Source organism: Pseudophryne corroboree, chromosome 6 (genome assembly GCF_028390025.1).
Source record: "Pseudophryne corroboree isolate aPseCor3 chromosome 6, aPseCor3.hap2, whole genome shotgun sequence".
Lineage (NCBI taxonomy): Eukaryota > Metazoa > Chordata > Amphibia > Anura > Myobatrachidae > Pseudophryne > Pseudophryne corroboree.
In genome coordinates, this window is record NC_086449.1 from 734,304,584 (window position 1) to 735,458,016 (window position 1,153,433).

The 1,153,433-nt window shown below is 46.0% G+C and overlaps 2 protein-coding genes, 2 long non-coding RNA genes and 1 pseudogene across 8 annotated transcripts; 3 read left to right on the plus strand and 2 right to left on the minus strand.

Moving 5' to 3' along the window:
• Positions 1–3,408: 3,408 nt before the first annotated feature.
• LOC134933340 (uncharacterized) lies at positions 3,409–35,795 on the minus strand. The gene is made up of 4 exons (XR_010179677.1): positions 35,025–35,795; positions 30,914–31,043; positions 15,580–15,709; positions 3,409–4,493 (listed from the first exon to the last, which is right to left on the minus strand). It is a non-coding gene; the product is annotated as an uncharacterized LOC134933340 (long non-coding RNA).
• An 18,634-nt stretch (positions 35,796–54,429) lies between these two features.
• LOC134938152 (U2 spliceosomal RNA) lies at positions 54,430–54,609 on the plus strand (annotated as a pseudogene).
• Positions 54,610–253,332: 198,723 nt separating this feature from the next.
• Positions 253,333–957,334, minus strand: TSPAN9 (tetraspanin 9). Of its 5 annotated transcripts, XM_063928462.1 has the most exons (12): positions 912,405–912,752; positions 827,545–827,597; positions 718,635–718,674; positions 628,789–628,867; positions 625,819–625,864; positions 472,941–473,020; positions 276,938–277,129; positions 275,919–275,993; positions 264,984–265,085; positions 263,751–263,882; positions 262,048–262,131; positions 253,333–257,415 (listed from the first exon to the last, which is right to left on the minus strand). In XM_063928462.1, the coding sequence occupies exons 6-12, from the start codon at positions 473,001–473,003 to the stop codon at positions 257,344–257,346; spliced, it is 720 nt and encodes a 239-aa protein (XP_063784532.1). In that variant the 5' UTR covers positions 473,004–473,020; positions 625,819–625,864; positions 628,789–628,867; positions 718,635–718,674; positions 827,545–827,597; positions 912,405–912,752; the 3' UTR covers positions 253,333–257,343. The 5 variants fall into 5 exon arrangements, with proteins under 5 accessions (XP_063784532.1, XP_063784533.1, XP_063784531.1 ...); XM_063928463.1 differs by lacking the exons at positions 625,819–625,864; positions 912,405–912,752 and adding an exon at positions 957,254–957,334; XM_063928461.1 differs by lacking the exon at positions 625,819–625,864.
• LOC134935641 (uncharacterized) lies at positions 475,818–535,440 on the plus strand. The gene is made up of 3 exons (XR_010180304.1): positions 475,818–476,061; positions 535,094–535,214; positions 535,327–535,440. It is a non-coding gene; the product is annotated as an uncharacterized LOC134935641 (long non-coding RNA).
• Positions 957,335–1,035,699: 78,365 nt separating the features above from the next.
• On the plus strand, positions 1,035,700–1,039,689 carry LOC134935642 (putative nuclease HARBI1). The gene is made up of 6 exons (XM_063930567.1): positions 1,035,700–1,035,782; positions 1,036,082–1,036,101; positions 1,036,201–1,036,951; positions 1,037,036–1,037,408; positions 1,037,718–1,037,739; positions 1,039,043–1,039,689. Exons 2-5 carry the CDS (start codon positions 1,036,087–1,036,089, stop codon positions 1,037,719–1,037,721), a joined length of 1,143 nt encoding a protein of 380 aa, XP_063786637.1. The 5' UTR covers positions 1,035,700–1,035,782; positions 1,036,082–1,036,086; the 3' UTR covers positions 1,037,722–1,037,739; positions 1,039,043–1,039,689.
• Positions 1,039,690–1,153,433: the final 113,744 nt, after the last annotated feature.

The window sequence follows — 1,153,433 nt, forward strand, 5'->3', positions numbered from 1 at the left end:
GCCTGCTCGGACCCGTGTAAAAAACCTGAAGTTCGGGCGGGTTCGGATTCAGAGGAACCGAACCCGCTCATCTCTAGTATATTTATGTGGAGAGAAGTCTCCAGACTTGATCACACTCCCTGGAAATTTTTTCCCTGTGTGACTGCTCCCCAGCCTCTCAGGCTGGCATCCGTGGTTACCAGGACCCAGTCCTGAATGCCGAATCTGCGGCCCTTTAGTAGATGAGCACTCTGCAGCCACCGCAGAAGAAACACCCTTGTCCTTGGAGACAGGGTTATCCGCTGATGCATCTGAAGATGCGATCCGGACCATTTTTCCAGCAGATCCCACTGAAAAGTTCTTGCGTGAAATCTGCCGAATGGAATCGCTTCGTAAGAAGCCACCATTTTTCCCAGGACCCTTGTGCAATGATGCACTGACACTTTTCCTGGTTTTAGGAGGTTCCTGACTAGCTCGGATAACTCCCTGGCTTTCTTCTCCGGGAGAAACACCCTTTTCTGGACTGTGTCCAGAATCATCCCTAGGAACAGTAGACGTGTCGTCGGAAACAGCTGCGATTTTGGAATATTTAGAATCCACCCGTGCTGTCGTAGAACTACTTGAGATAGTGCTACTCCGACCTCCAACTGTTCTCTGGACCTTGCCCTTATCAGGCGATCGTCCATTTTCTTTGAAGAAGAATCATCATTTCGGCCATTACCTTGGTAAAGACCCGGGGTGCCGTGGACAATCCAAACGGCAGCGTCTGAAACTGATAGTGACAGTTCTGTACCACGAACCTGAGGTACCCTTGGTGAGAAGGGCAAATTGGGACATGGAGGTAAGCATCCCTGATGTCCAGGGACACCATATAGTCCCCTTCTTCCTGGTTCGCTATCACTGCTCTGAGTGACTCCATCTTGATTTGAACCTTTGTATGTAAGTGTTCAAATATTTCAGATTTAGAATAGGTCTCACCGAGCCATCTGGCTTCAGTACCACAATATAGTGTGGAATAATACCCCTTTCTTTGTTGTAGGAGGGGTACTTTGATTATCACCTGCTGGGAATACAGCTTGTGAATTGTTTCCAATACTGCCTCCCTGTCGGAGGGAGACGTTGGTAAAGCAAACTTCAGGAACCTGCGAGGGGGAGACGTCTCGAATTTCCAATCTGTACCCCTGGGATACTACTTGTAGGATCCAGGGGTCCACTTGCGAGTGAGCCCACTGCGTGCTGAAACTCTTGAGACGACCCCCCACCGCACCTGTTTGTACGGCCCCAGCGTCATGCTGAGGACTTGGCAGAAGCGGTGGAGGGCTTCTGTTCCTGGGAATGGGCTGCCTGCTGCAGTCTTCTTCCCTTTCCTCTATCCCTGGGCAGATATGACTGGCCTTTTGCCCGCTTGCCCTTATGGGGACGAAAGGACTGAGGCTGAAAAGACGATGTCTTTTTCTGCTGAGATGTGACTTGGGGTGAAAAAGGTGGATTTTCCAGCTGTTGCCGTGGCCACCAGGTCCGATGGACCGACCCCAAATAACTCCTCCCCTTTATACGGCAATACTTCCATGTGCCGTTTGGAATCTGCATCACCTGACCACTGTCGTGTCCATAAACATCTTCTGGCAGATATGGACATCGCACTTACTCTTGATGCCAGAGTGCAAATATCCCTCTGTGCATCTCGCATATAAAGAAATGCATCCTTTAAATGCTCTATAGTCAATAAAATACAGTCCCTGTCAAGGGTATCAATATTTTCAGTCAGGGAATCCGACCAAGCCACCCCAGCGCTGCCCATCCAGGCTGAGGTGATCGCTGGTCGCAGTATAACACCAGTATGTGTGTATATACTGTTTAGGATATTTTCCAGCCTCCTATCAGTTGGCTCTTTGAGGGCGGCCGTATCTGATAAGCGTGTGAGCGCCTTATCCACCCTAAGGGATGTTTCCCAACGCGCCATAACTTCTGGCGGGAAAGGGTATACCGCCAATAATTTTCTATCGGGGGAAACCCACGCATCATCACACACTTCATTTAATTTATCTGATTCAGGAAAAACTACAGGTAGTTTTTTCACACCCCACATAATACCCTTTTTTGTGGTACTTGTAGTATCAGAAATATGTAACACCTCCTTCATTGCCCTTAACATGTAACGTGTGGCCCTAAAGGAAAATACGTTTGTTTCTTCACCGTCGACACTGGAGTCAGTGTCCCTGTCTGTGTCTGTGTCGACCGACTGAGGTAAATGGGCGTTTTAAAGCCCCTGACGGTGTTTGAGACGCCTGGACAGGTACTAATTTGTTTGCCGGCCGTCTCATGTCGTCAACCGACCTTGCAGCGTGTTGACATTATCACGTAATTCCCTAAATACGCCATCCATTCCGGTGTCGACTCCCTAGAGAGTGACATCACCATTACAGGCAATTGCTCCGCCTCCTCACCAACATCGTCCTCATACATGTCGACACACACGTACCGACACCCAGCACACACACAGGGAATGCTCTGATAGAGGACAGGACCCCACTAGCCCTTTGGGGAGACAGAGGGAGAGTTTGCCAGCACACACCAAAACGCTATAATTTTACAGGGACAACCTTATATAAGTGTTTTCCCTTATAGCATCTTAATATGTAATAATATCGCCACAAAAATGCCCCCCCTCTCTGTTTTAACCCTGTTTCTGTAGTGCAGTGCAGGGGAGAGCCTGGGAGCCTTCCCACCAGCAGTTCTGTGAGGGAAAATGGCGCTGTGTGCTGAGGAGAATAGGCCCCGCCCCCTTTTCGGCGGGCTTCTTCTCCCGTTTTTCTGACAACCTGGCAGGGGTTAAATACATCCATATAGCCCCAGAGGCTATATGTGATGTATTTTTAGCCAGTATAGGTATTTTCATTGCTGCCCAGGGCGCCCCCCCCAGCGCCCTGCACCCTCAGTGACCGTTGGTGTGAAGTGTGCTGAGAGCAATGGCGCACAGCTGCAGTGCTGTGCGCTACCTCATGAAGACTGAGAAGTCTTCAGCCGCCGATTTCTGGATCTCTTCTCTCTTCAGCATCTGCAAGGGGGTCGGCGGCGCGGCTCCGGTGACCCATCCAGGCTGTACCTGTGATCGTCCCTCTGGAGCTAGTGTCCAGTAGCCTAAGAAGCCAATCCATCCTGCACGCAGGTGAGTTCACTTCTTCTCCCCTAAGTCCCTCGTTGCAGTGAGCCTGTTGCCAGCAGGACTCACTGAAAATAAAAAACCTAATAAAACTTTTACTCTAAGCAGCTCTTTAGGAGAGCCACCTAGATTGCACCCTTCTCGGCCGGCCACAAAAACCTAACTGAGGCTTGGAGGAGGGTCATGGGGGGAGGAGCCAGTGCACACCACCTGATCCTAAAGCGTTTACTTTTGTGCCCTGTCTCCTGCGGAGCCGCTATTCCCCATGGTCCTGACGGAGTCCCCAGCATCCACTTAGGACGTCAGAGAAAATCTGATATCCAAAATACTTCTGGTCCCAAGCATTTTGGATAAGGGATACTCAACCTGTACATGTATATATACACACACACACACACACACACACACACACACACACACACACACACACACACACACACATAAGGCCAGACAGCCCAGTGCAAGTGGGGTGATTGGCAGTACAGAGACTGATTCCACCATCCACAGCCATCAGCCGGCTCAGTCAACGGCCCTGCTGCTCTGTGCAGCCTGCTATAATAAACCACTCCAGAGACCTCAACTAGGCATCGCCCTCCAGCGGCAGAGGACGTGGCTATGAATTTCATGGGCCCACCAGGGATTACCCTAAATACCCATACACAGCCCAGTCCAAGCCTGAGCAGAAGAGCCCGGAAAGATGGCGACCAGCAGTCTGGAGCTGGAGGAGACCCTTTGGTCAGTACAGAGTGGCAGGTAGACACACGCTTGTACAAAAAAAAAAATATGGATGAGTCTTTTGGTGGCCACAGGATAGGTAAACAGAGTTATCGGGCTGGAAAGCAGTAAGACTTACGTCTTACTCCATGCCCATCCAGGCCACACCCCAATAAGACACAGTTTATCAAGGTCACCATCAAGGCCAGTTTTGATAAATCGTACCTTAGAAAAGCTACCCCCACAGTGTTGTATAAATATGTCCTTGCAGGTGTCCTAACACACAAGTGCTCAAACACAAACTGTGTTGCATTTTGGCCGGGTGATTTCGCACTAAGGGGCCTCCTTAAATTTCTACAAAGGTGGGTGAAAATGAAAATTTTCACCTACTAGAAAACATACATATTAAATATCCATGTACACCAGAAACATATTACCACGCCTCTACAGGTCTAGAAGTGAAGTCTAGCCTGAGCGCTATCGGTAATTAATAATAATATTAATTACCTGTCTTGGGTCGACTATTCCTGCGGTTCTATCTTCAGAGTATGCTTTGTAGTAAAGATGACCGCGCAGAAGCCCAGAGATGAAGGATGGCGGCTGATGACCTCACAATTCAATCGTGGAGATGGTCCACCTGAAAAAAAAAATTAGAGGCGCGATAATATGTTCCTGATATACATGCATATTTATTATTGTTTCTTTATATAGTACCACAAATAAGTGCAGTGCTGTATATAGAACACATGTCATCCATATCAGTCCCTGCCCCGCAGGAGCTTACAGTCTATATAAATCTAAAATAATATATAAAATATATAATAAAATAGAAAAATAAAATATACACTATATACAAAAAAATATAAATCTATACAAATATATATAGTAAAGGGCGCCTGTTAGTGTCTAATAAAATTATAGAGCTGATGTGATTGAGAACAGGATACTACTTATCTGTCATAAATAGACTTTTGCTTCAGTCATAGGACCAGTACAGGTACATGAAAAAAGAAGAACAAAATAACATAGCGCGTACTGTTTTTACGCAATCACAATCTACAGATCATATAAACCAATTGTGTGTTAAAAAACTTTCTGGGTAAAGGTAAATCCCACAAATTTAAAATCCACAGCCAGGGATTTTGTTTTAAAAGTTTTTCACCATAAAACACACATAAAACATAAAGGTAGACGTATAAAATATACAGTGTTCAATCTATAGATAAAATGGACCAATTATGTGTTTAAAACTTTCTGGGTATATGCAAGTCCCAAAAATTTAAAATCCACAGCCAGGGATTTTTTAAAAGTTTTTTCACAAAATTTAATAAAACACATAAAACATGAAAGGTAGAAGTAATGCGAGCGTACAAGATAAAATTGAATGACAAGCTTATCTGTCCATATTAGGACTGGGATACATCAGATCTTTCGTAAGCATCCAAGATAAATAGTAAAATTTCAAACGTACAAAAATTAAATATTAAAACAGCTTATCTGCCCATAAGGGAAGTTCAGGTGCATCAGGGACTGATGCACCTGAACTTCCCTTATGGGCAGATAAGCTGTTTTAATATTTAATTTTTGTACGTTTGAAATTTTACTATTTATCTTGGATGCTTACGAAAGATCTGATGTATCCCAGTCCTAATATGGACAGATAAGCTTGTCATTCAATTTTATCTTGTACGCTCGCATTACTTCTACCTTTCATGTTTTATGTGTTTTATTAAATTTTGTGAAAAAACTTTTAAAAAATCCCTGGCTGTGGATTTTAAATTTTTGGGACTTGCATATACCCAGAAAGTTTTAAACACATAATTGGTCCATTTTATCTATAGATTGAACACTGTATATTTTATACTTCTACCTTTATGTTTTATGTGTGTTTTATGGTGAAAAACTTTTAAAACAAAATCCCTGGCTGTGGATTTTAAATTTGTGGGATTTACCTTTACCCAGAAAGTTTTTTAACACACAATTGGTTTATATGATCTGTAGATTGTGATTGCGTAAAAACAGTACGCGCTATGTTATTTTGTTCTTCTTTTTTCATGTACCTGTACTGGTCCTATGACTGAAGCAAAAGTCTATTTATGACAGATAAGTAGTATCCTGTTCTCAATCACATCAGCTCTATAATTTTATTAGACACTAACAGGCGCCCTTTACTTCACTTTCTAAAAATTTTGTTTATGTGTTTTCCAAGCACATATCTATTGCTTAAGGTTGCAGCCACTCTTACTTTAGAGGAAGTGTCACTTATTCTATACACTTGATTTCATAATTTTACTATTTATTAGTGGTAGTGCACCGTGACATCTGAGCGCCCCCGTTTCTCTTTTCGACTATACAAATATATATCTCTAAAAATATAATCAAAAATATTGGGAGAAAACTATACATACTGGGAAAATTCACACATACGTAAACAGGAATGGACCGTATATAAACATTCAAGTAAAATATAAGAGCATAACGTACAGATAATAGCCATACCAGAGTAAGGAAAAACCAATAGCAACGCATGCGCACTCAAATCAAAACAGAATACAAAACCATAAAAATAAAACAGAACATAAAACGTTCAACCAGGTGAAAGCTATTGCAGCGAAAGGGACCCAAAACACCCCAGAAGATTGGGCCGGTATGTTAAGTGAGAGTCCAAGGAGATCAACTGGTCAGGGACAGTGATACCAAAGTCCTCCGGGACAGAAAAACAGTACTATGGCTCACCAGACCCATCCCCCATCTTCTGCATATTTTAACATGAAACGGACAGCCACAGATAATTCAGCTATCCGAGCCATCGGTCTGTTATAAGAGTGGAAAATGGCTTGGAGACCAAGCGTTCCATAGCATGGTCAGAAGGAACAGCCAATGTAGGAGAACAGAAAAGTTGCACAGGGTAGCCCTGAACAGTAGACTGGGGTGACCAAATCAACAAAGCAGGTGATAGCAAAAATCCATAGGATAACTGGAACAGGAGACTGAAGGTATAGTCAGGAGCTACACAGGGTCACACTGAACTGAAGACGGAAATATAGAGACAGCGAGACAGACGAACGAGTGAACAGTTCAAGCAAAAGACAACCAGGCTGCAGCAGGTAAGTATCAGGAGCAGGACTCTACAGAATAGCACTGAAACGGAGACTGGGATGACTAGATCAACAGAGAATGAAATAATGACAGCTTAACGCCAGCAGACCTCAGAGAGATCAGGGTGTCCAGTATCACAGAAGTGAGAAAGCGGAACAGCAGTCACCAGGGCCCCACAGACACATTGGGTCTAATTCAGACCTGATCGCTACGCTGCGTTTTCGTACACCTTGCGATCAGGTCTGAACTGCACATGCGTATGCACCGCAATACGCAGGCCGTCGGTCCGCAGCGACGGGGATCAGCGGGCAGTGACGGGATGTGCAAGAAAAGAGGCCGTTTGTGGGTGGCAACTGACCGTTTTCAGGGAGTGGCCGGAAAAACCCAGGAGGGACCAGGCGTTTGTAGGGAGTGTTTCTGACGTCAGCAACGGCCCCGATCATCGCACTGGAAGAGTAAGTCCTGGGCTGTGCAGAGACTGCACAAACTTCTGTTTGTGCAGCTCTCCTGCACAGCAATTTTCCCCTCCCCCTGTAGGCGGCTACTACCTGATCGCAGGGATGCAAAAAACGCACCCTAGCGATCAGGTCTGAAATACCCACATTATACGGCATTCAAAATGGAAACAGACAGAAGACCCCAGCAGCAGAGAAGCGACCAGCAGGCAGGAGCAGGTCAGCAGAACAGAACCCCAATTCAAGCGCAGCCATGGGACAGCAGCAGTCACCATAGAGGAACCCGCAATCAGGAGCCGCCAGGCGGTAGAGGATATCCCTCAAGCCAGCAGCTCAGCGGAGCAAAGATACCCGGCACAGCACACGGAATCGCTCTGGAGCAGAGCTCAGGATCCAAGAAGGCTGCGGCTTGCAGGAGAATCGTGCAGCGACACGGCACCACGGGGGATCAAGAGCAACACTGGCACAGGCAACTGCAGGACCCAGGGGGAGACTGTCCACCTTCAGGGGGGACCAAACACCCAGAGAGACCTTCGCGGTCACAGGAGGCAGTGACGGACTGAGTCCTAAAGGGCTCACAGGGGAATGCAATGACAAGGGCCTTCTGAAAGGGTGTGACCAGCACATAAACATAGTAAACATACCTATACATAGTGTACATATACATACTTACAGTACACATGGAGCCACGCTAATCGTGGCTCTGTCTGTGCCTAGGCGTGCCTATCGCTAGAGCGTCTCCGTCCGCGCATCCATGACGGAGACTCACCCCATTCACCAGAATGGAAGAGCGTCTCCATCCAGGGTGAGCGCGCTTCCGTGATGGAGACGCGCCCCATTCACTAGAATGGGAGAGTGTCTCTGTGCACTCCGGTGGGGCTAGGCGGACAGATCACCTAGTCATGCCGGGAGTGCAGGCCTGCGATGGAGCCGCCTCAGATGAGCGCGGCTCCATCTGTATATGTGCACAGACTCAGTATATATACATACATACATATACAGCAGGCGTAGGCAATGTCCAAGACTCCAGATGCTATGGAACTGAACATCCCAGTATGCCGTGCTACAATTACAGCTTGCTCTAATAGCAAAACTGTGGCAAGGCATGTTGAGATGTGACATGACATCGCAACTGAAATGCTGAACGTAACTTACATATACATAGTATACATAACAATACATAGTATACATAAACATATACACTGTATACATAGTATACATATACATAAATAGTACACACACATATATATATACAGGTTGAGTATCCCATATCCAAATATTCCGAAATACGGAATATTCCGAAATACAGACTTTTTTGAGTGAGAGTGAGATAGTGAAACCTTTGTTTTCTGATGGCTTAATGTACACAAACTTTGTTTAATACACAAAGTTATTAAAAATATTGTATTAAATGACCTTCAGGCTGTGTGTATAAGGTGTATATGAAACATAAATGAATTGTGTGAATGTACACACACTTTGTTTAATGCACAAAGTTATTAAAAATATTGGCTAAAATGACCTTCAGGCTGTGTGTATAAGGTGTATATGAAACATAAATGCATTCTGTGCTTAGACTTAGGTCCCATCGCCATGATAATAAGAATTTACTTACCGATAATTCTATTTCTCGTAGTCCGTAGTGGATGCTGGGGACTCCGTCAGGACCATGGGGATTAGCGGCTCCGCAGGAGACAGGGCACAAAAGTAAAAGCTTTAGGATCAGGTGGTGTGCACTGGCTCCTCCCCCTATGACCCTCCTCCAAGCCTCAGTTAGGATACTGTGCCCGGACGAGCGTACACAATAAGGAAGGATTTTGAATCCCGGGTAAGACTCATACCAGCCACACCAATCACACTGTACAACCTGTGATCTGAACCCAGTTAACAGCATGATAACAGCGGAGCCTCTGAAAAGATGGCTCACAACAATAATAACCCGATTTTTGTAACAATAACTATGTACAAGTATTGCAGACAATCCGCACTTGGGATGGGCGCCCAGCATCCACTACGGACTACGAGAAATAGAATTATCGGTAAGTAAATTCTTATTTTCTCTGACGTCCTAAGTGGATGCTGGGGACTCCGTCAGGACCATGGGGATTATACCAAAGCTCCCAAACGGGCGGGAGAGTGCGGATGACTCTGCAGCACTGAGTGAGAGAACTCCAGGTCCTCCTCAGCCAGGGTGTGCCCCTGACCAAGTAGCAGCTCGGCAAAGTTGTAAAGCCGAGACCCCTCGGGCAGCCGCCCAAGATGAGCCCACCTCTCTTGTGGAATGGGCATTTACATATTTTGGCTGTGGCAGGCCTGCCACAGAATGTGCAAGCTGAATTGTACTACACATCCAACTAGCAATCGTCTGCTTAGAAGCAAGAGCACCCAGTTTGTTGGGTGCATACAGGATAACAGCAAGTCAGTTTTCCTGACTCCAGCCGTCCTGGAACCTATATTTTCAGGGCCCTGACAACATCTAGCAACTTGGAGTCCTCCAAGTCCCTAGTAGCCGCAGGTACCACAATAAGCTGGTTCAGGTGAAACGCTGACACCACCTTAGGGAGAAACTGGGGACGAGTCCGCAGCTCTGCCCTGTCCGAATGGACAATCAGATATGGGCTTTTGTGAGACAAAGCCGCCAATTCTGACACTCGCCTGGCCGAGGCCAGGGCCAACATCATGGTCACTTTCCATGTGAAATATTTCAAATCCACAGATTTGAGCGGTTTAAACCAATGTGATTTGAGGAATCCCAGAACTACGTTGAGATCCCACAGTGCCACTGGAGGCACAAAAGGGGGTTGTATATGCAGTACTCCCTTGACAAACTTCTGGACTTCAGGAACTGAAGCCAATTCTTTCTGGAAGAAAATCGACAGGGCCGAAATTTGAACCTTAATGGACCCCAATTTGAGGCCCATAGACACTCCTGTTTGCAGGAAATGCAGGAATCGACCGAGTTGAAATCTCTTCGTGGGGCCTTCCTGGCCTCACACCACGCAACATATTTTCGCCACATGTGGTGATAATGTTGTGCGGTCACCTCCTTCCTGGCTTTGACCAGGGTAGGAATGACCTCTTCCGGAATGCCTTTTTCCCTTAGGATCCGGCGTTCAACCGCCATGCCGTCAAACGCAGCCGCGGTAAGTCTTGGAACAGACATGGTACTTGCTGAAGCAAGTCCCTTCTTAGCGGCAGAGGCCATGAGTCCTCTGTGAGCATCTCTTGAAGTTCCGGGTACCAAGTCCTTCTTGGCCAATCCGGAGCCACGAGTATAGTTCTTACTCCTCTACGTCTTATAATTCTCAGTACCTTAGGTATGAGAAGCAGAGGAGGGAACACATACACCGACTGGTACACCCACGGTGTTACCAGAACGTCCACAGCTATTGCCTGAGGGTCTCTTGACCTGGCGCAATACCTGTCCAGTTTTTTGTTCAGGCGGGACGCCATCATGTCCACCTTTGGTCTTTTCCAACGGTTCACAATCATGTGGAAGACTTCCCGATGAAGTCCCCACTCTCCCGGGTGGAGGTCGTGCTGAGGAAGTCTGCTTCCCAGTTGTCCACTCCCGGAATGAACACTGCTGACAGTGCTAACACATGATTTTCCGCCCAGCGAAGAATCCTTGCAGTTTCTGCCATTGCCCTCCTGCTTCTTGTGCCGCCCAGTCTGTTTACGTGGGCGACTGCCGTGATGTTGTCCCACTGGATCAATACCGGCTGACCTTGAATCAGAGGTCTTGCTAAGCTTAGAGCATTGTAAATTGCTCTTAGCTCCAGTATATTTATGTGGAGAGAAGTCTCCAGACTTGATCACACTCCCTGGAAATTTTTTCCTTGTGTGACTGCTCCCCAGCCTTTCAGGCTGGCATCCGTGGTCACCAGGACCCAGTCCTGAATGCCGAATCTGTGGCCCTTTAATAGATGAGCACTCTGCAGCCACCACAGAAGAGACACCCTTGTCCTTGGAGATAGGGTTATCCGCTGATGCATCTGAAGATGCGATCCGGACCATTTTTCCAGCAGATCCCACTGAAAAGTTCTTGCGTGAAATCTGCCGAATGGAATCGCTTCGTAAGAAGCCACCATTTTTCCCAGGACCCTTGTGCAATGATGCACTGACACTTTTCCTGGTCTTAGGAGGTTCCTGACTAGCTCGGATAACTCCCTGGCTTTCTCCTCCGGGAGAAACACCTTTTTCTGGACTGTGTCCAGAATCATCCCTAGGAACAGCAGACGTGTCGTCGGAGACAGCTGCGATTTTGGAATATTTAGAATCCACCCGTGCTGTCGTAGAACTACTTGAGATAGTGCTACTCCGACCTCCAACTGTTCTCTGGACCTTGCCCTTATCAGGAGATCGTCCAAGTAAGGGATAATTAAGACGCCTTTTCTTTGAAGAAGAATCATCATTTCGGCCATTACCTTGGTAAAGACCCGGGGTGCCGTGGACAATCCAAACGGCAGCGTCTGAAACTGATAGTGACAGTTTTGTACCACGAACCTGAGGTACCCTTGGTGAGAAGGGCAAATTGGGACATGGAGGTAAGCATCCTTGATGTCCAGGGACACCATATAGTCCCCTTCTTCCTGGTTCGCTATCACTGCTCTGAGTGACTCCATCTTGATTTGAACCTTTGTATGTAAGTGTTCAAATATTTCAGATTTAGAATAGGTCTCACCGAGCCGTCTGGCTTCAGTACCACAATATAGTGTGGAATAATACCCCTTTCCTTGTTGTAGGAGGGGTACTTTGATTATCACCTGCTGGGAATACAGCTTGTGAATTGTTTCCAATACTGCCTCCCTGTCGGAGGGAGACGTTGGTAAAGCAGACTTCAGGAACCTGCGAGGGGGAGACGTCTCGAATCTCCAATCTGTACCCCTGGGATACTACTTGTAGGATCCAGGGGTCCACTTGCGAGTGAGCCCACTGCGCGCTGAAACTCTTGAGACGACCCCCCACCGCAGCTGAGTCCGCTTGTACGGCCCCAGCGTCATGCTGAGGACTTGGCAAAAGCGGTGGAGGGCTTCTGTTCCTGGGAATGGGCTGCCTGCTGCAGTCTTCTTCCCTTTCCTCTATCCCTGGGCAGATATGACTGGCCTTTTGCCTGCTTGCCCTTATGGGGACGAAAGGACTGAGGCTGAAAAGACGGTGTCTTTTTCTGCTGAGATGTGACTTGGGGTAAAAAAAAAAGGTGGATTTTCCAGCTGTTGCCGTGGCCACCAGGTTCCGATGGACCGACCCCAAATAACTCCTCCCCTTTATACGGCAATACTTCCATGTGCCGTTTGGAATCTGCATCACCTGACCACTGTCGTGTCCATAAACATCTTCTGGCAGATATGGACATCGCACTTACTCTTGATGCCAGAGTGCAAATATCCCTCTGTGCATCTCGCATATATAGAAATGCATCCTTTAAATGCTCTATAGTCAATAAAATACTGTCCCTGTCAAGGGTATCAATATTTTCAGTCAGGGAATCCGACCAAGCCACCCCAGCGCTGCACATCCAGGCTGAGGCGATCGCTGGTCGCAGTATAACACCAGTATGTGTGTATATACTTTTTAGGATATTTTCCAGCCTCCTATCAGCTGGCTCCTTGAGGGCGGCCGTATCTGGAGACGGTAACGCCACTTGTTTTAATAAGCGTGTGAGCGCCTTATCCACCCTAAGGGGTGTTTCCCAACGCGCCCTAACTTCTGGCGGGAAAGGGTATAACGCCAATAATTTTCTATCGGGGAAAACCCACGCATCATCACACACTTCATTTAATTTATCTGATTCAGGAAAAACTACAGGTAGTTTTTTCACACCCCACATAATACCCTCTTTTGTGGTACTTGTAGTATCAGAAATATGTAACACCTCCTTCATTGCCCTTAACATGTAACGTGTGGCCCAAATGGAAAATACGTTTGTTTCTTCACCGTCGACACTGGAGTCAGTGTCCGTGTCTGTGTCGACGGACTGAGGTAAATGGGCGTTTTAAAGCCCCTGACGGTGTTTGAGACGCCTGGACAGGTACTAATTGGTTTGCCGGCCGTCTCATGTCGTCAACCGACCTTGCAGCGTGTTGACATTATCACGTAATTCCCTAAATAAGCCATCCATTCCGGTGTCGACTCCCTAGAGAGTGACATCACCATTACAGGCAATTGCTCCGCCTCCTCACCAACATCGTCCTCATACATGTCGACACACACGTACCGACACACAGCACACACACAGGGAATGCTCTGATAGAGGACAGGACCCCACTAGCCCTTTGGGGAGACAGAGGGAGAGATTGCCAGCACACACCAAAACGCTATAATTATACAGGGACAACCTTTATATAAGTGTTTTTCCCTTATAGCATCTTAATATATATAATCATATCGCCAAATAAATGCCCCCCCTCTCTGTTTTAACCCTGTTTCTGTAGTGCAGTGCAGGGGAGAGCCTGGGAGCCTTCCCACCAGCATTTCTGTGAGGGAAAATGGCGCTGTGTGCTGAGGAGAATAGGCTCCGCCCCCTTTTCGGCGGGCTTCTTCTCCCGTTTTTCTGAGACCTGGCAGGGGTTAAATACATCCATATAGCCCCAGGGGCTATATGTGATGTATCTTTTAGCCAGTATAGGTATTTCATTGCTGCCCAGGGCGCCCCCCCCCAGCGCCCTGCACCCTCAGTGACCGCTGGTGTGAAGTGTGCTGACAACAATGGCGCACAGCTGCAGTGCTGTGCGCTACCTCATGAAGACTGAAAAGTCTTCTGCCGCCGGTTTCTGGACCTCTTCACTCTTCGGCATCTGCAAGGAGGTCGGCGGCGCGGCTCTGGGACCGGACTCCATGGCTGGGCCTGTGTTCGATCCCTATGGAGCTAATGGTGTCCAGTAGCCTAAGAAGCCAATCCATCCTGCACGCAGGTGAGTTCACTTCTTCTCCCCTAAGTCCCTCGTAGCAGTGAGCCTGTTGCCAGCAGGACTCACTGAAAATAAAAAACCTAACAAAACTTTTACTCTAGGCAGCTCTTTAGGAGAGCCACCTAGATTGCACCCTTCTCGGCCGGGCACAAAAATCTAACTGAGGCTTGGAGGAGGGTCATAGGGGGAGGAGCCAGTGCACACCACCTGATCCTAAAGCTTTTACTTTTGTGCCCTGTCTCCTGCGGAGCCGCTAATCCCCATGGTCCTGACGGAGTCCCCAGCATCCACTTAGGACGTCAGAGAAATCTCATTATGGTATGCAATTATTCCAAAATATGGAAAAATCCCATATCCAAAATACCTCTGGTCCCAAGCATTTTGGATAAGGGATACTTAACCTGTACATGTATATACAGACACACACACACACACACACACACACACACACACACACATATAAGGCCGGACAGCCCAGTGCAAGTGGGGTGATTGGCAGTACAGAGACTGATTCCACCATCCACAGCCATCAGCCGGCTCAGTCAACGGCCCGATGACTGCCCGGCAAGCAGCTGCACTGTGCAGCCTGCTATAATAAACCACTCCGGAGACCTCAACTAGGCATCGCCCTCCAGCGGCAGAGGACGTGGCTATGAATTTCATGGGCCCACCAGGGATTACCCTAAATACCCATACACAGCCCAGTCCAAGCCTGAGCAGAAGAGCCCGGAAAGATGGCGACCAGCAGTCTGGAGCTGGAGGAGACCCTTTGGTCAGTACAGAGTGGCAGGTAGACACACGCTTGTACAAAAAAAAAAATATGGATGAGTCTTTTGGTGGCCACAGGATAGGTAAAGAGAGTTATCGGGCTGGAAAGCAGTAAGACTTACGTCTTACTCCATGTCCATCCAGGCCACACCCCAATAAGACACAGTTTATCAAGGTCACCATCAAGGCCAGTTTTGATAAATCGTGCCTTAGAAAAGCTACCCCCACAGTGTTGTATAAATATGTCCTTGCAGGTGTCCTAACACACAAGTGCTCAAACACAAACTGTGTTGCATTTTGGCAGGGTGATTTCGCACTAAGGGGGCTCCTTAAATTTCTACAAAGGTGGGTGAAAATGAAAATTTTCACCTACTAGAAAACATACATATTAAATATCCATGTACACCAGAAACATATTACCACGCCTCTACAGGTCTAGAAGTGAAGTCTAGCCTGAGCGCTATCGGTAATTAATAATAATATTAATTACCTGTCTTGGGTCGACTATTCCTGCGGTTCTATTTTCAGAGTTTGCTTTGTAGTAAAGATGACCGCGCAGAAGCCCAGAGATGAAGGATGGCGGCTGATGGCCTCACAATTCAATCGTGGAGATGGTCCACCTGAAAAAAAAAATTAGAGGCGCGATAATATGTTCCTGATATACATGCATATTTATTATTGTTTCTTTATATAGTACCACAAATAAGTGCAGTGCTGTATATAGAACACATGTCATCCATATCAGTCCCTGCCCCGCAGGAGCTTACAGTCTATATAAATCTAAAATAATATATAAAATAAGATTTTACTTACCGATAAATCTATTTCTCGTAGTCCGTAGTGGATGCTGGGGACTCCGTCAGGACCATGGGGATTAGCGGCTCCGCAGGAGACAGGGCACAAAAAATAAGATTTTACTTACCGATAAATCTATTTCTCGTAGTCCGTAGTGGATGCTGGGGACTCCGTCAGGACCATGGGGATTAGCGGCTCCGCAGGAGACAGGGCACAAAAATAAAGCTTTAGGATCAGGTGGTGTGCACTGGCTCCTCCCCCTATGACCCTCCTCCAAGCCTCAGTTAGGATACTGTGCCCGGACGAGCGTACACAATAAGGAAGGATTTTGAATCCCGGGTAAGACTCATACCAGCCACACCAATCACACCGTACAACTTGTGATCTGAACCCAGTTAACAGTATGACAACGTAGGAGCCTCTGAACAGACGGCTCACAACAAGAACAACCCGATTTTTTTGTAACAATAACTATGTACAAGTATTGCAGACAATCCGCACTTGGGATGGGCGCCCAGCATCCACTACGGACTACGAGAAATAGATTTATCGGTAAGTAAAATCTTATTTTCTCTAACGTCCTAGTGGATGCTGGGGACTCCGTCAGGACCATGGGGATTATACCAAAGCTCCCAAACGGGCGGGAGAGTGCGGATGACTCTGCAGCACCGAATGAGAGAACTCCAGGTCCTCTTTAGCCAGGGTATCAAATTTGTAGAATTTTACAAACGTGTTCTCCCCCGACCACGTAGCTGCTCGGCAGAGTTGTAATGCCGAGACCCCTCGGGCAGCCGCCCAGGATGAGCCCACCTTCCTTGTGGAATGGGCCTTGACAGATTTAGGCTGTGGCAGGCCTGCCACAGAATGTGCAAGTTGAATTGTGCTACAAATCCAACGAGCAATCGTCTGCTTAGAAGCAGGAGCACCCAGCTTGTTGGGTGCATACAGTATAAACAGCGAGTCAGATTTTCTGACTCCAGCCGTCCTTGAAATATATATTTTCAATGCCCTGACAACGTCCAGCAACTTGGAATCCTCCAAATCGCTAGTAGCCGCAGGCACCACAATAGGCTGGTTCAGGTGAAACGCTGACACCACCTTAGGCAGAAAATGAGGACGCGTCCGCAGTTCTGCCCTGTCCGAATGGAAAATCAGATATGGGCTTTTATACGATAAAGCCGCCAATTCTGACACTCTCCTGGCTGAAGCCAGGGCCAGTAGCATGGTTACTTTCCATGTAAGATATTTCAAATCCGCCGATTTGAGTGGCTCAAACCAATGGGATTTGAGAAAATCCAAAACTACATTAAGGTCCCACGGAGCCACTGGGGGCACAACCGGGGGCTGTATATGTAGTACTCCTTTTACAAAAGTCTGGACTTCAGGAACTGAAGCCAATTCTTTCTGGAAGAAAATCGACAGGGCCGAAATTTGAACCTTAATGGACCCCAACTTGAGGCCCATAGACAATCCTGTTTGCAGGAAATGTAGGAATCGACCCAATTGAAATTCCTCCGTGAGGGCCTTCCTGGCCTCACACCACGCAACATATTTTCTCCAAATGCGGTGATAATGTTGTGCAGTCACCTCCTTCCTGGCTTTAACCAGTGTAGGAATGACCTCTTCTGGAATGCCTTTTTCCCTTAGAATTCGGCGTTCAACCGCCACGCCGTCAAACGCAGCCGCGGTAAGTCTTGGAATAGACACGGTCCCTGCTGAATCAGGTCCCGTCTTAGAGGTAGAGGCCACGGATTTTCCGTGAGCATCTCCTGAAGTTCCGGGTACCAAGTTCTTCTTGGCCAATCCGGAGCCACGAGTATCGTTCTTACTCCCCTTTGCCGTATAATTCTCAGTACTTTGGGTATGAGAGGCAGAGGAGGAAACACATACACAGACTGGAACACCCACGGTGTTACCAGAGCGTCCACAGCTATTGCCTGAGGGTCTCTTGACCTGGCGCAATACCTGTCCAGTTTTTTGTTGAGGCGAGACGCCATCATATCCACCTTTGGTTTTTCCCAACGGTTCACAATCATGTGGAAGACTTCTGGATGAAGTCCCCACTCTCCCTGGTGTAGATCGTGTCTGCTGAGGAAGTCTGCTTCCCAGTTGTCCACTCCCGGAATGAACACTGCTGACAGTGCTATCACATGATCTTCCGCCCAGCGAAGAATCCTTGCAGCTTCTGCCATTGCTCTCCTGCTTCTTGTGCCGCCCTGTCTGTTTACGTGGGCGACTGCCGTGATGTTGTCCGACTGGATCAACACCGGCTGACCCTGAAGCAGGGGTTTTGCCAGGCTTAGAGCATTGTAAATCGCTCTTAGCTCCAGTATATTTATGTGAAGAGACATCTCCAGGCTTGACCATACTCCCTGGAAGTTTCTTCCCTGTGTGACCGCTCCCCAGCCTCTCAGACTGGCATCCGTGGTCACCAGGACCCAGTCCTGTATGCCGAATCTGCGGCCTTCTAACAGATGAGCACTCTGCAACCACCACAGAAGAGACACCCTCGTCCGTGGCGATAAGGTTATCCGCTGATGCATCTGCAGATGCGATCCGGACCATTTGTCCAGCAGATCCCACTGAAAAGTTCGTGCGTGGAATCTGCCGAATGGGATTGCTTCGTAAGAAGCCACCATCTTTCCCAGGACTCTTGTGCATTGATGCACAGACACTTTTCCTGGTTTTAGGAGGTTCCTGACAAGTTCGGATAACTCCTTGGCTTTCTCCTCCGGAAGAAACACCTTTTTCTGAACCGTGTCCAGAATCATTCCCAGGAACAGCAGACGTGTTGTCGGGGTCAACTGAGATTTTGGAAAATTCAGAATCCACCCGTGTTGTTGCAGCACTACTTGGGTTAGTGCTACTCCGTCCTCCAGCTGTTCTCTGGACCTTGCCCTTATCAGGAGATCGTCCAAGTAAGGGATAATTAATACGCCTCTTCTTCGCAGAAGAATCATCATTTCGGCCATTACCTTGGTAAAGACCCGAGGTGCCGTGGACAATCCAAACGGCAGCGTCTGAAACTGATAATGACAGTTTTGCACCACGAACCTGAGGTACCCTTGATGTGAAGGGCAAATTGGGACATGCAGGTAAGCATCTTTTATGTCCAGGGACACCATAAAGTCCCCTTCTTCCAGATTCGCTATCACTGCTCTGAGTGATTCCATCTTGAACTTGAATTTTTGTATGTACAGGTTTAAAGATTTCAGATTTAGAATAGGTCTTACCGAGCCGTCCGGCTTCGGTACCACAAATAGCGTGGAGTAATACCCCTTTTCCTGTTGTAGGAGGGGTACCTTGACTATCACCTGCTGAGAAAACAGCTTGTGAATGGCTTCCAATACCGTCGCCCTGTCTGAGGGAGACGTTGGCAAAGCAGACTTTAGGAACCGGCGAGGGGGAGACTTCTCGAATTCCAACCTGTAACCCTGAGATACTACCTGCAGGATCCAGGGGTCCACCTGTGAGCAAGCCCACTGCGCGCTGAAATTCTTGAGTCGACCCCCCACCGTTCCTGAGTCCGCTTGTAAAGCCCCAGCGTCATGCTGAGGGCTTTGCAGAACCCGCGGAGGGCTTCTGTTCCTGGGAAGGAGCTGCTTGCTGCCCTCTCTTACCCTTTCCTCTGCCTCGGGGCAGATATGACTGTCCTTTTGCCCGCTTCTTATAGGACCGAAAGGACTGCGGCTGAAAAGACGGTGTCTTTTTCTGTTGGGAGGGGGTCTGAGGTAAAAAGGTGGATTTCCCGGCAGTTGCCGTGGCCACCAAATCCGATAGACCGACGCCAAATAATTCCTCCCCTTTATACGGCAATACTTCCATATGCCGTTTGGAATCCGCATCACCTGACCACTGTCGTGTCCATAAACTTCTTCTGGCAGATATGGACATCGCACTTACTCTCGATGCCAGAGTGCAAATATCCCTCTGAGCATCTCGCATATAAAGAAAAGCATCCTTTAATTGCTCTAAAGTCTGTAAAATACTGTCCCTATCCAGGGTATCAATATTTTCAGTCAGGGAATCCGACCAGACCACCCCAGCACTGCACATCCAGGCTGAGGCGATGGCTGAACGCAGTATAACACCAGTATGTGTGTATATACTTTTTAGGGTAGTTTCCAGCCTCCTATCAGCTGGATCCTTGAGGGCGGCCGTATCAGGAGACGGTAACGCCACTTGTTTTGATAAGCGTGTGAGCGCCTTAGCCACCTTAGGGGGTGTTTCCCAGCGCGCCCTAACCTCTGGCGGGAAAGGGTATAATGCCAATAACTTTTTTGAAATTAGCACTTTTCTATCTGGGTTAACCCACGCTTCATCACATACATCATTCAATTCCTCTGATTCAGGAAAAACTACAGGTAGTTTTTTCACCCCCCACATAATACCCCTTTTTGTGGTACTTGTAGTATCAGAGATATGCAAAGCCTCCTTCATTGCCGTGATCATATAACGTGTGGCCCTACTGGAAAATACGTTTGTTTCTTCACCGTCGACACTAGATTCAGTGTCCGTGTCTGGGTCTGTGTCGACCGACTGAGGTAAAGGGCGTTTTACAGCCCCTGACGGTGTCTGAGACGCCTGGGCAGGTACTAACTGGTTTTCCGGCCGTCTCATGTCGTCAACTGATTTTTGTAATGTGCTGACATTATCACGTAATTCCATAAACAAAGCCATCCATTCCGGTGTCGACTCCCTGGGGGGTGACATCACCATTACCGGCAATTGCTCTGCCTCCACACCAACATCGTCCTCAAACATGTCGACACACACGTACCGACACACAGCAGACACACAGGGAATGCTCTATTGAAGACAGGACCCCACTAGCCCTTTGGGGAGACAGAGGGAGAGTTTGCCAGCACACACCCAAGCGCTATAATATATATGGGAACAACCCTATATAAGTGTTGTATCCTTATAGCAGCTTAAATATAGTAATATCGCCAAAAAAAGTGCCCCCCCTCTCTGTTTTACCCTGTTTCTGTAGTGCAGTGCAGGGGAGAGTCCTGGGAGCCTTCCTCACAGCGGAGCTGAGCAGGAAAATGGCGCTGTGTGCTGAGGAGAATAAGCCCCGCCCCCTATTTCGGCGGGCTCTTCTCCGGAGTTTGTGAGATCTGGCAGGGGTTAAATACATCCATATAGCCTCAAGGGCTATATGTGATGTATTTTTTTAGCCATAAAAAGGTATTATACATTGCTGCCCAGGGCGCCCCCCCAGCGCCCTGCACCCTCCGTGACCGCTGTGTGAAGTGTGCTGACAACAATGGCGCACAGCTGCAGTGCTGTGCGCTACCTCAGGAAGACTAAAAAGTCTTCTGCCGCCTGCTTCTGGACCTCTTCCATCTTCGGCATCTGCAAGGGGGGTCGGCGGCGCGGCTCCGGGACCGGACTCCATGGCTGGGCCTGTGTTCGATCCCTCTGGAGCTAATGGTGTCCAGTAGCCTAAGAAGCCAATCCATCCTGCACGCAGGTGAGTTGACTTCTCTCCCCTAAGTCCCTCGATGCAGTGAGCCTGTTGCCAGCAGGACTCACTGAAAATAAAAAACCTAAAAACTTTTTCTAAGCAGCTCTTTAGGAGAGCCACCTAGATTGCACCCTGCTCGGACGGGCACAAAAACCTAACTGAGGCTTGGAGGAGGGTCATAGGGGGAGGAGCCAGTGCACACCACCTGATCCTAAAGCTTTATTTTTGTGCCCTGTCTCCTGCGGAGCCGCTAATCCCCATGGTCCTGACGGAGTCCCCAGCATCCACTAGGACGTTAGAGAAATAAAGCTTTAGGATCAGGTGGTGTGCACTGGCTCCTCCCCCTATGACCCTCCTCCAAGCCTCAGTTAGGATACTGTGCCCGGACGAGCGTACACAATAAGGAAGGATTTTGAATCCCGGGTAAGACTCATACCAGCCACACCAATCACACCGTACAACTTGTGATCTGAACCCAGTTAACAGTATGACAAACGTAGGAGCCTCTGAACAGACGGCTCACAACAATAACAACCCGATTTTTTTGTAACAATAACTATGTACAAGTATTGCAGACAATCCGCACTTGGGATGGGCGCCCAGCATCCACTACGGACTACGAGAAATAGATTTATCGGTAAGTAAAATCTTATTTTCTCTGACGTCCTAGTGGATGCTGGGGACTCCGTCAGGACCATGGGGATTATACCAAAGCTCCCAAACTGGCGGGAGAGTGCGGATGACTCTGCAGCACCGAATGAGAGAACTCCAGGTCCTCTTTAGCCAGGGTATCAAATTTGTAGAATTTTACAAACGTGTTCTCCCCCGACCACGTAGCTGCTCGGCAGAGTTGTAATGCCGAGACCCCTCGGGCAGCCGCCCAGGATGAGCCCACCTTCCTTGTGGAATGGGCCTTGACAGATTTAGGCTGTGGCAGGCCTGCCACAGAATGTGCAAGTTGAATTGTGCTACAAATCCAACGAGCAATCGTCTGTTTAGAAGCAGGAGCACCCAGCTTGTTGGGTGCATACAGTATAAACAGCGAGTCAGATTTTCTGACTCCAGCCGTCCTTGAAATATATATTTTCAATGCCCTGACAACGTCCAGCAACTTGGAATCCTCCAAATCGCTAGTAGCCGCAGGCACCACAATAGGCTGGTTCAGGTGAAACGCTGACACCACCTTAGGCAGAAACTGAGGACGCTTCCGCAGTTCTGCCCTGTCCGAATGGAAAATCAGATATGGGCTTTTATACGATAAAGCCGCCAATTCTGACACTCTCCTGGCTGAAGCCAGGGCCAGTAGCATGGTTACTTTCCATGTAAGATATTTCAAATCCGCCGATTTGAGTGGCTCAAACCAATGGGATTTGAGAAAATCCAAAACTACATTAAGGTCCCACGGAGCCACTGGGGGCACAACCAGGGCTGTATATGTAGTACTCCTTTTACAAAAGTCTGGACTTCAGGAACTGAAGCCAATTCTTTCTGGAAGAAAATCGACAGGGCCGAAATTTGAACCTTAATGGACCCCAATTTGAGGCCCATAGACAATCCTGTTTTCAGGAAATGTAGGAATCGACCCAATTGAAATTCCTCCGTGGGGGCCTTCCTGGCCTCACACCACGCAACATATTTTCTCCAAATGCGGTGATAATGTTGTGCAGTCACCTCCTTCCTGGCTTTTACCAGTGTAGGAATGACCTCTTCCGGAATGCCTTTTTCCCTTAGAATTCGGCGTTCAACCGCCATGCCGTCAAACGCAGCCGCGGTAAGTCTTGGAATAGACACGGTCCCTGCTGAAGCAGGTCCCGTCTTAGAGGTAGAGGCCACGGATCTTCCGTGAGCATCTCCTGAAGTTCCGGGTACCAAGTTCTTCTTGGCCAATCCGGAGCCACGAGTATCGTTCTTACTCCCCTTTGCCGTATAATTCTCAGTACTTTTGGTATGAGAGGCAGAGGAGGAAACACATACACTGACTGGAACACCCACGGTGTTACCAGAGCGTCCACAGCTATTGCCTGAGGGTCTCTTGACCTGGCGCAATACCTGTCCAGTTTTTTGTTGAGGCGAGACGCCATCATATCCACCTTTGGTTTTTCCCAACGGTTCACAATCATGTGGAAGACTTCTGGATGAAGTCCCCACTCTCCCGGGTGTAGATCGTGTCTGCTGAGGAAGTCTGCTTCCCAGTTGTCCACTCCCGGAATGAACACTGCTGACAGTGCTATCACATGATCTTCCGCCCAGCGAAGAATCCTTGCAGCTTCTGCCATTGCTCTCCTGCTTCTTGTGCCGCCCTGTCTGTTTACGTGGGCGACTGCCGTGATGTTGTCCGACTGGATCAACACCGGCTGACCCTGAAGCAGGGGTTTTGCCAGGCTTAGAGCATTGTAAATCGCTCTTAGCTCCAGTATATTTATGTGAAGAGACATCTCCAGGCTTGACCATACTCCCTGGAAGTTTCTTCCCTGTGTGACCGCTCCCCAGCCTCTCAGACTGGCATCCGTGGTCACCAGGATCCAGTCCTGTATGCCGAATCTGCGGCCCTCTAACAGATGAGCACTCTGCAACCACCACAGAAGAGACACCCTTGTCCGTGGCGATAAGGTTATCCGCTGATGCATCTGCAGATGCGATCCGGACCATTTGTCCAGCAGATCCCACTGAAAAGTTCTTGCGTGAAATCTGCCGAATGGAATCGCTTCGTAAGAAGCCACCATTTTTCCCAGGACCCTTGTGCAATGATGCACTGGCACTTTTCCTGGTTTTAGGAGGTTCCTGACTAGCTCGGATAACTCCCTGGCTTTCTTCTCCGGGAGAAACACCTTTTTCTGGACTGTGTCCAGAATCATCCCTAGGAACAGCAGACGTGTCGTCGGAAACAGCTGCGGTTTTGGAATATTTAGAATCCACCCGTGCTGTCGTAGAACTACTTGAGATAGTGCTACTCCGACCTCCAACTGTTCTCTGGACCTTGCCCTTATCAGGCGATCGTTTATTTTCTTTGAAGAAGAATCATCATTTCGGCCATTACCTTGGTAAGGACCCGGGGTGCCGTGGACAATCCAACCGGCAGCGTCTGAAACTGATAGTGACAGTTCTGTACCACGAACCTGAGGTACCCTTGGTGAGAAGGGCAAATTGGGACATGGAGGTAAGCATCTGTCCCGGGACACCATATAGTCCCCTTTTTCCTGGTTCGCTATCACTGCTCTGAGTGACTCCATCTTGATTTGAACCTTTTTATGTAAGTGTTCAAATATTTCAGATTTAGAATAGGTCTCACCGAGCCGTCTGGCTTCAGTACCACAATATAGTGTGGAATAATACCCCTTTCCTTGTTGTAGGAGGGGTACTTTGATTATCACCTGCTGGGAATACAGCTTGTGAATTGTTTCCACTACTGCCTCCCTGTCGGAGGGAGACGTTGGTAAAGCAGACTTCAGGAACCTGCGAGGGGGAGACGTCTCGAACTTCCAATCTGTACCCCTGGGATACTACTTGTAGGATCCAGGGGTCCACTTGCGAGTGAGCCCACTGCGTGCTGAAACTCTTGAGACGACCCCCCACCGCACCTGAGTCCGCTTGTACGGCCCCAGCGTCATGCTGAGGACTTGGCAGAAGCGGTGGAGGGCTTCTGTTCCTGGGAATGGGCTGCCTGCTGCAGTCTTCTTCCCTTTCCTCTATCCCATGGCAGATATGACTGGCCTTTTGACCGCTTGCCCTTATGGGGACGAAAGGACTGAGGCTGAAAAGACGTTGTCTTTTTCTCCTTTATACGGCAATACTTCCATGTGCCGTTTGGAATCTGCATCACCTGACCACTGTCGTGTCCATAAACAACTTCTGGCAGATATGGACATCGCACTTACTCTTGATGCCAGAGTGCAAATATCCCTCTGTGCATCTCGCATATATAGAAATGCATCCTTTAAATGCTCTATAGTCAGTAAAATACTGTCCCTGTCAAGGGTATCAATATTTTCAGTCAGGGAATCCGACCAAGCCACCCCAGCGCTGCACATCCAGGCTGAGGCGATCGCTGGTCGCAGTATAACACCAGTATGTGTGTATATACTTTTTAGGATATTTTCCAGCCTCCTATCAGCTGGCTCCTTGAGGGCGGCCCTATCTGGAGACGGTACCGCCACTTGTTTTGATAAGCGTGTGAGCGCCTTATCCACCCTAAGGGGTGTTTCCCAACGCGCCCTAACTTCTGGCGGGAAAGGGTATACCGCCAATAATTTTCTATCGGGGGAAACCCACGCATCATCACACACTTCATTTAATTTATCTGATTCAGGAAAAACTACAGGTAGTTTTTTCACACTCCACAAAATACCCTTTTTTGTGGTACTTGTAGTATCAGAAATATGTAACACCTCCTTCATTGCCCTTAACAAGTAACGTGTGGCCCTAAAAGAAAAATACGTTTGTTTCTTCACCGTCGACACTGGAGTCAGTGTCCGTGTCTGTGTCTGTGTCGACCGACTGAGGTAAAAAGACGTTTTAACGCCCCTGACGGTGTTTGAGACGCCTGGACAGGTACTAATTGGTTTGCCGGCCGTCTCATGTCGTCAACCGACCTTGCAGCGTGTTGACATTATCACGTAATTCCTTAAATAAGCCATCCATTCCGGTGTCGACTCCCTAGAGAGTGACATCACCATTACAGGCAATTGCTCCGCCTCCTCACCAACATCGTCCTCATACATGTCGACACACACGTACCGACACCCAGCACACACACAGGGAATGCTCTGATAGAGGACAGGACCCCACTAGCCCTTTGGAGAGACAGAGGGAGAGTTTGCCAGCACACACCAAAACGCTATAATTATACAGGGACAACCTTTATATAAGTGTTTTTCCCTTATAGCATCTTAATATATATAATCATATCGCCAAATAAGTGCCCCCCCTCTCTGTTTTAACCCTGTTTCTGTAGTGCAGTGCAGGGGAGAGCCTGGGAGCCTTCCCACCAGCATTTCTGTGAGGGAAAATGGCGCTGTGTGCTGAGGAGAATAGGCCCCGCCCCCTTTTCGGCGGGCTTCTTCTCCCGTTTTTCTGAGACCTGGCAGGGGTTAAATACATCCATATAGCCCCAGGGGCTATATGTGATGTATCTTTTAGCCAGTATAGGTATTTCATTGCTGCCCAGGGCGCCCCCCACAGCGCCCTGCACCCTCAGTGACCGCTGGTGTGAATTGTGTGACAACAATGGCGCACAGCTGCAGTGCTGTGCGCTACCTCATGAAGACTGAAAAGTCTTCTGCCGCCGGTTTCTGGACCTCTTCACTTTTCGGCATCTGCAAGGGGGTCGGCGGCGCGGCTCCGGGACCGGACTCCATGGCTGGGCCTGTGTTCGATCCCTCTGGAGCTAATGGTGTCCAGTAGCCTAAGAAGCCAATCCATCCTGCACGCAGGTGAGTTCACTTCTTCTCCCCTAAGTCCCTCGTTGCAGTGAGCCTGTTGCCAGCAGGACTCACTGTAAAATAAAAAACCTAAAAACTTTTTCTAAGCAGCTCTTTAGGAGAGCCACCTAGATTGCACCCTGCTCGGACGGGCACAAAAACCTAACTGAGGCTTGGAGGAGGGTCATAGGGGGAGGAGCCAGTGCACACCACCTGATCCTAAAGCTTTATTTTTGTGCCCTGTCTCCTGCGGAGCCGCTAATCCCCATGGTCCTGACGGAGTCCCCAGCATCCACTAGGACGTCAGAGAAAATATATAATAAAATAGAAAAATAAAATATACACTATATACAAAAAAATATAAATCTATACAAATATATATCTCTAAAAATATAATCAAAAATATTGGGAGAAAACTATACATACTGGGAAAATTCACACATACGTGAACAGGAATGGACCGTATATAAACATTCAAGTAAAATATAAGAGCATAACGTACAGATAATAGCCATACCAGAGTAAGGAAAAACCAATAGCAACGCATGCGCACTCAAATCAAAACAGAATACAAAACCATAAAAATAAAACAGAACATAAAACGTTCAACCAGGTGAAAGCTATTGCAGCGAAGGTGACCCAAAACATCCCAGAAGATTGGGCCGGTATGTTAAGTGAGAGTCCAAGGAGATCAACTGGTCAGGAACAGTGATACCAAAGTCCTCCGGGACAGAAAAACAGTACTATGGCTCACCAGACCCATCCCCCATCTTCTGCATATTTTAACATGAAACGGACAGCCACAGATAATTCAGCTATCCGAGCCATCGGTCTGTTATAAGAGTGGAAAATGGCTTGGAGACCAAGCGTTCCATAGCATGGTCAGAAGGAACAGCCAATGTAGGAGAACAGAAAAGTTGCACAGGGTAGCCCTGAACAGGAGACTGAGGTGACCAAATCAACAAAGCAGGTGATAGCAAAAATCCATAGGATAACTGGAACAGGAGACTGAAGGTATAGTCAGGAGCTACACAGGGTCACACTGAACTGAAGACGGAAATATAGAGACAGCGAGACAGACGAACGAGTGAACAGTTCAAGCAAAAGACAACCAGGCTGCAGCAGGTAAGTATCAGGAGCAGGACTCTACAGAATAGCACTGAAACGGAGACTGGGATGACTAGATCAACAGAGAATGAAATAATGACAGCTTAACGCCAGCAGACCTCAGAGAGATCAGGGTGTCCAGTATCACAGAAGTGAGAAAGCGGAACAGCAGTCACCAGGGCCCAACAGACACATTGGGTCTAATTCAGACCTGATCGCTAGGCTGCGTTTTCGTACACCTTGCGATCAGGTCTGAACTGCACATGCGTATGCACCGCAATACGCAGGCCGTCGGTCCGCAGCGACGGGGATCAGCGGGCAGTGACGGGATGTGCAAGAAAAGAGGCCGTTTGTGGGTGGCAACTGACCGTTTTCAGGGAGTGGCCGGAAAAACCCAGGAGGGACCAGGCGTTTGTAGGGAGTGTTTCTGACGTCAGCAACGGCCCCGATCATCGCACTGGAAGAGTAAGTCCTGGGCTGTGCAGAGACTGCACAAACTTCTGTTTGTGCAGCTCTCCTGCACAGCAATTTCCCACTCCCCCTGTAGGCAGCTACTACCTGATCGCAGGGATGCAAAAAACGCACCCTAGCGATCAGGTCTGAAATACCCACATTATACGGCATTCAAAATGGAAACAGACAGAAGACCCCAGCAGCAGAGAAGCGACCAGCAGGCAGTAGCAGTTCAGCAGAACAGAACCCCAATTCAAGCGCAGCCATGGGACAGCAGCAGTCACCATAGAGGAACCCGCAATCAGGAGCCGCCAGGCGGTAGAGGAAATCCCTCAAGCCAGCAGCTCAGCGGAGCAAAGATACCCGGCACAGCACACGGAATCGCTCTGGAGCCAGGCTCAGGATCCAAGAAGGCTGCGGCTTGCAGGAGAATCGTGCAGCGACACGGCACCACGGGGGATCAAGAGCAACACTGGCACAGGCAACTGCAGGACCCAGGGGGAGACTGTCCACCTTCAGGGGGGACCAAACACCCAGAGAGACCTTCGCGGTCAGAGGAGGCAGTGTCGGACTGAGTACTAAAGGGCTCAAAGGGGAATGCAATGACAAGGGCCTTCTGAAAGGGTGTGACCAGCACATAAACATAGTAAACATACCTATACATAGTGTACATATACATACTTACAGTACACATGGAGCCACGCTAATCGTGGCTCTGTCTGTGCCTAGGCGTGCCTATCGCTAGAGCGTCTCCGTCCGCGCATCCATGACAGAGACTCACCCCATTCACCAGAATGGAAGAGCGTCTCCATCCAGGGTGAGCGCGGTTCCGTGATGGAGACGCGCCCCATTCACTAGAATGGGAGAGTGTCTCTGTGCACTCCGGCGGGGCTAGGCGGACAGATCACCTAGTCATGCCGGGAGTGCAGGCCTGCGATGGAGCCGCCTCAGATGAGCGCGGCTCCATCTGTATATGTGCACAGACTCAGTATATATACATACATACATATACAGCAGGCGTAGGCAATGTCCAAGACTCCAGATGCTATGGAACTGAACATCCCAGTATGCCGTGCTACAATTACAGCTTGCTCTAATAGCAAAACTGTGGCAAGGCATGCTGAGATGTGACATGACATCGCAACTGAAATGCTGAACGTAACTTACATATACATAGTATACATAACAATACATAGTATACACATACATAGTATACATAAACATATACACTGTATACATAGTATACATATACATAAATAGTACACACACATATATATATACAGGTTGAGTATCCCATATCCAAATATTCCGAAATACGGAATATTCTGAAATACGGACTTTTTTGAGTGAGAGTGAGATAGTGAAACCTTTGTTTTCTGATGGCTTAATGTACACAAACTTTGTTTAATACACAAAGTTATTAAAAATATTGTATTAAATGACCTTCAGGCTGTGTGTATAAGGTGTATATGAAACATAAATGAATTGTGTGAATGTACACACACTTTGTTTAATGCACAAAGTTATTAAAAATATTGGCTAAAATGACCTTCAGGCTGTGTGTATAAGTTGTATATGAAACATAAATGCATTCTGTGCTTAGACTTAGGTCCCATCGCCATGATATCTCATTATGGTATGCAATTATTCCAAAATACGGAAAAATCTGATATCCAAAATACTTCTGGTCCCAAGCATTTTGGATAAGGGATACTCAACCTGTACATGTATACACACACACACACACACACACACACACACACACACACACACACACACACATATAAGGCCGGACAGCCCAGTGCAAGTGGGGTGATTGGCAGTACAGAGACTGATTCCACCATCCACAGCCATCAGCCGGCTCAGTCAACGGCCCGATGACTGCCCGGCAAGCAGCTGCACTGTGCAGCCTGCTATAATAAACCACTCCGGAGACCTCAACTAGGCATCGCCCTCCAGCGGCAGAGGACGTGGCTATGAATTTCATGGGCCCACCAGGGATTACCCTAAATACCCATACACAGCCCAGTCCAAGCCTGAGCAGAAGAGCCCGGAAAGATGGCGACCAGCAGTCTGGAGCTGGAGGAGACCCTTTGGTCAGTACAGAGTGGCAGGTAGACACACGCTTGTACATAAAAAAAAATATGGATGAGTCTTTTGGTGGCCACAGGATAGGTAAACAGAGTTATCGGGCTGGAAAGCAGTAAGACTTACGTCTTACTCCATGCCCATCCAGGCCACACCCCAATAAGACACAGTTTATCAAGGTCACCATCAAGGCCAGTTTTGATAAATCGTGCCTTAGAAAAGCTACCCCCACAGTGTTGTATAAATATGTCCTTGCAGGTGTCCTAACACACAAGTGCTCAAACACAAACTGTGTTGCATTTTGGCAGGGTGATTTCGCACTAAGGGGGCTCCTTAAATTTCTACAAAGGTGGGTGAAAATGAAAATTTTCACCTACTAGAAAACATACATATTAAATATCCATGTACACCAGAAACATATTACCACGCCTCTACAGGTCTAGAAGTGAAGTCTAGCCTGAGCGCTATCGGTAATTAATAATAATATTAATTACCTGTCTTGGGTCGACTATTCCTGCGGTTCTATCTTCAGAGTATGCTTTGTAGTAAAGATGACCGCGCAGAAGCCCAGAGATGAAGGATGGCGGCTGATGACCTCACAATTCAATCGTGGAGATGGTCCACCTGAAAAAAAAAATTAGAGGCGCGATAATATGTTCCTGATATACATGCATATTTATTATTGTTTCTTTACATAGTACCACAAATAAGTGCAGTGCTGTATATAGAACACATGTCATCCATATCAGTCCCTGCCCCGCAGGAGCTTACAGTCTATATAAATCTAAAATAATATATAAAATATATAATAAAATAGAAAAATAAAATATACACTATATACAAAAAAATATAAATCTATACAAATATATATCTCTAAAAATATAATCAAAAATATTGGGAGAAAACTATACATACTGGGAAAATTCACACATACGTAAACAGGAATGGACCGTATATAAACATTCAAGTAAAATATAAGAGCATAACGTACAGATAATAGCCATACCAGAGTAAGGAAAAACCAATAGCAACGCATGCGCACTCAAATCAAAACAGAATACAAAACCATAAAAATAAAACAGAACATAAAACGTTCAACCAGGTGAAAGCTATTGCAGCGAAGGTGACCCAAAACATCCCAGAAGATTGGGCTGGTATGTTAAGTGAGAGTCCAAGGAGATCAACTGGTCAGGGACAGTGATACCAAAGTCCTCCGGGACAGAAAAACAGTACTATGGCTCACCAGACCCATCCCCCATCTTCTGCATATTTTAACATGAAACGGACAGCCACAGATAATTCAGCTATCCGAGCCATCGGTCTGTTATAAGAGTGGAAAATGGCTTGGAGACCAAGCGTTCCATAGCATGGTCAGAAGGAACAGCCAATGTAGGAGAACAGAAAAGTTGCACAGGGTAGCCCTGAACAGGAGACTGGGGTGACCAAATCAACAAAGCAGGTGATAGCAAAAATCCATAGGATAACTGGAACAGGAGACTGAAGGTATAGTCAGGAGCTACACAGGGTCACACTGAACTGAAGACGGAAATATAGAGACAGCGAGACAGACGAACGAGTGAACAGTTCAAGCAAAAGACAACCAGGCTGCAGCAGGTAAGTATCAGGAGCAGGACTCTACAGAATAGCACTGAAACGGAGACTGGGATGACTAGATCAACAGAGAATGAAATAATGACAGCTTAACGCCAGCAGACCTCAGAGAGATCAGGGTGTCCAGTATCACAGAAGTGAGAAAGCGGAACAGCAGTCACCAGGGCCCCACAGACACATTGGGTCTAATTCAGACCTGATCGCTAGGCTGCGTTTTCGTACACCTTGCGATCAGGTCTGAACTGCACATGCGTATGCACCGCAATACGCAGGCCGTCGGTCCGCAGCGACGGGGATCAGCGGGCAGTGACGGGATGTGCAAGAAAAGAGGCCGTTTGTGGGTGGCAACTGACCGTTTTCAGGGAGTGGCCGGAAAAACCCAGGAGGGACCAGGCGTTTGTAGGGAGTGTTTCTGACGTCAGCAACGGCCCCGATCATCGCACTGGAAGAGTAAGTCCTGGGCTGTGCAGAGACTGCACAAACTTCTGTTTGTGCAGCTCTCCTGCACAGCAATTTCCCCCTCCCCCTGTAGGCGGCTACTACCTGATCGCAGGGATGCAAAAAACGCACCCTAGCGATCAGGTCTGAAATACCCACATTATACGGCATTCAAAATGGAAACAGACAGAAGACCCCAGCAGCAGAGAAGCGACCAGCAGGCAGGAGCAGGTCAGCAGAACAGAACCCCAATTCAAGCGCAGCCATGGGACAGCAGCAGTCACCATAGAGGAACCCGCAATCAGGAGCCGCCAGGCGGTAGAGGATATCCCTCAAGCCAGCAGCTCAGCGGAGCAAAGATACCCGGCACAGCACACGGAATCGCTCTGGAGCAGAGCTCAGGATCCAAGAAGGCTGCGGCTTGCAGGAGAATCGTGCAGCGACACGGCACCACGGGGGATCAAGAGCAACACTGGCACAGGCAACTGCAGGACCCAGGGGGAGACTGTCCACCTTCAGGGGGGACCAAACACCCAGAGAGACCTTCGCGGTCAGAGGAGGCAGTGTCGGACTGAGTCCTAAAGGGCTCACAGGGGAATGCAATGAAAAGGGCCTTCTGAAAGGGTGTGACCAGCACATAAACATAGTAAACATACCTATACATAGTGTACATATACATACTTACAGTACACATGGAGCCACGCTAATCGTGGCTCTGTCTGTGCCTAGGCGTGCCTATCGCTAGAGCGTCTCCGTCCGCGCATCCATGACGGAGACTCACCCCATTCACCAGAATGGAAGAGCGTCTCCATCCAGGGTGAGCGCGCTTCCGTGATGGAGACGCGCCCCATTCACTAGAATGGGAGAGTGTCTCTGTGCACTCCGGCGGGGCTAGGCGGACAGATCACCTAGTCATGCCGGGAGTGCAGGCCTGCGATGGAGCCGCCTCAGATGAGCGCGGCTCCATCTGTATATGTGCACAGACTCAGTATACATACATACATATACAGCAGGCGTAGGCAATGTCCAAGACTCCAGATGCTATGGAACTGAACATCCCAGTATGCCGTGCTACAATTACAGCTTGCTCTAATAGCAAAACTGTGGCAAGGCATGTTGAGATGTGACATGACATCGCAACTGAAATGCTGAATGTAACTTACATATACATAGTATACATAACAATACATAGTATACACATACATAGTATACATAAACATATACACTGTATACATAGTATACATATACATAAATAGTACACACACATATATATATACAGGTTGAGTATCCCATATCCAAATATTCCGAAATACGGAATATTCTGAAATACGGACTTTTTTGAGTGAGAGTGAGATAGTGAAACCTTTGTTTTCTGATGGCTTAATGTACACAAACTTTGTTTAATACACAAAGTTATTAAAAATATTGTATTAAATGACCTTCAGGCTGTGTGTATAAGGTGTATATGAAACATAAATGAATTGTGTGAATGTACACACACTTTGTTTAATGCACAAAGTTATTAAAAATATTGGCTAAAATGACCTTCAGGCTGTGTGTATAAGTTGTATATGAAACATAAATGCATTCTGTGCTTAGACTTAGGTCCCATCGCCATGATATCTCATTATGGTATGCAATTATTCCAAAATACGGAAAAATCTGATATCCAAAATACTTCTGGTCCCAAGCATTTTGGATAAGGGATACTCAACCTGTACATGTATATACACACACACACACACACACACACACACATAAGGCCGGACAGCCCAGTGCAAGTGGGGTGATTGGCCGTACAGAGTCTGATTCCACCATCCACAGCCATCAGCCGGCTCAGTCAACGGCCCGATGACTGCCCGGCAAGCAGCTGCACTGTGCAGCCTGCTATAATAAACCACTCCGGAGACCTCAACTAGGCATCGCCCTCCAGCGGCAGAGGACGTGGCTATGAATTTCATGGGCCCACCAGGGATTACCCTAAATACCCATACACAGCCCAGTCCAAGCCTGAGCAGAAGAGCCCGGAAAGATGGCGACCAGCAGTCTGGAGCTGGAGGAGACCCTTTGGTCAGTACAGAGTGGCAGGTAGAGACACGCTTGTACAAAAAAAAAAATATGGATGAGTCTTTTGGTGGCCACAGGATAGGTAAAGAGAGTTATCGGGCTGGAAAGCAGTAAGACTTACGTCTTACTCCATGTCCATCCAGGCCACACCCCAATAAGACACAGTTTATCAAGGTCACCATCAAGGCCAGTTTTGATAAATCGTGCCTTAGAAAAGCTACCCCGACAGTGTTGTATAAATATGTCCTTGCAGGTGTCCTAACACACAAGTGCTCAAACACAAACTGTGTTGCATTTTGGCAGGGTGATTTCGCACTAAGGGGCCTCCTTAAATTTCTACAAAGGTGGGTGAAAATGAAAATTTTCACCTACTAGAAAACATACATATTAAATATCCATGTACACCAGAAACATATTACCACGCCTCTACAGGTCTAGAAGTGAAGTCTAGCCTGAGCGCTATCGGTAATTAATAATAATATTAATTACCTGTCTTGGGTCGACTATTCCTGCGGTTCTATCTTCAGAGTATGCTTTGTAGTAAAGATGACCGCGCAGAAGCCCAGAGATGAAGGATGGCGGCTGATGACCTCACAATTCAATCGTGGAGATGGTCCACCTGAAAAAAAAAATTAGAGGCGCGATAATATGTTCCTGATATACATGCATATTTATTATTGTTTCTTTATATAGTACCACAAATAAGTGCAGTGCTGTATATAGAACACATGTCATCCATATCAGTCCCTGCCCCGCAGGAGCTTACAGTCTATATAAATCTAAAATAATATATAAAATATATAATAAAATAGAAAAATAAAATATACACTATATACAAAAAAATATAAATCTATACAAATATATATCTCTAAAAATATAATCAAAAATATTGGGAGAAAACTATACATACTGGGAAAATTCACACATACGTAAACAGGAATGGACCGTATATAAACATTCAAGTAAAATATAAGAGCATAACGTACAGATAATAGCCATACCAGAGTAATTATGGCGTGGAATTATGCTATTGGGTCCCAAAAGGCATAGCTACACCCCAGCATATAACACTGATGTGAATTGCAAGCAGGACAGATAAGATATTAGTGTACACGCTAAGCTGTTTTAGCAGTGCCCGATCTTTTAAGGATAAAATCTGCCCTGCCCTTTCTGCGGCGCCCTGCTAAACAGCCTGCCCGCTTCCTGCTCTCCCAGCGTGTATGCGTAACGCCGCCCACTCCCCCTTTAGTGATGCAGCCGCCTGCCCACGCCCCCTTTAGTGATGACGCCCCCCCTCCCCCCCGCAATTTGCATAATCACGCCCCATTTTCAGCAGCGTGCACAAGTGCTCCCACAGACTGGCACCCTGTCCTCAAAAATTCCTAGGGGGAAACACTAGATCAAGCAACAGATATACGCTACGCACAAGCTATTCTGTTTTATCTGCTTTATACTGGAGAGAGAGGGGAGACAGCAAGAGAGAAATTCAGAGGGAGAGGGAGGAGAGAGAGGGAGTGCTGGGGAGAGAGGGGAGGCGTGAGAGAGACAAAGGGTGTCAGAGAGAGAGCGAGAAGGTGTCATGGAAGCAGAGTGTGGGGGGGGGAGAGAAGGGGGGGGAGAGTGCTAAGGGGAGTGAGAGAAGTGATTCGGAGACTGGGGGGGGGGGGGGGGGATACTGCTGGTTCTAGACATTTAACGGCATTAGGCCCCGTCCCGTCTACATACACCCGGAAATTCGCGGCCTTTAGCAAGCGCAGGGGCGGGGCTACGATTGTCAGCCACTCCCACTCCACCCTGTACAGGAGCCTAATCAATAAAAAAAAACTTCCCAATTGCGCTGACCTCGGGAGGGGGAGGGCGGGGCCTGGCTGTCCGTCCTGCATATAATCCGCCCCCTGCCCCGCACACAAACAGCTTCCACAGGCAATATGTACCCAGAGCAGCCCCAACACCTTCCCTGTACCCGGGCTGCCTGCAGTGCCCGAGCCCGGCTCTCTGCGGCTGTGCGGCACCTGAAGCATTTCCCTACATACACCCGTGCCGCAACTATAACACGCAGGGAGGGAGATGTGTACAGCGCGCACACGCGGGACTCTCCCAGCAGCACCGCAGCTACACCCGTGCCCCAACCGCGGAGTCTCTGCCGGCAGAACTACCGTACGGAGATGTGATTCGGCTCAGGAACCCCGGGAGTGGACCATAGATACGTAGCTGTAAATCCGCTCCGTGATGCGGGGCCCTCACAGTGGCAGAATATGTCGGGGTGTCATCACCGTGGCGGGAGCGGGAGATGCCGATGCTGCAGATACAGCCGTTGCCATTCGAAAACCGTTGGCAGGAGAAGGCGGCTCGCGGCACAGTGGTGGGCGTGGCTTACAGCGAGGGCTCGAGACGTTCCCTGTAGGCGTGGCCAGAAGACGCCCCGCCCTTCTTCCTGTTCGGGATGCCGCTGGGGGAATTGCGCCTCAGGTTTATAGGTTGGTTGTAAATAGGAGTGGGGTAAGGGACCTTTGACGTCACCATGGGGTGGTGCCACGTCACCAGGGGGGAGGGGCCACGCCAGAACAGGGTACCTGAAAAGTTCCGTCGCGGGCTCTCATTGCTCGCCACGCTTTGGGCTCGGTGGCAGGTTACTAAAGGTAATAGTTGGTGGCGTGGATAGTAGAAGAACTATCCCGCTAGCCTAGCTCCTCTCCCTGGTAACGTGGCTCCACCCCCTGATGTCATAGGACCCTTAGGCAACTTGGATCTAGCATCTACCCAGGCGGTTGAGTTATAGGCTCTACACACTGGGCGATATTACTGAAAGATATGAACGATCTCGTTCACTAATGAACGAGGTACCGTTCATATCTTTCAGTGTGGAGGCACCAGCGATGAACGATGCGCGGCCCCGCTCTCGTTCATCGTTGGTGCCCCGTCGCGTGTGCATGCAGGCCAATATGGACGATCTCGTCCATATTTGCCTGCACTGCTATGGAGCCGGGTGACTGGGGGAGTGAACAAACTTCACTGCCCCCCCCCCCCCCCACCGCCGAGTCGCCCATCGGCCGTATCCGCCGTCGGGCAGCTCAGCGGCGGATCGCGCAATGTGTAGGGCCCTTTAGTCGCTAGCAGCGGTAAAAGATGTGGCAATGCGGTAGATGCTAAATCCTAGTGGGCTATGGGACCTGTGACATCAGGGGGCGGAGCATGGACAGCAGGATACTACTTTCAGCATCCTCGCCACTAACTATTACCTTTAGTAATTAGGTGGAGTCGCTCCACTTCGCTCGCCACCGTGCCCGAAGCGTGGCGAGCCTGCGAGGGTCCATTTCTGGACCCTTTGCCGAGCTTGCTCCTCCCCTTCTCTTGTGTGTAACGTGGGTCAAATGTCCCTTAGCCCACTAGGAAATAGACACAACCGTGGTGATGCTGCGGGGCAGTGTCGGATATGGTGCTTGTACAGGCGTCGGACCTTCTATGTAATTACTGATGGTTTGTCCTGTGTGGTGTTATGATACAGTGGAGGACGACCAGGCTGAGGCTATGTAATGATCGGAGAGGGGGGCAAACTGGTGTCATGATGTGGTGGGGGCCCAGACTGTGGCTGGTGTCATGCTGTGGTGGGGGCCCAGGCTAAGGGGTATCCGTTTGGATGGTCGACCATGTTAAGGTCGACAGTCATTAGGTCGACCACTATTGATAGACATGGACATGGTGGACATGAACAAATGGTGGGCACATGAAACTGGTCAACACATGAAAAGGTCGACATGGCTTTTATAAAGAAAATAGATTTTTTACTTTTTCATACTTTACCATCCATGTGGACTACGATTGGGAACGGGTAACCTGTGCCGAGCTCAACGAGGCACCTTGCCCGCAGCATGGCGAGTGAAGCGAGCCATGCAAGGGGACGCTGTCTACTAATTGGGGTTCCTGGTCATGTTACGGAAAAAATGACACCAAAAACAGTTACAAAATCCGTGTCGACCTTTTCATGTGTAGACCTGTCCCGTGTCGACCATTTCCAGGTGTTGACTATTAGTGCATGTCGGCCATGTCTATGTCGACCAATAGTGGTCGACCTAATGAATGTCGACCGTAACATGGTCGACCATTCATACCAGAACCAGGCTTGTGTAATGATGTGGTGGGGGCCCAGGCTGAGGCTGTTGTCATGATGTGGTGGGGGCCCGGGCTGAGGCCGGTGTCATGATGTGGTGGAGGCCCAGGATGCGGCTGATGTCATGAAGTGGTGGGGGCCTAGTCTGAGGCTGGTGTAATGATGTGGTGGAGGCCCAGGCTGAGGCTGGTGTCATAATGTGGTGGGGGTTCGGGCTGAGGCTGGTGTCATGATGTGGGGGCACAGGCTGCGGCTGGTGTCATGATGTGGTGGGGGCCCGGTCTGAGGCTGGTGTCATGATGTGGTGGGGTCCCAGGCTGCTGCTGGTGTCATGATGTGGTGGGGGCCCGGGTTGAGGCTGGTGTCATGATGTAGCGGAGGCCCAGGCTGCGGTTGGTGTAATGATGTGGTGAGGGCCCATACTAAGGCTGGTGTCATGCTGTGACGGTGGAGAATCAGGCTGTATCATGATATAGTGAGGGGGACTGGGCAGTCTAATGTAATGATGGGGACACACTGTTGTCATTTTTGTGGTGGGGTGGGAAACGGGCCTAATTGAAAATAAAGTGGATTTTTTGTTTAAAATTATTATTATTTATTTATTTATTTTTGCCAAATGGCCTTATTGGAAGGTAAATGGTTTTTGTGGAACATGATATAAAATTACTTACTGTAATACCCCTTCACACTGCACAAGTATTCAATACAGAAGGAAGACAGTTTTTTCTCAGTATAAGCGCCCAGTATGGATATCAAATGAAAATAAAATATACGTCCCTTAAGGGTAGTCAAAATGGAGATCCTCAGTAGTTCAGCGAAAGTTCTCAGTTGATGTAATTTAGTGTCCAGTCATTGTTACATGGAAAAAAACAGAACATACAATGTGTACTATTGTTTCTTAAATGGTATTCAAAGAAAGTCCTTTTATCCCATCAGCATAATAGGAAAGCAGTGACATGAATAAGGGGTCTGTGTAGAGTGCGTACCCCAACTCACACTGGGAAGAACGAATGTGTGCACATAAAGGTTTCTTTTTAAAACTCTTCACCCTTTCTGTGTGTCTTCCACCAAAAAGTATGCATAGATGAGCATACCTAAACTCACTTAAAAGTGAAGATGCGACAAGTGTATAAAGGTGTCTTTCACATATACTTCTATGTCAAAATAAAGATGCGTACCACACTCACAGAATGAAGTGTGGAGATATTCCTATCAAGGTATCTTTTGGATCCCCAGATGTTTCGGACCTCAAGATGCCAGTGCGTATTTGGACAGTTATAAATCCAAAAAGACAAAAATGGTGCCAATCAATCCATTTTTAAAAAAAGGTTTTAATTGATACAAAATCCCATAGCCGGGAGAAGGGTACATACAAATAAAAACACTCCACAAAAGGAGAATAAAAATATGGAAGCTAGAATTTGCAGACACAAAAACGTTTTTTTCTAAAAAATCTTGTATTCCGTATAAGATGCATCAAGTGATAAAAATACCTTGAAGGCTGGTTTTTAGGAGTTTCACAGTGCCCAAAGTTGTCGACACGTTTCGGCTCAGCGGGAGCCTTCCTCAAGAATACAAGATTTTTTAGAAAAAATCGTTTTTGTGTCTGCAAATTCTAGCTTCCATATTTTTATTCTCCTTTTGTGGAGTGTTTTTATTTGTATGTACCCTTCTCCCGGCTATGGGATTTTGTATCAATTAAAACCTTTTTTTTAAAATGGATTGATTGGCACCATTTTTGTCTTTTTGGATTTATAACTGTCCAAATACGCACTGGCATCTTGAGGTCCGAAACATCTGGGGATCCAAAAGATACCTTGATAGGAATATCTCCACACTTCATTCTGTGAGTGTGGTACGCATCTTTATTTTGACATAGAAGTATATGTGAAAGACACCTTTATACACTTGTCGCATCTTCACTTTTAAGTGAGTTTAGGTATGCTCATCTATGCATACTTTTTGGTGGAAGACACACAGAAAGGGTGAAGAGTTTTAAAAAGAAACCTTTATGTGCACACATTCGTTCTTCCCAGTGTGAGTTGGGGTACGCACTCTACACAGACCCCTTATTCATGTCACTGCTTTCCTATTATGCTGATGGGATAAAAGGACTTTCTTTGAATACCATTTAAGAAACAATAGTACACATTGTATGTTCTATTTTTTCCATGTAACAATGACTGGACACTAAATTACATCAACTGAGAACTTTCGCTGAACTACTGAGGATCTCCATTTTGACTACCCTTAAGGGACGTATATTTTATTTTCATTTGATATCCATACTGGGCGCTTATACTGAGAAAAAACTGTCTTCCTTCTGTATTGAATTTCTGTTTTTGTGGGGTGTGGTGGCATCCCATTAGACAATTTACACTTGTTAAAGCTGCCCTGCGCACATTTCAAACATCCCAAAAATCCCCCTGGTTTCTACACTGCACAAGTAACCCGGTACCGACCCGGCAGGGTCAGCGTGCGGTGTGAAAGGGGCATAGCCGAAATCTCGGGATGCTTGACCCGGCAATTCAACCCGGGAATAAAGTAGTGTTATACCCGGGTTGAATACCGGGTCAGTGGCTGCGTAAACGGGCTCCCGGGTCGATGCGTCCTGGGACCCGTTTGCAACAGCAGGGAGAGGCGGCGCAGAGATGATCTAATCTCCCGGCTCCGCCCCCCGCTGCTATGGCAACCTGCCCGGCATATTGCCGGGTCGGGGAAGCCTGCAGCAGCGGCCAATGCCGGATCCCACCCAGGAAGGACCCGTTTCCAATTCCCGGGTGGGATCTGGCATTGGCAGTGTGAAAGGGGAATAAATAGACAGTGTCTAGAATGTTTGTATATGTCATGTTTTTATGATACTCAGGGGCAGATTTATTAAGCCTGGTGAAGTGATAAAATGGAAGGTGATAAAGGACCAGCCAATCAGCTCCTAACTGTCATTTTTCAAACCCAGCTTGTGACATGGAAGTAAAGAGTTGATTGGCTGGTGCGCTATCACCTTCCACTTTATCACTTCACCAGGCTTCATAAATCTGCCCCAATGATCTTTATTTCCTGTCTCTTGTAAGACTCCCATGATGGTGGAAGACATTGATCACCTTCTTCCTGGAACACATGAACTTACAGTTTTACCAACTTCTGGATGTGGAACTCCCTTTTTAAACCAGACACGCTGTACTCCGTGGTATCCACTTGAAAAAAGTATTGCCATACTGAATACCTCACATGGTTACAAAGTTGTCATCTGGCCAGCTGCAGAAATCAGAAATAGAAGCACCAGCAGGGGAGTTTGGAACTATTGGCGTTTGTGATATGACTTCTGGCTTCTGGTACAGTATCTAGGAGGAAACGGAGTTGGCCTGGATCAGTGGTTCCTACACTTTTTTTAATCGCGGTGGCCTAGAGTATCAGAATTTTGTTATCAGTGGCACCCCGAGCCCCAACATTTCTTATTGTGAAATTCAGAAAAACATTTTAAATGAAGTAAATTGTGTTTTATATGTCATTCTTTGGTTCACTTATGTGGTGAGGGACAGAATTCACTTTTGTTTGTCCACATATTTTACGATGGAAACCTAAAGCAGTGGTTTTGCTTATTACATTGACCATAAGCAATTTTAATTGGTCCTGGACCACCAACCCAGGGCACCTCTGCAATTTCCCCGGCAACCACTGGGTTAGATGAACATTCCAGGGAATTTTGTTTTATGCTGGTTCTTTTTCTGTGTCTTGAAAATGTATTTACAAGTTAAACACCATTGTTTTAAAAGAATAATAGGCTAGTATTGTCTTATTTTTTCCGCTCCTTTATGTTGGGTACTCTGAGTTTCTGATACACCTTATTGAGGGCAGAAGAAATATGTATATTTGATACGCCGTTTTACCAACAGGGCCGAGTAAGAGCAACTATATTTAAAGATTTTGTTTTCTGGATCCTATCTGTAAGGATATATAGGTTGTATAGACTGTTGGTTTCTTCAATCTATCTGTAATGGGCCCTACACACTGGTCGATACCAGTGAAAGATATGAACGATGTATCTATATATGTATCTTTCAGTGTGTAGGCACCAGCGATGAACGATGCGCGGCCCCGCACTCGTTCATTGCTGGTGCCCGGCTCGTTTAAACATGCAGGACGATATGGACAATCTCGTCCATATTAGCATGCAGTGCTATGGAGCCGGGTGACGGGGGGAGTGAAGAAACTTCACTCCCCCCTGCCGCCGGGTCACCCGTCTGCCGTATCGACTGTCGGGTACCTCGGCGGCGGGTCGCTAGGTGTGTAGGGCCCTTAAGGGTATAGAGGTGGTATAGAATGTTGGTTTCTGGATCCTATCTGTAAGGGTATAAAATGTTGGTTTCTGGATCATACCTGTAAGGGTATAGAGGTGGTATATAATGTTGGTTTCTGGATCCTATCTGTAAGGTTATAGAGGTGGTATAGAATGTTGGTTTCTGCATCCTATCTGTAAGGGTATATAATGTTGGTTTCTGGATTATACCTGTAAGGATATAGAATGTTGGTTCCTGGATCCTATTTGTAAGGGTACAGGGATAGTATAGGATGTTGGTTCCTGGATCCTATATGTAGCAGTATAGAAGTAGTATACAATGTTGGTTTCTGGATCCTGTCTGGAAAGGTATAGAGCAGTGGTAGCCAACCCTGGTCCTCGAGAGCTACCAACAGTTCACGTTTTCCAGCTCACCTAGCAGGTGCACATTTTAAAAGATCCACAGTTGGAGCTAATTACTTCACTTGTGATTCTGTGAGGAGACCTGGAAAATGTGAACTGTTGGTAGCTCTCGAGGACCAGGGTTGGCTACCGCTGGTATAGATGTAGTATAGAATGTTGGTTTCTGGATCCTGTCTATAAGGGTATACAGGTGATAGAGAATGATATACAAAGGGGTTTCTTATATTCTGAAATGTAATTCAAAACAAGGCATTTTATTTATTTTATTTATTTCTCCTTCATTTACTAGGGGACACTGAAGCTAAGACAGGAGTATATATGGGAGATTTAGAGGAGCCGGCACTTTAAATTTTGAAGTGTGACTGTCTCCTTCCCCGCTCTGCCCCTCCCAACCCTTCTATTTTAGAAATGTGCCCGAGGGAGCCGGACATCCCTGGGCTTAGCTCCAATAGTTTATTTTATAATTTATTTATTTTTTCTCTATCGTCCTAAGTGGATGCTGGGGTTCCTGAAAGGACCATGGGGAATAGCGGCTCCGCAGGAGACAGGGCACAAAAGTAAAGCTTTTACAGGTCAGGTGGTGTGTACTGGCTCCTCCCCCTATGACCCTCCTCCAGACTCCAGTTAGATTTTTGTGCCCGGCCGAGAAGGGTGCAATTCTAGGTGGCTCTCATAAAGAGCTGCTTAGAGAGTTTAGCTTAGGTTTTTTTTATTTTACAGTGATTCCTGCTGGCAACAGGATCACTGCAACGAGGGACAGAGGGGAGAAGAAGTGAACTCACCTGCGTGCAGGATGGATTGGCTTCTTGGCTACTGGACATGAAGCTCCAGAGGGACGATCACAGGTACAGCCTGGATGGTCACCGGAGCCACGCCGCCGGCCCCCTCACAGATGCTGAAGCAAGAAGAGGTCCAGAATCGGCGGCTGAAGACTCCTGCAGTCTTCTTAAGGTAGCGCACAGCACTGCAGCTGTGCGCCATTTTCCTCTCAGCACACTTCACACGGCAGTCACTGAGGGTGCAGGGCGCTGGGAGGGGGGCGCCCTGGGAGGCAAATGAAAACCTTTAAAAAGGCTAAAAATACCTCACATATAGCCCCAGAGGCTATATGGAGATATTTACCCCTGCCTAAATGTACTAAATAGCGGGAGACGAGCCCGCCGGAAAAGGGGCGGGGCCTATCTCCTCAGCACACGGCGCCATTTTCTGTCACAGCTCCGCTGGTCAGGAAGGCTCCCAGGTCTCTCCCCTGCACTGCACTACAGAAACAGGGTATAACAGAGAGGGGGGGCAAAATAAATGGCAAGATATCAATATAAAAGCAGCTATAAGGGAGCACTTAATCATAAGGCTATCCCTGTCATATATAGCGCTTTTTGGTGTGTGCTGGCAGACTCTCCCTCTGTCTCCCCAAAGGGCTAGTGGGTCCTGTCTTCGTATAGAGCATTCCCTGTGTGTCTGCTGTGTGTCGGTACGTGTGTGTCGACATGTATGAGGACGTTATTGGTGTGGAGGCGGAGCAATTGCCAAATATGAGGATGTCACCTCCTAGGGGGTCGACACCAGAATGGATGCCTTTATTTGTGGAATTACGGGATAGCGTCAACTCGCTTAAGCAGTCGTTTGCCGACATGAGGCGGCCGGACACTCAATTAGTGCCTGTCCAGGCGCCTCAAACACCGTCAGGGGGCTGTAAAACGCCCCTTGCCTCAGTCGGTCGACACAGACCCAGACACAGGCACTGATTCCGGTGGTAATGGTGACGAATCAACCGTATTTTCCAGTAGGGCCACACGTTATATGATTTTGGCAATAAAGGAGATGTTACATTTAGCTGATACTACAGGTACCACTAAACAGGGTATTATGTGGGGTGTGAAAAAACTACCAGTAGTTTTTACCGAATCAGAAGAATTAAATGACGTGTGTGATGAAGCGTGGGGTGCCCCGATAAAAAACTGCTAATTTCAAAGAAGTTATTGGCTTTATACCCTTTCCCGCCAGAGGTTAGGGAGCGCTGGGAAACACCTCCTAGGGTGGACAAAGCGCTAACACGCTTATCAAAACAAGTGGCGTTACCCTCTCCTGAGACGGCCGCACTTAAAGATCCATCAGATAGGAGGATGGAAAATATCCAAAAAGGTATATACACACATGCAGGTGTTATACTACGACCAGCTATTGCGACTGCCTGGATGTGCAGTGCTGGGGTAGTTTGGTCAGAGTCCCTGATCGAAAATATTGATACCCTGGACGGGGACAATATTTTACTGTCGTTAGAACAAATAAAGGATGCATTTCTTTATATGCGTGATGCACAGAGAGATATCTGCACACTGGCATCACGGGTAAGTGCTATGTCCATTTTGGCCAGAAGAGCTTTATGGACACGACAGTGGACAGGCGATGCGTAGAGGAGTTATTTGGGGTCGGTCTATCGGCTTTGGTGGCCACGGCTACGGCCGGGAAATCCACCTTTCTACCTCAAGTCACTCCCCAACAGAAAAAGGCACCGACTTTTCAACAGCAGCCTTTTCGTTCCTTTAAAAATAAGAGAGCAAAGGGCTATTCATATCTGCCACGAGGCAGAGGACGAGGGAAGAGACAGCAACAGGCAGCTCCTTCCCAGGAACAGAAGCCCTCCCCGGCTTCTACAAAAGCCTCAGCATGACGCTGGGGCTTCGCAAGCGGACTTGGGGGCGGTAGGCGGTCGTCTCAAAAATTACAGCGCGCAGTGGGCTCACTCGCAGGTAAATCCCTGGATCCTGCAGATAATATCTCAGGGGTACAGGTTGAAATTAGAGACAGAGCCACCTCGCCGTTTCCTGAAGTCGGCTTTACCAACGTCCCCCTCAGAAAGGGAGACGGTTTTGGAAGCCATTCACAAGCTGTATTCTCAGCAGGTGATAGTCAAGGTACCTCTTCTACAACAAGGGAAGGGGTATTATTCCACTCTTTTTGTGGTACCGAAGCCGGATGGCTCGGTAAGGCCTATTCTAAATCTGAAGTCCTTGAACCTGTACATAAAGAAGTTCAAGTTCAAGATGGAGTCACTCAGAGCAGTGATAGCGAACCTGGAAGAAGGGGACTTTATGGTATCCTTGGACATCAAGGATGCGTATCTCCACGTTCCAATTACCCCTCACACCAGGGGTACCTCAGGTTCGTTGTACAAAACTGTCACTATCAGTTTCAGACGCTGCCGTTTGGTTTGTCCACGGCACCTCGGGTCTTTACAAAGGTAATGGCCGAGATAATATTTCTTCTTCGAAGAAAAGGCGTATTAATTATCCCATACTTGGACGATCTCCTAATAAGGACAAGGTCCAGAGAACAGCTAGAGATGGGTTTAGCACTATCTCAAGAGGTGCTAAAGCAGCACGGATGGATTCTGAATATTCCAAAATCCCAATTAATGCCGACAACTCGTCTGCTGTTCCTGGGGATGATTCTGGACACAGTTCAGAAAAAGGTTTTTCTTCCCGAAGAAAAAGCCAAGGAGTTATCTGACCTGGTCAGGAACCTCCTAAAACCAGGAAAGGTGTCTGTACATCAATGCACAAGAGTCCTGGGAAAAAATGGTAGCTTCTTACGAAGCAATCCCTTTCGGCAGATTCCATGCAAAGGGATCTGTTGGACAAATGGTCAGGGTCGCATCTTCAGATGCACCTGCGGATAACCCTGTCGCTGAGGACAAGGGTATCCCTTCTGTGGTGGTTGCAGGAGGCTCATCTATTGGAGGGCCGCAGATTCGGCATGCAGGATTGGATCCTGGTGACCACGGATGCCAGCCTGAGAGGCTGGGGAGCAGTCACACAGGGAAGAAATTTCCAGGGAGTGTGGTCGAGCCTGAAAAAGTCTCTTCACATAAGCATTCTGGAACTAAGAGCAATCTACAATGCTCTAAGCCAGGCGGAACCTCTGCTTCAAGGAAGACCGGTGTTGATCCAGTCGGACAACATCACGGCAGTCGCCCATGTAAACAGACAGGGCGGCACAAGAAACAGAATGGCAGAAGCTGCCAGGATCCTTCGCTGGGCGGAGAATCACGTGATAGCACTGTCAGCAGTATTCATCCCGGGCGTGGACAACTGGGAAGCAGACTTCCTCAGCAGACACGACCTTCACCCGGGAGAGTGGGTACTTCATCCAGAAGTTTTCCACATGCTATTAAACCGTTGGGTAAAACCAATGGTGGACATGATGGCGTCTCGCCTCAACAAGACACTGGACAGTTATTGCGCCAGGTCAAGAGATCCGCAGGCAATAGCTGTGGACGCGTTGGTAACACCTTGGGTGTACCAGTCCGTATATGTGTTTCCTCCTCTGCCTCTCATACCAAAGGTATTGAGGATTATACGGCAAAGAGGAGTAAGACTAGTGGCTCCGGATTGGCCAAGAAGGACTTGGTACCCGGAACTTCAAGAGATGGTCACGGACGATCCGTGGCCTCTACTTCTGAGAAGGGACCTGCTTCAGCAGGGTCCTTGTCTTTTTCAAGACTTACCGCGGCTGCGTTTGACGGCATGGCGTTTGAATGCCAGATCCTAAAAGGAAAAGGCATTCCAGAAGAAGTCATTCCTACCTTGATAAAGGCAAGGAAGGAAGTCACCGCGAAGCATTATCGCCGTATTTGGCGAAAATATGTTGCGTGGTGCGAGCAGCGGAGTGCTCCGATGGAGGAATTTCAACTGGGTCGTTTTCCTACATTTCCTGCAATCAGGATTGTCTATGGGTCTCAAATTGGGATCTATTAAGGTTCAAATTTCGGCCCTATCAATATTCTTCCAAAAAGAATTGGCCTCAGTCCCTGAGGTCCAGATTTTTATCAAAGGAGTACTGCATATACAGCCTCCTGTGGTGCCTAAGGTGGCACCGTGGGATCTAAATGTAGTTTTAGATTTCCTCAAATCCAATTGGTTTGAACCACTAAAGAATGTGGATTTGAAATATCTCACATGGAAAGTGACTATGTTACTGGCCCTGGCTTCGGCCGGGAGAGTATCTGAACTGGCGGCTTTGTTTTATAAAAGCCCTTATTTAATTTTCCATTCGACATAGGGCAGAGCTGCGGACGCGTCCGCATTTTCTCCCTAAGGTGGTATCAGGGTTTCACCTGAACCAGCCTATTGTAGTGCCTGCGGCTACAGACGACTTGAAGGACTCCAAGTTGTTGGACGTTGTCAGAGCCTTAAAAATATACATTTAAAGGACGGCTGGAGTCAGAAAATCTGACTCGCTGTTTATACTGTATGCACCCAACAAGTTGGGTGCACCTGCTTCTAAGCAGTCGATTGCTCGTTGGATTTGTAACAAAATTCAACTTGTACATTCTGTGGCAGGCCTGCCACAGCCTAAATCTGTTAAGGCCCATTCCGCAAGGAAGGTGGGCTCATCTTGGGCGGCTGCCCGAGGGGTCTCGGCATTACAACTCTGCCGAGCAGCTACGTGGTCAGGGGAGAACACGTTTGTAAATTTTTACAAATTTGATACCCTGGCAAAGGAGGACCTGGAGTTCTCTCATTCGGTGCTGCAGAGTCATCCGCACTCTCCCGCCCGTTTGGGAGCTTTGGTATAATCCCCATGGTCCTTTCAGGAACCCCAGCATCCACTTAGGACGATAGAGAAAATAAGAATTTACTTACCGATAATTCTATTTCTCGGAGTCCGTAGTGGATGCTGGGCGCCCATCCCAAGTGCGGATTATCTGCAATACTTGTACATAGTTATTGTTAACTAATTCGGGTTATTGTTTAGGAAGCCATCTTTCAGAGGCTCCTCTGTTATCATACTGTTAACTGGGTTTAGATCACAAGTTGTACGGTGTGATTGGTGTGGCTGGTATGAGTCTTACCCGGGATTCAAAATCCTCCCTTATTGTGTACGCTCGTCCGGGCACAGTACCTAACTGGAGTCTGGAGGAGGGTCATAGGGGGAGGAGCCAGTACACACCACCTGACCTGTAAAAGCTTTACTTTTGTGCCCTGTCTCCTGCGGAGCCGCTATTCCCCATGGTCCTTTCAGGAACCCCAGCATCCACTACGGACTCCGAGAAATAGAATTATCGGTAAGTAAATTCTTATTTTAACATTGAGGACAGGCAGACAGCCCTTTCCCCTGTCTGCCTGCACTGAGGGAGCTGCCGGAGGGACCCACCATTGCTTCTTGAGGTATGTGTCCAGGTCCCTGGCCATTAGTACATTGCTACTCAGGGGACCCACCACAGCTGCAAGCGGCTGTGTCCGGATCCTCCTCACCAACCACACACCTGTCAAGAATGGCAGCGGTGAGTACACCTGTCTCCCCGGCTATCAGGACAGACAAAGGAGGTGCAGTAAAGGGTGAGCGCTTGGCGCAGTGTAGGTTTTTAATTTAGTGCCAAAACGGGCGCCGGCAGCAGAGCTTTCTAGGGATAGCGAGGGATAGCATCTCAGCCCATCACTAGAACTCCCGCTCCCCGAGCTTCTGCCTTACACCTCATTTCAGCAGTGTCTTCCCTCATTGGGGGTTTCAAGTTGCTGCAGGAACTATAAGCTAAGGACTGGTCACAGTGTCTGGTTCCTCCATCCCCAATAGGGTAGCTGATTCTCATGCAGCAGCAACAGCGTTTCCTCCTCCTGTAAGATTGCAAAACGCTGCTGCCACTCTTCTCCTTGCAGTACATAGTGGGCTGGATGTATGCTACACAGAGCTACTGCTCCTCTCGCTGCACATTGTCACACAGCCATGATTGGCTGTCTGTGGAGTCGCAGGCTCGCTAACTGTACGCGTGTGTTGCCTCTGCATCCATTGGCTGTGCTATTAGGGAGCGCTTCCCGATAAAAAGAAAAACAATGGTGGTTTGAGCCATGGAGCGGAATTTTGTAAAGGTGAGATACTGCTCACACTCCTGCTCAGATGACCGCTTAGAGAGGCTACCACTGTACAGGAAGGCTATGGAGTCAACTGAGCTGGGATGGGGTTCTGCCTTCCCTACTCTTGCAATGAGGCTAGATGCTGTCTGCTTCTACACTACACACTCTCAGGTATCACGCATCTGCAGGCGCATTACTATGTTTTCCTCTCTCATGTACTGGGAGCTAAGGAAGGTCGCTGTCTGATTACATTGCAGTAGTAGCGTGAAGCAGGTGCTTCTGACACAGAGGCGTAGCTAGGGTTTTTGGAGCCCAGGGCAAGATCAAAAATGGCGCCCCCCCCCCTTCCCTCCCCAAAAACAAAACTAAAAAGGAAAGTATGTGCCCACACCACCGGTGTCACTGTATATAAAGATATGAGGGTGTGTATGTACAGATGTAGGTGCAGTGGTTGAAGAGGGAATGAAATAGTGAAGGTCGCAATTATGTGCGCGCCGAAGGCGCGCGCGCTCCGGAAAAGGGGGCGTGGTCACTCAAAAGGGGGCGGTCCTTCAATGTAGTAGGTCTCCTTATACTATCTAGTACTGGTGCCTCTTTCACATTACAGCACACGGTATGAGCCAAAATTCACATTATGGGGTATATTCAAATGAAATCAGATCCATTCCGACATGCATTTGTCGGAATGGATCTGACAACCCCTATTCAAATCTCATCTCAATTCGACTTTTTCAAGTCGAATTGAGATGAGTGACCCAGGAGGAGGAGAGGAGGGGGGGGAGCCACGGGGGACAGCCGCCAGCAGCCAGAGGATGTAAGCGCTACAGTAGCGCTGCAGAAGGATGTCACACAGCCGCCCGACCTCACGGCAGTGTCCACCCGGCTCCAGCAAGCTTGCTGGAGCTGGGTGGACGCTGCTGTGAGCGGCACGGCTGTGTGACATCCTGCTGCAGCGCTGTGCTGTAGCGCTGATCTCCTCTGGCTGCCCGCGGCAGTCCCCCGTCTCCCTGCTGCTCTCCCCCCTCTCCTCCTCTGGGTCCGCATCTCAGTCCAACATCTTTTGATGTCGGACTGAGATGGTCGAAAAGGGGGCCGTAAGCACGTGGATTGGCAGCTATTCTGCCGATCCACGTGCTTTTTGACAAGTCAAATTCACCGAATTGTCGAAAATATTGAATAGGTCGAATCACGATTCGACCTTAAAAAGTAAAAAACTGACGTCTTTTCGACAGACGGCAGTTTTCGACTTCAATTGAATATACCCCTAAAGCACACGGTATGAGCCGAAATTCACATTATAGCACACGGTATGAGCCGAAATTCACATTATAGCACACGGTATGAGCCAAAATTCACATTATAGAGTGAGGGGATCCTACCCCCTCAATTAACTAATCCTGTGGGGCCCTTAATTAACTAATCCTGTGGGGCACTGTGGTGAGGGGAGCCTACCCCCTTAATTGACTATTTGCAGAGTTTAGCAGCGGAAGGGTTGCAGCGGTTTCTCACCCCAAGCTGCGGCGCTTCTGCCACCTCCGACACTCCACGTCTTCGGCGCCACCCGGGATGCAGAGCACCGCACCGGGGATGCACCCTTTTCAGTGTGGTCTGCTGCGCTCTGTAGGGGGATCTTCTCTCCTGCTGCAGGATCCTGAAGTGCGCCGTCCTCCCCGCTGTTCTGCACCATCTTCTTTAAGCCAGCCAATGTCTTCTGCGGGTCCTTGCTCCGGCAAGCGGGTGTCCTCCGCGATGTCGGTGCTCCCGTTGCTGGTCAGTCTCCTCCGTTGCTGCAGGGTCCCGCTCCACTGAAGGTTGGATGTCCTTCCCCGGTCCTGCTGGCTGGACTCCTCTTCTGTGGCGTCTTCTCCACTCAGCGCGACGGCTCTCGTGACAGGCACAGGCAGCTCCTCCCTGGCGTTGGTCCTCTCCTGGTCCTGCGGCTTGCTCCCTCGCGTCTCTTCAGCTGGTGCGCATGTCTCAGCTCCTCCTCCTCCGGTCTTCGTGAGTCCTCCAGGGCTCCTTCCTACGTGGTGCTGCTGTCTGCTAATTAAAAAATATATATACTTCCGGGTCTGTGGAGAAGTGCCGCTACTTCGACCTACATACAATAAATATATTATATATATATATATATATATATATCTACACATAAAACACATACACACAAATATCCACACACATAGAAGAAATACACAGAAACACACGCATACTCCTGCTTACCCCTCCAAGCCGGACACACACACACAGAAACACACGCATACTCCTGCTTAGCCCTCCAAGTGTACACACACTTCTGCTTACCCCTCCAAGCCAGACACACACACACACACCATGGATATGCGGTGACACGCACACTCCTGCTTACCCCTCCAGGCAGTACACACACACAAACAGGCACACGCACACCCCTGCTTACCCCTCCAGCAACATACATACATGCCTGCTTACCCCTCCATTGCTGGACACATGCACACACACACACCCCTGCTTACCCCTCAAACAACACACACAAACCCCTCCATTGCTGGACACATGCTCACACACCCCTGCTTACCCCTCCAACAACACACACACACCCCTCCATTGCTGGACACATGCATCCCCCCCACCCCTCTTACCCCTCCAATAACACCCACCCACCCATTCATTGCTGGACACATGCAAACACACACACACACACACCCTGCTTACCCCTCCAACAACACACACACACACAAACCCCTCCATTGCTAGACAGTAGACACATGCACCCCCCCCCCCTGCTTACCCCTCCAACAAAACACACAAACCCCTCCATTGCTGGACACATGCATGCATGCATGCACACACAAACACCCCCCCCCCCTTACCCCTCCAATAACACACACACACCCCTCCATTGCTGGACACATGCATGCATGCACACACACCCGCCCTCTTACCCCTCCAATAACACTCACACACACACCCCTCCATTGCTACACGCTTGCAGCTTACCCGGGGCCCTCCATCATTGTCAGCGGGCGGGTGGCAGGTCCGGACCGGGGCCCTCCGTGTCTGCGCATACTGGCTGGTGCTCACTCACAGCGGTGGCCGGGAGGCAGACGGCAGGTCCGTGGCGGGGGCCTTACTTCGCGCTAGGCCCCTGGGTCCTCCCTCTGGGTCCTCCCTATATTTATTGCACTCTCCTGGCCGCGTCTGCGAGTGCAGTGAATAGAGGGAGGGCCCAGGACGACACCACGTCTGGAGGTCTCACAGCGGCGCTGGCGGACTAGCAGCGGCAGGCAACATGGGGCAGCGGGTCGTGCAGGTGCCAGTGGCGCCCCCTTCTGCTGGGGCTGTCACGGCGCCCAGGGCACGTGCCCTGCTCGCCCCATGCTAGTTACGCCTCTGTTCTGACAATACTTGCGCATCAGACATGGGCTACTAGCTCTAGCAGTCTGCCTGCAACGGTTGGACCAGTCAGAAGGGATCCGCCACAGCTGCCTGTGGTTCCTGTCCAGTTTCCCTGGCCACTGAGTCATAGGACTCTGGGGACACGCCAAAGTTGCCTGTGGTTAGTATCTGGGACCCCGCGGCTTCAAATGCACACAACTACCTGGGAACCACCCCTGAAAGGTGGTGGATAGATGACTAGACCAGACTGACAACTGTTGGTGTATTCCTCATCTCCGGTTTACACCACATTGTGAAGCCGTGCTGTGTTTCTGTGTGCATGGAGGGGTTACTGCACCCACCTCTACCTTATCAGTTTCTACTTCCTGAGTCTCGTTGTAGTCACACTTCCCTGTACTCAGACTGAGGTCCTAGGATAGGTGCCCCCATGGCCCTAACTGTGTAGAATTATACTGTATATTCTCTCTGGCTGTCAGGGGTTTCCTCTGGGTACTCCATTGTTCCTCTCCATCCAAAAATCACACATATTGTGGCGGTTGGTATTACTGCCTCACAGCACTGAGGTCTTGAGTTCAGTTCCCAGTTATTGTTCATTTGTTTACAATACTGGTAAAATCACATCTCGTCTAATAGGAGATATCTATAGTCTCCTAGTCACAGTTACCATAAGGAAGTGATAAACCAGTGATAAATGCAAGGTGATAAACACACCAGCCTATCAGCTCTAATATATAATTAACAGTTAGGAGTTGATTGGCTGGTGTGTTTATCACCTTGTATTTATCACTGGTTTATCACTTCCTTATGCCTTCTCCAGGTTAATACATCTGCCCCTTAGGAGGGTGTTATAGACAGGCCTGCCATTCTCAGCCTTTTGGCTAAGATCAAGGATAGTATCTGTTCTTATCAGTTTAATATCTGATATGCCCCCTATCTGGGGGCCATATATTAAATAGATTTTTTGAACATGGAGATGGTAGAAGAGCTTGCTCTATCCACTCCACGAACCTACTACAGGTTAGGCATTGTACACTTTACATTATGGCCCTCATTCCGAGTTGTTCGCTCGCAAGCTGCTTTTAGCAGCTTTGCACACGCTAAGCCGCCGCCTACTGGGAGTGAATCTTAGCTTATCAAAATTGCGAACGAAAGATTTGCAATATTGCGAAAAGACTTCTCTGTGCAGTTTCTGAGTAGCTCGAGACTTACTCTTCCAGTGCGATCAGTTCAGTGCTTGTCGTTCCTGGTTTGACGTCACAAACACACCCAGCGTTCGCCCAGACACTCCTCCGTTTCTCCAGCCACTCCCGCGTTTTTCCCAGAAACGGTAGCGTTTTTTCAAACACTCCCATAAAACGGCCAGTTTCCGCCCAGAAACACCCACTTCCTGTCAATCACATTACGATCACCAGAACTAAGAAAAAACCTCGTAATGCCTTGAGTAAAATACCTAACTACATAGCAAATTTACTTGGCGCAGTCGCAGTGCGAACATTGCGCATGCGCAGTTAGCGGAAAATCGCTCCGATGCGAAGAAAATTACCGAGCGAACAACTCGGAATGACCACCTATGGGCGATATTCAAATCTTATCCCGTCTTCAGCCACTAGATGGCACCCAAACAGAGCTATTAATTTTTAGCTCCGTTTGGGCTCGATGGTTGCCGGTGCCTGCATTTCAGCTCGTACCCCCGGGGGCGGGTGGCAAGCTGAAATGCGTGAAAAGTTACCCGTTTGGGCGCCCAAATGGTACTTTTCATGATCACACCCAGCACTAAACCCGACCTCCATGGGCGAGATCAGTGCACTAATGGGACTCAATTAAATATCGCCCCTGCGATCTCCCGTCACTTTAGACAGGAGATCGGGCGAGATAATCAATTGAATTCCGTCCTATGCATTCATTTGAAGTTGCCTCAGCACCCTTTTCTGCGGAGGTGCTGTCTCCTCCTGTGTTCCCGGTATGCAGTATACCTTACGTTCTGTCACTACTTAATACGGATAGAGCTCAGGGTACAGAATCCAAGACGGTACCAGGTGTATCTTACAGTCATTATGCAAATGTTTCTTGGGGTAACTACAATATTCACCCAAGACTCACCGCAGGGAGGGGTTATGATCACATGTCAGGAGACTGGCACGGTGGTGCATGCCTGTAGTCCTGCGTCTGGGATGCAAGGTCCCTGGTAACAGCTGGAGGTTTAATTCTCAGACGGTTAGCTGCCATGGGTTCTGAACCCACCTTCTGGGATTGCTGTAAAAAAGCCCTGCTAAAAATAGGTAAAAATAAAAGAATGGTACCTTCTGCAACACAAGGACACCTTAACTAGAGTATTGTTGCTCTCTGCCCTTCCTTGTAGGGGTCTCTATCATTTTGCAGAGATTGCCTGTTTCCTACTATACAGGGACGGGTAGTATGTATGTTCTTCTGTCATTCCAAAATGAGGTGTTATGTATGTATATGGGCATATAAATGGTATGTAGTCAGTTGGCTGGTGGTCAGTATACCAACGCCGGGACCCCGGCCGCCAGAATGCCGGCAGGGGGCCCAGGGCTATTCCCACTCATGAGTGTCCATGACATCTATATAGGAGCGCAGCGAGCCACCGAGTCCGCAACTTGGCGAGCGCAGCAAGCCCGCAAGGGGCTTTGTTGCGCTCGCCCCCTCCTCCCCCCCCCCCTTGCAGCCGGGATCCCGGAGTTGGTATGCTGACTGATGGGATCCTGACCCCAACCCTATACATATATGTATACGTACATTTTTTTATTTTATTGTATGGATGTATAGCTGGGTCCTTATCCCGTTATTGTACACAAGAGGAAAATCTTTTGTTACTGAACGTAATAGCTGGGTCGGATTCTGATCTGGTTATATTTTTTGGTACAAGAGTTTATGCAGTCAGATGGGTCCATCCAGTCGATTCAACATTTTATTTCATACGGGTGGAAAATCTTCACTAGGGTATCGCAGGTCTGGTACCGACGTACTTCTCGTATACTTGGAGTCCATAACTACTTACACTTTCCCATGTGGAAACTACATCAGGTGTTCCTCAGTTTGCAATCCGGGAATTCTCTTTCAGGTGTGGAGAAGGCATTCAGCCTCTTCTGTTTGGTCTTTCCTCATCACCAGAGTCTGACGACTGTCTTGGTAATAGCTGCCACAACAGGTATTGGGAACCTTGGCATCTGTTTCCTGGGGAGTCGGAGTAGGGAAGGGTAGGACCTCACACACCACTGTGAAACGACTAGTCACCTGCTAAGTGTGACGGCCTGGTGACATCCTACTGCAATGCTCAATTCTACAGTAAAATGCGCTGTTCATGAACATGGGCACAGCCCGCTCCTTTTATTGTCTCTCTCCTCCTTTTAATCAGCCAGTGCAAGTCTCTCCCGAAATTCACTTTTCGTTCATGGTGGTGCAGTCTTAAGGGGGGTACACACGGAGAGATCCGTGCTTAAATTCTAAGCAATCTATCTAGACTGATTAGAAGTTAAGCACCGATCTCTCCATGTATATGCCTCACAGCGATAGTGATGCGCGGCCACGCGTGCTGCTATCGCTGACTCTAGATTGGCCTGCATGCAGGCCAAATATAGTAAAATCGCTAAGCACAAAAATACACATTGCTCCGTGTGTACAGGAATTGCGATTCAACCACCACAACCCCTGCCCACCACTCCCCTGCCTCTGTCTTATCCCTCCTCCTCAACTGTGCCAGGAGCTACAGAGGCAAGGAGCCGGACCACAGGTGTTTTGGTGAGTATAAACACCTGGGAAGCGGTAGGTGGAGAGGGCAGTGCTGTGTGGGCATGGAGTTGCCGCGGGTATATAACGCCCAAACCCCCCGTTCCCCCTAACATAGAAAGCAGCCGCGGATGTATTCAGCCGATCCCTCCTAACTCCTGCCCAGATGCAGCGCAGCCCGGGTGTATTCACCCAATTCCCCACTCCTTCCTGCCCACAGTATATGCAGCGCAAGTATATTCACCCGATCCTCCCTGCCCACAGTATATGCAGCACGGGTGTATTCACCCGATCCCCCTCTCCCTCCAGCCCACAGTATATGCAGCGCGGGTGTATTCACCAGATTCCCCCCTCCACCCTGCCTACAGTATATGCAGCGCGGGTATATTCACCCGATACCCCCTCCCCCAGCCCACAGTATATGTAGTGCAGGTGTATTCACCCTTTCTCCCCTCCCCCCCTGCCTACAGTATATGAAGCGTGGGTGTATTCACCCGATCCCCCCTCTCTCCTGCCCACAGTATATGCAGCACGGGTGTATTCACCCGATCCCCCTCTCCCTCCAGCCCACAGTATATGCAGCGCGGGTGTATTCACCAGATTCCCCCCTCCACCCTGCCCACAGTATATGTAGCGCAGGTATATACACCCGATCCCCCTCCCTCCTGCCCACAGTATATGCAGCGCGGGTATATTCACCCGAACCCCCAGCCCACAGTATATGTAGTGCGGGTGTATTCATCCTTTCTCCCCTCCCCCCCTGCCCACAGTATATGCAGCGTGGGTGTATTCACCCGATCCCCCTGCCTCCTGCCCACAGTATATGCAGCGCAGGTGTATTCACCCGATCCCCCCTCCCTCCAGCCCACAGTATATGCAGCGCGGGTGTATACACCCGATCCCCCCTGCCCACAGTATATGCAGCGCAGGTGTATTCACCAGATTCCCCCCTCCACCCTGCCCACAGTATATGCATCGCAGGTATATACACCCGATCCCCCCTCCCTCCTGTCCACAGTATATGCAGCGCGGGTATATTCACCCAATCCCCCCTCCCCCGGCCCACAGTATATGTAGTGCGGGTGTATTCACCCTTTCTCTCATCCCCCCCTGCCCACAGTATATGCAGCGTGGGTGTATTCACCCGATCCTCCCTCCCTCCAGCCCACAGTATATGCAGCACGGGTGTATTCTCCCGATCCCCCCTACCCACAGTATATGCAGCGCAGGTGTATTCACCCGATCCCCCCTCCACCCTGCCCACTGTATATGCAGCGCGGATGTATTCACCCGATCCCCCCTGCCCACAGTATATGCAGCGCAAGTGTATTCACGTGATCCCCCCTGCCCACAGTATATGCAGCGAAGGTGTATTCACCCGAGTCCCCCCCCTCCCTCCTGCCCATAGTATATGCAGTGAGGGTGTATTCACCCGATGTTCCCTCCCCCCTTACCCAAAGTGGAATATTCAATTCACGCCGATGAAGCTTCAGGAGATATATCCCAATGCTTCAAAAACATGCAGGTTCAGCGAAACCTTTCTGTTTTCGGTAGAAACAGCACCGTTTTCGGATGAAAATGGGGCTGTTTTCGGGGATTCTGCTTCCCCTGCCAGAGGCAGGTGAAAAAAATCCCCGTAAAGTCGCAGCACATGCCGGCTTATCGAGGCTAAGCCCCCCCCAGCAATACTTTTACTCCCTCAGTTGGTGCAGGTAATTGAATATCCTCCACAGTATGCATCATGGGTGTTTACACCCGATCCACCCCTACCGCAGCCAGCTGCCAGCCAGGATCAGCGAGGACACTCTGTGCAGCAGGAGCAGAGAAACATCGTTTGTGTAAAAGGGAGCTGTACCTGGCGTAATGTGTAAAACTGAGCTCTACCTGCAGTACTGTGTAAAAGGGAGCTGTACCTGGCGTAATGTGTAAAAGGAAGCTGTACTTGGCGAAATGTGTAAAAGGAAGCTCTACCTGCCGTACCGTGTAAAAGGAAGCTGTACCTGGCGTAATGTTTAACATGAAGCTGTACCTGATGTCATGTGTAAAAGGAAGTTCTACCTTCCGTACTGTGTAACAGGTGGCTGTACCTTCCGTACTGTGTAAAAGGGGGCTCTACCTGGCGTAATGTGTGAAAGGAAGCTCTACCTGGTGTAATGTGTAAAAGGAAGCTGTACCTGCCATACCGTGTAAAAGGGGGCTGTACCTGGCGTAGTGTGTAAAAGGAAGCTTTACCTGGCGTAATGTGTAAAAGAAAGCTGCACCTGGCGTAATGTGTAAAAGGAAGCTCTACCTGCCGTACCATGTAAAAGGAAGCTGTACCTTGCGTAATGTTTAACATGAAGCTGTACCTGGTATCGTGTAAAAGGAAACTCTACCTTCCGTACTGTGTAAAAGGGGGCTGTACCTGGCATAGTGTGTAAAAGGAAGCTCTACCTAGCATTATGTTTAACATGAAGCTGTAGCGGGCGTAATATGTAAATTGAAGCTGTACCTGGCGTAATGTGTGAAGGAAGCTCTACCTGCCGAACTGTGTAAAAGGAAGCTCTACCTGGCATAATGTGTGACGGGCTCTACCTGGCGTAATGTGTTAAAGGGGACTCTACCTGGCGTAATGTGTAAAAGGAAGCTCTACCTTCCGTACTGTGTAAAAGGTGGCTGTACCTTCCGTACTGTGTAAAAGGTGGCTGTACCTTCCATACTGTGTAAAAGGGGGCTGTATCTTCCATACTGTGTAAAAGGGGGCTGTATCTTCCATACTGTGTAAAAGGGGGCTCTACCTGGCGTAATGTGTGAAAGGAAGCTCTACCTGGTGTAATGTGTAAAAGGAAGCTCTACCTGCCATACCGTGTAAAAGGGGGCTGTACTGTGTAAAAGGGGGCTCTACCTGCCGTAATGTGTAAAAGGGGACTGTACCTGGCGTACTGTGTAAAAGGAAGATGTACCTGGCGTAATGTTTTACATGAAGCTGTACCTGGGGTAATGTCTAAAAGGAAGCTGTATCTAGCGTAATGTGTAAAAGGAAGCTGTGCCTGGCGTAATGTGTGAAGGAAGCTCTACCTGCCGAACTATGTAAAAGGAAGCTCTACCTGGCATAATGTGTGACGGGCTCTACCTGGCGTAATGTGTTAAAGGGGGCTCTACCTGGCGTAATGTGTAAAAGGAAGCTCTACCTTCCGTACTGTGTAAAAGGTGGCTGTACCTTCCGTACTGTGTAAAAGGTGGCTGTACCTTCCATACTGTGTAAAAGGGGGCTGTATCTTCCATACTGTGTAAAAGGGGGCTGTATCTTCCGTACTGTATAAAAGTGGGCTCTACCTGGCGTAATGTGTGAAAGTAAGCTCTACCTGGTGTAATGTGTAAAAGGAAGCTCTACCTGCCATACCGTGTAAAAGGGGGCTGTACTGTGTAAAAGGGGGCTCTATCTGCCGTAATGTGTAAAAGGGGACTGTACCTGGCGTACTGTGTAAAAGGAAGCTGTACCTGGCGTAATGTTTTACATGAAGCTGTACCTGGGGTAATGTCTAAAAGGAAGCTGTATCTAGCGTAATGTGTAAAAGGAAGCTGTGCCTGGCGTAATGTGTAAAAGGAAACTCTACCTGTCGTACCATGTAAAAGGGGGCTGTACCTGCCGTACTGTGTAAAAGCGGGCTCTACCTGCTGTACCTGGCGTAATGTGTAAAAGAAAGCTCAACCTGCCATGCAGTGTAGAAAGAAGTATAACTTGAAACTGTAGCTGGCGTAATGTGTGAAGGAAGCTCTACCTGCCGAACTATGTAAAAGGAAGCTCTACCTGGCATAATGTGTGACGGGCTCTACCTGGCGTAATGTGTTAAAGGGGGCTCTACCTGGCGTAATGTGTAAAAGGAAGCTCTACCTTCCGTACTGTGTAAAAGGTGGCTGTACCTTCCGTACTGTGTAAAAGGTGGCTGTACCTTCCATACTGTGTAAAAGGGGGCTGTATCTTCCATACTGTGTAAAAGGGGGCTGTATCTTCCGTACTGTATAAAAGTGGGCTCTACCTGGCGTAATGTGTGAAAGTAAGCTCTACCTGGTGTAATGTGTAAAAGGAAGCTCTACCTGCCATACCGTGTAAAAGGGGGCTGTACTGTGTAAAAGGGGGCTCTATCTGCCGTAATGTGTAAAAGTGGACTGTACCTGGCGTACTGTGTAAAAGGAAGCTGTACCTGGCGTAATGTTTTACATGAAGCTGTACCTGGGGTAATGTCTAAAAGGAAGCTGTATCTAGCGTAATGTGTAAAAGGAAGCTGTGCCTGGCGTAATGTGTAAAAGGAAACTCTACCTGTCGTACCATGTAAAAGGGGGCTGTACCTGCCGTACTGTGTAAAAGCGGGCTCTACCTGCTGTACCTGGCGTAATGTGTAAAAGAAAGCTCAACCTGCCATGCAGTGTAGAAAGAAGTATAACTTGAAACTGTAGCTGGCGTAATGTGTAAATGGAAGCTGTACCTGGCGTAATGTGTAAAAAGAAGCTGTACCGGGCGTAATGTGTAAAAGAAAGCTCTACCTGCCGTACCGTGTAAAAGGGGGCTGTACCTGGTGTAGTGTGTAAAAGGAAGCTGTACCAGGCGTAATGTGTAAAAGAAAGCTGCACCTGGCGTAATGTGTAAAAGGAAGCTCTACTTTCCGTACTGTGTAAAAGGGGGCTGTACTTGGAATAGTGTGTAAAAGGAAGCTGTACCTGACATTATGTTTAACATGAAGCTGTAGTGGTCGTAATATGTAAATTGAATCTGTACCTGGCATAATGTGTGAAGGAAGCTTTACCTGCCGAACTGTGTAAAAGGAAGCTCTACCTGGCGTAAAGTGTGAAAGGAATTTCTACTTGCTGAACTGTGTAAAAGGAAGCTGTACCTGGCGTAATGTGCTGATTCCTCTTTGGCATGTTTGAAGATTTTTTGCTCAACACGCAATCGTTGTCCTAATACATATCGATGAATCCAGTTGCATAACTATTTAAATGTTTACATTTCTATAAATAGTAAAATTTGTTTGATAAAAAATTGTGTATTTTTTACGGTTTATCAAATTGTTGGGTTTTGGTTTTTTTTTTGGGGGGGGGGGGTTACGATAGTATTTTCTAGTATGATATGCCTGACTTGGTCCACACTGTTGTACCCCATATGTCCTCACTTATCCCCCCTTAAAAAAGTCTATTTTTATGGGGGATAAGTGAGGACAGTCCTAGCTACTATACACAGATCAAAGCCTACAGAGCAAAGACACTCCCCCCACCTTCTATAACCAACCCACTAAGTAAAAATTGCTCAGCACGGATCACTCAGCACGCATTGCTACGTGTGTATAGCGTCCAGAGATGTGTGCTGAGCGATCTGTGCTAGATTGCTCAGCACAGATCTCTATGTGTGTACCCCCCTTTACCACTGCAGGATACGTAGCCTTAGGTGTCGGTATTGGGTCCTTCTGATACAAGACGTTGGTCTTAAGGGGCTGGGTAGTAGTGGTCTGGCCTAGTAGGCAAGAACTCCCAGTTTTGGAACTCCCAGCTGCCTAGCATGGGGGAGGGGGGTTCCCATTCACGTCCAAGCAGACAATGCAACCGCATTGATGTATATCAACAGTCATATTAGGAACTAGTCGTCGCGAGGCCATGCAAGAGGTCACTCGCCTCTGGACAGGATATGCTAGTCCAAATTGTATTGCTTGGGGTGCTATATTATTATTATCTTTTACTTATATGGCGCCACAAGGTGTCCGCAGCACCTTACTAAATACATAAATAGAAACAGTATGAAATAAAAGGTGACTTACAGAACAGAACATTGCAGGACATGGACATGGTTTATAAACATTGCTGTTTCAGCAATCATAGTACCCAAATGAGCACCATTGTGGGCAGTGGGGACAAAATGATGGTATAAGTAAGGGAAGGAAAAGCACATGAGGGAAGAGGGCCGTGCTTGTGAGAGCTTACAGTCTAAGGGGAAGAAGCAGGTAGACAGGGGTGACACACATGGGGTACACGGAGAGCATGGAGCAGTGGGTAAGGATGAGAGCTAAATAAGTGGGTCTCGTTTGGAGTTTTGTCGAGAAATTGAGAATCTGATAGGGAGAGAGTTCCAGAGGTAGGAAGCAGCATGGAGTTGGAAGTGGGAGGAAGTAATCAGTTGGGATAAGAGACTGCACTAATTTTTTGGAGTAAAATGGGCAGCAGTGTGAAACCACAGATTTAACCAATTTGTCTGAACGACAGTTTTCGTCCGCTTTCCAGTGTTTGGGAGCAAATGGTAAATTGTCATCTGGTCTCATCCACTACAAGATTTTTATTTCAACCTCGCCACAGGTTCTATTTCCACTCTATGGGTGTCGTGGACACCCACAAGTGGGCATAGTCCCTTCTAGTCGGCATGCCGACTGTCGGGATTTACATGGGTTTAGGATGTAGCCGGCGGTATTATGACCGCCGGTCACATAACTACATCCCTTAGCGACTAATGAGAATGGCTCACTTTAGCGGTCCCCATACACTACTGCGATTTCTCAGAGGGGAGAAGTCGCATACCTCTCCCTTGAACTGCCCCCGGCAGCTTCCCAGGTGGCAGGATCACATACGATACATCGTGTGCAGTCCTTTTGCATATGATATATCATATGCGATCCAGCCAAGGCTGCCAGTTCCGAGAAATCTATAGTGCAGCCCTTGCGATCTACAGGCTCCGACCCGATGAGCACGGGACCGAGCATCAGATCGTATTCACATGCGATTTGCCACTTTTCATCCGATTTCTCTGCTTGATGCGTCGGAATAGGATGAAAAGGGCCCAAATCGCACTAGTGTATGGGCACCTTTACAGTATTTTTCAGAATCTAATACAGTGGTGGTATCTGTGCAAGGAAAGTTGTCACAACTGACGGCTGGTGAGGGTATCTGGAAGCCTCAGTTGTAGAGGCTGACGGATACCAGAATTTGGGTGGTGTGAGTAGACTCCTAGACATTTACTAAGACAGTAGCAAAGAATGCCCGAAGGCATGACCAAGACAACTGAAGGTATCTTTCAGAGATTTTATTAAATAAAAAGTCATATAAGGTGCAAAAGAACATCAAACGTCACAAGTGGTTATTTGGAGCACAACTGGTTAGGACCAGTAATCCGGAATGTGAAGGAGAGTTCTGTATAAAGCCTGGGGACCCACGTGAGGTAATAATGTGATGCTGGGAAAAGTAGGGAAACTGTAGATGGAGCTGGGGTTCGCTGGAAATCTGTAAATGAAGCTGGGGTTCGCTCAAAAACTGTAAATGAAGCTGGGGTTCGCTAGAAAACTGTAAAAGAAGATGGGGTTCGCTGGAAAAGTGTAAATGAAGCTGGAGAGTGGCTGCTGGAAAACCAGAGTAGAGACACAGGTGAATCAGGGTATACTGCAGAGGGTTAATCACAGGAGAGTCGGATTACACTGCAAAGTGTAATCACAGAGGAGTCAGGCTGTTCTGCAGGAAAGTCTTTGGTGAAACTGAAGACTGGAGTCACTTGTAGACAATTGAAGCACTGACAATCTTCTGGGAGCTGGGACAGGATATTTATACCTGCTGCATAGCAGGGATTGGTCTGGCATTTATGACATGGCTCCAGCAGCACTGAGGATAGGTGAACCGGTATCGTGGTTAAAGTCCAAAATGGCTGCGCCCATTGGGGTCGATTCAATTCGCCAACAGTTGAATAGCGCCGGGAGTTTGCTCCCGACGCTATTCAATTCAGCTCCAGTTAAGTCGGCGATGGCCCGTTCTTGCCGACTTAACAGGTAGTTTTGTCGGGAGAACGGGCATTCTCCGACTTAACTACCCGCGGTGATGCTGATTCCCGACAGAATCAGCCTCGCACCGGCCGCGCGGCAGCACTTTTGTCGGGTTTCTTCTCTCATCCCCCGGGGATGAGAGAAGAATTCCCGACAATTGAGGGTCAGTCGTCGCTGTATTGAATAGCGCCGGGAGCAAACTCCCGGCGCTATTCTGCTGTTGACGAATTGAATCGACCCCATTGACAGGAACTGACGGGGAATTAAGCACAGTGAAGCATGCGGAAAACAACAATGGTTGCGGAGGCCGCAGCAGCCGGACTCCACGCGCCCAGATGCGCACAGCGGCCACAAGGATGGAAGTGGCAGCCGGGACACACAGAGGATGCGCATCCCGCAGAAGACCACAGGCGCGACAGTGACAGCCGCGACGGGGCTGAGAGCGCTGCACCACCGTAAGTACAAATACTGAGGAGGCCAGTGATACAAGCGCTGCAGGCAATGACCATAGCTAAAGCCCGGCCCTGGCTCGCTGAGCCAACCTCAGGAGGCACCCAACAGATAGAAAAACGGTGTCTAAGTACCCGGATCGTGACAAAAGTACTGTGATGTGGAAATAAACTGTAACCATTCAACCTCTACTAGATGTTACCACAATTTGTTGACATCAGCAAACCTAAAATCTATAGAAGAGAAGCACTGGCATTTTCAGATATGCTGGGGTCCATGAAATAGGTGGATAATATAGGAAAACTAAAACAAGAGATGGCCACATCAAGCTGTACATCTTCCTGCTGTGATTTAATAACACACATCTGTAGCAGGCTCATGTAGTCTCTTCAGCCAGTAATACTGCTACATTAAACCCAATACACAGCCAGGGATGTCGGATCCTCTGTGCCAGCCACAAGGCCATAGTCACTGGGGCCTAGGCAACAGATTCTCTAGATCTGTTTAAAAAGAACATAGGATAATACAAAGTGATTTCCTTCTAAATGTGATTTACACCCAACAAAGAATTCTATTTTTTAGGTTCAATGAAGAACATTTGTCACTTGCACAATGTGAGTTTTCATATGGTTTTGTAATAAAATATACTTTACCATTTTGGAAAAAGAAGTACAGATGGAGCCGCACTCATCTAATGCGGCTCCATCGTAATTGTGCACTACTGGCGCGGCTAGGCGATCCGGCGCCTAGCCATGCTAGGGGAGTGCGCAGAGACACTCCCATTGCAGTGAATGGGGCACGTCTGAAATGCACGCGCGTCCCAGACCCTGCGATAGGCGCACCTCTGCGCTGCGGCACACACGGAGCCACAATTAGCGTGGCTTCATCTGTATAATATAGTGATCATTCTAACACCCTGCACCTAATCAGTGAGAAGGGCCTATTTTAATTTTGAACGGCAAAATTTTAGGTGTAATGTATCGCTACAGCTACTGTAGTGATACATCACTTATAAAATTTTGCCCTTAAAAATCAAAATAGGCCCTCCTCACTGGCTAGGGTCAGGGTGCTAGAATGAACACTATAATATATAATTTGCTTGCATGCTGCTCTATATTTTTAACAATGTGCAGTAAATGAATTTAGCCTGCAGAGCTCACTGCTGCAATTAGTACACACAGGAAGCATATAGCTGCTGGCTAAACGTCTCTTTGTACAGTAGCGCGGACACCGATGCTAGCAGAAAGTCATTTTACTTTGTTTAGAAACAGGGCGATAAATATAAAGATGCAAAGTTACCCTTCTCCACCTCTTCTTCATCGTCATATTCTTCCAATGAGAACACTTCCTTCAGGGATTCTAAATCTAGCTTGAGCTTTGCCAGTTCCTCCCCTGAAAGAGTACTGAGAATGGACTTCACCTGCGGGTGCATACAAAAAAGATGGAATTTAATAGGGTGTTAACCTGGAACATCCCTTTGACCAAACCAATATGATTTACTGATTAAGTAGCAACAGTACTGTCATTGTCCAGGCGTGTTATCTATGCAGTGTCGGGCATTTGAGGGGGGAAAGGCAACAATGATTTCATTTGTTCCTGGCCCCAACCCATGAAACATAACATTCAAAAATTATGATATATTCATTCAAGGGCTTCATCCATCAAAAAAGTCTCTGTGCAGTGCAGGAAGACCGGTATTAGCAATCATGGATTAATGTACCCAGCTGAATTACTTCCACCTTACACTGAACCATTAGTGACAGCAAAAGCGGGAGACCTATCAACCAAACCAAGATCTTACAAAGTTAATAGTTTTATTATTTCCCTTTTATGATTTAGAAGAACAAAACATTAATTAAAATAAGAAGCCATGTCAATGGAAAAAGCAAGATAAAATTAACTTTGGTAAACTAAAAAAAAAAAAAAGAGTTATAGTAGACTTGCTGTTGTTAACTCTCTTTCTGCATGGTACATTGGGTTCTACATGGAAACATTGGGGGTGTAGAGTGGCTCTTGATACAGAGGCACCAACAGGCTAAAGCTTTAGGCTTTCCCAGGATGCTTTGGGGCCTCCTCTATAACTCCGCCTCCAGGCACTGTGAGCTCAGTTTCTTTAACCAGTCCAATGCAGTTTCAGGTAAGAGAGAAGGTAGATGTTAGTCACATACAGTAGAACCACATTCTCACGACAGGAGAAGGGACCAATGGCTAATGCCATACAAACCCATAGAAGCTAGGTGCGTCAGGGTGGGTGCCCTGTGGAACCCAAAGTACCTCACAGAAAGAGAGTTAACAATGGTAAGTCTTCCATAACTCTCCTTTTCTGCAGCAGGTTACATTGGTTTCCACAGTGAAACACCGGGGATGTCCTAAAGCAGTTCCTCAAGGGAGGGGACGCACCTTAGCTAGTATGAGAACCCGGCGTCCAGAGAAAGCATCCTGGGTGGCAGAAGTATCAAAGGCATAGAACCTAATAAACGTGTTCACAGAGAACCACGTATCCACCTTGCACAATTGTTCTATGGACGCGCCATGGCAGGCCGCCCAAGAAGGTCCAACAGACTGAGTAGACTGGGCATTAATAGCAGCAGGAGCTGGGAGACCAGCTTGTGCAATCACCATTCTAATCCATCTGGCCAAGATTCGCAGGCCAGCCACGTTTGTGAAAACCAAACAAAACAAAAAGGGAATCTGACCTCCTGATAGAGACAGTCCTCTCTCTCTATATATATATATATATATATATATATACGGAGAGCCCGTACCATGGCCCTCATTCCGAGTTGATCGCTCGCTAGCTGCTATTAGCAGCAATGCAAACGCTAGGCCGCTGCCCTCTGGGAGTGTATCTTAGCTTAGCAGAAGTGCGATCGAAAGGTTAGCAGTTCTGCTACTAAAAAATGTCATGCAGTTTCAGAGTGGCTCAAGACTTACTCCTAGCTTGCGATGACTGCAGTCTGTTTAGTTCCTGATTTGACGTCATAAACACGCCCTGCGTTCGGCCAGCCACTCCCCCGTTTCTCCAGCCACTCCTGCGTTTTACCTGGCACGCCTGCGTTTTTTAGCACACACCCTGAAAACGCTGAGTTGCCGCCCAGAAACACCCACTTCCTATCAATCAAGCAACGGACACTCGAGCGACTGAAAAGCGTTGCTCGAGCTTGTGTAAAAATACAAAGTATTGTGTGAAAGTACTTAGCGCATGCGCGCTGCGAACCATGCGCATGCGCAGAACTGCCGTTTTTCAACCTGATCGCTGCGCTGCGAAAATCAGCAGCGAACGATCAACTCGGAATGAGGGCCCATATTCAAAGACCGCTCTTTGGAGGACAAAGCAGAAGAGATAAAGGCCGGAACCACAATCTCTTGGTTAAGGTGAAAAGATGACACTACCTTAGGTAAATAACCTAGGCGAGTTTTAAGAACTGCCCGGTCACGATGAAATAGTAGAAAGGGTGGACGACAGGATACTGCGTCTAAGTCCAACACCCTTCTTACAGAGGCAATAGCCAGTAAAAAAAAGACCTTGGCCGTGAGCCATTTAAGGTCCACTGTCTCAAGAGGTTCAAATGCAGACTCTTGCAGGGCATACAGGACAACAGACAGATCCCATTGAGCTACAGGAGGGACATAGGGAGGCTGAATCCATAAGACACCCTGAGTGAATGTATGAACATCAGGTATAGACACAATTTTTCTCTGAAACCATACCAACAAGGCAGATATGTGAACCTTGAGGGAGACCTAGACGAAGGCCTAATCTAGGCCTCTTTGCAGAAAAGCCAGAATTCTAGAAGTTCTGAATCTGTATGCATCATAATTCTTATCAGCACACCAGGTGAAGTAAGCATTCCAGACCCTATAATATACAGTATTCGAGCTGAAGCCGGTTTTACGGGCTTTTAGCATAGTTTGGATGACCGCCACAGAGAATCCTTTGGCTCTCAGGAGTGATGCTTCAAGAGCCACGCTGTCAAAGCCAGCCTGGCCAGGTCCGGATAAAGACAAGGGATCTGTACGAGGAGGTCTGGGCGCTGAGGAAGTAGAAGAGGACGTTCTGTCGATAGACCCTGCAGGTCTGAGAACCAATAACGTCTGGGCCACGCTGGAGCGACTAGAAGTAGAAATTCTCCTTCTTGTTTGAACTTCCGCGGAACCCTGGGCAGGAGTGACACTGGCGGGAACACATAGGGCAACCGAAAGTTCCATGGAATTTCCAGTGCATCTACGAACGCTGCTTGAGGATCCCTGGTCCTTGATCCGAAGACCGGAACCTTGTGATTGTGTCGAGACGCCATCAGGTCTACGTCTTGTTGGCCCGACTTGTCCACTAGGTGTTGAAAGACTTCTGGATGAAGACTCCACTCTCCGGCGTGCACGTCCTGGTGACTGAGGAAGTCCGCTTCCCAGTTTAGGACACCCGGAATGAACACTGCCGATATTGCTGGCAATTGGCGTTCCACCCAACAAAGGATTTTTGACACTTCCATCATAGCAATGTGGCTTCGAGTGCTGCCTTGATGTATGTGAATGCCACCGTAGTGGCGTTGTCTGACTGTACTTGAACCAGTCTGTTCTGTACCAGAGGCAAGGCGAGAGTCAATGCATTGAACACCGCCCGCAACTCCAGAATGTTTATTGGGAGGAGTGACTCCTCCTTGGTCCAGCGACCATGAAAAGAGTGTTGCTCCAACACCGCACCCCATCCCCTCGTACTGGCATCTATTGTCAGCAGGACCCAGTTGGAGATCCAGAACGGACAGCCCCTGCTCAATTGCTGGTCCTGTAGCCACCAGGTCAGCGACAGATGAACCTCCGGAATCAAAGTGATCATGTGAAATCTGATCCGATGAGGTAGGCTATCCCACTTGGAAAGGATTAACCTCTGCAGAGGACAAGAATGAAATTGAGCATACTCTACCATGTCGAATGCCAACACCATCAGGCCTTGCAATGCCAAGTGTATCGACACTCTGGGCGACAAAGGAAGCATCTTATCCTGTCTTGAAGTCTCAGGACTTTTTCTGGAGACAGAAACAGTCGTTGACTGTGTGTGTCCATGAGTGACCCGTGGGCTTGTAGGAAGCTTACCGTCAGTTGTAGATGACTGAGGAGGACATCGTGGGAGTTTGCCAGAATCAGCAAGTCGTCCAGATACAGCAGGATCCTGAATCCCTGGCGATGGAGATGGGCCGTCATTATGGCCATGACCTTAGTGAAGATCCAAGGAGACGTAGCCAGTCCAAATGGCAGAGCCTGGTACTGATAGTGGAGGTTGCCAATAGCAAACCGCAGATACTGCTGATGCGACATGACAAAAGGTATATGCAGGTACGCATCCTGTATATCCAAGGATACCATATAGTGTTCGGGTTCCATAGCCAGTACAATTGAGCGCAGTGTTTCCATACAGAACTTGGACACTCTCACAAACTTGTTCAGTGATTTGAGATGGAGTATAGGCCGGAAAGACCCATTGGGTTTCGGAACTAGAAACAGGGTCAAGTAGTAACCTCTGCCTCTATGGGCCAGAGGAACCGGCACTACCACTCCTATCTATTCTCCCTCCAGGGGGGTCGTGGACCCCCAAGAGGGAGAAAAGATGTCGGTATGCCAGTGGTCGGGATTCCGGCGCCGGTATGCTGGTCGCCGGGAGCCCGGCCGCCGGCAAACAGAAGACCACCCTTTTGGGAGCACGAGATTGTCTCGGGTATGCCTGACCTTTTGCTTTCCCTTGAGGCCGAAAGGAACGAAAAGTGGTACCTTTAGCCTTCTGTGCAGAAGGATTAGTATTTGTGAGAAAGGCAGTCTTAGCAGCCGCCAATTCAGACACAATTTTATTTAGGTCTTCCCCAAATAAAATGTCCTCCTTAAAGGAGAATACCTCCAAGGTCTTTTGGAGTCTAGGTCCATCTTCCATGACCTCAACCACAGAATACGGCGAGCCAGGACAAACGTAGTCGATGCCCTGGATGCCAACAGCCCCACCTCAGAGGATGCCTCCTGAATGTAATAGGCAGCGGTGGTAATGTGAGACAGGTATTGTCTGGCATTGTCAGATATATCCTCAGGCAGCTCTTCCTCTAATGCTTGAACCCATGCTTCAATTCCTTTTGCAGCCCAAGAGGCCGCAATAGTGGGTCTCTGTACAGCACCAGTAAGGGAGTAATAGATTTCAGGCATCCCTCCACACGCTTTATCTGTCTGTCCTTCAGTGAAGTGACAGTGGTGACAGACAGAGTGGACGACACCACTAGGCGGTGACATGAGAATCCACCGGCGGTGAATTTTCCCACTTGTTACATAACTCTGCAGAGAGAGAATAGCTGTAATGGCACAGGTGGTCCTATAGAGGGCGTAAGGCGTTCCACCCGAGTACCCAGTAGGTTTCTGAACGCAGCCCAGGGTGGCTACTGATTGGTTACAGGAGCTGCGGACTGACTGGGAGATGTATGATACATAGTACACAGACCATCATACACAGCGTCCCCCTCTGGTAAATCTTTGGCGCCTGTTGCAGGAGTGTCCACAGACTTACTGCCCTTCTTGTTAGACATTGTACACAAATGAAACAACAGAGCAAATTAGTATGATAAAGCCAGAAAGAGTACAATACCTGCAAATAAATCCATTACCTCCTCCCTGTAGCAGCCACGCGAACCAGGAGCGTCTGCGACCGTGTGCCTAAAGCCGGAGTGTCTCCGCTGCAAGTACCCGGAAACAAGCCGCGGGAAAATGCGACGCCATTTGGGAGGTGATGGAGACGCAGCACTGAAGTGTCACCATGACATACAGCGCTGACAGCCCAGTTTTGAAGAAATTTTCTGTCAGAAAAAGCTTTTTCAGGGCTGCCCAGTGCAGCCCACCTGTTAAGTGACCTGCTGCTGCAGACATCAACTGAAACTGAGCTCACAGTGCCTGGAGGCGGGGTTGTAGAGGAGGCCCCAATGCATCCTGGGACAGCATAAAGCTTTAGCCTGTTGGTGCCTCTGGATCAAGATCCACTCTACACCCCCGATGTTTCCCTGTGGAAACCAATGTAACCTGCAGCAGAAATTATAATTGTAATTCCGTAAGAAATAGACACAAATCAATTGTTAAAATTGGATTGTCCATGCAGGGTCTTTGTAAATATTTAGAGCTTTAAGGGTTGGGGACTCCACATGTAGGGGGCGCACCCAGTTTAGTTGATGGCCACAAAGCCTCTTTCTCCAGTAAAATAACCTAATTTATACACATCCCTGGAGGTCCTAGAGTAGGGGTGGCCAACCAGTCAGAGACAAAGAGCCCAAAAATTTGTTAGGTACGTCAAAGAGCCGACATCGAGCCCAAGGCGAGCATGCAAAAATGGGGTGTGGCCTTGTGCCTGCTCGGCCACGCCCCTGGTATAAAATACGCTGAAAAAGCCAGATCCCACATAAAATACATTGAAAAAGCTACTTCCACATAAAATAATTGTAAAAGCCAGATTCACATAAAATATATTGAAAAAGCCGGATTCACATAATGCACTTCAGCTCCCCCATGTGTCACTTCAGCCAGCACCCTCTTGTCACTCCAACCAGCACCCTCCTGTCACTTCAGCCAGCACCCTGCTGTATCACTCCAGCCTGCTCCCTCATATTTCATTCCAACCAGCACCCTGCTGTGTCACTCCAGCCACCACCCTCCTGTCACTTCAGCCAGCACCCTGCTGTGTTACTCCAGCCAGATCCCTCATATGTCACTTTAGCTTCTCCCAACTTGCTGGTGGGTGTCTCATCTTTAGTATATGGCTCCCTCAGTTCTAAGCCCCGTAGTGCTGCTGCGTGTCTTTCTGGAGTGCAGTGGTTACCAAATCTGTTGTGGTCATGTGACTTTGTGTTTTAGGAGCCACATTTGTACAAAGAAAGAGCCGCATGTGGCTCAAGAGCCACTGGTTGGCCACCGCTGTCCTAGAGGAAGGGTGTCAGCCAGTTTCAAAAACAATGGGGGTGATTCCGAGCTGATCGTAGATGTGCTAATATAGCACATCTACAATCAGATTCTCTGACATGCGGGGGACACCCAGCACAGTGCTAGTCCCCCCCACAAGGGTGAAAAAGCATCACACATACTGTATATATTTAGCAGTTTCTGACATGTCATTTATCTTACAGACACCATGTAAGTCAGCAATGACTACAGATATTCAGATCACTGAAAAATCCTGTGCTGAATGCAAAACAAGTACAGAATAATAAAAATACAATTAACATAAATTGTACTATATGTGGAATCAGGACAGGGCTGTCCGAGTTGCTGCATTATTTTCCATGGTTAACAACAATTAACATCCCCGTTCCAGCTGGGTTGTTGTATGAGGTTAAGCCAACCTGAAGTGACAAGGATCCAGCCTAGAAATGACCCATGACCTGGGTCCTCTACGGATAGCCTTTATTTTCCTGGTTATTAGGCTGCCCCCACTCTGTTTAGACAACAGGTACACTTTAAAAGTATCCAACCTGTTCTACAGTTCTGTCATGTATTCTCTCCAACAGTCAGGAAGGTTTAGTAGTTAATATCTTACTATGAGGAGTACTTACCTTTCCTTCACTCTCCTTGGAGAGCAGCTCTAATGCCTCCAGGTGAGCCAGGCCTTGGTATTAATCAAATAACAGCCCGTATTGAGCAAGTCGCTCAATCTCTGGGTTACTCTGCTCACCCGCTGCTCCTTCCTCTCCTTTTGCTTCTCGCAGCACCTGCAGGGAAGGTAATAAAACAAAAAGATTTAGGGGCCTATTTATCACCATCCGCATCCGGGATGCGGATGACAGGTGATAAAGTCGCCCAAACTCGCACTGCGATAATTGATTACAATGTAATTACAATGTATCAATTATCGCATGCAGGGACAGAGTTTGCAGTCAAGCTCTGTCCCTGTGATGCCTCTTCGCAGCATCATCGGGGTATTTTTCGTAAAAAATACCCCGGTGTCCTGCTGCACGTGCGCCGCCCCGCTGACATAGCCGCTGCCGCCCGGTCAACCCCCCTTTCCTGTTGCGACTAATAAACGTCGCAGACTCCCCCCCAGAAGATCAATATATTCACCTGTCCAGAGAGACGGTCCGCGCTGCTTCAGGAGGCTGCCGGGCGCCGGGTCCTTCTCCTGCGCTGTGACCCCCGGTGCTGTAAAATGCCCTGCCGTTTTGCAGCGTCACTTTACTGCACCGAGGTCACACTGCAGCGTATGGGGGAACCGGCGCCCAGCAGCGCTCACCGGAGGAGCGGACACCAGCTTCCTGGACAGGTGAATGTGTTTTTTTTTACTTTTTGTTTTTTATTTTTACACTGTGATCCATCGGACACACATAGCTGTTCACTCTGCCGGGTCCCCGCTCAGCTTTCACTGCCGAGCTGGTTAGATTATCACAGGGCACACTGCAGTGTTTTTTCACTTTTTGTTTTAGTACATTTGGCCACATCACATTTCCCATTATAAGTATGGGGAATGCGATGTGGGTTACTAAAAAAAAAAAGTGAATTGAAGGGTTTGGAGCAGTTTTTCACGAAAACTGCTCCAAATGCCCTTTAATACATTCAGGTGATACTAAAATAATGTGAAAACACCCTTTTTCACATTATTTTAGTAAAAATAATGTTAATAAATAGACCCCTTAAGCTGAAGCGCCATCACAATGACACCAAAAAGATTACTGAAAATATAATGAAGAGCTATAATGCAATACAATACATATTAATGTCTATGTGTAAGGTAGCTCAAATTTCTACACGGATAGATAAAAAGATATATCGGGTGGACAGATGGAAAAATATATTGTAAAGAATGAGAAATAAAACATTATTTCTCTGACGTCCTAAGTGGATGCTGGGGACTCCGTCAGGACCATGGGGATTAGCGGCTCCGCAGGAGACAGGGCACAAAAGTAAAAGCTTTAGGATCAGGTGGTGTGCACTGGCTCCTCCCCCTATGACCCTCCTCCAAGCCTCAGTTAGATTTTTGTGCCCGGCCGAGAAGGGTGCAATCTAGGTGGCTCTCCTAAAGAGCTGCTTAGAGTAAAAGTTTGTTAGGTTTTTTATTTTCAGTGAGTCCTGCTGGCAACAGGCTCACTGCTACGAGGGACTTAGGGGAGAGAAGTGAACTCACCTGCGTGCAGGATGGATTGGCTTCTTAGGCTACTGGACACCATTAGCTCCAGAGGGAGTCGGAACACAGGTCTCACCCTGGGGTTCGTCCCGGAGCCGCGCCGCCGACCCCCCTTGCAGATGCCGAAAAGTGAAGGTCCAGAAACGGCGGCAGAAGACTCTTCAGTCTTCATAAGGTAGCGCACAGCACTGCAGCTGTGCGCCATTGTTGTCAGCACACTTCATAGCAGCGGTCACTGAGGGTGCAGGGCGCTGGGGGGGGGCGCCCTGGGCAGCAATGATAGTACCTTATTCTGGCTAAAAATACATCACATATAGCCCCTGGGGGCTATATGGATGTATTTAACCCCTGCCAGGTCTCAGAAAAACGGGAGAAGAAGCCCGCCGAAAAGGGGGCGGGGCCTATTCTCCTCAGCACACTGCGCCATTTTCCCTCACAGAAAAGCTGGTGGGAAGGCTCCCATGCTCTCCCCTGCACTGCACTACAGAAACAGGGTTAAAACAGAGAGGGGGGGCACTTATTTGGCGATATGTATATATATATTAAAATGCTATAAGGGAAAAACACTTATATAAAGGTTGTCCCTGTATAATTATAGCGTTTTTGGTGTGTGCTGGCAAACTCTCCCTCTGTCTCCCCAAAGGGCTAGTGGGGTCCTGTCCTCTATCAGAGCATTCCCTGTGTGTGTGCTGTGTGTCGGTACGTGTGTGTCGACATGTATGAGGACGATGTTGGTGAGGAGGCGGAGCAATTGCCTGAAATGGTGATGTCACTCTCTAGGGAGTCGACACCGGAATGGATGGCTTATTTAAGGAATTACGTGATAATGTCAACACGCTGCAAGGTCGGTTGACGACATGAGACGGCCGGCAAACAAATTAGTACCTGTCCAGGCGTCTCAAACACCGTCAGGGGCTGTAAAACGCTCATTTACCTCAGTCGGTCGACACAGACACGGACACTGACTCCAGTGTCGACGGTGAAGAAACAAACGTATTTTCCTTTAGGGCCACACGTTACATGTTAAGGGCAATGAAGGAGGTGTTACATATTTCTGATACTACAAGTACCACAAGAAGGGTATTATGTGGGGTGTGAAAAAACTACCTGTAGTTTTTCCTGAATCAGATAAATTAAATGAAGTGTGTGATGATGCGTGGGTTTCCCCCGATAGAAAATTATTGGCGGTATACCCTTTCCCGCCAGAAGTTAGGGCGCGTTGGGAAACACCCTTTAGGGTGGATAAGGCGCTCACACGCTTATCAAAACAAGTGGCGGTACCGTCTCCAGATAGGGCCGCCCTCAAGGAGCCAGCTGAGAGGCTGGAAAATATCCTAAAAAGGTATATACACACATACTGGTGTTATACTGCGACCAGCGATCGCCTCAGCCTGGATGTGCAGCGCTGGGGTGGCTTGGTCGGATTCCCTGACTGAAAATATTGATACCCTTGACAGGGACAGTATTTTATTGACTATAGAGCATTTAAAGGATGCATTTCTATATATGCGAGATGCACAGAGGGATATTTGCACTCTGGCATCTAGAGTAAGTGCGATGTCCATATCTGCCAGAAGATGTTTATGGACACGACAGTGGTCAGGTGATGCAGATTCCAAACGGCACATGGAAGTATTGCCGTATAAAGGGGAGGAGTTATTTGGGGTCGGTCCATCGGACCTGGTGGCCTCGGCAACAGCTGGAAAATCCACCTTTTTTACCCCAAATCACATCTCAGCAGAAAAAGACACCGTCTTTTCAGCCTCAGTCCTTTCGTCCCCATAAGGGCAAGCGGGCAAAAGGCCAGTCATATCTGCCCAGGGATAGAGGAAAGGGAAGAAGACTGCAGCAGGCAGCCCATTCCCAGGAACAGAAGCCCTCCACAGCTTCTGCCAAGTCCTCAGCATGACGCTGGGGCCGTACAAGCGGACTCAAGTGCGGTGGGGGGTCGTCTCAAGAGTTTCAGCGCGTAGTGGGCTCACTCGCAAGTGGACCCCTGGATCCTACAAGTAGTATCCCAGGGGTACAGACTGGAAATTCGAGACGTCTCCCCCTCGCAGGCTCCTGATGTCTGCTTTACCAACGTCTTCCTCCGACAGGGAGGCAGTATTGGAAACAATTCACAAGCTGTATTCCCAGCAGGTGATAATCAAAGTACCCCTCCTACAACAAGGAAAGGGGTATTATTCCACACTATATTGTGGTACTGAAGCCAGACGGCTCGGTGAGACCTATTCTAAATGGGAAATCTTTGAACACTTACATACAAAGGTTCAAATCAAAATGGAGTCACTCAGAGCAGTGATAGCGAACCAGGAAGAAGGGGACTATATGGTGTCCCTGGACATCAAGGATGCTTACCTCCATGTCCCAAATTGCCCTTCTCACCAAGGGTACCTCAGGTTCGTGGTACGGAACCGTCACTATCAGTTTCAGACGCTGCCGTTTGGATTGTCCACGGCACCCCGGGTCTTTACCAAAGTAATGGCCGAAATGATGATTCTTCTTCAAAGAAAAGGCGTCTTAATTATTCCTTACTTGGACGATCTCCTGATAAGGGCAAGGTCCAGAGAACAGTTGGAAGTCGGAGTAGCACTATCTCAAGTAGTTCTACGACAGCACGGGTGGATTCTAAATATCCAAAATCGCAGCCGTTTCCGACGACACGTCTGCTGTTCCTAGGGATGGTTCTGGACACAGTCCAGAAAAAGGTGTTTCTCCCGGAGGAGAAAGCCAGGGAGTTATCCGAGCTAGTCAGGAACCTCCTAAAACCAGGAAAAGTGTCAGTGCATCATTGCACAAGAGTCCTGGGAAAAATGGTGGCTTATTACGAAGCGATTCCATTCGGCAGATTCCACGCACTTTTCAGTGGGATCTGCTGGACAAATGGTCCGGATCGCATTTTCAGATGCATCAGCGGATAACCCTGTCTCCAGGGACAGGGGTGTCTCTCCTGTGGTGGTTACAGAGTGCTCATCTTCTAGAGGGCCGCAGATTCGGCATTCAGGATTGGATGCTGGTGACCACGGAGGCCAGCCTGAGAGGCTGGGGAGCAGTCACACAGGGAAAAAATTTCCAGGGAGTGTGATCAAGTCTGGAGATTTTTCTCCACATAAATATACTGGAGCTAAGGGCAATTTACAATGCTCTAAGCTTAGCAAGACCACTGCTTCAAGGTCAGCCGGTATTGATCCAGTGGGACAACATCACGGCAGTCGCCCACGTAAACAGACAGGGCGGCACAAGAAGCAGGAGGGCAATGGCAGAAACTGCAAGGATTTTTCGCTGGGCGGAAAATCATGTGATAGCACTGTCAGCAGTGTTCATTCCGGGAGTGGACAACTGGGAAGCAGACTTCCTCAGCAGGCACAACCTCCACCCGGGAGAGTGGGGACTTCATCGGGAAGTTTTCCACATGATTGTGAACCGTTGGAAAAGACCAAAGGTGGACATGATGGCGTCCCGCCTGAACAAAAAACTGGACAAGTATTGCGCCAGGTCAAAAGACCCTCAGGCAATAGCTGTGGACGTTCTGGTAACACCGTGGGTGTACCAGTCGGTGTATGTCTTCCCTCCTCTGCTTCTCATACCCAAGGTATTGAGAATTATAAGACGTAGAGGAGTAAGAACTATACTCGTGGCTCCGGATTGGCCAAGAAGGACTTGGTACCCGGAACTTCAAGAGATGCTCACAGAGGACTCATGGCCTCTGCCGCTAAGAAGGGACTTGCTTCAGCAAGTACCATGTCTGTTCCAAGACTTACCGCGGCTGCGTTTGACGGCATGGCGGTTGAACGCCGGATCCTGAGGGAAAAAGGCATTCCGGAAGAGGTCATTCCTACCCTGGTCAAAGCCAGGAAGGAGGTGACCGCACAACATTATCACCACATGTGGCGAAAATATGTTGCGTGGTGTGAGGCCAGGAAGGCCCCATGAAGAAATTTCAACTCGGTCGTTTCCTGCATTTCCTGCAAACAGGAGTGTCTATGGGCCTCAAATTGGGGTCCATTAAGGTTCAAATTTCGGCCCTGTCGATTTTCTTCCAGAAAGAATTGGCTTCAGTTCCTGAAGTCCAGAAGTTTGTCAAGGGAGTACTGCATATACAACCCCCTTTTTGTGCCTCCAGTGGCACTGTGGGATCTCAACGTAGTTCTGGGATTCCTAAAATCACATTGGTTTAAACCGCTCAAATCTGTGGATTTGAAATATCTCACAGGGAAAGTGACCATGCTGTTGGCCCTGGCCTCGGCCAGGCGAGTGTCAGAATTGGCGGCGTTTGTCTCAAAAAGCCCATATCTGATTGTCCATTCGGACAGGGCAGAGCTGCGGACTCATCCCCAGTTCTCCCTAAGGTGGTGTCAGTGTTTCACCCGAACCAGCTTATTGTGGTACCTGCGGCTACTAGGGACTTGGAGGACTCCAAGTTGCTAGATGTTGTCAGGGCCCTGAAAATATAGTTTCCAGGACGGCTGGAGTCAGGAAGACTGACTTGCTGTTATCCTGTATGCACCCAACAAACTGGGTGCTCTTGCTTCTAAGCAGACGATTGCTAGTTGGATGTGTAGTACAATTCAGCTTGCACATTCTGTGGCAGGCCTGCCACAGCCAAAATATGTAAATGCCCATTCCACAAGGAAGGTGGGCTCATCTTGGGCGGCTGCCCGAGGGGTCTCGGCTTTACAACTTTGCCGAGCTGATACTTGGTCAGGGGCACACCCTGACTGAGGAGGACCTGGAGTTCTCTCATTCGCACTCTCCCGCCCGTTTGGGAGCTTTGGTATAATCCCCATGGTCCTGACGGAGTCCCCAGCATCCACTTAGGACGTCAGAGAAAATAAGAATTTACTTACCGATAATTCTATTTCTCGTAGTCCGTAGTGGATGCTGGGCGCCCATCCCAAGTGCGGATTGTCTGCAATACTTGTACATAGTTATTGTTACAAAAATCGGGTTATTATTGTTGTGAGCCATCTTTTCAGAGGCTCCGCTGTTATCATGCTGTTAACTGGGTTCAGATCACAGGTTGTACAGTGTGATTGGTGTGGCTGGTATGAGTCTTACCCGGGATTCAAAATCCTTCCTTATTGTGTACGCTCGTCCGGGCACAGTATCCTAACTGAGGCTTGGAGGAGGGTCATAGGGGGAGGAGCCAGTGCACACCACCTGATCCTAAAGCTTTTACTTTTGTGCCCTGTCTCCTGCGGAGCCGCTAATCCCCATGGTCCTGACGGAGTCCCCAGCATCCACTACGGACTACGAGAAATAGAATTATCGGTAAGTAAATTCTTATTTTTTTTTTTCAACCATATCTGGTGTATATTAATGGCCACAGGTAAAGAGGTTACAATCCATAAAAAAACTGAGGTGTTGTTCTGGTCTTCCTTATAGCAATCATCCCCACTTTCATGGTCCCCTGGAAACCAAGCCCGACTCCATGAGTAGGGGGCTGGCTGGTCGCGGATACCCATTTTTTATTTAATGTTTTTACATACAGTTCAACATTTGTGGTCTGAGCAGACCAAAAACCTTACTCAGTCCACAAGTGCTGCAGATCCATTTATTTAGGCCAGGAGGCGAACATACAAAGGTGTGCAATGAGTTTCCGGATGTGCAGTGCATAGGTAGAGTAGACACAATCTGACTGTCTAGTTGTGAACTGTAATCTCTGACTAAAGTTCTTGTGAAATGTCAAGGCACAAAACCGTATATAAGCAGCACTGCACACCGAAGAAGTCAGTATGTTCTCTTCCTCCACTATCTCGTTATGGGACAGAGGGGGTCATTCCGAGTTGATTGCTCGCTAGCTACTTTTTGCAGCGCTGTGATCAGATAGTCGCCGCCTATGGTGGAGTGTATTTTCACTTTGCAAATGTGTGAACGTTTGTGCAGCCGAGCTCTGCAAAAAAAACATTTTGTGCAGTTTCTGAGTTGCCCAGAACGTACTCAGCTGCTTCACCAAGTTGTTTGAGTGCATGCAACTTTTTGTGCATCCAGAAACTTATTGCACACACCTCGTGCTGCAGTGGGATGTGGTATAGAAGAGCTACAGCAATTAGATAGACCATCATTAGGTCAACCCTATATGGGCGACATGCATTAGTTCGACATGGTCAAAAGGTTGACATGCAAGACACAAGGCACATACACACTTAGCAATATAGTAAACTAGGGGGGTCATTCCGAGTTGATCGTTAGCTGCATTTGTTCGTATGCGGCGCAATGCCCACGCGCAACGTACGGGCACAACGAATGATGCAGTTTTGCACAGGGTCTAGCGATGCATTTCAGTCGCATTGGTGGCCGCAGACTGATTGACATGAAGTGGGCGTTTCTGCGTGGCAACTGACCGTTTTCAGGGAGTGTTCGAAAAAACGCAGGCGTGCCAGGAAAATGGCACACGTGGCTGGGCGAACGCAGGGCGTGTTTGTGATGTCAAAACAGGAACTGAACAGTCTGAAGTGATCGCAAGCGCTGAGTAGGTTTTGAGCTACTCTGAAACTGCACAAAAAAACTTTGTAGCCGCTCTGTGATACATTCGTTTGCACGGCTGCTAAAAACTGCTAGCGAGCGAACAACTCGGAATGACCCCAATATTGCTTATTTTCCCCCCTCCTGAGCGATATAGTTAACTATATCGCCCAGTTTGTATGCAGTGGACGACGAGCGATGCGCGGCCCCACGGGCCGTTAATGACCCTCTGTCTCACCTGCGCATGCAGCTTAATATTGACTCATCATACAAAGCTGCATGCTTCGAGCGTCCACGGCATGCCGTTACTGTGTGTATGTCCGCCGTTGGGCGACCTGGCCCGGAAGGGGAAACACATGGCAATGTGAAAATAGAATAAGACAATAGAAAAAGTATAACAGGGTCAAAAGGTCGACATTGAAATGCTCAACACAACATTTTTACTTGTTGTGTTATTTTCTATATTTCATGATATGTGACCCCCAATTATAGCAAACATAGATGCTTGCCATGCTTCGAGCAAGGTGCCTTGCTACGCTCAGCACAGCTTACTATTCCCAATCATAGTTCACGTGGATGGTAAATCAAGCAAAATATGTGGGGGGAAACAAAAAACTTGTGTCGACCTTGTATATGTCGACCATTGTCATGTTGACCTTTTGAACTTGTCGACCTTTTGTACCTGTCAACCATATAATAATAATGATTATTATTTATCTGGCATCCATAAGGGATACTGGGGGTTACTTAATACGATGGGGTATAGAAGGGGACCAAAGGAGCCGGTACACTTTAAATTTCTACTACTGGGTGTGCTGGCTCCTCTCCTCTTCCCACAGACAGTTTAGAAAAAAGTGCCCTCAGGAGAGGATGCACACTCTGGGAGCTCCAGAGGAATTTTCTTCAGTTTAATTTTAAACTTTGTTATTTTAGGTATACTGTCTGGGCATCAGTATGCCTACACTGTGGGAGTTAGGGGGGGGGGGGGGTTACAGGCCTCTGTAAGGTGTCAGAGCCGCTTTCCTGCTACAGGACCACCGTCCTGAGAGGTTGTTGTTCCCAGTCACAACCGCAGCTCGCCACTCAACCCTAACACTGCCTGAAGGTGAGAAGAGTGGTGAATACAATGTTGCTGGATATGGCGGCCCAGAAAGTGTTCCTCCCAGAGGACAAAGCGAGAATGCTTCAGGAGATGGTCCGACTGATCCTCCCCGCCTACGTGAATATCCATCCATCTTTGCATAAAATTGTTGGCGAAGATGGTAGCCTCGTACGAGGCAATTCAGTATGGTCAGTTCCACACAAGAACGTTTCAATTGGATCTCCTGAGCAGGTGCTCCGGATCTCATTTTCAGATGCACCGGATGATTCAGCTGTCACCTCAGGCCAGGATTTCCCTCCTGTGGTGTCTACAGTCCTCCAACCTACTGGAGGGTCGAAGTTTCGGGATCCAGGATTGGATACTCCTCACGATGAATGCGAGTCTGAGGGGATGGGGAGCTGTCACCCAGGGGGCTCAGTTCCAGGGCAGATGGTAAACCCACAAAGCCCTACTTCCAATCAACATTCTGGAACTTCGGGCGATCTACAATGCTCTGCTTCAGGCCTCTCCTCTGCTCATGGATCGGCGATCCAAGTTCAGTCAGACAATGCCATGACGGTGGCTTACATAAATCAACAAGGAGGGACAAAAAGCAGAACCTGCATGCGAGAGGTGTCAGATACTCCTTTGGGAAGATAGAAACGCAAGAGCAATGTCCGCCATCTTCATTTCGGGGGTGGACAACTGGGAAGCGGACTTCCTGAGTAGTCACGATCTCCACCCGGGAGACTGGAGTCTCCACTAACAGGTGTTTCAGCAGATCATCGACTTGTGGGGTTGCCCACAGATAGACTTGATGGCTTATCGACTCAACAAGAAGCTTCCCTGGTATTGCTCATGAACCAGGTACCCTCAGGTGAAGGCAGTAGATGCACTGACGCCGCCTTGGCCTTACCGGCTGATCTAACTGTTTCCTCCGATTCCATTGCTCCCAAGGGTGCTCAAGCAAATCAGGAATCAAGGAGTCCAGGCAACTCTGATTGCCCCGGATTGGCCCAAGAGGGTGTGGCACGCAGATCTTCTGGACATGTCCATCGAAGACCCTTGGCCTCTGCCACTGAGAAGAGATCTTCTTCAACAAGGACCGTTTGTCTACCCGGACTTACAGCGGCTTCGTTTGATGGCATGGAGGTTGAGCAGAACATCCTAGCTCACAAGGGCCTTTCCAAAAAGGTTATTGCTACCATGGTTCGGGCCCGTGAACCTGTGACATCAAAACACTATCATATCTAGAGGAAATACGTCTCTTGGTGCAAGGAACGCACGTATCTGCCTGCGGAGTTCCACTTGGGACGTTTCCTCCATTTCCTGCAGGCTGGTGTGGATAAGGGCTTATGTCTGGGTTCCATTAAGGTCCAGATTTCAGCCCTCACAATTTTCTTCCAGAAGAAATTGGCAGAAGTTCAGACCTTCTTGCAAGGGGTACTTCACATTCAACCTCCTTTTGTGCCGCCAACGGCACCCTGGGATTTGATTATAGTGTTGGAATTTCTATAGTCCTCCTGGTTTGAACCTCTGATGATGGTAGAAGACAAGTACCTCACGTGGAAGACAGTGATGTTACTGGCCCTAGCTTCTGCTAGACGTATCTCGGAATTGGGGGCCTTATCGTGTAAAAGCCCTCACTTGATCTTTTATGAGGACAGAGCAGAGCTCAGGACTAGGCAACAGTTCCTGCCAAACGTTGTCTCTGCGTTCCATTTGAATCTGTTATGAACCACAGGTAGTGGTTCATTCCTGTTTTCCGTTTATGTATTTTATAGTTCTCTTGCAGGCCAGGATTTCCCATTGCTCTGGTTTAGAAGACTCTTTTTTGCTGCCGGTGGTGAGTCTGTGTAATTGCAGCTTGTTCCCATGTGTTCAGCCTCACCTGTCTGTTAATTGCACCTGTCAGTTGTGCAGCAGGGCAGCTGCACAACATAATTAATTAGGGCTCTCTGTTATATTCTGGCTCAGTGCAATACACAGACGCCGGTGATAGTTCTGAGCTAGTTCCTGCCAGTTCCTGAGTTCTGAGCTAGTTCCTGCCAGTTCCTGAGTTCTGAGCTAGTTCCTGCCAGTTCCTGAGTTTCTGAGCTTCTGTCTAGCAGCTTCCAGCTCTGTTCCAGTGTCTGTTCCAGTGTCTGATCCAGTGTCTGTTCCAGTGTCTGATCCAGTGTCTGATTCAGTGTCCTGCCGTGAAGCGTTCCTGTCCAGAAGTCCTGTGGCTTTGTCTGTGCCTGATCGAGTATCTGGCTTCTTGGTGTCCACCGGTCTGTCGTTTGGGATTCTGCCTGTCCTCCGGTTCTGTGAGCCTGTGTCTTCTACATTGGGGGTTCCTGTCCGTTTGCCAGTATTTGTACCAGTTCCGTGAGTAGCAGCTTTGCCGCGTCCGTCGGCCTAGGCCGCTGTATTCTTTGGTTATATCTGTTACTGGTGTTTTGCAGCGGGTTCTGCATATGCTGTCACCGCCGGTACACAACAGTATAGTGTCGGCGTGTGGACAGCATTTCCTTTGTTGTTCTTTTCCTTTGGCGGCGTGCCGCACATGTATTTAGTTTTAGGGTTGTTAGTAGCTCCGAACCTTCTGTTTGCTTTAGTTAGAGGTCCCCTTGTAATTATCCTGTCTCGGTTCACGCCTTGTCTCACATTAAGACCTGGGGGCATCGGAGTTGGGCAGACCTAATCCGCCCTTCAAACGCGGCTGCCGTGGGCCCAAGAAACCATAGTCACGCAGGCGTGGGCTGACAACGAGGGTGAGACAATGGAGGTAGGCCAGTGGCGTAAGTTCGTCCTAGACGCCCGGAGGCAATATAAATACAGGTGCCCCCCTATATAGAGGCAAAAAAATAAAATATATATATATATATATATATATATATATATATACATACACACCACACCAATATTGATCCTGCAGGCTATATATATATATTTATATATATATATCCTGCCATTCTTTGCAAGCATAATGGCGTATGCATGAAGACATTTCCAAAGGACAGCTCTTGCGGTGAGAGCTATTCTTTGCCATGATACAGTAGAACTTCCCGGTGTATGATCCGGAGTCCTATCTGTGCATGCGTGGGCTGATGCGCCCCACTAGGGGGTGCTGGGAGGGGTACAATGGGAAATGTGATAGAAGCCCATCTAAAGATGGTGTTCCCACCGCATCCAAGCCCTGGGGTCTAGGCTTGGTGGATAAGTAGTAAGCCGCCAAACCTCTGAAAACTGCATTTTTGGAGGTTTGGCTGCATTTTTAACCTTGTGCTAATGATACATCCCTGCAGACCAGTGCCAGTTTGGGGTCCACATGGGCCTGGAGCTGAAAGTGAGTCTATTATGTGACCGATACTGCGGGAGGGGAGGCAATCATTTTGCTGGCTGTCGGGATTCCTAGCGGTCAGGATACCGACACCAGAATACCGTCTCACAGGTCTTATTCCCATTCGTGGGTGTCCACAACACCAATAGAGTGGGATGGGAACCACCGAGACCACTGCGTTGCGAGCGCAACAAGCAAGGGCCTTCATTGCGCACGCCCCCTGCCAGAATTCTGACGGACGGGATGCTGCTGTCAGGATGCTGACAGACGGCATCCCGTCTGTCGGTAAAACATATGTATTCCCTGCGGGAGGACAATTAATTATGGGAGGAAGATGGGGAGGGATGGTCGCGGGCGGGCAGAAGGACTTGGCAAATGGGGGGGGGGGGGGCGATGGAGTAACAGAGGTCTGGAGGACGGGATGAGGCAGAATGGGGGTCATTGTATATATGACAAAAATGCAGATTCATTAAACGGGCATTGAAACGTTGCACTACTTCAATTGGTGTCAGTGTGCAAATCGTTGGAGTGCCGCACCACCTCTATTTTGCTAAACTACTTTGCTGTGAGGGCACCCAATGTATTAGTCTATTATATGGCTGTGCCAGACCCCTACCTCTATCTATATATACAAACATACATACAGTATACTGGCAGTGCACTTATACAGGGAGAAAGGGAGCATAGATGGATACCTTGTGTAGTGAAAGAAGGCTCTTCTCTCCTCCCCAATTACCAGAGGCAGAGCGCAATAAGAAGTGTAATCCAAGGCAAGCGTGGTACCAGCTCTTAAACACCGCCTCGCACGTGTGTCCATCCATCCCGTCCCCCCCTTCCCCACAGCAGCGGGGCAACGGTAGCAGCAGCTCCTCTCCTACCTCCCACAGCAGGCGCGCACCAGCGTACTCTCCTGGGGTTTGCGCTGTAGTGGCGGCTTACAGGAATGAGTCAGTTCAGTGACGTAACTAGAAATTTTTCTCCCCCAAGCCAAAAAATTATTCGCCCCCCCCCCCCTCCATAATTGGCAGTATAGAGTGTGTGGCTTCGTTGGGATGGGCATGGCTTACCATAAAGGGGTGTAACATTGCAGGAAAAGACTGCGTTATACCCCAGTTTTCCAACCTGCATGCCCAGGCGGGAAAGAAAATTAATCCTGATTCATGCCCCTTACATTATTTGTAATTTTTCCTCCTTATAGTAATGCCCAGTATACATTATGCCACATACTGCAGTGGCCCTTAGACATTATGCCACACACAATAATGCACATGACACAATATGCACACACCATAATGCCCCCGACACATTATGCCACACACCGTAATGCCCCCGACACATTATGACAGGAATCGCAATGCCCGTTATACATTATGCTACACACTGCAATGCCCCTGATACATTATACCACACACCGTAATGCCTGTGACACATTATGACAGGAATCACAATGCCCGTTATACATTATGCTACACACTGCAATGCCCTTGATACATTATAGCACATACAATGTCTTTGACACAGTATAACACACACCACAATGAGCCTGAGACATTATACCACATATCACAATGCCCGCGATATAGTATACCATACACCGTAATGCCCGACACATTATGACACACACCGCAATGTCCGTGATACATTATGCCACACACCGTAATGCCCATTATACATTAAGTTCTACAGTAAGGCTTCTAATTACTTTTAAATTACCTGCTCGTTGCCAGCTCGTTGTCATGCTCTTGGTTCCATGCACGGTGCCAGGGGTTTTCATGCTCAGGTTGTCATGCTTGTTGCCAGGGGTTTCATGCACTGGGTGTCATGTTCGTTGCCAGCGGTTTCATGCTCTTGGTTCCATGCACGGTGCCAGGGGTTTTCATGCTCAGGGCGTCATGCTCGTTGCCAGGGGTTTCATGCACTGGGTGTCATGCTCGTTGCCAGCGGTTCCATGCACGGTGCCAGGGGTTTTCATGCTCAGGGTGTCATGCTCGTTGCCAGGGGGTTCATGCACTGGGTGTCATGCTCATTGCTAGGGGGTAGTGCGTGTTGCTAGGGCCGTGCTCCCAGTGCCACATATGCCCCCAGTGCCAGATATTCCCCCAGTGTCAGGTATATGCCTCCAGTGCCAGGTACATGCCCCCAGTGCCAAATATACCCCCCCAGTGCCACATATGCCCCCTCAGTGCCTGCTCCCCCCCGTGCCAAATATTCCACCACAGTGCCACATATGCCCCCTCAGTACCTACTCCCCCACAGTGCCAAATATTCCACCACAGTGCCACCTATGCCCCCTCAGTGCCAGCTATATGCCCCCAGTGCCAGATATTCCTCCACAGTGCCAGGCATATGCCCCCAATGCCAGATATTCCCCCACAGGGCCAGGTATATGCCCCCAGTGCCAGATATTCCCCCACAGGGCCAGGTATATGCGCCCAGTGCCAGGTATATGCCCCCAGTGCCAGATATTCCCCCATATGCCCCCAGTGCCAGATCTTCCCCCACAGTGCCAGGTATATGCCCCCAGTGCCAAATATACCCCCCTCCCCAGTGCCACATATGCCCCCCGCCCCAGTGCCAGGTCTTCCCCCACAGTGCCAGGTATATGCCCCCCAGTGCCAGATATATGCCCCCCAGTGCCAGGTCTTCCCCCACAGTGCCAGGTATATGCCCCCAGTACCAAATATACCCCCCTCCCCAGTGCCACATATGCCCCCCGCCCCAGTGCTAGGTCTTCCCCCACAGTGCCAGGTATATGCCCCCCAGTGCCAGGTATATGCCCCACAGTGCCAGGTATATGCCCCCCAGTGCCAGGTATATGCCCCCCAGTGCCAGGTCTTCCCCCCCCCCCCCAGTGCCAGGTATATGCTCCCCAGTGCCAGGTCCCCCCCCCCCAGTGCCATGTATATGCCCCCCAGTGCCAGGTCTCCCCCCCCCCCCCAGTGCCAGGTATATGCCCCACAGTGCCAGGTCTCCCCCCCCAGTGCCAGGTATATGCCCCACAGTGCCAGGTATATACCCCCCAGTGCCAGGTCCCCCCCCCCCCAGCGCCAAGTCTTCCCCCCCAGTGCCAGGTATATGCCCCCCAGTGCCATGTATATGCCCCCCAGTGCCAGGTCTCCTCCCCCCCAGTGCCAGGTATATGCCCCCAGTACCTGCTCCCCCCTTGTGTTGGAGGGACATGGAGCGCATCGCGCGTCTCCTGTGTCCCTCCCTGGCTCTCTCCCCCGGCCGGTCTAATACAGGAAGTGCCGGTTCGTGAGCCAATCAGAGCTCACGAACGGCACTTCCTTAGACCGGCCGGGAGAGAGCCAGGGAGGGACACAGGAGACGCGCGATGCGCTCCATGTCCCTCCAACACAGCAGGGAGGGAGACCGCAGATTGACATGCGGGCGCTCGTCCGCATGTCAATCTGTGTAATGTCAGAGGCGCCACTGCGAGGCGCCCTCTGCGGGTCAGGAGCCCGGCGGCAGCCGACTCCGCTGCCTCCCGGACTTCCGCCCCTGAGGTAGGCTGCTAGGGGCTATTTCCATACCACACCTTATTTCAGCATCACGTTCTGGTTCTCTGGACTCACTACGCAACATCTCTCTTGTTCTGAGCACCAGGAATGTAACAGAATCAACCTATTGTGGTTCCGTATAGTTCTGTCACTTCTGCTCCTCTGGAGGCATTGGATGCTGTGCGGGCCTTGAAGATCTACGCCAAGAGGACGGCTCGAATCAGAAAGACGGATTCCTTGTTCGTGCTCTATGATGCGCAGAAAAAAGGTTGTCCTGCTACAAAGCAGTCCATTGCTCATTGGCTTAGACTTACTATCCAACAGGCCTATGTGTCTGCAGCCTTACCGGTTCCTAGGTCTCTCAAGGCCCACTCTACAAGATCAGTGGGCTCTTCTTGGGCGGCTGCCCGTGGAGTCTCGGCCTTGCAATTGTGCCGTGCCGCTACCTGGTCGGGGAAGAACACTTTTGTAAAGTTCTACAAATTTGATACCCTGGCTGAAAAGGCAATTTCCACTTTGATAAGTTCCACAGCTTTAAAACTACACACACACAAATACTATTCATTTTAAATTGGGTTTTGGAAAACACATCTTAATAAATCCCCCCCCATCTGTGTGTCAGAGCTAGATTAAGACGTGTCAGTGATTGTTCTTATGTTGTTGTTTTTTGGTTTATTTTCATTTTGCACTAATTGTTAAGACTCTGGTAGGCATGGAAAATCAATAGAAGGTTGTTACCAATGTGCAGCTTAATCAAATTGATTATTCCAACCCAGGGTAATCTGAAGCCTGTAATATTCATTAAGCAATATTTCATGGGCAAAGGTTACTGAAGAAGCAGTTAGCTATAGGATAAGGAGTATCATCATCATTACTCGCAGCAAAACTGCGTCCCAAGAGGGCATTTCAGAATTAAAAAATGTGGTAATGTGACAACGTAAAATTAAATAGATCAAAGTAATAACTGAAAGGTCAGCAATATTTATTTTTCTTAAAAATGTATTAGTTATAAGTAATCATAAATAGTATAGCAATTATTTATCTTACTAAAAATAAATGAATAGAAGTGCGCTGCATAAATACAAATTCTAATATAGCATGCATATTATTACACAGTTCTAAGAAAATGTATTTATCTAGTATGGATAGTAATGTGACTATTCATTTTAAAGATCATGTTTATTTACATGGCCAGAGCTTGTGGAAGCTCTGCAGGACAGTCCCATGTTTTGGGGGGCCCCAGTACAGGGAGGATGTGTGGCCAATGCAGAGTGGTGTTGCCAAGACTCTTGCTAAAAGAATATGAAACATTATATTTAAAGTGCGGATGATGGGTGGGACTCAGGCACGGATTGGCCATTGCTTTACCGGGGATGCCCCCGGTGGGCCAAGTGGCGTGTGATGCCGCCTCTCATATGTGGCTCCGCCCCCCCTAAGTGTCACCCTGCGTCGCGGCCGCCAGCAGCTATAGGGAGCACAGGCCCTACCTGTGGAGACGGAGGTCTGCGCTGGCGTTTGGCGTGTGAGGCAGGAAAGACTGTGCAGCCGCGGGTCCTGCAGTAGAGCCAGCCCCAGCCATAATGCAAACTAGGGCCGACTTTGACTTCTGCTGGTGCTGGGCACAGTGGGGCAGATCCTTACTCCAGCGCCACCACCTCCTCTCCCGGGCTCCAGCCTGCAGCTTGCTATGGGGTACAAATAAGGGCGTGGCCACGGGGGTCTGTGATTAGGCCACGCCCCCAACTTTGCCTGGGGTCAAGTGATCATCTGTGTGACCCATACCCTGCCTCCCTCTGTGCTGTGGGGACCTGGAGGTAACATTTGACTTATATGTATGTATGCGTGCATGCATATATGGGCTTGTGTGGAGGGTGGTGACTCCAGGGAACAGGGGGTGGGTGTGTGTGGTGAATGGGATGTAACAGGATGTGTGTGTGGTGATTTGGGGGCTAACAGGCTGTGTGTGTGGTGACTGGGATGTAGCATGCTGTGTGTGTGGTGACTGGGATGTAATAGGCTGTGTGTGCGTGGTGACGGAGGGGGATGAAAGGCTATGCGTGGGGGGGGCTGGTGGGGGCAGGCTGTGTGTGAGGTGAAAGAAGGCACTGTCAGAACCAGGGGGCGGGTGCACACATGGGCCCGTTCCACCCCGCATGTTATTTATCGTGTTCTGTGATGTGTCATCCCCCCCAGTGTTCTGTGAAGATTTTCACACACACACCCCCGTGTTCTGTCAAGTGTCACCCCCCATTATGTTAATGTTACCCCCAAAGTGTTCTGTCATTGTGTCACACCCACCTCTGTGTGTACTGACTCAGTCACCGTGTCAAACACCCCCCCCCCCCCCCCGTCTGTGTTCTGCATCTGTACAGGACAGGTCCATAACAAGGAGTGTGCCGATGGTGCCTTGCACACAGCGCAAGTGCAGTGAAGGCACACCATCTGGCAGCACACCCCTACCTACAGCTGTTATAGTCAGTGATGGAGTAGTGAAATTTCCGCTGTCTGTCGGTTCCTGCCTCTATAAGCAACGGGGAACGCGCCATTTGGTGTTACCCGTCGTGCGGTAATTCTGGCTGTGAGCTCCGCCGCCACCTCTGAAGTGGAGAGGGAGCGCTCCTTCAGCCACCTGGTCCCATATAGGAGCCGCCACTGCCTCTATTGATGCCACCAGGGAGACCCGCCGCCGCCACCTCTGAAGTGGAGAGAGAGTGCGCTCTTTCAGCTGCATGGTCCCGTATAGGAGCCGCCGCTGCCTCTTCTGTCACACCCGCCGCAGCCTGAGCATTGGAGAGGGGACTGTGAGTGCCAGTAAATGAGTGTCTGCGCCTGGTAGTCCTGGATCCCGCATCGCCCTAACAGGTAACTTGAGACACACACTCTCTCACTCACTCTCACTCTCTGTTGCTGTAATATGTAACAAAGGGTGACTCTGCTGCTGTAATGTGTAAAATGGGACTCTGCTGCTGTAATGTGTAAAACGGGACTCTGCTGTTGTAATGTGTAAAACGGGACTCTGCTGCTGTAATGTGTAAAACGGGACTCTGCTGCTGTAATGTGTAAAAGGGGACTCTACCTGCCGTACTGTGTAAAAGGAAGCTCTGCCTGCCTTACTGTGTAAAAGGGAGTTATGTGGACACGCCCCTTCCCCATAAAGCGACACCCCTATATTTTGGCGCGCACCTACGGCGCACATTGGCCCGGTTTTATATTTGGGGGGAGGGGCGCCGATGCTGTTTTTTTGCACACAACGCTAAAACGTCTAGTTGCGGCACTGGTACAGGAGCATCACCCTTCCACGCCACGCGGCTCAACCTGCCTCACAGGCACCATGCAGAAGCCCTGCCCCTATAAGTAAAGTCTAGATCCGCTACTGGTATAAGTCTACTCTGACCTCTGTCTGCACTGCGCTCCCGGCCACCACCAGACTGTAATGCCAGCCTGTCTGCAGGGAGGGGGGAAGAAGCTGGGAGAAATGGTGACATGGAGCTACCGTGGGCATTATGTATACAAGCGGTACTGATACCGTGCCAATTATGTGTATAAGCGCAACTGATACTGTGCCCATTATGTGTATAAGCGGCACTGTTACTGTGGGCATTATTATGTGTTTAAGCTTAAGCGGCACTGCTACCGTGGGCTTTATGTGTTTATAAGCAGCACTGATACTGTGCTCATTATTATGTATATAAGCGGCACTGATACTGTGCCCATTATGTGTAAAAGTGGCACTGAGACCATGGCCATTATGTGTCTAAGCGGCACTGCTACCATTGGCATTATTATGTGTACAAACGGCACTGATACCGTGGGTATTATTATGTATAGTATGTAAGCAGCACTGATACCGTGCCCATTATTATGTGTATAAGCGGCACTGTTACCTTAGGTATTATTATGTATATAAGCGGCACTGCTACCATTGGCATTATTATGTGTACAAACGGCACTGATACCATGGGTATTATTATGTACAGTATGTAAGCAGCACTGATACCGTGCCCATTATTATGTGTATAAGCGGCACTGTTACCTTGGGTATTATTATGTATATAAGCGGCACTGATACTGTGGGCATGTGTATAAGGGGCGCTACTGTGTAGCATAGCGTGAATATGGAGCACTACTCTGGTTTAATATGAAATAGAGGCACTATGTACAGTGTAATGACAATAAGGGGGAAATTCAAATGTTTGAAAAGTCGGTTGAGTGTCTGTTTTTTCCTGTCTATTAGATAGGAAAAAACAGACACCCAACTGACTTTTCAAACAATTGAATATCCCTCTAAGAGTGTGCTACTGTGTTGCATAATTTGTATTGGGGGTACTATTGTGTGGCCACGCCCTTTCCATGTGATGCCACACACCTTTTTTGTGACACGCGCCTTGTGCGTGCACTGTTCCTTTAGACAGTATGGGGGTTAGGGCACAAATTTGTAGTTTACGTGGGTGGTGCCTAACACCCTACCATCGCCCTTGCCTCTGCTTAATGAGAGGGGAGTCAGTGGCGGAGTAAATTAGTTCCACCACCTCTTCAGAACCACTTAAAGCCCTGGTAGGGACAGACAACACACAAAGAGAAGGGGAATGGGGAAGAAACTAGAGACAAGAAGGCTAACAGAAGGTGAAAGACAGACAGGTGATTGATAGACGAAGGCACACACACAGATAGGGAACAGACAGCAGAAAATGGAACAATTGGCAAAGCATGGGGAAGCGAATTGCTCAGAATTATTCACCCAGTGGAAATGCAGTAAAGGTAGGGTCAGGTGGTACAGCAGTAAGCTGTGCCCCCTATTTAAACGGGTGCTGCATGCTTCCAATTGTGGCTGCCCCATTGGTGCAGAAGCCCTGCATCAAGTGACTGGCCGAAGCTTGGCAGATAAAAGGGGAGAGAGGCAGAAACTGTGCAGAAGGAGAAAGGCAGAAGGTGGTCAGTGAATAGACAGAAGGAAACATGCAGAAGGGAGAATGATATAGGTGTGAAAATGAGAAAAGAGAGGCTGGGAGAAACATGCAGGAGATGGACTGAGAGGGAGGAGGAGACGCATGCAGAAGATGGACTAAGAGAGCAAACATATGCAGAAGATGGACTTAGTGGGGGAGATAGACTAAGGGGTTAATTCAATTAAACGTGGATTGGATAGCACCGGGAGGGAGCTTCTGGAGCTATTCAATGCAGCGTGATGCTAAGTCTGAGAATACCCGTATTCCCGGACTATATAAGGTGTTTAGTCGCGAGAACGGGCAATCTCCGACTAGACTGCCTCGCTGTGGTGCTGTTTGCACAGCGTTAGGTCACAAAGCAGCATTGCGGACCTAGTTTTGTTGAATTTCGGCTAGCACCCTTAGAAGGGTGAAGAAGAAATCCTCTAGTCAGGGACAGCATCGCTCTGAATTGAATAGCACCATGAGCTCCCTCCCAGTGCTATTCAATCCGTGTTGAACTGAACTGACCCCTTAGAAGCATGGACAAATGAAGAAGATGGACTGAGATATGAGTGTGCAGAGGATTAAATGTCACCCCAGTTTTAATTTCTTAACTACTCCTGCTACAGCATAAAACTTTCTAAACTTTTAATGTGTTGGGTCCAGCTAATTTGACATGCTCTGCCTTTTGTTGGTGTAACTCCGCCTACATTCAGTTTTGATGTAATCCCGCCTACTTTGGTATTGGCTCCGCCTACAGTTGGTTTGGTGCCGCCCACATAAGGCCACTTCTAGAAACTTTTCCAGGGCCACTTTTGTTTCCCAATCCGTCCCTGGTGGGACTGCTCCCCCACACAGGGAGAGAGAGGACAGACTGCTGCTGCAGCTGCCTCTCTTCCCAGCCCAGCACACTGCAGCCTCAGTTCTGTCTCTTCCTTCCCAAAGTTCGGCTCTCTGCAACAGGGGAGGGGGTGGCAGTGGGACCCTGTCCCCCGCCAGGCCTGGGTAAAGATTCTGGCAGCCGGGATCCCAGCGTCGGTATGCTAAGCGCTGGGGATCCCGGGTGCCCAGATCATAACTACATCCCAACTGCACACACAGTCAACTGGTAAAATCTGCTCTTGGGACAATGATTACACCTATGTCCACCTCCATATGCTACAGCGACTTAAATGCTGCATAGGAAGTCTTACCTCCACTCTCTTAGTTTATTTCCACAGCTCAGCAATGTCACAAGAAATATCCTATATAATAAAAGGCTAACTAGACTGACTTGACCTTCTTCAGTGTCACAGTTGGTCACTGTACTTAAGGCGCAACGGCAAAACATACCGCCTGCTGTTGTCTAGGAACTTGTGGACAGTTTGCCAAGAAGGGTATCTGCAGTAATCACTGCACGTGGTGGACCTACAAAGTACTGACGTCAATAAAATCTAGTTGATCTATTTGCTGTCAGTGTTCAATCACTTTTTTCTACATAGTGTAGTTTCCATAGTATGAAACCGAGCCCCCAAGTTCATCGGTGATCATGCTCCACCAAGTTCCTGATCCCCTAGAGAAGGGGCAGGCCCCTCAGGCACGGGGCCCACCAGGGATATGCTATGTACACCTGTGGGCCAGTCCAACTCTGATTTGGTAGCATGGTGACATGTATATTGTAGATATTATATGGAGCTATATGAAAAAATAAGAACCTATTTTGTTCTCTACTTGCAGATGTTGTGTTCTGCATTGGCATAGGGCATAGTTAAAATTAGCTTTCTTTTTTTTAAATGAAATCTTTTTAAAACCACCGTCTCTTCTGGCTGGAAATATAACTCAGCTATTGTTTCTGCTAAGTGATTCTCTAAGTTCAGTCACTTCATCATTCCGCCAAGGTAATGGCAATATATTTTAAGAAAAGTGTTACACTCTGAATACATATTACAAAGAATACAGTATATTGGGAGGAAATGCAAATGCCACTAAGAGGCACACACATCATTTATTAAACGTGCTGTAGCTTATTTATCAAATTGTCTGGGATTTTTATGATTTAGGGCAAGTTGTTTGTATATTTATCTGTACCTGGCTGAAAATCAATGAGAAATTCATAGTTGTGATATAACATTTGTATCAAATAGGTGAAAATTGTATCTTTTAATGGGAAGAAAATTCTAGGCACAACGTAGTATTTATCCCAATTTGTCAGCAGCTGAGTGTACCTGGGTGAAGAAGGTGTGCCAGGGTAAGATATAAACTAATCCCTCCCCATTGCTGCCAAGTTAGCTGGCAGATATGGACAAATATTACAATGTGAGACAGGGGTGTATTTCTAATGGGTACAAGGTCAGACTGGCACACAGGGTTAATGAAGGAAATCTCCAGTGGACCCCACTGCCTGAGGGCTGCACCCCTTCCTCTTATGTAGGTTACAGACACTCAAATTATACATTGTTATTCTTATAGAGGGTCAGTTACACTGAGAGACATGTATTAAGCTTTGAAAAGTGATAAAGTGGAGAGTGATAAAGTACCAGCCAATCAACTCCTAACTGCCATGTCACAGGCTGTGTTAAAAAAATGACAACTATGAGCTGATTGGCTGGTAGTTTATCACTCTCCACTCTACCACTTTTTAAGGCTTAGTACATCTGGTCCCATGGGTCTCTGATGGCTGTCCAAGTTTCTTTGGGGGCTGGTCTCACCCGGTGGTAATTGGCCACTCCCCTTGGACCCCCACCACTATATTCTACCCTGCATGCCCCAGTCCGACACTGGCAGGGAGTACAGTGCACAGCGGCCCATGGGTCAAGACAGGCGGCATGGTCGAAACTATAATGGGTGCATAGTGAGCGGTGCATATAGTCCAAGGGGGAAGCCGCAGAAATCACTGTTGTCACTGCGCAGGCTCAGTAGATGGGCCGAATGCCATAGTTTACATGCACTGTGCCCCCCGCCACCCCCTCACACACACTTTTCCCATTGCTGCTCTCTCAGAAATATGGCACAAGCACAGAAGATAACAAAGGCTCTAGCACAGTATTTGCTACATGTGTAGACTTCATCTTTCCGAAGACATTGCTGGAAAGATAATGCCCCAGGCAGCAGGTACAGGGTCGGACTGGCCCACAGGGGTACCAGAGAAACCACCGGTAGGCCCCACTGCCTGAGAGCCCACTCCTTTCTCTAGTGATCAGGTTCCAGACTGTGCACTTGTATTATACATGGTGGATATGTTGCATTACACTGCACTAAACTATTGTGTATTTCAAGCCTCTGTGGAGGCTGACCACACCCCCTTTTTTGGATGGCCACACCCCTAAGTATGGGCCCCTATAACTGCATCCCCCCCGGTGGGCCCTTCATGCCCCAGTCTGACACTGAGCAGATATTGGGGTGTTGGGGACAAGGCACACTGGTAATCCCTTTGTTAAAGCACCTCTGATGTAAGGTTTCTATATCCACTTTGTATGTTTGTTTTTGTAAAAAACAAAAATCAGATTTAGCATTTACTAAGAAAATTAAAATTGGTAAATTGTACAGACCACGGAGTTCTACTTCATTATCATAATCAGTGTTTATATGAACATTCAAAAATGAACTTACTGTCTTCTAGGTAGCTCAGATAATGACAAACTCTAAGACAAACAGCTGTTACTTTTTTAACTCACTATTAGCATAGTAAAGGGCGAACATAAATTCATTCACGGAAACTATACATTTTTAATAAGTTCATTTGCAAATCATAGCCTTGTATATTCATTTTACCTCCTCGGAATTGAAAAGACAGATGGATCTTCCTATTGGCTTAGAACCATAATTTTTTTCCCTTTAAAGGTTAAGTGCAGTTATCATAAATTACCTTGATGATTTAGATACAAGTCTGTTGAAGTGTTGCTTGTAGCAAGGTAAGAAACTAAAACCTGAAATGTAACATTGCAGGCTATAGGAAGCAGCTGGTAAATGTAGATTTACATAAAATACTTTGTGTCTGTTTATTATGTTGTGATAATGACACAATATTAAACTCTGTTAAGTCATTTCAGTCTATAGCTCCGTGTGTCAAATATACTTGATTTTATCCTTCAGCAAAAGACAAATCCTACAGATTGCAGAGAATGACTTATCGTCTACCACAATAGGAAATAACAGCCCAAATCGTAAAACACCTGTTTGAAGCTACATAGATTGTACTGAGTTCTATGACTAAAGGGGACCATACATCAGACAGTTATCGGGACATTTTCATGTTCTGCTGGGGGATTGGGGAAATCCAACATGATGGAAATTCTTAATTCGCCAATTACGACCAAAAAACAATCGGGAACAGCAGGTCGGGGATATTTAACATGCTGTTTTTGGCAAATTCTTGATGGTTTACTGATTCTCTAAATCTGCCAATCGACATATTGGATCAGTAGAACTGGGAATCGGGTTGTAGATGTGAGTCCGTCAATGTGTAAAAGTATATTTTATTATGAAGAAAAAAAGGTAGCTTGGCAGCTGAAGGCACTTACTGACACTATGGTCACTTACCCACACTAAGAGATCCTGGTTCAAATGTCAGTATTATAATCTTGTAGCCCTGGGTGGGTCACTTTGTTGCCGCATGTTTGAGGACAGAGTTAAGTATCACTACAATGTACCAAGAGAGAAAGCTGGAGATACTGTATTGGAGATGGGTAATATGTGAACAGCTACACTGATCAGTTACAGCAGTAATTGGGTCACTAGTACATAAGGAGAACACAGAATGACCTACTGACAGGAAGTACAGGAACGTGCCCTGTGCAGATGAATGCTCTGCTGCGTCCCAGGGGTAGGAAGCAGGACTTAAAGTGGTCCAGGTGAGGTGGTGGAACTCATGGAGGAGGATCATGGAGGCACCAGGACCTGAGGAAGTAGTAGGTGGCTGCAGCTCATCAGTAACACTAGTGCCGCCTGTATCATCGATTGACGCAGATGATGGGGTGGGCTTTTCTGTTGGAATTACTGTGCAAGGCAATAGATATGGTGGAACTAGTTCCCCCTACCATTACAGGTTCCCCCCCACTTTAACCTCTGGTAGGAAGGCAGGGTGGACGGCAGTAGAGAACCCTGATTATGACTTTGGCACTTTGCTATCTAGGTGGAGTATTGTGTAAACAGTAGGTTCAACTGTGGTGGTTATGTGTGGGCTGAATTTCTTCCGCTGGCAATTTTGGTATATTCCACATTTTACATAAGGAAATTAAAATCTTTTCGGATAATAGTACAATACAAGTTCGTTATAAAATCCTAATTTAACAACAAACGCATATAAAGAGCTACCTCTTGCAGCATAAACTGTTTAATAATGCATACGGGACAAAGCAACACTCTTTGTTGCCTGAATAACAATACAGTTATAACGGAACTTCCAGTTTATCCGTGATAACCAGTGAGCCATGATTGGTTATTCTACACAGCAAATATGTTCCGGTTCATACTTCCTCCATGCCTTCATAAAGGTTAATTTCAGACCCAAAATGCGTTGACCAGCGATATTGTGATATTTTTGGCAGCTAGTGGTGCTGTTCCAGGAGGAGGTATGTCTTTTTTACCCGCCTTTAAATTTCTTTAAGTTGGATTAAGGACTGTTTGAGTACGGTTAAACCGCCATTCCTTTTTTTAAGGTTCCCTCCTATCATAACAAAACACGGCACCTGTTGAATTTATTTAAAATTTGTTTTTACTTGTATTTTATTAATTTTTGTTTGCCTACCTGACTTTTTTTTTACTGTCTTTATGTGTGGTATCACTATTAAATATATTTTTCTACCATACTGGAGCATTGCCCTTACATACAGTATTACACTTGATTCATTTGGAGTACTAAAAAGAGGAGTACATCCCCTGCAGTGTGGAAAAGATACCTTTATAGGAATGCTTGAGTCTGACATTGGGGGGGTCATTCCAAGTTGATCGCTCACTGCCAATTTTCGCAGCGCAGCGATCAGGTAAAAAAACGGCAAAACTGCATGCACCGCAATGCGCACGCACGTCGTACGGGCACAAAGAGCATCGCTGCTGTGCACTGGATCTACCGAAGATTCCATTCGCACAGCCGATTGCAAGGAGATTGACAGGAAAAGGGCGTTTATGGGTGTCAACTGACCATTTTCTGGGAGTGTTTGGGAAAATGCAGGCATTTGCGGGGTGTGTATCTGACGTAAATTCCGGGACCTTCGTTGCTGCAATCATCGCACAGAATAAGTAACTACAGGGCTGGTCTTGTTTTACACAAAATGTTTTTGTACCGCTCAGCTGCACAGGCGTTCACACTCCTGCAAAGCGAAAATACACTCCCCCGTGGGCGGCGACTATGTGTTTGCACGGCTGCTAAAAGTAGCTAGCGAGCGATCAACTCGGAATGACCCCCATTGTGAGTACAGGTATGCCCATAATTGTCAGCACACTGATCTGATTAAAAGCTTTATATACTCCAAATAGCCACTTTCTCTAACGTCCTAGAGGATGCTGGGGACTCCGTAAGGACCATGGGGAATAGACGGGCTCCGCAGGAGACATGGGCACTTTAAGAAAGAACTTGACTCTGGGTGTGCACTGGCTCCTCCCTCTATGCCCCTCCTCCAGACCTCAGTTTGAGACTGTGCCCAGAGGCAGATGGGTGCACTGCAGGGAGCTCTCCTGAGTTTCCTGCTAAGAAAGTATATTTGTTAGGTTTTTTATTTTCAGGGAGCACTGCTGGCAACAGACTCCCTGCATCGAGGGACTGAGGAGAGGGGAGCAGACCTACTTAAATAATAGGCTCTGCTTCTTAGGCTACTGGACACCATTAGCTCCAGAGGGAGTCGGAACACAGGTTCGCCCTGGATGTTCGTCCCAGAGCCGCGCCGCCGTCCTCCTCACAGAGCCAGAAGAAAGAAGTCGGGCGAGTATGAGAAGACAGAAGGCTTCAAAAGGCGGCAGAAGACTTCGTGAGCTTCACTGAGGTAACGCACAGCACGGCAGCTGTGCGCCATTGCTCCCGTACACCTCACATACTCCGGTCACTGTAAGGGTGCAGGGCGCTGGGGGGGCGCCCTGGGTAGCAATATAAACCTCTTATTTGGCAAAAGAGAGCATATATACAGCTGGACACTGTATATATGCATGAGCCCCCGCCAATTTTACACTTTTAGCGGGACTGAAGCCCGCCGCCGAGGGGGCGGGGCTTCTCCCTCAGCACTCACCAGCGCCATGTTTTTCTCCACAGCACCGCTGAGAGGAAGCTCCCCGGACTCTCCCCTGCTTATACCACGGTAGAAGAGAAGGTTTTAAAGAAGAGGGGGGCACATCAGTCGGCGCAGATATTAATAACAGCGCTACGGGGAAAACATTAAATTGCTGTGTTTTTCTTGGGTCATATTGCGCTGGGGTGTGTGCTGGCATACTCTCTCTCTCTGTCTCTCCAAAGGGCCTTGTGGGGGAACTGTCTTCAGAAGAGCATTCCCTGAGTGTGTGGTGTGTCGGTACGTGTGTGTCGACATGTCTGAGGTAAAAGGCTCTCCTATGGTGGAGATGGAGCAAATGTGTGTGTGTGTGGTGTCTCCGTCGACAACGCCGACGCCTGATGGGATATGTGTAATTAAGGGCTAAGATGAATTTATTACACAAAAGATTAGAGAACAGACAGGGAATCTCACAACGCTCACTATCCAAAATAATAGACACTGATATCGACACGGAGTCTGACTCCAGTGTCGACTACGATAATGCAAAGTACAGCCAAAACTGGCAGAAAAGTATTCAATATATGATTATTGTAATAAAAGATGTTTTGCTTATCACTGATGACTCATCTGTCCCTGACACAAGGGTACACATGTTTAAGGGGAAGAAAGCTGAGGTAAATTTCCCTCCTCTCATGAAGAAAAAGAGCGGGAATCTCCAGACAAGAAGCTGCAGCTTCCCAAAAAGAATTCTCAGGGAGTATCCTTTCCCTAATGGGGCCAGGATAAGATGGGAATCTTCCCCTAGGATGTACAAGGCATTGACACGTTTACCCAAAAAAGTAGCGCTGACTTTACAGCTATCCTCAGGGATCCTGCAGATAGCATGCAGTAAAAGTACTTTGAAGGCCATTTACACACATTCTGGTACACTACTCAGACCGGCGATTGTGCTGGCATGGGGTTATAGCGCTGTAGCAGCGTAGACAGATATCTTATCTGCGGAGATTGAAACCCTAGATAAGGATACCATGTTATTGTCCCTAATATATATATATATGTAAAATATGTTGTCTTATATATATATATATATATATATATATATATATATATAAAAGACATGCCCAAAGAGACGTTAGTCTACTGGGTTCTAGAGTCAACGCTATGTCGATTTCTGCTAGACGTGTCCTGTGGCACATGCAGTGGACAGGTGATGCCGACTAAAAGAGGCATATGGAGTTGTTGCCTTACAAGGGTGAGGAATTGTTTGGAGAGGGCCTCTCGGATCTCGTCTCCACGGCTACGGCAGGTAAATCAAATTTTTTGCCATATATTCCCTCACAATCTAAGAAAGTGCCTCAGTATCAAATGCAGTCCTTTCGTTCCAATAAAAGCAAGAGATCGCGTGGTTCGTCCTTTCTTGCCAGAGGTAAGGACGGAGGGAAAAAGCTGCACAACACAGCTAGTTCCCAGGAACAGAAGTCCTCCCCGGCCTCTGCTAAATCCACCACATGACGCTGGTGCTCCCCTGAGGGAGTCAGCTCCTGTGGGGGCACGTCTTCGACTGTTCAGCCACGTCTGGTTCCACTCACAGGTGGATCCATAGCAATAGAAATTGTTTCCCAGGGTTACAAGCTGGATTTCGAAGAAGTGCCTCCTCGCCGTTTTTTTTCAAATCGGCCCTACCGAAACAACCCCTGGAAAGGGAGATAGTGTTACATGCGATCACAGATTGTGTCTGCAACAAGTGGTGGTAGAGGTTCCTCTGCTTCAAAGAGGGCAGGGGTACTACTCATCTCTGTTTGTGGTTCCGAAACCGGACGGTTCGGTCAGACCCATTTTAAATTTAAAACCTCTGAACCTTTACTTAAAACTGTTCAAGTTCAAGATGGAATCACTCAGGGCGGTCATCACCAGCCTAGAAGGGGGAGATTTTTTGGTATCTCAGGACATAAAGGATGCATACCTACATGTCCCCATATATCCTCCTCATCAGGCGTACATGAGATTTGAGGTACAGGATTGTCATTACCAATTTCAGACGTTGCCGTTTGGGTTTTCCACGGCCCCGAGAATTTTCACCAAGGTAAGGGCGGAAACGATGGTGCTCCGGCGCAAGCAGGGTGTCACAATTATCCCGTACTTGGACAATCTCTTCATAAAAGTGAGATCACGGAGAAGTTGCTGAGCAGCGTATCACTTTCACTGAATGTGTTACAGCGACACGGCTGGATTCTCAATATTCCAAAGTCGCAGTTGAATCCTACAACTCGTCTGCCCTTCTTGGGCATGATTCTGGACACAGACCAGAAAAGGTTTTTTCTTCCGAAGGGAAAAGCACAGGAACTCATGACTCTAGTCATGAACTTGTTGAAACCACAACAAGTGTCAGTACATCATTGCACTCAAGTTCTGGGTAGGATGGTGGCAACATACGAAGCCATTCCATACGGCAAATTCCATGCAAGGGCCTTCCAATGGGACCTATTGGACAAATGGTCCGGGTCGTATCTGCAATTGCGTCAGCGGATCGCCCTGTCCCCCAGGGCCAGAGCAGACTTCCTCAGCAGACACGCTCTGCATCCGGGAGAGTGGGGACTTCATCAGGAAGTCTTCGCGCAGATTGCAAGTCGGTGGGGACTACCCCAAATAGACATGATGGCATCCCGTCTCAACAAAAAGCTGCAAAGGTATTGCGCCAGGTCAAGAGACCCTCAGGCGGTAGCTGTAGACGCCCTGGTGACACCGTGGGTGTTCCAGACGGTGTATGTGTTTCCTTTTCTTCCTCTCATACCCAAGGTGTTGAGGATAATAAGAAAAAGAGGAGTGAGAGCAATTCTCATTGTTCCAGATTGGCCACGGAAGACCTGGTATCCGGATCTGCAAGAAATGCTCACAGAAGATCCGTGGCCTCTTCCTCTAAGGCTAGACTTGTTACAACAAGGTCCCTGTCTGTTCCAAGACTTACCGCGGCTGCGTTTGACGGCATGGCGGTTGAACGCCGGATCCTAGCGGAAAAAGGTATTCCGGATGAGGTCATTCCTACGCAAATAAAGGCTAGGAAGGACGTGACATCTAAACATTATCACCGAGTATGGAGAAAATATGCTTCTTGGTGTGAGGCCAGGAATGCTCCTACGGAAGAATTCCACCTGGGCCGTTTTCTTCGTTCCCTACAAACTGGAGTGAATTTGGGCCTGAAATTAGGCTCCATTAAAAGTTCAGATTTCGGCCTTATCCATTTTCTTGTACCTCCGGTGGCGCCTTGGGACCTTAACGTGGTGTTAAGTTTCCTTAAGTCACATTGGTTTGAACCACTTAAGACAGTGGAGTTGAAATATCTCACCTGGATGGTGGTCATGTTGTTAGCCTTGGTTTCGGCTAGGCGAGTATCGGAATTGGCGGCTTTATCACATAAAAGCCCCTATCTGGTTTTCCATATGGATAGAGCGGAATTGCGGACCCGTCCTCAATTCCTACCTAAGGTGGTCTCATGCTTTCATATGAACCAACCTATTGTTGTGCCTGTGGCTACACGTGACTTGGAGGATTCCGAGTCCCTTGATGTGGTCAGGGCTTTGAAAATTTACGTGGCCAGAACGGCTAGAATCAGAAAAACAGAAGCACTGTTTGTCCTGTATGCAGCCATCAAAGTTGGCGGCCCTGTTTCAAAGCAGACTATTGCTCGCTGGATCTGTAACACGATTCAGCAGGCACATTCTACGGCAGGATTGCCGTTGCCAAAATCGGTTAAGGCCCATTCCACTAGGAAGGTGGGCTCTTCTTGGGCGGCTGCCCGAGGGGTCTCGGCACTACAGTTGTGCCGGACTGCTACTTGGTCGGGGTCAAACACCTTTGCAAAGTTCTATAAGTTTGATACCCTGGCTGAGGGGGACCTCCTGTTTGCTCAATTGGTGCTGCAGAGTCATCCGCACTCTCCCGCCCGTTTGGGAGCTTTGGTATAATCCCCATGGTCCTTACGGAGTCCCCAGCATCCTCTAGGACGTTAGAGAAAATAAGATTTTAAACCTACCGGTAAATCTATTTCTCGTAGTCCGTAGAGGATGCTGGGCGCCCGTCCCAAGTGCGGACTACTTCTGCAAGACTTGTATATAGTTATTGCTTACATAAGGGTTATGTTATAGTTTCATCGGTCTTGGACTTATGCTATGTTGTTGTTTTCATACTGTTAACTGGGTAGTTTATCACGAGTTATACGGTGTGATTGGTGTGGCTGGTATGGATCTTGCCCTTGGATTAACAAAAATCCTTTCCTCGTACTGTCCATCTCCTCTGGGCACAGTTTCTCTAACTGAGGTCTGGAGGAGGGGCATAGAGGGAGGAGCCAGTGCACACCCAGAGTCAAGTTCTTTCTTAAAGTGCCCATGTCTCCTGCGGAGCCCGTCTATTCCCCATGGTCCTTACGGAGTCCCCAGCATCCTCTACGGACTACGATAAATAGATGTACCGGTAGGTTTAAAATCTTATTTTTATTGTGAGTGGGATCCACAATCCTAATGCTGCCCAGGTGAAGGGCAGATCTACAGTGAGCTGCTTCTATCAACTGGACAAAATTCCATTTGGTGGTAGTTCCGACTCCACTCCCGTAGCAGTCTTCATACAAATCACAGAGTGATATCTGAAACTATATAAGTGTGAACGTATACACATTGGGCCTAATTCAGACCTGATCGCTAGGCTGCGTTTTCATACAGCCTGCCATCAGGTCTGAACTGCACATGCGTATGCACCGCAATGCGCAGGCGTGATGGTCCACAGCGATGGGGAGTGTCGGGCAGCAATGGGATGGTGCGAAAAAAGCGATCGCAAGGTGATTGACAGGAAGAGGCCATTTGTGGGTGGCAACTGACCGTTTTTAAGGAGTGTCTGGAGAAATGCAGGAGGGACCAGGCGTTTGTAGGGAGTGTTTCTGACTTCAGCTCCGGCCCCGATCATCGCACTGGAAGAGTTAGTCCTGGGCTGTGCAGAGACTGCACAAACTTCTGTTTGTGCAGCTCTCCTGCACATGCGATCGCATCCCTGCACAGCGATTTCCCCCTCCCCTTTAGGTGGCGACAACCTGATCGCAGGGATGCAAAAAACGCACCCTAGCGATCAGGTCTGTATTAGCTTTCTTGCTGGTTCCTCTGTTGATTTTATATATTTGATTTTATATATTTCTATATGCACTGATGACACAGGTTACCGTTCCCAACTGTAGTCCACGTGGATCGTAAAGTGTGGAAAAGGTCAACAAATGAAAATTTTTTGAAAAACATGTCAACCTTTTTCAATGTCGACCTAGTACATGTCGAGCTAATGACCACGTGGACGTAGTGACCATGTCAACCTAATGCATGTCGACCAATAGTGGTCGACCTAATGACTGTAAGCCTTCTAGGGGTGATACACTTAAGTGCAGCTATTGCGCCAACTTTGAGTTTCCCCCAAATTCTTATATCATTGTGAATGTCAACAGTCGGCATGTTGACAATACGGTTTTGCATTGGTAAGGTGAATATCCTTATCCCTAACTCTAAGCCATACCCTAACTTTAGGAGAAAATCAGCTGGCGCCATTCTATTGTTCACATTCACAATTTCAACATTATGTTCGTGTTGACATTCTGTCATTGTCAGCATGTTGAACTATCACTGTAGACATTTTGAATGTCATCATTAAGACCGTATGCTAGAGGATTGATCTACAGTACTAACTAAACCCTTGTAGCGCCTCCCACTGTATATTAAAGACCATAATAATAATAATAATACCATGCATCAAATGGGGTAATTCAGACCTGGTCGCACGCAGGCTATTTTTTGCACTGCTGCGACCAGGTAATCGCCGCCCACAGGGGAGGGGGGATATGCTGTGCAGGGCTGCAAACGCTTGTGCAGAGAGCTGCACAAACAAAAAGTTTGTGCAGTCTCTGCACAGCTCAAGACTTACTCAGCCGCTGCGATGATCCGGCCAGGAACTAACATCAGGATCCCTTCCTGGAAATGGGCGGGCACGCCTGCGTTTTCCTCGACACTCCCAGAAAATGGTGAGTTGACACCCCCGGACGGCTTCTTCCTGTCAATCTTCTTGCGTTCGCCGCTGCGAACGCTTTCTTCAGTGTTTCCATCGCTGCCCAGCGACGGTCGCCGACGGCCAGCGACGCGCCTGCACATTGCACAGTTCAGACCCGATCGCACGGCTGCAAAAAACTGCAACGTGCGATCGGGTCTGAATTACCCCCAAAAAGTAGATTGCGAGCTCAACTTGGCAGGGAAATTGTGCTGTTTAATGCTGTTGGTAAAGCACCATGTAAATTGTATGGGGTGCTTAACAGATAAAAAGTAATATTAATTACAAATCAGGCTGCAAGCCAATCATTTAGATATATACTGTTTCTGCACTCTTTGCTGAATGTGCTATCCAGAATAACAAAACAGAGCAATTCTATCCTACAAAGTGTTAATTCAGGTATATTATATTATTCAGTCCCTGTCTCTCATGAAGCAGTGAAAAGAGTGGAGAAGTGAGTCAGTGGAGAAGTTGCCCATGGCAACCAATCAGTGTTGAGGTAACATTTATAAAGTACATTCTATAAAATTATAGGTAGCAGCTGATTGGTTGCCATGGGCAACTTCTCCACAGGCTCACTTCTCCACTCTTTTCACTGCTTCATGAATAGGCCCCATTGACTGGTGTGAACGGTTTGTCTATAATAGCTCTATGCCCATGGAGCCCTTCCTTCCTGCTTTTCAGACTTCTTGCTCTAACAATCTAACAGCTTTTCTCTCCGTTATGTTTTTTGAAAAGCTTTTCACTCCTCACCACCACTGTATAATGTCCTTCTTATTTCTACCACCCCGTCCCCTGTCTCTTCTCTTGTTACAGCTCAATTTATGAGTAGTTTTGTTTACTGTTACCTTTTATAGGTCATACACAAGGAATGCCTGTCCATGTCATCTTGTCCAATATTGTTTATTTTTATATTATAATTGTTCTTTCATATTTTGGTGTAGCTATGTTTTTATTTCATTTCATCTTTCTGCCATACCTCCCAGCAGAGGCGGATTGGCCATAGGGTCTACAGGGAAGATTCCCGGTGGGCCGACGCCCCCGTGGGGCCTGTTTTGTTTGAGGACATGTGGTCCTTTTTATAGACATAATGAATAAGATGCAAAATAATTTGCATATATGAAAATTACTTTGCCACTTAGCCTGTGATTGCAGATGATCTAGTGTATGCTCTGTCTGCCTGCTTGGCTGACATATAAGATTGAGTGAATAGTGATTGGGATACGGTTGGTGTAATAAGCAAGAAAATATATCTTTCTAAAAAATGATATACCGTATATACTCGAGTATAAGTCGACCCGAATATAAGCCGAGGCACCTACTTTTCCCCAAAAAAACTGGGAAAACTTATTGACTCGAGTATAAGCCTAGGGTGGGAAATGCAGCTCTAGCCGTACACAGCCCTCATACGGCCAGATATGCCCCCCAGTGCCAGATATACCCCCACAGTGCTAAATATGCCCCCATGGTGCTAGATATTTGCCCTCATAGTGCCAGATATGCCCCCACATTGCCAGATACACATATTCCCCCACAGTGCCACATATGCCCTCATACTGCCAGATAATCCCCCACAGTGTCAGATATGCCCCCACAGTGCCAGATATGCCCTCATACTGCCAGATAATCCCCCACAGTGCCAGATATGCCCTCATACTGTCAGATAATCCCCCACAGTGCCGCATATGCCCTCATACTGTCAGATAATCCCCCACAGTGCCACATATGCCCTCATACTGTCAGATAATCCCCCACAGTGCCGCATATGCCCTCATACTGTCAGATAATCCCCCACAGTGCCACATATGCCCTCATACTGCCAGATATGCCCCCACAGTGCTACATATGCCCCCACAGTGCCAGATACCGTATGCCCTCATAGTGCCAGATATGCCCAGCCCCCAACTACCCCACGACAACCCCCCCCCCCCCACTGACACACCCGCGCTCCAGCCCGTAGCCCGTCTCTACTCACCATCAATGATGACGGGGCACGGGAGTACAGGCAGCGGCAGGCGGTGCGGGCAGCGGTGGCCGGCCTTGGGACGGAACGCAGCGGCTGAGGAGGCGGGCGGCTGAGGAGGCGGTCAGCGCGGCGGTGCTTTAGCGAGCATGGAGAGGGAGAAGGATGGCTGCAGCAGCGTCACTGGTGGATGCACCAATTACAGTGCGCTGCTGCGGCTCCCGAGTCCCCCTCCCTCCCTCCTCCTCCTCCTCCTCAAATGGCTTCTCCCTGCGCTCTGCTCCTGCACATGACTCCCGGGAGCATCACTCGAGTATAAGCCGAGGGGGAGCTTTTTCAGCACAAAAAATGTGCTGAAAAACTCGGCTTATACTCGAGTATATACGGTAGTTTCCTAAATTCTGAAGGTGTATCATATAATGTGCTCATAATATTTAATTGTATTTCTTTTTTACTTCCCCCTTGATGCTGGACATGCCCACTATCTGGAAAGTCTTTGGTGGGAGGGTGCTGCTGCCATGGCCCATGGCTAGACCTTACACCTCTGGTGCTGCCCATGTGGGGCCACTAGCACAAATTTTTCCAGGGCCGCTTTTTGTTCCCAATCCGCCCCTGCCTCCCAGAATTACCCTCTCCATGAGGGACAGAATGCTAGGCTCCTGGACTTCCATCTTAATTTATGATTGCTATCACCTGTGCTGAAACACCTTTCTTACCCAATTCACTTGTTCAGCACAGGTGATGGCAATCATACATTAAGAGGAAAGTCCAGAAGCAGAGCATTCTGTCCCTCCTGGAGAGGGTCATGTTGGGAGGTATGCATACTTGCCTACCTGACCCTCTCCATGAGGGAGAAAATGCTCTGTTCCTGGACTTTCCAGGTAATGTATGATTGCCATCACTTGTGGTGAAACACCTTTCTTATCAATTAACTAGCTCACCACAGGTGATGGCAATCCTACATTACCAGGAAAGCCCAGGAACAGAGCATTTTCTCCCTCATGGAGAGGGTCAGGTAGGCAAGTATGGAGGTATGCCTAAAACAGTGGACTGGCTTTATTGACGATAAAGCAGATACAGCTGTACTCACTGTTATACACACTGGTAGATGTACCGGAACTTGAGCTGGGTGGGGAATCACTGGAAATGCATTGGAAAGCAGGTATCCAGTGGCCATCTTGGTACAGGGAATGGAGACTCCTTGAAGGAGCAACATGGAGTAGATGCAGTTGTGCTCTCCACCATTAACATAAATAAATGTGTTTAAAAAAATAATCTCATTCATATACGTTATATCAGTGGTTCCTAAACTCGGTCCTCAAGGCACAAAAACAGTCCAGGTTTTAAGGATATCCATGCTTAGGCACAGGTGACTTAATTAGTACCTCAGTCTTTTCACAAGCTGGGATATCCCTAAAATCTGGACTGTTAGAGTGCCTTGAGGACCGCGGTTTTGGAAACCACTGCTACAGTGCATCTGGAAAGTATTGACAGCGCTTCACTTTATCCACATTTTGTTATGTTACAGCCTTATTCTAAAATGGAATAAATTCATTTTTTCTCTCCAAATTCTACACACAATACCCCATAATGACAACGTGAAAAGTTTATTTTTAGATTTTTGCAAATTTATTAAAAATAAAAACTTGTACATAAGTATTCACAGCCTTTGCTCAATACTTTGTTGATGCACCTTTGGCAGCAATTACAGCCTCAAGTCTTTTGAATATGGTGCCACAAGCTTGGCACACCTATCTTTGGGCAGTTTCGCCCATTCCTCTTTGCAGCACCTCTCAAGCTCCATCAGGTTAGATGGGAAGCGTCGGTGCACAGCCATTTTCAGATCTCCCCAGAGATGTTCAATCGGATTTAAGCCTGGTATCTGGGTGGGCCACTCAAGGACATTCACAGAGTTGTTCTGAAGCCGCGGTCCCTTAAGCATCGGATCGGAGCCCCTAGATTGGAAGTACTACACTATAGATATATCATACCGGCAGCCTTGGCTGGGGTCGCATACGATACATTGTATGCAAAAGGACTGCATAAGATTTATCACATGCAATCCTGCCGCCGGGAAACTGCCGTGTGGTTCAAGGGTGATCGTATGTGACTTCTCCCCTCCGAGAAGTCGCATAAGTGTATGGGCACCTATACAGCCACAAAGGGCTGCAATATAACAAACACATCCCATTAATGTGAGTGTCCTTATTTTATTATGCAGATAGTCTTTTAAATATATACATCAGATTGAAAGTTAAAAGATAAGATTTCCATACATAACTCACATCCAGTATTGCACTCTCACCCGCCTCCAGAGTACATAAAACACAGTAACCAATGAGCTCTAACTGTCTGCAAATCTCCCGGGGGTTAAACAAGAGCTACCTGCCTCTCATTATTCTGGAAGTCTACAGACATTTGTGAATATATCATTTTTAATATTGTAACTTCTTTCCCTCTGTAATTGCTAAACCAAGACTATGCAAAATGTTATCTATCATATAAAATGAAATGAATTGTGCCTCTGTGGATAAATTGCAGGCAGAATAAGACTGAGGTGGATTTAATCACCGTAAATCTTTCCAGCTGGCACAAAATTTAGGTGCTGAGGTGAAGAAAAGTCAGAGTTACAAGCAGCTGATGTATAAAGAACAGGCATCTGTTTTCTCCTCGTTCAACTCATTTTTTATTGATGGACTAAATAGGATGTGAGTGTCAGGTGGGCAGCGAGTCCTCTGCACTGAAGTAGATGGGATCAATCCATCTTTTGTGGACTTTAAATCCTACTCCATGTAAATTTATGTAGATTTTTGTATGATGGCTTACTCTGGACAGGTGAAATGATTTTCAGCAACTGGGTCTGCATCGGCAGAGACGCAGAGAGGGGCGGAGCAGGTACTAATTACCCGGGCTTGGGCTTGTTGGAAGCATCCAATGGGGGAAGGGGGGGAGGGCTGAGTCAGCTCCTAAGGGGTTTATTGTCCCCTTGAAGTGTTCTTACTATTCTATCTCTTTTTTTTTTTTTCAGGGGCCATTGCTACGCCTCCTCCAATTTGGTCACGCACCCCAGTACCAGCTCTTGGCGGTCCTGTGCATCGGAGTTGATAAAAGCAATTCTGAGTTGTATGCTTCTTCCTTGCATCAAAATAGGTGTGACTAGGTGGCAAAGGGTTGTTCAAACGTAGGCTGGGTGAGGGCATGCTGTGGGTTATGTCTTATGTGTACGCAAAGATGTATCTGATGTCCGACTGATCTATTGCAGCTGATTTATGATGCGCAGTGCGTGCTGATAATGATTAAGGCAACTTCCACAAGTGGATGGGTAGAGCCAGAACGGCTGCATGGATGCTTGCATCGGAATGCAGGCAAATATAGCCATTTATTCCCGTGATGACAATGTGGCTGCCTCAGTGGGTGACTTGCATGCAACGCAGAATACGGCCCTACAGCACTTTTATGCTGCGCTCCTAAACTCCCACCCATCCACTTACCAGAATGCAGTGTATGACCCCAAAAAATCCATAGAGCTCCAGCACCACAGTTAGGCTATGGGCCAGTGTCAGATTAAGGTCCACATGGGCCTGGAGCTGAAATTTCTGAAGGGCCTATTGTGTGCCGCCGCAGGGGGTGTGACTAGTGATGTGGTCTAAAAAGGGGGTGTGGTCTGAGTTATGGACTGTGGCTAGTACCTTTCTACAATCACCTCAATTGCCTTCTCCGCTATGCTTAAATTAACAGTGTAATGTGAAAGTCTACAAATGAACAAAAGGAAATGCATGTTAACGTGACAAAAAAAGAAAAATGTCTGATACAGTAATATGAGTAGAACTCAAGCACTGGCGTTTCTATAATGGGTGCTGTGTGTGCGGTGCACAGGGGCCCCTGAGTCCAGAGGGGGCCCCCAACGCACACACTGCACCCATTTGTAAAATACTTACCCCTCCGAAGTCCAGCGCCGGCATCCGCAGCGCCGCTAGAACACAGTGAAAATGGCCCAGCGGCCATTTTCACGGCGTTTTGTGCATGCGCAGTAGAGAGATCTCAGGGAAAATGGCCGCCGCGCCATTTTCACGGAGATCTGCGCATGCACAGTAGAGTCTGAGCCCTCTAGTGCTCAGACTCTATGGCGCTCCGGGCAGAGAGGAGGGGGCCCGACGGAGGAGGCAGAACACGGGCCTCCTCCCTCTTAAAACGCCCCTGAACTCAAGATATGTATGTTTATAAAATTTTACAATTATGTAAACAGTAATAAATATATGACATCATAGTGCATTGAACAAATAAAATAAAATGTGGTAATAAAAGTGGGAATGAATTTATCTTTGAACCTAAAGAAATTTCAGCCAACTTAAGCAATGAATATAGGGTCCTGGTATGTTTAATGGCATACACAAGCACCTACAGTACAGTAATCTGCACTTATAAATTGTATCCCAAGGACTATTCTAGGGTTGAGCCATTCACCCGAAATAGATCGCAGCAGTTTCCTGAAGAAAACTGCAGTAGTCAGGACAGCAGCTTTAACTCATCAGCAGCTGTAAGTGCTGCTCATACAGGGTAACAAAATAGAAAGCAACGCGAACAAACTAGTCAAGTGTTCTATCTACTCTATGGAGTCCCATTCTTCTCAGGTAGGAGAAACTCTCTAATTACCATTGTTCCTGAACTACTGTATTGGCGTTGCGGTGGCCATGTGTAGCTGGACTGCAGAGCATGTGGGCTGGGCATTTCAGCAGTCCAGGGACATGCAGTCAGGGGAGGCAGTGCCTCATTAATGAGTAAAAGAATACAAGGAAGATACTTATGACACATATTCTGTGTCATAAGTATCTTCGTTATATTAATATAATGGTTGTAACACATGGAAGTAGGTTAGGAGGCACTGATAACAGTGCCTCCCGTTGTGAATGGGGCTCAGGAGAACGCGGGGGGCGTGGCCAAGCATTGGGCTGTAAAAGTATTATAAGTGCCTCGTCGATAGGGCAGATGTGATTGGACAGCAGATCCAGGGCTGGATCTTCTGGTCCAATCACCCATAGGCAGAAAGCTTGAGTGCTCACCTCCGTCTCCGTGGACGCTTCCTGGTCAGCCACAGTCCCCCTCCTGCAGAATGTTCCCCCTCCCTCTCTGTCCGCGCCAGGCGCTGCTGACAAGCCCGCTGTCAGAGCTGCTCCCTCCTCCCCACACCTGGCGCATGTTCCCCCTGCAGTGTGTTTCTGTGTCCGGGGCCGCAGCTGAGAGGAGCCGCTGTCAGAGCTGCTCCCTCCGCCCCACACTTGCCGCATGTTCCACCTGCAGTGTGTTTCTGTGTCCGGGGCCGGCAGCTGAGAGGAGCCGCTGTCAGAGCTGCTCCCTCCGCCCCACACCTGCCGCTTGTTCCCCCTGCAGTGTATTTCTGTGTTTGGGGACGGCCTCCGAGAGGAGCCGCTGTCACTGCTGTGTCCGCCCCACACCTGCCGCTTCACCCGAGAGGTTCGTCTCTCTCACCTTCCCCCCCCTCGCTCCCCCCCCCCCCCTCTCTCTCTCTCTCCCCTTCCAAACTCCTGAATGCATACAGTTCTGTCCCGAGTGTATATGTAGGCAACTCTACCACAGACCAAATTGTGTGCCCTCTCTCCTCTACAGGTACCACTATTGGATTCTACTGGACAAGTGGACGTGGCCAGCGTGGGATATAGGTAAATATGTGTGAGTGTGTACGTGTGTTATAATACATTTTTACTATCCCCAGTATTTAAACAACCAGGACCGGCTCAAAGAGCCCGAGGCTGGTTATACTTAGAAGGGGGGACCTCACACATTTTTTTTTTTTTTTTGTTACTTTTTTACCCATTCACACCCTTTTCCACAGATAAGCATGCACGGATCTCACTGATCCGTGCATGACTATCACAACACGCCAGCAAAAAGCAGGTCTATTTGAAAGCTCCATTTTTTTATGAATTCCATGCTTTCCCGGCAGTGTTTTGGCTATTGTCAGCAGTGATTGAGAATACAAATTCTTAGTAAATTACTGAGTTCTATTAAATAACAGCCGTGTTTGACAGATGGTCTATTGATTTGTATTTGTGTGGTCGGCAGTGTATCTCAATACGAATAGCCCCAACGTTGCCGAGATTTGTGTTTAGTAAATTCCCGAGATCACACTTAGAAAAAAAAAGCCAACTCGAATGAAATCGGGACCTTAGTAAATATAAGCCAGTTAGTCCAGTCTGGCCAGAGGGCCAAGATCCCCCGCTTCTCCCCTCTTCTCTCACTCTCTCTCTCCCGACCCTGGATTCCTGTTCAGGCTGCTCTTGTCACCGGCGATCCCCGCAGTTCTAGACTCAGGTCCATGTAAGTAAATACCAATATACTTGTCATTCACTGTCTGTTCCCATCACCCTTTACTGCTCTCTTTTACATTCTCACCCGCTGCTACTGCTGTTACCCTTTCCCTGGCATCACCCTCTCCCTGTCACCCACTACAGCCACCCTTTCCCCGGTGTCACCTACTGCTGTCAACCTCTCCCTGGCATCACCCTCTCCCTGGCATCACCCATTGCTGCTACCCTCTCCCTGGCGTCACCCACTGCTGTCACCCCCTCACTGGCGTCACACTCTCCCTGGCGTCACCCTCGCTGTCACCTCCTCCCTGGCGTCACCCTCCCCGTCACCCTCTCCATGGCATCACCCACTGCTGTCACCCTCTCCCTGGCATCACCCACTGCTGTCACCCTCTCCCTGGCATTACCCACTACTGTCACCCTCTCCCTGGCGTCACGCTTTTCCTGTCACTCACTCCCTGTCACCCACTGCTGTCATCCTCTACCTGTCACCCACTGCTGGCTATTTTGTTGTCCAGGACTTCTATTAACTAAATAGCGCCGCATCCACGGTGCTATTAAGTTAATGGAAGCCCTGGACAACAAAATTGCATTCATGTCCTCCTCCCACTCCCTCCCCAGTCCCAAACACAATTTTTTTTTCTATAAATATTTACAATATATCACAAGTATAATAAGCAGGCAGGCAGCGGGCATTGGCGGCAGTGGAGGTAGGGGTCATCGGCAGGATTCGGCGGACATTATGGCTGCAGTGCCTCACCAGCCACTGACCTCACCGCACGCCACTGCAGCAGTCCCATGTAGTTGCCGCTCTATGTGCTCACTTACTTGTTACAAACAAATAACGTAAGTGTCTGGCGGCAGCAGTAGCTTGAGATGAGGTGGTTGCAGGAAGGAGGAAAGCCCAGTCCACAGTGCTTAGTCCACTGGTGGAGTCTGGGCTGCGCCTCCGTTTCCCCGTATCTAGTGGTCACCTTGGGCTTTCTTGAATAAAGACAATTACATTACAATGTTTCTAAGTGAAGACAAACCCATTAAATTAAGGTGCCAGCATCTGATGCACTTATTCTGTGGTTCTGGGGTGACCACTACATAATACAGAGAGACTCAGTGACGCCATATAATATAGTGAGCATCAGTGACTACCATATAATACAGAGAGCCTCAGTGACTACCATATAATACAAAGAGCCTCAGTGACGCCATATATAATACAGAGAGCTTCAGTGATGCCATATAATAGAGTGAGCTTCAGTGGCGACACATAATACAGAGAGCATCAGTGACGCCATATAATACAGAGAACGTCTGTGACACCATATAATACAGAGAGCCTCAGTGACGCCATATAATACAGAGAGCCTCAGTGACGCCATATAATACAGAGAGCCTCAGTGACGCCATATAATACAGAGAGCATTAGTGACGCCATATAATATAGAGAGCTTCAGTGACGCCATATAATACAGAGAACTTCAGTGACGCCATATAATACAGAGAGCATCAGTGACGCCATATAATATAGATAGCTTCAGTAATGCCATATAATACAGAGAACGTCTGTGACGCCTTATAATACAGAGAGCCTCAGTGACGCCATATAATATAGAGAGCCTCAGTGACGCCATATAATATAGAGAGCATCAGTGACGCCATATAATATAGAGAGCCTCAGTGACGCCATATAATACAGAACGCATCTGTGACGCCATATAATATAGAGAGCTTTAGTGACGCCATATAATACAGAGAGCATCAGTGACGCCATATAATATAGATAGCTTCAGTAACGCCATATAATACAGAGAAGGTCTGTGACGCCTTATAATATAGAGAGCCTCAGTGACGCCATATAATACAGAGAGCCTCAGTGATGCCACATAATACAGAGAGCCTCAGTGATGCCATATAATACAGAGAGCCTCAGTGATGCCATATAATACAAAGAGCCTCAGTGACGCCATATAATATAGAGAGCTTCAGTGACGCCATATTATACAGAGAACGTCTGTGACGACATATAATACAGAATAGTTTAGTGACGCCATATAATACAGAAAGCGTCTGTGACCCACCCACCCCATATCAGTTTCACCCCTCCTCATGTTACACAGCAGCCCGTATGTTATACAATCACCACTCTCCCCATGCTACATAGTTACTCCCCTCTACATGGTACAGTAACCCCCCCCCCCCCCCAAGGTACACAGTAACACATGAACACACACCTACCCCCCCCCCCACCCCCACCCCCATTCCCCATCTTGGTACATGCCACAGTTACCTTTCTCTCTTCCCATGGAGACTCACAGGTGTGGCGTAATGTTGAATATGTCCTTTGACTGTTCGAGGCTCTGGGGGAAGCTCTGGGGGTCTGTGTCTCCTGTTACCCGCTCCTCTCAGCTCTCACACCCACTTCTAGCTCACTACCGAACGGGCGTTAGAACCGAGAGGGGTTTCAGCAACTTCGCTCCTCTCAGCAGCGGCGTAGAGGGAGGTGGACACCAGGGACAGACCTCCAGGTTCTGGGCTCGTGCTACGTGTCAACCCTCAGTGTCCATCACTGACACGCATTGGCTGCGCCAGTGCACCTTACTATAACAGTGCGTGCGGGGGTACACACTCCATACAGTGGTATCCGCGGGATTGGCACTGAAGCGATCATAGCTTGCTGCTGCCTGTCATATTAGTTTGACAGGCACAGCAAGCGTTGGAGCAGGGAGAGCAGCTGTCAAGACCAGCGCCTCCCTGCATTGCTGACCCAGCTGAGAGCGGGTAGCCTTGGCTCTGCAGCCGCCCTACGTACCCGGCCGACCGATGCACTAGAACTGGATCATATTTCCACTCACCATGGCTTTGCCCCATAGCTCCGCCCCTGGGGGTGGAACTTTTGTGACGTCATGCGGTACAGGAAGGGCTGTGGAGCTTCTCACTGCACCGCTGTTTTTAATGTTGGGGACCCGGCTTCAAGATAATGGAGGCATTCTCCCGGGCAGGTAGGGGAGGTGACGGCTCACGAGGGTTTGCATAGGGGCCTGTGAGGACGGCGGCTGGCAGCTTGTGATAAGAAAACACTTTTCCTGTCAATGCTGCCAGTCTCCTGTGGGCCTATTTTCATGGGGAGGCCTGGAGCTGCAGCTCCATCCGCCCCATTGTTAATCCTGCCCTGGCTATGGCTTGATCTAACAGTGGGCCTAATTCAGAGTTGATCGCAGCAGCAAATTTGTTAGCAGTTAGGCAAAACTATGTGCACTGCATGAGGGGGGGGGGCAGATATAACATGTGCAGATAGAGTTAGATTTTGGTGGGGTGTGTTCAAACTGAAATCTAAATTGCAGTGTAATAATAAAGCAGCCAGTATTTACCCTGCACAGAAACAATATAACCCACCCAAATCTAACTCTCTCTGCACATGTTATATCTGCCACACCTGCAGTGCAGATGGGGGGTCATTCCGACCCGATCGCTCGCTGCAGTTTGTCACAGTGCAGCGATCAGGTCGGAACTGCACATGCGCCGGCGCATGGCAGCTTTCGTTACCTAGCAATCGCCTCTGAGACAGAGGCGGTCGCTAGGCGGATGGGGGCTGAACGGCAGCGTTAAGCCGCCGTTTAGGGGGAGCGGTCCGGTCAACGCAGGCGTGGCCTGACCGTTGGGGGGGGCAAGCCTCGGCGGCTCCGTGACGTCTCACGCAGCCGCTGCGGCCAGCAGGAGCGACGAGCAACTCCCGGCCAGCTGCAGGAGCTGCGCTGGCCAGGAGTTACTCCTCAAATACAAAGGCATCGCCTCTGTGCAATGCTTTTGTATTTGTGCGGGGGGGGGGGGGGGGGGGGCGGCACTGACATGCGTGGCGGACTAGCCCTGTGCTGGGTGTCCCCCCGCATGTCTGAGTTTACGATCGTAGCTGTGCTAAATTTAGCACAGCTACGATCAACTCGGAATGACCCCCTTGGTTTTGCCCAACTGCTAACAAATTTGCAACTGCGATCAGCTCTGAATTACCCCCAATGTCTTCAATGTTAATCAGAAAATGCAGCTATTTTACAATCTCCCTCTGAGGGAATGTAATAATGACTTGCAGGCATTAGCGAGATCCCGGTAAGTCTGTTTATATTTTAAAGTGGCAAGCAATCATTAAATAGCAAAACAATGATTGCCACTTTAAAGACATTGGGCAAACTCGCCGGAGTCTCACTGATGCCTGCAAGTCATTATTACTGTACTGTACATTTCTCCCTCTGGAGCCAAATACTATCACATACTGTTTGCAGGATATTCCCCAAGAACAGCAGTTTTCAGAGGATACCCACAAATATTAAGCACTGTATCCCCCGAATGTACAATGCAGGGACCGCAGCACATATCTACCATATCCATTTGGGCAGTACGGATGGTGTAATGGTTAGCATTACTGCCTCACAGCACTGAGGTCATGGGTTCAATTCCCACCATGGCCCTAACTGTGTGGAGTTTGTATTTTCTCCCCGTACTTGCGTGGGGGTACTCCGGTTTCCTCCCACAATCCAAAAATATACTGGCAGGTTAATTGGCTCCCAATAAAAAAAATTAACCCTAGGGTGAATGTGTGTGCGTGTACATGTGATAGGGAATATAGATTGTAAGCTCCACTGGGGCAGGGACTGATGTGAATGGCCAATTCTCTGTAAAGCGCTGCGGAATATGTGTGCGCTATATAAATAACTGGTAGTAATAATAATAATATCCAGGGGTCAGGCACCAGTATTGTAACGGGGCATGGCCTAAATAGGTGTCTACACCCCTCAAAAAAATGTTTTTAATAAACTAGTAATTGTGGGACTATGAAGATCCAGGGAACACACATTTATTCAAGGGGGGCTGGTAGGAAATGGGGGAGGGCACCTCCTCTTCAGATGGCACCATCTTCCCAGTGATATTTGGGAAGATGGTACATGTGCACTAGAGAGAAAACACTCTAACACAGTGCCAGAGTCTTTGCTTTTAAAGTGCGGTAGCCATCTTCCCGAAGTTGTCACTGAGAAGATGGTACCGGCCAGCTCGTTAGTATATTCGGCGGGAGGGGGGCCACGAACTGGTCCCCTGCTGGTCACCTCCAGCACGGACCCGGGTAATTAGTACCCCCCCTTTCAGCTCCACTGACCATATGTGCATACTTGCCTACTCTCCCGGAATGGTCGGGAGGCTCCCGAAAATCGGGTGACCCTCCCGGCCCCCCGGAAGAGCAGGCAAGTCTCCCAATTTGCGGGGTCCCCCCTGCCCGTCCGCCCACTTAGTGTGTAAAGTGGGCGGTCCGGGCAGTCGATGACGCAATTCTTGCTGAATCGCGTCATCATAGCCACGCCCCCTGCTGTGTAATGCCGGTGATCGCGGCATTACAGAGCAGGGGCGTGGCTTAAAGGAGGTGTCACTGTGACCCCGCCCTTGCTCCGCCCCTGTCCCGCCTCCGGCCACCCCCTCCTTTACAGCACAGCCTCCCCTGCCCGCCCGCTGAGCCGACCTGGCTGCTCTCTCCCGCAGAGAGCAGCCAGAATATCGGTAAGTATGCATATCTGTTGTGGCCCCTCCATTTACAACAGAAACCTCAGCTCAACATGGTACTGCAAAGCTGCCAGATTTACCAATCTGTACATTCCGGATCTTGACCTCAATAGGGTAACACCATCTGCAGGTGGCATTCCCCTATACTAGCCTATGGGTGACTAATTCACGTTTTTACAGAGAGGGAAACTCTGGCTCCCTCTCCATTGTGCCCCAGTGACACATGCTCAGTGCGCACCTGGAACCTGAACCAAGAAGCACTTTACCATACCTCCCAACTTTGCAGGATCTGTAAGCGGGGCCCCATGCGCGGCGAAGCCGCGCCCACCGCCGAAAAGGGGCTGGGCTAAAAAAAACTGACACGGCTTCATGGAAAGGCCACGGCCCCCGTTCTCCTCACTATGGGGGCATGGCCAGCGCTCAGTGAGCTGCTGGCATGCCCCCAGTACCTCTGTCTCCATGAATAGACGCTGCGGCACAGTCCCAAAAAAACGGGACTGTCCTGTGAAAATCGGGACAGTTGGGAAGTATTCTTTACTCTATCACACCCCTACAAGCATTTTGCCAAGACAGGCTTCTCCTGGCAAGAGAATGTTAGTAGATTCACGTGAAAATATAAATTTTCACTTTGTGAATTTATACAAAACATATTTATCACATTAAAAATGCAGATTGTGATAAATATGCCCCTATGGCTGGCTGTAAATACGTTCACTGACTAGACGAGAGTGAGTTATGGAAATATTTATTAGTTCAGTACCTGTTTTACCAGAGGTGCTGCTCTTTTGCACTTTTGGACATTTTAACTTTTCCAGGATGTAGGAGTTAATCTCTTTCCTTGCATGATCACCTGCACCAGCTGCACTGACTTTATACTCCCTCCCTCCTCACAATGCATCTTGCTGGTCGTTAAATGTTTTCATAGAACTGAGCTCTGCTGTATTCCAGACAATTTTATCCCATATTTTGTGTATGTATCCTGCAAACTAGTATTTTCTGCTGCTGGGTACACTGGGCTCCACAAGGAAAGACATAGGGGGTGCAGAGTAGGATCTTGATCCGAGGCACCAACAGGCTGAAAATCTTTGACTGTTCCCAGAATGCATAGCACCGCCTCCTCTATAACCCCGCCTCCCTGCACAGGAGCTCAGTTTTGTAGTTTGTGCCACAGATAGCAGGCACATAACAGAGGGGCTGCGCTGGGCAGCCCTGAGAAGAGCTTTTTAGAAGAAAAGTGAAGACTTCAAGGGCAGCAGCAGTGTGTATATGTCTTGTGACATTCACTGCTGCAGCTCCATCTCTCCCCAGCGGCGCTGTACACTCCCGAGCCCTGGTTGCCGGGTAACTACAGCAGGAGGCTACGGTTTTCTTCCATGGTCAGGCACACACGACGGGGGCTCTCCGGGATCGCGTGGCCGCGCTTTGGGAGGTGGTGAGTGGGTCCCGCTTGCGGGACCCGTACTTTATCGCGATCCGGCGCGGTCATTGGGAGACAGGCCGCGCGCGCTGGCGGTGGACACTGTGGCAGTACAGGCGATCCCACTAGATCACCAGGGCATGGGTGCAGGTCAGGTTTTCTCTTAAAACCGTTTTAATAGTAGCCCACAGTACCTGGTGGTTTTGCCAGCAGGGGGATAAGGCTTAGACCTGGAGCCCCTCCCCCAGCCCCTGGGCGCCATTTCCCGCAAATGTTCCCGCCCTGGAGCTGCATATCTGTCTCTTCCTCACTCCCTGTCAGTGTCTGGGCGCCATTTCTCTCAGCTACACTGTTCCTGGGACTGCTTGGGCAAATCCTCCTGTGTAAAGCCGCCTGGTTGTCAGCGCTGTGACTTTACATGACACTTAAGTATTCTACCTGCCTATTAGACAGTGTTAGTTAAGAAAGAGTGCATTTAGACTGGGTTTTCTAGTACAATTACCCTGTGATATACATCCAGTTCTTACTGTGCAGTGTTATATCTATTGACTACATAGCTATATAAGCTGGTCCAGTGCAGTATTATTGTTAGTAATAACCTCTGCATTGTACAGCTGTGACTATATGTGTGTGCATTAGCTTGCTGAGTGGTTTCCATTCGTGTCTCTCACTCAACTTGCTATCCCTATATTCTATAACCTGAGGGGGCTTGGTGCGTCAGGTTTTATAATTATATAGGATATTCACAAGATATACTCTGATACGTATTTTTCTCTGTGATTTTAGTCACCATATCTCTCCTGTATCTCTGCTTGTGCTGACTACACTGCGCAGGGGTTTGGGTAAGAGGTATTGTGCTGCTGCCAATTGTACTGTGTTACCTCATACTGCCAGTTATATCATGTCTGCTTCTGAAGGTAACGGTTCTGGGGCTGAACACACTGTCGGTGTTGCTGAAGCCACAGATCCCTATGAGGAGAATATAGCAGCTGTGGGCTCTGGTTCTGGGGGCTCCTTGCCCCCCAGTGGGACTGTGGCAACGGAGGTCCATAATGACCCACCGTGGGCTGCTTTTCCACGCTTCTATATACGCTAGTTAATAAACTAACACCCCCTATGGGACCTCCTATGCCGGTGCAACCGTATGTGGTCCCTGCAGCTAATCCGCCGTGGGCGGACGATTTATCTGCTAATTGAAGAAGTTGAACCATTCACTGACTACTAAAAAAGTCTGACCCTCGCTCGCCTAAGTCCAAGGGGTCTTCTAAGCGAGCTCTTATCTCACAATCCACTGCTGTCACTGACACCTCGTCTGATGAAGATGGCGCTTACACTGACCCCACAGATTCTGACTCAGATACTGCTGGTGAGGAGGGTAGTTCACATGTGGATGTTCCTGATCTTTTGGAGGCTATTAAAATAAGAATTTACTTACCGGTAATTCTATTTCTCATAGTCCGTAGTGGATGCTGGGGACTCCGTAAGGACCATGGGGAATAGCGGGCTCCGCAGGAGACTGGGCACTCTAAAGAAAGATTTAGTACTATCTGGTGTGCACTGGCTCCTCCCTCTATGCCCCTCCTCCAGACCTCAGTTAAGGAAACTGTGCTCGGAAGAGCTGACATTACAAGGAAAGGATTTTGGAATCCAGGGTAAGACTCATACCAGCCACACCAATCACACCGTACAACTTGTGATTAACATACCCAGTTAACAGTATGAACAAACAATAGAGCATCAACCAATGGATGCCAACATAACATAACCCTTTATTAAGCAATAACTATATACACGTATTGCAGAAAGTCTGCACTTGGGACGGGCGCCCAGCATCCACTACGGACTAGAGATGAGCGCCTGAAATTTTTCGGGTTTTGTGTTTTGGTTTTGGGTTCGGTTCCGCGGCCGTGTTTTGGGTTCGAACGCGTTTTGGCAAAACCTCACCGAATTATTTTTGTCGGATTCGGGTGTGTTTTGGATTCGGGTGTTTTTTTCCAAAAACACTAAAAAAACAGCTTAAATCATAGAATTTGGGGGTCATTTTGATCCCAAAGTATTATTAACCTCAAAAACCATAATTTACACTCATTTTCAGTCTATTCTGAATACCTCACACCTCACAATATTATTTTTAGTCCTAAAATTTGCACCGAGGTCGCTGTGTGAGTAAGATAAGCGACCCTAGTGGCCGACACAAACACCGGGCCCATCTAGGAGTGGCACTGCAGTGTCACGCAGGATGTCCCTTCCAAAAAACCCTCCCCAAACAGCACATGACGCAAAGAAAAAAAGAGGCGCAATGAGGTAGCTGTGTGAGTAAGATTAGCGACCCTAGTGGCCGACACAAACACCGGGCCCATCTAGGAGTGGCACTGCAGTGTCACGCAGGATGGCCCTTCCAAAAAACCCTCCCCAAACAGCACATGACGCAAAGAAAAAAAGAGGCGCAATGAGGTAGCTGACTGTGTGAGTAAGATTAGCGACCCTAGTGGCCGACACAAACACCGGGCCCATCTAGGAGTGGCACTGCAGTGTCACGCAGGATGGCCCTTCCAAAAAACCCTCCCCAAACAGCACATGACGCAAAGAAAAAAAGAGGCGCAATGAGGTAGCTGACTGTGTGAGTAAGATTAGCGACCCTAGTGGCCGACACAAACACCGGGCCCATCTAGGAGTGGCACTGCAGTGTCACGCAGGATGTCCCTTCCAAAAAACCCTCCCCAAACAGCACATGACGCAAAGAAAAAAAGAGGCGCAATGAGGTAGCTGTGTGAGTAAGATTAGCGACCCTAGTGGCCGACACAAACACCGGGCCCATCTAGGAGTGGCACTGCAGTGTCACGCAGGATGTCCCTTCCAAAAAACCCTCCCCAAACAGCACATGACGCAAAGAAAAAAAGAGGCGCAATGAGGTAGCTGACTGTGTGAGTAAGATTAGCGACCCTAGTGGCCGACACAAACACCGGGCCCATTTAGGAGTGGCACTGCAGTGTCACGCAGGATGTCCCTTCCAAAAAACCCTCCCCAATCAGCACATGATGCAAAGAAAAAGAAAAGAAAAAAGAGGTGCAAGATGGAATTATCCTTGGGCCCTCCCACCCACCCTTATGTTGTATAAACAAAACAGGACATGCACACTTTAACCAACCCATCATTTCAGTGACAGGGTCTGCCACACGACTGTGACTGATATGACGGGTTGGTTTGGACCCCCCCCAAAAAAGAAGCAATTAATCTCTCCTTGCACAAACTGGCTCTACAGAGGCAAGATGTCCACCTCATCTTCACCCTCCGATATATCACCGTGTACATCCCCCTCCTCACAGATTATCAATTCGTCCCCACTGGAATCCACCATCTCAGCTCCCTGTGTACTTTGTGGAGGCAATTGCTGCTGGTCAATGTCTCCGCGGAGGAATTGATTATAATTCATTTTAATGAACATCATCTTCTCCACATTTTCTGGATGTAACCTCGTACGCCGATTGCTGACAAGGTGAGCGGCGGCACTAAACACTCTTTCGGAGTACACACTTGTGGGAGGGCAACTTAGGTAGAATAAAGCCAGTTTGTGCAAGGGCCTCCAAATTGCCTCTTTTTCCTGCCAGTATAAGTACGGACTGTGTGACGTGCCTACTTGGATGCGGTCACTCATATAATCCTCCACCATTCTATCAATGTTGAGAGAATCATATGCAGTGACAGTAGACGACATGTCCGTAATCGTTGTCAGGTCCTTCAGTCCGGACCAGATGTCAGCATCAGCAGTCGCTCCAGACTGCCCTGCATCACCGCCAGCGGGTGGGCTCGGAATTCTGAGCCTTTTCCTCGCACCCCCAGTTGCGGGAGAATGTGAAGGAGGAGATGTTGACAGGTCGCGTTCCGCTTGACTTGACAATTTTGTCACCAGCAGGTCTTTCAACCCCAGCAGACCTGTGTCTGCCGGAAAGAGAGATCCAAGGTAGGCTTTAAATCTAGGATCGAGCACGGTGGCCAAAATGTAGTGCTCTGATTTCAACAGATTGACCACCCGTGAATCCTTGTTAAGCGAATTAAGGGCTGCATCCACAAGTCCCACATGCCTAGCGGAATCGCTCCCTTTTAGCTCCTTCTTCAATGCCTCCAGCTTCTTCTGCAAAAGCCTGATGAGGGGAATGACCTGACTCAGGCTGGCAGTGTCTGAACTGACTTCACGTGTGGCAAGTTCAAAGGGCATCAGAACCTTGCACAACGTTGAAATCATTCTCCACTGCACTTGAGACAGGTGCATTCCATCTCCTATATCGTGCTCAATTGTATAGGCTTGAATGGCCTTTTGCTGCTCCTCCAACCTCTGAAGCATATAGAGGGTTGAATTCCACCTCGTTACCACTTCTTGCTTCAGATGATGGCAGGGCAGGTTCAGTAGTTTTTGGTGGTGCTCCAGTCTTCTGTACGTGGTGCCTGTACGCCGAAAGTGTCCCGCAATTTTTCTGGCCACCGACAGCATCTCTTGCACGCCCCTGTCGTTTTTTAAAAAATTCTGCACCACCAAATTCAAGGTATGTGCAAAACATGGGACGTGCTGGAATTTGCCCATATTTAATGCACACACAATATTGCTGGCGTTGTCCGATGCCACAAATCCACAGGAGAGTCCAATTGGGGTAAGCCATTCCGCGATGATCTTCCTCAGTTGCCGTAAGAGGTTTTCAGCTGTGTGCGTATTCTGGAAAGCGGTGATACAAAGCGTAGCCTGCCTAGGAAAGAGTTGGCGTTTGCGAGATGCTGCTACTGGTGCCGCCGCTGCTGTTCTTGCGGCGGGAGTCCATACATCTACCCAGTGGGCTGTCACAGTCATATAGTCCTAACCCTGCCCTGCTCCACTTGTCCACATGTCCGTGGTTAAGTGGACATTGGGTACAACTGCATTTTTTAGGAGACTGGTGAGTCTTTTTCTGACGTCCGTGTACATTCTCGGTATCGCCTGCCTAGAGAAGTGGAACCTAGATGGTATTTGGTAACGGGGGCACACTGCCTCAATAAATTGTCTAGTTCCCTGTGAACTAACGGCGGATACCGGACGCACGTCTAACACCAACATAGTTGTCAAGGACTCAGTTATCCGCTTTGCAGTAGGATGACTGCTGTGATATTTCATCTTCCTCGCAAAGGACTGTTGAACAGTCAATTGCTTACTGGAAGTAGTACAAGTGGGCTTACGACTTCCCCTCTGGGATGACCATCGACTCCCAGCGGCAACAACAGCAGCGCCAGCAGCAGTAGGCGTTACACGCAAGGATGCATCGGAGGAATCCCAGGCAGGAGAGGACTCGTCAGACTTGCCAGTGACATGGCCTGCAGGACTATTGGCATTCCTGGGGAAGGAGGAAATTGACACTGAGGGAGTTGGTGGGGTGGTTTGCGTGAGCTTGGTTACAAGAGGAAGGGATTTACTGGTCAGTGGACTGCTTCCGCTGTCACCCAAAGTTTTTGAACTTGTCACTGACTTATTATGAATGCGCTGCAGGTGACGTATAAGGGAGGATGTTCCGAGGTGGTTAACGTCCTTACCCCTACTTATTACAGCTTGACAAAGGGAACACACGGCTTGACACCTGTTGTCCGCATTTCTGGTGAAATACCTCCACACCGAAGAGCTGATTTTTTTGGTATTTTCACCTGGCATGTCAACGGCCATATTCCTCCCACGGACAACAGGTGTCTCCCCGGGTGCCTGACTTAAACAAACCACCTCACCATCAGAATCCTCCTGGTCAATTTCCTCCCCAGCGCCAGCAACACCCATATCCTCCTCATCCTGGTGTACTTCAACACTGACATCTTCAATCTGACTATCAGGAACTGGACTGCGGGTGCTCCTTCCAGCACTTGCAGGGGGCGTGCAAATGGTGGAAGGCGCATGCTCTTCACGTCCAGTGTTGGGAAGGTCAGGCATCGCAACCGACACAATTGGACTCTCCTTGTGGATTTGGGATTTCAAAGAACGCACAGTTCTTTGCGGTGCTTTTGCCAGCTTGAGTCTTTTCAGTTTTCTAGCGAGAGGCTGAGTGCTTCCATCCTCATGTGAAGCTGAACCACTAGCCATGAACATAGGCCAGGGCCTCAGCCGTTCCTTGCCACTCCGTGTGGTAAATGGCATATTGGCAAGTTTACGCTTCTCCTCCGACAATTTTATTTTAGGTTTTGGAGTCCTTTTTTTACTGATATTTGGTGTTTTGGTTTTGACATGCTCTGTACTATGCCATTGGGCATCGGCCTTGGCAGACGACGTTGCTGGCATTTCATCGTCTCGGCCATGACTAGTGGCAGCAGCTTCAGCACGAGGTGGAAGTGGATCTTGATCTTTCCCTAATTTTGGAACCTCAACATTTTTGTTCTCCATATTTTAATAGGCACAACTAAAAGGCACCTCAGGTAAACAATGCAGATGGATGGATTGGATACTAGTATACAATTATGGACGGGCTGCCGAGTGCCGACACAGAGGTAGCCACAGCCGTGAACTACCGCACTGTACTGTGTCTGCTGCTAATATATAGACTGGTTGATAAAGAGATAGTATACTCGTAACTAGTATGTATGTATAAAGAAAGAAAAAAAAAAACACGGTTAGGTCACTGGTATATACAATTATGGACGGGCTGCCGAGTGCCGACACAGAGGTAGCCACAGCCGTGAACTACCGCACTGTACTGTGTCTGCTGCTAATATATAGACTGGTTGATAAAGAGATAGTATACTCGTAACTAGTATGTATGTATAAAGAAAGAAAAAAAAACCACGGTTAGGTCACTGGTATATACAATTATGGACGGGCTGCCGAGTGCCGACACAGAGGTAGCCACAGCCGTGAACTACCGCACTGTACTGTGTCTGCTGCTAATATATAGACTGGTTGATAAAGAGATAGTATACTCGTAACTAGTATGTATGTATAAAGAAAGAAAAAAAAACCACGGTTAGGTCACTGGTATATACAATTATGGACGGGCTGCCGAGTGCCGACACAGAGGTAGCCACAGCCGTGAACTACCGCACTGTACTGTGTCTGCTGCTAATATATAGACTGGTTGATAAAGAGATAGTATACTCGTAACTAGTATGTATGTATAAAGAAAGAAAAAAAAACCATGGTTAGGTCACTGGTATATACAATTATGGACGGGCTGCCGAGTGCCGACACAGAGGTAGCCACAGCCGTGAACTACCGCACTGTACTGTGTCTGCTGCTAATATATAGACTGGTTGATAAAGAGATAGTATACTCGTAACTAGTATGTATGTATAAAGAAAGAAAAAAAAACCACGGTTAGGTCACTGGTATATACAATTATGGACGGGCTGCCGAGTGCCGACACAGAGGTAGCCACAGCCGTGAACTACCGCACTGTACTGTGTCTGCTGCTAATATATAGACTGGTTGATAAAGAGATAGTATACTCGTAACTAGTATGTATGTATAAAGAAAGAAAAAAAAACCACGGTTAGGTGGTATATACAATTATGGACGGGCTGCCGAGTGCCGACACAGAGGTAGCCACAGCCGTGAACTACCGCACTGTACTGTGTCTGCTGCTAATATATAGACTGGTTGATAAAGAGATAGTATACTCGTAACTAGTATGTATGTATAAAGAAAGAAAAAAAAACCACGGTTAGGTCACTGGTATATACAATTATGGACGGGCTGCCGAGTGCCGACACAGAGGTAGCCACAGCCGTGAACTACCGCACTGTACACTGGTTGATAAAGAGATAGTAGTATACTCGTAACAACTAGTATGACGACGGTATAAAGAATGAAAAAAAAACCACGGTTAGGTGGTATATAATACAATTATGGTTGGACGGACTGCCTGCCGAGTGCCGACACAGAGGTAGCCACAGCCGTGAACTACCGCACTGTACACTGGTTGATAAAGAGATAGTAGTATACTCGTAACAACTAGTATGACGACGGTATAAAGAATGAAAAAAAAACCACGGTTAGGTGGTATATAATACAATTATGGTTGGACGGACTGCCTGCCGAGTGCCGACACAGAGGTAGCCACAGCCGTGAACTACCGCACTGTACACTGGTTGATAAAGAGATAGTAGTATACTCGTAACAACTAGTATGACGACGGTATAAAGAACGAAAAAAAAACCACGGTTAGGTGGTATATATTATAATACAATTATGGATGGACGGACTGCCTGCCGAGTTCCGACACAGAGGTAGCCACAGCCGTGAACTACCGCACTGTACACTGGTTGATAAAGAGATAGTAGTATACTCGTAACAACTAGTATGACGACGGTATAAAGAACGAAAAAAAAAACACGGTTAGGTGGTATATATTATAATACAATTATGGATGGACGGACTGCCTGCCGAGTTCCGACACAGAGGTAGCCACAGCCGTGAACTACCGCACTGTACACTGGTTGATAAAGAGATAGTAGTATACTCGTAACAACTAGTATGACTATGACGACGGTATAAAGAAAGAAAAAAAAAACCACGGTTAGGTGGTATATAATACAATTATGGATGGACGGACTGCCTGCCGAGTGCCGACACAGAGGTAGCCACAGCCGTGAACTACCGCACTGTACTGTGTCTGCTGCTAATATAGACTGGTTGATAAAGAGATAGTATACAATACTACTAATATACTGGTGGTCAGGCACTGGTCACCACTAGTCACACTGGCAGTGGCACTCCTGCAGCAAAAGTGTGCACTGTTTAATTTTAATATAATATTATTTATCATGTACTCCTGGCTCCTGCTATAACAACCTGCAGTGCTCCCCAGTCTCCCCCACAATTATAAGCTTTATATACAATACATTGATGTGCAGCACACTGGGCTGAGCAGTGCACACAGACTGAGTCACTGTGTGACTGTGTATCGTTTTTTTCAGGCAGAGAACGGATATATTAAATAAAACAAACAACTGCACTGTCTCTGGTGGTCACTGGTCACTGTGGTCGTCAGTCACTAAACTCTGTCTGCACTCTGCACTCTCTTCTAATCTACAGTATCACAGCAATCTCTCTCTCTCTCTCTCTTCTAAATCTAATCTAAATGGAGAGGACGCCAGCCACGTCCTCTCCCTATCAATCTCAATGCACGTGTGAAAATGGCGGCGACGCGCGGCTCCTTATATAGAATCCGAGTCTCGCGAGAATCCGACAGCGTCATGATGACGTTCGGGCGCGCTCGGGTTAACCGAGCAAGGCGGGAAGATCCGAGTCGCTCGGACCCGTGAAAAAAAAAGTGAAGTTCGTGCGGGTTCGGATTCAAAGAAACCGAACCCGCTCATCTCTACTACGGACTACGAGAAATAGAATTACCGGTAAGTAAATTCTTATTTTCTCTAACGTCCTAGTGGATGCTGGGGACTCCGTAAGGACCATGGGGATTATACCAAAGCTCCCAAACGGGCGGGAGAGTGCGGATGACTCTGCAGCACCGAATGGGCAAACACCAGGTCCTCCTCAGCCAGGGTATCAAACTTGTAGAACTTTGCAAATGTGTTTGAACCCGACCAAGTAGCAGCTCGCAAAGCTGTAATGCCGAGACCCCTCGGGCAGCTGCCCAAGAAGAGCCCACCTTCCTTGTGGAATGGGCTTTTACTGATTTTGGTAGCGGCAATCCAGCCGCAGAATGAGCCTGCTGAATCGTGTTACAGATCCAGCGATCAATGGTTTGCTTTGAAGCAGGAGCACCCAGCTTGTTGGATGCATACAGGATAAACAGCGAGTCAGTCTTCCTGACTCCAGCCGTCCTGGCAACATAGATCTTCAAAGCCCTGACTACATCAAGCAACTTGGAATCCTCCAAGTCACGAGTAGCCGCAGGCACCACAATGGGTTGGTTCAGATGAAAAGATGACACCACCTTTGGCAGAAACTGCGGACGAGTTCGCAATTCTGCCCTGTCCATATGGAAAACCAGATAGGGGCTTTTACATGACAAAGCCGCCAATTCTGACACATGCCTAGCTGAAGCTAGGGCCAACAGCATGACCACTTTCCACGTGAGATACTTTAGCTCCACCGTCTTAAGTGGCTCAAACCAATGGGATTTCAGGAAAGCCAAAACCACGTTAAGATCCCAAGGTGCCACTGGTGGCACAAAAGGAGGCTGAATATGCAGCACTCCCTTAACAAACGTCTGAACCTCAGGCAGTGAAGCCAGTTCTTTTTGAAAGAAAATGGATAGGGCCGAAATCTGGACTTTTATGGACCCTAATTTCAGGCCCATAGTCACACCCGACTGTAGGAAGTGCAGGAATCGACCCAGTTGGAATTCCTCTGTAGGGGCCTTCCTGGCCTCACACCAAGCAACATATTTTCGCCATATACGGTGATAATGTTTCGCTGTCACGTCCTTCCTAGCCTTTATCAGCGTAGGAATAACTGCTTCCGGAATGCCCTTTTCTGCTAGGATCCGGTGTTCAACCGCCATGCCGTCAAACGCAGCCGCGGTAAGTCTTGGAACAGACAGGGCCCCTGTTGTAACAGGTCCTGTCTGAGAGGCAGAGGCCATGGGTCCTCTGTGAGCATTTCTTGCAATTCCGGGTACCAAGTCCGTCTTGGCCAATCCGGAACAATGAGTATTGTTCTCACTCCTCTTTTTCTTACAATTCTCAGCACCTTTGGTATGAGAGGAAGAGGAGGAAACACATAGACCGACTGGAACACCCACGGTGTTACCAGTGCGTCCACAGCTATCGCCTGAGGGTCCCTGGACCTGGCGCAATATCTTTTTAGCTTTTTGTTGAGACGGGATGCCATCATGTCCACCTGTGGCAGTTCCCATCGATTTGCAATCTGCGTGAAGACTTCTTGATGAAGTCCCCACTCTCCCGGGTGGAGGTCATGTCTGCTGAGGAAGTCTGCTTCCCAGTTGTCCACTCCCGGAATGAACACTGCTGACAGTGCTAGTACGTGATTCTCCGCCCATCGAAGAATCCTGGTGGCTTCTGCCATTGCCACCCTGCTTCTTGTGCCGCCCTGGCGGTTTACATGGGCCACTCCCGTGATGTTGTCTGACTGAATCAGCACCGGTTGGTTTCGAAGCAGAGGCTCCGCTTGACTCAGGGCGTTGTATATGGCCCTTAGTTCCAGGATATTGATGTGCAGACAAGTCTCCTGACTTGACCACAACCCTTGGAAGTTTCTTCCTTGAGTGACTGCTTGCATCCGTGGTCACCAGGACCCAGTCCTGTATGCCGAATCTGCGGCCCTCGAGGAGGTGAGCTCCTTGTAGCCACCACAGAAGAGACAGGGGGACAGGGTGATCATCCGATGCATCTGAAGATGCGATCCGGACCACTTGTCCAGCAGATCCCACTGAAAGATCCTCACATGGAACCTGCCGAAGGGAATGGCTTCGTAAGACGCCACCATCTTTCCCAGGACTCGTGTGCAGTGATGCACCGACACCTGTTTTGGCTTTAGGAGGTCTCTGACCAGAGTCACGAGCTCCTGAGCCTTCTCCTCCGGGAGAAACACCTTCTTCTGGTCTGTGTCCAGAATCATGCCCAGGAAGGGCAGAAGCGTCGCAGGAATCAGCTGCGACTTTGGAATGTTCAGAATCCAGCCGTGCTGACGCAACACTTCCTGAGAGTGTGCTAAACTGATCAGCAACTGCTCCCTGGACCTCGCCTTTATGAGGAGATCGTCCACGTATGGGATAATTGTAACCCCTTGCTTCCGAAGGAGCACCATCATCTCCGCTATCACTTTGGTAAAAACTCTCGGTGCCGTGGACAGGCCAAACGGCAACGTCTGGAATTGGTAATGACAGTCTCGTACCACAAACCTGAGGTACTCCCGATGAGGCGGATAAATGGGGACATGCAAGTAAGCATCCTTGATGTCCAGAGACACCTTAAAATCCCCATCCTCCAGGCTTGCAATGACCGCTCTGAGCGATTCCATTTTGAACTTGAATGTCTTCAGATAAAAGTTCAGGGATTTTAAATTTAAAATGTTTCTGACCGAACCATCCGGTTTCGGTACCACAAACATAGTGGAATAGTAGCCCCTTCCCCGTTGAAGGGGGGGACCTCTACCACCACTTTCTGGAGAAAAAGTTTGTGAATTTCATCCACCACTATCTCCCTTTCCATGGGGGAAGCTGGTAAGGCCGATTTTAGGTAACGGTGAGGGGGCATCACCTCGAATTCCAGCTTGTATCCCTGAGACACAATTTGTATAGCCCAAGGATCCACCTGTGAGCGAACCCACTGGTGGCTGAAATGTCGGAGACGCGCCCCCACAGCTCCTGGCTCCGCCTGTGGAGCCCCAGCGTCATGCGGTGGATTTAGTGGAAGCCGGGGAAGACTTTTGTTCCTGGGAACTAGCTGCGTGGTGCAGCTTTTTTCCTCTACCCCTGCCTCTGGCAAGAAAGGACGCACCTCTGACCTTCTTGCTCCTCTGAGAACGAAAGGACTGCATTTGATAATACGGTGCTTTCTTAGGTTGTGGAGGGACATAAGGCAAGAAATTTGACTTCCCAGCCGTAGCTGTGGAAACTAGGTCCGAGAGACCGTCCCCAAACAATTCCTCACCCTTATAAGGTAAAACCTCCATGTGTTTTTTAGAATCGGTATCCCCTGTCCATTGCCGAGTCCATAAAACCCTTCTGGCAGAAATGGACATAGCGTTAACTCTAGAGCCCAGCAGGCAAATGTCCCTCTGGGCATCCCGCATATATAGGACCGCGTCCTTGATATGAGCCAGGGTCAGTAGAACAGTGTCCCTGTCCAGGGTATCCAACTCCTCAGACAGAGAATCCGTCCATGCAGCTACTGCACTACACATCCAGGCCGAAGCAATTTCTGGCCTCAGCAGTGTGCCAGAATGTGTATAAACTGACTTCAGGATAGCTTCCTGCTTTCTATCCGCAGGATCCTTTAGGGCGGCCGTATCCGGAGATGGCAGGGCCACCTTTTTAGACACGCGTGTCAACGCCTTGTCTACCCTAGGGGAGGATTCCCAGCGTAACCTGTCCGTTGGCGGGAAAGGATACGCCATAAGTAATCTCTTGGAAACTATCACCTTCCTGTCAGGGGAATCCCACGCTTTTTCACATAATTCATTTAATTCATGTGAAGGGGGAAAAGTCACTTCATGCTTTTTCTCCCCATACATATAAATCCTCTTGTCAGGGACAGGATTTTCCTCAGAAATGTGTAATACATCCTTCATAGCTACAATCATGTAGCGTATGGCTTTAGTCATTTTAGGCTGCAACTTTGCCTCATCGTCATCGACACTGGAGTCAGATTCCGTGTCGACATCTGTGTCAACTATCTGGGATAGTGTGCGCTTTTGGGACCCTGACGGCCACTGCGCTGTAGGATCAGGCACGGGTTGAGACCCTGTCTGTCCCCCGGATACAGTTTTATCCAATCTGTTATGCAAGGAGTTTACATTATCATTTAACACCTTCCACATATCCATCCAATCAGGTGTCGGCACCGTCGGCGGCGACACCACACTCAGCTGCACTTGTTCTGCCTCCACGTATCCTTCCTCGTCAAACATGTCGACACAGGCGTACCGACACACAGCACACACACAGGGAATGCTCTGACTGAGGACAGGACCCCACAAAGGCTTTTGGGGAGACAGAGAGAGAGTATGCCAGCACACACCCCAGCGCTATATAACCCAGGGATTACACTGTAACTTCGTGTTTACCCTGTAGCTGCTGTTAATATATATAATGCGCCTAAATTTATGTGCCCACTCCTCTCTTTTTTACCCTCTATTGCACCTGTATACTGCAGGGGAGAGCCTGGGGAGCGTCCTTCCAGCGGAGCTGTGAAGAGAAAATGGCACTGGTGTGCTGAGGAAGAAGGCCCCGCCCCCTCAGCAACGGGCTTCTGTCCCGCTTTAATGTGTAAAAAATGGCGGGGGCTCTGGCATATATACAGTCCCAGACTGTATATATGTCTATTTTTGCCAAGAAAGGTATTTAATTGCTGCCCAGGGCGTGTCCCCCCCCCCTGCGCCCTGCACCCTACAGTGACCGGAGTGTGCGGTGTGCTGTGGGAGCAATGGCGCACAGCTGCAGTGCTGTGCGCTACCTTAAGTGAAGACAGGAGTCTTCAGCCGCCGATTTCGATGTCTTCATGCTTCTGTTCTTCTGGCTCTGCAAGGGGGACGGCGGCGCGGCTCCGGGAACGGACGATCAAGGTTAGGTACCTGTGTTCGATCCCTCTGGAGCTAATGGTGTCCAGTAGCCTAAGAAGCGCTACCTAGCTGCCGTGAGTAGGTTTGCTTCTCTCCCCTCAGTCCCTCGTAGCAAAGAGTCTGTTGCCAGCAGAAGCTCTCTGAAAACAAAAAACCTAACAAAATACTTTCTAATCTAGCAAACTCAGGAGAGCCCACTAGGAGCACCCAGCTCGGCCGGGCACAGATTCTAACTGAGGTCTGGAGGAGGGGCATAGAGGGAGGAGCCAGTGCACACCAGATAGTACTAAATCTTTCTTTAGAGTGCCCAGTATCCTGCGGAGCCCGCTATTCCCCATGGTCCTTACGGAGTCCCCAGCATCCACTAGGACGTTAGAGAAATTAATTTTACAGATTACGGATGATTCCGAGTCATCCGTCCCTCCTAAGAAACCAGATAGGTTCAAGCGTCAGAAGGTGGTTAAACAAGTTTTACCTCACTCTGACCACCTAGTGGATATACGTCAGGAACCCTGGGGAAACCCGGGTAAGAAGTTTGCGCCTCAAAAGAAGATGCTGGCTCGCTATCCCCTCGCGCCAGAGCTGTCTAAAAATTGGGAAATGCCTCCTCCAGTAGACTCACATGTGGCTAGGATGGTGGTTTCCTCAGCTCTACCTGTCACTACCGTCACGTCTCTAAAAGAGCCTACGGATAAACGTGTGGAGGGTTGTCTGCAAGCGATTTACACTCTCACGGGTGCTGCACAAAGGCCCACTATTGCAGCAACATGGGCTGCAGAGGCTATTGAAGCATGGGCCTTGGAGTTAGAAGCTGAAATCTCTTCTGACCATGCTAGACAATGCTTGTCATATATTGTCACAGCTTCTCGCTATATTAAAGAGGTGGCTTCTGATGCCGGTATCCTAGCAGCCAAGGCCTCTACTACATCAGTTCTGGCTTGCCGGATTTTGTGGCTGAGATCCTGGTCTGTGGATCTGGACTCTAGAAAAACCCTGGAGGTACTCCCTTTCAAGGGAGATATTCTGTTTGGGGAGGACTTAAATAAGATTGTGGCTGACTTGGCTACTGCCAGAACTGCCTGTCTGCCAAGTACCGCTCCTTCTGTGTCGAAGGCTAAAGGTACATCCTTTTGCCCCTTTTGTAAAGCAAAAGGTCAGGCATACAACAAGCAGACCCGCACTTCCAAACCTGGTAAGCCAAAACCCAAAAGAGCCTGGGCGGCCCGTCAGCCAGCTTCCAAGACTGATAAGCCTACCGCATGACGGGGCGGGCCTTCCCCTGGGGGATGCCAGGGTGGGGGGCCGGCTTCTAGGGTATACCCAGGAATGGTTGAAGACCACTTCAGATGCCTGGGTACGGGAAGTCGTCACTCGAGGTTACGCCATAGCTTTCAAAAACCGACCCCCTCATCGATTTTGCCAGACAGACGTCCCGTTGGACCAAAGGCAAACACTCTACATTCGGTGGTACAGACCCTCCTGGATACAGGAGTCGTAGTACAGGTGCCTCTTGCGCAGAGGGGCCGGGGGTACTATTCTCCGCTGTTTCTAGTCCCGAAACCGAATGGGTCCTCCCGGCCCATTCTCAACCTCAAGGCATTGAACAGGTTTGTGAAGGTTTCCACGTTCCGTATGGAAACCCTTCGCTCTATAGTTCTGGCCTTGGAACCTGGGGACTACATGGTCTCCCTGGACATACAGGATGCTTACCTGCATATTCCTATAGCAGCGTCACATCAGCAATACCTGAGGTTTGCGATTGGCAACCTCCATTACCAGTTTCGGGCGTTACCTTTTGGTTTAACCACAGCTCCGCGAGTCTTCACCAAAGTTATGGCGGTGATGACGGTAGTACTCCGCCCTCAAGGGGTCAGGATACTGCCGTATCTGGACGACTTGTTAATCCTGGCAAATTCCCCAGAACTTCTCCTTCGTCATCTGGATATGACTGTTCAGTTTCGACAAGCCCACGGGTGGCTGATCAATTGGAAGAAATCCTCCCTGGTCCCTGCTCAGAGCATGGTGCACCTGGGAGCGCTATTGGACACTCACAACCAGAGGTTGTTCTTGTCTCAGGAGAAAGTCCTGAAGCTTCAGGACAGGATTCGTTGCTTCCTTTCTCGCCCGCAAGTGTCGATACATTTGGCGATGCAGGTGCTGGGCCTCATGGTATCAGCATTATACATGGTGGAGTATGCTCAATTCCATTCTCGCCCCCTCCAGAAGCTGATTCTTGCCAAGTGGGACGGCCTACCTCACCGGATCAGGTCTCGCATGATCTCATTGACTCCGGAGGTCCGTCTGTCGCTGCTCTGGTGGCTTCAGGACCGACAATTGTGCAGGGGCCGTCCATTCTGGATCTCCAACTGGGTCCTGTTGATGACAAATGCCAGTCTAAGAGGTTGGGGTGTGGTGCTGGAACAACACTCCCTTCAGTGTCGGTGGACCAAGGAGGAATCTCTCCTCTTGATCAACATTCTGGAATTGCGGGCGGTCTTCAATGCGTTGAACCTCGCTCAGAATTTAATTCAGAACCGTCCTGTTCAAGTACAGTTGGACAACGCCACCACAGTGGCTTACATAAATCATCAAGGCGGTACTCGAAGCCGCTTGGCAATGAAGAAAGTCTCACGGATTCTTCAATGGGCGGAACGCCATCTACCGGCCATATCGGCAATATTCATTCCGGGAGTCCTGAATTGGGAAGCAGACTTTCTCAGTCGTCAGGACGTACATGCCGGCGAGTGGGGCCTCCATCCAGAAGTGTTTCAACTCCTAGTGGAAAAGTGAGGCCTTCCAGACGTAGATCTGATGGCGTCCCGACACAATCACAAGGTTCCGGTCTTCGGAGCAAGGACAAGGGATCCTCAAGCAGCATTCGTGGATGCGCTGGCGGTGCCATGGAGGTTTCGGCTGCCGTACGTGTTCCCTCCGGTGTCACTCCTGCCCAGGGTAATTCGGAAGTTCAAGCAAGAAAAAGGAAATCTGCTTCTCATAGCTCCAGCGTGGCCCAGATGGCACTGGTTCTCAGACCTGCAAGGCCTATCGTCAGAGCGTCCAATTCTACTTACACAACGCCCAGACCTCATTCAGGGCCCCTGTGTCTACCAGGACCTAGCCCGGCTGTCTTTGACGGCGTGGCTCCTGAAGCTTCCGTCTTAAGGGCTAAAGGGTTTTCTGAGGCGGTCATTCAAACTATGTTACGGGCCCGGAAACCGGCTTCGGCTCGGATTTACTATAGGGTCTGGCATTCTTACTTTGTTTGGTGCGCATCTAACGATTATGACGCTTCCAAGTTTAGTATAGCCAAGTTGTTGGCTTTTCTTCAGCAGGGCCTGGATTTAGGCCTGCGTCTGGCCTTCCTCAAGGTTTCAAATATCTGCCTTGTCGGTGTGGTTTCAGAGAAAACTTGCGACCTTACCTGATGTGCATACCTTTACTCAGGGTGTGTTGCCTATCCAACCTCCCTATGTCCCGCCTGTGGCTCCTTGGGACTTGTCAGTGGTTTTGGAGGAGCTACAAGAGTCTCCGTCTGAACCTCTTGGTTCAGCTGATCTTAAGTGGCTTTCCCTTAAGGTGGTGTTTCTGCTGGCTATTGCTTCAGCTAGAAGAGTGTCGGATTTGGGTGCCTTGTCCTGTAGTTCCCCATATCTGTTATTTCATCGTGACCGGGCGGTTCTTAGGACTCGTCTCGGATATTTACCTAAGGTGGTTTCTTCGTTCCACCTTAACCAGGAGATTGTAGTTCCGGCACTTGTTTCTCCTGATCTGTCTCCCAAAGAGCAGTCTTTGGTTGTGGTACGGGCTCTCCGTATCTATGCGAAGAGAACTGCTTCTATTAGGAAATCTGATTCTCTCTTTGTGCTGTTTGCATTTCATAAACGGGGCTGGCATGCTCACAAGCAAACTTTGGCCAGATGGATTAGAATGGTGATTGCACATGCTTATGTGAGGGCTTGTCTCTAGGCTCCTGCTCACATTACGGCCCATTCTACTCGGTCTGTGGGACCTTCTTGGGCGGCCAGCCGTGGTGCGACCCTTGAACAGTTGTGCAAGTCGGCTACGTGGTCCTCCGTGAACACGTTCATAAGGTTCTATGCCTTCGATACTGCCGCTTCCCAGGATGCTTCCTTTGGACGCCGGGTTCTTGTGCCCGCTACAGTGCGTCCCCTCCCATAAGGAACTGCTTTAGGACATCCCCTATGTCTTTCCTTGTGGAGCCCAGTGTACCCCGCAGCAGAAAACGAGTTTTATGGTAAGAACTTATCTTTGTTAAAACTCTTTCTGCGAGGTACACTGGGCTCCACAAGGCGCCCACCCTGATGCACTTAGCTTCTTTGGGTTGGTATGGCATTAGCCGCTGACACTTCTCCTGTCGTGAGAGTGTGGTGTATGTGGCTACTAACCGTTGTCGTCTCTTTTCCTGCTACTGCATTGGGCTGGTTAACTAAAAACTGAGCTCCTGTGCAGGGAGGCGGCGCTATGCATTCTGGGAAGTCAAAGATTTTCATCCTGTTGGTGCCTCCGATCAAGATCCTACTCTACACCCCCTATGTCTTTCCTTGTGGAGCCCAGAGTACCTCGCAGAAAGAGTTTTAACAAAGGTAAGTTCTTACCATAAAACTATTTTTTTCAAATCAATGATCTGTTTCTGGTAATCCTGGTCCTTGCTGTTGTGTCAAGCTCACAAATTGTTAGCTCTGCATTTAGTTCTGTCCTCAACCTGTGTCTACATATCCCTCTGCTTTGTAATGCTCTGCTCCACCAGTATTTGCTGTTCAGTCTACTGGGCCTTATTCAGGTTTGTTAGTAAACCAAAAAAGCAAGCAACTAGGGAAAACCATGTTGCACTCCAGGTGGTGCAGATGTAACATGTGCAGAGAGAGAGTTAGATTTGGATGGGTTATTTTGTTTCTGTGCATGGTAAATAATGGCTGCATAATGTCTACACTGCAATTTAGATTTAAATAGTAACACACCCCACCCAAATCTAAATTTCTCTGCACATGTTACATCTGCCCATACTTACCTACTTTCTGGCAGCCCTCTCCGGGAAAGAGCTGCCAGGTCGGCTCAGTGGAGGGGCTGTCCGGGACAATGACGAGAGGAGGGGGCGGGGAGGAGGCGGAATGGGGCATGGTGGAGGCGGGTCGGACTCGGAGACGGTACGAGGGCGGGGTTACATTGACACCACGTTTAAGCCATGCCCCCCGCTCTGTAATGCCGCTATAACCGGCATTTTACAGCAGGGGGCGTGACTACGATGACGCGATTCTTGTTGAATCGCGTCATCGAGTGTCCGGACCGCCCACTTTACTCTCAAAGTGGGCGGCCGGGCAGGTGGGAAGTGAAAAGTCGGGAGACTTGTCTGCTCTTCCGGGGGGCCGGGAGGGTCACCCGATTTTTTGGTGCCTCCCGGCCATTCCGGGAGAGTAGGCAAGTATGCATCTGCCCCACCTGCAGTTCAACATGGTTTCTCCAAATTGCTTACTTTTTTGATTTGATAACAAACCTGAATAACACCCACTGTTCAGCAGGGCCATAACTAGGTGTGTGCGGGGCGGCACCGCACATAGCGCTGCAAGGTAGGGGGCGCTGTTGGCGGCACTTGTCAATTACCTGTTTTAATTACTTTCACTTGCAGCTTCCCCCCTTTTTGAAACCCAGCATCTCTTGACCATCCCTGTCTCCTACCCCCACTCCTTCTGTCGCTAATAACTATACAGCGGGGGCGTTAAACTTGCGGCCCCTGGCCAGGAGACCTTATGTGGTCCGTTGGCAGGAAATTGAGCCAGAATTGAGCCAGAATGCCCATCCGGCTCCAACCCCTGCTCCGGGATGTAGCCCACCTCGTCCGAGCTCCATAGGATGACCAGGAGTCGGCTCAGCAGCCGCCACCCCCCAGCGGCAGCAGCAGTAGCAGCACGTGCAGGAACGGGCTCCAGACAGCAGAGAGCGAGGATGGGATTAGGCTGGAGCAGGGGCAGCATGCTGAGGAGGAGGCTCCCGGCACAGGCCAGCAGCACGGCCCCCAGCACACATAGCACGGCCAGCGAGAGCAGCAAACAGGGGAGCGACTCCATCACCTCCCGCCCAGCATTTCACCTGCGGCACGATGCTGCTTTGCTCACCTGCCCGTCCTCTTATATCACTGGGCCCTGCTCCTGGCAACCCAGTAGTGTCCCTGTCACACAGCAGCACACTGTACACACACACGCAGCAGCACACTGTACACGCACTCTCACACACCACACAGATGTAGGAGAAAAAACAGTAGTGCCATTACCACAGTAGGGTGCCGGCCTTCTGTTGGGGCAGCAAGTAAGCGAGGGCAGGGTGTCTCTGCACTCTGAGCTCCTCTGTCTTGCTGACCTGACCATACTGTCTGTGCTGGCTGGAGCTGGGGGCAGATTGCGCTGCTGGAAGGACAGAGCCTGTAGCCGCTCTCCTCACCTAGATGCAAGTACTCTCATGTCCATGTGGGGGGCCGCAGTGCTGTTCGCGTCTGCCTGCTTTCAAACTACTGAAAACGACCCTCCAAAAATGGCTGCTGCCTCAGAGTAGACAGTTATGAGGCCTCCTCTAGTATCTTTAATAACTGTCTCCTCTGAGGCGGTGACCATCTTGGGAGGGACATTTTCAATAGCGCACTGTGGGTAGGGTTGCCACCTCATCCCTTTAATTCTGGACACATATTAATTACACAGGTTCTATGGCTGACTGACTTCAAGACTCCATTTCACCTGGTTTTAATCAGCCACAGAATCTGTGTAATTAATATGTGTCCAGAATTAAAGGGATGAGGTGGGAACCTTAACTGCAGGTGGACGGTGCATGGCGGAGGACGGATGGAGCACTGCGGTGGATGGACAGGTGACGGCGGTGGGCAGACAGCGGCATGAGCTGCCCGCACCCTCCCCTCTCTGTCAGATAGGCTAGGCCCAGGACTGCTGTGCGCCCAATACCCCCCTGGGGGCAGGTGACTGGGTGAGGGGGAAGGTGAATGGGTGAGGGTGGCAGGGGGTAGGGAATTGGGTGAGGATGGCAGGGGCACTATACTGGGGGAATTACTTGTATCTGGCATTATAGTGGGGGCAAAAAAAAATAATATTTCGAAATACAGAATAATCTATTATCCAAAATGCTTCTGATCCCAAGCATTTTGGATAAGGGATACTTGACCTGATATATATTGGTCCCAACTGGTCCCAATACTCCTCAGTAGTTTCCAATTTAGTGCTGTTAATTCTTTATTTAGCATTTGTGCTAATGAGACTCAAGTGCATGATTTGGTATTAAACTGTAGTTGCCACATTCTTGACCAGTCTACCTAGATCCTCCTACAAACCCCTCCCGGTGTGTCTACCCTGTTGCATACTTTTGCGTCATCTGGAAAAAGGCATTCTTTCTCTTGAGAAATGTAAAAGGTGAGTGATTCCTTAGATGGTGCTAGGATCAAATATAGTCACTTTTGTCGAAGTCAAAAATATTACATACACACCACATACAAACTCCAAACAGATGGGTCTCTGTGCGTGCGTATACACGCAGCGTGCACAGCGATATATGGTAGCATACGCATTCACACAGACAAGCCACAAAGATATATTCAACACATATTTCATACAACACATAAATTAAAACATGTCAAGCACCAGACATTATAATGTATTTATATAAGAGAGTTATAACATCAGATATATATGTATTATTGGAACGGAACAAGATAAATATATCATGCTTAGTGTCAAAATGATCAGGAGAATGTGTGTTAATTTGATAGCTATGGGTAGATTGTAGCACATTGCAACGATTAGTTATGACCAAATGTATGAATACAAAGGATTTCCTGAAGACACATGTGCCAGCAACCTAGGACAAAACCCCTCACACTGACCTATGAACCGTTGAGTTCTTGAGAGGTCTGGTCCCTGGACCAATGGAAGAAGATGAAACCCACTGTTGTATACACCCATTATTTTACTGTACAAAGGGACTCAGATTCCAGGCAGCTCTCGCTTTGATACATTCTCATACATTCACACACACTCACACACACACCATTATCAGAAGTCTCCTACCTGAGGACTGGCTGCCTGGGACCAGAGAAACTAAGAGTATGTATATTGCCTGTAACTGATTCTTTTGTAACTACAACTGCTTCTTATGTAATTGTAATTCTGTAACTATATATATATATATATATATATATATATATTATAACTGAATGATATACTGTACATATGTTGTATTGTATGCATACCCATTTAATATCAAATATATATATATATATCTCTGAGCGTTGGACCTCAGCCTACAATGTGTGCGACTGCTTGCTTTCTCTTAAGGGATGTAGTGTTTGCGACGTACAGCGCACTTTTATCATATATGGTAATAAGATGCGCATTGCGTTTGCAGCATATATTAACGCTGAAATATTTATTAGAAATAATTTGAACTTTACACTTTCCTTTATGACGTGTACTGTCCCTTTAAAACATAGAATCCAAAATCCTAATTTTTTTCCAATAGAAATCTCATCAGTACTGTGCCAAATGCCTCTTTCAATGATGTCTCATATTTTTTCAGTACATGCAAGAAAGAGTGAAAAAACACATAGCATAATACATTTTGTGATAAAAAAGGACACATCATACACTAAAATAAGTCCAAAGGTACATGTATACAACATTTAAGAATGGGATCAGACAGGCAGTGATTGCAAATGGGTAATTACCAGAAATCTTGGAACTGGGTTTTAATCAGTTCCAAAAAGGCATAGGGAGGATGATATATCACCCTCCCGGATAGACTTGCAGGCACTCCGCTCCTTAAGGTAATGTCCTCCTTACACTCTCAAGTTGCCTGATCCCCACTAACGCGTTTCAACCCCCTCTGGGGTCTTTTTCAAGTTAATGAGTGTTGCTAGTCCATCCAAACAATCCTTATACGCCCATAATATCCAATCCCTTCACTTCCCCCTGCTAAAAAATACATAACTGCTGAGGCTTGTCTCTCTCCAATCATAGATCTCCTCTAATTAATTTGACCATAAACAGTTCCCATCTCCAGGGCAACAGTGTGCTTTTCTATTAACACTGATGTCACTTGATATTGGTCACGTGTTCTGGCCCGGCGTCTATCTGCTGCCATCTTTTATGCTTCCGTAATCTCCATCACTGCGTTTCCATTCCCATGATGACACTGTGACTGCTTCATTTCCTCCCCGCCTGCTGTCTTGTTGACAGGTCGGGCACTCTGTATTTCCGGATTCGGGATAGATGCGTGCATGTTGTTATGGCAACAGAAGCGGCCTGTCATCACTTCCTTTAAATTTGGGATTTTATATGTATTTTATCTGGGCATATATTATATATGCAGTATTGCGGACATAGGGGGTAATTCGAAGTTGATCGCAGCAGGAAATTTTTTAGCAGTTGGGCAAAACCATGTGCACTGCAGGGGGGGGCAGATATAACATGTGCAGAGAGAGTTAGATTTGGGTGGGTTATTTTGTTTCTGTGCAGGGTAAATACTGGCTTCTTTTTTTTTACACTGCAATTTAGATTGCAGATTGAACTCGCCACACCCAAATCTCTCTCTGCACATGTTTTATCTGCCTCCCCTGCAGTGCACATGGTTTTGCCCAACTGCTAAAAAAATTCCCTGCTGCGATCAACTTGAAATTACCCCCATAGTTAATTTATTCATTTTTTTTCTATTTTTGTTCTTTTATTGCATGTTGCAATTACCTCTCTATCTGTTCCTACATCCATGCTGCCTCTCTCTCTCTGTTTCTTCACCCCTGTTGCCTCTCTTTCTATCACTACGCCCCTATTGCCTCTCTCTGTCCCTACGTCCCTGCTGCCTCTCTATCTGTCTCTATGTCCTTGCTGCCTCTCTCTTTCTATGCCCCTGTTGCCTCTTTCTGTCCCTAAGTCCCTGCTGCCTTACTCTGTCTTTGCCCGCACTGCCACTCTCTCTGTCTCTATGTTCCAGCTGCCTCTATCTGTTCCTACATCCCTGCTGCCTCTCTCTTCATCCCAGCTGCATCTCCCTAAGTTCCTGCTGACCCTCTATCTATCTCTATGTCCCTGCTGCCTCTCTATCTGTTTCTATACCCTTGCTGCCTTTTTCTGTCCCTAAATCCCTGCTGTCTACCTGTGTCCCTATGTCTTTGCCAGAACCCTCTCTCTGTGTCCTTGCCGTCACTCTCTCTGTCTCTATGTCCCTGCTGCCATTCTCTCTCTGGAGACCTGAGTTGGGGGGGCCCTTAAAAATGTTGCTTTGGGGCCTACAAAGTTCTAGTTCTGCCCCTGCCTCTGTATAATTATGGGACTGATTCAGAGGTGGATGCTAATGGCACCTCTGCAGTTGTGCAGAATTATGCAAAAGCTACATGAGGTGTATTAAGTAAAAAAGTAGCCCAGGATTCTGTAATGTGCTGCTGCATCTGAAGGGGCAGCATGGGATCATCTGCATGCACATAGGACATCTAGTAACCTGAGGTTACTCAGTATGTTGCGGGACCAGATCCACACGTGTGCAGTGCGGTACCCACTCATGTGCTGATCATTAAACATCAGAGATTTATGTAAATCTCAGAATCAGGCCCTATATGTGTAACCAATATCTCCCCATATTAGCTAATAACACTGTTCTGTAACATGACTTTCTTTTATCTTTGGCCTAATCTGAGCCAGACAGGGCCATGCCATTTCAGGAGCTCCAACTGCACATCCTGTCCTACCGACATTACAACATGGAGGGGAAAAAACCTGAGATTTGGGACTACCAGTAGTGCCCGATATGTGCTCAGCTGGGCATTGCAGCAATACCCAAGGGAGAGATGTAGAAAACCTTCTGAAGAGTTTCTTGTCCATAGCAACCAATGAGCTTCTAGCTATCATTTATCAAATATATTCTATAAAATGATAGCTAGAACCTGGTTGGTTGCTATGGGCATTGTATGGGGGTCACTGTAATGCTCCTTGGGCATTGTATGGGGGTCACTGGGATGGTCCTTGTATTGAATATCTGTCACTGGAATGGTAGACAGAGTCATTGTGATTTATTTTTTCTTTTACACTGCAAGGAAGAATGTGAGACCAGTGGGTGTTTAGCAATGGATGAGACCCCAGTAAGAATGATCTATTTTATAATGACCTTTTACCAAGTTGGTGCTAATCTTTGGAATTCCCTGCTGTTGGATGAAGTAGTAGTAATCATTTAATGTGTGTACTTGTCACCCTGGTGTGCTGCCTACCAGTGCAATACCTCACCCACTGGTGTGATCTCCACCTACTGTGACAGGATCCTTCTGCTGGTGCTGTGACTGCCTACCAGTGTAATACCTCATCCACCGGTGTGATCTCCACCTACTGTGACAGATCCTTCTGCTGGTGCTGTGACTGCCTACCAGTGTAATACCTCACCCACTGGTGTGATCTCCACCTACTGTGACAGATCCTTCTGCTGGTGCTGTGACTGCCTACCAGTGCAATACCTCACCCACTGGTGTGATCTCCACCTACTGTGACAGGATCCTTCTGCTGGTGCTGTGACTGCCTACCAGTGTAATACCTCATCCACCGGTGTGATCTCCACCTACTGTGACAGATCCTTCTGCTGGTGCTGTGACTGCCTACCAGTGCAATACCTCACCCACTGGTGTGATCTCCACCTACTGTGATAGATCCTTCTGCAGGTGCTGTGACTGCCTACCATGCTGCACTGGCCTTGCTTACTACCATTGTGGCTAATGCTAACAATTTGCTAACCCCTAGTTTGTGTTGGGCCCCACTTATAGCTGACTTACTCCAACCTACATGAGGCCACTTTTCATATATTTCCAGGGCCACGTTAAGTTCTTAATCCACACCTGACTGGCATGGAAGAAACGTGAATGATAAATCAAAGTAAATGTACCAGGAGGGTATTGGCAAGCCATTAGAAAGTTATCCGAAGGTGGAAACCCTTTTTAACATTATCTTATACTAGGAATTTCTTACCCTGTTTCCCAGAAAAAGACATTGTCAATTATTAATTTAACTTGCTAATTAATTGAAAAGGAGACATGGGGGTATATTTACTAATATTCGTGTTTTTGCCGTTTTTCAGGGTGTTTGAACTCGAATAGTATCGGGTGCATTTTACTGCAACTTTTTGAATCCTGATACGGTCATTTACTAATCTGCCGAGTTTGCAACATTCGTCTTTTCCGATGTCGATGTGATTCGTAATGTCAGGCAGTGTTTTACGGGAGTGATGAGTAAAACACTGCCTGACAAAGCACAAGGAATCCCGGCCGGATCTGTGAGATCCGTGCAGGGCTTCATTGTGCACCTTAAAAAAAAAAAAAATTAAAGTGTTAAGAAAAAAAAAAAATTGCGTGGGGTCCCCCCTCCTAAGCAAAACCAGCCTCGGGCTCTTTGAACCGGTCCTGGTTGCAAAAATATGGGGGGGGAAATTGACAGGGGTTCCCCCATATTTGAACAACCAGCACAGGGCTCTGCGCCTGGTCCTGGTGCCAAAAATACGGGGGACAAAAAGCGTAGGGGTCCCCCGTATTTTTAACACCAGCACCAGGCTCCACTAGTCAGAGATAATGCCACAGCCGGGGGACACTTTTATATAGGTCCCTGCGGCCCTGGCATTAAATCACTAACTACTCATCCCTGGCCGGGGTACCCTGGAGGAGTGGGGACCCCTTAAATCAAGGGGTCCCCCCCTCCAGCCACCCAAGGGCCAGGGGTGAAGCCCGAGACTGTCCCCCCCCATCCAAGGGCTGCGGATGGGGGGTTGATAGCCATGTGTAAAAAAAAGAATATTGTTTTTTGTAGCAGTACTACAAGTCCCAGCAAGCCTCCCCCGCAAGCTGGTACTTGGAGAACCACAAGTACCAGCATGCGGGGGGAAACGGGCCCGCTGGTACCTGTAGTACTACTACAAAAAAAATACCCAAATAAAAACAACTCACACACCTTGAAAGTAAAACTTTATTACATACATGCACATCTACATTCACACATACTTACCTATGTTCACACGAGGGTCGGTCCACTTCTCCAAGTAGAATCCATGGGGTACCTGTGAATAAAATTATACTCGCAAAAATCCAGTGTAGATCGGTCCTCTTCTGAGCTTGTAATCCACGTACTTGGCAAAAAAACAAACAGAAAACCCGAACCACGCACTGAAAGGGGTCCCATGTTTACACATGGGACCCCTTTCCCCGACTGCTGAGACCCCCCGTGACTCCTGTCACAGAGGGACCCTTCAGCCAATCAAAGAGCGCCACGTCGTGGCACTTTCCTGATTGCCTGTGCACTCCTGAGCTATCAGTCAGGCTGCGCACGGCAGAGATACAATGTAGCGCACAGGCGCTACATTGTATCCAATGGTGGGAACTTTGCGGTCAGCGGTTGACCGTGAGTAACCTCACCGCTGACCGCAAAGTTCCCACCATTGGATACAATGTAGCGCCTATGCGCTACATTGTATCTCTGCCGTGCGCAGCCTGACTGACAGCTCAGGAGCGCACAGGTAATCAGGAGAGTGCCACGACGTGGCGCTCCCTGATTGGCTGAAGGGACCCTCTGTGACAGGAGTCACGGGGGGTCTCGGCAGTCGGGGAAAGGGGTCCCATGTGTAAACATGGGACCCCTTTCAGAGTGTGGTCGGGTTTTTCGGTTTGTTTTTTTGCCAAGTACGTGGATTACAAGCTCAGAAGAGGACCGATCTACACTGGATTTTTGTGAGTATAATTTTATTCACAGGTACCCCGTGGATTCTACTTGGAGAAGTGGACCGACCCTCGTGTGAACATAGGTAAGTATGTGTGAATGTAGGTGTGCATGTATGTAATAAAGTTTTACTTTCAAGGTGTGTGAGTTCTGTTATTATTTGGGTATTTTTTGTAGTAGTACTACAGGTACCAGCGCCCCCCCCCCCCCCCCCCCACATGCTGGTACTTGTGGTTCTCCAAGTACCAGCTTGCGGGGCAGGCTTGCTGGGACTTGTAGTACTGCTACAAAAAACAATATTCTTTTTTTCACATGGCTATCAGCCCGCCATCCGCAGCCCTTGGATGGGGGGGGCAGCCTCGGGCTTCACCCCTGGCCCTTGGGTGGCTAGAGGGGGGGACCCCTTGATTTAAGGGGTCCCCACTCCTCCAGGGTACCCCGGCCAGGGGTGACTAGTTAGTGATTTAATGCCAGGGCCGCAGGGACCGATATAAAAGTGTCCCCCGGCTGTGGCATTATCTCTCTGACTAGTGGAGCCCGGTGCTGGTGTTAAAAATACGGGGGACCCCTACGCTTTTTGTCCCCTGTATTTTTGGGACCAGGCGCAGAGCCTGGTGCTGGTTGTTCAAATATGGGGGAACCCCTGACAATTTTTTCCCCATATTTTTGCAACCAGGACCGGCTCAAAGAGCCCGAGGCTGGTTTTGCTTAGGAGGGGGACCCCACGCAATTTTTTTTTCTCAAGTTTTTACAGTAAACAGACCCTTTCCCATAGCTAACCATGCACAGATCTCACTGATCCGTGCATGATTATCCAAACTCGCCTGGAAAAAGCAGGTCTATTTTTTTGCTGCTTTTTTTAACAAATCGCAAAAAAATACACCCGCACTTGAGCACTCAGAGACTAATACCCAAATACGAATGAATAGTGAATACCCGTGTTGTAGGAAATAACAGCTGCATTTGACCGATGGTCTATTCATTCATATTTCTGAACTTTGTCATTCAAACCATTACGAATAGTCCAAACACTGCCGAGATTTGTGCTTAGTGAATTCCCGTGTTGGGACTTAGAAAAAAAAACACAAATCGGACAAACTCGATTTTTTAGTAAATTTTGGCCATGGTATTTTGCAGGAGATGTATCAAGCCGCGGAGAGAGATAAAGTTGGGTATTTGCCCAAAGCAAATGATGCTTCTAACTACAGTTATCATTTCATGTACTGTGCTAGATAAGTGACAGAAGATGATTGGGTGCTTTGGACATCTCCACTTTAACTCTCTCCAAGGCTTGATACATCTCCCCAAGAGTGCTGTATATAAAATATATGTCTTGCTGCTATACAGCAGGTCAGGAGCACCAGCAGGACAGTGGAGTAATAATTTGCGGACCCTGTGAAATTAGCATGCAATAAAGAACGGAGACTCAGTCAATGAATACATAAAACATTTTATAGTTTATGCTAAAATATAAAAAGTTTATTATGAAGAATATTTAGCAAATAATATTTGCGAGACATCTCCGAAAACTGAAGACTTCCCACAAATATTAAACAGGCCCTGAATGTATGTATTGGGGACTGCAATGGATATTGGAAATATCTATTGCATTCCTCCTATTGTGAACACAAAGGCAGCCACCAAAAGTTTCTATGGCAGTTGGTAAACTGTGAAACTCACCAAGCTCCAGAATGCAAAGCATTTCTGAGCTTGGCTCTGCAGCTAATGCCATTTCTAAATGGCTTTTGTAGCCCGTGGGCTACATTATGCAATTCGTCACTGGAGAGGGATCCTTGGGATCCCTCTGCATTACTGTCTGCTCTCACATATGCAGTCTGACAAATGCACATGTGAAGTAGCGCAGCCGGGGTCTAAACCCAGAAGTAAAGTGATCACATTAGCGATAATTTTACTTCTTATACATTGCAGGGACAGGTATGAGATTGATTATGGCGTAAAAGCTACACCTCTGTACTCACGAAGAGTCATCCTTCAGCACTCGGGAGAGGAAAAAAACCCCTTGGGGGGAAACCTCTGGGGAACCATGGCCTCAGGATCGCCCTTCCCTCTGGGCATTAAGAGGTGTACTAATAGGGGGATCAGGATGATATCCCGTCGCATGGGATCCCGGTGATCGTAATACTGACGATCCCGGTCAAAAAAGACCGACAGGGGTGAGCAGGGGCGTCAGAACATTTATGGGCTGGGGGGGCAAGATAGATCCTCATTTGGCGCCCCTGGGGGCGGAGCCACCAGGGGGGAGGAGGCCATACTACGGGAACAAATTGGAGGCAGCACCATGGTGGAGAGGAGGTGGGAAGAGAGAGGGAGTCTGTCAGGGAAAGAAAGAGGGAGAGAGAGAGACTGTGTCAGGGAGAGTGAGGGATAGAAAGGGAAAGTGTCAGGTAGAGAGAAACAGTGTCACGGATAGAGAGAGGAGCAAGAGGAGAGAGAGTGCTAGGGAGAGAGAGAGAGGAGCGAGAGTGTTAGGGAGAGAGGGAAGAGAGAGTGTTAGGGAGAGAGAGAGGAGAAAGGGTGTTAGGGAGAGAGAGAGGGGGGAGAGTGTTAGGGAGAGAGAGAGGGAACAGAGAGTGTTAGGGAGGGAGAGTGAGGAGTGAGAGAGTGTTAGGGAGAGATAGGAAAGAGAGTGTTAGGGAGAGAGAGAGGAGAGTTTTAGGGGGAGAGGCGGAGAGAGTGTTAGGGAGAGAGAGGGGAGCAAGAGTGTTAGGGAGAGAGAGGAGCAAGAGTGTTAGGGAGAGAGGAGCGAAAGTGTTCGAGAGAGAGTGTTAGGGAAAGAGAGGGAAGAGAGAGAGGAGAGAGAGTGTTAGGGAGAGAGAGGGAACAGAGAGTGTTAGGGAGAGAGAGAGAAAAGAGAGTGTTAGGGAGGGAGAGAGAGGGGAGCGAGAGTGTTAGGGAGAGAGGGAGGAGCAAGAGTGTTAGGGGAGAGGAACAAAAGTGTTAGAGAGGAGAGAGTGTAAGGGAGAGAGGAGCGAAAGTGTTAGAGAGAGAGAGAGGAGAGAGTGTTAGGGAGAGAGTGTTATGGAGAGAGAGGGAACAGAGAGTGTTGGGGGAGAAAGAGAGAGGAGAGAGTGTTAGGGAGAGAGAGGAAAGAGTGTTAGGGAGAGAGAGAAAGAGAGAGAGGGGAGAGGCGAAGAGAGGGGAGCGAGAGTGTTAGGGATAGAGGAAGGAGCAAGAGTGTTAGGGGAGGAGAACAAAAGTGTTAGAGAGGAGAGAGTGTAAGGGAGAGAGAGGGAAGAGGAGAGAGTGTTATGGAGAGAGAGGGAACAGAGTGTTAGGGGGGGAGAGAGAGAGGAGAGAGTGTTAGGGAGAGAGAGGAAAGAGTGTTAGGGAGGGAGAGAGAGGTGAAGAGAGAGGGGAGCGAGAGTGTTAGGGAGAGAGGGAGGAGCAAGAGTGTTAGGGGAGAGGAACAAGAGTGTTAGAGAGGAGAGAATGTTAGTGAGAGAGGAGTGAAAGTGTTAGAGAGGAGAGAGTGTTAGGGAGAGAGGGAAGAGAGAGAGGAGAGAGAGTGTTAGGGAGAGAGGGAACAGAGAGTGTTAGGGGGAGAGAGAGAGAGGAGAGAGTGTTAGGGAGAGAGAGAGGAAAGAGTGTTAGGGAGGGAGAGAGAGAGGAGAGAGGGGGATAGGCGAAGAGAGAGGGGAGCGAGAGTGTTAGGGAGAGAGGGAGGAGCAAGAGTGTTAGGGGAGAGGAACAAAAGTGTTAGAGAGGAGAGAGTGTTAGGGAGAGAGAGAGGAGAGAGAGTGTTAGGGAGAGAGATGGAGTGAGAGAGACATTATTGTACCTATTCTGATTACACAGCACAGGAGGCTGGCACTCCTAGACATTAGGCCATGCCCCCAAAACACCCGCGTTTCGCGACAGTTTGGCACTGCTCTGCTGGGTGTTAGGGGTGGGGAAGTGCCGTTGCCTAGTCCCTGCACTGCACGGAGGTTGTGATGTGCAGTTTTTAAACTGACCGCACATCGCTCCTCCTGTGTACATTGGCTGGCGCCTCTCATGTTTGGGGGGGGGGGGGTGAGCTGCCCCCTTGCCCCACCCATTCCGACACCTCAGGGGATGAGTAGAGGGGTGTTTCTGCAGCTGAGGTTCCACAGGGATAACATTGGGGTGTACAGTTGGATCTTGATCCGAGGCACCAACAGGCTAAAAGCTTTGACTGTTCCCAAGATGCACAGCCCCGCCTCCTCTATAACCCCGCCTCCATCCACAGGAGCTCAGTTTGTAAGCTGGTGCCTACAGTGCAGGCTAACAACAGGGAGGGCTGCGCTGGCCATCCCTGAAAAGAGCTTTCAAGTGAAGAAAGAAGACTTCAGAGCCGCAGCATAGGCACTTAAAAGTGCTATGTGTCATTCTGACACATCATGCTGCGGCTCCCACACCTCCCAGCGGCGTTGTACACTCCCACGCTCTTGTTGCCGGGTAACTACAGCCGAGGCCTCGGTTCGCTCATAAGGGCACACACTCATCACTGCTGCTCTCTGGGATCGAGGGGCCGCTGAAAGGAGGAGGTAAGAGGGTCCCCCAGGCGGGACTTGCTGCAAACCGCAATTCGGCGCGGTCCTTGGGAGGCGGACCGCGCGCACTGGCGTGGACACTGTGGCCGTACATGGACCCCACTAGACCTCCAGGGCATGGGCACAGGTCGGATTTTTGCACTAAGTCCGTTTCTTTAAGGCCCGCAGTACCGGTGGTGAAGTCCAGCAAGGGGATCTGGCTATGACCTGTAGCCCCTCCCCCAGCCACAGGGCATCATTTACTGCTAATGTTCCCACCCTGGAGCTGCATCTCTCTCTCTCCATCACTCCCTGCCAGCGTTTGGGCGCCATTACACACACAGCTGCGCTGATCTGGGACTGATGGGCAATGCCTCCTCTGTAAAGCCGCCTGCATCATCAGCGCTGTGCATTTACAGGACACTACATGTCTTTAGACAGTGTTAGTTAAGAACCAGTGCACTTTGTCAGAGATATATAGTACAAGTACCCTGTGATATACATCCAGTGTTTACTGTGCATTGCTATATCTATATACCTAATTAGCTTTACTTGTGTAGTGCAGCTAGAACTACCGTCTAATTTTCCTGATAATGCAAAACAGTGTCTTTCATACATTGTTACAGCCTCTCATTATATTCAGGAGGTGGCATCAGATGCAGGTATCCTAGCGGCCAAAGCGTCTACCACGTCTATTCTGGCTCACCGGATCCTCTGGTTTTGATCCTGGTCGGTAGATCTGGACTCGAAAAAGACCTTGGAGGTTGTCCCTTTTAAAGGGAAACGTTCTTTTTGGGGAAGATCTCAACAAGATTGTCACTGACTTAGCGTCTGCTAAGACTGCATGTCTGCCTAGTACTACTCCTTCGGCCCCGAAGGCTAAGAGTACTTCATTTCGTTCCTTTCTACCTCCAGGTAAAGCAAAGGGTCAGGCGTACCTGAAGCAGGCTCGCACTTCCAAATCCACTAAGCCCAAACCTAAACGTGCATGGGCTGCCCGTCAGCCTGCTGCCAAAACAGACAAGCCTGCTGCATGACGGGGCGGGGATCCCAGGGTGGGAGGCCGACTTCTACGGTTTGCTCAGGTATGGCTACAAACCACTTCGGACGCCTGGGTAAGGGAAGTCATCACTCACGGATACGACATCTCTTTCAAGAAACGTTCCCTCACCAGTTTTGCTCGGATCCAGTGAAAGCAAGGACTCTCCATCTGGTGGTGCAATCCCTCCTGGACACAGGAGTGGTAGTGCTGGTACATCTAGCTCAGAGAGGCAGGGGTACTATTCAACGCTGTTCCTAGTCCCGAAACCGAATGGATCTGCTCAGCCCATTCTCAACCTCAAGTCTTTGAACAAGTTTGTGAAAGTCTCCAAATTCCGTATGGAAACTCTTCGCTCTATTGTTCTGGCCTTGGAGCCCAAGGACTACATGGTATCCCTGGACATACAGGATGCTTACCTGATGAATATACCTATTGCAGTGTCACATCAGCAATGCCTGCGGTTTGCTATTGGCAACCTACATTTTCAATTCCAAGCCTTGCCGTTTGTTCTGACCTCAGCTCCTCGAGTTTTCACCAAGATTATGGCGGTCATGACGGCCCTACTCCACCGTCAGGATATCAGGATCCTGCCGTATCTTGACGACTTGTTGATCCTGGTGAATTCTACAGAGGTTCTCCTTCATCATCTGGAACTGACGGTCCAATTCCTGCAAGCCCACGGGTGGCTCATCAACTGGAAGAAATCTTCCCTGGTCCCTGATCAGAGCATGGTGCACCTGGGATAGGAAGCCGCCGAGGCAATAGGCGGAGAAACGCGTAACAGGAGATCACCGGAGTGCCGCTGTGCACACCATCGCACACAGTACTGACGTCAGTGAAGAGAACGGGACCACGGAGTACGCATGGACATAAATCCTCCTCCCTTGTTGTAAAACGCTGGCAGGTCCAGTAGTAGACAAATAGAGGAACAGCACCAGTGCCGTGGGACCCAGGTAACCTTCAATATAGAGCCTGTGTGATTAAGGGATCCTTATTTCTACAAAGGACATTGCATTTAGCTGGATCCGTACTGCTACATTGTGATATATGTGGATGAATCCAATATAAAAGTATCACTATTTATAAGTGTTACATCGTCACATATCTTTCATGTAAAAATGAAACAATGTTTTCTTCTGGCCAGCAACAAGTAATTATCTGGACTACCTTATGAGACTACGCTACAAAGCAAGGGCATTGTGCAATACTATTATAGCTTGCACAGGACTTTTATATTTTCAGGTGAATCAGATAAAATATCTCTGGTCTGATATTCCATCTCAGTAATACATTTTATTATTAGTTTTATTATTATTGTTTTTTCTTTTTGCTTGTTTTATGGTATGAATTAAAAGTCATTTTATCATATACACCGCTAATGAGTATCAATTATATTAGTGAGTAAGGTTGGTTTTTTAGTATTACTAGCAGCGCTCCCATTTTTGTTTGTTTTCTTGTTTCTGTGCACCTGGGATCACTGTTGGACACCCACAACCAGCAGTTGTTTTTGTCTATGGAAAAGATCCTGAAACTTCAGGACAAGATGCTTCCTCTCTCGCACGTGTGTTGATACACTCGGCGATACAAGTACTAGACCTCATGGTGTTGGCTTTTGACATGGTGGTGTACGCTCAATTTCATTCCCGCACTCTACAGAGGTTAATTTTCTCCGAGTGGGACGGCCTGCCTCAACGGATCAGGTCTCACATGATATCCTTGACTCCGGAGGTCCGTCTGTCACTGACTTGGTGGCTGCAGGACCAACAACTGAGCAGGGATCGTCCATTCTGGATCTCCAACTGTGTCCTTCTGACGTCGGACGCCAGTCTGCAGGGTTGGGGCGCGGTGTTAGAGCAACACTCTCTTCAGGGTCGGTGGACCAGGGAGGAATCTCTCCTCCTGATAAACATTCTGGAATTGCGGGCAGTGTTCAATGCCTTGACACTGGCCCTGCCTCTGGTACAAAACAGGCCTGTTCATGTACGGTCGGACAACGCCACCACGGTGGCATACATAAATCATCAAGGCAGCACCCGAAGCCGCAAAGCAATGACGGAAGTGTCAAAGATTCTTCGTTGGGCGGAACGCCATCTGCCAGCCCTATCAGCAGTGTTTATTCCGGGGGTCCTGAACTGGGAAGCGGACTTCCTCAGTCGTCAGGACGTATACGCCGGAGAGTCGAGCCTTCATCCGGAGGTCTTTCAACTCCTCATGGAACAGTGGGGTCTACCAGATGTAGACTTGATGGCGTCTCGACACAATCACAAGGTTCCGGTCTTCGGAGCAAGGACAAGGGATCCTCAAGCAGCGTTCATAGATGCATTGGCAATTCCATGGACGGCCAAAGGGTTTTCTGAGGCGGTCATTCAAAGTATGTTGAAGGCCCGTAAACCGACTTCTGCTCGGATTTATCATAGGGTCTGGAATTCTTACTTCGCCTGGTGTGCGACTAACAATTATGATGCATGCAAGTTCAGTACTGCCAAACTTTTGGCTTTCCTGCAACAGGGTCTGGACTTAGGCCTTCTTCTGGCCTCCCTCAAGGTTCATATTTCTGCCTTGTCGATATGGTTTCAGAGAAAAATTGCGACTCTGCTTGATGTTCATACATTCACTCAGGGTGTTTTGCGGATTCAACTTCCCTATGTCCCACCTGTGGCTCCTTGGAATTTGTTGGTTGTTCTGGATGCCTTACAAGAGTCTCCGTTTGATCCTCTTGAGTCTGTGGACCTTAAGTGGAATACTCTTAAGGTCTTGTTCTTGCTGGCTATTGCATCTGCTAGACGGGCTTCAGACTTGGGTGCCTTGTATTGTCGGTCACCCTTTCTGATTTTTCACCGTGACCGTGCGGTTCTTAGTACTCGCGCTGGTTATTTGCCTAAGGTGGTATCATCTTTCCACCTTAATCAAGAGATTGTGGTTCCGGCCTTTACCTCTCCAGGTTTATCCTCCAAAGAGCGGTCTTTGGATGTGGTATGGGCTTTCAGTATTTATGTGAAGAGGACAGCTTCTCTTAGGAGATCTAATTCCCTCTTTGTCCTTTTTGGTTTTCACAAACGTGGCTGGCCTGCTAACAAGCAGACTTTGGCCAGATGGATTAGAATGGTGGTTGCACATGCTTATGTACAGGCTGGCCTTCCAGCTCCTGCTACCATCAAAGCCCATTCTACTCGGTCTGTTGGACCTTCTTGGGCGGCCCGCCGTGGTGCGACCCTTGAACAATTGTGCAAGGCGGCTACATGGTCCCAGTGATCACGTTCATTAGGTTCTATGCCTTCGATACTTTCGCCTCCCGGGATGCCTCCTTTGGACGCTGGGTTCTTGTGCCCGCTACAGTGCATCCCCTCCCATGAGGAACTGCTTTAGGACATCCCCAATGTTATCTCTGTGGAACCCCAGTGTACCCCGCTGCAGAAAAGGAGATTTATGGTAAGAACTTACCTTTGTTAAATCTCTTTCTGTGAGGTGCACTGGGTTCCACAGGGCGCCCACCCTGACGCACTTAGCTTCTTTGGGTTTGTATGGCATTAGCCGCTGGTACTTTCTCCTGTCGTAAGAATGTAGTGTATGTGGCTACTAACGGTTGTCGTCTCTTTTACCCGCTACTGCATTGGACTGGTTAACAAAACTGAGCTCCTGTGCACGGAGGCGGGGTTATAAAGGAGGCGGCGCTGTGCATCTTGGGAACAGTCAAAGAAGCTTTTAGCCTGTTAGTGCCTCGGATCAAAATCCAACTCTACGCCCCGATTTAACAAAGGTAAGTTCTTACCATAAATCTCCTTTTTCCCCTCTCTCCACCCCCTTATCCCTCCCTGTTCACAGCCTAACACTAACCTTCCACAGAGGTGCCTAATCCTAACCTCCGTCCCCACTGCCAAAACCTAACCCTCCCTCACCTGCAGCCTAACCACCCCCAGGGGTGCCTAACCCCAACCCACTCTACCCATGGCCTAACCTTAACCTCTCCCCACCCGCAGTCTAAAACTAACCCCCCCCCCCCCCCCCCCCCAGGAGCTATAGGTATTGGGAGGGGTACTATACCTACCTATACAGTACCTGCCTATACTTGCCAAAGGTCAACTGCTGTGTAGACTAAGAGGAAAACATAAAAAAAAAACATTGTTAGTGGATGAACAAGCAGAGAGACAAACTGCAAATAGTGGTGTGGTTGAGTAGAGAGAAAAATCTCTCTATGTAAATATGTTACTGTAACTATTAAGGACATGGAAAATGCCTAAAACAAGGACAAAAGGGCCCATTGTTTTTATACAATACACACATTGGGGGGATAAGTTCTCTCTTATAGTAATAAGTGGGTACCTTCAGAAAATAAATTTGACCGGTAAATAATAAAATCTATAAATTGCTAACATTTAGGGGTCAATCCAATTAGGCACGAGTTGCCATTGCTGCGACGTTTCAACACTGGCAACGGCACCCAAACTCGCACCCTTTGTGGCCAGATAGGGCTGCGGGCACTTTTGAGCGAGTTTGGGCTATTGAAAAGTGCAGCTGTTGTAAGACAAACTCGCACCTACTTAGATTGACCCCTTAGTTGTTAAATGTGATAAAATAGTAAAATATAATGGTGTAATTGTGGGCCTAACTCAGTTGTGGTTGTTAAAGTGATTGTTGCTGCAATCTTTTGCCATTCGCAACTGCATCGCAGTCCACCCTGATTGAGTCTGAGCAGTTGTAGGCTGAGCAAGTCTCCTAGACACAGGGCTCTCCAGCATATACACAGGTCGCAATGGGTAATTTATACACGGGCACGGAAAGGTGAATGAACAGAACTGACACGCCTGTGTACAGTTAGCCACCCCCTTTACCACCCCAAATGCTGACTTCCTGTCAGTCACTTTGCGATGGGATCCTCTGTGTGAGCTTGATCGCATCTTGGGGGTAATTCAGAGTTGATCGAAGCAGCAAATTTGTTAGCAGTTGGGCAAAACCATGTGCGCTGCAGGTGTTGCAGATATAACATTTGCGGAGAGAGTTAGATTTGGGTGCAGGGCTGCCATCAGAAATGATGGGGCCAGGGACTGACAAACTTGGAAGGGCCCCCTCCTACCCGTAGCTCCCCCAAAGCTTACCAGAGGGGTCCCGGGTGGCAGCAATGAGGATCACGGGTACAGGTCAGCTGCCTGCATGGTACGCACCGGCAGGGCAAGCAGCCATGGAGGCACACAGAGCAGCAGTGTGTATTTTTTCTATTGAGCTGGCCGTGAGCCAATCGGAGCTCACGGACCGGGAGCCAAACAGGAGCTGATTGATGGCGGGCCTGTTTGGGTGGGTTATTTTGTTTCTGTGCAGGGTAAATACTGCCTGCTTTATTTTTACACTGCAGTTTGAACACACATTGAGCCACTTGCATGCAACAGCAGCTTTGCATCCACATCTGGATCAGGCCCCATGTGCGGTAAGGCAAAGGACACCTTTATTATATGCAAAGATAGGGAAATAGTCACGTGTTACAGCTCTACTTTACATCATTTAGACCATATTGTTCCATTTCATCATTTGGTTATTCTATGGGGGAGATGTATTAAGTCCTGCAGAGTGATAAAGTGGAGAGAGATAAAGTACCAGCCAATCAGCTCCTAACTGCCATGTCACAGGCTGTGTTTGAAAAATGACAAATAGTAACTGATTGGTTGTTAGTTATTCCTTCTCCACTTTATCACTTTTCCAGGATTAGTATATCTGCCCCCAGTTCATTGATAAAAAGGTCAGCCATTCCACTATCTCCAGAGGAGCGGCTTATCCAGTTTTGACATTATGAGAAACGAACCGGAAAAATAGGCTCCCCACTATTACTGTGGGCATTATGTGTATATGTGGCACTGCTACTGTGCGCATCATGTGTATAAGGGGCATTACTAATGTTGACATTATGCATATAAGGGGCACTACTGTGGGCATAATATGTATAAGCAGCACTACTGCCGCGGGCATTATTTGTAAGGGGCATTGCTACCGTGGGCATTATGTATATAATGGGCACTACTGTGTAGCATAACATGACTAGGGAGCGCTACTGTGTGACGTAATGTGAAAAAGGGACACTACTATGTGGCGTACTGTGAATCAGGGGCACTGCATGTGGTGTAATGAGAATAAGATTGTGCTATTGTGTGGTGTAATTTGAATTGGGAGTACTATTGTGTGGCCACGCCCCTTCTTGGTGAGAACACACCCTTTTTTTCAGGCAGCTCGCTGTCACTTTAGAAAATATGGGAGGGCTCAAAATTGTTTGCAGGGGGGCACTGAACACCCTAGCACCGCCCCTGCCCCCACACCATCTATATGTCCTATACTGAGCTGCCCCCTTCTGCATGCTTTGTATTGTTCACTCTCCTCCACCATAGCCTCTGTTTTGTACTGTGCTTTCAATTCCCCCCACCACACACACAAGTATGGTAACTTACCTCCTGCATGTTATCCTCCAGTACTTACTGCCTCTGCGACCCCTCCCGTCATCTTCAACTGACACTTTGCAGATCTCTTTGCCGGTCACCCGACACTCTGCAAAACTCTTTGCCAGAACTTTGCCAGATGATCTAAACAACCAGAATTTCTTGGTCAGACATACTATATGTATAATTGTACTACTACATTTTGTTATGTACTTTCAATTTTATTCATTTGCAATTTATCTATTTTATTTACTTTTTTCATCTAAAACCTAGATGCTGTCTCATAGAGACCCAAGTCATCTGCTTCAGATTTTATCTTCACTAGTGTTAGGATGGTGTTAGTATCATACAATACCCACAGTGTGCAGGTTACAGTTATAATGATAGAGCTACTGTAAATATCCTTTATATTACAAATGAAACTGTTTAAAAGGGCCACTACTACTGTGGGCATTATGTGTATAATGGGTACTACTACTGTGGGCATTATGTGTAAGGTACACTACTACTGTGGGCATTATGTGTATAAGGGGCACTACTGCCAACATTATTTATAAGGGGCACTACTATGGGCATTGTGTATATAGCATTATGTATATAGGGCACTACTGTGTGACATTAGGTGTACAAAGGCCACTACCACTGTGGACATTATGTGTATATGGGGCAGCTCTACTGTGTGCATTATATATATATATATATATGGGGCACCACTACTATGGGCATTATGTACATAAGGGGCACTACTAATGTGGGCATTATGTGTATAGGGGCACTACTAATGTGGGAATTATGTGTATAAGCGGCACTACTGTGGGAATTATTTGTATGGGACACTACTGTGGGCATTATGTGTGTAATGGGCACTACTATATAGCATGATGTGACTAGGGGGCGCTACTGTGTAACGTAATATGAATAAGGGACACTATGTGGCGTACTATGAATCGGGCACTACGTGCGGTGTAATGTGACTAAGATTGTGCTTTTGTGTGTCGAAAATTTAAATTGGGAGTACTATTGTGTGGCCACGCCCCCTCTTTGTGAGATCACACCCCTTCTTCGTGAAGCTTGCTGTTACTTTACAAAGTATGGGAGGGCTCAAATTTATAGTTTGCAAGGGGGCGTCTGTGAACCTAGCACTGCCCTTGCCCGTCAAACACCATCTGTATGTCCTATACTGAGCTTCCCCCTTCTGCATGTTTTGTATTGTCCGCTCTCCCCCACCATACTGTAGTCTCTGTTTTGTACTGTGCTCTCAATACCCCCTACCACACACACACACTTACACAAGTATGGTAACTTACCTCCTGCATGTTATACTCCAGTCGTTGCTACCTCTGCGACCCCTCCCATCGTCTTCAACTGACACTTTGCAGATCTCTTTGCCGGTCACCCGACACTCTGCAAATCTCTTTGCCAGAACTTTGCCAGATTATGAAAAAACACAAAAGACTATCCTTAAGCATAGTACTAGTTTAAGTACAATAGAAATTGAAGTACAATAAAATGTCCATGAGTCAACAACTTTTCCAATATTCATTAAACCAAACATACTTTAAAATTTATCAATTTGCCATTTATCTATTTTATTTACTTTTTCATCCCAAAGCAAGATCTTGCCTGACTTATCTGCATCCCCTGTATGTGTGCTTGTCCTACATACTGCTCTCTTTATTTCTGTAACGCTACATTTTATTCCTAAATATGTCATTCCTTCCTGAGCTTCTCCTATTTATGTGCCCTTGTACCAGTATTCCCTATTCTGTCTATCTTGACTTGCCTTTCAGCAGACTATACTGCACTCTGTCTTCCTTACCCCCCTCCATCATACCCTGCTATGTAGGACTCACCTCCTCCTACCTGTCTTCCTGCATGGTGACTGGAAACTTCAGCAGCTGTAGATAGAATGTTATAGGATGAAGCATTGTGATGTCACAGGCTAGGTGTGACGTCACAGTAACCAGCAGCAAAGCTACCAAGTTACAGCTATATTACATAAACATTTTATACATCAATTATAACTGAATTTACATGAATTTCTAGTTTTAAAAAAATGAGACTAGTGTAGAAAATGAAGTATAAGGCAATATTGTACAGAGTGCCTCAATATATAGGTAAAGGGAAAATATAAGTGAAACGGATTTCTAGACTAAATCACCACTTATATTTTCTAGTGAAATACAGCTGAATTAATCATTTTCCATTATGTTAGTGTGTGTGTGTGTGTGTGTGTGTGTGTGTGTGTGTGTGTGTGTGTGTGTGTGTGTGTGTGTGTGTGTGTGTGTGTGTGTGTGTATAACCAACTGTCCCATTTTTTGTGGGCCAGCTCCGTCTTTTGGGAATGTCTCGGTGTCCCACCCACGGGCCGCAGTGTCCCGCGCGCGTGTGTGTGAGGAATGGGGGGGGGGGGGGGGGGGTATTGGAAGGCCCCTGTCAATTGCTCCTCTGCTGTAGAGCTGTGTGCTTGGCCCACAGTGCATAGGCACTGGCCCTGTTTTAGGTATGGATGGAGGAGGGGGGGAGACGCACCAATCATCTTTCTGGCACAGGGCAGCAAAATGTCTAGTTACAGCTCTGCTGTTCAGAGACTGTGTTTCACGTTTATCCTTCCATACGCTAAAGGTGTTTGGAATCCTGCACTCTGGGACTCTATTCTGAACCTGACAAATGATTTTTATTTTCTTGTGCATCACCTCCCGCATGAGGCCTCCACTATCCCTTGCTCCTGGTTGTTGACATGAGATGATTCGCTTATTCCTGACACCTCAGTGAATCTCTGCAAACACCCAGTTTATTGTAACAGTCAGTGAGGCAGTGGTATTGTAACAGTCAGTGAGGCAGTGGTATATTTGAAAAGGCATCAATTACACTCTGGAACTAAGGGCCTAATTCAGACCTGATTTCTCCTCTGCGAAGGTCTGCGATCAGATACTCGCCGCCCAGACAGAGTGAAAACCCGCCCCGTGCAAGTGTGCATATGCCGTGCAAAAAGTTTTGCGTACGCCAGTCAGCTGCAAATACGTTCGCGACTCACTCACCATCGAATGATTTTTCCAGTCTGTGCAGTCTGTGCGTAGCCCAGGACCTACTCCTACAGTGCAATAGAAATGGGCTGATGGAGGCCGGAGCTGACGTCACACACCCGCCCTAAAAACACTTGAGAACGCCTGCGTTTTTACTGACACTCCCAGAAAACAGCCAGTTACCACACCCAAATGCCCGCTTCCTGACAATCAATCTGCATTCATCTAGCGATCAAAATAGACGCAGGATTTTTTCGCAGTTTGGCCTCACGCCTGCGCATTACGATTTGGCCTCGCGCCTACGCCATACCCACGTGCAGTCATTCGAACATCGCTCGCTGTGCGATTTTGCACAACGGCAATCAGGTCTGAATTAGGCCTTAAACAGACGCGTGATCATATGCTGACTTGTACCAGCCCCACACTAGTTGTATCGACAACTCTACATAGCCTGCAATTGCGTCTACTCACCTTTGACAGGTTCTTACTAAACTTAACCTACCACACATTGCCACCCATTTATACTCCTGGAATTGCAGCGGAGTACGACTCCCAATTGCCCCCTAGATGTGTGCGCTCGGCTATAAAGCATGTTGTTGTAAAAGTCACATGATCCATCCGATAATCCGAATTAGCCCCTACATATTGGACTTTCATTATTACAGACCCTGGCTGAATTATTTAGATTGTCAGATACACTCTCTGTCAGAGCATAGCAAACACCTTATTTAGAAATTCTTCTGTTCTCTGATGACAACCCACATCGATTCTGCATGAACATATGCAGAGCCGATGTTCAGATCACCAGAGGGGAAAGTTACAGCTAACGGAGACTGAAATACTCATGTCCGTAGGCAGTTTATGCTATGATGGTGGCCAGCTATAGACGGAGAGCATTCAGGGTCTTCGTGTGATAACAGAAGGATTTCTTAAGTAGGGTAACTATTAAATACACTCTGCTAGAGAGCATATAGTATAGAATTATATAGAAGTGTTCATAATGAAATATTACCCATTATCTTGGCCTTAAGTGGCCATAAAGGAAAGCAGCCAAATTGGAAGGATTCTTGAGCTGTGCAGCTGGATCACCTCCAGCCAGGATATTCCAGGGACACTCATTAATAAGCCACCAGTGATAGTGATGCCCAAGAATGTGTCAGCAGTAGATGTATTGGCCAATAATGTTGCAGAAGTAATCATATTTCCCATTAGCATGTCACCAGTAGTGGTAATGCTAGCAATAATAGTAATGCTAATTTAATATACTAATAACACGTACATACAGATATCTGTGAAATGAATGGGATATTAAAATGCATGTGAGAATAAATGATATCTGCTGCAGTAACATTATCCCCTCCCGAATTCCTCAGCCAACCCCAGGACCAGACATTCTGTGGTGGCTTCCACTGGAACAAGCAGACAACGGGCTGAAAGGATCCTGGACTAAAATTACAAACAGTCCCAAATTAGACAGCCTACCCTCTTATAACAGGGACTCTTACAATGTGGTTCCTCCTTGTAATACAGCAGCAGCCCAGCCTGGAGCTTCAAAGGAGGAGGCCACAGGAAAACAGCTTAACGCCTCCTAAGAAATTTCCATCCCATGCACAAAGATTTCTGGCTCCCCAGGGCTGTGGGTAGCAGGGTGATGAGTAGTGGGAACCTGGAATGGCAAATATTGCCATGTCAGTGGTCCTAGTATAATGGTATGGGTCCATAAAATTCTATTCCCTTAAAACAGTAACCAAATGCAATGAAATCACTTTGTATGGAACATATAAAAGTAGAACCGTATTAAGCTAAGTGTTGTCTGTTTAATGCAATGATGCCCTACAGCAGTGGTTCCCAAACCTTTTTAAATCATGGCGCCCTAGAGCATCAGAATTTTTTCCATGGCACCCCTAGGCCAAAGTTTCTTGTTGAGAATTTTTCAAGGAAATATTAAATTAAGTAAATTGTGTTTATACAGTATGTCATCCTTAGGGTCAGTTGTGTGGCGAGGGACAGGATTTGCTTCTGTTTGTCCACATATTTTATGATTGGCAGCCACCAGCACTGGTTTTGCCTATTACATTGACCATAACTAATTTGAATTGGTCCTGAACCACCAATCCAGGGCACCCCTGCAAGTGTCCTGAGGCACCCCACGGCACATAGTTTGAGAACCACTGCCCTACAGATTTGTTAAAGCCCAAAATAATATTACAGATCCTAGACACTGAAGTCTCTGAAAGCTGTTTGCTGAATGGGAAGACCACTAATCCTCTGCATTGTATCACAAGCTACTCACTGTGAGGTGACCATGTTACCCTTAGAGGACTGGTTTCCTTTTCCAAACTATATGATTTGCATGCACAGATAGGGTCACCCATATCAGAGACATGTTGCCACATTTATACTGAATACTGTGGTGATTATATAAGCATCAGTGTATTTGTATTTATATTTATATCATACATTATGTTACCACTTCCAGTTATGTGCCATTTTCTAGGTTATATATATATATATATATATATATATATTAGAAGTACATATCAGGAGCACTCACCAGTCTTCATAAGCCTTATTTTATTAGTAGCATCAGGAAATCAGCATAGGGGTATCGACGTTTCGGGACACGCAGGTCCCTTTCTCAAGATCACAAGCCAGTGTGAGTAACCCACTTTTATACCCATATAGCCCATCCCTTCATTAGATAACCAGAAACACCTGTGTTATAATCAAAGAATTATATACAAAAGTGCTGAATATACCAGCACAAACAACACTTATCATGACAAGACAACATATATAGACATACATCAGTTATATTAAAATCAATGTGTAAACACTCACAGTTATATACTCAGACAGCACAGTAACACGGTTTGCGTTCCACTGCGCCATACTTCCTGTATTTGGAACGCATCTTCCGGTCACATGACCGGAAGTACATGGTACAGTACTACAAAGCAAAGCATCAGCAAAGCGTCCCCATGGCAACCCGGTCTTTCTAATACCTATCGGGCACTTCAATGTCAAAATATTAACATTCCAATACCAGAAATACATACTTAGATGCCTATAATAGTCAGTAATATAACATTAAATCATATTACAATATTCAACTAGCAAAGTAATATACTGTGAGTACACAATGAATGGAGTACATCATATACCAGATATCCGCATGTGTCAATGTACAGATAATCCCCCCTGGGAAAAAATACATAAAAGCGCACAGTGTTTGAGCGCATATATGTGTGCGTGCACACAAGTGCGCACACACACATACACACACCCCCACCAGCACGCACAGTGCTACATATATACATATATAAATTAATATTTAATTCAGACTAGAAAGCATATATCCCAATTAATTCAATTCAATCCCAACTGATGGGGCAGGACACAGACCATATTCCAGACCACAGACCAAAAAACAAAAAAATAGATAAATGGTGAAAAATAAATAATGAAAAACAAATAAAAAAATCCATTGTATTAATCCAGAAAGATGCCATAATGTATGCCCTCATTCAGACCACGGGCCGTATCGTGTCTAGTTGGTAGATCCACATTGCTTCACGCCGGAGTAGTAACTTAGCTCTGTCCCCACCCCTAATAAGGGGTGCAACACGGTCAATTATCATGCATTTTAGTGATGCCAGATTATGGTGAGCCTCATAGAAATGTCTCGCAACTGGTTTATCCGAATGTCCATCAGTCAATGCAGTCCTGATAGACAAACGGTGATTCGCCATCCTTTCACGGAATGGCCTGATGGTCTTCCCCACGTACATCAGGGAGCATGGACATACCAGTATATAGATCACGAAGTCTGAAGTACAGCTCACCCTGTGACGGATTTTAATTCTGCGTCCAGTGTGTGGATGATGAAAATATTCACCTGATGTCATACTTCTGCATGTCGTGCAGTTTATACAGCGGAAGCATCCAGTTCTCTGTGATCTAAGCCATGATTCATGCCCAGATGTTGGTGACCTAATAGGTTGCATCAGTATATCTTTTAAGTTACGTCCCCTTTTGAAGCTGATTAAAGGCTTATCTGGTAAGTGTTTGGAGAGTGTCGGGTCACTCTTAACCATCGGCCAAAGGTCCTTCACGGCATGCCTTATGGTAGGCCCTGCAGCATCAAATGTCGTAGTAACCACAAATGGAGTTTGTGCTTTTTGTCTCCTCCTCACATTGCCATTGGCAAAGATGTCTAGGGCTCTGTGTAGGCATCTGTTGATAACTTGTTGGCTGTATCCCCGCATGGAGAACCTTTGTTTCATTTCTTCCAATTGTGCCTGTGAACTCTCAGGTTCAGAATTATTCCGCAGCACCCGAAGAAATTGTGAAACTGGTAAACTCTGTTTGAGAGTACCAGGGTGGTAACTCCCAAAGTGTAAAAGCGTATTACGGTCTGTAGTCTTCCTATATAGCCTGTACCCATACCCCATCTCAGTGGCATAGACAGTCACATCTAGAAAATTGACCTCCTCCCTGCTATATGTCATAGTAAATCTCACAGGTGATTCCAGGTGGTTCAAATAATCAACTATCTCCAGAAGGGCAGTCTCACTGCCTGACCAAATAAAGAAAGCATCGTCGATAAAACGACGATAGAAGCCAATACTATCCCCAAACAGCGGGAGGATGTGCGTGTTTTCATAGGCGTCCATATACAAATTTGCGTATGCCGGTGCTATGTTGCTACCCATCGCTGTCCCCGCCGTCTGGAGATAGTATCGGCCTCCAAACTGAAAATAATTGCATGTCAATGTAAGTTCCAAAAGTTCAATCAGAAACTCAGTAGGTGGTGGAGTGGTATGTAGACGAGCTAACGCCCGCCTAACCACCGCTACACCCTTATTATGAGGTATAATCATATATAACGAGGTAACATCCATCGTTACCAAGATCTTATGCTGTGATGTAGGTAAGGTGTTGACCATTCTCAAGAAGTCACCCGTGTCCTGTAAATAACTCAAAGTATCTTTAACACAAACCTGTAGAAAACTATCAAGATATTGTGCAATGGAGGAAAACAACGAATTGCGAGCCGATATTATCGGACGGCCCGGTGGTTTAACCAAAGTCTTGTGAATCTTGGGTAACAGATATAGAACAGGGCAAATGGGGAACTCTGTCTTGAGAAAGGCCAATACCTCCTCACTAATCCAACGATTCATCAGTCCAGTCTCTAGGACAGTATCTAATCGTTTTTTGAAGGCCTCGGCCGGATCTCCACTTAGCAATCTGTAAGTGTTTGTATGCGCTAATTGTCTAAGAGCCTCTTCATCATAGTCCCTAGTGTTCAACACCACTATTGCGCCCCCCTTATCCGCACGGCGTATGGTGAGCAAACTATTCTCTCTGAGATCCTTAAGGGCCCCCCTCTCAAGGGGATTCAAGTTATATCTCATATGCTTTTGTCTCTTGAGTGAACCCTGAACATTAACATCTAGAAGCCTGGTAAATGTTTTTATACTGGAATTCTGTGAGAGGATCGTAAACACTTCTTTTCTTAAACGGTGTAGTTGCACGATCCATTCTCCCTGCACCCTGGAACTTTTCAGTGAGCCTAAGTTTCCTACCTAATTTAAATCTGTCGACTGACCACTGAAATTGATCAAATTTGGGAGTCGGTATAAAACTGAGCCCCTTCGAGAGTAAACTCGTCTCTGATTCAGTTAAGGTGTATGATGACAAGTTTATTACCGATTCTTTTGATTCTTTTTTTCTTTTGAATTTGCCCCGCCGGAGGTGGGGCCTTCTGAGTTTAAAGGTAAATCACTAATCTTAGATCTAGTATTTGCTCTAGGCAACGGGGGTCTAGAGCTTGTTTGTGAATCTGAAGATTCCCTTTCTGAAGAGGAGTAGCTGTCAAACTGGTTCTCCATGCGGGGATACAGCCAACAAGTTATCAACAGATGCCTACACAGAGCCCTAGACATCTTTGCCAATGGCAATGTGAGGAGGAGACAAAAAGCACAAACTCCATTTGTGGTTACTACGACATTTGATGCTGCAGGGCCTACCATAAGGCATGCCGTGAAGGACTTTTGGCTGATGGTTAAGAGTGACCCGACACTCTCCAAACACTTACCAGATAAGCCTTTAATCAGCTTCAAAAGGGGACGTAACTTAAAAGATATACTGATGCAACCTATTAGGTCACCAACATCTGGGCATGAATCATGGATTAGATCACAGAGAACTGGATGCTTCCGCTGTATAAACTGCACGACATGCAGAAGTATGACATCAGGTGAATATTTTCATCATCCACATACTGGACGCAGAATTAAAATACGTCACAGGGTGAGCTGTACTTCAGACTTCGTGATCTATATACTGGTATGTCCATGCTCCCTGATGTACGTGGGGAAGACCATCAGGCCGTTCCGTGAAAGGATGGCGAATCACCGTTTGTCTATCAGGCCTGCATTGACTGATGGACATTCGGATAAACCAGTTGCGAGACATTTCTATGAGGCTCACCATACTCTGGCATCACTAAAATGCATGATAATTGACCGTGTTGCACCCCTTATTAGGGGTGGGGACAGAGCTAAGTTACTACTCCGGCGTGAAGCAATGTGAATCCACCAACTAGACACGATACGGCCCCGTGGTCTGAATGAGGGCATACATTATGGCATCTTTCTGGATTAATACAATGGATTTTTTTATTTGTTTTTCATTATTTATTTTTCACCATTTATCTATTTTTATTTTATTTTTTTTGGTCTGTGGTCTGGAATATGGTCTGTGTCCTGCCCCATCAGTTGGGATTGAATTGAATTAATTGGGATATATGCATTCTAGTCTGAATTAAATATTAATTTATATATGTATATATGTAGCACTGTGAGTGCTGGTGGGGGTGTGTGTATGTGTGTGTGCGCACTTGTGTGCACGCACACATATATGCGCTCAAACACTGTGCGCTTTTCTGTATTTTTTTCCCAGGGGGGATTATCTGTACATTGACACATGCGGATATCTGGTATATGATGTACTCCATTCATTGCGTACTCACAGTATATTACTTTGCTAGTTGAATATTGTAATATGATTTAATGTTATATTACTGACTATTATAGGCATCTAAGTATGTATTTCTGGTATTGGAATGTTAATATTTTGACATTGAAGTGCCCGATAGGTATTAGAAAGACCGGGTTGCCATGGGGACGCTTTCCTGATGCTTTGCTTTGTAGTACCATGTACTTCCGGTCATGAGACCGGAAGATGCGTTCCAAATACAGGAAGTATGGCGCAGTGGAACGCAAACCGCGTTACTGTGCTGTCTGTGTATATAACTGTGAGTGTTTACACATTGATTTTAATATAACTGTGATGTATGTCTATATATGTTGTCTTGTCATGATAAGTGTTGTTTGTGCTGGTATATTCAGCGCTTTTGTATATAATTCTTTGATTATAACACAGGTGTTTCTGGTTATCTAATGAAGGCGGGGAGGGCTATATGGGTATAAAAGTGGGTTACTCACACTGGCTTGTGATCTTGACAAAGGGACCTGCGTGTCCCGAAACGTCGATACCCCTATGCTGATTTCCTGATGCTACTAATAAAATAAGGCTTATGAAGACTGGTGAGTGCTCCTGATATGTACTTCTATATTTGAATGGACTGGTCCTGGTGACACATGCCCATATGGATGCTACCCCCAGGGCTGTTTCTAGCCAATTTGGTTCCCAGTGCGAGATTTAAAAATGCGCCCCCCCCCCCCCCCATGACATAAAAAAATGTGCCCCCCCCCCCACACACATAGATAAAAAAAAAACTTGTGCGCGCACCCGGCAAGGGGGCGTGGCCTCATCTAAATGGGTGTGGCCTCATTTAAATGGGCATGGCCTCGTCTGAAAAGACTACCTCACAATCCAGTTTTTGACCCTGCTCCAACAGATCACGACCACCACAGGAAAAAAAAATTCTACCATATTAAGCCCCACACAGTAATGCCCCCTGCACCATATTATGCCACACACCGCACTGCCCTTGATACATTAAATCCCCACACTACGGCAGGCAAGAGTCCCCATTTCACACATTACGGCAGGTGTGCCCATTTTACACATTGAGAGAGAGAGAGAGAATACCTACAGAGGCGATTACCGCTCTTCGGCCCGCCTCACCAGTCGCTCCTCGCGCCGGCCTTTCCCTCTTCCTAACTTGGATCCCCCTCTGTACTCCGCTCGGGGGGGGGGGGGGGGGGGGGGTTCGCAGAGTGACAGGGTTGCGGCGTGACGTAACGACGCAACCTCGTCATTCCGTGAAACTCCGCCCCCCGGGCGGGTTACTCGGGAGAAATAGGAGGGGGAAGCAGGGAGCCACAGTTAGTGCTGCGGCTACCCCAGCAATTGATATAAAAGGCTAGAGTGTGGACTGTACGAGAATATATATATATAGTACATATGTCACTGATGCCTCTTACAATGCATATACCTAAACATATGGGAGTGAATGCACTAATTTAACCTGACTCTTTTAGAGTCTCAGTTGTGAACACATACTGTATGCCATTAAGCCAACATCACCCCAATGTTCTCCCATAGGGAGCAATGATATAGTTTGGACACACTGAAATGGATCAAGCAAGACCCCACAGAAATAAATGCACCCTGTACAAATGCACTAAAGTCTATGGGTAAATGTATACATAGGGGTATATTCAATAACTGTCGGAAGCTGCCGTCTTGTCGCAAAGACGGCAGCTTCCGACAGTTTTAGGTCGGAAGGGGTTCTGACCTATTCATTAGGGCCCCATTTTATTCCGACAAGTCCGGAATGCTGTCGGAATGCACGCTGATTGGCGGCTTCAGCCGCCGATCAGCGCGCATTGTCGGAAGCGGGGCCAAACCCGACAGGTTTTAGCACCGTTTCCGACAATCTCAATCCGACTTTAAAAAAAAGTCGGATTGAGATGAAGTAAACTGAGAGCAGGAGATGGAAGTGGGGGTCAGAGAGTAGAGAAGGAACCCAGCAGCAGCATCCACCCACTCAAGCAAGTGAGGTCCTGCTTGCTGGAGCCGGGTGGATGCCGCCATGAGCCTCCGCTGCTGCAGCCGCTGCTCACCCCGTCTCCTCTCCGTCTCATCCTTCTCCGCTGCTCTCCTGCTGCTGCCCCCACCGCCACAGACATCCCTCCCACGGCAGCCGTTGACAGCTCCCCTTCCTCCCCCCCGCGCCACTGACAGCTCCCCCCGCTGCTGCTGTCAGCGAACCCGGCAGCCGCTGACAGCAACGGCAGGTCAAGACACCGGGAGCGGCCATATCCGATAGTCGGATTTGGCCGCTCTTTTGAATAGGGGTTGTCGGGTCCATTCCGACAACTGCATGTCGGAATGGACCCGACTCTTATTGAATATACCCCATGGAGCCGACGATCAACGTGCATTCAGACAAGTCAGGTTTCCCGACTTGTCGGAAATAAACAGGGCCCTAATGAATAGGTCGGAACCCCTTCCGACCTAAAACTGTCGGAAACTGCCGTCTTTCTGACAAGACGGCAGCTTCCGTCAGTTATTGAATATACCCCATAGCATACAATGGGTGTTATGTGTGTTCATTCCTGCGTTACAAATGTAACAGTGTTGAAATGTGAGTGGGTGATGCTTATCAAATGACTCAATATCAGTGGTGCCATTGGTACTTTACAATGATGGCTGGAAACCATCGATGATTTGCACCATTGATTGTAATCACATACACATAGGGTCTGATTCAGAGAAGGGCCCAATGAGGATTTATGCGCCCTACACACTGGGCGACGGCAGAAATTTGGACAATAAGCGATCTCGACGGAAAACCAATAATGAACGACCGCAGGGTCGTGCATCGTTCATCGTTGGTGCATACACACTGAGCAATATGAACGATTTCTCATTCATTAATGAACGAGAACATTCATAACGCCCTGCAACATCGCCCAGTGTGTAGGGCGCATTATTGATAAAGTGACTGACAGGTACAGTAGATTTACATGCTGACTTGATAAAGTGACAATCAGGTAGTGTATGAGCATGGTAATGAGGAAGGGGTGACTAAAATGCAAGAGTGTTGCCAGCTTTTTGGGAGTGTCATAGCATGCGACTGTGATCCCGCATGCAATTAAAATCGCTCTGGCGCCGTACTTACGACTGCCATGCTGCGTGACCAAAAGCTTACTCTGAAGGCCAATTATCAACTTATGTGCACCCATATGTGCATCTTCACACTACAGATGTGTAGTTCAGTTCTCCAGAAATTGGAATCCATCCGAATTTTGTGGATCTGAACCAAACCAAGACCCGGTCCGAAGGAGATCCAATCTTAACCAAGCCCAAGTTTGGATCTTCCCGTGGTTCGGAATTCGGATTTTAAATCCGATTTTAGTATATTGGATTGCAAAAATGACATGATGATTTTAGCTGGTTTTCTCAATTCTTATCTATTTTTATCAACGATTATCTTTTTTTTCTTCTCGATTTTTAACCAAACCAAAATCCAAATGTGAATCAATAAACTTGAGAATGGTTTTGCCAAAACCAAAATGCAATGATGATTTAGAACCAAAACACGGTGGGGGGGGGTGAATTCGGGGGGGGGGGGGGCATGGTAGGGGTGGGGTATTTGCATATTTTCGCACAGCTGCTGGCACTGAACGGCAGGCCAGTCATGAAGGAGGGCTAAACTATTAGAGCTGCTTTAGAGGAAGCTGTTAGGCACAGTGCCCCCTGCATCAGTGGAAAAGAAAAAATTAATTCTGCCAGACTCTCGACCGTCAATGGTTGCTCGCCATTGATGGGTAATGATCACCTCTAGTGGGTAATAATAGGATTTTAATACCTACCGGTAAATCCTTTTCTCTTAGTCCGTAGAGGATGCTGGGGACACTTCAAGAACGATGGGGTATAGATGGGGTCTGCAGGAGACATGGGCACTTTAAGACTTTTAAGGGGTGTGAACTGGCTCCTCCCTCTATGCCCCTCCTCCAGACTCCAGTTATAGGAACTGTGCCCAGGGAGACGGACATTTCGAGGAAAGGATTTATAAGTAACTAAGGTGGGACACATACCAGCTCACACCTCAAACACGCCGTACAACATGGCATTTAACAAAACTCCAGTCAACAGCATGAACAAAGTCAGCAACAGGCTGACTACAACATAACACAACCCGTGTAACTAATAACTGCAGATAGAGTCCGCACAGGGACGGGCACCCAGCATCCTCTACGGACTAAGAGAAAAGGATTTACCGGTAGGTATTACAGGTCGAGTATCCCATATCCAAATATTCCGAAATACGGAATATTCAGAAATACGGACTTTTTTGAGTGAGAGTGAGATACTGAAATCTTTGTTTTCTGTGGCTCAATGTACTCAAACTTTGTTTAATACACAAAGTTATTAATAGTATTGTATTAAATGACCTCCAGGCTGTGTGTATAAGGTGTATATGAAACATAAATGAATTGTGTGAATGTACACACACTTTGTTTAATACACAAAATTATTAATAATATTGTATTAAATGACCTTCAGGTTGTGTGTATAAGGTGTATATGTAACATAAATGCATTCTGTGCTTAGATTTAGGTCCCATCGCCATGATATCTCATTATGGTATACAATTATTCCAAAATACGGAAAAATCCGATATCCAAAATACCTCTGGTCCCAAGCATTTTGGATAAGGGATACTCAACCTGTATAATCCTATTTTCTCATACGTCCTAGAGGATGCTGGGGACACTTCAAGAACCATGGGGTTTATACCAAAGCTCTAGAACGGGCGGGAGAGTGCGGATGACTCTGCAGCACCGATTGACCAAACATGAGGTCCTCATCGGCCAGGGTATCAAACTTGGAAAATTTTGCAAAAGTGTTTGAACCCGACCAAGTAGCTGCTCGGCAGAGTTGTAATGCCGAGACTCCGCGGGCAGCCGCCCAGAAGAAGCCCACTTTCCTGGTAGAGTGGGCCTTAACTGATTTCGGTAACGGCAATCCAGCCGTAGAATGAGCATGCTAAATTGTATTACAGATCCAGTGCGCAATAGTCTGCTTGGAAGCAGGCGTTCCAATCTTGTTGGCAGCATACAGGATGAACAGAGCCTCCGTTTTCCTAAGTTGAGCCGTTCTGGTGACATAAATCTTCAAGGCCCTGACATCGAGGGATTTTGACTCCGCGAAGGCGTCAGTAGCCACTGGTACCACAATAGGCTGGTTCATGTGGAACGATGAAACCACCTTCGGCAGAAATTGTTGACGAGTCCTCAACTCCGCTCTATGGCCCTCATTCCGAGTTGTTCGCTCGCTAGCTGCTTTTAGCAGCTTTGCACACGCTAAGCCGCCGCCTACTGGGAGTGAATCTTAGCTTTGCAGAATTGCGAACGAAAGATTCGCATAATTGCGAATAGAAATTTCTTTGCAGTTTCTGAGTAGCTCGGGACTTACTCTGCCACTGCGATCAGTTCAGTCAGTTTCGTTCCTGGTTTGACGTCTCAAACACACCCAGCGTTCGCCCAGACACTCCCCCATTTCTCCAGCCACTCCCGCGATATTCCTAGAAACGGCAGCGTTTTTCCGCACACCCAGTTTCCGCCCAGAAACACCCACTTCCTGTCAATCACACTCCGATCACCAGAACGAAGAAAAATCCTTGTTATGCCGTAAGTAAAATAACTAACCGCATGCACATGCGTAGTAAGCGACTAATCGCAATATAGCGAAACTTGGCAATGAGCAAACAACTCGGAATGAGGGCCTATCTTCATGGAAGATTAAATAAGGACTCTTGTGAGACAAAGCCGCTAACTCAGACACCCGCCTTGCGGATGCCAAGGCCAATAGCATGACCACTTTCCATGTGAGAAATTTCAACTCAACCTTCTGCAAAGGTTCAAACGAATGTGATTGAAGAAAATGCAACACCACGTTAAGATCCCATGGTGCCACTGGGGGCACAAAGGGAGGTTGGATGTGCAACACCCCTTTCACGAAAGTCTGAACTTCCAGAAAGGAGGCCAATTGTTTTTGAAAGAAAACCGATAAGGCTGAAATTTGTACTTTAATCGAGCCTAACTTTAGGCCCACATCCACACCTGCTTGTAGGAAATGGAGAAAACGCCCTAGGTGAAATTCTTCCGTAGGAGCCTTCTTGGATTCACACCAAGACACATATTTCCTCCAAATACGGTGATAATGTTTAGACGTCACTCCTTTCCTAGCCTGAAGAAGTGTGGGAATAACATCGTTGGGAATACCCTTTCGGGCTAGGGTCCGGCGTCTAACCGCCAAGCCGTCAAACGTAGCCGCGGTAAGTCGTGGTACACGCACGGCCCCTGTTGTAACAGATCCTCTCGAAGAGGAAGAGGCCAGGGATCTCTTATGAGTAATTCCTGAAGATCTGGATACCAAGCCCTCCTTGGCCAGTCCGGAGCAATGAGGATCACCTGAACCTTTGTTCTTCTTATGATCTTTAGCACCTTTGGAATAAGTGGAAGCGGAGGAAACACGTACTCCGACTGAAACACCCATGGTGTTACCAGCGCGTCCACCGCTATTGCTTGAGGGTCCCTCGACCTGGAACAATATCTCTGAAGTTTCTTGTTGATGCGAGACGCCATCATGTCTATTTGAGGAATTCCCCAAAGACTTGTCACTTCTGTGAAGACCTCTTGATGAAGACTCCACTCTCCTGTATGGAGATCGTGTCTGCTGAGGAAGTCTGCTTCCCAGTTGTCCACTCCTGGAATGAAGACTGCTGACAGCGCGCTTGTATGCCTTTCCGCCCAGCGAAGAACTTTTGTGGCCTCTGCTATTGCCGCCCTGCTCTTTGTTCCGCCCTGGTGGTTTATGTGCGCTACTGCTGTTATATTGTCCGATTGTTTTAGGACGGGCAGTTTGCGAAGAAGATGTTCCGCTTGAAGAAGGCCGTTGTAAATGGCCCTTAACTCCAGAACATTTATGTGTAGACACACTTCCTGGCTTGACAATTTTTCCTGGAAGGTTTCCCCTGTGTGACTGCTCTCCAGCCTCAGAGACTCGCATCCGTGGTCACCAGGATCCAGTCCTGGATCCCGAACCTGCGTCCCTCTAGGAGGTGAGAACTGTGCAGCCACCACAGGAGTGAGATTCTGGTCTTGGAGGATAGGACTATTTTCGGGTGCATGTGCAGATGGGAACCGGACCACTTGTCCAATAGGTCCCACTGAAACACTCTGGCATGGAATCTGCCAAATTGAATGGCCTTGTAGGCCCCCACCATCTTCCCCAGCAACCGAGTGCATTGATGAATTGATACTCTCGCTGGTTTCAGAATTTGTTTTACCAAACTCTGAATTTCCAGAGCCTTCTCTTCTGGAAGAAAAACTCTCTGTAATTCCGTGTCCAGAATCATTCCCAAAAACAACAGCCGCTTCGTCGAAATCAACTGTGACTTCGGCAGGTTTAGGAGCCAACCATGTTGTTGCAGCACTGTCAGGGAGAGCGCAATGTCCTGCTCCAGCTTGTCTTTGGATCTCGCCTTTATCAGGAGATCGTCCAGGTACGGGATAATCGTGACTCCTTGCCTGCGAAGGAGGACCATCATTTCTGCCATTACCTTGGTGAAAATTCTCGGAGCCGTGGTCAGACCAAACGGCAACGTCTGAAATTGGTAATGACAATCCTGAGTAGCAAACCTCAGGTAAGCTTGATGCGGAGGATATATGGGGATGTGTAAGTAGGCATCCTTTATGTCGACCGACACCATGAAATCCCCTTCCTCCAGACTGGAGATCACTGCTCGGAGAGATTCCATCTTGAATTTTTTCAGTAAAGATTGAGGGACTTTAGGTTCAGAATTGGTCTGACCGAGCCGTCCGGCTTCATGACCACAAACAGGCTTGAATAAAAGCCTTCTCCTTGTTGTGTCGGGGGAACCCTGTCAATGACTTGATTCAGACACAACTTTTGTATTGCATCGCATACTACCTCCCCGTTTGGAAGAGAAGCTGGTAAGGCTGATTTGAAAAAACGTCGAGGGGGAACGTCTTGAAGCTCCAGTTTGTACCCCTGGGACACTATTTCTAAAATCCACAGGTCTAGGGCCGAACGAGCCCAGAATTGACTGAAGAGCTTGAGACGTGCCCCCACCGGTGTGAACTCCCGCAGAGGAGCCCCAGCGTCATGCGGTGGATTTGGCAGAAGCAGGGGAGGACTTCTGCTCATGAGAACCTACCACGGCCGGAGATCTTTTACCTTTTCCTCTTCCTCTATTAGCAAGGAAGGAATAACCTCGGCCTATTTTGTATTTATTCGGCCGAAAGGACTGCATCTGCAAGTGGTGCGCTTTCTTTTGTTGTGGAGGAACATAAGGCAAAAATGACGACTTACCCGCGGTAGCTGTAGATACCAGCTCAGCGAGACCTTCACCAAACAATACACCACCTTTATACGGTAGAGACTCCATAGCCTTCTTAGAGTCAGCATCAGCATTCCATTGATGAATCCACAATGCTCTCCTAGCTGAGACTGCCATGGCATTTGCCCTGGACCCCAAGAGGCAGATATCTCTCGCCGCTTCCTTTAGGTAGGATGCAGCGCCCCTGATATAACCCAGCGTTAAAAGGATGGTATCCTTATCCAGGGTATCTATATCAGATAACAAGTTATCTGCCCATTTTTCAATAGCACTACTCATCCATGCAGATGCAATAGCTGGTCTGAGTAGTGTACCTGTGGTGACGTAAATGGATTTCAGCGTATTTTCCTGTCTACGATCCGCAGGATCCATAAGGGCTGCCGTGTCCGGAGACGGTAAAGCCACCTTTTTAGACAACTGTGATAGCGCCTTGTCCACAATGGGAGGTGACTCCCACTTTTCTCTATCCCCAGAGGGGAACAGATACGCCATTTGAATCCTTTTGGGAATCAGAAACTTTCTGTCAGGATTTTCCCACATTTTTTCAAAAAGGGTATTCAGTTCATGAGAGGGAGTAAACGTTACCTCAGGTTTCTTTCCCTTAAACATACAGACCCTAGTATCAGGAATCGCAGGGTCCTCGGAGATATGCAGCACATCTTTTATTGCCACAATCATGTACTGAATGCTCTTTGCCAATTTTGGGTCTAATCTGGTATCACCATAGTCGACACTGGAGTCAGTGTCCGTGTCGGTATCTGTGTCTGCTAACTGAGCAAACGAACGTTTATGTGACCCGAGGGGGTCTGGACCTGTGATAACACATCCTCCACAGATTTTTTCCATACCTGGTTCTTTCTGAGACTCAGATTTATCTAATCTCTTATTAATAAGAGCCACATTAGCATTCAAAGCATTCAACACATTTACCCAGCCAGGAGTCGGCGGTGCCGACAGGGTCACTCCCACAGCCGTTTCTGCCTCTAACACAGTCTGCTCCTGGGAAGAGCACTCCGCCTCAGACATGCCGGCACACCTGTACCGACACCCACAGACACACTGGGCCAAAAGGGGGGACAGACCTACAGTAAAGCCTGTCAGAGAAACACAGAGGGAGTTTGCCAGCTCACAACCCAGCGCCTGACCCTGAAACCTTAATATATAATGCCTCAGACCCTGCAGTGCTTTATAAATTTTTGCTGTGCCCCCCCCCGCCCCCCCCCCCCCCCCGTTTTGCACCCTGTTAATTGACAATAGCAGTGGTGAGGAAGGACCAGTCTCTGCAGCCCTGGAGAGGAAATGGCGCTGAGGAGAGCTGTGAGTGCTAAGCCCCGCCCCCTACATGGCGCGCTTCAGCCCGCTCTTTTTCCAAAATAAAATTGCTGGCGGGGGAGAAATTTAGTGCCAAGGCATCCTAATTTCACATTGCCAGCCAGAAAAGAGGATTTTATTCTACCCAGGGTGCCCCCTCCCCTCCCCCCGCGCCCTGCACCCTGCAGTGCCGCTGTGTGTGGGAGCATGGCGCGCAGCGCGATCGCTGTGCGGTACCTCAGAAGCCGTCACTGAAGTATTCTGATCTTCTTCTACTCACCTGACTTCTGCCTCTGCAAGGGGGGTGACGGCGGGCCCTGGGAGTGAACCCCTAGGCGTACCTAGTGTTCCAAACCCTCAGGAGCTAATGGTGTCCTGTAGCCAAGAAGCAGAGCCTTTAAACTCCCTAGAAGTAGGTCTGACTTCTCTCCCCTAAGTCCCACGATGCAGGGAGACTGTCGCCAGCAATCTCCCTGAAAATAAAAAACCTAACAAAGTTTTTTCTGAGAAACTCAGTAGAACTCCTCAGTTGTGCATCCAGTCTGCCTGGGCACAGATTCTAAACTGGAGTCTGGAGGAGGGGCATAGAGGGAGGAGCCAGTTCACACCCCTTAAAAGTCTTAAAGTGCCCATGTCTCCTGCGGATCCCGTCTATACCCCTTGGTTCTTGAAGTGTCCCCAGCATCCTATAGGACGTATGAGAAATACAGTACTCTGCAAAAGTTTTAGGCAGGTGTAGAAAAACTGCAAAATGAATGGACAGAAAAGAAATCTAAATCAAATCAATATCTGATGTGACCACCCTTTGCCTTCAGCCAGGGGTGTATCTACCGATTGGCCAGGATGGCACTTGCCAGGGGCGTCAGCCGAGGAGGGGGCGCCGCCGGGCAGTGCCACCCTCGACAAATGGGTGGAATCACTTAGTAGTGGAATCGCATGGGCTGGAGGATCTCACAGTAGGCAGGAACAGGCACTAGTGAAGAACGTGAAAGTAAACTACAGTTCCCAGCAGCCCTTGATGTCGGGAGCTCCTGGCAGCAAGGGTTGCTGGGAGCTGTAGTTTGCTTTTACTTTCTTCACGAAGTGTGGTGCGGTGCCGAAGTGTGGTGTTCCTGCCTACTGTGCAATCCTCCAGCCCAGGTGATGCCCAGCTCATCACACTAGGTAGTGCAACATATTAATTGATATGTGTTTTAAGCAGTGGTGCCGAGAGAGGGGGGGAGGGTACAAATTACCCGGGCTCAGGTGTGATGGAGGGGCCCAGTGAGGGTCCAGTAGGGGCCCAGGCCACCTCCCCCTTACCTAGCAGCAGCAGATACAGCTCTTTTCCTCAGCCCATCACACATCGCTGTGTACTGGGCTGCAGTGTGGCCATGGAGGTGCTTAAAATACAATTTTTTCAGTATTTTTTTCTAAGGGTACATGACCATACCTCCTATGATTAGTCCACGACCCTTGAAAAGTACCTGGGCCCATCCTGGCTCTTGACTGTCCTGATTTTGTGTGGGGAGGACTATATGCAGGGAGGGGAAAGGACTATATGCAGGGAGGGGGGAGACTATGTGCTGGGAGGGGACAGGATGATATGCAGGGAGGGGGGAGACTATGTACTGGGAGGGGACAGGATGATATGCAGGGAGGGGGGAGACTATGAGCTGGGAGGGAACAGGACGATATGCAGGGAGGGGGGAGACTATGTACTGGGAGGGGAGAGGACTATATGTAGGGGGGGAAACTGTGCTGGGAGGGGAGATGACTATATGCAGGAGGGACGACTCTGTGCTGGGAGGGGAGAGGACTATGGGGGGGAGACTCTGTGCTGGGAGGGGAGAGGACTATATGCAGGGGGGGACTCTGTGCTGGGAGGAGAGAGGAGTATATGCAGGTGGGAGACTCTGTACTGGGAGGGGAGAGAACTATATGCAGGGAGGGGGGAAACTATGTGCTGGGAGGGGAGAGGACTATATGCGGGTGGGGGGGGGGGGGCAGGGACGTGCGGTGAGCTAAATAGCTCAGGAGGCACTGGCTAGCACCTGAGCCAGATTTACATGCAATATATGAGCCAAAGGGTACATCTGGGCATTATACACAGGTGCAGCCGTATAAACTCCTGGAAATTTGGTGAGTTTTGATCAGAGATGTGCGGTAGCCAGGTGAGGCATTGCCTCACCTGCCATAGACTTTTCTCTGACGTCCTAGTGGATGCTGGGGACTCCGTAAGGACCATGGGGAATAGCGGCTCCGCAGGAGTCTGGGCACAAAATTAAAGCTTTAGGACTACCTGGTGTGCACTGGCTCCTCCCCCCATGACCCTCCTCCAAGCCTCAGTTAGATTTTTGTGCCCGAACGAGAAGGGTGCACACTAGGTGGCTCTCCTGAGCTGCTTAGTGAAAAGTTTAGTTTTAGGTTTTTTATTTTCAGTGAGACCTGCTGGCAACAGGCTCACTGCATCGAGGGACTAAGGGGAGAAGACGCGAACTCACCTGCGTGCAGAGTGGATTGGGCTTCTTAGGCTACTGGACACCATTAGCTCCAGAGGGATCGAACACAGGCCCAGCCATGGAGTCCGGTCCCAGAGCCGCGCCGCCGGCCCCCTTACAGAGCCAGAAGCAAGAAGAGGTCCGGAAAATCGGCGGCAGAAGACATCCTGTCTTCACCAAGGTAGCGCACAGCACTGCAGCTGTGCGCCATTGCTCCTCAGCACACTTCACACTTCGGTCACTGAGGGTGCAGGGCGCTAGGGGGGGGCGCCCTGAGCAGCAATAAAAACACCTTGGCTGGCGAAAATACATCACATATAGCCCCCAGGGCTATATGGATGAATTTTAACCCCTGCCAGAATACACAGAAAAACGGGAGATAAGGCCGCCGAGAAGGGGGCGGAGCCTATCTCCTCAGCACACTGGCGCCATTTTCCCTCACAGCTCCGTTGGAGGGAAGCTCCCTGGCTCTCCCCTGCAGTCACTACACTACAGAAAGGGTTAAAAAAAGAGAGGGGGGCACTAATTAGGCGCAGTATTAAAAATACAGCAGCTATAAGGGGAAAAACACTTATATAAGGTTATCCCTGTATACATATATAGCGCTCTGGTGTGTGCTGGCAAACTCTCCCTCTGTCTCCCCAAAGGGCTAGTGGGGTCCTGTCCTCTATCAGAGCATTCCCTGTGTGTGTGCTGTGTGTCGGTACGTTTGTGTCGACATGTATGAGGAGGAAAATGATGTGGAGACGGAGCAAATTGCCTGTAATAGTGATGTCACCCCCTAGGGGGTCGACACCTGAGTGGATGAACTGTTGGAAGGAATTATGTGACAGTGTCAGCTCTGTATAAAAGACAGTGGTTGACATGAGACAGACAGCTACTCAGCTTGTGCCTGTCCAGACGTCTCATAGGCCGTCAGGGGCTCTAAAGCGCCCGTTACCTCAGATGGCAGATACAGACGCCGACACGGATACTGACTCCAGTGTCGACGGTGAAGAGACAAATGTGACTTCCAGTAGGGCCACACGTTACATGATTGAGGCAATGAAAAATGTTTTACACATTTCGGATAATACGAGTACCACCAAAAAGGGGTATTATGTTCGGTGAGGAAAAACTACCTGTAGTTTTCCTGAATCTGAGAAATTAAATGAGGTGTGTGATGATGCGTGGGTTTCCCCCGATAACAACTGATAATTTCTAAAATGTTATTGGCATTATATCCTTTCCCGCCAGAGGTTAGGGTGCGTTGGGAAACACCCTCTAGGGTGGGTAAAGCGCTCACACGCTTGTAAGAACAAGGGCTCTACCCTCTCCTGAGATGGCCGCCCTTAAGGATCCTGCTGATAGAAAGCAGGAGGGTATCCTAAAATGTATTTACACACATACTGGTGTTATACTGCGACCAGCAATCGCCTCAGCCTGGATGTGCAGTGCTGGGTTGGCGTGGTCGGATTCCCTGACTGAAAATATTGATACCCTAGATAGGGACAGTGTATTATTGCCTATAGAGCATTTAAAAGATGCATTTCTATATATGCGTGATGCACAGCGGAATATTTGCCGACTGGCATCAAGTGTAAGTGCGTTGTCCATTTCTGCCAGAAGAGGGTTATGGACACGACAGTGGTCAGGTGATGCGGATTCCAAACGGCATTTGGAAGTATTGCCTTATAAAGGGGAGGAGTTATTTGGGGTCGGTCTTTCAGACCTGGTGGCCACAGCAACAGCTGGGAAATCCACGTTTGTACCCCAGGTCGCCTCTCAACATAAGAAGACGCCGTATTATCAGGCGCAGTCCTTTCGTTCCCAGAAGGGCAAGCGGGCAAAAGGTTCCTCATTTCTGCCCCGTGACAGAGGGAGAGGAAAAAGGCTGCAGAAATCAGCCAGTTCCCAGGAACAGAAGCCCTCTCCCGCCTCTGCCAAGCCCTCAGCATGACGCTGGGGCTTTACAAGCAGACTCAGGCACGGTGGGGGCCCGTCTCAATGAATTTCAGCGCGCAGTGGGCTCACTCGCAAGTAGACCCCTGGATCCTTCAGGTGATATCTCAGGGGTACAAATTGGAATTCGAGACGTCTCCCCCTCGCCGTTTTCCTAAAGTCGGCTTTACCGACGTCTCCCTCTGACAGGGAGGCAGTTTTGGAAGCCATTCACAAGCTGTATTCCCAGCAGGTGATAATCAAGGTACCCCTCCTGCAACAGGGAACGGGGTATTATTCCACACTGTTGTGGTACCGAAGCCCGACGGCTCGGTGAGACCGATTCTAAATCTAGAATCTTTGAACACTTACATACGGAGGTTCAAATTCAAGATGGAGTCACTCAGAGCAGTGATTGCGAACCTGGAAGAAGGGGACTACATGATGTCTCGGGACATCAAGGATGCTTACCTTCATGTCCCAATTTACCCTTCTCACCAAGGGTACCTCAGGTTTGTGGTAGAGATGAGCGCCTGAAATTTTTCGGGTTTTGTGTTTTGGTTTTGGGTTCGGTTCCGCGGCCGTGTTTTGGGTTCGAACGCGTTTTGGCAAAACCTCACCGAATTTTTTTTGTCGGATTCGGGTGTGTTTTGGATTCGGGTGTTTTTTTCAAAAAACACTAAAAAACAGCTTAAATCATAGAATTTGGGGGTCATTTTGATCCCAAAGTATTATTAACCTCAAAAACCATAATTTACACTCATTTTCAGTCTATTCTGAATACCTCACACCTCACAATATTATTTTTAGTCCTAAAATTTGCACCGAGGTCGCTGGATGACTAAGCTAAGCGACCCTAGTGGCCGACACAAACACCTGGCCCATCTAGGAGTGGCACTGCAGTGTCAGGCAGGATGGCCCTTCCAAAAAACACTCCCCAAACAGCACATGACGCAAAGAAAAAAAGAGGCGCAATGAGGTAGCTGTGTGAGTAAGCTAAGCGACCCTAGTGGCCGACACAAACACCTGGCCCATCTATGAGTGGCACTGCAGTGTCACGCAGGATGGCCCTTCCAAAAAACACTCCCCAAACAGCACATGACGCAAAGAAAAAAAGAGGCGCAATGAGGTAGCTGTGTGAGTAAGATTAGCGACCCTAGTGGCCGACACAAACACCGGGCCCATCTAGGAGTGGCACTGCAGTGTCACGCAGGATGGCCCTTCCAAAAAACCCTCCCCAAACAGCACATGACGCAAAGAAAAAAAGAGGCGCAATGAGGTAGCTGTGTGAGTAAGATTAGCGACCCTAGTGGCCGACACAAACACCGGGCCCATCTAGGAGTGGCACTGCAGTGTCATGCAGGATGTCCCTTCCAAAAAACCCTCCCCAAACAGCACATGACGCAAAGAAAAAAAGAGGCGCAATGAGGTAGCTGTGTGAGTAAGATAAGCGACCCTAGTGGCCGACACAAACACCGGGCCCATCTAGGAGTGGCACTGCAGTGTCACGCAGGATGTCCCTTCCAAAAAACCCTCCCCAAACAGCACATGACGCAAAGAAAAAAAGAGGCGCAATGAGGTAGCTGTGTGAGTAAGATTAGCGACCCTAGTGGCCGACACAAACACCGGGCCCATCTAGGAGTGGCACTGCAGTGTCACGCAGGATGTCCCTTCCAAAAAACCCTCCCCAAACAGCACATGACGCAAAGAAAAAAAGAGGCGCAATGAGGTAGCTGTGTGAGTAAGATTAGCGACCCTAGTGGCCGACACAAACACCGGGCCCATCTAGGAGTGGCACTGCAGTGTCACGCAGGATGTCCCTTCCAAAAAAAACCTCCCCAATCAGCACATGATGCAAAGAAAAAAGAGGTGCAAGATGGAATTGTCCTTGGGCCCTCCCACCCACCCTTATGTTGTATAAACAAAACAGGACATGCACACTTTAACCAACCCATCATTTCAGTGACAGGGTCTGCCACACGACTGTGACTGATATGACGGGTTGGTTTGGACCCCCCCCAAAAAAGAAGCAATTAATCTCTCCTTGCACAAACTGGCTCTACAGAGGCAAGATGTCCACCTCATCTTCACCCTCCGATATATCACCGTGTACATCCCCCTCCTCACAGATTATCAATTCGTCCCCACTGGAATCCACCATCTCAGCTCCCTGTGTACTTTGTGGAGGCAATTGCTGCTGGTCAATGTCTCCGCGGAGGAATTGATTATAATTCATTTTAATGAACATCATCTTCTCCACATTTTCTGGATGTAACCTCGTACGCCGATTGCTGACAAGGTGAGCGGCGGCACTAAACACTCTTTCGGAGTACACACTTGTGGGAGGGCAACTTAGGTAGAATAAAGCCAGTTTGTGCAAGGGCCTCCAAATTGCCTCTTTTTCCTGCCAGTATAAGTACGGACTGTGTGACGTGCCTACTTGGATGCGGTCACTCATATAATCCTCCACCATTCTATCAATGTTGAGAGAATCATATGCAGTGACAGTAGACGACATGTCCGTAATCGTTGTCAGGTCCTTCAGTCCGGACCAGATGTCAGCATCAGCAGTCGCTCCAGACTGCCCTGCATCACCGCCAGCGGGTGGGCTCGGAATTCTGAGCCTTTTCCTCGCACCCCCAGTTGCGGGAGAATGTGAAGGAGGAGATGTTGACAGGTCGCGTTCCGCTTGACTTGACAATTTTGTCACCAGCAGGTCTTTCAACCCCAGCAGACCTGTGTCTGCCGGAAAGAGAGATCCAAGGTAGGCTTTAAATCTAGGATCGAGCACGGTGGCCAAAATGTAGTGCTCTGATTTCAACAGATTGACCACCCGTGAATCCTTGTTAAGCGAATTAAGGGCTGCATCCACAAGTCCCACATGCCTAGCGGAATCGCTCCCTTTTAGCTCCTTCTTCAATGCCTCCAGCTTCTTCTGCAAAAGCCTGATGAGGGGAATGACCTGACTCAGGCTGGCAGTGTCTGAACTGACTTCACGTGTGGCAAGTTCAAAGGGCATCAGAACCTTGCACAACGTTGAAATCATTCTCCACTGCACTTGAGACAGGTGCATTCCATCTCCTATATCGTGCTCAATTGTATAGGCTTGAATGGCCTTTTGCTGCTCCTCCAACCTCTGAAGCATATAGAGGGTTGAATTCCACCTCGTTACCACTTCTTGCTTTAGATGATGGCAGGGCAGGTTCAGTAGTTTTTGGTGGTGCTCCAGTCTTCTGTACGTGGTGCCTGTACGCCGAAAGTGTCCCGCAATTTTTCTGGCCACCGACAGCATCTCTTGCACGCCCCTGTCGTTTTTTAAAAAATTCTGCACCACCAAATTCAAGGTATGTGCAAAACATGGGACGTGCTGGAATTTGCCCATATTTAATGCACACACAATATTGCTGGCGTTGTCCGATGCCACAAATCCACAGGAGAGTCCAATTGGGGTAAGCCATTCCGCGATGATCTTCCTCAGTTGCCGTAAGAGGTTTTCAGCTGTGTGCGTATTCTGGAAAGCGGTGATACAAAGCGTAGCCTGCCTAGGAAAGAGTTGGCGTTTGCGAGATGCTGCTACTGGTGCCGCCGCTGCTGTCCTTGCGGCGGGAGTCCATACATCTACCCAGTGGGCTGTCACAGTCATATAGTCCTGACCCTGCCCTGCTCCACTTGTCCACATGTCCGTGGTTAAGTGGACATTGGGTACAACTGCATTTTTTAGGAGACTGGTGAGTCTTTTTCTGACGTCCGTGTACATTCTCGGTATCGCCTGCCTAGAGAAGTGGAACCTAGATGGTATTTGGTAACGGGGGCACACTGCCTCAATAAATTGTCTAGTTCCCTGTGAACTAACGGTGGATACCGGACGCACGTCTAACACCAACATAGTTGTCAAGGACTCAGTTATCCGCTTTGCAGTAGGATGACTGCTGTGATATTTCATCTTCCTCGCAAAGGACTGTTGAACAGTCAATTGCTTACTGGAAGTAGTACAAGTGGGCTTACGACTTCCCCTCTGGGATGACCATCGACTCCCAGCGGCAACAACAGCAGCGCCAGCAGCAGTAGGCGTTACACGCAAGGATGCATCGGAGGAATCCCAGGCAGGAGAGGACTCGTCAGACTTGCCAGTGACATGGCCTGCAGGACTATTGGCATTCCTGGGGAAGGAGGAAATTGACACTGAGGGAGTTGGTGGGGTGGTTTGCGTGAGCTTGGTTACAAGAGGAAGGGATTTACTGGTCAGTGGACTGCTTCCGCTGTCACCCAAAGTTTTTGAACTTGTCACTGACTTATTATGAATGCGCTGCAGGTGACGTATAAGGGAGGATGTTCCGAGGTGGTTAACGTCCTTACCCCTACTTATTACAGCTTGACAAAGGGAACACACGGCTTGACACCTGTTGTCCGCGTTTCTGGTGAAATACCTCCACACCGAAGAGCTGATTTTTTTGGTATTTTCACCTGGCATGTCAACGGCCATATTCCTCCCACGGACAACAGGTGTCTCCCCGGGTGCCTGACTTAAACAAACCACCTCACCATCAGAATCCTCCTGGTCAATTTCCTCCCCAGCGCCAGCAACACCCATATCCTCCTCATCCTGGTGTACTTCAACACTGACATCTTCAATCTGACTATCAGGAACTGGACTGCGGGTGCTCCTTCCAGCACTTGCAGGGGGCGTGCAAATGGTGGAAGGCGCATGCTCTTCACGTCCAGTGTTGGGAAGGTCAGGCATCGCAACCGACACAATTGGACTCTCCTTGTGGATTTGGGATTTCAAAGAACGCACAGTTCTTTGCGGTGCTTTTGCCAGCTTGAGTCTTTTCAGTTTTCTAGCGAGAGGCTGAGTGCTTCCATCCTCATGTGAAGCTGAACCACTAGCCATGAACATAGGCCAGGGCCTCAGCCGTTCCTTGCCACTCCGTGTGGTAAATGGCATATTGGCAAGTTTACGCTTCTCCTCCGACAATTTTATTTTAGGTTTTGGAGTCCTTTTTTTACTGATATTTGGTGTTTTGGTTTTGACATGCTCTGTACTATGCCATTGGGCATCGGCCTTGGCAGACGACGTTGCTGGCATTTCATCGTCTCGGCCATGACTAGTGGCAGCAGCTTCAGCACGAGGTGGAAGTGGATCTTGATCTTTCCCTAATTTTGGAACCTCAACATTTTTGTTCTCCATATTTTAATAGGCACAACTAAAAGGCACCTCAGGTAAACAATGGAGATGGATGGATTGGATACTAGTATACAATTATGGACGGGCTGCCGAGTGCCGACACAGAGGTAGCCACAGCCGTGAACTACCGCACTGTACTGTGTCTGCTGCTAATATATAGACTGGTTGATAAAGAGATAGTATACTCGTAACTAGTATGTATGTATAAAGAAAGAAAAAAAAACCACGGTTAGGTGGTATATACAATTATGGACGGGCTGCCGAGTGCCGACACAGAGGTAGCCACAGCCGTGAACTACCGCACTGTACTGTGTCTGCTGCTAATATATAGACTGGTTGATAAAGAGATAGTATACTCGTAACTAGTATGTATGTATAAAGAAAGAAAAAAAAACCACGGTTAGGTGGTATATACAATTATGGACGGGCTGCCGAGTGCCGACACAGAGGTAGCCACAGCCGTGAACTACCGCACTGTACTGTGTCTGCTGCTAATATATAGACTGGTTGATAAAGAGATAGTATACTCGTAACTAGTATGTATGTATAAAGAAAGAAAAAAAAACCACGGTTAGGTGGTATATACAATTATGGACGGGCTGCCGAGTGCCGACACAGAGGTAGCCACAGCCGTGAACTACCGCACTGTACTGTGTCTGCTGCTAATATATAGACTGGTTGATAAAGAGATAGTATACTCGTAACTAGTATGTATGTATAAAGAAAGAAAAAAAAACCACGGTTAGGTGGTATATACAATTATGGACGGGCTGCCGAGTGCCGACACAGAGGTAGCCACAGCCGTGAACTACCGCACTGTACTGTGTCTGCTGCTAATATATAGACTGGTTGATAAAGAGATAGTATACTCGTAACTAGTATGTATGTATAAAGAAAGAAAAAAAAACCACGGTTAGGTGGTATATACAATTATGGACGGGCTGCCGAGTGCCGACACAGAGGTAGCCACAGCCGTGAACTACCGCACTGTACTGTGTCTGCTGCTAATATATAGACTGGTTGATAAAGAGATAGTATACTCGTAACTAGTATGTATGTATAAAGAAAGAAAAAAAAACCACGGTTAGGTGGTATATACAATTATGGACGGGCTGCCGAGTGCCGACACAGAGGTAGCCACAGCCGTGAACTACCGCACTGTACTGTGTCTGCTGCTAATATATAGACTGGTTGATAAAGAGATAGTATACTCGTAACTAGTATGTATGTATAAAGAAAGAAAAAAAAACCACGGTTAGGTGGTATATACAATTATGGACGGGCTGCCGAGTGCCGACACAGAGGTAGCCACAGCCGTGAACTACCGCACTGTACTGTGTCTGCTGCTAATATATAGACTGGTTGATAAAGAGATAGTATACTCGTAACTAGTATGTATGTATAAAGAAAGAAAAAAAAACCACGGTTAGGTGGTATATACAATTATGGACGGGCTGCCGAGTGCCGACACAGAGGTAGCCACAGCCGTGAACTACCGCACTGTACTGTGTCTGCTGCTAATATAGACTGGTTGATAAAGAGATAGTATACTACTAATATTATATACTGGTGGTCAGGTCACTGGTCACTAGTCACACTGGCAGTGGCACTCCTGCAGCAAAAGTGTGCACTGTTTAATTTTAATATAATATTATGTACTCCTGGCTCCTGCTATAACCTATAACTGGCACTGCAGTAGTGCTCCCCAGTCTCCCCCACAATTATAAGCTGTGTGAGCTGAGCAGTCAGACAGATATATAATATATATAGATGATGCAGCACACTGGCCTGAGCCTGAGCAGTGCACACAGATATGGTATGTGACTGACTGAGTCACTGTGTGTATCGCTTTTTTCAGGCAGAGAACGGATATATTAAATAAACTGCACTGTGTGTCTGGTGGTCACTCACTATATAATATATTATGTACTCCTGGCTCCTGCTATAACCTATAACTGGCACTGCAGTAGTGCTCCCCAGTCTCCCCCACAATTATAAGCTGTGTGAGCTGAGCAGTCAGACAGATATATAATATTATATATAGATAATAGATGATGCAGCACACTGGCCTGAGCCTGAGCAGTGCACACAGATATGGTATGTGACTGAGTCACTGTGTGCTGTGTATCGCTTTTTTCAGGCAGAGAACGGATTATAAATAAAAGTGGTGGTCACTGGTCACTATCAGCAAAACTCTGCACTGTACACTACTGAGTACTCCTAATGCTCCCCAAAATTAGTAAATCAAGTGTCTAAACGGAGAGGACGCCAGCCACGTCCTCTCCCTATCAATCTCAATGCACGTGTGAAAATGGCGGCGACGCGCGGCTCCTTATATAGAATCCGAGTCTCGCGATAGAATCCGAGCCTCGCGAGAATCCGACAGCGTCATGATGACGTTCGGGCGCGCTCGGGTTAACCGAGCAAGGCGGGAAGATCCGAGTCGCTCGGACCCGTGAAAAAAAACATGAAGTTCTGGCGGGTTCGGATTCAGAGAAACCGAACCCGCTCATCTCTAGTTTGTGGTACAGAACTGTCACTATCAGTTTCAGACGCTGCCGTTTGGATGGTCCACGGCACCCCGGGTCTTTACCAAGGTAACGGCCGAAATGATGATACTCCTTCGAAGGAAGGGAGTTTTAGTTATCCCTTACTTGGACGATCTCCTGATAAGGGTAAGATCCAGAGAACAGTTGGAGGTCGGTGTAGCACTATCTCAGGTAGTGTTGTGGCAGCACGGTTGGATTCTCAATATTCCAAAATCGCAGCTGGTTCCGACGACTCGTCTTCTGTTCCTAGGGATGATCCTGGACACAGTCCAGAAAAAGGTGTTTCTCCCGGAGGAAAAAGCCAGGGAGTTATCCGAGCTAGTCAGGAACCTCCTAAAACCGAGCCAAGTCTCAGTGCATCAATGCACAAGGGTTCTGGGAAAAATGGTGGCTTCCTACGAAGCAATCCCATTCGGCAGATTCCACGCAAGAACTTTCCAGTGGGACCTGCTGGACAAATGGTCCGGGTCGCATCTTCAGATGCATCAGCGGATAACCCTGTCACCAAGGACAAGGGTGTCCCTCCTGTGGTGGTTGCAGAGTGCTCATCTTCTAGAGGGCCGCAGATTCGGCATTCAGGACTGGGTCCTGGTGACCACGGATGCCAGCCTGCGAGGCTGGGGAGCAGTCACACAGGGAAGGAATTTCCAGGGCTTATGGTCAAGCCTGGAGACATCACTTCACATAAATATCCTGAAGCTAAGGGCCATTTACAATGCTCTAAGCTTAGCAAGACCTCTGCTTCAAGGTCAGCCGGTGTTGATCCAGTCGGACAACATCACGGCAGTCACCCACGTAAACAGACAGGGTGGCACAAGAAGCAGGAGGGCAATGGCAGAAGCTGCAAGGATTCTTCGCTGGGCGGAAAATCATGTGATAGCACTGTCAGCAGTGTTCATTCCGGGAATGGACAACTGGGAAGCAGACTTCCTCAGCAGACGCTCTGGTAACACTGTGGGTGTACCGGTCAGTGTATGTGTTCCATCCTCTGCCTCTCATACACAAGGTACTGAGAATTATAAGATGGAGAGGAGTAAGCACTATATTCGTGGCTCCGGATTGGCCAAGAAGGACTTGGTAACCGGAACTTCAAGAGATGCTCACGGAGGATCCGTGGCCTCTACCTCTAAGAAAGGACCTGCTCCAGCAAGGACCCTGTCTGTTCCAAGACTTACCGCGGCTGCGTTTGACGGCATGGCGGTTGAACGCCGGATCCTGAAGGAAAAAGGCATTCCGGATGAAGTCATCCCTATCCTGATCAAAGCCAGGAAGGATGTAACCGCAAAACATTATCACCGCATTTGGCGAAAATATGTTGCGTGGTGCGAGGCCAGTAAGGCCCGACGGAGGAATTTCAACTGGGTCGATTCCTACATTTCCTGCAAACAGGAGTGTCTATGGGCCTGAAATTGGGGTCCATTAAGGTTCAAATTTCGGCCCTGTCAATTTTCTTCCAAAAAGAACTAGCTTCAGTCCCTGAAGTTCAGACGTTTGTAAAAGGGGTACTGTATATACAGCCTCCTTTTGTGCCTCCAGTGGCACCTTGGGATCTCAATGTAGTTTTTGGGTTCCAAAAGTCACATTGGGTTGAACCACTTAAATCTGTGGAGTTAAAATATCTCACATGGAAGGTGGTCATGCTGTTGGCCCTGGCCTGGGCCAGGCGCATGTCAGAATTGGCGGCTTTATCCTGTAAAAGCCCTTATCTGATTTTCCATTCGGACAGGGCGGAATTGAGGACTCGTTCTCAGTTTCTCCCTAAGGTGGTTTCAGCGTTTCACCTGAACCAACCTATGGTGGTGCCTGCGGCTACTAGGGACTTGGAGGACTCCAAGTTGCTAGACGTTGTCAGGGCCCTGAAAATATATGTTTCCAGGACGGCTGGAGTCAGAAAATCTGACTCGCTGTTTATCCTGTATGCACCCAACAAGCTGGGTGCTCCTGCTTCTAAGCAGACTATTGCTCGTTGGATTTGTAGTACAATTCAGCTTGCACATTCTGTGGCAGGCCTGCCACAGCCAAAAATCTGTAAATGCCCACTCCACAAAGGAGGTGGGCTCATCTTGGGCGGCTGCCCGAGGGGTCTCGGCTTTACAACTTTGCCGAGCAGCTACTTGGTCAGGAGCAAATACGTTTGTAAAATTCTACAAATTTGATACCCTGGCTGAGGAGGACCTGGAGTTCTCTCATTTGGTGCTGCAGAGTCATCCGCACTCTCCCGCCCGTTTGGGAGCTTTGGTATAATCCCCATGGTCCTTACGGAGTCCCCAGCATCCACTAGGACGTCAGAGAAAATAAGAATTTACTTACCGATAATTCTATTTCTCGTAGTCCGTAGTGGATGCTGGGCGCCCATCCCAAGTGCGGATTGTCTGCAATACTGGTACATAGTTATTGTTACCAAAAATCGGGTTATTGCTGTAGTGAGCCATCTTTTCTAGAGGCTCCTCTGTTATCATGCTGTTAACTGGGTTTAGATCACAAGTTGTACGGTGTGATTGGTGTGGCTGGTATGAGTCTTACCCGGGATTCAAAATCCTTCCTTATTGTGTACGCTCGTCCGGGCACAGTATCCTAACTGTGGCTTGGAGGAGGGTCATGGGGGGAGGAGCCAGTGCACACCAGGTAGTCCTAAAGCTTTACTTTTGTGCCCAGACTCCTGCGGAGCCGCTATTCCCCATGGTCCTTACGGAGTCCCCAGCATCCACTACGGACTACGAGAAATAGAATTATCGGTAAGTAAATTCTTATTTTTACTCCAGAGTTTTGGATATAAAAATGATTAGAATAATGCAAGGAAGATATTTCAAACACATTCTTTGTATTTTTCATATACTTTATACAGTCAAAACTCTTACACAAACATTAGTATGACAGGAAAGGTTCTGCCTCACCACCTGCCTCACCCCACCGCACGTCACTGGGGGGACGACTCTGTGCTGGGAGGGGAGAGAACTATATGCAGAGGGGAGACTCTGTGCTGGGAGGGGAGACGACTATATGCAGGGAGGGGGGAGACCTTGGCTATGTACAGGGAGGGTAGGACCATTGGCTATGTGCAGCGAGGGGGATGGGAGCTACGGCTATGTGCTGGGAGGGTAATGGAGACTACGGCTATGTGCTGGGAGGAGGAGGGGGACTACGGCTATGTGCTGGGAGTGGCATGGAGACTATGGCTATGTACTGGGAGCAGGATGGAGACTATGGCTACGTGCTGGGAGGGGGTGGGGACTACGGCTATGTGCTGGAGACAGGAGGTTATCTACCCATTGGCCAGGATGGCACTCACCAGGCCCGAGAAAGGGGGCGCTGCCTGGTGGTGCCACCCTTGGCCAGGGAGTGGAATCACTTAGTAGTGGCAGTGCCTGGGCTGGTGGTTCACACAGCAGCCAAGAGCTGGCGCCGGTGTTCGGCACCACAATGCACCATAGTGAAGAAACTAAAAATAAACTGCTAGAATGCTATTCTTAATATATCACTACATCACCACTACTAGGTAGTGTGCAGAGAAACCTTTTCACTGCTATTAATATTTTATTATACCCCCTGGCCATGGGTGGCATCGCCAGGTGGTGCCCCTCCTTGGCCGCGCCAGGCACTGCTGATTTCTCCACAGTGTGAAAAGGATTACTGTGTGGGCATGATGTGTAAGGGGCACCAGTGTGTGACATAATGTGTATAAGGGGTACTACTGTGTAACGGAATTTGAATTGGGAGTACTATTGTTTGGTCATGCCCCTTTCCCACAAGATCATGCCCCTTTTTCGCACATGCACCTTCCCTATTTCAAATATGGGGGGGCGCCAATCCCTTACTTTGCCAGGGACACCTGGTCCCCTAGATACGCCTCTGCCTTCAGCATCAATTCTTCTAGGTACACTTGCACAGTTTTTGAAGGAACTCGGCAGGGAGGTTGTTTCAAACATCTTGAAGAACTAACCAGAGATCTTCTGTGGATATAGTCTTTCTCAAATCCTTCTGTCTCTTCATGGGGGGGGGGGCATCACTTCCAGGACTCCTTGTTCTAATTTATGCTGAAGATAGTTCTTAATGACATTTGCTGTATGGAGAAAGAAGGTGTGTTATCCTAAGGCGCAGACTGAGGACCTATGCTACCCTCTGTAAATTAGGAACACCAAATCCTACTTAAATAGACACATAAAAATACAAAATACAGAGTGGGCACTCAGTCCCATTTCAAATAGATACTTAGCAAGTTAAATAATGAGTTCATAAAAGTCCTTTGTTCACACAGGGGATGGATTTCTTCTGATACGTTTCCACCACTTATACGCGTTGAATCACTTTTCCAATGTCCTCAGAAAGGGTGAATTAAAGTAAGTAATGATGGTCATATAAGGGGATCTTTAAAATCACCACTCAAGTTGTGATATGGGATCCCCACCTACCATACACAGCAAACAGAAGAGTCTCTCCCATAAAGGAATCTTTAGGATCAAATCACGTGTATAGAAATATTCTAAAATGCAGGTCAGCCAGTGGCGTCACAAGCTGGTTGTGGGGGTGCGGCCTGCAACCGAGTGTCACCCTCGGAAGGGTTGACACCAAAGTGACGGCTGTTCTGCAGTGACAGGAGCCGGGTGCTGCTGTGTGATATTCTCCTGCAGCACCCGGCTCCTGTTATAGATGAAGAGCTGGCTCAGCAGCACTGCATACAGCTGACATCTAAGTCTCCGGGGGCAGCCAGCATCGCCGGAGATGCTGGACACCCCCATGTTGTGACGTAACACGGATTCCCGCAAGGCCATGGTCCTTTTTATTAGGCCATGGCCCCTTTTCGAGTGGCCGGATCTGTGGCGTGGGAGGGAATAACGATGAGTGTGCACCGGGTGTCACAACACCCGGTGACGCCTCTGAGGTCACCTTCTATTTATATCATGATGTATAGGTAAATAACGTACCATACTCACACCAACAAATGCAATGTAACTCCTGTAACAGTTTCTTTAAGGTACTCCCACTCAGTATACCATTGCTCTCCGATTTGAGATGTATACCGTGCAAAAAATTATTATTTTAAAAAGGTTTATTTTAAAAACCTAAAATACACCATTACATGTAGGCAGATGTGACATACATGACACAAATGGCGTCTGCGTCCGCAAGGGAAATGCCACATATAGACAAATGTATACCTTATACATGCACGTGAAAAGGGAGTGGTCAAGATGCTCTTCGGACAAACGCGTTTCGACTGGTATACAGTCTTTCTCAAGGCCATGTATGTTTGGGTTCATTGTCCTGCTGCAGAATAAATTTGGACCCAATTAGATGCCTCCCTTATGGTTCTGAATGAAGGATAAGTACCTGCCTGTATTTCTCAGCACTGAAGAACAAATAAATTTGCAAAGTTGAGGACCATAGATACAGTGGTCGGCCAAGGATACTTGGTGCATCAGATGAAAAACACATCATGCTTACTTCCCTTCGAAATTGGAAGATGTCCAGCAGTGCCATCAGCTCAGAACTGGCAGAAACCAGTGGGACCCAGGTACACCCATCTACTATTCAGAGAAGTCTGTCCAGAAGTGGTCTTCATGGAAGAATTGAGGAAGGATTTGAGCAAGCCTGCATCCACAGAAGATCTGTGGTTAGCTCTCCAAGATGTTTGGAACAACCTCCCTGCCAAGTTCCTTCAAAAACTGTGTGCAAGTGTACCTAGAAGAATTGATGCTGTTTTGAAAGCAAAGGGTGGTCACACCAAATATTGATTTGATTTAGATTTATCTTCTGTTTTTTCACTTTACATTTTGTTAAGTGATAAAAAATAAATTATTAACACTTTTATTTTGAAAGCATTCTTACGTAGCAGCATTTTTTCCACGCCTGCCTAAAACTTTCACACAGTTCTGTATAAATAAACAGCTTATTTATTCCAGAAAAACTACATGATAAAGGGAACATTCCCTCCAAATCATAGTGCCTTTCATTATCTGGATGAAACATACTCTTTAGGGAGTGTTCGTTACATGCAGCTTATCTTGTTATATGCCTCGTGAGTGAATTTTTATCTGAGGTGATTTTTTTTTCCGTACTGGAAAAATAAAAATGAAGTGTTTTTTTATTTTTTATTTATTTATCTATCAGTAAATGAATATACAGTGTTCCTTTTCAAATCCCTACTCTGTTGGTGTCAACCTTTATTCCCAGTACACACTGGCCCTCATTCCGAGTTGTTCGCTAGCTGCTCTCGTTCGCAGCACAGCAATCAGGCAAAAAAGGCAGTTCTGCGCATGCATATGCAGCGCAATGCGCATGCGTGTCATACTCTTACAACGAATGATGTCGTTTTACACAAGGTCTAGCGAAGCTTTTCAGTCGCACTGCTGACCGCAGAGTGATTGACAGGAAGTGGGTGTTTCTGGGTGTCAGCTGACCGTTTTCAGGGAGTGAGCGGAAAAACGCAGGCGTGCCAGATAAAAATGCAGGCGTGACTGGTAAAACGTAGGCGTGGCTGGCCGAACGCAGGGCGTGTTGGTGACGTCAAAACAGGAACTAAATAGTCTGCAGTGATCGCAAGCTAGGAGTAGGTCTGGAGCTACTCTGAAGCTGCACAAAATTATTTTGTAGCCGCTCTGCGATCCTTTCGTTCGCACTGCTAAGCTAAGATACACTCCCAGAGGGCGGCGGCTTAGCGTTTGCACGGCTGCTAAAAGCAGCTAGCGAGCGAACAACTCGGAATGAGGGCCACTATTTTCCATTCTACAAATCAGGGTGTAAGCACCAAATGCCATATCAGATGCATAGCCTGGACAAGGGGCGTCTTGAGAGAGTAGGAGGCGCGTGTGCACACTCTGGGTAAGACCCCTCCTCTCCACGGCGCCGTAGGCTCCGGCAATATGCCGGAGTCTCCTACGCATGCGCAGGTCTCCCAAAACATGGCGCTTGCCATGTTTCGGAGACAAAAGTCGTACTGCGCATGCGCAGCGGCCATTTTTTAGGTGTTTCCTTGCCGCGACGGCAGCCACTGCATCGCCCGGCGGTGGACTTCGTAGAGGTGAGTATAAAAATATAGGCGCAATGTGTGTGGTGTGGGCCCCCCTGGACGCAGGGGCACCCATGATAGAAACGTCAATGGCCTGGTCGTCCATCTTGGGCCAACAACCCTCACATCCTTTACTGAACAATAGCGTCTGTCTGTGCTTGTACTGTATATGGAACAGTCTTTCCATTTATTGTATTTCCCTGCACAGATACCAAATAAAAGGTAATGTTCTGTTCCATTCTATTGCAGGGATAAACCGAGCACATAACAAACAGCACACACAAGCAACCCAAGAGGCTACAAATGATTGACAAGGTTTCCGGTCAAAAGCTTACTAAATCAGCCGTTAACCCGAGTGGAGGAACACCTGGGATTTCTATTCTATCGGCTGCGATCCAGCTATATATGATTAGGCAGCTGCAACGGATAGAACGGAAATCCTGCTTAGGAATGACCATGCCTCAGAAGGATAAAACTGACCTGGAAGTATTGTTCAATGAAAAACTTTTTTTCATTCTTCTCTGTATTTCTCATGCACCAATTTAGAAACATTAAAGCATGTAATCACATTGTCATCCCCATGCACTGCGGTTAATTTACTACGCTGGCTCTTGGAAGTATTGTGTTTACATGAATGCCTGGAGGTTGGAAATATGCCAGCTATCATCAAACTGACTGCACGTGGCTGGAAGCCTTCTATTACATGAATTAGGATGGGGCAGATCAGATCATTTATTTTATTCCCTCGGAAACAGTAGATCAGTCCATGATTGTATCTTGCTGTTTGTTATATATGAGGTTGTGTTTTGCAATCTTCATTATTTAATATACTGTCGTACATCCTAATTTGGTTGGCTGTGCCGTCTCCGCCTTTGATACATATCAGCAGAGCCGTTGTGAAAATTAATTAGATAAATTGTTTGAAGGTGTAAACCAGAAATAATTGTGGATGCATGGTGAGGGGCCTATTACATAGAGCTACTGAGCTGTGATAATAGAAGTGCTTGGCTCCAATAACAGAGGAAAATTGATGGCGGATTAATTCAAGAAGCATCTTGTGTGAAAAAAGATATAGTTCTAATTTATCTGCTCCGCTAAGGTGTCTAATTCTGACCCTTTGCAAATTAGTCCTGAAAGCTGTCATTGCTTATACTTGTTACAGCCTAAGCACAGTCTTTTTGGAACTATTTATCACAGTTCTAACTCATAACCTATGCAATTCTCAACCACGACTCTATTTGTGAGGAGTTTGTATGTTCTCCCTGTGTTGGGGCTGGTTTTCTCTGGGCAAGTCAATTCCTTCCACACGCCACAAAAATACTAAAATGGATTCTGTTCTTTTGTTGAAACCAGGAGAACATTAACAGAGCTCTCCCAATTATTATTTGCTCACGACCTCCTCACTGTCCTCAACCCCATCAAACCCACCTATTGTTCAGTGAGTTATTCTGGCATGTTTACAGCTCACTACTTTTATATTTGGCAAGCTGTTCGTCTACCAGAGTAAAAATGTAAAAGTTGAGTTTGGTAGTGCCAAGATTGATAGTGGCCCGTCTCTGTTAAGTTTGCCTGTATTCTCATTACAGAAAGGAGGCACACAAAGTTTGTAGAGTCTGACCCTGTTACATTTACTTATATATCAGGGAGATTTATTCTTCAATTTCTCTTTGGTTGTTACAATTTAATCACATTTCTCTAACGTCCTAGTGGATGCTGGGGACTCTGTCAGGACCATGGGGAATAGCGGCTCCGCAGGAGACAGGGCACAAAAAGTAAGCTTTTAGGATCACATGGTGTGTACTGGCTCCTCCCCCTATGACCCTCCTCCAAGCCTCAGTTAGGTTTTTGTGCCCGTCCGAGCAGGGTGCAATCTAGGTGGCTCTCATAAAGAGCTGCTTAGAAAAAGTTTTTTAGGTTTCTTATTTTCAGTGAGTCCTGCTGGCAACAGGCTCACTGCTACGAGGGACTTAGGGGAGAGAAGTGAACTCACCTGCGTGCAGGATGGATTGGCTTCTTAGGCTACTGGACACCATTAGCTCCAGAGGGATCGAACACAGGCCCAGCCATGGAGTCCGGTCCCGGAGCCGTGCCGCCGACCCCCCTTGCAGATGCCGAAGTTGAAGAGGTCCAGAGGTCCGGAAACAGGCGGCAGAAGACTTTCAGTCTTCATAAGGTAGCGCACAGCACTGCAGCTGTGCGCCATTGTTGTCGGCACACTTCACACCAGCGGTCACTGAGGGTGCAGGGCGCTGGGGGGGGCGCCCTGGGCAGCAATGTATAATACCTTTTTCTATGGCTAAAATACATCACATATAGCCCTTGAGGCTATATGGATGTATTTAACCCCTGCCATATATCGCAAACTCCGGGAGAAGAGCCCGCCGTTTTAGGGGGCGGGGCCTATTCTCCTCAGCACACAGCGCCATTTTCCTGCTCAGCTCCGCTGTGAGGAAGGCTCCCAGGACTCTCCCCTGCACTGCACTACAGAAACAGGGTAAAACAGAGAAGGGGGGCATATTTTGGCGATATTTTTATACATTAAGCGCATATAACAGAAACAACACCTTTTAGGGTTGTTTATATACATTTTTATAGCGCTTTGGTGTGTGCTGGCAAACTCTCCCTCTGTCTCCCCAAAGGGCTAGTGGGGTCCTGTCTTCGATAAGAGCATTCCCTGTGTGTCTGCTGTGTGTCGGTACGTGTGTGTCGACATGTATGAGGACGATGTTGGTGTGGAGGCGGAGCAATTGCCGGTAATGGTGATGTCACCCCCTAGGGAGTCGACACCGGAATGGATGGCTTTAATTATGGAATTACGTGATAATGTTAGCACGCTGCAAAAGTCAGTTGACGACATGAGACGGCCGGAAAACCAGTTAGTACCTGTCCAGACGTCTCAGGCACCGTCAGGGGCTGTAAAACGTCCCTTACCTCAGTCAGTCGACACAGGTACCGACACAGATGAATCTAGTGTCGACGGTGAAGAAAGAAACGTATTTTCCAATAGGGCCACACGTTATATGATCACGGCAATGAAGGAGGCTTTGCATATCTCTGATACTGCAGGTACCTCAAAGGGGGGTATTATGTGGGGTGTGAAAAAACTACCTGTAGCTTTTCCAGAATCAGAGGAATTGAATGACGTGTGTGATGAAGCATGGGTTAACCCCAATAGAAAACTGCTAATTTCAAAGAAGTTATTGGCATTATACCCTTTCCCACCAGAGGTTAGGGCGCGCTGGGAAACACCCCCTAGGGTGGATAAGGCGCTCACACGCTTATCAAAACAAGTGGCGTTACCGTCTCCTGATACGGCCGCCCTCAAGGATCCAGCTGATAGGAGGCTGGAAACTACCCTGAAGAGTATATACACACATACTGGTGTTATACTGCGACCAGCAATAGCCTCAGCCTGGATGTGCAGTGCTGGGGTGGTGTGGTCGGATTCCCTGACTGAAAATATTGATACCCTGGATAGGGACAGTATTTTATTGACTATAGAGCAATTAAAGGATGCTTTTCTTTATATGCGAGATGCTCAGAGGGATATTTGCACTCTGGCATCGAGAGTAAGTGCGATGTCCATATCTGCCAGAAGAAGTTTATGGACGCGACAGTGGTCAGGTGATGCGGATTCCAAACGGCATATGGAAGTATTGCCATATAAAGGAGAGGAATTATTTGGGGTCGGTCTATCGGATCTGGTGGCCACGGCAACAGCCGGAAAATCCACTTTTTTACCTCAGGTCACCTCCCAACAGAAAAAGACACCGTCTTTTCAGCCGCAGTCCTTTCGTTCCTATAAGAACAAGCGGGCAAAAGGACAGTCATATTTGCCCAGAGGCAAAGGAAGGGGTAAGAGGGTGCAGCAAGCAACTACTTCCCACGAACAGAAGCCCTCCCCGGCTTCTACAAAGCCCTCAGCATGACGCTGGGGCTGTGCAAGCGGACTCAGGGGCGGTGGGGGGTCGACTAAAGATTTTCAGCACACAGTGGGCGCGCTCACAGGTGGACCCTTGGATCCTGCAGGTAGTATCTCAGGGTTACAAGTTGGAATTCGAAAAGTCTCCCCCTCGCCGGTTCCTAAAGTCTGCTTTACCAACGTCTCCCTCAGAAAGGGCGACGGTATTGGAAGCCATTCACAAGCTGTATTCTCAGCAGGTGATAGTCAAGGTACCCCTCCTACAACAGGGAAAGGGGTATTATTCTACACTATTTGTGGTACCGAAGCCGGACGGTTCGGTAAGACCTATTCTAAATCTGAAATCCTTGAACCTGTACATACAGAAATTCAAGTTCAAGATGGAGTCACTCAGAGCAGTGATAGCGAATCTGGAAGAAGGGGACTTCATGGTGTCCCTGGACATAAAAGATGCTTATCTGCATGTCCCAATTTACCCTTCACACCAAGGGTATCTCAGGTTCGTGATACAAAACTGTCATTATCAGTTTCAAACGCTGCCGTTTGGTTTGTCCACGGCACCTCGGGTCTTTACCAAGGTAATGGCCGAAATGATGGTTCTTCTACGAAGAAAAGGCGTATTAATTATCCCTTACTTGGACGATCTCCTGATAAGGGCAAGGTCCAGAGAACAGCTGGAAGTCGGAGTAGCACTAACCCAAGTAGTGCTTCAACAACACGGGTGGATTCTGAATCTTCCAAAATCTCAATTGACCCCGACGACACGTCTGCTGTTCCTGGGAATGATTCTGGACACTGTTCAGAAAAAGGTGTTTCTCCCGGAGGAGAAAGCAAGGGAGTTATCCGAACGTGTCAGGAACCTCCTAAAACCAGGAAATGTGTCAGTACATCAATGCACAAGAGTCCTGGGAAAGATGGTGGCTTCTTACGAAGCAATTCCATTCGGCAGATTCCACGCACGAATATTTCAGTGGGATCTGCTGGACAAATGGTCCGGATCGCATCTGCACATGCATCAGCGGATAACACTGTCACCAAGAACAAGGGTGTCTCTTCTGTGGTGGTTGCAGAGTGCCCATCTGTTAGAGGGCCGCAGATTCGGCATACAGGACTGGGTCCTGGTGACTACGGATGCCAGCCTACGAGGCTGGGGAGCAGTCACACAGGGAAGAAACTTCCAGGGCGTGTGGTCAAACCTGGAGACGTCTCTTCACATAAATATACTGGAGCTAAGAGCGATTTACAATGCTCTAAGCCTGGCAAAACCGCTGCTTCAGGGTCAGCCGGTGTTGATCCAGTCGGACAACATCACGGCAGTCGCCCACGTAAACAGACAGGGCGGCACGAGAAGCAGAAGAGCAATGACAGAAGCTGCAAGGATTCTTCGCTGGGCGGAAAATCATGTCATAGCACTGTCAGCAGTGTTCATTCCGGGAGTGGACAACTGGGAAGCAGACTTCCTCAGCAGACACGACCTCCACCCGGGAGAGTGGGGACTTCATCCAGAAGTCTTCCACATGATTGTGAACCGTTGGGAAAAACCAAAGGTGGACATGATGGCGTCCCGCCTCAACAAGAAACTGGACAGATATTGCGCCAGGTCAAGAGACCCTCAGGCAATAGCTGTGGACGCTCTGGTAACACCGTGGGTGTACCAGTCCGTGTATGTGTTTCCTCCTCTGCCTCTCATACCAAAGGTACTGAGAATTATACGGCTACGGGGAGTAAGAACAATACTCGTGGCTCCGGATTGGCCGAGAAGGACTTGGTACCCGGAACTTCAAGAGATGCTCACGGAAGAGCCGTGGCCTCTACCGTTAAGAAGGGATCTGCTTCAGCAGGGACCTTGTATGTTCCAAGACTTACCGCGACTGCGTTTGACGGCATGGCGGTTGAACGCCGGATTCTAAAAGAAAAGGGCATTCCAGAGGAAGTTATTCCTACCTTGATTAAAGCCAGGAAGGAAGTGACCGCACAACATTATCACCGCATTTGGAGAAAATATGTTGCGTGGTGTGAGGCCAAGAAGGCCCCAACGGAGGAATTTCAATTGGGTCGATTCCTACATTTCCTGCAGGCAGGATTGTCTATGGGCCTCAAATTGGGGTCTATTAAGGTTCAAATTTCGGCCTTATCGATTTTCTTCCAGAAAGAATTGGCTTCAGTGCCTGAAGTACAAACCTTTGTCAAAGGTGTACTACATATACAGCCCCCGATTGTGCCTCCAGTGGCACCGTGGGATCTCAACGTAGTTTTGGATTTTCTCAAATCCCATTGGTTTGAGCCGCTCAAATCGGTAGATTTGAAGTATCTTACATGGAAAGTAACCATGCTACTGGCCCTGGCTTCAGCCAGGAGAGTATCAGAGTTGGCGGCTTTATCGTACAAAAGCCCATATCTGATTTTCCATTCGGACAGGGCAGAACTGCGGACGCGTCCTCAGTTTCTGCCTAAGGTGGTTTCGGCTTTTCACTTGAACCAGCCTATTGTGGTGCCTGCGGCTACTAGCGACTTGGAGGACTCCAAGTTGCTGGACGTTGTCAGAGCATTGAAAATATATATTTCAAGGACGGCTGGAGTCAGAAAATCTGACTCGCTGTTTATCCTGTATGCACCCAACAAGATGGGTGCTCCTGCGTCTAAGCAGACGATTGCTCGTTGGATCTGTAGCACAATCCAACTTGCACATTCTGTGGCAGGCCTGCCACAGCCTAAATCTGTAAATGCCCACTCCACAAGGAAGGTGGGCTCATCTTGGGCGGCTGCCCGAGGGGTCTCGGCATTACAACTTTGCCGAGCAGCTACGTGGTCAGGGGAGAACACGTTTGTAAAATTTTACAAATTTGATACTCTGGCTAAGGAGGACCTGGAGTTCTCTCATTCGGTGCTGCAGAGTCATCCGCACTCTCCCGCCCGTTTGGGAGCTTTGGTATAATCCCCATGGTCCTGACGGAGTCCCCAGCATCCACTAGGACGTTAGAGAAAATAAGAATTTACTTACCGATAATTCTATTTCTCATAGTCCGTAGTGGATGCTGGGCGCCCATCCCAAGTGCGGATTGTCTGCAATACTTGTACATAGTTATTGTTACAAAAATCGGGTTATTATTGTTGTGAGCCATCTTTTCAGAGGCTTCTTCGTTGTTATCATACTGTTAACTGGGTTCAAATCACAAGTTGTACGGTGTGATTGGTGTGGCTGGTATGAGTCTTACCCGGGATTCAAGATCCTTCCTTATTGTGTACGCTCGTCCGGGCACAGTACCTAACTGAGGCTTGGAGGAGGGTCATAGGGGGAGGAGCCAGTACACACCATGTGATCCTAAAAGCTTACTTTTTGTGCCCTGTCTCCTGCGGAGCCGCTATTCCCCATGGTCCTGACGGAGTCCCCAGCATCCACTACGGACTATGAGAAATAGAATTATCGGTAAGTAAATTCTTATTTTTATGTGAGGTCTTTTCTTTTTCCATATCAAATTGACAAAAAAAGTGTTGATGGTTGGGATGTCCTTTCAGAGGATGAGGTGTGTCATGTGTGCAAATCTCTTAATAACAAATATAATAATAAGAACACAGAGACATACATTTGGCAGAATAAAACTTATCTATGTATTTAATTAATTATATATTTGAGGGAAACTATGGTGCCAAAGTAAGGATGGCTAGAAACAACACAATCCACCATAACAACTAGGAATATATATTGTAAATACCACCCGAGGTGCAAAGCACAATTAGAACACAACTACAACACAGAAAACTGAACAAAGGTATCCACTCGACCTTCTACCTGGTTTGGTGATAACGCTGCCCCCCTCATGGTGGTACATCCAAATAACCAGTTAAGAAAGGATGTGCACCCAAAATTAAATAGATGCACCGGGAATGATGAGCTGACGTTTTTCCCGATGCAAAATAGCCAACAATAAACCACCAACCAGCAAAAACAAGGGAAGGAGGGTGAATAAACTGGAATAAAGAGACTTTGACCAACAGCCCAAGCCTTTAAATAAAGTTAGACAAAGATGCACCCCCGCCATACCATATGTAGGCTAAGTCAAGTGATCAGCCCTCATGCCAGCCCCATCATAGAGGTTTAAACCACTTCATTCTTATAACAATAATTTGGGTAGCTCTTTCAGATTTGCCCTTCTTACAGTGCATCTGGAAAGTATTCACAGCGCTTCACTTTTTCCACATTTTGTTATGTTGCAGCCTTATTCCAAGCTGGAATAAATTCATTTTTCCCTCAAAATTCTACACACAACACCCCATAATGACAACGTGAAAAAATGTTTTTCGAGATTTTAGCAAATTTATTAAAAATAAAAAACTATGAAATCACATGTACATAAGTATTCACAGCCTTTGGCATGAAGCTCAAATTTGAGCTCAGGTGCATCCTGTTTCCACTAATCATTCTTGAGATGTTCCTACAGCTTAATTGTAGCCCACCTGTGGTAAAATCAGTTGATTGGACATGATTTGGAAAAGCACACACCTGTCTATATAAGGTCCCACACTTGACAGTGCATGTCTGAGCACAAACCAAGCATGAAGTCAAAGAAATTGTCTGTAGACCTCCAAGACAGGATTCTCTTGAGGCACAAATCTGGGGAAAGATACAGAAAAATATCTGCTGCTTTGAAGGTCCCAATGAGCACAATGGCCTCCATCATCCGTAAATGTAAGAAGTTCTGAAACACCAGGACTCTTCTTAGAGCTGGCTGTCTAAACTGAGCGATCAGGGACAAGGGGCCCTAGTCAGGGAGGTGACCATGAACCCAATGGTTACTTTGTCAGAGCTACAGCATTCCTCTGTGGAGAGAGGAGAACCTTCCAGAAGGACAACCATCTCTTCACCAATCTACCAATCAGGCCTGTGTGGTAGAGTGGTCAGACGGAAGCCACTCCTTAGTAAAAAGCCCATGGCAGCCCTCCTGGAGTTTGCCAAAATGCACCCAAAGGACTCTCAGACCATGAGAAACAAAATTATCTGGTCTGAAGAGACAAAGATTGAACTCTTTGGCATGAATGACAGGCATCATGTTTGGGGGAAACTAGGCACCACTCATCACCAGGCCAATACCATCCCTACAGTGAAGCATGGTAATGGCAGTATCATGCTGTGGGGATGTTTTTCAGCGGCAGGAACTGGGAGACTAGTCAGGATAGAGGGAAAAATGAATGCAGCAATGTACACAGACATCCTGGATGAAAACCTGCTCCAGAGCGCTCTTGACCTCAGATTGGGGCGCTGGTTCATCTTTCAGCAGAACAACGACCCTAAGCATGCAGCCAAGATATCAAAGGAGTGGCTTCAGGACAACTCTGTGAATGTCCTTGAGTGGCCCAGCCACAGCCCAGATTTGAATCCGATTGAACATCTCTGGAGAGATCTGAAAATGGCTGTGCACCGATGCTTCCCATCCAACCTGATGGAGCTTGAGAGGTGCTGCAAAGAGGAATTGGCAAAACTGCCCAAAGATAGGTGTGCCAAGCTTGTGGCATCATATTCAAAAAGAGTTGAGGCTGTAATTGCTGCCAAAGGTGCATCAACAAAGTATTGAGCGAAGGCTGTGAATACTTATGTACATGTGATTTCTTAGTTTTTTATTTTTCATAAATTTGCAAAAATCACAAAAACACTTTTTTTCACATTGTCATTATGGGGTATTGTGTGTAGAATTTTGAGGGAAAAATGATTTTATTCCAGTTTGGAATAAGGCTGTAACATAACAAAATGTGGAAAAAGTGAAGCGCTGTGAATACTTTCCATCTGTGAGATTGATGGCCCAATGTGGGCATGTATGATTCAAGAATAAAATGACGCCTAAACCCTGAGACGGTGAAACTCTCCAATTATTGACATTAATTGAGTTTCTGAAGTAGAAAAATCTAGTAGCATATCATCAGCAAATATATTGATATTCGCTGATGATATTTTAACCAATTTAACTCCTATCTAGATGTCCTGTAACACTCTACAATTCCGAAAAACATGCTACAAATGGTATATGGACTAATTAAATAGGCTTCCAGTATCTCCTTTTGCAATCCTGCTATGTTTGGAAGTTAGGTCTCTCTTAAGAGATTTGTCAGAAGCACTGTATGTAATTTGCAGTGTTAGCTGTATAAGGTTCTGGTAGTATTCATGGAAAGTCTTAGCAATATGCTGTTTTGATTAGGAGAAAGGGATTACCATCCTTTTTGATTGCAACTATGTGGTTTTTAAGCTTAAAAGTTCTTCCCATGAAGACTAAGAGTGTTCCTGTTTTATTTCACCATCAGTAATACCTACAGTATGTTTTATACTGTTACATTCTTGTTTGGCTTGAGTTAAGAGAGTTTCCTAAAAGTCCTTTTGCCTTTGTGTATTTATTTTGAGCTGACCTCAGGGAAGACAGATAGGGCAATCTGCTACCGGGACCTTGATTGCCATACAGTCTGTTGTCTCCCGGGTGCTCAGGTACGGCACATCGCGGACCAGGTAGAAAGATTGTTGGGAGGGGCTGGGAAAGACCCTGCGGTCTTGGTGCACATTGGCACCAACGACAAAGTTAGTGGTATGTAGGATGTCCTTAAGAAAGATTATCTGGACTTAGGTCAGAAACTAAAGGCAAGGACATCTAAGGTAATATTCTCTAAAATATTACCCATGCCACGCGCTAGCCCAGGGAGGCAGAGGGAGATTAGGGAGGGAAAGGTGTGGCTTAGAGACTGGTGTAGGAAAGAGGGGTTTGTGTTCCTGGAACACTGGGCAGACTTCTCAGTCAGGCGCCATCTTTTTTGTCTCAATGTATCGCACCTGAATGAGGAGGGGGCAGCAGTGCTGGGGGGAAGGATGGTTAGAAGGTTGGTGGAGCTTTTAAACTAGGTGCCTGGGGAAGAGGGTTTAGCTAGAAAGTACGGGTCATGCAGAGTGAATAGTGAGGATGGAGGAAGTAAACAAAATGGGGGTGGAGAAGGGGGGAGGGAAAGATCAGCAGGCAAAGGTATTAACATGGGTACTAACAAGGGTATTACTAAAGGTATTGCCAAAACATTAACTAACGACAATTGTGGGTCATCATTACTGCATATAGAAAATGACGTCCCTATCACAAGGGGAAATACTTATCTTAATTGTATGTATGTAAACGCTAGAAGCCTTACAGGTAAAACGGGGGAACTAAAAGTCCTTGCAGCAAGCAAACAGTATGATATTATAGGCATTACTGAAACTTGGTGGGACGAATCTTATGATTGGACGGTCACTCTAGAGGGTTATACGCTGTTCAGGAGAGATACTGTAGATTAAATAATCGTGGCGGAGGGGTATGTTTTTACATAAGGACGTATTTAAAACCTGATATATGCGAAGCTATTCAGGAGGGGGCTGTAAATACTGTTGAGACAGTATGGGTAGAAATTGCATGTAGGGGGATGGGAACAAAAAATATAGTATTGAGGCTATGCTACAAGCCACCTGGTATTAATGTGGCTGATGAGGAAATGTTATTGAAGCAAATTGAAAAAACATCAGAAGTAGGAGACGTAATAGTGATGGGAGATTTTAACTATCCGGAGATAAATTGAAGTAGGATACTATTGCATTGCACTGTTTTGCATAGGTAATCAAAACAATTACTACAACTCTCACCAGCTGCACAGTGAAGTAGGATACTATTGCATTGCACTGTTTTGCAAAGGTAATCTGGAGTTATTGTTATAAGCAGAATTTAGGCTGTTTAATTGTTAGATATTTGGGGAATTTGGAATGGCCTCCTCCCCTATCATTATTTGTTTGTTTTAGCTTTTATTGCCCACCAGTTGGTGTTGGGCAATGGGTGGGGTTTTAATCAGTGAACCTATACCACACATGTTAATGTTAGTTCATATTAGAGTATAGTTGGCTGATTAAGCCTGGCTGATTGATCCAGGGTGTAGGACTCTAAGGGAGTTGGCTCAAAGGGAGAAGATATATAATTTTAATATCAAAGCCTGGACTTAGCCTGGACTTAAACTGGACGGAAAACTGAAAGAAAACATCAAACAACAGATGAACTACTTATCAATATCAACTGTATATGCTAATTTATTACCCTCCAACTTTCACTCTGTGAACACTATTTAACCCATTTACAGAAAGGAACATATGTAAAATCAAGTTTCCATTCATAATCAGGATCACAATGATCTTCATTGGGACAACTGTGAGTACACCTTCTTATCACACCTAACAAATCCTGTCTGTGCAACCTGGACAATGGGGGTCATTCCGAGTTGATCGCTTGCTGCCGATTTTCGCAGCGCAGCGATCAGGTGAAACAAACGCATGCATATGGCCCACATTGTGCACGCGTGACGTTCGGGTACAAAGCTCTTTGTGGTTGCGCTCAGGTTCTAGCAAAGTTTTCCTTCGCACTGGGGGCCGCAAGAAGATTGACAGGAAGGGGGCGTTTCTGGGTGTCAACTGACCATTTTCAGGGAGTGTTTGCAAAAATGCAGTCGTTTCTGAAAAAACGCAGGCTTGGCTGGGCGTTTGCTGGGCGGGTGTATGACGTCAAATCCGGACACGAATAGGCTGAAGTGATCGCAAGCGCTGAGTAGGTTCAGAGCTACTCAGAAACTGCACAAACTCTTTTTGCAGAGCTCGGCTGCACACACGTTCACACTTCTGCTAAGCTAAAATACACTCCCCAGTGGGCGGTGACATAGCGTTTAATTTCTCCTTCAGTTAATTGTATGTTTACTTGCAGTATTCACAAACATCTTCGTGCACATGCTGAACCTATATAATTTTGTCCTTAAACACCTGCAAATCCAGTCTGAATTACCTTTTGCTTTTTGCTAACCCTCTCATGTCTTCTCGTTTCTAACACCTCCTTCTACTTCAATTTCTGCAACTACATAAACTTTCTGCTGTAACCAAATTACTGCCACTGAACACTTCCAACACTGGACTTTCACCTGCATTTCTGCTATCCTACTGCTCTGTTCATCTTACAACCTCCACTCCTATTTCCAAATGTATCATTCTATTTACCTCCTCCACACTACAGCATGTCTAGCCTGTCACTATCACCCTCCAACACTCCGTGCCTGCCCTATCCTTTTCTCTGTCCCCTGCTCCCACCTCTATCCTTCTACCCTAGTCTCCTACATTTCCTCCTCTCTCCCCTCCTTTGTCTCCCATCCACTCCTCCCCTGACACCCCACTGTCAGCCACCTCTACCCTACCTTGGGCCCAATTGTCCACCACTCTGCCCTGCACCCTCCCCTACCTACCTCACCTCACCTCATACCCCTCTGTAGCACACTTTACTCCCTCCATGCTCAACTGCTGCTGCAGTGTCCCTTCCTAGCCCAGGAGCCAGCACCCTCACTACACCCTCTGTATCCCTGTCTTCTAAATCCATCTCACCTCATTGCTCCAGCAACCCTGATAATCTCATTGACATCACTCCCTCAGACTCTCTCCCTCTCTCCTGTGCCCTCTGAAATGCCAGATCTGTCTGTAATAAACTGGTCCCCACCCATGACCTTTTCATCTCAAATTCCTTGCCTCTCCTAGCCATCACTGAAACTTGGATTACCCCCTCCGACACAGTTTCTCCCGCTGCTCTCTCTGCAGGGTGTCTCACATTCTCACACCCCCCCAACCTGGGTGTCACCACGGTGGTGGTGTTGGACTCCTACTACCCTCTAGCAACTCATACCAACTCATACCACCAGAACCATCCCTTATATCCTCTACATTTGAGGTCCATGCTATACGCCACTTCCAACATGTTCATCTTTGAGTAGCTGTCATTTACCGCCCCCCTGGCATGCCCTCCAAATTCCTTGACAACTTGGCTTCCTCACTTCCTCTCTTCTGACATTCCCTCCATTATCTTAGGTGATTTCAACATCCCTATCGATAACCCCACAAAATCACGTGCCTCTAAACTCTTTAACCTCATCTCTTCTCTTGGTCTCTCCCAGTGGACCTTTTCCACCTCCCATGTGAGTGGAAGCTCACTGGATCTGGTTTTTAATCACTGCTGTGATCTTTCTGATTTCTCTAACTCCCTGTTCCCCCTCTCTGATCATCACCTGCTCACTTTTAACCTATCTCTGTCTGCTTCTCCATCTTTACCACCTAAGACTACCATCACTAAGCGTAACATTGAGGCTATTGACACCACTTCCCTATCTTCCCTGTTTGACTCACTGATCTCTCCTATTCTCTCTTTCCTGTCCTGAACAAGCTACTTCCCTTTACAATGCATCCCTTACCTCTGCTCTTGACTCTGTCGCCCCACCAACCACTATTCACCATCGCAGATCGACACCTCAACCCTGGCACACCAAATGCACCAGATATCTGCAAAAATGCTCACGTACCGCTGAGCGACAGTGGAGGAAGTCACGCAATAAGGCCGACTTCCTCCACTACTTTGCTGCCATTACCCTCTCTAAACAATCTTACTTCAAATACCTCATCTCCTCCCAATCCTCAAACCCCAGGCGCCTCTTTGCCACTGTCAACTCGCTCCTCTGCCCACCCCGCCTCAACTCCCCTCTTCACTTTCTGCTCTTGACTTTGCCACCTACTTCACATCCAATATTGACTCCATTCATCAGGACATAACATCCCATCAGAACATGAGCAACCCCCCTCCTCCATTTCTCAACCCCCCCTCTCCTTCCCTCCTACCAACTCTGATATCTTTCTTCCCTGTATCTGGGGAGGAAGTCATGGTTCTCATCCGGCCCTCACCACCTCTACCTCCCCACTTGACCCTATTCCCTTCCGCCTTATCCGCTTCCTCTCTTCTGCCTATTCCCATCTTGCCCATGTACCCAATCTCTCACTCTCATCAGGCACTGTCCCTTCTGCCTTCAAGCATGCACTTGTCTCCCCTATTCTTAAAAAATCTACCCTTGATCCAACCAATCTCTCCAACAACCGACCTATCTCTCTTCTCCCTTTTGCCTTCAAACTCCTTGAGTGCATTGTCTACAACCGCCTCACTGTCTTTCTTTCTTCCCACCCATTGCTTGACCCTTTCCAGTCTGGTTTCCGTCCTCAGCACTCCACTGAAACTGCCCTCACGAAAGTATACAATGACCTCCTTGCTGCTAAATCCAGGGGCCACTACTCTCTGCATATTCTCCTTGACCTCTCTGCTGCTTTTGACACTGTAGACCACCCTCTCCTCCTGCAAATCCTTGGTTTGCATGATACTGCTCTCTCCTGGCTGTCCTCCTACCATTCCTTCTCTGTCTCCTCTCATGACTCCACCTCCCCCCACTTCCTCTACCAGTATGTGTCCCCCAAGATTCTGTTCTTGGGCCACTCCTTTTCTCTCTCTACATATCCTCATTCGATGAGCTCATTAGCTCTTTTGACTTAAAATATCATCTCTACGCTGACGATACTCAAATCTACCTTTCCTCCCCTGCCCTCTCCTCTGCTCTCCTCACTCGTTTCTCCAACTGTCTCTCTGCTATCTCCTCCTGGATGTCCCAGCACTTTCTTAAACTTAACATGTCTAAGACTGAGCTGATCATCTTCCCTCCCACCCGCAAAACCTCACCTCCCACAATTTAATTATCCATTGATGGCACAACTATCTCCTCTAGCCCCCAAGTGCGATGTCTTGGAGTAATCCTTGACTCCTGCCTCTCCTTCAAACCACACATTCAGTACCTCTCAAAAACCTGCCATTTCCATCTCAAAAACATCTACAAGATCAGACCCTTTCTCACACAGGATGCTACTAAGACCCTCATCCACTCACTGGTCATCTCCAGATTGGACTACTGCAATCTCCTCCTACCTGGCCTCCCTCAAAAATGCCTCTCTCCAATTGATCCTCAATACTGCTGCCCGTCTCATCTTCCTCACCAAATGTACTACATCACATCCCCTCTCTTGCAGGACCTTTACTGGCTACCCTTCCCATTCAGAATCCAATTCAAGCTTCTCACACTCACCTACAAAGCCCTCACCCACTCTTCTCCCTCTTACATCTCTGACCTTATCTCTCTTTACACTCCCACCCATCCTCTTCATTTAGCTAATGCACGCCGTCTCTCCTGCCAACTGAACAAGATTTTGAACATGCTGCTCCCTACCTCTGGAATGCTCTACCTCTCCCCATCCAACTCTCCACCTCTCTACAAAACTTCAAACGGGCTCTCAAGACCCACTTCTTCACCAAACCCAGCCAACTCTCCTCCTGACCCTCTTGTCTATGTTCAATGTCTACCCCTTCTGTGTCTCTCTGGTCTGTTAGCCCCTCACCTTTTAGATTGTAAGCTTGCAAGAGCAGGGACTTCTTTCCTCATGTGCCTTTCCTTTTCTTACTTACACTATCTTATACTCCATACTCCCTTTGATGGCATCTAACCCCTGGTTTTCTATACCTGTCCTATATTGTCTTGTACTGTAAGTGCTGTTTTCTTGTTTACTCATTTGATTATGGGCTGCGTAATGGGCGCTGCAGATCCCTTGTGGCGCCATATAAATAAAGGATAATAATAATAATTATAATAATAAATAATAATAAATTGGACAAATGATTCATGTGATACTGCTAGGGGTAATATGTTTTTAAACACACTAAATGATAACTACTTACAACTAGGTACAATGCAATCTTAGACCTGGTATTAACTAACAATGGGGAACTGATATCAAATAATATAGTAGGGGAGCCCATGGGAAATAGCGACAACAATATGGTCACATTCAATATCGGTTTTCATAAGCAGTCCTATATTGGCTCAAATAGGACTCTAAACTTTAGCAAAGCCAACTTTGACATGATGAGGGAAGCTTTAAGAGACATTGAATGGGACTTTTTATTTCAAGGAAAAAATACTACAGAGAAATGGGATGTATTAAAATCACTGCTTGTTAGTGATACTCGGAAATTTATCCCCATGGGCAGCAAACAGAGGACTAATAATTCCAAACCAATGTGGCTTAACAAAAAGATTACGGAACTAATGGGCAAAAAAAGGTGAGCATTCAGAAAATACAAATCAGACGGGAATGCGATGTCATTCCAACACTATAAGGATTGTAACAAAATATGCAAAAAAGAAATAAGAGCAGCTAAAGTAGAAACTGAAAAGATAGTAGCAAAGCAAATCAAACCCCTTTTTTTAAATATAGCAATAGCAAAAGATTAAAGAAGGAGAGTATAGACCCTTTAAAGGACAAGCTGGGAGTCTTTATCAAAAAACAATAATGACATTGCGGAAAATTAAATGAGTTTTTCTCATCGGTATTCACAAGAGAGGACCAGATGCAGGGATTAACACACAATCGCAACAAAGATAATGTCTCACTACTAAGTGCTTATTTAAGTGAGGAGGTATTATGTGACCGATTAAAAGAAATTAAGATTAATAAGTCACCTGGTCCCGGCGGAATTCACCCAAGGGTTCTCATGTAGCTTCACTCCATACTAGCAAACTATCTTCAATGACTAACTTACAACAGGCATGGTTCCCATAGACTGGCGTATAGCGGAATTAGTGCCATTATTCAAAAAGGAAAGTAAATCTGAACTGGGTAATTAAAGACCAGTTAGTCTTACATCTATAGTGGGGAAAGTACTGGAAGGTATACTAAGGGACAGTGGCCCTCATTCCAAGTTGTTCGCTCGCTAGCTGCTTTTATCAGCCGTGCAAACGCTAAGCCGCCGCCCTCTGGGAGTGTATTTTAGCTTAGCAGAAGTGCGAACGAAAGGATTGCAGCGCGGCTACAAAAAAAAGATTGTGCAGTTTCTGAGCAGCTCCAGACCTACTAAGCACTTTTTAGTTCCTGTTTTGATGTCACGAACACGCCCTGCATTCGGCCAGCCATGCCTGCGTTTGTATCTGATACGCCTGCGTTTTTACACACACTCCCCGAAAACGGTCAGTTACCTCCCAGAAAGTCTCACTTCATGTCAATCACTCTGCGGCCAGCAGTGCGACAGAATAGCTTCACTAGACCTTGTGTGAAACTACTTCGGCTGTTGTGAAAGTACGTCATGCATGCGCATTGCGCCACATACGCATGTGCAGAAGTGCCGCTTTTTTGCCTAAACGCTGCGCTGCGAACGAAAACAGTTAGCAAACAACTCGGAATGACCACCCGTATACGGAAGTTCATTGAAGCCAATAAGGGCCCTCATTCCGAGTTGTTCGCTCGGTATTTTTCATCGCATCGCAATGAAAATCCGCTTAGTACGCATGCGCAATGTTCGCACTGCGACTGCGCCAAGTAACTTTGCTATGTAGAAAGTAATTTTACTCACGGCTTTTTCATCGCTCCGGCGATCGTAATGTGATTGACAGGAAATGGGTGTTACTGGGCGGAAACACGGCGTTTTAGGGGCGTGTGGCTGAAAACGCTACCGTTTCCGGAAAAAACGCAGGAGTGGCCGGAGAAACGGTGGGAGTGCCTGGGCGAACGCTGGGTGTGTTTGTGACGTCAACCAGGAACGACAAGCACTGAACTGATCGCACAGGCAGAGTAAGTCTGAAGCTACTCCAAAACTGCTACGAGGTTTGTGATCGCAATATTGCGATTACTTCGGTCGCACTTTTAAGAAGCTAAGATACACTCCCAGTAGGCGGCGGCTTAGCGTGTGTAACTCTGCTACATTCGCATTGCGACCGATCAACTCGGAATGAGGGCCAAGGTTATTAATAGAAACCAACATGGATTTGTGAAGGATAGATCATGTCAAACAAACTTATTAGGCCTTTATGAAACGATTAGTGTGAACCTTGAGGAGGTGGATGTACTCTTATTAGACTTTGCTAAAGCTTTTGGCACAGTACCGCACATGAGACTTATCTGTAAGTTACAAGAACTAAGGAGCACAATATGCACTTCGGTCAGAAATTGGTTAGATAATAGGGAGCAGCGCGCTGTGGTAAATGGAACTTTTTTAAATTGGACTGAAGTACTAAGTGGTGTGCCACAAGGGTCTCTACATAGACCACTATTTTTCAACATTTTCATTAACGATCTAGCAGTAGATCTGGAGAGCATGGTGTAAATTTTTGCAGACGATACCAAATTATGTAAGGTTATAAATATGGAGGGAGATGCTGAGTCTCTTCAGAACGACTTAGTCAAACTGGAAGCATGGGTAGCAAAATGGAGAATGAGCTTCAATACAGACAAGTGTAAGGTAATGCACTTTGGTAGTAATAACAAAAATAACACCTACATTACATACTAAATGGGGTAAAATTAGGCGATTCTGTACTAGAAAAAGACATAGGTGTTCACATAGATAGCAAACTAAGCAGCAGTACCCAAAGTAGGATTGCAGCAAAGAAGGCTAACAAGGTATTAGCTTGTATAAAGCGGGAAATTGACACAAGGGATGAGAGTGTTATACTCCCATTATATAAATGCCTAGTGAGGTCACATCTTGAATACTGTACACAATTTTGGGCACCATACTACAAAAAAGGATATCTCCGCTGCTCCGAGCCGTAAGGAATGATTACTGTAGGTGGCATTTACGACATCTATCTTGGGCTCGGTAGAGTATGCGTAGTTAAAATGAATGTAATATCCCTATAAGGTGGGTTCGTACCTGAAGCTCTGTCGTCTTCGTGGTCGGCCGTATCCTTTCTTCAACGATGTCGAGGCCAGCGACTATTCTTCCCGTCACCTGTAAGGCTGGGGTAGAAGGACCAGGAGAACCCCGGAAGGACAACCCCAAACACTATATACTCAATGACCACAACACATGGGGGCGGTGACAACCATTTATTGCACTGAAAATATCAGTCACCGCTATAACTCGATTCTCATCTGTGTCAATTGCATAGCCTGAACATCATTACAATATCCTGCTTCTTTCCCTGTCTATAACAGTGTTCACAGTTTAAACATCTCCAAGGTATAACTATGACTGGTACAAACAATCAAATATGTCACATGCACGAACAATCATTTGGAAGGTAACGTTATCTTAGGGTAAGGAATGTCCTGGCAGTAGCGTGGAAGCACTTCCTAAACTGTCCACAAGGTGGCGTTATGCGCCGGGTACTAATGTTCAGTTCCTGCGCCCCAGTGGGTGTTTGCGGTCAGTGTCTCTTTAACAGAATACTTTTCACTCTAACAGTGAACTCCGGAGGAAATGTCGGTGGACGTATGGTAAGTACCGGTAAGAGGGTGTGAGAATCTATCTGTTGGTAATACAACACAGCAACGATGACTAACGGTTGGTGACCGTGTTTGTATCCACGGAAAAGTAAGTCAACTTTAGTACAAAACTTCACAGGGTCAACTAGTGGGTCGCCACAGCTTTGGCTGGCAGGGTGAGGTACTTTACTCTGGGAGGCTTGATTTCAAGTATTCATGGGCAGGGGCGTCCCCCATTATATGTAGTAGGCCAATTTGAAGCAATTTTCCACTTGACATAGCCCTATCCATATCCCCAGAGGCTTGGGGTTAGTGTCTGCAGGTACAAACAACTCCTCTAGTCTATGAGGCAGCTGAACTGGGGATAAAGGCGTACCTGTGGTCTGGTGGATGCTGCTGATGGTTGTAGGGCAGGTTCTTCCTGGGCACTGACTGGTGGCAGCGGACACGTTTCTGGGAGATCTCCTCTGGTAAGCCCCTCCTTTCTTCTGTGTGTCTCCGCAGCTCAGCGGCGTCTCTCTCTGCCTCTCTCCTTCTCTGTGCCTCCAGCGGTAACTCAGCACCAGCGGTCCCTCCTGCTCTCCCGCACTCGCAGGCGGCGACTCCCGTCCTCCTCAAAGGCGCCTCCCGCTGTCGTCGTTCCCTGGCAACCACAGCCCTGACAGGGGCACCGGACGGCTCTTTCCTTCTCTGCGCTGCCGCTGATCCCAGCCACGTCTCGTCCTCTTACGGCTGCCACTGAACTCATCTGCTCCTCTTCTTTTCAGGCGGCAACTCTCTTCTCACCCGTACTCCTCGGCAGCCGCTGGCAGTCCTTCTCTCAGCGCAGCCATGCGACCGGACCCTCCCTGCACAGACGCAGCTCTCCTTTTATCCGTCCCTTCCTCTCTTCTTTGGTGCGCAGCTCCTTCCAATCCGGGTGGCTCCAGCGTTTCCCACTCCCTGCAGGTCAACCCGATTGCTCTGGGTCCTGGTGTCCCCACAGTTCAGTCCCCTCCGTGGTCGTTGCCAGACAACGGGGTAGGGAATTAACCCTGCAATGGCAGCACACAACAGCAGGTTTGTTCAGCAGCGCTGGCTGCAGTAAAAGCTATAAGGGGCTGCTAGGGGTATCCCCAAACATGGGTACCACATGTGCCCCTGGTGGAAGGATACGTGTCCTCACGCATATGCCAGTAAGCCAAAGTCTACAGCATGAATCTCAATTCAAACATCACATTAAACAAGTGTAAACGAATCAGGTATAAGTATACATTGGAAACAGTTAACAGTTTACTCTCTATACCTTAAAGGTGGGACGCCTTGTGTGCTACGTCCCGACCGTCTGGTCTCAACTATAGGAATGTTGCTCTCGCTAGGAGCGGTAACTAGGTTAGGTCGATCCAGGCTTTCAACAGGCCTGTCAAACACGGGGTCTGGAGCTGCGGGTTGTGCGGAATACAGTGGTGGTAGGCCACCCATGAACACTAAGAGCTCCATGGGATTGTGTAAAGGTATGCCCCCCAGGGGCTCCTGTCCCTCTGCCACAGGTAGGTCTGCACTCCTCGTCAGTAGGTCTACAGTACAGAGCTTGAGTTGGTCTCTCGGCACAATGCTGACTGGCCCTTCCAGGCCCTTACGGATCTCGTAGGTATAACGTTCACCCTCTGGAACACTGACCACGACGTATGGGCAACTCTCCCACATAGCATCAAGCTTGCTGGTGCGGTGATTCCGTTTTCCTCCAGACACGATCTCCAGTCTTCAATGCCTCCGGTCGCATTGTAGGTCGTCTCCTGGCGATGCTGAGCATGCTCCACTCTTTTGTTACAATTTCAAGGGCAGCTTCAAGGGTGCTCACAGACCCAGTCGGTCCTTGGGTCGACGGGAGGGACCACTGCAGGGGCCAATTTGAGATCCTGGGGTAATTTACCTCGTCGGCCAAACATGAGGTAGTACGGCGTGAAGCTGGTAGAGCAATGTTCAGTGTTATTGTAGAGATAGGTTAATTCGGGGAGTACGGTCGGCCACTTGGTGCGATCTTCCGCCGCCAGGCTCCGGAGCATCCCGATGAGGGTCTGGTTAGTTTGTTCACACAACCCATTCCCCTGTGGGTGATAGGCTGTTGTCCGAGCTTTTCTACAGCCGTAGTAGGAGCACAGTTCGTGAAACAACTGCGATTCAAAGGCAGGGCCTTGGTTGGTCAAGATGCAGTCTGGGTACCCATAGGGCTGGGCAAAGTGCTTCAAAAACAGTTCAGCAGTGGTTTTAGCAGTGAGATCTTTGGCCGGGACGGCTACTAGGAATTTACTGTAATGGTCCGTTATGGTAAGGGCATACAGATATCCATTGGTGCTCGGCTCCAATTTCACATGGTCCAGGGCATCGATTTGTAGTGGATGTTGGCTCTTAATGGGATGCAGAGTGTCCTTTTGGGTAGCGTCGGTCTGCCTTTTCCTTGTGCATGGAACACAGTCACGGCACCATCTTTCCACACCTTCTCGCATGCCCACCCAGAAATACCGTGTGCGTAGGATGGCTTCAGTCTTTTGAGTGCCGAATTGTCCGGATTTGTCATGGTAGGACATGAGCAGAAGAGTGGCTTGATCTTTAGAGACAACCACCTGAGTGACTGGTTGGTGAGTACTCGGATCTATGCTGGTACGCACTAGGATCCCCTCCTCCAGGTGAATGCGGTCCCTATGCCATAGTAACTTGATCAATTCTGGGTCAGCTTTGGCCCGTTGGATCCGGGTCAACTGGCGTCGCTGGTGTAACAAGGCCACAAGTTCCCTCAGCACTGGACTCTTCCGCTGCTTCTCGCGCCAATCGACTGTGGGAGCATCCAGTAGGGCGCTTTCCACCCGTGGAGGTCCGGTGACGGATAGGGGGTCTGACGTGACCGTTCGTCCCTTGCGAGAGACTTTAAACACCGGGGTTTTGACATCCTCATCCCCATCCCTATCTTCCTCTGCAACATCTACAGTGGGTAATCGTGAGAGGGCATCAGCATTCCCGTTGGACTTCCCACTTCGGTAGGATACGGTGTACCGGAAATTTGCTAGTCGGGATACCCATCTCTGTTCAAGAGCTCCGAGCTTAGCAGTAGCCAGATGTGCCAGCGGGTTATTATCCGTCATGATGAGGAACGGCGTGGCGGCCAGATAGTGTTTAAATTTCTCGGTGACGGGCCAGATGAGGGCGAGCAACTCCAGCTTAAATGTGCTGTAATTCTCACGGTTCCGCTCAGTCTTGTGGAGGCCCCGGCTGGCATATGCGATCACTCTTTCACGCCCATCCTGCACCTGGGACAGTACGGCTCCTAGCCCCCGGTGACTGGCGTCTGTGTACACTTGAAATGGTTGTTCATAATCGGGGTAGGCCAATAACGGGGCTTCGATTAAGGACGTCTTCAACTGATGAAAGGCTCGCTGCTGTTCCTCTCCCCAACATACCAAGGACGACCCTCGTTGCTCATAACTCGATTGGCCTCTGAGCAGTTCATGCAACGGGGCCGCCACTGTGGCAAATTGTTCGATGAAGCGTCTATAGTAGCCCACGAATCCCAAATAACTTCGGACATCTCTGACGGTTTTGGGGACTGGTCAGTCCTAGACGACTCTGATCTTCTCCGGATCAGGCATCACACCCTCGGCGCTGACGACATGTCCAAGATACTGGACTTTGGGCTTGAGCAGGTGACATTTGCTCGGTTTAAGCTTCAGGCCACAGTTGGTCAATTGTTGGAACACTTCTTCCAAATGTCGCAGATGGTCCTCGTAGTTTCATGAGAACATTATCACATCGTCGAGGTACAACAGGACCATCTCGAAGTTGCGGTGTCCAAGACAGTGTTCCATGACGCGCTGGAAAGTGGCCGGAGCGTTGCAGAGCCCGAATGGCATCCTCATAAATTCAAATAAGCCCATTGGCGTAGTGAAGGCCGTCTTCTCGATGTCTTCAGGGGCCATTTGGACCTGCCAGTAGCCGCTGGTGAGGTCCAGTGTGGAGAAATACGCTGCCGTCTTTAAGGCCGTCAGAGATTCTTCGATTCGGGGAAGCGGATAGGCGTCCTTGTGAGTTGCAGCATTGAGCCTGCGATAATCTACGCAGAAGCGCAGACTACCGTCTTTCTTCTTCACTATCACCAGTGGAGCTGCCCATGGGCTGTGGCTTTCATGGATGACTCCAGCCTCTTTCATCTCCGCGATCATGTTCCTCACTGGCTGGTACATGGCTGGAGGGCGGGGTCAGTGTCGTTCCTTAATAGGAGGGGTTGTCCCCGTGGGGATGTGATGATACACTTCATCCGCTTGCCCAAAATCAGAAGGGTGTTGGCTGAATGCAGCAGGGTTGCGTCGCACAATCTGTAATACTCCATTTCTTTTATCAGTGGGGGTGTCAACATCACCGATCTGGATCTTGGCCCACCATGGGGGTTCTTCCTCAGTTGCCAACGTTTCTTCGTCTGCAGCTCCTGATTGAGCCGCGGTTACACCCTGTCCCACGATGTCTTGGAAGTCGATCCAACTGACCTTCACCACCGGACAGTACTTGTAGAGTCTGATGGCATACGAGTGTGGGTTCAGAAGACGGACTGGTACCCTCCCGTGTACCACTTTGGTCAGTGTTCTCGCCACAGCGAACAGCTGTTGTCCATCCCAGTCACAGGGTTCCACCCGAGCCTCGTAGTCTCTCCCCAATGTACCAATTCTTGTTTTGCACCACACCACTTGCTCAGAGTTCGGTCTCAGCAGAACAGGTTAGCGGTTGGTGATTCGGGCCTTTCCAATCTCACCCTGACCATTAACGAATTTCCCTTGGCCCTCTAGCACTTTGACGGTCTGTTGCAGGGCCTTTCGTTCATTAGGGGCCGCGGTCTTCATCTCGTGTCGTAGGGCTTCTGCTAGCTCCTCTGGACAGTTTCTCAGAATGTTCATGCCCAGGATCACAGGTGGCAAGTGCGCGCTGGGCGCGGTGGTGATGAGGTATCCTTGGCGAGTCAAGGCAACGTTTCCTACTTCCACGTCGGCTTCCCAGTAGCCTTGGAAGGCGATGGGTTGTCCATTGCTGACTAGCAGGTGGAGCCACGTAGCGGGTGGGGACACAATGGTGGCTTCGTCCCAGTGTTGAAGGAACTCCGTGAGCTGGATTGTAGAGACTTGTGAGCCCGTATCCAAGAGAGCCGGTATCTTGATCCCATTGATGCGGATGTTAAGGTGAGGGCACTCTCCTACATACTGGGCCCACCAATCTCGCGACGGCGGACCTGTCAGTGGTTCTCCTCCCGAGGGTCGGTGCCTCGCCTCGGGGTCCCCCCGTTTAAAGGGTCAAGCGGGCAGTTCCGTTCGATGTGTCCGCTCTGGTGACATCCATGAACACTTTGCCTAAATTACTTTCCACTCTTCAGACGCTGCAATACAGATTCCGGACTCATGGTTCAGATCCATTCCGCTCCTTATTCAGCAATTTGTATGGTCCCGTAAAAGACCGAGAATTAGTAAATCCATTATGATAAGGCCAGCTGCACGAGGGGGGTTTCAACTTCCCGATATCAGGAGCTACTGTAATGCAATTCTGCTTAACAGAATTCTGGACTGGACTAGGAGTCGGGACAATAAACAATGGGTGGGTTTAGAGGGCCTCTATACACGGCAATACCCTGAAATCTTTCCATGGCTCCCTACTATACCCAAATTGAATCTCATCCTACTATCTCCTCCACACTATCTCTCTGAGTTTGGTCCCTTAACCTTCTTTTTGGGTAACTCAGATTTTATGCCGGGTATCTCTCTCTCTCTCATTTTCGCACATGGGCGCTGGAGGGGCTACTAAGAGTTGGACAATTAGTACAAAAATCTGGAGTTAAACAGTTTGCGGATATTTGTGCTAAATTTAACATCCCACAAACTGATTTTTGGAAATACCTTCAGGTCAGACACTATTTCAGTTTGGATAATAGACTTCCACAAGCCACCAGGGAATTAACGCAATTTGAGAGATTATGCGTTGCCCCAATTAACCCCACTCACACGATTTCCACACTATACAAACTATTGCATGTACCCAATACTCTCACCCTCCCATCTTTCACTTTAAAGTGGGAGAGTGATCTGAACCTGAAGTTTTCTGACAATGAATGGGAAGCCCTCTTTCTTAAAACTCAGAATAGCTCTGCCTGTATACAGATCAGAGAAACACAATATAAAATTCTTATGAGATGGTACAGACACCCCACTCTTTTACATGCCATCTCTCCTTCAGTTTTTGCTAACTGTTGGAGATGCTGTAATGCTTTGGGTACATTGTTGCACATTTGGTGGAGTTGCCCCCTGTTAACCTCCTACTGGACCGATGTCATAGCAACTTCCCAAGATATTCTCCATATTGCTGTTCCCACTACTCCAGACTTCTGGCTGTTGAATCACTCCTCTATGGCCCTAGCAGACTATAAATCATCATTGCAGCGACATCTGGGTAATGCAGCCAGAGCGATGATACCTACTTTATGGAGAGCTACCAATCCCCCTATACATAAAATTTGGTTCTCTAAGATAGATTATTATATGGCTATGGAGGAAACACTTTTAGCTTATAGAGATAAGATTGTTGACTTTAATTCTACATGGTTTCCAAGGTTAACCTATAAAGCTTCGGCCATATACAAAGACTATGTTTTCAACACAGTAGGAGGGGTTGGTTATTCTCGTCTCTCGCTTCTTTTCACAACTATTAAGGTGATGTGTTCTAATTAAGATTCTCTAACGTGGATGTGACTTCGCTACCCTGATCTTTTCTCTCCTTTTCTTCACTCTTTTTAACGCCTTTCACCCTACCTACATCATTTAGTCCCCCTTCGTTAATTTTTAATTAAATGGTGATTTATATTGGAATATGCACCGTCATGACCGGACTCGATATCAAGCTTCAACTTTCCTTACATAATGGACTTAGGTTATTATGATATGCAGTGTTTTACCAGACTTCTTGAACCTGCTTCTAGAACTGTGTATACACTGTTTTCTCTTCTCTTTTTTATATGATGGTTGTTGAGACGGTGTGTAATTTTTCATTGAAATTTTTAATTGTAATTTTTCATTGTTTTCAATAAAAACAGACTATAAAAAAAAAGGATATCTTGGAACTAGAAAAGGTTCAGAGGTGGGTGACCAAACTAAGGGGATGGAGACGCTGGAATACGAGGGAAGGCTTGCAAGGCTTGGCATGTTTATACTGGAAAAGAGGAAACTAAGAGGGGACATGATCAACATTTACAAATATATAATACACACAGACAATACACAGAGCTTGCGGGGGATCTGTTTTTGGTAAGATCAACACAGAGGACACGTGGACACCTGCTTAGATTAGAGGAGAGGAGATTTTGCACACAGAGAAGTAAAGGTTTCTTCACAGTAAGGACAATATGTGTTTGTAATTCCCTGCCTGAGAAAGTATTAATGGCGGTCTCGGTCAACACTTTTAAGAATGGGCTAGATAAGTACCTAATGGATAAGGATATATAGGGTTATGGTGCATAGTCACGCACTATAGTTATTAGAGATGTGCGGCGGGCACCTTTTCGTGTTTTGGTTTTGGATCTGGATGATTTTTTTAAAATAAATAAAAACAGCTAAAATCACAGAGTTTGCTGGTAATTTTGCTCCTACAGTATTATTAACCTCAATAACAATCATTTCCACTCATTTCCAGTCTATTCTGAACACCTCACACCTCACAATATTGTTTTTAGGCTAAAAGGTTGTACCGAGGTTGCTGGATGATTACGCTAAGCGACACAAGTGGACAACACAAACACCAGGCCCATCTAGGAGTGGCACTGCGGTGTCAGACAGGAAGGCAGATATTAAAAAAAAGGTCCCAAACAGCACATCATGCAAAGAAGAAAAAGAATTGCAATGAGGTACTTGTATGACTAAGCCAAACGACACACAATTGGCCCATCTAGGCGTGGCACTGCAGTGGCATACAGGAGGGCAGATATCAAAAAAAGGCCCCTAACAGCACTGGATGCAAAGAAGAAAAAAGGTGCACCGAGGTTGCTATATGACTAAGCTAAGCGACACAACCACCTGGCCCATCTAGTAGTGTCACGCAGTGGCTGAATCGCGAGAGGGCCGCAATTGTTCAGTCCACTGACCGTATCTCCAGCACGCTCGAGTCACTTTTAAAAAAATCTGCAATTGGTGGACTTATACGGCAGTACCCCTGGACTCATACGGCAGTGTCACACAGGATGGCACTTTTCAAAAACTAGGCCCCAGACCGCACCTCATGCAAAGATGTCGAAGAGGTGCAACAGAGGCGTCACCGGGTGTGGTGACAACCGGTGCGTGCCCCTGATCTCCTGCCGCGGCAAAAAGGGGCGTGACCTTGTACTTAGGGGGCGTGGCTTCGCGGGGATCCCGGAATCGTCACTCTGGGGGCGTGCCCAGCATCTCCGGGGATGCTTGGCTTCCCCCAGAGCCAGTCTCCGTCCGCTGTCGGCTCCTCTTCTGTGACAGGAGCTGGGTGCTGTAGGAGACTTTCTCACTGCAGCACCTGGTTCCTGTCAGTGCGGAGGAGCTGACATTTGGTGTCACCCTCCTCCAGGCGTCACACCCGGGTGCGGGCCGCACCCCCTGCACCCGCCTTGTGACGCCACTGAGGTGCCATGAGGTAGCTGTATGACTAAGCCAAGCGACACAAACAATTCAAACTGGAATTATACGTCCAAATCACTGGAATTAAATGGCAAGATCACTGCAATTAATAATTATAAATCACTGGCATTAATTGGCAAAATCACTGTAATTATACGTCCAAATCACTGGAATTAAATGGCAAAACCTCGCTATCGCCTGCCTAGTGAAGTGGAATCTAGATGGGATTTGGTACCAGGGACACAATACCTCCATCAATTGTCTAAATACCACTGCACTAATGGCAGATACCGGGCGCACGTCTAACACCAGCACAAGTGTCAAGGCCTCAGTTATGAGGGCTTCCATCGTCATGTGAAGCTGAACCACTAGTCATGACATAGGCCAGGGCCTCAGCCGTTCCTTGCCACTCCGTGTCGTAAATGGCATATTGGCAAGTTTACGTTTCTCAGACCATTTCAATTTCTTTTTTTGGTTCTTTTTACTGAACTTTGGCTTTTTGGATTTTACACGCCCACTACTATCACATTGGGCATCGGCCTTGGCAGACGACGTTGATGGCATTTCATTGTCTATGTCATGGCTAGTGGCAGCAGCTTCAGCACTAGGAGGAAGTGGTTCTTCTTGATCTTTCCCTATTTTCTCCTCAAAATTTTTGTTCTCCATTATTTTTTGGGAGTTATATGAGACAATGGGGGTCATTCCGAGTTGTTTGCTCGCAAGCTGCTTTTAGCAGCTTTGCACACGCTAAGCCACCGCCTACTGGGAGTGAATCTTAGCTTATCAAAATTGCGAACAAAAGATTAGCAGAATTGCGAATAGACACTTCTTAGCAGTTTCTGAGTAGCTCCAGACTTACTCGGCATCTGCGATCAGTTCAGTCAGTTTCGTTCCTGGTTTGACGTCACAAACACACCCAGCGTTCGCCCAGACACTCCTCCGTTTCTCCAGCCACTCCCGCGTTTTTCCCAGAAACGGTAGCGTTTTTTCGCACACACCCATAAAACGGCCAGTTTCCGCCCAGAAACACCCACTTCCTGTCAATCACATTACGATCACCAGAACGAAGAAAAAACCTCGTAATGCCGTGAGTAAAATTCCTAACTGCATAGCAAATTTACTTGGCGCAGTCGCACTGCGGACATTGCGCATGCGCATTAGCGACTAATCGCTCCGTTGCGAGAAAAAAATAACGAGCGAACAACTCGGAATGACCCCCAATATGCGTCACAGGAATGACTGGAATTACTTATGACACAGGACACTACCACTGGTCTGATGCAGCCCAACAGGTTGTTATAATTGTTATACTGCAGCAGTGGATATATAGCAGCAGCGTATATCGTTACCGGAATTACTGATGACACAGAACACTACCACTGGTCTGATGCAGCCCAACAGGTTGTTATAATTGTTATACTGCAGCAGTGGATATATAGCAGCAGCGTATATCGTCGTCGGAATTACTGATGACACAGGACACTACCACTGGTCTGATGCAGCCCAACAGGTTGTTATAATTGTTATACTGCAGCAGTGGATATATAGCAGCAGCGTATATAGTCACTGGAATTACTGATGACACAGGACACTACCACTGGTCTGCACAACACAGCACCACTTTATACAGCTACACTGGATATATGGCAGCAGAGAACACCAACACTGTGACTGGCTGGACTGATGCAGCACAATACACTGACTACACTGGACCGGTCTGCACAACACAGCACCACTTTACAGCTACACTGGATTATATGGCAGCAGAGAACACCAGCACTGTGACTGCCTGGACTGATGCAGCACAATACACTGAGTGACTACACTGGACTGGACTGAGCAGCACAACACTTGCCACCCCACTTTCCCGCCCCAACACACAGACACTGAACACTGAGGACACATCCTCTCTATATACTCTCCGAGACTGGAGTGAAAATGGCGGGGACGCGCGGCTCCTTATATGGAATCCAAATCCGTGAGAATCCGACAGCGGGATGATGACATTTTGCCGCGTTCGGGTTTCCGAGTCAAGAGGGAAAATCCGAGCCGGGCTCAGATCCGGACTCGGAAAGGCAAAGTTCGGTAGGGTTCAGTTCTCTGTTATTACAAAAAAAAGTGAAATGAACACAATGGCCGACATTAGCAACAGACAAAATTAGTCCTAAAAATAATACAGAGTAGGAGACCAAATATAGATTGAACTCGATGGACAAATGGTCCTTTTTCAACCTCATAAACTATATTACTATGTAAGTAGAGGGGTGTGGATAATTAGATCGACAGTGTCTAGGTCGACAATGTTTAGGTCGACCACTATAGGTCGACAGTCACTAGGTTGACAGGGTCAGAAGGTCAACATGTTCTAGGTCGACAGGTCAAAAGGTCGACATGACTTATGTTTTTTTGTGTCGTTTTCTTCGTAGAGTGACCGGGAACCCCAATTAGTGCACCGTGTCCCCTCGCATGGCTCGCTTCGCTCGCCATGCTTCCGGCAAGGTGCCAACCTCTTTGCTCGGCACAGATTACCGTTCCAATCATAGTCCACGTGGATTGTTAAGTATGAAAAAGGGGGGAAAAATGTGTGTTTTTTTTAAACCTCATGTCGACCTTTTGACCTGTCGACCTAGAACATGTCGACCTAGTGACTGTCGACCTATAGTGGTCGACCTAGACACTGTCGATCTTCAGACCGAATCCCAAGTAGAGATTGGTGTTTTTACTTATATTCTTTATTCTTGTTTGCAATGTAAGTTATAATAATGTGCCCCTCGTAACAGTTTGAGAAGTCTCACAAAAATTGGATCATCTCAATGTTCTATGTTGTTGTACAGAAATTCCATACCATTATGCTTACTGCAGATGTGCCCACACTAACCTGTCCTTAAATTTCAGCCATATAGTCCCGATTGGCGCTCCACAAATGATGCGATAAAGCCGCGCCATGCATCCTCCACACAGTTCTGTACCAATATGCGTCTTAGCCACGTCACTAATGTGAAAGAAGTACCAGGCACCAGTATCCAGAAATTGATGCTGGTATTGCATGCAGCATCCATGTGAAGACTGCGGACCATACATCCTGGCAATATCACTGTGCTTCATCTGTGATTTTACACTAACTCTAGAACAAACTGAGTGATCTGCACTATGTATATGTTAAGCTGATCATGTTCATTTTAAAGTATTGTAAAATTTAATAACAAGCGCTACTGTAAGAAAAAAGAAATAAAATAATAAAGGCACGAACAGACAGTTTTAAAAACATTTCAGCCACATTTGTTATGTCTTTTCAGACTAGGTATAACAGTCCCAGAGCAATCTGACCATCAGCTCACCCAGTCTTATTTCTGGAGGTTCGGGAGGTTCTCCCGTTGTTACTAGTTAGACATGCGGTAAGGGTCCACCTGGGTCTATTATGACAACAATAAATCCTGACAGCCCATGATATTATAAGCAAGTTTGGATTTAGCTATGGTGTGACGCAGATGCTAAATTTACATATAGGTACCATAGTCTGAGAATCACTACCCATGGCAGAGGGTCGCTCCATATGGTGCAAACAGGATGGGTGAGGGACAACACATCTGTAAGCTGTAGGAAATGTTTTGAGTTATACAGTTAGCACCAGGAAGGTTAAAGAAACTGCACAAGACTTGATATATCAATGCTCCAAATTTACCCTTCAGTTATCAGCCTCTAGAATATAATCTAGTCCAGAGAACAATTTATGGAGACCTGAATGAATGTAAAGGATTTATCCGTGGGGTTTAGAAGCCTCCACAGATCCATCAGGCCAGATAATCTTTTCAGTTTAGAAATGTGACTCCATATTGTTGAGCATTCATTGGATCTGGGGCTTTATCCAGTAAAGGACTATGGGGAGATGTACTAACAAGTGAAAAGAGGGGAGAAGTGAGCCAGTGGAGAAGTTACCCATGGCAACCAAGCAGCATTGACGTCACATTTATAATTTGCATACTATAAAATTATACAGAGCAGCTGATTGGTTGCCATAGACAACTTCTCCACTCTTTTCACTGCTTAATACATCTCCCCCTATGAACTGTGCTGACGTCTATTTGTATGATCAGATCTGATACAGTATGTCTCAATGTGCAGTACAGTAATTTGACAGATCTGTTGTAAATGATTACTGTGGATGGATATTGGAGGCAGAAAAGTTAATAAGAGGGAATTTGGAACCTGAGAGTTCTATCTATAAGTATATAAGGATTGCATTTTGCTTTGTGTGAGATATACTGTATCTTCTTCCCTGTATGATTGCTGCCCCTGTGTTTCATGGGACAGATACACTGGATTCACTATTACAAATACTGTATTCCTGAATATGGAATCTTCCACGGAATGCCAATAGGGTTTCTGCATTAAATATAGGGATCAATTCAATTAGGTGTGACTATGTCATGCCCGCGCGTAAGTGCGGCTGTATTCTGTACTTACAGTGCAGTACCACCAGGCTCACAGATTTTTGTTTGCAGTCTGATAGGGCTGTACACAAAAATCCACATGGTCGGGGAGAGATTAGTCTGCGATGGGGTGCAAGCTCCATTGCCGGCATTTCTGTGCCATCACAAAGGCAACTCGCCCCCTTGCTCCTAATTGACTTGACCCCAGTTCATCACAGTTTTTGTTAGGTGTGAAGTGGCCCTCTTCCATGTGATTAAACCCCATACATTCCTTGGTGCTAATTTACGATTTTGTGTTGTGTGCAGGAGAATAGCGTACTTGATGTTCTGGCTGGACTGCTCCTTCAGTTTACGGTACACAGAATAAATGCTTCATCTTGGAGTTTCCCCCTGTCTGGAGAGCCATTCTAAAAATAAAGCTCTTGGTCTCTCTGCTATGGGCCTCATCTGTTGTTCCTTATATAAGGATGTCTTACATAATACATACTGTAAGGATATAACAAATAAATATACATGCCTCTGTATCCATTAATGATTTTTCCCTTTCAAACAAAAGTTTTGGCAAGTTCCGGCAATTAAGCCAGAACTCACCAGAAAGGACTTACTGTATACGGTAGCCGTTGTATAACATTGATACTAGAGCAGAAACATTTGTTCAGTGTATACAGTATTTTTGACCAAACCTGTCTTTCAGCAAATGTCAAAACCATATGATACAACCAACATATAAGGGAAACATAAAAAATTATTTAGTCAATCAAGAAATTTGGCAATTAGGGGTCTGGATCTAGAAGTGGCACCTTCCCTGTTCTGCCCATTCCAAAGTCTGGCGTTTTTATCTAATCTATTTTAAGGCTAGCACTAGTGTTACACTTCAGGAGGATACAAGAGCAGCAATCTGGATGGACGGGTTGATGGAGCCTGGGACAAACAGGTGGCTTTTTATGCAATCACAGTAACCAACAGGATGTGTCTTGAAATCTGACCAGCATCAAATGCTGTTGTGTTTTAGAGTTGTGTAACAATTCAGTGGCCGCTGATATCTCAGTGATGGATACAGGTAGGCCCTGAGTACCGTGAGAAGCTTTAACTGTTCAGCAGTATCAGCTGCTGAGTAACTACTAACGCGTTTCATTGGTGCTAGGCAATTTCCTCAGAGAACAAGTATCCTTAGAGTGCAACTGGCTGATCTTAAGTACAGTAGCTGAAAAGGGTGGTGGTTATCCTCCTGTTATTTTTGGTGATTTATTGGAAACATGTTTTAATGTTGATCTTATAGCATATGTAACAAAAAAGACAATGTGAATAAATTCATATAAAATAATTTATTAAAAAAAGTATTACTATATTACTTTGTCACTATTTGTTGACTATTGATAACGGTTAATTTTTATATGTAGTTTTTTTTTCTTGATATTAAAGTGAAAAAAAAAGTTGTCTATACTGCTTAAGAGTACAGTTTTTACTGTCCCACACGCTGTGTATGAAAATACGTTATACCTTATATGTATTGTACTTGTATGGACGTTTTGCTCCCACTTTGTTTTTTTTTATTTTACATTTTTATCAGTTGTACTCTGTCAATTTGTGATTTGTCTAATAAAAACGTATTTAAAAAAAAGAATTCAAAACCTAGTAGTTTCGAATAATAATGAAGGTACGTGAATTAAAACAACACAATGTGTTCTCTTAATTATTAGTGGTCTGGATCCAGTAATCAGAATGATATATACCTCATTCACCAGAGGTATTTTGTTAATTAGTCACATAATTGTGTAGTAAATTTCTGAGACCTCACATTGCTTTACCTAAAAGTAAGCAGAAGTGTAATGATCCCACGGTGGTAAAAGGAGAAACCATGCAAGGTCTTGTTTTACATCTTTGGGGGATATCCTATTAGCCCCGGTAATTTACCGGGGCTAATTGTCCGGCCGGGGACTATCTAATTATCCCCGATAAGCCGGCACGAGACGCGGCTTATCTGGGATTTTGTTTGATGCGAAACAGACTCATTTTGCTTCGGAGTATGCCCCCCACATTCTCATACCCACCCGTACTATGATCTTATCAAAATAATGTTATCCCTATTCTACTTCTGCCACTAGTTACCTGCTATTGTTTTTGTTTTTTTGCTTCCTTCCTCTCTTCCACCCCACCATGTGTTTTTCCTGTAATGTTTACCTCCACTGATTGCACACCATGCCATTGCGCCCTACATGCAGGGTACATCATACTACTACATAAGCGTCAGTTTTCCTATATATGAACTTGGCCCTTGTATGGCTCACCTCCCACAGTGTAACCTTCAAAGTGCGCTCAACATGGCTGCCCCATATGGTACACTTGTGGGTGGGATGAAAAATACATAGGCCTGATGGTTTTGATGGAACCCTACTCTGAACTGTAGGACTCTGAAATCTCCCCCATTTTGTGTCATCTCTTCTAGGGGTGGACTATTCCACCCTGGGCAATCCTAGGCTGAGCGCCCAAGATGGCTGCCGCACTTGGTACCTGTGAGGGTGGAATACACAACCCTTGGAAGTTATTACCCAAAATGCCTACAGCAACCCTGCATTATGCTTTCTGTGTGCTTAAGGTTTTCTTTTATGTCTGTGTTGCTTGTCTATTGTTGTATTACTCAAATCCTCTGTATCATGTGCATTGTTTTTGATGTCTGTAAAGCGCCTTGAGTCCTGTTGGAGAAAGAGCGCTATATAAATAAAATTATTATTATTATTATTTTCATGCGAAAACGGGGCTGTGTCTACCGAAAACAGACAGGTTTCACTGAACCTGTGTGTTTTCGGGAGAAAGAGCATTTTTTTTTACAGGCGATAGCCTGTAAAAAAAAGAAATTGGTGAAACATATTTTTCACACCCATTGTTTTACCGAGGCTAATAGGATATCCCCCTTTGTCTGTTATTACCCAGTCTTTGATTATTATTGCTTTTTTAACATTTCTAAAGGGCAACTGAATATGCAGGCGCCATATAAGTAACTTAAATAACTATTTTTTTTTTTTATTCTTTTATATTTTTTAATTCATGTATAACTTAAAACAGAATAGCAAGACGAATATAAGGAATTCTGTGATAGAAGAAAGACGTAGAAGAAAACATACATGAACATTACTGACATAATGAATATATAGAATTATTACGTTGTTACATGATTGTTATGCCCAGTGGCATCACAAGGGGGTGCGGACCACACCTCGGGTGTCACCCTTGGAGGGGTTGACACCAAAATGACGGCTTCTCTGCAGTGCGATGAGTCGGGTACTTCAGTGTGACATTCTCCTGCAGCAGCTGGCTCCTGTCATAGAGAAGGAGCCGGCAGCACAGGCAGACTGTCTCCGGGGAGGCTGGGCATGCCCCCAGAGTGATGCCATCAGGATCCCCTTTGAGGCCACGCCCCCTTTATGTAAGGCCACGCCTCAGTCGTGCAGGGGGATCCAGAGTGTGCACCGGGTATAACCAGACCCAGTGACACCTCCCGATATGCCTACATATGCCTGGTGCAAATGCTACTGTATTAAAGCTGAGCACATCATAAATAAATCTGGCACAATAAATGCTCGTCAGTACAGTACTTCCCAACCATGTTCTAGATGTGTGTTTTTGTGTGGAGGGGGGGGGAGCAAGACTCTGTTGTTGTTCGAGGCATGAGGAAGACCACTCTCTCAGGAGTCTGGATGGGGCCCACAAACTTTGTGACTCTTAAACAAATTCCGTGAGATTTGGTAAGTACTGTATGTTTTCCATGAGTTTATTACAAAAGAGATGTGAGGCTCCTACCAAACTACTTGCACCTCTAGGTGGGACAGACATCGTTCACGTGCTTTATTATGACTATTTATGAACTGATTTAATGCAATATAAAATACTTCAGCAGTTGTGTGACACCAATACAGGTTGAGTATCCCTTATCCAAAATGCTTGGGACCAGAGGAATTTTGGATATGGGATTTTTCCGTATTTTGGAATAATTGCATGTCATAATGAGATATCATGGTGATGGGACCTAAGTCTAAGCACATAATGCATTTATGTTTCATATACACCTTGTACACACAGCCTGAAGTCAATTTAAGCCAATAATTTTTATAACTTTGTGCATTGAACAAAGTGTGTGTACATCCACACAATTCATTTATGTTTCATATACACCTTGGCCCTCATTCCGAGTTGTTCGCTCGGTATTTTTCATCGCATCGCAGTGAAAATCCGCTTAGTACGCATGCGCAATGTTCGCACTGCGACTGCGCCAAGTAACTTTACTATGAAGATAGTATTTTTACTCACGGCTTTTTCTTCGCTCCGGCGATCGTAATGTGATTGACAGGAAATGGGTGTTACTGGGCGGAAACACGGCGTTTCAGGGGCGTGTGGCTGAAAACGCTACCGTTTCCGGAAAAAACGCAGGAGTGGCCGGGGAAACGGTGGGAGTGCCTGGGCGAACGCTGGGTGTGTTTGTGACGTCAACCAGGAACGACAAGCACTGAAATGATCGCACAGGCAGAGTAAGTCTGGAGCTACTCTGAAACTGCTAAGTAGTTAGTAATCGCAATATTGCGAATACATCGGTCGCAATTTTAAGAAGCTAAGATTCACTCCCAGTAGGCGGCGGCTTAGCGTGTGTAACTCTGCTAAATTCGCCTTGCGACCGATCAACTCGGAATGAGGGCCCTTATACACACAGCCTGAAGGTCATTTAATACAATATTTTTAATAACTTGTGTATTAAACAAAGTTTGTTTACTTTTAGCCATCAAAAAACAAAGGTTTCAGTATTTCAGTCTCACTCAAAAAAGTCCGTATTTCGGAATATTCCGTATTTCGGAATATTTGGATATGGGATACTCAACCTGTACTAATATACACACAATAAACAGGTATTACCATTTTATCAGTGTTGTCATATTGCTATTCATTAGCAAAGCAGATGCCATTGCAAGTATGGTCAATCAGGTTGTGAAGTCCGGACACGGTCATTTGAGAACCTAGCATCACGCACTTCAGATACAGTAAATTACATATACCAAATAACCCTGGAAGGTCAACAATCAACTTTTCTCTTACGTCCTAGAGGTTCCTGGGTTCCACATTAGTACCATGGGGTATAGACGGGTCCCTTGGGAGCCATGGGCAATTTAAGAGTTTAACAGTGTGGGCTGACTCCTCCCTCTATGCCCCTCCTACCAGACTCAGTTTAGAAAATGTGCCCGGTGGAGCCGGTCACAGCTAGGGGAGCTCCTAGGAGTTCTTTTAGTTTTTTTATTTTTATTAAGACTTAGGCACAGGGAGGCTGCTGACAACAGCCTCCCTGCTTCGTGGGACTTAGGGGGGGAGTAGGATCCAACCCCCTGAGGTTAATGGCCCCTATCTCCATTGACAGGACACTTAGCTCCTGAGGGTGTCGATCGCAAGCCCCTGAGGCGACCGCTCGCTCCTGCAGCACTGCCGCCACCCCCTAACAGAGCCAGAAGACGTCGGTGGTGAGTTGGACGCCGGCGCCCCGGCAAGCGGGAAGCCGTTGAGAATGGCGGCATCAGGGCAGGAGCACAGCGCTGATGCTGCGCTCCGGAGGGCTCAGCGGTACTGTGGTGCGGCGCTGTGAGGGGCGCCCTGGGCCAGCGCAATACCCTACAGACTGGTCATCTAAGCTATCAGGGACTCTGTACTGCTGCTAGCATGCGATACCTCAGGCCAGTATAATCCTTACAAGTGCAGGAAGACGTGCCATTTTAGGGGGCGGAGCTTCTCCTCAGAGTGGATCCAGCACTCACCAGCGCCATTTTCTCCCTGCAGATCACAGATCAGAGATGCTGACAGGGAGCGCTGACCCAGTGCCGTAACTAGACATTTTAGCGCTGTGTGCAAGAAACAGCATTGCGCCCCCACCTACCCACAACAGAGCCGGTGCGCGCCGTAGGCGTGCTTCAAAAATATAGGTGTGTGGCTTCATGGTGAAGGGGTGTGGCCACAAAATAATACCAGTTCATATTACTCTGCACAGTAGTCTCCATTATTCAAATTACACCGAACAGTAGCGCCACTACACCAGGTAGAGCCCCTATTTTACACAGTACGGCAGACAGCGTCCCTCTTTTTTACACAGTACGTCAGACAGTGTCCCTCTTCTTTACACAGTATGGCAGACAGTGTCCCTCTTTTTTATACAGTACGGCAGACAGTGTCCCTCTTTTTACACAGTACGGCAGACAGTGTCCCTCTTTTTACACATTACGACAGACAGAGTCCCCATTTTACACATTACAGCAGACAGTGTCCCTCTTTTTTTACACAGTACGGCAGACAGTGTCCCTCTTTTTACACAGTACGGCAGACAGTGTCCCTCTTTTTACACATTACGACAGACAGAGTCCCCATTTTACACATTACAGCAGACAGTGTCCCTCTTTTTTTACACAGTACGGCAGACAGTGTCCCTCTTTTTATACAGTACGACAGACAGAGTCCCCATTTTACACAGTATGGCAGACAGTGTCCCTCTTTTTATACCGTACGGCAGACAGTGTCCCCCTTTTTACACATTACAACAGAGTCCCCATTTTACACATTACAGCAGAGTCCCCATTTTACACAGTACAGCAGACAGTGTCCCTCTTTTTATACAGTACGGCAGACAGTGTCCCTCTTTTTATACAGTACGGCAGACAGTGTCCCTTTTTTTACACATTACAACAGACAGAGTCCCCATTTTACACATTACAGCAGAGTCCCCATTTTACACAGTACGGCAGACAGAGTCCCCATTTTACACAGTACGGCAGACAGTGTCCCTCTTTTTATACAGTATGGCAGACAGTGTCCCTCTTTTTACACATTACAACAGAGTCCCCATTTTACACATTACAGCAGAGTCCCCATTTTACACAGCACGGCAGACAGAGTCCCTCTTTTGACACATTACGACAGAGTCCCCATTTTACACATTACAGCACAGCCACACACACACACACACACACACACACACACACACACACACACACACACACACACACACACCCACTTATAAACACACACACAGCCACATGTACTCATATATAGGCAAATCACCCTGGCACTCACCCCTGTCAGTCACCTCTTTTCTCTCACCGGATCCTCATGGCTGCTGCCGCTGCTGGACCGCCTCTGCGTTCAGGAGCTGCTGCTGGACCTGCCTCTGCCGGCATGTCAGGAAGCAGGAGCCGGAGAGTGGATGCGGGATCCGTGCACTCGGGGAGCAATTAAGCGGGAGCCAGGCAGCTGGAGACAGGTAGCGGGAGCCAGGCAGCGGGGAATCGGGAGGCGGGAGCCAAGCAACAGGGGACAGGAGGCGGGAGCCGGGCAGCGGAACTTGAAGATCAGGATGCGGGAGCCAGGCAGCTGGGGACAGGTAGCGGGAGCCGGGCAGCGGGGAATCAGGAGGCGGGAGCCAGGCAACAGGGGACGGGAGCCGGGCAGCGGAACTTGAAGATATGGAGGCCAGAGCCGGGCAGCGGGGGATCAGGAGGCGGGGGTCAGAGACGGGCACGCTTACACTGACTGCAAACATCACCTCCCCCTTTAGATGTTGGCTGCGGCTGCTGCACACAGTACAGGCGGCTTGTAATGAGTCAGTCTGACTCATTACAATGCCGCAGACTTTGGGGTTGCGGGCAGTTGCGCCCTCAGGGCTACTGCAACTGCGCTGTGTGCCAGGCACACACGTAGTTACGGCCCTGCGCTGACCCTCCACATAACTCCAGCTATCCTGTGCGGTACCTGGGGGTTTAACGGGGGGTGGGGGGGTGGGGGAGAGTGTTTATTCACATTAAGGACTGGGTAGTCTATTAAGGTTACTCAGTCAGCGCCAGGATTTTATTACATAACTGCCTACAGGAGCGCTGTGTGTGCTGGCTCCTTAACTCTGTCTCTCTTTGAAGGTACTTGGAGGAAACTGTGTCTGATATTTTCCTGTGTGTGTGTATGAAATATCTCACATTGCCATGTCTAGGGACTCTGGGGGTAATTCCAAGTTGATCGCAGCAGGAAATTTTTTAGCAGTTAGGCAAAACCATGTGCACTGCCGGGGGGCAGATATAACATGTGCAGAGAGAGATAGATTTGGGTGTGGTGAGTTCAATCTGCAATCTAAATTGCAGTGTAAAAATAAAGCAGCCAGTATTTACCCTGCACAGAAACAAAATAACCCACCCAAATCTAACTCTCTCTGCAAATGTTATATCTGCCCCCCCCCCCCCCCCTGCAGTGCACATGGTTTTGCCCAACTGCTAAAAAAATTCCTGCTGCGATCAACTTGGAATTACCCCCTCTGTGTCTTGTGCTGAAGAGTGTGTATCTTCTCCAGAAGAGTCTATTCCTTGTACTGAAACACAGGTTTTGAAAAAATCTGTAGAGGTTTTGTCGTATTCTGCTCCCAACTCTTCCTCAAAATCCCCTGGTATATACCCAAAAAAGCGTGCTCTTGCCCAGATAATGCAAGTGGACACGGATACCGACTCTGATACGGGAGACGGTGATGTGGATATATTGGGGGGGGGGGGGGGGGGGGGGCATCCCTTGCTAAGGGGGTGCAACTCATGATTGAGGCCATTCGGGATGTTTTACACATTGCTGACAAGGTACCTGAACAGGTAGAGGAGGCTTACTTTACAGACAATAAGAAAGCTTCCCTTACTTTCCCTGCGTCTAAGGAATTAAACGCATTATTTGAAAAATCCTGGGAAAACCCAGAGAAAAAAATTCCAGATCCCAAAGACAGTTCTTGTTGCTTTTCCTTTCCCTGAAGAGGATAGGAAAAAGTGGGAAAACCCCCCTATTGTAGATGCTTCTGTATCTAGATTGTCTAAAAAGGTGGTTTGACCTGTCCCTGGGTCTACCGCTTTGAAAGAGCCGGCAGACCACAAGACGCTCAAATCCATATACATATGCTTCAGGCATGGCACTAAGGCCCACTATTGCTTGTGCATGGATTTCTAAAGCCATAGTAAAGTGGTCAGGCACGTTACTAGAGGATTTGGATACTATGGATAGAAGTGACATTGAAATGTTTTTACGTCACATACAGGATTCTACAGATGTCATGGTGGAGGCCATGAAGGACCTTGGTCATCTGATGCACAGACATCTTCCATGGCTATCTCGGTCTCGGCGCGCAGTGGACTCTGGCTGCGCCAATGGTCTGCGTATATAGAATCCAAGAAGAGTGTGGAGAACCTACCCTTCACAGGTCAGGCTCTGTTTGGGGAAGCGTTGGATGCGTGGATTTCCACGGCAACCGCAGGTAAGACAACTTTTCTTCCCTCAGACACACCATCAACGAGGAACTCTTATCCTACGTCTACTATGCAGTCCTTTCGGACCGCAAAGGTTAAAAAGTCCTAGCCCCCTTCCACTTTCTTCAGAGGTGGTCGGGGAAAATCCAGAAAACTTGTACCATGAAGTTCGCAGGAACAGAAGCCTGGTTCTGTTTCCTCAAAGTCCTCAGCATGATGGTAGACCTCCCAGCCTGGAGATCGGGCAGGTGGGAGCACGTCTAAGAAATTTCCGTTAGGTCTGGGCGTCGTCAGGCCTGGACCCCTGGGTACAAGATATTGTGTCCCAGGGATACAGACTGGAGTTTCAAGAACTCCCCACCTCACAGATTTTTCAAATCAGGCTAACAGCTTTGCTGACAGAAAGGGCTATCCTACAGGAAGCCATTCAAAAATTGGAAAAGGCAAATGTCATTGTCCCAGTTCCACCTCCTCTGGAAAACAAGGGTTACTACTCAAACCTCTTTGTGGTACCGAAACCGTATGGTTTGTCAGACCGATATTGAACCTGAAATCTTTAAACCCCTACTTGAGGGAATTCAAGTTCAAAATGGAGTCTCTGGGAGCGGTGATCTCAGGTCTGGAGGAGGGGGAATTTCTGGTATACCTGAATATCAAGGATGCATACCTCCACATTCCGATTTGGCCACCTCACCAGGCCTATCTCAGATTTGCGCTGTTGGACTGTCAATATCAGTTCCAGGCACTGCCATTTGGCCTATCCACGGCACCGAGGGTGTTCACCAAGGTAATGGCAGAGATGATGCTACTCCTACGCAAGCAGGGAGTGAACATAATTCCATATCTGGACAATCTGCTGATAAAAGCATCTTTCAGGTAAAAGTTGTTGCAGAACATTGCTCTCACAACTCGACTACTCCGGGATCACGGGTGGATCATGAATCTTCCAAAGCCACATTTTGAACCGACAAGGAGATTGTCTTTACTAGGGATGATCCTCGACACGGAAGTGCTGAGGGTGTTTCTACCAGTGGAAAAAGCGTTGGTGATACAATCAATGGTCCGGGATGTCTTGAAGCCTGCCCGGGTATCGGTTCATCAGTGCATTCGCCTTCTTGGGAAAATGGTTGCTTCCTACGAGGCTCTACAGTATGGAAGATTTCATGCACGGTAGTTCCAACTGGATCTCTGAGACAAGTGGTCGGGATCTCACCTGAACCAGAGGCATTTGTAGCCACCAAGGGAGTGAAATCCTGGCTTTTGGCGACAGACGTATCGTCTGTTGCCGAAAGCCATGATTTCACTCCTTTGGTGGCTACAAATGCCTCATCTTCTCGAGGGCTGCAGGTTCGGGATTCAGAACTGGATCCTTCTAACGACGGATGCAGGTCTCAGAGGTTGAGGCGCGGTCACCCAAGGGAAAACTTCCAAGGAAAGTGGTCAAGTCTGGAATCCATCCTTCCGATAAACATTCTGGAACTAAGAGCCGTGTACAACGGACTTCGACAGGCGGCACATCTTCTACAAGATCAGGCCATTCAGGTGCAGTCAGACAATGTAACGATGGTGGCCTACCTAAACCGACAAGGCGGGACGAAGAGCAGAGCTGCAATGTCAGAGGTGACAAAGATCCTCCTTTGGGCAGAAAGGCACGCGCTGGCGCTGTTGGCAATATTCATTACGGGTGTAGACAACTGGGAAGCGTACTCCTCATTAGACACGATCTCAATCCAGGAGAGTGGAGCCTCCACCCCGAGGTGTTCGCAAAGGTGACAAGTCTTTGGGGCGTACCTCAAATCTACATGATGGCCTCCCGTCTCAACAAGAAGCTTTGCAGGTACTGTTCCAGGTCGAGAGACCCACGGGCAGTGGCGGTGGACGCACTGATGACTCTGGTTCTTCCAGTCGGTGTATGTGTTCCCTCCCCTTCCACTCATCCCAAGGATTCTCAAACTTATAAAAAGAATAAGAGTTCAGGTGATCCTCATTGCTCCGGACTGGCCAAGAAGAGCTTAGTACACGGATCTTCTGGAATTACAGCTGGATGATGCTCTGCACGGAAGTGCAGAGGGTGTTTCAACCGGTCCTCTTTGAGAGGACCTTCTGCAACAAGGGCCGTTTGCTTATCAAAACTCACCACGGCTACGTTTGACGGTATGGAGGTTGAACGCCAGATCTTAGCTCGAAAAAGGCATTCTGAACAAGGTTATTCCTACCCTGATCCAGGCTAGGAAAGGAATAACATCTCAACATTACCATCGCATTTGGAAAAAGTATGTGTCTTGGTGTGATTCCAAGAAGTTTCCTACGGTGGAGTTTCAACTTGGGCGGTTTCTCTTCTTCCTGTGGATGTGGGCTTACGTTTGGGCTCCATAAAGGTCCAGATTTCGGCCTTGTCCATTTTCTTCCAGAAACAATTGGCTTCCCTCCCTGAGGTTCAGATTTTTTTGAAAGGGGTCCTGTACATCCAGCCTCCCTTTGTGCCTCCTACAGCACCTTGGGCTCTTAACGTGGTGTTGCAGTTCCTGCAGTCGGATTGGTTTGAGCCTTTACAGGAGATTGAGGTCAAGTTTCTCACTTGGAAGGCGGTCACACTGTTGGCATTAGCATCAGCTAGACATGTGTTTGAATTGGGGGCTTTGTCCTGCAAAAGCCCCTACTTAATCTTTCATGAAGATAGAGCTGAGCTCAGGACGCGTCAGCAGTTTCTTCCAAAGGTTGTGTCAGCTTTTCATATCAACCAACCTATCGTGGTACCAGTGGCTACTGACTCAAGTACCTCAAAGTCCTTAGATGTTGTGAGGGCCTTGAAGATTTATGTGGAGAACTTCTCGTCACAGAAAGTCGGACTCTGTCCTGTATGATCCCAACAAGATTGGGTGCCCTGCTTCTAAGCAGACGATTTCTCGCTGGATCAGGTCCACTATCCAGCATGCTAATTCTACGGCAAGATTGCCGTGTCCAAAATCTGTTAAGACCCACTCTACTCGTAAGGTGGGTTCTTCCTGGGCGGCTGCCCGGGGTGTCTCGGCTTTACAGCTTTGCCGAGCGGCTATTTGGTCAGGGTCCAACACGTTTGCTAAGTTTTACAAGTTCGATACTTTGGCCTCTGAGGACCTAAAGTTTGGTCTATCGGTTCTGCAGGAACCTCCGCGCTCTCCCTCCCGTACTGGGAGCTTTGGTACATCCCCATGGTACTAATGTAGACCCCAGCATCCTCTAAGACGTAAGAGAAAATAGGATTAGAATTACCTACCGGTAAATCCTTTTCTCGTAGTCCGTAGAGGATGCTGGGCAGCCGCCCAGCGCTTCGTTCTCCTGCAGTTGTTACTTGGTTCGGTATTACCGTGTTACTTGGTTAAGTACTGCATTGTAACTTGATTAAGTACTGTTGTTCAGCTGTTGCTGAATTGTTCAAGCTAGTCAGCTTGGTTTGCCTTGTTATGTGTGAGCTGGTGTGAATCTCACCATCTGTGTATTTCCTTCTCTCAAAGTACGTCCGTCTCCTCACCACAGTTTCTAGACTGAGTCTGGTAGGAGGGGTGTAGAGGGAGGAGCCATCCCACACTATTAAACTCTTAAAGTGCCCATGGCTCCCAAGGGACCCGTCTATACCCCATGGTACTAATGTAGACCCCAGCATCCTCTACAGACTACGAGAAAAGGATTTACCGGTTGGCGTAATGTGAAAGCCGGCAGCACAATGCAACAGGCCGCCAATTGTCCAAATTTTGAAACATACAGTATAGCCAGTACCATTGAGCGGCTGTAACCAAAATACAGTAGATTTACATATTTGTAGCCTGCTCAGATTTTGTATACAGCCAATCACAGAGCTCTATTTTTTCCTTTCGAAGCAACAAAGTAAATTAACTTGATATTAAGGTGAAACACATATAAGAACACAAACAGTCAGTACACCGGATATTGTTTATAGCACATAGTTTATTTTTTCCTATCATTATTACTAATACAAAATAATTTGTACAAAGGCTAAAGTATGTATTGCATAGAAGGGGAACACAGAAGTGAAACGAAAAACCTGGATGGAATGGCACATTGGGATTCTAATATCTATCACATCAAACTGTTTTCATTTTGCAGGGCATACAAAAATATCTCCACCTTTTATACAATGGTTAAAACGTATTACCAAGTTAAAGAACGAAGAGATCAGTGTGGAACCAAGCTGTATTGCATTGTCATTTTAAGATCCTTTATAACCGAAAAGAGAATATTTGAAGAAAATGGACCAGTCTCTATTAACCTGTATGATACATCGTATGAGATATGCAGAACATATCTAAATGCATTTAAACGTTCACAGTGAAAAACATTGCATATGTGGTGTTCATTCACTTGGGTTCAAGTCAATTTGTTAGTTTTTGTATAGGTTTTTGTTGTACGCTAACAGAATGTGGCCTCCACTGTGGGTAGGTGAGGGGCTTTAAAGGATTGCAGCATCCGACACTCATCAAAGCTTGGAGAGAAGTGGAAAGTGGTAAGAGATAAGGGGGGTCATTCCGAGTTGATCGCTCGCTAGCTAGTTTTAGCAGCCGTGCAAACGCTATGCCGCCGCCCACTGGGGAGTGTATTTTGACTTAGCAGAAGTGTGAACGCATGTGCAGCTGAGCTCTGCAAAAAAGTTTGTGCAGTTTCAGAGTAGCTCTGAACCTACTCAGCGCTTGCGATAACTTCAGCCTATTCGTGTCCGGATTTGACATCATACACCCGCCCAGCGAACGCCCAGCCACGCCTGCGTTTTTGCAAACACTCCTTGAAAATGGTCAGTAGATACCCAGAAACGCCCCCTTCCTGTCAATCTTCTTGCAGCCGTCAGTGCGACTGAAAACTTTGCTAGAACTTGAGCACAACCACAAAGGGCTTTGTACCAGTACGACGCGCGTGCGCATTGCAGCCCATACGCATGCGCAGAAATGCCGATTTTTCACCTGATCGCTGCGCTGCGAAAATCGGCAGCAAGCGATCAACTCGGAATGACCCCCAAAGTTGCAACCAATCAGCTTCCAACTGTCATTTTTCAAACTCAAACTGTGCCATGGCAGTTAGGAGCTGATTGGTTGGTACTTTAGTTCTCTCCACTTTAGCTCTCTCTGCGCTTTGCTAAATTTCTCCATGAAAATGTAGTTTCAAATGGAGTTCAAATTGTTTTTTTTTTTTTAATTTAGAAAATTATCATTTGTACTTTACACCAATTACTGGTGTTTCCACACAAAGGACTGTGGCAGCCTTCGCAGACCCTGGCATCCAAAGAGAAAAGACTGTGATTATAATCTTATTTTTCATATTCACTCACTGAACTCTGCCCAGAACTACTACTTCAATTTTGGGCAAAGCTCCAACTTATTTATTTACTTTTTTTCTTTATTTTTCTTACCTAAAATGCGACGGATATAATAACGATTTGCATTGTAGTGTAAAACTAAAACATTTATAATAAATACTTGTAAAATATTAACTTAGCAAAACAATGCTTTCTTATATAGGAAAATATCACCTCCAGCAGAGGATGAGCTAGCAAAATGGCTTAATATTAGACAGAATACATGCATAGCATGATGAGAAGAACAAACAATGCATAAGGTGTTAAAAAGAGAAAAACAAAAAGCTCATTAAAAATTATAACAATACAAAAAATCAATTCAGTTGATCACATGCCCAAATAAAAATAAATGAATTGCACGTCTACCTGCTGTATTATATGCAAAAACGCTATAATTTTTAGATTATTTAAAATCTTTGCATATCACCCTTTTCCCCTAATAAACACAAATTTACATGGTAAGTAATATCAATAAAATATACATCATTGTGACTGTATTGTTAATTTCACCATTCACAAACACCTCCCAACATCATATAATGTAAATGTATAAAGGGGGGAGGGGCCTATGGCACGAGAGGGAGTATCTGCAGTAAATTGAGCATGGCCACGCCCCATCACCTTTTTTTTTCACATTAAAGCACCACCTTTATGGTGATTTTAATGGATACCTCCCATCTTCCAGCAAAAATGGGTGTGAATATCATGATCGATGGATGGTCGGCATATACTGGATTTGTTGTAAATTTATGTCCAGCTTGTACTCATGTAATGGGCAAAAAAAAACTCTGTACAGTTAAAAAATAAAGTAGAAACTTATGTGAAAAAAATAATTAAAAACAGTAGAATGATTTTCAAACTGTATAATCAGCACGCAGAGTTGTCAGATGTTCCCCTAAGCAAGGTTTGGGTGGATTCTTGTGTTCCGTTAACTGCCATGTGTACAGTACTGACTCTGCTAATCGTAAGTAGTGGAGCAATGTAGCCACCAAATTGTAACCATAGGGAATTTTAAGATGGAGAACTGGTGGTGTATTTGTTCTCTCTTAAAACTCATCTCTGTATTAAACTTGCCTAAAACAATTGCAGTGTAAATACAAATGTTCTATGGCACGCTAGAACAAAGTTCCCATAACGATTGCAAAAATGAGCTTGGGGGGGGGGGTGGTTACACGGACGTTTTTCAAGTTAGTGCTTTCCCAGCTACAAAGGCGTTCATTCCTAATCGCTGTTTATCGGACACGGAAATTTGCAGCACTTATATTGAGCGCTAGAAAGTCTCTGTGTGACAGCGTCTGATCAGACAGAACTAGTTTCAATCTGAGAGCATTTTTATTGAGCACTTTGGGTATTTGTCCACCACGCTGTCGTCAGGGTGTAGCGTCCTCTCTATTTTACTCATAGAAATTATTTCAATTTGGAACAAAGATTGCGAGCTTTAAATGTGGAGTGAAAATCTCCTTTCAGACTAATCATCTACTAATAACTATCAAACCTTAAGCTGGCCATACACTTGTCCGATATGGCCACTTTTCAACCGATTCAGACCGATCAGGCCGAGAAATCGGGTGAAATCGGGGCGGCACAAGGGGCATTTGCGGCGATTTCTCCCGTAGGGGAAATCACCATAATGTATGGGGGCCTAGAACAACTCATCAGCTTGTAGCTATCATTTTGGACGACATACTAAATCAGTGATAGCTAGAAACTGATTGCTTGCTATGGGCAACACCTACACATTTCCTTTTAGCAGATTTTAGTATATCTACCCCCTTGACCAATGGACACTAATAATGATTAACTTTATCAAACCTTCGAAAGACAACAAACCTATGCGTTTCCCAAAGAAACCAATAAGATTCTAGCTATCATTTACTGTATCTAGTGCATTCTATAAAACATTAGCTACAATCTGATTGGATGCTTTGGGAAACACCTCCATTTGTCCTCATTAGAAGGTAAGTCCCAGCCTAATAATTACTTTCCAAAGACAGAACACTGTAGTTGGCAACCGATGTAATAACCCTGTTGTAAAATGCAATCAACATGTCATTGTTCTGATTTGAAGCTTCTTAATGTATTCTTAATATTATTCCTTTGGCCGTTGGTGCTTTACTTGCATGAATTAATATTTTCCTATGGATAACATCACAGAAATGAATGAAATGTGCAAGCAGCTCAATTAATTGTGGCAAACATGTAAATAAATCTTTGCGATGTACATAATGGATGTCATTTATGTTTAAAAACACGATCAGTATATGCTAAAAAAAAAATACCTTGACTTAATAATTTTATTCAAAAACATGCTAAAAAAATGTCTGCAATTAAATGGTAGAAGCATTAAGACACAGCCAATCCACCGTAACAAGCAAAAGGTGCAGTTTTAAAATAAAGTAGTGAATTTATGTTCTAAAAAATAAACTAAGAAAAACAAGGTATATATCACAAGATAAATAATATGGTTGGTTTTTGTGATTTTGATGATAGTATTCATTTATTACCGTACACTGTACAGGCAACAATGTACCTTTTCATATCCTCATAGGCTTACAACAGAAAACGTAGACCTAACAAGGAGAATTTTGTGTTCCACTATAACAAGTTATGAATAATTCAGTCATTGCACACAAAAAAAAACAAGTAAATAAATATTTGGTGCTATCACAGCACAAATGTTGCAAAACAATCTATAAAAATAACCTGATGGAAAACCAATGGCAAATTTACAATACTTTTTAAAAATAGCTAATAAAAATACATCATTGTACAAAAACCAACCGCAAGGTACATTTAAAATGCAATCAAGTATCCTGCATGAACTTATTAAAGGATGAATATTTTTGGTTGACAAAATAATGATTTATATATATATATATATATATATATATATATATATAGTATATGGGTAAAGTTACCAAATCTAGAACTTCAGCTGTAAATATGGCACATGCCTCGGTATTTGAAAGGGGCTGTCCAATTTGATACACAAACAAAATGGACATTTATTTTATAGATGTGTTCTGTTTTATTATCAAAGTTGTTTAGGTTTTTATACATTAAATTGAAAATAAACCTTAGCCTATGGATTAGGGGAGATTCACCTCTCTGCAATGTGTCGTAGGGATATTTGGATAGCATATGGTACCCCAATATAAACAGTAAACAGGGGGGCAGATATATTAAGATTGGGGAAGTGATAAAGCAGTGATAAGTGCAAGGTGATGACACACCAGCCAGTCAGCTTCTAACTGTCAATTTACAAATTGGAGCTGATTGGCTGGTGCGTTATCACCTTGCACTTATCACTGCTTTATCACTTCTCCAGGCTTAATACATCTGCCCCAATGTTACTGGGGACAAAACACCTCCGCCAAGCTGTTCCTGCAGTCATCGCTTAGCACTGAATCTCCCCGTTAGAACACAGAAGTTCAACTTGAAACAGAATATCTTGCTTGATTTTGCTGGATAATTTAGTTAGCAAAAGTTATTGTATCATACTGAAAAAAAGAAATATAATTTGCCACCATTTCAATGACTTCACCGGATTAATCGGACATATTTACTTGCTAAACTAAAGTTACCGCATAAGATACCGCTTGAGCACAGCGGAAGAAACCAATTAGTGGACTGAACCCATTCTCCAGAACACACAGATAATAAATTTGATGAATCATGGTGTCGGTAGTTTCTATTGGATGGAATACGGTTGTGTGCTCATCAATAGCTCAGCTCAGAGTGGCTGCCTCCAGCTTGCCTGCTCTAGCGGCAGATTTTCTGCAAAAGGGAGAGGTACACCCTGGTGACATAACATTTGCCATATCTGAATATAGAAGACTCTTAGTGGGCAACGGTTAAGGAATCTACTCATTGACCTCTTCCTAGCAGCAGATATGCTTCCATCAGCGTTTCCATTTAGCAAATGAAAATCTGAATTTACACATGGTCCCAATTTTATTTCTTAAAGTAAACTGGTGTTTCTTTCTTATAGGCATTTCTTACTACCTTGGCCATCAAAGAAAGTAAATAGTCAAAATAAAAAAAAAATACATTTCGGTTCTCGGCAAGCAGAACTTATCTGATTGCTGTTTTCTCTTAGTTTTAAGCAAGTTATTTTACTGTGTAGATCAGCTTTAGAACCTCAGCATATATCACTCAAAAGGCATAAACTTGTCATCACCATAAGCACGGCTGCTATCGAGGTGGGATATCAGTTTTTGGCACCTTTGCAAGCCTGGCTGTCAAACTGACGGCAGCTAACCCTTAAGTAGGTGGAACTGTTGAAACAGCCAATGGTATTAGTGTTAAAGGGAAGTGCTTGTGTCAACTCCAGTATTTTGCCCGCTGTAAAGTAAAGTCATGCATGAAAGTGATGAATCATGTTTGCCTTTTTTCAGTCAATATTCTGGGTTACAAAAGGAATGCTAGAATAATTCATACCGTGAGAGAAGATGCCCCTTTACCTCCCACTTAAATGAAAGGAAACCATGAGCTGGCAAATAAATAAGCCAAGTATTTCCTAATGCAGTTAGTTATACAGTACTTCATGGTCAATTGCAGGACATCCAAGTAGGTTTTCAAAATTCACTGTCCTGTCACTTTAATAAGTCACAATTAACCATATAGAATCACCATACAATTTTCATTGCTGTTCTATAATTCATATCAAGATTAGTTGTTCAGTCATTAATTTAGTTATCGTATTTAATTGGCTAGTAAGGGTTTAACCCAGTGGTTCTTAAACACGGTCCTCAAGGCACCCCAACAGTCCAGGTTTTAAGTATATCCATGCTTGCCCAAAAGTGACTTAATTAGAAACTCATTCAATTTGATTTAACCATCTGTGCTGAGCCATGGATATACCTAAAACTGCATTTGAGAACCTCTGGTTTTAACCAATGGTAATTGCTTGGGTAGGAATTTACAGATGACATTCATTGGCAGCTATTATACCTTGTACCATATTAACCACATTTTATAATTTATATATTTCATACTTGCCTACTCTGCCTTAATGCCCGGGGCAATCTCTAATGTAAGGGTGGTCCCCCAAAATCCTGAGAGAGCAGGGCACCCCCACTACATGATTCCACCCACTTCATTACAGCTCCAACCCCTTATTATGTGAGGCTGCAAATTATGGCATAGCGGACTGTGGGTGGAGAAAGTGATGTCACTACGTGTCCTTCACTTGCCACTCAGACTTCCTCTCTGGGATCTCATGGCAGTGAGGTCTCAAAAGTAAGCATATATATATATATATATATATATATATATATATATAAAAACACACACACATATACATACATACATATATAAACATATATATATATATATAACCATGAATTGATAGTACAACTTACGCGATACATGTGGCTGCTCATATTAATTTGCCAAGCATTTACCAATGAAATCCAGTCATATCTTGATTCACTTGTTTGGATCTGTTTACAGAAGCCATGTGACAGCAAATTCCTTGTTATACAGCAGTTATCTCACAGCTGAGATCACACGATTTTGAGCACATTACATTATATTCCATATAAAAACATATGTTATCATCATTCTATTCCAGGCTCTCACATCAGGATATGGCTCATTCCATTTCGATGGGCTCTTTCTCATGCAAACAATGTTATCACTACTGCACAAGTAGGATGTCACTACAAATGGCCTATTTCTGCTCATTCATTGTGATTTTGTAAAGCAGCAAAATGTAAGTAATGCCCACACCAGAGACCAAACCTTGGGCATTGTGAAAAGCAGCATTCAAAACTAGAGGTATGTGCTGGAGTGTTTAGCAGGAATGTCCTTTGAAAAATTGTACATGGTTTAGTAAATGTGATATAACAATGGAAAATAGTATGTGCAAAGATACTGTTTGTCTATTTATCTGGTAACAGGAAAAAGCAACAATCCATAAAAGCTGTTTTACACTGGGTGCCTCAGAGTGCCTGCAGAGTGATTAGTGGTTTAGCCCACAAAATGGCCGCCTCAGTTACATCACTGGATAGGCAGTATTATTACAGTATAAGCACTGATTCAGTCTACAAAATGGCTGTCTACCATGCATACTTGACAGGTGCCCTTTATGTTCCTTACACATAGCTCTTCAATATAAACTTCCTCAGACGAGTGTCAAAACATATCATGTCTTCATATGGTACAATAGCTCCGTACATCAGGGATTGCTACTAACAGAAATGTATTTTCAACATTGCAATCATCAGAGATAGTTATCTGTCCAGGTATGTATTAACTGGTTTCATAAAAGCAAGACCTGCTTCGTAAGTCCTTCTGGAATTTTAACTTACATTGTTATCTCAAGCACATAATACTTATTATGACAAACGGTGTCCACTGTAACACTAATGCCTCTAATGGGAATATAAATATGTAAAAAAAATTATACTCTAAAATGAAAAGAGCAATAATAAAAATGGATTGTTGCTTTAAAATGAGGGGAAAAAATGGTAAAACCTGAATCCAATGTATTTCTGAGAATAAATCAATATTGTCATTATACCATTATATTGTGAAAAAATAATCTTGACATATATGTAAACCGAATAGTTGGCTAGCTGAAGATGACTTGGCTACCATATACAATAAAACAGTTTATCAACCATTATGTGTCATCTCTGAATATCACCAATGATGCCCATTAAAACCTACTTACTGCAGGCGCATTCCTTTTAAAGATCACACAGAATTTAGACGCAATGATTAAAAGAAAATCTGTGTAGAATAAACCAAAAAAGAAGAAACAAAAAAGGTAAAAGTTTTTAAACACATAAATGAAAACGCTAGTCTTAACCATAGTCAGTAACAAAAACATTTCCGATAAGGTACAAAAAAGTTGCAGTCAATTCCATGCAAACTGGCCCATTATCACTGGTTTTGCAGCTGTGGGCTGGTTCTCAATGGCTTTAGTAAGTCTTTCATTTTGTATTCTTGACCTTTTTTTTTTTAATCTTTTTTTTTTTTTTTTCAAAATGTTCCAGAAGCATAAGCATATCCGTCATGTATTGGTAAGAGTCTTAAGTATATTAGTATGCAAAGCTCTTTCTTTAGAGATGCTTAAGAAGAGTGTTAGAGCAGGCCGAGGAAGGAACTTAGGTCTGTGGATTTCCTTTCTTCTTTGGCAAATTAATAGTAGATGCAGTTTTGCAAAAAGATAAGTCAGGTAACAAGATTCAGATGCGACGTATAGAATTGGAGTGAAAGTCGGACGGAGTTCTTGTAACGATTGTTTGGAGTCCTTGGTTCTTGACGCTCTTTGTGGCCAAACATGATGATGCAAATGCCCCGTTGAAAAGCTCTAGGCATCATATTTTTTACCAGTCCTGTGTATCTGCTGAAAGAGAGTCATGGAGAAGGCCATTCCCAGTATCTATAAATAAAGACGACAAGTGACATTATTAATCATTTATCCATCATGCTCATGGGTAAACACGTTTAGTTTATATGAAGGGATTATTTTACATATAATTGCCATTTGCAGTGCTACTCCTTCTTGTATCCAAGTCACAGAATAATCTGTTTATCTGGTTACATGCATGGTTTAAAAAAAGATGTGCCTATCAGTGGTGCATTCTCCGAACACTTGTAATTATAGTAACCCAGAGGTGGTTGGAAGAAAGACCATTATTTTCAGTTCTCATCTTTAAAAAAGACAATTACTTTGAAATAGAGTCTTTAAGTACACAAGAATAAATGAACTCTTCAACTTAAAAAGGGGAACGCAGGTTAGGGATGCATCTAGCACATATTTGCATTTCGACGGCTCCGGGGAAGAGAGGGGCCTGATTCCGATTTGCTCGGTATTGCACAGCCACAGGGAAACCGCTAAACTGCTAATGCTGCAGGAGGCGCCTGCATGTGTGATCCAAGTGTTGTGTCCGAGGATACAGCATCGGAACACCATCGTGACCATCCCTCGCAGCCCTCGGCCAGTCTGCATACGCCGAAGTTTACTCAGACTGGCCATCGGAACTGGTCAGCCGGGTCCAGGAAGTCTTTATTCGATGGCGTAGATCTTACAGTTCTCCCCCCCTGGTGACGCCTCTGTACTGGATCTAACATCTGCTGAAAAGCTAGTGAACATTATTAGGGCTGCCTGCTGTGACTTCTCCCTGGGATTACCTACTCCTACAGTTGTCGTGGTGACATCACAATAATGCGGGAGTGCAAACTACGCATTTGGTGTCTTGGCACCTAGTGACAGGAGTATAAGCTGCAACCACAAATCATTATTAATAGTCAATGAATACATTGCACTGGTGGGCACTTACACATACATTGCATGTTATGTGTGTGTGTGGTGGGGGGGGGGGTTTCATACATTGGGTCGACCACGTTTGGTCGACATGATCACTAGGTTGACATTGTCATTAGGTCGACATGAGGTTTTTTTTTTACTTTTTTTGGTGTCATTTTCATCGAAAAGTGACAGTGAACCCCAATTAGTGCACCATAACCCCTCGCATGGCTCGCTTTGATCACCATGCTTCGGGCATGGTGCCTCGCTCCGCTACCGCTGCACCCAGCACAGGTTACCGTTCCCAAATGTAGTCCATGTGGATCGTTAAGTATGGAAAAGGTCAAAAAATGAAATAAATTGTGAAAAACTCATATCGACCTTTCTCCATGTCGACCTAATGACCACGTCGACCTAGTGATCATGTCAACCTAATGCATGTCGACCAAAATGTGGTCGACCCAATGTATGTTGACCTAATGACTGCCATCCGTGTGTGTGGGGGGGGGGGGGGGGTAATGATAGGAATGGTTGCACATTCTTCACAGTGCTGAGTAATCCTCTGTGCTATATAAATAAGCAGTAATAGATAAACATGTCAATCACAACAACTAAAAGTTACACTTTTCTGCAATTAAAATGATTTTATTACATTGACTTATTACATAAGACTCCGTGAGCGGAGCTGCCTGCACAAATTGTTGAAGACTGTAAAAATGGGCAAAAGAAAAAAAAAAACTATTCTGATTGTGTGTTGAAATATTAGATTGCCAGGGGGATTAGGATAATTTCCTGCCCATAAATGTTGATTGCTACGAATGCTGACAGCACACTTGAACAAGTGTGTAGTTATACAGCAAGCCCTGCCAGGATGAAATACTGTGGAGTCTGTAGATAATTAGGAAGTATCTGAAAACTTATCCTATAAAATGCAGAAAATATCCGCACTGTAAACTGAAATAAAAAATACTGCAAATACTATTATCCTTGTACTGTACTTCTAAGACATTGTTTTAACTTGAAAATGCAGCTTTATCTTCCACCTTAAGATTTATTAAATGATTTGACTTTCTCTTTTGCAACTTCTTTTTTTCAGCATGGTACAGGATTTATATAATAAGACAACAGTTTATTTGTGTTGCCCGTGGATACGATTATTGTATAGTGATAAGGGCAGTAACACAGTCAATGGGGAACATTTCTCTCTCCTTATTACCGCATTTATACCCTCGGGTTACGCAGACACTAACAGGAATTAGGGAGAGCCCTCAGAAACCAATGGTTAGTCACCATCGATTTTCCTGATCTGATGGAAATTATTTTTCCATCTGTTGCCGGGATTGCTATAGTTGCCAACCAGCGCATGCTTCTTTCTGATGATCAAGGCATGCATACTAGTCAACCATCGATGTTTAAACCCTTGAATGGCTTCCACGCGATAGCTACATGACATGGTAAAGCAAGTTGCAATAGCCGCAACACTTACACTATTCGATAGTCCCCTTAGGATGGCCATCACTAACAGGAATAAGTGGGCAATAATAGAATCTTCCAGTCATACCTCCGGGGGATTCGGTATGTAATACCGCCACCAAGGATGCCGAATGTCAGTATCCCAACATCGGCATCACGACGGGTAGAATGCCGGCAAGGGGGCGAGCGCAAAGAAGATTCTCGCCACAGGTTCTCTTCTCCCTCTATGGGTGTCGTGGACACCCATAGAGGAGGAATCACCTACCTCGCCGATATACAGATGGCGGTATGGTGCTCTCGTCAGGATACCGATGTCGGTATTGTGACAGCCGGAATCCCGACGAGCAGTATGCTAACTGCATGCCCCTCCCAGGGGTACCTCTACATCACAAGGTAGACATGACAAGTGCCAAAAAGTTGCTCAGTATTCACTACCAAACACCAGTTCATTGCGTTCAGCACCCATTAACCACAGTGGTGAATGCCAGGCACCTCTGTACTTTACCACCAACGGGCATTGTTGTCCCTATCGGGAAGGCAGGACATAGCCCTTAAGTCTGTCATGTCCCGACTAAATCGGCAGGGTTGAGAGGTATGTCCAGTGTTCAATCACGATACGCCTCTGCTTGAATCAGCGTAATGCAACAGCGTGAAGAAGAGCCTCGCTAATTGCGGGCTGGCATAAAAACACCAGCAGTTATGGCAGAAAAGCCATGCATTCCAATCCTAATTATCTTCTGTAAAAATGTAGGAAGTTTGTGAATTAAATTGCCCTTTAAAACACGGTGTGTCCTTTTTGTCTGACAGCCCCAATGGGCCTTTCAGGTTCTCAAACGTGAGCTTCCTTCATTATCTGCACAGGAAAAGCCTTTACCATAACGTAGTCTGCATGTCACAGCAGAAAGGCGATATAATGTCTACCATGGCTCTCTTCAGAGAATGCACAGTTCTATCTTTAGAAAATGTATCTGTGGAAATGTTCATCATTGCAAAGGTTAAACGAGACATATATTACCTCTCGTCCCACTGCAGACACACTGCAGATCATCTCATGCCTCACAGACACTTCATACCAAAGGTATTTGGGTTTAAATAAAACTTAACTGAGCTTATAAAACAATAAACAAAAAGCCATCTCCTTTAGGCAAATTCAAACTCATTCTTGCTCCACTGAGGTCGATTTAAACAAAGTTAAGCCGCAATATCACGCATAGAGGTGTTGTAAATGCAATCAACCGAACATTAATGGCATATACTCCCATATAAATATCTCTGCAATATATTGAAATGAAAGTGGGTGAACATCAAAACGTTTGGTTGCAAAATCCAGCCAGTTGCTTTTTCTTTATCACGTTTAGGTTCACTATTGTGAATTATTTGAACCAGTTGGATAGAAAGTTTAAACGCCTTTGATTTTTTGAACACACTATATTTCTGTATTTCGCACATGAGTTTTAAGGGTCTGGGGTTTATTCTCAATCTATAAAAAGGGTGTCGGTAATCGTTACTGGGTTTTCTTTGGAATTGACGTAAAAGACCTTAAGAGCAGTTATACTTCAGAGAACAATACATTTCTGAGAAGAGACAGATAACCTATTTCAGAAAGTGACAGGATAATATGTCTTTGGAAGGTAGAAACTTTCTACAACTGGCTGTACAGAGAAACTTTACTTTAAGTTTTCTACTGAATAATTAACGGGGACACCAGAGGCCTTGTTCAAAGGACCAATAAACCAAAAATACTGTATGCCTTATAGAAAAGAGTATCTGAGAACCTGGCAAGGTTTCAAAAGCACATCAGAGCAGGAAAAAATGGGAGATACCATTGTTACAGTAAGGGGAGATTTCATGTTGCTTAGGCAACAGACATCTGGGGGTATATTTACTAAATCATCTGAAAAGGAAAAGTGGATAGCTAAAATGTAATTGGTTGCTATGGGCAACATCGCCACATTTCCTTTTTTTTGAGGTTTTAGTAACTCTACCCCCTTAACCAATGGACACTAACGATAGTCTCTCCATCTCTTCCCACTTCTAAAGACAGCTTTTTCCAGATGTCCTGCATGGTCAACAGTAGCCATGTTTAGCTGTTCAATGAAATCCACATTTTTGAGACTTTTTAAATATGTAAATCAAGGGATCATAGGTCAATCTTAATGTACGTGTGATTTCGACCATACTCCAATCACAGTACTTCCACAGCTAAATTCATAACACCCCCCACCCCCCCCCCCCAAAAAAAATGTTAGCAATAATAAGTGGAAGATATAAACCCCATCAACTCTTACATACCTGCATTATGAGTATACACATCCCAATCGTACCAAGAACATGCTTATTGTCATCAAACCACATTTTCACTTTCTCATAACATCCCTAAAGAGAAAAGCAAAGGGTCAGTTACTAACAGACATCCGGCGCATCAATTCTCTTTCTCTGCCACACGCCTCCTCCGGAATGGCCGAGCGAAGGCACTTCATGACCAATAACATCCCTAACTTTCCCTCGCTTCCCTTACAGGTGCGCCGGAAGATAAGCAATGTTTGGCTACTGTAATATAATACGGTGATGTGCGCAGCTGAGCACCACCAAGGATCATCGCAGAGAACTGTGGGGCAGATGTATTAACCTGGAGAAGGCATAAGGAAGTGATAAACCAGTGATATGTGCAAGGTGATAACACACCAGCCAATCATATCCTAACTGTTAATTTACATATTGGAGCTGATTGGCTGGTGCCTTTATCACCTTACACATATCACTGGTCTATCACTTCCTTATGCCTTCTCCAGGTTAATACATCTGCCCCTGTATCTACCCCACAGTTTGTTTTTGGGGGGATAGATCATTTCCGTTGACCTAGTCCACGAACAAACATTTGTAAACAAACAGATATTCAAAAATTGCTCAAACAATCGTCTCATCTGCAGGGAAATAGTATTTTATCAGGTGAGTTGAAAAAAACACAAACTATTTTTCTATATGTGGTTTGAGGTTGTTACTACTGTATATTTTAGGAAATAACCCGTTTTCTTTGAACCCTCAAACTTTCAGTGGATTTTGATTACATAAAATACTGTGGGGCTTCTAATGGCTCGAATGGTCACATTGCTTTGGATTTTTCCAACTATTATAGAAAAGCATTTGCACTGTACTAACTTCAGTGCTTCACATGTATCTTCTATGGTGAAGGTGGCATGAAGCTGCTCTGGCAATGGGACTTCTATGTTGGCACTGCAACTGTAGATTGTGGTGTGACTGAAACTGTTAAGCTGGGCATGAAATTGTATATGCTAGACAGTGTTACTGGGGCTATGTAATATCCTGGACAATGGGATTAATCAGCACAGTATTTACTTTATTACCATACCATACAAGCTAAGTATTTAAATCATGAAATTCTTGGCACATACACCAGTGAATGCTTATTAAACGTCAAGGCCGGATTAAGGCAGGGGCGGTCATCTCAGGGCCCCCACACATTAGGGCCCCCCACACATTGCTGTGTCAAGCAGAGTAGTCCCTGGCGGCTCAGCTGTTCATTAACAGCGGCCGCCAAGGAGCTTCTCCGTCTATGGCCAGTATTGCAGGATAGCGAAATATTATCCTGTGAGACACTGACCCTGAGCCGGCCTCATCCCTGTCCCCCCTGTGCATGCCGCAGCGTCCAGCGTTCTGCTTGGAAGGGGCGGGGATGTATAACGATACACGGGGGTGCTGATGGTCTGCCATCACTTTTTCTGGTGGGGTCCCCCACAACTTCATTGCCCCTGGGCCCCCACCAGCCTATCTGGCCCTGTTAAACGTACTGCACCAACTGAGTCTTCAACTTGGCGCCCTACACGCAGCATTTTAGAATCTAATTTTTTACTACAGTTTGCAGTGTTTATCATGAACGGCTCTATGCTAATGGGTCATGAGCTAGCTAAGACACACTGCACAGGTCAGGTACAGTACACTGCTATGACATCTCCACAAGTGCATGTCATACTCACTGTTCTCCATACTAAGCCAGTGGAATTGTGGCCACAGTCCTGGGAATTTTCCATACAGCATCGATCGGGAACCGTGTTTTCTCCTAGCACTGGATACCAATCAGTGTAATCTGTCACCCCACAGCAGTGCATCTATAGAAAGCAGATTATAACTTCCATAAAATATATGCGCGGAGCCACATTATATTCACTATTATTATATGCTACAATATACATGGTTCCCTTGGTACAATAATCAGATAATAAGCTCTGTAATGCAAAAACTCTATTACATTCAAATCATACTTGCCTACTCTATTGGAACTGCTGGGGGGCTCCTGAAAATCAGGTGGCACTCCCGGCCCCCCAAAGGAGTGGGCAAGTCTCCCAGTGCTGGCACTACTGTGGTCGGACTGGGATCCCGATGAAGTGATTCACGCTGAATCGTGCCATCGTAGCCATGACCCCCGCTGTACAATGTCGGTAAAGTGGGGGGCGTGGCCACCATGATGCAATCATGTAGCCACCCCCCCGCACAGCCTCTTTGGCAGCATCATGCCCTTGCACCGCCCCTTATATTAAGCTACGCCCCTGGCACCACCGTCCATTGTGTCGACCTGGCTGCCCCCTCCAGGAGGGAAGTTGGCAATTATGATTCCAATAGTTAAAGCAGCTGCCCCCCCCACCCCCAACTTGTGTGCCATTACACTAGATATTAGGGACATGATGAAACAAAAAGGGTGTCTATCTATCTATACATACAGATACATATATATTTAGAGAAATAGTAATTGCATGTAGTTTTCAACAATTTTACATCATTGATTTTGTTTATAAATATCATCTGAATGTTTTACACCAGCAGATATTGCCAAGGTACATGGCACTGCTACCAGTATGAGATGATATATCAGTGACAAAATGACCATAAACAGGTTTTATGTTATTGCCCAGCTATGCTTTATACAAAACATATAATATTCTAAAATAATAATAATTATTCAGTATAATGTCTCTTTATGATTTCTCTTGAGACTGACTATTTCTTGCATAATTTAACATAGACCGTACAATATAGATCTATCTAGACAATTGGTATAACTCGCTTTGCTATTCTTTTAAACGGGCACTAGGCATTCCTTAGTGTTTCAGGTAGAACCGCAAACAAATCTTATTTTTAATCAACATATTGTGCTTTTAGATTACACTACGCGGTGCAATATACAATACACATATGAAAATAAAGAAACCTACTTCTGCCTGAATAATGTTCCAAGCGTTCTTCAGTCCAACATTATTTTCTGTATTGTAAAGCAATAAACCGTCTTTCAAATCCTGCTTTGCATTCTCGTTGACCTAGGAGAGCGAAAAAACAAATAAACTGGGAAATGAAAACATGGAAAATTCATTGTTTATTCATTTTAATCCCAGAGAACAAAAATAGAATAATCAAAAAAATAAAAAATCATTCCTTAAAGGCTAAAAACATATTCTGGACTAGCTGCGGATGACAGCCTGTAAGTGGGACCTCAAAACGCTCATCTGTAGACTTTCTAATCAAGAGAAAACTCTATGAATGCATTTTTTTTATTCTAAGGGGTCAATCCAATTAGCGGAGAAGGGTGTAATGTGCCGTTGTTGCGGAGTTTAATGCAGGCAAAGGCACCCAATCTTCCACTTTTCAGGGGCCTCAATTCACACAAAATTGTTCAGACCTCTACGGGGTGGCAAGCACTGTTGTGCAAATTCAGGCCGCTGTAAAGTGCATCCCCTGCCACGATGACTCACACCAGCGAGATCATCACAGCTAATTGGATTGACCCTTAAGCCTGTGGATGTGTGCAACCTCTCTGAAGCTTAGACTTTACCAAGTCTTTCCTTATATACCTCCCATACGGAATGACCAAATTTTTTTTTAAATTATGCGTAAGATAAGGAAATGTAAAAAAAATGTAAACACTCAAATTCTTTATTTATCCCAGTGTATAGCTAGTTCATTTACAAGATGGACTTGCAAGGTGGATATTTAGCATTGTATTGTCATGTCATCAGGGGCAGATTTAGGGATTAGAGCGCTCCCAAACACAACAGTAATGGTCACTCCCGACATCCAATTTTATTATTTTCATTGTGTCATTATAAGCGCTCATTTTGGGTATTATATTATATTAAACTATCAAACTAATAATAAAAGAAGCCATGAGCTATGACATTTAATTTATTTTTAATTATGTATGCATATTTACAAAGTAGGACAGCTCACAGGACAATCTGCCCGAATCCTACTTATCCACTTTGCATCAAGATAGTGTACACTATGGTAAAGTGGAAATATTTTGTAGTTACTGGTAATTTTGGACTGGCAGTAATGAAATATACATCCAATGCCTCCCCTAGGCATGTGTCTTATGGGAAATTCAGTACTGCTAATGATGCTGTAGCTGATCACTGCCAGCTCTTCCTCTGTAGGCCCTGATATTTACCACCCTAAAGGATGAGTCGGAGTGAAAGAGTAGTGAAGGAGTAGGGCCCAGAAAATCATGTGGCACTCCCTGGCACAGGGACGGATCTAGACTTTTCTTTTAGGGGGGTCGGTTTACTGTTTAATCTTGACTCCTCCCCTCTTCAGTCCCAACTCCTCCCATCTTCCTCTCTCAATTCTGACTGAACTTTTTGAGTGAGACTGAGATAGAGCTTTGTGATTATTCTATGTACATGTGACTGTGCTGAGGGGTAATTGTATTTATTAGCCCTAGTACCCACACACCAGCAAGTGTGGGGCAAATGCTCTGTAACCCTTGCTCTCCTGGCTCCCCTGTGGTATGGGCTGCAGCACATCGTTCTGCCTCAGGCCCGGAGAGCTCTCTTCTGCTCAAAAGTGGGCGTGGCTATGAATGTGTTGGGGGGGGGGGGGGGCGGCGGTCCCCCCCTTCGCCCCCCCCCATCCTAAATCCGGCCCTGCCCTGGCACCCGGAAAAGTGGGCAAGTCTCCAGCATCCCGCCCGCAAAAACCCCCCCTCACACACACCTTCACCCCTCACCCTCTGCTCAAGGAGGAAAAGTGGGCCGGCGATGATGTGATTGGTGCTTAATTGCATCATCATAGCCCTGCCTCCTCCTTATAATGCTGTTTATGTGGACATTGTACAGTGGGGTCAGGGCCTCCGGACCACCCCCTATTCCAGAACCCCACTACCCTGTTGTTAGACCTGGCTGAGAAGCCATAAAGTCATCATGTATGCTGTAGGCAGAATTAAATTAGCAGCGAGATTACATAGCAGCCTTGTGTGCGATGTTTCTGCACCAATTGTGGTAGTTGAGGGAACAATAAAATGGCTTCTTTCTCCTCTTAGCAAAGACTGACCAACATAAAACTCTGTCCTTACCGCAATACTCATGGCAAAGTAACATGTGATGTAACTCAAAGCTAATAAAATCACTTCAAAGCGTTAACAAAGGGCGAAAAAGCAAAACATGTAAATATCTCTAAAATGGGAGACCACAGACCAGTGTTTAGTTGTGGGTCTGTCTGTTAATGGTTAAATCAAATGAAAGTGTAGATTTTCCACTTTTCAGCCCTCCACTGACAAAAGTCATAACCTATTACTAACTGCAACATTGTTAATCAAAATATATATATCCCGCAACTGGACCTGGCGGAGGAAGAGGACGGTAAGTTTACCAGGGTCTCGGAATCGCTGGAATGAAATGTCTCAGTGAATTATTACAATGCCAAGAACAGGTCTAGTTTCTCTGACCTTTCATTTTTCAAGAAGTGTGAGGAAGAGAACTCAATGTGAACTAAGTGCTCATATATTACTGCCAGTAGGACACCATACATAGTGCAGATCTCCGGCCATTATGAATCCCTAAATTTATGGTTTGCTTTTAACTTTTCTGCAAGATTACAGGGGCCTGAAATTGGGGATCTTTAATGGTACAACCAAACTCCCCCACCCCCACCCCACCCCGAAACCAACCGTAAGTAATTTCCCCACCCACACATTTACTCCCTACAACACACTGGGTTAGGCCACAGGAATACATTAAAAGTGCCAAGTGGTGACTTATTGAGGGAGTGGGGGAGGGGGGGGGGGGGGTGACCAGATTTCTTGGGCTGAGCGTGATTTGCAGAAGCATGTAATTGTGGCTCAGTGTTCTGCCCAGCTGATGGTGGGAACCAATGAAAAAGGGCCTTCTATCCCCATTACTGTATCGTGTCCACTATCCACATAAATATGACCAGGTTCATAAGACGTGGGAAAAAGGAGACGTGTGGACTGACCTTTGTAGAACTAATATATGAGCTGTGACTGGGAGCATACTTTCCAGGATGGGTTTTTAAAATAGCTAGTTGTTTAAAAGAGGGCAGCAGTTCATCCAAAATTGTGTGTAAGCTACATTTGTCTCTCATTAATGCTCTCAGCTGCGGCGCAGTCAAAGTGTTTCTCAATTAATGTGCAGTGGAGCGTGCTTAATGCAAGGTCTGTGAACCAAACGCTCCTGAGGAAAATCCAATTATGCATTGCTCTCAACTTATGGATAACAAATATCAGAGTTTTATTAACACCTGTTTTCATATTTATATTTTAATTTTGTAATCCTTTCTGGAGTAAAGTTGTAAATACGGAACTTAACTGAGGAGTAATAACACCTTACCTATTGAATATAATTTAATACAATTTCCTAGGATATCTTGTGTTTGCTGGGCTGCAATGGTGCCAGGAAAGCTACTGTCTTCTCTGCCTGGGATCCGGGACAGGAAGTGATCTCTCTGATCATCCTCTTTCCCTCAACTTGGCCCTGGCTGTGGGACTTACAGCACTCCACCCCTTTTTCAGCGCACAGTGCCCCGCAAATAATTTTTTCAATTGTTTGACAAACCTCCCGCATTTAGGCCCCCCCCCCCCCAGAAAAAAGTACCAGGGCCCTGCACAGCTCTCTACGGACCTCACAGCTCTCTTCGGCCCTTGTTGGCAAGTAGTCTTGCAGCATTTTTCCCCCCTGCCTGATAGTTTTAGCAGCTCCACGAAACTCAAATTAGTTGTATGTTACTGTCACCAGTCCGATGAAATAATACCAATCAGCACCTTGTGCTTTGAGATAGTGAACTGTATTTGCAGCATTAAACTTTGATATTCCTGTAGGTTTAATGGAGTTTTAATTGGTCTAAATGGGACCCATTACTTCTTCCGTCATTACAAACTCTACTTTTACTTGCAATTGCTGCAATAACTTTGAAGTCTTTCTATGGCATCATTAAGTCCCTCAAATCCTGTTAGACACTGTGGCAATTGCTTCTCCAAATAAGACATCGCAATAAACAGCCTTCTACTTTGATATGCAAATGTATCTGTGCAGACATGTAGGAAAGGCGGTAATGATAAGGAAAGCGTGGTAGTGAGTAGTACTCGTTTCTTCCCCAGAAAGCTCTTAAAAATAATGACAGATGATGAAAATGAGTCATTGTGGCGGCTTTGTTTCTTACACAAACCCTCACTTACATTATTTGTCATTCACAAATGTAAGCTCTCACGAGCAGGGCCCTCTTCCCTCATGTGCTTATCCTTTTCTTACTTTAATAATCGTCACCTGCCCAAATCCCTTAGTTTTCGGCCACCTTGATACTTATTTCAGTGTCATCTGCTGATGTAGTTATATTTAGTTACCCTGTACTTGTCCTATAATGTCTTCAACTGTAAGTCACTGTTTTCCTGTTTTGATTATGTGCATATGTACTCTGTAATTGGGCGCTGCGGATCCCTTGTGGCGCCATATAAATAAAGGATAATAATAATAATAATAATTCACCTATCACCCAGATTACATGTATGTAGCATCACCAGGAGAGAAAAACATACATCTAATTTGATCACTTAATCAGCATAATGACAAATAGGGATTTGTTCTTAAAAAAGTTTTGATTCTTCCTAATTTTACACAATGTAATAGAAATGACATTTGGATGCTTACATCTCTTTAAATACCAGGTAAATATATACTTACGGTACCTACTCTCCTGGAATGTCTGGGAGACTCCTGAATTTGGAGTGCCTCTCCCGAACTTCAGGGAGAGTAGGCTAGGCTACAAAACGCTGCTCACTTCCCTAAAGAATTGGACACTACACGCGGCTTGATAAATCTCATCATCCTTTCCGCTACCTACAGAGGCAGCTTAAATGTCTGACAGTATGGGTAAATAGGATATCCCTTCGAGGGATATTCAATTGTCCTCAATGCCGGCAGGCATCAGGGATTTTTTTCCACATGTCTGAGGGAGGAAGAAAACACAAAGGTTCGGGAACTTAGCAGGGGCGTCTCTAGAGAGGAGGGGACCCATGTGCAGACTCCATGTGTGGGCCCCCTCCTCTCCCGTAGCTGTTGCGCCGCTGCTAGCGCTCTGAGTGCTGTAGACTCTGGCACAGTGCCAGAGTCTACAGCACATGCGCAGGACTCCGAAAAATGTCCGCCGCACCATTTTTTCGGAGTCCTGTGCATGCGCTGTAGACTCTGGTACTGTGCCAGAGTCTCTAGTAGTCAGTGCGCTAGCAGCGGTGCGACGGCTATGGGAGAGGAGGGGGCCCACACACAGTCAGCGATGGACTCCGGAAAGGTAAGTATAGGAGAAATGGGTGCAGTGTGTGTGGTGAGGGCCCCCTCTGGACTCAGGGACCATGTGCACCGCACACACTGCACCCATTATAGAAACGCCAATGGAACTTAGCCCATATCCCATCTGTTTCCACAAGAAAACAGTACAATTTTCCCCTGAAAAAACAAGTGTATAATTGAATAGCCCAATGCGAAACATCAGGCGAAAATTGCAATAATATCTCATTGTTGTTTTTTATTCCGAGAAAAATTTAGCGGGGACAATTGGATTTCCCCTTAAGGGGATTTCAGTACAATGTCCTTTTAAAAAGATGATCTGATTTAGGAAGCTTCAGCTTTGTAATTTCTTTATGGGATTATTATTATTATTATTATTATTTTTACTGTTGCGTATTTTAGCTGGCCTACGATATGCACAGTTGGCAACTATTCTTTTCTTTTACCTGAAATGTCATAATTTCAGTCCAACTGCATTTCTCACCATCAATCCTTATTTCCTGGGGCCCAACGTTTTTAATGTGGCCTTGAAGACCATATGATGTTTTCAAATGCAGTGCCAACAAAAGCTAAGCTCTGGGGGAAGGAAGGGGGGGGGGGGGGGGGGTTGGTTTATTCCTCTCCCACCTGACCCCCGTGGCAGAGACTTTGTTCTATATCCTTCTTTCCTATTTGACTGGACGAAGTAAAACAGTGATCAATCGGGTTTGCACATGTGATAGCCTGGCGCATAGGGTGCCCAACTGTCTTTGGCCGCCCTTACTTTGGTGCTTTGGAGAATAGCATCCTTAAAAACTAATTTATAATGTTGGCAACTACAGGATATAACAAAGATTAGCTATGTTCTGTGAATACTGTACAGAGCAGTTCTGTGTCATACTGTAAGCAAACCACATATACACTTAAAGATCTTAGCATATATAATAATAATAATAATAATGATTATTATTATTATTATTATTACTATTATCTTTTATTTATATGGCAGCACAAGGTATCTCAGTGTCATATACTGTAGGGGTAAACGACACAATTGGACATCAATACATTTGGATAACGGTTACAAAATGATACAACCAAAAGCTGGGTGGAGTTAGTGGAGGAAGTGTTAGGATGGGTATAGTGACTCATTATAGCTGGGGAAAGCAGTAATGAAAATTCGCTTAGGGGAGAAAATAAAACACCAACCTGTACCCAAAATGTGGACAGACACCCTGGAACAGAGACGAACTGGTGACAGGGATACTGGTAGGAGTACAGAACAGGGGAGGAAGGCCCTAATAGGGGCAGATGTATTAACCTGGAGAAGGCATAAGGAAGTGATAAACCAGTGATATGTGCAAGGTGACAATGCACCAGCCAATCAGCTCCAATATGTAAATGAACAGTTAGGATCTGATTGGCTGGTGCGTTTATCACCTTGCACTTATCACTGGTTTATCACTTCTTTATGTCCTCTCCAGGCTTCATACATCTGCCCCATAATAATTTGAACCAATTTACTATGACCAACCTTCCCAAAATAGCAAAAGCAAGATTCTATGTGTACTGTACATTTTCATAAAAATAAATCAATCTGTATTTGAAAAATATAATGCATTTTTATTAGTCATTTTCCCTATCTCGATTTAAGCCCTACTGCATGTAAAAATAATATGGTAACCCAACAAAGCCTGCCATTTGGTAAACTAGAAAACCTACCACATTTAATTAGGGGTTCCATTTTTATATTTGACACAAGATGTGGGGGATCTCGACTTCCACCAACTGGAAAATATCTCTCTCCAATGACGGTGTATTTAATTATTGGGGGACCTTTTCCCCCATGCCTGAACTGCTTGCTTTTCTGTAGTGCAGGGGGCCAGGGTGTCTCCACATTTCTAGCTACTATAATTGTGGAGATGGATGGAAATAACATCCATCTTCCATCACTTCCAACCATTTCTTTATTTTGCTTATTATTATTTACAATAATGATGCGATTGTGCACAAATCCTCACCGGTTGTCTAAATAAGTGGGAAAGGGTTTTTATTTATTTATTGTAACAGCTAAACCTGCTGCTGTGATGGACAAGTGGGACTTATCCTTAGTAGTCTTAAGCTATATGCAGAAGACGAGCCCTACTTGCCCACAGCAGTGAAGAGGTTACAGAAAAATAAAACTATTTTTATAGAAACTAATTTTCTCTCAATTTTTGAGTAAATACGGAAAAGATATCTGGGCAACATGGCGGTTACTGTTCAAAGGGTTTAATGTTCGATGAAGACACATTTCCACCGTCATGCATTATCTACAATGGCTTCACAGGATTGATAAATTGTCTAATGTTAGACATGAGCAGCCAGCCATTAATCAGCTTTATGAAATGTTTCGTCAGTGATGTCCAGGCTGGTTGCAAACTATCTAACAGCAACATAAGTAAAATCACTTAGATTTTATAGGCTGGTTTAATCCTTTCAATAGCTATTAAAAATGCTAATATGCAAACATCGCACTGGAAAAATACTGAGTATTACCATAGGAAATAGTGTCCTCGTTTCATAAAATACAATTAAGTAAAACATATTCCAGTGACAGCTGTTTATTATTTTCAACTTGTTTGAAATGAGTAGGAAAAAAACTATGTATGTTTTAATGACTTCGTTATTTGAGTCCAATCTGAGGGTATTAAACATCTGTGACTGTACAGGATAAAAATGAACACGTTCCTGCACTCTTTTATCAAGGGGAGGAGGGTGCTCATTTAAAGCTACATTATATAGAAACAACACATTTGTCAATTGCTGCATGTTTTGGACAGTTCTTTTTGTTGAGCAAACCAATACTGTTCCCATGCCTGGAAGAGGTATTATTGAAATGATATTTGCTGGTGAAACAGATGATTTACTATTTTTGAAAAATTGGCTACAGGGTGTTCAGGAAAATGGTTGCAGTGCCATTTTCCGGGTGATTTGTGCAGTGCAGTCACCTTTGGACTCCAGAGAAGGGAAATATAACATACTAGGTGATTCATCACCTTCACACCGTTGTAAGGGACTACGCCCCCTTAACCCTTGCACGCCCTTGTGGCGTGCAATATTTGTATTATATGGAGTATTACCTCCAATCATAATTGTGTGAGTGGTTAAATATTGCACAGACAAAGGGCGTGCGATGGTTAAGGGGTCGTAGCCCCTTGCAACGGCGTGAACAGCGCATGCAGGGCCTGATGAATCACCTAGTAGGTGCTGTGGTTGGGGGAGTGGCGGGTGTGGGGGAAACGTGGATGGGGGAGGGGGTCCAGGGGTGCCGCAGGCGGGTGAGGGGTGGTTGCCGCGGGTGGGGGTGGTGCGGTAGTGCTATGGGTGGGGGAGGGGTGGGTGCCGCGGGGGGGGGAAGGTCTGGAGTAACTGTGGGTGTGGGGGTGCCGCGGGTGGGGGAGGGGTCCGGAGCCTCCGTAAGGTGGTGGAGGGGGTGTGTGTGGGTGCCGTGGATGGGGCCCGGAGGTACTGCGAGTGGGGGAGGGGCCGGTAATGCTTCTCCTCCTGAAAGCAGCTAAGCTGCTGTCCTCTCTTTGGCAGTGGCTCTCCCGGAGACTCGCACAGCAGCCAAGCAGCCAGTCACTATTGTTAGCGACGGTGTCCCAACACGCCACATTACAGGGAAGAAGATGCAGTCAATAAACTACAGCTCCTAGCAGGCTTCTTGCTGAAATGCTTCGGCGCTAAGGTCTGCTGGGAGCTGTAGTTTATTTAGCGCGTCTACTTCCCTGTAATATGGCGCGTTGGGACACCGGCGCTAACAATAGTGACTGGCTGGCAGAACTGACTGACTCGCTGAATCAATGTAAAAGGTGACAGTGCTGTGCAGTGTCAGTGACACTGCACACCCATTGCACTGCACAGCACTGTCACCTTTTACATTGATTCAGCGTCCAGACATTACCCTCCGCGATATCACCCACTCTATCCGTTACATTAGCCATCTCGGGGCTTCCAGGCCGGCAGCCCAGGTGTTGTGTAGCGGAGTCAGGGCCTCTGGGGATCTGGGCGCGGCTGTGGCGGGGAGGTACTTCTGTGACATCACGCGCAGAGGAGGCTTCCGGGGCTCAGAGAGTATGCAGCACAGGGAGGGTTATGAAAGCCTTCCGCTGCACCACTTTCATATACATCTATGTCCGTGGCCACAGCAGCTTTTGTTCCACCTGCGCCGCGGCTAGGGAGTGGAGATTGTTGATGCCGGAGGGGACAGGCGGACTGGCAGCAGGACATAGGACGCTGCAGTAAAAGGATTTTTTTCCCCTATCTACAGCGCAGACACTTGCTGCAGATGCAGTGGCATACCCTCCAACAGTACCTTTTATAATGGTCTGTACCGATTTTTGGCTCTCCAAACTTCCATTGAAAGAATAGGGAAAGGGGCGTGAACACGGCACTTTACCCGTGACCACGCCCCCTTTTCGAATTTGCAGCAATTTTTATGTGTAAATTGTTGGAGGGTATGTTGCTGCAGATGCAGTGGGTCTATTTTGGGGTGTGGACCTGGAGCTGCAGTTCCATCAGCCCCATTGTTAATCCTGCCCTGGGAACACACAGCAGCCAAAAGGCAGAGCCTCCCATTGGATGTAACCTGTGTGGGAGGGCGTTTCTCGCCCAATTAGCTGTGGACTGAGTGTGATCGACCTGCTGCTAACCCAATGAGAGCTCCTAGCCACACCCAAAATTATTCACACAGTCACAGAGTGACAGATCTGGGCTATTATATAGGAGTTGAGTGCACCCATTATAGAAATGCCAAGGGTTACCATGATAGACCACATCAGAGAAGCTATTTACCAGATTCCTCCATTATCTTTTCATTGTAGTAGCAGGGTCAGTCCACAGGGGAAAAAAATGCTTTATTTAAAGTTTTTTTAAATTACATATAAATACAGTTCTTTTTCTAAGTTTAAAATATTGTTTATTATCTTTTTTTTTTTTTAAGTGGAACTAAGATAACCCAGTCCGAGCTATTGCACCACTGGATATCTGTGCACGGGATAGGTATGTAATCTCGCCAGCCGGGATGCCGAATGTCAGTATACCGACATCGGCATCCCGGGCGCTAGAATGCCGGCAGGGGGCGAATGGTATTCCGGCGGCGGTATAGTACCCCCGTCGTGATCCTGGCGTCTGTATTGAGACAGCCGGGATCCCGATGGGCAGTATGTTAACCGCATACCCTGCGCACCGATGCAGGCACTCTAGTAAGACTCCTCTTACTGCTGCCAGCCAGTATCACCCAGTGTCATTCAGCTGCCACAGAGATGTTTTATTAGTGTACTGCAGCAGCAGTAAATAGACTTGATATTTTACTCTTTTATCAAGGTCTCTCCTTAGACTAGGATCTTCTTTATTTCATCAAATTAATATACACAAATTAATAGGTATGATTTCCAAAAAATTTTCTTATCAGCTGTATTAAGTAAAAAAATAAAAAAAGTGGGCTACAATTGATGTTGTACAGTGTGGTCTAGTTTACGGATGGATTTATGGGTGCTACAAAAATGCTCAAACTTTTATTTCTCTTAAATGGGCATAAAGAAATATCAGTCAGCTTACCCTGTCCATATAGACAAAAAACAGGATAAGGAGTATCAGTTCAGCCAAAAGAATGATCAGTAAAATGATGAAAAACTGTAAAAGAAAAGAAATAATATTAAGTGTTAATAATAAAACTATTTGTGTTGACTGTAAACACGTTTGGAAGAGCGACAGTAAAAATTGCAAAGAGGTAAGTAAAGTATATATTCATATTCCACTTTCAGGAATGGGGAAGGTCTGCAATCTGAGATCTGCAATGTCTCTTTTTCCAGGATATTACTACAGGAACCTCAGAGATTTCTGCAGTTCCGGCAAAGCAGTGGTGCCTAAACGTGTTTAAGTACTGTAGCAGCTTGGGGACAGAAGGTGGGGACGGGGAGCAGTGCGCTTGTCAACACAGAAGCCCAACATTTTGGTAGTAATAAAAGGCGATCAGTAGACCGCCTGTCGGGATCCCAGCAGTCACAATGCAAATCTGCTTCATAGGCAGAATCACACTGTTCTCTATATTTGTCCCCAAATGGTTGGGTACCTGATACTCTTCTGATTACACCTTTGTGACCGCAGCCAGTGGCGTGACTACTGGGGTGTGCGGGCCACACCTGGGTGTCACCTGCCAAGCAGTGACACCAAAATTGCCGGCTCCTCCTCAGTGATAGGAGGCGGGTGCTGCACTGTAACATTACATGCAGCACTCGGCTCCTGTCACTGTGTGGGAGCCGGCACTGCAGACAGTTAGTCTCCGAGGGCAGCCCAGCATCTCTAGACCCCCAGAGTGATGAAAGCGGAGGTCTGACCACTAAGCCACGCCCTATTTCTGCAAGGCCACTCCCCCTTTTTGACAGTGCACAACATACCTTCCAAGACCAACTATAAACATATATTTAAAGATTCCTTTTTTATTTTTAGGAAAATTTGTTAATCCAACCTACAATTCTGTCTTTAACTAGAAATGTGGGTAAGATGTGTTCACATTAAAAAATATACAAATTAACAGAAAGATGTTTAATGACATTATACAATATAACATAACTTACACTTAAAAGCAGGCACTTGTTTTCCTTTATAGCACCTAGACAACCGAGGAAGCCAGTCACCATGACAATCGTACCAATGGCAATGACCAGATTTGCTGCAGAAAGGGATGGGAAACTGGGAGAAAATGTTGCAAAATTTCCTTGTGATACGGATAGCCAGATACCAACTCCTAACAATCCGCAGCCGCAGAGCTGGAAAACAAAAACAAATTCACTCAGTCATTAACATTATAATCAATCAGATTTTTGTTCATAATTTATCCACTGAAAATGTAATTCCAATACAAAGTTCTCAAACACTAACATTAGCCATGGGGATCTACACTTCATTGACATCAAAGAGGAAAGTGGAAAAGGTTTGGACAAGTAAGACCTAGTAGTCACTCCAACTGGCACTTATAATGGCTATGTCTTCTCCAAGCTCTTGAGTACATCATTGTAATTATTACCTTGGCCGACTACACTGGCAAACATTTTTCAGCTAATCCCAATTTTGTAACTGTCCCGGATTATGCGCTCATCCCAACAGCTAGGAATGTGCCATATTGCTCTGCCAAAAAGTGCCTGCGACAATTCCGGAATAATGAAAAGAAGAAACGGCTGCGCAAAAAGTGGAAGAACAATTAACAATACTTAATGGGGAATAATTAATAATAAGAGCTGACGTATACGTCAGCTCTTATAATTAATTATTCCCCATTAAGTATTGTTAATTGTTCTTCCACTTTTTGCGAAGCCGTTTCTTCTTTTCATTATTTATTTACAACAAACACACACAGAGTGTTTTACGGCAGCGCAGGTGACAGAACTATTATATATTTATATTATATTTATTATTTGAGGCGCTATCCAGCAGTTTTGTCTATTTCTTTCTTTTTTGACAATTCCGGAATGTCTTTAGGTGAGTGATGAGCGTAGGGGGCAGGCTGCATTTCAGGTATACTAGGCATATACTCTGTAGGGCATGATCACCCCCCTTACATAGCACGGCCACAAACCCATAACAATTTCAAAATTGGAATGTTGGGATGTATAACATTTTCCCCTTGTAGTTCCGTAACATGCAGTAAAATAGCCGCAATTCCATATAGGTCAACCAAAACCAAGGTGATTTCTCAAATCTGTTTTAGTTTACAGGGGATGGTATATTATTCATTCATTTTATTTCTTATAATACACAAGTTTCAAGTTGAAACAAAACACTACATGTACTGTATGAGGATATAATTACAGTTTAGAAATCAAAGGCGAAAAGTAATCAATCTATGGACAGCCGCAAGTACAAAAAAGAAAAGAAAACAAAAACACCAACAAATGGGATGTAGTTTTCCGGTCACTATACCGACGCCGGATTCCCTCCCAGTGAAAAGCTCGACAGTCGGCATGCTGACTGACAGGAACTATTCCCACTCGTGGGTATCCACGGCACCCATAGAGTAGGAATAGAACCTGTGGCAAGCGCAGAGGGCCACTGAGCCCGCTACGTGGCAAGCGCAGCAAGCCCGCAAAAGGCTTAGTTGCGCTCGTCCCTCTGCCGGCAATCTCGACACCGGGATCCTGGCATCAGAATGGTGATATCCCAACCTCCGGCCATCCATACCCAACCTCAACAAATAACAAACAGGATTTCTCACAACATAGGCCTAGTTAATAGTTAATATTTTTGTATTGGCTGAAGTTTTGTTTTTATTAATTTAACCTGCATTCGCCTCTAAATGTTCTCTTGCAGTTTATACCTAAGAAACCATCATCTGCGGTATATCAAGAGAGAACTGGAGTTGAAGTAATGGTGCCCAAAGGAATTTACTTACAATTCATTATAATTTAGCACTCAATCATTCAAGTTTTTGGTGAATATTAAACCTTGGGAAAATAGATGTAAGAACTTGAGCCCCTCTGTCAAATAGTTATTTTGAAAGATTACTTTTTACATGAAACCCTCTAAACGCCAATAAATGCTGATTAAATTATGACACAAAGTGTGTAAGTAAAGATTTTAGTGGAGTACAGATTCTACTTTATTGCCCCTTAATAATATACCTCTCGCTAAGTGGTCCTACTGCTTCACTGAACACTTTATCTTAAATAAAAGACGGATGTAATAGACCACAAAGTCTATAGAGAACGCGGCACATGAAAACACAGACCGCAGGACGTAACAGCAATTATTTCAGATGTATTTCTCCATACAGCAACAAAATGAGCTTCACCAACTTTATAACAATAGCTTATTCTACATTTAAAGCATGAACTGTATGAAAGCATTAAAATGCATGTAATATCTGACGAATTCAAGTGTTTTGCATGCTGGCGGCCACTAGATAGCACCTGACAAAGCAAGTCAAGTGTTGCTCCATTCGGGTGTGCAGAGCCACTGCGCTGACATTACTGTTTTGTTGCTCCGTCATTTTGACAGGCTGGTAACTAACGTTTATATAGTACCCCAGTTTTAGTACTATTGACTAATAGTAGTAACTTAGGACTAGATTTATCACAGCTTGGAGAGAGATAAAGTGTAGAGAGATAAAGTACCAGTCAGCTCCTAACTAATTTTTTAAACACAGCCTGTAAAGTGACAGTTAGTAGCTGATTGGTTAGCACTTTGGGGTCTCTTCATGAAGCAGTGAAAAGAATGGAGAAGTGAGCCAGTGGAGAAATTGTCCATGACAACCAATCAGCATTGAAGTAATATTTATCAAGTGCATTCTATAAAATTATATGTAGCAGCTGATTGGTTGCCTTGGGCAACTTCTCTACTAGCTCACTTCTCCACACTTTTTACTGCTTCATGAATAGAACCCTTTATCTCTCTCTACTTTATTTCTCTCCAAACTTTGGTTAACCTAGCCCTCAGAATATATGTGAATTGGCAACTCTGCCAGTTGCATGCATGATGTGAGGCAGCCATTTTGTGAGCAGAAACAATATTAAGCCTATTAAATCAGTAGAAACCAGTGACATTACTGAGGCACAAGGCACTTTGATTAGCTATAGTCTCATAAATATTGGTCTTCAAAATGGCTGCCTATGTGGTGTAGCGGCCACAGGAGCTCTTTGAAGGCAATTCTGTCTTACTATAAGTGTTTATATAAAAGTGTGATTTATAATGTAGTTCCTATAAAAGAGGTTTATAAAATAAAGAGGCACAACAGCAAGAAACGCTGAACGACAATATTTCAACTTCCTACGCAATATACTTTCTATTCATCAGCTATGGGAAGAAATGTAAAACATGCATGTTAGCTGGGAAGATGAATGCTTCTAAACCACAAAATGAAGTCTATTCAATATCTACTTCATACGAAAATTGGTCAGTTTATCAATGCAAAATCAATCTTGCTACTGCAGTGTATAATTTATACTAAATTGGCGGTAGAAGAGAGAAATACAGAGAGAGACAGAGGGGCAGCGTTGATATTTACAGCTTTCCAGTCTCTCATCGCCCCCCTGTCACCATCCCCATACCCATCCTGCTTGATAGAGACAGTGATTGGTTAGGATAATAAAAGCTAAGGTGGAAATGACACTGACTGCAATTGTGATGTTCCCTACAGCAAAGTGCTATTTCACACCACTGTTTTACAACACGTAAGAGTAAGAATTGTACATGAGTTATTCCTGTAATCTATTAGAACCCTGTGTCTCTTTTCAGTCAGATTAAGTGATAGTTTTTTTGTTTATTTTTGACTAACCTTTTTTTACATTTACTTTTAATTTAATTAGAACTAAATTAAGAGTGTCTGAAGAAGATCCGGGTCCCTTTTCTAGGAACTAGCCTACAACAAAGAAGACGCTTTGTAAGTCAGTTAAAAAAACAAAAACAACAACAAAAAAACATATTTTATCTGAAAAAAATTAGATATTCAAGATCCCCTTCCTAATTCAATAGAAGTTCCATAACAATGATTTGTGTTCAGCTGTGATTGGGAACCCCTTACTGCATACAGATTTTTCATGTAGTCCCCCGCACCCCTGGAAGAGTGAGCACCCCTCACACATCCGCCTGCTTTCTAGTGAAGTGGGCAGAATGGGGAGATTTCTATAGGGAATATAATATAGGGACATCAGGGGAGGGGCATAATGATGTACTTGAATGGAAAATATGGCTTTTTTGGCCACACCCTATGTAAAAATGTGGCATTTTCCTCATGAAGGGGTGGGGCCTAATTGCACGACTAGCTGACCCCACCACAGTCCACCTGCATCTCCTCTCCGGGCCTCTCCGGACAGGAATCATCTAAAGTAAGGAAGTAAGCCTTACTTACAATCCCTGGACCCTAGTTTTACTCTAGATACTACTTCTACATTTAGGTCACCTCCCAATATTCCCAAAACAGGGTTATTGAAAGGGATTTCAACCAAAAATGGGCATTTTGGATGAGTATCTAGATGAAGTTTCAGCGAATCATGGTAGGTTCTGATTCTGCATGTCTCACGTATACTTTTATAATTGGCACTAGTTTGATAAATGCCAACTTTTTATGCTGGAGGAAAGGTACAGATTGGCAGCATAAGGAGTTGTAGTGCTGTGAATTGCATCATCGCTGACCGAACCCATGCTATATAATGCTGGGATCCAAGGCATTATGCAGCTTAACCACGATGATGCAATTTACCATGAAACGCAGTCTCCATTCCAAAATTCTGTAGTCTCCCAGACAATGCTGCAGAGTAGACAAGTACGGCTGGATATAGAATAACATATATAACAACCTTTCTGACTGCTAGAAGCAAAAGGATATTAATTCTCAACATGAAATACTGTAAGTCATGACCAGGGCCGGATTTAAGGAGGGGCGACAGGGGCGGTTTTCCAGGGACCACCACACACTGTACCCCTGAATCAGATCCATGGCGGTACTATTAAAATCGAAGCACAGAATTTAGCTGTGTCTCCGTTGTGTCTCTGTTACCCCTTAGTCGGTCACCGAGGAGATACAGTGCACTGGCCAAGCCAAATCCAACAAGACACTGCCACAGAGCCACACATGTCCTGCTGGGATATTGCTGATGTCGAGGAAGCTCACTGGTACCGTCAGCGGTGGTGGCTTGTCCGGGATCCCTGGACCCCTTTTCTCTGGAGCCTGCAATTTTGCCAGTGACCTACCTCAGCAGCGCTCAGCCATGTCCTCCACTTGAAGAAAGAGAGCCCTCCGAAACTCACTGATGAGTAGCAGTAGTGGGGGAACGGTGTAGCATATGGGGGACACTGTGTCATTTAGGAGACACTGTGGCGTAACGGTAACACTGGCATATGGGGGACACTGTGTCATTTAGGAGACACTGTGGCGTAACGGTAACACTGGCATATGGGGGACACTATGACTTAATAGGGGCACTAGGAGACACAATGTAATTATTTGGTAGGGGTCCCCACATATGAGTTGCCCTAGACTCCCATAATTCTTAATCTGGCGCTGGTCAGGACATTTTTTATACAAAAAGACCAGTAAAACATTTTAATGAGCAGAAACAATATAATCTTTAGTGAGAAGATACAAAATATAATTAACCGTCATGTTGAACTCTGGTTAGTGATGCAATAATTTAGCAACATTTAGCTTATTCATCAATTAATTTCTTGAGAAAATATTTATGAAATAGTCCTGAAAAAAACAAATTAAAATCTTCAGTCTACAGTAATTATTTTTCTTTATTGCTTTTCATACATATCCGTCTGAATTTCTATCCTTTTCTTGCAGTTTTCATTGTTCAAGGTTGAATAGATTGTGAGAGTAAAACTTTAATAGCATTAATCCTGGGAGGCTTCCACTACTGACTTTATTGTGCATAAACTGAATGTTGCTATAGCTTTACCAGATGCATGAAAAACTATTTTTCTGTGGAGAATAATAGCTGGTAAAATTGCATCCCATAGCTTTAAAATATTTTGCCAAAGGAATAGAACAGTGAACCACTGAAACTACTGAACGCAGACAGAGAGGCTATTTCAGACCTGATCGTAGCCGGCTACAACCAGCCACCCTGACATGCGGGGACGGGGCTCCCAGCACAGGGCTAGTCCGCCCCGCATGTCTGGCACTCCCCCAGCCGCATTGCTGCGCTGGTAGGCAACTTTTTGCTGCATCCCGGACAGCAGCGGCTGCGTGTGATGTCACGCAGCCGCCGTGGCTCGCCACCCCGCATGGTCCGGGCATGCCTGCGTTGCCCGGACCGTGCCCCCAAAATGGGCGGCTAAACGCTGCCGTCCCGCCCCCTCCTGCCCAGCGAACGCCTCTGCCTGTCAATCAGGCAGAGGCGAACACTGGGCTGAGATGCCGATCGCATCTCTGGCATACACATACGCACTGCGGCGCATGCGCAGTTCAGACCTGAACACCCGCTGTGCGAAAACGCACAGCAGCAATCAGGTCTGAATTAGCCCCCGAGTTCTACAACATTGTGACTTTACTGATCTCCAAGAAACTCTATTTCTAATCATCAAATAGCATTTAATAGGCTCAATCTTTGCAACACAAACCATAAAATGATAAATCAATGTTGTAACTCGAAGAGTAATTTCAGCAGATGCTCATTCATTGCAGGGTAAAATGTATCACTGCAAACCAGACAAAGCTAGAAATAAAGACTGCTTCCCCCCCATGTACATTTTAACTCTATTTATTCGCTATTAATATCCCACAGGAAAAACACATCTCCCAATTATATTAATTACTGCGACTAGTGATTTAATTTCTGCCTCATAAGAACAGATGGGTAAATAAAGCTGGAATAAAATCGTGATGCAGAAGCCACTAGGCGGATAATTACAGGTCTTAAATATAGTAAACATTTAGGTTTTACAAGGGTCGCCCACATTCTGATCGTGTACATTTATTGGTTAGCCCTTCTTGTTAGATTGGCAAGGAATGGGCGGGATGCACCGCAAGACAGTGGGCGGGACGCACCGCAAGACAGTGGGCGGAAGACAATGGGCGGGACGCACCGCAAGACAGTATCTTCGCAAGCATAGTGACATTTATTAATGCTGTATGCTTTAAAAAAAAAAAAATCACAAAGGTCAGCTCTCCCGTTAAGAGCTGTCCTTTACAACAGAAGGACTTCTGGGTTTAGGATTCGGGAGTTCTTCTGCGCATGTGCAGTGTGACGCGGTGTCCACAGGGGCTGCTGGGAGGGATATGATTGGATCCCTCTCTGTGAGAATCATAGAAAGAATCCCAAAGGCTTCTAAAGGGCAATGCCATCTAAAGATGGCACTGCCCACCACATCCAAGCCCTGGAATGTATCACATACCGGAGATTGGAGTATATGCGGTAATAAGCTAAATAATGTGTCGAAATCTCCAAAAACTGCATTTTCGGAGGCTTGGCCGCATTTTTAGCATTGGTGCATCCCGCCCAATAAGTTAAAGTCACCAGAGGGTATGAGAACCCATGTGTATAGACTGGTATAAACTGCTCATCAGATGAACATCTTTCCCTGAAAAGAAAAAATAAATATTTCAAGTATTACTTTCCATTCAGCTCCTATTTGTGATTTATCCCCTTATTGTGCAGCTGCACGGATTTGGTAAGAAGTGATTTATTAATTTCTTTCCACCTGAACACATTCCAGCCGGTTGCAAATTGGAAAAAGAAAAAGAAGAAAAAATGAAAGAAAGGAGGCTGAGAATATGTAGCGTGTGTCTGGCAAAATGCGTTTTATGTCTGTACGCTGCATACTGCTAAATCCTAGCACTGTTGAAATGAATATGTTCCAGGGTATTAATTACTCAGTAACTTATCTCAGCCGGATGATTTGGCAGCGGTAGGGTGCTTCCAGAACAAGGTCACTCCATTTATACAAAAAGAATATTCACTGTGTGACAGTCATTAGCAGTTATCTATCTACATCAGTGTAATGCCTCCGAAGTGTGTATCATTACTGTTTCATCCAGTGTCTGTGTCTATGGGTCACAACCCCAAGAGTACAGTACAGTATGTTGTTCAACCGATACTCTTACTTGTTGCCTAAAAGTTACTGAAATGATACAAATGAACAATAGAAACTAATAGATTCCAGTGGTGATTTGCTCACGTAGGCAATGATGGGTTCAGTATGATTTACCGGCGGCTAAAATGCCGGCCTACAATATACTGACAGCGGCATCATGGCCGCCAGTATGCTGGCAGCAGTGCGAGCGCAGAGTCCCCTTGCAGGCTCACTGTGCTCACCCTACTGCGGACTCAGTGGCTCGTTGTGCTGTTTCCACTCTCTGGGCGTCGTGGACACCCACTAGTGGGAATAGTCCTGTTGCGCCGGTATTCCGGCTGCCTGCATTGCCATAATGGATTTTAAGACTCAAACGTACAGGTGGAAGCAGATGGTTTTGCAGATATTGGCTCGTTAAAGCTAAAACCCTTTCATTTCAATGCGAACAGTGTTACAATTATACCTTTCTAAGGGGGAGATGCATCAACAGCGCCGTAACAGGATGACAGTGCACCCTGTGCTGGCCCCGCCCCCTAAACCAGTGACATCATGATGTCATGCCTAGGGGGCAGGGATGCCATCTTGGGGTAGAGCTCTACTTAAAGTATCCTAAGAACGCTCTGGGCAGCTCCAGAGGCTGCGGGGTGCCTGACTTACAGTGACCCTTGGATGCTCCGGATGGCTCTGCAATAGCTCTACTGGCTGCAGGGTGCTGTTCCAGGCACCATGCAAGTCACATGCAGGTGCTGTGGGACAGAGACAGTGCAGCTCCGCTCACCCCTAGTTAGTGCCCTGTGCACGTATTATAGCTACAAGCTGATTGATTGGTTGCTGTGCTATGGTCAATGTCACTGCTTCCCTTCCGAAGGTTTGATATACCCCCCCACCCCTCCCTTAAGTGCTCACAACTGGTGAGCCAGGAAACTATTCCAAATATTTGTCTTTCTGCTGTTTTTCAAATGTACTTTTGAATTGGGGCTGGTCTTGCTGTTATAGAAAGTACCTGAGTGGTGCCCCTGCAATACATACAGTAGAAGACCTGGGCACTGAATATATTACACAGGGGATTTCATCTCAGTCCTCAGAGATGAGTTAGATTGCAGCGCACAGAAATGCTGATTAACAAGAACGCACAGACTAGTTTATATAGTGAAATAGTGATGAAGCGCTGCATGTCAGATTCATTAAAGGACACCTGAATAGCAACTTTGAAAAATAATTGAGATTATTCTTAATTAACTTTGCACAGGTTGCAATTTTTTCCTCTTTTCATACAAGTAGCCAGATGATTTGTCAGCTCAACAGAAAACAGGCTAATAAATGCTGGAATTCATTACAAGTGCCTGGAAACCGAAGTGCAAATTTTAAACTTCAAATGCTCAAGTTATTGATGTGTCACTGCAGAGTTCAAACTAATTACTGCACCAATCAAAATATGCTCTATCTGGGCATCGTTAAGTAATCAACATTACTAAAACAATCGTCTACCATCTTCCGAAGGCAAGCTTTCAAGATGTTATATTACATACCAAGAGTACAAACGTGACATGCCTGCACTGCAATGCAATCTAGGGGACGGGGCCAGCACAGGGTGCACTACCATCCTGTCACGGCGTTTGCCTGCATTGCAAATGCAATGTATGTTTTCCTAGAAAACAGTGGATCACGTAAAGCAGCCAGGAGGCCAGCTGCATTAGCATATCACCTGTACAGTATTGCACAGCTGCTTCCCTGCGCCTGTACAATACGTACAGCGCTGAATCGGGCCCTATGTCTGCTGACAAGTCGTACCTGTCATCGCTCTCATGTTTATATAATGACTGTTTACAAACCAAACCCCTATTAGTTGCTAGATACACACATATTTGCAGTGGACGTGACAGATATACTGATATATACATATATATATATATATATAGTGGGCATTGTATTGTGCATACACATATTGCGGATATTGTGTGTGTGTCTGTGTATATATATATATATATATATATATATATATATATATATATGCTGCAGTGCCATGACGAATGTATTTGCCTTGGCAGTGTTCATGCCTACTAGTCTGTGTTATCTTGAGAAAAGGCACGCAGCACGCTGATTTATGTTTAAGGAGTGCCATATCTATCTATCTATCTATCTATCTATCTATCTATATATATATATATATATATATACACACACACACACACACACAGATGGAGCCACGCTAGTTCGTGACGGAGACGATTCCCATTCACTAGAATAGGAGAGCGTCAGTGTGCACTCCCGGCAGGGCTAAGCGGACGGATCGCCTAGTCACACCGTGAGTGCACGCCTGCAATGGAGCTGCACTGGATGAGTGCGGCTCCATCTGTAGTATATATATATATATATATATATGTATATTTATTACAAGAATTGGTGAAAACAAGCGCCCAAGAGTGTGGTGAATATATCCAGGGGAGAGAAGGTATATAGAAGGGATGATAATGATTGGTTTAAAAACACTTATCTGATAGAAAGGAGCTCAGTTCAAGCAGCACTCCTTTGTGGCTTAAAACATGCGAATAAAACAGAGAGAAATGAACATAGTGTGTACCGTTTACATTTCGTATTGTATTACTGCATAATTTCACAGGCCTAACTAGGAAACTAGCTTATTCCCAAACGAGATCAATATGAAGCCTGAGCAGTACATATATTAAAAGTACAAAGGTTTAATACACATAATCACACATAAAAATACATAAAAGTACATAAAGAATGGCTGAATGACATGCGTACAGAATAATAAATTAATCAAAGCTTATCTGTCCATAAAAATGGCTGGAGAGCATGCGTACAAAATATAAATTTGTATGAAGCTTATCTGTCCATAAATGGAGATGTCAACAGGTATTTCCAACGTGTTTCGTCCGTCAGCAACTAGACTTCATCAAGGGGATCCAAGCGCATGTTTATGCATTATAAGCTGCCGCTCACACAAATTTATTGAGAAGTGTTTTCTATATAAAAAATTTTTTTATAATTTTTATCTATTTCCAAAAAAAGGGGTTTATATATTTATGGTATTGATCTCACAAAACCACACTCAAGCGCCATAGTCTTCAATTATATATATATATATATATATATATATATATATATATATATATACATATATATACACTGCTCAAAAAAATAGAGGGAACACAAACAACACAATGTAACTCCAAGTCAATCACACTTCTGTGAAATCAAACTGTCCACTTAGGGAGCAACACTGATTGACAATCAATTTAACATGCTGTTGTGCAAATGGAATAGACAACAGGTGGAAATTATAGGTAATTAGCAAGACACCCCCAATAAAGGAGTTGTTCTGCAGGTGGTGACCACAGACCACTTCTCAGCTCCTATGCTTTCTGGCTGATGTTTTGGTCACTTTTGAAAGCTGGCGGTGCTTTCACTCTAGTGGTAACATGAGACGGAGTCTACAACCCACACAAGTGGCTCAGGTAGTGCAGCTCATCCAGGATGGCACATCAATGCGAGCTGTGGCAAGAAGGTTTGCTGTGTCTGTCAGCGTAGTGTCCAGAGCATGGAGGCGCTACCAGGAGACAGGCCAGTACATCAGGAGACAGGAGGAGGCCGTAGGAGGGCAACAAGTCAGCAGCAGGACCGCTACCGCCTTTGTGCAAGGAGGAACAGGAGGAGCACTGCCAGAGCCCTGCAAAATGACCTCCAGCAAGCCACAAATGTGCATGTGTCTACTCAAACGATCAGAAGCAGACTCCATGAGGGTGGTATGAGGGCCCGACGTCCACAGGTGGGGGTTGTGCTTACAGCCCAACACCGTGCAGGACGTTTGGCATTTGCCAGAGAACACCAAGATTGGCAAATTCGCCACTGGCGCCCTGTGCTCTTCACTGATGAAAGCAGGTTCTCACTGAGCACATGTGACAGACGTGACAGAGTCTGGAGACGCAAAGGAGAACGTTCTGCTGCCTGCAACATCCTCCAGCATGACCGGTTTGGCAGTGGGTCAGTAATGGTTTGGGGTGGCATTTCTTTGGGGGGCCGCACAGCCCTCCATGTGCTCGCCAGAGGTAGCCTGACTGCCATTAGGTACCGAGATGAGATCCTCAGACCCCTTGTGAGACCATATGCTGGTGCGGTTGGCCCTGGGTTCCTCCTAATGCAAGACAATGCTAGACCTCATGTGGCTGGAGTGTGTCAGCTGTTCCTGCAAGACGAAGGCATTGATGCTATGGACTGGCCCGCCCGTTCCCCAGACCTGAATCCAATTGAGCACATCTGGGACATCATGTCTCGCTCCATCCACCAACGCCACTTTGCACAACAGACTGTCCAGGAGTTGGCGGATGCATTAGTCCAGGTCTGGGAGGAGATCCCTCAGGAGACCATCCGCCACCTCATCAGGAGCTTGCCCAGGCATTGTAGGGAGGTCATACAGGCACGTGGAGGCCACACACACACTACTGAGCCTCATTTTGACTTGTTTTAAGGACATTACATCAAAGTTGGATCAGCCTGTAGTGTGTTTTTCCACTTTAATTTTGAGTGTGACTCCAAATCCAGACCTCCATGGGTTAATAAATTTGATTTCCATTGATAATTTTCGTGTGATTTTGTTGTCAGCACATTGTAAAGAACAAAGTATTTAATAAGAATATTTAATCCATTCAGATCTACGATGTGTTATTTTAGTGTTCCCTTTATTTTTTTGAGCAGTGTATAAATATATATATATATATATATTCATATTCCAGAGTATGGTTGGCACACACACTTTGGTCAGTCCCAACTGTGCCTGGGGTGCAAACCCAGCCCTCCTCCTTAAGTAGTGCAAACAACATCCATTGCAATAAGAAAGGTGCACTCACCAGGGACTTTTTTTTATCATTAACTCCAATGAGCTTTATTTACTCACATCACCAGTGTAGACATACAGGTCGACGTTTCGGTTGCTAAACGCAACCTTCCTCAAGATGTGCAACCGAAACGTCGACCTGTATGTCTACACTCGTGATGTGCACCTTTCTTATTGGAATAGATATATACGCAGACAGGATTCTGCAACTAGTTATCTAGATTATTCTCTAAGAGCTGCACACTGCTGCAGCATATCTCTCATCCAGTAGCTGATTTCTCATTGCTGATCATTTATTTGGTCCTAACTATATTGTTTGACTAGTCGGTATGTACATTATGTATACTGATTTTTTGACTAATATGCTCATGAGTACAGAGTTACATTTCCATTTGAATCAGGGCTAATTAGCATTATGTTGCTTGGTGACGGTATTATTTGTTGTCAGTGGTCTCCTGGTAATGGCAGCAAGGGGAAGTGGTGCGAACCACGCGCTCTTCGCACATGTGGTGACGTCATTCCCTACTGGCCGGCCCGGCCCCTTGTGGCTTTTGTCTTGGTGATGGTGTATTCTATAAAGATATGTGACGAAAGGTTTTAATAATAAAATTGAAACGTTGATTGATTAAAAGGTACCTAGTTGCTGTTACATTACATTGGAGTACAAAGTCCTAGGCGCGCCGCCTCTACACCTTCTCTCTCTCTCTCTCTCTCTCTCTCTCTATATATGTATATATATAAATATATAATTTGCAACGTGCCTTATGTCTCAAGTTTCCACCAGCTTCTTACCAGTATATACACCGGTGACTGGTATACTGAGATTACAGTCATTTTATTTATGATTTTATTTGTACTCGGAAAAACACTGCTCCTTCTCTCTAGATGAGAATAATGTTTGCGGTTGGAAATAACTGTTTCATCAGCACTACAAGCAGTGTATAAAGCAAGCACCAGGCGAAAAATTATCCCTCTTAACCGATGTAACATTTACACTGCCCTTTCAACCACTAAATCCCATCAATTTCTGTACAAGCTTAATGTATCATAGATATTGCTTTGATATCCAATATATAGTAATTGGTACAAAAGGCTACATTTCCTGATCTTTTTATATTCTGCTGCGTAAGCACTTACAGTATTAAGGCAATCCGAATATTATATCATATTTCACTTTCTGCTGTCAGCTGATATATAGAATAACATTATTTATTGCAGCTATAGGTGTTTAAAAGGGTCTCTTACGATGTTATATGCCATGTCTGATTTCTCGGCCATATTAAGGATTGAAAGCTAGTCAGGGAACACTGACAGATGATACAGTTTTACACCTGTTCTTAAAAAATACACACACAAAAATAAATTTCTGTACTAGAAGAGTTATCTTCTTCTTCCCCAAGAGGAGCCTACTACAGGAGGTCACTTTTGGGTTTCTGTTATATCGTAAATTGTAACTTGACTCCCATTTGAGACTATAACAATTGACAGTAAAAGTGGAAATTATTTTTAAGAGAGTAATGCGGGTTGGTAGAGTTTCACCATTATTTTCCAGTTGGCATGACAGTCCATTTTTTAGTATAGTCATTATTATTTATTGAAACTCATGTATCCTTATATAGTGTTGTACTTTCTGTTGCGGTTTAAGGAGTTTTTAAAGTGTACCAGTATTCATTAATGCCCTCGTGTTTTGTAGACTTGAAGATTCATGTTAATCAGTTATCTTGGGACTTTAATAGAACTTTTTCCCAATATAATGTAAAGCATATCTGTCAATAATGGGCATGTCAAAAACAGATTCTGGGAACTGTCTTTGGATCATAGGTTGTGCCTATCATGTCTAGATTAGGCTCACTTTATCTCATTCTAGTAGAAAGGGCCTTGCTGTGCTGCGTTGCTAATCCAGATGCCTCCAAGTCTCGGCTACTTTTTTCTTTTCTTTTTTACCAAGGTGCTACAGTATCTGTACGGAGATTTTAGGTGTGGAACTAATCCACAGAGTTCCTCCTTCCACAGTCCAACAACATACTGTCATTTTATTGGATTTTGATTACATTTGCCTAATATCAAAGTTATTTTTAAATATTATCAAATAACAAATCGTCAATTCATGGTGACTGATATCCATTAAAGCAGTAACACAACCGGTTTTGTTGAAATGCCTTGTTGATTGCTTAGGGTACTCAAACCAGAAAGAGTACCATCCTTAGCAATTAATAACTCCAGGAACACATTTGCCATCAATGCTCTCACTGGAGATGAGGTCTGCAGTTTGTCGAGCCACCAAGTAATTTTGTATTGGCTCTTGCAATATTATACTTCAGCTGTGTTTATGTTGCCAAGCGTAGACCGTTTTTATATACTGTATATGCCTCTACATTTTACTATGCTTGGCCAGATATTTTCCAGAATGCGACAGCCAGAGATGCTTCCTCCCCGCCATGGGTTTGCTGCTGCAAGTTTAATCAGACAAAGATACTCCTTGTTAAATGGTGTGTTATAAAGAAATTAGTGTCGTATGCCATAAAATAATTGCACTGAGAATTGTGGCGAGCACAACTTTCCTTATATTAATCTTTATGGAGTTCCAAACAGGCTCTGTGTGAGTTCACCTAGATTAGTGACTGATAACTCCAAATATTACCAAGGCCAAATTAAGGATTTATTATAAAATGTATACCTCTTTACGCTTCCTTGCATTCAGCAAAGAAGAATTTCAGAAACTGTAGTTTTTATTATTATTAAATTATTTTTTATGGTGCATATTTAAACATAGGAAAGCCATTCTGTTTTATACCAATTACAAACCCCAACCTTTCAACACACATGCTCTAAATGCACTCTGAACCATAAATCCAGCATCCGGAAACATGGTGCCTGCACCATGTTCCCGATGATGGGCTGGTGGTAATGAAGTCCGAGTTGGCTGGAGGTGCGGGTTCCTGACAGAACTTGGACTTTTTTTTAAAGCGCCAATCATTTACAAGGCATGGATTTGCCTTGTACATTATTGCCGCTTTAAAAAAAAAAAAAAAAATTCGGCCGGGAACCCGCACCTTTGACCATCTTGGACTTCATTACCTCCAGTCCAATATTTGTGAAGCCAACAGAGGGGTAAGTACTGTGAACAAGTGCAGGGTGTGGGTCCTGCTTGATACGCCCATGGCAAGAGTGTCTTTATGAATAAGTGCCTACCAAGTAACGCTAATTTATTATGAGATATTTTATTGTCTGTAAGTGATTCACTGTCTATGTGCGGGATGCACAAAGGTTGCGGAGTATACTCTGCCACAATTCGCATTGATCCCAATTGCATATGTACTAACATATGCGATTAGTAATGCAAAGGACAGCTCTTCCAATCAATTGGCGCCAGCTTTGCTACCGGCTTTCAACCCTGGCATGCGCAGAGGGACGCAGCAGCCGCAGGGGCTGCTGGGAGGGATCCGATTTCAAAGTTTAACATATGGGAGCTGAATCACATATGCTCTGCTTGTTCAGGTACTGTAAGTAAGTGGGTCAATTTTATGCCATTTCCAATTCATTTCTTTTCTGATCTCTTGCAAAAAAAGAAAAAAGAAGTAAGCCATAGAGAGAGCAGATATCTTTTTGTGTCACAGTTCTAGCACGTGCTGTGATCACCTCAGTAATTCTGCAGTACTTACATATATCAATAACCGTACAATGCCATCTACGGACATTAAGCCGCCGTTGCTTCACTAAATAGCCGCCGGCACGCCTACGTGACAAAATATTTCTACAGGTCTAGATACAGGTCTGCAGAAAAGAATACTTCTTTCTAAGTAATATTTTAAAATGCAAGAAAAAAAGTTGATTGCAATTTGTAAGCTGATCTGACTCCTGCGGATCTGGCCCTGTTACGGTGCTGGGCTGACCATATATACTGTACGTGAGAAATCCCTTATTGTATTGTAAAACTCTAGTTGTAAAAAAAGAAATACAATAAAGAAAAACAAACACAAAATGAACAAACACTAAAAAAAACGATGTATTTGAATTACAAAATCACTAATGCTTTGCCTATATAAACTAGGTGACAATGATCCTTGCAAATTTTAAAGGGGTTGATATGGGAAAATCAATCCACCTAATTCAAGCATAATATCTTGCAATATACAAAAGAAAGAATAGAGAAAATCACATTGGCAGGCATCGCGGCTAGTCGTATAAAACAGGTTGTAATTTAGCAGCTCGTGTCTGTATTGTCATTTATTATTAAGGCATTTCTAGGGGAATTTTATAACGTTGTAAAGTTTTAACGACACGAGGTGATTACTCTAAACAGGAACTTTACCATTTAATTTATTCATTTGCCAATTAATCTAAACTGCATGTGGAATATGCAATAATAATGTAAACAGGTTGCATCATTACCCATCCTAAAACATTTGCAGTTTTATGAGCAAAGCAGGCATTTCTGAAAGAGCAGCACTTTAAACAAGGTCAATGGACGAGGTTGTGTTTAGTAATGTTGGGACTGGGAGCTGCAGATCATAGTATAATCTGAGCAGGGCTAAGGTGGAACTCAGTCTCACACCTGGACTAGCAGGTATCTATAGCTCACAAAGACACCATAATGCGGAGTAATCACCATTTTACAAGCTGTGTTCTATTAAAAGTAATACGGTTCAGTTTTAATTGTTGTAAGACTTATTTTTTATGGCTGGCCTGTTGTCTTCAGTCAGCGGGGGCAGACATGTTGTTGGGGCTAAATCATTATAAGTGAGAGTACAGCATATCAATCTACTAGCAGAGTGACATCGCTGAGGCATGAGAGAAATAGGGGGAGATTTATCAAGCTTTCTAAAGAGTAAAGAAGTGGACAAGTTATATAATGTACTTGAAAAATCCTAGCTACAGTAGAATCTTCTTGATTGCTAAAGGCAGCGTCTCCAGTACACCACTCTATAGACGGCAAGATACATCCCCTGCATATTGCTTCGTGCCTCAGTGACATCTCTGCTGAAGTGATAGGCTGCTTTCTGATGAGTATTGGTGAAGACCATATAATGACTGCTTCTGCATGGATACACATTAACAGGATTAGACTACCTTTGGCCAACTGCATCATTAAATACTATTGGCTGCACAGACTATGATCGTTGATCATGTGACTCCCAACATCCAATGTGAACACCACACACAACATACACTAGAGTCCTGATTTTGGTGGGATCGTACGACTTTGTCTCAACTGAAGTTAAGGTAAGTCAAGTTAAGGTAAGTCATACGTAGATGTCTCTTCTACGCAGGGTGCTTTATGGGAGGGGTTTGTTATGAGAGGGGTTCTGGCGGGCAGTCTAGCAGTTCAGAATTGCTAGGTATAGCATTTCCGCAGGGACATGACCACAGCCACTGAGCCATGGAGAAGAGAATAGTGCGACGCTGACCCTTTCGGAGGTGGTGTGACCATGCCTGCTTTAAAAAATGTAAATGTTGGGTGGTATATCATAATATAGATATGTTGTCACTGGGGCTTCTAGATGGAGCGGTTTGGTCCACTTAGATATACTGTATATAGAAAAAATTAAATAAATCTTAGGTCACCTGGAGGTCGGTGCTAAATGAGGTATTGGATAGTACTACTCCTTCAAGAGCACAAGTTAAAATAAAAGACCCTTTTAATTCTATGTTTTTACATCTGTTTTACATTTTATGACATAATTAAGAATCATCTATTACTTAACAAGTCCTAAATTAACTCATTCCACTAATAAATGTTATCTCACAGGACGAATGGCCCGTAACAAATTCTACTTTGTCATTATTTAGTTATTCATTTATTTTAAAAGATATACCAACATGAAGAAGCAGTATTATCACATCCAAGTATTTCTTTGTATTAACTTTTCTGTTTTTTTTTTCCAAGGTTCCACTTCACTGAGAATCGTGTAACTCTCACCGGCTTACATACCATATGTATGGGCACAGGTCATGCGGCAGGTTAATATACAACTCTCCTTTAATAACTAGCAGCAACATTTTCTTTATACTCAGTCCTTTGCACACCCCTGACCGCTCCACACTCTTTGAAGTGATAGCCAAAAAGATCATTAAAATGCTTTTGAGCTCGGAGAAGCACAATCCCAATAATGGATGTGTAGCAAGATGAACAGTTCGGATGATCTAGATCAATAAGGCAAAATCTGAGCTGATAGAAACCGAAGGGAGATGTCAGTGTGCGGCAAGTCTCGTTACACTGCATGGAAGTCCGTGAATCGATAGAACAGGCTGCTGACGGGTGGAATTCATTGATGCACGGAGATAACTTGTGTATTTGGGGGAAAGGAAGTCATCAGAAAGATGTTCAGAGTCACGTTATAGTTTACAAGTAATTACCAGTAGTCCAACTTAACAAAAACTACATTGCAGGGAAGCAATTGCAATCTCTAAGAAAAATAATTCTTTAAATGCAGGCAGGTAGGTGGTGCATTCTAAATTCTATTTATCTGCTCTCTTTCAATCACCCTATATTTATTATTTTCCCTTGATAATGGAGCTGTCCACAGATTTATTTCCGGTCCCCTACCATCCTTCACACGCCACCGCTGAGTCCACTATGTGAAAACAGTCATTCTGGCTCACAGTGCAGGAAAACGCAATCTAAACAGTCCTACTCAATGGTACACCGATTTACTGGCCTCAGCTGCGGATCAGAGATGGAAATTTGAGTAACCTGAAGGTTACTCAGACGGTCGATGGTAACGCAGAGTGATCTGATTGTGCGTCTTCAGACGCAACAACGGATCAAGGAAGCAGTCAGAAGGTTTCCTGCTGCATTAGCATATTAGCTGTACAATATTGCAGAGCTGCTTCCCTGCGGCACTACAGTACCGTACAACTCTGAATCAGGCCCAATATCAAGTAATAAATACTAAAGGTGGGTACACACTACGCGATGTGCTCCGTGGGCGACATCACCTAATGCGTCCCCTCCCGAACCGGGAGCCCGACGCCGGGTATACACACTGTGTGATATCGCTAGTGATATCGCACAGCAACGTCATGCCACGGCTGGGCTATACATGCAGCTTTGGACAATGAGTCCAAATTGATCTGCATGTACGGCCGACACCGAGGGCCGTTAACGACCCACGGGGCCACGCATCAACTGCATGCACACTGGACGATATAGTAAACGATATCACTCAGGAGGGGGAAAATGAGTTATATCGTTTACTATATGGCCAAGTGTGTATGCACCTTAACATTTTTCTTTTACATTTCTCATAATTAACATTGCATTTTCAGAAGTTGTTTGGAAGTCTTTACGAATTCCACTATAAAGCAGGAATATTTAGAGGTATATTCTAGAGATGAGCGGGTTCGGTTCCTCGGAATCCGAACCCGCCCGAACTTCAGGTTTTTTTACACGGGGCCGAGCGACTCGGATCTTCCCGCCTTGCTCGGTTAACCCGAGCGCGCCCGAACGTCATCATCCCGCTGTCGGATTCTCGCGAGGCTCGTATTCTATCGCGAGACTCGGATTCTATATAAGGAGCCGCGCGTCGCCGCCATTTTCACACGTGCATTGAGATTGATAGGGAGAGGACGTGGCTGGCGTCCTCTCCGTTTAGACTAGAGTACTAGAGAGAGACACAAATTTTGGGGAGCATATTATTAGGAGGAGTACTACTTGCTGCTGATAGTGTGACCAGTGACCACCAGTTTAATTAATCCGTTCTCTGCCTGAAAAAAAACGATACACAGTGTGACACAGTCACATACCATATCTGTGCTCAGCCCAGTGTGCTGCATCATATGTAATACTGTATATCATTATCTGACTGTGCTGAGTGCTCACTGCTCACACAGCTTAATTGTGGGGGAGACTGGGGAACAGTTATAGCAGGAGTACATATTTTAAGTACAGTGCACACTTTTGCTGCCAGAGTGCCACTGCCAGTGTGACTGACCAGTGACCACTGACCACCAGTATTGTGATTGTCTGCTGACCACCAGTATATTGTGATTGTCTGCCTGAAAAAGTTAAACACTCGTCGTGTGGTGTTTTTATAAACGCATTCTGCAGACAGTGTCCAGCAGGTCCGTCATTACATAATATATACCTGTCCGGCTGCAGTACTAGTGTGATATATATATATTTTAATTTTATCTCATTATCATCCAGTCTATATTAGCAGCAGACACAGTACGGTAGTCCACGGCTGTAGCTACCTTTGTGTCGGCAGTCGCTCGTCCATCCATAATTGTATACCACCTACCCGTGGTTTTTTTTTTTTTTCTATCTTCTTGATACTAGTAGCTTACTTTAGGAGTCTGCAGTGCTGAGTCTGACAGACAGTGTCCAGCAGGTCCGTCATTTCATAATATATACCTGTCCGGCTGCAGTAAAAGTGTGATATATATATATATTTTAATTTTATCTCATTATCATCCAGTCTATATTAGCAGCAGACACAGTACGGTAGTCCACGGCTGTAGCTACCTCTGTGTCGGCAGTCGCTCGTCCATCCATAATTGTATACCACCTACCCGTGTTTTTTTTTTTTTTTCTATCTTCTTGATACTAGTAGCTTACTTTAGGAGTCTGCAGTGCTGAGTCTGACAGACAGTGTCCAGCAGGTCCGTCATTACATAATATATACCTGTCCGGCTGCAGTACTAGTGTGATATATATATATTTTAATTGTATCTCATTATCATCCAGTCTATATTAGCAGCAGACACAGTACGGTAGTCCACGGCTGTAGCTACCTCTGTGTTGGCAGTCGCTCGTCCATCCATAATTGTATACCACCTACCCGTGTTTTTTTTTTTTTCTATCTTCTTGATACTAGTAGCTTACTTTAGGAGTCTGCAGTGCTGACAGACAGTGTCCAGCAGGTCCGTCATTACATAATATATACCTGTCCGGCTGCAGTACTAGTGTGATATATATATTTATATTTTAATTTTATCTCATTATCATCCAGTCTATATTAGCAGCAGACACAGTACGGTAGTCCACGGCTGTAGCTACCTCTGTGTCGGCAGTCGCTCGTCCATCCATAATTGTATACCACCTACCCGTGGTTTTTTTTTTTCTATCTTCTTGATACTAGTAGCTTACTTTAGGAGTCTGCAGTGCTGAGTCTGACAGACAGTGTCCAGCAGGTCCGTCATTACATAATATATACCTGTCCGGCTGCAGTACTAGTGTGATATATATATATATATTTTAATTTTATCTCATTATCATCCAGTCTATATTAGCAGCAGACACAGTACGGTAGTCCACGGCTGTAGCTACCTCTGTGTCGGCAGTCGCTCGTCATCCATAAGTATACTAGTATCCATCCATCTCCATTGTTTACCTGAGGTGCCTTTTAGTTGTGCCTATTAAAATATGGAGAACAAAAATGTTGAGGTTCCAAAAATAGGGAAAGATCAAGATCGACTTCCACCTCGTGCTGAAGCTGCTGCCACTAGTCATGGCCGAGACGATGAAATGCCAGCAACGTCGTCTGCCAAGGCCGATGCCCAATGTCATAGTACAGAGCATGTAAAATCCAAAACACCAAATATCAGTAAAAAAAGGACTCAAAAATCTAAAATAAAATTGTCGGAGGAGAAGCGTAAACTTGCCAATATGCCATTTACCACACGGAGTGGCAAGGAACGGCTGAGGCCCTGGCCTATGTTCATGGCTAGTGGTTCAGCTTCACATGAGGATGGAAGCACTCAGCCTCTCGCTAGAAAAATGAAAAGACTCAAGCTGGCAAAAGCACCGCAAAGAACTGTGCGTTCTTCGAAATCCCAAATCCACAAGGAGAGTCCAATTGTGTCGGTTGCGATGCCTGACCTTCCCAACACTGGACGTGAAGAGCATGCGCCTTCCACCATTTGCACGCCCCCTGCAAGTGCTGGAAGGAGCACCCGCAGTCCAGTTCCTGATAGTCAGATTGAAGATGTCAGTGTTGAAGTACACCAGGATGAGGAGGATATGGGTGTTGCTGGCGCTGGGGAGGAAATTGACAAGGAGGATTCTGATGGTGAGGTGGTTTGTTTAAGTCAGGCACCCGGGGAGACACCTGTTGTCCGTGGGAGGAATATGGCCATTGACATGCCTGGTGAAAATACCAAAAAAATCAGCTCTTCGGTGTGGAAGTATTTCAACAGAAATGCGGACAACATTTGTCAAGCCGTGTGTTGCCTTTGTCAAGCTGTAATAAGTAGGGGTAAGGACGTTAACCACCTCGGAACATCCTCCCTTATACGTCACCTGCAGCGCATTCATAATAAGTCAGTGACAAGTTCAAAAACTTTGGGCGACAGCGGAAGCAGTCCACTGACCAGTAAATCCCTTCCTCTTGTAACCAAGCTCACGCAAACCACCCCACCAACTCCCTCAGTGTCAATTTCCTCCTTCCCCAGGAATGCCAATAGTCCTGCAGGCCATGTCACTGGCAATTCTGACGAGTCCTCTCCTGCCTGGGATTCCTCCGATGCATCCTGCTGCTGGCGCTGCTGTTGTTGCTGCTGGGAGTCGATGGTCATCCCAGAGGGGAAGTCGTAAACCCACTTTTACTACTTCCACCAAGCAATTGACTGTCCAACAGTCCTTTGCGAGGAAGATGAAATATCACAGCAGTCATCCTGTTGCAAAGCGGAAAACTGAGGCCTTGACAACTATGTTGGTGTTAGACGTGCGTCCGGTATCCGCCGTTAGTTCACAGGGAACTAGACAATTTCTTGACGTAGTGTGCCCCCGTTACCAAATACCATCTAGGTTCCACTTCTCTAGGCAGGCGATACCGAGAATGTACACGGACGTCAGAAAAAGACTCACCAGTGTCCTAAAAAATGCAGTTGTACCCAATGTCCACTTAACCACGGACATGTGGACAAGTGGAGCAGGGCAGGGTCAGGACTATATGACTGTGACAGCCCACTGGGTAGATGTATGGACTCCCGCCGCAAGAACAGCAGCGGCGGCACCAGTAGCAGCATCTCGCAAACGCCAACTCTTTCCTAGGCAGGCTACGCTTTGTATCACCGGTTTCCAGAATACGCACACAGCTGATAACCTCTTACGGCAACTGAGGAAGATCATCGCGGAATGGCTTACCCCAATTGGACTCTCCTGTGGATTTGTGGCATCGGACAACGCCAGCAATATTGTGTGTGCATTAAATATGGGCAAATTCCAGCACGTCCCATGTTTTGCACATACCTTGAATTTGGTGGTGCAGAATTATTTAAAAAACGAGAGGGGCGTGCAAGAGATGCTGTCGGTGGCCAGAAGAATTGCGGGACACTTTCGGCGTACAGGCACCACGTACAGAAGACTGGAGCACCACCAAAAACGCCTGAACCTGCCCTGCCATCATCTGAAGGAAGAAGTGGTAACGAGGTGGAATTCAACCCTATATATGCTTCAGAGGTTGGAGGAGCAGCAAAAGGCCATTCAAGCCTATACAATTGAGCACGATATAGGAGGTGGAATGCACCTGTCTCAAGCGCAGTGGAGAATGATTTCAACGTTGTGCAAGGTTCTGCTGCCCTTTGAACTTGCCACACGTGAAGTCAGTTCAGACACTGCCAGCCTGAGTCAGGTCATTCCCCTCATCAGGCTTTTGCAGAAGAAGCTGGAGACATTGAAGGAGGAGCTAACACAGAGCGATTCCGCTAGGCATGTGGGACTTGTGGATGGAGCCCTTAATTCGCTTAACAAGGATTCACGGGTGGTCAATCTGTTGAAATCAGAGCACTACATTTTGGCCACCGTGCTCGATCCTAGATTTAAAACCTACCTTGGATCTCTCTTTCCGGCACACACAAGTCTGCTGGGGTTCAAAGACCTGCTGATGAGAAAATTGTCAAGTCAAGCGGAACGCGACCTGTCAACATCTCCTCCTTCACATTCTCCCGCAACTGGGGGTGCGAGGAAAAGGCTCAGAATTCCGAGCCCACCCGCTGGCGGTGATGCAGGGCAGTCTGGAGCGACTGCTGATGCTGACATCTGGTCCGGACTGAAGGACCTGCCAACGATTACGGACATGTCGTCTACTGGCACTGCATATGATTCTCTCCCCATTGAAAGAATGGTGGAGGATTATATGAGTGACCGCATCCAAGTAGGCACGTCAGACAGTCTGTACTTATACTGGCAGGAAAAAGAGGCAATTTGGAGGCCCTTGCACAAACTGGCTTTATTCTACCTAAGTTGCCCTCCCACAAGTGTGTACTCCGAAAGAGTGTTTAGTGCCGCCGCTCACCTTGTCAGCAATCGGCGTACGAGGTTACTTCCAGAAAATGTGGAGAAGATGATGTTCATTAAAATTAATTATAATCAATTCCTCCGTGGAGACATTGACCAGCAGCAATTGCCTCCACAAAGTACACAGGGAGCTGAGATGGTGGATTCCAGTGGGGACGAATTGATAATCTGTGAGGAGGGGGATGTACACGGTGATATATCGGAGGATGATGATGAGGTGGACATCTTGCCTCTGTAGAGCCAGTTTGTGCAAGGAGAGATTAATTGCTTCTTTTTTGGTGGGGGTCCAAACCAACCCGTCATTTCAGTCACAGTCGTGTGGCAGACCCTGTCACTGAAATGATGGGTTGGTTAAAGTGTGCATGTCCTGTTTATACAACATAAGGGTGGGTGGGAGGGCCCAAGGACAATTCCATCTTGCACCTCTTTTTTCTTGAATTTTTCGTTGCGTCATGTGCTGTTTGGGGAGTATTTTTTTGAAGGGCCATCCTGCGTGACACTGCAGTGCCACTCCTAGATGGGCCAGGTGTTTGTGTCGGCCACTAGGGTCGCTTATCTTACTCACACAGCTACCTCATTGCGCCTCTTTTTTTCTTTGCGTCATGTGCTGTTTGGGGAGTGTTTTTTGGAAGGGCCATCCTGCGTGACACTGCAGTGCCACTCCTAGATGGGCCAGGTGTTTGTGTCGGCCACTAGGGTCGCTTATCTTACTCACACAGCTACCTCATTGCGCCTCTTTTTTTCTTTGCGTCATGTGCTGTTTGGGGAGTGTTTTTTGGAAGGGCCATTCTGCGTGACACTGCAGTGCCACTCCTAGATGGGCCAGGTGTTTGTGTCGGCCACTAGGGTCGCTTAGCTTACTCACACAGCTACCTCATTGCGCCTCTTTTTTTCTTTGCGTCATGTGCTGTTTGGGGACTGTTTTTTGGAAGGGCCATACTGCGTGACACTGCAGTGCCACTCCTAGATGGGCCAGGTGTTTGTGTCGGCCACTAGGGTCGCTTAGCTTAGTCATCCAGCAACCTCGGTGCAAATTTTAGGACTAAAAATAATATTGTGAGGTGTGAGGTGTTCAGAATAGACTGAAAATGAGTGGAAATTATGGTTTTTGAGGTTAATAATACTTTGGGATCATAATGACCCCCAAATTCTATGATTTAAGCTGTTTTTTAGTGTTTTTTGAAAAAAACACCCGAATCCAAAACACACCCGAATCCGACAAAAAAAATTCGGTGAGGTTTTGCCAAAACGCGGTCGAACCCAAAACACGGCCGCGGAACCGAACCCAAAACCAAAACACAAAACCCGAAAAATTTCAAGTGCACATCTCTAGTATATTCATTATCCCTTCATCTCTACACAAGTAGGTGAAATTTTCACCGGCGGACCGTCCATACAAACAGCCAGATGCACCCATATAGCTGAAGTTATATCAGCCATCCGCTGTGCTGCACTGCCAATGCAATGCCTGTGAATAGCATCCTTCACAGACATATCAGGAGGTATACAACCGCCAACAGACTCGCAATATATCGCCCATTCGATCAAATCTGCAATATTTCGGCCAGTGCATACCCAGCTTAAGGGTACGTAGAAATTAACAACTGAATTTTCCAATCCTCTTTATCCTAAAGTCCAATGGACAATTCTCCCATAGTCTGGTGTAAGGATGATGCAGTCGATGTCAGAATGTGAGGTTGGTTACATCATTCCAGTTTTACTATCAGTAATCTGAACAGGCCACTTAAGCTTTACCACAACATGTGTCAGTCCTGGGAACCTCTAGCACATGCTGCTTCCGAACAACTGCGGCATAACAATTGTCTCCTGCTGAGCAATGCACACTAACACATGCAAGGCATCCCGTAGCAGATACCCTATCCCATTACACAGCAGCTGCAATTACCCTGCTTCTCATTATTCCTTTTAATATTAAAACGTGCTGATGAAATTAATTCTACGTATTGTTGCCAAAAAACTTTACCGTTGCTTTGCCAGTATTTCCGACCACTAGAGTACAAGAATGTTGGAAAGAAACCCAAGCCCTTAAAACATATAAATATGTCAGACCCCTGTACTCTTGGAATAGAACCTTATGAAAGGTCGTTTACAATATCCCACCATAATCTTCTAGTTTTCATGTGAATGTAGATTTTAGTAAGCAGGGAGCATTTCAGCTCCATACATTGCAGGGTCGGATCACCTATTAACCGACCCAGATGACTGTCTGTGGCCAGTAGTCCACCAACACTGGCAGGGGATGTAGTTTAACTAACAGGTGATCTGAACTACATTATTCTTCTGCTTCACGATGGAATGCCTCAATGACACCACTGCATTGCATCTGAGTCAAAGATCCGCCGCTTCCTTTCATCACAGCGACTGCAATGTACAGTAACGTTTCAGGTAACACATCTTAAACTGGCCATACACTGCAGACAGTAGCGGATCTTGCTACGGGCAAGCAGCATTTTTGGGTGTCCGCTACTGGTGTCTGTGCTGTGCGGTGCTGTGTCGGTGCGGTCATGACGTCTCTCCCATAGATCCGAGGAGCTGCGCCGGCGGCTGGAGACGGAGGGCAGCAGCGGTCGGGAAGCAGGAGCGGGGATTGTAAGTATTAACTTATTTTTATTTATTTTCTACTCTACAGGGGGCACAGTACTGGAGCCAGTTCTACAGGGGGCACAGTACTGGGGGCATTCTACAGGGGGCACCGTACTGGGGGCAATACTACTGGGGGCATAACTGACCACACCCCTTCTCCATGAAGCCACGCCCGGGGCGCCGCAAGGTCTAGATTTGGCCCTGACTGCAGACATACACTGCAGACCATCAGGGACAGAGGAGAAGCTGACGGCCAATAGCAGGAGTGACTCCATACATTACATAATGCATTGAGGCGATCTCCATTCAACAACGGTCATTCAAAATGATTGTTGTTAATGGAGATTGCCTCCATGCATAATGTCTGTAGTGTGGATAGGTTTGCAAACCAAACCGAACTATCCATTTTCTGGCTGTGAACAATTACTGCTCACTACCATACACTGGACGATAATTATACAAACCAGTGATTTCATGCAGTGTACAGATGTGGCCTCATACTTCTAGCCTCAATATGCCACGCAGCAGGAGATGCCTGGTGTAAGTGAGCTGACAGGTCCCGTGCTACTCCATTAGCGTCGGGCGTCTTTTTTTGCAGAAATGCATTTTATTTGCATTACTATGGGAATAAGATGCATGCGCAGACTCTGCTAATTAAAATGATATTCAGCATGCCTATAAAGAGGTAAAAATGCATTAACTGCATTAGGATGCCACCCTTCTCATCTACATTGCTCTGCACATTCTAAGTGTGCACCAATTGGTTTATAACAATAATATACAAATCAAACATAAGAAACTATGGCCCTCATTCCGAGTCGTTCGCTCGGTATTTTTCATCGCATCGCAGTGAAATTCCGCTTAGTGCGCATGCGCAATATTCGCACTGCGACTGCGCCAAGTATCTTTGCTATGTAGAAAGTATTTTTACTCACGGCTTTTTCATCGCTCCGGCGATCGTAATGTGATTGACAGGAAATGGGTGTTACTGGGCGGAAAAGCGGCGTTTTATGGGCGTGTGGCTGAAAACGCTACCGTTTCCGGAAAAAACGCAGGAGTGGCCGGAGAAACGGGGGAGTGGTTGGGCGAACGCTGGGTGTGTTTGTGACGTCAAACCAGGAACGACAAGCACTGAACTGATCGCACAGGCAGAGTAAGTCTGAAGCTACTCTAAAACTGCTAAGTAGTTTGTGATCGCAATATTGCGAATACATCGGTCGCAATTTTAAGATGCTAAGATACACTCCCAGTAGGCGGCGGCTTAGCGTGTGTAACTCTGCTAAATTCGCCTTGCGACCGATCAACTCGGAATGAGGGCCCATGTTTCAATACTCCTGAATCAGGAAACCTTTTTGTTTCTTATGGTCAGGCTTACCATACTATCCGTGTAAACTGGGACACTAATGAATTATCCAGGTTCTCTGGCTGGTTGATTTCAAGCAGGCATTTCCCCTAGTTTCAGCCACAGAACCTGTGTAAGCCATGAGCGTCCCGGTTTAAAGGGATGGTATGGTAAGCCTACTTATGGTGGTTTATAATCAGCATTTTTGTCATAATAGCTACCTGAAACTGCACATGAGCTCGGGAAAGGGCTAAGCATCATTTGGTGAGAAAGTAGATCTAACACGAGGCCCCTGCTTTCACCTTGCCGAGTTCTGGCAGAAGCAGAATATCCTCTGTTTATCGCCTTCACTTATCCTTGGGAATCATACAGACACAGAGAGGCTTCAATGTATAAAGCCATTCTATATACTGTATGAAGCGGTGACAACAAAGGTGTCAACTGCAGAAAACTGATGTCTCATTTTCTAGGAAATACTGACATTTCTTTCATCAACTGGAAACTCCTAAAAGCAGATTTTATCAAAATAGTGTATTCAGCTGCTAATTATCTCTATAGCATACTGCATGATGGAAGTACAATCCTTGTACAGTACAAGGATTGTACTTCCATCATGCAGTATGCTATGGAGATAATTAAACACTGTTCTACTACAGTGTTAAAAAATTCAGGGGTCTATTTACTAAGGCTTGATGGAGATAAAGTGGACGGAGATAAAGTACCAGCCAACCAGCTCCTGACTGTCATTTTATAAACCCAAACTGTAGGAGCTGATTGGCTGGTACTTTATCTCCGTCTACTTTATCTCCATTCAAAGCTTACTATATAGACCCCTCAGGGAGAGGCGTCCCCTGTTTTGCCATACCTGCTACCGATTGCAATAGCGCAGCCCATCATCTTTTTATTTGAGTGTAAATAGCACAGTGTGTATAATATAAGCCCAGTGGGCACGGAAGGATGCATTGGGGATGCTAAATTGCACATGTACTGTGGTTATGGTGCTGAACATGGTAAGGGGAATAAAGGTCTCTAGGAGACTGTTGTCCTGAATATGGCAACACTGCCCCTGGAGCCCAGACTGAGCCAGAGAAGGCGTTTAGGTCCCCCTTGGAGAACCCTGAAGGAAGTTTATGTGGAGTGTGACGGTGTGATCGTGTCATTGTGGCCCCACACCTGCTATACAATATCAATATTACCGGCATTATAAAGCAGGGACGTGGCTATTATGATGCAATTCAGCACAAATCATGTAATTGGTTTTCCACATGGACTGCCCACTTTACTCAGGAACTGTGTGGCACCAGGTCTATGCAGTGCAGCTTAAGGAGACTTGAATGCTCTTCTGGGCTCCCAAATCTCAGAGAACTGTGACAAAGTATTCATCTATAAATGCTTTTCCATTTTATCCCTAGGTTTTAGTCCCTTTCCTCAATTCCCCCTTGATGGAGCAATCCTCATGTGCCTCAAAATCTACTGCATCAGTTGAAGGCAGAGCGAGCAGTACTAGTATCTGACAAACTGAATACTAGAATCATCTATCTCCTCAATGAAGGAGAGCCATGGCCATCCAATCAGTGCATCATGCCTCTGTGATGTCACTGGTTCATAGAGAGTTGATAGGCTGCATTCTCATGAATATTAGTTCAGCCCACAAAATGGCTACCCCCAGTGCATGAAGGTGACAGAACAACATTAAGGAGTGCCAATAGTGATAATACAAGTGGCGCCCCCCTGGGTTTCTGAGTACACAGAAACCTTCTGACAAATGATTTTTTTCTTTTACAATGGGCGTGCCATTATTAGGGGGTGGGGCCAATATGATGCGATTCCATTAGAATTATGTAATTTTGTCCCCATCCTCTCACGATAGACCAGCAAATCGCAGCATTTTGCCATGAAGGGGAAGGGCCTAATGACATGGTACTTGGACCCGTTCCCAGCAACAACCTTCTGCAGCTGCCGCATGGTGTGTGTGTATGCATGTGATAGATAGATAGATATATATATATATATATATAAAATCAAATATCTAGAGTTGCACTCACCAGATTTAGCCTTATTCATGACAGCTGGTGTGCATCATCCAGAGACTTCACCAATATAGGCAGGGTTCCATTAATATCTACCAAAATTAAGACCAATTAATTGGTCTTGAAAAAGGTCCTGTGAGGGACCGAAACGTTGACCTAGACCCCGTGTACCTGCTGATGTGAGGTTGGATTAAAAAACACTTTTTTCACTTTGTACAAAGACTAGTGAGTGCATTATTTTTGGTAGATATATATACACACACACCCCTAATAAAAATACTGGGTGGCTTTGGGGTGTCCTATCCCCCGGACCTGAACCCCTGTAGTTAGTGTTAGGGACTTTCCCAATGAGAGGTTACCATGATGCAGTGGGTAAGCTCATAGCCCTGGCCAGGAATATGCTAAATGCCTCTGGTTATTACAGGTTGAGCTAGTGTGAGATAATACAGTGTACAGAGGGAAAAGTAGCAGGTGCACTAAGTCTCAAGCAGAGTAGCATCTCATTACCTAATTATGGTGTGCAAATTAGGGCCCCCTTCCTTTTGTAACTGTCTCTATGTATTTATACGTATTTCTGAAGGTAGGAGACACTTTCAGCCTAATTTAGCACCCTGCCCCACCCACCCCTCACTGATTTTAAATTGAAAGTCCAGCACGCTGGCCTGCAAATGTGGAAGGAGCACACTGAAGTAAGACTCCTACATTTTGTTTACTATGGCAGTCAATATTGAGGGGATTCTCTGGGGCACGGGGTTCCCTGGACCTGCCGTGCATGGGTACCCCCGGGGCACCGCAATCTAACATTTATTTCAATATACTATGGCACTTATAATTTGTTTTATATATATGTAACACTTTCACACCAATTTTTTTCACTCTTCACATTACTCACACATGCAGCAGTAGCTGCTCCTAGCCACTTAACTCTTTGTTTGTATCACTCTTGCGGTGCCCTGGAGTTGTCTGGCTGGGTGGCTTTGGGGTGTCCTGCCCCCCGGACCTGAACCCCTGTAGTTAGTGTTAGGGACTTACCCAATGAGAGGCTACCTTGATGCGGTGGGTAACTCATAGCCCTGGCCAGGAATATGCTAAATGCCTCTGGTTATTACAGGTTGAGCTAGTGTGAGATAGTGCACCTGCTACTTTTTCCCTCTGTACACTGTATTAAGTCTCAAGCAGAGTAGCACCTCATTACCTAATTATGGTATGCAAATTAGGGCCCCCTTTCCTCTTCATCAATATAGGCAGGGTCCCATTAATATCTACCAAAATTAAGACCAATTAATTGGTCTTGAAAAAGGTCATGTGAGGGACCGAAACGTTGACCCAGACCCCGTGTACCTGCTGATGTGAGGTTGGATTAAAAACTGCTTTGTTCACTTTGTACAAAGACTGGTGAGTGCATTCTTTTTGGTAGATATATATATATATATATATATATATATATATATATATATATATATAGATACTTAGAAATCCCACCCCCTAATAAAAATACTGAGTTGGCCACTGATGTTGTATATGACACAATTGAAAAAATAAGATTTTACTTACCGGTAAATCTATTTCTCGTAGTCCGTAGTGGATGCTGGGGACTCCGTAAGGACCATGGGGAATAGACGGGCTCCGCAGGAGACAGGGCACTTTAAGAAAGAATTAGGAATACTGGTGTGCACTGGCTCCTCCCTCTATGTCCCTCCTCCAGACCTCAGTTAAGGAAACTGTGCCCGGAAGAGCTGACAGTACAAGGAAAGGATTTTGGAATCCAGGGTAAGACTCAAACCAGCCACACCAATCACACCGTATAACTCGTGATAACCTTAACCAGTTAACAGTATGAACAACAACAGAGCATCAGATAAACCTGATGCAACCATAAAATAACCCTTATTCAAGCAATAACTATATACAAGTATTGCAGAAGAAGTCCGCACTTGGGACGGGCGCCCAGCATCCACTACGGACTACGAGAAATAGATTTACCGGTAAGTAAAATCTTATTTTCTCTAACGTCCTAGTGGATGCTGGGGACACCGTAAGGACCATGGGGATTATACCAAAGCACCCAAACGGGCGGGAGAGTGCGGATGACTCTGCAGCACCGAATGAGCAAACTCAAGGTCCTCCTGATAGTCAATTTTCTACCTTTTAACATAAGCTATTTACTAATACCTTCAAGCCGTAATGGCCGCTAAACCACGTGCACGTGCTACGCACTCCGTACGCTATTTGCGTACAAAGACCTCGCACGTGGTACGCAATTACGTACACACGCTGCACTGGGTGTACGGAATACACACAGCGAGCGTACACACAGATAATAACCTTGTAAACCTTAAACACAGAGTATGCTTTTAATGTAAATCTTAGTATTGAGATACTGTAATGATATACCACTGGTTAACCTGGATATTTAAGCAAGCTGTTTGAGTGATTGAGATACTCAGAAACCCTTTGTACTAGCTAGAGAAACACAGACACCTTGCTGAGGTTCCAACACCTTTACTAACGAGATTTAGCTATGTAAAAAGGGAAAAGTACAGTTAACAGCTTATACACTACAAAGCTAACATTAATACCTAAACACAATAACTAAGCAGAAATACAAACATTAGCAAACGATTGCAAATACAAATAAACAGAAAGAGGATAAATGGCAAACACTTATAGGTTAGCTACAAAGGAACAATTGCATACATACAGAGTAACGAAATGGCCACAGAGAAAAACTTACACACTTGGGAATGAATCGCATGCGCTATCTGGAAACCAGCTCTCAGTTAATCAATGATGAAAACCTTTGTGGAGAGAAGTGAGTGAGCTGGCCCAGGCTGGCTGCCTTATATACACAACATACAGTACACTACAAAGGGCCCTACAATCTTATTGTTCATTGGACACAGGAATGTCTCTCTGCATTATAACAAAAGGTCATAGGTGGATTTGAACAGGTGGGCTGTGACTATTTCAAACTGCTAAGGTGGGAGGTATCCTCAGGATTCCCGCCGCATGGATAATGAACTGTAAATACAGTAAATGTCCATAAACTACTTTTAATCATAACTATACGCAGGAGCGATTAATCTCTTCCTAACCAACACCGGAATATTCCTGATAAAATACTCTTCAGTTAGGTACCAGACACCACTGTTCAACCTGTGTCAGACCCTTCGTATCATGAAAAGAGGAATTCCCAAGTCCCTGAACCATTTACATTAACCATACTTACAGATATTACTAAAGGGAATATTACATACAAAACACACTATGTGGGTTAAATATACTATAAACGAGTCGCCCGCTACAAGCTCATAAACTCTACCGTAAATACGCATATACCGCGCGTACTCGCCGGAGCGAGCGTACGCAATTTGCGGACATGTGCACGTACAGCAGACTATATGCACGAGCAGCGGGCATGTGCATTGGGGTTAGTACAAGGCAATGTGAAGCATGATATGTTTCGACTTTGACACTCCTCAGCCAGGGTATCAAACTTGTAGAACTTTGCAAAGGTGTTTGAACCCGACCAAGTAGCCGCTCGGCAAAGCTGTAATGCCGAGACCCCTCGGGCAGCCGCCCAAGAAGAGCCCACCTTCCTTGTGGAATGGGCTTACTGATTTTGGAGGCGGCAAGCCAGCCGCAGAATGAGCTTGCTGAATCGTGTTACAGATCCAGCGAGCAATAGTTTGCTTTGAAGCAGGAGCACCCAGCTTGTTGGATGCATACAGGATAAACAGCGACTCAGTTTTCCTGACTCTAGCCGTTCTGGCTACATAAACCTTCAAAGCCCTGACTACGTCCAGTAACTCGGAATCCTCCAAGTCACAAGTAGCCACAGGCACCACAATAGGTTGGTTTATATAAAAAGATGACACCACTTTTGGCAGAAATTGCGGACGAGTCCGCAATTCTGCCCTATCCATATGGAAAACCAGATAGGGGCTTTTATGTGACAAAGCCGCCAATTCTGACACACGCCTCGCCGAAGCCAAGGCTAATAGCATGACCACCTTCCACATGAGATATTTTAACTCCACGGTTTTAAGTGGCTCAAACCAGTGTGAGTTCAGGAAACTCAACACCACGTTAAGATCCCAAGGTGCCACTGGAGGCACAAACGGGGGCTGAATATGCAGCACTCCCTTTACAAACGTCTGAACTTCAGGCAGAGAAGCCAGTTCTTTTTGAAAGAAAATTGATAGGGCCGAAATCTGGACCTTAATTGACCCCAATTTTAGGCCCAAAGTCACCCCCGACTGTAGGAAGTGAAGGAAACAGCCCAGCTGGAATTCCTCTGTAGGGACATTCCTGGCCTCACACCAAGCAACATATTTTCGCCATATACGGTGATAATGTTTAGCCGTCACGTCTTTCCTAGCCTTTATTAGCGTAGGAATAACCTCATACGAAATCCCTTTTTCTGCTAGGATCCGGCGTTCAACCGCCATGCCGTCAAACGCAGCCGCGGTAAGTCTTGGAACAGACAGGGCCCCTGCTGCAACAGATCCTGCCTTAGAGGCAGAGGCCATGGGTCCTCTGTGAGCATTTCTTGCAGCTCTGGATACCAAGTCCTTCTTGGCCAATCCGGAACAATTAGTATTGTTCTCACTCCTCTTTTTCTTATGATTCTCAGTACCTTGGGTATGAGAGGAAGAGGAGGAAAAACATAAACCGACTGGAACACCCACGGTGTCACTAGTGCGTCTACAGCTATCGCCTGAGGGTCTCTTGACCTGGCGCAATACCCCTGTAGTTTTTTGTTGAGGCGGGATGCCATCATGTCCACCTGTGGCAGCTCCCACCGACTGGCAATCTGCGCGAAGACTTCTTGATGAAGTCCCCACTCTCCCGGGTGGAGGTCGTGCCTGCTGAGGAAGTCTGCCTCCCAGTTGTCCACTCCCGGAATGAACACTGCTGACAGTGCTCTCAAGTGATTCTCTGCCCAGCGAAGAATTCTGGTGGCTTCCGCCATCGCCACCCTGCTCCTTGTGCCGCCTTGGCGGTTTACATGAGCCACTGCGGTGATGTTGTCTGATTGAATCAGCACCGATTGGTCGCGAAGCAGGGTCTCCGCCTGACTTAGGTGGTCATTCAGATTTGTTCGCTCGCAAGCTGCTTTTAGCAGCTTTGCACACGCTAAGCCGCCGCCTACTGGGAGTGAATCTTAGCATAGTAAAATTGCGAACGAAAGATTAGCACAATTGCGAATTGACACTTCTTAGCAGTTTCTGAGTAGCTCCAGACTTACTCGGCAACTGCGATCAGTTCAGTCAGCTTCGTTCCTGGTTTGACGTCACAAACACTCCCAGCGTTCGCCCAGACACTCCCCCGTTTCTTCAGACACTCCCGCGTTTTTCCCAGAAACGGCAGCGTTTTTTCACACACACCCATAAAACGGCCTGTTTCCGCCCAGAAACACCCACTTCCTGTCAATCACATTACGATCACCAGAACGAAGAAAAAACCTCGTAATGCCGTGAGTAAAATACCTAACTGCATAGCAAATTTACTTGGCGCAGTCGCACTGCGGACATTGCGCATTAGCGACTAATCGCTCCGTTGCGAAAAAAAAATAACGAGCGATCAACTCGGAATGACCACCTTAGAGCGTTGTATATGGCCCTTAGTTCCAGGATATTGATGTGAAGGCAAGTCTCCTGACTTGACCACAGACCCTGGAAATTTCTTCCCAGTGTGACTGCCCCCAACCCTCGGAGGCTTGCATCCGTGGTCACCAGGACCCAGTCCTGAATGCCGAATCTGCGACCCTCGAGAAGGTGAGCACTCTGCAGCCACCACAGAAGAGACACCCTGGCCCTGGGGGATAGGGTAATCAGCCGATGCGTCTGTAGATGTGATCCGGACCACTTGTCCAACAGATCCCATTGAAAGGTCCTCGCATGGAACCTGCCAAAGGGAATGGCCTCGTATGATGCCACCATCTTCCCCAGGACTCGCGTGCAGTGATGCACCGACACCCGTTTTGGCTTTAAGAGGTCTCTGACCAGTGTCATGAGTTCCTGAGCCTTCTCCGTCGGAAGAAAAACCTTCTTCTGTTCTGTGTCCAGAATCATGCCCAGGAAGGGCAGACGCGTCGTAGGAATCAGCTGCGACTTTGGAATATTCAGAATCCAGCCGTGCTGTTGTAACACTTCCCGAGAGCGTGCTACGCTGATCAGTAACTGCTCTCTGGACCTCGCCTTTATGAGGAGATCGTCCAAGTATGGGATAATTGTGACTCCTTGCTTTCGCAGGAGCACCATCATTTCCGCCATTACCTTGGTAAATATTCTCGGTGCCGTGGAGAGACCAAACGGCAACGTCTGGAATTGGTAATGACAATCCTGTACCACGAATCTGAGGTACTCCTGATGAGGTGGATAAATGGGGACATGCAGGTAAGCATCCTTTATGTCCAGAGACACCATAAAATCCCCCTCTTCCAGGCTTGCAATGACTGCTCTGAGCGATTCCATCTTGAACTTGAACCTTTTCAGGTAAATGTTCAGGGATTTTAAATTCAAAATGGGTCTGACCGAACCGTTCGGTTTCGGTACCACAAACATTGTGGAATAGTAACCCCTTCCCTGTTGAAGGAGGGGAACCTTCACCACCACCTGCTGGAGATATATTTTGTGAATTGCCGCTAACACTATTTCCCTCTCCAAGGGGGAAGCTGGCAGGGCCGATTTGAGGTAACGGTGAGGGGGCATCACTTCGAATTCCAGCTTGTATCCCTGAGATACAATCTGTATAGCCCAGGGATCCACCTGTGAGCGAACCCACTGGTGGCTGAAATGTCGGAGACGCGCCCCCACCGATCCTGGCTCCACCTGTGGAGCCCCAGCGTCATGCGGTGGATTTAGTGGAAGCCGGGGAGGACTTCTGTTCCTGGGAACTAGCTGTATTGTGCAGCTTCTTTCCTCTACCCCTGCCTCTGGCAAGAAAGTACGCACCTCGGACTTTCTTGCCTCTTTGTGATCGAAAGGACTGAATTTGGTAATACGGTGCTTTCTTAGGTTGTGAGGGAATATATGGCAAAAAAATTTACTTCCCAGCCGTAGCTGTGGAAACTAGGTCCGAGAGACCGTCTCCAAACAATTCCTCACCCTTATAAGGTAAAACCTCCATGTGCCGTTTTGAGTCGGCATCACCTGTCCATTGCCGAGTCCACAGGACCCTTCTGGCCGAAATCGACATTGCATTTATTCTAGAGCCCAGTAGGGTAATATCTCTCTGGGCATCTCTCATATACAGGACAGCGTCTTTTATATGCCCCAGGGTCAGTAATATAGTATCCTTGTCCAAGGTATCAAGTTCCTCAGATAAAGTATCTGTCATGCTGCGACAGCACTACACATCCAGGCCGACGCAATTGCCGGCCTTAGCAGAGTACCTGAATGTGTATAAATGGACTTCAGGATCCCTTCCTGCTTTCTATCCGCAGGATCCTTTAGGGTGGCCGTATCCTGTGACGGCAGTGCTACCTTCTTAGATAAGCGTGTCAAAGCTTTGTCTACCCTAGGGGAGGATTCCCAGCGTAACCTGTCCGTTGGCGGGAAAGGATACGCCATAAGCAACCGTTTGGAAATCTGCACTTTCCTATCTGGAGATTCCCAAGCTTTTTCACATAACTCATTTAACTCATGTGAAGGGGGAAAGGTCACCTCATGCCTTTTTTCCCCAAACATATAAACCCTCTTGTCAGGGACTGGGTTTTCCTCTGAGATGTGTAATACATCCTTCATTGCTATAATCATGTAGCGGATGGCTTTAGCCATTTTAGGCTGCAACTTTGCATCATCGCCATCGACACTGGAGTCAGAATCCGTGTCGATATCTGTGTCAACTATTTGGGATAGTGGACGCTTCTGAGACCCTGACGCCCTCTGCGTTGTAGGGTCAGGCATGGGTTGAGACCCTGACTGTCCCAAGGCTTCAGCTTTATCCAACCTTTTATGCAAGGAATTAACATTATCATTTAAAACCTTCCACATATCCATCCAATCGGGTGTCGGCGGCGATACCACAATCATCTGCACCTGCTCTGCTTCCACATAGCCTTCCTCGTCAAACATGTCGACACAAGCGTACTGACACACCACACACACAGGGGATGCTCTATTTGAGGACAGAACCCCCACAAGGCCCTTTGGAGAGACAGAGAGAGAGTATGCCAGCACACACCCCAGCACTATATGACCCAGGAATTACACATTAACTTAGTGTTTACCCAGTAGCTGCTGTATACACTGATTTTGCGCTAAATTTATGTGCCCCCCCTCTCTTTTTACCCTCTTTCTACCGTGATTCTGCAGGGGAGAGCCTGGGGAGCTTCCTCTCAGCGGAGCTGTGGAGAGAAAATTGCGCTGGTGAGTGCTGAGGAAGAAGCCCCGCCCCCTCAGCGGTGGGCTTCTGTCCCGCGATTTGTGTAAAATAATGGCGGGGGCTCATGCATATATACAGTGCCCAACTGTATATATGCTCTTTTATGCCAAGAGGTACTTAATTGCTGCCCAGGGCACCCCCCCCCCCCTGCGCCCTACAGTGACCGGAGTGTGCGGGTGTAATGTGGGAGCAATGGCGCACAGCTGCAGTGCTGTGCGCTACCTCATATGAAGACTGGAGTCTTCTGCCGCCGCTTTCGAAGTCTTCTTGCTTCTCACGCCGGCTTCTGGCTCTGCGAGGGGGACGGCGGCGCGGCTCTGGGATCGGACGACCAAGGGTGCGTTCCTGTGTTCGATCCCTCTGGAGCTAATGGTGTCCAGTAGCCTAAGAAGCATGACCTATCCACAGTGAGTAGGTCTGCTTCTCTCCCCTCAGTCCCACGTAGCAGAGAGTCTGTTGCCAGCAGATCTCTCTGGAAAAAAAAAAAAAAATACTTTCTATTCAGCAAGCTCAGGAGAGCTCACTAAAGTGCACCCAGCTCGTCCGGGCACAGATTCAAACTGAGGTCTGGAGGAGGGACATAGAGGGAGGAGCCAGTGCACACCAGTATTCCTAATTCTTTCTTAAAGTGCCCTGTCTCCTGCGGAGCCCGTCTATTCCCCATGGGCCTTACGGAGTCCCCAGCATCCACTAGGACGTTAGAGAAATACATTTTAGGTGTGCCGCGTTTCAGCAATCATTAAGAACCAGCAGAGAAGGTAATACTGCAAATGGTACAACTACTGTGGTTTCTATGCAGAATGCCTGATACTTGCTGTGTCGGTAGCTACAATCTCAAGCCATTAACAATGTATCTTGAGTGCGGTTTGATGAAGATTGATTTCTCTTCTTTACTCATCGCGCTCTTTCATTTACTGAGACTTTTAAGAACTGAAAATGAACGAGGCGCCCAACCAGGAATGAGCAGTACAGATGCTGTTGTCTGGTGAAATATTGCTTTTGTAATGAATAAAACATTGGTTTTATTGCTTGGAACTGTTAATTGCAATCATTCTCTGTCACAGTAATCAAGACATGTCCCAACATTCATTGTTTAACATGTACATAATAAAGAGTAGATGGAATTGTTCCAAATGGACGATAAGCTGTACTAATTATACAGTTTACTGTATACTTATGATTGGAACAAGGGTAATAAGAATACTTACACAGTATGATTACATGTCAAATAGAAATTAAGATGATCGCCCCTTGTAGCCTTTTTTAAGGAGTAATTGAGTAAGGTCAGACCACCCATGTCTATCACACTTCATATTATACAGGTCCATCTGTCCCCTGTTTTGAAAGAACAACCTATATCCCATATACCTAGATCATATAAATGCTCACAACAGTACAGAGTATTTCAGCAGCTGCGTGTTTGTATTGCGTTAGTAAGGACGTGCTGCACGTGACAGTCACATGATGTGAGGAGGGGGCTGACGCAGCAAGAAGCTATAGACTAAGACTTGCTCCAAAGAGCAGGGTCCCCAGCAGCGCAGAGTATATCTGGAGATGAGCGACGCATTAATTAGGACAGTGGTGCATGTGACTGGGGCAGTGACATGATGTGAGGAGGGTAATGGAGGCAGCAGGAAGCAAAAGAACGAGAATTAAATACTGGAAGGAGCAGGGTCTCCCAACAGCACAGAGTATATCAGGAGATGAGTGATGTGTCAGTGAGATCAATGCAGCATGTGGCAGAGGCAGTGACATGATGTGAGGAGGGTAATGGAGGCAGCAGGAAGCAAAAGAACGAGAATTAAATACTGGAAGGAGCAGGGTCCCCAGCAGCACAGAGTATATCAGGAGATGAGTGATGTGTCAGTGAGATCAATGCAGCATGTGGCAGAGGCAGTGACATGATGTGAGGAGGGTAATGGAGGCAGCAGGAAGCAAAAGAACGAGAATTAAATACTGGAAGGAGCAGGGTCCCCAGCAGCGCAGAGTATATCTGGAGATGAGCGACGCATTAATTAGGACAGTGGTGCATGTGACTGGGGCAGTGACATGATGTGAGGAGGGTAATGGAGGCAGCAGGAAGCAAAAGAACGAGAATTAAATACTGGAAGGAGCAGGGTCTCCCAACAGCACAGAGTATATCAGGAGATGAGTGATGTGTCAGTGAGATCAATGCAGCATGTGACTGGGGCAGTGACATGATGTGAGGAGGGTAATGGAGGCAGCAGGAAGCAAAAGAACAAGAATTAAATACTGGAAGGAGCAGGGTCTCCCAACAGCACAGAGTATATCAGGAGATGAGTGATGTGTCAGTGAGATCAATGCAGCATGTGACAGGGGCAGTGACATGATGTGAGGAGCGGTATGGAAGCTGCAAGAAGCCACAGACTGAAAGTCAGACAATGGAAGGAGTGGTGTCCCTGATAAAGAAGATCCACTCATTTCAAAGTGATGCAGGAAGATTGTGGCGTCAAAGGCACCTCAACATAAAAGTAAGTTCACACATCTGACAAGTATCTTTAACTCCAAAGGATAACAATCAAAAGAAAGTTTTATTATCCCAGTTTCTAATTATAATCTTTAGTATTTGGTGGAATTTGATATTTACATTAATGAGTGGAAGTAACAGTAAACTGGAGCTAATTGCCCAGTTATTCAAATATAACCAAACAATTTTGAGTCCCAAGGCTGCTGACGAGCGAGGAACAGCAGGTGTAATTCAGTAGCAAATTAAACTGTAATGAAAGTAATACAGGGATCCGGCATGCTTGTACAAGAGGGGTGTTCATATTCCACAAGGGAGGGCAAATTGGTGGTATGGTGCAGTGTCCAACATACACCGAGAGCGCACTGTGTATAATATTCCTGTCTGCACCTGCACAGCAGCAAGAGTCATTGGAAATTGTAGTCAATCATTGCAACCAAGCAAGTCCAGCATTGAGACATATTCCCTTCCCCGAGGAACCAAGTCAGTGCTTCAGTATGATCTTTTATTCTTTGTAGCTATCTAGGACTTTTCAGAACTGTGGAGTAGATGTATTAAACGTTGATATGGGGGAGAAGGGGCATCAGCGCACGTTATGTGCACTGATAATGATTTCTTCATGCATAACAGTGGCGGTGCGTGCAAGGTGACAAGTACTCACATGTCTGATGTTCACGCAACAGCAAATCAGAGAAGCTATCAGGAGGAGCCTTCTTAGCATACTATCACATAGCCGTACAAAGGCGCTGTGAACTGCCTCTGTTTTTGAATCTGATTCTCAATGACAATTCCCAATGTGGAGGGTCCAGATAACTGCCCCATATAACGGATATAAGATCACAACAAAGCAAAGCTATTTACTGTCTACCAACCCGTCCAAGACAATGGATTCAAATATTTAGAAGACTTAGAAGAGAGATCAACTTTCTAAGAGAAGATGGTTATTGGATAGAGGAATCCAGAGTTGACCTTCCATTCTCTTCTCCAGTAATTGGGCAGATAATTCAAGCTCATATTATGTTCATTACTCATTTACGAGCAGAACTTCAATATTGTGGTGTTTTTGCCATACCTTATATTATAGTCTCATTTTATAGCCAATCTGAATTTTTAGCTGACAGCTATATAAAGCTAGGCTTATCAGATATTTTCCCCATTAATCACATCAATGTCATGTCTATTCTGCAATTTTTAAAAGTCAAACCCTTGTCCTGATATTTGGTTTGGGATGTTTGCCAGAGTTCTTCAGAAAGTAGGTCGCCCTCTAAATGATTTATAGGTTCACAACAAGAATCCAGACCCTGTGCTATCAGCAGCGACATGCTGGAAACATGCTATGGTTAGATATTGGTGGGGATAAAATAAAACATTGTGGATTTAATTATGATATACCAAAAACAAATAACACAATTTACATGTAAGCGTAATCATTTTAAGGTGAGGTATCATGTAGAATGTACAAAAATAAAATAATGTACTATTTCTTTTATCTGCCAGTCATTCCAGGTACAGTTGGGCTACAGAAGCCTGACATTAAAATTGAGACACTGTATGTGACCTGAAGTAAGATTAGGCCATAAAACCCACCAGAAATGGTATACGTTCAGCATGTTAGCCTATAGTTAGGCTGTAGGTAGTGTTAGGGTGCTGTTAGGGTTAGGCTGCAGTTAGAGTTAAGGGCCCCATACACTACCACGACATGTCCATCTGACATGTCGCAGGCGATCACTTCGGCAGCCTCCCGGGGGGCAGAATCGCCCAAGATACATTGTATGCTGTCCTTTTGCATACAATGTATCTTGGGCGATCTCAGCCATGCCTGCGGGGTCGGACAAGATTGAATGTGCAGCACATTCAATCTGGAGGATCTGATCCAATGCTCATGGGAACGTGCATCGGATCGGATCGGAAACACCTCCAAAATGCCCGATTTCATCCAATATAACGGGACGAATGCCCGAAATCGGATGAAATTGGGCATCATCGTCCTAGTGTATGGGGCCCTTTAGGCTGCAGTTAGAGTTAAGCTGCAATTAGAGATATGCTGCAGTTAGAGTTAGGGTGTGGTTTGGGTCAGCCTGCAGTTTGGGTTAGGGTGCGGTTAGGGTTATGTCAGTGTCAACATATGACATCTGACATTATGTCCACATCGACATTCAGACCATATCATATTCATCAGTTACATTTTGGGAAAATAAGTCCTGAGAGTTAAAGAATTTGGGTGGAAAAATGAGGAGCCCTATTTTGGCCAGGTAAATTTACCATTTCCACTCAGCATAAGACTCTACAATATGTCATAGGGGGTAATTCTGAGTTGATCGCAGCAGGAATTTTGTTAGCAGTTGGGCAAAACCATGTGCACTGCAGGGGGGGCAGATATAACATGTGCAGAGAGAGTTCGATTTGGGTGTGGTGTGTTCAATCTGCAATCTAAATTGCATTGTAAAAATAAAGCAGCCAGTATTTACCCTGCACAGAAACAAAATAACCCACCCAAATCTAACTCTCTCTGCACGTTATGTCTGCCTTCCCTGCAGTGCACATGGTTTTGCCCAACTGCTAACAAAGGGGGTCATTCCGAGTTGTTCGTTCGCTGACGTTTTTAGCAGAATTGCGATCAGGCTAAAAACCGGCAGTTCTGCGCATGCGTATGGGCCGCAGGGCGCACGCGCTAAGTAATTTCACACAAAACTAAGCAATTTTACACCGGGCCGAGCGACGCTTTTCAGTCGCTCTGCTGATCGGTGAGTGATTGACAGGAAGTGGGTGTTTCTGGGTGGAAACTGAGCGTTTTCCGGGAGTGTGCTAAAAAACGCAGGCGTGTCAGCCAAAAACGCAGGAGTGGCTGGGGAAACGGGGGAGTGGCTGGCCGAATGCAGGGCGTGTTTGTGACGTCAAACCAGGAACCAAACAGTCTGCAATCTAGGAGTAGGTCTGGAGCTACTCAGAAACTGCAGGGAAATATTTAATAGCAGAACTGCTAACCTTTCGTTAGCAATTCTGCTAAGCTAAGATACACTCCCAGAAGGTGGCGGCCTAGCGTGTGCACTGCTGCTAAAAGCAGCTAGCGAGCGAATAACTCGGAATGAGGGCCAAAGTTCCTGCTGCGATCAACTCAGAATTACCCCCATAGTTCCAAACTAGGCACCAGGGCATGAGTAGCCCATGGCACCAGCGTCACAATGCATGGTCACTGTAATTCTCATTCTTGATTTTTGGTTTGTTTGATGTGTAATGCGAGTCCAAAACAAATATAGTAAACTGATTTTTTTTTTTTTTTCATTAAAGGGAGTTTCATTATACCAATATCCACTTTATGCCAATGGTATTTCCCTTAGAACTGATTTCCATAACTGGACAGCAACCTGAACAATCTTAACAAAATGTGCTTCCTGTATTTGATAATAGGAGGTTCCCTCCAATCTGCTACATGGAAAGAGGGCTGTTGGTGACTGGGCCAGGGCTAGATGGAGACTGACTGCATGACTGTTATTATGGAGAATCTGGAAATACAACTAGTTTTGCACCATGACAATGGGAAGGTCAGATAAGTCGGTAATTAAGGCTGCCAAAGAACTAATGTAGAGATGTATTAAACCTAGGTGAAGTTGCCCGTAGCAACTAATCAGCTTCTAGCTATAATTTATCATGTACAGTCTATAAAATGATAGGTAGGAAATGATTGGTTGCTACAGACAACTTCTGCACTTGTCCTCTTGAGAAGGTTTGATACAGTTCCCCTGAGTGCAGGACTACAATGGGTGCTGAGCCAAGCTGTTTAGAACAATTTCCAATGAACAATCTGTCTCCTAGGAATGTGAACATAAAACTCCAGAAAACGGCTTTGCTCCCAAGGCAGCTGCCTCTTCTGCCTTACCGTAGCCTCAGCTCTAGCTGGCATGCAAGCATGAAAGTACAATGGGAGTCATTCCAAGTTGATCGCTCGCTAGCTACTTTTTGCAGCCATGCAAACACATAGTCGCTGCCCACAGGGGAGTGTATTTTCGCTTTGCAAGTGTGCGAACGCGTGTGCAGCCGAGCAGGACGAAAAAGTTTTTTGCCGTTTCTGAGTAGCTCTGGACTTACTCAGCCCTTGCGATCATTTTAGTCTTTTTGGTCCCAGAATTGACGTCAGACACCCGCCCTGCAAATGCCTGGACAAACACTCCCAGAAAACGGTCAGTTGCCACCCACAAACGCCCTCTTCCTGTCCATTTACTTGCGATCAGCTGTGCGAATGGATTCTTCGTTAAATCCATCGCCCAGCTACAATCCGCTTTTTACCCGTACGAGGCACCTGCGCATTGCGGTGCATGCACAGTAGTAACCTGATCGCTGCGCTGCGAAAAACGTCAGCGAGCAATCAACTTGGAATGACCCCCAATAACCTGACTTCAACTAAATAAGATCTGCTTACTGTCCACGAGTCTAGTGTCAGGGAACATACTGAACACATCACTATGCACATGACACCCTGTCACATGTCTCAGTGATGTTAGTGGATGACAATAACGCTGAATCACAATGTTAGTTATTCCATGACGGTAAACCAGCAGCTGGGGGACGAAGGTCAGTAATAGCTGCATTGCTGAAGGTTTACCCACGCCTGGGTTAGCATAATTGTCACTCGGATACATGGTATTTTCAATAGTTTATTTAAAGGTTAATAAAAAAATTTCTAATTTATACCATTGGGTGCTAACGTATATATTGAACAGTTATCATGATCATGTACAAAGGCAGAAAGGTACAAAGAAGGGATGGATGCTTCCTATAATATTCTATTCAAAGCATGCCTCATCATACTCTCTACATGGATCAATCAAAAGGGTATCCGTTCACATGGTCGTCCATGTTATGGTCAACAGTCATTAGGTCGACCACTATTGGTCGACATTGACATGGTTGATATGGACACATGGGCGACACATGAAAATGGTCGACACATGAAAAGGTCGACATGAGTTTTTTAACTTGTTTTTCTTTTGGGGAACTTTTTCATACTTTACGATCCACGTGGACTACGATTGGAATGGTAATCTGTGCCGAGCGAAGCGAAGGCACCATGCCCGAAGCATGGCGAGCTATGCGAGGGGACGCGGTGCACTTATTGGGGTTCCCAGTCACTTTACGTAAAAAACGACACAAAAAAGTTTAAAAACTCATGTCGACCTTTTCATGTGTCGACCTTTCATGTGTCGACCATGTGTCCATGTCAATGTCGACCAATAGTGGTCGACCTAATGACTGTCGACCATAACATGGTCGACCATTCATACCGGAACCAATCCAAAGGAGGGAGTATGAGACCCCAGACTCGTACCTTTAAAAACTCACTTGGTGTCACCCAGCTGACAAGTTTATTAAAGTCATTTTTAAGTACTTTATTTCCATCATAATGAATCAGAAAAAAAATAAAACAATGATGATTTAAAATCAAAGTTGGAGATTACATACATACGGAAGTACTGTACAGTAGGTCCATTTATACTTCATATAGGCATATACTACAATACTGTAGCTCATTATGCTGTATATCTCTCTACTGAACATGGAACTAGGCCAATGATCTAATGAAGTAAAGGGTTTTAAAGCAAACAGGAAACTGTACACGCTAGATGGGTCAATTGGTTCTTGTCTGCCGTCAAGTCCTTTGCATCAAAGTGATGAACTAAGTGCCTTAATAAACATTAAAATTGCATTACTATGTATCTGTGATAGATGCGAGAAATAGGCATCATACTGTACAACCAGCAGAACAAATGGAAGTACACAGAGGTAAATGTGATATATCAGCGAGTCCGTAGAAATGAGATGTTCTATTCACTGTGCCGCCTTGTCTGTTTACAGTGAAATTAACAGTTAAATCAAGTTATTAAAAGTTAAATCACAATGACAATACGGATACATCACAATAAGGATAAAATGAACCACAAAATGTTACATTGCTCACTTCTTAGCAAATGTGTCACCTGAAATGTGTCCAGTGCAGGTTTTAGTTATACCCCTAACCCCAAATTACACCCCCATTACTATACCCGACATATTACATTGAGACCCCTGGGTCTCTAATATTAATAGTAATAAAAATGTAACTGAAGTATGACCTGACCTATAGACTGGTATTTATTATAGTGTCCGCAAAGTGTGACAAAGGTGTTTATTTATGAAGCATCGGGTTGTAAAATCCGGCTCTTCTGATTGTGTTTATACACAATATTTATAAGGGCAATGCTTTTACTAGGAAGACAAGGCTAATAAAAGTATTGCCCTTTTAAATATTGGGCATAAACACAATCAGAAAAACACCCAAAGACTTCTCTGCAACATGCTAATGTTACAACAAATAGCAATGCCGCTGTCATTACAATGAAACCAGAGGAATTCTGGAACTAGGTGCGTCTACATGTTCAAATGGGGGGGGGGGCTCTTTCTTATATGTCCTTGGGAATGTTAATAACTTGAATAGAAGGCCTACGCACAGTGCAAGCTAAGGCAGCCATTCTAGTAGCTGTTTTCTGTTAAGTTTCCGTAAGATAAATGTCTGCATCAGGACGGGTGCTGGGTTCTCTATCTTTCCCTCGGGTCGGCCGATGCTGTATCAATCCCCACCTATTGCTTCACTGCGCCATGCATGGCAGAGGCCCCACATGGGCCATTTTCCACACATCTGCAACTGTGGGGTGCCCAGAATTGTGACTTTTCTGCGGAACCTACCCAACTTACTACGTGCCACAAGTCCTGGTATCTATGTTTCCTTTACTGTTAAATAAACGCAGGTCAAACATCTAGATATACAAAGCACTTAAGGCTCACCGTAAACACAATCAGAAATTTCCTGCTGCCGTTTTTTAACATTCTCCAGGCATATAACAGCACTACGCTGAAAGTACAGATACAAGATAAATTGTTCGCACCACTCGGAACAGCAGCACTGGGTGCACCATAGACAAGTAAGCAAGCATACCTAGAATCTGACAATTCTCTGAAGCATTTCTCTTTGGTGTATTCTCTATTCTACTGTTCTTGCTTAGCTAGATTATTAGACTTCTTGTTTCCAGATGAGATTCTATCTCAAGCCGCTTACTGGCAGTTGTCCAGGTTGTGCCCTTCTGGAAGCGCCACGTGCCTGGATGAGATTTGTGATTAGTTGTCTTTTCCTCCTACACCGTATACAGTGAGCCCGGCTAAGCTCCTTTCATAAGTCAGTGCATGTTTATATCCTTGTGTTCTTCCTGGGACACACAAATGACTCCCACCTTTGTCTACAGACTAATATTATACTGTTATGAAAATGATTTTGGTTTATATTGCAAGAAACAGAGACAGGCACACAATCTCAATAGCATTTTAAAGGCACACTAACCCTATATATTTATTACTCCTTTGTATTTGTCTAGATCAGTCGGAACGGAGTCAACTTCCCTACACGGTGGGGGAGACGGTCAGCGGTTCATTGAGCCGCGACTGTTCTTCATCCCCCGTGCAGACGTTTCTTGCCTCCACGGCTGACTGACACCTGGTGAGCGTCCGTACACTGACGCGTCACTGGAGTTCAGGGCCTGGGTGGCTTGATCAGTCCCCCGTCCAAACAGTTCGTGCTTCAGCGGCTGACTGAGATCCGGCGAGCGTCCGTACACCGACGCGCCGCCGGAGTTCAGAGCCGAGGCAGCCTGACTAGTCCCTGGGGGGTTAGTTTGACAGACCCTATCCGTGCGGCGGGGAACACGGCGAGCGTCGCACACAGCCGCTGCTGTGATACACTCCCTGCCGAGACAGGTCCCTGCTTACACAGCACACGATCACCCAGGGAGCGCTGGTGAACCGGCGCCCTGCAGGGGAACGGGACTGCAATAGGGCGGACCAGTCCGGAGGGTATTGCTCCCAACACACACCCGGTCAATGCCCACCGAATACCGTGAAGAACTACTCCCATAAGGTATACCTAAGTGCAAGTAGCTACTCGGACGAGCGGGCCGCCGCCGTCCAAAGGACATTCAAAACTGTGTTTCCCTTAGTCTCTTTGGTCACTCACCAAGGGTCAGGTACCGCTCACATTACCGTGTTGACCAGAAGGTTATTATCACTTGTTGCGGGACATTATACTCTAATTTACTTTTAATTTATTTGCAGGATTAACTGCATTTAATCCTTATGTTACTTATATTTCTCATTTGTTTGGAAGATCTATGTTATTAATTACTTTTTGAATTGATCAGTAAAGATATATTACCTATATTGTGCAAGGTCCATATTTCTACACATTGGCCATTTTCCTATTGTATATATAGGAGACACCCACACAACGAATAGGGCCGAGCGCAGCATTTAATCACCTATCCCTTGCCAATGAAAGTAGACAACTCTACCGGATGATGTAAATACACAACTGAACAGCACATGACGAGCCAGGTAGTTAATGCAATGTAGTTACTTTATGGTTGCAAAAGGGCATAAACAACCTAATAAATTGCCCCTACCTGGAGGTAGAGAATCACTTTAAACACATATAGGTGTAATGTGGCCTGGAATTATTGCACTGGATTTAAACGGATTTTGTAGCTTTAGACACAACACAATTCATTTTATCTCCATGTTAGAAGTATTACAATATTTTAGCAATAAACCTGTCACGGCGAAACAAAATAAAAACCAATATACCAGCAGTAAAACCAGAATCCTGTTTGTGATATCCTGCAATCACATATCCTTTCATAACACATAAGCCAAGTAAGCCCCAAGAAGAACATCAGATTTCAGATAAAACTTGATATATTTTCGCAAACATCCCATTGTCTGCTGTCAGTTTTCTTATTTAGCTGTACTCCTGGGTGCTAAGAGCTTACCAAACATACCTATGATAAGAATATCAGCCTCTAATGAGTTATAGCTCCGGTTGAAGAGGAAACAAAATAGGTTTCCTACCTAGACTTAAAGGGCCGGTAGGCACTTGAAAAAGAAAAGAAAAAAACAGCAATTGGAGTATTTTTTATTGCTGAATAAAAATGTGCAGCCTTGAGTCTTCAAAGATGCAGTTTTGGGCAGCATGCTGGAAGACTTAAGTCATGTTAAGAGATCTCTTGCCAGCCAAGATGCCTGAAGTTGTGACTGCAAAAAGGTGCACACAGCAAACGTGCTGCTATAAACTCACAGATGCTCTAATTTTCTATGGAAATAAGGCAAACTGCACAGGTATAGGGACTCAATCTGAGTTAGATGGCAAAATACATAATTTGTACTGCACATGTGTCTCAAAAATGAGTGCGCATATAATGTATAATTATTTTTTTATGCTTTGTCGGGGGAAGGAAGGGGCGGGTTGTGTTGGTGTAAAAGGGGAGGGAAAAGTTGGGGAAGCCTAGACCGAGCACAGTACAAGTACCAAAATACAGAAGCACCTTCTACTTGAGTGCTAAGGACAAGTGGGGCTCATCCTCAAGATCATGCTGAGGATGAGCACTGTAAATATACTTACTACAGCATTACTACTGGTAGGGAGCAGCGCTACAATGTCAATCCTTGTGCGCAATGGCATCTCTAAGGAACAACAGCACTCTGCTACACTACATCTTGGCACCTACAGACTTAGGAGTACCCTAACTTGAGAGAAGAGGCCTATAATGTAATGGTCACAAACTATGTGGCCATTACAAGTTATTGTCTGCCAATTAAACACTGCACCGTGGAAAACCAAATGTTTTCCAGAGGAGGGGAGGCCAATTTTCCTATATTACTTAACACTTAAAAAAAAAAGAGAATTTCCCACACGGTGATGGGGGTGCCCAGATCTCTTCTTTCCTGTTTCAAATAAGAACAAATAATGGGGACAACAAACACATTGTACAGTATATATAGAGTTGCAGCTGGAAATGGCATAGTGACTCATCAATTAGAAATATTTATCTGAGCCAGCACGGGTGTACATTGATAAAGAATAAGAGATACCACAAGACTAGAATACAGCTATTGTGACATTACTTTATAATAGAGAATGTAGGTACACAGTTACATTATCATCAGAAAATAACCCATGCTTGAACAAAAGGGCATGGTCTAAACATAATACAGGTTGAGTATCCCTTATCCAAAACGCTTGGGACCAGAAGTATTTTGGATATCAGATTTTTCCGTATTTTGGAATAATTGCATACCATAATGAGATATCATGGCGATGGGACCTAAGTCTAAGCACAGAATGCATTTATGTTACATATACACCATATACACACAGCCTGAAGGTCATTTTAGCCAATATTTTTGATAACTTTGTGTATTAAACAAAGTGTGTGTACATTCACACAATTCATTTATGTTTCATATACACCTTATACACACAGCCTGAAGGTCATTTAATACAATATTTTTAATTACTTTGTGTATTAAACAAAATTTGAGTACATTGAGCCACAGAAAACAAAGATTTCACTATCTCAGTCTCACTCAAAAAAGTCCGTATTTCGGAATATTCCGTATTTCGGAATATGTGGATATGGGATACTCAACCTGTATAACATTAAATTCACATTTATTATTTATATTTTATTAAACCCATTACTTTACTGTTGCACATTTATTTTAGAATGCTAGTTTCACTGTCCTATAGTCATATATCTGTTGTTTTTAACATTGCTTACAGTATTCAGAGTTGGTTAGCGAAATCAGATCGGTTCCAGTATTTTTTTTACTAAACTATTCTGTGGCAACCAAACTGTCACTCTGATCAAAGAAACTTGTTCTTGATAAAGGTCCACAGGACAGAAATGTTGAACATCCTCCAGTGTGTGTGAATTATTTTTACAAGTCCTTTGAGTGACGCCGACTTTGATACTATATATATATATATATATATATATATATATAGTGTAGTGGACATTAGGATTCAGTAGGTGGTACAGTATAGAAGCAAATATTATGTAGTTAAATCTGAGGGAGCATTTGTAGGGTCATGGGTTGGAAGAGCAAAGCAAGGCGTCCTATAAGTGGAGAGTTCTTAGCTACGGGAGGGGGAGGTGATCATAAGAGAGGAAGAGGAGAGAGAATGGGCAGAGTGGTAGCGATAGAGTGTATCATGTGGCATGTTAAATGTTTTATTGAGGGTAATGGTCAGTAAGGGCATTGTAGCTGAGGGTGGGTATCTTGAACTGAATTCTATAAGAGTGAAAAGATGGACTGCCAGTAATAGTATTTACAAATTAGTACAGTCGATGAAGATCAGTAAGAGAGGAAGATTAGTCTAAGATGGTTGTTTAGGTACCCAAATGTATGTTTGCTATCTATATACAGTAGCATTCAATGTCTAATTTTTTAGTTCAAATGTAAAAAAATAAAAAATGGCACAAGTAAAAGAAGAATTTTATATTTATATTTAAGTTTGAGATTTTCAAGAAAAGATTCCCAACAATTGTGAAAGACAGAAAGGTCGCCAGAGCTTACGCTATAACAAAAACTCTAAAAAAAACAACAGAAATAATATCTCAGCTTCATAAAAAAAGTTGTTATTCAAACCTCAATTATTTCTACTCAATTTCAGTGCTTGCTTCCAAAATGTCATTTTAGAGCAGATGCTTCAATGCCTTTTTTTGCCCCCTCCCTCCCCAAATCTAATTAAAATGACAGGATTTAACAAACAGAAATCTGGTAATTTATGCTAAAGCTCAAAAATTTGGACGTAAAACGAACAATTGCCTAATCTTTGTTTGACTTGTTAATTGAAAATCACCGGAACCGTCAGTCTGTAGATGGAATTTGAAACGTTGCAGGTGTAAGCTATTGGAAAACCCTTGCTTTGGTTGTAAAACATACATTTGTATATAATTTGTATATAGTTTAGATCTAGGACTATATAACCTGACTCGCTGAAAGCTGGGTCTATCGGTTTCTTGTAACGCAACCTGAAGCGACTCGGGAGATTCCAAAATAGACGTTAAAAAAGTTGTCAGGTTGATTTGAGCTTCTTGGCCGAGAGAAACTCAGGTCACCGATGCCAACAGTTATACAACAGCTGACTTTTACTGCGGTAACGTTATGATTTGAGTGGAATTGCCAATCTTCAGCAGTGACTGTGCTCTCCTAAAGCCCCTCTTGCTTTGTAGGAACGTGGAAGCTGTGCTGAGGTAGTGTTCCATTACAGATGCTTCAGACTTATTGTCTCTATGAAGTTCACCCAGAGTCCAGCCAATTAGATGATGTGACACCAAGTCCTTGACATACAAACTGATGGATGCATATCCTATACATTCAATTAGCCAACTGCCTAGGAGGATATTGTAGATTCTTTTTGATTTGAGGATTACAAGATCAAATTCCCCAACTGAGTTACATTAGTTTCCATCCATTCAAAGGATTAGTGTAGGAACTACAAGCTTAGTATATCATATATAGCAGACAGCCAGACACCGTTTGGCATTTAAATCCATATGGGGATATATAATCCGCATATCTGTTCCCAGTATAGCTTTCCTACAGTCACTCGCACCTGTATTTCACGTGTGGGTGCCAGGTCCTCTCTGGAAGACCCTAAACACATTTGGGGATGATTATTTTTAGAAAAACCTAAAGCGGGAAAACATGTTCTGTGACCTGAAAATGACAAATATGTCTACTTTCAAGATATATTCTAAAATCTTGAAGAAAGAAACAATGACTCATGAAGATGCAGACAACGCAACCAATTTCCTTTGGATTGGCGTTCATAAATATTCCCCCAATTGTGTTTTCTAGATTAGTCAACAACTAATGATTTCAACAATTCTGTAGCTGGTTTATTTTCAACTTTGACATTTCCACCTCTTCCTGTCCCGGGCCCCTTTCTTCGCCACCCCTTCCTGTCTCCACCCACTTCCGTCATGTTATACTTGTCCTCTTCCCTCTGGTGGATGCCCGAAGGGAGCTGGAGCATGCGCTGTGCACATTAGGTAGGACGTACATGTGCCGCGGCCACATTTAGGCCATCATGCCAACATGCGTGATGACATGCAAACAATTTTGATCACGGTCATGTTTTCTAATAATAGATGTTACACCACTCTTTCCCTGCATGACTATTTTATATGTGTGTGTGTGTGTGTGTGTGTGTGTGTGTGTGTGTGTGTGTGTGTGTGTATGTGTGTTTACTATTGAATATTGTTGTTCTACAAACATTAAAATTGAAATGAGGATGATTAAATCTGACATTATTTTAAACCGTACCTGAGTATTAATTGTAAACATTTAAACATAAAGCTCCGCAGGCAACACAATTCCGTTATGATGTGTTGGAAGATACAGTGAAATCATGTAATTGTTACTAGTACACCAGCTGATATTAGGTTTCCAAGCGCATAAATAGCACACTGACCTTTATGTGGAAGTGCTTTTAGATGCTTAAACTACCCACATAAGATACTTCAAAAATACTGCAAGCAATTTCGCACCTTCTGATGTAGCTGAAGGCAGGATTACAGTATGGTAGCGAGCGGGCAGCGACTCTAATAAAAGATTTTATCAAACAAAGTTATGTAGTTGTCTAGAACAGAGAACTTATTTTGTAACAACTGAAAACCAAACTTAAAGAAGAGTCTTTGAGCCCACAGCAACCAACAGAATACTACCAGACATTTTCTAGTACAGTTTAGAAAGTGAAAGCAATATTTTTTTGGGGTACCATGCCCCACTTTTTAAAAATGTCTCCCAGGTTAGCACAGGTAATTAAATGGAAACATTATCCATAATAACGCAGCAGAAATTTATTGATTATGGCTTGATAAAAAAACAATTGTCGCCACCTCTTCCATTGACGTTTATGGTTCACAGTTCTTTTTAGCTAAGGGAAGTAATAAATAAAATGGACTCAAAGAAATGATCATAAAAAGTGCTCTGTCACCAGACATATAGCTTGTTATTTACTGATAAGCATTTACCCTATACTTTATTTACTTTTTAAGTCTTCAATCCCTCACTGGAGAGTACTCTAAACTGGACTGGACTCTGGTTACAGACCCGCCTCTCCTACCCAACACTACTGTCGGACTGGGGCATGAAAAGACCACCGGGGGAATGCAGTGGCAGCGGCCCATGTTTAGGGGTGTGGTCAGTCTCCAGATGGTGTGTGGCCAGCTGCCACATTGGTTTGCCTAACCATTAGAGGTTGCATGGGCTGGGCCCATTGATAACTATGTATAGTAAATACTGCTAGTGCATGCATGATAATGTACCAGATTAATAACAGCAATACACTGTAGAAAATATGGGTGTGGATCATTGGATCGACAGTGTCTAGGTTGACAATGTTTGGGTCGACCACTACAGGTCGACAGGGTTTGAAGGTCAACATGTTCTAGGTCGACAAGTCAAAAGGTCGACATGATTTTTTTTTTCTTTTTTTTTGGTGTCATTTTCTCCGTACAGTGACCGGGAAGCCCAATTAGTGCACCGTGTCCCCTCTCATGGCTTGCTTCGCTCGCTATGCTTCGGGCAAGGTGTCTCGCTCCGCTGCGCTCGCCCCAGGTTACTATTCCTAATCGTAGTCCGCGTGGATCGTTAAGTATGAAAAAGTAAAAAAAAAGAAAAGAAATGTGAAAAACTCATATCGACCTTTTGACCTGTCGACCTAGAACATGTCGACCTAGAAACCCCGTCGACCTTGAAAACATGTCGACCTAGTGACTGTCGATCAATAGTGGTCGACCTAAACACTGTCGATCTTCAGACCGGATCCCAGAAAATATACCATAGTCCTGTGCAGCATAAGGTAACATGTATAATTCTAGTGCACAGTCTGGAACCTGATCCCTAGGGGAGGAGGAGGAGGGGACCACAGGCTGTGGGGCCCACCGGGGGTCACACCTGTGCCTCAGTGGACCAGTCCAACATTGCCCAGCACCATGGCTTTCTAGACCAGAGGCAGAGCTCCAACCAGCAGTGACTCTCATACAAGGCATACTGTACTAATCATTTTTAGTTGTTGAGCTGAGTTGTGTCTCTACTGTACACCCTTCTCCTTACACTGTACCATTGTTCTTAGTGGTGTAAGTATCCAGGAGATGTAACATTCAGTAGGAGACACATGGTGAAGATTGGCAGGTGATCTGTGGAAGAAGAGGCTAACATATAATGGAAAAAAGTATACCACTATAAACAGTAAGCTTGGAATTAATTTTTAAAGCCAACCAATCAAGTTATAAAATACATTCAGAGATTTTGCCAGCACTATCTCCCCTTGAATTCCACAGTCTAATTACACTCAAAGGGAAAAAGTTTATATAATAAAATCGACTGCTGGTAAAAAAATGGTGTCAAGTTGGAAGGTTGGGGCAGTACGGATGGTGTAATGGTTAGCATTACTGCCTCATAGCACTGAGGTCATGGGTTAAATTCCCACCATGGCCCTAACTGTGTGGAGACTTTGTATATTCTCCCCGTATGGGGTTTCCTCCGGGTACTCTGGTTTCCTCCCACCCTCCAAAAATATACAGGTAGGTTAACTGGACCACAACAAAATTAACCCTATCGTGAATGTGTGTGTGTGTACATGTGGTAAAGAATATACAGTAGATTGCAGGGTCGGACTGGCCCACAGGGGTATTGCTGTTATAAGTCTGGTACATTATCATGCATGCACTAGCAGTATTTACTATTTATATTTATTAAGGAGCCGACACCATGTACTTGCTAATGGTTAGCCAAGCCTCTAAGCATCGGCCCCTAACACTGCATTCCCCAAGTGGGCTCTTTATGTCCCAGTCCGATACTGATAGATTGTAAGCTCCACTGGGGCAGGGACTAATGTGAATGGCCAAATATTCTCTGTAAAGCACTGTGGAATATGGGTGCTCTATATAAATAACTGGTAATAAATAAAATAAAATAAATAAGGTAATGGTAGTTTCTCTAAACTCTGGCCAATAGAGAGCGAAGGGGTGGTGATAGAGAGCGATAGCAGGAGAAAGAGAGGTAGGGAAATACAGAAAGAGAGAGGTGGGGAGAAAGTGTTGGGGGGGGGGGGGGGAGAGAGGGAAAAGTAGAATACGGAGAAAAAGAGAGGGGGTGGAGAAAGAGATAAATAAATAGATAAAAGCTGGGAATGCCGGCATTTACAGCTAGTATGTTGATGAAAACCCATAATAAATGTGACATAAATTAATTTAAATCGGTCTTGTTAAGGTCTGGTTACATGCTGTTTAGAAAGAAAGACAATGTGTTTTCAGGAAGCATTAAAATTAGAAGGCGCTGGTATATGGTATTTAAGGTCATCTGTTTCTCTTCAGGCTGCTGTGATGAGCATATTACAACAAAAGACATGCCAAGTGGGTGATTAGCATGTACATGCCAAGAGACGTGCATACCGCTGTGGGTCACATGGCAATGACATCATGAATACTTGAACAAAGAAAAACAGTTAACTACTGCGCCCTGTGTGGCAGCAGTTGAGGTTGGCTCTGGGTGTCACTCAACACCCCAAATTCATGATAAATATCAAAATTGAGTGTTTCCTCAACTGCGCACTGCTTACTATGTACAGTGAATCGTAATACGTGATAATAAAAATCAATATGCGTATAGGTAAAGAATATACAAAAAACGCCACTTTGTGGAAAGTCTTTTTCTCAGTCTTTCATAGTCCTTGTCCAACGATATTCCCTCTGAATTCCTCCAATGTCAATCAATTCCTGAATTCCGGAATTCCTCCAATGTTATCTTTTGTTTCAATCTTTTGTTTTTTGAGGGACATTGGAGGAATTCAGAGGGAATATCGTTGGACAATGACTATGAAAGACTGAGAAAAAGACTTTCCACACAGTGGCATTTTTTGTATATTCTTTACCTATACGAATATTTATTTTTATTATCACGTATTACGATTCTTTGTACATAGTAAGCAGTGCGCAGTTGAGGAAACACTCAATTTTGATATACATCATGAATACTTGACTGACGGCACAGACATGAGTACTATAGAGTAATATAATGGCAGGGACGATTCTTATACCCTGACACAAGAGATACTCTATAGATGTCAGTGAGATGAAGTGCGGGAATTTAGTAAAATACCATAGTCAGAAAGTTGATAGAACTCAGAAAAGGAGAAAATGACAGTGGGGGATATTTATCAAAGCTTGGAGAGAAATAAAGTACTCACCAATCAGCTCCTGTATTTTTTCAAACACAGCCTATTAAATTAAATTGGATGCTGACTGACAGATACTTTATCTCTCTCCAAGCTTTGATAACTCTCCCCCACGATCTGCTAAGGGCTAGTAGACAATACAAATTTTAACCTTGCACCAGTTTTCATAGATGACCATCTCTATGTCATATCGATCTGTCATCACTTGCCACTGTCATATTTATAGCTTTAAAAAAAATAAAAAAAATAATTCAGAAGCTTTGGAGTCAAAGATCTGAGGAGACATAATATAGATAACAGCAAAATGACTTAATGAGGAAACCTAGATTAGCCAGAAAATGGTGGACTGAATTACAATGTGTAAGAGTGATTGATGCTCTACGTGGAATTAAATTGCTACAATTTCTGATACTGAAAACAGAAGACCTGAATCTTTAATCATGCGAAATAAAGAATGACGCATGTCATATTGCAGCTTCCCTGATTTCCTACCTGAACGATGAAAAGATAAAATGATAACAGGTTTAACTATGCGGCAAATTACCTATATTATGGCTTGTCATGTAAATGGATGCATAATAGTCACTCTAACGTTTATTCAGCAACGTATCTCCCATAAGCATAAACCAAAGACACACACTGGTGCTGTTTATAGTTAACTACATGTTGTGTTGGTCTTCAGGAGAGAGGCAAAGACCAGCAGCAGAGAAAGGAAGATCCTTGGGCTGGGTTTCTCTGATAGCAACAAACCACCAAATGACCAGGGTGCAATGTTCAAGGGGAAGAATAAAAGAAAACTAGAAACTCTGTTTCTGAGTCGCAGTCATCCCTATCGCATTGTGTGCGTGGAATACACAAATCCTCGCACTGGTACAGTGCTTTGAGCTGCACGTAGCGTGCGGTTGGACCGCTCCCTAAACAACCGAACTTACACCAGGCGACACTGCAGATCCATCAGGAAGACATGTATGCGCACAATTCACAATCACACCAGAACTATGCTTACACACCTATAGCACACCCATTTTCACATTATACCAGTTACACTTACAACCCACTGACACCCATATATCCAAAAGTGGAGATCAGTGGGAGGTTACCATGGTAACCAACAAAGATCACCCACCAAACTAAATGTGCAACCAAGCATGCTGTACCACGGCTAAGTGGTCATTAGATCGACAACAGTTAGGTTGACAGTCATTAGATCGACCACTATTGGTCGACATGGTCATTAGGTCGACATGGAAAATAGTCGACATGGGTTTTTCACATTTTTCTTCATCTTTTTTACTTTTACATACTTTACGATTCAAGTGGACTACAATTGGGAGCGGAAACCTGTGCCGAGCGCAGCGGTAGCCAATCGGTGCACGCAGGTGGTAACGGCTTACGGTCAATAGGTCGACAAGACTTAGGTTGACAGTCATTAGGTCGACCACTATTGGTCGACATGCACTAGGTCGACATGATCATTATGTCAACATGAACAAGGTCGACATGGAAAATGGTCGACATGAGGTTTTGTTTTGTTTTTAAATTTCATTTTTTTAACTTTTACATACTTTATGATCCACGTGGACTACAATTGGGAACGGTAACCTGTGCCGAGCGGAGCGGTAGCGTAGCGAGGTACCTTGCCCGAAGCATGGCGTGCGAAGCCAGCCATGCAAGGGGACACAGTGCACTAATTGGGGTTCCCCATCACTTTACAAAGAAAACGACACAAAAAAAAGTTTAAAAACTCATGTCAACCTTTTTTCATGTCGACCCTGTTCATGTCGACCTAGTCATCCTGTCGACCTAGTCATCCTGTCGACCAATAGTGGTCAACCTAATGACCCATACCCGGTGGTAACCATGACAACACATAAAATGCGGACTATCGTGTGCTGGTGCCGGGAAGGTTAAAAAAAGCCGTAACTCATCCATACGCACCAAGAGAATAACCTGATGTATAACATTAATAGGCCATTGCAGCAGACCACATAACTGCTATACTGTATTTAGACCACTATAGGATGGCGTGGCTTTTGTGGACTAACTAGCCAATGGTCTCAATTTTATGATATTCCTCGCGATTATCAACTATGTGCCCCATATTCACAAACCCTGGATCTCCAATCTTGCATTTATACCATGCACTCTGGGACCCGCTGGCAGATAGACAAGAACCGTTGCGCATTTACAATCTTCCAACAAAAGCTAAACATTTTTTTTTTTGTGCAACAGAATTCAGTTTAATTTAAAAGCTTTGCATGTTTACAGATACACTTTAGAAAGCCATAAAATTATATTAGTCCTTGCTAAGAAATTAGGCACTAGTTCAAATGCTTAAAAATCACATTACCAAGAGCTTCAAAAACAAATATATGGGAAATTGAATGTGTTTTTGGCAACTGTAACAAGTATATTAATTTCTCCTCAATATGTTTGTTTGTGTTCTGGTGCAATCATTAATATCAGTCAGGAAATACCCTGCGTACATTCAGAGGAAAACAATCTTCAGCAGAAGAAAATAAAAATGTATGAGAATCTATAGATCTACTACTAGGTCAGGAATTTGGAATGCAAACAGATGTCTCGAAGCTGCTGGGCATGTCTCTGAAATATATGGCAATCAGAGGAGAGTAACTGTGGTCCGTGCAAAAAGTATAACCTCATTTCTTTATCACGTTTGACCCAATCTCATGCCCAAAGCAAAACTTTAGCCAAAAACTTTAGTGCATTCCCTATTTCATGAATTCACATTACTATCATATTCCACAGCAGTACTCAAGGACATTTGACTGCAGTCCTATAAACCCCCTAACGGCCGATGACTGTCTTGTGTGTGTCACCTTAACAATAAACTGACTTAAATAAAAACACAGAGACTTAAAATTGTCGATAAAGGTCAGCTTTCTATTTATTTATATTCAAGAGGAAGAACTGTACGTTGGCAGAGGAAGGATGGCCAATAACAGTGTCTAATGACACAGAAACAATGCAATCTATGCTACAGCGAAATGTATTGATGGTGGAAAACCGGCCTAGTTGTCTTTTATCAAGAACAAAGGGTAATCCGACCCCACACCCACTTTCATTAGGAAGAAATCCACCTAACAGGGTGATAGTGCTGCCCCAGGTAGGGTGGTATCAGATGGTATTAGCCATTCAAATCAAAACAAAGGAGAGTGCACCCAAACAAAACAACTGCGTAAAAGTCGCCGACTTGTTGTTCTTTCCTGCAGATAGCTACAATGTGGCCAGATCAAACGAGGAGTGGTCATATATAATGGAGTGGTAGCAGCGCTGGAGAAGATCCCTGCCGTGCCCGCCCATTATCCTGCAACATAAGGGGAGGGGTGGGGCCGTTGGCAGGAGAAATGTGGAGAGCTGTTCCGACGCTCTGGCATTCCACACACCGCTGGGTGCAATGAAGCAATTCTAATGGCTAGAGGCTGATGTTCCATTCACTTTGCTAGCCAGATGCAGGGGCCGTATGGCAGCGACTGTTCCGCTCCCAGGGTTCTGTGCTCTGAGTGAGGGCACTGCTTGCACACCCCTCCGTATGGCCCTGGATGGGAGTGCGGGCATTTTTTCAAAGAAGTCTGAGCCCTAACAGTAACGGCTTTAATAGACTAAAGCAGGGACGGCCTGGGGTCCGAATTCGGCCCTGGCGTATACGTGCACGTGGGCCGCGCGGGCACTAAAGTCGGGGTGTACTGCGAGTCAGGGGGGCGTGGACTCACGGCACCCCCCATTTCAATGAAGATGGGGCGGGAGTGCCCGGACCAACACGTGGCGGCGTGCCGCCAGCCATGGGGGCATGGACTCGCTGCACGCCTCCATTTCTATGGAGACGTGGGGGGAGGCGAGGGAGGAGGCCAGAGCAGAGAGCAGGAGGCTGCACTGCGCATAGCCTTCCCTGCTCTCTGCATGACAGGACCGGCCCACAAGCCTATCGGCCATTTGCCAGAAGTGCCAGATCGGCAGTCCAGCCCTGGACTAAAAGCCCCCTTACTTCACAGATATGTTGGGGCAATTACCCGATCCCCCTACAGCCGGGTCGGAGAATCAAGAATATTAAACATGTTTAAAAATCCTGATTCCCCAATCCCGACTGAAGTTGGTGATTTTAATGATTAATTTCCCGGATTCCGAGACCGATCTTCGATCATTGCTGGCTGATACATACGGTCAGCGGATCGGTGGTGCCGGCAGATCAGGTAATCAGGGAAACAGGGCTGCAGATGTATGGGTGCCTTTACCCCAAAAGGAATCCCCGGAACCAGACGGACCAACAGAAGTTAGCTGACATGTCCGCACAAGCCAGTCCCAGTTATACAGCCTTTCTGTTACTCCAGTGAACACTGCCCCCTAGCATGTGAAATAGTAAACTGCATGCCTAAAAATGCATTCAAATTGCAAAGCTGCACTACTCCAACTGGGTACATATTAATAAAGATTACCGTACCCTATCCTGAATCCGTGCACCAGTGTATTCACAGCTATAATTTACCTAGTACATTCTGTAAAATTATAGCTACAATCTGATAGGCAACACCTTCTTTTGCAGTAGTATATAGTAAAAACCATTGGTTATAGGTTGTTCTATCTCCTTCTACTTCACAGTGGGGCAAGAGAAAATAAATATGACATACAAAGGGGTCGCACTAGTCAATCCACACTTAAAAGTAAGAGGACAGAAAGAATACTTTCTAACACTCCTAAAGTATCAACTGGTGAATCATGTCAGTCAGCCCCCAATGGCTGCCTCTCTGGCAACGCACCCACAGCCGATCAAGAGGCTTTCTGCGGGGTGGGTCTGGAATCCCTTTGTTCTTTAACACAGTGAACATATTTTCAAGCTTCCAATTCATTATTTTTGGCCCCACAGCGGATCACAAGCATATCAGAATATATTCCCTAAACTGAATTATTTTATCATTGTTACAAACACACTTTCAATTTAAAATAGCTTTCTTTTTGAATTTTAAGTTACAAAAAGCTGCATTTGCATCTGACATGTCCTATTTCATACAATGCGGATGCTCAGTCTAATCACTAGGCAGAAGGGGGACGCATTGCCCGAGATTTTATAATGAGAACCAAATCCGATTGTTCCAAGACCAACTTCATGTGTCCTTAGGCAAGACAATCAATTTCCCTGCATTTCAGATAACAAAAATTATATTACAGGTTCTGCTGGGCCAGGGCCGTGTAATGCAGCGTACAGCATGGAATAGAAAGTTTTAACAAAAGTGATCTAGAAAACATAGCCTTCAAGTTTTGGATTTGGAAAACGTCACGTCAAGAAATACTGTAACGCCTAAAACTTGAATTATACGCTAAAATCCAAAATCGGACATACTGTATAATCATCCACTAAGTGGAAGCGATAATTCTTGGTGGGCACTGGAGTCATCATATAATTACACAGGTGGTATGCCCCAAGGCTGGGCAGTGAGAAGAGATATTTTAGCTTTGCTCCAAATAATTCTAGATACAGCCGCTCGCCAATACGCTTCGCTTTCAGCAAACACAAGAAAGCCTAGGAGTAGTAAAAGCACAAAATTACGCCCATGGAGCCCTGAATAAAATTTGGAGAAACTACATACTGTACTGTAGGTACACATACTAGAACTAGATCTATTTAGAACAAAGCTTTTCTTGTTGTGGAATTGTTCTATTTTATAAGTATTGGACTTCCTGTTTATAAAATGTCACTTAGGAGCTGGTTGGCTGGTAGTTTATCACTTTCCATTTTATCACTCTCCAAGTGATGATGCATCTAGCCCTGAATGTATTCGGCTCAGGTGCAGGCAAGTACAGTCATGATTCGCCCAGATATAGAAACACAGAATTTGACTGCAGATCAGAACCATCTAGTGTGCAGATATACATACACACACTTACACACTAGGGTTAGTTTTTTTTAGGAGCCAATTAACCTACCAGTATATTTTTGCATTGTGGGAGGAAACCGGAATACTGTACCTGGAGGAAACCCACGCTAGTACAAAGAGAACTTCACACCTTTAGGGCCGTGGTGGGAATCGAACCCATAACCTCAGTGCTGGGAGGCAGTAATACTAATCACCACACCATCCATATTGCCCAGATGATCCAGCATGTTGAACCTCACATATACCGCCATGCTAAACCTATGCCTGTTGCTTACATGTTTCTGCAAGCAGCTTTACAATACTGCTGGTTCATGATTTCATAAATGAGCCCTGGAGCATCCACGAGGACAAAAGAGCCAATCCTGTTGTATGGATCATACTTGCCGACATCCTGGCTGCTCTCCCAGGGAGAGAGCAGCCAGGCCGACTCAGGACGGGGGCGGGGTGGGATTATGAAGCGTGCGTGGTGGGGGGAGAGAGCAGCCAGGCCGACTCAGGAGGTGGGAGGGGTGGGATTATGATGTGTGGTAGGGCAGAGATGGAACAGGGGCGTGGTTACCGCAATTGCATAATTGTAGCCACGCCCCCTCAGCAATGCAAATATTATGGCATTATACTGCAGGGGGCGTGGGTATGCTGACGCGACTCAGTGAGAATTGCATCATCGACTGCCCGGTCCGCCTATTTTACTCACTAAGTAGGTGGCCGGGCAGGGGGGTGGGGGGGGGGTCTTCAAAATCGGCATACTTGCCTGTTCTTTTGGGGGGCCAGGAGGGCCACCTGATTTTTGGAAGCCTCACAGCCATTCCGTGAGCGTAGTCAAGTACAATATGGATGCAAATAGTGGGTTTTAGTATACAGTGCATGTGCAGATGTGATTACTTGGTTTTGCAGAACCTGGCCAGATCTGTCTTTCCGTGATATGGGCATTTCAGAGTGGCGACAATGTGATCGCAAGGAACTGCCTATGGCAGCTCTAGAAACCGAGGGGCAGCGCCAATATTGTATCCTGCTGTTACTGCTAGCAGGTTGCAAACAGAGAAAATCCCATTAGTATGTACATACTGAGAAGCGTTATGTACTGGGATTTTCTCTGCCGTTAGCGTTTTTCCCCCTTTTCTCCCCTTAGTACACGGACCTATAAATCTGCCCTCTGAGGCATTACCCACACACAGCCACTCTGCACCTGACTCAGAATTAGCCCCAAGAACTTGTTAATATAACTAACAATATAGCTAAAAATCCTATTTGTTATATTCATAAGCGGAATGTTTTGTTAAGGGTGTAACTTTTTACAACTTGGTATTAACAAATAAATCAAGAGATAAGTGGTCCCATTGTATTGGGAAGCAAATGATCAAATCCATTAATATTTACTATGATGTTACATGAGAACCCAGCCCAGCAGTCCCCATCGTTATATTCCTATTACAATGTACAGCTCAATTCTCAGTTAAGCACATTATTACTTCTCAGGTTAACAAACCGGCATCCAAAGAGAAAGTCTTTATTTCATGTTAGTGGGCAGGCATGGCAGCTCAGCCATGCACCAGTTACACACTGGCACTGTGGATCGTGTACACTAATATTTATCGTGCCAGCTGCAACTGACAGATGTCGAGTAAAGAAAATTGGCAAATCCCAATATACAACCTTCCTGCTCAGACACCATGGGGGGCTGTAATGCTGAGCCAAATCCAGGCTGTTTGTTTCCTCTTATGAGGAACCTTTCCTTTGTATAAGCAAATATATTAACTCTTTCATGTGCTCACAGTATACAAATGATAGAATGTTCTGATGAGACCTGTGTTGTATGAATCATTACCAATGAAAATAAGTTAGATGTGTGACCTAAATCTGATATAGAGGTGTTTTTATTCCACAGCCTTGGATTACATTAGCTGATGGATGCCTCACATCAATACTGTGTGTGGCTGGTGGAATTTGGAACACCTGACTCAATGGGGGGAATGTAATAGGTGAGAATCAGTAAGTGACAGATTTTGTGATAGCTCTCCTGTTTAAGTGGAAATCATATACAGTACATAGCAAAACTAGGTAGATTTTGTCATGTAAATGAGTTCCACTTGGACAAAAAAAACAAAAACTGGAGAACTCTCACAAAATCTCTCACTTCCTGATTCTCACACCTATTACATCCCCCCCCCCCACCCAAAGATCGCTCCTTCCACCATCTAACCCTAGTTTGATGCCTCCTCAAATCAATGCCATACCCCTGTCACATGCAGCCTTTTTCCCCACTAGTGGACACATCACTGTCTTCCATAAGATCCATATGGCTTCCATAAGCTCACCCATCTGAAATACTCTGTACTGCTGTTAGAATGTAGTTGAGCTAATTGTCTACAGGTTATTCTATACCCTGCCCCACTTAAAAGAAAATATGCGGGAGATGAGAAGCAATTAACTTATTACTATTAGGTGCCCAGTTGGCAAAAAAACAACCTTGCCGGAATCCTGACAGCCGTTAAAATGCAGGCGGTCAGAATACCGCCCATCCCCCCTCAGTACTCCTACTCAGGTGGTGGGTCCACACCACCACTGGAGGGAGAATGGTAAAACACGTTGAGCGAAGCTCGCAACCAGGTCCGAATAGTGGCGAGCGCAGCAAGCCCGCAAGGGGACTCACTGCCGGTATTATGGCTGGCGGGATGACGCTGTCGGGATCCTGACAGCTGGCATCCCGTCAGTCAGGATATCGTATCCAATCTCTCCTATGTTAAGGTGTGTACACATGGTGAGATTCGGGCTAACCCCCGATTTTCACTGGGACAGGGACTAAGTTGGCATCATAAGCAAATAATGACTGTGCGTGTGATACCGACTATGTGCGATTTTGGATAAGTGTAAATTTTGACTATCTTTTCTAGGAGATAGTCAAAATTGACTTGCCTGCATAGTCTATCTATGCTTGTGATGCCGACCGCGCGGGACCGCGCATCGGCATCGAATAGGGATCGCAAGGTGACTTTCACCTTGCGATCTGCACTAACTTTTCTTACGATTTTGAGTATAAAAGTCAAAATCGTAAGAAAATATCTCACCGTGTGCACACACTGATACGAGTGTATAACCGGGATTGCAGCTTTAAAAGCTTTATACTGAATAAAATATTGTAAAATGCTGAACATGGCTCATGCAAGAAGCTTGGAAGTTATTTCTTAATAACGGTAACTGGCGGTCATTTCTACAAGATAAAGCTGACAGCAAGTTACAGCTCCTAAATCATAGGAGTAATAATTCAACATAATATTCCCCGATACAGGACATTTAGCTTGATGTAAGCCCGGCACTGATTGGTAGCTTTATTTATGCATCTGTCCCAGCTCTCCTGCACTATAAATTGCATTTAAATACTAAAATAATGTAACTCTGCTTCATAACACGAGGTATAGCTTTAGGACACAAAAGATAACAACGTAAACTTGCTGAGTGGTCTGAATAAGTCATTAGCTCTGCTAATAGCATGAGGCAATTATCTGCGACATTGGAGTCCATTTAGAACAGGATTTATCAAAATTATATTTTTCCCTTGCCTGTGAGCATTGCATTTTTTTTTGGTTAACTGACTCATGGCATGACACGTCACCAGCCTGGAAACATAGCCATCTGACTACCGCTACTATTTTAGTCATTGATGTGGAATCCTTAACACTTGTTGTACTGACTCATCCCAGCATTATCGTCTTACAACAAATGTTTGCTTAGTCAGGTAGGTCAGCAAATGCAACAATCTGCTCTTTGTTAGAAATATTGCAGAGGGTACTCATTGTACTGTTCACATGGGTAGCTGAAAGGGTCTGATGCCAAATGATGATATAGAAGAATGGCTAACCATTCGTGGTAGGACAAGGATGGCTATAGCAAAACCTCATACGTTTTCTGACAAGCGTCACCCCTCCCTATAATTTGCTCCATTCCTATTGACCAGGTTAGGAATTGGGGGGGGGGCATCAATGAGCAATAAGGAGTCAGTCACTTAGTGGGCTGAACAATATTCACAAGAATGCAGTGTATGAAATCACTAGGGCATGTGTCTTGCTTCTCACAAGATCAACACATCCAAAATACTGCCAAAATACTGTATAACTACAGTATATATACGGGTGGTAGTCATGTGACCGCCGGTCGGCTGACCGACAGTCACATGACCTCCTCCGTGAGCCCGACGGCTCACTATCCCGATGGTCGGCATGCCGACCAACAGGGACTATTTCCACTCGTGGGTGTCCACGACACCCAGAGTGGGAATAGAACCCGTGGCGACCGCAGGTCGCCACTGAGCCCGCAGCGTGGCGAGCGCAGCGAGCCCGCAAGGGGCTTGCTGCACTCGCCCCTCCCCGCCGGGATCCCGGCGTCGGTATGCTGCCGGGATCCCGGCGTCGATAAGGTGACCGGCGGTCAGGAGACCGCCGGTCACCCGTACTACACACTATATATACATATATGCGCACCCATTTTAACACTTACCTTTCCGGAGTCCAGCGCCGGGACCTGTGCGGTAGCCAAATTGGTCTCCAGATCATGGCGGGTGCCATGTTTCCGGAGACCTGCGCATGCGCAGTAGACTCCGGCACAATGCCGGAGTCTACAGCGCTGTACAGAGGAGGGGGCCCATCCGGAGGTGCACACGGGCCCCCTCCTCTGTAGAAAGCCCCTGGATAGATAGATAGATCCAACCACCCACCAGGGCGGCACTCCAGGCGGCTTGTAATAAAAGACTCTCAGTCCCATTGATGTCAACGTTTCTGGACTTTTTACTTATGCATGGAAAGAAAATGAAAAAATGAACTGGGTGACTATTTTAGGAGCAGCCCTCTTGCTGTAATTTCACCACCTGGTCTATTTGTGCATCGAGCTTCTCAGCTTCCCCCGATGACATAGTCCCGGCTGAAAGAGATGAACCTATTGGACAACAAGGTATAAGGTTATTATAAGAAACCAGGAATTTCCTGTGTTCAAGACAGTCAGTTGGCTGTCTATCCGGGGTCGTATATCAATACAGCCGACTGAATGGCTGCGCACCATCTTTCTTTGATACACACAGCGAGTGTTGTGCCCGCTGGCAGAATTTATCTTCTATTTTCAGTTTATGACATAAAGCAGAGTTGAAGTCCCTGTAGAATCTCGCTGCCCAGTGAACTCCCACAAAGATCAACAGCTACAGGGTGCATTACATGAAACATTCTCACTACTGCAAAATAAAACATCATTTATTGTTGAGTATAGAGACAGGACTAGTCAACATGGTGTTTTGGCACAATAGGACTTGTAGTTCTATACCAGAAGAATGCCTTCATATGACATCAAGTAATAAAATCTGGTGAATAGATAAAAGGGTGGTGGTGGGGGGAGCAGGAGCATATTTAATGAGGAAGGGACTCGGCCAGGTCCCCTCCTCTCTAGAGTCTAAGCACTGGTGTCACTAGTAGACCCTAGCGCTCTGCCAGAGTCTAGTGCACATGTGCAAGTCTTCAGGGATAGGATGCAGCATCCATTTTCCCGGTGATTTTCCAACGGCACATGCGGGTAATGCAGGGTAATGCTGGAAAAAATGTCCACAGTGCCAATTTCCCCCGTGATTTCTGCAGTGTAGATGCCGCCGACGTGGGACTCTGGAGGAGAGGTATGTACTGAAGAAATGGGTGCAGGGTATACATACCTCCCAAACGTCCAGATTCTACCAGGACAGCTCATTTTCAGGGACTATCCTGACATTTCACCCCATCAAAGAGTAAGGCAAATACTATGTTATGAAGGCCAAACAAGGAACAAGATGTGGTCACACTTGCGGTGACTTGCCTATCCTGGGATCCTCCCGCATCCCAACCAAATCCCCTACTGAAGTGAACAGGGCATCATTATACCCCTGCAGTATTATACCCCTGCACCTGCACTGTATGTGCCTCTTGGATGTGTGCTTGATACCATACATATGCAGGTATGGATAAGGTTGCACTTTAACCTAGCATTCAGGATATTTCTGCCCCCCCCCCCCAAAAAAAAAAAAGAAATAAACAATAATAATACCCTGTAACATCAGAACAAAAACATACAAGATGCAAAACCTCCTCACAAACCATTAAGCCTTTGCTACAAACTGTGGCCTTATTCAGCTTCAATTGCAAAATTGCAAATTGGACAATTATTGGACGTCTGCGTACGTGCTGCGACCATATCGCACATGCATGAAGGCCAAAATGCATTCACAATGCGATCACAGGCACAGCAAAGTGCGATCGCACAGTGATTGGCAGGAAGTGATCGTTTGCGGGAGGCAACATGGCATTTGTGGGGAGTGGTTGAGAAAATGCAGGGGGGTCTTGGTCGTTTTCGGGACGTACATCTGCCTCCAGCTGCGATTGCAGCCCTAAATACATGGCGCCGCTGCGACTTCAGCCATGTATATCCTGCGAATGCATGGGTCAACCGGAATTGTCGTTGGTACTCGATTTCTACGTATGCATCACAATTATGCATGTGTGTGGGGCAGCCGTGTTTGAGGCAGCTGGGCGACCCCCATAGCCACCTTGTTGTTAATTTGGAACTGATCGTACCACGTATGTTTTCCTTAAGCGGACACACACAGGCTCAAATTAGTCTTGTTGACCCTTCATCCCCGGATGTTTTTGATGTGCCTTCAGCCTGTCTGACAGAGTGTCCCGGCTTCAGCCACCACTTTATCTTATCTGTATAAAAAATACCCAATGTATTCTGCAAGTAATTAAAGCAATCTAATAAAACAGATGAGAAAGGAAAAGTAAAAGAGACAATTATAACTTAGTGCCAAGAACTTCAGAGAGGAGAAATGAACAACATGAAAGAAGAGGCTGTCTGTCGCGTCTGGAATTCTCCAACCACCCCACTCCCGGTACTAGGCCTGATCGCCATATTCTGCAACAACTGCTTTGATTTGGGACCTTTGACTGAAGCTGCAAGTTTATATGTCCAATTCATTTTACATCTTTAAATATTGTTTTAAGTAAACCAAAAATAATCAGCTGCCCGGTTGCAGCCCTACCTTCCTGTATAATTCTACACTCCAATTATAAAAAAAGAATGTAGCTGTCAATGTGGAACACTCTCTGCAGACAAGCAGAGCAGGATGCAAACAATGCATACACGTGTTATTAGTCTAATTAACATAAAGTACATGGAAAGTGTAAAAATCAGAAAACACTTCCAATGCAGATGATTTCCTACGAGTCACTGAACAGGAAAATTACAGAAAACAATATATTTAAGGAACAGCATTTTATACACACATCTCTCTCTCTCTCTCTCTCTATATAAATAAATAATAAGAATTTACTTACCGATAATTCTATTTCTCATAGCCCGTAGTGGATGCTGGGGACTCCGTAAGGACCATGGGGAACAGCGGCTCCGCAGGAGACTGGGCACATCTAAAGAAAGCTTTAGGACTAACTGGTGTGCACTGGCTCCTCCCCCTATGACCCTCCTCCAAGCCTCAGTTAGGATACTGTGCCCGACGAGCGTACACAATAAGGAAGGATTTTGAATCCCGGGTAAGACTCATACCAGCCACACCAATCACACCGTATAACTTGTGATCCGAACCCAGTTAACAGTATGATAACAGAGGAGCCTCTGAAAAGATGGCTCCCAACAATAATAACCCGATTTTTGTAACAATAACTATGTACAAGTATTGCAGACAATCCGCACTTGGGATGGGCGCCCAGCATCCACTACGGACTATGAGAAATAGAATTATCGGTAAGTAAATTCTTATTTTCTCTAACGTCCTAAGTGGATGCTGGGGACTCCGTAAGGACCATGGGGATTATACCAAAGCTCCCAAACGGGCGGGAGAGTGCGGATGACTCTGCAGCACCGAATGAGAGAACTCCAGGTCCTCCTCAGCCAGGGTATCAAATTTGTAGAATTTAGCAAACGTGTTTGCCCCTGACCAAGTAGCTGCTCGGCAAAGTTGTAAAGCCGAGACCCCTCGGGCAGCCGCCCAAGATGAGCCCACTTTCCTTGTGGAACGGGCTTTTACAGATTTTAGCTGTGGCAGGCCTGCCACAGAATGTGCAAGCTGAATTGTACTACAAATCCAACGAGCAATAGTCTGCTTAGAAGCAGGAGCACCCAGCTTGTTGGGTGCATACAGGATAAACAGCGAGTCAGATTTCCTGACTCCAGCCGTCCTGGAAATATTTTCAGGGCCCTGACAACATCCAGCAACTTGGATTCCTCCAAGTCCCTAGTAGCCGCAGGCACCACAATAGGTTGGTTCAGGTGAAAACGCTGGAACCACCTTAGGGAGAAACTGAGGACGAGTCCTCAATTCCGCCCTGTCCGAATGGAAAATCAGATAAGGGCTTTTACAGGATACAGCCGCCAATTCTGACACGCGCCTGGCCCAGGCCAGGGCCAACAGCATGACCACTTTCCATGTGAGATATTTTAACTCCACAGATTTAAGTGGTTCAAACCAATGTGACTTTTGGAACCCAAACTACATTGAGATCCCAAATTGCCACTGGAGGCACAAAAGGAGGCTGTATATGCAGTACCCCTTTTACAAACGTCTAAACTTCAGGGACTGAAGCTAGTTCTTTTTTGGAAGAAAATTGACAGGGCCGAAATCGGAACCTTAATGGACCCCAATTTCAGGCCCATAGACACTCCTGTTTGCAAGAAATGTAGGAATCGACCCAGTTGAATTTCCTCCGTCGGGCCTTACTGGCCTCGCACTACGCAACATATTTTCGCCAATTGCGGTGATGTTTTTGCGGTTACATCCTTCCTGGCTTTAGATCAGGATATGGATGACTTCATCCGGAATGCCTTTTTTCCTTCAGGATCCGGTGTTCAACCGGCATGCCGTCAAACGCAGCCGCGGTAAGTCTTGGAACAGACAGGGTCCTTGCTGGAGCAGGTCCCTTCTTAGAGGTAGAGGCCACGGACCCTCCGTGAGCATCTCTTGAAGTTCCGGTTACCAAGTCCTTCTTGGCCAATCCGGAGCCACGAATATAGTGCTTTCTCCTCTCCATCTTATCAATCTCAGTACCTTGGGTATGAGAGGCAGAGGAGGGAACACATACACTGACTGGTACACCCACGGTGTTACCAGAGCGTCTACAACTATTGCCTGAGGGTCTCTTGACCTGGCGCAATACCTGTCGAGTTTTTTAATCATGTGGACGACTTCTGGGTGAAGTCCCCACTCTCCCGGGTGGAGGTCGTGCTGAGGAAGTCTGCTTCCCAGTTGTCCACTCCCGGAATGAATACTGTTGACAGTGCTATCACATGATTTTCCGCCCAGCGAAGAATCCCTGCAGCTTCTGCCATTGCCCTCCTGCTTCTTGTGCCACCCTGTCTGTTTACGTGGGTGACTGCCATGATGTTGTCCGACTGGATCAACACCGGCTGACCTTGAAGCAGAGGTCTTGCTAAGCTTAGAGCATTGTAAATGGCCCTTAGCTTCAGGATATTTATGTGAAGTGATGTATCCAGGCTTGACCCTAAGCCCTGGATATTTCTTCCCTGTGTGACTGCTCCCCAGCCTCGCAGGCTGGCATCCGTGGTCACCAGGACCCAGTCCTGAATGCCGAATCTGCGGCCCTCTAGAAGATGAGCACTCTGCAACCACCACAGGATGGATACCCTTGTCCTTGGTGACAGGGTTATCCGCTGATGCATCTGAAAATGCGACCCGGACCATTTGTCCAGTAGGTTCCACTGGAAAGTTCTTGCGTGGAATCTAACGAATGGGATTGCTTCGGAGGAAGCCACCATTTTTACCCAGAACCCTTGTGCATTGATGCACTGAGACTTGGTTCGGTTTTAGGAGGTTCCTGATTAGCTCGGATAACTCCCTGGCTTTCTCTTCCGGGAGAAACACCTTTTTTCTGGACTGTGTCCAGGATCATCCCTAGGAAACAGAAGACAAGTCGTCGGAACCAGCTGCGATTTTGGAATATTGAGAATCCAATCGTGCTGCCGCAACACTACCTGAGATAGTGCTACACCGACCTCCAACTGTTCCCTGGATCTCACCCTTATCAGGGAATCGTCCAAGTAAGGGATAACTAAAATTCCCTTCCTTCGAAGGGATATCATTTCGGCCATTACCTTGGTAAAGACCCGGGGTGCCGTGGACCATCCCTACGGCAGCGTCTGAACTGATAGTGACAGTTCTGTACCATAACCTGAGGTACCCTTGGTGAGAAGGGTAAATTTTGACATGAAGGTAAGCATCCTTGATGTCCCGAGACATCATGTAGTCCCCTTCTTCCAGGTTCGCAATCACTGCTCTGAGTGACTCAATCTTGAATTTGAACCTCTGTATGTAAGTGTTCAAAGATTTTAGATTTTAGATTTAGAATCGGTCTCACCGAGCCGTCTGGCTTCGGTACCACAATAGTGTGGAATAATACCCCGTTCCCTGTTGCAGGAGGGGTACCTTGATTATCACCTGCTGGGAATACAGCTTGTGAATGGCTTCCAAAACTGCCTCCCTGTCAGAGGGAGACGTCGGTAAAGTCGACTTTTGGAAACGGCGAGGGGGAGACGTCTCGAATTCCAATATGTACCCCTGAGATATTACCTGAAGGATCCAGGGGTCTACTTGCGAGTGAGCCCACTGCGCACTGAAATTAATTGAGAACGGGCCCCCACCGTGCCTGAGCTTGTAAAGCCCTAGCGTCATACTGAGGGCTTGGCAGAGGCGGGAAAGGGTTTCTGTTCCTGGGAACTGGCTGATCTCTGCAGCCTTTTTCCTCTCCCTCTGTCACGAGCAGAAGAGCGGACCCTCTGTCCGCTTGCCAACAAAGGACTGCGCCTGATAATACGGCGTCTTATTTTGAGAGGCGACCTGGGGTACAAACGTGGATTTCCCAGCTGTTGCCGTGGCCACCAGGTCTAAAAGACCGACCCCAAATGTCCCCTTTCAAAGGCAATACTTCCAAATGCCGTTTGGAATCCGCATCACCTGACCATTTTACTGGTAGAATTGGACAACGCACTTATACTTGATGCCAGTCGGCAATTATTCCGCTGTGCATCATGCATATATAGAAATGCATCTTTTAAATGCTCTATAGGCAATAATATACTATCCTAATATTTCCAGTCAGGGAATCCGACCATGCCCACCCAGCACTGCACCTCCAGGCTGAGGCGATAGCTGGTCGCAGTATAACACCAGTATGTGTGTAAATACCTTTTTGGATACCCTCCTGCTTTCTATCAGCAGGATCCTTAAGGGCGGCCATCTCATGAGAGGGTAGAGCCCTTGTTCTTACAAGCGTGTGAGCGCCTTATCCCCCCTAGGGGGTGTTTCCCAACGCACCCTAACCTCTGGCGGGAAAGGGTATGCAGCCAATACTTTTTAAGAAATTATCAATTGTTATCGGGGGGAAACCCGCGCATCATCACACACCTCATTTTATTTCTCAGATTCAGGAAAACTACAGGTAGTTTTTCCCTCACCGAACATAATACCCCTTTTTGGTGGTACTCGTATAATCAAAAATGTATAAAAACATTTGCCATTGTCTCAATCATGTAACGTGTGGCCCTACTGGAAATCACGGTTGTCTCTTCACCGTCGACACAGGAGTCAGTATCCGTGTCGGCGTCTGTATCTGCCATCTGAGGTAACGGCCGCTTTAGAGCCCCTGACGGCCTATGAGACGTCTGGACAGGCACAAGCTGAGTAGCCGGCTGTCTCATGTCAACCACTGTTTTTTTATATAGAGCTGACACTGTCACGTAATTTTCAACAGTACATCCACTCAGGTGTCGACCCCCTAGGGGGTGACATCACTGTTACAGACACTCTGCTCCGTCTCCACATCATTTTTCTCCTCATACATGTCGACACAAACGTACCGACACACAGCACACACACAGGGAATGCTCTGATAGAGGACAGGACCCCACTAGCCCTTTGGGGAGACAGAGGGAGAGTATGCCAGCACACACCAGAGCGCTATATATATACAGGGATAACCTTATATAAGTGTTTTTCCCCTTATAGCTGCTGTATGTTTTAATACTGCGCCTAAATAGTGCCCCCCTCTCTTTTTTTAACCCTTTCTGTAGTGCAGGGAAGAGCCAGGGAGCTTCCCTCCAACTGAGCTGTGAGGGAAAATGGCGCCAGTGTGCTGAGGAGATAGGCTCCGCCCCCTTTTCGGCGGCCTTATCTCCCGGTTTTTTGTATATTCTGGCAGGGGTTAAATGCATCCATATAGCCCAGGAGCTATATGTGATGCATTTTTTGCCATGTAAGGTATTTCTGTCATGTTTTATTGCGCCTCAGGGCGCCCCCCCCCCAGCGCCCTGCACCCTCAGTGACCGGAGTGTGAAGTGTGCTGAGAGCAATGGCGCACAGCTGCAGTGCTGTGCGCTACCTTATTTGAAGACAGGAACGTCTTCTGCCGCCGCTTTCTCCGGACCTCTTCGCTCTTCTGGCTCTGTAAGGGGGCCGGCGGCGCGGCTCCGGGACCCATCCAGGCTGAACCTGTGATCGTCCCTCTGGAGCTAATGTCCAGTAGCCAAGAAGCCCAATCCACTCTGCACGCAGGTGAGTTCGCTTCTTCTCCCCTTAGTCCCTCGATGCAGTGAGCCTGTTGCCAGCAGGTCTCACTGAAAATAACAAACCTAAACTAAAACTTTCACTAAGAAGCTCAGGAGAGCCCCTAGTGTGCACCCTTCTCGTCGGGCACAGAAATCTAACTGAGGCTTGGAGGAGGGTCATAGGGGGAGGAGCCAGTGCACACCAGTTAGTCCTAAAGCTTTCTTTAGATGTGCCCAGTCTCCTGCGGAGCCGCTGTTCCCCATGGTCCTTACGGAGTCCCCAGCATCCACTTAGGACGTTAGAGAAAAACAGTTCCAAAGGACTGGCCCGATGCTCTCTCAAGAGCCCAGGAGAACTAGAATCTCTCTGCAAGTATGATACAAGCCAATAGTCCGATGCATCTGTACACCACTGTGAACTTAGCTCCCAATAATGGGGGTCATTCCGAGTTGTTCGCTCGCTAGCAGTTTTTAGCAGTCGTGCAAACACTAAGCCGCCTCCCACTGGGAGTGTATTTTAGCTTAGCAGAAGTGCGAATGAAAGGATCGCAGAGCGGCTACAAAAAAAAATTGTGCAGTTTTAGAGTAGCTCCAGACCTACTCAGCGCTTGCGATCACTTCAGACCATTCAGTTCCGGATTTGACGTCACAAACACGCCCTGCGTTCGCCCAGCCACGCTTGCGTTTTCCTGGCACGCCTGAGTTTTTTCGAGCACTCCCTGAAAACGGTCAGTTGACACCCAGAAACGCCCCTTTCCTGTCAATCATTCTGCGGCTGCCATTGCGACTGAAAAGCGTTGCAAGACCTTGTGTAAAAATGCATCGCCCGTTGTGAAAGTACGTCGCGCATGTGCACTACGCCGCATATGCATGTGCAGAAGTGCCGCTTTTTCACTTAATCGCTGCGCTGCGAACATTTTTCACTAGCGATCAACTCGGAATGACCCCCAGTGTGCCTACATCTCACGTAATAATGTAAATGATGGTTAGAAAGTAACTGGTTGCTATGGGTGAAAGCGCCTTTATTATGTGCACCAGTGAGAGCTCCCCATCTGTAAACGGAGTAAAAAAACTGAAGCAAAATGGTTCTTGTTAATGCCAGCAGGATGTACGCTTAATGATGCTCATATCATTTCAAAATTACCAGGTAGCTTTCTCCATTTTTGCGGTGACACAAACGTTGTTAATTACAGAGACAGTGAGTGCAACAAAAGACAATCATCTTTATTTAAATGTAGAATCGTGATGTGAAGACTCTGCCATAAAATCCATTTAAAATAGATTAGAATAGAGGGAAAAAATGACTCTCTAAATATACCCCGCATACCACCTACTGTGGGAGCTTCTAGTACCTGTAATCATATAATCATTTTCAGTGTGTCCTCTGTGTCATTCCTTAAAATAAACATTTTCTTATGCACAAAGAAGCGATGACATATATACAGTATATATGTATTAAAAGTGTCAGCAGAAGAGCATGGATAATAGTGTTCAATTATAATAAATGAAAAAGAAAAATAAGAAAAAGGATGATTATATATGATATCCCTTGAGAAAACAATGGAAGCTCATAGGGATAAAGTTGTCAGGGTATATTTAGTAAGTGGCGGACGGCAATTGAAAAGGGCAATAACATTAAATGCAAAACATGGAGAGCTTTGTACTTCATATTTTTGCCCTTTGAATTCCTTGGGTAGAACTTGCAACCAATTGCAGCTTTTAAAAGCCACCAGTGTATATTGTGAGTTGGGAGCAAGGCAGGAAGAGCATGTAATTTTGTATCTGGAAGAAGCCATGCTACAATGCCAGGGGTGCACATATTATTTGCATGCAGGGTAAATACTGGCTGCTTTTGTATGTAACCTACAAATGCTGGCCAGTTTTATTTTTACATTGCAAATTAGATTACAGTTTGGACACGTCACTCTGCAATGTATAACTCTCTGTAACTTTTACATTTACCCACCCAAATCAACAACATTGTAGGTCCCTGGCAAAGCAATGCAGTGGAGCCCCTAATGACCCATTCACGGGAAGCAATTTTAAAAAATCATAACATGCCCCTTCTGCGCCATCTCTCTCTATACAGTGAATAGCTGTCAGCACTCTGATTGGTGAATAGCTAAAGCCATGCTGACTGCCTGGGAGGCAGGAAACGAATGCTGCCTGGCCACTCTGATTGTGTGACCACCACCCACTCGGAGGCCCCTAGAATTGTAGCGCCCTGGGCAGCTGCACAGTGTGCCTATAGGTTAAGATAGTCCTGTTCCTACCTGCAGTGCAACATGGTTTTGCCAAGGTGCAAAGTTATTTACTCTTTTCTGCTTTACTCCTAACTCTTTGGTGTTATCTATGATTCTCTTGCCTTAGACCAGGTACCCAAAAGTTCAAGCTCAGTAGTAACACAACATGTGAAATGAAAATGGTTGTTAATGAGTGTTTTTACTGAAGTTGTTGCTCCACTGACCTTAATGCTGCATTACACTTGCAACGAAGAAGCATGTGGTCAATTGACACACAAAGCTAATGCAAAAATTATACAATGGGTTCCACTGCTAGAAACGTATACGTGCATCGTGCTAGCATTAAAAATATTAGTAAACACATATAATATGACGTCAGTGGCTATGAGGTATTAATGCTGCACTAGTAGTGCATCTAGTAAAAATGTGCATACGCTCCCCTCCGTCTAGCCCCAGAAGGCTGCTACATAAATTTGTTTTTCCTGGGGCTCTGTCGATTCTGAATTACATTACATTAATATGTTGACCAAATGGTGGTGGAGTGGGAACGTGAGTGGGATATCCAATAAAAAGCCACAATCTCATGATTGAGGCTTGTGATTGATCCTCCTGCCCCATCCCACTTCTCAACTTCCCTCATTCATGACACTGCTGTAAGAATAACACAGGAGCTCTGGACAAAACAGCTGCATAGAGCAGCCTCTGTTGCTCAGGAAAGAGAACTTTCGTGGGAGTAGTGATGGTCAAATACATTTCACCAAGCTACAACAATGTAGTTGTGGCTACCTGCCTTCTTCTACCGTAGAAAGGAAAATACTAGTTTGCTGAAATTCCAGCTCAAAAGTAGATAGGTTAGGTTGCCGCATTTCTTGCTAACAGAAACATTAATTGGCAAATGATCGATTATAAATCAAGGGACATGGAGTTTGGTGAAATGTGCAGAGCTCCAAACCAGGAGCCACCCCTTTCAGACGGCCACACGAAAACAGGTTACTGCCAGGAGAACCTGGTCCGCAGCTAGGTGTGAAAGGGTTAACCCAGGTCCAATGACCCAGGAATCCAACCCGGGTAGCTACCTAAGTTGGTTCGGAAAGGACCTGGGTTACAGGGCAGTGTGAACCGATATCCCGTTTTTTTTTACCCTGGTCACGTTCACAGCATAGAGACGCATCCCATGTGCTTGGAGATGATGTCATCTAGGCCCCGGCAATATCCTAGGTCTAGCCATCAATATGAATGGGTTTCAAGCCACTGGAATGCGGTGTTAAAGGGGTATTATATATACATTAAATAAATTAACCTGCTTACCCCTAGCCTGGGTTATTACTGGTTGCTGAGAATACAATCTGTATGAAGTGATCAGCACCATTGATGACCATGATCTGTTTGCAAAGGACAAACCTCACCGTAGTGTGAAAATCACACATACCCCAGCAAATTCCATATTGGCAATGCTCGCACCATTTAGTTGTGATTTTCTTTCTAATAAAAAACTATTAAGGAAAGAGCTTAAACAAATCATTCAGCTGAGTGTTTTTCCACTTTATAACTGTTCCTCTGTGCCCATTCAGAGTAAGAAACACAGCGTTTAATTACAAAATGAACATTTAAGTATGATATGGCACTATTTGGGTGAAGCAGAGCAGTAAAGCCTAAATACTGCCAAAGACCTGTCTCTGATTAAACGGAAGCCTGCTCCGCTATGTGACACAACATCTCAGGCTAGGGGAGAGAATGATGTGGTAGATGAATACAGCTCGTTACAATATAGTAATGGACAGCTGCAACGTATTGCTCTGTGTATGATATCCGTTTGTAGGAATACACATGAAATCTCGGCCGACTCCAGCATTCCTATGCACAGAGTGCCGAGAGGGATTGGGTAAGTATGCCTAACCTCCCTCCTTCTCCTCCCTTCCTGCAGCCTAACTCTAACCTCCCTTCCCCCACCCCGCAACCTAACCCTAACTCTTCTCAGGGGTGCCTGACCCTAACCATCCCTCCCCACAGCCAGTGGCGCCGAGAGAGGGGGGGAGAGGGTACAAATTACCTGGGCCCAGGTCTGATGCAGGGACCCAGTGGTGGCCCAGGTCCACGCCACCTGTGATTACACCTTGCCCCCTGAAAAGTACATTGGCCCAGCCAGGCTCTCTACTGCCCTGGCTGGGAGGCAAGCCATGCTCTTGTGAGTGGGTGCTTCTCATGTACTAGACACACCCCCATAGAGGTGTGGCCATGTCCCCAGCATGCAGTGGTTTACACCCCCTCCAGGGAGGGTGGGGGGGTGGGGCCCAGGAAGTTGTTGTACCGGGGCCCAGGATTTCTCTTGGCAGCCCTGCCCGCAGCCTAACCCCCCCCCGCAGCCTAACCCAAACCCCCCCTCCCTGCAACCGAACCCTAAATCCCCCTTCAAATGCCAGCGTCCCGACTAAATCCCTGTCTGTAACAGGCATCCCCTTGCCATACACATTACTTAGAACAGCATGAACTTCTAGCTACACTCCCTTGACCCTCCTACAAGACAGAACAGTTCTGTGCTGCTGTGTCATTACTGCCCAGCTCCTACCACAAAACGCCATTTCATGCAAAGCTAGATCCTCCTTAGATCCATCTGACTCAGAATCGGACAGAAATGCATAGGCTGGCTACTGTGCACACACTGTATGCTAAAGCTCGCTATTTGTGTGCAAGAAAAGAGACACATCTGGAATTCTGCAAAATGCCAAAATCTGCATTGATTTACTGTACACGCCTGCACATAGACTACTCAAAAGCAAAACTTCATTAGTACAACACTTTCAGGCAACTTTGCTTTTCTCTTGTGCCTTAGTAAAACTGCTGCATTCTTGGAGATATCAAGTGAATGTAATTGTGCGCGCAAATTGTTTGTGGTGTTCTTATTTTCACCCATGTACTCGACTGGTTGGAGGCAGGGGTGGATTGAAGGGAACACGTGCGCGTGGATAAAAAGGGGGCACAGCTTTGTGGTTTACTATCCATGTGTACTATGACTGGGAATAGCAACCTTGCCTGAAGCGCGGTGAGTAAAGCGAGTCTGTTAGGATCTACGTTTCCACTGATTGGGGTCATAGGTGAAGAAACATACAAAATGACACAAAACATATAAAAAAAACTAGTGTCAACCTTTTTTGTGTCGACCATTTCCATGTCTACCTTTTGTATCTATCAAATGTTTGACCCTGTTGACCTAATGCCTGTCAACCATATGGTGTCGTCCTTTTGACTGTCTATCTAATAATGTAGACTTCTATACCCCACCCAGTAGTATCAGGGTTAATACAAGAGGTTCGATACACCTGGAAGCCAAATAGTTGTCAGTAAGCACAGGTCAGTCCTAACTGCCAGAAGTCTGATACATTTAGAGACTAGGGAGTTGTGACATGGTTAAGTACAGAGGTTCAGTACACTTGGAAGGCTACAGGCAGGTTGACCGGTTAATGACTCCTGAGTCCATATAGTTTCCTATAGTTTAACAACATGACTTTCTTCGGGCAATTCATCTAACCCCCGTCAGCACCTGAGATCTGTGCAGTCCTCCTACTCCTGATCCGCAACGCTGAGGACATGAAATACTGTGAACAAGTATTTGCAGGCAATATGTTTATAACACTGACTCATATACTACAGTGTCAGATTTTCTGCAGTTTAAGTTGCATCATTAAGTCTCAGAGTTTCGTTCCTTGGTGATACAATGCTGATTAATTGCATAAGAGAGGAACTGTAAAGCAGGATCCATTTTAGTGACACAGTGTTACACATCACATAGCAGAGCAGCATAAGAGTGTTATAGCAGGATCACCTCTCTGCATTCAGGCTTTCTAGTAATCACCGTGGAAGGTCATTTTTAAAGGAATTAAAAGCTTTAGGCCAGCACTTACTGTTTCATTTACATACTGAAGTGCTCTCTCAAAGCTCGGGAAGTACCAAACATATAGGATCCATTTTAATACAGTGCATTGACATTGCCCTAATGTATCCTGCATTGTATTCCAACAAGTATAAACTTACAGTGGAACTGAGGCAGCCATTTTGTGGGTTGAACGAATACAAGGTTCATCAAATCTCTTTGGTGTCACTAGTGTCTAATGAACGGTTAAGTTGCAGTCTCATAAGCATTAGAAGAGCTTACAAAATGGCTGCCCTGATTGTATGTTGGTGATAGGCACACTTTAAGTTTGAATATTATACACTTTTAACAGAGATAAAAGATTATACTTATTTGCTGTATGGTTACACTATCCTGTCACATTGTACAATGCATTCCAACTTGACAAATAGATTTATCATATAAATACAGCAAAGGCAGCCATTTTATGGGCTCAACCATCCAATTATCTGTTCACTAAGATCTATTGACATCATTGAAGCTAAATACACTGTATGACAATAATCGCTCCATTTCCGGGAATGCAATGCCTCAAGTCTCAGTGATGTCACTTGCTTTTGATAAGCTGCATCCAAATAAATATATTTTCAGCCCACAAAATGGCTGCCCCCACATTGCATCACACATAAGCCCTCCTTAATTATTACTAATGAGGAAACAAGAGCATTTTACTGGAATAATTTTTTCTTGTATTTTTATGCACCATAAGTATTATGCTTTATTTTACAGTCAGCGCAAAATAGAAACATATGATAATCTAAAAGTCACATCAAATATTTAGAATTGAGCAGTTTAAAAGACTGTGAAAAGCATTATAAAAACACTTAGGCTTGGACCTTGCTAACACTTTAATTGAGTTAGTAGAAATACAATAATCTGAGAAATAAAGCTCAGAATGTATCTTAGTGCATTTATACCCATCTTACTTGTAATACTTTTTCAGACTTCCATTTAATGTATTTTTTTTTTTTTATTATTATTAGCCCAATAAGATTTCTGAGTTCCCGGATATTATTTGTAATATTATCAGGCTTTTCAACATTGGAAGTTACTGTAACAAGTCTTTGTAAATACTTGTGTGATTATCGCCTGTTCAAGTGTACAAGCATGTATCTGCATGTGCAAGGTCTGAGATGCCCACTTTCACCCGGTCCTGGTATCCTCTATGACCTGTCTCCCTTTATGACATAGTTGCCAACTTTCTGGTTGGCACAGTGGGGGTGTGGCATGGCATAGGTAGGCGGTGCTAGGGCATTGATGTGATTCAGTACAAATCTTATCCTGGGCTACCCACTTTACTTGGTAAGTGGGCGGTGTCAGGGGGGAGGTGGACGGAATCCTCAAGACTTGTATACTCTTCAAGGCAACCAGGAGCACCACCTTAGATTCGGGATTCCTCCCAGCCGTTCCGGAGAGTAGGCAAGTATGCCTTAAGAACACTCTATGAATCGTCTTAATGTTCCCTGACCAATTCCCTGATCTTGGCCCATCTAACGACTCTTCTACTGGATACCTTGTTTCAATATACCCATAAAAGAACAACTAATTAGATTTAAAAATGAGGACCCAAACGGATTGGATTGAAGTATGTTCATTAGGACACCATGATCATTTCCCAGCTAAAAACAGCTATAAAAAAAAAGAAAAGGAAAACGAAGAGAAGAAAGATGGTGCCAGGTGTATATCACTAATCCTTTTTTATTTGATTTTTCTGTTCACAGTCCGTAGTTTATGACAGTAACCAAACTTCAACCACTGTCTCATAAACATGATGAGAAAATGTGGCTTTCTTAAAATTCCGGAAAAGAAAAAAAAGTAGGAATTAGCTGCATATGGAGGCAATAAGAACCTCGAACTCTCCCACAACAGCTGCCTGTTTGATCTAGACACCGCTGGAATAAATCTACTTACTTGGTAAGTTTAGTACGAAGAAGCAATTACTTCACCCCAATCAGCTGTGACTGCACATTTCCATTTTCCATTTTGATTTCAGTGATCAAACAATTGTCACTTATTAATTGTTTTTATATCTGTGCCGCATTGTGTGTTTTCAGCTGCATGTAATTGCTTGCTTTAATTAAAAAAAATATATATATATATAAATAAAGGTTGCCTTCTCTAAGATAAGGTATTTTATTATTATAATGATAAAAGATTTCAAAATGGGTACAGTATCCAAATCTGCATATTAGTGTTACAGGAAGGGAAAACTAGAATATAGGCGTCTATGCAATTAGGGGCTATGTCCGCGATATGTGCGCTCTCATGCAGAGCCGTAATTTGAAATTTTGGCACCTGAGACAAAAAAAGAAATTTGAGGCCCTGCAAGACCTCAAGTATAAACAAATCAACTGCCCCTCTTGCACTGACCTAGTTGCGGCCCTGCTCCCAGGGAGCTGAGTCCAGGTAATCGGAGGGGCGTATGGCCAATGCAGGGAGGTGTGGCCAGCCCCCCTCCATTTGAAAGCTGGGGGTGGGGCGCCGCTTGAGCAGCTATGGGGCAACGGGGAGGGGGGGAGTGCTCACCCCCCCTGTACATCATGAAGGGAGAGAGGACACTGCTGCAGCTGCCTCTCTCCCTAGCACAACACACAGAAGAGAAAAGAGGCTGCCTCTGCAGCAGTGTCCTCTCTCTCCCGGCTGTCCACATCGGTGAAGGGGGGCAGCGGAACCCGGGCCCGCTTCACCCCCTCTCGGCGCCACTGCCTGCTCCCATGCTGCACATACAGTAATCCTTAAAATGCGTGTATGAATATACACCCCTAAGGGGCTGTGAACCAAAATGTGCGATTATAGGGTGAATTAGGGGCAAAATCAGTGTGATTTAAGGTGACATTGCGGGTGTCCCAATTCTATTGCTATGGCCATCTGGGCATCGCCTGCAATTTACCGCTGATTGAACTGACCTCGTAGATTAAAAACTTTATAAATAAATTTAGAATTCAACCTTTGGTATGTACTCATTGGCGATTTAGCATATATCTGTGGTGCTTTTCTCTACGTCGCTGAACGTCAGGTTGGCCATTTGTTATTATTCTGGTAAATTTACCATACTGACAGCAGTTTTAACAAAAGCTGAAAGATCGTAAATATTGCTTATTGCATTTGTGGTTTATTGCAGCACCTGTCAATCCAGCCAGGAGTATTACGACTGTATTGTAATGATCGTGATTGACATGTTCAGTAGAGATGAGCGGGTTCGGTTTCTCTGAATCCGAACCCGCCAGAACTTCATGTTTTTTTTCACGGGTCCGAGCGACTCGGATCTTCCCGCCTTGCTCGGTTAACCCGAGCGCGCCCGAACGTCATCATGACGCTGTCGGATTCTCGCGAGGCTCGGATTCTATCGCGAGACTCGGATTCTATATAAGGAGCCGCGCGTCGCCGCCATTTTCACACGTGCATTGAGATTGATAGGGAGAGGACGTGGCTGGCGTCCTCTCCATTTAGATTATAAGAGACTGAGAGAGATTTACTGGAGCTGACTAGGAGGAGTACTGTTACTGTAGAAGTGTAGAGACTGAGTGGAGAGAGTTTACTAGTGAGGACAGTGCAGTTTACTTTATAATCCGTTCTCTGCCTGAAAAAAGCGATACACAGCACACAGTGACTCAGTCACATACCATATCTGTGTGCACTGCTCAGGCTCAGGCCAGTGTGCTGCATCATCTATTATCTATATATAATATTATATATATCTGTCTGACTGCTCAGCTCACACAGCTTATAATTGTGGGGGAGACTGGGGAGCACTACTGCAGTGCCAGTTATAGGTTATAGCAGGAGCCAGGAGTACATAATATATTATATAGTGAGTGACCACCAGACACACAGTGCAGTTTATTTAATATATCCGTTCTCTGCCTGAAAAAAGCGATACACACAGTGACTCAGTCAGTCACATACCATATCTGTGTGCACTGCTCAGGCTCAGGCCAGTGTGCTGCATCATCTATTATCTATATATAATATTATATATATCTGTCTGACTGCTCAGCTCACACAGCTTATAATTGTGGGGGAGACTGGGGAGCACTACTGCAGTGCCAGTTATAGGTTATAGCAGGAGCCAGGAGTACATAATATATTATATAGTGAGTGACCACCAGACACACAGTGCAGTTTATTTAATATATCCGTTCTCTGCCTGAAAAAAGCGATACACACAGTGACTCAGTCAGTCACATACCATATCTGTGTGCACTGCTCAGGCTCAGGCCAGTGTGCTGCATCATCTATATATATTATATATCTGTCTGACTGCTCAGCTCACACAGCTTATAATTGTGGGGGAGACTGGGGAGCACTACTGCAGTGCCAGTTATAGGTTATAGCAGGAGCCAGGAGTACATATTATATTAAAATTAAACAGTGCACACTTTTGCTGCAGGAGTGCCACTGCCAGTGTGACTGACCAGTGACCTGACCACACTGACCACCAGTATAGTTAGTAGTATACTTATATTGTGATTGCCTGAAAAAGTTAAACACTCGTCGTGTGACTTCACTTGTGTGTTTTTTTTTTTTTATTCTATAAAAATAAAACTCATTCTGCTGACAGACAGTGTCCAGCAGGTCCGTCATTATATAATATATAATATATACCTGTCCGGCTGCAGTAGTGATATATATATATTTTTTATATCATTTATCATCCAGTCGCAGCAGACACAGTACGGTAGTTCACGGCTGTGGCTACCTCTGTGTCTCTGCACTCGGCAGGCAGTCCGTCCATAATTGTAATACCACCTAACCGTGGATTTTTTTCATTCTTCTTTATACATACATAGTTACATAGACATCTTCTCTTTATCAACCAGTCTATATTAGCTGCAGACACAGTACAGTACGGTAGTTCACGGCTGTGGCTACCTCTGTGTCTGCACTCGGCAGGCAGTCCGTCCATAATTGTATACCACCTAACCGTGGTTTTTTTTCATTCTTCTTTATACATACATAGTTACATAGACATCTTCTCTTTATCAACCAGTCTATATTAGCTGCAGACACAGTACAGTACGGTAGTTCACGGCTGTGGCTACCTCTGTGTCTGCACTCGGCAGGCAGTCCGTCCATAATTGTATACCACCTAACCGTGGATTTTTTTCAGTCTTCTTTATACATACATAGTTACATAGACATCTTCTCTTTATCAACCAGTCTATATTAGCTGCAGACACAGTACAGTACGGTAGTTCACGGCTGTGGCTACCTCTGTGTCTGCAGTCGGCAGGCAGTCCATAATTGTATACTAGTATCCATCTCCATTGTTTACCTGAGGTGCCTTTTAGTTGTGCCTATTAAAATATGGAGAACAAAAATGTTGAGGTTCCAAAATTAGGGAAAGATCAAGATCCACTTCCACCTCGTGCTGAAGCTGCTGCCACTAGTCATGGCCGAGACGATGAAATGCCAGCAACGTCGTCTGCCAAGGCCGATGCCCAATGTCATAGTACAGAGCATGTCAAATCCAAAACACCAAATATCAGAAAAAAAAGGACTCCAAAACCTAAAATAAAATTGTCGGAGGAGAAGCGTAAACTTGCCAATATGCCATTTACCACACGGAGTGGCAAGGAACGGCTGAGGCCCTGGCCTATGTTCATGGCTAGTGGTTCAGCTTCACATGAGGATGGAAGCACTCAGCATCTCGCTAGAAAAATGAAAAGACTCAAGCTGGCAAAAGCAGCACAGCAAAGAACTGTGCATTCTTCGAAATCCCAAATCCACAAGGAGAGTCCAATTGTGTCGGTTGCGATGCCTGACCTTCCCAACACTGGACGTGAAGAGCATACGCCTTCCACCATTTGCACGCCCCCTGCAAGTGCTGGAAGGAGCACCCGCAGTCCAGTTCCTGATAGTCAGATTGAAGATGTCAGTGTTGAAGTACACCAGGATGAGGAGGATATGGGTGTTGCTGGCGCTGGGGAGGAAATTGACCAGGTGGATTCTGATGGTGAGGTGGTTTGTTTAAGTCAGGCACCCGGGGAGACACCTGTTGTCCGTGGGAGGAATATGGCCGTTGACATGCCAGGTGAAAATACCAAAAAAATCAGCTCTTCGGTGTGGAGGTATTTCACCAGAAATGCGGACAACAGGTGTCAAGCCGTGTGTTCCCTTTGTCAAGCTGTAATAAGTAGGGGTAAGGACGTTAACCACCTCGGAACATCCTCCCTTATACGTCACCTGCAGCGCATTCATAATAAGTCAGTGACAAGTTCAAAAACTTTGGGTGACAGCGGAAGCAGTCCACTGACCAGTAAATCCCTTCCTCTTGTAACCAAGCTCACGCAAACCACCCCACCAACTCCCTCAGTGTCAATTTCCTCCTTCCCCAGGAATGCCAATAGTCCTGCAGGCCATGTCACTGGCAATTCTGACGAGTCCTCTCCTGCCTGGGATTCCTCCGATGCATCCTTGCGTGTAACGCCTACTGCTGCTGGCGCTGCTGTTGTTGCCGCTGGGAGTCGATGGTCATCCCAGAGGGGAAGTCGTAAGCCCACTTGTACTACTTCCAGTAAGCAATTGACTGTTCAACAGTCCTTTGCGAGGAAGATGAAATATCACAGCAGTCATCCTACTGCAAAGCGGATAACTGAGGCCTTGACAACTATGTTGGTGTTAGACGTGCGTCCGGTATCCGCCGTTAGTTCACAGGGAACTAGACAATTTATTGAGGCAGTGTGCCCCCGTTACCAAATACCATCTAGGTTCCACTTCTCTAGGCAGGCGATACCGAGAATGTACACGGACGTCAGAAAAAGACTCACCAGTGTCCTAAAAAATGCAGTTGTACCCAATGTCCACTTAACCACGGACATGTGGACAAGTGGAGCAGGGCAGGGTCAGGACTATATGACTGTGACAGCCCACTGGGTAGATGTATGGACTCCCGCCGCAAGAACAGCAGCGGCGGCACCAGTAGCAGCATCTCGCAAACGCCAACTCTTTCCTAGGCAGGCTACGCTTTGTATCACCGCTTTCCAGAATACGCACACAGCTGAAAACCTCTTACGGCAACTGAGGAAGATCATCGCGGAATGGCTTACCCCAATTGGACTCTCCTGTGGATTTGTGGCATCGGACAACGCCAGCAATATTGTGTGTGCATTAAATATGGGCAAATTCCAGCACGTCCCATGTTTTGCACATACCTTGAATTTGGTGGTGCAGAATTTTTAAAAAAACGACAGGGGCGTGCAAGAGATGCTGTCGGTGGCCAGAAGAATTGCGGGACACTTTCGGCGTACAGGCACCACGTACAGAAGACTGGAGCACCACCAAAAACTACTGAACCTGCCCTGCCATCATCTGAAGCAAGAAGTGGTAACGAGGTGGAATTCAACCCTCTATATGCTTCAGAGGTTGGAGGAGCAGCAAAAGGCCATTCAAGCCTATACAATTGAGCACGATATAGGAGGTGGAATGCACCTGTCTCAAGTGCAGTGGAGAATGATTTCAACGTTGTGCAAGGTTCTGATGCCCTTTGAACTTGCCACACGTGAAGTCAGTTCAGACACTGCCAGCCTGAGTCAGGTCATTCCCCTCATCAGGCTTTTGCAGAAGAAGCTGGAGGCATTGAAGAAGGAGCTAAAAGGGAGCGATTCCGCTAGGCATGTGGGACTTGTGGATGCAGCCCTTAATTCGCTTAACAAGGATTCACGGGTGGTCAATCTGTTGAAATCAGAGCACTACATTTTGGCCACCGTGCTCGATCCTAGATTTAAAGCCTACCTTGGATCTCTCTTTCCGGCAGACACAAGTCTGCTGGGGTTGAAAGACCTGCTGGTGACAAAATTGTCAAGTCAAGCGGAACGCGACCTGTCAACATCTCCTCCTTCACATTCTCCCGCAACTGGGGGTGCGAGGAAAAGGCTCAGAATTCCGAGCCCACCCGCTGGCGGTGATGCAGGGCAGTCTGGAGCGACTGCTGATGCTGACATCTGGTCCGGACTGAAGGACCTGACAACGATTACGGACATGTCGTCTACTGTCACTGCATATGATTCTCTCAACATTGATAGAATGGTGGAGGATTATATGAGTGACCGCATCCAAGTAGGCACGTCACACAGTCCGTACTTATACTGGCAGGAAAAAGAGGCAATTTGGAGGCCCTTGCACAAACTGGCTTTATTCTACCTAAGTTGCCCTCCCACAAGTGTGTACTCCGAAAGAGTGTTTAGTGCCGCCGCTCACCTTGTCAGCAATCGGCGTACGAGGTTACATCCAGAAAATGTGGAGAAGATGATGTTCATTAAAATGAATTATAATCAATTCCTCCGCGGAGACATTGACCAGCAGCAATTGCCTCCACAAAGTACACAGGGAGCTGAGATGGTGGATTCCAGTGGGGACGAATTGATAATCTGTGAGGAGGGGGATGTACACGGTGATATATCGGAGGGTGAAGATGAGGTGGACATCTTGCCTCTGTAGAGCCAGTTTGTGCAAGGAGAGATTAATTGCTTCTTTTTTGGGGGGGGTCCAAACCAACCCGTCATATCAGTCACAGTCGTGTGGCAGACCCTGTCACTGAAATGATGGGTTGGTTAAAGTGTGCATGTCCTGTTTTGTTTATACAACATAAGGGTGGGTGGGAGGGCCCAAGGACAATTCCATCTTGCACCTCTTTTTTCTTTTCTTTTTCTTTGCATCATGTGCTGATTGGGGAGGGTTTTTTGGAAGGGACATCCTGCGTGACACTGCAGTGCCACTCCTAGATGGGCCCGGTGTTTGTGTCGGCCACTAGGGTCGCTAATCTTACTCACACAGTCAGCTACCTCATTGCGCCTCTTTTTTTCTTTGCGTCATGTGCTGTTTGGGGAGGGTTTTTTGGAAGGGACATCCTGCGTGACACTGCAGTGCCACTCCTAGATGGGCCCGGTGTTTGTGTCGGCCACTAGGGTCGCTAATCTTACTCACACAGCTACCTCATTGCGCCTCTTTTTTTCTTTGCGTCATGTGCTGTTTGGGGAGGGTTTTTTGGAAGGGACATCCTGCGTGACACTGCAGTGCCACTCCTAGATGGGCCCGGTGTTTGTGTCGGCCACTAGGGTCGCTAATCTTACTCACACAGCTACCTCATTGCGCCTCTTTTTTTCTTTGCGTCATGTGCTGTTTGGGGAGGGTTTTTTGGAAGGGCCATCCTGCGTGACACTGCAGTGCCACTCCTAGATGGGCCCGGTGTTTGTGTCGGCCACTAGGGTCGCTAATCTTACTCACACAGCTACCTCATTGCGCCTCTTTTTTTCTTTGCGTCATGTGCTGTTTGGGGAGGGTTTTTTGGAAGGGACATCCTGCGTGACACTGCAGTGCCACTCCTAGATGGGCCCGGTGTTTGTGTCGGCCACTAGGGTCGCTAATCTTACTCACACAGCTACCTCATTGCGCCTCTTTTTTTCTTTGCGTCATGTGCTGTTTGGGGAGGGTTTTTTGGAAGGGCCATCCTGCGTGACACTGCAGTGCCACTCCTAGATGGGCCCGGTGTTTGTGTCGGCCACTAGGGTCGCTAATCTTACTCACACAGCTACCTCATTGCGCCTCTTTTTTTCTTTGCGTCATGTGCTGTTTGGGGAGGGTTTTTTGGAAGGGACATCCTGCGTGACACTGCAGTGCCACTCCTAGATGGGCCCGGTGTTTGTGTCGGCCACTAGGGTCGCTTATCTTACTCACACAGCGACCTCGGTGCAAATTTTAGGACTAAAAATAATATTGTGAGGTGTGAGGTATTCAGAATAGACTGAAAATGAGTGGAAATTATGGTTTTTGAGGTTAATAATACTTTGGGATCAAAATGACCCCCAAATTCTATGATTTAAGCTGTTTTTTAGTGTTTTTTGAAAAAAACACCCGAATCCAAAACACACCCGAATCCGACAAAAAAAATTCGGTGAGGTTTTGCCAAAACGCGTTCGAACCCAAAACACGGCCGCGGAACCGAACCCAAAACCAAAACACAAAACCCGAAAAATTTCAGGCGCTCATCTCTATTGTTCAGGTGCTCCACATCCACAGGCGCAAGTTACCCTTTTAATTGTGAATACTAAAAGTTTCCCCCAGAAAGCAGCACAGTGAAAATAAAATAACAAATGTAACAATTACAGTATGTGCTAAACATTAATCCATAAAATAGCCAACACAATACGAAAAAAATCTATTGAATTTCTTTAACCTGCTGCACCTACAAATATGTATCAGTCCATCATTTGACACAACCTAGAAAAGCCGTATTTACATAACCTACTCTGATGTTTGCAGGGACCAACAGACACATTTCCACTGATCAGATCACCGGGCAGTATCGGACTGAGACATGAAGGGCCCACCGGGAAAATGCGTCGGGAGGGGCCCATGTGTAGGTTTACTTACCTTCCCCCGTCGGAATTCCTATAGTCGGGATGCTGCGGACGGTATTCTGGCCGCCGGAATCCCGCCCTCCGGCATTCTCTACCAATCCCATCCATAGAGGAGCGGGACAAGCCTTCAGGGAACATGGCCCACCTGGGGGACTCTCCTAAAGCCCTGTAGGCCTGTCTAACCCTATCACCGGGCATCATGTTTTAGCCATACTAGAAAATACTTATATTTATTGCTATTTGGTCGTATCTCTCTCCCATTGCTTTTCTATTTAAATTACCATAAATCTTATCTATTTAATAAGCAAAGTAAATTTGAGATTTGCTATTTCAAAATAAAATAAAGAAAAAAGAAAAATGTATCAATCAGTGGTAGAAAGTGAATGTGAAATGTTGATGATTTCATCAATTAGCAAGAAATACTAACCTGAAGTTCTAAAAATAGCAATACATTAAAACGTTTGGGAGTAAGTGCATAGAACCATCCCAATAATTACTAATCCAGCAAATAAACAAGTAATAATGGCTGGGAATAACCCATGAATAAAAGAAAATTCATGGCAGCCTGAGAACTAAATGTGACTCCTACATGCGGCTGCAAAATAACCATTGTTATTAACTCTTACAATATTTATTTGTTAGAACGGCACATTTCTAATTACACCTTGATTTGTACATATTAAAATCCTGCTAGCTCCATTATTTTGAATAACAAAAAAAAATAATATAATAATGATTTGGCACACAATTATTTTTAAATTGTGAGTGAAAAATAATGACTATTTAATGGACCAAAAATTAGATCTTTCACCTTTTTGCCAATGAAAAATTAAAATCATTAGGCATATAATTTGAATTATGCCTAAGCACTGAACTGTGCAACGCTCTGTGTGTCTGTGTGTAAGAATTGGCTCAAAGGACTTTCAAGTAAATTATTTTTTTTCCCAGAAGTCTGTTCTCCTAATTAGACATAGTTTATCAGCTTATTGTCCATAGGGAGCATATTCCAAATCTCCTCTTATTGTGTCAATGAGGCTGTCACATGACAGTGGCAGCTGCTTCACAGAATATTCTAACCTGTGCTCTTATGAGTGGGAGACAAAGGGGACTGATGCAAAGTTGAATCCTTGTTGGCTGTAACTGCTCACGTGTTGCACATGTATAACTAAGGGCACGATTCAGACCTGATCGCACCTCTGCGAATTTGCAGAGGTTTGCGTTCAGATAGTCACCGCCCAAACTGAGTGAATACCCGCCCTGTGCAAGTCTGCATATGCTGTGCAAAAAGCTTTGCGTACGCCGGTCTGCTGCAAATCCGTTCGCAACTCACTCACCATCGAATGATTTTTACAGTCTGTGCGTAGCCCAGGATTTACCAGGGCCGGATTAATGCTTCGGGGGGCCTGGTGCACTTAAGACAGGGGGGCTCTACCGCTCTTATCAGTACTGGCCCCCTGACCTTGGTGGAGTGGGTGAAAGATTAAAGAAAATATTTTGTGCAAAAGACAAAAGAAGAGGAACAAAAAATAAGAATTTACTTACCGATAATTCTATTTCTCGGAGTCCGTAGTGGATGCTGGGGTTCCTGAAAGGACCATGGGGAATAGCGGCTCCGCAGGAGACAGGGCACAAAAAGTAAAGCTTTAGGATCAGGTGGTGTGCACTGGCTCCTCCCCCTATGACCCTCCTCCAAGCCAGTTAGGTACTGTGCCCGGACGAGCGTACACAATAAGGGAGGAATTTTGAATCCCGGGTAAGACTCATACCAGCCACACCAATCACACCGTACAACTTGTGATCTAAACCCAGTTAACAGTATGATAACAGCGGAGCCTCTGAAAAGATGGCACACAACAATAATAACCCGATTTTTGTAACTATGTACAAGTATTGCAGATAATCCGCACTTGGGATGGGCGCCCAGCATCCACTACGGACTCCGAGAAATAGAATTATCGGTAAGTAAATTCTTATTTTCTCTATCGTCCTAGTGGATGCTGGGGTTCCTGAAAGGACCATGGGGATTATACCAAAGCTCCCAAACGGGCGGGAGAGTGCGGATGACTCTGCAGCACCGAATGAGAGAACTCCAGGTCCTCTTTTGCCAGGATATCAAATTTGTAGAATTTTACAAACGTGTTCTCCCCTGACCACGTAGCTGCTCGGCAGAGTTGTAATGCCGAGACCTCTCGGGCAGCCGCCCAAGATGAGCCCACCTTCCTTGTGGAATGGGCCTTAACCGATTTAGACTGTGGCAGGCCTGCCTCAGAATGTGCAAGTTGAATTGTGTTACAAATCCAACGAGCAATCGACTGCTTAGAAGCAGGCGCACCCAACTTGTTGGGTGCATACAGTATAAACAGCGAGTCAGATTTTCTGACTCCAGCTGTCCTGGAATATATTTTCAGGGCCCTGACAACTTCTAGCAACTTGGAGTCCTCCAAGTCCCTAGTAGGTGCAAGGCACCACAATAAGCTGGTTCAGGTGAAACACTGACACCACCTTAGGGAGAGAACTGGGGACGAGTCCGCAGCTCTGCCCTGTCCGAATGGACAAACAGATATGGGCTTTTTTGAGAAAAAACCACCAATTTGACACTCGCCTGGTCCAGGCCAGGGCCAAGAGCATGGTCACTTTTTATGTGAGATGCTGCAAATCCACATATTTGACTGGTTTTAAACCAATGTGATTTGAGAAATCCCAGAACTACGTTGAGATCCCACAGTGCCACTGGAGGCACAAAAAAGGGGTTTGTATATGCAATACTCCCTTGACAAACTTCTGGACTTCAGGAACTGAAGCCAATTCTTTCTGGAAGAAAATTTACAGGGCCGAATTTGAACCTTAATGGACCCCAATTTGAGGCCCATAGACACTCCTGTTTGCAGGAAATGCAGGAAACGACCGAGTTGAAATTTCTTTGTGGGGCCTTCCTGGCCTCACACCACGCAACAAATTTTCGCCACACGTGGTGATAATGTTGTGCGGTCACCTCCTTTCTGGCTTTGACCAGGGTAGGAATGACCTCTTCCGGAATGCCTTTTTTCCCTTAGGATCCGGCTTTCCATCGCCATGCCGACAAACGCAGCTGCGGTAAGTCTTGGAACAGACATGGTACTTGCTGAAGCAAGTCCCTTCTTAGCGGCAGAGGCCATAAGACCTCTGTAAGCATCTCTTGAAGTTCCGGGTACCAAGTCCTTCTTGGCCAATCCGGAGCCATGAGTATAGTTCTTACTCCTCTACGTCTTATAATTCTCAGCACCTTAGGTATGAGAAGCAGAGGAGGGAACACATACACCGACTGGTACACCCACGGTGTTACCAGAACGTCCACATCTATTGCCTGAGGGTCCCTTGACCTGGCGCAATACCTGTCCGGTTTACAATCATGTGGAAAAAACTTCTCAATGAAGTTTCCACTCTCCCGGGTGGAGGTCGTGCTGAGGAAGTCTGCTTCCCAGTTTCCATTCCCGGGATGAAAAACTGCTGACAGTGTTATCACATGATTTTCCGCCCAGCGAAAAGTCCTTGCAGTTTCTGCCATTGCCCTCCTGCTTCTTGTGTCGCCCTGTCTGTTTACGTGGGCGACTGCCGTGATGTTTTTCCCACTGGATCAATACCGGCTGACCTTGAAGCAGAGGTCTTGCTAAGCTTAGAGCATTATAAATTTACCCTTAGCTCCAGTATATTTATGTGGAGAAAAGTCTCCATACTTGATCACACTCCCTGGAAATTTTTCCCTTGTGTGACTGCTCCCCAGCCTCTCAGGCTGGGCTCCGTGGTTACCAGCATCCAATCCTGAATGCCGAATCTGCGGCCCTCTAGAAGATGAGCACTCTATAACCACCACAGGAGAGACACCCTTGTCCTTGGATATTGGGTTATCCGCTGATGCATCTGAAGATGCGATCCGGACCATTTGTCCAGCAGATCACACTGAAAAGTTCTTACGTGAAATCTGCCGAATGGAATTGCTTCGTAGGAAGCCACCATTTTTACCAGGACCCTTGTGCAATGATGCACTGTTTTTAGGAGGTTCCTGACTTGCTCGGATAACTCCCTGGCTTTCTCTTCCGGGAGAAACACCTTTTTCTGGACTGTGTCCAGAATCATCCCTAGGCACAGCAGACGTGTCGTCGGGATCAGCTGCGATTTTGGAATATTTAGAATCCACCCGTGCTGATTGTAGCAGTATCCGAGATAGAGCTACTCCGACCTCCAACTGTTCCCTGGACTATGCCCCTATCAGGAGATCGTCCAAGTAAGGGATAATTAAGACGCCTTTTCTTCGAAGAAGAATCATCAATTCGGCCATTACCTTGGTAAAGACCCCGGGGTGCCGTGGACAATCCAAACGGCAGCGTCTGAAACTGATAGTGACAGTTCTGCACCACGAACCTGAGGTACCCTTAGTGAGAAGGGCAAATTTGGGACATAGAGGTAAGCATCCCTGATGTCCCGGGACACTATATAGTCCCCTTCTTCCTGGTTCGTTATCACTGCTCTGAGTGACTTCATCTTAATTTGAACCTTTGTAAGTGTTCAAAAAAAAATTTTTTTTTTAGAATAAGTCTCACCTAGCCTTCTGGCTTCAGTACCACAATATAGTGTGGAATAATACCCCTTTTCTGTAGTAGGAGGGGTAATTTAATTGTCACCTGCTGGGAACACAGCTTGTGAATTTTTTCCCATACTACCTCCTTGTCGGAGGGAGACTTGGTAAAGCAGACTTCAGGAGCCTGCGAAGGGGAAACGTCTCGACATTCCCATCTGTACCCCCGGGATACTACATGTAGGATCCAGGGGTCCTGTACGGTCTCAGCGCCATGCTGAGAACTTGTCAGACGCGGTGGAACGCTTCTGTTCCTGGGAATAGGCTGCCTGTTGCAGTCTTCTTCCCTTTCCTCTATCCCTGGGCAGATATGATCTTATAGGGACGAGAGGACTGAGGCTGAAAAGACGGTGTCTTTTTCTGCAGAGATGTGACTTAGGGTAAAAAACGGTGGATTTTCCAGCAGTTGCCGTGACCACCAGGTCCGATGGACCGACCCCAAACAAGTCCTCTTCCTTTATACGGCCATACTGTGCCGTTTGGAATCTGCATCACCTGACCACTGTCGTGTCCATAACATCTTCTGGCAGTTATGGACATCGCGTTTATTCATGATGCCAGAGTGCAAATATCCCTCTGTGCATCTCGCATATATAGAAATGCTCTATAGTCAATAAAATACTGTCCCTGTCAAGGGTATCAATATTTTTAGTCAGGGAATCCGACCAAGCCACCCTAGCTCTGCACATCCAGGCTGAGGCGATCGCTGGCCGCAGTATAACACCAGTATGTGTGTATATACTTTTTATTATATTTTCCAGCCTTGTCAGCTGGTCCTTGAGGACGGCCCTATCTATAGACGGTACCGCCACTTGTTTTGATAAGCGTGTGAGCGCCTTATCCACCTTAAGGGGTGTTTCCCAACGCGCCCTAACTTCTGGCGGGAAAGGGTATACCGCCCATAATTTTCTATCGGGGGGAACCCACGCATCATCACACACTTTATTTAATTTATCTGATTCAGGAAAAACTATGGTAGTTTTTTCACATCCCACATAATACCCTCTTTTGTGGTACTTGTAGTATCAGAAATACGTAACACCTCCTTCATTGCCTTTAACGTGTGGCCCTAATAAGGAATACGTTTGTTTATTCACCGTCGACACTGGATTCAGTGTCCCTGTCTGTGTCTGTGTCGACCGACTAAAGTAAACGGGCGTTTTAAAAACCCTTGACGGTGTTTTTGAGACGTCTGGACCGGTACTAATTGTTTGTCGGCCGTCTCATGTCGTCAACCGACCTTGCAGCGTGTTGACATTATCACGTAATTTCCTAAATAAGCCATCCATTCCGGTGTCGACTCCCTAGAGAGTGACATCACCATTACAGGCAATTGCTCCGCCTCCTCACCAACATCGTCCTCCTACCTGTCGACACACACGTACCGACACACAGCACACACACAGGGAATGCTCTGATAGAGGACAGGACCCACTAGCCCTTTGGAGAGACAGAGGGAGAGTTTGCCAGCACACACCAAAAACGCTATAATTATATAGGGACAACCTTATATAAGTGTTTTCCCTTATAGCATCTTAATATATATATAAGCATATCGCCAAATTAGTGCCCCCCCTCTCTGTTTTAACCCTGTTTCTGTAGTGCAGTGCAGGGGAGAGCCTGGGAGCCTTCCCTCCAGCCTTTCTGTGAGGGAAAATGGCGCTGTGTGCTGAGGAGATAGGCCCCGCCCCTTTTTCGGGCGGCCTCGTCTCCCGCTCTTAACGGATTCTGGCAGGGGTTAAATATCTCCATATAGCCTCCGGAGGCTATATGTGAGGTATTTTTAGCCAAAATAGGTATTCATTTGCCTCCCAGGGCGCCCCCCTCCCAGCGCCCTGCACCCTCAGTGACTGCCGTGTGAAGTGTGCTGAGAGGAAAATGGCGCACAGCTGCAGTGCTGTGCGCTACCTTTAGAAGACTGAGGAGTCTTCTGCCGCCGATTCTGGACCTCTTCTTACTTCAGCATCTGCAAGGGGGCCGGCGGCAAGGCTCCGGTGACCATCCAGGCTGTACCTGTGATCGTCCCTCTGGAGCTGATGTCCAGTAGCCAAGAAGCCAATCCATCCTGCACGCAGGTGAGTTCACTTCTTCTCCCCTAAGTCCCTCGTTGCAGTGATCCTGTTGCCAGCAGGACTCACTGTAAAATAAAAAACCTAAGCTAAACTTTCCTAAGCAGCTCTTTAGGAGAGCCACCTAGATTGCACCCTTCTCGGCCGGGCACAAAATCTAACTGGCTTGGAGGAGGGTCATAGGGGGAGGAGCCGGTGCACACCACCTGATCCTAAAGCTTTACTTTTTGTGCCCTGTCTCCTGCGGAGCCGCTATTCCCCATGGTCCTTTCAGGAACCCCAGCATCCACTAGGACGATAGAGAAAAAACCCTGAGGTAAAAATATAAACCTCTCTATTATCCGTTCATGGTCTTTGGGGGCCCAGGGGGAGGTTAGGTTTAGACTGCGGGGAGGGGGGGTTAGGGTTAGGCACCATCAGGGAGGGGTAGGCTGTAGGGGAGGGTTAGGTTTATACTGCTGAGCGGAAGGACTAGGCACCACCAGGGAGGGTTAGTTTGCAGGGGGGGGTTTATGGGGGTTTAGGATTATCTATAAATGTAGAATATATATATATATTTATATGTGTATGTATAAATACTATATATACCCTGCAGAGTGGTACGGTTGGGCACCACCGGGAGGGTTAGGCTGTTGGTGGGGGGTTATGGAGGCTTTGTGGTAGCTATATATATATACATATATATATATATATATATATATATATATATATACATGCACACACACATATAAATATATGTATGTAGATACGTATGTATATACAGTATATATATACATACGTGTATGACCCAGTGCTAGCCAGACTTACTGTACTTTGTTATCTGCTGGCTCCACGCACTCAGAGGGCTCCCTCCACTCCTTCCCTGCGCGCTGAGCAGCAACCTGCACACAGCCAATGACGCTGCTTCCATATTATTGGACATCTGAGCCGTCGCTCAGCTGCCCTGCTGGCCTGTGCTGCTGCCGGAGTTTCCCTGCGCATGCACAGTGGGGCCGGAAGCCGGGTGCGCAGCGCCCCCGCAGATCGGTAAGAGAGATCCGGTCTGCGTCAGGTGACCCATTCGGAATGGGGGGCCCAGAGAAATTATCCCCAAGGCCCCCCCCCCCCCTTAATCCGTCTTTGGGACTTACTCCTTCAGTGCGATAGCAACAGGCTGTTCGGGACCGGAGCTGACGTCACACAACCTCCCTGAAAACGCTTAGGAACGCCTGTGTTTTTCCTGACACTCCCAGAAAACGCCCAGTTACCACCCCCAAACGTCCGCTTCCTGTCAGTCTACTTGCATACGCCCGTCGCCCAGCGATCAATAAAGAAGCTGAAGACTTTTGCAGTTTGGCCTCGCACATGCGCATTACGATCCGCACACATAAACGTCCGCCCTGCGAAAACGCTCAACAGCGTTCAAGTCTGAATTGGGCCCTTAACACATGTATTTTTCAATATGTAGAGTTGTACGCATCTCTGCGGCCATGCCATACCTACTCATAATTTCACAGCTATAATTATCATTATCGATGCAAATAACAGCCTAAAATCCGGCGCTATTATGCTTTTGCCCAATAGGAATCCTCCTCAGCTCCATCAACTTAATGCACTTGGAACAACCAGGACTTCCATGACATACGGCAGGTCAGGGAGGTACAGTACAGATGAGGCATGGTCAAATCTGGGAGGTGTGTGTCCCAAAGGTAATTAGTAACCCCCCTCATGGCGCACCTGGGTAAAACAGGTAGCTACTATTCTGAACATTTGCTTTTCAACACCAACAAATGTTCTCAGGTGGGGCCATAGATGGGCACCAGTGCAGGGCCCAGGCATTTTGTATCTCACTCACATTCCCGGAACTCCTGTTCACAACATAGGGGACTATGAGGTCTATGTAATAAGCCTTGGAAAGAGAAAAAGTACCAGCCAACCAGCTCCTGTTATTTTTCAAACCCAGCCTGTAACATGGCAGTTAGGGGCTAATTGGCTGGGACTTATCTCTTTCCACTTTATCTGTCTCCAAGGCTTAGTACATAGACCTCATTATCTAAGTTAGAGGATTCATCATAGATTAACTAAAATAGGCTTTGGGCCTAATTCAGAGTTTATCGCAGCAGCAAATTTGTTAGCAGTTGGGCAAAACCATGTGCACTGCAGGGGAGGCAGATATAACATGTGCAGAGAGAGTTAGATGTGGATGGGGTGTGTTCAAACTGAAATCTAAATTGCAGTGTAAAAATAAAGCAGCCAGTATTTACCCTGCACAGAAACAATATAACCCACCCAAATCTAACTCTCTCTGCACATGTTGTATCTGCCCCACCTGCAGTGCACATGGTTTTTTCCAACTGCTTACAAATTTGCTGCTGCGATCAACTCTGAATTACTCCCTTTATTATAATAGTTTTGATATGTTTAAATAAAATAGTATGAACGACATGTAATCTTGTATGCTTACACTATCTCACCCAGGCAGCATATTTAATTTATACAAGTAAGCAATATTTTACCACATGTTTATCCACTAAGGCCTATTAAATATTAATCGTGATCGCTCTTGTCCTAGCTTCTCTATGCATTACTCCTGTAATATAAGGTTACTCCTCCCGGCATATTGGGGGTAATTCTGAGTTGATCGCAGCAGGACATTTTTTTGCAGTTGGGCAAAACCATGTGCACTGCAGGGGAGGCAGATGTAACATGTGCAGAGAGAGTTAGATTTGGGTGGGTTATTGTATTTCTGTGCAGGGTAAATACTGGCTGCTTTATTTTTACACTGCAAATTAGATTGCAGATTGAACACACCCCACCCAAATCTAACTCTCTCTGCACATGTTATATCTGCCTCCCTTGCAGTGCAGATGGTTTTGCCCAACTGCTAAAAAAATTCCTGCTGCGATCAACTCAGAATTACCTCCATTGATCGTTCACACTACACAACTAGTAGGCAGTACTAGCATCAGCAGATATTTGCAGGGGAAGAGAGATAAATTAATGGTTCACTTTTTTATTTAACAAAACTTTATTTATTGCTGATTACAAACATAAGAAATGATGTGACCTGTGCACATAGGCAGTGTGCCTGTCATTTGACAGATGTATCTAGAGACTCATGCAATATTCAACGGCTAAATGAACAAACCATGGTGTTACTGCATATCACTGCATTGTGTACATTGTGCCTGAAATTGCCTGTTGAAAACTAAAATTTCACTGTTGATGCTGTTTGTCAGCAGTGAATAACTAACCTTCGCAACATCTGTAACCATGAAAAGAAACTGTGTTCCGAACAGATTGTTGCATGGTTACAGGTAACCTGGAGGAGGCAACAGATAGCCATAATGTAGCTTGTGCTGCACACGCTTTCTCGTTAACAGAATTTTAGGATCATTCCGAAAGTGCAATGTGTACCGACATCGGGGGTCATTCCGAGTTGATCGCTCGCTAGCAGTTTTTAGCAGCCGTGCAAACGCCATGCCGCCGCCCACTGGGGAGTGTATTTTAGCTTAGTAGAAGTGCGAAGCATGTGCAGCCGAGCTCTGCAAAAACAGTTTGTGCAGTTTCAGAGTAGCTCTGAACCTACTCAGCGCTTGCGATCACTTCAGCCTATTCGTGTCCGAATTTGATGTCATACACCCGCCCAGCGAACGCCCAGCCACACCTGCGTTTTTTCAGACACGCCAGCGTTTCTGCAAACACTCCCTGAAAACGGTCAGTTGACACCCAGAAACGCCCCCTTCCTGTCAATCTTTTTGCGGCCGTCAGTGCGACTGAAAACTTCGCTACAACCTGTGCACAAACACAACGGGCTTTGTACCCGTACAATGCGCGTACGCATTGCGACCCAAACACGTGCGCAGAAATGCCGATTTTTAGCCATAGACCAACCCTTAGGTTTGATGTTCTCCATAATTGTGTGTAGTCTGCTAATGTGTACGCAATCGCGATTAAGTTAGCAATGGCTCCGGTGGGCCTCTTTTGACCCCCGGGCAGCAGTTTCAATTGCCAACATTTGGAGCTCTGTAGCCTAGTGTATCTCAATTGCATTTGCGTAAAAACATGAATTAGGCCCAGTGTACAGAGACATTAATGGTGAGAGAATTTGGAATTGAAGGGATGGTTTAGAAGTAAATGATTATTGGTGTGGTGGGTACGCTCTACATAGTGACAATTGTGATCAGTGTGAATCGACCTATAGGCCTAATTCAGACCTAATCGCTGTTGTACGAAATCGCAAGGTGGCCGATTACTGAACGACAGCGTATGCATGCGGATCGTAATAAGCATGCACGAGGCCAAACTGTGAAAGAAATTAGCGTAGTTTTTGAGCGCTAGGCAAATACATGTTGATTGACAGGAAGCGGACATTTGGGGGTGGTAACTGGGCATTTTCTGGGAGTGTCAGAAAAAAAACGCAGGTGTTCCCAAGCGTTTTAAGGGTGGGTGTGTGATGTCAGTTTAGGCCCTGATCAGCCTGTTTCTTTTGCACTGTAGGGGGAAGTCCTGGGCTGCGCACAGACTGGAAAAATCATTAGATGGTGAGTGAGTTGCGAACGGTTTTGCAGTTGACCGGCGTGTGCAAAGCTTTTCGCATGGCGTACGCAGATTTGCATGTGGCAGATTCTCCCTCTGTCTGGGCGGCGACTATCCGATCGCAAACCTCTGCAAATCTGCAGAGGAGCGGTCAGGTCTGAATTAGGCCCTATGTTGGGCACAATTTGTGTACTGTACCTACATATCTCTTTAACGGATTCACTTCGCAATATTTTTCTCACTTTTTGACAAATGTATTTTTTAAAGCTTTTTCCAGGGTTCTGTTCCCTTAAAAGATCATGCAAGGAGCTTATAAACTATAATTTTCTTTTCTGTAAAGCTCACAGTGAGGTTATGTCAAGAAAATAACCATTATATTTTCCTTTACACAGAAATGTGTTAAAAAATACCAGCCTGAATCTCAGCTGAAAGGAAATGCAGTTGGGTCATGTAAGCTACTTGTAACATGCTTAATTAATCAATCAATATGCACAACGATAATGAGACAAGAAAAGGGCTGGAGATTTATACTCAAAGTGATTGATGTGTATCATTTACCTCTGCAAGAGTTCTGCATTTACAGTGATTTGGGAATTAAGATGAAAAGACAAAGGAGCACGAACTGATGTATTGTAATTTATTTTTATTTTTTTTAGGAAGCTTTGAATATAATTTTTAAAATATAAATTAGAAGAAATCTCAGCTAGAGGAAGGCTGTATAATTTCCGTTTCAGAAAACAATGAAAACCAAAAGCTACCTCATATAAGCCCCAGACACATTTTGGGGTTGATTCAATTAGCTCCACGATGGAATAGTTTTCCTTGCAATGGCGTGGAAACAGAAGTAACAGTAGCTCCTACCGCCCCCCTCATGGGCAGATTTTTAGATGCTGCCCTATGCCCGTAGCTACCTTAGACGCACTTACTCGCACGGACTCGATGGTGAATCTAATTGTATCAACCCCTTTAAGTAGAGATCTGTGAAGTTATCCCTGACACTGTATTCTGAACTATGTGGCATATTGGTTCATTATTCCAACTTTCATTAAAAGAAAACACTTTGATCAAAAAGGGAATACATAAATAAAAAAACATCGCTAAGAAGAAGAATCCTGCTCATTATACCTCCCCTATGGAAGATCCCAAGTGATAAGGCAGGGGGCGTGCTGAGACAATTTGTGTATTCAGGGGCATCTTAACAGCATTGTTGCCCCTCCTGCAATCCTGCGCAGTGTCTCCACATCCTTCCATACAGTGAATGGCTGTCAGCACTCTGATAAATTCCAGCCATCCACAAATCAGCATGCTGATAACCATTCACTATCTGGCTGCAGGCTGGTAGGCATAGAGAATGCTTCCCAGCCGCTCTGACTGTGTGACCACCACTCTCTCCTGCTCGAAGGCCCCTAGAAGTGTGGGGCCTTGGGCAGCTGCCCAGTGTGCCTATACGTTGATGACCCTGTGTGTAATCATTACCCTACCCCCCTGCAGCGGGGAAGTGGGGCTATAATCATAAAGCCCCTGACAAGCAGGATCTAGGAGGTTGCACGCCCTAAAATTCAGGGGAATTCTGCACATTCTGTGATGACAAGTATGAAAATAGTTTCTATGCTGTCAAAATGGAAATTGTTTCCTAAATTAGGCCCACATACCTGATCTTTGAGCAGTGCCCATTTTTTATTGTACTTTTACATGTCTGTCTAATGTCTATCTGATCTTCAGCTGTCTCCATGGGCGTTTTAAAAGAGGAGAGGGCACGCGTGCAGCCTCCGTTGTGGGCCCCATCCTCTCTGGCAGTGGGTAGACTACTGCGCAGGTCTCCGGGAACATGGTGCCGTGCCTTGGGGACATCTCCTGTGCTCAAACACAAATCACTCGGAAATGTCCACAGCATTAATTTTCCAAGTGATTTGTGTCTGCAGTGGAGGGTCGCCACAGCGAGACTCCGGAGGAGTAAGTATAATATCTGGGTGCAGGGTGTGATGTGTGGGTGCTCTATTTGTTACATACAGTCCAAACACATACTGGTGAATGAATTGGCTGCTAGCGCTGCACATTTGGTATATAAATAATGATAATAATATATAAGATTTGTTCATAGTGACTTTATGAATTCATAGGGGTACATATAGTAAGCTGGGGGTTTGTAGGCATTGGCAAGCTCCTGGCAAGTCTACCCAATGTTTTAAAGGGGCAATCATTTAAAATGCAAAACCAGCTCTTTTAAAACATTTGGCAGACTCGCCAGGAACTCACCGGTGACTGCAAATCGCCAGCTATAATATTTACCCCATAAGGGGGAATTAAATTGGCTAATTGACCCCCCAGGGATATTCAAATGTCGCTTTTTTTTGCCTGCCAAAAAATCCCCAATAACCAGCCCTATCAGCTCATTTTTCCACGTAAAAGCATATAAGTCTGGGGACTTATTCCGGATCCTATGTGTTTTCACCTAAAAATAGAAAATTTTCTGGGTGAAAAAAATGGGGAGTAATTGAATTGGCCCCCAAAAAATGTAAATTGTCAAAAAGAGTTCTAAAAATCGTGGAAAAAAATGTTTTTGCTCCCGAAAAATCTTCGGTGCTAATTGAATTCCCACCATAACAGAGCTGTACTTTCTATCTTACCCCAAAATTTTAATTTTGCATTTAAATCCTCTTATTGATGTTGTTCTAAGAACACTTTTCTGTTCTGCCTGGTAACTATTAACGAGCCAATGGGAGTGTAACGACATGTCAGTTACACCCATATGCATTGCCTTATATACTTTTGTTAACCTCATAATAAAACAGTGTGAATTTTTACTGCTTGTGTTGTGCATGTACCTTGTGGCTAAAGATTTACACTCCAGACGTCTAAGAGGCCATCACATCGAGGGTTAATGAATATAAGGGCAAATCCTTTCAGCTGGGAGCTCGTCCGGGATTCAGTGATCGTCCCTGAATGGTAAAGATAGAGAATTTATTGTCTGTCTTTGCCATACAGGATTGCGGTCATACACTGAAGCTGAATCCGTGTCAGTGTTCCGGGAACACGTGACAAGGTAATATTTAAGTCCGGGACTTAATATTACGAAGTTTTATGTAAAAGCATAAAACAGGTATCAGGGATACCATAGAATCTTTAATGTCTGGGACTTAAAGATACGTCTGAGAAAGGACCCGGGGTCCAAGCGCAATTCTCCAAAGACGTCAGTATCTGGGATACTTAAAAAAAATAGACCTGGGGTCTATACGTAACGTAGATCATACCTCGATTTGATCGTCTATATATATTCTTGTATGTTTGTAGTGAGATAAGTTCTTATATTTGGTCCAGACGGCTGGTAAGTTTTCGTCTGCCAGATATCTTTACTCAAACACTTTTCTTGCTTCCTGTTTAAAACGCTGTATTTTTCTGACATCTTGTACGAATGTAAGTATCGTACGCGTCAAAAGATTTCATGTTCTCACTATACAGATAATATTGTGATATTGTCAATGACTAATTAACTGGTTAAGCTGATGCATGTATAGTAAGTAGAGTGTTGTATATTTTAGATATTTTCCTTTAAAGTTGTACTGTTGATTTATATTACTGTCTGACAATGGGCTCTAGTCAGAGTAAAAAAACCTGCATATTCCCCGCCCCTCCCTGGTGAGACATGCAAGATGTATGTCGCCCGCAACTCTACCTCAGAGTATTACTTAGTTAACCCATGGGTGGATAATTTAGCGGGATGGATAGAGAAAGCAGGACAGGACCCATTCCTACGGGAAGGCAGTAATTACCCTTTCTATATGGAGATTTAAGAAAAAATGTCAGTTTAGCACAGAAGCGAAGCTGCAGAGAACTGTAAATCTTTGAAAATCCCTCTCGCCTCCCCCCCTTGCATTCCAATGTATCCTGCGCTCAGAGACACAAATCTCTTGGCAGCAGTAACCCTTTCACACTAGATGGGATCGCCTCCAACTTCACTGCTGGAGGGTGCGTCCACTAGCTCTATCCCTAGCACCAATAACCCAGAGTTTAGATAATAGTAAAACACTGTCCCAAGCCCACTATTACCCTCGATGGCTGTATATCTTATTTGCGCAAAGCTTGCAAAGGACGCAGCTATACACATATGAAGGAACTCTTTAAAACCCGTGCTCCTTTGCCTGTGCTTTTTTTGCCTGTCGCTGTAGCTTGTAAACAGAAACCTTCATAGTCTGTTACTGCGTTTTGGAAAAGGTTTAAGGACTGCTGGACAGATGACGCTGGCTTACCTTTGCTTAACTCAGAAAGCTTACTCATTTCCCCACCAGACAGAGCCAACCCCGCAGTCAGGGAAGATTCCAAAGACCCCGCGCACTGACGGGGCCCGGAGGAGGGTATCCCAGCCTTTATTCAACTCTCCCGTCATAGTAAAGATTCACCTCTGCTGCCACTTATTATAAATGGAAGTAAAATTCCCTTTTTAGTGGACAGCGGTGCAACAACCAGTGTTTTGTGTTCTGACCTATGCAGTATCCCCTCTCACCAGAAAAGATAGAAGGTCTCCGCCCCATGATACAGCAATTCTTACAACAGGGTATTCTCAGACATATTGTATCACCATACTGTACTCCTGTGAACCCTGTTGCCAAAGCTGATGGCAGTATAAGATTCGTACAGAATCTCAGAGCGATCAATCAGCTAATTGTCCCAATTGCACCAATTGTTCCAGATGTAAACTCACTCATTTCTGCAATCCCTGCAGATGCTGCGTTCTTCTCTGTAATTGATTTGAAGAATGCCTTTTTTCAGCATACCTGTAGATTCACAGACACAATTACTTTTTGCCTTTTCTTTTGAGGGTAAACAACTTACCTGGTGCAGATTATTGACGCACCTGTTGTCTCCAGGCCACATTGAGGCCCTGGCAACCTCACCATGGTTCAGTCCTGCTACAGTATGCAGATGATCTGCTGCTCTGTAGTAAAACTGAGGAGGCCTGCCGAGTGGATGGTGTTTCATTACTAAACTGGCTTTGTGAATGTGGACACAAGGTGTCCAAAATAAAAATGCAATGGTGTAAAAAGCATGTTGATTACTTAGGTTTTGTGCTCACTCAGGGAGAGAGGAAAGTCAGTCCACAACGCATACAGTCTGTATTGGGCCTGGTCACCCCAACTACCCAGAAGGAACTACTGTCCTTCCTGGGTATGGTAAATTACTGCAGACAGTGGATATCTGATTGCTCCTATTATGATAACATTTTGAGACAAGCCACACTGAAGGACAAACCTAAAACTGTACAATGGTCACAAGAAATGTTAACTGCATATGAAAGTTTAAAATGTATGTTGATAAAAAGTCCGGCACTTGGCCTCCCCAGTTATGTACTACCTTTCCATCTATATGCAAGGGACAATTGTAAAACCATGGCGGGGGTGCTCACACAGTTTCATGGAGGGAAGTTGCGCCCCGTGGCATTTTTTTCCCAAAGTCATGCCAGTGTCTGTGCAAGGTATGCCTGCCTGCCTCAGGGCTTTGGCAGCCTGTGCAATGGTTGCAGAAATGGCCACTACCCTCACTTTAGGCCACATCACAGTACTCCACACCACACATGATGTCCTGGCAATACTTAAAGGCTTACACACACAGCACATGTCAGCACAACGCCTTAGTGGATATGAAGTACTCCTTTTGAGTAACCCTACCCTTACCATCAAGTACACTGCTAGTTCTTCTGGCCCTGCACCCATTCTCAATGCCCTTTTAGGCTTGAAAGGTCCCGAGGATGAACCACCCGACCTACATGACTGTGCTGCTTCCATTGAAGCTGAAACTTCTCCCAGACTTGACATGTCTCCCGTTCCCATACCAGGCGCAGACATAGTTTTTGTTGACAGCTCCTGTAGTAGGCCCAATGACAATACATACCGGGCTGGCTATGCCATTGTCACCCTCCCTGACACTGTGTTGGAAACCCTGCCAATACCTTATCAGTCCGCGCAAGCTGCAGAACTCATTGCACTCACTAGAGCATGTCCCTCCCTTGACAACGTCCATCTGCTCACTCAACTTCAAGCTGCTGCGACTAATACTGATCTCTCCGACTGGACTTACCCAATTCTGCAGAAAAAATCCTAAATCAGGATTAATCTGCAAAGAGGGGAAACCCTGTATACCCCAGTCCAGTGCCCCTTTGCTCGTTGCCCAGTGCCGTGGTGTTGGTCACCGTGGTGAAGCCACAACACTCCTCCTACTAACCAATGATTTTTATGTTACTAATGCCAAATCACTTGTGGACCAGTATGTTAGCAGATGCATCACTTGCCTCAGGAACAACCCTAATAAAGCTAAACACCAGCATCTTGAATACCCCACAGAAAACTCTAGGATACTCACCCTTTGAAATACTAATGGGTAGACCCTTTTCCTACACCCTGGGCTAAGAAACCACTAGTAATACAGGAAGGAGATCTAGAACTCATCAGAGAAGAGTATGTCAGGTCCCTGATAACAAAACTGAATGAAATTGAACATGAGGTTGTTTGTAAAAACCCTTTTGAATCCACAGGAACCTACACACCCCTTTAAAGTCAGAGACAGAGTCGTGGTGAAGGTGCTCCCCAGGAACAAGAGCCCAGGAGACTTCACCTATGGTCCAGAGACAGAGGTCGTAGCAGTTACCCGAACAGCAGTCCTGACAGAGGAAAGTCCTGCCTGGATCCATGCATCCCGAGTAAAAAAAGGTTCCTAGACCAGACCTAGAGAGGGAAGCAAGTGATTCCAGTGAGGTACGAACCGGGGCAGACAGCCCTGACCTCCCACCTAGCGAAGAAAGAAGAACAGAAGAAGATGAGGAACCTGTCCCCTATCTTTATCCTGGGGACTATCTCGATAGCCCTACTGGCCCTCATTCACCTCACACTATGTGAAGTCGACATCACACAAACAGATGGGGTCCCCACCTTGTGGTACAATTCCTCCAATACACACGTAGCCACATACATCCTTGATTATTTCATGTTCCCTAAACTTGCTGACAACAAACATTTCATACAGCAGAAAAGGAAATCAGGAATGTCTGAGACAGTATATATTTGTGTTACTGACGAATGGTACTATGACATTAGATATTATGGATCTAATTGTAATTCCTGGGAAGCTGTGGGGTGGAATACAGGAGCAGATTGGAAATATGGCCCATCATTTGCAAAAAAATAGATATAGCAAATATCCCCAAAACAAACCTTTAAAGCCCCATATTGCCACTTCTAAAGATATGGTGGCTATTACTAACCCTACCTTTGAAGACACCCTAGCTATTGAAACTGGTTTCCCTGACATTAATTTTTGGTTGGAATGGATGAAGTATAGTGCTAACAAACACAATAAAAGCAACTGTTATGTCTGTGGCAAATCTAGGCCCCACCTAGGTACAGTGCCCCTTAATATACCCCTAGAACAGGAAAATTGTTTTTTCAGCCTTTCCAATGACACCAAAACAAATGACAGTCAGTGCGAAATGTGGAAAAGGGAATATCCCATATTGTCAAAAAATCCCAACCCAGGAAGCACCATAACCATATATCCTGGAAACTATACCTGTTATACATCTAACACCACCACAGGGAGAAATTTAAAAGGAGCCTCACTCAAGAATCATGTCATATAATAATCATGATTCTAAGAGGGGATTGAAGGGTTAACTCTTCTGTGCTTTGTAAATATTACTTTTTATATGATCAATTTCCTTATAATAGTTACAGTGTAAAAGTGAATATTTCTATTTCCCTAGTGAAGGGTTAAAACATGCTATATGAACTCTTATGTGTTTGCATGGATGCGTGCTGCCCTGTGCTAGGTGCCTTTGTCTCTCATACAGATACCAGGCCTGTGTGGGTCTGGCATCCAAGGTCAGTTCCATACCAGATGAAACTTGTTCTTTCTACCCAAATATACTGTGTTACAAAAACCTTGTTAAATGTTTGAGAAACTTGTAGAAAACCCATATATGGACATCCGCCTTTTCTGTTCTGCCTGGTAACTATTAACGAGCCAATGGGAGTGTAACGACATGTCAGTTACACCCATATGCATTGCCTTATATACTTTTGTTAACCTCATAATAAAACAGTGTGAATTTTTACTGCTTGTGTTGTGCATGTACCTTGTGGCTAAAGATTTACACTCCAGACGTCTAAGAGGCCATCACATCGAGGGTTAATGAATATAAGGGCAAATCCTTTCAGGATGCGGTCAAGATTCCGCCGGACAGAATTCCGGTGGTCGAAATACCGACACCGGGATCCCGACCGGCACAATCCCGACATATTCTCCCTCTGTGGGTGTCCACGACACCCATAGAGGGAGAAAAAATTAGTGTGCCGAGCGTAGCAAGTCATCGTGCCCGAAGCGTGGCGAGCGCAGTGAGCTTGCAAGGGGCTGCGTTGCGCTCGCCCCCCTGTCGGGATTGTGCCGGTCGGGATTCCGATGTCGGTATTCCGCTCCCCGGGATCCCGTCCGGCAGGATTTCGTACTGATCCCCTCCAAGTAAGCCGAATCCTAAAACCATTTATTTTTATAGACCAGCGTGCGGAACGCCTTGTAAGTGATTGCCCCTTTAAAGAAACATCTGAGTTAGGTCGGAATCCTGCACGGTCGCCAAACTCGGGGCAGCATTACATCTCGCCACATATCAGCTTGCAAACAAACTATTTAAAGATGGCTGCCATCCTGTATTCTCTAAAACATAAAAAAAGAGACAATTAAATATTAAAAGGAAATAACTAAATCAAACATATCTACAGTGTTACATAATTAAAGAACATTTATGTCCTAATAAATGAAATTAACCGTACCGCACTGCATTATCCATACAAGCAGCCATCTTTATTAATGGATCCTTATATAACATGTTCTGAATCTACAAAGGGAAAACAGATTTCCATAAATCACATACAGTCCGCAGCCAGGAAGAATAAACTGTGTTTATGACACCAACTAATCCTCCAATGCTGAATATTCAACACTTTCTCAAAACACAGAAAGCAAAACCCCTAATCATACACGCGGTTCATTAAACAGGCGCAGAATAACTGTAAAACCTTATAAAATATATTTCCTCCCAGCTGCCCTTCAACTAGATCAATAAAACTTTTAGCAAACCGTGGAAATCTATTATGTAAATTACAGCATACAAATAATGGATAACGATGTTCTAATCTGGCTGCAGAATTGTAAAGTACCCTCAGTATTGGGTCCGTGAACATTCTAACGGGAATAAAATGTTTAAGGCATCCAGCATGTTCAGCACACTATATACATAATAAACTGCTAATCGATGTGGCGTAATTGCCATACAATGACTGAATCCATCCAGCCATCTAGATTTGCATTTAACTTTTCTTGTTTATTAAGATAGAAAGGAAGAAACCTGCAGTCAGACACGTCGTACAATATTTCTACTAACCAAAGGGCGCAGTTCAGATTAATGATAACAAACATCACCAGTAAACACAGTTTGCTAAATTATTAGCTCAGTATAATGAGCACATACCTATTGCCACTTACAGTCCGCAGCGGCGGTGGCATGTCAGCATACTTTGGAGACTGCATGCTCCCTTGACTTGAGTTCCCTGAAATAAGCACTAGGGAGAGAACAAACTGTTCTCTATGGACTGAAGCAACAATAGGTGAAAGCGCAGGTTACACGTTGCCGTCCTGAATTACCATTTGTATTATGTACATTTATACCATGTAAGAAAATAGGAAACCTAGATGTAGAAATGTTGTATTCCACAGGCACACAACGGTTTCTAATATTTTCAGTCGTGAGAATCAGTACAGTAGGTTCAAAGATGGATGTCAAACAATTTTGGTCTACAAGGATCTTTAAGATACACGTTTTTAGGAGGCACGATTGATGCACTTACTGTAGGCCTGGTGCAAACTTCCAAACTGAGGATGAGGGTGCCTGAATCTTTGCACCGGATGTCTCTATATGAGTATCTTAAGAACGAAGTGCAATTGGAAATACAGATGAAGAAAACATCAGCGTGCAGATGTATTATTATGTATTCCATTTTAATCATTGTAGATAACATACACTTTGCTTCAGTTTTATGGGTCTTACTGACCCCAACCAGCAGTCAACGCTCCAAATCCCCTGTGGCGCCATATAAATAAAAGATAACAATGATAATAATAATAATAATAATCAATATATTTCCCACAAAGCTTCATGGCAGGAAATTGGTGACGCCTTGATTATACTGCAAGGTAGGGATGGACATCGAAGGTCAATCTTTTAGAAAGACTGATTTCCACGTCCGATACTTTGCATTTTTTTTATTTTTTTTTTAATGATCCATCCTGGAGACATGCTGTATCAACACAGTAGGGCTGATCCAGAAATGATGATCTTGGCGGCGATGTTCTTACCTTCCTCTCCGATGTCTTGATTGTCACTGTGCATTGGGCCTCTTCTTCCTATGCAATGTGCATGCGTTGAAATAATATCGATCCAGGAAAAATATTGATATTCCTTCCATAATTTTTCATTTTTTTCTTAATACAAAGATGCTGATGTTGTATCGATACAAAAGATTGACACGGGACCACCGAAAAGTCATCCCTGCTGCAAGCAAACATGGTAGCCTGCATGTCGTGAGGTGACAAGTGCCACAGGGATGATAAAGAGAGCTGGGGAGTGTAAATTACTTGAAAAAAAAAGTGCACTGAAATATAGCATCACATGTCCAGAGCCTTATACCATACGAGATGCACCTGCCCCTGCTTTGGCAGCATATGTGACCTGTTCACCACAGTCATCATCATCATCATCATCATCATCAGTATGTACTTGCACTTCGCCTTAGCAAGTACAGCACTTATTGCAGGTGCAGCATTTGAGTGGACATACCGCATGCCTATGTGAGAACCCCCATTCTGCTCCTCCGGTTACATACTTATGTTTGCTACCTATACAAACTACTCACTCAGCCGCAAAGTGTGCATTTTTTCTTATGATAACCTGGAATCATGGGCGGATGGTGTTAGTATTATTGCCTCACAGCACTGAGGTCATGGGTTCTATTCCCACCATGGCCCTAACTGTGTGGAGTTTGTATATTCTCCCTGTGCTTGCGTGTGTTTCCTCCGGGTACTCCGGTTTCCTAACACAATCCAAAAATATACTGGTAGGTCAATTGGCTCTCAACAAAATAAACCCTAGTGTGAATGTGTGTGCGTGTACATGTGATAAGGAATATAGATTGTAAGCTCCACGGGGCAGGGACCGATGTGAATGACCAAATATTCTCTGTAAAGCGCTGCAGAATATGTGTGCGCTATATAAATAACTGGTAATAAATAATATATAAATATAACCAATTGTGCATACCTCCCCATAACACCTTCCCGCACTACTCCCAATATCTTCTGCTTGATTGCTTGTGCATGGCTAATGAACTGTAATTATAATACAAGATCTGCAATATCAGTCAAATTAATTACCTACAGTATCACTGGTCACTGAATGAGAAACAATTGTATTTAAGAGGCAGCCTGTATATTTCTCAATGTTATTATTCATCAGGAAACAAGAAAAATCATAACGACTGTGAGATAAAAACAAAGTTTCCTAATAAATCATTCACTGCATCTCATAAAATGTTATGGAATACTTTGCAAACATTTGAAGCCCATTTCTGAATGTACAGTATTGGTAATAATGGCTGTTTACCACTGATCTTTATGACCTAACTATAAAGGTACTTGTGATAATGGGAATATATAGTTTGCACTCTCAGTAGATAATGATCTTGTGTATGCAATACTACAATAATGACTTATGTATTTAGAAACCCATTGCATATACATGAAATCAAAGTGCAGAAAGCTCATTTGCATTTTTACCCAGAATCCCCTGCTGGCAAAACAAGAACAGTATTTTTCAAAATGGACTGCCATTTATATTCTGTAGGAAATAATAAAAAATGATGCAGTACTGGAACACCTGCTGTCACACAATCTCTTCATAACATAAAACATATTTCAGTCATAAATAATACAAAAAGCAGTGAATTCCCAAATGAGCACACAAATCCTAGAATATAGTGTCCAATAACATAAAATCTGGCTGTATGAGTGGGGGCAAAGGTGAATAAAATCTGAGATGACAGCTGTCATTTGCCGTCAACCTTACATATACACATTCTAAAGGACGTTCACCAAGCACAGCTCGCCTGAACCTACATAAAGTCAATTTCCACATAATATATGAATTATACATCCATTATTTTCTGAATTACTGTGTAAAGCTTTCAACAAGCTCCAGCATATAATAGCTAAGAAAGACTAATGTGCAAAACAGGCACAGGTAAAAATAATAATAATTAAAGAGTTGAAAGCAGGTAAAATAATAATCAATTGCTGTAATGACTCCTCATTATAAACCAAAGTATACTTAAACTTATGTAATGCATTTTGGTTCATTGTTCTCTATATATTTTGCCCTCTGTTATAACAGATTTGACTGCATCAGTTTTGTATATCAATCAGGAACGCAGAAAAGGGCAGTCGCTTAGCGGGAGGACAACAGAAAGTCAATAACAGTGTAGACTGATTAGGTTCTTAAAGTGTGAAAAATGGTTTTCTACTAGTCAGGCTACACCGCTGAGACATTATACAGAAATCACCATTTATTATCATCATCCTTTATTTATTGGCATCAATATATTTTGAAACTCCATAAATTATAGCAAATGGTTAAGTCAGTGAACCTTGAATATTGAACACTAAACAGCGAACAGGGAGAAAATAATTAAGACAACTGTGTTAAAGTATGTGACATTCCTGCTAAAGGCGGGACAGCTTCCACCTCCCTCAGACCTAATTCACCACTGTTTGTTTGCAATTCTTCCTCTTTGAGGGTCTTTGTAGGTATTAGCTAGCCACTGGAAATTCTTAGACCCTTAGAGGGGATATACTAGATTGTAAGCTTGCAAGCAGGGCCTTCCTACCACTATGTCTGTCTGTTTTTACCCAGTTTTGTTCTATTACTGTTGTTCTAATTGTAAAGTGCAACGGAATATGCTGCGCTATATAAGAAACTGATAATAAATAATAAATAATGTACTAAGGCTTTGAGAGTGATAAAGTGGACAGAGATAATGTACCAGCTACTCGGCTTATAACTGCCATGTTACAGGCTGTGGGATAGATGTATAAACCTGTAAAAGGCATAAGGAAGTGATAAACCAGTGATAAGTGCAAGATGATAAATGCACCAGCCAATCTGCTCCTAACTATTAATTTACATATTGGAGCTGATTGGCTGGTGCGTTTATCACTTATCATTTTTTTTATAGCACTTATCACTGGTTTATCACTTCCTTATGCCTTCTCCAGGTTAATACATCTGCCCCACAATGTGTTTGAAAAATTATAGTTAATAGCTAATTGGTTGGTACTTTATCACTCTCCAAGGCTTAGTCAACCTCTTGGTTTCCTGTCAGCTGATCTAGGGCATCATTAATATTTTATTTTAGTCTTATAAGTTTGTAGACTGTTCTAGGGCAGCATTAATATTATATACTTCGATTGTGTTTATATTATATGTATGAAGGGCATGTGGGTTTTGTGTCTTTGCCCCAATAATTCCAATAGGTTTTACATTTGAAAACCCCTACTAAAATCGTGAATAGGTACCTGAGTAGAAAGTGATGGCAATTCAAGACTAGAAAACTTCCTCGCAAGTAATCATTGTATAGGGTAAACTACTGTATATAAAAACTCATAGGCCACGCTTAATTCTATGGATCATGGAGCATCCTCTAAATGAATATGTAGATGGCTGGCCTGGTACTATTCACCAGACACAGCTAATGTCATATTGATGTAATTACTTCTTGCTCTCTTTATATTCTCTTTATATTGCTCTCTTTATATGGGATGATAGAGACAGTTTTCAGTTTAGTCCCACCTCTGTGAGCAATTTCATTGGCTAATAAGACAAGCACAGCTCTAAGACCATTGGACGCTGGCTGTGGGCGTATAGAAGCTAGCTCACAAATGCCAAATGTGTTCTTGTGGATTAGCATTTGATGGAACCAGTCTAAGATAATTGTACCTGGTTCTGTCAGTAAAGGGAAAATTATCTGTCAGCTCTAGTTTTCCACTGATCCCAATTAATTAGTCTGTTGTGCGTCAACAAGGGGTGAACGCTGAGAGTCTCCTATTGTGCTTTGTTTGCAGAGAGCCAGGCAATTTATTCATATTTAAAAGCATTGTGTTCCAGAGATGCAGCCTGCTGCACTCTCTCACACAGACCTGCAATCCCAGCAGTGTGCTACAACTTCTGCAGACTATTAGAGCTGAGACAAAAGCAATCTGCCCTGAAACTGTAATTTAAAATATAATCACTGAATTTACCCTCAGTCTAAGCTTTTTTTTCCCCATGGTTCTAATTGGATGTAAGAATGTATCAACAGTGGAATCAGCAGTGTCCAGGATTAGAAACAGAATCATAACCCATTACTGCTGAATGTGTAGTAAGGTCAGGTTCTATTTAGTTCCAAGTGCCTCATGGAATGTTTACGAGCTGGGGGGATACTTGTGCAGTGGGACTTAATCTACCTGCGGTGCCCCCCCCCCTCCCCCTCCATAACTGTTCCCGGTGGCACCGTCCTTCCAGTGATATAAGTGCAAAGATGGTGCTGTTGTAAAAGAAAACAAATATTCTGACACAAATTACTGGAAAGATGGCGATGCCAGGGAATAAGTGGGTTGATTTACAGTACAATATTAAACAGTGACAAGCGTAGAGAAGTGGACAGTGGAATAGTTGCCATAGCAAGCAATCAGCACCCATGTAGCATTGATACTTTTTTATAAGATAATAGGTACATGCTGATCCCTTTTCACTGCTTGATACCTCAACCCCATAAGGAGGGAATATGCTGTATGGGAATCCACAGTCGTCAGCACGAAATGCACCACTGCCCCAACCACTTTTCCTCTGGCTGCAAGTGGGTGCGGGCAGCTGCAGGGGTAAGAGGGGTGTGCGACCAAGTTGCGGGAGACTTGCCCACTTTTCTGGGAGGGCAGGAGTGCCATCCAATTTTAGGGAGCCTCCCGACCATTCCGGGAGTGTAGGCAAGTATGATTTTTGATCAAATTGGACTGATAATGAATTGTGCGAGCCCCCAAACAAATGTTTTAAACAAACAAAACGTGGCTAGATTTTTATCAGGCAAAACTAAAAATCTTGGCTGCCAATGATATCCGACAAACCCTAGTAGGACCCAGCCTGAATGACCAGTTCCCACATATGTAAGCAGCATTAGATATATTGAACTGGACAAGTCCCAGTTACCTAGCGGTAAAACAGTGCTGTTAATCTAGATGCCCAAGCTCTTTGGTCATATTGACCTTAATAAGTCACATTCCATCACTTGCATGTTCGTACCTTCTCCTGCCATGGGCTCTGTCCTACTCCCCATTTCTCCAGTCTGGGACTTGTCCTTTGAAAACCACACACTTCATTCATAACACAAAGTGAACGAGTTCCCAGTAGGAGTAATCCCATTTTCCAGTCATTATTAATCAGCACTGACTCAATTCTCTCAATGACAAAGTCTGTATCATACAAAATACTTTGACCCATACCGGAAGCAATATCTGTGTTACTTTCACATAAATCATTGTGATCTGAGTGTAGATATAGAGGCAAGATGTTGCTAAAGCGGACTCTAACATATTGCTTTAATATTAAGCAATAAAAGCCATATTCGCTAAGCTGAGCTATCAGGCATGTTCATCCTAACGGGCTGGAGGCACTTTCAGCTGGAGTCACGGAATTAGTCCAGATAGTTTATGCATACATTCATATACGGCATATTTAAATACATTACTCCAATTTAATGTTGTCCTTGCAAACATTTAGCAAATAAATCCTGTTGCACAAACATTAGCATCTCTATTGCAGGCAGACATACACATTTGTATATATATTATGTATATAAATGAGCAATAGACAATCATAACTCAGATCAGCCATTTGGCTAATGGGATAATTTCTGCTCTAAATGTCAACTGTAATGTCGGGGAATATATCCGCAGCATCACAAAAGCCCTTTCTGAGTTGACACGACTATATTCAAGGGTTCCAATTTGAATGCACATGCTGCTTGGCTAGACCCTATTAAATGATTATATACTACAGTTAAAGTTGTAGACTATAGTCAGGCAGGTCAAGGGACACATGAAGGGTCCCCGTGTGCCACATCTGGCTCCCAGGCTTAAGTTGTAAAACTCGGCCCATGGTATAATGATGAAAAAGGACCAGGGAAGGAAAACAGATGGGCTTGTGGCTTTAGTAGCGAAGGAGTCCCAATAAAGCATTCACTAGACAATCTCTGGTTATAGTACAATGCTATAAGTAGGTGGCAAGGGACAAAAACATTAGTTCTATTCCCTTAAACAAAAAAAAAACAATAATTGTTCTTAAAGAGAACTTGTTGTATGCAGATATGGAAGGCAGCAATATTGTCACCTGAAATATTATTCAAAGTATTGCAGCCTAACAGTTCACTGAGAACTAAAGACCCCATTGGGTCACTTTAAGAAATACTTGCAGACTTTTTACCTGGGCCCCCTGGAAATGCTAGAACAGGAGGCATATGTGGGAAGTGGAAGGAACTTGGAACCATGAATCACGCGTTTCATGGCATTGTACAGTAGGAGTGGGGCTATAATGACTTTATTCACCAAAATTAATGTCAGCAAGGGCCGCCTACCTCCTTGAGGATAGTGGGCCGGATCCTTGAGGCTAGCCTACTCTCTCGGTATTCTAGGAGAGCTTCCCAAATTTTGGAAGTTTCTGGGACATTCTGGATATATAATAAGATTTTACTCACCGGTAAATCTATTTCTCGTAGTCCGTAGTGGATGCTGGGACTCCGTAAGGACCATGGGGAATAGCGGCTCCGCAGGAGACTGGGCACAACTAAAGAAAGCTTTAGGACTACCTGGTGTGCACTGGCTCCTCCCCCTATGACCCTCCTCCAGACCTCAGTTAGGATACTGTGCCCGGAAGAGCTGACACAATAAGGAAGGATTTTGAATCCCGGGTAAGACTCATACCAGCCACACCAATCACACCGTATAACTCGTGATACTATACCCAGTTAACAGTATGAACAATAACTGAGCCTCTCAACAGATGGCTCAACAATAACCCTTTAGTTAAACAATAACTATATACAAGTATTGCAGACAATCCGCACTTGGGATGGGCGCCCAGCATCCACTACGGACTACGAGAAATAGATTTACCGGTGAGTAAAATCTTATTTTCTCTGACGTCCTAAGTGGATGCTGGGACTCTGTAAGGACCATGGGGATTATACCAAAGCTCCCAAACGGGCGGGAGAGTGCGGATGACTCTGCAGCACCGAATGGGCAAACTCTAGGTCCTCCTCAGCCAGGGCGTCAAACTTGTAGAATTTAGCAAATGTGTTTGACCCCGACCAAGTAGCTGCTCGGCAAAGTTGTAGAGCCGAGACCCCTCGGGCAGCCGCCCAAGAAGAGCCCACCTTCCTCGTGGAATGGGCTTTCACTGATTTAGGATGCGGCAGTCCAGCCGCAGAATGTGCAAGCTGAATCGTACTACAGATCCAGCGAGCAATAGTCTGCTTTGAAGCAGGAGCACCCAGCTTGTTGGGTGCATACAGGATAAACAACGAGTCAGTTTTCCTGACACTAGCTGTCCTGGAAACATAAATTCTCAGGGCCCTGACTACGTCCAACAACTTGGAAGCCTCCAAGTCTTTAGTAGCCGCAGGCACCACGATAGGTTGGTTCAAATGAAAGGCTGATACCACCTTAGGGAGAAACTGGGGACGAGTCCTCAATTCTGCCCTATCCATATGGAAAATCAGATAAGGGCTTTTACATGACAAAGCCGCCAATTCTGACACACGCCTGGCCGAAGCCAAGGACAACAGCATGACCACTTTCCACGTGAGATATTTTAATTCCACGGTTTTAGGTGGCTCAAACCAATGTGACTTTAGGAAATCCAACACCACGTTGAGATCCCAAGGTGCCACTGGAGGCACAAAAGGGGGCTGAATATGCAGCACTCCCTTAACAAAAGTCTGAACTTCAGGTAGTGAAGCCAGTTCTCTCTGGAAGAAAATCGATAGAGCCGAAATCTGGACCTTAATGGAACCCAATTTTAGGCCCATAGTCACCCCTGACAGTAGGAAGTGCAGAAAACGGCCCAGCTGAAATTCCTCAGTTGGGGCCTTCCTGGCCTCACACCACGCAACATATTTTCGCCAAATGCGGTGATAATGGTTTGCGGTCACTTCTTTCCTAGCTTTAATCAGCGTAGGAATGACTTCCTCCAGAATGCCCTTTTCCTTCAGGATCCTGTGTTCAACCGCCATGCCGTCAAACGCAGCCGCGGTAAGTCTTGGAACAGACAGGGCCCCTGCTGCAGCAGGTCCTGTCTGAGCGGCAGAGGCCATGGGTCCTCTGAGATCATTTCTTGAAGTTCTGGGTACCAAGCTCTTCTTGGCCAATCCGGAACAATGAGTATAGTTCTTACTCCTCTTCTCCTTATTATCCTCAGTACCTTGGGTATGAGAGGAAGAGGAGGGAACACATAAACCGACCGGTACACCCACGGTGTCACTAGAGCGTCCACAGCTATCGCCTGAGGGTCTCTTGACCTGGCGCAATATCTTTCTAGCTTTTTGTTTAGGCGGGACGCCATCATGTCCACCTGTGGCCTTTCCCAACGGTTTACAATCAGTTGGAAGACTTCTGGATGAAGTCCCCACTCTCCCGGGTGGAGGTCGTGCCTGCTGAGGAAGTCTGCTTCCCAGTTGTCCACTCCCGGAATGAACACTGCTGACAGTGCTAACACGTGATTTTCCGCCCATCGGAGAATCCTTGTGGCTTCTGCCATCGCCGTCCTGCTTCTTGTGCCGCCCATCCGTGGTCACCAGGACCCAGTCCTGTATGCCGAATCTGCGGCCCTCTTGAAGATGAGCACTTTGCAGCCACCACAGCAGAGACACCCTGGTCCTTGGAGACAGGGTTATCAGCCGATGCATCTGAAGATGCGATCCGGACCACTTGTCCAACAGGTCCCACTGAAAAGTCCTTGCATGGAACCTGCCGAATGGAATTGCTTCGTAGGAAGCTACCATTTTTCCCAGGACTCGCGTGCAGTGATGCACCGACACCTGTTTTGGTTTCAGGAGGCCTCTGACTAGAGATGACAGCTCCTTGGCTTTCTCCTCCGGGAGAAACACTTTTTTCTGTTCTGTGTCCAGAACCATCCCCAGGAACAGTAGACGTGTCGTAGGGACCAGCTGTGACTTTGGAATATTTAGAATCCAACCGTGCTGTTGTAGCACCTCCCGAGATAGTGCTACCCCGACCAACAACTGCTCCCTGGACCAAGCCTTTATCAGGAGATCGTCCAAGTACGGGATAATTAAAACTCCCTTTTTTCGAAGGAGTATCATCATTTCGGCCATTACCTTGGTAAATACCCTCGGTGCCGTGGACAGACCAAACGGCAACGTCTGGAATTGGTAATGACAATCCTGTAACACAAATCTGAGGTACTCCTGGTGATGATGGTAAATGGGGACATGCAGGTAAGCATCCTTGATGTCCAGTGATACCATGTAATCCCCCTCGTCCAGGCTTGAAATAACCGCCCTGAGCGATTCCATCTTGAACTTGAATTTTTTTATATATGTGTTCAAGGATTTCAAATTTAAAATGGGTCTCACCGAACCGTCCGGTTTCGGTACCACAAACATTGTGGAATAGTAACCCCGTCCTTGTTGAAGGAGGGGCACCTTGACTATCACCTGCTGGGAATACAGCTTGTGAATTGCCTCTAGCACTGCCTCCCTGCCTGAGGGGGTTGTTGGCAAGGCAGATTTGAGGAAACGGCGGGGGGGAGACGTCTCGAATTCCAGCTTGTACCCCTGAGATACTACTTGAAGGATCCAGGGATCCACCCGTGAGCGAGCCCACTGATTGCTGAAGTTTTTGAGACGGGCCCCCACCGCCCCAGCGTCATGCGGTGGACTTGGAGGAAGCGGGGGAGGACTTTTGCTCCTAGGAACTGGCTGTATGCTGCAGCTTTTTCCCTCTACCTCTGCCTCTGGGCAGAAAGGACGCGCCTTTAACCCGCTTGCCTTTATGGGGCCGAAAGGACTGTACCTGATAATACGGTGCTTTCTTTGGCTGTGAGGGAACATGGGGTAAAAATGCTGACTTCCCAGCTGTTGCTGTGGAAACGAGGTCCGAGAGACCATCCCCGAACAACTCCTCACCCTTATAAGGCAAAACTTCCATGTGCCTTTTAGAATCTGCATCACCCGTCCACTACCGAGTCCATAATCCTCTCCTGGCAGAAATGGACATTGCACTTATTTTAGATGCCAGCCGGCAAATATCCCTCTGTGCATCTCTCATGTATAAGACTGCGTCTTTTATATGCTCTATGGATAGCAATATAGTGTCCCTGTCTAGGGTATCAATATTTTCCGACAGGGAATCTGACCACGCAGCTGCAGCACTGCACATCCATGCTGAAGCAATAGCTGGTCTCAGTATAACACCTGAGTGTGTATATACAGACTTCAGGATAGCCTCCTGCTTCCTATCAGCAGGCTCCTTTAGGGCGGCCGTGTCCGGAGACGGTAGTGCCACCTTTTTTGACAGACGTGTGAGCGCTTTATCCACCCTAGGGGATGTTTCCCAACGTGACCTATCCTCTGGCGGGAAAGGGTACGCCATTAGTAACCTTTTAGAAATTACCAGTTTCTTATCGGGGGAATCCCACGCTTCTTCACACACCTCATTTAATTCCTCAGATGGGGGAAAAACCACTGGTAGTTTTTTCTCCCCAAACATAATACCCTTTTTTGTGGTTCCTGGGGTAATATCAGAAATGTGCAACACATTTTTCATTGCCTCAATCATGTAACGTGTGGCCCTATTGGAATGTACATTTGTCTCATCGTCGTCGACACTGGATTCAGTATCCGTGTCGACATCTGTGTCTGCCATCTGAGGTAGCGGGCGTTTTAGAGCCCCTGATGGCTTTTGAGACAGCTGGGCAGGCACAAGCTGAGAAGCCGGCTGTCCCACATCTGATATGTCGTCAAACCTTTTATGTAAGGAGTTGACACTTTCACGTAATTCCTTCCACAAGTCCATACACTCAGGTGTCGGCCCCGCAGGGGGTGACATCACATTTATCGGCACTTGCTCCGCCTCCACATAAGCCTCCTCATCAAACATGTCGACACAGCCGTACCGACACACCGCACACACACAGGAAATGCTCTGACTGAGGACAGGACCCCACAAAGCCCTTTGGGGAGACAGAGAGAGAGTATGCCAGCACACACCAACAGCGCTATATAACACAGGGATTAACACTATAACTGAGTGATTTTTCCCAATAGCTGCTTGTATACACAATATTGCGCCTAAATTTAGTGCCCCCCCTCTCTTTTTTACCCTATGTAGTCTGGAAACTGCAGGGGAGAGCCTGGGAGCGATCCTTCCAGCGGAGCTGTGAGGGAAAATGGCGCCAGTGTGCTGAGGGAGATAGCCCCGCCCCTTTTTCGGCGGACTTCTCCCGCTTTTTTCTATGCATATCTGGCAGGGGTATTTTACACATATATAGTCTCTATGACTATATTATGTGTTTTTTTGCCAGCCAAGGTACTTAATATTGCAGCCCAGGGCGCCCCCCCCCCCCCCCCCAGCGCCCTGCACCCATCAGTGACCGGAGTGTGAGGTGTGCATGGGAAGCAATGGCGCACAGCTGCAGTGCTGTGCGCTACCTTGTGTGAAGACCGAAGTCTTCTGCCGCCGATTTCCAGGACTCTTCTTGCTTCTGGCTCTGTAAGGGGGACGGCGGCACGGCTCCGGGAACGGACGATCGAGGTCGGGCCCTGTGTTCGATCCCTCTGGAGCTAATGGTGTCCAGTAGCCTTAGAAGCCCAAGCTAGCTGCAAGCAGGTAGGTTCGCTTCTCTCCCCTTAGTCCCTCGTAGCAGTGAGTCTGTTGCTAGCAGATCTCACTGAAAATAAAAAAACTAAAATAAACTTTCTTTTTCTAGGAGCTCAGGAGAGCCCCTAGTGTGCATCCAGCTCAGCCGGGCACAAAATTCTAACTGAGGTCTGGAGGAGGGTCATAGGGGGAGGAGCCAGTGCACACCAGGTAGTCCTAAAGCTTTCTTTAGTTGTGCCCAGTCTCCTGCGGAGCCGCTATTCCCCATGTTCCTTACGGAGTCCCAGTATCCACTTAGGACGTCAGAGAAAAGATGTGGTCATTCTGTGATATCGCTTTTATTTTCTGGAATGAAAGGCTATATTCTCATGTAAATAACTGTGACAGGGATGGAACATAGCAATATTTAAATGAAGGCTTGCCCATTTCGGTACATCCCTCCAGAACCCACCAGCTCTGCTCCAGCCCCAGCACTTGTCTCAGCAGATCAGTGTTGGTGTTGGGCACTCCCGGACCATGAAGTGGCCCCGTCTCCTGATATGGGATTAGTTCCGCATCCGACGAGGATAGTAAAACTGGCCATACACTAGACCAACTTTCATCTAACCATCCGACTAGTTGATTGGTTGGAACAAAAATCTGGTTATGTATGGGAGCAAGTAATAATCAGCAATTTGCGCCCAAAACATGGAAAACAGACAAAAACTATTGTTCAGTCAAGCTGGTTAAATCTATTTGATTTGCACAATTTGTATTAATGACAGTTTTTGCCCATTTTCTTGGGTTTTGGCAGCAAATTGCTGATTGTCATTTGCTCTCATAAATTACCAGATTTTCATTCCTAACGAGTTAGTTAGATGGTTGGATGAAAGCTGGTCTAGTGTATGGACAGCTTAACAACGGATTGCTGACCGTCCACTTCTATCTTTTGTCCAGAAAATGTTTACATTGAAACTGTGGGGATATATCTACTGTACAAATGGATTACAATGAATTTTAAATTTGTTTTAGCATGAACTTGACAAAACTGTAACCAGCGCAATAAAAAGCGATATAGATATGCGTAAATACAAAAAAATAATAAAAAATATTAGTATCATGGTGGAATGGAAGGCAAACTACAGAACACCTACTACGTATAACAAAGAAGACAGGTACTGTATTTTCAAAGCTGATCCACCAACAGAATGTATCTTATAATTTCCAAAGCAACATTAACATCAGAGGGCAAAGTGATGTCACTGTTGTGAATGGATATGACGCATTCTTATTAATATTACTTTAGTCCACAAAATATTAGAGATGAGCGGGTTCGGTTTCTCTGAATCCGAACCCGCCAGAACTTCATGTTTTTTTTCACGGGTCCGAGCGACTCGGATCTTCCCGCCTTGCTCGGTTAACCCGAGCGCGCCCGAACGTCATCATGACGCTGTCGGATTCTCGCGAGGCTCGGATTCTATCGCGAGACTCGGATTCTATATAAGGAGCCGCGCGTCGCCGCCATTTTCACACGTGCATTGAGATTGATAGGGAGAGGACGTGGCTGGCGTCCTCTCCGTTTAGAATAGATTAGAGAGACACTTGATTTACTAATTTTGGGGAGCATTAGGAGTACTCAGTACAGTGCAGAGTTTTGCTGATAGTGACCAGTGACCACCAGTTTTATTTATAATCCGTTCTCTGCCTGAAAAAAGCGATACACAGCACACAGTGACTCAGTCACATACCATATCTGTGTGCACTGCTCAGGCTCAGGCCAGTGTGCTGCATCATCTATTATCTATATATAATATTATATATATCTGTCTGACTGCTCAGCTCACACAGCTTATAATTGTGGGGGAGACTGGGGAGCACTACTGCAGTGCCAGTTATAGGTTATAGCAGGAGCCAGGAGTACATAATATATTATATAGTGAGTGACCACCAGACACACAGTGCAGTTTATTTAATATATCCGTTCTCTGCCTGAAAAAAGCGATACACACAGTGACTCAGTCAGTCACATACCATATCTGTGTGCACTGCTCAGGCTCAGGCCAGTGTGCTGCATCATCTATATATATTATATATCTGTCTGACTGCTCAGCTCACACAGCTTATAATTGTGGGGGAGACTGGGGAGCACTACTGCAGTGCCAGTTATAGGTTATAGCAGGAGCCAGGAGTACATAATATTATATTAAAATTAAACAGTGCACACTTTTGCTGCAGGAGTGCCACTGCCAGTGTGACTAGTGACCAGTGACCTGACCACCAGTATATATAATATTAGTAGTATACTATCTCTTTATCAACCAGTCTATATTAGCAGCAGACACAGTACAGTGCGGTAGTTCACGGCTGTGGCTACCTCTGTGTCGGCACTCGGCAGCCCGTCCATAATTGTATATACCACCTAACCGTGGTTTTTTTTTCTTTCTTTATACATACATACTAGTTACGAGTATACTATCTCTTTATCAACCAGTCTATATATTAGCAGCAGACACAGTACAGTGCGGTAGTTCACGGCTGTGGCTACCTCTGTGTCGGCACTCGGCAGCCCGTCCATAATTGTATATACCACCTAACCGTGGTTTTTTTTTCTTTCTTTATACATACATACTAGTTACGAGTATACTATCTCTTTATCAACCAGTCTATATATTAGCAGCAGACACAGTACAGTGCGGTAGTTCACGGCTGTGGCTACCTCTGTGTCGGCACTCGGCAGCCCGTCCATAATTGTATATACCACCTAACCGTGGTTTTTTTTTCTTTCTTTATACATACATACTAGTTACGAGTATACTATCTCTTTATCAACCAGTCTATATATTAGCAGCAGACACAGTACAGTGCGGTAGTTCACGGCTGTGGCTACCTCTGTGTCGGCACTCGGCAGCCCGTCCATAATTGTATATACCACCTAACCGTGGTTTTTTTTTCTTTCTTTATACATACATACTAGTTACGAGTATACTATCTCTTTATCAACCAGTCTATATATTAGCAGCAGACACAGTACAGTGCGGTAGTTCACGGCTGTGGCTACCTCTGTGTCGGCACTCGGCAGCCCGTCCATAATTGTATATACCACCTAACCGTGGTTTTTTTTTCTTTCTTTATACATACATACTAGTTACGAGTATACTATCTCTTTATCAACCAGTCTATATTAGCAGCAGACACAGTACAGTGCGGTAGTTCACGGCTGTGGCTACCTCTGTGTCGGCACTCGGCAGCCCGTCCATAATTGTATATACCACCTAACCGTGGTTTTTTTTTCTTTCTTTATACATACATACTAGTTACGAGTATACTATCTCTTTATCAACCAGTCTATATATTAGCAGCAGACACAGTACAGTGCGGTAGTTCACGGCTGTGGCTACCTCTGTGTCGGCACTCGGCAGCCCGTCCATAATTGTATATACCACCTAACCGTGGTTTTTTTTTCTTTCTTTATACATACATACTAGTTACGAGTATACTATCTCTTTATCAACCAGTCTATATATTAGCAGCAGACACAGTACAGTGCGGTAGTTCACGGCTGTGGCTACCTCTGTGTCGGCACTCGGCAGCCCGTCCATAATTGTATATACCACCTAACCGTGGTTTTTTTTTCTTTCTTTATACATACATACTAGTTACGAGTATACTATCTATTTATCAACCAGTCTATATATTAGCAGCAGACACAGTACAGTGCGGTAGTTCACGGCTGTGGCTACCTCTGTGTCGGCACTCGGCAGCCCGTCCATAATTGTATACTAGTATCCAATCCATCCATCTCCATTGTTTACCTGAGGTGCCTTTTAGTTGTGCCTATTAAAATATGGAGAACAAAAATGTTGAGGTTCCAAAATTAGGGAAAGATCAAGATCCACTTCCACCTCGTGCTGAAGCTGCTGCCACTAGTCATGGCCGAGACGATGAAATGCCAGCAACGTCGTCTGCCAAGGCCGATGCCCAATGTCATAGTACAGAGCATGTCAAATCCAAAACACCAAATATCAGTAAAAAAAGGACTCCAAAACCTAAAATAAAATTGTCGGAGGAGAAGCGTAAACTTGCCAATATGCCATTTACCACACGGAGTGGCAAGGAACGGCTGAGGCCCTGGCCTATGTTCATGGCTAGTGGTTCAGCTTCACATGAGGATGGAAGCACTCAGCCTCTCGCTAGAAAAATGAAAAGACTCAAGCTGGCAAAAGCAGCACAGCAAAGAACTGTGCATTCTTCGAAATCCCAAATCCACAAGGAGAGTCCAATTGTGTCGGTTGCGATGCCTGACCTTCCCAACACTGGACGTGAAGAGCATGCGCCTTCCACCATTTGCACGCCCCCTGCAAGTGCTGGAAGGAGCACCCGCAGTCCAGTTCCTGATAGTCAGATTGAAGATGTCAGTGTTGAAGTACACCAGGATGAGGAGGATATGGGTGTTGCTGGCGCTGGGGAGGAAATTGACCAGGAGGATTCTGATGGTGAGGTGGTTTGTTTAAGTCAGGCACCCGGGGAGACACCTGTTGTCCGTGGGAGGAATATGGCCGTTGACATGCCAGGTGAAAATACCAAAAAAATCAGCTCTTCGGTGTGGAGGTATTTCACCAGAAATGCGGACAACAGGTGTCAAGCCGTGTGTTCCCTTTGTCAAGCTGTAATAAGTAGGGGTAAGGACGTTAACCACCTCGGAACATCCTCCCTTATACGTCACCTGCAGCGCATTCATAATAAGTCAGTGACAAGTTCAAAAACTTTGGGTGACAGCGGAAGCAGTCCACTGACCAGTAAATCCCTTCCTCTTGTAACCAAGCTCACGCAAACCACCCCACCAACTCCCTCAGTGTCAATTTCCTCCTTCCCCAGGAATGCCAATAGTCCTGCAGGCCATGTCACTGGCAATTCTGACGAGTCCTCTCCTGCCTGGGATTCCTCCGATGCATCCTTGCGTGTAACGCCTACTGCTGCTGGCGCTGCTGTTGTTGCCGCTGGGAGTCGATGGTCATCCCAGAGGGGAAGTCGTAAGCCCACTTGTACTACTTCCAGTAAGCAATTGACTGTTCAACAGTCCTTTGCGAGGAAGATGAAATATCACAGCAGTCATCCTACTGCAAAGCGGATAACTGAGTCCTTGACAACTATGTTGGTGTTAGACGTGCGTCCGGTATCCGCCGTTAGTTCACAGGGAACTAGACAATTTATTGAGGCAGTGTGCCCCCGTTACCAAATACCATCTAGGTTCCACTTCTCTAGGCAGGCGATACCGAGAATGTACACGGACGTCAGAAAAAGACTCACCAGTGTCCTAAAAAATGCAGTTGTACCCAATGTCCACTTAACCACGGACATGTGGACAAGTGGAGCAGGGCAGGGTCAGGACTATATGACTGTGACAGCCCACTGGGTAGATGTATGGACTCCCGCCGCAAGAACAGCAGCGGCGGCACCAGTAGCAGCATCTCGCAAACGCCAACTCTTTCCTAGGCAGGCTACGCTTTGTATCACCGCTTTCCAGAATACGCACACAGCTGAAAACCTCTTACGGCAACTGAGGAAGATCATCGCGGAATGGCTTACCCCAATTGGACTCTCCTGTGGATTTGTGGCATCGGACAACGCCAGCAATATTGTGTGTGCATTAAATATGGGCAAATTCCAGCACGTCCCATGTTTTGCACATACCTTGAATTTGGTGGTGCAGAATTTTTTAAAAAACGACAGGGGCGTGCAAGAGATGCTGTCGGTGGCCAGAAGAATTGCGGGACACTTTCGGCGTACAGGCACCACGTACAGAAGACTGGAGCACCACCAAAAACTACTGAACCTGCCCTGCCATCATCTGAAGCAAGAAGTGGTAACGAGGTGGAATTCAACCCTCTATATGCTTCAGAGGTTGGAGGAGCAGCAAAAGGCCATTCAAGCCTATACAATTGAGCACGATATAGTAGGTGGAATGCACCTGTCTCAAGTGCAGTGGAGAATGATTTCAACGTTGTGCAAGGTTCTGATGCCCTTTGAACTTGCCACACGTGAAGTCAGTTCAGACACTGCCAGCCTGAGTCAGGTCATTCCCCTCATCAGGCTTTTGCAGAAGAAGCTGGAGGCATTGAAGAAGGAGCTAAAAGGGAGCAATTCCGCTAGGCATGTGGGACTTGTGGATGCAGCCCTTAATTCGCTTAACAAGGATTCACGGGTGGTCAATCTGTTGAAATCAGAGCACTACATTTTGGCCACCGTGCTCGATCCTAGATTTAAAGCCTACCTTGGATCTCTCTTTCCGGCAGACACAGGTCTGCTGGGGTTGAAAGACCTGCTGGTGACAAAATTGTCAAGTCAAGCGGAACGCGACCTGTCAACATCTCCTCCTTCACATTCTCCCGCAACTGGGAGTGCGAGGAAAAGGCTCAGAATTCCGAGCCCACCCGCTGGCGGTGATGCAGGGCAGTCTGGAGCGACTGCTGATGCTGACATCTGGTCCGGACTGAAGGACCTGACAACGATTACGGACATGTCGTCTACTGTCACTGCATATGATTCTCTCAACATTGATAGAATGGTGGAGGATTATATGAGTGACCGCATCCAAGTAGGCACGTCACACAGTCCGTACTTATACTGGCAGGAAAAAGAGGCAATTTGGAGGCCCTTGCACAAACTGGCTTTATTCTACCTAAGTTGCCCTCCCACAAGTGTGTACTCCGAAAGAGTGTTTAGTGCCGCCGCTCACCTTGTCAGCAATCGGCGTACGAGGTTACATCCAGAAAATGTGGAGAAGATGATGTTCATTAAAATGAATTATAATCAATTCCTCCGCGGAGACATTGACCAGCAGCAATTGCCTCCACAAAGTACACAGGGAGCTGAGATGGTGGATTCCAGTGGGGACGAATTGATAATCTGTGAGGAGGGGGATGTACACGGTGATATATCGGAGGGTGAAGATGAGGTGGACATCTTGCCTCTGTAGAGCCAGTTTGTGCAAGGAGAGATTAATTGCTTCTTTTTTGGGGGGGGGTCCAAACCAACCCGTCATATCAGTCACAGTCGTGTGGCAGACCCTGTCACTGAAATGATGGGTTGGTTAAAGTGTGCATGTCCTGTTTTGTTTATACAACATAAGGGTGGGTGGGAGGGCCCAAGGACAATTCCATCTTGCACCTCTTTTTTCTTTTCTTTTTCTTTGCATCATGTGCTGATTGGGGAGGGTTTTTTGGAAGGGACATCCTGCGTGACACTGCAGTGCCACTCCTAGATGGGCCCGGTGTTTGTGTCGGCCACTAGAGTCGCTAATCTTACTCACACAGTCAGCTACCTCATTGCGCCTCTTTTTTTCTTTGCGTCATGTGCTGTTTGGGGAGGGTTTTTTGGAAGGGACATCCTGCGTGACACTGCAGTGCCACTCCTAGATGGGCCCGGTGTTTGTGTCGGCCACTAGGGTCGCTAATCTTACTCACACAGCTACCTCATTGCGCCTCTTTTTTTCTTTGCGTCATGTGCTGTTTGGGGAGGGTTTTTTGGAAGGGACATCCTGCGTGACACTGCAGTGCCACTCCTAGATGGGCCCGGTGTTTGTGTCGGCCACTAGGGTCGCTAATCTTACTCACACAGCTACCTCATTGCGCCTCTTTTTTTCTTTGCGTCATGTGCTGTTTGGGGAGGGTTTTTTGGAAGGGCCATCCTGCGTGACACTGCAGTGCCACTCCTAGATGGGCCCGGTGTTTGTGTCGGCCACTAGGGTCGCTAATCTTACTCACACAGCTACCTCATTGCGCCTCTTTTTTTCTTTGCGTCATGTGCTGTTTGGGGAGGGTTTTTTGGAAGGGACATCCTGCGTGACACTGCAGTGCCACTCCTAGATGGGCCCGGTGTTTGTGTCGGCCACTAGGGTCGCTTATCTTACTCACACAGCGACCTCGGTGCAAATTTTAGGACTAAAAATAATATTGTGAGGTGTGAGGTATTCAGAATAGACTGAAAATGAGTGTAAATTATGGTTTTTGAGGTTAATAATACTTTGGGATCAAAATGACCCCCAAATTCTATGATTTAAGCTGTTTTTTAGTGTTTTTTGAAAAAAACACCCGAATCCAAAACACACCCGAATCCGACAAAAAAAATTCGGTGAGGTTTTGCCAAAACGCGTTCGAACCCAAAACACGGCCGCGGAACCGAACCCAAAACCAAAACACAAAACCCGAAAAATTTCAGGCGCTCATCTCTACAAAATATCCACCATCACTGTGCGTAAGCCATAGATGAGCTACAAATGTAAAGCACAGCATAAATTTGTCAGTCGATTTAGCAAAAATATAAAGTGCATAACAATGACTGGTACAAAAAAAAAAAGTCCCTGGAATGGCAGCCGATGGGTTAAGCTGCTATTCATATATACCTTTTATGTTGATAAACCAGCTGCAGTGAGACAACCGTACATTTCATATTTCCAGCAATTATAATCAGGTCATTGCCCAATTGTTCATAATTATGAATGCAAGAATGATTTTTTTTTTCTTACATCTGCCATGTTTTGTCTATCGCATTCTCCGAAGTAATTAAAAGTATGCTTAGTCAAAGAGCAGTGAAAATGCCTAAAAGTGGATACTTGTTAGAACACAACAAGCACAAATACAGCGTTATTCTTGGTCAGGCTCCAGGCAATATACCAACACTCTCCAAAATCTTTGTTTCAAATGTGACGGCAACACAGGGTGTAATGAATATTATTTGCATACCCATGCCACTCTATAATATGCAGATAAAATGGAATCTAGGTGAGACACACCCTTAGTACATTTATTTGTTGCCATTTAATTCAAACGGGGTATTATGTGGTTGCATTGGTGGACATACAATACAGGCCAAGTGCTGGTTTAAAAAAATAAAATAAAAAAGCAGAATATCGCTAGAGGCCATTGGCTACACAGATAGCATGGCACTGGGCGGGTTACAGCCTGCAAATGTCATTCAGCAATGTGCTGTGCCCATGGCTACTTTGTGATCAAGCAGCATGATGTAATTGTTGCCAACTTTTGGGATGTAACGCAGTGAAATAAATGAATGGCAACAAAGCACGGAACCCGGAGGTCGTGTTGTTGAGATGTGCCAAGTAAAAACGCAAAAATAACGTAATATTTATAACTGTACCATCAAAGACTAAAGATGAACGTATGGCCCCAATATAATAGTCTGAGACTTGCGAGTACCACTCTGATGTTAATGATATAGACAGCAGCGGTTGCCGCACCGACTATATAGCACAGAGGGGGAACCGGTTAGCACATATCAACATACATGCAGAGTTGTATGTAACATATGCCACATCAGAAGCGCTGTGTCTATCACAGCTGCTGTGTAACACCCTGGACTCAGCATTGGGCATAAACCCACCCCCAGACTCCCATTTGCTAGGTTTCACTGGAGTCTGGGGGTGGGCTTTGAAGGAGAGTGACGTCGAATGCTGCATCCTGGGGAAGCGGCGGCTGTGATAGACTCAGCGCCACCGATCCCTGGGGAACTGCAGCCAGCACATATGTTACATACATCTTTGCATATACTGTATGTTGATATCTGTCAACCGACTCCCCATCTGTACTATGTAGTCGGTGCTGGTTATAGATGTACTTTTTCTTAAATTTTGCATCTTATTCTCATCGTAGCTACATACAAAGTAACGTATAGTGCACTTGGCACTAAGGATTAGTATTTTTGTTGCAAAAGGAATTGTTATAACGTCACAGAGTATGCACAGTTATATGTGGCGTTAACCATGGCGTGGCTCAATGGTATCGGAACGCCATCTTCTGGCTTTTTACACACACATCAGCTGCATGCAATGCCAGCACCAGGGTACCCGTGCATGTTAATTTTGCTGCATTAGTGTTTCATCAAAGGCGCATATTTTATTAGAAAAACTGTGGTGATATGCATGGCTCGACCTAATCGCAAAGTCTGTGGCGCACCAAATGGGGCTATATAGTGCAAATTGATGGAAGGTTTCTGTGCCGCTTCCAGCACGTCACAGTTGGCCATGGATGTACACAGGGACAGTTTCCCTTTACACGCTCTCAGTACAATGGCTTGTTGGAGTGTCTTTTGGAATTGGACGTAAAATAATTTGGTGCCGGATTGATGAGGAATTCATTAAGCAGTCACCTTTCCTGATTGCATTTGGCGTCAGAACTTCAATCTAATTCAAATGCACTAGTTGTCAATAAGAGACCTCATTGATTCTTGAAGTATTGATGTGTTACAAAATGGCTGCCTACCATGTGTTAAGGTGACAAGAGAAATTTAAAGATTGTCAGTGTTTACAATCAGCCTGATTTCGATATGTGTTTACCTTGTAGTAATGTAATTGGTTTTATTGGAATAACATCAGATGAGGCTGGTTCGGGTCTCCTTGTTAACTTGTATATGTTTTATTAGGTAACATGCTCATGTCTGTCGATACTTGAGAGGATAGTGCTTTTTACAGCAATAATCCAGTTAAAGTACAGCCCTACACTAGGAATCAATAACAGTCACCACGTGCAACCCAGGTCAAAGGTCAAATAAATGATGGTCATGGACACCCATTACATTTCACATGACCCCATGACAAGTGCAATCAAACAATTGGTCAAATTAAACCTAAGTGTTTCATTTTTTTGTGCCCTCATCAACATGGCAGAGGAGGTAATATGTAGAAATAAGAAGTGTTTTTTTGATAAAATGTTAAATTAACATTTATACGTCAAGAAGATACTGAACTCAACAACTCTTTGTAAAAGAGAACAATAAAATAATATGCTTAAAAATTGTGTAAATAATTCTGAATTAATACATGTAGAAAAAACTCTTTCTTTCTTTCATTCTTTTAGTCTGTCTTTCTTTCTCTCTCTATAGTGTCATTTTTTTATTTTTTTTTGCAATACCCAACTTCTTTCTAGTATACTACTTCATATACAGGTTCAGTCTGCCATATCCGTAATGCTTGAGACCATAAGTATTTTGAATATCGGATTTATCCTGATTTTGGAATATTTGCATACCATAATGAGATATCTTGGGGATGAGTTTAAAGTAAACACGAAATGCATTTCTGTGCCATACAAACCTTAAACACACAGCCTGAAGTTAATTTTATCACATATTTGTAATCATTATGTGCATGAAATAAAGTTTGTGTATATTGAACCATCAGAAAGCAGAGGTGTCACTAACCCAGTTGCACTACAAATGTTTGGATTTTGTAATATTTTGGATATGTGATTTTCAGATATGGGAGACTCGACCTGTAATGTCAATTAAGACATTAAGAGGTCTATTCAATTAGTGACTTTTAGACAGGAATAGGTTGAATCTGCATTCGACCTATTCAATGCAAGTGCCGTTTTTCTGACTGTCGGAAAACCCGGCACTTGTCGAAAACCACGTGGCTCAGCGGATTAGCCACGGGTTTGTTGAATTCGCGGCCAATTCCGACAGGATTTTGGCCCGTTTGACAATGCTGATCCGACTTCAAAAAAACTCGGATTAGCATTGTCGAGAAACAGGCAAAACCTGTTGGAATTGTCAGAGAACTGAATACTGCACTGTCGGATCCTCTCTGTCGGGAGGATCCGACATGCATTGAATACCCCCCTAAAGGTTCCTTTAATTAGAAAGGTTCCTATTTAGAGATATAAAATGTTTGTAGATTTATGTATACATTTTGAATGTATTCTGCAAATCACAGTGACTTTCTTTACTACAATAAGCATGGATATTGCTAGTACTGTATATGTGATTTTCAGAATAAGAAAGATTTTTTCCCTTAAATCTATTTTATGCATTATGACTTGGAAAACGGTTCTTAAGACACATAAAATATCCACCTTATGCAAGCTTCTCTTTATCTGTACAACTTCAATTTGGAACAGCTTCACATAAAATGTGCCCATTTCTATCTACATGTATTGTAATATTTATGTGTCATTATATATTGAACCACCTAGGAAATACTTGAAATGACTTACACGCAGATGTTAACTAAAAAACACAGTTTAGCCATTTTAAAACATTATATTGCTGTGGTCATCAACGTGAAGTTCTCAATAAAACCTTTTTGGTTTATATACTGTAGCTAGTACATTTAATTATACCTGACTAATTAAATGGTCACATTAATTTAATTAAGTACCAGAAAAGATATTTCAGATTTGCACTAAAAAAAAGTAACCTAGATTTCAATAGTTGGCCACTCATTAACATGAAATATCATCTTCTCTGCATCCTGTAATGACATTCTGGCCATATGGGAATTGTTCATTGCAGATAGCTGCAGAGAATAATGTATCCTTAGGTTTTTGGGCTTATAGCTTATGGCCAGTCCCCCGGGTTTCTTGGCTTGTAAGGATGATTAAATTGGGCTGAACATTCTAAGGCTACGTTATGGTAACTGGAGATGTTGGAGAGCCATCTGGTCTTCCCACCAGCTAACTCCTAGGAAGTGTAAATCTGATTCATTTCCTGAGAAGAGGAGGGGGTATTACAATTCACTTGGGAAACAGAAGGTACCAGAGTCCGTGGCTGTAACAGTTGTTGCAGAGCAATCCTAACTACACAGGAAACCTAGAAGTTGACAACAGAAACGAGCCACCTGGTCCACCCAATTTAATCAATGTGAAGCTCTATTCTAATACACCGATCTAAAAAATAACTATGAAAAACAAGTTATTTCCCATTTTAACTGGACTTACCCTATAGCACAGTGGCTCCCAAACTTTCTTGATTCAAGACGCTCTAGAATACCAGTATTTTTTGTACAGCGCCCCCTAGTAAGTTTCCCATGGAGAAATTCAGCAAAAATTATTAAATGAAGTAAATTGTGCGCTTATACAGTATGTCATTCTTAGTTTAAGTTATACGTTGGTGTACAGGGTAATGCTACTTTGTCCACATATTCTATGATGCCTGGCTCTGGTTGACTATCATATTAACCATAAATAAATTGACTTGGTCCTGAACCACTAATTCATGGCACCTCTGCTAGTTTGGGAACCACTGCTATAACACCATACAAATACCTAGAAAGCAATGGTTTGCCATTCCTATTTTTTAAAAACCGCAATACAGAAATGCAAAAAGAGGCAGCTATTTTATGAGAAGGACCAATATTTGTATGTCCTCAACTGGGAACCATTGCAACAAAAATGATAAGCAGATAATAAAGAATAATGAGAATACCAGCCAAATTTCGACTCAGAAACAGTTCATGGAATATGGCTAGCATGCTACATGGGTACAAATTATGTTCTATTGCATATCGAGCATATATTCTTGAAGACAAAAGTTTATCAGTGCCGAAAGTAATTACATGGAACAACAAGGCAAAACCATAACACAGCCATGGTACTTCACACCTCTGCTAAATGACCTGATCTGAAACACATCTGGTGTGGAATTTTCGGCCAGCTTTGCTCATCTCTACTGCCTTAGTATAATCACTGCTTCATAGTAAATTTATATCTTCGCATTCGCCATTGAATTCCCAATTAAGAATCTTGGTGTTGGGGTGTTATTGTCTGCAACAGGACATTTTACATTGTGTATAGGTGATGCTATTATTATTATTATTATTAATATTATCCTCTAATGTATATGGCGCCACAAGGGATCCGCAGTGCCCATTACAGAGTACATAAACAAATAAGCAAAACAGCACATACAGTTCAAGACAATATAGGACAAGTATGAAAAATCAAGGGTTAGGTGCCATCAAAGGGAGTTTGGCGTACAAGATAGTGTAAGTAAGAGAAGGAAAGGCACATGAGGGGTGAAGGCCCTGCTCTTGCGAGCTTACAATCTAAAAGGTGAATGGCTAGCAAACCTGGCTGACACAGAAGGGGTAGACCATGAGCATGGACAAGAGGGTTAGAAAGAGAGTTGGCTGGGTTTAGTGAAGAAGTGGGTCTTGAGAGCCAGTTTGAAGTTTTTTAGAGAGGTGGAGAGTCGGATGGGGAGAGGTAGAGAATTCCAGAGATAGGGAGCAGCACGTGCAAACTCTTGTAGGTAGGAGTGGGAGGAGGTAATCCGTTGGCAGGAGAGGCGGCGTGCATTAGTGGTGTGAAGAGGACGGGTGGGAGTGTAGAGAGAGATGAGATCAGAGATTTAAGAGAGAGCGGAACGGATGAGGCCTTGTAGGTGAGTGTGAGAAGCTTGAATTGGATTCTGAATGGCAAGAGTAGTCATTATTTTCACTTATTTACAAGTACATCAAACAATGTTCACATGTGCCAATTGTTAGGTATTGCGACGGGCTCTATCTCACTTAAGTACACACCATTGCACTTAAAAAGGTGATTAAAATAGCAAAAATTAAGCTTCATGATAAGAGCTGGGGGGGGGGGGGGGTGATGAATGGATCACTCTCAGGGTAAAATGTAAAAAGAAATCCATAGGCTTCTATAAGGAAACGCCACATGAAGATAGTGCTACCCACCAGATCCAAGCTCCGGAATGTGCCGCATTACAGAGCTTGGTACATATGGAAATGTGGCCAAACCTCATAAAGCAGGATTTTCTGAGTTTTGGACGCATTTTTTACTTTAGTACATCTCGCCCATAGACAAAGAGAGGTAAATGTAATAGCCTGCAGAAGCAAGTCAGTTTTGCCTTTTAAATGATTTCTACTTTAGAACACTGGTAAGACTCACCAGGAAGTCGCTGATGCCTGCAAGTTGCAGGCTATTACATTTACCCCAAAGAGCCTGATTCTGAGTTGGGAGTAAATAAAAAATGAGCAAGTAACTTTACACCCGGACAAGCCATGTTGCACTACAAGGGGTGCAAATACGTTTATATTTTTGCATGAGGGGAAATACTGGCTGCTTCTGCCCGTAGCCCACACATGCTGGACAGCATTAATTTTACACTGCAATACAGATGTGTTTAGACAAACCCATCAAGTCTAAGGGGTATATGCAATTGTGGTCGAATTCCCGAAATTGTCGAATTTCGGGTCATTTTCGACCAAAAAAAAAAATTCCCCTATGCAATCCAGTGCTTTCCGACCAAAAAACGGACTTTCAAAATTCGACTTTTTGAAATTCGAATTTTTGCAAATTCGACTTTTCTGCAATAATACAAGTGCTGCAATTCGACCAAAGCATATTCAATTCAAGTTTGGAAATTCGACAGCAGTGCTTTTAGACAGCAAATTCGTCATTTTCAATCCGCCACACTTTGGAGGGTGAAAACAAATAAAAAAATTTTAAACATGTTTTTTTTGGTGTTTTTTTTTTTGGGAATAGCAGATCTATTTATATTAGAAGGGATTAGGTACTTTTTTTTTTTTTTTGGGGAGGCACAAATATTATTTATATATTTTTTTAAATATTAATTTTTTTTTTTTTTAATGCTGGAAGGGTAAAATCATAAAAAAAAATGGCGTGGGGTCCCCCCTCCAAAGCATAACCAGCCTCGGGCTCATTGAGCTGGTCCTGGTTCTAAAAATGCGGGGAAAAAATTGACAGGGGATCCCCCGTATTTTTAAAACCAGCACCGGGCTCTGCGCCTGATGCTGGTGCCAAAAATACGGGGGACAAAAAGACTAGGGGTCCCCCGTATTTTTAACACCAGCATCGGGCTCCACTAGCTGGACAGATAATGCCACAGCCGGGGGTCACTTTTATGCCGTGCCCTGCGGCCGTGGCATTAAATATCCAACTAGTCACCCCTGGCCGGGGTACCCTAGGGGAGTGGGGACCCCTTCAATCAAGGGGTCCCCCCCCCCCAGCCACCCAAGGGCCAGGGGTGAAGCCCGAGGCTGTCCCCCCCCATCCAATGGGCTGCGGATGGGAGGGCTGATAGCCTTTTGTGATAGAAAGATATTGTTTTTTCCATTAGTACTACAAGTCCCAGCAAGCCTCCCCCGCAAGCTGGTACTTGGAGAACCACAAGTACCAGCATGCGGGAGAAAAACGGGCCCGCTGGTACCTGTAGTACTACTGGGAAAAAAATACCCAAATAAAAACAGGACACACACACCGTCGACAGTAAAACTTTATTACACACTACCGACACACACATACTTACCTATGTTCACACGCCGACATCGGTCCTCTTCTCCATGTAGAATCCACGGATACCTGAAAAGAAAAGTTCAATATACTCACCTCAACCAGGGTCCAGAGATAAATCCACGTACTTGGCAAAAAAATAAATCGCAAATACCCGCTCCATAACGGACTGAAAGGGGTCCCATGCTGACACATGGGACACCTTTCCACGAATGAGACCTGTCAGTGACAGCTGTCACTGACAGGTCTCTAAGCCAACCAGGAAGCGCAACTTCGTTGCGCTCACCTGATTGGCTGATCGCTGTCTGAACTCAGACAGCGCATCGCATAGCTCCCTCCATTATATTCAATGGTGGGAACTTAGCGGCTAGCGGTGAGGTCACCCGCCGGTCAGCGGCTGACCGGCGGGTGACCCCACCGCTACCCGCAAAGTTCCCACCATTGAAAGTAATGGAGCGGCTTTGCGAGGCGCTGTCAGAGTCCAGACGGCGCACAGCCAATCAGGTGAGCGCCACGGAAGTAGCGCTTCCTGATTGGCTGAAGGGACATCAGTGACAGGAGTCACGTGATGTCCCGGCATTCGGGGAAAGGAGTCTAATGTGAAAACATTGGACCCCTTTCATTAGTCCGGTGGATCGTGTTCGTTTTTTTTTTTTACCAAGTACGTGGATTATACCCTGGACCTGGATGTACCTCTGGACGCTGGAAGGTGAGTACCATTTTTTCACAGGTACCCTCGGATCGTCGGAGACCGTGGCAGTCGGCGTGTCAACATAGGTAAGTATGTGTGTGTCGGTGTATGAAATAAAGTTTTACTATCAAGGTGTGTGTGTCCTGTTTTTATTTGGGTATTTTTTCCCCAGTAGTACTACAGGTACCAGCGGGCCCGTTTTTCTCCCGCATGCTGGTACTTGTGGTTCTCCAAGTACCAGCTTGCGGGGGAGGCTTGCTGGGACTTGTAGTACTAATGGAAAAAACAATATCTTTTAATTTTCACAAAGGCTATCAGCCCTCCCATCCGCAGCCCATTGTTGGATGGGGGGGGGACAGCCTCGGGCTTCACCCCTGGCCCTTGGGTGGCTGGGGGGGGGGACCCCTTGATTGAAGGGGTCCCCACTCCCCCAGGGTACCCCGGCCAGGGGTGACTAGTTGGATTTTTGATGCCACGGCCGCAGGGCACGGCATAAAAGTGACCCCCGGCTGTGGCATTATCTGTCCAGCTAGTGGAGCCCGATGCTGGTGTTAAAAATACGGGGGACCCCTACTCTTTTTGTCCCCCGTATTTTTGGCACCAGCATCAGGCGCAGAGCCCGGTGCTGGTTTTAAAAATACGGGGGATCCCTGGCCAATTTTTCCCCTGCATTTTTAGAACCAGGACCAGCTCAAAGAGCCCGAGGCTGGTTATGCTTTGGAGGGGGGACCCCACGCCATTTTTTTTTTCCGGGTTTTTCACGTTTTTTCCCGTTTTTTAAAATCGCGGCAAAATCCGCCAAATCGGCCGATTTTCGCCCGCGATTCTGGCGAATCCGTTTTTCATTGAATATGGTGAATCCCGGCAGGCACCTGCCGGGATTCACCTGGCGAATTTGGTCGAATTAAAAAACGGCGATAATTGCCGCGAATTCGACCGCAATTGCATATACCCCTAAATCTCTGAACATTTTACATCTGCCCTGCATGTAGTGCAACATGGTATTGCCACTGTTCCCAAGCACAAAATATAATAACAAAAAAGTTGAAAAGTAAATAAAAAATGCAGGTAGCCCATTTATTACTGTAATAACAAATATTAAAAATGTCCTTGGAAAGGTCTCGTCGAAGACAGAAATGTCAGAAGGAAAAAGACCTTTCATTTTCTGTCCTGGAGTGTTTTCTCCATTCTGTTTTTTAATATTGAAGTACATACATATTTATTGCCACAACTCCAAATGTTTTGCATTCAGATCTAAAAACTGGTACAAAGCACTTAGATAAGGTTCTGTCGACGAATTTGAAGGCTGTCAAAGAAGATGGCTCAATATGACCTTGAGAAAATAAAGTCATATCACCCTCATCAGCATTTTAGCTGAGGTAACAACAACTAACTGTAGAGCTTTCTATACCAAGTTCTAAGAAAAAGGGGTTTTATTTTATATTTTTTGTCGTGGCAGAGATCATTACAATTAAATATTAAAGCCAGAAGCAAGATTTTACTATCCAATACAAATGTTCACTATCTGCTGGTTGACTTGTCTAAATTTATGGTCAGCTGTTCAGTAGTTATTCTGGGAATATAGGGCCATAAAATATAATCAATTCTCAATTAGCAGACTCTTAGGTAATTATCAAACCATATCATAAGGAATGTGCGTCTTCATTGCCGAGCTCAATGTCAAGGAAAAATTTCCATAAAACGCAGCAGTTCAGAACCTCAGAAAACCTTTTATCTTTTAACAAAGGTTTATTATCATTTTGTGGATTTAAAGGTACAGTATGAATTATTTTTGAAAATGTATATTTTGCAGGGGGCAGTCTACAAAGAAACATAGGGGAAATGTATGAAAGCTTGGAGAGAGATAAGTAAGTACCAACCAATCAGCTCCTAACTGTAGTTTTTCAAACACAGGGGCAGATGTATTAAGCCTGGAGACGGCATAAGGAAGTGATAAACCAGTGATAAGTGCAAGGTGATAAATGCACCAGCCAATCAGCTCCTGTTAATTTACATATTGGAGCTGATTGGCTGGTGCGTTTATCACCTTGCACTTATCACTGGTTTATCACTTCCTTATGCCTTCGGCAGGTTAATACATCTGCCCCACAGCCTGTAACATGGCAGCTCAAAGTTGAATAGTTGGTAATTTATCTCTCCCTCTCTTTACTTTATCTTTCTCCAAGGTTTGACAACTGTCCCCTAATGGTGAATATTACTGTATATGCTACTTATCCAATTTAAATGTACCTGTTCATTATACAAAGTTCAGGGACGCATTTTATGGCCTGGAACAATGCTGACGATAAATACAGTTTATAAATTAAGTTTGTGTGTATTCCACAAGGGTATGATTACTTGATTGTATTTTATTTCTTAGCAATGACCATTTCACAAAGACTAAACAGAACCAAAGTAAAAAGGGACTGGGATGGGGCAATAAACTAAGTAATTAACTTTTTATTTTATTTTTTATTATTCAAACACATGTTTATATGAAACATAGTTAATATATTTGAATCTGTTTAACAATTTACAGCTTTCACTCGGTAAAGGGGGTTTCAACTTCAGTGGTGGTGAGATGGATTTTTTACAGTGAGAACAGTACAGCAAGAAAACTTACCATCGATTCCCCCCTCCCACAGGTGTTTTAAAAAGCATCTTGCAGTCATCAATGCTAATTTAATACACTACCACCCCATGTATAGGTAGTGTCCCATTACCAATCACTGTAATCACTTAACTGGCTATTTGTTTTACCCTTTTTCAAAAAAAATTGTATTACGTTTGGAATATAGTTGAAAAAAATGTATTTAAATATTTTACTGAAAAAATATTCTTGGCAGTTCTATGATTCCCCCCCCCCCCCATCACCACCACCACCACCACACACAGTGTTCATAGGCCACCATTGTAGGTCACCAGTGGCATTCCACACCCCATTACTGCTAATGGCCCCACCTACCAGTGTCCATAGGTCCCCACTGTGACACTCCCCTGCCCCTCCAGTGCCATGTGACTCATATAAATACTGCACACACCCCTATCCCTACAGGGCTTACTGTACAAACATACTTGCCTACTTTTGAAAAATCATTTCAGGGAGATGTGCATCAGCTCGGGCGTGTACTGCTACATCTGAGAGGCGGGTCATAAATGACTTACATCTAAATGTAAATGAGCCCCAAAGTTAGTAAGATTTACTTGTTGAAGAAAAGACTGATATTTTACAGGATTTGTTGGTGTATTGTGTTTTGGTTCCATATACTGTAAGTGGCTAATGGAAACCTTATTTAAAATGCATGTAGCCATAAGAATCATTGGGGCAGATGTATTAAGCCTGGAGAAGTGATAAAAAAAAGTGATAAAGAAGTGATAAGTGGAAGGTGATAACGCACCAGCCAGTCAGCTCCTGTCATTTTTCAAATCCTTAACGATTGGCTGGTGCGTTATGACCTTGTGCTTATCACTTCTTTATCACTGCCTTATCCCTTCTCCAGGTTAATACATCTGCCCCACTGTGCCTTATAACCAATGCAGGGAAATGGCACTGATGAGCCCATTTGAATGTATGTAGCTCTGATTTCTTTGTTTCCCCAAGAATGTAACAGCTACATAACGGGTATAAGGTGCAATCAGGGAGATTGATGGGATTCAGCATGATTTACTGGCGGGCGGGATGCCGACTGTCAATATCCCAACAGCGGCATCCCACCCGCTAGAATGCCAGCAGCAGGGTGAGCGCAAAGAGTCCCCTTGCGGACTCGCTAAGCTCGCCACGCTGCGGTCTTGGTGGCTCGCTAAGCTTGCCACAGGTTCTATTCCCACTCTATGGGTGTTGTGGACACCCACGAGCGGGAACAGTCCCGTTGCACTGGGATTCTGGCTGGCGGGATTCCAGCATCGGCATCCTGACCGCCGGTATCCCGACAGCCAAAAATTAAACGCATCCCTATTGAAGGACTATTCAGGGAGTCAGGGAGATTGCTGCTATTTCAGGGAGTCTCCTGCAGAATGTGGGAGGGTAGGCAACTATGTGTATGAACCTTTTGTGGGGCGTAAAATATGCTAAAAGATTACATACCCCCAGGTGGCATTAAACCCTTGCTTCCTTTCCCATTTGCATTGCACTCTGGGGCACAGATTCTGCAGATCCGGAGTAGCAGAGGAAATCCATTCTGCCCCCTTTAAAAAAAACTTGCCTTACTGACAAATCAGACCATAACTATAAAAAGTAGCTTTGTCTTGTGCCTTTTCTTGCTTCATGAAATATAGAGGAATAAAGTGTGAAATGTAAAACTATCACTATCACTGTTCAGGATCTTGTATCCACCTCACCTAAAAACCTTAACGTTACAGATAAAAAATAAAATATTATAGAGAGTTGTTTCGAAATGAAACAGCAACTTATTTAAGGTAATGGATTTTTCATGCTCGGCCTCAAAAGTCCCTTAGCAAGCCTGCAGGAAACAGGTCACCTCTGAGATTTCACTGAGCTGACCTTCAAAGCACATTATACAGCAACATCTCCTTTCCACTTCCTCGCTGGCTGTGTGCATATTGGCTAACTTATATTCAAATCTTGACTCTGGCTCCACAAATTGCATGTGATTTGACTGCATTAAATCTTCTGAGATACCATAAGAAGCGTTGAAGAGTAATTTCCATACTAAATCTGATTATTACCTGATATAACTTTTGCGGTAACTTTTGTCACTAGAGCATTTATGATTGACACACAATACAGTTAAATTATCTATTCTACTATCTTGCAATCTTTTACTTTTTGCTGCATTGAATAAATCACAATTTATCGCTGAAAAGTCAGCCATAAATGGTAAAATTGACTTATTTTTTAAGCAAAACCCCCCATTTTACATATTTCAAAGGGCCAGGAAAAACTGGTGTATCAGGGAAGGTGTACATACTACAATAAAAGAAGAACACAAGTTATTGGTAACAGTGATTTAAAGGCTTATTTATCATTGTTGACAGTAGATGTTTCCGATTCATCATCGTGTTTTGTTGTTGGCAAAACCACCCTCAAGTGTTTTGGTTTGGATTCTGTTTTTTGTTTTGGTGTTGGACTTCTTTTGAAATTGACAAGAAAATAGATAAACATTGTTAAAATAAATAAATAAATAAATAAATCCAGTTAAAATCAATGAATTTGGACCTGTTTACATGCAATTCAAAAGCCAAGTTTGGTTTTTAAATCCAAGTTCCGAAATGGCAACAGACCTGAGCCGGGACTCGGTTCCACTCAGAACCCCAAAGTGATTCTGAAGTGGGACTTGATTTGACTCAGAAACTCCTAAGTAGGGAAGCCAATCCCGCGCCATTTTTTTTTAATCCCGGGTATTGGGATTGGCTTTTAGCTATGTGGCCGCCCCCACGCCCCGCACACATAACTCACCATATACCGGGGACGGGCGGGTGGGGAACATCCTCTGATCGCTGCTGGCGGCTCCCAGCAGCGGCTGACGATGCAACGTGACCTCTCACACTGCGCTGGGGAGCCGGAACAAGGAAGCTGGGCAGCGTCTGAGCGTCCTGTGGACGCTCAACGCTGATCCCTCAATCCCCGGGATTGGAGCTTCCAATCCCGGGATTGAATCCCGGTCATTTTTGGCCCTAAATCCCGGGATTGGCCACCATACTCCTAAATTCGAGTGTGTTGGTATTTCAGGAAAACCGAACCGCACATCTCTAGTTAACAGTGGGGCCCCATAAACTATAATTTTCTTATTGTAATATATTATACAGTGTGATGGTGACAAAATATTATTTCAAGTAATACATTTTCCTTTTGCTGGAACAGTGTCTCCGGTATGGGCTTGTCCTGATGTAGAGTGAATAATAAACTGATGACCTTTGCTATCACTTACCTACTGCACGTGTGTGGCTATTGGGCGCACACATGGTAAAGTGCAGGCTGCTGGGTATGGACCCAAATATAGTAGACTACAATGCCCTTAGCTATCATGTCAACTCTTGTATGGGGATATCGGTGAGCACCACTTTAACACACAAGATATCATAGTTCATAAATAGAGACAATACATTAAATTGACATAATATGAATCTCTCAACTTAATAAACTGTTTACATTAGGGAGACTAAAAAAAAAGCACAACTGCACAATAAAACCAAAAGTTTAAATGTAAGGGTAAAAAAAATATTCCTAATCTGTGCAAGGCTATCCATATCCAGTATGCAGGATTTTACGGTGGTGTAGCAAAAAGCCCCAGAGCCCTGATGCATCATCTCACACACTTCTGTTAGTTCTTGCGGGAATTCACAGTCCAGGGCCGTAAATAGGGGTCTGTGAGCCACTGGTGGCAAGACTCCGTAGGTGGCACCATCACTGCCTCTCGTTCAATGCATTGCTCTAGCAGCGTGCCTGGAATGACACCCTGCCACCGGATGGTCCATTTGATGCTCCATATATGCAGACTGCAGTAAGAAACAGCCCCCACAAAGCATCCTGAGGATACTCCGGGTAGTTCTGTGCTAACTGATAGAAACATAGAAACATAGAATTTGACGGCAGATAAGAACCACTTGGCCCAGCTAGTCTGCCCCTTTTTATCCTTTAGGCAATCTCAACCCTTTTTGAACCTTAATTCTTTGTAAGGATATTCATATGCCTATCCCAAGCATGTTTAAATTGCTCTACAGTCTTAGCCTCTACCACCTCTGATGGGAGGCTATTCCACTTATCCACTACCCTTTCTGTGAAGTAATTTTTCCTTAAATTTCCCCTGAACCTCCCCCCTCCAGTCTCAGTGTATGTCCTCGAGTTCTAATACTTCTCTTCCTTTGAAGAATGTTTCCCTCCTGAACTTTGTTAAGACCCTTGATATATTTGAAAGTTTCTATCATGTCCCCCCTTTCCCTTCTAACTAACTGATGCTGGCTGCCACGCCCCTTCTACATTGCATCAGGTGTTCAGGGGTGTGGCCAGCCAGATCCGGATTAAGTCGCTGCGGGGCCCGGGGTACTTAAAACAGTGGGGCCCCTATGCAAGAGAGGAAGAGGAGGGAGGTGGGGGCGCGCGCGGTCACTCACATACCATCCAGTGAACGAACTGCGCTCCCGTCCCCGCCAACCGCACAGACAGCAGAGCGACGGCTCAGCTCTCCAATCATGTATGAATGAAGCAGCCTGCCGCTCAGCCATTGGGGCAGCCTGCTTCACTCATACGTTATTGGACAGCTGAGCCGTCGCTCAGCTGTCCTGTTTGTACGGCCGCAGCTGCAGTGCGGACGGTAGCACAACACCACAGATCGGATCGGAAGAGAGATCCGATCTGCGGTGTGGCAGGGAGCCCTTTTGGGAAGGGGGACCCTTGGGTACGTATCCCCGGGACCCCCCCCCCCCCCCCCCTTAATCCGGCTCTGTGGCCAGCACAGGGTGCTAGTAAGCCCTGTTTCGGCACTGTCAGAGTCATGTCCCTTCACTGACCTCTCGATTTAGGAACCTACAGTACCATAACTGTAAAACACAGTGAAAATTAAAAAAATAAATGCCTGAGATGTTGCAGAAATCAAGTTTAGCATTTGCACAGGCCAAGGCCGATATGTAGAGGTGAGACGTTACAGAGGTAACAGGCATGTATTCCACTCAGGCCCATAATCCTTGTCAAGACACACCCCTGTCCCAACCTAACTACTATCTGCAGATGCTGTGCGTAGTTGACCAGCGGCAGATGCCAAAACCAAACCTCCCTACAGTTCCAATATAAGGGAGACACTCCCAATTTCAGGGCTCTGCCCCACTGTGGGAAAGTTGTGAGGTATTTTCTGTTCAAAACAGTAGATGTTTGAAGGGGAGAGGAGATGGCATCCTAGTGCCATACTTGCTTACTTTAATTTAGGTAAGCTAGGCAAGCCTCCTGGAGAACCATTTCCCCAGTGAAGTGGGTAGTCCAGACAGCTTAATGACGTAATACGTGCTGAATGCCGTCATTGTGGCCCAGCCCCCTCTTTACAGTGCTGGAAATTGTGTGATGATGCAATCACAATGCCCTGGTCCCGCACCTCCCACTTGGCTGCTCCAAGCCTGCTGCACCTCCTAAATATGCTTAGTGCTTCACGCTAGAAACACCCCCTGGGATATCACAAATTTTGTGAGGTATGGTCATGTGCTTCCGCTGTACATTCCTGATGTTATAAAAGAACATTTCTGTTTTGTTGCAAATGTTTTCATTTACTTGCAGTATGAATGTGTTGCCTCTCTGATGCTACAAAATGATGACATTTATACTGACGTGAGTAGTTTACTAGTAAGTTTTCTGAATATAATCCGTGTTTGGAAGGAAACCAGCGCATTGACTGCTGATAAGTCTGTTCCAGCCAATAAGGAGGATATTGCTGATCCTAAAGAATATTAAGCTTTAACTTTTGTATATTTTCCTTTTTTTTCATCTCAGATCAGCGGCTCAAACTAATGGATTTTGGGCACTCATTAAATCATTTGTTTATCGTCTGTACTATGGGAAATGTAGGAAAGGATTGCGTTGGCACAGGGAATCAATCAGACAGCAGATAGCTATTCTCCGGAGTCTGCATTAATCAGCTCGACAAGCTGTCACTAAGGATTGGGTCAAACACATAACGCAATATACCAATAAGAAAGAGAGAAAATCCTTAGGACTGCTGAAGCAGGGAAGTGCTCACCCACCCATTGTAACCTGTCCCCGGAGGCTCGTGTCAGCCGTTTCCAGCTCACACGGATAAACCTTATGGATGACAAACATGCGCAGCGCCGAATTAAACCGTCTTTGGAGAATGCAATTGGGTTTAATGTAGAAGCATTAGGTAAATTAATTGCCAAGGAAGCAGCTGACGGATTCAGTCTAGAAGAACCAGTATGGTTATGTACACAGAGCTCTGACAGTTATGCATGTATAATTATAAATGATGGTAATATATGTACGAACATCTGTAAATAATATCTGTATAGCCGATGAGCTCTGCGCTGATCATTTCAGTGTTCATTAGTAAAACATTATAAAGAGTCTTTCGAATTACACCTCCTGCTATAAGTTAGAATAAACATTACAAGTAAACTTATTTATTCTTCACAGCAAGAAAAGCACTGACTCTCTCTATAGGGCTACTGAACTAGGGGATGACTTCTAATATCCTTAGAACTTTGGGGTCTATTATCCCATATGTTACAGGTTCTAACTGTAAAGTACAAAGCTTATTCCTCTCCACCACACCTGTAATATACTGGACTCAGTCACCACGCCAGCTCATTGCATAGAATTGGATAGCGGTCTATGGGGGCGAATCAGCATGATACGCAATTTTGCTGAAATCGCTGTGGAGCGATTTCAGCACCTGTGCACATGCGTACATGACAGTCTGCGCATGTGCAAGGTCTGAAACCGCTTTCTCTTTAGAACGTAGTCTAAGACATGGCAGGGGGGAGGTTGTGGCGGGGCGTCCACATACTATTTGTGGTTGCGGTCCAGACAACGCAGTCGCGTCCGGACAATTTGCGGGTGGGCCGCGGCGGCTGCGTGATGTCACATGCAGCTGCTGCAACCCAAAAGATGGGACGCCCTCCAACTGCTTTCACAGCTAGGCTGTGTAGGCAGGGGGCAACCTTAATCATACGAGTACGTCGCTGTAAAGCAATGTTAGCGGGGCGGACTTGCCCTGTGCTGAGCATCCCCCCGCATGTTAGAGAAAAAGGTTGTAGTTGTGCATTTTTTTCACACAACTACAACCCATGCTGAATGTTTGCTCCTGTTTTAAGCCAGTGGAACCAGTGGGAGGTGAAAGGCTGAAAACGGCCAATGTCTATATAACACTACACAACGGCCATTTTTGCATCTGACATGTTATATAGCAATTTGCATGAAATTTTGTGCACAGGACACAGGGGCATGTTTAAGGGGGTGTAGTATGGTATGCCGGCGGTCGGGCTCCCGGCGACCAGCATACCGGCGCCGGGAGCCCGACCGCCGGCATACCGACAGTGTGGCGAGCGCAAATGAGCCCCTTGCGGCTGTTTGAGGCATGCTGGAGTGTGGCTGCATCGTAGTGGAGCGTGACCAGAAACCAGGCAACCACCTGTCCGCATTATGTGTTTCAGGGGAAATACCTAACACTCTAGAAATCTAGGTGAATGTGGCAGTAACACCAAGAAGTTATAACTTGGATAAAAGGAGCAGGTCAGACATGAAAGGAAAGTAGACGCTATGCTTTTTTTACAATGTCTTATAAATATTTAATTCCTTGATGAAGCAGTCCCTTCAAGACAAAATACTGAAATTGAATGAAAAGATAGAAAGTATAAATGAGGATGTAACACTGACTCCAAATAACACTGACTCCCAGTAACACTGACTCCCAGTAACACTGACTACGCCTTAGATCAGACATTTTATGGAAATAATGCATAACTAAATCAGTAAATTTGATGTGTATATAAATGAGTTAGTATTTGCTTGGAATGTGCCATTATATTTGTAAGGTGCATACTTTTGTGATTGCTACATAAATGTTCATCCACAGTCACCATGTGCAGAATTATATTCTATATAGCATTTCTTTAACATGGAACTATCATATACTATTGCACATTATTTCCCATGGGATAGTTATAGCTGAGTTTTCTTGCCTCCTATTGCAGTTATATTACGTTACATTACATTATACATAAAATATATTATAAATACATACATACTGTACATGTGTATAGTATATACATACAGTACATATATTACAGACATTCAACAGGAGTACAGTGTTTTACAATTATGTGATGTACTGTACAGACCTTCTCCAGTCTGTGTTTACATATGAGAACATCATTAACAATCATCTAACCCTCTCCAAGTCCTAACATTTTGACAAGCACAGTCACATGTGAGAAATAAACCCTAGGATGTGACTTTGTCATTATTTATTCAACTAAAAATTAGGCAACATGTGTGAAACTAAGTACACTAACTCACAGTGTCCCAAACTCTGCCAGTACAGTCCAGGTTTTAAGTATATCCATGTTTGAGTCCAAAAGGATAAATCAAATTGAACAGGTACTAATTAAGTCACCTGCGCTCAAGATGTATATCCTTAAAGCCTGGGCTGTAATGGCAGAGTCTGGGAAACTCTGCTTAACTGCTTCTATATCAATAAAGGTCATGTGATCATCATTCTTCCAGGTAGAAGCTGAACCTCAGGCTGATTGGTCTGGAGCACTCAGGTTTATGTGCAATAAACAAGGAGGAAAGGTGAGCCCAACAATGCAGCATCTGAGACTTGTCTGATGCAACAGGACAATGATTCTTGAGCACACCTAATTAATTGTGAGTATGGTGGCCAATCCCAGGATCGGGATCGGCGGGATCCCGGGATTTAGGGCCAAAAAGTCTGTGATTCAATCCCGGGATTGGAAGGTTCAATCCCGGAGATTGAGGGATCAGCGTTGAGCGTACACAGGACTCACATACACTGCCAGGCTTCCTCCTTCCGGCTCCCCCGGCGCAGCGTGAGGTGATGCTGCGCCGTCAGCTGTGCACTGAGTGAGTGCAGGAAGAGATCCCCACCCACCCGCCCTCGGTATACGGTTAGTAATGTGTGCGGGGTGGGGTGGGGCGAGGGGGCGGCCACACAGTTAAAAGCTGGGATTGGCCATTTTTCAATCCCGATACCCAGGATTGAAAAAATGGCCTGGGATTGGCTTCCCTAATTGTGAGTGACCAAATTAATTAAGTAAGGCAATGGATATACAAAGTCAAAACCCAGATCTTAATCCCAGAGAGGGGTTCAGTATGATTTCCAGGCAACCAGGATGCCTACCGTCAGTATACCGATAGAGGCATCCCGGCTGCCAGTATGCCGGCAGCGGGGAAAGTGCAAAAAGAGTCCCCTTGCGGGCTCGTGGCTCGCTGCGCTCGGTATTCTGGCTGGCGGCAATGCCAACTGTCGGGAACCAGGCGTCGGTATCCTGACCGCAGATTAAACGTATACCCCAAATTAGACGTATACCCCACAGAGATACTATGCTGGGTCCCTAGAAAGATCTGTGCATAATCAATATACTGCAGCAGTAATACAAAGAAGAGTGAGCCAAAATTCCACATATATGATGTACAGTAAGTGACTGATAACGTCACATAGAAAATATAACTTCCAGTTTTTGTCACTAAGATTCTATAAGCTATAAACTATTCTGTAAATCACTTTTTACCAAACATGGCTTCTTCATGTTGACTTCTTTTTTATTTCATAACTAACAAAGTAAATTCTGTTGTCGTTATTTGTTAGGTGAGATTAGACTGATCAAACGTTAAGACTTGGTGAGGAGTAGATGATTGTAGATTATATCCTTATATGTAAAAACACAGATTTCAAAGTAGAATGTCATGACTGTGCGTCACTTCAAACCTGCTGCTTGAGAGATCCAATTATCCAGAATCAAAGCTATCTTCTAAACTTAATGAAATCACAAGTCTTAGGGCCCTTTAACATGTGCATGAGAAAAACAGATTTATCTTACACACGTGTGACGTACAGTATGTGTAATTAGGTTGACACACAGACATTTAAAGCTATTGGGTCATTTTTTTCAAACTCTGGAACGGTAAGCGTCCAAATCCTACGTTTGCAAAGACATACCTTTAAAACCCAAACATAATACAGTATATTACTGTACCTGGCATTGACAGGTGCACATGTGAAATGACTCAAAGTTACAGGGAACAAATTAAACATAATTAACCTGGGGAACGAGATAAAATACCAACAAATCAGCTTCTGTCATTTTACAGGTGGCATTTGAAAAATTAGAAGTTGGTGGGTACTTTATCTCTCTCTACCCTTTGATAAATCTCCCCCTTAATATGGAAATTTATAGAGCATATTTTACAATAAAAAAACGGTCTGTGCTTGTAATCATTTATGTATCATCATGAAACAAGCCCGAGAGGTAAGAACAATTTACATGTCAACTGATTAAAGTGAAGGCAGCCATATGGTGGCCATATTTTTGGCTGAAGCAATGTTCATTAGAATGCAGCCTATTAATTCAATAGGAACTAGTGACAACAGAAAGTACCTCATGCCTAAGTAATGTCACTAACTTCCGGCCAATCATTTGGCTGCATATTGCTACAGCCCATAAAATGGTAGCCTCAGTTGTGTCTAGGCAAAATGTAAACCTTAAACAGATGTCACATAAAGGTATATTTATACGTTGCCTAATTATGATATACTGCTCTCAAATATGAAAGAAAATGGCTGAGTCTCGTAGCCACTAAGGTAGATATTCAATTAGTCGTGGTAATTTATTGCGGCTGATTGACCTTGCAGGGCTATCCAATTAGCCCCGATGCTGGCACTCATTGGGGGGGAGGGTTCACCTACATGAAGCAGGGAACTTATGGATCCTATGTGGTTTTGGCTGAAAATGGGTAAATTTGTGGTGCAAAAAAAGGGGAATAATTTAATTCCCGGGGAAATGTATTTTTAAAAAAAAAGGTGAACAACCTCCATTTTCACACCCGAAAAATGACTGTGGCTAATTGAATATCCCCCTAAATGTCCTTAATTCCCACTGTCTCCCAGGTTATATAGATTGGTCTCTGGAAAATTGGGTCCTTAGAAATATCCCAACTTTTCAATATGGAAGAGCTGTACAGTAAAATGACTATTTCTTTTGTACGTTATATTCTACTCAACCCATCTCTTATTCTCTAGAAGCTATAATTTTTTTATTTTTTTAAATGTATATTTCAAATGCACAAAAAGCACATTATTATTACATAAGGTGATGGGTATTGTAAGGCACCAAGGTCCCCTGAGACAGTATCATATGTCTCCCAAGATGGCAGCTCAGTGAGCCAGGACAGGCATGGCTGTATAAAGGGTACCTACCTCTCAAACTTCTGGCCCATGAGATAATGCAGTCCTATCAGAACCCTGAAATGAAAACTGGCCTGCCAAATCTGTATTTTGATGGTATACAGTAGTATTGCATGTAACGTGAGTTCATGCACCAGCTCAATATCAGCTGCAATATGGCAGCGTGCATGGATAGTCAGCATTATCTGTATTCCAACGCGTTAAGTAGACCTTAAAAATCCTCAAGATTAGATATCATTATAGGAAAAAAGGCTTCTGTATCTGCATACTGGATTATGAAGCATGTAAATCAGTGTGCAGTATGCTGGTGATTGCATGGAATGGTGAGCAAAACTTGAACTGACCTAAAAATAATGTTCACAGTCACCTAGAAAAGAAAGTATAGTCAGTACGCATGGTAGAGTTATCAACCGCCTGACAGCACAAAAATAGAACACAATGTTCAAGGTCCCTCCGATCGTACAGACAGTGCGCTCCTCTGAACAGTCTTTTATGTGGTTTAAAGCTGGGTTATACTGCGCTGGCCGTTGCACTATGATAGGTTGTAACGAACAGGGGGAGATGTACTAAGCCTTGGAGATTGTTAAAATGGAGATAAAGTAACAGACAATCAGCTTCTAACTGCCATGTTACAGGCTGTGTTTGAAAAATGACCGGAGCAGATTGGTTGATACTTTTCCATTTTTTCCACTTTATCTCTTTCCAAGGCTTAGTACATCTTCCCCAGAAATTCCCACCATAATCCTAAAACATACTGTACTGGTAGGTTGATTGGTTTCTGGCAAAAATGAACCCGTGTGTGTGTGTGTGTGTGTGTGGTAGGTACTATAGATTGCTGGAGCAAGAAAAATGCAGATGCACACTCCTAGCACTAAGAACGGGAGGCATTTGATATGCTGGTTGTCGGGATCCCGGCGCTCACCATACCGATGCCGGAATCCCGCCAGCTGGCATACGACAACTTTTCTCCCTCTTGGGGTATCCACGACACCCCTGGAGGGAGTATAGTGTGGTGCGCTTAGCGCGCCACTGTGCCCGCAGCGTGGCGAGCCCGCAAGGGGCTCTTTTGCACTCACCCCACTGCCTGCTTGCCGGTGGTCGGGATCCCAGCGCCGGCATAACATACTACACCCATAAGAACACTGATAGTAAAAATAATTTAAATAAACCCTCACAATTAACATGGAGTATAATTGAAGTTCTTAGCACACATTTGTGCAAACATGAGGGCCCATGTACCGCGACCACGTGACTTCATCACATGGGTCCCTAACATTCCTAATACTATCACATTATATAAATTTATCTAGGTCTTACCTTTTAATAGTGCCATTATCAATGTGTGATCTGAAATGCAGGATCCTAGCTAATTAAAACACCTGAGGGTAAATGGGAGGAGTGCCAATACCAGAGGATGGAAGCCTCTCCTTCCAGTGTATAATATATACACAAATATAGATGAAGTCACTTGGTCGCAGTACATGGGCCCGCATATTTGCGCAAATGTGTGCTAAAAACCTCAATTATACTCCATGTTAATTGTGAGGGTTTATTTAAATTATTCTTACTATCAGTGTTCTTAGGGAGATATCCAATTAGCCACGGTAATTTACCGGGGCTAATTGTCCCGACGGGAGTTATCCTATTACCCCGATAAGCCAGCATGAGCGGTGGCTTATTGGGGGTTACCTGATGCTGCACCAGCTGCCGGCGGCTGACAGCTCCCGGTGCAGCGCTGCTCCTCTGGCTCCCCCTGGTCACATGGGCGCTCCCCTGTCATGTGACAGATGCCCAGGGGCGGGACAGATGCGGTCACGACACTGCCACGGCCTCTCCGCTGGGGGTCACGCGTCCAAGTGGCAGCTTCCGGGCGGCAGCGACATGCCTGGAGTCCCAGCCTGCGGCTGCTGCAGCGGGAATGGGACATTCCAGGTTGTCCTGTTCATCTGGGATTTTGTTTCGCCTGACCAAATCCCCAGAAACAGACCCATTTTCTTTGGAAAACGGGGCTGTTTCTACCGAAAAACACACAGGTTCCACTGAACCTGTGTGTTTTCAGGAGAAAGGGCATTTTTTTTTACAGGCGATCAATCTGGATAGCCTGTAAAATAAAAAATTGGTGAAACACCAGGAAAAATGCTAAAAAAGTTTTTCGCACCTGATGTTTTACCGGGGCTAATAGGATATCCTCCACAATGCTAGTAGTGTGCATTTGCATCTCTCTTCCTCCAGCATAGTATTAGAAGCCTCAGTATGATAGCACCTCTTAATATCTTTAGTGATAGGGTGTGCAGTCCAGGCCCCCCTATTACTAAATTTCCCTCCTTAATCCTTTTAGGGACTATAGATTGTAAGCTTCACTGTGGCAGGGACTGATGTGAATAAATAAATATTCTCTGCATCGCGCTGCTGAAGGCAAAAATGCTAAATAAACTGTCATAAATAAATCATATTAACTTTTATTAGTAACATAGCGTTAGCTTTTATTTAACAAAACATTATAGGTCGGGCAATAGAAATATCCTAAACAAAATATCAGTGAATATTGTGCTAATAGTTTTATATTACTACAAAGCAATAACCCTGAAAACAAACATTTGCATTATATACTGTAAGCGTGTTCTAAACATCAAAAGCGCTGCTCCGTCTGAATGAAGACATAATTGGCTGGAAGTGGTCCAAGATTGCCGCTAGTAGGAAGACTGTGCAGGGAAGCCAGATTGCTGAACCGTAACACCTGAGCACTGCAGCAGTATTTAAGGTGCATTAATACATTTACTAAATTAATTCATAAGGAGACATTTACACAAATAAGAATAGTTGCATTTACCTTTATTATATACATGGTTCTTTTATGTTTTATATAAAGAAGTGTTTTTTTGTTAAAATTTCTCTGTCACCTCAAAACAGAGGCAGGTGACTGCTTTCATACACAGGAGTGAACTATTGGCTTCCTATTGGTCCAAAAGGTCACACCTTCCCCGAACCCTCAAAATCCGCCACTGGGAGCCTTTTACAGAATCCAAACTTACTGGTAAAATTATACAGGTTATACAGATAAAGGTAGATATGAGTATATACAGGGTCGGACTGGCCCACAGGGGTGCAGGGGGGGGGGGGGGGAGGGTTCACCTCCTCTTCTCGGGAACGGATTCCAGACTTTGCACTTGAATTATACATTATATTGCACAGACCTATGGTATTTTTTCTACAGTGCACTAGTAGTATTTACTATATATATTTATCAAGAGGCCCAGACCATGCTCTCTTTAATGGTTAGCCAAAACTGCCTTTGTATGTCCATCTCCTTGATCCTGAGCAGACAGTATAAAGAGGGGGAAGTTTCAGGATCCTACAGTAAGGAAGAACATCAAAGAAACCTTTGTATGATTACTTCACACCATAAGATTGTGAGTTGGGGTACACTTATTGTATACATCCTTTGACATTTCTCTACAAAGAAACCTTTATGTGTGTATTTCTCAGTTCTCACTAGTAAGTGAGGTATGCCTTTATATTTCGACTCACACTGACATTCCTTAATCTGGTGAAGCATGGTGCATTTTAAAGTAACCTTGATATATTTTTTTTTTCAGTGTCCTTGAAGTGAGTGGAGTACTCTGCTATTTTATGGTTCTAGAACAGCTCTACTACACATTTTTTTTAGAAGGTACTACACATATCTTGTTCTTTTGCTTTTCATATATACCTACCACATGTGTAAGAAATAATCTTATGTTTTAATTACTTATTTTAAAAACGTATGTTTTAGTGGTGATAGCGCCTTTAATCTACAACATTGATTTTCCCCCCGACTCTTACTGGTGCCTGCTGCTCCTAAAACAGATGTATCAAACCTTCAGAAGAGGTCAAGTGGAGGTGGTGACCCTATCAACCAATCAGCATCTAGTTGTCATTTTATAGAATGTATTAGCTAAATGATAGCTAGTAGATGATGGGTTACTATTGGCAACACCTACACTTGTCATCTTTACAAGATATGATACAGCTCCTCCTTGCTAATTGGCCGATAACTGAAGAACTGAATACTGTAATTAGCTGCTGTATGTTACTCTGTCAACTACAAACACGTTTACACACAGATGTCCTAGGAAAACAAGTATTGTTTTTTACTAATGTAACACTTTTTAATACCTTAATTACTACTTCTCAGCCATGTAACACTTCTAGCACTCAGCTGCTACTTCTTATTAATGTAACACGCTATGTCTCGCGCTATGAACTTGAACTTTAGGAATGTTGGGGACCCACCTGATGAGGTTACATGGATGTGGTAGGTGGGCCCATATTTTTGGACAAAAGTATGCTAAGAACCTTAATTTTACTCCACATTAAATTGGGAGAGTTTATTATAATTGTTCTGATTGCAAGTGTTCTTAGTGCTTACAGTGTGCACCTGCATTTACCTTTTTCTTACTTTGTAAAACAAGTATTCACACATTAGTAACAAATACTTCTTAAGGTAACTTAAATGATGAAAGCGTTAATATGAGTGGATTGAGATGTATTCATATCTCCTGTGGTCTATGCAATAAATACAGGTGACATTATAAGTGGGACTGTATAAGAGATAGGTTGAATGGTTATGGGAAGCAGAGGAAGGCCTTTGGAAGATAGATTACAGTTTGTAGATTACAAGATTAAAGAACACGATATGATTCGCTGAACAGCACAACCTTTAGGCTAATGGTACATTTACTCATTCTTTTCACATTTTTAAAAGGAGATGTTTGGTTGAAATACACATTGCATGTGTCCAAGGGAGCTTTGAAAGCTTCCCAAACGTACATGTTAAATCAGGAAATACATTTTCTCTTGCACTGTCCACTTGCCAAACCGTTTTTAAAGGGTTTCAACCCTTGGATAATTTTCATTAGCATGCACAGTACATTCCCTCCTGTGACTTTCACTAAACAAATTGCTTTTTTTCTAACTTCCTCTGATGCTTTAAACTCAAATATTTACTTGATCAGACAGAGATGTACCCCACAGCAAGAGAAACATACTATCAGATGACAGAAATACATACAGATGTGTGAGGCTTTTTGCGGTATTCCTGTGCTGTGTACTTTTTCTCTGTTTTGCTACTTTTTAACCAATTTTGCTTATAGTGTAGCGGCTGCATATATAACGATGCATGATGCGGGTCACTGATATCGGACCTGTCTTTTCCCTTTTTATCCTGGATTGCCTACTTTTCCTCCGTTGTGCCACTTTTTACTCAATTTTGAGTCTTAGGTGAGGGTTCAATTGATAGGGGTTTTTTTGTGTTACAATTTACCCGCTATCATGCGAAAACACAAAGAATCTGGGATAAGTTACCGGATCCATATGTTTTTGCGATCGTGTCTGAGGAAACACGGCACTTATTGTGGATATTGTTTCTCCTGCTGTAAGTGAAATAAAATTCCCATTAGTGCTGGCTATCGGGGATAAATGAATTAACACCCTGGGATCAATAAGCTGCGGTAATTTACTGCAGCTAATTGAATTCCCCCTTAATTTGCTAATCGTGTGCTAGGGACTTAGAATTAGTGTTTTGGTTGCAAGTCCATGGCGAGTTAAAGGGGCTATTTGGTGCTATTTGAAAAGAAAAAATTTAAGGCAATACATATAACAAATGTTGAAGGAAGGCATATGTAAGTCAATCAATTAATGTAATTTTAAGGTGAAACTGTCATTAAGTAAACATGATAAAGTTACTGTATATACTGTATAATGAGTTAAAATAATTGATGTGCAGGTTCGGATTTACTCGGTTCTTAACGCCAGAATTAACTCAAGTTCGGATTTATCCAGATTTTTCTTATTGGCTAACCGAAACACGTGACATCCGAGAGCCAATAAGATGCCGTTTTGAGATCCAGGTAAATCCAAGTAAATCCGGGTAAATCCGAACCTGCTCATCTCTAGTCAAAAGCAACAGAGATACAAACATTCAGGGACATTTACAGAGCCATGCTGTTTCAAAGCAGCCAAAATTCAGCAGATTCGGCCTCTGATCTTAAAGGAACAATAATAATAAATACCAAACATGCCTGGTTTTGCTTTTAACATTATTGACCCTTTAAATCCAGCGGGAAACTCTCATGTGTTGGTAAACATTTAAAGGGGAAAGTACAAGAAATTGAAAAACAAAATAATATTGTTATTTATTTTTACTGCAAAATATGATATCTTTGATTTCTATAATTATTTAAAAAACAACATAAAAAACAAACAAAAAAAAGATATATCACTTAAAATCGAATTTATATTCACTGGCAGGTCAAAATACATACATTATCCAACAAGATCAATGGGAACAATATTCCAAAAAGACTGACATTCAGCAAAAGATGCACTTGTGCTGTTAGACGACAGCTTTTACCTGAAGCAGAGCAAAGTATTGCCTTTAATAAACCCAGAGAACAACAGATCTATCAAATAAGATGGAAAACGTCATTGTGACCAATGGGAATTTCTCGGTGATAAATCTGTAGCTATTGTTCTGTGCGCAATAATGCAGCAGTTTTGATAAACTATCTGTATTTGTATCAAATCTGCCTTTTATGTTACAAAGGAGAACACCTTGACATATGATCGGTCTAATAATAAGAGATGCCCAACGTCCAATAGCACATTGTATAGAACACATGGGTGCTGTATTTCTACCCAGAGCATTTAAAGCAAAACTAAACATATCTCTCGCTCCCTACATAGAATACATAAAATGAAAACACCATAATATCCGGCAGCTGTTTGATGCTTCTGGATGTGATGAACGGGTAACACACACTGGTAGGCAACTGTCTTTTCTGACAAACTGATTATCGCTGTCAATGGAATAGGGGGGAGGGGGAGAGATTCATATGTTCTGTGCGCCCCCTGCTGGGCGTCTGTTGGAGCTATTTCATTGCATTGCTCCAATTAGACGCCCATTAGCCGCAGCAGACACATTTTTTTACGCAACCTCCGGATGTGCGGGGGAAAAATGTGTGAAAAGTCTGTCGTTTGGGCGCCCAAAGCAGGACTTTAAACACATTTCGCTGTCCTACAAATAGCAGATGGCCAAATGTGGATGCCTGAAACTTGCGTTCTACAAAAGCAATGTTCTAGATAGACTGGATAGGAGACTGGATAGGGGAGCTGCTGTCACATGGCAGAGCGTTGGATAGCATGAAGTAAATGGTATATCCCGAATTTATTTCATGATCTTTAACCTCAGATGGATATACAGACAGTCTCGGGGATGGCAGTTTGATGCAGGGCTGGGATGAGGGTTAGGCAGCAGGGAGGGGTGCACACACTGGCTGTGTGGAACCACGCTGCTGTCACTGATGTATTTTACCACTTCAGTCTAGAACTTGTAAAACCAGATTCTTCCATTCCAGCTACTTTATACACCACAGCACCTTCAGCCAGTTACATGGGTAGCCTTACATTTTATATTACTGGTACGATTTACATAAGAGAAAAGCCCTGTGCATTTCTATGCCTTGCTGCCCTCACTTCAGGAATGTGTACGCTGGCTAGCACATGGGTGCCTCTCTGCAATGTCTTATGCTGCAAGGGTGCTGTCATTTTACCTTGGGTGCTAAACAATCTCCCTGCCCTATTCCGAATGGCAAGTTTTCCCCTATATGACTACACTTGTTACTGTCAACAAGGTGGGAGCAAGTTTCTTACCCTACGGCGCTGGCAAAAATATGGCGGTCAGTGCACACAAACAGCACATAAATATGCAATTGTCTCATCACGCGTATATCAATTTTAGATAAAATCCGGATTTTGCTTACACTGTATATGTGTGTGTGTGTGTGTGTGTGTATATATATAACACACATGCAATTGTCTCATCACGCGTATATCAATTTTAGATAAAACCCGGATTTTACTTACAGTGTGTGTGTGTGGGTGTGTGTGTGTGTGTGTGTATATATATATTAGTGCTGGGCAAGATGACGCGTTATTAACGCGTTAACGTCATAAGGCAATAACGGCGATAATATTAACGCCATTAACGCTGCTGCGCTGGAACCAGTAGCGGAAGAAGCCGCCGGAAGCAGTAATTCATCTGACCCCCTTGATGGAGAAGCCGCTGGATGCCGCCGGAGAAGAGGAAGCCACCGGATGCCGCCGGAGAAGAGGAAGCCGCCAGCCGCCATAACCTCTTGAGACTGAGACATCTTCACAATATCTCTGCGAGTACTGGTTTTCATACAGGGCCCTAGCAAAGGCATAGGATTCCCTTATAGCTGCTCTTTAGCATTTAGTTTTTAGTTAGATAGGTAGCGATTAACTTAGAACACAAGCTGGAGCTGCGCCGCGGTGGGACTGGGTGAGTGGGATCCCGTAGCGCGCTGGCCGGAGCTGGGTAACTTAGTTACACGCGGCTGAGGAGAAAGGGCAGCCCTTCTCTTCTCCGGCGGGCGCCGCTGTGGGACTGGATGAGAATGGTCCCGCAGCGTGCGCGCTGGCCGGAGCGCAAGTATCAGAGACAGCGCAGAGGAGTAAATAGGTTACACACCTAAAATATATCTGTCCAATCTGGTGGGAACAAAAATCTGGGAAAGAAAACAGATTTAGATTCTCAGAAAACATACTTTATTTTTAATTTTTAATTTTTAACATTTTTTAAATGCTACTGTGTTAAGGGAAAACTGCAAACCAAATGTTATTGCAGTGTTGTTTAATGTTATTACACTGTTGTTCATATAGAAGTACTAAAAGTGCGCAATACACCACTTTTGAATTGAATATTGACTTTAGTCGGCTAACAATACGATTAATCGCTATTAATCGCATGAAATCCTGCGATTAATTGCGATTAAAAATTTTAATCGTTGCCCAGCACTAATAAATATATATATATATACATACACATGCAATTGTCTCATCACGCGTATATCAAGTTTAGATAAAATCCGGATTTTGCTTACACCATATGTGTTTGTGTGTGTGTGTGTGTGTGTGTGTGTGTGTGTGTGTGTATATCTATCTATCTATCTATCTATCTATATATATATATATATATATATATATATATATATATATATATACACACACACATATGCAGTTGTCTCATCACGCATATATCAATTTTAGACAAAATCCAGATTTTGCTTACACTGTATATGTGTGTGTGTATATATATATATATATATATATATATATATATATATATATATACACACACACACATTTATTTACATACATATACAGTACATAGATTGTATATACACAAGGGTAAATTGTAATAGCTGGAGTGTTTCTTAATGGTTAAGGGAGCTCACAGTACTTCGGTGCAGCCACCCAGGGGGCAATGAGCCTGGCTTCACTCAACAATAGGATTCTTCTCCTTCAGTGTGAGGGAAAATGAGGCTTTAACTGGATGAAGGGCAGGAAACTTATACGGTGGGAAGAGACGAAGGCTGATTAATGGGCAATTTCACTCTGTCCGCTACACAAGCAGCTGTCCAATCTGTACTTGTTAGGCTAAGTGCCAACTGTCACAGGACATTTTGTAGAGAGTGCCCCCTGTCCATCTGAAACTCTGGGAAACGTCTTGAGTTTGTCCTTCAGCATGCTACAGAATGATGTCTCGTAACAGGAGGGATTACCTCACTGGTCCCTTCTGTCCTACTTTCACAGAGGGGAATTCTACAAAACTGGAGAAAGTGGAGATAAACTCCTCAAAATGATGATAAATTACCTCTCTGGAAATAACTGTATACAGGTTGAGTATCCCTTATCCAAAATCACACATTTTTGGTTCCCCTACTGAGATAATGACACACACACACACACACACACACACACACACACACACACACACACACACACACACACACACACACACACACACACACACACACACACACACATTGTATATACAGGTTTAGTATCCCATATCCAAATATTCAAAAATACAGACTTTTTTGAGTGAGAGTGAGATAGTGAAACCTTTGTTTTCTGATGGCTCAATGTACACAAACTTTGTTTAATTCACAAAGTCATAAAAAATATTGTATTAAATGACCTTCAGGCTGTGTGTATAAGGTGTATATGAAACATAAATGCATTCTGTGCTTAGACTTAGGTCCCATCACTATGATATCTCATTATGGTATGCAATTATTCCAAAATACGGAAACATATGATATCCAAAATACTTCTGGTCCCAAGCGTTTTGGATATGGGATACTCAACCTGTATTATATATCTATATAATATATGTATATATACACACATAATACAGTATATAGAACATATGTCATTGTCTCAGTAGGGGACCCAAAAATGTGTAGTTTTTAATTTTGGATAAGGGATACTCAACCTGTATGCATATGTGTATGTATACATATATATACAAACAAACAAAGAACCCAGCACTCACCAAAGTGAACTCACTTATCCTCAACAATTCAATAAATAAATGATGGGGGTTTAGTTAGTGGATTGGCCAATGCACGGAAGCCTGCATACCGATTTTCAAGGTACCCCACCTTCATGCAGGTCCTACACTATCAAGTACCTTTAAAAGCCATAAAGGGTGTGGCGGGTACACATTAAATCTAGCAGGCAGATGCAGGGCCGCATTAACAATGGGGCGGGTGGAGCTGCAGCTCCAGGCCCGCCCATAAAATTAGGCCCAGCTCCCCTCCCAGTTGCCCCACTCACCCCACGATCAGCAGGAGATGTCAGTTCTACACACTTAGCAGTCCGAAGCTCCGCCCCCTGGCCATCTGAAGCCCCACCCCCAGCCATATGTAGCTCTGCCCCCTGGCTGTCTTAAACTCTGTCTCCTTTGCCTGAGGCTGTGATATGCCTCAGTTGGCTGAAGCCCATTCACGACCCCTCCAGACCTCAGTCTCTTAGTTTAGTTAGTAGCAAGGCACTAATTGGGTGATAGTAAATGCTGCTGTGGGTGGAGGATGGAGCACAGGAGGAAATACAGTTGTCACTGGCTTTGCAGAAACCAGCAGGCAATGCCCGAACTACCTTCCCACAGGTCAGTGTAAGGTCTCGCCACTGTCTATTTATTTGCATGTATCCGCCCCATAACAAGGCATCAGTGCGCCCTGTGCAGCACACACCCCCTGAGCGGCACCCTTAAATCTGTTCCCCATGGGGTGGGTGGGTGAAAGTGCCTTCTAGGGCGCAGAGGTTGTGGCAGCGAGTGAGCAGTGGCGTATCTCCCACCCCCGCAGCCACTGCGGAGGCGCAGGGCTGCGGGGGTGTCGCCATTGATTCAGAGCAGATCGACATGCAGACTAGCCGTCCGCATGTCAATCTGCTAAATGTCCCTTCCAAAATGGCCGCAGCCATGGAGGAGAAATGCTAGAGGTCATACTTGACCTCTAGCGTCTAGGAAGTGCCAGGACCTGCGGGAGCGCATAGCGCTGGCCGCGGCACCCTGCAGCCCTGCCATCTTGCTACCATGGTGGGACGGCGGCAGCAGCAATGGGGGGGGGGATTGGGCAGCGGTGCCCACGGCTCGCTACAACCTTCAGCGGCAAGGGGGTGGATCGGGCAGCATTGCCCACGGCTCACTAAACAGCGGGGAGCAGTTTGGGCAGCATTACTCCCTAGCAACAACTAACAAGCATGACACCCAGTGCATGAAATCCCTGGCAACAAGCATTGCCCCTTGGCAACGAGCTTGACACCCGGCGCATGAAACCTTTGGCAACGAGCATGACACCCAGTGCATGAAATCCCTGGCAGCAAGCATTACCCCTAGCAACGAGCTTGACACCCAGAGCATGAAACCTCTGGCAACGAGCATGACACCCAGTGCATGAAACCTCTGGCAACGAGCATTATACCCAGTGCATGAAATCCCTGGCAGCAAGCATTACCCCCTGGCAACGAGCTTGACACCCAGCGCATGAAACCTCTGGCAACAAGCATAACACCCAGCGCATGAAACCCCTGGCAACGAGCATGACACCCTGAGCATGAAAACCCCTGGCACTGTGCATGGAACCAAGAGCATGAAACCCCTGGCAACGATCAGGTAATTTAAAAGTAATTAGAAGCCTTACTGTAGGACTTAATGTGTAATGGGCATTGCGGTGTGTGGCATAATATATAACGGGCATTGCGATGTGTGGCATAATGTATCACGGACATTGTATGTGGTATAATATCTCGGGCATTGTAGTGTGTGGTATAATGTATAACGGGCTTTGCGGTGTGTGTCATAATGTGTCACAGGCATGACAGTGTATGGTATACTGTATCACGGGCATTGTATGTGGTATAATATCTCAGGGGCATTGTAGTGTGTGGTATAATGTATAACGGGCATTGTGATGCATGGCATAATGTGTCACAGGCCTTATGGTGTGTGTCATAATGTGTCACAGGCATTATGGTGTGTGGTATAATGTCTCAGGGACACTGCAGTGTGTGGCATAATTTATAACGGGCATTGCGGTGTGGCATAATGTGTCACCGGCATTACGGTGTGTGACATAATGTGTAAGGGGCATTACTATAAGGAGTAATAATGACAAATAATGTAAGGGGCATGAATCAGGATTATTTTTTTTCCTGTGGTCGCCAATGTCTCGTCGTGCAGGTTGCAAAACTGGGGTTTAAGGTAGTCTTTTCCGCCAATGCCACGCATCTTTCAGTGAAGCCACACCCATTTTAATGAAGCACCAACCCCTTTTTTGGCTACGGCGCGCGTACATTCCTCAGTTTGCTAGTGCCAATTATGGGGGGGGCAGAAATTTTTTTGCCACTGCAAGTGAGTATGGCTGTCTCTGCAACACGGTATGTGACCACATTGTTTAAATGCACACATACATACATAGACACACAATTGGAAGGGTACAGGAGTTTGAGGCACACAAGTGAAAAGGAGGTTGGACAGTATGGAAGGCGTTAGAAGCCCTCCCAACACCATATAGAGTACCTGGGCACCTCCTCTGTGCTGTGTGATGTTACACACCACTGCACCCAGCACAGATGCAGAGTACCTTCTGACTGACTGAGACCTGTCACCTGATAGAGTTGAAACTGAGGTGAATAATCTGAATTCTAGTCAGGTTTTTTTTGTCATTATAATATGTGGCGTCTGGAGGGTAGATTAATGTATTTATATTTATGCTGTATTTCTCATATGTTTATATATATATATATATATATATATATATATATGTACACTCGGGTGTAAGGGACGGGTGGGGCATGTCACCCATGTGACGGAGAACAGGGTGGCTGGGAGTGAGCTGCAGCGCATAGGTGATGTGGACCGTGGCTGGCTCCTGCCTTGGCTCTGCTTCACTACAGTGCAGGTTTGGTGTGTTTGTGCTGACACTGGAGTAGATGTAAGATTAGTCGTTATGAGGGAGAACTGGTATCAGGGCATGTTATGCACCCTGACTCCGTTTCTCCTCATGTATTACTGTGGAGATGTGTGCTGTGCTCTCCACAGGATCTGTTCCCGCTCTGTGGGTGTCGTGGACACACAACAGTGGGAATAGCCCTGGTGCGCCGGGATTCCAGCTGTCGGCATTGTTGGCATTTCAACGTCGGTATCCTGGACGCCGGGATCTGAACAACCGGCATTTTAACTGTATCCCATTCCTGCACGATCCATGTCAGACTAATACATCTCCCCCACTATCTCTGGAGCACACAGTATAAAGGGAGTCAGGAGGATAGAGGCAGGAGTAAAGACCAGAGAAGGGAGGCGGGACTGTGCCTGGTGTGCCTTGTTTATCCAAGCATTCTTCCAGTGAGGTGTCTGACCAAAGCCACTGCCAGTGCCCAATGCTAAAAAGTGTGAATTCCAATAATTTCCTATTATAGATAGACACGGTAGATAAACTTGCAGTCTGATTTATTTAATTCCAGATCACAGGCAATAGTGTGTGGCTGTGATGTCTTCTGTATTTTGTGGTGGTAGTTGGAGTTCTCTATTTTATATGGGTCTCATTACAATGTTCTTTGTATTGTATGGATGGTCACTTGGATTCTCTCTGAATAATTTGAATGTCACTGTAATGTTCTCTGTATTATCTAGCAGTTACTGTAATGAGCCCTGTATTATATGGCATTGACTGCTATGCTCTCTAATTTATATGGCGGTCACGGCAATGATCTCTGCATTATTAATTTAATTAATTTACTGCTGTGGCTAGGTATGAGGGATGAACACTAATAGAAGGATCGAGATACCCATGGCACAGGCCACACCCCCTACATAGACGACACCTCCACATCACTAGTCATACTGCCACAGCGCTAGTCACATTGCGGCATGCAATAGGCCTTTCCTGATTTTCAGCTCCAGACCCATATGGACCTTAATCTGGCACTGGGCAGATGATGTGTGTAACAGCAGTGAAGTAGTCAGGTTTTAAGACTCTGTGATAGTGTAGGACCTGCATGAAGGTGGGGTACCTTGAAAATCGGTATGCAGGCTTCCGTGCATTGGCCAATCCACTAACTAAACCCCCATCATTTATTTATTGAATTGTTGAGGATAAGTGAGTTCACTTTGGTGAGTGCTGGGTTCTTTGTTTGTATTTATTAGAGCGATGTGGTCATGGGCTACATGCACCCCGCCCTGTGAGTGGTAAGTACAGCTGTGTACCCCGCCTTTGTGGTGGAGAGTGCTGTGTTACATGCACCCCACCCTGTGAGTGGTAAGTGCATAGCTGTGCCCCGCTTCTGGTGTGGTGAGTGCTGTGGTTTTTTCTCTGTGCGTATATATATATATATATATATATATATATATATATATATAAAAACACAAATGTAAAATATGAGGCGGCACTCAGCAGACTTGTGAAAACATTCAATAAAGTGTATTCAGTACGGCCAACGTTTCGGGGACCACCTCCCTGTCTTCAGGTGGTCCCCGAAACGTTGGCCGTACTGAATACACTTTATTGAATGTTTTCACAAGTCTGCTGAGTGCCGCCTCGTATTTTTCATTTGTGTTCATACAAGGGTTCTTCCCTGAGGAGGGCACCGGAAGCAAGGTACACCCAATTGGGGAGGCCAGGAGTGCCGGAGTGCCCTGTATATATATATATATATATATATATATAAAATAAGTTTGCAAACCTGGACCACTGAGGCATGAGACATACATTATATATATATAATTTTACAGCTCTACAGTGGTGAAAGAAGGCATTCTCCAGCAGATATTTGCATCATTTGCATAGATGTATATATATATATATATATATATATGTATTTGTTCACTGTGGGCCTAACTCAGGTCTCATCGCAAATGCAATGCAAATGCAATGTTTGAGAAGGTCTCACTGTGCGCACACACAGGTCCCCGCCCTGCGCATGCACGAGCAGTTAATGCCATTGGGCCACATTAACAGTGAACGACTCTGCCTGCTGTTGCTGGGTGGCAACGGAGCATTTTCGGTACAGCTCAGGAGAAATGGCGTGTCGGCTGCATTTACGGGAGGCTGCGTGTCATCACACACAGCCGTTCCAATTGGAAAAATGGCAACGGGACTCCTGTGCCGGCAGGAGGCTTCCATAGTTTCTGTTACCGCGTTCCAATTGCGGCGTAATCGCAGTTACAGTGTGATGGCAGTTGGTGGGCAGCAGGTAGCATGCTGGGCGGCCCCCATCATGCAATTGCAAGAGTAGTAGATTCTGCTAAAAAGCAGAATCTGCTTCTCTTACAGGATAAGGTCCCTGTGTGTAGGTTCCCTGCAGTTAATTTTATGCCATGAAAATGCACTTTATTTCCGTAGTTTCTTTCCTGCATATTATTCTTCCTCCCCACTGTGATTCTATTTTTTCTCTCTTGCTTCATTTCATCATGTCCAATTTAATAACACAATTTCCTATAATCTTCCTGCTCATTACAGATTAGCTCATGACGCTTCTGCAAAATGCACGACTGGCTTGTACCAATGGATGTCATTACTGAGGTGAGGAGATACAGTAGACCCCAGCTTGCTGAAGGCCCATCCACACACATCGGTACTGGAAGCTCCTCCCTGAGACGCTGGTTGAAGCAATAAAACCACTCAGTAATTAATTGATAAGTTAATTTACTTAGTGGGTATGCCAGCTTTCGTCATTAACCCATCAAGTGCCAAGGATTAATTCGTCCACAGCCACAAAAATGCTATAAACCAACAAGAAGAAATGTTTCACCTACGTACATCTGATGAAATACAACATGAAGATGCAAAGTGATACAGTGGGATGGGAACCACCGTGTTATTTTTGTTTGTTTTGGAGATTTTTTATTTATTTTTTTGGAAGGGAAGGGGGGAATATACAGTATATTTAACGAAAAGTTCGCAATTGGGCTATCTGGCGTCTCTAAATTATTGGAGAGGCCATATCTCTTTCCAGTACATATATGGCTGCATTTAAACTTTACATTGAGGTACTGGGACAATTCCCACAATCTTACAACAGGAAAAAGCGCGTTTCGCACTTTTTTAGTCATAATGAAAAAACAGGTGGTGAACCCAGTATGGATGGGTGGAAACATGGGTGCAGGTTCATGTAGGATGCTAGATTCAAAACATGGAGTATAGAGTTGATAAATTAGACCAAGAGAGGCCCATGGTTTATTAATCTGCAAAGCAACTGTTTTGCCCTTTTTGGCCCAACTATGAGCGTCAGAATTGCGGTGATGTAAAGGAAAGTTGTTGAAGCATGATTTTGAATATTAAAAATCAAGGAAAAAAAACCTGCTCCTGATGTTTCTAACTACTGTGCATCGTTGCTTTTCAAAAACCACAAGCATGACCAACTAAACCATGCCCCCTATAAACCAACAGCCAGGACTATTGTGTCAGATAATGTAAATCTTGTGTGGAAGGGTTAAAGAAGATCTGCCAACATTGTACCTTACAGGCAGATGTGGGGACTGGACAGAGCCTATTCCCACTTCCAGGCAGCTGTTCTCACATGTCTCTCGCAGTAAGCGCACTGCAATATGCTGGCCGACCCTCGCATTGAGTCACATGGTTTCCTTACAGCATGCAATTTATATTTATGGCGACTTTCAAGTAGAGGGACCACAGAAATATTCTCTTTTTCTCTTGGCTCTACATAAATAATTAACTCAAGAGTGGCAGATAATCTTAAAGGGATATCTTTTGATATCAAAGTAATCCATTCAACTTGACATGTTTATTTTGCTTACGCAGTTTTTACTGTTCATAAATGTAAACTTGAGGGCAAATTGAAAATATGACGGAAGATTTAAACCATTTGGGGTTTTTGTTATGTAAATAAAAGTATAATTTTAATACTTCCCACAATATATTTAATAATGATTTCAAATATACAATGGAGAGGTTCGGTCATTGTCTAGAGGCAATGGCTCACAGCGCCACCAAAGGCTAGGAGATGGAACTACACCCATTTTGGTAATTGCTTATGCATCTGCAATGGAAGAACGTTGCACAAAATACAGTAATAAAATACAGACATACATTGCTATCCTATAAGTGGTTTATTAGAAGAAGTTCATAAGTAGGGCAGAAAATGTGCAGTGTTTGTTGCTGAATGAAGCAGGAGACAGTGGTATATGATAGACTGTGCTTGATACACGCTACTGACTTTTAACCTTCCTGTTCACATACAGTATCTTCAAGATAATGTACTGTTTGTGCTTACATGGGAGAGGGTATAAATCTAGACAAGGGCATAATGCGTAGTACAAGTGTACTGCTGTGAATGACTGTCATCTCAGGTCTGATATATATACACAGTCTGCAGATACTTTGTCAGCTATTGGGAAATTTAACAACGAAGATTGAACCGTGCGTGTTGTGCTCTTGCGTTCACACTGTGTTGTGTTTTCTCCAAGTAAATAGGTTACCAGAACTAAATGGAGACAAATATGTGAGTACATTTAATTATACACACAAACGTTGCTTTAGAGCTCCCCTCAACTGTCATTAAAGGTTGAACAATAGTCACTGTACAGGAAAATTTAATAACGCTTTGTATAGAGAAGAGCATAGCATTTATGAGGTTAGAAATGTTGCAAAATAGTTATGAGGTGATGCACTAGACATTACCAACAACTTAAAAATAATTTACAGTAGGATCTGTTTTCCAACAAGCTACAGTACAAAGCAGAGCCGTAACTAGACATTTTGGGGCCAGTGCCTATGCGCTGTGGCTCTACAGCAAAGGAGCAATTGACAGTAGCATCCCAACTGCCCCCCCCCCCCCCCCCCCCCCTCACGCGGGACACTGCAGCCCGTGGGTGAGACACCGGGGGACAGTCCCAAAAAATGGAGCTGCCCCACAAAAATCAGGACAGGTGTGTGTATATATAGATATATACACACACACACACACACACACACACACACACACACACACACACACACACACACACACACATATAATGGAAAATGATTAATTCAGCCTGTTAGATAAAGAGCTTTATTTCCCAATAAAATATAAGTGGTGATTTAGTCTAGAAATCACTTTCACTTATATTTTCCCTTTACCTATATATTGAGGCACTCTGTACAATATTGCCTTATACTTAATTTTCTACACTAGTCTCATTTTTTTTTTAAACTAGAAATTCATGTAAATCCAGTTATAATTGATGTATAAAATGTATATGTAAGATAGCTGTAAATTGGTAGCTTTGCTGCTGGTTACTGTGACATCACACCTAGCCTGTGACATCACAATGCTTCATCCTGCAACATTCTATCTACAGCTGCTGAAGTTTCCAGTCACCATGCAGGAAGACAGGTAGGAGGAGGCGAGTCCTACATAGCAGGGTATGATGGAGGTGGGTAAGGAAGACAGAGTGCAGTATAGTCCGCTGAAAGGCAAGACAAGATAGACAGAACAGGGAATATAGGTACAAAGACACATAATTAGGAGAAGCTCAGGAAGGAATGACATATTTAAGAATAAAAATGTAGCGTTACAGAAATAAAGAGGGCAGTATGTAGGACAAGGACACATACAGGAGATGCAGATAAGTCTCTATGAGGCAGCATCTTGCTTTGGGATGAAAACCTAAATTAAATAGATAAATGGCAAATTGATCAAATTTAAAGTTAAAGAATATTGGATAAGTGGTTGACTCATGGACATTTTATTGTACTTTAATTTCTATTGTACTTAAACTAGTACTATGCTTAAGGTTAGTCTTTTGTGTTTTTTCATCATCTGGCAAAGTTCTGGCAAAGAGATTTGCAGAGTGTCGGGTGACTGGCAAAGAGATCTGCAAAGTGTCAGTTGAAGACGATGGGAGGGGTCGCAGAGGCAGCAAGGACTGGAGGACAACATGCAGGAGGTAAGTTACCATACTTGTGTAAGTGTGTGTGTGTGTGTGTGTGTGTGGTAGGGGGTATTGAGAGCACAGTACAAAACAGAGACTACAGTATGGTGGGGGAGAGCGGACAATACAAAACATGCAGAAGGGGGAAGCTCAGTATAGGACATACAGATGGTGTTTGACGGGCAGGGGCAGTGCTAGGGTGATCGGCGCCACCTTGCAAACTATAAATTTGAGCCCTCCCATACTTTGTAAAGTGACAGCGAGCTTCATGAAGAAGGGGTGTGGTCTCACAAAGAGGGGTGTGACCACTCAATAGTACTCCCAATTTAAATTATGACACACAAAAGCACAGGTGAAACACGTAATTTAATTAGTAATCTAAAGGATGGTTACAGTAGCTCTATCATTATGACTGTAACCTGCACACTGTGGGTCCTTTAGAATGTAAGCTCTCACGAGCAGGGCCCTCTTCCCTCATGTGCTTATCCTTTCTTACTTTAGTAATCTTCAACTGCACCAAATCCAGCAGTCTTCTGCTACCTGATACTTATTTCAGTGTCATCTGCGGATGTAACTATGTTTATTTACCCTGTACTTGTCCTATACTATTATCAACTGTAAGTTGCTGTTTTCCTGTTTGATTATTTGTTTATGTACTCTGTAATTGGGCGCTGCGGAACCCTTGTGGCGCCATATAAATAAAGGATAATAATAATAATAATAATTGTATGATACTAACATGGTCCCAACACTAGGGAAGATAAAATCCTGAGCAGATGACTTGGGTCTCTGTGAGACAGGATCTTGGTTTTAGATGAAAAAAGTCAATAAAATAGATAAATTGCAAATGAATAAAATTGAAAGTACAGTAGCAGTACAATTATATACATAGTATATCTGACCAAGAAATTCTGGTTGTTTAGATCATCTGGCAAAGTTCTGGCAAAGAGATTTGCAGAGTGTCAGGTGACCGGCAAAGAGATCTGCAAAGTGTCAGTTGAAGCCGATGGGAGGGGTCGCAGAGGCAGTAAGACTGGAGGATATCATGCAGGAGGTAAGTTACCATACTTGTGTGTGCGGTGGGGGGAATTGAAAGCACAGTACAAAACAGAGACTGTGGTGGGGCAGAGTGGACAATACAAAACATGCAGAAAGGGGCAGCTCAGTATAGGACATACAGATGGTGTGGGGGCAGATGGCGGTGCTAGGGTGTTCGGCGCCCCCCTGCAAACAATAAATTTGAGCCCTCCCAAACTTTCTAAAGTAACAGCGAGCTGCCTGAAAAAAGGGGTGTGGTCACACATAGAAGGGGCGTGGCCAAACAATAGTACTCCCAATTCAAATTACGCCACACAATAGCACAATCTTACAATACACCACACGTAGCGCCCCTGATTCATAGCACGCCAAATAATTGTGTCCCTTTTTCACATTACGTCACACAGAAGCGCCTCCTAGCCATGTTAGGCTACACAGTAGTGCCCATTATACACATAATGCCCACAGTAGCAATGCCCCTTACAAATAATGCCCGCAGCAGTAGTGCTGCTTATACATATTATGCCCACAGTAGTGCCCCTTATATGCATAATGTCAACAATAGTAATGCCTGTTATACACATGATGCGCACAGTAGCAGTGCCACATATACACATAATGCCCACAGTAGTAGTGGGGAGCCTATTTTTCTCTGTTTCCTGTAATGTCAAAACTGGGTAAGCCGCTCCTCTGGAGATAGTGGAATGGCTGACCTTTTTATCAATGAACTGGGGGCAGATATACTAATCCTGGAAGAGTGATAAAGTGGAGAAAGAATAATTAACAACCAATCAGTTACTATTTGTCATTTTTCAAACATGCCTGTAACATGGCATCTAGGAGCTGATTGGCTGGTACTTTGTCCCTCTCCACTTTATCACTCAGCAGGACTTAATACATCTCCCCCATAGAATAACCAAATGATGAAATGGAACAATATGGTATAAATGATGTAAAGTAGAGCTGTAACAAGTGACTATTTCCCTATCTTTGCATATAATAAAGGTGACATAGCCCTTTTTCCTAGAGTCCTTTTCCTTACCGCACATGTGGCCTGATCCAGATGCGGATGCAAAGCTGCCGTTGCATGCAAGTGGCTCAATGCTTTTTCACTGCGCATGCATGTAAGCACAAGGGGCCTAATTCAGAGTTGATCGCAGCAGCAAATTTGTTAGTAGTTGGGCAAAATCCATGTGCACTGCAGGGGGGGTAGATATAACGGGAGACATTCCAAGTTGATCGCTCGCTAGCAACTTTTTGCAGCGCTGCGATCAGATAGTCGCCGCCTATGGGGGAGTGTATTTTAGCTTTGCAAGTGTGTGAACGCTTTTACAGCCGACGGCACAATTTTTTTTTGCGTTTTCTGAGTAGCTTTGGACTTACTCAGCCTCTGCGATCACTTCAGTCTTTTTGGTCCCGGAATTGACGTCAGACACCCGCCCTGCACACACTTGGACACGCCTGAATTTTTGCAAACACTCCCAGAAAACGGTCAGTTGACACCCAAAAACGCCCTCTTTCTGTCAATTACCTTGCGATCGGCTGTGCGAATGGATTCTTCGTTAAATCCATCGCCCAGCACCGATCCTCTTTGTATCCGTACGACGCGCCTGTGCAATGCGGTGCATATGCATGCGCAGTTTTGCAGAGAATTAACCTGATCGCAGCGCTGCTAAAAGTTGCTAGCGAGTGATCAACTCAGAATGACCATCTTCATGTGCAGAGAGAGTTAGATTTGGGTGTGGTGTGTTCAAACTGAAATCTAAATTGCAGTGTAAAAATAAAGCAGCCAGTATTTACCCTGCACAGAAACAAAATAACCAACCCAAATCTAACTCTCTCTGCACATGTTATATCTGCCCCACCTGCAGTGCACATGGTTTTGCCCAATTGCTAACAAATTTGCTGCTACGGTCAACTCTGAATTACCCCCAAGATGCAATCAAGCTGACATAGAGGATCCCATCGCAAAGTGACTGACAGGAAGTCAGCATTTGGGGTGGTAAAGGGGGTGGCTAACTGTACACAGGCGTGTCAGTTCTGTTCAATCACCTTTCCGTGCCCGTGTATAAATTACCCATTGCGACCTGTGTATCTGCTGGAGAGCCCTGTGTCTAGGAGACTTGCTCAGCCTACAACCGCTAAGACTCACTCAGGGTGGACTGCGATACAAATGCGAATGGCAAAAGATTGCAGCAACAATCACTTTAACAACCACAACTGAATTAGTCCCACAATTACACCATTATATTTTACTATTTTATCACAATTAACAACTAAGGGGTCAATCTAATTAGGTGCAAGTTTGTCTTACAACAGCCGCACTTTCCAATAGCCCAAACTCGCTGAAAAGTGCCCGCAGCCCTATGTGGCCACAAAGGGTGCGAGTTTGGGTGCCGTTGCCAGTGTTGAAACGTCGCAGCAATGGCAACTCGTACCTAATTGGATTGACCCCTAAATGTTAGCAATTTATAGATTATATTATGTACTGGTCAAATTTATTTTCTGAAGGTACCCACTTATTACTATAAGAGAGAACTTATCCCCCCAATGTGTGTATTGTATAAACACAATAAGCCCTTTGGGGTAACTGTCCCTGTTTCAGGCATTTTCCATGTCCTTAATAGTTACGGTAACATATTTACATAGAGAGATTTTTCTCTCTACACAACCACACCACTATTTGCAGTTTGTCTCTCTGCTTGTTCAACCACTAACAATGTTTTTTTTTTAATCTTCTCTCCTTAGTCTACACAGCAGTTGACCTTTGGCAAGTATAGGCAGATATAGGTAAGTATAATACCCCTCCCAATACCATACCTCCCAACATGACCCTTTCCAGGAGGGACACAATGCTCTGCTTCTGGACTTTTCTCTTAATCTATGATTGTTGGCACCTGTTTTGAACAGGTTACAGGATAAGAAAGGTGTTTCACCACAGGTGATGGCAATCATAAATTAAGAGGGAAGTCCAGAGGCAGAGCATTGTGTCCCTCCCGGAGAGGGTCATGTTGGGAGGTATGCAATACCTATAGCTCCCGATGTTGGGGGGTTAGATTTAGACTGCGGGTGGGGAGAGGTTAGGGTTAGGCCATGGGTAGAGTGGGTTGGGGTTAGGCACCCCTGGGGGTGGTTAGGCTGCAGGGGTGGGAGGGTTAGGCAGCAGGGACGGAGGTTAGGATTAGGCACCTCTGCGGTTAAAGTCAGGCACAAAGGGGGGAGGTTAGTGTTAGGCTCTGGACAGGGAGGGTTAAGCGGGTGGGGAGAGGAGAAAACACCTCTTTACTCACCCCCAGGGGTGTCGGAATGGGTGGGGCAAGGGGGCAGTTCGCCCCTACCCCCAAACATGAGAGGCGCCGGCTAATGTACACAGGGGGAGCGATGTGCAGTCAGTTTAAAAACCGCACATCACAACCTCCGTGCAGTGCAAGGACTAGGCAACGGCACTCCCCCACCCCTAACTCCCACCAGAGCAGTGCCAAACTGCCGCGAATTGCGGTTGATTTGGGGGCATGGCCTAATGTCGAGGAGTGCCAGCCTCCTGTGTAATCAGGGCAGATACAATAGTGTCTCTCTAACTCAATCTCTCCCTAACACTCTCTCCCCCTAACACTCTCTCCTCTCTCTCCCCAACACTCTTTCCTCTCTCTCTTGCCCTAACACTCTCTCCTTTTTCTCGCTGCTTAATACTCTTTCTCCACTTGCTCCTCTCTCTCCTTGACATGGTTTCTCTATCTACCTGACACTGTCCCTTTCTATTCCTCACTCTCCCTGACACTTAGTCTCTCTCTCCCTTTCTTTCCCTGACAGTCTCCCTCTCTCTTCCCACCTCCTCCTCACCATTTTGTCCCCATAGTATGGCCTCCTCCTCCCCAGTGGCTCCGCCCCCAGGGGGCGCCATATGAGGATCTATCTTGCCCCCCCAGCCCATAAATGTTCTGATGCCCCTGGTCACCCCTGTCGGTCTTTTAGCACCGGGATCCCGGCGTCAGTATTATGATCACCGGTTTCCCATGCGACGGGATATCATACTGAACCCCTATTAGTACATCTCTTAATGCCCAAAGGGAAGGGCGATTCTGAGGCCATGGTTCCCCAGAGGTTTCCCCCCAAGGGGGTTTTCCTCTCCTGAGTGCTGAAGGATGACTCTTCGTGAGTACAGAGGTGTAGCTTTTACGCCATAATCAATCTCATGCCTGTCCCTGCAATGTATAAGAAGTAAAATAATCGCTAATGCGATCACTTTACTTCTGGGTTTAGACCCCGGCTGCGCTACTTCACATGTGCAATCGTCAGACTGCATATGTGAGAGCAGACAGTAATGCAGAGGGATCCCAAGGATCCCTCTCCAGTGACGAATTGCATAATGTAGCCCACGGGCTACAAAAGCCATTTAGAAATGGCATTAGCTGCCGAGCCAAGCTCAGAAATGCTTTGTATTCTGGAGCTTGGTGAGTTTCGCAGTTTACCAACTGCCGTAGAAACTTTTGGTGGCTGCCTTTGTGATCACAATAGGAGGAATGCAATAGTTATTTCCAATATCCATTGCAGTCCCCAATACATACATTCAGGGCCTGTTTAATATTTGTGGGCAGTCTCCAAAGCTGACTGTTTTTGGAGATGTCTCGCAAATATTATTTGCTACATATTCTTCATAATAAACTTTTTATATTTTAGCATTGACTGAGTCTCTGTTCTTGATTGCATGCTAATTTGACGGGGTCCGCAAATTATTACTGTACTGTCCTGCTGGTGCTCTTGACCTACTTTATAGCAGCGAGACATATATTTTATATACAGCACTCTTGGGGAGATGTATCAAGCCTTGGAGAGAGATAAAGTGCAGATGTCCAAAGTACCCAATCATCTTCTGTCACTTATCTAGCACAGTACATGAAATGATACCTGTAGTTAGACGCATCATTTGCTTTGGGTAAATACCCCACTTTATCTCTGTCCGCGGCTTGATACCGCAAAATACCATGGGGTAAATTTACTAAGATGGGAGTTCTTTTTAAGATGGGATGTTGCCCATAGCAACCAATCAGATTCTATGTATTATCTTCTAGAAGGTGCTAGATAAATGAGAAGTAGAATCTGATTGGTTGCTATGGGCAACATCCCATCTTCAATAGAACTCCCATCTTAGTAATGTCTCCTTTTCACTGAATTAACAAGTTAAATTAATAATTGACAATGTCTTTTTCTGGGAAACGGTAAGAAATTCCTTGTATAAGATAATGTTCAAAAGGGTTTCCACCTTCCGATAACTTTCTAATGGCTTGCTAATACCCTCCTGGTACATTTACTTTGATTTATCATTCACGTTTCTTCCATGCCAGTCAGGGGTGGATTGAGAACTTAACGTGGCCCCGGAAATATATGAAAAGTGGTCTCATGTAGGTTGGAGTAAGTCAGCTATAAGTGGGGCCCAACACAAACTAGGGGTTAGCAAATTGTTAGCATTAGCCACAATGGTAGTAAGCAAGGCCAATGCAGCATGATAAGCAGTCACAGCACCTGCAGAAGGATCTGTCACAGTAGGTGGAGATCACACCAGTGGGTGAGGTATTGCACTGGTAGGCAGTCACAGCACCAGCAGAAGGATCTATCACAGTAGGTGGAGATCACACCAGTGGGTGAGGTATTACACTGGTAGGCAGTCACAGCACCAGCAGTAGGATCTGTCACAGTAGGTGGAGATCACACCAGTGGATGAGGTATTGCACTGGTAGGCAGTCTCAGCACCAGCAGAAGGATCCTGTCACAGTAGGTGGAGATCACACCAGTGGGTGAGGTATTACACTGGTAGGCAGTCACAGCACCAGCAGAAGGATCCTGTCACAGTAGGTGGAGATCACACCGGTGGATGAGGTATTGCACTGGTAGGCAGTCACAGCACCAGCAGAAGGATCCTGTCACAGTAGGTGGAGATCACACCGGTGGATGAGGTATTGCACTGGTAGGCAGTCACAGCACCAGCAGAAGGATCCTGTCACAGGAGGTGGAGATCACACCGGTGGATGAGGTATTGCACTGGTAGGCAGTCACAGCACCAGCAGAAGGATCCTGTCACAGTAGGTGGAGATCACACCGGTGGATGAGGTATTGCACTGGTAGGCAGTCTCAGCACCAGCAGAAGGATCTGTCACAGTAGGTGGAGATCACACCAGTGGGTGAGGTATTGCACTGGTAGGCAGCACACCAGGGTGACAAGTACACACATTAAATGATTACTACTACTTCATCCAACAGCAGGGAATTCCAAAGATTAGCACCAACTTGGTAAAAGGTCATTATAAAATAGATCATTCTTACTGGGGTCTCATCCATTGCTAAACACCCACTGGTCTCACATTCTTCCTTGCAGTGTAAAAGACAAAAAAAAAAATTACAATGCTTCTGTCTACCATTCCAGTGACAGATATTCAATACAAGGACCATCCCAGTGACCCCCATACAATGCCCAAGGAGCATCCCAGTGACCCCCATACAATGCCCATAGCAACCAACCAGGTTCTAGCTATCATTGTATAGAATATATTTGATAAATGATAGCTAGAAGCTCATTGGTTGATATGGACAAGAAACTTTTAGAAGGTTTTCTACATCTCTCCCTTGGGTATTGCTGCAATGTCCAGCTGAGTATATATTGGGCACTTATGGTAGTCCCAAATCTCAGGTTTTTCCCCCTCAATGTTGTAATGTCGGTAGGACAGGATGTGCCGTTGAAGCTCCTGAACTGGCATGGCCCTGTCCAGCTCAGATTAGGCCAAAGATAAAAGAAAAAGTCATGTTACAGAACAGTGTTATTAGCTAATATGGGGAGATATTGGCTACACATATAGGGACTGATTCTGAGATTTACATAAATCTCTGATGTTTAATGATCTGCGCATGAGTGGGTACCGCACTGCACACGTGTAGATCTGGTTCCACGATATACTGAGTAACCTCAGGGTTACTCGATGTCCTATGTGCACGCAGATGATCCCATGCTGCCCCTTCAGATGCAGCAGCACATTACAGAATCCTGGGCTATTTTTTTACTTAATATACCTCATGTAGCTTTTGCATAATTCTGCACAACTGCAGAGGTGCCATTAGCATCCACCTCTGAATCAGTCCCATATTTATACAGAACAGGGGCAGAACTAGAACTTTGTAGGCCCCAAAGCAACATTTTTAAGGGCCCCCCCAACTCAGGTCTCCAGAGAGAGAATGGCAGCAGGGACATAGAGACAGAGAGAGTGACGGCAGGGACACAGAGAGAGGATTCCGGCAAAAACATAGGGACAGAAATAGACAGTAGGGATATAGGGACAGAAAGAGGCAGCAGGGGTATAGAAACAGATAGAGAAGCAGCAGGGACATAGAGACAGATAGACGGTTAGCAGGGACTTAGGGAGATGCATTTGGGACAAAGAGAGAGGCAGCATGGACAGAGAGAGAGAGTGTGGGCAAGAATAGGACTTAGGGACAGAAAGAGGCAACAGGGGCATAGAAACAGAGAGATAGGCAGCAAGGACATAGGGACAGATAGAGAGGCAGCAAGGACATAGAGACAGATAGAGAGGCAGCAAGGACATAGGGACAGATAGAGAGACAGCAGAGACGTAGGGACATAGAGAGGCAGCTGGGGTGAAGAACAGAGTGAGAGGCAGCAAGGACATAGGGACAGATAGAGAGGCAACAGGGACGTAGGGACAGAGAGAGGCAGCAGGGGTGAAGAAACAGAGAGAGAGAGGCAGCAGGGATGTAGGGACAGATAGAGAGGTAATTGCAACATGCAATGAAAGAAAAAAACTGGGAAAAAAAAAGAATAGATGAACAATGTCAGCAATTCTGCATATACAATATATGCCCAGATAAAATACATATAAAATCTCAAGTTTAAATGAAGTGATGACATGCCGCTTCTGTTGCCATAACAACATGCACGCATCTATCCTGAATCCGGAAATACAGAGTGCCCGACACGTCACCAAGAAAGCAGGCGGGGAGGAAATGATGCAGTCACAGTGCCATCTCCATGGGAATGGAAATGCAGTGATGGAGATTACGGAAGCATAAAAGATGGCAGCAGATAGACGCCGGGCCAGAACACATGACCAATATCAAGTGCCATCAGTGTTAATAGAAAAACACACTGTTGCCCTGGAGTTGGGAACTGTTTATGGTCACATGATTTAGAGGAGATCTCTGATTGGAGAGAGACCAGCCTCAGCAGTTATGTATTTTTCAGTGGGGGAAGTGTAGGAATTGGATATTATGGGTATATAAGGATTGTTTGGATGGACTAGCAAGACTCATTATCTTGAAAAAGACCCCAGAGAGGGTTGAAACGCGTTAGTGGGGATCAGGCAACTGGAGAGTGCAAGGAGGACATTATATTAAGATTTGAATGACCCCCTTTGTGTGGTGATTGTGTGTGTGTGGGGGGGGGGGGTCTATTTGTTGGTGTTTGAGGAACTGTGTGTCCACCACTGTTTTTGCACCCCCAGTTTCCATGGCTCTTTTCTCTCCGTCCATCTCCTCCTCAATGGCCCACATCCATCAGGGGAAAGGGGGTGCTAGCTCTGGGCACTGACATGTGGGCTGGAACCTCAATCCTTCTGTCCCTAATAGACATTGTTAGTGCTGTATGGTGGGCCATCCCCTATGCTCTACTGACATTTAGGCTGGTTATATCGTAGATTATGGAAATAGTTACTGATTAACGGGACAATATGTGATCACTTTAAGGGCATAATTATAAAGTGATGATTTATGAATCTGCTTAAGAATACTATTTATGAAGAAGCAATAGTTAATTAAAGCAGTATGAGCCATAAAATTACAGCTATAAATCAAAAACGTACTATATAATAACATATATGATACTGCTAAGGAAAGGAGGGGGAAAAGCTTAAATATCTACAGTTCACTTTCCCAAATTCTACTGACTTGGATAAAAATGATATTTAAATATTGCAACTATAGAGGAAGATAAATTACACATGAAAGTGAATTTATTTTGAAAAGATTCTCTTTTCACCAAACGCCTCACCCTAGGAGGTCTTTCACCCCCCTCAATCTCTACCTAAAAGGCAGGAGTGCTTAGAGCTTCCGCTATCTTGTGGTTCTCTGATGGTGCAGGGTATCACTGTAAGCTGCACCTGACAGAAAGGTCACAGACGTCTGTCAGATCTAGTGCAATGTATCATCCTGCCATACAGCTAATCAGAGGGAAGAGGGAGGATTCCGAACTTTATACAGTATTAATATATTCAATTCAATGGCATCATACACCAGTGGTTCCCAAACTTTCTTGAATCATGGCGCCCCAGAGTATTTCAGCATTTTTTTCATGGCACCCCTAGGATAAAAGTTTTTTACTGATACGTTTGGAAAAAAATATTAAATTAAGTAGACTGTGCCTACCTGTCATCCTTAGGGTCAGTTATGTGTTGGTTTACACTTGTGCTACTGATTGATTTATACTTGGCACCCACTATCACTGATTTTGCCTATCACTTTGACCATAAATAATTTGATTTCGTTCTGGACCACCAACCCGAGGTACCCCTGCAAGAGCCTCGCGACCCCGCAGGGTGCCTAGGCACGGGATCCGGTCTTTAGGGCGACTGCACTTAGGTTGACACTCATTAGGTCGACAACTATTGGTCGACGTGCATGTCGACATGGTCACTAGGTCGACATGGAAAAAGGTTGACGTGAGTTTTTCACTCTTTTTCAAAGTTATTTTTTGAACTTTTTCATATTTTACGATCCACATAGACTACAACTGGGAATAGTAACCTGTGCCGAGGAGCGAGGCACCTTGCCCGAAGCATGGTGAACGCAGCGAGCCAGGCAAAGGGATGTGGTGCACTAATTGGGGTTTCTGGTCACTTTACGAAGAAAACAACACCCAATTTTTTTTTTTTAAAACTCATGTCAACCTCCTTCCATGTCGACCTTGTTCATGTCCGTGTCGACCTATTTCAGGTGTTGACCTAGTCACTGTTGATCAATAGTGGTCGACCTAATGACTGTCGCCCTAGTTACTGTTGACCATATGAGCCACACCCCCTAGGCACTCATGTTGGGAACCACTGTCATAGACCAATAGTAATAGATATCACACACTGGGAAATAGCAACTCCCTAACATGCCGCCCTTTTTAATCACACATTAATGGCTAAGTTCTAAACCCCTCATACCTTTTCCAATCACACACTAATTGGAGATCTTACTTCCCATCCCCATGCACCTATTCCACATGTTTCAAACAGGACTAGTGGCAAATCACCAAACTCCTCACATGCTGCAAACACTGTCACCAGGGCCAGTTCGAGCCCTCTCTGCGCCCCGGGCAGGAAATGGGGGTGTGGCTTAATACAGGGGGCGTGGTCATTTACGCCCCCTGTACAGTAGTAGCGCCGCTTAAATGCTGAGCGGTGCGCGATAACGTCATCGCGCACCGCTCAGCAAAGGTCCTCTCCACGAAGGGAAACTAGACGCTACGCGTCTAGTTCCCTTCACAGGGGACACAGCCGGTGGACACAGCGGGCAGCAGAGGGCACAGCAGTGGCGGATCTTGCCATGGTGCGGCGCCCTCCGGATGGCGCCAGCGCCCTCCGGAAGGCGGCGCCCCGGGCAAAAGTCCTGCTTGCCCGTGGCAAGATCCGCTACTGACTGTCACACCCACACTGCAACAAAACAATGAGTCAACATATACAAAGAGAGTTTAATGAAAATTTTACAATTGCGACAAATTGTATCGCTCTTGTAGAATCTAGTTTTTACTAGTTGTAGAATATATGTTTGTGTCCCAATTCAAAGTAATGTTACACCTGTTATGGTAGATCATTTTTAGCATAGCGCCCTTATTGTGAATCATGTGTGGGCTGTGTGAGTGAGTGTGTGTGTTCCTGAGTGTGTGTGTCTGGGGGTGGGGGTGGGGATGATTGATTTAAGCCATTCTCCATTGTTGATTAATTTTCATCTCTTTGGGATATCCTAGATGAAATGGAACAGGAAAACATGAAAGTCAGTATAGTGACTCATGATCCGAAAATGGCATTCCTGGAGGTTTGGCCCCATACAGCATATGCACCAAGCCCGGCATGCAATTCTGGGGCTTGGATGTGGTGGGCAATGCCATCAATAGATGGCGTTGCCCTAGAGAAGCCGATCGCACAGCCCTTTCTGAGAGGGATCCAAGGGGACTTTAGTCAGCGGCATTGTAATGAGTCAAACTGACTCACTACAAGCCGCCTGTGTGAGCTGGAGCAAGGAGAGGAGCAGCTCCGGAGGCAGGGGAGGAAAAGGGAGGGGGAGTCGGGAGCCGCAGCAATGCACTGTAAGTGGTGGCGGCGCTGCTGCAGCTGTCCCTCTCCTTCCACATAGGCTGTCTGTCACCGCTGTGAATGCTGGGATGCACTTCCCTCATCCCAGCATTCACAGCAGCGGCGGCCAGCCAATGTGGAAGGAGAGGGACAGCTGCAGCGGCGCCGCCACCACTTACAGTGCGTTTCTGCGGCTTCCTCCTCCTCCTCCCCTGCCAGGAATCTGCCAGCCAGCAGCTGCACCGAGGAGCCTGACTCCTTGAGCCAGCGGAGAGACAGTAAATATCTATTTGTCATCTATTCTGTCTGTCTATCTATCTATCTATCTATCTATCTGTCTATTTATCTAGGGCTGTAACTAGGTGGCACACAACGCATATGCCTATTTTAATGCGTAAAAGGTGGACTCTGCCTGCCGTAATGTGTAAAAGGTGGACTCTGTTTGCCGTAATGTGTAAAAAGGGGCTCTACCTGGTGTAGTGGCACTACTGTGGAGTGTAATTTGAATAATGGAGACTACTAAGGCATGCTAAAACTGTGGTGGGGCATGCTGGGATGTGTAGTTCCACAACAGCTAAAGGGCTGTATGCTGAATACCTCTGGAATTATAGACCATTTAAAATTATGAGTTTCCTTTGAATCACTACACCAAGACATGCAACGGTGCAACATGACAATAATTCATACAGTCCTGATTTAAGGGCTTACTCCCTCCATTCCTATGGGGACTGCTTTATCCGGATCAGGCCAGAAGGTTGGGAGGTCTGTCCTAGCCCCTGCTGCTCTGCCATGGTGTGCTCAGAATTCAAAGCATGCTTTTAGGGGAGAGGAAGAGGATGGGGGTTACAGGACATCAGAAGTGCTTGATACACCCCCCGCAACTGGTAACCGTAACCCCTTTCTGTGTGCACGCCACATTCCGATTTTCTCAACCTAAACATCTGGTTGGTATAGACTAATACCAGTCTGTGCCATACACAAATACATAGCTGATGTCAGAATTAATCTGTACATGGACATGGTACAAGTGCAGAAGATGAATTCTTTTGTACAGGGGAAAATCTAGACAGGTGCTCCTCTCATCCCTTAAACTAACTGTGAACAAATGTGCACGTTGCAAGCATTACTATATTTGCCTAGAAAGTAAATACCACCAATTTATACAGCTGTCTCCTTATACCCACAACCCCTTCTCAGAAATATTCTCATCGCTCCCTGCAAGCCTGCAATGAATGTTCTCCTGTCTGTCTCCCGCATGTAAATTGTAGTACAGCGGACCATTGCGTCTGCTTCCTCTGCAGAAAAGCCAAAGAACCTACAACGAGCATCTACTGTAGTTTAACAAAAATAATATTAAAAAATTATAGTTACTTAAAACAGTTACCAACGAATGCCATTCATGAGGCATATAAGATATATAGCTACATTTTACCCACTCACTGTTGGTTCATACAGTATTACAGCTAAATAGTTTGGATCAGAAGCTACAAATTGGCAGTGTTGGTATCAAGCAGCCAACCAGGAGAGAATACTGTATGTGGTGTTCTAACATCAGAACCTTGTAGGTGAACATTCCACAGAACCTATACTGTAGCTGGGTCTGTTCATCAGGGCTGCAGATGGTCATGTGACACACTCCCTTCAGACAATGTCGCTGCACGCTGCCAATGGTCAATGTCCATGTATACATCAGTTCATAGATGGAATCTGTCTTTATACTGTGTATATCTTTCTTGGTTATAGATCAAAATCCCAGCATCATAATTAAAAGCCATAGTAATTCAGCTCAGACATCTCTAATCTCTAATCTCTGTAAGAAGCAACAACAGATGGTACTCCGCAATCACAAACATGCTAGTAATATATCTGGAGCACACTAAAAAAGAATACAAACAAGTTCCACGAAGAAAAAGCTACCATTATGTCAAAATTGCTTATGTTGCAGCAGCATGTGTATTGTAAATGATACAGACGTACAGCATATGTAGTGGAAAGTATATTTACTGAAGCAGATTTAAACAAAAAAAAACAACCTTGCCACAGAAAATAACTTATACATGATAATGTAAAATATGAGGAATGTAAATGAAGGCATCAATTCATCATCGCTTGAGAAAAACAAAGAAATTACGCCACCTATCACTCCCCTAAAAGTAGTCCCCCAGAATTGCCCCATTGAAAACAGCTTTTCCCAAGTCTTCTCTGTTCATATAGCATAGCATCTACAAAGGTTTTTAGTTTTCCACTTTAAAATGTCTCAGTGTTTGTATTGCAGTTTTTTATTGGTCCACACGGTCGCACCCATTTTGTAGCATTGCATTGTGTTGTAACTTATGGTCAGGGAATGGGACTCTGGTGAAGGCAGTGGTTAGTAGGGGTTTTTATCTCTATAATTATAAAGAAAGCAATACAGCCTCACAGTGCTAGTGAGTTCCTGACCGAGGCTGTATTGGTGTGGAGTTTGTATGTCCTCCCCACGTATGCGTGGATTTACCCCGGCTACTATAGTTTCCTCCCACACTCCAAAAACATACTGGTAGGTTAATTGGCTTCTGACAAAAATTAACCTTCGTCTGTGTGAGTCAGAGTGATAGCTATGGGACAGATGTACTTAAGGTGCATACACACTTGAAAATAAAATGAACAACGTCACTAATTTTCACCCAATGACGTTCACTTTCTCTGCAAATGTGTATGCCGGCGACAATGGCCGATGCGCGGCCTTGCGGGCTGTTAACAACACTTGCTGTCGGACGAGCATGCATGCTCAATCTGGACTGTCGTCTAAGAGCTACCTGCACGGCCCCGCCGCAGAATGACATCACTGAGCAATATGATCGTCATATCACTCAGTGTGTATGCCCGGCCGCCGACTGCCCGCCAGGGAGGGGGAAACACTAGATGACGTCGCACATAGAGCACATCGTCTAGTGCAGGGCTTAAAGTGGTCCTGGAGAGGTGGGGGAACTCATCTTCCCCACAACCCCTCCCCCTTAGCGCGCGCCGTAGGCGGGCGTGCCGCAAAAAAGGGTGTGGTTTCATAAGGAAGGGGCGTGGCCACACAAAAGTACCCCAAATTCAAAATAATGCCTCACTGTAGCACAATCTTATTCACATTGCCCGCCCCACATGCTTACAGAATGCCCCCAGTAGTGCTCACCATTAAATAAGTAAACATATATATATATATATCTCATGTTTCTCCAGCAGAACTCAATAAGGACAAGAGTCGGCTTTAGTGACTAAAGCCAACTCTTGTCCTTATTGTGTGCCGCTGGAGAAACATGTATGCCTAAATAATGATAAAGAAAGCACACTCACTCACATGACCTGACGGCGGGCGCAGCAGGAGAAGGGCACAGGAATGTGCAGCAATAAATGTAGGGCACGTGTGGGGGGTGCGCACACCTATGATCCTATGCATGTGTGCGGGGGGACCCACTGTCACGGGCTCCGGCGGTCCCATTACGCTGTGCTGCGGGGAGACAGATTTGCCGGTCCCAGTATCCGTATAGGGGAAGGGGCTGCGCTTTTGAATCTAGCGCCGATTGCGCACCAATCACGTATCGCGGACTGTTAGCCAATGAGAAACTGCCACTAGGCAGCTTCTCATTGGCTGGCGGTCCGCGAGCCGTGATTGGCTCACGCCAGCTTTTGAAATAGCCGCCCCTTCTTTTAATTGGATCTGCAGCTGGTCCGCGAGCCGGGATTGGCTGGCGGACGCTGCAAACTTTACAATGCAGCCGTGACCTGATGCTGTGGCCGGACGGAGGCGGAACTGGTTCCGCCTGCAATTAGAGGTGACGGAACGCAGTTCCGCCCCGTTCCGGCCCACTTTAACCCCTGGTCTAGTGTGTATAAAGCATAAGCCTTGAAAAGTGATAAATTGCACTGTATTAAAGTACCAAGCAACCAGCTCCTAACTGTCATTTTTCAAAGCAAGCCTGTAACATGGCAGTTAAGAGCTGATTGGCTGGTACTTTATCACCGTGAAATTTATCACATTTCAAGGCTGAGGGCCAAATTCAGACCTGATCGCTGGGCAGTGATTTTTGCAGCCCGGCGATCAGTTAGTCGCCGCCTACAGGGGGAGTGTATTTTAGCTGTGCAAGTGTGCGATCACATGTGTAGCAGACCTGCACAAAGTGATTAAGTCCTGCGCAGCCCAGGACTTACTCAGCCGCTGTGATTACTTCCGCCTGTCCGGGACCGGAATTGACGTCAGACACCCTCCCTTCCAACACTTGGACACGCCTGAGTTTTTCCAGACACTCCCTGGAAACGGTCAGTTGCCACCCACAAACGCCCTCTTCCTGTTAGTCACCTTGCGATCGCCTGTTCGATCGCTTTTTTCGCACCATCCCGTCGCTACGCACCGATCCCCGTTGCTGTGGTCCGTCGCGCCTGCGCATTGCGGTGCATATGCAAGCGCAGTTCAGACCTGATCACAGGCTGTGAGAAAACACAGCCTAGCGATCAGGTCTGAATTACCCCCTTAGTACATCCCCATAGATTGTAAACTCCACCGGTTTAAGGATTGATGTGAATGACTGAAATATTCTCTGTAAAGCACTGAAGCATACGCGTGTGCTATATAAAGAACTGCTAATAAATAATAAAGAAATAGTGCAAACGAAGTAGAATATATTCATGGCAATAGCTCTCATACTGCTGACCATTCTCCTTTGCGGTAAGAACCCTCACGGTATTATTCCCCTACTGCCGCCCTCCAAAAGGGAAGGTTTTGAAGAAGTGATCTGCAGCAATCAATGGTCAATTTGTTATACAAGAAAAAGTTTTGCTTTCTTGCACCATTCCTATAAACATGTTATTCTTTAGGCTTTTATTGCAAGCAATAATAAAATGCTGCAATTGTAGAATGCAGTATTGCCTGTGCAGAGGGCGCTCAGCGGAGAGAGTGAGCTTAATCGATGATACAAAGTGCCACATAGGGGCTTTTCACTAACTAATAATGCGGCAGGAGCACATCTATCTCTCTCTGATTAGTGTGAGCTGTGTGCTTATAGCTAGCCTGGGCTGCTGCACTGAGCCTATTTAAGAGGGAGATCTGCCTTCTTGCTATTGAGGAGGGGAGGGGCTAGAGGAGAGGGACCAGATTTAACCCTTCCTGTGCTACTACCCATGTCACTCTGCAGTCATGGCAGGCTGTTTACCTCGTGTCACAAAGTGGAGCAGCTCTTTAAGCAGTTGCCTTGAGCTGCAAGTAGAGCGGCTTGGGCATGCGGTCTGCCATTTATCTTAGAAGATGGGACTGTGCCAGCCATGCAGCCGCGGTTTCAACATTTTTGGTACAGATTGGGTGGTGGGAAATGCTGACTGTGCTGGATAGTGTTGTTCCCCCTCCTCACTTGCAACAACTGCATGTTTTTTACCCTGTAAAAAGCTATGCGGTGTCCCTGGTGAATCTCTCTCTCTCTCTCTCTCTCTCGTTAAGTGGTTTCCCAGAGACTGAAGGGGTCATTCACACACATGTACTGGGAAAATGGATTAAATGCACGTTTTCCAGTGCGAAATTTCTGCATGGTGTCTGTACCAATATCATCTAATATAGCTGTAGGCGCTCGATAATGCATAAAACATAGTACAAGCTCCAATCTAAAATGCAACTTACAGATCTACATTTTCAGAGGCTGGATAGGCAGCATTCACTCTCATTAGCCCGTGTGGTGTTTAACGCTCACTAATATGAGAACATGACAATAGGAGCGGACGGGTGTCGTAGTCTAAACTTATCTCAGCTGAAGCATCCGCGAGAGTGGCGCTGTTAGATGCATACAATTCTCATCCGGCTGGCATACAGTATTCCATTATCTACAGGCAAACATACATTTACTGTCCGCTGTCACAGTCTTCAATATCCTTAGAATAACTGGGAAGTGGGTGCAGGGGGAACGCGGAGTTAATAATCGGCATTGCACTTACTCTAAGATGTGACCTTCTTTAAAAGCAACTGTAAAAGTAGTACTTTATTAAAAATTCAATACATTTAATTTAGCTCATTTTAATCACACAAGTTGTAAAACACCTAGCTCTGCCTATTAAGTTCTATGGCTAAAGGGTTTTGTACATACTAATTGCACTCACTGCACCAGACTTTAGAATATTTAATTTGCGACTTAAAAATGTATTGCACAATGTCTTATTTAGTGGTATACCGACTTACAAATACAAATTTTGTGAAAATATTCAGAACGCGTTTACTCGCTAGCGATGTGCTATAAATTGCACCAGAAAACATGGGCGAGCATCATGAATAAATCACAGAGAGAAAACATCTATTGCCATTACAGCCAAATGAAACAAACTATTTGCATAATCTTATGAAAATACTTTCCTCTCTCAGGTTAGAGTCGAGAGTTAACACTTTGGGTGCCAGTGGGGCCACAACTTAACCCTGGTGCTGCTGGAGAGACCAGCATTGCTCTAAAGCTAAAATCAGGAAAGTCGCAGGTTCGGTAACGGCATAAAACAACATAAACAATCTAAATGCAAAAAAACAACGTTAGAAAATAATTTCAGGGAGGTATAAAAAATAAAAAGAGAGTTTCACTTACCCAAAATATTAAGTTAAAGAGGAACATCATGTATTTCAAACAACAGAGACAGCCTCTTGCCATGTTGCACTTCTTAAATTCTAGAAGAAAGACAAATGATAGATCCAGGTAAAAGACCACATATTTTCCACCTTTGGGTGCAGTGTACTTGTCCCTCTTTACACCAGCGTGGCTCTGGGTGCGGGATCCAGCGTTGCCATAGAAAGCACCAGCTGTGAATCCTCTACCAAATTCCCTGCTTGAGGTAGAAGGTTTGGCTGAGTCTCTGCTGTCCACAGATGGACTTCGGTGTATAGAAGAGTCCTCACTACTCGACTTTTCCATAGTCTTTCGCTTCACCGTTGCCAGAGCTATTGTCTCGCATGTCTCAGCATTAAATCCAGCACACAGTGACAAATCTACTAGCAGCCTGTCACTCTCCTAATCAGAGACCCGCACTGTGATGCTGCTTCCAGGGGGGGAAAGGGAGGGATGCCCACCTCCTGGTAGCGAGATCATTCAATGGATTTATTTGTTTTTTATATTTATTTCTTTTTCCTGCGAAAATTATTCCGTCAGTCTTTTACTTATAAGATCCATTATTCTCATCTCCCCCCCCATAAAAATAAATGAAGAAAAAAAAAAGCAATGAAAAATAAACACCCTTAAAGACTTCTCGTTGGACAGCACTTCATCCAAAAACCTTGTGACAGCACCTCTAAGAGACTTCACAAAGGTTGAGAACTCTCCCAGACAGCCACTCAGCCCTTCTGTGTTAGTATCAGCTATCTGCTATTGGATCTGTGTTAGCTTGCGGTGCTCTGCTATCCAACAGCATCAGCAGCTGCTCTGGTGGGCAATCCCACAGAAATCCCTGAGCCAGCTCTCAAGTAATACAGTTTACTCTGCCGAGCCCTCCCCCTTCTGCTCTAGAATTAGCCAATGGAGACTAGACGGACATGAAGGGACAGCCTACATGACATAATATCTTTAAAAGGCTTATTCTTTTAACTTTGACTATACAAGTGCATCGCTTGAATGTCAGGGGCTGCTCAAAATCCGAGAGAAGATTGTCAATTAAATCACTTGAAGAAATTAATAAATATATTTGCATTATATGTGTGTGTGTGTATATGTATATATATATATATATATATAAAACCTCTGCCAGAATATTTAGAGTTAGATTTACAAAGGCATTTGAACTGCGAGTTTTCGATTTGACTTTGCACAGAAACTGGATTTGCTATCATTCAGAGAGTGGCAGATTTACATTTTCACCTTGATCTAATTATTTAGAATAGCTTTGTAGTCATACAGTATCTGTGCTAAGGAAAACATCCAAAATCAAAGTAAAATAAACAGCAATGTAACAAATCATAATAACCATACTGACGATTAATTCACACGTTTGCAATTTCACAGCACTTATATCAATAAATAGATGATCTGTAAATTGTTATTTACTGCTCCACTGTTTTGTTTTTGGAAAAAAATAAGCATATCTAAAAATTGCTCCTAGCCTATCTACTTGTGAGGTAGAGATTTCAGCTGACATTTTGCGATTCAGTTTGAAACGATAGCAGTCTGTACCCTTATATCCCACTTCTCTCGAGGGAATATGTACTAAGCCTCGTTACAGGCTGTGTTTGAAAAATGACAGCTAGGAGCTGATTGGATGCAAATGTATCTCTCTCCACTTAATTGATCTCCAAAGCTTAGTACATATGCCCCCCTAAGTCACAACAGAATTTTGCAGGCAGATAGGACTTTTTTTTTGCATTTGACATTAGGGGGTATATTCAATTAAAGTCGGATCCATTCCGACATGTATTTGTCGGAATGAATCTGACAACCCCTATTCAATAGCCATCTTAATTCGACTTTTTCAAGTTGAATTAAGATGGTACGCAGATGAGGAGAGGGGGGCGAGCCGCGGGGGGGACAGCCGGAGGGCATACAGGAGACATCAGCGCTACGATCAGCGCTACCGTAGCGCTGCAGCAGGATGTCACTCACCCGCCCGACATCACTGCAGCTTCCACACGGCTCCAGCAGCGTGCTGGAGCCAGGTGGGAGCTGCCGTGAGGTCGGGCGGGTGAGTGACATCCAGCTGCAGCGCTGATCGTAGCGCTGATCTCCTGTATGCCCGCCGGCTCCCCCCCCCCCCCCTGCGGCTCCCCCCCCCTCGCCTCCTCCGGGTCCATCTCATTCCGACATCATTTTGATGTCGGATTGAGATAGTCGAAAAGGGGGCCAAAACCTGTCGGATTTGGCCCCGTTTTCGACATCAACACGTGGATCGGCAGCTATTCCGCCGATCCACGTGCTTTTCGACAAGTCAAATGCCTTGACTTGTCGAAAAGCTTAGAATAGGTTGAATCAGGATTCGACCTTAAAAAGTCGAAAACTGCCGTCTTTTCGACAGATGGCAGTTTTCGACTGCAATTGAATATACCCCTAAAGATTTAAAAAGACGTGGCTTTTTGGTGACTGTGGCTGTGTTTTTTTTAAATGGCAAAATGGTTTTGCATATAATATTATTGCTGTTTTATATTTCATGGGTAGAACCAGTGGTGGGATTCAGCCGGTTCGCACCGGTTCTTCAGAACCGATACCTAATGTTAGGTATGGTTCTGAGAACCGTTTGTTAATGAGTGCCGCCAGCATAGGTGCAGATACCGTTACCCCAGTAGCTCTAGCCGCCGCTGCCCCCGCAATAGATTGAGACGCGCTGGGGGCTGCAGAAGCGCTTCTGTACCATAGCAATGAAAAAAAAAAAAATGGCCGCCGCCAAGGAGGAGACAGATGCTAGAGGTCACATTTGACCTCTAGCACCTGTCTCCTTGGCGGCGGGCATTTTAAGAGGGTGTTTTTTTTACACTACTATGGTACAGAAGCGCTTCCACAGCCCCCAGCGTGTCTCAATCTACTGCGGGGGCTAGCAGTAACCACTGATGCCCGCACCCACCCTCCCTACTTCACTGATGCAGCGGCCAGGAGATACCTGGCAATACGCAGGAAAGCCCTGGCAACGCACAGGAGACCCCCTAGCAACACATATGAAACCCCTGGCAACGCACAGGAGACCCCTAGCAACGCGCATGAAACCCCTGGCAACGCACAGGAGACCCCTAGCAATGTAAGTGGCATTATTGTGTGTGGGCATAAAATGGTGTTAGGGCCATAACTGTGTGTATCATAATATGTAATTGGCGTTACAGTGTGTGGTATAACGCATAATGGGTGTTATTTGAGTATTAAATGCATGAATTATTAAACTTCCTTTCGGTATACTTAAAATGTTCATTAGGACATAGAACCTGTTGTTAATTTATTTGAATCCCACCACTGGATAGAACCACTGACAGTCAGTGGCTTTGCAAAGCCGGCACGTTGTAATTATACACCCAAGTGTCATTTTCAAACCGCAAAAGTGTAAAACTGCAGCACACATGTTATTCTGAGTTGTCACGTGTCTTCTTTTGTACAATTAAATATGGTTTTAAAGGGACGTGCATAGAATTGCGTGCTAAGATGGCGGTTTATACAGGGATGCAAAGACTGCACTGACTAATGGGAGGACATGGACAAATAAAGTGCGTTCCCATGTTAATACAAACACAAGTGTGCCAGATTTATAGAGGAGATACACACAGAATATTTCAAGGCTATAAATCCCCAGTGCCCACTGCAAAAATTTAGCTGAGTGTACCAGAGAGGGTGCTGCACTCAGCCCTAACAGTTTTATAAAAGCAGTACATTTTCTACTTTTTAACATTTTTTATTTTTTTTTACAATATTTGCTTTATATAAATGGACCCCAATAAGTGTACTACCTTTGGTAAAATTCATATTCCATGTTGGATCCCTAAAAAACACTTAGATTTATTTATAATTATGCTGTCATAACAAAAAAAAAATATGTTAAATATTTATATTTTACAGGTTTTGACTGAACTTAATGCAAGAAAAACAAACAAAAAAAAAAAACACAATAAGTAAAACAAATACTTCGGGGGGAGTGTAATAGGGTGTGAGAATCAGAAAGTGAGAGATTTTGGGAGAATTGTCCTTATTTTTTTTAAAGTGGTAATCATTTACATGGCAAAATCAACGTGGTCTTGCCATGTAAATGATTGCCACTTTTAAAAAAATAGGAAAATTCTCCCAAAATCTCTCTTTCTGATTCTCACACCCTATTACATTCCCCCCATAGTGTAGCTAAGTGAAGATGCTCACAGTAGGATATTGGTTGATCTACACATCAGACCAAGTGGCCCAACCACTACCCTGCAACTAGACCATTCTTGGAGAAGTGCTATGGGGGGTGGGGTAATGCAGATTGATTATCATGGCTCCGCCCCCAGCTGCACAATGCTGAGGCATGACACAGAGAACCGCTACCCACAGTTTTACATTGAAGTGGGATAATGACCCTACTACGTTTTGCCGGTGCTTGGGATCCCGGCGCCCAGCATACCGGCACCGGGATCCCGACCGCCGGCATGCAGGCAGCGGGATGTGCGCAAAAGAGCCTCTTGCGGGTTCGCTGCGTGCGCCACTCTGTTTATTCTCCCTCCAGGTATGTGTTCGCGGACACCCCAAGAGGGAGAATAGTTGTCGGTATGCCGGCTGTCAGGATCACGTCGCCGGTATGGTGAGCGCCGGGATCCCGACAGTCGGCATATAAAATGCAGGGGCTCGGAGGGCCCCTTGCGGGCATGCACATCTGGGCTCGGAGGGCCCCTTGTTGCCCATCACTGTACAAGAGAACAAGAGAAGATGTTGACTGCGGCAACCAATCAGATTCTACATATTCTTTTGTAGAATGTAGTGTACTAGATATAATGATAGCTTGAATCTCATTAGTTGCTATGGGCAATTTCTCTATTTTTACTATATAAAGTTATGATTGGTCCTCCGACTTATTCCCTAATAAGAGCTACATACAGTGCATCCGGAAAGTATTCACAGCGCTTCATTTTTTTTTTATGTTACAGCCTTATTCCAAGCTGGAATAAATTCATTTTTTCCCTTAAAATTCTACACACAATACTACATAATGACAACTTAAAAAAAAGTTTTTTTGAAAATGTATTAAAAATAAAAAAACTAAGAAATCACATGTACATAAGTATTCACAGCCTTTCCTCAATACTTTGTTGATGCACCTTTGGCAGCAATTACAGCCTCAACTCTTTTTGAATATGATGTCACAAGCTTGGCACACCTATCTATGGACAGTTTTGCCCATTCCTCTTTGCAGCACCTCTCAAGCTCCATCAGGTTGGATGGGAAGTGTCGGTGCACAGACATTTTCAGATCTCTCCAGAGATGTTCAATCAGATTCAAATCTGGGCTCTGGCTGGGCCGCTCAAGGACATTCACAGAGTTGTCCTGAAGCCACTCCTTTGATATCTTGGCTGTGTGCTGTCCTGCTGAAAGATGAACCATTGCCCCAGTCTGAGGTCAAGAGCGCTCTGGAGCATGTTTTCATCCAGGATGTCGCTGTACATTGCTGCATTCATCTTTCCCTCTATCCTGACTAGTCTCACAGTTCCTGCCGCTGAAAACATCCCCACAGCATGATGCTGCCACCACCATGCATCACTGTAGGGATGGTATTGGCCTGGTGATGAGTGGTATCTGGTTTCTTCCAAACATGATGCTTGGCATGCATGCCAAAGAGTTCAATCTTTGTCTCATTAGACTAGAGAATTTTGTTTCTCATGGTCTGAGAGTCCTTCAGGTGCATTTTGGCAAACTCCAGGAGGGCTGCCATGTGTTTTTTACTAAGGAGTGGCTTCCGTCTGGCCACTCTACCATACAGGCCTGATTGGTGGATTGCTGCAGAGATGGTTGTCCTTCTGGAAAGTTCTCCTCTCTCCACAGAGGAATGCTGTAGCTCTGACAGAGTGACCATCGGGTGCTTGGTCACCTCCCTGACTAGGGCCCTTCTTCCTCAATCGCTCAGTTTAGACGGCCGGCCAGCTCTAGGAAGAGTCCTGGTGATTCTGAACTTCTTCCATTTACGGATGATGGAGGCCATTGTGCTCATTGGGACCTTCAAAGCAGCAGATATTTTTCTGTACCCATCCCCAGATTTGCACCTCAAGACAATCCTGTCTCGGAGGTCTACAGACAATTCTTTTGACTTCATGCTTGGTTTGTGCTCAGACATGCACTGTCAAGTGTGGGACCTTATATAGACAGGTGTGTGCCTCTCCAAGTCCATGTCCAAATCAACTGAATTTACCACAGGTGGACTCCAATTAAGCTGTAGGAACATCTCAAGGATGATCAACAGTGGAAACACGATGCACCTGAGCGCAATTTTAAGTTTCATAGCAAAGGCTGTGAATACTTATGTACATGTGATTTCATAGTTTTTTATTTGTAATAAATTTGAAAAAATCTTTTGGAATAAGGCTGTAACATAACAAAATGTGGAAAAGTGAAGCGCTGTGAATACATTCAGGATGCACTGTAACTGGGCACCAGGTGGGGCTGGAAGTGTGGGTGGTTAGGGCCTCTTCTACCCACTACCTTTTACTAGGTGGTAGTGCCGCATTACACTGTACCAATGACACTGAAACACTGACAAAGGGTAAAACCAACAGTTTAATGTGGAAGGTGGAGTATTTACCTTCAGGAGCAGAACATTATCACCAATGCTGGGATCCAAAGTTTAGAAGAAGCCGTTTGTACCCTACAGAGAACACCTCTATACTAACATATGTACAGAAAACCACTACACATACAGTAACCTGTCCAACGGAACTACAACCTGCACCGTAAGCACCTACTGTGTATATTTACTCCACACCCACAAACACATAAATGTCAAACAATTTACATCACTTGGAGCATTACGGCAGTTAATCTACATTTTAAGAACCAAACACCGGAAGATCACACATTGGAGGCAAATAAACATTTGATACCCGGACACGGCTATTTTCAAGGATGTGTCTGTCTATCAGAAGTGAAACAGCTCAGCTTTGTCAGACATACCTGACGCAGAGAGGCAGCTAACTCCGACCATAGCTAGTGCTCTATGGAAGCAATGCCCTCAGTTTGCCTGCTAGGTGTAATCTCATTCAGCACATTTGACCTTCAGGCTGTGAGCCATAGAGGATCATTAGCTGTACCAGGGGTGAGTTTCTCATGAACCATGGAGGTCCCAGGTGATGGCTTTACTAATTGGATGGAATTATTTATGCCAGTCCCCTGGCACAAGAAGTTACTTTCATACACACTGCACTTTCTTGCTGCGTGTGTGTGTTGCACGTGTGTGTGTGTGTGTGTGTGTATATATATATATATATATATATATATATATATGTCTTATTTATAGAATCAAATAGTTTTCTATTATTTCAGGAGGCTCAGAAGAGTCAACTTGAAGAGACAAATAACCTAGGCTTTTAAAGAATGTAATGCATGTGATTATCATAAGGGTTTTCTTTTCATCTCCAATTGGTGGCTTTCTGGGACGCTCTGATTGGGGCTAAACAATGACTGTAATGGCCAGGTGCAATTATCTAGAGGTCGGGTCATAAAAGAGATTACAGCTATATCTATCATAACTGCATGTCAATTACATGTCTGGAACCTGGAACCACTGATCTCATTTACAATTGCTATACATCTGATGTCGGCTGGGTCAGAAAGGTAACATACTTCGCACAAGGCACAATTTGTCATGTATTGCTCCGTCCATTACTTTGAAATGGTTATTATGATAAAGCAGCGCCATCACACAGAATGACCTGATTAGCTGCAGTACTTTGTATCTGTAATAAGCCACTCTCACAGGCATGTACTCAAATACAGGGGTTGGAAAGTACAAGGTACTTGTTATAGCAAATTACTTTTAAGAACTATCATTTAATGGAGGCCTATCGAGATAGTTTTAAAGTATTTTGCATGAAATTGTATATAATTTATTACCTACAGTATGTTCTTGAGCTACGTAACGAAAATAGTAATATTCTATAAAACTTTAAAGCTGCTACAAACTTCAATAAATTGACCTCTGCTGATATTTTACATATAGTTATCCTGGGCACACTAATTATCTAGTGATGAGCCTTGGTTGTGTATGGAAGTGTGGTTGCTACAACTGCTGTTTATGAAGATAAAGGAGTCAATCAACCACTGACGTTAAATGCTAGTAAAGGTATGTGGATGGAGACTATTGAATCCATTTTGGCATGTTTTTTTGTTTGACGGAGGGTAATGGGGTGTCTAGCCTCAACAGCAAATGTGCCTGTTACACACCTCATATCATGCTGTATTGTCACTTGTGTAATGTCTCCAGTGGCTTACCTACCTAAGGCATAGATGCCTACCTTGCTGCACCCGTCTCCGGGAGGTGGCAGCGTGGTAGGCTAATGGGGGCGTGGCTGGCGACAATGTGGGCGGTCTGGTGGTGTGACTGGTGGGGGGAAGTGGGCAGTCTAGAGAACGTGGCATCATGATCGCGTCATTGTGACCCCGTCCCCGCTAGGGTGTTGAGAAATCAGGTGCTATATACCGGGGGCGGAGCTACGATGACGTGATTCAGCGCGAAGCACGTCATCATATCCACCTCGGACCACCCACTTGTACTCTGCTGTGGATGGCCGAGGGGGTGTGGGGGGCTGCCAGCGAAAGTGGGATACTTGCCCACCTTTCCGGGTGCCTCCCGCCCATTCCGGGTGGGTAGGCAAGTATGACCTAAGGCCCCCGGCACATGCGAAGCCCTCCCCCGGGCTTTGATTGCCCCGCGTCTCACTCAATATTAAAGTTAGGGTGACCATCGATGGGGCAAAACAATCGATGGTTTCCTTACAGATAGTTTCACACCATCGAGGTTATCCGTCAAAGGTAAAGGTAGTGGTCAAGGCTTTTACAATGGTTAACATCGATGGTAACCATTGATGGATAACCAGGGCTGTTTCTAGCCAATTTGGCTCCCAGTGCGAGATTTAAAAATGCGCCCCCCCCCCCAATAGCTATAAAACGTTTCCGGCAAGGGTGTGTGGCCTCAGTAAAATGGGTGTGGTCTCATTAAAGTGGGCGTGGCCTCATCTGATATCATCACGGCCACCACAGGGAAAAATGAAAAAAATCAAAAGTCCCCGTTTTACACATTACGGCAGGCAGGTGTCCCCATTTTACACATTAATTACGGCAGGCAGGTGTCCCCATTTTACACATTACAGCAGGCAAGACTCCCCATTTTACACAGTACGGCACGCAGGTGTCCCCATCCAGGATAACCCTCCAATGGCCGTCCCTAACTCGTAGTGATCCGCGTGCCACAGAGGTCCTGCTTACCGAAACAGCGATACCTTTCCCCAGGATTGCGGAAGGGCCTGCCTTTTGTATTGCTTAGCTGATATGATGCACTATATATTGATAATAAAGACTCGGCACATTAATAACTACATGAGTAGACCACCTAAGAGAGCAAATAAACTTTCTATATAGTTAGCAATATATTTGCAGAGATGAGGCTTCAACAATGCAGCTGTCAGTCTGAGAAAGGTGAGCAGATGGGTTCCATATATGGAAAGCTAAACATACTGTAGATCTTGGCTGCCTTCTCCAGTTTTACTTTGGTGAATAAGGAGGTAGAAGTAAAAGCTTTGACCACTACCTTTGTAAAGTGACTCAATATCTGAAATGATGAGCTCACAAGTAGATATGTTAGAAGTGATCAACCCACAAGCAGGGCTGGTTCATGCCCTTGTGGCCCCCCCGGGCAAACATATAGGGGCGTGGCTTCATATGGGGGCGTGGTCAGCTACGCCCCCATTTTTCCCCCTTGAAGCGCCGCTGAAAGCTAAAAAAATAAAAATTTATACTTAGATCCTCGCTCCTGATTCCAGACCGCTGCAGACCTCCGCCGGCGCCACTCTTCTCCTCTCCTCGGATCTATGGGAGAGACGTCAGTCATGACGTCTCTCCCATAGCACAGCATAGACACTAGAGGTCAATTATGACCCCTAGCGTCTGTGCCACAATGCTGTGCGGTGCGCACTGCACAGCAAAGATCCTCTCCACGAAGGGAAACTAGAAGCGTAGCGGGGGGCACAGTTGCGGATCTTGCCATGGTGCGGCGCACTCCGGATGGCGCCGGCGCCCCGGGCAAAAGTCCTGCTTGCCCGTGGCAAGATCCGCTACTGCCCACAAGTAGATACTGTATGTTAGAAAACAGTGTGTGCGAATATCAGCTCCTACTATAACTGCCATGTTACAGGCTGTGTTTGAAAAATGTCAGTTAAGAGTTGATTGGTTGGTACTTTATCTCTCACCACTTTTTCACTTTCCATGGCTTAGTAAATCTTCCCCATTATCATATACACTGTATTACTGGATGGATAAAATAATGTAAATGTAACAAATGTGTTATTATAACCCTCAGCAAACCAACAAGATAATAGGTTTTGATTGGTATTCTGCAAATAAGATGATGAAAGCAATTGTTTAATAGGTTGGTATTGATCATTTCTGATTGCTTTATTTAATCTGTGACATATTTCTAGGATTGTAAAGGTTAATATTTTCTGCCTGGGCTTCTCGCCTTGGCCACAAGCCTAGCCCCATACTAATTTACTTTGGTTTGGTTCCTATTGGGTCATTCCCAGGGGGCTGTATGAAGCATTATAGTTAATCCTGCAAGCCGAGTGTGAAAGCAAGTAATGTTCTTTCAGATATTACTGTATATTGATGTGGTTAAACTAGGAAAATTATATTTACAAATTTAAAGTGCATCAGCCAGATTGGATTTCTAGTGGGAAGGTACTACTTTATAAGCAGAAAATAATTCAATACACATCTGCTCTACTTTTTAGATCATATAAAGGACCCTTCTACAAGACTTACCGTATTTGCCGGTGTATAAGACGACTGGGCGTATAAGACGACCCCCAACATTTCCACTCAAAATATAGAGTTTGTTATATACTCGCCGTATAAGACTACCCCCTTCCACACACCAAATAAAACGTAAAAGAACATCAGATTTGTGACATACTGTATATTATGACCTGATAAGAGATTTGGATAGGGAGTATTTATCAAGGTATGCATAAGAAGGGGGGAGGGGGCGAGGAGAAAGTTGTAAAATGTATAAATGTATACCCCTGTGTGCATTTAGTGTTACCGGTTTCACATGAGTGCCATTAGTATTAGTATTAGTACCTGTCATTGTCACCATTGTACGGCCACAACGCGACTGCAGCGCCTCCGGCCAGTCCCTGCATCTCCCTGTAATTGGCACTAGTGACCCGCCGCGGCCGCACTGGATACCGCGCGATACTGGATGGTGAGTAGAATGAGGTGGGCGGGCATCGGGAGGCCACTATGGGCACCGGGCGAGTATCGGAAGGCCACTATGGCAGCTATGTCTATCCCAACTGAAGTGCACCCGGCGTATAAGACGACCCCCCCACTTGGAGGCATGTTTTTCAGGGCAAAAAAGTAGTCTTATACGCCAGCAAATACTGTACTAATAACTTTCACAACTTTATACTGTATGACAAAGTTTTTTAATTTATAAGTGCCTAATTTATGTAAGGTACAGTCTTCATAATAATGTTTTTCTGTATGGCACAAAGGGCCTAATTCAAGGTTGATTGCAAAACAACATTTTCCTCTAATGGGCAAAGCCATGTGCACTGCAGGTGGGGCAGATAAATATAACTTGTGCAGAGAGAGTTAGATTTGGATGGGGTGTGTTCAAACTGAAATCTAAATTGCAGTGTAAAAATAAAGCAGCCAGTATTTATCCTGCACAGAAACAATATAACCAACCCAAATCTCTCTCTCTCTGCAAATGTTATATCTGCCCCACCTGCACTGCACTGCACATGGTTTTGCCCATTAGAAGAAAATGTTGTTTTGCAATCAACCTTGAATTAGGCCCAAAGGGGCTGATTCTGATGTAGGAGCAAGTAACTTTGATTTTTGGACTAAACGTGTTGCAATGCAAGAGGTGCAAATACATTTATTATTTTGCATGCAGAGTAAACACTGGCTGCTCTTGCATGTAACCCACAAATGCTAGAAAAATAAGAATTTACTTACCGATAATTCTAGTTCTCGTAGTCCGTAGTGGATGCTGGGAACTCCGTAAGGACCATGGGGAATAGCGGCTCCGCAGGAGACTGGGCACAAAAGTAAAGCTTTAGGACTACCTGGTGTGCACTGGCTCCTCCCCCTATGACCCTCCTCCAAGCCTCAGTTAGGATACTGTGCCCGGACGAGCGTACACAATAAGGAAGGATTTAGAATCCCGGGTAAGACTCATACCAGCCACACCAATCACACCGTACAACCTGTGATCTGAACCCAGTTAACAGCATGATAACAGAGGAGCCTCTGAAAAGATGGCTCACAACAATAATAACCCGATTTTTGTAACAATAACTATGTACAAGTATTGCAGACAATCCGCACTTGGGATGGGCGCCCAGCATCCACTACGGACTACGAGAAATAGAATTATCGGTAAGTAAATTCTTATTTTCTCTGACGTCCTAGTGGATGTTGGGAACTCCGTAAGGACCATGGGGATTATACCAAAGCTCCCAAACGGGCGGGAGAGTGCGGATGACTCTGCAGCACCGAATGAGAGAACTCCAGGTCCTCCTCAGCCAGGGTATCAAACTTGTAGAATTTAGCAAACGTGTTTGCCCCTGACCAAGTAGCTGCTCGGCAAAGTTGTAAAGCCGAGACCCCTCGGGCAGCCGCCCAAGATGAGCCCACCTTCCTTGTGGAATGGACTTTTACAGATTTTGGCTGTGGCAGGCCTGCCACAGAATGTGCAAGCTGAATTGTACTACAAATCCAACGAGCAATAGTCTGCTTAGAAGCAGGAGCACCCAGCTTGTTGGGTGCATACAGGATAAACAGCGAGTCAGATTTTCTGACTCCAGCCGTCCTGGAAACATATATTTTCAGGGCCCTGACTACGTCCAGCAACTTGGAGTCCTCCAAGTCCCTAGTAGCCGCAGGTACCACAATAGGCTGGTTCAAGTGAAACGCTGAAACCACCTTAGGGAGAAATTGAGGACGAGTCCTCAATTCTGCCCTGTCCGTATGAAAAATTAGGTAAGGGCTTTTATAGGATAAAGCCGCCAATTCTGAGACACGCCTGGCTGAAGCCAGGGCCAATGTGATTTTAGGAACCCCAAAACTACATTGAGATCCCAAGGTGCCACTGGAGGCACAAAAGGAGGCTGTATATGCAGTACCCCCTTGACAAACGTCTGAACTTCAGGAACTGAAGCCAGTTCTTTCTGGAAGAAAATCGACAGGGCCGAAATTTGAACCTTAATGGACCCTAATTTTAGGCCCATAGACAGTTCTGTTTGCAGGAAATGCAGGAAACGACCCAGTTGAAATTCCTCTGTAGGGGCCTTCCTGGCCTCGCACCACGCAACATATTTACGCCAAATACGGTGATAATGCTGTACGGTTACATCCTTCCTGGCTTTGATCAGGGTAGGGATGACTTCATCCGGAATGCCTGTTTCCTTCAGGATCCGGCGTTCAACCGCCATGCCGTCAAATGCAGCCGCGGTAAGTCTTGGAACAGACAGGGTCCCTGCTGGAGCAGGTCCTTTCTTAGAGGTAGAGGCCACGGGTCCTCTGTGAGCATCTCTTGAAGTTCCGGGTACCAAGTCCTTCTTGGCCAATCCGGAGCCACGAGTATAGTCCTTACTCCTCTCCTTCTTATGATTCTCAGTACCTTGGGTATGAGAGGCAGAGGAGGGAACACATACACTGACTGGTACACGCACGGTGTTACCAGAGCGTCCACAGCTATTGCCTGAGGGTCCCTTGCCACCTTTGGTTTTTCCCAACGGTCCACAATCATGTGGAAGACTTCTGGGTGAAGTCCCCACTCTCCCGGGTGGAGGTCGTGTCTGCTGAGGAAGTCTGCTTCCCAGTTGTCCACTCCCGGAATGAACACTGCTGACAGTGCTATCACATGATTTTCTGCCCAGCGAAGAATCCTTGCAACTTCTGCCATTGCCCTCCTGCTTCTTGTGCCGCCCTGTCTGTTTACGTGGGCAACTGCAGTGATGTTGTCTGACTGGATCAGCACCGGCTGACCTTGAAGCAGAGGTCTTGCTAGGCTTAGAGCATTGTAGATGGCCCTTAGCTCCAGGATATTTATGTGAAGTGATGTCTCCAGGCTTGACCACAAGCCCTGGAAATTTCTTCCCTGTGTGACTGCTCCCCAGCCTCTCAGGCTGGCATCCGTGGTCACCAGGACCCAGTCCTGAATGCCGAATCTGCGGCCCTCTAGAAGATGAGCACTCTGCAACCACCACAGGAGAGACACCCTTGTCCTTGGTGACAAGATTATCCGCTGATGCATCTGAAGATGCGACCCGGACCATTTGTCTAGCAGATCCCACTGGAAGGTTCTTGCGTGGAATCTGCCGAATGGGATTGCTTCGTAAGAAGCCACCATCTTTCCCAGGACCCTTGTGCATTGATGCACTGAGACTTGGCCTGGTTTTAGGAGATTTATGACTAGTTCGGATAACTCCCTGGCTTTCTCCTCCGGGAGAAACACCTTTTTCTGGACTGTGTCCAGGATCATCCCGTGGAATAGAAGTCGTGTCGTCGGGATCAGCTGCGATTTTGGAATATTGAGAATCCAACCGTGCTGGCGCAGCACTATCTGAGATAGTGCTACTCCGACTTCCAACTGTTCCCTGGATCTTGCCCTTATCAGGAGATCGTCCAAGTAAGGGATAACTAAGACTCCCTTCCTTCGAAGGAGTATCATCATTTCGGCCATTACCTTGGTAAAGACCCGGGGTGCCGTGGACAATCCAAACGGCAGCGTCTGAAACTGATAGTGACAGTTCTGTACCACAAACCTGAGGTACCCTTGGTGAGAAGGGTAAATTGGGACATGTAGGTAAGCATCTTTGATGTCCAGAGACACCATATAGTCCCCTTCTTCCAGGTTTGCAATCACTGCTCTGAGTGACTCCATCTTGAATTTGAACCTTTGTATGTAAGTGTTCAAGGATTTTAGGTTTAAAATTGGTCTCACCGAGCCGTCCGGCTTCATTACCACAAATAGTGTGGAATAGTACCCCTTTCCCTGTTGTAGGAGGGGTACCTTGATTATCACCTGCTGGGAATATAGCTTGTGAATGGCTTCCAATACTGCCTCCCTGTCTGAGGGAGACGTCGGTAAAGCAGACTTTAGAAAACGGCGAGGGGGAGACGTCTCGAATTCCAATTTGTACCCCTGAGATACCACCTGAAGGATCCAGGGGTCCACTTGCGAGTGGGCCCACTGCGCACTGAACTTCTTGAGACGGGCCCCCACCGTGCCTGAGTCCGCTTGTAAAGCCCCAGCGTCATGCTGAGGACTTTGCGGAGGCGGGAGAGGGCTTTTGTTCCTGGGAACTGGCTGTTTGTTGCAGCCTTTTTCCTCTCCCTCTGCCACGGGGCAGAAATGAGGCGCCTTTTGCCCGCTTGCCCTTATGGGGCCGAAAGGACTGCGCCTGATAATACGGCGTCTTCTTAGGTTGAGAAGCTACCTGGGGTAAAAATGTGGATTTTCCAGCAGTTGCCGTGGCTACCAGGTCTGATAGACCTACCCCAAATAACTCCTCCCCCTTATAAGGCAATACTTCCATGTGCCTTTTAGAATCCGCATCACCTGACCACTGCCGCGTCCATAAACCTCTTCTTGCAGAAATGGACAGCGTGCTAACTCTTGATGCCAGTCGGCAAATATCCCTCTGTGCATCACGCATATATAGAAATGCATCCTTCAAATGTTCTATAGTCAGTAATATACTGTCCCTATCTAGGGTATCAATATTTTCAGTCAGGGAATCCGACCACGCCAGGCCCGCACTGCACATCCAGGCTGAGGCGATTGCTGGTCGCAGTATAACACCCGTGTGAGTGTATATACATTTTAGGATATTCTCCAGCTTTCTATCGGCAGGTTCCTTTAGGGCGGCCGTATCAGGAGAGGGTAGTGCTACCTGTTTAGACAAGCGTGTGAGCGCTTTATCCACCCTAGGGGGTGTTTCCCAACGTGCCCTATCCTCTGGCGGGAAAGGGTACGATGCCAATAACATTTTAGGAATTATCAGTTTTTTATCGGGGGAAACCCACGCCTCATCACACACTTCATTTAATTCCTCGGATACAGGAAAAACTACAGGCAGTTTTTTCTCACCAAACATAATACCCTTTTTAGTGGTACTTGTATTATCAGAGATATGCAATACATTTTTCATTGCTTCAATCATGTAACGTGTGACCCTAGTGGAAGTCACGTTTGTCTCCTCATCATCGACACTGGAGTCAGTATCCGTGTCTGTGTCTGCCATTTGAGGTAACGGGCGTTTTAAAGCCCCTGATGGCGTTTGAGACCCCTGGACAGGCACAAGCTGAGTAGCCGGCTGTCTCATGTCGTCAACTGTCTGTCGTAAAGAGCTGACACTGTCACGCAATTCCTTCCATAAGCTCATCCACTCAGGTGTCGACTCCCTAGGGGGTGACAACTCTATAATAGGCAATTGCTCCGCCTCCATCTCATTTTCCTCCTCAAACATGTCGACACAATCGTACCGACACACCGCACACACACAGGGAATGCTCTGATAGAGGACAGGACCCCACTAGCCCTTTGGGGAGACAGAGGGAGAGTATGCCAGCACACACCAGAGCGCTATATATAGACAGGAATACCACTATAAAATGTGCTTTTCCCTTTATAGCTGCTGTTAGTATTAAAACTGCGCCAAATTAGTGCCCCCCTCTCTTTTTTACCCTTTTCTGTAGTGCAGGACTGCAGGGGAGAGTCAGGGAGACGTCCTTCCAGCGGAGCTGTGATGGAAAATGGCGCCTGTGTGCTGAGGAGATAGGCTCCGCCCCCTTCTCGGCTGCCTTTTCTCCCGCTTTTTGGTGAGTTCTGGCAGGGGTTAAAATACATCCATATAGCCCTGGGGGTTATATGTGGTGTATTTATGCCAGCCAAGGTGTTTACATTGCTGCTCAGGGCGCCCCCCCCTAGCGCCCTGCACCCTCAGTGACCGAAGTGTGAAGTGTGCCTGAGTAACAATGGCGCACAGCTGCAGTGCTGTGCGCTACCTTGTTGAAGACTGATGTCTTCTGCCGCCGATTTTTCCGGACCTCTTCTTGCTTCTGGCTCTGTAAGGGGGCCGGCGGCGCGGCTCTGGGACCGAGCTCCGAGTCTGGGCCTGTGTTCGGTCCCTCTGGAGCTAATGGTGTCCAGTAGCCTAAGAAGCCCAATCCACTCTGCACGCAGGTGAGTTCGCTTCTTCTCCCCTTAGTCCCTCGATGCAGTGAGCCTGTTGCCAGCAGGTCTCACTGAAAATAAAAAACCTAAAACTAAACTTTCACTAAGAAGCTCAGGAGAGCCCCTAGTGTGCACCCTTCTCGGCCGGGCACAAAAATCTAACTGAGGCTTGGAGGAGGGTCATAGGGGGAGGAGCCAGTGCACACCAGGTAGTCCTAAAGCTTTACTTTTGTGCCCAGTCTCCTGCGGAGCCGCTATTCCCCATGGTCCTTACGGAGTTCCCAGCATCCACTAGGACGTCAGAGAAACTTTATTTTCACACTGCAATTTATATTATAGTTTGGACACTCCCCTCCCAAATCTAAATCTCTCTGCACATTTTACATCGGCGCAGCATCATTTTGTCAAGGGGCAAAGCTACTTTTTTATTTGCTTTACTTCCAACTCAGACTCAGCTACAGAGCGTCCTTAAATTGAAACAATTTCATGGCAATGCAGTGGTGCAAGTATGCAGTGCTTAAAGTGGTCCTAGAGAGGTGGTGGAACTCACCCCCCTCCCCACGGCGCCCAAGTAATAAAGGTATTGCGCACCGCAAAAAAGGGGCATGGCCTCCAAAAGAATGGGGCATGGTCACAATAGTAATAATGCCCACAGTAGTAGCACCCCGTAATACACATAATGCCCACCACAGTAGCGCTTCTTATTCGACGCCCACATTAGTAGTGCTCATTATGCAATGTCCACTGTACTCGTAGTGCTCACAGTGGCAGTGCCCCTTATATAGACCCCATAATAGTGGTGCCTCTTATGCAATGCCCGCAATAGTAGTGCCCTTTATGTCCCCAAGAGTGATGCCCCTTATGAAGTGCCCCCTTTACAATGCCCTCATTAGTAGTGACCCCAGTAGTAATGCCCTTAATGGTAAAGCCCGTGTGTAGTATTGCCCCCAGTAGTAATGTTGCCTGTAGTAATGCCCCCAGTCATTTAGCGCTCTAGTAGTTATGCCTCCCGTGGTAATGCCCCTGCAGTTATGACCCCAGTAGTTTACCCCCCCTTTAGTTTAGCCTCCCAGTGGTAATGCCCCCTGTAGTTTGCCTGCTTGTAGTTTAGCCGCCAGTAGTAATGCCCCCCTGTAGTTTGCCCCCTTGTAGTTTATCACCTGTAGTTATGCCTCCAGTAGTTTAGCCCCTGTAGTTATGCCCCCCCTGTAGTTTAGCCCCCAGTAGTTTGGCCCCTGTAGTTATGCCCCCAGTAGTTTAGCTCCCCTGTAGTTTAGCCTCCAAGTAGTAATGCCCCTGTAGTTACACCGCCAGTAGTAATGCCCTCCTGTAGTTTGCTCCCAGTAGTTAGCCCCTTTGTAGCTTGCACCCCGTAGCTTGCGCCCTTGTAGCTTACCCCCAGTAGTTTGCCCCCTTGTAGTTGTCCCCCAGTAATAATGTCCCCCAGTAGTTTGCCCCCAGTAGCTGCCCCCAGTAGTAATGCCCCCCAGGAGTTTGCCCCCAATAGATGATCTCCCAGTAGTAATGCCCCCAGTAGATGCCCCCCCAGTAATAATGCCCCCCAGTAGTTTGCCCCCAGTAGTAATGCCCCCCCAGTAGTAATGCCCCTTGTTGATGCCCCCAGTAGTAATGTCCCCCGTAGATGCCCCCTCAGTAGTAAAGCCCCCCCAGTAGATGCGCCACAGCACTAAGGAAGAAAAAAAACACACCATACTCACAAGCCCCGCTCCCGCTTCCAGACCGTTGCAGTCCTCCTCTCTTGGCGCCTGCTCCTCAGCACTATGAGTGAGACATCCTGACTGACGTCTCTCCCATAGCGCACGCCGCACAGTGACAGCGCCGGAAGCCGGAGCTCAGTACTGAGCTCCTGCCTCCGGCTTTCGGTGTAGAGGAGAGACGGACGCCCGCTGGTAACACAATCTCAGCGGGCGCCCGTCATCTCCCTGTGCAGCGCCGGGGACACATCGGGTTAGGTGAGCCGGAGGAGGCGGAACTGCGTTCCGTCTCAAAGTGAAACTGACGGAATGCAGTTCCGCCCCGTTCCGGCTCACTTTAACCTCTGCAAGTATGCGGGTACGCTTGGGTATGGAGAACCCTTAAGAAATTGGCAGCAGGTACGCAGTACCACCTGCCACACACTTTGCCATTGCCACAATTATAATGTGCCACAAAGCAAAAAGACCATGGTGCTTGGCAGCATGACTGCTCCTCTCACTTTGTCAGGGTTACTGGGAGTGTGACAGTGGCTGTATTTTCCTGTTATAATGGAGGCATTACTACATATTGTTATTAAATTGGGGGCATTACTTTATATTTCTATTATACTGGAGGTATCACTATATATTTCTATTACCGTATATACTCGAGTATAAGCCGACTTTTTCAGCACTTTTATTTGTGCTGAAAAAGCCACCTCGGCTTATACTCAAGTCAGTGCACAGGAGAGGCGCAGTGACAGGCAGAGCAGTGTGAAGGAGGGACACGGAGCGCACAGCGCGCGCCTCTCCTGTGTCCCGCCTGCATCTCCGGTGGCAGCGGCGGGTCTATTAAAGGAAGTACCCGTTCGTGACCTCTGATCACGAACCGGCACTTCCTTTAATAGACCCGCCACGGCCGCCGGAGATGCAGGAGGGACACAGGAGAGCCACGCGCTGTGCGCTCCGTGTCCCTCCTTCAGAAGACAGCGCGGGATCGACGGAGGGGTAAGTAACAGGCACTGGGGGAGCATATTTGGCATTTGGGGAGGGGGCATATGTGGCAGCATGAGGGGCATATGTGGCAGCATGAGGGCACATCTGGCACTGTGGGGCATATTTGGCAGCATGAGGGCATATCTGGCACTGTGGGGCATATTTGGCAGCATGAGGGCATATCTGGCACATCTGGCACTGTGGGGTATATTTGGCAGCATGAGGGCATATCTGGCACATCCTGCACTGTGGGGCATATTTGGCAGCATGAGAGCATATCTGGCACATCTGGCACTGTGGGGCATATTTGGCAGCATGAGGGCATATCTGGCACATCAGGCACTGTGGGGCATATCTGGCAGTATGAGGGCATATCTGGCACTGTGGGGGCATATCTGGCACTGTGGGGGCATATCTGGCAGTATGAGGGCATATCTGGCACTGAGGGCTGTGTACAGCTAGAGCTGCATTTCCCACCCTAGGCTTATACTCGAGTCAATAAGTTTTCCCAGGTTTTTGTGGTAGAATTAGGTGCCTCGCCTTATATTCGGGTCGACTTATACTCGAGTATATACGGTATACTGTAGGCATTACTATATATTTTTAGCCATGCCTCCAGAATCCCCCCAAAAAGGGTCTGTGTCATGTGGCCATGCTGCTAGTGTCATGTAGCCACTCCCACTAGCAGCATATGACCACGCCCCATCACAACACATGGCCACGCCCATTTTTCGTCACTCAGTACCCATAAGAAAATATTTCTACTTGCACCACTGTGGCAATGGTAAAAGTCTTAATTTTACTCAAATTTTTCAATGCCAGCAAAAGTATATAGATGGGTATGGAGATAAAGCTAGGAGATCCAGTGATCCATATAGATGGGTATGGAGATAAAGCTAGGAGATCCAGTGATCCATATAGATGGGTATGGAGATAAAGCTAGGAGATCCAGTGATCCATATAGATGGGTATGGAGATAAAGCTAGGAGATCCAGTGATCCATATAGATGGGTATGGAGATAAAGCTAGGAGATCCAATGATCCATATAGATGGGTATGGAGATAAAGCTAGGAGATCCAATGATCCATATAGATGGGCATGGAGATAAAGCTAGGAGATCCAATGATCCAAAATCTGCAGATGTTGTGGTAATGAGTGTCCCTCCCCTCTGAGGCCTATACACACTACGGGGTTTATTTACTAAAGCTTCTAAAGTTGAAAAATGGTGATGTTGCCCATACCAACCAATTAGATTTTGTCTGTCATTTTCTAAAATGCAATAGATAAATGATAGAATCTGATTGGTTGCTATGGGCAACATCACCACTTTTCATTTTTAGAAGCTTTAGTAAATTTACCCATACATCTGAAATCTGCTATGAACCATGAAGCTGAAAATCAGGTTATTGTACGCCTACTTACTTATATGTTTATTGGCGAACAATGAGGGTTATATTTACTAAAGGGCAGGTTTTTAGAAGGGAAGATGTTGCCCAATGCAACCAATCAGATTCTAGCTATAATCTTTCAGAAGTGCTAGATCATAGTTACCGATATTCTAGTTGCCCCATGCGGGAGGGGGGAAGGGGGGGCAGCCAGGGTGGTAAAACAGGGGGTGTAGCTGCATCATGGGTGGACAGTTCGGGGTGGGGGGGGGGGGGCGGGGGTTTGTGGACATGTGAGTGGGTCATCATGGCCCTGCCCCCGCTTTTCAATGTCCAGATTACCGGAACTGAATAGCTGGGGGCGGGACTATGATGGCACGGTGCGAATCGCGGCATCTGCCTCTTTGAAGGATGGCTAAGGGGAGTGCGGGCGTGTGAGGGGGGTGAGGTGTCCCCGGGAAACTCGCCTGCCCTTCTGGGGTCCGGGAACGCCACCTGATTTTCGGGAGCCTCCTGGCCAATCCGGGAGAGTTGACAGGTATGTGCTAGATAAATAAGTAGAATCTGATTGGTTGCTATGGGCAACATCTCCACTTCTAAAAACCTGGACTTTAGTAAATAGTGCTCGGCCCTGGCACTCTTATATTTTCTTAGGTTTGTTCTAAAATCCATGGAATACCCATGGACTCCCAGTAGAGCAGGTCATCCTTCCAGAGTCTATCCACTCATTACTGAAATGGGCGACATAAGGACATGGTGATGCAATTGTCAGTGAATGACGTCATCATAGCCCCATCCCCTCTGAGTGACACCGCGATTCGCAATACAGCACCACTAGGTGCAGGGCTATAATCTGATCTGCCTCATACACAAAAGTAACTGTCTCTTCTGTAGGGAAAAGTAGTGTGCAGTTTGCTGCTTTAGGCATAAATGAGAGAAGCATGGATAATTTTTAGATTAAAGTACCCACTATACTCAGTAGCAGATCTTGCCACCGGCAAGCAGGACTTTTACCCGGGGCGCCGCCTTCCGGAGGGCGCCGCGCCATGGCAAGATCCGCTACTGCTGTGCCCCCCGCTGCGTCTCCCGCTGGTTCCCCGCTGTGAAGGGAACTAGACGCTACGCGTCTAGTTTCCCTTCGTGGAGAGGACCTTTGCTGTGCGGTGCGCGATGACGTCATCGCGCACCGCACAGCATTGTGGGACTGACACAGACGCTAGGGGTCATAATTGACCTCTAGTGTCTGTTTATGCCAGATCCGAGGAGAGGAGCGGCGCCGGAGGAGGTCTGCAGCGGTCGGGAGCGGGGATAGTAGGTATACAATTTTTTTCTCTCTTTCAGTGGCGCTACTCTACTGTACAGGGGGCGTAACTGACCACGCCCCCCGTATGAAGCCACACCCTATTTCCCGCTCGGGGCGCCAAAAGGGCAAGAACCGGCCCTGACTATACTCCAATGTTTTTACGGTGTCTGCCAATTGGAGTATTAAGAAGTTTACTGTTCAGTGTTACCCTGACATTCTACTGCACTCCCCACTCTATTACAGACAGCTAAGCCCCTCCCCCATGTTTAGGTCAGTGTCCCTTTGTGCTTGCTGTGTTAGACCTCCCAACAAAATGCAATGCTGTGACAGTGAAGCATGCTGGGATTTAAATCTGGGAACCTTTAGCAGATACATGATCAACTAGTTCTAGAGCATAAATCACGTCTTGTTCAGCATTCATTTTCTTCCTACTGTACATCGGGACTGAAATCACTTGGGCCAGATAATTAGGTGACATAAAACAAGTGGGAAATACTGAACCAGACACATGTCTCCTTCACTGAATCAGCCATGCTTTCCTCAATGAGTATCAATGTCAGGCAACATTTACATATATTTCATGTATAATACAAGTAGCTCAGACAGTAAAAGCAGCTGTAGACATTCACTGGATTCAAATTAGAATGTTTCCAGTCTGAAAATTGGGATAATTTAAATTATAGCCTCAAATATGTCCAAATCATGCCCCGATGTACCGGAACTACCCCCCGAAATCACAGCACCCAGCCCCTTTGCAGCATTGGAACTTAAATCGCAACCAATATTAGTTATACAATACGGCCAAACATATTGTGCTCCCTTGACGCATCTATGTACCCAAGCCCCTCCCATGTGTATGAGGATAAAACCCCACTGTGGGGCTGATTCACGGATCTCTCTATATGGATGCAAATGGCGAGTTGAAATGACTTTATGCATATTTGTGTATCTCCGTCCTAGTAGTAGGACGCTACTTGGCCAGATCTGTCTGTCCATGGAATAGGGCGTTTCGACGGCAGTGGTAAAGCAATTATATGTAACCACCCTGATCTGCTGGAGTTTCGTGGGCGTGAATCAAAAGGTCCGGGTGATGCGATTTTGTGTACGGGGAAGCGAAGCTTGTTTCTGATTTAGCAAGGTACAACACTAATGATGACCATTACAACTACCGGTGTACTACTCGTAATACCAATGGGCGGTTTCCATTTGCACGCGCATGATCATCCTTATTAGTTGAACAGATCCTTGTATTAGCAGAAGGTGGTAAATCAGGCTGCCCGCAGCTACAGCCCCTCTGCATGTCACGTACAATCAACACCTGTATTTGGATGACACCTCCTATCTCTGTGACAAATGTATACGTTCATGTTGGACAAAGTGCAACTGTGAAAATAATTGAAGCTAAACCCCAGCACAAGTTATCTGTCTATTGCTTGATGTCATGACACAATCTATGGGCCCAGTTCCGATATGTACAGTATTGCACAGCCGCAGGGGAGCAGCTGTGCAGTACTGTGCAAATAAAATGCATGCATGTGCGAGATCAGAGCGCTACGTCTGAGGACATAGCCTCGGCCACCATCGCAGACATCATAACCAATCATAGCCCTGAGTCAGTCTGCGTAAGCCAAAGCTTACTCAGACTGGCCGCTGGAAACCCCGCCGCCGCCATTTTCACTCGTGCATTGGAAATGTTAGGGAGAGGACGTGGCTGGCGTCCTCTCCGTTTATTAATGTTCATGCAAATATTTGTGCTTATTGCTTAATTGTGGGGACTGGGGAGCAGCAGTATTATATAGGAGGAGTACAGTGCAGAGTTTTGCTGACCAGTGACCACCAGTATTATACGTTCTCTGCCTGAAAAACGCTCCATATCTGTGCTCAGTGTGCTGCATATATCTGTGCTCACACTGCTTTATTGTGGGGACTGGGGACCAGCAGTATTATATAGGAGGAGTACAGTGCAGAGTTTTGCTGACCAGTGACCACCAGTTTTATCCGTTCTCTGCCTGAAAAACGCTCCATATCTGTGCTCAGTGTGCTGCATATATCTGTGCTCACACTGCTTTATTGTGGGGAGGGGACCAGCAGTATTATATAGGAGGAGTACAGTGCAGAGTCTTGCTGACCAGTGACCACCAGTATATATAGCAGTACGGTACAGAAGGCCACTGCTCTACCTACCTCTGTGTCGTCAAGTATACTATCCATCTAGATTCTATACCTGTGGTGCATTTTAGTTTTGCAGTTTGCTGACAGTGACCACCAGTATATATAGCAGTACGGTACGGAAGGCCACTGCTCTACCTACCTCTGTGTCGTCAAGTATACTATCCATCTAGATTCTATACCTGTGGTGCATTTTAGTTTTGCAGTTTGCTGACAGTGACCACCAGTATATATAGCAGTACGGTACAGTAGGCCACTGCTCTACCTACTTCTGTGTCGTCAAGTATACTATCCATCCATACCTGTGGTGCATTTCAGTTGTGCGCAGTATATATAGTAGTAGGCCATTGCTATTGATACTGGCATATAATTCCACACATTAAAAAATGGAGAACAAAAATGTGGAGGGTAAAATAGGGAAAGATCAAGATCCACTTCCACCTCGTGCTGAAGTTGCTGCCACTAGTCATGGCCGAGACGATGAAATGCCATCAACGTCGTCTGCCAAGGCTGATGCCCAATGTCATAGTAGAGAGCGTGTAAAATCCAAAAAACAAAAGTTCAGTAAAATGACCCAAAAATCAAAATTTAAAGCGTCTGATGAGAAGCGTAAACTTGCCAATATGCCATTTACGACACGGAGTGGCAAGGAACGGCTGAGGCCCTGGCCTATGTTCATGGCTAGTGGTTCAGATTCACATTAGGATGGAAGCACTCATCCTCTCGCTAGAAAAATGAAAAGACTTAAGCTGGTAAAAGCACAGCAAAGAACTGTGTATTCTTCTAAATCACAAATTCCCAAGAAGAGTCCAATTGTGTCGGTTGCGATGCCTGACCTTCCCAACACTGGACGGGAAGAGCTTGCGCCTTCCACCATTTGCACGCCCCCTGCAAGTGCTGGAAGGAGCACCCGCAGTCCAGTTTCTGATAGTCAAATTGAAGATGTCACTGTTGAAGTACACCAGGATGAGGATATGGGTGTTGCTGGTGCTGGGGAGGAAATTGACAAGGAGGATTCTGATGGTGAGGTGGTTTGTTTAAGTCAGGCACCCGGGGAGACACCTGTTGTCCGTGGGACGAATATGGGCATTGACATGCCTGGTCAAAATACAAAAAAAAAATCACCTCTTCGGTGTGGAATTATTTCAACACAAATGCGGACAACAGGTGTCAAGCCGTGTGTTGCCTTTGTCAAGCTGTAATAAGTAGGGGTAAGGACGTTAATCACCTAGGAACATCCTCCCTTATACGTCACCTGGTCCGCATTCATCAGAAGTCAGTGACAAGTTCAAAAACTTTGGATGACAGCGGAAGCAGTCCAGTGACCACTAAATCCCTTCCTCTTGTAACCAAGCTCCTGCAAACCACACCACCAACTCCCTCAGTGTCAATTTCCACCTTACACAGGAAAGCCAATAGTCCTGCAGGCCATGTCACTGGCAAGTCTGACGAGTCCTCTCCTGCTTGGGAATCCTCCGATGCATCCTTGAGTGTAACGCCTACTGCTGCTGGCGCTGCTGTTGTTGCTGCTGGGAGTCGATCGTCATCCCAGAGGGGAAGTCGGAAGACCACTTGTACTACTTCCAGTAAGCAATTGACTGTCCAACAGTCCTTTGCGAGGAAGATGAAATATCACAGCAGTCATCCTGCTGCAAAGCGGATAACTCAGGTCTTGTCAGCCTGGGTGGTGAGAAACGTGGTTCCGGTATCCACCGTTAATTCAGAGGCAACTAGAGACTTGTTTGAGGTACTGTGTCCCCGGTACCAAATACCATCTAGGTTCCATTTCTCTAGGCAGGCGATACCGAAAATGTACACAGACGTCAAAAAAAGAGTCACCAGTGTCCTAAAAAATGCAGTTGTACCCAATGTCCACTTAACCACGGACATGTGGACAAGTGGAGCAGGGCAGACTCAGGACTATATGACTGTGACAGCCCACTGGGTAGAGGTATTGCCTCCAGCAGCAAGAACAGCAGCGGCGGCACCAGTAGCAGCATCTCGCAAACGCCAACTCGTTCCTAGGCAGGCTACGCTTTGTATCACCGCTTTCCATAAGAGGCACACAGCTGACAACCTCTTACGGAAACTGAGAAACATCATCGCAGAATGGCTTACCCCAATTGGACTCTCCTGGGGATTTGTGACATCGGACAACGCCACCAATATTGTGCGTGCATTACATCTGGGCAAATTCCAGCACGTCCCGTGTTTTGCACATACATTGAATTTGGTGGTGCAGAATTATTTAAAAAACGTCAGGGGCGTGCAAGAGATGCTGTCGGTGGCCTGAAGAATTGCGGGCCACTTTCGGCATTCAGCCAGCCACTGCGTGACGAAGACTGGAGCACCAGCAAACACTCCTGAACCTGCCCTGCCATCATCTGAAGCAAGAGGTGGTAACGAGGTGGAATTCAACCCTCAATATGCTTCAGAGGATGGAGGAGCAGCAAAAGGCCATTCAAGCCTATACATCTGCCCACGATATAGGCAAAGGAGGGGGAATGCACCTGACTCAAGCGCAGTGGAGAATGATTTCAACGTTGTGCAAGGTTCTGCAACCCTTTGAACTTGCCACACGTGAAGTCAGTTCAGACACTGCCAGCCTGAGTCAGGTCATTCCCCTCATCAGGCTTTTGCAGAAGAAGCTGGAGACATTGAAGGAGGAGCTAAAACAGAGCGATTCCGCTAGGCATGTGGGACTTGTGGAAGGAGCCCTTAATTCGCTTAACCAGGATTCACGGGTGGTCAATCTGTTGAAATCAGAGCACTACATTTTGGCCACCGTGCTCGATCCTAGATTTAAAACCTACGTTGTATCTCTCTTTCCAGCAGACACAAGTCTGCAGAGGTTCAAAGACTTGCTGGTGAGAAAATTGTCAAGTCAAGCGGAACGTGACCCGTCAACAGCTCCTCCTTCACATTCTCCCGCAACTGGGGGTGCGAGGAAAAGGCTAAGAATTCCGAGCCCATCCGCTGGCGGTGATGCAGGGCAGTCTGGAGCGAGTGCTGACATCTGGTCCGGACTGAAGGACCTGGCAACGATTACTGACATGTCGTCTACTGTCACTGCATATGATTCTGTCACCATTGAAAGAATGGTGGAGGATTATATGAGTGACCGCATCCAAGTAGGCACGTCAGACAGTCCGTACGTATACTGGCAGGAAAAAGAGGCAATTTGGAGGCCCTTGCACAAACTGGCTTTATTCTACCTAAGTTGCCCTCCCTCCAGTGTGTACTCCGAAAGAGTGTTTAGTGCAGCCGCTCACCTTGTCAGCAATCGGCGTACAAGGTTACTTCCAGAAAATGTGGAGAAGATGATGTTCATCAAAATGAATTATAATCAATTCCTCCGTGGAGACATTCACCAGCAATTGCCTCCAGAAAGTACACAGGGATCTGAGATGGTGGATTCCAGTGGGGATGAATTAATAATCTGTGAGGAGGGGGATGTACACAGTGAAAGGGGTGAGGAATCGGAGGATGATGATGAGGTGGACATCTTGCCTCTGTAGAGCCAGTTTGTGCAAGGAGAGATTGATTGCTTCTTTTTTGGTGGGGGCCCAAACCAACCAGTCATTTCAGTCACAGTCGTGTGGCAGACCCTGTCGCTGAAATGATGGGTTCGTTAAAGTGTGCATGTCCTGTTTATACAGGGATCCCGGCAGCATACCGACGCCGGGATCCCGGCGGGGAGGGGCGAGTGCAGCAAGCCCCTTGCGGGCTCGCTGCGCTCGCCACTCTGCGGGCTCGGTGGCGACCTGCGGTCGCCACGGGTTCTATTCCCACTCTATGGGTGTCGTGGACACCCACGAGTGGAAATAGTCCCTGTTGGTCGGCATGCCGACCATCGGGATAGTGAGCCGTCGGGCTCACGGAGGAGGTCCTGTGACTGTCGGTCAGCCGACCGGCGGTCACATGACTACCACCCGGTGGGAGGGCCCAAGGACAATTCCATCTTGCACCTCTTTTTTCTTTCATTTTTCTTTGCATCATGTGCTGTTTGGGGACAATTTTTTTGAAGTGCCATCCTGCCTGACACTGCAGTGCCACTCCTAGATGGGCCAGGTGTTCGTGTCGGCCACTTGTGTCGCTTAGCTTAGTCACACAGCGACCTTGGTGCGCCTCTTTTTTTCTTTGCATCATGTGCTGTTTGGGGACAATTTTTTTGAAGTGCCATCCTGTCTGACACTGCAGTGCCACTCCTAGATGGGCCAGGTGTTTGTGTCGGCCACTTGGGTCGCTTAGCTTAGTCACACAGCTACCTCATTGCGCCTCTTTTTTTCTTTGCATCATGTGCTGTTTGGGGACTATTTTTTTGAAGTGCCATCCTGTCTGACACTGCAGTGCCACTCCTAGATGGGCCAGGTGTTTGTGTCGGCCACTTGTGTCGCTTAGCTTAGTCACACAGCGACCTTGGTGCGCCTCTTTTTTTCTTTGCATCATGTGCTGTTTGGGGACAATTTTTTTGAAGTGCCATCCTGCCTGACACTGCAGTGCCACTCCTAGATGGGCCAGGTGTTTGTGTCGGCCACTTGTGTCGCTTAGCTTAGCCATCCAGCGACCTCGGTGCAAATTTTAGGACTAAAAATAATATTGTGAGGTGTGTGGTGTTCAGAATAGACTGAAAATGAGTGTAAATTATGGTTATTGAGGTTAATAATACTATGGGATCAAAATGACCCCCAAATTCTATGATTTCAGCTGTTTTTGAGGGTTTTTTGTAAAAAAAAACACCCGAATCCAAAACACACCCGAATCCGACAACAAAATTTCAGGGAGGTTTTGCCAAAACGCGTCCGAATCCAAAACACGGCCGCGGAACCGAATCCAAAACCAAAACACAAAACCTGAAAAATTTCTGGTGCACATCACTACTTTGTATTAGCGACACACTGTATTGTTAATATATTATTATTAAAATACACTGCAGCCATGAATACTAGTCAGCGATTTTAGCTGTAAGAAAAATGACAAAGTGATTTATCGCTACGGACCAAGAACAGGGGCGCTTTAAGAGAAGAGGAGGCCTGTGTTTAGCCTCCTCCGTTCAGGCCCCCTCCTCTCTGCCGGCAGCGCTGAGAGTCTGAGCTCTAGAGGGCTCAGACTCTATTGCGCATGTGCAGATCTCCGGGAAAATGATGCAGCGGCCATTTTCCCTGAGTTTTCTCTACTGCGCATGCTTAGAACTCAGTGAAAATGGCTGCTGAGCCGTTTTCACTGTGTTTTAACAGCGCTGCGGATGCCGGCGCTGGATTTTGGTGGGGTGAGTATTTTAAAAATGGGTGCAGCATGTGTAGTGGGGGCCCCCTCTGGACTCAGGGGCCCGTGTGCACCGCACACACTGCACCCATTATAGAAATGCCAGTGGCCAAGAACCTTTTTCATGTATAACAAATCTCAGAAATGTCCCACGGTGTAATCACCTCACAATCAGCTTCCAAGCGGTTGATGAGTAATGACAGCTACGGCATGCCGACATGATAAGCCATCACAGGTGGGCACTATGGCAAGCACAATGCCCAATGTCTATGTCAACGTATAGAGAACTCTCATAAAACATTGAATAATGAGTGTCAGGATCAAAGTTTCACATTTTTCATAGGAACCAAGGTGGTCATTCCGAGTTGTTCGCTCGCAAGCTGCTTTTAGCAACATTGCACACGCTAAGCCGCCGCCTACTGGGAGTGAATATTAGCTTCTTAAAATTGCGAACGAAAGATTTGCATTATTGCGAAAATACATCTCTGTGCAGTTTCTGAGTAGCTCGAGACTTACTCGGCATCTGCGATCAGTTCAGTGCTTGTCGTTCCTGGTTTGACGTCACAAACACACCCAGCGTTCGCCCAGACACTCCTCCGTTTCTCCATCCACTCCCGCGTTTTTCCCAGAAACGGTAGCGTTTTTTCGCACACACCCATAAAACGGCCAGTTTCCGCCCAGAAACACCCACTTCCTATCAATCACATTACGATCACCAGAACGAAGAAAAAACCGTGAGTAAAATTCCTAACTGCATAGCAAATTTACTTGGCGCAGTCGCAGTGCGGACATTGCGCATGCGCTCTAAGCGGAAAATCGCTGCGATGCGAAGAAATTTACCGAGCGAACATCTCGGAATGACCCCCCAAATTAGAGCTAAATAAAAAAAAAATAAAAAAAAAAGCTATGTACAGTTTGTCAGAGAACGACAATAAAACTCTGTCATTAACAAGTCAAAATCTTTTTCCCCCTCAGGATCTTGTGTAATTCAAAACACTTAACAAGAAATATGATTTTCATAAAACTTCCAATTTACTACTGCAAAGGTTATCATCAGAAAGGTTTAAATTTCATAGTGTTCCATTTCAAAGCGGTGTCTTGCTGCTAGATCATTATGGTTTTGCATCTAAAAGATGGATTTGAAGCCATTTGACTGGGTATAAAATACAATCCCCGCAATTCTGCTCCACTGGATGAGACCAGCGGATTAATTTATTCTGCACTGATTTGTTTAAAAACTTTTTTTTTCCAGCCTTTTACGGGGAGTTTGAATGAAGTACATAGGGTTATTCTCTAACAGTGTACTAATAAGGAGTAACTCATAGCAACCAATCAAAACACTCTAACTTGCATTAGGTTAGCTAAAGCCAAAGGCTCTATTTATGAAGCAACAAAAAAAAGAAAAAAAAAAGGCTTTTCACTGCTTGGGCCATTTAGCAAAGGGTTAATGCCAGCAAAATCAGAGGCTTCTCAGAACTCAACCCACTTACCATCAGTTACTGTAAACCTTATGGGGATGATGCCTTAAAACTGAATTTAGCAAGCGACTGAGGGGCAAATTTATTAAGCCTGGTGAAGTGATAAAGTGGAAGGTGATAACACACCAGCCAGTCAGCTCCTGTCATTTTTCAAACCCAGCCTGTAACATAGAAGTTAGGATCTGATTGGCTGGTGCGTTATCACCTTCCACTTTATCACTTCGCCAAGCTTAATAAATCTGCCCCTGAGAGTCTAATTTACCACTGCTTGGTAATACCATCTATATTTGATGTTACCAATAAGGACCCCATTACTGGCAATGGGGACGCAGCAAAGTCTCACTGCCATTTCTGAATCACCGCTTGGTTTAAGAGCTATGAGCAATTTACATTTTAACTCTTCACCATATTCATTAGAATAGTCTTCCTTTGAAAACTGAGTATTGGTAGATATATAAATAACTAGTAATAAATAAATAAATAAATAATTAATATCAGCAGTGTAATAGTAAATTAAATACACCAACAGCTAAGTTTCTTACATACTGTATACTGTACCTGGCGGCCAATAAGGTCCCCATTGCTGGCCAACACATTTCACATTAATTGGCCACTGGCAGCGCTAGGCTGCTGGCAAAACAGGAAAGGACCTTGACGAATAGAAACGTATTGGTAAATACCAGTGGTATACTAATAAGTATTGCTGCCAAATACAGTGATGCTAAATGTAATATACAGCCAACAAGAATTAATAATGAGTCCTAACTGTTTATTGGTTGCTATGGCTTACTGCAATAGAGCTCAACTATATATCTACCTATATATATATATCTCCTATATAATAGCCCAGATCTGTGACTTTGTGCTTCATTTGCTAACGCTGGGCGGAGTCACAACACTGGGCGGAGTTAGTCAAATGAGTCACAGATCTGGGCAAATCTATAGGAGACTTGGAGCAGAAGCAGATGGTATGGCCATGGCACAGGCAGGGTTGCATACCTCCCAGCTTTCTTCAGGCAGGAGGAGGGCACACACACACACACACACACACAGCGAAAAGGGGGCGTGACCAACAAAAGGGGCGTGGCTTTACGGGAGGGTCCCCGTTTTCGTCAGTGAGGGGGCATGCCCAGCGCTCTGTGAGCTGCTGGCATGCCCCCAGGGGCTGATTATGAGTCCGGGGGGGCCCAGGGCACTTGAGACAGGGGGGCCCTATCTCATTGCTGTGCCTGCTGTGGGGCTGGGGGCGTGGCCTAATCGCATCCGCGTGGCCACGCCCCCTTATGCAAATTCCGGTATTTTTTTGTTTTTTTTATGGGATTTTGGCCCCTCAGCTAGGGGTAAATCCAGAGGGGGTGGTCGCTCCCCCCTACACACCCACACAGGCAGAAGAAAGCAGGGAGACTGCTGCCTCCCTGCAACACCACAGACCTGCCAATACGCAGCAGTGTGTGCTGACTGTAGCACAATGCTGCCGCTGTTACTGGCAGGACGGGGGAGATACAGAGCTGGGACAGAGCTACTCCAGCCGGGGGGCCCCGAAAACTGTGGGGCCCGGGGTACATACCCCCTGGCCCCCCCCCCCTTAATCCGGCTCTGCTGCCGGAACCCCGGGACAGTTGGGAGGTATGGGGGTGTGTGAGGGGGTATGCCGTACAGACCCCCCACATCAGCATACTCAGCAGGGTCTCTCTGGCGTGGAGGAGCGTCACTTTCTGGCACACTCCACGCTTCTTAGCTGCAGTTTTGTGGGGCACCTGCTTCTGTGCAGGTTCCGTACTGCCTCTGTTATCTCCAGCCCCGGCAACTCCACCGCTAGCTGCAGCGCTGCCGCCCACAGTGAGGTGCGCCCAGCTCCTTCACACACTTTAGCCAGCGGGTAGCGCTGCAGAAGTGCGAGCTGCTTGCAGGCTCCGACCCCCTCCTCCCTCCAGCCGCAGCGTCTCCTGGGAGCTAACCAGTCACTCCCAGTCTCCCCTTACCACAGTGCCAGGCAGCCGCGAAGGTCCGCGCCGTGTGCATGCTATGACCCCCTCCTCCCTCCAGCCGCAGCGTCTCCTGGGAGCTAACCAGTCACTCCCAGTCTCCCCTTACCACATTGCCCGCCAGCTGCGCGAGGTCTGCGGTGTGTGACTGAGGAGTGGGGGGAGGGATGCAGATGGGCAGAGGAAGCAGGACTCCAGCCTGAGAGAGTCAGCCATGCCAAGTCTCCACCAGCAGCAGATCCCAACAAGCTGGAGTGGAACAGCAGCAGCCAGCAGCAGTGACTCCGGTAAGACACATCTGTCTGTCACCACTGTTTTGTCCCTAATACTAATCTCTCCTGTGCCCTGTGTTCTGTCATGTCCCTGTCACCCCTGGCCTTGCCCTGTCACCCTTATCCTGGCCCTTTCACCCTTATGCTGGCCCTGTTACCCCTATCCTGGCCCTGTCACCCCTGATCTGACCCTGTCACGCCTGTCCTGGCCCTGTTACTGCATGCCCTCCAACTACCTTTTTGGCAGGTACATTACCCGCAGCGCCTCCAGACCCCTCCTCAATGCACCACACCTCCGCACCTTCCCCTCCACCATATGCGGCACTCCACCCCTCCCCCACACGCTGTGCCTCCAGACCCCCTACACCACCCGCGGCTCCCACTCCTCCGCCCCTCCACCACCCACAGCACCTCCAGACCCCCTCCACCATCCACCCCCCATATATGTCTCCCCCCACACCTGCCCCCCTCCACCCGCAGCATCTGCAGACACCCTCCACCATCTGCGGTCCCCCCCCCACCCCTCCCCAACCCATGGCACCCCCGCACCTACCCCTCCATCACCTGCAGCGCCTCCAGACCCCTTCCCCATCCACCGCACCACCCGTACCTTCCCCTCCCCTACCCACGGCACCTCCAGACCATCGCAAGGGGCTGTGCCTCCTTCACCATCGCACGCCCTTTCATTGTGCAATATTTAACCACTGACAAAGGAATGCAGGTAATACTCCATATAATACAAATATGAACCCCAGAAAGGCATGCAAGGGTTAAGGGGGCGTAGCCCCTTGCGACGGTGTGAAGAGCGCCCGTAGGGCGCGATGAAGCACCTAGTATATATATATATACATATATATTATATATATATATGAGACACACATTCAGGTGCCTGCAAACTGACATTTTCCACAGACATAACAATAATTCCCCCCTGAAATCTTGGACTCACAATGTTTATTTCCCATCATTCTTATTGCAGATATACTAGAAGGCTAAATATAACAGTTACTTCACCTTATTTGGGACCTAAAAGCATGGGGCCTCACTGGGATGCTGCACTCTTCTCCATATCACTGCATGTTTTCATTTTAGTTAGCAAATACTATAGCCAGGCTTCTGTTTAACTTGTTTGCAGTCTACCAATTTAAAATAGGATTTTAATTACCTACCGGTAAATTCTTTTCTCGTAGTTCGTAGAGGATACTGGGGTCCATTTAGTACCATGGGGTATAGACGGGTCCACTAGGAGCCATGGGCACTTTAAGAATTTGATAGTGTGGGCTGGCTCCTCCCTCTATGCCCCTACTACCAGACTCAGTCTAGGAAACGGTGCCTGACGAGACGGACATACTTCGAGAAAAGGATAGATAAGAATAGTGGTGAGAGTCCGAACCAGCACACACAACAAGAGGAAAGCCAAGCTAACCAAACTTGGAACAGGAACAGCAATGGCTGAACCAACATTACTTAACCAAGTAACAGTGCAGGAAGAACGAAGCACTGGGTGGGCGCCCAGTATCCTCTACGACTACGAGAGAAAAAATCCTATTTTCTCTTACGTCCTAGGGTCCATTTAGTACCATGGGGATGTACCAAAGCTCCTAAACCGTGTGGGAGAGTGCTGAGGTTCCTGCAGAACTGATTGACCAAACTGAAGGTCCTCTGAGGCCAAAGTATCGAACTTGTAGAATTTTGCAAATGTGTTCAAACCTGACAAAGTAGCTGCTCGGCAGAGCAGTAAAGACGAGACACCCCAGGCAGCCGCCCAGGAAGAACCCACTGACCTAGTAGAGTGGGCCTGTACAGATTTTGGAGATGGCAAACTTGCCATGGAATAAGGATGCTGGATAGTAAGTCTGATCCAGCGTGCAATAGTCTGCTTTGAAGCAGGACATCTAATCTTATTGGGATTATAAAGAACAAACAGAGAGTCCGTCTTTCTGTGACGAGCTGTTCTTTTCACATACACCTTCAAAGCCCTCACCACATCCAAAGACTTTGAAGTAGCAGAGGTGTTGGTGACAACCGGGACCACAATAGGTTGGTTGATGTGAAACGCAGACACCACCTTAGGAAGAAATTGCTGACGAGTTCTGAGTTCAGCTCTGTCCTCATGGAAATTTAAATAGGGACTATTGTGAGACAAAGCCCTCAGCTCCGACACACGTCTTCCTGAAGCCAAGGCCAACAGTGTGACGGTCTTGCACTTAAGAAATTTGATGGCTCAAACCAGTCCGATTGGAGAAAATGCAGCACCACATTGAGATCCCAAGGTGCCGTGGGAAGCACAAAGGGAGGTTGGATGTGCAGAACACCTTTCAAGAACGTCTGGACCTCAGGGAGAGAAGCCAATTGTGTCTGAAAGAAAATGGACAAGGCTGAAATCTGGACTTTTATGGAGCCCAGACGTAGGCCCACATCCACTCCTGCTTGTAAAAAAAGAAGGAAACATCCTAGATGGAATTCCATCGCAGAAAATTTTCTGCTCTCACACCAAGAGACGTATTTTTTCCAAATACGATGGTAATACTTAGACGTTACCTCCTTCCTGGCTTCGATCATAGTCGGGATAACCTTGTTAGGGATCCCTCTCCTGGCTAGAATCAGCTGTTCAACGTCCATGCCGTCAAACGTAGCTGCGGTAAGTCCTGATAGACAAACGGGCAATGTTGCAGAAGATCCTCGCAAAGAGGTAGAGGCCACGGATCTTCGAGGAGCATCTCCAGAAGGTCCGCATACCAGGCCTTTCTTGGCCAGTCCGGAGCAATTAGAATTGCTTGAACCTTTTCCCTTTTTATTCTCTTTAGAATTCTTGGGATCAGAGGAAGTGGAGGAAACATGTACACCGTCTGATAGACCCATGGAGTCGTCAGGGCGTCTACCGTTACCGCCTGTGGGTCTCTCGACCTGGAACGATACCACTTGAGCTTCTTGTTGAGATGAGAGGCTATCATGTAGATCTGTGGATATCCCCATCGACTTGTCAAGCTCCTGAACACTTCCGGGTGAAGTCCTCACTCCCCCGGGTGCAGGTTGTGTCTGCTGAGGAAGTCTGCTTCCCAGTTGTCTACTCTCAGAATGAAGACCGCTGACAACGCCACAGCGTTTCTCTCTGCCCAGAGGAGAGTTCTTGACAACTATGACATTGCTGCTCTGCTCTTCGTTCCGCCCTGTTGGTTTATGTACGTCTCTGCCGTCACATTGTCCGACAGGACCTGAAAGGCCCGATCTTGAAGATGATGTGAGGCCTGCAGAAGGGCATTGTATATGGCCCTGAGTTCCAGAATGTTGATGGGAAGGATGACTTCCTGACTTTACCATCTTCCTTGAAACTGCACCCCCTGAGTGACTGCTCCCCAACCTCTGAGGCTTGCGTCTGTCGTTAGTAGAATCCAGTTCTGAATTCCAAACCTCCGACCCTCGACAAGGTGAGAAATCTGTAGCCACCACAGAAGGGAGATCCTGGCTTTTGGCGACAGACGGGTCCTCGGGTGCACGTGAAGATGCGATCCAGACCATTTGTCCAACAGATCGAGCTGGAAGGGTCTTACGTGAAACCTTCTGTATTGAAGAGCCTCGTAAGAGGCCACCATTTTCCCCAGAAGGCGAATGCATAGATGCATCGATATCCGGGTTAGCTTCAGGACATCCCGAATCATCGACTGGGTTACTGATGCCTTTTCCAATGGAAGAAAAACTTTCTGCGACTCTGTGTCCAGTATCATTCTCAGGAATGGGAACCTCCGCATTGGCTCTAGGTTAGATTTTGGTAGGTTCAGAATCCACCCATGATCCTGGAGAAGTTTGGTTGAGAGAGCAATGCTGTCCAGCAACCTTTCCCTGGATGGTGCTTTTATCAGGAGATCATCCAGGTATGGAATTATGTTCACTCCCTGTTTGCGGAGTAGAAACATCATATCTGCCATCACCTTGGTGAACACCCTCGGTGCTGTGGAGAGACCAAATAGCAGGGCCTGGAACTGGTAGTGACAGTCCTGCAGTGCAAACCGTAGGTAAGTCTGATGAGGCGGCCAGATCGGAATGTGAAGGTACGCACCCTTGATATCCAGAGACACTAGGAATTCCCCCTCCTCCAGACCTGAGATCACAGCTCTCAGAGACTCCATCTTGAATTTGAACACTCGTAAGTGCGGGTTCAACGACTTGAGGTTCAAAATTGGTCTTACCGAACCATCCGGTTTCGGTACTACAAACAAGTTGGAATAGTACCCCTTGTTTAGCTGATGAGGTGGAACTGGAACAATGACGAGAGTCTGTACTAGTTTTTGGATGGCATGTTATAAAGTTATACTTGCCTCTTGTGAAACTGGGAAGCCTGATTTGAAGAATCTGTGAGGTGGGAGCTCTTGGAACTCCAGTCTGTAGCCCTGGGAAATAAGATTTATGACCCAGGAATCCTGGCATAAATTTGACCAGATTTGACTGAAGAATTGTAGGCGAGCTCCCACTTGACAGCCTTCCAGGCATTGCGGTCCACCGTCATGCTGCAATCTTTGAGGAAGTAGAGCCTGAGCTCTGTTCCGGAGCACCTGCTGTTGCTGGTTTGCGTGGTTTATCTCTTGCGCCGCTGGAGGACGTAGAAGCACCTCTGGATTTGCCCTTGAACTTGGCCATCTGAAAGGATTGTAACTTAGAAGCTGAATAAGTCTTCTTGGTTGGGGGGGCTGCGGAAGGAAGATAAGTAGACTTAACCGCAGTAGCCGTGGATATCCATTTGTCTAATTTATCTCCGAACAAGGCCTCTCCTGTGAATGGTAGGCCTTCCACACCTTTCCTGGAATCCATGTCAGCAGTCCACTGGCGTAGCCACAAGCCTCTGCGTGACCACTTCCATAGCGGTGGTGCGTGAGTTAAGCACGCCTATTTCCTTTATGGCTTCCACCATAAAGTTTGCAGAGTCCTGTATATGCTGCAGGAGTAAGACAACATCCCCTTTAGATAAGGAATCTAACCCCTCAATTAGGTTACCTGACCATTTTGCAATGGCTTTAGTGATCCACGCATATGCAATAGTGGGTCTTTCAGCCACCCCAGCAGCTGTATACAATGATTTGAGTGTAGTCTCAATTTTACGATCAGCCGTGTCTTTCAGGGAGGCTGCACCAGGAACAGGCAATACGATTTTACGTGACAGCCTAGAGACTGATGCATCCACTATCGGTGGATTTTCCCATTTTTTCCTATCCTCCAGAAGAAAAGGAAAAGATGAGAGCAGCCTTTTAGGGATCTGAAACTTCTTATCAGGATTAACCCATGGTTCTTCAAACAGGGTATTCAATTACTTTGACGCAGGAAAAGTGACTGAGGACTTCTTTTTTTACATTAAAATAAGATTCCTCACACTCCTCTGACATCTTATCAGGAACATGCAGAACATCTCTGATAGCCTCCATAAGAGCCTCTATTCCCTGTGGCAGCGCTGCATCCCCCCCTGAGTCCACCTCCCCCTCCTCCATGTCTGACCTGTCAGCGTCAGAGACAGACTGCAGGATATGGGCCAGAGATCGCTTTTGCGGGCAAATGGGAGGGGATTGAGACGCTGTTTTGGGGACTGAGTCTCTGTCCGTAAACTCATCCACAGTCTGTTTTAAGTATTGCGTCGCTTTCTCATTGCGGGACAATTTTGTAAAAAGAGTTGAGATCATTCCCTTAAGAAAATTAACCCATTCCGGTTCAGCCCCGCTAGTCTGTGAACCGAGTACCCAGTAGTGAGCCCCCTGGTGAAGAGGAACACTCTGCGGTACAAGACACACACTCTTTGCCTGACATAAAGTAATTTGACAGCACACACACACACACACACACACACACAAACAGGTTTAGCACAATTAACCCACGAAGAGCCCTTTAGGGAGACAGAGTTGTTTGGAGCCAGGCCCCAGCGCGCCCTTATCGCTAATGTCAAGCTTAGCCGGGTCGCAGAATAAGTACCATGATAGGGGACTTAGTACACTAGTAAACGCTCCCCCCCCCCCCCTGCTATGATCCCCTGGTACCGCTGAGGTAATGTGGAGTCACACTGGAGGAGCTGCGCGTCCCTGTCCTGTCAGTGTATGTGTCCACTGCAGAGGGAAAATGGCGCTGGTGAGCTGCTGGATCCTCTCATAGTGAAGCTCCGCCCCTTCAATGGCGCGCGGTCTTCCCGCTTTTTTTTATACTGGCTGAGGAATATAGTGCTTAAAATGGAGAAAACCTTTTTAAGGCTGTTGTGCCAGTATGGGTACTGTGTACAGTTTACGGTGACGCAGTTGTGTACTGTGTCTGGAGACTCATTCTGCCCCGTTTAGAAGCCGTGCTTCTCCGTACCCTCATGCCGCCATAATGGCCGGCGCCCCACTAGCCGGGACGCCGGCTCAGTACTCACCACTCTTCATTCTTCTGGCTCTGTTAGGGGTGGCGGCGTGCTGCGGGACTGTACGCTCGCTGTGATGGGCTTGCGAATAGGTCCCTCAGGAGCTCAGTGTCCTGTCAGCGGGGAACGGGATATCCACATATATTAAGTTTCACCCCAATTTCTAAAGGAGGAACCCCAGTAGATACCTCCATATCTACCACAGTCCATCCAGCCGCAGTGCCCATAGGTTTCTACAGGGGCTGCAAAGCTTTCAGATTTACCAATTCCAGAATGCGAATTTGAAGCTGGTTTAGCCGCTGTAGCCTATGGGCTACATTCCAGATAAGGTACTCAGTAGACCACGCATGGTAAGCACTGAGTGTGGGGGTCCTGATAGAGGACTGAAGTGACCGCTAGTGGGATCACTTCATTCCTACCACATTGCAGGGACAAGCTCCTTTCAGAGCCCTTGTCTCTGCATGTGTATATTAATACATCAAGGCAAATGTTAATTTCTTATTCCCATGAATAGCGGTGATAACAAATTACAATTATTGGGTCTAAAACCCAAATAATTGATAAATCCACCCTTACATCTCATACCTAGCAGCCAAATGTCTAGACATTCTTATCAACAATATTTTAAACTGAATGCAAGCCATTTATTTCAATGATCTAATTTGATAAGGTGGTTGAGACTCTAGTCAGATGGCATAAACTGCCGAAATTGTCTGTAGCAGTTCCCAGTTCTGCTATGGTGCTCTGAAACAAACAAGACCCAAATAAATATGAAAAAAATAATCTACTGGAACATTTTCGGGTACATTCTTAATCTGGAGAGCAGATGACAGCTCTCTAAGGGGGAATGTACTATGCAGTGAAAATAGTGGAGAAGTGAGCCAGTGGAAAGATACCCATGGCAACCAATCAGCATTAAAGCAACATCTATAATTTGCATACTATACAATTATACAGAGCAGCTGATTGGTTGCCATGGGCAACTTCTCCACTGGCTCATTTCTCCACTCTTTTCACTGCTTAGTACATCTCCCCCTAACTTTGTAACCAGGATTAGCCATACAAACAGTGCTCCATGTGGTCTGAAAGTGATTTGACAATCTCTGATCTCTTGCTGTACTAGTCCAAAGGATCTATTTGCTAAGCTTTGGATGGAGGTAAAGTGGATGGAGATAAAGTACCAACCAATCAGCTCCTGTCATGTCACAGGCTGGGTTTGAAAAATGACAGTTAGGAGCTGATTGGCTGGTACTTTATCTCTGTCCACTTTACCTCCATGCAAGGCTTAGCAAATAGACCCCTAAAATGTGATCATCCATACACTGAAACTTGTGTGCTGTGCTCAGAGAGCTCAGTATGGTTCCTGTTGTGACCAGTATTATACACAACACTACAAAGTACTGCTGTAAACAGCACAATACCTGCTCGTATATTGAGGGGAGACAATTCATTTGGACTTTTGACCATTATCCCTGCTAACACGGATAAAGAAATGCCTTTTAATACACACGGAGCAGCGTACCACTGAGTGTGAGATAAGGTTTCTGTCTAAGAAAGATTAAACCAAACCTATTAAGGTCCGGCTTCTAATATTTCAGCTCGGCAGGCGACAAAAAGCAAGGCAGACAAATTAGTTGGCTAGTACATTTCTGAAGTCAATAAAAATAAGAATTTACTTACCGATAATTCTATTTCTCGTAGTCCGTAGTGGATGCTGGGGACCCTGTCAGGACCATGGGGATTAGCGGCTCCGCAGGAGACAGGGCACAAAAATAAAGCTTTAGGATCAGGTGGTGTGCACTGGCTCCTCCCCCTATGACCCTCCTCCAAGCCTCAGTTAGGATACTGTGCCCGGACGAGCGTACACAATAAGGAAGGATCTTGAATCCCGGGTAAGACTCATACCAGCCACACCAATCACACCGTACAACTTGTGATCTGAACCCAGTTAACAGTATGACAAAACGTAGGAGCCTCTGAACAGACGGCTCACAACAATAACAACCCGATTTTTTTGTAACAATAACTATGTACAAGTATTGCAGACAATCCGCACTTGGGATGGGCGCCCAGCATCCACTACGGACTACGAGAAATAGAATTATCGGTAAGTAAATTCTTATTTTCTCTAACGTCCTAAGTGGATGCTGGGGACTCCGTCAGGACCATGGGGATTATACCAAAGCTCCCAAACGGGCGGGAGAGTGCGGATGACCCTGCAGCACCGAATGAGAGACTCCATGTCCTCCTCAGCCAGGGTATCAAATTTGTAGAATTTAGCAAACGTGTTTGCCCCTGACCAAGTAAATGCTCAGCAAAGTTGTAAAGCCGAGACCCCTCAGGCAGTCGCCCAAGATGAGCCCACTTCCTTGTGGAATGGGCTTTTTCTGATTTTGTCTGTGGCAAGCCTGCCACAGAATGAGCAAGCTGAATTGTACTACAAATCCAGCGAGCAATCGTCTGTTTAGAAGCAGGAGCACCCATCTTGTTGGGTGCATACAGGCTAAACAGCGAGTCAGATTTTCTGACTCCAGTCGTCCTGGAAACATATATTTTCAGGGCCCTGACAACGTCAAGTAACTTGGAGTCCTCCAAGTCTCTAGTAGCCGCAGGTACCACAATAGGTTGGTTCATGTGAAAAACAGAAAACACCTTAAGGAGAAATTGAGGACGAGTCCTCAATTCTGCCCTGTCAGAATGAAAAATTAAGTAAAGGCTTTTATATGATAAAGCCGCCCATTCTGACACACGCCTGGCTGAAGCCAGGGCTAATAGAATCTTCACCTTCCATGTGAAACATTTTAAGTCCACAGTGGTGAGTGGATCAAACCAATGTGACTTTAGGAAACTCAAAACAACATTGAGATCCCAAAGTGCCACTGGGGGCACAAAAGGAGGCTGTATATGCAGTACCCCTTTTACAAACGTCTGAACTTCAGGCACTGAAGCCAGTTCTTTCTGGAATAAATTTGACAGGGTCGAAATTTGAACCTTAATGGACCCTAATTTTAGGCCCATAGACAGTCCTGTTTTCAGGAAATGTAGGAAACGACCCAGTTGGAATTCCTCTGTAGGGACCTTCTTGGCCTCACACCACGCAACATATTTTCGCCAATTGCGGTGAAAATGTTTTGCGGTTACATCCTTCCTGGCTTCGACCAGGGTAGGGATGACTTCATCTGGAATGCCCTTTCAGGATCCGGCGTTCAACTGCCATGCCGTCAAACGCAGCCGCGGTAAGTCTTGGAACAGACAAGGCCCCTGCTGGAGCAGGTCCTTTCTTAAAGGTAGAGGCCACGGTTCTTCCGTGAGAATCTCTTGAAATTCCGGGTACCAAGTCCTTCTTGACCCATCCGGAACCACGAGTATCGTTCTTACTCATCTCCTTGATTCTCAGTACTTTTGGTATGAGATGCATAGGAGGGAACACATACCATGACTGGTACACCCACAGTGTTACCAGAGCGTCCACCGCTATTGCCTGAGGGTCCCTTGACCTGGCGCAATATCTGTCTAGTTTTTTGTTCAGGCGGGACGCCATCATGTCCACCTTTGGTTTTTCCCAACGGTTTACAATCATGTGGAAGACTTCCCGCTGAAGTCCCCACTCTCCCGGGTGGAGGTTATGCTGAGGAAGTCTGCTTCCCAGTTTTCCACTCCCGGAATTAACACTGCTGAGAGTGTTATCACATGATTTTTCGCCCAGCGAAGAATCCTTGCAGTTTCTGCCATTTCCCTCCTGCTTCTTGTGCCGCCCTGTTTTCGTGGGCGACTGCCGTGATGTTGTCCCACTGGATCAATACCGGCTGACCTTGAAGCAGAGGTCTTGCTAAGCTTAGAGCCTTGTAAATTGGTCTTAGCTCCAGTATATTTATGTGGAGAGAAGTCTCCAGACTTGATCACACTCCCTGGAAATTTTTTCCTTGTGTGACTGCTCCCCAGCCACTCAGGCTGGCATCCGTGGTCACCAGGACCCAGTCCTGAATGCCGAATCTGCGGCCCTTTCATAGATGAGCACTCTGCAGCCACCGCAGAAGAAACACCCTTGTCCTTGGAGACAGGGTTATCCGCTGATGCATCTGAAGATGCGATCCGGACCATTTTCCCAGCAGATCCCACTGAAAGGTTCTTGCGTGAAATCTACCGAACGGGATCGCTTTGTAAGAAACCACCATTTTTCACAGGACCCTTTGTGCAATGATGCACTGATACTTTTCCTGGTTTTAGGAGGTTCCTGACTAGCTCGGATAACTCCCTGGCTTTCTTCTCCGGGAGAAAACATCCTTTTCTGGACTGTGTCCAGAATCATCCCTAGGAACATTAGACGTGTCGTCGGAAAAAGCTGCGATTTTGGAATATTTAGAATCCACTCGTGCTGTCGTAGAACTACTTGAGATAGTGCTACTCCGACCGCCAACTGTTCTCTGGACCTTGCCCTTATCAGGAAAGCGTCCATATTTCTTTTAGGAAGAATCATCATTTCGGCCATTACCTTGGTAAAGACCCGGGGTGCCGTGGACAATCCAAACGGCAGCGTCTGAACTGATAGTGACAGTTCTGTACCACGAACCTGAGATACCCTTGGTGAGAAAGGCAAAATTTGGACTTGTAGGTAAGCGTCCCTGATATCCAGTGACACCATATTGTCCTGGTTCGCTATACCTGCTCTGAGTGACTCCATCTTGATTTGAACCCTTGTATGTAATTGTTCAAATCTTTTAGATCTCACCGAGCCGTTTGGCTTCAGTACCACAATATAGTGTGGAATAATACCCCTTCCCTTGTTGTAGGAGGGGTACTTTGATTATCACGTGCTGGGAATACAGCCTGTGAATTTTTTTCCAATACTGCCTCCCTGTCAGAGGGAGACGTTGGTAAAGCAGACTTCAGGAACTTGTGAGGGGAAGACGTCTCGAATTTCCAATGTACACCTGGGATACTACGTGTAGGATCCAGGAGTCCACTTGCGAGTGAGCCCACTGCGTGCTGAAACTCTTGAGATGACCCCCCACCGCACCTGAGTCCGCTTGTATGGCCCCAGCGTCATGCTGCGGACTTGGCAGAAGCTGTGGAGGACTTCTGTTCCTGGGAATGGGCTGCCTGCTGCAGTCTTCTTCCCTTTCCTCTAACCCTGGGCAGATATGACTGGCCTTTTGCCCGCCTGCCTTTATGGGTACGAAAGGACTGAGACTGAAAAGACTGTGTCCTTTTCTGCTGAGATGTGACTTGGGGTAACAAAAGTGGATTTTCCAGCTGTTGCCATGGCCACCAGGTCCGATGGACCGCCCCTTTATACGGCAATACTTCCATGTGCCGTCTGGAATCTGCATCACCTGACCACTGTCGTGTCTATAAACATCGTCTGGCAGATATGGACATCACATCTACTCTTGATGCCAGAATGCAAATATCCCTCTGCGCATCTCGCATATACAGAAATGCATCCTTAAAATGCTCTATAGTCAATAAAATATTGTTCCTGTCAAGGGTATCAATATTTTCAGTCAGGAAATCCGACCAAGCCCCCCCAGCGCTGCACATCCAGGCTGAGGCGATTGCTGGTCGTAGTATAACACCAGTATGTGTGTATATACTTCTTAGGATATTTTTCAGCTTCCTATCAGCTGGCTCCTTGAGGGCGGCTGTATCTGGAGACGGTAACGCCACTTGTTTTTATAAGCGTGTGAGCGCCTTATCCACCCTAAGGTGTGTTTCCCAACTCGCCCTCACTTCTGGCGGGAAAAGGTATACCTCCAATAATTTTCCATCGGAGGAAACCCACGTATCATCACACACTTTAATTTATCTGATTCAGGAAAAACTACAAGTAGATTATTCCCACCCTACATAATACCCTTTTTTGTGGTACTTGTAGTATCAGAAATATGTAACACCTCCTTCATTGCCCTTAACATGTAACGTGTGGCCCTAAAGGAAAATACGTTTGTTTCTTCACCGTCGACACTGAAGTCAGTGTCCGTGTCTGTGTCGACCAACTGAGGTAAATGGGCGTTTTTACAAGCCCCTGACGGTGTCTGAGACGCCTGGACAGGTACTAATTTGTTTGCCGGCCGTCTCATGTCGTCAACCGACCGTGCATCGTGTTGACATTATCACGTAATTCCTAAATAAGCCATCCATTCCGGTGTCGACTCCCTAGAGAGTGACATCACCCATACAGGCAATTTGCTCCGCCTCCTCACCAACATCGTCCTCCTACATGTCGACACACACGTACCGACACACAGCACACACACAGGGAATGCTCTGATAGAGGACAGGACCCCACTAGCCCTTTGGGGAGACAGAGGGAGAGTTTGCCAGCACACACCAAAAACGCTATAATTATACAGGGACAACCCCTTATACAAGTGTTTTCCCTTATAGCATTTTCACATATGTAATCATATCGCCAAATAAGTGCCCCCCCTCTCTGTTTTAACCCTGTTTCTGTAGTGCAGTGCAGGGGAGAGCCTGGTAGCCTTCCTCTCAGCAGAGCTGAGCAGGAAAATGGCGCCGTGTGCTGAGGAGAATAGGCCCCGCCCCCTAAAACGGCGGGCTCTTCTCCCGGAGTTTGTGAGATCTGGCAGGGGTTAAATACATCCATATAGCCTCAAGGGCTATATGTGATGTATTTTAGCCATAAAAAAGGTATAATACATTGCTGCCCAGAGCGCCCCCCCCAGCGCCCTGCACCCTCAGTGACCGCTGGTATGAAGTGTGCTGACAACAATGGCGCACAGCTGCAGTGCTGTGCGCTACCTTATGAAGACTGAAAGTCTTCTGCCGCCTGTTTCTGGACCTCTTCAACTTCGGCATCTGCAAGGGGGGTCGGCGGCGCGGCTCCGGGACGAACCCCAGGGTGAGACCTGTGTTCCGACTCCCTCTGGAGCTAATGGTGTCCAGTAGCCTAAGAATCCAATCCATCCTGCACGCAGGTGAGTTGAAATTCTCTCCCCTAAGTCCCTCGATGCAGTGAGCCTGTTGCCAGCAGGACTCACTGAAAATAAAAAACCTAAAAAAACTTTTTCTAAGCAGCTCTTTAGGAGAGCCACCTAGATTGCACCCTGCTCGGACGGGCACAAAAACCTAACTGAGGCTTGGAGGAGGGTCATAGGGGGAGGAGCCAGTGCACACCACCTGATCCTAAAGCTTTATTTTTGTGCCCTGTCTCCTGCGGAGCCGCTAATCCCCATGGTCCTGACGGAGTCCCCAGCATCCACTTAGGACGTTAGAGAAATAAACTTGCAGATGGAGTATAGATTGAAAATGATCTATTGCATATTACTCAGAGATTGTAATATTTAATATGTTTTTTGCTTGCTACGAAAAAGTTACATATTCAAGGAGAATGTGGGCTATCATATGTCCACAATATTTCTACAGCATTCATTCTGGGAAAATAAAGAGGACACCATTGATTGCTTTGAAACATGGGAAGCCTAATTTTAAAACACTGAAAATCACTAGCAATAGGGACTCATTGTGGATTGGATTCTGTTAAAAAATGTACACAAATGTACTGTGACCATAGCAACCATAACACCGCTTTTATTAAAGCTTCACTATCACCTAGGGAAAGCTAGTAGTACTGCCCAGTCAGCCAGTGCTGGAAGTGCTGCATGCAACAACTTTGTTCCGGCAAATCAATTACTGCGCATTAACCACTATTTAATGGCAGCAGAAAAGGTGCATGAGTGAGAGGACCAATCACAAGCCATAATCTTTTGATTGCAGTTTGTGATTGGTCCTCCCTATTACACCATTATAAGTGGGTGTCTCCTGCAATACTACCTTTATTTTATTATCAATATAGACATTTTACTTTTAACCCTTGTCATGTCAATTACAGTATAACTGTAATAGCTCACAATGCAACCATGCAGATTGACATTTATAGGTACTTATATGGATAGTGCCTCTGAATAGCCAGCCTGTCATCTCCAGACAGCTGGCAGACTCAGCTGGAAGGCCAGGAACCATTCTATTGAGTTCCAGGCTCTTTGATCTGTTCAAACAGCCTTCAAATCTCAAGGATGCATAATGCAGAAGCTCCGCACCAAACAAATAAGAGTTAAGGAACAGAAAAAGAAAAAGTGTACTCCAAGTTCTGCCTGTAGGCTGTAACTCATACTTGCCTTATCTCTGGGAACATCTGCGAGGCTCCCATATTTTAGGGTAGGCTACACTCACACCCTCCTGATCCCTATATTCTTTTCTTTGGTGAAGTGGGCGGGGAAAAGCTGATGAAAGCCACAATGACCTTGCCCCTAATTACATGTGTGACCACACCTATCACCATTGCCCCTTGCATATAAGCAAGTATGCAGAAGCTATATCAGTGTTTGAGAATAATAGACATATAAGGGGGAGATTTATCAAGTTTTGGAGAGAGATAACAGTGAAGAAGTTGCTCACAGCAAATCAGCTTCTGTCATTTTATTGAACACAGCCTGTATAATGACAGTGAGAAGCTGATTGTTTAGTATGGGCAATTCCTCCACTTTACCTTTCTCCAAGATTTGAAAAATCTCACCCATAATGCATTATCCCTATTCTTCGGAAAAATTAGTTGAATATACATTATTATAGGGTCATTTTTTGATTGTTCTTATTAGATTAGGTGAGGGCTGCATAGGCATGAAAACATTTAAGAGTCTTAGATTTTTATGATTGGGTAGTTTAGGTCTAGTTGTTGCTAGGCAGATCAAGTTCTGTATAGGGTTTGTAGTTGGCTAGGGATTAGCCTATCAGTGAGTATAGGGGCGGTGTCTTTGTTAGGGTATGTATGGGTGAATTTGATATCATTATTCCTCTTGTTGGTTGGAAGATCACCCAACCTCCCAAACAATTTTTTCACACTATACAATTTGTCTCGTTAATTTAATTAAGAACTAATATATAATTCAGTAGGCGGGAAGATGATACTGGGCAGAGGTCATGTGTGGCATAAGTGGTCGTTGTGGGGCACTTACCCTTTTGAAAGACGGCGGGGGGGGGGACACTTCTCTGCGGGAGCGTCCGCACTGTGCCATAGTAAAGGGTGGCGAGACCTTATCAGCGCAGGTTATGCCAATATATAGATAGGGTGTTTCAGTCGCCGCCATTTTCCAGTTGGGGCATTTCAGTCGCCACTATTTTATAAGAACTAGTTGACTGGAGCTGGTGAATGTAGCGCCTTCCTTGCCATCCCTTTATGAATAGGGCCATTCCGATTAGTAAATATGAATGACCTTTTATCCAATGCAGTTGTATCCGTGTCATTATTCTTAGTTGATAAGCTAGTTTAAAGTGTTAAGGTACAATCGCAATAAATTAACAGACGCCTTATAGAAAAATAACTATGGGAAGAAAAATAGGGGCAGGGGGATGTGATATTGTCTAATTTTTTATTATCTAATTGACGATAAATAAAATGTATATCAATATGCTACCAAAACAAAACCCTGTTGGTCACAGAAAACATTAGAACAATAGAACATATGGTTGGGTAGAAAAGGATATGGAACCAGTGTAACCGCAACACTGTGAAAATGGATCTGGTTATGTAGGTCCCTACATACCGCTGGCATTGAAAGTGTTAATGTAGAGCACATTTATATTTCTACCTTGCAGTCGGGTTGTATAAATGTAAAGTAAGAAAAGCTTTTACCATACAGTCACAGTACCAACCCTGTGCATTTGTCACTCCAGACACACCGCTAACAGTTATAGACCAATTCTACTACAATCTGAGCACTAATCAATTGAAAAGTCTACACTATGCATCTGCTCGGAGCCCTGTTCCCAGTGATGCTGCCGTATCGATTGGTTTGATCTACCAAGTGCTGGTGTGTTTGTAATGGTTAACAGAGACACATGAGTGTTATTAAACCCTGGCCTATCATCACAAGGCCAAAGGTCATGGAATTGGAAGCAATGGCTTTTGATTGGGTGCATGGCATAGGGTTGTTCTTTTTTCTTTTTCTCTAACGTCCTAGTGGATGCTGGGGACTCCGTCAGGACCATGGGGATTAGCGGCTCCGCAGGAGACAGGGCACAAAAGTAAGCTTTTAGGATCACATGGTGTGTACTGGCTCCTCCCCCTATGACCCTCCTCCAAGCCTCAGTTAGGTTTTTGTGCCCGTCCGAGCAGGGTGCAATCTACTCTCTTAAAGAGTTGCTTAGAAAAAGTTTTTAGGTTCTTTATTTTCAGTGAGTCCTGCTGGCAACAGGCTCACTGCATCGAGGGACTTAGGGGAGAGAAGTGAACTCACCTGCGTGCAGGATGGATTGGCTTCTTAGGCTACTGGACACCATTAGCTCCAGAGGGAGTCGGAACACAGGTCTCGCCCTGGGGTTCGTCCCGGAGCCGCGCCGCCGACCCCCCTTGCAGATGCTGAAGATTGAAGAGGTCCGGAACCAGGCGGCAGAAGACTTTCAGTCTTCATCAGGTAGCGCACAGCACTGCAGCTGTGCGCCATTGTTGTCAGCACACTTCACACAGCGGTCACGGAGGGTGCAGGGCGCGGGGGGGGGGGGCGCCCTGGGAGGCAATGTATAATACCTGTATGGTGAAAAATACATCACATATAGCCCTTGAGGCTATATGGATGTATTTAACCCCTGCCAGATATCACAGACTCCGGAGAAGAAGCCCGCCGAAAAGGGGGCGGGGCCTATTCTCCTCAGCACACAGCGCCATTTTCCCTCACAGAAATGCTGGTGGGAAGGCTCCCATGCTCTCCCCTGCACTGCACTACAGAAACAGGGTTAAAACAGAGAGGGGGGGCACTGATTTGGCGATATGAATATATATTAAAATGCTATAAGGGAGGAACACTTATATAAAGGTTGTCCCTGTATAATTATAGCGTTTTGGTGTGTGCTGGCAAACTCTCCCTCTGTCTCCCCAAAGGGCTAGTGGGTCCTGTCCTCTATCAGAGCATTCCCTATGTGTGTGCTGTATGTCGGTACGTGTGTGTCGACATGTATGAGGAAAATGTTGGTGAGGAGGCGGAGCAAATTGCCTGTAATGGGGATGTCACTCTCTAGGGAGTCGACACCGGAATGGATGGCTTATTTATGGAATTACGTGATAATGTCAACACGCTGCAAGCCGGCTGACGACATGAGACGGCCGGCGAACAAATTAGTACCTGTCCAGGCGTCTAAAACACCGTCAGGGGCTGTAAAACGCCCATTTACCTCAGTCGGTCGACACAGACCCAGACACGGACACTGATTTCAGTGTCGACGGTGAAGAAACAAACGTATTTTCCTTTAGGGCCACACGTTAAGGGCAATGAAGGAGGTGTTACATATTTCTGATACTACAAGTACCACAAAAAAGGGTATTATGTGGGATGTGAAAAAACTACCTGTAGTTTTTCCTGAATCAGATAAATTAAATGAAGTGTGTGATGATGCGTGGGTTTCCCCCGATAGAAAATTATTGGCGGTATACCCTTTCCCGCCAGAAGTTAGGGCGCGTTGGGAAACACCCCTTAGGGTGGATAAGGCGCTCACATGCTTATCAGAACAAGTGGCGGTACCATCTACAGATAGGGCCGTACTTAAGGAGCCAGCTGATAGGAGGCTGGAAAATATCCTAAAAAGTATACACACACATGCGGGTGTTATACTGCGACCAGCGATCGCCTCAGCCTGGATGTGCAGAGCTGAGGTGGCTTGGTCGGATTCCCTGACTAAAAATATTGATACCCTTGACAGGGACAGTATTTTATTGACTATAGAGCATTTAAAGGATGCATTTCTATATATGCGAGATGCGCAGAGGGATATTTGCACTCTGGCATCAAGAGTAAATGCGATGTCCATATCTGCAAGAAGATGTTTATGGACACGACAGTGGTCAGGTGATGCAGATTCCAAACGGCACAAAGATGTATTGCCGTATAAAGGGGAGGAATTATTTGGGGTCGGTCCATGGGACCTGGTGGCCACGGCAACTGCTGGAAAATCCACCGTTTTTTACCCTAAATCACATCTCTGCAGAAAAAGACACCGTCTTTTCAGCCTCAGTCCTTTCGTCCCTATAAGAGTCATATCTGCCCAGGGATAGAGGAAAGGGAAGAAGACTGCAGCAGGCAGCCCATTCCCAGGAACAGAAGCCCTCCACCGCTTCTACCAAGTTCTCAGCATGACGCTGGGACCGTACAGGACCCCTGGATCCTACAAGTAGTATCCAAGGGGTACAGATTGGAATGTCGAGACGTTTTCCCCTCGCAGGTTCCTGTAGTCTGCTGTACCAATGTCTCCCTCCGACAGGGAGGCAGTATTGAAAACAATTCACAAGCTGTATTCCCAGCAGGTGATAATAAAATTACCCCTCCTACAACAAGGAAAGGGGTATTATTCCACACTATATGGTGGTACTGAAGCCAGAAGGCTAGGTGAGACCTATTCTAAATCTGAAATATTTGAACACTTACAAAGGTTCAAATCCAGATGCAGTCACTCAGAGCAGTGATAGCGAACCGGGAAGAAGGGGACTATATGGTGTCCCGGGACATAAGGGATGCTTACCTCCATGTCCCAAAATTTGCCTTTCTCACCAAGGGTACCTCAGGTTCGTGGTACAGAACTGTCACTATCAGTTTCAGACGATGCCGTTGGATTGTCCAAGGCACCCCGGGTCCTTACCAAGGTAATGACCGAAATGAGGATTCGTCTTCAAAGAAAATGGACGACCTCCTGATAAGAACAAGGTCCAGAGAACAGTTGGAGGTCGGAGTAGCACTATCTCAAGTAGTTCTACGACAGCACGGGTGGATTCTAAATATTCCAAAACCGCAGTTGTTCCGACGACACGTCTGCTGGTCCTAGGGATGATTCTGGACACAGTCCAGAAAAAGGTGTTTCTCCCAGAGGAGAAAGCCAGGGAGTTATCCGAGCTAATCGGGATCCTCCTAAAACCAGGAAAAGTGTCAGTGCATCATTGCACAAGAGTCCTGGTAAAAATGGTGGCTTATTACGAAGCGATTCCATTCGGCAGATTTCACGCAAGAACTCTTCAGTGGGATCTGCTGGACAAATGGTCCGGATCGCATCTTCAGATGCATCAGCGGATAACCCTATATCCAAGGACAAGGGTGTCTCTCCTGTGGTGATTACAGAGTGCTCATGTTCTAGAGGGCCGCAGATTCGGCATTCAGGATTGGATGCTGGTGACCACGGAGGCCAGCCTGAGAGGCTGGGGAGCAGTCACACAGGGAAAAAATTTCCAGGGAGTGTGATCAAGTCTGGAGAATTCTCTCCACATAAATATACTGGAGCTAAGAGCAAATTTATAATGCTCTAAGCTTAGCAAGACCTCTGCTTCAAGGTCAGCCGGTATTGATCCAGTGGGATAACATCACGGCAGTCGCCCACGTAAACAGAAAGGGCGGCACAAGAAGCAGGAGGGCAGTGGCAAAACTGCAAGGATTTTTCGCTAGGCGGAAAATCATGTGATAGCACTGTCAGCAGTGTTCATTCCGGGAGTGGACGACTGGGAAGCAGACTTCCTCAGCAGGCACGACCTCCACCCGGGAGAGTTGGAACTTCATCGGGAAGTTTTCCGCATGATTGTGAACCGTTGGGAAAGACCAAAGGTGGACATGATGGCGTCCCGCCCGAACAAAAAACGGGACAGGTATTGCGCCAGGTCACGAGACCTTCAGGCGATAGCTGTGGACGTCCTGGTAACACCGTGGGTGTAACAGTCGGTGTATGTGTTCCCTCCTCTGCTTCTCATAACCAAGGTATTGAGAATTATAAGACGTAGAGGAGTAAGAACTATACTCGTGGCTCCGGATTGGCCAAGAGGGACTTGGTACCCGGAACTTCAAGAGATGCTCACAGAGGACTTATGGCCTCGGGAGCTAAGAAGGGACTTGCTTCAGCAAGTACCATGTCTGTTCCAAGACTTACCGCGGCTGCGTTTGACGGCATGGCGGTTGAACGCCGGATCCTAAGGGAAAAGGCATTTCGGAAGAGGTCATACCTACCCTGGTCAAAGCCAGGAAGGAGGTGACCGCACAACATTATCACCACATGTGGTGAAAATATGTTGCGTGGGTGAGGCCAGGAAGGCCCCACAAAGAAATTTCAACTAGGTCAATTTCTGCACTTCCTGCAAACAGGAGTGTCTATGAGCCTCAAATTGGGGTCCATTAAGGTTCAAGTTTCGGCCCTGTAGATTTTCTTCCAGAAAGAATTGGCTTCGGTTCCTGAAGTCCAGACGTTTGTCAAGGGAGTATTGCATATACAGCCCCTTTTGTGCCTCCAGTGGCACCGTAGGATCTCAACGTAGTGTTGGGATTCCTCATATCATATTGGTTTGAACCGCTCAAATCTGTGGATTTGAAATATCTCACATGGAAAGTGACCATGCTGTTGGCCCTGGCCTCGGCCAGGCGATTGTCAGAATTGGCGGCTTTGTCTTACAAAAGCCCATATTTAATTTTCCATTCGGACAGGGCAGAACTGCGGACTTGTCCCCAGTTTCTTCCTACGGTGGTATCAGCGTTTCACCTGAAACAACCTATTGTGGTGCCTGCGGCTACTAGGGACTTGGAGGACTCCAAGTTGCTAGACGTTGTCAGGGCCCTGAAAATATATATATATATATATATATATATATATATATATATATATATATATATATATATATTCCAGGACGGCTGGAGTCAGAAAGTCTGACTTGCTGTTTATATTGTATGCACCCAAAAAGCTGGGTGCTCCTGCTTCTAAGCAGACTATTGCTCGTTGGATTTGTAGTACAATTCAGCTTGCACATTCTGTGGCAGGCCTGCCACAGCCAAAATCTGTAAATGCCCATTCCACAAGGAAGGTGGGCTCATCTTGGGCGGCTGCCCGAGGGGTCTCGGCTTTACAACTTTGCCGAGCAGCTACGTGGTCAGGGGGGAACACGTTTGTAAAATTCTACAAATTTGATACCCTGGCTGAGGAGGACCTGGAGTTTCTCTCATTCGGTGCTGCAGAGTCATCCGCACTCTCCCGCCCGTTTGGGAGCTTTGGTATAATCCCCATGGTCCTGACGGAGTCCCCAGCATCCACTAGGACGTTAGAGAAAATAAGATTTTACTTACCGATAAATCTATTTCTCGTAGTCCGTAGTGGATGCTGGGCGCCCATCCCAAGTGCGGATTGTCTGCATTACTTGTACATAATTATTGTTACAAAAATCGGGTTGTTATTGTTGTGGGCCATCTTTTCAGAGGCTCCTTCGTTGTTATCATACTGTTAACTGGGTTCAAATCACAGGTTGTACGGTGTGATTGGTGTGGCTGGTATGAGTCTTACCCGGGATTCAAGATCCTTCCTTATTGTGTACGCTCGTCCGGGCACAGTACCTAACTGAGGCTTGGAGGAGGGTCATAGGGGGAGGAGCCAGTACACACCATGTGATCCTAAAAGCTTACTTTTGTGCCCTGTCTCCTGCGGAGCCGCTAATCCCCATGGTCCTGACGGAGTCCCCAGCATCCACTACGGACTACGAGAAATAGATTTATCGGTAAGTAAAATCTTATTTTATTGATCACGGAGCCACTAACTAGAATTAGTGTAAATGGGGATGCGCTAGATGTCAGCTCCTCAAATCAAGTGCTTGGGGGATGCTGACAGCACATGTTTTCCATTTCTCCTAAATGGAACACAAGTGTTTTCATTATTGACTGACACATATTGTAAGATAAATAGGTGGTACTAATTCTTTCACTCAAGGTTCCATGAGGAGACCTGGAAAACATGCATTGGTAGCAGTCTCTGAGGACCAGATTGGAGATACACTGTTTTCATAATTATGGTCATACCGTACAGTCCTGCACACAAGAACAGGAGGGAAGTCCCATAATATGCTTTGTAGCATAGTCAACAAATGTTTTGGATTTTTTTGTACATAAAAATAGTGGGGATCCTAATGCCGTGATTAAACACATAATTACTATAATGCACAGTGGTGGATTTCCCACTAGGCACATGAGCCACATACCTAGGGGTGACACTTGCTGGGGAGGTGGCACAGCATGTTCCCCTGCATGAGAGCCCTGCTGGGCCAATGGCCAGATGAGGTCAGGTGATTCTTTTTTTTTTTTTTTTCATTACATCTTTTTTTTTTTCATTTTATTTTGGAACTGGTGAGGTAGGAGGGAGCAATGGTCAGTAAATCGTGGTGGAGAGGGGAGGTTGGTGCTGCTTTGGGTAATCGAGGGGCCCCAAAATGAAGGGGGCAGTGATTTGATGGAGGGTTACCGATAATGTTGTGCCTAGGAGCAGCCTGACACCTAAATTCCACCCCTGATCAAGCAGGTACAGCAGCTCCAGTTACTCAGATCTGGAATAGGTCACTCACGTTACACCTTTACTAGTGGAACAAGGCTCATGTAGGAGCAGCCAAGTACCAGGCCGGTAGGAAAGCCTGAAAGCACCCACTCAACGATCATAGCAAACTGAGATACTGTATATGACTTGGGGGGAGATGTAATCAAACCTTCTACAAAGATTAAGTGGATATGTCCATAGCAACCAATCATCTTATAGCTGTCATTTTAGATAAGGAGAGTGCCTGGCTGGGCACGATATCTATATAAGAGTATTGCAATTTTGTGATTGGTTGAAGAGGTCAATTGTTGCTAGGCAGATCAGAGTTTTGAGTGAGTGGTAATTGGTTAGGGCCAGCCTATCGGTGAGTGTAGGGGAGGTGTTTAGTGCATTAAGGGTAGAAACTTCCAGAGTTGCTTCCTCTTGTCGGCTGGAAGCCCACCCACCCACCCTATTGGCTCTCTAATTTGGCCCTCTTCAATTTGGCTTACTATTATCTTTCTTTCAGACTTAGTGGGTGGGAAGGCGCTACTGGCCAGCGGTCACTTGTAGCATAAGTGGTGTTGTGGGGCACTTACCCCTTTTTAAGGACGGCGAGTGTGTCCTGCCCTTGTGGGGGGGGGGGGGGGGGGGGGGGGCGAGGGGCGCTTCCTTGGGGAGCGTCCTCACTCTGCTATAGGAAGGGGTGGTGAGACCTTCGCAACACAGGTTATGCTGATATATATAGATGGGGCGTTTCAGTCGCACCCATGACAGTTGGGGCGTTTAGTCGCCGCCATTTTGTAAGATCGTGACTAGACCTGGTTAGTGGTAGCGTCTTCCTGGCCACCCACTACGAGTGAGGTCATTCCAATTAATAAATTCAATGACCATTTAATCCAACGCAGTTGTGTCCGTGTCGTTATTTTTAGTTGATAAGCTAGCTTAAAGTGTATAGTTAATTTCAAGCACAATAAATGAATAGACGCCTTATAGACTTTGCTAACTAAACACTAGCTATAACCTGATTGGTTGCTAGGGGCAACTTCTCTACTTTATCGCTCTTGAATGTTTGATACATCTCCCCCTTGTTCTGTGAGATGTGGCGCTAATTCAACATTGTTCTTACAAAGACGCACAATTGGTTGCACACTGACTGCATTAGCTCTATGGGAGGCACATTATGTCTGCTAACAATGTACAGAGTGGCAGATGAAGCACAACAGAACTTGGCATGAGAAAAAAAATGCGCCAAGTGAGGCTGTTTGGCATGGCTAAAGTTACAGTGTATGAGGACACATTTGTACTGAACTTCATTTATAAATAAGTGTTATAAGTGAGTTGCACATATACTGCATGACAAACAGATTAAGTGAGAGCAATTAAGGCTATGTACACAATAGTGAAATATCCGCACGATGTGACATCACCTGCAGCGGCGGGACTCAGACATTAGCTAGTGCATACACACTTGCTGATGTTGGCTGCGATGATCGGCGACGGTGAGAGGAGCAGGGCTAAGCCGTAAGCAACATCACGATACAGAATATGACTTTCGGAAGCGCAATAAAACACTTATCATACACTATATCTAGCGTACACATTATACAATATCGTTAGGAATCGGCCGATATCAGCCAGATCCTTTGCGATATTGCATAGTGTGTACGCACCTTAAGAGGTACTAACCTATTATTAAACATACCTAAAATATCATGGCTTCTTCACTATATAAGTGAGTAGAACATAAATCCACAGCAGTCGCAATGATGTGAAGTTTATAAGGGAATAAATTACTTTCCTACATGCTCCCGATAGACAAAAGGAGGATGCTAAAGAAATATGACCCAAGAAAGTGTGAAGAAACTTTCCCAGTTTACTCGTTGAAAGTTATGAGCAAGAAATAATATGTTGACGGTTTTCAGATGAATAAATTGTCGGCATTTAATACTGGAAAAGCTGGAATAATATAAGAGATCATAATAGATTAACATATGCTGCTGGGGACCCTGTGGATAGGAAATTGCTGGATTTTGTACGTTGTTTCAATGGCAAACTTTACCAGCTTTGACTGATTTTTTTGTATCACTTTACAGAACTGTGATGAATGAATAGTGCTCACACAGCAAGGGTAGGAAAGGAAAGAGAACGCACTGCTGGTTCCACACATCCCGGCATCATTACGCGTTTTACTTCTGGATGCTTTTGTCTCGTAACTTTTCTTAAAAGGCAGCTAAATCTAAAGCAGATGTTTGTCCGATATAAAAAAAAGCGTCTTGTGAGATTCACAAACGTACATGTAATAGATCCTGTATCATAAAAGTAACGATGAGGATTGACGTGACCAATGTCCTCAGGTTCCAGCTAGTTTCAGATGTACTAAGGGCCAGGTTACAGTGTATCACATTTCATCAGATTGAGGAGGTTCCCCAGAATATATACACTTACACCAGCAGCTCAGGTCTAAATTTATCTTGCTCTTAAGTAGATTATGTTACACCCATTGTTGCGTCTAGTGAGGCCAATCCCGGGATTGGGATCGGCTGGATCCTGGGATTTAGGCCAAAAAATGGCCAGGATTCAATCCAGGGATTGCGGGATTAACCTGCCCATTGTTTTTTTTAACACCATGCAGTGTTGAGCGTCCTCAGGACGCTGCCCAGCTCCCTCCTTCCTGCTTCTCCCCGTAGTACATACTGCGCAGCGTGAGATTATGTCAGAGGTCCCGCTGTCCCGCATCTCGCTGCCCACACCACACCACGCCACCCGTGGGCCCTCCCAACCACAATTCCTGGACCGCACATCGCCGCCCGCAAGCCCAGTTCCCACCCACGATGGTGAGTATTTTTGTGGGCTGTGGTGGGCGGGTCTTCAACCCAATGCCAGGTATCCCGGGATTGACCTTTTTTCAATCCCGATACCTGGGATTGAAAAAAAGGCCCGGGATTGGCCACCCTAGTTGTGTCTTTGTACACAGTAGTACTGAGAAAATGCTAATGCTGCAACCAGTAGGATTTGTACGGCCGTCCACCGCTGCAACCCTAAACCGTGGCTTGTGTACAAAGATGCCCCATTAGATGTAGCTCAGTCGCACCTATGGTTGCTCAGAGTTTTACCAGTTCAGAGTCCATTGTTCAATTCGGTGAGGATCCCTCCTAGAGCTCACACCTGAATTATTTGGAGGAAGTTGTCTGTAACATCTCTTCTGTATTGACCGTGGTTCACTGATTAGGTAGGTAAACAATGAAAAAATACTGAATTTATTTTTTAGATTGAAAATAAATGTCTGGAATCTTTCAATGATTGCCAATTTGGCTTGAAGTTTTTGCTTACAAGCTGGGAGACTACACACAGCTCTCTGGGAAGCCTCATCTTTAAGAAGGACCTTCTTTGCCTCAAAGACAGGTCCTCAATTTTTATTAGAATTATTAAAGTCATGTTTGCAAATTATATCATTAATCCACCCCTGATGAATTCTCTGTAAGATAAAACGAGTTGGGTGAAGCAGCAGGTGTTTCTGGTACTGTGGATAGCCACTATCAGGAGCTCACACCTGTATTAGGGTGAGATAAGTGGTGAGGGTAACACAGCTTATCCTCAGTGAGGTATAACTGCATCCCTATACAAAATTTGTGTAAGCTGAAATTTGCACTGATATTTTAACAAGATTTTTTAAGAAAGATATTTTTACATATATAGCAGTGGGCTTTTTGCCTTTTATGGTATGAGGATCTACGTACCGGATCCCATTTAAAGTCAACTATCCATGGAGAGTATATTGGTCTATAAATCAGTCCAAAACATAATTGACCATCACGCTAGGAACTTTCTTTGGACTTATACCATCTCTGCATTCTGCAAAAGTGACTGGCATTACAGAGTGTTGATACAGGAATTTTAGGACAAATTAATATTTTTAGGTTTTGGGTATTTTCAGGGTTTTCATTGAGTGAATCTGTGGACATTATGAAATCAGGATAGATTTACCCAAATCTACCTGGGCGCCCACTTGTTCTTTGTCTGTATGTGTTATTGAAGATCTTTTGCTGGTAATAACCAGTTAAAGGGAACAGCCAAGACAACGGAAGATTGTTGTGACTTTGAAAAATTGCTAAATATTTGTCTAATTGATTTCTACGATTTTATGAAGTTTGCATTTTAGTACAAGATAAGAGTATTTGTATATATATATATTTATATATATATATATCTTTGCTACGTGTGTGGCGCCTATATCAGGACCTTCCACTGACAGAAAAACTGGGTTGTTCCTATAGAAAAATTGCGTAGTGTGTAGCTACAGTAGCTTTAGTATTTGGTTTCAGTATGTTCTGGAGGAGATTGTAACCTGATTTCTGACTCTGAGCCAGTCTGTTACCAACCTCTTTAGTGGCCACGTGACAGCAGAAGAAGGGGGTGGAGTTTTACGCTATGAACATTCCAAAGCCTCTGTTCTCACTACATCATATTTATTTATTAACAGTTTCTTATATAGCGCAGCAAATTCCGTTGTGCTTTACAACTGGACACAATTAGAAGACAAAACTGGGTAAAACCAAACAGTCATAGAGGTAGGAGGGCCCTGCTTGCAAGCTTACAATCTGTGCCATGTGATTATGGTTGCCATGGCAATCACATAATTTCTCAAAACTGCAAATCATTAACAACCTAAAAAGGGAAATAGCACAAATTCAAGGGGTATATTTACTAATAGTCGATTTGGGGTCTATTTAAAATCGACCACAATAGAACCAACATCTCCACAAAATTGACTAAAGTGTGTCTATTCTATTTAATAAAAGTCGATTTTGAGTTTCTTTCAAAATTGCTGTGATGTGAGTTCTATTTGAAGTTCTAAAAGTCATCAAAAATCGACCGAAAATAAATTAAAATCGATAAAAAAAAATCAATAAAAAGTAACCAAAATAGACAAAGTTAGACAAAAGCATTTCTATTGGCCAAAGCAGGTCACATGCATTGTACTACCCACAAACACCTTCATTCCTGGGCTAACTTGCATATCCACAATTTTTTAAAAACCAATGCCTTTCATTGTCATCATTTATGCAGCCAGAGTGCCCCACAAGCTTCTATCCTATGTATTTTCCATCATATTGCTGTTTCAGACAATTCTACATGATATAAAATAAAACTATTTCTGATGGTTCTATTGGGATTTTGGGTCGATTTTAGTCAATTTCCATACGGACTATTAGTAATATGGATTAAGAATTGAACTCTATGATAAAGCATTGAAAATGTCACTGTAGTTTAAGTGCAAATTTCTATATCAGTCGATTTTGGGTTGATTTTGACTTACTGTAAGTACATACCTGTCACACAAAATCGACTGCAAATCGACTGAAAACTAAAATCGACTTTTAGTAAATAGGGGTACATTTACTAAGCAGTGATAAGAGCGGTGAAGTGAGCCAGTGGAGAAGTTGCCCATGGCAACCAATCAGCACTGAAGTAACATCTATAATTTGCATACTATAAAATTATACAGAGCTGCTAATTGGTTGATGGGGCAGCTTCTCCACTGGATCACTTCTCCGCTCTTATCACTGCTTAGTAAATGTCCCCCTTAATCCCCAAGTGTCTTCTTACAGGCTTTTAATACATGCATCATTTTTACAGGGGCCTGCAGCTTTAAATAACGTCAGCAGTGTTGGATTGTAAAGAAGAGAACATCTACTAAAACCGGAAGAGTCTGACATCCCGCCTGTAATCCTCCCTAGGAATGAGTAACCACCTTCAGGTGCTCACTGTGTGCTATTTCATTTTGAAAACGCAGGCTGGCGAACAATAACTTTCTCATATGTATAAAGTCTGTGCTCATTATTCACTCTGTCTCTCTTTGCGTCCATTAGGAGTCGTTATTAGGAAGATCGACGAATGTCTGCATTCCTGGGGCAGACAGAAAAACCATACCATTAAGTGAGAAATAACATGAATCCTAAGCTTCATCTGCGAGCAGTGAAAAAAGTCTCCATTTATTCTATACATTAAATTTGTCATTTGTCCTGATGAAGGTGTTCACACAGTCCACAAATGTAATGTGTATGGTAATTCGATATCTTATTTCCTGCAAGACAGATTAGCATGAGATTTGTGCACTCTTAAAACACAATTTGTGTTTACTTTTGCTTCCAAAGTAAGATCATGGGGGGAGCAGTGGAATACAGCTGTACGTAAAGAGACCTTCCAGGTGCTGTTACCATTTATATTTCAAATTATACAACTTTAAAGACTCAAATGAATTCCAGACTAAATTGGAAATGTTCATCGGATCTTTGCTTGTAAATTGTAAATGTCAGTCTGCAGAGCTGCTGGTATCAGGCTTTGAACAAAAAGACCTTTCTTCTACAAGGATATGTTCAGTCTCTTTTCTAATGGGGAAAAATATGCAGGTACGTAATTAGTTGTAACGCAATCAATACAGTCATAAGGGCCCAGATCTTTAACGAGTCCATCACAAGAAACATTTTTTTAAATATTCTTTTATGCTCAGCATTCATAAAAGGAGATGGAAGTGTTTTGGGAGTCCTCTGAGGACGAGACATGTCAGAGATTTACCTACCAATTTACTTTGTAAGGACTTGCACCTCAGTAGGTCAGGGGCGTCTTAAGAGAGGAGGGGGCCCGTGTGCACACTCCGGGTGGGCCCCCTCCTCTCCACGGCGCCGTAGGCTCCAGCAATATGCCAGAGTCTACTGCACATGCGCAGATGTTTTGGAGACAAAAATTGAGCTAAGCATGCGTGGCGGCCATTTTTTATTAGTTCTTTGGCCGCGACGGCTGCTGCTGCAGCGCCCGGCGGTGGACTTCGGACAGGTGAGTATGAAATTTGGGTGCAATGTGTGCGGTGTGGCCCCCCCACAGGGACCCGTGTGCACTGCACACATTGCACCCATGATAGAAACGCCAGTACAGTAGGTACAGGTCGTCTCCAGCCCTACCCCATTGTCTTAAGCATTTCCTTCCCACATATTTATCGTTCTGGTGTCTCTCCAGCCTCACCCCCCTCTCTGTCGCTCCAACTCCAGCCTCATACTCATCTCTTCCCCTATCTCTCTGACTCTACCCCCCCCCCCCCCCCCATTCTCTTTTCTGGCCCAGCAAACCCCACGTGTGTCTCACTGGCTCTAACAACCAAGTATCTCTCCAGCTTCAGCTCACCCCCCCCCCCCTCCCTTCCCAGTATACCCCTAGCACTGCCCCTCGCCCATGGTGGAGATGTACTAAGCCTTGAAGAGTGATACAGTGGAGAGAGATAAACTACCAACCAACCAGCTCCTAACTATCATTTTTAAAACACAGCCTGTAACATGGCAGTTAGGAGCTGATTCACTGGTCCTTTATCTCTCTTCATTTTTCAATTTCCAAAGCTAAGTACATCTCTCCCCGTGTGTCTCACCAGAAACCTTCACCACCACCATGTATCTTCAGCTCCAGCTAATGCCCACACTTACTGTACCTACTTCTACTGCTCCTCATGGGCAGTGGGAAGTTTGACCGTAACGCAGGAGTCCTAAGGCAAGCTCTGAGAGGACAGATACAGAACCTCATGTGGAGGTTTACAGGTGCAACCATTGTGCAACATCATGACATTACATGTGCAGTGTCACAAAAAAACTTTACTATCCCCGGCTTCCTCTTCATGCCAGCCCCTGTATTCACTGCAGATGCACAACCAGGGTCCGTGGCAGCATCCAGAACCTAGACTGGGATCTGCAGTCTCATGAGTAGCTAGGCGCCTCTGTGTCCAGTACACCTGCCCTCCTAGAACCAACATGCCTGTATGTGCCACCCTCACGGGAGCAACACCCTACTGGGTTGGTTAACTTTATTTGAAGATTGAATTGGATACCATGAATTGTGTTTCTTATAAATAGCTGGACTGTTTAATGCCAATTCTCTGTATCTGTATCTTTATTTTGGTTTTTAAGTTAGTTTAAGTTAGCATGTGGCATGCAAAGTACACACTTCCGCTGTTATAAGGTTTAGAAAGAGGTTCTTTACTTGTGTCTCCTGGTATCGAATTCCTACACTAAATTCATGTACATTATATACATCCACTTTAAATAAAAAAAAAATAAGATTTTACTCACCGGTAAATCTATTTCTCGTAGTCCGTAGTGGATGCTGGGAACTCCGTAAGGACCATGGGGAATAGACGGGCTCCGCAGGAGACTGGGCACTCTAAAAGAAAGATTAGGTACTATCTGGTGTGCACTGGCTCCTCCCTCTATGCCCCTCCTCCAGACCTCAGTTAGGATACTGTGCCCGGAAGAGCTGACACAATAAGGAAGGATTTTGAATCCCGGGTAAGACTCATACCAGCCACACCAATCACACCGTATAACTCGTGATACTATACCCAGTTAACAGTATGAAATATAACTGAGCCTCTCAACAGATGGCTCAACAACAACCCTTTAGTTAGGCAATAACTATATACAAGTATTGCAGACAATCCGCACTTGGGATGGGCGCCCAGCATCCACTACGGACTACGGTGAGTAAAATCTTATTTTCTCTGACGTCCTAGTGGATGCTGGGAACTCCGTAAGGACCATGGGGATAATACCAAAGCTCCCAAACGGACGGGAGAGTGCGGATGACTCTGCAGCACCGAATGAGAGAACTCAAGGTCCTCCTCAGCCAGGGTATCAAATTTGTAGAATTTAGCAAACGTGTTTGCCCCTGACCAAGTTGCAGCTCGGCAAAGTTGTAAAGCCGAGACCCTTCGGGCAGCCGCCCAAGATGAGCCCACTTTCCTCGTGGAATGGGCTGTTACTGATTTAGGATGCGGCAATCCAGCCGCAGAATGCTCCAGCTGAATTGTGCTACAAATTCAGCGAGCAATAGTCTGCTTAGAAGCAGGAGCACCTATTTTGTTGGGTGCCTACAGGATAAAAAAAAAACGAGTCAGTTTTCCTGACTCCAGCCGTCCTGGAAATATACATTTTTAAGGCCCTGACTACGTCCAGTAACTTGGAATCTTCCAAGTCCCTAGTAGCCGCAGGCACTGCAATAGGTTGGTTCAAGTGAAAAGCTGATACCACCTTAGGGAGAAACTGGGGACGAATCTTCAATTCTGCCCTATCCATATGGAAAATCAGATAAGGGCTTTTACATGACAAAGCCGCCAATTCTGACACACGCCTGGCCGAAGCCAAGGCCAATAACATGATCACTTTCCACGTGAGATATTTCAAATCCACAGTTTTAACTGGCTCAAACCAATGTGATTTTAAGAAACTCAACACCACGTTGAGATCCCAAAGGTGCCACAGAAGGCACAAAAAAGGGGCTGAATATGTAGCACTCCCTTTACAAATGTCTGAACTCCAGGCAGTGAAGCCAGTTCTTTCTGGAAGAAAATCGACAGAGCCGAAATCTGGACCTTAATGGAACCCAATTTTAGGCCCATAGTCACTCCTGACTGTAGGAAGTGCAGAAAACGACCCAGCTGAAATTCCTCTGTTGGGGCCTTCCTGGCCTCACACCACGCAACATATTTTCGCCAAATACGGTGATAATGGTTTGCGGTTACTTCTTTCCTGGCTTTTATCAGCGTAGGAATGACTTCCTCCGGAATGCCCTTTTGCTTTAGGATCCGGAATTCAACCGCCATGCCGTCCAACGCAGCCGCGGTAAGTCTTGGAACAGACAGGGCCCCTGCTGTAGCAGATCCTGTCTGAGCGGTAGAGGCCATGGGTCCTCTGATATTATTTCTTGAAGTTCTGGGTACCAAGCTCTTCTTGGCCCATCCGGAACCACGAGTATGGTTCTTACTCCTCGTTTTCTTATTATTCTCAGTACCTTTGGTATGAGAGGCAGAGGAGGGAATACATAAACCGACTTGTACACCCACGGTGTCACTAGAGCGTCCACAGCTATTGCCTGAGGGTCCCTTGACCTGGCGCAATATCTAGTTTTTTGTTTAGGCGGGACGCCATCATGTCCACCTGTGGCCTTTCCCAACGGTTTACCAACAGTTGGAAGACTTCTGGATGAAGTCCCCACTCTCCCGGGTGTCGGTCGTGTCTGCTGAGGAAGTCTGCTTCCCAGTTGTCCACTCCCGGAATGAACACTGCTGACAGTGCTAAGACGTGATTTTCCGCCCATCGGAGAATCCTTGTGGCTTCTGCCATCGCCATCCTGCTTCTTGTGCCGCCCTGTCGGTTTACATGGGCGACTGCCGTGATGTTGTCTGATTGGATCAGTACCGGCTGGTTTTGAAGCAGAGGCCTTGCCAGACTTAGGGCATTGTAAATGGCCCTCAGTTCCAGAATATTTATGTGTAGGGACGACTCCTGACTTGACCAAAGTCCTCGGAAATTTCTTCCCTGTGTGACTGCCCCCCAGCCTCGAAGGCTGGCATCCGTGGTTACCAGGACCCAGTCCTGTATGCCGAATCTGCGGCCCTCTTGAAGATGAGCACTCTGCAGCCACCACAGTAGAGATACCCTGGTCCTTGGAGACAGGGTTATCAGCCGATGCATCTGAAGATGCGATTCCGACCACTTGTCCAAGAGGTCCCACTGAAAGGTTCTTGCACGGAACCTGCCGAATGGAATTTTGCTTCGTAAGAAGCTACCATTTTTCCCAGGACTCATGTGCAGTGATGCACAGATACCTGTTTTGGTTTCAGGAGGTCTCTGACTAGAGATGACAGCTCCTTGGCTTTCTCCTGCGGGAGAAACACTTTTTTTTTTTTTCTGTTCTGTGTCCAGAACCATCCCCAGGAACAGCAGGCGTGTGGTAGGAACCAGCTGTGACTTTGGAATGTATAGAATCCATCCGTGCTGTTGTAGCACTTCCCGAGATAGTGCTACTCCGACCAACAACTGCTCCATGGACCTCGCCTTTATAAGGAGATCGTCCAAGTACGGGATAATTAAAAACTCCCTTTTTTTTTTTGGTAAAGACCCTCGGTGCCGTGGACAGTCCAAACGGCAGTGTTTGGAATTGGTAATGGCAATCCTGTACCACAAATCTGAGGTACTCCTGGTGAGGATGGCAAATGGGGATATGTAGGTAAGCATCCTTGATGTCCAGGGATACCATGTAATCCCCCTCCTCCAGGCTTGCAATAACCGCCCTGAGCGATTCCATCTTGAACTTGAATTTTTTTATGTATGTGTTCAAGGACTTCAAATTTAAAATGGGTCTCACCGAACCGTCCGGTTTCGGTACCACAAACAGTGTGGAATAGTAACCCCGTCCTTGTTGAAGTAGGGGCACCTTGACTATCACCTGCTGGGAATACAGCTTGTGAATTGCCTCTAGCACAGCCTCCCTGCCTGAGGGAGTTGTCGGCAAGGCAGATTTGAGGAAACGGCGGGGGGGAGACGCCTCGAATTCCAGCCTGTACCCCTGAGATACTACTTGAAGGATCCAGGGATCCACCTGTGAGCGAGCCCACTGATCGCTGAAATTTTTGAGGCGGCCCCCCACCGTACCTGGCTACGCCTGTGGAGCCCCCGCGTCATGCGGTGGACTCAGAGGAAGCGGGGGAATAATTTTGATTCTGGGAACTGGCTGACTGGTGAAGCTTTTTCCCTCTTCCTTCGTCTCTGTGCAGAAAGGAAGCGCCTTTGACCCGCTTGCTTTTCTGAAGCCGAAAGGACTGTACCTGATAATACAGTGCTTTCTTAGGCTGTGAGGAAACCTGAGGTAAAAATTTTTCTTCCTAGCTGTTGCTGTGGATACGAGGTCCCAGAGACCATCCCCAAACAATTCCTCACCCTTATAAGGCTCTATGTGCCTTTTAAAGTCAGCATCACCTGTCCAGTGTCGGGTCTCTAATACCCTCCTGACAGAATGGCCATTGCACTAATTCTGGATGCCAGCCGGCAAAATATCCCTCTGTGCATCCCTCATATATAAGACGACGACTTATGTTCGCAAAATAGTATCCCTGTTCGACAGGGTTACAGACCACGCTGCAGCAGCACTATCTGCAGGTCTCAGTCTAGTACCTGAGTGTGTAAATACAGACTTCAGGATAGCCTCCTGCTTTTTATCAGCAGGTACCTTCAAAGTGGCCGTATCCTAAGACGGCAGTGCCACCTTTTTTGACCAACGTGTGAGCGCCTTATCCACCCTAGGGGATATCTCCCAGCGTAACTTATCCTCTGGCGGGAAAAGGTACGCCATCAGTAACTTTTTAGAAATTACCAGTTTCTTATCGGGGGAACCCACGCTTTTTCACACTTCATTCACTCATTTGATGGGGGAACAAAACACTGCCTGCTTTTTCTCCCCAAACATAAAACCCTTTTTTAGTGGTACTTGGGTTAATGTCAGAAATGTGTAACACATTTTTTATTGCCTGGATCATGTAACGGATGTTCCTAGTGGATTGTGTATATGTCTCAACCTCGTCGACACTGGAGTCAGACTCCGTGTCGACATCTGTGTCTGCCATCTGAGGGAGCGGGCGTTTTTGAGCCCCTGATGGCCTTTGAGACGCCTGGGCAGGCGCGGGCTGAGAAGCCGGCTGTCCCATAGCTGTTACGTCATCCAGCCTTTTATGTAAGGAGTTGACACTGTCGGTTAATACCTTCCACCTATCCATCCACACTGGTGTCGGCCCACAGGGGGCGACATCCCATTTATCGGCATCTGCTCCGCCTCCACATAAGCCTCATCATCAAACATGTCGACACAGCCGTACCGACACACCGCACACACACAGGGAATGCTCTGACTGAGGACAGGACCCCACACAGCCCTTTCGGGAGACAGAGAGAGAGTATGCCAGCACACACCAGAGCGCTATATAATGTAGGGATAAACACTATCACTGAGTGAATTTTCCCCAATAGCTGCTTGTATAAACAATATTGCGCCTAATTTAGTGCCCCCCCCTCTCTTTTTAACCCTTTGAGCCTGAAAACTACAGGGGAGAGCCTGGGGAGCTGTCTTCCAGTTGCACTGTGAAGAGAAAATGGCGCCAGTGTGCTGAGGGAGATAGCTCCGCCCCTTTTTCGCGGACTTTTCTCCCGCTTTTTTATGGATTCTTGCAGGGGTAATTATCACATATATAGCCTCTGGGGCTATATATTGTGATTATTTTGCCAGCCAAGGTGTTTTTATTGCTGCTCAGGGCGCCCCCCCCCCCCCCCCCCCCCAGCGCCCTGCACCCTCAGTGACCAGAGTGTGAAGTGTGTATGAGGGGCAATGGCGCACAGCTGCAGTGCTGTGCGCTACCTTGGTGAAGACTGAAGTCTTCTGCCGCCGATTTTCCGGACCATCTTCATGCTTCTGGCTCTGTAAGGGGGACGGCGGCGCGGCTCCGGGAACGAACACCAAGGACGGGTCCTGCGGTCGATCCCTCTGGAGCTAATGGTGTCCAGTAGCCTAAGAAGCCCAAGCTAGCTGCAAGCAGGTAGGTTCGCTTCTTCTCCCCTTAGTCCCTCGTTGCAGTGAGCCTGTTGCCAGCAGGTCTCACTGTAAAATAAAAAACCTAACATATACTTTCTTTCTAGGAGCTCAGGAGAGCCCCTAGTGTGCATCCAGCTCGGCCGGGCACAGAAATCTAACAGAGGTCTGGAGGAGGGGCATAGAGGGAGGAGCCAGTGCACACCAGATAGTACCTAATCTTTCTTTTAGAGTGCCCAGTCTCCTGCGGAGCCCGTCTATTCCCCATGGTCCTTACGGAGTTCCCAGCATCCACTAGGACGTCAGAGAAAAAACTATGGACATTACAGGGTAGATCAGGCTTGGACTGGCCCACAGGGGAACAGGGCAAACCACTGGTGGGCCCCACTGCCTGGGGGCCCCACCTCCTGCTCTAAGGATCAGGTTCCCGACTGCGCACTTGAATTATACATCATACATATGTTACCTTATACAGGACTATGGTGTATTTTCTACAGTGCATTGCTGTTATTAATCTGTTATTAATCTGGTACATTATCATGCATGCAGCAGCTGAATTTACTGTATATATTTATGAAGCGGCCCAGATGTTGCACTCTCTAATGGTTAGTCAAACCAATGAGGTGACAGGCCACACCCCCTCTGCAGACTGGCCACACCCCTAAACATGGGCCCCTACCACTGCATTCCCCCGGTGGGCCCTACATGCCCCAGTCGCGACACTGGGGTAGATTCAATAAGAGTCGGATCCATTCCGACATGCATTTGTCGGTATGGATCCGACTGTACTGTATCAAACAGAAATTTTCTACATATTTGACTTGTCCATATTTTGGAAGCATGAAATCACTCCATAGACATTGAAAGCAACACAAAGTTATTTGGAACCAGGACAACCGTTCCCAACGGTACATTACTGGAATAGCTGAACTTGAAAAAAGTCTGGTCGCAACAGGTTGCAGCAAGACCTCCAGTGACAGGAAGGACCACCCAGGATGTAACCATTCACACTGCCTGGTCCATGTATCTGTCAATAAACTGCTCTGATTTCGCTAACATCACTTAACTAAAACACGAGAGGTTCTGAGGCTATCTTATAATCAACACCAGTCATTTAATTTTATCCAGGATGATGCAAGAATTACTACAAGTATGACTAACATAAAGACAATTGGAGAATGCTGGGAATCTGAGGAAAAGGTGACATTCATTAAGTCTACTCATTACAAGGTGACATTCGTTAAATCTTCTAATTAACAGCTATTTATGGCATCTACTGATTGACATCATGTGGTGCACTAGTAGCACAATATACAGAGTGATAATATAATCTTCCTACACCACCCCTTCTCAGAAAAGAACTTAAATTAGGAAAATCGTAATACCAATCCTGCCACCTTAAAGCCTAACACAATCTGCTTACTTTTTAAACACTACGGGGCAAATTTACTAAGGTGGGAGGGTTTTTTTTTTTTTAGAACTGGTGATGTTGCCCATAGCAACCAATCAAATTCTATCTATTATCTTTTAGAAGCAGCTAGATAAATGTTAAGTAGTTCTAAAAAAAACCCTCCCACCTTAGTAAATCTAATCTGCTCTATATTTCCCCTTGTGAAATGCAAAACAATCAACAGCTTTCTACACCCCCACAGAATGAACATAAAACCTATCATAGTTTCTCTACATCCTGAGAATATTAAAACAGCGCACGACTATCAGGTCACATGTGTGTGTGTGTGTTTGTCAATGGGATCTACACCTCTGTCATTAGAACAAGCGGAGAGGAAAAAAAAAAACCAGCTCCAATTTATAAAGTGTCATAAATCTATTCACACATTTCCATAGGGGGATTCTGAATGGAAGATTCTGCAATTAATTCCTGGGTATGAAACAGGTCAGTCTCTGCGAGCTCAGATAAAGACAAAATAACAAATGGCTGGAGATTTGGAAGACTGGATAACACTCAGCTGTTCTTCTTTGTAACTAGCATTTGTGAGAAGGTAGAAATAAGTACAACTATACGGTTTTGCCTCGCAAATGATTGGCGCTTAAAAAAAAGTCAGAGTTTGAACGGCAACCCGAACGTCCGGCAAACTCGTCCGGCATTACATCCCGCCCCTGGAGAGAGATAAAGTGGACAGAGATAAAGGGGGTGCTTCAGATCTGATCGTAGGTGTGCTAAATGTAGCACATCTACGATCAGATTCTCTGACATGCGGGGGGACACCCTGCACAGGGCTAGTCCACCCCGCATGTCAGGCCCTGCCCCCCACCCTCCCCCCCCCCACGGGTGCGTAAGCATCGCACAGCGGTGATGCTTTTGCACTCGCCGAGTAGATCCCTACCTGCACGGCCTAGCTATGCTGGTAGGCGGCAACCCGCCGCATCCCGGGTCACAGTGGCTGCGTGTGACATCACGTAGCCGCTGCAACCTGCCCCTGCAACGATACGGTCACGCCTGCATTGTCCGAACCACGCCCCACCAATGGCGTACTAATGCTACACTGTCAAGGTGTATTAACATCTTGTCTGCCAGAGTGGGGGAGTGAAAACGCCCCCCTCCGGCGATCGTCGCTACAGCGCACAACGCATCAGGATAGTGCTGAAGCGCCGACTCTTCTAGTCAGACGCGAGATCTCGCTATTATCGTGAGATCTCATGTGCAGCCCGGAGCAGGCAGCCGCCACAGCCAGGGATGTACAGCCAACGACATCTGCACCTGTCGAAACTGTTAGCTGCAGGTGTCGGAACGGTCAGTGTTACTGACCGCTCATGCACTGCTCTGTATATTGGCGCAATATCTTGTGGATACCAGCGCCGATATAAACAGGGCCACTTTATGCAGCACACAGCGGCACAGTAATACATGGGGGGGCGGCGGTATCAGCGTGCATAGCGTGCTCTGATAACTCTCTCCCCCCTACCCCTCCCTATAAAGACCCTTCATACATCTACCCCACAGCCTGTAATATGACAGGAGCTGATTGATTGGTACTTTATCTCTCTCCACAGTTTGATACATCTGCCCCTGCCTCCTTAATATCACAAGCAGCAAACTTTAATCTCTCAACACCATACTGCACTCACACAGTTGTCCTTATTATGGTGTGCTATTAATGCCTATTGATTATGCAGCAAATATCAATAGCCATTTACATGCTGAAGTGCTTGTTCTAAATTGAGCTGTGCGCACTCTAAAAGCGGTTTGGCACATACTGTAAATAAATGTACCTGAACTAGACCTCATCTAGGCCTCCGGAACGCAGGATCATACATCCGCCAGCCCAAGAGGCTTTTTTTAAGTCGCACTCTTACACGCTGGCATCTTGTGACTGCATAGCTGCTGGTGACTCACGATGCCAAACGGTCATTTTGACAGGCCTGAAATTGCCTACAAGAAATGTTATTACATTCCACTTTCATTAAATATGTGTTCTCCCCGACTCTAAGGATGTTTATTAGATTTAGCAAACACTCCCTGGACTCCCAGATGATGATGATCACTCAATTTATTGCAATAATCCTCTTTTGCAACCCAATCATTTCTCAACCCAATCATTTCACAACCCAAAACAATTAATTACGCAAAAAAAAAGTTTGAAATAAAAACTTGTTTAAGCATGTTTTATGCAAATTACCCAGCTCTGTAAAATAGCAAATGTAATTAAAGCAGGCTAAATGAAGGAAAAGAGTTCGATATGACTGACAGTTACAAAACAAATTTCTTCCTCGCTAGATTCTAGGCTATTGATCAGTAAAAGTGAAAAATATGCGGTCGCTCAATTTGCGAATCATCCATCTCATGCCACTTCCACTGTAAACAGCGGCCTAGAAGCGGCATAGTTTGATAGGTCACAACAGATCATTGGGGGTCATTCCGACCCGTTCGCACGCTGAAAGCGGTCGCAGTGGAGACCGCAAGAAGATTGACAGAAGGAAGGCGTTCCGAGGCGTGTCCAGGCGTTTGGAGGGCGGATGTCTGACGTCAATTCCGGGGACTTGTTAAATCTGCCCCTAACTATTTCACTTCTAATTTTATTTGTGGAAAGGAGCCTTCACCCAGATAACATCCCAAGATAACAGGGCACTGTTCAGTCTCCCAGTTGAAAATTGGGTGTTTCCTACCCAATTAAACTTAGGGAGATGGCTTTGAATCAGGTTTGGATCCAAAGAAACAACCCTCTTTGCCTTCTCCATATACTAACTCCAATGACACAAGTGTTATGGCTGCCTTCAATAAGACAAATATATGCAACTGTCATTCACATTAATCAACAAAAAAATATACTTACCTACTGTACCAGAAGTTGCAGGAGACTCACGAGTTTTCGAGTAGTTCCACTCACCCCCGGAAGAGCGGGTGCTCCTCCTGCTTCCTAGTGAAGCAGGCAGAATGGGGAGACAATTACTGGAATTGACGGTCCAAGTAGAGGGGGAGGGGCTAAATGAAGCAAATTTGCGTTATTTAGCCCCGCCCCTTCGCACCGGATTTGCGAGTAGCGGCATTGTGCCACAGTGGAGGCGGGGCTTAGCGATGTCACAGCCCGGCCCCAACCCCCGAAGTGCCCAGATGCTTTTCCTCTCTCCGGGCTTCTACCGGAGACAGTTTATAAAAGTAGGTAAGTATGTAAAAAACATAGATGTATATGGTGGCATAGTGGATAGAACTGTTGTCTCACAGTTTTGGGTTCATGGCTTTGATCCTGACAAAGGGGCTGATTCTGAGGATCTGTGTACAACTGCAAACAGTGAGTTCTTGTGCAGCACATTCGAATGTATGAATTTTTGCATATGTCCGTTCTATTCTGAATCAGATAGAACTTGGTCAGATCTGTCTATCAGTGAACTTGGGCACTTTGGGGCGGGAACTGAGTGGCGACAATTTGAACACACGTAACCGCCCTGACTTGGAATTGTCATGGAAGTGTAATTATTGTGAATGTGTATCTAAAACACATTGGGGGTCAGTCTGACCCGATCGCACGCTGCCGTTTTTGGCAGCGGTGCGATCGGGTCAGCACTGCGCATGCCAGAAGGCCAAAGACCATCGCTGCGCTACGATCGCCTCTCCCTGATTGACAGGCAGAGGCGGTCGCTGGGCGGGGGGGCAGAACGGCTGCGTTTGGCCGCCGTTTTGAGGGCCCGGTCCGGCCACCGCAGGAGTGTCCGGACCATGCGGGACGCAGCTGCTGCGTGACGTCACACGCAGCAGCTGCGGGCCGGGGAGCGACGGGTAGCTCCCGGCCAGCACGCTAAAGATGCTCTGGCCGGGAGCTACTGCTAAAGTGCAAAAGCATCGCCGCTGTGCGATGCTTTTGCACTTCTGCAGGATGGGGGCCGGCACTGACATGCGGGGCGGGAAAACCCTGTGCTGGGCATCCCCCGCATGGCTATGGTCATGATCGTAGCGATCAACTCGGAATGACCCCCATTGTGATTCTGAGTCCTATGCAGATACTAATGATGACAGTTGTGTGGTTGGCGTAACATCAGTAGGCAGTATGGCTTCCTGCTTGCAGACGCTTGGCATAAGGGAGTGGATATGGCAGCTGCCCGCAATTGCAGCCACTTTGATTGCGACTAAGAATCGGCCCCAAAAGGCTACCAGTATGTGTGTGTGTGTCTGCAGGTAGGCTGGGAGGTATTCCTCTGTCACAGGCACTGGAGGCAGGTGTCTGCTGAAATGGGCAGTACGGATGATGTAATAGTTAGCATTACTGCCTCACACCACTGAGTTCATGTGTTCAATTCCCACCATGGCCCTAACTGTGTGGAGTTTGTATATTCTCCCTGTACTTGCGTGGGTTTCCTCCAGGTACTCTGGTTTCCTCCCACAAACCAAAAATATACTGGTAGGTTAATTGGCTCCTAACAAAATTAACCGTAGCGTGAATGTGTGTGCGTGTACATGTGGTAGGGAATATAGATTGTAAGCTTCACTGGGGCAGGGACTGATGTGAATGGACAATTATTCTCTGTAAAGCGCTGCGGAATATGTGTGCGCTATATAAATAACTGGTAATAATAAATAAATAAATCAGCTGTTCCTCCCTATTCTGATTATAAACTAACAAAAGTAGGAAGTTACATTGTATGCTAATTGGTTCCTGACAAAATGGACGCTAGTGTGTGTGTGCGTGCACGTGTGTGTTTTTGTTGTAAAGAATTAAGTATGGGGGTCATTCCGAGTAGATCGCAGTCAGCAACTTTTTGCTGCTGGTGCGATCAACTAATCCCCACCTATGGGGGAGTGTATTTTAGCTTAGCAGGGCTGCGAATGCTTGTGCAGCCCTGCTAAGCTAAAAAAAGTTTCCAGCAACCTAGGAGTAAGGCTGGATCTAATTACCCTGTGCGACCGATCCAGCGAAGTTCCTCCCGGCTTTGACGTCAGACATCTGCCCTCCGTTTGCCTGGACACGCCTGCGTTCGGATGACCACTCCTCGAAAACGGCATCCAACGGTGAGTATCCGCCCCGGAACGCCTCTCCGCTGTCAATCTTCCTGCATTCGGCGCTGCGTCTTTTTTTCCCGTTGTGAGCGTCATTGCCCGGCGACTGTAGTCGCCGGGCAACGACGCACGTGCGCAATGAGTACACCGCGCATGTGCAGTACCAGCCCGTTCGCACCAAAGCAAAGAACTGCTGCGTGCGAACGGGTCGGAATGACCCCCTATGTCAGCTCTGCTGGAGCAGGGACTGATAGGAATGATTACACATTATCTGTATTGTTTATAGCGGCACTAAATACAATACAGGTTGAGTATCCCATATCCAAATATTCCGAAATACAGACTTTTTTGAGTGAGACTGAGATAGTGATCTCTTTGTTTTCTGATGGCTCAATGTACACAAACTTTGTTTAATACACAAAGTTATTAACATTATTGTATTAAATGACCTTCAGGCTGTGTGTATAAGGTGTATAAGAAACATAAATGAATTGTGTGTATGTACACACACTTTGTTTGATGCACAAAGTTATTAACATTGGGGGTAATTCCAAGTTGTTCGCAGCAGGAAATTTTTTAGCAGTTGGGCAAAACCATGTGCAGTGCAGGTGGGGCAGATGTAACATGTGCAGAGAGAGTTAGATTTGGGTGGGTTATTTTGTTTCTGTGCAGGGTAAATACTGGCTGCTTTATTTATACACTACAATTTAGATTGCAGATTGAACTCACCACACCCAAATCTCTCTCTCTCTGCACATGTTATATCTGCCCCCCTGCAGTGCACATGGTTTTGCCCAACTGCTAAAAAAATTCCTGCTGCGATCAACTTGGAATTACCCCTATTATTGTATTAAATGACCTTCAGGCTGTGTGTATAAGGTGTATATGAAACATAAATGCATTCTGTGCTTAGACTTAGGTCCCATCGCCATGATATCTCATTATGGTATGCAATTATTCCAAAATACGGAAAAATCCCATATCCAAAATACTTCTGGTCCCAAGCATTTTGGAAATGGGATACTCAACCTGTAATACATACATTTTTTACACAGTAGTGTTATATGATTGAATAGTGAATAAGAATACTACCGGTGGAGGGGGCGTGCCTAATGATGTAATTCTATGCTAATCGCTGCATTTTAGCCCCACCCCTATCCAAATACGAACCAATAATTTTCCCCAGGAGGGGGCGGGGCATAATGACATGATTAGCCTGGTCTTGCTCCCGTCAACGCCCACTTGCTTCTCCTCACCGGGCATCTCCCAGAGAGGAGATTACTAATGTAGGCAAGTATGCTTTTAGAAGCTGATTGGCTGATAGTTTATCTCCATCCACTTTATCTCTCTCCAAGGCTTAGTGCATAGACCATACTTACCGACTTTTTGGCTGCTCTCTCAGGGAGAGAGCAGCCAGGTCGGTGCTGCAGGGGGTCGGGCTGCGATGTAAGTGCAGAGGGGGGCGGGCCGGAGGCGTGGCGTAGGCGTGTCGGAGGCGGACCGGGGGCGTGGCTACGGGATCATCCCGTGTAAGCTCCGCCCCCCGCTGTGTAATGCCGCTATTGCAGGCATTATACAGCAGGGGGCGTGGCTATGATGACACGATTCAACAAGAATCGCGTCATCGCCTGCCCAGACCGCCCACTTTACTCGCTAAGTGGGCGGCCGGGCAGGGGGGGACCCCTGTAACCGGGAGACTTGTCTGCTCTTCCGGGGGGCCGGGAGGGTCACCCGATTTTCGGGAGCCTCCCGGCCATTCCGGGAGAGTAGGCAAGTCTGGCATAGACCCCTATATCTTGCTTGCCATTAGAGCAGGCTGAATGCAATATATATATATATATCTATATCACCGTGAAACAACTGTCATCATTATTATTTTCTGGAAAACACAGATATCTCCAATAAAAGCATAGATAGATATTTATGTACTTAGTGCAATTCATGCAATAGACAAGTATATTGAAAATGACATACAGTACTTTAGTATAGCATTAATTCATAACTACTATACAGATCCTGGTAATCTACACCTTTACTGCTGGGCTGTCATTGTCAACGAGTCCAGACATGCTATTAGATCTTTTGATTAAAATGAAATTTCTGTAAAGAATATGTCAGCTCTTCATTACTGTCAGAAATCTATCTACAGAGCTTCAGCCTCACTAAAGTGATTTGGGCAAGACAGGCTAGTAAAAGCATCCCTTACACTTTCAATTACATGAAGAATTTAATCAATGTCTAAATCGCTTACTCTGATTTATCACCCATCAGAGAGAGATTACCCTCATGGTATTAGGGTTTTTTTTTTTTTGTGGTGGTCCGTTATCCCCTTAATGTAAAAAAATGGATGTGAGGTGTATAGTCCTGGAAAAATGGGCGCACTTGAACTAGGGTTCATGATCTGCAGTTCAACTGTGGGACGTGGAATAGAGAAGGTTAGGGAATTTGAAAAAGATTAATCAATCAGGGAAATGGACTTTCAGTAGATGTAACGTAAGCGTGAGAGAGCTAAATACAGGTTGAGTATCCCATATCCAAATATTCCGAAATACAGACTTTTTTTGAGTGAGAGTGAGATAGTGAAACCTTTGTTTTCTGATGGCTTAATGTACACAAACTTTGTTTAATACACAAAGTTATTAAAAATATTGTATTAAATGACCTTCAGGCTGTGTGTATAAGGTGTATATGAAACATAAATGAATTGTGTGAATGTAGACACACTTTGTTTAATGCACAAAGTTATTAAAATATTGGCTAAAATGACCTTCAGGCTGTGTGTATAAGGTGTATATGAAACATAAATGCATTCTGTGCTTAGATTTAGGTCCCATCGCCATGATTTCTCATTATGGTATGCAATTATTCCAAAATACGGAAAAATCCGATATCCAAAACCTGTAAAATAAATCAAAATACAATACCTAGCTAGGTTTATATTTGTCTAACGTGAAAGCTGAAGTGTAACTGACAAAATATTTTCATTTAAGCGGTGGATTCAATTAGCCACGGTTAATTAACGCGGGCTAATTGATCTGCGCAGGTGGCAGTTAACGTGGATTTCTATTCAAGTCTGAGGAGGCTTGTAGAGAAATCTGTATTATCTGCCCTGATTGCAGGTGCTACAAAGCACTTATCCCAGATTCTATGAGTTAATGCACGGTTGTGGGTAATTTACTGCACAAGGAGAAGGGGCAGCAACTGAATAGCCTGGGGCATTAAGGCTTGAGGCTACCACCACTTTCCTGTCACGGTAAATGACAGCTGCCAATTGAATCCTGCCTATAGTGTTATACCTAGTTTTCTTTTTAGAATGTAATTCTGCTTGCAGAGCTCTCCATCATTCAGTTCCATTGTTTACCTTCACTTTGCCAGAATTACCAAATGAATTCACCTCCTGTCAGTCTTGTTGAGCTGTACAAAAGGGTGATTAGAAGAAAACAGTAGTGGGATAGGGTAAAAGCCAACTTGGTGACCCTTGTTTTGGCTTTAAAAAAGTCCCTGAGTAGTCGTGAAGCCAATTATTGTGATGCACTAGTGGTTCCCCAATAACATTGTCAAACCAGAAATTTTGTATAAACGTGTTTTTTAAGACAAAAAGTATCTCCGGACACCTCAGTTACAGCAGTACATTTAACGCGTTTCGCAAAACTGCCATTCTCTCCATCATAAAATGTGCTGCAGTCAATTAGGGGGTGATAATCTTTTAAATCTGTACGGAAATGAAGCTCTATGTGTAATGGTGTCCCTGCAGGCTTCCCAAGATTTGTGCCGCGTACAGTACAGAGTATACTTTACCCAATTATGCCTAGAACAGTATATAGCAAACATTTTTATTTATCTTTCTGTGTACTAAATGTAAATTAGGAGGGGTTGTGTTGCATTTTCAATCTTTTCCTACTCCTTGGATGTCATACCTGATCCCAGTGATGTCATGCAATATACCACACATTCCAAGCATGTAAAAGTCTCTTTTCATCTTCCTTCTGGTTTACTCTACAGTTCCTATAGATCTCAAGTTGCTGAGACTGCTTGCATTAAAGTAGTTACAGGCTGCAAATGTGATCTTTTGGTGGCCAACGTTCTCCACTGGTTGCAGTCAGCAACTCTATAGGGAGACATGCATCAAACCTTCTAAAGATGATAAGTGGAGATGTTGCTCATAACAACCAGCCTTTAGCTATTATAAAACATTCTATAGAATTTACATCAGTTTCTTATATAGCGCAGCATATTCCGTTGTGCTTTACAATTGGAACAGTAATAGAACAAATCTGGGTAATAACAGAAAGACATAGTGGTAGGAAGGCCCTGCTCACAAGCTTACAATCTATAGGAGGATCATTAGAATTTGATTGCTTGCTATGGGAAACTTTTCCACCTCTCCTATTTTGTAGGTTTGATACTTCTCCCCCTATAGCACCTGCCCGGCTTCTGCCATTCCCTAAACACGCCACAGGCTTATACACCTTTGTGGTACTACCAGCTTCTTTTTAATGTCTAACAACTTTTTGGGGAGATGTCTCTATATGAAGTATGACAATGAAGTCCAATGTACTGTAACTTCTATGAGGGTGGTTCAATAAGTAAGGTAACAAGACCTCGCACATGTGGAATGTTCTCTAGTTCATCCTAATTTCCCACCAGGCCAGAGCAGGTAGCCCACTGCTTCCCCTCACGGCCACCCATTAGACTGCAGTTGCAATGAACATTGGGGGTAATTCAGATCTGATCGCAGCAGCAAATTTGTTAGCTAATGGGCAAAACCATGTGCACTGCAGGGGGGGCAGATATAACATTTGCAGAGAGAGTTACATTTGGGTAAATTATAATGTTTCTGTGCAGGGTGAGTACTGGCAGCTTTATTTTTACACTGCAATTTAGATTTCAGTTTAAACAAACCCCACCCAAATCTAACTGTAGTTCACATGGTTTAGCCCATTAGCTAACAAATTTGCTACTGCGATCAGATCTGAATTAGGCCCCTTGATCGCGGTGTATGCGTGACCTCATCGGATTAAGGTATGACAGAATAGTGGCATCTGTCCAACTGACTATTTCTCTGCAAGTAAATCTGGGTACACACTAGACGATAAATCAGAATTAAATGATTTGTCATTTTGAGCAGACTCGAAAAGACAAATCGTCCGCATCATCCAGTGTGTTCGCACTATCACGCACTCCTGTGCGTCGTTCCACGCATCGTCCCATCTACCTGCAGTGTAAGCAGAGCTGATGATTTCTTGAACAATTTTCAGCAAATCGTCTAGTGTATACGCCCTACCTACATATATACCTGATATATTGTTTAGTCATTTGAAAGATTGCACAGTGTGTCAGCACTATTTGTTCCGGAGTTCAATGGAAATCAGGACAATCATTGTGTCATTTGCACATGTATACCCAGATTTATATTTTACTTTTTCAGTATACTGTATATTCTCTGCATTTTCCGGTAAATGCCCCTGATGTTGCCTGAGTACTTTATTAATACCTAGAATAGAGGTGGCCAACCCGCGTCTCTCGAGCCGCATGCGGCTCTTTCATCCGCTGTATGCGGCTCGGTCAGCTCCTGGCCACCGCTGCTTCCAGCCCGAAACACACACACGCCACTCCGGCGGCGGCAGCGGCTCTCTTCATTTGGTGCTGGCCCGTGAGCCAATCAGAGCTCGCGGACCGGCAGCTAAGGCTCCTGATTGGCTGCCGGTCCTCGAGCTTTGATTGGCTCACGGACCGGTGCCTAATTCAAGAGAGAAAACGCCGCCGGAGAGTGAGCAGCAGCAGCGCGGTGAGCAGAGAAGAAGAGGAGGAGGAGGGGGGGGGGCACTGTGGGGACGTGTATCTGCACTGGGGGCATAGCAGGCACTGTGGGGATATGTGTATCTGCACTGGGAGCATAGCTGGCACTGTGGGACATGCGTAGCTGGCACTGGGCGCATAGCTGGCACTGTGGGGACATATGTATCTGCACTGGGGGCATATCTGGCACTGGAGGCATATCTGGCACTGTGGGGACATGTGTATCTGGCACTGGGGGCATTGCTGGCACTGTGGGGACATGTGTATCTGGCACTGGGGGCATAGCTGGCACTTTGGGGACATACGTATCTGCACTGGGGGCATATCTGGCACTGGGGGCCTAGCAGGCACTGTGGGGACATGTGTATCTAGCACTGGGGGCATATCTGTCTCTGGGGGCATAGCAGGCACTGTGGGGACATATATGTATCTGCACTGGGGACATAAATGTATCTGGCACTGTGGGGGCATATATGTATCTGGCACTGTGGAGGCACCCATTTTTTGGCGTTTTTATATGTACTGTACTGGGGCATTATATGTATGTAGCACTGTACAACATGATGAAAAAATGGGGTTATGATATGAGGTCATACTCCTACAAACATCATACCGAAAGGTGTGCGCACAAAAAAGGGGTGTGACTTTGTGACAACTATGCCACGCCCCAATTTTTGCGCGCGCATGATAGTGGCTCTTGCTCTTGACTATAGATCTTTTCTGGCTCTTTGCTTCTGACTGGTTGGCCACCCCTGACCTAGAACTTCAGAAATGTTATATACAACTGACAAAGGGGGAGATGTATGAAACATCAATATGGGGGAGAAGTGGTATCAGCACAAGTTATGTGCACTGATACCGCTTTTCCCCATGTATTACAGCAGCGGTGCGTCCCCCTGTTTATATTGGCGCAATGTAAGACCGCTCAATCTGACATCTGCAGCTGTTGATTTCGACAGTTGCAGGTGTCATTGCCAACACCACAGCCACCACAGCTGCGACAGCTGTCGGCCCCGGGCTGCATGCGAGATCTCGCAAGAGTAGCAAGATCTCGCGCATGTGCCCTGGAGCCAGCCGGGGGAAGAGGCACTATGCTGATGCGCTGTGTGCTCAGGCATGCATCACCAGAGTGGGAAGTTTTCACTCCCCCGCTCCGGCAAATCTCGTTGATGTACCTTTCTGCTTCGCCACGGTAAAGATATTTGCCCCTATAGTACATCTACTCCACAGTCTCTACGATTTACTGTCAGTAAGCGTACACAAAATGCAGTATGCATACATGGAGATACAATGCTCACTGACAAGCTTAATGAGCTCTGGGCAGAATATTTCCTTTTTGCTGAAAGCTGAAGACATACAGCCTTGGCAGCACTTATCCCAAACAGGAAAGGGCTACTGTGTGGATCAATAATTGCTTTCAACATCTACTGTCCAATCCGCATTGAGCTTGGCACATGGCAGTTATCTACGATGAATGAATTTGTAAATGACGGTAATGAATTAACCTGGGAAACAGAGGCGTACTGGACTTACCTGCATATATTATACTGTGTGTATAAATGTTGCCATAACATTGAAACATTGATGCACATCAGACTCGTTGTCTGTCTTAATTTCAAAGCCGCGAGGGCCTCCATACCCTGCACTTTATATTACAGGACACAGCGCCTGCTGTAACCATAGGAGGGCACTGGCTAGTTACCGCTTTCAGCTACACCTTTAGGCCATAGGAGTGCCGTGGACTGTGTTTTGTTTTATATATATATATATATATCCATATGTTATTATGGCACTCACATTCCATAGGTTTTTCCAAAGCTTAAAAATCCATTGTGTTAGGCAAACAAGTGACCAAAAGTAAACAAACATAGTGCAGACCACCGATGTTTCAACACCCACCTGGCGATTTTCTCAAGGTGCTATGCTGTGAATCGCATAACTAAAGAACCAAACTATATGTATGTACATATATATATATATATATATATATATATATATATAAAAATACTTATATATAAATATATATATATATATACAGAAACACCAAGAAATAGGCGGCACTCAGAGACTGCTTAAACGCTCAGTAAAAGTGCATAAAAGCCCCTCGGGGCGTGCTTTATTCGTTCACGAATAAAGCACGCCCCTCGGGGCTTTTATGCACTTTTACTGAGCGTTTAAGCAGTCTCTGAGCGCCGCCTATTTCTTGGTGTTTCTGCATATTCGGGGTGCTTACCCCAGAGGAAGGCACCGGAGCCGGTACAGAGTGGTCAGGAGTGCCGGAAGACTTTTGCTTTATATATATATATATATATATATAGTTACTTTTTGAGGAGCTCTCAAATGCAATAGTTCTTACTATTACGGTTATGGAATGAAAATATATATAATTAAAAAAATATATATATTTTTCACCAGGATGAAAAAATAAGAATTTACTTACCGATAATTCTATTTCTCGTAGTCCGTAGTGGATGCTGGGGACTCCGTAAGGACCATGGGGGATAGCGGCTCCGCATGAGACTGGGCACATCTAAAGAAAGCTTTAGGACTATGTGGTGTGCACTGGCTCCTCCCCCTATGACCCTCCTCCAAGCCTCAGTAAGGATACTGTGCCTGGACGAGCGTACACAATAAGGAAGGATTTTGAATCCCGGGTAAGACTCATACCAGCCACACCAATCACACCGTACAACTTGTGATCTGAACCCAGTTAACAGCATGATAACAGAGGAGCCTCTAGAAAAGATGGCTCACTACAGCAATAACCCGATTTTTTGGTAACAATAACTATGTACCAGTATTGCAGACAATCCGCACTTGGGATGGGCGCCCAGCATCCACTACGGACTACGAGAAATAGAATTATCGGTAAGTAAATTCTTATTTTCTCTAACGTCCTAAGTGGATGCTGGGGACTCCGTAAGGACCATGGGGATTATACCAAAGCTCCCAAACGGGCGGGAGAGTGCGGATGACTCTGCAGCACCAAATGAGAGAACTCCAGGTCCTCCTCAGCCAGGGTATCAATTTTGTAGAATTTTACAAACGTATTTGCTCCTGACCAAGTAGCTGCTCGGCAAAGTAGTAAAGCCGAGACCCCTCGGGCAACCGCCCAAGATGAGCCCACCTTCCTTGTGGAGTGGGCATTTACAGATTTTTGGCTGTGGCAGGCCTGCCACCGAAAGTGCAAGCTGAATTGTACTACAAATCCAACGAGCAATAGTCTGCTTAGAAGCAGGAGCACCCAGCTTGTTGGGTGCATACAGGATAAACAGCGAGTCAGTTTTCCTGACACCAGCCGTCCTAGAAACATATATTTTCAGGGCCCTGACAACGTCTAGCAACTTGGAGTCCTCCAAGTCCCTAGTAGCCGCAGGCACCACAATAGGTTGGTTCAGGTGAAACGCTGAAACCACCTTAGGGAGAAACTGAGGACGAGTCCTCAATTCCGCCCTGTCCGAATGGAAAATCAGATAAGGGCTTTTACAGGATAAAGCCGCCAATTCTGACACGCGCCTGGCCCAGGCCAGGGCCAACAGCATGACCACTTTCCATGTGAGATATTTTAACTCCACAGATTTAAGTGGTTCAAACCCATGTGACTTTTGGAACCCAAAAACTACATTGAGATCCCAAAGTGCCACTGAAGGCACAAAAGGAGGCTGTATATGCAGTACCCCTTTTACAAACGTCTGAACTTCAGGAACTGAAGCTAGTTCTTTTTGGAAGAAAATTGACAGGGCCGAAATTTGAACCTTAATGCACCCCAATTTCAGGCCCATAGACACTCCTGTCTGCAGGAAATGTAGGAAACGACCCAGTTGAATTTCCTCCGTCGGGCCTTACTGGCCTCGCACCACGCAACATATTTTCGCCAAATGCGGTGATAATGTTTTGCGGTTACATCCTTCCTGGCTTTGATCAGGATAGGGATGACTTCATCCGGAATGCCTTTTCAGGATCCGGCGTTCAACCGCCATGCCGTCAAACACAGCCGCGGTAAGTCTTGGAACAGACAGGGTCCTTGCTGGAGCAGGTCCCTTCTTAGAGGTAGAGGCCACGGATCCTCCGTGAGCATCTCTTGAAGTTCCGGTTACCAAGTACTTCTTGGCCAATCCGGAGCCACGAATATAGTGCTTACTCCTCTCCATCTTATCAATCTCAGTACCTTGGGTATGAGAGGCAGAAGAGGGAACACATACACTGACTGGTACACCCACGGTGTTACCAGAACGTCTACAGCTATTGCCTGAGGGTCCCTTGACCTGGCGCAATACCTGTCGAGTTTTTCCCAACGGTTTATAATCATGTGGAAGACTTCTGGGTGAAGTCCCCACTCTCCCGGGTGGAGGTCGTGCTGAGGAAGTCTGCTTCCCAGTTGTCCACTCCCGGAATGAATACTGCTGACAGTGCTATCACATGATTTTCCGCCCAGCGAAGAATCCTTGCAGCTTCTGCCATTGCCCTCCTGCTTCTTGTGCCACCTTGTCTGTTTACGTGGGTGACTGCCGTGATGTTGTCCGACTGGATCAACACCGGCTGACCTTGAAGCAGAGGTCTTGCTAAGCTTAGAGCATTGTAAATGGCCCTTAGCTTCAGGATATTTATGTGAAGTGATGTCTCCAGACTTGACCATAAGCCCTGGATATTCCTTCCCTGTGTGACTGCTCCCCAGCCTCGCAGGCTGGCATCCGTGGTCACCAGGACCCAGTCCTGAATGCCGAATCTGCGGGCCTCTAGAAGATGAGCCCTCTGCAACCACCACAGGAGGGACACCCTTGTCCTTGGTGACAGGGTTATCTGCTGATGCATCTGAAGATGCGACCCGGACCATTTTTCCAGCAGGTCCCACTGGAAAGTTCTTGCGTGGAATCTGCCGAATGGGATTGCTTCGTAGGAAGCCACCATTTTACCCAGAACCCTTGTGCATTGATGCACTGAGACTTGGCTCGGTTTTAGAAGGTTCCTGACTAGCTCGGATAACTCCCTGGCTTTCTCCTCCGGGGGAAAAGCATTTTTCTGGACTGTGTCCAGGATCATCCCTAGGAACAGAAGACAAGTCGTCGGAACCAGCTGCGATTTTGGAATATTGAGAATCCAATCGTGCTGCCGCAACACTACCTGAAATAGTGCTACACCGACCTCCAACTGTTCCCTGGATCTTACCCTTATCAGGGAATCGTCCAAGTAAAGGATAACTAAAATTCCCTTCCTTCGAAGGAATATCATCATTTCGGCCATTACCTTGGTAAAGACCCGGGGTGCCGTGGACCATCCATACGGCAGCGTCTGAACTGATAGTGACAGTTCTGTACCATAAACCTGAGGTACCCTTGATGAGAAGGGTAAATTTTGACATGAAGGTAAGCATCCTTGATGTCCCGAGACATCATGTAGTCCCCTTCTTCCAGGTTCGCAATCACTGCTCTGAGTGACTCAATCTTGAATTTGAACCTCTGTATGTAAGTGTTCAAAGATTTTAGATTTAGAATCGGTCTCACCGAGCCGTCCGGCTTCGGTACCACAACAGTGTGGAATAATACCCCGTTCCCTGTTGCAGGAGGGGTACCTTGTTATCACCTGCTGGGAATACAGCTTGTGAATGGCTTCCAAAACAGTCTCCCTGTCAGAAGGAGACATTGGTAATGCCGACTTTAGGAAACGGCGAGGGGGAGACGTCTCGAATTCTAATTTGTACCCCTGAGATATCACCTGAAGGATCCAGGGGTCTACTTGCGAGTGAGCCCACTGCGCGCTGAAATTCATTGAGACGGGCCCCCCACCGTGCCTGATTCTGCTTGTAAAGCCCCAGCGTCATACTGAGGGCTTGGCAGAGGCGGGAGAGGGTTTCTGTTCCTGGGAACTGGCTGATTTCTGCAGCCTTTTTCCTCTCCCTCTGTCACGGGGCAGAAATTAGGAATCTTTTGTCCGCTTGTCCACGAAAAGACTGCGCCTGATAATACGGCGTCTTCTCATGTTGAGAGGCGACCTGGGGTACAAACGTGGATTTCCCAGCTGTTGCCGTGGCCACCAGGTCTGAAAGACCGACCCCAAATAACTCCTCCCTTTAATAAGGCAATACTTCCAAATGCCGTTTGGAATACGCATCACCTGATCACTGACGTGTCCATAACCCTCTACTGGTAGAAATGGACAACGCACTTAGACTTGATGCCAGTCGGCAAATATTCCGCTGTGCATCACGCATATATAGAAATGCATCTTTTAAATGCTCTGTAGGCAATAATATACTGTCCCTATCTAGGGTATCAATATTTTCAGTCAGGGAATCCGACCACGCCAACCCAGCACTGCACATCCAGGCTGAGGCGATTGCTGGTCGCAGTATAACACCAGATGTGTGTAAATACATTTTAGGATACCCTCCTGCTTTCTATCAGCAGGATCCTTAAGGGCGGCCATCTCAGGAGAGGGTAGGGCCCTTACAAGCGTGTGAGCGCTTTATCCACCCTAGGGGGTGTTTCCCAACGCACCCTAACCTCTGGCGGGAAAGGATATAATGCCAATAACATTTTAGAAATTATCAGTTGTTATCGGGGGAAAACCACGCATCATCACACACCTCATTTAATTTCTCAGATTCAGGAAAACTATAGGTAGTTTTTCCTCACCGAACATAATACCCCTTTTTGGTGGTACTCGTATTATCAGAAATGTGTAAAAACATTTTTCATTGCCTCAATCATGTAACGTGTGGCCCTACTGGAAGTCACATTTGTCTCTTCACCGTCGACACTGGAGTCAGTATCCGTGTCGGCGTCTATAACTGCCATCTGAGGTAACGGGCGCTTTAGAGCCCCTGACGGCCTATGAGACGTCTGGACAGGCACAAGCTGAGTAGCCGGCTGTCTCATGTCCACCACTATCTTTTATACAGAGCTGACACTGTCATGTAATTCCTTCCAACAGTTCATCCACTCAGGTGTCGACCCCCTAGGGGGTGACATCACTATTACAGGCAATCTGCTCCGTCTCCACATCATTTTTCTCCTCATACATGTCGACACAAATGTACCGACATACAGCACACACACAGGGAATGCTCTGATAGAGGACAGGACCCCACTAGCCCTTTGGGGAGACAGAGGGAGAGTTTGCCAGCACACACCAGAGCGCTATATATATACAGGGATAACCTTATATAAGTGTTTTCCCCCTTATAGCTGCTGTATCTTTAATACTGCGCTTAATTAGTGCCCCCCCTCTCTTTTATAACCCTTTCTGTAGTGTAGTGACTGCAGGGGAGAGACAGGGAGCTTCCCTCCAACGGAGCTGTGAGGGAAAATGGCGCCAGTGTGCTGAGGAGATAGGCTCCGCCCCCTTATCGGCGGCCTTATCTCCCGTTTTTCAATGTATTTTGGCAGGGGTTAAATGCATCCATATAGCCCAGGAGCTATATGTGATGCATTCTTTTGCCATCCAAGGTGTTTATTATTGCGTCTCAGGGCGCTCCCCCCCAGCGCCCTTCACCCTCAGTGACCGGAGTGTGAAGTGTGCTGAGAGCAATGGCGCACAGCTGCAGTGCTGTGCGCTACCTTGTTGAAGACAGGACGTCTTCTGCCGCCGATTTTCCGGACCTCTTCTGCCTTCTGGCTCTGTAAGGGGGCCGGCGGCGCGGCTCTGGGACCCATCCAGGCTGGGCCTGTGATCGTCCCTCTGGAGCTAATGTCCAGTAGCCTAAGAAGCCCAATCCACTCTGCACGCAGGTGAGTTCGCTTCTTCTCCCCTTAGTCCCTCGATGCAGTGAGCCTGTTGCCAGCAGGTCTCACTGAAAATAAAAAACCTAAACTAAAACTTTCACTAAGAAGCTCAGGAGAGCCCCTAGTGTGCACCCTTCTCGTTCGGGCACAAAGATCTAACTGAGGCTTGGAGGAGGGTCATAGGGGGAGGAGCCAGTGCACACCACATAGTCCTAAAGCTTTCTTTAGATGTGCCCAGTCTCATGTGGAGCCGCTATCCCCCATGGTCCTTACGGAGTCCTCAGCATCCACTTAGGACGTTAGAGAAACATATATATTTTTAATGATATATATTTTTAATGTTGTACTGACGTTGTATGATTAAGAAGTGAATGGGTATATAAAGCCCGTGACCAACTGACATCGTTTTATATGTCCTAGAGAATGTGTAATACGGACTTTTACTTGTATTTTAAAATAAAGAAAATAATTTTATTTTTGGGTGTGATTATTTATAAGGTGTTATTAGAGTATCCTCATTCCATATCCGTAATAGTAAGAACTACTACATTTGAGTGCTCCTCAAAAAGTAACTATTTATACTCAATCTTGCAGGCCCATATTGGCAAGGGGCCTTTTTTGGGGGGAAGCTGCCTAAGATATTTCAACTTAACAATAAATAACATTATTGTGGTTGGAATATACCACATTATGTAACAAATATTTAAGAAGGAAACTCCTTTATCTCTCTCTCTCTCTCTCTCTCTATATATATATATAAAACAGGACCCGGAAGGGTGAAAAGGTGCTCAGTGCTCTGTTAGTTTTTATAAAAGTTTTTGTAGGGGGGTGGGGGGCAATAATCTCCCCCCAATGTTTTCCTTTGTACACCTGTTAAAGATCCTCACTGCGTCCAGTCTGCTCCCATGCATTGTTAACATTCCAATTTGTATAAGCAACGTTTGAGGCAGCTGTTACCTAGATGGACCCTATACCAAGTAATCTCTGTTTGCATGCATCCTAACTCCAACACATCTCCTTAGAGAAAATATACCACCCGCAAACAAGCAGCTACATGCGCTGTAAAATACTCCTCAACTGCACTGATCTTTCCAGTTAATAACATTAACACCAATCATTTGAGATTGTTCCCACACTGTTAGGTCAAGGGGTGAATATATCAAAGAGTGAATATTCCAAACAGCCGTTCCCTATGATGGCAGTGAGACTGTGTAATTGATTACATATGTGAAGAATCATTAAATACGCATTCATTACAGAAATAATGGCATTTTTTTTTTACCTTAAACAATAGTTTTGTTTAAAAATGTTAACTTTGTAATGCTGTAGTGAGACTCTCCAGTCTATGGGGGAGATACTAAAACAGCAGAGCTGATCTGCTATTATGGTGTCACCCCCTTGGATTGTGTCACCGAGCAGCCGGGAGAGGAGGCGGATGGCCACAGAGGAGGCAGTCAGCGGACAGCTGTGGAAACAAAGTGCCCGGCAGCACAGAGGGGCCACGTCACGCACGGAGTGTGGCATCACGAACATGAGGTCATGCCCCCTTCACGAGCACACGCGCTAGAGACACGCAAACAATCTAATCTGTCGCACCGGGTGTCACCACACCTAGTGACGCCACTGGCAAAGGGTTTGCCTCTCCTTATGGGGTTTATTCATCCATCTGCACTGGCCTGTTACACATGTGCATGTTTTAAATAAAGTAACCATCATTATGTGGCCCAATGTGGCTGCTGAATATTCATGAGCATCATCAGAATCTGATTGAGGGAAATGACGCCATCTTCAGGTGGCATTAGGTCCTGGAGGCCTGCCCATTCCCATTGAAAGGGGCTCATCAATCTGTTAATAAGCTGCCCACCCACATTAACGTTAATTTGGAAATAGTCTACATAGCCTGTGTGACTCAACAATAAGCACAATGCTGAGGAATGAACGATATTGAGTTAGTCTGCAAATGTGGTTAGAATATGATTTTTGTTGGCCTCTGTCATCTGCCAACCATTTTAACAGGCACTCCAGCCCAATTCTTTATGGTATCTGATACAGGGATTTCAACCACTGTGCTGCAGCAAGAGAAGCCCACAGGTGTATCGCCGGAGAAAAGGAGCAGAGCCATACACGCCAGTGTGCAGCTGCTGGGGCGACCCTTGATGTCACAACGCTGACAGGAGTCAATAGCGGAACATGGTAACGAGAAAAAAAGAGTGGTGGGGAAAAAAAAACCAGGGAGGAGGCTGGAGAGAATTAGGCTGGGGAGAGAAAAAGGGGAGGCTAGGGAGAAATAACAGGGGGGTGGGAGAGAATCAGAGGTACAGTAATAACCTGAAAAAATCTAAGTATACAAAAGCAACTACAATAAAAAAACATACCCAAAACTAGCAGAGTTTGTGGTTTTAAATAAATACCTTTAAAAAAAACTGATTGTGTCTCATTCTCTGGTGTGCCGCTGTTCCCCTTGTCTCTACTTTTACCTGAGATCATGCAGAATTTTTTATTGTTTAGAAATATACTTCTAGGGACTGTTGATGAACTATGGAGACGAAGAAGAAAAAAAATCAGAATTTTTGTCTGTGTCTGTTCGCAGTGGCGTAAGTTCGTACCAGTCGCCCGGAGGCATGATAAATGTTGGTGCCCCCCCTACATAAACATCCTAGTGACATTTGGTGGACCCCCTTTATTCAAGTAAACCTTAGTTACCTCTTATACCAGTAAATAAAGACACGGAGACTTGATTTTGGCAGAAAAATTGCTAGCTATTTATTTGACCCTAACCATAGCAAAACCTGTAATTGGGAAAAGTTTGTTAAGATGCCGAATCAGCCGGCATAATGGTGGCAGAAAAAAGAACGGCCCTATTAAACTATTGGTAAACTTAAAATGGTAAACTGACCGAAACCGTCCAGCACCCTATCAAAATCGGTAATAGGTGTCAACACAACCCCCACAGTGACTTCCCACCGCTCCTGGGTGCCCTGCCGCTGCCTCCCGGATGGGTGGTCGAGCGGCCATTAAGTCGATGGAGGTAAGTGCACCTAAACCATATAGCACTGAAACTTACTACCTATAAAAACCATACAACTAACAAACTGCCGTTCTTTTCCGCCGATAAATAGCCAACGAAGAAAACCAGCTAAAACAATTAGACGCCAATGCACTCCGTGTCAAAACAAAACCTCTACCCATAGGGCGGGAGGGCGGGAAGACAAATCACTATCAAAGAGACCCAAAATGGCCACTCCTGGCCATATATATCCTAACCCTTCCCTTTTCCTAAGGGCTGTACTTCCTCACAGTCAGGTCCACCCCTCACAGGATGTTTAACTCATTCCTCTCCTATGCAGTCAATTCTCTCTCCTAAACATCCTAGTGACATTTGGTGGACCCCCTTTATTCAAGTAAACCTTAGTTACCTCTTATACCAGTAAATAAAGACACGGAGACTTGATTTTGGCAGAAAAATTGCTAGCTATTTATTTGACCCTAACCATAGCAAAACCTGTAATTGGGAAAAGTTTGTTAAGATGCCGAATCAGCCGGCATAATGGTGGCAGAAAAAAGAACGGCCCTATTAAACTATTGGTAAACTTAAAATGGTAAACTGACCGAAACCGTCCAGCACCCTATCAAAATCGGTAATAGGTGTCAACACAACCCCCACAGTGACTTCCCACCGCTCCTGGGTGCCCTGCCGCTGCCTCCCGGATGGGTGGTCGAGCGGCCATTAAGTCGATGGAGGTGAGTGCACCTAAACCATATAGCACTGAAACTTACTACCTATAAAAACCATACAACTAACAAACTGCCGTTCTTTTCCGCCAAAAGCGACGGACTCCATCCCAAAGTCCTCGCACCGCCACCATAACCTACCCTAACTCCTGCAACACTAGGAACAGATCCTCCAAGAAAAACATCATCCCCTCATTGGATAGATGTACACCATCAGGCCGAAAAAGGTGTCTGTCTCGGAACCGAATCCTAGGGTGGCGAACCACTTTACCTCCGTGGGCCAAGACCCACTTCGCCACCGCCTCATTCACCTTTATCCTGGCCTCATCTATTACGCGTCCGTCCTCCACACCTCGCCAACTCAACCTTGGCACCATCAGGGAAAATACCAATATGCAATTGGTCCATGCTGCGGCCACCCTTGCCAGATCTTGTATCATGGCCCACCGTAACTCCAAGGAAGTCCTCTTCCCTAGGTCGTTGCCACCTAAATGGACAACCAAAACCTTGGGAACCCCATGCTTGCTGGCCTGACTGACTAGTCTACTCATCAGATCTTTCCACATCATTCCTCGCCAACCAAGCCATCTGATTCCCTGACCTCCAGGGAACCTCTGAGCCCTATCAGAGGCCAAAAACCTTGCTGCCCAAAAGACATACGAGTGGCCGACCACCCAAACGGGCAAGCCATCAGCAACACAACCTGAAGAGGAGGAAAAAGGGGTAAAATTTGTTACTAGAATTCTAAGCCATAACTTGTAATTGCGTTAACCTGAAGGATCTGCCAAAAAGAAAAAATGTTATTGCTTCCAAATGTCGCAGCAGTCACGACCTAGCCGAACTCACGAGCTTCTAGCTGATTTGAAGCAAAACATTAACACACGAAGGAAAAGGCAAAACAAAACAAAACGAAATTAAAGAGGGGGGGGGGGTATAAAAAAGGGGGTAACACATGAAGTAACTCAGCTGGAGGTGAAAGCATAAAACCTGCTGAGGGACTTATATTAGAACAGATCAGCCGAATTAATGATTAGAATTCAGTCCGTCAAGTCAGGCAAAAATCGCAAAATAACTCCAGACCCCCGCTGCCAGCTCACGCCAGCAGCGGCGAGTGGCTAATCCCTGAGTAGGATCACACACGGGTAAACAAACCAACGGACAGCAAACATAACATATGCATAAACACAAGACCAACATGATCGTACACTAATCTTAATAAGACAAACTACGCCTGAGCAAAATATCTCAGGCGACGGGGCGAATGTATCGCTTATAACAGTACGACTTCCATCGTCCCATCGCCTGGATTTGCGACCCTGAAAGACCCGCCGCCGCAGCCGCCGTCGCAGCCCCTATGCAGAAGGAGTGTGTACCGAAGTGGGAGGGGGAAAGGCCCAAGCTCGTCAGACAGCGACCCATCATCCACCGAAATTGAAACTTCGTTACTGGCAGCCCGTCATAGTGCAGCAACCACGACCCCCGACAATCAGGCCTTACTGCCTCATATTGCACTGCCAACCGCACTGGGCATATGCTCTCCTCAAGTGCCGAAACCAAGGTGACCCATCGGCCTCTCCCCACTTGGTCCGTCTTAGAGCGTCGCAATCTGCACAGCAAGGACCTCCCACTCACCACCACGTCCCCCACTAGCAAGCGCAAATCCGTTTGCTTAGAAGGCGCTACCAACTCCGATATCCTAAAGGCACCGTGGTAAGCCATGGAGAACGCCAATCTAAAAAGCAGCGATTCCAACATAGATGATGCGATGGCTCCGACCGACCTGATAATGCCCGGCAACAAAGCCGCATCAATAGGCCGCCTCCTGTCAGGCGGCGTAGGCGCAACGCGCGCCCATCCTTTCATCGCCCTAAGCAGAATCCCACTTTTCGTCACATCGGGAACGCCCTTAATTCTGCAGAAGAACGCAATGCCAGCCAAGTACCGGGAAACCACCGCTCTAGACCTGCCCGACACATAAAGCTGCCAAATAAAAAACCGCATCATCCGATGCCCGCTCTTACCTCGTTGCTTCCGTCCTCTAGCAAATTCTTCCCATTCGCTCCAGGCTTGGTCGTAAGCTTTAGCGTGGATGGCGCGACCGATCGCAGTGCTAGACCTTCCAGTCCGGCCCGATGACCTGCCAGACATACCCGGGACAATAAAAACTCCTTTCGTCGGCCTCGGGAGCCCACAAGTAAACCTATCCCATTGCCCTCGTGAAAGTGCGTCAGCGACCCCATTCTCCAGACCAGGCACGTGTTGCGCGCGAAACCACACGTTCCTGCGCAGGCAATTCAACAGCAACTGCCCTAGTACCCTTCGCACCACCAGCGATTTTGCCCTTTGGTTGTTAATCGCGAGCACCACGCCCAGATTGTCACATCTGAACAAGATGCTGCGATGTGCTAGCCGCTCGCCCCAGATTTCCAGCGCAACCATGATGGGGAAAAGTTCCAGGAGCAGAAGGTCCTTAGTCAAGCCCGCTTTATGCCATTCCGACGGCCATGATGCAGCGCACCAAGATCCCTCTAGATAGCAACCAAAACCGGAGGCTCCCGCCGCGTCGGTAAACAGCTGCAATCTAGCGCTGTCGACCGTTGGGGCCTGCCATATGCGTACACCGTTGAAATCCTCCAGGAACGAGGCCCATACGGCCAGATCCCTTTTTATCTCACCGGACAAGCGTTCAAAGTGGTGCGGTCTGGCATACCCAGCGGTCGCTCTTTCAAGCTTCCGGCAGAAAACCCTGCCCATCGGGATGACTCGACACGCAAAGTTAAACATACCCAGCAAGGATTGCGCCTGCCGCAGCTTAACCTTGCGTGAACCCATGAAACGGCCAATGGCGTCGCGAAGCTAAGCCACTTTGTCCAAAGGTAGGCGACACGCGCCCGCCACCGTGTCGATCTCGATTCCCAGAAATGACAGGCAACCTGAAAGCGGATTCCACATCAATCTTTGCCATGAGGGCCCCAGTGCCATAGCTGCGGACCAGATCAAGCACCTCGTAAAACGACTGATACACTACCGAGCATTGTGCCGGAGGTATGGCGTCGTTGACCGACGACCCCGCTGGGTAGGAAAGATGTTGAATCAGGCGAAAAGAAACGGGCGTTTTCTTGGGGACCACCCCCACCGGGGGTGCTGAAAACGGCCCCTCCATCCTGCCCAGCCTGACCTCTTTATCGACCTTTTCCCGCAGCACTAAAGGCAATGCCCGAGAGACTGGAGGTTTCTCTGGGCCCGAACCGTAACATCGCTCGCAACAGGCAAGCGGAAACCAACGAAAACCTGAATATAAAAACATGGCATCCGCCCTATTTGGATACCAATACAACCATCTACCCATAGTATCCAACCTAATTGGCGTTGGCGCCCTGTGTAGCGCTCCCGCCGGATGCTGCTCTTGTGTAAGATTGCTTAGCACGGGGGCCCTGCCGACTACTCTTGAAGCAGGATGAGGCCGGGTGGGAACCCCCGCAATGGAGGCACGCGTGCCGGAATCGACACTGCTTGCCGTAGGAACATGTCGCGCTGTTAAACGCGAAACATTTTCCTTTCGTTGCGGGCTGCCCCCTGCCCGGACGGCCGACCAACCTGGCTTGGCCGACCCGCCGTCCGCGCCGTGCACATGGGCGGACGACCCTGCGCGGTGCCCGTCCGCCCCCCGCGTTCCGGGGCTCTTTACCCTGCTGCGAAGCCCGAGTGACCTGGAGCCAGACTTCTACGTCCTTAAACCCAAAGTCCATGCCCTTTATCCCGTCCTGCTTCTCCCGGAACTCTTCATCATATCTACGCCATGAGGTGCAGGTCCCAATGCTATGCCTGTGCTCGTCCGGCCTATCTTCTAGGTAACAAGCCGCGAAGACCCAAAAACCAGCCAGCCAGTTATCGAAGGTACGGAAGGCCTCGGCCCCGATTCACTCCTTTGCTGCCGCCGACTTAAAGTCCTTCTCCGCGTCTTTTGTCATGACGAACATGTAGACGGAGTCCCCCCTGCGAATCTTCCCACGGCAGCTGTCTCCTAGCCACCGCATAACAGCAGTATACTCGCAGCGGACTACCCCGGGCAGAACGCGTCGCTTCTTGGCCCTGCGAGCGTCCCTGCTAACCCGCCTACGCTTCTTCCGCCACACCTGCTGCCTCGCCGCCTTCATGGCGAATGTAGTCGCACGCTTCTTCGCCTTAGTCGTACTACTGACACGGGCGCCTGCGACGACGAAGACGAGCTGCAAGAACTGGAGCGCGTGCTGGAGCCCGACCCCTACTGGTCCGACTCACCTGACGCCTCCGACTGCTCGGACCTAGAATCCTCCGGCGTGTCGAACGCCACGTCATCGTCCTCGCTTCCTTCCATTTCCTCGGCTCCGTAAACACCTGCAGAAAAAGACGGAGAGAACGACCCAGACAAAAATTCGCAGCGCACGCCCAGCACCCCGGGAGGGAGGCGTCCTCCTAGCGCTCCCTTGCTCGTCCCGCTCGGAACCACGCTCCAAATGCGCTGCGGCCTCACCGATCTCCCTGCAAGCCCGCGCAACCCGCTGCGCTGACGGAACCGTCTTTGCACCGTACCCGCTTGCCACTGCCTGCCTGTCTCTCTCACTCACACACACACACACACACACACACACACACGTCTCCCTTACATGCACACACGCCTCTTTCTCTTAAAAACACACACACACAAACAAAAACAAACACATGCTTCGTTCACTTACACACACACCTCACTTAAACATGCACACATAAAACACAGTGCTGCCAACATTTATTAAAGACCCCCCAGCACCCCTCCCCTTTCCAACTACACCTTCCCCCCCACAGTGCAGCTTGAGGCAAGTGCTGCCAGTGCCTACATGCTGCTATCAGCCCAACGGAGGAACAGAGAGCTGCACTCGGCCAGCTCATCTGGAAGGGCCTGGCAGGAGCTGTGCTCTGGAGCTCCCTCTAGCTGTAGCCACAGCCAGCTCTCTGTATATACTAGGAGGCAGCTTCCGTGTCACTGACACGAAAGCTCCTCGCAGCCAGGGGCGGATTGGGAACTAAAAATGGCCCTGGAAAAATTTTCTGAAGTGGCCTCATGTGGGTGGCACCAAATCAATGATAGGCGGAGCCAACACCAAAGTAGGCGGGATTAATACACTTAGCCATAACAAGGGAGGTGTGATACGAGCCACCGTGAAGGGTCCTGAGGGCAGCACATATTGTGTGTGTGTGACAGTGATATGCACCATGCATATCACTGTCATCTGCTCAGCCCCCCACCACCTCCCATTAATCCAACCCTGAAATGGCCGGCATTAGGATGTGCCTGTGCACACAATGTACACCCCGTGCGCACTCCTATGGTCGCGGGTACAGCGAATGGGGAGGGGGTTGTGAGGGGAGAGAATACAGGAGAGGGTAGCCTGTGTGTGCAGGACTGCCATCAGAAATTGTGGAGCCCGGGACTGACAAAATAGACAGGGCCCCCCTGTTGTCAGCCCAGGTAGCAATTCATACTTTGATTATGAATACTGTCTCAATACAAAGCTTTTTCAGTGAATGCATGATAACTAGGAATAATAGCAAGTCACACTGTGATATCATACACTGGGCACAATGTCAGAACATGGGAGCCCTGGCCTGGGCTAGCCGTGGTTTGGTGAGCAGAGCGAACAAGTTTAATGATGTTTTGAAGCAGTTTAGTTATGCTAATCTAGGGGGTCCCATGTTCTGTACCTGAACCCAAACACTGCCTACCACACAGCGTATTCAGTGACCGCACACTACTGTGATGTCAACCAGTGCCAAGCAGAGCCCAGAGTGAAAATTTCCTTTGCACCCCCTCTACAAAAATCTAACATATCTCCATGTAAGCATAATGATACGTGGCGCAACACATGGCACATATCGCATCTCTAACCTTTTGCCTTTTTTACCCAAATTGTGTACTTAACAGTGTGCTAAGTACTTGGGATTAGTATTTTTACTGACCCCTCTACACCCTACACTACCTAAGGGAGTAGGGACCCTTCTATATCCTCCACCACTACACTGCTGACCCTTGTACACCCTACACTACATCAATGACCCCTATACACCTTACACTACGTTACTGACCCTTCTACATCCTACACTACGTTACTGACCCTTCTACACCCTACACTACTGACTCCTCTACACTATGTCACTGACCCCTCTACACCCATATACTACTGACCCCTCTATACCCTACGCTACTGACCCCTCTACACCCTACACTACTGACTCCTCTACACTATGTCACTGACCCCTCTACACCCATATACTACTGACCCCTCTATACCCTACGCTACTCACCCCTCTACACCCTACACTACTGACTCCTCTACACTATGTCACTGACCCCTCTACACCCATATACTACTGACCCCTCTATACCCTACGCTACTGACCCCTCTACACCCTACGCTACTGACCCCTCTACACCCTACTGACCCCTCTATACCCTACTGACCCCTCTATACCCTACGCTACTGACCCCTCTATACCCTACTGACCCCTCTGTACCCTACACTACTGACCCCTCTGTACCCTACACTACTGACCCCTCTATACCCTACGCTACTCACCCCTCTATACCCTACACTACTGACTCCTCTACACTATGTCACTGACTCCTCTACACCCATATACTACTGACCCCTCTATACCCTACGCTACTGACCCCTCTACACCCTACGCTACTGACCCCTCTATACCCTACGCTACTGACCCCTCTATACCTTACACTACTGACCCCTCTATACCCTACGCTACTCACCCCTCTATACCCTACACTACTGACTCCTCTACACTATGTCACTGACTCCTCTACACCCATATACTACTGACCCCTCTATACCCTACGCTACTGACCCCTCTACACCCTACGCTACTGACCCCTCTATACCCTACGCTACTGACCCCTCTATACCCTACGCTACTGACCCCTCTATACCCTACTGACCCCTCTGTACCCTACACTACTGACCCCTCTATACCCTACACTACTGACCCCTCTATACTCTACTTACCACTCTATACACTACAGCTACCTCTAGTTCTGCCCATTAAAAACATTGATAAATTATTGCCATAGTGTTCTGCAAAGCAGGTGTTATAGTAAAGTACCACCTCTGTTGGGGATCACTCAATCCATCATGTAACCCCACCACCAGCACCTATCCCCATTATATCCCAGACCACACGTAACCATTCAGGCATGGTGGAATTTGTGGCTGTAAAGCAGAGAACAACACGGTCCAGCATTCCGGACTTGAGTGGTGCCACTTCTATGTTAATATCACAATGCTTACATAGGACAAAGGCTCATTGCAACAGTACATCACACAATGTCAGCTGCAATAGGGTTGTCCCTATATGCACCCAATACTACAGAAATAAAAAAAAAGCCCCCCTTGTGTCTGTACCCCCATACATGGCAGCGGGGACTTACCGTGCTGCTGTACAGATGATGGAACATGTAAGTAAGCATCGCTGCCTGTTGCATGTAGAAGCAGTGAGTTGAGTTCCTCCTATACAGCGTTCTCTCAGTCCTGCTCCATTTCAGTGTGGAAACAGCCAGCAGGAACAAGGTTTCAACTTACACTGGAATCAGAACACAGCGGCGTTTGATGGAAACACGCTGGACGCAGAGGTGCAGAGCTCCTCACCCTCTCTTATGGGCCCTACACACTGACTGCACGATATGAACGATCTCGTTCATTAGTGAACGAGATACCGTTCATATCGCGCAGTGTGGAGGCTCCAGCGATGAACGATGCGCGGACCCGCGCTCGTTCATCGCTGGTCCCCCGTCGGCTGTACATGCAGGCCAATATGGACGATCTCGTCCATATTTGCCTGCACTTCAATGCAGCCGGGTGACGGGGGGAGTGAAGAAACTTCACTGCCCCCCCGCCGCCGGGTCGCCCGTCGGCGGTATCTGCCATCGGCCAGCTTGGCGGCAGATCGGCCAGTGTGTAGGGCCTTTAACTCTGCACATCCCAGAGTACCGAGTCGGAGCCTGTGAGAGGTCAGGCATGAGGGGCTCAATTGAGAGACTGAGCAGTACTAAAGCCGTGGTCTCTGCTGACACTGATCGAACCAGGCAGCTGGAGCTGCAGACAGGAAGAGGCGTAGGATGCCTTGAAAATGACAAGCACAACTGCAACACTGAACAGATCCCCGGCCCAGCACCGTCCGTGAGCCAATCGCAGCTCACAGACCGGCAACTAATCAAGGCGGCCACTCAGATTGGCTGCGGTTCCGTGAGATGCGATTGACTTACGGTCGGCTCCAAATTTGAAATGATGCCACTGACTGATGGTCCACGACAGTGCCGTAACTAGGCATTTTAGCGCTGTGTGCAAGGAACGGCATTGGCACCCCCCTCATACTACGGTGCAAAGAGTCTCCATTATTCAAATTACGCTGCACAGCAGCACCACTACACCAGGTAGAGCCCCTTTTACACATTACGGCCGACAGTCCCCCTTTTTACAAATTACGGCAGACAGCGCCCCCCTTTTTACACATTACGGCAGACAGCGTCTCCTTTTTTTACACATTACGGCAGATAGCGTCCCCCTTTTTACACATTACGGCAGACAGCGTCCCCTTATTACACATTACGGCAGACAGCGTCCCCTTTTTACACATTACGGCAGACATTGTCCCCTTTTTACACATTACGGCAGACATTGTCCCCTTTTTACACATTACGGCAGACAGCGTCCCCTTTTTACACATTACGGCAGACAGCGACCCCTTTTTAAACATTACGGCAGACAGCGACCCCTTTTTTACACATTACGGCAGACAGCGTCCCCTTTTTTTACACATTACGGCAGACAGCGTACCCGAAAGTAACCTCACCGCTGACCACAAAGTTCCCACCATTGGTTACAATGGAGCGCATAGGCGCTACATTGTAACACTGCCGTGTGCCGCCTGTCATACAGTACAGGAGCACACAGCCAATCAGGAGGGTGCCACAACGTGGCGCTCCCTGATTGGCTGAAGAAACCCTCTTAGACATAAGTCAGAGGGGGTTTCTGGCATTCGGGGAAAGGGGTCCCATGTGAAAACATGGGGCCCCTTTCAGTGCGAGGTCGGGTGTCCGTTTTTTTATTTTGACAAGTACCTGGATTACAACTGGATTAAAAGAAGAAGAGGCTTCTACACTGGAGTATGTGAGTATAATTTTTCCCACAGGTACACCATGGATTCTACATGGAGAAGAGGACCGACCCTCGTGTGAACATAAGGTAAGTATGTGTATATGGAGGTGTGGATGTATGTATTAAAGTTATACTTTCAAGGTGTGTGTCTTATGTTTTTATTGGGGTATTTTTTTAGTAGTAGTACTACAGGTACCAGCGGGCCCGGTTTTCCTCCGCATGCTGGTACTTGTGGTTCTCCAAGTACCAGCTTGCGGGGGAGGCTTGCTGGGACTTGTAGTACTGCTACTAAAAACAATATTCATTTTTTTACACAACGGCTATCAGCCTCCCATCCGCAGCCCATGGATAGGGGGGCCAGCCTCGGGCTTCACCCCTGGCCCATGGGTGGCTGGAGGGGGGGACCCCTTGATTGAAGGGGTCCCCACTCCTCCAAGGTACCCCGGCCAGGGGTGACTAGTTGGTTATGTAATGCCAGGGCCGCCGGGAGCTATATAAAAGTGTCCCCCGGCTGTGGCATTATGTATCTGGCTAGTGGAGCCCGGTGCTGGTTTCAGAAATACGGGGGACCCCTACGCTTTTTGTCCCCCGTATTTTTGGAACCAGGACCAGGCGCAGAGCCCGGTGCTGGTTGTTTGTTTTTGCAACCAGGGCCGGCTCAAAGAGCCCGAGGCTGGTTTTGCTTAGGAGGGGGGACCCCACGCAATTTTTTTTCAAAAAATACACACTTTCCCATCCCCTTCCCACTGATAAACATGCACGGATCTCATGGATCCCTGCATGCCTATCCAAACACGGGATAAAAAAGCAGGTCTGTTTTTTTTTAGCACTTTTTTACGAATTGTATTTCTGCACGGCAGTGTTTGGCTATTGTCGGCAGTGTTTGTGATTTGCACTTTTTAGTAAATTCCCGATTTCTACCAAATTGCTGGCGTATTTGACCGATGGTGTATTGATTCGTGATTTTTTCCTAGGACTTCCAAAATATTACGAATGCCCTCATCACTGCCGAGATTTTTGCTTAGTAAATTACCGAAATGACACTTTGAAGAAAAAACGTCATCTCGGTCAAAATCGGGACCTTAGTAAATATACCCCAGTGTTCCCTTTTTTTACACATTACGGCAGACGGCGTCCCCTTTTTACACATTACGGCAGACAGCGTCCCCCTTTTTACACATTACGGCAGACAGCGTCCCCTTTTTACACATTACGACAGACATTGTCCCCTTTTTACACATTACGGCAGACAGCGTCCCCTTTTTACACATTACGGCAGACAGCGACCCCTTTTTTTACACATTACGGCAGACAGCGTCCCCTTTTTACACATTACGGCAGACAGCGTCCCCCTTTTTACACATTACGGCAGACAGCGTCCCCTTTTTTTACACATTACGGCAGACAGCGTCCCCTTTTTACACATTACGGCAGACATTGTCCCCTTTTTACACATTACGGCAGACATTGTCCCCTTTTTACACATTACGGCAGACATTGTCCCCTTTTTACACATTACGGCAGACAGCGTCCCCTTTTTACACATTATGGCAGACAGCGTCCCCTTTTTACACATTACGGCAGACAGCGTCCCCTTTTTACACATTACGGCAGACAGCGACCCCTTTTTTACACATTACGGCAGACAGCGTCCCCTTTTTTTACACATTACGGTAGACAGCGTCCCCTTTTTTTACACCTTACGGCAGACAGTGTCCCCTTTTTTTACACATTACGGCAGACAGCGTCCCCTTTTTACACATTACGGCAGACAACGTCCCCCTTTTTACACATTACGGCAGACAGCATCCCCTTTTTTTACACATTACGGCAGATAGCGTCCCCTTATTACACATTACGGCAGACAGCGTCCCCTTATTACACATTACGGCAGACAGCGTCCCCTTTTTACACATTACGGCAGACATTGTCCCCTTTTTACACATTACGGCAGACAGCGTCCCCTTTTTACACATTACGGCAGACAGCGACCCCTTTTTTACACATTACGGCAGACAGCGTCCCCTTTTTTTACACATTACGGCAGACAGCGTCCCCTTTTCTTACACATTACGGCAGACAGTGTCCCCTTTTTTTTCACATTATGGCAGATAGCATCCCATTTTACACATTACGGCAGACAGCATCCCCCTTTTTACACATTATGGCAGACAGCGTCCCCCTTTTTACACATTACGGCAGGCAGTCCCCCTCTTTTGGGAGAGAGAGAGAGAGAGAAAGAGAGTTATACTCACCTGCAATCCGGCAGAGGAGGCAGAGACCCTAGAGCTGGCGGCTGCGGCATGATCAGAGGTGGCAGCGGGAGGCAGGCATCAGCAGGACCTGGAGACCAGAGATGGCTCCGGCGGCTGACAGGAGACAGGCAGCGCAGGACAGAGAGCAGTGGCTGCGGCTTTGGCCCTGCTCAGATTGCGCCAGTGGGGGGCGGCTCCGGCGGATGTCAGACAGCGCAGGAGCGCTGGTCTGAGAGTAGTGGCTGCGGCTTTGGGGGGGGGCGGCTCCGGCGGCTGGCTGGAGGCAGGAGGCAGCACTGAAGTGACTGCGGCCTTGCGGAGGGGCGGGGAGGTGTGCTGCCGATGGTGCACCTTCAGTGCATGTGCGCTGTGGGCAAGGCACCATCGGCACACACCTAGTTACGGCACTGGTCCACGATCTGCTGTGGGGCTCCATCTCTGTCCGGACCCGGGACAGAAGTCCCCGCAGCTCCCCTTGTGTGTGGCAGGGGGGGTTGGTCGGGGGGGCTGCAAATGGGGGGAAGTGGGTTTGGGGCTCTGAGGGGAGAGATACAGGACAGCGTAGCCCTTGTGTGTGTGTGTGGGGGGGGGGTCGCGGGTGCCACGAATGGAGGGGAGGGGGGTTTGGGGCTCTGTAGGGAGATAAACAGGAGAGGGTAGCCTGTGGAGGAGGGGGGAGGGATGGCTCGCAGGTGCTGTGAATGGTGGGAGGGGTGGCATGGGGCTCTGAGGGGAAAGAAACAGGAAACGGTGCCAGACAAGGGGGGAGGGGTGGTTTGGGCTCTGAGGGAATAGAAACCAAACAGGGTAGCCTATGGGGGGAGGGGGGGGGGGGTCGCTGGTGACGCACAAGGGGGGAGGGGTGGTTTGGGGCTCTGAGGGAAGAGAAACTGAAGTGGGTAGCCTGTGGAGAGAGGTGGATCGTGATTGCCGCACAAAAGGGAGGGGTGGTTTGAGGCTCTGAGGGGAAAGAAACTGAAGAGTGTAGCTGGGGATGGGGGTGATCGTGGTTGCGCACAATGGGGGTGGGTGGTTTTAGGGCTCTGAGGGGAGAGTAACTGGAGAGGGTAGCCTATGGGGGAGGGGGAGTCGCGGGTGCCAGAAATGGGCTGAGGGGTGGGTTTGGGGCTCTGAGGGGAGAGAAACAGAAGAGGGTAGCCTGTGGGGGGAGGGTGGGTTGCGGGTGCCGCGAATGGGGGGAGGGGTGGGTTTGGGGCTCTGAGGGGAGAGAAACAGAAGAGGGTAGCCTGTGGGTGGAGGGGGGGGGGGTCGCGGGTGCCGCGAATGGGGGGAAGGGTGGGTATGGGGCTCTGAGGGGAGAGAAACAGAAGAGGGTAGCCTGTGGGGGGAGGGGGGTCACGGGTGCCGCGAATGGGGAGAGGGGTGGGTTTGGGGTTCTGAGGGGAGAGATACAGGCCAGGTAGGGTAGCCTATGGGAGGAGAAGGGGTCGTGGGTGGGAGGAGGTTTGGAGCTGTGAGGGGAGGGAGGAAAGAGTGAGAGCAGAGCAGGAAAGGAGAATCGAGGGTGGAGGGGGAGGAAACAAGGGGCCCTTGACGAGAGTGACAGGAAGTAGAGAGGGCGGCCACTCACTGCATGGCCATGTGTCAGTCTCTGCTGCGCTGTTCTGTCTGGGCGGGTGCCGGCCGGGGACTGGAGGAGCTCTGTCTCCAGTGTCTCACGGCTGCAGAGGCACAGAGCTCCTCCAAGCTGCTGTCGGGAATTATAGCGAGTGTGACTCACAAGCCACTGGGGTGGGTACACCACACATGCTGTATTTGGCCCCGCACTCCGGCCGGCCTCCCGGGGATCTTCCCGGTGGCTTTAAGGGCCAATCCGGCCCTGCTCGCAGCCAATGATCGTCGGGGTCAGTCAGCTAGAGACAATGGAGGAGATGTGCCCCCCTTGGGGTCAGGAGCACGGCGGCAGCCGACTCCACTGCCTCCCAGAGTTCCGCCCCTGTTTGTTCGTTCCAGCATCACGCAACACTACTGCATGAATTTGGATCTCGGTTTTACTAATCTATAACTAAGGGGTACATTTACTAAGCAGTGATAAGAACGGAGAAGTGAGCCAGTGGAGAAATTTCCCCATCAACCAATCAGCAGCTCTGTATAATTTTATAGTATGCAAATTATAGATGTTACTTTAGTGCTGCTTGGTTGCCATGGGCAACTTCTCCACTGGTTCACTTCTCCGCTCTTATCACTGCTTAGTAAATGTACCCCTTAGAGACCTAAAAAGAATCTGAGGTATGTATGATCTCGATGTGGCATCAGGGAGAGGAGCAATAAAAGAAAAACCAGACGATTGACACTCGGCGCATGTAGTGTGCAGGCTCCGTAAGTCCAAAATGACTGTATGTATATAGTCGCAAGGACAAACGCTCAGGGCTGCAGGCGTAGATCTTAGGACGAGCTGCTTCTCCCATGGGCAGCTTTACGTGGCTTGCTCATGAGTTAGTAGCCCCAAAATTTTTGTATTAATCCCTGAAGGAAAAGTTGCAAATATTGTTTAAAAAGACACTATAGTGACTAATGTGTACAATCTAAAATATACATCACAGTATTAGATGGCACTACTGTCTTTGTAAAATTAGTTTAGCTGAACACTAATAGACATCTACGCAAGTAAAGGCGAGGTCAAACACTAGTATTATATCAATTTATTCCGGTCTTACTTTTCATAGTGCCCCTTCTAATATGTAGACCGCACATGCAAGGACCCATACTAATAAAAAGCAGGCAGGTGGGTGGGGTGCTAGTCTAGGTAGAATGCGTCTCTACCTTCACACAAGAACCTCAAGAACTGTGCTAAGAACCTCAATTTCACTCAATGTTAAATTGTGGAGTTTACTATAATTGTTCTGATTACCAGTGTTCTTAGGTGGTCATTCCGAGTTGTTCGCTCGGTAATTTTCTTCGCATCGCAGCGATTTTCCGCTAACTGCGCATGCGCAATGTTCGCACTGCGACTGCGCCAAGTAAATTTGCTATGCAGTTAGGTATTTTACTCACGGCATTACGAGGTTTTTTCTTCGTTCTGGTGATCGTAATGTGATTGAGAGGAAGTGGGTGTTTCTGGGCGGAAACAGGCCGTTTTATGGGAGTGTTTGAAAAAACGCTACCGTTTCTGGGAAAAACGCGGGAGTGGCTGGAGAAACGGAGGAGTGTCTGGGCGAACGCTGGGTGTGTTTGTGACGTCAACCAGGAACGACAAGCACTGAACTGATCGCACTGGAAGAGTAAGTCTCAAGCTACTCAGGAACTGCACAGAGAAGTCTTTTCGCAATATTGCAAATCTTTCGTTCGCAATTTTGATAAGCTAAGATTCACTCCCAGTAGGCGGCGGCTTAGCGTGTGCAAAGCTGCTAAAATCTGCTAGCGAGCGAACAACTCGGAATGAGGGCCTTAGTGCTTAGAGTGCGCACCTACAGTTTCTTCTCTCTTTATTCTGTGTGACACTAGTCTCAGTAAGGTAGCACCACTTCTGTTCAAAATTAGGATGTGCAGACCAGCCATCCCCCCCTCCCCCCTCCCACACACTTTAACTGCTTGTAAACCTAAACTTTAAAGTGGTTAATGTAAATCAGCTAGCAACTATACTCACATATACAGTGTATAAGGAGAGACTTTCAGATGCTTATCACAGCAGTAGATATTTCGAATAAAGCTGTGATCGCGAGGGAGATATTTTCCTACTCACAGCATGAAAAAGTCTTCCTCATAAATATCAGTCTACCAGGGAAACGTTTTGTTGGAAATGACTGATAACAGGAAAAAAATATTAAATGTGAATAAAATACCAAATATCTCAATTTCTGTTTTAGGTTTTGCAGGGCATTAAGTTCTTCAGAGATTATTTGCTTGAAAATGTGACAAAAAAAAAAAGCATGAAAATGCATGAGAGCCGTTTTCTTTTCATGCACTGCGCTGTTACCAACGCGATCTATTGTGCAGATCCTGTACGGTGATTCATGAAAAATAGGTGCAATTCAATCTCAAATTTTAAACGCAGAGTTTACGGAACTGTGGTAGTCTTATTTGCCTTATACCTCATGGGCTTTATTCGTGAGTTGTTAATAAAACAAAAATGAGCAGGTAACTAACTGCACATTGGCAAAAAGGGGGGAAATACATTTAGGGCCAAATTTACGTTTACATGGGAAAATGCAACTTCCCCAATTCAATTAGTCACACGGGTTACATCGCTTTCTTCAATTAATGCAGTTTTTTGTTCGCAACCAAGAAGCAAGTAAAAAGTTGAGGAAAATCCCTATTTTAGGGTAAATATGTCGGGACTTGGTTTAAAAACCCAGGGCCGCTGACAGCTTTGCCAGGTCGCTATACTGAGGGAATAAAGAGTGAGTGCAAATAAGCGCAAGCGATCGTAAACTTCAAGGCTGTAGGATTGCATGAGTCTTGCACAATTTAGTTAGGTTATCAAACAGTTAATAGGTTTGGGGGGCTGGATTTAATCAGAATAGCGGGAGTGTTAGGGAGGAGCTAGCGGACATTTTGTGTGAGGCAGGAGTTTCATCTGCCTCTTTTCTCTCCGGATTTTTCCCAACCTCCCTTCCCAAGTCACATTTTTTCCCCACCCGTTTTTTTCATTTTCTTTGCCGGTTGGGATTTGTCAACCTATATAGGTTGCGGGAAAGAACGGCAGTTACAGTGGTTATTGCACTGCTGTTTGGTGGTGCGATCTTTGCCCAATACATTGTATACTCTGGCTCTCCTTACCTGGGGTCATTGGGCTTGGCTGTCTGTCTGGCCCTATTATGGTGTACTGGGGAGAGAGGTGGAGACTCAGCACTTATTGGCGTAGCCAATTAGATAAATAAAGTAATGTCGTGGACATGCGTAGCGGCAATAAGTCGTAATGTCACTGATGATCTGCCCATTCTTTCTTATTGCCACCAGACTTAGTTTAAGTATTATAATTAAATAACTGTTGACCGATTTTAATGGTATTTCAGTGGTCTGTGTCGTTATTTCTAGATAAGTTAGTGAATATTTAGTTGTAAGGTTATTGTGTAATGATGTCATGCAGTCCGACATCGGCCAGTAGAAAGTTTATGTAACCAACGCTAGAAGGCGTGGCCAGATGCCTCTGTGCAAAAATGTAAAGATATAGACTATGCAGTTGCACGCACTGCACAGGGTGGGCACCGATTGGTGGTCAGCCAGGGGTGGATGTGGGGGAGTGAGGTGTTGCGTGCGATCGTTCAAGGGGTTGAGGGACAGGCTGATTCACCCCTCCCCCCCCATCCCCCGTCTCCCACACACACACACACACACACACACACACACACACACACTTTAACATGATAGAGAATTACAGCGTGAACACCGGAATAAGCCTTGCACATCTGAATTGGGCTTTTGCTTCATGGATATTAGGATATATTGTTTGTTAGCTGACAAGCCACCAGTAGATAGATGAATTACTCCCCTGGTGCAAAGAGCCGTGACGTGCTGTAACTCCTAACACCCAATCAGATAACAGTTTTCAGCAGTCTAGCACAGTCAGGCTAATGAGAGTGGATATCTGATTGGTTGCCTCGGATTACAACACATCCTTTGGCATTACACCACATTACTAAAAAAAGCCCCATTGTATCTGTACCAACCGTTGATAAGGAAACAATTCCTTAGAAGCTGCATAATGAAACGAATTCTGCCTAATACATCTGACCAAGAGCATTTGTTACCACTAATCTATCTGGATTAGATTTAATCATAAAACTCGATTACGCTGGCACAAGCTTAGCTATTGGTTTTGATCTGTTTCTGGAATCTGAGAGATAAAAGATGACAGCGAGTATTATGAATCCCGTTGTCAGGATACAGAAGTCTCATCTGTGTGTTGTCTCCGGGTTAAGGATATGTAACACTTATAGTGGGCAAGTGCGAAAATGCCTCCTGTATAGCGAACGATAAATCTGTACAGATCATTCTACCAGTTCTTATATGTCAGCGACAGTAGGATAAATGTACATATTAAATATAGTCACATAGCTAATGTACAAGTAATGCAAACACAGATACAGCTCTACCAGCAAAAAGGATCCTTCTTAAATCCTAAGGGCGGGATGTATTAAGGTATGTCGCTGCTTATCGCAGCGTTGTTGATCGCATATGTACTAACATATGCGGTCAATATCGCAATGCGGTGACGGAGGCCCCCCGCGATAGCTGTGAGGTGGTCTGCGGGGGGTCTCCCTCATCTCCCTCGGCTCTCCAGACTCCTCCAACACTGGGAAGCAGCAGCAGGCTGCCCCCGGCGGCTCCTCCTTCCCCCTGCAGCCGGAAAGACCTCAGGCTGCGTTGCTAGAGGGAGGAGGAGATTACCTTCCGGGTCCAGGGCTGTCTGGAGGAAGGTATGCCGGGGGGAGGGGGGTCGGCACCTGTGGCGGTCGGTGATATGAAGTCCATAGGCTTCTATAGGGTATCGCCATACAGAGATGGCGATACCCTGGTCGGCGAAAAACCGGCGGTAGGGTCTTAGTACATTTGAAAATGCGGTAAAACGCCCGTTTTCGGGGGGTTTCCGCATTTTTCCTTTCGTACATCCCGCCCTAAGAGTTTAGCATCTTAGGTTTTCATCCTATATGTTCCACTATCACACAAAGTACATCCATTACCATCAGTGTTCATAACTATATACCTAAGAGCTTTAGGGGCCTATTTATCATTCAGTATTAACGGGATATCAGTTTTGGAATTTCGCTATCCCCTGAAGATAGTGGCATGGCGTTACACTGTCACACTGCTTCCAGCTACTCGCCGATATGGGATCTTATCAAAGCCTGTCTCCTGGCAACAGCAGAATAGTCATTTCGCATTGATTGATCAGGGCGGTACGGATGGTGTAATGGTTATCATTACTGCTTCACAGCACTGAGGTCATGGGTTTGATTCCCACCATGGCCCTAACTGTGTGGAGTTTGTATATTCTCCCCGTACTTGTGTTGGTTTCCTCCGGGTACTCAGGTTTCCTCCCACAATCCAAAAATATACTGGTAGGTTAATTGTCTCCCAACAAATTTAACCCTAGCGTGAATGTGTGTGTGTGTGTGTGTGTGTGTGTGTGTGTGTGTGTGTGTGTGTGTGTGTGTGTGTACGTGTACGTGTGATAGGGAATATAGATTGTAGGCTCCACGGGGCAGGGGCCGATGTGAATGGGCAAATATTCTCTGTAAAGCGCTGCGGAATATGTGTGCGCTATATAAATAACTGGTAATAAATAATAAATAAATAATAATTGTGATAAATAGGCCCCTTAGGACCTTAATAGTAAAATTATTTTCTAAATCGAGCAAGAAAAAAAAAATAGTATTGTGTGTTCTACAATGCATTCATCTAAAGCAGAGCTGGCCAAACCAGTCCTCGAGATCTACCAACAGTTCACATTTTCCAGATTACCTAGATGGTGCACAGGTGTAGTCATTACTAATTAAGATGTGCTGCATTCATTCCTAACTGACAATTCTACAGATCTCCAGGAGTTCTGGAAAACATGAATTGTTGGTAGATCTCGAGGACCGGTTTGGCCAGCCCTGATCTAAAGTTTACAGTATCCCAAAAGTTTACTGTATTTCGAAATGTAACTTTATCCCGAAAGTTTACTGTATACAGTCAGTTTCGGGATTCAGTAAACATTCGGGATACAGTATTTCTAAAAAAAGTATATCAATTGCATTTTAGGCAGAATTTTTTTTGCCAGGGCTTGGCTGCAATTTACAACCCAAACAGAAAAATGCGTGTTCCCCCACTCAATGCTTTTTCTATGGGGAAAAATCACAATGAGTTATTCCTCAAAAACCTGACCACTTATCAAAATTCATATCGCACATCTATATCTGACACCAGGGCAGGATTAAGGCTGGTGGGGGACCAAGGCAACGGAGGTTGTGGGGACCCATACTACGAAAGTTGCTGGCCCCACGTGCGAGCCCCGTGCCACACACACGTGCCACACACATACACGCTCCGTCCACACACACACCCGTGCCACACACACACAAACACAACTTACGGAGAGCAGCAGCAGACGGCATGTCTCAGCAGACGGCGTCTCACAGTCACTGTCTCGTGGGATTTCCCTATCCCGCGAGACTGTCTGTGAACAGGGGAGCTCCCCTGCGGCCAATGTCACTAAACAGCTGAGCCGCCGGAGGGAGCCTCCTCCGAATCAATACGTAGTGTGTAGGGGGCCCTTAATGTATGGGGCGGCCGCCCCTGTCGCCCCTCCCTTAATCCAGCACTGTCTGACAAACTATCAAATGATGCCTGAACCATCAAAATCAGTGTTGTCATTGCAAAGTAGTTGCTCACACAAAAAAAATAATAATATATATATACTGTATAAAATAAGAATTTACTTACCGATAATTCTATTTCTCGGAGTCCGTAGTGGATGCTGGGGTTCCTGAAAGGACCATGGGGAATAGCGGCTCCGCAGGAGACAGGGCACAAAAAGTAAAGCTTTAGGATCAGGTGGTGTGCACTGGCTCCTCCCCCTATGACCCTCCTCCAAGCCTCAGTTAGGATACTGTGCCCGGACGAGCGTACACAATAAGGAAGGATTTATGAATCCCGGGTAAGACTCATACCAGCCACACCAATCACACTGTACAACCTGTGATCTGAACCCAGTTAACAGTATGATAACAGCGGAGCCTCTGAAAGATGGCTCACAACAATAATAACCCGATTTTTGTAACTATGTACAAGTATTGCAGATAATCCGCACTTGGGATGGGCGCCCAGCATCCACTACGGACTCCGAGAAATAGAATTATCGGTAAGTAAATTCTTATTTTCTCTATCGTCCTAGTGGATGCTGGGGTTCCTGAAAGGACCATGGGGATTATACCAAAGCTCCCAAACGGGCGGGAGAGTGCGGATGACTCTGCAGCACCGAATGAGAGAACTCCAGGTCCTCCTTAGCCAGGTTATCAAATTTGTAGGATTTTACAAACGTGTTTGCCCCTGACTAAATAGCCGCTCGGCAAAGTTGTAAAGCCGAGACCCCTCGGGCAGCCGCCCAAGATGAGCCCACCTTCCTTGTGGAATGGGCATTTACATATTTTGGCTGTGGCAGGCCTGCCACAGAATGTGCAAGCTGAATTGTATTACACATCCAACTAGCAAAAGTCTGCTTAGAAGCAAGAGCACCCAGTTTGTTGGGTGCATACAGGATAACAGCAAGTCAGTTTTCCTGACTCCAGCCGTCCTGGAACCTATATTTTCAGGGCCCTGACCACATCTAGCAACTTGGAGTCCTCCAAGTCCCTAGTAGGCGCAAGACACCACAATAAGCTGGTTCAGGTGAAACACTGACACCACCTTAGGGAGAGAACTGGGGACGAGTCCGCAGCTCTGCCCTGTCCGAATGGACAAACAGATATGGGCTTTTTTGAGAAAAAAACCACCAATTTGACACTCGCCTGGTCCAGGCCAGGTCCAAGAGCATGTTCACTTTTCATGTGAGATGCTTCAAATCCACAGATTTGACTGGTTTTAAACCAATGTGTTTTGAGGAATCCCAGAACTACGTTGAGATCCCACAGTGCCACTGGAGGCACAAAAGGGGGTTGTATATGCAATACTCCCTTGACAAACTTCTGGACTTCAGGAACTGAAGCCAATTCTTTCTGGAAGAAAAATCGACAGGGCCGAAATTTGAACCTTAATGGACCCCAATTTGAGGCCCATAGACACTCCTGTTTGCAGGAAATGCAGGAATCGACCGAGTTGAAATTTCTTCGTGGGGCCTTCCTGGCCTCACACCACGCAACATATTTTCGCTACATGTGGTGATAATGTTGTGCGGTCACCTCCTTTCTGGCTTTGACCAGGGTAGGAATGACCTCTTCCTGAATGCCTTTTCCCTTAGGATCCGGCGTTCCACCGCCATGCCGTCAAACGCAGCTGCGGTAAGTCTTGGAACAGACATGGTACTTGCTGAAACAAGTCCCTTCTTAGCGGCAGAGGCCATAAGTCCTCTGTGAGCATCTCTTGAAGTTCCGGGTACCAAGTCCTTCTTGGCCAATCCGGAGCCATGAGTATAGTTCTTACTCCTCTACGTCTTATAATTCTCAGTACCTTAGGTATGAAAAGCAGAGGATGGAACACATACACCGACTGGTACACCCACGGTGTTACCAGAACGTCCACAGCTATTGCCTGAGGGTCTCTTAACCTGGCGCAATACCTGTCCCGTTTTTTGTTCAGACGGGACGCCATCATGTCCACCTTTGGTAATTCCCAACGGTTTACAATCATGTGGAAAACTTCCCCATGAAGTTCCCACTCTGCCGGGTGGAGGTCGTGCCTACTGAGGAAGTCTGCTTCCCAGTTTCCATTCCCGGAATGAAACACTGCTGACAGTGCTATCACATGATTTTCCGCCCAGCGAAAAGTCCTTGCAGTTTTTGCCACTGCCCTCCTGCTTCTTGTGCCGCCCTGTCTATTTACGTGGGCGACTGCCGTGATGTTTTATCCCACTGGATCAATACCGGCTGACCTTGAAGCAGAGGTCTTGCTAAGCTTAGAGCATTATAAATTTACCCTTAGCTATATTTATGTGGAGAAAAGTCTCCAGACTTGATCACACTCCCTGGAAATTTTTTCCTTGTGTGACTGCTCCCCAGCCTCTCGGGCTGGCCTCCGTGGTCACCAACATCCAAAACTGAATGCCGAATCTGCGGCCCTCTAGAAGATGAGCACTCTGTAACCACCACAGGAGAGACACCCTTGTCCTTGGATATAGGGTTATCCGCTGATGCATCTGAAGATGCGATCCGGACCATTTGTCCAGCAGATCCCACTGAAAAGTTCTTGCATGAAATCTGCCGACTGGAATTGCTTCGAAGGAAGTCACCATTTTTTTACCATGGCCCTTGTCCAATGATGCACTGATTTTAGGAGGTTCCTGACTAGCTCGGATAACTCCCTGGCTTTCTCTTCCGGGAGAAACACCTTTTTCTGGACTGTGTCCAGATTCATCCCTAAGCACAGGAGACTTGTTGTCGGGATCAGCTGCGATTTTGGAATATTTAGAATCCACCCCTGCTGTTGTAACAGTATCCGAGATAGTGCTACTCCGACCTCCAACTGTTCCCTGGACTTTGCCCTTATCAGGAGATCGTCCAAGTAAGGGATAATTAAGACGCCTTTTCTTCGAAGAAGAACCATCATTTCGGCCATTACCTTGGTAAAGACCCGGGGTGCCGTGGACAATCCAAACGGCAGCGTCTGAAACTGATAGTGACAGTTCTGTACCACGAACCTGAGGTACCCTTAGTGATAAGGGCAAATTTGGGACATGGAGGTAAGCATCCCTGATGTCTCGGGACACCATATAGTCCCCTTCTTCCCGGTTCGTTATCACTGCTCTGAGTGACTCCATCTTGATTTGAACCTTTGTAAGTGTTCAAATTTTTTTAGATTTAGAATAGGTCTCACCTAGCCTTCTGGCTTCAGTACCACAATATAGTGTGGAATAATACCCCTTTTCTTGTTGTAGGAGGGGTAATTTAATTATCACCTGCTGGGAATACAGCTCGTGAATTGTTTCCCATACTGCCTCCTTGTCGGAGGGAGAACTTGGTAAAGCAGACTTCAGGAGCCTGCGCAGGGGAAACGTCTCGACATTCCAATCTGTACCCCTGGGATACTACTTGTAGGATCCAGGGGTCCTGTACGGTCTCAGCGTCATGCTGAGAGCTTGTCAGAAGCGGTGGAACGCTTCTGTTCCTGGGAATGGGCTGCCTGCTGCAGTCTTCTTCCCTTTCCTCTATCCCTGGGCAGATATGACTCTTATAGGGACGAAGAGACTGAAGCTGAAAAGACGGTGTCTTTTTCTGCAGAGATGTGACTTAGGGTAAAAACGGTGGATTTTCCAGCAGTTGCCGTGGCCACCAGGTCCGATGGACCGACCCCAAATAACTCCTCTTCCTTTATACGGCAATACACCTTTGTGCCGTTTGGAATCTGCATCACCTGACCACTGTCGTGTCCATAAACATCTTCTGGCAGATATGGACATCGCACTTACTCTTGATGCCAGAGTGCAAATATCCCTTTGTGCATCTCGCATATATAGAAATGCATCCTTTAAATGCTCTATAGTCAATAAAATACTGTCCCTGTCAAGGGTATCAATATTTTTAGTCAGGGAATCCGACCAAGCCACCCCAGCTCTGCACATCCAGGCTGAGGCGATCGCTAGTCGCAGTATAACACCAGTATGTGTGTATATACTTTTTATGATATTTTCCAGCCTCCTGTCAGCTGGCTCCTTGAGGACGGCCCTATCTATAGACGGTACCGCCACTTGTTCTGATAAGCGTGTGAGCGCCTTATCCACCCTAAGGGGTGTTTCCCAACGCGCCCTAACTTCTGGCGGGAAAGGGTATACCGCCCATATTTTCTATCGGGGGGAACCCACGCATCATCACACACTTCATTTAATTTATCTGATTCAGGAAAAACTACGGTAGTTTTTTCACATCCCACATAATACCCTCTTTTGTGGTACTTGTAGTATCAGAAATATGTAACACCTCCTTCATTGCCCTTAACGTGTGGCCCTAATAAGGAATAAGTTTGTTTATTCACCGTCGACACTGGATTCAGTGTCCCTGTCTGTGTCTGTGTCGACCGACTAAAGTAAACGGGCGTTTTAAAACCCCTGACGGTGTTTTTGAGACGTCTGGACCGGTACTAATTGTTTGTCGGCCGTCTCATGTCGTCAACCGACCTTGCCGCGTGTTGACATTATCACGTAATTCCCTAAATAAGCCATCCATTCCGGTGTCGACTCCCTAGAGAGTGACATCACCATTACAGGCAATTGCTCCGCCTCCTCACCAACATCGTCCTCATACATGTCGACACACACGTACCGACACACAGCACACACACAGGGAATGCTCTGATAGAGGACAGGACCTACTAGCCCTTTGGAGAGACAGAGGGAGAGTTTGCCAGCACACACCAAAAACGCTATAATTATATAGGGACAACCTTATATAAGTGTTTTCCCTTATAGCATCTTTTTTATATATTTTTAACGCCAAATTAGTGCCCCCCCTCTCTGTTTTAACCCTGTTTCTGTAGTGCAGTGCAGGGGAGAGCCTGGGAGCCTTCCCTCCAGCCTTTCTGTGAGGGAAAATGGCGCTGTGTGCTGAGGAGATAGGCCCCGCCCCTTTTTCGGCGGCCTCGTCTCCCGCTCTTAACGGATTCTGGCAGGGGTTAAATATCTCCATATAGCCCCCGGAGGCTATATGTGAGGTATTTTTAGCCAAAAATAGGTTTTCATTGCCTCCCAGGGCGCCCCCCTCCCAGCGCCCTGCACCCTCAGTGACTGCCGTGTGAAGTGTGCTGAGAGGAAATGGCGCACAGCTGCAGTGCTGTGCGCTACCTTAAGAAGACTGAGGAGTCTTCATGCCGCCGATTCTGGACCTTCTTCTTGTTTCAGCATCTGCAAGGGGGCCGGCGGCGAGGCTCCGGTGACCATCCAGGCTGTACCTGTGATCGTCCCTCTGGAGCTAATGTCCAGTAGCCAAAGAAGCCAATCCATCCTGCACGCAGGTGAGTTCACTTCTTCTCCCCTAAGTCCCTCGTTGCAGTGATCCTGTTGCCAGCAGGACTCACTGTAAAATAAAAAACCTAAGCTAAACTTTTCTAAGCAGCTCTTTAGGAGAGCCACCTAGATTGCACCCTTCTCGGCCGGGCACAAAAATCTAACTGAGGCTTGGAGGAGGGTCATAGGGGGAGGAGCCAGTGCACACCACCTGATCCTAAAGCTTTACTTTTTGTGCCCTGTCTCCTGCGGAGCCGCTATTCCCCATGGTCCTTTCAGGAACCCCAGCATCCACTAGGACGATAGAGAAACAGTGTTTATGATTCTCCCATGCATCTGGGGATGATACAACATTTGTATTGCACAGATTTAAAACAGTCTACTAAAAATTGCCACGTTGCACTGTTCATATACAGATAAGGGGCAAATGCAGAGTTCAACCAACGTATGTTTTGCATTTTTGTTTCGTACTGCGCAAGATTCAGAGCCGAGTGCACGCAACTACGGCCGATTATTACACATCTGAGACACACCTCTACTTGCAGCTGAAGGGTGGTGACAGGGTTTTTGCGCATAAGCAAAGTTTAGCAACGGCGCGATGAGAGCATGTCAATGAAATTGTGCACAATGCAGAGTTGCTCATATACATAGGTACAGTACACCTGTCTTGGACTGTTTTCCTGCTCAGGAGTTGGCTGCTGCAAGTGTTTCCAGCTCTGTCGCAGCCCCATAGTACACATATAAAACGACTATAAAAGTATAAACATCAAAACACCACAGCGGTAATATTATTTGGGCGCTAAAGTATTTTAGATTATGACACATAATAGATGTCCAAAATGGTCTGACAAATATGCAATGAGACTTTGGTTTTGCATTTCTACGCTTAGTAATTATAGAAATGCTTCCAAAATCTATAGTAGGAGAAACAAAATATATACTGCTGATAGCCACACGGTCTGGTGGAATTCTATTTGATATAGCAAGAAGAGATTTTAGCAGGAACTGTAGACGCACAAGGAAAAAGTCCCCAACTTTCGGTAAGTGATTTTGATATGGTTTTTCATTATATTCAGTGTGAGCAATAGAAACCCCTGATAGAAATGTGTAACTTATCTTTCTGAGTATACTGTGACAGAACATGAACACAAGGGAAACTGCCTGTACCTTACACCACGGTGGTAGACGGAGTCCAAATGCTTACAGAATGCACAGTTGCTGCCACTACAGTATGTCAGAAATATTTCAGCACTGTGGTGTTGAGCAGGTGCGTCCCAGGAAGTCACATTAGGGAGACATTCCAGAACTACAACCCCCAGCATGGTCTGCATAAACGTGGGTAGAATGTCTTTTACTTGCAGCTCCAGTGTCCCTGATATATACACTATATATATATTCATTTCAAAATTTAGAGAGTAGGAATCAATAGCGAGAAATGCATCCATTATGCAATTACAGTAACGTTAGCTTGCAGATGGTCAACAGGGACAATTTTAGGAACATATATTTTAAAACCAGAGACGTAAGCAAGGTACACACTATGAGATTTTTTTTTGTCGAACCGACAAATGAGCTGATTTTTCGGAAGATGGAAGGTTCCGATATCTGCGCTGCGCATGAGCCTCATTCAGAGATGTACGCAGCAATATCTGCGTCTATCTCCTCACATGCTGGGGAAAGGCCGCCCAGGATGTGTGGCACCGCCTTATTATTCGTCCGCAATTTAATAGCGGATGCATCGATTTGTGGTTGAACCCTGCCCGCCACGCCTTCGTAATGCTGTGTGTGTCCCCCCCCCCCACCCCTGGGACGGCTGCCGCTGTCAATCACCTTGTAGGCACATCCTTCCACATGGTGAAGGGTCGCGTATGTGCACTGGATGCAGCTGCTGCATGCGAACGCGCGTCTGTGTCTTAGTCTGAATAATGTACTTTATTTGTCATAAACAAAACAGCAATGAAACAAACAATAAACATATTTCATTAAAAAGAAGTTAGCCCTTTTGTTCGTTTAGCAACCGAACAGCTGTAGGAAAGACGCTATTTAACATGCGCTTTGTGTGTGCACGTACACTCCCAAAATGTTTTCGGGACGGCAATCTTTCAAAAACCAAATAATTTGGATGACTAGGATCAGCTAATATGCGTCTGCCTTTTCTTAACACTCTTTTTACATAAAAATCCTTCATACAGGGCAAAACCACCCCAATAATCCTACTAGCAGTTCTAACCACACGTTCTAGGGGAATTCGCTGAGCTACTGTACAATTCCCAAACCACACTGTGATCCCATAAGTCAGAACACTTTCTATAATACTATGATAAAACCTAACTAAAGTATTCGTACGCAGACAGACAGCCTTAAGTCTCCTTAAAAAGAAGAGGCGCTGTTGTGCCTTCTTAATCAAAAAAGTACAGTTTAAGGACCAAGTTAGGTCATTAGCAATATACACGCCCAAGAATTTGAATGAAGCCACAACCTCAATTGGCTTACCATCTAAAAATACAGGAAGTAAAGGTCTACTACTACCACGTCTAAAATCAATTACCATTTCCTTTGTTTTAGATATATTTAAAATCAAACAATTTTCTTTACTCCATTCTAGTAAATGTTGAATTTCGGTTCTATAGGCTGCCTCATCATTTTCACTTATCAGGCAAACAGCTGTGTCATTTGCGAATTTCACCACTTCAACAGAATCTGAAACTGAAAAACAATCATACGTAAATAACGAATATAGTAGTAGACTCAGGACACACCCCTGTGGAACACCAGTTCCTATCCGAACTTCACCAGACACAAACTTACCTAACTTCCCTACTTGCGGGCTATCAGTCAAAAAATTTAAGATCCAATTGCACTGCACATAATCCTGTTCAAGCCTAAATTAAAAAGCTTAAAAACCAAAGATGCCGGTACCATTGTATTAAACGCAGAACTAAAATCCACAAATACAATTTTAACACATATCCCCTTCTTCTCTAAGTGGTTCTGTGCCTGATGTAAAACAGTCAAAGCTGCATCATCCGTAGACCGGTTCTGCCTATAGGCAAATTGAAAAGGATCAAAGTTGGCAGAAAAATGGGATTTGATATGACTTAACATCAGGCGTTCGAACTTCGAAGCACTTCATAACTAGCGACATTAACGCAATAGGTCGATAATCGTCTAAACATTCAGGCATGCCCTTTTTAGGTACGGGAATCATTTTTGTAAACTTAAGACAATTTGGAATTTTACAGACCTGTAGTGAGATATTAAATATTAACGGAAAAATCCCAGCTAGTTGGGAATGACCCCCTAAGCAAATTTTTTTTTTGTTAGATTTTCTGCCACACCGCACTGAATTTGCATGCGTTCACCTACATGGAGGATGAAGTCATCAGGATACATTATAGGAAATATGGGCAGATTATAGAGAATGTCACGGATGTACTAGCTGGGACTGGTGATTTCGAACTGGGTTCTGGTTTGGACTGCTCCAGAGAAGGTGTGGAAGCCGGTATACCGTGATCCGTGGCAGAGCTGGATACTCGCAGGCTGGAGAAGTGGCAGAGGCGGCTATGGGTATAGTGACGGAACGGTGACAGCAGTTGGATTTGCACGGTACAATCACAGGCTTAGGAGCGCGTGAACACACGGGTAGAGGCTTTGAAAAATGGAAAGCCAAATATACAACAGGAACCAGGTTTTAAGAGCACACTCTGGAAACTGGGAGCACAGAGCACTAGCATGCAGACTGGCTGCAGCAGACATTGCACTGGCGTTAGAATGCCCCAGACTGCTCCCAGAAATACCCTGCTCCTTCCTGGGATTGGCCCGGGTGAAACTGGCTGGATCAGGCCCCTGATTGGTCCCACTGGTCAAGTGACCAGAAGCAAGATGGCGGGACTGCAGCCGCACAGAGCACTCCCTTCGCTGCCCGCTGATCTCCTCCTGCGCACCAGACCTCCCTCCGCCCGCTAGCCGCCTGTTCCCGCTGCCCGCCTCCGCCTTCAGCAGCGCCGCAGAGGGACCATCCACAACGCACGGATGGGTACGTCCCGGCTCCCAGCAGCCGCTCTCCCGCTGCCCGTGACAGAGAATGCACACTCACTGCACAATATCTGGACCTGTGAAGACTGACCGATCGTATAGTTGAAGCTGAGCGTTTCTGCCAGTTTTTTTACTATTTTATCAGCTTTTGACCAAAACACTCATGGCTACTATACAGTAAAACAGGCCAATCACCCAATTGGCTAATTGGCCCAATAACTGTGTGAACCTAACTTAAGAGACACTTATGTAGAATGGATCCTGCTTAATGTGCAAAGAGCGGAAGCACATGGTTACTATTGGTCAGACACAAATGCCCAAATCATGTTGAGATTCACAGCAGCGTCAGCCTTAATATAAAATGAGTGCACACAGACCCACAGCGGCAATGCTTAAAGTGGTCCTAGAGAGGTGATGGAACTCACCCCTTTCCCCTCCCTCCGGCGCCCATGCAATAAAGGTATTGCACGCGCCATGGGGCGTGGTCTCAAAAAGAAAGGGGCGTGGTCACACAAAAATAATAATGGCCACAGTAGTAGCACCCCTAATACACATAATGCCCACAATAGTAGCACCCCGTAATACACAATGCCCACAGCGTTTCCCTTTTACAATGCCCACAGTAGTAGTGCTCCTTATGCAATGTCCACTGTACTGGTAGTGCCCAAAGTGGTAGTGCCCCTTATATAGAGCGCATAGTAGTGGTGCCCCTTATGCAATGCCCCCAGTAGTAGTGCCCCGTTATGTCCCCAGGAGTGATGCCCCTTATGAAGTGCCCCCTTTACAATGCCCTCATTAGTAGTGTCCCCAGTAGTAATGCCCCTGTGTAGTATTGCCCCAGTAGTAATGTCGCCTGTAGTAATGCCCCCAGTCGTTTAGCCCATGTAGTTTGCCCCAAGTAGTAATGCCCCCCTGTAGTTTGCCCCCTTGTAGTTTAGCCCCCCTGTAGATTAGCCCCCCTTGTAGTTTAGCCCCCAGTAGTAATGCCCCCCTGTAGTTATGCCCCCAGTAGTGATGCGCCCCTGTAGTTATGCCCCCAGTAGTAATGCACCCCTGTAGTTATGCCCCCAGTAGTAATGCACCTCTGTAGTTATGCCCCTAGTAGTAATGCGCCCCTGTAGTTTAGCCCCATGTAGTTTGCCCCCAGTAGTTTGCCCCAAGTAGTAATGCCCCCTTGTAGTTTGCCCCCTTGTAGTATAGCCCCCAGTAGATTGCCCCCAGTGGTTAGCCCCCAGTAGCTTGCTCCCAGTAGTTTGCCCCCAGTGGTTAGCCCCCTGTAACTTGCCCCCAGTAGTTTGCCACCAGTACTTAGCCCCCCTATAGCTTGCCCCCTGTGGTTATCCCCCTGTAGATTGCCCCCTGTGGTTATCCCCCTCTAGCTTGCCCCCTGTAGACTGCCCCCAGTGGTTAGACCCCTGTAGCCGCGCTGCTAATACAGTCACACATGTTTTTTTTTTTTTTTTAAAGCCACCATACTTACCAAGCCCCGCTCCTGCGTCCGACCGCTGTGATCCTCCTGGCCTCCGACTCCCCAGCACTATGAGAGAGACGTCATGACGTCTCTCTCATAGCGCGCACTGACAGAGCCGGGAGCCGGAGCTCAGTAGTAAGCTCCTGCTGCCAGCTTCCGCTGTACAGGGAGAGCCGGGCGCCGCTGGTAACACAATCTCAGCAGGCGCCCAGCATCTCCCTGTGCGGCGCCGACACACATCGGGTGAGGTGAGCCGGAGGAGGCGGTCCAAGTGGAACTGACGGAACGCAGTTCCGCCCCGTTCCGGCTCACTTTAACCCCTGCACAGCGGTAATCTTCTTCTGACATGCCTGATATTGATTGTACTGATTTTTAGAGATTGTCTTGCTGTTATATTGGGGTAATGTGGAAGATGAAGCTCTTACCAACAATATCCTCTCATATATCTGCTATTGTCTTCAGATACTCTCCAACATCTCCTGTTACATCTTATTTTAACCAGTCTTAAAGACTTCTCCTGAACTGTTCCCCATCTACAGAATTCCCTACCCTGCAGGACCAGTCTCCCTCCAACATTTATGCTTTCAAGTTCTGTCTTAAAGACCGTCTCTTCACTATAACTTACCTTACACCCACCTGATACTAATCCCCAGGGCATCCATCAGAATTTGCGGGGCAAAATACAACGTGTAGGGGCCCAAGCAAAGGCAGACTGGGACTGGGGAGGAAGGGGGTATACTCACCAGGACTTGCCCTGCAGTGATTTATGCATGACAGTGAGACAGCATAGCATCGAATCCGCCATTACAGTATGGCGACCACACAGAGCTCTCAATCTGTATGGCAGTGTAGTGAGGAGGGAAACGCAAGATCCCTGAGCAACACACTGTGTGGCCACACACCAAAATGACAGGCAGCATTTAAATTTGCTGCTAGGCTGCCAGTGATGCATAAGTCACTCCACGGCACGTCCTGGTGAGTATGGACAGCTGCCCCAACCCACCCCATCCGCTAGTTGAATGAAAGTGATAAAAACAATAATAATTCAGTAAAATAAAAGACATCCAACACCAGTGGGCCTCAAAACTATCTGGGCCCCTTACAGATGGTTCCACTGACTCCCCTAATGGCAGCTCTATGGAATTAATTCTGACATGGGAGCAAAACAAGTAACTTTGTATCTTTAACAAACCACGCTGCAATGCATGCAGGAGTAAATACTGACTGCTTTCGCATGTAGCCCATACATGCTGGACAGCTTTATTTTTACACTGCAATGTAGATTAGATGTTGGACAAACCTCTCCTAAAACTAAATATTTCTGCACACTGTAAATCTGCCCCACCGGCAGTGCAGTATGGTTTTGCCAAGGTGCAAAGATGCTTAATCTTTTTTGCTTTCCTTATAAATCCTACATACAGTACTTGCCAACTTCTGAACTGTGGAGGCAACTCTCTGGAATGGGAGAGTTGTGCTGCTAGATTTGGGTTATCGTGCTGAGGTTGTGCTGCTAGATTTGGGTTATCGTGGCCCCACCCTTTAAGTTTAATTCAGCTATTCATGACATTTTGTAGTAGGGACAGGGCTACATGTCATCATGACCCCACCTCCCTTCAGAGCCACTATTGGCAGCATTTTACAGTGGGGACAGAGATAAGATAATGCAAATCATCAAATGCCCTCTCCCTTCATGTGCTTTTTCCTCTCTTAGACTATTTTCTACTCCATACTCCGTACAATGGAACCTAACCCTCGATTTCTGCTACTTTCATGATTATTTCAGTGCCCTGTTCATACCTCCCGTGCGTTCGCAGCCGAAAAGAGGGAGGTGCCTCTGAAGCAGCGGGCGGGGCCTCAGGTGGATGGGTGGGGCCTAGCACTGCATCATTTTAGAGGAGTGACCAGCGCTCCCTGAGCAGCTGGGTAGCCCCCGGCTAACCCTCCCTGCACTGATGGACACCGGCTGCTTTGCAGAGCAGCGGTGATCACTGGCTCTCCCAATCCCCCCCCCCTGCCCGCAGGACACTGCGGCCCACAGTTGGCACAGTGTCCAATTTAGCGGAACTGTCCCGCTGTATTCGGGATAATTGTGAGGTAATATTAATATTGTAAGTGGAGCTGCAAAGTGTGCGCCGCAGTGAGGGGGGGGGGGATACCGGTGTCTGGCAGTGGGTGCGATCATTCCCAAACGCAGGGAGCATACCTCCCAACTGTCCTGATTTGGGAGAGACAGTCCCGTTTTTACGGTCTGTTCCGCTGTCCCACCCACGGGTCACAGTGACCCGCGGTGCCCCCCAGTTGGTAGATCCCCCCGTCACTTGCTGCTCTAAGTAGAGCAGCGGTGAATATATGCTGTGCGCATGCGCACAGTGTCTATTCACGGCAGAGAGGGACAGGGGGCATGACCAGCAGCTTACTGAGCGCTGATCATGTCCCCATAATGACGAAAACTGAGGCGCGGCTTGCGATCGCGGCATTTGTCGTGAGGTCACCCCCCCTTTATGATAGGCCACGCCCCCTAATTTCGGGCACGTGATAATATCCCTCCCTGTCCCGGACCAAAGTTGGGAGGTATGCAGGGAGAGAGGACTGACTGCTGCTGAAGCTGCCTCTCCCCAGCCCAGAACCCTACCCACCTCTGTCAGGCCATGATTTAATATACTGACAGTCCAGAGTGAACAGTTTTGTGGCACCTTGCAAATAAACCATGACGATGATGATGTGACATTAGGCCACTTCAAGTGCCAAGAGATTCATCTAAGCGTGCCAGGTGCAAAACAACAGCAATTAGCAGCATGCATCCAAAATATATCATAAATCAGGTCCAATGAAAAGACTATGATTTTACAAATTTCAACTTGTGTCTTTATCTAGACATCTGTTTCCTATACAGAGTCGAAAGATTAATGACCACTCCGATTTCTGATGCATAAAATTGGGATTGCAGATGTCTTATCTATAGTTTACAAGTGACACTTAATGTGCAGACAATATTACCATAGCAGGAGTTCTCAATGGGTTGTGTTTGCCTTTACATTATATATTAATCAAATTAATGAGGCTTTCTAAATGCAAAAGCATTACAGGTGTACCTAATCTACAGCTTTATGACCCTGCCGTCAGTAAAGACAGTGCTCATTTACACGCCTCGAAAATGCAAAGGCAGCCTTAATAACGCCCGCCCAGGACCTAACGTGAAGAATAGAACAAGCAGTTGACTGCCGTCCAAAACACAGGCCCACGTACTTTCAGTAATGAGGTCTCTACTCCCGAGACTAGCGTGATGTTCTATCAAACACACCAATTATTGACTGAAAAACTAGACACAGGAATATAATTCTGTGATCGAGAACCTAATCATCGCTCGGGATTACACAGAGGCCTGGAGCACAAATTTATCCAAAAATAAGTTGTTGCATTTGGCTCAGTAGGAAGAAGGATACGTTTGGCAGAGTTTGAGTATTCATTCTTTGTTTGTGAAATTATTATGCAGAACACAAGTTCTCTGGTCAATCTGAGTTAAGTTTTAAGGTCAAATAAAATGGCCGTTTTTACCTACAGTAATAGTCATATGTGTTAGTCTTTAATAGTAATAGTAGTCTTTAATATCACCATCATTAACAACCAACTATGGGGGTAATTCTGAGTTGATCGCAGTAGCAAGTTTGTTAGCAATTGGGCAAAACCATGTGCACTGCAGGTGTGGAAGATGTAACATGTACAGAGAGAGTTAGATTTGGGTGGGTTATTTTGTTTCTGTGCAGGGTAAATATTGGCTGCTTTATTTTTACACTGCAATTTAGATTTCACTTTGAATACACCCCACCCAAATCTAACTCTCTCTGCACATGTTATATCTGCGACCCCCTGCAGTGCACATGGTTTTGCCCAACTGTAACAAAATTGCTGCTGCGACCAACTCAGAATTAGGCCCCATATCTTAACCGTGGGCCTAATTCAGATCTGATTGCTGCAACGGCAAAAGCATCTCACTGGTGCGATTGCCTCTGCCTGATTGACAGGCGGACGCGGGGTGGGAGGGGGCGTGCCAACGGTGTTAGAACGTCGTTGGTGGGGCGTGGTCAGGACAACGCAGGCGGGCAGCCGCCTACCAGCGCAGTTTGCCAGGTGCAAAAGCATCGCTGCTGTACGATGCTTCCGCACCCATGCTGGGGGGACAGGGCCTGACACGAGGGGCGGACTAGCACATCTACGATCAGGTCTGAATACCCCCATCCTCCCCGTGATCAGTCTTGTTAGAGTGAGAAAGAATAAAGCATATTTTGGAAGTGTGTTACAAGAAAGACCCCAGCCCTGAGGTGAAGAAGGGGTCCCTTATGGACATCGAGGGAATGTAAAAAGTCACACCGCATACAGTAGACATTTGTGGCCAAAATGGCCATTTGTCAGATATGGTGACTAATAAAGTCCTGGTTATTTAATTTGTTGATATATAGGACGGGATGTAATTAAGTCCGAGCCTGGCAGCCATGAGGGATGCCGGCCGAACTCGGACATTTTTTTAAAGGGACAATCATGTTCAAGGCTAAACCATGTCTTGCACATGATTGCTCCTTTCAAAAACCATCCCAGTTCGGCCGACATCCCGCATGGCCGCCAAGCTCAGACTTCATTACATCCCGCCTAGAATGTGTGTATAGTAGTGTATGTTGGACTTCATTGGATTGGCTGTGGCTCCTATTTCATCTACACAACCTCTATACTGTACACATCTTATCCATCCTGCCTATGTGAGTAAGACAAGCAATTTCATTTTACAGTAATTATTGTGTGGGGGTCCCATATTGAGAGGATCCAACTGTATGGTGACTCAATGCTGGCAGAGATGGAGGGGCGCTGGTATCCGGTTGATAGGTCGACATGCATTAGGTAGACAGGTACGAAAGGCCGGCATGCAAAAGGTCGACAGTGCTTACGGTTGACGGGTACATATGGTCGACATGACTAAGGTCGACTCGACACACATATTGCTGACACAAATAAATAAAAAAACAAAAACGTTTTCATCCTTTACCATCCACATGGACTATGATTGGGAATAGTAACCTTGCCCGCAGCATGGCAGTAAAGCAATGCAGTATACTGATTAAAATGACCCCCTGCCCCCCCCAAACATATGTCGACCTATTTTGTGTCACCCATTTCCATGTCGGCCTTTTTCACCTGTCCAAAACAATAGATCTCAAACCCGTGTTCCAACTCAATAGTGCAGCAGCGTCTGCTAGAGTGGTCACCTCCACTCACAATAAAGTCCACAATTTGCAGACACGCGCTCCTTCTGGAATAACTCAGGATAAATAACCCCCGGCAACCTTCAGACAGTTCTACAATCTTTAGATCAAAGGTGGTAGGTCTTCAGAATACCGACTCTCCTTGTTCATATCCCTCAAAAAGAACAAAAGTGAGGGATAATAGTGAAGTACAGTTTATTAGGATAATATATAAAACAGCTCCAATAAAATAAATCTAACAGCAAATCCATCACAATTCTAGGTCAAGGTTTGTGTACCAAAATACGTGGGGTGTCTTACGATGCCCACCCAAAAGCGCTCATATAACGGTACTCAGGTACCTCCCGGGATAACAGCACCCTTTTACCGCTGGCCAGGCACCTATGTTCACGTAGCTGGTCTGCCGTCAGTCTGCAAATTGTGAACTTTTATTGTGGACTTTTTTCACCTGTCGACCTATTCAAGTGTCTACATTTTACATGTCGGTCTATTGACCCTGTCGACCTTTTGAACCTGTCAACCAGTTGCATGTCAACCATATAGGGGCGACTTATTGACTGTCGACCTAATGCTGGTTGACCCCCACACCCAGAGGTGTTAACATGCTGCACGTACAAACCATGCGGCATATGCGCTGTTCAACTTTTTAGCGACTTAGACGCATGCACAGTTGACAAATGTTGACCATTTGCGCGAGTACTGACACTGGGGGCACCTCAGAATCAGGCCCCTAGTGTATTCCCGCACATATGCAGAGATGCACACATCAAGTTGTCTTCAAGGAAGATCATCACGCAAGATATACTAGGCAGAATCGTTAGTACTCGCTCTGCATAAGCCGCGTAGTCCCCAAACTGACCGTAGCCTAACTTGTGCATTGGCTTACAATAACAGATCTGCCAAAGCTGGCCAGCTTCCAACATCATAGATATCATTCCGCTTGTACAGTAATACTGAACTTAGGGGAACCGACTAAATTAACCAGTGCTGCCGGCTTTCATGCATAGAGAATGCTTACATTTGCTATGAAGCCAACATTTCCCAGCTCAAACAGAAAGATTTAGAAATAGATGGGGCATTAATTTCCAATGAGCTGCCAGACCAAATGTTTATTTTCTCTGATTCCTCAAACACTGCCTAAGTGCCTTCCGCAGTGCTCTGTAGCGGCTCTGTCACCGGCCTCCGACGTGTCTATGTGTGTCATGTGCTCTCCAAATATCAATTCATTGTAAATGTCTCTCCCAAAGTACATCAATAAATGCCACAGGAGAAGTGCTCTAATGGGACTTTGTAACCTTGAAACAAATGTTCCGTATCTGCCTGTATATCCTAACCAAAATGGAAAAGATATTAAACCTGCAATTTATTGCTCTCAAAGTCAATTTAGCAACTTCTATATTTTTAAATGCAACAGAACAGACTTTCACCTGCTTCCTTACTAAATAATACTGTGCCCGATTCAGAGTTGTACAATATTACACAGGTGCAAGGAAGCGGCTGTGCAATTTGTCAAAATTCTAATACAGTAGAAGGCATCTGCCGGAGATAGACCCCTTCTGTTACCATTAGCGAGGATCCGAGTGCTGCGTCAACTGATGCAAACCCGGATCACTATCGCAACCGTCGGTCGCAATTTGTGATTGCTACAGGCACCAGCCACCTTCCGTAAGGTGAAGTTTACTCAGGCTGGCCATAGGATCCGGACATTGAGGTCGTGTCACAGTTTGGGACTGTGATCCCGTACGCAGTAACAATGGCTCTGGTGTATTTCTTCCAGTGGCTACGCTACATGACCATGGAGGTACACCCAATGTGCGTCCTCATATGCAAATGGCGGCTCAGATATGCAGATTATGGGCGTCTCTATACAACTCCAGCGGCTGTGACATTTGCATATTTTCGCACAGCCGCTGCCTACAAATTTGCAGCTGGATCAGGCCCACAGTACCGTACAACATACCATAAAAATATTGAATGGTCTAATAAAACAACATTGTGGGACGGATGTAATGATGTCCGAATTGGCCGGAGGTGCGGATTCCCAGCCGAACGCTAACTTTTTTTAAAGCAGCAAAACCATGCTTTGTAAATGAATGCCACTTTAAAAAAAGTGTGAGTTCGGCCGGGAACCCGCACCTCCGGCCAACACAGACGCCAATAAGAGTAGTAATTAGTATTGGCCCTCATTCCGAGTTGTTCGCTCGCAAGCTGCTTTTAGCAGCATTGCACACGCTAAGCCTCCGCCTACTGGGAGTGAATCTTAGCTTAGCAAAATTGCGAACGAAAGATTCTCAAAATTGCGAATAGAAATTTCTAAGCAGTTTCTGAGTAGCTCGAGACTTACTCTGCCACTGCGATCAGTTCAGTCAGTTTCGTTCCTGGTTTGACGTCACAAACACACCCAGAGTTCGCCCAGACACTCCTCCGTTTCTCCAGCCACTCCCGCATTTTTCCCTGAAACGGCAGCGTTTTTTCACACACTCCCATAAAACGGCCAGTTTCCGCCCAGAAACACCCACTTCCTGTCAATCACACAACGATCACCAGAACGAAGAAAAAAACTTGTAATGCCGTGAGTAAAATACCACGATGAAAAAGAACGAGCGAACAACTCGGAATGAGGGCCCTTATTCCCTGCACAAATCCACATTACGGGTACAGGGGGATGGTGTTATTAGGGAGCAGGGATCTCCTTACCTGAAGTCTGTAATAGCAATGGGTGTGAATCCAATTATGACTGCACACGAAGCCAGCCATGTGGAGATTATTTCCCAGCCAGTGCTGTTTCTCCATACGGATATCCAGCTGTACCATTGCCCTTGATGATTTAATGTACTAACACAGAATTGGATGTAACTGGAGTGCTATCTTTACAGTTTATTTCAATGTATTGATTTCCTGACAGTGAACTACATTACGGTGCAAGACACTTGGAGAGAAGTAACCACATTATTAACCATTTATTCTAAAAAGGTCCTGCCCCTTATAAATTTAAATGGAAATAAATCCTTGCTTCCAAACGGAGCAGAAATGATCGCTCCCGAGACTCCATGGAAAGCAATAGTGAGAAAATTATGTATGGTCACAGCACGTTTCCGAGACAGAAATTATTACTTTATATGAAGTGTACATTTTTATACAATCAAATATAAAACAATCGCTGGACTGTGTGAGCTTACTAGGAAAAATCCATTGTGCGGTATTGCAGTAAACAGCAGATTCAACACATTCCTTCAGGATGGAGTTCTCATTAGCTTAAAGGACGACTGCACTGTTAGGGGAGGACTGACATGTGCTCATTTTACAGGCAGCGATAATTAAGAAGAGTATTTTGAGCTGTCTCTTGACCTCAGGCATCAGTTGGGCATTCTTGGAACTGCCCCTTATTCTCCATATACAGTACTATATATGAGAAGCATGTTTTGTTAACAATTACTTTTAACTTCTGTATTTCCAGTTTATAGTGAAAAGAGAGGGATCATCATCATCATCATTATTTATTTCTAAGAAGCTAAAGGTCTCCATAACGCATGAAAGTGAGAGTTGCAAGAATGTCATCTTGTCGTCACCCTCCTTACGTTGGTGCTGTCCTGAGAAGAGCTTACCATCTTGACCTTGAAGAGGTTACTATCTTGCCTCATGGTTGGAACTGGCCATAATGTTATGACATTAGGGTTTGTCAAACCGAATGCAGGGCCAGAATCCTGAAAGTTTTAATGGCACCATCAGAATTAATTTTATGTGAATGATCGGATTGGCATCGATATCCAAGAGCACAGGATCCTGATGGTCAGAATGCCGAAAGCAGCATCCCAACATTCAAAATCTCTACAGATTTTGGTACCCACCCCTTCCACAGCCTAACCCTAACCCACTTCCCCTGCTGCGTAATCCTAATCCACACTTCCCACAGCCTAAAACAAACCCACCCCTCCTGCAGCCTAACCCTAACCCAATCCTCCCAGTCTAATCCTAAACCACCCTTCCCACAGCCTAACCCTAAACCACTTCTCCTGCGATTTATTTCTAATCCACCCCTCCTGCAGCCTAACTCTGACCCACCTCTCCTGCAGCCTAACTCTGACCCACCTCTCCTGCAGCCTAAACATAACCCACCCCTCCTGCAGGCTAACCCTAACCCAATCCTTCTACAGCCCAACCCTAACCCACCCCTCCCGCAGCCTAACCCTAAACCAATCTGCCCACAACCTAGCCCTAACCCGCTCCTCCTGCAGCCTAACCCACATCTCCCACAGCCTAACCAACCCCTCCCACAGCCTAACCCTAACCCACCCCTCCCACATTTTAACTCTAACCCACTTCACCTGCAGCCTAATCCTAATCCACCCCTCCTGCAGCCTAACCCTAACCCACCTTTCCTGCAGTCCTAACCCTAACCCATTCCTCCCACATCCTAACCTCAACCCACTCCTGCAGCCTAACACTAACCCAAATCTCCCACAGCCTAACCCTAACCCACCCCTCCCACAGCCTAACCCTAACCCACCCCTCCCACAGCCTAACTCTAACCCACTTCGCCTGCAGCCTAATCCTAATCAACCCCTCCTGCAGTTTAACCCTAACCCACCCTACCTGCAGCCTAACTCTAACCCATTCCTCCCACATCCTCACCCTAACCCACTCCTCCCGCACCATAAAACACTAAACCAATCCTCCCACAGCCTAACCCACCCCTCCCACAGCCTAACCCTAACCCACCCCTCCCACAGCCTAACTCTAACCCACTTCACCTGCAGCCTAATCCTAATCCACCCCTCCTGCAGCCTAACCCTAACCCACCTTTCCTGCAGTCCTAACCCTAACCCATTCCTCCCACATCCTAACCCCAACCCACTCCTGTAGCCTAACACTAACCCAAATCTCCCACAGCCTAACCCACCCCTCCTACAGCCTAACCCTAACCCACCCCTCCCACAGCCTAACCCTAACCCACCCCTCCCACAGCCTAACTCTAACCCACTTCGCCTGCAGCCTAATCCTAACCATCCCCTCCTGCAGCTTAACCCTAACCCACCCTTCCTGCAGCCTAACTCTAACCCATTCCTCCCACATCCTCACCCTAACCAACCCCTCCCACAGCCTAACCCTAACCCACTCCTCCCGCACCATAAAACACTAAACCAATCCTCCCACAGCCTAACCCACCCCTCCCACAGCCTAACCCTAACCAACCCCTCCCACAGCCTAACCCTAACCCCCCCCCCGCATCTTAACCCTAACCCACCCCTCCCGCAGCCTAACCCTAACCGAATCCTCCCACAGCCCAACCCCAACGCACTCCTCCCGCAGCCTAACCCTAACCCAATCTGCCCACAGCCTATCCCTAACCCGCTCCTCCTGCAGCCTAACCACATCTCCCACAGCCTATCCCTAACCCACCCCTCCTACAGCCTAACCCTAACCCATTCCTCCCACATCCTATCCCTAACCCACTCCTCCCGCAGCCTAACACTAAGCCAATCCTCGCACAGCCTAACCCACCCCTCCCACAGACTAACCTAAACCAACTACTCCCACAGCCTAACCCTAACGCAGTCCTCCCACGGCCTAACCTTAACCCACTCCTCCCACAGTGTAACCCTAACCCACCCCTCTCACAGCCTAACCCTGTCCCTAGTGCCTAACCTTAACTCCAGTATTTACCATTGTGATTCTGACCATTGGGATGCTGCTGTTAGTATTCTTTTTTATTTATTCTTTATTTTGAATGGTCAGTCACAAATACAGGAAACATGAATGAGAGACGCCGTGGTAAATATATAAAGAGGTAAGCAAAACAAATGTCACTGATCACAGCTGGAACTAGTCCTATATAGAAACAGGAGGTAATAGAAACATGGAGAGATAGCAAACGCAAATAGGTGACTAAAGTTTTAATGCAAATAACAACGTAATAGAACTGCAAAGTCAGTGCAGATATTTACAGGGGGTGTGAAAACAAGTAGTGGGAGGGAGGGGGTGACCACAGCACAAGACTGCATTGGGATTTATAGACCAGTCTGTAGAGAGATTAGAAGTGGCGGTAGAGGTAGAGCAAGGTGGAGGACACAGTATGTATTGCCCACGGGTCTCTGCCAGAGTGCAGTGCTCAGGAGGATGGGAGTCTACGTTCGGCAGACAGCCAGGGAGCCCAAACTTGGGAGAAGAAATGGGCCTTGCTGCTGTCGGCATTCTGACCGCTGGGATATTAACTACATCCCGAATGATCAGTCTTTAGATGAGCAGAACATTATTGTTTGCATGTATGCAAATTTAAAGTACAGCAATTAGCATGAAGTAATGTTCGTAACATCAAGTGGGAGATGTATTACCAGTAGAGAAGTGTCACGTGCACAAGATGGGTGACGGAGGGATGGAACAGTGAGTCAGAAGGGGGAGGAAGGGGGGGTGCGGGGGCATTGTGCCGCTTCTGCAAACCACTGCTAATGGGCTTTGGACTTTTATACAGTATTTTAGAATGTATTTCCCAGATGTTTACCGAGGCCTCTCCTCAGTAATGGACAGAACAGAAGCTGTAGTAATCAGGCTTTACTGACCTTTTTATTACATTCCCCCCCAGGTCACAAACACCATAAAGAAATTGGTTGCCATGGGCAACTTCTCCACTGGCTCACTTCTCCACTTTTATCACTGCTTAGTACATGTCCCCCTAAATCTCATATTATTATTATTATTATTATGAGTCTTCCTATTATTAAATAATAATAATAATACACAAAATAACACACGGGGTGGATAAGCTGAGATTACTCTCTAGACCCACATGTTTAGTTAGCATGGTAATAAATGATTTTATGTGGCACTAGGCTGATGCGCTGTGCTCTGACAGGGATCACCAGAAGGGGAGATTTCTCTCCCCAACTCCGGCGGCTGAGATGTTAATACATCTCTGCGTTATTGCTTCCTGCTTCTCCTCAATAAGAGGCAAAGCAGAATGAGCTATAGCGGCACAATAAGTAAATACATAGTTAAACACCAATAACTTGATAGTTGACAACACTACAGTGCAGCTGAGGACCTGACTTAGAGACAGACCCATTAGCATTCGCAAGTAACCAGCGGAAAAATTTGCTAATGCCGCAGCCGCTGGAATGTATAGAGACGTCCTCTGGCTGTGTCTATAATCTGCCGCTTGCACACAACGATGCACCATCGGCAACATCGATCGGTTACATCATCGAATTTCCAACCAACATTATGGTTGCTTAGAATGTCCATTGGAACGAAGCCGCCGGGGCATACACAGACAAAATAAAAAATAAAAGTTAGAACATGATGTGTTGCTATTGGTTATAGCACCATGTTATTAAACATATTTCTATTATACTATATTTTTGTAATTTTGTAATTCCTGAAGGATAAAAATACATGATTACACCCTCCTAATGGGTACCCCTTTTATATAGATGTTGGTGTGCCCTGTATATCAGCTATGAGGGGACATTAAGTTAAGTACAAGTCAGGACGCTGGAAGCAGCACTAAGCTGAAGTATTGATTGTGCGGGAATTATTCACTCGTCAGTGGCAGATGCTAAAGACTGTTAGCAGCCATTACAGTGGAGTCTCAGAGAGGCTTCTTCACTGCATATGTTAGGCAGATTGGTTCTTTCTTCTACACTTTGTCAGGTACAAGGCAAATGCATGTTTTGCTTTTCTCCGTCCCAAGGCTATATTATTAAGCTGCACATCCACTGATTACAGCAATTATAGGAAAGGCAGCTCACATAAATAAACAGTATATGGATGTAGCGTCCATATTGGGGGCTGTTTTTGCAGCACAGAACATACAGTACATCCCCCATAGGTCGTTGTTCTCACATTTTTATAAATATTGCCAATGAATAATTAGACTGCAGCAAATGTCGCTATATTTTAAAATATGGTTTACAGCTATTACTATAAAACTCTCAGGTAAATGCAGAATTAGTAAATCTGACTTGGAGCATTTTTATATACAACCTACAGTACAAACTGCAACTTCCACATTCTGATTAACAGATCTTTACATAGTGTAAACATATTACTCAGCTCATTATTATTTATTATTATTTTTTCAGTCCTTGCCCCAGTGGAGTTTACAATCTATGGGGGTTATTCAGGTTTGTTAGCAAACCAAAAAAAGCACACTAATGGGTAAAAACCATGTTGCACTGCAGGTGGGGCTGATGTAACATGTGCAGAGAGAGTTAGATTTGGGTGGGTTATATTGTTTCTGTGCAGGGTAAATACTGGCTGCGTTATTTTTTAACACTGCAATTTAGATTTCAGTTTGAATACACCCCACCCAAATCTAAATCTCTATGCACATGTCATATCTGCCCCACCTGCAGTGCAAGAGGGTCCCAAATTCAAAGATGTTGGGAGGTATAGGTAAATCATGCTGCTGTCAACTTGTATATAGCATATTATCAATTTGAAACTTTTTTTTTGTATTATCGTAGAATTCAAACTAAACTAAACCTTAACCCATACTTGCTGACTTTATGGCTACCAGGTCGACACAGCGAGGGCAGACGGGGACTGGCACAGTATAGGTGGGCAATGCGGGGGGCATAATGGTGTGATCGTGTCATTGTGGCCCCGTCCCCTGCTATACAATGCGAAGGTTACCAGAATTGCAAAGCAGGGGGCGTGGCCATGATGCAATTCAGCTCAAAGCACGTCATAGGCCACCCTGACCATCCACTTTACTTAGGAAGTGGGCGTAGCCAGTTGGACGCTGTGCAGGACCGGTGAACTTGAATGCTCTTCTGAGTGGCCAGTAGCAGCACCCGAGATTCAAGAGCCTCCCAACGTTCCGAGAGAGTAGGCAATTATGCCTTAACCTGATACACTTTTAATAATCTATTCATATATACAAATACTGCAAAATGGATATACTTTGCAACAGATGTTCTGATATTTGTGGCGGAGGTTCAATACCTTTTAATTGTACTGTACCTTATCCCTCTGATGGTACAGGTAACCTGAACAATCTAAAATGAAGTGTGTTTGTTTATATTAATAACTCCCTATCCACTTATGCATTTAAGAGTTTTGTATACGTTAGCTTATTTACCAATGCATTTAATGGAATTTTGAGTTACACTTAATGTAACAGACTGAGGCACGCCACTAAATTTGAGGTAACCCATTAGATACCACAGGTTGACAACCTCATCTGTACTTCAAGGTCAAAGATACTGTGAAGGATATTTATCAAATCTGAGAGAAAGATAATGTGAAGAGAGATAAAGTACCAGCCAATCAGATCCTAACTGCCATTTTACAGGCAGTATTGCAAAAATGTTAGTTTGGAGCCGATAGGTTGGTACTTTTTATTTTATATTTTTACAATATTGATTTTTAGTGAATTTTTCTATATAACATAAAAGGGAGATGGGGTACAGAACAAAAAAAAAGGAAGGAGGGACAGGGGAGGGTACACATATGGGGTACAAAATGGTACAATTAAATCATTTTGGATAAAATAAAGTAATGGTAATAAAAGTACTTCTTCATAGTAAACAATAGGAAACAAAACTCACACCACCAAAGAAATGTTATATAAAGTGGTATAGTGTATTGCAGAATTACATAAACAAAAACATGGTAACTTAGAGACCGAGTATAACGAAAGTAACATGAGGAGAATAGGGTAAAAATGGTGAGACATAATATCGAGATGAACAATACACCAAAGTCAAGTACTGAAGCCAGACAAGTGGAACGAAGTTAGGGGGTCGCCTCTCATTTGCTGGGTGTTTTTGATATTTTTTCCAACCAAACCAGTGTATGTAGGGATTAGGGACCGAGAATGAATATGAGGAGCCCGCTGTTTCAAACTGGTATCCGGACTCTAGGTCGACACCCATTAGGTCAACACCCATTGGTCGACAGTGGCTATGTCGACACTAGACGCAGGTCGACACGACCATTGGGTCGACATGAAAAAAGGTCAACATTAATTTTTCACATTTTTTTATTTACTTTTTCATACTTTACAATCCATGTGGATTACGATTGGGAACGGTAATGCAAGGGGACGCAGTGCACTAATTGGAGTTCCCGGTCACTTGACGGAGAAAATGACAACAAAAAAACATAAAAAACTCAAGTCGACCTTTTTTGTCATGTCGACCTAATGTCAGTGTCGACCTACCAACTGTCGACCAATGGGTGTCGACCTAATGGGTGTCGACCCTGAGTCCCATACCCTTCAAACTTGTAGTGAGACTGTATTGGTTGTACTTTATCTCTCGCCACTTAATCTCTCTCTCTCTCCAAGGTTTGATAAATATCTCCGTATATATCTACAGAGCAATGCTCGCATAACACATAAAAAATTTAAACCAGACCTGGGCGCTATGAAAAAAGGCAGAATGTAATAATCCCAGACATAAGTCACCAAATCATGGACAAATGCATAAATTCTGCACTGGAACAGGACTGGCGCAAAATTTTAATCCCATTTTCTGTATCTTAAATAATGCGCGCAATTATAAGAATGTCCATTATTCACAGATACAAAATACAAAAGTGTTAACGAAACAGCTGAGTAACGTGTAATAACAATTCAGGATACAGACTACAAAAAGTGACTAATTACACTGACAATACAGATATATCTAAATACGCGGAGCAGCAAAGAAGCCAACTGTGTATATTTATGCGCTGCTTGTGGACTACTGAGAAAGAGAGATGAAGGAGTGAAGCCCTACACAAATATAAACTTAAGATGCTGGAACATTCCCCATTCGCAGACAGAATAATATGTGTTGGAAAGTGAGGCGTCCCACTGAGCTGCCTTTCAGAGAGAAGTAGCACAGGGCGAAATGGCACTTTTCATTTCACACAGAAAACAACAGTACCCGATGAAAGGGTGAAGTAGTCACAAAATAACTAGAAAATAAGTGTGAGGGAGAACTTCTTGCCTGGAATCATCTGCACAATACCGCACAGCTTGAAAAAGAGTAACTACATTTAATAGCCATGCCCTCTCATTGCCAAACTGAGTAATGACGACGTTTTCACCATTTTCACAAAACTTTTTAAAGGTTCTTCTAGAACAGGACTAGACATTAATTGGATAGGTGTTAGATAGGTGAACAAATAGTAGACATCTAAAATACGTTTTCCTAAAAAAAAAAAAAGAAAATAAATAAATAAATAAATAAATAATATAACTTAGTTGTTGTTATTCTTTATCTAATCCCTTATCCCCCCCCCTCCCCCAAACTCTCCTACACTTGCCTCCAGAAAAACACACCATACCCAATTTATTGGCCTTTACTCTGCACTGTTATGCAGTGGCATCGAGAGGGGGGTGGCGGATGACCGAATACTAATTACTTGGGTCCGCTGTCCCCCTGCACTCCACTCTTATCTGTCAGCGGCAGCAGCCTCTCTCCTCAGCCCAGAACACGCAGCTGTGTGCTGGAATGTGGCGAATCTAGGGAGGCTGCCACCGCTGGGTACAGCAGCAGTTTCCTTAGGGGCCTATTTATCACCATCCACATCTGATGATGCGGATGACAGGTGATAAACTCGACCCAACTCGCACTGCGATAATTGAGTACATCGCATGGATGTATCAATTATCGCATGCAGGGACAGAGATTGCGTTCAAGCTCTGTCCCTGTGATGCCTCTCCGCAGCATCATCAAGGTGTTTTTCGTAAAAAATACCCTGATGTCCTGCTGCGCATGCGCCGCCACCCATCGCTACCGCCGCCGGGTCCCCCCCCCCCCGTCGTTACTACCCCCCCTCCACTGGATTTTATACTTACCAGACCAGGGGCCGGTGTCCGCTGCTTAAGGAGGCTGCCGGGCAGCTGGGTCCTTCTTCTGCGCTGAGACCCTTAGTGCTATAAAGTGCGCTGCCGCTTTGCAGCGTCACTTTACTGCACTGGGATCACAGAGCAGCAGTTGGGGGACTCGGCGCTCAGCAGCGCTCACCGGAGCAACGGACACCGGCTCCTGGGGCTGGTAAGTAGGTTTGTTTTTATTTTTTTTAACACTGTGATCAGCTTGTGTGTCCATCGGACACAAAGAGCTGATCACTGGAACCGGGTCCCCGCACAGCTTTCTATGCCAGGGGCAGAGAAGGCTGGGCAAAAGGCTGCATATCGCAGTGCTGCCCTGTGTTATCCCAGGGCACACTGCCGTATTATTTTAGTTTTTTTTTTTAAGGAACTTCGGCCCAGATCACATTTCCCATTATAATAAGTATGGGGAATGCGATCTGGGTTACTAAAAAAATTACAATGAAAGGGTTTTTCATGAAAAACTGCTCCAAAAGCCCTTTAATACATTTAAGTGATACTGATATAATGTGAAAAGGTTGTAAAAACACCCTTTTTCACATTATTTTAGTAAAAGTATTGTTAATAAATGGGCCCCTTAGTCCTTAGTCTCCTCTGTCTGCCAAGCAGGGGGAAGCAATTGTACCCTCCCCCCTGTATCTGCCCCTGGCAGTTTTTAGACTTTTTTTGTAGGGTCATGGCCATGCCTGCACAAGTACGCCACACATCCTGCAGTACCCAGGCCAAGCACCACTCTCTATGGTCCTGCAGTTATGTCACCTTAAAGCCCCCATACATCTGTGACGGGTTGTTGTAATTGGGAATATCCAACAAGTGGAAAAATCTCCATTCCTCGCTCCTGACCGGCAAATCAGGGATTCTTAACATGAAGAATTTCACTGATTCTCCGATGGATCACCGATCAATCGGCGGTTCTGGGTGCATCGGGATTCTGGGAAATGGCAGGCAGATGTATGGTTACAGTCATTGTGCCGTTGTTATGTCAGTTTGTCATTTTTGTATTTTCCCTCTACGGCACTGCGGAAACAGTGTTGCGTCTTAAAAATAAAAGATAATAATCAATGTTAGTTTGTAACAGGAACTGCAGTTTATGTACCATCTGCACAGAACACATCATAGTACTAAGGTAAAATGTTGCAAACTCTGATATAAAATGGTCTCCGATTACCCGTTCAACAACCTGACCAATAACTTTGCAGCAGCATGTATTTTGTTCCCCTCATCCAATCTATACCCAAATTCTGTTACATGCCTGCAGAATACGCACGTAACTCCCACAAGACACTGCATAGACTTTCATTCATTTACTCATATAATCTTCCAACATTCACCATCACAGATCACTTTTTCACTGGTCTTTCCCAAACAAGGCTTTTCTCCAACACTCTCACAAGCATTCTTTGGGCCTGATTCATATGCAGTCACAATGCCGATGCAGCAGCGATAATTTTCAGTGATGGAATTGCAAGGCAACACAAGTGTTGCGGCCGCTCACTATTGAATAGAGAAGCCCACCGAAGCCATCGTAACATGCTCAGCAACTGCGTACACACACAATACAAATGCGAGGAACAGCAACTGACTGTGTGCCTTCATGGCCACGCAGAATAGCTGCTGGCACTGCGACGCTGGTGCCACGATGTTTTATGTGTATAAGATCGCAGTCACACGCCATGAAAACAATCACCACACGCCTGCGTTTTTGCAGACACTCCCCGTTACCTCCTCCAAATGGCCTCTTCCGGTAAGGTACCTTGGAGCGTGCGGACTGCACCCGCGATGCATGCGCAGTCTGACGGTAATCACTCAGTTGCGGCACCATCAAAGTTGCGACTGCATCTGAATCAGTCCTCTCCTACAAACGACCAAGACCATTATCCAAACTGCACCAAAACACATCTTTTCATTCTATCACCCAAACCAACGCTGTAACATGACAGGACCGTATAAGCATTTATTGCCATTGCTATCTGACTGGATCAATATACAGTGCTGGAACATGGCTCCGTGCAGCTCTCTGCCGTCATCATGACGTCACGCTGATAAGTACTGGACTGCTGCCAACAGGACGTAGAGCCAGGGGCGTTTTAAGAGAGAAGGAGGCCCGTGTGCAGCCTTCTGCTTCAGGGGCCCCCTCCTCTCTGACTGATGCACAAGATTTAATACTTACCTCTCCGGAGTCCCCCGGCGGTGCCGTCCTTCTCCACAGCAGTGGCAATAGAGTCTGAGCAGACTCTATTGCGCATGCGCAAACCTCCGGGAACACGGCGCGGTGGCCATTTTCCCGAAGATTTTGCTAATGCGCATGCACGAAACGTCGAAAAATGGCCGCCGTGCCATCTTTCCAGAGTTTTCAGCAGGTGCAATAGAGGTTGTTCCCCCTAGTGCTCAAACTCTATTGCGCTGCCGAAAAGGGATGGCTTCGACGGGGGACTTCAGAGAGGTAAGTATTAAGCAAATGGGTTCAGTGTGTGCGGGGTGGGCCTCGCACACACTGCACCCATTATAGAAACGCCAATGCGTAGAGCCTTTCCTAAAGTGGCTTTACTGGCTGCATGGTGTGTTGCCGGGGCATCCAAATGCCCAAATGCAGGTGCCAAGGAGCAGAGATGATGCAGGCTCCAAGGCACTGTGCCCTGGGAGGTGGTACCGCTCGCACAACTGAATACAATAAACAATTTGTGACATTTATTCTCTGTATTAAACTACCACAGCTGTAACTAGGTGTGTGCTAGTGGTGCCTGGCACACAAGGCAGATGCGCTGGTGGTGCAGGACCACTAGCAACGCCTGGCCGCTCTGCTGCCTGCGTCCCCCCGCCATCACCGGCAGGTGCGCCATCCAGCTACCTCTCACATAGGTAGCCGGGCAACGCTGGCGCTGCAGCTCCCTTCCCTTGTGCTGGGAGAGATGACGTCTCTCCCAGTCCACCCCCAATGCCCTGCGCTGTGAAGAGCGCAGTGTAGGGCAGGAAGAGGAGAGGGAAGGCACATCTCTACCATGCCAGCTCTTCACAGGTGAGTCTCTCTCTCCCCTCTGTCTCTCCCCCCCCCCCCCCCCGCCTGCCTTAATGTGTAAAAAAGGGGGACTGCCTGCCATATTGTGTAAAAAAGGGTGACTGCCTGTCATACTGTGTAAAAAAGGGGGACTACCTGCCATAATGTGTAAAAAAAAGAGGGACTGACTGTCCTTATGTGTAAAAAAGGAGGACTGACTTTCATAATGTGTAAAAAAAAAATAAGGGTGACTGCTTGCCATAATGTGTAAAAGAAGGGGTCTGCCTGCCATACAGTGTAAAAACGCGGAACTGCCTGCCACAATGTGTGAAAAAGGGGGACTGCCTGTCATACTTTGTAAAAAAGGGGGACTGCCTGTCATACTGTGTAAAAAAAAGGGGGACTGCCTGTCACAATGTGTAAAAAAGTGGTACTGCCTGTCATACTGTGTAAAAAAGGGGGATTGCCTGCCATACTGTGTAAAAAAAACAGAACTGCCTGCCATAATGTGTAAAAAAGGGGGACTGCCTGCCATAATGTGTAAAAAAAGGAGACTGCCTGCCATACTGTGTAAAAAAGGGGGACTGCCTGCCATAATGTTTAAAAAAGGGGAACTGCATGCCATAATGTGTAAAAAAGGGGGACTGTCTGCCATACTGTGAAAAAAGGGGGACTGCTTGCCATAATGTTTAAAAAAGGGGAACTGCCTGCCATAATGTGTAAAAAGAGAGACTCTGCCTGCTGTAATGTGTAAAAAGGAGGACTCTACTGCCTAATGTGTAAAAAAGGGGGACTATGCCTGCGTAATGTGTAAAAAGGGGGACTCTGCTGCCCAATGTGTAAAAAGGGTGGACTCTTCCTGCCGTAATGTGTAAAAAGGGGGACTCTGCTGCCGTAATGTGTAAAAAGGAGGACTCTGCCTGCCGTAATGTGTAAAAAGGGGGACTGTCTGTCATACTGTGAAAAAAGGGGGACTGCCTGCCATAATGTTTAAAAAAGGGGAACTGCATGCCATAATGTGTAAAAAACGGGGACTGGCTGCCATACTGTGAAAAAAGGGGGACTGCTTGCCATAATGTTTAAAAAAAGGGGAACTGCCTGCCATAATGTGTAAAAAGAGAGACTCTGCCTGCTGTAATGTGTAAAAAGGAGGACTCTGCTGCCTAATGTGTAAAAAAGGGGGACTATGCCTGCGTAATGTGTAAAAAGGGGGACTCTGCCTGCCATAATGTGTAAAAAGGGAGACTCTGCCTGCTGTAACGTGTAAAAAGGAGGACTCTGCTGCCCAATGTGTAAAAAGGGTGGACTCTTCCTGCCGTAATGTGTAAAAAGGGGGACTCTGCTGCCGTAATGTGTAAAAAGGAGGACTCTGCCTGCCGTAATGTGTAAAAAGGGGGACTCTGCCTGCAGTAATGTGTAAAAAGGAGGACTCTGCTGCCTAATGTGTAAAAAAGGGGGACTATGCCTGCCTAATGTGTAAAAAGGGGGACTCTGCCTGCCATAATGTGTAAAAAGGGAGACTCTGCCTGCTGTAATGTGTAAAAAGGAGGACTCTGCTGCCCAATGTGTAAAAAGGGGGACTCTGCCTGCCGTAATGTGTAAAAAGGGGGACTCTGTCTGCCGTAATGTGTAAAAGGAAGCTATGCCTGCCGTAATGTGTAAAAGGGAGGTTTGTGGCCACGCCCCTTCCCCGTGAAGACGTGCCCCTATATTTTTGGCGTGAGCCTACGGTGAGCACTGGCCCTGTTTTATATATGGGGGGGGGGGGGGGGGCGCCGGTGCTGTTTCTTGCACACAGCACTAAAATGTCTAGTTGCGGCACTGCAAACTACTACTTCCCTGTAGATTATAAGGTTGCAATCAGGGTCATTTTGCCTTTTTATCTATTTGTGCTCAGTCTTCTTTTATTACTGTGTTTGCTCCCAGTTATAAAGCGCTGTGCTGTATGCTTGCGCTGCATAAATAAATGGTAATAAACAGATAAAATCTGCTTTGAACATACAGAAACTCATTACTTTTGTTAGTGGCCACAGAAATGATGGCCTCTAGTGCTCTACCAGTACGCTCTTACACTAAAAACAATCGTAATTTTGAGCGACAGTTCCACTAAAAGCATGGTGGCTTTATAAACATCACATAGGTCAGAATATTAAGCTGTGATAACACAACGCAGCAGCTTATAAAACACAATGAACATGATTTCCCGTCCCGTCTCTTATTTGCACTAGACGCTTTTATTTCTATACTTTATTATTGCCATTTATTTTATATAAGCTCTTACTGTATCCAAGCAATGCCGTACATTTCTTTGCCTGCAAGTTGTCTGGAGCTACAGGAAGGGTGAGCGTCGTAGCAACAGCAAGGTGTATTTCTAAAGAGCTATATATGGAATGAATGAAGGCTCTCTGCTGCGGCTTTATATACCGGCACAACAGCTTCATATATAGTTAGTAATAGAACAGTTCATGACATGGGTCTCATTCATACTTACCTACTTTTAATGTCTCCTCTCCGGGAGAAGCCCGGAGAGGAGACGCTGCAGGAGACTTCAGGGAATGGGGCCGGGTTGTGACATCAAGCCCCGCCCCCACATCCAGAAAAAAGCTGAGATTCGTGGGTCTGCGGGAAAGGGGCGGGGCTAAAATTTTGCGAGTCTCGTCATTTTAACCCCTTCCCCACTCCACGGACCTGCGAACTCAGGAGAGTATCTCTCCATCCTGCCCGCATCACTAGGATGTGAGCAGGATGCGGGAGACTTGCCTACTCTTCCAGGGGTGCGGGGGGGCTACCACAAGAAACGGGATCCTCCTGCAGCTTCCGGGAGAGCAGGCAAGTGTGGTCTCATTTTCATTTACACTGAATACATAATCCATTTAGAACAGTATTAGAAATATAGAACCTTTTTTTAACGCTATTGTTACCACAAACCTTTTATGATCCTTATGTGTATCCCATGCAGGTTTAAATTGCTCTGCTGTATTAGCCTCTACCACTTCTGCTTGGAGGCTATTCCACTTGTCCACTACCCTTTCTGTGAAGTAAGTTTTTATCAAGTTGCCCGCTGAACCTACCTGCCTCCAGTCTCAGTGAATGTCTTCGTGTTCAATTACTTCTTTTCCTTTGAAGAATGTCTCCCTCCGGTACCTTGTTAAAGCCCTTGGTATATTTGAAAGTTTCTATCATCCCCGCCTCCTTTCCCTTCTCTGCACCAAACTATACATGTTAAGATTTTTAGTCTAAATGTTTTGTGATGTAGGACATGCACCATTTTAGTTACCCTTCTTTGTACAGTCTCTAATATATTAATATCCTTCTAAAGATATGGCCTCCAGAATTGACCACAGTATTCCAGATGAGGCCGTACCAATGACCTATACAGTGGCATTATTACTTCTTTCTGCTGCTGATTCCTCTCCCAATGCAGCCAAGCATCTGACTAGCCTTCCTCATTGCTTTGTGACATTGCTTACCTGCCTTTAAGTCACCTGAAATAGTGACTCCTAGATCCCTTTCCTCCTCAGTAGTTTCCAGTATAGTGCCATTAATGTTATATTATACCTTTGGATTTTTGAGACCCAAGTGCATGATTTTGCATTTTTTGGCAATAAACTGTAATTGCCACACTCTTGACCATTCCTCTAGTCTACGTAGTAACATAGTAACATAGGGGGTATTCAGACCTGATCACAGTAGCAAATTTGTTAGCATTTGGGCAAAACCATTGGGGTAATTCTGAGTTGATCGCAGCATGAACTTTGTTAGCAGTTGGGCAAAACCATGTGCACTGCAGGGGAGGCAGATATAACATGTGCAGAGACAGTTAGATTTGATTGGGTTATTTTGTTTCTGTGCAGGGTAAATATTGGCTGTTTTATTTTTACACTGCAATTTAGATTGCAGATTGTACACACCACACCCAAATCTAACTCTCTCTGCACATGTTATATCTGCCTCCCCTGCAGTGCACATGGTTTTGCCCAACTGCTAACAAAGTTCCTGCTGCGACCAACTCAGAATTACCCCCTATGTGCACTGCAGAGGGGGCAGATATAACATGTGCAGAGAGAGTTAGATGTGGGTGGGGTGTGTTCAAACTGAAATCTAAATTGCGGTGTAAAAAATAAAGCAGCCAGTATTTACCCTGCACAGAAACAAAATAACCCACCCAAATCTAACTCTCTCTGCAAATGATATACAGTATCTGCCACACCTGCAGTGCACATGGGGGGTCATTCCGAGTTGATCGCTAGCTGCCGTTGTTCGCTGCATAGCGATCAGTGAAAAAAACGACTAATCTGCGCATGCGTATGCACTACAATGCGCACGCGCGTCGTATGGGTACAAAGTCCTTTGTGGTTTTGCACTGGTTCTAACGACTATTCCAATTGCACAGCCGAACACAAGGAGATTGACAGGAAGTGGGAGTTTCTGGGTGGCAACTGACCGTTTTCTGGGAGTGTTTGGAAAAATGCAGGCGTGGCTGGGTGTTTGCTGGGCGGGTATCTGACGTCATTACCATGTCATTTGTCGCAGCAATCATCGCACAGAATAAGTAACTACAGGGCTGGTATTGTTCTGCACAAAATGTGTTTGCTTCCGCGCTGCTGCACAATCATTCGCACTCCTGCAAAGCAAAAATACACTCCCCCGTGGGCGGTGACTAAGCGTTTGCATGGCTGCTAAAAGTAGCTAGCGAGTGATCAACTCGGAATGAGGGCCCTGGTTTTGCCCAACTGCTAAAAAATGTGCTGCTACGATCAGGTCTGAATTACCCCCATAGTTTCTGAGGTTGAAAAAATGACAATTTGGCCATCGTGTTCAACCTATTTGTGGTCTCCTACGCTGTATTATTTTCAGGACTATCTTTAACTTGTGCTAAAGTTGGCCGTTATGTTTATTACTCTTTTTTATAACTAAAGCGTGTGATCTATGGCCCTCATTCCGAGTCGTTCGCTCGGTAATTTTCTTCGCATCGCAGCGTTTTTCTGCTTAGTACGCATGCGCAATGTTCGCACTGCGACTGCGCCAAGTAATTTTGCTATGAAGATAGTTTTTTTACTCACGGCTTTTTCTTCGCTCCGGCGAACGTAATGTGATTGACAGGAAATGGGTGTTACTGGGCGGAAACACGGCGTTTTATGGGCGTGTGGATGAAAACGCTACCGTTTCCGGAAAAAACGCAGGAGTGGCTGGAGAAACGGAGGAGTGTCTGGGCGAATGCTGGGTGTGTTTGTGACGTCAAACCAGGAACGACAAGCACTGAACTGATCGCAGATGCCGAGTAAGTCTGAAGCTACTCTGAAACTGCTAAGTAGTTTGTAATCGCAATATTGCGAATACATCGTTCGCAATTTTAAGAAGCTAAGATTCACTCCCAGTAGGCGGCGGCTTAGCGTGTGTAACTCTGCTAAAATCGCCTTGCGAGCGAACAACTCGGAATGAGGGCCCATGCCCCATAACCCTGTATATCCTTATCCATTAGGAATGTATCTAGCCCATTCTTAAAAGTGTTGACCAAGTCCGCCATTACTACTCTCTCAGGCAGAGAATTCTAAACTCGTGCGTCTAATCTGCTGCATATTTTTGTGTCATCTGCAAAAAGGCATACTCTCCCTTTAATACCATTTGCAATGTCATCAATAAAGTTATTGTAATAAATTTCATAAATATAAAAAAAAATCACTGGTCCAAGTACAGATCCCTGGGGTACTCCACAGGTAACATTTCCCTCCGCAGAATGCACTCCATTTACTACAACTGTCTGTTTTCTATTAATGAGTAAGTTAATTCCACACCCAAAACATTACTGGGCTTTGGTCTCTGCTGGGTCCCCTGATGTCTTGTGGTTGCCGGCTTCTGCTTAGTACGGTCCAGCATACTGAAGGCTAGCAAGAGGATGTTGTCAGGAAAAAAAAAATGTCGGCAGGAGCATGCCGCGTGTGGAAGACCTCAAGGAACTCTCCTGAATTGTGCCGATCTGGTCTTTCTCAGACAGGCGGCACTTTGGGCATCGACAATAGGTCAGAGTGAAACGTGCAGGAAGGCATAAGTAGCTGGCATGTGGAAGTCAACATATCGTTAATATAGGTACACCCTATGCATAGGCGTGCCACAATATCCCTTTAATCCGGGACACCTATGATTTACACAGGTTCTATGGCTGGCTAAATTCAATCCTACATTTCACCTGGTTTTAATCAGCCACAGAACCTGTGTAATTCATATGGGTCCCCAATTAATGGCATACTATATTACAGAAAGCCTACTAAAGCAGCAATTGGACCAATCAGCTGATTTTTCCGAAAAATCTCAGTGACTGTACAGTGCGCACCCCTGGGACAAATTCTAATTCCAAAACCTGTCAGATCTGATGATAAGCCCAGTGGTGTTGCAAGTTCTTAGAAAGAAAGAGATCACAAAATGGCTTGGTCCACATTTTTGGTGACGGGTCCACTTTAACACTTGGTATTTAGAAGTGTATTCATAAAGCAGTGAAAAGAATGGAGAAGTGAGCCAGTGGAGAAGTTGCCCATGGCAACCAATCAGCTGCTCCGTACAATTGTATAGTATGCAAATTCTAAATGTTACTTCAATGCTGATTGCTCACCGTGGGCAACTTTTCTACTGGCTCACTTCTCCACACTTTTCATTGCTTCATGAATAGACCCCTCAGTCATGTGCCTCATGACTACTGGTTTGGTTTTACGTTTTTTGGTCACTATGAATACAAGTTCGTCCAAGAAAATGGCTGCCCTGTTGTTGCCACAGACAGCAAGTACTTTTTAATATATAACCCCTAGTGCTCAAAATACGAAAAAAGTTCATACATAAAGCATAGTGCTCACACTGGTTTAGTTTCAAATTGCAAATGGCAAAATGATAAATTATGTGCTTAGTATAACACAATATGACATTTTAAAATGAGACCAACTACAAAACAATATCATTGAAATGAAAGCAGAGATATTCCTGTAATAAATCTCTATTGAGCAGTTAGTTCTCCTGTAAGCTGGAAATGTTGATACATATGCCTATAAACGCCAGTGTAATCATATTCTTTCATATCTCTGTTTTGGAGTGTCTCATTTAAAGCTGATATAAATTCACAATGGTGCTTTTTAACAACTCAGCACTTAAAGCTGTTTGTAGATTTAGCTGCCGGCAAGATAATCGCACCCCCTAATTCTTACAACCATCTGATCTCGGAACAATTGTTTGGTAATTATTCATTTTAAACCGGGACATGCCTGCAAGCTGAGTGCCAGACAAACTGCCATTACTAAAGATTTATATTTAACTTTCATGGTCAGAGATTTACAAAAATAAATTAGAAGAATTCAAGTTTGTTTTTTTGAAATCTGAAATGCTGCGATTATGTAAAGAACACAAACTCCACTGCCTTATACGATCTAGGATTATGACATCACCTAGTAATCTTCACCAAACACTACACAAATCTCAAAAACCTGCCAACCACCCACAACATGGAGCACAGAAGTCAACCACGACTAACAACAAGTTTAGAAGTTACACTGCCCCCAAAAAAATTATTTATGCTGAGCACAATTTACTGGAATATCTCCTAATACTTGAATAGAGACTTCTGCCTGAATTCTTCTCCTGAAAACTGGAAAACACACTGTTGCCGTCATTCTGAGTAACTGACCTTTGTCAACAACAGCTCTAACCTCAGTGAAAACTATCAACTGAACTGATTGCTTCTTTAAAATCAATTATCTGTGAAATAGCAGAAGCAGTGTGTTCCCCAGTATTCAAGACATAATTTCAGGCAGAAATCCTAGTTCAAGTATAAGGAGTTATTATAGTAATATGTAGTATCTAGCACAGTGATTTTAATTAGGCAACATCATTTGTGAGTTACACTACTCTTTAATGAAAATGTTATTATGAAACAATACTTTTGCATTTGTGACCGGTGAGAAATTCTGTAGCTTTAGCAAAATGCATTTCTATAAACCGTTTTAAGGTAGGAGATGTACAATATGTAGAGAAACGCTTATTATATTACGGTGAACAACATAAGAGACTTTTAGATTCTACAGCAGGTAAAATATGATTTGTGAGCCAATCTATAAATCAAAAAATGTAAGTACAATACGGTTAGACTCAAGTACATTTTGTACATTTTGTATATATTGCTTTTTTCACAGGGCAGTTGAAAGATTTTTTTGTTAAAGAAAACAATGTTAATTCCTCTAAAATGTAAATACTTGTCAAAAGAATTTAAAAAATCCCCTCAAAAAGCAAAAACACAGAATACGGAAAAATGCAACATCAGCAAGGGAAACAAATAATTTCCTGAACCTAGATTTTTTTTAGCAAGAAAAGGTAAGAAAAAGAAATAAAAAAAAAATAAAATAAAAAAAATCTACTTTTTTAGGGGAAAAAAATGTAATATATAATATATTTGTAGACTCATGGAGACTATTGCGATCTCCACAAAGGTATAGGGCCCTGAAGTGACTTCTAATATAATAATTAGAATGCACATAATATAATAATTAGAATGCACATTATTCAGGCATGAATTTTTTATATCGGCCTATTACAGAGTTACAGAATTTGTAGGATATTATTTCCTTTCCAGATCTTAGAAACACTCTAATGGGGGTATCCATTTAGCCATGAAAATTACCTGAGTACTTCTACAGTATATTCCGCTCCAGTACACAGGGCTATTCCTGCAGTGAAGCAAGGGGGGAAATGTATCAAACAGGTGAAGTTGCCCCGAATCAATCAATCACTCAATCAATCAGCTTCTAGCTATCATTCTATAGAATGTATTTGAATATTAGAATAGGTGGCCATGGGAAACTTCTCCTCGTGTCCTCTTTGGAAGGTTTGTAACATCTCCACAAATTGAGACTCTAACCACGGGTGTTTAAGAGATGAGGTTCTCCACATTCTACACTTTTCCACAGGTTTCTGCCTACACTGACTTTAGGCAAAGAACTTGTTGCCAATTTTGCTCCCTCTTGCAGTCACTACATAGGCTTACAATACGACTAATAGGAATAGGATGGAGAGGGAGAAGACGTTTCTGGACGGCCATCTACCTTAATAGGTCAGGTACACAGTACACATTATTCAACTGCTGCACCGATCAGACGATAATTGACTGATCAGCCCAAAAATTAGAAAGTGTGCATACGGGAGTGTTGGACGATAAATGTCTTCAACTGGGTCATATCGAGAGGTCAGGGTCTGGTGTGCTGCACACGTTATTTCGTTCCCAAACTCCAAATCACGTTGAAGAAATCTGTAGGAAGCATAGGCGTCGGAACGGGGGGGGGGGGGGGGGGGGGGGGGCAAGGGGGCAGCTTGACCCTCCCAAACATGATGGAGGCGCAGGCGCTGGTGCGGGGGAGCGCTTCCTTCTGCATCCCCGTAAGCGGGTACAACTTTAAAAGCAGTGTGCTGCCGCAGGCAGGGTGCGGGTCCCCTTCTGTACTGCCCGGCTGTCTCTTAACTGGTGATGTATTACTGGGAGGAGGCGTGGCTGTGGACCCGAAATGCGACGCCTCCTCCCAGTAATGCATCACCAGTGAAGAGACAGCCGGGCAGTACAGCTGGGTCACCGCACTCTGCCTGCGGCAGCACACTACTTTAGAAGCCGCCCACGGGGATACAGAGGTAAGTGCACAGCTAGGGGAGCTGTCCAGTGTTTCTCTAGTAAAGTTTATTTTAGAGTTTATTATTTTACAGGGAGGCTGCTGGCAACAACCTCCCTGCTTCGTGGGACTAAGGGGGGGATTAGTGTCTGATAGTTTGAATTGCTTTGGAGGGACTTGCTCTTCCTGGACAGCGCTGTGCAGGCAGGAAAATGGCGCTGAACGCTGCTGGGTCCGCTCTGAGGAGAAGCTCGTCCCAAAATGGTGCTGTCTTCCAGTTCTTCCTAGGATTATACTGGCCTGAGGATTGATGCTGGCTGAGATCCGGGGACGCCGACAGGCTGTGTGACTAGTGTAGGGTGTAGGCGCTGGCTCAGGGCGCCCCTCACAGCGCCGCACTATGTACCGCTGAGCCTCCGGAGCGCAGTTAATACTGCGCTCCTACCCTGATGCCGCCATCTTCACACCGGCCGCCCGCTTGCTAGGGGGGGCCGGTGACTCTCTCGCCACTGATCTTCGGCTCCGTAAGGGGGTGGCGGCATGCTGCTGGCGTGAGCGATCCCCTGTGGCGGGGAACGATCTATCCCCTCAGGAGCTCAGTGTCCTGTCAGCGGAGATCATGGCTCAGACCCCGCAGGGCGGACACTACTCCCCCCCTTAGTCCCATGAAGCAGGGAGGCTGTTGCCAGCAGCCTCCCTGTAAAATAATAAACTCTAAAATAAACTTTACTAGAGAAACTCTGGAGAACTCCCCTAGCTGTGACTGGCTCCTCCGGGCACATTTTCTAAACTGATGTGGACCCCAGCATCCTCTAGGACGTAAGAGAAAAAGAGAAAACACGAACATGAGTATAAGTCTGGGCGCAGTGTGCCTGAGAGGCCACCCTGGACAAACCTACAAAATTCCGCAAAATATCCACAACCTTTGTAATTTTCATTCATAAAATGAGCAAAATAAACAATTAATAGATGAAAATAAAAGGAAAAACGAACCTTCAAAAGTCGGAGGAGTTTGGGCGTAGTGTGCCTGAGAGGCACGGAGGGTCACTACTGCACTACACGCAGGTGGCGGGAAAACTGTCTGGGGGGGTTTCGAACAGCACCTATAGATAGGAAGGTACTAGGAGGGACAGGCCCCTGCGCCCCCTTGGGGTGGTGAGGGGAGCGAGATCAGCTTTGCGGCGCCTGTCAGGCCAGCTGCGCCTGACTGAGGGTTAAAATAATATAGTGTTGTTTATTATGATGGCACAGTCTAAAAACTGGCACCATTGCTGAATTTACTAGATTTAGTGAAGGCTAGAATACTGTAAGCACCTAATCTGTACAGACACCTCTATACATGTATGGGCACACTGTGCGATCAGGACAATGACCAGGTAGCAACACCATGCGTGAGAGCTTTAGAGTTACCACTGGTAGATGCAGGACTAAAGGAAATCAATGTATTACTATTGAATCCAAATAATCTAATCTGCATTCTCAATCGAATGGAAATGAAAACAGATTCTTCAAAATTAATCTTTGCATTGGATTTCTAATCTAATAATTTGCAAGGTTCAATAATATAATTTAAATTTTGAAGGCGTGAATTTCTAGAATAGCTGGATATTTCATAAATAATTACATGGATCCTGACATTGAATGGGACTGGGTTATCAACTTTGCAATACCTCACTGAAAATCACTATTGATTGTATGTATTATTTTATAATTTATATTTTTATTTGATTGCAGTATTTTGGAACAGTCAGGTTTCTATACACGAGTTCTAATTTTCCCTCCCAATACACATGATTGTAAAAAGTAGATTTAACAACAAATCTTTTCCTTTTTTTCACACCTGAATAGATAACTCACACTTTCTGTACAGCAGTCTGAATTAATATAAAAAAATAAATAAGAAAAAATGATTATGCTCTATTAAATTATCTTTCTCAAATGATTCCTCTTAACAAAGATTGTTCCATGACCTTCTGTTGGCTGTTAAAACTCACCTGCTTCTATAATTGGATATCCAGATGTTGCAAATTAATCAATCCTGGAGTGTGCTTAGATGTGCAAGTACTCTGGGCCCTGCAAGAGAAGATTAAAACAAAATGTGTAAAAAAATAAAGGAGGTCACAGAACAAAAGCCAAGTATTCTATTATTTAGAGAGAAGTAGAAGAAAAATTGCCTGAGCGTCAAAAATGAAAGTAGGCATACATTTCCCTTTATTAATACACTATTTTGCATTTAGCCAATAAATAGTAATGCAGGTTCGGAATAATGCTGTCATACAAGATATATAACTGCTTGTTGCAAAGTCCTTGGTATGGGAACACCACAAGCCTACAGTGACTACAAGAATATCTCATGCTGGGATCCTATTCTCTATCATTATACCTACAAACAGGTGCAATTTATTAAATAAAATTAAACGTTTTATTAAATGGATAGAGATGGATAGAGACTCCATGAGTCTCTAGGCAGGATACGGTCAGCAACCCAGCAGTCGGGATCCTGACAGTCAAAATCTGACGGATATTACCGGTTTGGGCAGCCAATGACGTCACCAGAAGTTAGACCTCCACCTTGCCCCACTTCCAGTCACTGGTCTGGGCTGCATCACTTCCGATGACGTCATCGGCCGCACAAATCTGTAATGTCCTCAGTGGAGCCAATAGAAGCTCTGCTTTTGCAATAATACATATCACTGCAGCTCCCTCAACATAGTTCAACACTTATTTGGCACAATACAAAGTTTATTTTTATGACGTCCGACCATTTCAGGTCACTTCCGGACTGGAAGTACTAGTTTATTCCGGTACTGTGCCGTCATTCAATCAACTAGCACCCTACCTGTATATTAAGTGGCCACCATGACCTGAGCATCATACAAACCCTGAGGAAGAGACCATAGGTCTCGAAACACGTTGGCCATCTACACCAAGAACCTTGACCCCCACAAGCATGTGGACAATTCTATTGGATTTACAAACAGTAACTGTCTAGGAGCCAGTAACAGGGTGAAGCTAGCCACCCTGTTATATTCCACCTGCAGGCTCCATACCTTGCATTCTGGTGCGATCTATTTTACATTGTATAATCATCATCAATTTACTGTATTGTTTGAGTGTGTTATGCCGCAAACATAGAGTTAACACATGTTTCATTGATTTATTCAATTGTTTTATTCATTTGTTTTAAATACCAGTGTATTCTACTTGTTGGTTACTCCATTCAAATAGTGCTAACCCAGCATCCACTATTTATAAGGGAGGTTTATTTGTGTAAATTCATATAAACCAATTCCCGCTCGACATTTAGAGTTCCATTTATTGGTTAATACCATTATAATTTCTTACCCTCCCACTGACTAAATAGGATTTCTTTAATGTGGTTGCACACAGATTAGCACCTGGTTCACAAACTAAGAATACGAAGCGGTCTAGTTAACTGTGGGCATTTCGAGGGAACCCCATCCGCCTAAGAGCTAGGCAGCTCTTATCGTTGTGGGAGCGCCATTTTGAGTCTCCAACCACCCAAAACAAATTTGAATATTGATTGGTTGACATCACAAAATGGCTGCCCCAATGTACAGTCGATGACCAATAGATACACACTTTTCTTTTCTTGTGAGATATCCCTGCTATTTCTGGAAATCATTAACAACAAAGACACCTAACCTTAGATCCCTGTACCAGTTCAATTGTACTAATTTTGTGCTAATATTTGACAAGAGTGATAAGAACAAAAATGTTTGCGGCAATGGTCCTATTCAGGTTTTCTTTTCTAACCATTGCCACGTTACTGTTAAACAATCAAATGAAACATTTACAGCGGGACGTAATGGAGATCTCCGGAGGTGTGGGTTGCCAGCCAATCTCTGACTACATCTACACTACATCCCGCCATTTTAGCATCATTAGAAAACAATTGTAGCTAGCTGTTAGTATCCAGCTGGTGTTTGGCTGTAAGAATTACCTGCTGTCTTTCTTGGGGAATACTGAATATACCTCACATAAAACTAATTGGGGGGAGGGCAATTTTCCATTCAGTAATCCCATTAACGAATATTGCAATCACAGTATCTTCTTTTGTCTACTTCCGCAGAATTGTCTGTTAATGGAGAGCAAATCTTTGCACTCAGTTGCTGTATAGCATCCATAAAATGTCATGTACTGTATATCAAATTCTGCCAAAGAACGGAACATTTTACTAATGAGAAAAATATGGGTGGGGCTTTAAAAAAAAAAATGTAAGTGGCCTTTAGGCAGCATACAGAGATGGTCTTCAGAACAGGTGAAGGTGGACAGCTGTTCTGTATTGTGATAATGTATGGCCACAATACGGCGTGTGACCTTGTCGGTGATATATGATGTGTTCATTTTCAGCAGTGACACTGTTCTTTATTCCACTCTGCCTATCACTGTATACAGTGTTTTTATAATAACAGCGTTCCCATGTTTTTTTCTGGTGATCGATCTGGATAGCTTACAGTACACAAGTGTCTGATACAATATTGATTTTTTTTCTTTGAAATTAATCTAAACATATGGTTTATTCTCAACCTCTCAAATGTTACATATACTGTAGTTGATCTCTTCCCATTCTAAACCGGCATGTACACAACATACTGTAGGGAGATTATACTGATAGTACAAGCAGAGTGAGTGTGGAGGTGAATACAGTTTTTTTTAAAAATTTTGAATAAAAGGCACAAAATATATTATCAAGACTACAATTTTCCATGATATAAGGAACATCAAATAAAGAGTCTCTCTATCGATTCAGTATATTAAATAAATTACTGTATCTACTTTTGGACAATACTTTGCATGACTGTAGCCTGCTACATGTAGCAAATACTGGTCCCCTACACCCCTATTTCCAGCCGAAGGGAGCCGGACTATGCTGTAGATGCAACAGCAAAAAAAGTGCATAATAAATTGTTTATAAAAAAGAGAACGACTGTTTGCGCTATAACACTAACAAGGTGCATATATATAGACAGAAGAAACGTATAATTTTCAACCAATTAATTTATTTTTTGTTCCACACAATTTTCCGGTTGGTCAAGGCTCCCGATGTGACAAAATCCTCTCAAGGAATGATCAGAAAGTTCTCAGCTAACGCGTTTTGCATCGTTGGGTGCTTTTTCAAAGAGACAATATATAAATATATAAATAATAAATAGTTTGCTTACATTTGGTGTGGTTTAGAATGCTCCCTCCTCACAGCAGAGGTTCTTAGTACAAATAATCACTACACCTCGCAAAAAGCATCAGTTCCGCAGATAGGTGTAGTATAAAATGTTGACAAATGTCAACTGATGGCATCTGACAAAATGTCAACATTGCCTAACCCTATACTGAATTACTGACCCTCACCCTAAAAAATTCTGTCGACATCCACTGTATTGTCATTATGACAATGTTGACATTCTGTCTATTTGAATGTTCAAAGTGTCGACATTCAGAGCATGTTGAAATTGGGATCCAGTCCTTAGGTCGACTGCACTTATGTTGACACTCATTAGGTCGACCACTATGAGTCGACATGCATTAGGTCAACATGGTCTATAGGTCGACACGTACCAGGTCGACATGAGTTTTTCCCTTTCTTCCCTTTTTTTAAGTTATTCATACTTTACGATCCATGTGGACTACGATTAGGAATAGTAACCTTGCCCTGAAGCATAGAGAGCGATGCAAGCCACGCGAGGGGACACGGTGCACTAATTGGGGTTTATGGTCACTTTATGAAGAAAACGACACCCAAAAAAAAACCCAACAACTCATGTCGACCTTTTTTCCATGTCCACCTATTTCAGGTGTCGACCTAGTCACTGTCGGCCAATAGTGGTCGATCTAATGACTGTCAACCTAGATACAGTCGACCCTATGATCAACACCCGTTGAAATTCTGGCGTTGATATTGTGAATTGTAGAAACTGAATTAAGCACAAATATGATTTTATTGTATATTGTAATTGTTGAGGATGAGATGTTGCAACAACCTAACTCTCAGAACTTGATCTACAGACATACACAGATTATAGCGCTGCTGTATCACCATGGCACATGTTTCAGAGGGTGTTGCTATTACATTTGGACTTGATAAAGGGCTGATACTGTATTTCGTTGAGTAAAAACAGTTACTGTGAACAAGTGCAGGGCTGGGTCAACAAGGGTTTCCTGGGAGAGCAGTAGCTGAAGTTTCATTTCATTGAACATCTTACATTAAGTTAAAGGGAGGCCTCGGGGATAAGCTGTCAATGGAGCAGTGAGCGAGTGAGACACAGACACAAAGCACACATGATTTGTACAGGAATAATATTGATACAAATTACCAAAGATGAATTGTTGGAGTGTGCAGAGCTGTAACCCGATGCGTGATTTATGTAACACCACACAAAACAAATTAATATTTTATATATTATTGTTATTTTATAATTATTTGATTCCATCACCGCAGATAACATTTGTCTCTCACAGCCGCCGACATTGGGCCTAATTCAGACCTGAGTGCAGCAGCAAATTTGTTAGCTAATGGGCAAAACCATGGAGGTAATTCTGAGTTGATCGCAGCAGGAATTTTTTTAGCAGTTGGGCAAAACCATCTGCACTGCAGGGGAGGCAGATATAACATGTGCAGAGAGAGTTAGATTTGGGTGCGGTGTGTTCAATCTGCAGTCTAATTTGCAGTGTAAAAATAAAGCAGCCAGTATTTACCCTGCACAGAAATAAAATAACCCACCCAAATCTAACTCTCTCTGCACATGTTACATCTGCCTCCCCTGCAGTGCACATGGTTTTGCCCAACTGCTAAAAAATTTCCTGCTGCGATCAACTCAGAATTACCCCCCATGTGTACTGCAGGGAGGGACAGATATAACATGTGCAGAGAGAGTTAGATTTGGGTGGGGTGTGGTCAAACTGAAATCTAAATTGCAGTGTAAAAATAAAGCAGCCAGTATTTACCCTGCACAGAAACAAAATAACCCACCCAAATCTGACTCTCTCTGCACGTTATATCTGCCACACCTGCAGTGCACATGGTTTTGCCCATTATCTAACAAATTTGCTGCTGCGATCAGATCTGAATTAGGCCCATTGGCCTACCGACAATCGGAGAACAATCAAAAGATTGCAATTTCGGCATCTGTTTATAATTACCCCGTTCCAGTGCCAATAATCTGAGTCCATTTGGATAAACATGAATGAACCTAATAATTAGGGTTCTCAACACAGGACAAGCAGAGCACGCAAATAGCCATTTCCAGTACTGCCTCAAAAGAGGTGTGGCTTGTCAGAAAAAAAGGGGTGTAGTTAATAGATAAAATAATAGTGGATGATCTGTCCCATCTCTACCATGCGCAAGGGAGCCTGGCCCGCAACACAACCCCAATGGGCCACTGAGCCCCAGACACATCTATTTCATGTTATGCATATACTAACAGCTGCTAGAATAGAAATACTGGTGTTTTTCATGCTTATCTCTTTTTCAATATATAGCTTCAAAACATAGCTGCCAAGATACCAGAGAGTAGGTGGATTGGTTGGTGAAGGGTCATGGCACCATGAACTGCATCACCACCACAGCCCTGACCCTCACTGCTTGGGCAGCTGGGGACGATGCTACTGTATGATGGCACGATTCACCACAAAACGCATCACCCACCCCCTTTACTGCCCACATCACGGGGAATGTGAGATCTGGGAGGTTATCCCATACTCTCGGGAGCCCGGGAATGCTCCCTAAAATCCCAGAGTCTCCTACACATACTGTGAGAGTAGACAAGTATGAGATCTGCTCTTATTTATCAATGAGTGATACATTTCACTGTGAGTGATAAATTTCACCAGCCAAGCCGCTCCTGTCATTTTTCAAACACAGCATGTGACATGGAAGTTAGGAGGTGATTGGCTGGTGAAATTTATCACTCGCAGTGAAATTTATCACTCATTGATAAATAAGGGCAATCGTATCAATACAATACAGTTCATGGGTGGCTTGTCTGTAAAGTTCCCTGTTACAATAAGGACATCAGAGACAAGGGGCGGGATGTACTATATGTCATCGCCGCCCCTCGCCGCCTACCGCAGCAATACTAATCGCATATGTACTAACATATGCGATTAGTATCGCAATGCGGTATAGGAGACCCCGCGATGATGTCTGCAGGGGTCGGCGGGGGTCAGCACGGGTCTCAGTCACCTCCCAGACCCGGGAGGTGATGTGTGCAGGGAATCCCTGGGCTCCTCCTCCTCCCCCCTGCAGCCGGAAGGAGATAAGGCTGTGCTGCGGGGGAGAAGGAGGAGGGGTGCCGCACCAACAGCAGCAGATCAGTGACACACAGGTATGCCGGGGGGAAGGGGGTCGTCGTGAGCGGCACGGGGCGACGGAGGCAAGAATCCCATAGGCTTCTATAGGGTATCGCCATAAAAAAGATGGCGATACCCTATGGGGCGAAAACGCGGCGGTCGGGCTTAGTACATATGAAAATGCGGTAAAACGGGGGTTTTACCGCATTTTCCCTTTAGTACATCCCGGCCAAGATATAAAAAGACTGTGAACACTTTTCCTAATGGTGTTAGCGGCAGTTACCTGCAAGCTGTACATTGAACGGAAAACATAACATCTAATGGTAACTACATTGCTACACTGACAATATGCTGTTCAGAGCAACCCAGAAACTTAACATGTTTTGCCATTAACAATATATTTTCTAGAGCAGACAGCTCAGAGGGGACAATGGAATTAGCCATTGCATTGTGCTATGTGTAATGCATTGCATATATGTGTTCATATTTTATTGGGATTACTGCAAATCCTCATTCCAGCATGTGGATTGTGGACAGATATAAAGCACAGGCCTCCCCCATAGGACACCTCTGCAGCTAAGCCCCCAGAACCTCTAGGAAACATACAATAGAATAATTACAGTGAGTGAAGTGGCTGCAGATCAGACACTTCTTACAGTGGAAATATTGCCAAGTGTCTGAGTTTAGGCTACTAATACATCAATCTCCCTATCCGGGGAATACGGCTGCAAATTCCTGTAATGTGCAATCATGTAACTCAGGTGCAAGGCAATGTTATGTTTTGCTCTTCAGAGAAATGGTGATGTCTCCTGTCTGGCTGCTGTCAGCCAATCAATGGCCGGGCGGGAAAAGGAGAGCGGAGGGTGGTGTGGGACTGCTGAACCCATCGTGGACCCTGGCGGATCCAGCAAACAGATTATAGCAGGCAAGGTCGCTGTTGGCTTTCATTTAACTCTTTGTGACCTACATAAAACAAAATATTCCGTTTTTGCCAGAGTTTGATTTCCACCAAAAAAGGTACAAAAGTAATTATTATCAATTGGAAAATAATAAATAAAGCCATAGTTTTCTTTTAGAGTGTCATCAGGTTCTTACATTGTTGTATTTTTGCCTTGTTGTATTGTGTTTTAAGGGTCTATTCTTTATCCCGTAACATTTTCACCTACTTTTACAGAATTTAAATCCCGGGTCTACAGTATTCATTATAATGGAATCGCAAGAGATATCATGGTTAGTGTACATTTCAGTGCCGATCTGGCCCGGTGTCCACATACAATAGTATCGGGATCGAAATTCATTAAGCTACGAAAATACAAAATTTTCGGAGCTTGATTGCAGGAATCTACGTTTCTTCCTATAGGAAGGAGGTCTGGATTGTGGAAAGTGATCCTTTCAGATCCCTCTACTCCTGTTTGCTCCCTCCACTGGCCATTGGAAACATGGTGCACATTGGTGTGCGCAGGAGCTGATAAGTTTGTGCCTGTCTGGGACTTTCCCCCTAAGCCGGGCCACGGACTACCTCCTCCACCCTTTGCTCTAGGACATAGGGGGTAATTCAGACCTGATCGTTGGGCAGCGATTTTTGCAACTCTGCAATCAGATGGTCGCCGCCTACAGGGGCAGTGTATTTTAGCTTTGCAGGTGTGCGAACGCATGTGTAGCAGAGGTGCACAAACTGATTTGGTGCAGTCTCTGCACAGCCCAGGACTTACTCAGCCAATGCGATCACTTCAGCCTTTCCGGGACCGGATTTGATGTCAGACATCCGCCCTTCAAATGCTTGGGCACGCCTGCGTTTTTCCAGACACTCCTTGAAAACGGTCAGTTGCCACCCACAAATGCCCTCTTCCTGTCAATCTCCTAGTGATCGCCAGTGCGGTCGGAATTTTCGCACCATCCTGTCACTGGCCGGCGATCCCCGTTGCTGCGGTCCATTGCGCCTGCGCATTACGGTGGATACGCATTTCAGATCTGATCGCAGGCTGTGAGAAAACGCAGCCTAGCGATCAGGTCTGAATCGGCCCCATAGACGGCTCACCTGGGCCGGGTAAATCTGTGTGCTGGGAGGGGGGGGGGGGGATAGTCCATAAAGCGACGGAGGGAGGAAGTCCAAGAGCAGCACACCCATTTTCACTCCTGCGCACGCATATGATGGTGCACATATATGAACCCCAGCTCACACATGCACACTAGACGAGTCACTCACAGCAGTGGCAATTTTCAGTGCTACAGAGGTAGAGGTTATACGGAACGCGGAGTCAGCTGATCTTCAGATCAGTTGTCCTTGCACCGGAGCAATGCTGAATTGCTAAAGTGTAAAGGCCCATACACACTGGGCGATTTTGAGCTGAAACCAGCCCACTTTTGGTGTTTTGAGCTGTTTTCACTGATGCGCGCTCCCGCTTCATCGCCGGCGGCCACCGCTCAACTGCTGGTATTACCAGTAGATGAACGGCGGGGTGAACGGCTTTCCATGGCGTCCTGCTATGGAAAGCCGTTCACCCCCGCTGACATCGCTGGGCAGGGGGGAAAAGCGCTCAGTGTGTATGCACCTTTAGTATCCACAGCTGCTTCTAATAGCCAGTTTAATACTAAATTAGCACTTCTCCCTAAAGACAGTGTTTTATTCATACTTGCCTACCCTCCCAGAATGGCAGGGAGGCTCCCGCTTTCCCTGCAGGCCCTCCACACCCCTCCTCGGCCGCCCACTGCAGAGAACAATTGGCCAGCTCAAGGGGGTCTGATGACACGATTCGCGCTGAATCACGTCATCGTATCTCTGCCCCCCACTTTTTCGGCACTGCATAGCGGGGGGTGAGCCACGATGATGCGATCCTTATGCCACGCCCCTGTACTGCCCACTTCCATATCGGCCATGCCCCCGGACCGCCCATCTTGCTGCCGGCCACGCCCCCATACAGCTACAACGCTGCCTCCACCTGGAGGAGGGGGCAGCTAAGTAGGTAAGTGTGGTTTTATTTATGTACTATTCTTTATTTCTTCCTGAACCCCACATAATAGGGGTATAGATCATATTTGCTACTTTTCTGTAATGTCCAAGAGGTTCCTGAATTTTGGGCAGTTCTCCCAGACTCCTGGGAGTGCAGACAACTCTGAATGCAGCACACTTAATTTAATTGACACGATTCACTGCAATTCTCTTCATCATGGCCCTGCCCTTACCGCTTAATCCCGTGTATGGCAGCATTATGCTACAGGGATCAAACTCATGGCATAGTCATCATGCCCCTTACACTTACCACCTGGACCTCCTCTCCGGGATCTCAGAGCGAGGAGAAATACCAAAGTCGGTAAGTACGGCAGAGGAAGAAAGATCAGGAATGAGTATATAGCAGTTTAGTCTGTCAGCTTAACTTGGGTGAAGTGGACTGTAATAAAGAGTAGATTGCTTGCTCCAAAGCCAGCTTCCTCTATACTTTACGCATCTATTCTGTTAGGGCTGAAGGAAGTTGGAAAATCAGAGATCATCATACATAACTGGTGCTTTTCCTAAAGTGCTCTCTTCTCAAGGGCCCTCATTCCGAGTTGTTCGCTCGCAAGCTGCTTTTAGCAGCTTTGCACACGCTAAGCCGCCGCCTACTGGGAGTGAATCTTAGCATAGTAGATTTGCGAACGAAAGATTAGCAGATTTGCGAATAGACAGTTCTTAGCAGTTTCTGAGTAGCTCGAGACTTACTCTGCCACTGCGATCAGTTCAGTCAGTTTCGTTCCTGGTTTGACGACACAAACACACCCAGCGTTCACCCAGACACTCCCCCGTTTCTTCAGATACTCCCGCGTTTTTCCCAGAAACGGCAGCGTTTTTTCGCACACACCCATAAAACGGGCAGTTTCCACCCAGAAACACCCACTTCCTGTCAATCACACTACGATCACCAGAACGAAGAAAAAACCTCGTAATGCCGTGAGTAAAATACCTAACTTAATAGCAAATTTACTTGGCGCAGTCGCACTGTGGACATTGCGCTTGCGCATTAGCGACTAATCGCTCCATTGCAAAAAAAAAATAACGAGCGATCAACTCGGAATGACCACCAAGGTACAGAATTCTGGGTAAAACACATTTTTTGCACAAGGTTGTGATAAGTTGAATGGTTTTGAAGTCACAAGAAAATACTTTTACTTGAGGGTTTTTTTTAATTCAAAACAATATTTCCATTTTGCTAGCAAAATTGATAAAAACTATTGTAAACTAGGAAACAAAGAAGGTACAGCTTTTAAAACGTCATTTGCATTGAGACTCTTTATGAACTGTTTGGTTTCATGGCTCATTTAGAAGCAATCTGTACTGGGCGGGATCCGATGTTGCCGCCAGTTCCCTCACCTGTGATATGTAATGCTGCCTTAACAATTAAATTAGCATATTCTCCGCATCCTAAATGCAGTTCTAGGGAGGAGTGACAATAAAAACCAAATTAATTTGCTGCTAATAAACACATTTTATTTAACTGTCAAAGCATATGTAAAACTAGGGATCTGAGGTTACTGTAAAGGGCCCCATACACTAGGACGATAATGCCCAATTTCATCCGATTTCGGGAATTCAGTCCGATATATCGAATAAAATCAGGCATTTTGGAGGCGTTTTCCGATCCGTTTTCCGATGCGTTGCAGTGAGCATCGGATCCTCCAGATTGAATGTGCTGCACATTCAATCTGGTCCGACCCCGCAGGCATGGCTGGGACCGCCTAAGATACATCGTATGCAAAAGATCAGCATACAATGTATCTTGGGCGATCCTGCCCCCCTGGGTGGCTGCCGGGGGTGATCGCCCGCAACATGTAGTGTATGGGGCTCTTAACTTTGCAAACTGGCAGACCAGACATTGTATTTACAGGAGGGAGAGAAATTAGCATGTATTTCGTGGGGAAAAAATGTAGAAGGCTTAAATACACATTCGGTGCAATGTTAACCTGAAGGACAAAACATAATAGAGCAAGGGTGTCAAACTCGCAGCCTGCGGGTCGCATGCGGCCCCTACCGCACTATTTTGCGGCCGGCAGACAGGGGTCCTTTTGTGGCCCGTTGGCAGGTCAGAACGGGGCAGAACTGCATCCCCGGCGTTCTGCCTGTCCGCTTATGGTGACGTTGCCCCGCTACCTGCAACGCCCACCGGCACCCATGCGGCGGTGTGAAGCAGCCAGCAGGGAGAGCCCTGATAGACAGCCGCAGGGGGATGGTCTTGTAATGGGGCATTATGTGTATCAGGCACTATATTGAGTGCCATTAAGTGTAACTGGCACTATACTGGGGGACATTATGTATAACTGACACTATACTGGGGGACATTATGTGTAACTGGCACTATACTGGAGGCATTAATTGTATCTGCCACTATAGTGGGGGACATTATGTGTAACTGGCACTATAGTGGGGGCATTAATTGTATCTGCCACTATACTGGGAACATTATTTGTAACTGGCACTCTAGTGGGGGCGTAAGAAATTCTGAAATACAGAATAATTCACTATTCAAAATGCTGATGTTCCCAAGCATTTTGGACAAGGGATACTCGACCTGTATGTGTATATGTATATGTATATATATATACATATATACACACACACACACATACATACTGTGTATATATTTATATATATATATATTATATATATATATATATATATATATATATATATATATACACACACACACACTCTTTTTCTTGCGTCCCACACAAGACTTAGATCTTGACAATTCCACTGAGTTGGGGTTTTGAGTTTGACATGCCTGCTGTAGAGTGATAAAGTGGAGAGACATAAAGTACCAGCTAATCAGCTCATAACTGGCTGTGTTTGAAAAAACTGGTTGGTACTTTATCTCTCCTCACTTTATCACTCTCCAAGTACATCTGCTCCCCAGTCTGGATAAGGTAAAATATATAACATAAGCAAAATGTTGACTGTTACAGTATATAGTATACTCAAATAGTAAAGAAAACTTTTACAGACAGATGAGAAGCTACTGTACAAAGTGAAGCAATCTATCAGATGTTGGTTATGTTTTCTTAGATGCACTTGAAACTCGACAGTTTCACTCTAACACGAGTTTGCTGTTGATTTGGCACTTTTTTGCGTGCAAATTTTCATAAATATTGGCAAATGCCCACTAACCACTGTAAAATTCCTGATTAATCCCTAGCACGGGAGGCATGGGGGTATCTATAACAGGTGCATGGGGTGCGGTGCATTCGGTAGATTGTGCACCCGTACTGTACAGTAGATGATACTTACCTGCCCTATGATGCTGCAGAAATCACCGGGAAGATGGCATGTGCAGAAGTGTGATCCTCAGAAAAAAAGGCAGAGGAACCATGTTTCCGGAGATCAATGAAAAGTAAGAGAGGAGGGGCCTGCACAGAGGCTGCACACAAGCCCCTCCTCTCTTAATCTGCCCCTGATGGAAGGGTCATAGCACCTATTGCTTTCATTCTTCAAAATGTTTACAGAAGGTCATACAGAAGATGAACATGGAAGAGACAACCAGCAGCCATTACAGTGCTACGTACAGAACACAGTATTTCAGATAAGCCATACAGAAATTTGAGGGTATAACGCATCTTGTAGGGAATCCAAATTGTTGCAGGGAGATAGTGAAGTTGCCCATAGCAACCAATCAGATTCTAACTATCATTTATCTAGTACATCCTATAAAATTATAGCTACACTAGCTTCTCCACCTCCCCTCTTTAGAAGGTTTGATACATTTCATCCTAAATATGTGACTGTATCTAACAGCAATGAAAACATTTGCCTATTGTCTGAGAGCGGAGTTCCCCTTTAAACCTAAATAATCTACATGGGCACAAACATTTGCTTGACAAAGGCTGCCATTTACGGTTTACAAATGTCTTTAGACATAATTAGTATTTTACTGTATTGTTCCAGCTACTCAACAGCTAAACATGTCCACTCCTCATGCTACAACAGAGCAGTGCAGATGCCTAAAATTAGTACACGTCCTTCCCTAATGGAAAATGACTATACAAAATAAAAATACAACACAGTACACACCCAAAGCTAAACATGGCCAGTATGTTAGTCCATTAATACGTTTCTGTTTAAGCAACAAAATCTGGAGACCTCACGCTCCCAGCTTTAAGCATTGCTTAAATGGACCAATTGCTGCTCACAGTGGAGGTGGCCATTTTGTGTGCCAAACTAATGTTCATGGGGAAAAAAAACACCTCAGCGGCATCAATGGTTCCTCATGAAAGGCTGCATTCTCACGAATGGACATTCAGACTACAAAATGGCTACCTCCAGAAGGAGGGGACAGGTAAACACTGACAGAAATAAATGAGCTCCAAGGCTTATTGCACACCATAAGGTATTTAAGTAAAGTTCCATGAAGACAGAGAGAAAGAGAACTTAAATGTCTTAAATCCTACTGCTAACAGAGGGAGATGTGTTATTGCCATGTACTGTCCTGATCCCTTGATCTTGGCTTCCTGTATGCAGCTGCCCTGCTTTCGCCATCATCGACAGCATATGCAGTATATGTGAAGATTAATTATACTGTACATTTGGCTTCTACGGCTCCCTACATATAAAGCAGTAAAACGTCTGAAAGATTTGTCCAGTGATTTGTTCTTTGAAAGCCTTCTCAGCACAGAAATGTATTCCCCGGATGGATTCTGCTTTGGTTTATTACCCAGCCACGGTTTAATCATTCTGCTAAAAAAAAAAAAAAGACATCACGGTGTGGAGTCGGAAGATAAACTACTTTTCTGCTGGCGCTGGACAAGATATGGCCGTTTTGTCACTTAAGCAAAACAGCTGTGAAAAAAGAATTTTCACCTTCTGAAATGAAATGCTAGGCAACAAATTTCTTAACTTAAATAACTTGGGCAGAAAAAAAAAGAAAAAATTAAGATGTAGCTGTTTTTTAATGTAGGCAAATGGGTTCAAAATATGAATATATAATAGGAAATGGCTGTGCCGCTGTGATTTACACACAGATTCAGGCCTGACATTCATGCCTCTGTTCCTCAACAAAAACTAATGGAGCTTGTCCTGCAAGGTAGAGAGCGCGTGTCTTTACTAGGCTACTTAAAGAATTTTAGGGAATATAATATTTTGTAAATAGGACACTGTTCCAGAGCAGACAAAGACGAATCTCATTTTACGGTCATCAAGGCCCTGTTTCTTTGAAAAGAACACGTCAACGAGTTCCAACGGGTCACAAAAATAAAAAAAGGAAAAGAAACAGAATTGGGGACCATGTGAAAAAAAAAAGTGTTGTAACTGTAGTTGCAGGTTACAGATACAGAATATGTAAGGCTGGGTACACACTGGGCCTGAATATGTGACATCACAAGTTCTGGCCTATTGACACAAGCAAGATGATCACTGGAACTCCGGGGAGCTCTGCAGCAGCTCTACTGGCTGCAGGGTGCAGTTGCAGGCACTTTGCAAGCCAAATACAGGTGCCATGGGGCAGCGATGGTACCTCCTCCAGGGCCCTGTGCCCAGACCTGCAGCACCTCTCGCAAACCCCTAGTTATGGCCCTGTTCAGAGTAACCGGTTTCACACTGTAATGCTGGGTGCACATTAGCCGAAATATCAGCCGTTCTTGGGCACTTGGTGGGTGTGTACCCCGATATGTCTCTGAGTGAAATCGTTCAAAGACATATCACGTTGACCCTGCTGCACAGCCGATGGCCGATATATCTGGAGATATATCGGAGCTACGCTGTGTGTGTACGGGCAGTCCGCCAGCCACCCGTACACTTGCTACACAGGCCGCTGGTGACTGACATCACAACTGTGGGGGCACACGTAAATACCCGCCCAGTTGTGATGTCAGGCACAACACATCGAGCAACGATCGATCGGTAAGTGTAACACATCGGGTCGGCGGAGCAGTCAGACGGCCGATCCTTTGGGCTAGTGTGTACCCAGCTTAAGGTGCTGATGCAAAGTTGAATGAATGCCCATTTGTGGCACGTATTTTGCAGTTTTAATGCAAACACATTTTAAACATGAGGTGTAACCACTTTAGGACTGTCCACAGTGTATCCACATTGGACTGTTCCACTTGGTCTTTGAGGTAATGTAGATAAACAGCGAGCAGAAACGGCAGCTACTCACTGTTGTACAGTCTGCCATTAACAGACCTAGTCAGTGACAGCACAACGGTCTGTATGTACATCTAGTGTTCACTCTAGCCTTCTTTCACGGGGCGCTGCGCCCTGCCCCTTTTCTGAGTGGCAGAATGCGCCCTGCCCGTTTGTGCCCGCCCTGCCGCCCTGCTGATTACTAAAGGACTGCCTACTCACCGCCGCGCCGGGTGCGCTGTCACTGCCTCCTGCTCCTCCCCACCGCTCTGTCACATCACGCTGTCACTGCCCTCTGCTCCTCCCCGCCGCTCTGTCACATCGCGCTGTCACTGCCCCCTGCTCCTCCCCGCCGCTCTGTCCCGCCGCGCTGTCACTGCCCCCTGCTCCTCCCCACCGCTCTGTCACATCACGCTGTCACTGCCCTCTGCTCCTCCCCGCCGCTCTGTCACATAGCGCTGTCACTGCCCCCTGCTCCTCCCCGCCGCTCTGTCCCGCCGCGCTGTCACTGCCCCCTGCAGCTGCCTTAGGCTTGTCGCGCTGATGCGCTGGCTGAAGGGAATCTGGTAAGCTAAGGAGGGCTGGGTTTGCTTCTCCCGCCGAGGCAAACCCAGCCCTCCCTCCTCTGTGTGCATGGATCAATGTGGTGGCCATTTTTAACCAGCTCCGCGGTGTGTGAGGGGGGACCAGCGCAATCAACTCCCGCAGCATCAGCCCCCAGTAAGTAAAATTGGCACAAAAAAAGCAGAGATCAAAAATGTACCCTACCTGGTGCAGTGTGTCTCAGTGCTCTCTACCTGGTGCAGTGTGTCTCAGTGCTCTCTACCTGGTGCAGTGTGTCTCAGTGCTCTCTACCTGGTGCAGTGTGTCTCAGTGCTCTCTACCTGGTGCAGTGTCTCAGTGCTCTCTACCTGGTGCAATGTTTCTCAGTGCTCTCTACCTGGTGCAGTGTGTCTCAGTGCTCTCTACCTGGTGCAATGTTTCTAAGTGCGCTCTACCTGGTGCAATGTGTATAACGTGCTCTCTACCTGGTGCAATGTGTATAACGTGCTCTCTACCTGGTGCAATGCGTATAATGTGCTCTCTACCTTGTGCAATGTTAATCAGTGCTTTCTACCTGGTGCAATGTGTATAACGTGCTCTCTACCTGGTGCAATGTTTTTCAGTGCTCTCTACCTGGTGCAATGTGTATAACGTGCTCTCTACCTGGTGCAATGTTTTTCAGTGCTCTCTACCTGGTGCAATGTGTATAACGTGCTCTCTACCTGGTGCAGTGTTTTTCAGTGCTCTCTACCTGGTGCAATGTGTATAACGTGCTCTCTACCTGGTGCAATGTGTATAACGTGCTCTCTACCTGGTGCAATGTGTATAACGTGCTCTCTACCTGGTGCAATGTGTATAACGTGCTCTCTACCTGGTGCAATGCGTATAATGTGCTCTCTACCTTGTGCAATGTTAATCAGTGCTTTCTACCTGGTGCAATGTGTATAACGTGCTCTCTACCTGGTGCTATGTTTTTCAGTGCTCTCTACCTGGTGCAATGTGTATAATGTGCTCTCTACCTGGTGCAATGTGTATAACGTGCTCTCTACCTGGTGCAATGCGTATAATGTGCTCTCTACCTTGTGCAATGTTAATCAGTGCTTTCTACCTGGTGCAATGTGTATAACGTGCTCTCTACCTGGTGCAATGTTTTTCAGTGCTCTCTACCTGGTGCAATGTGTATAACGTGCTCTCTACCTGGTGCAATGTTTCTCAGTGCTCTCTACGTGGTGTAATGTTTCTTAGTGCTCTGTATCTGGTGCATTGTGTATAACGTGCTCTGCCTGGCGCAAAGTGTAGAATTTGCTCTATCTGGCGCAATATGTATAACGTGATCTACCTGCCGCAGTGTGTATAGGAGGTTCTACCTGGTGCAGTGAGTATTAGCTGCACTACTCTGTGGTGTAATGTGAATTGCCACTATTATGTGGCCGTGCTCCTTCCCCATGAAAAACAGCGCTCCTAAATTTTTCGCCGGGCACTGTCCATTCTTTGGCCTTTTAGAATGGGATGACCAAGCATTATAGTATGTACCTAATTTTGCCCTTCTAAATGAAAAATGTGCCCTCCCGAATGAAAAATGTGCCCTCCCGAATTAAAAATGTGCCCTCCCCGTGATCAGCACCCTGCCCTAAAAAAATCCTAGAGTGAACACTATACATCATTAGGTGTTTGACTGGAGCAGAGAAAAATAGTTGAAGGAAAGGAACCCCTACCCAACTGTGGTCGGGCATTTTTAATAACATGTTATATTCAATGGGTGACACTACCACACTAGGGGGTGAAGGGTATGGGTCATTAGGTTAACCACACTTAGGTCGACAGTCATCAAGCCGACAACTATTGGCCGATATGCATTAGGTCAACATGGCCACTATGTCGACATGGCCACTATGTCGATATATACTAGGTCGACATGGAAAAAGGTCGATATGAGTTATTTGACTTTTTTTGGTGTCGTTTTCTTTGTAAAGTAACGGGGAACCCCAATTAGTGCACCGTGTCCACTCGCCAAGCTTCAGGCAAGGTGCCTCGCTCCGCTACCGCCGTGCACGGCACAGGTTACTATTCCCAATCGTAGTCCACGTGGATCGTAAAGTATGAAAAAGTAAAAAAAAAAGTGAAAAACGCATGTCAACCTTTTTTTATGTTGACCTAGTGACCATGTCAACCAATAGTGGTCGACCTAATGACCGTATCCCGGGTAAATATATGAAGTAGTGATAAGAGTGGAGAAGTTGCCCATGGCAACCAATCAGCATTGAAGTAACATTTATAATTTGCATACTATAAAATTATAGAAAGCAGCTGACTAGTTGCCATAGGCAACTTCTCCACTGGCTCACTTCTCCACTTTTATCACTGCTTCATACATTTACCCATAGAATAGGTAATGTAAAGCACTGCAGTCCTTCAGTCATGAGGCTATGCGCCAACGGAGAAATGTATTCTTAATGTATTTATTTATGAAGGTATTGCTATTTTGGGGATTCCGCTTCTCTTGTGACATTCTGACATACAGTAGGAAGTGATATGTTAATTATCCTGGCTTTAGTTGTGATAACTAGAGATGAGCGGGTTCGGATCCTCGAGATCCGAACCCCCCCGAACTTCACCTATTTTACACGGTTCCGAGGCAGCCTCGGATCTTCCCGCCTTGCTCGGTTAACACGAACGCGCCCGAACGTCATCATCCCGCTGTCGTATTCTCGCGAGATTCGTATTGCATATACAGAGCCGTGCGTCGCCGCCATTTTCACCGCATTGGAGATGATAGCGAGAGGACGTGGCTGCGTTCTCTCAGTTTGTGTTCAGTGTGCTGCAAATATCTGTGCTCAGTGTGCTGCAAATATCTACGTTGTCTGCCTGAAAACGCTCCATATCTGTGCTGCATTGTAGTTGTGCGCAGTATATAGTAGGAGGACAGTGCAGAATTTTGCTGACTACCAGTATATATTTAGCAGTACGGTACAGTAGTCCATTGCTCTACCTCTGTGTCGTCAAGTATACTATCCATATCTGTGCTGCATTGTAGTTGTGCGCAGTATATAGTAGGAGGACAGTGCAGAATTTTGCTGACCACCAGTATATATATATATATATAGCAGTACGGTACAGTAGTCCATTGCTCTACCTCTGTGTCGTCAAATATACTATCCATATCTGTGCTGCATTGTAGTTGTGCACAGTATATAGTAGGAGAACAGTGCAGAATTTTGCTGACCACCAGTATATATATAGCAGTACGGTACAGTAGTCCATTGCTCTACCTCTGTGTCGTCAAGTATACTATCCATATCTGTGCTGCATTGTAGTTGTGCGCAGTATATAGTAGGAGGACAGTGCAGAATTTTGCTGACCACCAGTATATATATTATATATATATATATATATATATATATATATATATAGTAGTACGGTACAGTAGTCCATTGCTATACCTCTGTGTCGTGAAGTATACTATCCATATATGTGCTGCATAGTAGTTGTGCGCAGTATATAGTAGGAGGACAGTGCAGAATTTTGCTGACCACCAGTATATATATATATATATATATATATATATATATAGCCGTACGGTACAGTAGTCCATTGCTCTACCTCTGTGTCGTCAAGTATACTATCCATATCTGTGCTGCATTGTAGTTGTGCGCAGTATATAGTAGGAGGACAGTGCAGAATTTTGCTGACCACCAGTATATATATAGCAGTACTGTACAGTAGTCCATTGCTCTACCTCTGTGTCGTCAAGTATACTATCCATATCTGTGCTGCATTGTAGTTGTGCGCAGTATATAGTAGGAGGACAGTGCAGACTTTTGCTGACCACCAGATATATATATAGCAGTACGGTACAGTAGTCCATTGCTCTACCTCTGTGTCGTCAAGTATACTATCCATATCTGTGCTGCATTGTAGTTGTACGCAGTATATAGTAGGAGGACAGTGCAGAATTTTGCTGACCACCAGTATATATATAGCAGTACGGTACAGTAGGCCATTGCTATTGATATATTACTAGCATATAATTCCACACTTTAAAAAATGGAGAACAAAAAATAAGAATTTACTCACCGGTAATTCTATTTCTCATAGTCCGTAGTGGATGCTGGGGACTCCGTAAGGACCATGGGGATTAGCGGCTCCGCAGGAGACTGGGCACAACTATAAGGAAAGCTTTTAGACTACTGGTGTGCACTGGCTCCTCCCACTAAGACCCTCCTCCAGACCTCAGTTAGGATACTGTGCCCGGAAGAGCTGACACAATTAGGAAGGATTTTGAATCCCGGGTAAGACTCATACCAGCCACACCAATCACACCGTATAACTCGTGATACAATACCCAGTTAACAGCATGATAACAACTGAGCCTCTCAACAAATAGCTCAACAATAACCCTTTAGTTAAGCAATAACTATATACAAGTATTGCAGACAATCCGCACTTGGGATGGGCGCCCAGCATCCACTACGGACTACGAGAAATAGAATTACCGGTGAGTAAATTCTTATTTTCTCTAACGTCCTAAGTGGATGCTGGGGACTCCGTAAGGACCATGGGGATTATACCAAAGCTCCCAAACGGGCGGGAGAGTGCGGATGACTCTGCAGCACCGAATGAGAGAACTCAAGGTCCTCCTCAGCCAGGGTATCAAATTTGTAGAATTTAGCAAACGTGTTTGCCCCTGACCAAGTAGCAGCTCGGCAAAGTTGAAGAGCCGAGACCCCTCAGGCAGCCGCCCAAGAAGAGCCCACTTTCCTCGTGGAATGGGCTTTTACTGATTTAGGATGCGGCAGTCCAGCCGCAGAATGTGCAAGCTGAATCGTACTACAGATCCAGCGAGCAATAGTCTGCTTAGAAGCAGGTGCACCCAACTTGTTGGGCGCATACAGGATAAAAAGCGAGTCAGTCTTCCTGACTCCAGCTGTCCTGGAAACATAAAGTTTTAGGGCCCTGACTACATCCAACAACTTGGAAGCCTCCAAGTCATTCGTAGCCGCAGGCACCATGATAGGTTGGTTCAGATGAAAAGCTGATACCACTTTGGGGAGAAACTGGGGACGAGTCCTCAATTCTGCCCTATCCATATGGAAAATCAGATAAGGGCTTTTACATGACAAAGCCGCCAATTCTGAAACACGCCTGGCCGAAGCCAAGGCCAACAACATGACCACTTTCCACGTGAGATATTTTAAATCCACGGTTTTCAGTGGCTCAAACCAATGTGACTTTAGGAAATCCAACACCACGTTGAGATCCCAAGGTGCCACTGGAGGCACAAAAGGGGGCTGAATATGCAGCACTCCCTTAACAAAAGTCTGAACTTCAGGTAGTGAAGCCAATTCTCTCTGGAAGAAAATCGATAATGGTTCGCGGTTACTTCTTTCCTAGCTTTTATCAGCGTAGGAATGACTTCCTCCGGAATGCCCTTTTCCTTCAGGATCCGGTGTTCAACCGCCATGCCGTCAAACGCAGCCGCGGTAAGTCTTGGAACAGACAGGGCCCCTGCTGCAGCAGGTCCTGTCTGAGCGGTAGAGGCCATGGGTCCTCTGACATCATTTCTTGAAGTTCCGGATACCACGCTCTTCTTGGCCAATCCGGAACAATGAGTATAGTTCTTACTCCTCTTCTCCTTATTATCCTCAGTACCTTTGGTATGAGAGGAAGAGGAGGGAACACATAAACCGATCGGTACACCCACGGTGTTACCAGAGCGTCCACAGCTATCGCCTGCGGGTCTCTTGACCTGGCGCAATATTTTTCTAGCTTTTTGTTTAGGCGGGACGCCATCATGTCCACCTGTGGTTTTTCCCACTGGTTTACAATCATTTGAAAGACTTCTGGATGAAGTCCCCACTCTCCCGGGTGGAGGTCGTGCCTGCTGAGGAAGTCTGCTTCCCAGTTGTCCACTCCCGGAATGAACACTGCTGACAGTGCTAACACGTGATTTTCCGCCCATCGGAGAATCCTTGTGGCTTCTGCCATCGCCGTCCTGCTTCTCGTGCCGCCCTGTCGATTTACATGGGCGACTGCCGTGATGTTGTCTGACTGGATCAGTACCGGCTGGTTTTGAAGCAGGGGTTTTGCCTGACTTAGGGCATTGTAAATGGCCCTTAGTTCCAGAATATTTATGTGCAGGGAAGTCTCCTGACTTGACCATAGTCCTTGGAAGTTTCTTCCCTGTGTGACTGCTCCCCAGCTTCGAAGGCTGGCATCCGTGGTCACCAGGACCCAGTCCTGTATGCCGAATCTGCGGCCCTCTTGAAGATGAGCACTCTGCAGCCACCACAGCAGAGACACCCTTGTCCTTGGAGACAGGGTTATCAGACGATGCATCTGAAGATGCGATCCGGACCACTTGTCCAACAGGTCCCACTGAAAGGTTCTTGCATGAAACCTGCCGAATGGAATCGCTTCGTAGGAAGCTACCATTTTTCCCAGGATCCGCGTGCAGTGATGCACCGACACCTGTTTTGGTTTTAGGAGGCCTCTGACTAGAGATGACAGCTCCTTGGCCTTCTCCTCCGGGAGAAACACTTTTCTCTGTTCTGTGTCCAGAACCATCCCTAGGAACAGCAGGCATGTCGTAGGGACCAGCTGTGACTTTGGAATGTTTAGAATCCAGCCGTGCTGTTGTAGCACTTCCCGAGATAGTGCTACCCCTACCAACAACTGCTCTCTGGACCTCGCCTTTATCAGGAGATCGTCCAAGTACGGGATAATTAAAACTCCCTTCCTTCGAAGGAGTATCATCATTTCCGCCATTACCTTGGTAAAGACCCTCGGAGCCGTGGAGAGACCGAACGGCAACGTCTGGAATTGGTAATGACAATCTTGTACCACAAACCTGAGGTACTCCTGGTGAGGATGGTAAATGGGGACATGTAGGTAAGCATCCTTGATGTCCAGCGATACCATGTAATCTCCCTCGTCCAGGCTTGCAATAACCGCCCTGAGCGATTCCATCTTGAACTTGCATTTTTTGATATATGTGTTCAAGGATTTCAAATTTAAAATGGGTCTCACCGAACCGTCCGGTTTCGGTACCACAAACATTGTGGAATAGTAACCCCTTCCTTGTTGAAGTAGGGGCACCTTTACTATCACTTGTTGTGAATACAGCTTTTGAATTGCCTGTAACACTGCCTCCCTGCCTGAGGGAGTGGTTGGCAAGGCAGATTTGAGGAAACGGCAGGGGGGAGACGTCTCGAATTCCAGTTTGTACCCCTGAGATACTCTTTGAAGGATCCAGGGATCCACCCGTGAGCGAGCCCACTGATTGCTGAAATGCTTGAGACGGGCCCCCACCGTACCTGGCTCTGCCTGTGTAGCCCCAGCGTCATGCTGTGGACTTAGAGGAAGCGGGGGAGGACTTTTGCTCCTGGGAACTGGCTGTATGTTGCAGCTTTTTCCCTCTACCTCTGCCTCTGGGCAGAAAGGACGCGCCTTTAACCCGCTTGCCCCTATTGGGCCGAAAGGACTGTACCTGATAATACGGTGCTTTCTTTGGTTGTGAGGGAACATGGGGCAAAAATGTAGACTTCCCAGCTGTTGCTGTGGAAACGAGGTCCGAGAGACCATCCCCGAACAATTCCTCACCCTTATAAGGCAGAACTTCCATGTGTCGTTTGGAATCTGCATCACCTGTCCACTGCCGAGTCCATAACCCTCTCCTGGCAGAAATGGACATTGCACTAATTTTGGATGCCAGCCGGCAAATATCCCTCTGTGCATCCCTCATGTATAAAAGTGCGTCTTTTATATGCTCTACGTTCAGCAAAATAGTGTCCCTGTCTAGGGTATCTATATTTTCTGACAGGGAATCTGACCACGCAGCAGCAGCGCTGCACATCCAGGCTGAAGCTATAGCCGGTCTCAGTATCACACCTGTGTGTGTATATATAGATTTCAGGATAGCCTCCTGCTTTCTATCAGCAGATCCTTCAGGGCGGCCGTATCCGGAGACGGTAGTGCCACCTTCTTTGACAAGCGTGTGAGCGCTTTATCCACCCCATGGGATGTTTCCCAGCATGACCTATCCTCTGGCGGGAAAGGGTACGCCATTAGTAACCTCTTAGAAAATACCATCTTTTTATCAGGGGAAGCCCACGCTTCTTCACACACTTCATTTAACTCTTCAGATGGAGGAAAAGCTACTGGTAGTTTTTTCTCTCCAAACATTATGCCCTTTTTTGTGGTACCGGGATTAACATCAGAAATGTGCAACACATTTTTCATTGCCTCAATCATGTAACGTGTGGCCCTACTGGAAGTTACATTAGTCTCTTCGTCGTCGACACTGGAGTCAGTATCCGTGTCGACATCTGTGTCAACCATCTGAGGTAGCGGGCGTTTTAGAGCCCCTGATGGTTTTTGAGACGCCTGGGCAGGCACAGGCTGAGAAGCCGGCTGTCCCACATTAGGTATGTCGTCAAACCTTTTATGTAAGGAGTCGACACTATCACGTAATTCCTTCCACAGCACCATCCACTCAGGTGTCGACCCCGCAGGGGGTGACATCACATTTACAGGCATCTGCTCCGCCTCCACATAAGCCTCCTCATCAAACATGTCGACACAGCCGTACCGACACACCGCAAACACACAGGGAATGCTCTGACAGAGGACAGGACCCCACAAAGCCCTTTGGGGAGACAGAGAGAGAGTATGCCAGCACACACCAGAGCGCTATATAACACTGGGATCCCACTATCAATGAGTGTTTTCCCTATAGCTGCTTTTTTATATATATTACATATATATCTATCTATACTGCGCCTAAATTTAGTGCCCCCCCTCTCTTTTTTACCCTTCTGTAGTATTCTCAGACTGCAGGGGAGAGCCAGGGAGCTTCCATCCAGCGGAACTGTGAGGGAAAAATGGCGCCAGTGTGCTGAGGGAGAAGCCCCGCCCCCTTTTCGGCGGACTTTCTCCCGCTTTTTCTGCGATACTGGCAGGGGTAATTTTACATCTATATAGCCTCTGGGACTATATATGATGTATATTTTGCCAGCCAAGGTGTTATTTATTGCCCTCAGGGCGCCCCCCCCCCCCCCCCAGCGCCCTGCACCCATCAGTGACCGAAGTATGAGGTGTACATGAGGAGCAATGGCGCACAGCTGCAGTGCTGTGCGCTACCTTGGTGAAGACTGAAGTCTTCTGCCGCCGATTTTCCGGACCTTCTTCGTGCTTCTGGCTCTGTAAGGGGGACGGCGGCGCGGCTCCGGGAACGAACACCAAGGTCGGGTCCTGCGGTCGATCCCTCTGGAGCTAATGGTGTCCAGTAGCCTAAGAAGCCCAAACTACCACCTGTTAGGTAGGTTCGCTTCTTCTCCCCTTAGTCCCTCGCTGCAGTGAGTCTGTTGCCAGCAGATCTCACTGAAAATAAAAAACCTAAATATACTTTCTTTCTAGGTGCTCAGGAGAGCCCCTAGTGTGCATCCAGCTAGGCCGGGCACAAGAATCTAACTGAGGTCTGGAGGAGGGTCTTAGTGGGAGGAGCCAGTGCACACCAGTAGTCTAAAAGCTTTCTTTATAGTTGTGCCCAGTCTCCTGCGGAGCCGCTAATCCCCATGGTCCTTACGGAGTCCCCAGCATCCACTTAGGACGTTAGAGAAATGTGGAGGGTAAAATAGGGAAAGATCAAGATCCACTTCCACCTCGTGCTGAAGCTGCTGCCACTAGTCATGGCCGAGACGATGAAATTCCATCAACGTTGTCTGCCAAGGCCGATGCCCAATGTCATAGTAGAGAGCATGTAAAATCCAAAAAACAAAAGTTCAGTAAAATGACCCAATGTCATAGTAGAGAGCATGTAAAATCCAAAAAACAAAACTTCAGTAAAATGACCCAAAAATCAAAATTAAAAGCGTCTGATGAGAAGCGTAAACTTGCCAATATGACATTTACGACACGGAGTGGCAAGGAACGGCTGAGGCCCTGTCCTATGTTCATGGCTAGTGGTTCAGCTTCACATGAGGATGGGAGCAATCATCCTTCTGCTAGAAAAATGAAAAGACTTTCTTCTAAATCACAAATCCCCAAGGTGAGTCCAATTGTGTCGGTTGCGATGCCTGACCTTCCCAACACTGGACGGGAAGAGGTGGCGCCTTCCACCATTTGCACGCCCCCTGCAAGTGCTGGAAGGAGCACCCGCAGTCCAGTTCCTGATAGTCAAATTGAAGATGTCACTGTTGAATTACACCAGGATGAGGATATGGGTGTTGCTGGCGCTGAGGAGGAAATTGACAAGGAGGATTCTGATGGTGAGGTGGTTTGTTTAAGTCAGGCTCCCGGGGAGACACCTGTTGTCCGTGGGACGAATATGGCCATTGACATGCCTGGTCAAATTACAAAAAAAATCACCTCTTCGGTGTGGAATTATTTTAACAGAAATGTGGACAACAGGTGTCAAGCCGTGTGTTGCCTTTGTCAAGCTGTAATAAGTAGGGGTAAGGACGTTAACCACCTAGGAACATCCTCCCTTATAGGTCACCTGGAGCGCATTCATCAGAAGTCATTGACAAGTTCAAAAACTTTGGGTGACAGCAGAAGCAGTCCACTGACAACTAAATCCCTTCCTCTTGTAACCAAGCTCCTGCAAACCACACCACCAACTCCCTCAGTGTCAATTTCCTCCTTAGACAGGAAAGCCAACTGGCAAGTCTGACGAATCCTCTCCTGCCTGGGATTCCTCCAATGAATCCTTGAGTGTAACGCCTACTGCTGCTGGCGCTGCTGTTGTTGCTGCTGGAAGTCGATCGTCATCCCAGAGGGGAAGTCGGAAGACCACTTGTACTACTTCCAGTAAGCAATTGACTGTCCGACAGTCCTTTGCGAGGAAGATGAAATATCACAGGAGTCATCCTGCTGCAAAGCGGATAACTCAGGTCTTGGCAGCTGCGGTGGTGTTAAACGTGTGTCCGGTATCCACCGTTAATTCACAGGGAATTAGAGAATTGATTGAGGTACTGTGTCCCCGGTACCAAATACCATCTAGATTCCATTTCTCTAGGCAGGCGATACCGAGAATGTACACAGACGTCAGAAAAAGAGTCACCAGTGTCCTAAAAAATGCAGTTGTACCCAATGTCCACTTAACCACGGACATGTGGACAAGTGGAGCAGGGCAGACTCAGGACTATATGACTGTGACAGCCCACTGGGTAGATGTATTGCCTCCCGCAGCAAGAACAGCAGCGGCGGCACCAGTAGCACCATCTCGCAAATGCCAACTCGTTCCTAGGCAGGCTACGCTTTGTATCACCGCTTTCCATAAGAGACACACAGCTGAAAACCTCTTACGGAAACTGAGGAACATCATCGCAGAATGGCTTACCCCAATTGGACTCTTCTGGGGATTTGTGACATCGAACAATGCCACCAATATTATGCGTGCATTACATCTGGGCAAATTCCAGCACGTCCCATGTTTTGCACATACATTGAATTTGGCGGTGCAGAATTTTTAAAAAAATGACAGGGGCGTGCAAGAGATGCTGTCTGTGGCCTGAAGAATTGCGGGCCACTTTCGGCATTCAGCCACCGCGTGCCGAAGACTGGAGCACCAGCAAACACTCCTGAACCTGCCCTGCCATCATCTGAAGCAAGAGGCGGTAACGAGGTGGAATTCAACCCTCTATATGCTTCAGAGGATGGAGGAGCAGCAAAAAGCCATTCAAGCCTATACATCTGCCTACGATATAGGCAAAGGAGGGGGAATGCACCTGACTCAAGCGCAGTGTAGAATGATTTCAACGTTGTGCAAGGTTCTGCAACCCTTTGAACTTGCCACTCGTGAAGTCAGTTCAGACACTGCCAGCCTGAGTCAGGTCATTCCCCTCATCATGCTTTTGCAGAAGAAGCTGGAGAGATTGAAGGAGGAGCTAAAACGGAGCGATTCCGCTAGGCATGTGGTACTTGTGGATGGAGCCCTTAATTTGCTTAACCAGGATTCACGGGTGGTCAATCTGTTGAGATCAGAGCAATACATTTTGGCCACCGTGCTCGATCCTAGGTTTAAAGCCTACGTTGTATCTCTCTTTCCGGCAGACAGAAGTCTGCAGAGGTGCAAAGACCTGCTGGTGAGACACTTGTCGAGTCAAGCGGAACGTGACCCGTCAACAGCTTCTCCTTCACATTCTCCCGCAACAGGGGCTGCGAGGAAAAGGCTAAGAATTCCGAGCCCACCCGCTGGCAGTGATGCAGGACAGTCTGGAGCGAGTGCTGACATCTGGTCCGGACTGAAGGACCTGCAAACGATTACTGACATGTCGTCTACTGTCACTGCATATGATTCTGTCACCATTGAAAGAATGGTGGAGGATTAGATGAGTGACCGCATCCAAGTAGGCACGTCAGACAGTCCGTACGTATACTGGCAGGAAAAAGAGGCAATTTGGAGGCCCTTGCACAAACTGGCTTTATTTTACCTAAGTTTCCCCCCCTCCAGTGTGTACTCCGAAAGAGTGTTTAGTGCAGCCGCTCACCTTGTCAGCAATCGGCGTACGAGGTTACTTCCAGAAAATGTGGAGAAGATGATGTTCAGCAAAATGGATTATAATCAATTCCTCCGTGGAGACATTCACCAGCAATTGCCTCCAGGGGGTCAGTACTAAATGCCGCCGGCCGGAATCCCGGCGGTCGAAATCCCGACGCCGGAATCCCGACCACACAATCCCGACAGGGGTGGCGAGCGGAACGCAGCCCCTTGTGGGCTCGCTTCGCTCGCCACGCTGCGGGCACGGTGCCTCGCTACGCTCGGCACACTATTATATTCTCCCTCTATGGGTGTCGTGGACACCCACGGAGGGAGAATATGTCGGGATTGTGGCGGTCGGGATTCCGGCGTCGGTATTTCGACCGCCGGGATTCCGGCCGGCGGCATCTTGACCGCCTCCCGCCTCCAGAAAGTACACAGGGACCTGAGATGGTGGATTCCAGTGGGGACGAATTAATAATCTGTGAGGAGGGGGATGTACACAGTGAAAGGTGTGAGGAATCGGACCATGAGGAGGAGGTGGACATCTTGCCTCTGTAGAGCCAGTTTGTGCAAGGAGAGATTGATTGCTTCTTTTTTGGTGGGGGCCCAAACCAACCAGTCATTTCAGTCACAGTCGTGTGGCAGACCCTGTCGCTGAAATGATGGGTTTGTTAAAGTGTGCATGTCCTGTTTATACAACATAAGGGTGGGTGGGAGGGCCCGAGGACAATTCCATCTTGCACCTCTTTTTTCTTTCATTTATCTTTGCATCATGTGATGTTTGGGGCAAAAATTTTTAAGTGCCATCCTGTCTGACACTGCAGTGCCACTCCTAGATGGGCCAGGTGTTTGTGCCGGCCACTTGGGTCGCTTAGCTTAGTCATCCAGCGACCTCGGTGCAAATTTTAGGACTAAAAATAATATTGTGAGGTGTGAGGTGTTCAGAATAGACTGGAAATGAGTGGAAATTATGGTTATTGAGGTTAATAATACTATGGGATCAAAATGACCCCCAAATTCTATGATTTAAGCTGTTTTTGAGGGGTTTTTGTAAAAAACCACCCAAATCCAAAACACACCCGAATCCGCCAAAAAATTTTCAGGGAGGTTTTGCCAAAATGCGTCTAAATCCAAAACACGGCCGCGGAACCAAATCCAAAACCAAAACACAAAACACGAAAAATGTCCGGTGCACATCTCTAGTGATAACCGAGCAGCATTTTCTTTGAAATGCACACCGGAAAGTTTTCTGTGTGGCTGTGTGTATAACATAGTCAGTAATATACAGTATACCACAGGTAATTTGGAGGTGGGACCAGTTTTCAGTAAATTGCATATTTCTACATTTCCTGTAGAATTGAAGAAGCATATAGGGTTTTATTCAGTTTTGTTAGCAAACCAAAAAAGCACACTAATGGGCAAAACCATGCTGCACTGCTTGTGGGGCAGATGTAACATGTGCAGAGACAGTTAGATTTGGGTGGGGTGTGTTCAAACTGAAATCTTAATTGCAGTGTAAAAATAAAGCAGCCAGTTCCCACCCAAATCTAACTCTCTCTGCACATGTTACATCTGCCTCACCTGCAGTGCAGAATGGTTTTGCCCATTAGTATGCTTTTTGGTTTGCTAACAAACTTGAATAACCCCCATAGTTTGGTAATTATATGACTATTTGAATCAAAATAGATTATTTGATTAAGTGTGGCATCTTAGGGGCCTATTTATCACCATCCGCATCCAGGATGCGGATGACAGGTGATAAAATCGCCTAAACTCGCACTGGGAAGATTGATTACATAGCAGGGATGTATCAATTATCGCATGCAGGGACAGAGCATGCGGTCAAGCTCTGTCCCTGCAATGACACTCTGCAGCATCATCTTTTTCAGAAAATATACCCTGATGTCCTGCTGAGCATGCGCTGCCCCCGCCGACATCGCCGCTACCGCCGCAGCCCGGTCGACCCCCCCCCCCCCCCCCCGTCACGCCTATCCCCGCACGCCGTGGAATTTCCCCCAGCAGATCAATATCACGGTGCAGCGGACACCAGCTCCCTGGGCAGGTGAGTATGGTTTTGTCTTTTTGTTTTTTTCCTTTTTACACTGTGATCAGCTTATGTGTCCATTGGACACACAGAGCTGATCACTGGAGCCGGGTCCCGCTCAGCTTTCTCTGCCAGGGAAAGCTGGGCAAATGCCTGCCTATTGCAGTGCTGCCCTGTGATCTCGCCAGCCTGAGCTGGCGAGATTATCACAGGACACACTGCGGTATTTTTTTCACATTTTTTTTTTTTGTGTAAATTTGGCCACATCGCATTTCCTATTATAAGTATGGGGAATGCGATGCAGGTTACGAAAAAAAAGTGAATTAAAGGGTTTGGAGCAGTTTTTCATGAAAACTGCTCCAAATGCCCTTTAATACATTCAGGTGATACTAAAATAATGTGAGAAGGGTGTGAAAACACCTTTTTTTCACATTATTTTAGTAAAAATAATGTTAATAAATAGATCCCTTAGTCTTTATGCATTGCAGTGGACCATCCTTCCTTCTATGAATTCAAAGGATGAACGCAATTGACAGATTGCAGTTAATTGAGTTTGTACCTAGTTTTGGAAGACATTGGGGTATATTCAATAAGGGTCGGATCCATTCCGACATGCATTTGTAAGAATGGATCCGACAAACCCTATTCAATCTCATCTCATTTCGACTTTTAAAAAGTCGAATTGAGATGAGGGACCCAGAGGAGGAGAGGTGGGGGGGGGGGAGCCGCAGGGAGACCAGCGGGAACAGACGCAGGCAGACCAAGGAGAGCAGCGCTACTGTAGCGCTGCAGAAGGATGTCTCACAGCCGCCAGACCTCACAGCAGTGTCCACCCGGCTCCAGCAAGTGTGACCTCACTTGCTGGAGCCGGGTGGACGCTGCCGTGAGCGGCGCGGCTGTGAGACATCCTGCTGCAGCGCTGTGCTGTAGCGGTGCTCTCCCCTGTATGCCCGCAGCTGTCCCCAGTCTCCCCGCGGCTCCCCCCCCCCCCCCCCCCCCCCCCTACTCTCTGAGTCCCACATCTCAGTCTGACATTTTTTATGTCGTACTGAGATGGTCGGAAACGAGGCCAAATCCTCTCAAATTTGGCCCCGTTTCACTCAAAAGTACGTGAATCGGCAGCTATACCGCCGATTCACGTACTATTCGACAAGTCGAATTCCACGACTTGTCGAATAAAAACTGGTAGGACTGCATAGGTCGAATCACTATACGACCTTAAAAAGTCGAAAACTGCCGTCTTTTCGACAAACAGCAGTTTTCGACCCTAATTGAATATACCCCATTGTTACTTGATGCTAATTTGTAATTGTTAATACTGTAAGTGTACATACAACATGGATATTTGTCTTAATTAGTTTAAAGAGAGGCATGATGCTGGCTTACTCCCTGCCAATGTGTGCATTGAAATGGTTGCCTTCAAAACAGCATCAATTCTTCTAGGTACACTTGCACACAGTTTTTGAAGAAACTCTGCAGTTTGGATCTCGCAAATGCATACAGGAGGCACCTATCTCCTACAGACACCTCCTGCTGCATTTTAATTTTAATTACACAGAATTGAACAGCCACTTCCGCCATACATACAAACATGGCTCTAAACCATAGTACAGGTTGAATATCCCATATCCAAATATTCCGAAATACGGAATATTCCGAAATACAGACTTTTTTGAGTGAGAGTGAGATAGTGAAACCTTTGTTTTCTGATGGCTCAATGTACACAAACTTTGTTTAATACACTAAGTTATTAAAAATATTGTATTAAATGACCTTCAGGCTGTGTGTATAAGGTGTATATGAAACATAAATGAATTGTGTGAATGTAGACACACTTTGTTTAATGCACAAAGTTATAAAAAATATTGGCTAAAATGACCTTCAGACTGTGGCCCTCATTCCGAGTTGATCGGTCGCAAGGCGAATTTAGCAGAGTTACACACGCTAAGCCTACGCCTACTGGGAGTGTATCTTAGCATCCTAAAATTGCGACCGATGTATTCGCATTATTGCGATCACAAACTACTTAGCAGTTTTAGAGTAGCTCCACACTTACTCTGCCTGTGCGATCAGTTCAGTGCTTGTCGTTCCTGGATTGACGTCAGAAACACACCCAGCGTTCGCTCAGACACTCCCCCGTTTCTCCGGCCACTCCTGCGTTTTTTCCGGAAACGGTAGCGTTTTCATCCACACGCCCCTAAAACGCCGTGTTTCCGCCCAGTAACACCCATTTCCTGTCAATCACACTACGATCGCCGGAGCGAAGAAAAAGCCGTGAGTAAAAAAACTATCTTCATAGCAAAGTTACTTGGCGCAGTCGCAGTGCGACTATTGCGCATGCGCACTAAGCGAAATTTCACTGCGATGCGATGAAAAATAACGAGCGATCAACTCGGAATGAGGGCCCGTGTGTATAAGGTGTATATGTAACATAAATGCATTCTGTGCTTAGACTTAGGTCCCATCACCATGATATCTCATTATGGTATGCAATTACTCCAAAATACGGAATAATCCGATATCCAAAATACCTCTGGTCCCAAGCAGTTTGGATAAGGGATACTCAACCTGTAGTAGTAAATCAATAAATTACATTATTGAGACATATTTCTGTAATAAGATATCAGTAGACATTTTAAACAAGCATTACAAGCTGTAACAAATAAATATGACATACTTGCCAACTTTCGTTAAGTCCCCTTCGGTAGAGTCCTGGAGGGGGCTACCCCATCCAATTGCCTGAACTTTCACAGTGGGAGGTGGACTTTATTTTCTGGGGTCATAGCCAGTACTTTGTTGGCCCCATAGCAACATTTTGAAGGGACGCTGTCCCAATGCTTCTAGAGAGACACCTCTCTGCAGCAGTTGTTAATTTTATGTCCCATAATAGTGTCCTAGTCTATTTTATAAACCATAGTAGTGCCCTAGTTCACATTATGTCACATTTTTATGGCTGCAAGTACACATTATGTAACACAGTACCCCCAATTCACAATATGACATACAGTGTCCCCAGTTCATATTATGCCTCAGTACAGTGCCCCTAGTTCATATAATCATATTATACCACATTACGGTGCCCTAGTTCATACTTTATTATGTAGCATTATAATGCTCTCCTGCTCATTTTATACCACATTACACTGAGCAGGTCCATGGGCATACTGTAACTAAATATATTGTAGGCCCCAAGGCAAAGGTTTGTAAGTACATCTATGAATCACCCAATGGGGGAAAATGTATATTATACATATATCTTTGACAGGTAAGATGGACCCATAGCAGCTGCACTCCTTGCACCTATGGTAGCTATGCCCTTGACTTTATGGCATTGTGACCCAGACCCTGGCTGTTCAAATATGCAATTTCTGCCATATTACAGTGGGGGCGGGGTTGGATGACACGATTCAATGCAAATGGGAGATGGGACAACTCTGTCAAGAAGCTGGGAGAGCCCTCCAAATTCTGGACTCTCCTAGACCTTCCGGGGGACTTGGCAGGTGTGCACCAACACATGAAGGAGCTGGTGGCCCAAAATTAAATGCTCAGAGGGCCACATGCAGCCCCTGGGACCGCCTGCTGCCCATCACTGCTCTATGCTCCTCTACATTTGGACCTCGTACATGGATTAGTGGAGATAATCAGCTGGTCACATATGACAGAATTTATACATACATGATCATTTTGTCCTTGAATGAGAAGCTATATGTTTGCACAAATACATCTATATACGATTGACAAAGACTTGTTTAAATCTTAATTTTAGCAATCCAAACATTTTTACTTTTCACTTACTGTACATTACAGTTTCCAAAGCAGCAAGATGTGTACTGTTAGGAACGTGGACATGCTAAATGTCAAGACTCTAGGACTTGCTTAAAATTGTGATTCTTGGACTTGATGAGTGTGAGGGGCCTTGGACGTGATATACATGAAGGTACTTGAAATTGATATATGTGAAAACACTTGGACTTGATATATGAAAGACTCTTGGGCTTGATGTTGTGGGAAACTCCATAACTATTAAGGTGAGACTCCTAGAGCCCTCAAGAGGGTCTTCCGCCAATAGCAACCTCCTGCTGTTCCCTTAGTGCTTGTTGCACACACCGGTACTTAGGCGACCACCTGGACATAATACCTCAAGCAGTAGGAGGTCACCCAATAGCTTGAAGACCCCGGATAGCACTGAGAAATGACTGAGAGTGAGGCACACAATAGCCCAGGGAGTGAGGCACGAGTATAACCTCTGTCTGAGCAGGTGTTACTCTGTGCAGGTGGTATGCAGGCTACTGGCCAGAGCACTGGGATCGGCAGACAGAGGGTGCCACACTAAGCTTTAGGTGGTAGCAGGCAGGGCAGGATTCAGGACAGACAGCCTGGACAAATGTCAGAGCCAGTGGTTTACACAGAAAGGCATAAACTATAACCAGCACAGAGGAAGTGACAAGGAAAGGATATATAGGGGTATATTCAATAGGAGTCGGATCCATTCCAACATGCAGTTGTCGGAATGGATCGGACAACCCCTATTCAATGGACGACCAAATCTGTTGGATTTAGCCGTCCTGTCAGGCCGCTGCTGTCAGCGGCTGCGGAGACAGCAGCGGCCAGGGAGATCGGCGGCAGTGAGCGGGAGGGGCTGGCTGCGGGGGACATGTGTGGAGCCGCAGGAAGAGCTGGCAGCAGGAAGAGAGGTGCTGCGGCGGCGGGGGGAGCAGATATCGGCGGCCGGTGCTGGCAGTGGGGGAACATGTCTGCGGCGGCGGGGGGAGAAGCTGCAGGGAGAGACGGCCAGGCACCTCTCTCCCTGCAGCGCCTCCCCCGCCGCCGCAGACATGTTCCCCTACTGCCAGCACCTCCGCCGGCTGCCGATCTCTGCTCCCCCCGCCGCCCGCAGCACCGCTGCTCTCCTCACCTCAATCCGACTTGTTTTCAAGTCGGATTGAGTTTGTCGGAAAAGGGGCCAAAACCTGTCGGATCTGGCCCTATTTCGCCGATCCACGTGTTTTCCGACAAGTCGGGAATTCCCGACTTGTCGGAAAAAAATCAGCCCCTATTGAATAGGTCGATACCCCTTCCAACCTATTTCTGTCGGAAGCTGCCGTCTTTCCGACAAGACGGCAGCTTCCGACAGTTATTGAATACAGCCCATAGGGTAGCTGTACCAATCAGCTACCTGACAGCCAGGAGGAACAATGATTACTGAAAGACTTGCAGTTGTGCTACTGCATGTCCTCACTGAGAACTAGTGCTGGCTTCCTGATTGCCTAGCAACCGGGAGCGCCGTCTGAGTTCAGCGTCCTGATTGCTAGGCGCCCGGTCACCTGGCAACGATTGGGACCAGTGCTTGACACGGTCCGCCCGGCGGACCGTAACATGTGCCCAACATGCACTATGTAAAACAGATTTTACTTTTGTTAACTAAATATCTGTTGCAGAAAAAGGTTTTTCTGTTCAAGTATCAAAAATGCAGGGAAGACTGCGGGACAAACATTACTGTGACAAGCAAACATCATAACATAACATGGGAAATTAAAAAGAAAATGTAGAAGGTACATTGGCCCTCATTCCGAGTTGATCGCTCGCAAGGCGAATTTAGCAGAGTTGCTCACGCTAAGCCTACGCCTACTGGGAGTGTATCTTAGCTTCTTAAAATTGCGACCGATGTATTCGCAATATTGCGATTACAAACTACTTAGCAGTTTCAGAGTAGCTTCAGACTTACTCGGTATCTGCGATCAGTTCAGTGCTTGTCGTTCCTGGTTTGATGTCATAAACACACCCAGCGTTCGCCCAGACACTCCCCCGTTTCTCCGGCCACTCCTGCGTTTTTTCCGGAAACGGTAGCGTTTTTATCCACACGCCCCTAAAACGCCGTGTTTCCGCCCAGTAACACCCATTTCCTGTCAATCACACTACGATCGCCGGAGCGAAGAAAAAGCCGTGAGTAAAAATACTATCTTCATTGTAAAATTACTTGGCGCAGTCGCAGTGCGATTATTGCGCATGCGTACTAAGCGGAATTTCACTGCGATGCGATGAAAATTACAGAGCGAACTACTCGGAATGAGGGCCATTATTACAACAAAGAGGGACTACAACAGTGGCATCTTATTATACAGAATCACCAACTTTACCTCCGGTTTAGCTTGTTAAATATACAGTACTTGGGGCCTAATTCAAGGTTGAATGCAAATGCATTTTGAATTTTAGGTTTATTCCTTTGTTTAGCTTATATTGGTGAGTGCATCATTCAAACTGTTCATGCATTACAATTTAGGACATTAGTAACATATGCACATTACCCTATGTTTGTAGTTTAATTTACTGGAAACACTAAGGCAGAGGTTCTCTTAGGGCACAGGTTCTCAAACTCGGTCCTCAGGACCCCACACAGTGCACGTTTTGCAGGTCTCCTCACAGAATCACAAATGAAATAATTAACTCCACCTGTGGACCTTTTAAAATGTTTCAGTGAGTAATTAATACACCTGTGCACTTGCTGGGTTACCTGCAAAACATGCACTGTGTGGGGTCCTGAGGACCGAGTTTGAGAACCACTGTCGTCTTAGGGGGTAATTCAGAACTGATCGTAGCAGCAAATTTGCATACCTCCCAACATGACCCTCTCCAGGAGGGACAGAATGCTCTGCTCCTGGACTTCCCTCTTAATGTATGATTGCCATCACCTGTGCTGAAACACATTTCTCATCCATTAACCTGTTCAAAATAGGTGCTGGCAATTATAAACTAAGAGAAAAGTCCAGAAGCAGAGCATTGTGTCCCTCCTGGAGTGTGGGGAGGTATGACTTTGTTAGCAGTTGGGCAGAACCATGTGCACTGCATGTGTGGCAGATATAACATCTGCAGAGAGAGTTAGATTTGGGTGGGTTATTTTGTTTCTGTGCAGGGTAAATACTGGCTGCTTTATTTTTACACTGCAATTTAGATTTCAGTTTCATACCTCCCAACATGACCCTTTCCAGGAGGGACAAAATACTCTGTTCCTGGACTTCTCTCTTAATTTATGATTGCCATCACCTGTGTAGTACTAGTTAATGGATAAGAAAGGTGTTTCAGCACAGGTGATGGCAATCTTAAATTAAGAGAGAAGTCCAGGAACAGAGTATTTTGTCCCTCCTGGAAAGGGTCATGTTGGGAGGTATGCAGTTTGAACACACCCCACCCAAATCTAACTCTCTCTGCACATGTTATATCTGCCCCCCTGCACTGCACATGGTTTTGCCCAACTGCTAACAATCTGCTGCTACGATTAGGTCTGAATTACCCCCTTAGTGCAAATGAACGCTAATCTGCAAAGAGAGTGCTTCTAATGCTAGTTTGCATAGCTTTCATGGTGACTCCTATTTTGTGCATTTGGACTTTTTTTTGTTAGTATGCACTGCGGGCATGTATTTTTTTTATGTGCAGATTTGTGTTCACTTTGCAAATTATTGCAACTTTGCTTTTGCTAATACATTTGTGTTCAACCTTGAATTAGGCCCTTAGCCTGCAGCTGTTGCTTTTCTCCAACAGTAGCGTTGTCTAGTTACGCCTGTGTCTGCTGCTCCCTTATAACACACACACACACACACACACACACACACACACACACACACACACACACACACACACACACACACACACACACACACACACACACACACACAACGATTGTCAATCCACTTGATGTTGGATAATTATGTACCACTGAGTATGATAAGGATATCTAATGCAATGACCAGCTACAATTAGTACACTAGATCATTTGTTACGCACATATCAATTTTTTTGTAACCGTTTTATAAAGAACAATTCAACTGAGGTTAAATACAAAGTCAAACATATTTATTCTGTGTTAAATCTTCCAAAATGTTTTTACATATTCTTTCAACTTATATTTTAAATTTAGCGTTCCTCTAGGAACCTACATACTGGTTTACAGTATCCACATTTCTGATATTACTCATTAACATGTCATTTATATACTGTGACCTGTCCAAATCTGTGAACAAATGGTAAAAATCTGCCAGTGTGATCTATGCCTGCTCCCCCTTTCCCACCTCCACAGCTACAGAGCTTGGAATAGTGTTTCAGTGCTGTCCAGTAGCAGCGGACCGCCATCCCTGGATCATTGTGGCTGACATATGATTCAGTACAGTGGGACAGCTAACGCCGTTTGAGCTCTCGGAAATATATTATGCCTATGAACTGGCTGCAGGCAGTAGGGATTAGCCAATATCCATAAAACAGTATTAGATTTTAACACTTAGACTATGGCATGAGAAATTGGGCACAGATTCCATAAATACAGCGAGGATTTTCAAATCGTGTTTCAGGGTTAGCGGCAACGTCTCTCCTTGAGCAAAATGAATGAGACATTTTAAAATTTTAAGACACAGCATTAAGTATGTACAGATGTGTCCTCATTCAATTAGCCTGAATTCGCTATGTGGCGTGACATACCTGGCGGTAGTGACTGCGCGCTTTTTCACATGAATGTGCATCTTACTCACAATGAGATTCAAGAAATCCACTTTGCGAGTCAGCGCTGATTAATTTGATAAGCGGAACTTGTATATCTGTATGCAACTGAGTCCGATTCTGTATGCAAAGCACAATGGAACCTGACATGAAAAAGGCTGCAGCCGCTGCATCGCAACACATAGTATACAGATTCAGACTCAGTCACACACAGTCATACAAGTGCATACTTACCTACTTTTAATGACTCCTCTCTGGGAGAAGCCCGGAGAGGAGATGCTGCAGGGAACTCTGGGGGCGGCGCCAGGTCGTGACATCATCAAGCCCCGCACCCACATAAAAAATTCCGCGATTCGTGGGTCCAAGGGTATCGCATAAATTTTGCCTATCACCCACCATACGGAGCAGCAAATACCGGAGAGTATCTCTCCATCTTGTGCACATCACTAGGGTGCGGACAGGATGCGGGAGATCTGCCTGCTCTTCCAGGGGTGCGGGGAGCTACATAGCCGCTGCTGTAGCGCTGCTCTCCCCCGTCTGCCCACGGCTCTCCCCCGTCGCCGCCTCTCCCTGTTCCCGCTTCACAGCCGCCGCTCGCGCCAGCATCCACCCGGCTCCAGCAAGCGGCTCCACCCGGCTCCAGCAAGTGAGGTCTCGCTGTGACACATCCTACGGCGCTGCTCTCCCCGTCTCCCGCGCGGCTCTCCCCGTCTCTGCTCCCACATCTCACTTCGAATTTTTTTAAAGTCAAATTGAGATGGTCGAAAAGGGGGCCAAAACCTGTAGATTTTGGCCCCTGTTTTCGACACAAGCACGTGGATCGGCAGCTATTCCGCCGATCCACGTGCTTTTCGACAAGGCGAATTCCTCGACTTGTCAAATAATTTGGGGTTAGATTGAATATACCCCCTAGACCAGTTGCAAGGTGTGCCGCGGAGCCAGAGCAGCTTCCAGCACCTTCAGGGTGAACTGTTGGCCCGGGCTCTTCTTAGAGGATCATTCATGCTCCGGCTGTGACCTGTGCCTTGATGACGCGGCGGTGTGATATCATAGGTCATGGCCACCGCGTCTCACCACCCAGCCAGCCCACCCGCCTGTATACACATCTTCCAGTTCCCGCCTGCATCCACAGCTTTCCTTGCCCACCCACATCCACACCTGCCCGACCGCCCACTGCTCAGTTTTCGCAGCAATCCACTATGAACAATCCCCACCACTGAGGGACAGGGAGGAGGACAGCTGACCGGTAGGGGCTAATATTTGTTATGTTTTTTCTCCTGTGGGGAGCAATAGGATTTATGGGGGGAACAATGTGAATAATTCATGTGGGAAGCAATAGGATTTATGTGGGGAGAAATGTGATTGATTTATGTGTGAGCAACATGATTTATGTGGGGAGCAATGTGATTGATTTATGTGGGGAGCAATAGGATTTATGTAAGGAGCAACACGATTTATGTGGGGAGCAATGTGATTGTTTTTTCTGTGTAGGCCGATGTATGCGTGGATTTTTTATTACTGTGAGGGCCAATGTGTGTTTTTTAGTTTTTTTCTGTGGGGAACGGATGGTGTGCCTTGGCAATTTTAAAATATTGTTCGGTGTGCCGTGAGTGAAAAAATAAGAATTTACTTACCGATAATTCTATTTCTCGGAGTCCGTAGTGGATGCTGGGGTTCCTGAAAGGACCATGGGGAATAGCGGCTCCGCAGGAGACAGGGCACAAAAAGTAAAGCTTTAGGATCAGGTGGTGTGCACTGGCTCCTCCCCCTATGACCCTCCTCCAAGCCAGTTAGGTACTGTGCCCGGACGAGCGTACACAATAAGGGAGGAATTTTGAATCCCGGGTAAGACTCATACCAGCCACACCAATCACACCGTACAACTTGTGATCTAAACCCAGTTAACAGTATGATAACAGCGGAGCCTCTGAAAAGATGGCTCACAACAATAATAACCCGATTTTTGTAACTATGTACAAGTATTGCAGATAATCCGCACTTGGGATGGGCGCCCAGCATCCACTACGGACTCCGAGAAATAGAATTATCGGTAAGTAAATTCTTATTTTCTCTATCGTCCTAGTGGATGCTGGGGTTCCTGAAAGGACCATGGGGATTATACCAAAGCTCCCAAACGGGCGGGAGAGTGCGGATGACTCTGCAGCACCGAATGAGAGAACTCCAGGTCCTCTTTTGCCAGGATATCAAATTTGTAGAATTTTACAAACGTGTTCTCCCCTGACCACGTATCTGCTCGGCAGAGTTGTAATGCCGAGACCTCTCGGGCAGCCGCCCAAGATGAGCCCACCTTCCTTGTGGAATGGGCCTTAACCGATTTAGACTGTGGCAGGCCTGCCTCAGAATGTGCAAGTTGAATTGTGTTACAAATCCAACGAGCAATCGACTGCTTAGAAGCAGGCGCACCCAACTTGTTGGGTGCATACAGTATAAACAGCGAGTCAGATTTTCTGACTCCAGCTGTCCTGGAACATATTTTCAGGGCCCTGACAACTTCTAGCAACTTGGAGTCCTCCAAGTCCCTAGTAGGTGCAAGGCACCACAATAAGCTGGTTCAGGTGAAACACTGACACCACCTTAGGGAGAGAACTGGGGACGAGTCCGCAGCTCTGCCCTGTCCGAATGGACAAACAGATATGGGCTTTTTTGAGAAAAAACCACCAATTTGACACTCGCCTGGTCCAAGCCAGGGCCAAGAGCATGGTCACTTTTTATGTGAGATGCTTCAAATCCACATATTTGACTGGTTTTAAACCAATGTGATTTGAGGAATCCCAGAACAACGTTGAGATCCCACAGTGCCACTGGAGGCACACAAAAGGGGTTTGTATATGCAATACTCCCTTGACAAACTTCTGGACTTCAGGAACTGAAGCCAATTCTTTCTGGAAGAAAATGTACAGGGCCGAATTTGAACCTTAATGGACCCCAATTTGAGGCCCATAGACACTCCTGTTTGCAGGAAATGCAGGAAACGACCGAGTTGAAATTTCTTTGTGGGGCCTTCCTGGCCTCACACCACGCAACATATTTTCGCCACACGTGGTGATAATGTTGTGCGGTCACCTCCTTTCTGGCTTTGACCAGGGTAGGAATGACCTCTTCCGGAATGCCTTTTTTCCCTTAGGATCCGGCTTTCCATCGCCATGCCGACAAACGCAGCTGCGGTAAGTCTTGGAACAGACATGGTACTTGCTGAAGCAAGTCCCTTCTTAGCGGCAGAGGCCATAAGACCTCTGTAAGCATCTCTTGAAGTTCCGGGTACCAAGTCCTTCTTGGCCAATCCGGAGCCATGAGTATAGTTCTTACTCCTCTACGTCTTATAATTCTCAGCACCTTAGGTATGAGAAGCAGAGGAGGGAACACATACACCGACTGGTACACCCACGGTGTTACCAGAACGTCCACATCTATTGCCTGAGAGTCTCTTGACCTGGCGCAATACCTGTCCCGTTTTTTGTTCAGACGGGACGCCATCATGTCCACCTTTGGTATTTCCCAACGGTTTACAATCATGTGGAAAAAACTTCTCAATGAAGTTTCCACTCTCCCGGGTGGAGGTCGTGCTGAGGAAGTCTGCTTCCCAGTTTCCATTCCCGGGATGAAAAACTGCTGATAGTGTTATCACATGATTTTCCGCCCAGCGAAAAGTCCTTGCAGTTTCTGCCATTGCCCTCCTGCTTCTTGTGTCGCCCTGTCTGTTTACGTGGGCGACTGCCGTGATGTTTTTCCCACTGGATCAATACCGGCTGACCTTGAAGCAGAGGTCTTGCTAAGCTTAGAGCATTATAAATTTACCCTTAGCTCCAGTATATTTATGTGGAGAAAAGTCTCCATACTTGATCACACTCCCTGGAAATTTTTCCCTTGTGTGACTGCTCCCCAGCCTCTCAGGCTGGGCTCCGTGGTTACCAGCATCCAATCCTGAATGCCGAATCTGCGGCCCTCTAGAAGATGAGCACTCTATAACCACCACAGGAGAGACACCCTTGTCCTTGGATATTGGGTTATCCGCTGATGCATCTGAAGATGCGATCCGGACCATTTGTCCAGCAGATCCCACTGAAAAGTTCTTACGTGAAATCTGCCGAATGGAATTGCTTCGTAGGAAGCCACCATTTTTACCAGGACCCTTGTGCAATGATGCACTGTTTTTAGGCGGTTCCTGACTTGCTCGGATAACTCCCTGGCTTTCTCTTCCGGGAGAAACACCTTTTTCTGGACTGTGTCCAGAATCATCCCTAGGCACAGCAGACGTGTCGTCGGGATCAGCTGCGATTTTGGAATATTTAGAATCCACCCGTGCTGATTGTAGCAGTATCCGAGATAGTGCTACTCCGACCTCCAACTGTTCCCTGGACTATGCCCCTATCAGGAGATCGTCCAAGTAAGGGATAATTAAGACGCCTTTTCTTCGAAGAAGAATCATCATTTCGGCCATTACCTTGGTAAAGACCCCGGGGTGCCGTGGACAATCCAAACGGCAGCGTCTGAAACTGATAGTGACAGTTCTGCACCACGAACCTGAGGTACCCTTAGTGAGAAGGGCAAATTTGGGACATAGAGGTAAGCATCCCTGATGTCCCGGGACACTATATAGTCCCCTTCTTCCTGGTTCGTTATCACTGCTCTGAGTGACTTCATCTTAATTTGAACCTTTGTAAGTGTTCAAAAAAAAATTTTTAGAATAAGTCTCACCTAGCCTTCTGGCTTCAATACCACAATATAGTGTGGAATAATACCCCTTTTCTGTAGTAGGAGGGGTAATTTAATTATCACCTGCTGGGAATACAGCTTGTGAATTTTTTCCCATACTACCTCCTTGTCGGAGGGAGACTTGGTAAAGCAGACTTCAGGAGCCTGCGAAGGGGAAACGTCTCGACATTCCCATCTGTACCCCCGGGATACTACTTGTAGGATCCAGGGGTCCTGTACGGTCTCAGCGCCATGCTGAGAACTTGTCAGACGCGGTGGAACGCTTCTGTTCCTGGGAATGGGCTGCCTGCTGCAGTCTTCTTCCCTTTCCTCTATCCCTGGGCAGATATGATCTTATAGGGACGAGAGGACTGAGGCTGAAAAGACGGTGTCTTTTTCTGCAGAGATGTGACTTAGGGTAAAAAACGGTGGATTTTCCAGCAGTTGCCGTGACCACCAGGTCCGATGGACCGACCCCAAACAAGTCCTCTTCCTTTATACGGCCATACTGTGCCGTTTGGAATCTGCATCACCTGACCACTGTCGTGTCCATAACATCTTCTGGCAGTTATGGACATCGCGTTTATTCATGATGCCAGAGTGCAAATATCCCTCTGTGCATCTCGCATATATAGAAATGCTCTATAGTCAATAAAATACTGTCCCTGTCAAGGGTATCAATATTTTTAGTCAGGGAATCCGACCAAGCCACCCTAGCTCTGCACATCCAGGCTGAGGCGATCGCTGGCCGCAGTATAACACCAGTATGTGTGTATATACTTTTTATTATATTTTCCAGCCTTGTCAGCTGGTCCTTGAGGACGGCCCTATCTATAGACGGTACCGCCACTTGTTTTGATAAGCGTGTGAGCGCCTTATCCACCTTAAGGGGTGTTTCCCAACGCGCCCTAACTTCTGGCGGGAAAGGGTATACCGCCCATAATTTTCTATCGGGGGGAACCCACGCATCATCACACACTTTATTTAATTTATCTGATTCAGGAAAAACTATGGTAGTTTTTTCACATCCCACATAATACCCTCTTTTGTGGTACTTGTAGTATCAGAAATACGTAACACCTCCTTCATTGCCTTTAACGTGTGGCCCTAATAAGGAATACGTTTGTTTATTCACCGTCGACACTGGATTCAGTGTCCCTGTCTGTGTCTGTGTCGACCGACTAAAGTAAACGGGCGTTTTAAAAACCCTTGACGGTGTTTTTGAGACGTCTGGACCGTACTAATTGTTTGTCGGCCGTCTCATGTCGTCAACCGACTTTGCAGCGTGTTGACATTATCACGTAATTTCCTAAATAAGCCATCCATTCCGGTGTCGACTCCCTAGAGAGTGACATCACCATTACAGGCAATTGCTCCGCCTCCACGCCAATATCGTCCTCATACATGTCGACACACACGTACCGACACACAGCAGACACACAGGGAATGCTCTATACGAAGACAGGACCCACTAGCCCTTTGGGGAGACAGAGGGAGAGTCTGCCAGCACACACCAAAAAGCGCTATATATGACAGGGATAGCCTTATGATTAAGTGCTCCCTTATAGCTGCTTTTATATTAATATATATATAGCCATTTATTTTGCCCCCCCTCTCTGTTATACCCTGTTTCTGTAGTGCAGTGCAGGGGAGAGACCTGGGAGCCTTCCTGACCAGCGGAGCTGTGACAGAAAATGGCGCCGTGTGCTGAGGAGATAGGCCCCGCCCCTTTTCCGGCGGGCTCGTCTCCCGCTATTTAGTACATTTAGGCAGGGGTAAATATCTCCATATAGCCTCTGGGGCTATATGTGAGGTATTTTTAGCCTTTTTAAAGGTTTTCATTTGCCTCCCAGGGCGCCCCCCCCCAGCGCCCTGCACCCTCAGTGACTGCCGTGTGAAGTGTGCTGAGAGGAAAATGGCGCACAGCTGCAGTGCTGTGCGCTACCTTAAGAAGACTGCAGGAGTCTTCAGCCGCCGATTCTGGACCTCTTCTTGCTTCAGCATCTGTGAGGGGGCCGGCGGCGTGGCTCCGGTGACCATCCAGGCTGTACCTGTGATCGTCCCTCTGGAGCTTCATGTCCAGTAGCCAAGAAGCCAATCCATCCTGCACGCAGGTGAGTTCACTTCTTCTCCCCTCTGTCCCTCGTTGCAGTGATCCTGTTGCCAGCAGGAATCACTGTAAAATAAAAAACCTAAGCTAAACTCTCTAAGCAGCTCTTTATGAGAGCCACCTAGAATTGCACCCTTCTCGGCCGGGCACAAAATCTAACTGGCTTGGAGGAGGGTCATAGGGGGAGGAGCCAGTGCACACCACCTGATCCTAAAGCTTTACTTTTTGTGCCCTGTCTCCTGCGGAGCCGCTATTCCCCATGGTCCTTTCAGGAACCCCAGCATCCACTAGGACGATAGAGAAAAGGTTGAAAATCACTGCCCTAGACACTCAGCACAAGCCAAGTCGCACGGAACCTGGGGGCAGATGTACTAAGCTTGGAGATGGCATAAGGAAGTGATAAACCAGTGATAAGTGCAAGGTGATAAACACACCAGCCAATCAGCTCCTAAAGAGGGGTACTCACGGAGCAATCGCCGCTTAAAATCTAAGCAATCTGACTATCGCTGGTGCTAGATTGGCCTGCATGCAGGCCAATCTAGCAGGTCGCTCACTTCACCCGCTGTGCTGAGCGGGGGGAGATGGATGTGTGCTGAGTGGTTCGCTCGGCACACATCTCTCCCCACATCTGCCGGTGAGTACTGGCCTTAACTCTTAATTTGCTTATTGGAGCTGATTGGCTGGTGCGTTTATCACCTTGCACTTATCACTGGTTTATCACTTCCTTATGCCTTCTCCAGGTTAATACATCTGGTGAGCCAAGAAGGGATGTTTGGCTTGACTGCAGCAATAGTGTATAAGGACAAATCTGTATGCTGTGATCATATGTTGTGTATACAATATACAAGTACCAGGACTAGACCCTTCATTAAACAGATTCATCCATTTCTCCAATTCTTTCATCATTACACAACTTTAATTCATTGGGTCGTGTGCGCCCTCCTGCAACAGGTACTACCAATAACACTGCTTGATATGTATGTCTGGCTTCCTTCCTCGCAAACATTCTATGGTACAAAAGAAAAGAAAAGAAACAAATATTCCAGCGCGTCACTAACACCTAACTCATGCACTTTTGGGTCGTATGTGCTGAAATAAGCAGCTCTCAACTGGACAGTACTGACCTGTCCACACACAAAACTGCACCAAGGATAATAATATATTACCAGAGAGCGCTTTATCCAAATATATTGAATTTATTACATATATATCACAATAAAATATAAAATAAACACATGTACACATAAAATTATAATTGAAGTTAAAAAATCCTCCCTGCTGCAGCTGATTAAATTTAACCGGTTATTTATATTATATCCAAATAGAAGTACTTATTGTAACCATATTTTCAGTGAAAAGTCCCGAACAGTATATAGTCCTTATTAGGAACAATTTATGGATGCTTGCTGTTTAATTCCAGCTATAGGATTTTTTCCCACATGCTCATGGAGATCTCCTTATATGTCAGATAGAAGCCGGCTTTCTACTCCCGTTAATTAATGCCGCTGAGTGGCCAGGTGCGTAGGATACTTATGCTTTAGTATCTGTTTAACGGACTTTTTTCGTCCTACTCTCACTGTGCTAGATAGGGCCACATTTGCAAAATTGTCCACTTTACTCACAGCCAGGAGTGGATCCGTTTGATCTCCGTGGACGGCCCCCGTTGTCGAACACAGCCACAGTGGAGAGAGGCACCTTCCTGGATTACGGGATACCTGGAGAATCTCTAGAGACGATTAGCATCCATACATGGACAATAACACCAAGAGGGTATTATTCAGCCGGAATCCGCTGGTAGCAGGAAGGACATCCGTATAGAATAAGCCCCAGTCCTTACGCGTTTCTCCGCAATTGTCAGTGTGCGGTTTCGTCAGAGGATGACACAGGGCTGTCCAGCATGCTATTTAAATATCGGTGGACCAATCACATTAAGGATTACCTACATTGGCACACCTGAATAATCATTGATTCAATCACACATGTGTAAAATAAAATTCCAGTCACATAACAACCCATATACTACCAACTTTACAGTATAAATACATAGGATAGATTTATTATATCATATCTTTATAATGCTATACATTCATAGGTCATAAAGTGCTTTCTAAACAATAAAACTCTTTATATTATCTAATTAGCAAAAGACAAAGGTTGATGGCACTCATTCACTAATTGCAAATGGAAACAACAAGTCTACACAGAATCTATATTTCCTATGCAGACTACTCTAGCTTAGCGGTCTAATGCCTTGTGTTAACAAACACAAGGTCCCAAGTTCGAATCCAAGGTGTTCCTACATGTATCATTGATTTTCTATTTTTTTTTATTTTTATTATTATTATTTATTTTTTATTTTTTTTATTTTTTTATTTCTTTCAATATTATTGTTATTTCTATTGAACCATTATATACTCCCATAAATTACAGCAAATGCGTAATTCTAACCAGTATATAGAAACAGAAATGGGAAGAAAAGAGAAAATGTATCAATACAACAACAGAGCAATTTTATACAATTTTGTTTATTTATTTATTTATATAGGGGACCATAATCAATAAAAATGAATCCCAATCAAAAAACGCACCCCTTATTTTAATGTACTTTTCAGAGTACACTTAGTACTACACAAGAGACAAAATTGACAGGTTAATAACAAACTCAACAACCTAATAATAGGTCTATTTATGAGATGTTGTGCGTGGTCCCACCGTTTACCAGATAGGTATAAACATATATATATAAATATAATCAAACATATAGGGAATGAGATAACAGGAAGAAAAAAGGGGGGGGGGGAATAGAAATGGAGAAATGCATGACCAGGAAAAACTGACAGCAAATATTTCAACTGGCACCTTAAAATCATCTGATATTATTAATCTCCATATTCTCATTTAGACCCTCGGGCATCAAGGTGCCCAGATTAAAAATCCAGAATGCTTCTCTTGTGCATAATTTATTGAACCTGTCGCCACCTCTCGGAGTGGGGGCCACAGATTCAATGCCTTGTACCTTTAGTGAGTCCACATTACCATCATGATGATGAGTAACGTGTCTTGACACACTATGGTAAAGATTCCTCTTAAGGACATTTCGTCTATGTTCCAAAAACCTGATATTAAGACTCCTAACTGTCCTCCCCACATATTGTTTCCCACATATACAACTTATCAGGTAAATGACGTACGTCTGTTGACAGTTAATAAAGGTCTCAATTGCAAATTCCATTCCCATTGTTGCTGATTTAAAAGAAATACTTCTATGCATTATAAATTTACAAGTGATGCAATTGGTCTTACCACATCTAAAACAGCCTATGCTTTGATTAAGCCAGGTTTTTTTGACCAATGATTGTGTACTAGCTTGAAAAAAACTTGGAGATAGATGATTTTTTAAATTCCTAGCCTTCTGAAATACCACTCTAGCCGAATCTCCCAACCAAGGATTGAGAACTTTATCCAATTTCAGGAGTTCAAAGTTTTTATTTATGATTTTCCTAACATCCTCAGCATACGTGTTATATTTTGTTACAAAGGGCATGATATGGTTGTTATCATGTCTAGCTTTTAGTGCCCCCAAACTGGTAGTCGTAGATAAGAGAGAATTTCTTTCTCTATTGACTACCCTTTTGAGGGAATCCTCCAGGAGTTTCTTGGGGTAACCCTGGTCAAGAAATGCATCTGTAAGAACATTGGATTGTTCATAAAACATATCTTCATCAGTACAATTGCGTTTCATCCTAAGATATTGTCCCATAGGTATATTGTCTTTCCATTTACGGTGGTGGCAACTGCCATAATTTAAAAAACTGCTGCAGTCCACCTCCTTTCTATAGGTTTTAGTGACCAATTTGTTGTCCCTAACCGAGAGAGCAATATCCAGATAATTAATGTGTGTAGAGTGACAAGAGTGACTAAACTTAAGCCCAAAAGTGTTAGAATTAAGATAGGAAAGAAAAGAAGATACACTAGAAGCCCCATCCCAAATAATAAACAGATCATCAATGTACCGACCATAGAGCACCAAATTCACGCCGAAAGGTCCCCCCCAAATGTATTGCTCCTCAAAGAGCCCCATATATAAATTGGCGAAGCTCGGCGCGAACTTGGTGCCCATGGCGGTACCGTGCACTTGAAGATAAAACTGTGAATTAAATAAAAAATAGTTATGTGATAAAATGAAATTCATGGATTCCAATACAAACCCACATCGCTCGGGCGACAGCCCCACAGTAGATTCGAGAAATTGGCGGCAAGCTTCCACCCCTCCTCGATGGGGGATGTTGGTGTAAAGAGACTCGACATCACACGTCAAGAGTACATAGCTCTCTCGCCACTCGATACCACTCACTAGATGGAGAAAGTGATTGGTATCTCTAATGTAGGACCGGAGCCCGGCGACGTGGGGTTGTAAAAAGGAATCCACGAATGCTGACAGATTAGATGTGAGGGACCCTACACCAGATATAATTGGGCGCCCAGGAGGTGCTACCAAGGACTTGTGAATTTTGGGAAGGTGGTAATAGGTGGGGATAACTGGATAGGGAGTAAAAAGAAATAAATACTCATCTTTGGAGATTGCTCCCTCGGTTAGGGCTTGCTGGAGAAAGGATTTAAAGACCTGAACATAGGACGTTGTGGGATTGGAAGGAAGTCTAGCATAGAATTTCTCATTCCCCAATTGTCTCAAGGCTTCCTCATAGTATGTAGCCTTATCTTGTAGCACAACCCCTCCCCCCTTGTCCGCACTTTTGATGATGATGGTATGATCATCTTTAAGTGCTTTGAGGGCTCGTCTTTCATTAATATTTAAATTGTCACCCTTTCTAACTCCTTTTTTCTTAATACATAAGGAACGAAAATCATTCATTGTTGAAGTATAGAAGGTCTCAATATAGGAACTTCTGTGTTGTAGAGGGTAGAATTCTGACTTCTTTTTAAAGGCTTTATTACCGCCAACCCCCTCATATGTAGCGCTCTCTGGTAATATATTATTATTCTATGGTACAAGGTTATGACATTTGTCAGTTGCTTTCCGGAACAATTTACAACATATATTTGCACATCGATTGAATAACAGTTATTAGAAAATGTTCTTCTATAACCTATTGTATGAACTTGCATTCATGATTGCTTTGTTTCTTTCACATTTGACTGAACGCACAAACCAGACACACACAAAGACCCTTTACAATTTTGTTCTGTGAATATCAATGTAATTTGCAGCTAGTTAGTACCGTAGCTAGTTATTAGGCGCAGGGGATTATGCAGAAGTGGAAACTGTAAGATGGCAAACAGTGGGTGCAGGTAGGTTTGGCTCCAGCCCAGGAAATGTCATATGGTGTCTGAGGTTATCAGTTATGTCGTTTATTTTACACTATGGCATTTGTTTGTCATAATCAAGGCCTCTAACGCTAAAACATAAATGAACCAATGGTGACATTCCCAAATATATGTAAAAGTTCTAATCACTTAATGGAATTGATAATATTGCAAACAAAGTGTGTGTGTGTGTGGGGGGGGGCGCGGCATTTTTCTACTCATGCATAACACGCCTGAAAAAGGGCGATAATTAATTCAATTAAAAAACAAAACACTTTTACTTCTCTCCCTGCCTCATGGAGTTTTTCATCTATAATTTAATAATTAATTACATGAAATTCAAAATGCTGAGGGTGTGTTATATACTGTATACACCACATCAATGACATAATTTACTGACGTTTCAGAGTGACATAAACTTTCATCCGAGTATTTGAAAACACTCAAAATATTAAAACATACATACACATTCCAAAGTGATAAACAGGTGATATATAGTAACTTAGCCTGGCTTGACAAGTATCTCGACTGGTAGCTGCCATGGTGACATCTGTGGGAATGACAGTACTCCCTGGTAAATCTGCTATTCTAGTGCAATATGGACGATGCCAGTAAATCTGATGGGAAGATGTAAGGTTCCTGCAGTTTTACACTTTGGGTGTAATGAATGGATGGTCACAGAGCTCCCTAAGCTGCAGCATCGGTGCCGGGGAAGGAGTGGTGGCTGCCAGCATTTCAGAAAACAGGTGTGTGTGTGTGTGTGTGTGTGTGTGTGTGTGTGTGTGTGTGTGTGTGGGGGGGGGGGGGAGGCAAGTTTATGAGCGTGCCGTGGCCGGTGGCTGCGTTCCCCTTCATCCTAAAGATGTTGTAATATAGGGATAAATCACCACAATTCTATGATTGCTTGGAGCTGGGATTCATTCCCTGGGCGGGATGTACTAAAGGAAAAGTGTGGTAAAACCCAAGAAAACGAGGGTTTTACCGCATTTTCAAATGTACTAAGACCCTACCGCCGGTTTTTCGCCATCCAGGGTATCGCCATTTTAGGATGGCGAAACCCTATAGAAGCCTATAGGCTTCTTATCGCCGACCGCCGCAACCTGCTGCCTCCGCCGCAGACGCCGATCCCCCTACCCCCCCGGCACACCTTCCTCCAGGCAGCCCTGGTACTGGAAGGTAATCTCCTCCTCTCCCTAGCAACGCAGCCGGAGGTTCTATCGGCTGCAGGGGGGAGGAGGAGGCGCCGGGGGCAGCCTGCTGCTGCTTCCCGGCGTGTAGGCAGTGTGGAGACCCCTGGGAGGTGACGGAGACCCCTCGCAGACCATCCAACAGGTATCGCGGGGCCTCCGTCACCGCCTTGCGATATTGATCGCATATGTTAGTACATATGCGATCAACATCGCTGCGATAAGCGGCGAGGGGCGGCGATGTAGCTTAATACATCCCGCCCAGTATCTGATAAACTCCATCACACATCCATTGCACATTGATGAGAAAATGAGTGCCATATTAGCAGGAATGTCTCTATTTAGTTTCTTTTTACATTACAGGCCTGGTTCAGAGGGGTTGCTGTTAACATGCCGGCTGGTGGGATCCTGGCGTTCCTGATACCGACGCCGAAATCCCAACAGTTGACAATACCGGCAGCCGGAATCCAGGCGCACAGGTGCTATTACCACTCGTGGGTGTCCACGACACCCATAGAGTGGGAACGGATCCTGTGGTGAGCGCAGCGATCCACCGAGCCCAGAGCAGAGCAAGCGCAGCGAGCACGCAAGGGGACTCATGGCGTTGCCGCGCTGCCAGCATTCTGACGGAAGGGATGCTGCTGTTGGAATATTAACAGCCGACATCCCATCTGCCGGCAAATCGAATGTATTCCGTTCAGAGATGCACGCAAGAGAGCGCTCCGCGGATGGATCTCATAACTGTCCATCCTGGCCTGCAGAGGTGAGAGTGTGCAGAGATTTCAGATGGATCTCTCGCTGGCCGGATAGATCCACATAATCTACATCTTCTATAACAGATTAGCATATCCAAGTAATCTGCATTAACCATTACTTATCTGTACTGTCAGTATACTGGCACAGTGCTGTGCAGCATGAGAGGTGGCCTCTCCTGTCAGCGAAACATGAATTATAGGACAGATGTACAGTAAGGGGGTAATTCCAAGTTGATCGCAGCAGGAAATTTTTTAGCAGTTGGGCAAAACCATGTGCACTGCAGGGGGGGGGGGGGCAGATATAACATTTGCAGAGAGAATTAAGATTTGGGTGGGTTATTTCGTTTCTGTGCAGGGTAAATACTGGCTGCTTTCTTTTTACACTGCAATTTAGATTTCAGTTTGAACACACCCCACCCAAATCTAACTCTCTCTGCACATGTTACATCTGTCCCCCTGCAGTGCACATGGTTTTGCCCAACTGCTAACAAATGTGATGCTGCGATCAACTCAGAATTAGGCCCCAAGTCCATTTATTTCAATTTTTGACAGCATTTAAATTTCTTATCCAGTTGTTTACTTTTTGAATCCATACGTCCAGGCTCACATGTAAGCCCCCATACTCTCATTTTTTTCCATCTGGGGCTCAGAGTCAGCTTTTATTTAACCAGTACCAGACATCACTGTATATTTTATGAGTCTCTGTGTACAATTTTGTAATCTGTAAGAGTTCTTTGCCCAGGGACCTGCACACTCTCATGCTGCAGCGCAGAAGCCAAAATCCATATCTCGTACTAATGAGCTCTAATAAGACCGGGTTGAAATTCTGGCTCCTTACCCTTGCCTGCGGGCTGTACTTTAAAAATGTATAAAGAAGCGAGCGCAGTTCTCTCCAGAAAGAACTGTATTAAGGGGAGGGGGTGATATTTCCATATCTCCACCCACATGCAAATTAATTTCTTTACGGGGCTTATGGAAAAAGCTGCTGTGATCTGACTGGGAGCATTCATTTACAAAAGACAAATAGAATATATGCAACGTGTACTTAAACGCCTGTGTGAGCTACACACAAACACAATCAGTTTCAGGTGGCTATAAAGATTTCTCTGTGGGTAGAATAGAGCAGGTATAGTGTCACGTACTACACTATTTATCATGTCACCCCGCAGTCAGCAGATGCATGAGTCGGCACACTGCTGCATATGCTAGAATGCATAATGTGTACTGCTTGCAGTCTGGGAAAAAGCAGAGATACTGAAGCAAGGAAATACCACTGACATGAAGCGAGTCCCCCATGGTAATGAAGCTCAGGAAAGGCTGACACCTTACACGTGGACATCAATTAAGCATCTGTCGCAGGAGTGACGACTGCAGCATACATGACACATGACGTGAAGGATACCTGTTTCACAAATATAGCCTGCACGCCTTAAATGCAGCCACCATTCAGCGCCAGCCTGCAAAGCACCCAAAATAACAAATGACGACTGCAGCATGCAAAGGGTTAACTGGGAGTTGAGTGACGTGACTGCAAATTGCCTTAATCAGGCTCATTTGCCAATTCAATTGATGAATATTTTCTGCAATCTACCTGCCTTCAACACACGTCTAGGATGCTGCAGACTAGCATTGTTCCAAAAACCCCAAATACTCAATAATGGGAAATATTATACAACAGAATAAGATGTTTTTAATTGATTTGTATTATCATCACCTCCTTAGGTGTCCGGGTGTGGTATGTTAGGTAGATTAGACTTGGGTCGACAGTGTCTAAGTCGACCACTATTGGCCGACAGTAAGCAGGTCGACATGGTTTCTAGGTCGGCATGTACTAATTCGACATGAGACAAGGTCGACATGTTTTTTTTAAAAACTTTTTTTGCTGTCGTTTTCTCCATACAGTGACCGGGAACCCAAATTAGGGCACTGTGTCCCCTCGCATGGCTCGCGAGCTTCGGGCAAGGTTACCGTGCCCAATTGTAGTCCACGTGGAACGTAAAGTATGAAAAAGTTTAAAAAATTAAAACATTTTTTAAAAACTCATGACGACCTAGAGTCCCTGTCAACCTACTTACTGCTGACCAATAGTGGTCGACCTAAACAGTGTCGACCTACTTACTGTCGACCTAAAGACCAGATCCCATGTGTCCAGCGTTTTTCCGCTAATGCTAGACACAAACTACCCCAATGTATCATACTGCCTGTGCGCTGAAGAACAGGATCATGGGGGTCATTCCGAGTTGATCGTAGCTGTGCTAAATTTAGCACAGCTCCGATCATCTTCCTAGACATGCGGGGGGACTCCCAGCATAGGGCTAGTCTGCCCTGCATGTCATCCTGCCCCCCCCCCCCCCTTCCGCAAAAGTACAAAAGCATCGCACAGCGGTGATGATTTTGTACTTGAAGAGTAACTCCCGTCTAGCGCAGCTCCTGCGGCTGGCTGGGAGTTACTCGTTGCTGCCCCGGGTCGCAGCGGCTGCGTGTGACGGTCCGCCCCCACACGATCCGGCCACGCCTGCGTTGGCTGAATCGCGCCCCGAAAATCGCGGCCAAATGCCGCCGTGCCGCCCCCTCCCGCCCAGCGACTGCCTCTGCCTGTCAATCACGCAGAGGCGATTGCTAGGTAACGAAAGCCTTCGGCCGTCTGGCATGCGCCAGCACGCTACCGGCACATGCGCAATACCGACCCGATCGCTGCGCTGTGAAAAAACTGCAGCATGCAATCGGGTCGGAATGACCCCCCCCTAGTTCCAACTAGTTCACAAATGTAGATTCTCAGATTGAACAGACTAAGCCATTCGGATTTTGTTATTTTTTTATTACCTCAGAGGAGCCCAAACACAAGTAAATATTGATCATCTTCTGGGTGGAGTCCGTGGCACGCCCAAACACAATCAAACCGATGACGATTGCTTTCTACAGAAATAAAAGTGACATTGAGGCCATGTGTGGTGATTCCAGACTGCTATGCCACGACTACTGCCCAGCTGGTCAGTATTAAACACACACATGGGTATATTATTTCTCACCCAGATTTCAAGCTCAGTGTTCACACGCTTTACTTTCATGAGTGGAGTTCCTGGCGCACCAGCAGGGGTATAACTGTGTGTAGTGAGGCTCCTCTGAGTTTGCACTTGCTGAGAGAGCTGCTTGCTGTTCCGGGTGTCAGGTAGATCTTCCCCTAGAATGGGAGTATCTCAGACATTACGGGAAAGTTGGCAACCAACTATGCCTAATGCCTCCAAACTGTCCCAACAGTCCCAATTTAAGTGGCATTGGGGCTGATTCAGGTTGGATCGTAGTGTGCGATCCAACCGCAAAAAATGAGAAAAAGATGCTGGCGCATGCACCCGCATTTTCTGTGGGGGTCCGCAGAAAATGTGATCGCCTCTGCCTGCAGGGGCAGAGGGGCGGGCAACGCTCCATCTCCAGGGAGGAGACGGATCGCTTCGGGGGCGGCCAAATAGGGGGCGGGGCGGCGCGAATTGGGGCGTGGTGGGGGGGTGATTGCGGCAGCTGTGTGATGTCACACGCAGCCGTCGTGATCGGGAACATGGTGGCTGGCCCCCTGCGGGCACAGGAGGCATGCCTAATTTCTGCGATGAAGCAGAAATTGCGATGTGATTGCAATTTTTGCTTTCTCTAGGGGGGGAGGCGGCGGTCAGCATGTGATCCAAAGGACTGGAAGTTCTGCTAATTGGCAGAATTTGCAATCCTTACTTAATCGGGTCCATAGTCGTGATTTTTTTTTTATGTGCCAAAAATGCTGATCATGATTAGCGGGATCTCGGGATTTAGTCCAAAAATCGTCTGGGATTGAATCCCAGGAATGGAAGATCCAATCCCGGGGATTTTGGGATCAGGTGATCCTTTGTTTTTTTAATGCTGGGAGGCGCTGAGCTTCCTCAGGAGGCTCAGAAGCTGCCCGGCTCCACCTGCGCAGTGTGATGTGAAGCCAGAGGTCACGCTGCGCAGCCAGCCATCCACCACTGGCGCACGGACCTCACCGAACTGGAGGATGTGACCTACCCACCCTCCCAGGTACTATGGTGGTCAGTTATGTGTGAGGGGCGAAGACAAAAGAAACAAACCAATCCAGGGTATCCCGGGATTGACCATTTTTCAATTCCGGTACCCAGGATTGAAAAAATGTCCCGGGATTGGCCTCCTTACCCCTATCCCTGTACAGCCCTGATTCTGGACTTCCAGAATTCTGGTATGTGTAAGGCTATTCTTCCTTCTGTCTCAGTGTCATTGTATACAGGGGTGGATTGGGACGCCGGATCAGTTTCCAGTTAGCCGGTCCCGACGTCCCCTCAGTGGCCTTCAGTTACCCGTGTTTGGCCGGCTGCCGCGATCGGGAGACCGCGCATGCGCAGAAGCTTAAGTCACTGATGTGCCGCACTACCTCCCGGCTCCTATCCCTCTGCACTCACAGGCGAGGAAGTCCCGACTGCCACCGCTCGCCCTGTGTCATGGGACCGGGCTGCGGCGTCTCACTGCAGCGCAGGCTTAGGGTCTGCCTGCGCTGCATGTAGGAACAGACTGCATGTAGGAAAATAGAGGAGGGCCCCAGGGAGAGAAGCGCGGCCGGTGTCTGCCTCAGCCCATCCACCACGCTGAACAAGTGCCACCAAATTGCTATCTCTGTCTCCTGCAGCCACTTTCAAAAGGAACCAGCCACCATGGAGGAACCACCCCCAGCCACAGCCATTCAACTAAAGGTAAATACACAGCTCCTCACTCAGATCCCCACTCACAGCCCTATCCTCCTCTCACAGCCCCCCCTCCACAGCTCCCCCCCCACTCAGATCCCCACACACAGCTCTCCCCTCCTCACACAGACCCCCCCTCACTCAGATCCCCACTCACAGCTTTCCCCCCCTCCCACAGCTCTGCGTCTTTCCACTCAGATCCCTCAACACACCTCTCTCCTGCTTACACTGCTTTCCCCCTCCGTTAGATCCCCCCCCCTCATAGAGCTCTCCCCTTCTCACACAGACCCCCCCACTACGCACACTGCTCTGCCTCGCCTCTGCACTCAGATCGCACCAAACACCTCTCCTTCCCTCACATAACTCATCGCTAAATATATTTACAGGAAGGGATGAGAGGGTCTTACACACATGGAGGGGATGGTAATGATATCCCAGCGGATGGGATGCCAACTGTCAATATAGCGACAGCGGCATCCCGGCCACCAGAGTACCAGCGGGGCGAGCGTAAAGGGTCCCCTCGCAGGCTCACTGTGTTCGCAACGCTTCAGATGCAGTGGTTCGCTGCGCTCGCCTCAGGTTTTATTCCCACTCTATGGGTGTCGTGGAAACCCACAAGTGGGAATAGCCGTGGCGAGCGCTGTCGGCATTTCTGGCTGTTGGGATTTTGGCATCGGGATTCCGATCGCCGTGATATTAACTACATGCCACGTGGATATATCAGCATACAATATGTCCCCTTGCACATACAGTAGTGGCCCGTGTTAGTTGCAGAGGGGGTCAGTTGAATAGTCATTTTTCTTTAAGGGGGTGGCCATGCCTCTCCATATTTTGCCACACCCCACCAGTACTTCGATCCATATCCGCTCTCCGCTGCCATCACCCCGCCCCCTATTTAGGGCTGCTTCCAGAAATTTCCCGGGCTGGTTTTGTATCCCAATCCGCCCCTGATTGTATATAATGAATATCTGCTTACTGTACAGCCCTGCGTAACCCATCAGCGCTTTATATATTAAGGATTAATGGCAATTAAAGATGTTCAGTCCAGGTCATACAGAATTGACTAAAATGGCACAACTATAGCAACGGGATAATCTCCTTGAAAGCTATTTAAATGAGGCTATTGGCTAACAAATGTCAATGTCTGACTTTAATCCCCCACACATCTTTGCAGAGGCACAGAACAGTCTATCTGCATTTAATGAGCATTTATTACATTCTACTTGCTTTATAGTATACATAACAGCGTTTGCTCTCCTAGCTCCAGTCTTAAGCATGTTGTCACCCAGCCTTTTATGAGACCAAATTAAAAACCAGCAAATGCATTTTTTTTGCTATACAAGCATAAAATAGAAGAGAATAGGTAATAAACCTTTAATTCCTTTATTTGCATGCATTAAACCATAATCTATTTTATTTTTGTTGTACGAGAGTAAAAATTAGCATTTTTGTTATTCTAGAGGTTCCGTGAAGCAGCAGCCGAGGATAGTGAGAATGTAATCTGACTTGCATGACATATTTTATACTCTATTGCTCAGTTCTAGCTTTCTGACTTTACCATAAATCCGTTCTCAGTTCAAAAGCAAATGTGTGAAGCTCACCAATTTTTTTCTTGAGGGTAGTCAGGCCCCAGAGATATACGTCATGCTGGACTATATCTGTCCTTGTCACTGTGAAGTGCCCAGTCAGGACTAGCCTTCTGTCTGTGACCGCCAGGGAATGTGGGCGAGAGAATCTGCACTATTCCAAGACTACAGGGTGCAAAGACACAGGCAGTGATCAGAACACTCTCTGGCATGTAGTAAGTACCTAAATCAATGACTTTCCTATTACTACACTAATTGCCTACCTGAGCAGATCGCCAAACTGAAACCTTGATGCTTTTTCATGGGCAGTACGGATGGTGTAATGGTTAGCATTACTGCCTCACAGCACTGAGGTCATACTGTAGCTTTGATTCAAAACTATACTGGTACGTAAATTGGCTCCCAACAAAATATACCCTAGCGTGACTCTGTAAAGCGCTGCGGAATATGTGTGCGCTATATAAATAAATGGTAATAAATAAATAACTGAGGATTAACGTGCATCACAGATGGACATATATGAAAATAAAATATTGGGGTCCCACTGTACCCCCCCCACCCCCTTTCCCGGTTACTCCTTTTTCCCTTCCTACTGTGCTATATAATGTTACACAAGCTCATAATTTTCCCATTGCCAAACGTGTTCATTGGCTTTGTGTCATTATTTGTCTATGTCTCGCATCTAAAAATACAGGCCCTCATTCCGAGTTGTTCGCTAGCAAGCTGCTTTTAGCAGCATTGCACACGCTAAGCCGCAGCCTACTGGGAGTGAATCTTAGCTTATCAAAATTGCGAACGAAAGGTTCTCAAAATTGCGAATAAAAATTTCTTTGCAGTTTCTGAGTAGCTCGAGACTTACTCTTCCAGTGCGATCAGTTCAGTGCTTGTCGTTCCTGGTTTGACGTCACAAACACACCCAGCGTTCGCCCAGACACTCCTCCGTTTCTCCAGCCACTCCCGCGTTTTTCCCAGATACGGTAGCGTTTTTTCACACACTCCCATAAAACGTCCAGTTTCCGCCCAGAAACACCCACTTCCTGTCAATCACATTACGATCACCAGAACGAAGAAAAAACCTTGTAATGCCGTGAGTAAAATACCAATCTTCATAGCAAATTTACTTGGCGCAGTCGCAGTGCGAACATTGCGCATGCGCAATAAGCGGAAAATCGCTGCGATGAGAAAAAAATTACCAAGCGAACAACTCGGAATGACCACCACAATCTTTGAAGATTTTTTTTTTTAAATGGGTGAATAATAGTTTTAATAAACATTATCAAATGCATCGGTTCCTGTGGCGAATTCATTAAGTCATAATTATTAGTAAATTGTATTTTTTATCCATTAGCTCATACACCGGTAGACATAGGTTAGCACTGCCTAGCTCTTGACTTCTGTCCCCAGAACTGTGTGTGTGTGTGTGTGTGTGTGTGTGTGTGTGTGTGTGTGTGTGTGTGTGTGTGTGTGTGCTTGGTGTGTGTGTGTTGATCCTGCACACAGCTTACACCACATTTAGTGCTACTGCAAACTCCCGAGAGCTCCTGAAAACCTGATACGTCGGCCAGTTTCTGTGGGGATCTGTTCCTGTACAGCAGCTGATACTGTACATAGATCATTTATCAGAGACACAGCGTTTGTCTTTGTAGTAAATCTGCCAGACAAGAAACGCGATGGAAGCGATCACTGGAACACTTGGAGATGTTGAAGCTCTAAAACTGCGCTGAGCCAGTGCCGCGACTGGGGAAGCTCTTCTTCATCTTTGCTCGCAGTGAGGCAGGGTGTTCTGCGTATAGGAATACAAGCAACTTACAAGTAGATTTTTTAAAATGCTTTATTGCCTAGAAATGTGAATTGTACCGTGTGTGCATGACCTGGGGACTGATTCAGAGGTGGATGCTAATGGCAGTAATACTGCGCTAATACGCAATAGTTGTGCTAAAATATGCAAAAGCCAGCTAGATAGAGCACTGGAGCCTCTCTGTGACTCAGAATGTCCGGGAAAAACAAGCACCCGGGGCCAGTAAAACTGCATCAGTCTTCACCACTTCCAGGACACAAAGCCGACAAGTACCTGTTCTCTGTATCGTTAACGTCACCCCCCCCCCCCCCCAAATGCCCTCAGCATGTCAATCATACTGCAGCCTTTATTTCACTGTGACCAATGTCACAGGACCGGATCTGCACATGTGCGGTGCGGTATCTGAGCATGCACAGATATAAAAAAAAAAAATTGCATATACATCAAAGTTCCGTGAATCTCTGAATCAGGCCCTTTACCTGCAGAAAGAATCATCTGCTATTTACTTAATATACAGAGAAAAAGCTATCTATCTAGTTTAAAGCAAAATAATTATAAAATGTAATGGCCTTATATAAATGTTCATGTTTGACAAAGCAACTACACAGTGTGGCAGTAGCCATTTTGTGTTCAATAGGAATCAGCGGCATCACTGATGACCTGTGTTTGGCCCCGAGTACAGGTCTCCTTTTTATGATGCCCAACATAACTATGATTGTGTGATCAAAAGGAGCATGCTTATTCAATAATGCATTGGATCGAAACAGACTTTATATTTGATGCTGTTCCCTCACATTGGTACCAAGTATATAGTAGGAATCCGCCTCGATCAAATAGAGATGTACGGGTTGGATTTTTAGAAATCTGAACTCACTGGAATTTAGTGGATCCGAGTCAAACCGAGTCCCGACAGGGGATCAGTGTTCCAATTCAGAGCTTCCCTCGTGTCGTGACTCAGATTTAAGATCTGAATCTTGGGCTTTGGATTGCTTGCAAGTCCCTTCCTTGGGATTTCAGGTGCCATATCTCACAGGAGAGTGTGGTCAAAACTCACCAGAAATGACTGAAATAGATTTTACTGATGTTAATAATACTGTAGGAACACAAATATGTCCAAATTACTTTTTTTTAGCATTTTTATTAATTTTTAAGAAATATAAAACCAAAACCAAATCAGAATTCGAAACCAAAACACTTGAGGGTGGTTTGCCATAACCGGGAAAATAAAACTAAAAAAGACTGAGGGTGGTTTTGTCAAAACCAAAACAAAAACACCAGAGTCCGCGCACATCTCTACTATCAACTGAGGGAAGGTTTCTTTTTAAAGAACAACTTGCCAAAGATGTGAAGGTGAAACGCGTTGGAAGTGAAGCGAGTAGTGTAATTCTGAAATCTTGCACATCGGCTGATCAAGAGAGAAAAAGATCTTACGCGACTACATTATATGTCCTGGTTGTTTATATTGGCGGCTGATTTTATTAATTTTTTTAACTTTTTGGTTGTTCAGTAAGTAAGGATAATGATACACGATAGAAACTTCTCTTTTTTCCTTGGTGTCTGCGTGGAGAGATGCCTATCGATGTTTCTGAGGAACAAAAGGACTGAAAGGAAAAATAGCAGTTGAAGATTTGTTTGATATCAGCAAACACCTAAAAGTGAGTGCAACAGCGATCAATATGCACTTCCCACATAACAACAGTAGTACACTATTTTCTTCTTCTTTGCTATTTTCTATTCCCGATGCTCAGAAGACCATTATGAAGATATGAAGAACTGAGAAAATCAAGAATCTTCTTAAGCCATTTATTATACAGAATAAAGGACTGACTGAGACTTGGGAACAAAGCAAAATAAAGCTTTATACCTGGACACACCATGTAGCACTGCAGGTGGGGTAGATGTAACATGTGCCAAGAATGTTCGAGTTGGTAGGGGCATGGCCTAGCTGAAATCTATATTTCAAAGTTTTCACTCTTAAGGTGGGTACACACTGGAAAGATATATCTGCAGATCAATTGATCTGCAGATATATCTATGGACGGATCGGGCAGTGTGTTGAGCATACACACTGCCAGATCCGTCGGGGACTGACGTCATGAACTGGGCGGGCGTGTAGACACGCCTGCCCAGTTCAGCTGTCAATCACCGCCGGCCGCCGCAGCATGTGTACGGGGCGGTCGGCCGACCGCCGTACACACACAGCGGCGCGCCAATATATCGGTAGATGTATTGGCCGTCGGCTGTGCTGCAGGGCCGACGCAATACATCTGTGAACGACGGAGTTCACAGACGTATCGGCCGTACACACTGTCCGACGGACCCGCGATATATCGGCCGTTCAAGAGAGCGGACGATATATCGGCCAGTGTGTACGGGCCTTTACTGTATAAGTGAGGGAGGAAATACTAAAGGAGACCCTACAGCAGGGTTGTTTGACTTTATGCATACCTCCCAACATTGGTGTCAGCTAAAGCAGGATATGCGCACACCTCTGCCGGGGTGAAGGACATGGCCTCACGGCATAACCCTGTTAGCATCACCCTACACTGTAAATAGATGCCGTACACATGCAGGACACTGCGGCCCATGGGTGAGACCAGTGGCGAATTTCCCATTAGGCATGTGAGGTTCGGGCCTAGGTGCGGCACTTGTTTGGGGGGGCGGAAGTTGGACGTTTGTGTTGGTACTGTCAGCCTAAAAAGTACCAGTGACTGCAAAATATTTCCACTGTACTGTACTATATGCCATCTTGAATGGAGTGTAAATGGGTAGGACATGCACATACTGCCCTGTAAGCTGTCACACTTAGTAAATACGTATACATAATTAAAATGTCATAGTTATTAGTGGCTTTTTTATTATTCTATTAAATTGGCTATCATCAAATGATGAGGGCTTATAACCAATCAATAAATGTAATAAAATTAGCAAGGCAGGGGCAGTCATTACTGTTGTGTCTAGGGGCACCCTCACCCATAAATCCGCCCCTGGGTGGGACAGCGGGACAGTCCCAGAAAAGGGGGTATGGGGGTTTCTGGATGAATATATTGTTTCTTTTGTGAAGTGCACACGATTTACTGTAAGTGTTTTATGTAATCTAGATTCCGGGAATATTTGGTGATACAATACAGCATCAACATGTGGCAGCCTCCTGGCAGTGCTCCTTATGATCTTATACTTTATTAATAAAGAGTATTCATTTATTTTTCAACATGTATTTATAAAGCACACACACATATTCCGCAGACAACATTTGACCATTCACATCAGTCCCTGCTCCGGAGGAGCTTACAGTCTATATTCCCTATTACACTGACACACATACACACTTGGGTTATAGTTTTGGATTGTTGGAGGAAACCCGCACAGTGATGGGGAGAACATACACATTGGGCACGGTTAGGGCAGTGGTGAGACTCGTCCTCATGTACAGTAACAGTTACTGATGAGGTTATTGTGGCACCAAACGCATGTCTAAGTAGAAAGTACAGACTTGAAAAACCTTTTGTTGATTAGAAATGATATTGCACAATTTTAACCGTCAAAACATAACTGAATGATGTGATCAAGTGTTTATACAAAGAACAAACATTGAGGGAAGTCTACCAGATGGCACTTGAAGGATTTCTTCACACAATCAGGGTACTGTTTATCCGCGGTGCAAGTAAAGTATTATCACTCAGTCCCCAACCACCTCCACATATCGTTGATTGAGTGTCTTCTAGAATCCAAGCTTGGTGGTTCAATATGAACTACAATTTTCCAGCCCATTGTTCTACAAATGGCTCAGACTATCCTTCAAGCCATGTATAAAGTGCAGAATAACGTATTTTAGTTTCAGGGCAATGTACACACGGTCTGGACAAAGCAATGCACTGGGGACCCTAACCACCCATTCTCGGGAAAACATTTAAAAAAAAACCATATCTAACCCCTCTGCCGTCTCTCCACCTGCTCCCATACAGTGCATGGCAGGCAGCACTCTGATTGGTAGATAGCTCTTGGCTCCAGCCATCAACCAATCAGCATGCTGACAGCCATTCACTGTCTGCAGATAGGGAGGCAGGTAAAGAATGCTGACTGGCCGCTCTGGCTGTTTGTAATTCTAGCTGCCTCCCAAGAAGCTCCAGAGGCCCCTTGCATATGTTCAAAAGCCCCTAGAATTGTGGGGCCCTGGAAAGCTGCCCAGTGGGCCCATACGTTAAGACGGCCCTGCATGAGGGTTTCAAAAACCATTGGGGTAGCGAGATGTAATATTACCCACAAGCAGTACATACATTAGATCATTTCTAACATTTACATTACGGTCCCTCGCCCAGCATTGCAGCTGGGAAACTGTACTGTACTCAGAAGCTCACAGCTTAGCCAATATGGTGGATTTTCAAGAACAGTCACAAAATTCAACATGACGTTCTGTGTGAGTGCCAAATCCTACCAAGTTAATCAGTCACTTCCAATTACAAGGAATGCACAGTACTCTGCCCTGCGCTAACCAGCATTGAGAACAAGTTATTAAAATGTAAAATAAAGAAATCAAAATATAATTTACATTAAATAAATCTGACAGATGTAACACACTTAGCAGCGGGGAAGATTCAGGCAGTAACTTCCTTTAGACACCTGCAGTTACCACCAGACATTTCAGATGCAGAAAAAACAATGTTGCAACCTCTCTATTTAGTAAAATATTAAACATTTTTAAGGCTGTAGATAAAACTGATGAATTTGCTGCCAGGAGAGCTGACAAGCATGATGGCTAAACACACAGAGACATAGCAGACTGCTGCCATATCTTCGGGCAAGACCTTTGCTGAGCAGCAGAGGCTCCTCCTTAGGGATGGTCATCAGTGGGTTGACATAGATGGTTGACATTGATGGTGTTATCGGTGATAACCATCGATGACACTCAAACCCTCTGTGGTGAACCATCAATGGTTCGTAACACTCTATGGCCACTGCTGGCAGGTGCTGGCCAGGCCGCGGGGCAATAAAAAAACAGGGGCGTGGCTTAGCGGGTAGTCGGGGCTAAGCTCTGTGCGGGTTAAAAAAAATATACAGTGCGTCCGGAAAGTATTCACAGCGCTTCACTTGTTCCACATTTTGTTATGTTACAGCCTTATTCCAAAATGGAATAAATAATTTTTTCCCCTCAAATTTCTACGATGGCCATCGCTAAATCAATTTCCTTACGCTCTCAGAGGTACAGTAACCTGATGACACCGATCCTCCAAAAAGAGCGTTCAATATGCAGAACAACAGAGTATTTTTCAATAGCCCAACTATTCTACCTTTTCCTTTAAAGTTGGTCTATCACATAAGAAACGTTTCCTAAGGTGGCCATTTCCCTGTTACAAAGAAGAATTCCTCCTGGGGCTCGTATGGATCATTAGGACCTGGTTGGTGGCTGGGGGTAGGGGGAATTGCTATAACACAGAACCGGAACATTTGTTTTGATAATCACCTTATATGCCTGCCTGAAGTGGTGTGAGAAGGATCAGTCATTGGCATGCAGAAAATAGCTGCAGGGACCCAACCTCCAAGATTCTAGCTAGGAGTAGGAACCACTTAGGAAAAACATCTCTTAAGTCATAATGCAGTAATAAAGCATTCAAACCGCATGCTAGTTTGATGTAGTTGATTTAATTATTTGCTATGGAGCATGCACAAAAAATACAGTTAACCCCTAAGGCACAGGTATTACCCTGAGTGTATGGGACCGATGGAATCAGAAATGAAGCGGTAAACTGGTAGGTGGACTGAATGGAATGCGTAGAAATCAGTCTCAGTAGCATGCAGAGGGAGTGCCTGGGGTGGTCTTCAGGTTGCCGGCGACCACCATACTGGTGCCGGGACCCCGACCGCCGGCAAACCATACTACACTCACGAGCCTGTCAGTAATAGTGGCTGCCTTCTCAGATGCAAAGATGCTTCCACAGAGACCATGTTTAGACAGAGAACCTGCATCTGCCATGGACAGGTCAAAGTGTTAGTGGTGCACGTGATGTTGTACCAATGGTGCACTGTCTAGAACCATCCAGGACCTCTCACCATGGACGAGCGCAGAAAGTGGATGACTCACGACCCGGATAGTCAGGTGCACATTAGTGTACAAGGAGGAGCGCTGAAATGAACGTCTTTCATGGGTGTTATCGCACCCATGACAGACGATAGAGCAGACCCAGCAGTGACCAACTCTAAATCAGACCCAAAAACTCCTAATTTAAAATGATTAGAAAAACTTAAATGAATCTTTATATGCCAATGATTACCGCGAACACTAACTGTTGCAGACTGCTGCCCGAGGAAGCATTCTGCTACAGGAAAATCCAATATTATTTGTACTTCATAAGTACTTGTGCCAAGTCGTCTAAAAAGAAGATGAAATATTCAGAGCTCTGTACTGTTGAGGAAGCGTCTGGCTGCTGTTATTATGAACGTTCACTGTCGTTTCATAAAAAGAACTATTAAGTATTCAAGGTGTTTGTCTCAGCTGCTTGAAAACATTATTCGGAATATTAAAATGATTTCCAATTAACTGCTAGCTTTGAAAAGAAAGAAGAAGAAATGAGCGTGGCACTTTGTTTCCAAAGTCGGGTAGAAATTCCCAGTCGCAAACAGCGGACTAGCAGAGAGGATTCTGGTCAAAGGTCGCTGTGTCTATATTCTGGTTTATGCCTGTAACATCTGCAACAGCCCCATGCATAAGATTTTACAATGTATGTTTTTTTTTGTCCTGTTGATGTGACCCTATTAAGCACTATATCAAAGGCAACGGCCGTATCTATTACATCAGATGAAAACTATCCCCCCTCCTGCATCTCTTCCCAGCTGTCCAGACCTGTGTCTCTAGCTTTGTACTTTCAACTTCAAGTGATCATAGAAACTGTGTGCGTTAATCCCGTTATTTGTCTAATAATACCACTATTTAGAAAATCACCCCAGATTTGAGGGTTCTGTTACCCACCATATGGTGTATGTCAAGCACTGAAATAGACACGGAAACACATTCATACCATGAGCAACGTAGGTCTGTTTAAAGTGTGTAAGTTATAAGGCCACAATACCCCAGGAAGACAATCCAACTGGCGGCACTGGGCACAAAGCGGCGTAGAAATGGTTGGCACCCGGCAACGCGGAGCTGCCAACATCCTTTATTTTTACTCACACCCCATAAAGCTGTGCAGGAAAATATGTGATGTTAGGGTATCACGATTCTTGGTGGCGTGTGTAGCCACACATTTATTTGCCGCTATGCCAGTGCCGTAACAGGTACCCTGTACTGGCCACGCCCACAAGTTCATCAGTGCCAGGAATTATTACAACACTGCCCGTAGCATCTCCAGAATGCTCCAGGGGGCTGTAAGAGCTGCGATGTGCCAGGGACACTCCGGCGGCACTGAATTAGCACCCTGCTAGCCAGATGCAGCAGACGATGGTGAACGGTGGTGCTGCCCACATGGCTTTGAGCTCTGTATGGCGACACTGCTCACACACCCCAAGTTGCAGCCCGCTGCATTAAAAATAAATAGTATAGAAATTATTTATAACATTCAGAAATACATAGTTACTGCATCCATGAAATGGATGAGGAGCTATCAGGAAGGCTGAAATTTGAGGTAAAGTTGTGATTGTGTTGGGGACTATTTTTTTTTACACAAGAGACTTCCTGTAAGCAGTCCTATTAATATGTAAATACAATGGAGGAAACGTTGAACCTGCTGCGATTTTCAATACGTGCAAACGCACCTATTTGTCTGAACGGCACATAAACCTGTCTACATTCATATTGTCATTTTGGGAACTGACCCTGTACAATTAACTTTTGCTGCAGTGCAACTCGGGCTGGAAATGCGCATTATAGAATGAGCAAAAAAGCAACATCAAAATTAACCAGTAGGCACAATGGTACTGTCTTTACTATATGTGTCACTAGGAGAAATGTCAGAGTTTTCATTACATACTGTACGTAGAAATGCATATTAGTAAGTCTGAAAAGTGATGGCTGATCTTTGTCACCTCTGAGGCCTTGTAAAAATCCTGCCCCTTAGCAGGGAGAAAAACGCTCTGTGCCACCTCCGCTATAAATTATTATCTTTTATTTATATGGTGCAACAACACCTCTGCAGTGCCGCACATAAGGGTAACACACAGCAAAGTGTAGAAGCACACAGTAGTACAGACATGAACATAACTTTACATATTGTACATCATTGCAATGCCCAGATTACGTAATTACGTAGAGAGTACACAGGGGAGAAGTCGGGATGCAGTCAAGTTACCTCCAATCAAAAACCCGACGGTCGAAATCCTGACAGCAATTGACAGACGGTCCAAATCCCGACAAGATCAAAATGCCGACATGGACAAAATACCGACATTTAAAATACCAACAAGGTCAAAATGCTGACATAAGTTTTTCATGATTTATTCATTGAAACCGACTTGTTCATACTTTACCATCCCAGTGGACCTGGAGAGGGAATATAATAGTGTGCCGAGCGTAGCGAGCCATGCGAGGGGACGCGGTACACTTATATGGTGTCCATGTCGATCTACACACACACACATACACAAAAACGCATGTCGGTATTTTGACCTGTCAGCATTTTACATGTCGGTATTTTGACCTTGTCTGTATTTTAAATGTCGGTACTTTGTCCATGTTGGGATTTTGACCCTGTCGGGATTTTAACCGTCGGTCAATTGCTGTCGGGATTTCGACCGTCGGGATTTTGATTGGAGAATCCCGAGAAGTCCTGCTCATCAGATCGTACAATCCTGAAGTGCGGAAGAACACCAAGGTGTCCTGAAGAACATCAATAGGGTGAGGAAAGCAGAGTTAGGTTGTACAGAGGCTGGAGATTAAGGGGGAGATGTACTAAGCAGTGATACAAGTGGATACCAGGGCAACCAATCAGCATTGACTTAACATTTATAATTTGCATACTATATAAGTATACAGAGCAGCTGATTGGTTGCCATGGGCAACATCTCTACTGGCTCACTTATCCACATTTATCACTGCTTAGTAAATCTCCCACTAAGGGGGTAATTCAGATTTGATCGTAAATGTGCTAAATTTAGCACATCTACTATCAGTTTCTCTGACATGCGGGGGTAACGCCCAGCACAGGGCTAGTCCGCCCCGCATGTCAGGCCCCACCACCTCCCCCAACAAGGGTGCAAAAGCATTACGCTTTCGCACCTGGCGAGTAGCTACCTTCCTACGCTGGCATGCGGCTACCCGCCTCGTCCCGGGTCGCATCGGCTGCGTGTGACATCACGCAGCCGCCGCTGCCCGCCCCTGCAGCGGCCCGGACACGCCTGCGTTGACCAGATCACACCCCGCCAGCGGCGTTCTAACGTTGTTGGCACGTCCCCTCCCGCCCCGCCTCTTCCTGTCATTCAGGCAGAGGTGATCACAGCCCAGAGATGCTGTTAGCAGGATTTTTTTTCCACACGTCTTAAACTTTTGCTCAGTATTGTACATATACTGAACTTTATTTCATCTTTGCACCCACCAGGATTACACTTTGAAAGTTCAGCTTGGAAGACAATTTGCTCTCGGGCATGTTGCCTTAGATACCAGAAAACGTAAACTAGATTGTAATCCATTTGGGGGCCATGGATTAGTCAGATTTAGTGCACAGCAATACTTCTGCCATATACAGTACTACGTATACGGAGGCAAGCTATGGAAAACTTCTGTAGGAAAAGAGATATGTTACATGATATATATATATATTTCAATGACACATAAAACAGTATGCCCCAAAGTATCTCCACTATTTATCACTATGTATATATTAATATCTTGACCTGGATTGATTCAATGCAAAGTTCATATGGATCTAAATTGTGATGCTCAATATGGCACAAGGACTACTAATAAAACAAAGTGATATAAATGCACACTACATATAGAAAAAAAATATTCTACAGCATTTCTTGGATTTTTTTTTTTTTTTTAAATGTGTTACATTTTTGTAGAGGAGAAGGAAGGACACAAAAAAAAAAAAAAACAATACAGTTGCCCTGTCAAACTACTACTCTTCACATGAGCTGCATAGACTCTAGCACCATGCTAGATTGTATTGTATTGTATATTCGCAGAACTCTGCCACCATTTTCCCAGTCATTTCCACAGTGATTACAGCGGTAAGTGTAGGTTATAGGTACAGTATGTGCGATGTGGGCACGGCCATCTTAGCAGCATTGTAGGCCCTGGCCACAGCAATGCACGGGGGCCCCACACACATTCACAGGAACCACTTAAAAATAATAATACTAATAACAAGCTCTTACAGCAGTTCCACATTATCTCTCTACATGCTTTCATACAGGGAATGGCTGTCAGCACTCTGATTGGTGGATAGCTCTAGCCACTGTCTGGCTGCTGGCTGGGAAGAAGCAAGTAGAAAATGCCAGGGGCCTGTGCACACTACACACACTGTACCCAAGACAGACTTAAAAGACATTTTACACTATTATATCATTAGGCTATTACCTTATTATCTCACATGGCTACACAAGTTTTGTGCTTGCGGCGAAAACGAGGCATGGTCACACACAAAGGGGCATGGCCAAATAAAGAGGGCAAGGCCCCGCGATCACCACTCCGGGGGGGGGGGGGGGGGGGTACCTAGCAAGGCTGTAATGGGCTGCCCCCAGAGACAGTTTTTCTGCATTGTCGGCTCCTTTTCTATGACAGGAGTTGGGTGCTGCAGGGGACTGTCACACTACAGCACCCGGCTTCTATCGCTGTGGAGGAGCGAATATTTTGGTGTCACCCTCGTGCGGGCCACACCTCCAGCCCCCCCCCCCCTTATGACTCCACTGATTGATCCTATGGTGCTTTTTAGTTGCTGGACTCCAGATTTCACAGCATGCAGAACACTGAAATGGTCATTAAACTGCATAACCTTAATAACCTGCAATTAACGTACTTAAAAAATATACTGTGCTGCATAAATCTTAACTCTCACAATCAAGATTTTCATTTTGACAATTTAAAAATCAGCAACTTCTATAATTTAATGGACTATAAATCTGAATCTAGCGCAAGATACTGTACATTGTAATGTCTGAAAGATAGCCCGTTCCTTTATTACTCTACACATCTACTTGTTAACTTTATGTATTAGTGTTTAAAAGTGCACTTGAATCGCTAAAGTGAAACGGTATCCACAATCAGAAGAGAAAGGAGGTTCAGTTAAGATAAATGGTGGGCAGTCAAGCTTGATAACAGCTGGCCTCTTAAGATTTCTACAGTGACTGTCTATCATGCTTTTTGTTAAGGGACATACACACTAGACGATTTTTTTTGACCAATATGGCCGATACAGACGATTGTGAACGATAATAAGAATTTACTTACCGATAATTCTATTTCTCGTAGTCCGTAGTGGATGCTGGGAACTCCGTAAGGACCATGGGGAATAGCGGCTCCGCAGGAGACTGGGCACAAATAGAAAGCTTTAGGACTACCTGGTGTGCACTGGCTCCTCCCCCTATGACCCTCCTCCAAGCCTCAGTTAGGATACTGTGCCCGGACGAGCGTACACAATAAGGAAGGATTTTGAATCCCGGGTAAGACTCATACCAGCCACACCAATCACACCGTATAACTTGTGATCTGAACCCAGTTAACAGTATGATAACAGAGGAGCCTCTAGAAAAGATGGCTCACTACAACAATAACCCGATTTAGTTAACAATAACTATGTACCAGTATTGCAGACAATCCGCACTTGGGACGGGCGCGCAGCATCCACTACGGACTACGAGAAATAGAATTATCGGTATGTAAATTCTTATTTTCTCTGACGTCCTAGTGGATGCTGGGAACTCCGTAAGGACCATGGGGATTATACCAAAGCTCCCAAACGGGCGGGAGAGTGCGGATGACTCTGCAGCACCGAATGAGAGAACTCCAGGTCCTCCTCAGCCAGGGTATCAAATTTGTAGAATTTAGCAAACGTGTTTGCCCCTGACCAAGTAGCTGCTCGGCAAAGTTGTAAAGCCGAGACCCCTCGGGCAGCCGCCCAAGATGAGCCCACTTTCCGTGTGGAATGGGCTTTTACAGATTTTGGCTGTGGCAGGCCTGCCACAGAATGAGCAAGCTGAATTGTACTACAAATCCAACGAGCAATAGTCTGCTTAGAAGCAGGAGCACCCAGCTTGTTGGGTGCATACAGGATAAACAGCGAGTCAGATTTTCTGACTCCAGCTGTCCTGGAAACATATATTTTCAGGGCCCTGACTACGTCCAGCAACTTGGAGTCCTCCAAGTCCCTAGTAGCCGCAGGTACCACAATAGGCTGGTTCAAGTGAAACGCTGAAACCACCTTAGGGAGAAATTGAGGACGAGTCCTCAATTCTGCCCTGTCCGTATGAAAAATTAGGTAAGGGCTTTTATATGACAAAGCCGCCAATTCTGACACACGCCTGGCTGAAGCCAGGGCCAACAGCATTACCACTTTCCATGTGAGATATTTTAAGTCCACAGTGGTGAGTGGTTCAAACCAATGTGATTTTAGGAACCCCAAAACTACATTGAGATCCCAAGGTGCCACTGGAGGCACAAAAGGAGGCTGTATATGCAGTACCCCTTTGACAAACGTCTGAACCTCAGGAACTGAAGCCAGTTCTTTCTGGAAGAAAATCGACAGGGCCGAAATTTGAACCTTAATGGACCCTAATTTTAGGCCCATAGACAGTCCTGTTTGCAGGAAATGCAGGAAACGACCCAGTTGAAATTCCTCTGTAGGGGCCTTCCTGGCCTCGCACCACGCAACATATTTACGCCAAATACGGTGATAATGCTGCACGGTTACATCCTTCCTGGCTTTGATCAGGGTAGGGATGACTTCATCCGGAATGCCTTTTTCCTTCAGGATCCGGCGTTCAACCGCCATGCCGTCAAACGCAGCCGCGGTAAGTCTTGGAACAGACAGGGTCCCTGCTGGAGCAGGTCCCTTCTTAGAGGTAGAGGCCACGGGTCCTCTGTGAGCATCTCTTGAAGTTCCGGGTACCAAGTCCTTCTTGGCCAATCCGGAGCCACGAGTATAGTCCTTACTCCTCTCCTTCTTATGATTCTCAGTACCTTGGGTATGAGAGGCAGAGGAGGGAACACATACACTGACTGGTACACCCACGGTGTTACCAGAGCGTCCACAGCTATTGCCTGAGGGTCCCGTGACCTGGCGCAATACCTGTCTAGTTTTTTGTTGAGGCGGGACGCCATCATGTCCACCTTTGGTTTTTCCCAACGGTTCACAATCATGTGGAAGACTTCTGGGTGAAGTCCCCACTCTCCCGGGTGGAGGTCGTGTCTGCTGAGGAAGTCTGCTTCCCAGTTGTCCACACCCGGAATGAATACTGCTGACAGTGCTATCACATGATTTTCCGCCCAGCGAAGAATCCTTGCAACTTCTGCCATTGCCCTCCTGCTTCTTGTGCCGCCCTGTCTGTTTACGTGGGCGACTGCCGTGATGTTGTCCGAGTGGATCAACACCGGCTGACCCTGAAGCAGAGGCCTTGCTAGGCTTAGAGCATTGTAAATGGCTCTTAGCTCCAGTATATTTATGTGAAGTGTTGTCTCCAGGCTTGACCACAAGCCCTGGAAATTTCTTCCTTGTGTGACTGCTCCCCAGCCTCTCAGGCTGGCATCCGTGGTCACCAGGACCCAGTCCTGAATGCCGAATCTGCGGCCCTCTAGAAGATGAGCACTCTGCAACCACCACAGAAGAGACACCCTTGTCCTTGGGGACAGGGTTATCCGCTGATGCATCTGAAGATGCGATCCGGACCATTTTTCCAGCAGATCCCACTGGAACGTTCTTGCGTGGAATCTGCCGAACGGAATCGCTTCGTAGGAAGCTACCATCTTTCCCAGGACTCTTGTGCATTGAAGCACTGAGACTTGCCCTGGTTTCAGGAGGTTTCTGACCAGTTCGGATAGCTCCCTGGCTTTCTCCTCCGGAAGGAACACCTTTTTCTGGACTGTGTCCAGAATCATCCCTAGGAACAGAAGACGTGTTGTCGGAATCAGCTGCGATTTTGGGATATTTAGAATCCAGCCGTGCTGCCGTAGCACTACTTGAGATAGGGCTACTCCGACTACTAACTGTTCTCTGGATCTTGCTCTTATCAGGAGATCGTCCAAGTAAGGGATAATTAAAACGCCTTTTCTTCGAAGAAGAATCATCATTTCGGCCATTACCTTGGTAAAGACCCGGGGTGCCGTGGATAATCCAAACGGCAGCGTCTGAAACTGATAGTGACAGTTTTGTACCACAAACCTGAGGTACCCTTGATGAGAAGGGTAAATGGGGACATGGAGGTAGGCATCTTTGATGTCCAGAGACACCATATAGTCCCCCTCTTCCAGGTTCGCGATCACTGCCCTGAGTGACTCCATCTTGAATTTGAACCTCTGTATGTAAGTGTTCAAAGACTTCAGATTTAAAATAGGTCTCACCGAGCCGTCCGGCTTCGGTACCACAAACAGCGTGGAATAATACCCCTTCCCTTGTTGCAGGAGGGGTACCTTGATTATCACCTGCTGGGAATACAGCTTGTGAACTGCCTCCAATACTGCCTCCCTGTCGGAGGGAGACGTTGGTAAAGCAGACTTCAGGAACCGGCGAGGGGGAGACGTCTCGAACTCCAATTTGTACCCCTGAGATACTACTTGAAGGATCCAGGGGTCCACTTGCGAGTGAGCCCACTGCGCGCTGAAATTCTTGAGACGGGCCCCCACGGTGCCTGAGTCCGCTTGTAAGGCCCCAGCGTCATGCTGAGGACTTGGCAGAAGCGGGAGAGGGCTTTTGTTCCTGGGAATTGGCTGTCTGTTGCAGCCTTTTTCCCCTTCCTCTGCCTAGGGGCAGAAAAGAGGAACCTTTTGCCCGCTTGCCCTTATGGGGACGAAAGGACTGAGCTTGATAAGACGGCGTCTTTTTATGCTGAGAGGCGACCTGGGGTAAAAATGTGGATTTCCCAGCAGTTGCCGTGGCCACCAGGTCCGATAGACCGACCCCAAATAACTCCTCCCCTTTATAAGGCAATATTTCCATATGCCGTTTAGAATCCGCATCACCTGACCACTGTCGCGTCCATAACCCTCTTCTGGCAGAAATGGACAGCGCACTCACTCTTGATGCCAGAGTGCAAATATCCCTCTGTGCATCTCGCATATATAGAAATGCATCTTTTAAATGCTCTATAGTCAACAATATACTGTCCCTATCCATGGTATCAATATTTTCAGTCAGGGAATCTGACCAAGCCACCCCAGCGCTGCACATCCAGGCTGAGGCGATTGCTGGTCGCAGTATAACACCAGTATGTGTGTATATACTTTTTAGGATATTTTCCAGTTTTCTGTCACCTGGTTCCTTGAGGGCGGCCGTATCAGGAGACGGTAACGCCACTTGTTTTGATAAGCGTGTGAGTGCTTTATCCACTCTAGGGGGTGTTTCCCAACGTGCCCTAACCTCTGGCGGGAAAGGGTATAATGCCAATAACTTTTTAGAAATTATCAGTTTTTTATCGGGGGAAACCCACGCTTCATCACACACCTCATTTAATTCATCTGATTCAGGAAAAACTACGGGTAGTTTTTTCACACCCCACATAATACCCTTTTTAGTGGTACTTGCAGTATCAGAAATGTTTAACACCTCTCTCATTGCCGTGATCATGTAACGTGTGGCCCTACTGGAAGTCACGTTTGTCTCCTCACCGTCGACACTGGAGTCAGTATCCGTGTCGACGTCAGTATCCACCACCTGAGGTAACGGCCTTTTTAGAGCCCCTGATGGTTTCTGAGACGCCTGGACAGGGACTAGCTGATTAGCCGGCTGTCTCATGTCATCAACTGTCTTTTGTAAAGAGCTGACATTGTCACGTAAATCCTTCCATAAAGCCATCCACTCAGGTGTCGACTCCCTAGGGGGTGACATCTCTATTATAGGCAATTGCTCCGCCTCCACATCATTTTCCTCCTCATACATGTCGACACAAACGTACCGACACACAGCACACGCACAGGGAATGCTCTGATAGAGGACAGGACCCCACTAGCCCTTTGGGGAGACAGAGGGAGAGTATGCCAGCACACACCAGAGCGCTATATATATATATAGGGACAACCTTTATAAGTGTTTCTCCCTTTATAGCTGCTGTATTGTTAATATCCCGCCAATTAGTGCCCCCCTCTCTTTTTTACCCTGTTTCTGTAGTGCAGGACTGCAGGGGAGAGTCAGGGAGACGTCCTTCCAGTGGAGCTGTGAGGGAAAATGGCGCCTGTGTGCTGAGGAGATAGGCTCCGCCCCCTTCTCGGCGGCCTTTCTCCCGCTTTTTGTGGAAATCTGGCAGGGGTTAAAATTCATCCATATAGCCCAGGGGGCTATATGTGATGCATTTTCGCCAGCCAAGGTGTTTCTATTGCTGCTCAGGGCGCCCCCCCCTAGCGCCCTGCACCCTCAGTGACCGGAGTGTGAAGTGTGCTGAGAAGCAATGGCGCACAGCTGCAGTGCTGTGCGCTACCTTGTGGAAGACAGGATGTCTTCTGCCGCCGATTTTCCGGACCTGTTCTTGCTTCTGGCTCTGTAAGGGGGCCGGCGGCGCGGCTCTGGGACCGAGCTCCAAGGCTGGGCCTGTGATCGGTCCCTCTGGAGCTAATGGTGTCCAGTAGCCTAAGAAGCCCAATCCACTCTGCACGCAGGTGAGTTCGCTTCTTCTCCCCTTAGTCCCTCGATGCAGTGAACCTGTTGCCAGCAGGTCTCACTGAAAATAAAAAACCTAAACTAAAACTTTCACTAAGAAGCTCAGGAGAGCCCCTAGTGTGCACCCTTCTCGTTCGGGCACAAAAATCTAACTGAGGCTTGGAGGAGGGTCATAGGGGGAGGAGCCAGTGCACACCAGGTAGTACTAAAGCTTTCTATTTGTGCCCAGTCTCCTGCGGAGCCGCTATTCCCCATGGTCCTTACGGAGTTCCCAGCATCCACTAGGACGTCAGAGAAATATCGTTCACATCGTCTAGTGTGTATGGTACTGCAATCAATGATGCATGAACCCGCGCTCGTTGATTGCAGGCTGGCGGTCGCCCCTGCAGCATGCTCAATGTGAGCAATGTCACTTGTGACATCGCTCATCACGGCATGTGTGTATGGAGCCGCGATGAGCGATGTCCACAATGTGACATTGCTCACCTCCCCTCCAGCGGCTCCCTCCCCAGCAGTGGCTTCCTCCCCTCCAGCGGCTCGTAGCCGCTAACGGAAGCCGCTGACCGCTCAGCGTCTCCCCTCTAGTGGCTCCCTCATTGTAGCTGAGCCACTGGAGGGGTCTCTCAGCGTCTCCGTCCACTGCCTCACCAATGCACCCACTGCCCCACCAATTAAATTTTCACTGTGCTCCCAACGTAATAAAAAATTTATTATAATGGGTTCTATATATTTTATATATATATATATATATATACACACACACACACATACATACATATATATATATATGTTCAATAGGAATAAAGTCTCTGCGCCTTCAGTGCTTTGGTGTGGAAACTTCCATCTGTGTATAACCAAAAAAATATGTATATGCGTACCGGAAGTATGATCAAGTTGTGCCTGTAGTGGTATCTTTAATTGGTCATCTTCCCTTGTCCTCTTACTCCATGTATAAACGCCCTCAGCGAGGTGTTAAACCACAATTTACATAGGCAGAGAGGGAAGATGTGTCAGCAAAAATGCTCTTACTATTATAAAGTGACTTGTGCCATAATTGTGCCAATATATAAAATATTTTTTATATAAAGTGCTCTGTGCCTATAGTGTTTCTATAAACCACTATATTTCTTGTGATTTCTAATATAAATAATCAGAATCACACCCCAGTGGCTAAAAGAATAATAAAATAATAAAAGGAAGGTAATAACTCACTCCTTTTAAGGATGCTGCTCCTATGAGGTGATCCTTGACCTAGTCTGGTACCTCTATAAAGAAAGTTTTTTTCTCATGGAAAAAAACAAAGAAGAAAAAAAGGGAGCTGTGTGATATAGTTTTTCACAATTTTAATCACACACATACATAAGCAATGGAATCGTACAATTTAAAAATCAATAATAGGCTTATCTGTTGTACAGGTAGTTGGAGAGGTAGTGGAAGCTGGCCCAACGCGTTTCGTCCCTTTAACAGCTTTCTTGGGACTTCCTCAGGGGTTGTAGTGCATCTCCCTGCATTCCCATACTCTTTTATACCCTAACTGATCCTTTGGACCTCACCTCAGTTATTACCTTCCTTTTATTATTTTATTATTCTTTTAGCCACTGGGGTGTGATTCGCTGAGGGCGTTTATACATGGAGTAAGAGGACAAGGGAAGATGACCAATTAAAGATACCACTACAGGCACAACTTGATCATACTTCCGGTACGCATATACATATTTTTTTGGTTATACACAGATGGAAGTTTCCACACCAAAGCACTGAAGGCGCAGAGACTTTATTCCTATTGAACATTTGTATTTGTGACTCAGCGAAATATGAGTCAATAAGAGAGTCTACACTGCAGCCCCTACACGTGGGAGTGCTGTTTGGAATTGACGTGAATGGTTATGCACGAATTTTTTATATATTTTTTATGTATTTATTGTAAACATTTTAGGTATTAAGCGCTCATTATACACCTTTATTGTGTACATATATATATATATATATTTCTCTATCGTCCTAAGTGGATGCTGGGGTTCCTGAAAGGACCATGGGGGATAGCGGCTCCGCAGGAGACAGGGCACAAAAAAAGTAAAGCTTTTACCAGATCAGGTGGTGTGCACTGGCTCCTCCCCCTATGACCCTCCTCCAGACTCCAGTTAGATTTTGTGCCCGAACGAGAAGGGTGCAATCTAGGTGGCTCTCCTAAAGAGCTGCTTAGAGAAAGTTTAGCTTAGGTTTTTTACTTTACAGTGAGTCCTGCTGGCAACAGGATCACTGCAACGAGGGACTTAGGGGAGAAGTAGTGAACTCACCTGCGTGCAGAGTGGATTTGCTGCTTGGCTACTGGACACTAGCTCCAGAGGGACGATCACAGGTACAGCCTGGATGGTCACCGGAGCCGCGCCGCCGGCCCCCTTGCAGACGCTGAAGAGAGAAGAGGTCCAAAATCGGCGGCTGAAGACTCCTGAGTCTTCATAAAGGTAGCGCACAGCACTGCAGCTGTGCGCCATTTTCCTCTCAGCACACTTCACACAACAGTCACTGAGGGTGCAGAGCGCTGGGGGGGGCGCTCTGAGAGGCAAATAAAAACCTTATTAGAGGCAAAAAATACCTCACATATAGCCCACAGAGGCTATATGGAGATATTTAACCCCTGCCTAACTTCAAAAATAGCGGGAGACGAGCCGCCGAAAAAGGGGCGGGGCCTATCTCCTCAGCACACAGCGCCATTTTCTCTCACAGAAAAGCTGGAGAGAAGGCTCCCAGGCTCTCCCCTGCACTGCACTACAGAAACAGGGTTAAAACAGAGAGGGGGGGCACTGATTTTGGCGATATTGTATATATATAAAAGATGCTATAAGGGAGAAACACTTATATAAGGTTGTCCCTATATAATTATAGCGTTTTTGGTGTGTGCTGGCAGACTCTCCCTCTGTCTCCCCAAAGGGCTAGTGGGTCCTGTCCTCTGTCAGAGCATTCCCGGTGTGTGTGCTGTGTGTCGGTACGTGTGTGTCGACATGTATGAGGACGATGTTGGTGAGGAGGCGGAGAAATTGCCTGTAATGGTGATGTCACTCTCTAGGGAGTCGACACCGGAATGGATGGCTTATTTAGAGAATTACGTGAGAATGTCAACACGCTGCAAGGTCGGTTGACGACATGAGACGGCCGACAATCTATTAGGACCGGTCCAGGCGTCTCAGAAACACCGTCAGGGGTTTTTAAAAAACGCCCATTTACCTCAGTCGGTCGACACAGACACAGACACGGACACTGAATACAGTGTCGACGGTGAATAAACAAACGTATTTCTCATTAGGGCCACACGTTAAGGGCAATGAAGGAGGTGTTACGTGTTTCTGATACTACAAGTACCACAAGAAAGGGTATTATGTGGGAGTGAAAAAACTACCTGTAGTTTTTCCTGAATCAGATAAAATAAAATGAAGTGTGTGATGATGCGTAGGGTTACCCCGATAGCAAATATTGGCGTTATACCCTTTCCCGCCAGAAATTAGGGTACGTTGGGAAACACCCCTTAGGGTGATAAGGCGCTCACACGCTTATCAAGTGGCGTTACCGTCTCCAGATACGGCCGCCCTCAAGGAGCCAGCTGATAGGAAGCTGGAAAAATATCCTAAAAAGTATATACACACATATGGTGGTTATACTGCGACCAGCGATCGCCATCAGCCTGGAGATGCAGTGCTGGGTTGGCTTGGTCGGATTCCCTGACTGAAAATATTTTATTCATGTACAGCATTTAATAGGATGCATTCTATATATATGTATGTGAGATGCACAGAGGGATATTTGCTCTCTGGCATCAAGATAAGTGCGTTGTCCATATCTCCCAGAAGATGTCAGGGACACGACAGTGGTCAGGTGATACAGATCCCATACGGCAGATGGAAGTATTGCTGTATAAAGGGAAGGAGTTATTTGGGGGTCGGTCCATCGGACCTGGGGACCACAGCAACAGCTGGGAAATCCAACCTTTTTTACCCCAAGTTACATCTCAGCTAAAAAAGACACCGTCTTTTCAGCCTCAATCTTTCCTTTCCCATGAGGGCATGCAGGCAAAAGGCCAGTCATATCTGCCCAGACATAGAGGTAAGGGAAGTAGACTGCAGCAGGCAGCCCTTTCCCAGGAAAAGAAGCCCTCCACCGCGTCTGCCAAGTCCTCAGCATGACGCTGGGGCCGTGCAAGCGGACTCAAGGTGGGGGGGTAGTCTCAAGAGTCTCAGGGCGCAGTGGGATCACTCGCAAGTTGACCCCTAGATCGTACGAGTATTATCCCAGGGGTAAAGATTGGAGAGTCGAGACATCTTCTCCTCGCAGGTTCCTGAAGTCTGCTTTACCAACGGCTCCCTCCGACAGGGAGGCAGCATTGGAAACAATTCACAAGCTGTATATCCAGCAGGTGATAATCAAAGTACCCCTCCTACGACAAGGAAAAGGGTATTATTTTTCCACACTATATTGTGGTACTGAAGCCAGACGGCTTGGTGACACATAGTCTAAATCTAAAATGTTTTGAACACTTACATAAAAGGTTCAAATCGAGATAAAGTCACTCAGAGCAGTGATAGCGAACCGGAAAAAAGGGGACTATATGGTGTCCCTGGACATCAAGGATTACCTCCATGTCCAAATTTTGTCCTTCTCATCAAGGGTACCTCTGGTTCGTGGTACAGAACTGTCAATATCAGTTTCAGACGATGCCGTTTGAATTATCCACGGCACCCCGGGCCTTTTTACCAAGGTAATGGCCGAAAAGATGTTTCTTCAAAGAAAAAAGGCATCTAAATTATCCCTTACTTGCACGACCTAAAAAGGGCAAGTTCCAGAGAACAGTTGGAGGTCGGAAGAGCACTATCTAAAGTAGTTCTTCGACGGCACGACTGGATTCTAAATATTCCAAGAATCGCAGCTGTTTTCCGACGATACGTCTGCTGTTCCTAGGGATGATTCTGGACACGGTTCAGAAAAAGGTTTTTCTTCCCGAGGAAAAAGCCAAGGAGTTATCCGACCTGTCAGGAACCTCCTAAAACCAGGAAAGGTGTCTGTACATCAATGCACAAGAGTCCTGGGAAAAATGGTGGCTTTTTACGAAGCAATTCCATTCGGCAGATTCCATGCAAGAATTTTCCAAAGGGATCTGTTGGACAAATGGTCAGGGTCGCATCCTCAGATGCACCTGCGAATAACCCTGTCGCCAAGGACAAGGGTATATCTTCTGTGGTGGTTGCAAAAGGCTCATCTATTGGAGGGCCGCAGATTCGGCATACAGGATTTGATCCTGGTGACCACGGACGCCAGCCTGAGAGGTTGGGGAGCAGTCACACAAGGAAGAAACTTCCAGGGGGTATGGACGAACCTGGAAAAGTCTCTTCACATAAACATTCTGGTACTAAGAGCAATCTAAAATGCTCTAAGCCAGGCGGAACCACTCCTGCAAGGAAAACCGGTGTTGATTCAGTCGGACAACATCACGGCGGTCGCCCATGTAAACAGACAGGGCGGCACAAGAAGCAGGAGTGCAATGGCAGAAGCTACCAAGATTCTTCGCTGGGCGGAGAATCACGTAATAGCACTGTCAGCAGTGTTCTTCCCGGGCGTGGACAACTGGGAAGCAGACTTCCTCAGCAGACACGATATTCACCCGGGAGAGGGGGGTCTTCATCCAGAAGTCTTCCACATGCTAGTAAACTGTTGGGAAAGACCAATGGTAGACATGATGGCGTCTCGCCTCAACAAGAAACTGGACAAGTATTGCGCCAGGTCAAGAGATCCACAGGCAATAGCTGTGGACGCACTGGTAACACCTTGGGTGTACAAATCAGTATATGTGTTTCCTCCTCTGCCTCTCATACCAAAGGTATTGAAGATTATACGGTGAGGAGGAGTAAGAACAATACTAGTGGCTCCGGATTGGCCAAGAAGGACTTGGTACCCGGAACTTCAAGAGTTGGTCACGGACGACCCGTGCCCTCTACTTCTGAGAAGGGACCTGCTACAACAGGGTCCCTGTCTCTTTCAAGACTTACCGCGGCTGCGTTTGACGGCATGGCGGTTGAACGCCAGATCCTAAAAGGGAAAGGCATTCCAGAAGAAGTCATTCCTACCTTGATTAAGGCAAGGAAGGAAGTCACCGCGAAACATTATCACCGCATTTGGCGAAAATATGTCGCGTGGTGCGAGGATCGGAGTGTTCCGACGGAGGAATTTCAACTGGGTCGTTTCCTACATTTCCTACAATCAGGATTGTCTATGGGTCTCAAATTGAGATCTATTAAGGTTCAAATTTCGGCCCTGTCAATATTCTTCCAAAAAGAATTGGCCTCAGTTCCTGAGGTACAGACTTTTGTTAAAGGAGTACTGCATATACAGCCTCCTGTGGTGCCTCCGGTGGCACCGTGGGATCTAAATGTAGTTTTAGATTTCCTCAAATCCCATTGGTTTGAACCATTGAAAAAGGTGGATTTTAAATATCTCACATGGAAAGTGACTATGTTACTGGCCCTGGCTTCCGCCAGGAGAGTATCTGAATTGGCGGCTTTATCTTATAAAGCCCTTATCTAATCTTCCATTCGGATAGGGCAGAACTGAGGACTCGTCCGCATTTTCTCCCTAAGGTGGTATCAGCGTTTCACCTGAACCAACCTATTGTGGTGCCTGCGGCCACTGGCGACTTGGAGGACTCCAAGTTGTTGGACGTTGTCAGAGCCTTAAAAATATACATTTCAAGGACGGCTGAAGTCAGAAAATCTGACTCGCTGTTGATACTATATGCACCCAACAAGTTGGGTGCCCCTGCTTCTAAGCAGACGATTGCTCGTTGGATTTGTAACACAATTCAACTTGCTCATTCTGTGGCAGGCCTGCCACAGCCTAAATCTGTTAAGGCCCATTCCACAAGGAAGGTGGGCTCATCTTGGGCGGCTGCCCGAGGGGTCTCGGCATTACAATTCTGCCGAGCAGCTACGTGGTCGGGGGAAAACACGTTTGTAAAATTCTACAAATTTGATACCCTGGCAAAAGAGGACTTGGAATTCTCTCATTCGGTGCTGCAGAGTCATCCGCACTCTCCCGCCCGTTTGGGAGCTTTGGTATAATCCCCATGGTCCTTTCAGGAACCCCAGCATCCACTTAGGACGATAGAGAAAATAAGAATTTACTTACCGATAATTCTATTTCTCGGAGTCCGTAGTGGATGCTGGGCGCCCATCCCAAGTGCGGATTATCTGCAATACTGTACATAGTTATTGTTAACAAATTCGGGTTATATTGTTAAGGAGCCATCTTTAAGAGGCTCTTTCTGTTATCATACTGTTAACTGGGTTTAGATCACAAGTTGTACGGTGTGATTGGTGTGGCTGGTATGAGTCTTACCCGGGATTCAAATTGCCTCCCTTATTGTGTACGCTCGTCCGGGCACAGTACCTAACTGGAGTCTGGAGGAGGGTCATAGGGGGAGGAGCCAGTGCACACCACCTGATCTGGTAAAAGCTTTACTTTTTTTGTGCCCTGTCTCCTGCGGAGCCGCTATCCCCCATGGTCCTTTCAGGAACCCCAGCATCCACTACGGACTCCGAGAAATAGAATTATCGGTAAGTAAATTCTTATTATATATATACACACACACATAAATATATATATATTTACACATAAATATATATATATATATATATATATATACACATATATATATATACACACACACATATATATATATATATATATATATAAATATATATTGTATATATATTATATTGAACCCATTATAATTAATTTTTAATTATGTAGGTGGCACAATGGAAATATAATTGGTGGGGCAGTGGGTGAAAAAAACTTCATTGGTGGGGCAATATAAAGTCCAAAGGTGCGGCACTCCTAGGTACGCCAACTCCTAGTTGTCTCCACACAGCAGGGCGTGTGCGAAGACAACGTTTCAATGCCTTTATTGCGGCATTGTCAGGTATTTTTTGCCGCAATAAAGGCATTGAAACGTTGTCTACATGCATGCCCTGTTGTCCTTTATTCAAGCCGCTAGGAGTGCCGCACCTTTGGACTTTATGTGACTATTATTTGTAAAGGCACCCGGCGCAGTAACGCGGTCTTAATGGGAGAGCTGGGCACTCTGGTTTGTATATATATATATATATATATATATATATAAAATATATACACCCCCCCTGACGAAGTCCATCATGACGAAACCGGTCAGGACGTGTTAGCTGAGCACTGGACGGGCAGACGCACGTACTGGATCCCTGCTATCTGAAGTGCGGCGCAGGTGAAATACCGCTGGAGTCTCCTTTTCTGAGCACAGTGGGATGCGGCCTGGAGGCACCTTCCCGGGGGTTCTTGTAACTGGAACCGGTATACTGAAACTTTGATGTATGTGAGCCTGCACATTTTTAACAGTAAAGTTTTTATATGTACTCACGGATGCGCCACGGATGCGCCTTCTCTTTTGCTTTCTTACATGCACTACGCCGGTGGATCGGCATTTAGGAATTGGCGGCATCAAACATCAATTAAAGACGGTTTATTTAAATGAAATCAGAGACTTATCCTATGCGCAGTTAAATCCTGCTTTTATATATATATATATATATATATATATATGTGTACAGAGGGTAGATGAATAGGCACTCCCACTAATAGGCAAAAAGGGCACCGGTGCCTTCTCAATACAGGGTTATTCACAACGACAAGGAAGAAGGAGCGGCACTCGGCGTCTTAAAGTCAGTAACTTATATTTAAACAACACATCAAATGGTCCAACCATTTGATGTGTTGTTAAAATATAAGTTACTGACTTTAAGACGCCGAGTGCCACTCCTTCTTCCTTGTCGTTATATATATATGTATATATATAAAGTTAGTTAAAAAGCAGCGCACTCGAATCCACTTCAGTCTCTTATGTAAGTTCGTTAATATGCAGTCTGTGTCCCACTTTTTGATGTATCTTGCCGCTTTGATGTATCACGCCCCCGTTCCGCCTCCACGCCGCCCCGTTCCACCTCTGCTCCGCCCCCTCTGCTCGTCACTACCCTTCCCCGCTCCCTGCTGATCCAACCTGGCTGCTCCCGGAGAGAGCAGTCAAAAAGTCGGTACAGTATGATACAGTGTATATATATATATATATATATCTACTATATATTAGCCCAGATCTGTGACTTTGTGCCTCATTTGCTAACGCTGGGCGGAGTCACAATGCTGGGCGGAGTTAGTCAAATGAGTCACAGATCTGGGCAAATCTATTTGCTAACACTGGGCGGAATCACAACAGTGGGCGGAATCACAACGGTGGGCGGAGTTAGTCAAATGAGTCACAGATCTGAGCACATCTATAGGAGACTAGGAGCAGAAGCAGATGGTATGGGCATGGCACAGGCAGGGGTGCATACCTCCCAGCTTTCTTCAGGCAGACAGGGGTGCATACCTCTCAACTTTCTTCAGGCAGAAGGAGGGACACACGTGCATCGAACAGGGGGCGTGGCCAACAAAAGGGGCGTGGCTTCATGGGAGGACCCACAATCGCGAGCCACGCCCCATTGTTGTCAGTGAGGGGGCATGCCCAGCGCTGTGTGTGCAGGGGCTCTCTGGCGTGGAGGAGCGTCACTTTCTGGCACACTCCACGCTTCTTGGCTGCAGTTTTGTGGGGCACCTGCCGCTGTGCAGGTTCCGTACTGCCTCTGGTATCTCCAGCCCCGGCAGCCCCACCGCTAGCTGCAGCGCTGTCACCCGCAGTGAGGTGCGCCCAGCTTCTTCTCACACTTTAGCCGTTGGGCAGTGCTGCAGAAGTCCGCGCCACGTGCATGCTATGACCCCCTCCAGCGCAAGCGTCTCCTGGGGGCTAACCAGTCACTCCCAGTCTCCCCTTACCACGGTGCCCAGCAGCCGCGAGGTCCGCGCCATGTGCATGCTATGAGCCCCTCCTCCCTCCAGCCACAGCGTCTCTTGGGGGCTAACCAGTCACTCCCAGTCTCCCCTTACCACAGTGCCCGGTAGCCACATGAGGTCCGCGGTGTGTGACTGAGAAGTGGGGGGGAGGGATGCAGACGGGCAGAGGAAGCAGGACTCCAGCCTGAGAGAGTCAGCCATGCCAAGTCTCCACCAGCAGCAGATCCCAACAGGTTGGAGTGGAACAGCAGCAGCCTGCAGCAGTGACTCCGGTAAGACACATCTGTCTATCACCACGGTCCTGTCCCTAATACCAATTTCTCCCGTGCCCTGTGTTCTGTCATGTCCCTGTCACCCCTGGCCTTGCCCTGTCACGCCTTGCCCTGTCACCCTTATCCTGGCCCTGTAACCCTTATCCTGGCCCTGTCACCCCTATCCTGGCCCTGTCACCCCTGTGCTTGCCCTGTCACCCCTTATCCTGGCCCTTTCACTCCTGTCCTGGTCCTGCTGCCCCTACCCTGGCCCTGTCACCCCTATCCTGTCCCTGTCATTTCTGTCCTGGCCCCGTAACCCCTGTCCTGGCCCCGTCACCCCTGTCCTGGCCCCGTCATCCCTGTCCTGGCTCCGTCACCCCTGTTCTGACCCTGTCACCCCTGTCCTGGCCCTGTTACTGCATACTCTCCAACTACCTTTTTGGCAGGTATAATACCCGCAGCGCCTCCAGACCCCTCCCCAATGCACCACACCTCTGCACCTTCCCCTCCACCACATGCGGCACCCCACCCCTCCCCCACACGCTGTGCCTCCAGACTCCCTACACCACCCGCGGCTCACACTCCCCCGCCCCTCCACCACCCACAGCACCTCCAGACCCCCTCTACCATCCACCCCCCATATATGTCTCCCCCCACACCTGCCCCCCCCCTCTACTCACAGCATCAGCAGACACCCTCCCCCATCCGCGGTCCCCCCACACACACACGGCACCCCCCCCTCCACCACATGCAGCGCCTCCAGACCCCCTACCCCATCTGCCGCACCACCCACACCTGCCCCTCCCCCACCCGCGGTGTCTCCAGACCTCCTACCCCACCCCTGACACCCCCTCCGCTTCCCATCCCACAGCACCTACGGAACCCTTCACCCATCCGCAACATCCCCGCACCTGCCCCTCCCCACCCATGGCACCACTGCCCCTTCCTTACCTGCAGTGCCTCCGGACCCCTCCCCCATCTGCAGCCCCCACTCATCTGCCCCTCCCCCACCCGCAGCACCTCCTGACCCTTCCCCATCTGGGCCCCCCCGCATCCCCCCCACCTCCACCCGCAGCATCTACAGACACCCTCCCCCATCCGCAGTCCCCCCCGCACCTGCTACATTCTGTACATCGTGCCCTGCAGGCGCTGTTCACGCCGTCGCAAGGGGCTGGGCCTCCTTCACCATCGCACGCCCTTTCATTGTGCAATATTTAACCACTAACAAAGGAATGCAGATAATACTCCATATAATACAAATATTGAACCCCAGAAAGGCGTGCAATAGTTAAGTATAACTAATATAATTAATATATAATATAATTAATAGTTAATAGTAGCCCCTTGCGACGGTGTGAAGAGCGCCCGTAGGGCGCGATGAAGCACCTAGTATATATATATATATGATCACATTAGCATTCAGTATATCCTATAAGCATATTTTCTGTGGTTGCTGTACTTTGATACTTTGGATGTTAACTTCTCTGTGCTGCCGGAAGACATATTTGGCGAAGCTCTAAAATACAGCCTTCAATGTCAAAAGTTGGATGAAACGTAAATCACCTTAAAATATTAAAAGAAATCTGTTATTTTCAGTTGCTGTACACAAGGCTTTCACATGTCAGTTTAGATTTATTAATCTCTTAAATTGTCATTTTCAGCCCAGCTTCTGGACAAACTTAATATCAGCAATAAAATTACAGATGTCCTTATTTTTCTTGGTCAACTTGGAAGCCCAGCTGTGTTCTGTTACACAGTATAAATAGTACTCTAGTCTGCCAATAATTGTGCAATAAAAATTGTGACAGACGAAATCCGGAACTTACCTGGGGTAATTTTTGGAAGCCGGTCGTATCTGAGCAAACTCTATTGAAAAAAAAAATGAAAGAAAAGTTAATAAATAGATTTACCAACTGAATATACAATCTTTTATAACGGGTAAAAAAGCTTGATGGGACTGTCTGAAAACTGGATAATCACCAGTTGCCTGAGCATGCTATAAAATAACACATTTAAAACAGTTAATTTTTCACCTGGGAATGAGAATGAAATCATTAAAATTTAATGATGAAGGATATAAATCGTATCAGTAAAACAGACGTGTTGTTTCACAGCAAATCCGCCTTGACTGGCCTGAAAATAGTTTACTGTCTTAATAATTTCAGAAGTCATGAGCAGACACTAAACTATACAACACGTCACCTATGCATTCTAGGAAGCCATTTTGAACCAGACAAAATTCTTGAACAAGAAGTCCTTCAATACAATAGCATCAGTGAAATCAGTGGGATCTGCCCCTGCTTATTCATTTATTGGGCAACTGAATGGACGGTTATCGTATCCCTAAGGTGAAAGTCATATTGTATATCCTAACTACAGATATGTCCTCTTACATTATTGACACAATCACGCCAAACAGCCCCTATCGGCACACAAGGTCCTGAGTTGTCCCTGTATCTTTTTTCGCATCTTGTTACCCAAAAATGTGTCTTAGTAGCAATATAATACCACTAGGACACACCAGGAGACTGTGCTAATTAATATGACCTCCAGGACTTGTATATCTGTGAGCGACTGAGTATACATCATGCCAAGTACCAATGTGCTATGTATACAGACTCAGTTGACACACAGATATACAAGAGTTACATATCAAATTAATTGGTACAGTCTCCTGGTACATCCTAGTCACATCATTGTGACTAAGACACATTTTTGGTTGAAAAAGAAGTGAAAAAGACGCCCGGAGCTAGCAGAGTTATAATAATAATAATAATTTTATTTATATAGCGCTCTTTCTCCAACAGGACTCAAGTCGCTTAACAGATACATAGCATAATATAGTACAGAAAATAATGAAGTACAGAAAAGCTTTTCATAAAATACAGAAGCATGAAGATACTAAAGGGACAGTATGGAAATGCTTGAGTAAACAGGAAAGTCGAGTCTACTTTTGAAGGATTCTATAGTTGGGGCCTCTCGCACTGTGCGCAGGACCTAGCGGCTCACTCTCACCAGACATCTCGCATTGCGTAGTGAGGCTAGATGTATGAGGACACATCTGTACTACCATGCATAACAAACAGCGAACATCTGAATGTTTTTACATAGTTAACTTACAGTAAGAAAAATTATGGTTTGTATACAAAACATTTTTCACTGTCAAAACTTTGCAAACTTTTCTGATGGTGTACTTAAAACAAGTTACAGCTATTAAGACATATTTGCAATATGTTGTGATGAAAGATTAACCATATTAGACTAGCAAACATCTAAATAAAACTCATTCAATTCTTCACATCTACAAATTCCATACTAATATGCATTCATACTTTTTATAGGCATGAGTTAGGGGAGCATTTTTTGTGGACACTACTTAATTGATTGCTATGGAAGTGTATTTTTCACTTATATACTAGGGATAAACCATACCTCCTAACATATGATGATAAGAATGCGTGCTCCCAAAAAGGAGGCGTGGCCTCAGCTGAATGGGGGAGTAGCCTCGCGCAGTACAGCGTGGTTTCGCTGCTCATCCCCCTGTTTTTGCCATTTTGGGGATGTGCCAAGTGCTCTCCGAGCAGCTGGGCAGCCCCCTGGCTCACCTCCCTGCACTCTTTAGACGCTGTGTGCATGACATCTATTCAGGGATCACCTGCTGCTTTGCTGTGAAGAGCAGCGATGATTAAATAGTCACCCAACCTTTCCCCCCTGCCGGCAGGACTGTCCCGCTGTAATAGGGACAGTTGGGAGATGGGACAGTTGGGAGGTTCGGATAAACAAGTGGTTTAATCGTCTTTTCACTGTATTTTTTAATCTACTGCGATAGTCTGTACATGTCATTGGAGTTGTGCACGTTGATTATGAGTCAGACACCAAAGTGGCTTATTTGCATGATGCCAGATTTACTAATATGTGCTAATGCAAGGATCCGTATGGCTTGACGTGGGAGACAGCCCCGCACACTGTTTTTTCCCCTGTCTACACCAGCAGCTTGAGCCTGCCCCATGCTGGGTACAAGAGATTTGTAAGAGTCAGGCTTCTCCTCCCTGTGTATGCGACTCAGAATAGCATGGAGCTCTAGCTACACATCCCTAACACTCCCACAACACAGATCTCTTGCCTGCGACCGCAGCGTTACAGCTGAGAGGCAAATGGGGAACCAAGTCAATTCACTACAGAGGCATTCTGTGGCATGGCAGAGTGCACCAGTTTGCGTCATCTTTTGGTGAGGTGATAGCCCTGTGTATAATTAACTTTATTATACTATATGATAAGAACACCACCCCATATGCATCGTAATATGCATCAGGAATCTCTCCCAAAGTTTAAAATGCAAGATTAGTCCGACCCCCGAGTGTATTAGGATACATAGCAAGATAATTATACTTTCTGTATAATAATAATCTATTTTACTCTGACGTCCTAGTGGATGCTGGGGACTCCGTAAGGACCATGGGGAATAGCGGCTCCGCAGGAGACTGGGCACAAAAGTAAAGCTTTAGAACTACCTGGTGTGCACTGGCTCCTCCCCCTATGACCCTCCTCCAAGCCTCAGTTAGATTTTTGTGCCCGAACGAGAAGGGTGCACACTAGGTGGCTCTCCTGAGCTGCTTAGTGAAAAGTTTAGTTTTAGGTTTTTTATGTTCAGTGAGACCTGCTGGCAACAGGCTCACTGCATCGAGGGACTAAGGGGAGAAGAAGCGAACTCACCTGCGTGCAGAGTGGATTGGGCTTCTTAGGCTACTGGACATTAGCTCCAGAGGGACCGATCACAGGCCCAGCCATGGATAGGTCCCAGAGCCGCGCCGCCGGCCCCCTTACAGAGCCAGAAGACAGAAGAGGTCCGGAAAATCGGCGGCAGAAGACGTCCTGTCTTCAACAAGGTAGCGCACAGCACTGCAGCTGTGCGCCATTGCTCTCAGCACACTTCACACTCCGGTCACTGAGGGTGCAGGGCGCTGGGGGGGGGGGGGGGGGGGCGCCCTGAGACGCAATAAAAACACCTTGGATGGCAAAAAAAATGCATCACATATAGCTCCTGGGCTATATGGATGAATTTAACCCCTGCCAGAATACACAGAAAAACGGGAGATAAGGCCGCCGAGAAGGGGGCAGAGCCTATCTCCTCAGCACACTGGCGCCATTTTCCCTCACAGCTCCGTTGGAGGGAAGCTCCCTGGCTCTCCCCTGCAGTCACTACACTACAGAAAGGGTTAAAAAAGAGAGGGGGGCACTAATTAGGCGCAGTATAAACAATACAGCAGCTATAAGGGGAAAAACACTTATATAAGGTTATCCCTGTATATATATAGCGCTCTGGTGTGTGCTGGCAAACTCTCCCTCTATCTCCCCAAAGGGCTAGTGGGGTCCTGTCCTCTATCAGAGCATTCCCTGTGTGTGTGCTGTGTGTCGGTACGTTTGTGTCGACATGTATGAGGAGAAAAATGATGTGGAGACGGAGCAGATTGCCTGTAATAGTGATGTCACCCCCTAGGGGGTCGACACCTGAGTGGATGAACTGTTGGAAGGAATTACGTGACAGTGTCAGCTCTGTATAAAAGACAGTGGTTGACATGAGACAGCCGGCTACTCAGCTTGTGCCTGTCCAGACGTCTCATAGGCCGTCAGGGGCTCTAAAGCGCCCGTTACCTCAGATGGCAGATATAGACGCCGACACGGATACTGACTCCAGTGTCGACGGTGAAGAGACAAATGTGACTTCCAGTAGGGCCACACGTTACATGATTGAGGCAATGAAAAATGTTTTACACATTTCTGATAATACGAGTACCACCAAAAAGGGGTATTATGTTCGGTGAGGAAAAACTACCTGTAGTTTTCCTGAATCTGAGAAATTAAATGAGGTGTGTGATGATGCGTGGGTTTCCCCCGATAACAACTGATAATTTCTAAAATGTTATTGGCATTATATCCTTTCCCGCCAGAGGTTAGGGTGCGTTGGGAAACACCCCCTAGGGTGGATAAAGCGCTCACACGCTTGTAAGAACAAGGGCTCTACCCTCTCCTGAGATGGCCGCCCTTAAGGATCCTGCTGATAGAAAGCAGGAGGGTATCCTAAAATGTATTTACACACATACTGGTGTTATACTGCGACCAGCAATCGCCTCAGCCTGGATGTGCAGTGCTGGGTTGGCGTGGTCGGATTCCCTGACTGAAAATATTGATACCCTAGATAGGGACAGTATATTATTGACTATAGAGCATTTAAAAGATGCATTTCTATATATGCGTGATGCACAGCGGAATATTTGCCGACTGGCATCAAGTCTAAGTGCGTTGTCCATTTCTGCCAGTAGAGGGTTATGGACACGACAGTGGTCAGGTGATGCGGATTCCAAACGGCATTTGGAAGTATTGCCTTATTAAGGGGAGGAGTTATTTGGGGTCGGTCTTTCAGACCTGGTGGCCACGGCAACAGCTGGGAAATCCACGTTTGTACCCCAGGTCGCCTCTCAACATAAGAAGACGCCGTATTATCAGGCGCAGTCCTTTCGTGGGCAAGCGGGCAAAAGGTTCCTCTTTTCTGCCCCGTGACAGAGGGAGAGGAAAAAGGCTGCAGAAATCAGCCAGTTCCCAGGAACAGAAGCCCTCTCCCGCCTCTGCCAAGCTCACAGTATGACGCTGGGGCTTTACAAGCAGAATCAGGCACGGTGGGGGCCCGTCTCAATGAATTTCAGCGCGCAGTGGGCTCACTCGCAATTAGACCCCTGGATCCTTCAGGTGATATCTCAGGGGTACAAATTGGAATTCGAGACGTCTCCGCCTCGCCGTTTCCTAAAGTCGGCTTTACCGATGTCTCCCTCTGACAGGGAGGCAGTTTTGGAAGCCATTCACAAGCTGTATTCCCAGCAGGTGATAATCAAGGTACCCCTCCTGCAACAGGGAACGGGGTATTAATCCACACTGTTGTGGTACCGAAGCCGGACGGCTCGGTGAGACCGATTCTAAATCTAAAATCTTGAACACTTACATACGGAGGTTCAAATTCAAGATTGAGTCACTCAGAGCAGTGATTGCGAACCTGGAAGAAGGGGACTACATGATGTCTCGGGACATCAAGGATGCTTACCTTCATGTCCAAATTTACCCTTCTCACCAAGGGTACCTCAGGTTTGTGGTACAGAACTGTCACTATCAGTTTCAGACGCTGCCGTATGGATGGTCCACGGCACCCCGGGTCTTTACCAAGGTAATGGCCGAAATGATGATACTCTTTCGAAGGAAGGGAATTTTAGTTATCCCTTACTTGGACGATTCCCTGATAAGGGTAAGATCCAGGGAACAGTTGGAGGTCGGTGTAGCACTATCTCAGGTAGTGTTGCGGCAGCACGATTGGATTCTCAATATTCCAAAATCGCAGCTGATTCCGACGACTCGTCTTCTGTTCCTAGGGATGATCCTGGACACAGTCCAGAAAAAGGTGTTTCTCCCGGAGGAGAAAGTCAGGGAGTTATCCGAGCTAGTCGGGAACCTCCTATAACCGAGCCAAGTCTCAGTACATCAATGAAAGGGTTCTGGGAAAAATGGTGGCTTCCTACGAAGCAATCCCATTCGGCAGATTCCACGCAAGAACTTTCCAGTGGGACCTGCTGGACAAATGGTCCGGGTTGCATCTTCAGATGCATCAGCGGATAACCCTGTCACCAAGCATAAGGGTGTCTCTCCTGTGGTGGTTGCAGAGTGCTCATCTTCTAGAGGGCCGCAGATTCGACATTCAGGACTGGGTCCTGGTGACCACGGATGCCAGCCTGCGAGGCTGGGGAGCAGTCACACAGGGAAGGAATTTCCAGAGCTTATGGTCAAGCCTGGAGACATCACTTCACATAAATATCCTGAAGCTAAGGGCAATTTACAATGCTCTAAGCTCAGCAAGACCTCTGCTTCAAGGTCACCCGGAGTTGATCCATTCGGACAACATCACGGCAGTCACCCACGTAAACAGACAGGGTGACACAAGAAGCAGGAGGGCAAGGCAGAAGCTGCAAGGATTCTTCGCTGGGCGGAAAATCATGGGATAGCACTGTCAGCAGTATTCATTCCGGGAGTGGACAACTGGGAAGCAGACTTCCTCAGCAGATACGACCCCCACCCGGGAGAGTGGGGACTTCACCCAGAAGTCTTCCACATGTTTATAAAACTCGACAAGTATTGCGCCAGGTCAAGGGACCCTCAGGCAATAGCTGTAGACGCTCTGGTAACACAGTGGGTGTACCAGTCAGTGTATGTGTTCCCTCCTCTGCCTCTCATACCCAAGGTACTGAGAATTATAAGATGGAGAGGAGTAAGCACTATATTCGTGGCTCCGGATTGGCCAAGAAGGACTTGGTAACCGGAACTTCAAGAGATGCTCACGGAGGATCCGTGGCCTCTACCTCTAAGAAGGGACCTGCTCCAGCAAGGACCCTGTCTGTTCCAAGACTTACCGCGGCTGCGTTTGACGGCATGGCGGTTGAACGCCGGATCCTGAAGGAGAAAGGCATTCCGGATGAAGTCATTCCTATCCTGATCAAAGCCAGGAAAGATATAACCGCAAAACATTATCACCGCATTTGGCGAAAATATGTTGCGTGGTGCGAGGCCAGTAAGGCCCCGACGGAGGAATTTTCAACTAGGTCGATTCCTACATTTCCTGCAAACAGGAGTGTCTATGGGCCAGAAATGGGGGTCCATTAAGGTTCAAATTTCGGCCCTGTCAATTTTCTTCCAAAAAGAACTAGCTTCAGTCCCTGAAGTTCAGACGTTTGTGAAAGGGGTACTGTATATACAGCCTCCTTTTGTGCCTCCAGTGGCACCTTGGGATCTAAATGTAGTTTTTGGGTTCCAAAAGTCACATTGGTTTGAACCACTTAAATATGTGGAGTTAAAATATCTCACATGGAAAGTGGTCATGCTGTTGGCCCTGGCCTGGGCCAGGTGCGTGTCAGAATTGGCGGCTTTATCCTGTAAAAGCCCTCATCTGATTTTCCATTCGGACAGGGCGGAATTGAGGACTTGTCCTCAGTTTCTCCCTAAGGTGGTTTTCAGCGTTTCACCTGAATCAACCTATTGTGGTGCCTGCGGCTACTAGGGACTTGGAGGACTCCAAGTTGCTAGACGTTGTCAGGGCCCTGGAAATATAGGTTTCCAGGACGGCTGGAGTCAGAAAATCTGACTCGTTGTTTATTCTGTATGCACCCAACAAGCTGGGTGCTCCTGCTTCTAAGCAGACTATTGCTCGTTGGATTTGTAGTACAATTCAGCTTGCACATTCTGTGGCAGGCCTGCCACAGCCAAAATCTGTAAAAGCCCATTCCACAAGGAAGGTGGGCTCATCTTGGGCGGCTGCCCGAGGGGTCTCGGCTTTACAACTTTGCCGAGCAGCTACTTGGTCAGGAGCAAATATGTTTGTAAAATTCTACAAATTTGATACCCTGGCTGAGGAGGACCTGGAGTTCTCTCAATTGGTGCTGCAGAGTCATCCGCACTCTCCCGCCCGTTTGGGAGCTTTGGTATAATCCCCATGGTCCTTACGGAGTCCCCAGCATCCACTAGGACGTCAGAGAAAATAAGAATTTACTTACCGATAATTCTATTTCTCGTAGTCCGTAGTGGATGCTGGGCGCCCATCCCAAGTGCGGATTGTCTGCAATACTGGTACATAGTTATTGTTACCAAAAAATTGGGTTATTGCTGTAGTGAGCCATCTTTTCTAGAGGCTCCTCTGTTATCATGCTGTTAACTGGGTTTAGATCACAAGTTATATGGTGTGATTGGTGTGGCTGGTATGAGTCTTACCCGGGATTCAAAATCCTTCCTTATTGTGTACGCTCGTCCGGGCACAGTATCCTAACTGAGGCTTGGAGGAGGGTCATAGGGGGAGGAGCCAGTGCACACCAGGTAGTTCTAAAGCTTTACTTTTGTGCCCAGTCTCCTGCGGAGCCGCTATTCCCCATGGTCCTTACGGAGTCCCCAGCATCCACTACGGACTACGAGAAATAGAATTATCGGTAAGTAAATTCTTATTTTTCCAAACAAGGTATGCATCACTTGTCCATTGTAATATACTGCAGGAACCTCTCCCCTAGTTCTTTACCATATACACCATTATTTACAATACACGACCAGCATCCAATATTCACTGTATTACACAGAAAGAGACGGAGTCCGTCTGAATATACAGAAAAATAATCATCCCAAGCTCACTTTATCAGTTGCTGGAACACTGAAAGCCGCTGTAGCTCTTACATGTTCTGCAATACAAAAGTCACCTGCCCTACAATCTTCTATGAACTCATCTGGTGATAACTTCATTGTTCCTTTAAAACATTCTAAAAATCTTTAGACTGCGGCATGTGGGAGGTCTATAGCATTAGAGTGAGCAGTGTTTAAATTTAGCTGAAACTAAGCCAGGACAAACAAATGCTCTTCCATCCGTTGGGACTCATTCATCAGTATAACTTACTCCACTGCATTTTCTCATTTTAGTTTTTATATAAGATACAGTTTGCAAATTATGTGAGAACATTATCAAGATTCATGACAGACTCCAGTTAGTTAATGCTATTCATTCTAGTAATATATAAGTGTGAAACTGGAGTATGAAGAAATGTTTAAACCCACACAGGAGTACGTATAGCGAATTCAATAACGAGTAGTCAGATGTGGTCTCAATAAACCGCACAGCACGATCGTCTCATAGCCTAACGAATGCTACAGCCTTTCACGTGTTGCATAATGCAACACTATTTCTGCTACACTCAATTTAGGCAAGCAGGAGTTATCCAAGTTGTGCTGGGACTTGCAGTTCCCTGCTTTCCAACATACCCAACTGGAAGGAAATACAGGGCAAAAAGACAAAACACTGATCCACCCAAACAAGAGACTTTGGAATGGCCCATTGAGCTCTCCCACTCTTTCTCCCCCCTCTGCCATCACATGGCATGTTGAAAGCATATGTATGTGTAGCAAGACTAAGTAAGTCTGTGTGTCTAGGAGCCATAAACACTTTCTCTCCAGAGATATTTTGAAAAGGAGATAATTTGTTGGAATGTAAAGAAAAATCAGATGATTTATTCAAATCTGTTTAATTGGCTATTGCAGGAGGGTTGGGAGATGTGGCACTACCATAACTTGTGGAGGCAGCTATCGCCATGGTGTATGGCATAAAAATGTAAAAAAAAATCTATAAAATAGCACAATAGAGGCCAGGCCATGCCCTCATAGTAACACAGCTATATCCCTTCTCTGCTTTGGGAACCTGTGATAATGGGAGATATGCAAATGTTGGTGAAGCAGAATCATGGATGAACTTAGGTGCTTGGTTTGTTTCTATGGAAACTAAACCAATATTAGCCCTCCTGTCAATCAAAGTGGGTGGTCCTGACACACCCATATCCCCTACTTTATAAAGGGGCCCTGTTCTTTACATGTCCTTGTGGTGGTTGGCTACACCCCCCCACTGGTTGCTGGATACATACGTTAAGTTTGGGCCCGTATGTACTAAATTCTGTCAAAGTCAGAAAATATCATGCTACACGTTGCCATATATTCACCTCATGCGCGTGCCTGCTGCACGTGCACAATCTCTCCCGTGCGTGCGGATACTCGCAGCCGCGTGATGGCGCCTCGGCCATGCGCTCGAGCGCGTGGTATGTGCATTTACGGTAGAGTTTGTGTGCGTCTAGCGGGCGACTCAATCGTTAAATAATAAATCCATATAGCAGGTTTTATAGGTAATGTTCCCCTTAGTAATAACTGTAAGTTTGGTTAAAGTGACTTGCTCATGGACATGGGAATCCCTCTTTTCGTGATACAAAGGGTCTGTCTAAGGTTGAACAGTGGTGTCTGGTACCTAACCGAAGAGTATTTTAATAGCAACAATCCGGTGTTGGTTAGGTAAAGATTAATCGCTCCTGCGTATAGTTATGGCCATTAGTAGATTCTGGACATTTCATATATTTGCGATTCATTACCCATGCGGCGGGAATCTTCAGATTCCCTCCCACCTGAGCTGTTTGAAATAGTCACAGCCCACCTGTTCAAATCCACCTATGACCTTTTGTTATAGTGCAGAGAGACATTCCTGTGTCCAATGAACAATAAGGTTGTAGGGCCCTTTGAAGTACACTGTATGTTGTGTATATAAGGGTCACTGATCCCAGACCGGCCAGTACTCTCTCTTCAACAGTTATCGCTGATAATTGGAGGACTGGATTCCGGTTGCGCCTGCGAGTGTTCCCTGTATGGTATGTTACTCTGTGGCCACTTTGTTACCCGTTTAAATGTTAGTCATTCATTCTTATTTGTTGTATTTGTGTCTGCGATCGTTCACTATTGTGTATATTTCTGTTTAGTTATTCTGTTAGATTTTAATGTTAGCCTGTAGTGTATGAACTGTTCACTGTTTTCTTTTTCCCGTTTACTTAGTTAAATATTGTTAGTAAAGGTGTTGGAACCTTAGCACGGTATCGTGTGTTCATTACATTGCAGAGGGTAATAGGAGCGTCTCGATCGCTCAAACAGCTTTAGGATTAATAAGGTTAAGCAGCGTTATATCGCTGTAGTGTTTCAGTACAAGGTTTATAGCATAAGAGTATCCTTTCTGTGTGTTACATTCAAGGTTTACTGATTGTCATCTTGTGAGCGTCTGCGCCGCTCGTGATCTCCTCGTGGTCCCGAGCGTCTGCTACGCTGGTAGCGTAGCATTACGGTAGTCGCTCGCCTATAGCGTGCTCGACACCAAGCGTAAGCCGTGAGCGGACGTGCCGCTCGTGCGTCTCGACCACGGCTAAGCGTCTGCTACGCTAAGTGCGTACCCTTACGGTACCTCATACGCCAATTGCGTACTTAGTCTCTTACCCATATATAGTGAATATTATAAGGTAATCAAATCGACATTATCAATTGACGGCTCGTCCGTCCTCCACATATCCTCACTACTGTAATCAGACTTTATCTGTCAGCAAAGGGCGGGAACGCAGTATCCCTTCGTATCCGTATTGGTGGTGAGGGATACACATCTACATTGTTGCAGCTCACTTTCTTGTTGCCATTAGAATTGATTATTAGACACGTGCTGAAGAAATCTGGTGCTATTTAGTTGAGATTAAATAGGATAATTTTTAAGGGAATAATTGTAAAGGACACGCACACAGCATAGCAAATACTGTGTGGTGTACGGTAAGCGATTATAGTTGAATATCGTTTACATTGATAGAAGCGTGTTGATTGTGTCGCTGTGGGCATATCTGCACTTTGTGCATACGTGTCTCGGACAACGTGCGAGATCACGTACGTGACGCAAAGGCATACGCACGCGGCGTGTTTTACGCAACGGAGCGTACGGATACGCCCACTGAGACTCAAATCACACAATAACCTTGTTTAGGGTGGGCGGTATAGTACAGCCACCTGATAATAGCACACGGTTGTTCAGTTTTTCAAAAAAAAAGTATTAGTTAAAAGAAAACCTTTTTCTACTGCAAAACCCAGGGATTAGACCCCTACCTGTATGAAAGGAATTTCTGTACAGAAAAAGATCAGTGTGTATATGAGTGAGTAGGAGTGAGTGTGGAACTTAAGGTATTATTTTTGTGAACCCACAAATCGGGATCCCGTCGGAGACCACATCAGGTGAGTGGACACTTGGTGGCGTGGACTGGCTTGCCCGCGTTAACATTGTAGAAGGTAAAAGGAGCAAGTAGTTTCCGCAGACAAAAGGACTGCGAGGTATTTAAGCGCAGCCCGAGGGGTTTGGCGTAGCACCCATATAGTCAAGTTAAAAGCTCCGGCTGAAGGTTTCGCAGCCTAAACAACCGATCCCATTGGTCGTAAAGCGTATAAATATTAAGTTATTTATGCGCTGTGCGACTGGACCGCACGTAATTGTGTGCATTAGTTTGTTACCTTGATACCCATTAACAATTTACTGTGGGATCATAAACGCTATTTGTACATTCTAACGTGATTTGTGTAGGTTTTTGTTATTTTAAGGGAGTTTCACTGCTCACTCGGGAAATCTCCAACGACCAATACTTACTGGGGAGGGATCGCATACTCCCACACGCCCCAGTAAATAGAGGTTACAAAAGATCCCACGGATTGGATTGGCCAATTGGGGCGCAGAGTGAGTGAAGGCACTAGTTGAACTTTCACCGTCGCCTTACCGCGGGCAATCTGGTCTGTTTGTGAGAATTAGCTAAGACAGCAATATCTACAAACGATGGGGGCCAGTTGTTCAAAGAAGGGACGTCCAACAAGGGTTCACGTTGGTAGTTGCTGGCCCAAAGGGTTCGAACGGTATATCAAAGAATGGGAACGTATGACAGAGGATGATGGGGAACAGTTTCCCCGGGTAGGCAGTCTGAACCCTGATGTATTGCAGAATCTAAGAAAAAGGATAGGTCTAATAAAATCTGCAAAGCAGAGGATTAGACATTATGATTGTTTACAGATATGGCAACAGGAAAGCGAAATACAACAGGAATTAGCTCAGAAAGCAATTCCAAATCCTGGTAGAAATCTAATAGCAACGGCACCACCACCATATATAGTAGGGGACAAAGTGGCTACAGAGAATGACATGCGGGTGTACGATAAGGGTGCACTTAATCAATGTAGTAGTGATAAGATGTCAAAGTCAGAAAAATATCTCTACACACACTGCCATATTTGCACCTCATACTGGTCCGCGCTGCGCATGCGTACGCTCTCCCGTACGTGCACATACTCACAGTCGCGGGCACCCGCAGGCGCACGGTATGCGTATTTACGGTAGAGTTTATGTAATCGTAGCGTGCGACTCATTCGTTACATATTTTCACTAATAATGTATTTTGTAGATCATGGTCCCTTTGATAGATACTGAAAGTTTAGTTAACATAGCATGTTCCTGAACAGAGAGATCCCTCTTTGTATTGTACGAAGGGTCTAACAGGGGTCATACAGTAGTGTTTGGTACCCATCGGAAGAGTATTTAAATAGCAATATTCCGGTGTTGGTTTGGAGCGGATTAATCGCTCGTGCGAATAGTTATGGACATAAGAAGTTTATGTCCATTTACTATTATTTGTTCTTACTTAGTCATGCGGCGGGAAACCCAGTATCCCACCCACCTGGACAGTTGGAAACAGTCACAGCCCACCTGTATGAATCAACCTATGACCTTTTGTTATAATGCGAAGCCGAATTCCTGTGTCCAATGAACAATGAGATTGTAGGGACCATTGAATTGTATTGTGTGTGGGGCATAAATAGGCAGGCCGACCGTATCCAGTACACTCTCTTCAACGGTTCTCATTGCTGATAATCGGGAGCTGGATATCGAGGCGCATGCGATCGTTTCCCCTTGTGCGTAAGTGTTTCTCCGCAATCATATTGTCTTGATGTTATTGTAAGCCATCTCTCTCTCCCCTCTTTCTCCCTTATTTTCCCTTGATTGTATTGTATTGTATTGCATTGTATTTCCTGTGTAGTTATCTGGTTAGTTAGTCTATGTTATATTGTAGTGTATGATTTGTTCTGTGATTCTTTTGCAAGTATAATAGTCATAATACATATAATAGGTTTTGGACCCTAAGCCCAGGTATCTGTGTATTTCTTATAGTGTTAAGTATTCCCTGAGCGTCGGTGACGCCCAAGCAGCTTTGTAGTTAATCAGGTTACACCAGGTTGCATTTACACTCTAACACCACACTAAGGTTTACTGTATATTTCGCTGTTAATGGTATAGATATAAAGGTTTAACGTTGTAAGCGTCTGCACCGCTGGTGATCTCCTCGTGGTCCCGAGCGTCCGCTACGCTATAGCGAATCATTACGTTAGTCGACAGCCACTAGCGTGCCTGCCTGTGATCTCTGGGCCGTAAGCGAACGTGACGCTTGAGCGTCTCGACTACGGTTGAGCGATCGTTACGCAACTTGCGTACCCTTACGGTACTTCTTACGTAGATAGCGTACAGTGTTCTTAGACCTCTTAAAGTGTTTTATATACGATAAATATTTAGCTTTATCAATTGGGGGCCGTCCAGTCCTTCACATATCTGCACTAGGTAATATCAGCAGACATTATCCATCAGCAAAGGGCGGGAGGTTGTATCCCTCGTAGTGCTGACGGGATAAGCGTCTGCTTCGCTTAGGTAAAGGGTGCTGAAGGAATCCGGGAACCGGAGGTAAGAGCAAAACGCTAGTGTCTTTTAAAACTGTTTATTTTTCTGTCTTGCACGCACACATATATATCTGCATTTCCTTTTCATTTGTGTATTTTCGTATGTCACTCTCCTGTTTGCCAGTTTATAGTTGATAAATGTGCTGAGAGAGATTTGCCGCTATTTCAATAGTTTGAGTAAAGGTAATATAGTTAAAGTGTAGACAAACACACAGTTTTTGCCTGGGAGATAAGGCGAAGTCAGTGTGGTGTGTGGTAGATGATCAAGGATCATCTACATTGATAAAAGTATAAATTGTGTTACGGTGGATCTTTGCTTTGCGTACACGTGTCTCTAACAAAGACTTGCGTACGCAATCCAAAGGCCGACGCACGCAGCGTATATTACGCAACGGAGCGTCTGGGTACGCCCACGTAACTCAAACAACAGGCGATAAGTAGCGCAACGCGGTAAATAACGCAAAGCGATAAATAGCACAAATTGATTTCAGCTTTCCAAAACTTAGTTTAAATACCTTACTTTACTGCAACACCTCTGGGGAGAGCTATCAGACTACGGGAAATGATTTTTTTCTGATCAGAAAACTATAAGAATGATAGTGGGTTGAAAACGGTATGAGTGTATTGAATCCCGCTTTGTGGACTTTGTGGTCTATGTGATAAAACGGTATTAAATCCCGCTTTGTGGACTTTGTGATCTGTGTGATCTATGAGCACGGCCTGAAGTGAAAACGTGCAACAGAGTGTGATAAAGTTTTCGTTGTGTTACGCTCTGGCTGTTTTGGAGCACAGTAGGGAGACTCCAATGATCCTACCATTTATGGGCAACAAGTGTCTATAAGTGGTACGATTGGACCGCACGGTTGTATGTGTGACCAATAACGCAACGTGATATGAGGTCGTATATCTTGCCCTCATACGTGTTGTAGGGAGCACATGCAAGCGTGATTTGTGTAAAGAAAAAGGAAGGGAATTTTCTCAGGAAAATCTCTAAAGATAGGGCCTGCAACGGCTACACGTGTCTGCTAGAAGGCGGACCGGAGATACCCGGAGCAGAAGAAGTTCAGTGGAAGAGCTTTAAGGATTTCCAACGAAGTTCTGTGTTTGGTGCATTTTAGGAAGTTTTTCTGTGTTAGAAAGGTCCACAATGGCAGCCAAGTGCACAATACAGAGACGGTCGGAGGTCAGGATTCAGACTCCAGAGGCTTGCAGACCCCGAGGGTCTGCTCGGTTAGTAATGTGGAGGAGGTATGGTCCCCACACTGAGACCTTTTGTGATGAATGGACACGAATGACTGCGGGGGATAAGGCACCATTTCCCGGGATAGGTAGTTTTGACTTAGAGGTGTTGCATAATTTAAGGCGGAGGATCGGTCTCATAAAATCCTGGAAACAACGAGTTAAAAATGATGATTGTTTGCAGATATGGCTACAGGAAAGTGACATGCAGAGAAATGTAACTTATATACCTAACTTTCATCTTGAGAGGAGAGACATGGCAATGGAGGGGATTATGGTTGCGGAGAAAAGCACAAGGGTGAACAATAAAAACGCTCTTAGCAACTGTAGTATAGATGATAAGAATAAGTGTAATAAATGTAACAAAGATAATTGTAATACTGTTGAATGTACAACTATTAACCCATGCAAGTCGCACCCCATGTCAAACTTTCCTCAGGAACACCAACAAGAAAGTGAACCCAGAACGATGTCGGCACCTCTTCCAGAAGCCATCACACAAGACATCCAGGTGGACGCGACCCAATCGGTAAAGACTGTAAACAAACCCCCTAATGGAGGGTCAGGTGAGGTCGTGTCCACAGGTACGTATGGTATTATACATTACGCACAAACAAATGTACCTCATATTGTAGAATCAATTCAGAATGACGTTACTGGACTTAATCCTGTCAGGGTAATTGCAGTACCAAATGGGAAAACTGACTCTTCAGGAGTCACTCCTGTCAGGAACATCGCCATGTACTGCCCCTTTTCCCGAACAGAATTAAGAACAATTCTGTCTGAATTTCCTGATCCCAGGAAAGACTTAGTTGCTTGTCAAAGATACATTAGAGTGCTAGGACACACTGCAGAGCCAAATAACAAAGATTGGAGGACAGTTTTGAGGACATGTTTACCCCCCGATGTTGATTCATTGAAATTTATCGCTGATTGTAAGCTAGATGAGGAAGTGCCACTAACAAACGAGTATAACCAAGATAATGTAAAAAGAATCAATCTACAGTTGAAAGAATATTTTCCTACAGTAGTAAAGTGGAATAAAATCTTTACAATAAAACAAAAAAAAGGTGAATCCGCATCAGAGTATTTTCACCGGGCTCTGCAGGATATGGCTAGGTACACTGGTATAGATGACATTGAAACTAATGTACACCACAGAGAGGTAGCTGTGTCCGTATTAATGAACAACTTAAAAGACACACTAAAAATTAGGGTACAAACTTCCATACCACATTGGAGAGGTATCTCGGTGGCGGCATTAAGAGAGTCCGCTATCGAGCATGACCGAAATATCCAAAGAACCAGGGAAGCGCAGGGAGAGCGGTTGATGGCACTGAACATCCAAGCACTAGAGGATGCATCAAGTCGACCGGAATCCCAGGCCCCTAGCACATGGAGAAAGCCAAGGATTTGTTATCATTGTAGAAGAGAAGGGCATTATGCCAGCAACTGTAATAACCCACATAAAGTCAGACCCCATAGACCAAGAAATGAGCAAAATTATAACACACACCATTATAATCAGAGATCAGACAGGAAGAATTTTGGCCCACACCCATGAGATATAGTCAGGAAAGGTGATTATTAGGACTGATGGTAAGCCTGAGGTAACGGTTAATAAATTGGGAGGTCATTCACTGAAGACACAGGAATGACCGGGTGAAAAGTTGTAAATGTATCTGTGAAATGTTTCTTTTTCTATCCCCATCTCTGACGATTATTGGTAAGAATTCAAACATTGCATATCCGCTTGGTCCTTGCAGAAGTCTACCAAACCCCAGCATGACCTATCCACCACAATGTATTCAGGCCAGATACAGACAGTGGAATATGGAGGTGCTGGTGGGGAGGGACTGCTCAAGGAAACCATTAGACACGTAGATATGACAGCCTGATAAATCTGACAATGTTTTCTTAATGCTGACAATGTTTTAAAAATGCTTTGTTTCTCTTTTCCTATTGATGGTTATTGTCGAGTTATGTAAAATATATATGCATATGAATTGTTCTCTATCTCTTTTGTTTTTTTTTCGTTTTCTCTCTCTTCTCACTCATGTTTTCATGGTTTAAAGATGGTATGTCACCCCTCAGTTGGACCAATGGTAATGCCAGATTTTTGCTCCTTACAGAAAGATCGCTGGTTAGGAAGGAATATTGCATCACCAGAATGTTCGTTTGGAAGACTGAGAGATAGCACCTTTGAGATGACAGCAGAACAAGAAGAACTACAAGACTAGAGAACTTATTATCGTAACAAGTTCTCTCCCCCACAAACTGTTTTCTTATACCCCCTTTACAAATTTCTTCTTTTCTCCTCCTGTAAGATGGACTTGCCCCAAGAGACTGTGATATGGATTTTCATGTTGACCCTGATGTTGACCAGAGCAGTCTGTTTCGGTGAGAGTACCAGTGAGGTCGAGAAAGGATCCAGAAAGGTTCTGATGACTGAGACGGAGGTGTAAATTTCCAATAGCAACCCAATCACCAAGCAAAGGCGAGTACCGGAAACGATCTAGCAGCCATGTTATCTGTAAACATTTTTCTTTTAAGGATTGTTGGCTGAAGAAAACTGTATCTGTAGGCTCTGTAACAATGTCATTGAGGATGGGTGCATTAAGAAATGCCAATCCAGTTTTAATATCCATATGGACCGGCATCCATTGAGTGACTATCACTCCTTAGTGGGTAGTGTGTTAAACAAAACAGATTGTTGGGTATGCTCTCAAGTACCTCAGGGTCATAGCAAATCAGGGCTAGTACCATTTCCTTTAACGATAGGGGAGGTACTTGAGTTAAATGGTGGGAGACCGGTGGACCGGAGGTTTAATATCTCCAGTCCTCCTAGTTTAAAGCTCCACCAATACCACGTGGATAGGTCCCTATTATGTTTCAACATCTCCAATCCCCGAAAGCCAGGAAATTGGGAAGTGTCATGGAGCAACCAAACCATGACCTTTTCGCACAGAGCAGATAGAATGCCTACAGATACAGAGCTTGTACGCCACATAGCCAGTAGAGGAAAATCTTTCCGGTATAGGTACACCTTAGGAAATAGAATTACGAGAGTTGGAGAAGTATCACCAGGATACTGTGCACATATCGTACAACCTGATACGTGTACTAAGCAGATGGAAGAATTAGGGTCAGGAGATTTCACATGGAAGGTGTGTAATCAGGTTATGTCATACTCCGTCCCATATGTTCTCCCCGATGATGCATATTTCATATGCGGGAGAAAGGCGTACAAGTGGCTTGCCCCAAACTCTGAAGGATTGTGTTATATTGGAAAAGTATTGCCTGAAGTAATGACTGTATCACATGACAAAATGAAAGACATACACCGTGGTGCCCAAGCTCCTTATACTCACACCCATTACGAGCACGTTGTTAAAAGGCACCTGATAGAGAAGACAGAGCATCCGGCCTCTGATCTGATAAGTGAATCCACCGGGATTCAATTCTTAATCGCGTTAGATTTCACTCGCACCGCTAGAGGAGTGCTGAATTATAAATACATATCGGCGCTCGCAAATTTGTTAGATAATATCACTGAAATGTATGATGACACGTTTAGATATACTGGAAGGGAACTTCAAGCTTATAAAACAGAACTGGTGCAGCATAGAATGGTTCTTAATTACCTCACAGCAGTGACAGGTGGATATTGGCCCTCATTCCGAGTTGATCGCTCGCAAGGCGATTTTAGCAGAGTTACACACGCTAAGCCGCCGCCTACTGGGAGTGAATCTTAGCTTCTTAAAATTGCGACCGATGTATTCGCAATATTGCGATTACAAACTACTTAGCAGTTTCAGAGTAGCTTCAGACTTACTCGGCATCTGCGATCAGTTCAGTGCTTGTCGTTCCTGGTTTGACGTCATAAACACACCCAGCGTTCGCCCAGACACTCCTCCGTTTCTCCGGCCACTCCTGCGTTTTTTCCGGAAACGGTAGCGTTTTTAACCACACGCCCCTGAAACGCCGTGTTTCCGCCCAGTAACACCCATTTCCTGTCAATCACATTACGATCGCCGGAGCGAAGAAAAAGCCGTGAGTAAAAATACTATCTTCATTGTTAAATTACTTGGCGCAGTCGCAGTGCGAATATTGCGCATGCGTACTAAGCGGAATTTCACTGCGATGCGATGAAATATACCGAGCGAACGACTCGGAATGAGGGCCATTGTGTTACATTGGCAACACAGTACGGCGTGAAGTGTTGCACGTATATCACGAATAACACCGAGGATCCGGTCGAGGTCATAGACCAAAAGATGGACGATATTCTCCAATTGAAGTGGGAATTTCGCAGGAGACACAATCTCACTCTTGCTGCTGTAGGTAATGAGCTGACTGGTTGGGTGTCATGGTTGAACCCGCGAAATTGGTTTTCTGGTTTAGGAGACTGGGCTCAAGGAGTCATAATGGATGTTGGGAAGTTTCTCCTATGTATCTTAGGTGTTGTCACTTGTCATATCGATTGGATTGATATTTAAATGCGGTCAGGCTTTAATGAAGTGCAAACACCGTACAAGGGTAATGAGTTTAAGGAGTGAGGAAACTGTAATTAACCTGGACTTGATTTATGACCCAAATGTAGAAACAATGATGTGATGAAAATGCGATTTCTACGGTCCGTTTCTTTCACCTGTTTTTCCGTTTTCTCCAAGGTAACAAGACCCACTTGGACGAGGAATTTGATGAGCCGATATACAGACAACAGAGGGATTAAAGAAGAAGTTTGACAACCTGATACACAGATTTTTGATGAACTATGCCATGGATCCCCAGTTTCCCTAGAAATTTTAAAATTACGCTAGCCCAACACTTTTGTAAATCTATGGACATTGACAGCTTTGCTCGCACCTTATGGGCAAAAGCACAAAGAAGACTGCATTCAACAGACACCAAACAAGACCTCAATCGACGACTGTACATTTACCTGACATAGAATACCACCGCATTTACCGTAATTATGTCTTTTCTTCATTTCTACAACCCTCAGGTAATGACACACATAGTCGATAGGGAATACAGGCACAGATATCAGCAATCACATATCTCCCCCATTCATGTATCATCAACTAAAATGTGCTCCCCCATTTTGTTACAACCAAAGCCAAAAAGAGCTCGGTAAAGTTTGACAGCCCATCCACAGACCCGTACCACGGGATAAGAAGGAATTCACATGTATACTTCGCAATACCTCGAAGCTTGATTTAAAACACGTACGGCACGATGATACATGACCCCCAAGCACGGATTCATACACACATGCTTCTGCTATCTCACTAGGTCATACCCTTTTCCTACCATCTCCTCTCCTCCCTTACCCAACCATGTAAATGTATTAACCCCTAACATATATTTTTCTCCTTTTGAAATGTTTTCAGGAAGTGGCAGTTATTGTTGACTGCCAAAGGGTGGACTGTCAAAGTCAGAAAAATATCTCTACACACACTGCCATATTTGCACCTCATACTGGTCCGCGCTGCGCATGCGTACGCTCTCCCGTACGTGCACATACTCACAGTCGCGGGCACCCGCAGGCGCACGGTATGCGTATTTACGGTAGAGTTTATGTAATCGTAGCGTGCGACTCATTCGTTACATATTTTCACTAATAATGTATTTTGTAGATCATGGTCCCTTTGATAGATACTGAAAGTTTAGTTAACATAGCATGTTCCTGAACAGAGAGATCCCTCTTTGTATTGTACGAAGGGTCTAACAGGGGTCATACAGTAGTGTTTGGTACCCATCGGAAGAGTATTTAAATAGCAATATTCCGGTGTTGGTTTGGAGCGGATTAATCGCTCGTGCGAATAGTTATGGACATAAGAAGTTTATGTCCATTTACTATTATTTGTTCTTACTTAGTCATGCGGCGGGAAACCCAGTATCCCACCCACCTGGACAGTTGGAAACAGTCACAGCCCACCTGTATGAATCAACCTATGACCTTTTGTTATAATGCGAAGCCGAATTCCTGTGTCCAATGAACAATGAGATTGTAGGGACCATTGAATTGTATTGTGTGTGGGGCATAAATAGGCAGGCCGACCGTATCCAGTACACTCTCTTCAACGGTTCTCATTGCTGATAATCGGGAGCTGGATATCGAGGCGCATGCGATCGTTTCCCCTTGTGCGTAAGTGTTTCTCCGCAATCATATTGTCTTGATGTTATTGTAAGCCATCTCTCTCTCCCCTCTTTCTCCCTTATTTTCCCTTGATTGTATTGTATTGTATTGCATTGTATTTCCTGTGTAGTTATCTGGTTAGTTAGTCTATGTTATATTGTAGTGTATGATTTGTTCTGTGATTCTTTTGCAAGTATAATAGTCATAATACATATAATAGGTTTTGGACCCTAAGCCCAGGTATCTGTGTATTTCTTATAGTGTTAAGTATTCCCTGAGCGTCGGTGACGCCCAAGCAGCTTTGTAGTTAATCAGGTTACACCAGGTTGCATTTACACTCTAACACCACACTAAGGTTTACTGTATATTTCGCTGTTAATGGTATAGATATAAAGGTTTAACGTTGTAAGCGTCTGCACCGCTGGTGATCTCCTCGTGGTCCCGAGCGTCCGCTACGCTATAGCGAATCATTACGTTAGTCGACAGCCACTAGCGTGCCTGCCTGTGATCTCTGGGCCGTAAGCGAACGTGACGCTTGAGCGTCTCGACTACGGTTGAGCGATCGTTACGCAACTTGCGTACCCTTACGGTACTTCTTACGTAGATAGCGTACAGTGTTCTTAGACCTCTTAAAGTGTTTTATATACGATAAATATTTAGCTTTATCAATTGGGGGCCGTCCAGTCCTTCACATATCTGCACTAGGTAATATCAGCAGACATTATCCATCAGCAAAGGGCGGGAGGTTGTATCCCTCGTAGTGCTGACGGGATAAGCGTCTGCTTCGCTTAGGTAAAGGGTGCTGAAGGAATCCGGGAACCGGAGGTAAGAGCAAAACGCTAGTGTCTTTTAAAACTGTTTATTTTTCTGTCTTGCACGCACACATATATATCTGCATTTCCTTTTCATTTGTGTATTTTCGTATGTCACTCTCCTGTTTGCCAGTTTATAGTTGATAAATGTGCTGAGAGAGATTTGCCGCTATTTCAATAGTTTGAGTAAAGGTAATATAGTTAAAGTGTAGACAAACACACAGTTTTTGCCTGGGAGATAAGGCGAAGTCAGTGTGGTGTGTGGTAGATGATCAAGGATCATCTACATTGATAAAAGTATAAATTGTGTTACGGTGGATCTTTGCTTTGCGTACACGTGTCTCTAACAAAGACTTGCGTACGCAATCCAAAGGCCGACGCACGCAGCGTATATTACGCAACGGAGCGTCTGGGTACGCCCACGTAACTCAAACAACAGGCGATAAGTAGCGCAACGCGGTAAATAACGCAAAGCGATAAATAGCACAAATTGATTTCAGCTTTCCAAAACTTAGTTTAAATACCTTACTTTACTGCAACACCTCTGGGGAGAGCTATCAGACTACGGGAAATGATTTTTTTCTGATCAGAAAACTATAAGAATGATAGTGGGTTGAAAACGGTATGAGTGTATTGAATCCCGCTTTGTGGACTTTGTGGTCTATGTGATAAAACGGTATTAAATCCCGCTTTGTGGACTTTGTGATCTGTGTGATCTATGAGCACGGCCTGAAGTGAAAACGTGCAACAGAGTGTGATAAAGTTTTCGTTGTGTTACGCTCTGGCTGTTTTGGAGCACAGTAGGGAGACTCCAATGATCCTACCATTTATGGGCAACAAGTGTCTATAAGTGGTACGATTGGACCGCACGGTTGTATGTGTGACCAATAACGCAACGTGATATGAGGTCGTATATCTTGCCCTCATACGTGTTGTAGGGAGCACATGCAAGCGTGATTTGTGTAAAGAAAAAGGAAGGGAATTTTCTCAGGAAAATCTCTAAAGATAGGGCCTGCAACGGCTACACGTGTCTGCTAGAAGGCGGACCGGAGATACCCGGAGCAGAAGAAGTTCAGTGGAAGAGCTTTAAGGATTTCCAACGAAGTTCTGTGTTTGGTGCATTTTAGGAAGTTTTTCTGTGTTAGAAAGGTCCACAATGGCAGCCAAGTGCACAATACAGAGACGGTCGGAGGTCAGGATTCAGACTCCAGAGGCTTGCAGACCCCGAGGGTCTGCTCGGTTAGTAATGTGGAGGAGGTATGGTCCCCACACTGAGACCTTTTGTGATGAATGGACACGAATGACTGCGGGGGATAAGGCACCATTTCCCGGGATAGGTAGTTTTGACTTAGAGGTGTTGCATAATTTAAGGCGGAGGATCGGTCTCATAAAATCCTGGAAACAACGAGTTAAAAATGATGATTGTTTGCAGATATGGCTACAGGAAAGTGACATGCAGAGAAATGTAACTTACATACCTAACTTTCATCTTGAGAGGAGAGACATGGCAATGGAGGGGATTATGGTTGCGGAGAAAAGCACAAGGGTGAACAATAAAAACGCTCTTAGCAACTGTAGTATAGATGATAAGAATAAGTGTAATAAATGTAACAAAGATAATTGTAATACTGTTGAATGTACAACTATTAACCCATGCAAGTCGCACCCCATGTCAAACTTTCCTCAGGAACACCAACAAGAAAGTGAACCCAGAACGATGTCGGCACCTCTTCCAGAAGCCATCACACAAGACATCCAGGTGGACGCGACCCAATCGGTAAAGACTGTAAACAAACCCCCTAATGGAGGGTCAGGTGAGGTCGTGTCCACAGGTACGTATGGTATTATACATTACGCACAAACAAATGTACCTCATATTGTAGAATCAATTCAGAATGACGTTACTGGACTTAATCCTGTCAGGGTAATTGCAGTACCAAATGGGAAAACTGACTCTTCAGGAGTCACTCCTGTCAGGAACATCGCCATGTACTGCCCCTTTTCCCGAACAGAATTAAGAACAATTCTGTCTGAATTTCCTGATCCCAGGAAAGACTTAGTTGCTTGTCAAAGATACATTAGAGTGCTAGGACACACTGCAGAGCCAAATAACAAAGATTGGAGGACAGTTTTGAGGACATGTTTACCCCCCGATGTTGATTCATTGAAATTTATCGCTGATTGTAAGCTAGATGAGGAAGTGCCACTAACAAACGAGTATAACCAAGATAATGTAAAAAGAATCAATCTACAGTTGAAAGAATATTTTCCTACAGTAGTAAAGTGGAATAAAATCTTTACAATAAAACAAAAAGAAGGTGAATCCGCATCAGAGTATTTTCACCGGGCTCTGCAGGATATGGCTAGGTACACTGGTATAGATGACATTGAAACTAATGTACACCACAGAGAGGTAGCTGTGTCCGTATTAATGAACAACTTAAAAGACACACTAAAAATTAGGGTACAAACTTCCATACCACATTGGAGAGGTATCTCGGTGGCGGCATTAAGAGAGTCAGCTATCGAGCATGACCGAAATATCCAAAGAACCAGGGAAGCGCAGGGAGAGCGGTTGATGGCACTGAACATCCAAGCACTAGAGGATGCATCAAGTCGACCGGAATCCCAGGCCCCTAGCACATGGAGAAAGCCAAGGATTTGTTATCATTGTAGAAGAGAAGGGCATTATGCCAGCAACTGTAATAACCCACATAAAGTCAGACCCCCTAGACCAAGAAATGAGCAAAATTATAACACACACCATTATAATCAGAGATCAGACAGGAAGAATTTTGGCCCACACCCATGAGATATAGTCAGGAAAGGTGATTATTAGGACTGATGGTAAGCCTGAGGTAACGGTTAATAAATTGGGAGGTCATTCACTGAAGACACAGGAATGACCGGGTGAAAAGTTGTAAATGTATCTGTGAAATGTTTCTTTTTCTATCCCCATCTCTGACGATTATTGGTAAGAATTCAAACATTGCATATCCGCTTGGTCCTTGCAGAAGTCTACCAAACCCCAGCATGACCTATCCACCACAATGTATTCTGGCCAGATACAGACAGTGGAATATGGAGGTGCTGGTGGGGAGGGACTGCTCAAGGAAACCATTAGACACGAAGATATGACAGCCTGATAAATCTGACAATGTTTTCTTAATGCTGACAATGTTTTAAAAATGCTTTGTTTCTCTTTTCCTATTGATGGTTATTGTCGAGTTATGTAAAATATATATGCATATGAATTGTTCTCTATCTCTTTTGTTTTTTTTTCGTTTTCTCTCTCTTCTCACTCATGTTTTCATGGTTTAAAGATGGTATGTCACCCCTCAGTTGGACCAATGGTAATGCCAGATTTTTGCTCCTTACAGAAAGATCGCTGGTTAGGAAGGAATATTGCATCACCAGAATGTTCGTTTGGAAGACTGAGAGATAGCACCTTTGAGATGACAGCAGAACAAGAAGAACTACAAGACTAGAGAACTTATTATCGTAACAAGTTCTCTCCCCCACAAACTGTTTTCTTATACCCCCTTTACAAATTTCTTCTTTTCTCCTCCTGTAAGATGGACTTGCCCCAAGAGACTGTGATATGGATTTTCATGTTGACCCTGATGTTGACCAGAGCAGTCTGTTTCGGTGAGAGTACCAGTGAGGTCGAGAAAGGATCCAGAAAGGTTCTGATGACTGAGACGGAGGTGTAAATTTCCAATAGCAACCCAATCACCAAGCAAAGGCGAGTACCGGAAACGATCTAGCAGCCATGTTATCTGTAAACATTTTTCTTTTAAGGATTGTTGGCTGAAGAAAACTGTATCTGTAGGCTCTGTAACAATGTCATTGAGGATGGGTGCATTAAGAAATGCCAATCCAGTTTTAATATCCATATGGACCGGCATCCATTGAGTGACTATCACTCCTTAGTGGGTAGTGTGTTAAACAAAACAGATTGTTGGGTATGCTCTCAAGTACCTCAGGGTCATAGCAAATCAGGGCTAGTACCATTTCCTTTAACGATAGGGGAGGTACTTGAGTTAAATGGTGGGAGACCGGTGGACCGGAGGTTTAATATCTCCAGTCCTCCTAGTTTAAAGCTCCACCAATACCACGTGAATAGGTCCCTATTATGTTTCAACATCTCCAATCCCCGAAAGCCAGGAAATTGGGAAGTGTCATGGAGCAACCAAACCATGACCTTTTCGCACAGAGCAGATAGAATGCCTACAGATACAGAGCTTGTACGCCACATAGCCAGTAGAGGAAAATCTTTCCGGTATAGGTACACCTTAGGAAATAGAATTACGAGAGTTGGAGAAGTATCACCAGGATACTGTGCACATATCGTACAACCTGATACGTGTACTAAGCAGATGGAAGAATTAGGGTCAGGAGATTTCACATGGAAGGTGTGTAATCAGGTTATGTCATACTCCGTCCCATATGTTCTCCCCGATGATGCATATTTCATATGCGGGAGAAAGGCGTACAAGTGGCTTGCCCCAAACTCTGAAGGATTGTGTTATATTGGAAAAGTATTGCCTGAAGTAATGACTGTATCACATGACAAAATGAAAGACATACACCGTGGTGCCCAAGCTCCTTATACTCACACCCATTACGAGCACGTTGTTAAAAGGCACCTGATAGAGAAGACAGAGCATCCGGCCTCTGATCTTATAAGTGAATCCACCGGGATTCAATTCTTAATCGCGTTAGATTTCACTCGCACCGCTAGAGGAGTGCTGAATTATAAATACATATCGGCGCTCGCAAATTTGTTAGATAATATCACTGAAATGTATGATGACACGTTTAGATATACTGGAAGGGAACTTCAAGCTTATAAAACAGAACTGGTGCAGCATAGAATGGTTCTTAATTACCTCACAGCAGTGACAGGTGGATATTGGCCCTCATTCCGAGTTGATCGCTCGCAAGGCGATTTTAGCAGAGTTACACACGCTAAGCCGCCGCCTACTGGGAGTGAATCTTAGCTTCTTAAAATTGCGACCGATGTATTCGCAATATTGCGATTACAAACTACTTAGCAGTTTCAGACTAGCTTCAGACTTACTCGGCATCTGCGATCAGTTCAGTGCTTGTCGTTCCTGGTTTGACGTCATAAACACACCCAGCGTTCGCCCAGACACTCCTCCGTTTCTCCGGCCACTCCTGCGTTTTTTCCGGAAACGGTAGCGTTTTTAACCACACGCCCCTGAAACGCCGTGTTTCCGCCCAGTAACACCCATTTCCTGTCAATCACATTACGATCGCCGGAGCGAAGAAAAAGCCGTGAGTAAAAATACTATCTTCATTGTTAAATTACTTGGCGCAGTCGCAGTGCGAATATTGCACATGCGTACTAAGCGGAATTTCACTGCGATGCGATGAAATATACCGAGCGAACGACTCGGAATGAGGGCCATTGTGTTACATTGGCAACACAGTACGGCGTGAAGTGTTGCACGTATATCACGAATAACACCGAGGATCCGGTCGAGGTCATAGACCAAAAGATGGACGATATTCTCCAATTGAAGTGGGAATTTCGCAGGAGACACAATCTCACTCTTGCTGCTGTAGGTAATGAGCTGACTGGTTGGGTGTCATGGTTGAACCCGCGAAATTGGTTTTCTGGTTTAGGAGACTGGGCTCAAGGAGTCATAATGGATGTTGGGAAGTTTCTCCTATGTATCTTAGGTGTTGTCATATCGATTGGATTGATATTTAAATGCGGTCAGGCTTTAATGAAGTGCAAACACCGTACAAGGGTAATGAGTTTAAGGAGTGAGGAAACTGTAATTAACCTGGACTTGATTTATGACCCAAATGTAGAAACAATGATGTGATGAAAATGCGATTTCTACGGTCCGTTTCTTTCACCTGTTTTTCCGTTTTCTCCAAGGTAACAAGACCCACTTGGACGAGGAATTTGATGAGCCGATATACAGACAACAGAGGGATTAAAGAAGAAGTTTGACAACCTGATACACAGATTTTTGATGAACTATGCCATGGATCCCCAGTTTCCCTAGAAATTTTAAAATTACGCTAGCCCAACACTTTTGTAAATCTATGGACATTGACAGCTTTGCTCGCACCTTATGGGCAAAAGCACAAAGAAGACTGCATTCAACAGACACCAAACAAGACCTCAATCGACGACTGTACATTTAGCTGACATAGAATACCACCGCATTTACCGTAATTATGTCTTTTCTTCATTTCTACAACCCTCAGGTAATGACACACATAGTCGATAGGGAATACAGGCACAGATATCAGCAATCACATATCTCCCCCATTCATGTATCATCAACTAAAATGTGCTCCCCCATTTTGTTACAACCAAAGCCAAAAAGAGCTCGGTAAAGTTTGACAGCCCATCCACAGACCCGTACCACGGGATAAGAAGGAATTCACATGTATACTTCGCAATACCTCGAAGCTTGATTTAAAACACGTACGGCACGATGATACATGACCCCCAAGCACGGATTCATACACACATGCTTCTGCTATCTCACTAGGTCATACCCTTTTCCTACCATCTCCTCTCCTCCCTTACCCAACCATGTAAATGTATTAACCCCTAACATATATTTTTCTCCTTTTGAAATGTTTTCAGGAAGTGGCAGTTATTGTTGACTGCCAAAGGGTGGACTGTCAAAGTCAGAAAAATATCTCTACACACACTGCCATATTTGCACCTCATACTGGTCCGCGCTGCGCATGCGTACGCTCTCCCGTACGTGCACATACTCACAGTCGCGGGCACCCGCAGGCGCACGGTATGCGTATTTACGGTAGAGTTTATGTAATCGTAGCGTGCGACTCATTCGTTACATATTTTCACTAATAATGTATTTTGTAGATCATGGTCCCTTTGATAGATACTGAAAGTTTAGTTAACATAGCATGTTCCTGAACAGAGAGATCCCTCTTTGTATTGTACGAAGGGTCTAACAGGGGTCATACAGTAGTGTTTGGTACCCATCGGAAGAGTATTTAAATAGCAATATTCCGGTGTTGGTTTGGAGCGGATTAATCGCTCGTGCGAATAGTTATGGACATAAGAAGTTTATGTCCATTTACTATTATTTGTTCTTACTTAGTCATGCGGCGGGAAACCCAGTATCCCACCCACCTGGACAGTTGGAAACAGTCACAGCCCACCTGTATGAATCAACCTATGACCTTTTGTTATAATGCGAAGCCGAATTCCTGTGTCCAATGAACAATGAGATTGTAGGGACCATTGAATTGTATTGTGTGTGGGGCATAAATAGGCAGGCCGACCGTATCCAGTACACTCTCTTCAACGGTTCTCATTGCTGATAATCGGGAGCTGGATATCGAGGCGCATGCGATCGTTTCCCCTTGTGCGTAAGTGTTTCTCCGCAATCATATTGTCTTGATGTTATTGTAAGCCATCTCTCTCTCCCCTCTTTCTCCCTTATTTTCCCTTGATTGTATTGTATTGTATTGCATTGTATTTCCTGTGTAGTTATCTGGTTAGTTAGTCTATGTTATATTGTAGTGTATGATTTGTTCAGTGATTCTTTTGCAAGTATAATAGTCATAATACATATAATAGGTTTTGGACCCTAAGCCCAGGTATCTGTGTATTTCTTATAGTGTTAAGTATTCCCTGAGCGTCGGTGACGCCCAAGCAGCTTTGTAGTTAATCAGGTTACACCAGGTTGCATTTACACTCTAACACCACACTAAGGTTTACTGTATATTTCGCTGTTAATGGTATAGATATAAAGGTTTAACGTTGTAAGCGTCTGCACCGCTGGTGATCTCCTCGTGGTCCCGAGCGTCCGCTACGCTATAGCGAATCATTACGTTAGTCGACAGCCACTAGCGTGCCTGCCTGTGATCTCTGGGCCGTAAGCGAACGTGACGCTTGAGCGTCTCGACTACGGTTGAGCGATCGTTACGCAACTTGCGTACCCTTACGGTACTTCTTACGTAGATAGCGTACAGTGTTCTTAGACCTCTTAAAGTGTTTTATATACGATAAATATTTAGCTTTATCAAAGATTAAGATAAAAGTTAATGCAAATGTTGATACTAACGCTAACCCATGCAAGTTGTATCCTATGTTAAACTTCCCCCAGGAATATGACCAAGAAGATGAGCCCACTACGATTTCAGCTCTCTCTCTAGCGGCCACCATAAGCGATACTTCAGTGGGCATCGCCCAACCAGTAAGATTGGCATCTAAAGCCCATAGCTCAGGGACAGGTGAGGTTGTGTCTACAGGTAAGTACGGCACTGTACAATATGCTGAAACTATTGCACCACACGCTGAAGAATCAAACCAGAGTGAAGTAATTAATCTTAACCCTGTTAGAGTAATAGCGGTCCCCAATGGTAAGACTGACACAAATGGAGCCACACCCATTAGGAATATTGCTATGCACTGTCCCTGGTACCGAGCAGAATTAAGAACAATTTTGTCAGAATTTCCCGATCCCAGAAAAGATTTAGCCGCATGTCAGAGGTTCATTAAGGACCTAGGTAACTCCACTGAACCTAACAACAAAGATTGGCGGACACTACTGCGGGCATGTCTGCCCTCTAGTATTGACCCTGTAAAGTTTATAGCCGACTGTAAATTAGATGAGGAGGTACCCCTTACGGATGAATATAATCAAGACAATGTAACCAGAATCAATCTGCAGTTGGGAATATACTTCCCAGCTGTAGTAAAATGGAACAAAATATTCTCCATTAAACAAATGGAAGGGGAAACTGCCCCTGACTATTTCCACAGGGCATTAGAGGAAATGGCTAAATATACTGGGATCGTGGACATTGAGGCAAATATACACCATAGAGAAGTAGCGGTGTCCGTCTTGATGGACGGTTTAAAGGAGGTATTAAGGAGTAGAGTACAAACTACTCAACCTAACTGGAGAGGTATGTCGGTGGCCGCCTTAAGAGAGACTGCTGTTGGGCACGACAGGAACATCACAAGACGCAGGGAGTCACAGAGTGATAGACTGATGGCAATAAGTATCCAGGCCCTTACAACAAGGCCGCCTCAGTCCCGATCACAGACCCCTGGTGGTAAGCCGCATGTGGTAAAATGTTACAATTGTAACAGGGAAGGACATTTTGCACGTAACTGTACAAATAACTCACATAATGCACATAAAAACCCTAGACAACGACATGACATACGAAATTGGGATCAAGGACCGCAGAGACGGAGTTATGAGCCACACGCAGGGGAAACAAGAAGGTATCCCCCAAAAAGAGACTGGCAAGTCTCTGATAATACCCATTTACCCCCTTCACAGGTAATAGCTGCCACTGCAATGCAGGGAGGTCACCACGCACCATAGGGGCGGGGCCACACCTGTAGTCTGCAGCCAGTGAAATTAATTGCGAGCCTTGGAAGTGAACCCGAGGTTACAATTGATGTAGCTGGTAAATCTCTAAATTTCCTTGTAGATACGGGGGCGGCCAAGTCAGTGATAAATTCGACCGTGGGCATGAGAACCACTGGTAAAACAATTCCAGCCATGGGAGTAACAGGAGTAGTATGACAGTACCCTTTAAGCAAACCAACAGAGGTTACGATAGGGCCTTTGCATACCAAGCATTCTTTTCTGCTGGCTGCATCAGCTCCGACTAATCTCTTAGGGAGAGATTTACTGTGCAAAATGGGATGCGTCATATATTGTACTCCTGAGGGTGTGTTCTTGGACATACCCGAAAACCACGCTCAGGAAGCGCAAGATATGTTAGACTCCCCAACAAGATTAATGTCACACACTGTTGTTGTAAATAGGTGTCCGTCCAAGGTAGAGGAAATGATTTCCCAGATACTGGAGTCACTTTGGACCAAGGACGGACAAGACACTGGATTGATGGCAAATGTAGCCCCAGTAGTTGTGCAAGTAAAAGATGGTAGGATAGCTCCAAAAATCCCACAGTACCCTCTGAAGCCAGAGGTGGAGTTAGGAGTTTACCCTGTAATAGAGCGCTTGCTACAACAGGGCATTCTAGTAAGGACTTCCAGCACTGCCAATAGCCCCATCTTCCCTGTTAAAAAGAGTGGGGGGAGGGGTTACAGATTAGTACAGGATCTAAGAGGGGTCAACAAAATAGTTGAGAGTCAATTCCCCGTAGTGCCAAATCCAGCTGTTATCCTAATGCAAATCCCTCCCACTGCCAAATTTTTCACTGTGATTGACCTCTGCTCCGCTTTCTTCTCGGTACCTCTGCACCCTGACAGTCAATACTTATTTGCATTTACATACAGAGGAGTTCAATATACATGGGCTCGCTTACCACAAGGTTTCATAGACAGTCCAAGTATTTTCTCACAAGCTCTGCATGATTGTTTACAGTCTTTCCAACCAGAGAGTGAATCAGTATTGATCCAGTACGTGGACGATTTACTACTGTGTTCAGATTCACTGGAAGCGTCCCTGAGAGATACGAAACAGCTCCTGTTTCATCTTTCAGACACAGGACACGAGGTTTCCAAAGACAAGTTACAATTATGCCAGACCCGTGTGAAGTATTTGGGACACTGTTTAACACAAGGACTGAGACACCTTACCGCTGATAGAATTCAAGCAATTCGTGACATGACCCTGCCACAAACCCAGCAACAGATTAGAACGTTTTTAGGAATGTGTGGGTATTGCCGTAACTGGATCCCAGGTTTTTCCATACTGGCCTTACCTTTGCAGGAGATGGTCTCATCAAGCAAACCTGATCGGATTTCGCACACAGACGAATCTGAGATGGCATTTGAGAGACTTAAACAGTGCCTAACACAGGCACCAGCATTAGGTATGCCAGACTATGGGAAACCCTTTGAGCTGTACGGAACAGAGAGTGCTGGGTGCGCAGCAGGTGTCTTAACCCAGAAGCATGGTGAGGCCAGCAGGCCGGTAGCTTACTACAGCGCTCAGCTTGACACGGTAGCGCGATCCCTCCCCACATGCTTGCGAAGTGTTGCAGCAATAGCATTGCTAGTTACGAAAAGCGAAGATGTAATGCTAGGACACAACCTCACAATTCATACGCCCCATGCAGTTTCAGCCTTGCTGAATTCTGCCCAAACCAGACACGTCTCATCAGCGCGGTTTACAAGATGGGAATTGGCATTGATGGCCCCCGTAAACATCACCATAAGGAGATGCAGCGCATTAAATCCTGCAACGTATCTCCCAGGTGTGCCTGGACAGGCACAAAGGGTGGAGGATGAGAGTGATGGTGAAGGAGGATTTAATACAGGGGATGACATGCATGATTGTATGGAATATTTGACCCAAAATTTCACGGCAAGGCCTGACATCAGTGACAACCCACTGGAAGATGTAGATTTTACTTTCTACACTGACGGTAGTTGTCACAGACAGACGGACTCGGGAAACTTGTGTACTGGATACGCAGTCATAGATGACCAAGGTACCATAGAAGCAGAACCGCTAGGCCCACCTCACTCAGCACAAGTTGCTGAACTGGTTGCCCTAACCAGAGCATGTGAATTGGCTAAGGGCAAGTCAGCCAATATTTATACAGATTCTAGGTACGCTTTCGGAGTAGTCCATGATTTCGGAGCCCTATGGCGCCTCAGAAACTTCATGACGGCAGCTGGCACACCAGTAGCGCATGCAGCCCACATCAAAAGACTTCTAACAGCGATACAGGAACCCGACAGAGTGGCTGTTATCAAGTGTAAAGCTCACACATATAGCCAAGACCCGGTATCACTTGGTAACAGCCGAGCAGACGAAGCTGCTAAATCAGCAGCCGGTACCCCCAGACAGACAGACAGACATCACACAACTGATGGTATTTAATACTGTAAACACACAGAAATTGTGTGAAATGCAAAATTTGTGTTCCCCACAGGAAAAGGCAGTTTGGAGGTCAAAAGGATATGGCCAGGAGTCCTCAGGACTCTGGACAGATGGATATGGTAAACCAGTGGCACCCAGAGCATACCTTCCAAGTCTAGCGGAAGCAGCACATGGGCTGACTCATCTAGGCAAAGAAGGGATGTGTAAGCTAGTAAGAGCTTATTGGTGCGCCCCAGGATTTTCTTCCCACGCGGGTAAAAGAGCGATGACATGTCTCACCTGTTTGAGGAAGAATATCGGAAAGGCAATACCGACAGAGCCATCCCATATCCCTCCGACAGATGGTCCTTTCCAGGTTGCCTTATTGACAGATGGGAAGGACCATATCAAGTCTTATTGACCAGCACAACTGCTTTGAAGGTTGCCGAGAGAGAGACTTGGGTCCATACGTCTCATTGTAAAAAGGTTGCGGATCCAGAGAGGTCCCGTGACAAAGAACAGACGGTAGAGGTTGTATCACTAGAGTGTCTGTTCAGGGAGGATTGAGACGACACCTGAGCGCTGAGAATAACAAGACCGGAAGCTTGTCGAGCCAGATTTCTTTTTCCCATTTGTTATTTTCTCCAGTTCCCACCTCCCTCCTATTTCCTTTCCCCCTTCTTATTTTTCCCCTTTTACTCCTCTAAGATGGACTTGCCCCAAGAGACTGTGATCCGGATTTTCCTGTTGACCATGATGTTGACCAGAGCAGTCTGTTTCGGTGAGAGTACCATGGAGGTCGAGAAAGGATCGGGAATGGGTTCTGATGACCAGGATACAGGCGTAGATTTCCAAGAACAACATAATCTCCGAGTAAAGGCGAGTATCAGAAAACGATCTGGTAGCATTGACAATAGAAGGAATTGTGAAGGATTGTTAGCTGAAGAGAACTGCATCTGTAGGCATTGTGACAATATAGTTGAGGATGGGTGCATAAAGAAATGTCAGTCCAGTTTTAATGTCCACATGGACCGGCATCCATTGAGTGACTATCACTCCTTAGTGGGTAAAGTGTTAAACCAGACAGACTGTTGGGTATGCTCTCAAGTACCTCAAGGCCATAGTAAATCAGGATTAGTACCATTCCCTTTAACTGTAGGAGAGGTACTTGAGCTAAGTGGTGGGAGGCCGGTGGACAAGAGGTTTAATATCTCTAGTCCTCCTAGTTTGAAGCTCCACCAATATCATGTGGATAGGTCCTTAGTGTGCTTTAACATTTCCAATCCCCGAAAGCCGGGAAATTGGGAAGTGTCATGGAGTAACCAAACCATGACATTTTCACACAGAGCCGACAGAATGCCCATAGACACAGAACTTATACGCCAGATAGCCGACCATAGGAAATTCTTTCGGTATAGGTACACCTTAGGAAGTAGGATCATGCGAGTTGGAGAAGTATCACCAGGATACTGTGCACAGATCGTACAAACTGATACGTGTACTAAACAGATGGGAGAATTAGGGTTAGGAGATTTCACATGGAAAATTTGTAACATGATAATGTCATACACCGTCCCATATGTCCTCCCCGATGATGCATATTTTATATGCGGGAGGAAGGCGTATAAGTGGCTTGCCTCAAACTCAGAAGGGTTATGTTATATTGGAAAAGTACTGCCTGAGGTAATGACTGTATCCCACACTAAAATGAAAGATATTCACCGCAGTGCCCAAGCTCCTTATACTCACACTCATTACGAGCACATCGTTAAACGGCACCTGATAGAAAGAACAGAGCATCCGGCCTCTGACCTGATCCATGAATCCACCGGGATTCAATTCCTAATCGCGTTAGATATCACTCGCACCGCCAGAGGAGTGTTGAATTATAGATATATATCTGCGCTTGCAAATTTATTAGACAATATCACCGAAATGTATGAAGACACATTCAGGTACACTGGGAAAGAGTTACAAGCCTACAAAACAGAACTGGTTCAGCATAGGATGATTCTAAATTATCTCACAGCTGTGACAGGCGGGTATTGTGTTACCCTAGCGACTCAATATGGAATAAAGTGTTGCACGTATATTACAAACAGCACTGAGGACCCGGTCGAGGTCATAGACCAAAAGATGGATGACATCTTGCAATTAAAATGGGAGTTCCGAAGGAAACACAATCACACCCTTGCTGCTGTGGGTAATGAGCTGACCAGTTGGGTGTCATGGTTGAACCCACGAAATTGGTTCTCTGGATTAGGAGAATGGGCCCAAGGTATTATCATGGATGTAGGGAAATTTCTTTTGTGTATTCTGGGTGTCATCATATTGGTCGGTCTGATATTTATATGCGTTCGGGTTTTAACGAAGTGTAAACGTAGTGCCCGAGTGATGAGTTTAAGAAGTGAAGACACTGTACTAACAACGACTGATTTGATCTACGACCCAACCATTGAGACCACGCTGTGATAAAATGTGATTCCACGATCCGTTTCTTTCACCCGTTTCTCCTTTGTTTTTCTCCAAGGTACAAAGACTCGCTTGGAAGAAGGATTCGAAGACCACATTTATACAAAGATTTTTTTTATGGACTATGTTGCCGGCCCCCAATATCCCTAGTGACTTTAATGAAAACGCTAGCCCAGAACTTTAGTGATTTAAAATTTTATGGACATTGAAACGGCTTTGCTCGCATTATAGCAAAAGCCCAAAGAGACTACAGTCAACATGTACATCGAGACAAGACATCAGACAAGACCTCAATCAGCAAATGTATATTAAACTCACATAGTTTATGACTGCATTTACCATAATTGCTTCTTATCTTCATTTCTACAACCTTCAGGTAATGACACACATAGTCGATAGGGAATATAGGCACAGATATCAGCACCCACATATTCCCCCCAATCATGTATCATCAACTAAAATGTGCTCCCCCATTTTGTTGCAACAAAAAGCCGAAAAGAGCTCGGTAAAGTTTGACAGCCCATCCACAGACCCGTAATACGGGATAAGAAGGAATTCAAATGTATACTTCGCAATACCTCGAAGCTTAATTTAAAACACGTACGGCACGATGATACATGACCCCTCAAACATGGATTCATACACACATGCTTCTACTATCTCACTAGGTCATACCTTTTTCCCACCTTCCTCTCTTCTCCCTTGCCCAATCATAGAAATGTATTTATACATGACATATATTTTTCTCTTTTTGAACTGTTTTAGGAAGTGGCAGTTATTGATGACTGCCAAAGGGTGGACTGTCAAAGTCAGAAAATATCATGCTACACGTTGCCATATATTCACCTCATGCGCGTGCCTGCTGCACGTGCACATTCTCTCCCGTGCGTGCGGATACTCGCAGCCGCGTGATGGCGCCTCGGCCATGCGCTCGAGCGCGTGGTATGTGCATTTACGGTAGAGTTTGTGTGCGTCTAGCGGGCGACTCAATCGTTAAATAATAAATCCATATAGCAGGTTTTATAGGTAATGTTCCCCTTAGTAATAACTGTAAGTTTGGTTAAAGTGACTTGCTCATGGACATGGGAATTCCTCTTTTCGTGATACAAAGGGTCTGTCTAAGGTTGAACAGTGGTGTCTGGTACCTAACCGAAGAGAATTTTAATAGCAACAATCCGGTGTTGGTTAGGTAAAGATTAATCGCTCCTGCGTATAGTTATGGCCATTAGTAGATTCTGGACATTTCATATATTTGCGATTCATTACCCATGCGGCGGGAATCTTCAGATTCCCTCCCACCTGAGCTGTTTGAAATAGTCACAGCCCACCTGTTCAAATCCACCTATGACCTTTTGTTATAGTGCAGAGAGACATTCCTGTGTCCAATGAACAATAAGGTTGTAGGGCCCTTTGAAGTACACTGTATGTTGTGTATATAAGGGTCACTGATCCCAGACCGGCCAGTACTCTCTCTTCAACAGTTATCGCTGATAATTGGAGGACTGGATTCCGGTTGTGCCTGCGAGTGTTCCCCGTATGGTATGTTACTCTGTGGCCACTTTGTTACCCGTTTAAATGTTAGTCATTTATTCTTATTTGTTGTATTTGTGTTTGCGATCGTTCACTATTGTGTATATTTCTGTTTAGTTATTCTGTTAGATTTTAATGTTAGCCTGTAGTGTATGAACTGTTCACTGTTTTCTTTTTCCCGTTTACTTAGTTAAATATTGTTAGTAAAGGTGTTGGAACCTTAGCACGGTATCGTGTGTTCATTACATTGCAGAGGGTAATAGGAGCATCTCGATCGCTCAAACAGCTTTAGGATTAATAAGGTTAAGCAGCGTTATATCGCTGTAGTATTTCAGTACAAGGTTTATAGCATAAGAGTATCCTTTCTGTGTGTTACATTCAAGGTTTACTGATTGTCATCTTGTGAGCGTCTGCGCTGCTCGTGATCTCCTCGTGGTCCCGAGCGTCCGCTACGCTGGTAGCGTAGCATTACGGTAGTCGCTCGCCTATAGCGTGCTCGACACCAAGCGTAAGCAGTGAGCGGACGTGCCGCTCGTGCGTCTCGACCACGGCTAAGCGTCTGCTACGCTAAGTGCGTACCCTTACGGTACCTCATACGCCAATTGCGTACTTAGTCTCTTACCCATATATAGTGAATATTATAGGGTAATCAAATCGACATTATCAATTCCCTGGTGAGCCCTTCATATCCCAGTCTGATAATGGCATTCAGCAATAATCTTTCAACCACATTTATGAAAATGTCCAAAAAAGATCCAATCTAATAAATATCAGACTTTGCTGTTATTCCTTTAAACATAACATTTTCTGCTTGGCCATTTTGTGGCCTTGGTAGAAGGGGGTATGGCTTTACAGGAATGTCGCAATTGCTAGCCACACCTTTAGTTTTTGTCACTATGGGGGCATGCCCAGTGCTCTGTGAGCTGCTGGCCAAGCCCCCAGACCCTCCTGCTCTGCTAAGCAGAGTGGCTAGTGACATGGGGCCTCCCAACTCCCCCTTCCCCCTCCCCACCGTGTTATGCTGCGGCCCATGGGTGGGCCAGCGGGACAGTCCCAGTGAAACGGCACTGTGCCACGAAAATCGGGACAGTTGGGAGGTATGACTTGGCTTTACAGTTTTCTGGTGTCAGAATTTAGAAAACGGAATACCAGCAACTGCCTAATCAGAATTTTTTGGCCTCAGAAATAATGGGGAAACTAGGGCAACACTCTACTTTTGCCCGCTTGGCAGCTGGGTGTTCGCCATCAAATATAATGTTTGAGGGTATAAATATAATTTACTAGCTTGGGAAAGATAAAAAAATAATATCTATTAATAGGAAAAGTCTCAGGCTGAGCAATCCCATGGCAAACGCTGCAGTTTGCTGTAATATGCACCAACCTCATGACATACAGAGCTGTTTTCTCTGTTAACTTCAAAGAGACACCAGATACACAAGATGATACAGGAAGTGCTGAAGAGAACATTGCACTCAGAAGCGATAGTAACTGCTATTTAAATACTGGCCAGTACCATCCAGAACAGCACATGATGATACTCCATGTCTGCACTGGATAAACTCCTCGGAGATTCTTGTCTGAGCTCTATGACGTCCAAAGCCGCTCTTAATACATTAATGCCTAGAATGTAGTTGCTGGGCGGTGTGAGAGCACAGCAGGATGGGTAAAAGTTTTAATGGTATAATACCATAACCCCCCAGCTATGGAATTTCCTGTAAATAGCACAACAAAAAATATGTTTTGTTTACTTTGAGGAATTTGTTGCAAAATAAGTTTTTCCACCTACAGAATGCTTTCGTTTATTGGTTTTTACATGGCTGCCTGCAATTGTTACTACATATATTTTTGCATGCTTTTTAGACATGTATTTAAATTAGTGCAGAGTTGTTTATTACATATTTTTTGTTGCTCTGGGATCACACACATTAATACCCTTTTCAGACTAGCATAAATTTCCCGGGTAACTGCACGTTGTTCCGGTATAAATGGTCGACCATGTTATGGTCGACAGTCATTAGGTCGACCACTGTTGGTCGACATGGACAAATGGTCGATACATGAAAATGGTCGACACGTGAAAAGGTCGACATGAGTTTTTTTACTTTTTTGGTGTCGTTTTTTGCGTAGAGTGACCAGGAACCCCAATTAGTGCACAGAGTCCCCTCGCATGGCGAGCGAACTTCGGGCAAGGTGCCTCGCTCCACTACCGCTGCGCTCGGCACAGATTACCATTCCCAATCGTAGTCCACGTGGATCATAAAGTATGGAAAAGTTCCACAAAAGAACATTTTTTTTGAAAAACTCATGTCGACCTTTTCATGTATCGTCCTTTCATGTGTCGACCATGTGTCCATGTCGACCAATAGTGGTCGACCTAATGACTGTCGACCATAACATGGTCAACCATCCAAACGGATACCACTGCACGTGTACATGCATCAACCCAGGATTTTGCTCAGTCTGAAAGGGTCCTAAAGGAGTATATTGGGTCGAGCGTCCCGGCATTCCATTCCAGGTCGCAACCTGGGTTGAAGCCGGAATCGACCCAGAATGCGGTGCAGTGTGAACGGTAAGCCGGGTCACGGCGACCGGCACCCGTTCTCTGCATAGGAGAAGGCGGCGCTTGGAGATGATTATCTCCAAGCGCTGCCTCCTGTAGCATCGGTGGTCACGTTACCAACCTGGCAATATCGCGGGTGGACCAGCAAGTCTGAAAGTGGTCTCAAGCCAGGTCGCACCCCGTGTATAAATTCCAGGGTGCGACGCGGCTCTGCCAGTCTGAAAGGGGTAGTCATTTCACTTAGGTCACCTCCTACTAAATCATTATCTCCTTTTCAACATCTATGTGGAATGCAAATGAAAATGTCTGCCAGGCATAGACATGTGTTGCTAAATGAGGGAAAGAGGATATTACAGTCCTTGCAGAGCTCAGGGGGACACAGCAAGACTATTTGCCCACTTCATCATGTGCCATGTGACTGTGGTTACCAAGATTGTCAAGAACCATGCATCATTAATAGCCATCTGAAGAGTAAAGACAAGGGAAAGATGTAAATACCATCAACGTTCTTCTTAATAGCTTGCAATAGTGATTTATACAAGTCAAGTTGTCGGTCACTTTTTTGCCTGCTGTGTTAGAGAAGAACTTTTCTTCTAGCATGGAAACCTATTACACAGGGTATATGGGGCTCGTATGTATCAGGGTGGTTCATAAGTAAGGTAACAAGACCTCTCACGGGTTCTCTATTTCATTCTAATTTCCCGCCAGGCCAGGTAGACCACTTCTTACCATCCTGTTCATTCACTGAGTCTCCTATCAGTCATACTGTCCCAACATCAGGTGCAAGATGGCGGGGCTGGCAGAAACATGGTCAATCATTGAGGTGTGTAGTGTGATCAGATTTGTACATCTAAAGGGCACATCAGCAGCTGAATTCATTGCCAACTTGTCAAGGTGTACGGTGATAACATCATGTCATGAAAATAGGTTTGGGTGCTTCTCTAATACCCCTTTCACACCGCAAAAATAACCCGGTATGAACCCGGTATATTGACAAGGTCTACACGGGATACTGTGCGGTGTGAAAGGGGCCATGACGAATTCCCGGGTCGCCTGACTTGGTAATTCAACCCGGGAATAAAGCAGTGTTATTCCCAGTTTAAATATCAGGTGCAGTGTGAATGGGTTGCCGGGTCGATGCAACATGGTACCCGTTCACTGCACAGGGAGATGCGGTGAGGAGATGATGTCATCCCCAGCGCCTGATGACGCCACGGTCCTCCCCATGGAAATCCCACTCTGCATATTGCTGGGTCAGGGAAGCCAATGTGAAAGGTCCAATGCCTGGTTCCACCCAGGAAGGACACGTTTCCAATTCTCGGGTGGGACCCGGCATTGCGATCTGAAAGGGGTATAACACAGCACACACAGAGTGACTGACAACTTGGCAGACCTGATTTTCAGAAGAAAACTGTGTATATTGGTTTATTCGTACACAAGGGTAGGGCCAGTGACATCAGCTCAATTTTAATGATGGCATTCTAAACTTTGTGGCCTGTTTTAGGCAATGGCGTGCAGAGAGGTCAATAGCTGGTTGGAGACTCCGCTGTCTGTAATAGCATTGGGAGGTAATAAGTTACTATCAGCGCTGCAGGGGATGTCAGTTTGCCTCTTTATTATCATATATCTTGAATTGTCAATATTGGGGCTTAGTGGTCCTGTCAGACGTATGGCGGGGTTACAAGGAAAGTAGCACTGCAACTTCAAATCAAACTACACAAACTATCTATGATCATTTTATGATAACTTCTTGTTAACAATGGTGTGGCAGAAAATAAGAATTTACTTACCGATAATTCTATTTCTCGTAGTCCGTAGTGGATGCTGGGGACTCCGTCAGGACCATGGGGTTTAGCGGCTCCGCAGGAGACAGGGCACAATAATAAAAGCTTTAGGATCAGGTGGTGTGCACTGGCTCCTCCCCCTATGACCCTCCTCCAAGCCTCAGTTAGGATACTGTGCCCGGACGAGCGTGCATAATAAGGAAGGATATTGAATCCCGGGTAAGACTCATACCAGCCACACCAATCACACCGTACAACCTGTGATCTGAACCCAGTTAACAGTATGATAACAACGAAGGAGCCTCTGAAAAGATGGCTCACAACAAGAATAACCCGATTTTTGTAACAATAACTATGTACAAGTATTGCAGACAATCCGCACTTGGGATGGGCGCCCAGCATCCACTACGGACTACGAGAAATAGAATTATCGGTAAGTAAATTCTTATTTTCTCTAACGTCCTAAGTGGATGCTGGGGACTCCGTCAGGACCATGGGGATTATACCAAAGCTCCCAAACGGGCGGGAGAGTGCGGATGACTCTGCAGCACCGAATGAGAGAACTTCAGGTCCTCCTCAGTCAGGGTGTGCCCCTGACCAAGTAGCAGCTCGGCAAAGTTGTAAAGCCGAGACCCCTCGGGCAGCCGCCCAAGATGAGCCCACTTCCTTGTGGAATGGGCTTTTACTGATTTTGGCTGTGGCAAGCCTGCCACAGAATGTGTAAGCTGAATTGTACTACAAATCCAGCGAGCAATCGTCTGCTTAGAAGCAGGAACACCCATCTTGTTGGGTGCATACAGGCTAAACAGCGAGTCAGATTTTCTGACTCCAGTCGTCCTGGAAACATATATTTTCAGGGCCCTGACAACGTCAAGTAACTTGGAGTCCTCCAAGTCCCTAGTAGCCGCAGGTACCACAATAGGTTGGTTCATGTGAAAAACAGAAAACACCTTAAGGAGAAATTGAGGACGAGTCCTCAATTCTGCCCTGTCAGAATGAAAAATTAAGTAAGGGCTTTTATATGATAAAGCCGCCCATTCTGACACACGCCTGGCTGAAGCCAGGGCTAATAGAATCTTCACCTTCCATGTGAAATATTTTAATTCCACAGTGGTGAGTGGATCAAACCAATGTGACTTTAGGAAACTCAAAACAACATTGAGATCCCAAGGTGCCACTGGGGGCACAAAAGGAGGCTGTATATGCAGTACCCCTTTTACAAACGTCTGAACTTCAGGCACTGAAGCCAGTTCTTTCTGGAAGAAATTCGACAGGGTCGAAATTTGAACCTTAATGGACCCTAATTTTAGGCCCATAGACAGTCCTGTTTTCAGGAAATGTAGGAAACGACCCAGTTGGAATTCCTCTGTAGGGACCTTCTTGGCCTCACACCACGCAACATATTTTCGCCAAATGCGGTGAAAATGTTTTGCGGTTACATCCTTCCTGGCTTCGACCAGGGTAGGGATGACTTCATCTGGAATGCCCTTTCAGGATCCGGCGTTCAACTGCCATGCCGTCAAACGCAGCCGCGGTAAGTCTTGGAACAGACAAGGCCCCTGCTGGAGCAGGTCCTTTCTTAAAGGTAGAGGCCACGGTTCTTCCGTGAGCATCTCTTGAAGTTCCGGGTACCAAGTCCTTCTTGACCCATCCGGAACCACGAGTATCGTTCTTACTCATCTCCTTCTTATGATTCTCAGTACTTTTGGTATGAGATGCATAGGAGGGAACACATACCCTGACTGGTACACCCACAGTGTTACCAGAGCGTCCACCGCTATTGCCTGAGGGTCCCTTGACCTGGCGCAATATTTGTCTAGTTTTTTGTTCAGGCGGGACGCCATCATGTCCACCTTTGGTTTTTCCCAACGGTTTACAATCATGTGGAAGACTTCCCGCTGAAGTCCCCACTCTCCCGGGTGGAGGTTATGCCTGCTGAGGAAGTCTGCTTCCCAGTTTTCCACTCCCGGAATTAACACTGCTGAGAGTGTTATCACATGATTTTTCGCCCAGCGAAGAATCCTTGCAGTTTCTGCCATTTCCCTCCGGCTTCATGTGCCGCCCTGTCTGTTTACGTGGGAGACTGCCGTGATGTTGTCCCACTGGATCAATACCGGCTGACCTTGAAGCAGGGGTCTTGCTAAGCTTAGAGCCTTGTAAATTGCCCTTAGCTCCAGTATATTTATGTGGAGAGAAGTCTCCAGACTTGATCACACTCCCTGGAAATGTTTTCCTTGTGTGACTGCTCCCCAGCCACTCAGGCTGGCATCCGTGGTCACCAGGACCCAGTCCTGAATGTCGAATCTGCGGCCCTTTCATAGATGAGCACTCTGCAGCCACCGCAGAAGAAAACACCCTTGTCCTTGGAGACAGGGTTATCCGCTGATGCATCTGAAGATGCGATCCGGACCATTTTCCCAGCAGATTCCACTGAAAGGTTCTTGCGTGAAATCTACCGAATGGGATCGCTTTGTAAGAAACCACCATTTTTCACAGGAGCCTTGTGCAATGATGCACTGATACTTTTCCTGGTTTTAGGAGGTTCCTGACTAGCTCGGATAACTCCCTGGCCTTCTTCTCCGGGAGAAAACATCCTTTTCTGGACTGTGTCCAGAATCATTCCTAGGAACATTAGACGTGTCGTCGGAAAAAGCTGCGATTTTGGAATATTTAGAATCCACTCGTGCTGTCGTAGAACTACTTGAGATAGTGCTACTCCGACCGCCAACTGTTCTCTGGACCTTGCCCTTATCAGGAAAGCGTCCATATTTCTTTTCGGAAGAATCATCATTTCGGCCATTACCATGGTAAAGACCCGGGGTGCCGTGGACAATCCAAACGGCAGCTTCTGAACTGATAGTGACAGTTCTGTGCCACGAACCTGAGATACCCTTGGTGAGAAGGGCAAAATTTGGACATGTAGGTAAGCGTCCCTGATATCCAGTGACACCATATCGTCCTGGTTCGCTATCACTGCTCTGAGTGACTCCATCTTGATTTGAACCCTTGTATGTAATTGTTCAAATCTTTTAGATCTCACCGAGCCGTTTGGCTTCAGTACCACAATATAGTGTGGAATAATATCCCTTCCCTTGTTGTAGGAGGGGTACTTTGATTATCACCTGCTGGGAATACAGCCTGTGAATTTTTTCCCAATACTGCCTCCCTGTCGGAGGGAGACGTTGGTAAAGCAGACTTCAGGAACTTGTGAGGGGAAGACGTCTCGAATTTCCAATGTACACCTGGGATACTACGTGTAGGATCCAGGAGTCCACTTGCGAGTGAGCCCACTGCGTGCTGAAACTCTTGAGATGACCCCCCACCGCACCTGAGTCCGCTTGTATGGCCCCAGCGTCATGCTGCGGACTTGGCAGAAGCTGTGGAGGACTTCTGTTCCTGGGAATGGGCTGCCTGCTGCAGTCTTCTTCCCTTTCCTCTAACCCTGGGCAGATATGACTGGCCTTTTGCCCGCCTGCCTTTATGGGTACGAAAGGACTGAGACTGAAAAGACTGTGTCCTTTTCTGCTGAGATGTGACTTGGGGTAACAAAAGTGGATTTTCCAGCTGTTGCCATGGCCACCAGGTCCGATGGACCGCCCCTTTATACGGCAATACTTCCATGTGCCGTCTGGAATCTGCATCACCTGACCACTGTCGTGTCTATAAACATCGTCTGGCAGATATGGACATCACATCTACTCTTGATGCCAGAATGCAAATATCCCTCTGCGCATCTCGCATATATAGAAATGCATCCTTAAAATGCTCTATAGTCAATAAAATATTGTTCCTGTCAAGGGTATCAATATTTTCAGTCAGGAAATCCGACCAAGCCCCCCCAGCGCTGCACATCCAGGCTGAGGCGATTGCTGGTCGTAGTATAACACCAGTATGTGTGTATATACTTTTTAGGATATTTTTCAGCTTCCTATCAGCTGGCTCTTTGAGGGCGGCCGTATCTGGAGACGGTAACGCCACTTGTTTTTATAAGCGTGTGAGCGCCTTATCCACCCTAAGGTGTGTTTCCCAACTCGCCCTCACTTCTGGCGGGAAAGGGTATACCTCCAATAATTTTCTATCGGAGGAAACCCACGTATCATCACACACTTTAATTTATCTGATTCAGGAAAAACTACAAGTAGATTATTCCCACCCTACATAATACCCTTATTTGTGGTACTTGTAGTATCAGAAATATGTAACACCTCCTTCATTGCCCTTAACATGTAACGTGTGGCCCTAAAGGAAAATACGTTTGTTTCTTCACCGTCGACACTGAAGTCAGTGTCCGTGTCTGTGTCTGTGTCGACCAACTGAGGTAAATGGGCGTTTTTACAAGCCCCTGACGGTGTCTGAGACGCCTGGACAGGTACTAATTTGTTTGCCGGCCGTCTCATGTCGTCAACCGACCTTGCATCGTGTTGACATTATCACGTAATTCCTAAATAAGCCATCCATTCCGGTGTCGACTCCCTAGAGAGTGACATCACCAATACAGGCAATTTGCTCCGCCTCCTCACCAACATCGTCCTCCTACATGTCGACACACACGTATCGACACACAGCACACACACAGGGAATGCTCTGATAGAGGACAGGACCCCACTAGCCCTTTGGGGAGACAGAGGGAGAGTTTGCCAGCACACACCAAAAACGCTATAATTATACAGGGACAACCCCTTATACAAGTGTTTTCCCTTATAGCATTTTCACATATGTAATCATATCGCCAAATAAGTGCCCCCCCTCTCTGTTTTAACCCTGTTTCTGTAGTGCAGTGCAGGGGAGAGCCTGGGAGCCTTCCTCACAGCAGAGCTGAGCAGGAAAATGGCGCCGTGTGCTGAGGAGGATAGGCCCCGCCCCCTAAAACGGCGGGCTCTTCTCCCGGAGTTTGTGAGATCTGGCAGGGGTTAAATACATCCATATAGCCTCAAGGGCTATATGTGATGTATTTTAGCCATAAAAAAGGTATAATACATTGCTGCCCAGGGCGCCCCCCCCCAGCGCCCTGCACCCTCAGTGACCGCTGGTATGAAGTGTGCTGACAACAATGGCGCACAGCTGCAGTGCTGTGCGCTACCTTATGAAGACTGAAAGTCTTCTGCCGCCTGTTTCTGGACCTCTGGACCTCTTCAATTCGGCATCTGCAAGGGGGGTCGGCGGCACGGCTCCGGGACGAACCCCAGGGTGAGACCTGTGTTCCGACTCCCTCTGGAGCTAATGGTGTCCAGTAGCCTAAGAAGCAAATCCATCCTGCACGCAGGTGAGTTGAAATTCTCTCCCCTAAGTCCCTCGATGCAGTGAGCCTGTTGCCAGCAGGACTCACTGAAAATAAAAAACCTAAAAAAACTTTTTCTAAGCAGCTCTTTAGGAGAGCCACCTAGATTGCACCCTGCTCGGACGGGCACAAAAATCTAACTGAGGCTTGGAGGAGGGTCATAGGGGGAGGAGCCAGTGCACACCACCTGATCCTAAAGCTTTTATTATTGTGCCCTGTCTCCTGCGGAGCCGCTAAACCCCATGGTCCTGACGGAGTCCCCAGCATCCACTTAGGACGTTAGAGAAAATGTGTTATAATGCATCATGACTGTGTATAGGTTCATGACAAGTTCACAGTGGTAAATGTTCATATCTGACATAGCTGATCTAGTATCAGATTATCAGCAATGCTCCTTAGAGGATCTGTAACTATTACATGCAATGGATATTTATGGCTCCTAAACTGGCACTGGGATGACAATAGGCATATACTGTAGTGTGCATCCGCAGACAGACAGTTGTGTGTTATTTTCACACCACCACTAGCAACATGCACAACACACCATTTACTCCTGGAAACTAAAATAAATATGTAATAAAGCATCTAGATTCACCAAGACCTGTTTTCTTTTTAGATTTGCCTGTGATTAGCAGATGCATTTTCTGCCTTAATATATAGGGGTGAAGAGTGGTTACCCAAGGGTATTCGGGCGCTCAGGGGACAAGGTGTTTCACCAAGCTGCTGCCTAGATACGGGGAGTCACCCCCACAAATGGATATACAATAGAGAAGAAAAAAGGCTGCGCTATTTTGATGAACTGACAATATAGTCCTCTGTATATAATTAATACAATTTATTAAAAGATATATAATATCACTGTGCTTTTTGTGATAATTAGATCATAAAATGCATGCAACATAAACAAAATAGATAAAACCATACAATATGGATGATAGTATTGAAAAAAGGGTTACCCAAATGATCAGAGCTGTGAGTATATTTTAGTGGAAGAGTCCGTTCCAGATAGTTCCCCCAAGTAATTCTGTATCCGGTGTATATATTCGGTGAGAGGTAAGCCGTGTCCCGTAAAGTGACAGTGTCCGCTAGAGGAATTGGTGCTCCAAGATCTTGAATGGCGAGCTCCTCATGCAATGCGGAAAATTGAAGCAATCGGTCCAATCTGCTATTTGTGTCCTCCGACTTTGTGTCACAATCCGGAATTAGGAAGGGGGATGGTTCGGTCTTCCTGTAGATAGTCGTCAGCTCTGGGTCCCTTGTTAACCTAACGCGTTTCGCTGCGTTCAGCTAGCAGCTTTTTCAAAGGTGTCAGTTGTTTGGGTATATGGGGTTTATATATACCCCTTCCAATATGGTGGCTAATTATCACCTGGTCACAGTGTTGCATGATAATTAAAGGAAAAATCAAACAAAGTGTCTTAATATAAATAGAAGACAAACCTACTTCTTACAGAATATAAACTGTAGAGTTATATTTGTATTTTTATTGGTATTCCCCTTTCTGAATAAAATCAGTTTTGTTTGTTCTGTAGTTAGGGGGAGGGAACAGGAAATGTGTATATAATAACTAACCAATCATTTAATTTGTTTACATATATTATTACTATGGAAACTAAATCATGAAGTTATTATTGGGGGAGAGCACGTTGTCCGTCCCCTGGGACGGTCGATCACGTGATTTCTACGTATTTAAAGTGATCATAATAGGGAGGGAGAAGGAGGAGACCTTGTGTATCCGATCATGTGACTGTCTTGTGTCACGTGATCGGAGCTCTAGTTAGTGCTGGTGAGGGCAGGGAGTGTATTACGGGAGCATCGTCACGGACGTATGGTCATGTGATCAGACCATGTGACCGCTGACGATGTTCGTCACGGACGCATAGTCATGTGATCAGACCATGTGACCAGTTTTGAATAGAAAGTGTAATAATGAATAAATTGACCGAGATAATGGAGTCTCTTTTGAATTATTATAGATATATCAAAACTAAATATAAAGTGCCATAATTTACTATTTCATGATTCCTCTTTATGAAATGCACTTCTTATCCATATATTTATTTATGCTTATGGATTATATATGTCCGTTTTAATTTATTATTATCAATAATCTTTGGTATCCTCAATCTCCTTTTTGTTTCTAAAACTACATTTATTTATTTTCTTCTTTAAATCATTATTCCCTCCTTACTTCAAATATCTATACTTCTTTCTGATTGTTTATATCTAATTCTACAAAAATAAGATACTATGAATAATGCACAAAATATATGAATATTTCAAGTGGAAATCAGATATTTTATTTAGAGAGATATAGAGGGCAAGGGCGCAATATTGTAATTAATATACCCAGTGGTTGGCGGAAATGCCGGTACTACATTGCACATAACAAATCATTGGTTGGCGGAAGTCTCACGTCTCTCGCTTCCGTCCAACTAGCTATACAAACACCACTGATCGAGAGCATCGTCAGCGGTCACATGGTCTGATCACATGACTATGCGTCCGTGACGAACATCGTCAGCGGTCACATGGTCTGATCACATGACCATACGTCCGTGACGATGCTCCCGTAATACACTCCCTGCCCTCACCAGCACTAACTAGAGCTCCGATCACGTGACACAAGACAGTCACATGATCGGATACACAAGGTCTCCTCCTTCTCCCTCCCTATTATGATCACTTTAAATACGTAGAAATCACGTGATCGACCGTCCCAAGGGACGGACAACGTGCTCTCCCCCAATAATAACTTCATGATTTAGTTTCCATAGTAATAATATATGTAAACAAATTAAATGATTGGTTAGTTATTATATACACATTTCCTGTTCCCTCCCCCTAACTACAGAACAAACAAAACTGATTTTATTCAGAAAGGGGAATACCAATAAAAATACAAATATAACTCTACAGTTTATATTCTGTAAGAAGTAGGTTTGTCTTCTATTTATATTAAGACACTTTGTTTGATTTTTCCTTTAATTATCATGCAACACTGTGACCAGGTGATAATTAGCCACCATATTGGAAGGGGTATATAAACCCCATATACCCAAACAACTGACACCTTTGAAAAAGCTGCTAGCTGAACGCAGCGAAACGCGTTAGGTTAACAAGGGACCCAGAGCTGACGACTATCTACAGGAAGACCGAACCATCCCCCTTCCTAATTCCGGATTGTGACACAAAGTCGGAGGACACAAATAGCAGATTGGACCGATTGCTTCAATTTTCCGCATTGCATGAGGAGCTCGCCATTCAAGATCTTGGAGCACCAATTCCTCTAGCGGACACTGTCACTTTACGGGACACTGCTTACCTCTCACCGAATATATACACCGGATACAGAATTACTTGGGGGAACTATCTGGAACGGACTCTTCCACTAAAATATACTCACAGCTCTGATCATTTGGGTAACCCTTTTTTCAATACTATCATCCATATTGTATGGTTTTATCTATTTTGTTTATGTTGCATGCATTTTATGATCTAATTATCACAAAAAGCACAGTGATATTATATATCTTTTAATAAATTGTATTAATTATATACAGAGGACTATATTGTCAGTTCATCAAAATAGCGCAGCCTTTTTTCTTCTCTACTTAATATATAGGGGCCTAATTTAGGCTTGATCGCTGCTGTGCGTTTTCGCACAGTAGCCGATCAGGTCTGAACTGCGCATGCGCCAGCGCCGCAGTGTGACATGCCAGACAGCCGACGGCCGTCTCAGCCCTGCGATCGCCTCTGCCTGATTGACAGGCAGAGGCGGTCGCTGTCCGGGAGGGGGCGGTCCGGTGGCGTTTGGCCGGCGTTTTAGGGACGCGGTCCGGGCAACGCAGGCGTGCCCAGACCGTGTGGGGGGCGGGCCAAGGCGGCTGCATGCCGTCACACGCAGCCGCTGCAACCCGGACAGCGACGAGTAGCTCCATGCCAGCGCACAGGAGCTGCGCTGCCTGGGAACTACTCTTCTAGTACAAAGCATTGCCGCTGTGCGATGCTTTTGTACTTGTGCGGCGGGGTAGGGCCTGACATGCGGGGCGGACTAGCCCTGTGCTGGGTGTCCCCCACCGCATGTCAGAGAAACTGATCGTAGATGTGCTAATTATATTTTATACATCACCAACATTTAATGAATGCAGTACAATCAGGGTTGTAGTTTTTCTAATTTACCAAACCTTTAAAAAGTATAACCGTCACCTATTGGAGGCAGCCATCTTGTGAGCTGGACAAGTATTCATGAGAATGCAACCCATCAATTCACTACAAAGCAGCGGAATCACTAAGGCACGTTGTACAAGAAAGGATAGGAATGGCAGTGCTCAGAAGTATAACTTTGCAGATCAGGGGGACTGTCTTGCGGTGTTCTAGGTAACAAATGTTATCTGTGTGGATTGGAATGAAGGTTATCACCTGTCTGGGCTTCCTCAGAACAGTTTGTGAAACCGAAGATCTGTTCAGAGGGCTGTCCATCCCAAACAGGCAGTGTCCAATCCCAAACAGGCAGTGTCCAATCCCAAACAGGCAGTGTCCAATCCCAAACAGGCAGTGTTCTAATCCCGGCCCCCATGTAGCCTGCCTCCTGACCGCCTCACTTTGTAGTGTCACAGCAGCAGCGGTTGTTGTATCTGACTGTGCACAACCAGCATCCGATTCATGCACAGTATAGTGGCATAAATACAGAAACAGAGCACGAGACCACAGATAGACACATTCAGGGACAAAAGAGTGACAGAGACACTTAACTGGATAGGAGAGTGACAGAGAAATAGATATAGAGACAAGAAAGTGAGAGACATATAGGGATAGTAGGAGAGTGAGACACAGGTGGGTGGCAGAGAGACATGCAGGGACAGTAGAGTGATAGCCATCTACAGACACAGGAGGGTGGCAGAGAGACATACAGGGACAGGAGAGTGACATCTACAGACACAGGAGGGTGACAGAGAGACATACAGGGACGGCAGAGTGATAGACATCTACAGACACAGGAGGGTGACAGAGAGACATACAGGGACGGTAGAGTGATAGACATCTACAGACACAGGAGGGTGACAGAGAGACATACAGGGACAGGAGAGTAAAGGGGGGTACACACAGAGAGATCCGTGCCTAAAATCTAAGCAATCTGACTAGCAGGGATCTGTTGTGTGTATGCCCCCCAGCGATAGCGTGCTAGATTGAGCCTGCATGCAGGCGCAATCTAGCGGGTCGCTCACTTCAGTAAAAGAAACATATAAGGGCAGGAGCGTGATAGAGACATGCAGGAACAGGAGAGTGATAGAGACACATGTACAAACACAGGTTGATGGAAAAGAGACATACAGGCAAAGGGAAATTGACTGAGAGACACCTGCAGACACACAAGAGTGGCAGAGAGACTTACAGGGACAGAAGAGTGAAAGAGACAGGTACAGACATAGCAGTGTGGCAGAGAGACATATAGAGACGGGAGAGTGACACAGAGACATGCACAGTTATAATTGAGGCACAGAGGGGAATGAGAGGGCTCTGATGGCATATATTTATTTATTAGCAGTTTCTTATATAGTGCAGTATATTCCGTTGCGCTTTACAATTAGAGCAACAGTAATAGAACAAAACTGGGTAAAAACACACAGACATAGAGGTAGGAAGGCCCTGCTTGCAAGCTTACAATCTATAGGGAAATAGGCATTGATACACACGGATAGATGCTATCTATTGCATAATGGTCCACCAGATTGCTAGGTTCTTAATGGGTTGTATGATATGATCACCCAGCAATGTTGGCCAAGGGTCAGTAGGGTGTGAGAGTAAAGAATGTATACTGTACAGAGAGGATGTAATTAGATAGGGAAGCACTGAAGGTTATGTGGGTGGGTCTGGATATAAGGGGCATGAGAGGGCTCTGATGGCATATAAGGGGGTGAGAGGGCTCTGATGGCATATAAGGTGTATGTAGAGTAATTGGGAATTAAAAAAACGGGATGCAGGAACTGAAATCTGAGAAATTAAATGGCTGTACCCCTACTGTGGTTTTGCCCATGCCCCTTGTAGCGCCCCCTGTCCGGGAATCTTAAAATTAAAAGTCGGTAACCCTAGCATTGGTGGACAGAAGTATAGTGAATAATCAGTGGACAATATATTTCATCTTTATGTTTTATAAATAGAAATGAAAGTTAAAGCTGCCTTCTTTATCAGTGTACAGGCAATGTAAACAGGGAACCCTTTCACATGTTATTCAACATTGGTATTTTGTTTAATTGTCCAATATAAGTCCTTGTAAAAACAAACGGGTAAATTTACTAAGATGGGAGTTCTATTTAAGATGGGATGTTGCCCATAGCAACCAATCAGATTACAGATATTATCTTCTAGAAGGTGCTAGATAAATGAGAAGTAGAATCTGATTGGTTGCTATGGGCAACATCCCATCTTAAATAGAACTTCCATCTTAGTAAATGTACCCCAATATTTTGGTACTGGCCAATCCTGACTAATAAATCTGAACAATAGCTTTATGACTGAAACCCCACGTGAGATTAGCATATTACAGTAAATTAGGAATTAACCTGCAGAGTAGATACGTGATGCTGTTTAAGAAATAACTTTATACAGGATAAATCAATTTAATTTGTGGCCACTATTATCTTCATGCAATTACCTTAAAATACTTCACCTTGATCCTTTTACTAATGTGAATTAATTATAATGCAGTTTGCTGTGATAGCACAGTTGGATGCCTGAATTAGTAATAACCGAGAGCAAACCAGCTGTAAGGCGAAAGGAAGGTTTAGCCAACACGGATGTTTCCATTATGTGAATCAAGTAAAAGGACAGACATGAATATTATCTATTCATGGAAACTATTTTCTGGTCCTTTTTTAATACTGCTTCTTACCTTCAAGCTAATGACTCCTGTAAATTCTCCATCTCACAAAGGGCCGGATTCAGTCTTCGTACGCAGCGGCTGTGCAAAATATGCAAATACCGCAAGAGGCTTCTCTGGTCTTCGGCCTGCGCCTGAAGACCCTGCATCGGATCCAGGGGTGCTTTAAGAGAGGAGGAGGCCCGTGTGCTGCCTCCTCCATTCGGGCCCCCTCCTCTCTCTCTCGTGTGGCCCTCTCGCGGCGGCCATTTTCCCAGTGACTTCTGTACTGTGCATGCACAGAACACCGAGAAAATGGCAGCTGCGCCATTTTCACTGTGATTCCACAGCGCTGCTGACGTTGGCATGGGTGCAGCATGAGCAGTGCAGGCCCCCTCTGGACTTAGGGGCTCATGTCCACCACACACACAGCACGCATTATAGATATGCCAGTGATCGGATCAACATCGCAACCATCGGTTGCAGCAGTGGACTCCTAGGGTTGCAAAGAATTGCCTCCATTTTCAGCAACGCTCCCCATCACTGCCCCCAATCACCTGCAACCTGTCAATCAGACATGCGCACTGCGGTTCCAGCTCATCCGCAGTCCCAAAACTATTGGTCAGTAAAAACTGTATCGGGACCACGCCCAGGTCTGAATAAGGCCCAATATTCCTGCAATATTAACTTATTTATTTTTAATTAAGAAAAAGTCCACTCTAAATCTATGCCTAAATTCATATCTTTTGACATGATGATTTCCAGGATTATCCATCTGGCCCTCATAGGGAAGAGATTTGGGTGTATATAAGCCCAGGCTACTATTCATACTTGCCAAGTCTCCCAAAATGTCTCCTTAAGAGAGGAGTGTCCACTTCCAATAGAGGAGTGGGTGGTCCAGGTATCGATGACGAGTACTTCGGCGTATTGGGCCATTATGACCCTGCCCCCAGCTGCATAATGCGGCACATCACAGCACTGTACAGCATGATGTCATTCACTGCGATCCATCTCCCAGGATGACCAGGTAAAAAGTCAGCAAGTACGCCACTATATGCTGGTCAGCCGAAATCGTCAGCTCACGTGTATAGGCTAGAAAGAGCCTTAATAAATTACAATATCATTTATAATACTACTCAAGTCATTATATTATCCATTAGCCCCCATCTACAAGTTCTGCTTGCTGGGATACCTATGTGTACGCCGAGCTGCTAAAATTCACTTTGTGCAGTCTCTGCGCAGCGCAGGACTTACTCCTACAGTGCGATCACATCAGGCCAATCGGGGCCGGAGCTGACGTCAGACACCCTCCCTGAAAACACTTGAGCCCGTCTGCGTTTTTCCGGACACTCCAAAGAAATCGGTCAGTTACCACCCACAGACGGTCTCCTCCTATCAATCACCTTGCGAACGCCCATGCATTCGCATTTTTCGCACCATCCCGTCGCTGACCGCCAATGCCCTTTGCCGCTATCCGATGTGCGTGCCCATTGTCGTGCAATTGCATGCGCAGTACGGACCTGATTGCCCGCTGTGCGAAAACACACTGCAGCGATCAGGTTTGAATCATCCCCACAGTCAATTTACCTACAATCAAAATCCCAACAACCATTGACCGATGGTCAAATACCGACATGGTCAAAATACCGACATTTAAAATACCGACAAGGTCAAAATACCGACTTTTAAGATGTCGACAGGTGAAAAAGTCAACATGAGCTTTTCATGATTTTTTTCATTGAAACCGACTCACTTATACTTTACATCCCAGTGGACCTGGAGGGGGAATATAATAGTGTGCTGAGGGCAGCAAGGCACCGTGGGGGTCATTCCGAGTTGATCGTAGCTGTGTTCACAGACATGTGGGGGGATGCCCAGCACAGAGCTAGTCCGCCCCGCATGTCTGTCCGGCCCCCCCAGCATAAGTACAAAAGCATCGCACAGCGGCGATGCTTTTGTACTTGTGGAGTAACTCCCGGCCAGCGCAGCTCTTGCGGCTGGCCGGGAATTGATCGTCACTGCCCCTGGTCGCAGCGGCTGCGTGTGACGCCACGCAGCCGCTGCGGGCCGCCCCCCAGCACGGTCCGGCCACGCCTGCGTTGGCCGGATTGCAACCCCATAACGGCAGCCAAATACCGCTGTGCCGCCCCCTCCCGCCCAGCGACCGCCTTTGCCTGTCAATCAGGCAGAGGCGATCGCTAGAGAACGATGGTCTTCGGCCGTCCGGCATGCGCCTGCGCACTGCGGCACCGGCACATGCGCAGTTCCGACCCGATCGCTGCGATAAACTGCAGCAAGCGATCGGGTCGGAATGACCCTCCGTGTCCGAAGCATGCCGAGTGCAGCAAACCATGCGAGGGGACGTGGTACACTTAAATGGCGTCCATGTCAACCTATGTTGACATACACAACAAAAACAATGAAAAAGTTGTGTCGACTTAAATGTCATTTAAATTAAATTAAATGACATTTTAAATGTCGGTATTTTGACTTTGCATTTTAAATGTCGGTAGTTTGATCCTGTCGGTATTTTGACCGTCGGTCAATTGTTGTAGGTATTTTGACTGTTGGGATTTTGATCATAGGTAAATCATACTAAACCCGTTCAGGACGCCCCACAAGACAGTCTTCAGGCTCAGGCAATACTGTAGGATTATGCATTCAAAATGCAGTTTTGGTGAGCAGTGCTACTGAAACATATCTCCTTACCTTATTCATTCACCTAATAAATAAATGGTATCGTACAGTCGTTACTACTAGTGAATCCCCAAGCTCTGTATATAGGGTGTCTTGAATAGAAAGTGACAATACTTCATGGTGCTTAAATATAGAAAATGACATCCGGGAAAATCCTTCATCTCATTACCGGTACATTCCCAGCCTTCTCAAATGAAACTATGCACTAGGAGGAGTTCCCCTAAGATTCCTAATTCACATGAATGTATTAGCTTACTGTGGGTGGAGATAAGTACTGTATTTAATGACCAACTACTATAATATTGTAATGGCCTGGCACTATAATATTGTAAGTGCTGGAACCATATAAATCACTTGATGATTACCTGGAGCCCCTGAAAGATGCTGGAGGAATTGGCCCAGGCTCCAAGTGCAGTGCACTAGGGGAATGGGATTGATGATAATCCACCAAAAACCACCGCAGTGAGCTTCTCTGGGAAAGTGTTTGGGATATGGGAGGCTGGCTTATACTCTCTTGGGAGTCTAGAAGAGGGGTGTCGTACGGTATGCCGGCGCTCGGGCTCCCGGCGCCCAGCATACCGGCGCCGGGAGGCCGACCGCCGGCATACCGACAGCGTGGTGAGCGCAAAGCAGCCCCTTGCGGGCTCGCTGCGCTTGCCACGCTGCGGGCACGGTGGCGCGCTAAGCGCGCCACACTATTTTATTCTCCCTCCAGGGGGGTCGTGGACCCCCACGTGGGAGAAAAAGTGTCGGTATGCCGGGATTCCGGCGCCGGTATACTGTGCGCCGGGATCCCGACATTCGGCATACAGAAGACCACCCCTAGAAGAGTCCTGGGAGGAAATATGGGAGTCTAACGGACAATCCAGGAGTGTTAGCAAGGATAGTACAAATATTAATAATAATTATATGATGTCACAGTTCTAAACTGTTTCACAAGTAGGAGGAATTCAATTTTGTATAGAAAATATGGCTAACTTATCGCTACTGTCCCATATAACTATAGCTGGCAGATCATCTGGCTGGTTGGAATGAAAATCTGTCAATGGATGACAGCAAATGACAATCGACCATTTGCTCCCAAACATTGGAAAATGGACAAAACCTGTCATTCAGACAAATTGGTTAAATCTGTGATTTAACCAATTTGCATGAAAGACAGTTCTATTTGTTTTCCAGTGTTTGGGAGCAGATGGTTGATTGTCAATTGCTGTCATCTATTACCAGATTTTCATTCTAACCAGCCAGATCTGACAGATGATCTGCCAGATAATTGTATAATGTATGCCTAGCTTAAGCTATGGAATTGTCCAAATCAGTTATTGACACTTGCAATGCACCTGGACCATACTACAATGAGTGGGAGAGGCATTTTTAGCGTGATAACATTCCTTGTAAGGCTGTAATATTTAACATGTCTCAAGTCATTTTGGGTGTTAAAAAAAAAAAAGGGAAAAAAAAGTAAAACATCTAAGATTAGTGTTATTACTGCAATCCACTTATTTTTAAAGCTGTCTGTGAGTATCCATCAGACGTTCGTACTAAGAAAGGCTGAAGGAGATGGGAACTTAAACTAGGAGAATTTATTTCATGAACACACATCAATGAAAGTCTGGATTTTGATGAAAATTAAATCCAAAATCCAATTTATGCTATCAAGGACCACGTTCAAAAATGTAATTATGATAGCTGTGGCTTTTGTACCTGGTACAGTAAATTAGTTATTATTTCACTACAAGAATAAATGAGAGGGGGATGTCATGTGAGGATAAGGTGTAATAGTGTATTCCATACAGTTGTGGTTCATTACAAGGTCAAAGTGTTAAGTGTTCGTGCTCAACATTCTTGATCCAGTATCAAATATCTGCATAACTGTGACAGTATTTACATTCTGTAACTGTAACCTCCGTGGAAATAGGAATTTAAACACGCGTATAATAGGCTGTTAGCTCTCCAATGTCAAGAGTGCCATTTTGTTAACCCCTTACTTCACTAGGCAACCATTGTTGATGGGTGCGCTCGTTTGCAGGAAAACAGGCGCTTTGCTTTGTATATGAATATGAGTTGCACACTGCTGCGACCGCAGTAGTAACGTCTGAGTCTTTATGCCGTTTGGCCCCCCTGGATTAGTTGGGCAAGATGATGACACTGTGTGTACGGCCGTTCTTTCTTCATAACCATACCTTTTCCCTCCTTTCAATAAATAAAATACAGGTGAACCTTTTCCACGCCAATATGTCTCTGTCTTTATTCTAAGTATGTTTTCCCACTATTCACTTCATGTTTAAATGTAGGCAGATAGGAAGTTTAAGGATTATTTTACTGTTTAAGACACCTTTTAAGAGGACCGGGGCTGGAGAGCATTGTGTTTGTTTGTTTGTATGTTTGTTTGTTTCGGTGTGTGTAAGTGGCGCTACTAGAGGGGGCATTACCAGAGGGGGCATGGCTACAGGGGGCATATCTACAGGGGGCATATTTACTGATTTGGGCATAACTACTGCCTGGGGGTATAACTACTGGGGGCATATCTACTGGGGCATAACTACAAGAGGCATATCTACTGGGAGCATAACTACTGACTGAGAGCATAACTACTGACTGGGGGCAAATCTACTGGGAGCTTATCTACCAGGGGCATAACTACAGGGGGCATATCTATTGGGGGCATTAATACTGCGGGCAATACTACACAGGGGCATTACTAATGAGGGCGTTGCATAGGGGGCACTTAATAATAAGAATTTACTCACCGGTAATTCTATTTCTCGTAGTCCGTAGTGGATGCTGGGAACTCCGTAAGGACCATGGGGAATAGACGGGCACCGCAGGAGACTGGGCACTCTAAAAGAAAGATTAGGTACTATCTGGTGTGCACTGGCTCCTCCCTCTATGCCCCTCCTCCAGACCTCAGTAAGGGAAACTGTGCCCGGAAGAGCTGACACAACAAGGAAAGGATTTGGAATCCAGGGTAAGACTCATACCAGCCACACCAATCACACTGTACAACTTGTGATAACCATACCCAGTTAACAGTATGAACAACAACTGAGCCTCCTTTTACGGATGGCTCATAACAATAACCCTTTAGTGAAGCAATAACTATATACATGTATTGCAGAGAGTCCGCACTTGGGACGGCGCCCAGCATCCACTACGGACTACGAGAAATAGAATTACCGGTGAGTAAATTCTTATTTTCTCTGACGTCCTAGTGGATGCTGGGAACTCCGTAAGGACCATGGGGATTATACCAAAGCTCCCAAACGGGCGGGAGAGTGCGGATGACTCTGCAGCACCGAATGAGCAAACTCAAGGTCCTCCTCAGCCAGGGTATCAAACTTGTAGAATTTAGCAAATGTGTTTGAACCCGACCAAGTAGCAGCTCGGCAAAGCTGTAAAGCCGAGACCCCTCGGGCAGCCGCCCAAGAAGAGCCCACCTTCCTTGTGGAATGGGCTTTTACTGATTTTGGATGCGGCAGTCCAGCCGCAGAATGTGCCAGCTGAATCGTGCAACACATCCAGCGAGCAATAGTTTGCTTTGAAGCAGGAGCACCCAGCTTGTTGGGTGCATGCAGGATAAATAGCGAGTCAGTTTTCCTGACTCCAGCCGTCCTGGAAACATACATTTTCAAAGCCCGGACTACGTCCAGCAACTTGGAATCCTCCATGTCCCGAGTAGCCGCAGGCACCACAATAGGTTGGTTCAAATGAAACGCTGATACCACCTTTGGGAGAAATTGGGGACGAGTCCTCAATTCTGCCCTGTCCATATGGAAGATCAGATACGGGCTTTTACACGACAAAGCCGCCAATTCTGACACACGCCTAGCTGAAGCTAAGGCCAACAGCATGACCACCTTCCACGTGAGATACTTTAGCTCCACGGTCCTAAGTGGCTCAAACCAGTGTGATTTCAGGAAATCCAACACAACGTTAAGATCCCAAGGTGCCACTGGAGGCACAAAAGGGGGCTGAATATGCAGCACTCCCTTTGCAAACGTCTGAACTTCAGGCAGTGAAGCCAGTTCTTTTTGAAAGAAAATAGATAGGGCCGAAATCTGGACCTTTATGGACCCCAATTTTAGGCCCATAGTCACCCCTGACTGTAGGAAGTGCAGAAATCGACCCAGCTGGAATTCCTCTGTTGGGGCCTTCCTGGCCTCACACCAAGCGACATATTTCCGCCATATGCGGTGATAATGCTTTGCTGTCACATCCTTCCTAGCTTTTATCAGCGTAGGAATCACTTCATCTGGAATGCCCTTTAGGATCCGGCGTTCAACCGCCATGCCGTCAAACGCAGCCACGGTAAGTCTTGGAACAGACAGGGCCCCTGCTGTAACAGGTCCTGTCTGAGAGGCAGAGGCCATGGGTCCTCTGAGATTATTTCTTGTAGTTCTGGGTACCAAGTTCTTCTTGGCCAATCCGGAACGATGAGTATAGTTCTCACTCCTCTCTTTCTTACTATCCTCAGTACCTTGGGTATGAGAGGAAGAGGAGGGAACACATAAACCGACTGGTACACCCACGGTGTCACTAGTGCGTCCACAGCTATCGCCTGAGGGTCCCTTGACCTGGCGCAATATTTTTTTAGCTTTTTGTTGAGGCGGGACGCCATCATGTCCACCCGTGGCAGTTCCCAGCGATTTACAATCTGTGTGAAGACTTCTTGATGAAGTCCCCACTCTCCCGGGTGGAGGTCGTGCGTGCTGAGGAAGTCTGCTTCCCAGTTGTCCACTCCCGGAATGAACACTGCTGACAGTGCTAGCACGTGATTCTCCACCCATCGAAGAATCCTTGTGGCTTCTGCCATTGCCATCCTGCTTCTCGTGCCGCCCTGGCGGTTGATGTTGTCTGACTGAATCAGTACTGGGTGGTTTTGAAGCAGGGGCTCTGCTTGACTCAGGGCGTTGTAAATGGCCCTTAGTTCCAGTATATTTATGTGTAGTGAAGTCTCCAGACTTGACCACTGTCCTTGGAAGTTTCTTCCCTGAGTGACTGCCCCCCATCCTCAGAGGCTTGCATCCGTGGTCACCAGGACCCAGTCCTGTATGCCGCACCTGCGGCCCTCGAGAAGATGAGCACTCTGCAGCCACCACAGCAGAGACACCCTGGCCCTTGGGGACAGGGTGATCAACCGATGCATCTGAAGATGCGATCCGGACCATTTGTCCAACAGATCCCACTGAAAGATCCTGGCATGGAACCTGCCGAAGGGAATTGCTTCGTAAGAAGCCACCATCTTTCCCAGGACTCGCGTGCAGTGATGCACCGACACCTGTTTTGGTTTCAGGAGGTCCCTGACCAGAGATGACAATTCCTGGGCCTTCTCCACCGGGAGAAACACCTTCTTCTGTTCTGTGTCCAGAATCATGCCCAGGAAAAGCAGACGCGTCGCAGGAATCAGCTGCGACTTCGGGATATTCAGAATCCAGCCGTGCTGTTGCAACACTTCCTGAGAGAGTGCTATGCTGACCAACAACTGCTCTCTGGACCTCGCCTTTATGAGGAGATCGTCCAAGTACGGGATAATTATAACTCCCTTCTTCCGAAGGAGTATCATCATTTCGTCCATTACCTTGGTAAATATTCTCGGTGCCGTGGAGAGACCAAACGGTAACGTCTGGAATTGGTAATGACAGTCCTGTACCACAAACCTGAGGTATTCCTGGTGAGGTGGGTAAATGGGGACATGCAAGTAAGCATCCTTGATGTCCAGCGACACCATAAAATCCCCCTCTTCCAGGCTTGCAATAACCGCCCTGAGCGATTCCATTTTGAACTTGAACTTCTTTATATAAGTGTTCAAGGATTTTAAATTCAGAATGGGTCTCACCGAACCGTCCGGTTTCGGTACCACAAACATTGTGGAATAGTAACCCCTTCCCTGTTGAAGGAGGGGGACCTTGATTATCACCTGCTGGAGGTACAGCTTGTGAATTGCCGCCAGTACTACCTCCCTTTCCCTGGGAGCAGCTGGCAAGGCTGATTTGAGGTAACGGCGAGGGGGAGTCGCCTCGAACTCCAGTTTGTATCCCTGAGATACAATTTGTACAGCCCAGAGATCCACCTGTGAGCGAACCCACTGGTTGCTGAAGTTTCGGAGACACGCCCCCACCGCACCTGGCTCCGCCTGTGGAGCCCCAACGTCATGCGGTGGACTTAGTGGAAGCAGGGGAGGATTTTTGTTCCTGGGAATTGGCTGCCTGGTGCAGCTTCTTTCCTCTACCCTTGCCTCTGGCCAGAAAGGATGCTCCTCTGACCCGCTTGCCTTTCTGAGGCCGAAAGGACTGTACATGATAATATGGTGCTTTCTTAGGCTGTGAGGGAACCTGAGGTAAAAAAGTTGACTTCCCGGCTGTTGCCGTGGATACGAGGTCCGAGAGACCGTCCCCAAACAATTCCTCACCCTTATAAGGCAAAACCTCCATGTGTTTTTTAGAATCAGCATCACCTGTCCACTGCCGAGTCCATAATACTCTCCTGGCAGAAATGGACATTGCATTAATTCTAGATGCCAGCAGGCAAATGTCCCTCTGGGCATCCCGCATATATAAGACGACGTCTTTTATATGTTCGAGGGTTAGCAAAACAGTATCCCTGTCGAGGGAATCAATGTTGTCTGACAGGGAATCAGTCCATGCTGCTGCAGCACTACACATCCAGGCTGAAGCAATAGCAGGTCTCAGTAGAGTGTGTATACACAGACTTCAGGATAGCTTCCTGCTTTCTATCCGCAGGCTCCTTTAGGGCGGCCGTATCCTGAGACGGCAGTGCTACCCTTTTAGATAAGCGTGTTAGCGCCTTGTCCACCCTAGGGGATGTTTCCCAACGTAACCTATCCGTTGGCGGGAAAGGGTACGCCATCAGTAACCTCTTAGAAATCACTAGTTTCTTATCAGGGGAACTCCATGCTTCTTCACACAATTCATTTAATTCATCAGATGGGGGAAAAGTCACTGGCTGCTTTTTCTCCCCAAACATAATACCCCTCTTGGTGGTAACCGGGTTAATGTCAGAAATGTGCAATACATCTTTCATTGCAGTAATCATGCATCGGATGGCTTTTGTAGACTGTACATTTGTCTCATCCTCATCTACACTGGAGTCAGACTCCGTGTCGACATCTGTGTCTACCATCTGAGCTAGCGGGCGTTTATGAGCCCCTGACGGCTTCTGAGTCGCCTGGGCAGGCGCGGGCTGAGACCCCGGCTGTCCCAAGGCTGCTGCGTCATCGAACCTTTTATGTAAGGAGTTGACACTGTCGGTTAAGACCTTCCACATATCCAATCAGGTGTCGGCCCCGTCGGGGGCGACACCACACTTATCTGCCCCTGCTCCGCCTCCACGTAACCCTCCTCATCAAACATGTCGACACAGCCGTACCGACACACCGCACACACACAGGGAATGCTCAGACTGAGGACAGGACCCCACAAAGTCCTTTGGGGAGACAGAGAGAGAGTATGCCAGCACACACCACAGTGCTATATAACACAAGGATTTACACTATAAAAAGTGATTTACCCAATAGCTGCTTAAATATCTTATTTGCGCCTAAATTTATGTGCCCCCCCTCTCTTTTTTACCCTTCTTGTATCAGGATACTGCAGGGGAGAGCCTGGGGAGCTGCTTCCAGCGGAGCTGTGAAGGGAAAATGGCGCTGGTGTGCTGAGGAAGAAGGCCCCGCCCCCTCAACGGCGGGCTTCTGTCCCGCGTTTTATGTAACTTAATGGCGGGGTTTTTTACACATATACAGTTTTCAGACTGTATTATGTGTATATTAAGTGCCAAAAGGTATTATAATTGCTGCCCAGGGCGCCCCCCCCCCCCCCCCCCAGCGCCCTGCACCCTACAGTGACCGGAGTGAGTGGTGTGCTGTGGGAGCAATGGCGCACAGCTGCGGTGCTGTGCGCTACCTTAATGAAGACAGGAGTCTTCTGCCGCCGATTTCATCGCTTCTCTTCTGTCTTCTGGCTCTGCAAGGGGGACGGCGGCGCAGCTCCGGGAACGGACGATCGAGGTCAGGCCCTGTGTTCGAACCCTCTGGAGCTAATGGTGTCCAGTAGCCTAAGAAGCACAAGCTAGCTGCAAGCAGGTAGGTTTGCTTCTCTCCCCTCAGTCCCACGTAGCAGTGAGTCTGTTGCCAGCAGATCTCACTGAAAATAAAAAACCTAACAAATACTTTCTTTTCTAGCAAGCTCAGGAGAGCCCACTAGGAGCACCCAGCTCTGGCCGGGCACAGATTCTAACTGAGGTCTGGAGGAGGGGCATAGAGGGAGGAGCCAGTGCACACCAGATAGTACCTAATCTTTCTTTTAGAGTGCCCAGTCTCCTGCGGAGCCCGTCTATTCCCCATGGTTCTTACGGAGTTCCCAGCATCCACTAGGACGTCAGAGAAAAGGGGCATCACTCCTGGGGACATAATGGGCACTGTATAAGGGGCACTACAACTGTGGTCACTATCACTACAGTGGGCATTGCATAAGGGGCACTACTACTGAGGGCATTGTATAAGGAGCGCTTCTGCTGTGGGCATTATGTGTATTACGGGGTGCTACTGCTGTGGGCATTATGTGTATTCGGGGTGCTACTACTGTGGGCTGTGTGTATAAGGGGCGCTAATGTGTGTCATAACATGAATAAGGGACAATACTATGTGGTGTAATGTGAATACTATTGTGCTACTGTGCGGCGTAATTTGAATTGGGGATACTATTGGGTGAACACGCCCCTTTCTTTTTGACGCCATGCCCCTTTTTGCGGCACGTGCACGCAATCCCTTTATTGCACAGGCGTGTGGAGGAGGGATGGGGGGGGGGGGGGGGGGAGTTCCACCACCTCTATAGGGCCACTTTAAGCACTGACAGAGATAATATAAATGTATTTACTCCCCTTGCATTGCAACATGGTTTGTTCCAGACACATAGTTACTTGCTTTTTTTGCTTTACTTACAAATCTGAATCAGGTTCTATTCCAATGTGCAGCACTGAGGGATTAGATTAATCAACAAATACTCAAACTGCACTCAAAGTTATGACAATTTAAGTCTGAAATAATATAATTTCCATGGTCAAATGACAGTAGAAGGTTATGGAATTAAAATGAATAAATAAATAAATAAATCTATATAATGAACTCCAAAATAGTATTATCATATGTGGTTTGTAATCATGGTCTTCTTTTTTATATAGAGGCAACTTGTGCATGTTATTTCTTAAAGTTTTTATAAACCCATGATCCTAGTGCTGCGTGGCAACAATGCTAACCATGTGACATTGTGCTGCCCTCACCTTAAGCACTGAGAAGCAGATGTATTAAGCGTGGAGAAGTAATAAGGCAGTAATAAAGAAGTGATAAGTGGAAGGTGATAACCAGCTAATCAGCTCCTAACTGTCATTTTTCAAACCTGTAATATTTGGCTGGTGCGTTATCACCTTGCAGTGATCACTGCTTTATCACTTCTCTAGGCTTAATACATCTGCCCCTAGGTCTGATGAATAAAAAAAAAAAAAAAAAAAGATTAGTTTGATCTCAGGCCTGCTCCTCTTCTCCTGTATGATTACAACTCCCCTGAAAGCCCAACTATAATACTGTGCCGCTACTTACTTATCAAATACCCTACCACGCCTGATCAGCCTTCAAACGCTCTCTGACTATATAAAAATCCAACTGCCACCCCTACTAACTACATAAGATCCATTGCTCCTCTTTTGTCTCAGTTGTGCCCTTTTCCAAATACAGTGGTTTATATAATCTGTAAGAGACAGGTCCCTCTGACTACAGAACTGCATATATTTTGTATAGCTTGTATATCCTAGTTTTATGTTACCGAGTTCTTCATTGTCCAGCACTCTGAACTTCCAAATCAATAATAATAATAATGTACATTATCTAGAAATGTTGGCAAATCCTTTGAGAAATAGAGCAGTTGTTTTCTCTGTCCAGAAAATGGCCAAACAAGCATCAAATTCCAGCTGCAACCCAATGGGTCTAATTAATATTGTATTATTTATTTGCACCAATTCTCATTTGCACACATATCTGCCACAAGATAACTTGCCTTGAAATATGGACAGTGTGCCCCACTTGCAATACCTACTTCTGTCCATACAAGCTGTTCCAAGGGCAAATGGAGCAATGAAGTTTCAGGGGGCCAAATTCCATTATTTTACACACTTCTTGTGAATAAAACAGAACCATTGCTGGCACACAAATAATTTAAAATGATTTAATTTCAACCAGGTGGCACACAAATAATTTAAAAGTAAATGATTACTATTTAATGATAATTTCCATCAAATGTCATTGCTCGACCCCTCTATTACAAAAATTAAAGCTGTCCAACTAAAATCACCGGGGAGCGCTCATAGGTCAGGTTTTCCCGGCAAGAAATAATTCTCATACTCTGCAAAGTTAATTTGTTACTTGCTTATTAATTAGGGTCAGTGGCCCCAGGGGAGATCAACTCTGTTGATACACATTCATTTAAAAACTGTGCCCAGCACCATATAACAGAGCAGTAACTAGACATTTTGGAGCCCTAGGCCAGAAGAAGCATTGCCCAGGTGGGACAGCGGGACAGTCCCCCCAAAAAACAGGACTGTCCCGCGAAAATCAGCACACTTGGGAGGTGCAGCATGTATCTATCTACACACACACACACACACACACACACACACACATAGAACACTTATACCACCCGGTGCAGGAGGCCGCAAAACGGGGGCATGGCCTCGCAGGTGGACCCCCGTCTTCAGCACTCCAGGAGGTTAAGAAGATGTTGGCTGCCCCCCGGAGAGTACCTCTTTGCCTCATACAACCCCACTCTGTCCCTTCCCCCCCCCCCGTCCCCCCTTCCCCCCTCCTAAGCCTGCAGCCTAGGGCTCCTGATACTGTGAGTCTCTCACCTGCGTCCGGTTTGCATGTCAGCACGCGGCGCTGCCGGTGTCTGACTCTCACACCGCGGGTGAAGCAGCGGCAGGTCTCTCGCACAGAGGCTGAATGCGGAATGCAGTGCCGGCTCCTACACAGGGACAGGAGCCAGGTGCTGCACGTATTGCTACAGTGCAGCACCCGGCTCCTGTCACTGAGCAGGAGCCGGCATTTTGGTGTCACCCCTCGGCGGGTGACACCAGGATGCGGGCCGCACCCCCCGCACCCACGTTGTGACGCCACTGCCTATAGTTTCAGAGTACTCAAAGAAAATGGATTTTGACAACAATCCTTTTATACTATCATTCATGCACTTAATATTAAAGCTCTTTGACATTTAGTTACATTGGGGCATATTCATTATCCTTAAAATGTCACAATGTCTACACTCTCCAGGGGATGTAGTAATTGTGACATTCATCAAATTCTATTTTTTCTGGAGTTTGAACTTGAAACTGTTCGCCATCCTGAGATGGCGAACAGCTTCCCAAATGTGTTCACAAGCTGCAGGCAGTGTGCTGCTGCTGCTGCTGGGACACCAAGGTGCCGCCGGCAAGGAGGAGAGAAAGCGGCTGGGATACACAAGTGCCGGTGGTGGAGGGGGAACGGCCGCAGCTGGGACACAGTGCTCGCATGGCCGGGACACCAAGGTGCCTGCGGCGGGGAGGAGAGCGGACACGGCTGGGACACACAAGTGCGGCTTTGGGCCGGGGCACATAAGTGTCGGTGGAGGGGGGAACGGCTGCAGCCAGCACATCTGCAGTCCCAGCAATAACATGCCCGCGGGGGTACGGGGTGTGTGCGGCTGCAGAGCGGTGGGGTGTGGGGGCCTCTGCAGCCAGAGACCGGCAATGATGCCTGGCTGGGGGTGGTGTGGGGGACTCTGCAGCTGGAGACTTTCAATGATATCCCGCTGAGGAAGTGTGTGTGTGTGTGGGGGGGGGGGGGGGGGGGGGGAGTGGCTCGGCTGGAGAGGGGAAAGTTATCCCTTTCCGTACAACTTCTCAAAAAGCCCAGTTTTTGGGCAGTGATAATTTTCTCATGCTGGCATAATTAATCAAGAAAAAAATTGTGAGAGAATGCAATGAGAATTGAAAACTAAAAAGTGTAATTGCACAATTTTTTCATGATGAATATGCCCCATTGTCCTTTATTTTTAAATTCATAGCAGTCACACCCCTCCTTTATTTAAAGCACACATTTTAAAATATTGTTATTCGAACCCATGGCGTCCTCTATTGCAGTCAGACACTTTACTCATTGAGCTATTTGCTCCTGTATAGGAAATAGAATTCTAACTGTTGAAACTAGTTTTACTTGTTAGTTTAAAATCATTGCAACGAGGCAGATCTATGTAGTGTGCAGCCACATATCCAATCCCATGCAGGTACAATACACCACATACACGGTCGAGTGACCACCAGCTAATAGCCAAAGTACCCGCCGTGTGCAGTATGGACAGCAGCTAGATGTTCGCTGAACTGTCGTTTTAGACACAAGCCTGGTAGCTCCCAGGTTCAGTTTTACATCAATGGCACGTGGTGTTCTGCTGTTTCCACGCCGGTTATTCGCAATGGTGCAACTTGTCCAGTCACGATACACCTTCACCGCAGCAGCACGCAAACACAGTTCACAAACTGCGTTGTTTGAGAAATACTGCTACTCTTGGCCTGAGAGACGATAATCATCCCTTTTTGCAATTGGATAAATCGCCCCTTTTATCCATGACAGCAACGAGTGATATGTGTGCAGATGGCCTTCCAATAGCTGTACATATCTTTTAACCAAGCAGATGTAGCGCTGCAGTTACAAGGATGTGTGCAACTCAGCATGCGGGCGAATGTCCAAATCCCGTTCCCCGCACTTAGAGCCTAATTCAGACCTGATCGCTAGGGTACGCTTTTTGCATCCCTGCGATCACGTAGTCGTCACCTACAGGGGGAGGGGGAAATCGCTGTGCAGGGATGCGATCGCATGTGCAGGAGAGCTGCACAAACAGAAGATTGTGCAGTCTCTGCACAGACCAGGACTTACTCTTCCAGTGCGATGATCGGGGCCGGAGCTGACGTCAGAAACCCTCCCTTCAAACGCCTGGTCCCTACGGTGTTTCTCTGGACACTTCTTAAAAACGGTCAGTTGCCACCCACTGATGGCCTCTTCCTGTCAGTCACCTTGCGATCGCTTTTCTCGCACCATCCTGTCGCTGCCTGCTGATCCCGCCGCTGCGGACCGACGCGCCTGCGCTTTTTGCGGTGCATGCGCAGTTCAGACCTGATCGCAGGCTGTACAAAACGCAAACTAGCGATCAGGTCTGAATTAGGCCCAAAATGCGAGTGTAACTGTGTGCGACTCCGAACCGCCTTGTATAAACATCCGTCGTGTGGGCGGAAGTAATATTCATGAGAATTTAACCTATTTAATTATTTATCAGAATGTAATTGCATTGTACCAGCAGTGACAGGTACGACTGACAATGAGACAACGACTGACGGCACGACTGACAATGAGACAACATGCTGAAGGGGGCCACCGCAACTAACGTTACGGGTGACAATTATAAGTATGAAAAGTGATGGTTGGAATATTTTTAGGCATAAATATCTTCCATAAAGGTTTATTACCAACAATATAATGAAGTTGGCGGCCTTAAGCATGCACCATATTTCTCATCCACCACAATTATAATAGAGCATCTGTCAAATGTACTAACAGTTATCGATATTAAAATACATTTAACCATGTGATTGTATGCTCGGTACACAATCCTGCCCAAGCTGCCATCTGCGTATCCGAGCGTCATTAAGCACAGACCACAAGACTGCACCATTCTGCTAAATGCATTGTAAAAATTCAATATACAAAATACTAAGTACTGTCACATTTCTTTTTACAGTACTCAAGGGCTAGTTTATGAAAAGCCATGAAAAGAAATGTGTCTGCAAACCAATAAAACAGTAATGTAGACAACGACTAGTAAATTAAATGCTACAGAACAGAAAAATACACAGCATAATGGGTCGCTCGCACACTGACAGGTCTGACTTGCCTACGAATCAAATATTTCTGTCATAATATACATCGCTGCCCCTCGCCGCCCATCGCAGCAATGTTGATCTCATATGTACTAACATATGCGATTAACATCGCAATGCGGTGATGGAGGCCCCCTGCGATATCTGTGAGAAGGTGTGTCTCCTCATAGGCCGGGGAGCAGGGAGCAGACTGTCCTGGGCACCTCCTCCTCCTCCCTACAGCCGGAAGGACCTCCGGCTGGGTTGCTAGGGGGAGGAGGAGTTTAGCTTCCGGGCCAGGGCTTCCTTGAAGAAGGTATGCCAAGGGGAGGGGGTCGCGTCTGTGGCGGCGGCAGGTGATAAGAAGCCCCTAGGCTTCTATAGGGTATAGCCATCCAAAGATGGAGATACCCTCAGGGGCGAAAACGTGGCGAACGGGGATTAGTACATATGAAAATGCGATAAAAGGGGGGGGGGGGGTTATCACATTTTCCCTTTAGTACATCCGGCCCATCAAGACAAATACTGGGACTGACACCATTATCGAAACTCCACGGGTTTGGAAAGGTCCAGCCTTGGGGATGCCAGTAGTCATGTGACCGACGCCGAGCTGTAACAGGCCAGTATATGTACTGCACACTGATCTTTGCACCAGAGTGCGGGCATTTAAGTAAAATGGCCATATGTCTGCAATGTGCTGCATTGTTTCCCCCAATGGTTGGCACCATTTGTCTAAACTTCTATATGCGACTTTTTAAGCGGAATGTAGGGAGCTGAAGTGAATAGGCTTCAATAAAAATGACACTCTGGCAGCTTGCAACATGCTGGGACTTCTATAAAAGCAAAAGAGGGAGATTTATCAAAGGCAGTTAGAAGCTGATTGCTTGGTACTTTATCTCTCTCCACTTTACGTCTCTCCAAGATTTTATAAATCTCTCCCAAAGTATCAAAAGTTGCGTCATTATTCAACAGCAACTAATATGTCCATGTTCCTGCCTTCTTCATTAAACGGTCATGGACTAAGTGTAGGTAGGCACTGATGCTTTTTCATCTACAATGACTCCTGTGGTAGCTGATAGGTCCAAGACACCAGTGCTCTTTCCCCAAGCATGCTAGTTCTGATGAAGGACCGCTGGGTCTGAAACACATCAACCAGGTGATCGTGTATTCTTGGGAGGACCATAAGCAGGACCAAAGACTGCCTTATTTGGTAAAGAGCTCTGGTTGCCCAAGACCTATCACCTCCATTACCTAAGTGTTGTGACGTTTGATACCTTGCTGTGTGTGGCCCCAAGTGGCTATCCACGATATAGTATGTGGGGATGTGTTTTGAGTAACCTACAGTGTTAAATATAAGTACTATGTAGTAATAAAAATCACCTTTATTTATAACGGTGTTGCACTATTTTGTCTAAGAATGTGGCTATTACAAGCCTGCATACTGAAAAGAGACTCCATGGGATTTCACTATTCATTGAGAAAGGTGATAAGGTGTTTCTACCATGTATTCAACGTATCTCTTTAGGACGATTATAAAGAGTAAGAACTTTCTTGGTAATTTGGATTTTTACTCTACTTCTTTGTCTGTGGGATCTGTGGGAGCGCCAGCATGGGAGTGTCAGTGTGGGACAAGCACGCATCTTTGACAGTCCATATCCCATTGTGCTCACAGTATGCTCTCATTGAGATGAATGGAACATTTTAAATGGGTTGATATAAGGCAGACACATTGCAAATGGAGAAGAAAAACGCACTGTAACACAAGTAAAGCCAGTATGTGACATTAATATATAACAGAGGCTGTGTATTACTGAGCTGTGTAATATACATTAAGTAACTGGAAAGTTTATACTATCACTGCTCCGCACAGGCTTACATATTAGGAGTCTCTCTATCTCTCTTTCTGGTCAGTGACTCACAGGCATATCTGTATTCTTCTTCTTCTTTTTCTTCTTCTTCTTCTTATTATAAATTGTATATTAAAATAGAGATTGCCAGAAGCATAAGCAGATTCGGAGGGCTGCGAGCAGGTGGCGTCCAACCGGGAGACTTGCCCAATCTTCCAGGAGGCCGGGAGCGCCACGCGACTATTGGGAGCCTCCCGGCCATTCTGGGACAGTAGCCAAGAATGGCAAATACCATAATGCCATACACCGATAATCGTTCAGAACTGGATAATTATCGTTCTGCAGGCTGCATATGTGCAGAAATGACAGAAAAACGGATGGGGTCACTAATTTGTTAGATCGTCCCAACCATCTGTCTGCTGATACATGCGCTGAACTGTACATCGTGCCCATACATTGTTCAGTATATGGAGGTACGTCTAAAATCCTCACACTGCTCAGCCCCTCATGCATTTGTGGCATAGTGTGCTTGCCGTGTAATCTATGGCCAGTGGAAATTGAATCAGCTTTTCGGCAATGAGTCCACAACAATCCTGCTAATAGTTCAGGTCCTGCGTATATAGGGGGTAATTCTGAGTTGATCGCAGCAGGAACTTTGTTAGCAGTTGGGCAAAACCATGTGCACTGCAGGGGGGGGCAGATATAACATGTGCAGAGAGAGTTAGATTTGGGTGTGGTGTGTTCAATCTGCAATCTAAATTGCATTGTAAAAATAAAGCAGCCAGTATTTACCCTGCACAGAAACAAAATATCCCACCCAAATCTAACTCTCTCTGCACATGTTATATCTGTCTCCCCTGCAGTGCACATGGTTTTGCCCAACTGCTAACAAAGTTCCTGCTGCGATCAACTCGGAATGACCCCCACAGTTCCGGTCCACCGTCTCATATAGTTCAGGTGCTGTGTATATTGTTCAGGTATTTCAGCATTTTATTGAAACCATCTAGCCGTTATGTGTAAAATTTAATACAACCCGTTAATATACTGTGCGTTGTTTTCTCTCTTTAATTTATTTGGCTAACAAACAAATGGCATAAATATTTAATCTTCAGAAATATGTTACTGTAAAGAGCAATGTTGGTTGATGTATACAATAATTCATTTTCATTGGGTAATAAATACATAGACGACAACTGAAAATGTTCAAACAATAAATAAGTAGATTAAATAAAACTTATTTCCCCTTTATTTTTTTAGACTATGAAAATTATACCAATGGAGCCTAATTATTTGTTAAATCAGTAATGATGCTAAACCATTTGTTTTATCATATGTTACGCAATGACATTCTTTGGTGTTCTTTAAAATGTAAAATAAATTAATCTGAGTGTTTGAGAATATTTACTTGTTAATTTTACCTACCATATCTTCTGTAATATACACTAGCTAGTTCCATGAGAGTTAGCTGTTTGTCCAGATATAAATAATATAACCAAATGCTAAAATACTCAACTTTTTATATTTTTTCAAATTCATTAATATACACTGCTCAAAAAAATAAAGGGAACACTAAAATAACACATCCTAGATCTGAATGAATGAAATATTCTTATTAAATACTTTGTTCTTTACATAGTTGAATGTGCTGACAACAAAATCACACAAAAATTATCAATGGAAATCAAATTTATTAACCCATGGAGATCTGGATTTGGAGTCACCCTCAAAATGAAAGCGGAAAAACACACTACAGGCTGATCCAACTTTGATGTAATGTCCTTAAAACAAGTCAAAATGAGGCTCAGTAGTGTGTGTGGCCTCCACGTGCCTGTATGACCTCCCTACAACCCACACAAGTGGCTCAGGTAGTGCAGCTCATCCAGGATGGCACATCAATGCGAGCTGTGGCAAGAAGGTTTGCTGTGTCTGTCAGCGTAGTGTCCAGAGCATGGAGGCACTACCAGGAGACAGGCCAGTACATCAGGAGACGTGGAGGAGGCCGTAGGAGGGCAACAACCCAGCAGCAGGACCGCTACCTCTGCCTTTGTGCAAGGAGGAACAGGAGGAGCACTGCCGGAGCGCTGCAAAATGACCTCCAGCAAGCCACAAATGTGCATGTGTCTACTCAAACGATCAGAAACAGACTCCATGAGGATGGTATGAGGGCCCGACGTCCACCAGTGGGGGTTGTGCTTACAGCCCAACACTGTGCAGGACGTTTGGCATTTGCCAGAGAACACCAAGATTGGCAAATTCGCCACTGGCACCCTGTGCTCTTCACAGATGAAAGCAGGTTCTCACTGAGCACATGTGACAGATGTGACAGAGTCTGGAGACGCCAAGGAGAATGTTCTGCTGCCTGCAACATCCTCCAGCATGACCGGTTTGGCAGTGGGTCAGTAATGGTGTGGGGTGGCATTTCTTTGGGGGGCCGTGCAGCCCTCCATGTGCTCGCCAGAGGTAGCCTGACTGCCAATAGGTACCGAGATGAGATCCTCAGACCCATTGTGAGACCATATGCTGGTGCGGTAGGCCCTGGGTTCCTCCTAATGCAAGACAATGCTAGACCTCATGTGGCTGGAGTGTGTCAGCAGTTCCTGCAAGACGAAGGCATTGATGCTATGGACTGGCCCGCCCGTTCCCCAGACCTGAATCCAATTGAGCACATCTGGGACATCATGTCTCGCTCCATCCACCAACGCTAAGTTGCACCACAGACTGACCAGGAGTTGGCGGATGCTTTAGTCCAGGTCTGGGAGGAGATCCCTCAGGAGACCATCCACCACCTCATCAGGAGCATGCCCAGGCATTGTAGGGAGGTCATACAGGCACGTGGAGGCCACACACACTACTGAGCCTCATTTTGACTTGTTTTAAGGACATTACATCAAAGTTGGATCAGCCTGTAGTGTGTTTTTCCACTTTCATTTTGAGGGTGACTCCAAATCCAGACCTCCATGGGTTAATAAATTTGATTTCCATTGATAATTTTTGTGTGATTTTGTTGTCAGCACATTCAACTATGTAAAGAACAAAGTATTTATATTTAATAAGAATATTTCATTCATTCAGATCTAGAATGTATTATTTTAGTGTTCCCTTTATTTTTTTGAGCAGTGTAATTATAGCTACTATGGGCCTAATAACATACTTGCCTACTCTTCCGGAATGGACGGAAGGCTCCCGAAAATTGGGTGACCCTCCCGGCCCCCAGGAAGCGCAGACAAGTCTCCCGATTTTTAAAGTCCCCCCTGCCTGGTCGCCCATTTAGTGAGTAAAGTGGGCAGTCCGGGCAGTCGATGACGCAATTCTTGCTGAATTGTGTCATCATAGCCACGCCCCCTGCAGTAAAATGCCGGTAATATGATGTGCCACAATAGCCACTGTTCTGCTTCCGTCCCACCCCCGTTCCACCTCCACCCCGCCCCTCTGTGCTTCATGGCTATGTCCCGCCCCCCTGCTGAGCAACATTTTCAAAATGCAAGACCTCTCCAAGATGCTCCCTAGACTAGATTTACTAAACCTTCTATTATCACTAGTTATACTTCTTTCAAACCGCTGCAAAAACCCAGGTTATTAAAGGGCTAACCTGGGTCGCGGCTCTGTGTAAAAAGGTTAACCCGAGTCCAGTAATCCGGGTTGGTCGAGAAGGGCCCGTGTTACAGGGCAGTGTGAATTGTTGTCCAACCTGGGTCCCGGTCACTGCATAGGTAGAGCCGCATTCCCAGTGCTTGGAGATGATACAATCTCCAAGCGCTAGCAGAGGTAAGCGCTGTGACACGGCTTGAAACCCGTGTTCAATGTCCTGGACTGGACTCGGGACTTAGGTGTGAAAGGGGTATTATTTATAAAAGACACACATATTCAGCAGCGCTTTCCAGAGAATGTTTGGACATTCACATCAGTCCCTGGCCAAGTGGAGCTTAGAATCTATATTTCCTACCACATGACAGGTACACGCACATACATACCCACTAGGGTTAATTTTTCTTTGGAGCCAGCTAACCTACCAGCATATTTTTGCACTGCGGGAGGAAACCCACGCAAACTCGGTCAGAACATACAAACGCCATACAGTTTATATTCCCATGCTGGGAATCGCACACATGACCTCAGTGCTGTGAGGCAGCATTGCTAACCATCACACCATCTGTGTAGAGGTGTTGCCCTGAGCAACCAGTGAGATTCTAGCTTTTTTTTTTCTCACATGTCCTATAAAAACATTTCCTTTTTAGAGGTTCTATTAAATGTAACCCAGCTGTCTATCACTAGTGTCATAGTATTCACCAAAATCTGATTTATAACAACACAATACCTGTAATGTTCAATTACCATACCTATCACATCTAGCAGTTACCTGAACTATGGCCCTCATTCCGAGTTGTTCGCTCGGTAAAAATCTTCGCATCGCAGCGATTTTCCGCTTAATGCGCATGCGCAATGTCCGCACTGCGACTGCGCCAAGTAAATTTGCTATGCAGTTAGGAATTTTACTCACGGCATTTTCATCGTTCTGGCGATCGTAATGTGATTGACAGGAAATGGGTGTTACTGGGCGGAAACAGGCCGTTTTATGGGCGTGTGGGAAAAAACGCTACCGTTTCCAGAAAAAACGCAAGAGTGGCCGGAGAAACTGAGGAGTGTCTGGCCGAACGCTGGGTGTGTTTGTGACGTCAAACCAGGAACGACAAGCACTGAACTGATCGCAGATGCCGAGTAAGTCTGAAGCTACTCAGAAACTGCTACGAGGTGTGTAATCGCAATATTGCGAATACATCGTTTGCAATTTTAAGATGCTAAGATTCACTCCCAGTAGGCGGCGGCTTAGCATGAGCAAATCTGCTAAAATCCGCTTGCGAGCGAACAACTCGGAATGAGGGCCTATATACGCAGCACCTGAACTATATATGCAGGACGGTGGATCTGAACTATGGGGGTGATTCCGAGTTGTTCGCTCGCTAGCTGCTTTTAGCAGCATTGCACACGCTAAGCAGCCCCCCTCTGGGAGTGTATCTTATTTTAGCAGAATTGCGAACGTAAGATTAGCAGAATTGCGAATAGAAATTTCTTAGCAGTTTCTGAGTAGCTCGAGACTTACTCACACATTGCGATCAGTTCAGTCAGTTTCGTTCCTGGTTTGATATCACACACACGCCCAGCGTTCGGCCAGCCACTCCCCCGTTTCTCCAGACACTCCCGCGTTTTCCCTGAAACGCCTGCGTTTTTCCGCACACTCCCAGAAAACGGTCAGTTTCCGCCCAGAAACACCCACTTCCTGTCAATCACACTACTACGATCAGCAGAACTATGAAAAAAATAAGAATTTACTTACCGATAATTCTATTTCTCGGAGTCCGTAGTGGATGCTGGGGTTCCTGAAAGGACCATGGGGAATAGCGGCTCCGCAGGAGACAGGGCACAAAAAGTAAAGCTTTCCGATCAGGTGGTGTGCACTGGCTCCTCCCCCTATGACCCTCCTCCAGACTCCAGTTAGGTACTGTGCCCGGACGAGCGTACACAATAAGGGAGGAATTTTGAATCCCGGGTAAGACTCATACCAGCCACACCAATCACACTGTACAACCTGTGATCTGAACCCAGTTAACAGTATGATAACAGCGGAGCCTCTGAAAAGATGGCTCACAACAACAATAACCCGATTTAGTTAGCAATAACTATGTACAAGTATTGCAGATAATCCGCACTTGGGATGGGCGCCCAGCATCCACTACGGACTCCGAGAAATAGAATTATCGGTAAGTAAATTCTTATTTTCTCTATCGTCCTTGTGGATGCTGGGGTTCCTGAAAGGACCATGGGGATTATACCAAAGCTCCCAAACGGGCGGGAGAGTGCGGATGACTCTGCAGCACCGAATGAGAGAACTCCAGGTCCTCTTTTGCCAGGGTATCAAATTTGTAGAATTTTACAAACGTGTTCTCCCCCGACCACGTAGCTGCTCGGCAAAGTTGTAATGCCGAGACCCCTCGGGCAGCCGCCCAAGATGAGCCCACCTTCCTTGTGGAATGGGCCTTAACAGATTTAGACTGTGGCAGGCCTGCCACAGAATGTGCAAGTTGAATTGTGCTACCAATCCCACGAGCAATCGACTGCTTAGAAGCAGAAGCACCCAGCATTGTTGGGTGCATACAGGATAAACAGCAAGTCAGATTTCCTGACTCCAGCCAACCTGGAAACTATATTTTCAGGGCCCTGATAACATCCAGCAACTTGGAGTCCTCCAAGTCCCTAGTAGCCGCAGGTACCACAATAAGCTGGTTCAGGTGAAACGCTGACACCACCTTAAGGAGAAACTGGGGACGAGTCCGCAGCTTTGCTCTGTCCGAATGGACAATCAGATATGGCTTTGTGAGATAAAGCCGCCAATTCTGACACTCGCCTGGCCGAGGCCAGGACCAACAGCATGGTCATTTTCCATGTGAGATATATCAAATCCACAGATTTGAGTTGTTTAAACCAATGTGATTTTTTAGGAATCCCAAAACTACGTTGAGATCGCCCAGTGCCACTGGAGACATCAAAGGGGCTGTATATGCAGTACTCCCTTAACAACTTCTGGACTTCAGGAACTGAAGCCAATTTCTTTCTGGAAGAAAATCAACAGGCCGAAATTTGAACCTTAATGGACCCAATTTGAGACCCATAGACACTCCTGTTTGCAGGAAATGTAGAAATTAACCTAGTTGAAATTCTTCCGTGGAGCCTTCCTGGACTCACACCCTGGCACATATTTTCACCTAAGTGGTGATAATGTTGTGCGGTCACCTCCTTCCTGGCTCTGACCAGGGTAGGGATGACCTCTTCCGGAATGCCTCTTTCCCTTAGGATCCGGCGTTCACCCGCCTTGGCGTCAACGCAGCTGCGGTAAGTCCCGGAACAGACACGGTTCTTGCCGAATCAAGACCCTTCTTAGTATCTCTTTAAGTTCCGGGAACCAAGTCCTTCTTGGCCAAACCGGAGCCACGAGTATAGTTCTTACTCCTCTCCTTCCTATCATTTTCAATACATTGGGTATGAAAAGCAGAGGATGGAACACATACACCGACTGGTACACCGACGGTGTTACCAGAGCGTCCCAGCTATTGCCTGAGTGTCTCTTGACCTGGCGCTTCAGGTGGGACGCCATCATAACCACCTTTGGTCTTTCCCAACGGTTTACAATCATGTGGAAACTTCCAGATTAAGTTTCCACTTTTCCGGGTGGAATTCATTTATGCTGAGGAAATCTTCCCAGTTGCCCACTCCCGGAATGAACACTGCTGACAGTGTTATCACATGATTTTCCGCCCAGCTAAGAATCCTTGCTGTCATTGCCCTCCTGCTTCTTGTGTCGCCCCGTCTGATAACGTGGGCGACCGCCATGATGATGTCCTACTGGATCAGCACCGGTTGACTTTGAAGCAGGAGTCTTCCTAGGCTCAGAGCATTGTAAATTGCCCTTAGCTCCAGTATATTCATGTGGAGAGAAGTCTCCAGACTTGACCACACTTCCTTGGAAATTTTTTCCCTGTGTGACTACTCCCCAGCCTCTCAGGCTGGTATCCGTGGTCCCCAGAACACAGTCCTGAATGCTGAGTGTGCTGCCCTCTAAAAGATGAGCACTCTGCAGCCCCCACAGAAGAGACACCCTTGTCCTTGGAGACAGGATTATCCGCTGATGCATCTGAAAATGCGATCCGGACCATTCGTCCAGCAAATCCCCTGAGATCTGCCGAATGGAATCGCTTCGTAAGAAGCCACCATTTTTCCCAGGACTCCTGTGCATTGATGCACTGATACTTGGCCTGGTTTTAGGAGGTTTCTGACTAGGTCGAATAACTCCTTGGCTTTTTCCTCCCGGAGGAACACCTTTTTCTGGACTATGCCCAGAATCATTCCTAGGAACAGCAGACGTATCGTCGGAAAACAGCTGCGATTCTTGGAATATTTAGAATCCAGTCGTGCTGTCGTAGAACTACTTTAGATAGTGCTCTTCCGACCTCCAACTGTTCTCTGGAACTTGCCCTTTTCAGGATATCGTCCAAGTAAGGGATAATTTAGATGCCTTTTTTCTTTGAAGAAACATCTTTTCGGCCATTACCTTGGTAAAAGGCCCGGGGTGCCGTGGATAATTCAAACGGCATCGTCTGAAACTGATATTGACAGTTCTGTACCACGAACCAGAGGTACCCTTGTTGAGAAGGGCAAATTTGGACATGGAGGTAATCCTTGATGTCCAGGGACACCATATAGTCCCCTTTTTTCCGGTTCGCTATCACTGCTCTGAGTGACTCCATCTCGATTTGAACCTTTTATGTAAGTGTTCAAAGATTTCAGTTTAGACTATGTCTCACCAAGCCGTCTGGCGTCAGTACCACAATATAGTGTGGAAAAATAATACCCTTTTCCTTGTTGTAGGAGGGGTACTTTGACTATCACCTGCTGGATATACAGCTTGTGAATTGTTTCCAATGCTGCCTCCCTGTCGGAGGGAGCCGTTGGTAAAGCAGACTTCAGAAACCTGCGAGGAGAAGATGTCTCGACTCTCCAATCTGTACCCCTGGGATAATACTTGTACTATCTAGGGGTCAACCTGCGAGTGATCCCACTGCGCGCTGAGACTCTTGAGACTACCCCCCCACCTTGAGTCCGCTTGCATGGCCCCAGCGTCATGCTGAGGACTTGGCAGACGCGGTGGAGGGCTTCTTTTCCTGGGAAGGGGCTGCCTGCTGCAGTCTACTTCCCTTACCTCTATGTCTGGGCAGATATGACTGGCCTTTTGCCTGCATGCCCTCATGGGAAAGGAAGGATTGAGGCTGAAAAGACGGTGTCTTTTTCAGCTGAGATGTAACTTGGGGTAAAAAGGTTGGATTTCCCAGCTGTTGCCGTGGTCCCCAGGTCCGATGGACCGACCCCAACTAACTCCTTCCCTTTATACGGCAATACTTCCATGTGCCGTATGGGATCTGTATCACCTGACCACTGTCGTGTCCATGACATCTTCTGGGTGATATGGACAACGTACTTATCTTGATGCCAGAGAGCAAATATCCCTCTGTGCATCTCACGTACATATATATAGAATGCATCCTATTAAATGCTCTATATGAATAAAATATTTTCAGTCAGGGAATCCGACCAAGCCAACCCAGCACTGCATCTCCAGGCTGATGGCGATCGCTGGTCGCAGTATAACCACCGTATGTGTGTATATACTTTTTAGGATATCTTTCCAGCTTCCTATCAGCTGGCTCCTTGAGGGCGGCCGTATCTGGAGACGGTAACGCCACTTGATAAGCGTGTGAGCGCCTTATCACCCTAAGGGGTGTTTCCCAACGCGCCCTAATTTCTGGCGGGAAAGGGTATAACGCCAATATTTGCTATCGGGGTAACCCCACGCATCATCACACACTTCATTTTATTTTATCTGATTCAGGAAAAACTACAGGTAGTTTTTTCACTCCCACATAATACCCTTTTTTGTGGTACTTGTAGTATCAGAAATATGCAACACCTCCTTCATTGCCCTTAACGTGTGGCCCTAATGAGAAATACGTTTGTTTATTCACCGTCGACACTGGATTCAGTGTCCATGTCTGTGTCTGTGTCGACCGACTGAGGTAAATGGGCGTTTTTAACGCCCCTGACGGTGTTTCTGAGACGCCTGGACCGGTACTAATAGTTTGTCGGCCGTCTCACGTCGTCAACCGACCTTGCAGCGTGTTGACATTCTCACGTAATTCCCTAAATAAGCCATCCATTCCGGTGTCGACTCCCTAGAGAGTGACATCACCATTACAGGCAATTTCTCCGCCTCCTCACCAACATCGTCCTCATACATGTCGACACACACGTACCGACACACAGCACACACACCGGGAATGCTCTGACAGAGGACAGGACCCACACTAGCCCTTTGGGGAGACAGAGGGAGAGTTTGCCAGCACACACCAAAACGCTATAATTATATAGGGACAACCTTATATAAGTGTTTTCCCTTATAGCATCTTTATATATATCTCAATATCGCCAAAATCAGTTCCTCCCCCTCTCTGTTTTAACCCTGTTTCTGTAGTGCAGTGCAGGGGAGAGCCTGGGAGCCTTCTCTCCAGGCTTTCTGTGAGAGAAAATGGCGCTGTGTGCTGAGGAGATAGGCCCCGCCCCTTTTTCGGCGGGCTCGTCTCCCGCTATTTAGTGAATCTTGGCAGGGGTTAAATATCTCCATATAGCCTCTGGGGGCTATATGTGAGGTATTTTTCGCCAAAAAAGGTTTTCATTTGCCTCCCAGGGCGCCCCCCTCCCAGCGCCCTGCACCCTCAGTGACTGCCGTGTGAAGTGTGCTGAGAGGAAAATGGCGCACAGCTGCAGTGCTGTGCGCTACCTTTAGAAGACTGCAGGAGTCTTCAGCCGCCGATTCTGGACCTCTTCTTACTTCAGCATCTGCAAGGGGGCCGGCGGCGCGGCTCCGGTGACCATCCAGGCTGTACCTGTGATCGTCCCTCTGGAGCTGATGTCCAGTAGCCAAGAAGCCAATCCATCCTGCACGCAGGTGAGTTCACTCCTTCTCCCCTAAGTCCCTCGTTGCAGTGATCCTGTTGCCAGCAGGACTCACTGTAAAATAAAAAACCTAAGCTAAACTTTCTCTAAGCAGCTCTTTAGGAGAGCCACCTAGATTGCACCCTTCTCGGCCGGGCACAAAAATCTAACTGGAGTCTGGAGGAGGGTCATAGGGGGAGGAGCCAGTGCACACCACCTGATCGGAAAGCTTTACTTTTTGTGCCCTGTCTCCTGCGGAGCCGCTATTCCCCATGGTCCTTTCAGGAACCCCAGCATCCACAAGGACGATAGAGAAACTTTGTTACGCCGTGAGTAAAATACCAAACTTTTGTGTTAATTTACTTGGCGCAGGCGCACTGCGTACATTGCGCATGCGCAGTTTGCGACTAATCGCTCCGTAGCGAAAAAAAATAACGAGCGAACAACTCGGAATGACCCCCTATATACACAGGACCTGAACTATATAAGCAGGACTTGAACTAAACACACAGGACTTGAACTAAACACACAGCACCTGAACTATATAAGCAGGACGGTGGACCTGAACTACAGTATATACGCAGGACCTGAACTATATAAGCAGGACCTGAACTAAACACACAGGACTTGAACTAAACACACAGGACCTGAATTATATAAGCAGGACGGTTAACCTGAACTATATACGCAAGACCTGAACTATATACGCAGGACCTGAACTATATAAGCAGGACCGGAACTAAACACACAGGACCTGAACTATATAAGCAGGACGGTGGATCTGAACTATATACGCAGGACCTGAACTAAACACACAGGACTTGAACTAAACACACAGCAACTGAACTATATAAGCAGGACGGTGGACCTGAACTATACACGCAGGACCTGAGCTATATATACACAGGACCTGAACTAAACACACAGGACTTGAACTAAACACACAGCACCTGAACTATATAAGCAGGACGGTGGACCTGAACTATACACGCAGGACCTGAACTATATATACACAGGACCTGAACTAAACACACAGGACTTGAACTAAACACACAGCACCTGAACTATATAAGCAGGACGGTGGACCTGAACTATACACGCAGGACCTGAACTATATACGCAGGACCTGAACTAAACACACAGGACTTGAACTAAACACACAGCACCTGAACTATATAAACATTCATTTTACCAGCAGTAGCTGCTAAATTCAGTTGATGCCATGAGAAAAATAAAACGTTTTCCAGACTGCTGGCGGTCCTTTATCGGAGCTGATGTAGGTAAAGTTACACCTTTGGGTGCAATTACAATTGTAATAACTGTAAAAACAATGGTTAGGTAATTGTTCTTTCTGAAAGACTGGAACAAATATACATCAGTAGTACCACATGTAACAATAAGACCGTTCTGAAACAGCTTAATGTACAATACTCCCCAGTTACACTGGCCAATTTTGTGAGGTGAAGGTGATTGGTTGACCCATAGCAACCAATCAGATTGTAGCTATCAAATAGCTAGTACTTTCTATAAAATGATAGCTATAACCTGGTTGTTATGGAAAATACCTCCATTGTCTTCTTTAGGTTTGACAAACCTCTGCCTAATAACCAGAATGAGCCCCATTCAGGATCGGCAAAGAAGGAGTTAAACAGAAAATCTTCATCAGGGCACAGAAAACATCTGGAATGATTGAATTCCAAATTCTTGACTATTAGCAATCAAAACATTGGTGAATCTCTTGTGAAAAACAAAGCAATCGCAGATATATCTAGTGTGACCATCTCCAGTGTAATCAAGCCTTGTCCATCGATGACACATGCCTGTGCTGGTGCAGCTGTGACTATTGGGCGTGTACAGGATTACTAGAGGTTCTGCAGAATACTCAGAAATGAGATGAAATTAAAATGTTCAACATAGTAGAAACCGACAAAAGTCCAAAAGGATGAGTCAATAGCCTAAGATCTGCTTACAGAACATAAGTGTTACCTCTCCTGGTTGACGACTGGATGTCGACACATTGAGGCCACCAACACTGATCATTTTCTCTCACTGTAAATGTAATAATCCTAAAGTTCCCGCAATAAAATGGAAAATGCTGCCAATATTACACTTACAAAGGATTTCTCACCTAATCCCCGCTGATATAAACCAAACATTTTATCTCATGCCCAGAGAGGTGCAGAGGAAAATGCAAATATTCTCGGCACATCACCGACCTGAATTGCCCCCATAGTGGCCAATTCAATTCAGCACCAGCTGTGCGCATATTGGTATATATATATATATATATATATATATATATATATATATATACGGTGCTGCCAACATCACAAGTTTTCTCATAAACCTCTACTTTGAGAAAACTTGCGATGACTGCAAGTGCGATGTACCATACCAGAACGGCACATCGTGTCCATTGTGTTAAACTGAACTCCCCACCATAGGGCTAAATTTACTAAGGGGTCTATTTACTAAGCCTTGGATGGAGATAAAGGGAGTAATTCAGACCTGATCATAACAGCAAATTTGTTAGCAGTTGGGCAAAACCATGGGGGTCATTCCGAGTTGATCACTCGCTACCAGTTATTAGCAGCCGTGCAAACGCATAGTCGCCGCCCACGGGGGAGTTATTTTCGCTTTGCAGGAGTGTGAACATCTGTGCAGCCGAGTGCTTGCAAACACATTTTGTGCAAAACAAGAACAGCCCTGTAGTTACTTATCCTGTGCAATGATTGCTGCGACGAGTGACACGGTAATGACGTCAGATACCCGCCCAGCAAACGCCCGGACACGCCTGCGTTTTTCCAAACACTCCCAGAAAACGGTCAGCTGACACCCATAAACGCCCTCTTTCTGTGTCAATCTCCTTGCGTTCGGCTGTGCAATTGGAATCGTCGCTAGAACCAGTACAAAGCCACAATGGACTTCGTACCCGTATGACACGCATGCGCATTGCGGTGCATACGCATGCGCAGATTAGCCATTTTTTTCACTGATCGCTACGCAGCGAACAACGGCAGCTAGCGATCAACTCGGAATGACCCCCCCCCCCCCCCCCCCATCTGCAGGGGGAGCAGATATAACATTTGCAGAGAGAGTTAGATTTGGGTGGGTTATATTGTTTCTGTGCAGGGTAAATACTGGCTGCTTTATTATTACACTGAAATTTAGATTTCAGATTGAACACACCACACCCAAATCTAACTCTCTCTGCACATGTTATATCTGCCCCCCCTGCAGTGCACATGGTTTTGCCCAACTGCTAACACATTTTGTGCTATGATCAGGTCTGAAATACTCCATAAAGTCGCTGGAGAAAAAGTGCCAGCCAATCGGCTCCTAACTGTCATTTTTCAAACACAGCCTGTGACATGACAGTTAGGAGCTGATTGGCTGGGACTTTATCTCCAGCGACTTTATCTCCATCCAAGGCTTAGTAAATAGACCCCTAAATCTTTTAAAACAGAGAACTGGTGATGTTGCACATAGCAACCAATCAGATGATGTCTATCGTTTCTCTATTGCCTTTTAGAAAATGATAGACAGCATCTAATTGGTTGCTCTGTGCACCGTCCCCTATTCTCTATTTTATAAGCTTTAGTAAATTTACCCCATAGAAACCTTCAATTGTCTCATCTCAAGAAAGGAAATGTAAACAATAATTAGAAAATACTTTTGTCTGCATTGTGAAAGTTTACGGTACAACTACAAATAATATTGTAATCTGATCGCTTGGCCAACACCAGTAATAAAAGTGGTACCTATCATTGTTCTCAGTGCGTCTCCTATGGCTAATACACCGTTATACAAGGGAGCATACGAAACAAAAATAAGACCAGATGTTGTATCCTTCTATTGTATCCTATAAACAAACATAAATACTTTATTTAAGAGAGCATAGGGGAAAACATAATAGCACAAAGCCATCGGATATCCCTGTTCCGCACATAAAATACAGTAACATTTGTTGTCAATGCAAAGCTTAGCGAGCAGGTACAGAGCACTACCCTGGCAATCGGCACATGGGATCATGCAAACGCCTGTATAAAATCACTGGTTCTATGAGGAACGGAGGCAACTATGTATCCCTCAAAGTGCCATTAACTCACGGGGAAAAAAAACAAAACTTCAGCATTAAAATTAAGAAAAGCTTTCCAGTGTCGCTGAAGGACCCCAATATGGGGAAGGGGGAGGGGGGGGGGGGATGTCTGCTGGTGTAGCACTGCAATCCTCCTGACCGTAAATCCGCTACATGACCAATTGACATATAGTAAAATCTATAAAATCTCATATTACAGCGAGCGAGAGGAGGGCTCCTTTCCAGTAGGTATGTCATTTTAATGCGAGACATTTTTTGTAGCATGGAGAAAGGAAAGATACAGATTTTTCAGTTATTAAGACAGCTGCATTCTGTAGTAACCCTCACCCCTGCTGTGCGCCGTTCCGCTGCTATTTTCAAGAATGTGCTGCAACGCATAGCAAATAATAAGATTCTGATAGTTTCTCAATGTTACTGCGTAATGCACTGATACAGAACAAAATATAGACTGACCGTCAGAATGATTAGGCATCAGCCATTAGAGTGATTAGGCTGCAGCCTAGGGCGCCGGGGGGGGGGGGGGGGGGGATGTAATAGGGTGTGAGAATCAGAAAGTGAGAGATTTTGGTTAAATTCAACCTGGTTTTGTCATGTAAATGATTGCCACTTTAAAAAAATAGGAGAATTTCACCAAAATCTCTCATTTTTTGATTCTCACACGCTATTACATTTCCCCCCAGGACTTGTATGGGTGCCACACAGTTGGCAGTCGGGGAATAAAAGGAGACCTAATTAATTCCATGCTGGTGGTGACTGTGTATTTAATGAAGCTTGATAGTTATCCAGCTGTCCTGCGGCGCTGTTGAGGTAAGTTCTAAAAGTGACAACCAGATGGCTGTGGCAATGGGGCCATGTAATGCCCCTTTCACGCCGCCAGCTGGTAACCCGAGTTATTGCACATGAGCGTGCATAACCCGTGTTGCTGTGGGTTCTGAAAGGGCCCAGAGAAAATATACCGGATCGAGTGTTGAACACGGTTTCAACCCTGGTCGCTGTGCAGTGTGAACGGGTTGCCAGGTCGATGCGACCCGTTTCCCACTCACACTGTATGGATGGGCGGTGCTTGGAGATTATCTGATCTCCAAGCTCTGCCTCCGCGCACATCACTGATGACGTCACCAACCCGGCAATATTCCGGACTGCTGACGCCAGTGTGAAAGGGGCCTGAGGCGGGTCACACCGGGGAAGCACTGTGTACGACTTCTGGATGCGACCCGCCATTCGTGGTCTGAAACGGGTGTAACTTACTTTATGTATACTGTGCTACAGCGCCATCATGTGTCATCCTTAGAGTCTTCCTCGCATTCCCCAGCAGCCAATGTCTAATCTCTAACCACTTCATTAGATCATAATGATCAAACAAGCCCATTGTATATGAGCACGTGCAGTAAGAATGGCAATTACCTGATCATGTATGTGCTCTGTGTTTCGCAGTATAACAGGGATGCACTACAAGTATACTAGTCTAGGGCATCCGGATCACTTAATCAGGCCCTGAACGTCCCACACCCACTACTTGTTTGACCCCTTACTCCTTGAATATTATGTACCTGCTAATTACTTCATCTTAGTGTAACTGTGCTGGTCTGGTACGGTAATGGTATAATACTGTAGGTCGACAGTCAAAAGTCGACAGTGTCTAGGTTATTATTATTATTATTATCCTTTATTTATATGGCGCCACAAGGGATCCGCAGCGCCCATTACACAGTACATAATAAAATGGGCAAACAAGAAAACAGCACTTACAGTACAGGACAAATAGGACAGGTATAGAAAACCTGGAGTTAGATGCCATCAAAGGGAGTATGGAGTATAAGATAGTGTAAGTAAGAAAAGGAAAGGCACATGAGGAAAGAAGTCCCTGCTCTTGCGAGCTTACAATCTAAAAGGTGAGGGCCTAACAGACCGGGGTGACACAGACGGGGTAGACATTGCGCATAGACAAGAGGGTTAGGAGGAGAGTTGGCTGGGTTTGGTGAAGAAGTGGGTCTTGACAGCCAGTTTGAAGTTTTGTAGAGAGGTGGAGAGTCGGATGGGGAGAGGTAGAGCATTCCAAAGATAGGGAGCAGCACCTGCAAAATACTGAAAGTAGGAGTGGGAGGAGGTAATTAGTTGGCAGGAGAGACGGCGTACATTAGCAGAGCGAAGAGGACGGGTGGGAATGTAAAGAAAGATAAGGTCAGAGATGTAAGAGGGCGAAGAGTGGGTGAGGGCTTTGTAGGTGAGTGTGAGAAGCTTGAATTGGATTCTGAATGGGAAGGGTAGCCAGTGAAGGTCCTGCAAGAGAGGGGATGTGGATGTAGTACGTTTGGTGAGGAAGATGAGACGGGCAGCAGCATTGAGGATAGATTGAAGTGGAGAAGGCATTGTTGAGGGAGACCAGATAGGAGATTGCAGTAGTCTAATCTGGAGATGACCAGTGAGTGAATGAGGGTCTTAGTAGCATCCTGGGTGAGAAAGAGTCTGATCCTGGAGATGTTTTTGAGGTGGAAATTGCAGGTTTTAGAGAGGTACTGAATGTGTGGTTTGAAGGAGAGGGAGGAGTCAAGGATTACTCCAAGACATCGCACTTGGGGGCTAGAGGAGATAGTAGCATACTTGCCTACCCTCCCGGAATGGCCGGGAGGCTCCCGAAAATCGGGTGACCCTCCCGGCCCCCGGAAAGGTGGGCAAGCCTCCCGCTTTCCCCATCGGCCGCCCGCAGCAGTGAACAAGTAGGCGGGCCGAGGGGGTCCGATGACGCGATTCGCGCTGAATCGCGTCATCGTAGCTCCGCCCCCCGCTATGCAGCGCCTCGTTTCTCGGCACAGCACAGCAGGGGGGTGGAGTCACGATGACGCGACCCTGATGCAACGCCCCCGGACCGCCCATCCTGCTGCCGGCCACGCCCCCGAACCAACCGTCCTGCTGCCAGCCACGCCCCCATTCACCTACAACGCTGCCTCCTCCCGGAGGAGGAGGCAGCAAAGTAGGTAAGTATGGATAGTAGTGCTATCAATGGATAATGAAATTGTGGGAGGTGAAGTTATGCGGGAGGGAGGGAAGATGATCAGCTCAGTCTTAGACATGTTAAGTTTAAGAAAGCGCTGGGACATCCAGGAGGAGATAGCAGAGAGACAGTTGGAGATACGAGTGAGGAGAGCAGGGGAGAGGTCAGGGGAGGAAAGGTAGATTTGAGTGTAATCAGCGTAGAGATGATATTTTAAGTCAAAAGAGCTAATGAGCTCACCTAATGAGGATGTGTAGAGAGAGAAAAGGAGAGGCCAAATGGTCGACATGCGCAAGATTGACGGGCTAAAAAGGTCGATATGGAAATGGTCGACACATGAAAAGGACTGCGTCCACTCGCATGCTTCTGGCAAGGTGCCTCTCTCCTCTACCTCTGAGCATGGCACTGGTTACTATTCCCCATCGTAGTACCATGTGGATGGTAAAGTATGAAAAAGTTGATTTTTTTTTTTAAGTCGACCATTTCAACCTGTCAACCCTTCGACCATATGCACCATTTGGTTTCGACCTTTTAACTGTCGACCTATCATCCAGATACTGGGGGACGTGTACAGTGATAAAAGTGGAGAATCAGCATTGACATAACATTTATCATTTGCATACTATAAACATATATATAGATATCAGCTGATTGGTTTCCACGGGCAACTTTTCCACTGGTTCACTTCTCCACTTTTATCACTGCTTAGTACATGTCCCCCGGTGACCATCTGGTACTGTCATGAAAATGTGCCCTGTGATTCGGACTACACACCTTAATATCCACCCTGATTGCCATATATACAGCTCTGTGGATTGTCAAAGATTCAGTCTGAAAATCACACATGAGATGCAGCAGTATCCAATCTACTAGCTGGAGCTGAAAGTGCCGACTCTGCAGCATTAACGCTCTGAAGAGCCCAGCTATAAAACAAACACTAAACTATACATCACAGTCACTAGGGATTAAACGTAAATAAGATTATAATCTGTTTTTAATGATTTTTTTCTATTTAAAAGTAATGCGTAACTAATGTTATATTAAAATAAAATCCTTAAATCAGTTATTTTTATAATGTACTGCTGTAATTAAAGATTGAAATAGCTGCAGGAAAGAGATCAGATAGGACGTTGGCCTGAAGCAACGCTAAGTAAAGAACACATATATACTTGTCACACGCTATCCATATTTAAAGTAGACTATATGAAGTTGCTATTTAGAATTCATTTTTATATAGTGTAAAACATTTTATGCACAGACGCCTTATACAGATCATACTCTGATGGTCACAGTCTGTGAAAGGTTATATAGATGAATATAGTTTAAAACTGGTTATTTTAGAAGCAGTCCTTACTACTGTGAATATTTGTAATCTTAATGCGCTATATAGGGCAGCCTGAGGTGAACGGACAGGGTACGGGATCCCGGTGGTCGTAAACCCGGCGGTCAAAATACTGACGCCGGTATTCCGATCATCGGAATGCCAAGGGGAGGACGAGTAGAATGGGTGTGGTATTGAAGGTCGACCGCACTTAGGTCGACAGTGTCTAGGTCGACCACTATTGGTCGACAGTAACTTTGTCGACAGGGATTCTAGGTCGACAGGTCAAAAGGTCGACATGAGTTTAAAAAAAAGTGTTGTTTTCGCCGTACAGTGACTGGGAACACCAATTAGAGCACTGCATTTGCTCGCCATGCTTCGGGCAAGATTACCATTCCCAATCGTAGTCGTAGCCGGGATTCTAACTACATCCCAGTAGAACCACAATAGATTTCTCCAAAATCACCTTGAATTTGGTTGTCAGAGATTTATTTTTATTGGTCCTCCCTCTCACACCCACTCAGTAGACCATAAATTGAGTCAGTGCCACTAGGGGAATGGAAGGAATTCTATTGGCACAGGGAGATTACTGGCAGTGGCTGTGGGGTGGGGTTATTTTTTGAATGGTAACCTATGAACATGAGGGTGGAGAAGAAATGCCTCTAATAGCTCTGTTACCACTGGTGGATAGGGGTTGCGGGGATCAACTGCCACTGGGAGAGTACATAAACAAACGCAGGGGAGGGGGGCTTCCAGTTACCCAGAAACCCCCCTTCCCCCTAGTCTGGCTAGCGGCCACTACATGCAGTATAAAGGGTGGGATGGAGCTGCTGCCTATCCCCAGTGACAGTAGATTTTTAATTATGCATCCTTCATGGGCTGGCGACAATTGCTCTATTTAATCAAACATTAGGAAACCCCCTCCAGAAAGCCTGCGTTTTCCCCTGGGGTGGGCGGGTGGGGGGTAATAATAAGAATTTACTCACCGGTAATTCTATTTCTCGTAGTCCGTAGTGGATGCTGGAAACTCCGTAAGGACCATGGGGAATAGCGGGCTCCGAAGGAGGCTGGGCACTCTAGAAAGATCTTAGACTACCTGGTGTGCACTGGCTCCTCCCACTATGACCCTCCTCCAAGCCTCAGTTAGGATACTGTGGCCGGACGAGCGTACACAATAAGGAAGGATTTTGAATCCCGGGTAAGACTCATACCAGCCACACCAATCACACCGTACAACTCGTGATATGAAACCCAGTTAACAGTATGAAACAACAGAGCCTCTCAACAGATGGCTCAACAATAACCCGATTTAGTTAACAGTAACTATGTACAAGTATTGCAGATAAACCGCACTTGGGATGGGCGCCCAGCATCCACTACGGACTACGAGAAATAGAATTACCGGTGAGTAAATTCTTATTTTCTCTGACGTCCTAGTGGATGCTGGGAACTCCGTAAGGACCATGGGGATTATACCAAAGCTCCCAAACGGGCGGGAGAGTGTGGATGACTCTGCAACACCGAATGAGAGAACTCCAGGTCCTCCTCAGCCAGGGTATCAAATTTATAGAATTTTGCAAATGTGTTTGCCCCTGACCAAGTAGCAGCTCGGCAAAGTTGTAAAGCCGAGACCCCTCGGGCAGCCGCCCAAGATGAGCCCACCTTCCTTGTGGAATGGGCATTGACAGATTTTGGCTGTGGCAGGCCTGCCACAGAATGTGCAAGCTGAATTGTATTACAAATCCAACGAGCAATAGTCTGCTTAGAAGCAGGAGCACCCAGCTTGTTGGGTGCATATAGGATAAACAGCGAGTCAGATTTTCTGACTCTAGCCGTTCTGGAAACATATATTTTCAGTGCCCTGACAACGTCTAGCAACTTGGAGTCCTCCAAGTCCCTAGTAGCCGCAGGCACCACAATAGGCTGGTTCAGGTGAAATGCTGACACCACCTTTGGGAGAAACTGGGGACGAGTCCTCAATTCTGCCCTATCCATATGGAAAATCAGATAAGGGCTTTTACAGGACAAAGCCGCCAATTCTGATACTCGCCTGGCAGAAGCCAAGGCCAATAACATAACCACCTTCCACGTGAGATATTTCAGATTCACGGTTTTTAGTGGTTCAAACCAATGTGATTTTAAGAAACTCAACACCACGTTGAGATCCAAAGGTGCCACAGGGGGCACAAACAGGGGCTGAATATGCAGCACTCCTTTAACAAATGTCTGAACTTCAGGTACTGAAGCTAGATCTTTTTGAAAGAAAATCGACAGAGCCGAGATCTGTACCTTAATGGAGCCCAATTTTAGGCCCATATTTACTCCTGCTTGCAGGAAATGCAGAAATCGACCTAGTTGAAATTCCTCCGTTGGGGCCTTTTCGGCCTCACACCATGCAACATACTTCCGCCATATGCGGTGATAATGAGTTGCTGTGACCTCTTTCCTGGCTTTAATAAGCGTAGGAATGACTTCCTCCGGAATGCCCTTTTCCTTCAGGATCCGGCGTTCAACCGCCATGCCGTCAAACGCAGCCGCGGTAAGTCTTGGAACAGACAGGGCCCCTGCTGTAGCAGGTCTTGTCTGAGCGGCAGAGACCACGGGTCCTCTGAGATCATCTCTTGAAGTTCCGGGTACCACGCTCTTCTTGGCCAATCCGGAACCACGAGAATTGTGTTTACTCCTCGCTTTCTTATTATTCTCAATACCTTTGGTATGAGAGGTAGAGAAGGGAACACATAAACTGACCGGTACACCCACGGTGTCACTAGAGCGTCCACAGCTATCGCCTGAGGGTCTCTTGACCTGGCGCAATACCTCTCTAGTTTTTTGTTTAGGCGGGACGCCATCATGTCCACCTGTGGACGACCCCATTGATTTACAATCATTTGGAAGACTTCTGGATGAAGTCCCCACTCTCCCGGGTGGAGGTCGTGCCTGCTGAGAAAGTCTGCTTCCCAGTTGTCCACTCCCGGGATGAACACTGCTGACAGTGCTAGTACATGATTCTCCGCCCATCGGAGAATTCTTGTGGCTTCTGCCATTGCCATCCTGCTTCTTGTGCCGCCCTGTCGATTCACATGGGCGACTGCCGTGATGTTGTCTGACTGGATCAGCACCGGCTGGTGTAGGAGCAGGGATTTTGCTTGACTTAGGGCATTGTAAATGGCCCTTAGTTCCAGAATATTTATGTGAAGGGCAGTCTCCTGACTTGACCATAGTCCTTGGAAGTTTCTTCCCTTTGTGACTGCCCCCCAGCCTCGTAGGCTGGCATCCGTGGTCACCAGGACCCAGTCCTGTATGCCGAATCTGCGGCCCTCCAGAAGATGAGCACTCTGCAGCCACCACAGAAGAGACACCCTGGTTCTTGGGGACAGGGTTATCAAGCGATGCATCTGAAGATGCGATCCGGACCACTTGTCCAACAGGTCCCACTGAAAAATTCTGGCATGGAACCTGCCGAATGGAATTGCTTCGTAAGAAGCTACCATCTTTCCCAGGACCCGCGTGCAGTGATGCACCGATATCTGTTTTGGTTTTAGGAGGTCTCTGACTAGAGAAGACAACTCCCTGGCTTTCTCCTCCGGGAGAAACACTTTTTTTTCTGGACTGTGTCCAGAATCATTCCCAGGAACATTAGACGTGTCGTGGGGACCAGCTGTGACTTTGGGATATTCAGAATCCAGCCGTGCTGGCGCAGCACTTCCTGAGATAGTGCTACTCCCACTAACAACTGTTCCTTGGATCGTGCCTTTATTAAGAGATCGTCCAAGTATGGGATAATTAAAACTCCCTTTATTCGAAGGAGTATCATCATTTCCGCCATAACCTTGGTAAATACCCTCGGTGCCGTGGAGAGTCCAAACGGCAGCGTCTGGAATTGGTAATGGCAATCCTGTACCACAAATCTGAGGTACTCCTGGTGAGGATGGTAAATGGGGACATGCAGGTAAGCATCCTTGATGTCCAGGGATACCATGTAATCCCCCTCGTCCAGGCTTGCAATAACCGCCCTGAGCGATTCCATCTTGAACTTGAATTTTTTTATGTATGTGTTCAAGGATTTCAAATTTAAAATGGGTCTCACCGAACCGTCCGGTTTCGGCACCACAAATAGTGTGGAATAGTAACCCCGGCCTTGTTGAAGTAGGGGTACCCTGATTATCACCTGCTGGGAATACAGCTTGTGAATCGCTGCTAGCACCGCCTCCCTGTCTGAGGGAGCAATCGGCAAGGCAGATTTTAGGAACCGGTGGGGTGGAGCCGCCTCGAATTCCAGCTTGTATCCCTGAGATACTATTTGAAGGATCCAGGGATCCACCTGTGAGCGAGCCCACTGATCGCTGAAATTCATGAGGCGGGCCCCCACCGTACCTGGCTCCGCCTGTGGAGCCCCACCGTCATGCGGCGGACTTGGAAGAGGAAGCGGGGGAGGACTTTTGTTCCTGGGAACCTGCTGTTTGCTGCAGCCTTTTTCCCCTACCTCTGCCTCTAGACAGAAAAGACCCTCCTTTTCCCCGCTTGTTTTTCTGGGTCCGACAGGACTGAACCTGATAAAATGGCGCCTTCTTAGGCTGTGAGGGGACATGGGGTAAAAATGCTGACTTCCCAGACGTTGCTGTGGAAACTAGGTCGGAGAGACCATCCCCAAATAATTCCTCCCCTTTATAAGGCAAAACTTCCATGTGCCTTTTGGAATCTGCATCTCCAGTCCACTGGCGAGTCCATAAGCATCTCCTAGCAGAGATGGATAATGCACTTACTTTAGATGCCAGCCGGCAGATTTCCCTCTGTGCATCTCTCATGTATAAGACTGAGTCTTTGATATGGTCAATTGTTAGCAGAATCGTGTCTCTGTCTAACGTGTCAATATCTTCTGACAGTTTATCTGACCACGCAGCGGCAGCACTGCACATCCATGCTGACGCAATAGCTGGTCTGAGTATAATGCCTGAGTGTGTATATACAGACTTCAGGATCGCCTCCTGCTTTCTATCAGCAGGTTCCTTAAGGGCGGCCGTATCCTGGGACGGTAGTGCCACCTTTTTAGGAATTACCAATTTCTTATCAGGGGAAGCCCACGCTTCTTCACACACTTCATTTAATTCATCTGACGGGGGAAAAACTACAGGTAGTTTTTTCTCCCCAAACATAATACCCTTTTTTGTGGTACCTGGATGTAAATCAGAAATATTTAACACCTCTTTCATTGCCTCAATCATGCAGTGAATGGCCTTAACGGGCATTAAATTTGACTCATCATCGTCGACACTGGTGTCAGTATCCGTGTCGACATCTACTTGTGCCATCTGAGATAGCGGGCGTTTCAGAGCCCCTGATGACTTTTGAGACACCTGGACAGGCACGAGCTGAAGACTCGGCTGTCCCACAGTCGGCATGTCGTCAAATTTTTTATGTAAGGAGTCTATACGTGCACTCATTTCCTGCCATAAACTCATCCACTCAGGTGTCTGCCCCCCAGGGGGTGACATCCCTGCTAAAGGCATCTGCTCCCCCTCCACATCATTATCCTCCTCAAACATGTCGACACAGCCGTACCGACACACTCCACACACACAGGGAATGCTCAAACAGAGGACAGGACCCACAAAAAGCCCTTTGGGGGGACAGAGTAAGAGTATGCCAGCACACACCAGAGCGCTATATATATACAGGGACTAACTGAGTTATGTCCCTAATAGCTGCTTTTCAATAAAATATATATATACTGCCAAATTTAATGCCCCCCCTCTCTTTTCCCTCTTACTGGTACTGTAGATTGCAGGGAAGAGCCAGGGAGCTTCCTTCCAGCGAAGCTGTGAGGGAAAAATGGCGCCAGTGTGCTGAGGAGATAGGCTCCGCCCCTTTTTCGCGGCCTATTCTCCCGCTTTTTATGGAATTCTGGCAGGGGTATTTACCTCATATATAGCCCCTGGGGCTATATATTGAGGTATTTTAGCCAGCCAAGGTGTTTTTATTGCTGCCTCAGGGCGCCCCCCCCCAGCGCCCTGCACCCTCAGTGACCAGAGTGTGAAGTGTGTGAGAGGAGCAATGGCGCACAGCTGCAGTGCTGTGCGCTACCTTGGTGAAGACAGAGTCTTCATGCCGCCGATTTTCCGGACCATCTTCTTGCTTCTGGCTCTGTAAGGGGGACGGCGGCGCGGCTCCGGGACCGAACATCAAGGCTGGGCCTGCGGTCGATCCCTCTGGAGCTAATGGTGTCCAGTAGCCTAAGAAGCCCAATCCGGCTGCAAGCAGGCGAGTTCGCTTCTTCTCCCCTTAGTCCCTCGCTGCAGTGAGCCTGTTGCCAGCAGGTCTCACTGAAAATAAAAAAAATCTAAGACTATTACTTTCTAAGAGCTCAGGAGAGCCCCTAGTGTGCATCCAACCTCGGCCGGGCACGAAATCTAACTGGGGCTTGGAGGAGGGTCATAGTGGGAGGAGCCAGTGCACACCAGGTAGTCTAAGATCTTTCTAGAGTGCCCAGCCTCCTTCGGAGCCCGCTATTCCCCATGGTCCTTACGGAGTTCCCAGCATCCACTAGGACGTCAGAGAAATTACAATAGGCATCAATGGACACTGGTGGATCAAGGTAATCATGGTGGATCTATCTGAACTACTACTAAAAAGTAGGCTTGCCAAAATATCCCTTTAATCCAGGACACCTATGAGTTAAGGTGTGTACACACTGATAGATATATCTGCAGATCGACTGATCTGCAGATATATCTATGGACGGATCGGGCAGTGTGCTGTGCATACACACTGCCCGATCCGTCGGGGACTGACGGGCGTGTACACCCGCCCTCCCAGTTCAGCTGTCATTCACCGCCGGCCACCGCAGCATGTGTACGGGCGGCCGGCTGGTCGACCATACACACACAGCGATGCGTCAATATATTGGTAGATATATTGTCCGTCGGCTGTGCTGCGGGGCCAATGCGATATGTCTGTGAACGACGAAGTTCACAGACATATCTCCCGTACACACTGGCCGACGGACCCGCAATATATCGGCCGTTCAATAGAACGGCCAATATATCGGCCAGTGTGTACCCACCTTTACACAGCTTCTTTGGCTGATTTACCAGGGGAAATGCAGGTTTGAATTTAGCCAGCCACGGAACCTGAGTAAATCACAGGTGTCTCAGATTAAAGGGATATTATGGCAAGCCTACTAATAAGACCTGTTCTGTTTTTGATGGGGGGTTTGAGCAGGAGGACCAATTACAAGCCACAACCAAGAGGCTGTAAGTTTGCGAGCAGGGCCCTCCTACCCTTACTATTTTATCACTGTTGTTTCCAATTGTAAAGTGCAACGGAATTTGCTGCGCTATATAGGAAACTGTTAATAAATAAATAAATAAATAAATAAAATAACCCTCAACTACTGCCATGTAAAGCTGTTTTAGCTAAAATCATTTCCCGGTTCTGTGTTACAGAACAGATTATGTCACAAATCTGATTAAATTTAAGCAACAGTTGATTGTTTTTCTGCATTGCTGTTGGATCTGCATCTGTGTTGGGGGGTCTTTCCGAGAGGATAGTAGCGGTGCTAAATTGAGCACAGCAACGATCATTCGCACTGACATGCGGGGGGACGCCGAGCACAGGGCTATCCCGCCCCGCATGTCAGTGCCGCCCCCCCCCCCGCACTTCAAGAGTAGCTCCCGACCAGCGCAGCTTTAGCGTGCTGGCCGGGAGCTACTCATCGCTCCCTGGCCCGCAGCGGCTGCGTGTGACGTCACGCAGCCGCCCCCCGTTCGGTCCGCGGCCACGAAACAGCGGCCAAACGCCACCGTTTCATCCCCTCCCACCCAGCGACCGCCTCTGCCTGTCAATCAGGCACAGGCGATCGTAATGCAGCGACAGCCTTCGGCCGTCTGGCATGCGCAGTTCTGACCCGATCGCACTGCTGCGATAAACTGCAGTGTGCGATCGGGTCAGAATGACCCCCTTTATCACCTACCGCTCTGAAGAGACAGTCTGGACCTGCAGAGACAGTGACTCCCAATCAATATAATAAATAGTTGAGAGAAAAAGTTGTAACATTAAAAATAGGAGAGGACAATAATACAAAAGCATGAAACAAAAATGTGAATTTTATGATAGTATCCCTTTAAAGCCAGTGTCAGAATAACCTTTGCTATATACAGTATCTGTTATTCTGTTCAGTGGAAATTGATGGTCTTTGGTTTATGGATCATTTATGTTGTCTGTGTAGTGTATGCCTTGTACATAGGAAGACACATAGGAATTTCTCATGATCTTCTCATCAGTACAAGCGACCTGAGAGGCAGATGAAGCATTTGGAAGAGCTGGCAAACCTCCCGAACCTTCACTGCAAATTCTGCATGCAAATTAAATGAATTGTGATTTGCTTCATTAAGTTGGAGCTGATGTATTGCACACTTTCCATCAGTGAATGTTTCACATGTTTAGCATTTTTGCAGACTATAGACACACAAAAAAAGATGAATTTCATGCTGCAGTTTTCAGGCTCCAATTCACTCACTACATAACACTTTTTTTTCTGAAAGTTAATTGGAATGAATGTGGGTACACAGTATAACTGGAAAGAGTCTTATTTACATGAAACATTTAACAATTTGAAACTGCTTGAACAATGGAAGAATCTCACAGAAATTAGTTACCGAAACCTGTACCAGACACACAAGTTTTGATCGCCATCTAGTGTTTCTGAATGATATTGCACAGGCATTTTTTTTTTGTTGCTATATTTTTCAATCAGCTAACTTGTTAAAACATTATATAACCATAAAAATGTTTGATTATGTTTTGAACTGAGGATATATAATCTACACATAGTATTATAAAATTACATGTTTACAGTCTTCCAGAAATTGGTAACAGCCACGATTAGAAATACCATACCTCACTTCCTACTAGGCTACTGTATAGGACTATCCCTCTATGAACAGGATAGCCAGGAGAACTGTGGCTGGTGGGGAGAGGATTATAAAACAAAGAATGGCATTCTACTGAAATGTGAATTCTGCAAGGTGACCTCATAGACTAACCTTCACAGAAAATACTGTCTTATAAAAGGCATGACATTAAATAGAATACTTCTAAATTGCCTTTAACAGTACCTATCACGGTGATTTTTATTTGAATGCCCATCCTCTGATTATGTTATACAGTAGTACTAATAAATATTTTTGTGTTCAGGGCCGCAATGAGGGGCGGCCGACTGCTGCTGCTTCCCCGGGCACAAGGCAGAGAGGACAGCAAGACCCATTCCCTATCGGCACCTATTTACAGCTATGTGATGTGCCTTAGCAGCCTCCTCACTACATGTAATGCCACAGGGGCAAGTTTTTGGCATGCAAGAGTGGGGCGTCACAGTCGCTGCGCTAGTGGCACCTATTTACAGCACCCCACTGATATACCCGCGTCCATCTGTGGGATGTGCTGGTAAAGGCGCCTCTAGTACTCATAGTTGCTCACTCTCACAAAATGCCCCATAGACTTGAGATCATTTAGAGACCTTCCAGATTCCTCTGAGGGGGGTCAAGACAATTCTCTCTGAATACTGGCTTGGAACATGAGCGGGAATATAATTATGGAAATCTCACCAAGAAGCCCCACACACCTCAAGCAAGGCAGTCTTGACACAATCTACACCTACACTTGCTTCACCTGCCTGATTATAGAAATTGTGCCATCAAGTCACACCCATCAAAGGCAAATGCAGGGGAGTTTCCAGTTGCTCGGAAACTCCTCTTTCCCACAGGCTGGCCAGCGGCCACTACATGTAGTATAAAGGGTGGAATGGAGCTGCTGAACATGCCCAGTGTCAGCAGATTTTCCTTCCAAGTCTGCTGTGTGTGTGTCTGTATATCTAAGTGCTCAATGACCCTCATTCCGAGTTGTTCGCTCGCTAGCTGCTTTTAGCAGCATTGCACACGCTAAGCCGCCGCCCTCTGGGAGTGTATCTTAGCTTTGCAGAATTGCCAACGAAAGATTCGCATAATTGCGAATAGAAATTTCTTTGCAGTTTCTGAGTAGCTCGGGACTTACTCTGCCACTGCGATCAGCTCAGCCCGTTTCGTTACTGGCTTGACATCACAAACACACCCAGCGTTCGCCCAGACACTCCCCAGTTTCTCCAGCCACTCCCGCGTTTTCCCCAGAAACGGCAGCGTTTTTTTGCACACGCCCATAAAACGGCCAGTTTCCGCCCAGAAACACCCACTTCCTGTCAATCACACTCCGATCACCAGAACGATGAAAAATCCTCGTTATGCCATAAGTAAAATACCTAACTTTTGTGTAAAATAACTAAGCGCATGCGCTCTGCGAACCTTGCGCATGCGCAGTAAGCGACTAATCGCAATATAGCGAAACTCGGCAACGAGCGAACAACTCGGAATGAGGGCCAATGATCGCACCAGAGTGATAGAATCTGGTACAGTTATACCCCTTTCAGACCGCCAGCTTTTAACACGGGTTATTGCCCATGAGCGCACATAACCCGTGTTGCTGTGCGGTGTGAAAGGGGCGAATTGAAATAATCCGGTTGAGCGACCCGGTATATCAACTCGGGTAGCGAGCAGGGTTGAACGCGTGTTGAACCTGGCTCGCTGTGCTGTGTGAACAAGAAAGCCGGGTTGATGCAACCCATTTCCCGTTCACACTATATGGACAGGCGTCGCTTGGAGATCATGTGATCTCCAAGCGCCGCCCCCCGCCCGTGTCTCCACTGATGTCACCAACCTGGCAATATGCCGGGTTGGGGACAGCGGCAAATAGGGGCTCAGGTGGGTCGCACCCAGGAAGCACCCATGTAAGGCTCCTGGGTGCAACCCGTCTTACGCCTTACGCGGTCTGAAAGGGATATTAGTGACTTACCATGATCATTGGGCCTGCATATGTCTTTAATTTATTACATAAGCTGCATGCTACATGCTAATTATGCATCCTGGTGACACTCGCTCTAAAATCAAACATTTGGAAACCCCCCTACCAAAACTCCTACGTTTGCCCCTGGTCCGTTTTTTTTTTTTTTTTCTTCTTTTTTTGCAAAAAGAAGGAACAACAAGTAGATGAGTATAATGGGGGTACAGTGATTGGAGGATCTTTGTTCTCGCTATAAAAGGTCACTCATGTTCTGACTATTAAATCTGAAGCCAAGGCCATGACAGTATGTCAGTTGAGATTTTACCAGCTGTAGAAAGCATTATACATCTAACACAACCCCATGTCACTTTTAATGACACAAGCGGCACAGTACTATTAATCTTATTAAGGTCAATGTGCATGTTTTAATTGAAAGTGAGAAAAAAAACCTCAAATATCACTGTAGGCTGCAACTGTTATAATTGTGAGGCAGAGTATCACTACTCCACAGAGGATTAGACCACAGAGTTCCATATGAATTTACCAGCCATGCGGCAAACCCTGAAGTGATCTGATGTCATTCTGATGCCAGAGTAAAAACTGCTGCAGAGTGCAGCGTTCTTGTAAACCATTTCCTGTGTGCTTTATTAACAAAATAAAAACACAACAAAACTCAATTAGTACTCAGTTTAGACAAAGGGGACGTTCCCTAGGCCATTATAATGCATTTCCTAGAGAGAGCTTTGCTGCTGTTGGGCAAATCTATTTATACATGTCACAAATTATACCAGGTTTTCAAACTTTTCCAACTTTTGATTGATGACCGGGCCCCCTTATTGGATTTTTAATAGCCATTATACCCAAAACCCAACTTAAAGATGTGTTATATAATAATAAGTTAAAAATGTAGAGTCAAGGACTGGACCGTGTGTATCTAAAAATATCAACCCTTCTATTCAGTCATGAAAACTCCCAGAGTAGAACCAGTGCTTTAGAAAGTTAAGGTTTGAGCAGCCCTGATTGGATGATTAAGGTCAGCAGGAGGATCCCAATCACACCATCACTGGTTAGAAGGAGGGGGGGAAGGGGGGGGGGGGGTCACACCTTATACTGATAGCAACCAATCAGATCATATGTCAAGTATGGCCTATAAAGTGATAGGTAGAATCAGTGGTGCCGAGAGAGAGGGGGAGAGGGTACAAATTACACGGGCCCAGGTCTGATGGAGGGGCCCAGGGAGTGTCCAGTAGGGGCCCAGGCCCCTCCCCCTTACCTGTCAGCAGCAGCTGCGGCTCTTCTCCTCAGCCCAGCACATGCTGCTGTGTACTGGGCTGCAGTGTGGCCATGGAGGTGCTTAAAATACTATTTTTTTAGTATTATTTTCTAAGGGTACATGACCACACCTCCTGTGATTAGGCCACACCCCTTAAAAAGTACCTGGGCCCAGCCTGGCTCTCGACTGCCCTGGGTAGAATATGACTGGCTGTTATAGGAAACACCTGTCCTCTTCAGATACATTTCCCTACAATTCCTGCATAAAGGAAACAGGTTAGTGTATTCAAAAAAGTTTATATACATGTATATGGGTACATGCACCTTAATGATAACATCTAAACACGGGTAGATGTATTAGTCTGGAGAAGGCATAAGGAAGTGATAAACCAGTGATATATGCAAGGTGATAAACACACCAGCCAATCAGCTCCTAACTGTTAATTTACATATGAGAGCTGATTGGCTGGTGTGTTTGTCACCTTGCATTTATCACTGGTTTATCACTTCCTTATGCCTTTTCCAGGTTAATACACCTGCCCCAATGGGCCTAATTCAGAGTTGATCGCAGCAGCAAATTTATTAGCAGTTGGGCAAAACCATGTGCACTGCAGGAGAGAGGGGGGGGGGGGGGGGGGGGCAGATATAACATGTGCAGAGAGAGTTCGATTTGGGTGGGGTGTGTTCAAACTGAAATCTAAATTGCAGTGTAAAAATAAAGCAGCCAGTATTTACCCTGCGCAGAAACAAGATAACCCACCCAAATCTAACTCTCTCTGCACATGTTATATCTGCCACACCTGCAGTGCACATGGGAGGTCATTCCGAGTCGTTCGCTCGGAAAATTTATTCGCATCGCAGCGTTTTCCGCTTAGTGCGCATGCGCAATGTCCGCACTGTGACTGCGCCAAGTAAATTTGCTATGATGCGAACGCTGGGTGTGTTTGTGACGTCAAACCAGGAACGACAAGCACTGAACTGATCGCAGATGCCGAGTAAGTCTGAAGCTACTCTGAAACTGCTACGAGATGTGTAATCGCAATATTGCGAATCTTTCGTTCGCAATTTTAAGATGCTAAGATTCACTCCCAGTAGGCGGCGGCTTAGCGTGTGCAATACTGCTAAAATCGCCTTGCGAGCGAACAACTCGGAATGAGGGCCATGGTTTTGCCCAACTGCTAACAAATTTGATGCTGCAATCAACTCTGAATTACCCCCAATGTAATTAATATAATATTTGTTTTTACATCTCTCAATAAAACACTTTTGGCCTAGGGGTGCCGTGAAAAAGATTCTGATACTCTAGTGCACCGTGATTTAAAAAAGTTTGATAACCACTGGATAATATATAAATATAGCTATGAAGCAGTAAAGAAAAATGAATGTAAGGGCATGTACAAATCGATACATTAGCATCGTAGAAAGGTGGAGATCCCCTTATCACAAGACAAGCACAATGCTACTGGCTGATCTTTGCCTAGCTTTCAGGTTGTGTTACATTCATTGTCACTGACAAATACAGTTGGCACATGCAGTTCCACACAACTCGGCTAGGTCTGCAGATGGAGCTGTTGATTTACCATCTTCACACATAAGAAAACTTGCAGACAATGTGTCACGCAGCAAGCACTGATATGACAGGTCGCTAGGCACAAAACAGACAGTCACCTTGTGAGCGCAGCTTATCGTGCATGCAAGGTATGCGAGCTATGGGAACGGCAGAGGGAATCTCTTTATTAAACTGTTAAATATGTAAATAAAATACCAAGAGATGTTTCTGACATTTATTGCATCAAAGACGGATTGGTCTGTTCATGCACTATATACATAGCCCCGGCGCTGATGCTGTTGTGCAGTTGGGCTTAAAAATGTTGATTAGCCATTATTAGGGCTAATTATATTACAGTATTTAATGTTGGGCAATCGATGCAATAGTAATGGGCACCACTAGGGGGCACTAAGACAGGTGAACCAACAGCAACTTCTTATCTAAGCTCATGTTTGCTTAGTTCTAAAGCGCATGTCTGCGTACCGCCCGACATGACGCTCTTAAGGAGGGACAGAATGCTCTGCCTCTGGACTTCCCTCTTAATTTAGGATTGCCATCACCTGTGCTGAAACACCTTTCCTATCCACTAACCTGTTCAACACAGGTGCAGACAATCATACATTAAGAGGAAAGTCCAGGAGCAGAGCATTGTGTCCCTCCTGGAGAGGGTCATGATGGGAGGTATGTGTCTGCATGACCCCATAACTTTAGCTCCATACTTCATAGACAACTCTATTATCCCTTTCACATCTCCAATGCCAGAACCCACCCGGGAATTGGAAATGGGTCCTTCCCGGGTGGGATTCGGCATAGGACCCTAACAGCATGCTTCCCGACCAGGCAGGTCAGTTACCATAACGGTGGGGGGCAGAGTCGGCAGCGGGGGTGGAGACGGCGCTGGGAGATGAGCTCATCACGCCGCCTCTCCTTGTGTAGTGAACGGGTTCCGGGTCAGACCCGTTTTACACTGCCACTGACCTGGTATTCAACCTGGAAATAAGCCATCTTAAAACCCGAGTTGAATTACCGGGTCAGGCGACCTGGGAATTCTCTATGGCCCCTTTCATATCGCACAGTGACCCGTGATGACCCGGCAATATACCAGGTCGATACCAGGTTATTTGTGCAATGTGAAAGGGGTATATGAATGTCCAAAATCGATGTTGTTTGGTGACTGGGTTAGTAAAGAGTGTTGTAGACGGGGACAACATCATCAAGGATGTTCATAACAAACAGCTGGACAAGTTCTAAAGGGCCCCATACACTAGAACGATAATGTCCGATTTCATCCAATTTCGGGCATTCAGGCCGATATATCGGGTGAAATCGGGCATTTTGGATGTGTTTCCTATCCGATGCGCGGCCCTGTGAGGGTCGGATCGGCTCCCCTAGATCGTTAGTGCTGCCCTCGTGATATGTCGGTTCCCGCAGGCATGGCTGGGATCGCATACGATATATCGCATGCAAAATGTACCAAATCGTATGGAACCACTCCCGGGAAGCTCCCAGGAGAGTTCAAGGGAAATCACCTCCGATGTCAGCCTCCGACATATCGTTGTAGTGTATGGGGCCCTTTTGTGTCAGCACAATGACAGAGGTCCTTTCTAATTCAATTGGCACGGCTTCCCTGACTATTAAGAATATAATGTTATTATTAATAAAGAATATGTATTATTATTAAAGATTACAGCCTGAAGCAGCTAAGTGCAGAGGGTCAATGTATTTTTTGGGTTTACACCCCTCTTATACCTTCTTTTTACATGTATTAAATACAGATATGTTCTCATACATCTTTGCTGCAGTCACGCCAAACAGCATAAGAATCTTCTAGCGTCGGCCGTCTTTTTTGCTTCTTTATTAACGAAAATGAGTGTTAGTTGCAACGCAATGCGACTAGGACGCACAAGGAGACTATGCGACTGAGTCTCTGAATCTGTACACAATGTGCTACAATGTAGCAGCAGCAGCTTTTTTCCAATATAAGTTCTATTCTGTTCCGTATACAGGGGATCATTCAGAGTTGATCGTTAACTGCATTCGGTCGCTGTGCAGCGATCAGGAAAAAAAACGTCACTTCTACGCATGCGTATGCGGCGCAATGTGCACACGCGTCGTACTATTGCAACAAATGATGTAGTTTCACACAAGGTCTAGCGAAGCTTTTCAGTCGCACTGCTGGCCGCAGAGTGATTGACAGGAAGAGGGCGTTTCTGGGTGTCAACTGATCGTTTTCAGGGAGTGTTTGAAAAAACGCAGGCGTGGCTGGGCGAACGCAGGGCGTTTGTGTCGTCAAAACAGGAACTGAATAGTCTGAAGTGATCGCAAGCGCTGAGTAGGTCTGAAGCTACTCTGAAACTGCACAAAATTATTTTGTAGCCGCTCTGCGATCCTTTTGTTCGCACTTCTGCTAAGCTAAAATACACTCCCATCGCACAGTGACCCGCACGACCAGGCAATATACCGGCTCGATACCGGGTTATTGGTATTAAGGGGTTATTCAGAGTTGTTAGCAGGCCAAAAAAGTTAGCAATTGGGCAAAACCATGTGCACTGCAGGTGGGACAGATATAACATGTGCAGAGAGAGTTAGATTTGGGTGGGGTGTGTTCAAACGGAAATCTAAATTGCAGTATAAAAATAAAGCAGCCTGTATTTACCATTCACAGAAACAATATAAACTACCCAAATTTATCTCTCTCCGCACGTTACATCTGCCCCACCTGCAGTGCAGCATGGTTTTACCCAATTGCTAACTTTTTTGGTTTGCCTAATTTATAGTGACCTTACAGAGGGGGGAGCAGGGACTTATAGTTCCACAATGGCTGCTTAAGGCAGATTTTATCTTGTTCTTGAATGAACCTAACAAACGACATATATTTTTGCTAATAACAAGCCCTGCACAGAAACAGACTTAAATTAAACTTCAAAAAAAATCCTGCTTACCGTGAGATTTACAGCTTGAAGCCTCGGGGCACGTTTCTGTTTTTCTATTCTTTCTATTAAAAAAGTGAAAATGAAAAATCAATTATTATAAAGAAAAAAGGCTTAAAATCAGCTGAACCAGTAAATGTCTTGAAACACGAGCTAAGAAATGGCGAAGATTTAGCAAAGGCTGGAAGTATCACTTTACATTCCATCCAGAACAGCAGGTGATTTAATATTTAATGTGAATCATGGAATAAGAAGGAATATGTTATCATATTACATTTTATTATAGCTGGCTCATTAAAGCAATTTATACTTTTTACCTGTAGCATTTGACAATGTAAATGTCCAAAGTCTGCAATTACCTAGTAATATTTTTGTCCATGAATGAACTTGACATCAATTAAGGTGGAAATAATTGGAATAAAGTTAAAATGGCCCCAGGGCCCATAAAAAAGGCCATACATATTGGAGTTATATATAAAGTGAATATTGGAAGAATATATATATATTCTACAGGGTTTTTTGTCTACTTTTATTGATAATAGACAGCATTTCTTTATAGCGACCATTAATGTAGGTGTATACGGCTAGTGAAAGTCTATAATACAGGAATATGTAAGCGTGATCCATTACACAGGCAAAGAAGTCTGCTTTAGAATCACAGATATACTGCAGCTGACAGTAATTCAGAAATTGATCTAGATCTGCAATTTAGTGAATGTGGGACAGACATTCTCAGAAATTTAGCAATGTGCGGTGACTAACATCTGAAGGTTTGTCAAGTACAGGCAGCTTTAGGCTTCCAGACACTTCTTAGCTTTCAAATTCCCTATTCCATAGTGATAAAGAATCTTTGTGAGCAGCAACATGATAGAAATACCTTAATCAATATGTTTGCGAGCTAGAACAGTTCAATATCAATTACGTTAAAGATTGGGTACTGGCTCCTAGAAGTCAATATGTTAAATACCCATAATAAAAAAATACTGGTCACAGCCTTAGAACGCGGAGCTAGAAGCAGCAGAGGGGATGAAATCTGATTTCTCCACGGAGACTGAATAAATTGAGATGTTCTCTATGTTACATCTTTACCACAGGACCTCTCACTATTCCCAGTGGGGTCACGGATCCATAGCCTCTCTGATGCCAAAGAAATAACAAGTAATGCAGAAATCTACAATATATTCTCTGATCACTGTCGACAATTGCCTACTCAATAATGAAAGAGACAATAAATATTGTAACCAGCAAACGAAGCCGGATAATTTAATAAAGTGCTATGAAATATTTATAGGCCTCTGTGCTGTGCCGTCATATTGTTTTATACCTATAATTGCAATATGAAATAATTTAAGCATATAATTATGTGTCTTGCAGGTAATGAGATCAGGGGGAAGAAGAGATATGGGATTTCACTGTCTAAATGTCACATATCACATTAAGCAGTGCACAGACTCCTTTTAATGCTATAAGACTTCATCCAGTTATCAGCTCCTGAGGAGACAGATATTCGGAAGCTGGGTCTCCTCCGAATGCCGTACGCGGAGTACTCAGGCTGTCCATGTCTCAATATCACAATTCATAATTATTATTACTACAGAATGCAGAAGATTTTGTCTTTGTACCAAGTATTTAGAATCTAGAACTCACTGAGTAAAGTTCTTTTTTCTGCAGGAAGCCCTTAGACATTATTACAGCATATGGAAAACCTCAGGTCTAGAAGCTCCAAAGGGAAGTCTAATGTAGTGTTGGTGAATTTCACATAAACCCAACGGGTGGGTCTTTTCTTTGCCGGCTGTCGGGATCCCGGCGCCAGAATCCCGACAGCCGGCATACTGACACTTATTCTCCCTCTTGGGGGTCCACGACCCCCCTGGAGGGAGAATAGATAGCATTGCCTGTGCAAAAGGGGGCGCTTGCCCCGCAGCGTGGCAAGTGCAGCGAGCCCGCAAGGGGCTCATTTGCACTCGCCCAGCTGTCGGTATGCCGACGGCCGGGATTCCGGCACCGGTATGCTGGTCGCCGGGAGCCCGGCCGCCGGCATACACTACTACACCTAAACCATACGGCAGTCCCAAGTGATATAACCCATTTACATGGCACTTATAAACACCTCACCGAATTACTGAATGATACTAAACTTCAATGCAATGCAGCAGGCTGGATGAGCCAACTTTGTTCTTCATTTACCAACAGAATATTCTAGTATCACCACTTGCTATTTTTATGGGATACATATATTATCCTGGCAGACGGGATGCCGGCTGTCACTAGAGTATACCGAAAGCGGCATCCCGTCTGCCGGGATTCTGTCAGCGAGTCCGCTTGCCACGCATTGCGCCCGGTGGCTTGCTTCGCTTGCCACAGGTTCTATTCCCAGTCGGTTGGTGGCGTGGACCAGTTATACACAGATAAGCACAAGCTAAAAATATACAGGTAAACTGACTTCAGCCAGATGCACCAAATTATAATAAGACCGTTCTAAAAAAATTATAAAATAATAAAACACTTACATTGGATCGATGGATGCAAGGTGCAGGCTCCTTGTGACCACCAACATCACAGATTTGTCCTTGTACACCATGCATACCTCTCAAATGTTCCGTTTTTTTGGGACTGTCCCGATGTCCCACCCGCATGCCGCAGTGTCCCGCATAGGGGGGGAATCTGGGAGGCTCCCTGTGCTAAGCAGAGCAGAGGTGATTGTGCGCGTGGCGTGCGCGCGGCGTCTATTCATCGGAAACAGAGAGGCTGGGGGCATGACAGCAGCTCACAGAGCCGCTGGGCATGTCCCCCCAATGATGAAAACAGGTGGTGTGGCTTGCAATCGCAGCATTCCCGTGAAACCACGCCCCCTTTTGCACAGGCAATGCCCCCTTTTCAGGCGGAAGCACCCAAGTCTGCTCTTTATAATGTTGGGGGGTATTCTGCAATGCTGGGCTACCGTTATTCCAACTGATGTGCACATCATTTGGAACTGAATTGTCACCTAAGTCCCTATAGATTCACATTAATAACGGGGAAAACTGGAGGTGGTTGCCCTGGGGCCCGCACACACTAGTGGGCCCGCACACATAGCTACATCACCACTGTGGCGTATGTGAATTGGGTTTTCTGTGAGACATAATAGGACCTGGGGGCACTACAGTGTCTATAGCATATTTGTGGTGCTGGGAGTATTTACATATTATACTTTAATAACACGGTCATTATATCATAGTGAAACGTTTATTAGTAGCGGCCCTCACAAGTTAGTTGCCCTGAGGTCCCCCAAAACCTTAATCTGACCCTCAGTCCCCGACCTAATGATACTACATAAGAAAATGACCATTTGTCCCATAAACCCATTATTTTTTTTTATTATTATTATTATTTGATATGATTTGGCTTGTCCTGCCAAGTGCTGTGAGAACCAGTGCAATCAAGTGGGCAATTAAGTTGAAAAATAGTATACCACTTGTTTGGAATTACCGAGCAATAACATTTGAATGTATGATATCTCAGGCAATGGAAGGATTCCTATAAATGTATAATGATTTTAAAATAAAGCTTTTGATAGGATTTTTTTTTTACAAGTAAGTTATTTACAAGCAAAGGATTTACCAGTCACTGGAGACGGCCCAAAGCCGACGCCTCTGCTAATTACAGTGAAAGCGGAGCAGAACTTGTCACCATGAAGTGACAAATGTTACACTGGACAGCAATCATATGTGGACAATTGAAAAAAAGCTGATCAAAGGGGGAGACCATCCTCCCTTTCATCTGCCTGTTACATAGCAGAGAGATATCTTGGGAGGGCTGGTCGGATATCTTAGTCAAGTGGCAGATTTATAACTGGACATCAAGGAAGTGGGAACTACTTGGCAGCTTACTAAACAATTCACATTTTGCTACTGATTTTAGTGCTCTTCAATGGGTCAGGAGCCTGGAAACAAGATCTCTATATAAGACTGGACATTGCGATCTATTTCATCAGAAAATAATACATATTGATAAACCCCATATCAGCAGATGAGAGACTGAGTGTCCCCCACATGTTTAACCAGGTATCCAGTCTCGAGGTCGACAAGACTTAGGTCGACAGTGTCTAGGCCGACCACCATTGGTCGACAGTAAGTAGGTCGACATGGTTTCTAGGGCGACATGACAAAAGGTCAGCATGAGTTTTTCACATTTTTTTCCATTTTTAAAAAAAACTTTTTTATACTTTACGATCCACGTGGACTACAATTAGGAACAGTAACCTGCATGGCGAGCGAAGCACTAATTGGGGTTCCCGGTCACTTTACGAAGAAAACAACACTGAAAAAACTCATGTCGACCTTATGCCATGTCGACCTAGTACATGTCAACCTAGAGTCCCTGTCGACCTAGAACCCATGTTGACCTACTTACTGTCGACCAATAGTGGTCGACCTAGATACTGTCGACCTAACTCTTGTAGACCCTCCATACAACACCCGTTTAACCATAACCCCTAACAATACAACTCTAAACTTATCTGAAATAACGACACCGACACCAAAAATGACATTAAAATCGGTCAACCTTTTACTATAAAAGCTTTTAAATGAAGTATATTGGAGGATAGAAAGAATGGCCAACTGCTCAGTGATATTACCACTTAGCTGTTACCATGTCCACAACATTTGCTTAACCAAGCCAACTGGCCATTACCAATAAAACATGTTGAGGCTCCAACTCTCCCACCAATACACCATAATGGGCCAGACAGACCGCCAGAGCCCCTTACCACCATCCAGTAAGGTAAGTTAGACTAGCTCAATGTATGGAAAGAGAGCGCACTTCCATAAAGCAGCGCAAAGGCCACTGGACTGACGTTCTTTCCAGCAGCATAGAGGTTGGGAGGTAGGCAGGGGATTCATGCATGTGTAGGCAGAAACCAGTGCTAACCAATAACTCTGCACCACCCTCCGCAACCAATACTAGTAATCACAGGGATGATCCCATGACACAACAATACATCAGTGTAGTTTTGTGCGATCGCTTTGCCATTGGCGAATCCCCGCCACAAAATGACCCCCCCCAAGTTGCGTCTGAGTCAGAATGGTTATATACAAAATGTCGCTTCTCCCCATCTGCTGTACACAAAAAGTTGTTGCTTGCGTCTGTGAAGAATCAGAATAGGCTCCTACTGTATTTTTGCAACTACAATAGTCCCAGTTCCCCTTTATATTTGGAATTCCTTGCGCCCCTCTGACATTGCACAGCAAATGTCGGTCATTTAATATTCCTGTCTCTTTTTAACGAGAAAGTTCAAGTACTGGAAAAGTTAAACCAGTGTTTCTGCATTTCATCACAGAGCACAGTGAAGGAAAACAAATTGCATGGTATGTCACAGGGAGCGATAACTCAGGCTGTCCTACTGCCCAAGGATTCTGGGTCAGTGATATAAATGTTCTCTGCTACAGTAACACAAGTCACAGGACTCATGACAATGTACAGATACCAGAAGAGGACTGTGTTATGTTCATGACATCAGTACATCAGTACGCAGTCAAAGTGCGCTAAATCACAGCAGGATTACAGTAATAACACAAACCTTGCGAGTAATCACGGACATACTAAGGGGCTTACGGACTACGCTGGAATATTTCTTTTGTTTACAATGACATAGAATTACATAGACATTAGCGTGTGTCATGAGCGCCCAGCACTACCGTTACGGAATAACTTTCTCCATCTAACTGTCCCCTACATTAAAGATAAACTTCAGTTAACTGTTTCTGACATTTCTGTCCAAGCGCTCAGGAAGAGATGTACTAAGCCTGGAAATGCGAGACATTTCATGGTGATAAAGTACCTGCCCATAGGCGTTTCTATAAAGGGTGCAGTGTGTGCGGTACACACGGGCCCCTAGGTCCAGGGGGGCCCACACTGCACGCATAAAGTAAACTCACCTTCCGGAGTCCCACGGCGGCGGCCGTGCAGGCACAAACCACTTGGAAAATGGCCACCGCGGCCATTTCCGAGTGATTTGCGCATGCGCGATGGAGATGTCCCTGGGAATATGGCGCCCGCGCAGTAGACTCTGGCTTTATGCAAGAGTCTACTAGTTGACGGAGGGGAGGGGGCCCGCAACGGAGGCTGCACGCCGGTCCTCTCATCTCTTAAAACGCCCCTGTACCAGCTAATCAGCTCCTAACTGCCATGTTACAGGCTGGGTTAGAAAAATGACAGGAGCTGATTGGCTGGTACTTTATCTGTGAAATGTATCACTTTTCAAGGCTTAGTACATCTGGCCCACAATCCCTTAAAAACCAAGCCTAGCGCCCCAACCAATCAGCATTCAGGTAACATTTATCAAGTACATTCTATACAATGATAGATAGTAGTTGATTGGTTGCTATGAGCAACTTCTTCACAGGTCCACTTCTCCATTCTTTTCACTACTTACATCAACCCCTTAGTACCATGTGATCATTGAGTTTGCGTACAAATACGATGTTTGGGGGTCTGCGCAAGCGCGTGACCTGTTTTGCGCATGTGCAGAATGAGTCTTGCGATGCCGCTCGCAGCCCCCTGTCAGCCACAGCATGATTTATATGCTACTGCAATCGGGAGAGGGAGTGGGTGCGACACCCTGAACTGTTCTTCAAGATGGGGTTGTGTCGCCCCTGTTTTGAAGGCGTGACGGGTCCTGGGCCTGCGTCGTCAGGTGTCCGAATCTGTTACATCGCACCGATGGCTTCATTGTCAAGTGGCCGGCAATGGGGTGGATTCCAAGAAGTATCACAAGGGCGCAAAGTTACAGCTGGGTCATATTCCACATCATGCATATGTACAGCGCGCAGAGTCACATCTCCTGCACCAAGCATGGGCTTGATGTGTGTGCCATTACTAGAGATGACAGTCACTTTTGCGGGCTGGGGGCGGTGCTGTTGCTTAGCTACGTACAACTCAAAATACGAGCAGATATTTGCTAAGGACTTCCAATCACTGGAGGCGACCAGCATTGCAACCGCATACATGCAAAGCATACATGCAACTCTAAATAAGACGCTGCATTAAGCAACTTATGCCCTGCAAAATGAGTGATGCAGTTCACATCAAGCCCGCCCACATCTTTTGATATGCCTTCTTGCCTCAGGAAGCCATGAAAAAATTATAACATTAAGCCAGAATAATTAAGCTGGATACACACTGTCCGATAATGCACACCAATCCGATAAACAGTCCGATCCGACAAAGTGATTATCTGATCGATGTGCACCCATATAGATTGAGCATTTCTAGCTCAGATCTCTTCATGGGATTGAGAAATCGTGAACGAGATAGTGCGGACAGCAACCAGATCCCGACTTCCCGATCTGGCTGTTGCACGAGCATTTGAGGCTATTTATCGGCTAACACTCATGCATAAACACTATACAATTATTGGGCATATCGGCCAATTATCTGATAATTGGCTATTGTGGACCAGGTTTAGCGGTCTATTCATCAAGAAGTGAAAAAAGAGTGGAGAAGTGAGCCTCTGGAGAAGTTGCCCACGGCAACCAATCAGCTGCTCCGTGCAATTGTATAGTATGCAAATTATAAATGTTACTTCAATGCAGATTGGTTGCCATGGGCAACTTCTCCAACGGCTCACTTCTCCACACTTATCACTGCTTCATGAATAGAAACCCAGGACATGTACTAAGCAGTGATACAAGTGGAGAAGTGAGGCAATGGAGAAGTTGCCCATGGCAACCAATCAGCTGCTCTGTATATGTTTATAGTATGCAAATTATAAATTACGTCAATGATGATTGGTTGCCATGAGCAACTTCTCCACTGACTCACTTTTCCACTTATCACTGCTTAGTACATGTCCCCCAAGACTTACTGTATATTTCATAGGCTACTAGAGAAAACTTCTGCATCCGAAAATGTCCATATAATTTTTAGAAATTACTTTTTCGCATCTAAACAACTTCTATTCTAGCGCTACTAATACTTTATAGTAAATGGATAGCTTTTAGGATGATTTTGGCATCCCTATACATTATTATTATTACTATTTTTATTCTGCAGTTCGAGGACAAAATAATGACAGATAATAAGATTTTTACGCATTAATGTTGCAGAAGACCTCATGAAAATAGAAGTCATTATAATTGTGCAGTTTAATTACAGAGTCGGGGGAGTCATTATAGATTAATAGATGCCATAACATTTTACAGCAGCTACATTAGTAGTTCACACTCGTTTAATAAAAAGTTTAGAACAGCATCTAAAATATTAAACTACATTTTATATGTAAACCAGACACCTGGTGAAATGCAGAGGGCAACGGGAAGAAAAAATCCTCAAGTAAATGGCAATTATTAGTGGTTTCATTTATTTCCCGATGAGGTCATTTAACTTGTGTGTAGCCCCCCCATAGGAAACCATTATACTCATACGTAGTGTGATTTGTCATTGTAAGGTTCAGCACAGCCAGAGTCAAAAAAGATATATATTTATAAAGAAACGTATTACATTTTGTTAAAACACATAAGTTATCCTAATATATGTGCACAGTGTAAATACTATTATAAACGGTTAGTTGTGATGTCATCACCTCAAGGTTAATAAAAAAAAAGTATGTATTATAATGCATAAGGCACCCCCTACTATAAAAGTTAGAATAGATGGCAAATCACGGTTGGGAAAAAATAAGTCCCAGGTTTCATTAGCATTATTCATCCATGTAGCACCACCAAGGGGTTCAGGATGCTGGCAGACAAAATCCTGGCACTGGAATCCCAACACAGATCCAGAAGACCGGTGCTGGAATCCCGACATCAGTCGAATGCGGGGGGTAGAGCCAGTGTCGGACTGGGGCATGAAGGGCCCACCGGAGGAATGCAGTTATAGGGGCCCATACTTAAGGGTGTGACCAGCCTACAAAGGGGGTGTGGCCAGCCTCCACAGAGGCTTGAAATACACAATAGTCTAGTGCAGTGGTTCTCAAACTCGGTCCTCAGGACCCCACACAGTGCATGTTTTGCAGGTAACCCAGCAAGTGCACAGGTGTATTCATTATTCACTGACACATTTTAAAATTTCCACAGGTGGAGCAATTATTTCACTTGCGATTCTGTGAGGAGACCTGCAAAACATGCACTGTGTGGGGTCCTGAGGACAGAGTTTGAGAACCTGTGGTCTAGTGCAGTGTAATGTAACATATCTACCATGTATAATACAAGTGCACAGTCTTGAACCTGATCCCTAGAGGAAGGAGTGGGCTCTCAGGCAGTGTGGCCTACCAGTGGTTTCCCTGGTACCCTGTGGTCCAGTCCGACCCTTGGTAGAGCTCCGGTCAAACAGAGATAGCGCTCCAGTCAAATTTTAGTAAAAGGCTCCAGCCTACCGTGTAGCCTCAAACATTCCCAATTAGAAAAATCAAGAAAAATTAGGCCATGTCCTAATCCAACCACGCCAGACCCCTTTTGACCTCCCGGTACTGTCAAGAAGCATGCCAAGGGTCTAAGTATACACACTGCCATATGCACATAAACACCATCTCACACGTTCCTTTTCGGAAGGCTTAATACTAATCCAATTTTTCTGACGCTGTAACTGTGCTTCAGTAATCAGTTCAAATTATTAGCATCTGTTGTTGGCAGGATCATAACACAATTGCTTAAAGGAAAATGATATCACATGCCAGCAACCCAACATATGATCACAGGGCTGTACACGTGGCATATAAAAAATATCGGCCCTCATTCCGAGTCGTTCGCTCGGTATTTTTCATCGCATCGCAATGAAAATCCGCTTAGTACGCATGCGCAATATTCGCACTGCGACTGCGCCAAGTAATTTAACAATGAAGATAGTATTTTTACTCACGGCTTTTTCATCGCTCCGGCGATCGTAATGTGATTGACAGGAAATGGGTGTTACTGGGCGGAAACACGGCGTTTTATGGGCGTGTGGATGAAAACGCTACCGTTTCCGGAAAAAACGCAGGAGTGGCTGGAGAAACGGGGGAGTGTCTGAGCGAACGCTGGGTGTGTTTGTGACGTCAAACCAGGAACGACAAGCACTGAACTGATCGCACAGGCAGAGTAAGGTTGGAGTTACTCAGAAACTGCAAAGTAGTTTGTAATCGCAATATTGCGAATACATCGGTCGCAATTTTAAGAAGCTAAGATACACTCCCAGTAGGCGTAGGCTTAGCGTGTGTAACTCTGCTAAATTCGCCTTGCGACCGATCAACTCGGAATGAGGGCCATCATGTATATGAGAAATAAACTATTTTCAAAAAAAGAAATGTTAAAGTTAAGGCACATGATACATTCATTGTTAAATGATGCACCCCTGAATAGTTACTGATGAGCCTATAGGAACAGATATTACACCAGCGAATCACAGAAGCTTGCAGGAGGCATCTATTTAAACAAGGCACCTCCTGCAGCATTAGTATATTTACATACAGCAGCTGCATCCAAATATGCAGCTGCTGTGTACACTGCGTTCATCTCTTAATTAGGCCTTGGGTACTAAGGGGGTCATATTTTGCAGTCGTGCGATCGGGTCTGAACAGCGCATGCGTGCGGGCCGCAATGCGCAGGTGCCTCGCTGGCCGGCGCCGGATTCTACAAAAAAGCGATCGTAGCGACAATCGCAAGAAGGCTGACAGGAAGAAGGTATTCGTGGGCGCAACTCACCGTTTTCAGGGAGTGTCTAGGAAAACGCAGGCGTGCCCGGCCATTTCCAGGGAGGGTTCCTGACGTCAGCTCCGTCCAGGATCATCGCAGTGGATGAGTAAGTCCTGAGCTGTGCAGGAGCTCTCTGCACAAGCGTTCGTACCACTGCACAGCGATGACCCCCTCCCCTGTAGGCGGCGACTACCTGATCGCTGCAGTGCAAAACATAGCTTGCTAGCGATCAAGTCTGAATCACCCCCTAAGTGCGCCAGGTCTCAGTCTCGTTGCCGGATCCCCGCTACTCCCACGTGGCCCAGATGACAGCCGAGGTACTGAAGGGGGTTAACCTTTGTGGCTTGATGCCATATTTATAAGGACCTGTTGGTGCTAGATGACAATTTTAAATGATTGTTTGCAGCCTGGCCCTGTTTGCTTAAAAATATTTTCACCAGGTTAACCAAGCTGTGATGCACAGGGGAATGTCTGCAATGAACCACTGCAGCTAGGACGTAGTCCCAGGCTGCAGGGTTGCGTGTCTATCACTGGGGGACCAGATCCCAGTGTAACCATGCAGGGGTAAAGAGCCGCCGCAGCCAGGGCTATTTCCTCTGCAGGGCTACAAATGTGAGCAGAGCCGCCTGCTGGGGGCAGCTCCCAGTGTGGCGATTCCAGCAGGTAACCCCAGTTAATTACACTTACCATTTCTACCTGGTGGTCTAGGGGATCCAGAGCTCTGTGGAATTCTGGTTCCCCCAGCCTCCTTCTTACGTAAATGGAATGCCTTCCTCTGCAGCCTCATGCCTGAAATGAAGAAGTGCAGAAAGAGCTGACCAACACAGCTAGCTAATTATTTTCCTGGAGCCTGAAAGAGCTTCCACTCGGTGGCCAGGATACTCTGCCAGGGGATCATGTCTGCCTGCCCCTGGAGCTCAGAGTCAGCCAGAGCAGATGATAAGGTCCCCCTAGCAGTTCCTGGAAGTAAGTTTTGGAGGGACTTCCCACTGTCTACAAGGGACAATGGGGGTCATTCCGAGTTGTTCGCTCGTTGCCGATTTTCGCTATGCTGCGATTTGTTGCTAAATGCGCATGCGCTTATTTAACTAAAAACTTAGCAGATTTGCTGTGGATTCTGCGGCGCTTTTCAGTCGCTCTGCTGATCGGTAAATGATTGACAGGAAAGGGGCGTTTCTGGGTAGTAACTGAGCGTTTTCCGGAAGTGTGCTAAAAAACGCAGGCGTGTCAGGGAAAAACGCAGGAGTGTCTGGAGAAACGGGGAGTGGCTGGCCGAATGCAGGGCGTGTTTGTGACGTCAAAACAGGAACTCAACGGACTGAGGTGATCGCAATCTGTGAGTAGGTCTGAAGCTACTCAGAAACTGCAAAGAATTATTTATTAGCAATTCTGCTAATCTTTTGTTCGCTATTCTGCTAAGCTAAGATACACTCCCAGAGGGCGGCGGCCTAGCGTGTGCAATGCTGCTAAAAGCAGCTAGCGAGCGAACAACACGGAATGAGGGCCAATGAGCCTAATTTAGACCTGATCGTAGCAGAACATTTGTAAGCTAATGAGCAAAACCATGTGCACTGCAGGGGGAGGAGGGGAGGGTGTGGGGGAAGGGGGGGGGCAGATATAACATGCAGAGAGAGTTAGATTTGGGTGGGGTGTGTTCAAACTGAAATCTAAGTTGCAGTGTAAAAATAAAGCAGCCAGTAATTACCCTGCACAGAAACAGAATAACCCACCCAAATCTAACTCTCTCTGCAAATGTTGTATCTGCCACACCTGCAGTGCACATGGGCCCTCATTCCGAGTTGTTCGCTCGCTAGCTACTTTTAGCAGAAATGCAAACGCAAAGCCGCCGCCCTCTGGGAGTGTATCTTAGCATAGCAGAATTGCTAACGAAAGATTAGCAATTCTGCTATTAAGTATTTCCTTGCAGTTTCTGAGTAGCTCCAGACCTACTCCTAGATTGCGATCACCTCAGTCCGTTTAGTTCCTGGTTTGACGTCACAAACACGCCCTGCGTTCGGCCAGCCACTCCTCCGTTTCTCCAGCCACTCCTGCGTTTTTACCTAGCACGCCTGCGTTTTTTAGCACACTCCCTGAAAACGGCCAGTTTCCGCCCAGAAACACCCACTTCCTGTCAATCACACTACGATCAGCAGAGCGATTGAAAAGCTTAGTTTGCCCGTGAGTAAAATAGCATAGTTTTGTGTAAAATTGCTTAGTGCGTGCGCCCTGCGGTGCATACGCATGCGCAGAACTGCCAGATTTAGCCTATTAGCAATTCTGCTAAAAATAGCAGCGAGCGAACAACTCGGAATGAGGGCCATGGTTTTGTCCATTAGCTAACAAATTTGCTGCTGCGATCAGGTCTGAATTAAGCCCCATGTTAAATGTGTACATGCACAGCAAATCATGACTAAGTAAAAACCACAGGGCAGGCTTGCCTCTGTGGTATTGTCTATTGGAATCAAATAAAAAGAAGGCATGTGAGCCATGTGTGTGTGTATAATTTTTAATATGAAGGTTAATATGAAGGACTGCACTTTTGATGATATCAGTATGCTGGACTTCACTAACAGGATTTAGGGCTCATTTATCAAGCCTTGGAGAGTGATAAATAGCACGGTGATAAAGTACCAGCCAATCATCTCCTAACTGTCATGTTACAGACTGGGTTTGAAAAATGACAGTTAGGAACTGATTGGTTGGCACTTTATCACCGTGCTATTCATCACTCTCCAAGGCTTAGTAAATCTGGGCATTAGTCTTTTTAAAGAATTTTGAGAATTAAACATCTTGCCTTTAAGACGACTGTATCTGCATCCTGTGACCACCAGAATAGCGCAAAATGCCATTCCATTCTCCGCTTGTTCTAGATTGAGCCCAGTGTCCCCAAGCTTAACCTCTCTGCCATCTACCGTGCATGGACTAAACCATAGTATGGGTTCAGTGAGAAATTAGCCAACACCAACCAGGAGGTGCTGAAGCAGCGTATCAACACATACCCAGAAGCAGGTGGTTCCAGGTGCCGAAGGTAGGAGCCTGGACAAAGTGGTTCCAGGTGCCAGTGTTGGAGGTAGGAGCCTGGAAGAAGTGGTTCCAAGTGCCAGTGTTGGAGGTAGGAGCCTGGCAAAAGTGGTTACAGGTGCCAGTGTTGGAGGTATGAGCCTGGAAGAAGTGGTTCCAGGTGCTAGTTTTGTCGCAAGGGAATTGGTATAAAGTCACAGATGAAGCATAGCAATGCATGGTGAGTGTCACTCATTTTGGACCTGTCTTTTGCCTGTTTAATCTGGATTATGTACTTTTTCCTCAACTTTCTTACTTTTCCCTTCACTGTGTTACATTTTCCCCAATTTTGCATCTTAAAGTTAAACACAATGTCGATATTTATGGAGCTGAGCGACAATTGGCCGATTGCACATGTGTTAGTTGTACTGTGCATGTGGTAAAGTGCCTTTGTGATGCCTCTTGCAATGAGGATTATTTGCGAAGTGACTAAGGGTGTGTATACACGGTGAGATTCTTGCTATGTCCGATTTTCACTTGTGATTTCCCTTGAGCTCCCCGGAGCCCAGCACCACCGATTTTGACTAACTTTTCTTGAGATATGGACGAACTAGATAGTACACCGATCTAGCAAGGATTGACTTGCCTGCACAGTCTATCTTTTCTTGCGATGCTGACCTGGCGGGACCGCGCATCGGGATCGAATTGGGATCGCAAGGTGACTTTCACCTTGCGATCTGCACTATATAGTCTAAATCGAAAGAAAATATCTCACCGTGTGTACACACCCTGACAGTCAGGGATCGTCTGGGGGAGGTAACGGAGAGTGTAGGCAAAAATGAAGGCTTGTTGCGACTAGAGATGAGCGGGTTCGGTTCCTCGGAATCCGAACCCGCCCGAACTTCAGCTTTTTTTACACGGATCCGAGCGACTCGGATCTTCCCGCCTTGCTCGGTTAACCCGAGCGCGCCCGAAGGTCATCATGACGCTGTCGGATTCTCGCGAGGCTCGGATTCTATCGCGAGACTCGGATTCTATATAAGGAGCCGCGCGTCGCCGCCATTTTCACACGTGCATTGAGATTGATAGGGAGAGGACGTGGCTGGCGTCCTCTCCGTTTAGAATAGATTAGAGAGACACTTGATTTACTAATTTTGGGGAGCATTAGGAGTACTCAGTACAGTGCAGAGTTTTGCTGATAGTGACCAGTGACCACCAGTTTTATTTATAATCCGTTCTCTGCCTGAAAAAAGCGATACACAGCACACAGTGACTCAGTCACATACCATATCTGTGTGCACTGCTCAGGCTCAGGCCAGTGTGCTGCATCATCTATTATCTATATATAATATTATATATATCTGTCTGACTGCTCAGCTCACACAGCTTATAATTGTGGGGGAGACTGGGGAGCACTACTGCAGTGCCAGTTATAGGTTATAGCAGGAGCCAGGAGTACATAATATATTATATAGTGAGTGACCACCAGACACACAGTGCAGTTTATTTAATATATCCGTTCTCTGCCTGAAAAAAGCGATACACACAGTGACTCAGTCAGTCACATACCATATCTGTGTGCACTGCTCAGGCTCAGGCCAGTGTGCTGCATCATCTATATATATTATATATCTGTCTGACTGCTCAGCTCACACAGCTTATAATTGTGGGGGAGACTGGGGAGCACTACTGCAGTGCCAGTTATAGGTTATAGCAGGAGCCAGGAGTACATAATATTATATTAAAATTAAACAGTGCACACTTTTGCTGCAGGAGTGCCACTGCCAGTGTGACTAGTGACCAGTGACCTGACCACCAGTATATATAATATTAGTAGTATACTATCTCTTTATCAACCAGTCTATATTAGCAGCAGACACAGTACAGTGCGGTAGTTCACGGCTGTGGCTACCTCTGTGTCGGCACTCGGCAGCCCGTCCATAATTGTATATACCACCTAACCGTGGTTTTTTTTTCTTTCTTTATACATACATACTAGTTACGAGTATACTATCTCTTTATCAACCAGTCTATATATTAGCAGCAGACACAGTACAGTGCGGTAGTTCACGGCTGTGGCTACCTCTGTGTCGGCACTCGGCAGCCCGTCCATAATTGTATATACCACCTAACCGTGGTTTTTTTTTTCTTTCTTTATACATACATACTAGTTACGAGTACTATCTCTTTATCAACCAGTCTATATATTAGCAGCAGACACAGTACAGTGCGGTAGTTCACGGCTGTGGCTACCTCTGTGTCGGCACTCGGCAGCCCGTCCATAATTGTATATACCACCTAACCGTGGTTTTTTTTTCTTTCTTTATACATACATACTAGTTACGAGTATACTATCTCTTTATCAACCAGTCTATATATTAGCAGCAGACACAGTACAGTGCGGTAGTTCACGGCTGTGGCTACCTCTGTGTCGGCACTCGGCAGCCCGTCCATAATTGTATATACCACCTAACCGTGGTTTTTTTTTCTTTCTTTATACATACATACTAGTTACGAGTATACTATCTCTTTATCAACCAGTCTATATATTAGCAGCAGACACAGTACAGTGCGGTAGTTCACGGCTGTGGCTACCTCTGTGTCGGCACTCGGCAGCCCGTCCATAATTGTATATACCACCTAACCGTGGTTTTTTTTTCTTTCTTTATACATACATACTAGTTACGAGTATACTATCTCTTTATCAACCAGTCTATATATTAGCAGCAGACACAGTACAGTGCGGTAGTTCACGGCTGTGGCTACCTCTGTGTCGGCACTCGGCAGCCCGTCCATAATTGTATATACCACCTAACCGTGGTTTTTTTTTCTTTCTTTATACATACATACTAGTTACGAGTATACTATCTCTTTATCAACCAGTCTATATATTAGCAGCAGACACAGTACAGTGCGGTAGTTCACGGCTGTGGCTACCTCTGTGTCGGCACTCGGCAGCCCGTCCATAATTGTATATACCACCTAACCGTGGTTTTTTTTTCTTTCTTTATACATACATACTAGTTACGAGTATACTATCTCTTTATCAACCAGTCTATATATTAGCAGCAGACACAGTACAGTGCGGTAGTTCACGGCTGTGGCTACCTCTGTGTCGGCACTCGGCAGCCCGTCCATAATTGTATATACCACCTAACCGTGGTTTTTTTTTCTTTCTTTATACATACATACTAGTTACGAGTATACTATCTCTTTATCAACCAGTCTATATATTAGCAGCAGACACAGTACAGTGCGGTAGTTCACGGCTGTGGCTACCTCTGTGTCGGCACTCGGCAGCCCGTCCATAATTGTATATACCACCTAACCGTGGTTTTTTTTTTCTTTCTTTATACATACATACTAGTTACGAGTATACTATCTCTTTATCAACCAGTCTATATATTAGCAGCAGACACAGTACAGTGCGGTAGTTCACGGCTGTGGCTACCTCTGTGTCGGCACTCGGCAGCCCGTCCATAATTGTATATACCACCTAACCGTGGTTTTTTTTTCTTTCTTTATACATACATACTAGTTACGAGTATACTATCTCTTTATCAACCAGTCTATATATTAGCAGCAGACACAGTACAGTGCGGTAGTTCACGGCTGTGGCTACCTCTGTGTCGGCACTCGGCAGCCCGTCCATAATTGTATATACCACCTAACCGTGGTTTTTTTTTCTTTCTTTATACATACATACTAGTTACGAGTATACTATCTCTTTATCAACCAGTCTATATATTAGCAGCAGACACAGTACAGTGCGGTAGTTCACGGCTGTGGCTACCTCTGTGTCGGCACTCGGCAGCCCGTCCATAATTGTATATACCACCTAACCGTGGTTTTTTTTTCTTTCTTTATACATACATACTAGTTACGAGTATACTATCTCTTTATCAACCAGTCTATATATTAGCAGCAGACACAGTACAGTGCGGTAGTTCACGGCTGTGGCTACCTCTGTGTCGGCACTCGGCAGCCCGTCCATAATTGTATACTAGTATCCAATCCATCCATCTCCATTGTTTACCTGAGGTGCCTTTTAGTTGTGCCTATTAAAATATGGAGAACAAAAATGTTGAGGTTCCAAAATTAGGGAAAGATCAAGATCCACTTCCACCTCGTGCTGAAGCTGCTGCCACTAGTCATGGCCGAGACGATGAAATGCCAGCAACGTCGTCTGCCAAGGCCGATGCCCAATGTCATAGTACAGAGCATGTCAAATCCAAAACACCAAATATCAGTAAAAAAAGGACTCCAAAACCTAAAATAAAATTGTCGGAGGAGAAGCGTAAACTTGCCAATATGCCATTTACCACACGGAGTGGCAAGGAACGGCTGAGGCCCTGGCCTATGTTCATGGCTAGTGGTTCAGCTTCACATGAGGATGGAAGCACTCAGCCTCTCGCTAGAAAAATGAAAAGACTCAAGCTGGCAAAAGCAGCACAGCAAAGAACTGTGCATTCTTCGAAATCCCAAATCCACAAGGAGAGTCCAATTGTGTCGGTTGCGATGCCTGACCTTCCCAACACTGGACGTGAAGAGCATGCGCCTTCCACCATTTGCACGCCCCCTGCAAGTGCTGGAAGGAGCACCCGCAGTCCAGTTCCTGATAGTCAGATTGAAGATGTCAGTGTTGAAGTACACCAGGATGAGGAGGATATGGGTGTTGCTGGCGCTGGGGAGGAAATTGACCAGGAGGATTCTGATGGTGAGGTGGTTTGTTTAAGTCAGGCACCCGGGGAGACACCTGTTGTCCGTGGGAGGAATATGGCCGTTGACATGCCAGGTGAAAATACCAAAAAAATCAGCTCTTCGGTGTGGAGGTATTCCACCAGAAATGCGGACAACAGGTGTCAAGCCGTGTGTTCCCTTTGTCAAGCTGTAATAAGTAGGGGTAAGGACGTTAACCACCTCGGAACATCCTCCCTTATACGTCACCTGCAGCGCATTCATAATAAGTCAGTGACAAGTTCAAAAACTTTGGGTGACAGCGGAAGCAGTCCACTGACCAGTAAATCCCTTCCTCTTGTAACCAAGCTCACGCAAACCACCCCACCAACTCCCTCAGTGTCAATTTCCTCCTTCCCCAGGAATGCCAATAGTCCTGCAGGCCATGTCACTGGCAATTCTGACGAGTCCTCTCCTGCCTGGGATTCCTCCGATGCATCCTTGCGTGTAACGCCTACTGCTGCTGGCGCTGCTGTTGTTGCCGCTGGGAGTCGATGGTCATCCCAGAGGGGAAGTCGTAAGCCCACTTGTACTACTTCCAGTAAGCAATTGACTGTTCAACAGTCCTTTGCGAGGAAGATGAAATATCACAGCAGTCATCCTTCTGCAAAGCGGATAACTGAGGCCTTGGCATCCTGGGTGGTGAGAAACGTGGTTCCGGTATCCATCATTACTGCAGAGCCAACTAGAGACTTGTTGGAGGTACTGTGTCCCCGGTACCAAATACCATCTAGGTTCCATTTCTCTAGGCAGGCGATACCGAAAATGTACACAGACCTCAGAAAAAGAGTCACCAGTGTCCTAAAAAATGCAGCTGTACCCAATGTCCACTTAACCACGGACATGTGGACAAGTGGAGCAGGGCAGGGTCAGGACTATATGACTGTGACAGCCCACTGGGTAGATGTATGGACTCCCGCCGCAAGAACAGCAGCGGCGGCACCAGTAGCAGCATCTCGCAAATGCCAACTCTTTCCTAGGCAGGCTACGCTTTGTATCACCGCTTTCCAGAATACGCACACAGCTGAAAACCTCTTACGGCAACTGAGGAAGATCATCGCGGAATGGCTTACCCCAATTGGACTCTCCTGTGGATTTGTGGCATCGGACAACGCCAGCAATATTGTGTGTGCATTAAATATGGGCAAATTCCAGCACGTCCCATGTTTTGCACATACCTTGAATTTGGTGGTGCAGAATTTTTTTAAAAACGACAGGGGCGTGCAAGAGATGCTGTCGGTGGCCAGAAAAATTGCGGGACACTTTCGGCGTACAGGCACCACGTACAGAAGACTGGAGCACCACCAAAAACTACTGAACCTGCCCTGCCATCATCTGAAGCAAGAAGTGGTAACGAGGTGGAATTCAACCCTCTATATGCTTCAGAGGTTGGAGGAGCAGCAAAAGGCCATTCAAGCCTATACAATTGAGCACGATATAGTAGGTGGAATGCACCTGTCTCAAGTGCAGTGGAGAATGATTTCAACGTTGTGCAAGGTTCTGATGCCCTTTGAACTTGCCACACGTGAAGTCAGTTCAGACACTGCCAGCCTGAGTCAGGTCATTCCCCTCATCAGGCTTTTGCAGAAGAAGCTGGAGGCATTGAAGAAGGAGCTAAAAGGGAGCGATTCCGCTAGGCATGTGGGACTTGTGGATGCAGCCCTTAATTCGCTTAACAAGGATTCACGGGTGGTCAATCTGTTGAAATCAGAGCACTACATTTTGGCCACCGTGCTCGATCCTAGATTTAAAGCCTACCTTGGATCTCTCTTTCCGGCAGACACAGGTCTGCTGGGGTTGAAAGACCTGCTGGTGACAAAATTGTCAAGTCAAGCGGAACGCGACCTGTCAACATCTCCTCCTTCACATTCTCCCGCAACTGGGGGTGCGAGGAAAAGGCTCAGAATTCCGAGCCCACCCGCTGGCGGTGATGCAGGGCAGTCTGGAGCGACTGCTGATGCTGACATCTGGTCCGGACTGAAGGACCTGACAACGATTACGGACATGTCGTCTACTGTCACTGCATATGATTCTCTCAACATTGATAGAATGGTGGAGGATTATATGAGTGACCGCATCCAAGTAGGCACGTCACACAGTCCGTACTTATACTGGCAGGAAAAAGAGGCAATTTGGAGGCCCTTGCACAAACTGGCTTTATTCTACCTAAGTTGCCCTCCCACAAGTGTGTACTCCGAAAGAGTGTTTAGTGCCGCCGCTCACCTTGTCAGCAATCGGCGTACGAGGTTACATCCAGAAAATGTGGAGAAGATGATGTTCATTAAAATGAATTATAATCAATTCCTCCGCGGAGACATTGACCAGCAGCAATTGCCTCCACAAAGTACACAGGGAGCTGAGATGGTGGATTCCAGTGGGGACGAATTGATAATCTGTGAGGAGGGGGATGTACACGGTGATATATCGGAGGGTGAAGATGAGGTGGACATCTTGCCTCTGTAGAGCCAGTTTGTGCAAGGAGAGATTAATTGCTTCTTTTTTGGGGGGGGTCCAAACCAACCCGTCATATCAGTCACAGTCGTGTGGCAGACCCTGTCACTGAAATGATGGGTTGGTTAAAGTGTGCATGTCCTGTTTTGTTTATACAACATAAGGGTGGGTGGGAGGGCCCAAGGACAATTCCATCTTGCACCTCTTTTTTCTTTTCTTTTTCTTTGCATCATGTGCTGATTGGGGAGGGTTTTTTGGAAGGGACATCCTGCGTGACACTGCAGTGCCACTCCTAGATGGGCCCGGTGTTTGTGTCGGCCACTAGGGTCGCTTATCTTACTCACACAGCGACCTCGGTGCAAATTTTAGGACTAAAAATAATATTGTGAGGTGTGAGGTATTCAGAATAGACTGAAAATGAGTGTAAATTATGGTTTTTGAGGTTAATAATACTTTGGGATCAAAATGACCCCCAAATTCTATGATTTAAGCTGTTTTTTAGTGTTTTTTGAAAAAAACACCCGAATCCAAAACACACCCGAATCCGACAAAAAAAATTCGGTGAGGTTTTGCCAAAACGCGTTCGAACCCAAAACACGGCCGCGGAACCGAACCCAAAACCAAAACACAAAACCCGAAAAATTTCAGGCGCTCATCTCTAGTTGCGACTGCTTTTGGGGTATATGTCAGTCTACAACTGTAATCCTGTACTCAAAGTACATGGCGTCAGCGTCTCAATTCCAGAGGCCATACTTTGTACGCAGTAGCCACTGGTGGGCGTCTCTGTAGATATCCAGGTGTTTGTACCATTTGCATATTTTCGCACATCTGCTGCGTAAGCGTACAACTCGGAATCCGGCCCTTAGCTCACTTATATTGTACTGGGAATTTAGGATTAGTGTTTTGGGGCAGCTAAGTAGTGAAGCCTGACACAGGCCTATTTGGCATGATTTGAGGACAGGCCTATATGGACACATCTGTAGGTCAGTGGTATCTCACCTACATTACATGTTTAATATATGTCAGAAGTTCAAGCAAGGTATTAGAAAGATGGTATGTTGTGGCATACTGTAACTTTAAGTTGCTTTAACCATACAATGACATCTTCTATCAACATTTATTTTATTTATTTATTAGCAGTTTCTTATATAGCGCAGCATATTCCGTTGCGCTTTACAATTAGATGGTGTCATTATTTTGAAGAACAGTATCCTGAAGAACTAGGGAGCCTATTTACTAAGCCTGGGATGGAGATAAAGTGGATGGAGATAAAGTGCCAGCCAATCAGCTCCTAACGGTATCCGGACTCCAGGTCGACAGCACAAAGGTCGACACACCTTAGGTCGACGCCAATTGGTCGACACACCTTAGGTCGACATGGACAAAAGGTCGACAGGAACAAGGTCGACATGAGTTTTTCACGATTTTTTTCTTTTTTTGAACCTTTTCATACTTAACGATCTACGTGGACTACGATTGGAACAGTAAAGTGTGCCGAGCGAAGCAGTAGCGGAGCGAAGGCACCATGTCTGAAGCATGGCGAGCGAAGCGAGCCATGCGAGGGGACGCGGTGCACTAATTGGGGTTCCCGGTCACTCTACGAAGAAAACGACACCAAAAAAACATAAAAAACTCATGTCGACCTTTTTCCATGTCGACCTTGTTCCTGTCGACCTTTTGTCCATGTCGACCTTTTGTCCATGTCGACCTAAGGTGTGTCGACCAATTGGCATCGACCTAAGGTGTGTCGACCTTTGTGCTGTCGACCTGGAGTCCCAGACCCGCTCCTAACTGCCACATCACAGGCTGTGTTTGAAAAATGACAGTTATGAGCTGATTGGCTGGTGCTGTATCTCCGTCCACTTTATCTCCATGCAAGGCTTAGTATATAGACCCCTAACATCTTTAATTAAAGGAGTTTTCCACATTCAGATAACTTTCATTGACTGTAAAGACTCGCAATATAGAAAACTTCTATATATTTTATATGTTCATTTTATTTTTTTATTTTTTTTTTGTTTGTGATTGGCTGTAGCCTAAAATATAGGTGATAAGAATTTGTACTATAGGCTGCTGACTGCTATTGTTAACGATCTAACATGCAGACAACAGGTGGACCGCAGGTGGAACGCATTATCCGGAAGCCAGAAGTACCGAACCTGGAAGTTGGAAGTTGGTCCATGAGCGTCCCCCCGGTCTCCACAAGCCGCCGCACAGTGTGCTTTCTGTGTGAGCCGACTCAGCCCGCTGCCCAGCTGTCTCAACGTGCTCCCTGTCTATCCTGACTCAGCCGGCTGCCAAGCGTGCATTCTGCATGTGCAGATACAGCTCTCCTCTCCCGTATACAGCGTTGGGCATACAAAATCAGAAGGAGCAGTCAGGAGACGCACAGGGGCGTGCATCACAACTAAGTAGGAGCGCTCCTTACTATCTATATCCAAATGGCAGGGGGAAGTATACTCTCACCAAATATCTGATTATAAATTAAGAACTTTATTCCTGCTAACTATTATTTGCACGTGCATGCTAATCAATCCAGCATAAAAAAAAATGAACTAATTAGTAACTGCTAAATTGCATGCGGAGCTTTAGTAACACCTATATGCTTCCCTGTTGTGTAACTGCTATATGCAAAATTGTTATATGCAAAATTTTATGTGTGTTTTATTAGCTATTTAACCTTGTTTTTTAATAAACCGTGAATTTAATTGTATCAAATCAGCAGCTGAAAACGATTTTTTTGTGTGCCTTCATTATATTCGTATTTACATAGAACACTGCGGCTGTGGCTTATCTATGTTATTTATAGAGGGAATATAAAAAAGGAGTATATATTTAGGGTATATTTACTAAAGTGCAGGATTTTAGACGTGAAGATGTTGCAACCAATCAGATTCTACTTATTATTATTATTATTATTATTATTATTATTATTTAACACCTTCCAGGAGATAATGGCTAGAACCTGATTGGTTGTTATAAACACCATCTCTACTTTTAAAAACCCGCACTTTAGTAAATATGCCCTTTAGTCTCACCTCCCTGACTCAAAGTGACAAACTTGCTGTCTCATCTTAGCCGCCAGGTGCTGACATTACAGCAGAATCCAGAATGGGTTAAAATTTAGAAGAAATATACAGTAACAAGCTTGTTGCAGAAACGTCTATACAATTGCTGCACTGGGACATTCAGAGCTAGGAGCTATGATGGTCAAGAGGAATTACCGATGCCTTTAAGAAAAAAACTGCTCAATGATGTCAAAAAGACACACAAGCTGCATCATTGATGAATACTGCATTTTCTAATCTGGTTTACACCATCCATCCATTTCTGTACAAGATGAAACAATTCCTATACGCTATACCTAGATGCTATTTATCTATACCTAGATGCTATATACCTATATACTATACCTAGATCCCCCTCATATTTCGACCAAGTTCCGTTCCTACGACTAGGTCGTCAAACAAATTGGTTGTTAAGCGAGGAGCCTATACTTAATACAGGTTTTATTTATTCTGAATAAACAAAATGTTTAAATTTCAACTTGATGAGTTTGTTTTACTTTGCATAACTCTTACATAATGTACAGTATTACAGAACATAAAAATACAATAATTGAAAATTATTAAAGTGTTGTTTCCAGCTGGACAGAGAACTTGAGTCCAAGTGGTTGTTAAACAGGTAGGTTGTTAAGTGAGGAGCATCTGTACTGTGCTGCATTTTCATAGGTAAACACAAAGGGGTCTGATTCCGAATTGCAAGCAATGCTGATATCCATGTAAATGGTCACAAGCACAAAAGTTGCATCTCACGGTGTGAATGCACAGAGTTGCAGTTGCGATGTGGTTGGACATGTGCCCTGATGCGCAAAGTACCGATGTTGTGTATGTTCAGAACCCGTTCTGCGCATGTGTGAACGGGTCCTGTAACACAGAATGCAGGGACGGCAGCAGTTTGTCAATGCCATTTGGGGTCGGGGAGGGGGCGTGGTGAAAATGGGGGTGTGGGGCCGCCGGTTAGGGGGAGGGAAGAGGCCAGGGATCTCCGTCGCTGCACAGAGATCCCTGGCCACTGCAACAGGCTGCTTGCACGTCCCCATGGGTGCCGCAAGCCGCCCGATGGTGCCTGGGAAGATCCAATACCGCATCCTTGGACGCAGTTCAGATAAGTAATGCAGCAGGATGCGTGACGCCCCCTGCTGCATTACCATATTAGAATTATTGCTACTGCTTCTATGTAAGCAGCAACAATAGCACCTCCAACCACATCTGAATGAAGGCCAGCGAGTATGGCCAATTGCATGCTCCTGCGGATTGTATAAGACATCTTCTGGTTGGCCATGCTGCACGGACAAACAGAAGATATTGTGTACGATGTGGTGCCGTTAAATGAAGGACGGAAGGCGATATAGCTCCGTCATTCATAGAATTGCACAGTGTGTATCGCTTGGTCTGGAACAAAGGGAATTTGTCCCGATCATCGCGCCAAAGGCCATCGTTCTGATGAAAACCAGGGCTAAAGAGGCTGGAACAGTGTGCGCCATATGCTTTCAGAAATGCAGAATTATCACTTGCATACATACATGAGACTTAAATAAGCCACCATAATTGTGCAAAGGAGCCTGGGAAAGCCATTTCATCTTCCATACTATGAGAAATACAATATATTATTTTTTTTAAATCAACACTTTTAAATACTTTATATTTTAATGCCTAAATGCCATTATCGTATTTACACTCCCACTAATGGACGAAAGTCTCGATTTATTGCTCGCAATTTGAGCTATTAACTATGAATATAATCAGGCGACATAGTAAACACAGATCTTTCTGTACATTTCCTGTCTGAACTTGTGAATACAGGACAAAAATACTTTTAATTGGTTTTCTGAGAACAATGAAAGTAAATCCACCTTTGCTAAATCTGAACGAGTAACAGGACGCAAGTGAGCTGTAAATTAATAAATCACTTATAAAAGCATGTTTTTACTTTTGTAAAATGCTGTGTTATTTTTGGCACAGATACAGAAACGTAAAACAGTTTGATAAATTATAACGTATTGGTCATTTGCCCGGGTTTGAATACTTGACGTGAAAATAAAAGATAAAAGAAAACAAAGACGAGTTTGATCAATGTAAATGAAGCCCTGACGGTCACAGGGTCTAATTCAGAGATGTACGCACACCCCATGGTTTACATACATCTGTGATGTTTTTACCTGAAGGATCTGCGCCGCATACCGCAAAGTATCGAGGTTTGGTACATTGTACATTCGCCGGACCCGTACTGCTCATGTGCGATGGCGGACGCAGGACAGCATCAGACTGTCAGTGATTGACAGGCTGATGACGTGTGCGGGTGGAGAGGGGGCGGTAACACTATGTCCAAATTAGAGGACTTCAAAAGTTGGGAGGAGGGGGATGTCACTTGTTGCTAGGGAAAGCAGTCAGGATCCCGGTTGTCGGGAGCTCAGCAGTCAGAATCCCGACGCCGGAATCCCGACCCTATTCTGAATGCCGACACCAGCATCCAAAATGGGTGCACCATCCCGGAGCCGGAATCCCGACAGCCGGAATGCCGAACGAAGACACACCGTGGCGCTGGAGATGTAAGATGCGGGAAGGATGGGGGGGGAGGTTAGGTTTAGGCTGCGTTCCGGGGGGTTAGGGTTAGGCTGCGGGTAGGGGGTGGGGGTTTAAGGGCCAGGCACCCCCTCAGAGGGTTAGGGTTAAGCTGCGGGGGTTGAGGGTTTGGTTTAGGCACCGGGGACAGGGGAGTTAGGTTTAGGCACCTCTGGGGGGTGGTTAGGGTTAGACAACAAGGGGGGAGGTTAGGCTGCGGGTAGGGAGGGTTAGGGGGATGGGGAGATGGGAGAACACCCCTTACTCACCCCTGTCAGCAGGGGCGGACTGGCCACAGGAACCACAGGGAAGATTCACCAGCGGGATCCCGGCATCGGTATTCGGAGTGCCTGGATCCCGTGCGACAGGATTTCATATTAATCCCGTTGCTAGTGATTTCATATTCTGCAGTTAGGCTTCCCGTATGACTGCTGCCTCCATTGTGTAGGTGACCGGTACACTTTAAGGATGACAGGACAGGTCATGGTCTGTGGTGGGTTATGGAAATTAAAACATCCACAAGCAGCAAAAAAAATAAAAAATACGAAATGCAATAAAGCTTTCTTTCTATGCAATGACTAAACTGTACAAATATGCAGGGCTATTGCTTTCATCACTGTGAAAGGAAGGCTAACACTTGACAGCCAGTGTAAACGGACATGTAGCGTGGATTCTTTCAAAGAGCAGAACTTTATAGGAAAAGAAAGCATTATATTAGGACAGCCCGGGACACAGGCAGCTCAGATGCCTCCTCTCAGGCAGCTGAGAATGCCTCCTAACTTTCATCACTCAATTTCCTCATTAACCCTATCGGAGAAAACTACAGTTTTGGCATTTTTGGCAACCAATTAACTACTTTATCTATATAGCAGCTGATCAGTGCGTAAGGCGCCAGCTGTGTCTAAGAAGGTACAAATGTACGCTGGGTCATTCCTCAGGCTCACCCATTCCTGACATCCTCCAAAATACAGAGCCAGTGAACTGTGTAAGGTTATAACAAGGACAGTCCCAGGGTAGGAGTGCAGGATGTTCCCATCTACTCTCCTCAATTGCTGTAACTTTACTCTTCTATTATAAGAATAGAAAATAATCTGTTTAAGTCTCGTAGCGTAGATTTATCAAGCCTTCAATAGAGGAATAATGGAGAAGTTGCTCAAAGCAACAGTTTTGTTTAATTAATATGGTTAGAAAGGGTTCAAACGTAAAAACCAAACAGCGTTTTCATTCGTCAATGTAACATCTTGAATCTTGGTAACATAAAAAATAAGATTTTACTTACCGATAAATCTATTTCTCGTAGTCCGTAGTGGATGCTGGGGACTCCGTCAGGACCATGGGGAATAGCGGCTCCGCAGGAGACAGGGCACAAAACTAAAGCTTTAGGATCAGGTGGTGTGTACTGGCTCCTCCCCCTATGACCCTCCTCCAAGCCTCAGTTAGGATACTGTGCCCGGACGAGGAAGGAAGGATATTGAATCCCGGGTAAGACTCATACCAGCCACACCAATCACACCGTATAACTTGTGATCTAAACCCAGTTAACAGTATGACAAACGTAGGAGCCTCTGAACAGACGGCTCACAACAAATAACAACCCGATTTTTTTGTAACAATAACTATGTACAAGTATTGCAGACAATCCGCACTTGGGATGGGCGCCCAGCATCCACTACGGACTACGAGAAATAGATTTATCGGTAAGTAAAATCTTATTTTCTCTGACGTCCTAAGTGGATGCTGGGGACTCCGTCAGGACCATGGGGATTATACCAAAGCTCCCAAACGGGCGGGAGAGTGCGGATGACTCTGCAGCACCGAATGAGAGAACTCCAGGTCCTCTTTAGCCAGGGTATCAAATTTGTAGAATTTTACAAACGTGTTCTCCCCCGACCACGTAGCTGCTCGGCAGAGTTGTAATGCCGAGACCCCTCGGGCAGCCGCCCAGGATGAGCCCACCTTCCTTGTGGAATGGGCCTTGACAGATTTAGGCTGTGGCAGGCCTGCCACAGAATGTGCAAGTTGAATTGTGCTACAAATCCAACGAGCAATCGTCTGCTTAGAAGCAGGAGCACCCAGCTTGTTGGGTGCATACAGTATAAACAGCGAGTCAGATTTTCTGACTCCAGCCGTCCTTGAAATGTATATTTTCAATGCCCTGACAACGTCCAGCAACTTGGAATCTTCCAAATCGCTAGTAGCCGCAGGCACCACAATAGGCTGGTTTAGGTGAAACGCTGACACCACCTTAGGCAGAAAATGAGGACGCGTCCCCAGTTCTGCCCTGTCCGAATGGAAAATCAGATATGGGCTCTTATACGATAAAGCCGCCAATTCTGATACTCTCCTGGCTGAAGCCAGGGCCAGTAGCATGGTTACTTTCCATGTAAGATATTTCAAATCCACCGATTTGAGTGGCTCAAACCAATGGGATTTGAGAAAATCCAAAACTACATTCAGGTCCCACGGAGCCACTGGGGGCACAACCGGGGGCTGTATATGTAGTACTCCTTTTACAAAAGTCTGGACTTCAGGAACTGAAGCCAATTCTTTCTGGAAGAAAATCGACAGGGCCGAAATTTGAACCTTAATGGACCCCAATTTGAGGCCCATAGACAATCCTGTTTGCAGGAAATGTAGGAATCGACCCAGTTGAAATTCCTCCGTGGGGGCCTTCCTGGCCTCACACCACGCAACATATTTTCTCCAAATGCGGTGATAATGTTGTGCAGTCACCTCCTTCCTGGCTTTAACCAGTGTAGGAATGACCTCTTCTGGAATGCCTTTTTCCTTTAGAATTCGGCGTTCAACCGCCATGCCGTCAAACGCAGCCGCGGTAAGTCTTGGAATAGACACGGTCCCTGCTGAAGCAGGTCCCGTCTTAGAGGTAGAGGCCACGGATTTTCCGTGAGCATCTCCTGAAGTTCCGGGTACCAAGTTCTTCTTGGCCAATCCGGAGCCACGAGTATCGTTCTTACTCCCCTTTGCCGTATAATTCTCAGTACTTTGGGTATGAGAGGCAGAGGAGGAAATACATACACTGACTGGTACACCCACGGTGTTACCAGAGCGTCCACAGCTATTGCCTGAGGGTCTCTTGACCTGGCGCAATACCTGTCCAGTTTTTTGTTGAGGCGAGACGCCATCATATCCACCTTTGGTTTTTCCCAACGGTTCACAATCATGTGGAAGACTTCTGGATGAAGTCCCCACTCTCCCGGGTGTAGATCGTGTCTGCTGAGGAAGTCTGCTTCCCAGTTGTCTACTCCCGGAATGAACACTGCTGACAGTGCTATCACATGATCTTCCGCCCAGCGAAGAATATTTGCAGCTTCTGCCATTGCTCTCCTGCTTCTTGTGCCGCCCTGTCTGTTTACGTGGGCGACTGCCGTGATGTTGTCCGACTGGATCAACACCGGCTGACCCTGAAGCAGGGGTTTTGCCAGGCTTAGAGCATTGTAAATTGCTCTTAGCTCCAGTATATTTATATGAAGAGACATCTCCAGGCTTGACCATACTCCCTGGAAGTTTCTTCCCTGTGTGACCGCTCCCCAGCCTCTCAGACTGGCATCCGTGGTCACCAGGACCCAGTCCTGTATGCCGAATCTGCGGCCCTCTAACAGATGAGCACTCTGCAACCACCACAGAAGAGACACCCTTGTCCGTGGCGATAAGGTTATCCGCTGATGCATCTGCAGATGCGATCCGGACCATTTGTCCAGCAGATCCCACTGAAAAGTTTGTGCGTGGAATCTGCCGAATGGAATTGCTTCGTAAGAAGCCACCATCTTTCCCAGGACTCTTGTGCATTGATGCACAGACACTTTTCCTGGTTTTAGGAGGTTCCTGACAAGTTCGGATAACTCCTTGGCTTTCTCCTCCGGAAGAAACACCTTTTTCTGAACCATGTCCAGAATCATTCCCAGGAACAGCAGACGTGTTGTCGGGGTCAACTGAGATTTTGTAAAATTCAGAATCCACCCGTGTTGTTGCAGCACTACTTGGGTTAGTGCTACTCCGTCCTCCAGCTGTTCTCTGGACCTTGCCCTTATCAGGAGATCGTCCAAGTAAGGGATAATTAATACGCCTCTTCTTCGCAGAAGAATCATCATTTCGGCCATTACCTTGGTAAAGACCCGAGGTGCCGTGGACAATCCAAACGGCAGCGTCTGAAACTGATAATGACAGTTTTGCACCACGAACCTGAGGTACCCTTGATGTGAAGGGCAAATTGGGACATGCAGGTAAGCATCCTTTATGTCCAGGGACACCATAAAGTCCCCTTCTTCCAGATTCGCTATCACTGCTCTGAGTGATTCCATCTTGAACTTGAATTTTTGTATGTACAGGTTCAAAGATTTCAGATTTAGAATAGGTCTTACCGAGCCGTCCGGCTTCGGTACCACAAATAGCGTGGAGTAATACCCCTTTCCCTGTTGTAGGAGGGGTACCTTGACTATCACCTGCTGAGAAAACAGCTTGTGAATGGCTTCCAATACCGTCGCCCTGTCTGAGGGAGACGTTGGCAAAGCAGACTTTAGGAACCGGCGAGGGGGAGACTTCTCGAATTCCAACCTGTAACCCTGAGATACTACCTGCAGGATCCAAGGGTCCACCTGTGAGCAAGCCCACTGTGCGCTGAAATTCCTGAGTCGACCCCTAACCGCTCCTGAGTCCGCTTGTACAGCCCCAGCGTCATGCTGAGGGCTTTGCAGAACCCTGGGAGGGCTTCTGTTCCTGGGCAGGGGCTGCTTGCTGCCCTCTCTTACCCCTTCCTCTGCCCCGGGGCAGATATGACTGTCCTTTTGCCCTCTTGTTCTTATAGGACCGAAAGGACTGCGGCTGAAAAGACGGTGTCTTTTTCTGTTGGGAGGGGGTCTGAGGTAAAAAGGTGGATTTTCCGGCAGTTGCCGTGGCCACCAGATCCTACGCCAAATAATTCCTCCCCTTTATACGGCAATACTTCCATATGTCGTTTGGAATCCGCATCACCTGACCACTGTCGCGTCCATAAACTTCTTCTGGCAGATATGGACATCGCACTTACTCTCGATGCCAGAGTGCAAATATCCCTCTGAGCATCTCGCATATAAAGAAAAGCATCCTTTAATTGCTCTATAGTCAATAAAATACTGTCCCTATCCAGGGTATCAATATTTTCAGTCAGGGAATCCGACCAGAGCACCCCAGCACTGCACATCCAGGCTGAGGCGATGGCTGGTCGCAGTATAACACCAGTATGTGTGTATATACTCTTTAGGGTAGTTTCCAGCCTCCTATCAGCTGGATCCTTGAGGGCGGCCGTATCAGGAGACGGTAACGCCACTTGTTTTGATAAGCGTGTGAGCGCCTTATCCACCCTAGGGGGTGTTTCCCAGCGCGCCCTAACCTCTGGCGGGAAAGGGTATAATGCCAATAACTTTTTTGAAATTAGCACTTTTCTATCTGGGTTAACCCACGCTTCATCACATACATCATTCAATTCCTCTGATTCAGGAAAAACTACAGGTAGTTTTTTCACCCCCCACATAATACCCCTTTTTGTGGTACTTGCAGTATCAGAGATATGCAAAGCCTCCTTCATTGCCGTGATCATATAACGTGTGGCTCTACTTGAAAATACGTTTGTTTCTTCACCGTCGACACTAGATTCAGTGTCCGTGTCTGGGTCTGTGTCGACCGACTGAGGTAAAGGGCGTTTTACAGCCCCTGACGGTGTCTGAGACGCCTGGGCAGGTACCAACTGGTTTTCCGGCCGTCTCATGTCGTCAACTGATTTTTGTAATGTGCTGACATTATCACGTAATTCCATAAACAAAGCCATCCTGGGAGGTGACATCACCATTACCGGCAATTGCTCTGCCTCCACACCAACATCGTCCTCATACATGTCGACACACACGTACCGACACACAGCAGACACACAGGGAATGCTCTTATCGAAGACAGGACCCCACTAGCCCTTTGGGGAGACAGAGGGAGAGTTTGCCAGCACACACCCAAGCGCTATAATATATATGGGAACAACCTTATATAAGTGTTGTATCCTTATAGCAGCTTAAATATATAAAATATCGCCAAAAAAAGTGCCCCCCCTCTCTGTTTTACCCTGTTTCTGTAGTGCAGTGCAGGGGAGAGTCCTGGGAGCCTTCCTCACAGCGGAGCTGAGCAGGAAAATGGCGCTGTGTGCTGAGGAGAATAAGCCCCGCCCCCTATTCCGGCGGGCTTTTCTCCCGTAGTTTGTAATATCTGGCAGGGGTTAAATACATCCATATAGCCTCAAGGGCTATATGTGATGTATTTTTTAGCCATAAAAGGTATTTACATTGCTGCCCAGGGCGCCCCCAGCAGCGCCCTGCACCCTCCGTGACCGTTGGTGAGAAGTGTGTGACAAACAATGGCGCACAGCTGCAGTGCTGTGCGCTACCTTCAAGAAGACTGAAGAGCCTTCTGCCGCCGGTTTCTGGACCTTCAATCTTCAGCATCTGCAAGGGGGGTCGGCGGCGCGGCTCCGGGACGAACCCCAGGGTGAGACCTGTGTTCCGACTCCCTCTGGAGCTAATGGTGTCCAGTAGCCTAAGAAGCCAATCCATCCTGCACGCAGGTGAGTTGAACTTCTCTCCCCTAAGTCCCTCGATGCAGTGAGCCTGTTGCCAGCAGGACTCACTGAAAATAAAAAACCTAAAAACTTTTTCTAAGCAGCTCCTTAAGAGAGCCACCTAGATTGCACCCTGCTCGGACGGGCACAAAAACCTAACTGAGGCTTGGAGGAGGGTCATAGGGGGAGGAGCCAGTACACACCACCTGATCCTAAAGCTTTAGTTTTGCGCCCTGTCTCCTGCGGAGCCGCTATTCCCCATGGTCCTGACGGAGTCCCCAGCATCCACTTAGGACGTCAGAGAAAATGCTGTTACTCCCCCTCAGGGAGCCCTGTTGCGAATGAGAGGTCACCTGGGGACTACCTCTATAGGAATGAATGGGGACGCGCTGATTGGTCGGAGCTTGTGAACTGCCACATACTGAGCAATCAGCTTATCCCCAGGGCTGGTTGTCATTGTGGAGGGGAGAACCCTTTTTCTGTGAAGGGGGGGGGGAGGGAGCGGGGACCCACTTCTCTAGAGAGTTCAGCCCAGGGTGCCTGGTTTGGGGCTGGTTGCCATTACGGCAGGGGGACCCATGCTGTGTATCCCCCTGCTATAGCATCAGTACTACACCCAACTGATGCTATAGCAGGGGGATACACAGCATGGGTCCCCCTGCCATAATGGCAACCAGCCCCAAACCAGGCACCCTGGGCTGAACTCTCTAGAGAAGTGGGTCCCCGCTCCCTCTCCCCCCCCCCCCCCCCCTTCACAGAAAAAGGGGTCTCCCCTCCACAATGACAACCAGCCCTGGGGGTGTAGTACTGGTGACCGGCGGTCTCCTGACTGCCGGTCACCTTACCGACGCCGGGATCCCGGCGGGGAGGGGCGAGTGCCCCTCGCTGCGCTCGCCACGCTGCGGGCTCGGTGGCGACCTGCGGTCGCCACGGGTTCTATTCCCACTCTATGGGTGTCGTGGACACCCACGAGTGGAAATAGTCCCTGTTGGTCGGCATGCCGACCATCGGGATAGTGAGCCGTCGGGCTCACGGAGGAGGTCATGTGACTGTCGGTCAGCTGACCGGCGGTCACATGAATACCACCCCATCAGTTGCATGGCTGGTTCAGCTTAGTGCTGGTCACTGGAACATAGGGAACCCCCCGCCTCTCCCCACCCCCACATTTTACAATACTATTCTAGGCTCAAGTGCCTGGGGCTGGCTATTGGTTTGGTGGGGGACCCCATGATAAGTTTTTTTTTTATTTTAACCCTTTTTAACTTTATTATTAAAACAAAGCCCAGGCAGAGCATAGTGTTCTGTGCAGGGCTATTATTGGGCAGCTCTGCAGCGGGTTCTAAACCTGGGGTTTTATTTTCTTTAATCTAAAAAAGCATTGATAGTTAGCTGATGTTCTAAAGTGTACTAAAGTCATTTATTTGGTTTGGGCTTTAGTAAATAGGCGTATTGCAAAACCGACAGAAAAATGCCCCCGACAAAAAAAAACAATAATGTACCCATTAGTGAGATTAGTGTGACTATTTCTTAGCATTAACTAAACTAGAAGGCGTTACCATTGGTTCTCCACCATTGATGGCAAAACTATCTGACATCGGCTGTCAACCATCAATGTTTTGCAAACACTGATGGCTGATGACCTCCCCTACTCAGATCTCAGAATCAGCCCCATAGCTGTTATTACTTTGATGAGCCACAATTTGAGTTGTTGAAGGAGGTGCAGACAACCAGCAAGAAAGATATTTATGTAACCATGTGAAACGTCTACAGTTCCTTAGACACGCTACTGTGGGTGACTGGCAGATCAAACAGAAGCTTACATTGATTTCCAGATATATTAACAATAACCACCTGGGCATCAAATTCTAGACACTTAGGGGTATATTGAATTAGGGTCGGATCCATTCCGACATGCATTTGTCGGAATGGATCCGACAAGGGCTATTCAAAGCCCATCTCATTTCGACTTTAAAAAGTCGAATTGAGATGGGGGGGGGGGGAGGGGGGAGAACCACGGGCAGACGGGGAGAGCCACGGGCAGACGGGGGACAGCAGCGCTGCATTGTGGCACAGCCGCCTGACCTCACGGCAGCGTCCACCCGGCTCCAGCAAGCGGGACCTCACTCTCCCCCCGTCTTCCCGCGGCTCTCCCCCTCTCAGGTCCCACATCTCACTTCGACTTTTTTTAAAGTCGAACTGACATGGTCGGAAACGGGGCCAAAACCTGTCGAATTTGGTCCCGTTTTCCGCAGAAGTACGCAAATCGACAGCTACACCGCCGATTCACGTACTATTCGACAAGTCGAATTCCCAGACTTGTCGAATAAAAATGCTCGGGACTGAATAGGTTGGAACCCCTACCGACCTGAAAAAGTCGAAAAGTGCCATCTTTTCGACAAGATAGCAGTTTCGACCTTAATTGAATATACCCCTTAGGGGTATATTTACTAAATTGCAAGTTTTCAAATTTGCCCAAAGCAACCAATCAGATTCTAGCTATTATCTTCTATTAGGGGCTAAATTAATGGTATCTGGTCTCTAGGTCAACCACAGTTAGGTCGACAGTCACTAGGTCGACCACTATTGGTCAACATGCATTAGGTCAACAGGATTTCTAGGTCGACATGGTCACTAGGTCGACATGTTCTAGGTCAACATGACAACAGGTCGACATGAGTTTTTCATGATTTTTTTCATTTTTTTAAACTTTTTCATACATTACGATCTACGTGGACTACAATTGGGAACGGTAACCTGTGCCGAGCGCAGCGGAGCGAGGCACCTTCCCTGAAGCATGGCGAGCGAAGCGAGCAATGCGAGGAGACACGGTCAACTAATTGGGGTTCCCGGTCACTCTACGAAGAAAACACTAAAAAAAATTCAAAACCTCATGTTGACCTTGCTCATGTCGACCTAATGCTTGTGTCGACCTATTTTGGGTGTTGACTTAGTTACCGTCGACCAATAGTGGTCAACCTAGACACTGTCGACCTAACTGTGGTCGACCCTATGAACCACACCCAGATAAATTATAAGTTGAATCTGATTGGTTGCCATGGGCAACATCTTCACATTTCAACACCCGCACTTTAGTATATATAACCCTAAGACCTCATATAAGAGCAGTTTCCTATGACGCTGGAAGTTTTGGCTTAACAGACATTGGGGTCTATGTACATAAGAGTGACATAAAGTGGACAGAGATAAAGTACCAACCAACCAGCTCCTAAAGGTCCGTACACACGGAGCGATTTTCACTATGAACGATTCTGACTGAGCGATTTACCTTGAGATGGCAGTAGGAGATTTTGACTAACTTTACCAGCGAGTGTGCAAGTGATTTTGGCTATGGGCGATTTTGACTAACTCATTTAAATAGGGGATACTTTCACTTTTCCAGCGACATAGTCGAAATTGACTTGCATGCACAGTCTATTTTTCATAGCGATAGTGACCTGGCGGGGACGTGCATAGCTATCGCTCGCTGTGTACACACAGAGCGACATGCACTAACTTTCTTAGCGATTTCGACTAGTCACCATAGCTGAGCCATATCGCTCCGTGTGTACACACCTTAACTGTCATTTTTCAAACCCACCCTGTAACATAACAGTTAGGAGTAGGTTGGCTGGTACTTTGGGGGATATTTACTAAGCAGTGATAAGAGCGGAGAAGTGAGCCAGTGGAGAAGTTGCCCATGGCAACCAATCAGCACTGAAGTAACATCTATAATTTGCATACTATAAAGTGATACAAAGCTGCTGATTGGTTGATTGGCAATTTCTCCACTGGCTCACTTCTCCGCTCTTATGACTGCTTAGTAAATGCCCCCCATAATCTCCATCCATTCTATCTCTCTCTAAGGCTCAGTACATAGAACCCTTGTTTTGGCCACCGCAGAAATGACATGAATTGGAGCTTATGGCTGCACAATATATATTTTATTAAAATATATTTATAAAAAGAAATAAAAGCAAAGACAAGAAAGTCCCTGTTCACAGCTGGCACAATACATGTATTTTTACAGCACAAAGAACACAGACAAACAATGGCCTAGTTGAGCACTGCTCTAGGAATCTGAAATGCAAAACATCAGACAGGAAGCCAGTGTACTTCAGAGAATGAATGAGCCTTCACTGTTTATCAATGGATTTCATATTCACACTCTGCGAGCACTGCCTTATCATATCAGATGTGCAGTAAAACCAAGCCGTAAAATAAATCCATTTGCATCATTCAGTATTCCAAAGCAAATAAACAATTCAGTTATCTAGAAACAAATATGTACAACTATAAAACATAAGCCGCTTCTTGTCACAAAACAAATATATGGTGATTGCTAACAAATAGCTAAAGAGGAAGGTTGGATACATTTGTGAGAACTGCTCCACAGATAATTTTGCCCCGCTGCAACATATGAAAATCTAGCTTCCATTTATCTAGGACGGTTTAGAGATGAAAGCGCCTGATTGGTAGCTATGGGTTTGCATAACAGGTCCTGCTGTCCTGCGGGTGGGAAGACATGTTTAATTCACCACAGCTCTGGGTGACGAGTGCAACTGCCACCGGTGCAAGAGGCAATAAATGGGAAGCGGAAGCTGAAAAGTGCTAGTCGCGCCACTGGTGTGTGTGGTCCCACAACCATCATTTCTACAGGGTGTAATCACGTTAGATTGCCAGTGTTGCAAATTTGGAAGGAGTACAGTTACCTATATGAAGAGCTTCTATAAATGTGTCCGCAATGACACTTGGTTCAGGTGTACCCATTGCCAGGACACAGAGCAGACAGTGATTGTATGGGCAAAACACTACTTGTAAGCACTCTACCCTACTTTGTAAGACTGTCTGAATTTCCCAGGAGAGTAGATCAACCTCCTGGATCCCACCTTCCCAATAAAGCTGGTGGGTGGGAGGCTTAATGACCCTGATCACGTCTAGACAGACAGACAGACAGACAGTTCACGCCAGGCTGTTTCGCGCCCTGCCAGACAAAATGCCCCCTGCCCCTTTTGTGGCACCCTGTTAAAACAGCCTGCCTGGTGCCCGATGCCGCTGCGTGAATAGATTCTGCACGCGCATTGCATCCATTCACATTCAAAGGAGAGCTTGGGAGAAGCCCAGCACCTCCGTAGGTGGAACCAAGACCCATTCATGTTTTTGGGTATTGATTTTCATTTTCTTTTTTAAATCTTTTTATTTCTTAAATTTATTCTTCCCTTCAAATTATAGGGCACATTCCCACAGTGCCAACAGTCAGGAGTCACTAGCTCATGCAGCAATGCATGATATAAATCCGATAAATACTATTCTAAATGGAGATATTAGATCACATAACCTAGATCAAGATATATTTGGCTTGCTGTAACTAGAATAATACATTTAGTATATACCTGGGTGACACTTTTAGATATTTTCCATAATATTGTATTATTATAGGTAAAAACCAGTAAACTAATAATACTTGTCAATTTCCTGCCCAGTTTTATATAGATTTTTGTAATGTTTAATCTAACATTAATAATGTATGCATCTCTACAAAGGAGGAAGGTAAGGAGACTATGAAATAGAGCAGCGGTCGCCAACCCGTCGCTCATGAGCGACTGGTAGATCGCTGACACAATCTGCCATACCACTCCTCCGCCTCGGAGGAGACAGATGCTGGAGGTCATACTTGACCTCTAGCATCTTAGAGTGATCACATCGCTACAGTGCTACCTGGAAGTGCAGGAAATGCTCAGCGCCGGGACCCTGACAGCCCTGAGAACGAGCATTACACCCCTGTAAACGAGCATTACACACAGAGCATTACACCCCTGGAAAAACGAGCATTACACCTAGAGAATAACACCCTTGACAATGAGTATTACAGCCCTGGAAATTATTATTACACCAGAGAATGAAATCCCAGGCAACCTGGCAACGAGCATGATAAGCAGAGCATGAAACCCCTGGCAACGAGCATGAAACCCAGAGCATGAAACCCCTGGCAATGAGCATGACACCCAGAGCATGAAACCCCTGGCAACGAGCATGACACCCAGAGCATGAAACCCCTGGCAACGAGTATGACATCCTGAGCATGAAACCCCTACCAACGAGCATGACACCCAGAGCATGAAACCCCTGGCAACGAGCATGACACCCAGAGCATGAAATCCCTGGCAACGAGCATGACACCCAGAGCATGAAACCCCTGGCAACGAGTATGACATCCTGAGCATGAAACCCCTACCAACGAGCATGATACCCAGAGCATGAAACCCCTGGCAACAAGCATGACACTCAGAGCATGAAACCCCTGGCAACAAGCATGACACTCAGAGCATGAAACCCCTGGCAACGAGTATGACACCCAGAGCATGAAACCACTACCAACGAGCATGATACCCAGAGCATGAAACCCCTGACAATGAGCATGAGACCCCTGACGAAGAGCAGGTAATTTAAAAGTAATTAGAAGCCTTACTGTGAAGCATAACGGCATTACAGTGTGTGGCATAATGTATAACTGGCAGTGCGGTGGGTATCATAATGTGTCACAGGCATTATAGTGTGTGTCATAATGTATCACGGGCATTATCGTATGTGGCATAATGCATCACGGGCATAGCAACAATATCATTTTCATTAAATGACCTTCAATTTTTCATTTATTAGGCAGATATTTCCCAAAAAAATGTTAGTAGCGCTTTAGGTTTTATTTTTCTCGAGTAGCACACACCCAATTAGAGTTGGAGACGACTGAACTAGAGCCAAGTAAAAGAGGACAGTCTGGGTACTGGCCTGAGGATGAATGAAGAAGCTAATATGAGATAAAATGGGGAAGGTGGGACATTTTGTGAAAATAAGAACCGGGACATATTACTTCTTTATTATAAGTGTTATACGCAGTTAAAAATAAATAAATTCAGAGTTACATAAGGGGTCCGGCATCAGCTCTGTCATTATCACAGATGTATACTTTGAGTGTAATCCACTAGTTACCAGGAATAGCGCAACCTTGACACAATGTATTTACAGCTGTCACAAAATACAAACCTCAGCCATTGACCACTCACTAAATAAAGACAACAGTTTGGGAACCCCTGAAAAGGTTTACTGGGATTCAGGTCATGATAAATGTAATAGTGCATTTATAAACCATAACACATAGAATTGCATAGAAGTGCTTTTATAATTCTCAAACATCTTATCATACAGCCAGCATAAGTGTAATGTGTTAAATGTATGTAAACCAAAATAATAACAACAACTGTAAATAAATGAAACAGTTTAACAGAAATTAGATGTTACCCTAGGTGCACTTTCAGTGTGTGGGAAGGGGGATTTACAAAACAAATGCAAACTCATAGTATCGGCGGGATGTAATGGGAGTCCGAGATCGCCAATCTCGCACGTTTTCTTAAAGGGGCAATCACTTAAAAGGCACGGTTTGCATCCCGCAGCTCTGGCAATCTCAAACTCCATTACATCATCCCGCCGAATGTATCACATTAATTTAGTAAGATTTGCCAACAATGGGGATTATTCAGGTTTGTTAGCAAACCAAAATAGCACACAACTGGGCAAAATCATGTGCAGTGTAGGGGGGGCAGAGAGATTTAGATTTGGGTGGGGTGTGTTCAAACTGAAATCTAAATTGCAGTGTAATAATAAAGCATTCAATATTTACCCTGCACAGAAACAAAATAACCCACCCAAATTTAACTCTCTCTGCACATGTTATATCTGCCACACCTGCAGTGCACATGGGGGGTCATTCCGAGTTGTTCGCTCTGTATTTTTTTCTCGCAACGGAGCGATTAGTCGCTAATGCGCATGCGCAATGTCCGCAGTGCGACTGCGCCAAGTAAATTTGCTATGCAGTTAGGTATTTTACTCACGGCATTACGAGGTTTTTTCTTCGTTCTGGTGATCGTAATGTGATTGACAGGAAGTGGGTGTTTCTGGGCGGAAACTGGCCGTTTATGGGTGTGTGCGAAAAAACGCTACCGTTTCTGGGAAAAACGCGGGAGTGGCTGGAGAAACGGAGGAGTGTCTGGGCGAACGCTGGGTGTGTTTGTGACGTCAAACCAGGAACGAAACTGACTGAACTGATCGCAGATGCCGAGTAAGTCTGGAGCTACTCAGAAACTGCTAAGAAGTGTCTATTCGCAATTCTGCTAATCTTTCGTTCACAATTGATAAGCTAAGATTCACTCCCAGTAGGCGGCGGCTAAAAGCAGCTTGCGAGCGAACAACTCGGAATGACCCCCGCATCCAATATTTACCCTGCACAGAAACAAAATAACCCACCCAAATTTAACTCTCTCTGCACATGTTATATCTGCCACACCTGCAGTGCACATGGGGGGTCATTCCGAGTTGTTCGCTCTGTATTTTTTTCTCGCAACGGAGCGATTAGTCGCTAATGCGCACGCGCAATGTCCGCAGTGCGACTGCGCCAAGTAAATTTGCTATGCAGTTAGGAATTTTACTCACGGCATTACGAGGTATTTTTCTTCGTTCTGGTGATCGTAATGTGATTGACAGGAAGTGGGTGTTTCTGGGCGGAAACTGTCCGTTTTATGAGAGTGTGTGAAAAAACGCTACCGTTTCTGGGAAAAACGCGGGAGTGGCTGGAGAAACGGAGGAGTATCTGGGCGAACGCTGGGTGTTTTTGTGACGTCAAACCAGGAACGACAAGCACTGAACTGATCGCACTGTGTAACTGCACAGAGAAGTATTTTCGCAATATTGCGAATCTTTCGTTCGCAATTTTGATAAGCTAAGATTCACTCCCAGTAGGCGGCGGCTTAGCGTGTGCAAAGCTGCTAAAAGCAGCTTGCGAGCGAACAACTCGGAATGACCCCCATGATTTTGCCCATTAGAGGAAAATGTTGTTTTGCAATCAACCTTGAATTAGGCCCATGGGCTGCCGTATTCCACTTTTTCCTTTCCTTTCTTATTAGTGATTGCAGAGATGTGCAATTGAGACATCTTACTTTTATTTTAATTTTATGAGCCTTGAAATAGCATAATTGCAAAAATGTAGAAAAAAAAAGTAACTTACGAAAAGAAAACCTTGGCGTCTGTGTTTCCTTAGGGAAATTAGCCAAATGAAATAATTGCATTATTCAGCTGTAAAAATGGATGCAGATGACCCAAGAACTCATGCTTATGGGACAGTTTCAAATGACAAGTAAGGTTTTGTAAGTAGCCACAGAAAGGGCTAAAATATCATTATAATGTAGTTCTGTTCCCATGGGCACAAGATGTCAAAGGAGATGTCTGATTCTAAAATAACTTGTTACTAAAAAAAACTTTTCTTAGCCAATAATAGTACTCTGGTAGTGGTCCCTCTGCAAGACCCTTATCATTTGCTGAATTTGGCACTTGCTCTATATATGGCCTCTATGGAAAAGCTTCTGTGGGGTTTGTCTGTTGCAAGAAAGATCCAACACCGTGCTCTAATTAAAAGCCTTAAACAAGCTGTATCTGATCTCTATTGCTACTGTATGGAGAGAGTATAAAAGCACCAAATGGGCATAACTATTGTGAGTGCAGGGGGTGCCATTGCTATGGGACCCAGAGGATATGCGGCCTGCTTCTCCGGCACAGAGCACACATTGGCATCAGTGTCGAAAGGTGCAGAAAATAAGATTTTAAACCTACCGGTAAATCTTTTTCTCGTAGTCCGTAGAGGATGCTGGGACTCCGTAAGGACTTTGACTCTGGGTGTGCACTGGCTCCTCCTTCTATGCCCCTCCTCCAGACCTCAGTTAGAGAAAATGTGCCCAGAGGAGACGGACAGTATGAGGAAAGGATTTTAGTTAATCTAAGGGTAAGATCCATACCAGCCACACCAATCACACCGTATAACTTGTGATATACTATCTAGTTAACAGTATGAAAAACCAACATAGCATCGGTCCAAAACCGATGAAACTATAACATAACCCTTATGTAAGCAATAACTCTATACAAGTCTTGCAGAAGCAGTCCGCACTTGGGACGGGCGCCCAGCATCCTCTACGGACTACGAGAAAAAGATTTACTGGTAGGTTTAAAATCTTATTTTCTCTAACGTCCTAGAGGATGCTGGGACTCCGTAAGGACCATGGGGATTATACTAAAGCTCCCAAACGGGCGGGAGAGTGCGTATGACTCTGCAGCACCGATTGAGCAAACAGGAGGTCCTCCTCAGCCAGGGTATCAAACTTATAGAACTTTGCAAAGGTGTTTGACCTCGACCAAGTAGCAGCTCGGCACAGCTGTAGTGCCGAGACCCCTCGGGCAGCCGCCCAAGACGAGCCCACCTTCCTAGTGGAATGGGCCTTAACCGATTTTGGTAACGGCAAGCCTGAAGTAGAATGCGCCTGCTGAATCGTGTTACAGATCCAGAGAGCAATAGTCTGCTTTGAAGCAGGAGCGCCAACCTTGTTGGTTGCATACAGAACAAACAGTGCTTCTGTTTTTCTGATCCTAGCCGTTCTGGCAACGTAAATTTTCAAAGCCCTGACCACATCAAGGGACTCGGAATCCATCAAGTCATGCTTAGCCACAGGCACGACAATAGGTTGGTTCATATGAAAGGATGAGAACACCTTAGGTAGGAATTGAGGACGAGTCCGCAACTCCGCTCTATCCATATGGAAAACCAGATAGGGGCTTTTATGTGATAAAGCCGCCAATTCCGAAACTCGCCTAGCCGAAGCAAAGGCTAACAACATGACCACCTTCCAAGTGAGATATTTCAACTCCACTGTTTTAAGTGGTTCAAACCAATGCGATTTAAGGAAACTTAACCCCACGTTAAGGTCCCAAGGCGCTACCGGAGGTACAAAAGGAGGCTGAATATGCAGTACTCCCTTCACAAAAGTCTGTACTTCAGGTAAAGAGGCCAATTCCTTTTGAAAAAAAATGGATAAGGCCGAAATCTAAACTTTAATGGAGCCTAATTTTAGGCCCAAATTCACTTCAGTTTGTAGGAAGTGAAGAAAACGGCCTAGATGGAATTCTTCCGTAGGAGCATTCCTGGCCTCACACCAAGAAACATATTTTCGCCATATTCGGTGATAATGTTTTGACGTCACGTCCTTCCTAGTCTTTATTAGCGTAGGAATGACCTCCTCCGGAATACCTTTTGCCGCTAGGATCCGGCGTTCAACCGCCATGCCGTCAAAACGCAGCCGCGGTAAGTCTTGGAACAGACAGGGACCTTGTTGTAACAGGTCCTCCCTTAGAGCAAGAGGCCACGGATCTTTTGTGAGCATTTCTTGCACATCCGGAAACCATGTCCTTCGTGGCCAATCCGGAACAATGAGAATTGTTCTCACTCCTCTTTTTCTTATTATCCTCAACATCTTGGGTATGAGAGGAAGAGGAGGAAACACATAGACCGACTGGAACACCCACGGTGTCACTAGGGCGTCCACAGCTACCGCCTGAGGGTCTCTTGACCTGGCGCAATACCTTTGTAGCTTCTTGTTGAGACGGGACGCCATCATGTCTATTTGGGGCAGTCCCCACCGACTTGCAATCTGCGCGAAGACTTCCTGATGAAGTCCCCACTCTCCCGGATGCAGGTCGAGTCTGCTGAGGAAGTCTGCTTCCCAGTTGTCCACTCCCGGAATGAACACTGCTGACAGAGCGCTTACATGATTCTCCGCCCAGCGAAGAATTCTGGTGGCTTCCGCCATCGCCACCCTGCTCCTTGTGCCGCCTTGGCGGTTTACATGAGCTACTGCGGTGACGTTGTCTGACTGGACGTTGTCTGACTGGATCAGAACTGGTCGATCGCGAAGTAAGATCTCCGCTTGACGTAGGGCGTTGTATATGGCCCTTAGTTCCAGGATGCTGATGTGAAGACAAGCCTCTTGACTTGACCAAAGGCCTTGGAAATTTCTTCCCTGTGTGACTGCTCCCCAACCTCGGAGGCTCGCGTCCGTGGTCACCAGGATCCAGTCCTGAATGCCGAACCTGCAGCCCTCTAGAAGGTGAGCACTTTTCAGCCACCACAGGAGAAATACTCTGGCCTTGGGGGACAGGGTGATCCGCTGATGCATCTGCAGATGTGACCCGGACCATTTGTCCAATAGGTCCCATTGGAAAGTCCTTGCATGGAATCTGCCATAGGGAATGGCTTCGTATATCGCCACCATTTTTCCCAGGACTTGAGTGCAATGATGTACTGACACTTGTTTTGGCTTCAACAGGTTCATGACTAGAGTCATGAGTTCCTGCGCTTTTTCCGTCGGAAGAAAAACCCTCTTCTGGTCTGTGTCCAGAATCATGCCCAAGAAGTGCAGACGAGTTGTAGGATTCAGCTGCGACTTTGGAATATTGAGAATCCAGCCGTGTCGCTGTAACACATTTAGTGAAAGTGATACGCTGTTCAGCAACTTCTCTCGTGATCTCGCCTTTATGAGGAGATCGTCCAAGTACGGGATAATTGTGACACCCTGCTTGCGCATGAGCACCATCATTTCCGCCATTACCTTGGTGAAAATTCTCGGGGCCGTGGAAAGCCCAAACTGCAACATCTGAAATTGGTAATGACAATCCTGTACCGCAAATCTCAGGTACGCCTGATGAGGAGGATATATGGGAACATGCAGGTATGCATCCTTTATGTCCAGAGACACCATAAAATCTCCCCCTTCTAGGCTGGCGATGAAAGCACTGAGCGATTCCATCTTGAACTTGAACCGTTTCAAGTAAAGGTTCAGGGATTTTAAATTCAAAATGGGTCTGACCGAACCGTCCGGTTTCGGGACCACAAACAGAGTTGAGTAGTACCCCTTCCCTCTTTGAAGTAGGGGAACCTCTACCACCACTTGTTGAAGACACAATTTGTGAATCGCATGCAACACTATCTCCCTTTCCAGGGGGGATTTCGGTAGGGCCGATTTGAAAAACCGGCGAGGAGGCACCTCTTCGAATTCCAGCTTGTAACCCTGGGAAACAATTTCTATTGCCCAGGGATCCACCTGTGAGTGAACCCAGATGTGGCTGAACAGTCGAAGACGTGCCCCCACTGGAGCGGACTCCCTCAGGGGAGCCCCAGCGTCATGCGGTGGATTTTGCAGAGGCCGGGGAGGACTTCTGTTTCTGGGAACTGGCTGTGTTGTACAGCTTTTTCCCTCTGCCCTTACCTCTGGCCAGAAAGGACGATCCACGTACTCTCTTGCTTTTATTGGAACGAAAGGACTGCATTTGATAATGAGGCGCTTTCTTAGATTGTGAGGGAATATATGGTAAAAAAATCGATTTACCTGCCGTAGCCGTGGAGGCGAGGTCCGAGAGGCCTTCTCCAAACAATTCCTCACCCTTGTAAGGCAACAACTCCATATGCCTCTTGGAGTCGGCATCACCTGTCCACTGTCGGGTCCATAAAACACGCCTAGCAGAAATAGACATAGCGTTTATCCTGGAACCCAGTAAAGTAATGTCTCTTTGAGCATCCCTCATATATAAGACAGCATCTTTTATATGCCCTAGGGTCATTAAAATGGTATCCTTATCAAGGGTCTCAATATCCGCTGATAAGGAATCTGTCCATGCTGCTACAGCACTACAAACCCAGGCCGACGCAATAGCCGGTCTGAGTAACGTACCAGAATGTGTGTAAATGGACTTCAAGGTAACCTCCTGCTTGCGGTCAGCAGGATCCTTGAGGGTAGCCGTATCTTGGAGTGGAAGCGCTATCTTTTTTGACAAGCGCGTCAAAGCTTTGTCTACCCTAGGGGAAGATTCCCACCGTATTCTGTCCTGCGACGGGAAAGGACACGCTATTAGAATCCTTTTGGGAATCTGCAGTTTTTTGTCTGGAGTTTCCCACGCTTTTTCGCATAATTCGTTCAGCTCATGTGAGGAGGGAAAGGTGACCTCAGGTTTCTTTCCCTTATACATGTGTACCCTCGTGTCAGGGACTGGGGGTTCCTCAGTGATATGCAAAACATCTTTTATTGCGATAATCATATATCGAATACATTTAGCCACCTTTGGCTGTAATTTTGCATCATCGTAGTCGACACTGGAGTCTGAATCCGTGTCGGTATCTGTGTCAACTATTTGGGATAGTGGGCGCTTCTGAGACCCCGAAGGTCCAGGCGACATTGGGACAGGCATGGGTTGACTCCCTGACTATACCCCAGCTTCAGCTTTGTCTAATCTTTTGTGCAATAAATTAACATTAGCACTTAAAACATTCCACATATCCATCCAGTCAGGTGTCGGCACTGCCGACGGAGACCTTACATTCATACACTCCCCCTCCTCCTTGGGTGAGCCTTCAATCTCAGACATGTCGACACACGCGTACCGACACACCACACACAGGGAAGCTCTTTTCTGAAGACAGGTTCCCCACCAGGCCCTTTGGAGAGACAGAGAGAGAGTATGCCAGCACACACCCCAGCGCTATATGACCCAGGAAAAAACACAGTATGTTTACCCAATAGCGCTTTTGTTATGTATATGCGCCAATTATGTGCCCCCCTCTACTTTAAAACTCTTCTTTCACCGTGTGTCAAGCAGGGGAGAGTCCGGGGAGCTTCCTCTCAGTGGTGCTGTGGAGAAAAATAGCGCTGGTGAGTGCTGAGGTAGAAGCCCCGCCCCCTCGGCGGTGGGCTTCTGTCCCGCTCAAATTTTCCAATAACATGGCGGGGGCTCTTTATACACATGTACAGTGCCCAGCTGTACATGTATATATGTGTATATGCCATAGTAGAGGTTTATATTGCTCCTTACAGTGACCGAGGTGTGTGAGGTGAATGGGAGCAATGGCGCACAGCTGCCGTGCTGTGCGTTACCTCAATGAAGATCAAGGTGTCTTCTGCCGCCTCAGATGTCTGTTCCTCAATACTCACCCGGCTCTATCTTCCGGCTCTGCGAGGAGGATGGCGGCGCGGCTCTGGGACGGACGGCGAGGGTGAGACCTGCGTACCGATCCCTCTGGAGCTAATGGTGTCCAGTAGCCTAAGAAACAGAGCCCTGAAACTCAGAGAAGTGGGTCTGTTTCTCTCTCCTCAGTCCCTCAATGCAGGGAGTCTGTTGCCAGCAGGCTCCCTGAAAATAAAAAACCTAACTAAAATGCTTTCTTTACAGGAAACTCAGGAGAGCTCCTGAAATGCACCCAGTCTCCACTGGGCACAGTATCAAACTGAGGTCTGGAGGAGGGGCATAGAGGGAGGAGCCAGTGCACACCCAGAGTCAAAGTGCCCATGTCTCCTGCGGAGCCTGTCTATCCCATGGTCCTTACGGAGTCCCAGCATCCTCTAAGACGTTAGAGAAAGAACAGGTGACACTTATACCCCTTTCAGACTGCCTGAGGTGGGTCGCACATGGGAGCCTGACACGAGAGCTCCCAGAGTGCTCCCTGCCGCCGCTGACTGCAACTCGGCATATTGCTGGGTTGATGACGTCAGCGGTGATGCAGCGGGGGCAGCGCTTGGAGATCACATGATATCCAAGCGCCGCCCGTACACAGAGAGTGAACGGCAAACGGGTCGCATCGACCCAGCTCCCGTTCACACCGCACAGTGAGTCGGGTTGAAAACGTGTTCAACCCTGCTCACGACCAGGGTCACTCCACCCGTTATTTCAAACCTTGCACCTTTCAGCTCTGAGCTGATGCGCTGTGTGCTCAGGGGGCATAGCCAGAGGGGGGGAGCTTTCACACCCCTGCTTCAGCGGACAAGCTATTTGTACATCTTGTCAATGTCCCTTCCTGCTTCGCTTCGGTAATGAGGCGGAGCAGGAAGTGGTATAGCGGCACGGTCCATACCGCTATAACACATTTACCTGTAAGGGCACTGTGTTGCATCATGTGAACTAGGATACTAGGGGCTCTACAATGTGGAATAAAATTAACTGGGGCACTGCTATGTGGTGTAATATTTTCTTGGGGCACTGGGTGGCATAATGTAAAAAGGGAGCACTAATATGGGGCGCAAAATGACCTAGGATACTACTGTTGGTCATAAAATTAGCTAAGGCGCGACCATAGGGCATAAAATGAACAACAGCTGCAGAGAAAGGTGTCTCTCTAGAAGCTTTGTGGCGCCATCAAAATGTTGCTATGAGATCCATAAAGACATAGGAGGAGATGTAATTAGCCTTGAAGAGTGACAGAGTGGCGAGAGATAAATTACCAACCAATCAAACCCTAAGGGGTCTATTCAATGCATGTCGGATCCTTTCCGACGGAAAGGATATGACAATGCAGTATTCAATTTGCAGCCAAATCCGACAGGTTTTGCCCATTCTCGACAATGTCAATCCGACATTGTCAAAAACGGGACTATAAGCTGTCAGATTTGGCCGCAGATCTGACAAAACATGTGGATCCGCGACTAATCGGCCTATCCACATCTTTTCCGACAAGTCGGAATTACCAACCTGTCGGAAAAACGGCAGCCCCATTGAATAGGTCAAATCACGATTTCACCTAAAAAAGACTGCAGTTCTGACTATAATTGAATACACCCCTATGTGTCCGTTTTCAAACACAACCTGTAACATGGAAGTTAGGAGTCGATTGTTGGTACTTTATGATTCTCCAAGGATTACTACATCTACCCCATAGTTACATACATTGTGCCAAAGATTAGCGTTCAGTCTAACATAGTATTTAATGTCCTTTGTAAGCCTGGTCTTACTTTGGACCATTTTCTGTGACCAGAAGCGCCGACAGCTATGCCGGGCCCAGATACCAGGGTTGGGGCGTGGCCAATGCAGGGAGGTGCGGCCAGACCCCCTCCCTAGGAAATATTCAACTACAATAGTTCCTGTGGGGCCGCATGGGGGAGCACCAGGTGGGTACTAATGCATACCTCCCAACTGTCCCGATCTTCGCGGGACTGTCCCACTGTCCTACAGTGTCCCGCGTTGTGTCCTACAGTTCCTCTGTGTCCCGTGGTGGGGGGAGGGGCAGTTGTGAGCTCCTGTCACTTGCTGCTATGCTAAGTGCACAGCAGAGCAGCGGTGAATAGACGCCAGGCGCATGCGCCCAGCATCTATTCACAGGAAACAGGGGAACTGGGGGCATGGCCAGCTACTCATAGAGCCCCCACTGTGATGAAAACGGGAGGCGTGACAGGTAGTCGCGGCATTGCCGTGAAGCCACGCCCCTTTTCAGAGGCCACCTCCTTTTGGGGCGGGCGTTGCTGTGCCGCACAGCAAGGCCCTGCTTCATGATTGCTAAAAGTTGGGAGGTATGCTAATGGGCGGCAGCGGCCACTGCTGAGCGGGGAAATGGGTGTGATCACGACCGCCCACCACTCGCACATCACACAAGGAGAGAGAGGACACCCTTCTGCAGCTGCCTCACTCTCCTAGTGCAGCACACGCTGTATACGATGGGGAAGAGAGCGGGGGGGGGGGGGCTAGGGGGGTCAGCGGGCACCTCCAACAGGCCCAAGCCTGGGTAAAGAGTGCCCTTCCCAGCCCTACTGTCTGTGACTACTCAGGGAAGTAAAGAGATAGTGAGATGGTTTCAATGAATGCATCAGGCTTGCCTGTGTTTAATGCAGTCACCTCTATGGTCATATGATCTCTGACCCATACAAAATGCTACATTTATAAAAAATAATAAGTACAATAAGAAAAGGTAATAACATACACTAACTGCACAAGGCTCTTTAAAGAAAAACTAAAACATTAAAATTGCATTTGTTTAAGAAATATTAGGGGAAATGACCCTATATTGAGAAGTACGGAGCCAAAAGCCAAAATATAGCAATCCCATAATACAAACTCAAAAGAGAGGAAAAGTTTTGCGCCCACCCACTCAAGAACCAGTTCAGCTGGGTGGGATCCGATTGGATCTGTCTCAGGAGGAATTGGAAAAAGAAACCCGTAGGTTTCAGTTGGGTTATGCCACCCACATATGGCTTTACGCTCCGGTTCAAAGCTCTGAAATGCATCACATTCTGGAGCTTGGTACATACGGAAATGCCGTAAACACCCCAAAAATTGGATTTTCGGTTTTGTTTTTTTAAATGTCATTTTAGGCTTAAGAACATCCCAGCCCATATCTTAAAATTTCTTGAAATTCTTCTAATTTTGATGAATATATCAATCTGACGAGTTATGTATTTGATGACTACTACCCGCTTCATGTCATATATGAAATCTTTCAACAGATTCAAGATTAACAGTCTTCATTTGTGCCTTAAAGATCTATTTTTATAAATCCCACAATACAGCCTCATAAACACAGCTAAGTACAAGACGTACAAGTTGGTGTATATGACTTGTATATAAAAATGCTACTAATGACATTCACAGGTATATGTGTAAAAGTCTGTATACCTTGACAGAACGGATATTTGACATTGCGCAGGCTATTGTTCTCAGTTTTCAGCTATTTGTGGCTCAGGGTAGCAAAAAGACACTGCACACTGCCTATAATAGGATCACTGCTATGTATAGAAAAATATCTCACTGCATCATAGGTCTTCAACCTGCGACCCTCCAGCTGCAGTGGAACTAGACATCCCATAATGTCCTGTCACAGTTTTCTATTAAGGCATGCTAAAACTGATGAATGGCACGCTGGGATGTGTAGTTCCACAACAGCTTGCGGGCTGCAGGTTGAAGACCCATGCGACTACATGATCATGAATTTTATCTTAAATATCATAACGTCTTATACAGTAAGTTCCTCAAACCTCACATATGTGAATGTCATTCTTTTATATACACCCTGTCATATTTTGGGAGTAGCAGCCCTTTAAAATCATATTCCCTGTCTTACCATTACAGCTCCAAGTGCACAATCAACCGTCTACAAATGACTACAATCGGCAAAGTTAATTAAAGGGGTCCAGATCATTTCAATATGAACAGTGATAATTATCTGAGCTAGCTAAATGATATCATTCGACAAACATATGGTTTGGCTTTTTGATAGCGTTCATTTACGAACACACTAAAATGTAGGAATTTAATTTGCATCAGGCTTTTTGTAAATAGAGGATGTGGTCAGGTTGGTTGACTGCGACATTTCATTATCTATTGCCTACATCAAAGTAACCATATCCCCGCCTACAGTGCCGTGGGATGTAAGAAGCCTTTACTGATAATGTGGAAAGAAAGATATTCCAATCGTTTTGTTCATTAGGAAGATATAGCTTTGGTAAACTGGGATAACAATGTGATCTCCAGCTGTTTTCAGTCAAGACTCCCAGTAGTCACTCACTGAAGTACAAGGGGAGCTGTAGTGTATCAATTACCAACACTGAAAATGAGCTGGAATAAAAAAAGGCCTATTGTATTATGACCACTAGACTGGATGGATGAGTCTCACTGATCCTTAACTCGGTTAGGTTGCTGACAAGACTCTGGAATAGATGTATTAACCTGGAGAAGGCATAAGGAAGTGATAAACCAGTGATATGTGCAATGTGTTAAAGGCACCAGCCAATCAGATCTTAACTATTAATTTACATATTGGAGCTGATTGGCTGGTGGCTTTATCACCTTGCACATATCACTGGTTTATCACTTCCTTATGCCTTCTCCAGGTTAATACATCTGCCCCTCTGTCCCGTACATAGGAGGCATCTATATTGTGGGCTGAACCAGTATCCACATATATTTCCTAGGAACCTCTACCCCATGAATAATGGTCACGAAGACCATCTGTGATGTAACATCTTCTTAGAGAAGTGATAGGCTGCTCTCTCATGAATATAAAATAGATTACGCCCACAAAATGGTAGCATCCTCACTGGTACTAACAGAGAAATACTTCCAGTGAATGATTTCATCATTCCCATCCCCAGAAACATGTTATTATCTTTACTCTCCAACAATAATAGCACTAATTGCACTTTGCTACTCCATGCATTTGTTTGCTGGAATGTTTCCTTAGATAGCAACGATATGAGAATGTTTGGCATTTACTAGGGTTGAAGAATTCCACAAAACAAATAATAGTTTTTTTTGGTACTATGGAGCTCCAGATTTATCACATGACCCCTCCTCTAGTCTCTAAAACTGCCCCTGCGAGAAACGGCAGCTTGCAAATGCCAGGGGGTTATGGGAAAGGTCCTCTCCACGAAGGGAAACTAGACGCTACCGCTTGCAAATGCCGCCTCTTAGGAAATCTAGCCTTTCATGTTATCTACATTTAGGTATGATTGCAAGTTATCACTCAGTTACTTTTTTGCAACAGATAAAGTTACTTCAGTTCATCTAAACCAGTAGATTAGTTAATTGCAATTTTTGTAGATGAGCAACGGTGAGCTGCAAGGAGAAGACTTCATTGTGATTTCTGCATTGCACTACACTATCGCACATCAAAAGCAGGGGCGGATTGGGATGGAAAACTAATCTGGGAAATTTATGGAAGCAGCCCTAATGGGGCTGCGGTCTGATGAGGAGTTGGGGTTTGTTGAGGGGGAAGGGATCCCTCCTTGTAGGACCTGATTGTAAGCAAATGCAGCTTTCCTTGCATCTTTTGCTCCAGATTAGCGTGGATGGGATCCCGGCTTTTAGATTGCTGGCCAGGGGGCCAGCGCAACAAAGCCCCCTGCGGACTGGCTGTGCTCGCAACGTTGTACTCCCACTCTATGGGTGTCGTGAACACCGACAAGTGGGAACAGTCCCTGTTGGTCGGCATGCCGACTGTTGGGCTGTACACCATTCGGAATACCGGCGTCGATATAGTGAGCGGTGGTCACATAACTGTATCCTATAGCTGTTGTAAGTAAACATCAGATCATGGCTATGTCACTCTGTGGAAGATATCTATAGAGTACCATAGAACCAACCCAACTGTCTCACAGTAATACACACACATAACCAGCCCCTGCTGAACCTCCTCACATATAATAACAAGGTCACCATACAGTCGAACGTCATCTCATAAGACAAATGGTCTAATAAAGAAATGGGAAATCCAGCTTTATGTCAGTGTGACAGTGTTCCATTTCAATTGGAGAATTTCTCACGTACAGTACTGGTGTCAGGGGGTTGGGTATGGAATCCCGGAAGCTGAGATCCTGGGGGTCAGAATACAGACTTCGGGATCCCGGCCGCCAGAATACCGGCAGCGGGCGTGCGCTAGAAAACTCCTTGTGGGCTCAGTGGCTCGCTGCCCTTGCCACAGATTCTATTCCCACTCTATGGGTGTCGTGGACACCCATGAGTGGGATTAGCCCTGGCGCAGCTGTCCGCATTCTCAGCGGTCAGGATCCCAGCAGTCAGAATACCGACGCCGGGATCCCAACCGCCGAGAATATTAACTACATCCCGTGTCAGGGAAAAGTCTGTCTACATGATCCCAACAAATACGTTACTTTTAAAGTGTAAGTGGGCAACTGCAGGTGGATGGCGACCGTCTCTGGAGACTTGCCCACTTTTCCAGGTGGCCAGGAGCGCCACTCGATTTTCAGGAGTTCTGGGAGAGTAGGCAAGTATGCCTAGATCTGTAGGCCCCATTGTTAATCAAGCTTAATGAACATTGGTTGCTACAAGTTTCTCTACATTTGCACCATTAATATACTGTATATGTGGAGCATAAAATACTGGTGAATTCCGATGAGTTATGAAAAAAATTCCATTATCTTATTATTCATTCTACATATCATTTTTATATATCAGAATTTGCCTTGTCTCCTAACACAATGACACAGTGGACCAACTGTAATAGGCCTCGAGTTTTTTAAAGAAATACAGCTTTTTCAGCTAAGTTGCTGGGGGATTTTTAAGCACGAGTTTTTTTTAAAGGCATTTCCCAAAGCTCATATTGATCTGTATAGCTAGAGTATATCACAAAGCCACATTTTATATATCATGTACAACATGCAGTACTCTATACACTATGTGTAGACAAGAGAATATCAATATACGGATACAATCCTGACCCTTACTAAGCGTAGGGGGATAGTGACAATGCTCAGAAAGAATAGGCAGAGTCCACACAGAGGTCTTTGTTATCTCTGCGCCGAGGTTCTAAACTATGCATTTCTTAAACTGAAAGAGACACTACTATGAATACCAATCAATTGTTAGTCAAATGGAATGGAACATCTCTTTAAAGGATAGGATTTTTGCTTCATAACTTTCTTAACAGGTCTGTGGTATCCAGGGCTTAAACTGGTCCTGAAAAGGTATTGGAAATCATTTACGGCGCTACCTCCCCCCCCCCTTTCCCCATTAGGCGGAGCTAGAGTCAGAGCTAGGATTTTCGGAACTCCCCTGCAAGCTATAGATTTGTGCCCTACCTCTCATATCTTATAAAGAGACACTGGTCTCACAAGGAAGGGGAGTGGCCCAGGGGCATCTTAAGAGAGGAGGGGGGCCCGTGTGCACACTCTGGGTGGGCCCCCTCCTCTCCATGGCGCCATAGGCTCCGGCGATATGCCGGAGTCTACTGCACATGCGCAGGTCTCACGAAACATGGCGCCCGACGTGTTTTGGAGGCAAAAATCGTACTGCGCATGCGTGGCGGCCATTTTATATGTGTTTTTTTGCTGCAGCGCCTGGCGGTGGACTTCGGAGAGGTGAGTATGAATATATGGGTGCAATGTGTGCAGTGCGGGCCCCCCGTGGACCTAGGGGCCAGTGTGGACCGCACACATTGCACCCATGATAGAAACGCCAATGCCATGGCCTCACAACAGTACCTCCAATTCAAATCACCCCACACCGTAGCACAATCTTATTCACATTACACCGCACATAGTGCCCCTGATTTATAATTTGACACACAGTAGTGCCCCTTATTCATGTAACGTTGTGGCACTTATTCACATTACATCACTTAGTAGCGCCCCTTATTCATGTTACGCTACACAGTGGTACCTCTTATACATGTTATGCCACACAGTAGTGCCCCTTGTACACAATGCCCACAGTAGAGCCCTTTATACACAATTCCCACAGTAGTAGTGGCCCTTACACATAATGCACACAGTAGTAGTGCCGCTTATACACATAATGCCCAAAGTAGTAGTGCCCCTTACACATAATGCCCACAGTCATAGTGCCCCTTATATATAATGACCGCAGAAGTGCCGCTTATACACATAATGCCCACAGTATCGGGGCATAATGCCCACAGAGGGGGCGGCCACATAGGTAAAAGCCAATCCTGGGTATCCCGGAATTGACCATTTTTTAATCCCGATACCCGTAATTGAAAAAAATGGCTCGGGATTGGCCTCCCTAATTTATACATATCTCTGTCACTCCAGTGGTTTACAAGCCTGTGTCCCTCCAGCAGCTCCATAAACTGTGTCCCTCCAGCAGCTTCCCTGCCTCTCTGTGTCCCTCCAGCCCCCTCTCATCAGAGCCTGCTCCTCTTCGTTGCTTTTATTCACTTCAGCGGTGTTGACGTCATGACATCACATATGCTGTGACATAAAAGGAGCCACTGGGACCTAAGGAGAGGATGAACGCTGTCCAACAGATGCAATGTGAGTGATTACTGGGAAGGATGGGCCACATGTGGAGTAGGACTATGGAGCCGCCAGGACTTGAGGAAGGGGGAGGTGGCTGCAGCACATCAGTGACTCTAGCGCTGCCTGTATCATCTATTGATGTGGGTGGTGGGGCGGGCAGGAGGTGGAACTAGTAACATACATAGTAACATACATAGTAACATAGTATCTGAGGTTGAAAAAAGACAATTGTCCATCGAGTTCAACCTATTTGTGGTCTCCTATGCATGATGATTTGACTAAAATTTCTGACTGATGCTGCTGTCAGCCGTTGCATTTTATCCCTATTTATAGTAACTATAATGCATGACTATGCACTATACCCCTGGATATCCTTATCCATTAGGAATTTATCTAACCCATTCTTAAAGGTGTTGACAGATTCCGCCATTACAACTCCCTTGGGCAGGGAATTCCAAACACGTATTGTCCTTACCGTGAAAAAGCCTTTACGCCGTAGTTCAATCTACCATTACAGGAGATGGAACTCAGTTCCACCCTATCCCCACCACCCCTTCCATTTAATCGCTGGTGGTATTCCAAAAGCTGAAGTCTAGTGTGCATCGATGAGTTAGCCATCTATGGGCAATTATTTTAATTTGGGGGAGGGGATGAGACCATCAATGGTTCAAGCTTGCTCAATACTGAAACATAATGGTACAGTATATTGCCATCAGGACTCTCCCATTGATGGTGTAAGTATTCACAATCAGAACGGAAACCTTGGATAATCGCTGGTCATCCTCATCCCTAGTCTAGGTCCTCGTTGCGGTAGCTTTTCATTTTTCTACACGCTACCTCCACATCTCCACTTGTCCTATAAAGAAGGTTTGCTAAATCTCCTCCATAGAATGAACTCTTATTTTAAAAGCAAATAGTGTGGGGAATCCAGTTAGGTGCGAGCAGCTCGCCAGAGTCGCAGATCTTTGTTCACAGCAAATACATGCAAGTCCTTCACTAGATGGGGCTGCCAGGGGGGCGAGTTCAAGTGCCGTTGACACTGTTTCATGCGTTGCAACAAAAACTCGCACTCCCTGTGAGCTGCTCGCACCTAATTGGATTCCCCCAATTTGTTTTAGCACATATGCAAGAAGAATGCAAGCTGTGACATTTTTGGCTGGCTGGCAGCTGAGACTTGTCTTGCAGAAACAGATGGAGAGACACTTCTTCCCGACATCTGGTATATACTGCACTATAAAATGTGTTGTACTCTATGCATTGATTAACAAATCTGAATAACACCAGCCTCTGCTTGCAGGAAACAGAAGCACTACTGAACACTGCACAACACTGTGTTTGGACAACTGTACAGTAAATAAAGTTCACTTCAAACATTCATGAGTTTACATTGTCATTGTCCATCAGGAAACAAACATGTTATAAATAGATTTCAGTCCTTTCTAATCAGAATCTACATTTTGCTGTGAAAGTCTCTGCAGCGGGTAGTCTTAAGGGGGGTACACACGGAGAGATCCGTGCTTAAAATCTAGATTGCTTAGATTTTAAGCACGGATCTGCCGTGTGTATGCCCCCCAGCGATAGCGATGCGCGGCCCCGCGCATCGCTATCGCCGGTGCTAGATTGAGCCTGCATGCAGGCTCAATCTAGCGGGTCACTCACTTCACCGTTGTGTGAAGTGAGCGGCCCCCCGTCGGCTTTCCCCCTCGCTCAGCACATCGCGCTGTGCTGAGCGGGGTGAGAGATGTGTGCTGAGCGGTCTGTGTTAAGATCGCTCAGCACACATCTCTCCTGTGAGTACCCCCCTTTAGAGATGTCATTGACATGTGAGATGAACTAGATAGTACACCGATCTAGCAAGGATTGACTTGCCTGCACAGTCTATCTTTTCTTGCGATGCCGACCTGGCGGGACCGCGCATCGGGATCGATTCGGGATCGTAAGGTGACTTTCACCTTGCGATCTGCACTAACTTTTCTTGCGATTTTGACTATAGAGCCAAAATCGAAAGAAAATATCTCACCGTGTGTACACACCCTTAGAAATGTAGTGTTCGCCTATGAGACACACAAGTAATAGAATCATTTTCCAAACCAGGGGAGCACGTGACCTGTAAACAATGCTTTTACCCTGGTGTACCTAGCAGTATACAATGTTGCCCCCTAATTTGTTATATCAATTTTACTTTTTAAAATTCAGTAAAATTGTTTTACAAATTAATAAACTTAGCATCTGTCCAGAGCATGGAAGCTACTATCAATCTTGTAGTTTTAGGTACCGCAATTTTTAATTAGTTTCACCAAAAAAAAACCACTGCTCATATTTCAGGTGCCTTTTTCTGCAGACTCGTGTATACGGCAATGTGCAGAGAGTAACTTTTGTTGTAGATGATAGGCTTCAGCAGATTACACTACTGCCCCCTACTGTAAAATAGGCGAAATAATATACCTAGCTAGATAGCCATCCTGCTGTATACATTAGGTACGTGTGCAGTATATATAGGTGACACCTTAAATACCAATATAGCCACATACCTAGATGGCAAACTAGACAGGACTTTCTATGCATGAACATGACCAAAAATGGTCCTATCAATTTCGATATAGGTATTATTGGGCACTGCACTGGTTTCGGTGGTCGCACAGACTGCAATGCTAGAATAATGCAATGCTAGGCTAATGCTAGAATAAGCCCTTCTCCTGGTGTGCAAGGGCTGAGACACCCACTTTGAGTCATGCAGCCAATGGAAGCACAATCCTGATTTACAACACCACCTTCCTATGGTCTGACTTAGAGCAGCCATCCCACATAAAATATATCTCCTTTTTTAGTAGCAAATAAAGCAATTTTTTAAGCATGGATCTATTACTATTATTATTATTATTATTATTATTATTATTGTTGTTATTATTATTATTATTAGTTAACAACCAACAAAATATTTTCTCTATCTTTTCAAAATCTCTCTGGAGGGGAGACAAGTATGGCTGAGAAGGAAAAAATGGCACTAGCAAAACCTGTTTTTTAAGCCTCTCAGTCATTTATAAAAAAATAAAAAAACACTTTTTTATGGGATCGCTTCTTTAAATTCAGTCTACAAAACCTTTTTTTTTTTATATATATCTGGTACAGTTAGAAACTACCGCAGTTACTCTTGTAGATTAAATGAGAGAATATGAACCAGAAAGACACTGATAAATCAAACAACTTTGGCATAGAAGTGAAGAATGGGTAGTGGAAATACAGACATACAGGGGTAGAAGTTCATACCAGGCGTCCGAAAGCATCACCCCATCCCCTCTTGAATCACTATCAACACCCTAGCAGCACCCAAATTCCCTCCCCATGGACTGCTGCATTCCTATTCTTCTTTTTCAGCTTAGGGTCAGATTGGTTATCTGTCAGTGTGCAAAATCTTCTACGCTGCCAGCAGTGCATCTCATACTGTGGTCAGGGACGGAAGGGGCGTGGCCATATCTGGGATGACCACACTCACTCTGGAAAAAAAATTATCGATAATACTATGGGCCTAATCCAAGGTTGATTGCAAAACCAAATTTTCCTCTAATGGGCAAAACCATGTGCACTGCAGGTGGGGCAAATATAACATAGGGGCTAATTCAGACTGCGATCGCAGTCTGTATCCCTTTGTGGAGTTCGCACGTGCACCCCGGGAGCCCAGTGAGATGCTAACAGCATCTCTGGGCCCCGATCACCTCTGCCTAATTGGCAGGCGTGTCTGGAACGTTGACCTCACACGCAGCCGCTGCAACCCGTGACGCGACGGGAAGCCCCCTGCCAGCGCGCAGGAGCTACACAGACAGGGAGCTACTTGCCGGGTGCAAAGCATTGCCACCGTGCGATGCTTTTTCACCCTTGCGGGGGGGGGGGGGGGGGGGGGGGGGCAGAGCCAGACATGCGGGGCGGACTAGTGCTGGGTGTCCCCTGCATGTCTGAGTAAATTATCATCTACGATCAGATCTGAATTACCCCCATGTGCAGAGAGAATTAGATTTGGGTGGGTTATACTGTTTCTGTGCAGGGTAAATACTGGCTGCTTTATTTTTACACTGCAACTTAGATTTCAGTTTGAACACACCCACCCAAATCTAACTCTCTCTGCACATGTTATATCTGCCCCCCCTGCAGTGCACATGGTTTTGCCCATTACAGGAAAATGTTGCTTTGCAATCAACCTTGAATTAGGCCCTATGGGGCGAATTCAGACCTCATCGGTGCTGTGCGTGTTCGCACAGCAGCGATCAGGCCTGGACTGCACATGCGCCGGCGCATGCCAGACAGCCGATGGCTGTCTTTAGCTAGCGATCGCCTCTGCCTGATTGACAGGCAGAGGCAGTCACTGGGCGGGACGTCGGCGTTAAGCCGCTGTTTAAGGGGCGTGGTCCAGCCAACACAGGCGTGGCCGGACCATGCCAGGGGCGGGCCGCAGTAGCTGTGTGATGTTACACGCAGCCACTGCGACGAGCAGCTCCCGGCCAGCACGCAGGAGCTGTGCTGGCTGGGAGCTACTCCTGAAGTACAAAAGCATCGCCGCTGTGCGATGCTTTTGTACTTCTGCGATGGGACAGGGACTGACATGCGGAGCGGGCTAGCCCTGTGCTGGGCGTCCCCCCGCATGTCAGTGTGCCTGATCGTAGCTGTGCTGACATTTAGCACAGCTACGATCAACTCTTAATCACCCCCCATGTGCGGTGCTAGGTTGCTGCACCGCAAAGGGGAACCCTTGCTCCCCATACTCCACCACCCTCAGCAACTGGTACGAGCCCCTCCAAAGGAACCCGGCCCAGGTAATCAGTATTCGTCCTCCTTTTGGAGCTCCTGGGAGCTTGAAGCATAAAGTAGGGACAAAGCTATTGTCCAAAGGCAACCACCTACACTGATTATGATAGTCCTGCATTCATTTCCATTGTATTTCTTTACATTTTTTGATACACACACAAACGTGTGTACACACACATATGTATACCCCCCTGTGATGTTAGTGTATTAATATTTGTAGACACTCCCTTACTAATAGGTGTAAGCCTGAATCTTTAGTGATGGTCCCTGGGACCAGGGGGATGCTGGGAAGTGGGTGGTCCAGTGGGCAGTGTGTCTGGAGCTAGAGGGAATAAACAGCACAGCAGTGAACTCACATGTCTCTGTGTCCTGATGACTGGATTTACAAATATATGAACAAAACATGTTGTCAGAACAAGTTTAACTTGGACTGCTAGTGCTCTCAGAGTGTGACAGAATCCTGCAGAAGTCTGTGGCTGGGATACTCTGTGTCTGCAACCTGCCATGTGCTCCTATCTTCAAACAGTGAGTAAACATGGATAAACTAGTTCCTCCAACTGGCATGCTGATGTCTGGTAACTTGTCTGAAAACTGGAAATGATTTAAGCAAAGGTTTAATATATATAACTAGCTGCATGTGGAGCTGATTCAGAGGCTGATGAAACGAAGGCATCCATTTTCCTCCATGTGATAGGAGAGGATGTGCTGGACATTTATAATAGTTTTCAGTTTGCTGAGGGGCAGAATATGGTGCTATCTTCTATAATGCAAAAGTTTGAAGATTACTTTGTGCCAAGGAAAAATGTGACATATGAAAGATATAAGTTTTTCACATGTGATCAGAAGTCTGTAGATGGATTTGATCAGTATGTTACAGAGCTGCAATCATTCAGTAAAACCTGTGAGTTTGGTGATTTAAAGGATTCACTGATTAGAGATCGTATTGTCTGTGGAATACCTGATAATGGACTCAGAGAGAGACTGCTGAGAGAGCAAGACCTAATACTAGAAAAGGCAGTGACTATGTGTAGATCTGCAGAAATAACTAGATTTTAAGCCAAAAAGTTACACAAGGAAGCTGATGTGCATGTAGTGCAGAAAACGGAGCCATGCAAACCTCCATTCTCAAGAATGAAGCAGTCTAATCCACAGTCTAATAAAGAAATGTGTAGTAGATGTGGAAATGCTCACAATACTAAAATGTGCCCTGCTTATGGTAAAACCTGCATGAAATGTGGTAGACTTAATCACTTTGACAAATGCTGTGAAATTAAAAGTAAAACAACCAAAGTGCATGCTGTTAAACAAACATATGAATTCTTTGTGGATTGCATTGAACTTTGCAGTGCAGATAAGAAAGAATGGAATGTCCCTTTAACTGTGAACGAGATTGTCATTCACTTTAAGCTTGATACTGGTGCGCAGGTGAATTTAATATCATTACAAGACTATAAGACTTTTAGAGTAAAACCTAAAATTCACCCAGCCAAAGTGAAAGTTACAGGGTACACTGGGGAGGAAATTCCTGTGAAAGGTACATGCTTAGTGACACTGAAATATAAGGGACAACAGTTTAAAACATCTCTACTGATTGTGGATAAAAATGTGCAACCGATTCTTGGATTAAGTTCCTGTGAGAAACTAAGCTTGCTAAAGAACGTTTTTATGTTGACATCACAAGTAGAAGATGACTGCAAATCAATGTTTACAGAATACAGAGACTTGTTTGAAGGTCTAGGTTGTTTGCCTGGAGAGCATAAAATAAATATAGACACGCAAGTTTCTTCAGTGATACACCCCTGTAGAAAAGTGCCGTTTGCGCTGAGAGAAAAACTGTAACAAGAGTTAAATCGCATGGAAGCCTTGGGTGTGATACAGAAAGTTGATGAGCCTACTGAATGGGTAAGCTCCTTAGTAATTGTTGAAAAGAAAAATGGACAACTCCGAATATGTCTAGACCCCAGAGATTTAAACAAAGCTATTAAACGAGAACATTTCAAACTACCAACCAGAGATGAAATCATGTCGCAATTTGCGGGAGCAAAATGGTTCAGTAAATTGGACGCATCTTCAGGATTCTGGCAAATGAAGCTAGATGAGGCCAGCTCAAAGCTTTGTACATTTAATACACCAGAAGGTCGATACAGATTTCTTTGACTACCATATGTAATATTGTCTGCTCCAGAAGTATATCACAAAAAGATACACATGATTTTTGAACATATTCCAGGTGTTGAAACATTGATGGATGACATTATTGTCTGGGGATCTACAAAGGAAGAACATGATTCTAGATTGAGACAAGTAATGGAACTTGTCAAGAAAGTGACTCTAAAGCTAAACAAGGACAAATGTGAATTTGGCATGAATACACTTACCTTTATGGGCGACGTGGTCTCGGATCAAGGTGTAAAACCAGACCCAAGGAAAATATCAGCCATAGTGAACATGGAACGTCCTAACAACAAAGACGACGTCAGAAGATTCCTAGGAATGATTACTTACTTAGGAAAATTTATTTCTCAACTCTCTGAACGAACAGCCTCTCTTAGATGGTTGTTGGACAAAGATAACAAGTGGATGTGGTCACATGAACAAGAAGAGAGTTGGCAAAACTTGACACAGATCATTACAGAGCAACCAGTGCTAAAATTCTTTGATCCTGCAAAAAGAATAAGAATTTCAGCAGATGCTTCGCAATTTGGCCTAGGCTCAGTGCTGTTACAAGAACATGAGGATACATAGCAACCAGTAATCTATGCATCAAGAGCACTGACAAGTGCTGAAACAAGGTATGATCAGATAGAAAAAGAACTTCTAGCGATCACATATGCATGTGAGCGATTTCATCAGTTTGTGTATGGTCAAACATTTACAGTGGAAACTGACCACAAGCCATTGATAGCTATCATGACTAAATCATTATATGACTGTCCCATGAGAATTCAACGAATGCTTATCAGACTACAGAAATATGATGTACACTTGCTGTACTGTCCCGGCAAATACATGTACATTGCTGATACACTTTCTCGTGCTGTAGACAAAAGTGAAGGTTCCAAAAGTCTGATGAATGAAGAGATAGAAGCCTATGTTAATTTGATCGTAGCTTCTCTACCAGTGTCTCTTGCAAGACAAGAACAGATTAGGAAAGAAACTGAGACAGATGACACAATGAAAGTGTTGAAAGATATCATTCTGAAAGGTTGGCCAGCAGAAAAACATGCGTGCCCGCTGTCTATCCATGATTATTGGATGTACCGCAGTGACCTTACCGTTGTCGATGGTATTATTTACAAAGGCAATAGGTTTGTCATACCTGCACGACTAAGAAAAGCTATGCTGTGCAAGATACATGAAGGCCACTTAGGAGAAGAAAAATGTAAGCAGAGAGCGCGTGAAGTTATGTATTGGCCAAGAATGAACCAAGACATAGCACAGACTACAGCTACATGTGAATTATGTCTTATGTATAGACCGAAACAACAAGTCGAGCCACTGAGTCCTCACGCAGTGCCAAAGAGACCATACCAGAAAGTTGGCGCAGATTTGTTTGATTGTAATGGGAAAACGTACATTGTCGTGACTGATTATTACTCTAACTACCCTGAGGTGAAGACACTACATACAACTACTAGTAAAGCCGTAATCAATTGCATGAAGTCAATCTTTGCAAGGCATGGTGTTCCTATGGAAGTGTTCACTGACAATGGTCCTCAGTTTTCCAGTGCTGAATTTAGACAATTTGCTGATGAGTGGGAATTTGTCCATACTACGTCAAGTCCCCACTATCCACGCTCAAATGGGTTGGTGGAAAGTTCAGTAAAAACTGTAAAGAGTCTCATGAAAAAAGCTCAAGAAGGTAAAGAAGATTTCTACAAAAGTCTTTTAATCTACCGCAGTACACCTTTACAGAATGGACTTTCTCCTGCACAAATGCTGATGGGAAGAAGGATTAGAGCAAATCTCCCGATACATGATGAACTGCTTAATACACATAACTCAGCGTTGGTCAGACTGAGTAAGGAACGTGAACAGAAACAGAAACTGTTCCATGACAAGCGAGCAAAAAGCTTACCTGATCTAAAATCGGGTGACCAAGTCCGTCTCAGAGATCACGAGAAAGGTATTTGGGTGCAGAAAGGTATTGTGCAAGCACAAGTAGCACCAAGATCTTATACTATATGTACAGAGCATGGAACGGAAGTAAGAAGAAATCGGGTGGATTTAAGAACTCAACCTAACCATAATGAAGACAACATGACTGAAGAATACCCTTCATCTGACATGTATGATGATCCTCATAATGGTGAACAAACCACGATTCTAGAAAGGTCCAACACGGTAGATGAAACACAGACTGTGTATGAAAGACCCAAAAGGGAAATACGCAGACCTGAGAGACTCATTGAAACGTGTTAGATGATGTTCTTAATATGACGTTGTTAATTGTTGCATTGAAGCGTACAGGGCTTATCTTTAAAGAAAAGAGGATGTGATGTTAGTGTATTAATATTTGTAGACACTCCCTTACTAATAGGTGTAAGCCTGAATCTTTAGTGATGGTCCCTAGGACCAGGGGGATGCTGGGAAGTGGGTGGTCCAGTGGGCAGTGAGTCTGGAGCTGGAGGGAATAAACAGCACAGCAGTGAACTCACTTGTCGCTGTGTCCTGATGACTGGATTTACAAACGTGTGAACAAAACACCCCCAACTTTCTTCCTTACAGAAGAGGGACTCCTGCATGGCTTCCGGAAAAGGGGGAGTGACTTCACGGCGAAGCTGCAATCATAAGCCACGCCTCCCATGTCCGTCACTGAGGGAGCATCCCAGTTTCTGTGAGCTGCTGGCATGCCCCCAGTCCCTCTGTCTCTCGTGAATAGATGCTGTGCGCACAGTTTCTTTTCACCGCTGCTCTGCTAAGCAGGGCAACGAGTAACAGGAGCGTCCCAAGTGCTCCCCACCTCCACCACCACCGCGGAACACTGCGACACGCGGGTGGGACAGCTGGACAGTCCAAAAAAATGGGACGGTCCCTGCAAAAATCGGGACAGTTGGAAGGTATGCATTTGGCTCAGGTTCAGAACAAGGGACCCCCGTGGCCTAGCATAACTAAACTGCCTCAGACCACTATCCATGTGGACAATTAATGGGAATAGTAACCTGTGGTAAGCAAAGCAGCCCACTTTACCCGAAGTGCGGCGAGCCAAACTAGCTCAAGAGAGTACACGTTTTAATGTCCTGAACAAGTTTAATGATGTTCTAAAGCAGTTTAGTTTATATATATATATATATATATATATATATATATATATACATACACTGCATGAAAATATATGTCTATATGTATGCATACACACACACACACTCCATAATGGACCAGCTATGTGTGAGGTAGCACTCTCAGGACTCCATAAATAGTGGCCGGTGGCCCGGACGGGATCCGGTCTGAAGATCGACAGTGTCTAAGTCGACAATGTTTAGGTCGACTACTATAGGTCGACAGTCACTAGGTCGACATGGATGGAAGGTTGACAGGGTTTCTAGGTCGACATGTGCTAGGTCGACAGGTCTAAAGGTCGACATGAGTTTTTCACATTTTTTTTATTTTTTATTTTTTCATACTTAATGATCCACGTGGACTACGATTGGAACGGTAAAGTGTGCCGAGCGAAGCGGTAGCGGAGCGAAGGCACCATGCCCGAAGCATGGCGAGGGGACGCGGTGCACTAATTTGGGATCCCGGTCACTCTACGAAGAAAACGACACAAAAATAAATAAATCCTCATGTCGACCTTTAGACCTGTCGACCTAGCACATGTCGACCTAGAAACCCTGTCGACCTTCCATCCATGTCGACCTAGTGACTGTCGACCTATAGTGGTCGACCTAAACAATGTCGACCTAGATACTGTCGATAAAACGAACCACACCCGGCCCGGACACCTACTGGACACACTGTACAGTCATTAACGCTTCAGTGTAATAAAAGCTTTGGGGTGTATATATATATATATATATATATATATATATATATATATATATATACACATATGTACACCCACGCATGTATGCTTTGGCTATACTTAGATCTAAATCTAAATACGGCAGGGTTATCCCAAGTAAAATTTTCTTAGCAGCATTAGTGAGGCAATTGGGATTTGAACTATTAGAACTATTTAACCCCAGAAGCTTACGCATCATTTGGATGAGGAAATGTCTGTCTGTCCTCTCATTCATGGGCAAGTCATGAGTTACAGGCTGTGCCTGCTCACATTCCATTTTGCAGAAGGACATTTTATTTTACATACTTTCTGTCATCGTGAAATTGCAGACTTGAGCACCAATACTCGTCTTCAACTTTTTAAATAAAGTTATTTCATTAATCACTTAACCATTCTAAACTGCATGATAAGCAGACAACAGTGTAACAGGCACCGTGCACAAAAGAGTAAAGCTGGGTACACATATGACAATTTTTTTAAACAATGTACCAGATTGCAACGGATCGGGACTTTAAAATAATTTTTCTGTGAGTCGTTCACCGAGTCTTTAGGTTGGTCATGCATGCAGCTCAATCTGATGATATCATTAACGATTTTGAGGAAATCAGTCAGTGTCTACGCACTACCCTATAAATATATTATATATATATATATACACACATACACACACATACACATACACACACACACACACACACACACACACACACACACACACACACACACATACTGTGTATATAGATAAAGTCCAAATGACCTAATGATGCACGATACAAAAGACTGCACAGTGTATATGCACTATATCGTTTGTCCTGGAGTTCATCGTCTGATGTGTAGCCAGATTTCATAGACTCATTTATCAATGAGTTATAAATTTCACTGTGAGTGATAAATTACACCAGCCAATCCGCTCCTAACTGCCATGTTACAAACTGTGGGCGGGATGTATTAAGTATGACTTCCGGGTTCAGGCTGCCTAGATGGAGGTATGCTGGGGGGAGGGGGGGTCGACATCAGCAGCGGGGGGCGGCGGAGGGGGCAGGTTGCAGCGGCGATAAGAAGCCCACGGGCTTCTATAGGGTATCACCATCCAAAGATGGCGATACCATCAAGGGTGAAAATGTGGCGGACGGGGGTTAGTACATACAAAAATGCGATAAAACCCCTGTTTACCTTTAGTACATCCAGCCCTGTGTTTCAAAAATGACAAGAGCTGATTGGCTGGTGCAATTTATCACTCACAGTGAAATTTATTACTCATTGATAAATGAGCCTATTAATTCCTTACACCTGATGAAAACAGCACATTGATTTTATTTATCGATTGCCACTAAAATGTCAATTTTTATTTTTATATTTCATTTACAGCACCATGCCCACCATGTTTTTTCCACATATGCAGACACTGATTTGGAAAAATATATATTATTAGTAACAATAGGGTATATTTACTAAGGTGTGAGCTTTTTAGAAGTGATGTTGCCCATAGCAACTAATCAGATTATGGGGGTCATTCCGAGTTGATCGCTAGCTGCCGTTGTTCGTAGCGCAGCGATCAGGCTAAAAAACTGAATTTCTGCGTATGCACCGCAATGCCACGCGCGACGTACGGGTACAAAGTCCTTTGTGGTTTTGCACTGGTTCTAGTGACGATTCCAAATGCACAGCCGATCGCAAGGAGAGTGACATGAAGTGGGCGTTTCTGGGTGGCAACTGACCGTTTTCAGGGAGTGTTTGGAAAAACGCAGGCGTGGCAGAAGAAACGTAGGCGTGGCTAAGCGTTCGCTGGGCGGGTGTGTGACTTCAAAAGCCGTCCCTCCGTCGTTAGAATCAACGCACACGAAGAGTAACTACAGGGCTGGTCTTGTTTTGCAGAAAACGATTTTGCAGGCGCTCTGCTGCATAAGCGTTTGCACTTCTGCAAAGCACAAATACACTCCCCAGTGGGCAACGACAATGTGTTTGCACGGCTGCTAAAAACTGCTAGCGAGCGATCAACTCGGAAAGACCCCCTATATCTATTATCTTCTAGAAGCAGCTAAATAAATGTTAAGTGGAATCTGATTGGTTGCTATAGGCAACATCTCCACTTCTAAAAAACTCACACCTTAGTAAATATACCCCAATGTATCATCACTTTATTTACCTAATAATACACAACCAATAGAAAACGAATTCTTATTACATAGAAATAACGTCTACCACCAACATGCCCATCGTGGCAGTAATCCGCCAGCAGAGGCTGTGGTCGCAAAAATATTCTGCCTATATTTATCTCTCTCACAGTCAGGAACAGAGGTTTCTTACAGGCAAGTATTTTTAAGGCTTCAATTTAGTTCCACTTCTCATGTAGTGTCCCTTCAAAAATGTACAAAATGCAAACAGTGATGGATTAATTGCGTCAATGAAGGGTTAAACAGAGGGAATAGTTACATGTCCTCTACAGAGAGAGTTTTTCACCATTTTATTCAAAGCTGCTTAATGGATATTTAGGGAAGTTTCTGGCTGTTTTATGGACAGCTGTTGTGTACTTAGTATCTAGGAAAACAAATCACCCACATCGGAACATAAGCAAATGTTGGGAGAGCTACTTGTGGGGTCTGTAGGTGAAACCTATGTACACAAAATCAGGACACTGGGTGAATACTCTATAATGAGGGAATGATGACAGACTGTCATGTATTTGTAGAGCTACATACAAAGCCTGATACATAATTACATTTATGTGGGTGTAAATTACTTAAAATAAATTGATGAAATTAGAAAAATCAGCTGATGTGAGTTTACGTGATTTGGGGATGGGAGTCACTGTATAATTGGGGTTATTCAGAGTTGTTAGGAAACCAAACAAGTAAGCAATTGGGCAAAACCATATGTACTGCAGGTGGGGCAGATGTAACATGTGTAGAGAGAGTTAGATTTTTGGGAGGGGAGAGGCGGGTGTTCAAACTGAGATCTAAATTGCAGTATAAAAATAAAGCAGTCAGTATTTACCCTGCTCATAAACAATATAACCCACCCAAATCCATTCATCCATTCGACTACATTGGTTCCAGCAGAGAAGCGCGGATCATTCCAACCCATTTATATGCGTCCTTTACTTAACAGAGTGGAACAGGGGACCCAAATAGATGTGCTGACTAGGATCCCATAAGGACTTAATCAGGATCTGGTTTTGTGACAGAACCTGCAAGGTTAAAAGATTGTCGTAGGTAAAAGAAGCAGTGCTGGATTACCTACAGTGTAGGCGAATCTGTTGCCTGGGATCCACCACACACGGGGTGTCCCCACACATACAGTAGCTACATCACCATCTTGGGGCACACTGTGGCACATCATATGTGAACTTGGGTTCCTGTGTTGCATAATATGGACTGGGGGTACTACAGTGCGTTTAAAGACAAGAACACACTGGAGCGATATCGGGACAATTTGCTGTTTTGGAACGACAACGCCTAGTGTGTACGGGTGATTTGTGTGCTACCGCGGTCACATGCAGTGTCGTCAGGTTGGCAGTGCTGTACCGGCAACCGGAAGAATTGGCATTTATGCTAATGAAGGACCGAACAATATGTCGGCAAACAATGTACCGGAAATCAGGCTCAAGGGAAATCGTCCCTTAAATTGTCCAATTTGCCAGTCGCTCCAGTGTGTACCCGGCTTAACACATTTGTGGTGCTGGGAGTATTTACACAGTATACTTTTTAATAACATCGCCCGCATTTAATATTCACAGATTTATTTCAAAAGCTAATCTAGCCTTAAGGTGTGGGCTGTGAAAGGGGTGGGGCTTAAGACTGTAATGGTTCTGTAAATTAATTGCTGCTGATTAATAAAGCATGCTACATGTGTGTCGTTATGTCTGCATCGATAAGCCTTAACAGCTGAAGATAATGATGAACACTGGCATCCTATGAAGGAGAGGGGGTGCGGCTGTAATTGTGCATTATTTTGCACGCTAATGACTTATGATATTACACATTGCATTCCAGTTAATAAAGAAGCATAAAACAAACGGCGTTTCCTATCACAACACACCTCTAGGATATACGGTCTGTGAAAGCTAGTAACACACAATCTCCACAGCCTGGAGAGTTAATAAAAAAAATAACAAATATATGAAAAATGTTGTTGACATGACCTGTAAACTACTGGAGCCAGCTGCAATATGTTCATTTCCTTGGCTGGGACTTCAACAACTTTTAAAAAGTTTTAATAAACTATGTAGATAAGTCAAGAGTTGCCCTGGGAAGGGGGAGTTGGAAGGTTAACAATCTGTACTCATAACTGTAAGTTCATTGACTCTTAAGGGTCTTAATTAGTTGTAAAAACAGGAAACAGGGCCATAATTATTAATGTTTCTGAGGGTTTATTTCTTGCTACTAATAAATAATAAGATTTCCACATCTGTTTAGAGTTGACATTGGTACTGCTGCATATTCATTGCTGGACAGGTAAATCTATACTTGCCCAATGCTCCCCTGTTTTCCCATAACAGTCTCATTTTGCCCTTGAAAATCTGCAACTTTACCAGTTTTCCTTAAGGTCTGTATACACATGTAGGCTGTCAAGTCTTGGAGAGAGGTAACATGGAGAAGTTCTCCAAAGCAATCAATCAATCAATCAATCAATCAATCAATAAGCTTCTGTCATTCATCTATCACAGTCTATGACATGACAGAATATGATTGGTTGCTATTCATTTTATACCCCTCAAATACTTGATACATATCCCCCATGGGGTGAATGACTACCAATCAGATTTTGGTACTAATTTCCTGCAGTTCCTGAAAACAACTGCTATTCCCAACTGCCATCTGCCCGGAGTGCCCTCTCCACACCTGTTGGTGCCCCAGACGGTGGGTCACTCCACCTTTAGCACTGGGAACACTCACACTGCTTACTCCACATCTGCAGGACCGTCTTAAGAAATTGTAGGCAAAACAGTGCACTGGGGCCCCCAAAACACCCATTCACGGGAACCAATTTAAATAATATCATAACAAGCCCATCCTTCGGTCCTGCACCATCTCTCCACATGCTTTCCATACAGTAAATGGCTGTCAGAACTCTGATTGGTGGATGGCTCCAGCCTTCCACCAATCAGAATGCTGGCAGCCATTCACTGTCTGGCTGCAGGCTGGGAGGCAGTTAGAGAATGCTGCCTGTCTGTCCTGTTTGTGTGACCCCACCGGCCCCTGCTCGAAGGCCCCTAGAATTGTGGGGCCCTGGGCAACTGTCTAGTGTGCCCATACGTTCAGATGGCGCTGCACATCTGTGCCTGGCTCCTGTTATTTGTCCAGTGCTACAATATGCAGAAGAAGACCAGCTGCAAATTACTGCATCTAGTATTTACAGCATGTAATGTGCTTTAGAACAGTATTTAAAAACTGGGACCTAATAACTGACAACAATGTTAATCTTATGCGTGTCCCTGTTATTCATGTATAGTAGACAACTCTACAGTCACTATTAGATCACTGGTAAATGTTTGACTTGGAAATGTTAATATGTGTCTGGTACAGCATCGACATCTTGATTAACCTGCTTGACTTTTTCTGAACTACTGTATATGGCCCAAGACTATGTTCTTGCAATTTCAAGATAGATTTGATAGATTTATAAACCACGTAAAAAACATGATTGATCTATGATTATTATTGGAAGGGTAGGCATAAAAAAATCAAAAGCAAATGAAATGTGTATATACACAGTATATTATTAAATGAATAATAACACCTAGGGCAATGACAGGCAACCTGATATGCGTTGGGTATGAGATGCCGACGGCCGGGATCTCAGCGGTCAGCATACCGACGCCGGGATCCCAGCCGCTACATCCTCCTGATACACTGTGGGGGCCAATTTAGGCTTCCTTCTAGCCTTCAAAACAGCTGCACTAAGCATAATCTCAGAAATAATTTCAATGAATACATTTGAACAATGAAAGAAACACCTATCTGTAATAACTATCAGCGGGCACTTAAAACAAATATTACAAGCAATAAGAAACACAACAACAAGGAGTAGGGGACGCATGCAAAAGGAACGGGGAACCGCATGCTACCCAGAGCCACCTGTTGCCTGTCACTGACCTAAGAATATAGGGGTCTATTTATTAAGCCTTGGCTGGAGATAAAGTGGACGGAGATAAAGTACCAACCAATCAGCTCCTAACTGTCATTTTTCAAACCCAGCCTGTAACTCGGCACTTAGGAGCTGATTTGCTGGTACTTTATCTCCATCCAAGGCTTAGTAAATAGATCCCATTTTTTTTTAAAACTTCTATAAAGGGAAAAACGAGATTTATGGTAAGAATTTACCATTGTTAAATCTCTTTCTGTGAGGTACACTGGGCTCCACAAGGAATTACATCGGGGTGTGGAGTAGGATCTTGATCCGAGGCACCAACAGGCTCAAAGCTTTTGACTGTTCCCAAGATGCACAGTGCCGCCTCCTCTATAACCCCGCCTCCATGCCCATAGCAATCAATCAGAAACTAGTATCATTTTCTAGAATGTACTAGACAAATGATAGTTAGAAACGGATTGCTGTGGGCAACACCTCCACTAAATCTACCCCCTAGCCCTAATAGCGACGAAACCAAAAGCCAGTTTAGAAAAGAGAAGATTAAATTACTGAGTGTAAACTTTCCTTTGTTTACAATAATAAATTTGGCAAATTAGTGGGTCTGGAATACGTAGACGAGTTACAGTGATGCTTGGGCCAGCCTATGGTCTCAGGAGCTGGGGGGAGGGTTAGTAAATCCAGGGCAAGCTAAAGATACTTAGGTTTCAGAACTGCTGACCTTTCAACTGTGAAGTCAGATCTAGTCTATAATAATAGTATAATAAACTGAAAGGCTTTAAATCAATCATCAAATCAAGTAAACGCTAAACATAAGGATTAGGCCTATACATGGTTGTACGTCTTTCAAGAAGTTAAAAATAAAGGAGTTGCTGTCCAGAGACGCACATACAAGGCCCTAATTAAGGGAGAAGGTATTTAAGGCCTCTATCTGCCTAAAATATATTACAAGTACGCAAATGAACTCCGGAGTCTGAAAAGACATTGGAATAATTATCTAGTAATAATCAATTGATATAATTTGTGTGTGTTCTTACGATGTTCTTTTACCTATTGAACACTTTCCCAATCTAGACTATGAAACACAATAATTGAGCTATTGTTTACAATCTAACAAGGACGTTTCTCATTGCTGTGAATTGCTAATTGTTTTATAGGATTTCTTACAGAGATCTCACAAAATAAATATTACACGTGCCATTAAATTTTTTTGGGAAATCTACAGCTACGTTGTAAACGTCATGGAAACTATGGGCCGGATGTAATGGCTTGCGAGACGGCCAGAGCTCCGAAACTCCGGCCGAACTCATACATTTTTTTAAAGCAGCAAACATTTACAAGCCAAAACCTGGTTGGTTTTGCCTTGTAAACGTTTGCTGCTTTAAAATAAACCATGAGTTCGGGCGGAGTCTCGGAGCTCCGATCGCCTCGCAATCCATTACATCCGGCCCAATATGTGGAGAGAGGACTGCTGTGAAGAAAGCGTGTAGGTTTCCAGAGGTTGAGAAGAACAGCAAACACCTCTATATATAGATTAAGAAATAGTTCTGATATCATTAATTTTATGATTAATATTAGAAGCACTAGGGTTATTTAATAGCTAAAACCAATGTACGGAATTGTGGTATATTCCAAAGCACCCAATCAGATAGTTGCCTTTGTTTTCTAACTTGTGCTACTATACAAACATAAAAACAAATAAATGAATAAATAAATAAATAAATAGAATCTGATTGATTTGTGTTATTAACTAAGCCCAAAAAGCTATTATTTCCTATTAAAACTTTGCATGAACAGTCACCCATAGCTTGGCATAAATTAACCTTTCAAACAAATACAGATGAGCCTCTGGCTATTAGGAAGTTAACAGTCATTTACATAATAGCTACAGGATCCTTAATTTATAAAAGCTGAGTTCCTCCAACAGACCCTAAAAATAAACCTGAATTTTAATTTTAAACCCCAAGGCATACTATTTGAAAGGCAAACGTGTTTAGACACTCAGGGCCTAGAGTTAGGAGACACACATAAAGAGAAGCAATTTGCACCTTTCTGAAACCATGTTGCACTGCAGGTGGGGCACATTTAAAATGTGCAGAGAGATTTATAAATGGGAAAAGCGTGTTCTATAGATGGGAAGAGCGTGTTCTAGCTCAATGCTAAATTTCAGTTTAAAACACAAAGCTGTTCAGTAAAAAAACAAAAAAACAAACACACAGGTAACCTCTGCTTTGCAAAATGGTTTGTTCCAGGAGCAAATGCCTCCTTTTTTTACTCCTTTTTTATCTAAATTGCTCCTAACTCTGAATGAGGCCCTCAGCGTCTACACGTCCTGAACATACAGTTAGCAGTTTAAAATAAGAAAGCTGAAAAGAGAATACAATCTAAATACAGTATAAATATGTTGTTTAATAAATATTGAGTATTGATCGGACACCCCCACCGGCCTCCCCAAAAAGGCTTCTTAATTACTATTAATTCTGCATTTTTTTCCTGTAACAGCGCTTCACGCTTAAAGGAGGACACAATCCCCACGTTATTGTCAGATACTTTCCACTGACTGTGGAACTAATAAAACAGTGGTGGGCACAATGCATCTGAGGCACAGTTTAAATCAGTGTGTCCAGCAGACATTGGGGCAGATGTATTAAGCCTGGAGAAGTGATAAAGCTGTGATAAGTGGAAGGTGATAACGCACCAGCCAATCATTACGGGTTTCAAAAATGACAGGAGCCGATTGGCTGGTGCGTTATCACCTTACACTTATCACTGCTTTGTCACTTCTCCAGGTTTAATACATCTGCCCTTCTGTGGCAGAAAACCTGCACTCACGGTCACCAGGTTCACCCTGCTTGTAAACAGCTAACCTACGAAGGACCAACGAATAAGATACATATGTCATTGGAAACTTCTAACATCAGGAAAGGAGCTGAAGGTCACGGATACACATAGACAGGCATGGTCAGTAAAGTGAGATAATAATGGCACATAATAGACAAAAATAGCTGGGTGCTCAATCAGATTGCTGTGGACTGAAAGGAACCTGTGACCTTCACCCCGCTGACAAAGCAGATGCAAACCCAACATTTGCCCACAAGTTGGGTACTATACAGGGTGTCCCTAAAGTCTAGACACATAGGATCGAGTTCACGTGAATCTTGCAACGCACATCAACCTTTGCATCACAAATTATGGAAATCATTTTGGAGATGTTATTTGTTAATATTCCAATTAAATAAAATGTTGTTGAAAATTTCATTCATTTCATTTCTTGAAAATATGCATTTTTGCCTATGTGTCCAGACTTTAGGAACACACTGTAGATAAAAGAAGAACAGAGGTACGATGAACATGTCCAGAAATACAGCCTCCCTGGGGATGACGTTAAGAAAGTCAGTTGTGATGACACTTTTTTATTGATTCTGTCAACAAAATGCCGCAATTTGCACAAGTGTGTCCAGATTTCCATCAAACATGAAGTAAGTAGGATTAGGCAAATCAAGAAGACTTCTTTCTAAGTTCAGCATAGGCAAATCCAGTTTTGCTGAACAGTGCGAAAATTACAATTCATTTTGAGACATTTCTGGAATGGCACAAAGAGGGTCATTCTGAGTTGTTCGCACGCAAGCTGCTTTTAGCAGCTTTACACACGCTAAGCCGCCGTCTACTGGGAGTGAATCTTAGCTTTTTAAAATTGCGAACGAAAGATTCTCTAAATTGCGACCACACACCTCTTAGCAGTTTCTGAGTAGCTCCAGACTTACTCGGCATCTGCGATCAGTTCAGTGCTTGTCGTTCCTGGTTTAACGTCACAAACACACCCAGCGTTCGCCCAGACACTCCTCCGTTTCTCCAGCCACTCCCGCGTTTTTCCCAGAAACGGCAGCGTTTTTTCGCACACACCCATAAAACGGCCTGTTTCCGCCCAGAAACACCCACTTCCTGTCAATCACACTCCGATCACCAGAACGAAGAAAAAACCTCGTAATGCCGTGAGTAAAATACCTAACTGCATAGCAAATTTACTTGGCGCAGACGCACTGCGGACATTGCGCATGCGCATTAGGGACTAATCGCTCCGTTGCGAGAAAAAAATAACGAGCGAACAACTCGGAATGACCCCCAAAGTTCCAAACACTTGATGGGATGCACAGTAAAAAGAAAAAAATAAGAATTTACTTACCGATAATTCTATTTCTCATAGTCCGTAGTGGATGCTGGGGACTCCGTAAGGACCATGCTGGGGACTCCGTAAGGACCATGGGGAATAGCGGCTCCGCAGGAGACTGGGCACATCTAAAGAAAGCTTTAGGACTATCTGGTGTGCACTGGCTCCTCCCCCTATGACCCTCCTCCAAGCCTCAGTTAGGATACTGTGCCCGGACGAGCGTACACAATAAGGAAGGATTTTGAATCCCGGGTAAGACTCATACCAGCCACACCAATCACACCGTATAACCTGTGATCTGAACCCAGTTAACAGCATGATAACAGAGGAGCCTCTGAAAGATGGCTCACAACAATAATAACCCGATTTTTGTAACAATAACTATGTACAAGTATTGCAGACAATCCGCACTTGGGAAGGGCGCCCAGCATCCACTACGGACTATGAGAAATAGAATTATCGGTAAGTAAATTCTTATTTTCTCTAACGTCCTAAGTGGATGCTGGGGACTCCGTAAGGACCATGGGGATTATACCAAAGCTCCCAAACGGGCGGGAGAGTGCGGATGACTCTGCAGCACCAAATGAGAGAACTCCAGGTCCTCCTCAGCCAGGATATCAATTTTGTATAATTTTACAAACGTATTTGCTCCTGACCAAGTAGCTGCTCGGCAAAGTTGTAAAGCCGAGACCCCTCGGGCAGCCGCCCAAGATGAGCCCACCTTCCTTGTGGAGTGGGCATTTACAGATTTTTGGCTGTGGCAGGCCTGCCACAGAATGTGCAAGCTGAATTGTACTACAAATCCAACGAGCAATAGTCTGCTTAGAAGCAGGAGCACCCAGCTTGTTGGGTGCATACAGGATAAACAGCGAGTCAGATTTCCTGACTCCAGCCCTCCTGGAAACATATATTTTCAGGGCCCTGACAACGTCTAGCAACTTGGAGTCCTCCAAGTCCCTAGTAGCCGCAGGCACCACAAATAGGTTGGTTCAGGTGAAACGCTGAAACCACCTTAGGGAGAAACTGAGGACGAGTCCTCAATTCCGCCCTGTCCGAATGGAACATCAGATAAGGGCTTTTTCAGGATAAAGCCGCCAATTCTGACACGCGCCTGGCCCAGGCCAGGGCCAACAGCATGACCACTTTCCATGTGAGATATTTTAACTCCACAGATTTAAGTGGTTCAAACCAATGTGACTTTTGGAACCCAAAACTACATTGAGATCCCAAAGTGCCACTGGAGGCACAAAAGGAGGCTGTATATGCAGTACCCCTTTTACAAACGTCTGAACTTCAGGGACTGAAGCTAGTTCTTTTTGGAAGAAAATTGACAGGGCCGAAATTTGAACCTTAATGGACCCCAATTTCAGGCCCATAGACACTCCTGTTTGCAGGAAATGTAGGAATCGACCCAGTTGAATTTCCACCGTCGGGCCTTACTGGCCTCGCACCACGCAACATATTTTCGCCAATTGCGGTGATAATGTTTTTGCGGTTACATCCTTCCTGGCTTTGATCAGGATAGGGATGACTTCATCCGGAATGCCTTTTTCCCTTCAGGATCCGGCGTTCAACCGCCATGCCGTCAAACGCAGCCGCGGTAAGTCTTGGAACAGACAGGGTCCTTGCTGGAGCAGGTCCCTTCTTAGAGGTAGAGGCCACGGATCCCCCGTGAGCATCTCTTGAAGTTCCGGTTACCAAATCCTTCTTGGCCAATCCGGAGCCACGAATATAGTGCTTACTCCTCTCCATCTTATCAATCTCAGTACCTTGGGTATGAGAGGCAGAGGAGGGACACATACCCTGACTGGTACACCCACGGTGTTACCAGAGCGTCTACAGCTATTGCCTGAGGGTCCCTGGACCTGGCGCAATACCTGTCGAGTTTTTCCCAACGGTTTATAATCATGTGGAAGACTTCTGGGTGAAGTCCCCACTCTCCCGGGTGGAGGTCGTGCTGAGGAAGTCTGCTTCCCAGTTGTCCACTCCCGGAATGAATACTGCTGACAGTGCTATCACATGATTTTCCGCCCAGCGAAGAATCCTTGCAGCTTCTGCCATTGCCCTCCTGCTTCTTGTGCCACCCTGTCTGTTTACGTGGGTGACTGCCGTGATGTTGTCCGACTGGATCAACACCGGCTGACCTTGAAGCAGAGGTCTTGCTAAGCTTAGAGCATTGTAAATGTCCCTTAGCTTCAGGATATTTATGTGAAGTGATGTCTCCAGGCTTGACCATAAGTCCTGGATATTCCTTCCCTGTGTGACTGCTCCCCAGCCTCGCAGGCTGGCATCCGTGGTTACCAGCATCCAATCCTGAATGCCGAATCTGCGGCCCTCTAGAAGATGAGCACTCTGCAACCACCACAGGAGAGACACCCTTGTCCTTGGATATAGGGTTATCCGCTGATGCATCTGAAGATGCGATCCGGACCATTTGTCCAGCAGATCCCACTGAAAAGTTCTTGCGTGAAATCTGCCGAATGGGATTGCTTCGTAGGAAGCCACCATTTTTACCAGGACCCTTGTGCAATGATGCACTGTTTTTAGGAGGTTCCTGACTAGCTCGGATAACTCCCTGGCTTTCTCTTCCGGGAGAAACACCTTTTTCTGGACTGTGTCCAGAATCATCCCTAGGCACAGCAGACGTGTCGTCGGGATCAGCTGCGATTTTGGAATATTTAGAATCCACCCGTGCTGTTGTAGCAGTATCCGAGATAGTGCTACTCCGACCTCCAACTGTTCCCTGGACTATGCCCTTATCAGGGGATCGTCCAAGTAAGGGATAATTAAGACGCCCTTTCTTCGAAGAAGAATCATCATTTCGGCCATTACCTTGGTAAAGACCCGGGGTGCCGTGGACAATCCAAAAGGCAGCGTCTGAAACTGATAGTGACAGTTCTGCACCACGAACCTGAGGTACCCTTAGTGAGAAGGGCAAATTTGGGACATAGAGGTAAGCATCCCTGATGTCCCGGGACACTATATAGTCCCCTTCTTCCTGGTTCGTTATCACTGCTCTGAGTGACTCCATCTTGATTTGAACCTAAGTGTTCAAAAAAATTTTTTAGAATAAGTCTCACCTAGCCTTCTGGCTTCAGTACCACAATATAGTGTGGAATAATACCCCTTTTCTTGTAGTAGGAGGGGTAATTTAATCATCACCTGCTGGGAATACAGCTTGTGAATTTTTTCCCATACTGCCTCCTTGTCGGAGGGAGACCTTGGTAAAGCAGACTTCAGGAGCCTGCGAAGGGGAAACGTCTCGACATTCCAATCTGTACCCCTGGGATACTACTTGTAGGATCCAGGGGTCCTGTACGGTCTCAGCGCCATGCTGAGAACTTGTCAGAAGCGGTGGAACGCTTCTGTTCCTGGGAATGGGCTGCCTGCTGCAGTCTTCTTCCCTTTCCTCTATCCCTGGGCAGATATGATCTTATAGGGACGAAAGGACTGAGGCTGAAAAGACGGTGTCTTTTTCTGCAGAGATGTGACTTAGGGTAAAAACGGCGGATTTTCCAGCAGTTGCCGTGGCCACCAGGTCCGATGGACCGACCCCAAATAACTCCTCTTCCTTTATACGGCAATACACCTTTGTGCCGTTTGGAATCTGCATCACCTGACCACTGTCGTGTCCATAACAGCTTCTGGCAGATATGGACATCGCATTTACTCTTGATGCCAGAGTGCAAATATCCCTCTGTGCATCTCGCATATATAGAAATGCATCCTTTAAATGCTCTATAGTCAATAAAATACTGTCCCTGTCAAGGGTATCAATATTTTTAGTCAGGGAATCCGACCAAGCCACCCCAGCTCTGCACATCCAGGCTGAGGCGATCGCTGGTCGCAGTATAACACCAGTATGTGTGTATATACTTTTTATGATATTTTCCAGCCTCCTGTCAGCTGGTCCTTGAGGACGGCCCTATCTATAGACGGTACCGCCACTTGTTTTGATAAGCGTGTGAGCGCCTTATCCACCCTAAGGGGTGTTTCCCAACGCGCCCTAACTTCTGGCGGGAAAGGGTATACCGCCCATAATTTTCTATCGGGGGGAACCCACGCATTATCACACACTTTATTTAATTTATCTGATTCAGGAAAAACTACGGTAGTTTTTTCACATCCCACATAATACCCTCTTTTGTGGTACTTGTAGTATCAGAAATATGTAACACCTCCTTCATTGCCTTTAACGTGTGGCCCTAATAAGGAATACGTTTGTTTATTCACCGTCGACACTGGATTCAGTGTCCGTGTCTGTGTCTGTGTCGACCGACTAAAGTAAACGGGCGTTTTAAAAACCCCTGACGGTGTTTCTGAGACGTCTGGACCGGTACTAATTGTTTATCGGCCGTCTCATGTCGTCAACCGACCTTGGAGCGTGTTGACATTATCACGTAATTCCCTAAATAAGCCATCCATTCCGGTGTCGACTCCCTAGAGAGTGACATCACCATTACAGGCAATTGCTCCGCCTCCTCACCAACATCGTCCTCATACATGTCGACACACACGTACCGACACACAGCACACACACAGGGAATGCTCTGATAGAGGACAGGACCCACTAGCCCTTTGGAGAGACAGAGGGAGAGTTTACCAGCACACACCAAAAACGCTATAATTATATAGGGACAACCTTATATAAGTGTTTTCCCTTATAGCATCTTTTTTATATATTTCTAACGCCAATTTAGTGCCCCCCCTCTCTGTTTTAACCCTGTTTCTGTAGTGCAGTGCAGGGGAGAGCCTGGGAGCCTTCCCTCCAGCCTTTCTGTGAGGGAAAATGGCGCTGTGTGCTGAGGAGATAGGCCCCGCCCCTTTTTCGGCGGCCTCGTCTCCCGCTCTTAACGGATTCTGGCAGGGGTTAAATATCTCCATATAGCCTCCGGAGGCTATATGTGAGGTATTTTTAGCCAAAATAGGTATTCATTTGCCTCCCAGGGCGCCCCCCTCCCAGCGCCCTGCACCCTCAGTGACTGCCGTGTGAAGTGTGCTGAGAGGAAAATGGCGCACAGTTGCAGTGCTGTGCGCTACCTTTAGAAGACTGAGGAGTCTTCTGCCGCCGATTCTGGACCTCTTCTTACTTCAGCATCTGCAAGGGGGCCGGCGGCAAGGCTCCGGTGACCATCCAGGCTGTACCTGTGATCGTCCCTCTGGAGCTGATGTCCAGTAGCCAAGAAGCCAATCCATCCTGCACGCAGGTGAGTTCACTTCTTCTCCCCTAAGTCCCTCGTTGCAGTGATCCTGTTGCCAGCAGGACTCACTGTAAAATAAAAAACCTAAGCTAAACTTTTCTAAGCAGCTCTTTAGGAGAGCCACCTAGATTGCACCCTTCTCGGCCGGGCACAAAAATCTAACTGGCTTGGAGGAGGGTCATAGGGGGAGGAGCCAGTGCACACCACCTGATCGGAAAGCTTTACTTTTGTGCCCTGTCTCCTGCGGAGCCGCTATTCCCCATGGTCCTTTCAGGAACCCCAGCATCCACTAGGACGATAGAGAAATAATATGTGCAGAGAGAGTTAGATTTGGGTGGGCCATGTTCAATCTGCAATCTAATTTGCAGTGTAAAAATAAAGCAGTCAGTATTTACCCTGCACAGAAACAAAATAACCCACCCAAATCTAACTGTCTCTACAAATGTTATATCTGCCTCCCCTGCAGTGCACATGGTTTTGCCCAATTGCTAAAAAAAATTCCTGCTGCGATCAACTTGGAATTACCCCCAAGATACCATTCATATCTTTTAGTGTGGAGGCACCAGCGATGAACGATGCGGGGCCCCGTGCTCGCTCATCGCTGATGCCCCGTCGGCTGTGCATGCAGGCCAATATGGACGATCTCGTCCATATTTGCCTGCAGTTCTATGGAGCCGTGTGACGGGGGGAGTGAAGAAACTTCACTCCCCACGTCACTGCTCCCCCGCCGCCGGGTCGCCCGTCGGCCGTATCCGGCGTTGGGCAGCTTGGCGGCGGATCGGACAGTGTGTAGGGCCTATTAGTACATCTGGCCCTAAAATCATTACTCTGCACTTCAAATAACTAGATAGATAGATAGATAGATAGATAGATAGATAGATAGATAGATAGATAGATAGATAGAGATGCAGCATAGGAACCAGCTGTAGTCTAAACAGTAAGCTTAATTAAAACATTAATCTCAGTTTTAAACAATGAACACCCTTTGTACTCGTAGTGTTTATAAGGTGCCTTTATTGTTTCATCCTTTCTACGTCCTAAGTCCAATGAGGAGGATGTATTAGAAGCAGTGAGTGAGAAACTTGTATTTGCCCACATCAACAATATGTACAGTACATGCTGCTGGTATGGTATCTGTCAATCTATAAAACACAGGAAACAGTTCAGAGGAGGAAGAAGAATGTCTCCTATAATAAGATGTGCGTAATGCAGGTCATTGGCTCTACAGCTGTTGCTGAACAACATATCCCAGCATGCTCTTGAAGACTACTGTCTACCTATTATGTAATCTCAGAAGCTACACGTATTTATTATAAAGAAAATGTTTCCTTATGTGTGTGCGTATATATATATATATATATATATATATATATATATATATATATAAACTTTCTTTCTATCTATTGCACACATATTCTTTTGATAACAACTATCCTAGGAAATAAGAGACAGTTAATACCATACTATACTGTAAATAGTATATGCCTCAAACCCTGCAAACATAGTATAAGTGACCTTATTACTGCCATTCTACAACAAACTTACAGTATATGACCTGTCCTTCTCCGGCTGTTGTGGAACTACAAGTCCCAACAGTACACCATTACATGACATTCTACTGCAACTTTTGAGCCAGAGTTTACATTACAGAACAGGCAACACATTTGGCATTGTTACGTAAATACCTTTAATCTACATTTGCATCTAAGACCATAAAGTGGATAAAATAAAGAAAACGAACACCAACAAGCGATGCAGGCTCCGCAGCACATTGTATTCGTCAGCGTACATGTTTATTACATGTACAGGCGCAATATTTGCATTACATGCTAATAATACATGAAAACAATCTTTGACTCAAGAGGGTATAAACTATTTGTAACGCAATCCAAGACTACAATCATGTATCACCATTATGACAATGAGCAAAACACAGACTTTTGTAAGGAAACACTAAAGGGGGATGTATTAAACTGCATTCCTGAGCTTGCAGACTCTCAGCTGAGTTACATACAAACCTTTGTCATTTCTGTGACATTAATGGTCTTTTACCAGCAAACATATACCATATAATTATAGCTGAGGAGCCTGTGTGGACGGGCAGATCTGACTGATCTACAGTACACAGACAATTTTACTTACAGAAAAAATATATGTACTCACCAGAGTGCAGAATTCTTATCCCAGGACGCAGACTTGGGGAGGGGACAGGATCCCAGAGAGGAAATGCAGTGACTTCAGCAAATAGCGAGAGGGGGGTGAGAGAAGCAGCTTTTATATGTGAAAAGAACACGAAAATAAGATGAATTGTGTTAGCAGACTCCTAAATGAAACACTCAGTTGTTGCAGTGAGTCACTGGCTTGCTAAGGAGAGGAAATGGATGAGGGGGGGGAGAGATGGAGCAACAGGCAGGAGCTTTGGCACTGAAAAAAAAAAAGTGCAGCCACATTGGGATTCAGTTACAGTGTAGCAGCAGCAGGATCAGTAAGTAAGAGCTCCGCCTCTTCTTGTGACTGAACACCTATGTGCTCCTTCCTCCTCCATGTCTCTCTCTACACATCAAGCCCTGCCTTCCCAGAGCAACCCCTCCTATCCTGGCTGCAACTGGAGAACTTTCTTGTAATGACAAGGCCAGCAGTCCCTCTCAGCAGCACTAACACACACATTCCCTAAAGATTAAAAGCATTTTAGGATCAAAAAAACTGCCTTCAGCCAGGAAATAAACAAAGCACTGGTTCGTAGCTTTTCCATAAAGTGTACAATTATTATACCATGAGCGCGGTGCTGCAGAAACAGTCTACGCTGGCTGGCAACAAAGTATTATTCTAAAAAATATTTTGGCAAAAATATTTAACTTTTTCTACCCATTCTATTTACATAGGAATCTCTGGTCTATTTCAGGTTTTGCTGTAGATCCACAAAATTAAATCCCCCCCCCCACTCCCCACCCCCTGATATAAATGTTCTTTCTTATTTCGCCCAAAAAATATTTCCTTGTGTTTAAATTGGAATGTCTTTATGAATTAATTATGTAGATTTTCTTTTTCTGGGATGCTAAATAAACATAGTGTGCAAAACTTCAGGCCGTGTATTTAATGGGGGAATCCCTGGAACGTTTATTAGATATTTATAAACGGCTGCGAAGTTTCAGGATTTGACAGAGATTTGGCTGTTTGTGGCAGCGGAGAGAAAATGTTCCAAATGACTGATGGTAACTTTTACCCGATGTAATGTCCGGCATTGTGTGGGGAGACCTGTGCCAGCTCTTGGAATAAATTATGTTACCATATACATCAAGTTGGGGAGAGTAAACTATATGTTACCTATTTCACATCGCAATGACGGGTCGCACCCGGGAATTGGAAACGGGTCCTTCACGGGTGCGACCCGGCATTGGACCCTTACAGGCTTCCTGACATGGCAATGTGCCTGTTTTGGATTGCCATCGGGGACGGGGACCGTGGCCGCATTGGAACGGGTGCTGTGCTGGGAGATGAGATGTGCAAACGGGACGCAGTTAATTTCCCAACTGTCGGAATCCAGACATCCATTGAAATGCTGGCGGTCGAAATCTACACTTGGGTGGTGGTCCACGCGAGGGGGAATAGATTAGTGTGGGTGCCACCGGGCCCGAAGCATGGCGAGCAGACATGCTGCTCTCAAACTCTGGATTCCGGCATCGGTATTTCGACCGACGGGTTACCAACAGTCGGGATTTCATACCGATTCTGTCCAAAACAGTGGAGGTACACATTACAGGCAGGCCTGGCGACAGGGGGGTACAAAGGGTACCCCCACACCGCGCCCCGAGGCTTTGAGGGGCCCAAGGCATACTTGCCTACTTTTGAAAACTAGTTTCAGGGAGATTGTAGGTGTAAGCAGAATGCAGCGTGTTATGCTCCACCCAAAGGGCGTGTCTAGCTCCACCTATGGGGGTATCAATATTTTTGTCTCACCCAAAATGGTTGCCTCCATATGGGACACAATAACCTTGAAAAATGGATTTTAAGGGGGCAGCATTTACAGTAAATCTAGTTTTTACAACAAATCTGCTAACACATGATAAGCTTAAACAATGCCATACAACACCCAAAATGAGCACCACAGACTATGTAATGGTTACCATTGCTGGATCATGGCACTGAAGTCATGGGTTTAAATCCTACCATGGCCCTAACTGTGTGGAGTTTGCATATTCTCCCATTGCTTGGGTATCCTCAGGGTACTTCCGGTTTGCTGGTGGTATATTTAATTAGGCTCTCCGTTAATTGGATCCCAATAAAGTTTACCCTAGATTGAATGTGTGTGTGTGTGTGTGTGTGTGTGTGTGTGTGTGTATGTGTGTGTGTGTGTGTGTGTGTGTGTGTGTACATGTGGTAGGGAATATAGAGTGTAAGCTCCACTGGGGCAGGGACTGATGTGAATGGCCAAATATTCTCTGCAAAGCGCTGCGGAATGTGTGTGCGCTATATAAATAACTGGTAATAATAATAATAATAATAATAATAATAATAATTAAAAAAATAAAACTGCATTTAAAATGTAAACATCATATCTGTCTACACAACCATTGAAAAGCAATTTCACATAAAATGGATGCAGGGAGTGACTTAACAAGCCATGTTTAGGGACATCCATGCTTGAAAACAGGGCGTGACATCACATTTGCTCTAAAAAACAACCTATAAAATCACCTGTGCTCAAGCAAGACTATCCTTAAAACATGGATTTTCAGGGGGCAGCGTTTAAATCAAGCTTCTACAATAGACCTGGTAACACATGACAGGCCTAAACAATGACGTAGACCATCCCTATCCTAACCCTCACCCTAGTATCCTAACCATAAACATTAACCCTAACACCCTGTCCCTGGACCTAATACCCTAACCCATCCGTCATTCCAAACCTCTCCCTTACCATAACCCCTAACCTTAATATCTTAAATCAAAACGCTAAATCAACCCTAATATCCTATCCCTATCCCTATAACACTGACACAATCTTATACGGCTGACCCTATACCTATAACGCTGACCCTATACCTATACAGCTGACCCTATACCTGCAACGCTGACCCTCTGCAACGCTGACCCTATACTATAACACTGGAAATGCTCCCCCTAGGATGACTGTCTGACAGCTTGGGCTTGCAGGTGGTTGTGCAGTACAGTAAGGGATTTGTCAGTAAAAACTGAGTTTACACTCAGCACCCACTTTATTGTTTTTTCTTAAGCCAAGCCCCGCCCTCCCTAGCCCAGGCACCATGCATCCAATCCTTGAAGCGGGTTTACCTTACATTTTAAACAGGCCGCCACTGCTGTGCTGCTGCTGATGTGGCCACCGCTGGCGAAACTGCCATTGCCGCTTCTGCCATGCATGCAGACAGCCTCTCCTGGCTCTGCTCACTGTTATGCGGCCACCGCTACACAAACCCCGGGGTGGCTAGCATTTAAGTAAAATGACGTCACATGCCGTGACATGGCCCATGCAGACACCGCCCTCGGCACTTCTGGACTGGCGCATGCGCAATCCACACTTTCACAGGGCAGTGCTGAAGAAGATTTGCGGGGCAGCGGGAGGCTCATGCAAAATCCGGGAGCCTTCCGCTGGAGGGTAGGCAAAGCTGATACAAACAGAGGTCACCTACACACACAGGGGTCAGTGCCACCCTACACACAAACAAACAGAGGTCACCTACACACACGGGTAAGTGCCACCGTACACGCACACATACAAACACAGGGGTCACCTACACACACACACACACACACACATTGGTCAGTGCCAGCACACGCACACACATACACACAGAGGTCACCTACACACACATATACACACACAGGGGTCAGTGTCATCCCACGCAAACACATACACACAGTGGACACCTACACACACACAGGGGTCAGTGCCATCCCACACACATACACATACACAGGGGTCAGTGTCTTCACACGCACACACATACACAGAGGTCTCACACACACACACACACACACACACACACACACACAGGTCAGTGCCAGCCCACGCACAGACATACACACAGAGGTTACCTACACACACACACACACACACACACACACACACACACACACACACACACACACATTGGTCAGTGCCAGCACACGCACACACATACACACAGAGGTCACCTACACACACACAGGGGTCAGTGCCAGCCCACGCACACACATACACACAGAGGTCACCTACACACACACAGGGGTCAGTGCCAGCCCACGCACACACATACACACAGAGGTCACCTACACACACATATACACACACAGGGGTCAGTGTCATCCCACGCAAACACATACACACAGTGGACACCTACACACACACAGGGGTCAGTGCCATCCCACACACATACACATAAACAGGGGTCAGTGTCATCACACGCACACACATACACACATAGGTCACTTACACCACACACACAGGGGTCAGTGCACACACAAAGAGGTCACACACATACACACAGAGGTCAATGCCAGCCCCCCCCCCCCCTACTGGTCAGTGAAAGCCCACAAGCACACCACACTACACTACACAGGACAGTGGCAGCCTACACACAGTGGCAGCCTATGGAGCTGCTGATGTAGAGCCACATACACTGACCTTAGGACCGGCCATTCCTCCTCCTTCTTCAGCCTCTCCTCTGAGCTCCCAGCTGCCCCGGGCCGTCAAACTCCCCCATAGATCAGAGCTGCTTCCGCGTAAGCTCCCCCAGCCATCACTCCGCCTCCTGGATGTCCTGCAGCTGCCAACATGAGAGGAGAGAGGGGGAGGGATCCGCCGCTGTTTCCTCGGCGTCTGGAGAGGGAGCTGTGTTGTAAATGCTCTCCATGGTGGCTGGCCCCTCACAGGCTCTAGTGGGCTGATCGGATGTGACTCTCCTGCCAAGCTCCGCCCACATTGCGGCCGGACTCGCGCATGCGCGGCCGGATTTTAAAATGGGGCTGCGGAATTCCGGGGGATTGGGAGGACTATGCGGGGCACCGGGGTACAGATCGGTAAAACGGGAGACTCCCGCAGAATGCGGGAGTGTCGGCAAGCATGGCCCAAGGTGTAAGGGGCACTAGCAGCATAATGTAATAATACTTTTACATTTACAGTAAAAACATATTACGCGGGGGCACGCACACCTGGATGCATGTAAAAAATAAGAATTTACTTACCGATAATTCTATTTCTCGTAGTCCGTAGTGGATGCTGGGGACTCCGTCAGGACCATGGGGTTTAGCGGCTCCGCAGGAGACAGGGCACAATAATAAAAGCTTTAGGATCAGGTGGTGTGCACTGGCTCCTCCCCCTATGACCCTCCTCCAAGCCTCAGTTAGGATACTGTGCCCGGACGAGCGTGCATAATAAGGAAGGATATTGAATCCCGGGTAAGACTCATACCAGCCACACCAATCACACCGTATAACCTGTGATCTGAACCCAGTTAACAGTATGATAACAACGAAGGAGCCTCTGAAAAGATGGCTCACAACAAGAATAACCCGATTTTTGTAACAATAACTATGTACAAGTATTGCAGACAATCCGCACTTGGGATGGGCGCCCAGCATCCACTACGGACTACGAGAAATAGAATTATCGGTAAGTAAATTCTTATTTTCTCTAACGTCCTAAGTGGATGCTGGGGACTCCGTCAGGACCATGGGGATTATACCAAAGCTCCCAAACGGGCGGGAGAGTGCGGATGACTCTGCAGCACCGAATGAGAGAACTCCAGGTCCTCCTCAGTCAGGGTGTGCCCCTGACCAAGTAGCAGCTCGGCAAAGTTGTAAAGCCGAGACCCCTCGGGCAGCCGCCCAAGATGAGCCCACTTCCTTGTGGAATGGGCTTTTACTGATTTTGGCTGTGGCAAGCCTGCCACAGAATGTGCAAACTGAATTGTACTACAAATCCAGCGAGCAATCGTCTGCTTAGAAGCAGGAACACCCATCTTGTTGGGTGCATACAGGCTAAACAGCGAGTCAGATTTTCTGACTCCAGTCGTCCTGGAAACATATATTTTCAGGGCCCTGACAACGTCAAGTAACTTGGAGTCCTCCAAGTCCCTAGTAGCCGCAGGTACCACAATAGGTTGGTTCATGTGAAAAACAGAAAACACCTTAAGGAGAAATTGAGGACGAGTCCTCAATTCTGCCCTGTCAGAATGAAAAATTAAGTAAGGGCTTTTATATGATAAAGCCGCCCATTCTGACACACGCCTGGCTGAAGCCAGGGCTAATAGAATCTTCACCTTCCATGTGAAATATTTTAATTCCACAGTGGTGAGTGGATCAAACCAATGTGACTTTAGGAAACTCAAAACAACATTGAGATCCCAAGGTGCCACTGGGGGCACAAAAGGAGGCTGTATATGCAGTACCCCTTTTACAAACGTCTGAACTTCAGGCACTGAAGCCAGTTCTTTTTGGAAGAAATTCGACAGGGTCAAAATTTGAACCTTAATGGACCCTAATTTTAGGCCCATAGACAGTCCTGTTTTCAGGAAATGTAGGAAACGACCCAGTTGGAATTCCTCTGTAGGGACCTTCTTGGCCTCACACCACGCAACATATTTTCGCCAAATGCGGTGAAAATGTTTTGCGGTTACATCCTTCCTGGCTTCGACCAGGATAGGGATGACTTCATCTGGAATGCCCTTTCAGGATCCGGCGTTCAACTGCCATGCCGTCAAACGCAGCCGCGGTAAGTCTTGGAACAGACAAGGCCCCTGCTGGAGCAGGTCCTCTCTTAAAGGTAGAGGCCCCGGTTCTTCCGTGAGCATCTCTTGAAGTTCCGGGTACCAAGTCCTTCTTGACCCATCCGGAACCACGAGTATCGTTCTTACTCATCTCCTTCTTATGATTCTCAGTACTTTTGGTATGAGATGCATAGGAGGGAACACATACCCTGACTGGTACACCCACAGTGTTACCAGAGCGTCCACCGCTATTGCCTGAGGGTCCCTTGACCTGGCGCAATATCTGTCTAGTTTTTTGTTCAGGCGGGACGCCATCATGTCCACCTTTGGTTTTTCCCAACGGTTTACAATCATGTGGAAGACTTCCCGCTGAAGTCCCCACTCTCCCTGGTGGAGGTTATGCCTGCTGAGGAAGTCTGCTTCCCAGTTTTCCACTCCCGGAATTAACACTGCTGAGAGTGTTATCACATGATTTTTCGCCCAGCGAAGAATCCTTGCAGTTTCTGCCATTTCCCTCCTGCTTCATGTGCCGCCCTGTCTGTTTACGTGGGCGACTGCCGTGATGTTGTCCCACTGGATCAATACCGGCTGACCTTGAAGCAGAGGTCTTGCTAAGCTTAGAGCCTTGTAAATTGCCCTTAGCTCCAGTATATTTATGTGGAGAGAAGTCTCCAGACTTGATCACACTCCCTGGAAATTTTTTCCTTGTGTGACTGCTCCCCAGCCACTCAGGCTGGCATCCGTGGTCACCAGGACCCAGTCCTGAATGTCGAATCTGCGGCCCTTTCATAGATGAGCACTCTGCAGCCACCGCAGAAGAAAACACCCTTGTCCTTGGAGACAGGGTTATCCGCTGATGCATCTGAAGATGCGATCCGGACCATTTTCCCAGCAGATTCCACTGAAAGGTTCTTGCGTGAAATCTACCGAATGGGATCGCTTTGTAAGAAACCACCATTTTTCACAGGACCCTTGTGCAATGATGCACTGATACTTTTCCTGGTTTTAGGAGGTTCCTGACTAGCTCGGATAACTCCCTGGCCTTCTTCTCCGGGAGAAAACATCCTTTTCTGGACTGTGTACAGAATCATTCCTAGGAACATTACACGTGTCGTCGGAAAAAGCTGCGATTTTGGAATATTTAGAATCCACTCGTGCTGTCGTAGAACTACTTGAGATAGTGCTACTCCGACCGCCAACTGTTCTCTGGACCTTGCCCTTATCAGGAAAGCGTCCATATTTCTTTTAGGAAGAATCATCATTTCGGCCATTACCATGGTAAAGACCCGGGGTGCCGTGGACAATCCAAACGGCAGCGTCTGAACTGATAGTGACAGTTCTGTACCACGAACCTGAGATACCCTTGGTGAGAAGGGCAAAATTTGGACATGTAGGTAAGCGTCCCTGATATCCAGTGACACCATATCGTCCTGGTTCGCTATCACTGCTCTGAGTGACTCCATCTTGATTTGAACCCTTGTATGTAATTGTTCAAATCTTTTAGATCTCACCGAGCCGTTTGGCTTCAGTACCACAATATAGTGTGGAATAATACCCCTTCCCTTGTTGTAGGAGGGGTACTTTGATTATCACCTGCTGGGAATACAGCCTGTGAATTTTTTCCCAATACTGCCTCCCTGTCGGAGGGAGACGTTGGTAAAGCAGACTTCAGGAACTTGTGAGGGGAAGACGTCTCGAATTTCCAATGTACACCTGGGATACTACGTGTAGGATCCAGGAGTCCACTTGCGAGTGAGCCCACTGCGTGCTGAAACTCTTGAGATGACCCCCCACCGCACCTGAGTCCGCTTGTATGGCCCCAGCGTCATGCTGCGGACTTGGCAGAAGCTGTGGAGGACTTCTGTTCCTGGGAATGGGCTGCCTGCTGCAGTCTTCTTCCCTTTCCTCTAACCCTGGGCAGATATGACTGGCCTTTTGCCCGCCTGCCTTTATGGGTACGAAAGGACTGAGACTGAAAAGACTGTGTCCTTTTCTGCTGAGATGTGACTTGGGGTAACAAAAGTGGATTTTCCAGCTGTTGCCATGGCCACCAGGTCCGATGGACCGCCCCTTTATACGGCAATACTTCCATGTGCCGTCTGGAATCTGCATCACCTGACCACTGTCGTGTCTATAAACATCGTCTGGCAGATATGGACATCACATCTACTCTTGATGCCAGAATGCAAATATCCCTCTGCGCATCTCGCATATATAGAAATGCATCCTTAAAATGCTCTATAGTCAATAAAATATTGTTCCTGTCAAGGGTATCAATATTTTCAGTCAGGAAATCCGACCAAGCCCCCCCAGCGCTGCACATCCAGGCTGAGGCGATTGCTGGTCGTAGTATAACACCAGTATGTGTGTATATACTTTTTAGGATATTTTTCAGCTTCCTATCAGCTGGCTCCTTGAGGGCGGCCGTATCTGGAGACGGTAACGCCACTTGTTTTTATAAGCGTGTGAGCGCCTTATCCACCCTAAGGTGTGTTTCCCAACTCGCCCTCACTTCTGGCGGGAAAGGGTATACCTCCAATAATTTTCTATCGGAGGAAACCCACGTATCATCACACACTTTAATTTATCTGATTCAGGAAAAACTACAAGTAGATTATTCCCACCCTACATAATACCCTTATTTGTGGTACTTGTAGTATCAGAAATATGTAACACCTCCTTCATTGCCCTTAACATGTAACGTGTGGCCCAAAAGGAAAATACGTTTGTTTCTTCACCGTCGACACTGAAGTCAGTGTCCGTGTCTGTGTCGACCAACTGAGGTAAATGGGCGTTTTTACAAGCCCCTGACGGTGTCTGAGACGCCTGGACAGGTACTAATTTGTTTGCCGGCCGTCTCATGTCGTCAACCGACCTTGCATCGTGTTGACATTATCACGTAATTCCTAAATAAGCCATCCATTCCGGTGTCGACTCCCTAGAGAGTGACATTACCAATACAGGCAATTTGCTCCGCCTCCTCACCAACATCGTCCTCCTACATGTCGACACACACGTACCGACACACAGCACACACACAGGGAATGCTCTGATAGAGGACAGGACCCCACTAGCCCTTTGGGGAGACAGAGGGAGAGTTTGCCAGCACACACCAAAAATGCTATAATTATACAGGGACAACCCCTTATACAAGTGTTTTCCCTTATAGCATTTTCACATATGTAATCATATCGCCAAATAAGTGCCCCCCCTCTCTGTTTTAACCCTGTTTCTGTAGTGCAGTGCAGGGGAGAGCCTGGGAGCCTTCCTCACAGCAGAGCTGAGCAGGAAAATGGCGCCGTGTGCTGAGGAGAATAGGCCCCGCCCCCTAAAACGGCGGGCTCTTCTCCCGGAGTTTGTGAGATCTGGCAGGGGTTAAATACATCCATATAGCCTCAAGGGCTATATGTGATGTATTTTAGCCATAAAAAAGGTATAATACATTGCTGCCCAGGGCGCCCCCCCCAGCGCCCTGCACCCTCAGTGACCGCTGGTATGAAGTGTGCTGACAACAATGGCGCACAGCTGCAGTGCTGTGCGCTACCTTATGAAGACTGAAAGTCTTCTGCCGCCTGTTTCTGGACCTCTGGACCTCTTCAACTTCGGCATCTGCAAGGGGGGTCGGCGGCACGGCTCCGGGACGAACCCCAGGGTGAGACCTGTGTTCCGACTCCCTCTGGAGCTAATGGTGTCCAGTAGCCTAAGAAGCAAATCCATCCTGCACGCAGGTGAGTTTACTTCTCTCCCCTAAGTCCCTCGTAGCAGTGAGCCTGTTGCCAGCAGGACTCACTGAAAATAAAAAACCTAACTTAAACTTTTATTCTAAGCAGCTCAGGAGAGCCACCTAGATTGCACCCTTCTCGGCCGGGCACAAAGATCTAACTGAGGCTTGGAGGAGGGTCATAGGGGGAGGAGCCAGTGCACACCACCTGATCCTAAAGCTTTTATTATTGTGCCCTGTCTCCTGCGGAGCCGCTAAACCCCATGGTCCTGACGGAGTCCCCAGCATCCACTTAGGACGTTAGAGAAATTAGTTTAATAGTACAGTAGCAGTGGAAACCGTAACCCCCGGGTCCCGGCAGTCCCTGTGTTTGACCTGTGATGTGCAGTGTGACGCACAACGCTACACTCGGCACCGCCCACCCGCCCTTCCCTGTTTGTCCCTGCCTGCTGTGGTGTCACATCCTCCTTTGAGGAACAGGCAGGCTGTGGGCAGACCAGTCCAGGAGAAAGGGTGCAGCACAGCAGCGGTCTGAAAGACAGAGATATCAGTGTACCGGGCTCCAAGATTCCTGTTGCCAGCCCTGATTACAGGAAATGCACACAATAGGTGATGGGTGATGCAGAGTTGTACATGTTTCAATCATATCTCCACATGTGGCCCGAGGGGCGGAACTGTGTTATCCTGTAAGCATAGTCAGGGTCGCACTGGCCCACAGGGGTACCAGGGATACCACCGGTTGGCCCCACTGCCTGAGGGCCCACTCCTTCCTCTAAGGATCAGGTTCCAGACTGTGCACTTGTATTATACATGGTAGATATTGACAATGCTAAATTCCTTTGTCGTATAAACAACCCTTTATGAAGTCTAAGAACACTGTACGCTGTTTACTTAAGAAGTACCGTACGGGTACGCTGGTTGCGTAACGATCGCTCAGCCGTAGGCGAGACGCTCAAGCGTCACGTTCGCTCACGGCCCAGCGATCACAGGACAGCACGTTAAATGGCTTTTGACTAACGTAATGATTCGCTATGGCGTAGCAGACGCTCGAGACCACGAGGAGATCACCAGCGGCGCAGACGCTCACAACGCTATACCTTTTAACAATGAAATACACAGAATACCTTAATGTGAATACAGGGTGTAAGTGTAACCTTGTGTAACCTGACTAACTACAAAGCTGCTTGAGCGTCACCGACGCTCAAGTGAACACTTAACACTATAGAAAATACACAGATACTGGTTTAGGTTCCAAAGCCTATTAATTGTATTATATCTAATATATTTGTAAAAGGGGATAACAGTACAAATGATACACTACAATATAACAGAGACTTCCTAACCACAGAACTAAACAATAAATACAAAAAGACAATACTACACTGACCTAAATGTAATACAATACAATACTATCTAATACAATACAATACTAGCCTAGTCTAGGGGAGATATGGGAGAACATAACAGGGAGAGAGAGAGAGAGAGATGAGAGAAATTGGCTCACAGAAAGACAATGATTACGGAGAGAAACTTACGCACAAAGGGTATGATCGCCTGCGCCTCGATATCCAGCTCCCGGCTATCAGCAGATAACCGTTGATGAGAGAGTGAGAGTTGGATATGGTCGGCCTGCCTATTTATGCCCCACACACAATGCAATCTCATGGTCCTACAATCCCATTGTCCATTGGCCGAAGGAATTCGGCCCTGCATCATAACAAAAGGTCATAGGGTGATTCATACAGGTGGGCTGTGACGATTTCCAACAGCTCAGGTGGGTGGGAAACTGGGTTTCCCGCCGCATACCTGAGTATGTGTAAATAATAGAAATGGACATAAACTTCTTATGTCCATAACTATTCGCACGAGCGATTAATACGCTCCAAACCAACACCGGAATATTACTAATTAAATACTCTTCCGATGGGTACCAAACACGGCTGTATGATTCCTGTCAGACCCTTCGTACAATACAAAGAGGGATTCCTTTAAACAGGGACCTTCTATTTTAACCAAACTTTCAGAATCTATCAAGGGGACCATGATCTACAAACTACATTAATTGTGAACATTTGTAACGAATGAGTCGCACGCTACGACTACATAAACTCTACCGTAAATACGCATACCGCGCCTGCGAGTGCACGCTATCGCGGGTATGCGCCTTCACGGGAGAGCGTACGCATGCGCAGCGCGGACCAGTGTGCGGTGCAAATATGGCAACGTGCATAGAGACATTTTTCTGACTTTGACAGTCCACCCTTTGGCAGTCAATAATAACTGCCACCTTCTAAAATATTTAAGGAGAAAAATGTAAGTCAGGGGTTAATTGATTTCCATGGTTGGGTAGGGGAGAAGAGTGGAGTAGGTGTGAAGAGGGTATGACCTAGTGAGAAAGCGGAAGCATGTGTGTATGAGTCCATGTTTGGAGGGTCATGTATCATCGTGCCGTACGTGTGGTAAATCAAGCTTCGAGGTATTGCGAAGTATACATTTGAATTCCTTCTTATCCTGTGGTACAGGTCTGTGGATGGGCTGTCAAACTCTACCGAGCTCATTTCGGCTGTGGTTGTAACAAAATGGGGATGCACATTTTAGTTGATGATACATGAATGGGGGAGGTATGTGGTTGCTGATATCTGTGCCTGTATTCCCTATCGTCTATGTGTGTCGTTACCTGAGGGTTGTAGAGATGAAGATAAAGAACACTTACGAAAAATGCAATGATATTCTATGTCGGGGAAATGTACATCTGTTGTTGAAGTTGTGTTCGGTATCTGTTGAGAGTCGTCTTCTTTGCGCTGTTTTGCTCCTTAGGCATGAGCAACAAGCTTTGTCAGTGCCATCAGATTTACAAAAATGTTGGGCTAGCGTGAGTTTAAAAATACTAGGGAAACTGGGGATCCATGGCAAAGTTCATCAAGTGTCCATATTTAAAGTTGTCAAATCTTCTTCTTTGGTGCTTGTCTGTTGTCTGTATAGCGTCTCGTCAACTTCCTCGTCCAAAGGGGGTCTTTGTATCTTGGAGAAAAGCAGAAAAACAGGTGAAAGAAACGGACCGTATAATCGCATTTTCATCACATTCTGGTTTCTATCATTGGGTCATAAATCAAATCCAGGTTAATTACAGTTTCCTCGCTCCTCAAGCTCATCACTCTTGTACTTTGTTTGCACCTCATTAAAGCCTGCCCGCATCTAAATATCAATCCAATCGATATAACAACACCCAAGATACATAGGAGAAACTTTCCAACATCCATTATGACTCCTTGAGCCCAGTCTCCTAAACCGGAGAACCAATTTCGCGGGTTCAACCATGACACCCAACCAGTCAGCTCATTACCTACAGCAGCAAGGGTGAGATTGTGTTTGACGAAATTCCCACTTTAATTGCAGAATATCGTCCATCTTTTGGTCTATGACCTCTACCGGATCCTCGGTGCTATTTGTGATATACGTGCAACACTTTATGCCGTACTGTGTTGCCAATGTAACACAATATCCGCCTGTTACTGCTGTAAGATAATTAAGAACCATCCTATGCTGAACTAGTTCTGTTTTGTAAGCTTGAAGTTCTCTTCCAGTGTATCTAAACGTGTCATCATACATTTCAGTGATATTATCTAACAAATTGGCGAGTGCGGAAATGTATCTATAATTCATCACACCTCGAGCGGTACGAGTGAAATCTAACGCTACCAGAACCTGAATCCCGGTGGATTCATGGATAAGATCAGAGGCCGGATGCTCTAACCTTTCTGACAGCTGTCTTTTAACTCGGTGCTCGTAATGAGTGTGAGTATAAGGAGCTTGGGCACCACGGTGTATGTCCTTCATTTTGTCATTTTTTTTTTTTCATTTTTTTTCTCATTCATTTTCATTTGGTGGAGCTTCAAACTAGGAGGGCTGGAGATGTTAAACCTCCGATCCACCGGTCTCCCACCACTTAGCTCAAGTACCTCCCCTAACGTTAAAGGAAATGGTACTAGCCCCGATTTGCTGTGACCCTGAGGTACTTGAGAGCATACCCAACAATCTGTTTGGTTTAACACGTTACCCACTAAGGAGTGATAGTCACTCAATGGATGCCGGTCCATATGGATATTAAAACTAGATTGGCATTTCTTTATGCATCCATCTTCAACCAGATTATCACAGAGCCTACAGATACAATTTTCTTCAGCTAACAATCCATCACAATTTCTTCTATCGGATCGTTTTCTGATACTTGCCTTTGCTTGTTGGTTTGGTTGATCTTGGAAAACTACGCCTCCATCATCATAATCGGAACCCATTCCAGAACCTCTCTCGACCTCTATGGTACTCTCGCCGGAACAGACTGCTCTGGTCAACATCATGGTTAACATCAAAATCCGGATCACAGTCTCTTGGGGCAAGTCCATCTTTGAGGAGGAAATAGAGAAGAATGAGAAGGGGGAAAAAGAAATTTTTAAGGGAGAGGGGCTGGGAAGTGGAGAAAAACAATAAAAGGGAGAGGGGAGTCGACAGCTGCTTTCGATCTTCAAGGCTCAGGTGCCACCTCAGTCCTCCTGGAACAGACACTCCAGTGATACAACCTCTACCGTCTGTTCCTTATCACGGGACTTCTCTGGATCAGCAACCTTTTTGCAGTGGGATGAATGGACCCAAGTCTCTCTCTCAGCAACCTTCAATGCTGTGGTGCTAGTCAATAAGACCTGGTATGGTCCTTCCCATCTATCAATAAGACAACCTGAGCGTAGAAAATTTCGTATCATTACATAATTCCCAGGTTCAATGTCATGACAATTACTATCTGGTAAATCAGGAATCACCAACTTCAGATTATCATTTTGATTCCTCAACTGTTTACTCATGTTAATTAAGTATTTTACAGTTACTTCATTGTTACATTTCAAATCATCCTGAGGGTTAATCATGACATGCGGTTGTCGACCAAACAAGATTTCAAAAGGAGACAGATTAAGAGGGGACCTGGGAGTGGTTCTGATGCTATACAAAACAATGGGTAAAGCTTCTGGCCACGTCAATCCTGTCTCTGTCATTACTTTACTCAATTTATTTTTAATAGTGCTGTTCACTCTTTCGACCTTCGCGCTCGCCTGTGGACGGTACGGAGTGTGCAGCTTGCTATCGATACCCATTAATTTACACATTCCTTGAAAGACATCACCTGTAAAATGGGTACCCCTATCACTTTCGATGATTCTAGGGATACCATATCTACATACAAATTCCTGCACAATTTTCTTAGCTGTAAACATAGCGGTATTTGTAGCTGCTGGAAATGCTTCGACCCAATTCGAGAAAACATCTATACAGACAAGTACATATTTCAAATTTCGACATGGGGGTAATTGAATGAAGTCAATTTGTATTACCTGGAAAGGGCCGCCGGCAGGTGGGATATGGGATGGTTCTGTAGGTATTGCTTTTCCAATATTCTTTCTCAGACAGGTAAGGCATGACATTGCTCTTTTACTCGCATGAGAGGAGAATCCTGGGGCGCACCAGTATGCTCTTACCAATTTGCACATCCCCTCCCTGCCTAGATGAGTCAGCCCGTGAGCTGCTTCAGCCAGACATGGAAGGTATGCCCTGGGGGCCACCGGTTTACCATGTCCATCCGTCCAGAGCCCTGAGGACTCCTGGCCATATCCCTTTGCCTTCCAGACTGCTCTTTCCTGTGTGGAACACAAATTCTGCATCTCACACAACTTCTGTGTGTTGATGGTATTAAATACCATCAGTTGTGTGGTGTCTGTCTGTATGGGGGTAGCAGCTGCAAGCTTTGCGGCTTCGTCTGCTCGGCTGTTACCAAGGGATACTGGGTCTTGGCTATATGTATGTGCTTTACATTTGATAACAGCCACTCTGTCGGGTTCCTGTATCGCTGTTAGAAGCCTTTTTATATGAGCTGCATGCGCTATCGGTGTGCCAGCTGCCGTCATGAAATTTCTGAGCCGCCATAGGGCTCCGAAATCATGGACTACCCCGAACGCGTATCTGGAATCGGTGTAGATATTGGCAGACTTACCCTTAGCCAATTCACATGCTCTGGTTAGGGCGACCAGTTCAGCAACCTGGGCTGAGTGAGGTGGGCCTAGCGGTTCCGCTTCTATGGTGTCTTGGTCATCTACGACTGCGTATCCAGTACACAAGTCTCCCGAGTCTGACTGTCTATGACAACTACCGTCCGTGTAGAACGTGAGTTCTGCATCTTCCAGTGGATTGTCACTGATGTCAGGCCTTGCGGTAAAATTTTGGGTCAAATATTCCATACAATCATGTGTATCTTCCTTTGCATTAAATCCTCCTTCCCCATCACTCTCACCTTCCACCCTTTGTGTCTGACCAGGCACACCTGGAAAAATGTTGCAGGGTTTAATGCACTGCATCTCCTTATGGTGATGTTTACTGGGGCCATTAATGCCAATTCCCATCTCGTAAACCTTGCTGATGAGACGTGTCTGGTTTGGGCAGAATTCAATAAGGCAGATACCGCATGCGGTGTATGGATTGTGAGGTTGTGGCCTAGCACGACATCTTCGCTTTTTGTCACTAGCAATGCTATCGCCGCAACGCTACGCAAGCATGTGGGGAGGGATCGCGCTACCGTATCTAGCTGAGCGCTGTAATATGCAACTGGCCTGCTGGCATCACCGTGTTTTTGTGTTAGCACACCTGCTGCGCACCCAGCACTTTCTGTTCCGTATAGTTCAAAGGGTTTCCCATAGTCTGGCATACCTAGTGCTGGTGCCTGCGTTAGGCATTGCTTGAGTCTCTCAAATGCTGTTTCAGATTCGTCTGTATGCGAAATCCGATCAGGTTTGTTTGAAGAGACCATTTCCTGCAAAGGTAGCGCCAATATGGAAAACCCTGGGATCCAATTACGGCAATACCCACACATTCCTAGAAACGTCCTGATCTGTTGCTGGGTTTGTGGCAGTGTCATGTCTCTAATGGCTTGGATTCTATCAGCGGTCAGGTGTCTCAGTCCTTGTGTTAGACAGTGTCCCAAATATTTTACCTTAGTTTGGCATAATTGTAACTTGTCTTTGGAAACCTTGTGACCTGTGTCTGAAAGATGAAACAGGAGCTGTTTCGTATCCTTCAGGGAAGCTTCCAATGAATCAGAACACAGTAGTAGATCATCCACGTACTGTATCAACACTGATCCACTCTCCGGTTGGAAAGACTGTAAACAATCATGCAAAGCCTGAGAAAATATACTTGGACTATCTATGAAACCTTGGGGTAACCGAGTCCACGTGTATTGGACTCCTCTGTATGTGAATGCAAACAAATATTGGCTGTCAGGGTGCAGAGGTACCGAAAAGAATGCGGAGCAGAGGTCAATAACAGTGAAAAATTTGGCAGTGGGAGGAATTTGCATTAGGATGACAGCTGGATTAGGCACTACGGGGAACTGACTCTCAACTATTTTGTTAATCCCCCTTAGATCCTGCACTAGCCTGTAACCCCTCCCCCCACTCTTTTTAACAGGGAAGATGGGACTATTTGCTGTGCTGGACGTTCTTACTAGAATGCCCTGTTGTAGCAAGCGCTCTATTACGGGAAAAACTCCTAACTCCACCTCTGGCTTCAGAGGATACTGTGGGATTTTTGGAGCTATCCTACCATCTTTTACTTGTACAACTACTGGAGCTACATTTGCCATTAATCCAGTGTCCTGTCCATCTTTTGTCCAAAGTGACTCTGGTATCTGAGATGTCATCTCTTCTACTTGGGATGGATTCCTATTTGTCATAATGGAATGTGACATTAATTTTGATGGGGAGTCTAACATGTCTCGTACTTCCTGAGCGTGATTCTCAGGGATGTCCAAGAATACACCTTCAGGAGTACAATAAATGACGCAACCCATTTTACATAGTAAGTCTCTACCCAGGAGATTAGTTGGTGCCGATGCAGCCAGCAAAAAGGAATGCTTGGTATGCAAAGGCCCTATTGTAATCTCGGCTGGTTTGCTAACAGGGTAGTGCTGGACTACTCCTGTTACTCCCATGGCTGGAATTGTCCTACCAGTGGTTCTCATGCCCACTGTCGAATTTATCACTGACTTGGCCGCCCCTGTGTCTACAAGAAAGTTTAAAGTTTTACCAGCTACATTGATTGCAATCTCTGGTTCGCTTCCAAGACTAGCAATCAACTTAACTGGGTGCAGATTACAGGTATGGCCACACCCCTATTGGGTATGCTGACCTCCCTGAATCCCGCTGGCAGCGACTACTTGTGCGGGGGTTAGCTGGGAACTACCAGAGGCATGCCAATCTCTGTTCGGGGGATATCTTTTTGTTTCCCCTGTATGTGGCTCAAAACTCCGCCTCTGTGGACCCTGCTCCCAATGTCGTGTGTCGTGTCGTTGTCTAGGGGGTTGAAAAGATCTTTGTACATTCTTTGTTCTACATTCTCGTGCAAAGTGTCCCGGTCTGTTACAAGAAAAACATGTTATTACACTTGCCTTACCCACAGGATTCGGTGGTACATACGCAGGCTGCCTTGTGGTCAGCGCCTGTATACTTACGGACATCAACTTATCACTTTGCGACTCCCTGTGCCTAGTGATGTTTCTGTCGTGATCAATAGCAGCCTCTCTCAATGTGGACACTGACAGACCTCGCCAGCATGGTTGCGTGGTCTGTACCCTAGCTTTTAATGTTTCTTTCAAACCATCCATCAGTACAGATACTGCTACTTCTCGATGGTTTGGGTTGGTCTTAATGTCTTCTATACCAGTGTACTTTGCCATTTCTAATAGTGCCCGGTGAAAATATTCTGTTGCCGTTTCGGACTCCTTTTGCTTAATGGAAAATATTTTATTCCATTTAACAACGGCTGGGAAATACTCCTTTAGCTGTAAATTTATCCTTTTTACATTATCCTTGTTGTACACGTCTGTAAGCGGTACATCTTTATCCAATGCACAGTCAGCTAAAAATTGAGTTGCGTCAACATTGGAAGGTAAACAAGCTCTTAGCAGTATCTGCCAATCCTTGTTGTTGGGTTCTACAGTGTTACCTAGATCCCTGATGTATTTTTGGCTAGCAACTAAGTCCTTCCTGGGGTCAGGAAATTCGGACACTATTGTTCTTAATTCCATTCTGGAAAATGGAGTGTACATGGCAATGTTCCTTATGGGAGTGGCTCCAGACACATCTGTTTTTCCATTGGGAACTGCTATTACCCTTACAGGAGCAATTCTAACAGCCTCTTCCTGTGTAGATTCTACAGCTTGTTGTGGTACAATTGTTTCAGTGTAGTGCATGGTGCCGTACTTACCCGTTGACACGACCTCACCTATCCCTCCGCTAGGGGCTTTCACTAATCTCGTGGGTGTCGCTGTGCCTACTGTGGTCTCTGCTATGGTGGCTGCAAGAGAGAGAGCTGAAATTGTTGCTGAATCGTCTTCTTGATCACACTCCTGAGGAAGGTTCAAAACAGGGTACATCTTGCACGGGTTAATACTTGCATGAGTTATTTGGTTAACATCATTAACATTTACAAGGTTACTAAGAGTTTTTGTTTTATAACCCAGTGCGTTTCTCTCCGTAATCAACCTCTCTCCTGCAATGTATGGTGGAGGAGGAGCTGTGGCTATCAGCTTCCTGACTGCCCCAGATCCTGCCGCCAGAGCCAAACCTCTCTGTATCTCACCTTCCTGGTGCCATAACTGTAAATAATCATGATGCTGAATTCGTCTCTTTGCTGATTTTACGAGACATATCCTCCTCCTTAAATTTTGTAACACTTCTGGACTAAAGCTACCTATTCTTGGAATTTGTCCCTGTCTTGTACAGTCATTCTCTCCCATTCATCACATAAAGATTCGGTGTGACTTCCATATTTTTCACACATTACATATCGTGCCGACCCAACTGGTCGGTTCACAGAATCAACCTGAACCAAGGTTGATCGCCCCCTACCTGAGCAACTGGCCCCCATAGTCTGCAGGTGTTGCTTAGTCCTCCTTGGATCTCTGTATCAAGGTTTTCAGCAAGCCTTTACAGACAACCAAATTACTCCACAGTAGGCCGGCGGTGGCGGTTTACCGAGTACCCCACTCACTCGCCCACCTCGACCAATACGACCTGATCACACCGACGTGGTGCTGGCGTACTCGATACAGGGCCCTACCAAAAACCTTCTGTTTACTGGAACATATGAGGGTTACCCGCAGGACACTTACTCTTTCCAGTAAAGGTGGGGTTGTTAGATAGTTCCTGAGTGACCAGCGAACTTCCCTTCCAAAAATAAAAAATTACACAAATCACGTCAGAATGTACAAATAGCGTTTGTGACCACTTTACTCTAATGGTATTAGGTCAGATTACTAACTACTGCACACAATTACGTGCGGTCCAATCGTTCAGTACATAAGCACTACTTGTTATGTACTGAAAGATCAATGGAATCGATGTTTCCGGCCGCGATTCCTTCAGCAAGAGCTTGTATGGCCTATATGGGTTCTGCACCAACACCCCAGGCGTTGTGCCACTGGACTTTTATAGCGGACCTTTTACCTTACGACCTCCTGGTCTTGTTACCTTATGACCTCCTGGTCTTGTTACCTTATGACCTCCTGGTCTTGTTACCTTATGACCTCCTGGTCTTGTTACCTTATGACCTCCTGGTCTTGTTACCTTATGGTCCGCTATACTCTAATGCTCAAATATTATTTAACCAGGGATGCCTCCCTAGCCACCGTATATGTCACTTACACGTATGTCCCTTGACGAGTACCCGGCTTTCCTTTTGGTTCCACCTTAAAGTTGTATAAACTTATGTATACAAAACCACACTCACTCAACACATGTACACTTTGTTTCTATATCTATTTCTGCGCAGAAATTGTCTTCAGTCCAACAGTGTTACCAATTAGGAGTAGGATCTGTTAAACTAGATTTCAGATTTTTCCAAAAATAGATTTGCGTTATTTACCGCTTCTCGTTATCTACCGCTGTGCGTTACTTATCGCCTTTGCGCTAATTATCGCTTTTTCGTGACTTGAGCTACGTGAGCGTAACCGGACGCTACGTTGCGTAATGTACGCTGCGTGCGTCTGCCTTTTGGATTGCGTACGCTAGTCTTTGTTAGCGACACGTGTACGCAATGCAAAGATCCACCGTAACACAATATATACTTTTATCAATGTAAATGATCCCTGATCATCTACCGCAATCCACACTGACTGCCTTGTATCTCAGACAAATCGTGTGTTGTTCTATACTTTAACTATTACCTCTACTATGAAATAACAGCAAATCTCTTTTAGCACTTTCTATCAACTATAAAAATTTGGCAAACAGGAATAGTGATATACGAAAATGAAACAGAAAATGCAGATATGTGTATGCGTGCGTGTATACGCAAGACAGAAGAGAAATAAAACAGTTTTAAAAGACACAAGCGTTTTGTTCTTACTTCCGGTTCCCGGATTCCTTCAGCACTCTTTATCTAAGCGAAGCAGACGCTTATCCCGTCAGCACTGGGAGACAACCTCCCACCCTTTGCTGGGGGATAATGTCTGCTGATCTACCTAGTGCAGATATGAGAAGGATAGGACGAGTCCCCAATTGACAATGCTAAATTCCTTTGTCGTATAAACAACCCTTTATGAAGTCTAAGAACACTGTACGCTGTTTACTTAAGAAGTACCGTACGGGTACGCTGGTTGCGTAACGATCGCTCAGCCGTAGGCGAGACGCTCAAGCGTCACGTTCGCTCACGGCCCAGCGATCACAGGACAGCACGTTAAATGGCTTTTGACTAACGTAATGATTCGCTATGGCGTAGCAGACGCTCGAGACCACGAGGAGATCACCAGCGGCGCAGACGCTCACAACGCTATACCTTTTAACAATGAAATACACAGAATACCTTAATGTGAATACAGGGTGTAAGTGTAACCTTGTGTAACCTGACTAACTACAAAGCTGCTTGAGCGTCACCGACGCTCAAGTGAACACTTAACACTATAGAAAATACACAGATACTGGTTTAGGTTCCAAAGCCTATTAATTGTATTATATCTAATATATTTGTAAAAGGGGATAACAGTACAAATGATACACTACAATATAACAGAGACTTCCTAACCACAGAACTAAACAATAAATACAAAAAGACAATACTACACTGACCTAAATGTAATACAATACAATACTATCTAATACAATACAATACTAGCCTAGTCTAGGGGAGATATGGGAGAACATAACAGGGAGAGAGAGAGAGAGAGATGAGAGAAATTGGCTCACAGAAAGACAATGATTACGGAGAGAAACTTACGCACAAAGGGTATGATCGCCTGCGCCTCGATATCCAGCTCCCGGCTATCAGCAGATAACCGTTGATGAGAGAGTGAGAGTTGGATATGGTCGGCCTGCCTATTTATGCCCCACACACAATGCAATCTCATGGTCCTACAATCCCATTGTCCATTGGCCGAAGGAATTCGGCCCTGCATCATAACAAAAGGTCATAGGGTGATTCATACAGGTGGGCTGTGACGATTTCCAACAGCTCAGGTGGGTGGGAAACTGGGTTTCCCGCCGCATACCTGAGCATGTGTAAATAATAGAAATGGACATAAACTTCTTATGTCCATAACTATTCGCACGAGCGATTAATACGCTCCAAACCAACACCGGAATATTACTAATTAAATACTCTTCCGATGGGTACCAAACACGGCTGTATGATTCCTGTCAGACCCTTCGTACAATACAAAGAGGGATTCCTTTAAACAGGGACCTTCTATTTTAACCAAACTTTCAGAATCTATCAAGGGGACCATGATCTACAAACTACATTAATTGTGAACATTTGTAACGAATGAGTCGCACGCTACGACTACATAAACTCTACCGTAAATACGCATACCGCGCCTGCGAGTGCACGCTATCGCGGGTATGCGCCTTCACGGGAGAGCGTACGCATGCGCAGCGCGGACCAGTGTGCGGTGCAAATATGGCAACGTGCATAGAGACATTTTTCTGACTTTGACAATATGTTGCATTATACTGCACTAAACTATTGTGTATTTCAAGCCTCTGTGGAGGCTGTACACATCCCCTTTGTAGGCTGGCCACACCCCTAAGTATGGGCCCCTATAACTGCATTTCCCCGGTGGGCCCTTCATGTCCCAGTCCGACACTGGGCATAGTCAGTAAGGGCATACCAATGGAACTGTGGCCTGGTTTCAGACTTATCATTTTCAACAAGTGTAGGCTGATGATGATGATTATCAAATTAAGTGAATGGATTGTACACGAGTGCACCACAGTGGTGTGTACAACTGGGGCAAATATACACATTTAATTTCATCCACATAATAATGCCCGACTTGCGTTCAAAACATCATCAGGACCAATGTGCTCATTTATGTGCCTATAACTCTGTGTTAACATTGATAAGCACAACTACATGATGTTGAATGTGGAGGGTGTTTTGCTCCTGATGTTGGGAAGATCAGGACGCTCCAGTGGACATGTACTAAGCATTGGAAAGTGATAAAGTGGCTAGAGATAAAGTACCAGCCAATCAGCTCCAAACTGTCATGTTACAGGCTGTGTTTGAAAAATGACAGGAGCTGGTTGGTTGGTACTTTATCACTCTCCAAGGCTTAGTACATCTGCCCCTCCATGAGAATACTGAACAGATAAGAGCTGGTTGGCTGACACATGCACATGTGAAGGTGTCTGATTCTATACGTTCCTGCAGAGCCTGTAATGTTAGCAACAGGTGGCAGTTGTCAGGAATCAGCAGCCATTCAGCACTGTCAATAGGAATCATTTTGCTCTGTGTAAGCACAATTTATAAGGGAAGATCAAGCAACTAAATAAAGAAATGGAAATATTAAATTGTAAGAAAGACATTTCAATTTTCTCTTGATGTCAAGAGCTGTTTGATGGTAAATGGCTCAGCAAAAGGTAAGTTGATGGCCTGTGAAAAGAATATAGGTATTTAAAGTGTCTATAAAATTGCTATACGAGCTGTCATATTATGAAAATTCACCTTATCTTTTGGAAATGTGTGTATGTCACAATGTGGCAAGGCAGCGCTACAGCACATCCCTGGTAGCTGTAGATGGTCCATGCTTTCTGCTGTGCTGTCAGAGGAGAAGTGGGGAGGGGGGCAGAGAGAACAAGAAGGGGGCTGAGCTGGAGATGGCAGAGAGAATGGGTGGTTGTCTGAGATGCAAAAATATACAGGTGCGCCTCCGTGGGTACATACCTCCTAACAATATTCTGACAGCACAGATAATGTCATATCGGGACTGTTCCACCAGAAACAGGACAGTTGGGATGCATGTTCATTAAATCACTGGGGGGAATTCAAATGTTATCACCCCTGATCTCCCGTCTAAAGTGACGAGAGATCACAGGGGGTGATATACAATTGATGTCCCCTATAGCGCTGATCGCGCCCATTAGTGTCGGGTTTAGCCACGTAAAGCGGCTACACCCTACTAAACTAATGGGCGCGATCGGGAAAAGTGCCAGTTGGGCGCCATAACGGATCACTTTCAAACATTTTAGCTCGCCCGACATGGACAAAATACAGACATTTAAAATACAGACAAGGTCAAATCACCGACATGTAAAATGCCGACAGCGCAAAATACCGACATGCGGTTTTCATTGGGTTTTTGTGTGTATGTCGACATATGTCGACATGGACACTATATAAATGTACCCCGTCCCCTCGCATGGCTCGCTGCGCTCGCAATGCTGCGGGCACACTATTGTAGTCCCCCTCCAGGTCCACTGGGATGGTAAAGTATGAACCAGTTGGTATCAATGAAAAAAAACATGAAAAAACTCATGTTGGCATTTTGACCTGTCGGCATTTTATTTTGACCATGTCTGTATTTTAAATGTCGGTATTTTGTCCATGTCGGGATTTTGACTTTGTCGGGATTTTGACCGTCGGTCAATTGCTGTCGGGATTTTGATTGGAGGTAAATTGACTGCATCCCCTCCAGTGAATAGACACTGTGACAGGAGCTACTGCGGGACTGTCCTGCAAAAATCAGTATAGTTGTGAGCTATGTCCTACCTATTTACACTCCATTCAAGATGGCATATGGTACAGTACAGTGGAAATATTTTGCAGTCACTGGTACATTTCAGGCTGACAGTACAAACACCAGTATCCAAGTGCTGCCACCAATAAGTGTGGTCCCTAGGCCTGTGCCTCATGTGCCTAATGGGGAATTTGCCACAGTCCTAACTGTCATTTTTCAAACCCAGCCTGTGACGGTATCCGTTCACATGGTCGACCATGTTATGGTCGACAGTCATTAGGTCGACCACTATTGGTCGACATTGACATGGTCGACATGGACACATGGTCGACACATGAAAATGGTCGACACATGAAATGTTGACACATGAAAAGGTCGACATGAGTTTCTTAACTTTTTTTTCTTTTGGGGAACTTTTCCATACTTTACGATCCACGTGGACTACGATTGGAACGGTAAAGTGTGCCGAGCGCAGCGAAGGCACCATGCCCGAAGCATGGAGAGCGAAGCGAGCCATGCGAGGGGACGCGGTGCACTAATTGGGGTTCCCAGTCACTTTACGCAAAAAACGACACCAAAAAAAGTAAAAAAAACTCATGTCGACCTTTTCATATGTCGACATTTCATGCGTCGACCATTTTCATGGGTCGACCATGTGTCCATGTCGACCATGTCAATGTCGACCAATAGTGGTCGACCTAATGACTGTCGACCATAACATGGTCGACCATTCATACCGGAACCGCCTGTGACATGCCAGGTAGTTGCTGATTGGCTGGTACTTTATCTCCGTGCTCTTTCTCTCCATCCAAGGCCTAGTAAACAGACCCCTTAATCTCTGTTCACTTTATCTCTTTCCAATGCTTAGTACATGTCTCCCAAAGTCTTTTCATACAGAACATTACTTCTGTTATCTTCAGATGTGATAAACATGCACAAATGATTTGTGTAGCCCAGTGGGTCACAACAGTATCCACTGATACTGTACATACCAGAGGAGAACCAGAGCCGGCCATAGCTATAGGCAAACTAGGCAATTGCCTAGGGCATTTGATATGCCCAGGGGCATCAGCAGCTTCTGCTGATTAAAATGATATGCGGCATGCCTATATTCTGTGTGTAGCAATTCATATGCAGATACAGCCACAGTCTCACACAGTATAAAGGCATGCTGCATATCATTTTAATCAGCAGAAGCTGCTTGTGCATCCTAGCCACATAACAATGCAAATAAGATGCATTTTCATTAAAAAATTTGCCCGACGTTAGCACTGAGGCAATATTTATGAGGACACATCTGTATCCAAGCAGAGGCAGAGGTCACAGTGTTAGCGGCAGTGTGAGTGCTGTGTGCATGTGAGTGGGTTGGTTGTGCAGTAGTGTTCGGAATATGTGTAAGGAGCATTATGTGTGTCATGTAAAAATGCATTAATAATGTGCAACATATGTATAAGGGGCACTATGTGTGTCATTATGTGTTTAAGGACATTAATAATGTGTGGCATACTGTATGTGTAACAGGGTACTACTGTATGTGTCATTATGTGTATAGGGGCACTAACAATGTGCAGCAAATGTGCAGGGGGCACTATGTGTGTCATTATGTGTATTAGGGCATTAATAATGTGCGGCATATGTGTAAGGGACATTATGTGTAAAAGGGCATTAATAAAGGTTGTCATCATAATGTGTAATCACATTATGTTTAGAAGGACATTAATAATGTGTCTCATGTGTGTTAGGGGCATTACTGTGTGGAATTATGTGTTTAAGGTGCTCTTCTATGTGGTGTTGCGTATAGAAAGGGCACTACTGTGTCGTCTAATGTGAATAAAGAGCAATAGGGTGTAGTGTAATGTGAATAAGGAGCAATTCAGTGTGATGTAATGTGAATAAGGGGCTCTACTGTGAGGAGTAACGTTTATAAGGTAAAGTGATACTACTGTGGAATGTAATATGAATTATGGAAACTATCGCATGATCAAATGTGAATAAAGTGCAGTACTGTGTGGCGTATTTGGAATTGGGGTTACTATTGTGTGGCCATGCCCCTTGCCAGCAAAAACACACCCCTTTTTGGGCTGTGCGCCAAATGTGCGAACTGTTCCTATTTAAAATATAGGGGGTACAAACACCAAAATAAGGACTGCTATGGCTGAGGGGTGATGGTTCTGGGAAAGAGGTGCAAGGTCAGAGGTGGAACCAGCGGTAGTGCTAGGGGGCACCAGCCAAAATCTTGCCTAGGGCATCATATTGGTTAGGGCCGGCTCTGAGGAGAACAATAGTAATATTATTGAGTTTTTTTTGTGACAATGATTGGAGATCTTCAGTGTAGGTGAAAGATCTTTTTCTATATAGCAACATAATTTTTTTTGGTATGTTTCATTTTTTTGTTTAGTTTGTAACTTTGTATGCCAAAAAGAAATCGTGCTACAAACAAAAAATAAAATTTCAGGACATATTTCTCTTAGACAACACTTACCACTCTGCTATCGGGTTTGTTTGCTTTTGCACAGAGCCACGTTGGTCTGGAAAAAGGAGCAGGATCTTGTTTGTGAATGATGCTCAGCAGGGTCTGGTGATACCAACTGCTACTGTTAAATGTCAGAGATGAGACAACTGTGATACCTAGAAAACACACAGTTGTCCATTTGTAGAATCTGGAGTATTTGTATTCTTGTTTTACTGTATTTTATGGGTACAGAAGAGGAAGCTAAATGGCGGTATTCAGCAAACCACTACGGAATTATATATTTGATAAATACAAAGCGCGTATCAAAGGGTCATTCCATGAAATATAGGACAGACACTATACATGAAAATGTAATTTAACATAATCGCTAACATCCTACATAATTATAGGCTAAAGCTGTTCCTCACCTTTATGGGGGGAATTCAAGTGTTTTGTGCGCTGGCGGCCACTAGTGTTGCTACGTTCGGGTACGCACAGCCGCTAGTGCTGACATTACTGTTATGTTGTTCCATCATTTTACTGGGCTGATAACTAGTTTTAGTATATTTATGCTGCTAAAAGATCGTAGTATATTGTTTGAGAATTGAAAAGCGATATATTTATCATGTACCAATTTCCCACGTGTGTAGACATTGAACATGTATGGAAGTTGATGGTGTCTGCGCATGTGCAAATCTCTGGAAAAATGTCATCCGCTCCTGTACCAGATGCTGCTGCTGGCGGGGATCTCTGGAGAGGAGAGTATTTAAAAAATGGATACACGGTGTGCGGTGTGGGCCCCTCCTGGATCCCGGGGGTCAGTGTGACTGAGACACACTGGGCCTATTGTAAATACGCCAGTTTAAAGTGTATATATAAAGGTGACCGCATCATTCTCATTAGTCATTTCAGCCATAAAAAAGGCCAAATCGAGTGAAGAGTTTAATTCAAGTGGTGTTTCTAAAGGTGTTGGAAGATGAACTTTCGATGTGGCATATACACTTCCGCAGACCAAGGCGGGCTACTAGTTGGCAGGGGTTGGGTACGGGATCCTGTCAGTCAGGATGTTGAGGGTCAGAATACCAACAGCGTCATTCCGACGGTCAGAATCCTGACACATTTTAGTAAGTATGCAAACCTCGGGGGCGTGGCCACGACAGCAAGGGAGTGAGACTCATTTGTCTGAGCTCCCCAGTACCTCCATCCTGTTATCCATCCTACGGTGTGTCCAGGGGCTTTGACTGGGCCACGTTGGTCCTCACCCTTCCTGTGCCGCTGCTGGTGTGCGGGAAACCTGTTCTGACCCTCCTGGCTGGCGGCGTTGCTGAGATCCGTATTCGCAGCCTGGCTCTCCGGATCCCTCAGCGGCAGTAGCGGACTTCCGGTCGCGCGCCTGCCACCTACGCAGCTCCTAATCCGGTGACGCTGCCCGGGCTCTCTTACTCTTCCACTGTGCAGCTGTGGTCCTCTGCACCGCCGGGATACCGCTTTGCCTACACCATATCTCCTGCACTTGGCTGCCTGTGCGGGGCGACCTGCCTGGGTGTCTGTGGCGGCCATCTTGTGGATGTGTGCCTTTCCCTGCCTGCAAGTCCAGCCTGCCTACCCTGTCTATAGCTCTATAATAACACCTCTGGGGTTTGGAACTCCTGGATGCCCCTGCAAGGTACTGTTTTATGCTGTATTAGTGGGCACTGTCTCTGCCTCTGTCCAGACCCCTCTGCTACCATATATTATATCATATTAATACTAGACTGGTGGTCTGTTGTCCTGATCGATACCCTGTGCTGCTGTGCCTTTATTTGAAAACACCGTTTTCTTCTCCTAGGATTTACCTCCATATATTCACTTATTACTGGCTCACTATTCCTGTGTATTATGGTGAAGGGAGGCTCTGCTGCTGCTAAGCAGCTGGAAAAGTTTGCCAGGCAATCTGCATCACAGGCTCCTGCCTCACTACCCATGTCTGATCAACCCGCTCCTCCTGATCCCCCCTCGGCGGCGGGCCCCAGCTTTCCCCCTCCGCCGTCTATCCAACAGGTGCTTGAGGCTATTGCGGGAAGTGAGAAGCGTCTGTCTGACAAAATGAAGAAGGTGCAGTGTGACCTCTCCTTACTGAGACAGGATGTGCAACGAATTCGAGAGTGTGTTGGGGAGGTTGAGACCCGTGTATCCACGCTAGAAGACGCATGCGGTCCTGTGAAACAATCTGTCTCCTCCTTATCCCAGCAAGTTTCCTAAATCCAAACTAAGTTACTGGACATGGAGGGACGCCTGCGCAGAAATAATGTCAGGTTCGCCGGCCTGCCGGAGAGGGAGGAGGGTTCACACCCTGAGGAGTTTCTGGACACTTGGTTTAAGGAATTATATGGTGCAACCTCCTTCACTCCACCTCAATTTGCAGTTGAACGTGCTCACAGGATCCCTTTTCGACCTTTACCACCTGGAGTCCCTCCACGCACGTTCATTGTGAAGTTTTTACATTATAAAGACAGGGATGCAGATCTTCGTCTTGGATGTACTCAGGGCCTACTCACCAGAAATGGTGTAACTATCTCCGCTTTCCCTGACTTTGCCGCTGATGTCCAAAAACACCGGGCTCAATTCATGCCTATCAAGAGACGCCTTTGAGACTTTAACCTTTCTTACTCCATGTTGTTTCCCTACAGGCTTCGGGTGGTGGCGGAGGGGGAATCTAAGTTCTTTAACACTCCACGGGAGGCAGCTGCTTGGCTTGACCACTATGCACCGGGTGGTCGACAAATAGCGCCGGACTGAATATTTTAGTTACGTAACTGATGGTTTGCCCTGAACCTACACATATTGACTTGGGGAGCCACCATGCGTTGGTGGTGTGTGTGTTTGGTTTATTATTTCCAGATATACGTTGGCTTTTTACTGCTTGCTGTGATAGCTTAGCGTATATTTTCTTTTGGGGGGGGGGTTGGGTCTGGTTTAGGGAGTGGAGTATGCCGATGTTCGGGGAGGTATACGGGGCGGGGGGTAGTTGGGTGTTGGGAGTTTTTGATTTTTATTGTTCTTTATTTTTTTTTGCTGACTTTGTGCTCTTGCTCTGCAGCTGTCTGTTTATTTTGTATCGTGATGGTCTATATATTTATGTTTCTCCTCATACTTTTTTATTTTTCTCAAGTATTGATATCCTGTATGTGTTGCCCTCTGTGATATATGTCTACTCTCCAAATCTTAACATGGAATGTTCAGGGACTCAGGGCCAGATGTACTAAGCTTGAAAAGTGATAAATATCACTGTGATAAAGCACCAGCCAATCGGCTCCTAACTGTCATTTTTCAAACACAGCCTGTGACATGGCAGTTAGGAGCCGATTGGCTGGTGCTGTATCACAGTGATATTTATCACTTTTCAGGCTTAGTACATCTCCCCCTCAATGACATACGCGCACGCAGGGGGGGGGGGGGGGTGTTCCGAGTACCTAGAAACCCCCCCTGGCCACCGATGTATCGCCCAGCAGCTAACAGATTGTATTTCTTTTTTATTATTTTTTAATTGATTACATTACGTGTGCGGAGCCTCCGTCTCAGGCAGTGTGACCTCCTGCTGATGCCGCCCTCTGTTACATAAGATGCGCTGAAAGGCTGGCAAGCAGGGGGAGCAGCTCCTCTCAGGCTGTTCTCGCGGTAAGAGGCACATGGTGCACCGTTGTCATGTGTTTTCCCTCCCCACTGTCACGGCGCTGATTCTTCCTTAGCTCCTGTGCAGTAGGTGAAGTGAATATGCCGGAGGCGAGCAGCGGCGGGTGCCGGTATTCTTTAATAAATGATGATCCTTTTTGACCAGGATCATTGCGGGGACGGAACAAGATGGGTGAGGAATAATCTGTGCATAGAGGGGAGGGGGTGCCTGCGCTGTCAGTGTATAGAGGGGAGGGGGGGGGGGGGGGGGGGTGCCTGCGCTGTCAGTGTGTGGAAGGAGTGTCAGTGTGTGGAGGGAGGGGGGGTGCCTGCGCTGTCAGTGTGTGGAGGGAGTGTCAGTGTGTGGAGGGAGGGGAGGTGCCTACGCTGTCAGTGTGTGGAGGGAGGGGGGGGGGGGGTGCCTGCACTGTCAGTGTGTGGAGGGGGGTGGGGGGGGTGGAGTGCACTGTCTGTGTATGGAGTGAGGGGGGTGATCAGGGTGCCTGCGCTGTGTATGGAGGAAGGGTGTCATTTTAAACCTTTAAAAATGTATATGATACTATATCTGTGACTAAACAGTACCTTACTCATAGCATACCTCCCAACATGACCCTCTCCAGGAGGGACAGAATGATCTGCTCCTGGACTTCCCTCTTACCTCTATGATTGCCATCACCTGTGCTGAAACACCTTTCTTATCCACTAACCTGTTCAACACAGGTGGTGGCAATCATATATTAAGAGAAAAGTCCAGGAGCAGAGCATTGTGTCCCTCCTGGAGAGGGTCATGTTGGGAGGTATGTCATAGTGGTAAAAAATAAACTGTACTCTGGGACTGCTTAAAGAAATATCATGGCCGGGATGTAATGACGTCCGAATCCGGCGGCCGTGCGGGAAGCCGGACAAACTCGGATTTTTTTTTAATGGGGCAATAATTTACAAAGCTAAACCATGCCTTGTACATGATTGCCCCTTTAACGAAAGTCCAAGTTCGGCCAGCATCCCGCACTGCTGCCGAATTCGGACATCATTATATCCCGGCCTATAACTTCATTTTGAGCGTGATCAAAAAACTTTTACTCATTTTTAAAACAGCAACTAAGAAATAAAATACATAATTTAAATAATTGAATTTCATTTTATTACATTTTTGTGATTCATATTATAGCTGGTTAAGTGCTAATTATGCCCTCTTAATAGACTGGCCACACTCACGCTAAAATTATACATTTGGAAACCCCCCCCCCCCCTCTAGAAATCCTGCGTTTGCCCCTGAATGATAGCTTGAAGCGCTCCCTGGTTCTCAAAATGGTTAAAAAGTATGACCCAGACAAAGCCTGCCTTAACGAAACTCACTTAGAGGGTAGCAGATTACTTTCCCTTCGCAGACCGTGGATTGGATGGGCGTATCATCCCTCGCACTCTTCTTACTCAAGGGGTGTCTCTGTATTGATAAAGAAGACTGTACTATTTGAATTATTATCCTTATAGACGGATCCCCAAGGTAGATTTGTTTTTATTGAATGTAAATTATACTGGCAACAGTATTTTATATTAGCAGTTTTCATTCCCCTTCCTTTTTCATATGATGTTTTACAAAAGGCTGCTATGTTTGTGGCTTCTTCTCCAAATGCCCCCGTTATCTGCTTGGGCGATTTTAATAATTTGTTAGATATTTCCCTTGATAAATGGAGGCTACCATCTTCCCCTGTAATTTGCAGTGGCCCCTCGAAATTTGCAGGCTATGTCGACAGTTTGGGCTGGGTGGACGCATGGTGAACCCATAATCCGTTATTACAGCACTTTTCTTGTTTCTCTAGGACGCATAGCTCTTTCTCCAGAATTGACCTGGCCTTAGTATCCCCTTCGCTTCTGCCCAGAATCACTGATATTCACTATGACGCTAGGGGTGTCTCTGACCACTCCCCCATATTGCTATCACTCAATGTTGAGTGACAGAGGGGTCATTCTTATTGGAAACTACATCCATCATGGCTGGCCCAAATTAGGGTTAGTACTAAACTGGCGGAACAGTGGGAGGGATATTTTAATATTAACCTTGGTTCTACACATGTGGCGGTTGTTTGGGACTCCTTTAAAGCCTTCCTACGTGGAACTTATATTGAACATATAGCCGCCCTTAAATCCTCCCGCCGGCGTACTTTCGGATTTAGAGTCTGCCTTTCGAGATTTGGAGATTCAGTACCTGAGACATAGTTCTCCCATTACTAAGACTCGCTGGCAGATGGCTAGGTCAGCCTGGTTGGCCCATATAGCAGATAAAAATTCTCAGAGCCTTCTGTTTCGAGCACAGTCCCTGTATATGCATGCTGATAGGCCTGGTAGTCTATTGGCCCATTTAGTACACTGTGATCGTCCCAGGACTGTTGTTATGCAATTACTTGACCCTGCCGGTACTACTGTAACTACAACACCTGGTATTGCACAGGTATTTCTATCCTTCTATAAGGAGGTGTATAGATCTAGGTTATGTTGCTCTGCGCAGGAGCTGTCCAGATATCTGGCAGCAGTTCCTCTGCCTCAATTGTTGGTTGAAGCGTGTGCTTTCCTAGATGGTCCTGTCACTACTGAGGAAATTTCCACTGCTGTCAGAGCTTTTCCTAACGATAAGGCTCCAGGTAGCAATGGTATTCCCATAGAGCTGTATAAACAATATATAGATATATTTACCACAAAACTTTCGGCACTATATTCAGAGTTCTTTGCAACAGAGAGACTGCCTGTTTCTATGGCGGAGGCAATTATAATTGTACTCCCTAAGCCCGGGAAAGATCCTACCTACTCAGATTCATACAGGCCGATTTCCCTCATCCCTACAGACGCCAAGATCCTGGCAAAGGTTTTAGCTATTAGACTTAATGCAGTAATATCTACCATTATACATCCAGACCAATCTGGTTTTATGCCTGGTATCTCTACCTCTATCAATTTACGTTGTATGTATACCTTGCTTCAGTCTCCCCATGTGTACCCGTCTGACTCGGTCTTGGTCTCCCTTGATGCGGCCAAGGCTTTCAATAGTGTGTAGTGGCCGTATCTTTGGGGGGTTATGAGAGCCATGGGTTTGGTCCTGGGTTTATTAAACGGGTTCAATTGCTATATCGACACCCTTGTGCCAGGATCTCAGTTAATGGTTTTGTCTCCCCTCCCTTTACACTGTCCCGTGGCACCAGGCAGGGATGTCCTCTTTCTCCCACGTTGTTTGCATTAGCCATTGAACCACTTGCATGTCTGCTTCGGTCCCACCCAGATATAGTGGGATTGAGCACAGGAACCAGATCTGACAAGGTGGCTCTTTACGCGGATGACCTCCCTTTATTCTTGCATGACTATGTCCTTTCCATTCCCTTGGTCCTGCAGGTTATTGACAATTTTGGTAATTACTCGGGTCTCTGCATAAACTGGAATAAGTCTTATGAAATGCCTGTGGTTGGTCCTCCTCCCATTGCCCCGAAGATTTCTCTACCTTTATGCTGGACCTCTCAATTTAAATACCTGGGCGTTCAGGTTAAAAAATAACCCTTCTGAGTTTGTTCCTTTGAACTTGGATCCCTTAATGCAATATACCATACTTAGGTCCAAAGTCTATTGCAAGCTCCCTTTGATGGTAACCGGCAGGGTCAACTTAGTTAAAATGGTGATATTACCCAAAATTTTGTATTTTCTTTTGCAGTCTCCGGTGTACGTATTCCCTTCTATTTTTAGGAAACTGGGTAGTGTGCACTCCTCTTTAATCTGAGCCAATAAAAAGGCATAAAATTCAGTTGGCTACTCTCACTAGGTCCAAGGAGGATAGGGGGCTGACACTTCCTGACTTTCGATTGTATTATTATGCTGCTCAAATGTCGCATATACGGGTTTGGTTACAGGATGCGGAAGCTTACTCACTGCATTGTGAGTTTATTCCCTGTTACTATCCTGAACTCACTCCCAGCAAGGTTTTACTGAGTGGGTCTGTATGTATAAACTCTCCCCCTATCGTTTTCCAATCTGTTAAAATTTGGCAGGCGCTCTGTACGTTAGCTAGATTTGGACCCAGACACCCCCCTCTGGCACTCACGTTGGCTTCCTGAGTTGACCTCTTTTGATGGACGGTCAACGTGGGCCCCTAGGGCTGTCGTGTCCTTATCCCAGGTGTATTGTAATGGCGTATTAAAATCGTTTCAACAACTTAAGGAAGAGTTTAGTCTGCCCAACTCCTTTTTCTATAGATACCTTCAACTCAGGCATGCTCTCCAAACGCAATTTGGGGCCTCCCCACCCTTAATGTTTTTCCTACTAAAACCTTTCTTCTCAGCCTTGGACGTCTTAGGACTGTCTCTTTGGCTTACTTCTTTCTTCTTGCTCAGCTTCACACGGATCCTCTCTCCCATCTCCGAGTGCGCTGGGAGGCTGACTTGGGTCCTATTGTAACTGTACAGAAGAATACCCCAGTACAGTTACAAAGTCTCTCAGATTTCAACAAATTCAGTTTTATTTTCTTCACAGGACCTATATGACCCCTGTGAGGCTGAGCAAGATTGGAACTAGATACTCCACAGTATGCCCTAAATGTAATGCTCCTCAGGGAACCTTCTGGGATTTGGTTTGGGAATGTGGTGTCCTACAAGTATTCTGGAGGGGGTCGGGTCGATTCTGGAGGATACGGGTATCCCTTCAGTGGTGCTTACTCCGCGGTTATGTGTCCTTGGTTCGGGTGTCTCTAACTCCCCCTCTAAATGGGAGGAACTATATCTACATAAGATGTGCACTTTAGCTAAAGTGTGTATTGCCAGGATGTGGATGGCGCCCAAGGGACCCATGTTATCCTCCTTTAAATTATTGGTTCATGATACTGTGCTTAAGGAATGCTATGTTTATATGCAAAATAACGCTAGTACTAGGTATGAAAAAATGTGGTCTTTCTGGCTTGATAGTATCCATTCTATGCCGGAATTTCCTACATAACTTTATCTTTTTGTTATATGGAGATATTATATACTGACCTAAGATGTGTAGACGGTTTACGATGTTGCGGAGCACTTGAGGTTTCAGACAGCAATTTATTTTCTGTTTTGTTGCCGGTTTAGGTGAGTTGTAAAAATGTAAAATTGTATTGAGGAGATTATGAGTATGCGCATACAACATTTTATTATTTTCTGGATGAGATTATATATATGATACATGTTGTCATTTGTTGCTCTGCCAATGTGTATTTGCATCAGCTTGTCCCCTTTGCATTGTTAATTTGTGCATGTACTGCCTTCTCTTCAATAAAAAAAATTACTCTATTAAAAAAAAAGTATGCTAACCTCTTTATCCTCTCCCTAACCCTAGCTACCTGCAGCCTAACCCTAACCCTTCCTGCAGCCTAGCCGTAACCCTCCCTAGTGCCCTACCCTACCCTCTGCCCCCCCACAGCATAACCCTGACCCTCCTTGGCATACTTTCATTCAGGATGCTGACTGTCAGGATTCCAGCATTGGGATTCTGAGTGATGTCGCGATTCCAGCATTGATCTTCTGACTGCTGGCATCTTGACCATTGGGGTGCCAACCAGGGACGTAACTAGGTGTGTGTTAGTGGTGCCTCGCACACAGCGCAGAGCCCTGGGGAGCGCACAGTCACGGCCCTGTTTAACACTGTACAGAGCATCAGAGCTCCGTACAGCTCCATTGCCCAGCCGCAGCCCGCCCCAGCACAGCAAGCCGCCTCAGCTCCACTGTACGGAGCATGGGAGCGGGGAGGACCCGCCAACATGCCCCAGCTGCAAGCCGCCTCAGCTCCACTGTACGGAGCTTCAGAGCAGAGAGGACCCGCCAACGTGCCCCAGCCGCAAGCTGCTTCAGCTCCACTGTACGGAGCATCGGAGCGGGGAGGACCCGCCAGGCGCCAGCATTTGCCCGCTACAGGCCGTCTCAGCTCCACTGTACAGAGCGAGGAGGACCCGCAAGCATGCCCCAGCCGCAAGCGCCGCTCAGCTCCATTGCCCAGCCTGCCCCAGCACAGCACAGCAGCCAGTGTCACAGAGGACTGAGTAGCGGCTCCAGTCCCCCTCCCTCCTTCTCCCCTGCCCGGGATCTGCCAGCACCGAGGAGCCTGACTGCCTGAGCCAGCGGGGAGAGATGGTAAGTATCTGTCTGTCTGTGTCTCTCTCTCTCTCTCTTATCTATCGACACTGTCTGCCGTAATGTGTAAAAAGGGGGACGCTGTCTGCCGTAATGTGTAAAAAGGGGATGCTGTCTGCCGTAATGTGTAAAAAGATGACGCTGTCTGCCGTAATGTGTAAAAAGGGGGACGCTGTCTGCCGTAATGTGTAAAAAGGGGACGCTGTCTGCCGTAATGTGTAAAAAGGTGGACACTGTCTGCCGTATTGTGTAAAAAGGGGTCGCTGTCTGCCGTAATATCTAAGAAGGGGGACGCTGTCTCCCATAATGTGTAAAAAGGGGGATGCCATCTGCCGTAATGTGTAAAAAGGGGGGCGCTGTCTGCCGTAATGTGTAAAAAGGGGGGCGCTGTCTGCCGTAATGTGTAAAAAGGGGACGCTGTCTGCCGTAATGTGTAAAAAGGGGACGCTGTCTGCCGTAATGTGTAAAAGGGGGATGCTGTGTGCCATAATGTGTAAGAAGGGGATGCTGTCTGCCATAATGTGTAAAAAGGGGATGCTGTCTGCCATAATGTGTAAAAAGGGGACGCTGTCTGCCATAATGTGTAAAAAGGGGGACGCTGTCTGCCATAATGTGTAAGAAGGGCATGCTGTCTGCCGTAATGTGTAAAAAAGGAACGCTGTCTGCTGTAATGTGTAAAAAGGGGGACGCTGTCTGCCGTAAAGTGTAAAAAGGGGGACTGTCTGCCGTAATGTGTAAAAGGGGCTCTACCTGGTGTAGTGACGCTACTGTGTGGTGTAATTTGAATAATGGAGTCTACTGTGCACCGTAGTATGAATTGGTATTATTTTGTGGCCATACCCTTTCCCCATGAAGCCACGCCCCTAAAAAATGTATGCGCGCATACGCCGCGCACTGCCCAGATTTTACATAAGGTGGGGCGCCAATGCCATTTCTTGCACACAGTGCTAAAATGCCTAGTTACGACACTGGTGCCAACTACCTCCTATATATTACATACACATACTCTAAACATAACTGTCCTTTATGTTGGCTGTGTTATAAACGAGAGAGCATTTTTAAGAAAAATATCAGTTTATTAATCTGCTCTGTGTTTAATCAAATCTGGTCTGACAAAAGAGATAGTTACCTGGATAAATAATGTGGCATATGGGGGCGAGTGATACATATTTATCACATTATGGCTAATTTTATCTCCTATTCTGTGAAGATCTGTCTATACTACTCCAAGTGACAGACACGTCTTTGCAGTAAACGATGGCAGATGCCCGTGACTGATAACAGTTATTCAGCGGTGATTAAAGATCACTAAGGGAACAATCACTTTATATATTGCGAGTCCTGGAGATGCAAATATCATTCATGTATTCAAAATTCCCTGCTGTTTACCATCTATTAATAGCAAGAACATTTTGAAGATCATTGCCTTCTCTTATTATCATTTTATAACATATTGAGAAAAAATATGGTTTGATTTAATGGAAATTAGATTTTCAGTTTTCAAAAGACAGTATTTTTTCTCTTTTCATTTTAGCAGTTCAAAAACACAGCGCATTGTATTGCTACACTAAAACACTGATCAAAGGTGACCATTACGGATTGGGCGCTGTTATACAGAGAATGTGACTTGTTATGGAATTCTAGGGTTTCAAAATGAAATTTTCTCCTCCGATCTTTGCAGGAAAAGTGGAACAGGCTGATGACTCACAGGGCAAAGTATGGAAAGATGTCCCTTACTTTACGTCCTCCCAACCCTGGCCCATGCTGTGGAGCCCACGTTTCCGGTTACACCCCTGCAAGGGAAACACCTTATTCACTGGTACCATTTATAGACAATTCAGCATCTCGGCTGCATCTTCACTTGTGGGTGGAGGACTGTTATTTGGTGGCATTGGTACTTTGCAGGTAGGCTATGCAGAGTTACTCAGAATATAACATTTTATTAAAAAAATAGCGATCTTCAGCAATTTTATGTTTCATATAGAATTTTGTGACATAAAATATTTACAAAAATCAACAGTGACATTGTTGGCAATACCACAGTTTAGACATGATTTGTTAGGTACTTAAGGGCTCTACAGACTGGGCGACCCGCCGCCAAGCTGCCCGACCGCCGATTAGCATGCATTGCTATGGAGCCAGGTGACGGGGGGAATGAAGAAACTTCACTCCCCCCGTCCCCTGGCTCCATAGCAATGCATGCTAATATGGACAATCTCGTCCATATTGGCCTGCATGCATAAGCAAAGGGGCACCAACGATTAACAAGCGCGGGGCCGCGCATCATTAATCGTTGGTGCCTACACACACTGCATGATATGAACGAGTTCTTGTTCATTAATGAACGAGAACGTTCATATCGTACAGTGAGATCTGCCAGTGTGTACGGCCCTTTAGTTGTTGTGACTAATAGACATGTGGGGGATTCAGTTGATCTCTGTAGATCATTGGCAGGTGTTTTTATTGGGCAATTCATTTTTTCACAGTAAAATGTACCTGCTCTCGGACGAAAAATACGCTTCCCTAATCCATGTGTTTTTTTGCAATCGCGGCCATGTAAAAATGGCATTTATTGCAGATTTTATTTCTCCTGTCTTCTGGCAGGTGAAGCAAAATACTCTCTAGTGCCGACCACCGGTGATAATTGAATTGCCTCCTGGGGATACATTTACCACGGCTAATTGAATTCCTCCCATAGAGTGGCCTAGTGGCAGTGAAAAGAGTAGAAAAGGGGACCAATGGAGAAGTTGCCCATATTAGATTTGAGATAGCATTTATCAAGTACATCCTATAAAATGGTTAGTTGCTATAGGCAACCTGATTGGTTGCTATAGGCAACTTCTCCACTGGTACACTCTTTTCACTGCTTGATATATCAGCCCTATTGATAGAAAATCTGCTCATTTGAGATTCTAATTACTTGGTTCCAATGATTAATTTCAGTTTCATCATTTGTTCTGCCCGATGTTCAGCTATCTTTATTACCTTTGCTCTACAATATATACAATATACATTTTAACGCCAGTTAGTTCAATCAGCCCAAATTATTGCAACTAGAAAATAAGTGGGAAAAGAGAGAACAGGATCGTATCACACCGTGGGGAAGAAGTATAAAACTTTAAAAAGAGACAGTGGAGAAACTTCCCATAGCAATCAATCGCCTTATAATTGTCATTTTACAGACTCTGCTACATAAATAATAGTTAGACTCTGATTGGTTGCTATGGGCAACTTGTCAACTTTATCTCATTCAAAGGTTTGATGCAACTCCCCTTGTGAAATAACGACCTAGGCTGGCAGCTATAAAATGTATCATATTGTATTCCCCACGCACAGTAAATTGCAGATATGTGTCATATTGGTTGTCTCTGTACCACAGCCTCTGGCCTACACATGTCTCATCATGTCACACAAAGGAGACAACCAACAAATGCTGTTGTTCATGCCTGGTATAAACTGAGTCAATAGCCCATGGATAACACATGCCTTGATCAGAATGTTGGCGGTCCTCACCTGTTCAGATTCCTGCACCTCACTAACAAAGCATTGTCCACTTCTGCTGTCTGTTATCTTTCTATTTATACATTGCAAATACCCCAGATAAACAACACAACCTAGTGGCCAATAGACACTAAATACATCGCTTCTTATGTAGGGAATGTGGATGTACAGTAAGCAAACAATACAATAGCAGTTTTCTGTATAATCTATTCTATATACATGTATAGGAATCCAAGTGAATTGTAATTTTTAGTATTCAATAGAATTTAAATGTGATATTATGCAGTAAAGCATATTCCAAAATAGTTAATAATTTTATTATTATTCATTTATTACCAGTTATTTATATAGTTCACATATATTCCGCAGCGCTTTACAGAGAATATTTGCCCATTCACATCAGTCCATGCCAGAGGCGTAACTAAGGGGGGTCGAGCAGGGCACGTGCCCCGGGTGCCTTACAGGCCCTGCAGAGGGGGGCGCCGCCGGCGGCCAGGGCATCATACCCACTCGCCCCCGCAGTGGCGGAACTTGTGCCGATGCAAGCAGTGCATTGCACCCAGGCCCGGCGCTGTGAAGGGGCCCACACTGCCACCGGCAATACGAGTCAATGTGACTCATTGTATGCCACTGTCAGCACTGCGCCATCTGCCGCCAGAGTGTGTGCGTGTGTCGCACTGCAGCCGGCTGGTGTATTCACCTCCCGGACGGAGCGGGCGGAGATGGCGCTCTCCCCTCTCCATCCAGCTGTGTCCTTCTGCTGAGCTGGCTGTTGAATGCTGAGAGGAGGGAGGAGCAATGGGAGCTGTGGTCTGGGCTGCCTCTGAGTTGATATGGAGTTCGTATGCACTCCACAGCAATCCACATGCACTGGAGCAGTACGCACTCCACATCAATCCACATGCACTGGAGCAGTATGCACTCCACATCAATCCACATGCACTGGAGCAGTACGCACTCCACATCAATCCACATGCACTGGAGCAGTACGCACTCCACATCAATCCACATGCACTGGAGCAGTACGCACTCCACATCAATCCACATGCACTGGAGCAGTACGCACTCCACATCAATCCACATGCACTGGAGCAGTACGCACTCCACATCAATCCACATGCACTGGAGCAGTACGCACTCCACATCAATCCACATGCACTGGAGCAGTACGCACTCCACATCAATCCACATGCACTGGAACAGTACGCACTCCAAATCAATACACATGCACTGGAGCAGCACCCTCAGCGAGTCATTTCAGCAGTCATGTAAAGTATGTTTTAGGAGCGGAGTGGAGAGGGTGCAGGTAGGGTTGCCACCTCTCCCTGATTTCCTGGATTCTCCAGGATTTGGTGGCAACCCTCCAGGAAGTGTTTTGCTTCACACGGATCCAAGGATTCTCCATGAATAAGGGGACCCTGGGAACACCAGCAGTGCTCCTTGGCAGCCGAGGAATTCAGTGAACTACAGTGGCTGTCTCGCGAGATGATGACATCAAATCTCGCGAGACTGTGTTCAGCCCAGACTGACCCAAAGCTGCCGTGACGCTGCTATCGGCAGCTCTTCCTCAGCATTTGAGTCCGTGAGCGCTCATGAAAGAAAAGGAAAAAAGAACATACATAGTGTATACCATTTTATCATTTAGCATTTCACTATTAGGAAAGTATCAAATCTCCCGTACCAGAATGATTGGTCTACCTGAAAGGAAGACAAACACACTTTTTATAAAGCTGAAGTCTGGCCCATCAGAAATCCTCCTTATCGAATCTCCTCATCAGCATGGTGCACCCGAAAAGAGAAATCAAACTCCAATAGTGCAACACCGTTTTATTAAAACACATAAACCTCGAAGTTATAGATGGTCTCTCACCAATTGAAATGGTCCACCTTACGGCAGACAAAACAGCAAGGTTAAGATGATAAACACAGGCGTCCCTGGAACCCGCAGTCCAAATCCAATGGTGAAGTCCCAAATATTCTCCAAGGATAATCCTCCCGCACTAGTGTTGCACTCAGGGCCGGTGCTAGGGTGTTCGGCGCCCCCCTGCAAACTATAAATTTGCGCCCTCCCTCTTATACCGTAGTTAATAAAATGAGAGCGTGCGTCGGAGGCCGCAAAAAAGGATTATGGTTTCCCACGGGGTGTGACCACACAACAGTACCCCCAATTCAAATTATGTCACACAGTAGCACAATCTTATTCACATTTTACCGCACATAGAATGAGACGAAATTCACATTATAGCACACAGAATGAGCTGAAATTCACATTATAGCACACAGAATGAGTCGAAATTCACATTATACCACACGGTAGGACCCGAAATTCACATTATACCACACGGTATGAGCTGAAATTCACATTATAGCACACAGAATGAGCCAAAATTCCCAGTATACCACACGGTATGAGACGAAATTCAAATAATAGCACATAGAATGAGCCTAAATTCACATTATAGCACACAGAATGAGCCGAAATTCACATTATAGCACACAGCATGAGCCGAAATTCACATTATAGCACACAGAATGAGCCGAAATTCAAATGATGCCATATGGAGACAAAATTCAGGGAGAGTGACAGCAGGGACAGGGAGAGAGAGAGAGGGAAAGTGACAGCAGGGACATAGGGACAGGAAGAGGGAAAGTGACAGCAGGGACATAGGGAAAGGGAGCGTGAGAGAGAGGGATAGTAAGGGCATACAATAGGGACTAGGGAGAGAGAAAGGCATCAGGGTAAGATTACCTATTTAGCAGCGGCGGTGCTGAGGATGCTGTGGTCTGCGGTGCGGTGTATTAGGAGGCTGTGGTCGGCATGGTACTGAAGTGCAGAGAAGTACTGAGGGCGGCGGCGGTGTAGCAGAGGAGGAGGCAGAGGGCGGTGCAAGGAGGAAGCTGTGGTTGGCGGCACTGCGGCTCCTATGACCACAACGCCACTATTTCAAATCCGCCGTGGACCTGCAGCCAATCCGGAGGGGGCAGGATAAGATCAGTGGTGAGGAGCAGGAGGGGACAGGATGGGAGCAGGAGGGGGCATATTAGCAAATGCAGGTGAAAGATGACTATTATCATCTATCATGTCATCATCCATCTGTGTACTAACAGGCCACAGCAAAACCAGACATGATTCAACTATTTAGCCCAATTGGCAAACTGAGCCGAGTTTAGACAAGTGGCTGTATCAGCCGATGTGTGACATTGTAACGTACATCTATACAGATTCTTCCCTCACTCTGCTTATGTTTACCAGTAACTGGTAAATACTGCATGAGTAAGGGATTGTAAGCACTTGCAGCTTGATACCAACTTGTGGTGGAGGTGTCCTGCACCCTGTTCTCTGCATTATAAGCAGACTTTATACAGTAGGGATTTATTGATTTATACGAAGTTTGTTGTTTATACCACCTGGATGCTGGATAGGCCGAAAATAGAGGCGTTCATTCATCATGCAGTGAGTTTAGACATCAACTTGTTTATAGGGCGGAATCGGAGTTGTATGATAATCCTGCTGCAACTGCAACCCCGTACTCAGGTAAAGTGCTAAAATGCTAGTTTAAGTTTCCCCCACACGTACAAGCCAGAAATGGACTGTGTAATACGTGAAACACGTACTTTACTTATCTGAGCACTGTGCAGATCCCTCAGCTGGCCCATGCACTCCCCCAGGCTGCAGAAGTGAAACTTATACACACACAAACACATATACATACATACACACATACATACATATATACATACATACACACATATACAGACAGTACATACACACAGTACACTACATACACACACTTTCTCTCACCTTTTTTCCATCCACTTACAGACAGTATCACAGGCTGGTTGGAGGGAAGGGATCTGCCTCAGCTTGGGGATCCCGTTTAGCCCCGCCCCTTTTCGTTCGTGTAACCCCGCCCCCTTTAGTCTGTGTAGCTCCGCCCACCTTCCATCCGCTCATCATGCCTCTGTAGGGAAGGAGGGAGGGCTTTAAACGGACGGCGCTGCTGCCTGTCAGTTTGCATTTGCAGGCGGCAGCAGCAGGGGGTCAGGCCAGGCTCAGGGCAGCGCAGCACAGGAATGCAGAGCAGGAAGGCGCCTCTCCAATCAGGCGCCTACCTGCTTTGCGTCCCTTTGCTGAGCGGGTAGCGCCGGGCCTTGGAGTTTGATTTCTCTTTTCGGGTGCACCATGCTGATGAGGAGATTCGATAAGGAAGATTTCTGATGGGCCAGACTTCAGCTTTATAAAAAGTGTGTTTGTCTACCTTTCAGGTAGACCAATCATTCTGGTACGGGAGATTTGATACTTTCCTAATAGTGAATTGCTAAATGAGAAAATGGTATACACTACGTATGTTCTTTTTTCCTTTTCTTTCATGAGCGCTCACGGACTCAAATGGTGATTTTCCTATGACTGTATCTAGTTTGAAGTGACAGGCAGGCCCGGCGCTACCCGCTCAGCGAAGGGATGCAGTGCAGGGAGGCGCTGGGAGGGAGAGGCGCTCCCCATGCTTTGCATCCCTTCCCTGCTGCGCCGTCCTGTCCCCACTGCTGCTGCTACTGCCAGCTGCTGTGCTGCGCTGGCAGCATGAAAAGCCCACTCCCCCCCACCCCTCACCTGTGTGTCAGTGGCTCCGTACATATCAAAGGAGGGGGCGGAGCTACATGGACCGGAATGGGCGGAGCTAAACGGGACAGAAGGGGCGGAGCTACACGGACCAGGCTGCTGCAGTGCTGTACTGAGGGAGACAGTGGCTTAGGTAAGTGGAGGGTGACAGAGAAATGTATGTGTGTGTCTATATGTGTGAATTGTGTGTGTGCGCACGTGCTTTATGGACGCTACTACTGGGGGGGGCATTACGTGTAAGGACGCAACTACAGGGGGGGCATAACGTATAACAACGCTACTACTACTGGGGGGGCATCACATGTAAGGACGCTACTACTACTGGGGGGCCATTACGTGTAAGGACGCTACTACTACTGGGGGGGCATTATGTATAACGCAACTACTACGGGGGGGCGTTACATGTAAGGACGCTACTACTACTTGGAGTGCACTACGTATAAGGCCGATACTACTACTGGGGGGGCATTATGTATAAGGACGCTACTACAGGGGGGTATTACGTATAAGAACGCAACTACAGGGGGGGCATTACGTATAACGACGCTACTACTACTGGGGGGGCATTACGTATAAGGACGCAACTACAGGGGGGGTATTACGTATAAGAACGCAACTACAGGGGGGGCATTACGTATAACGACGCTACTACTACTGGGGGGCATTACGTATAAGGACACAACTACAGGGGGGACATTACGTATAACAACGCTACTACTACTGGGTGGGCATTACGTATAAGGACGCAACTACAGGGGGGGCATTACGTATAACGACGCTACTACTACTGGGGGGACATCACTTGTAAGGATGCTACTACTACTGGGGGGCATTATGTATAAGGATGTTACTACTACTGGGGGGGCCATTACGTATAAGGACGCTACTACTACTGGCGGGCGTTACATGTAAGGACGCTACTACTACTGGGGGGCATTATGTATAAGGATGTTACTACTACTGGGGGGGGCCATTACGTGTATGGACGCTACTACTACTACTGGGGGGGGCATTACGTATAAGGACGCTACTACTACTGGGGGGCATTACGTATAAGGATGCTACTACTACTGGGGGGGCCATTACGTGTAAGGACGCTACTACTACTGGAAGGGGCATTATGTATAAGGGCGCTACTACTACTTGGAGTGCACTACGTATAAGGACGCTACTACTACTGGTGGAGGCATTACGTATAAGGACGCTACTACTACTGGGGGGCATTATGTATAAGGACGCTACTACTACTGGGGGGGCATTATGTATAAGGACGCTAATACTACTGTGGGGGCATTATGCATAAGGACGCTACTACTACGGGTGGGGCATTACGTATAAGATAAATAAGATTGTGCTAAATTTTGGCGTAATTTTAAATGGGAGTACTATTGTGTTGCCATGCTCCTTGTGAGACCACACCCCTTTTCCTGGCGCGCGCCAAAGGAATATGGGAGGGCGCAAATTTATAGTTTGCAGGGGGGCGCCGAACACCCTAGCACCGGCCCTGGTGACAGGCGACACTTCTTTTCCATTTTGAGACCAGAGGGCAGCCATTTTGGCGCACAGTATTTTATTCAATATTTTTGTTCTTCCTCAGCATTTCCCCGGGCTGTGCCTGCGGACCGCAGACTAATCCGAAGCTGCCATGACGCTGCCATCGGCAGCTCTTCCTCAGCGTTTACCCGGGCTGCGGTGGTGAAGTAACGTCGGCCCGGCTCATGTGAGAAGAGGAACGAAAGCAGACAGGCATGTCACACATATATCTATAATATAATGAGTATGCATGAAACAAATGGAGGCTCAAGTTATATATATAGATATATGTATATTTTTTAATCACTAACAGACACCTTTTAGTAGTGCATTTGTTTGTTTAATCTTATATTGTTTTAGGTTGTGTGCAACACTTACGCTTCCATGGTTCTTCCCTCTTTCACACTATCTAGTTTTAAGGCAGCAAATGCCTGTAATTTATCCAAGTGGCGACTATTATATTCCTATTTGTATAGATACACTGTTTCATTTAGATTGCACGTAAAATATTTTATAAATATGGTACATCATTTAATCTACATACATGAACATTGCTTTGTGCCACGTAAGGGGGGAGGGGGGGTTCGCCGGGGTGTTGGGATTGGGGGGGTGGATCTCCAGGAATCTATGATCCATGAGGTGGTAACCCTTCAGGTCCGTGGTCACGCCCATTTCTTCGGAGGCGCGCACATATAGTTGATTATACGGGTATTTTTTTAAAAATTTTTTAAACCTAACCCTCACCGCTTGATGCCTAACCCTAACCTCCCCTTCTATGTGCCTAAACCCTACCCTCCTTCACCGGTCCCTAACACTAACCTTCCTGGCCCTGCACCCTAACTCTAAACCCCCTTCTCCTGCCTAGACCTAACCCCCCCTCCACGGCAGGACGCTAGCGTGTCCCACGCTGGATGGACATTCTGGATTCTGGCTGTCAGTATTATAGAGCGGCGTCAGTTTATAACTGCATCCCAAGAGGAGGGGGCCCAGTCGGAGGAAGCTGCACACGGGCCTCCTCCTCTCTTAAAGCGCCCCTAGACTAAAGTCAATTCCGTAATTGCAGAGAGAGGGTATTTGTTCTTAATGGTTATTTTAGTAAATCCTCTATAATTAATGCATGCGCGATGTTACACTTTTTACCCACAAAAAATACACCAGCACATAACGGGGATTCACAAGGTCTTCTGAACCTCTTTTCCAGGCTCTCAATCATGTATTCTTCTACTGATCTGAGTTCTGGAGCAAATAAATTAAACAACCTACCCTGGCTTAGGTGATTAGGTCATTGAGAATCGGGTGTAATGTCAGTTGCACAGGCATAGGGGCGAGGAGGAGGTTAATGAATAAACAGACCTCTAAAAGAAAACATCTGTGTAATCCTGGTAACTGTCAGTGACACATTTTGCGGACTCTTTCAACACCTGGACAGGCAACTTCAAACATGTATTTACACATTACTCCCCCCAACTGACAAGCTTCTCTTTTGACCAGTTAATGAAGGGGCTATGTTGACACAACCAATGATGACCCACTGTCCTTGAAATCCCTGGAGAGAGTATCACATAGTAGTTTTCGGGTATAAACACCCAGTCTGCAATGGAGTTCTAAATTTAATGTGATCTCGAGGAGGCGGATTGCTATTTAATCCCACTATAGACATTTCCAAGTGACATGCAACAGTCGTTTCAAAATCAATAAAATGACCGGCAGCCCCCATATCACATGAGACTGTTACATTGCAATGACCACGGGTGGGGGATAGTACAACATGAATATTTAGGGTATTATAAACTGTTTTCAAAGGACCACTTAAGTAATTGCCATTATTCCTCAGGTTCTGGTATTTCCTAGCTTATGTGGACATGAATTAGCAACATGCTTTTTCTCCCTACAATACAGCAAAACACTTTGGGGCTAATTCAGACCTAATCACTGCTGTGTGTTTTCGCACAGTGGGCAATCAGGTCTGAATTGCGCATGTACCGGCACCGCAGTGCGCCGGCGCATGCCAGAGATGTGATCGGCATCTCTGCCCAGCGATCGATTCTGCCTGATGTTCGCTGGGCGGGCCGGTGGCGTTGGGCCTCAGTTTTCAGGGCGTGTCCCGGGCAGCGCATGCATGCCCGGACCATGTGGGGGGCGGGCCGTGGCGGCTGCGTTACATCACACGCAACCGCAGCGACACGGAGAGCAATGGGTAGCTCCCTGCCAGCGCGCAGGAGCTTCGCTAATAGGGAGCTACTCCTCAGGTGCAAAAGCGTCTCCGACGTGCGATGCTTTTGTACCTGTGCAGCGGTGTGGGGCAGAGGCGGAACTACCGCCAGTGCAACCAGTGCGTTGCACTGGGGCCCGCCTCTGTCCAGGGGCCCAAAGCATGTAATGAGTCAAACTGACTCATTACATGCCGCTGCGTGCTGCGGGCAACCGCTGCCCGCAGCGCACAGCCGCCCGGAGAGGAGAGGAGCAGCGGTACGGGGGAAGGAGGAGGAGGAGGTGGAGGAGGGAGCCGCAGCAGCGCTTTGTTACTGGTGGAGGCGCTGCTGCCCCTCTGCTTCACTATAGGCTGTCTTCCGAGAACAGCCTATAGTGAAGCAGAGGGGCAGCAGCAGCAGCGCCTCCACCAATAACACAGCGCTGCTGCGGCTCCCTCCTCCACCTCCCTCCTCCTCCTTCTCTACTGCCCAGGAATCGTCAAGCTGCACCGAGGAGCCTGAGCCAGCGGAGAGGGTAAGTATAATTCTTCTTTCTTTCTTTCTTTCTTTCTTTCTTTCTTTCTTTCTTTCTTTCTTTCTTTCTTTCTTTCTTTCTTGGGACTGCCTGCCGCAATGTGTAAAAATGGGGAATCTGCCTGCCGCAATGTGTAAAAATGGGGAATCTGCCTGCCGCTATGTGTAAAAATGGGGAATCTGCCTGCCGCAATGTGTTTAAAAGGGGGAATCTGCCTGCCGCAATGTGTAAAAATGGGGAATCTGCCTGCCGCTATGTGTAAAAATGGGGAATCTGCCTGCCGCAATGTGTAAAAAGGGGGAATCTGCCTGCCGCAATGTGTAAAAAGGGGGAATCTGCCTGCCGTAATGTGTAGAAAGGTGGACGCTGTCTGCCGTAATGTGTAACATGGGCACGCTGTCTGCCGTAATGTGTAAAAAGGGGACGCTGTCTGCCGTTATGTGTAAAAAGTGTACGCTGTCTGCCGTAATGTGTAAAAAGGGGACGCTGTCTGCCGTAATGTGTAAAAAGGGTGACGCTGTCTGCCATTATGTGTAAAAAGTGTACGCTGTCTGCCGCTATGTGTAACAAGGGCACGCTGTCTGCCGTTATGTGTAAAAATGGGACGCTGTCTGCCGTTATGTGTAAAAAGTGCACGCTATCTGCCGTAATGTGTAAAAATGGGGAATCTGCCTGCCGCAATGTGTAAAAATGGGGAATCTGCCTGCCGCAATGTGTAAAAATGGGGAATCTGCCTGCCGCTATGTGTAAAAATGGGGAATCTGCCTGCCGCAATGTGTAAAAAGGGGGAATCTGCCTGCCGCAATGTGTAAAAATGGGGAATCTGCCTGCCGCTATGTGTAAAAATGGGGAATCTGCCTGCCGCTGTGTAAAAATGGGGAATCTGCCTGCCGCTATGTGTAAAAATGGGGAATCTGCCTGCCGCTATGTGTAAAAATGGGGAATCTGCCTGCCGCTATGTGTAAAAATGGGGAATCTGCCTGCCGCTATGTGTAAAAATGGGGAATCTGCCTGCCGCTATGTGTAAAAATGGGGAATCTGCCTGCCGCAATGTGTAAAAATGGGGAATCTGCCTGCCGCTATGTGTAAAAAGGGGGAATCTGCCTGCCGCAATGTGTAAAAAGGGGGAATCTGCCTGCCGTAATGTGTAAAAAGGGGGACGCTGTCTGCCGTAATGTGTAACATGGGCACGCTGTCTGCCGTAATGTGTAAAAAGGGGACGCTGTCTGCCGTTATGTGTAAAAAGTGTACACTGTCTGCCGTAATGTGTAAAAAGGGGACGCTGTCTGCCGTAATGTGTAAAAAGGGGGACGCTGTCTGCCATTATGTGTAAAAAGTGTACGCTGTCTGCCGCTATGTGTAACAAGGGCACGCTGTCTGCCGTTATGTGTAAAAATGGGACGCTGTCTGCCGTTATGTGCAAAAAGTGCACGCTATCTGCCGTAATGTGTAAAAAGGGGGACGCTGTCTGCCGTAATGTGTAAAAAGGGGACGCTGTCTGCCGTAATGTGTAAAAAGAGGAGACTACTGTGCACCGTTTTATGAATTGGTATTATTTTGTGGCCACACCCCTTCCCCACGAAGCCACGCCACTATGTATTTTTGCGCGTGCCTACGGCGCGCACTGCTCCTCTTTTGCATGCAGGGGTGGGGCTCCGATGCCGTTTCTTGCACACAGTGCTAAAATGTCTAGTTACGGCACTGTTGCTAGGTATCAATTTCTCTGGCCCTGAGCAGGAGATCCTCTCCAGGGGTGAGGGGGTGGACTTGGATGGGATGGGGGGGGGGGGGGGGGGGGGGGCAAAGCATTTTGCCGCACCTGGGCCTACCGCTCGCTAGTTCCGCCACTGGTGTGGGGGTATATGGGGTCATCAGTGACCCCATATATTACAGACAGCATCCGTAACCCCTAATATACTACAGACAGCATCCATAACCCTTAATATACTACAGACAGCATCCATAACCCCTAATATACTACAGACAGCATCCGTGAATAAAACATACATTTATTTAATGCAAGAGCATAGAAACACCAAACCACAAGACCATTTCAATCTTACAGATTTTACATAGGGTTAATATAGGAGAAAAAAATAATTCAAAAGCAGTTGGTAAAACATGCATAAAGAGCTTTAAATTCATTGGCTTGTGAGGGCGTAGCATCATACCCACAACAATCATAAGTATTTATTTATTATCAGTTTATTATATGCGCAGTTATTTGGGGTCATTCCGAGTTGATCGCTCACTCGCAGTTTTTAGAAGCTGTGCAAACGCTATGCCGCCGCCCACTGGGAGTGTATTTTAGCTTAGCAGAAGTGCGAACGGTTGTATCGCAGAGCAGCTACAAAACATTTTTGTGCAGTTTTAGAGTAGCTCAAAACCTACTCAGCGCTTGCGATCACTTCAGACTATTCAGTTCCGGATTTGACGTCACAAACCCGCCCAGCGTTCACCCAGCCACGACTAAGTTTTTCCTGGCACGCCTGCGTTTTTCCGCACACTCCCTGAAAATGGTCAGTTTCCACCCAGAAACGCCCACTTCATGTCAATCACTCTGCGGCAACCAGTGCGACTGAAATCCATCGCTAGACCCTGCGCAAAATTACATTGTTCGTTGTGTCCGTATTTCGCGCGTGCGCATTGCACCACATATGCATGCGCAGAACTGCCATTTTTTAGCCTGATCGCTGCGAACAAATGCAGCTAGCGATCAACTCGGAATGACCCCCATAGAACAAAACTGGGCAAAGACAGACAGACAGACATAGAGGTAGGAAGGCCCTGCTCGCAAGCTTACAATCTATAGGGAAATAGGCATTGATACACAAGGATAGATGCTATCTATTGCATAATGGTCCACCAGATTGCTAGGTTCTGAATGGGTTGTATGATATGATCACCCAGCAATGTTGGAAGACAAAATACAGTATGTGAGGTTATGTGGACTGTACAGAGAGGATGTAATTGGATAGGAAAACATTGAAGGTTATGTGGGTGGGTCTGGAATTCGGTAGGCTTGTCTAAAGTGGTGCGTTTTCAGGGAACGTTTAAAGGTTTGGAGACTAGAGGTGAGTCTTATTGTGCGTGGGAGGGCATTCCACAGAGTGGGTGAAGCCCAGATAAAGTCCTGTAATTTTGAGTGAGAATACATGTGGATGAGAGACGCAGATCTTGTGCAGAGCGGAGAGGTCTGGTAGGGAGATATTTTGAGATGAGTGAGGATATGTAGGATGGTGCAGTTTGGTTAATAGTCTTGTATATAAGTAAAAGTATTTTATATTTAACACGGTAGAATACCGGTAACCAATGGAGGGACTGACAGAGCGGATCAGCAGACGAAGAACGTCTAGCGAGGAAGATTAGCCTCGCAGCTGCATTTAAAATGGATTGTAGTGGTGAGAGCCTATGTTTGGGAAGACCAGTAAGGAGACTATTACAATAATCAATGCAGGAGATGATGAGTGCATGGATTAGCGTTTTTGTAGTGTCTTGTGTAAGATAAGGGCGTATTTTTGGATATGTTTTTTAGGTGCATGTAACATGATTTAGAGACAGACTGAATGTGTGGAACAAAGGACAGTTTAGAGTCAAGGATGACACCTAGGCAGCGAGCTTGTGGGGTAGGGTGGATAGTCGCATTGTCAACAGTTATGGAGATTTCAGGTTGGTAACTACTCTTGGATTGGCGGGAAAATAATTAATTCTGTTTTGGAAATGTTGAGTTTGAGGTGGAGAGATGACAACCAAGATGAAATTGCAGACAGGCATTCAGTGACACGAGCCAATACAGATGGTGATAAATCTGGGGAGGATAGGATTTGAATATCATCAGCGTACAAATGATACTGAAATCCGAAGAAGCTGATTAGTTTACCAAGAGATGAGGTATAGATTGACAACAGCAGAGGACCCAAAACTGAGTCTTGTGGTACCCCAGCTGATAGTGGTAGAGAAGAAGAGGTAGAATCAGAGAAGTGAACACTGAAAGAGCGATTAGATAGATCATAAAAGAGACAAAATCGTCAAAGTATACACTGTCCGTGTAGAAATATGTACAATGGGGGTCATTCAGAGTTGATCGCAGCCCTGCAAAATTTTGCGGAGCTACGATCATGTCCATAGACATGCGGGGCAGTGTCGGACTGGAGCATGAAGGGCCCACCGGGGGTATGCAGTGGTAGGGGCTCATGATTAGAGGTGTGGCCAGCCTCCGAAGGGGGTGTGGCCAGCCACCACAGAGGATTGGCTAACCATTATAGAGTACCTGGTCTGGACTCCTTGATAATTTATATAGTAATTAATGCAAGTGCATGCATGATAATGTGCCAGATTAATGACAGCAATGTACTGTACAGAATACATCATAATCCTGTGCAGTATAAGGTAACATATGTATAATATATAATTCAAGTGCACAGTGTAGAACCTGATTCCTAGAGGAGGAGGGCCCCCCAGGCAGTGGGGCCTACCGGTGGTTTCTCCTGTGGGCCAGTCCGAGCCTGTGCGGGGGGGATGCCCAGCACAGGGCTATCCCGCCCCGCATGTCAGTGCTGACCCCCCCCCGCAGAAGTGCAAAAGCATCGCACAACGGCGATGCTTTTGCACTTTAGAAGTAGCTCCCGGCCAGCGCAGCTTTAGCGTGCTGGCAGGGAGCTATTTGTCGCCCCCTGGCCCACAGCGGCTGCGTGTGATGTCACGCAGCCTCTGCGGTCCGCCCCCCGCATGGTCCAGCCACGCCTGCACCCAAGAAACGGCAGCCAAACGCTGCCGTTCCGCCCCCTTCCCCCAGCAACCGCCTCTGCCTGTCAATCAGGCAGAGGCGATCGTAGCACAGTGACGGCCTTCGGCTGTCGGTCATGCGCCAGCGCACTGTGTCGCCGGTGCATGTGCAGTTCTGACCCGATCGCACCGCTGCGATAAGCTGCAGCGTGCGATCGGGTCAGAATGACCCCCTATATGCACAATAAAAAGAGGAGAGAGCAGAGAGGAATTTAAAAAAAAAACTTAAAAAGAAGAAAAAAGTTATCAACTACAGTAAGTAAACATACAAATGAAACAATCTGAAAGAAAGCAGCACACAATTAGTGCAGGGCATGCTGCTAGATTAACCATGTAGCGGCCACACAGAGCAATGCGATCACTATCCCGACCACACAGTAAAATCAGGATTTGTATCTTTGTCTGTTACATGTGTTTTATTTAATATCACCTTTACAAATAGTTTATGAGTGCCGATCCTTCCTTCCTGCTACAAGGGACAGGTAGAGTCTTATATTTATTGTATTGTATTATAACTTGAGCTTTTCTGCCTGCTTGCTCTTCCACCTATTTTTTTTTAGAATATTTTTATTTTATTCAGAATGCAAGAAACTTAGTGGCTGTTAGGATACGAAATAGCATAATAACTAATCATATATACAGCTGTTCTGTAATGGGGTGAGTCTGTGAATGATCTGTAACATATTGCAAGTCTAAACGGAAGAGAGTAGTGAGTCTGTTTAAAAATCGTTAGGGAACATCAAAGTATTAAAAAGGTGCATTGAGGACAAAGGTTGATCCCGGTGGCCAACAGCGAAAGCCAGGCTTGTGTCTGGCTAAGTCTTGCGGCTTTTTTGTTTACAGGATTCACAATGATTTGGAAGAGCCCACGCTTTATATTACAAAACCAAACAAAACCTTTTTGAAAAGATCTATATACAGCATATACACCTGTCTCTAATCACCCGCAGAAATGAGCTGGATTTACTGAACCATTTTTACAGCTCTGTGTCCCAAAATCGCCCCGTTCATTGTACTGTATTCAGTGTAAGCACCTGAACATTTAGAAAGAGGGTTTAAAAATAACAGATTATATATTTTATTTAAGGGACTACTTAAATAAAAGTTTTTAATTTAGTATAAAACTGCATTCTATAGTTAACGTGACATGGTAGGCAGAAGTTCGGACAGTCATTGGGGCTGATTCTACCTTTTTTTTTTGCGCCGCTGCCACTAGAGGGCGCCAGATGGCAGTACTTTAATTGTTCTGCCGTTCAGGCACCCCGCGGTTTTCTCGCAGCCTCCTGAGGTGCGAGAAAAAATGTGTTGAAGCTCTGCACTTTGAGCATCCATAGCAGGGAGTTTAGAAGGTTTAAGCCATTGTAGGCAGCTAAACCCGGTCTGTTTGGGCGGACACATAATATGCATGTGCCCCAAACACAATTAAATTGTCTAAAAAGTCCCATTGAGACAGGATTTTTAGATGACCAAAACACTTGAATCAGCCCCATTTATTAGTTTCTGTAAAAATGTAGCTACAGATGCTGTATGAAGGGTTGTGTAGTCAATCCATGAGTGCGTGTGCGTGTGTGTGTGTGTGTGTGTGTGTGTGTGTGTGTGTGTGTGTGTGTGTGTGTGTGTTTGGGGGGGGGGAAGTTTGGGACATGTCCTCACCATGGGCCTTATTCAGAAACGTAAATAAGCAGAATCGCAATATTAGTGCAGATAATAAGTATACAAGTTGCTTGGAGCATCTGAAATGTAAAGCAAAATAGACAAAATTATATATACTGTATATTTATTTTTATGACAGCACTTAAAAATGGGTGTGGTATAAAATGTTGATTGAACAGCCGATAGATCATGGGCGTGTTGGCAGGTGTGTACCAGTGATATATCTGTGAACTACATTATATCTGCAGACAAGGCCGTAACTAGGTGTGGGCGGATGGTGCTTCGCATACAGTGCATTTGCGCATGCATCCCGATTGGCCACTGCCAGTTATGCCCGGATCCTCTACTGGACACACAGCTGCTCATGTACATTACAGTGTGATCCTCCATGCTTCTCCCCTCTCTTGCAGCAGCGTCCCCATACCAGCCCTTCCATCAGGGGTTAAAGTGAGCCGGAATGGGGCGGAACTGTGTACCGTCAGTTCCACTTGGAGACGGAACACAGTTCCGCCTCCACCAGCTCACCTAACCTGATGTGTGCCCGTCGCCGCATAGAGATGCCGGGCGCCCACTGAGATTGTGTTACCAGCGGGAGCCCGGCTCTCTCTCCACAGCGGTAGCCGGCGGCAGGAGCTCGCTACTGAGCTCCGGCTCTGTCAGTGTACGCTATGGGAGAGACGTCATGACGTCTCTCCCATAGTGCCGAGGAGCGGACACCGCAAGGACTGCAGCGGTCAGATGCGGGAGCGGGGCTTGGTGAGTATTGTGTTTTGTTTTATTACATATGTGTGAGTGAATTAGCAGCACTTCTACTGGGGGCAAACTACAAGGTGGCATGCTACTGGGGGCAAACTACAAGGGGGCAAGCTACTGGGGGCACACTACAAGGGGGAAAGCTACTGGGGGCAAACTACAAGGGGGCAAGCTACTGGGGCATTACTACAGGGGGATTAAACTACAAGGGGGCAAACTACAAGAGGGCTAAACTACAAGGGGGCATTATTACTGGGGGCATAACTACAGGGACATTACTACTGGGGGCATTACTACTGGGTGCTAAACTACAAGGGAGCTAAACTAATGAGGGCATAACTACAGGGGCTAAACTACTGGGGGCATAACTACAGGGGCTAAACTACTGGGGGCATAACTACAAGGAGACTAAACTACAAGGGGGCTAAACTACAGTGGGCATTACTACAGGGGGCTAACTACTGGGGGCAAACTACATGGGGGCTAAACTACTGGGGGCATAAATGCAGAGGCTAAACTACGGCATTACCACTGGTGGTTAAGCTACATGGGGCAAACTACAAGAGGGCTAAACTACAGGGGCTAAACTGCTGGGGGCATTACCACTGGGAAGCTAACCTAAAGGGGGGGTAAACTACTGGGGTCATAACTGCAGGGGCATTACCACTGGGGGCTATACTACTGGGGCATAACTACAGGGGCATAACTACTGGGGCTAAATGACTGGGGGCATTACTACAGGCGACATTACCACTGGGGGCAATACTACACAGGGGCATTATTAAAGGGGGCACTACTAATGAGGGCATTGTAAAGGGGGCACTTCATGAGGGGCATCACTCCTGGGGACATAAGAGGCACTACTACTGGGTGCATTGCATAAGGGGCAACACTACTATGGGCTCTATATTAGGGGCACTACCAGTACAGTGGACATTGCATAAGGAGCACTACTACTGTGGGCATTGTACAAGGGGCGCTACTGCTGTGGGCATTATATGTATTAGGGGTGCTACTACTGTGGGCATTATTACTGTTGTGTGACCACGCCCCTTTCTTTTTGAGGCCACGCCCCTTTATGCGTAATACCTTTATTACATGGGTGCCGAAATGGGGGGGGGGAGTTCCACCACCTCTCTAAGACCACTTTAAGCACTGCCTGCCATATGTTTAAAAGGGGACTCTACCTGCTGTAATATGTAAAAGGAAGCTCTGCCTGCTGTTATGTGTAAAAGGGGACTCTTCCTGCTGTAATGTGTAAAAGGGGGACTCTTCCTGCTGTAATGTGTAAAATGGGGACTTCACCTGCCGTAATGTGTAAAAGGGGACTCTACTTGCTCTAATTTGTAAAAGGGGACTCTGCCTTCTGTAATGTGTAAAAGAGAGCTCTGCCTGCCGTAATGTGTAAAACAGGACTCTACCCACCGTAATATGTAAATGGAGACTCTACCTGCCGTAATGTATAAAAGGGGCCTCTGCCTGCGATATATGGAAATGGGGAGTCTACCTGCTGTAATGTGTAAAAGGGGAGTCTACCTGCCATAATGTGTAAAAGGCAAATCTGCCTCCCATAATATGTAAAAGGGGACTCTGCCTGCCGTAATGTTTAAAAGGGAGCTCTGCCTGCATTATGTGTAAAAGCGGACTCTACCTGCCATAATGTGTAAAAGGGGAATCTACCTGCCGTAATGTGTTAAAGGGGACTCTACCTTCCGTAATGTGTAAAAGGGGACTGTACCTGCCGTAATGTGTAAAAGGGGACTCTGCCTGCAGTAATGTGTAAAAGGGGACTCTGCCTGCCATAATGTGTAACAGGGAGCTCTGCTTGCATTATGTGTAAAAGGGGACTCGACCTGCCGTAATGTGTAAAAGGGGACTCTACCTGCCATAATGTGTACAAGGGAGCTCTGCCTGTGTTATATAGAAAAGGGTAGTCTACCTGCCGTAATGTGTATAAGGGGAGTCTAGCTGCCATAATGTGTAAAAGGGGACTCTGCCTGCCATAATATGTAAAAGGGGACTCTGCCTGCTGTAATATGTAAAAGGGAACTCTGCCTGCTGTAATATGTAAAAGGGAACTCTGCTTGCTGCAATGTGTAAAAGGGAGCTCTGCCTGCGTTATGTGTAAAATGGGACTCTGTCTGCCATAATGTGTTAAAGGGGACTCTACCTGCCGTAATATGTAAAAGGGAACTCTGCCTACTGTAATGTGTAAAAGGGAGCTCTGCCTGCGTTATGTGTAAAAGGGGAGTCTACCTACTGTAATGTGTAAAAGGGGAGTCTACCTGCCATAATGTGTAAGAGGGGACTCTGTCTGTTGTAATGTGTAAAAGGTGACTCTGCCTGCCGTAATGTGTAAAAGGGGACTCTGCCTGCTGTAATGTGTAAAAGGGGGCTCTACCTGCTGTAATGTGTAAAAGGGGACATTACCTGCCATACTGTATAAAAGGGGACTTTACCTTCCGTAATGTGTGAAAGGGGACTCTGCTTGCTGTAATGTGTAAAAGAGAGCTCTGCCTGCCGTAATATATAAAAGGGAACTCTGCCTGCTGTAATGTGTAAAAGGGAGCTCTGCCTGCATTATGTGTAAAATGGGACTCTGCCTGCCGTAATGAGTTAAAGGGGACTCTACCTGCCGTAATATGTAAAAGGAAACTCTGCCTACTGCAATGTGTAAAAGGGAGCTCTGCCTGCGTTATGCGTAAAAGGGGAGTCTACCTGCTGTAATGTGTAAAAGGGGAGTCTACCTGCTGTAATGTGTAAAAGGGGAGTCTACCTGCCATAATGTGTAAGAAGGGACTCTGTCTGCTGTAATGTGTAAAAGGGCACTCTGCCTGCCGTAATGTGTAAAAGGGGACTCTACCTGCTGTAATGTGTAAAAGGGGACTTTACCTGCTGTACTGTATAAAAGGGGACTTTACCTTCCGTAATGTGTGAAAGGGGACTCTGCCTGCTGTAATGTGTAAAAGAGAGCTCTACCTGCCCAAATGTGTAAAAGGGGACTCTGCCTGCCGTAATGTGTAAAAGAGAGTTATGCCTGCGTTATGTGTAAAAGGGGACTCTACCTGCCATAATGTGTAAAAGGGGACTCTACCTGCCGTAATGTGTAAAAGGGAACTCTGCCAGCTGTAATGTGTAAAAGGGGACTCTACCTGCCGTAATGTGTAAAATGGGACTCTACCTGCTGTAATGTGTAAAAGAGAGCTCCGCCTGCCATAATGTGTAAAAGGGGTCTCTACCTGCTGTAATGTGTACAAGAGAACTCTACCTCCTGTAATATGTAAAATGGGGCCTACCTGGCATAATGTGTGACAGGAGCTCTACCTGGCGTAATGTGTAAAAAGGGCTCTGCTTGGTGTAATGTGTGTAAGTGGTGCTACTGTGCTGTGTAATTTGAATAATGGAGACTACTATGCAGTGTATTATGAAATTAAGTTATTTTGTGACCACGCCCCTTCCCAGGATGCCACGCCCCTATATTTTTTGTTGTGTGCCAGAGTCTCCGGACTCCAGGTTGGCACCAAAAAGGTTGACACACATTAGGTCGACACCTGCAATAGGTCGACATTGACAAAAGGTCGACATGAACAAGGTCAACATGGAAAAAGGTCAACATGTGTTTTTCAATTTTTTTTTTAACCTTTTTCTTACTTTACGATCCACGTGGACTACAGTTGGGAACCTGTGCCGGTCATGCTACGGAAAAAACAACACAAAAAAAAAAACATTAAAAAACTCATGTCGACCGTTTTCCCATATCGACCTTGTTCATGTCGACATTTTGCCCATGTCGACCTATTACAGGTGGCAACCTAAGGCGTGTCGACCAATTGGTGTCGACATAAGGTGTGTCGATCTTTTTGGTGTCGACCTGGAGTACCAGACCCGTGGTATCAGCCTACTCCCGTGTGGCTCCACCCCCTGCATTTCATGTAGCCCCACCCCCTTTTCATGACCGAGATCTGGCACTATCACAGGAGGGGGAGAGGAGAAGCTGCAAGCTTCTGTTGAAAAGTCCCTGCCAAAATGGCCTACTCTAGTATTTTTAATAACTGTCTCCTCTGAGGCGGCGGCCATTTTTGGAGCGACGCTTACAATAGAAGCTTGCAGCGTCTCCTCTCCCCCTCCTGTGACAGTGCCAGAACTCGGTAATGAAAAGTGGGTGGAGCATCGCGGCGGGCGGACGGCGGCATGAGCATCCCGGGCCCTCTCCTCTCTGTTAGAGAGGCAGGGCCCGGAACAGCTGTGCCCACAGCACCCCCCTGATGGTGGGCTTGCGCATGAGATTAATATCTCCACATCCAGCAGATTCAGGAGATAATACAAAAAGATAGAGTAGTCCACAAGCGCTGCAAAAAGGTATCACGCCTTCACATGAGATCCTTCCATATTCATTATATGGTTTCCAAGGTTCGCACCTTTGGACTGACCTCCTCTTAGTGGTGGAGACACCTATAAAGGTTTCTTTCTGCACTCTTCTCCACTGTTCTATTACTTGATGGTGCACTTTCCCTCAGTGAGGACGCTCACCTTAAATACACTCCCTATGTGCAAACAACGGTTTCTTTTTCTTTATCCTTAATCGTCACACAATTATTCCATTGACATCATTGGAGACCTCCCTCTCCCTTAAAATAGACGCTCACCTTATATTAAGGCCCTATATGCCTTGAAAGGTTTCTTTCACCACTGTTCATCTCGGCTGTCTGCCACCTGCATCTCACGTACTCTCCTCCTTGTGGTAGATTCTCATAAAAAATGAATAAAAATTCCGTCCAAACAGATTTATTCACACAATGGACATGGAACTATTCAGTAAAAAAATCCATAAAATCACATATACAAAACAAAAACCAAAATAACAACAATTTCCCTATTTGGCAGCCTCGGTTAGTCCTTTTATATCCCCCTCGGAAACCGATGGGAGGAATCAATCTTCCCAGAGTAAAACGGAAAAAATTGTAAAATGCTCCCAAATTACGGTCCCTTGCATGGGGAAATATCTCATAGGCACTACCTTACCGCCAGGGCTTTAAAAGAAACTGGTACCAACGCGTTTCGGATAAAAATCCTTCCTCAGGCCCTGAGGAAGGATTTTTATCCGAAACGCGTTGGCACCAGTTTCTTTTAAAGCCCTGGCGGTAAGGTAGTGCCTATGAGATATTTCCCCATGCAAGGGACCGTAATTTGGGAGCATTTTACAATTTTTTCCGTTTTACTCTGGGAAGATTGATTCCTCCCATCGGTTTCCGAGGGGGATATAAAAGGACTAACCGAGGCTGCCAAATAGGGAAATTGTTGTTATTTTGGTTTTTGTTTTGTATATGTGATTTTATGGATTTTTTTACTGAATAGTTCCATGTCCATTGTGTGAATAAATCTGTTTGGACGGAATTTTTTATTCATTTTTTATGAGAATCTACCACAAGGAGGAGAGTACGTGAGATGCAGGTGGCAGACAGCCGAGATTAACAGTGGTGAAAGAAACCTTTCAAGGCATATAGGGCCTTAATATAAGGTGAGCGTCTATTTTAAGGGAGAGGGAGGTCTCCAATGATGTCAATGGAATAATTGTGTGACGATTAAGGATAAAGAAAAAGAAACCGTTGTTTGCACATAGGGAGTGTATTTAAGGTGAGCGTCCTCACTGAGGGAAAGTGCACCATCAAGTAATAGAACAGTGGAGAAGAGTGCAGAAAGAAACCTTTATAGGTGTCTCCACCACTAAGAGGAGGTCAGTCCAAAGGTGCGAACCTTGGAAACCATATAATGAATATGGAAGGATCTCATGTGAAGGCGTGATACCTTTTTGCAGCGCTTGTGGACTACTCTATCTTTTTGTATTATATGTATTGTTGGGAGTGGTGATCCCTAAGAGTATAGTACAAAGTCGCTGCCGGGCGCAAGTTATACTTCTCTTGTTAGATTTTGAGTATTAGATTCAGGAGATAACATATGTATTATATTATCCCTGAATTTCCTGTTGCAGATGTTGCTGTCTCCAGATGTTGCATTAGATCCGTCCTGTGTTCTGCTCTAGTGTGTGGAACAGCAACAACAGGCAGAGGAGAATCCGCTTATGTCATGCTCCATGTGTCTATATTGTATATACAGTAATACACCAGCTAATGCTCATACAAGTAGCGGGAGACCAATGCTAACTAAACTTAGCTTTATAGCTACTGTAGGTCAGAGCTGGATTTATAACTCATGGGGCCCTAGGCAAGATACCAGTTTGGCACCCCCCTCCTTCAAACAATCCATAGCACTGTATTTTCATTCCTGATTGCGAGTGGCATCACAAAAGTACCTTGGTGCCACTGGCGGAACTACCGCCAGTGCAGGCAGTGCCTTGCACTGGGGCCCCCCACTGTCCAGGGGCCCAAAGCCAGAGCGGAATGTAATGCCGCCTGGCTGCCGATGTTTGCCACCGCCGGGGAGCGCACCGATTACGAGGGGGGGGGGGGGGGTGAAGAAGGAGGAGGGAGGTGGAGGAGGGAGTCGCAGCAGCACTGTGTAATTGGTGGAGGCGCTGCTGCTGCTGGCCCTCTCCTTCACCATAGGCTGCCCTCCGCCGCTGTGACTGCTGGGATGCGCTTCAGCCTATGGTGAAGGAGAGGGCCAGCAGCAGCAGCGCCTCCACCAATTACACAGCGCTGCTGCGGCTCCCTCCTCCCCCTCCCTCCTCCTTCTCCCTGGCTGCCCGGAATCTGCCAGAAGCTGCACGAGGAGCTCGAGCCAGCGGAAACAGTAAGTATGTATATTCTATCTATCTATCTATCTATCTATCTATCTATCTATCTATCTATCTATCTATCTATCTATCTATCCTGTCTGCCTTAATGTGTAAAAATGGGGACTGTCTGCCGTAATGTGTAAAAAGGGGGACGCTGTCTGCCGTAATGTGTAAAAAAAGGTGACACTGCCTGCCGTAATGTGTAAAAAAGGGGACGCTGTTTGCCGTAATGTGTAAAAAGGGGACGCTGTCTGCTGTAATGTGTAAAAAGGGGGACGCTGTCTGCCGTAACGTGTAAAAAGGGGGACGCTGTCTGCTGTAATGTATAAAAAAGGGGACGCTGTCTGCCGTAATATGTAAAAAAGGGGACACTGTCTGCTGTAATGTATAAAAAAGGGGACGCTGTCTGCCGTAATATGTAAAAAGGGGATGCTGTCTGCTGTAATGTATAAAAAGGGGACGCTGTCCGCCGTAGTGTGTAAAAAAGGAGACGCTGGGGTAAATTTACTAAGATTCGTATTCTTCCCGATTTTGACCGAGATGCCGTTTTTTCTTCAAAGTGTCATCTCGGTAATTTACTAAGCAAAAATCAAGGCAGTGATGAGGGCATTCGGAATATTTTGGAAGTCCTAGGAAAAAATCACGAATCAATACACCATCGGTCAAATACGCCTGCAATTTGCTAGAAATCGGGAATTTACTAAAAAGTGCAAAACACAAACACTGCCGACAATAGCCAAACACTGCCGTGATAAAATACAAATCGTGAAAAAGTGATAAAAAAAAACAGACCTGCTTTTTTATCCCGTGTTTGTATAGGCATGCACGGATCCATGAGATCCGTGCATGTTTTTCAGTGGGAAGGGGGGGAAATGTTATAAATTTACAGAAAAAAAATTGCGTGGGGTCCCCCCTCCTAAGGCAAACCAGCCTCGGGCTCTTTGAGCCGATCCTGGTTGCAGAAATATGGGAAAAAAATGGACAGGGGTTCCCCCATATTTAAGCAACCAGCATCGGGCTCTGCGCCTGGTCCTGGTTCCAAAAATACGGGGGACAAAAAGAGTAGGGGTCCCCCGTATTTTTGAAACCAGCACCGGGCTCCACTAGCTGGACAGATAATGCCACAGCCGGGGGTCACTTTTATACAGTGCCTTTGCGGCCGTGGCATCAAATATCCAACTAGTCACCCCTGGCCGGGGTACCCTGGGGGAGTGGGGACCCCTTCAATCAAGGGGTCCCCCCCCCCAGCCACCCAAGGGCCAGAGGTGAAGCCCGAGGCTGTCCCCCCCCCATCCAATGGGCTGCGGATGGGGGGCTGATAGCCTTTGTGATAAATGTTTGATATTGTTTTTAGTAGCAGTACTACAAGGCCCAGCAAGCCTCCCCCGCAAGCTGGTACTTGGAGAACCACAAGTACCAGCATGCGGCGGAAAAATGGGCCCGCTGGTACCTGTAGTACTACTACTAAAAAAATACCACAATAAAGACATTACACACACACCTTGACAGTATAACTTTAATACATCCATCCACACCTCCATATACACATACTTACCTTATGTTCCCACGCAGGTCGGTCCTCTTCTCCAGTAGAATCCATGGTGTACCTGTAGAAAAAATTATACTCACATAATCCATGGTTGAAGGCTCCTTGGTAACTCCTTTTGTAATCCACGTACTTGAAAAAATAAAAAAACGAATACCCGACCACGAACTGAAAGGGGACCCATGTTTTCACATGGGCCCCCTTTCCCCGAATGCCAGAAACCCACTCTGACTGATGTCTAAGTGGGTTTCCTCAGCCAATCAGGGAGCGCCACGTTGTAGCACCCTCCTGATCGGCTGTGTGCTCCTGTACTGTCTGACAGGCGGCACACGGCAGTGTTACAATGTAGCGCCTATGCGCTCCATTGTAACCAATGGTGGGAACTTTCAGGTCAGCGGTTGACCGAAAGTGACCTCACCGCTGACCTGAAAGTTCCCACCATTGGTTACAATGGAGCGCATAGGCGCTACATTGTAACACTGCCGTGTGCCGCCTGTCATACAGTACAGGAGCACACAGCCGATCAGGAGGGTGCTACAACGTGGCGCTCCCTGATTGGCTGAAGAAACCCACTTAGACATCAGTCAGAGTGGGTTTCTGGCATTCGGGGAAAGGGGGCCCATGTGAAAACATGGGTCCCCTTTCAGTTCGTGGTCGGGTATCCGTTTTTTTATTTTTTCAAGTACGTGGATTACAAAAGGATTTACAGAGGAGCCGAAAACACTGGATTATGTGAGTATAATTTTTTCTACAGGTACACCATGGATTCTACTGGAGAAGAGGACCGACCTGCGTGGGAACATAAGGTAAGCATGTGTATATGGAGGTGTGGATGGATGTATTAAAGTTATACTTTCAAGGTGTGTGTGTAATGTCTTTTTTGGGGTATTTTTTTTAGTAGTAGTACTACAGGTACCAGCGGGCCCATTTTTCCGCCGCATGCTGGTACTTGTGGTTCTCCAAGTACCAGCTTGCGGGGGAGGCTTGCTGGGCCTTGTAGTACTGCTACTAAAAACAATATCAATCACTTTTCACAAAGGCTATCAGCCCCCCATCCGCAGCCTATTGGATGGGGGGGACAGCCTCGGGCTTCACCCCTGGCCCTTGGGTGGCTGGGGGGGGGACCCCTTGATTGAAGGGGTCCCCACTCCCCCAGGGTACCCCGGCCAGGGGTGACTAGTTGGATATTTGATGCCACGGCCGCAAGGCACTGTATAAAAGTGACCCCCGGCTGTGGCATTATCTGTCCAGCTAGTGGAGCCCGGTGCTGGTTTCAAAAATACGGGGGACCCCTACTCTTTTTGTCCCCCGTATTTTTGGAACCAGGACCAGGCGCAGAGCCCGATGCTGGTTGCTTAAATATGGGGGAACCCCTGTCCATTTTTTTCCCATATTTCTGCAACCAGGATCGGCTCAAAGAGCCCGAGGCTGGTTTGCCTTAGGAGGGGGGACCCCACGCAATTTTTTTTTTACATTTAAACTTTATTTTTTTGTTTAACAAAGTGCACAATGAAGCCCAGCACGGATCTCTCAGATCCGGCCGAGATTCATTGTATTAAAGTCGGCAGTGTTTTACAAGTCACTCACTGCCTAAAAAAACGAATGACATCGACATCGGAAAACCCGAAAATGCAGAATACGGCAGCTTAGTAAATTAGTCGTAATCAATTCAAAAAGTTGCATATTTACACTTTCGATGTCATTCGTGATTGAACTTTGACCTCAAACACGAATCTTAGTAAATTTACCCCGCTGTCTGCCGTAATGTGTAAAAATGGGACGCTGTCTGCCGTAATGTGTAAAAAGGGCACGCTGTCTGCCGAAATGTGTAAAAATGGGACGCTGTCTGCCATAATGTGTAAAAAAAAGGGACACTGTCTGCCGTAACGTGTAAAAAGGGCACGCTGTCTGCCGTAATGTGTAAAAATGGGATGCCGACTGCCGTAATGTGTAAAAAGGGGAATCTGTCCGCCGTAAGGTGTAAAAGGGGCTCTACCTGGTGTAGTGGTGCTACCGTGTGGCGTAATTTGAATAATGGAGACTACTATGCACCGTTATATGAATTGGTATTATTTTGTAGCCACAACCCTTCCCCACGAAGTCACACCCTTATTTTTTCATCGCCCCTGTTTTACATGGAGTGGGGGGGCTCCGATGCCGTTTCTTGCACACAGTGCTAAAATGTCTAATTACGGCACTGTTGCTAGATATCCATTTCCCTGGCCCTGAGCAGGTCCCCCTCACCAGATGCTCTCCAGGGGTGAGGGGGTGGACTTGGATGGGATGAGGGGGGAGGGGGGCAAAGCATTTTGTCGCACACGGGCCCACCGATCGCTAGTTCCGCCACTGCTTGGTGCATGTGTAGTGTGATGATGGCACGTGTGCAGTCTACCAATAACCGCTTAGTTGCATGATCATCAGCATTGCATACAAATCTGAATCAGGCCCTAGCTCACTAGTCTTTCTAAGTCTATAGGCTGCCTTCTCAGGATTATTGGCTCAGGACCTTGTATTACTTGGACTGGACAGGAGATAGGTGTATAGATGAGTGTGTAAAGGAGATTGTAATTCCACCTTGCACAACAGTTGAAAACAGTATACTCTGTGCCTGGGCCTGAATCTACAGAAAGATATAGGCAGGGCCGGATTAACAATGGGGCGGATGGAGCCGCAGCTCCAGGCCCCCCACTGAAAATAGGCCCACAGCCCGCAGCAGTGAAGAGGCCCATAACCGCCAGCATTACAATGAGTCACACTGACTCATTGTATGCTGCCGCGAGACAGTGCCCCGGTCCCCAGTCTGTAAATCCCGTCCGGAGCAGGAGGAGGGGCCGCTCTCCTCTCCAGCATCTCCTCCCCACAGGTTATTGAACTAGGAGGAGCCTAGTTCTCCCCTCTACTCTCAGCTCCGCCCCCCCAAAGCTTTAGTGCTGCTAATAAGGACAGGCTGGCCGGAGGGGCGCACCACCTCCACATTCACAGCCGTTGCCTGCACCACACTGTGCTGGTCAGCACCTTCCCCCGCCGCCCACACTGCACTGGCCGGCTCCTCCCACCCCTCTTTCGCCACCTCCCGCACTACAGACAGCGCTGGCCTGCATCTTTTCTCCCCCCGCCACCTCTTCTCGCGCACTGCACAACGCGCTGGCTGGCATCCTTCCCCCCTGCGCCGCACTCCGTGCTGCCCCCAGCCCCGGGCCGCATCACCCCTAGCTACTCCCCCCCCCCCTGCCCACTCCCCACATCATGCTGCCATCCTCCCCCCACCCCAACTCACTTCCATCCTGCGGCTGGCTCAGGCTGGGCATGGAACCATGGGTACATACTGGAGCCAGCCCTGATAGTGGTGAGTGACACACACTCTATCTCAGGGGCTACCTGGTGCAATGTATATGCGGGGCTGCCTGGTGCAATGTATATAAGGGGCTACCTGGTGCAATGTATATGAGGGGCTACCTGGTGCCACGTATATAAGGGGCTACCTGCTGCAATGTATATGAGGGGCTACCTGCTGCAATGTACAGTATATGAGGGGTTACCTGGTGCAACGTATATGAGGGGCTACCTGGTGCAACGTATATGAGGGGCTACCTGGTGCAACGTATATGAGTGGCTACCTGCTGCAATGTATATGAGGGGCAACCTGCTGCAATGTATTTAAGGGGCTACCTGGTGCAATGTGTGTAAGGGGCTACCTGGTGCAATGTGTGTAAGGGGCTACCTGGTGCAATGTGTGTAAGGGGCTACCTGGCGCAATGTATGTAAGGGGCTACCTGGCACAGTGTGTATAATAAAGGGCTACTTGGCACAATGGGGGTCATTCCGACCCTTTCGCACGCTGCTATTTTTCACAGCGGTGAAAACGGGTCGGTTCTGCGCAGGCGCATCGTTGTCCAACGACAAGAAGAACAAAGAAAGAAGATTGACAGGAAGAAGGCATTCTGGGGCATCAACTTACCATTTTCTGGGAGTGGTGAGTCCAACACAGGTGTGTCCAGGCGTTTGCAGTGTGGGTGTCTGATGTCAATTCCGGGACCGGACAGGCTGAAGACATCGTAGTGGGTGAGTAAGTTGAAAGCTACTCAGAAACTGCACAAAATGTTTTTGCATAGCACGGCTGCACAAGCGTTTGCAGCCTTGCTATGCAAGAAAACCCTCCCCCATAGGTGGCGTCTAGTTGATCGTATGGGCAGCAAAAAGTTGCTATGTGCAATCAACTTGGAATGACCCCCAATGTGTATACAGGGCTCTGCCTGGCGCAACATGCATAAGGGGCAATCTGGTGCAATATATGTAAGGGGCTACCTGGCGCAGTGTGTATAAGGGGCTACCTGGTGCACTGTGTATAAGGCGCTACCTGGCGCGGTGTGTATAAGGGGATACCTTGCGCGGTGTGTATAAGGGGCTACCTGGCGCAGTGTGTATAAGGGGCTACCTGACGCAGTGTGTATAAGGGGCTACCTGACGCAATGTGTATAAGGGGCTACCAGGCACAATGTGTATAAGAGGCTACCTGGCACAATGTGTATACAGGGCTCTGCCTGATACAACATGCATAAGGGGCTACCTGACACTGTTTTCAATGGGGAGAGGAGGGTGCCAAAGGAAATGTTCGTCATGGGCGCAACAAGGTCTAGAATCAGCCCTGACTACATATACAGACTAGGAGGGGAGGGGGGCACACTGATGCATATGTAGACTAGGAAGAAGGGGGGGGGGCACACTAACGGGTAGCTATACAGACTAGGAGGTGAGGGGGCACACTAATGCATGTAGTTTGAAGGACACACTCCTTTTCAGTGGCCATGCTCCTTTTTTAGGCACGCACAACAGTAATCCCGTTTCATTTCCCATAACCCCACTTTAAAATTCCCACTTCAATGACCACTGCATGTATGGGATCAGTACGAGATCCCGATGGTTGGGATCCCAACGGTCAGGAGACCGACGCTGGGATCCCGGATGGCGAGCGCAGCATGTCCCCTCGTGGGTTCGCTGCGCTTGCCACGCTTTGGAACTGGTGGGGACCTCCAGGAGGTGGCGTGGACCACCCCCTCAAGAGGGGTAACCAGCCGGCGGTCAGGACTCCGACCGCCGGTATTTCAGCTGGTGTCAGGATTCTGGCATCGGTATCCTGACCGCTGGGATCCCGACAGGCGGTCAGTTGACTGCCTCCCATATGTATGTGGGTATTGGTCTGTTGTTCTGCTCCTCTATTAAATGGTTGAAGGTAGACACTAGCTATGACCTCCATGGAGATAGCCACACCCATGGCAAGGCCACACCACCTATTTAGACAACCCTCACCGCAGCGTTTGTCATACCTCCTGCCAATGCACACAATAGGCCCTTCATACATTTCAGCTCCAGGCCCATGTGGACCTAAATCTGGCACTGGATATAGGTCCCCATTTATCAAGCCTTGGAGAGTGATAAATAGCGCTGTGATAAAGTACCAGCCAATCAGCTTCTAACTGCCATGTTACAGGCTGTGTTTGAAATCAGAAAAATACAATTTATGCAGCCAGCCAGCTAACGCTTCTCATTGGTTTCCTTGTCAGTCAGAGAAACATTACCTGTCAGTAAAGGGCCCTTACCCACACAGGACTGTGGTCCTAATTCAGACCTGATCGTACCAGCAAATTTGTTAGCAGATGGTCAAAACCATGGCCCTCATTCCGAGTTGTTCGCTCGCTAGCTGCTTTTAGCAGCAGTGCAAACGCTAAGCCGCCGCCCTCTGGGAGTGTATCTTAGCTTAGCAGAAGTGCGAACGAAAGGATCGCAGATCTGCTACAAAAAAAGATTGTGCAGTTTCAGAGTAGCTCGAGACTTGCTCCTAGCTTGCGATCACTTCAGACTGTTTAGTTCCTGTTTTGACGTCACAAACGCCCTGCGTTCGGCCAGCCACTCCCCCATTTCCCCAGCCACTCCTGCGTTTTTATCTGGCACGCCTGCGTTTTTTCACACACGGTCAGTTATCTCCCAGAAACACCCACTTCCTGTCAATCACTCTGCGGCCAGCAGTGCGACTGAAAAGCGTCGCTAGAGCTTGTGTAACACTGCATCGGTTTTTGTGAAAGTACGACGCACGTGTGCAGTGCGCCCCATCCGCATGCGCAGAATTTTGTTTTTTGGACTGATTGCTGCGCTGCGTCCGAAAGCAGCTAGCGATCAACTCGGAATGAGGGCCCATGTGCACTGCAGGGGGGGGGGCAGATATAACATGTACAGAAAGAGTTAAGGGCCCTACACACTTACTCATCCACCACCGAGCTGCCCGACGATGGGGCGCGGGGGGAGGGGTGTGTGTGTGAAGGGGGAAGTGAAACTGTGGGTGGGGTGTGTTCACATTGAAATCTAAATTGCAGTGTAAAAATAAAGCAGGCAGTATTTACCCTGCACAGAAACAATATAACCCACCCAAATCTTAATCTCTCTGCTCGCTACATCCGCCCCATCTGCAGTTCAACATGGTTTAGCTCAGATGCTTGCTTTTTTGCTTTACTTGCAAACATGAATCAGGCTCAGAGACTGAATTGATGCCCCCCTGCTCTTCCTTGCAGATGCTTTGTCAAAGTCAGCCTTCTTGAAAGGGACTTTTTCTTTCTCAGACTGGCACTTGAGGTGGCAGAGCTGGATCTGACCAATATAATGCCCAAGGCAAGATTTTGGCTGGTGCCCCCTAGCACCGCCGCTAGTTCCACCTCTGACACTGCACCCCTTCCCCAGCACCATCACCACACGCCCATAGCAGTCCTCATTTTGGTGCTCTTACCCCCTATATTTTAGGAACAGTGCGCACATTCGGCACACAGCTCAATAAGGGGCGTGTTCTTGCTGGGAAGGGGCATAGCCACACAATAGTACCCCCAATTCAAATTTTGGCACACAGTAACGCAACTTTATTCACATTTTATCATGCAATAGTGTTACCTTATATAAATTACTCCTCACAGTAGTGCCCCTTATTCACATTACATCACACTGAATTGCTCCTTATTCACATTACACTACACCATATTGCTCTTTATTCACATTAGAACACACAGTAGTGCCCTTTCTATACGTTACGCCACACAGTACGGCACATTATTCACATAATGCCACACATTAGTAATGCATTTATACACATAATACCACACAGTAATGCCCCTTACACATATGACACACATTATTAATGTCCTTATAAACATAATGAGCCTTGCACATTGTGCCAACTTTTATTAATGCCCTTATACACATAATGTCCCATACATATATGCCACACATTATTAATGCCCTTATACACATAATGACACACATAGTACCCTTTACACATATGCTGCACACTATGACTGCATTTATACACATGGCACACATAATGCCCCTTACACATATGCCGAACACTACTGCACAACCAACCCACCTGCACACAGCACTCACATGGACGCTAACACTGTGTCCTCTGCCTGCTTTAGTCAAATGTGTACAGATGTGTCCTCATACATCTTGCCTCAATGCGCCATGAGCAGGAGATGCCTTGCATGAGTCAGCTGGCAGCTCTGCTAACATTGTGCGCCTTTTTGATGAAAATGCATCTTATTTGCATTACTGTGTGGCTAGGATGCACAAGCAGCTTCTGCGGATTAAAATGATATGCGGCATGCCTCTATTCTGTGTGTGCCTGTGGCTGTACAGGAATACCCTGTAAACGTAGCATTTCGTATGCAGATACAGCCGCAGTCACACAGAATATAGGCATGCCGCATATCATTTTAATCAGCATAAGCTGCTTGTGCTCCTAGGCATACCAAATGTCCTAGGCATTTGCCTAGTTTGCCTATGCCTCAGGCCGGCTCTGTGAGATGGGGTAAGCAACCCAGGTGGGCCTTTCTTTTTCAATTTCACATTAGTATATTCATTTATATATAAGGGCCATCGGGCATTGTATAAATGGATTCCCACATTGTGAGTCTACCGGAGACCTATAGGCGGATTCAATATGTTCTGCTGCCGCACGAGATGCCGAATATCAGTATCCCAACATCGGCATCCCGAGCGGTAGAATTCCAGCAGGGGGGGCGAGTGTAACGAAGCCCCTTGCGGGCTCACTGCCTAACCATGCCAGGGTTGGACTGGCCCACAGGGGTACAGGGGAAACCACCGGTGCGCCCCACTGCCTGCAATTGCAGGGGGCCAACCTCCTCCTCTGGAGATCAGGTTCCAGACTGTGCACTTGAATTATACATTATACATATGTTATTTTATACTGCACAGGACTATGATGTTTTCTCTGACGTCCTAGTGGATGCTGGGAACTCCGTAAGGACCATGGGGAATAGCGGCTCCGCAGGAGACTGGGCACAAAAGTAAAAGCTTTAGGACTACCTGGTGTGCACTGGCTCCTCCCCCTATGACCCTCCTCCAAGCCTCAGTTAGATTTTTGTGCCCGAACGAGAAGGGTGCACACTAGGTGGCTCTCCTGAGCTGCTTAGTGAAAAAGTTTAAGTATAGGTTTTTTATTTTCAGTGAGTCCTGCTGGCAACAGGTTCACTGCACCGAGGGACTAAGGGGAGAAGAAGCGAACTCACCTGCGTGCAGAGTGGATTGGGCTTCTTAGGCTACTGGACATTAGCTCCAGAGGGACGATCACAGGCCCAGCCATGGATGGGTCCCAGAGCCGCGCCGCCGGCCCCCTTACAGAGCCAGAAGACAGAAGAGGTCCGGGAAATCGGCGGCAGAAGACGTCCTGTCTTCAATAAGGTAGCGCACAGCACCGCAGCTGTGCGCCATTGCTCTCAGCACACTTCACACTCCGGTCACTGAGGGTGCAGGGCGCTGGGGGGGGGGGCGCCCTGAGACGCAATAAAAACACCTTAGATGGCGAAAAATACATCACATATAGCTCCTGGGCTATATGGATGCATTTAACCCCTGCCAGTTTTCCTTAAAAAAGCGGGAGAAAGGCCGCCGAGAAGGGGGCGGAGCCTATCTCCTCAGCACACAAGCGCCATTTTCCCTCACAGCTCCGCTGGAAGGACGTCTCCCTGACTCTCCCCTGCAGTCCTGCACTACAGAAACAGGGTAAAACAAGAGAGGGGGGGCACTAATTTGGCAGATTAATCAATACAGCAGCTATATAAGGGAAAAACACTTATATAAGGTTATCCCTGTATATATATATATAGCGCTCTGGTGTGTGCTTGCAAACTCTCCCTCTGTCTCCCCAAAGGGCTAGTGGGGTCCTGTCCTCTATCAGAGCATTCCCTGTGTGTGTGCTGTGTGTCGGTACGTTTGTGTCGACATGTATGAGGAGGAAAATGGTATGGAGGCGGAGCAATTGCCTGTAATAGTGATGTCACCCCCTAGGGAGTCGACACCTGACTGGATGGTCTTATGGAAGGAATTACGTGATAGCGTCAGCACTTTACAAAAGACTGTTGACGACATGAGACAGCCGGCAAATCAGTTAGTACCTGTCCAGGCGTCTCAAACACCGTCAGGGGCTCTAAAGCGCCCGTTACCTCAGATGGTCGACACAGACCCAGACACGGACACTGACTCCAGTGTCGACGGTGAGGAAACAAACGTGATTTCCAGTAGGGCCACACGTTACATGATCACGGCAATGAAGGAGGTTTTGAACATTTCTGATACTACAAGTACCACAAAAAAGGGTATTATGTGGGGTGTGAAAAAACTACCCGTAGTTTTTCCTGAATCAGATGAATTAAATGAGGTGTGTGATGAAGCGTGGGTTTCCCCCGATAAAAAACTGCTAATTTCTAAAAAATTATTGGCATTATACCCTTTCCCGCCAGAGGTTAGGGCGCGTTGGGAAACACCCCCTAGGGTAGATAAGGCGCTCACACGCTTATCAAAACAAGTGGCGTTACCGTCTCCTGATACGGCCGCCCTCAAGGAGCCAGCTGATAGGAAGCTGGAAAATATCCTAAAAAGTATATACACACATACTGGTGTTATACTGCGACCAGCAATCGCCTCAGCCTGGATGTGCAGTGCTGGGGTGGCTTGGTCGGATTCCCTGACTGAAAATATTGATACCCTGGACAGGGACAGTATATTATTGACTATAGAGCATTTAAAGGATGCATTTCTATATATGCGAGATGCACAGAGGGATATTTGCACTCTGGCATCAAGAGTAAGTGCGCTGTCCATTTCTGCCAGAAGAGGGTTATGGACGCGACAGTGGTCAGGTGATGCGGATTCCAAACGGCATATGGAAGTATTGTCGTATAAAGGGGAGGAGTTATTTGGGGTCGGTCTATTGGACCTGGTGGCCACGGCAACGGCTGGGAAATCCACCTTTTTACCCCAGGTCACCTCTCAGCAGAAAAAGACACCGTCTTTTCAGGCTCAGTCCTTTCGTCCCCATAAGGGCAAGCGGGCAAAAGGCCACTCATTTCTGCCCCGGGGCAGAGGAAGGGGAAAAAGACTGCAGCAGGCAGCCTCTTCCCAGGAACAGAAGCCCTCCCCCGCTTCTGCCAAGTCCTCAGCATGACGCTGGGGCCTTACAAGCGGACTCAGGTACGGTGGGGGGTCGTCTCAAGAATTTCAGCGCGCAGTGGGCTCACTCGCAAGTGGACCCCTGGATCCGGCAGGTAGTATCTCAGGGGTACAAATTGGAATTCGAGACGTCTCCCCCTCGCCGGTTCCTGAAGTCTGCTTTACCAACGTCTCCCTCCGACAGGGAGGCGGTATTGGAAGCCATTCACAAGCTGTATTCCCAGCAGGTGATAATCAAGGTACCCCTCCTACAACAGGGAAAGGGGTATTATTCCACGCTGTTTGTGGTACCGAAGCCGGACGGCTCGGTGAGACCTATTTTAAATCTGAAATCCTTGAACACTTACATACAAAGGTTCAAATTCAAGATGGATTCACTCAGAGCAGTGATAGCGAACCTGGAAGAAGGGGACTATATGGTGTCTCTGGACATCAAGGATGCTTACCTCCATGTCCCAATTTGCCCTTCTCACCAAGGGTACCTCAGGTTTGTGGTACAGAACTGTCACTAATAGTTTCAGACGCTGCCGTTTGGATTGTCCACGGCACCCCGGGTCTTTACCAAGGTAATGGCCGAAATGATGATTCTTCTTCGAAGAAAAGGCGTCTTAATTATCCCTTACTTGGACGATCTCCTGATAAGGGCAAGGTCCAGGGAACAGTTAGAGGTCGGAGTAGCACTATCTCAAGTAGTACTACGACAGCACGGGTGGATTCTAAATATTCCAAAATCGCAGCTGATTCCGACGACACGTCTGCTGTTCCTAGGGATGATTCTGGACACAGTCCAGAAAAAGGTGTTTCTCCCGGAGGAAAAAGCCAGGGAGTTATCCGAGCTAGTCAGGAACCTCCTAAAACCAGGCCAAGTGTCAGTGCATCAATGCACAAGGGTCCTGGGAAAAATGGTGGCTTCTTACGAAGCGATTCCATTCGGCAGATTCCACGCAAGAACTTTTCAGTGGGATCTGCTGGACAAATGGTCCGGATCGCATCTTCAGATGCATCAGCGGATAACCCTGTCTCCAAGGACAAGGGTGTCTCTCCTGTGGTGGTTGCAGAGTGCTCATCTTCTAGAGGGCCGCAGTTTCGGCATTCAGGACTGGGTCCTGGTGACCACGGATGCCAGCCTGAGAGGCTGGGGAGCAGTCACACAGGGAAGAAATTTCCAGGGCTTGTGGTCAAGCATGGAAACGTCATTTCACAGGAGTGGGGACTTCACCCAGAAGTCTTCCACATGATTGTGAACCGTTGGGAAAAACCAAAGGTGGACATGATGGCGTCCCGCCTCAACAAAAAACTAGACAGATATTGCGCCAGGTCAAGGGACCCTCAGGCAATAGCTGTGGACGCTCTGGTAACACCGTGGGTGTACCAGTCAGTGTATGTGTTCCCTCCTCTGCCTCTCATACCCAAGGTACTGAGAATCATAAGAAGGAGAGGAGTAAGGACTATACTCGTGGCTCTGGATAGGCCAAGAAGGACTTGGTACCCGGAACTTCAAGAGATGCTCACGGAGGACCCGTGGCCTCTACCTCTAAGAAAGGACCTGCTCCAGCAGGGACCCTGTCTGTTCCAAGACTTACCGCGGCTGCGTTTGACGGCATGGCGGTTGAACGCCGGATCCTGAAGGAAAAAGGCATTCCGGATGAAGTCATCCCTACCCTGATCAAAGCCAGGAAGGATGTAACCGTGCAACATTATCACCGTATTTGGCGTAAATATGTTGCGTGGTGTGAGGCCAGGAAGGCCCCTACAGAGGAATTTCAACTGGGTCGTTTCCTGCATTTCCTGCAAACAGGACTGTCTATGGGCCTAAAATTAGGGTCCATTAAGGTTCAAATTTCGGCCCTGTCGATTTTCTTCCAGAAAGAACTGGCTTCAGTTCCTGAAGTTCAGACGTTTGTCAAGGGGGTACTGCATATACAGCCTCCTTTTGTGCCTCCAGTGGCACCTTGGGATCTCAATGTAGTTTTGGGGTTCCTAAAATCACATTGGTTTGAACCACTCACCACTGTGGACTTAAAATATCTCACATGGAAAGTGGTAATGCTGTTAGCCCTGGCTTCAGCCAGGCGTGTCTCAGAATTGGCGGCTTTATCCTATAAAAGCCCTTACCTAATTTTTCATACGGACAGGGCAGAATTGAGGACTCGTCCTCAATTTCTCCCTAAGGTGGTTTCAGCGTTTCACTTGAACCAGCCTATTGTGGTACCTGCGGCTACTAGGGACTTGGAGGACTCCAAGTTGCTGGACGTAGTCAGGGCCCTGAAAATATATGTTTCCAGGACGGCTGGAGTCAGAAAATCTGACTCGCTGTTTATCCTGTATGCACCCAACAAGCTGGGTGCTCCTGCTTCTAAGCAGACTATTGCTCGTTGGATTTGTAGTACAATTCAGCTTGCACATTCTGTGGCAGGCCTGCCACAGCCAAAATCTGTAAAAGCCCATTCCACAAGGAAGGTGGGCTCATCTTGGGCGGCTGCCCGAGGGGTCTCGGCTTTACAACTTTGCCGAGCAGCTACTTGGTCAGGGGCAAACACGTTTGCTAAATTCTACAAATTTGATACCCTGGCTGAGGAGGACCTGGAGTTCTCTCATTCGGTGCTGCAGAGTCATCCGCACTCTCCCGCCCGTTTGGGAGCTTTGGTATAATCCCCATGGTCCTTACGGAGTTCCCAGCATCCACTAGGACGTCAGAGAAAATAAGAATTTACTTACCGATAATTCTATTTCTCATAGTCCGTAGTGGATGCTGGGCGCCCATCCCAAGTGCGGATTGTCTGCAATACTTGTACATAGTTATTGTTACAAAAATCGGGTTTTTGTTGTTGTGAGCCATCTTTTCAGAGGCTCCGCTGTTATCATGCTGTTAACTGGGTTCAGATCACAGGTTGTACGGTGTGATTGGTGTGGCTGGTATGAGTCTTACCCGGGATTCAAAATCCTTCCTTATTGTGTACGCTCGTCCGGGCACAGTATCCTAACTGAGGCTTGGAGGAGGGTCATAGGGGGAGGAGCCAGTGCACACCAGGTAGTCCTAAAGCTTTTACTTTTGTGCCCAGTCTCCTGCGGAGCTGCTATTCCCCATGGTCCTTACGGAGTTCCCAGCATCCACTACGGACTATGAGAAATAGAATTATCGGTAAGTAAATTCTTATTATTTCTTTCTAAATTTCTCAATAAGAAATTTTTGGCCTAGGGGTGCCGTGAAAAAAGTTCTGATATTCTAGGGCGCCGTGATTCAAAAAAGTTTGGAAACCACTGCTATATATATTTATCAAGGGGCCCAGAACATGCACTAATGGTTAGCCAAGCCTCTAACCATGGGGCCCTGTAATTGCATTTCCCCGGTGGGCCCTACACGCCCCGGTCCGACACTGGGTACATGATGATTTTTACAACCAGGCTGAGATTACTATATTAATCCATAAACTAATTTTCCCTCAGTATAATACAAATGCAGTAGCTAAATCAACCAATGAAATATACCATAACTCATATGATAATCTGTTTGCAGATGAACAGATTTGCAATTGTGCTATTTGGGACACATTCTGGATAAAAGTTTCCTACACAATTTTCTTGTGTAGTTGTGACTAACACATTTATAATAGCTGCCGGATTAATGTTTGTGGGGGCCCCAGCACAACTAGTGAAACTGCCAATATGATATGCTGGGATTTCTTATTAAAAAGAATAATGTGCAAATACCTTAAGCACTACAAATGTGTTAAATACACTACAGTGCTCCCAGTCCACATTATAGCACACAGAACGCCAGTCTACATATTACACCGTCAGGGCAAGCGAATACAGATTTTGGCACTCCTTGATTAGATAAATCCTTACATTTATCCCTGCTATACTTTATATTTCACTCCAAAAAGGGGTGTGGTCTCACAAGGAAGGGGTGGGGCTACACAATAGTACCACCAATTCAACTATGCCATAAAGTAGCACAATCTTATTCACATTACACCATACGTAGTGACCCTGATTCACATTACGCCACATAGTAGTGTCCCTTATTCTCGTTAAGACACACAGTAGTGCCTCTTATTCACATTACAACACACAGTAGTGCCCCTTATTCACGTTACACCACACAGTAGTGCCCCTTATACACAATGCCAACAGTAGTGCCCCTTATATACAATGCCCACAGTAGTAGTGCCACTTACATACAATGCCCATGGTAGTAGTGCCGCTTTCACACAGAAAAAGGACCCGTGTTGATCGGCAAATTACCGGGTACAGCTTCATCACCTGGTAATTTATGGCTGTGTGTGAAAGGGGTATAAGTGGAATCGTATGTCAAAACACAAAGCTGACACTAAATTCTTAAATGTGAGTGGATATGGGATCATTCGAAACAATGCTTTTCATTTTCAGACTGTTAAATCTAGTCTGGGTTTGAAGCCTAAAGCCGAGTACACACTGGACGACCTGCCATAGATAGCAATCAGCGATATATCGCTGATTGTTAATTAGGGGAGATCGCAGTGCATACACACTGAACGATATTGATGAACGATACCATTCAGTGACGTCATCCCCCGCACTCCCCGAACATGCAATCAACAATACAGTTAACACTGAGCTGCATGTTCAGTAGATCATGGATGAACGAGAACGACTCGCGGGTGCGCACATTTTTTATCGTTCATCCAAACTCAGTGGCCAATATGAACAATAGATCTTGCAAAAAAAAAAAATCGGTATCGTTCATATTGTCGTCCAGTGTGAACGGGGCTTAAGGCTTTCTACTGTATACTTTCTCTGTAGCTGCATCATTCTTACTCAAAATGTTTCCACTGTCGTGTTCAGTAAATGACTCTGACCCATCTGATGAAATCATTGTTCCAAACCTGTTTCACTACTAAATCCTATTTGCAGTTGCCTTCTGTGTTTGATGTATCGATTTGCTTAAAACTAAAAAACAAGCATAATAATAAAAAAGAGCTCAAATGCAGAACAACATAATTGAAATCTTTTAAATGAAAAGCTGTGTTAGAAGATCAGTCTTGGTTGGATTCCAGCAGCTTTTTAAGATTTCTTTACAATGCCTGAGATAGGAACACAGCTGGCATAAATATACATATATTCGTATGTGGAGAACCGAAAATATTACAGAAGGGAACGAAATGTTCCATCTGCACCGTTTTATATAAACCTGTCATATTAAATTTTCTGCCTTTCCAAGAAGAGATTTTCGCTCTATTTCACACTCTACCAGCAATGTAAATATTTGGGAAAAAGGTAATAAAATGAAGTCTTTAATCTTTCGGAAGCAGGGTTTCTCAGAACACTATGTAAGGGCTTATGATTTATATATATATATATATATTGTCCAGTTTACATAAAAATTCAAATGTAGGAAAAATAATAGTTTTTATTTTACAAGAAAATTGAAACTACAATATTACATTTGTGATCTACCTCCCCAAAAATCCAAATCCACAATATAGGAGAACACTGTCTCAAAGGACAAATGAAATTACTATAGGAAGCATTAAGGTTCTCCCTTTAAGTCAACACTAATATTGTCTTGGTATTTTATATATTAATGGGTAAAATGTTTTATATTCAGTCTGAATTATTATTTTTATTTACACTTTCTATTTATTTTCTGGGTTCAGTCCTATACTGCACCCCCCCCCCCCCCTCTCCCCCAACAGCTGTAGCTAGTTGTATATTCCTGTGCATTTTTATCCTTTTTAATAAATATTATATACAGCCTGATACCCCTTCCTGCCTGCTAAGCACAATTTTATTAGCTTATAGCGGGAATTGCCTGTTGCTGCAATAATTCCATTTGTGCTCTCTTCCCTCTGTTCTGCCACAGCCTCCTCTTCCCTGAGGGTCAGCAGCAACCCACCAACAGCAAATATATTTTCAAGGAGTCTGTAATTAATTGCACCTGCACAATACAGCCACACTACCACCAGACATCCATTCTTGGCATATGTCAATTAGTCAGGGCCATTAAGAGAAATCCCAGACCACAAAATGGGATACTGTAATTGAGGCATGGCTGTACGCAGTGGTGTAAGTTTGCCCAAGTCGCCCCGGAGGCATGATAAATGTTGGTGCCCCCCCCTACATATCGTACGCACACACACCCTTCATATGTAGCTATCCGGCACTCATGTTGAACAGTAGCAGCGTGCTCAGGTGCCTTTCCCAATAGTAATATAGATACACATACAAAGTGGACGGCACGCCAAGTCCGTCATCACAATAAAATAGACACCAGCATACATTTATAGCACACCTACAGTACTCCCTCACCCACCAGCGTGTCACAATGTGTATGCTTTGGCGCAGTGGTGTGCCGATATATAGTATATATATATAAAAAGCACAAACGCCTCTTTCACTTAAACACACAAACAAACGCCACTTTCACTTAAACACACTCACAAACGCCACTTTCACTTAAACACACACACGCCTCTCACTTACACACACGCCTCTCACTTACACACACGCCTCTCACTTACACACACGCCTCTCACTTACACATGCTTCCTTCACTTAACTCACACACACACGCTTCCTTCATTTTAACTCACACACACACACGCTTCCTTCACTTAAACGCACAAACATGCCTCTTTCACTTACACACACACACACACACACACACACACACACACACACACACACACATGCCTCTTTCACGTAAACACACATATGCCTCTTTCACACACACACACACACACACACACACACACACACACACACACACACACACACACACGCACACGTCTCCCTTAGACGCACACACGCCTATTTCACTTAAAAACACACACACACACAAACAAAAACAAATACATGCTTCCTTCACACACACACACACACACACACACACACACACACACACACACACACACACACACACACACACACACACACACTTCACTTAAACATGCACACATAAAACACAGTGCTGCCAACATTTATTAAAGACCCCCCAGCACCCCTCCCCTTTCCAACTACACCTTCCCCCCCACAGTGCAGCTTGAGGCAAGTGCTGCCAGTGCCTACCTGCTGCTATCAGCCCAACGGAAGAACAGAGAGCTTCACTCAGCCAGCTCATCTGGAAGGACCTGGCAGGATCTGAGCTCTGGAGCTCCCCCTATGTGTAGCCACAGCCAGCTCTCTGTATATACTAGGAGGCAGCTTCCGTGTCACTGACACGAAAGCTCCTCGCAGCGAATGATCTTCAGGGACAGGCAGCTGGAGACAATGGAGGAGATCTGCCCCCCTTGAAGTCAGGAGCCCGGCGGCAGCCGACTCCACTGCCTCCCAGAGTTCCGCCCCCGGCTGTACGTTTTTGCAGGCCCAGGCCTATTTCATATGTCCCCCAAATAGATAAAGTCAAAGTAACACTAAAAAATTAAGGATTAGTATTTAGACCTATTGGAAAGGAAGGTGATAGCTAGTTGTAGTAATGCAACAATACTATTGTCTCTTTTACTTTCCTGTGTAGAACATGTTGCAAGGACAAGCTTAATATATGTAGGAAACAGTGCAGAAATTAGCAATTGGGAAAAACCATGTGCACTGCAGGTGGGGCAGATGTAACATATGCAGAGATATTTAGAGTTGGGTGGTTTATATTGTTTCTGTGCAGGATAAATACTGGCTGCTTTATTTTTACACTGCAATTTATTTTTCAGTTTGAACACACCCCACCCAAATCTAACTCTCTGTGCACATTATACATCTGTCCCACCTGCAGTGTAACATGGTTTTGCCGAATTGCTAACTTTTTTGGTTTGCTAACAACTCTAAATAACCCCCATAGTGCCTTGCACCATCCCATCTCCTGAACATGTGACATGATGACGATATGATGAGGGGGCGAGGTCTTCAACACCAGGATGTAGAGCATTGAAGGCTTTGGGCAGATGTACAGGCTGCAGGGACCCTCTGGGTGGTGCTGGGACCCTCTGAGGGGGCTCTGGGTGGCGCTGAAGCAAAAATACTAGCTGCAGACGTCCAATCCATGCACTCTATATGCCAATTGCAGGTCCAATGGAGCAGCAACGGTGCCACCCCAGGGCCCTGACATTGGATGATGACACCACTTGCACACCCCTTGTTACTGCCCTGGTAGGTAGTAGTAAGTGTAATTTCACTGTAGAATGGCAGGAAAACTGTCTGCTTCCCTGAAGACGTGATAATGCCTAAAATTGACTGAAAAAGTTGCCCTAATTAGTGAAGTCAGGATTTGATAAATGAACATTAGAAATTAGACTCAGTTACAAATTGTAAAGGTTCTAGATTTTCTATTACAGTAGTTGAATGGTCAGAAGTAACAGTGAACAGCTAACCTGACATTTGTATTTGGACAGCTGGTCTATTTGGATGAATATAAAAATGTTACTTTGTCCGATTTGAAACACAGTTAATTAAGAAATATGTTGATGTGTTTCCAGGTCCTGAGGATCAGCACAGAGAACACCATTATTTTCACTTCCTGCACCTCTACTTGCTCGCCTACTGCTGCTTCTACTACAGAGAAGCCATAAGGCTGGAGCTCCGGTGGCACACCAACCTCAGCCGAACAATATCTATCACTATTCCAGATCATAAGCTGACAAGGAGGTCATACCTGTCAGCTGTTCTGTCCTGCTCTAGCACTTGCAGAAGAGGGAAAACATCTTATGGGGAGCATACTATGCTCAAAGATCTCACATTTAATAGACTTTACGTCACACTGAAGAGCAGTCTTTTGTGGAAGTGAGATATGTTTACATGCATCTTTGGAAAGACTGTTGTATAGTTGTAGATCTAGGATACCAATGCAGTTGCTGTTAATGTTTATGAAGCTTACAATTACATACAGTAACTGACACAATCTTATTTGTGTAGAACTAGCAACCAAGTGTACACAATTGTGTTTATTATTGTTATATGTGTCTGACATTGTTGCTTGTATAGATATGCAGAGGTGTAGCTAAGCGCCATGGTGCCCGGAGCAATTATATGTTTTGGCACCTCCCTCCCCTGTACTGAATTGGGGACCTAGCCAACATGTGGTGGCATGTTACATTTGAATAGAAACAATATTGAAAAAAATCCTAAATTGGTGACAGGGCCGGACCTAGACTTTGTGGAGGTGACGGCGAAAGTTTCCTTTAGGTGCTCCCCATGTTAAAATAGGGTAAGTGCATGCCAAAGGCTAGCAACAACAATATTGGGGCATGGCAGTAGGACGGTGTACTGGTTAGCATTACTGCCTCACAGCACTGAGGTTGTGGGTTCAATTCCCACCATATCTCTGTGTGGAGTTTGTATATTCTCCCCGTGCTTGCGTAGGTTTCCTCCATGTACTCCGCTTTCCTCCCACAATCCAAAAATATACTGGTAGGGTAATACAGTACATCCCCTTATACACGTTACTCTATGGCTGTAACAATTTTTTGATGATTTTGGATTAACTGAAAGGGATTGCTTGTGACAGTGGAAAAAGAATCCCAGATAGGATTCACGCTGCTATTTTCTCTGTGAGTGTGGTATGCTTATTTACTGTGAAACAATTTACAGACAAAAGATACCTTTATGTGTTTATACACCTCCTTGTTATAAATGAGTGGGGTACGCATCTGATTTAATTTTGGTGACAGCTATATGGGATCTAAGAAGTTATTAAAGATACCTGGATATACATAGCCAACAAGTTTTTTGTGTGAGTTGGGGTACGCTGCTGATTATCCATACACATCTTTATACCATTTCCGGGGAACCTTATATGTTGAATAAGTATTTTTTCTGACAATACTAGACATTGTTTGATTTGTTTCTTTCACATGTTTATTGGACTCAACGACGTACTACTGGAAAGACTTTAAGAGTGCAAAAGAATAAGAAACAAGACCGAAAGGACGTATGAGGAATGTATATTTATTTATTATTTTTATTTTAGCGCTTATACGAGTTCCTTTCCCTAATCTATATACATATATTCAAGTTGTTTGGGTGTGGTGACACCTGTATAGGGGATCCTATTTGTTATAGCTGCTTTTGTGCGCACATCTCTTTGGTAATCAAATTTCTGTGTATAAATTTCTAAATGAAAAAGATATACAAGGATATAGCCATTAAAATTGCATTTAAACTCTTAAGGTGCATACACACTGAGCTATTGTCCTGTGCCCAGCGATGTTTACGGGGGGTGAACCACTTTCCATAGTAGGAAACTGTGGAACGTGGTTCACTCGGCTGTTCAAACAGCCCGACGATGCGGGAGCGCACATCAGCGCTCACCGCTTATTACCCGGCCACACATGCTGGCCGAGTTTGAGCTCAAAGTAGCTCAAAACACCAAAAATTATCTACTTTGAGCTCAAAATCGGCTAGTGTGTATGGGCCTTTGGACACAGCACAAATTACAGCTGATAGACTAATAAATAAATAAATAAATAAAACAGCTTCATCTGGGACATTATATGTAAACTGTATCTACACACAGAATAGTGTAAGATTTATAACACAGGTTTAACTTGATGGACAATTTGTCTTTTTTCAACCTCATTAACAATGTTCTCTAAGGTATCCGGTCTTTAGGTCGACACCACTTAGGTCGACACTCATTAGGTTGACCACTATTGGTCGACATGCATTAGGTTGACAGTCATTAGGTCAACATGGTCACTAGGTCGACAGGGCAAAGGTCAACACATGAAAAGGTCGACATGATTTTTCCAGTTTTTTATAATTTTTGAACTTTTTCTTACTTGGGCTACGATTGGGAATAATATCCTGTGCCGAGCGCATCGGTAGTGGAGCGAGGCACCTTGCCCGAAGCATGGTGAGCAGAGCGAGGCACCTTGCCCGAAGCATGGTGAGCAGAGCGAGGCACCTTTTCCGAAGCATGGTGAGCGGAGCGAGGCACCTTGCCCAAAGCATGGTGAGCGGAGCGAGGCACCTTGCCCAAAGCATGGTGAGCGAAGCGAGCCATGCGAGAGGACACGGTGCACTAATTGGGGTTCCCAGTTACTTTACGAAGAAAACGACACCCCAAAAAAGAAAAATACCTCATGTCAACCTTTTCCATGTCGACCTAATGACCGGGTTGACCTATTTCAGGTGTCGACCTAGTCACTGTCAACCAGTAGTGGTTGACCTAATGACTGTCGACCCTATGATCCACACCCTTCTGTAAGGGAATGTACAAAGCCATCTGAAGCCGTTTTGGTGGCTTCTGCACTTAATAAGCCTGGTCTTACTGTCATCCACCTCAAGAAATAAAGAGTTACCTTTGTGTTGTCCAGTCACTATTTTGGAGGTAACAAATAAGGTCCTAGTTTACAACATAGTCAATGAGCTCTAAATAACTCATATTGTACATGTAAAATATTTACAGAGCAGCGGTTTCTTTCCCTGGACCGTAATAACGACACCCGGTCTTTGCACTTTGAAACATGTTTGTAAATAAACAATAGCAAAGAAACAAAAATCACAAAATATGTCTCTGTCTGTCTGACTAGAATATACATTACCTGATGAACATCTGCTGTCTCCTGGCACTCTGCAGGCACATACTATTCTATGAGACAATAGCAGTCATGCGCTGATGCATTGAGGAGATCTTGGGTAAGTCATTTCATGTGAAGTTTAATGTTCTGTTTTCATAGCTGGATCTCGGCGATGTTAGTGAAAATATAATTAATGTAACAGTAAAACAAGTTTGCAAGTCAACCTGTCACACAGGCTAATGAGCGTGGCAGCCAAGTTTAATCATATTATTGTAGTTTGTTGTTATGTCAAAACAGAAATCATTTTGCAATGCCCATTATTGCTTGTTTGGAAAAAAGTGTAGTTTGTATACAGATGAACTATTGCTGAAGCTGGAGGCATGTGGGGCCAATTTGGTTGATTGAGGCTGGTTTCATGTTGTGGCTGCAATGAAGTGATGAGCGGATTCTGTTTTACTCGGTTTTACTCGGTTCTCAAAACCGAATCTTATTGGCTATCCAAAATTACCATTTACAGTAGGTCAGGTGTGACATTCTGTATGACTGATCAGTGCCGTAACTAGGTATTTCTCTGACGTCCTAAGTGGATGCTGGGACTCCGTAAGGACCATGGGGAATAGCGGCTCCGCAGGAGACTGGGCACAACTAAAGAAAGCTTTAGGACTACCTGGTGTGCACTGGCTCCTCCCACTATGACCCTCCTCCAGACCTCAGTTAGAATCTTGTGCCCGGCTGAGCTGGATGCACACTAGGGGCTCTCCTGAGCTCCTAGAAAAGAAAGTATATTTTAGGTTTTTTATTTTCAGTGAGATCTGCTGGCAACAGACTCACTGCTACAAGGGACTAAGGGGAGAAGAAGCGAACCTACCTGCTTGCAGCTAGTTTGGGCTTCTTAGGCTACTGGACACCATTAGCTCCAGAGGGATCGAACACAGGGCCCGACCTCGATCGTCCGGTCCCGGAGCCGCGCCGCCGTCCCCCTTACAGAGCCAGAAGCAAGAAGATGGTCCTGAAAATCGGCGGCAGAAGACTTCGGTCTTCAACAAGGTAGCGCACAGCACTGCAGCTGTGCGCCATTGCTCCTCATGCACACCTCACACTCCGGTCACTGATGGGTGCAGGGTGCTGGGGGGGGGGCGCCCTGAGCAGCAATATTAACACCTTGGCTGGCAAAATAATCACAATATATAGTCCTAGAGGCTATATATGTGAAAAATACCCCTGCCAGGATCCATAAAAAAGCGGGAGAAAGTCAGCCGAAAAAGGGGCGGGGCTATCTCCCTCAGCACACTGGCGCCATTTTTCCCTCACAGCTCCGCTGGAAGGATCGCTCCCAGGCTCTCCCCTGCAGTTTCAAGACTACAAAGGGTAAAAAAGAGAGGGGGGGGCACTAAATTTAGGCGCAGCAGTATATATATAAGCAGCTATAAGGGAAAATCACTCAGTTATAGTGTTCATCCCTGTGTTATATAGCGCTCTGGTGTGTGCTGGCATACTCTCTGTCTCCCCAAAGGGCTTTGTGGGGTCCTGTCCTCTGTCAGAGCATTCCCTGTGTGTGTGCGGTGTGTCGGTACGGCTGTGTCGACATGTTTGAGGAGGAGGCTTATGTGGAGGCAGAGCAAATGCCGATAAATGTGATGTCACCCCCTGCGGGGTCGACACCTGAGTGGATGGTTATGTGGAAGGAATTACGCGACAGTGTCGACTCCTTACATAAAAGGTTTGACGACATACCAAATATGGGACAGCCGGCTTCTCAGCCTGTGCCTGCCCAGGCGTCTCAAAAGCCATCAGGGGCTCTAAAACGCCCGCTACCTCAGATGGCAGACACAGATGTCGACACGGATACTGACTCCAGTGTCGACGACGATGAAACTAATGTAACTTCCAATAGGGCCACACGTTACATGATTGAGGCAATGAAAAATGTGTTGCACATTTCTGATGTTACCCCAGGAACCACAAAAAAGGGTATTATGTTTGGAGAGAGAAAACTACCAGTAGTTTTTCCTCCATCTGAGGAATTAAATGAAGTGTGTGAAGAAGCGTGGGCTTCCCCCGATAAGAAACTGGTAATTTCTAAAATGTTACTTACTAATGACGTACCCTTTCCCGCCAGAGGATAGGTCACGTTGGGAAACATCCCCTAGGGTGGATAAAGCGCTCACACGCTTGTCAAAAAAGGTGGCACTACCGTCTCCGGATACGGCCGCCCTAAAGGAGCCTGCTGATAGGAAGCAGGAGGCTATCCTGAAGTCTGTATATACACACACAGGTATTATACTGAGACCAGCTATTGCTTCAGCATGGATGTGCAGTGCTGCAGCTGCGTGGTCAGATTCCCTGTCGGAAAATATTGATACCCTAGACAGGGACACTATATTGCTAACCGTAGAGCATATTAAAGACGCAGTCTTATACATGAGAGATGCACAGAGGGATATTTGCCGGCTGGCATCTAAAATAAGTGCAATGTCCATTTCTGCCAGGAGAGGGTTATGGACTCGGCAGTGGACAGGTGATGCAGATTCTAAAAGGCACATGGAAGTTTTGCCTTATAAGGGTGAGGAGTTGTTCGGGGATGGTCTCTCGGACCTCGTTTCCACAGCAACAGCTGGGAAGTCAGCATTTTTACCCCATGTTCCCTCACAGCCAAAGAAAGCACCGTATTATCAGGTACAGTCCTTTCGGCCCCATAAGGGCAAGCGGGTTAAAGGCGCGTCCTTTCTGCCCAGAGGCAGAGGTAGAGGGAAAAAGCTGCAGCATACAGCCAGTTCCCAGGAGCAAAAGTCCTCCCTCGCTTCCTCCAAGTCCACCGCATGACGCTGGGGCTCCACAGGCGGAGCCAGGTATGGTGGGGGCCCGTCTCAAAAACTTCAGCAATCAGTGGGCTCGCTCACGGGTGGATCCCTGGATCCTTCAAGTAGTATCTCAGGGGTACAAGCTGGAATTCGAGACGTCTCCCCCCCGCCGTTCCTCAAATCTGCCTTGCCAACAACTCCCTCCGGCAGGGAGGCAGTGCTAGAGGCAATTCACAAGCTGTATTTCCAGCAGGTGATTGTCAAGGTGCCCCTCCTTCAACAAGGACGGGGTTACTATTCCACAATGTTTGTGGTACCGAAACCGGACGGTTCGGTGAGACCCATTTTAAATTTGAAATCCTTGAACACATATATAAAAAAATTCAAGTTCAAGATGGAATCGCTCAGGGCGGTTATTGCAAGCCTGGACGAGGGGGATTACATGGTATCACTGGACATCAAGGATGCTTACCTGCATGTCCCCATTTACCATCCTCACCAGGAGTACCTCAGGTTTGTGGTACAGGATTGTCATTACCAATTCCAGACGTTGCCGTTTGGTCTATCCACGGCACCAAGGGTATTTACCAAGGTAATGGCCGAAATGATGATACTCCTTCGAAAAAAGGGAGTTTTAATTATCCCGTACTTGGACGATCTCCTGATAAAGGCGAGGTCCAGGGAGCAGTTGTTGGTCGGGGTAGCACTATCTCGGGAGGTGCTTCAACAGCACGGTTGGATTCTAAATATTCCAAAGTCACAGCTGGTCCCTACGACACGTCTACTGTTCCTGGGGATGGTTCTGGACACAGAACAGAAAAAAGTGTTTCTCCCGGAGGAGAAGGCCCAGGAGCTGTCATCTTTAGTCAGAGGCCTCCTAAAACCAGAACAGGTGTCGGTGCATCACTGCACGTGAGTCCTGGGAAAAATGGTAGCTTCCTACGAAGCAATTCCATTCGGCAGGTTCCATGCAAGAACTTTTCAGTGGGACCTGTTGGACAAGTGGTCCGGATCGCATCTTCAGATGCATCGGCTGATAACCCTGTCTCCAAGGACAATGGTGTCTCTGCTGTGGTGGCTGCAAAGTGCTCATCTTCAAGAGGGCCGCAGATTCGGCATACAGGACTGGGTCCTGGTGACCACGGATGCCAGCCTTCGAGGCTGGGGGGCAGTCACACAGGGAAGAAACTTCCAAGGACTATGGTCAAGTCAGGAGACTTCCCTACACATAAATATTCTGGAACTGAGGGCCATTTTCAATGCCCTAAGTCAGGCAAAACCCCTGCTTCAAAACCAGCCGGTACTGATCCAGTCAGACAACATCACGGCAGTCGCCCATGTAAACCGACAGGGAGGCACAAGAAGCAGGACGGCGATGGCAGAAGCCACAAGGATTCTCCGATGGGCGGAAAATCACGTGTTAGCACTGTCAGCAGTGTTCATTCCGGGAGTGGACAACTGGGAAGCAGACTTCCTCAGCAGGCACGATCTCCACCCGGGAGAGTGGGGACTTCATCCAGAAGTCTTCCAACTGATTGTAAACCGTTGGGAAAGGCCACAGGTGGACATGATGGCGTCCCGCATAAACAAAAAGCTAGAAAGATATTGCGCCAGGTCAAGAGATCCTCAGGCGATAGCTGTGGACGCTCTAGTGACACCGTGGGTGTACCGGTCGGTTTATGTGTTCCCTCCTCTTCCTTTCATACCCAAGGTACTGAGGATACTAAGGAGAAGAGGAGTAAGAACTATACTCATTGTTCCGGATTGGCCAAGAAGAGCTTGGTACCCGGAACTTCAAGAAATGATCTCAGAGGACCCATGGCCTCTGCCGCTCAGACAGGACCTGCTGCAGCAGGGGCCCTGTCTGTTCCAAGACTTACCGCGGCTGCGTTTGACGGCATGGCGGTTGAACACCGGATCCTGAAGGAAAAGGGCATTCTGGAGGAAGTCATTCCTACGCTGATTAAAGCTAGGAAAGAAGTTACCGCAAACCATTATCACCGCATTTGGCGAAAATATGTTGCGTGGTGTGAGGCCAGAAAGGCCCCAACGGAGGAATTTCAGCTGGGCCGTTTTCTGCACTTCCTACAGTCAGGGGTGACTATGGGCCTAAAATTGGGTTCCATTAAGGTCCAGATTTCGGCTCTATCGATTTTCTTCCAGAGAGAACTGGCTTCACCACCTGAAGTTCAGACTTTTGTTAAGGGAGTGCTGCATATTCAGCCCCCTTTTGTGCCTCCAGTGGCACCTTGGGATCTCAACGTGGTGTTGGATTTCTTAAAGTCACATTGGTTTGAGCCACTTAAAACCGTGGAATTAAAATATCTCACGTGGAAAGTGGTCATGCTGTTGGCCTTGGCTTCGGCCAGGCGTGTGTCAGAATTGGCGGCTTTGTCATGTAAAAGCCCTTATCTAATTTTCCATATGGATAGGGCAGAATTGAGGACTTGTCCCCAGTTTCTCCCTAAGGTGGGATCAGTCTTTCATTTGAACCAACCTATCGTGGTGCCTGCGGCTACTAAAGACTTGGAGGCTTCCAAGTTGTTGGACGTAGTCAGGGCCCTGAAAATTTATGTTTCCAGGACGGCTAGTGTCAGGAAAACTGACTCGCTATTTATCCTGTATGCACCCAACAAGCTGGGTGCTCCTGCTTCAAAGCAGACTATTGCTCGCTGGATCTGTAGTACGATTCAGCTTGCACATTCTGCGGCTGGACTGCCGCATCCTAAATCAGTGAAAGCCCATTCCACGAGGAAGGTGGGCTCTTCTTGGGCGGCTGCCCGAGGGGTCTCGGCTTTACAACTTTGCCGAGCAGCTACTTGGTCGGGGTCAAACACATTTGCTAAATTCTACAAGTTTGACACCCTGGCTGAGGAGGACCTAGAGTATGCCCATTCAGTGCTGCAGAGTCATCCGCACTCTCCCGCCCGTTTGGGAGCTTTGGTATAATCCCCATGGTCCTTACGGAGTCCCAGCATCCACTTAGGACGTCAGAGAAAATAAGATTTTACTCACCGGTAAATCTATTTCTCGTAGTCCGTAGTGGATGCTGGGCGCCCATCCCAAGTGCGGATTGTCTGCAATACTTGTATATAGTTATTGTTTAACTAAAGGGTTATTGTTGAGCCATCTGTTGAGAGGCTCAGTTATATTTCATACTGTTAACTGGGTATAGTATCACGAGTTATACGATGTGATTGGTGTGGCTGGTATGAGTCTTACCCGGGAATTTAAAATCCTTCCTTATTGTGTCAGCTCTTCCGGGCACAGTATCCTAACTGAGGTCTGGAGGAGGGTCATAGTGGGAGGAGCCAGTGCACACCAGGTAGTCCTAAAGCTTTCTTTAGTTGTGCCCAGTCTCCTGCGGAGCCGCTATTCCCCATGGTCCTTACGGAGTCCCAGCATCCACTACGGACTACGAGAAATAGATTTACCGGTGAGTAAAATCTTATTTTTAGCGCTGTGTGCAAGGAACGGCATTGGCGCCCCCTTATGCAAGATAGGGTCAGAAAAATATATAGGGGCGTGGCTTCACAGGGAAGGGGCGTTTTTACATATTACGGCAGACAGCGTCCCCCTTTTTACACATTACGGCAGACAGCGTCCCCTTTTTACACATTACGGCAGACAGCGTCCCCCTTTTTACACCTTACGGCAGACAGCATCCCCTTTTTACAAATTACGGCAGACAGCGTCCCCCTTTTTACACATTACGGCAGACAGTCCCCCTTTTTACACATTACAGCAGACAGCGTCCCCTTTTTTACACATTACGGCAGACAGTGTTCCCTTTTTTACACATTACGGCAGACAGCGTCCCCTTTTTACACATTACGGCAGACAGCGTCCCCCTTATTACACATTACGGCAGACAGCGTCCCCCCTTTTACACATTACGGCAGACAACGTCCCCCTTATTACACATTACGGCAGACAGCATCCCCTTTTTTGCACATTACGGCAGACAGCGTCCCCTTTTTTACACATTACGGCAGGCAGCGTCCCCCTTTTTACACATTACGGCAGCCAGCGTCCCACTTTTTATACATTACGGCAGGATAGATAGATAGACAGACAGACAGAATAGTTGATACTTACCATCTCTCTGGAGGAAGGGGGCTGTCAGTACATGACTACAGCAGCAGCATCACAGTCCCCTGGACACTGGTCTGACAGTCAGCTTATGTGGTAATCCGGGTGAGTGCAGCAGCAGCCAGACCCTTATGAGTAAAAGCAGCACCGGCGGTGGGGGACGGGGCACAGGCGGCGCTGCACGCTGAACACAGGCGGCGCCACTGCCAGCGGTACACAGGGGGCACCACCAGCGGGAGTCGGGACACAGGCGGTGCCGCACACTGGACAAAGGCGGTGCCGCCAGCGGCACACAGGGGTCACCACCAGCGGGAGTCGGGACACAGGCGGCGCTGCCAGCGGCAGTGAGTGTGTGCAGACTGGAGTCTGGAGATTGCAGCCCTGCGGGTGTGTTGCCCGATGCTGCGCCTCAGTGTATTTGCGCTGTGGGCAATGCACCATCGGCACACACCTAGTTACGGCTTTGTGACTGATGCCCACATATGTGGGGTGTAATGGAGCAAGCTGACACCCCCCCTCCCGGGTACACAGTGGCATACGGCAGAACGCTCCCGTTATTTTTAAATTCAAGTCACAATTCACAAAAAAACATTACAAGATAAAGTAGCATAAAATGATAGCAATCAATAGATATTTAGTGCCTAGTGGATAATTGGGCTCATTCAGTTGGGAGTGCAATTTGTATAAAAAAAACATAAAATAAAAAAAAACAATTGCCATATGCAGAGTAGGAACTGTGTAAAGATGTGTAGTCATTAGTGTTGGTAAAATAAATAAATGAATAAAAATAAATTGTATTGCTATTCTTCCTCCCAAGAAGGCATTAATGAGCCCTGCCTGTCTACTGTATATACAAAGGACTTTAGAATTAACACCCACCATCAATATTCAAAGAATGATGGTATTCCTAGGATGACCAAGGCACAACTTCTGTATCAGAAGGACCTCTAATTTGTTTCGTTCTGGGGACTTTATCAAAGGGTGTTGCCCTCAAGACGTTTTTTTAGAAAATCCCAAGATTGAGGCATGTCTGGGGTCCATCAAGCACAGAAATTGCACCTTGGACATCCTAGGAATACCATCAACCTTAAGTGGCCACAAGGGACATGGACTAATTAACAATACCAGGACCAAGCCAATTTCAGATAACCGTAATATGATTTTACGCTACAGTATGTGAGTACTTTTCATGGCAATAAATGCCCAATTTTCTATACGGTATCACACTATATGCTGTATGTTATTTGGAGTTTAAGGTTGGAGTGAATAATTTGATCTTGATAATAATCATCAGCGATCAAGAAGGCAGGATTGTATTTGGTGGATTTCGGGTGAGCACATGTGTTTTTGGAATGAGGCTGGGCACCAAATCATTTCTAGTCACTGGCGTATTTATAATGGGTGCAATGGGTGCGGTGTAGGCGGGCCACTAACCTCACATCCTCCACTCATAAAATTATACTTACTGCTGTTGAAGGGGCCCGGAGGGGGCCTTGGTCTCGCTGCCCCCCCCCACCTTTCCCATTGCAAAAAAGCCAGACAGGAGAAAGAGAACTGACTGCCGCTGCAGCAGCCGCTCTCCCCAGCCCAGCACACGCTTCTCAGTGGTGTGTGCTGAGCTGGCGAGAGAGGCAGCTGCAGCGGCAGCCTGTCCTCTCTCCCTGCATGGGTGGGGGAGAGAGTGATCGCATTCTGCACCACACAGCCCTTGACGACTTCGCCCTCCCCCTAGATATCTGTGTGGCGCCACGGCCGCATGGAACATAGAACTATTATTTTAATGGAGGGGCCTGGTCACGCCCCCTACATTTGACCATGCCCCTCATTGTACCAGAGCCTGCCAGAACTGTTGGCACCCCTGGGGTAACCCACCAATGGCCATCCTTACTGCCTCACTCTGGCAAGTCTGATCTACTTCCAACTGTAATATGAACCTTATCACAAAGCCACAGCTGTATCACTACACAAGTTTCAATGGGATGTAGTTATGATCCCAGCGGTTGGGATCCCGGCGGTCAGCATACCGACTCCGGGATCCCGGCCGCCAGAATACCAGCAGGGGGCCCAGGACTATTCCCACTGAGTGGGAAGAGAACCTGTGGCAAGCACAGTGAGCCACCGAGCCTGCAAGGGGCTTAGTAGCGCTTGCCCCCCTGCCGGAATTCTGGTGGCCGGGATCGGCACCAGTATGATGACTGCTGGGATCCTGACCGCCGGTCACTTGATCCCAACCCATTTAAACAGTACCAGCTCTCACAGAGACACTGCTTGCAGGAAAGCAGCACATCACTGCCTCACTCTATGGTGGTCATTCCGAGTTGTTCGCTCGTTGCCGATTTTCGCTATGCTGCGATTTGTTGCTAAATGCGCATGCGCATGGTACGCAGCGCGCATGCGCTTAGTTATTTAACTAAAAACTTAGCAGTTTTGCTGTTGTTCGTGCGGCGCTTTTCAGTCGTGATAAAGCTGATTATCTTTACAGGAATAAAAGCTATACCTTAAACACACCTTAAATACACTTTAAACCTTTAGCCGCTGTGGCCGCTATACTTAATTCACACTACGCACCTTTTACGCTTTTCAGCGCAAAAGGGTTCCGTAGTGTACGGACTTTGCGTACACACGCCGCGCTGATGGTACAAAGTACTCGCAGCGCATACACACCCAGAGATACACTTAAAACCTTCTACAGCAATGCAATGCAATAATATTAATAATACACTTTCTCTAACGTCCTAGTGGATGCTGGGGACTCCGAAAGGACCATGGGGAATAGCGGCTCCGCAGGAGACTGGGCACAAAGTAAAAGCTTTAGGACTAGCTGGTGTGCACTGGCTCCTCCCCCTATGACCCTCCTCCAAGCCTCAGTTAAGATTTTGTGCCCGAACGAGAAGGGTGCAATCTAGGTGGCTCTCCTGAGCTGCTTAGAGTAAAAGTTTAAATAGGTTTTTTATTTTCAGTGAGACCTGCTGGCAACAGGCTCACTGCATCGAGGGACTAAGGGGAGAAGAAGCGAACTCACCTGCGTGCAGAGTGGATTGGGCTTCTTAGGCTACTGGACATTAGCTCCAGAGGGACGATCACAGGCCCAGCCATGGATGGGTCCCGGAGCCGCGCCGCCGGCCCCCTTACAGATGCTGAAGCAAGAAGAGGTCCATAAATCGGCGGCAGAAGACTTTCCTGTCTTCATAAGGTAGCGCACAGCACTGCAGCTGTGCGCCATTGCTCTCAGCACACTTCACACTTCGGTCACTGAGGGTGCAGGACGCTGGGGGGGGCGCCCTGGGAAGCTATAAATTTACCTTATTTGGCAAAAAATACATCACATATAGCTCCTGGGCTATATGGATGTATTTAACCCCTGCCAGTTTTCCAGAAAAAAGCGGGAGAAGAGCCCGCCGTGAAGGGGGCGGGGCCTATCTCCTCAGCACACAGCGCCATTTTTCCCACACAGCTCCGCTGGTAGGAAGGCTCCCAGAATCTCCCCTGCATCCTGCAACTACAGAAACAGGGTAAAAAAGAGAGGGGGGCACTTATTTAGCAAAATAACAGATATAAGCAGCTATAAGGGATAGACACTTATTGTAAGGTTGTCCCTATACATATATAGCGCTCTGGTGTGTGCTGGCAAACTCTCCCTCTGTCTCCCCAAGGGGCTAAGTGGGTCCTGTCCTCTATCAGAGCATTCCCTGTGTGTGTGCTGGGTGTCGGTACGTGTGTGTTGACATGTATGAGGAGGAAAATGATGTGGAGGCGGAGCAATTGCCTATAATGGTGATGTCACCCCCTAGGGAGTCGACACCTGAATGGATGGCCGTAATTAAGGAATTACGTGACAGTGTCGGCACGTTACAGAAAACTGTTGACGACATGAGACAGCCGGCAGCTCAGTTAGTACCTGTCCAGGCGTCTCAAACACCGTCAGGAGCTATTAAACGCCCGTTACCTCAGTGGGTCGACACGGACCCAGACACAGACACTCCAGTGTCGACGGTGAAGAAACAAACGTATTTTCCAGTAGGGCCACACGTTACATGATCACGGCAATGAAGGAGGTTTTGCACATCTCTGATAATGCAAGTACCACAAAAAGGGGTATTATGTGGGGTGTGAAAAAACTACCCGTAGTTTTTCCTGAATCAGATGAATTGAATGAAGTGTGTGATGAAGCGTGGGTTACCCCCGACAAAAAACTGCTAATTTCTAAAAAATTATTGGCACTATATCCCTTCCCACCAGAGGTTAGGGCTCCTTGGGAAAGACCCCCTAGGGTGGATAAGGCGCTCACACGCTTATCAAAACAAGTGGCGTTACCGTCTCCAGAAACGGCCGCCCTTAAGGAGCCAGCAGATAGGAGGCTGGAAAATATCCTTAAAAGTATATACACACATACTGGTGTTATACTGCGACCAGCAATCGCCTCAGCCTGGATGTGCAGTGCTGGGGTGGCTTGGTCGGATTCCCTGACTGAAAATATTGATACCCTGGACAGGGACAATATATTATTGACTATAGAGCATTTAAAGGATGCATTCCTATATATGCGAGATGCACAGAGAGACATTTGCACTCTGGCATCAAGAGTAAGTGCGATGTCCATTTCTGCCAGAAGAGGATTATGGACGCGACAGTGGTCAGGGGATGCGGATTCCAAACGGCATATGGAAGTATTGCCGTATAAAGGGGAGGAGTTATTTGGGGGCGGTCTATCGGACCTGGTGGCCACGGCAACGGCTGGGAAATCCACCTTTTTACCCCAAGTCACCTCGCAGCAGAAAAAGATACCGCCTTTTCAGGCTCAGTCCTTTCGTCCCCATAAGGGCAAGCGGGCAAAAGGCCACTCATATCTGCCCCGGGGCAGAGGAAGGGGAAAAAGACTGCAACAGACAGCTTCTTCCCACGACCAGAAGCCCTCCCCCACTTCTGCCAAGTCCTCAGCATGACGCTGGGGCCTTACAAGCGGACTCAGGCACGGTGGGGGCCCGTCTCAAGAATTTCAGCGCGCAGTGGGCTCACTCGCAAGTGGACCCCTGGATCCTGCAGGTAGTATCTCAGGGGTAAAAATTGGAATTCGAGACGTCTCCCCCTCGCCGGTTCCTGAAGTCTGCTTTACCAACGTCTACCCCCGACAGGGAGGCGGTATTGGAAGCCATTCACAAGCTGTATTCCCAGCAAGTGATAATCAAGGTACCCCTCCTACAACAGGGAAAGGGGTATTACTCCACGCTGTTTGTGGTACCGAAGCCGGACGGCTCGGTGAGACCCATTTTAAATCTGAAAGCCTTGAACACTTACATAAAAAGGTTCAAGTTCAAGATGGAGTCACTCAGAGCAGTGATAGCGAACCTGGAAGAAGGGGACTACATGGTGTCTCTGGACATCAAGGATGCTTACCTCCATGTCCCAATTTGCCCTTCTCACCAAGGGTACCTCAGGTTTGTGGTACAGAACTGTCACTATCAGTTTCAGACGCTGCCGTTTGGATTGTCCACGGCACCCCGGGTCTTTACCAAGGTAATGGCCGAAATGATGATTCTTCTTCGAAGAAAAGGCGTCTTAATTATCCCTTACTTGGACGATCTCCTGATAAGGGCACGGTCCAGAGAACAGTTAGAGGTCGGAGTAGCACTATCTCAAATAGTACTACGACAGCACGGATGGATTCTAAATATTCCAAAATCGCAGCTGATTCCGACGACACGTCTGCTGTTCCTAGGGATGATTCTGGACACAGTACAGAAAAAGGTGTTTCTCCCGGAAGAGAAAGCCAGGGAGTTATCCGACCTAGTCAGGAAACTCCTAAGACCAGGCCAGGTGTCAGTGCATCAGTGCACAAGGGTCCTGGGAAAGATGGTGGCTTCTTACGAAGCGATTCCATTCGGCAGATTCCACGCAAGAACTTTTCAGTTGGATCTGCTAGACAAATGGTCCGGATCGCATCTTCAAATGCATCAGCGGATAACCCTGTCTCCAAGGACAAGGGTGTCTCTCCTGTGGTGGTTACAGAGTGCTCATCTCCTAGAGGGCCGCAGATTCGGCATTCAGGATTGGGTCCTGGTGACCACGGATGCCAGCCTGAGAGGCTGGGGAGCAGTCACACAGGGAAAAAATTTCCAGGGCTTGTGGTCAAGCATGGAAACGTCACTTCACATAAATATCCTGGAACTAAGGGCCATTTACAATGCCCTAAGTCAGGCAAGGCCTCTGCTTCAGGGTCAGCCAGTATTGATCCAGTCGGACAACATCACGGCAGTCGCCCACGTAAACAGACAGGGCGGCACAAGAAGCAGGAGGGCAATGACGGAAGTGACAAGGATTCTTCGCTGGGCGGAAAATCATGTGATAGCACTGTCAGCAGTGTTCATTCCGGGAGTGGACAACTGGGACGCAGACTTCCTCAGCAGACACGATCTTCACCCGGGGGAGTGGGGACTTCACCCAGAAGTCTTCCACATGATTGTAAACCGTTGGGAAAAACCAAAGGTGGACATGATGGCGTCTCGCCTCAACAAAAAACTGGACAGATATTGCTCCAGGTCAAGGGACCCTCAGGCAATAGCTGTGGACGCTCTGGTAACACCGTGGGTGTACCGGTCAGTGTATGTGTTCCCTCCTCTTCCTCTCATACCAAAAGTACTGAGAATCATAAGAAGGAGAGGAGTAAAGACTATACTCGTGGCTCCGGATTGGCCAAGAAGGACTTGGTACCAGGAAATTCAAGAGATGCTCACGGAAGACCCGTGGCCTCTACCTCTAAGACAGGACCTGCTCCAGCAGGGACCATGTCTGTTCCAAGACTTACCGCGGCTGCGTTTGACGGCATGGCGGTTGAACGCCGGATCCTGAAGGAAAAAGGCATTCCGGATGAAGTCATCCCTACCCTGATCAAAGCCAGGAAGGATGTAACCGTACAACATTATCACCGTATTTGGCGTAAATATGTTGCGTGGTGCGAGGCCAGGAAGGCCCCTACGGAGGAATTTCAACTGGGTCGATTCCTGCATTTCCTGCAAACAGGACTGTCTATGGGCCTCAAATTAGGGTCATTAAGGTTCAAATTTCGGCCCTGTCGATATTCTTCCAAAAAGAACTAGCTTCTGTTCCTGAAGTTCAGACGTTTGTCAAGGGAGTACTGCATATACAGCCTCCTTTTGTGCCTCCAGTGGCACCTTGGGATCTCAATGTAGTGTTGGTATTCCTAAAATCACATTGGTTTGAACCACTCACCACTGTGGACTTGAAATATCTCACATGGAAAGTGGTAATGCTGTTAGCCCTGGCTTCAGCCAGGCGTGTATCAGAATTGGCGGCTTTATCCTATAAAAGCCCTTACCTAATTTTTCATACGGACAGGGCAGAATTGAGGACTCGTCCTCAATTTCTCCCTAAGGTGGTTTCAGCATTTCACTTAAACCAACCTATTGTGGTGCCTGCGGCTACTAGGGACTTGGAGGATTCCAAGTTGCTGGACGTAGTCAGGGCCCTGAAAATATATGTTTCCAGGACGGCTGGAGTCAGAAAATCTGACTCGCTGTTTATCCTGTATGCACCCAACAAGCTGGGTGCTCCTGCTTCTAAGCAGACGATTGCTCGTTGGATTTGTAGTACAATTCAGCTTGCACATTCTGTGGCAGGCCTGCCACAGCCAAAATCTATAAAAGCCCATTCCACACGGAAAGTGGGCTCATCTTGGGCGGCTGCCCGAGGGGTCTCGGCTTTACAACTTTGCCGAGCTGCTACTTGGTCAGGGGCAAACACGTTTGCTAAATTCTACAAATTTGATACCCTGGCTGAGGAGGACCTGGAGTTCTCTCATTCGGTGCTGCAGAGTCATCCGCACTCTCCCGCCCGTTTGGGAGCTTTGGTATAATCCCCATGGTCCTTTCGGAGTCCCCAGCATCCACTAGGACGTTAGAGAAAATAAGAATTTACTTACCGATAATTCTATTTCTCATAGTCCGTAGTGGATGCTGGGCGCCCATCCCAAGTGCGGATTGTCTGCATTACTTGTACATAGTTATTGTTACAAAAATCGGGTTATTGTTGTTGTGAGCCATCTTTTCAGAGGCTCCTTCTGTTATCATGCTGTTAACTGGGTTAAGATCACAAGTTGTACGGTGTGATTGGTGTGGCTGGTATGAGTCTTACCCGGGATTCAAAATCCTTCCTTATTGTGTACGCTCGTCCGGGCACAGTATCCTAACTGAGGCTTGGAGGAGGGTCATAGGGGGAGGAGCCAGTGCACACCAGCTAGTCCTAAAGCTTTTACTTTGTGCCCAGTCTCCTGCGGAGCCGCTATTCCCCATGGTCCTTTCGGAGTCCCCAGCATCCACTACGGACTATGAGAAATAGAATTATCGGTAAGTAAATTCTTATTTTAAACCTTAGCAGGGCAATGAGCACACGACACCAATTGTGATTAACTGCTGGGTTCCGACACCACAGTGGATTATTTCTGAAAGGGGGTTTACAATACAAATGATATGCTACAATACAAGACAATATATATAACAGAATAATGGCTACAGGTCAATGATACATACGTGAGAATATTCGCGTGCGCTTCCTGGCCCAGTCCTCCGTAATCAAATAGATAACGTTGTGAGTCTTGTGACTGGCCAGCCTGCAGCAGGCTTTATTTATACAAGTCTTCCAAAAGCAATACAATGGATACTGTAATCCCTTTGTCCATTGGACACAAGAATGCACCTTTACAGTACAGGAGAGGTCATAGGTTGATTTGAAAAGATAGGCGATGTCTTTCTCAACTGCTCTTGTGGGTGGTCTCCTCTGGATTCCCGCCGCATACATAATATACAGTAAATACAGTTTATATCTATATTCTGCTTCTGCACCTAACTATCCGCAGGAACATGCGATCTTCCGCAGACCAACACCGGAATGTTACCCTTAAAATACCCTACAGCTGGATACCAAATACCACCTTATAACCTTAGTCTGTCCCCTCTTATCCTGTAAAGGTGAATCCCTTTGTTCTGCAACCATTTAAACAGCTATAACTTTCTGATGTGGTGCAAGGAGACTATGTGTACATTGTGCACTATTTGGATTAAATATGTAATGTGTTCTGATGGCCCTCCATGCGTACACAAACTCTGCCGTAAATACCCATACCACGCGCCGATGCGCAGGACCGCGGGAGCGACCATACGCAAAGTGCGTACATGTGCACGCACTGCAGAACAAGTGCATGCGCAGTGGGCGTGTGTGTGCAGTTTATACGTGCTGTGTGTTCTGCAATATTTTTCGACTTTGACAGTCGCACTGCTGATCGGTGAGTGATTGACAGGAAAGGGGCGTTTCTGGGCGGCAACATGGCGTTTTCCGGGAGTGTGCTAAAAAAAACGCAGGCGTGTCAGGGAAAAACACGGGAGAGTCTGGAGAAACGGGGGAGTGGCTGGCCGAACGCAGGGCGTGTTTGTGACGTCAAACTAGGAACTAAACGGACTGAGGTGATCGCAATCTAGGAGTAGGTCTGGAGTTACTCAGAAACTGCAAGAAAATATTTAGTAGCAATTCTGCTAATCTTTCGTTCGCTATTCTGCTAAGCTAAGATACACTCCCAGAGGGCGGCGGCCTAGCGTGTGCAATGCTGCTAAAAGCAGCTAGCGATCTAACAACTCGGAATGACCACCTATATACTAAGCCTTGAACAGTGATAAAGTGGTGAGTGATATAGTACCAGCCAACCAGCTTCTAACTTCCGAACTGCCATGTAAGGCTCTGTTTGAAAAATGATAGTTAGAAGCTAATTGGCTGGTAGTTTATCACTCTCCACTTTATCACTTTTTAAGACAGTACAGTACATCTGGCCCACGACAGATATTTCTGACAGAAACATTTCCCAAAATGTCAAATTTACCACATAACTCAAATGATATCACATCAGACCTTATTACACATGATTTGTACAATGATGACCTACTGTATTCATTTAAATTTAAATTTGAAATTTAAAATTAAAATTTGAAATGTAAATAAATTTAAATTTATTTAAATTTGAACAGGACTTCTGTGAGCAGCTACTTCAGAATCAGCAAACATCTGTTTCATCCTACATTATCTCCACATACAGATGGAGCCTCCATTATCTTTGCCTGTCTAATCGCAGGCATGCATTCCCGATGTGACTAGGCGATCCGTCCGCCTAGTCACGCCGGGAGTGCATAGAGACGCTCCCATTCAGAGCGAGCATCTCTGTCCGGGCGCGCGGACGGAGATGCTCTCCATTCAAGTGACTGGGGCGCTTCTCCGTCCGGGCACGCGCGCCCGGTCGTCCAGGCGGAGATGCTCACAGTGACTAGGTGCTCCCAGACGGACGCGCCTAGTCACAGAAAGAGCAAAGATAACAGATGCTCCATCTGTAGAACTATTTTGTCACAACGGGAACCATGGGTGGGGAAATAGGGGCAGGGGGAGTGGGAGAGAAAGAGAGAAAGAGAGAGAGAGAGAGAGAGAGAGAGAGAGAGAGAGAGAGAAGAGAGAGACTGGATGTTTTCCACCCTTTTATCGGGGCCTGCACTTAAATAGGCTGTCAACAGGCTCGTTAGTTTAACAAGCAATTATCTCTCTTCATAAAATTGCACTATCTGGAGCTTGGAGTTTTAGAAATCCATGCACAGAAAAAAAACCTATTTCTTTGCCAAAAGACAACCAGTGGCTGGAGCTTAATTAAAATTAGGTGTTGCCTGCACTGAATTCATACTGTGGCCATTAGCAGGGAAACTGTATAAAGGCCCCTTATAATCCACTTGTGTGGCCATATAGGTCAGCAATGAAATCTGTAACTGAATCATTCTGACGTTCTCATTATGACACTATCTGAATTTTCACATTAAAAAAACACAATGTAATAAACTGCATAAACTTCAACATAATCATAAAACATAATTTAAATAGAAAACAATGATTCTCCTGAATCCTGACCATTAAGTATTATAATAACAATGTAGATTTTGCAATTAATATAAACTTTCTATTTAGCTGTAATAATGTTATTTCATTTTAGGCAACATACTGAAATATTTATTTTTCTTCACAATAATATTCAGTCGAGCGGGAAATGTTCATATTCTAGGTATCATTTTTCGCCGTACTAGTTTAGAAAATGTATTTGCAAATGTTGACTTGAGCTAAAAATGTTATATATTTTTTTGAGAAACAAATTTAAAGATTTTTTTTTTTTTTTTTTGTAGAGGCGCATAATGGACTGAGGTGTCTTGTAAAATTCACCAGTGGAAAAGTAATATTTATTTAAGCTGTTTAAGTCCTGAGTGACCTAGAAGGTGGTCCCTGTAAAACAACTGCAATCCATTTTATATTGTACTCAGATGAGACATGATGATGAAGAGGATGAAGAAGTGGAACACAAAGAGCAGAGGTCAGAGTAATGTAGAGGTCAGAGTGGCATAGATGAGCTAGACTGCCTTCAGTATCTATCAAAATGACAAAACTGCTTTTTGAAAGTAAATATAATTATAATGTAATAACTTAAATTCTCTTGGGACATAAAAAACTCTAATAAAAGCTACACCTAAGAAATATGTATTTTGTATGTTTCAAAAATATATTCCGATAGCCTAGAAAATAACTTAAAGGGGAACTATCACAAAATGCAGAACTTATAATACAGTTATTGTAGCAAAATAATACATTTCAGTGTAATGATTGTATAATGTCATACATGGAAAAATAGGTATGCTGTATGTGCTTTATCTATACACATTTGTAATAAAGTTTGATTTATGTCAATCTCTCATTGTTCTGGCAGTTTTTATTAATACCCCTTTCAGACAGAGTTTTCGACCCGTAATTTGTCGGTCAACCCAGATACTTTCAAGTGTGAAGGGGTCAACCCAGGTCGAAAAACCTGGGACTTCGACGCAACTTTTGATCGGGGACGAAGTCGTGGGAATTGCAACCTGGATTGACCCTTTCATACAGATGAAGGTCCCAGGTTGACCCGGCAAATTACTGGGTCCAAATACTTGACCTGGCAATTTGTTCTTCTGTGTGAAGAGGGGTATAGGCTGGGACTAGAAAAAAATACCTGTGCTTCAAATGCCGCATTTTCAACCACTTTCTGTCTGAAAGTGGTATTAATAACAGATGCCGCGTTGAAAGAAGTAATAAAATTTACATAAAAAAACATTAAGTGCTGCTGTTTAAATTGTTTATTATTATTATTATTATTATTATTATTATCCATTATTATAAAGTGGCATAACGTGTTGATAATACAAAGATACATATAATACCATGAAACAGAAAGATGGCCCTGCCCAATCTAATGTACAATCTAACAAGGGTGAGAAACAGCTAATACAGTGCATCCGGAAAGTATTCACAGTGCTTCACTTTTTCCACATTTTGTTATATTACAGCCTTATTCCAAAATGGAATAAATTCATTTTTTCCCTCAAAATTCTACACACAATACCCCATAATGACAACATGAAAAATAAAAAACTAAGAAATCACATGTCAATTCACAGCCTTTGCCATGAAGCTCAAAATTGAGCTCAGGTGCATCCTGTTTCCATTGATCATCCTTGAGATGTTCCTACAGCTTAATTGGAGTCCACCTGTGGTAAATTCTGTTGATTGGACATGATTTGGAAAGGCACACACCTGTCTATATAAGGTCCCACAGTGCATGTCTGAGCACAAACCAAGCATGAAGTCAAAAGAATTGTCTGTAGACTTCCAGGACAGGATTGTCTTGAGGCACAAATCTGGGGAAGAGTCAGAAAAATATCTGCTGCTTTGAAGGTCCCAAATGAGCACAGTGGCCTCCATCATCCGTAAATGGAAGAAGTTCAGAACCACCAGGAATCTTCCTAGAGTGGCCGGCCTTCTAAACTGAGCGAATGGGAGAGAAGGGCCCTAGTTAAGCAGGTGACGAAGAACCCAATGGTCACCCTGTCAGACCTACAGCATTCCTCTGTGGAGAGAGGAGATCCTACCAGAAGGACAACCATCACTGCAGCAATCCAGCAATCACTCAAGCTGTATGGTAGAGTGACCAGACTGCCTGTATGGTAGAGCGACCAGACTGAATCCACTCCTTAGTAAAAAGCACATGGCAACCCACCTGGAGTTTGCCAAAATGCACCTGAAGGACTCTCGGACTATGAGAAACAAAATTCTCTGGTCTGATGAGACAAAGATTGAACTGTTTGGCGTGAATGCCAAACATCATGTTTGGAGGAAACCAGGCACTGCTTATCACCAGGCCAATACCATCCCTACAGTGAAGAATGATGGTGGCAGCATCATGCTGTGGGGATGTTTTTCAGCAGCATGAACTGTGAGACTAGTCAGGATAGAGTGAAAGATGAATGCAGCAATGTACAGAGACATCCTGGATGAAAACCTGCTCCAGAGCGCTCTTAGCTTCAAACTGGGGCAACGGTTCACCTTTAATCAAGATAATGACCCTAAGCACATAGCCAAGATATCAAAGGAGTGGCTTCAGGACAACTCTGTGAATGTCCTTCAGTGGCCCAGCGAGAGCCCAGTCTTGAATCCGATTGAACATCTCTGGAGAGATCTGAAAAGGGCTGTGCACCGATGCTTCCCATCCAACCTCATGGAGCTTGAGAGATACTGCAAAGAGGAATTGGCGAAACTGACCAAAGATAGATGTGCCAAGCTTGTGGCATCATATTCAAAAAGTCTTGAAGCTGTAATTGCTGCCAAAGGTGCATCAACAAAGTATTTAGCAAAGGCTGTGAATACTTATGTACATATGATTTCTTAGTTTTTTATTTTTAATAAATGTACAAAAAACAAACAAAACTTTTTTCACATTGACATTATGGAGTATTGTGTGTAGAATTTTGAGGGAAAAAAATAATTTATTCCATTTTGGAATAAGGCTGTAACATAACGGGATACGGTCATTAGGTCGACAGTTATTAGGTCGACCACTATTGGTCAACATGCATTAGGTCAAAAGGGTCACTAGGTCAACATGGTCATTAGGTTGACATGTACTAGGTTGACAGTTCAAAAGGTTGACATGAGTTTTTCACATTTTTGAACTTTTTCATACTTTACGATCCACGTGGACTACAATTGGGAATGGCAACCTGTGCCGAGCACAGCGGTAGCCTTGCCCGAAGCATGGCGAGTGAAGCGAGCCATGCAAGGTGAAACAAGGTGCACTAATTGGGGTTCCCCGTCACTTTACGAAGAAAACAACACCAAAAAATGTAAAAAAACACTCATGTCGACCGTTTGACATGTCGACCTAGTAACACCGTCGACCTAATGCATGTTGCCCAATAGTGGTCAACCTAATGACTGTCGACCTAAGTTGTGTCAACCCAATGACCCATACTCAACATAACAAAATGTTGAAAAAGTGAAGCGCTATTAATACTTTCCGGATGCACTGTATATAAGGTAGCAAAATAACAATTGTAGCTGGTGGTGAACAAAGTGTATGTGGCTTTGGTACAACTAATGGGGGTATCCAATTACCCGCAGTCGATGACCGCTAGTTATTGTATTGCATGGGGCTATCCTATTAGCTCTCATGCAGCGAAACCCCCCCCCTTTCCCAATGCCAGCACTTATCATGGGTTATGCTTTGGGTGCCTCAGGCACTCGAAGCTTAATCCGTGATAAGTGGCTGCCGGAGCAACGATAAGACATGGGATCTGGCACTTATCCACGATCCCATGTGTTTTTGCGCTATTACGGGTCCATTTTCGGCCAATGAAAATGGCCTGTAATAGGATACCTCGATAATGACCATCGATCATTAATTGCGATATACTGCTGTTTCTATCAGTCAAAACCGGATTGGGTATAATTGGATATCCCCTAAGCATTGGTAAACACAAATATTATCACCACCATTGGTGACTGGCATTTTTGTGAAGCTACCGGCGGTGTGGTTTAAAAGGAACAGGGAGAGAAAGTGGAAGATGAGACCCCCACCTAGTACCCTGGCCCTTGTCAGCTCTCAATGGTCCTAATGGCAACCATGATTGTCCTTCCAAATTTAGGTTAGCTAAACCTCCTTCCTCTTCTGATTCTGGAGAAGACTTTTGCGCAGCACAGACTCTTGTGATCATCAGTGTTGGAATTTTAGACATCTGGCAAGTTTGCATACATGACAAAGTCAGTGTAATCAATTAAAATTATGGGGGCTAAAAGAGAATAAAGGAGATGCATAAAAATTGGCTAAAGATACAGATGCTGAAAAATGTAGAACTTTACCAACTTCTTGGTTCAACTGTCAGTAGTTGCTGATTCAAAGTGGGGATTAAACATATGTGGCTTACTTTCATTGCCACCACTCACAATCATGTTTCAGCTTATGCTAGCGGGTCACCATTCTAGTTCCAGTTTCGCTGCCTGTGATATGCATCAATATTATTATTTTTGCATTTTCTTTTCTAAAAATGTATACTATTTAATTATAGGGTAAATATAGGACTGTCCTAAATAAATCGATATTTGGAACTTTGGGACAGTTCTATATTTTACCTCTTTCACATTGCAAACCCAGGTCGGACAAGGGTTTTGAACGCGGGTACAACCTGGCTCCGATCCGTGTCAGAGCCTTTCACATCGCACTATTGACTGATAATGTCGATATTATCTTAAACCATAAAGCTATACCCTTAAGCACACTTTTATCATGGAGCCGCTGCGGCCGCTAGACTTAATATGCACTCTACGTACTTTGTACGCTATTTGCGTACAGAGTCCCGTACCTTGTACGGACTTAGCGTACAAACGCCGGGCTGGGGGTACAAAGTACACACAGCGCGCACACACACCCAGAGTTATACTTTACACCTTAGTAGTAATGCAATGCAATGATGTTACACCTTAAACCTTATGCAGCGCTGACGGTACAAAGTACCCGCAGCGCGTACACACCTTATCAATATACTTTCAAACCTTATACAGTTAGGTAATGTAATACGCTTTAAACCCTAGCAGGGAAAAGAGGACACAACACCGATTTGTAGTTAAACACTGGGCTCCGACACCACAGAGTATATATCTGGAAGGGGGTTAACAATACAATTTATACACTACAATACAACAGAGTAAATGGCTACAGTCAATGTACATACGTGAGAATATTCGCATGCGCTTCCTGGTCCAGTCCTCCGCTAATCAGGTAGATAGCGTTAAGAGTCTTCTGATCGGCCAGGCAGCAACAGGCTTTTTATACACTACTTCCAAAAGCAATACAATGGATACTGTAATCCCTTTGTCCATTGGACACAGGGATGCATCTTTACATTACAGGAGAGGTCATAGGTTGATTTGAAACGGTGGGCGATGTCTTTCTCAACTGCTCTTGTGGGTGGTCTTCTCTGGATTCCCGCCGCATACATAATATACAGTAAATACAGTTTATATCTATATTCTACATCTACACATAACTATACGCAGGAACATGCGATCTTCCTCTAACCAACACCGGAATGTTACCCTTAAAATACCCTACAGCTGGATACCAGACATCACCTTATAACCTTAGTCTGTCCCTTCCTATCATGCAAAGGCAAATCCCTTAGTCATGGAATCATTTAAACTGTTGATACTTGCTGATTTGGTGCAGGGGGGCTATGTGTACAATGTGCACTATTTGGATTAAATATGTAATGTTTTGATAACCCTCCATGCGCTCACAAACTCCGCCGTAAATACCCACACCACGCGCAGGACCGCGGGAGCGACCATCCGCAAATTGCGGATATGTGCACGCACGGCGGAACAAGTGCACGTGCAGCGGGCATGTGTATGTGGTTAGTACGTGATGTGTGTACTGGAATATTTTTCGACTTTGACATGACCAGGGTTATTCCCGAATTATTGCAGGGTTGGTGCCTTTTTACGCAACCTGGGTCGCCCATGTTAAAACAGTGTGATGTCATTTTAAAAGGACTTTCCTGGCTCACAATGATGAGGTTACTATACAGTAAAACATACACATGTGCTCTGTGTGCAGGCCTAAGTCAGCTGACATGGAAACAGCCACTCAGCACTATTTTCTCACACCTGGACTGAATATTCTGGGTTGGTAGCTTTTTTTTAAATTCAATAATTTTTATTGAAGTTTTCGATTTTGCGTCAACAATTTACACAAAAAACAAACTTAAAACTACACACATACACAATGTGCACATAAACAGCTGTACATGTATAAGGCATATAGTATATCCAACAGATATAATGTCTCATAGATCACACAGTCGCAAAGCGTCGGCGTCTTGGATTAACACAACCCAAACATATCACTTCCAATATAAGCATAGGCAAAGCAGAATAAGCACAGTATATCGAAATACAACATAGCAAAGCAAGGCCAGCCGCGGGGGTATCCACCCCCAAAAACATCCCAGAATAAAACAACGAGGGAAATACAAATCTAGTCTTTATTTATCCTTGAAATATTTAGAATCCATCCACCTGCCCCATATTGTAAACCATTTCCTCTCCACCTTCCTAGCCAGGAACACAAATTTTTCATGTGCAATAGTTTCGTTGACCAGGGATATCCAAGCCTTAGGTGCCGGGGACTCACCAGCCAGCCACAGCCGGGCAATACAAACCCTAGCCAAGGCACATAAAGTAATGACATATCGCCTGCTAGGCAGATCTAAAGCTTCCTCATCCACAATCAGCAGTGTACACAGCGCAGGCATACATACTACGGAGGGAATACCTGTATCACCCGAGGTACGTATAACAGCCGTCCAGAACAGAGACACGCCAGGGCACAACCAAAGTAGATGCCAGAAGTCGGCATCCATGGCTCCACACTTAGGGCACCGTGAGCTATGAGACCCCCCAATATGTGCTAACCTCACCGGGGTCATATACACTCTATGCAGAATATATAATTGTAGTTGCTGGTATCTAACAGAGGAAGTGGAGATCCGATGGGCTCCCATAGCAGTATTCCATGCATCATCTGATAGCATACCCACATCTGACTCCCACCTACCCCGAAGGGCAGTGAGAGGGTCAGTATGATGCATCTGGAGAATACGACCATATATCCTAGAAACTAGATGTCCCGAGTCCAGCGTCTGCAACATTAATTTGACCGGGGAATCAGCGAGGACTGGAGGGCCATTTGGGAACTGGGCAGCCAAAGCATGTCTCAGCTGAAGGAATAGAAAGAAGAACCCTGAGGGGATGTTATGCGCCTGTTGAAGTTGTTGGAATGAGTTAAGGGTCCCATCACTATATAAATGACCTAAAGAGGACACTCCCCAGTTACCCCAAACCTCTCGGACCTGAAGATGACACAGTTCCGGCAACCCGTAAGCATTATCCAGTGGGGTATCAGGATCAACACCATGACCACGCATCACAGAGTGCACCAGTTTCCATATTAGGAGAGATTGCTTAATAAGTGGCAATGTGGACATTTTGACACTACTGCAAAGAAGTAGCTGTAATGGGGAGCCCCCAGGGTAATCATGGTGCAGCATCAGCGAGTGCAAAGCCAGGGCATCGAGGTCGTTAACCCACTCCCAGATATGCGTCAGTTGCGCCGGATAATAATAGAAATGGAAGTTGGGGAGAGCCAAACCCCCATTTCCCGTGATCTGGTCAGGGTATCCAGTCTCAAACGTGCCCGCTTACTAGGAAAGCAACCCATTTATTTGTTTAAAAATCTTCTGTGGAATATAAACAGGAGATTGCTGCAAAACATAGAGAAGTTTGGGCTGGAAGACCATTTTTACCATATTAATCATCCCGTGACCGTTAAAGGTAGCTTTCCCCATGTCTTCACCCGGCTACGGAGATACGTTATTTGTGGAGTAATATTTAGAGAGGAAAATTTTTGAGGATCATTAGACACCCAAATGCCCAGATATTTGAAGGAGTCCACCCACCGCAGCGGGAGAGCTACCAACGGGGAGACAGGAACTTCGCCCCGAAGTGGGATAATAAAGGATTTCTCCCAATTAATCAGGAGCCCAGAGTATCGCCCAAACCCAATAATAATTTCCAAAATCCTAGGCATAGACTCAGCATAGCGATCCACAAACATCAGAACGTCATCGGCATACAAGGCCACCCTGTCCTCACGGGCACCCACCTTAAATCCAGAGATCCCCATGTCCGCTCTCAGGAGGCGCACAAGGGGTTCAATGGCCATAGCAAACAGAGTAGGGGACAGTGGGCAACCCTGTCGCGTACCTCTAGATAGGGGAAAGGAGTGAGATACGAAACCATTAACCGCCACCCTCGCCGAACGAGAGGAATACATCAACCGAACATATTTAATAAAGTTCGGGCCTATACTAAATCTACGCATAACTTCCCACAAATAATTCCACTCCACAGAATCAAAAGCCTTAGCGGCATCCAACGAAACGACTATGGAGGAGGAGGGGTCCGCGCGGGGGATTTGTAGGTGAGTAAACAGACGTCTAAGGTTAATGGAGGTCGATTTATTGGGCATAAATCCCGTCTGATCCGGGTGTATAATGTGAGAAATAACTGTATTTAATCTGCCAGCCAACACCTTAGACAAAATTTTAATATCAGTGGGTAAGAGGGATATAGGGCGATAGGACTCAACTTTCCTAAGATCCTTGTCAGGTTTAGGGAGAACTACAATCACTGCCTCCGCCATAGACAGGGGAGAGACTCCTGTGCAAAGATCTGGCCATACAACTCAAGTAGGCGCGGGACAAAGAAATCCAGGTGTTGCCTATAGACCTCAGAAGGTATGCCATCCAAGCCCGAGGCTTTGCCACTAGGGGAGGCCCTAACAGCTGCCATAATTTCATCGGAGGAGATAGGCGCCTCCAAAAGGTCACAAGTCTCACTGGATAAGGTGGGGAAACAAACACCGTCTAAATAATCGTTCAGTTGCGACGAGGTGCAATCTAGTTTGGATTCATACAAGCGGCTATAATAGGATACAAATTCAGCCGCCATTTGTGGAGTCTGAGTCAGGGGAACACCGTCAGAGTTCACAATCTCAACCACAACACTAGTAGGTCTATCACCCCGGGCCAAAGAGGCCAGGTACGTCCCCGGCCTATCCCCAGTAGCGTAAAAGGTATGAGATGAGAAAAGGAGTCTATGCTGAGTCTTTTCCATTAGGTAATCTCTGCATTCCTTCTGAGCCGATAACCAGGCCAGCTTAGAACTGTTCAAAGAATCTTGTAAGTATTGTAATTCTGCAGCGACACTCTGGGCCTCCAACTCAGCCTCCCGTCGCCTATAGAGGGACTTCAAACTAGACACCCGTTTAATCAAACTCCCCCGCAGAAAGGCCTTAAACGTGTCACATAAATTAGAGATAGCTTGGTCGGCACTATTCAAATCAAAGAACTCCCGCCATGCAGCCACCAGGTCAGAGCCGTCCCCCATGTGAACAAGCCAAAATGGGTTAAATTTCCATACAGCTTGGCCCCTAGAACAGTTAAAGTCTAAAGTAAAGGTCAAAGGGGAATGATCTGATATACCCCTAGTCTCATATCTGATACTACCAACCCGGGGAACCATGTCGCTCGAGAGGAGGGCCAGGTCAATCCTGGAGAACGAAGAATGAGAGTGAGAGAAACAGGAGTATTGTTTAAGAGACGGGTGTCTCAATCTCCAAGGATCGACCAGCCCCAACCCTGACACCACATTTCCAAAAGTGGATCTCCCAGGACACGCAGCAGATGAAGATATAGAGAGCCTGTCCTTCGCCACATCTAGCACATTGTTGAAATCCCTGAGGCAAATAACAGATATCCCGGGGGATGAGGCCATGAACCCAGCAACCTTCTTAAGAACATCAGGAAAATAGTAAACAGCTAGAAGGAGAACAGAGACATAAAATAGTCTACATTTCAAAAACACATATCTCCCCAAGGGATCCGTTTGTATAGATTCCAGCACGAAGGGGACGGTCCGCCTAATAAGGACTGAAACTCCACGGGAGGCAGAAGTATGCATGGAGTGGTATGCCCATCCCACCCAGGGTCTTTTCAATGAGAGAATCTTACTCCCCACCAAGTGCGTTTCCATAAGGCAGACAATATCAGCGGCATAATGTTTAATCTGTCGGAGTACCAGGGACCTCTTAACTTTATCATTGAGCCCTCTCACATTCCACGATAACACTTTAAGCCCCGCCATAATACAGCAAAAGTACAGTAAGTGCAACACCCCGCGGCCAGCCAATTCCGCCATGCATAAATTCAGTAACCGGACACCATTGCTTAAATAGCACAGCAGCAAACCGTGTACATTCACAACATACATTTCCACACAAAAAGTAAATACAACCTAAAACCGTCCCCCACCCCCCTCCCTGTATACCACCCCCAACATGCAGCATACTTGGATCCCAAAACTGAGTGCAAAAACCTAAAAATAAAAATAAACAAAACTTCGTAGCACCATTAACTAGTGCAAACACTCCTTAATCGGGGCCAAGAATTTAATGACTCTCGGGGAAAAAAAAGAGGTAGCCCCCAGCCAGCATCCACTACCCCCCCCCCTCCCCCGAAAAAATTGAGGGGAGATCATAGAGATCCACCCCCTGGGTCTATCCAATACCCAAAATGAAACATACACGGATATCAGAGAACCAAACATATCAGGCCAAATATACAACCCCCCCCACCCCCCAAAAGGGAGAGGAAAAAGCAAAAACAAAACAAAACCAGAAATAAAAAAATCAAAAGCATACCAGAGATATCAGAGCAGACAAGTGAGTAATCATATAACCTGTCTAAACCGCGAGAGCAGAATAGCGGGGGATAAAGTGAACAATGACAACAATCAAACATTCCCGCATCCTATCGCCTCGCAGTAAATAGCACATATAAACAAAACAAACAGGATGAGTAACAAGAAAAACAAAAAAAACAGGAGAAAGTCAGCTTCCAGAGTCAGCCGGAGATTCACGGATCTGCAAGGGCACGCCTCGCCGGGAATCGTCTGTCCAGCCACACCATGGCCTCACGAGGAGTTGTGAAAAACTTTGTTTCCCTATCAGCCACCACCCGCAGCCTAGATGGGAAGAGCATGGCATATGGTAGGTCAAGTTCACGGAGCCTCCTCTTAACAGGTAGGAACTGAGCCCTATCTTTTTGTACATTCACCGCAAAATCTGGAAATACCGATATAGGCGACCCATTCCATTTTAAAGGGCCCTTGGTACGAGCCAGCCTCAAAACTGTGTCCCGGTCATGGAAGTGGAGGAACTTAGCAATAAAGGTGCGGGGTGGAGCCCCCGGAGGCAGCGGGCGCATCGGAACTCTATGGGCCCGTTCAACAGTGAAGTAAGGCGAAAATTCCTCAGATCCAAAGGCATCCAGGAGCCATTTTACGAGAAACTCTTCAGTATGCCGACTGACGGTATCCCGGCGCACAGTATACCGGCGCCGGGATCCCGAAAGCCGGCATACCGACACTAATTCTCCCTCGTGGGGGTCCACGACCCCCCTGGAGGGAGAATAAAATAGCGTGGCGCGGGTAGCGCGCCACCGTGCCTGTAGCGTGGCGAGCGCAGCGAGCCCGCAAGGGGCTCATTTGCGCTCGCCACACTGTCGGTAAGCAGGCGGTCGGGCTCCCGGCACCGGTATGCTGGTCGCCGGGGGCCCGACCGCCGGCAGATCGTAGTGAACCCGAAATACCAAGTGTAACTTTCTCCTTATAGAAACGTATGGCATCAGTCATCATTGTTGTATATATTGCTACTACTGTTCTGCCACAAGTCATATGTTGTGCTGTACGGTTTCACATTAACCTTTACTGAAGACTGACAATGATTAAATTACCAAGATGTGTATGTTACAGTTTACATTAAAGCACATGTACCTCTAAGGACCTTTAAACCGCTGTTTCATGCACAGTCTCTGGGTGCCAACTAGTGATGTGCACCGGAAATTTTTCGGGTTTTGTGTTTTGGTTTTGGGTTCGGTTCCGCGGCCGTGTTTTGGGTTCGACCGCGTTTTGGCAAAACCTCACCGAATTTTTTTTGTCGGATTCGGGTGTGTTTTGGATTCGGGTGTTTTTTTCAAAAAACCCTAAAAAACAGCTTAAATCATAGAATTTGGGGGTCATTTTGATCCCAAAGTATTATTAACCTCAAAAACCATAATTTACACTCATTTTCAGTCTATTCTGAATACCTCACACCTCACAATATTATTTTTAGTCCTAAAATTTGCACCTAGGTCGCTGGATGACTAAGCTAAGCGACCCTAGTGGCCGACACAAACACCGGGCCCATCTAGGAGTGGCACTGCAGTGTCACGCAGGATGTCCCTTCCAAAAAACCCTCCCCAAACAGCACATGACGCAAAGAAAAAAAGAGGCGCAATGAGGTAGCTGTGTGAGTAAGATAAGCGACCCTAGTGGCCGACACAAACACCGGGCCCATCTAGGAGTGGCACTGCAGTGTCACGCAGGATGTCCCTTCCAAAAAACCCTCCCCAAACAGCACATGACGCAAAGAAAAAAAGAGGCGCAATGAGGTAGCTGTGTGAGTAAGATAAGCGACCCTAGTGGCCGACACAAACACCGGGCCCATCTAGGAGTGGCACTGCAGTGTCACGCAGGATGGCCCTTCCAAAAAACATTCCACAAACAGCACATGACGCAAAGAAAAATTAAAGAAAAAAGAGGTGCAAGATGGAATTGTCCTTGGGCCCTCCCACCCACCCTTATGTTGTATAAACAGGACATGCACACTTTAACCAACCCATCATTTCAGTGACAGGGTCTGCCACACGACTGTGACTGAAATGACGGGTTGGTTTGGACCCCCACCAAAAAAGAAGCAATTAATCTCTCCTTGCACAAACTGGCTCTACAGAGGCAAGATGTCCACCTCATCATCATCCTCCGATATATCACCGTGTACATCCCCCTCCTCACAGATTATCAATTCGTCCCCACTGGAATCCACCATCTCAGCTCCCTGTGTACTTTGTGGAGGCAATTGCTGCTGGTCAATGTCTCCACGGAGGAATTGATTATAATTAATTTTAATGAACATCATCTTCTCCACATTTTCTGGATGTAACCTCGTACGCCGATTGCTGACAAGGTGAGCGGCGGCACTAAACACTCTTTCGGAGTACACACTTGTGGGAGGGCAACTTAGGTAGAATAAAGCCAGTTTGTGCAAGGGCCTCCAAATTGCCTCTTTTTCCTGCCAGTATAAGTACGGACTGTGTGACGTGCCTACTTGGATGCGGTCACTCATATAATCCTCCACCATTCTTTCAATGGTGAGAGAATCATATGCAGTGACAGTAGACGACATGTCCGTAATCGTTGTCAGGTCCTTCAGTCCGGACCAGATGTCAGCATCAGCAGTCGCTCCAGACTGCCCTGCATCACCGCCAGCGGGTGGGCTCGGAATTCTGAGCCTTTTCCTCGCACCCCCAGTTGCGGGAGAATGTGAAGGAGGAGATGTTGACAGGTCGCGTTCCGCTTGACTTGACAATTTTCTCACCAGCAGGTCTTTCAACCCCAGCAGACTTGTGTCTGCCGGAAAGAGAGATCCAAGGTAGGCTTTAAATCTAGGATCGAGCACGGTGGCCAAAATGTAGTGCTCTGATTTCAACAGATTGACCACCCGTGAATCCTTGTTAAGCGAATTAAGGGCTCCATCCACAAGTCCCACATGCCTAGCGGAATCGCTCCGTGTTAGCTCCTCCTTCAATGTCTCCAGCTTCTTCTGCAAAAGCCTGATGAGGGGAATGACCTGACTCAGGCTGGCAGTGTCTGAACTGACTTCACGTGTGGCAAGTTCAAAGGGCATCAGAACCTTGCACAACGTTGAAATCATTCTCCACTGCACTTGAGACAGGTGCATTCCACCTCCTATATCGTGCTCAATTGTATAGGCTTGAATGGCCTTTTGCTGCTCCTCCAACCTCTGAAGCATATAGAGGGTTGAATTCCACCTCGTTACCACTTCTTGCTTCAGATGATGGCAGGGCAGGTTCAGTAGTTTTTGGTGGTGCTCCAGTCTTCTGTACGTGGTGCCTGTACGCCGAAAGTGTCCCGCAATTCTTCTGGCCACCGACAGCATCTCTTGCACGCCCCTGTCGTTTTTTAAAAAATTCTGCACCACCAAATTCAAGGTATGTGCAAAACATGGGCCCTCATTCCGAGTTGTTCGCTAAGAGTCATCGCATCGCAAATGTACGAAATGTAAGTATCTGCGCATGCGCAAATGCGTGATTACGCATGCGCGAGTACATACGTACGACAACTGTGCAAAATTACTTAGAAAAAAAAAAGCCGTAACTGGCAACCGAAAACGAGGAGTGGCGTGGGCGTTGCGGAGGCGCGACTTCGCAATGCTCCGACATGGGCGTGAAAGTGGGCGTACAGTGTGGGAGTATGCAACTCGCAATGGGCGTGTTTTTAGCAAATAAACATTGTCGCTGTTAAAACTAACATAGGAAACCGTAGCAACATTCACGCAGCAGCAGAGTAGGTCTGCAGTTACTCTACATTTGCGAAGTACTGGTACAAGTGTGTATGCAGTAATTAGCAGTTAATTGGATATCACATTCATCTGATGTCCAATTACTTGTTAATTAATGAGCAGATGAAAGTTACCAACCAGCAATTGTCTGAACACACATTACATGTTTAGTCTACTCACATAGAAATCTCACACACTGCCAAATAAGGGGTTTTTTTTTTTAGGAAATTGTTGTGTAAGCCTTTTTAAAACTTGTTTTAATGTGTGTAAGACTCCCAAATACAAGCAAATGAAAATTTTTGTGAAAGTGTTTGAAATCTGCATAATTGTTTAAAAATAAACCAACACCAACATAATGCAGCATACACTTTAATTTAGGCTTAAAAGTCACAATAATATTTGATTATAATATCTGACAATGTTTGAAATGATGTCCTGTTGACCCTAGATATTTATAAAAAGCGTCGTGTCTGTTTACTTAATATGGACATTAAAGTGTGGTGCAAAGCATACCTTTTTTTTTATTTTTTTCAATTTTTAAGGAGAATTAGCAGATTGGTCTACAAGTGTCTATATGCTGACCTAATCTTTCTGGAACTGCATTACCTGGAAGAAACTGCAAAAAAATTTTGAAATATATTTTTTATTACTATATAATTTTTTGACAACATTTAAACATGGCTCCACATGAGTCGCACAGGCAGAGATGGACCAAGCAGCAAGCAGATGGCACTGACAATCATTAGATAGCAGAACTCAGTACTCTGCAAAAGTCTGCTTCTGACAAAAGTATATTTTTAAAGCATAAATAAAACATGACACACCCTGCCACACACACATTTTAAACCAAATGAGAAAGAATTAGGATCCACCACACAAACACAACAATACATAGCACACTAGTAAGAGGAAGATGGCTCTGGTGTTTATACACATAAACTCACAGGCTACAATACATCCAAACAGAAAGAATACATTTCACTAAGAGGGAGTTATCCATTCTGGTCACACAAGCCAACTCCAAAAATACAGAGAGGCAACATCAAAAACATGGGTGCTGCCCATCTGGAGAGACATCATTTTCTTCTTTTTCTCCCCGCCTGAGGCTGTTCTTCTTTGGAAGGTCTGCGGAGCGACCTTCGTTGGGCCTGCCCAGTGGGCTGTTCTTCCTGGGCAGGGGCAGGGGAGGGAGCCGATGTGGGTGGCTCTCTGCCACTGTGGGCAAGGGAGACAGCGATGGCCTGGAGCCCTTGCAAGATGTTATTTGCAAGGGTTTGGAATGAGGAGGCAAGTTGTTCTTGGCCCTGCCTGATCTCTGCCAGACCTTGGCAGAGTTGAGCAACACCTTGCTCAACACAGGTTCGGTGCTCAGTGAGCCGGACAGCTATCTGGCTTACCTCCCGGATGACCCCGTCTTGAAACCGATTTAGGCTCTCACCATACCTAGCGATTTCAAGCAGGATCTCCGGGATAGCAGAGGGTTGGGTGGGGGGGCCAGTAGGAACCTGCAGAGGTGGGATTTGTTGGCCCACACTGCCAGACTCACTAGGTCCCTCCACCTCAGCCTCAACCACATAACCGTCCTGTGACTCAAACGGATCACCCCCCTGTGCTGTGTTTTGTGGCAAGCAAATAGAAGAATGTGTGGGAAAAAAGTAGGATACAAAATTAGTTTATTATTATAAATACTGTCAAAATTACAGACAACTAAATGTGTAAACTTACCTTCCAAGTCATGTCCCGTCAGGATCTCAGGCAGGTCCGTGTCCATATGAGACACCCCTTGGCCCTCCTCATAACTGACACAGGGCATCGCCATCTCCTCCAAGTCAGTATACTCCACAGCGACAGGTGCTCCTCCACCTGTAGCCCTTGAGGCATTCCACTCCGCAGCCCTCTTTGCCTTCAGGCGGGATTTGAAGTCGGCCCACCTACATATGTATTGTGAAAGAGGGACAAAGTAGAGTCTTATTATTTGTCTAAGCTAATATATAGGACACGTGTTCTGCTTGTGTTTGCTAGACATAACATCACATGTAACTACATTTTTTAGTCAACTTAGCACAGAAAAAGGACTGTCAATATGCACTTACCGTCGTCTCACTTCCTGTGATGTTCTGACGACAGAGCCAACTTCATTCACAGATTTTGTGATGTCTCTCCAGATTCGTTCTTTTGAAGCAGCCCCCATGTTTTTTGGCCCTCTATGGATTTTGGACATGGCCTGCGTGACCAAGACACGCAACTCCCTCTTAGTGAATGCAGGCTGTCTTTTCTTCCGTCTGGAGGTAGCCTGTGAGGTTTCTTGTTGTTCATCACCATCTTCCTCCTCACTAGCAGCTTCTGTTTGTTGTGTTTGTGTGGCTAAAGCCAATTCTCCCTCAGTTTGGTCACTTTGTGTGTGTGGCAGAGTATCCCCAGTCAATTGTTGTGGTTCAGAAGCAGACATTTGCAGAGTACTAGGTCCTGCCTCTTCAACATCCGCAGAGGCGTATTCCAGCATGCGCCGTTGGCAATCTATGCGTCTTTTCCGCAATGCCATCTCCTGCTCTGCAATGCGGTCCATCTCTGCTGCGATTTGCTCACGAGAAGCCATGTTTGTGATGACGTGTGTACGCCGAGGTGTGTGCTTATATACCTACGTGCGAATCGTTAATTCACACAGCTGTACACTGTTATTCTGGTTAATGATTGCACTGCTTATTTAAGGGCCTACTTTGCACGCTGTGAGTGTAGGTAGTTTGGAGTTTCAGTTGTTTGTTGGCTTGTGCGTGAAGGTGCTTGTGGAATTTGCAGAGTGAGTAATTGTCAAGCATACCTTTGTCATTTTGTTTGCGTTTTGAATCTAGACAGTGTTGCATTTGTTATGCGTTTTTTCGTTTGTGAGTATTCTTGATTTTTTTTTTTGTTAAAATTTTTTATTAAAAATTTTTTGTTTTAAAGATTTTAAAAACATAACTATTTTGCAAGTCCATTTGTGAAAATAAACCTGTGCTTCTTTGTTTGTAGGTGTTTGCTTTTGGGAGAAATATCCCTGGTTTAATTTATTTTCTGGGTGTGCTACTGAACACCAAGTCTTTCATTTTTTTTGGAGCAGGTAAGTGCCCTTGGCCTGTGTTGGTGCCTGTTTGTTTTAATGGTCTGTATGCTGTTTTTTGACTGTCATTTGTGTTCTCTTGTAGGTGTTTGCTTTTGGGAGAAATATCCCTGGTTTAATTTATTTTCTGGGTGTGCTACTGAACACCAAGTCTTTCATTTTTTTTGGAGCAGGTAAGTGCCCTTGGCCTGTGTTGGTGCCTGTTTGTTTTAATGGTCTGTATGCTGTTTTTTGACTGTCATTTGTGTTCTCTTGTAGGTGTTTGCTTTTGGGAGAAATATCCCTGGTTTAATTTATTTTCTGGGTGTGCTACTGAACACCAAGTCTTTCATTTTTTTTGGAGCAGGTAAGTGCCCTTGGCCTGTGTTGGTGCCTGTTTGTTTTAATGGTCTGTATGCTGTTTTTTGACTGTCATTTGTGTTCTCTTGTAGGTGTTTGCTTTTGGGAGAAATATCCCTGGTTTAATTTATTTTCTGGGTGTGCTACTGAACACCAAGTCTTTATTTTTTTTGGAGCAGGTAAGTGCCCTTGGCCTGTGTTTTGGGTTGCTGTTTGTGTTTCTTAAAAGTGTGGTGATTCTGTTTGTTTTCCATTTTGTCTAAAATATAATTTTTGTTTACCAGGATTGATCTGCAAAGTAGTGTTTGTCTTTCCTGGACTAGCTACTAAATGCTTTTGTTTTTGTTTTTTGTTTTTTTAATTGGTGTTTGTGATGTATTTGATGCTCCGAAATGTATAATTTTTTTTTTTTTGGAATTGTAAAAATAACATTTTTTTTTTTTTTTAATTTCACATTTTGGCCATGAATTCAACACAGAAAAAATGTACGCTCCTGCAGTAAGTTTCCCCAACATTTTTTACAACATTTATTGTTTGAATATTTTTTATAAGTTGTTTTTGTATTTTTCACCTCGTTTTTTTTCTTTTTCAAAAAAGTGTGTTATGTCAATATTTATTGCTGCAGAAGCCCTACCTCCCCAACCCACGCCAGCACTCCCACCCCAACCGCCAGCCCCACAACCACAGCCGGCTCCTCATCAACCAAGGCAACGGAGGCGTGCTAGGCCACCAATTTTCCGAACCCGTGTCCTACTTTTTGGTATGCCAGATGATGTGGTGGTGCGTAGATACAGGCTGCCACCACATCTAATCCTAGACACTCTCTCCATAATAGAGAGTGATCTGGAGTCTGAAATTCGGTATCCTACAGCAATACCACCATTGACACAATTCCTTGCAGTGTTACATTTTTTGGCTACAGCCTCATATCAGCATGTTGTGGGAGACCTGGTTGGCATGTCGCAGGGCCAGTTCAGTAAGGTCCTGCGGCGTGTCTGCCAGGCTTTCCTAAAGCGGGTGAAGCAATTCATTGATATGCCTTTGGATGTTGGTGCCCTAGATGTGGTGAAGCGGCAATTTGAGGAAGGTGGTAGTCGCTTCCCACATGTTATTGGGGTTGTGGATGGCACACATGTTGCTATTCAGCCACCAAGACATAATGAAGAAATTTATAGAAACAGGAAACTGTTTCATTCTCTGAATGTAATGGTTGTTTGTGGGCCATCCCTCCAGATCCTTTCCCTGAATGCAAAATTTACTGGAAGTTCACATGATGCATATGTCATTAGACAATCAGGGATATGGCAGAGATTAAGATCAAGTCAACGAGCAGACATGTGGTTATTGGGTGAGTTGTTGCTCAAATTTTTTATTCCAAAAAAAGTAACTTGACAAATTAAATATTTCAAAATTTTGGCTTTTCTTCCAACAGGAGACCGTGGATATCCTTGCACCCCCTGGCTCATGACTCCTTACCGTAATCCCAGGCCAGGACCACAGATGGCATTTAACTCCGCGCTTACTGCCACTAGGCAGCTGGTGGAGCGCACAATTGGTGTCCTTAAAGGGCGGTTTCGTGTGCTCCACCGCACTGGTGGCGACATCATGTATTCGCCGGAGATGGCAAGTAAAATAGTGGTCCTGTGCGCAATACTACATAATATCGCGGTAAGGAGTAGTGTAGAGCTTCCTCAGGCAGAGGAATTGCCTGATGAGGAGCCAGGGGTTGGTCGACGCTTCGGTGGGGGGAGTGTGACACGGAGGGGGAGCCAAGTGAGGGCAAGAATTGTTGCCGAATATTTCAGGTATAGTGTTTTTATATTTTCTATTTGAACAAATAATACAACACAGTATGCTTATGTTTTTTAAACAATGATGTCATTTTGTATGATATTGTAAAGTGATTGGGTAAGGCTTTTGTTGTGTTGGAATGGGTAATGGTTTTTTTCTTCAAAATCCAAAAACACGTTAAGCTTACAATGTTTAGTTAGAAATTAAAATACTGTAATGTTGCTAAATAGTGTCCTTATTTGTTTTATATCCTCAAATCCTGATTATGTAACCAAACACACAAACAAATGATACTCAATGTTTCACACTTTGTGACTGTCCAGCTGAATGATCACACGAACTGTGGTGAGTACACAGATATGTATAGTAATTTTAAATAAACTCTGTGTCTCTGTGTGTGTTTTTTTTTTACAATGTGGATTTATAAAAATTTTCGCTTCTGCTAATGCGAATTTCCGCTCGTACGAAATAACACTCTGCTCTTCACAGCATTGCAAAGATCAATAAAGTTATTAGAAATGACAACATAGATTTTGGACCAATCACATGCTAACAGACACTATAAATATATGCCCAAATAAGGAAAACGCCATTGCCATGATGCGTGCAGCACCGTTCACCAGGCGGGAGCTCCGCGTGCTGGTTGCGGTGATGGACCGCCGCGTAGGCCGCGTTGGGCGCTTCATCCCCAATCGGGTGAAGCGCGAGGCCTAAGCGGAGGTCCGCCGCCTGCTGCGGACTCGCGTCCGCAGCAGGCGGACAATCATCCAGCTTGAGAGGAGGTGGAGTGATCTCCGCAGGAGGACTCCCGATTTGTTGGCGGAGATCCGCCAGCAAATCCGTGCTCTGCATACACGAAGTAAGTTACATTACATAAGATTATTTGCATAAATTGTGCTAATGGCTGAATTTCCAAGTTTTGTGCTGCCGGAATTTATTGAACAATTGGGCAAAACCATGTGCACTGCAGGGGAAGCATATGTAACATGTGCAGAGAGAGTAAGATTTGGGTGGGGTGTGTTAAATCTGCAAAATAATTTGCAGTGTTAAAATAAAGCAGCCTGTATTTACCCTGCCCATAATTTCAAAACCCACCAAAATCTAACTCTCTCTGCACATGTTATATCTGCCACCCCTGCAGTGCACATGCTTTTGGCCAATTGCAAACTAAATTCCTGCTGTAATCCCCTTGGAATTACCCACATTTTACAGTAAGTGGTAGGCTAATTGCAACCTTCAGTGTCCTTTTTTGGAAATTAGGACAGTGTGTGTGGTTAGGGAAAACAGTACTGACTGTAGCAAAGTGACACCAAACAAGTGCATGTTTTCAAGAAATAAGAAGCAGCCAGGAAACTGGACCAAAATACTTGATCAGTGCTGGCTATATAATAAGGTGCCTTGAATAGTAATCTGGTGATGTTGCCTAGACCAATCACGATGACTCAATGGACTAGATTAAGGAATGAGCTTCAAAGTAAAAGTTTGGACTCATTTTGTTTGCTGTGGCCAACATGAAGAGGATCTTAACATGTTTGCTTTTCTTAAAAAAAAAACAATGAATTTAACATGGAACAGAACATTGAAAAAACAAATTGAATACTATGTAATTTCTCAGGTAAAAAAAATGTTGTCAATAATATCATTCTAGGACAACAACGGCACAACTCTCCGCCCCCTTCCCCTTCCCACTCCCACTCCCCTTCTCACTCCCCCTCCCCTTCTCACTCCCCCTCCCCTTCTCACTCCCCCTCAGCTTCCCAGTCCCCCTCAGCTTCCCAGTCCACCTCAGCTTCCCAGTCCACCTCATCTTCCCAGTCCCCATCAGCTTCCCAGTCCCCATCAGCTTCCCAGTCCCCCTCAGCTTCCCTGGCCCACTCCACTTTCCATTCCCCTTCTCACCACACCTTTCCATCTCTTTCTGGGACCCCTTCTCCTCCTTCCCATACCCCTTCTCCTTCAACTTCTACATCCCCATCTGAACCCCCCTCACCCTCTATTGCCTTAACTTTCTCTCCGCCCCCCTCGCCCTCTCAATCAGACCCCCCCTCTGAAATTTGCGCCCAAATCCAGCCTCCTTCCCCCATCCAGCCTCCTGCCCCAATCCCTCCTCCTTCCCCAATCCCTCCTCCTTCCCCAATCCCTCCTCCTTCCCCCATCCAGCCGCCTTCCCCCATCCAGCCAACATCCCCACCCAGTGAATGGGCAGAGGAAGCCCCTGAAGACCGTTCAGGGAGTCTTGATGTTGCCGTGGAAAGTAAGTTTATTTTTTGAATTTTAAAAATGATTACCCACTTACACTTACAATGCCAAAACATGCAGTGTTGTACTGTTTGAATTCTTGGACCCTGGACAAATATTTGTTATTTTCATCATGGTGTACATGTTGCCTTTACATATTTGTGAGTGTCATTATATGTACAGTGTGTATGTGTGCAATGTTTTGTGTGTCCACTCTAGGTTGACACTCATTAGGTAGCCAGGGTTGCCAGGACAACAGGGTTTATATGTGTTAGTTTTTATGGTAAACAGTTAGACCTGAGTGGAGTTTAGTATGTTGTTGGCCTTTTACACTTGGGCCTGTGTAGTCTGAATATTTGCACTTACAAATCACATGCTTCACTTTGTTATGCAGCCTAATGACACACTGATTTGTTGTGTGAAAGTTACATTCACAAAATGACTAATTGTTCTAGTCAAACCTGTTTGCACTTATTTAGTAAGGGCAGCTTTCAGGGAGTGTGGGAATGCTATGATATGTTGGCCTTCGGAAGATGTTGATATGCAGTGTGAGGAGGCAGGACCAAACCCCTTTAAAATAAACAAAAAACAAAAAGATGGTAATGAATGCCAACATGGTGTAACAGTGACGAAGATGGAACATAACTTTAACATGGGATGTCGCCCATAACAACCAATACAATTAATCTTTACAATTGGGGAACCACTTCTACAAGATAATAATTTTATTTTGGCTTGTTTGCTATGGGCAACGCTACATCTTAAAATGAACTCACATAGTAGTAAATGTAGCCCATGGTCTTTAAAATTGGAATAAGTAACAAAAAAAGACTGAGCAGGCTTGCGTTTTTTTATGCTAATGATTGTACCATAAAACAGTCATGATGTATCAACTTTGCCATTAAGCAGGCCTGTCCAAACTGCGCAACTGCAACTGTGGAAAAACTACACATCCCAGCATGCCCTTACACAGGTTTGGCATTCCCTGGCCCCAAAACTGAGTCAACGCATGCTGGTATATGTAGTTTCACACAAGCAGGAGGAATACAGTTTGGACCTGCATGCATTAAAGTGTGCTTTGTGCCTTGCTTGGATAATAAGCAATGTGAGTAAGTTAGTAATGTTTATGTTATCTCTTAATTTCAGATGTTGCCATTGGAGATCCCACATCGTTACAGTATATTTTTACAAATATGAGGCACCATCTCCAGGCCTTGTTGGCACTTGTTGACGACATGGAAAAAATATGTTAATTGTTTGTTTTTAAAAAAAAAATAAAATAACATTATTAAACTTTATAAAAAAAATAAACTATTACATTTAAATACTTTTGCGACTCCTTATTATTTATTAATGCAATAAAGGAACACCAGATTGCATAACAAACATTTCTTACCTTAAACATTTCAAACAACTAACGTAAGTTATTTTAAAAGACCAACTAAAACATGTTATTGGCTAAATAAACATGCAAACACCTTCATTCACATACAAAAACTCAACTTTAATAAATTCAGAAAACACATTAGAACAAGCACATTGCAAACATCTATATTTATATTAAACATGTTAATAAAAGGAGGCTCTTTTATGGCTACAAAGTGTTCTTCAGGTATTTAAACAAATACTTAATTGATCATGAACATTTCAATTCATTCACTAATTGGATTTGTTATTGATGAGGGCTTGTGGACTTTTAATTGGAAGGTGTTAGTCCACGAAATAGTAAAAAAACAAATTCAGCTGCGTTTCTCTGCAAAAGTGAGCACTTTAACTGAAAAATGTGTAAATCTACTACAACTTAGTTTTTTTACGAAGAAGTATGTGTTAATGCGATGGGTTCGCATTGCTGCGACGATTTCGCATTGCTGCGATGTCATTTGGCGTACGCCCACTTTGTGTAATAATGTGTGCGAATGAGCAAAAATACGTTGGGGGCGGATGTTCGCAAATTTACTACATTAACGCAACTTTACTAAAAAGTTGTGCGAACGAAAAACTTAGCGAACAACTCGGAATGAGGGCCATGGGACGTGCTGGAATTTGCCCATATTTAATGCACACACAATATTGCTGGCGTTGTCCGATGCCACAAATCCACAGGAGAGTCCAATTGGGGTAAGCCATTCCGCGATGATCTTCCTCAGTTGCCGTAAGAGGTTTTCAGCTGTGTGCGTATTCTGGAAAGCGGTGATACAAAGCGTAGCCTGCCTAGGAAAGAGTTGACGTTTGCGAGATGCTGCTACTGGTGCCGCCGCTGCTGTTCTTGCGGCGGGAGTCCATACATCTACCCAGTGGGCTGTCACAGTCATATAGTCCTGACCCTGCCCTGCTCCACTTGTCCACATGTCCGTGGTTAAGTGGACATTGGGTACAGCTGCATTTTTTAGGACACTGGTGAGTCTTTTTCTGAGGTCTGTGTACATTTTCGGTATCGCCTGCCTAGAGAAGTGGAACCTAGATGGTATTTGGTAACGGGGGCACACTACCTCAAGAAATTGTCTAGTTCCCTGTGAACTAACGGCGGATACCGGACGCACGTCTAACACCAACATAGTTGTCAAGGCCTCAGTTATCCGCTTTGCAGCAGGATGACTGCTGTGATATTTCATCTTCCTCGCAAAGGACTGTTGGACAGTCAATTGCTTACTGGAAGTAGTACAAGTGGTCTTCCGACTTCCCCTCTGGGATGACCATCGACTCCCAGCAGCAACAACAGCAGCGCCAGCAGCAGTAGGCGTTACACGCAAGGATGCATCGGAGGAATCCCAGGCAGGAGAGGACTCGTCAGAATTGCCAGTGACATGGCCTGCAGGACTATTGGCATTCCTGGGGAAGGAGGAAATTGACACTGAGGGAGTTGGTGGGGTGGTTTGCGTGAGCTTGGTTACAAGAGGAAGGGATTTACTGGTCAGTGGACTGCTTCCGCTGTCACCCAAAGTTTTTGAACTTGTCACTGACTTATTATGAATGCGCTGCAGGTGACGTATAAGGGAGGATGTTCCGAGGTGGTTAACGTCCTTACCCCTACTTATTACAGCTTGACAAAGGCAACACACGGCTTGACACCTGTTGTCCGCATTTCTGTTGAAATACCTCCACACTGAAGAGCTGATTTTGTTGGTATTTTCACCAGGCATGTCAACGGCCATATTCCTCCCACGGACAACAGGTGTCTCCCCGGGTGCCTGACTTAAACAAACCACGTCACCATCAGAATCCTCCTGGTCAATTTCCTCCCCAGCGCCAGCAACACCCATATCCTCCTCATCCTGGTGTACTTCAACACTGACATCTTCAATCTGACTATCAGGAACTGGACTGCGGGTGCTCCTTCCAGCACTTGCAGGGGGCGTGCAAATGGTGGAAGGCGCATGCTCTTCACGTCCAGTGTTGGGAAGGTCAGGCATCGCAACCGACACAATTGGACTCTCCTTGTGGATTTGGGATTTCGAAGAACGCACAGTTCTTTGCGGTGCTTTTGCCAGCTTGAGTCTTTTCAGTTTTCTAGCGAGAAGCTGAGTGCTTCCATCCTCATGTGAAGCTGAACCACTAGCCATGAACATAGGCCAGGGCCTCAGCCGTTCCTTGCCACTCCGTGTGGTAAATGGCATATTGGCAAGTTTACGCTTCTCCTCCGACAATTTTATTTTAGGTTTTGGAGTCCTTTTTTTACTGATATTTGGTGTTTTGGATTTGACATGCTCTGTACTATGACATTGGGCATCGGCCTTGGCAGACGACGTTGCTGGCATTTCATTGTCTCGGCCATGACTAGTGGCAGCAGCTTCAGCACGAGGTGGAAGTGGATCTTGATCTTTCCCTAAGTTTGGAACCTCAAAATTTTTGTTCTCCATATTTTAATAGGCACAACTAAAGGCACCTCAGGTAAACAATGGAGATGGATGGATACTAGTATACTTATGGATGGACTGCCGAGTGCCGACACAGAGGTAGCTACAGCCGTGGACTACTGTACTGTGTCTGCTGCTAATATAGACTGGATGATAATGAGATGAAATCAATATATATATGTATGTATATATAATATCACTAGTACTGCAGCCGGACAGGTAGATAATATATTTATTAGGTAATGATGACTGATGACGGACCTGCTGGACACTGTCAGCTCAGCAGCACCGCAGACTGCTACAGTAAGCTACTATACTATAGTAGTATGTACAAAGAAGAAAGAAAAAAAAAAACCACGGGTAGGTGGTATACAATTATGGATGGACTGCCGAGTGCCGACACAGAGGTAGCTACAGCCGTGGACTACCGTACTGTGTCTGCTGCTAATATAGACTGGATGATAATGAGATGAAATCAATATATATATGTATGTATATATAATATCACTAGTACTGCAGCCGGACAGGTAGATAATATATTTATTAGGTAATGATGACTGATGACGGACCTGCTGGACACTGTCAGCTCAGCAGCACCGCAGACTGCTACAGTAAGCTACTATACTATAGTAGTATGTACAAAGAAGAAAGAAAAAAAAAAAAAACACGGGTAGGTGGTATACAATTATGGATGGACTGCCGAGTGCCGACACAGAGGTAGCTACAGCCGTGGACTACCGTACTGTGTCTGCTGCTAATTTAGACTGGATGATAATGAGATGAAATCAATATATATATGTATGTATATATAATATCACTAGTACTGCAGCCGGACAGGTAGATAATATATTTATTAGGTAATGATGACTGATGACGGACCTGCTGGACACTGTCAGCTCAGCCGCACCGCAGACTGCTACAGTAAGCTACTATACTATAGTAGTATGTACAAAGAAGAAAGAAAAAAAAAAACACGGGTAGGTGGTATACAATTATGGATGGACTGCCGAGTGCCGACACAGAGGTAGCTACAGCCGTGGACTACCGTACTGTGTCTGCTGCTAATATAGACTGGATGATAATGAGATGAAATCAATATATATATGTATGTATATATAATATCACTAGTACTGCAGCCGGACAGGTAGATAATATATTTATTAGGTAATGATGACTGATGACGGACCTGCTGGACACTGTCAGCTCAGCAGCACCGCAGACTGCTACAGTAAGCTACTATACTATAGTAGTATGTACAAAGAAGAAAGAAAGAAAAAAAAACACGGGTAGGTGGTATACAATTATGGATGGACTGCCGAGTGCCGACACAGAGGTAGCTACAGCCGTGGACTAACGTACTGTGTCTGCTGCTAATATAGACTGGATGATTGATAATGAGATGAAATCAATATATATATATGTATGTATATATAATATCACTAGTACTGCAGCCGGACAGGTAGATAATATATTTATTAGGTAATGATGACTGATGACGGACCTGCTGGACACTGTCAGCTCAGCAGCACCGCAGACTGCTACAGTAAGCTACTATACTATAGTAGTATGTACAAAGAAGAAGAAAAAAAAAATAACCACGGGTAGGTGGTATACAATTATGGATGGACTGCCGAGTGCCGACACAGAGGTAGCTACAGCCGTGGACTAACGTACTGTGTCTGCTGCTAATATAGACTGGATGATTGATAATGAGATGAAATCAATATATATATGTATGTATATATAATATCACTAGTACTGCAGCCGGACAGGTAGATAATATATTTATTAGGTAATGATGACTGATGACGGACCTGCTGGACACTGTCAGCTCAGCAGCACCGCAGACTGCTACAGTAAGCTACTATACTATAGTAGTATGTACAAAGAAGAAAGAAAAAAAAAACCCACGGGTAGGTGGTATACAATTATGGATGGACTGCCGAGTGCCGACACAGAGGTAGCTACAGCCGTGGACTAACGTACTGTGTCTGCTGCTAATATAGACTGGATGATTGATAATGAGATGAAATCAATATATATATGTATGTATATATAATATCACTAGTACTGCAGCCGGACAGGTAGATAATATATTTATTAGGTAATGATGACTGATGACGGACCTGCTGGACACTGTCAGCTCAGCAGCACCGCAGACTGCTACAGTAAGCTACTATACTATAGTAGTATGTACAAAGAAGAAAGAAAAAAAAAAAAACACGGGTAGGTGGTATACAATTATGGATGGACTGCCGAGTGCCGACACAGAGGTAGCTACAGCCGTGGACTAACGTACTGTGTCTGCTGCTAATATAGACTGGATGATTGATAATGAGATGAAATCAATATATATATGTATGTATATATAATATCACTAGTACTGCAGCCGGACAGGTAGATAATATATTTATTAGGTAATGATGACTGATGACGGACCTGCTGGACACTGTCAGCTCAGCAGCACCGCAGACTGCTACAGTAAGCTACTATACTATAGTAGTATGTACAAAGAAGAAAGAAAAAAAAAAACCACGGGTAGGTGGTATACAATTATGGATGGACTGCCGAGTGCCGACACAGAGGTAGCTACAGCCGTGGACTAACGTACTGTGTCTGCTGCTAATATAGAGTCTAGACTGGATGATAAATTATTGATAATGAGATGAAATCAATATAATATCACTAGTACTGCAGCCGGACAGGTACTATATATATTTATTATGTAATGACTGATGACGGACCTGCTGGACACTGTCAGGTCAGCAGCACCGCAGACTGCTACAGTAAGCTACTATAGTAGTATGTATAAAGAAGAATGAAAAAAAAAAAAAACCACGGGTAGGTGGTATACAATATTATATATATATATATTATATACAATTATATATATATATATATATATATATATATATATATATTAAACTGGTGGTGATTGATTATTAAACTGGTGGTCAGGTCACGTTGCAACTTGCAACTAGTACTCCGAGTCCTAAGCAGACAATCACAAAATATATTATTATACTGGTGGTCAGTGTGGTCACAACAATGGCAGTGTGGCACTGACTCTGGCAGCAAAAGTGTGCACTGTACGTTATATGTACTCCTGAGTCCTGCTCTCAGACTCTAACTGCTCCCCACTGTCAGTGTCTCCCCCACAAGTCAGATAATTAATACAATACACAGTCACACTATCTAATCTATATCACTTCAGCAAGTAGTATAGTAGTATAGTAGTACTCCTCCTAATAGTAATAATGCTCCCCAAAATACTGTGTCTCTCTCGTCTCTACTGTGTCTCTCTCTTCTCTAAACGGAGAGGACGCCAGCCACGTCCTCTCCCTATGACTCTCAATGCACGTGTGAAAATGGCGGCGACGCGCGGCTCCTTATATAGAATCCGAGTCTCGCGAGAATCCGACAGCGGGATGATGACATTCGGGCGCGCTCGGGTTAACCGAGCAAGGCGGGAAGATCCGAGTCGCTCGGACCCGTGAAGAAAAAACTGAAGTTCGGGCGGGTTCGGATTCAGAGGAACCGAACCCGCTCATCACTAGTGCCAACACATACTACGGCGAGGTTCATTAACAGTAATGAGTGATATGTAAACCACCATTTCTGTGAATAAGGAAAAATATGCCGTAAACAATGTTGCATTCTTCTATTGTAGTTTAGCCTGGAAGAGACTGTAGATGCTGCAGTCAGCGCGATGCAGTACAGTATGTTGTGCTTTTTAAGCAATAGTTTAGTAGATAGGCTCAGCACTATCACTCGCAGAAGTTCCTGAGTAATGTACACAGTTTGAGGAGATTCCTGGTTCCCAGTATGGGTTGATCTGCTCAGGTGTTACTAATGAACACACCAGCGAATGTGTCACATTGCCTCAGCACTTATAATGAATATACTGTATATGCCTTCAGGTCTTATTTTGCACTGACTCAATCTGCTCCTTGATCTTGCTCTGCAAGCTTGGATCTGCCATTGCTCTGCAAGATTCCATCTTCCCAACTGGATCTATCGCAAATGAAGGTGGCGCTTGGGGTTATATGGAGAGAATAAACATAAAAACTGCGGTTCAATTCAAAAATTTTACAATTTATTAAGACATTCAACATATAACATAAGTTTGATGCTGTTAAAAAACTAGAGCAGCCACGTAGGGTATCCTTATAGACGCAGTCTCTGAATACAAAAATACAATCATGGATATAAGTGACAACACAATTTTGAGTGCTTTTAAAAAAATGAATGAAAAAGTATTAATAATAGACAAGCACATCACAATAATTGGAAAATGTATGAAGTTTAAATCCGGAATAATGTCCAGCAATCATGACATATTTTACCCAGTCAGAGGTATGAAATCCGTGCAGTTTGTCTGTGGAACCATCTCACTTGGTGCCGGTAACCTGAGTTGACATGGGATGTGGTTCTCTCCGTAATTATTTAAAGCTGGTCCAGATGTAGATGCAAAGTCCAAATGATATCCAAGAGTGTTGTCAGAAATGGTTAGTATTGTCTCAACGTGTTTCCGTGTGGAACACCCCACAGCTTCGTCAGATCCAACTGGATCTGCTTTCTGCCCTCACTCTGCAAGCCTCCACCTGCCCAGTTGGATCTGCCTTCGCTCTGCAAGTTTACATTTGCCCATTTGGATCTCCTTTTATTGTGCGAGCTTCCATCTGCCTGTTTAGTTCTGCTTTCTGCCCTCACTCTGCAAGATTCCATCTGCCCATTTGGATATCCCTTCTAGCCTCACTTGGCATGCCGCCATCTGCCCATTTGGATCTGCCATCTTACCTCACTTTGCAAACCTCCACCTGCCCATTTGGATCTGAATTTAATCTACAAACCTCTATGTGCCCATTTGGCTCTACCTTTGCTCTGCAAACTTCCATCTGCCTGTTTGGATCTTCCTCCATTCTACAAGCTTCCATCTAGCCGTATGGATCTTCCTCCATTCTACAAGCTTCCATCTAGCCGTATGGATCTTCCTCCATTCTACAAGCTTCCATCTAGCCGTATGGATCTTCCTCCATTCTACAAGCTTCCATCTAGCCGTATGGATCTTCCTCCATTCTACAAGCTTCCATCTAGCCGTATGGATCTTCCTCCATTCTACAAGCTTCCATCTAGCCGTATGGATCTTCCGTCTGCCCTCACTCTGCAAACTTCCACCTGCTCTCTGATCAAGCTCCACATGTTCCTGTTGCCTACTTGCTGAAATGCTGTGTATTTTGCTGGACTTTGGGGGTAATTCTCAGTTGATCGCAGCAGGAACTTTGTTAGCAGTTGGGCAAAACCATGTGCACTGCAGGGGGGGCCAGATATAACATGTGCAGAGAGAGTTAGATTTGGGTGTGGTGTGTTCAATCTGAAATCTAAATTGCAGTGTAAAAATAAAGCAGCCAGTATTTACCCTGCACAGAAACAAAATAACCCACCCAAATCTAACTCTCTCTGCACATGTTATATCTGCCTCCCCTGCAGTGCACATGGTTTTGCTCAACTGCTAACAAAGTTCCTGCTGCGATCAACTCAGAATTACCCCCTATGTTATCAACGCTGCTACACACTGTTGCTGATGAGCTAAGTGTTTAGTACTGATCTGTTTGCAACAAGCTCTGTGATGGCCTGCAAACTACAAGTCAGGTGGGCAACAATGTCACTGAATATTGTCATATATCCCTGCAAAAAAAGGTGCCTGGCTGTGACAGTAACAGAAGAATAATAGACTTAAGGTAGATGTGCAGGAGAACCTATCCTAACACTCTGTAGTGCTTTGATTCACTTTTTTCTGCTGTAGTCCCCACAGCAGATCTGTAACATTTGCCCCTTACATTCAAAAATCAGTGATAACTAGAAGAACAATGAGACCTTACTGAGGACCATGTCTGAGATTGCTCCCTATATATTGGTACTGGCTATTACTGAAACCATTAGCAGACTGCTGAAATATAAGAGCCTCTGGTATACAGCACCCATAGGCAGCCCCAGCCTTCACACTAAACACTAATTGCTTTCTAGCTCATTGTTTCTTCATCCTAACACTAAAATCTCCCCTTCAACTCACCTCAACAGCTGTGGTGATCAGAAGTGAAGAAGCAAGAGCTTAGGTTGGCATGGAAACCAAACAGAGGTACACAGCGCTGATCAGGGTTATATGTACACTGGGATAGATGTGGCGCAGTGGGAAAGTCAATCAGAGTGAACAGGGCGAGGTGTGAGCAATTTACAGGAGCTTTCCTGGAGTTCTGAACACGCAGTAAATCCTTCGTTTGCAACGTATGAGATAAAGAACTCCCATATGGCCCATTACTTTGAAGTTGTATGTAACAGAATCATACATGAGCTTCAAGGGTGTAAATGTTGGCCTGGACTTCTCAGAGTAGCAGGGCACAACCTGTCCCCCCTTGATTACATGCACTTTCCATCTCTGTGTCACTATGACAGATAGAACAGAAGCATGTGCCTATGTATGAGCCTGGATATTTATACACTTTTGCAGCTACATTTTTGTACCTCATATTTGCCTACTTTGTCTACCTTGCTTCTAGGAGTTCTGGAAGAAAAGTAGGTACAGTGGGCAGGACTTGATGGTAAAGTGATCTGGGCAAAAGTGGCTAAGTAAAAGCACTGTCAACTCAAGCCCCGTCCACCAGTAATCACTGCGTATGGTGACACAATCACATCCTTATCTATATGTGTTCACCAGGTGAGCCTTGATGCAATTTGTATCCTGCTCATCTTGGGGCAGGTATGCATTTCCAGGAGTCTTCCTGCACTCCCAGGAGTCCATGAGGCTGCCCCCTAATTCAGGAGTCTCAAAGACATTTCTGGGACAGTAGACAACTATAACATACAGTACAGTACCTACAGTACTGTATGTCTATTAGCAGTAGAAATCTAATAGAATGCAGCAATGAGTGTTGATATTGGCCAAAATGACTTCAAAGTTTATGTCAAAAGCCCCCCTCCCCCCACTGTCATTAAGTTCACATGCATTGACTTATTTACATTATGAGATCATGTTAATATTGACTTGAGAATATTCTGTATATAAAAGACAGGATTTGTGTTATTAAAATGCACAAAGGTCTAATACCCCTAAGGTGTCTTAAATTTAAACAATATTCAAATCTCCCTGCTTCGTTGGGATTTCTAGTTCCTGTTCACTGCTCCCCAGACTTGCTGCATTTGTGTGTGTACATCTAATTGTTTCCCTTCTGCTTATCCGATTACACTACCTCTTGTGTTTTTGATTCTTCTAACTAAACTTGCAGCATTAAATCTGTTATCAAACCTGCCAGGCTTTGCCGGAGCATTAATAGTTATGATTTATGCTCTCTGGATAAATTTACCGATGATAATATATCCAAACTTATAATAGTGTTGTTTATTAACCAGAAACAAGAATCATAGCAACATTTACCATGAGGCTCCCCCAACGTCTGTATCTGATTAAAGAGCAGTACATAGAGATTTAGAACCTCACATGGCAGCGTATACAGTAGTAAAACACAATTGTTTATGGAATACAGACTGAAATCATTGGGAATGTTTGGGAACTGTAAAATAAAAAATAGCCCTTTACCTACTGTATATTGGGGGAGATGTATCAAAGAGGAGGGGGGGGGGGCTGGAATGCACACCCTCATTCTACACATAATAAGAGGAGCTACCATGCTGAGACTTGTAGTTCCACTCAGATAAAAAAAAATGAAAATGTCGGTGCACACTCTAGAAACTAAGAAATGACAATCAGAACAATTATAATAAACTCTGCAATGTAACCTAGAGTAAAATTGAGGTTCTTAGCAAATGCTGTTATGCTGGCGCGGCCAATTAGATGGCCATTCCGACCCTAGTCCCCCCACAGGGTCCAGGCTGAAGACCATGATGGACGAGAAACTTCTCTCCCTCCAGTCCTCATGAATGCCAGGCAGTCAGTATGATGACAGCACATGGTGGGCTGGACTAATATCTCAGCAGCGGTGGGCGGGTGTTACCTTAGCAGTCAATCATTGACTGCTATAATCAGCTCCTAACTGTAATTTTCCAAACACAGCCTGTAACATGGTAGTTAGGAGTTGATTGTATGGTACTTTATCTTTCTTCCCTTTATCATGCTCCAAGGCTTAGTACATCTGCCCCCCTTCTCCTAATAATGGTGAAGGTATCCATGCTCTGTGCCTGTCACGGTAACATAATGTTGGCCATCAGACCTGTGAAGCAGGATAGTGGCGGATGATTTGGAGCTGCCATGGTTTCTGGCAATACAGTACCTCAAAGTCCCTCTGTACCTAAGATTTTGGATGTGACATGACTGTTATGTATTGAAATGGCTGCTATGCTTTGTCCTGACTGTGACCTGGGGAAGGGAGCGGGGGGGGGGGGGGGGGTTGTTTATGGTCTTCTTTGAAGTCAGAGAACAGATAACAATTTTATACCAGTACTGGCCAATAAGTGAAAATCATGAAGAGTTATGGGAACATCCATCACCCCCCTTTCTACTGGGGGACAGTTACTTGAAAGTGAGTAACTGATTCATTAATGTCCAGCAATAAGTGGGTTAGATCCCAAGGGTGGTGCCTGTTTCCTGGAATGGCTGTCAAAGAAAAAATGGATGGCAGCATCCAGGGTTAACTCTTGAAGAGAGTAGCTTTGTGCTAAGAGTGGGACCACCTTCTGCTTCATGGAGTCTCTCTCCCTCAGATCACCTAAGCCTCAGAGTAAGTAAACTTAAGCTTCTGACTTTTATTCCCTTTATTTTCTTGAAGTTAACCTGTACATATTTCATAATTGTTTGTCTTGTTATTTACCTATTTTTTTTTTTTATAACTTTACTCTGGAGATATTTCGCAATAAAACTAAAAACTTTATTAGCATCTCTCTGTGCCTCTTATGAATTCACGCGCTGAAAAGACCCATGCTATATGTATGTAATGACTGTGTGATTTTAGTATCTGGTGATCACAAGAGCACCATTCAACTGTGCATCACCTGTACTAACTGTAATTCTTTTGCATTATATTTGCTGCTGGACATAAAGCCAGGACACATGTTCTCCATGCTCACTGATAAATCTAACTTAGAAACATTGCTATCCTTGTTGTCACAGGCATAGATTGGGTCATGGGTGGGTGATGTTGATACTTGCTAGCAGCGGTGGCTCCTACTTACTTTTACCCATACCCGGAGAGAAGATAGAGCCAGCACCGGGTCCCAGCACCTGCTCAATGAATCTGACTTGTGCATGTGCAGACGCTTCAGTGTGACGGCGCATGTGCAAATCCCCAGCTTCTATAGACTGCATTGGCAGCAGCACATAGAAGTTGGATTGGGCTGCGCAAAAGACATGGAGTGATTTCCTACAGTAAGCCAGCTCTCTGCTTAACACAGCCTGGTCTGACAGTCCCAATGGGACTACCTGTAGTACCTGTTTCATGGACTGCATCTGTCTCACTGACACTGAGTGGGATGGCAGATTTTACTGGTGGGGGCTGCAGTTCTGTAGCCCATAGGTAAAATCCAGCATTGATTGCTAGTGACGCTCGCAGTGATCCCAGCAGCATAGGGATCAGAAAAGGCAGGTGTCATGACTGTGGTTTTTGTGAACCCGGTGTTAGTGAAGTCTGTGCGGGCGACTGGAGGACTATGTGAATATTAGGCTGGTCTGTAGGAATCAGTGAGAAGGAGCAATCCCTGACCGGGGATCGAACCCAGGCCTCGGCAGAGGAAGCCGTATCCTGACCACTGGATCACCAGGGACTTTGATAGCAGGATGATGAATGTATAGGTGAGATTGAACTGGATATAGTGCCACAGGAGTAGGTGCTTATGTACTCAAGGTTACTTGCGTGATAATAAGATGGACTGGTTACTGGGGAGACTGAGAACCGGGCTGGTTACCGGTGAGACTGGGACGCAACTGTAATCCGGGCTGGTACCGGATATAACTGGAAACGCAACTGAAAGTAGAATGATGACTGTGGCTGTGACTTTAGGATGAGGCTGAAGAACACTGCAGCTGTGACTTTAAGATGAAACTGTAGAATACTGCAGCTGTGGCTTTAAGTTGAGACTGTGAAATACTGCGACTGTGACTTTAAGATGAAACTGTAGACATACTAGATATCAATGGTAACACAACTGTAACCCAGACTGGGTAGCAAAGGAACAGAGTTCTACAGGAAATGAAGTATAAGTGTTACCTTTAGGGAGCTCAGCTTCTAAGCTCACACAGAGCTGTGTGTGACATGAGGAACTGGCAGAGTTTCCAACTCAAGTCTCCTGACTTATACTTCCTGGTCCTTGGTGATTGGTGAGCAGTGTCAGGTGATTCAGAGAGTCTCAGGCTGGCACAGGATTGGACAGCTCTGGGTCAGGTGAGCAGTCACTGTCTTGTGAGTACTCTAGACTAGGCTGTGATGTGGAGTGAGGCCTAGCAGGCCGAAAGAACACGTAAGCCTGAACTTCTGCAAACAAACGGAGGATGCTGGCTTTTAGGCCTAAACTTCAGATTGCTGAATTCAGACTCACACAGAAGATTAATCACCACAGGTGGAGCTCGTTAACTCTTACCTTCCAGGCAGAGAACTCAGGACTCAGGAAACTCATGGTATTGGCAAGCTGTTTATCCCAGTGAGCAGAAAGATGCAGGATCCAGGACAGAGATGGCAGAGGTAAGTCACCAAATATGAGAACTACAGTGAGGATGGTGACAGCAGGGGGTTGAGGCAGCTAATGATACAGTTGGTCAATGTTCCATGGCTGGGCTGAAACTGTGGAGGGGTGCGGGATGCATAGGATAGAGAGGACAGAGCTGTTGTACTCTTTGAAAAATTCGGACAAAAGTTAGCACCGATAATAAATACCGCTATATAGCCTTAAAAATAAAATAACAGGCAACAGAAAAAAGGTTACTCTATATAATAACAGCGTATTGATATTTAAGCAGGCTTGCGGTCATTAGGTCGACAAGACTTAGGTCGACAGTCATTAGGTTGACCACTATTGGTCGACATGCATTAGCTCGACATGGTCACTAGGTTGACATGGTCATTAGGTCAACATGAACAAAGTCAACATGGAAAAAGGTCGACATGAGTTTTTCACATTTTTTTAACTTTTTCATACTTTACGATCCACGTGGACTACGATTGGGAATGGTAACCTGTGCCGAGCGCAGCGGTAGCGGAGCGAGACACCTTGCCCGAAGCATGGTGAACGACGCGAGCCATGCGAGGGGACACTGTGCACTAATTGGGGTTCCACCTCACTTTATGAGGAAAACGACACCAAAAAAATAAACAACACCTTTTTCCATGTCGACCTTGCTCAAGTCGACCTAATGACCATGTCAACCTAATGCATGTCGCCTAATAGTGGTCGACCTAATGACTGTCGACCTAATGACCCATACACATTTAAGCATGAGCTCACATTCTCATAGTAAGGGCCAGATTTAACAATGAGTGATATTCATGTTATCACTTGTTACGAATCGTAAATGGTGCTGCAGCCAATCAGCTCCTGTTATTTCTGAAACACATGACAGTTAGGAGCTGATTGTCTGAAGCACCATTTATCATTTGTAACAAGCGATAATATAAATATAACTAGTTGTTAAATCTGCCCATAAATGTGCTAAAACAGAGATTGCCAAACGCCAACATTATAGTCCAGGTTTTAAAATATTCATGCATGAGTCCAGCTGGTTAAATAAAATTGACAGAGGTAATAATTAAGTAATCTGTGCTCAATCATGGATATCCTTAAAACCTGGAGTTTTTGTGCTAAAATATATTATTTGTTTATCATGGCAGCTTTTACTACACATCTGATTGACTGACTGGACTTCGGTTCATTCTGGGGCCCATGTCTGGGTCAGATTGTAATTCATTTTGGAGTATTATGACTGCTGCATACATTCAGTTGAAACAAAACATTGACACTGTACTGTCATCGCTCATGTACAAACATTTGGAAACTGTGAATTATTAATACTGCTACACAGGGTGCTGGATGTGTTTACACTGTCATGTTATAGAGATTTGCAGCGGCTGCTGTAGTATTTTAAAAGTGTGGATAAATAAATGATGATTCTCGCAGAGTTTTTACTAAACAGCTGTTAAATTGTAGACTTCAAATGCACGGGATTGCAGATTAATTACATAAAGAGAATGTTCTCTGTGCTGCAGTGGAAATATTGGTTTTGCTTACTGCAGAGTAAGTACCGTGCAAGATAGTTTAGTGTATAACGTGATTTTGTACTTTGCATAGGCAATAAACGAACAAATGCAGCTGTAAATGCAGCTTACTCTTATGACTACCTACGACTGAAAAACCAGAGTGGGGAAATACACTGCAATATTAAGAGAGGAGGGGGCCTGGCTCTCTGAGGACTGGACCCACCCGAACATAGCATTCTGAGTTGGTTTTTCCACCTGACCTGGATCCCAAAACGTGGCAAAACGTCATCCTCCCGCTGACGGATTGTTGCAGATTTTGGATTCTATAAAGCCCCCTGGTTATCACGCCATCCATGCTGTGTTCATCACGCCATCCATGCTGTGTTCATCCAAGAGTGCTGTGTTGTCCATCCGGAAGTGCTGTGCTGTGTTGTCCATCAAGGGGCTGCTGTGTCCCTCCAGGGGTACTCTGTCCGTTCATCAAGGGGCTGCTCTGTCTTCCAGGGGTGCTCTGTCCATCTAGAGGGTGCTCGCTCTGTCCATCCATCCAGGGGCTCTGCCGCAGTATATAAAAAAAAAAAGCTACGAATATAATTTAATTTATTTTTTGTGCTATACCCCAGTGTACTATATAATAATTTTTCTGCGACACTTCTGGTCAGACTGCAGTGTAGTAATTATACATGTATTGTGACACTGTAGGTGATCCATCCTCAGGAGCGCTTTGTTGTATATAAAGGGGTGCTGTGTTCATCCACAGAGGTGCTTTGTTGTACACAAAGGGGTGTTGTGTTGTTCATCAAGGGGCTGCTGTGTCCAACAATGGGCTGCTGTGTCTGTCCAGGGGGGTGCTCTGTCAATCTGGGGGTTTTCTGTCGGCCCATGAAGGGGCTGCTGTGTCCTCCAGGGGTGCTCGGTCTGTCCATAAAGAAGCTGCTGTGTCCTCAGGGGGTGTTCTGTCCATCCATAAAGGGGCTGCTATGTCCTCCAGGGCTGTTCTGTCCGTCCATCAAGGGGCAGTGTAAAATAAAAATAATAAAAGCTGCACCCCCGTGTACTATACCATTTTTTATTTTATTTTCATAAGTACTGTGACATTGCCAGTAAGACCACAGTGTAATATTTTTCTCATACATGTATTGTGTGACACTGTAGGTGAAAGTGAACCACAGTGTATTATTATTATTTCAGACTCATACACATATTGTGTGACACTGTAGGTGGAAGTGAACTGCAGTCTAATATATATTCTTTCTCATAAACATATTGTGACACTGTAGGTGAAACCGTAGTGTAATATTCTTTCTGACTCATACATGTATTGTGTGACACTGTAGGTGGAAATGAACCGGAGTGTAATATTATTATTTCTGACTCATACACATATTGTGACACTGTAGGTGGTACATTTTTTGTACAAATTGTGGTGTGTGCTGTACCCCACAATTGAAAGGAAAGCAGGAAGCACATACTAGTGCTGTATTTGTTGCCACCAGTCATGACAATACAAGTCATCATCTACTAAGGCCGATGCCCAAGGGCATAGAGGGCTTAAGTCTGGGCATGTAAAATCAAAGAAGCAATATAACTTTACAGTGGTAAGGAAAAAAACATCAAAAGTAAAGTTAGCTGCAGAGAAACATAAAATTGTCAATATACCATTCACCACATGAAGTGGCAAGGAAAGCCTAAGGCCCTGGCCTATATTTATGACTGGTGATTCTGCCTCTTATGATTATGTAAGCCCTTCTCCCTGTAAAAGTGTCTAAAAAAATGAAACTCATTACGGCACAGGAACCAACTGTGTGCTCATAAACATCACCTCAGGAGAGTCTACTGTAAGTATGTGCTTGAGTGCCATGTGTGAGCCTGACCTTTCCATAATGTATTTGAAGAGGAAGCTCCTTCCACCATTTGTGTGCCCTCTGCACATGAAGGGATGAGCAGTACAAGTTAATATGCTGACATTGAAATTTAGGATGCTTCTGAGGATAAGTATATTTGTGTATGTTGATGGTGAGGATGCTGATGATGATGTTGTTTGTGTAAATAAGGCACCAGTGAAAACAGTTGTTGCCCATGATATAAAAAAGCTTTTTGTCAAAAAAATCCACCTCTTATGTGTGGAATTATTTCTACTCAAATCCAGACAACAACTGTCAAGCCATCTGTAGCCTATGTAAAGCCATAGTAAGTTGAGGTAGGGACATTAACCATCTAGGAACCTCCTCCCTGTTACTTCACTTGCATTGCATTTATCAAGAGTTTTTGTCAAATTCGGAAACTTTAGCTAAAAATGTATCAACCAGTCCAGCGTCTCCTAGCTCCCTTCCCTCTGTTATAGATCCAAGCAGTTGAATTCTCCATCACCAACACCTTCATCATCAATATCCTCAATCATGATCGGATGTAATCCAATATCCAATTTCAAAAGCATGACTGACTCCTCTCCTATCCGGAATTCCTCAGAAGGATCCTTGGTTGCTACATTTTCTGCTGCTGCTGCTGTTATGGGTGCATCTTCATCCCAGAAGGGGACCAGGAAGATTGCTTGAAGTAGTTTAACAAAACAATTGAATGTTAAACAATCATTTGCAAGTGTGACAGCAGTTGCACAGTGGATTACTGATGCCATAACAGCTATGCTGGTATTAGATGTGCGTCCAGTATCCGCTATTAATTCAGTGGGTTTTAAACAGTTAATTGAGGTCCTGTGTCCCCACTACCAAATCCATCTAGATTGCACTTCACTAGAAAAGCAAATCCTAGTATGTATGAGGACGTTAAAAAAAAAAACTAAATTAGTGTCCTCCAAAATGCTATTGTACCACTGTCCACTTAACCACAGATATGTGGACAAGCGGAACAGGGCAAACTAAAAATGACATGACTGTGAGAGCCCACTGGGCAGGGGTATTGCCTTCAGCAGCACCAACAGCAGCAGCAGCAGCATCTAACAAATGCCAGCTCATTCAGGGGCAAGCTACTCTGTGTATCACTGGCTTCACTAAGAGACAGACTGCTGATGACCTCTTAGAAATACTCAGGGAAATTATTACAAAATGACTTACCCACTTGGACTCTCCTCGGGATTTGTAATTTCTGACAATTTCACCAATATTGTGAGAACATTACAGCTGGGTGAATTCTAATATGTCCCATGTTTTGCTCACACAGTGAACTTGGTGGTGCAATTTTTTTAAAAAAGTGGCAGGGGCGTGCTGGAGATGCTCTCTCTGGCCTGAAAAATTTTAGGACATATTCGCCATTCTGCAAGTGCATGTAGAAGATTGCAGCACCCACAAGAATTGCTGATTTTGCCATGCCACCAGCTGAAGCAAGAATTAGTAACGAGGTGAAATTCAACTCTTTACATGCTTCAGCATATGGAGGAACAGCAAGAGGCCATTCAAGGCAACACAATGACCTATGACATAGGGAAAGAAGGGGGAATGCACCTTAGTCAAACGCAATGTAGAATACTTTCTGTGTTGTGCACGGCTCTCAAACCCTTTGAAGTTGCCACATGTGAAGTTAGTTCAGACACTGCCAGCTTGAGTCAGGTAATTCCATAATTAGACTCTTGGAATAGCAGCTGGAGAAACAGAAGGAGGAGATGAATTTAAATGATTCTGCTAAGTATGTCGGACTTGTAGATCAAGCCCTTCATTCGCTTTGCCAAGATCCAAGGGTCATCAATCTCTTGAAATCAGATCACTATATTTTGGCGACCATACGTAACCCTAGGTTTAAGTCGTACGTTGTGTCTTTCTTTCCAATGGACACAAAGCTGAAGAGATGCAAAGAGCTGCTGGTGAGCAAATTGTCAGCTCAAGCGGAATGTGACAAGGCAACATCTCCTCCTTCAGTTTCTCTGGCAACTTTGGCTACCAGGACAAGAAAAATTATTTTCCTAAGAGACCCACTGGTGGTGATACAGATCAGCCAGCAAAAACTTTTGACATCTGGCCTGGATTGAAGGAACTGACTATAATTAGTGACATGTCTACTGTGACTGCATATGATACTGTCACCATTCATTTGATACTGTCACCATTCATTTCAAAGAATGGTTGATGATTATTTTAGTGATAGCATCCAAATAGGCATGTCAAACAGTCCGTTTCACTACTAGTAGGAAAAAAAAGCAATTTGAAGGCCCTTGCACAAACTTGCTTTACTTTACTTAAGTTGCCCACCATCCAGTGTGTACTCACAAAGAGCTTTCAGCGCAGCTGGGAACCTTATCAGCAATTGGTGTAGGAGGTTACTGCCCCAAAACGTGTAAAATATGATGTTTATCAAAGATGATGTTCATCAAAATGTATAACAAATTCCACGAGGAAGACCTTTACCAGCAATTACGCACAAAAAAATACAGAGGCACCTGTAATGGTGGATTCCAGCGGGGATGAACTAATAATGTGTGAAGAAGAGGATGTACACACTGATGGGCAGGGGTCTATTTAGGGGTCAGGCCCCTAGGCACATTATTGACTGCCACCCTCCTACCCCCCTTCCCCCCATCACTGTACTGCCCCCTTATTTTCGGGGGCCAGTCCTCCTCAAGACCACAAAAGCAGCCCCAACTTCACCCCATTACCAGCTCCTGGACCACAATTTGAAGCCCATTGCCCCACTACCATCTGTTGCAAAATAAAATCTTAAATAACTAAGCCCTAATTACAAAAACTAAATATAACCACCTCTCCTCATCAGCCTGATGTGTCGCCCCCCCCCTCCCCCTTCCCCAGCAGGTGCCTCACATGCCTAGTGGGAAAGCCACCACTGCTGATGGGGGTGAGGAATCAGGTGACGATGACAATGGCGACATCTTGTCTATGTAGAGACAGTTTATGTATGTAGAGACCATTGGCAGGTAGTTTTGTGGGGGCCCAAAACAGCCACAAGTGCTAATCCCTGTCACTGAAGTGATTGGTTTGTTAAACTGTGAATGTCCTGTTTAATATATACAACATACGGATGGGTGGGATAAGGGTGGGTGAGAGGCCCCAAGGACAATTCCATCTTGCATCTCTTTTCTTTGCATTAGGTGCTGTTTGGAGCATTGCTGACTGTCTTCTTGTGTAGAGGACAAACATTTCTATCGTTTATTAAACTGCCACCCTGTCTGCCACTGCATTGACACTCTGTCTCCTAGATGTGCCATGTTGGAAGTTTAAGTGCCACATGTTTGTGTCGCCCACTGCTGTTGCTTAGCTTAGTCATCCAGCTACCTCTGTGCAACCTTTTGGCCTAAACTGGATGAAAACAGTACTGTGAGCTGTGAGGTGGCCAAAATTGACTGGAAATGAGTGAAAATTAATGTTATTGAGGTTAATAATACTGTAGGAACAAAAACAGGTCCACATTCTGTGATTTTAGCTAGTTTTATGATTTTGTAAGTATAAAAAATACAGATCCAAAACCAAAACCTGTGAGGGAGGTTTTGGAAAAATTAATACAGATCCAAAACACGAAGGAGATACAGAACCCAAACCCTACATTTTACCATGTCTATGGGTGCAGGGTGTGCAGTGTAGGCCGCCTTGGACCCATGTACATGTGTGAATGGATTCCTTGTGATGTGCACATCTAGTGGTCTGTCCACATCACAAGGGGATCCAGCTACATGGTCGTATGTTAAAATGTCAACATAACATTGTCGACATCCTCAGAATGTTGACGTGTTCACAATGTGAACATCTGAAATGCTGTTTGGGTGCGGGGGGAGGTTATGGTTTTGGCACTAAGGGGGTGGCTAGGGATAGGGATTAGGGCCAGATTAGGGTTACAGTCAGCAGTGCTGCTGTTGACCACACAGTGCAGGGTGGGTCCACTTAGCGCATATAAACATACATGTTATGCTATAAGTAATATACTGTATTTACTGGCTGGTACCCCTGGGGATTGGCAGCGCTGTGTATATTATGCCGCCATGCGGCACTCGGGACTCACTATTAGGCTTCACTCTCCTTCTAAGACCGCCCCCAGATTCCTGTGAAACTAGTCAATGGAAGTCTGGGGGCAGGCTTAGAAGGAGAGTGAAACCTAATGCTGCTGAGTCCCGATACCGCACGTCAGCTTAATACACACAGTGCTGCTGATCCCTGGGATAACTAGCCAGAACATATATTACATACAGCATAACATGTATGTTTATATATGCTAAGCCCATACCATCCAACAATTTACACATAAAGATCGGTACAAATTCGAAAAGGGGGCGTGGCCACGGGTAAAGGCTTTTCCTATACTTTTAATGGAAGTTTGGGCAGCCAAAAATCGGTACAGACCGTAAAAAAAGGTACTGTACCTGCCAAAAAGGTACAGTTGGAGGGTATGTAAAGCCCCCCACACCCTCTCTGCATGTGTGGTTGCACACAAACCGCCACTCTGTCACACGTCTGCTCCAGAAGTGACTACCGAGACCCGGCAGCAGCCAGGATCAGTTAAGTGATCGCCGGGCCACCCAGGGATCACTTAACATTCTATGATATTGACATCTCATCTGTGTAGATATGATAAATGTTGACATGCTAAGCTTTTCAACATGCTGCATGTTGACATTTCAACCTGATGCATGTGAACCTGGTAACTGTCGACCTAACATACCACGGTTCTGATATGAATGGTCGACCATGTTAAGGTCCACATTCATTAGGTCGACCACTATTGGTCAACATAGACGTGTTGGACATGGACTAATAGTGGACACATGAAAATGGTCAACACAGGTCGACACCTGAAAAGGTTGACATGGATTTTTTAACTGTTTGTAATTTTTTCCTTAACATGACCAGGAACCCCAATTAGTGTACCGCGAAGCCATGTTGACCTTTTCATGCGTCAACCTGCCCGGTGTCGACCATTTTCCATGTGTCAACCATATGTCGATGTCGACCATGTCAATGTCAACCAATAGTGGTCAACCTAATGACTGTCGACCTTAACATGGTCGACCTTCCAAAAGGATACTACATACTACACCTCATCACAATTGGCTGTGTGCGTGTTGGCAAATTTAGTCCTATTATAATGTAATTTATTATTATTTGCTATTTTCCTCAAGTACTGCAACTGAGAGAAGAATTTAATTTCCTTCATGCCAAGAACCGCAGCTCCTCATTTCATGCTGTACTTGTTAAATCGACTTTTTATGTTCTCTTAAGTGACTAAAGTTTCCTCTGCGGTGTTTACATCGACACTTTCTTATAAATGTGTTCTGTTCTTTATTTAAGTCCAAGCCTGTCATGCTTGCTGTAAGTGGGACCCAATTTAGAAAGCTGTAGTTAAATCACTGTGTCTGGTGAGAGGAAACATTTTCACAGCCAGGAACTGAGTAATTTCGTGTGACAACATGGAGGCCGGGGGGATGTATCAGAAGGTGACAGAAAAATACTTCACAGTAGAGTAAGAAGAAAATAAACCACAACCAGCAGGGAAAACATTAATTATTAATTAGGTCTGGGAAATGAAAGCTGAAACACAGCTGCAGACAGTGACTGGACCTTGCAGTTTCCACTGTTACCAATAAGCAACTCTAGCTAATAATGTACAGTACTGACATGTACAGTATCAGTACTTATTATATGCAGAAATAAATATTCCATGTGTTGCTCAATACATACTGAATTCTGTTGGTGGGAAACTTTTAAAACCATAGTTTGAACTGAAAATATAAGGGGTTACTTCAATTGCTGGCGATGCCTGTGGTGTAGTGCATACAAGTACCACAGCAGCTTTCAGGTGGAATGTAAAAATGCAGATTGTGTGTACGACAGAGGCGATTTATGAAATTCAGGAGTAGATGTACAGTATTAAGCCTGGAGAAGTGATAAAGCAGTGATAAATGCAAGGTGATAACGCACCAGCCAATCAGCTCCAAACTGTAAATTTACATATTGGAGTTGATTGGCTGGTGCGTTATCACCTTGCATTTATCACTGCTTTATCACTTCTCCAGGCTTAATACATTTGCCCCGATGGGTCCATGTTCATGTTTTCTGTGGCTCCCCACTCCCTGACTCTGGCATTGCTATCTTCTGCACAGGTGATGGCAACATGGGGCAGATGTAGTAACCTGGAGAAGGCATAAGGAAGTGATAAACCAGTGATAAGTGCAAGGTGAGAAATGCACCAGCCAATCAGCTCCAATATTTAAATTAAAAGTTAGGAGCTGATTGGCTGGTGTATTTAGCACCTTGCACTTATCACTGGTTTATCACTTCCTTATGATGTCTCCAGGTAATAATCTGCCTCCATGTTTCCAGTGCTTTTATTTTGATGCGATCAAGGGACATTGGGGCAGATGTATTAAGCCTGGAGAAGGGATAAAGAAGGGATAAAGCGGTGATAAGTGCAAGGTGATAATGTACCAGCCAATCAGCTCCAATATGTAAATAAACAGTTATGAGATGATTGGCTGGTGCGTTATCACCTTGCACTTATCACCGCTTTATCACTTCTTTACGCCTTCTCCAAGCTTAATACATCTGCCCCTAAGGGGTCTATTCATAAAGCAGTGAAAAGTGTGGAGAAGTGAGGCAGTGGAGAAGTTGCCCATGGCAACCAATCAGCATTGAAGTAACATTTATCATTTGTATACTATACAATTGTACGGAGCAGCTGATTGGTTGCCATGGGCAACTTCTCCACAGGCTCACTTCTCCACACTTTTTACTGCTTCATGAATAGACGCCTTAGTGCCTAATTCAAATTTGCAGAGGTCTGTGATCAGATAGTCGCTGCCCAGGGAGAGTGAAAACCCACCTCGTGCAAGTGTGCGAATGCATGTGTACCAGTGACGTGCGGTGAGGTCAGTGCCTGGGGAGGCACACATGGAAGTGGGTCTGACTATTCCCTGCCACACTGCGCTCACCTGCACTGCCACACTGAACCCACCTACACTGACACCCCCTGCTGCACTGACACCCCCTACCACACTGGACCCACCTGCACTGCCACCTCCTGCCACACTGGACCCACCTGCACTGACACCCCCTGCTGCACTGCATCCACCTGCACTGACACCCCCTGCTACACTGCACCCACCTGCACTGCCACCTGCTGCCACACTGCACCACCACCTCCTGCCACACTGCACTATCTCCTCCTGCCACACTGCACCGCACACATAAGTAGCTGACACCCAGCCCGAAAATACGCCCCCGCCACAATATACAGCAGCGTCGGCAGCCCCTCTCTCTGCCCTCTCCCCCAGCAGCGGCTCTTTCCCCCCACATCAGCCGGCAACCCCCCACCCCCCTCCGCAGCAGCCAGCAAATCCCCACTCTCCCCCCTGCAGCAGCTGGCAAACCTCCCCCACCCTACCCACCTCCGCAGCAGCCAACAAATCCCCTCTTCCCCCTGCAGCAGCTGGCAACCCTCCCCCACCCTACCCACCTCCGCAGCAGCCAACAAATCCCCTCTTCCCCCTGCAGCAGCTGGCAACCCTCACCCACCCTACCTCCCTCCGCAGCAGCCAACAAATCCCCTCTTCCCCCTGCAGCAGCTGGCAACCCTCCCCCACCCTACCCCCCTCCGCAGCAGCCAAGAAATCCCCTCTTCCCCCTTCAGCAGCTGGCAACCCTCCCCCACCCTACCCCCTCCGCAGCAGCCAACAAATCCCCTCTTCCCCCTGCAGCAGCTGGCAACCCTCCCCCCACCCTACACCCCTCCGCAGCAGCCAACAAATCCCCTCTTCCCCCTGCAGCAGCTGGCAACCCTCCCCCCACCCCCACCCCACTCCGTAGCAGCCAGCAAATCCCCTCTCTTCCCCCTGCAGCAAATCCCCTCTCTCCCCGCTGCAACAGCTGGCAACCATTATCTCTCCCCCCTGCAGCAGGTCGCAACCCCCCTCTCCCTGCCCCTGCACCAGCCGGCTACTCCTCTCTCTCTCCCCCCTGCAGCAGCTGGCAGCCCCCCTCTCTTTCCCCCAGCACTGGCTTTCCTCCGCTGCAGACGGTAACCCTCCTACCCCCCCTCCCCCCCCAGCAGCAGCTGGCAACCCACCTTTGTCGCTCTCTTCACTGCAACGACCAGGTAACCGGCGAGGGAGACCTCCAGCTGCAGGGAGCGGTCTGTGGCTGGTGAGAAGAGGGCGTCAAGTCTGCGGAGCTGGAGTGGAGGACATCCAAGCAGCTGCAGGTCCGGCGGCACCTTCAACTCCGGAGTGAATGCCAAGGGATCAGCTAGCAGTCCGCCCCTGTCAGCACTGCCCAATAACATCTGTCTCACTGACAGGGGCGTGCCTTGATGTGGGTTGACGGCACGGCCCCATCAATGAGGCAGATGTAGTAGTGCCGCTTCTCCTCATATTTTTAATGGGCTTTTAGTGCCCATGTCTTAGTCCCGCCCCCTGCCCGCCTACCGCTACACACACTTTACTCTAGTCAGTGGGAGGCAGCGCTTTCACTGCCTCCCATCTAGATGTGGATGCATTTCAACCGCAAGAATGATTACAATAATACAAAGCAGATATTTATAACAATATATATGTGTTATAAATATCTTCTGTGTATTATTTTAATCATTATGACAGGGGAGGCACTGCCTCCCCTGCCTCCCCTGACTGCACGTCCCTGATGTGTACGCCATGCGAAAACATTGCCAGACAACAGACAGCTGCAAATCCGTTCACAACTCACTCACTATCAAATGATTTTTCCAGTCTGTGCAGCCTGTGCGTAGCCCAAAACTTACTCCAACAGTGCGATACAAACAGGCTGATTGGGGCCGGAGCTGACGTCACACACACTCCCTGAAAACACTTGGGAACGCCTGCGTTTTTTCCAGACACTCCCTGAAAACGACCAGTTACCACCCACAAACATACTCTTCCTATCAATGACCTTGTGAACGCCTTGCTGTCAAAATTTTTGTACCATCCAAAAATGCACTGTATCTGTGTATCAATGTATCCAGTACTGTATCCAACCAGCAATGTATCCAGCACTGTATTCAACCCACATAGTATGCACCCCGCAGTGTATCCCGCACTGTATCCAACCTGCACTGTTTCCGACCCACACTGTATCCAACCAGTAATAAATACCACACTGTATCTGACCCGCACTGTATCCAACCAGCACTGTATCCCACACTGTATCCAACCCACATTGTATCCAGCCTGCATTGTATCCAACCAGCACTGTATCCCATACTGTATCCAACCCACACTCTATCCAACCTGCCCTGCATCCAACCCACTCTGTATCCGCACTGTATCCAACTTGTTCTGTATCCCACACTGTATCCAACACACACTGTATCTGACCTACACTGTATCCAACCCACACTGTATACCATATAGCCAGCCAGTCTTTGGCCAATATTGGTGAAAACAATATTGTGTGCTGTGAGGTGGTCAAAATTGAGTGGAAATGGCTGGAAATTAAAAAAATCAAAGGCAGTCACTGCGGTTTGGCAAATCCAAATCCTAAACCGGTCGATGAATCTGAACCTAGTCCAAATCCAGCAAAAATGGCCTGGCGCACAACCCTAATCAAAACTCACCAAATTTCCAGCAGTATATACTGGTGCACCTATGTATAATGCCCACGTGCACCCTTGGGCTCATACATTGTGTGCAAATCTGTCTCTGGTACTAGCCAGTGCCTCCTCAGCCAAATACCTCACTGCACGTCCCTGCTGAGGAATGGTTGAGTGCTCCTTTAACAATTTTACTACTACATGCAACTATAATGTTCGTATAGCAGAGATTTTCTTTTCAATCTTTTTTTTTAATGCACATAACACATATTTTGATGCATATGCTATCTATCTGTAGTCAGAACATCCGTAACAATAGCTGTATGTATTTTTAATGTGAGAACATCTAAGTTGTCTCTACAGTAACTTGTTCACCTGTGAAAGACGAAGCAGAACCGTCTGTTTTCTGATTCTCACTTCTCTGTTGCAACAAATGGCAGAACCTTACGTTCCAGAGCCTTATGCTATTTCCACTTAAACATACAACATTGCTCATCCATTCATTCTTTTTAATTTTATATTCACTTTCATAGAACAATAGATAAAGAAAGAAAGTAAACACAATAAAAGTCACTCTGTTTCTTCTTTGATATACCCGTTACTTTCTACACAATGGGACTAATTCAAGGTTGATTGCAATTTTTTTTTCCCTTTAATTAGCAAAACCATGTGCACTGCAGGTGGGGCAGAGAAAGTAAGATTTGGGTTGGTTATATTGTTTCTATGCAGCAGTGGCGTGCGGTGAGGTCTGTGGCTGGTGAGGCACTGACTGGTGTGTGTACAAAATGTGTAGGGGTCGCCGTGGGTGTGGCGCTATGTGAATGGAAGAGCTAGCCAACAAAATAACCATGGTGTTGTGTGTGTAACCATGGGCGGGATTGGGTTGGAAAACCAGCCTGGGAAATGGATGGAAGCAGTCCTAATGGGGGCACAGTCTGTTGAGGGGTAGGTTCTGTCAAGGGTGCGGGATCTCTCCTTATAGGGCCGAATTCTGAGTTGCTGCAGTTGCGTCATGTGACTTTATACTAATACTGCTACAACTTCCCTGGTGTACATCCGTGCGTCTGAATATTCAAGGATTGAAACTCCCACTGTCAGTGTCTACAGATGCCATCAGGTGGTGTAGCAAGGGGGCACAGTGTAAGCCACTGATGCCAGCTGTGTGTGTGTGTGTGTTGGGGGGGTGGGGGGGGGGGGGGGGGACAGGGGACACAGTGCAAGCCACAGCCTGTTCATGCCGGGACTAAAGGAGATGCATTTGACTGCTGCTAGGCCCTAGTGCCTGCCGACTGCTGCGGCGATGGCTTCCCTTCCATATGGAGGCAGTGCAAAGAGGGAGGACTGTGGCACCTAGTACCCGGTGGCCTTCCGATGGGTCCTAGTCCCCAGTCGCAGCGCTTTAGGGAGGACTGGGGCACCTCTAAGCTGGCCTAGTTACGATATATGGTGTGTGTGTGTGTGGGGGGGGGGGGACGGGACAGGATGATGATTTGAGTAGTGGGTAGAAGGTGGCTGTAAAACATAGGGGTAGTGGTGGTGGAGAGCAGGGGGCAGGATGGAAGTAATGGGGCAGAAGGTAGGATGAGTTAAGTATTAAGGAGCAAGGTGCAGGATGGGTGTAGTAGTGGATTGCAGGGGTCAGGATGGGAGTAGTGGTGGACAGCAGGGGTCAGGATGGGAGTAGTGGTGGACAGCAGGGGTCAGGATGGGAGTAGTGGTGGACTGCAGGGTTCAGGATGGGAGTAATGGTGGACTGCAGGGGTCATGATGGGAGTAGTGGTGGACTGCAGGGGTCAGGATGGGAGTAGTGGTTGACAGCAGGGGTCAGGATGGGAGTAGTGATGGACAGCAGGGGTCAGGATGGGAGTAGTGGTGGGCTGCAGGGGTCAGGATCGGTGGTGGGCTGCAGGGGTCAGGATGGGAGTAGTGGTGGGCTACAGGGGTCAGGATGGGAGTAGTGATGGGCTGCAGGGGACAGGATGGAGTGGAAGAGACTTACCCTTAACGCTGCAGTCTGTCATCCCACTCTTCTGCATTCACCAGCTGTACGTGTTCAGATGCAGGGAGCTGGCTGACGGTATACAAAGCAGGCAGCGGCTATCTGACTTCAGTCAGATGCCGTCGTGCCTATGCTGCTGGGGGTCACCTCCTGTCTGCTGCTACCGGGTACCGGACGCTCTGCCTCCCTCCTTGGACAACACTGCCGCTAACTGCAGCCTCACACTACACAGGAAGACGTCGGTCGGGTAAGTAAGCTCCGGCGTCCCCCTCCTCCTGCTCCCATTCACTCTGCAGCAGAGGCTCCAGACAGCAGCCACAGGGGACGGGGCATCCCGGAGACAGGCAAGGGAGGCTGAGGGTCGTCACGGCGGGGGTGTGTGTGTGTGTGTGTGTGTGTGTGTGTGTGTGTCGGGCGCACAGCCTGTAACTAGAGGACGGGGACCGGACTACTGTGTTTTTTTTTAAAGAAAGTGCCAGAAATGACAGGCGGGGGCCCGCGTCCTTCCTCCCACCGGATCGGCAGGTGATAAAGTTAGAACTGACACTGTTGCTTTCTCCATCCCTGTACAGCACTGACAGTGACTGGATACAGTCACTGTCAGTGCTGAATCGGGTGCCCAATCACATTGGCTTCAGTGACAAGGCCGTGCTTTCATATGGGCTGAAAGCACGTCCCTGCACTGAGGCACTTGTATAGGTGCCGCTTACACTGTTTTTTTCAATGGGCTTTTACAGCCCTTTGCTTGGTCCTGCCCCCTGCTTCCGGACATTTACAATTGGCAGCGGGAGGCACTGCTCTCGGTGCCTCCGAAATCAATTTAAACACGTATGTACACTGAAAATGATTACCATGATATAAAGAAGATAGTTATGACACAGAATATGTGTCATATGTATCTTCTTTGTATTATTTTAGTCATTAATGACAGGGGAGGCATTGCCTCCCCTGACTGCACGTCCCTGCTATGCAGGGTAAATACTAGTTGCTTTATTTTTACACTGCAATTTAGATTTCAGTTTGAACACACCCCACCCAAATCTAACTCTCTGTGCACATGTTATATCTGCCCCACCTGCAGTGCATGTGGTTTTGCCCGTTAGAGGAAAGTGTTGTTTTGCAATCAACATTGAATTAGACCCAATATATATGAACATGGGAGTAAATAATTCTCACCTGCATCCGATTGGAACATTGTTAGCACAGTTGGAATACCAGCACCACACCGCCACCAACATTGCGCCCTATAGATGTGTGTAGCAAAATTAGACATGTTGTACTACCATAATACGGGAGGATTGTAGCTGCAGTGTTCATCTGTGCTCATTCCCAAGAATTATGGTAGTACAACATGTGTCCCAATTTCAAAGAACAACCTGTACCAATCTAAGGGCCTAATTCAGACCTGATTGCTGTTATGCAAAATCTCAAGGCGGCCGATTATCGATTTCAGATGCAAAATTGCAAGGCAGCTAATTATTGAATGACTGTGCATGCGTACGGATCGTAATGCGCAGGCACGAGGCCAAACTGCTCCCGCCCAATAAGCCAGTTTTTTCGCACTGTAGGAGTAAGTCTTGGGCTACGCACAGACTGCACAGACTGGAAAAATCATTAGGTGGTGAGTGAGTTGCGAACGGATTTGCAGCTGACCCACGTTTGCAAAACTTTTTGAATGGCGTAAGCAGACTTGCACGGGGCTGATTTTCACTCTGGTTGGGCGGCGACTATCCGATCACAAACCTCTGCAAATTCGCAGAGGTGCGATCAGGTCTGAATTAGGCCCAAAGTCTGCTTAGATTCAAAGTTTCATTGAAGCAGGAGTTATGCATGAGGAACATGAGGAAATCAGTCATCTCTGCCCCTAAAGCCTGCTTTCATCTAACTGTTGTGAGTCATCTAACTCACCACCTCAAACACTTCCTGTCTCCATAACTTGAACTCCCTGCCAGGATATTACAGTGACTTACCACTTTGCTTGCTGTACCTAGTGATTGCTTTATGTTTTTCAAAACTTCTCTAACTTTATTAATTCTGTACCATTAACAACTTATCCTTATACCCCTTAAATTCCTATCTTCATTGCCATTGCTTTTACCACACCCTCACATCCATCCATTTCTCCCTTTACCCATAACACCTCCTGCTTATTCCTCTTACAGTACCCTTTATAATTGTACTTACAGATGTGTCCATTTACATCTTTGCCAGCAGGGTAATGTACGTGTACATGCAGCACGGCAGGTGAATTCCAGCGCACATGAGCGATTCAGTGGGCCACACTGCGATACGGTTTGCACCATGCAATCCTCTCTCATGGCATGCATGCCATGGTGTGCCGCAGCAATGGCAAAAATGTAAATGGACACATCTATATAACTCTCACTGTTCTTTGACCATAGTTTTTTGTTAAGTTCATTGTATTGTCTCTATCAACTGCACACACCATATCTCTCAACTGCTTATCCGCTTGATTACCAACTCTAAATGTGCTCAACTTATAAAATTTTCCACAACTATTTACAGCAACCATGTGTACTCACCCTCTCCCAATACCCATTCTCACCCATTGCCCTCATCTCCTTCCCAGCCCACACCCACACACCAGCAGCCTTGACAATCTTGCCCATTTCTCCCCACTTACCCCTCTACTTTTCTCCTGTGCCCTCTGGAATTCCAGGTCAATCTGTGACAAATTGCCTGCGATCCATAATCTCTTCATCTCTAATTCTCCTGCCACACTACTCCACTATCTCTGCCTGGCTCACATTTCTCCATCCTTCTGATGCCTCCAGATTGCATCCACTTCTGAAACGCCTCTCCCTGTGCACAGTCCTCCGGACCCTCTCTTGACAGCATCCTCAACCCACACGACTGGACAACCTTGTTCCTTCCCTTACTGCTGCAAATATCATCTTCTGATGAAGCCAACCGCAGCATTTTCCCCATGAGGGGGTGGGGCCTAATGGCACAATTAGCCTGGCCTCGCCCCCATTGCCATCCACCTGCTTCTCCTCTACGGAATCTCCCGGAAAGGAAGAATTGAAGGTAGGTAAGTATGTTTTATATTGACCTCACCACTGTTTTAAATCTACCATTTATGCCACTGTGTTTTTCTTTTCTCTCATATTTTCTTCCTGTATCCTCCACTGTATGCTATACCTCTACTATGAGCACACCCTGCCAGCAGCAGCCTACCCAGTGTACCCAAGATGGCTGCCTCGGATGGTTCCACCATGGGCAGAATGTACTATATGTTGATTTATTCATACATGGTACTGTATATCATATTACACACTTGTCAGTTTTCTCTGTATGACTTGAGTCCTTGTATGGCTTATATCCCACAGTATAACCTTCGTAATGCCTCCAACATAGCTGCCTCACTATGTACTCTCGTGGACGGGATGAAAAATACATTAGTATAACAGCTATGTTAGGACCCTACAGTTATGTAAGGAGGGTGCAATCACCACATTTTGTGTCATCTATTCTAGGCGCAACCTATTCCAGATGCAGCAAGTGCAAGTAGGACATGACTTGTCTTGGCCTTGTTTATTGTATATGTGATACCCCGGTATATTGTGGGGGTGATGTGAGTGCAATACATACAGCGTGAAGGTACATAGATGTACAGTATGGGCCTTTTCTGAAAATGCTTTGCTCCTGTACACGTTCCTGGCAGAGAGGAAAGGTTTTCCCTCAGGTCAACAGAGATAGGGACACTGATAATGTATGATGCAAAATAATAACACAGTGTATACCGCAATCTGGTATAAGGGCTAATATAATCACAATATAGATAATCAAAGTTATATCTTACACTGTATAAATTAAATTAGGGCCGCCCCTGATTGGCTGCCAGTCCGTCAAATTCAAAATTCCGCTGTTTAATGGCTGCCACTAAATTTAAACAGATAGCTAAGCCTCTTCTTGACTGACGCTAGGAGCAGACACACTCTTGCTGTTTCTGTGCCGGCTGCTGCTGTAAAATTCTGGTATGATATACCGTTTCATATCAATACACTTCGAGCACTGTCCCAAAGGATTGTGGGAGCACTAGACTCCTTCAGCAGTGCAGCTCAGAGACAAAAGAAAGTGATAACCCATCACTATGGGGCATCAGATATGTACTTGAATGCCCCCAGTGTGATGAAAATAAGTTGTGTAGCTCACAGGTCCAGGAGCGTAAGTTTCCTTCCACCAGTACCCAGTGGTGAATTTATTATTAGGCACATGAAGCATGTGCCTAAGGGTGCCACTTGCTGGGGTGCTGCACTTGGACACAGTGGCGGAACTAGCGATCGGTGGGCCCAGGTGCGACAAGATGCTTGGCCCCCAGAACCCCACCCTCCCTCCTCATCCCATCCATGTCCACCACCTCATCCCTGGAGAGGATCTGGTGAGGGGGACCTGCTCAGGGCCAGAGAAATGGATACCTAGCAACAGTGCCGTAACTAGACATTTTAGCACTGTGTGCAAGAAATGGCATAGGAGCCCCACCCCTGCATGCAAAACAGGGGCAGTGCACGCCGTGGGCGCGCGCATTAATACACAGGGGTGTGGCCACAAAATAATACCAATTCATAAAACGGTGCACAGCAGTTTCCATTATTCAAATTACGCCGCACAGTAGCACCACTACACCAGGTAGAGACCCTTTTGCACCTTACGGCGGACAGATTCCCCTTTTTACACATTACGGCAGACAGCGTCCCCTTTTTACACATTACGGCAGACAGCGTCCCCTTTTTATACATTAAGGCAGACAGCGTCACCCTTTTTACACATAACGGCAGACAGCATCCCCCTTTTTACACATAACGGCAGACAGCGTGCCCTTTTTACATATAATAGCAGACAGCGTCCCCCTTTTTACACATAACGGCAGACAGCGTGCCCTTTTTACACATAACGGCAGACAGCGTGCCCTTTTTACACATTACGGCAGACAGCATGCCCTTTTTACACATTACGGCAGACAGCGTCCCCCTTTTTACACATAGCGGCAGACAGCGTGCACTTTTTACACATAACGGCAGACAGCGTCCCCTTTTTACACATAACGGCAGACAGCGTGCCCTTGTTACACATTACGGCAGACAGCGTGCCATATTTACACATTATGGCAGACAGCGTGCCCTTTTTACACATTACGGCAGACAGCGTGCCCTTGTTACACATTACGGCAGACAGCGTCCCCTTTTTACACATTACGGCAGGCAGATTCCCTCTTTTTGCACATTACGGCAGACAGTCCCCCTTTTTGCACAGAAAGAAAGAATTATACTTACTCTCTCCGCTGGCTCAGGCTCCTCGGCGCAGCTTCTGGCAGAGATCACGATTCCCGGGCAGGAGAGAGGGAGGAGGAGGGAGGTGGAAGAGGGAGCCGCAGCAGTGCTGTGTTATTGGTGGAGGCGCTGCTGCTGCTGTCCCAGTCCTTCACCATAGGCTGTTCTCCACCGCTGTGAATGCTGGGATGCGCTTCACAGCGGCGGAAGACAGCCTATAGTGAAGCAGAGGGACAGCAGCAGCAGCGCCTCAACCAATAAAACAGCGCTGCTGCGGCTCCCTCCTCTACCTCCCTCCTCCTCCTTCTCCCCCGTGGCCGCTGCAGTCTCCTGGCGGCTGTGTGCTGCGGGCAGCGGTTGCCCGCAGCACACAGCGGCATGTAATGAGTCAGTTTGACTCATTACATGCTTTTGGCCCCTGGACAGTGGCGGGCCCCAGTGCAACGCACTGGTTGCACTGGCGGTAGTTCCGCCTCTGCTTGGACACTTGTTTTATTACTGTCACTCCAAAATTTACCAGAAACGTCAAAATATTTCCACTGTACTGTACCTCATGCCATCCTCAGTGAAGTGAGGACAAGTAGGACTTGTTCAGACTGCATCTGCAAGCTTACCTAATACCTAATACGTAAATATGCACATATCAACAAAATGTAATAGCTCATAATGTGGTATTATTATATAATATAAAAATGCGTGTATAACCAAACAATAACATTGGGGGGCGGTCTTTACTCTTCTGCCTATAGCGACCTGACTCCTAAATTTGCCACTGCCACTATCCCCCTCTGCTTCCCTAACCCTATTGTGGTGCCCCCCTGTAATTATTAGAGACAAGCGGGTTCTGTTCACAGAGAACAGGACCCTACCGGACTTCACCATTCGAGCCCGGATCCGAGTCAGGTTCGGGTTTTTCCGCCTGACTCAGAAACCAGAACGAGGCAAAACGTCATCATCCCGCTGTCGGATTCTCGCTGGGTTTTTGATACCATATAAGGAGCCGCGCGTCGCCGCCATTTTCACTCCGGCATTGGAGAGTGTAGAGAGAGGATGTGTCTCCGTTCTCTCAGTGTCCGTGTCTTGTGCTGTATTTGCCCAGTCACAGTGGTTGTGTCCTCTTGCTGCCATATGTCCAATAGTGATGAGCGCCGGAAATTTTTCGGGTTTTGTGTTTTGGTTTTGGGTTCGGTTCCGCGGCCGTGTTTTGGGTTCGAACGCGTTTTGGCAAAACCTCACCGAATTTTTTTTGTCGGATTCGGGTGTGTTTTGGATTCGGGTGTTTTTTTAAAAAAACCCTCAAAAACAGCTTAAATCATAGAATTTGGGGGTCATTTTGATCCCAAAGTATTATTAACCTCAATAACCATAATTTCCACTCATTTTCAGTCTATTCTGAACACCTCACACCTCACAATATTATTTTTAGTCCTAAAATTTGCACCGAGGTCGCTGGATGGCTAAGCTAAGCGACCCAAGTGGCCGACACAAACACCTGGCCCATCTAGGAGTGGCACTGCAGTGTCACGCAGGATGGCCCTTCCAAAAAACACTCCCCAAACAGCACATGACGCAAAGAAAAAAAGAGGCGCAATGAGGTAGCTGTGTGAGTAAGCTAAGCGACCCAAGTGGCCGACACAAACACCTGGCCCATCTAGGAGTGGCACTGCAGTGTCACGCAGGATGGCCCTTCCAAAAAACACCCCCCAAACAGCACATGACGCAAAGAAAAATGAAAGAAAAAAGAGGTGCAAGATGGAATTGTCCTTGGGCCCTCCCACCCACCCTTATGTTGTATAAACAGGACATGCACACTTTAACCAACCCATCATTTCAGTGACAGGGTTTGCCACACGACTGTGACTGAAATGACGGGTTGGTTTGGACCCCCACCAAAAAAGAAGCAATTAATCTCTCCTTGCACAAACTGGCTCTACAGAGGCAAGATGTCCACCTCATCATCATCCTCCGATATATCACCGTGTACATCCTCCTCCTCACAGATTATCAATTCGTCCCCACTGGAATCCACCATCTCAGCTCCCTGTGTACTACTTTGTGGAGGCAATTGCTGCTGGTCAATGTCTCCACGGAGGAATTGATTATAATTCATTTTAATGAACATCATCTTCTCCACATTTTCTGGATGTAACCTCGTACGCCGATTGCTGACAAGGTGAGCGGCGGCACTAAACACTCTTTCGGAGTACACACTTGTGGGAGGGCAATTTAGGTAGAATAAAGCCAGTTTGTGCAAGGGCCTCCAAATTGCCTCTTTTTCCTGCCAGTATAAGTACGGACTGTCTGACGTGCCTACTTGGATGCGGTCACTCATATAATCCTCCACCATTCTTTCAATGGGGAGAGAATCATATGCAGTGACAGTAGACGACATGTCCGTAATCGTTGTCAGGTCCTTCAGTCCGGACCAGATGTCAGCATCAGCAGTCGCTCCAGACTGCCCTGCATCACCGCCAGCGGGTGGGCTCGGAATTCTGAGCCTTTTCCTCGCACCCCCAGTTGCGGGAGAATGTGAAGGAGGAGATGTTGACAGGTCGCGTTCCGCTTGACTTGACAATTTTGTCACCAGCAGTTCTTTGAACCCCAGCAGACTTGTGTCTGCCGGAAAGAGAGATCCAAGGTAGGTTTTAAATCTAGGATCGAGCACGGTGGCCAAAATGTAGTGCTCTGATTTCAACAGATTGACCACCCGTGAATCCTTGTTAAGCGAATTAAGGGCTCCATCCACAAGTCCCACATGCCTAGCGGAATCGCTCTGTGTTAGCTCCTCCTTCAATGTCTCCAGCTTCTTCTGCAAAAGCCTGATGAGGGGAATGACCTGACTCAGGCTGGCAGTGTCTGAACTGACTTCACGTGTGGCAAGTTCAAAAGGTTGCAGAACCTTGCACAACGTTGAAATCATTCTCCACTGCGCTTGAGACAGGTGCATTCCACCTCCTATATCGTGCTCAGTTGTATAGGCTTGAATGGCCTTTTGCTGCTCCTCCAACCTCTGAAGCATATAGAGGGTTGAATTCCACCTCGTTACCACTTCTTGCTTCAGATGATGGCAGGGCAGGTTCAGGCGTTTTTGGTGGTGCTCCAGTCTTCTGTACGTGGTGCCTGTACGCCGAAAGTGTCCCGCAATTCTTCTGGCCACCGACAGCATCTCTTGCACGCCCCTCTCGTTTTTTAAATAATTCTGCACCACCAAATTCAAGGTATGTGCAAAACATGGGACGTGCTGGAATTTGCCCATATTTAATGCACACACAATATTGCTGGCGTTGTCCGATGCCACAAATCCACAGGAGAGTCCAATTGGGGTAAGCCATTCCGCGATGATCTTCCTCAGTTGCCGTAAGAGGTTTTTAGCTGTGTGCGTATTCTGGAAAGCGGTGATACAAAGCGTAGCCTGCCTAGGAAAGAGTTGGCGTTTGCGAGATGCTGCTACTGGTGCCGCCGCTGCTGTTCTTGCGGCGGGAGTCCATACATCTACCCAGTGGGCTGTCACAGTCATATAGTCCTGAGCCTTCCCTGCTCCACTTGTCCACATGTCCGTGGTTAAGTGGACATTGGGTACAACTGCATTTTTTAGGACACTGGTGAGTCTTTTTCTGAGGTCTGTGTACATTTTCGGTATCGCCTGCCTAGAGAAATGGAACCTAGATGGTATTTGGTACCGGGGACACAGTACCTCCAACAAGTCTCTAGTTGCCTCTGCAGTAATGATGGATACCGGAACCACGTTTCTCACCGCCCAGGATGCCAAGGCCTCAGTTATCCGCTTTGCAGCAGGATGACTGCTGTGATATTTCATCTTCCTCGCAAAGGACTGTTGGACAGTCAATTGCTTGGTGGAAGTAGTAAAAGTGGGCTTACGAGTACGACTTCCCCTCTGGGATGACCATCGACTCCCAGCAGCAACAACAGCAGCGCCAGCAGCAGTAGGCGTTACACGCAAGGATGCATCGGAGGAATCCCAGGCAGGAGAGGACTCGTCATAATTGCCAGTGACATGGCCTGCAGGACTATTGGCATTCCTGGGGAAGGAGGAAATTGACACTGAGGGAGTTGGTGGGGTGGTTTGCGTGAGCTTGGTTACAAGAGGAAGGGATTTACTGGTCAGTGGACTGCTTCCGCTGTCGCCCAAAGTTTTTGAACTTGTCACTGACTTATGATGAATGCGCTGCAGGTGACGTATAAGGGAGGATGTTCCGAGGTGGTTAACGTCCTTACCCCTACTTATTACAGCTTGACAAAGGCAACACACGGCTTGACAAATGTTGTCCGCATTGCTGTTGAAATACTTCCACACCGAAGAGCTGATTTTTTTGGTATTTTCACCTGGCATGTCAATGGCCCTATTCCTCCCACGGACAACAGGTGTCTCCCCGGGTGCCTGACTTAAACAAACCACCTCACCATCAGAATCCTCCTGGTCAATTTCCTCCCCAGCGCCAGCAACACCCATATCCTCCTCATCCTGGTGTACTTCAACACTGACATCTTCAATCTGACTATCAGGAACTGGACTGCGGGTGCTCCTTCCAGCACTTGCAGGGGGCGTGCAAATGGTGGAAGGCGCATGCTCTTCACGTCCAGTGTTGGGAAGGTCAGGCATCGCAAACGACACAATTGGACTCTCCTTGTGGATTTGTGATTTCGAAGAACGCACAGTTCTTTGCTGTGCTTTTGCCAGCTTGAGTCTTTTCATTTTTCTAGCGAGAGGCTGAGTGCTTCCATCCTCATGTGAAGCTGAACCACTAGCCATGAACATAGGCCAGGGCCTCAGCCGTTCCTTGCCACTCCGTGTGGTAAATGGCATATTGGCAAGTTTACGCTTCTCCTCCGACAATTTTATTTTAGATTTTTGAGTCCTTTTTTTACTGATATTTGGTGTTTTGGATTTTACATGCTCTGTACTATGACATTGGGCATCGGCCTTGGCAGACGACGTTGCTGGCATTTCATCGTCTCGGCCATGACTAGTGGCAGCAGCTTCAGCACGAGGTGGAAGTCGATCTTGATCTTTCCCTATTTTTGGAACCTCAACATTTTTGTTCTCCATATTTTAATAGGCACAACTAAAAGGCACCTCAGGTAAACAATGGAGATGGATGGATACTAGTATACTTATGGATGACGAGCGACTGCCGACACAGAGGTAGCCACAGCCGTGGACTACCGTACTGTGTCTGCTGCTAATATAGACTGGATGATAATGAGATAAAATTAAAATATATATATATATCACACTAGTACTGCAGGCGGACAGGTATATATTATGTAATGACGGACCTGCTGGACACTGTCTGTCAGCACTGCAGACTCCTAAAGTAAGCTACTAGTATCAAGAAGATAGAAAAAAAAAAAAAACACGGGTAGGTGGTATACAATTATGGATGGACGAGCGACTGCCGACACAGAGGTAGCTACAGCCGTGGACTACCGTACTGTGTCTGCTGCTAATATAGACTGGATGATAATGAGATAAAATTAAAATATATATATATCACACTAGTACTGCAGCCGGACAGGTATATATTATGTAATGACGGACCTGCTGGACACTGTCTGTTAGCACTGCAGACTCCTAAAGTAAGCTACTAGTATCAAGAAGATAGAAAAAAGAAAAACCACGGGTAGGTGGTATACAATTATGGATGGACGAGCGACTGCCGACACAGAGGTAGCTACAGCCGTGGACTACCGTACTGTGTCTGCTGCTAATATAGACTGGATGATAATGAGATAAAATTAAAATATATATATATATCACACTAGTACTGCAGCCGGACAGGTATATATTATGTAATGACGGACCTGCTGGACACTGTCTGTCAGCACTGCAGACTCCTAAAGTAAGCTACTAGTATCAAGAAGATAGAAAAAAAAAAAACAACCCAAAAACCACGGGTAGGTGGTATACAATTATGGATGGACGAGCGACTGCCGACACAGAGGTAGCTACAGCCGTGGACTACCGTACTGTGTCTGCTGCTAATATAGACTGGATGATAATGAGATAAAATTAAAATATATAAATATATCACACTAGTACTGCAGCCGGACAGGTATATATTATGTAATGACGGACCTGCTGGACACTGTCTGTCAGCACTGCAGACTCCTAAAGTAAGCTACTAGTATCAAGAAGATAGAAAAAAAAAAAAACCAAAAAAACACGGGTAGGTGGTATACAATTATGGATGGACGAGCGACTGCCGACACAGAGGTAGCTACAGCCGTGGACTACCGTACTGTGTCTGCTGCTAATATAGACTGGATGATAATGAGATAAAATTAAAATATATATATATCACACTAGTACTGCAGCCGGACAGGTATATATTATGTAATGACGGACCTGCTGGACACTGTCTGCAGAATGCGTTTATAAAAACACCACACGACGAGTGTTTAACTTTTTCAGGCAGACAATCACAATATACTGGTGGTCAGCAGACAATCACAATATACTGGTGGTCAGTGGTCACTGGTCAGTCACACTGGCAGTGGCACTCTGGCAGCAAAAGTGTGCACTGTACTTAAAATATGTACTCCTGCTATAACTGCTCCCCAGTCTCCCCCACAATTAAGCTGTGTGAGCAGTGAGCACTCAGCACAGTCAGATAATGATATACAGTATTACATATGATGCAGCACACTGGGCTGAGCACAGATATGGTATGTGACTGTGTCACACTGTGTATCGTTTTTTTTCAGGCAGAGAACGGATTAATTAAACTGGTGGTGGTCACTGGTCACTGGTCACACTATCAGCAAGTAGTACTCCGTCCTAAGCAGACAATCACAATATACTGGTGGTCAGTGTGGTCACTGGTCAGTCACACTGGCAGTGTGGCACTCTGGCAGCAAAAGTGTGCACTGTACTTAAAATATATTATTTATGTACTCCTGCTATAACTGCTCCCCAGTCTCCCCCACAATTAAGCTGTGTGAGCAGTGAGCACTCAGCACAGTCAGATATACAGTATTACATATGATGCAGCACACTGGGCTGAGCACAGATATGGTATGTGACTGTGTCACACTGTGTATCGTTTTTTTTCAGGCAGAGAACGGATTAATTAAACTGGTGGTCAATGGTCACTGGTCACACTATCAGCAAGTAGTAGTACTCCAGTCCTAATATGCTCCCCAAAATTAGTAAATAGTGTCTCTAACTCTCTACTCTCTTCTCTATAAACGGAGAGGACGCCAGCCACGTCCTCTCCCTATCAATCTCAATGCACGTGTGAAAATGGCGGCGACGCGCGGCTCCTTATATAGAATCCGAGTCTCGCGATAGAATACGAGCCTCGCGAGAATCCGACAGCGGGATGATGACGTTCGGGCGCGCTCGGGTTAGCCGAGCAAGGCGGGAAGATCCGAGTCTGCCTCGGATCCGTGTAAAAAGGCTGAAGTTCGGGGGGGTTCGGATTCCGAGGAACCGAACCCGCTCATCACTAATGTCCAGTGCAGCTTTATAAGTCCAGGCCAGTGCTGCTGTGTTGTGCTGCATCAGTTCAGTGGTGGTGTATTGTGCTGCATCAGTCCAGTGGTAGTGTCCTGTGCATCAGCCATCAGTCATTCCAGTTACCAGTCACAGTGGTATACTCTGCTGCTATATGTACAGTGCTGCTGTATAATAATTAATAACAAGTCCCTTACAGTATTGCTGTGTTGTCCTGCATCAGACCAGTGGTAGTGTCCTGTGCATCAGCCATCAGTCATTCAAGTGACCAGGCAGTCACAGTGGTATACTCTGCTGCCATATGTCCAGTGCTGCTTTACAATAAATAATAATTAATAACAAGTTCCTAACAGTGTTGCTGTGTTATCCTGCATCAGACCAGTGGTAGTTTCCTGTGCATCAGCCATCAGTCATTCCTGTGCCACATATTGTGTTATATAACTCCAGAAAAATAATGGAGAACAAAAATTTGGAGGATAAAATAGGGAAAGATCAAGAACCACTTCCTCCTAGTGCTGAAGCTGCTGCCACTAGTCATGACATAGACAATGAAATGCCATAAACGTCGTCTGCCAAGGTCGATGCCCAATGTGATAGTAAGGGCATATAAAATCCAAAAAGCCAAAGTCAAAGTGGGTCAGTAAAAGACCCAAAAAAATAAATTTCAATCATCTGAGGAGAAATGTAAACTTGCCAATATGCCATTTACGACACGGAGTGGTAAGGAACGGCTGAGGCTCTGGCCTATGTTCATGACTAGTGGTTCAGCTTCACATGATGATGGAAGCCCTCATCCTCCAGCTAGAAAAATTAAAAGAGTTAAGATGGAAAAAGCACAGAAAAGAACTGTGCGTTCTAAGATGGTATCACAAATCCCCAAGGAGAGTCCAAGTGTGTCGGCGGTTGCGATGCCTGACCTTCCCAACACTGGACGGGAAGAGGTGGCTCCTTCCACCATTTGCATGCCCCCTGCAAGTGCTGGAAGGAGCACCCACAGTCCAGTTCCTGATATTGACATTGAAGATGTCACTGTTGAAGTACACCAGGATGAGGATATGGGTGTTGCTGGCGCTGAGGAGGAAGTTGACGATGAGGATTCTGATGGTGATGTGGTTTGTTTAAGTCAGGCACTGGGGAGACACCTGTTGTCCGTGGGCTGAAGAAGCCCAGTGTGATGCGTGGGCAAAATACCAAAAAAGCCACCTCTTCGGTGTGGAATTATTTCTCCACAAATCCGGACAACAAGTGTCAAGCCGTGTGTTGCCTCTGTCAATCTGTAATAAGTAGGGGTAAGGATGTTAACCACCTAGGAAAATCCTCCCTTATACATCAGCTGCTGCGCATTCATCAGAAATCAGTGTCAAGTTGTGAAACTTTGGGTAAGAGCGTAAGCAGTCCACTGACACCTAAATCCCATCTTCCTCTTGTACCCAAGCTCCTGCAAGCCACACCACCAATTCCCTCAACGTCAACTTCCTCCTCAGCCATGAACGTCAGTAGTCCTGCAGGCCATGTCCCTGGCAAGACTGAGGAGTCCTCTCCTAACCGGGATTACTCCGGAGGATCCTTGAGTGGTACGCCTGCTGTTGCTGCCTCTGCTGTTGTTGCTGCTGGGAGTCGATTGTCATCCAGAGGGGAAGTCGGAAGACCACATGTACTACTTCAACTAAGCAATTAACTGTCCAACAGTCCTTTGTGAGGAAGATGAAATATGACAGCAGTCATCCTGTTGCAAAGTGGATAACTGAGGCCTTGACACTTATGTTGGTGTTAGACGTGCGTCCAGTATCCGCCATTAGTGCAGTGGGATTTAGACAATTGATGGAGATATTGTGTCCCCGGTACCAAATCCCATCTAGGTTCCACTTCACTAGGCAGGCGATACCGAGAATGTACAGAGATGTCAGAAAAAGAGTCACCAGTGTCCTAAAAAATGCAGTTGTATCCAGTATCCACTTCACCACGGACATGTGAACAAGCGGAACAGGGCAGACTAAGGACTATATGACTGTGACAGCCCACTGGGTAGATGTATTGCCTTCCGCAGCAGCGGCACCAGTAGCAGCATCTTGCAAATCCAAACTCGTTTCTAGGCAGGCTACGCTGTGTATCACCGCTTTCCGTAAGAGGAACACCGCTGACAACCTCTTACGGAAACTGAGGGACATCATTAAGCATTGGCTTACCCCACTTAGACTCTCCTGGGGATTTGTGATATAGGACAACGCCACCAATATTGTGCGTGCATTACAACTGTGCAAATTCCAGCACGTCCCATGTTTTGCACATACAATTAACTTGGTGGTGCAGAATTTTTTGAAAAATGACGGGGTGTGCAGGAGATGCTGTCTGTCCACTTTCGACATTCTGCTACTGCGTGCCTGAGACTGGAGCACCAGCAAACACTCCTGAACATGCCCTGCCATCAACTGAAGCAAGAGGTGGTAACGAGGTGGAATTCAACACTCTATATCAGGCCTGGCCAACCTGTGGCTCTCCAGCTGTTGTGAAACTACAAATCCCAGCATGTCCTGCCACAGTTTTGCTATTAGGGAATGCAAAATTTGTGGCAGGGAATGCTGGGATGTGTAGTTTTACAACATCTTGAGAGCCACAGGTTGGCAAGGCCTGCTCTATATGCTTCAGAGGATGGAGGAGCAAAAAAGGCCATTAAAACCTATACATCCACCTACAATATAGGCAAAGGAGGGGGAATGCACCTGACTCAAACGCAGTGGAGAATGATTTCCGTCTTGTGCAAGGTTCTCCAACCCTTTGAACTTGCCACACGTGAAGTCAGTTCAGACACTGCTAGCTTGAATCAGGTAATTCCCCTCAACAGGCTTTTGCAGAAGCAGCTGGAGAAATTAAAGGAGGAGCTAAGACGGAGTGATTCCGCTAAGTTTGTGGGACTTGTGGATGGAGCCCTTCATTCGCTTTGCCAGGATTCAAGGGTGGTCAATCTGTTGAAATCAGGGCACTACATTTTGGCCACCGTGCTCGATCCTATGTTTAAAGCCTATGTTGTATCTCTCTTTCCGGCAGACACTAGTGTGCAGAGGTGCAAAGACCTGCTGGTGAGTAAATTGTCAACTCAAGTGGAACGTGACCCGTCAACAGCTCCTCCTTCAATTTCTCCCACCACTGGGGCTGCAAGGAAAAGGATAAGATTTCCTAGCCCACCCGCTGGCGGTGATGTAAGGCAGTCAGGAGCGAAAGCTGACATCTGGTCCCCGCCAACGATTACTGACATGTCTACTGTCACTGAATATGATTCTGTCACCATTGAAAGAATGGTGGAGGATTATATGAGTGACAGCATCCAAGTAGGCATGTCAGACAGTCCGCATGTATACTGGCAGGAAAAAGAGGCAATTTGGATGCCCTTGCACAAACTGGCTTTATTTTACCTAAGTTTCCCCCGCTCCAGTGTGTACTCCGAAAGAGTGTTTAGTGCAGCCGATAACCTTGTCAGCGATCGGCGTAGGAGGTTACTTACACAAAATGTGGAGAAGATGGTGTTCATCAAAATAAATTATATATTCCTCCAGTAGCGTAAGTTCGTCACAGTTGCCCGGAGGCAAGAAAAATATTGATGCCCCCCTATTTCCTATATTAAGGTATGTATGTATGTATGTATGTATGTATGTATGTATGTATGTATGTGTGTATGTTAGAGATGAGCGGGTTCGGTTTCTCTGAATCCGAACCCGCCAGAACTTCATGTTTTTTTCACGGGTCCGAGCAGACTCGGATCTTCCCGCCTTGCTCGGTTAACCCGAGCGCGCCCGAACGTCATCATGACGCTGTCGGATTCTCGCGAGGCTCGGATTCTATCGCGAGACTCGGATTCTATATAAGGAGCCGCGCGTCGCCGCCATTTTCACACGTGCATTGAGATTGATAGGGAGAGGACGTGGCTGGCGTCCTCTCCATTTAGATTATAAGAGACTGAGAGAGATTTACTGGAGCTGACTAGGAGGAGTACTGTAGAAGTGTAGAGACTGAGTGGAGAGAGTTTACTAGTGAGGACAGTGCAGTTTACTTTATAATCCGTTCTCTGCCTGAAAAAAGCGATACACAGCACACAGTGACTCAGTCAACACATACCATATCTGTGTGCACTGCTCAGGCTCAGGCCAGTGTGCTGCATCATCTATTATCTATATATAATATTATATATATCTGTCTGACTGCTCAGCTCACACAGCTTATAATTGTGGGGGAGACTGGGGAGCACTACTGCAGTGCCAGTTATAGGTTATAGCAGGAGCCAGGAGTACATAATATATTATATAGTGAGTGACCACCAGACACACAGTGCAGTTTATTTAATATATCCGTTCTCTGCCTGAAAAAAGCGATACACACAGTGACTCAGTCAGTCACATACCATATCTGTGTGCACTGCTCAGGCTCAGGCCAGTGTGCTGCATCATCTATTATCTATATATAATATTATATATATCTGTCTGACTGCTCAGCTCACACAGCTTATAATTGTGGGGGAGACTGGGGAGCACTACTGCAGTGCCAGTTATAGGTTATAGCAGGAGCCAGGAGTACATAATATATTATATAGTGAGTGACCACCAGACACACAGTGCAGTTTATTTAATATATCCGTTCTCTGCCTGAAAAAAGCGATACACACAGTGACTCAGTCAGTCACATACCATATCTGTGTGCACTGCTCAGGCTCAGGCCAGTGTGCTGCATCATCTATATATATTATATATCTGTCTGACTGCTCAGCTCACACAGCTTATAATTGTGGGGGAGACTGGGGAGCACTACTGCAGTGCCAGTTATAGGTTATAGCAGGAGCCAGGAGTACATAATATATTATATAGTGAGTGACCACCAGACACACAGTGCAGTTTATTTAATATATCCGTTCTCTGCCTGAAAAAAGCGATACACACAGTGACTCAGTCAGTCACATACCATATCTGTGTGCACTGCTCAGGCTCAGGCCAGTGTGCTGCATCATCTATATATATTATATATCTGTCTGACTGCTCAGCTCACACAGCTTATAATTGTGGGGGAGACTGGGGAGCACTACTGCAGTGCCAGTTATAGGTTATAGCAGGAGCCAGGAGTACATATTATATTAAAATTAAACAGTGCACACTTTTGCTGCAGGAGTGCCACTGCCAGTGTGACTGACCAGTGACCTGACCACACTGACCACCAGTATAGTTAGTAGTATACTTATATTGTGATTGCCTGAAAAAGTTAAACACTCGTCGTGTGACTTCACTTGTGTGTTTTTTTTTTTTTTATTCTATAAAAATAAAACTCATTCTGCTGACAGACAGTGTCCAGCAGGTCCGTCATTATATAATATATAATATATACCTGTCCGGCTGCAGTAGTGATATATATATATTTTTTATATCATTTATCATCCAGTCGCAGCAGACACAGTACGGTAGTTCACGGCTGTGGCTACCTCTGTGTCTCTGCACTCGGCAGGCAGTCCGTCCATAATTGTAATACCACCTAACCGTGGATTTTTTTCATTCTTCTTTATACATACATAGTTACATAGACATCTTCTCTTTATCAACCAGTCTATATTAGCTGCAGACACAGTACAGTACGGTAGTTCACGGCTGTGGCTACCTCTGTGTCTGCACTCGGCAGGCAGTCCGTCCATAATTGTATACCACCTAACCGTGGTTTTTTTTCATTCTTCTTTATACATACATAGTTACATAGACATCTTCTCTTTATCAACCAGTCTATATTAGCTGCAGACACAGTACAGTACGGTAGTTCACGGCTGTGGCTACCTCTGTGTCTGCACTCGGCAGGCAGTCCGTCCATAATTGTATACCACCTAACCGTGGATTTTTTCCAGTCTTCTTTATACATACATAGTTACATAGACATCTTCTCTTTATCAACCAGTCTATATTAGCTGCAGACACAGTACAGTACGGTAGTTCACGGCTGTGGCTACCTCTGTGTCTGCAGTCGGCAGGCAGTCCATAATTGTATACTAGTATCCATCTCCATTGTTTACCTGAGGTGCCTTTTAGTTGTGCCTATTAAAATATGGAGAACAAAAATGTTGAGGTTCCAAAATTAGGGAAAGATCAAGATCCACTTCCACCTCGTGCTGAAGCTGCTGCCACTAGTCATGGCCGAGACGATGAAATGCCAGCAACGTCGTCTGCCAAGGCCGATGCCCAATGTCATAGTACAGAGCATGTCAAATCCAAAACACCAAATATCAGAAAAAAAAGGACTCCAAAACCTAAAATAAAATTGTCGGAGGAGAAGCGTAAACTTGCCAATATGCCATTTACCACACGGAGTGGCAAGGAACGGCTGAGGCCCTGGCCTATGTACATGGCTAGTGGTTCAGCTTCACATGAGGATGGAAGCACTCAGCCTCTCGCTAGAAAAATGAAAAGACTCAAGCTGGCAAAAGCAGCACAGCAAAGAACTGTGCATTCTTCGAAATCCCAAATCCACAAGGAGAGTCCAATTGTGTCGGTTGCGATGCCTGACCTTCCCAACACTGGACGTGAAGAGCATGCGCCTTCCACCATTTGCACGCCCCCTGCAAGTGCTGGAAGGAGCACCCGCAGTCCAGTTCCTGATAGTCAGATTGAAGATGTCAGTGTTGAAGTACACCAGGATGAGGAGGATATGGGTGTTGCTGGCGCTGGGGAGGAAATTGACCAGGAGGATTCTGATGGTGAGGTGGTTTGTTTAAGTCAGGCACCCGGGGAGACACCTGTTGTCCGTGGGAGGAATATGGCCGTTGACATGCCAGGTGAAAATACCAAAAAAATCAGCTCTTCGGTGTGGAGGTATTTCACCAGAAATGCGGACAACAGGTGTCAAGCCGTGTGTTCCCTTTGTCAAGCTGTAATAAGTAGGGGTAAGGACGTTAACCACCTCGGAACATCCTCCCTTATACGTCACCTGCAGCGCATTCATAATAAGTCAGTGACAAGTTCAAAAACTTTGGGTGACAGCGGAAGCAGTCCACTGACCAGTAAATCCCTTCCTCTTGTAACCAAGCTCACGCAAACCACCCCACCAACTCCCTCAGTGTCAATTTCCTCCTTCCCCAGGAATGCCAATAGTCCTGCAGGCCATGTCACTGGCAATTCTGACGAGTCCTCTCCTGCCTGGGATTCCTCCGATGCATCCTTGCGTGTAACGCCTACTGCTGCTGGCGCTGCTGTTGTTGCCGCTGGGAGTCGATGGTCATCCCAGAGGGGTAGTCGTAAGCCCACTTGTACTACTTCCAGTAAGCAATTGACTGTTCAACAGTCCTTTGCGAGGAAGATGAAATATCACAGCAGTCATCCTACTGCAAAGCGGATAACTGAGTCCTTGACAACTATGTTGGTGTTAGACGTGCGTCCGGTATCCGCCGTTAGTTCACAGGGAACTAGACAATTTATTGAGGCAGTGTGCCCCCGTTACCAAATACCATCTAGGTTCCACTTCTCTAGGCAGGCGATACCGAGAATGTACACGGACGTCAGAAAAAGACTCACCAGTGTCCTAAAAAATGCAGTTGTACCCAATGTCCACTTAACCACGGACATGTGGACAAGTGGAGCAGGGCAGGGTCAGGACTATATGACTGTGACAGCCCACTGGGTAGATGTATGGACTCCCGCCGCAAGAACAGCAGCGGCGGCACCAGTAGCAGCATCTCGCAAACGCCAACTCTTTCCTAGGCAGGCTACGCTTTGTATCACCACTTTCCAGAATACGCACACAGCTGAAAACCTCTTACGGCAACTGAGGAAGATCATCGCGGAATGGCTTACCCCAATTGGACTCTCCTGTGGATTTGTGGCATCGGACAACGCCAGCAATATTGTGTGTGCATTAAATATGGGCAAATTCCAGCACGTCCCATGTTTTGCACATACCTTGAATTTGGTGGTGCAGAATTTTTTAAAAAACGACAGGGGCGTGCAAGAGATGCTGTCGGTGGCCAGAAGAATTGCGGGACACTTTCGGCGTACAGGCACCACGTACAGAAGACTGGAGCACCACCAAAAACTACTGAACCTGCCCTGCCATCATCTGAAGCAAGAAGTGGTAACGAGGTGGAATTCAACCCTCTATATGCTTCAGAGGTTGGAGGAGCAGCAAAAGGCCATTCAAGCCTATACAATTGAGCACGATATAGTAGGTGGAATGCACCTGTCTCAAGCGCAGTGGAGAATGATTTCAACGTTGTGCAAGGTTCTGATGCCCTTTGAACTTGCCACACGTGAAGTCAGTTCAGACACTGCCAGCCTGAGTCAGGTCATTCCCCTCATCAGGCTTTTGCAGAAGAAGCTGGAGACATTGAAGGAGGAGCTAACACGGAGCGATTCCGCTAGGCATGTGGGACTTGTGGATGGAGCCCTTAATTCGCTTAACAAGGATTCACGGGTGGTCAATCTGTTGAAATCAGAGCACTACATTTTGGCCACCGTGCTCGATCCTAGATTTAAAGCCTACCTTGGATCTCTCTTTCCGGCAGACACAAGTCTGCTGGGGTTGAAAGACCTGCTGGTGACAAAATTGTCAAGTCAAGCGGAACGCGACCTGTCAACATCTCCTCCTTCATATTCTCCCGCAACTGGGGGTGCGAGGAAAAGGCTCAGAATTCCGAGCCCACCCGCTGGCGGTGATGCAGGGCAGTCTGGAGCGACTGCTGATGCTGACATCTGGTCCGGACTGAAGGACCTGACAACGATTACGGACATGTCGTCTACTGTCACTGCATATGATTCTCTCAACATTGATAGAATGGTGGAGGATTATATGAGTGACCGCATCCAAGTAGGCACGTCACACAGTCCGTACTTATACTGGCAGGAAAAAGAGGCAATTTGGAGGCCCTTGCACAAACTGGCTTTATTCTACCTAAGTTGCCCTCCCACAAGTGTGTACTCCGAAAGAGTGTTTAGTGCCGCCGCTCACCTTGTCAGCAATCGGCGTACGAGGTTACATCCAGAAAATGTGGAGAAGATGATGTTCATTAAAATGAATTATAATCAATTCCTCCGCGGAGACATTGACCAGCAGCAATTGCCTCCACAAAGTACACAGGGAGCTGAGATGGTGGATTCCAGTGGGGACGAATTGATAATCTGTGAGGAGGGGGATGTACACGGTGATATATCGGAGGGTGAAGATGAGGTGGACATCTTGCCTCTGTAGAGCCAGTTTGTGCAAGGAGAGATTAATTGCTTCTTTTTTGGGGGGGGGTCCAAACCAACCCGTCATATCAGTCACAGTCGTGTGGCAGACCCTGTCACTGAAATGATGGGTTGGTTAAAGTGTGCATGTCCTGTTTTGTTTATACAACATAAGGGTGGGTGGGAGGGCCCAAGGACAATTCCATCTTGCACCTCTTTTTTCTTTTCTTTTTCTTTGCATCATGTGCTGATTGGGGAGGGTTTTTTGGAAGGGACATCCTGCGTGACACTGCAGTGCCACTCCTAGATGGGCCCGGTGTTTGTGTCGGCCACTAGGGTCGCTAATCTTACTCACACAGTCAGCTACCTCATTGCGCCTCTTTTTTTCTTTGCGTCATGTGCTGTTTGGGGAGGGTTTTTTGGAAGGGACATCCTGCGTGACACTGCAGTGCCACTCCTAGATGGGCCCGGTGTTTGTGTCGGCCACTAGGGTCGCTAATCTTACTCACACAGCTACCTCATTGCGCCTCTTTTTTTCTTTGCGTCATGTGCTGTTTGGGGAGGGTTTTTTGGAAGGGACATCCTGCGTGACACTGCAGTGCCACTCATAGATGGGCCCGGTGTTTGTGTCGGCCACTAGGGTCGCTAATCTTACTCACACAGCTACCTCATTGCGCCTCTTTTTTTCTTTGCGTCATGTGCTGTTTGGGGAGGGTTTTTTGGAAGGGCCATCCTGCGTGACACTGCAGTGCCACTCCTAGATGGGCCCGGTGTTTGTGTCGGCCACTAGGGTCGCTAATCTTACTCACACAGCTACCTCATTGCGCCTCTTTTTTTCTTTGCGTCATGTGCTGTTTGGGGAGGGTTTTTTGGAAGGGACATCCTGCGTGACACTGCAGTGCCACTCCTAGATGGGCCCGGTGTTTGTGTCGGCCACTAGGGTCGCTTATCTTACTCACACAGCGACCTCGGTGCAAATTTTAGGACTAAAAATAATATTGTGAGGTGTGAGGTATTCAGAATAGACTGAAAATGAGTGTAAATTATGGTTTTTGAGGTTAATAATACTTTGGGATCAAAATGACCCCCAAATTCTATGATTTAAGCTGTTTTTTAGTGTTTTTGGAAAAAAACACCCGAATCCAAAACACACCCGAATCCGACAAAAAAAATTCGGTGAGGTTTTGCCAAAACGCGTTCGAACCCAAAACACGGCCGCGGAACCGAACCCAAAACCAAAACACAAAACCCGAAAAATTTCAGGCGCTCATCTCTAGTGTATGTATGCGTATATATGTGTGTGTGTGTGTGTGTGTGTATGGAGTGTTCTGAAAAAAATGTATATACTCTATTTATACATTTAATTGTCTTTTATTTTAAATCACACATTTCTTAGCAGTCATACCCAGGATTAGAACCCATGACTTGCTTCACTGACAGCAGACACTTTACTGATGGAGTTATTTGCTCCTGTACAGGAAGCATGAGAATTCTAACTATATGAAGTTACGTGTAATTGTCAGAGAAGTGACTTCATATAGTTCAAATTCTCATATTTCCTATACAGGAGCAAATAGCTTCATCAGTAAGGTGTCTGCTTCCCGTGTAATAGGTTGTGGTTTCTAATCCTGGGTGTGATACTTGTAAAATGTGTATATTCAGTATAATAAAGAGGGTGTGACTTGTAAGGTGCAGGGACCAGTGAGGAAGTCGGCCACTGAAGAGATAGCAGCAGCTATCAATTAACTTAATTCAATGTTGTCACAGAATGGGAGGAGAGGTGCCCCCCCTCAGAGCAGGAGCCCGGCGGCAGATGACTCCGTTGCCTCCCAGAGTTCTGCCTCTGTATTCCTCTAGGAAGACCTTGACCAGCAATTGTCTCCGGAAAGTACACAGGGACCTGTGATGGTGGATTCCAGTGGGGATGAATTAATACTCTGTGAGGAGGGGGATGTACACAGTGAAAGGGGTGAGGAATGAGGATGAGGTCGACATCTTGCCTCTGTAGAGCCAGTTTGTGCAAGGAGAGATTGATTGCTTCTTTTTCTGGTGGGGGCCCAAACAAACCACTCATTTCAGCCACAGTCGTGTGGCAGACCCTGTTGCTGAAATTATTGGTTTGTTAAAGTGTGCATGTCCTGAAGGCCCAAGGACAATTCCATCTTGCACCTCATTTTCTTCTTTGCATCATGTGCTGTTTGGGGACAATTTTTTTAAAGTGCCATCCTGTCTGACACTTCCGTATATGTCCAGTGGTACTGCCATTTAATTCCAGTGATTTTGCCGTATAACTCCAGTGATTTGGACGTATAATTCCAGTGATTTTGCCGTTTAAATCCAGTGATATTGCCATTTAATTCCAGTGATTTTACAGTTTAATTCCAGTGATTTGGCCGTTTAATTCCAGTGATTTGGACGTATAATTCCAGTGATTTTGACGTATATTCCCAGTGATTTTGTAGTATAATTCCAGTGATTTGGACATATAATTCTAGTGATTTGGCCGTTTAATTCCAGTGATTTGGACGTATAATTCCAGTGATTTTGACGTATATTCCCAGTGATTTTGTAGTATAATTCCAAGGATTTGGACATATAATTCCAGTGATTTGGACTTATAAATCCAGTGATTTGGACGTATAATTCCAGTGGGAATTGTTTGTGTCGCTTGGCTTAGTCATACAGCTACCTCATTGCACCTCTTCGACATCTTTGCATGAGGTGCTGTTTGGGGCCTAGTTTTTGATCAGTGCCATGCTGTCTGACACTGCCATATGAGTCCATGGGTACTGCTGCATTAGTCCTGGGGTACTGCCGTATAAATTCACCAATTGCAGAATTTTTAAAAAATTACAGGGGAGTGCAGGAAATGCTGTCAGTGGACCAAACAATTGCGGCCCACTTTTGACATTCAGCCACTGCGTGACATTACTAGATGGGTCAGGTGGTTGTGTCGCTTGGCTTAGTCATATAGCTACCTCATTGCACCTCTTCTACATCTTTGCATGAGGTGCTGTTTGGGGCCTTTTTTTGGATATCTGCCCTCCCGTCTGCCACTGCAGTGCCACTGCTAGATGGGCCAATTGTTTGTGTCGTTTAGCTTAGTCATACAGCTACCTCATTGCACCTCTTCTACATCTTTGCATGAGGTGCTGTTTGGGGCCTAGTTTTTGAAAAGTGCCATCCTGTCTGCCACTGCAGTGCCACTTCTAGATGGGCCAGGTGTTTGTGCTGCCCACTTGTGTCGCTTGGCTTAGTCATACAGTCACCTCGGTGCATCCTTTTGGCCTAAAAACAATATTGTGAGGTGTGAGGTGATCAGAATAGACTGGAAATGAGATGAACTGAATGTTATTGAGGTTAATAATACCGTAGGATCAAAATTACCCCCAAATTCTGTGATTTTAGCCATTTTTATGTTTTTTTCAAAAACCATCCATATCAAAAGCCAAAACCAAAACACGAAAGGGTGGTTTTGGCAAAACCAAGCCAAACCCAAAGCACTAAAGTGGAATTAGAACCAAAACACAAAACACGAAAAGTGCCAGCCGCACATCTCAAGTAATTATCTTCTGGATTCGTACTTGGCTAGCAGAGATGCTGTGGCTTGCTGTTTCACAACATCTTGATAGCCTTGTTAGCCTTATATACAGCCCAGTGTAAAGGCTAGCTAGGCTTTTCAAATAATCAACATACAGTTACGGAACTGTTTTTTACATATTCCAGCAAATGATGAAGCATTGAACTGGAATGCTACTTAATCTGTTAAACCTGCAGTGACATATCATACAGGTTTAAGCAGAGCATTCTGTATCTCTGCAAACGGATTAGGAGCAGATTTAAAAGTGCTTGCTGGATAGTTTAAATTGAAATTGTATAGAAATGGGATGGGAAATGAAATCCATTCCTTTATGATGAATTTAATACAATGCATTCAATTTACCAATAGCTTACATCTCTATAAAGCATGATTTCAATGTGTCTGTAATAATTCTTAGTTTTACAAAAGTATTAATTATTTTCTAAAGTGAATGTTTAGTAGGCTATGAAAAGGAAAGATCAGTCTATCCGAAGAGGGGGTAGCACCACTGTATTTTACAATGGGGCCTGTTTTTTAATGCATTTCCCATCAAAAATCATATGGAAATGTAGTTTCCATATAATGCAAGTATCCTTGCTGCGATTTACCAAGATAAATAGCTTCTGTGTCCAGAGGTGTAGCTAGGTGCCATGTTGCCCGGTGCAAGGGTATTTTTTGGCACCTCCCTCCCCTGTACTGAATTGGGGACCTAGTCAACATGTGGTGGCATGTTACATTTGAAAGGAAACAATATTTAAAAATCCTAAATTGGTGACAGGGCCAGTTATGGACCTTGTGGAACTCAGGGTGAAAGTTTTATTTGAGTACCCCCCATGTTTAAAATAGGATCAGTGCGTGCCGAAGACTTGCAACAACAATATTGGGGCTTGGTAGTTTGGATGGTGCAGTGGTCACAGCACTGAGGTCATGAGTTAGATTCCCAACATGGCCCTATCTGTGTGGAATTTGTATATTATCACGTGCTTGCGTGGGTTTCCACTGGGTACTCCAGTTCTGTCCCACAATACGAAAATATACTGGTAGGTTAATTGGCTCCTAACAAAAATTAACATCCCATGGGGCAGAGATGGAATGGCAAAATCTTCTCTGTAAAGCGCTACATAATATGTGTGCACTATATAAATAACTGGTAATAATAAATAAATAATTGCTTCATTGGGAAGGTGCGTGGCCACAGATTAGTACCAATTCACATTACACCGCACGTTAGTGTCCATTATTCACATTTCACCACACAGTAGTACCACTTATACACGTTATACTACACAGTAGAGCCCCTTATACACATTTACGCCACACAGTGGAGCTCCTTGTACACGCTACACTATATTTTTAATACATTACTCCATGGTAGAGCCGCAATGGAAATAGCTGTATTTAACTATTTACTTGTTTATTTCATATATATTAAAAACAATTTATATGTCCCAACTGACCTTACCTCACAAACCCCCATTTACTCAATGAAAATAAACCCCCAAATGTGACCCCACCAGAGACCTGATAACCCCCCAATCTCTGAATGAAAATAATACCCCAAAACTAACCCTCCCAGATATGATAATCTCTCAATCCCTCAATGAAAATAATGCCCTAAATGTGCCCCCCTTCCATTTTGATAATCTGCCAATGCCTCAATGAATATAATAGGGCACCCCCTAACTTTTGTGGCACCCAGAGCTCGCGCTCCACCGGAGCCACCCGCGCTACACCGCTGTCTGTGTCCAGGTAAGTAACACAGGATACCGCTTCCATTTTTATTCAAAGTCCAAGGTCTTTGGCAATTTAACAAGCTCTGAAAGTTTAGCTTTTCAGACCTTAGCCCTGATAGCTAATACATATCGTTAGCCACTGTTTCCAATAGGGGTTTTACTATACTGTACACACATGTCTGATATAAACATCACTGTCTTTGCTGCAATTAATAAGCAGAAAATGAGCTTTTAATTGTGGAAAGTAATCATCCAGTATAGTTCACTCTACAGAATGCCACAGAAGACAATTCACTCTAAAGAAAGTAATTTAGACACGGGGAAAAGATGATCCTTTAAAATTTGTGTCACATTATAAGACAATTACATCCAGTAATGAATGTAACCTATTAACTTAATAAGTCATAAAATGATCACTGTTACAAATGTATATGCTGTATCATACTTACTTGCATTTCATAATTCCTCTCTAGCCCAGGAGAATCCCAGAGAGGAGATGGAGGCAGGGCCGGACTAGATGCGTCATTAAGGCCTGTCCTTCATGGTAAAATGCTGTGATTCCCGCATATTTGAATAAGGGGTAGGGCTAAAATCATGCAATTACCATAGAATTGCTTCATTAGGCCCCACCCCTTCCCTTGCATTTTTCTCTAGCCCACCACTCACCACTCCCACCCCTGTCATGTTTGTGTGTCTTGTCAGTGTCCTTTTCCCCTTTCTTTTACATTTTATTTTTTCCCCGGTGCTTCCCTCTCTCCGCTATCCATCTACAGTATGTCTCTTGCCCACCTACTACTTTCCCCTGTTCTTTCATTTTTATCATGCTGTGTTAGGCTGTGTGGGGAAAGTTAGGGTTAGGCTGCAGAGGGAGGGTTTGAGTTAGGCTTCAGGCTTGTGGTTAAGATTCGGTATAAGGGAATAAGATATTCACCGCTGGATGAGATTCTGCTTGAACTCCCCATCTGTTGACATCACCAGACTAGAAGTCACCAATGCACTGCTGGAGCTGGAATGCATGTAAATCAGTGCCACACGATGGGGACCCACTTTTTGTTTCTTCATTATTAACATGATGAATGTCATCATGATCAATGTCTACATGCTGCATGCTGACATAAGGATCATGTTGGCATTCTCTTGTTGACATTCTGGTTTAATTATTTTCTTCTTCGGCTACTGATAACGCGTGCAAACTGGAGCAATTCAATTGTTGCTCCGTTTAGATGCTTGTTAGCCATGGGGCAGACATTATAGCTGCCTCCTGTGGTGGCAAGAAGAAATTTGCGCAAAGTCTGTGGTGGCTATGGCGGCCAATGGGAGTTTGGGCGCTCTACCCAAGGCTTTAGACGGGAATAGTCCCTATTCGTGGCTAAAACCTGTCTATTTGGATGCATATAAGGTAATGGGCGCAACAATTGACTTGCTCTGATGGGCACCCCAGAGAAAAAAACGACCCCTCTAAATGTCGATAAAACATACCGAACCCGTTAGACATATAAGATGAAAAGTCTATGGCATGTCTTATAATATATAATATCCCAAAACCAACCGCACACATATCAATAAAAAGGGAGTGCTTGTGCATGGTACATATGTAATAGTTGTAGTTCAATAGATAGAACCAGCACATCCAGGTAATGCAAAAGATTTATTTATCAAAGAATCAAATTGACATAGTGCAAATAAGTATAAATGATCAGAGGCATGATCAAAGATTGCAAATAGCCAAAAAAGATAGTAATGTGGATGCCAAAGTAGGTGGCCAATTCATACCAACAGTACCACATGACTCCAGTGGGTAGTTGAACGGTCAACAGCCGTTTCAGTGCTCATTAAGCACCTTCATCATGGACAAACAACTAACAGTAAAGAAACACATTATATACCTAACTAATTGCTATAAACATGCTCACCTGTGCAGGTCCACAGCATAGGTGTGTGGTCACATGGGCCGGATGTCTGCACCGCAACTGGAAGTGATGCGGCGCGACAAGCGCCTTGTGTCAGTCCAGACATGGACCCCACGGCCAGGCTGCACGCAAATGCGGACATCTGGGCAAATGTGGGCACCAACACCAGTGGAACGCAAACCTTGCTATGGAAACCACATACAGGAAAAGTACTGCGGTGTCAAACAATAAGAGTAGTACACTCAACATACTGTATAACTGCACATTTCTTGACACAGGTACATCCGAGAGTCCCTTTCATTTTAATATTGCCTAAGGTACATAAGACTCTTGTCAACCCGCCTGGTAGGCCTATCATTTCGTTCTGCGGTTCTCTGTGTGAGCCTTTGTCACAGTTTATTGATTTTTGGCTACAACCAGTGGTCCAAAATACACGGTGTTATTTGAAGAATACCACTGATTTCATTAACAAGCTTGAACTTTTGGGTACTTTATCTGCATGCAGCCTGCTAGTTACACTTGATATAACTAGCTTGTATACCGATATCGATCATACAGATGGTATTGATGTGGTGAGGAGTCTATTGGCCGCCAGTCCACACTATGGGGGTCCATGTATTGAGTTTTTGATTTTGTTGTTGGAAATTGTGCTTCATAAGAATTATTTTTTAGTTGAGAATTAATTTTATTTACATTTGCGGGGAACTGTGATGGGGTCTAATATGGCCCCATCTTATGCTAATTTATTTATGCATTTCTATGAAAATCAGCCCATTATGGCAAATTTTTTGTTTTCCAAATCTATACATTTTTACGTTCGCTACATTGATGACCTGGTGTGGACTGGTGGTGAACAGCTCCTCACACAGTTTGTGGACTCTCTTAATAGCCTGAAAACCAAAATTAGGTTTACAGTGTCTTACAGTGCAGTTACAGTCAACTATTTTGATGTGTGTGTCCTGAATAAGGATAACAAGCTTACTATCCAAATATACAGAAAAGCAACCGATAAAAATACGCTTCTGATAGCAGACAGTTTCCATCCCACCCCCCTTAAACAAGGACTTCCTTTTTTGCAACTTTTATGCGTGGTGCGCATTACATCAAATCAGACAGATTTATCTGAGGCACTCAATGAAATGGGAGCAAGTTTTTTGGATAGGGGCAATGCACGTCATGAAATAGAGGATGCAATCTCAAAATGTATGTGCATGAAACGTGATGATGCCTTAAACAAAATGGATAAGGGTGGTGAAGTGGTGGTGAAGTGGAGCGCCTGACATTCTCTTCTACATATTCTATTGCTTCACGCAACACTATACTAAATCACTGGCATATCCTCCAGTCGGACGAGATTATTGGGAAATATTGCAAAGACAAGCCTCTTTTTTGCTACAAAAGAAGCAAGAACTTTAAAGATATAGTGGCTGCCTCTGATATTGGGCCAATTCGGGCGAAGAGTTGGCTACAGCCGAAACCAGCGAAGCGCCTGTTTTTCATGATAAGAAGTTTTTTAGATGCCATGGGTGTGCCAACTCGAATTTTTTTATTCTTGGGGAAACATTCTTTGACCCAAAAAGTGATTTTTCATACAGAATATGACATCACTTAGATTGCAATAGCTCCCATATAGTGTACATAATCTCTCACCCCTGCAAGTTATATGTTGGAAAGACAATACGAGCTCTTAAAGAGAGAATTTCAATGCATCGGTCCTCCATTAAGAAAGCTCAAAGTCTTCTGGATACCAATACTCCACCTGTTGCTAGACATTTTTTCTCTTTGGGACATACAATTAAAGACTTTTGGTGCATGCCAATTGATTGCATCCCACCATTAAGGCGGGGTGGTGATCGCAATAGACTGTTGCTACAGCGAGATGCATATTGGATTGCCCGTTTAGACACAGTTGCCCCAGGTGGGCTCAATGAAAGCCAGGGCTTCAGTTGCTTTCTGTAACACCGTACTCTCTCCCAGTGATTTACTGCATCATTCTTGGGTCCTCTATGCTGCTTCCTTTGCTCTTTTATATATATTTTTTACATGTTTGTAAGTCCAGTAACCCGTTTTGTACTCTATATGCCTGTACATTAACTATTATGAATATGTGTACTGATAATTACTGTGGTTTTCATGTTTTGTTAATGTATTTATGTACTCGTATGCTCTCTGGTGCCGATGTTTTATTTAGAGCGCTGCCATTGAGCTTATATGTTGAGTGTACTACTCTTATTGTTTGACACCGCAGTACTTTTCCTGTATGGGGTTTCCATAGCAAAGTTTGCGTTCCACTGGTGTTGGTGCCCGCATTTGCCCAAATGTGGGCGGTGACGTCCGCTGTGTGTTGTGTGGCCGGGGCGTGAACGTCCGGTCAGCGTGTGTGCGCATCTGTGAAGTGGTACCCAGTGGTGTGAGCGGTATTACTGCTCCCCCTGGTTACCATGGTAACATTTGCGTGCAGCCTGGCCGTGGGGTCCATGTCTGGACAGACACATGGCACTTGTTGCGCAGCATCACTTCTGGTTGTGGTGTGGACATCCGGCCCATGTGAGCGCGCACCTATGCTGTGTACCTGCACAGGTGAGCATGTTTATAGCAATTAGTTAGGTATATAATGTGTTTCTTTACTGGTAGTTGTTTGTCCATGATGAAGGTGCTTACTGAGCACTGAAACGGCTGTTGACCGTTCAACTACCCGCTGGAGTCATGTGGCACTGTAGGTATGAATTGGCCACCTACTTTGGCATCCACATTACTATCTTTTTTGGCTATTCGCAATCTTTGATCATGCCTCTGGTCATTTATACTTATTTGCCCTATGTCAATTTGATTCTTTGATAAAGAATTTTTTTCCATTACCTGGATGTGCTGGTTCTTGCTATTGAAATATATATATATATATATATATATATTAGTTCAATGCTGTAACTTAGTCTTATCTTATGCACTAATAGCACTTTTTCTAAAGACCGGTGAGTGCCGCTTGTTTTCTTCTGTATGGACGCAGAGCCTGGGGGCTCAGTACAAGGAAATACTTGCTATATATCTTCATTTAAGAGGGCACCGCCGGCTGATGTACATAAGTGAACGTGAGTGCCGAATACTATACATTGAGATATATATATATATATCTATAGTTCCAGATGTGGTCGCACTCGAACAGGAAAAATATAACATCCACTGGGGTGACTCCCAAGAGGTCCAGAGCATGAGTCCAGACATTAACGTATAGAAAGACAGCATAAAGGGGCACTCACCAGAATTTTGCACATAAAAAGCATTGATTTTTAATTTATACTTATCAAGGTGATTTGACAAAGAGAGAGTTCTTTCAACGTTTCGATCCCTCAGGATCATCGTCAGGAAAATGCAGCAAGGGCAGCAAGTTGCATCTGTTCATATACACTGGTGTGCCGCTGGGTTGCTAGGTAACGACGCGTCATGTTCAGTGGGAGGCACCGCCACGCTGTCAGAGTCTCACTGAGTAGAGCAGGCGGAAGTGACAAAAGGTTGCTTGGATACCAGAATGCCGCAGCTAGGTAGAACAGCGTTATAGTTGGTGGCTAGGCAACGGGGCTGTACGGAATGTGGGAGGCGCTGAGTGAGGTAACCGGAGGCACCACTGTGGGAGAGAAATCGAGAATAAATGAACATATAAATGAAATATAAAGTTAAAGTGGAATTAACAATACATATATCAGCATGGTTGGTAATAAAACTGAATTATTCACAATATTAGTATGGAAGTGATGTCCCTCTGTGTCAAAGAAATACATTCCAGAGGATTTTCTCATTCAGACCCCTAGGGTGTACTGTGTCCAGTGTATAAATCCATTTGGATTCAACCTGAAGCAGTTTTCTTGCTCTGTCACCTCCTCGTAAGGATGGGGGTACATGGTCAATTATTTTGTATCGGAGTGCTGAAAGTTGGTGTCCTGCTTGTAGAAAATGTTTGGCCGCTGGCTGGTCAGAAGATTTGGAGCTGAGGGCTTGTTTGATGGATGATTTGTGCATGGCCATCCGTTCTTTAAACATTCTGGTGGTTTGTCCTATGTAGCTTAATCCGCATGGGCACGTGATCATGTATATGACGTATCTTGTACTGTGTGTCAGAACATGATTAATTTTATATTTTCTTCCTGTGTGCGGGTGATTGAAGGTTGATCCAATTTCTAAATAACTGCACGTGATACATGAGACACAGCGGTAACATCCAGGCTTTTTGTAAAAGGTATTAGGTTGTTTGGATAACAATGGAGTTATGTCGGTCTTGACAATCATGTTCTTTAAATTACGTCCTCGACGATAACTTATGAGAGGATTGTATTGTTGTAAACCAGGTAGGTCTTTATCCGTAGTTATAATTAGAGATGAGCGGGTTCGGTTTCTCTGAATCCGAACCCGCCAGAACTTCATGTTTTTTTTCACGGGTCCGAGCGACTCGGATCTTCCCGCCTTGCTCGGTTAACCCGAGCGCGCCCGAACGTCATCATGACGCTGTCGGATTCTCGCGAGGCTCGGATTCTATCGCGAGACTCGGATTCTATATAAGGAGCCGCGCGTCGCCGACATTTTCACACGTGCATTGAGATTGATAGGGAGAGGACGTGGCTGGCGTCCTCTCCGTTTAGAATTAGAATAGATTAGAGAGACACTTGATTTACTAATTTTGGGGAGCATTAGGAGTACTCAGTAGTGTACAGTGCAGAGTTTTGCTGATAGTGACCAGTGACCACCACTTTTATTTATAATCCGTTCTCTGCCTGAAAAAAGCGATACACAGCACACAGTGACTCAGTCACATACCATATCTGTGTGCACTGCTCAGGCTCAGGCCAGTGTGCTGCATCATCTATATATATTATATATCTGTCTGACTGCTCAGCTCACACAGCTTATAATTGTGGGGGAGACTGGGGAGCACTACTGCAGTGCCAGTTATAGGTTATAGCAGGAGCCAGGAGTACATAATATTATATTAAAATTAAACAGTGCACACTTTTGCTGCAGGAGTGCCACTGCCAGTGTGACTAGTGACCAGTGACCTGACCACCAGTATATAATATTAGTAGTATACTATCTCTTTATCAACCAGTCTATATTAGCAGCAGACACAGTACAGTGCGGTAGTTCACGGCTGTGGCTACCTCTGTGTCGGCACTCGGCAGCCCGTCCATAATTGTATATACCAGTGACCTAACCGTGTTTTTTTTTTCTTTCTTTATACATACATACTAGTTACGAGTATACTATCTCTTTATCAACCAGTCTATATATTAGCAGCAGACACAGTACAGTGCGGTAGTTCACGGCTGTGGCTACCTCTGTGTCGGCACTCGGCAGCCCGTCCATAATTGTATATACCACCTAACCGTGGTTTTTTTTTCTTTCTTTATACATACATACTAGTTACGAGTATACTATCTCTTTATCAACCAGTCTATATATTAGCAGCAGACACAGTACAGTGCGGTAGTTCACGGCTGTGGCTACCTCTGTGTCGGCACTCGGCAGCCCGTCCATAATTGTATATACCACCTAACCGTGGTTTTTTTTTCTTTCTTTATACATACATACTAGTTACGAGTATACTATCTCTTTATCAACCAGTCTATATATTAGCAGCAGACACAGTACAGTGCGGTAGTTCACGGCTGTGGCTACCTCTGTGTCGGCACTCGGCAGCCCGTCCATAATTGTATATACCACCTAACCGTGGTTTTTTTTTCTTTCTTTATACATACATACTAGTTACGAGTATACTATCTCTTTATCAACCAGTCTATATATTAGCAGCAGACACAGTACAGTGCGGTAGTTCACGGCTGTGGCTACCTCTGTGTCGGCACTCGGCAGCCCGTCCATAATTGTATATACCACCTAACCGTGGTTTTTTTTTCTTTCTTTATACATACATACTAGTTACGAGTATACTATCTCTTTATCAACCAGTCTATATATTAGCAGCAGACACAGTACAGTGCGGTAGTTCACGGCTGTGGCTACCTCTGTGTCGGCACTCGGCAGCCCGTCCATAATTGTATATACCAGTGACCTAACCGTGGTTTTTTTTTCTTTCTTTATACATACATACTAGTTACGAGTATACTATCTCTTTATCAACCAGTCTATATATTAGCAGCAGACACAGTACAGTGCGGTAGTTCACGGCTGTGGCTACCTCTGTGTCGGCACTCGGCAGCCCGTCCATAATTGTATATACCACCTAACCGTGGTTTTTTTTTCTTTCTTTATACATACATACTAGTTACGAGTATACTATCTCTTTATCAACCAGTCTATATATTAGCAGCAGACACAGTACAGTGCGGTAGTTCACGGCTGTGGCTACCTCTGTGTCGGCACTCGGCAGCCCGTCCATAATTGTATATACCACCTAACCGTGGTTTTTTTTTCTTTCTTTATACATACATACTAGTTACGAGTATACTATCTCTTTATCAACCAGTCTATATATTAGCAGCAGACACAGTACAGTGCGGTAGTTCACGGCTGTGGCTACCTCTGTGTCGGCACTCGGCAGCCCGTCCATAATTGTATATACCACCTAACCGTGGTTTTTTTTTCTTTCTTTATACATACATACTAGTTACGAGTATACTATCTCTTTATCAACCAGTCTATATATTAGCAGCAGACACAGTACAGTGCGGTAGTTCACGGCTGTGGCTACCTCTGTGTCGGCACTCGGCAGCCCGTCCATAATTGTATATACCACCTAACCGTGGTTTTTTTTTCTTTCTTTATACATACATACTAGTTACGAGTATACTATCTCTTTATCAACCAGTCTATATATTAGCAGCAGACACAGTACAGTGCGGTAGTTCACGGCTGTGGCTACCTCTGTGTCGGCACTCGGCAGCCCGTCCATAATTGTATATACCACCTAACCGTGGTTTTTTTTTCTTTCTTTATACATACATACTAGTTACGAGTATACTATCTCTTTATCAACCAGTCTATATATTAGCAGCAGACAGAGTGTTTAGTGCCGCCGCTCACCTTGTCAGCAATCGGCGTACGAGGTTACATCCAGAAAATGTGGAGAAGATGATGTTCATTAAAATGAATTATAATCAATTCCTCCGCGGAGACATTGACCAGCAGCAATTGCCTCCACAAAGTACACAGGGAGCTGAGATGGTGGATTCCAGTGGGGACGAATTGATAATCTGTGAGGAGGGGGATGTGCACGGTGATATATCGGAGGGTGAAGATGAGGTGGACATCTTGCCTCTGTAGAGCCAGTTTGTGCAAGGAGAGATTAATTGCTTCTTTTTTGGGGGGGGTCCAAACCAACCCGTCATATCAGTCACAGTCGTGTGGCAGACCCTGTCACTGAAATGATGGGTTGGTTAAAGTGTGCATGTCCTGTTTTGTTTATACAACATAAGGGTGGGTGGGAGGGCCCAAGGACAATTCCATCTTGCACCTCTTTTTTCTTTTCTTTTTCTTTGCATCATGTGCTGATTGGGGAGGGTTTTTTGGAAGGGACATCCTGCGTGACACTGCAGTGCCACTCCTAGATGGGCCCGGTGTTTGTGTCGGCCACTAGGGTCGCTAATCTTACTCACACAGTCAGCTACCTCATTGCGCCTCTTTTTTTCTTTGCGTCATGTGCTGTTTGGGGAGGGTTTTTTGGAAGGGACATCCTGCGTGACACTGCAGTGCCACTCCTAGATGGGCCCGGTGTTTGTGTCGGCCACTAGGGTCGCTAATCTTACTCACACAGTCAGCTACCTCATTGCGCCTCTTTTTTTCTTTGCGTCATGTGCTGTTTGGGGAGGGTTTTTTGGAAGGGCCATCCTGCGTGACACTGCAGTGCCACTCCTAGATGGGCCCGGTGTTTGTGTCGGCCACTAGGGTCGCTAATCTTACTCACACAGCTACCTCATTGCGCCTCTTTTTTTCTTTGTGTCATGTGCTGTTTGGGGAGGGTTTTTTGGAAGGGCCATCCTGCGTGACACTGCAGTGCCACTCCTAGATGGGCCCGGTGTTTGTGTCGGCCACTAGGGTCGCTAATCTTACTCACACAGCTACCTCATTGCGCCTCTTTTTTTCTTTGCGTCATGTGCTGTTTGGGGAGGGTTTTTTGGAAGGGACATCCTGCGTGACACTGCAGTGCCACTCCTAGATGGGCCCGGTGTTTGTGTCGGCCACTAGGGTCGCTTATCTTACTCACACAGCGACCTCGGTGCAAATTTTAGGACTAAAAATAATATTGTGAGGTGTGAGGTATTCAGAATAGACTGAAAATGAGTGTAAATTATGGTTTTTGAGGTTAATAATACTTTGGGATCAAAATGACCCCCAAATTCTATGATTTAAGCTGTTTTTTAGTGTTTTTGGAAAAAAAACACCCGAATCCAAAACACACCCGAATCCGACAAAAAAAATTCGGTGAGGTTTTGCCAAAACGCGTTCGAACCCAAAACACGGCCGCGGAACCGAACCCAAAACCAAAACACAAAACCCGAAAAATTTCAGGCGCTCATCTCTAGTTATAATAGGCCATAGGGCCTTGGTTGCCTTCGCGATAACTGGACTGGCTAATGTGTATTCAGTAACAAATGGCAACAATTGGGAAGATGGTGCTTTGGGTTTGGTGGCCAGTAGTTGTTGTCGTGAAAGCTTCATAACTTCCCGTTTTTGTTGTAATAATTGTTGTGGATCATATCCTCGTTGTTTGAATTTGTCCACTATAATATCAATGGCGACTTCCACATCGTCGATGTTACTTGTGATGCATGCTTCTCGCATCATTTGGGACTTGGCTAATCCCCTTTTGAGAGCCGGAGGGTGAAAGCTATTGGCCATAAGTAGGGTGTTGCTGTCTGTCTTTTGTGTACACTGATGTTTGGATTGTGCCATCTTTTCTGAATAATTGTACATCTAGATAGTGCACTGTAGTACTGCTTAAATCGTAAGTAAATTTAATGGGGGAATCATTTTCATTAATATTGTCTATAACCATCTTCAAATGTTCACTTTGACCTCTCCAAATGATTAGGAGGTCGTCTATGTATCTGGTATACAGGATTAACCGACTGGTTATGTTGGCGTCTTTGAAAAAGAAGTTTTTTTCTTGCTGGAACATGTATATGTTTGCGAATGATGGTGAAACATTCGATCCCATAGAGCATCCACTTTTCTGTAAATAAAAATTGCCATTGTGTAAGAAATAATTACGTGTTAGAGTTATTTTCAAGTCAATGTTCAAATCTTGGAAATTTTGTTCTACCAAAAATGTCCGTACTGCTGACAACCCCTCCTCATGTGGGATTACGGTGTATAAACTGTGCACATCTAGTGTGCACAGTGTTGTATCCAATGGGAGATTAGGTAACTGTTGTAGCTTAATGAGCAAAGATGTGGTATCCTTGAGATAAGTCGTTTGTTTAGTGACATAAGGTTGTAATAAAGTGTCCAGGAATTGCGCGATCGGTTGGAATAGAGAGTTTTTGGCTGAAATGATCGGCCTTCCTGGAGGTTTATCTTTGTTTTTATGAATCTTAGGAACCGTGTATATGACTGGAACCCTGGGGGATGTAATTTGAAGTTTTTTGATAGTTTTAGAGTCCAAAAATTTGTCACGTACTGCTGACATCAAGATAGAGTCCAGTTCCTGTTGGTATATTTCTGTGGGATCATGTGACAATTTTTCATAAATACTGACATCTGATAGTTGAGATTCTAATTCTGTTTTGTAATCTTGAATGTCCTGTATAACAATTGCCCCGCCTTTATCGGCGGGGTGTATGACGATATCAGTGTAACTGGATAAAGATTTTAATGCAGATTGTGTTACGTTCACTGTACTTGGTACTCCTGGAACTGGGCGGATGAGCCCCAAGTACAGGAATGTAAAGCTGCAATAGATACAGAGCTCAGCAGCAACCCCTACGGAAATCTGACTCCATTGTCTCACCCTCGTTGTCAGCCCACGCCTGCGTGACTATGGTTTCTTGGGCCCACGGCAGCCGCGTTTGTAGGGCGGATTAGGTCTGCCCAACTCCGATGCCCCCAGGTCTTAATGTGAGACAAGGCGTGAACCGAGACGGGGTGATGACAAGAGGATCCTCTAACTAAAGACAGAAATACAGAGTTAGGGGCGCTACAGAACTTAAATAAAGTATGTGCGGCACAGCCGCCAGGATAAACAACAACAAAGGAAATGCTGTCCACACGCCGACACAATACTGTTGTGTACCGGCGGTGACAGCATATGCAGAACCCTCTGCAAAAACACCAGTAACTAGAAACTAAAGAATACAGCGGCCTTGGCCGACGGATGCGGCAAAGCCGCTACTCACGGAACCGGTACAAATACTGGCAAACGGACAGGAACCCCCAATGTAGCCGACACAGGCTCTCAGGACCAGAGGACAGGCAGAGTTCCAACGACTGAGCAGTGAACACCAAGGAACAGGATACCGATCAGGATCAGGAATAGACAAAGCCACTGGACTTCAGGACAGGAACGCTTCAAGGCAAGAAGCTGGATCAGACACTGGATCAGACACTGGATCAGACACTGGATCAAGGCTGGAAGCAGCTAGACAGAAACTGCTAGACAGGAGCTCAGGAACTGGACAGGAACTAGCTCAGAACTATCACCGGCGTCTGTGTAATGCACTGAGCCAGAATATAACAGGGAGCCCTAATTAATCATGTCGTGCAGCTGCCCTGTTGCACGACTCCAAACTGACAAGATGCAATTAACAGACAGGTGAGGCCAAACACATGGAAACAGGCTGCAATTACACAGACTCACCACCGGCAGCAAACAAGAGTCTTCTAAACCAGAGCAAAGGGAAATCCTGGCCTGCAAGAGAACTACAACATAAAATACATAAACGGAAAACAGGAATGAACCACTACCTGTGGTTCATAACAGTACCCTCTCCTTAAGGGTGGGCTCCAAACACCCCATGACACCCACGGGGAACAGAAACAGAAGTATAACATAAAATACATAACCAAAATGCAAAACAGGAATGAGCCACAGCCGTGGCTTATAACAGTACCCCCCCCCCCTTGAGGAGGGGTCAACGGACCCCAAAATTCAGGTTTTCCAAAACAAGGTATACATTAATAAACCTGACACTGGAACAAACAGACAAAGACAAGAAACAGAAACAAGCTGTGGCAACAGCTTGTAACAGTGCCCCCTTCCTTGACGGTGGCCACTGGACACAAGACAGGGGGGAAAAAAATCTTTTTTTTTTTTACACAAGGCAAGAGTCAATAATTATTTATTTTTCTTCTTCTTTTTTTTACAAAGTTCCTGAGATCTGACCAAGGTAATTCCCCAAACATTGTCTGAACTGATGGTACCTTCCAGCAAGGCTGGGTTCAAATCAGAGATTGGTTTCTTAACCTTGGGATCTGAACTTTCAGGCAAAGTATTACTACTAGAAGAAGACAGAAAAGCACATCCCGCAGTCAAAACAACGGGCTGAGACTTTTGTGCCGAGTTTACAGTATACGGTGGACTCTCAGCAGATAAGACGGGTGACCTAGAGGAACCTGAACCAATTTCTTTGGAACCATATCTCTTAATAACTGCATCACTGAATGCCGGGGGATCCTGAAGAATGGGATCTTCAGTTTTCATTAAATTGGATGCCCACTCAAAAGGCTCCCCTCTAAAGGAATATATCAGATAGAGCACAAGTTTCTCTGAAGTGATGCCCAGAAATTGTCTAGACAACATAATGATGTAATAGTGTTTGTAAAGCGCCAGAAATTGGACTAAGTCCCCATCAAAGATTATAGATGTTGAGATATCAACAGAGTCAGGATCTGCTTCCTTCCCATCTGACTGACTAGAGTGCTTTGCTAGGACCAGGTCACTACTGACCTTACTCGAGGCTGAGACTTTCTGAACTCCACCTGGGACAGTGGCCCTCGGAACCCCACCCGGGCAGTGGCCCTCGGAACCCCACCCGGAGCAGTGGCCCTCGGGAACCCCGCTGGGGCAGTGGCCTTCGGGAACCCCGCTGGGGCAGTGGCCTTCGGGAACCCCGCTGGGGCAGTGGCCTTGGATTCTTTTACTGGGACCGGGCAGTCAGCCTCCCTCTCTGGGACCGGGCCGTCAGCCTCCCTCTCTGGGACCGGGCCGTCAGCCTCCCTCTCTGGGACCGGGCCGTCAGCCTCCCTCTCAGAGTCGATAATTATCGAAACTTCTCCCGGGATAATGACCTCCGGGACTTTTGCTGAAGCTATTACCTTCAGAACCTCCACTAAAGCTATGCCTCTTGAGTCCTTTCCTGGGAAAGCGACCCCTAGACCCTTCTCTGGGGCTGTGTCTCTCGAGACCCCACTTGGGGATATTACTTCAAAGATCCCTTCTGGGGTTTTGCTTCTCGAGTTCCCTTCTACAACTATGGTTTTAGACACCTTTTCTGGGGTTGCGCTTTCCAAGTCCCTACCTTGGGTAACAGCTTCTGAGACCCCTTCTGGTATTGACACCTGAGCTGTTATATCTGATGTCCCTCTATGACCCAGAGCATCGGGTACCGCTCCAGGACTCTGGGCATCGGGCACCGCTCCAGGACCCTGGGCATCGGGCAGCACTCCAGGACCCTGGGCATTGGGCACCACTCCAGGACCCTGGGCATTGGGCACCACTCCAGGACCCTGGGCATCGGGCACCACTCCAGGACCCTGGGCATCAGGCACCACTCCAGGACCCTGAGCATAAGGCACCACTCCAGGACCCTGGGCATCGGGCACCACTCCAGGACCCTGAGCATCAGGCACCACTCCAGGACCCTGAGCATCAGGCACCACTCCAGGACCCTGGGCATCGGGCACCGCTCCAGGACCTCGGGCATCGCTCCAGGACCCCTGGCATTGGGCACCGCTCCAGGACCCCGGGCATCGGGCACCGCTTCAGGGGTTTGCAACTCTGCTTCAACAGGAAAATCAAGAGAGGAGAGAAACATTCTCCTTTGGTTCCTGAATCTATAATGGGGCTCCCTAGCCCAAGGACCCCAATTATAGGACAGAGTGCTTTTTAGTGTGGGTTGTGTGACAAGTACCTCTGCCACAGTAGAGACAGGAGTAGGTCTAAAATCCTGACTCAACTTGGCCAGAGGGTAGGACTTGTCGTCACACTTTGGCTTGCGCAACTCACAGGTCTGCAGATAGTGGCCTAAACCCCCACAATATAGGCATAAGTTTGAGTTTCTGCGACGCAGACGCTCCTCTTCTTAGAGCCTGGGCCGCGGAAAACTTTTAAACCTTTTCTCTTTAATTAAACCTGAGGATTCTCTTGTCACCATATTGTGAACAAGAGTCTCTTTAGAGGATGAACTCTCAACAACTTCTAGCAAAATAAGCAAAATTTTGGTCAGAAGGTTTTGCAGTTGCTTTAAGGATTGCTGCAAAACTTCCAGGCACTCGGGTTTCAAAGCACTGAAAGCAGAGTTCAGGGCTGAGAGAGACGCCTGCAGGGCTTGCATAGTAGGCATAGGAGGATTTCAAACCAGACAAGACTAGACAAGATTCTAGACAAGATTCTAGACTGGATTCTAGACTGGATTCTAGACTGGATTCTGAACTTGACAAGACAAGACTGGACTGGGTTCTGCACACTGGATTGGGTTCTGCACACTGGACTCTAGACAGGACTGGACTGGGTTCTGTACACTGGACTCTAGACAGGACTGGACTGGGTTCTGTACACTGGACTCTAGACAGGACTGGATTCTAGACAGGACTGGATTCTGGACTGGGTCAAAAAAGAAAAACTACTATTTAGCTTTGTTTCTTTTTTGTTGTATGGCTGGTGATAATGTTACGTTCACTGTACTTGGTACTCCTGGAACTGGGCGGATGAGCCCCAAGTACAGGAACATAAAGCTGTGATACGGAGCTCAGCAGCAACCCCTACGGAAACCTGACTCCATTGTCTCACCCTCGTTGTCAGCCCACGCCTGCGTGACTATGGTTTCTTGGGCCCACGGCAGCCGCGTTTGAAGGGCGGATTAGGTCTGCCCAACTCTGATGCCCCCAGGTCTTAATGTGAGACAAGGCGTGAACCGAGACGGGGTGATGACAAGGGGATCCTCTAACTAAAGACAGAAATACAGAGTTAGGGGCGCTACAGAACTTAAATAAAGTATGTGCGGCACAGCCGCCAGGATAAACAACAACAAAGGAAATGCTGTCCACACGCCGAAACAATACTGTTGTGTACCGGCAGTGACAGCATATGCAGAACCCTCTGCAAAAACACCAGTAACTAGAAACTAAAGAATACAGCGGCCTTAGCCGACGGACGCGGCTAGCCGCTACTCACGGAACCGGTACAAATACTGGCAAATGGACAGGAAACCCCAATGTAGCTGACACAGGCTCTCAGGACCAGAGGACAGGCAGAGTTCCAACGACTGAGCAGTGGACACCAAGGAACAGGATACCGAATCAGGATCAGGAATAGACAAAGCCACTGGACTTCAGGACAGGAACGCTTCAAGGCAAGAAGCTGGATCAGACACTGGATCAGACACTGGATCAAGGCTGGAAGCAGCTAGACAGAAGCTCAGGAACTGGACAGGAACTAGCTCAGAACTATCACCGGCGTCTGTGTAATGCACTGAGCCAGAATATAACAGGGAGCCCTAATTAATCATGTCGTGCAGCTGCCCTGCTGCACGACTCCAAACTGACAAGATGCAATTAACAGACAGGTGAGGCCAAACACATGGAAACAGGCTGCAATTACACAGACTCACCACCGGCAGCAAACAAGAGTCTTCTAAACCAGAGCAATGGGAAATCCTGGCCTGCAAGAGAAATACAACATAAAATACATAAACGGAAAACAGGAATGAACCACTACCTGTGGTTCATAACAGATTGTTCCTGCAATGATAAATTGTAATAAACCTTTGGTTGTGCAGCATTGTATTTTTTGAACTTTGAGTTGTCCATGAGCCTAGAAAAAGTTTTAATGGATGCATTGGATGACATTGGGTTAAATGTGGTGGTATTTCTTTTTAATTTGGAGACGTGGGATGTGGTTTCTTTTATTGATTGATGTTGGAAAAACTCTTTGAGACGTAATGATCTAGCAAATTTGTGATTTTCCACTTTCCATTCAAAGTCTCTCTGTTTGTTGGTAGGGATGAAAGATAAGCCTTTGGACAAAACATTTCATTCAGCAGTCGTAAGAATCCTCGAGGATAGATTATGGATTAGGTGTTCTTTTTCTTTTCTTTTGTGGTCTTTGTTGATCCTTTGATTTTGTCGCCCACGGCGAGTGGGCCTGAGGGAGGGATGTCTGCTCTTGCCCTGGTAGTGGTCCCTAAAGGGGCCGACCTGGGAGTAGAAGGGTCGTCAGAATCGGCTACCTGGAAGTCGCTGTCACTGTTAGAGGTGGCTGGATCTCGTCTTTGGCGATATTTTCGTAGTCAGCTGTCACCGTGTGTAATTTACCTTTCTTATATTTTAACAGGTCTTTTCTGTATTGCTCACATTGTGAAGTTAAGCGATTCCATAGATGCCGATGTGAAGAATCTTGTAAGGTTGTTGCATATGTTTCTGACAACGTGTGAATTTTAGCCTTGGTAAATTTCAGATCATTGCCTGCTTCCTCAATGACAAGGATCATTACGTCCAAACTGCATTTGTTTAAGATGGCTATCCATCTTCTACAAAATTCGGCATTGTGGCGTCCTATTGTAGGACAATTTCTAATGCGAAATCCTCGGGGAATCATTTTGGATCTGAAATAATCTGAAAGAGTGCTGCCGTGTAGTTGAAAATCTATTTCTCGTTTCCTTAGTTTGAGAAGTTGATGGTAAATATCCTCTGCTGTGGAGGATTCCGTGGAAAAGTCATCGTTGTTGGTAAATAGTATCTCTGAAATTTGATCATCAGTGAATGAAAGTGTCTCTCCCTTGGGTTATTCCATGCTGGTGAAAGCAAAGTGATCTACTTTGCTGGAAGATACCTCCATGCTTATACGAAAGTGCAGGTGCTAATTGTTGAAAGTGCTCCAGTGCTTCAGTGCTGAAGATACAGGAAAGTGCTGGAGTGCAAAAGTGAAAAAATATGATTTTTTTTTTAAAAATGCACTGAAAAAGAATTTTTGTAAAGGTCTTGTCGATAAATGATTGCCCGGTGCCTCTTCGCTAATTAGGAACTTTGCTAGTCCCAAATGAATATGCAGACATGTAGAGGTGGCACTACGGGTTCTGTGGAGATGCCGGGGTGCCCTCCAAAAACAATTATATACAATACCGGTTCCCTTGAAATGAAGGAGAGGCGGCACTCATCCGGTCTTGAGAAAAGCTGAAAAGATGCTGTGTTTAATCACATCACAACGTTTCAAAGCTCACATGCTTTGTCATCAGGTGCATAAGGTGAATAAAGTGCAAAAGGACATACCTTATATAAGGAGGATAATTGATCCTCAGGTGCAGTGCAATCACCCGATCTCCCGCCCTGTGGCGCCCTCCCGGTGACATCACTTGTGCGCCATGTATGCGATAGGCTATTTGAGGGTTGCTAGGAAGTGGAAAGCCGCTGGCCGGAGCCGGCGGTGCCTCTGGGTTGCTAGGTAACGACGCGTCATGTTCAGTGGGAGGCACCGCCACGCTGTCAGAGTCTCACTGAGTAGAGCAGGCGGAAGTGACAAAAGGTTGCTTGGATACCAGAATGCCGCAGCTAGGTAGAACAGCGTTATAGTTGGTGGCTAGGCAACGGGGCTGTACGGAATGTGGGAGGCGCTGAGTGAGGTAACCGGAGGCACCACTGTGGGAGAGAAATCGAGAATAAATGAACATATCAATGAAATATAAAGTGAAAGTGGAATTGACAATACATATATCAGCATGGTTGGTAATAAAACTGAATTATTCACAATATTAGTATGGAAGTGATGTCCCTCTGTGTCAAAGAAATACATTCCAGAGGATTTTCTCATTCAAACCCCTAGGGTGTACTGTGTCCAGTGTATAAATCCATTTGGATTCAACCTGAAGCAGTTTTCTTGCTCTGTCACCTCCTCGTAAGGATGGGGGTACATGGTCAATTATTTTGTATCGGAGTGCTGAAAGTTGGTGTCCTGCTTGTAGAGAATGTTTGGCCGCTGGCTGGTCAGAAGATTTGGAGCTGAGGGCTTGTTTGATGGATGATTTGTGCATGGCCATCCGTTCTTTAAACATTCTGGTGGTTTGTCACTTACGATTTAAGCAGTACTACAGTGCACTATCTAGATGTACAATTATTCAGAAAAGATGGCACAATCCAAACATCAGTGTACACAAAAGACACAGACAGCAACACCCTACTTATGGCCAATAGCTTTCACCCTCCGGCTCTCAAAAGGGGATTAGCCAAGTCCCAAATGATGCGAGAAGCACTCATCACAAGTAACATCGACGATGTGGAAGTCGCCATTGATATTATAGTGGACAAATTCAAACAACGAGGATATGATCCACAACAATTATTACAACAAAAACGGGAAGTTATGAAGCTTTCATGACAACAACTACTGGCCACCAAACCCAAAGCTCCATCTTCCCAATTGTTGCCATTTGTTACTGAATACACATTAGCCAGTCCAGTCATCGCGAAGGCAACCAAGGCCCTATGGCCTATTATAACTACGGATAAAGACCTACCTGGTTTACAACAATACAAACCTCTCATAAGTTATCGTCGAGGACGTAATTTAAAGAACATGATTGTCAAGACCGACATAACTCCATTGTTATCCAAACAACCTAATACCTTTTACAAAAAGCCTGGATGTTACCGCTGTGTCTCATGTATCACGTGCAGTTATTTAGAAATTGGATCAACCTTCAATCACCCGAACACAGGAAGAAAATATAAAATTAATCATGTTCTGACATGCAGTACAAGATACGTCATATACATGATCACGTGCCCATGCGGATTAAGCTACATAGGACAAACCACCAGAATGTTTAAAGAACGGATGGCCATGCACAAATCATCCATCAAACAAGCCCTCAGCTCCAAATCTTCTGACCAGCCAGCGGCCAAACATTTTCTACAAGCAGGACACCAACTTTCAGCACTCCGATACAAAATAATTGGCCATGTACCCCCATCCTTACGAGGAGGTGACAGAGCAAGAAAACTGCTTCAGGTTGAATCCAAATGGATTTATACACTGGACACAGTACACCCTAGGGGTTTGAATGAGAAAATCCTCTTGAATGTATTTCTTTGACACAGAGGGACATCACTTCCATACTAATATTGTGAATAATTCAGTTTTACCACCAACCATGCTGATATATGTATTGTTAATACCACTTTCACTTTATATTTCATTTATATGTTCATTTATTCTCGATTTATCTCCCACAGTGGTGCCTCCGGTTACCTCACTCAGTGCCTCCCACATTCCGTACAGCCCCATTGCCTAGCCACCAACTATAACGCTGTTCTACCTAGCTGCGGCATTCTAGTATCCAAGCAACCTTTTGTCACTTCCGCCTGCTCTACTCAGTGAGACTCTGACAGCGTGGCTGTGCCTCCCACTGAACATGACGCGTCGTTACCTAGCAACCCAGCGGCACCGCCGGCTCCGGCCAGCGGCTTTCCACTTCCTAGCAACCCTCAACTAGCCTATCGCATACATGGTGCACAAGTGATGTCACCGGGAGGGCACCACAGGGCGGGAGATCGGGTGATTGCACTGCACCTGAGGATCAATTATCCTCCTTATATAAGGTATCTCCTTTTGCACTTTATTCACTTTATGCACCTGGTGACAAAGCATGTGAGCTTTGAAACGTTGTGATGTGATTAAACACAGCATCTTTTCAGCTTTTCTCAAGACCGGATGAGTGCCGCCTCTCCTTCATTTCAAGGGAACCGGTATTGTATATATATATATATATATATATATATATATATATGTATATATTTATATTGTATATAGCTCAGACCTATGTGGCCTTTACAGAAATCTAAGCTTAGAAATGTAAAATTGTTTATTGTTACATTTATGAAAAAAGTTTTCATAAAGAAGCGCAGTAGTAATTAGACAGTAGTAATGCAGTTTATTTAATAAATTTAAAAATACAATCAAATACCACAGAAAATGAATAAAGGAGCTCCAGATTTTCATTTAACACATAGATATAATACTAATAGTTCCAATGTACAGTAATTAGTGGACACCAATATAGGATCAGAGCACTGTGGAGCCTATGGGGTATATTTACAAAGATTCGTGTTTTGGCCGTTTTGAAGGGTGTTTGAACTCGAATGGTATCGGGTGCATTTTACTGCAACTTTTTGAATCCTGATACGATCATTCACTAAGCTGCCGAGTTTTGCACAATTGTTTTTTCCGATGTCGATGTGATTCGTAATATCAGGCAGTGTTTTACGGGAGTGATGAGTAAAACACTGCCTGAAAAAACACAAGGAATCCCGGCCGGATCTGTGAGATCCGTGCAGGGCTTCATTGTGTACCTTAAAAAGTTGATTAAAGTCTTAAAAAATCTGAAAAAAATTGCGTGGGGTCCCCCCTCCTAAGCACAACCAGCCTCGGGCTCTTTGAGCCGGTCCTGGCTGAAAAAATATGGGGAAAAAAATGACAGGGGTTCCCCCATATTTAATCAACCAGCACCGGGCTCTGCGCCTGGTCCTGGTTCCAAAAATATGGGGTACAAAAAGCGTAGGGGTCCCCCGTATTTTTGAAACCAGCACCGGGCTCCACTAGCTGGGGAGATAATGCCACTGCCGGGGGGACACTTTGATATCGGTCCCTGCGGCCGTGCCATTAAAACCCCAACTAGTCACCCATGGCCGTGGTACCCTGGAGGAGTGGGGACCCCTTCAATCAAGGGGTCCCCCCCCTCCAGCCACCCAAGGGCCAGGGGTGAAGCCCGAGGCTGTCCCCCTCATCCAAGGGCGGCGGATGGGGGGCTGATAGCCTTGTGAGAAATTGTGAATATTGTTTTTAGTAGCAGTACTACAAGTCCCAGCAAGCCTCCTCCGCAAGCTGGTACTTGGAGAACCACAAGTACCAGCATGCGGTTGAAAACCGGGCCCGCTGGTACCTGTAGTACTACTACTAAAAAAATACCCCAATAAAAACAGGACACACACACCGTGACAGTACAACTTTATTACATACATGCACACCAACATACACACATACTTACCTATGTTCCCACGAGGCTCGGTCCTCTTCTCCATGTAGAATCCTAGGGGTACCAGTGAAAAAAATTATACTCACATAATCCAGTGTAGAATCCGACCTTTGAATAATCCACGTACTTGGCAAAAAAATAAAATGGAAACCCGACCACGCACTGAAAGGGGTCCCGACTGCCAGGACCACCCCTGACTCCTGTCAAAGAGGGTCCCTTCAGCCAATCAGGGAGCGCCACGTCGTGGCACTCTCCTGATTGGCTGTGTGCTCCTGTAGTGTCTGTCAGGCAGCACATGGCAGTGATACAATGTAGCGCCTATGCGCTCCATTGTAGCCAATGGTGGGAACTTTGCGGTCAGCGGTGAGGTTACTTTCGGTCAACCGCTGACCGCAAAGTTCCCACCATTGGCTACAATGGTACCCCGGCCAGGGGTGACTAGTTGGGGTTTTAATGGCACGGCCGCAGGGACCGATATCAAAGTGTCCCCCGGCTGTGGCATTATCTCCCCAGCTAGTGGAGCCTTGGGGTTTTAATGGCACGGCCGCAGGGACCGATATCAAAGTGTCCCCCGGCTGTGGCATTATCTCCCCAGCTAGTGGAGCCCGGTGCTGGTTTCAAAAATACGGGGGACCCCTACGCTTTTTGTCCCCCGTATTTTTTAGGGATGTGCACTTGAAATTTTTCGGGTTTTGTGTTTTGGTTTTGGGTTCGGTTCCGCGGCCGTGTTTTGGGTTCGACCGCGTTTTGGCAAAACCTCACCGAATTTTTTTTGTCGGATTCGGGTGTGTTTTGGATTCGGGTGTTTTTTCAAAAAACCCTAAAAAACAGCTTAAATCATAGAATGTGGGGGTCATTTTGATCCCAAAGTATTATTAACCTCAAAAACCATAATTTCCACTCATTTTCAGTCTATTCTGAATACCTCACACCTCACAATATTATTTTTAGTCCTAAAATTTGCACCGAGGTCGCTGAATGACTAAGCTAAGTGACCCTAGTGGCCGACACAAACACCTGGCCCATCTAGGAGTGGCACTGCAGTGTCACGCAGGATGGCCCTTCCAAAAAACACTCCCCAAACAGCACATGACGCAAAGAAGAAAAAAAGAGGCGCAATGAGGTAGCTGTGTGAGTAAGCTAAGCGACCCTAGTGGCCGACACAAACACCTGGCCCATCTAGGAGTGGCACTGCAGTGTCACGCAGGATGGCCCTTCCAAAAAACACTCCCCAAACAGCACATGACGCAAAGAAGAAAAAAAGAGGCGCAATGAGGTAGCTGTGTGAGTAAGATAAGCGACCCTAGTGGCCGACACAAACACCTGGCCCATCTAGGAGTGGCACTGCAGTGTCACGCAGGATGGCCCTTCCAAAAAACACTCCCCAAACAGCACATGACGCAAAGAAGAAAAAAAGAGGCGCAATGAGGTAGCTGTGTGAGTAAGCTAAGCGACCCTAGTGGCCGACACAAACACCTGGCCCATCTAGGAGTGGCACTGCAGTGTCACGCAGGATGGCCCTTCCAAAAAACACTCCCCAAACAGCACATGACGCAAAGAAGAAAAAAAGAGGCGCAACGAGGTAGCTGTGTGAGTAAGATAAGCGACCCTAGTGGCCGACACAAACACCTGGCCCATCTAGGAGTGTCACTGCAGTGTCACGCAGGATGGCCCTTCCAAAAAACACTCCCCAAACAGCACATGACGCAATGAAGAAAAAAAGAGGCGCAATGAGGTAGCTGTGTGAGTAAGCTAAGCGACCCTAGTGGCCGACACAAACACCTGGCCCATCTAGGAGTGGCACTGCAGTGTCACGCAGGATGGCCCTTCCAAAAAACACTCCCCAAACAGCACATGACGCAAATAAAAATGAAAGAAAAAAGAGGTGCAAGATGGAATTGTCCTTGGGCCCTCCCACCCACCCTTATGTTGTATAAACAGGACATGCACACTTTAACCAACCCATCATTTCAGTGACAGGGTCTGCCACACGACTGTGACTGAAATGACGGGTTGGTTTGGACCCCCACCGAAAAAGAAGTAATTAATCTCTCCTTGCACAAACTGGCTCTACAGAGGCAAGATGTCCACCTCATCATCATCCTCCGATATATCACCGTGTACATCCCGCTCCTCACAGATTATCAATTCGTCCCCACTGGAATCCACCATCTCAGCTCCCTGTGTACTTTGTGGAGGCAATTGCTGCTGGTCAATGTCTCCACGGAGGAATTGATTATAATTCATTTTAATGAACATCATCTTCTCCACATTTTCTGGAAGTAACCTCGTACGCAGATTGCTGACAAGGTGAGCGGCGGCACTAAACACTCTTTCGGAGTACACACTTGTGGGAGGGCAACTTAGGTAGAATAAAGCCAGTTTGTGCAAGGGCCTCCAAATTGCCTCTTTTTCCTGCCAGTATAAGTACGGACTGTCTGACGTGCCTACTTGGATGCGGTCACTCATATAATCCTCCACCATTCTTTCAATGGTGAGAGAATCATATGCAGTGACAGTAGACGACATGTCCATAATCGTTGTCAGGTCCTTCAGTCCGGACCAGATGTCAGCATCAGCAGTCGCTCCAGACTGCCCTGCATCACCGCCAGCAGGTGGGCTCGGAATTCTGAGCCTTTTCCTCGCACCCCCAGTTGCGGGAGAATTTGAAGGAGGAGATGTTGACAGGTCGCGTTCCGCTTGACTTGACAATTTTGTCACCAGCAGGTCTTTGAGCCCCAGCAGACTTGTGTCTGCCGGAAAGAGAGATCCAAGGTAGGTTTTAAATCTAGGATCGAGCACGGTGGCCAAAATGTAGTGCTCTGATTTCAACAGATTGACCACCCGTGAATCCTTGTTAAGCGAATTAAGGGCTCCATCCACAAGTCCCACATGCCTAGCGGAATCGCTCCCTTTTAGCTCCTCCTTCAATGCCTCCAGCTTCTTCTGCAAAAGCCTGATGAGGGGAATGACCTGACTCAGGCTGGCAGTGTCTGAACTGACTTCACGTGTGGCAAGTTCAAAAGGTTGCAGAACCTTGCACAACGTTGAAATCATTCTCCACTGCGCTTGAGACAGGTACATTCCACCTCCTATATCGTGCTCAATTGTATAGGCTTGAATGGCCTTTTGCTGCTCCTCCAACCTCTGAAGCATATAGAGGGTTGAATTCCACCTCGTTACCACTTCTTGCTTCAGATGATGGCAGGGCAGGTTCAGGCGTTTTTGGTGGTGCTCCAGTCTTCTGTACGTGGTGCCTGTACGCCGAAAGTGTCCCGCAATTATTCTGGCCACCGACAGCATCTCTTGCACGCCCCTGTCGTTTTTTAAAAAATTCTGCACCACCAAATTCAAGGTATGTGCAAAACATGGGACGTGCTGGAATTTGGCCATATTTAATGCACACACAATATTGCTGGCGTTGTCCGATGCCACAAATCCACAGGAGAGTCCAATTGGGGTAAGCCATTCCGCGATGATCTTCCTCAGTTGCCGTAAGAGGTTTTCAGCTGTGTGCGTATTCTGGAAACCGGTGATACAAAGCGTAGCCTGCCTAGGAAAGAGTTGGCGTTTGCGAGATGCTGCTACTGGTGCCGCCGCTGCTGTTCTTGCGGCGGGAGTCCATACATCTACCCAGTGGGCTGTCACAGTCATATAGTCCTGACCCTGCCCTGCTCCACTTGTCCACATGTCCGTGGTTAAGTGGACATTGGGTACAACTGCATTTTTTAGGACACTGGTGAGTCTTTTTCTGACGTCCGTGTATATTCTCGGTATCGCCTGCCTAGAGAAGTGGAACCTAGATGGTATTTGGTAACGGGGGCACACTACCTCAAGAAATTGTCTAGTTCCCTGTGAACTAACGGCGGATACCGGACGCACGTCTAACACCAACATAGTTGTCAAGGCCTCAGTTATCCACTTTGCAACAGGATGACTGCTGTGATATTTCATCTTCCTCACAAAGGACTGTTGGACAGTCAATTGCTTGGTGGAAGTAGTAAAAGTGGGCTTACGAATTCCCCTCTGGGATGACCATCGACTCCCAGCAGCAACAACAGCAGCGCCAGCAGCAGTAGGCGTTACACGCAAGGATGCATCGGAGGAATCCCAGGCAGGAGAGGACTCGTCAGAATTGCCAGTGACATGGCCTGCAGGACTATTGGCATTCCTGGGGAAGGAGGAAATTGACACTGAGGGAGTTGGTGGGGTGGTTTGCGTGAGCTTGGTTACAAGAGGAAGGGATTTACTGGTCAGTGGACTGCTTCCGCTGTCGCCCAAAGTTTTTGAACTTGTCACTGACTTATTATGAATGCGCTACAGGTGACGTATAAGGGAGGATGTTCCGAGGTGGTTAACGTCCTTACCCCTACTTATTACAGCTTGACAAAGGCAACACACGGCTTGACAAATGTTGTCCGCATTTCTGGTGAAATACTTCCACACCGAAGAGCTGATTTTTTTGGTATTTTCACCAGGCATGTCAACGGCCCTATTCCTCCCACGGACAACAGGTGTCTCCCCGGGTGCCTGACTTAAACAAACCACCTCACCATCAGAATCCTCCTTGTCAATTTCCTCCCCAGCGCCAGCAACACCCATATCCTCCTCATCCTGGTGTACTTCAACACTGACATCTTCAATCTGACTATCAGGAACTGGACTGCGGGTGCTCCTTCCAGCACTTGCAGGGGGCGTGCAAATGGTGGAAGGCGCATGCTCTTCACGTCCAGTGTTGGGAAGGTCAGGCATCGCAACCGACACAATTGGACTCTCCTTGTGGATTTGGGATTTTGAAGAACGCACAGTTCTTTGCGGTGCTTTTGCCAGCTTGAGTCTTTTCAGTTTTCTAGCGAGAGGCTGAGTGCTTCCATCCTCATGTGAAGCTGAACCACTAGCCATGAACATAGGCCAGGGCCTCAGCCGTTCCTTGCCACTCCGTGTGGTAAATGGCATATTGGCAAGTTTACGCTTCTCCTCCGACAATTTTATTTTAGATTTTGGAGTCCTTTTTTTACTGATATTTTGTGTTTTGGATTTTACATGCTCTGTACTATGACATTGGGCATCGGCCTTGGCAGACGACGTTGCTGGCATTTCATCGTCTCGGCCATGACTAGTGGCAGCAGCTTCAGCACGAGGTGGAAGTGGATCTTGATCTTTCCCTAATTTTGGAACCTCAACATTTTTGTTCTCCATATTTTAATAGGCACAACTAAAAGACACAGAGGTAGCTACAGCCGTGGACTACCGTACTGTGTCTGCTGCTAATATAGATTGGATGATAATGAGATGAAATCAATATATATATATATAATATCACTAGTACTGCAGCCGGACAGGTATATATATTTATTATGTAATGACTGATGACGGACCTGCTGGACACTGTCAGCTCAGCAGCACCGCAGACTGCTACAGTAAGCTACTATAGTAGTATGTATAAAGAAGAGAAAAAAAAAAACCACGGGTAGGTGGTATACAATTATGGATGGACGAGCGACTGCCGACACAGAGGTAGCTACAGCCGTGGACTACCGTACTGTGTCTGCTGCTAATATAGACTGGATGATAATGAGATGAAATCAATATATATATATATATATATATATATACAAACAGAGAACCCAGCACTCACCAAAGTAAACTCACTTATCCTCAACAATTCAATAAATAAATGATGGGGGTTTAGTTGGTGGATTGGCCAATGCACGGAAGCCTGTATACCGATTCAAGGTACCCCACCTTCATACAGGTCCTACACTATCACAGAGTCTTAAAACCTGACTACCACACTGCTGCATCATCTGCCTGCTAGATGTAATGTGTACCTGCCACAGACTATATGGCTTTTAAAGGCACACTAGTCACCTATTGCACTGGCTCAAAGATGATTGCTAAAAAACAGCTGAGACAGGTTCAGGATAATGCCCCGCTTCTGGTGCGGTGAGTGCTGTGGTTTTTACTCTGTGTGTATATGAAGGGGTTAATCTATGGTTAGCTCTTATTAACCGTGGCCACTAGCTTTCTCATGCACCCCTGTGTGGACTTCATTATCCTGAACCTGTCTCAGCTGTTTTTTAGCAATCATCTTTGAGCCAGTGCAATAGGTGACTAGTGTGCCTTTAAAAGCCATATAGTCTGTGGCAGGTACACATTACATCTAGCAGGCAGATGATGCAGCAGTGTGGTAGTCAGGTTTTAAGACTCTGTGATAGTGTAGGACCTGTATGAAGGTGGGGTACCTTGAATCGGTATACAGGCTTCCGTGCATTGGCCAATCCACCAACTAAACCCCCATCATTTATTTATTGAATTGTTGAGGATAAGTGAGTTTACTTTGGTGAGTGCTGGGTTCTCTGTTTGTATTTATTAGAGCGATGTGGTCATGGGCTACATGCACCCCGCCCTGTGAGTGGTAAGTACAGCTGTGTACCCCGCTTCTGTGGTGGAGAGTGCAGTGTTACATGCACCCCACCCTGTGAGTGGTAAGTGCATAGCTGTGCCCCGCTTCTGGTGCGGTGAGTGCTGTGGTTTTTACTCTGTGTGTATATGAAGGGGTTAATCTATGGTTAGCTCTTATTAACCGTGGCCACTAGCTTTCTCATGCACCCCTGTGTGGACTTCATTATCCTGAACCTGTCTCAGCTGTTTTTTAGCAATCATCTTTGAGCCAGTGCAATAGGTGACTAGTGTGCCTTTAAAAGCCATATAGTCTGTGGCAGGTACACATTACATCTAGCAGGCAGATGATGCAGCAGTGTGGTAGTCAGGTTTTAAGACTCTGTGATAGTGTAGGACCTGTATGAAGGTGGGGTACCTTGAATCGGTATACAGGCTTCCGTGCATTGGCCAATCCACCAACTAAACCCCCATCATTTATTTATTGAATTGTTGAGGATAAGTGAGTTTACTTTGGTGAGTGCTGGGTTCTCTGTTTGTATTTATTAGAGCGATGTGGTCATGGGCTACATGCACCCCGCCCTGTGAGTGGTAAGTACAGCTGTGTACCCCGCTTCTGTGGTGGAGAGTGCAGTGTTACATGCACCCCACCCTGTGAGTGGTAAGTGCATAGCTGTGCCCCGCTTCTGGTGCGGTGAGTGCTGTGGTTTTTACTCTGTGTGTATATGAAGGGGTTAATCTATGGTTAGCTCTTATTAACCGTGGCCACTAGCTTTCTCATGCACCCCTGTGTGGACTTCATTATCCTGAACCTGTCTCAGCTGTTTTTTAGCAATCATCTTTGAGCCAGTGCAATAGGTGACTAGTGTGCCTTTAAAAGCCATATAGTCTGTGGCAGGTACACATTACATCTAGCAGGCAGATGATGCAGCAGTGTGGTAGTCAGGTTTTAAGACTCTGTGATAGTGTAGGACCTGTATGAAGGTGGGGTACCTTGAATCGGTATACAGGCTTCCGTGCATTGGCCAATCCACCAACTAAACCCCCATCATTTATTTATTGAATTGTTGAGGATAAGTGAGTTTACTTTGGTGAGTGCTGGGTTCTCTGTTTGTATTTATTAGAGCGATGTGGTCATGGGCTACATGCACCCCGCCCTGTGAGTGGTAAGTACAGCTGTGTACCCCGCTTCTGTGGTGGAGAGTGCAGTGTTACATGCACCCCACCCTGTGAGTGGTAAGTGCATAGCTGTGCCCCGCTTCTGGTGCGGTGAGTGCTGTGGTTTTTACTCTGTGTGTATATATATATATATATATAATATCACTAGTGCTGCAGCCGGACAGGTATATATATTTATTATGTAATGACTGATGACGGACCTGCTGGACACTGTCAGCTCAGCAGCACCGCAGACTGCTACAGTAAGCTACTATAGTATGTATAAAGAAGAAAGAAAAAAAAAAAACCACGGGTAGGTGGTATACAATTATGGATGGACGAGCGACTGCCGACACAGAGGTAGCTACAGCCGTGGACTACCGTACTGTGTCTGCTGCTAATATAGACTGGATGATAATGAGATGAAATCAATATATATATATATAATATCACACTAGTACTGCAGCCGGACAGGTAGATATATTTATTATGTAATGACTGATGACGGACCTGCTGGACACTGTCAGCTCAGCAGCACCGCAGACTGCTACAGTAAGCTACTATAGTAGTATGTATAAAGAAGAAAGAAAAAAAAAACACGGTTAGGTGGTATACAATTATGGATGGACGAGCGACTGCCGACACAGAGGTAGCTACAGCCGTGGACTACCGTACTGTGTCTGCTGCTAATATAGACTGGATGATAATGAGATGAAATCAATATATATATATATAATATCACTAGTACTGCAGCCGGACAGGTATATATATTTATTATGTAATGACTGATGACGGACCTGCTGGACACTGTCAGCTCAGCAGCACCGCAGACTGCTACAGTAAGCTACTATAGTAGTATGTATAAAGAAGAAAGAAAAAAAAAAAACACGGGCAGGTGGTATACAATTATGGATGGACGAGCGACTGCCGACACAGAGGTAGCTACAGCCGTGGACTACCGTACTGTGTCTGCTGCTAATATAGACTGGATGATAATGAGATGAAATCAATATATATATATATATAATATCACTAGTACTGCAGCCGGACAGGTATATATATTTATTATGTAATGACTGATGACGGACCTGCTGGACACTGTCAGCTCAGCAGCACCGCAGACTGCTACAGTAAGCTACTATAGTAGTATGTATAAAGAAGAAAGGAAAAAAAAACCCACGGGTAGGTGGTATACAATTATGGATGGACGAGCGACTGCCGACACAGAGGTAGCTACAGCCGTGGACTACCGTACTGTGTCTGCTGCTAATATAGATTGGATGATAATGAGATGAAATCAATATATATATATATAATATCACACTAGTACTGCAGCCGGACAGGTAGATATATTTATTATGTAATGACTGATGACGGACCTGCTGGACACTGTCAGCTCAGCAGCACCGCAGACTGCTACAGTAAGCTACTATAGTAGTATGTATAAAGAAGAAAGAAAAACAAACAAACCACGGTTAGGTGGTATACAATTATGGATGGACGAGCGACTGCCGACACAGAGGTAGCTACAGCCGTGGACTACCGTACTGTGTCTGCTGCTAATATAGACTGGATGATAATGAGATGAAATCAATATATATATATATAATATCACTAGTACTGCAGCCGGACAGGTATATATATTTATTATGTAATGACTGATGACGGACCTGCTGGACACTGTCAGCTCAGCAGCACCGCAGACTGCTACAGTAAGCTACTATAGTAGTATGTATAAAGAAGAAAGAAAAAAAAAAAACACGGGTAGGTGGTATACAATTATGGATGGACGAGCGACTGCCGACACAGAGGTAGCTACAGCCGTGGACTACCGTACTGTGTCTGCTGCTAATATAGACTGGATGATAATGAGATGAAATCAATATATATATATATAATATCACTAGTACTGCAGCCGGACAGGTATATATATTTATTATGTAATGACTGATGACGGACCTGCTGGACACTGTCAGCTCAGCAGCACCGCAGACTGCTACAGTAAGCTACTATAGTAGTATGTATAAAGAAGAAAGAAAAAAAAAACCACGGGTAGGTGGTATACAATATTATATATATATATTATATACAATTTTATATATATATATATATATATATATATATTTGCCAAATTCACGGCACTCCCAATTCCCAAATACTTGTAGAACCCACAGGATATGGCCGGTGCCCTCCCTGGTTACAGCGAGCGCTGTGTCCAATGTAGCATGCAGAGTTGGGCGGCACTCGCGGCGCAGGAAAAAACAGACAGGCAAGTCTGGAAGTTGCAGTCAACGTTTCAATGTGTATTATAACATCCTGACGAAAATGTTATAATACACATTGAAACGTTGACTGCAACTTCCAGACTTGCCTGTCTGTTTTTTCCTGCGCCGCGAGTGCCGCCCAACTCTGCATGCTATATATATATATATATATATATATATATATTAAACTCACTGGTGGTGATTATTAAACTGGTGGTCAGGTCACTGGTCAGTGGTCACACTATCAGCAACTTGCAAGTAGTACTCCTAAGCAGACAATCACAATATATATTATACTGGTGGTCAGTGTGGTCACAATGGCAGTGTGGCACTCTGGCAGCAAAAGTGTGCACTGTACGTTATATGTACTCCTGAGTCCTGCTCTCAGACTCTAACTGCTCCCCACTGTCAGTGTCTCCCCCACAAGTCAGATAATACAGTCACACTATCTATCACTTCAGCAAGTAACTACTAGTACTCCTCCTAATGCTCCCCAAAATTACTACTGTGTCTCTCTCTACTGTCTCACTCTCTTCTCTATAAACGGAGAGGACGCCAGCCACATCCTCTCCCTATGAATCTCAATGCACGTGTGAAAATGACGGCGACGCGCGGCTCCTTATATAGAATCCGAGTCTCGCGATAGAATCCGAGCCTCGCGAGAATCCGACAGCGGGATGATGACGTTTGGGCGCGCTCGGGTTAACCGAGCAAGGCGGGAAGATCCGAGTCGCTCGGCCCCGTGTGAAAAAAACTGAAGTTCGGGCGGGTTCGGATTCCGAGGAACCGAACCCGCTCATCCCTAGTATTTTTGGAACCAGGACCAGGCGCAGAGCCCGTTGCTGGTTGATTAAATATGGGGGAACCCCTGTCATTTCCCCCCCCATATTTTTTCAACCAGGACCGGCTCAAAGAGCCCGAGGCTGGTTATGCTTAGGAGGGGGGACCCCACGCAATTTTTTTTTCAGATTTTACACTAAACAGACCCTTTCCCATAGATAACCATGCACAGATCGCACTGATCCGTGCATGGTTATCCAAACTCGACTGGAAAAAGCAGGTCTATTTTATTGCTGCTTTTTTTAACGAATCGAAAAAAAACAGACCCGCACTTGAGCACTCAGAAACTAACACCCAAATACGAATGAATAGTGAATGCCCGTATTCTATGAAATAACAGCCGCATTTGACCGATGGTCTATTCATTCGTATTTCTGAACGTTGTCATTCAAACCATTACGAATAGACCAAACACTGCCGAGATTGGTGCTTAGTGAATTCCCGGATTGGGACTTAGAAAAAAAACACAAATCGGACAAACTCGGATTCTTAGTAAATACTGGCCTATATTGGAGTTCATTTTTATAACCTATGAAAGTTTTTTTTTTCTGTGTGTGATTTAAAGATTGTGTTACAAAATAATTTTGTTATATAGAGAGGTTTATTTTGAGGTACAACAACTATTTACATGAACGTTTATTTATATTTAATTATATTTAATTGCCATTTCCAGTGACATCTACTGAAACTGACGCTAAGATATCCTTGGTATTATCAGCTTCAGTAATCTGTTGTTGGAGGCATTATACAGATGGTCCATGAGCCAATTGCCATCAGGGCTCACAGTAAAGAGGCAGAGCCGTTTTGTGCTCTGCAGTTCTGGATCATTTACATGTGTGGGCAGGAGGAGTGTTGCTTGTTTGGAACAATCAGAGAATATTTTTGTTTGCATTTCAGTTTGCTAATTAGAATATCATTTATAATTATTTCAGTACTGCTGTGTTCTAGCCTCGCATATTTCCTTTTATCATCTTTGTTTAGTGTTTATTGTGGACATTTCTGAGCATAATGAAAGCTTCACATCTGAGTTTAATTGTGAAACAAATGCTGTATACTTGTAGAGATATTTAATATGATTTTCATTCAGATTACTATGCCATTAGTGGGGGAGTGTAACTCATCTGTATAATCACTGATTATTGTCTATGACGCTGATTAATACACTATTTTCATGCAGTGAGAGTTATCCTTTACAACAGGGGTGGGGAACCTTTTTTCTATCAAGGGCCATTTGGATATTTATAAAATCCTTTGGGGGCCATACAAAAATTATCAACTTAAAAATGAGCCTGCCCCCAGTAGATATGCCCCCAGTAGTTATGCCCCAGTCGATATGCCCCCAGTCAGTAGTTATGCCCCCAGTCAGTAGTTATGCCCCCATTAGATATACCCCCAGTCACTTGTTATGCCCCATTAGATATGCCCTGTTAGTTGTCATGCCCCAATAGATATGCCCCCTAGTAGCGACGCTTACACACACACACACATTAAAAGAAAAAAAACATAATACTCACCAGCCCCGCTCCTGCTTCCGGACCGTTGCCCTCCGCCTGGCCGCTCGCTCCTCAGAACTATGGGAGAGAAGTCATGACATCTCTCCCATAACACCGCACAGCCGCACACACACACTGCCAGAGCCGGAGCTCAGGAGTGAGCTCCTCCCTCCGGCTGCTGCTGAGGGGAAGAAGCCAGGCGCCCACTAGTAACAAAATCTCAGCGGGCGCCTGGCTAGGTGAGCCTGGCCGGGCTGGATCAAGTGGCTCTGCGAGCCTTATACGGTCCTCGGGCCTGAGGTTCCCCACCCCTGCTTTACAAGATGCTATTCTCTCAGTATATCTTTCCTTTTAATACATGCGCTGTGCTGTGGGTCAGGTATCTGTTCCCCCACACATCATAGCCATCTTCCGTTATTCCCTAACTGCCCCACTTCTCCTTACAACCCCCCCTCTCCCCCACATATCCCGTCATCTCCAGCTCTCCCCTCTACTATGCATGCTTGGCTGGTCAGTTTTGAAGTATATGAAAGTGCCTGGGGTGTTATTGTCAATGTGGGTGACTATTGCATACCTCCCATCTGTCCCGATTCCAGCGGGAACAGTACCGCTATTCAGACACTGTCCCACCCGCGGGTCGCAGTGTGCCGCGTGCGGAGGAAGGTTGGGAGAGCCTGTGATCACCGCTGCTCTGTCCTGCAAAGCAGCCGGTGATCACTGAATTAGATGTCGTGCGCATGCACACAGCATCTAAACATTGCGGGGAGTGAGGCGTGAGCTGCCCAGCTGCTCAGGGAGCACTGGGCATGCCCCCAAAATGAGGAAAACCGGGTCGTGCGGTGAGGCCCCGTTCTGTATGTCACTTTTTTGCCTCTTCTTCTGAAGCTCCGCCTTTTCCGGCTGCACCTCAGGCACGGCAGATCCCAAATCAAAAGATTGAAAAGTTGGGAGGTACAGTATGCTATTGCTGTATGTGGGGTAAAGTTTAGTGTTATGTGGTGATATATTTTTCATTAAAATTATGGACTGGTGGAAGTATTTAGTGGTGAATTTCACATTAGGCACATGCCTCGGGGCGGCACTTGGATGATTTTGTTGGTACTGTCAGCCCGAAAAGTACCAGTACCTGCAAAATATTTCCAATATACTGTACAATGTGCCATCTTGAAAGGAGTGTAAAAGGGTAGGACCTGTTCTTACTGCCCCTGTAAGCTGTCCTACTTAGTAACTATGTATACATAATTAAAAATAAAAAGATGTCATAGTCAGTGGCTTTTTTTTTTAAATAATTCTATAAAATTGACTATCATCTAATGGGGGCTTATAACCAATAAAAAAATAATAAAATTAGGCAGGGGGGTGGGTGTGGGGGGGGGGGTTTTGGGGGCAGTTGGGGGGGGGGGGGGGAGGGTGGACGTTACTGTTGTGCTTAGGAGTGCCCTCACCCCTAAATCCGCGCCTGGGAGTATTAATGTTTTTTGATGGCTCTTTATTAAATGTGAGGTAAGTGGGGCTTTTATTATATAATAGGGCTTATTGGGTTATTCAATGAATGGGCTTATTGAGAATAAGAGACCTTTTTATTAAATGTCAATGCTAATACTTTAATGTTAGTTGTTTATTGGAGGAAGGAGCCATAATGAATGCTATTAACATAATGCTGAGGCGCATTGGGGGACAAGAGGCATATTCAAGGCTATTTTTCAGCAGGAACCAGCAGGAACTCATTTCCCGAACCTCTCATTAATTTTGGCGTAATCAGGAACTGGGTTCCTGAACCTGTCCTGGGCCAAAATGTACCATATGATACGTTTTATTTTAATGTCCATTTTAAGTGCCTTCTTTTATAAAAACTATCTATCTATCTATCTATCTATCTATCTATCTATCTATCTATCTATCTATCTATCTATCTATCTATCTATCTATCTATCTATCTATCTATCTATCCTGAGCCTATTTTTCGGGAAAAATAGTACTGGGGCATATTTAATAGAGATGAGCGGGTTCGGTTTCTCTGAATCCGAACCCGCCAGAACTTCATGTTTTTTTTCACGGGTCCGAGCGACTCGGATCTTCCCGCCTTGCTCGGTTAACCCGAGCGCGCCCGAACGTCATCATGACGCTGTCGGATTCTCGCGAGGCTCGGATTCTATCGCGAGACTCGGATTCTATATAAGGAGCCGCGCGTCGCCGCCATTTTCACACGTGCATTGAGATTGATAGGGAGAGGACGTGGCTGGCGTCCTCTCCGTTTAGAATAGATTAGAGAGACACTTGATTTACTAATTTTGGGGAGCATTAGGAGTACTCAGTACAGTGCAGAGTTTTGCTGATAGTGACCAGTGACACTGACCACCAGTTTTATTTATAATCCGTTCTCTGCCTGAAAAAAGCGATACACAGCACACAGTGACTCAGTCACATACCATATCTGTGTGCACTGCTCAGGCTCAGGCCAGTGTGCTGCATCATCTATTATCTATATATAAATAATATTATATATATCTGTCTGACTGCTCAGCTCACACAGCTTATAATTGTGGGGGAGACTGGGGAGCACTACTGCAGTGCCAGTTATAGGTTATAGCAGGAGCCAGGAGTACATAATATATTATATAGTGAGTGACCACCAGACACACAGTGCAGTTTATTTAATATATCCGTTCTCTGCCTGAAAAAAGCGATACACACAGTGACTCAGTCAGTCACATACCATATCTGTGTGCACTGCTCAGGCTCAGGCCAGTGTGCTGCATCATCTATATATATTATATATCTGTCTGACTGCTCAGCTCACACAGCTTATAATTGTGGGGGAGACTGGGGAGCACTACTGCAGTGCCAGTTATAGGTTATAGCAGGAGCCAGGAGTACATAATATTATATTAAAATTAAACAGTGCACACTTTTGCTGCAGGAGTGCCACTGCCAGTGTGACTAGTGACCAGTGACCTGACCACCAGTATATATAATATTAGTAGTATACTATCTCTTTATCAACCAGTCTATATTAGCAGCAGACACAGTACAGTGCGGTAGTTCACGGCTGTGGCTACCTCTGTGTCGGCACTCGGCAGCCCGTCCATAATTGTATATACCACCTAACCGTGGTTTTTTTTTCTTTCTTTATACATACATACTAGTTACGAGTATACTATCTCTTTATCAACCAGTCTATATATTAGCAGCAGACACAGTACAGTGCGGTAGTTCACGGCTGTGGCTACCTCTGTGTCGGCACTCGGCAGCCCGTCCATAATTGTATATACCACCTAACCGTGGTTTTTTTTTCTTTCTTTATACATACATACTAGTTACGAGTATACTATCTCTTTATCAACCAGTCTATATATTAGCAGCAGACACAGTACAGTGCGGTAGTTCACGGCTGTGGCTACCTCTGTGTCGGCACTCGGCAGCCCGTCCATAATTGTATATACCACCTAACCGTGGTTTTTTTTTCTTTCTTTATACATACATACTAGTTACGAGTATACTATCTCTTTATCAACCAGTCTATATATTAGCAGCAGACACAGTACAGTGCGGTAGTTCACGGCTGTGGCTACCTCTGTGTCGGCACTCGGCAGCCCGTCCATAATTGTATATACCACCTAACCGTGGTTTTTTTTTCTTTCTTTATACATACATACTAGTTACGAGTATACTATCTCTTTATCAACCAGTCTATATATTAGCAGCAGACACAGTACAGTGCGGTAGTTCACGGCTGTGGCTACCTCTGTGTCGGCACTCGGCAGCCCGTCCATAATTGTATATACCACCTAACCGTGGTTTTTTTTTCTTTCTTTATACATACATACTAGTTACGAGTATACTATCTCTTTATCAACCAGTCTATATATTAGCAGCAGACACAGTACAGTGCGGTAGTTCACGGCTGTGGCTACCTCTGTGTCGGCACTCGGCAGCCCGTCCATAATTGTATATACCACCTAACCGTGGTTTTTTTTTCTTTCTTTATACATACATACTAGTTACGAGTATACTATCTCTTTATCAACCAGTCTATATATTAGCAGCAGACACAGTACAGTGCGGTAGTTCACGGCTGTGGCTACCTCTGTGTCGGCACTCGGCAGCCCGTCCATAATTGTATATACCACCTAACCGTGGTTTTTTTTTCTTTCTTTATACATACATACTAGTTACGAGTATACTATCTCTTTATCAACCAGTCTATATATTAGCAGCAGACACAGTACAGTGCGGTAGTTCACGGCTGTGGCTACCTCTGTGTCGGCACTCGGCAGCCCGTCCATAATTGTATATACCACCTAACCGTGGTTTTTTTTTCTTTCTTTATACATACATACTAGTTACGAGTATACTATCTCTTTATCAACCAGTCTATATATTAGCAGCAGACACAGTACAGTGCGGTAGTTCACGGCTGTGGCTACCTCTGTGTCGGCACTCGGCAGCCCGTCCATAATTGTATACTAGTATCCAATCCATCCATCTCCATTGTTTACCTGAGGTGCCTTTTAGTTGTGCCTATTAAAATATGGAGAACAAAAATGTTGAGGTTCCAAAATTAGGGAAAGATCAAGATCCACTTCCACCTCGTGCTGAAGCTGCTGCCACTAGTCATGGCCGAGACGATGAAATGCCAGCAACGTCGTCTGCCAAGGCCGATGCCCAATGTCATAGTACAGAGCATGTCAAATCCAAAACACCAAATATCAGTAAAAAAAGGACTCCAAAACCTAAAATAAAATTGTCGGAGGAGAAGCGTAAACTTGCCAATATGCCATTTACCACACGGAGTGGCAAGGAACGGCTGAGGCCCTGGCCTATGTTCATGGCTAGTGGTTCAGCTTCACATGAGGATGGAAGCACTCAGCCTCTCGCTAGAAAAATGAAAAGACTCAAGCTGGCAAAAGCAGCACAGCAAAGAACTGTGCATTCTTCGAAATCCCAAATCCACAAGGAGAGTCCAATTGTGTCGGTTGCGATGCCTGACCTTCCCAACACTGGACGTGAAGAGCATGCGCCTTCCACCATTTGCACGCCCCCTGCAAGTGCTGGAAGGAGCACCCGCAGTCCAGTTCCTGATAGTCAGATTGAAGATGTCAGTGTTGAAGTACACCAGGATGAGGAGGATATGGGTGTTGCTGGCGCTGGGGAGGAAATTGACCAGGAGGATTCTGATGGTGAGGTGGTTTGTTTAAGTCAGGCACCCGGGGAGACACCTGTTGTCCGTGGGAGGAATATGGCCGTTGACATGCCAGGTGAAAATACCAAAAAAATCAGCTCTTCGGTGTGGAGGTATTTCACCAGAAATGCGGACAACAGGTGTCAAGCCGTGTGTTCCCTTTGTCAAGCTGTAATAAGTAGGGGTAAGGACGTTAACCACCTCGGAACATCCTCCCTTATACGTCACCTGCAGCGCATTCATAATAAGTCAGTGACAAGTTCAAAAACTTTGGGTGACAGCGGAAGCAGTCCACTGACCAGTAAATCCCTTCCTCTTGTAACCAAGCTCACGCAAACCACCCCACCAACTCCCTCAGTGTCAATTTCCTCCTTCCCCAGGAATGCCAATAGTCCTGCAGGCCATGTCACTGGCAATTCTGACGAGTCCTCTCCTGCCTGGGATTCCTCCGATGCATCCTTGCGTGTAACGCCTACTGCTGCTGGCGCTGCTGTTGTTGCCGCTGGGAGTCGATGGTCATCCCAGAGGGGAAGTCGTAAGCCCACTTGTACTACTTCCAGTAAGCAATTGACTGTTCAACAGTCCTTTGCGAGGAAGATGAAATATCACAGCAGTCATCCTACTGCAAAGCGGATAACTGAGTCCTTGACAACTATGTTGGTGTTAGACGTGCGTCCGGTATCCGCCGTTAGTTCACAGGGAACTAGACAATTTATTGAGGCAGTGTGCCCCCGTTACTAAATACCATCTAGGTTCCACTTCTCTAGGCAGGCGATACCGAGAATGTACACGGACGTCAGAAAAAGACTCACCAGTGTCCTAAAAAATGCAGTTGTACCCAATGTCCACTTAACCACGGACATGTGGACAAGTGGAGCAGGGCAGGGTCAGGACTATATGACTGTGACAGCCCACTGGGTAGATGTATGGACTCCCGCCGCAAGAACAGCAGCGGCGGCACCAGTAGCAGCATCTCGCAAACGCCAACTCTTTCCTAGGCAGGCTACGCTTTGTATCACCGCTTTCCAGAATACGCACACAGCTGAAAACCTCTTACGGCAACTGAGGAAGATCATCGCGGAATGGCTTACCCCAATTGGACTCTCCTGTGGATTTGTGGCATCGGACAACGCCAGCAATATTGTGTGTGCATTAAATATGGGCAAATTCCAGCACGTCCCATGTTTTGCACATACCTTGAATTTGGTGGTGCAGAATTTTTTAAAAAACGACAGGGGCGTGCAAGAGATGCTGTCGGTGGCCAGAAGAATTGCGGGACACTTTCGGCGTACAGGCACCACGTACAGAAGACTGGAGCACCACCAAAAACTACTGAACCTGCCCTGCCATCATCTGAAGCAAGAAGTGGTAACGAGGTGGAATTCAACCCTCTATATGCTTCAGAGGTTGGAGGAGCAGCAAAAGGCCATTCAAGCCTATACAATTGAGCACGATATAGTAGGTGGAATGCACCTGTCTCAAGTGCAGTGGAGAATGATTTCAACGTTGTGCAAGGTTCTGATGCCCTTTGAACTTGCCACACGTGAAGTCAGTTCAGACACTGCCAGCCTGAGTCAGGTCATTCCCCTCATCAGGCTTTTGCAGAAGAAGCTGGAGGCATTGAAGAAGGAGCTAAAAGGGAGCGATTCCGCTAGGCATGTGGGACTTGTGGATGCAGCCCTTAATTCGCTTAACAAGGATTCACGGGTGGTCAATCTGTTGAAATCAGAGCACTACATTTTGGCCACCGTGCTCGATCCTAGATTTAAAGCCTACCTTGGATCTCTCTTTCCGGCAGACACAGGTCTGCTGGGGTTGAAAGACCTGCTGGTGACAAAATTGTCAAGTCAAGCGGAACGCGACCTGTCAACATCTCCTCCTTCACATTCTCCCGCAACTGGGGGTGCGAGGAAAAGGCTCAGAATTCCGAGCCCACCCGCTGGCGGTGATGCAGGGCAGTCTGGAGCGACTGCTGATGCTGACATCTGGTCCGGACTGAAGGACCTGACAACGATTACGGACATGTCGTCTACTGTCACTGCATATGATTCTCTCAACATTGATAGAATGGTGGAGGATTATATGAGTGACCGCATCCAAGTAGGCACGTCACACAGTCCGTACTTATACTGGCAGGAAAAAGAGGCAATTTGGAGGCCCTTGCACAAACTGGCTTTATTCTACCTAAGTTGCCCTCCCACAAGTGTGTACTCCGAAAGAGTGTTTAGTGCCGCCGCTCACCTTGTCAGCAATCGGCGTACGAGGTTACATCCAGAAAATGTGGAGAAGATGATGTTCATTAAAATGAATTATAATCAATTCCTCCGCGGAGACATTGACCAGCAGCAATTGCCTCCACAAAGTACACAGGGAGCTGAGATGGTGGATTCCAGTGGGGACGAATTGATAATCTGTGAGGAGGGGGATGTACACGGTGATATATCGGAGGGTGAAGATGAGGTGGACATCTTGCCTCTGTAGAGCCAGTTTGTGCAAGGAGAGATTAATTGCTTCTTTTTTGGGGGGGGTCCAAACCAACCCGTCATATCAGTCACAGTCGTGTGGCAGACCCTGTCACTGAAATGATGGGTTGGTTAAAGTGTGCATGTCCTGTTTTGTTTATACAACATAAGGGTGGGTGGGAGGGCCCAAGGACAATTCCATCTTGCACCTCTTTTTTCTTTTCTTTTTCTTTGCATCATGTGCTGATTGGGGAGGGTTTTTTGGAAGGGACATCCTGCGTGACACTGCAGTGCCACTCCTAGATGGGCCCGGTGTTTGTGTCGGCCACTAGGGTCGCTAATCTTACTCACACAGTCAGCTACCTCATTGCGCCTCTTTTTTTCTTTGCGTCATGTGCTGTTTGGGGAGGGTTTTTTGGAAGGGACATCCTGCGTGACACTGCAGTGCCACTCCTAGATGGGCCCGGTGTTTGTGTCGGCCACTAGGGTCGCTAATCTTACTCACACAGCTACCTCATTGCGCCTCTTTTTTTCTTTGCGTCATGTGCTGTTTGGGGAGGGTTTTTTGGAAGGGACATCCTGCGTGACACTGCAGTGCCACTCCTAGATGGGCCCGGTGTTTGTGTCGGCCACTAGGGTCGCTAATCTTACTCACACAGCTACCTCATTGCGCCTCTTTTTTTCTTTGCGTCATGTGCTGTTTGGGGAGGGTTTTTTGGAAGGGCCATCCTGCGTGACACTGCAGTGCCACTCCTAGATGGGCCCGGTGTTTGTGTCGGCCACTAGGGTCGCTAATCTTACTCACACAGCTACCTCATTGCGCCTCTTTTTTTCTTTGTGTCATGTGCTGTTTGGGGAGGGTTTTTTGGAAGGGCCATCCTGCGTGACACTGCAGTGCCACTCCTAGATGGGCCCGGTGTTTGTGTCGGCCACTAGGGTCGCTAATCTTACTCACACAGCTACCTCATTGCGCCTCTTTTTTTCTTTGCGTCATGTGCTGTTTGGGGAGGGTTTTTTGGAAGGGACATCCTGCGTGACACTGCAGTGCCACTCCTAGATGGGCCCGGTGTTTGTGTCGGCCACTAGGGTCGCTTATCTTACTCACACAGCGACCTCGGTGCAAATTTTAGGACTAAAAATAATATTGTGAGGTGTGAGGTATTCAGAATAGACTGAAAATGAGTGTAAATTATGGTTTTTGAGGTTAATAATACTTTGGGATCAAAATGACCCCCAAATTCTATGATTTAAGCTGTTTTTTAGTGTTTTTGGAAAAAAACACCCGAATCCAAAACACACCCGAATCCGACAAAAAAAATTCGGTGAGGTTTTGCCAAAACGCGTTCGAACCCAAAACACGGCCGCGGAACCGAACCCAAAACCAAAACACAAAACCCGAAAAATTTCAGGCGCTCATCTCTAATATTTAATACATGCAATTACTGTTGATTTAATATCTATGATTGCTGGGGAGAGGGATGCAAAGGGTGTTCGTGTGTTGCTTAACTGACCAGGAGTAACCATTCGTTTTCCAAATAGTGCATAAGAATTCCAAGATCTGGCCAAGCTGTAACTGTGCTCCAGCAGTAACCCCAGCATCAGCAGCTGCTAGAACAGGCAGGAGAACTCAGTCAGCTGTCAGATTCCAGTCAGACAGTCCATATTTTGAGGAGCTGTCCCATATACGACTTATGTACTAATTACAGCGACAGTTAGGTGATATACCCATTGCTATGAATCCGCCCCTGCCACTTAAAATATACTGGGCACCAGTGGCATATTGATAATGGCTGAGGGTGTGTGGTGCACTGCACACAGTATCCTGAGTCAATGAAGAGGCTCCCACACCGCACTGCCTGCACCCACTGCAATTATTCTCACTGCACCGCCAGTGCCAGAATTCCAGTGATGTCTTTGGAAAATAAGAATTTACTCACCGGTAATTCTATTTCTCGTAGTCCGTAGTGGATGCGGGGAACTCCGTAAGGACCATGGGGAATAGCGGGCTCCGAAGGAGACTGGGCACTCTAAGAAAGAATTAGGACTACCTGGTGTGCACTGGCTCCTCCCTCTATGCCCCTCCTCCAGACCTCAGTTAGGGAAACTGTGCCCGGAAGAGCTGACACAATAAGGAAGGGATTTGGAATCCCGGGTAAGACTCATACCAGCCACACTAATCACACCGTACAACTCGTGATACTATATCCAGTTAACAGTATGAACAACAACTGAGCCTCACGAACAGATGGCTCATAACAATAACCCTTTAGTTAGGCAATAACTATATACAAGTATTGCAGACAATCCGCACTTGGGATGGGCGCCCAGCATCCACTACGGACTACGAGAAATAGAATTACCGGTGAGTAAATTCTTATTTTCTCTGACGTCCTAGTGGATGCTGGGAACTCCGTAAGGACCATGGGGATTATACCAAAGCTCCCAAACGGGCGGGAGAGTGCGGATGACTCTGCAGCACCGAATGAGCAAACTCAAGGTCCTCCTCAGCCAGGGTATCAAACTTGTAGAATTTTGCAAATGTGTTTGAACCCGACCAAGTAGCAGCTCGGCAAAGTTGTAAAGCCGAGACCCCTCGGGCAGCCGTCCAAGAAGAGCCCACTTTCCTCGTGGAATGGGCTTTTATAGATTTAGGATGCGGCAGTTCAGCCGCAGAATGTGCAAGTTGAATCGTGCTACAGATCCAGCGAGCAATAGTCTGCTTAGAAGCAGGAGCACCCAGATTGTTGGGTGCATACAGGATAAATAGCGAGTCAGTTTTCCTGACTCCAGCCGTCCTGGAAACATATATTTTCAGGGCCCTGACTACGTCCAGTAACTTGGAATCCTCCAAGTCCCGAGTAGCCGCAGGCACCACAATAGGTTGGTTTACATGAAAAGCTGAAACCACCTTAGGAAGGAATTGGGAACGAGTCCTCAATTCCGCCCTATCCATATGAAAAACCAGATAAGGGCTTTTACAAGACAAAGCCGCCAATTCTGATACACGTCTGGCCGACGCCAAAGCCAACAGCATGACCACTTTCCACGTGAGGTATTTTAGCTCCACGGTTTTAAGTGGCTCAAACCAATGTGACTTTAGGAAATCCAACACCACGTTGAGATCCCACGGTGCCACTGGAGGCACAAAAGGGGGCTGAATATGCAGCACTCCTTTAACAAAAGTCTGAACTTCAGGCAGTGAAGCCAGTTCTTTTTGGAAGAAAATCGACAGAGCCGAGATCTGGACCTTAATGGAACCCAATTTTAGGCCCATAGTCACTCCTGACTGTAGGAAGTGCAGAAATCGACCGAGCTGAAATTCCTCCGTTGGGGCCTTTCTGGCCTCACACCAAGCAACATATTTTCGCCATATGCCGTGATAATGTCTTACGGTCACATCTTTCCTAGCTTTAATCAGCGTAGGAATGACTTCCTCCGGAATGCCCTTTTCTTTTAGGATCCGGTGTTCAACCGCCATGCCGTCAAACGCAGCCGCGGTAAGTCTTGGAACAGACAGGGCCCCTGCTGCAGCAGGTCCTGTCTGAGCGGCAGAGGCCATGGGTCCTCTGAGATCATTTCTTGAAGTTCTGGGTACCAAGCTCTTCTTGGCCAATCCAGAACCACCAGTATAGTTCTTACTCCTCTCCTTCTTATTATTCTCACTACCTTGGGTATGAGAGGCAGAGGAGGGAACACATAAACTGACTGGTACACCCACGGTGTCACCAGAGCGTCCACAGCTATCGCCTGAGGGTCCCTTGACCTGGCGCAATATCTTTTTAGCTTTTTGTTGAGGCGGGACGCCATCATGTCCACCTGTGGCCTTTCCCAACGGTGTACAATCATTTGGAAGACTTCTGGATGAAGTCCCCACTCTCCCGGGTGGAGGTCGTGCCTGCTGAGGAAGTCTGCTTCCCAGTTGTCCACTCCCGGAATGAACACTGCTGACAGTGCTAACACATGATTTTCCGCCCATCGGAGAATCCTTGTGGCTTCTGCCATCGCCATCCTGCTTCTTGTGCCGCCCTGACGGTTTACATGGGCGACCGCCGTGATGTTGTCTGACTGGATCAGCACCGGCTGGTGTTGAAGCAGGGGTCTTGCCTGACTTAGGGCATTGTAAATGGCCCTTAGTTCCAGAATATTTATGTGTAGGGAAGTCTCCTGACTCGTCCATAGTCCTTGGAAGTTTCTTCCCTGTGTGACCGCCCCCCAACCTCGAAGGCTGGCATCCGTGGTCACCAGGACCCAGTCCTGTATGCCGAATCTGCGGCCCTCTAGAAGATGAGCACTCTGCAGCCACCACAACAGCGACACCCTGGTCCTTGGAGACAGGGTTATCAGCCGATGCATCTGAAGATGCGATCCGGACCACTTGTCCAACAGATCCCACTGAAAGATCCTTGCATGGAACCTTCCGAATGGAATCGCTTCGTAAGAAGCTACCATCTTTCCCAGGACTTGCGTGCAGTTGTGCACCGACACCTGTTTTGGTTTTAGGAGGTCTCTGACTAGAGATGACAACTCCTTGGCCTTCTCCTCCGGGAGAAACACCCTTTTCTGTTCTGTGTCCAGAACCATCCCCAGGAACAGTAGACGCGTTGTAGGAACCAGCTGCGACTTTGGAATATTCAGGATCTAGCCGTGCTGTTGTAGCACTTCCCGAGCTAGTGCTACTCCGATCAACAACTGTTCCCTGGACCTCGCCTTTATAAGGAGATCGTCCAAGTACGGGATAATTATAACTCCCTTTTTTCGAAGGAGTATCATCATTTCGGCCATTACCTTGGTAAATACCCTCGGTGCCGTGGACAGACCAAACGGCAACATCTGGAATTGGTAATGACAGTCCTGTACCACAAATCTGAGGTACTCCTGGTGAGGAGGGTAAATGGGGACATGCAGGTAAGCATCCTTGATGTCCAGTGATACCATGTAATCCCCTTCGTCCAGGCTTGCAATAACCGCCCTGAGCGATTCCATTTTGAACTTGAACCTTCTTATACAAGTGTTCAAGGATTTCAAATTTAAAATGGGTCTCACCGAACCGTCCGGTTTCGGTACCACAAACATTGTGGAATAGTAACCCCGTCCCTGTTGAAGGAGGGGTACTTTGGTTATCACCTGCTGGGAGTACAGCTTGTGAATCGCCTCCAGCACCGCCTCCCTGTCTGGGGGAGTAGTTGGCAAGGCTGATTTGAGGAAACGGCGAGGGGGAGACGTCTCGAATTCCAGCTTGTACCCCTGAGATACCACTTGTAGAATCCAGGGATCCACCCGTGAGCGAACCCACTGGTCGCTGAAGTTCCGAAAACGGGCCCCCACCGCACCTGGCTCCACCTGTGGAGCCCCAGCGTCATGCGGTGGACTTAGAGGAAGCAGGAGAGGACTTTTGTTCCTGGGATCTTGCTGTTTGGTGCAGCTTTTTCCCCCTATCTCTGCCTCTGGGCAGAAAGGACGCGCCTCTAACCCGCTTGCCTTTCTGGGGCCGAAAGGACTGTACCTGATAATACGGTGCTTTCTTTGGCTGTGAGGGAACATGGTGTAAAAATGTCGACTTCCCAGCCGTCGCTGTGGAAACGAGGTCCGAGAGACCATCCCCAAACAATTCCTCACCCTTGTAAGGCAAAACCTCCATGTGCCTTTTAGAATCCGCATCACCTGTCCACTGCCGAGTCCATAATACTCTCCTGGCAGAAATGGACATTGCATTTATTCTAGATGCCAGTTGGCAAATATCCCTCTGTGCATCTCTCATGTATAAGACTACGTCTTTAATATGCTCTACTGTTAGCAATATAGTGTCCCTGTCAAGAGTATCAATGTTATCAGACAGGGAATCTGACCACGCAGCTGCAGCACTGCACATCCATGCTGAAGCAATAGCCGGTCTCAGTATAATGCCTGAGTGTGTATATGCAGACTTCAGGATAGCCTCCTGCTTTCTATCCGCAGGCTCCTTTAGGGCGGCCGTATCCGGAGACGGTAGTGCCACCTTCTTTGACAAGCGTGTGAGCGCTTTATCCACCCTAGGGGATGTCTCCCAACGTATCCTATCCTCTGGCGGGAAAGGGAACGCCCTTAGTAACTTTTTGGAAATTACCAGTTTCTTATCGGGGGATACCCACGCTTCATCACACACTTCATTTAACTCTTCAGAAGGGGGAAAAACCACAGGTTGCCTTTTCTCCCCAAACATAATACCCTTTTTTGTGGTACCAGGGTTAATGTCAAAAATGTGCAACACATTTTTCATTGCCGTAATCATGTAACGGATGGCCCTATTGGAATGTACACTAGTCTCATCGTCGTCGACACTGGAGTCAGTATCGTTGTCGACATCTGTGTCTGCCATCTGAGGTAGCGGGCGTTTTTGAGCCCCTGATGGCTTTTGAGACGCCTGGGCAGGCACGGACTGAGAAGCCGGCTGTCCCACATCTGCTATGTCATCAAACCTCTTATGTAAGGAGTCGACACTGTCACGTAATTCCTTCCACATAACCATCCACTCAGGTGTCGACCCCGCAGGGGGTGACATCACATTTATCGGCACCTGCTCCGCCTCCACATAAGCCTCCTCATCAAACATGTCGACACAGCCGTACCGACACTCCGCACACACACAGGGAATGCTCTGACTGAGGACAGGACCCCACAAAGTCCTTTGGGGAGACAGAGAGAGAGTATGCCAGCACACACCACAGCGCTATAAATCACAGGGATGTACACTATAATGAGTGATTTTACCCTATAGCAGCTATATATATGTATTTGCGCCTAAATTTAGTGCCCCCCTTCTCTTTTTTACCCTATTGAGCCTGGAAACTGCAGGGGAGAGCCTGGGGAGCGTCCTTCCAGCGGAGCTGTGAGAGGAAATGGCGCCAGTGTGCTGAGGGAGATAGCCCCGCCCCCTTCACGGCGGACTTTCTCCCGCTTTTTTCATGGATATATGGCAGGGGATTTTACACATATATAGTCTTAATGACTATATTATGTGTATTTTTGCCAATGTAAGGTAATCTTATTGCAGCCCAGGGCGCCCCCCCCCCAGCGCCCTGCACCCATCAGTGACCGGAGTGTGAGGTGTGCATGGGGAGCAATGGTGCACAGCTGCAGTGCTGTGCGCTACCTTAATGAAGACCGGAGTCTTCAGCCGCCGATTTCCGGAACGTTCTTCTTGCTTCTGGCTCTGCAAGGGGGACGGCGGCGCGGCTCCGGGACCGGACGACCGAGGCTGGGCCTGTGTCTGCAAGGGGGACGGCGGCGCGGCTCCGGACGACCGAGGCTGGGCCTGTGTTCGATCCCTCTGGAGCTAATGGTGTCCAGTAGCCTAGAAGCCCAAGCTAGCTGCAAGCAGGTAGGTTCGCTTCTCTCCCCTAAGTCCCTCGTAGCAGTGAGTCTGTTGCCAGCAGATCTCACTGAAAATAAAAAACCTAAATATACTTTCTTTTCTAGAAGCTCAGGAGAGCCCCTAGTGTGCATCCAGCTCGAGCTGGGAACAGATTCTAACTGAGGTCCGGAGGAGGGGCATAGAGCCAGTGCACACCAGGTAGTCCTAATTCTTTCTTAGAGTGCCCAGTCTCCTTCGGAGCCCGCTATTCCCCATGGTCCTTACGGAGTTCCCAGCATCCACTAGGACGTCAGAGAAATACAGTTATGAATAAATCACAGGAAATATTGCACTAAAGCCATATTTCCGAAGATGTTGCTGGTGCTTCTGCACATACAGAAGGTAACGAAACTCTAGCACAGTGCTATCTTCTATACATGCACAGGTGTTGTTTTTAAAGGGGATGGGACCGATGAAACAATTGGCACAGGTCACCTTCTTCTTTTAAAATGTCTTTGCTGGGCACTGCTGTATTCCATGGGAATTTTTGATTTAAAATAAATAAATTGTGCAAATTCGCCGCAAAGTGGCCGGATAAACGTCAGTGCAGACTTGCTTGTTTCTGGCCTATAGAAGTGGTGGACAGGTGGCACAGGGGAGTAAAAGGTCGGTCTGATGTAGGCTGAGTGCAGTGATGACCTGCATAGAACCTGCATATACACCTCTTTGGAGAAATATATATTTTGCCTCTGCTAGAGGGCAAATGTAAATACTCACTGGCCAAGATAACTGGACGTATACAGGTGCATGCACTGCTGTTGCAGAGCTGGACATATCTTGAGATTTATAAAGCTCTATATACAGACTTTTTTTTTAGTCACTATGTACTTGTTTGATAGAAAAACATCTTCCACCTGATATGGTAAACTGCTGCAAAGGAGTAACAAGGAGCATGGTGGGGACATTCAGAGACCCTCTACTCCAGGCATGTCCAAACTGCGGCCCTCCAGCTGTTGTGAAACTACATATACCAGCATGCCCTAACACAGTTTTGCTGTCAGTGAATGCTAAAGCTGTGTCAGGGCATGCTGGGATGTGTAGTTTCTCAACAGCTGGAGGGCTGCAGTTTGGACATGCCTGCTCTACTCTCTATGCAAGGGTGGGCAATAAGCAACCTTTCTGCCGCTTTAGAACTACACATCCCAGCATGCCCTGCAACAGTTTTGCTATTTGTCCATTCTAAAACTTTTGCAGGGATTGCTGGGATGTTTAGTTCAACAGCAGCTAGAGGGCTGCTTATTACCCACCCCTCCTCTACAGGAACACGCTACCAGGGGCAACATGTCTCCATTTGGCGTGAGCAGATCTGATTCCGCAGGAAAAGAACACCCATATGCTTGGCCACTCACCCTAGTATCGGATACATTTCCCAGTTGTCTTGGACATATTTACATAAGTACTGCAGATATTTCATGTATTTTATTCTATTCCGTAAAACAAAGGTTTGGATACAGTGTTTATATATACAGTAGTACCAGTTTTAAGTTTAACCCGTATCCTGAATTCAGAGAACTTTTTAAAATGTTTTGGTTATTTTAAAGTCCCACTCATTTATTAGTTAAAGCGTTAGCACAGACTAGCAATGATTACAGCGATTCAAAATAGGTTACATTGTACGTACGTGACACAGCCAGACGTGGGCTATACACCACTTTAATCATGTAGGTGGTGCTAAATTGTTACGTTTATTTAAGATGGATCAGAGTAAATCCCTGGAATGTTTGATGTGCTTCTGGAAAGATGTCTTTGATCTTACGTTCAAGGTAGAGGCTGTGTAAGTTTCAGCTTTCCGAGACTGAATGTATTAACTTTTAAGTAGCACTCTTAATGCAACAGAAACAACAGCAGTAGCTGAGCTACAGAGAAATCTGTGAAAAAGTGTTCCTAAAAAAATTGCTACATATGTATAATACTTGGAGATGATTTGGAATGTGTGTAGAGGCATTTCCCTGTGTGTTTGTGTTGCTGCTTTGTATCAGATACTAGCAGTGCCTGCCCATCGTTGCTGGATTAATATTATTCAATGATGCAAGTGATTATTAATTTTATGCAACAATACATTTTTTTCTTTCCCATTTTTTTTAGTTCACTCGTCTGTCTTAATATTTTTTATAGTTAAAATAACTTTTATTTTCTTATTGTTTACCAATTCCTTCAGTCTGTAAATACCTCATTGTAAACCACATTACGGACGGGATGTGTTGAAGTCCGAGTTCGGCGGCAGAGCGGGATACTGGGCAAACTCGGATATTTTTGTAAAGGGGCAATGATGTATGTTAAGACATGATTGCCACTTTAAAAAAAAGTCCAAGTTCGTCTGGCATCCCGGCTAGTGTGTCTTATTATTACTGTCATCAGTTATGAGTATGATTTTATTGGTGGCATTACCAATGCTGGAGAGACCCACTTATAACTGACCAGGGGGGTAATTCAGATCTGATCGCTGGGCAGTGATTATTGCAGCCCTTCGATCGGATAGTGGCCGCCTACAGGGGGAGTGTATTTTAGCTGTGCAGGTGTGCGATCGCATGTGTAGCAGAGCTGCACAAATTGATTTTGTGCAGTCTCTGCACAGCCCAGGACTTACTCAGCCGATGTGATAAATTCCGCCTGTCCGGGACCGGATTTGATGTCAGACACCCTCCCTTCCAATGCTTGGACACGCCTGCGTTTTTCCTGACGCTCCTTGAAAATGGTCAGTTGCCACCCACAAACGCCTTCTTCCTATCAAATCTCCTTGCGATCGCCAGTGCGTTCAGAATTTTCGCACCATCCCATCGCTGACCGGCGATCCCCATTGCTGCGGTCCATCGCGCCTGTGCACTGCGGTGCATACGCATGCGCAGTTCAGATCTGATCGCAGGCTGTGAGAAAACGCAGCCTAGCGATCAGGTCTGAATTACCCCCTACGTCAGAAGACCTCGCTGCACAAGTACACACTGATGACATTAAAGGACTGGTTTTGCACTTTGTTTATTGTAATACCAAAAACATATCCTAATGGGAAACTGTAAGCACTTACATTCTGATGGCAAATCTGATGTAATCATTGGGATTCTCTGAATAAACGCGATTTTACCTGCAGACAGTCAGTCAAGCGTGCACCATTGCAAAGCTGGGGTGGCTTCAAATTCCTTAACAATATAATTGGAATGGCAATTTTCAGATTCAATTCATGTGGTGGTAATCCGGATAGGTTAAGTGAGTTTAGAAACTCAATTGGATAGTGAACAACTTTGCACTAGGGTCCTCCTAAGACTGTCAGTCACAGGATCCACCCAACAGATTACACGAGGAGCTGCTGCTGGCAGAAACCCAGTAAATGATCTCTGTAATGGCTTCCTGATGTGACAGAATTAGTCTGTGTGTGTGTATGTACAGTATGTGTGGTGTGTGTGTGTGTGTGTGTGCGCATGTATGGATATGTGTTTGTGTGGTGTGTATATGTGTAGGCTTAACATACTATCGTTTTAACTGGGACAGCTGATTAAACTGTTCAATTTCTAATTTGTAGCCTAATCGCGGTCTACTTTTTGACCACAAGATGTCATCACACTGTTTATTTTATTTTGTTTGCTAATTAGCCAATTAACATGATAGCAAGATGATTTATAGCCATTGAATCCCAGATGATCTCAAGGAAATTTCTAGTGAAAACCCATCAAATCAGTTCTATGTATGTATGTATGTATGTATGTATGTATGTATGTATGTATCTTTCTCAAACGTCCTTGAGGATGCTGGGACTCCGTAAGGACCATGGGGGATAGACGGGCTCCGCAGGAGACAGGGCACTTTAAGAAAGCTTTGGATTCTGGGTGTGCACTGGCTCCTCCCTCTATGCCCCTCCTCCAGACCTCAGTTTTACACTGTGCCCAGAGCGAGATGGGTGCACTGCAGGGAGCTCCCTGAGTTCTCTGCCTAGAAAGCATTTTTGTTTGGATTTTTTCTACATTTTTACAGGGAGCACTTCTGGCAACATGCTCTCTGCATCGAGGGACTGAGGAGAGAGGGGCAGACCTTCTTGTCTAAGATAGGCTCTGCTTCCTCGGCTACGGGACACCATTAGCTCCAGAGGGGGTGAACACAGGTTCTTACTGGGCGTCCACCCCCAGAGCCGCGCCGCCGTTCTCCTCACAGAGCCAGAAGAAACGAAGTCAGAAGACGTCTCAGGCGGCAGAAGCCTTCAGAGCTTCACTGAGGTAACGCACAGCACCGCAGCTGTGCGTCATTGCTCCCATACACCTCACATACTCAGGTCACTGTAAGGGTGCAGGGCACAGGGGGGGGCGCCCTGGGCAGCAATATATTACCTCTCTTATGGCAAAAAGTATATATACATGTACAGGTTGGCACTGTACATGTATATAAAAGAGCCCCCGCCATATTTTAGTAAGTTTGAGCGGGACAGAAGCCCGCCGCCGAGGGGGCGGGGCATCTCCCTCAGCACTCACCAGCGCCATTTTCTCTCCACAGCACCGCTGAGAGGAAGCTCCCCGGACTCTCCCCTGCTTGACACACGGTGAAGAGGGTTTTAAAGTAGAGGGGGGGCACATATTTGGCGATTATACATTACAGCAGCGCTACTGGGTAAACATTCTGTGTTTTTTCCTGGGTTATATAGCGCTGGGGTTTGTGCTGGCATTCTCTCTCTCTGTCTCTCCAAAGGGCCTAGGGGGGAACCTGTCTTCAGATAAGAGATTCCCTGTGTGTGTGGAGTGTGTCGGTACGTGTGTGTCGACATGTCTGCGGTAAAAGGCTCTCCTATGGAAGAGATGGAGCAAATCTGTGTGGGTGCGTGGTGTCTCCGTCGACAACGACGACACCTGATTGGATATGTGAAATTAAGTGCTAAGATGAACTTATTACAAAAGATTAGAGAACAGACAGGGAATCTACCCATGTCGACCCCTATGTCACAGAGACCTTCAGAGTCTCACAACGCTCACTATCCGAAATAATAGACACTGTTATCGACACGGAGTCTGACTCCAGTGTCGACTACGATAATGCAAAGTACAGCCAAGACTGGCAGAAAAGTATTCAATATATGATTATTGTAATAAAAGATGTTTTGCATATCACTGATGACTCATTTGTCCCTGACACAAGGGTACACATGTTTAAGGGGAAGAAAGCTGAGGTAAATTTCCCTCCTCTCATGAAGAAAAAGAGCGGGAATCTCCAGACAAGAAGCTGCAGCTTCCCAAAAAGAATTCTCAGGGAGTATCCTTTCCCTAATGGGGCCAGGATACGATGGAAATCTTCCCCTAGGGTGTACAAGGCATTGACACGTTTACCCAAAAAGGTAGCGCTGACTTAACAGCTATCCTCAGGGATCCTGCAGATAGCATGCAGTACAAGTACTTTGAAGTCCATTTACACACATTCTGGTACACTACTCAGACCGGTGATTGTGTCGGCATGGGTTTATAGCGCTGTAGCAGCGTAGTCAGATACCTTATCAGCGGAGGTTGAAACCCTAGATAAGGATACCATGTTATTGTCCCTAGTGTATATATATATATATATATATATATTTATATGTAAAAGATGTTGTCATATATATATATATATATATATATATAAAAGACATGCCCAAAGAGACGTTAGTCTACTGGGTTCTAGAGTCAACGCTATGTCGATTTCTGCTAGACGGAACATGCAATGGACAGGTGGCATATGGAGGGTTTACCTCACAAGGCTGAGGAATTTTGTGGAGAAGGGCTCTCGGACCTAGTCTCCACAGCTATAGCTGGTAAGTCTGATCTTTTGCCTTATATTCCCTCACAGACTAAGAAAGCACGACATTATCAAATGCAGTCCTTTCGGTCGCAGAATAACAAGAAAGTATGAGGAGCGTCCTTTCTTACCAGAGGTAAGGGCACGGGGCACAGCTAGTTCCCAGGAACAGAAGTTCCCCCCTGTCTCTACTACATCCACCGCAGGATGCGGGAGCTCCGCTAAGGGAGTCCGTCCCAGGGGGAGCACGTCTTCGACTCTTCAGCCACATCTGAGTTCACTCACAGGTGGATCCCGGGGCAATACAAATTGTTCTCAGGGTTACAAAGGAATTCGAAAGGTGCCTCCTCACCGGTTTTCCTTATCGAACCTACCGGCTTCTCCCCCAGAAGGGGAGTTATATTAAATACAATTCACACATTGTATCTCCAACAGGTGGTGCTCAAGGTTCTCCTCCTGCAACAAGGAAGGGGCTATTACTCAACCTTGGCTGTAGTCCCGAATACGTACGGTTCGGTTAGACCTATTTAAAATTAAAACCTCTGAACCTATACTGGAAAAGGTTCAAATTTAAAGTGGAATCGCTCAGAGCGATCATGGCCAGCCTGGAAAGGGGGGATTTGATGGTGTATCTAGACATAAAGGCTGCATACCTTCATGTTCCCATTTATCCACCCCATCAGGCGTACCTGAGAATTGCGGTACAGTATTGTCATTACCAATTTCAGGGTAATTGGCGGAAATGATGGTGCTCCTACGCAAGCAAGGAGTCACAGTTATCCCATGCTTGGACGATCTCCTATAAGGCGAGATCAAAAGAGCAGTTGTTGAACAGCGTGTCACTTTCGCTGAAGGTGTCACAACAACACGGCTAGTTTCTCAATATCCCGAAGTCACAGTTGGTTCCTATGACTAGTCTGCCCTTCTTGGGTATGATTGTGGATACGGACCAGAAAGAGGTTTACCTTCAGATAGAGAAGGCCCAGGAACTCATGACTCTGGTCAGGAACTTATTGAAACCAAGACAGGTGTCAGCATCACTGCACCCGAATCCGGGGAAAATCATTCCCTTCGGCAGGTTCCATGCGAGGTCTTTCAAATGGGACCTACTGGACAAGTGGTCCAGGTCACATCTACAGATTCATCAGTTGATCACCCTCTCCCCCAGGGCCAGGGTATCTCTCCTGTGGTGGCTGCAGGGTGCTCACCTTCTATAGGGCCGCAGGTTCGGCATTCAGGACTGGATCCTGGTGACCACGGACGCGAGCCTCCGAGGTTCGGGAGCAGTCACACAGGGAAAAATAAAATGTCCAAGGTCTTTGGTCAAGTCAAGAGACTTGTCTTCACTTCTTGGAACTAAGGGCCATATAGAATGCCCTACGTCAGGCGGAGACCCTACTTCGCGACCAACCGGTTCTGATCCAGTCAGACAACGTCACCGCAGTAGCTCATGTAAACCGCCAAGGCGGAACAAGGAGCAGGGTGGCGATGGCGGAAGCCACCAGAATTCTTCGCTGGGCGGAGAATCATGTAAGCGCACTGTCAACAGTGTTCATTCCGGGAGTGGACGACTGGGAAGCAGACTTCCTCAGCGGACACGACCTACGTCCTGGAGAGTGGGGACTTCATCAGGAAGTCTTAGCACAGATTGCAATTCGGTGGAGACTGCCACTGATAGACATGATGGCGTCCCGCCTCAACACAAAGCCGCACAGTTATTGCGCCAGGTCAGGAGACCCTCAGGCAGTAAGCTGTGGACGCCCTAGTGACACCGTGGGTGTTCCGGTCGGTCTCTGTGTTTACTCCTCTTCCTCTCATACCCATGATGTTGAGGATAATAAGAAAAAGAGGAGTGAGACCAATTCTCATTGTTCCAGATTGGACACGGAGGACCTGGTATCCAGATCTGCAGGAAATGCTCACAGAGAATCCGTGGCCTCTTCCTCTAAGACAGGACCTGCTGCAGCAGGGGCCCTGT

Bases quoted from the DNA above. Each gene is read 5' to 3' on its own strand.
- TSPAN9 (XM_063928460.1), bottom strand. From the start codon at position 473,264: ATGGAAAAGTCGAGTAGTGAGGACTCTTCTATACACCGAAGTCCATCT. The intron at 263,883-264,983 runs GTAGGTTTCTTT...TGCTTTCTATAG, and splicing joins GGAACATTATTCAGGCAGAA to ATGCACTGCTGTGGGGTGAC. The intron at 262,132-263,750 runs GTGAGTATGACA...TTTTCTCTTTAG, and splicing joins CTGGCTTAGTATGGAGAACA to GGATGTTATGAGAAAGTGAA.
- LOC134935642 (XM_063930567.1), top strand. The intron at 1,036,952-1,037,035 runs GTGAGTTGTTGC...TTCTTCCAACAG, and splicing joins AGCAGACATGTGGTTATTGG to GAGACCGTGGATATCCTTGC.